This window comes from Phaenicophaeus curvirostris, chromosome 3 (genome assembly GCF_032191515.1).
Source record: "Phaenicophaeus curvirostris isolate KB17595 chromosome 3, BPBGC_Pcur_1.0, whole genome shotgun sequence".
Taxonomy (NCBI): domain Eukaryota; kingdom Metazoa; phylum Chordata; class Aves; order Cuculiformes; family Cuculidae; genus Phaenicophaeus; species Phaenicophaeus curvirostris.
In genome coordinates this window covers 81737329-82890761 of record NC_091394.1, presented here as the reverse complement: position 1 = coordinate 82890761, position 1153433 = coordinate 81737329, and the positions used below count along the sequence as shown (strand labels likewise).

At 36.2% G+C, this 1153433-nt stretch overlaps 1 protein-coding gene across 1 annotated transcript; it reads left to right on the top strand.

The window, feature by feature from the left end:
• Positions 1-367296: 367296 nt before the first annotated feature.
• On the top strand, positions 367297-975700 carry CSMD3 (CUB and Sushi multiple domains 3). Its single transcript, XM_069854554.1, has 71 exons — positions 367297-367642; positions 448179-448401; positions 479220-479332; positions 519321-519515; positions 556056-556263; positions 587014-587126; positions 608079-608387; positions 617598-617675; positions 622575-622662; positions 632744-632868; positions 645773-645894; positions 666316-666419; positions 668339-668451; positions 706315-706497; positions 707600-707926; positions 717691-717885; positions 728151-728289; positions 732331-732518; positions 734575-734763; positions 744104-744220; positions 751087-751302; positions 751919-752107; positions 762193-762362; positions 770079-770235; positions 772700-772891; positions 776948-777074; positions 777896-778098; positions 793318-793509; positions 798102-798240; positions 800473-800660; positions 808111-808305; positions 831162-831278; positions 855617-855730; positions 856362-856457; positions 857334-857537; positions 860151-860275; positions 862722-862818; positions 864811-864915; positions 873766-873884; positions 874416-874485; positions 876073-876189; positions 881844-882053; positions 885323-885511; positions 890309-890486; positions 891470-891615; positions 894236-894316; positions 895363-895476; positions 897916-898104; positions 898503-898649; positions 899440-899628; positions 903832-904017; positions 905353-905547; positions 907227-907400; positions 915780-915953; positions 918358-918531; positions 921215-921400; positions 924295-924468; positions 929998-930180; positions 931590-931766; positions 937786-937965; positions 940915-941088; positions 944791-944964; positions 945203-945276; positions 954792-954903; positions 956217-956396; positions 959390-959455; positions 961554-961712; positions 969251-969363; positions 972124-972211; positions 972997-973132; positions 974480-975700. Exons 1-71 carry the CDS (start codon positions 367465-367467, stop codon positions 974637-974639), a joined length of 11121 nt encoding a protein of 3706 aa, XP_069710655.1. The 5' UTR covers positions 367297-367464; the 3' UTR covers positions 974640-975700.
• Positions 975701-1153433: the final 177733 nt, after the last annotated feature.

Sequence of the window (1153433 nt, the reverse complement as noted above, 5' to 3'; positions counted from 1 at the left end):
TCTTTAAGTAAATTAAATTACATGTCTTGACTCTAATATCTACTATTTTTATGAGCTTACATTAGAAGATGTTGACATAAGTGACATTATGTCAAAAGGAATGTGTAGAAAAAAGAAGCAGTATCCAACGTTATTATTCCATATTGTCTTATGTTGCAGAATTTAATGATAAACTAGTGCCTTTTTGCAAAGGAGTAAAACTTTTCATCAGGGATATCAGTTGAAGACTTAGGACAACTGCTCTAAAAGACACATACATCTGGAATGTGCGTGGTAGAAATCATACGTTAAATTTCAGACTCAAAAAAAAGGAGGCAACCTTTTCTACCTGCACAGAAGATATCCTCAGCCGTGGTGATTCCCCATTCATGTATGAGTTGTGGTCCACAGCTGTGTCACTGTGATTCTAAGGATTTAATAATATAAACAATTAGTTCCAGGGATGTTCTTAGGTGCTGTTTTAAGTCATTAGTAAAGTCCTAAACCTACAGAGCTGTTACATAGTCGCAGGATCAATTCATTAGTATTCTGGTGTCCCCTTACAATTGTTTTCAATATCTGTGAAGTAAGCAAAGGTTCTGTTGAGTTTTAGTCACCAAGAAATTAAAGAAACCAAATTGGGTAACTGAACAGAAAATACCATTTTGATGCTGATCCATGTAAGCAGACTGCAAACAATATGAGCTGTGTATTTCTACAGGGTTTTTTTTTAAAAAAAGTATATCACTGAGGTACAGAACTACACATAGGTCAATTCAGCCTAATTTATTGGGTTATATGTCCTTGAAAAATAATTCAAACTGAATCCTATTTGTTTTAATGCCAACACCGCTGGCATGTTCTATAGGACGTAACTAACAGGAAGAGCTTTAGAGTGACTGGACAATTGATATAGTGACTTGGACACATTTTTTTTGCCTCTATATTCTCTGATTTTTAGGGCTTTTAAAAATATAAGAGCAGCTTTTCAAAATATTTACATTCTTGGAATTATCAAAGATGCAGTTTGGGTTATGTATGCCTTTCTACAAAACAAAGTCAGAATGTGAGAAATATATCTGACCTTGGAGCTTCCCTCCACCTTCCTAAAAAGGCTAGAGAGTAGAGGACACAGAGGAAGGAGTATTAATCTGAAAGTTCTCAGCAGTAAGAGTTGGAAGACCACTTTACTTTCATTGACAATTTGATAAAATCCTCAGACTCTTGCAGTTACTGATGGTTTATTGAGGTCTTTTTTTTTTTTAAAGGTCATGAAGGACTGCTATGATTTCTCAGTATGACCTTCTTACCATTTCTGATCCGTGTTAGCAGATAATCCTTCCATTGTACTGTCAGCTTGTGGTTTGAGGCAGGCTGAAAGCATCTCGTATTCCTCCTGTTGAAAGAATTTTACTCAGTCACATAGAAAAAGCTTGCCTGTCTCAGCAGGAAAAGCCCTGGGCAAGAGAAATGAGGCTCAGAGAAGATAGAATAAACCATTAAAAAAAAAATACTGCAGTTTAAATATGTCAAATTTGGCCATTTGCCAAAGAGGATAATGGGAAATAACACAGTGCAGAATGTTGCCCCTTATTGTTCAATATGTGGGTGGTCTGTTCATTTTCACACACAGCTGCTTTGTAAGCAAACTGGGGTTTGGGCTGCAGCTGCTGAAACAAAGAACAGAAATTGATTTAAAAAAAAAATTTAGTACTTCCAATATCCTTTTTCTCATCAACTTCTCTGCCACGTTTGTCTTCATTCACCAGCTTAGTCTACTTTAACAACAGGCAGTGAAGTAAGGAAAGAAATCAACAAACTATATCAGTACAGGCTATCACTTTGATCAGTTAAAAAATTAAATGAAAATTTACCCTGTATAAATTGCATACTGTTTTAGCACTCTTAGATATTCAGAGAATTTTGCAACCAAGAAAGACATTTATTTAGTCAAAATTAAATCTGAATTACGTAAGTAGCTTAACATAATTATGTGTTTTAAAGCACTTTTTACTGAAAGTGTGTTTTTCAACTCATTAAATATTGAGTTAAAATTATTTTCTTTTTTTTTTGGTAAATGGATATTAGTCATTTACATGCACTGTGGTTGTGTGTAAGGGTATTGTGCTTTCTTTAAAAAACTATCTCAAAAAGAGCTATTTTCCTCATTTTACATTTTAGCTTTTCTGATGGTAAAAAAATATCCCAGCAGATGGTAAAAATCATAACAAATATCAATATTCTCATAAATGCTTTCATCTTTTACAGATCCTATGATATGACTTTACTTATCTCATGTTAAGAAGTGCCTCGTCTATAGTAACAGCAATTCAAAACTATGAGGAAAAAAATTAATGACCTCATTATATCCATATTTCATTTAATATTAGTATTCCTTTGACAAATTATCTCCCTATTGACATGCATAGAAGTCAAAGCAGATGCAGTCTGCTTTCTACCAACCAATGATGAATCTGAAGGATTTATACTACAACTTTGAGTCTGTAATCCTGCTGTCAAAACAAAATCAATCATTTTCTCAGACCAACATATATAAAGATAAGGAAGACACACAGAGCTTCAGAAAGTTCATTTCCATCCTCTGCTGTGCAGAGAAGAATAGAAAAATATCTACCCTGCCCCCTCTCACCCTCAAAAACAGAGGATCTTCTTAAGTCCTGCATGGAATCTTTCTGCTGGCCTCATCTGGCCTCATCATGTCTAGTTGGAAAATGTTGTAATAACTTCCTTTTCTTTGAGGCATTTTCCATAATCCTGCTATCAGTTATTCAAAGAAAGAAACACACATTATGCTACTGTATAAAACACTGAATGTTTACTAATCAGACTGAATTCTTTGATATAAGCCTTTTTGTACATTTACATTTCCCTGTAGTGTCACACTGCCATAGCTGGAACCTTTGTAATTGCAGAAACTCATTTGATTTCAACTACTTTCTCTTAAACAGAAACAAAAATATATTATTCACAGTAAGCTTTGCTATGATTAAACGCATTTCAGAAGCCGGATATCTTGATATGATCTTGAAAGGTTAAATCATTTCCTTTTGAGTACTCTAATTTTCATATAAATTACATTACTAAGCTTATAAACCCTATCTTCATAGATCTTGAAGACCCCATTAGTTGAATTAGTTGACAATTTAGTAATATCTCAAAGTAGCTCAATGATTCTATGAATGTCAGAGTCTTAGGACAAGTACTGGCTGAATTTCCACGTTAATAATGAACAACAAATGATAATGTCATTTGAGATAAAGTATATCAACATATCTTTACTAAGGTTAATGAGTATAAATATGTGTAGTAAGACCATAGATCACCATAGATCATCATGACAGCTGATCAGCATGTTATTTATTTGGGTGTTTCACATGGACAGCAGAAGCATAAGCATATTCATATTTAGTCATGTTTTGATTAAAGAAAAGCCTGCATTTGCACAAAATTTGCAACAGTATTTGCAACTAAAATAATTCACAAAGTGTCCTGCAGATTCCTTGACAACAAATATACATTTCAGGGCTTTAAAAACATAACCTTCTTTGATTTGTATTGTAGTACTTCTTATGGCCTCAAATAGGGATATCAGATCTGATTATGCTAAGCACTACACTCACTAATAACAAAAAGACTTTTCCCAGCCCAGAGAATTTCTGATTTAAATTAAAACATGAGAGCCAGTTAAAACCAGTGCAAGAATCAATCTACATTTTGAAATAAAATACGGATTTGTTGTCATTAGAATCAAGCAATCTGCTATGCTGAGGGTGTCTATAATAATCAAATATTTATGAATCTTAAGGGATATAAAGCATATATCTCTTTCATTTTATTAAAAACAAAGGAACTTCATTACAGACATTAAATCACACCATAATGCATTATTAAACTGTCTCTTTTAACAGGATGGGTTGTATAGAGTGTTGTGCCCTGAGTTTCATGTTCTGAGCAGAACCTATGCTAAGGAATTCTTTAGGCATTTGTTATGCGTTTGTCAGTTTTCTCATGCTACCAATTTAGAACAGATTCTCCAGAATGAAAATCCATTTCAAAAATGTATGCTACCATTAATCATTGTTATTTTTAATCAGATACAAGTCACAAGATCAGACCATCCTTATCTGGAATCTGAAAACAGCCACAAACTGTTTCAAAGCCTTTTCTACTGTGTTGCACAAGAACAAAACACCTTGCAAGCCTGGAATATATATGCTGGGTTTGCTGTTTATAAATAGTATGACTTATTTCTCTATTCCTTTAAAATTATAATCTATTTTAGTTTTATATATTGGTGCATTACCTGTCACAGTATGATCTAGGAGTTCAGGCAATTCCATTTAAAAAACTGAATGGCTCATACACACTTTAATACACAGGCTTAGGATGGACTCAAACTTGGCTAAATACAATCTTAGTAAAATGAAGCTTCTTATTTGAGGATGGTGAATCTGTCTGGATTCACGTTTCTAAGCTTCTTTCATAACCAAAACCTCCAGAGGCTCATCTAGTCTCTTAAACTCAAGTAGCAGTATATGAATCACATCTTTTAGACGTCTCCACATATCTAGTGACTCCAAATCCAGTCAACACGCTCTCTTCTGGTTAGACAGTGAAGACCACATTGCAAAAGACTTGTGTGTTGTTGTGTACATTTAACCATTGGTGGTGACAATCTGAGTTCTTAAGTTACAGAACTAAGGGACTCAGATTCACCCTAACATAAATAAACCCTAATATAATTCAACATTCATCCCACTAAAGCATTGAAATCAGCAGGTATTCTTGGCCAGCAATTCCTTCACCCTTTCAAACTGAAAACAGAAGATTTTGAGAAAATTACTTTTGCCTAGATGATAAAACTTTATTTTAAACTAGAGAGTAGCTCTATCATTCTCTAACCAGAATTGTTTCTTTGTTTATCCAATCAAAACCTAAGTAAAATGCACTCACATTCATGAGACTTGGGATGGGAAACCTCAACTAAACTTTATAGCTGAATGCTAATTATGCTAGGACACATTTAGGGTTAGTCACCGCTTCAGTTAATTGAGGAAAAAATTAAGGGATAGAGGTATAAGGCAGACCTGAAAAATGGATGGACTGGATTGATTAGGTCTTTCTTTACTAATGCCTATCTTGGATCAGTTAGCAAAGTCTGAGTATATCTCACCCCAGACTACAGAATAAAATGCCTTATAGAATTATCACAGCATCAATATTCTCTGCTTTAAAAATAAGTATCTTAGCTTCACCTCTACCTTAGCATTCATGTTTGAAAAATATTTCTTCTCCGTGTGATGTTTATGAATCTGATCTTCTGTATTTCGTTGATGCTGCCTGCTTGGGGTTTATTTTTACAGTTAAAATAGTTTTCACCGTCCATACTTTTACTTTAGCCTTTATCACCACATTATATATCTAATGATTTAGTCATTTAAGTTTACAAAATTGTTAATCAACACTTTTGTATTCCTTTGACATGCACAATTCCACCCTGTGGGGTTTTTTGTGCTTGTTTTCTTCTATAATAAAGACATATTATAGCTTGAGCTAAATTGACTTCAGGTTTGAAGAAGAAATGTAAATTATTTCACCATGTTATTCAAATCACAATGTTGTGGAAAACTATGTTTTGATTTTTTTTTTTTTTGCTTTTTTATGATTTGCTGAGATGCTAGGATTTTTTTCTTCATTGTTCTCCACAAAATGTAGGTATAGAGAATTTCCTGCTCAAAGAAACAGTTTTCTCCCCTCCCTTTGAATTTTTCGTGTAAACACTCTTATATTATTATCAAAGATGTTCACAGCATCTTAGCATAGTATGAAGTTCCTATGTAGCAATTCAGAATAATATCTTTCACTCATAGGTGAGTGTTCATCAGTAAAATATAACAAAATTAATATTACTTGTCATATTGATATATTACCACAACTTCTCTTTTCTAGAGCAAACTTATTACTAAGAAGCAAATAAGAAAGATTTAAAAAATATTACTCGGTAGTGATTTTAGACACTCTTCTGATTAAAAAATTAGAGAGTGATTGTGCCATAAAACTATTAATTTCTCTAATTTAAAAAAAAAAGATAAGACGACTAGCTAAAATAATTTGTCTATATTTGCACAGCATAGTAATAAACTGATCTTTTTTCTACAAAGCTATCACAAGTTGAAGTGTTTATTGAAATACTTAAATCAACAGAAAACAACAGCTGTGTATTCACTCCAGCATCCGTTGTCAGATTGCTGTAGAAGATTATATACTTTTTTTTTTTTAATTTGAAAGTCAGAGGGTGGTTGAATTATTTCAGGAAGAGTTCTGTATGGCATTTCAGAGACTCCATAGCAACTGTATTCAACTCATGTCACCTGTGCCACATGAAACTCTTCAGAGCTCTGCTTCTATCGGTTCAAGGAAGGTGTCATATGAAGTCACGATGTTATGTAGAGATTGTCAAAGGAAAACTTGTCCATTGTAAAAAAGAAAATAGTGCATATAGAAGTATCTTGGAAGTCTAGCTACATGGAAATGGTAAAAACATTGTTTTTCTGGCAATAATGAACAATGGCATTTCCTCTCATTAATTCCCTCAAAGAACAAGCATTGAAAAATCTTATTTGGTAATGTGTTATTAGAAAAGAGCTGATTTGTACTCTTGTACCCAAAAGAATCTGCAGGAGATACTTTTTTACTTTTCTGTCAAAACTTACAAAATTTGTACAGTTCTGCTCTAAGGAACAACAATAAATAATTATACTTACATGTTTCTTTAGGAACTTTGACCCTATGGTAATATAATTTTATAAACGCAGTATAATTTTATTGATCAACAATTGACTGCAGCCAAAAATTATCACAAGTGTTAATAACACTGTTATTTACAATATTGTAAAAGAGCATGTGTTCAGCAATCTGAAAATAATTTTACACAGCCTTCTGTTTCCTTTCTTAATAAATTTTAAAAAGGGGCCTAGTATCTCCTTTGCTTATTATACGACAGTCTTCCCTCGTTTTAACTTCTCTTTTATCTGGAGTGTTAAAATTTCAAGACAATCATTGGAGCTTAAGGAAAATGGTTGTCTAAAAACCTAGTAAAAGAAATTGTCTAGGCAAACTGCTGTCTCTTATTAATGTTCGAATTTCTGCTTCTTCCCTGCTGTGGCACTATAGTTTCACTAGTTGTCTAGTTCTCTGCTTTTAGATTATGTAAAAAGTAAGATTTAAGCAGGAAAAATGATAAAAAATCACACATTTCAGGTCATCTTTTTCCAAAAAAAAATAGTTAATGGAAGGAAAAAATTCTTTACTTGCCACCTTTGAATAAAGTCATAACAAGGTATCAACTATGTCAAACACTGTTGTCATTGCTTTTATAGTTGCTCTTATAATTTTTTGAAATGTTATGAAAAATCCTAGTCATGTGCGAATCCAGGGTGGCAAATTCCTAGACTGTAAGATTTACATAAAGAAGTCTTCTACGTGATCTGTTGTTGGGGAATACAGGACACACCAAGTTTCTGAAATGTATATTACACACCTAAAATCAAGATGAACTGTAAATATAATTCACAAACAGAGACAAAACCAAACTTCATCAATATGTGATTTGGATAGACTGAGTTCTGCATTTCTTGCTTACTCTTTATATCAATAGCCATGAATTTGACTTCTCCAGCAGCACGCGAACCAGCTTATTCACTACTTACATGACGTATCCCCTAATATAGCACCTATATTTAAGCAAGCTCCATGTAGCTCATGAAGTATGTCTCGGTTATGCTGATGTTAAGTCTCATGCAGACTTTGAAAAAGAATCATTTTGACAGAGGGATATTACAGGTATTTATTTATTTAATATGTATTTCTTGAAGTGTTCTAAAAGCAGGAACTGAAAGAAAATGAAGTTCAGTATAGAGGTCAGAGAGTACCATTATTACCAGTATTAACGCAAATATTTTGTTTCTCAAGTTCTCTTTGCCCCTGTGAATTGATTAATGTCCTGGGTAATTGCAGACTTCAGCTAAGATCACTGACAATGTACTACCATAAGGTCTGAAGAGAGCTGGGGTTATTTAGCCTGGAGAAGAGAAGGCTGAGGGGAAACCTTCTTGCTCTCTATAACTACCTGAAAGGAGGTTGTGGAGAGGAGGGAGCTGGCCTCTTCTCCTAAATGACAGGGGATAGGACAAGAAGGAATGGCCTCAAGCTCCGCCAGGGGAGGTTCAGGCTTGACATTAGGAAAAAATCTTTTATGGAAAGGTTCACTGGGCACAGGAGCAGGCTGCTCAGGGGTATGGTTGAGTCACCTTCCCTGAAGGTGTTTAAGGGACGGGTGGATGAGGCACTGAGGGGCCTGGTTTAGCGATTGATAGGAATGGTTGGACTTGATGAGCCAGTGGGTCATTTCCAATCTAGTGATTCTGTGATTCTGTGAAAGAAATACGTGAATATTACCAACATTTTATTATTTTACAGTACTTTCTATGATTTCCTCACTTCTTGATCTGCATACTACTTAGATATTCTCAGTGCCCAAAGCAGGGCTTGGACACATAAAGTGTACTCATTAATTAGTTAGTTACTCTATATTTAATAATAGTTTGAGTTGAAATCATTTTAGGGTTGGATCCTTAACTGAACAACTTTATTTACTAGCTTCTTTTTATCAATGTGTGAAAGAATCAGACTAACCATAGATGAAGAACTAAATATCAGTTTATTACGACTCATTTGGACCCACACAACATGTTACTGTATGATTTCCAAAGATTTTTAACCTTTACAAAATATGATTTTCTGTCAAATTCTGTCACTCCTGAAAATTTCTTTTCTTGCTCTGACAGTTCTTGCCTGCATATCCAGAGTAACAGTGAAATATAATCAAGGGATCTGAGAGAAAGAACTGCAGAAAAAACATTTGCAAAGAAAAGATGATGCTCAAAACTTCTTGGTTTAATTCAGTCAGCTATAGGTAGAGCTTTTACTAACATCAACTAATAACGCATTTAGAAATGAGAAAATTTGGTATTATGACAGGGTTTAATATTCAGAAATGGAAATATTTCTTATGTAAGAGCAATAAGTACCAATATCTTTACTTCTTACTTATCTTATTCCATACACAAAAGTGAGTGCTCTGCTGATGACCATTTTTTTTTCCTCTATAACCTGTCCTTGAGTGCAACTCATGTACTCATTGCTTCTGGTGTTATAAAGTGCTGAAAATCTCCACCAAATCGAAGTCTTTTAAGTATTAAAACATCTGTCTTTGCGTCAAGGTTCATATATGAGTGAGTGCCAAACAAGTAGCAGAAATAGATATCTGAAGGTAAAGAACAAGTCTAAATTTGTCTCAAAGTTCTGATTCAGGATAAATAACTGAAATATTTATGACCTCACCTATTACAGCAGATCCATTAACAGAATTACCAAACACAATTTGACATTAATAAGAATGTCACAGAAAACATTAACATATTCATTGACAAAGTAGGTTATCTGGAAAACTTATCTTGCACTTACTTCATAAATAATACCTAATACATTTTTCAAATTTATTCACATTCTTAAACATTTTTCAAAGGAAAACACTGTCAAATAGTTCCACAGTAGGAATTAAGCTTTTCAGTGTTTTGAAAATATAGATTTCTTAATCATTCCTTAACGTCCTTCAGACACTGGATGTCTGAAATATGTAGCTATTTACATTTGTAAGTTTCCATTTTGAGACATTGCTTACTTACACATCCACAGTGCCTCAGATTTGACTATGTTAAACCTAATTAATTCCAAGTCCTCTTGTTAGGTATCGCAAGTATGCGGTTGCTTTATCGCTTTCATTGAACATATCCATGTCAGAAAAAGTACCGATGCTTACTGTATCTAATTGCTCTGTGATTCCTATGTGTCCATGGGAAACGTTAAGGTTATATGAAAGGAGAGAGCATCTGCTCTCCTTTAATGGTATCTGGGACTTTCTGAATAGGAAAATAGGATAAGAATAAAATAAGGAAGACATAAACAAGAACATACAGAGAAAAAGAACTGACTGACATACAACAAGGGATACAGGAAAGATAACCAAATCTGGTCAGTCATACTGACTGATAAGATTATGTAGAATGTGGGAATGTTTATTTCAGTGCGATGATCCAATTGAGGACCTTGCCAAAAGGGATAATTTAAAAAGGGAAGCAAGAAAAAAATATACAGGCACAAGCATGACAGATTAACATAATAGAGACATAGACAAGAAACAAACCTTGTCAATCTCAATAACTGGTGGTCTATCAGGAATCTTCAGGCAAACCAAGAATTTGCAACCAACTCTTTTATATCAAGAATAATAGTATGAAAAATTCAATATGAAAGTAAAAGAATAGGAAAAGGAATCATAGTTTTAGTAGTTACAATGAAGTGAGAGAGCCAAGAAAAAATGATAATTTTCAGGTATTAAATAGGTTGCAAACAGTCTATATACTCAATCTCAAAGTAAAAATTAGACATCAATTAAAAATGCTAAAAAGACGCAAAAGAACCATAAAGTAAAAATTAACATGAGTATATAGGATTAGGTACAAATGAGCAAAGCCTAAAGATAGAAGGTGAAGATTGACAGCTAGAGACCAGGAGTTCTTCAGAACAAAAGACATTGTACCCTGAGGCTTAAAATGGGGTCTTGGCCCTGCAGGCTACAGTAGCACTGAAGATGTATCCAAATAGATTATATTCATAGATGAAGCTTATGAACTTCCAGTGCACGACATCAAACCCTGTTGGAGTTTGCAAAGTTTGTGTGGGAGAGGAAGAAAGAGATAAAGAAATAGTTTATATTATGTGTGTGGGGAAAATGCAAAATGTTATACAATACTGTACTGAAAGTACAGTGTATGGAAAACAAAATTAATTTTTCAACAAGGTGAATAACTTGAGCTACTTTTGGTTCTGGTAGATTCAGTACCAACCTTGTTTACTTTCTGCATGCCACCTATCTTTACCATTTCAATTCATTTCAACATTAAACTGTAAAGATTATTACAATTCCTTTAAATAAATAATAAAATTTTTATTGATTGTATTCTAAATCTTCTTGGTCATCATTCTTGGAGGTCATCTTGTATTTATTGAAGTCCAGACTTGAAAATCTTTTGCAGCCTCTGGGTTGGAAGGGTATATAAATTCATAGATTCTGTTTTTAGTGACATGAAACAGACATTGTGTATAATTGCAATATTAACTGGAACATTCTATATAATAAGAAGAAATTACATAGCATCATAATTGAACTATTCTTCAACAGTGATTTTTAGTACTTTTTTATGAGTTAGTTAACATAAAATCAATGTCAAATTAATAGAAAATAGACTAGGAGAGTTTTCAGTGAAAAATATTTAGGTGTTGTATGCGTGTATTAGGATACCTCCAGGAATATATTATGTACATTTTAATATTTCATATATTCACGTAGTATCATACTCATACTTAAAAAGGAGTATATACATTCTATATATATATGTTGTATTTCTTTAGTGAAATTCTAAACTGAGAGCTTCCCTCAAATATCATTGCACTGAGGTATTTGTAAACACCATATGTTGTTAACTGTGTGATTTGAAGCTTTAATAATAAAAGTAAAGTAGTACTTGCTAACTTTCTCACACACACATACGAAAAATGTTAAGAGAATAGTAAGACTGCAAAGTCAAGAACACCAGAAAAAGGAGTCTAAATAATTAAGCTACTTCTTGATATGTGAAGTAAGTTGCATTGTTCATATCTATGAAGGAACACAATGGTAAACTTGAGTAGACAGCCTGCTTAAGGCCTCCAGCAGCATTAGTTGTGGGATTTGTTGGTCTTCCAGTTTTATGTTTTAGCTGCAAGTGGCAGTGCACTAGAGGAGCAAAATCAATATCATAAATATCTTATATCATTTAAGTTGTGTTAGCGTGCTGGCATAGAAAAAGATCAAATTAAGAATGTATGTTTTCCGGAGCAGACATTAGAAGAATTGAAAGTATGAGCAGGGAAAAAATAACATTTTCCCCAGAAGTTTTAGAAGCAACATAATTGTATTGATTTCTGAAATGTGGTAGCTTGGGAAAATCAAAGAACAGCTGAAAATGATGTTTTTTTACTCTTATTATTAACTGATAGGTTACTACTTAAATTTTTTTGAAAATAAACAAAAATTCCATGGAAAACATTTGAAATTACTTCTAAAAAATCCATAGAGATACTTCTTAAAACTAATACATGAAAATAATTCAAATAATTTAAAAAAAGTTTTTATTTAGAAAGAAAAAAAAGCAACAAGAGTATCAGAGCAAATGTCTTTCAAAAAATTTGGTAGCATGTTTAGCAGTTGTTATTGAAAACATCAGCTTTAAACACAAAATCTTCATCCAAGAAAATTATGGACATCACTACAGTTTCAGTCATTTTGAAATATTTAATCATACTTAAAGGTTATGTGTTATTGAATCATTTATAGACTTACAATAACACAACAACTTGTATCTGAGACTATTTGTCTCAATATGTTTAAATCCTGATATGACTTAAAAGGAAATAAATCACTTAACATTTTAAATACTAGCTGTATGATAGATACACTAGAAGTAATTTTTCAATAGGATCAGAACAGGATTCTTAATGAAGAGCCTTTGAAAGCATCATCAAATCTTCTCTAATGTTAGATCACTTACACATTAATATGCATTTCTCACAGCCCTACAAATTGAATGTTCTAGGGTGGGAGTTGTAACTTCCCAAAGAAGGTTGCAACTGTAAACATATTTGAAGAAAGACATGGAAAAGGAGGTTGACCTATAGGGGTACTTTTTCTCTAGGTTTCAGATCATATTTTAGTGTTGACTGTTTCCTAAATTGAAAGACACTAGTATCTCTGGCAACTCTTTTTCTGTATAGTAATATGTCTATTGTACATAAGGAAACAATTCAAAGTTTTACTGTAGTGCTCATCAGACCCTTGGAAGATTTCATCAGTATTTCAGATGTTTATATTATCAAAATCTGAATATCTGCCAGATTCTGCACTTCTCCTCTCAAGATCAGTAAGATGATTATCTAGTTCCCAGAAGAAGCTCCCTGAAAATAAACAACATTGAAGTCTCTGAACTCTGACCCAGGGATGTGAACACTTTCTCCTTTTACAGAAATTGCTATTTCCTTTCTTCACGTATGTCATTCACCTCTCTCAGCCTGCTGGTTCTGCTTCTTTTCATGCAGCCCTGGATTTGGTTGGCTTTCTGGGCTGTGAGCACATGTTGCCAGTTTATGTTGAGCTTCTCATCAATGACCATCCCCAAGTCCTTCTCTGCAGGACTACTCTTGATTGCTTCATCTCCCATCCTGTACTGAAATCAGGGATTGACCCAATCCAGGGGTAGGAATTTGCACTTGGCCTTGTTGAGCCTCATGAGGTTCTCACAGGCCCACTTCTTCATTTTGTCCAGGTCCCTCTGGATGACATCCCAGACTTCTGGTGTGGCAACTACACCACTCAGCTTGGTGTTGTCAGCAAACTTACTAAGGGTGCAGTCAATCTCACTGTTTATATCCTTGATGAAGATATTAAACAACACTGGTCCCAGTATGGATGCCTAAGGGACACCACTTGTCACAGATCTCCATCTGTACATCAAGCCATTGACCACCATTCTCTGAATGAGACCACCCAACCAATTTCTTATCCACCAAACAGTCCACTTATCAAATCTATAACTCACCAATTTAGAGAGAAGGATGTTGTGGGGTACCATGTCAAAGGCTTTGCAGAAGTCCAGATAGATTACACTTGTTGGTTTTCCATGTCCACTGATGTGGTTACCCCATCATAGGAGGCCATTAGATTCATCAGGCAGGACTTGCCCTTGGTGAAGCCATGCTGGCTGCCGCTAATCACCTCTCTGTCATCCATGTGCTTTTGCAGGTCTCTTAGGAGGATCTGTTCCATGATCTTCCCGGGCACAGAGGTGAGGCTGACAGGTCAGTAGTTCCCAGGGTCATCTTTCCTACCCTTCTGAAAAATGGGCAAAATATTGCCCTTCTTCCAGTCACCAGGGACTTCTCCTGACTGCCTTGACTTGTCAAATATCACAGAGAGTGGCTTGGCCACTACATCAGCCAATTCCCTTAGGAGTCTTGGATGCATCTCGTCAGGTCCCATAGACTTAAGTATTTTCAGGTTCCTCAGGTGGTCACAAACCTGATCCTCCCCTACAGGTGGAGGGGCTACAACCCCCAATCCCCTTCTTTTCCATTGACCCACGAGGGGTGAGGAGAGCAATTGTCAGTGAAGACAAGCAAAACAGTTGTTCTGTACCTCAGCCTTCTCCTCGTCAGTTGACAAGAGGTCACCACTTTCATTCATCAGTTGGGCTAGTGTAGCCCAACTACTTCGTTAACCTTTCTTTTTTGATTGACAGACCTGCAGAAGCCCTTCTTATTAATGTTCTTATTCTTATTAATGTTCACTTCCCTTGCCTATTTCAGTTCCAGGTGTGCCTTGGCTTTCCTGACTTCATCCCTGCACAACCAGGCAGCATCCCTATACTCTTCCCAGGTTCCCTGACCCTGCTAATACTGTCTGTGCAGTTTCCTCTTGCTCTTCAGTTTTACCAGCAGGTCTCAACTCGGCCATACTGGTCTCTTCCCTTCCTTGCCTGATTTCCTACATCATCCTGCAGAATCCTGCAGAATTTCTTGCTTGGAGGGAGAAGCAGTAAAAACTTCTCTGAATCTTTAGAACTTGTTTGCTTTGTTAAAGACCTCAATAAAAATTTAGTGAAAGTAGCATGACTTCACGGTTTTGCTTCATCAAGTGTGGTCTGACCGACAAACTATGCAGCTGCAGAGACATTTGACTATGACAAGTTATTACTAGCTTGGTTGGAAAGTAAAAGTCGCACTAGGAGTGAGTTACTGCTAAGTCAATCATGATCAACTGTCTCTAAGCCAAAAGTTACTTTTGTGTTTTACCCAGAACACGTCGAATGAACACCCAACACTTGTGTCATCAGTAGGCTACAGCACACCTTTGTAAAATCAAGCTTGAACTTTTGTCACACTTTCCTGACCAAGCTTTCCTTTAGATCTTCAGAAAAGTCTCAGTAGCTGCAAGAATGATGATTTCAGTCTTAATGTTATGACAGGGCAAGTGCCAGAGGTATGTGAAGTACCCAGACTATACCACAGGTTGTGCTTTTGTGAAGCTATTAAGATTATTAGGGAGCTGCATTCTGGTAAAAGCAGGAGTGCAGTACACATAGGAAGAGGTGAAAACAACATGGTAAGGGCATAGAGATTTTAAAGTTTCTAGAGGGAAAAAAAAGATACGATGTGAAATACTTCTGAAATCCTTAATCTCTGATGATCATAGCAAAGACTCAGAGAACAGCCTGCTCCTGTGCTGCTTCATTACAAACAGTGACAAGCACAAAGGTCATACAGCTATTTGTTGTGTATTTAACCTACTCATTTGAGAGAGTCACCTAATAGTGTACAACGTGCAAGAAGGTAGAACAGAAAGAACTTTAAAGTAGGAAAAAATTACATTTAAAATTCTGTCAGAAAGAATCGGCAGTTGAATTTCTTTTCTTACGTTTTGCCTCGCAAAAGCATCATGTACTACAAGGGTATTCCAGAAAATTAACTTTAAATAATGCTAACTCAATAGAAAGAACATTAAGAAGAGTGCAAATAACACAGATCTATGTTTTTATTTTCAGCATTGTATTTTCAAGATTGTTATTATTGCTGAAATGCACCTTAATTTGGGAAAAAACATGTTAAAAAAATAACAAAAAAGGTCCATTTTATTCCTTAAGGTGAAAATGAAAGGTAAAATGGATTAAATAAATTTATGAGAAACACATGTAATCAATGGAAAGTCCCATTAATTAAAAATGGAATTACACTCCATCTTCGTGCAACATAACTTGCAAGTAACATAATTAAGTGCCTATGCACATCTTTATACCATAATAAGAAAAGATAAAAAAATATTGCAAGAGGAATGAAGAAGAGTTATAATGAGGCAGGAAAGGTCTTGGGAAAAAATTTACCACTATACTGAAAAAAGTTATTAAAATACTTTTCCTGTCTCCAGCATCAGTGACTTGAAACAAGATAATTGAAATTGAGAGAGAAATCAGAAATTTTAATAGACAACTGCCAAACAGGTTTAACATTCCAGAATAAATTAGATATCTGACATTTTTAACACCAACATCTTTAAGTTATCTTAGACACATATTCTGACACACCATCTCATTAGTAACAGCTTAAACCATTTCAAATCTACTTGCCTAAATTAAAATTCTGAGTTGACCAGAAGACAGTAGGGCTATGTAGAAATTTTAAAACAAAGTGCAAAGGAGAGAAGAGAGATGAATCTATCCTCTTATAATGAGTACAGAGTCTGCTCAAAACTTTCAAGAAATCTACATCCTTAAAGAAACAGTACTCTTAAGAAGTAACCATCTCATTTCTGTTAGCAGAAAAACAAATTCAAAGTCACATCCTGGTTCTGAACCCAGAGAAAGTTATGTTTTGCATATCTCAACATTTCTGAACATGATAGTTTCTTAGCACAAGTGGTGGAGGAGCTGTTGAGAAGAGGAGTGCTTCTGGACCTTGTACTAACAAAGAAGATTTGGCTGGTGATTTGAAAGCTAGGAGGACCTTGGCTGCAGTGACCACAATATGGTGGAGTTGCAGGGCAGTAAACAGCATTACAAAATTGGACATAAGGAGAACTAACTTTAGCCTCTTCATAGACTTACTGTGAGGAATCCCGTGGGAGAGGGCTCTAGGACCTATGGAGCTCCAAATGAATTTGGCAATCTTCAACTAATTGTTTCGCAAGGCTCAAGATTGATACATCCCCAGGAGTAAGAAGCAGAGCAAAGGAAGCAGAAGACATAAATGGATGAGTAAGGGACTTCTCGAAATATTCAGCTGGAAGAAAGAGGTTTATGGAGGGTAGAAAAAGGGGCTGGCTGCTTGAGAGGAATATAGCAACCGTGTCAGAGCGTGTAAGGATGCAATAAGGAAGGCTAGAGCCCACTTGGAATTAAATCTGGCAAAGGACGTCAAAAAGAAGAAAGACTTTTTCAAATGGGAAGTTAATAGCAAATCTTTTTTTCAGTCCTGCCATATGAGCTATCACAGGATTTCCACATAACACAAGACGTTCCCATTCTCAAAACTTGAAGCTGTTTCACTTTCTCCAAATAATACATTGTGTGGTCCTGGGTAGAGCCTGACTTCCAGTAATTAGAGCTTTTATTTGTCATGTGGGAGGCTAAGTGTCAAGACCTTGTTCCAATTAATATTAAAATATTTATGTAAAATGCTCTATCAGGAGTAGTGCACTGGTAGTAACCTGAACATAGAAGGATGGTAAAACAATCATTTTTCTTCCTCATCCCAAAATTGTATAAAAATTAATCCTATTTTCCGATATATTTTTCCCCTCTTTTCTCTATATTAACCCAAATTCTTCCTCTGGAGTCAATAAATACAATATGATATGTTCCTATGGAAAGCTTCAGTTTCTACTGTTTCATAGATAGTCACATTTTTTTTAAAAAAAAGCAATACATATAATAGTTCCCAGGAAGTACCATTTCCTAATACAGCCCTTATAGAAATGCAGTAATGTCCTCTGGAAATACAGAACTGTCTTTCTGAACTGGAACTATGGTACTTCCAGATTTCCCTGTTTTTTTCAGAAACACTGTCTAGATAGACTTTGAGGATTCTATGAAACTTGCCCAGGATTTATAGGTATTTGGTTCCTCTTGAGGCTGTCATTGATCTGTTGCAGGTCACTTAACTGCCACAGCTTTTTAAATACCAGAAATTTTCGTATCTCCTTAGCATGCCATGACAGTTCTAACATAAGCTGGAAATGTCTTTAAAGTTAAAATGGATGCACACTGGGTGCACAGAGTGCATGGTACCTTTCATAATCACAGTTACTGTGCACATTTGTGTGTAACATATGTACAGCAAACCTACCCATAGCTCTGCCAGAAATGAGAAGATGACAATGCTATCCTTAGCCAAGAATTAGGTAATATCCATTCAATTTGTGCAACATTAATGGCATTTTCAAGCAGCTAATTATTCTGTAAGATCAAGTTCCCTTTCAGGTGACTTCTGTTTAAGTTGTAGAACACCCCCTGAGAAGTTTTTAAGACTATGGGGAAATGTTTAAATAATAATAGAAGTCTGAATTAGTTCATTTTGGTGGAAAACTTCTGAAATTTCTTTTTCTTTTTAATTGTGGAAAAAAAAGTCCTTTTAATCTTTTATAGAGACAGGCCTTGGGCTATGACAATTTGGTTACACTTCTAACAGTTTTTGATGAAAAAAATATTTTATATATACTGCTTATTGTTACTTTTGCTTGACTATTCTCATAGCATCCAGCTGTATTATTCATTCACAGAATACCTATTGTCAAAGCCCTGTGCAAGTATAGGGCACAAAGAGATCCATAGATCACATTAAGGTTTTAATTTTAAGTTTATATAGGAAACGGGAGTATAAATATTCAATAGACAGAAACAGATAGAGTGCAAGGAAAACTGACACTGTAGTGACTAATATAACAGGCTGTGCTGTCTGCATTGAGATCAAGGAAATGTTCATGGAGGACTTTGAAAGAGAAATATGAATTCCTGAGGTGGCTAACCATCCAAGCCATGCCAGAACATTGGTGAACTCCCAAAAATATTGGTTTCAAAATGTGTTTGGTGCAAAGTATGATGACAGTTTATATAATGGGTGAGCAGTTAAATTAATTAAAATAAAGAAAACCTCAGTAGGAGGTTAGATAGACCTTTCTCTCAACTTAAATTTAAAATCTTCTTTGGAGAAAAAATTAATATTTCATGGAGTATCAGTGCTGATATAGTTACTATAATGCCATGCATTACAGAAGTGTATAAGTGTTCTGACAATGTCATAAACTGAAAGGTATCCCTCTTGGTGCAACATTTGCATGTTAAGATATACATTTCTAACAGCTAATTCCAGTAGACTTGCAGTCAACTCTGTCTGGGAAGAGGAATATCTTTCCAAACTGTAAGTTAGAAGATAAAAGTTAGGAGCCTATTTACTTTGTTTTTTAAGAGACCTTAAAATAGGATGCCGAATTTTGGCAGTGTTATTTTACTTATCAATTTGTGCTTCTTTATTTTAGAACTTACACTTACGAGGTATGTGGAGAGCGATAGGTAAAATTGTTGCATATTAAGAAAGGACTTTAACATTTCAGTCCATATTCCCATACAGAACCTGTGGTTTTGTATAAGATGAAAGCTTTGATTTTTTTTTTTTGTGTTTCATTTAACACTTTTTACAAGATATATTATTCTTTCTTCATGACTAAAATTGAAGCACTGGATATTTTATAGGGTTTATTTACATAAGAAAGGAATCATTTGCTAGGTAAGGCCAGATTTTCACAGTATTAGATTTTGATAATTGGTGTATTTAGAACAGTCTGTAAATTGTTGTAATCAAGCAAAGGTTCAAATTTCACTGACAAGTGTTCTGCAAAAAAACTCCAAAATGTTTAAAAACAGTTCCTTCTTTGGAGACCACTAGGCATGTTTAAGATCTTTTCTCATGCCATTTTCTGGCTACATCCAAGCCTAATTTTATACTCTTGTTGAGATGGTCATCAAGAATAAATGAGACTTTGAAAGAGATGGCACTTAAAAGTGTAAGAAAACTCATAAATCATTGATGCAGAAGCCATATTTCCTGATACCATGTCTGGAACTATAAATTCAACTATATCTGATTAAAAAGAAGGAAAGCACAAACTTACCTCTGATCATGGTTTTCCTTTAAAAAGTATTCTGAAAGGAAAATACTGTAAAAAGGAACAAACTCACTTATTAAGTTATTTTCAAATTATTCTAGTATTTTGGCTGTCTTTATTAATCCATTTTTATTCTACATTTCATGATAATGTCTAAATTACTAAATACCTGTTATGCATTTTAGAAATACTCCTTCAATATATTCAGAATGGTTATGTACAAAGTTTTGCTAGGAGTAATAGTAAAAATATTAATAAAGAACTAATAGGTGACTGACCTCAGTATGCACTTGCATAACTAATGCAAACTAATGTACCCTTCATGAAGCATTAACACTCTGATCTAAAGAAATATATACTGGGCTTCTATGAACATTACAGATTATTGGCATTATTCATAAATACATATTGAGACCTTCCTAATATATTTATTTATTCTGCGCAGGATAACACTTGCTACAGGAAGACATAGTCTGTTAAATAATTATAAAATGGAAATAATGATGTTGAATACTATAGCTGCTATTTGAGCTATTTTTGTCAGAAAGTATATGTGAGTAGTTTTTAGTTTCAGATCCAGACAGTTGTACAATGAAATACTGGCAGAATCAGGACGTGAAGTTATACAGCTTATCCTTTGTAGGAGGAATTTTTAGTGTATTTAAGCAAGCACTGCAGCTTTTAACTGCATAGAAGGCATTTTTGGTTGAGGAGTACAATCTTAAGCATCCCTGTACAACATTCATTGGATTCAAGAAGGTCAATGCAGCACAACTGTTTCATGTTAACAATTAGAAGATGAATAACTGGATAATATAAAACAACACAGGGTATTCCAATGGGGTAATATACTGTACTTTTCTGGGATCTTAACCAATCTCTATTTATTTGATAAGTGCATGAAAAGTAGGAATTTATAATTTTTATCATCTTTGTTCTGGAAGAAGTATGTCCTAATTTAATGTGTAAATTAATGTTATTTTTACAGCAACTCTCTAAAATTATTTTCTCCCTGAAAGTCATCTTCATTTTATAAATAAAAATCATCATTTACACCAATTACTGCTTTTCTATACTAGTGAGTACAATTGAGCACAGAGACAGCAAGACAATGGAGGAAATAAATGTCACGATTAAGTGAAGTGTATAACAATTATCAATATCTAGTGCAGTGGTCAGTCAACTCCAACAATAGTTGCTGATTAGAAAACGTCAATCAATGCTTTTCCAACTCAATCATCTGTTAATAATAGCATGTAAAAAATTATTTCTCTTGGAAGACCATAAGAAAGACTCTTCTGGAGGGATAGCATAGTAAGGCATATGCAGTCAGGGAAAGTTTAAAACCATTACCCTGGTCCCTTTGCAACAGGCCCTGCTACAATATTTGTCCACATCATTTTTATAAGACCCCTATAAGTACTGAAAAGTGTCAATAAGGTTTCCCTTGAGCCTTCTCTTCTCTAGGCTGAACAACCCCAACTCTCTCAGTTTGTCTTCATAGAAGAGTTGTTCCACCCCTCTGGTCATTTTAGTGGCTCTCCTGTGGACCTGCTCCAGCAGGTTCAGCTGAAGAGCTGGACCCAGAACACCAGGTGGGGTCTAACAAGAGTAGAGTAGAGCAGAAGAATCACATCCCTTGACCTGCTACCTGGACTTCTTTTGATGTAACTCAGTTGGCTTCCTGGGCTGAAGGTACACATTGCTGACTCATGTTGAGCTTCTCATCCATCAGCCCTCCCAAGCCCTTCTTTTCCAACTTATTCTCAATCCCTCCATCCCCCAGTCTGTATTTGCGTTTGGGATTGCTCTGACTCAGGTGCAGGACCTTGCACTTGCCTTTGTTGAAACTAATCAGGTTCACATGGGCCCACTTCTCAAATTTGTTCATGTCCTTCTGGATGGCATTCCATCCTCAGGCATGTCGACTGCTTCACACAGCTTGTTGTTATTGGCAAATTTGCTGATGGTGGACTCAATCCCAGTGTCTGTGTCACTGATGAAGATCTTAAACAGTTGTTTAAGGAGTCCAGTACAGACTCCTGAGGGACACCACTTGTCATTGATCTCCATCTGGACTCTGAGTCAACCACACCTTCTGGATGCCATCATCCAGCCAATTCCTCATCCATGAACAATTCTCATTTGTCCACCCATCAAATCTCAATTTAGAGTTTTCTCTAAAACTGTTGTGGGGGACCATGTCAAAGGCCTTACAGAAGTCCAGATAGACGTAACCCATAGCCCTTCCCTTGTCCACTGATGTAATCACTTCATCATAGAAGGCCAACAGATTGGTCAACATTACTGATCAAATCAACCCCTTAGAAAGAGACAAGGTAAGAGTCACAGCCTCACAATTTATTTGTGAGTGTGAAGAATGTTGTAGCAGAAACTAATTTTTCATATTTTCAAAAATGTTATAAAACTGAACTTTTATATAAACACAAGGAAGAGATTAAGATACAGCAAAGATATTATGACATTCCTATCAGCAGATTCGCTATTTGGTATAAGCAGCATTCCTCAGAAAAAATCTATGGCAGAGTCTTGCTTTGAAGGATCAGTTTCCATCTTTCTTGAGCAGGTTCAGATTTCTATTAACTGTGGAGAGCTCTATGATCAGCTAGGGTCATATTTGCTCCAGACACTTAGGTAATAAGCTGCTTCTAGACTCCTAGATATATACAAATTTCACCGTAGATATTAGAATCATCGAATCATTAAGATTGGAAAAGACCTCTAATATCATCAAGTCTAATCATCAGTCCAATGTCACCATGCCTAATAAACCATGTCATGAAGTGCCACATCTATCCACTTTTTGAACACCTCCAGCAATGGAGGTCCCACCACTTCCCTGGGTAGCTTGACCTATCTTTCGTTAAAGATTTTTTTTTCTAATATTGAATCTAAACCTCCCCTGGCACAACCAGAGGCCGCTTTTTCTCATCCTATTGCTTGTTATGTGGAAGAAGACACCGACACACAACTTACTACAACCTCCTATCTGAAGATAGTCATAGAGAGTGATGAAGTTTTGCCTCAGCCTCCTTTTGTCCAGGCTAATTAATTCCAGTTCCCTCAGCTGCTCCTCATAAGACTTGTGCTCCAGACACTTCACAAGCTCCTCCTCCTCTCGACATGCTCCAGCAACTCAATTTCCTTCTTGTACTAAGGGGCACAAAACTGAACACAGTATTTGGGGGCTGGTCAAACAGGATCTGTCCTTCATGGACCCGTGTGGGCTGGGTCTGATCCCCTGTTGACTTACCCGGTGAGTGCATTCAAGATAAAGCACTCCATAATCTTTCTTGGTACCAAGGTCAGGCTGACAGTCCTGTAGTTCCCCAGATTCTCTTTTAGGCCTCTCTTGTAGATAGGCATCACATTGGCAAGCCTCCAGTCATCTTGGACCCTTTAAACTATAATCATAACTATTGTCCAGTTTCCTCATGAAAGTTTTTTGCTAGACTTTCATGGCAGGCCTTCATTGGCTGTTTCATTTTTATCTTATTAAATTTATCTTAGCTAACCTGTAGTATCTTATTCCTCATAATGGTTTTCAGGAAGGACTGACCTTGCTCAAGAATTCGGGTAGTTATTTATTTGACTATCAGGAAATATGTTTGTCTGTTTAATCTGGGAGTAGATTTTATCATGATAACTACAGGAACAACATCTAAAATTAGCCCTTAACATCGCTTTAAATCTGATATTCTCTTGTAACTACATTCCTGCACATACAGTTTTGTTACACAGAAAGGACCAGTGGAAGAAGATATGACTGTTCATCTGTTGTGTATGTAGGCATCTGTGCAACTGACTGCAATCCTGAAAATGGTTTAAATCAGTCTGAAGAATGAGAAAGGGTGTTCTGCTGCTTTGTGATTTTATCTGTGCAGTTGCTACAGAGAAGACAAAAACCTGCAAAAGGTCGATATTTGTGGCAACAAATGGAATCTTACGACTCATTGTAAAAAACATTTTGAAAGCAAATTTAGCATAGCGAGATATATGGAAACAACTAAGAGGAAGGTTATAAAGAAGAAATCCTATTCTACCTGTGACCAAGGTATGTGTCATAGAGATAGAATTTAGCACTTTGTGAAGCCACTTTTATCTAAGTTAAAAGAAACAAGGCTGCCACAAGAGGAATAGATGGTTTTATTGCTTGCCACCTCTTTTTTAAAGAGAATATCTTGTTAGAAAAACCGCTAAAGTCTAAGCTTTTTATTTCTGATCCTCATATTCATGTTCATATCTGTAAGGTAATACAAAGCACTTTTACTCCTTTTCATTCCTTCTAATGCTTTAGAACGTTGTTGTATATGAATAAACTGTCTTATAATCTACCGTGGTCATTGCAAACACAAATGCTAAATAAGAAGTTTAATGTACCGTAAAGGAAGAATCCTGCATTCAAAGAAAGTTGAAACTCTATATACCTCTTTTAGAGGATATTTTTCAGGTTTCCAGGTACATAGCAAGGACATCTCCTTAAGTTAAATGACTTTTTGTTTTCCCAGTGATACTCTGTGGACTAACAGAGAAGTAAATCCATCTTGCAAACAAATAGGAAAGCAAAGGAGGAAATCCTCTGATGTTATTATCCTCCCATGTACAAAGCCTACTATGAAAACTACACATCACTTAAAATTCATTGCTCCTATAGCTTTTCAGAAAGATTTGATCCTGGCCTTATAAATGCTGTCCTTACGGCTTTGTCTGCCTCACACCTAAGATATCCATATAGCAAAGGTGAGAAAAAAGCATAGTGTGTCACATTAAAAACAGCTTTTCCATGTTGCATGAGAGTGATATATTCCTCACTATATCACACAGGTGATTTTCTTCACATAATCCTTAAGAAGTATTTATACTTTCAGATGAATGTCTGAACTGTTGCATTGCTGAATCCTTGACTTTTCCTGTCAGTTGCTTGGAGTTATGGGGCATATATATTTTCATAGGCACACAAAGGTAGCAGTTGCAGCAGATTTTTTCATACTGTGCACCACAGATCATTTACACAGAATTAAAATAGCTAGTAATTTTGCTGTCAAACATATGTGTGCATTTCAGGCTGTCACTTCACAGTATATCAGACTACAAAGCAACATAGTGGCAGTAAAATCACCACATTTTGTAGAAAATGTACATGAGTATTCAGTTGGGTTTTTTAAAAAAATTCACGTGTATTTTGACAGTAAACCATGGAGTCATCAGTAAAGAAAATCTTAAAAGCCCAAGTCAGCTTATCTTAACAATGAACATATTTTTTTATCTGAAGCAGTAGTAAGACTAAGCTGTATGTCTTACTGATCCCTGCTGGTTTATGATTTTTAGAGCTTTACTAATGCATAAAATTTTCAGACAATTGCTTTAATTGTGTGGCTAGTAACCACCAAGCAGTACCTTTTGACAAAATTTCCTCATTGCATTCTAGACAGTACTTGATGCAACTAATAGCTTCATAGTCACACTTCTTTTTGCTTTAAACTATTTTTCCTTGAATACAAACAATCAGTAATTTTCATCTCTAGACAAAACTAAAAATATCACTCTTAGACCTTTCCAAGTAAGGAATTTTTCTAGTTTACAAAAACAATTAGTATAGCAATCCTCTGAATTTATGTAGCACCTTTAATTTTAGTGTCTCTAAGCTTTTAAAGAATATTCCTTAGATTTTATAAGGTTTTTGTGAAGAAGGTGTTTTCTGGGTCAAATCTACCTGTGCAGTTACACAGCTCACAGGAGTTCATTCATCTTCACAGGCCATGCAGTTGCAGAAGCTGCCCTGTAATTTTAGAGGCTGTGTCTAACTCAGAAACAGAAGCCAATTCTAGGCAACCCTTGTACTTGACAATAACTAAAGGAAAAAGAAATACAACAAAACAACACACTTGGGGAAGAATATTTAAAAGCATCAACAGAGATTCAGTTCAGAAATTACTTCTAGAACTTGAATACGAGCTACTTTTTCCCACCTCAAACTTACTGAAATGTACTTTATTAGCATGAACAGCATAAGATGGTGTGATCTGTATACAAAGAAAACAGGAAAAATAAAAATTTAAAGCTTATTTTTTACTTCATTATCACCTGCTTTCATCAGTCTTAATTGTCCTTTTTTCTCTTCATGTGGCTTTGATTTTCATTTCTTATTGCTTGGTTCAACAAATGGGTCCAGGATCTGCAAAAATTTCTGAATGTGAAATTATTTTTCTTATGCATTAAATGAAACTTATATGTGATTCTTTGAATGTCTGGACATTAATCTTGCAAGAGCTCTATAGACAATTAAAACTAAATATTATAGAAAATTTGTAAGTCATCAAGTGAATAGAGGAGATGCAAATACTTCATTGCTATCTCTAAGAAAAGAACTCCCTCTGTAATATTTAATGATCCTATTGATGTATTCAGACTGGGAAAGGAACTAAGCCATGCATTATCACTATACTGTCTTTGTGCTTTAGTTCCCACAGGTTGTGTTAATATCAAGTGGACAAGATGTGTGCAAACATTTTAGGGGAAAGGTTCATTGAGTTTGATGATGACTCATGATGAGAAATTAAGATGAATGTTTTAATTTATTCTGTAATACGTTAGATACTACACATCCATGTTATTATATAGACAATGTATGATGTTATGTACCACATTTATATAAATATTGTGGGAAGGTATCTTCATCCCTCATAAAAATGCTGTTTGCTTTAGCAACATGGAAATTAGAAAGACTAGCTATGAATAATTCTATAAGCAACTTTCCAATCCTCCAAAACATCTTCAGTCACCATGTAGTTGGAAAGCGTTTCTTCTGGCAGAGTAGACTAAAGATTCTGAGCAGTGAGTATCAAATACCAATGAACAAAAGTAAAAGCAGCAGCTACAACAGCCTAGAGCAGTGATTCTGCTTCTGGATGAACTCCAAGGGCCTCATTGAGTGAAGTATCAGCAGTGCAACATTTAGTATTTTCTAAAGCAGTCTTGCCTTCGTGCTGGGGGGAATGCTTTATATTTAAGTTCGTCGAAGTTTAGACCATTCAACTTTTCACAAGTTTTAGTAGTTTTTCTGTCTGCTCTGTTAATTATCAGTTTTGTTCTTTCTCATGTACCCATATGATCCGTCGTCATGATGTTGTAATAAAACCACCATGCTGACATTTGACAGTTCATTTATTTTCAAGCAGTACACTACTATGTCTTAAACATAGTGCAATGATTTTGCTGAAGAATAAAGCATAATCTTTAAACAGAAAGAGAGAGGTAATTTTTAATCAAATGTAAATGTCAGCAATAGTAGATGAGAGAAAACAGTACATTTCTGGGAAAGATTACTTGCAGAAGCAGTAACATTTTCTCCCTAGCTTTTCATATATCTTTCCATAAATACAGATACATATGTACAAACATGAGCATCTGCATGCATTGGTATAATCTATTTATCACCATGTTCCATTTTTCTTGCTATCTTGCTCATATTTATTCAAAATAATACATTTTTTTCAACAAATCCTTATATAATATAATCCTTATATATAATCCTTATTTATATATAAGGATTTGTTGAAAAAATGTATTATTTTGTGTTATACATATATGAACCTCCAACACTCAGATTTTCTCACATATTTGACACTCTACCTTCACATCATGATGTAGTTTCCAAACTGCTTCTGTGACTCGACTGGCCTTCAAGCTTCCACCCACAATAAATTAATTCGTATTTAGAGACATATTATACATAATAGGAGTACCAAAATCATATTTCCTGCACAAAAATTTGTGGAAAAAGTGATTGACAAGATTTGTAGCTATAGGAAGTTAGCTTAGTTAGCTTACATTCAAAAGGGAAAGAAACACTCATGTCCTCTTTGTATATTTCCTCCTCTGTTGTTGTCCAAAGAGCATTTATAGACTACCGTTGCAGGTGATTTTTTTCATTAGAAGTGATCAAAATTTGAATGGTTACTCAATCCAGGTATTTTTCATTTCTTTTTTTCCTCTCAGTTTTTATGGTGGAGTTTTTTACTATTTCTATAATGTTTTTCTAAATGTTATGATACTTAAGACAGCTAATTCTTATATATACTAAATTCAAGATAGGTAGTATTAACATTTTGGCTGCCAGTTAGTATGGACGATTGTAGTGGAATATGAACTGCACTAGATGTTAGGATGATTTAACTCAGCTGGATTGTTGACTTCTTGGACTTTGGATTAATTCCCCAGGGGGCCGGTGTGTAGAACTCAGTTCAGTGTAAATTTAATTTTAAATAAAATTCCATGAATGCTTTGGATTTTAAAACACATTACAAAAAAAATGAAATAGAAATATAATTATTCCTAGACTTATTCCAGCTGGTAAGATCATTAGGATAATAATTCTATAATGTTAACCAATGTTCATACAAAATTTAAGTGCATTTTTCCATTAGACCTAAAATGGAAAGTGTTTTCCCCCTTCAAATCTGTCTTCTGCTTGTTATCACAGTGTATATCTCTTCAGTGTCTAATCAACACTTTTTTTCCTGTGGTAAACCGTTTTATGCAGGATGCTAAGCCCATGTTTATGACAAAAAATTGTAAACTATCAAACACAGACATTCTTTTTAGAACAGTGAATAAGATTCTGACTGAAGTATATATACTGAGAAGACAGCTGTAGAGGATATTCAGAGCTCTGAAAATCTGAGATAATTTGTAAAATCTCTATCCTCCCATAATTTTTAATCCAGTTTTGCATTCAAAGTATACCACTCTGCATATCATAATGATAGGTAAGTATTTACCAGACATATTATGTAATATTTTGTAGATAAGCTGTCCAAGGGAGTTCAATTGGTTCTGGAAAATGTCTTTCTTGTTGAGTGACAAGTTCTTTTTTTTAGAATTGAGACATTTAAATCAAATGTTCAATTTAGTTTGATTGTGAGAAGTCATTCTTTGGAATCACATGATGCTGCTGTTTTGGGTTTTTTTGTTTTTAATGAGTAGTATTTTAGGCTTTTAAACTTCAGATCTATTATGCCATTTAAATTATTTTTCACTCCTCTACTTATTAAACATTAAGTGTAAAACACTGCATTGTGGTAATTCCAATGCCTAGCTGATGTGAAAAGCATGTTATATTGGTCTAGTTTTCTAACCTATGTTACAAGAGCTTACTTATTCAGAGTGGCAGATTAAATCAGTAGAGTTTAGTAGACTTTTAATCTATGTAAACCTGAGTAGATTATTTCCTCTTGCCATTCAAAAATTTATATTTTGGAGAAACTCAATGAATCTGAAGATCAGGATCTTAAGGTCTTAGGCGTATACTATTTCAGTAATCATAATTGCAGTAGTTTTATCCCTAGTGGATAATGTAGCAAATAACATCTTAATGTACATAAAAGCCTGTCTGAGAATGCTACAAATAGTTTATCAAAAGGTACTTTGTGTTCTCAGCAGCTGGATTTCCCAATGCAATGATCCACCTCTAAAGAAGTGATCCTCAGCTAGAAAAAAAATAGAAACAGCAACAACAATAAAAAACACAACATTGATCCAATAAACCTAATTTAAAAGTGGTATCAGGATATAATCAGAAGCATGACTCCAGTGAAGCATGTGTGTATCACATTTGAGGGGAGTATGAGAAGGAGTATGTAGTAGCTTTCTTATGTTAAAACAGCTTAACCTAATTGACTACTATGTGCCTTTACAAAAATGATGCAGACTTCACAGTGAGATCAACATAGATGGAATAACCCAATCAAGATATTTCTAATTTCTTGAGACAATTTGGATTTCATTTATTTCACCTAGTTTCAAGGCTTCTCTTTGTTATTTGATTCAAATCCTGGAATGTCTCTAACTTATAGCACTTCAAAATGATAAGAAAACAAACAATCCCAAATAAAACTACCAAATAAATGGACTCCCTCACATCCACTGAGCTACTTTCTCTCAGTCGAAATTCTATCAAATGATGCAGCACAGGTCAATGTTATAACCCATTTTGAGAAGATTCTTTGAAGTTAATTAAAGCTTAAATTAACATACATTATTTTATAGAGCTTCATACTGTACATTAAAAAATACTTTATCAATTTAAAGTCAAGAGACTGGAAATCTCTGCATTATTTTTATGATATCTTGTTCCTAATTATCTGTCCTCCAAGAAATATAACAACAAGCTAGAAATAGATGCTGAATGTTCCACCTAGGTTTCCATATGATGGGGTTTTCAGTGACATGTTAAAACTCTCAGAAAAAATAATCAATCTTTTAAAAATCTGAGTCATTGCAATGCATAATTCAATAAATGGTTTTGGAGTAAGGAACAGTGTTTTGATCTGTCCAGCTACAATACTTTACACAGTGAGGTTTTGGTCCATGAACTTTACTCGTAATTTCAATGTCAATACTCCTGCAAAATAGCAATTACTTTCCTTTACAATGTATTTAAGAAGGAATAAATATTTCCTCATAAATCCCGGTTGTTAATAGGGTTGATAGTTACAGACAAGTAGGTTAAGCCTGTCTTCTAGCTTGGATAAAACAGTTATATGTATAACAGGCAGTATGTGTAAACTTCAGCAAGGCTTAGACATTATGATGAAAAACAGAGAAAATGCAATTATCTTCATACATTTAGATGGAAACGACAACTGGAGTGACTCCTCAAAAAGTTAGCAGCAATCCAAATATGAAAACTGTGAAGAATGAAAGAACTCAAATGGAAATGGAAATAGGAAGAGGTGATTTCAACTTCCTCTAACTTGAAAAAAAAGTAAGGAAGTTCACCTATTTTAAAATTTTACTAATTATCTAGTATTATGGAGTCCTTTACATTTGAAATGAAATCTAGAAATCTAAAAAAAATTCTAAATCTGGAAAAAAACCACAAATAAAACAATAATTTAAACTTGTGATGTGTTTCGGGTATATATCTGTGTTTCATCTGTTGTTCATCAGCTGTCATATTATGGAAAGATCACTAGCATGTAACAATACAACACGACGAGTATGTATACTTCAAATTTTAATACATAATAAAGAAGTTTCAGCTTTCAAATTAGATAAACTCTAGATTAAGACTAAAACCGCTGAAATTTAGAATCTTTCATTTTCTCCTTTACATATAGAAAGCGCAGAGACAATGTCAGTAACCAGCAATATTTCCCTGTACAAGACTATTAGAGGATAATGTTTGGCTTAGCTTTCCATCTGTGTGCTTAATGGCAGCATGATGTCAGCATTTGCCTCCTTAGAGTGTATTTTGGTTCTGCTGCCATCTCCTGTAAGTGTTCTTCTGAATGTACTGAACTTTTTATTTCTTCTCCTCTTAGAGGTTATTTTTCTTTTGTTCTTTTTATATTTTGTGAAAATGTGAAAAGGCAGGACCCTAAGATCACATTTTGCATGTGCATCACAAAATGTAATGGTGCAGTTTAAATGACATTACCTAGTTGAAAGCTGGACAACAAAAAGCAACAAAATTTAGAAATGTAATTTAAATTTAAAATTAAATATAGAATTAAATATTTTCTTGTTGACTCTTAACCTGAATGAAAAAAGAATCAGAGAGATTATCTTATGAATTTACAAAGTATTTACTTAAACAACTATGTTTCAGAAACTAAGTTACACAAAACCCAAATTTTTGTGATCAACTTTCATTTTATAACTCAAATTTTAAAGGTGATTACACTGAAAGTTAAAAAGACATTGGAAATAAGTTTCCTCTGCTAGCAGCCTCCTTACTATTCCTCTCCAAAAACTCAGCAAGTTAAAAATAATGTTATCTTAATGCCTTAAAGTTTTCTAATTATGACTAAACAAAACTGTTGCAGAGAAGATACATAAAAATAGCTTCTTTATATAACCAGTGTTAACAGTTACTTCCAATCATTTTAAACAAATATCTGCCAACTTCTTGTTCATTAACTGCTTACTGAATTTCAGTATGTAGACAATAATATGATGAACATGAGATGACTGTGTTGACAATAATAGTTCAGCAAGTAGATCCTGGGAACGAAGTAGTTTCTCATGTAATTTTACTGTCAGAATGCTCAAAAATAAAGTGCATTTGAAGAAAACAATTTCACAAGAAAGTCAAGACAAGTCAAAAACATGATCTGACAAGCTTGGTTTTGGCTTCCTGCCATCAGTCCCTTTAGCATCTCAAATCAGCCTCCAGTTTTTACTTACGGAAAGTTCTGTGTGGTTTTTTTTTTCCTTTTTTTAAAATAGTTATTCATGAACTTTTTTTGAGCTTTAATTTGAATATAGGCAGATGCTCTCTTTCTTCAGGCAAGAATACTAATTAAGATTAAAAGGTTTGCAGTGAATGTAATCTCATTTCCACCAGTAATGTACAACTCGATCCTACAGAGGACTATGATACCTGAAATAGAATGTAGGTGGAATAGAGTTGCCTATATTTAAACTTGCTATCTTAAAAATTTGGCAGCCAGCACCTTAGCCTATTCGAGGTGAAGGAATGAGTTGTACTTTTGTTTAATTCCACTGTGGGGGCTGAGCCTTGACAGGCTCCAAATGGAACTACAGCTTTTTAGCAGAAGGATGCTGGTGCTACCATGCTCCTTTCAAATAATTACTACATGTCCAAAGCAAGTTTTAAATCAGAAACTGAAGATCAGCATCCTTCTTAGTTCAATGATCTCTCTGAAAAGCACTGGAGGTTAAGTTTATTTTCTGCAAGACTGATACACTCATCAGGTGTTTTTAAGTATGTGGAGTACTCAACTTCTGGTCAGACCATGCAGCAAAAAAACCATATGATGTAAAATGAATCAAGCACTTTACATTGTCAGAAATGTAAATCCTGGGATGTTTAGCTCCAGAAATTGTGATTCCTCATCCAGACCTGTCTGTATGTCTCTTTGGCTGAATATATACCACAAAAGCAATTCTTAAGCAAGGGCCAGAGCCCAGGAGCTTTCCCTTCTTATGTGAAGAAGACACTAAGCTGAAGAATTAGCTACCCACTGGCCTCGAGAAGAAAATGTGAATTCTCTAAAACTATTTTGATTCCTTATTCCACAGTGAAAAAGCTACAAGAGAAGGAATAAAGAGTTGACCCTGCTTCTGATACATGGTCAATTACTTTGAATGTGCTCATAAATATGAGTAGATTTGGGTTTCAATATTGTAAATTACTTTGAATGTGCTCATAAATATGAGTAGATTTGGGTTTCAATATTCATCTTAAATACCTCAATTATTAACTTACTTTCAGTCCACCTCCATTTTACATCAAATTCTTAACTAGGCACCTAGCAATGCAGAAAAGTGCTGTGCTTCAGTCTCAACTATGATGGCAGTGTGAAACCAGGGTGATTCAGAAGATACTGACTACCTGTAGGCTGACTGTTCCCCCATCTCCTCTTTTTTTTTCTGTTAGGTCTCACAAAACATGATAGGGGTGACAAATGAGAAGTACAAATGTGGCAGTTTTCTTAAAAAAAATATACCATTATAGTGTCTACTGACATACAGTGCAGTGTTAGGTTTGGCCACTCAAAATGAAAATACATACACAATGTTTTCATTGCTAATAACCAGAAAATTTAGAAAGAAATTAAGAGTAATTATTGTGCTGTTTTTATATGTTCATTTTTACAGTGCTTTATCACTACAGATTTATTTTTATCATGAGCACTCTGAGAACTGCTTTCTTTACAGATTTTTATTTCTTACAGTTATTGCCTTGGTTGATAAAGACGTGAAATGGGAACAGTCATCCATTTGTGAGAACTGTTAAGTGAATGCCTCTTGAAAATAATATTTTTGTTACAGGTAGTATTTATCATAAAGTGCATGTTTGTTTGTACTTGCCATTTCCCATCTTATTTTAAAGACAATCTTAAATGTAGGCCATAGGTATAATGTTTTTTTCAAATTAATTTTAAATGACCTCATGTTAGATTTGCCTTGTAACAAATAAATTATTTCTGGATGCATTATTGATTATTTGGAAGTATATATGACTTCTGTTACTTTATAATACATCCATTTGGTTTGAACATCTAGAGCTGTTCTCAGTGGTCTAGTGTTGAGAATAATGGATGTATTTATTATCCAACAGAATTATGATAGCAGCAGTAAAAACTGAATAAAAACCCAAGCATTAAAAAGCAAGTAACTGTGATAGGATGACCACTGCTATTGTAAGGATAATGAAATTCATAGCAGTAAACAAAGAACAATAATTAGGAAAGCAGCACATAAATTTATATATTTTTTCACTTATATCATACATAACGTATTTTGAACATTTTTTCATGATCGTTCAACTTTCAATACATGATCATAACTGTGAACACAACTATGAAATAAAAATATTTTCTATGGAAAATTCTACCATGCAGTTATCAAATATGTACATGTGCATAAGCATGAGAGGCAAAGGAGATAGACAGACAGCATGAATGCTTTCCAGTACTATTGAGTATCAAATATAACCTATGAGATGACACATAAAAAAATAGTAACCACATTTATTGGTTTTTTGTCTTCTTTGCTCTTCAACAGCATGATTTTACATTCCATGGGAGGAAAACCAAAGCTTCTGCAAACCGTGAACACAGATCCACAAATACAGTGTTGATAGATATTGCACTTTTCCTTAAGTCTGGTTTTCAAAGGTTTTTTTGTTTGTTTTCTTTTGTGCTAGAGCAGAAGGAAAATTTTAAACTACAAAATTTAGAATTCGTTTTATAATAAACTTTTTATATTTGTTTTTCTCTTTGTGCCAGCTGGGGAGAGAAATTACTCTTTCGCTCTTTTTTTCTTTCTTCTCCTGATGTTCATTAATCTTTTCTTAGTCTGAGTTGTTCTGAAGTTCTCATTCAGCACTATTTAATAGTTTACTGTAAGTTTTCAGAATATATTTGATATGAACAGATACTGACCTATGTCCTTTCATCTTTATTTTTGAAAATAAGTAAAACATTAATAATGAAACATGAAAAATATCTATTTGGGTGTTTTCATACATTAACCTTATTTTTAATATGAAAACTTTGGAGTGCAAGTAAGTATAAACTGATTTCCTTCAAGAAGTGCCCTCTAGCTAGAAAACATTTTTTTATACCAGGAATAGTGTTATTTCATTGTCATTGAAATAAAAGTTCACTTTTCATTGCCCAGACAGTTGAAAAATCTATTGCAACCCCAGGTAACCAGAGTTATACAACCTGACATTTACATTTGCCATATCTTGGTTAATAAATTTCAGATTCTGACTTTTCTGACATTTTCTCATACAAAGTTACTTCCCTTACTCTGGGAGTTTAGCAGATGTGCACTTAAGTCTAAGAAACTGTAGATGTCGAGCTTGGGAAAAAAAACAACCAACCAAAAAAACAAAGAGGAAAGGAAAGACCAAGATAGAAAAAATTATTCTATGACAATTAAGTAATAAAATGAGAAATGAATTGTCAGAGAGTTTATATTTGAAGAAATGTACTTACCTTTAGCTTCTTTTAAAAAATAAGAAACAGAAAAAATCAGAAAATAATTTTTGGAGATTTTATTTCTTTTACTAAAGAGTTATTATTCTAATGATAAGATTTCAAACCCTTATGATATTTGCATTGGTGTAATCAAACAAAGCCTAAGTCAAATGGTTTGCTATGTAGCCTAACAAAGAATGTTTAAAGACACTTTTGAAGTTATTTTTAGTATAAGGTCTAGCTTAGGTTGTCGTATTTATTATGTTTCTACTATGAAATATACGCACAAGCATTCTGTTTTATCTGATGATTCACTTTTTAAGCATGTGTTTTATTGCACAAATATTCACTTTACTACTTTGATCTTCTTTGATTCATTTTCCATCCTGTTGAAACAAGCATGCATTTCAAACTCTGGAAACCATCTCTTTTGAGAGTCTTAGAGCAACAGGAAGCTGTACGACCACACTTAGTTTGCCATGCTGTACTGTAAGATGCATAAACTGCAGACAAAGCACTTGTAAGCTCATTTAAATTCCCATACTAAATTCTGTTTGCCAAAATTTTAAGTCCCAAATATGTCTTTGCTTTTATGTGCAACAGCTTATTCAATTCTATTTATGCTTTCAGAACATCTTTGTATCTGAATGTTAAAAGAAGTAGGTTCTGATTCTGATCTGACTTTTATCTGGATGATGTCTGTTCTTAAACACATCTAAGCATTGATCTGTACTTGTAGTTATGAAAATAAAATCAAATCTGATGTACTGGACCATTTTCCTGACAATGGTAGTTACTGTTAAACATAATGTTTCCTTTTTAGCACAATCTTTGCTCTCATTGAAAGTATTTTCCCTCTAGATACAATTCCATAAGCATACCAATGCACTTATAAATCTCAAGGGTTCAACATGAACTTTCATAGTCATACTACAAAACTGTATTGTTTCCATATTGTTCCACAAACTTTATTGATCTTTAAACATCTTGTAAGCAACTTTAGAAATGTCTGTGCAATGTCTGCTTCTTCTGAACAAACTTTCTTCTGGTCATACCAGATTCCTTTCCATCATCATCACTGCTTACCTCCATCTAACTGAGCTTTTTGACATTATTACCACAGCCTGCAATCAATTTTCAAGATCATGTGGTTCTGTAATGGCACATTAACATCCTGTGAGTAAGCTTGCCTGCAGAAAGTGTGTCAGAGCAATTTGACAAACAGTACTTTGAACGACTATGACCTTGGAAGCCTCTGTTGGAGCAATCTATGAATTCAGATGTAGCTGTTGACCTGAATTGTAAAAGTGTATATTAATCCATAGGATTACAAACATTGACATCCTGCCAAAGGATGGATCACACAAAACTTTAATAGAGTATCTATTCTCTTATTACAAACATATAAAGACCAAAAATTATGTATCTGTATCCTTAGAATATCGCAAATTATACCACAGTTTCCAGTTCCTTATTTTTTGCAATGAAATATTTCCATGTAATATGCCAGATACTGCCCCATCTGGGTACTGGCACAGGTCCCATTGATTTTAGCAGAAGTAGACCTGCCTCCAGAAGACAGTCATAATGATGCTTATGTTAAAATTGGAAGCACAGCACAATCTTTTAGGCCACAGCTAAGCATCTGAAATTAGATTTTTTAAATCCATATTGATACTTCTACGTAAATTTGGGCTGCTTTTCAAAGATAGTCAGTGGCCATGAATCAACTGAAAAGAGCTAGAGGAATGAATGTTAGGCCATATTTACCAATGAGCCTTAATATGGATTTAAAGACTTAACTGCTGACATACACATTTGGAAATGCTGGCCTATGGCTGCAGCTGCAACAGCCCCAGTGTTTTCTGGGAATGATCAGATAATTATGCAGTAAAGACCATGTGCAGTACTGTTGACTGTAGCATAATTAAAAAGAGACAATAAAGTACTGAGGGCTCAGCTTAAAAAAGATTGTAAAATTACTTGTAACCACGGAAAAAAAAGATTGCTTTTTGTTGTTGTTGAAAAAGTCTTCTCCAAGAAATGAAACTATACAAATAAAATATAAATTAACACAGCCTAAGTATACATTTGTGAGGAACTATTGTCAGTAATTTTGCATTTATGATCATCATTTAAAAGGCAGATTCATACAGCAGCAAAGTCTCAATAACAAAAAGAAGCTTCACCTCTGCAAATAGAAATGTGCTGCTGTTAGACAGAAGTACTTATGTTCTTCAAGACTACAGTTTGTCTCCTTATTCAGTGCTTAGAATATCTGTGAATGCTAATCATAGAATCATAGAATGGTTTGGGTTGGAAAGGACCTTAAAGATCATCTAGTTCCAAACCCTTGCCATGGACCGGGACACCTGTCACTAGATTAGGCTGCTCAAGGTCCCATCCAACCTGGCCTTGAACACTTACAGGGAGGCATAATCCACAACTTCCTGGGCAACCTGTTCCAGTGCCTCACCACCCTCAGCATGAAGACTTTCTTCCTAATCTTCCTAATCTTCCTAAGTCTAAATCTTTCCCCTTCCAGTCTGTAGCCACTCCCCCTCATGCTATTCACTACATGCCCTTGTAAAAGGTCCCTCCCCAGCTTTCTTCTACACCTCCTTCAGGTACTGGAAGGCTGCTATAAGGTCTCCTGGGAGCCTATTCTCCTCCAGATATATGCCAGCTTCTCAGGCTGTCCTCATAGCAGAAGTGCTACAGCTCCTTGATCATCTTGAAGGCCCTCCTCTGGACGTATTCCAACAGTTCCATATCCTTCTGAATCTTCTAATCCTACCAGCCTGCACTGTTACTCAGTGCAGTATAGTAAGAACTCAAGCAAGTGATGTCTGAAAAAAAAACCAGAGCCATCTAACTTGTGCAACTGGCATAAAAAAGTATCTCCTTTAAGCTGGCTTCTCAGTTCAGTACAGAACGGCCTGAGACCACATGCAAGTTATTAAAATCTGAAACCTTCTCGCTATCCACAGAATGAACCAATAACCAACTTAAAGCTGAACCAAGATAAGCTATAGTGAAAAGGAACCATCTCATTACTTTCAGTGGCTTTTGGATCATAGAGTCCTTGATAAATTTATCCTCAACTACACTCTGATATAATAGTTATATCACAAAAGGCAGTTGGATACAAAATGTACTAAGACATCAGCAGGCGTAAGATTTATTTCTTCAGGAAAGTTTGTGAATAATATTATTTGCATGTCAAAGTTGATCCCCAGCCAAATGCACATACCTTGCTAATTACTTGTCACATGTCCACTTTTAGTGCAAAAAAAAAAAAAAATCCTTTTAAAGTAGAGCATTGACTCCACTGCTATTTTCAATAATTTTTAACACCTTTTTGCCTACAGAGTTCATATCGTCCAGTTCTGTAAACCCTGGTGCACAATCATGTGGCAGCAGAGGTAAGCTGTACCAGATCAGTTGATCTCCATAGTTCTCCACTAGCAATATAAAGTTCTCTTTTCTATGTTTTTTAAATTCATTCTCTCCATATGTATTTAAATTCATATGATATAATCTGAACTGTTAGAATTTATAATGAATCTATCTGTGAAATCATGTTTCTCTTCACTGACATGAAGACTCTACCATACTTAGCTTTTCAACACAATAATGATGACCTAATGCAGACAGTTCTGGGCTAGCATTAGAACATCTTTGCTCATAACTTAGAAAAGCAGAGTCAAAGTACATTTTACTGCCACAGTACCAAATTGTATTCTTATAAACAATATGCAATTGAAAGATATTTTTTTTTGGATTGTAATTCAATAGGTGGCACTCTACAGTCAGTGAAAACCAATTTTCTAAAATCAATAGTTTTTAACAGGAGATATAAAATAAAGGGCAGTTTAGCTGTTTCATTTGTAGGCATAGAGTCCTTAGATAAACAACACCTTAAAACAGGGTGAAATGAGTGAAACAAAAAGAAGAGTGTCATGCCTTTCAGTGGCCTTGAGTCACATGTTCTGCAACAGATTTGTCCTTCACTACACCTCTTCTCCTTATGTGGGAGGTTTATTTGAAACTAAAGCCAAAGATAATCCAAATAAGAATTGGAAGGAGAATTATAGTGAAAGGAGCTATTGAAATAGATGGAACAGAAGGTTGTGGGGGATAAAGGACAGTGAGGCAACAGGGAGGAGTGTGGAGGAGGCTGCATATTTTCCATCACACTAGCTAAATATTCAGGTAGCTGGCACCAATCATTATGAACTGTAGCCATATTTTTATGCCTAAGAACATTTAATCTGCAAATTATAAACATGGAAATGCAGTACCTAGGGACTATTTTGTGAGATAGTGGTGGGAATTATACTCCCTGCCTGCAATCATAGTTTCCAATTATCCTACCAGGAAGAAAAAAAAAAATGCTGGGATTTATCACCTAGTATTAATTTTCGTATGGCAGATTTCAAAACAGGCCCTCTCCGGGTACACTCTAGGTTTCCCAATACCACTATATGTAATAGGCAACTGCATTACAATTTCTGTTAATCTTCTAATGTCTAGTTTAAATGCTAATAACTGTTCATTAGTTCTCATTTCTGTTGTTTTGGTATGGAGAACAAACTTATAAATTTCTACAATGAAATGATTTTACTTATTAGATGAGAGGACAGTAGTGAATATTGCTTACCTACATTTCAGTAAGGTTTTCTACACAGCCTCCTACAAAGTCCTCATAGAGAAGCTCATGGGGTATGGGCTGGATTAGCAGACAGTGAAGTGGATAGAAAACTCACTGAATGGCTGAGCCTGGTGATCAGCAACACGAAATCTAACTGGAAGCCTGTTGCCAGTGTTCATCAGAAATCAATACTGGGTCTGATTCTCTTATCTTCATTACTGATCTGGATAATAGGGTGGAGTGTATCCTCAGCAAATTTGCTGATGACATAAAACTGATACACTATAGTGAAACAACAATCAAGAGGGACCTCAACAAGCTGCAGAAATGAGCCAATGGGAACCTCATGAATTTCAACAAGGGGAAGTGATCTAACAATGTGCCTTTGCAGCAAAAAAGGCTAATGGTATCCTGAGATGCATTAGAAGTGCTGCAAGCAGGTTGAGAGACAGGATCTTTAGCCTCTACTCTGCACTGATGAGCTTGTGCTCAGAGTACTGTGTCCATTTCAGGGCTCCCCAGTACAAGAGACATGAGCATACTGAAAAGAGTCCAGATATGAAGGACTATGAAAATTATTAAGGGATTATATCATATGACTATCTCATATGAAGATAGGCTAAGAAACCTGGGACTATTTAGCCTGCAGAAGAGAACGTTCAAGGAAGGGATCTTGTAAATGTATATAAATATCTGAAAGAAGGGTACAAGATAGACAGAGCTGGGCTTCCTTCAGTGGTATCCAGAGACAGGAAAAGAAGAAATGGGCACAAACACAGGAGGTTCCATCTGAGCATCATTAAGCACATTTTTGTGCCTGTTGCCCGGAGAGGCCATTGAATCTCCATCATTGGAGGTATTCAAAAGCCATCTGGATGTGGTCTTGGGCTGCCTGCTCTCAGTGACCCTAGGATGTTAGATCAGATGACCTCCAGAGGTCCCTTCCAACCTCAATCATTCTGTGATTCTGTGATTTTATGAGAAATTTTCGTCTTATTTTCTGTTTGAAAAGCCAGGAGTGAGCCTATATAAGCATTTTAATTGAGATGTGCCTTCCAAATGAATAGTTTCCGACTCTTTGCTTCCCTTTGAGACTGTAGACTGTAGAACAGTCTCAAACAACATGAAGCAGACGTGTCCTAAAGTAGAATAAATGGTGACCTGACAAACTCTAACCAGCTAATTTTTTTTCAGGCCAGACTAGAACAAACTTGAAGTAAAATTCCCCAAACATCTGTACTGTAGGCAGTGGTTCCTCAACACCGTTTTATGCTGCAAGTCCTCTTATGTTGGGTTCTGCTACTTGATAACATACTGTTTTCTACCACAAGATGAAAATTTGTATTCATTCTCTCTCGCATGCCCCACAAATATTATTAAAATTTTTTTACTCATAATATAGATTTTATCGTAAAAAGGATTTTTATTAAAGTAGCTTTTAGCTGAGTCTCTCTCAGGACAGAGTGATGAAGCTGGAGAAGTGGGCCTGTGTGAATATCATGAGGTTCAACAAGGCCAGGTGCAAGGTCCTAGACCTGGGTCAGGGCAATCTGCAGTTTCAATACAGGATGTGGGATGCCATGGTCAAGAGCAGTCCTGCAGAAAAGGACTTAGGGGTGCTCATTGATGAGAAGCTTGACATGAAATGGCAATGCGTGCTTGCAGCCCAGAAGGCCAACTGAATCCGGGGCTGCATAAAGTGAAACATGGCCAGCAGGTCAAGAGAAGTGATTCTGACCCTCTATTCTGCTCTCGTGGGACTCCACCTGGACTATTGTGTCCAGTTTTGGAATCCTCAACATAAGAAGGATATGGAACTGTTGGAATGGATCCAGAGGAGAGCTACAAAGATTATCATAATGCTGGTGCACCTCTGCTATGAGGGTAAACTGAGAGAGTTAAGGCTGTTCAGCCTGGAGAAGAGAAGTCTCCAGGGAGACTTTATAGCTACCTTCCAGTAACCAAAAAGGGAGTACTGGAAAGCTGGAGAGGGACTTTTTACAAGGGCATATAGGACTAGGGGGGATGGCTACAAATCAGGGGTGGGAAGATTTAGACTATACATTAGGAAGAAATTTTTCATGCAGAGGGTGGTGAGGCACTGAAAAAGTTTGTCCAGGAAATTGTGGATTATGCCTCCCTGGAAGTGTTCAAGGCCAGGCTGGGTGGGGCCTGATCTAGTGGGAGGTGTCCCTGTCCATGGCAGGGGTTTGGAACTAGCTAATCTTTAAGGTCCTTTCCAACCCAAACCATTCTATGATTCTATGAAGGCAGACTCTTGCTAATTAGCAGATGAGTCTGGACCATCCTAAACTGTGGAATCATTTTCATTGCCTATTTAGAATACTTTCTCAACAGGGTACCATACAACATCAGATACAATCTCCTCTGCTTCTAAATTTAAGTGGCACTTTCACATTTATATTGAACTACTTTCAGTGCCACTGAGGCTTTAATATGAGGCATCAAAGACCTGCAATTCTTTCAGTAATTTGTGTGTCTCCCTCTCCCACTGCTGAAGCACATGTGACTGATCAGACCAAAGAACAAGATACCTAGCTGTTCAGACTGTCAAGTTGCATGTGAACAGAGCACTATATTTCCATATTTGGAAATTTTGTAATACAATAGAACGAATGGAATTATTCTCTGAGGTTTAGCATAAGTCTAGCATCCATGACACTGTCACTTGTTTAGCTCACCAGTCTTGGGAATATGCACCATTCAGAAGACTACAGAAATCTCTGCAATATATGAAGATGCCTATTTAATATTTCAAGATATTTAGGTTGCTCTATTTTTCCATGATTGTCACATACATTTCTTGACATAAAAATGTATCAGTTACTCCAAAACTTCTATTCAAAAGGTTATTGAAATCCCACTCTTCTCTAAGTGTTATAAAATAGGGACGTATTCTTTGATTATAAGTCTATTTGTATGTCCACAAGGGACAGACTAACCTTATGACAAATTTACTATCAACAGCCTTTGGACAACAACAAGTACTGTGACATTGTTTCTGTCTGCAGCCAAAAATATTTAACAAATGCAATCAGATATTTATTATTTTTTGCCCACTCCTGTAATTTCTTCAGTATATTCTTTTTACCAGTTGTGCATCTCTTAAAAATATGCATACTTTCCATCTCAATACTTTTCTACTGTGATCCTGTTAAGGTCAGCATCAGTTTTGCTTGGCTATGCCCACCACAGGGTACTGGAGAAGTTCTAGTCCTTAATTGTATAAATGGAAAAAGGCAAACTACCTTCTATTTATGTGCGGTTTAATGATTAATTTGTTGCAAAATCCAAATGCCAAACACTTACATGAAGAAATATTCACTTCTGCTGTTTAGTACCATGCTACTCGTACAGTCTAATGCTTTTAAATATCTCACTACAACAATTTCCAAGACATATCCAAGGCTGTCTTATGCAAACTCTCTCTGATAGCCTGTATGAAACAGCAAGGTCATGCTGACACCTTGCTTTGTCGCTGTAGCGTAACTTGTCTGCCACAGGAAATATGCAGAAAGTATCAGTATCATAAAATCTCAGACAGAGCCTGATTATTTGTATGTCCCATGGGAACTAGAAAAGCATACTTTCTGAACAGCAGAAGTGTCTTATGAAAATATGACACACATGAACTAAGACAAAACAATTGTTTTGTTTTAAGTAATAATATAATGTTCCTAAATGAAGTTTATCTTGAAAAATACATTAAGGAAAATAAGAAAATCCTTCTGTGTATAATCAGATGACACTACCTGTCTAATTTTTAGAATTGCTGAATCACATCCTATTTCTACCAAATGTAACTACAAGGGACTATTTTTTTATAGCAGACTTTATAAATTTCCTCTGGCTAATATAGTAAAAGTATTTCAGTGCTTATAAAGGCATGTATTTCCACCAAAGCGTAAGAATAAGAGCTCTTTGAATACACAAAATAATTTTAATTTACAAATATGAAGCCTCAATGTAATTTCATCACAGATAAACACAACTGACTGCATGTTTTCTTTCTTTCTTTCTTATCTCTGGTGTAAATGCAGGAATTATATGTCAAGTGATGTGAAGCAGTGACGAACTTTAGGAAAATATGCCAAAATTTGCATTATAAGTGAAAGTCTGCTTCCTGGACTGAAATCTGGACTTCTTTCTTCTTAAGTATATTTAAAAACTGAAAAATAATTCAACTGCTTTAGTAAAGTGTCATAGGTGGTTTTTTTTTCTTTAATTTCCTTTGCCATTACATTGTTTCATAATATTTGAATAGATAAAGCAATTTTTTCTTCACCTCCTAGTACATACACACATCTCTAAAGCATGGGTTAGACTTTATGAGTAGACTGGATACTCAGTCTGATACCTTTTTCCCTTCCTCCTCATCTATCATGAATCCCTTCTTATTAATCGATATCTTCCTCTTCTGATTAGATATATTAATCTAAATCCATATTGTAGACAGCAATGAAGAGAGGAAAGTAAGTGAAATCAAGCTTTAGTTAACTTAGCTGGGTTTCTGGCACTGGTGTCGCAGTTCAAAGTGAGAGGTGAGAGAAGTATGGAAGCGCAAAAGTGAACTGTCTCAAATAACTACGATTTTATTTCTGATATAAGAGTCTTTGAGAAAAGGATTAAGTTGTTGCTTCAAAGCTGATAGTTTTAGTTCTGGTCATTTTCAGTTACTGTTGCCCATGATATTACTATTCTAAAATATAAGAAATACTTATTTCTAGAAACAAATTGAAAATTGGACAATGGGTCATCTTGTCTCCAGCAGACTTGAAATACATCATCCCTCTCAAATGCATAACTTTAAAATCCATTACTTTTCTATTTTCCCACAATTGCATATAAAAGACTGCAACTAATTCCATTTCAAAATCTGATTTTCAAAGACCCAGTTACACTGGAACAATAAATAATCTGCAAGTTGTTAGCCCAAATGTTTGTGGGAAGTAGAAGAAATAAACAATGGAAAACTGTGAAGATTTTTTTTTGACTCGTTTCCTGAAGAACAGTTATTAAGTCATGGATTTAAGGATGTAGAGGGCAGAGGGAAGAAATCATATCATATTTTACTTTGTTTCCTCAGAAATGCCTTCTTATCTAGATCAACTGTGAAGATTTTAAAATGGAGTTTAAGAAAACTTAATGTAATACCTATATAAAATATTTATATATAGAAGTAACTTGGCTACTTTTATACTTTGTTCACAGACTTTACAGGTCACAAAACAATGAACATCATCTACCACATATTAATGTTAACTACCAAGAAGGTTTTCCAGCCCTCTGAATTTCTTACTTTGATTTCATATTTTCTTTCTAATATCTCTCTCCAAAGAAAGTTCTGTGAAAAAGTAGATAAGTGTTTTTAGGCAGGGAGAACTGAGCTTTGATTTTAGGCCTTGTTTTTGTTACTAAATTTTCAGTGCATATAGTTCAGTAGAGTACTCAGTATCTTTTTATTACTATATAAGGAGAGATTACTGTTACAAATGACTGTGTCAACATTATAAATAGCCCCACTATATTATGATTTTCCCATGGATATCCTCACTATTAAGGAAACTGGCCTTACACAAGATAAATCATTCATGACTGGCAACCTTAGACTACAGATAGTGGAATAAATTTTGGAAGCATTCAGCCCCAAAGATACTCTGCCCCCACAGATACATTCAGCCCCCATAGATACTCTGTTTAGGTTCCCTGCAACCATAAATATACCATACAAAGTATCCAGCGAAACCCCTAAACCAATTGATCTCCTAGTCAAATCTGTATTTCATATTTTCTGCTAAACTGCACTTCCATAAATGCACTTTTAATGTGGAAAAAGGTCTCGGCAGAAGATATGTTCGAAAGTGTAACCTTTGCTATGTAGAATCCCATGTTGGTTACAAAATCGTCTCCACAATTTCAGTAATGAACTTCAAGTTCATGGAAAGATCATAGTCCAGTAATGCCTTAGTTACAAAATAGTTAAAAAACGAGAATGACTTACTTAATCTACACTTTAAGAGAATGACTAAAATTAAGAAAGCAGCTCACTCTCCAAATTCCTTGAGACATTTGTTTGTACGGTGAGACTTCCAGTATGAACACTAATTATGTGGCATCTTTCTGACATGAGTTTTTCTTGAAAGCCCTGTTCTTGACAAGGACTTATGATGCTAACAGGCTTTTGGTCAGTATCAATCTGAGACAGGCTGACTAGTGGCTGAAGAGAGTCACTGGGTTGTCCCTAGACCTCAGAGACCACTGTTAAAAATCATCTCGCTGAATGTGACTTTCTGACTACTCAGATTTAGAATTGATGTTGCTAAATGAAAAATAGGAATGTGATGCGAGCTTATCTTCCATGCTACCTTATATTCACCAAATCCAAAGCTCCTCCTTTCCTCTCAGCATAATACAATTAATTCACTAGCAAATGAAGCTACCAGATATAATCATTCACAAATAATTGACTCTTTACACTCTCCTAGGTGAGATGACAATGACCCATAGGGATAGAACCTTTAGCTGTAAAATATGTCTGAAATCATTTTACCACATATGGCTCTGTAGGCAGCCTACATTAACTCAGACTATGTTGAAGTTCTTGATGGAACATCTGCTTGGAGGGAAAATGAGGTTCCAGTGCCTACCTCCTTTGTTTGAGAACCTGCATTTATTTTATAGGACATTACTGACTGTGGAGATACACTACTATTGCTGAAACTGCTCTGTGCCTCAGGCCTCTTTTCCTTCCTTTGTCACAGAACTGAAAAAGACAAACACGAAGTTCTGCCTAGAAGAAAATGCAGACACTTAAAGGACAGCTGGAAATGCTTTATGCTACATCTCAGAGCTGGTTTAAAGGTTTTCAGTGATATAGGTAGAACTGTGTTTTTCCACCCCAGCTATAAAGTGAAAGAGTGAGAGTGGATAGATTAAAAGAAAGAAAGAGTCAACTCAGATGAAGAGCTGGTAGGTAATAATGGTCTGACACACACACAAAAAAAACCAAAACCAAAATACTTCCCTTCTGAGTTGACACACACCTGTATATGATGCTGCCAACCTTCAAAGGAATTCCACAGGTCATTTTCTGAAAGGCTGTTTAGGATCTCTACCATTTTTGGTTTCACATCTTCTATCGACAAAAAAAAACTGGTTCCTTTGACCATCAACTTCATGTTTGTGATCTCTTCATAGTAAGACTTGTTCAATAATTGAAAATTCACCATCACTGATTTCTTCAGTTTCACAAGAAACTTGATTGTAACTTGCTGTTCACTCTTGTACACTGACATTTTCTGACCATGGGCAAGAAAACAACTGTATTTGAACATAAGTCCACTGGTACAGAATGAAACAATTGAGTGTAGTCTTGCCTCAGAGTGACAGGGTAGAACATGTCCTATAGCCATCTATTTGTCTCTCCCCTCCCACTTTTGGTTCCTGAGCTATACGGGTAGTCTCAGGATTTTTTGTCCTGGACTTTGTGTATTGACAGAGTTTCTTCTGCTGAGGAGACAGATATGTGGAAAGGACTTTCTCATCAAGCAGGAATTGCCCCTCTGACATGACCATCCTCTTCAAAACAGACCTTTAGAACTAGTTCACCTAACTCTTTCCAAATCAGACTGAATGCAGCATGCTACCCTCAATTAATTTAGTCTAAAAGAACTGTCAGAATATTACTGTTATAAGCATCTTCTGTTTAGGCCATTCTGCTCTGGGATATTGAGTATAGGCTGGAAAAAGATTGTATTTAGCCAATGCCATCCCAACTTTTTGGCTTATCATCTAGCACAAAAAAACCCTCATATAAGCCAGATGCAGGAACAATAATTTCTGTAACAGAATACCTGAATGGGCTTCGTCCATACTTCCAGAACTATCTGAGTCTGCAATCAAACTGACTCTAAATAGATTCTACTCAGAGTTTGTAGTGTGACAGGTAATGAGGGCATCTTAAGGAATATGAAAAGGTGGATGGGTGGGTGGATGGATGGATGGATGGATGGATGGATGGATGGATGGATGGATGGATGGATGGAAGAAACAGAAGTTAACATTCAGAGTGAGTAAATAGGGGATGGTAGATTTCAGAGTTATGGAAGAATTATAACAATTTTGCTTACAGGCAGAATGGTTCTGGGTGCATAACAAGGTGGACATTATGGGAGGGTTATTGTCTGTTTTCTTGTGCTCAAACCCTTTTCTTAATAAAAGGAAATATATAGTCACTGCAGTGACCGTAGTCCAATGATCTTAGTCCTTCACATATTTCAATTTGTCTATCTCAGCTCTGGTGATGTCTGTGGTCAGAAAGGATCCCATGATCTTTTCCTATGCACAAGTCTGAATCAATTGAATTCCAAGTCTCAGGATAAGAACATTTCTGTGCAGACAGTTAAGCCGGTCAAAGAGGTGTCTGTTGTCTCCTTCTTCAGGGAGAAGGGACCGAGAAAGGGGGCTGAGTGACCAGCACAACTGAAATAAGAAACCTGAAGGTGAATGGTTTAGTGACAGATAATCTTCTCCTAGAGCAAAGTCTTGAAAGAGTGGAGGAGACATACAGAAGACTGACTGTCAAATCTGCTGACACTGCTAGGAGTTGAATGTCTGCAATATGCCATCATCTGTTTAGATTTGCTTCAGTCTCTTCACTCAGATTTTAGAGTAATGCACCCCACATTGATCACTGTAATAATGTATGTAACCTAATGCTAATCTTGACCCTGTGCTGCTGGCAACCTTTAAAATGTAGGGCGGCATGTTGTAGGGTTTTTTTCCATGTTTTAAGGAGAGTCTTTCCCTATGCGCTAGATTTTGGCTGACTCAAAAAAAGGGGAAGATAGGGACACAGTTATCTATATTCTTCTTATCCCTGCAGTCTACCATTGCGAGAGTGACCAGAATTTTGACCATAACATTTGAAATCAACATCATACTAATGCCTCCAGAGAGAGTATAATATTATCTGCACCAGATGAAGTACAAAGTCTGTCTGTGGAAAATAATTTAAATCAATACAAAATACCTCAGAATGCTCTGGGAGACTTCTGCTTCCAACTTGCTTCCTACTTTATTGATGTACTATTAAACCAAACTAAGTAGTACATCAATACACAGTTTTAATTAGAATACTGGGGCCCAGGGAGGTATCTCACTAAAGAAAAAACAGAGCTGTAGGAAAATTCAGTGTCAAGGAAATAACAAAAATGCCAACAAAATCACAACTGTTTGAACAGAATGTTACAGGTGAAGATCAATGTCTAGAAAAAATTGGAAGAAAATAGAAGAAAATAGACTGGTGTTATTAACAACAATAAAACCTTTTGTTTCCACTTATTTGTTAGATTTGTTGAAAAGTTTATAACACAAATGTAAACTTAATTTCAAAAAAGATATATAAAAATGTTATTAGTTGGAAGAACGGGGGGAGGGGTTTGCCTTAAGCCTGGATGGCAAGTTTTCTTTAGTGAATTGTATCTGAAATTATTACTTATATTTGGATTGCCAATTTTCCTGTTTGAGGTAAATATAACTGAGGGAAAAAGAGAGAGAAAGAAAAAAAATCTCAAAGTAATCAGTTATTTAACAGTATAACCCAAGCTAATCACTATCTTTAGGACTTCTAAGGCGCATCTACTGACAATAAAAATGACCAAGGTTTATTTGTGTGTGACCACAGGCATGTTATGGACATTACTGCTGTTATGTTATTTGAAATGGTATTCTAGCAGAAATAAATATATTGTATTTTTAATAAATAACTAGAAGAGGCAGTTTTAATATGCCACTAACCACTGTAAATTGTGTGCATGTATATATTAAAAAATAAAGAGTGTTTCAGTAGGTTACCTTTTCTTCTCATCAATAAAAGTTTATTTAAATATTTTCTGAAATAATTTATTTTTAGCTTAACAGAAACTAACAGAATAGCAACATGTTCATTAAACAAAGGTTCAAGGAGACACATTCAACAAGAATGACGTTTCAGTGACTTAAAAGCAAATTTATTTTGTTCAGCCCAAACACTGTGATTGTCTTTGAAAAAGTTATCAATTTTAAGAAATAAAAAGTATGGAAAATGTACATTTTTATTTTGGTTTACAACAATTCTTTAAAAAAGTATAAATTTTCTGGTGTTCTTTTCTGAGACTGGTAAAATTCCAGTGATTCCTGCCCTGTTACTCTTGGCCTTGAACAACATAGAAATAGACTCAAAGACGTTTTATTCCTAGAAGTTGTATTTAATTAAGTCAATATTCTATCAATATTTTAATGTAGATGAAATTCCTAAGCCTTTTCTTTGAGGAAAAATACAATAGTAGCAAACAACAACAACAACAACAAAATTGAAATTTTATATTCATTCTATATTGTAAATGTACAAGGTCATTTTTTTTTAATGACTCCAGAAATCCACCAATCTTGAGTTACAAATCTTATGTTTAAATCAAGATTTCAGAACATTCAAGAACAACTGCAAAACTGTTAGACATTTCAAATGCCTGAACAGAAGTATGATCAGTGAGAATCGGCAGTGAGGACAGTAAATTTTGCAGCCAAGTGCTAATTCAAAGCACTGGTGGTCCCTGGAGCAAAAGGCCTGGAGAGAGGTAGGGGCAGGTGGCTTCTGACTTGCAGAAGGTCACACATGGGTGGCTGATGTGGAGAGGTGTACTCGGAAGCATTAGCAGGCAATTTAAATGGCCCCTAAGGAGAGCCAGCAACAGGAGAATGGCAAACATGAGTGGGTAAAAAGAGCAGGCATCTAAGGAGGACTACTGGCATGAAGTGAGATCATGCAAAGAGAATATCAGAAGGGCTAAAGCCCAACTAGAGCTTACACTGGCCAATTCTGAGGAAGGTAATAAATAAAAAATGCTTCTGTAAATAAATTAACAACACAAGAAGGACCCAGGAGAATCTCCTTCCTTTACTGGGTGCAGGGGGAACAATAGTGACAAAGGATGAGGATAAGGCAGAGGTACTTAATGCCTTCTTTGCCTCAGTCTTTAATAGAAAGGTAAGATATTCTCTGGATACTCAGCCTCTTGAGCCAGAAGATAGGGAGGAGGAGCAGAACAAAGCAGTTATGGTCCAAGAATAAAATGGTTAGAGATCTGCTTGGCCAGTTAATGGCCTCAAATTATGCTGGAGAAGGTTCAGATTGGGCATTAGGAAAAATTTCTTTACCGAAAGGTTTAGTTGACACTGGAACAGATTGCCCAGGTAGGTGATTGAGTCACCATCCCTGGAGGTGTTTAAAAGATGGCTAGGTGAAATACTCAGGGATACAATTTAGTAGTGGACAGGTACGGTTTGGCTTGATAACCTCAAAGGTCTTTTCCAACATAACGATTCTATGATCCTACAATTCTATGGTAGTGATATAAAGATAAAGATGTATTTCAAACATCCGTAAATAAACAGGGCAGCAAGTAGAAAGTAATTCAATTGCAAATTGCATGGAGGAAATACAGTTTAAAAAAATCAAGGCTGCATTTTGTGAAAGTCTTCCAGGTATGAAAGGACTCTACAGCAAGATAAATATTGATTGTCATCTTAGAATTATGACCTTCATTCCTTGGTGACCATTAAAGCAAGCTACCTTACCATTTCACTTGAAATGTCCAAGTCTTTCCAGTTATTGACAAATTCCTCAACTTAAACACTGCAATAATAATATTTAACTCTAGTCTGTGAATTTATGTCATGAAGATCTTAAAATAATGATTTGTTGTTGCTGTTGTTATTATTATTATTAAAAAATCATTATATTTTAGTATTTTTCACACCAGAGTCACTGTAGATTTGATAAAGACTACAAGTGAAAATTTAAAACTGCTATCGCTTGTCCAATTCTGTTTCTATAGAAGTACATAATAAAATCTCTTTGGCTTCAGGACTAGCATCAAAGTAAGAATTCACCTGTTGTTTTAAAAGTCTGCCTTTTGGCTTCTATGTTGTCTTTGTGAGTAAGATATAAAAAAGAAGTAGAAAATTCAGTAGAAGCAGAAAAAGCAGAAATAGAATCATAAATAAGACTAGGATTATTTTTTTTTTAATCCTGCACTTAATATTTAGTAAATCTACAGTAACTGAAAAGATGAATACTTTACTTGCTAGATAGTGAATGACATAATCTCAAGAGTTCTGTCTCTCTGAGCCTTGCTGGGTTTCCTATGTAATTTTGGAAAGTTTGTTAAACCTTCTGTCTCCATCTTGTCAAAATATAACAAAAAAATCAAAATAAAATATTAAGGAATTATTAAGAATTATTATAACCCCTATTAAAAAGGAGCAGCGCCAATAAAATTTATTGGTGTCTTTGGGATGCTCAGATACTATTACCATAAAGAAAGCACAGGCATGGTATTGAAGATGTGGTTTCCAAACCAATCACAGCAAATATTGAAGGTGCCTTGAAGTTTCAGAATTTGGTTCAGCAATTGATTGCTCACATGCTTAATGGTTTGTTGACTAACTGCTCTTAGATGTAGTCATAATTCATTGCATCAGCTCTTCTTTAACTGGTGAGTCAGTGACCTAACATTTAGGTCAACAAGGCTGTGAGATCCAAGAACACAATTACCTATGTCATCAGTTATCATTTGCCATTAAAAGCTCGGTCAGTGCAGGTCTACAATTTCAGACTATCTGTACTTAATAATTGATGAGATCTCTATGTAACAATCACTAGGAGAAAAGGAATGAGAAATATTACTTATAATCTGGAGGTGGGGATTTTTTTTTTTTGGAGGCTGATTCACAATCTGATTTCTTTGCATTGATCTCTGTCACCATCTAAATGTTTCTTCAGAGCTTTGTTTATAGTGTTCTTATTTTTAAATATATGGCTGTATAAATATGATCTAAAGCAAAATTTCCCTTCTGTTCTGCTTCAGTTTATTTTTATGAATTATTTCCTTACTCTTTTTTTTAAAAAAATTAAATATTTTCCTTTCAAAAAAGACTATATATCCTGCATTATTGTTAGACTTCTGCTTAGAACAAGGCAGAATAAGCATACCAATTTGGAGAATAAGGAATGGGTAGGAAACCTAGAAGATGGCCAAAATGCTCCAAAATAAGATGAAAATATGTGTAAGAACGATAGTTATACATCTGGTTCTCTTTTAAGCAATATTGAATAAAAATGTTGGCTTAATTGCAATAGCAACTGAGGAAAGAATAACATCACCTCTTTAAAGTTTATCTCATTGAGCAAAAAATAAAACTAGAAATATTAAGAAACTCAAAGGAATTAATATACTGAAATAGCAAGCAAAACTTCATATATCTGCATTTTCCTTTACATTGATATTTACAGAAATACTGGAATCTGTCTCAAATTCATTACACCAATGAAAGCCTAACACTGGGCTTTAATCAGGTTTTACACATGTCCACACAAATTTTCCTACAGCATGTTTTATATATTTAATGGTTCGTACAGGATTTGGGTGGAGAATCGGAAAATACTTAGCTTAGTTATTATTAGTTAGTTATTTTTCCCTTGTTTCCTTGCCCTCCCCTCTTCTGCCTTGCTTTACTGAATCTTCTGTAAGACTGCTTTTTGGATCTTACTTTTCTTCTGTTTAGATGGCACCACAACCCTCCCTCAGGACAGTTAACAACTTCAGCAGAACTGTCTGACAGGCTGACAATCCAAGGCAGAGTTACTTAAGGTAATCTCAAATTATTTTCCTGATAGTATGTGTTACTTCTAAGAAGAGAAAAAAAATCTATTTCAAATTAATGGGCAACAATGACACAAGGCCTTTTTAGTTTTGGTTGATCAGGAGACTGGAAAACACCTTGACATGACAATGTCTTTCTTTGCACCAGGTTACTCTTCCTTTTGCAATATTCTTATTGTAAGTCATTATATCTTGGAGAGAGTAAAATTATATTATTTACAGCAGTGTCTATACTATATTTTGATGGCTTGCATACCTGCATACAAGAATGGAAGACTGAATAAGATAATAGAGTCACATTTGACTATATGAGTCTTCAACTACTGAATCATTTCCTCCTTTCGGTTTCTTTTCCAGGTGCACCAGCAGATATTACCACACACATAGCAACAACCTTGTTATGACTTTCAGCAGCATAAAGTATGGATATGTGGAATTTTTGTCAGAGAAAATATTGTAATTAAAATGATTTTCCTAAGAATAATTTACTCTGATTTTTTAGTAAAAATTGACATATGTAAAAACAAACAAAAATAAATTAATATAGTATTAAAATGTTTTCCAAAACTGATCTATTTTAGTTGGAAAAGACATTAGTCTAAAGTATTATTACCTCTATGACAAACAAATTTTACCACTGTGAATTCTGTTGTTGTGAATGAGGAGTAAAGCTGAAACCTGATCTGTAATTGCATTCCATCATAATAGCAAAACACAGTTAAATGAAGTATTGTTATTTTGGCTGCATGTTTTTCTTTTCAGAAAGTGTCGGAAAAATTACTAGTAAATGTTTTTACTTAAAAATGTGATTTTTTTTTACTAAAATTAATCAAACATAACATTGCTTGAAAGATCTAAAGGAGTGTTCATGCCTGATGTAGAGGAGTGTATCTTCACATCACGACTTGCTTAGTAATGAGTGTTATGGGGAACTGAGGGAGAAGCTCCTCCATTAGTGGGTCAAGCCAGGAGCTGAGGGTGACCCTGCTCAGTTTATGCTCCCACCATTGAAGCACAGTCCTGCAGGGGCTGAACACGTGAGTTAGAGCTGGAGGGCCCATGGGTAGCCCCTAACAAAACAGGTGATGAATCAGGTTTGTGATCTCTCTGGAAGCTGAGATGGGAGAAAAAGGATAAAGGGCCAGGAGAGGAGATACAGTGCAGATCAAGAGACAGTCCAGGGGACAGGGTGAGGGCTAGAAACTGGTACTCCTGCAGTGTTCATAGTGCAGGATGAGGGGGCAGATCCAGGTGGGGGAGGGCAGGGATGAGAAGATTTGTTATTACCCTCAGGGCCCTGAAAACATTGATCAGTGCACAGCTGTCAACATCACATTGCAGAATCAGTTCTGACATCCTTCCAGCTATAAATACAATAAAAATGCTGTTTATGCGAAAGGTGCCTTTTCCTCAAATCCATGGAGTTTTTCAGTGGAACACTACAAAACAGTCCCTAACTGATGTTTAAAGTCAGGGCACATTGGCTGTTTTTTTGTGTTCTCAATTTCCTTTCTTTGTAATGAATTTGTACACAATTAAAGATACTACTAGCAAAAAAAGTCCAAAAAGCAACGTAGTGTTTCAATTTTCAATGTTTTTAGTTTAAAGAGTTCACACTCTTTAAAAATACTGTAATGAAAATATCATGTACCTTAAATCATTTGATACTTAAAAGAATTAATAAAGGAAATTGCTTAGTGAAGTGGCTTGGCTGCTTTTAACCTGAGAAAGCAGAGCTTCAATCAGTTGCCTCATTGTTTCATAAACATAAAATGTTAACACTAGTTTACTGCTCCATTGACATTAAAGTACCTGTTTTCAGGTACTAAAGGCACCTTAAGTGCCTTTTTACTACTGTAAGTTGATCACTAAATTAATGCTTAAAATGTTATTTAGGTGACTAAATAAGGATTTCTGTCCAAATTTTTTATACTTGACTTGACTGCTTGAAATCACAAAAGGTAAATAAATCCCTAGTTGAGACAGCTACTCAAGCAGAGATTGATCTTCAAAGCTGGAAAAAAAATCAGCAAATGTCCCTGAAATGGTTCAGCTATGCATGCACTTTGCAGGATTAAGCCTTCAAAAGGTCAAGAATTTTGTTCTGCTGCCTACATTTGGCACATAATCTTGTCTCCCTTCAGTCATTTTTTAAAAACAATAGCAAAAAAGATATAAATGCTGAAATAAGGAAATAATATGTAGTTTCTATAATACATTTACTTTAATTATTTGCTCATGATGTAGAAAAGATATATGAATTCAGATTCGCCTATGGGTGATAGTCATTTGACTCAAACATAGACATCAATAAAGTCGATACCCTCATTTGGAATTAGTTGTCTAGTTTCCCATTATAGGTAACAGATATCTAGTCCATATGTTCACTGAAGTTTAGGTTTAAGTCCTTTAAACAGACAGAGAGGTTTAATTTAGAATGATGTGAATTATACCTCTGCTTCCACACTGATCACCTCTTTGCCAGCAATAAGGTATCTCAGGTGATTAAACATTGCAGTCACCAACATTTAGTCAGATTAATCCAGTCGAGTCGTAGTACTTAAAACTTAATGAAGTTATTCCTCAGTGACAATTGTATGAGAAAAGAAATTATAGTTTCTTGTCAATGAATAATGTAATACTGGATTTTTCCCCTTTATTTTATAACAGCTCCTTCAAAATTAGATGGAATTAAGTCCTTAAAGAAATCAACCCATGAATTCCACTTTTTCTTTTTTTTACGCAACTGTACTCTCAACAAGTGCTGAGTACATTTGATTTTAAAAGGAACATAAAAAAAAAAAATCTGCATTAATTTGTCCAGATGTGTTTCTGTTCTTTAACAGTTTTGTGATGTGGTCAGCATACTAGACAGATATAATTTTCTATTCCTCTCTGCACAATTGTTTGATTATTAGATCTTGCCATCGCAGGAATTCACTACTAGATTCAGGCATGAAAATTCAATACAGTAACAGCAATATGGTTTGTTGTAAGACAGTGATGAGTGATATCTATCAGGACAGAAAAACTAACAATTGTTTTTGCCTTGGTATTTGATTTACAGAGAAAACAACAGGTGATCTCTGGAGAACATTTCACAGAATCACAGAATCACAGAATAACCAGGTTGGAAGAGACCCACCGGATCACCGAGTCCAACCGTTCCTACCAAACACTAAACCATATCCCTCAGCACCTCGTCCACCCGTGCCTTAAACACCTCCAGGGAAGGTGACTCAACCACCTCCCTGGGCAGCCTGTTCCAGTGCCCAATGACCCTTTCTGTAAAGAATTTTTTCCTAACGTCTAGCCTAAACCTCCCCTGTCGGAGCTTGAGGCCATTCCCTCTTGTCCTGTCCCCTGTCACTTGGGAGAAGAGGCCAGCACCCTCCTCTCTACAACGTCCTTTCAGGTATGCCATATGGCATTATTTTACAGGTTAAATAACTTTATCTTGTGTAAATGAATGTTTTTCTGTGGTTCAGTATTCATTCTAGGCCTATTAACTCTGTCTTCTGGCTGGCTGTACATGTTGTTGGGTTGATGTACTCTGTACTATTATTTTATTTTATTTTTAATAAAATGTCATGGGGCAGAGGAATACTTCCAGTATCTTGCTTCCATGATAAGCTCACAGCTTCCTTTCCTGATGGCTACAATGGCAATATTCCAGCAGGACAACTGCTGCTGATTAGGATTTCCTGCTTCAAGAAATATATCTTTTTTACTACTTGTCAAAGAGCTTTCCAAAGTCAATGTGCAGAAGAAAGGCACCATGAGAAGGTTTCTTAACAAACCCAGGTCTTCTCTTCTTAAGTGAGAAAATGTTTATGATGTCCTGTATTAACAACAGTTGGAAGGAAGTATTTTCTCACAATGAGGTTTGCAGCCTTTTGCTTATGGCAACACATTGAGTATTTGGTTTTAAGATAAAAAATTCCCCAGGTTACCATCCTATGTCATAACATTGCTAAACACTGGGAAAGAGAAATGTACTGAAGAATATTATCTGCCAACAAAGGAGGATAGTTTGTAAAATCTTGAAATCTCAGTGCAAGAATAAACGGTGAATGCTTATATGGTATTTGAAGTTTTAGGTAAGAACAAAACCAAGAGGGCATATGAAAAAGCTCCGTCAACATACAGGTGTCAACATTGTACAAATTCTATCTCATTTTGTTTCAAGCTGTCTTAAGAATCTGGTTTATTTTTTGCAGTCAGAGGATTAAATTGCCTAAGAACTATGGGACCCTACAAAGACTTTTATATGGAAGATATCAATATACTTTTGTCTACACCCCTGAGGCAAACTAAACGACTGGGTTCAAAGTCATCTACAATGAGCTTGTCATTCCAGGATGGTTCAATTTAGAGCCACTTTTGAGAAAAAGGTAATTTTTGCAGTGCAGTACTTCTGCTTCATCTTAGACAGCATCAAGTCTGATTGTTAATGGGCTTATTGCTCTTTATGGATTATGAAAGGAGTCTCAAAGATTGGCTCAGATCTAATTGCATGCAACATAGAGATAGTTGATTAAAAGTTTCCTAACAGAGGCCAGACCAGGCCACAGATTATCTGCCATGATGTACCACAATTATACTGCACATAGATATTTCTGTGTGACTATTTTACTAGATCATTGCATGATCATTTATCTGATGGTGGATAACATGAACAGAATAAAAAAATAGCAAAATATAAGCAAAATAACACTTGAAGCAGAGATTCAGGTTTCATTGCCAAAACATCTAAGCACTTAAGCTGTGTAAATGGTACTTCATTTATGTTTATGTCATGCAAACCAGATTGTTGTGGTTTAACCCATGCTGGCAACTATGCCCCACACAGCTGCTTGTTCACTTGCCCCACCCCTGTGGGATAGAAAAGAGAATTGGAAGGGTAAAAGAGAAAAAACCTGTGGGTTGAGATAAATAAACCTGTGGGTTTAATAAATAAAACAAATGCCACACATGCAAGCAAAAATACCTAGAACTTCATCTACAACTACCCATCAGCAAGCAGGTGTTCAGCCAGTTCCAGAAAATAAGACTCCATCAAACATCACAGTTACTTGGGAAAACAAATGCCATCACTGCAAACATATCCCTTTTCTTGTTCTTCTTCTTCTTCTTCCAACTTTATTTGCTGAACATGACATCATTTGGTATGGAGTACCCATTGGTTTCAGTCATTCTATTGTGTTTCCTCTCAGGTTCTTGTGCACCTCCAGACTACTCACTGATGGAGTGGTGTGAAAAGCAGAAAAGCCTTTGACTGTGTAAGCAGTAATGAAAACATCTTTGTATTGTCAACACTGTTTCCAGTGAAACTCAAAACATAACCCCATACTAGCTACTATGAAGAAAATGAACTCCATCCCAGCCAAAACCAGCACACAGATTTTTCCCAATTAAGAAATACATTAAGATATATTGCATCAGAGTACTTTTCTCAATGATACTGATGGTAGTAATGATAATGATAGTTTCCTGATGATTTTTGAACAAGAATTTCCCTTTTAAAGGTATCAGTTTTTCAAAACATATTCTTATTTGACATTAGTTATTGTAAGTTGCCATTTTTAATCCATTATTTTCTAATTTAGTGCCTAAGAGCTGAGAATCGCTCAGCAATGTTAACCTAGTTGAATCTGGATACGTACAATTGAAGCCCAGAGCCAAGAGATGGGCCCAGTTACTATGCTTTTTGCTGAGAGAGGCTTACAAAGAAATGCAGTGCCCTCTAGGCTTCAAAGTTATGCATTCTTTCCTTACAGTTTTTGAAATTTACTTGAAATTTTAACTGAAGAGGTAGATGGAAAGTCTCTCTATTCTGATTTGCAAACCACATGATGGCTACAGTAGATCTCTGAAGTATAAGAAGTGCTTTAGCTCTGTGAGCTAAAGATGGCCCAGAACCTGGACCAAGCTCTTCGTGGCCATCTGTGTTAACCTCTAAGTTACTACTAAAAAGGTAGGTAACAACACTCATTCCAGGGGCTGTTTTTACTGAAAACCATTATGATTGATTTATGCTGTCAGAGAGTACTAAACAGGCAAAGAATGTGGGTATCGATTTAGCTCCTTTGGGGCTTGAAGCCCAGTGACACCAGTTTTGGGAATCATGAATAGCTTAAGGCTTGATGGGGACCTGAGCTTTCTGCCAAGATGGCAGAGCTTTTAAGTATGTACATTGCCAAACTTTTGACGTTAACATTTTTTCTGGCACAATTTGGATTGCCTGCAGACTGTTAGGCACCTAAGTAGTTAGTTGGGAGCTGCTGATCAGTGTTGCAGACTTTTATGTGGATTCCAATTACTTCGTATTTTGTAATCTGTTTTTTGGATCTCTCCGAAGCTCTTCAGAAAACACCAAAGAATAGCTTGGTAAAGTGCCTTATAGCGGAGGGAAAAAAAAAAAAAGAGAGAGAACAGTAAATATTGTATGTATCATTTTCATGATTTTGTTTATCAGTGGTTTAGAACTGAAAAAAACCCCAAATAACTCCATGGAGGACTGAGTTGAGTTCTCTTTCTATTGCAGACAACTGTTTCATATCATCTTCTTTGGGAATGTATCAGATCTTATTATCAAATAAAAATATTTGAAACTATTTTTTTAAATATATAAAATCATGCATAGGAGATTTATGTATTTCTGTAATTTTTAATTTGTGAACCTATTTTGAAACCAAGTTATAAACACTGCTGTTGAAGATGTTCACAAACATAAATACATTTAAAAAAATAAGGAAGCTAACTTATCTTTAAAGTTTTTATCCCAAGGGAAACCAGACATCTTATTGAATTTTAAAACCTGACAATGTTAGTGGTGTTTAGATCGTTTTGAAGTAACTGACACCCTAAACTAATTCAATTATTCTACATCTTTCAGATTATGCATTAAGAATTGCTGTGTAAGTGTTATTGGAAAAAAAGCTCTTAGAATTTAATAAGATTTAATTCAGTGATTCATATCCACTGCTGTTTTGTGCTGATGATGAACAGGAGAACTTATCTTGGCTGAACTGCAAGTTCTGAAACAAAATTATTTAGTGTTTTACATGGTAAAGAAAAAAAATAGTTTTAGTAGCACTTGTTAGATTTTTCAAGAACACGCACTGTAGTTTTTAAATTTATCTATTCAAAGAAACACTGGATTGCTATTTTTTTTCTAGCACCACAAGATTTTCCAAATCAATTCCAATACAAAAGAAGTAAACTGAGGTGTTGCAAGAGGATTTTCTCTTTGCAGATGTCAGATAAATAACACACTACATATTGTCATGGATATGAAATCTGTACCAACCTACATGCCCTGTTTTTTCCCGCAACATACAAGATCGGATCTTAAAATAAATTCAATAAGGCAAGCATAGAATCACAGAATCACAGAATAACCAGGTTGGAAGAGACCCACCGGATCACCGAGTCCAACCGTTCCTACCAAACACTAAACCATATCCCTCAGCACCTCGTCCACCCGTGCCTTAAACACCTCCAGGGAAGGTGAATCAACCACCTCCCTGGGCAGCCTGTTCCAGTGCCCAATGACCCTTTCCGTGAAGAATTTTTTCCTAACGTCTAGCCTAAACCTCCCCTGGCGGAGCTTGAGGCCATTCCCTCTTGTCCTGTCCCCTGTCACTTGGAAGAAGAGGCCAGCACCCTCCTCTCTACAACGTCCTTTCAGGTAGTTGTAGAGAGCAATGAGGTCACCCCTCAGCCTCCTCTTCTCCAGGCTAAACAACCCCAGCTCTCTCAGCCGTTCCTCATAAGGCCTGTTCTCCAGCCCCTTCACCAGCTTTGTTGCTCTTCTCTGGACTCGTTCCAGAGCCTCAACATCCTTCTTATGGTGAGGGGCCCAGAACTGAACACAGTATTCGAAGAGCGGTCTCACCAGTGCCGAGTACAGAGGGAGAGAATATCTTCCTTAGATATTGTGCTACCTTTCAGAGATAGACATGGAATCATAGAATCATAGACTGGTTTGGGTTGGAAGGGACCTTAAAAATCACCTTGTTCTAATGCCCTGCTATGAGTAAGGACACATTCCACTACATCAGGTTACTCAAAAGCCTCATCCAACCTGCCCCTGAACTGTAAGGCTGCTATAAGGACTCCCTGGAACCTTCTCTCCTTCAGGCTGAACAACCACAACTCTCTTAGCCTGTCCTGGAGGTGCTCCAGCTCTCTGATTATCTTCCTGGCCCTCCTTTGGACTCGCTGTAACAGATCCATTCCTTCCTGTGTTGAGGACTCCAGAACTGGATGCAGTACTCCAGATGAGGTCTCATGAGAGCAGAGTAGAGGGGCAAAATCACCTCCCTTGACCTGTTAGTCACATTTCTTTTGATGCAGCCCAGGATATGTTTGGCTTTCTGGGCTGAAAGCGCACATTGCGAGCTCATGTTGAGGTTCTCATCCACCAGCCCCTCCTATTCCTTCTCTTCATGTCTGCTCTCAATCCATTCTCCACCTAGCCTGTATTTGTCCTTGGGTTTGCCCTGACCCAGGTGCAGGACTCTGCACTTGGCCTTGTTGAACTTCATGAGGATAACAAGGCCCACCTCTCAAGCCTGTTCAGGTCCCTGTGGATAGTATCCCTTACCTCTAACATGTCAATTGTGCCCCACAGCTTGGTGTCATCAGCAAACTTGCTGAGGGTGCACTCAATCCCATCGTTCATGTCTGCAAAAAAGATGCTAAACAACACCATTCCCACTACTGACCCTAAGGAATGCCCCTTGTCACCAATTTTCATTTGGACATTGAGCTATTGACCACAACTCTTTTGAGTGAGACCATCCAGACAATTCCTTATTCACTGAGTGGTCCATCTATCAAATCTATGTCTCCGCAGTTTAGAGACAAGAATATCATGCGGGCATCACAGGGATTCCCTGAACAGGAATTGATGTAGAGGCAATTAATTAGTGTTTTGGTATGAAATCATACAGCTACCTTTTAAATTGTGTAAAGTGTTTAACTTGAATAGTGTTCAGTGACATGAAGTTTCAGAGCCTAAACATTGTGTGCTGTAAATGATCACCTAACTGTTCTGATCCTTACCTCCATTCTGTTCAATAATATGATTCCCCCGTTCCTTTTTAGCTTTGGAAGAAGCTAGTACTTCACCTTATGTTTTATGTGACACCAAACCGGGTTGAGTATGTGTTTGACAGGTCCACAGGCAGCTGTTATCTGTCATATTTCCAATACAGCCAGTGGAGCTCTGATAATGTGTACACAGCTCAGGATCAGTTCTTCATGTCATTCATTTGCTTTTGGATGAAGCTTATTCTGGTTCTGGTGAGAAAGAAAAAAAAATTCATGTATATCAGAAATATCCAAGAAGGTAACTTCATCTGTAAATTGTTTTGAGTAGCATTATAACAAAACTGCATAATTTTACAGGACTCTACATGGGATTTGCTTATTCTGCTACCATCTAGATAAGGTTTTAATATTTAGAATATAATTCAGATTTTGTAAAAGACTCACAGACCACGTATTATTATTCTTCATATATTATTTAAATTTAAATAAAGATTTAAGAGCTGTTTAAGAGCTTTAGAGAAGGCAATTTTTAAAATGTGATTGTAACTTGTAATTAAGTCTGAGTATGAATACTGATTTTATTTACAGATAGCTGAGTCTTGATTTTGATTTCAATTAAATCAGATTTATGAGAGAAAGTTCATTTTAAAACAATAACTGAGATCAGATCCAGTCATTAATATCTCTCAAATAGGTAAATATTAATTCCTCAGAGACTCACTAAACTTTGCATGACTAAATATCTAGAAAAAAAGAAGTTATGACTAAGAGAAATGAACAAAACAATTTGGAAAAATAAAGCCTCTGATGAAAACAATATAGTTTCAGGGCTGTTGTTTTTCATTGAAACTGCAAAAAGAAATGAAAAAAACACTCTATATCTGCAATGTCAGGCTCTCTGCTCCTTGACAAACCATTGCTACCCCAAGAGAGTGGTAATACAGACTTTAGTGCAAGATTTAGAACCTAGCTTCAAATTGTTATTCTGCCATATTTAATCTTAGTACTTGAACCTGTGTTTTGTTTATCAGTGGGTACTGTCCTGATCAATTATGGATTGGTCATAGAAAGTGAATCATAGAATCATAGAATAACCAGATTGGAAGAGACCCACTGGATCATCGAGTCCAACCATTCCTATCAAACACTAAACCATGCCCCTTAGCACCTCGTCCACCCATGCCTTAAACACCTCCAGGGAAGGTGAATCAATCACTTCCCTGGGCAGCCTGTTCCAGTGCCCAATGACCCTTTCCGTGAAGAATTTTTTCCTAATGTCCAGCCTAAACCTCCCTTGGCAGAGCTTGAGGCCATTCCCTCTTGTTCTGTCCCCTGTCACTTGGGAGAAGAGGCCAGCACCCTCCTCTCTACAACCTTCTTTCAGGTAGTTATAGAGAGCAATGAGGTCTCCCCTCAGCCTCCTCTTCTCAAGGCTAAACAACCCCAGCTCTCTCAGCCGCTCCTCGTAAGACTTGTTCTCCAGCCCCTTCACCAGCTTTGTTGCTCTTCTCTGGACTCGCTCCAGAGCCTCAACATCCTTCTTGTGGTGAGGGGCCCAGAACTGAACACAATATTCGAGGAGCGGTCTCACCAGTGCCGGGTACAGAGGGAGAATAACCTCCCTGGACCTGCTGATCACACTGTTTCTGATCCAAGCCAAGACGCCATCGGCCTTCTTGGCCACCTGGGCACACTGCTGGCCCATGTTCAGTCGGCTGTCAACCAACACCCCCAGGTCCCTTTCCTCCAGGCAGCTTTTTAGCAAGACTTCTAGTCTGTAGCACTGCACAGGGTTGTTGTGCCCCAAGTGCAGGACCCGGCATCTGGCCTTGTTAAACTTCATGCCATTGGATTCTGCCCAGCGGTCCAGCCTGTTCAGATCCCCTTGCAGAGCCTCCCTACCCTCCAGCAGATCAACAGAAGAGACAAATGCTTAACTTTCATCTCTAAAAATAAAAAGCCAATCACCTTCCTATCTTTCATTTACTATTTTCTCTTTTTTCTTCTTCAATTCAGTATATCCTTGCTAAATATTTATTTATTTATAGCTTTTTTTTGCCTTGTGAGAGCCAGATTCGAGAAGATTAAAAGCTTTCTTTAATTGTTCCCCCACCATCAATTTAATAGCAATGGTTGGCTGCATACTCTTGACTCTGTAGATAATTTCTGTAATGAATATATGGATCACCATACAAATCAATATATTCCTATTTCAGAAACTCACAATTCATGAGTTCCTGTTAAAGTCCTGCAACAGTGTGTTTTTCCTCTTTACAACACAGATGTTTAAGTTTTTACAATATGACTTTTCATGTTGAAATCTGAAAATATTGAAATTATTCTGAGTCTAAAGGATATTCATCAAGCATGATAGAAAATGATTTTCCCTTTACACAGCAAACATTGAGAGTTTTAAATAAAATAGAAATAAACAAAAATTTCTCTTTCATACATTGAAAAGAACAAAAACATATTTCATTTTGGATAATACATAACATTTTTGTTACAATATGGTTTTTAAATTTTATTATAATTTTAATTTATTTTAGGTTTTATCTCATCATAAAATAATGAATGTTTTATTATTTTTAATCCATTTTTATTATATTCAGATGTTGTTAAAACTATTTCTGTGACAAAGTTAGGTTTTAGTCTGGTATTATTATTATAATAAACAATTATAGTGAAAGGTATATAATACAAATAAAGATATAATTAAATTTGGAGTTAGAGAATAGCTCTATTTTTTCCACTGGATACTGAGTAATGGAAGTTTGAATTCCCATTTCATCTCTGATGTAGACATTTTGTATAGCATATAATCTCTTAGGCAACATTTCATTTGCAAGAAACACAGTGAGGATTAAAGGGCTCCTATTTGCTAAGGCTATGAGGATGAAAGTTATTTAAGAGAAAGACCACATTAGGACTTGAATAAAATCTTTATCTGTCCTAATTTGGCTAGGACAGCAACTGGTCTAAGGATGTCTTTTTGATTTTGATTAGAAGGGGTATATTCTGGGCTCAGACTGGGAGAGAGTAAAATAGTCAGAGGTTTATAAGAAGCTGATGAGAATTTGAGTTGAATTCTGCTCCCTTGCCCTCAGTGGACCATATAACTCCAAATTAATTCCTTTCTCAGGCAAAGCATCACAATTTTTAATCTGTATTATGTTTCAGTTCAAGAACCACTAAATAATTACTCTACTGGTATTGTCTATTTAAGAAAAATCAATACTTACCTCTCTAAATTTGGGGCTTTTTTTGGAAAATTTCAGTGTGTCCTCCAAGGACTGGGTATCCTGACTGAAAGGAGGCTTAGTAGAGAACATACAAGAGAGATTAAGACCTCACATTGAAGAATTTGTCATGCAGTTTTCTCTTAAATCTAGCTCAGTCCCAAAGAGTAGAAATGCCATAAACGATGCTCCAAATGGATACCACTGGGAGTTAGTTGTCGCTTTTTTTTTCTCTTTCTTTCAGATGTCAAAATAAAAAGGAATATAGAGGGAAGAAACTTCCACCTTCTATCTACGGTGAGGCTGAGACAGAAAACAATGGATTTTCATTATGAAAAGGGGAAAATCTGAACATTACCATGCTATGCACTCTACTAATAATGAGCAAAGGTTGAGAGGCATATTCTGTGTATGAGCAATAAGTGAACTGTGAAAGGACAGAGGAACTGGGAAACCATATTTTCTCTTTATATTTCCTTCCTGCTTAAACAAAATAAAAAAAGACTGCTCCTATGATTTAGGCTTCATATAAGATGAAAAGACAATACAATCTGTACTTTCCGAAGTCTTTAAATCATTGTCCGTATGAAATTTAAAATCCTTGAATTTTTACTGGAGTAAATAAGAAAGCAATATTACTCAGGAGTAAAAATCATCTCTTACCTGAAGATGAGACTGAAGAGAGACCTCATTGCAGTCTACAGCTTCCTCACAAGGAGAGGAGGAGGAGAAGGCCCTGAATTCTCCTCTCTGATGACCAATGATAGAACCCAAGGGAGTGGAAAGAAGTTGTGCCAGGGGAGGTTTAGGTCTGATATTAGGAAAAGGTTCTTCACTCAAAGGGTGGTGGAACACTGGAACAGGCTCCTCAGGGAAGTAGTGAAGGTCCCAAGCCTAACAATATTCCAGAAGCATTTGGACAATGCCCTCAGACACACAGAGTGAGTTTTGGGGCTGTCCTGAGCAGGGACAGGAGTTGGACTTGATGATCCCACATCATCAAGAAGGATGTTAAGGCTCTGGAGCATGTCCAGAGAAGAGCAACAAAGCTGGTAAAGGGGTTGGAGAACATGTCTTACGAGAAAGAGCTGAGGGAACTACAGTTGTTTAGCCTTGAGAAGAGGAGGCTGAGGGGAAACCTTATTGCTCTCTACAATTACCTGAAAGGAGGTTGTGGAGAGGAGGGAGCTGGCCTCTTCTCCCAAGTGTTAGGGGACAGGACAAGGGGGAATGGCCTTTAACTGTGCCAGGAGTGGTTCAGACTAGATATCAGAAAGAAATTTTTCACAGAAAGGGTCATTGGGCACTGGAACAAGCTGCCCAGGGAGGTGGTTTAGTCACCATTCCTGAAAGTATTTAAAAGACAAGTAGACAAGGTGCTCGGGAACATGATTCTGTGGCAGATAGGAGTGGTTGGACTCTTTTCCAACCTGGTGATTCTATGATTCTATGATCGTTCTGGGTCCCTTCAAACTTAGGACATTCTGATTCTATTTTTCTTTCATTGGCTCTTTGGATCCCAAATTTTTTTCATATGCGGTGCTTTGGTAGATTACTGCTAAACTTTATGATGGTAAGCTTTCCTCTTGACAAAGTAAATACTGATCTGGGATTTGATCTGGTTTCATTTTAAACTGTATTAATTTTCTTTTAAAAGGTTTTCTATGTCAGAAAGTTAAACCTTCATTCATGGCCTGATTTAAAGCCTCACAAAATTAACTGTAACCATTAAAATCAAATCAAGTGCACTTTATAGCATGGACATCATCTGCAGCAAACCATTTGGATGAAAGGTTGGACCTAATTTGCACAATACAGAATTCAAGAGAGTCATTGGAAAGCCAGTTCTAGTTGAATTTTGACATTTATTGAAGCATTATATAATTCATCTATTACTTTTATTTTTTAAAACTTTATTTTTAAAACAATATAATTAAATCAAATTAAACAATGGAGAAATGGGAGGCCAAAGGGGGTTAAGTTGTATTTGTTAACATTTAATCACAATTTATTAATATACAACATGATTTGCTGACAAATATAGGATCTGTAAGGAGAAAAAATGTGTCATCAGCCAGAAGCACTATACCCAATAAGTCAATATGAAAATTAGCCATCCCTAATGAAAAGCAAGAGTCTGACCAAGAATTCTTGAAGTGGTATGAGTGTTTTCATTGACTACAAAAATATTTTAAACATGCCTCATATTATTATTTAGATTTTATGTCCTGATATTGCCTCAGGGTGTAGTCAGAATCACTGGCCCCCATCATGTTAAATATTTTATGGATAAGACAGAAAATATGGTTCCTGCCCTTAACAACATAACAATTCACCTTTGATGATTGGTTAAAATTCTGCATAATTTGGAATGACATTGAATACCACAGGAAACAAATTTAATTTTATGCCAAAGATGGAATATTTATCTTCCTTATTCCAACTGAAATAAATGGAACTACTACAAATTGAAGTATAATGAAAAATCATTATATAAAGAAGCCACATCTGCCTCTAAGCAAAATGAGGCAGCAATAAACACTGACTCCAAAAGAAATCCAAAATGTTGCACACTACAACCCAAATTCAAGCAGCATTAGACAAAGTATATTGTGTTCTGGGTTTGCCAGGAGTACAATTGGTTCTGCAAGAAAATTAATTTGGGAAGTATCCCAGAGGGACTGAGGAAGTGGAATCTTTGCAGCCATACAGTTTCTTGTATTAGGGCCACTTTTGCCTCCTGGGCACAACAACATAGGGATGTTTTATGAGACCATACCTGGAGGGAAAAAATTGTTTCCTTTCTGTGGCACAATATTATATCTTTCCTGCTGTGGAAGTTTCCATGTCCAAGTAGCTCACCAGCAGGCTGATCACCTGTATCTCACATCACATCTTGAAAATCTAGAGAAAAACTGCAGCACTTTGATGGAATCTAAGAGCTGGCAGAAGCACAACAAATAGGCAAGGGGGTAATACCTGCAGGAAACCTTGGTCTAAAGTGGCATTCAAGAATAATTATGTCTTTCTTATCCTTATACTTCCATCATCCTCCTAGACATGGAGCCCTGAGAAACCTTGAGACTATCAGCCTTTTGAATCACAGCTGTGGTGCATGACACTTTCATCATCAGAACGTGTCAAAGGAAGTACTGCTTTAAAAGCCATTCATGATATAACATTTTCTTGTTTGATGCATGCAAATGTCTTGTGGCAGGAAGCATGTTGTGGTGGCATTTCTCAGTTCTCCAAGGACATTGACATCCTTTTCCTTTTAATACTGTCCACTTGGTGTGCTTGCCTTTAAAAATAAAGAGCAAAACTAAAAAATACCTATATGCTCCCTGCCAAATAATTTCTTTTTCTCTTTATCTGTCACTTCTAACATGAATTTATTTCTCTTTAGAACTTTAGTCTCTTCTGCTTAGGAGAATGTATGTACAGGTTGTTCACTTAGAATCATAGACTCACAGAATAGTTAGGGTTGGAAAGAACCTTTAAAGATCATCTAGTTCCAACCCCCCTGCCATGGGGTTGAATACAACAGGAAACAAATTGTTATGCAAGTCACAGAAGAAAAAAAACAAAAACAACAATATAAACAAATACACATTGAGCTAAAACACCTAAAAATTTTGGCTTGGGCTCAGCAGTACTGTAAATTAGAAATATATTGTTGATGTTAATATGCCAAAGTGCATATAAGAGGATTTTGGCTCTGTTTAAGAATTTCTTTGGCTATTTCAGTTCCTGGCAGCACGCATTGCCAGGGCAAATCTATACCTACAAGTGTGTTTCACTGTTTTACTGGATATTGGTCTTGGTAAAGTTTCCCTATTTATAGAATAATATTTTACCAAGGTGGATGACCTTAGCATATACCTTTGTCTTCGCATGAGGCTTTTGCATCAATGTGACTTTGAAACACAAAGTCTTCATGTTTCAGCAGTTTTCCAAGTGAGAAAATGTGGTCTTGCATCGACATAACTTTAAATTATTATGTCATGTGAAAAGAGCAGGAAGGGGAAAGTGTTCACAGTATATAAATAATATCAGAGGTTATTTTTAAAAACATCTTAGAATAAAATGAAATAGAAAATTGTGTTAAATATTTAAAATATCTTGTTGGATCAATGGATCTCTCCTTTTCTTCTTTTGGTTCATAATAATGAAACTCATTCCAATTTTGGCATCTGGCTTACTGGCACAGTTAGTTGGAGCATTTTCATTTTCCACAGGTTATTCATATATTTCTAACCAGGTCCTTTCATACTTTTTATTTCCTATTTAATTTGTTTTGCCAGATCCTCTGTCAGCAATGAATATTTTAACTAAAGCCTGTTGAATTCAATGAGAAGTGTACTTTTCTGGGATCAAGACCTATATACCTTACAAACTGCTCTTGCAGCCAGTAAAACAACGTCCTAATTGAATGTAACTATCAGCTGGTGAATAGAAACCCATTTGCCAATTGTGGAAGTGGGTGAAACAGGGCAGCTTTTGGAAGTTAAGACGCCTATAGACAGATCTCTACGTGTGGAATCTATCATCTAAATGTGGTACAGAAATTCCTTGTTCAATGTAGAATGTGCCAATGAGTAAACATTTCATTAATTCAGGGATATGTTTTCAGTGGATTGTACTGCTTGAGATACTTTTTGGATTTGAAAATCTGGGAAGTACTGGGTGTGGGTATGGCTTTCATATGAATTGTAGTTGGCTAGATAACAGGAATTCTGCATCATGGAAGAGAAAGAAAAATCCCTAAAAAACTCAACACAATGTACCACCAAAACCCAAACCCAAATGTCACGTATCACAAGAAATTATTTGTTTCTTCAATAGTATCCCCAAAAAACAAACAAGCAAATGAAACTGCCTCTTCTGTTCCTACTTCTTCCCCTCTTCTCAGTCAATGGCTGTGTGGTTAAGTCATTTTTATAGCATACAACAGAAACAAGTTCAATACTACTCCGGAAGGAACACTTCCACAGGAGGTGATGACATCTACAGTGTGAATAGCTGCATAGCTCTGCTCCAAAGGCAGTCCTGAAACATGGTGAATAAATCGCTCCTGCATTCCAAGCTGTGTAATGTGAAAAGAGTGGGGATGCAGCACTGCAGCTGGGGGCTTCTTTCCATCCCCACAGGCTGGTGTGCCAGCCAGGCTGATGTGAGCTGCCAATGATAAACAGGACAGGTTAACTTCCAAACACTTTCATGAATACATTCGTGTTAGCTCTGATCCTTAGATTGCTGCCTCTTCTAAAGTAATGAGTCTTCTCTCCTCTGTTTCTACTCTAAGATTTTACTCTGGACTTGTGAATTATTCTAGTGACTTTTTTGTGAAAGCAGACATATTTCCACTAAAACTTACTGTTGACATTTCATTTCTATTTAATGGAAAAATGCTTTTGTTGAAAAACTCCTTTCTGTTTTCACATTAGTCTTTTACATTGATAGAGGAAGTGGTGGGTGTAGCAGGACAGCAATGTCAGCAAATAATGAGAGGAGAATTAGAGAAATAAACCTTGAGCCAAAAGAAAGGATGTTTTTAAAAAATAAACAATAAGAAGTCAATGTAACTTTAGCTCCTAAAAAATCTTTCAGTCTACTAAATACCGCTATCTTAAATCTTTCTTCAGATCAGTTTTCTGTCATCTGAATCTTGCCACTATTGACGATGACTTCACTTCAGTTGGAAATATTATTCTGTTTCTAGGAAGTAAATGTGGTAACCAGGATGCTATAAAACAACAAAAACTTTATAATAATGTTCTTAAAGGATGATATTCGAAGAACTAGTGTTGTCTGCCCACATGTCAAGTCCATGATCATTCCATAACAGAACAGCCTGAGAAATTCATCCCCCAAAAATGAGAAACCGAACATTTTTTATGAAGTGGTTACAGAAAAGAAACTTCTGTAACATTGGCAGGCAAATTAATGTGTTGGCTTGTATAGTAAGTGATTATGAAAATAAACTAGATAATATATAGAAGAAAACTTTTGAGATCAGAGGATAAGCCTGTGGAGATAAACTCTGCTTTTAGGTATGAGTATTCGAATTCAGGTACTGTCCTTCCTTAAAAATTTCAGAGAAGAGTGCTGATTGAATATCCCTTTACAAATAAAGAACAACTACATGTGAAATATGTATGATGACATCATACTCCTCTTTCTTATCTTTTGCCTAGTAACCATGTAAATCAAGAATAAAATACCGTTGAGTTGGAATGGAAACATTTTCACAAACATTCTACAGAAATGCCAGTAACTTCACAGGTACAGGGAAATAAATCATCACATGTGGCTTCTGAATTCAATCCCTTGACCACTGTGCTGAGTATTGTGGGAAAATTGCAATTGCTTCTAGTTAGAATCTTGCACAGTCTTATGGGAGTTCCATGACTATTTATGTTTTAAACTTAATTATTATAATATGAAGGTTTATTATTTTCCTGGAAGAATCTTAGGACAGGGCTTTGTGGTTATTTGCTGTTAAGTGCAAAGTCTAAATAAAAGTATTGTGGTTACACAGAAATAATTGAACATGTGGTTTACCATATAAGGATACTTTTTTCTCTCTCTCATTTGCAATACTGTTGTAGTTAAATTTCCACTTTTGTTTTGTATTTTTAAATCTGTAATTAATTGAGGACTCATTTTATTGTACATTTGAGTCTAATTACTTCTTTGGTGTACTCATCTGGTACTTAGATATCTAAGTGCTTGAGAACATCCACCATTATTTTCAAATATAATTACTTGCAGTATCAAAAGCCAAGTGAAAAGGTGGAGTTCTCTTTGGAAATTTGCCCTTCTACATTGTTTACTTATTAATACAATATACACAAAAGGCCAATTCACTTTTACAAAGATAAAGTGAAATTCTTGGAAAATCACATATCACTCATTGTCTTTCCTCGTTGGTGCTGTAAGAAGCAGTTGAAAGGAGATATTCAGATCAGGCAATAGCACCATGCATTTATGTATGACAAAAAATTTATAATACACAACTGAAGATTGCATTTAAGTACTAGATTGTTTCTGAACTTTTGGCATATGCAAAATATTCATTTAGAAAATAATAAATAGAAAAATCTTACTAAGTGTTTTTATAGAATTAGTTGTGAGGAAGGAAAATATTTTTATAGATATTTGTTTAGCTATCCCATAAAAATGTAATACATAATTATATATATATTTAAGTAAAGCTTATTTCAGGATTTGACAATTGCCTCTGAAATTACTTTGTCATATATTGAATGTTAATTTTTTTATTGTATTATGGAGCAGCTTTCCTATTTTATAAATAATGACTTCCATTTAATCCACTTATTGTTAATTTGATCAAAATATCTGGAAATGGGTAATGAGAATAATAAATAACTACTTTCAACTGTTTGATTTAAGCAAATACTTCAAGAAAATTCAAGAATCCTCAACAGAGATTTTTTTCTCTAAAAAAATATTCATTATGGAATAAGAAAAAGAGAAAATACTATGACAGGCACTAAAGAAATGTAGTTAATAAAAAAATAAATGATTATTTAAAACACAACATTATAATACAAAACATGCATGTCTTTTGGATACCAATATCAGCTACATATTTCAATTTAAGGAACAAGAGCAGACTTAATGTAAGACAGAGAGCACCCTACAGTTACATAATTGTTGTACTAATTCCATAGAAATTACTGCTAATGAAATATAGTTAATATTACTACATATTAATCTTTATTTGCTTTTAGTAGAGAAATATGATATCCTGGCACATGACTGGGTCATACATACAAAGAAGAACAGCAAGTGAATAATGTCTCGGAAATAATTCTCAGTAATTAACAGGAGATTAAGGACAGGAAAGGATATCTAAGAGATCTGAAATTAGGGTGCAGCAAAATGTCAGGGAGAATTACACCTATTGTGTACGTCTTGTGCATAGAGGTGACAAATGTGAATCCTGGATTTCCTCTAGAATAAAATGTAAGTTAACTTTGTAATCATAGGTTCTACATATCTGGAGAGTTAGGCATTTGCACCACTTACATCAGTATGGTATTATGGGCACACAATTCCACATGAAGAAATCCGAAACTAAATAGGAGCGTTTTAGAGAATGACCATCCAGTGCTTTCCATGCCAAATACAGTTCAATCATACTGCTAGGTTACACACTCTGATATTTCAGGCTGCTTGTCTGTAGTCAAGAAGAATTTTTAATTTATACTGTCAATGACTTATTCAGAAAATAGAAAAGATAGGACAATTGCACATAAATTATAAGCATTGTCAGTCTCTGAAGACTACATTTTTTACAAGCTATTAGTAGTTATTTACAAGCTATTAGTAGTTTTACAAGCTATTATCAGCTGAGCTATGGAAGTGTTGATCTGAATTTAACCCCCATTCCCTATCCATTCATCAATGGAAAGCAATTTAAGTAAAGTAACCGATTAATAAAAACATATTAAAGTTCTGATCAGTAGCAGTGTGATGGTCTTGACGTTCTACTGAAAAAAACCAATACATGATATTATATGGGGTAAAGGAACTATAGCAAGGAAAATCTTAAATTCTTATAAGTCTTGCTGGTTTTAAGTGTATTCCTTTCCATCCAGCATATCACTCTAAAGCACAACGAAGCGTGGCTGCCTGAGGGATATTGAGGAGCCATCATCTTCCTGGCATTGTAAGTCCTGGAATGGGCTAAATAGTTACCCCATAGACAAGAAAAATAGTCAATCCACAGCTGGGATCTTAAGGCCCAACATGAAACATGAGGATTCTTAAGCCGTTTTAAGTCCAAGAGAAAATGGTTTTAAATCTTGGCTTTCTTCCATTCTGAGAATGTCTCAAGTTTTTAGCCACATTGTTGTGCTCTGTGTTGGTTGAACCAGGACACTGATCAAAGCTGGTGTAAGGGTAAGTTTAGGAAGAGTTTGAACTGTAGCTCTAGCAGAGAAAGAAAGAAAAATAGGAATTGTGTTAGATCAAGCCATATTCTTCTTTTAGGTACCAGTATTTTCTTTGAAGCCTCCTGAAGAATTTTTCTGTCATAGTCAGTTTTACCCTACTAGATGAATGTAAAGTGAAAGCATGATGCTGGAGGTTTTGGATTATTTCCTTGGGAGAGTTAGGCACCTCTCAGGAGAAGAAACGTATTCTTACAGCATCTAGCTAAGTGCGCATACTGCAAGAGATAAAAATCAGCATTAAGTAATCAAAAATTATTTCTTAGTATATTAAAACCCAAGAAATTTTATTTCGACAACAGTAGCAGTTCCTCAGTCCCACACATCCCTAAGAAATATCTCATGAAGGCAGAAATAAGACTAGGCAAATCTCAAATCATATTAGTATAAATATGTGATTACCACAGCTTTCTTCGGTATGAAAATTCCATTTCCCAAACCATTACTGACCACAGATTTGTTACCAGCTAATAATTGCTTGTTTCCCCAGAGCTGTGGTAAAAAGTGCTGCATGACCTTAAAGGAACATAGATATTCAAACCAGGTGATAAGTGTTCCTTCTAAGTGAAAAATAGGTACTTTGGCTGAAAAAATAGGACCAAAGAAACTGGTTATAAGAATAAATCCTCTTTGTGTTCGACTCACATAATATTCAAGTTAGTTTTAAGATTCATTTTGAGAACTCAAAGAGTTTCAATTTCATTTGTTCTGTCTCCAGACCACACACTATTGCACAATATGAGGCAACTTCAGATTTACATATTTTTTAAGTACGAGTGGGGATGCTTTAGTGTGTGATAATATGTAGTTTTAAATTTAGTCTGCATCGCAGCAGAAATGTTAAGATTAGGAAAAGCTGTTGTATAAGCTTATTTGCTAGGTTTTGTATGTTTCACTGCTGAGCAGAAAATATTACACGTCTTCCAATTTCACTGTTTAAGTACTATTTTTTTCTTCATTCTTCCTCTTTTGATCTTAACTTGTTTCTTTCCCCTCTGCAACTCGGAGTATCACATTGTTTAAAATTTCTGAAGTGAAATAAAAACAGATGGCTGCTTGTCTTGCACAGCTGATCAAACTGATAGTCTGTCTTTTCCATCCCAGGCATTCTACTTTTAGTGGCCAGATTGGTTCAGTTTTCCAAATTATTCCTTGAATAATCAGCTAAGGTTTGCATATTGTGTAGGATTGCACGGCACATACTGGAAGTAATTTGACCAAGTTCAGTCAAAACAGCTATTAGAATGATAGCTGCTTCCAAAACCTCTTGCTGAATTTTTGAGTTCAGGTCTCCTGCCCATCTCCAAGCTTAATACATTTTGTTGTTTTCTCACTCTCACTAGATTCCTACCACTTTTTGCTAAGAGAACATATGTATAGATGGCTAAGTAAGAGCCTTAGAGGACAGGGAAAGGAGGAAGAAAGGAGGTTCATAATTTCTTCCATCTTTGCAACTAGTTCCTTCTCCTTTCCTCCTAACCAATTATGTAGAAAACCATTATCGAGTAAAATATTTCTTCTAGTGATCTAAATAGGATGCAGGCAATTTCTCATCTTACGTAGTTTGCATTGTCCACTGGGATGATCTAACATCCTTGCGTAGCATATCTCTTAAGTTTGGCCTGAACAACTTTGGACACGGCAATATCTTTACCATATTTCTTTCAAGACTTAGGTTACACCGCTACACACAAATGCACAAACAGCCTTTTCACATAATCGCTAGGTTGGAAAAGACTCACGGAATCATAGAGTCCAACCACTCCTATCAACCTCATCCATCCATCTTTTAAATACTTCCAGGGATGGTGACTCAACCACCTCCCTGGGCAGCCTGTTCCAGTGCCCAATGACCCTTTCTGTGAAAAAAAATTTTTCTGATGTCCAGCCTGAACCTCCCCTAGTGGAGCTTGAGGCCATTTCCTCTTGTCCTGTCCCCCATCACTTGGGAGAATGGGCTAGATCTCTCCTCTCTACAACCTCCTTTCAGGTAGTTATAGAGAGCAATGAGGTCACCCCTCAGCCTCCTCTTCTCCAGGCTAAACAACCCCAGCTCTCTCAGCCGCTCCTCATAAGGCCTGTTCTCCAGCCCCCTCACCAGCTTTGTTGCTCTTCTCTGGACTTGATCCAGAGCCTCAACATCCTTCTTGTGGTGAGGGGCCCAGAACTGAACACAGGATTCAAGGAGCAGTCTCACCTGTGCCAAGTACAGAGGGAGAACAACCTCCCTGGACCTGCTGGTCACGCTGTTTCTGATCCAAGCCAAGATGCCATTGGCCTTCTTGGCCACCTGGGCACACTGCTGGCCCATGTTCAGTCGGCTGTCAACCAACACCCCCAGGTCCCTTTCCTCCAGGCAGCTTTTTAGCAAGACTTCTAGTCTGTAGCACTGCATAGGGTTGTTGTGCCCCAAGTGCAGGACCCGGCATCTGGCCTTGTTAAACTTCATGCCATTGGTCTCAGCCCATCTCTGGATGTTTAAAGTCCCCTGTAAGGACCAGGGCTGGTGAATGTGAGGCTTATTTCAGTTGTTTGAAGAAGGTTATATGTACTTCTTCATTATCAGGTGGTCTATAGAAAATACTCAGTACACAGCATCTATATTTGTTTAATTACTAGTCTTTATCCATAAGCTCTTGATTGACTCCTGGAGGCTCCATGCATTCCAGCTGATCCACATACAGAGTGACTAACTCCCCTTACCTTCCCAGCCTCTCTTCCTAAAAAGGCTATATTCCTTCATCAAAGCTCTAAGTTATGTGCACCTTTTCACATCTTTGTGTAGTCTCAATGTGGTTGTAATGGCAGAACTACAAAGATAAAGAAGATTTGAGAGAAATGGTTGCTTTAACAACAAGAAAGAAAACCCATCTGGCTTAAGGTAATCTTTTGCTGTACTTATTTGTGTGATGAAAATAAGATTTCAAAAATGGAAACAGCTAGTTCCTTTTTTGTATTAGTATGACAGGTTTAAAATGCAGGGAGTGCAATACTTAGACTCAAAACTGACTGGCTGATTAAATTTGATAGCCTTGTAATAGAATTTTATAAGACTTTGCAGAGGTGTACAGTACAGAAATTTGACTGCATGATGAATAATCTCTTATTCCCCATTTTTTCATACCAATAATATGCAAACTAGGTTCTGAAATGTTTTTCTTAACTAAAATATTTGCTATATTTAATCTATGCGGAGAGACAAGCACGTGGGAAATATTAAACTTTTCAGTAATTTGAGCCCAATGAAATAGGAAATTGTGTGCTTTACAGACTGTACAGATGTTTGTATCTTATCTTTAAAAAAATTACTTAGAAGAGATACAGCTGAACTGCTTCCTGCTTTCTTCTTTTTATCAGGAGTACTGTCTTCCTCCAGTATTAACAAAACATAAATCAAACTCCTTTAACTCAAAGTTCATTTAAAAGGAATTTCAGCAACAGAGATAAAAGACTGTACTGATGCTAATCCAACCACTTCTGAAAGCGAAACATGACATTTGCAAAATTATTTTCTGTACATATAAAACAATTCCTTCATTTTTTCCTGTTTTGAATCTAATATTTCTCTTCCATTCCAAATAGATTTTGTTACAGAGGATGACTGAAATAAAAATAACTTGTTTTTTGATAATACAATGGTTTCTATAGCAACATATTAATGTGATGAACACAAGATAATTAGGGACAATGAAATAGGTACTTTGAATGGCTCTGGAATATATTCAAATGTAAAACAAATTAAAAATAGTGTAATACAGAAACTCAGTTCCTGAAAAATGTATGCTGAGGTGTTTGCAATACTGTAAAATTTAAGACAAAAATAGATAAACTGTAATAGTAAGCAAAGTTGAAATCCTTTCTATTTACATAGATATATACACAAAAAATGTTTTAGAAAAAATATTTGCATATAGAAATTAATATTTATCGAAACTACATTGGGCCTTGGGACAGATACTGAGGGAATCTGGGCCCAGGTGATTTTTCCTTCCCTCCTTCCAGTTACAAGTGGTGACATAGCACAGCTCAGACAGATCCAGTCATTAATACATGGCTCCATGGCTGGTGTCACAGCAATAACTTTGTTTTTTTTGATAATGGGATGGTCTAGATGGCACCAGGACTACAGGCTTCAGATGGGAGCAACTTTCTCAGAGGGTGAGGAGGGTCTTTGCCCAGGAGCTTGCAGGGCTTGTAGACAGGGCTTTAAACTAGATATGAAGGGGGAGGGAGATAATATCAAGTTAACCTGTAACAAGTGGTGGGAGGACGGTTGGCAGGGGTCAGGTGTTAGGGACGATATTTCTCTAAAACATCTTGTAGGTATTAAAGGGTCCACTGGGAAGGTGATGCAACTAGCAGCCCAGCTGAAGTGCCTTTACACTAACGCGTGAAGCTTGGGTAACAAGCAGGAGGAGCTGGAAGCTACTGTACTACTAGAAAGCTATGATCTAGCTGCCATCATGGAAACATGGTGGAATGAATCCCGTTACTGGAGTGTGGCTATCGACAGCTACAGGCTGTTCAGAAGGGACAGATCGGGAAGGAGGGGCAGAGGTATTTCTTTCTCTCTCAGGAAAGGGATAGAATGTGAAGAGCTGTTGCTGAAGATTACCCACGAACAGGTTGAGAGCTTGTGGGTCAGAATTAAGGACAGAAGAACCAATGGGAACCTTGTAGTTTGTGTATGTAGAGGCCACCCGATCAAGGAGAGCCAACTGATGAAATCTTCTTCCTCTAGCTACAGGAGGCTTCACGCTTACAAGTTCTCATCCTACCTGGGGGCTTCAACCACCTCGACATATGCTGAAAAAGTAGCACGGCAAGATGTAGGCAATCCAAAAGACTCCTGAGGATAACTTCCTTGTCCAGCTGACAGAGATCCTCACCCGAGGAGGTGCAATACTGGACCTTATGGTCACCAATACAAGCAAACTCATCAGTGATATTAGGATTGGAGGCAGCCTGAGCTGCAGTGATCATGCACTGGTGGAGTTCAAGATCCAAAGGGATATGGGACAGGTGAGGAGTATAGTCAGGACCCTAAATTTCAGGAAAGCAGACTTCCAGCTCTTCAAGGAATTACTCAGTAGGATCCCCCAGGATGTGGCCCTCCAAGACAAGGTAGCAGAATAGAGCTGGAAAATATTTAAGGATGCTTTCCATAAAGCACAAGAGCACTCAGTCCCTGTATGTAATGAGGCAGGAAAGGGAAGAGACCAGTGTGGCTGAGTCAAGACCTGCTGGTTAAACTAAAGAAGAAGAGGGAACTGTACAGGCAGTGCAAGCAGGGACAGATTACCCAGGACATGTATAGGGACTCTGCCCGGTTGTGTAGGGATGAAGTCAGGAGGCCAAGGTGCAGATGGAGCTAAACTTGGCAAGGGAAGTAAAGACTAACAAGAAGGGCTTCTACAGGTATGTCAATCAAAAGAGGAAGGTCAAAGAGAATGTACCCCCACTGATGGTTGGGAATGGTGACCTCGTATTGACAGACAAGGAGAAGGCTGAGGTAACTAACAACTTTTTTTGACTCAGTCTTCAATGATAACTGCTCTCATCACCCCTCCTGGGTCATGGGATGGCAAGATGGTGATCAGGGGGATAAAACCCCTCCCACTGTAGAGGAGTATCAGGTTCATGACCACCTAAGAAACCTAACCTGAACATTCGTAAGTCTATGGGACCTGATGAGATGCATCCCAGAGTCCTGAGGGAATTTTCAGATGTGGTTGCCAAGCCACTCTCCATGATATTTGAAAAGTCGTGGCAATCAGGAGTAGTCCCTGGTGACTGGAAGAAGGATAACATTGTGCCCATTTCTAAAAAGTGTAGAAAAGATGACCCTGGGAACTATTGACCTGTCAGCCTCACCTCTATGCCTGGGAAGATCATGGAACAGATCCTCCTAGAAGCTGTGCTGAAGCACGTGGAGGACATGGTGGTGATTAATAGCATCCAGCATGGCTTCACCAGGGGCAAATCTTGTATGACCAACTTATTAGCTTTCTATGATGGGATGACCTCAGCAGTGGACATGGGTAAACCGACAGATGTGATCTATCTAGACTTTTGTAAAGCCTTTGACACGGTCCCTCACAATATCCTTCTCTCTAAATTGGAGAGATATGGATTTGATGGGTGGATGGTATGATAGATAAGAAATCGGTTGGAGGATAGTATTCAAAGAGTAGTGGTCAATGACTCAAAATCCAGATGGAGATCCATGACAAGTGGTGTCCCCTAGGGGTCCGTACTGGGACAGATATTGTTTAATATCTTCATCAATTATATTGACAGTGAGATTGAATGCACCCTCAGCAAGTTTGCAGATGCCACCAAGCTGAGTAGTGTAGTTGCCATGGTGGAAGGAGGGGATGTGATCCAGAGGGACCTGGACAGGCTAGAGAAGTGGGCCTGTGAGAACTTCATGAGGTTCAACAAGGCCGAGTGCAAAGTCCTGCACCTGGGTCAGGGCAATCCCCAACTTCAGCACACGATGGGGGATGATATGATTGAGAGGAACCCTGCAGAGAAGGACTTGGGGGTGCTAGTTGATGAGAAGCTTGACATGAGCTGGCAGTTTACGCTTGCAGCCCAGAAGGCCAGCGGTATCCTGGGCTGCATCAAAAGAAGCGTGGCCAGCAGGTCGGAGGAGGTGATTCTGCCCCTTTATTCCTCTCTTGTGAGACCTTATCTGGAGTACTGTGTCCAGTTCTGGAATCCTCAGCTTAAGAAGGATATAGAGCTGTTGGAACTGGTCCAGAGGAGGGCTACAAAGATGATCCGAGGGTTAGGGCATCTTCCGTTATGAGGACAGGCTGAGAAAGTTGGGGTCGTTCAGCCTAGAGAAGAGAAGGCTCCAAGGAGATCTTAGAGCCACCTTCCAGTACCTGAAAGGAGCCTACAAGAAAGCTGGAGAGGGACTATTCATAAAGGCTTGTAGTAATAGGATGAGGGGGAACGGCTATAAACTGGAGAGGGGCAGATTTAGACTAGACATTAGGAAGAATTTTTTCACCATGGGTGTGATGAGACACTGGAACACATTTAAGGCCAGGTTGGATGGGGCCTTGGGTAGTCCGATCTAGTGGAATGTCCCTGCCCATGGCAGGGAGGTTGGAAACAGATGATCTTTAAGGTCCCTTTCAACCCTAACTATTCTATGATTCTACTTGTAGGAGCACTGCATTCCACAGAGAACAGAAATGTAGACATTGAAGGACCTACTAGGCCACAATCTGACTGAGCTAGACATTTTTCTTTACACACATTTATGTAGATGTAGTATATAAATGCACATATACAGATCAACACATTTCTTACTGGAATAGCTAAAGATACAAAGTAGGAGATAGTTACCCAGCAGTTTTTCCTTCACTTCAGTGTTTTATAAATTTCTACTCTGCTATACCTATTTAGCCAAACTTGAAGATAATGACAAATCTCCATTGGCAAGAACAGGGGTATAATTAAATGGAAGGAACTGAGATTTAGAGCTTACCAGGGAATATAGGGCTGGTGTATATAATACAGAACATTTTTATAGCTTATGTTCTTCTCATATACAGAGCAACTTTTGTACTTCTACACAATCAAATCTTTGCATTGTTTGGTTTCAGATTCATGTCATAAGGAAAAAAATACTGGGGTCTGGAAATGGGAGCCATTACTTACAAATAATGTATTGGTAGAACCTCAAGGATATTCCTAAGGCTCTATCCTTTTCTATCTTGTGGTAAAAGCCAGGGACAAAGGCAGGATGCAAAGGTATGATGAAACTCAAAGAACAGTGAAAGCGATTTTTATTATTGAGTTTTGACTTCTCTTTGATTAGATACTTCTATTACTGTATTTCACTAGTGTAGAGGGATATAAGATTTGGAATGAAAACCCAGTTAAAAAAAATTATTTGTTCCTTGGCCTTCAGTAATATGACACATATCATACCTACAAAAGACTTTATTTATCACAAAGCTAAGGAAAACAGTCTTCAAGATATTCAACTACTAATCTGAAAAAAAAATCAAAGTCACAGTTAAAGACATTGAATACTAAGGTTGTGATAAAAAATCTGAATTCCCAACAGATTAAAGCATCATGCTGCCTCTTCTTGGCTATCTGCCAATAAGAAATAACTTTGAACTTCAACAACCTACAGATCATTTCTTGTAAAAATGTGCTTCCACTCTTCCTCAGAGTTCTGCAAATGTGGAAAAGTTATGTGAAAGCTGAAAATTTTATGATGAGTATTTAGCTTTCTGTGATATATATAAGATGTTTTGTCTGAGATTTTTTTAAACTTTGCTTACAAGGTGCACCAGCTACCAAATGCTCACCCAGTTACTCACTCTCTCTCTTCTTCCTCAAGAGGACAAGGGGAGAAAACAAGACAAAACTGTTCATAGGTCAAGATAACGACAGGGAGATTAGTAACCTGTTACCATCCTTGGCAAAACAGACTTGACTGAAGGAAAATTCATGTAACACATTGCCAATTAAAATAGAGTTCATGGTGAAAAATAAAGAAGAACTAAATCAACCTTGCCCCCATTTTGTTCTCAGACTTCACACCACTCTTCACTCCAAACTTATCCACTTCTCCCCTAGACCCCAAGCAGCACAGAGGGGATGTGGATGTGGTCAGTTTATAACTGTTCCTCTCTGTTGCTCCTTAGTCTTCACACTTTTCCCTGCTCTGGTGCTAGTCTTTACCACAGTCTACAGTCTTTCAGGATAACCCTGCTCCAGAGCATGTCCTCCATCAGCTGCAGTTCCTGCCAGGAAATATCCACCTGCTGCAGGGTGGACACCTGGTCCACCATGGACTTCTCCATGGTCTGCAGGGCAACACCTGCTCTGCTGTGGTCTTTCCTTCAGGCTGCAGGGGAATTTCTGCTACAGCACTTGGAGCACCTCTTCCCCATCCTTCTCTTTTGTTGGTATTTTCACTGTTCTGTCTCTCCCTGTTTGTCCTCTTTGTTCTCTAATATTTTGGCCTTTTCTTAAATGTGTTATCATAGAGATGCCACTGGCTTAGCTGACGGGCTCAGATCTGTCCTACAATGTGTCTGTTGGAGCTGGTTGGAACTGTTTGTAACCATCTGTGTCTGTCATGGGGCAGATCCTGGCCTCTCCTCGGAGATACCACTGCAGTCTCCCCAGTGCCAAAAGCTAGATGTGGACATCCAATTCTTACACGCACAAAAAAGTTGCTAAAAGACTATAAAATTCCACTGTAGTGTTGTACTTGCAGTAGCAGGGTTTCAATAATGCCTCAAGCACTGAACTGCTGTCAGGAAGACTGAAAGCTTCTGAGTTTGATATAGCCATGTTATTTAAAGAGACTGTGAAGGCGGGACATTAATCCACAGTGGTGAGTCTGAGCCTCCTGCTGTGTTTATTGCAAAGGCTGCCCCATGTCTGTGAATGCTGAGCTATTGCAGTAAGGAAATAAAGACCCCAATGGCCTCGAGTATAAATACCATTTCCTTCTGTGCCCTTGGCTTCAGAACCTGGCTTGCTTTAGCCACATTTCCTAATGATCTGTGCAGGCTTAAGAAAGATTTTGTATATTACTTTTGAGGAATAAGCTATAAATAATTTTTTCAGGCCATCTGAAAACATCTGCCAGTAACTTTTAAAAGCATTGTTCCCATGTGTTCACAAATATCAAATATTTTACAAGGTGATATGTACATGGGGGAAGCTATTAGTATTTAAGCAGTGGCTTTGATTACTACTTGCTTACGGATTTTTGTATCTCCCGCCTGACAAATCTGTTTCCCTGCTACCTTAAGCTAAATTTCATGAACCAACTAAAATAATTCACTACTTAACCTATACTTCATTATAGCTTCTCCCTGTGATATGGGAGGACTCAGGGAGAACAGCATTCACAATGACGGTACTAGTCCCACTGGAAAGATGCAGCTCTCTCTTTTCCAGAACTTAAAGGTCACAGCTGAGTATTACAAGAGTTCCGACTTTGAGCCTGTCACTCGTCTACTGCTACAACTGTCCTGAGCTTACAGATAGAGTGGCAGCAATGTGTAATCCCTTATCAGAGGGGAAACAGAATAAGAGTAAGGAGAAAAATAGTACATATATAAAATAAGTCAAATGTAAAAATTGTTCTGAATATTCCATTGCCTTCTCGTATGATCCATTGATTTCTAAGTCATTTACCAAGTCATTTTCAAAGTCTAGGTTTTCAAAGAGATTTGATTAAGAGGTTTTGGGAAGTTTCTAAATGTGACTGACAGGGCAAAGTAAGAGAGGGAGGAAAATGGGAAAAAAAAATCTAAAAATCTTTTCCAAAAGAAATTACTATGTTAATGGGTGGAGGGAGGATATGGGGATTTCTTAGTTGTTTTTTTCCTGGTTTTGGTTTTACTTTTGCTTTATTTTGATAAGGAAACAAGCAAACACCCCAAAAATACGTCCAAAAACTGTTGAAATTTTTGGGGTTTGGTGTTCCAACATCAAGCTGAAAACTACTGAACTTGATCTATGACCAAACTGCCAGACTTCTGATCAATGTAATCCATTGATTTAGGGGCTTTTGTTATTTATTTAAAATGACAATTTGAAAATAAGTTACTTCAGAAATGAAGCTTACAGTAGAACACATCGTTTAGAATTTATAGCATGGAACACATACAACAAATGCTTTCACAGTAAATGTCATAGCTGTGCTTCATTAAACCATTAAACATTCTTTCCTTATTTCTATCTTTCTCTTCCTTTTCCATCTTTCCTCTTTTTTTCTTAATTTCTTTTCTCTTTCCTTTGTTTTGAAAGTACTGGATGGAAATCCTGAAAATGTGTCCTGAGTTTATCATATCAAGATCAATTTCTGCAAAAACAAAATCAGCATGAACAAAAATAATGAATAGATGCAATTAATGTTTTATAAAATTAAACCCATCACTTTCTAGTCAAGCTAGTTTCTTTTGACTCATCTCTGATTACTAGTGCTACTTTCTTCTTCTGAACACTGAATTCCATTCCCTGTATAACATTATAACCTTCTGTCAAATCTTAATCTCATTTCCCTCCTACACTAAGCAGAGAAAACTCAAATGCCAGCACCTACCTTGATACCACATACCAAGAGAAACTACACACTGAATCAGAAAAGATATTACCAGTGGAGATATACATCATGTGGAAAGCGGCAGAGCTGCCACTGCACGTCAACACTGGAGGGTTAAACCAGTCTATTGATCATTAAAGCTGCTACATTTCACATAAATTGAGAGCAAACAATTACATGAGAATCTACTATGCTAGCCAAGAGTGGCCAAGAAGGTGTTGTGCATATACATGAGCATATATTTATTAATTATGTAAATACAGAATAAATATACAAAATACTGTGATCATTATTTATGCAATGTATTATGTATCAGTATGTCAGTATCTAATATAAATATATTATGGATTTATGTTTGTAAAGTTTGCTAATATTACATATTCTTAGATGCACTTCTAGAGAAAATAGTAACATTTTCTGAAATATAAAGAGAGTGAAAATTCACTGGAGATTGGCACAAGCTGGATATGCTGCAACTGTAAGGCAGTTCTATTACTCTGTTGCATTTTACTCTCTATAATTTGTATATTGTTAGCCGAGAAACTAGGGTTTTTTTTCTGAATGTTGGTAAACCTTTTTACCATGGGTTCCATGGAGAGATTTTTTCAGGCCTTGATTTTTTTTGTGGGTGTGTTTAGATCAGTGACTGTTAACTTTGTTTACAATATAGATTCTGTCTGTGAGTAAAAAATATCAGATTGCTTTTTATATTTACCATTAACTTCCTGCCTTCAGATCTATTTCACAAGAAATTCTGCTTTTAAAACCCAAGATCTGATAAAAAACAGGTACGAACTTACTCTTATAGTTACCATGTATCTAATTTCCTCTCATTTATTCTGACATAAAGACCTAATCTTGTAAGGAGAAAAATGGGTCCACTGTGCAGCTTTCTATGTACACAGAAAAAAAAAATATTTTTCTTTCTCCATACAAGTCAACGAAGCATTAACAACTTAACATCAAATGTGATTCTGATTGCCAGATCATCTCCCAAGGTCACTCAAGGACAGAGAGACAATGGAATTGCAAAAGGCAAAGACAAGAGTAAGGTAGATAATTGGAGGTATAAGATAAGGAACAATCAGTATTTCTTCAAATTCAAGAACCAGCGGATATCCAATGAAATTTATAGGAGAAAATAATAAAAAGAAGTGTCGTATTTTCACATAGTACATTTCATATACTTAAAGTGTGTTAAGTCTCAAAAATATAAAATAAATTAAAAGGAAATTAGTGGGAAAAAGGTGCATCCAGACAATTAAGCATAATGATTACTTATTGCAAGCAGTTAAATTATAGCATGAGGCATGTATCCCTTTAGATTTGTCATTTTATACTTCTAAATGACTACATCTGCTGATGCTTTTGGAGAAAGGAGCAAGGTTAAATCATTAGGCTGATTTGATGGTGCCATCCTTTCATATTCTTACACGGAGCAATCAAACATTGTTTTTGTTAACTATTAAGATGTTGATCAATTATGGTGTAATCAGAAGGGCTGAAATGCTCTTTAAGTTTATTTTAATAATGTGAGAATTTACACAAAGGATCAGACTGAACTTGTGTAAGTCTGAAAATTTATTTGCTTTATAGGCGCATACTAGTCTGAAGTAATGTAAGTGTGTATGTGTTTAAAATAAGAATATTTACAAAGATGAGAGAAAAACGGAACGCAATTTCTTGGTGGGGTACTGTTGGCTTGAGTATGTTTTTCTGCAAAACACAAAGTAAAAAAAACTGCTAACCGCTGGTGAATCTCTGGGAGAGACAGACTTTCTGGCAGCAGATTGCTGTTTTTCTGGTCTTTTCTGAACAGTATGCTAGTTCTTTCATTGACATTCGTGTGTCCAGTCTTCAGGTGCTTACATTTTTAACAAGCTAATATGGTTTTCCTGAGGCATGTAAAAAAGAGGAGGGCAAAAATATTTTCTAACAGTCTAATTCTCATCAAAAGTCATACAACTATCTGACAGTATAAGTAATGACATTTGCTCTCTCTAAACTTCTATTAGTACTATACGTATTCTTTTACATACTTTCTGTCACATCAGTGCCTAAAAGCCTTAATCATAGGCAATGCTTTATCATTTGTCCACTCTAAATGTTGTAGAGCTGGACTTGGCATCGGAACTCCAGTTCCTGTGGAAGCTCAGTCTTTGTTTACCCTGCTGCATATTTTTCTTAAAATTTTTCCTGACTATTGAGAAAGTCAAGATAATTGAGCTGGTGGACATTAGATCTGATAGTAGAGGTACTATAGCTTTATTTGTGACAAGCAGAGCACATGGGAATTCCAGGTAAGTGACAGTAATGTTATTTGGCACTTCCATTTAAGAAAGTTGCAGGCAGGTTTATTCAGTTTGCCACTGTTTTTCCTGCATTCTCAGCTGAAAGACTATGATGGTGAGAGAGCTTTCTGAGGCATGTTCTGATCTAAGATAAACTCTATGTTTCCCACTAGGCCTGCTTGTACAAACACATATCTGCTTCTCTTGTAATGCAAATATGAATAGGTTAACTAAAAGTGCACGTGATTAAAATTGCACATTAGACTGTAAAAGAAGAATAATGAAGCTTCACATGCCTAGTAGTAATTGTGGCTACTCAATGTGAGGTTAGTCCAGTGCCTGCCAACACTTCTTTAAGAGAGATGACCATATCCTAATTTAAAGACTGTTCTGGTCAAGGCCTAAAACTCATACCAAGATGACTGTGAATAGAGTGAAGCTACTCTTTTCCTTAAGAGTGTCTAATAGTACCAGTTCTAACGTGCCTTTTCTTAGATGAAAGAACAATGTCACTGGAGAAAAGCTTTTGACCTTAAATCAGAACAGTATTAGGGATGATGAAATTATATTTCTAAAGAGTCCAAATTATAGATCCAGACTACTGCATGTGAAATTGCTAATATTTGAGGCTGACCTAGAGACAGGATGTCTGCTTAAGTAAAGTCAAGACACCTCATGGAACAAAAGCTATTATAAGAATTATGCCTATGAACATTACATCATTCTACACCCAGAAATTTTATCACAACCGTCACTGAGCACAATTTAAACAAAATGTGTTAGAAGCATTCCAGCTATAAGTGAATGCTTGCAATGTTTCAAATATCAACTCATTTTTATATAGATCCACAAAAGTAAACTTGGCAATTAGGCTGGCATTTATTATCATCACAGTCCTCAGACTGTGTCAGGCTTATCTAGAGAAAGATCCCTGCCTTAACGAAGCACATGTAAGTTTTGTCATTGACTGATACTGCTACAGGGACCACTCAGCCAGTATTCTGAAAAAGCTACAATTGCAGAAGACAAGGAAGATATTCTTCAGAAGGAATGTAGTACTTGACAATACCAGTAGTGGTCTAAATGTGATGAATAGGTCAGCTACCCAAATTCCAGTTAAGCAGGGGGGCCACTGGGTTGCTTTGTAACGCTGTCATATTTCAAAAACTGTCATCTTCACAAAGGGAATCAGTTCAGGTTAGAGTCAAAATGTAAGAGAATTTTTCCTAACTGAATGAGAATACTAATTGCAGTTCTTTGCTTTCAAAGAAAGAAAGGAAAAGAGAAAGTGTGCAGAAATAAAGGGTAGGAACAAAAAGTGGCCCCAGGGAGAAAGCAGATGGGAAGATGCGATCAAGGAAATTATATTCAGCACTATTCAATTCTTTCTTATAATTATCTCTCCTTTTATCAGGAAAGGTAGTGAAGGCCCTAGGTACTGATTGCATAAACATGTATGCTTGTATTTAGATTTTTGTACTTAGACTAACATTCTGATACCTCCTCGAAACACTTTCCATGTTTCCCCTACCATGTCTCTGTCAGCAAGCTCTTGCTGTTTTCTAGTTTATGTAATGCTTGCCAAATAATAAGAAGCAGAACTTACTGGTATGTTGTTCATGCTCTGGGTATGACCTTGACATGATTACTGCGTATTAGGACATGAATTCTTTAAAAAAATGGTTGATTCTTTCAGAACTTGTTAATCTCTTGAACTTTTATTAATTATTCAATTTATTAATGTTAATAATGTGCTTGCATCCATTTTGTAGTTTCCCCTTTTTGTCTTGAGTTGGTCATGTTATGATATGTATATATCTATACATGCACTTTAATCTCTGATTTTACTATCTCAGATCAGTCACTTACCGAAAGACTTTATAAGTCTTCATTCAACTCTCGCTCTAGTCTCTTTGTGATCTGGATTCTGTAGAAGCTCCATAAAGCTTGTGCTCTTCGTGACTTAAACTTTCCATATGTGCATAGATATTACTGCGTTCAGTCCTCGTCCACAAGAATGTAGTGTACTTCTTGATACAGAGAGCTACTTGTCACTCTCTAATCACTCTCTAATTTGGTTGTGTGCCTCCACTGTGGCACAGTAAACTCTGTCACTCATAGGATGTAGTATTACGCTGAATGATTCAGTATGACATCATACACAGCAGATAAAAATGTGAATGCTCAACCTGCATGAAACAAATGTTATGTCCTGGATCATAGGTAATGGAGAGCCAAACAGTGGTTTCTTTTCAACGTTCCCTTCAATAGTTTCTGTCTTTAGCCAATCTTCAATAATATTTGTAAGAATTCCTTCAGAATTAAAAGATCCCTACTTTTTTGTAGTCTTACAGACTACAAGGAGGCTTCTACTTCAAATTTCACTTTTTTCTTTGTGTCTCATTCTCTTTGTAGTAATTTTTTATTGAGCTGAAATCATAGGCAGGTCCAGCTACTGCATTCCTTTTCCAAAGATATTCCTTATCTAACTTGTGTTTGTGTGCATCTAGCCTATATTTTGTTCTTAAAACAAACAACCTGACAAACAAAAACAAATATATAAATATGTTAAGCACCTTAAAATAAACTTTTCAACTACTGTATAAACATAGGATTCTACTACTAGTTCTACTCCAAGATTCTCTTTCTGCTTCAGGATGGATACCAGAGATTCTGGCACGCGCACAGCACTTGGCTTTGGTTATTCCTTCAACTCTTGAATGTTTGTAAATATCCCTTGATTGAGTGATGAATGGCACTGAGTCTGTTCCAGCATGAAACTTTAACTCTTTATGATTTATTTCCTTTGCACCCACTCAACGTTAATATTCTGTCTGCTTTGACATTATGTTATCAATAGCTCAGAATCAACATACAGAAAATGCAACATGAACTGGCAACCTAACTCATCTTATTTCTCACTGCAAGAGCTTCATGGTATGATCATAAAGGACAAGAGGAACCTTAAGGAGGCAGAATTACAGACGTATGAGTGGCAGTCTTCGGAAGAAGCCTTGATATATCTCAATGCATATATATTGGCTGTTCCTCAGTGGATCAAGATCCAAGAGTCATTTCCTATTTAAAAAGTGCCGGAATGCATACATTTCTAGGCAACTGGAAGAGCAATACATCGGTCTTGTGATTGAGCTGGAAAACTGCAGGCTCATATTGTGGAGGTTGCATCTATGTTCTTATCTGTAAGCCTGTTATTCTAACCCTGCTTATGTCTTACAAACACACTGATCTTTATCCTTTATAAGTACTCCATCAGAATGAGCACATCAGCTGATAAAGTGCAAACATCTTGATATATAAGAAATACGCACTCCCAGAAAAGTAGTTCAAATGTAAGTGTCATTTCTTGGCAATGTGTGGTAGAAATTGTTCAGTTACTAAATCTGTCCTCAAAGTGTGCTTTCATAATATTCAACTCTATACTTCAAATTAAGTAAAACTTGACAGGATAAAAAGTTTAGTCTCTTGTGTAAAACAAAAAGCTTGCTAGGAATAATTTACATTAGTGTGTGAAATAGCAGCTATCCCCCGGAAAACTAGAAAAAGTTATTCTCTGCTACATACTTCAGAAGACCAGAAGAGACAAAAGTTTAAAGTAACTGAAGTGTACTGTCAGGTAGAAGAGAAGAGCAGAAGGAGGAAAATAAGAGAGAGAAGTGGAATAGGATGAGAGGCCATAGAGAATAAGGTTATTTGGGAAAGAGAAGAAGCTTTCATGGACACTGCCTTTTGATTTATTGCCATACATGACAGAAGAACACGTAGGGTTAACTAAGGTTACATAGCATCTGAAACCACCATACATCAAATTGTACCATTATAAGCATATTTTTTGAACATTAGCAAGCCATGATTCTAAAGCACATTGTGTATGTGAAACTGAAACTGCTGTACAGTTAGCAATACAAGAGAAAGTGCATCTTTTCAACTGACATTTGGGCTCCCTGTCAAGCAGAAAACTTCTTATGTCAGTTGCAGCATATTGAATCATCCTTTATTGTCTGCAGCCAGGATGATAGAGTGTTATAGGCAACAGTGCTTAGAATATCCTACTGTATTTCCTGACCAGTTTGATGTCAGGCAATATCCTGAAGGAGGTGACTAAATATTACCAGTTTGTATTATAAAAATTTCTACAGAATTTTGTAGCTGGTGTAAAATCTGTGCATATATGCAATATAGCCATATCAGTTGCTTTAACATGCTTAAGCTTGCTTGAAGAAAAGAAGCATCTCACACTGTTTTTTTTAGCAGAATGTTGTACATTGTGTAGTCACCATAAGTTAAAAATGACATAAAGACAGACAGAAAAGAAATAAACTTGTAATGTCAGTATTGCTGCAAGCACAGCAATCCAGTTGCTAATATATCACAGAACTTTCATTATATAAAAGTGGAAATTGTGATAAGTTTTGAACAGTGCTGTAATCATGGAATTTTTCACAAAAATCTCAGCATAAGGCCGGAGTGTGCAGAACTTTAATTTGCTGTTAACTTGACCTTTGTTGACCTGAATTCTGGAAAACTAGGCAACACATCTTTAGGTAAAGGTAAATCAGAAACAATTTTGAAGACATCACTCCAAAATTCTACATTTAGAAAGCTAAGCTATGTAGAAATTTTGAAATCCATGTTTTTCTTCTGCCAAATGCATTCTGTCATTTGTGTGCTTTAAGAGAACTTTTGGCAGATATTTCGTAATAAAAATGAAGTTGTTTTCTATATATATAATTCCAAGTTTATTTCAGATGTCTCTGCCACACGCAGTACCTGAAGTAGCTTTGTATATTTTCTTCAGTTTTTTCTGTTCTCTGTGCCTTCTGATGCCTACCCATTAACTTACTTTATTGATATTTGTATCTATCTCTTAGATTATAAACTCTATAAATAAAACTTGCCTGCATTACTGTTACTTCATTGTAGCATAGATCTAACTGCTAGTCTATGTAAGCCTTAAAGGTTCTGTATCTGGTTGTTAGACTCCTTTCTACTCCTAACACTTTTTGTAAAGATAGGCCACTGCTATTATAGTTACATGGCAATTGTGCATGCCAAATAATTTCTTAGTATATTCTCACTATGTATTTGAATGTGTGAGGGGTACTTGAAACCAAATATAAGGAGAAAAAATAAAGAAGCCATTAGCCAACAAATATGTGATTCATAGTTCTTATTTAGCTTATTTAGCTACTCATAGATTCTCTGAGTGTGACCTCTGGGCTGTCCTAAATTACTCCTGGTAGTGGCACATATCAGGCAGAATAAATGCTTTATCTCTGTGCCTGATGATTTGTCTTGAACATCTCTACACCAATAATTTTTTTACAAGGTTGAAAGGCTTTTATTATTAACAGTAAAATCAATGAATAAACAAAAACTTTTGATCAATGTTCCTTTATTCATTTTCAAGCAGTATGAACATTTGAATGATGAAGGAGTTTAGAGTTTATTTAATATAATCTTATTATCTGATAAATAAAAGAGAAATGTTGTTTCCAAGTGTATGGATGATTAAATTGAGTATAAGAACTTCTGATATAATTTTGATTTAGGATGAGCCACGTGAAGTTTATTCAAGTTGGCCGTAGCTATAACGTGGCTGAAGACTAACAAGAAGGCTAAAGAATTCCTCAGAACCTTTGGAAGTGGTGGTAGGTTTGTGAACCTTGTCTGGAAGATTGACATAGGCAGAAGCTATGTGGATCTCCTTGTCCTCTTCAACTCATTTTGCTGCTTAAGAAAAAAACAATTGTTCGTTATGAGACAGATTTTCAGAAGTAGATCTTTAATGATAAGTACAAAATACTAATGAATTTTTTTTCAAGTTTCTTGGATTAGTTGGTTTAATATTATAACTTAAAATCCATCTCTAGTAGAATTTGAACTGAATCTTTCAGGTTTCAGTCTTTTCTTCCTGCAAGGCAGAGCAAAGCAATTTCTTGCATTTAATGCTAGTTATTATTGTGAGATATTTGCACTGCCCACCTGTGGCTTGGCTAGTAACAGTTAAGATGGGTATGTGAACAGTGGTTGTGAAAAGAACGTACAAACTGCCTGTGAGAGCCTTTTTTCAAACTAATCAAATTACAGATGAAGATGATTATTAGGCAGCTTCAACGGTAACCTGGGAATTGCAGTGAGACTAGAAATGAAAAGAAATTCCGCTGGAAATGAAAAGAAAATCAGTATAATAGAGGGATGAGAATCTGCATAATTTTAAGTGTAAAATTTGTGAAGGAAAGACCTACAAATGCAGACTGCAGAATCCAGATCTATTTGTGCACTGCTAGAAATTGCTTAATGGCATCAGAACTTCTGCTTAGGCCAGACAGGGACATCAGACCTTGTGACAAGCTTGAATTCTGCCACCTATGAATGAATGTGGTCTCTTTGGGAGGATGTACGGGTGTATATAAAGTTGGAGTATCCCACATGTCTCACAGCAGGCATGTGCAAGCGGGAGAATCCATATGCCCAGGAAAGGGAACTTGCATAGTTGCAGCCCACACTGCCTCTGAAAGTGTGTGCCAATCATTTTTTGTGTGTACGTGTACAGGTATGACATTACAACATTTTGGAACTGGTTATCAAAGGATATTTCTTAGCGTACTATAAGTTTCCAGTATGGGTTGTATTGCTCGTATTCACCCTGAATGAATCACTGATTGCCTGCTAATCGGAGAGGCACTGGAACAGGTTGCTCAGGAATGTTGTGGATGCCCCAACCCTGGAGGTGTTCAAGGCCAGGTTGGATGGAATCTTGGGCAGCCTGATCTAGTAGGATGTCCCTGCCCACGGCAGAGAGTTTGGAACTAGATGATCTTTAAGGTCCCTTCCAACTCAAACTATTCCATGATTCCATGATTCCGTGATTCCATGATTCTAATTATGTGCCATTAATAAATCAATAAAAAAATTTGATCTTGATTCGGTTTAAAACACACGAGCAGTTCTTTCCTGTGACAATTTTCATTGCACTGGTTTCATCTATACTTTGATAATTTCACGGACTTATATAGTCATTAAAAAACACATGTATTTTTATATATATAGCATAGTTCATCAGTTACAACCTTTATGGAAGGATTAAAACATGTGTAATAGTCTCCTCCTTGCCACACATTTGATTTAGAAAAGGAATATCTATCTCAAAGGAAAAAAAAAAGAAGAAAAACAGTATGGTCGCATTTTCTTGCATCCTAGTTTATGCACATTATATCACTCTAAAAACTGCTGGAAGTACATTTTCTGTAATAAATTTGAAAACCTTTTCAGGTATCAGTCTTTGTTTTTTTATTATTGTTTATTATGATGATTTTTAGGAGACTGCTTAATATTTTGAGGCAAATGCAGTGCAATTTTAGGCATTCTTACATTACAAATAAACAGCAATGAAATTATTAATCCTAGAAATATATACAACACGCTATAAGAATTCATTCCAAATATAGTGATTTAGAAGTCAAAAGGGTAATTAAAGTCCAAATCTAATTGAGTTAGGCAGCGTCAATTTTCACGCCCCAAGTGAAAATTCTGTGTAGATAACAGAACTAAATTCTCTATTTGCTGTAAAATGCTGATAAAGTTAACTGAGATCTTAAAGTATTTCTGAAGCCAGCTCAAAACATGAGGACAAAGCACTTAACACATTGTTTCAAATCACCAATAACTGGAATCACTTTCTACTCATTCTTTAGGACCCCCTCGGAGTGTCTGATTTATATACATGCCAATAAGTGGTAAACTGTAGATGTGTGCAACTTCCTTCTAATTCTACCCTTGTCACAAGAAATAGTCATTCACTTTTATCTTTAAATTTTTATTGTTAATATTAGTTAGAGTTCTGCCTCCTGATTTCTTGCTATAAAGCTGCGCTAAAGGCCTTTGCATATTATCCTCATTAGCATCATGATCTCTTTTTCAGCAAGTCAATCAATTTTTACTGTCAATATGTTCCCAGTCCATCCATTTAATTATTTTTCTTTCTCTAATTTCTTGATTCTTGGAACTTAGGGAGTCTTTTAGTTCCCTTGCTTCTTCTGACAGTTTATTCATCTCAGAGTGGAAGCATAAGAACTGCACAAGCACAGAATCTCTAAATCTGAGTATTTTCCTCTTACTTTGGCGATCTTAATCATCCGTGGGAATATTAGCTGGCATTTATTCTTTCCCTTATTTATGTAAAACTAAGTAACCATTGACCAACAAAAGTATTTTTAATTTATTTGCAAAGAACAAGGTTAGATATTTCTATTGGTTCACAATGGAATAACACAACAAGTTCAGCAGACAGGAAGCCACAGATGGCAAAAAGCAGCTCAAAATCAATTTTGCAAAAAAAAACCCCACAGTGATAATCTCAAACTAAGTAAAAAAAAAAAAAGCCAAAATGATTGATCTTTAAACTATCATGCAGACAAGTAAGAAAGATGTGAGAAAATTATGAGGGAAAATAAAAAATAAAAATAAAATAAAATAAAATAAAATAAAATAAAATAAAATAAAATAAAATAAAATAAAATAAAATAAAATAAAATAAAATAAAATAAAATAAAATAAAAAAAGCTTTGAAAAAACATAGCTTTGAAAATATCTTGCCATATGATGCAACATAATGTTAATTTAGCATAACCTTCCCTGATATAGCCTGACCACTGTGTAAAGATGTCTGAGAAACTAGTGTGATTATCACATCTGATACAAGACTAGCATTAGTTTTTATTTTGGCAGGGGTAATCTTCTAACAATATATTTATAAAGATAACTAGGAATATGTTGGAAACTTAAAATGGACTTCAGATTGGCCACTGCAAAAAAAGTCATGGAAGAGGGAAAGAACAGCCTACCATGTTAAAGATTTGATTAGAAATGGTGTTAAATGTAATTTAGAGATTCTCAATCTTGGAGATAAGAACAAAAAAAATATTAATTTCATTCTCAATTATAATCTTGTTCCTTTCTGTATCTTCTGGAGCTATCTGATTGCAAGCTGTATGGAAAAATTATGGAGAACTTGGCCTTTACTAAGTTTCATTATTTTTTAATTCCTTTAAGAGAAGGAGATGATGAATCATTTGTTGATTTACACTAATCACATGTTCTGAAGATTTCTCTTTTTTTGACAGTATAATTTTAAAATAAAAAGAATTGTAGCCCACAGGTAACTTTTGTTCCATTCTTATATAAAAAAAAAGAATGTTTTTATGCTAATCACTAACTTTTAGTGGAGAATGAAGTAGGAGAAAAAAGAAGAGAATTGGAAGACAGACTACAAAGAGTTCTGCTGGATACTGACACTGGAAGAGTTCTGCTGGATACTGACACTGGATATGTTATATTCATATATGAATGTTCCGTGTGTATTTTCATATTATATAGGAATAATCAATACTCCATTGGATACATTGAAAAATATATTCAATGTTATAGTAGGGAAGTTGAATCAAACTGTGGGTAGAATTTTCTTAGGAACTGAAAATACATCTTGCTTAGAAGTGAGAAAATATCTTACCTGAAAGGAGAGCTTTCAGCACTAGAAGGAAAAGATGGAACAGGGCAAAACTTGCTGACCATTAGTATAACTGAGTTTCTAGAGACATTCAGACTGTCTAACCCACTGACCAAAGACAAAGTAACTGGATTTATGCATAAGAAGAAGAAGCAGCACTCAAGATGAACACAGAGTTTTACTGATTTCTTATATGTGTTAAAAACATTTCTACCCACATAGTGGAACAGCCACAAAGTACAGTTCAGACAAATTCTCATGATTTCTTAAATGTAACTTCTATTTTCATGTAGATTTTATAAAACACTTATTCATGTATAGTCATATGTCCTGTTCATCTCTTACTCATATATTTCATATAAATTGCTTATATGTAACTTTTTTCTCTTCAGGGAAAAGGATACTTATTTTTTGTAGGAAACTGTATTCCACTGTAGTACTGTTTCTCAACACAGCTATTTTCTGTGTGTTGAATGATATATTACATTATTTCCCTAGGTCAGTAAATGAATTCCTAATATAAAAACGTCTAATTCTAAATTTCCTGGCAATTACAGGGTAGAAAGAAAGATTTACAAGAAAAATGAACTCTAGCAAGAAAATGTGGAAGGGATGATACACAGTAAAATGACCGTAAGATCACAGCTGGTACAAAAAGGGAAGTACTGTATTAGCTTTAAATGATGGACTTGCAGAAGATTAAAATTACTAATGTGACATTAACAAAGAAACATTGTTCTGTCATTTATATTGTGTCAAAATGTACTTTTTTCCTCATAGAGAGTTCTCATAAAGGAAGCTTACTGACTTATGCTAACTGTTATACTTTTATAATTAGGATAGGAAATCAGCATAAGTTTCTTACTAACTGATTTTGGATGGGAAACTGGAAGGGAAGTAAAGTGTATCTTTCTCAAAAGTTTACTGAATTAAACTTTTGAATCTACCATTTCTGGTAGGGATTTGAAAGAAGCAATGGTAATATTAAGAGATTTCGTAGAATCATTTGGTATTTAAGAAAGGTTATAGGATAAAATTTTCATAATATTAAGTCATTGAGAACCTATAGTGTAATCCAGTGAGATAATGAGGATGATGAGAGGGTAAAACCAAAGGGATTACTAGTTTTTTAAATAATGACCTACATTGTTCTTTATACTCATCTTGCATCCCTACTCCGAAAAGAGGACAAATTTCATTTCTTACAGGAAAGCAGAATGCATTTTTTTAAGAGAAAAACCATCAAATATGTTATTTTTATTTCTCGTCATCAATGTCATTCTAACCTCTGGTTGTTTGCAAATGATATGAACATGTTCCATGAATGAAACGGTGGTGTTTTTGAGGGATAAGAAGCTACTAAGTATTTCCTCAGGTTTCTTTTATTCCTTTTTTGTACTTCCATTATATAACATCTTAGGTCTTGAAAGGTAAATTTTGTGGTTACCCCAGAAAGAACTTAATCAGAAAATAGTCTTGTAAACTCCCGAGCAAAGAAAGTTAACACAGAGTAGATGTGTTACATCCCCTATCACCCACAAGCCTCTGGAAAGATTGAGAGATATAATGGACTGTTAAAGAATACATTGAAATCATAGTGTAATGGGGCATGGAGGCAGTGGGATATAAACGTAGCAGAAGCCACTTGTCTGGTTAACACCAGAGGATCTGCTAATCATTCTGATCATGCCCAGACAAAATCCCTACATGCTGTGGGAGGAGTTAAGGTCCTTGTAGTACACATGGGGAAGTGTCTGCAGAAGTTGATGTGGATTGCTTCTCCCATAGGAAAAGGCAATCCCATTCATGGGATCGATTTTCACCCAAGGATCTGGCTGTACTTTGTGGGTAAGTCAAAAAGATGGGGAGACCTGATATGTACTTCAAGGAAATTTGAAAAATAATCTGTGATGTGACTTGTATGTTGTAGGAACTGATGCAGCAAGAAAAATCTGAACCGAGGAAGACTGCGTGTCACAAGGAACCAAGTGAGTGCAGCGATGACCCAAATCAAGCCTGTGTTAGTGCCCAACAATAAAATGGGCTGCTTCTCTTGTACTGTGCATCCATCTTAACAGATGGGCCTTGACTCATAGTCTGTTCTTATGAACATTGGGAATAATGGAGGAAGGCCATGGAATGGGAGAATAATATGTAACTGTAAAGAACAGGACACAGTAGTTAATGAGAATGTATAAATCTGTGTGTTGCGTATAAAGATGGCTTAAGTATGCAATCTAAGTTGTAAGTGTTGGTAAATGGGATTTCAGTAATGAAAATTAAACACAAGCGGATGGTTAGAAGATATATGTATATAAAATTACGTGGCAGCTAAGCATAATGCAAATAGTATGGAATAAGGGGTGAAGATTGTATTTAGTTTGACTAAGATGGAGTTAATTTTCCCCATAACAGCTGTCATAGCGCTGCGCTTTGCATTGGTAACTAGAAAAGTGTTGCTGATACCCCAGTGGTTTAGCTACTGCTGAGCAGTACTTGCAGAGCTTCAAGGCTGTCTCTCCAACATTCCCCCCTGCTCCCTCCACTCCATCAAAACAGTAGGCTGGAAGCTGTCAAGCTCTTGGGTGGGGGCATAGCCAGGACAGCTGTCCGGAACTAACCAAAGGGATACTTCATACTATATGACATCTACTCAGTAATAAAAGCTAAGAGCAAGGAGGAGGAGAGAAAAGCATTCTTTATTACAGTGTTTGTCTTCCACAGCAACCGCTACACAACCTTACATCCAGGGAAGTGGTTGGACATTGCCTACTGATGGGAATTAGAGAATAAGTCTTCGATTTTCCTTTATTTCCACATATGGTCTTTGGTTTCTCCCTCTGTGTCCTGGTGAGAAGGGAAGTAATAGAGCAGCTTGGTGAGCATCGAACATGCAGCCGAGTTTCCACCACTATTGATGACGAAATTTTTATGCATGCTGTTGTACTTTTAAAGCTCCGTTGCCTCAAACGCACTTGTCCATGCATGCATGTGCAAACCTCATGAGGTTCAGCAAGGCCAAGTGCCTACACCTGGGAGGTGTAGGCAATCACCGATTTCAGTACAGGACGGAAGATGATGTGATTGAGAGCTGCCCTGCAGAGCAGGATTTGGCGATTCTGTTTGATGAGAAGCTCAACATGAGCCGGCAACGTGCATCACAGCCCAGAAAGCCAATCATATCCTGAGGTGCATCAAAAGAAGCGTGGCCAGCAGGTCAGCGGAAGTGATTCTGCCCCTCTATTCCTCTCTTGTGAGACCTCACCTGGAGTACTGTGTCCAGTTCTGGAATCCTCAACATAAGAAGAATATCGAACTGCTAGAACGGATCCAGAGGAGGGCTACAAAGATGATCAGAGGGCTGGAGCACCTTCCATATGAGGACAGGCTGATACACCAGGGGTTGTTCAGCCTGGAGAAGAGAAGGCTCTGAGGAGACCTTTTATAGCAACCTTCCAATACCTGAAAGGGGCCTACAAGAAAGCTGGGGAGGGACTTTTTACAAAGGCTTGTAGTGATAGGACTAGGAGGAATGGCTATAAACTAAAGAGGGGCAGGTTTAGACTAGACGTTAAGAAGAATTTCTTCACCATGAGAGTGGTGAGGCACTGGAACTGTTTTCCCAGGGAAGGTGTGGATGCCCCATCCCTGTAGGTGTTCATGGCCAGGTTGGATGGGGCATTGAGCAGCCTGATCTAATAGGAGGTGTCCTTGCCCTTGGCAGGAGCTTGGAACTAGATGAACTTTAATGTCCTTCCAACCCAAATTATTTTATGTTCACAACAAAATATCATGCTGGGAATCCTCCTCAGTTAAATAGCATTGGAGGCATCACTGGATGCACTAGACCAATAACATTCTCTTAATCTGTTGAGGAAACAAATCTGTATGATACATAAAATATGTACAATTTGTAAATACTGTATTTCACACCAAATGAGGACTCTATATTGAAATCAACAAAGGTTTGTCAGAACTGTCTGTAATCAAAAGAGAAGAAATAAAAGTTATTGTGCTTCAGCCCACTGTTATAAAATTCTGCAAAAAGATAAATAATATTTTGTGAAGAGCTGCAGAAATACTCAATATATTTCATAACGATTAAGAAAATAACTGTTTCAGTGACCTGAATTTTCCAAATACCATTCCACACCTAGTCTTGAGCTACATTCAAGAAAACCTAGGATCAGCGATTGCTAACATGAGAAAGAATTTATTTTAATTTCATATTTATTAGATACTGTACAATTTTGAAAAGTGGTTCTACATCACTTCCATGACTCTGGTAGAGAAATAGGTACACAGAATTACACAGATATTAAATATGGATTCAGTAAATTAATATTATGAGAAATCCTGTATATGCCTAGCAAGACTGTTTCTCTGACAGCACTGGTGCAAAAAACCCAAACTTCATTGTCTCACTTCTCATGAGGTATATATCTTTTTTTTTTCACCCTAACTTCATTGTCAATCTAGTGTTTAAACCTTTTTTGTTTCATCAGAGTATTAAAGAAATGTAATTTCTCCTTGTCGCCTGTGATGTATTGACACCAGCTGGCAGCTGAACCTCCATCCAATCCTATGCTCACTCTCCTCCAACATGATGGGGATGAGAATCAGGAGGGGAAAAGTGAATTGAGGCAAAGCTACTTTAATAATTTAAGGTAAAATAAAAAATTTAAAAGATTCTGTGCAGGCAATCATTCATCACCTCTCACCATTGAACTGATGCCCAGTCAGTCCCTGAGTAACAGCTACTTCAAAAAAACTTCCCCTTGTTATCCTAAATTTCACATAGTTTTATTGTTCAGCATGGATGTCACGTTAAACAGGTGAGATTCTGATAAATGGCTAAGGATTATCCTCCTGTTGAATCATGAAGTTCAAGACTGATCCCATTGCTTTCTAAGCATACCCTCAGAGAGCAGTCTAGGTGTGGTTGGATCCAGTCTCTAGTTCCAGACTTGGTCAACAGTTTATAACAAAAGGATTATGAGTGTGCACTTATAAATGTTTTTGCTACAAGACAGAATTCAGTTGCCTGTGAGTCTCCTTAGAGACTAGTACACACAGCACTAATACTTGTAGCTCACAGCCCGAATGGGGCTGCCAGCAGCCATGTGCAGCAGTGCCTGTCAGAGGGGCAATTTTGCAATGCTGGAGGCAGTAAGTAATTTGAAGTGACAGATTAAAATAAATTCTGGATTGCTATTGATAAACGCACGTACTGCATTAGCACTTACATGCTTATAATTGGTTAACAATAAGTATATATATCTATATATATATATAAAGTAATAATAAAAATTCAAGTTAGTAGTTATTTACCCAGAAAAAACATATGACAGAGTCAGAGGCATGCAATTCTTACCAAACGGATATCCTCCTTGGTGGAGTAAGAAAGGTTCAGGCCCATTGACCATTCTCTATCCATCAGACAAAGTGGTAATTTTTTCTCCCCCCCGAGAAAGGGGTTTCAGGTATCAGTTTTATATATTCTGAATTTTTTTTGGTGCCTATTGTTGAAATGGGACTAGGTAAATTAGCAGTTGTTGACTGACCCTTGTAAAGGCTGCTTGTGTCATCAGAAGAAGAGACTCAGCAGTTAATTATGCCTTCAAGGAAAGGAGCTCAGTATGCGCTTTCAGGGGTGTTTCTGTTCTTAACTGAAACAACACCAGGCCAGGAGGTCTCCATCTCATCCCAGGTTTCACTTAGCTGATAAGAGTGTTAAACACCATCAAATCTATCTGTTTTACCAAATGTAGTGTTTACCAACACTATTGGTTGCTCCCTCTTGCCAACTGCTCTCTTTTGCAAAAACAAGCTCTTTACCATCCATGGAGCCTAGCAAGTCCATTACACTATGATGGAATATCCCTTTGTTTAGTTTGGGTCAGCTGTCCTCTCTGCATCTCCTCCCAGCATCTCCTCCCACCCTCAGCTTGCTTGCTCTGGGGGCAGAGTGAGAAACAGATCACAAATCTAAAACACACATCATACAGACTTCTATGAAGAAAATTAGCTCCACACCAGCCAGATATACTACATATCTCTCAGAAGTTCTTTTTTTTCTAAACTAATTGAACTGACCATGTAGAGGTTAGGATAGATGGTAGATATAAACCACTCTGACACTCCCTGTAATCTCATAAAGAGAGTAACACTGGACAGCCATGACTTGTCCCTTCGAGTTTTCTTACAGCGTGCTACAATGATTATTTTACTCAGTATGAAGACACCCCTGTACATTTCTTTTTTTTGGTTTGTTGTTAAAGAAAGAAAAAAAGTCCTAAACTTCTGATTTTTCTGTTCTGCTCTGATTTCACACTAAGTTGTTCAGTAATTTTCTTAAATATAATCTATTAATATTACATGAAAGAGGTTAAACAGATGTTTGCACATGCTCCACCTAAATATGGCTTTTAAAAAGAGCATATTGTTTTATATATGCATGTAAGTGTAAATATATATATACACATAAATATATAGTATAATTGCACAACTCCTGTTCACAGCTATTTTTAGGCTTTCCACATCATGTAATTGATAAATGTTAGCAAATTAGCAGTGGAAAAATCAAAACAAGAAAATGAGACATTTTAAAATCAATTTACTAATCAAATCATAGACAGTTAAAATATTTTATGAGTACTTGCAAATAGAAAAACAGCCATTTCAAAACTTTTCCATTAGCATTAGATGTTTGCAGTGTATTACTCAGTCTTTAATATTCATTCTGAGTGTTCTTAAATTTCTTTTAGTTGTTTTCTGCCTAAAATGTTCCAAAGTTGATAGACGGTCCTCTGATGAGGAATTTGAGAGTCTGCCAAAGAAAGACTTTGCTCAGCCAATGTTATCTTTCACAAAAGTGTTTACCTTATTATGGCTTTAATAAGATTAAGAAATTCAGTATAGCTCATTTACATTTCCATGTCCAGGTTTGATTGTAGTTGAGAATGGTGTTGGAGAAAGAAGGGACAGGTAAGTTATCATGAGTTATCAGATATACTCTGACATTTACCATAGAAACTGGAGAGTCTTTACAAAAATTTGTATTAATAATAACTTATTACATTAAAATGTGTCTGTGCTTTCTACTATTAAACAGTTAAAAATATTAAGAAAGATGAAAACTGAACAGCAGATCATTTGTTTAAGTTTTTTTTAAAGAGTAAGTAAAAAGTAAAAATTGTGAACTTAATTATTTCACATTTTTGTGAGAGGCTACTAGTAAATCATAGTGGTTAATACCAACAAAAAAAAAAATCCAAAAAATTTAGTGATATTGAATTGCTTTGGTAATTTATTTTGAAAAAGTTTAATCTAGATAGAGATTCCAGAATTTGTGTTCGCATGGATAGCTTAATAGACAATATTTTCTGAGTAATCCTTAAAAAAAGAAAAGGCCTTTTTGTGTTTGACTAGCAACTTAATATGCCAGCACCTTTAAGAGATCACAAAGATCTTCTGGTTGAGAGATCACACTGAGGTGCAGAAATAGGATCAGCTGTTATCTCTTCTCCAGGTTTCTGATAAAATCTTCAAAGAGTCACTCACGGTACATGTGCACTAAACAATATTATGTCATAACCAAACTAACTTGAAAATGAAAAGTTACTGAGATATCAGGGATACATTGCTGATTAGCTGCAACACAAAATTGCACTGGATAGTTATATTTGCTAATATCTCTACACAGGAGTAATTTGTATTATGTGAATGCATCTAGTGATTAATTGGCTGTGATTAAGGCCATTCTCCATGCTTGTGCTCTTGCACCACTTCTATAGAAGCATTCACACCATGATACACCTTTCTCCTTCCCCATGTCTCCTCTGCTCCTCATTTAAGTAGAATCCTTCCTCATCAGCTAATTTGTAGCCATCCTGTTACTGACAGCAACCTACTGCAATGGAGACAGAATTAGACCCTCTATTACTTAAATATAGTGATGGGAATATACAGACCATTTTATTCTTTATTTCTGTCCTTTCTACCCTTGTGGCAAATGGTTTGAACTGTAATTTTGACAAATTGGTTCTTACTATACAGACATCTCTGGATCTAAGCTCCAGTGCAGGTGGTTTGCTATGAGTGTGGAAATGCAGTCAAACTAGAAAAGATACGAAGCCAGAACTGTATATAAAATGTCCAGTTTGGAAAAAAGGATGGTAAGAGTTTTTCTAGATTTGAAATAACACTGCTTTTTTGGCTTGAAAAGATTTGCTGTTGGATACATGCCAATAAAGAATTTTAAAAATCAGGTTTTTATTCCAGTAAAATTCATATTCTTTACAAATAAATTACATCACCTCAGAGTTAGACAATATGATGTCACGAATCTACATATTGCCTAAGAATAGGAAATTGTTATTTTTTGTTCATCCCACATACTCCAAGAAGTATAATGTGTGTCTGAAATTTCTGCATAGATTAGATTAAGAAAAACAAAATAGATCACGTATCACAGTTACCTACAGCACCATGATATAATAGTTGTCTACATTTCAGGTGGATTACACTGGATAAATCGAATCACATCTTCACAGAATTGTAGAATCATAGAATGGTTGGAAGGGACCTTAAAGATCATCTAATTTCAATCCACCTGCCATAGGCAGAGACACCTTCCACTAGATCAGGCTGCTCAAGGCCCCATACAACATGGCCATGAACACTTTCAGGGATGGGGCGTCCACAGCTTCCCTGGGAAAACAGTTCCAGTGCCTCACCACCTTCATTGTGAAGAAATTCCTCTTTATGTGTAGTCTAAATCTGCCCCTCTCTAGCTTATAGCCATTTCCCATAGTCTATCACTACAAGCCTTTGTAAAAAGTCCCTCTCCAGGTTTCTTTCATCCTTCCAACCACTGTGTGTCATCCTGCCATTTGTCATAGGCAAGCCTGATATTATCCTCCTTGTGGTACTATATGACAGACTAAGAAATATTAGAGGAAAGATTAAGAAAAATATTCCTATATGAGTTAAACAGAATGATATCAATTTCATACATACCCCATCTCAGGAAAGCCCATTTCTGTATAGGTAATTTCTATTAACTTCTTTATCTCACATTCATTATGTTTCACAAAATCTAAGTCTTCCTTTCAGTCACTTTTTACTGTACTCTTTATTTTCTTTCTTCTTTTTCAAAGAGAACCCTTCCTTTAGGCCATGCAGCATACACTCTCCTTTTGAGTGCACCACTGCCATGTTTTTTCTCTTCTTTCTTATTCCAGGCAAACATTTAATTTTTCAACCTGTAACAGGTGGATAAACTCTACTTAGATGCATTGCACGGGTAATAACAGGAACCTAGAACCTTAAGTTTAAATAGTCAGTTTATTTTTAGACTCTTCTGAAGGGTGAAATCAAATATGATTCCATTTGACTGACCAAGAATACTGACAGGCTGAGCCTTGGATACATTTTGATAGAAATAAATTTAGAAAGCTTAATTTGAGATAGGAAAAATAAAGAAAAACAAAGAATAATCTTAAGAAAGGACTTTTTACATATACAGGTGTCTATAAACACTGTAGTTCACCAGAAGAACCTGTATACTGTCAACATAAATATCTTCAAAGGGCTGGCAGAAGACCAGCTGACTTGAGTCACAATGGACTGAAATAAAACATATACAATGTTGTAATTATGAGATACTGCAGAATTGGCAACCATGTAACAGTGTGGAAACCACCTTGTCAGAGTCATTCAACATTCCTTGATTTGTTTGTGTTATTTTAATGACTAAGCAGTAGCATAGAATTTGTGAGTGCTTGATTAAATATAGCAGAATACCATCCCCATCAAGCCAAAAAGCAATATGCTATTGCACAGACATTATGTTGTCACAGATCTGACACTTGTACCTCCTAAATGACAGTTTTCTTACACCATCAGAAAATCCAGAATCTAGATCCGTAAGAAGGCTGGATCTTCCTGCCTAGGGCTAAGGCTTTTATGCCTCCTTTTCTTATTCTTTTCTTTTCTTTTTTTTTTTTTTTTTGTCCCCCTATGTCTTTATAGCATGGCAAGAGAAATCTGGTATGGAAATTAATTCTTTTTTTTTTAATGTAGAATGACATTGTCCTATTCCTCAAAGAAAACAACTCTTCGATAGCCAATTCACTTTTGTAAGAAAGTCTAACAAAGTTATGTGCTTTTCTGGTAGTTCAGGTATTTCCTTGAGCTGTGCCTTACAATTACAGCTCTAACAATATTAAGGAAATTAGTTCCCATGTAACTACATCAGTGCACTTAATTGTAAGTTAACCTCACAAGTTTTGATTTTATTGTTAGAAGGAAACAGGAAGAGTGATGTCTCTGACAAAACTGCAGCAACTGAGCATTACATTGATATCAGGGACTCTTCGGGGAACATTTCATTTGGGAAAAAATAAGTATGTTTGTTTGTGTGCATATATATATATATGTATATAAATGCTATGCCAATAGCTGAACACATAATTACATTTCCAAGCACAGTTATGTGTATAGATAAACATAAATCATATATTTTTAATTAGTTATAATCAAACTAGTCTAAATTTCAGTTCTTCATAACCTTCTACACCTTCTTCAGTGTATTTCATATTCCTTGAGTATACGGAAAATGAATGTTAATAATAATTACTGATAGGAGTGTCAACTTAGTAATTTAGAATATCCATACCAATTATCTTTTTTACCATATTATTATATTACTTTATTACATTTTTGTCAATTACTGCAATTATATTACTGAGCAAAGCTGATGTTGCTCAGAGGAATTTCAAATAATTTAGTTTAATGTGCAAGATTTATCATTAGCACATTAATAGGAAGTTTTATGCCAGGATTAAAACATAGAACTTTATATATAAGTGCCGGAAGAAAATAATTAAATATTTAAGCATGCTTGTTCATGATAAAAAATATATGACATTGCTTTCGGAAATGGAAGGGTAAAGTATTGCTAGTGGATTTGTTAATTATTCCAAACAGTTTCTAATGCTTGTGGCTCCTACTTAATATTTGCTGGTAAAATTTAAATTCTTTGAGGACTGGTTTGTGCATATCCTTGGCACTCACACTCTGAATTTAGCTAACAGCAAAGGTAGGTGCTTTTTTAAGCTCCTGTGAGCTCTAGGTGGATATTTGCCTCTGAATTTGGTTTTACCTCTTGTATGCTTCAGCTTTTCAGTGGTTTTGGTGAACCACTGTTCTGAAGCAGGTAAGAGAGATTGATATGTTCTCATTCTTCTGTACCAAAGATTAATTCAGGCTGGAGGGAAGTGAAAATGTAACTACTAGAATAACTGTGAAAATGGATAATATTTTTTTGAAGAACACTAAAATAAATTTATTTATCTAAATTTAAGAAAAGAAGGTCAAAGGCGGATATAGTCCAATTCCTTAGGTACTCTCCAGGAAGAAAACCAGAAGGAGCAAAAAGTCTCATTAAATAAGTATGTATAAACTGATCAGGATGAAACTCAGGATGTAGTCTGGGAGATATTTAATGATTAAGGTGAAACTTCAGGACAGCATTCTAATAGAAACAGAACAAATGAAAAGATAACAAAAGCAGGTTTGATCTGTAAAAAAAAAAGTAAATATTTGATGTCATAGCAGAGAAATGAGTTTGTTATGGTCTATGGTCTCTAGACTTCATTTCCTTCAGAGAGAGCATTTGTAACATCAGTGGACTTGTTTCTTTTTTATGGCAGTAAAAGGTGAATTCATGTGCAGTATTCTTGTGTTTGCACAAGCACAAGGAAAGATGCTGATTTGTTCATCTTCCAACTTGCCTGCCTCACTAACAAGCTTCCTTCACTGACTGTGTTAAAAGTAATGTTTCTATATCTTGACCTCAGCAATTATGTAGAGTATTCTGACTGGCAAAACGTTGTTTATACAGCCACACTGCCATAATTGCTGAAAAATGAATGGGAAGTTTAGACTTCCCATCAGATAACCTATAAATTAAACAAAATTCTAGAAGTTATTAAAAGAACAGGTATGCATTAAACAAATGTTTTCATTATTTTATGAAAGCTAAATATTTTAATTTATAAAAGATAAATGTGTGGCCTTTTTACCTCTAGCAATGTTCACTTCTGTGCTGGAGTCAGGTATTGTGCTTCTGCAGTGTAAGAATTTACTAAAGTTAATGACAGTAATAACCACTCCAGCTAGTTTGTTGGTAGCTGTTTCTTTCTTTTTTACCAATGATGTTTCTAACTGAAGAAGTTTTTGAAACACCAAGGTGTAAACGTGAATTAACAAGAACATTCTAATGAAAGAAAAGCCAAAAGCTTGTTTACTTGTAATAGAGTACAGGTAGACAAGGAGAAACCTCAAACCACCAAGAGCACATATTGTGAAAAGACTGAGCAATTTAAAAAATAGCTGAAAGGGGAAATGATAGATAGATAGATAGTTAGATAGATAGATAGATAGATAGATAGATAGATAGATAGATAGATAGATAGATAGATAGATAGATAAATAAGCAAAGCGGAAAGGAAAGGGAAGAGTAATACTCTAATACCTTAGATCTCTAAAATCTTCATGGCAGTCTAAGTTTTTCAGAGCTTGAGGGAAAGGAAAGTTTGCACAGCACCTTTTATTTTCAGGTGGGATAGGAAGGGTAGTAGAGGAGGGGGGGTAGCCCTCTTTGTAAGGGAGGACTTGGACATCACTGAGATGGATTGTGGAGATGAGAAGGTTGAGTGCCTGTGGGTTAAAATCAGAGGAGCCCACCAGAAGGTAGATTTTGTGATGGGAGTCTGTTACAGACCACCCAACCAAGGAGAAGCAGCTGATGAGCTCTTCTATAAACAGCTGGGGTTAATCACTAGATCAATGCCTCTCCTTCTTGTGGGAGACTTCAATCTGCCTGACATCTGCTGGGTGTACAACACAGCAGAAAGGAAGCAGTCTAGGAGGTTCCTGGAGTGTGTGGAAGACAACTTCCTTGCACAGCTGGTGAATGAACCAACAAGGGAGGGTGCCCTCCTGGACCTGCTGTTTGTGAACAGAGAAGACCTTGTGGGGGATGTGGCAGTAGGTGGATGCCTAGGACAAAGTGATCATGAGATGATAGGGTTTTCTGTTCTAGGTGAAGTGAAGAGGGTGGTTAGCAGGACGGTAGCACTAAATTCCCAGAGGACAGACTTTGAAGTCTTCAGAAGGCTGGTTGGCCAAGTCTCATGGGAGACAGTGCTTAAGGGCAAGGGAGCCCATGAGGGCTGGGAGCTCTTCAAGGGGGAAATCCTAGCAGCTCAGGAGAAAGCCATCCCCATGTTCCGGAAAAAAAGCCGGCAGGGGAGAAAGCCAGCTTGGTTGGACAGAGAGACCTTGAGTGATATCAAGAAAAAGAGAAATGTTTATGGGCTCTGGAAGAAGGGTCAGGCCTCTTGGGTGGACTACAGGAGGGAAGTGAGATTGTGTAGAGAAAAAGTCAGAAGGGCTAAGGCTCAGCTAGAAATCAGATTGGCCAAGTCTGCGAAAGATAACAAAAAAACTTTCTATAAATATATAAATAATAAAAGGAGGACTAGAGAGACCATACAGTCCCTATTGGACGCAGAAGGAACCACAGTGACAGGAGATGAAGAAAAGGCTGAGGTACTTAATGCCTTCTTTGCGTTAGTCCTTAATTGTAAAGAAAGTTGTTCCGTCTGTGTACTAACCCAGGAGCTAGAGGAGCATAATGAGGCTCCCATGATCCAAGAGGAGGTGGTCAGAGCCTTGCTAGCCCGACTAGACACCCACAAGTCTATGGGGCCGGATGGGATTCATCCAAGGGTATTGAAGGAGCTGGCGGATGTGCTGGCCAAACCCCTTTCCATCAACTTCCAACAGTCCTGGCTGACTGCGGAAGTTCCACTGGACTGGAGGCTGGCTGATGTTGTGCCCATCTACAAGAAGGGTCACAGGGAGGACCCAGAAAACTACAGGCCTGTCAGTCTGACCTCAGTGCCAGGGAAAGTCATGGAACAGGTAATCTTGAGTGCTATCATGAAGCACATGCAAGAGAACCGGGTGATCAGGCCCAGTCAACACGGGTTCACGGAAGGCAGATCTTGCTGAACTAACCTGATCGCCTTCTATGACAAAGTGACTCGGCTGCTGGATGAGGGAAAGGCTGTGGATGTGGTCTTCCTGGACTTCAGTAAAGCCTTTGACAGTTTCTCACAGCATTCTGCTTGAGAAGCTGTCAGCCTCTGGCCTGGACAGGCGCACACTCTCCTGGGTGGAAAACTGGTTGGATGGCCGGGCCCAGAGAGTGGTGGGAAATGGTGTGAAATCCAGCTGGAGGCCAGTGACAAGTGGGGTTCCCCAGGGCTCAGTGCTGGGTCCAGCCCTGTTCAATGTCTTTATCAATGACCTGGATGAAGGCATCGAGTGCACCCTTAGCAAGTTTGCGGATGACACTAAGCTGGGTGGAAGTGTTGATCTGCTGGAGGGTCGGGAGGCTCTGCAAAGGGATCTGAACAGGCTGGACCGCTGGGCTGAGTCCAATGGCATGAGGTTTAAGAAGGCCAAATGCTGGGTCCTGCACTTGGGGCACAACAACCCTATGCAGTGCTACAGACTAGGAGAAGTCTGTCTAGAAAGCTGCCTGGAGGAGAGGGACCTGGGGGTGTTGGTTGACAGCTGACTGAACATGAGCCAGCCGTGTGCCCAGGTGGCCAAGAAGGCCAATGGCATCTTGGCTTGGATCAGAAACAGCGTGACCAGCAGGTCCAGGGAGGTTATTCTCCCTCTGTACTCGGCACAGGTGAGACTGCTCCTTGAATCCTGTGTTCAGTTCTGGGCCCCTCACCACAAGAAGGATGTTGAGGCTCTGGAGCGAGTCCAGAGAAGAGCAAAAAGCTGGTGAGGGGGCTGGAGAGCAGGTCTTATGAGGAACGGCTGAGATAGCTGGGGTTGTTTAGCCTGGAGAAGAGGAGGCTGAGGGGAGACCTCATTGCTCTCTACAACTACCTGAAAGGAGGTTGTAGAGAGGAGGGTGCTGGCCTCTTCTCCCAAGTGACAGGGGACAGGACAAGAGGGAATGGCCTCAAGCTCTGCCGAGGGAGGTTTAGGCTGGACATTAGGAAAAAATTCTTCACGGAAAGGGTCATTGGGCACTGTCAGAGGCTGCCCAGGGAGGTGGTTGATTCACCTTCCCTGGAGGTGTTTAAGGCACGGGTGGACGAGGTGCTAAGGGGCATGGTTTAGTGTTTGATAGGAATGGTTGGACTCGATGATCCAGTGGGTCTTTTCCAACCTGATTATTCTATGATTCTATGATTTTCCTTCATTTGTAATCACATTTACATTTAGCCACAAAGTGTAGATAAGTGTGGCCTGTAACCTGCACAGATCTACTGTGTGTGATTCTGATGTACAGCCTCCAGTGACTAGATTGAGTAAATGTGTATGTGCAGACAATTCCTCTCCAAATATGTGTGGGCTCTCAGACAGCATGACTAAGTAAATTTTGTTCCTAGGAAAGTATGATGATAAAAAGAAGAGAATTCTCTCAGTCGCTGAGATCCACTGATACGGTATGTCATAGCAGAATCAGTTGTATTGTAACTCAATGCAGTAGACTGTTTGAACATAATCACAGAATCACAGAATAACCAGGTTGGAAGAGACCCACCCCATCAGGTCGAACCGTTCCCATCAAACACTAAACGTGAAGTAGGCTCCCTTGGTCTGGTCCAATATAACATTAAATCAGCTTTATTTGAATTCCTGCTGGAAGTATAAACGCCTGCCTTATAAACTATGCGAATTAGATAAGTTTATTATACCCACATCTATCCAGAACCTACAGACTGACTAAATGTGCCATTTATCTGATATAAATAAACGTAGAACTAGGACTTAGTTACTGACAAAAGTTTAGATGAATAATTCTTTTCTAAACTCTGATTTACTTTTTCCTTAGGCTATGAGTCATCTTGACAAGCTTGCCTAAAACTTCACAGAGAAATCAGTACCTTCTCTTTAAAGTCATCTTATCTTTGCCTCTACTCTCAGTATTTGGCCTTCTTGTAAAGTTATTCACTCCTGGCAAGATTTCTCTGGGAAAGCTATTTCGTGACCTGTATTTGAGAACATCAGTTTTCTAGCAATCAGCATAGATTGCTCAGTACTTCTCTACTCTTAGATTCAGGTCTCGAATTCTCTGAGGTTACCAAGATATAGTATGCCATGTTTGGAGGGTCAAGCAGTGAGGTCCTAATACACTACAGCACTGACAAAAAGGCTGGAGAACAAAACAAATGAAGCGACTGCAATTTTCAAGGAGTTATTGATTTTCCACTAAGCAGGTGATTTAGCACTACATTTTGTTGCATGGTTTCCTTTGGCTAGTACATGGGAGTTTATAGTCACTATTGGGTGAAACTTCAAAATAGATTTTATTTCACTCAAACTCTTAATCCATCATTTAACTAAAAATAATCAAAACAGATGCTGGATAACCTAGTATCACAAAATATGTAGATCTAATAGTAATGAAGGATTTGCACCCCTCATGATACATTCTATAAACAACAAAATTATATTCTTTTCCTTTTTAAAACTAAAATTATATTTAAAGTATTTGGACACGTATCAATCAGTAGGTTAATAAATAAAAATCTTTTAAATCAATGAAATCTAAAAATTTACTTAAATTCTGTTGACCTACAAGAAAGCGGGGGAGGGACTGTTCATAAAGGCTTGTCGTGATAGGATGAGGAGGAATGTGTATAAACTAGAGAGAGGCAGATTTAGGCTAGTCATAAGGAAGAATTTCTTCATCATGAGAGTGGTGAGGCACTGGAACAGTTTGCCCAGGGAAGCTGCGGATGCCCTGTCCCTGGAGGTGTTCAAGGCCAGGTTGGATGAGGCCTTGGGCAGCCTGATCTAGTGAGAAATGTCCCTGCCCATGGCAGGGGGGGTGGAACTGGATGATCTTTAAGGTCCTTTACAACCCAATTTTTTCTGATTCAATTATTCTAAATATTTGGGGTATCCTTCAGGCTTAGAAACAGTGAAGTTACTCTGTATCCTTCCATAAGACATATTTTAGCTATTATGAAAGACATTACGGGAATAAACAAAATTTACTTAGGAAAATAAAAATGCAGGTTGCTTTTCTTTGCTATCATTGTTGAACTGGACAGGCAGTGTGTTGAAAGTAGCGCAAGAACAGTGTCCCACAGTATATTCTGTGTTATGAATACAAACTATACTTTCACAGGCTTCATATTCTATAAAGCTACAATGACACAACTTAAAGAAGCCTATTAAATGTATTTTTTCTTGAGGAGTACATAGGGCAAGAAAAACAAAATTCACCTGGTCTTGGCTCAAAAGATCTATGTTATTTTAAAATAATTAATTCAATAGAGAACTGCACAGACCTGTATAGACCTTGTATGTACAACATGTGTGAGCAGTTTAGCTATTTAATTCAATACTCAAAGACTAATTATATCTAGTCTACAGCTGGAAATACACATGACAAAAAGAAATACCAGTTGTCTCATCAACATTCAGTTCATTAGATGACAAAACTGCATGAACCACAGAGCGCTAACAAATAGGTATAGTCATATGTTACCATGACCTTTGGTCCTTACCTTTAAGAGCCAAAACTGATATGACATTTGAGGATTCATGGTTTGTAATGCCTCTGCTAGTGAAGTGACTGAGCTCTGCTTGCTCCTTCAGAACACTTAATATGGAGCAGGGATGTGAAGGGCCTTTGTAATTTGTTCTTCAAACTAAATAAGATAACAGTAGTTGGAGGTATGGAGAACATACAGAGACAGATAATGATCAGTCAGCCAGCTGCAATCTATGTAGAAAGTGGGGACATCATTGATTGCTCCCTTGAATGTATGCATCATGTTCTCTAAGGATTTAGCCAGAGGTGGGAAGGAATATGGATCTACTGTCAGTCCCTCTGCAGAGGTTTGAGAAGCACATACTCCTTGAGTAGTCCCTGCTGAAGTAACTGCCTGAAGGATAAAGTCTCAGGCAACTTTTAGAATTAATAAATCAAAAGCTCTGAAAATGCTGTCACTGGCCTTAGGGAATGCAACACAAGACTGTTCTTTAGACTTTTTTCCCTGCAGCAAAAAAGCAACCTATCTACCAAATAAAGTAAGAAGGTTGAGAAGGTTGCAGTAGTCTCCAGATTTCTCTGCTTCAACTATACCTTCCAAGATATGCCTGTGGTTTGCTCAGTTGTGTGTCTGTGCTGGTCCTCTACCTATTTATTACATGCTTTGCATTTGCAGTTGAACTTTGAATTAGAACAGGATTTTTTTCATTTTCTTACTGTATTTCCACAGTGAATGTTTTCTTAACAATTCTTTGTCATAGACAAAGTATATAAACAAATATGATTTATATACATGTTCATATGTGATTCTTTTCTTTTGAACAATAATAATAATAAAACTAAATGTTTGTTCTTTTTGCATATTGCATTATGTCTTCAGTAAGCCTAAATTAAAATCCTTAATTACAAAATACAATAGATTGAAAGTTGATTAAATGTTCACAACTGTTGTAAATATAATTAAACTGAAACTCCAATATGCAAATTTTTAATTCTTAATTATCTGCAAAATATGTCAACAGTTTCTATAAATATGCAGAGTTTGGACTGGCTTTGTAGCAAGCAGGTCCTTCCTAGTCTGCTCACAATAAGACACAAGAAAAAGAAATTTCTACACCTTAATATAAAATATTATGAAATAAAATGAAGATTTATCAGTAATATTGGGGTTTTTCAGTTTATTGATCTTACAGTTTCATAGTATACCCAGTGATAACTGCAGAATATATGAATTAATTTCTGTCAGATCTCTACCCTAGACTTTTTCTGATGTCTTTACATAAAGTCAGAATTCATCATTTTGGGAAATACAACATCATATTTTGATGACTGTATAATGAATTGAATCAAGATAGTGTTATGTTAGTTCTCTGCAAGAAGTTGGCATATGTAACATAGCACATATTGAAGTATTTCTGCATGATTCATTTGTTATAATAGACCAGGAAATATCTTTGGTTCAGATTGAGTTTAGAAGGTGGTATCTTGAGCCTTTCTATTATGCCTAGTTCAGCTGAAATAAAAGTTGTGGAGTATAAGGTTAAGCAGAATTAAGAAATAAAATTTTAACAGAGGTCTTTCTGTATCTGTGTGGACTCGGGTAAAAGGGATGTCTATGGGACCTGAACACCCACTAACGTGGCCATGCAAAGTTCTGGAAGGTACAGTGGGCTTGAAATGTCTGGATACAAGCCAGATTCAGACTGGAAGAAATATAGCTTCATTCACACAATCCTGCACTCAAATAATAAATCTCTCCTCTCCAGACTGCAGTGGTTATGCAGCTATGCTGGCTCTTACATTTGCAAGCCTTAGCAACCCTGCAGTATGCTCCACTGTATAGCCTAATTTGCCCTAAGTGTTTGGCTAAAGAGCAATTGTAGGTACCTTCACTTTCAGTACACTTCAAACACACAAGTTATGTGTGTACTGGCTATTGTGCCAGAGTCATTTCCTAAAAAGGACAAAATTAGGCAGCAGTACTTTTCAGATCTGACTGTGCTTATTTTCAGAAACTTGCATTTTAATAAACTGAAGCTTTGTGGCACACTCCAAGGTATTACATAGAAACTATAACTCTGTAGTAACGAAGTATTGCTATTTTTCCTTTCCAGTTAATTTCTTTAGGGATATTTGTTTGATTTGGGGTTTTTTATTGAACAGAGATGTTTTTCTTATAGGAGACACTAGTTGTTAACACAGTTAACATTATGAACTAGGTTGAAGCTGAGATACCGCCATAGCTAGGCAAAGATTCTGGATATGCAATATGATTCCTAATTTTTTTTGCCTTTCCTTGAACTTTGGTATAAAAGAATAAGAGAATAATAGAATCAGAGAATAGCTTGGGTTGGAAGAGACCTTAAAGATCATCTAGTTCTACCCCCCCTGCCATGGGCAGGGACACTTCCTACTAGATCAGGCTGCCCAAGGCTACAACCAATCTGGCCTTGAACACCTACAGGGATGGGGCATCCACAGCTTCCCTGGGCAACCTGTGCCAGTGCCTCATCACTCTCACGGTAAAGAAATTCTTCCTTATGACTAGCCTAAATCTGCCTCTCTCTAGTTTATGCTCATTCCCCCTAGCCCTATCACTAAAAGCCTTTGTAAACAGTTCCTCCCCAATAATAGAAATAAGCCAGCAATGGGCCTTTGTTTCAAAGGAGGTAAAGAAGGCTAATGATTGCATTAGACAAAGTATTGTCTTCAGGTTGAGGGAGGTTATCCTTCTCCTCTTCCCTGGTGAGGCCATACCTGGAGTATTGTGTCCAGTTCTGGTCTCTTCTTTACGAGAGAGACAGGTACATACAGAATACAGTTCAGTGAAGGGTCATGAAGATGATTAAGGATCTGAAGCATTTCTCCTATGTCTCCTGTGATAAAAAGCTGATATTGCTGACATTTTTGAGCCTGGAGGAGAGAAGTTTGAGAGAGGTTCTTATTAATGTATATGAATACCTAGCAGGAGGATGCAAAGAGGACAGAGCCACACTCTTTTCAGTGGTGCCCAGTGACAGTATGAGAGACAACAGGCACCAACCAAAACACAGGAGGTTCCTTGAAGATTCAGTGGTTAGAGAAAATTATGAATACGACTGAAGGTACATCTGTTTAATTTTTCTCCTTTTGTCCCTTACTGAAAATCAAACCTTGCTTCAGCCGGACCTTCTCAGCTATGCATAGGTCATTCACTCAGTTCCTGTTTTGGTCCCCTACACACAACCAGTTCTTCCACTCCTATGAAACACAAGTGCCCCAGCCATGCATTTTAGATGTATTAGATTTCCAACTACTCTGGACCTACTTGCTGCCTTTTCAGAGGCAGCGAGTGCCTCAGACTCACCTCAAATAGTAACGCTCTGCAACCCTTGTTTAACTTCCACAGTCTGGGGAAATGGGAAAAGATCCTCTGGGACTCCCCAGAACACATGAGGAAATACAGATTTTGTGAAATGGAGCTGCAGCCAGGAAGCCCATTTTCCCTGATAAACCTCGATATTTAGGCTTGTGCTTACCTAAACAGTGTGAACCTGTTGCTCAATGCTATGTAAAAATTTTCCTAAGGGAAAAAATATTACCAGAACTCACTGAGAAACCCTGCTATGACAAGGATTTGGGGATCAGTCAGTGACATGGACTGAATGTGCAGCATTGGTCACTGCTGACCTTCAGAAGCACTTTATACCCAGAGGCTGGTGTCAAATGATCTGTTTGAGATACCTAATTTTACTTTACTCATTAAATACATCAAAAGTCAATGGAATTCAGATTAAAAAATTGGCTATTACTACAATAGAGATCTTAATAAGGTTTTAAGCTCAATAAAATCATTCCAGAGATTTGAAGACGCTCTAAAATCATAAGCCTGAGAAGTATGATGTCTTCTGTTCTAGTCTGCATGTTCCCTGCATACTCTGAACACGTCCATTCACGTATCACACAAAAGTATAGAACTTCCTAGGTACACAGAGGGAGACTCTAACATAAATCAATGTCGGAATGAAAATGCCATTCCGAAGGGCTTATACACATTCCAGTTTCCCTTGTCCTGTCTCCACCCCCATTTGTGTGAAAAACCGGCTCTGAAAGGAGACTAAAGGAAATACATATTCTTTGAATTCTTGAAAAGGGCCAGCTTTGGTTTTACAATGTAAACAGAGAAAGCGGAAGGTCTAGTGTCTATCTCCTTAGGGTACCTAATACTTTCAAATGGTAAGAATTTTTTCATAAAACATTTCTGCAAATCAGTCCTTGCATGCACAGTATAATACCTCACATTTGTAAGATTGCATGTTCACTCAGCAAGATCCATGTCTAGCTTGCTCAAAGCTATCATTTTAAATCCCACTTTCTCAGAAAAACAATGGTGCTATGAAAAAGGCACCAGGGAGCTGATCTAAAAGAGTATTAGCCTAAGTCTTGAGGAAGAATCTATTGACCTCTAAGAAAGCTGATTATTTTTCTTTACCTGATTCCTGTATTTCAGGAACTTTTAACCTAGAATTATAGTATGATATCTACGCACTCTTTATTTCCAAATCCATCCCAATATATGAAAGTATGTTTTTTTGGCACCAGAAAACCTTCCCAATGAAAGTATTGGGTCTTCATTGTTGGAGACTGGCATGCAAATGTCCCAGAGGGAGAGAGCTATCAGCAACACAAATATAGCAAGTCTGAGATGGCTGAAGTGGCTGAAGAATGACCAAGCATAGATAAATATTTTGATGGCCAGGATGAAAAGTACTGAGATCACAGAATCATAGAACCACTAAGTTGGAAAAGACCCACTGGATCATCGAGTCCAACCAATCTTATCAATCACTAAACCAGGCCCCTCAGCACCTCATCCACCCGTCCTTTGAACACCTCCAGGGAAGGTGACTCAACTACCTCCTTGGGCAGCTTGTTCCAGTGCCCAGTGGCTCTTTCCGTGAAAAATTTTTTCCTGATGTCAAGCCTGAACTTCACCTGGTGGAGCTTGAGACCATTGCCTCTTGTCCTGTTTGAGATGACCCAAACTTGGACAGAAGACCTTTCAAGACTCCACTAGATGGAGCTAAGAAACTAGACCTTAAGTCACTTACGTGCACGGGGCTTTCTCTGCACTTGCGCCTTACAGGGATAGAGATTTTTCCTCCTGAACTTGTCTCAAGGACACTAAGGAAGCATATTGGCTAACTCAGCTCTGCTACCTGATCACACCAGTACATGAAGCCTAGGATCTGGTCAAGAAAATTTGACATTTTTTATTATTTCTGGAGTAAAAAAAAACCTACCTCGTTTACATACATGAATGACACAGAAGTATATTTTACTAAAAATGGAGAATAATTTCTAGAGGAAATGCCCAGAAAAACTGTGCCTAAAAATTTTTGAAGATGAGCATCACTTAGTTCATCTATAGCCAATGCTGTATTTTCTGTTATGAATACTGTAACAGCTGTAGACTTGCTTGGATTAGAAACTCACTGTACAAGCATCGTATAAGTATAGACAGGAAATGTTCGATGGGTAGAATGTATTTACTTTAGAAAAAAATTTTTTTTTTCAGACTACAAAGCATCAGAAGAGTGTAAGAAGAGAGTGATATATTTAAGGGAGACAGAATGGTTTCAAGTAAGAATCGTTATTGGCATGGGACACATCACGCCTGAGAACCCATTGATGTCATTGTATCACCTACTGATTGTGCTGCTACTTCAGAAAACAATGCGTGAAGGCTGGCAAAATTGTTTTTGAAATACCATCTTGGAGACAGTTTTCCTCTCTTAAGACCCCAAGTGGCAAAAGCAATTGAAGGGAAAAATAACACAATTGAATAGGTGAACAGAAAGGCAAATAGTCAGGAAAACAGATAGTTTTCTCTCCAAAACAGCAGGAGATGGTAAAAGATTACAAGAAAGGAAGAAAAAAAAGTAGTGAAACAGTGGAGTAATAAAAAGTACTGAATCCAGTGACATAGCTTGTAATTGCAAATCATAGACCGGTGGGACAAAATCAAGGACCATTTTTCCAAAACCAAGGAGGTGAAACTGCTTTTTCTTTCACAAGTATTTTGATTTTGTAATATTCTTTTATATACATAAAACATGAAGAAAAAATGGAATTGAGTATTTTTTTGACATTTATAACTCATCACAGACCACAGTTTCTGCGGTAAATTACTGTGTCATATGCTACCAAGCAAGTTAAGAAAGCTGGAAATTCAACTACAATGATTTTAATACTCGAGCCTATAGGCCATTTCTTATATACTGTCAATTTTCCCTCATGTCTTCTTTTCCCTTCATCCCTTTCAATTCCTTCTTCCTTTATATCAGTCCACGTTTGAAGGTTTTCTTTTTGTTATTTTCTCTTCATAGACTTTATTTGAATACATATAGATAAAAGAAAGAATGTTTATTTTGGGGAGTTTTTTTCAATGCTTAAGATTTTCAGGAAAAAAGTTTTGATTGCAATGCTGATTTTGACATTTTATATTTCAATTTGTTATCAAAACGATGACAAGTGTGGCTAGTAATTAATGAGTGGAGGCTATACCTTTTGCAAAGAATACAGATTTTATGCTCAACACATATCACAGAATTTTCAAGAATTTAATGCAGCTGGATACAAACTACTACTCTAAAATAAGAATGAGCCATAAGTTTAATACCCGTAGTAGGTCAATCATAGAATCACAGAATAGTTTTTGTTGAAAAAGACCTGTGAGATCAAGTCCATGTGTAAACCTAATGGTGCCAAGTCCACCACTCAACTATGTCCCTAAGTACTGCATCCACTTGTCTGTGAAGTGTCCCTCACCAGTACCAAGTACAGGGTACAATCACTTCTGTAGTCCTGCTAGCCACACAGTTTCTAATACAACAGGATGCTCTTGGCCGCCTTGGCCACATGAGAACACTGCTGGGTTATATTAAGTTGGTTATCAACCAACACCCCCAGGTCCTTTCCTGTCAGGAACCTTTCCAGTCAGGAACCTTTCCAGTCACATTTCCCCAAGCCTATAGCATTGCATGGGGGAGCTGTGGCCCAAGTGCAGGACCCTACACTTATGCCTTATGAACGCTATACAGTTAGCCTTGGCCCATCAGTCAAGCCTGTCTAGATGTCTCCGTAAAGGCTTCCTGCCCTCAAGCAGATCAATACTCCCATAAAACTTGGTGGCGTCTGCAAATTTACTGTGTGCACTCAATTCAGATCATCAATAAAGATACTGAATAGAACTGGCCCCAGCACTGAGCCCTGGGGAACACAACTTGTGGCTGGCCATGACCTGGATTTAATTTGATTCCCCAATACACTTTTGGCCCAGCCATCCAGCCAGGTTTTTGCCCAGTGAACACTATATTCGTCCAAGCCATGATCAGGCATTTATTCCAAGAGAATGCTATGAGAAGTTATGTCAAAGGCTTTACTAGAGTCTAAGTAGACAAAATACTTTCCAGTTCTTATTTCTGAAACATCTTCATAAAAATGTGAAATTTTATCATAAAAAGCTTTATTTTCCAAATAAATATCCAATTTTATTCACATGAGTTCTAGGTATTTTGTTACTGATTTAGACCTCATCTTTTTCCTTTGGAATCAATGGAAAGCTGGTTTTAATGGGCAACAAACATATCTCAGAAATAAGACAGTTTTCTGGTGGTTGACTGAAAATTGTGTCAACTGGGTGAACATCTGTAGCAATAAAAAAAATTAAACCAGAAGAAAATTTACAGGATAAATGAATCTGAAAAAATAAAAGGCTTTTGTATTGTAGGTTAACAGCTGCTCTTACACATTTATCTCAGGGCAAAAAGGAAGAATATATTTGCATTAGCAAGTGTTTTAATCATACTGATGATCTTTTTGATTTTTAGAGTGATTATTTCAGTTACCTCATTTTTTCCACTTCTTCCCAGACTTCTATAGCACAACAAAAATATAAGCTCATAAGCAACTAACATGTTACCTAGTTAAATTCCAGATTTCCTTTTTCTGACTGCTCAGATCTAATTTTTCTGGAATGTTGTAACTATAAAGCAATACTATTTTCCACTTGCAGTATCATGCTGTGGAGTGTTTAAGGATGAAGTGTTTAAGAATAGTAACATAAGAACTAGCCGTTTTTCATTAGTGCCCTGCAGTGATGGTTCCTAATTACAAGGAGGTGTAGTTATTGTAAAATTTGCTAAAAGAAATCAAGGAATTAAAGAAAATGGCTGTGAAGTTAAGAAGGCTACAGGCAAACTGTTGAGCTCTGGAGAATAATGTGACAAACACAAGGTCTGTGGAAAAAATGACTTTGCCAGACACTGTGATCACAGCTCCTGCTCAGGGAAGCTTGAAAGTTACATTGCTAACAAGGCAAGAAATTGTACTGACCTTTTCACTATATTACAGCAGATCACTATAACATAAATGATTGCTATTGAAATTGATTTTGGTAGCTGCACAGAAGACTCATTTTTGTTGTCTATGGTGCGTTTGCCTTTTTAGCAGTTAGTACTCATCTTAGTGCTGTGTAACAATATGCCTTCGCTCAAACTGATTAAATTATATTGATTAATCATGACCTTAAACCCAAGTACAGAAAAACAAACCAAAATAATCCCTTCTGAAAAAAATATACAAGGCTCATATGCTCACTGCTACTTGAACTATTTTCTCACTTTGAACACTATTACCTTCAACAACACGCTGTTCACAAGCAAAACAGGAAAATGCCTCAATGTAAACATAACTCCTATCATCATTCTTTTAGTATAACCATGAAGCAATTCTGAAAAAAACCAAGAATAACAAAAAAGGATCATTCTGTTAAAGCTTTTTGAAGCAGCTGTAAGAATAATTTTTACTGCAAATCATGCTCACAGCGTTAATTTGCCACACAAGCAAGTATTGAAAGAAATTAATCTCCCCATACTGACTGCAATTTGGATGACGTTAAATATAATTATTGTATGTTGTTCTACTATAGTAAGTTGTGTCATAGCCTGGTGACATCTTCATATGCTTTATATTTGTTTATTATGTTATTATGAAAAGAATTAAGTAAGACTCCTTTATAATGTGCTTTTTTTTTCCTTTCTGTTAGAGCAATAAAGTACAAATGGTGATGAAATTTTATTTTGTTACTGACCTGCATCCGTGTTTTTGGATCTTGTGTGTAACTGAATAAAAAGAAAAAATTAAGTGGGGAAACCTCAATGAAGTTTCACATTTTAAAGGTTTCTCATGAGACAATTCAGATTTCCCAATGAAAAATACCTTTGATTCTTTCCTAACCACTACTCCATCTGCCAGTACCCTGACTGTTTCTCATGCATGAAGACAGTATTTAGTGTTTTTGTCTTAAGAGCACCTATAAAAACCTGAAGACAAACAAAGTAAGAGCCAATCTTTTTTTGCATTATTAAGAAATGAGATGCAACATGATATTAAATGTGTATTTCTGAGACACTGCTGCTGTCACCCAAAAACATTTAATATAACTATAGCAGATTATTGTGTATTCCCTCTGGAGTCATCTATTATCATATATTTAATCCGTGATGCTACAATCAAGAGAAAAAATAATTCTGCTTATAAACCTGAATGCTGTGCCATACCAATAGTTCAGGAAAAAAACTTACATATGGATTTTGCCACTAAAAGAAGTTATAAAATTTTATGCTTTGAGACTGATGGGCTTGGTTTTAGTAGTTTACTAAATTAATAGTATTACATGATGGCTAGTAAGTTTTACAAAGCATTAAACTGCCCTAGGAGTTGTTAAGACATTCATATGTCCAACCATTCCTATCAAATAGGAATGATAGGAATTGATAAGAATGGTTGGACTTGGTGATCCGGTGGGTCTCTTCCAACCTGGTTATTCTATGATTCTATGATTCTATGATTCTATGATTCTATGCCAAGAGGTACCTGAACTGCTTTCAGAAAGTGAAATATATCTGCCTATGTAAACAGCTACATGGCAAGGTAGAAAATAGTGTTGGGAGGTATGAAGAATGGCAATATTTTGTGACCTTGCAAAAATGATACTAATTTTTATTGTTGGTTTCCATTCAGATCTTACCTCCTATAACTATTTGTTTTGACAAGAAAAGTCACCATTGTCTTAAATTACAGTAAAAGAATGGGCAGGTTGGGCATTAGTGATGGAATAATTTATGAATCAAGTAAGTGCTTATAATCAAGTACTGCTACACTACTTAATTTGCAGTTATGGAAACTAAGAGATTACGGAAGTTGCTGCCTCAGGCATAGGGTGAGGTTCCCTACAGTATAGTCTTCAGAAGCACCAGGGAAAAAAACTCATGTCAGTGGAAAGTTACAAAGGGTTTGATCCTCCCCTGCACTGAAAACAAAACAAAACAAAAAGTAAATCTCATTGATTGAAACACAAATGACAAATGGGCTCGTTTAGGTTGCTATTGTTGATGTATCATCACAGGAAAAAGAAAATTCAAAATCATAGCCTATAAACGTAATTTCGCTAGATAACAATAAATGGGGATAATACTCTCTCAATGAAACCTAATTTATATCACATATCTTTATAATAGTTTATGGGTACTAAACACTTGGCTTATGCAAAGTAAATTTAATAACAATTAACACATAACTCTACAGAATAATGAAGTATATTTCAATGCTTGTACTTTGCAAAAATGTGCAGGAAAAGTGTTTTGCTTATTTTGAGCATTTTTATTTGAATACAGGAACTGTAACTCAGTTTGGATAGTAATAAAAAAAAAGAAAAGTTATTTGTCTTTTCATCAATTCTTAGCTTTTGCAGACAAAAAATTATACCTATATAGGTTTCCCAAAATAGTAACTATTTTGAGGCAACTGTAGGTGTGTTGTAATTATCAATCTGTGCTTACAAATCATGAGTCTAAAATAAATATTTACCATTTATTTTCAGCAAAACCAGTCAATTTCTTACTTGATGCAGAATTTTACTAAAAATAAAAATCAGTCTTTCTGTAAGAAGTCTGAGGAAACTGTCTAGAATAATCATACAATGGCATGCCAATAGAAGCAGTCTCAATCTGTATAAAACAGCAAGTAGATGATTTTAAAAGGCCATTGTAAAATTTACTGTATTTTTTGCCTTCTTCTGGTAGTATTATTGCCCTGTAGATAATGGGGTTTTTTTTTAAATATGTGCACTAAGAACACATAGGAAAAAGTTTGTGCTACTATGTGGCTGATTTGAGTTGACAGAAAGCACAGAAACATGACATAGTTAAAAAAAATAAGATATTTAAAAAAAAAATTCGGACAATGAAATAACAATACTCTGTAAGATATTTTATAGGCTGCACTGATTTTTTTTCTGTTTGGTTTTGAGTTGGTTTTTATTTTAGGTTTTGGTTTTGTGTTCTTCAGTATCTCTGCCATAATTTCAGAAATAATGCACATGGGATTTGGTAAGTTACATTTGAAAAATAAAATTATTCATATTCCCATCCTACTCCAACTGCAATCAACCAAAGGACTCACAGTGATCTATTTGGCATCTGAATGAACTTATAATTACATAATAAATCAAGAAGACAACATATGTGTTGACCTCAACTGTTCAGGTTGACCATATCACTGGATTTCATTCTGCAAGATTCAAATGAATCATTAATCAAGCAATTTCCTGCTTCTTTTTCATGATATTAAGTTACATCTTCACAACCCATTTGGAAAGGAATTAAAGTTTATTTTCCACATACTTTTCTAGAGAACAGAATTTTTACCCTCTTAAATCATATTATTTTCTAGTTTGTTCCCAGTTTGGTTTTTTTTTCATTCATGCAGTAATTGCAATCTCAAGCATTTACTTCTTGTCTTATATTTTTTTGTATCTTTTAAAGAAATGAGGAAAAATATTCAAATCATTCTGATTAATCTCTAATATAATAGAAGACTCAAACTCTCTCAGCTAAGTTGCATGTAGCACAGGTAAGTGTAATCTAGATTCTGTAAAATTATCTTAAGTCTTTTATTATCCTTTCAATTAAAATAATTCTGATGTGATTTATACTAATTTCCCAATTACAAGGCTAGTAATTTCTGTATTTCAGTTTTCTTGTAGTGTCGTTCTTTCTTTATTAAAGTGTGTATTCCCATATAAAGGTGTAGAAAAAGCCATTCTACCACAGAGAAAAAAACCCACAACAAAATCAAGAACGTATCCCAAAGTACTTACAAAAAGACTCTTGTTTATTTATGAGATGATTAGGACCTATTTCATATCTATTCTCAGGCAGTCCTCAGTAGACCAGCAACATACCTATTGCTCTTTTGAGAAACACAGCTGGGCTCCTTGCCAGAGTAAGGTGAGGCTGAAGGACACAGTCCCTGCTGCAGTTGAAAATGAACAGTTGAAGGAAAGAAAGCAAGTCATTTCAGACAGCCAAAAAGAATCAGTCTCTTACAGCTGGTACTCCTAATATGGAAAGGCATGGAAGTTAGTTAGCTGCTAATTTCCCCTTTTTTTTTGCCTGCTTGTAAGACAGTAATTTAATACATAAAAGACATTCTGTCAATCTCAGTGCTTAAACCAGGAAATAACTCACTGAAAGTCCTCTCCATCTGAAATATTTTTCCAACAATTATTGATTCTTATAATTTATAGTGAAATTAGAAATTAGAATTCCTGATTTCTACTGCTTTCTGTGAATCACAGTTCAGCAGAACAAATATTTACATTCTCTGCTCGTTCACCATGAATTAAAAGGCAACAAAGTGGTTGAAATACATAAGCACTTATCCACAAGAGGTTTCTCTTGATCAATATCAAAGATGATGTTTCTTAAATTAGATTTAGGATCATCCTAGTGGGTAATAAATTCAACTGACTGTAAAAAAGGAAAGCAAAATGTGAAATTCTTTTTCTAGTGTTGAAAGTGCATATAGATGGAATGCATCACTGAACATTGGTCATCACAGAAGAGGATGAGGCCTTCGTGGTCTCTCAATTTTATAGACAGTATGATGTGTATAGGATGGAACACTATGCTGGTAAGTTTAGAGTCACCAACCCAGTCCACTCCTCCTTGCAAGTGCAGCCTTTTTTTGCCAGTTAAAGGATGCCCCTGGTTACTGTAGGGATAAAGATAAGCATTGGCCTTTCTGCATACCAATGCCTTCTGTTATCCCTTCTAGGTAGCAACTGTCTGAAAAACTTGCAGTTTGCTTTAAGAAAATGAAGTTACTTAGGTAAGGCTAAGTTAGAGTCACAAAATTGTCTCTAATTTAGATCGAACCACAATACATTTGTTCTTTGATAAGTGAATTGCACAGGTCCACAGTAAAATACACATTATTTGTTGTTTTACAAAGTAATGTGTGACACTGTGCTGGTGAACTGCAATGTTTACTATTTACCAGTCCCCACACTTTGCACCACCTGAATAGTTTAGTAGAAGTTATTACATTTATAGGAAAGGAATTACTAGAATAAAAAGAAATATTGAGATCCCACCAGGAATAACTTTGAGTAAGTGATAATTCCATATTTGCCATTTTTTTCATAGTTTAATGAATCTGTCATATTATTTTTGAATTGCTTTAGTTTCAAAATTGAATTTGTATATATATTTGAGCTTTGGAAATAATCCTATTGTTAAATCAGTGTTGAAATATAAAATGATCTATATCTCTTTAAATCTAGACAAACTTTTTTTAATCAGGGTGACATGAACAGTGTCCTGTTCCCTTTTTTGTATATGGCAACGTGAAACTTCTGGTTTTTCTGCCTGTAGAATGAATAAAGAGAAGACAACTGGTCCTCCCTCTATCTTTGGACATCCTTTCTTGTGTAAGCACAGTCTGGCCTTCATCTATACCCATAATACAGGTTGAAACCAAGCAGGACCTTGGCATAAATGACCTCTCATAAATGCAGCTTGGTTGCATCACAACTGTTTTATTTAAAAAAAAATTAAAATCCATTCCTTAATTAAGTCAGTAAATACAGAAATTTTTCTCCTTTTCCTTCCTGAACTTGCAGACCCTCCAACCCCACTTCCTTTCCTCAAACAAGGAAGTAAAATACATACTCATAAAAATATTTAGGAGACAGAAAGCAACATAACTACAATTTAAGGTCATTTTGTGCCTCTTTTAAAAGTCTCCTAAATTTCTATGTGGTAATCAGTTAATGTGTGGAAGCTTATTAGCAGGGACATTTCACATCTCTATACAAGACGCAGATGGTGGACCAGATGCTATGGACAGCCCTTGAGATCTGAAAAGTACAAAGGTAGATTAAACAAAAGCAGAAGACAATATATAAGCAGAAGTTTAATTGCAGTAATTTAATTTTTAGTCCATTTTATCATGAGTCCACATATGCTCTGAAGTACAAGAAAGGACCATAGTCCAGTAAAGAACTTGACCATCTGCTTAACTTTCAGCACTCAAGTTGTCATATTGACTTTAAAGGAAATACTAAAGCACTTAAACAGGTACTTGAGTACTTTGTTGATGTGTTCTGTGGTGGTTTTAAAATGTCTTAATTTCTGTGCAGTTGAGACTTGAACTGGCTTTGCCTTAGAAAATGGGTCTTGACATACACTATAGCCCATCAAAAAAAGATTACATTCTTTTGGTATGTTGTATTTAGCAAAAGGACTTTATTGGCTGACACTTACTGACTGGAAATACTTTCATATTTCACTGCTCTTTTTTGTGTGTCTATATATTCTTCTTGGACATGTTTTATGAAGGAGGGCGGCATACCATTTTCTCAGATTTCAGCAAATTATTTGAATCACCAGCATTCAGTGGAAAGCAAGATATTCATCAAAATTTTGATTGAAATACAAATTAAGATACCTAAAACAAATGAGTACCTGTTCAGTGAATATCTAAAATCCTGTTGTTGCCAATGGACCTCTGGACAGTACAATTGGAAAAGCCTGGAGAGCAATTTTTCTTAACCTTTTGGCTGTCCAGCTACATAGACTTCCAAGTGCTGTAGACACCATTGTCTAAAACCAGGATTTTTTGGAATTTAGCTCACTTACAGACGTATATACATGTTCACATAAATTTAAGGTTCTTCACCTCAAATTGAATCTCATCTTTAAATTTAGTTAAGATTAATCCCACTGTAAATCTCTGTATATAAACATAAAACTCGATAATATGGTTTGCCCACAGAAATTCTACAATTTACCATGTTTAGAAATTGAAGTTAATACAGTCCTGTAATAAGACTTTTTATTTAAATTTTGAAATAATTATCTACTAATTTATCTTACAAAGAGCCCTAACTTACATCAGAGAAAATATAACAATGTAGATTGGTTTTTTCCTCTAGTTCACCCTATCAATTGAGAGTGCTGATCCTAGCTTTTACTGTAGCTCACATTTGGTATATCTTTTGGCGTTATAATCTATGGTGTTTGATCTATGACAAGCTTCACAGATTTGCCTTGGCAGAATTTAGAGACAGACACTGGTTCTCAATGATCCATAACAATCCATGTTTAAAATGTTGTTGCTTGTTTTGGCTTGGTTTTATCTTTTACATACATTAGATTTACAGTATAAACTTCAAAATGCAGGCTTCTGATTGCCTTGTAAAGAACAGCACATGCATACTAGAGGTATCCATTTCAAGCAATCTACCAAGTACTCTCTCACAGCATTTGTGAGAACAGGGCTTAAATTTAAAATATGTATCAGAGCCATCAGGGTAGTACCAAGACAGGACTTAATGTCATTAAATGAGCAATCAATTGTGTGGGCTTCTAGTAGTCATATAATAAATACAGTCGAAACCAACTCTGTCCCTACAGATTTTGTCAGCTAGGTAGTAACTTCTTTTCTTTTTTATTTTCTGCCTTTTAGAGTTAATTAATGCTCTGAAGGAGAATTGAAAGGCTATCAAAATGGCTGCCAGAACATTAGAAATGTCAGAGAGTTCCATAGTTTGTACCAATCACTTCCAGATTATATGGAACATTGTAAATTGTCTCTTTCTTCTTTTCCTACTGATCGCATCAAGAACAAGTACACCCAAAATAGCACAGCTTATGATAATAAAGACAAAACACATACCTGTGTGACGTTATTTATTAATCCTTCCATAAATATAGATTTTTCCAAGCTTTGAATGTTTTCCAGCTTTTTCACTTTCCACAAAAATATTTTTTCTATAATCATACGGAAATAATGATCACTACAGATCACTACTGGCTTTCTTTATTTTTTAGAAATAGGACAGTAATGTTCTTGACTCTGACATTGTGCTCAGAATAACTTGTGTTTCTCCACTGACAAATAAGTGTTGCAACTTGATCTGCAAATTAGGTGAGGAACTGTAGAATCATAGAGTAATACAGACTGGAAAGAGTCACTAGTTTTCATGTGCTTCAAGCCCTAAGGTAGAGCAGGATCAATTTATAACAGGTTGCTCAAAGCCTTGTACAGTTTGGTTTTGAATATCTTGAAAGACTGGGGTTCTGCATCCTCTCTGGATTGCATGGTCCAGTGTTTTACCACCCTTGTTATAAACTTTTTTACTTAATACATCACCTGAACTTTCCTTGTTGCGACTTACTCCTTTTGCTTACTATCATTTAACTTCACACCTTCAAAAAAAATCTTTTTCTTCTCTACAACCTCTCATTAATGTAGTTGGAGACAATAATAAAAATCCTTTAGCTTTCCATTCTTGAAAATCAATAAGTCCAGTATTCTCAGGCTTTCCTTTGTGGCTTGTGTTCCAGCTGCCTAATAATTTTAGAAGTCCCCCACTGAATAGGTTCCAATCTTTCAACATCTTCCACATACATCTTCAGAGATGTTATGGAAGAGGACAATTAAGTCTGCATATCCCCTATCTACAGCCAAGGCAGAAAACACAAATTATTTTGGCAAAAAGTGGTCAAATAAAGTCAGCACGTGATAATAGCACTGAAATCTTGTTCTCCCACCCTTTACTTTTAATTTGTCAAAGACTGATGCCTTGTCAGGCACAAGCATGAGCCCTTACGCTCTGTAGTGATCTACAGAGGGAATTCATATGAAAAGCTCAGTAGGAGCCATCAGGTCAGCAATGAACAGTGGATAACTACCATGTCTACTATCCAAAAGTTTATTTCCCAGCTGGAACACTAAAAGAATCCAAACACGGAGCATTATAAAATGCATCAATAGTTTGGCTCGCATGCATACACCAGACTATGGTTTTCACTGCCATCAAACCCTGCTGCAAGCTGTCCCCTGTCTGGTAGGTGGAATTAGATCCCATTTTCATGATGATGTGTATTTTTGCAAGAGTTCTCTATGACACCCCTATTCACTCAGAATTAATGCTTTATCAACACAGTGACACAAACTTTCTTCATGGTTTAGAGGAGTCACATGAGAAAATGTTTAGTTTGCTTTGTGCCTCCATTCTACTGAAAAGTCTTAGAGGAAAATATTATCTAATACTGACAACTGGTTTTATATTTAAGCACGGTATTTTGCGTTCTCAAGTTGTTCTGAAAAATAAATGCATGGATGCCTCTGGTTTGGGTATGTTGCAATATTTTTTCTAAAAGAGAGAGGGAGAGAAGGAATTAAAGAAACAGACAAATTGAAGAAATATTATTTGACAGTAGAAACTATTCTGTGTGGCTAATTTTTGCCTATGTACTGCCATGTCTACATACTGTTTCTATACTAAACAGTGAAAAGTTTAGCTGTAATGTAATAAAATTAATTTTAAAATTAGTATACAGCAGGTGTGGGAGTAAACTCAATTTTAACGGCAATGACTGTTCTCATAGTGAAAATAGATGATAAAATTGTCAACTTACTAGAACTTCTCAGTTTAGCTTAAAATGTAATCACAGTATTTATTGGAGTAATGAACTTACAGGATTTGGTCTGAATTCTTGAATCTACTGCAAAAAAAATCACATTGATTTAATGACATTTGTTCAAAATTAAGATCAGGCCAAACACTGTGTTATTCTCACAAAATGGTTATTTTTCAGTATCAGTTCTAGGTCAGTATCACCAGGGTTTGGAAGTGCATAAATTTTGGGGAGGGGGAGCTTAGTGTCAGGAGGGAGATATTTCCTGTTAAATTTTTAGAGACACTAGAGAAAGAATAGACTCTGCATGTGCATACTACAGGAAATCACACAGCCTTTCATGACAGATAGTAGTAGCTTCAGATATAAGTAAATTAAAAATAATTGCCATCACAGTAACACCTGTGAGAATGAAAAACTTTAATACCTTTGCCACTGCATTACCAGTAAGAGCTACTAAAACAATTACACTGTCCACTTAGAAACTGAATTTCACACAAATATTTGAAATTTCAAGAAAATTGGACCTAGATCTCTAATTCTCTGCTCTAGAGCTTTAGATACATGTGTGTTTGCATATGAGATATTACTGCATCCACTGCAGTTTGGTGGTTCTAGTGACAATTTGCTGGTTCCTGCATTTGGTATATTTTTGTTACATGAAGATACCACTGAAATGTATTCACAATACAGCAGACAGTAGATGAAGGATGATATTGTAGAATTGTATTTCTGCAGGACTTAAATTACAACAATAAAAGTAGACAAATAGATAAGTTTCATAATACCCTGTATATAACTGCTACATCCTTTTAAAAACATTTTTTTCTGATACAGGGCATCTCCACTGAAGAATTACTTTCTGCAAGAAAAGTAGATTGTGTTATTTTAGCTCAGCAGGTTTCATACTCTCTGCTTGTATTTTCAGGTTAACATCTATCCTAATCTTGTGTGTTACTGCTCTTTATTTTTTTCCTCTCCATCTTTCTGTATTTTTACTATCATGGTCATATCTTAACCCTAGACTCTGCTCCACCTAAGCAACTTTTTACTATGGTTATGAGGAAAGACAAATGAAAACTCTATTGCTTTTCCCCAGTTTCTCCCAATTATCTGAGATGAGAAAGAGATGGTGGAAACAAACTGTCCCATAACAATTTAGAGACCAAGTCTTATGAGGAGCGGCTGAGAGAACTGGGGTTGCTTAGCCTTGAGAACAGAAAGCTGAGGGGAGACGTTATTGCTCTTTACAACTACCTGAAAGGAGGTTGTGGAGAGGAGGGAGCTGGCCTCTTCTGCCAAGTGGCAGGGGACAGGATGAGAGGGAATGGCCTCAAGCTCTACCAGGGGATGTTCAGGCTGGACATCAGAAAAAAATTTCACAGAAAGGGTCATTTGGCACTGGACCAGGCTGCCCAGGGAGGTGGTTGAGTCACCTTCCCTGAAGGTGTTTAAAGGACAGGTGGATGAGGTGCTGAGGGGCATGGTTTAGTGACTTGTAGGAATGGTTGGACTCGATGATCCTGTGAGCCTTTTCCAACCTACTGATTCTATGATTCTGTTATAACACAATAAAAACATGTGACCCAAAAGAAATCAAAAGCAATTTATTCATGTCCATTGTCAGTAGAGAAAAGAGGTAAAAAGATCGACTCTGGAGTTGCAACATTGAGCTGTAGTACTATTTTTGTGAGATAATTGAGACATGAGCTACAGGACATATGAGCTGAACCCCAAGTAGTATAATCATAATGAGCTTAAAGACCGATTTTACCAAGGGTCACTGAGTCAGGAATGCCAGCTTTCCTGACAGATGCTACTTTGGTATTCATCCAGGAAATTCATAGAATCATAGAATAGTTTCAGTTGGAAGGGACCTTAAAAATCACTTAGTTCCAAGCCTCCCTGACACGGGCGAAGACACCTGTCACTACCCACACTGATCAAGGCCCCATACAACCTGGCCTTCAACACTTCCAGGGAGGAGGCATCCATGACTTATAATTTTATAAACCTGTGCTTACTAAAGGGACATTCTGAAGCTGAGTTTGGTTAATCAGAACACATGGTATGCATAGGTACATGTTCTTTAGAAAGCAATATAAAATGCCTCAGTTCTTACATCTTCTTCTTGCACTTGGGGTTTTTTAGCCTGGAGAGGTGGAGGCCGAGGGGAGACTTTATTGCTCTCTACAACTATCTGAAAGGAGGTTGTAGAGAGGAGGGTGCTGGCCTCTTCTTCCAAGTGATAGGGGACAGGACAAGAGGAAATGGCCACAAGCTCTGCCAGGGGAGGTTCAGGCTGGATATCAGAAAGAAATTTTTCGCAGAAAGGGTCATTTGGCACTGGAACAGGATGCCCAGGGAGGTTGGTTGCGTCACCATCTCTGGAGGTATTTAAAAGACGGGTGAATGAGGTGCTGAAGGGTGTGGTTTAGTGATTGATAGGAATGGTTGGACTCGATGATCCAGTAGGTCTTTTCCAACCTAGTGATTCTGTGATTCTGTGTGATTCGGTGATATATATAGGAAGCCCTTCGTGTCATTCTTTGCTTCCTTTGACACATTCACCTCCAGCCTTGGCCTTCATAACCCCATACACACACAACTGGGCAGTGTCCCTACACTCTTCCCATGCTACCTGCATGACCCTACTTGCACTGCCTGTGCAGTTTTGTCTTGCTCTTCAATTTGATTAGCAGGTCTCGACACTTTCACACTGGTCTATTTCTTTCCCTGCCCAATTTACTACATCTGGGGACTGAGTGCTCTTGTGCTTTATGGAAAGCATGCTTAAATACTTGCCAGCTTTGTTCTGCTCCCTTGTCTCTGAGGACCATGTCCCAAGAAGTCCTACTGACTAACTCATTGAAGAGCTGAAAGGCTGCTTTCCTGAAATTTAGGGTCCTGACTATACTCCCCACCTGCCCCATATCTCTCAGGACCTTGGACTCCACCAATTCTTGATTACTGCATCCCACACTGCCTCTGATCTTGACATCACTGACGAGCTCACTTGTACTGGTGGCCATCAGGTCCAGTATTGCATCCCCTTGGGTAGAGGTATCTATTACCTGGGTTAAGAAATTATTTTTGATGCAATCTGGGAGTCTCCTTGATTGCCTACAGCTTGACACGCTAATTTGACAGTGTATGTCAGGTTGGTTGAAGTCCCCCAGCAGGATGAAGTCTTGTGAGCATGAAGCCTCCTGTAGTTGGAGGAAGAAGGCTTTATCAGTAAGCTCTCCTTGATCAGGTAGCCTGTAGTATACACCAACTACCAGGTTTCTTTTGTTGCCTTGGTCTTTTATTCTCACCCATAAGTTTTTGACCTGTTTGTGGCTGTTCTTCAGGGACAGCTCTTCACTCTCTATCTATTTCCTGATATGGAGAGCAATGCTTCTGCCCCTGCTTCCCAGCTTGTGCCTTCTGAACAGCCTGTAGCCTCTGATAGCCATGTTCCAGTCATGGGATTCATCCCACCAACTTTCAGTAACAGGAATCAGATCACAGCTTTCTAGCAGCACAGTAGCTTCCAATTCCTCCTGTTTTTTACCTCGTGCTGTGTGTATTTGTGTTGGCCGCATCACCTTCTTAGTGGAACACTCCTTATTTCCCCTAATATGTTCCATGGAAGTTCCATTGTTTGCCCCTACTACCTCGGGATACCCCTCCTGAACTCCACAAGACCAATTGTGCTGCAGCTTATCCAGAATGACCTGGGGCAAGAAGTGGCGGGCCCACCCGGGCCCACCCTGTGCCTCTTACCATATTGTGTCCTCCCGCAGCTTGCCATAGGCAGTCCTGATATTATTCCACTCCCCTTCACTGAATTCATCCAGTGTGGAAGGGCGTTTGAGCTTTGATTTCACTCTACCCTCAAGTGGTAGCTAGAACATCTACTCTGAATATTGCAGAGCACACAGTAAATTACAGCAGAAAAATGTCTGTTGCAATTTACCTACCATTTAGATGTGTTCATTTTCTTTCATAATTAATTTCAAGTTTTACTCCTGAAAAAGAATTACTATATTCTATCCTTAACTCAGATTTACAAGGATAATTCTGATTTCAGTAATTTTTCTTTGGATTTTCCTAGCTGAAAAGCTCTATATATTAGAAGCCTAGATATAATGACAATGGTTTGTGGTTTTGGTGGGTTTTCTTCAATTTCTCCTACTCATAAAAAATGTGATATCAAAGCCTGATCCATCCTGTACTGTTTCCTGTTCTCCTTGCAATCTTTGTCAGTGAAATGAGACATCAGAGAATTTTAATACCCAGCACAGTCTCTGAAAGACAGTAATGTATGGTGTAACTCTGACCTTTTCAGTGTTCTATAATTTGATTGGCAGGAAGCCATTCTTGTTCTCTGTTAAATTTCTGGCAATCTAAATCTCAAAAGAGAGGCCAGCCAGTCAAAATGCAAAGTATGTCAGATACAATGAGTAAGGCTCAGTAATATAATTTACAGATTACTTTAGACACCACTGAGAAATGAAATTCTTGTCATCAGTCAATTATTGCATGGTAACAGTGTTGACAAACAGACAAAAGAATAAAACAATTCACTTTTCTAAATGAGAAGTAGAAAAATACTATTTTCCTTTGGATACAGATGAAAAGGATAGAATCAATCAAGGAATCAATAATGAAAGTGTGATGCCCATGGGGGACAAGAGAGATATATAGCGCTATATAATCTTTAACATTTTACTTTTTTTCAAATCCCTTTGATTGCCATTTTGATCCTTCTTTTTTCTTACATAAAAGGAAAGTAATGAAAAATACAAGCTAAAGAAAAAAAAAGAAAGAAAGAAAAAACAGAAACAAAAAAGAAAAAATAAAAAATGTTCGGTGAAAATTAATTGGAAAAGAAAGAAAAGTAACTATTCTCTTGCAAATCATTATTACAGAAAAAAACATTACAGTCTAAAGTCTGAAGACTTTATATTCTCTGACAGCACAACAAAGTTTGTTTCCAGACCTTAAAAGGGTGAAACACAGGTAGACATCTAGATGTCTAAAAACTTGACATCTAAGCCTAAGCTAGTCACTTTCATATCTCTTCCTAATCAAGGCAACATTCACTTCATCTTGTCCTTGGAGAAGTCAGATGCGTTTCTTCTAACAGTGCTTATTTCTATCCACTGAGCTTAGAGTGACCAGCAAAGACTTTGATGCTTAGGTTTCAGCAAAGTGGGTTGACCTTCTCTTGCTGACATTCACCTTCTCTCTCAACGCCCTCTTCAGCAGGACAGAGGGAGAAAGCAAGATGCAAAATCTCGTAGGTTGAGATAAAGACAGGTACATCACTTACTAGTTACTGTCATAAGAAAGCCAGACTTGATTGGGAGAAAGTTAATCTAATTAGTCATCAATTAATATAGATTTGGATTTAAGAAAAAAAAAAGTCAAAAATTAAACCACCGTCCTCCCACTCCCAACTTTTTACCAGTCCCCACCTCACTCCTCATTCCTGTCTTCTCCATCTCCCTGTTCTCTAAGCACTGCAATAGGGATGGGGAGTAGTAATTGCAGTCAGTCCATGACAGTTCCCCTCCACTACTTCTTCCTCTTCACATTTTACCCTTACTCTGATATGGGTCTTTCCATGGGATGCCACCCTTCAAGAGCTGCTCCTTCCAGGGTTCTCTCCACATCCTGCAGTCCTTCAGGATGCACTTGATCCAGAATGTGCTCTTTACCAGCTGCAGTCCCTGTCAGGAGAATCTCTTCTGGCTCAGGCTTGCCATGAGCTGCAGCTTCTTTCAGGAAATATCCTCACTGGCAAAATATTAGCATGTACACGCAATACAAAATAACATAGCTACACCACCTCAGACTCTGGAAATAAATGGTCCTGAGCACTGAACACTCAGAATTTGTATTCATAAATGTAGTCCAGAGCATAAGCTGTGGTTTTTCAACTCATCTGAAGGATAACTTCAGGCTGTGGACATGCTATGGTACCTTGTCAACTTAAAATATTACTCTTCCAATAATATATAATGCTCCATCAGCACATGTTATTTCATTGTTGTTTATCAATATTAATTGTACTTTTCAGTTGTGGAATAATCATGCAACTAGTTGTGCCTAAAGACAAAGATCCTTCCAGACTCTTATATAGAAAAAGCCGGAAGGCATATATGTTTGCTGACGAAGAAATATTAGGAGACAGTAAATATTCTTTTTCCTTTTCTTCCCACGTTTCAATTATGTTTGTACCTTATTTCACTGAAGAAGGATAATTCCCTTTATACAGCTGCAAGACACTCAGTCCAAATGTCAATGATAAGGAAAAAGCTCTGGGCTCTATCCTTCTGTCCTGACAAGCACACATACTGTACATTCTTGAGCAGCATTAATGTGCACGGCTTCGGTGCCTACACATTGCTTTTTATAGTAGTAGAATCTGACAATGTTAAAGCTAGAGAAAGCTGAGAGCTCCCTTTCCTCTTGCCTTTGTTAAACGGATAATGACTTACCTCACCAGTATTGGTGGATGCACTAAGCTCCATCAGTAATTTTTCTTAGTAATAGAAAATAGTAAGCCCAGAATATTGACTACTTACTCAAGGAAAATAAAACCCCCAAACTCAAAAAAAAAATCAAAAAAACCCAAAGCCCCTCATGAAGTTTATTTAGATTAGTTAAAAAAGTTAAATAAAATAGTGTACTATATCCTTCCACACAATTATTTTGAATGTGAATTGTACAGATAAGCTGTACACTTTCTTCAAAATGCTTCTTCCTCCACTGACAGGAATTTCTGACTGCTGCAGTCACTGATATATATTACTTTTCCTCTACTCCACCTTGTAAATCTGTCTGCTATGAGCTGGGAAAAAAAATCTTTTAGACATATCTGCTAAGAAAATTTGCCTTGGTCATCATCTAATAGGGGAAAAGGCTGCTTCTAAAGAAAAATGACTCAAAAATCTAAAATATTAGAGTTAATTTGACTTTGAAATTAACACTATAATGAGGCTGACTGTGGACATCAATTTATTTATTTTTGTTTGCATGTCTTAAACATTCATCTGTGTAAAACTGTGTGGGCTTGGGGTTTTAAGCAGTTTCACAGCAGCAGAGAAGAGAGAGAGAGAGGTGGAGGAGAAAGACCTGGCCTCATCCCTACCACATCTGCTAGACCATCCACAGTGGAATGGTCTGGTGCAGAGAGATTTGTGCAAGAACTCTCCTGACTGCACATGTGTGCCCAAAGGGTTCAAGCAGCAGTTATTCTAGCAAGGGCACTTTGAACTTCTAGTGAAACCTGGATCCCCCAACACCAATTCAGGAACTTTCCAACAGGAATTTCTCCACTTCGAGAACTTTCTAAGCAGACATGCTGCATATGTGTGGCGAGCCCCATCCTCTATACGCTTCATATCTCTAGATCAATGCCCCTTGTTCTTGTGGGAGACTTCAATCTTCCTGATATCAACTGGAAGAACAATAGAGCAGAAAGGAAGCAGTTTAGGAGGTTCCTGGAGTGTGTGGAAGACAACTTCCTTGCACAGCTGGTGAATGAACCAACAAGGGAGGGTGCCCTCCTGGACCTGCTGTTTGTGAACAGAGAAGGCCTTGTGGGGGATGTGGCAGTAGGTGGACGCCTAGGACAAAGTGATCATGAGATGATAGGGTTTTCTGTTCTAGGTGAAGTGAAGAGGGTGGTTAGCAGGACAGTAGCACTAAATTTCCAGAGGGCAGACTTTGAAGTCTTCAGAAGGCTGGTTGGCCAAGTCTCATGGGAGACAGTACTTAAGGGCAAGGGAGCCCATGAGGGCTGGGAGCTCTTCAAGGGGGAAATCCTAGCAGCTCAGGAGAAAGCCATCCCCATGTTCCGGAAAAAAAGCCGGCAGGGGGTAAAAACAGCTTGGTTGGACAGAGAGATCTTGAGTGATATCAAGAAAAAGAGAAACGTTTATGGGCTCTGGAAGAAGGGTCAGGCCTCTTGGGTGGACTACAGGAGGGAAGTGAGATTGTGTAGAGAGAAAAACCAGAAGGGCTAAGGCTCAGCTATAAATCAGATTGGCAAAGTCTGTGAAAGATAACAAAAAATCCTTCTATAAATATATAAATAATAAAAGGAGGACTAGAGAGACCATACAGTCCCTATTGGACGCAGAAGGAACCACAGTGACAGGAGATGAGGAAAAGGCTGAGGTACTTAATGCCTTCTTTGCGTTAGTCCTTAATTGTAAAGAAAGTTGTTCCGTCTGTGTACAAACCCAGGAGCTAGAGGAGCAAAATGAGGCTCCCATGATCCAAGAGGAGGTGGTCAGAGCCTTGCTAGCCCGACTGGACAGTCACAAGTCTATGGGGCCGGATGGGATTCATCCAAGGGTATTGAAGGAGCTGGCGGATGTGCCTTTCCATCAACTTCCAACAGTCCTGGAAGACTGGGGAAGTTCCACTGGACTGGAGGCAGGCTGATGTTGTGCCCATCTACAAGAAGGGTCACAGGAAGGATCCAGGGAACTACAGGCCTGTCAGTCTGACCTCAGTGCCAGAGACAGTCATGGAACAGGTGATCTTGAGTGCTATCATGAAGCACATGCAAGAGAATCGGGTGATCAGGCCCAGTCAACACGGGTTCACAAAAGGCAGGTCTTGCCAAACTGACCTGATCGCCTTCTATGACAAAGTAACTCAGCTGCTGGATGAGGGAAAGGCTGTGGATATGGTCTTCCTGGACTTCAGCAAAGCCTTTGACACAGTTTCTCACAGCATTCTGCTTGAGAAACTGTCAGCCTCTGGGCTGGACAGGCACACACTCTCCTGGGTGGAAAACTGGTTGGATGGCCGGGCCCAGAGAGTGGTGGGAAATGGTGTGAAATCCAGCTGGAGGCCAGTTACAAGTGGGGTTCCCCAGGGCTCAGTGCTGGGTCCAGCCCTGTTCAATGTCTTTATCAATGACGTGGATGAAGACATCGAGTGCACCCTTAGCAAGTTCGTGGATGACACTAAGCTGGGTGGAAGTGTTGATCTGCTGGAGGGTAGGGAGGCTCTGCAAAGGCATCTGAACAGTCTGGACCGCTGGGCTGAGTCCAATGGCATGAGGTTTAAGAAGGCCAAGTGCCGGGTCCTGCACTTGGGGCACAACAACCCTATGCAGTGCTACAGACTAGGAGAAGTCTGTCTAGAAAGCTGCCTGGAGGAGAGGGACTTGGGGGTGTTGGTTGACAGCCGACTGAACATGAGCCAGCCGTGTGCCCAGGTGGCCAAGAAGGCCAATGGCATCTTGGCTTGGATCAGAAACGGTGTGACCAGCAGGTCCAGGGAGGTTATTCTCCCTCTGTACTCGGCACTGGTGAGACCGCTCCTCGAATCCTGTGTTCAGTTCTGGGCCCCTCACCACAAGAAGGATGTTGAGGCTCTGGAGCAAGTCCAGAGAAGAGCAACAAAGCTGGTGAGGGAACTGGAGAACAGGCCTTATGAGGAATGTCTGAGAGAGCTGGGGTTGTTTAGCCTGGAGAAGAGGAGTCTGAGGGGAGACCTCATTGCTCTCTACAACTACCTGAAAGGAGGTTGTGGAGTAGAGGGTGCTGGCCTCTTCTCCCATGTGACAGGGAACAGGACGAGAGGGAATGGCCTCAAGCTCTGCCAGAGGAGGTTTAGGCTGGACATTAGGAAAAAATTTTTCACAGAAAGGGTCATTGGGCACTGGAACAGGCTGCCCAGGGAGGTGGTTGATTCACCTTCCCTGGAGGTGTTTAAGACACGGGTGGACGAGGTGTTAAGGGGCACGGTTTAGCGTTTGATAGGAATGGTTGGACTCGATGATCCGGTGGGTCTCTTCCAACCTGGTTATTCTGTGATTCTATGATTCCTTATGCTAATAGAGGATGGAGTTTCTGTATAAATAGCATGTGACAAAACCCCTACATGCATGCTCTTTGCCTTGTGGACCAGGTTTCCTACCAAAACATCTGTTGAGGCCAGGCATTAACCCTGACTTAATCCTGATTTACTCCAATTCCTCTAATCATTTCAATGAGCTAGACAACACTTTCTTGTTCTCTTCAACACACAAATTAGAAATTGCAAATATTGCTGAAGCATTGAGAATTGCTAGAGAATCTGAAAAAACCCCTTTTTAGTAATGCCAACAACGTAACAGTCAAACTCCTCAGGAAAAGGAGATCTTCACATATTGTATTTATAAAATATTGTTAAATTATACTTAATGAGAGTTTAATGAAAGACCACAATGCTGTAAGCATGTTTTTTTACTACATGTTAAACAAAAATTGCATGTAATCAGTGAAAAAACAGAGCAGGAAAAAAACCACACAAATGCAAAATTAACCAATTTAGAATTTGTAGCTGTGTGCCTCTGCTTTTGACTGTTTTTTCATTTGCTTTACCCTGCTGCATTAAGTTTGCTTTTCACGTCTCCTATGGAAAAATACATAAATAATCTCCTTACCTTTGAAAGTCTCAACTTCTTCCCCCCCATAATTTTCCATGTCATATAGTAGCTATTACTCATGGCTCCTGCAGTGTTCGTGTTAGCGGAACCAGAGTACAACAGGAACATGACAACGTGTGTCTGTGGCCAAGGGCTTTGTGCCCTATCACAATGAGGTAAATGTTAGGAAACACCAAAGCATATAACTATTTTGTCAGGAGGTAACACCCTGGATAACATGGACTTGACACTTCCTAAATTAAAAGTATTCAACCAGAGGAGACTTTAAGACCTAGGAAAGTAAACAGTCGATAGCAGCCCTCAACTTTTTAACAGAAGACAGGTCAGCAAATCTGTGCCAGAATCTGAGGATTTTTCTTAATTCCGCTTGAAATATTGAGGACCCTTATTAAAAGCATAGGAGATTTTTTTTTTTTAACCTTATCTTTTTTCCTTTCTTGTCTTCCTTTGCCCAGTAATTTATTTTCACTGTTATTACTGCTACGGACTTAGAGACAGAAAATCAAGAGGAAAAATCTCCTTTTGCTTCATTAATAATGCACAAGGTCTTTGAGACTGAAGCATGGGAAATGCCATGTTGTGTGAAGTGTCTAACACCTGTTAGATAATACCTTGTATTTACCTGTTGTTCAGTAATAAAATAGTTTAGACTATTTTCTTTCCTTGACCTCTGTCCCAGTTACAAAGGAGATGCTTATTAGGTAACAAGTTAAATATACTTTTTGGCTTTCACTTACAGCTGGTAGAGTTACATCAGTTTAAAAGTTCACTATGTTTCTTCTTTGCTGTCTAGTATTGCAATACTGAGAGCAAGAAACCGTCTTTTTTTATCAGTTTCTAGAAGGAAATGCCTGAAAGATCACACTGCTATAGAATGCAATAAAAGAAACTGAAAAAAAAGCTTTCATAATGGAGGTGCAGGGGTATGAATGGATTCATCATGCATCTTCATGTCAAAATATCTGCACTCTTCACTGACACAAAGACATCTCCATTAGCTGAAGGCCCTTTATCCACTGATGCCATTGATTCTTTGATGCCTGAAAAAACTCAGTGTTTGTCATATTAATGCTATTCTGGCTCCAGAAGAATATCACAAACACACCCTTTTGTTTTGGAAAAAAAAGGGTGTTTATGACACTGGTCTACAGACAATAGCAAAATGACCTATTTTCTGTGATTTTCTACAGGTAGAATTAGACAGTGAATATATATACATTTAAAAGAGAAAGACTTATTACAGGAAATATAAAGTGAATAAGGGACAGGGCAAGGGGGAGTGGCTTCAAGCTCTGCCAGAGGAGGTTCAGGCTGGACATCAGGAAAAGAATTTTCATGGAAAGGGTCACTGGGCACTGGAACAGGCTGCCCAAGGAGGTAGTTGAGTCACCTTCCCTGGAGGTGTTTAAAAGATGGGTGGATGTCATGCTGAGGGGCATGGTTTAGTGATTGATAGGAATGGTTGGACTCAATGATCCTGTGAGCCTTTTCCAACCTAGTGATTCTATGATTCTATGAAAAAAACCTGCAGTCTAGGTATAACCTTCTAAGGGTTTCAGAAAACCTTTTAAGGTCTGGGTCAAATGGGAAGGCATTTTGTAGGATGAAAAACATCTTGATATTTGCAAATTCTGCATGGATGTCACCAATGGTCAAATAAACAGTTGATTTGAAAAAGAAAAGGGATTGCAAATGTTTCTGCGATACTTTAATACAGTGATCAACTCCTCAAGCTACAGTATTTTGGAGAATTTATATTGTGCATCTCATCTCATTGCATCTCATCTCTGAGTATTTCAAGTTTATAGTTCTCATGGGATCATTTCAGGATAAAAAAGCTCATAAAAGTTAAACTTTTATGTGTCTTATCAAGGATGTTACAGCATATAATATTAGTACTGAAATTTATTGCTGATATGAAGGGTAGCCAACAAGATTACATTTAACTGAAGAATCATAAAAAAAGTCAGGAAGAAAAACTGAATTTCAGAAACAGGTCAAGCAGAGCACACTTTAAACCGTTTGGATCCATGAGGAAGTGCCTGGTTTTGAGATACTCTGACAAATGTAGAAAATGCTTCAGGAATCAAGCTTTTACTTGGAAGGAAGATCAGCACTACACAAAGTGGTTTGAATCAAAACCTTTTATTTTTACATGTTATTTTCAAGGAACTGTATTCTCTGTGTCCATGTTACTTAACGATTTTCTTTGACGGGTAAGTCTATAATGCCATTTTGCAATGTAAATTACAACTCAACTATACAGAGAAATCAGTGACATTAAAAAAAAAAAAGTAAAGCACCAAACTAAACAAAACATGAAACATGCTGGATTTTCTATGTGGTTGTTATTCTCTATAGAAACTGTGTTGGACTTGGAGAACTTGTCGAATGTCAAAAAAAGTTATAATAGCATGTACTCACACATTCTAGAGATTTGCAGTTGTCAGGCTAACTTATCTAGTTTTAAAATATGTAGATTATTTTATAAAGTCTCCCACATCATGTTTTGATAGCATTGAACTACTTTTAATTATGTAACTGTATGTGAGACAGAAAGGAATACCCCAAAAAAGAAACAAAAATTAAAAAAAAAAAGAGGGGAAAACAGGGATCAAGAGTAGTCTAAAACATAAAAGATAAGTAAATCAGGAAGAAGAAAAATGATTAATGCTTCCTGAACTGATTCTAATTTTCCTCAAGTCAGTCATAAACCTGAATAATCAACAGGAATCAGACCAAACCCTAAATCAGGTAATTTACTAGGTGAGAGTTCATTGGGTTTTTCAGTTATCTGTAGGCACTAAAAGCTAATTCTGTCCAATTTCTGTAGCTCCATGTTTCAAAACCCTCCAAACTACTTTCTGTCCTCTGAGGATTTGACCTATTGTTTTGAAATTCCACAGTTACAGAATTAGAGATGATGGAAAAATAAACAGAAAAAAACCTGAATCACTCTGAGTTTCCACTATGTCACTGAGCTGTCGCTTTGAAAATTCTAGGCAGTGAGATAAACAAGCTTAGTGAGAGATCCCAGCAGAGCACTCTCCTTAGCAACAGTAGTAATGTAGAATGAATTTCTGAATCCTCTTCTTGTTCATGTAGCTATCCTTGGTTTAGAAACATGTAAATACTACAGTCAGAGTAACTTTTTAGCCAATTCTTGTCTGTAAAGATGCAAATGAGAAAAAAAGTTACACAATATTGTGTTTTCTGATAGAGTACACTTTGAAAGAAAGTTCATGTCACTCTGCAAACTGGAATTTTCTCGATTTCTTAATGTGATCATCATAGCAGTTTGCATTTCTGTTTTCTGTTACAAGCTCTGAAGACTGGAAAACTGATGTCTTTTGTCATGCTTACTTAGAGACAGTTTCATGTCAAGATTCTGACCAACTGAAATCCACATATGCTTTTTACACACAATTTATTTTGCTTGTAATACTAGGGATAATCTCCTTTGACATTTATTTCTTTCAGTTTCATCAGCCCTAAAATATAAATAAATGCATTCTCTATTTTATCTTAATTCAACGTGCTTTGGAGTGCTTTGATCTTACAGTCAGTGCACGTGTGGAAGAGAAAGGCGGTTACATCCAAAGTGGCTGAAAGTGATCAGCAACAAAAACTGAAGGGAAAAATATGAGAGATGGTAAAAGTATGAAAATTAGTCCAATTCACTTGCACCAAGAGGTTCATTTTCTTTTCAAATTCTTTATCTATTTGGTATTCACAACATGTAAGAATAAGTTCTACGCAGTCAATTTGTGCTGTGTGAAAAATACTTCTTCTTTTCCTTAGAATTGATATCTGGCAATTCAATTTGTTCCTATTAGCTTTTATAAGAAAATGCATAATACCGTAGTTGTATCTGCATGTCATTCATGATTTTATAATGAGTGCATTTATTCATGTTTAAAATCTTATTTGGTCTTCTAAGCCTATCATCTCTTGTAGCCAAACCATTTTCTGCTTCCACTGTTGCTTCATCTTCTTGAGACGGTTTGACCTTAACTATGAACAATGTTCAAGTGACACTATGGATTTATGTACTGGTATATATATTACATTTTCTGGTTTGTTTTCATTTGCATTCCTAGTATTTCATAGCTGATATTTTGTCACTTATAGACAGACTTTATCTTCTTTTTGACAAAGCCATGTCATTACTACTATATTCAAGAAAGCATGCATTGCATTATGTATCTAAAACATGAGTAGCTTTCAAGCGTAGCAACTTATTCTCGCATCATAACACTCAAGTCTCAGTAACATCTGATGTACACACTCAGGTGCACTTGGCTGTGGTTTCCTTAGGATGCTTTTTAACAATCTATGTCCAAGGGTGACGAAAGTAGAATTATACCAGTTTGAAGATTCAGTCAGGAACTATTTCCTGAATGTATCTGTCCTTGTTTGTATCTAGAAAATGCTGTCATCTCCCTTTTTCTAAATGCTGCTTTTCAAAGTCCTTATGAAGCAGTATCATGATTGCTTTGTGATTACATTACTGCATGGTCTTACAGTACTTCAGGATCAGTGACTCACATATGTATTTCATCACTTTATAACATATTAGTTCCTGATTTCCAGCTATTACTGTGCTGCATTCTTTTTTGTGTTGAATATTCTGAGACTTTTGATTGATTCTTGTAAAGTAAGTTACTCACCTTCCCTCATATTCTACAGCCTGGATATATTTGTAAAGTCATCCTCCCTCTCAGTACCTTCAGAATGTTTTTCAGAATCAAAAGATGTCTGAAGAAGGAGATAGTAGGTCTTTTCAGGTTCAGTTTGACCTAAAATGCTTTCTGAAAAGTTGCTCAATACAATTGTGTCTTCATGCCATTGTTATGGGTTGCCTCGCCTTTCATTTATTTAGCTAAGAATATCCTCTGTTATAATCAAGATGCTTGTACTACCCTTCAAAGGCTAGTTTACTTTATGTTGTTAATGACTTGCAGGCTCTGTTCATACCCAAAGCCCTTTGTACCCAACAATACTCACCAAGAGGCACGTGAAACGTAGCCAGGCGGTTCAAAGGACACTGATACTTTGAATGTAAAAATACATGCAGTCAGCAGTTTAATCTGGTAAGTTATGTAGTGTCCTCAATAGCTGGCAAAGATTAGTGAATCTTTTTCATTGCTTTGTTAACTGTTATTTTTTATGAGTTAATCTGAATATTTTCTCACACTACTACAGTTCTGGTTCTATTTATGCTAGTTACAGTAGAGAAATTAAGGCATTTTATTTTTTCCAGGCTTTTCAGTTCTTTTAGCATGACAAAAATCTTCATTTTGGATATGCCATTTTGCATGTGGATACATTCTATGCTGTTACAATTCTGTCTACAATCCTTAATGAGTGTTTTCCATCATTTCTCATTCTGAGGATACCTTTAAATTATCCTCTGATTATTTCTATATATAACTAGTTTGCTACCCAGAAACTTTATCTCAGAGTAAAACATTATTGTGCTTGTTTATTATTGGACATCTTGTAGTTTCCCTTCTCCACTGGAGCTCTGAATCTGTTCAGGCAACACCTGATTGCAGATAATTTAGTGACAGTGGACATAGATAAGGTGGAGGTCACCAAAGACCTTCTTTGTGTCAGTCTCCACCAGTCAGGGCTCTAAGGCCCCTGTGATCAATGAAAGCATTCAAGCCTGAGAACTACCAACAGCAGATAAGGTTTGTGTCAGAGATTGAGAACTTGAGGGAGTTTGACCTATACAGATACCCAGGAATCAAAAGGTTGCATTCAGTGGCAAAGGGAGACCTGACAGGTTGTGGAGATGGAAGGAGAACTGTCAGTGACTGGAGAAATGTAAATATTGCACCCATAAGGTCCTAAAAGGTCAAAAGAACAATCTAGGGAATTACAGGCCAGTAAGTCTCAGTTTTCTCTCAATGGAAATCATGGAGCAGGTGATGTGGTAACAAACTTATGGTATTATGGAAAAGATGATTTGGAGTAGCATAGATTTCTAAAGGCTAAATCGTACTTGACCAGTGTGATTGCTTCCTGTGTTAAAATAATCAAGTCCACAGATGAGGAGACAGCATAAGCTATCATCTACTTTGACCAGTAAGGCTTTCAACTTTGTTTCTCACAGTATTCTTGAATCCAAGTTGGGACATTATGGTCTGGATGAGTGGACAACTAGGTAAGTAAATAACAGGTTACATGTTCAGGTTCAGAAGTTAGTGGTAGAATAGAATATATAGAATGACACAAGGCTCTATGCTGAAACCTGTCTCGATTGACATCCTTACCAGTGAACAGGAAGAGATACAGAAAGCTCATGTTGCCTGTCCTTTTTCTGGATTTCATTTGCCTAGCCTGCATATCCTGCTGCAGTAGTAACTACTGCTGTACTCTGTCCTTAAACAAAACTGATGTCTTTACATGTTGAATGACTTCCTCTGTGAAGCCTTCACAAAGTCAGTCTTTAGAGACTCTGCTCTACTTCAGTGATTGCCCATAATCGTATCATTATTTTTATTTCCCCAGCAGTATGTTTTTCTTCATTAGCAGGTGTTCATTTTTATGTTTTTCATTCCTTCTAAACATATACTTTTCTGTGTGTTCTGGTAGTCTGAGTATTATGTCTGCTTTTCATTATCTCTGGAAACAGTCACAAGATATAAGCTAGTTCCAAATACTCAGCTACCTTTACATATAATAACATAGCATCTGTGCAAGTACTAGTTGAAATTATCACTTATTTCAAGCCATTTGCCTGGTTTCTCCGCAAGATTGCTCATTATTCAGTTGAAGTAAAGCACCCCACTGACTCAGCTGTAGCATGTGTAGTTGTGGAACTATCTCATGTGTAGTTGTGGAACTATCTCATGTGTAACTCACGTAGATGTCTTTGAATAGCACTATATTACCAGGATCAGGTATTACCCACATTTCTAAAGTCAAACAGGTTTCGTTTAAAGTTTAGAAAAAAAATAATTTTAAAAGAGTATGTAAACCATGCAAATAACAGCCAAGCTACAGTAAATAGTATAGACAGTGTTAAAAAATATTAAGCAAGAGGTATAATTATCATATACTTGCATTCATTAGAAAAAATATCACAGTGTCACTTGGGGCAAAGAAGAATGGACCTATTTGTCCCTATGTGAACACAAGATTTCACTGGACATATGGCTGGAATTTTCACAAATAATATTATTTAAATCACATTAATTAAAATAGATTAAAATAGATCATTATTCAATGAAAGAATTAAAAACATATGCTCTATTCTGTTCACTATTCTATTCCTTCATTCCTATGTTAGACTCAATCTTGAAGATTGAATTGAAACAATAAGCAGAGTCATATATATAAAAATATAGAAATTACTTTATACAGTAACTCAAAATATCTAGCTCACAGTATGGTGTCTTTCTTTTGGTTTTTTTTTTCCCTTATGACTGCTACCACTTTTTTCCAAGGAATAGCTTAAGTAAAATGTAACAGGAGAGCAAGAAATTTTCCAAAATGCACCCTACTTAATTAAAATCAGGCTACTCCTAGGAGTCAAACTGATTCCATGTTCCAGTTTCAGCCATGTCACTGACTGACTTTGGACAACTTTGCTGACTCTTCTTCCTTATTCAGCTCACTTCCACAGCTCAGTAAAAACCAAGTCACAGTGACAGCCAGCTGCTGTGCCTAACACATACTCTCTGGGGAAATAAATTGAAAAGGAATAGTGAGGGATCAGAATGCATTAAACCCCCTACCATTTCAAAACAGACAATTGCACATAGCAAAGAAATGTCTAAATAACGTACACAATCTGAAAGTCCTTTGAGGGCATCACCAAAATTTTTCTTCTTGAACAGGTTTTTAATCTCAAGGAAAAATACAGTTGCTGACATTTTCTTGTGAGGTGACAAAGCACTGTTTAATACCTGGCACTTGGTTTCTACCTTCTGCACATCCTGTTTTCTGCTTATGATAATAAATGTGTTTTATTTAAAACTGTGTCAGGGCAATATTAAACACTCCTATTGCTTGACTGTCTATGTGCAGTCAATGAGCTATGAGCCGTAAAAGTCTGTAACAAGTAAAATTTTGCTAAAGTTCCCACCTTCTCTCTAATAGGAATGGATTTAAACACTGTGAGTGAGAGGAGTTTGAGTGCTTCATCACTGAGCAGTGTCAGGATTGAGACATACCGGCACAGCAGTGTGGGGAGCACAGTACTGCTGATATCAGACACCACAGCAGAAACCATTTCAAATTTGACTGAAACTTTAATTCATCATCAGATTGACCTCATGAACAGTGATAGTTATGTGTTTGCCAATGGGATTAATATCACCTATTCTGGGCTTTGTGCAGAATAAGGAGGAAGTGTAGCCTGCTGCTGCAGATTTTGTAAATACATATGAATTAAGCAAATAAATTTAGAGGTATGTGCCTAAAATTAGGTATCTGAATTAGTGGTTAATAAATGACTGCATCATGTGCTGTTGTGTTTCTCCAAGAGACAGTAAAAAACCCTGAATTTGTTACAGAAAACAAGAAAACTGATTTTTTTGTGTGTTTTACCTGGTATAGTTTATTTCTAAGTCCATAATGAGTCTGCTTGGTGAGTCTGCTTGGTAAAAAGAACAATCATAAGGTCCCCATGAATAAAAGGCAGTAGGTATAGCATGCCTTGCAAATATTTGTGGATTTCATGCTCCTCTTAGTCTTTAGGTTGCTCAACAATATCAGATCACAATTGTTAAGGACAGCTATACTTCACATTGTACCCTAGATCAATTACCAATTTGCTTTCACTGCCATGGGTGATAGCAGTGTAGTTCTGAGATCATGTCACAGTCACAAAGTGTTTGTTTTCAAAGTATTTTTGGAATAACTCAAGATAACTAACACACTTACCCTTTATCTCATCCTGATTTGTAGCACTAAACATAATTTTGAACAATATATTGCAGAATTATTAGTCTTACACACTTAAGACAGCAGAAGACAATGTGTCGGTTTAAGCATTGTGAGACCAACGTATTTTAAAGCACATGGTTTAAGTTTCATTATTATCTAACATTTATTTATATCTTACAACTAGTAAACACTGAGATGCAGAATGGAATGCTGCACCACAGAGATACAGCTGAAAATGTAACACAGCCCAAGCACTGTCATTTCAGATTGAGCCATAAACCTGATTTATTAAACATACTCTATCAATGTTACAACAGGGATGGAGTTTTTGCAGAAACCTTTGCATTGTAAGAATGTATAATTTTGTTTCCTCCTTAAGAATAAGGAAGATTTTTAACAAAATTCTTTGTATTTTTTGACATACTGGGCTGTGTAGCACTGATAATGAGCTGAAAATCAAGACTATCAGCAATACATTTCACAAATGAGCACATAAACCAGTCAAATCCAGAAACTATAATGAACTTTGAGTTTTTTCTGGTAGGGAGAAGGTCTAAGCTGGGTGGTTTGTACTTGGGGTTTTGTTCCCTTGTTTAGGAGGGGCAGGAAAGAGAAGCTCATGGGGAAGGGAATTGATCGGTTCATTTCATCTGTAGAAAACATTACTAGAAATACTGCGACAGAAATAAAAGTATGCTTTACCATTATCTTGCAATTTAAACTACTAAAATAAACATATTCAATAGAGAGGAATCTGAAGCCCTTCTTCGGTACAATTTCCCAATGAACACAGTGGAAATTTTGCCTCTGTGAGGATGTAATATAACATAGACCTTTCTGAAGGAGGACAACACAAAATTTATGCAGAACTAAAACTGCCATATATCCTGTTTTGAAGGCTTATGTCTGATTTAGGTAATGGATGGGGGTTTTTTAAATCTCACCTCAAAAACTGCAGGATTTCCTGAGAAACTATACTTACCTCTTTCACCATAGCAATCGTCTTTTTCAAGGTTTTCAGTTAGCATTGCACAACATATATTTTACTCTGCTGCTGATATCAGTCTTCTTAGACATAACTGGCTAATTTAGCATTTAAATCACTTGGACTATGCAAAACAGGTAGGAGAAGACTAATTTTGATAGGATAGTTATATGAATGAACAACGAAAGATTTCACCCATTCATAAATTAATAAAATGTTCATCCATTTTGTAGAGACAACTGAATCAAGATAAACATTATTGGCATTAAACACAGATGCCCAACACCACCCCACAATAACACATATATTATGATCATAGTGTGAGAGATATCCAACTGTAATGATCAGCATTAAATAAGTTTGTTCAAATCTGAGGGGGGGGGGGTTGTTTCTCATCTTTATATCAGTGTGCAACTTTGTAGAAATGACAAATCAAAATCTTACATTAGAAATAAAAACACTAGAATAAAGAAATTAACAGGAAGATAGGAAAAATAAGTGTTTGGAGAGAAATCTAATGCATTCAAAATTAAAGACTGAAATGTATGCAAGTGATAGCTGGATCTTCATAAGACTCTTATTCTTTTGATGAAAATATGATCCCACAAGCTCTTGCAGCTTTAGCACTTTACAGTGGAGAACGATGTTCGTGTTTTGTTCTTCAGTCCGCTATGCATTTGATAATCTCTGAACACTTGGGTTTGTCTCCAACGTAAAATCTATATTAAGACACAAATGGAATAATATTCTACAGATTGACTAGACAAACACATATGGCAAAGCATATGGTTGGTGTACTCTTAGTGTATCATACCAAATTTGACACACCACAGATAAATTTGCTCTACTCTATTCAGTAACCCAAATAATGTATGATGGAACTTTCTTTTGCTCATGCAGAGAGAACAGCATATTCGTGTTTTTCTTATTGAACTCTTTCTTAAATTTAAGTTGCAAAATGTAAAGGATTCATAGACTGTAGGTCATTGACATAAAATGTTACCAACTTTCCAGTAATGCATGTAAAAATAAGTACTATGCTCATGCTTACAAGCAATTTCATACACTTATTTTGAGACAATCACAAACAGACTTCACAGATGTGCAGAGGTCACAATTGTCATCACAGGTCCTGACTCCACAGCTTAAAGCTGTGAGCACTTTATATGACTATCTTTCTGAAATGAAATGCAATTAGGGTACTTTTTCAACTTTAATTTCAATATACTTAATGAAAGTATTTTTGAATTTTGCTTCTGAGTCCCTTAAATATGCATTTTCAGTATACTATGATTTAGAGGAACTACAAAATATGAAATAAAGCTGCTTAAGGCATCAGTTTAAGTCAGCCTGCAAGCATAAAAGGTATTGGAATTTATAGCTTTTCAATCCTTTTTCACCTTATTAATTTACTTGTCTCTGTGCACACCTATTTTGATAACCTCAAATGAATAAATACATGTACATGCTAGTATCCTTGAAGCTTATTTGAAGCTTTCTGTAGCTCATTATTAATGGGATTTTATAACCAAGCATCTCTGTTAAGAATGTTCAAATTACATATGTTCAAAGGAAAAGACACACCTATAAATCCTTCCTTTTACTTTTGTGCTGATAGTAGTAGTAGAAGAGTTTTTCTAGAGATCCATCTCATCACTATAAATCTTCTCTATTACAGTCTAAAATTATAAATAGTTCCTTTTAAAGGATTTTGGGGTTTTTTTGTGGTAACTTTGTCATTGAATCAAGTTTCAGGTTCCAGGCTGTTTACACTGAAGAAGTCATCCTTCTCTAACTGGACAGTCTTCTGATAAAAAATTACAGAATTTAAGCTACAACTGTGGTGGGGCAGGGTAGCATGGTTGGGCCTATGTGTACATGCAGTGCACTTAGTTATTCATTCCCTGGTTGATCTAGGAGCTCCCCACTTTTTCTGCAAGCTCCCCACTTTGCCTGCATAGAAGTAGCAACAAACTGGTTTGAGAAAAATGACTCACCTGCAACAGCATGAGATTCAGACAGCCCCAGAGACACCGTAGACAGCTTCTACTGCACCTAGGACAACAGGCATTATTTGTGTGTTTGAAGTTATTAACCTTCTGGGCGTAGAATGTGGACAGGGACTGCCACAGGCCATTCCTGCTGCAAAACATGTGAATATTACATAATTAGAATATCTTAAGTAGTAGAAATTGTTCTTGCAGATGAAAAAATGTTCATTGAAGACTATCTTCTGCAAATTGATGAGATAGTTTAGTGATATTTTGTACATTGTTTACTACAATTTGTTGAAATGTGGAATCACAGCCCAACTGGATGTAAGAACTGTGGTTTGAGAAGCCTGATTCCAATGCCAATGGGTGTTGTTGCAAGGATTACTGCAGCAAAAATTCCTGTCACTCTGGACTACGAGCAAACATCCTGCAACAGAGATTCAGCTCCCAAAGCCAGAATTACACTATTCAAAAGATCCTAATAGATTAACTTCGTGTTTGATGGTTGTTTGGGTTTTTTTTCAACAGACATCCTGACCATGAGTGCAACAGCATTCAATTGTACATGTGTGTGTACAATGCAAAAGGCAGAACAGAGGCTTAATACAAACTCAAACAGCATAGACATGGAAATTTTTTTACAACCTTTTCTTATGCCAGAACATTTTCCACTTCACTTCCCACCTGTGCTCAAAGGAGTGACTAGTGTTAAACAAATGGCAAACAGTGGACAGTAGATGAAAAAAGTGTGAAATTTGACTCAGCCATCCTTGAAGTATAAGATTTAATATCTTAAGAAAAAGAAGAGTTGCACTTCTCCTTTATTCTTTACTCCTGTGAGGGAAAAATCAGTGAACATTTGTGCATTGGAATTAGCAGATTTTTTGCAGTGAACTATGTATGAATAGTTAGCTACCTCTATCACAGCTTATTGTGACGATTCCTTTAGAAAGAAAATTTAGATGAAAATTTCAGAAGGTATCAAGGAAAGGTGATTGCTAGAGTCTTCTCTAGGAGCTATTTCAAACAAAAGATAAGCAAAATAGCAAGCAGCAGTCCAGGAGAACTATTCATTAGTATCTGCAATAAGTTATGATCTTTGTTCAAGATCTTTTCACACACCTACAAGAAGTTGAAAAATCACACTGCAGTCTTATGCAGCAAGGATATTTTTATTCAATAAATGGCTAATAAAATCACCATGTGACAAAATTATCCACTGGTAAATTCATTGAATCTATTTCTTATTCTTTCTGGTTTTAACTTCTAAGACCTCAGTGGTATCTAAAACTGAATGAAAAGTAGTATTTTAGACTCCATGTTTTTTATTTAATATCCTATGTTAGATTTTATTTTCTTCCACTGAGAAAAACCCAATAAAACTTATGCATTTGAATAGATACAATGAGTTCATAACATTAGCTTATCTATCATAGGCTGCAGTTTCAGTTATGCAGTCCAAGAGCTGTAAAATCTCACTTTTTCTGTAGAAAATTTCAGTCTGAAGAATAGTTCAAGACTATTCTGCTTTTGCAGGATGGCTGGAAGTTTTTGGCCCTGGTAAGATATATCCTAAGGAAAAAGCTTACAGTTGTCAAATGTTTTACCTGAAAATTTCCTTTCTGAATTTGAAAAGATCTTTCCATTTTATGAGTGCATCTGTGGGTAAAGAGGATCTAAAATCTTTGTGGTTTGTAATAGTTTTATCTTTATATAACAAAAAAAAAAAAGAGGTTGAGTGAGAACTATGGATACTCAAACTGAATTACTTTTTTAAAAAAATGAGATGTGAGGAGCAGTGAGTGTTCCGGCTTAATATCCTGACTGTAAATGAATGGGTATACATCAGAGCTGACATATACTCGAACATAAACACAGGTGACAAATGGAAACTTACAGTCACTTTTGGTATTAAGTTGAACTATTAATCTTAGAATCATAGAATCGTTAACATTGTAAAAGACCTTTAAGATCATCCAGTTTGACCATCAGCCCAACATCACCTTGCATACTAAACCATGTCATGAAGTGTCACATCTACAAGTTTTTTGAACACCTCCAGGGAAGGAGGTCCCACCACTTCACTGAGAAGCCAATGTACAAATACTCTTTCAGTAAAGCAATTTTTTTCCTAATATGTAATCTAGAGCTTCCCTGGTGCGACTTGAGGCCATTTCCTCTCATCCTGTCAGTTGTTACTTGGGAGAGGAGACTGGAACCCATCTCAATAACATCTCCTTTCAGGTAGTTGTAGAGAGCAATAAAGTCTCACCCCAGTTTTTCACTCAGTGAAGAGCACACCTGTCTAAGCCATGAGCTGCCAACCTCTCTAGGAGAATGCTGTGGGGAACACAATACAGACTTTACTGAAGTCAAGGTAGATAACATCCACTGGCTTTCCCTCATCCACTAGATGGGTCACCTGGTCATAGAAGGCAATCAGGTCCTGCCCTTCATGAACTATGCTGGCTGTCCCTAATCCCCTTGTTGACCTGCACTTGCCCAATGAGCACATTCAGGATGAACCACTCTATAATCTTCCCAGGTACCTAGGTCAAGCTGACAGGCCCTTAGTTCCTCAGATTATCCTTTCAGTTCTTCTTATAGATGAGCCTTATATTGGCAAGCCGTCAGTCATGTGGAACCTCCCCTGCAAACCAGGACTGTTCATAAATCATGGACAGTGGCTTGGCAATCTCCTCTGCCAGCTCCCTCAGTACTCTTGGGTGGATTCCATCCAGTCCCACAGACTTGTGACTGATCACCCTCACAATAGCTTGGTATGCAACAGCTTGGTGTATTTCTGTATTACCCCATCAACAAGGTATCTTTCATTTTTTTTCCCTGTATGTCTCTTACTTCACTGAATTTATTTATTTTACTGAACGGGTAGAATTTGTGGAATACATAATTTCTTTGCCATCTTCTGCATTCAGGCCAGTTACTCTCTTTTTATTTATTCATTATTTTTTTATTAAACATTTCATGTATGTTAGTTTTACTGTGGTACTTTCTTTCAAAATATTATTTTCCTGTCTACAGGGTCTTTGCTTAGACTTTTATTTTCCAAAATATACAGGGAAATCTTTCTTTGTAATTGAGACTTGCAGAAGCCAAATCATTTTGTTTGCCCTCTGCTGTACCTTTTCAATCTCAACACCGTACTTCTTATATTGAGAAGAATAAAACTGCATGTGATAAAGAAAATCAAATCAATTTTTAAACTATTATCTGGGGACCAACATAAAGTGCATTATTAGCAGTGCATTTTTTTCTTTGAAGCCAGCATTGTGAGATGAATTCAGGTCTCCCTGTCTCCAATAAAAGTAAATGGAGTATAATGGGCCAAGGTGTTATACAGTACATGGTTTTTCAAGCTGTATTTTGTCTCACAGTCAAGTAAGCCTGATATGCTACCATAAGCATTAGTATGTGTAATATTTAAAGTCAATGTAGACCCTAATAAGAGATTGGAGGTCGAACCAAGAGAATCTCTGTAAAATTGATTTAATTCATTAGATAGTTATTGCCAGCACCAGCTGGAGCCATGTGTCATCGTTAATAGCAGGTTTTAAAGGTGCTACGTATAAGCAACATGTTTCACTGAACAAATTAATTCAGGGAATTTTAAATTCCAAAATTATACTGTGGCTTCAGTTACAGTTCTTTGGAGTTGAAATTTAAATTTGTGCTTAATATTAAACACTAGCCTGCATTAAAGTCAAGTAACAGTCAGAATTGCAGAAAATTATAGAAACCTAAAAGAGAAGAGAAAATCATGATGAATGAAAAGACAATGAGATTATCCTGCCACTTTTCTTATTCCATTTTCATCCATTCCTAAATATTATAGTTATTGTTTTACTGAAATAGCAGAATTTTGTTGAAAATTAATCCAATGAGAAAACAATATAAAGACTGGATCACTTCAGCTCTATCCTGTTCTACTAGCTGGAAAAAAAAATCAATGGCTACATTCCAACATACAGTGATATAGTTTGTATCTTAATACGAAATCTTCAATATGACCCATACTTTTTTTTTTTTCATTTGAGACAAGAGTACCATTAGGTGGCACTCTGGGTAAAGTTGAAAAATTACTTTGTAAAGCTGTTGCAAATCAGGTAAGCATAGTAAAAGAGAAAAGAGCAAATGTATCATCAAATGAAAAGATATTCATATTCATTACACTTCCAATGATCTATACTGAATGTCAAAGAACTATTTAGCTACTACATTCAAGAGCAACTTTTTGTACCACTTTTACTTATTTCTTTTAAGATAAGAGGTAATGAATGCTCCCCGTAAAAAGATAAACTAATTCGTTCTATTTTAATCTTGTTCTCAGCTTTCTAGGCAAAACATTAAAGGCAAAACAAAGAATGTCAGTATGTAATGATGTTAGACATATGTTCTCACAATATGAACTTTTGATGCTATTAGTCACTAGATAAATACACAGGTTAACTTTTAGGCATGTGTGAACATCAGGCATATTTTATCTAAAAGTGAAAGTTTGAAATAATTTTGACATATCAAACTTGGTTTTCCCTTATATTTGTGTGTAAATATTAGAGTATAAAAAACCATTTTTTTAATGTATGTTCCAAGATGCTTTGGTTTTTTGTGTTTTGGGTTTTTTTAACTGACAGAGCAAGTCTCCATGTGAAATAGTAGCAAGCAAAAATTCTGAAACTCAAAGCAGTCAATTATCTAAGGGAAAATTCTACTCCTAGAACTTCTAGGCCAGACAATCTTTTAATCTGCGTCTACCACCACAGTTATGCCACATCCTTGGGGACATAGGGCCAACAGAATATTTAAGGAATGATAAACAGGATAAATCTTTTAAAAACTGTCCTTTGACAGTTTGATCCTGACTTGTTTCATATGCAAGTTTAGATTGCCACACTAAGGAAGCTTTACATTTCAGAGATTTAATTCTACTTTCAAGCTGTACTTAATAACTTGTTTTCAACCAGTATTCCAAAATGTTCCAACAGCTGTGGATTTAATCTCTAGACACCTCTATCCTGACTAAAGGATCAAATATATTGCAAGCAAGTGTTGTGAATTCTAAATTAGGCTTTTTATCATGAGCACTAGCTAATATACTCCACTTTGCTCTACGGTATGAAGAAGAGCAAGTGAAAGTTAAAGGGCTGAAAATGTACTCCACTATGCATCTAAGGAGTAAAATATTCTCAGTATTCTTCTACTATTTTAGCCATGTGAAGCTAGGAAGATCATATTTTGGACACTCTTCAAATTTTTAGGGTGAAATTATCAAATAATTTATGTCATGTGGACTTTCGTGTACTGAAGAGTTCCTTGGAAAATCTTTAGTAATTAATGACGAGATAGTGACACACTGTCCTAAACATATGATGAAGAAAAAAATTATCTTGAATACAGTATTAATATCAGCTCACAACGTGGCATATAACACTACCAGTTATTAATTCCAAAGGTACTTCAAAACAAGACCCTGCATTTCACACCTTGTTTCTATAACCCCTGTTAGTAAATATTAACTTCTTCTCCTTCCTGCCCACTGCTGCATTGCCACAAGAATGCCCATTCTCCAGGAATGATGGTCGTATTTGATATTCAGCCACAACTTAGAAGCTGCTCTTTCCTCTGTGTGCAGCCTTCACAAATTATTCTCCACTCAATTACCTGTACTGGGAGGAATTTCATAATTCTACCACTACTAGGGTACTATAAGATAAAGCCAAGTCTTCAGTCATTCCCAGACAATCCAGATGAGCTTTGATAGCAGTGTTATTCACATTGTAGGTCTGTGTAAAGAAAGTTAGGTAGTAAAGCAATTAAACTAAAAAGAAAACAAGAAAATATATTTCAAGAGGAAAGCTTTTAAAACTGGAGAATTTTCATTCAAGTCACAGAATTATTTTCTGCCTCTTGGTTACAACCTAGTAAAATGTATCTTCTGAGAGACTTACTCTTCCTTGGTCCTTTGCAATAGTCCCTTCAATGTCTTTTGTGCAAATCTGTTCTTCTGTCACCCTTGACAAATGCAACATGAAAAGGTTTGCTTAGAGGTAGGTTTTCTTCAGCTATTTGTTTCTTTTTTATTGTTTATTCAACCAGCCAATTAAACTAAACCAATGTAGTCAATTCAGCAGACATCTCAGCAACTGAATCCATAAAGGTTTTTTGATTTAAAATTCTATATGTAACTTCAGAGTTTCCTTTGAAGTGGGAACTGTAGTCTCCAAACATAAACAGTTATTTTCTAGATCATAGAATCACAAAATCACTAGGTTGGAAAAGATCCAACCATTCCTATCAAACACTAAACCATGCCCCTCAGCACCTCATCCACCTGTCTTTTAAATACCTCCAGGGATGGTGATTCAAACACCTCCCTGGGCAGCCTGTTCCAGTGCCCAATGACCCTTTCTGTGAAAAAATTTTTCTCATGTCCACCCTGAAACTCCCCTGGCAGACCTTGAGGTCATTCCCACTTGTCCTGTCCCCTGTCATTTGGAAGAAGAGGCCGGCTCCCTCCTCTCCACAACCTCCTTTCAGGTAGTTGTAGAGAGCAATAGTGTCACCCCTCAGCCTTCTCTTCTCTAGACTAAACAACCCCAGTTCTCTCAGCCTCTCCTCATAAGACTTGTTCTCCAGCTCTCTCACCATCTTCATTACTCTTCTCTGGACATGCACCAGAGCCTCAACATCTTTCTTGTGAGGGACCCAGAACCGAACACAGTGTTCAAGGTGAGGTCTCAACAGTGCTGAGCACAGAGGGAGAACAACCTCCCTGGACCTGCTGGCCATTCTGTTTCTGATACAAGCCAAGATGCTACTGGCCTTCTCGGCCACCTGGGCACACTGCTGGCTCATGTTCAGAAGGTTATCACTCAACATCCCCAGGTCCTTCTCCTCCGGGCAGCTTCTCCTAGTCTGTAGCACTGCATAGGGTTGTTGTGCCCCAAGTGCAGGATCCGGCATTTGGCCTTCTTAAACCTCATGCCACTGGACTCTGCCCAGCAGTCCAGCCTGTTCAGATGCCTTTGCAGAGCCTCCCTACCCTCCAGCAGATCAACACTTCCACCCAGCTTAGTGTCGTCCACAAACTTGCTAAGGGTGCACTCGATGCCTTCATCCAGGTCATTGATAAAGACATTGAACAGGGCTGGACCCAGCACTGAGCCCTGGGGAACCCCACATGTCACTGGCCTCCAGCTGGATTTCACACCATTTCCCACCACTCTCTGGGCCCGGCCATCCAACCAGTTTTCCACCCAGGAGAGTGTGTGCCTGTCCAGGCCAGAGGCTGACAGTTTCTCAAGCAGAATGCTGTGAGAAACTGTGTCAAAGGCTTTGCTGAAGTCCAGGAAGACCACATCCACAGCTTTTCCCTTGTCCAGTAGGTGGGTCACCTTTTCATAGAAGGTGATCAGGTTAGTTTGGCAAGACCTGCCTTTTGTGAATCTGTGTTGACTGGGCCTGATCACCCGGTTCTCTTGCATGCGCTTCACGATAGCCCTCAAGATCACCTGTTCCATGACTTTCCCTGGCACTGAGATCAGATTGACAGGCCTGTAGTTTTCTGGGTCCTCCCTGTGACCCTTCTTGTAGATGGGCACAACATCAGCCAGCCTCCAGTCCAGTGGAACTTCCTCAATCAGCCAGGACTGTTGGAATATGATGAAAAGGGTTTTGCCAAGCACATTCACCAGCTCCTTCAATATTCTTGAGCGGATCCCATCCGGCCCCATAGACTTATGGGTGTCTAGCTGGGCAAGCAAGTCTTTAACCACTTGATTTGGTGGGAGCTTTGTTCTGCTCCTCTAACTCCTCGGAGTGTACACACAGGGAACAACGTTCCTTACTATTAAGGACTGAGGCAAAGAAGGCATTAAGTACCTCAGCTTTGTCCCCATCCTTTGTCATAGTTGTTGCATTTGCATCCGATAGGGACTGAATATTCTCCCTGGTCTTCCTGTTATTGTTAATGTATTTATAGAAAGATTTTATGTTATCTTCCACCAACTTGGCCAATCTGAGCTCTAGTTGGGCTTTAGCCCTCCTGATTTTTTCCCTGCACAATCTCTCTTCCTCCCTGAAGTTGATGCTTCAGTATTTCCTCAATAGATAAATTAACTAACTGGATTATCATCAGTGTACACCTCTATAGTTTTTGGCTATGAAATTAGACTCCATGAAATATCAGTGTTTTTAAAGAGAAAATAAAAATTAGCAACACAACAGCTTTTGTCTGATTGGTTTGCTGGTTCACTCTGCTTTTTGTGGTGCAGGAGAAATATGAATACAAATCCAAAAAAAAAAAGAGAATGGAGAAAAAGAGGCTTTTATCTGTGTACCAGGACACAAAATTGCATGTGATACCTATTCTCAAATAGAACATTTGCAGTTGCTTTCCATTACAGTTCACCTAAATTAGATAACACAGAAAGATAGAACATTATGAGCCAAATGTCTGCTATGGAAGATTCCAGAAGAAGATGAACAGTGAGATGTCAGCTACATTACATGTTTCCATGGGAGTATAAAAGAAAGCAAACTTGACTTTCATGGAGTATACTGACTGTGGTAAAAAGGTAGTTATCCTTTAATGTCAGACAAAAAACTCCTTAACTACTAAATTCTCTGAAGATGGTGCCTACCCTACCTGATGCCTACCCTTTTCATGTATCTAATACATCATTATGTTTGCACATACATGTAAATACATCAATATGTCCCTATCTTTCCTTTATCCTTGTCCTAATACCCATAGCAGACCAATATGGACATGCAGGAAGATCTGGAAGAGGCGCAACTACAAGGCTTCCAGTGTTCTGACTCTGTCTGCATGATCTCTTGAAACCCACTAAGCACGTCATCAATGATATCAGAAATACTTTTCTAAAAAACCTTAGATGTACAAAGGCCAACTGGATACTTCACATAAATGAAAATGCAGACACTTTAGCTAACTCCAGACTGAGTTTAAAATTGCCAACAGGAACTAGCTGGGTACCCAGTCATTGTGTTCAGGATACACAGTTGGAGTTTGTCTATAGTTTACAATGCACGGCACAACAGTTTGCAGTATATACATTTCTAAGTACTGACTGATGCTTTGAAAACAATTATTTTCTGCTTTTCTTCTCCTTCCTTTAGTTCAAACTTCTTTACTCCTTTTTTTCCATGCTGATAGACATACTAGAGGAAGTCATTCATATGCTAAACTATCCCCTCTAGTATCTTCAAAAAAAGGAAAACATTTTGTTATATCTTATCACATGGAGTGAATTGCAGGCTGAGAAACTGTCTGGGGATGTCACAAATCTTTACACCTACCCTGCACAGGAATTAAAACACTGTAGCTTTTTACTGTGCACTTTTAAAACCGGTAAATATAGCAATGAGTTATCAGCACTTGTTAATGTAAATAATGTAAATTTATTTCATTGTCTTTTATTCCACATCTAAAGTTAAAGTTTTGAATGCATTTTCATTTTCATTCAGGAAAAGACAAAATAAATTAAAAAAAGACTCACAAAAGACAACAAGAGAAACCAAAGAGCAAAACCAATCAAACAAAGAACTCTCTCCAAAACAAAACATGACAGAAATGCAAGAAGGGTCCGAAATAACAAAAAGTCTACAGATTTAATAAACACATAAAAAGGCAACTGGGATACTCCTGGTGTTGCTTACATTGAAGACATCTAATTCACCTATTTCCTGCAATATATCTTGTCCCCTTCTTTTTCTGAAAATGCCATAAACAGGAAAAGTTGTGGAAATGGTAATAAGTGATGCAAGCTTAATAATAGCAGTATTGGAAAAGAGTAGAGATACACTTTTTTTTCCTAACTCTCCTCAAAATAGTTTCTGAATGTTGATTATCCATCAGACTGGAGGGAATACTGGTTATATTTGGTTGGTCAACAAAGGCTTGTGTATAACCTGGTTGAATGACTAGCAAGAATACCTGTGTTGATTGACTAACCAACTTGGAGGTCTGAGTTATGTCCAGGCTGCTAAATAGTCTGGCAACATATAAAATTTCTTAGCTATCAGTGGGCCCAGAAATTACTTTATACATGGATACAATTTACAAGTTATGTAACACGGAGGCTGTTTCTCAATCTAATACGTAGAATAATGGAAACAGATGTTAAGGGACTGGGCCAAAGGTACAGAGGGAGAAGAAAACAAAAATCTTAGGATATGTCTATATTAGTAGTTATTTTGGCCCTTGAGAAAAAGATCTATAGAGCAAAACAGATGGTGTCAAAGATCCAATATTCAACATCCGCTTTTTTGGGTGTGAGCAGGTCTTCAAATTAGCTGCTGTCTGATCCTAAGAGATGAATATTAATTAATGTCAAGAATGTGTTAGGTGTGCTTCTGTGGTGCATCATCTGGTTTAGTTTCATCTAAAAGGAATCTAGTTTGTGAGCTCTAAGCTTGCACTGTGATGCAAACCAATGACTGGGAAAAATAAGATTCATTTTGCACTCTTTATCTAAACAAATTTTAGGAATTCCATTGGGTATTAAGAATTCCTTGTTCCTTTTTCTGTGTTTCGTCCAGTGCTTGTAGGCTATGTTTGCACAGTGCATTAAATATCAATGAGTATTTAGGTTATTAGTAGTGACTAATGAAAATATTTTAAGGTAAATAAATTAAGAATTTGCTTAGACATATGATGAAAAAATCATTTACTAAGAAACTTATAGCTGATAAAAATCTAGTTCTTGCTTCAAAGATACAGGTTGTGTTAAAAGTGACTGAGATGTTAATTTACCATGGTCATAATTTGTTTCCTCCTGATGCATGGAATAATCTGAAGGATGTGTAAATTACCTCTAAGCCTGCTGTATATTTTAAGTATGGCATTCCCTCCATCATAGACTAAGATTTGTTAACTAGTTCTCAAATGCACAAAAGGTAGTCAGTTTATTGAAATTAACTGAAATTATTGAAATTATCTGAAATCATTGAAGTTATCTGAATAGGTTTCAACCTAAATTCCTTGAAATACTGTAACGATTCAGAATTAAGCGGGTGAGTTTAATGAAACCTGACAGCCAATCATGTTTTATAGTGGCAGAAAAATGATTTTATTTTTTCTGATTAAAGAAATTTTTGTTGGTGTGTATGAGATTTTCACTGAATCACCCCTGACATGTGTGTCAAAAGCTAACTCAGTGTTATGGGGCTGCAATTCTTTGCAATATTTTGCAAGAGGGATGATGAAAAGCTCCAAGAGGGTCTCCAAGGTCAAAAACACAGGATTCATAAACAACCCCAGAGATTTCAAAGATGAACCGTGAGAGCTTCTCAAGTGTTTGCAGTGAAAAATACTTTTCACTTAACAACAGGACAGTATGCAACTTCAGAAGTTTTAACTAGGTAACAATGACAGGTTTTTATGTTTGTTAACAGAGACTTAGAAATATGTTGTCTCATCTCATTTAATGTTCAAAATATCATTTTACTTTGATAAGATCAAGATCACAAATAAAAAAAAATATATTTCTACGAGCATTTTACTGTGCAAAAAGTGAATATTATCCCCATTTAATAGTGCAGAAATATGTACAGAGAGGTTAAGTGACTCTTTTATTGGCAAAATGGGAGGACAGATGCAGACACATCATAATTAAGTTCATTCTTACTCTGTTCATTGCACTATGCCATTTGCAATTGCAATGTCAGGGTAAGGCATACAAAATTAACAAACTCATCAAAACATCAACTAAGATTTGAGCCTTAACAAGCATAATGTACCCAGAGTTTTGATACTTCCCTGCTAGGAAGTGCTCTTTTCTAAAACTAAAGTATCATTAGAAAAGAACAGCAGTTAAAACAATTGCAATCTGATATTTTCTAAATTTATCCTTTCTTAGAATAAAAGCGGTCTTGGAAATTCCATTCATAAACAGGTTCGGTTTTTGTTTATAGTATCAAGCTAAGCCATTCTGATTAATCTATCCCATCCATAGTTCAGGCAAGTCTTCCCCTTGCAAAGATAGAAAAATTTCAAATGAGAAAATATTCTGAAAAAAATCATGAAAATGTGGAAGGGAAAGGAAATAGATGAAAAGTATGAGGAAAAAAAAAAAAAGTAAACGAGTCAAGAAGAACATTTGACTTTCTTACCTGAAAATGCTTATATGCTTTATTCAATATTTTGGTTTAAGAAATACAGTTCTGCACCTGTGGCATACAGAAGGAAAACATGACACAGACAACTGCAGCTACTTGCAGTTCAAAATTTTGCATTCAAAAGAGGAAGCTAGCTCTTCTGTAACCACAGTGAACTGCTCTTCTAACACATCTGACTGCATTCTAGATTTGTACCAAGGGAAGCTCATACATCTAATACAAACATGTTCAGGACAGTAAATAGGCATATAATATACTACAGAGGATGAATAAAGAAAAAAAGCAAAAGGGAATGTAGAATGTTGAGGTTGCAGGCAATTTATACATTAAGATCTCTGTTAGCAGTATCCCTTATTCCTCTTCCTCCTAACTTTATTAGGCAGATTTGAGTTCCAGTTTTCCCTCTCAGTTTCAGTTTCCGCCATCAGCTCTGTACACTCTCTGGTAGTTCTTACGAGCTGAAAATTCTCATTAAGAATCTTACCATAAAGTTAATGCAATAAGTATAGGCAACACAATGCACTTTAATTTAAGCATACTTGAAATAACTGTAAAAAAGTTAGCACAATATAACAATTATTCTTGATATATCAATGCAGTAAGTGTGATCTGAAAATACTAGTACAACAAAATGTGACCTTTTTTCAAAAAGAAAGATTAACCAAATCCTAATTTAAGACATGTATCTTTAACCCCAGCATCTCTATAGTACACTTCAAATTACCTTGTGAACATAGACAGGACTTGACTACTGAAACAAATCTCTTAGTACACACTTTTGGTCTTGGTTGTATAAAATCAGTCATCTACCATTGTATCTTATACAAGATGATATGTGATATAATTTTCAGAATGCCAGCAAGGAATTTCAATTGCCAGTGAAATAACAATGTTAAGTAATCATTTCTAGGTAACCACGCAAAGATAATTGGTGCTTAACTCACTTAAATACATTATTTTTTCCAAATTATTTCTATGCATGGAACTATACTCACATACATAGTTATCACAGGTACCCTGTTCACACATAGTGTTATAAATCAACCTTCCTTTAAAACTAGGAATGTTTTGAATAAACATTAACAGATACTCAAGAATTGAGACTTTTTATATATGAGATGATAGGTGGAAAGGTGAGGGCCGGAAAGGTAGACATATGAACTGTTTGCTAAGCTCTTATCATCAGATTTATCCTACAGAGGGTCACAATTCATTTAAAACTTTTAACACTGCCATGAAGCTCATCAAGGACAAACTGCATGACCAGCAAGATCATAATTATAAAAAGCCTATATTATCTGTTTCTCATTTACATTTGTTAGGTAGTAACATCTTAGAACTATGTCTGGATCTAGCCAGTAGACAGCTAAAAAAAGTCAAATTAACAGAGGAAGAAGAGCAAAGATTAGTTAAAATTACTTATATCTATTTGTTTATTGTCTGATATTGTTAATAATTTCTTCAATGTTATTTGGCAAAGATTTTCATTTAGGATATGATACTTATAGCCTTAACACTACAAGTCTATAGAATAAAGAATTTACAGAATTTAATTCAGTTATTTAATATTCTAGTTTTTAAGGTTAGGTAATTTCTATCTCTGTACTAATTTTAATTAACATGGAAAATTAATTTGTTAGGAATGTACGAGGTCACTTCTGTTCAACATGTATAGATTTAACGTGAACAAAAAAAAATGATTGCATTACTATGACATTGAGTGGGAATGAAGAAGGAAGAAATTTTTTTCCTAAATACTATTTCTCAGTTGTTAACATTTGTGTTATTTAACAGCAAAAGTCACTGCAACGACTGCTGTCATAAGCAGAGCAAATTCAATTCAGCTGCTGCTAATCTTGTACAAACACAAACCTGCTAATTGAAAAGCTAATTATGGTGATAGAGTGATAAGAAGCACATAGGGCAGGATGATATAAAACCCATGAAACACCTACTATAAATCAGTTGGTATCCTTCGAAACTAGAAGTATTATAGAGTTTATTCCTGTGTTAAAGCAAGGATATTATTGTTATTCTTTGGATGGCTGGCCATTGATTTAAATCCAAAACTTCCAATAACTACATAGTGAACTTTAAGCACTCATGAAAGAACAGTCCAGAATAAAATTCTTTATTATAGTTCAATTTTTAAAAAATTATTTCATAAAATTTTAGTGCCAATATAGTTAAGAAGTTAAAAATCAGAACTGTAATATGTGTCCAGGTTAGAGATGACCTCCTAGATATAGAATCTGAGCTAAAGATTGAGTGCTACTTCTTGGCATAGACTTACTGAATTTTCACTTCAAAGTTCCTTATACTTTTTCATCTACAGCTGTTGGAAAGGAAAGGATGAAAAGCTGACTGGTGGAAAAAGATCTGGGGGTAGTGCTTGATGGCTGTCTGAATGTGAACCAGCAGAGTGTCCAGGTGGCCAGGAAGACCAACAGAATCCTAGGTTCTATCAAAACGTTGTGGCTAGCAGGATATGATTGTCCCCCTGTACTTGGCACTGATGAGGCTGCATCTCAAATCCTGTGTTCAGTTTTGGGTCCCTCAGTTCAAGGACATTGAGCTGCTGAAGTGTATGCAAAGAAGGAAAACGAAGCTGGTGAAGGGTCTAGAGCACAAGCATTATAAGGAGTGGCTGAGGGAACTGGGACTCTTTAATCTGGAGAACAGGAATCTGAGGGGAAACCTAATTGCTCTCTACAACAATCAGAAAGCAGGTTGTAGTGAGATGAGTGTTGGTCTCTTCTCCAAAGTAACAAGTGATAGGATGAGAGGAAATGGCCTCAAGTGTGCCAGGGGAGGTTTAGACTGGATATTAGGAAAAAAATCTCCACTGAAAAGCTAACAAAGCACTTGGATAGGCTGCCCAGGGATGTGGTTGAGTCCTCGTTCCTGGAGCATTTAAAAGACGTGTAGACATTGTACTTAGGGACATAGTTTAGTGGTGGTCTTGGCACCGTTAGTTTAACAGTTGGACTCAATGAAATTATAGGTATTTTCCAACCTAAATGATTCTATTCTATGATTCTATTTTATGATTCTATTCTATGATTCTGTCAGGAAAAAGAAATCTTCTTAATCTTTTAGCAACATCAAACAATCTTTCTGTTTATGGGGTCAATAACATTACTTAGACATACTCTACCTCAAGAAGAATCATATGACTATTGTGGCTGCTCTCATAAAGCCACAAGCATTCTTCATTTTCTTTTTTTACGGGTGAAGGAAATATGTTCTTAGTATTTTTATTGGAAAAGAAAACCTTTTGCTTGATGAACTTGACAGAAATATTTGCAATGTCATACATAAAAATTGTGAGTGACAGACATCTAGTCAGAAATAAGAAAATGCAACACTTGGTTAAAGTTATGTAGGATCTGTGCACCAAATCACATCATGTTTTCATATGCGGGCACAGTTCTTACTTCACCAGTGTGCACTAGTAGCGACTTATTAGCTACTGGGATTAACACATTAATGGAATTAAGAAGTATGTATCAGAAAGCACAAACTAAATCATAATCAAACCTGAAATTCAGTGTCATCTTTAGTTTTATACTGTTTATTAGTTGTTTTAGACCAATTTGTGTTACAATGAAACAGTTTCTCTGCACTGAAAAGGGCTATAGCAATTATGACATGCATTCAGCTTTTCTAATAAAAGAAGCTCAGTTTTACATAGTCTCATTCACAGAGAGCATAAAGTATTTTAACGACCCATGTTTTAGTAATAGATCTATTAGTCTATCAGTCAATGAATGGTGAAGTCAGAGAACATTCAAAATGTGTATTTCCAAATCACCATGTGACCGATCCTGTAAAATACTATTTATATATATATATATAAAATCTTGTGTGCATATGCCCTCACTTATACTTTTCACAGATTTTTGTAAGGAGGACTGAACTTCAGATTTAAAGTTAAAGTTTTTCCAATCTGCTTGACGTGGCTTTCATGTCTTATCCTGATATGGAGAAGGTAACCTATATCAGGTAGATCTGAATCACTGAGAATTGTCTCCCTCACACAATTTCCATAATGAAGCATGAAGGAAACCCCTAGGTCTAATAGATCTATTTTACTTTCATACAGAAATCTTTTTTAGAAGACCAGTGGTAAAACTGATCAGACCTAGAAGCTATCTCCAGGAACTGAAATATGTTGTCAAGGAACTAGAAAGCCTAATGGACAGATTTCTCTGGGAATAGTTTACTTAGTCATTTTGAAATAATTAATATCTTTAATTTAGTTTTTTAAAAAATTAATTCCATTTTTCATATTTTGGTCCTGTAAATTCTCTGTGAAGGTTTGATGACTGTACAGAGTTAAGAAAATACATCATGGATGTATACCTGTGAAGGAAAACTATTGTTGAAGCTTACTGATAAAAAACAACCATGGCAATCCAGTTTTCTAAGAAAGACTTTTTAAAACATATTGAATTTCATGAAATTATATGTGCTATATCGATATATTTATAGCTAGACCTCCTCAGACTTTAGGCAAATACAACTTTTGTTCTGTCCTTGATGCAGGCACAAGAGTAGCAAAGTCTAATCAAATTTGATTGAACTTTGATTAAGTTAATTGCATAAGGCTTTCAAATGCTAGCCTTGATAAAAGGACTGGACCTAATATCTTCAGTGGTGTCTAAACCAGTAAATATTTATTCAAAGTATCTCCAAATAAAAAAAAAATTAAAAAAAAAAAGGAGAAAAAGGAGAAAAGGAAAACTGTAGTCTCATTCTTTGTTAAAAAAATGCAGACTTCTTTTGCCTAGAATCAATCTCTAAATAATGGTAAATCTAAAACACTTATTTGGCAAGAGACAGATCTGCTGAACTCTGGTCAGTGACATCACATGAAAAGTCAAGAAGATTGGTGGGAAACTGAAATTTATGCCTTATATTTCATAATGTTCCTCTCTTTCTGTAAAAAGCATTGGATTATTAGTGCTATGCTAGGAAGGTCAGTTGGGTCATCTGAACAGTCTCCTTGCTGCTTAATAAATCACTTAATAATTGAATGAATTTTGTCACAGGTTCATTTATTTCGCTGCCCAGAAATTAACTGACATCTAGGCAAGTAATAAGCCACAGGACTGTGTTGTCCCAATCAAACTGTTATTGTCCCGTATGCAAACTGGCAATGAGTACCTATAGGTAGACAATAAGCAATTTCTAGTCAATGGAATTCTGAAACAGTCTTTCAACATAATAGGATCAAAAATAATTCTGACTACTTTTAAGGAAAATATTGTCCAGTCTATATAAAGCAATACTGGAATATCATCCAAAAAATCCTTATTCTAAAGTTTTCATGTTTTTTTAAAAAAAAATAAAATAAGTGAACATATTCCCAGCAGTTACTGAATAGAATTTAACTGTTCTCTGCTAGAGTCTGTTACCAGAGAAGAAAGTTATTCTTTAATAATGGAACCTCTACAAGTATGTATCCCAGAATTGCCATGAGGTAAGCTACAGAGAAATATAAACAGTGAGCCATGGTAATGTAGTACTGAGAGAAATTATCACTTTTCCAGTGGCTTTGTCCAAAATATCCAGTGTATTACTGTTGCCTGAAAAAAAAGTTACCTTGAATTAATATTTAAATTCTATATTCTACCAGCTGCTAGTAACTGATAGAATCATAGCTCTTGGTGGAAGTTTCAAGTTAAAGCTGGGTGGTGGATGCCACATTAAATTCCCTTTGGAAGGTTTCTTCCGGAGGTCAGTTATTTATTTCAAGAATGTATAATTTCCAACCCTGGTTATACTTCATTATAGGAAGTGGAGGTTTCCTGCAATGTAGCATTTTAGCATTTAGGAGGTATTTCTGTCTTTTTCAGTTCCATACCAGGTCAATAATTGAATAAGGCCTCAATTGCACTGGAGGTTTCAAGTTGTCCTGCCACTTATGAGGCTGCATGTGCTGTAAGCAGTTATGGACATCCCAGATTACAATTTTTACTTTGTTTTTGACAGGTATGTACAATATTGCTGTTGCAAGAAGGTATTTTCTGAATATTGAATGAGAAGTATTCCCAAAACAGTTTTTCTCCCATCAAGCTAAAAGGCAGTTGAAAGAAATCCATACCCCTCTCAGCATCCAAGACTTTGGTTTTGCAACCGACAGTATACAATCCTTACAGCAAATTGTCCAATGAATGAAGAACAGAAAACAGTGCCTAATATGGCCTATGACGTGGTTTTCTCTGTCAATATTCATTCTTTTGTTATGTGTAAATGGCAACAGTATTAATGTGAAGGAAAAAAATGTTAAAATTCAGTTATAAATAAGTTTATGAAAAAGTGCCTTACATTTTTTCTCTCACATCCATTGTTCAGAAGGAATACTTTCTATCTTTAATTGTCTTTGTGCATTACTATATTGTATACTTTTATAAGCCTTAAAAAGACACAGTAAAATCACTGTCTGTTGGTATATTAGGTAAGAGTAACAGAATTGGGGAAAAACAATGCAATTTTATATATAAAGTGGCAATTACAGTGTGCTAGTGTTAAACCTCACTGCATAGACACCACTAGTGTCCAGGCCTTCTTTCGACATGCACAGTCAAAGCAGGACGTTCATTTGATATCTGTGCAGTGACCTGGAGCAGGATTTATTTCAGATACATCCAGAATAAACAGTCTAGGTACTCAGATGCACTGCCAAGGGGGCCAATTTCCCACAGTTTCAAAACCAGATTTCAGTCTGATCAGACTACAATCTGACAGTTTAAACACAGCCAGTGTCACCAAACTGGAAGGAAGAGAGGATAAAAAAATAAGGGGGGTTCACCACTCCAATGGGCAGCAGCAGTTTCTTGGGAACACATGGTCTTTCTGGCAGCAGCTCCAGCAGGAGTTCTTTGAGGCCATGTTGTCCAGGCCGGTCCAATTGGGGTGATGGACACCCATGCCTCATACCTCCTTGCATATTCTTTTACAAGCCAAGTCTGTGCCTCATTACCATGTGGGGGGTGATCTTGCTGTATGTGCAGAGAAGCTACAGTAAGGAATGGGAGGAAGTCAGTATTTCAGGCAAAATTTTGTTAGGTAGTCTCACATAAAAAGTTTTCTTGATGCAGCCATGGTGAGCAACACTAGGAATAACCAACTGATGTTACGCATGCATTCCACTTCCTCATGTTGATGTTCACTTCTTTTGTAACACAGAAAGCCTCCTGTTAAATCATACCTTTCAGGATAAAATCATAGAACTGAAAATTTGGGTGGAACATACAGGATAGCTCTCTGTCGATCTCTAGTCCTTCCTAGGAGTAAAGCTGGACAGTCCTTTCCCAACATGACTATTGTACTTTTGAATCTGCATTGAAATTCATTTGACACCTGGAAAGGAATGTCTGAGTTAGCAAAGGATTTTCTGAAGAATGCAACCTGTGTTGTAGAATAAAACTAGAATCTGGAAGGCACAAGAGAGAAGAAACTTATACAGTCAGTCTTGTGAAAATGATTTTCTTTTTAAACTTGATTTATAATCATAAAGAATTTTAATACTTTTTTTTTTGCCCCCCCCCGGAATGATTTGTCACTCTGGACTTTCATCCTTCCTTGACACTTCCTATTTTGGTATAATAAAAGACTTGCAGTACATCCAATTTTGTATATCAGGAGTAACTATATATATGTTTAAGTTCTCTTGGTTTCCTTACCAACTGCAACAGCTCTATGCAAGAAGGATATTTCTAGTCAATTGCTGCAACATGATGCTCTATTGGAAGGAAAGCTGGAAACAAACATGATTTGACATGTTTAGTATTTTAAGCTGTCTGCATTTTTTTGTGAAGTTGTAGATGCTGGTTCAGTTTACAAAGTGTAGTTAAAAGATATTCAGTTCAAATTAGGTTTTTCTGCATCAGATGGATAATACCATCTCAACTGACAAAGACAAATCAGAGAATGCTGTAGCTGCCTCCTCCTTTTAACAGTGTTATAAGTTGCCAAGGTGAGATCCCTCATCCTGTCTGAGATTCTTTATTCATGTCACCTTTGTTAGCTGTGACAACAGGAACTAATGATGACTTGTGCTCCTTTACAACTCTACCCTTCTGAAGTCTTAAATATGGCCTAGGCCAGCTTTAGAACATTTTTTCACTAACAGTGCAGAGTGAATGGTTGCTCCCCACCTGTGTTAACAGGTTATTGCCCTCAGATCTGCCATGCCTGTTCAGTCCTTTACCTTCTTTTCTTTCTTATCTTTCCAAGTATCAGTCAATTTGTTCAACTATGCTTTTCATGTGCACAAGAATGTGAGAAGGATGTGAGATGGGCAGTTGCTTTTACGACTGTGTGTTTGCAGTAGTCTTAAATATAACTGTTCTTCCAAATTCAAATTCACACTTATTTCTTTTAAAACTACTTTCCATTATTAGTTTCTGCTTCTGGACCACCAAGTTTCTGCTTGTGTATCTACTTTGTCCTACTGAAATTTCTAATTAATATTGGAGATGCATGACTCAGTCATTACTGTCAGTGATTCACATTACTTTTAAGTATTTGCCTAGGTTTAACTGTACATATTTCCTTTGATTAAATTTCTGCAAAAATAGGAAGGAATAGTTCAACAGAAATATTTCTGATTAACAAAATACAGCCACAGGAAGGACAAACACTAGAGGTTAATAGGATTTTGATTGTTTGAATTGATTGAAAAGGTCTTTCAAGTGATGTTTTTTCAAATTCAGTTTAGGTGGTGGGAGCATGTTTATTGTATAGTAGGCTTTGGTTTTTTGTTTTCTTGTTCTTATGAATTCATTTTGTACTTAATAGTAAAACAAGGCTAGCCTCGCTAAACTTGACTTGTGCCCTCTACTTCTGTTAAAAGATGTTTTAAAATAGCAAGTGTAATGGGTGTATAATACAATAAACAGAGAAGAACAAATTCACAGTGCTGATGATGAACACAAATAAAATGAGCTGAGATGTAGATGCAGACAAGAAAATGCAATAGGGAAGAAAAATAAAGAAGAAAAGTAAGATTTTTTTCTAATTATGTTCAGATCTGTTCATGCTTTTTCATTAAATGTTTTCTTGACAGAAATACTTCTTTTCTCAGACATCACACCTACATTACAAAGTTTTACTTTGTTATTTTGTTGAAGGAAAGCCATAAAACCACTCACCAATTGTAGAAGCAGTAGTTTAAATCCTAGATTATTAGGGAGAGGCACATAAGTAGCTTAAATCTGTCTCAGACACCAAGTCATTCAAAGTCAAATCAGATCTGATGTTATCATGGATAGCTATTCAGCTGATTTATTAAATACATGTTAACTGTTGTGATTTTTTTCACCTAAAAAGATTTAGGAACAATCAGCTCAGGAAACAATAAATATTCTCTAAACAATTCTTGAAATACCACTTAGTGTCTTTCAAATTTTCATATAAAAATAATACAATGTATTATTCAAAGTGTAAAAAAATCACATTTTCTCAATATAAAGGTCTATGTTTGAGTAAATGTAACAAACAAGTTAGAATTTAAGGATTGTGAAATTATGTGAATCAAACGCTATGAAGGTCACAAAGGTTCATGTGTCCCATGTGATGTGCAACATTCTCAGCTATTATTGGCATTTTCAAAGGTGACTGATTATATTAATTGAATTTGCAATACGCAATAGTATTACATCAGACTTTAGTAATCAAGAAAGGGTCAAGATGAATCAGACTCTAAAAGCAATACTGTTGATCCTTCAGATCATGTAGTAATTAGTATACAGCCATAAGGAAGTATTATGATAAAGGGTGATGGACTCTGCTCTTTCATACTACACAAATCTAGAATAATTATATTTTAGTTAATACAGACCTTTATATTCTCATCAGAATGGCAGAAAGGAGCTTAATTCCTTTCATAACCAGTCAAAAGTGACAAGAAATTTGGTAGAGATTGAAGTTTTACAGTTCTAAGTTCTAAAATACAAAAGTCTACCTCAAACTAGAAAGTATCGTTAAAAATCTCATTGTAATTGTAGGAAATGACATAGCTTGAAAACACCCAGGTTAATCTTTTAATCTGAAAACTATCTTCTTAAATGAGAAATGAGACAAGTTACAATTTCTTGCTATGATATTTTTTCAGTTACATGAATGAAGTTTCTACAGTAAAAGGAAAAGAATTTTTTGTATCTGAATAACTTAAAAATCATTACTGTTTTACTGAAACAAAAGAACAGAGAAAAACAGGAATAAAAAGAAAATGCATTGTTATTATCACTAGTTTGACTATAACAAAACTTCACAGTACAATGTGTAGTATCAATCTATCCTGAAATCAAAAATAGCAAATGCCATGGTGTAAATTTTGACAGGTAGGGCTTTATTTCTGGCTTTCACATTATCCTGATATGTAAATTGTTTTGCTTAGGTTTTTCTCTGCATGCTTCATTTCTTACTTTTTGTTCTTATCTTAGTCAGCTATACACTGGTCTGAACAAAGATGCTGCGTTCTCACTTGTTTGCGTTGCTCCCAGTATAAAAGGGCTCCTGTAGCTGGAACACGTAAATAATGCCCTAATGAAAATCAGTAAACTTTAGTAATGTCGCTATGTCAGGTATTTTACAAGCATTTACACTGACTCAGTCCATCAGGTAAATGTAGTACAATAAAATTACATCCTGTGGCAAGACACTAATTTATGTCACTGCATTACCTGAAGTCTTCAGCTAAATAAAAGAACTTCTAAAATTGACTGTGGTAACTGCTGTAGAATTCTCGTTTTGTTGTCTCAGGCACTATATAAACACATAATGAGACTGTATGCCCTGGTAAAACAAGATCTTTAAACAGCTTGACCTCTAAGTGAATAAGGAAGAATTTTTTTAAAAAAAGCAGTCAAACACAAAATGAGTATATGAGAAGTGCAGAAACAAAAAATAGAATTCAAACTCAGATCCAAAGGGCATTGAAGTCAATAGTCCAACATCCCGTGCAAAACAGGCCTTGGATCAGGTTCTTAATTAGCAGAGAAGAAAATCTGGCTCCCTCACATCCTATTCGTTAAGAAGTCTGTCTCCCTTGGAAACTCTAAAATAAATTGACAGGGTGCAACTGTAGTGAACAAAATCCTGGTTGATGCACAAATAGGAAATACAAAAAATATATATTCCTTAGGAAACTGAGCAATTAATGCATTTATGAATAAGCAGTCATAAGTTAGTAGAAGCATTGCAAGCCCTCCATGATATCTCCTTCCACATTCCCAATATTCTCCACCTACTACTGAAATAAGCTCTAAGTCAGAGTTTCAGGTTTCAATGGACTGTCACCATTTTGTCTACATAATATTTATGCAATGATTTATATCTACCAGCAAATACAAGAAAGAGCTAGCAGTTCCTCTAGATGTCTGCATTTTAAGTGTTTTGAAAGCATCAGTATCATTATTACCAGAACTAAAATTCTTAAAAGGATTTTTATAACTTACAAGTTATTTTGAAACCTCTTGCTGCTGTGCATGGTATTTGTTTCCACAGAGTTTGGGAGAATTTATGTGATCACCTTGAAAAGCAGAATATTGGCTTAAGATGTAACCTCTTTCTCACTGTTCCACTCCGTTGTGGTAAGTGATTTTAGGGACACCCTTCATCCCACAGTATAATGCGGGTTTTTACAGCTTTAGAATCCATTTCTTGCATATTTTCTTGAATGACTAAATTCATGTGTGAATTTGTGGACCTCTCCTCTTCTAGTTTTCCTTTCTAGTTTAACTCTGCAGTTCCTTATTTTTTTAGCTATTCTGATTCAGTTTGTGAAGTGCCTCTGAAAATATAATCATTGAAATATTTTGTGTTAAAAACCTTCATAGTGACTATGTGATGACACATTTTTATTATGTGATTTTATTCATTTATAGCTAAAATTACTTTGTAACTTTTCTAAAGTACTAACTTATATTGTGCCTTTGTTCTGAAAACATATCCACAAAAAGATGCACTGGGAGTTGAAAAGATGCAATTAGATCAGATATCATAAAATGTTCTGTGAAACTATTAAAGCACCAATTTTCAGTAATAATATGGCCAACTAATTTACTTGATCACTCCAAAGTGTCATGTGAGTGGGTGGAAGTAGCTTTCTGAAAATTCTTGCTTTAGAAGTGTTTTGTGAGGATTCTCTATGAAGCTGCATTTTAGAGTATGCAGTAAATCAGGGGGTTCCTAATGCTGGTTTTTTTAGAACCTCAGTTACTTTCTTCTGCTCTAGAGCTCTAACCAGGTATAATTTTTTATATCAATGATTGCTATTTGTGCAAAAAATTCATTTTATTAAGCCCAGACGAAGAATCTCAAGAAACCCAGAATGCTACAGGGGAGGGTACACACTTTTGCAAAGCCCAGCATCCTTATCAATGTGCCAATTAATGCGTCTCCTGGTAACCCAGGAAAAAAGAAGACAAGTTTCATCCTCTTAGTCCAAATTACAGTATGTGAACAACACTCAGTTAGGCTATGATTTCTTAGTAATGTTCATGATATCTGACTTTTTTTTCCACTACATCTCTTGCTTGCAACTGTGGAGCATAAGCTGTATATGGCTTTGGAAAACTACTTAATATCAACTCAGTTGTCCACTAGGACTTAATTAATAATAAAAATTCTTTAGCAAAATCTGCCATGTCACCATGATAGACAAAAGAAAAGCACAAAAGCTTTTTTTCCTTTTTCCAATAAAAACATCTTCCTGAAAAGTGCAGTTAATACTGAAGCGTTGGCACAAAAACTGAATTTTTGTGTTGACATAGAATTCTGGAATCTCATTCATAAACGTTATCGAGGTAAACATATGTATGATTATCTTTATTTTAACTAGCTATTGTTAAAGATAAGTTTGTAATTCTAAAAAAGAGCAAAAACTATTGGTTTATAAAATCTGTTAACATCTTTCACAGCATTTCTGATCAGATAAAAAAGATAATTCAGTATATTCATCATTCAATTAAAATAAATACATATTTGTTCAATAAAGTATATTCGGTAGTCTGGCTATCTAAATTGGCTACCTATATGACTGTAAGCTGAGTATGAATATTAAACTTGGGTTCAAATGTATGATTCATTCTATCAATATACAATTGCTCTCAGATATTAAAAGGTTTTCAACATTTGTTTGCTGTAAATTAAATAATTGCGTAGACCAAGAAATCCACTAAGTGCAATAAAATATTTATTAACTTCTTAATGCTTACCGACATTTTCTAATATAACTGAATCATTGTCTAGATTAATAACAGAAGAATACATATAGTAATTTTGTGCAAGAAAGAAATTATTTAAAAAATAAGGGAAAAAAAAGACCCTTAATGGTATATTGGTAAGATATTTAGATAGCAAGACTGATTCAAAAGTAAATTTCTTTCTCTGTTTCTCATGATTTTAGATATTACCTACTGGTATAATGCCTAATTATAATTATTTCAGTTGGAGACGCTTTTAAAGATGCCAGCAGATGCTAACCTATCATCCTGCACAATTAAATATCTTAAGATATGTGTCTAAGTATTTTTAAAATGATAGCATTTTAAAAAGATATTTTTTTAGTTCTTTAACTTAGCTATTAAGTATGATATGTTTTAGAATCTGACCAGTGAAATTCAAAGAGCAGCTTTTCTTATGAACATTCCATCCATAGTCACTTTCAATACACCAAGAGAATGTTAGTGATAGCTAGCGTCTAAAAATTATCTTCTTTTATCTAGCTAATCAGTCTACACAAATTATTGTAACTAACTTTTTTTAATGACAGACAATTGTCATTTGAATTAGTAAGCCTCCATAACACTTAAGTGCAAAAATGAAAATAAAACATTTTGTCTTTCACTAACATATATATATACTCCAAAGGGATAAGACTGAAACAAAACCATATTATAAGTGTAACTTTTGGGAAATAAAATTAATTTTGTTGTTAATGTCTCTTTCCTCCCTCCTTCCTACTATGTACTAAACATAGAGAAGATAACAAGTATTCTTCTACCTATTGCAGACACATGCAACTAGCTGCACATAGCAGCAGCGAGAGTTGCACTCTCCTAAGCAGAAGAAAGACAGGAGTTGGTCGGTCAGGACTGTGCTTATTTTATTTTGTTTTATTGTATTCATAAAATTAAAATATAATCCAGGATGCACATAATTTCTTTTGATCTCACTTATTTGTATTTGAGAAGCTTTAAGGAAGAAAGACTCAGAAATATTTGGGAAAGGGGCAAAACCAAACTCAAATAGTGTGATAATCATCAACATATATTCACCTGTTCCACAATAAAAGAAATCTGATGCAATATCTAAACATAGCTTATTAAAAATTTCCTCAGCTCTCACTCAAAAAATCCCCATCCATTCACAATCCCACTTTCAAATGCATAGACACAGCAAGAGTTTCTGTACAACTCTCTTCAGCCTCTTTGAACCCATCTACAGCTGAGCAGCCTGAAGACATCAGTTTAAAGGAGACTGCATGTCAGAAAGGACCTGTTCTAACATGCGGTTCTGTGATCTGGTTCTTTGATGTGAACTCTGAAATCATATTTACAATCATGTCATAGCATCATAAAATCATTAAGGATGGAGAAGACTTTTAAGATCATCAAGTCCAACCATTTACCTAATACTGCAAGCTCATCACTAACCCATGTCCCTAAGCATCACATCTACATGCCTTTTAAATACCTTCAGGGATGGGGACTCAACCACTTCCCTAGGCAGCCTATTCCAGTGCTTGACAATCCTATTATCAAAGAAATTTTTCCCAGTATCCAAACTATAACTCCTGTGGCACAGCTTGAGGCTTTTTCCTCTCATCCTATTGCTTATTACTTAGGAGAAGAGACCAATACTCGCCACTGTTTCAACCTCCTTTGAGATAGTTGTATAGAGCAATAAGGTCTCCTCTCAGTTTCCTTTTGTCTAGACTAAACAGCCCCTGTTCCCTCAACCAGTCCTCACAAGACTGGTGTTCTAGACCCTTCACTAGCTTCATTGTCCTTCTCTGGACACACTCCAGCAACTCAATGTTCTTCTTGTTCTGAGGGGCCCAAAACCAAACGCAGTAGTCGAGATGTGGCCTTATTAGTGCTAACTACAGGAATAAAATAATTTCTCTAGTTCTTCTGAGCACACTGTCAACTCTTATTTAACTGACTATCAACCAGCACCCCTGGGTCCCATTACGCCAGACAGCTTTCCAATCACACTTCCCCAGGCCTGTAGTGTTGAATGGAGTTGTTGTGGCCCAAGTGCATAACGCAACGTTTAGCTTTGTTCAATCCTACACAGTTTTCCTTGGCCAATCAACCCAGCCGGTCCAGTTCCCCATGTGAAGCCTTCCTGCCTGCAAGCAGATCAATGCTCCCTCCCAGCTTGGTGTCATCTGCAAACTTATTGAAAGTGTACTCAATCCCCTTGTCCAGATCACTGATAAAGATATTAAACAGAATTCACCCCAATACTGAGACCTGGGGAACACCATCTGTGACTGGCCATCAATTCGATTTAACTCCGTTCACTACAACTCTTTGGGCCCGGCTTTCCATATCAAGTCACAATCAGCTCTATAATCACATATGCTATATATGTGCATGTACTGTTAAATATTCTGGGTAGAAAAGAATTTTATTTTTCCTGAAACATATATTTCCTAGTATGTATTAGCTCATGGTAGGTTCAATGAAAACAGCCTGTGTTCTTTTATGAAAAACTTGGTGATTGGAATATTACATGTTATCCTTTACTTACATGCAAATAACTAAATTACATTTATGTAGCTTTATGTATTGTTGAAGAGAAAAAATTGTTTAACATAATTCATTTTCTGTTAATGGAATTCTTTTAAGTCTATAAATGTACACATTTATTTGAAATAGATTAAAAAGAGGGTTTAATTCTTGTGACTCCCATAGTCACATTATCTTTGAGGCTGAAAGGCAGCTCTAGAAATCGAATAGTACAAACATCCTGCTTAAAGCAAGGTCCGTTAACAGACATTGTCTAGGACTGTATCAAATAGAGTTTTTAATTTCTTCACACCCTCTTTACCCTGCTACTAACCCCTACTACTCGTTTCAATGTTTAAACACCTTCGAAGTATAAATTTTATAAAGTTTAAGTTATTAAGAATTTAGATTCCAGTGCTTCAGCTTATGTCCATTGTCTCTGATCCTGTCATTGGTCACAAAAGTCTGGTCCATTATTTGCTACCCACCAGGCATTTATACGTATGCATAAGATCTCCCCTGAGCCTTCTCTTCCCAAGACTGAACAGTCTCGGTGATCTTCGCCTCTCCTGATAGGGCAGAGCATCCAGTCTCTTCATCATTTTAGTAGACCTTCACTGGATGTGCTCCTCTATGTCCATATGTCCCTTATACTGGGAAGCCCAACCCTGGACGGAGCACCCGGTGTGTGTAACCAGGGCTGAGCGGAAAGGAAGGATCACCTCAGTCAGCCTGCTGGCAACGATGTGTCGAATGCAGCCCAGCTGCTGGACTTCTTTGCTATAAGCATATATTGCTGGCTTATGATCAACTTTTTGTCCACCACTACATGTTTGTTTGTTACTAAGTTGCTTTCCAGATGATAAGCCACAAGGTGTATGAGTGCATTCTTCCCAATTTCATGAAGCTCATGTTGGCCCATTGTTCTGTCCTGTCCAGGTCCCTCTGAATGACAGCACAATCCTGCCGTGTATCAGTACTACTTGTAGTTTTATCTAAATAGACAGGAAGAAATGAGAGAGAAAAAAAAAAACAACATTTTTTTTATTTTGAACTTTTAGCTCATTTCCATATTAAGGAAGACAAAATGTCAATGACCTTGAAGTACAGCTGTTCAAATCAAAACAAATCATTTTGAGTGTTTAAATAAGTTCCTTTACTAGTTTCAGTGCATTATATTAATTATATAACAGCTTCTATTATTGCTAATATGTTAACACTTCCACAGAAGTAACTACTTATTTTCCTTTAAAGACAGGAAAGAGTGGGCTTGAAGCATACTTGTTTTCCTTCTTAGTGTTATCTGTCTTACTATGAAGATTTAGGAACAAAGATAATTTAGGAACTGCAATAATCTTCCTCTATAAAGCTAATACCATTTATAGTTTATCTTTCAAAATGATGATAACATCCTTACAGTGACACATATCATTCCTGCTAAACCTTGTAACTGAAAACAAGCACTCTGCAGAATGAGACCTTTTTAAAGTAAACAACTGAAACCAAGAAGCTTCATTACTTTTAAATCCTGTTTTCTCATTAGGACTGCAGCTCCTTGCCAGCTGGAAGTGATAAGGGTCTAAGAAACTAATTTGTTCTGCTACTACTTTAATTTTTATTTGTCAGCTTGCCAAAGCTTACCACTTACTGCAGCCATGGACCTGAGAACAGATAGGACTTGGCACTGGTCACTGTAGTGAAGAATGCCTCTTGTCAAGACCTCTTGAAAAAAATTAGTGCCAGATGAACTTGCCAGGGAGCAATGCATGCACTTTTCTTGATTTTCTTTCTTTAAATTTCTCAGTATTTTCTAAGATATGATGAGAGAACCAAGAAGCTAACAAATAAAACAATCATCTTGAGAAACCTACCAAGTTGTTCAGAGGATAAGAATCTGATTTAATAAACAATCCTAAAGTATTGTGATTTTGGTTTTATTTCATTTGGAATAAAGGAGACACTTTTATTCTTTTTCACTTATAAAGAAGAATTTAGAAGCAAAGGGTACACACCAGCACTGCAGATTACAAACTGAAGCCCCAAAGAAGAAGAACCAAACCAAGAAGCCCAGTTGTTTCTGCAACTTCTTTTTCAGGTATAAATTAAATTTGAATTTGTCTCTCTTACCTCTCAGCAAATTACTTTTTCTTGGTCTTTTGTAGGGACGAATGTCGAACAATGGAAACACTGCTCTGTTGTAAGTTACCCATGTTTCTCCATAGGTAAGGGAAATAAAACCACAGTCTCTGTGCTAAGTTTAGTTTCCCAATACAACTGATTTGTCTCCTTCAACTACAAAAAGAAATACTAGATCTGCTTTAGTTTTAGCTACTTTTACCAATTCCTTCTGGCAAGTTACAAGATGTATGACAACAGATGAATATGAGTGGAAAATATATTGTCAAATGAGGTCATACTGCACTGCCAGAATAGCCATTTAGTTTGGGAACACCTAGACATAGGATAATACATACAGGAACCCAGTGCCCATATCTAAGCCAGGAAATTCAGAAGCAAGGAAAAGCTAGCCCTATTTTTGTGAACAGTCTGTCTGGCACATCATAGATTAGCTGGCCCCGAGAAGCTAGCTTTCCTCTCCATAGGAAATATATTTGTCCCAGCTTTGCTGGCAGGTTTTTCTACTCCCTTGGCACCAACTTCCTATTCACAATTTTATTCAGATCTCAATCAGGAACGTATTATTGCTGGTGGTTATGAAGGTGGTATATGATGACAAGTGATATCTGCAGATTCCTAGCAGCTATAGTGAAGATCATCCTGAAGTCTTACAATTTTTTATGATGTGCCTACATTTCAGTAATTGTCCTCTAATGTTCATTCCCTTTTGCACTTCTTGGAGTTTGCTGTTACTGTGACTGTGTTCATTGCTGCTCGAGAAAAATGTGCACCACAGAAGTCTGAGCTAACCAAAGTGATGCCACCATAAAATGCATATTTACTTGCAACATATTTTCACCTATACAGAATTAATAATTAATAGCTAGTAATAATAATAGTTATAGTAATAACAAAAAACTTACCAAGTAATAGATATATACACAAAATAAATATTCTTTGTTAGACAAGCTGACATAGCTGAATAAAGGTACAAAATTTAAAGTACAAAAGGCCCTTAATTGTAAATACATTTGTAAAAATATCATTGATGTTAACACCTATGAAAGTGATTATACTGCAGTTAGACCAAGGATAAGCTAAAGTATTAAACTTTCCAATTTTCCAAAATATAAAATTTCCAATTTTCTAGCCTCACTGTCTAGACATTTCAATCTTTGGTTGGCATGCTCAATATATTACAGATCCATACATCTCAGGGATGGGATCTGACAACTTTTATGGAAATATAACATACATCTTATTCCAAACATTCAGTATGTCATATGTCAAATCTCTCTAAAAAAAAGACAATCAGCCAAACTACTGTACAATGTCCAGCTTTATGAGTTCTAAACTTGAAGGTAGAAGTCATTGAAGGCAGAGAGTGATGGACAGAGAAAAATCTTTGCCCAAGTATATACTGAGAAGAGAATAAACTGTCCACCAAGCTTTGGGAATGTACTTTTGAAATACTTTTTTCTTAATCTTCACTGTGATTAGAGCAACTAGCTGGAAACTGCATCTGCAAAACAAGCATACCAATTGGGAGGACATGGTTGAGAATTTCAATGTGAATGGTAACTTGGATTATGGTGACATGGAACTGAGAACTTTCATGGAACTTAATACAGAAAGAATAACTGTATCAAAATAATAATTTTTAAAAATCAGATTATACATTTCAATAAACTTTATTTGTATATGTGCAATTTGTAATAATGGATTGGCTCCTGCAAAAAGTGTAAATTTTGTCATATTTATCGTGGAAAAGACAAAAAAATATTAATCTAAATTATAGGAAAAGATTCCCATAAATTAAACATTAGGAAAAAACTTTCTAGTGGTAAGGCTGGTGAGACTTAAAAAGAGATTGCCTGTGAGGTTGTAGAGTCTTCATAACTGGAGGTCTTTCAGAATGCATTAAACAATCATCAGTCAGAAACAGCAGAGACATGTTTGATTCTTTCTTATGTTGGAGGGAAAGCCTTTTTTGATATCTTGAATGGCACTGAAACTCAAGAAGTCATCCTAATTCTTCAGGTTAAGTACATCTATATATGCTAGTGGAATTGAAAAAGGACTGCACATTAGTAAGATCCTGATAGCTTAAAAGGATGATGTTCTTTGCCATGCTGAATGTACTTACTTTGTTGGTAGCTTGACAGAACTTTGTAGGGTCTAGAAAGTACTAATGTGACGCTGTAAAGACTGGACTGTTAATTTGGTAGTGAAAAAGTTCCTTCTTTAATTAATTTGAGCATGTTCAATTCAGCTTCCACAGAGCTAGTAAAGGTCATGGTCGCAGCTAATACTAGTATGAATGTCCTGTTGCAGTTACTAATATGTAAAGATAGAGTCAGGGAAATGTATTAGGTGACCTAGTGGTCAGGGAATTTATACAATTCCCTTATCCAAAGAAAATCCACCTGCTTATGTGTTGTCCAGCAGATCAAAGAAGAGAGAGTAAAGGAGGTCCTCATATCAACAAAATAGAAATTTTTTTTTGAAAGTCCATAATTCTCATCTGAAAAAAGGGAAAAAAAATAAAGAATTAGAAAGAATGCAACTATAAATCTGAGTCATTTGAGGAATGTTGCCTTATTTTGGTACCTTAATATTTTTCATTCATAGTAGTGCTCGTAATTTATTTCCTTCATTTTTGTTTTAGTTTATGTTATAATTTCCTCCCCCCAAAATTAGTTTTAGCTTCATGTGGGTGACAGGCAGGAAAGAGCTAAAAATCTGCAGAGGCTTTGAAAGATTCCTCATGTTAACTTGTTTCCATATGGCAGATGTTTTGTTATATCTTCAGTGTTGTAATGGTTTTACCTCGATGTAGTTTTCTCCCTGTACTGGGCACTGGTGAGACCACACCTCAAATACTGTGTTCAGTTTCAGTACTTTCATGACAAGAAAGGCACTGAGGCACTGGTGCGTGTCCAAAGTAGGGTAACAAAACTTCTGAAGGGCCTGGAGCACAAGACTTGTGAAGAGTGGCCAAGGGAACTGAGATTGTTTAGTCTTGGAGAAAAGGAGGTTTAGGGGAGACCTTATTGCTCTGTACAACTACCTGAAAGGAGGTTGTAGTGAGGCTGGTATTAGTCTCTTCTCCTAGGTAACAAGTGATAGGATGAGAGGAAATGGCCTCAAGTTGCACCAAGGGAGGTTTAAACTAGATATTAGGAAATATTTCTTCATTGAAAGGGTTGTCAAGCATTGGGACAGGCTGCCTGGGGAAGTGGTGGGTTCCCATCTGTGGATCTGTTTAGAAGACATATAGATATGGTGCTTAGGGACATGATTTAGTGGTGGACTTGGCAGTGTTAGGTAAATGGTTGGACTTGTCCTTAAATGTCTTTTCCAATATAAACTATTCCACGATTCCATGATTCTGTGATTATGTATCAATATATTTAGGCTCCTCTGCTTTATTTTCAGATTTGCCTTCTTTTGCTTGATAATTTTGATGGTTGTTCAGACATACACAATATTTAAACAGACAATTCTGCATACGAAATGTAAACCTTTCTGTGCAAGAAAAACTTCTAGATGAAGTTTCACAAAAGACGAACTACCAAGCATTATCCTTCTGTATTTGAAGCCAATGGGAAAAAGTTCTTATTGATTTCACTTAGCTCACTGAGAAGAGTATCAAACTTGCACTGAAAAAATAATCAAAAATAAAAATCTACATTCCCCAAAGATCACACATCCTAAATGTAGGAATGAAGATAGCAGCCAGCCACACACAGTAGTGCTGATATTTGTCTCTAGGAGCATATCATGGCAATGACTCCCATATAAAATATTAATTTAAGATTCTTGTCACATGTAGAAACACAGAACAATACAAAAAGTTTAAAATTCTGTGTAAACCTCCTCTCAGAGCTCTAACTACACAAGCACACACACAGATTCATTAAGTTATGGGGAAAATGAATATTTCTGAACATCATTTTCAGTACTGAATCATTTGAAGTCTGAACTATTAATATTCAGAAAAATTGTACTTTATTAGGTGAGTTATGTGGCTGGGTTTTTTAGAATTTCAGTCATGTGTCTTCTCTCTTTGATACTGCTTTCCAAAGTCTTCTATAAATTCTGTTCTTCACACTACTCAGGCTCCAAATCATACCTTCACTTCCCTTTCCTACTTGAAACATCATTATTTTAAAAAGAAAAATAATTGTCTTTTGGACAGAAAATCTTATTCTGGCTGTTTTGGGTAGAATCTCAGGAAAGGCAGAAAGTCCTTCAATTGTCCTTAGTGATATCTTTTAAAATAGATTGTTATGAGGTACCAGCTGTAGCTGCACGGAATGTGAATTTAGTGCAAAGGAACAATATTCGTCAGTAAATTTTCCTATACCTATTTCTATTTAATAAATTATTTTCAGCCTGTGTGTGATCATGTTGCTACTTTAGAACTCATGCATTGACATAAAAACAGTTTAATAAGTAACAAATGCTGTAAGTGCAAGCAAAGAAAAACAAGGAATTCATTTGTAACTTCCTATTGGCAGGCAGATGTTCAGCCATGTCCAGGAAAGCAGAACTTTATCAGATGTAAAAATTACTTGGGAGGGCAAACACCATCATTCGAAACATGTTCCCCTACTTGTTCCTCCAGTTTTGTATGCAAAACTTGATGTCATATGGTATACCACATCCCTCTGATCATTTAAGCTCTGTTGTCCCAGCTGTGTCATCTCCCAGCTTCTTTTGCACCTCCAGCCTACTCACTGAGGTGGGGGGAGGATGTGAAAAACAAAAAAAGCCTTGACTGTGTAAACATTGCTCAGCAGTAACTAAATTATCCCTGTATTATCAAGACTACTTCCAGCACGGATCCAAAACCTAGCGCCACAGTAGCTACTATAAAGATATTCAACTCTATTCCACCTAACACATTGATTTATATTGGTACTTGATAACAGAGCTGCCTACTCTTCTCTTCCTAAATTAAAAATGTCTCAGTCTTCATTTCTTCATTCAGAGTTTTCACTTGCAACCTGAACAATATGAGGATACAGCCTTTTCTTCACCCTTGATAAACACTATGGTAAATTTCCATCAAAATACTGAAATTCAAGATAATCATAATCACTCGTTTCTTACTTTTTTTCCCAATATAGTTTGCTCCCATTCTCAACCTGCACTAGTTTACCTGCATTCTTGTCAAAACTATCAGTAGGTCTGTAATTTACCGTCTAACCTGCATTATACTTCTTTCTCTTTTAAGCATACTTTTTATTTTAACATCCTATCACTTGTTAATCTGTGTGTTAAGACCATTGATCCCCTGTAGGATATTAGGATTTCTTTCCCTCACTAGTTCTTCTAACACTAAAGTTAGTTTTAATATTTTTTTAACTAGCATCCTGAGAATTTACTAGAAGATTTCCAAACTCTGATCTGAAGCTCTGAAACCCTCTCTTGACCTTCAAAGAATGATTGTGCGGCAGTTCCTGAAAAACAAGCAAAAAAGAAAAAAAAGAGGGAGAGAAGGATTTAACACAGCTGCTTATCTAAAAATGGAGGCATCCAAAATAATTAGTCATTTTTATAAATCTTGCTATGGGAATCTTATCTGAGTTATACATAAGATTGAGTCTACTACTATGTGAGAGATGCTAAGCAAGATAAACATCTTCCATTTTAAATACCTTGGCTATTGGCAGAAACACCAGCAGTTCCAAGTGTCGTCTCAGGATATATAAAACTTCTCCTGAATGAATGTTTAGCTGCTAGACAATGACTATAAATAATGTACGAACATGGGGAAATCCTTTATGTCTGAATTTGCTATAGCTGTAGGTAAAGGGAGAGAGGCATTATCAACTAATTTCTACTTAGAATGCTTATCTTCAGAGGACCGGCTTTCGAGGAGTCAACAGTTTTAATTTTTTTTTTTATCTCAGTACTATTTGATAATTGTAGTTCACAAATTTTGTTTAAATCACTGGCTTTCAGAAACTACTTAGAAACTTACAGTATTTAACAGTAAAATGTCTCCATTTTAGCAACAGAATCAGAAACTAAAAAAAACCCTCTGAGAACAATTATTGTGAAGGACAGTTGTACTTCAGTTAATTCACGCTGTCATCAAGAACATCTCAGATTGATCTTTCAGTAAATGAGGCATATATGTTACGTACGCCCTTTTATGAAACGTGAGAAACTCCATGTTTTAATTCTGTAGTAGAATATACTTTCATGCAACAATATTTTTAACATTAGAAAAGCATATTATATAATGTGAATTTTCACAACATTAAACAACAGAGTCAGGTGCGATATAGCAGATATATTAGACCCTATGAATGACAAAATATTCTTGATTTTTTGCAAAAGAGAGTGGTTGGCAAACGGAGTGGCCAACAATGGACAATGCATCTGGTAAAACAGATTGGGTGGTGACTTGACATTCATGTCAACTAAGTGGCACCTGGGATGAGTCAAAAATTGGCCTTGCCAAGGGCCAATCAACACATACTAATGGTCTTAGCCACGCCCTACCATGTAGTGCTGATAGGTTTTCAAAAAATATGATACCTAAAACCCTCTTCTTTGAGGAAGAAAAATTTACCACCTTGCCTGATGGAAGGGTCAATGAGCCTGGACCTCTCTTCCTCCACCAAGAAGAAACGCCTTGGTAAGATTTTGGCCTCTGACTCTGTCAGAAGTTTCCCTGGGAAAATAACTACTAAATCAAGTCTTTACTGTTACTTGCTTTGTATCTAATTGTTTACCAATTATAAGTGTTTAAGCACTGACACAACCCTGATTTTATCAGGGCAATCCCAAAATTGTTTTAGTCTGTCACTTGAATTAAAATTCTTATTGTCTCCAGCATTGCAAAATTGTCTCTCTGACTGGCTTTGCTGCAAGCAGCTGCTGGCCAACCCATTTGGACTAAGAACCACGTATATTAACCCTGTCTCTCTAAGGAGACTCTCACAGGTAACCAGATTCTGATGTGTGACAAAAACATTTATAAGCACACACACGTAATGTGTTAGACATAAATTATAGACCAAGTCCAGGACTAGAGATTGATCCAGCTGCAGAGATGTGCTCTCTGAGAGGTATTTAGAAAGCAAAGGGTTCTTCTCTCAATGGGAGGTCCTCCTTATCCACTTGTCAGAATCCTACCTGTTTAAAATGACACTCAGGGAAGATCAGAAAAACTTGATATAAAAAAGCAAACTACTGGCACCCATGATTTTAATATTGGTTTTACATTACTGGTCAGCACTTAATTTTTACAAAGGTATAGCCATTTAAGTAAATTAGTAATGAAATACAGAGAGGAAATGAATATTTCTTTAAAAACATAGGAAAGATCTACTATTTATATAGTACTTTTCATTCAAAGGATTCCTGAAGCTTTTATCCAGTGCTTTTGAAGAATAATTAATTCTCTAACTGAATGCAGATTGCAAGCTCAAAACATCTGACTCATACTTATATAATGCAACAATGCATACAGAAAGAAAAAATCAGAGCAACATACATAATTTTGTCATCTAAGGAACTAAGATCTATTTACACAATAAATGCATAATTCTCTGTTTGTGAACAGAGAAGGCCTTGTGGGGGATGTGGCAGTAGGTGGATGCCTAGGACTAAGTGATCATGAGATGATAGGGTTTTCTGTTCTAGGTGAAGTGAAGAGGGTGGTTAGTAGGACAGTAGCATTAAATTTCCAGAGGGCAGACTTTGAACTCTTGGTGGTCAGAGCCTTGCTAGCCTGACTAGGCACCCATAAGTCTATGGGGCCGGATGAGGGAAAGGCTGTGGATGTAGTCTTCCTGGACTTCAGTAAAGCCTTTGACACAGTTTCTCACAGCATTCTGCTTGAGAAACTGTCAGCCTCTGGCCTGGACAGGCGCACACTCTCCTGGGTGGAAAACTGGTGGGATGGCTGGGCCCAGAGAGTGGTGGTAAATGGTGTGAAATCCAGCTGGAGGCCAGTGACAAGTGGGGTTCCCCAGGGCTCAGTGCTGCATCCAGCACTGTTCAATGTCTTTCTCAACGACCTGGATGAAGGCATCGAGTGCACCCTTAGCAAGTTTGCGGACGACACTAAGCTGGGTGGAAGTGTCGATCTGCTGGAGGGTAGGGAGGCTCTGCAAAGGCATCTGAACAGGCTGGACTGCTGGGCAGAGTCAAATGGCATGAGGTTTAAGAAGGCCAATTGCCGGGTCCTGCACTTGGGGCACAACAACCCTATGCAGTGCTACAGACTAGGAGAAGACTGTCTAGAAAGCTGCCTGGAGGAGAGGGACCTGGGGGTGTTGGTTGACAGCCAACTGAACATGAGCCAGCCATGTGCCCAGGTGGCCAAGAAGTCCAATGGCATCTTGGCTTGGATCAGAAACGGTGTGACCAGCAGGTCCAGGGAGGTTATTCTCCCTCTGTACTCGGCACTGGTGAGACGGCTCTTTGAATCCTGTGCTCAGTTCTGGGCCCCTCACCACAAGAAGGATGTTGAGGCTCTGGAGTGTGTCCAGAGAAGAGCAATGAAGCTGGTGAAGGGGCTGAAGAACAGGCCTTATGAGGAACGGCTGAGAGAGCTGGGGTTGTTTAGCCTGGAGAAGAGGAGGCTGAGGGGAGACCTCATTGCTCTCTACAGCTACCTGAAAGGAGGTTGTAGAGAGGAGGGTGCTGGCCTCTTCTCCCAAGTGACAGGGGACAGGACAAGAGGGAATGGCCTCAAGCTGTGCCAGGGGAGATTTAGTCTGGACATTAGGAAAAAATTCTTTACAGAAAGGGTCATTGGGCACTGGAACAGGCTGCCAAGGGAGGGGGTTGATTCACCTTCCCTGGAGGTGCTTAAGGCACGGGTGGACGAGGTGCTAAGGGTCATGGTTTAGTGTTTGATAGGAATGGTTGGACTTGATGATCCGGTGGGTCTCTTCCAACCTGGTTATTCTGTGATTCTATGCTTCTATGATTTGGAGGATAACAGCTCCTTGACAGTGTCTTTTATTGCAATCCACTGAAAAACATGAGGGTTTTCTGTGCCATGCTATCAGTAACCAAAAGTCTTGCCATCCACAAGTGAAGGGGGTACAACAGCTGTCTTTTCTCTGCTACAAAATAAAACAGGGGCTGGGGCAGCTGTCTGTCCTTGAGGCCGAGTGTCTCATCCTGGGCCAATACCATGTCATGAGTGACACCACTTTAACCCTGACATAAAAAACTCTTGGTTCCGAAAATCTGAAGTAAAGAGTATTTTCACGGAATGGAGATAATAGTGTTGCATGATCTGGAGCCAAGCGATAGAGAATTTACGAAGGATACAAGGCTTGTTAGGATAGCATTGGACACCAAATAAACAAACCAAGTCCAGTCTTATCCCTATAATGTCCTGGAAATAGTCTGTGGTAGGATGCCCTGAACACTGCCTAGGCACCATCACTGAAAACTCTAATTAATATTAGTCAAAACCATACAAGATAATAGACTACAAAATTAAACATCATAGGTCCAAAATTCTCTAGATCACAATGTAATTATGTTCATATCAATTAGCATGACTGTTACTATAAACTGCTTATAATGCTGATTGATGTTTACAAGTATTTTAAGAAGCCTCTAAACCTTATGAGGCATTATAGGTCTTCTAAGTCTTTCAGACAAAGTCAGGCAAAAGAGAGATGTCAAAAAAAATATCATCATGTATAAGAGTCTGCATATGCAGTAAGTTCCAGGGCTTGATAAAATCTCCTCCTAGGAGTATAATGAACACATAAAATGTACACACAAAGCCTGTTACTCACCTGCAAGAATAGTCAAAGGCTTTGCTGTGAAGGTAGCTAGCAATTCAGGTAATTAGCTTGTCCAGGTGAGTTACTTGTCCTGAATTAGTTCATTATCTCATCTATTCAGAGACAGGACAAGGAATTCCTAGACCATCCAGAGAATCAGTAACCTAAGTGCACTGTGTGTGCACACAGGCTGTTATCCATGATGTCCTTGTACTGAATGACACTGTAATTCTAGGACAAATTGAATCTTATCCTTACATCTCACTTATGACTTAAATGCTATAGGTCTTACCAAATCAGAGACAGAGTGATAAATTAAGTACCATTTTGTCCTATTTGTAAGAATTCAACTATATGTTAGTGATTAGAAAATAAAAGAAGGTCTCTGTCATAAAAGTCTTCTGGCATTTAAGGCATGCTGAGATTTCCAATTGCAAATTCAAGGAGACATGTAATGCTTCACTATTTAACACTTTGCTCAGACAACATTTAATTTATAAATATTATCTTAGAAAAAATTGTCTTATTCTAAAACTTACCATAAAGGAGGACTAAGAATTTTTATTTCTGTGAAATTTATAAAAATATGTTATTTATATACTCCTTTCAGGTAATATCTATGCTTTTTTAATTAACCTGAGGAGTCCCATCTGAATGTTTTTGGTAAATTTCTTTTAAAATTAGCTATATAGATTCCTTTATCTTTTTCAGAGTAGGTTCCTTATACAGTCTTGAACTCATGTTTCGAAGTCACATCAATATCCCGATAGCAGATGACAGACTATAAGAGCCATCATAGAGGGATTTTATAAGATTCTTTTTCTATTTATTTAAGGAAAACTTTTAAGCCATAGTGTATAATTAGATTTGCCAGATGTAATGTACATCAATTTTGCTGCCCTTCTGACAAATTACTTCCCACAGACTGAACAAGTGATAAGATAATTGCCTCAGCAGAAGGGGAAAGTACTGTGCATGTTATTTATCTTGATATTAGCAAGGCTTTACACCTAGTGTCTCAGAGTATCCTTACAATTAAACTGTAGAGATGTGGTTTTGAAAGGAAAACTAAGTCTGTGACCATTCTTAGGTGAAGAGATTGTTATCAGCAGAAGGAAGATCAGTTGATATTCAGTTATCATTGGCATTGCTCAGGGTACTGATGCTGTTAAACCTCTTCAACCTCTTCTATCATCCAGGTGATAGGACAGAAGCCACTTTTAAAAAGTTCATAGCTAATATCAAGCTGGGTAACTTTTGATATAGTGGAGCGTAAGGCTGCTGCTTACAGAGATCTTAACAGGTTGGAAAAGTTGCTGGCAAAAGATTCATAAATTCCTGCAAAGATCTGGGACAAAACAATCTCATGTGGCAGTACCTGCTGAGGGACAACTGTTTAGAAAGGAGTTTGCATAATACATGCCTGAGAGTCCTAGTAGATAAAGTTGAACATGAGAGGGCCCTTGTGACAATGGGAGAGTTAGAGTAAATCAAACAGTTTTGCAGATATGTTCCACCCAGGGGAAATGCATAGTCAGAACTAGCTGTGTATTTGTCTTCAAATAAGGCTATTTGTTGTCAAGATATCTGGAGAATAAAGTATATACAGGCATGTGTTTTATCCTAGAACTGATGCTGAGAAAACTGTTGAATAACTCTTGCACTTCCAAACTATTTTAAAACTAAACAAAACAAAATAAAACCCAAACAAACAAACAAAATCCAAAAAACAAACAAACCCCCAAAAACTTTAATAGGGATGGCTGAGCTGGTGAGAGAGACGGGGGAGGGCATAGAGACTGATAAAGCTACATCATGTGCATGAGTGTTCTGGGTTCTAAAATAGAGCATTATAAATACAAGTGGGAAAAAAATAAAATGGTTTAGATCTGAGATTATGATATAGTTGCTTGTAAGTTCTAGGGCTTGGTTTCAAAAAGCCACTAGGATTTTTTTATCAGTTCTGTTTCAGTGTATAATTACAGAAAGTTTTGGATGACTGTAGGCACAAGTGACTATTACCATTCCCCTTTACAAACAATACAGAATACCAACGTTTTCATTTAGATACACAGGGCTATGAAAGACTATTTAGAGGCAATTAAAAAAAACAAACAAACAAACAAAAAACCCAAACCAAAATATAAAAAGCAACACCAAACTGTTGTCTTGGGGTTTAGAAGTTAGAAAGTTGCTAAAACCTTTGTTATGGTCTTTTACTTTATTGTGGAAAACCATTAAGCAGCAGATACAGCTTTGTTTGATTTCTATTATTCTATAAACTATGAAATGTGATCAGACTTTGGGCCACATCTTTTCATAACTTTAGCATCTTGAATCATAATACTCATAAAACCACTAAGTAATTCCCATAAGTTCATTCCTGAAATGAGTAGTTAATTGTATTTTGCATCCTGAAATAACTATTAAACAGCATTTTACATATAATTTTTCTTAGAATACTTTGGAAAATCAGGATTCTTTGAAATGTTGAGTAGAATGTTAGTAAAAGTTTCTTCTAGGTCCTTCTGCACCAAGTGATAAAGCACCTATGGTATTCAATGACAATACAAATCTTCTATTCATCTGTTCAAACTCCCTAGCTTTAGCCTTGTACTGAGGCAAATAAACGCAAACATCCCAGTATATTTCAACCTTTGAAAAAAAGAAAGGTACAATTGAACATAAAAATTAGCCTGAATACATATTCAAAACACATCCAAAACAAAAAGTGATAAAAAATTGTGACTTTTTCCCATTTTGCCTAATAAGTAAGAATTACACTTTCATTGTTTCTTTTGGTTGAATATTGCCCATGTAAACCTGAGACATAATTAAAGAGAGTAGCCAGAAATCTGGCACTGCTAATCCTGAAAGGAACACATTAGCAATATTACTTTCTTTCTGCAATTATCACAATTGCCATATTATATTGGCACAGTACTTTAAATATATTTTCTTCCATTATCGAGATATATTTAGGAAGAGTTTATTGTATGTTGTTGTATAATAGCTTTTCCTTTTTATCTTTGCCAACAGATTGTTATTCTTGTGAGTCTAAGCCTAGGAAGAGTCCAACTACAAAGTTTTAGTACAGCTTCAACTACTCTGAGAAAAGCCTAGTTTATCTGATAACACTGCAATTTCTGACCTGTAACAGTCAACATATCTGCAACATTGATGTACAAATCACTATACTAGTCTTAAGAATCAGTACTGAGTATAGTTTGCTATTTTAGACACAAAGAAATAAATGAAGTATCATTTTAGTTGTAATGTCAGTATGAGCTAATAACTTCACACAAGTAAACTTATAACAGATTAATCTGCTTAATAAGACATCTAAAATAGGGTGCTTTTTATGGGCAGTAGGACAACAGATTTAGAATACTTAAAAAACAAGTAAATTACTACACTTGCAAAAGTTGGGTGTATTCTTTTTAATGTAGATTGTTAATGGCATGCTGGTTTCCATTTCTTACCCCTTCCCTTCCTCCCACAAAAAAAGAAAGACTGCCAAAAATACTTGTCTGACATCAAGTACAATTGTCTCTCCTCACAGATTTTAAAAAGGATCTAATATTTCTATATTGAAATTTCCATTATCATTCTTCTTGTACCTTGCTGCTATTGATCTCTGTAATACATTATTCTTGTAGTAAGTGTTTTCCAGTAGTTCTGCTTGAAATTCTTGCCTTCCTACTTAATGATGTTTTAGTTTATATAACTAGGTATTGACCAAACCAGTCACTTGGTATAGGGAAATGGATTTTAGTAGTTCTTGTTTTGATCAGCATATTGAAAAGTATAATTAAAGTTGTTGTCTGTAATTTCTCTTTTATTTTAGAGAAAACTAAAGAATGAAAGATGACACTCTTGAAAACAATCACAGATAGGGCTAAAAACACTAGCTACCCCTTGTTCTGGTTTTCAAAATACTGAGCCAAAGATGGCAGTCTTCTAGCTGTTTTTACAGTCTTGTGTATGACAGTGCTATCAATGTAGTAGTCAAAGCCCTGAAAAGATCTTAACACTAAAAGAAGCAACGGAAGAAAATTCCAAGCTGTGACCAAGGACCCTTTCACCAACAAAATACAACTGCTTGAAAAACATGTCATGCATTGAATGGCTGCTAGATTCCTTAGGCTGAGTTTATTTTAAAACATAGATCTACTTCATTAAAAGAATATTCCTTGAAAAAGCCAGACTCAAACCATGATATATTTGATGCTACAAGGTGGAGACATATTTCTAGAGAACTTGAATGACTCAAATTTAAGTGAAAAAAATTGAAAAGAGAGTTCAGAGAAGTGGAATTGGAGATATTTATGAAATAATAATGAGCTACCTAAATGTTTAGTCAGAATCAGACTGTATTGTCAGTATATTCTGTATTCTGTTCTACCACATAAAATAGACTGAATAATTACATTCACTAACTCTTGCATTGTGACCCTAATTTCTGGAACTGCTGTAGTACTTAAGAACACAACTTATCTTCAACCAATTTCAATTTTAAAATTTCACATAATGAAAAGTCCTCTAGCTCTTCAGGTACATTTTCCAAAGGTTAATTAGATTACTTGTTATAAATACACACTGTATTTCTCAACAGAATTTGTTTCTCTTCCATTTCTACTAATTCATCTTATTATGTTGTCATATATATTCAAACACACATTAATATTCAGTTTATTTTCTGCATCATTTTACTGTTTTCTTTGTATTATATGTAGGTACTCATGACTATATTTGGTGGCATCATCTGAAATACCAGATTGAGAACCTCAACTTGGTAGCAACATCCAAGAGGCCATATTTTATTTAAGAAGTTGTCAACCAATCTTTTTGGGTGTAAAGAATAATATTTTCTTAACCTAACAGTCACAAAGTTAGAATATAAGGAGATGAAATTATTCCTCATTCATTCTTTTTCTGTATTTCTGATTAAGTATTATATAGTTATGATACAACTTTTTCCCTTGACTTTGTATCAGCATTTCAGAAGGTATCATATAATCTCTAAATAAACAATTATATTGCAGGTCAGCGGACTTGCCTCAGTTCACAAACTAAAACTGTGAATCTGAACTGTGGGATTACTTCTGTAGTTTTTCTTTTTTTTTTAAAGGCAAAAGCTGGTAATTATTCTTCCCCTTTAAACTAATCTTAGAACAAAGTTTGAATTTATCTTCATTGAAAAAATATTGATTGCTTAGAAAATAGTTGAAAAAGATGTAGCCTTGTTATGGAAAAATGAATGTTTCCAATACATACTGATAATATTTTTGAAGATGTTCATTCTACTGGGAAGAGTCTTGTAGGTCAGAAGAAACTCCTCCATGGAAAACATAAACTATGAGTTATTTGCACTATGTAGACAACAAACCCAAACAAAGTTTCTGCAACAATCCCAAAAGTGTGCTTCTAGGTGCACACATTTAGTATTTCTTTATGGCACAGAAGAATGCTCATAGCTTTCTTTAATGAAACTGTCTACTTCACTGCTCAGTTTAAACCTATGGTAGTTAGAATCTGGTATGTTACTTTAATCATATTGTAATTAGTTTAGGATTGTTATCTATATCCTTTTAAGAAGCATATATATTGAATTAGAGTGTGTTGTTTGTGTCAAATGTAGGGTAGCAGGAACACAGCAGGGTTTTTCAAGAACAAAAGAAGAAGAATTAAAGGAAAATGCTTGAAACAGGATCAAATATTAAAATCCGCTCATTTACTGTTTCTTATTTTAAAGGTCAGCCCTTTTATCAGGGAGATAAAAAATATTATTTTTCATTAGTGCGTGATTGTCTAAATTATTAAATATGTAGTTAAATTTGTAGAATATATGTTCAGTTTCAAATTAAAACAATCAGTGTGCCTATAAATAGTCCTTACATTGATGCACAGCTATGTGACTCTTCTAAGGATCTTCTAGCACCTGAATGATTAATATGCCTTTTACCTATTAAAACCATAGCATGCTTTATGTAAATTATAAACCTTCATTTACGCAAGTGTACCAAGGAAATATTCTACAGTTTAATCTTCAGTTCCAAATTATTTATTCTCAGTATAGAGCTAACAAAGTTCAAATTCCTCTTCAGACTTTACATAGTTATTTGTTCAAAACTAACAAAGAGGCTTGTGTCCTAAAGTGAACAAAATTTTTAAGTGTTATGTATTTGCCATGAGGATTCATTTCACACATAATTAATTGGAATCTTAAAGCTCTTATAACCACCCACATGATAAATCCAATTGTGTTCTTGCTCTTTCAAAGAGATCTAGACTGGCATATATTGTTTCTGTTGCTGTCTTCATTTAGAGTTGATTAAAGACAGTTCTGAATTAATAAGTTCAGAGAAAGAGTGAACGGCACTCATTGAGATGTCAGTACTTTCATATATATTTGTGACTTTTGGATACTGATCCCTCACGTTAGAACAAAATATCCAACTGTGATTAACTATCTTTCCCTCTCAGTAGAAATCATACCAAAATCAAGACAAGCTTGAAGATTCTTTGGGGGCATAGACAAGTACCTTAACAATACGAGTCAATAAGTAAAAATAACAAACAAAATACGCCCACCTATAATTTCAGAAAAACTGAAATATTCTTCTGTTTTACAGAATGCTACCTATTCCCTCTCTGGGTTCTGGGATCTTGGATGGTCTAATAATTGATTCCCAAATCTTTGATTTGGGAAATTAAGTTGATTAGATATGACTAGGTTAAGGATCATAATCATTACAAAAGTATTTTGATACTAAACTCTTCTTGATTGAATTTCAAACAATCTTTATACATCTAAACTTCTTTTTTTTTCATCTGACACAGATCACAGGGAAGTCTTCTTCCATGCAACAAGTTATAGGATGATACAGGCTTTCTGAGTATTAGTCATGAAACTCTATTTAAAGTGAACTAGACTGTATTTGAGAATCAAACTAAGATACATGGAAATACAGTATGTTGAAAATTATGAGGGAATTAACTTGGCATGTGAATTGTATAAACAGACATGGTGGCAAAAGGGTAAAGAAATAACTATGACTGTCTATCTAATTTCTGCTCTGCTCCTGGATCATGAACTTGATTTTGAGAAGTTAGGCAACAGATGTGGGTAACTCATCAAAATGACAGCAGAAGGTATTTTACAGGAACCAATTGACCTATTGACTCTGCTTAGTACAGACAATCTGATTTAGAAAGAGATATGAAGCTTTGATATACTGAAGGGTAATTCTGTGTTATTCTTGGCTTAGGGAAGAGAAATACAGAAAACTTATGTCTTCAAAGGACATCTCAATAGATAAGCCCCTTGCATAAAGGCATCACTGCTTGAAGACTTTGGGAATGGAGGAAAAGTAGTCGTCTTCTCATTTCCCTACCCCTTCTAACAATATCAGCAGAAATCAACAGGAGAAACACAGTTAGTCAGGATAAGCAAGAAGACAGAAGACTTATGAATCCAGTCTCCTGGAAAAGACAACACTTGTTCCTGACTCATCAGATCTACAGAGGTACAAAAAGATGATTTAAATTTTGACAGTCCAGAAACTTTCTTTCTTTCTTTGTGAAATCTGCTTGCCTTTGCTCAAAAAGTTTGGAGTAATTGTTGTTGGTGTATCACTCTTTGTTAGTAAAAAATTAATTCTGAGTTGAGCAGAATGGCACAGCATTACAGCTGCTGGTAAACTAGGTCTAGTGCCAGCCTACCTGGCTGATTCTGCCTCTTTGTTTCTCTGTTCCTCTCCATCAGCTGTTTCATTCCTTATATTTGTATTATCAGATTTTTAGAATCAAGTTTGCAAAGTTCATGTAAGTGTTAATTTCTTTGAGTAATTTCTAAAGCGTCATAGTGCATAGTGTTGCATTTGCAGTTGGTGGATAATGTTAAATACATTTCTTTATACATATTGGTTTTCAAATGAATGCTTTTACCCCACAGAATTTCAGAATCATGTCAGTGGAGGACACAGAGAATTCTTCTCATTTTAAAACAGTTGTCTAAAATACATCAGGTAAATGTACTGTAGTTGGTATATTCCTCTCCACTGATTTTAAAGGGAGTAGAAAGAATACTTTAGCTGTAGACACTGTTGATGTCTGTAGGTAGCTGGAATGAAGCCTACCTACGTGTTGAAGATAGTGATACTGAATTCCTCTTTTCTGTCATTAGTCTTTCTGTAGGACACTGATAATATCTAGTTATTAAGAGGAACATGATTATATAGACACTTGATGATTTTTACTATGAAATGTAATTTCATAAGTTTATGTATTTTCCACACTTTTCTTAGTAATTCCTTTGCCAAATCATGCTCTGTGTGTGCTCAATTTGATGCTGTACATGTGCATAAAATAACTCTTTGTTTTCAAAATTTAATAAAGCTTTAAGTAGATTTTTTGAGATATTATTTCATCCAGAAGTAGCCTACATTTTATTATTTAGTTTACTGCAGTAACACTTTTCATTATAATAGATAACGCAAAGTCATATTGATTTCAATAAGCTATTTTGTTTTCATCATGAGACTTAACATTACACACTGCAGCATATTCTTCATGAGGCAAGCATCATTGTCTGACAAGAACAATATTTGTAACTTTTTAAAGTCTATAATAAACAGAGCACACTTGTTTATTACAATTCTTGTTGATTTTTAATCAGTTAATCATATACATTTTGTCAGAAATTTGGTTAACAATCCTTTTTTTCCTGCCAGAACACTTTAGACAGAACTCGTATTGGTTACTGTTCACACAAAGATAAACTGAATGTGTCACACAAACTGTAAGTATCCGGGTGTTCTTCAACTGAGTTTATCCCTTCAGTTTCATCCTCTAATAAAACAGCCAACAGAAGATGAATAAAAATAGATGGGACTGTATTAAAATGTATTAAGCAATTGATGATTTAGCTTAGATATGTTCCTATCCTCTTGTAGAGCAACTCAAATGTGTCATGCAAAGCAGATATCAGAAAATCCTGAAATACCACTGTATATATCCTTTATAAGTGTCTTCAGCTACTAGCTGTAGAACAAACCTAGTAGAACTTTGAATTCAAAATCAGCTCTAAAATAACCACAGCAACTGTAGAAATCTAGCAAAGTAATAGTTGGAAGATGAACAATCTTCTTTATTTCAGAATAATTCTCAGTCTTGTCCAAAACATGATTAATTGTTTCAAATCCTGTTATCTGGTTGTTCTTCAGAGCTAATATAGTCCATTTCAATGTGAACATGATTACTGGGAATTTTCTCTGGGATACTAAAATCACTTCAATTCCCAAGAAAAAAAAATGTATAATTTAAATGTGATACAGAACTGTGGAAAATATATGGCTTCCCAGTATCACACCCCAGAGAATGATGATTTAAATGATTCCTATCTAAGTAGCAGATGAAACAGAAGATCGTGTGAAACACACAAAATCCTGTGCAGCAGTCCATAACTATCTGTTCTGTAGGAGAGAAGTGTGGCCCCTGTAAGGTATTGAAACTAGTAAACTTCGTCTCCACTGGCCCTACTGTTCCTAACTGACTCTTTGCCAAATAAATAATCACCTGAAGAAGAAAGTCTGTCTTTTATCACTTAAATGCCTTAATAAAACAGGCCAGGCTCATTCTTCAAGTAACTTTCTACTTTGGGAATCTATCATATTGGTAGAGATCAGCTTAATGATAACATTATCTCAGCTCAGAGTTGATTTAGGATTAGTTAGTTCCTTCTGCATTCAAAGGACTTACACTCAGATGCTTCAGATGCTGTGGGATGAGAGAGTTAAGAAACAAGGTCCTATAATGGAAATTCTGGGGATTTTTTTATGTTACAACAATATTATCATGTCGCAAAGAATATTAGTATCAACTCAACTTACACATTGTTTTACATGCAGTTTATTTAGCAAATAAATCCTGTTGCACAAATATCTAACATACAATATTGAAAAAACCAGGTAAAATCCATCAAAAAAATAATCTTGCATCTCTAATGTATATCTTAGAAATTTTACCCTCAAGGTCTGCTAGAGATGTTAATAGAAATGTTTTATTTGAGGCTTTAGTGAGGCAAGACTGCAAAAGCCAAACTGAAAATATATTTCTTAACCATTGAAAGAATGCTGTAAAAATACTAAATGCTTGATGGAGTTCTCTAATATTATAAAATATTCTGCATGTGTGGAAATATATACACATACACTTAACAGTATTAGCATTTACCACTTGAAGTAGGTGTTCTAATAAATGTAGAATGTGAAAAAATAAACCAGAAAGAAATGCCATGAAAATAATTTGTTCAGCCCAGGACAGATGTCATCAAAACTGCTGTGGGGCAAGTGAAATCTCATTCCTAAAGTATTAAGAACAGAAGCTGGCATAAATTGGCTTAGCTGTTTTGACTCCAATGATTGAATTCAGAAAATATTTACTGGTGAACACGGAACAGTAAAGGAAACACTTGTCAAGTCCATTAGAATTTTTCAAAGATGTAATTTCTATGACTGAGGTAAATATGATCATCATAAGTAGAGTTTGTTATTTCTAAGCACTTTTCAGAAAAAAATTGTACAAACTATTTTGGATATGGCAGAAGAATTCTTGGCATTAATTCAGATTTTCTGAGTTATAGACTAAAGTTCTTACTATGAAAATGACAAACTCATTCTGTGCCTCGAGTATACATGAATGGGAAACATCATTCATTTGAAAAACATCTTCCTTTAAAAATGTTTCTTAAAAAAGGAGGCATAATGAATAAATCTGTGATGTTTCATATCTGCAGATTAGTGTAAGTTCCCAAGCTAATTTAAGCATGCTAATGTTTTCTTTGTTTCCCAGACAAATAAAGCTTATTGTTTTTTAATATTATTTTTCTTCACTACATTATGATGTTGCTTCTATCGCCTTTTTATTCCTGCACGGTTTTGGTAGCCTTATAAAAATATAACATTAAGGAAAGGGTCTTGGAGTTGAATGCTTTTGCTGTACAAAACCAAACAAGAAACACACAAAATTTTCCAGTGCAATCAGAAAGGTCTGTATTGTAGTGGGACATTCAAAGGGAGATAGGGGGAGAAGTTTCAAACACAAAGCAAACTCTCAATTTTTTTCTGCCAAGAAAATTTTCTTTCACCATAGGAACATCTGTGCTGCATTGGTAGAATTGGTTAGAATCAGTTTCCTGATTTTTTCTTTTTGCTCATGTTGTACTGATCCTTCTACACTAGTTTTAGGAGTTGGACTAGTAAGAAACAAAAAGGATAAGCAACCAGCAGAAATGTACTTACAGATACGGTTTGTCTCCTTTATCTCAAGAATGTTGTTTGGCTACCTTCGTATTAATAGCAGCAAGAAGCACAAATAATATTTCTAATGTTCAAAAAGTGGAAACTCTTTTTCCCTTACCCTCCAGTGAAGAATCCTGCGTTCAGAACCAACGATGAGTTTCATTTTCCTTTGTCTTAACATTTAATTGTATCATTGACTGTAACAGTCCAAGAATGTATTCCATATATATATATAGCTGGAATAAGCAGTGGAATCCAGAGCTGAGGAAATCAGTTACAGGAAACAAAGCCAAGAGTAAAATGTAATTCCTTTCCATTTTTCCAGCAGTTGCAGAATGTAGATGTAAATTTATGCCATTATTTTGCCAAGATGTTTGTTGCTGGTTTTTTTTTCTTATGGTCTGAAGCTTACCAGCAGCTGACTCTGTAAATTCACCTTAAAAGAAACTAGTACTTAAAGTTTTAAGCTTTCTGATGTTCTACACCTGGCACTAAGTCACAGAGGCACTTATTCACTTGGAAAGGCTACATGTTGGTATCTTAGAAGAGTTTAATTTGACAGCGTAGCCTCAAAAAAACTCACAATCTGCACTTCCACATAGATGCAACTACTTATGTTTCCTTTTCTTTTCTTCTTTTTAAGTTTAAAATTTTCCATAAAATGCAACAAGTAGCAAAATGTTTTCTGTAGGAAAGTTTTGACAGAGCATATAAAAAATCATATATGATGTTAAGTCAGATGCCACTGAGGCAAAGAACTGTGTCGAAGGCATTTATTTGCCTCATTCAGACTGAATTGAGATGAGATCTGCCCTAGATAGGTCAGCGCAGATATTTAAACTGGAGTATACAATTCTGGACCAGGAAGAGAGTCTCTAGGCCTGAACGCAGACACCAGGCCACCTACAGATTCCAAATCCAACAGCTCATATTTCCATCAAAAGTTTTCAGAAAAATCTATTTTTCTAAGAACAGCAGGAAGGTTTTGTCATCATTCAACTGTAGAAGAAAATCAACAGTTTTCAAAGCCTAAAAACTTGCTCCAGAATAGCACTGATTCTCCAGCTAGCTCTAGCTGTATCAGATCTGCAGTAGCAGGAGCGTTAGGGATACTTACATTATCCTGTTACAAAATACAAGGCTTCAAAAGTCATAAACCAAGTTTCTAGAACTCATTGAACACTTACAAGACATCAGCCTCTGCATTGTGACTTTTCTGTTTTCTGGTTATTGATACATTTCTTTGTGGTTGTTAATCCTAATTACTAGAAAGGACTGGAAAGATTTTAATTTTTTAGGAGAGGTTTCTTAGAGAAGAGATGATATGATAATTTGGAAGCTGTGGTTTACAGACTCCCAGATATTTTGTTAAAATCCAAAGAAGTCCCACTAAAGCATCGTAAATACAATGTTCCTTTTCAATTTACTCTTCACCTGTGAATATCAGACATAGACTTTGTAACCTGATCCCTGTAGTTTAAAAGCTGGTTGTGGCAAGGCACAGACAGGTTATGTGATTCATCCTAGGAGCATAGCTGTGAAAAGGCATCTCCAGAACTGGAAATCACCAAAAGTAAATTTTTAGCTCCTGTAAACTGTTGATCAAAGATTTGCCTCTGGCTCAGATCATTGTGCATCCTAGACCTTTTACCTGAGAATGAAGTTCACAGCTCAGCTGTTCTCTATGAACTCTTGACTGTTGCATCATATTATAGCCTCTAAGAGAAGGCATTTATAAGAGGTCTCAAAAAATCTCACCCCTTCCATTGTGTCAATCAACATAATACATGATATAAATTAATTTGGACATATGTAATCTCATAATTTGCTTTGGAGGAACTTAATAAGCTTGGCTGTACAAATATCATCAAAGCAATGAATGAACTAAAACAACTTCCTTTTAAAAGCTGCAAATACTGATGAAAAAAATGGTTACTTCTTTGATCTTTTGACCTGTATGCTGTGTCTTAGCATGATTTTTATGGGAACAAGTAGAGACTGGCATATAAATCTATTTCAACACAGCACTGAATTTCTAAAATATCAGCTATATTGGGTGATTGATTTACAAAGTAAACTAAACTTCATTTTACAATGGTTAACCAAGTTAGGACCCCACTTCATGTTTTGAGTTATCACACGATTTTTATTTTATTACTAATAATACAAAGATGCACCCTTTTGTTAAACTGAATTTATATAAAGAAAAATAAGAAGTACAAATAAAGAATCAATTTCATAGATAGTGGAAAGCAGTACAGATTAGTTTGATTGCTACAGCTGAAAATAACTGCCACAATAATTCTGTAAAGTGTTCTTCAGATTGATAGTATGTAAATGAAAACAAACACATGAAACAGAATTATAGCTATAAACCAACTAAAAGAGATATCATGGTTTGATTCATGAGTCTTGTCACACATATACACACTCTAAGCAGGGCCAGATGCAGTTACACTAACAATATTGAGAGCATACCACAACAACCATAGCATTATCTCGGCAATTGGAAGCACTGCACAGGCTGGTGATAACTGAAAGACACCTTGGCCATCCAGGTAAACCATTTCGTTTCATAAAATAAGTGAAAGTTCCACAAGCATATTTAATCTATCACACCCCCCTGAGGACAACCAGATGCATCATTATTCCACTTTGTGGCTTCAGGAGTGAAAATGCGTACAACTCAATATTCATAGATGTGACTCCCAGCAGTAGCTCTCAAACATACGTGGAGGAAGTAGAATATATTCTCTGCCTCCTCCTCTGTGATGACAAACCTATGTCCTAGACATTTCTTGACTTTGCCATCCATTTGTATGCTGAGACCCCACACATGCATCTTTATTCCACCACTATAAAAAAATAATTCAGGCTATAACAAACAGTCTGTGCAGAGGGTGGGGAACTGGATGACAGTCCACACCCAGAGGGTGGTGTTAAGTAGCTCCTTTTCTAACTAGCAACCTGTCACAAGTAGGGTGTCCCAGGGATCAATATTTGGCCCAATACTGTTTAATATCTTCATAAATGATCTAAATGATTGTATCAAGTGACCTCTGATGAAGTTTTCTGATGATACCAAAATAAACAGGAAAGTGGACAGTTTGGAAGGGACAACCACCTTGCAGAAAGACCTGGATAGGCTGGAAAAGTGGGCTAACAGAAACTCCAAGATCATCAAGTCCAACCATCAGCCCAACACCATTATGCCTAATAAACCATTCCTGAAGTGCCATGTCGACACGTTTTTTGAATACCTCCAGGGATGGTGACTCAACATCTTCCCTTGAAAGCCTGTTCCAATGTTTCACCAGCATACCAGTAATGAAATTTTTCCTAAAATCCAATCTAAACCCCCTCTGATGAAACTTGTGGTTATTTCCCCTCATCCTATTGCTAGTCCCTTGGAAGAAGAGACCAACACAACCTCCTTTCAGGTAGTTGTAGAGAGTGGTATGGTCTCCCCTTATCCTCCTCTTCTCCTGACTAAATGACTCCAAATTCCCTCATCATTTTGGACTAGATGATCTCTAGAGGTCACTTCCAGCTTAAGATATTCTATGATCTGCTTTTCATAAGACATACTCCAGACTCTTCACCAGTTTTGTAACCCTTCTCTGGACACCCTCCAGCACCTCAATATCTTTCTTGTAGTGAGGGGCTGAAAACTGAAGCCTCACCAAACCCAAGTACAGGGGTACAATCACTTCTCTAGCCCTGCTGGCCACACAATTTCTGATGCAAGGCAGAATGCTGCTGGCCTTCTGGGCCTCCTGGGAACTCTCCTGGCTCATGTTTAGCTGGCTGTCAACCAACATCCCCAGATTCTTTTCCTCTGGGTAGCTTTCCAGTCAGTCTTCCCCAAACCTGTAGTGTTTTATGGGATTCTTGTGACCCAAGTGCAGAACCCAGCACTTGGCCTTGTTGAATCTCATGCAATTGGCCTCGACTCATCAATCCAGCCTGTCCAGATGCCTCTGTAAAGCCTTTCTTCCTTCAAGCAGATCAACACTCCTGCCCAGTTTGGTGTTGCCCACAAACTTACTGAGGATGCACTCAATTTTCTCATCCAGATAATTGATAAAGATATGAAACAAGACTGGACCCAACACTCAGCCTTAGGAAATACCACTTTTAACTGGCTGCCAACTGAATTTAGCTCTGTTTACAACAACGCTCTGGGTCCAGCAATCCAGCCAGTTTTTTACCCAGTACACCTGCTTGAGTAATGAGCCACCACCTTCTCTAGGAAGATGCTGTGGGAAACAGTGACAAAGGTTTTACTGAAGTTGAGGTAGATAACATCCACAGCCTTTCCTTTGTCCACTAGGTGGGTCACCTGGTCATAGAAGGAGATAAGGCTAGTCAAACAGAACTTATCTGTCATGAACCCATGCTGAGTGGGCCTGGTCCCCATGTTGTCCTGCACATGCCTGGTGAGTGCATTCAAGATGAATTGCTTCATAATCTTCCTTGGTACATGCTGTTAGGTCTGTAATTATCCAGATCCTCTTTCTGGCCCGTTTTGTAGATGGGCATCACTATGGCAAGCCTCCGGTCATCTAGGACCTCCCCTGTTAACCAGGACTGTTGATAAATAATGGACAGTGGTTTGGCAATCTCCTTTGCCAGCTTTCTCAGTATTCTGGGGTGGACTCCACCTGGCTCCGTGCACTTGTGACTGCCCAGGTGATGTAGAAAGTCATTAACTCCTTCTTCATGGATTATGGGGTATTTGTTCTGCTTCCTGTCTCTGTCTTCCAACTCTGGGGTCTGATACCTCAGCAATTCTCTTAGAAACTTTTATGTAACTCAGTGATTACTCTACACAGATCTGAGACTGATTCACAAAAAATCAACCACTGAAAAACCTGGGTGACTGCAGATGAAACACCAGGCAGAAATTTGTGCAAGGTTAAATTTGTGGTGTACCCACACAAGCATGAGAATGAGCTATACCAGAGTTTGTAGTGACCACTGCATTTCTTTCTACTCTAGTACAGAACTGAAAAACATTCTCCTCTTAGTAAATGTTTTGTAATGCAAAATTCAGACTTGTCAAACACAAGCTCCTGTGGAGCCACAAGCAATCACCTTGAAATATTGAGCCCTAAATAGCTGGTTTTATTTCCTGACTGAGAGTTTTTGTTATTTTCTTATCTTTCATTTCCATCCAGCAGACAATGCAGTGTTCCAGCTAGAAGAGATGGTGAGAATGGAAATAAATACAATAAATACAGATATGATGGTTAGAACCGGGAATATATTGCTGGACATGTGAACCCTAGGGTATTTTCCCATTTAAAAGGGGGGAAGAAAGAAAAAGAAAAGACATATAGTGCATTATAAGTAATATTTAATAACAATAATTAAAAAACCCAAAGAGCAGCTTCTAGCTGTAACTTTTAGGTAACTTACAAAAATAATTAGAAAATGTGAATCTTAACCACATGTTTCTACTGGTAGCAGTTATACTTTCCTCATTCCTATTTCACATAGAAACTGTCAAATAGATATTGTCAATATAAAACAGAAGAGCTGAGAAAGTTGGGAGTGATAACACTTGCACATATTCTATAGTACCATCTGTGAAAAAAGCTCAGTCATTCAGTTTCAAGGACTGTGACAGAAAAAGGTTGTCTAACTGTGTTATGGTTATTGTCAACATATCTGTCTTGGCTTTAAACTAGGAGTTTGATTACCAGGAGTGGTGTAACCAGTGTAGGTTGCTGCCAGAAAAGTTGGTGTGGGAAGCTGAATAAACAGCTGCAACTTGACCTACTGCTGCGACTGTCATATACTGCAGTTCTCCAGATAAATAGGGTCTACACAGTCACCATCAGGTTTTGCCACTTCTGAGTAATCAAGTGGTTATTCTGCATCTAACTCAAAGCACAGTTCATGACTTGGGCTTTCTATTGCCTTTTATGTATCCTTGAGCATCAGGTGGTGAATAAAGCATTGCAGAATTACCAGCGAGGCTCTGAAGGAATTCCAGCAGCCACATCCTGACCAAGTGACTTGTACAAGCTCAAATAAAGAGCTATTGCAAACCAATCCTTTGAACAGGGGCTTGCCATGACCTACATTACACAAAGCTGGGGATAATTCTTATTGAATATCTCTTGAAAGAGCTAGGTACCAAGGTATATTCGCCCACCAGAAAAAATATAAGGGGGAAAGGGTAATGAGGAAAATGGGAAGGCAAAGGAAGAAGAAAGAAACAAAGGGACAGTGAGAAGGGAAAGAAGGAAGAAGGAGTGAAGGAAAGAGGGAGAAATGAGAAAGAAAAGGGTAAGACTTTTATATATAACTGCAGTAGAGAAGAAGGAAACAAGTGCCAGCAGGACACCAGGCATTCAGAAAGGGATAATTCTCCATGGCCAACTCTGCAGCAGCCAGCTCTGCTCAGGACAACTGTCCATGGGACAAGATTTTGCGGGACACTTCTACATGGCCAGTTCCACAGGGACAATTCTAGACTGGAGCACCTGAGCGCCTGGAAAGTACCCCCACTGACATTTAAATGTTTTGCGGAGCTTGGCATGTGCCGGGGGAAGGACTGGCAACATCTGCTAGATCATTCACTGCCAGGCTCTTAGGCCTCCTCGTGTAGGCTTGTCCCCATGAAGAGTCATCTGTGTAGAGCTGTAGTAGAAAAGCTGGTCACAGAGAGTTGGCCATGGATAGGTAGCCATGGACAGTTGTCCCAGACACACAAGCTATTGTCTGGGATTTGGACACCTTAGCTTACTAGAATATTTTAGCCATTTTGTTTTACAATCCTAGCATAACAAAGTTATATTGTGTTTAATTATACACAGCTGCTTAGCCTAACACTTTAAATTAAAATTTTGCCATGTTCAAATGTACTAAGCTTTATCTACAGAGGACTGATTTACAACATGTGGTAACATTAAATCATGATGGCTTTTCAGAAAGCACAGGAAAAAAAAGACAGAATAAGAGTAACAGTGTAGAGACAGAGTCTGAGAGATCTTAAGCCTGGATCACAAGGCAAGAGCAGATTTAACCCACTGGATGTCAGACAAAAGAGAACTGAAAATTTCAGAAGTACTGTTTTGAGAGAAAAGAATGCCTGTTTGATTGGTAGAGTATTATAGTAGATTTTCCTACTCTTTCCTTAAAGTCATTGCTATGGAGCTTCTCTGTTTTAAGCAGAAAGATATGAATGGTCAAAATAAATAGCTTATGCAGCCTTTCTTGACTTTTGTATTATAAGTTATTTTAAAAAGACAGAAAAGACTATATTCAAAGAGGAAAGTAAGAATGTAAATTAAGCAAAAAAATCTGTCTACTTAACAATTAATAATAAAGAATATATTATATGTCCTACTTTTCATTATTTATATTTCCTGATGCATTTCTTGATAAGGACCTGCAATGATGAAGGAAAGAGCAGAGAATTGGATTGCTTTTGCAGGAACTGCCAGTAAGGTAAATTCCATGGTTACTGCTCACAGTAAATGTGATGTCTACTTGGAAAGATTGCACTATAAAATCACAGAATGTTTTGGATTGCAAGGGACCTTAAATATCATACAGTCCTACCCCCTTCCCCACCAAGTGTCATTGGGTTGTGATGCTAGCAGGAATCATATTATACAAGAATACTGCAGAGTTCTTCAAAGTTTGTTCCTTCTGTACCAAGTAGGCAAACTTCATTTTTACAAAACGAAGCTTCAAAAACCTGCAAATGATTATTAAATCACATAAGTATGCAAACTTTCCATGTAAATTTTAAATGAAAGATATAGGAAGACAAGACAATGAAATTTTAAAAGCAAACAAACTAGGCCTCCTAAATAGGCACAGAATAGGATTTCTGGGTATGTTTATATAGAAATTAAAATTTCTTTACCACTTGTCTATGAACATATTTAAGTTGCTTATGGACAATGTAGGGACTGTATGTTTGGCTACAGAGACCCATGTGTGAAAAGAAAAAAACCTTTGGGAACTGGCACAGCTTCAGATGTCTGTTTAGAAATTATTATTACACCGTTATCCAGAGGCACTAATCAGGTTGCTGTACTGCATTCTTTACAAAACATACAGGGAGATAAAGGCCGTTTCTGAAAATATGCAATCTGTTTCTAAAACATCACAAAAACTAGGCCCTACTACTGACAAAAAATTTCCTGACAATATATTTTCTCATCAGAAAATTCTCAGCTGGAGAGACATTGAACTCCTAAGAAAGGAACTTATCAAGTTTTGAGTTATTTTATAGATTTTGATTTCCTTTTGATCCTTCTTGACTTTGAATTGACATTTTATTTTGAATTTGCACTTGTTTTTATTTTTGAAATTTTGGAACATATGGAAGTTTAAATTGAAAGAAAGTAGATCAAAATATTTTGACTGACCTCTGCAGCTTTCACAACATTGCTTTTTAGCTGAAAAAAAATGATTTAATCTTCTTTTTTAAAGTTCAAGGAAAAAAGCAAACAAACCTTGGAAAGCTGTTAAAGTTCAGCCAAATATAAGAGTGAAAATGCTAGTAATAATTTGAATTAAAAATTATTAAATACTATACAGTATGATGCATACGGTCCAGATGTTTTCTTATTTCTTTGTTAAGATTTTCATAGCCTGTTCCAGTACTTTATTTTTTCCCCTTTTTAAAAAAATATTTTTGACATTTTTATTGATAAGGATTATTTTATTCTTTTATTATTTGTTTGAGCCTTTACATATTTCAGGATGAATAGTGCTTGTTTTGCTTATTTCTGCTAGTCTTGCATTCTACTTCAAGCTGTTTAACATATTTATTTATTAAAACCACTTTTGCTTATCACAGTAAATGAGTTTTCTTTTCTACCATGTCTTCATAATCCATAGGGGCTTTTATTTCATAGATAGTTCTCCCATTTTTTTTTTCCCTTATGTTTTGTTTGTTTAATTCTTAACTACCTACCTCACATTAGTGTTTTGTAAGAGGAATCCACACGGAAAATATTCCTCCTATTTGTTTTGTCTTGCAGTTCAAACTATTTTGGCTTAGGTTATTCTTATGTACTTCTATGGAGTGCACATTATCAGCATTCAAATCATTTCACAACGTGACCACTCTCTAGCAACAGTCTCTTGCAAAAAGGCATAATATCATTAACCCAACATACATATTAACAATTTACCTGTATGAGTCTCAATATTATAGTGTTTGGGTTCCTCACTGTTATTAACAATTATCCTTGTAAAAAGAACACTGGCTTTGAGAAGCATTATCTTCATTTCACGGAAAGGGAAAATGCAGTGTGGGGTAAATGATTAACTGTTTTGCCTCATACACGGAAAAGTCTGTAGCTGACCTGAGATGTGATCTCCTGAGTACCCCACAGACACTAAGTCTTAGAGCAGTCATTGCTTAATAAGGTTAAAATGACTCACAGTTATCATGTGGATATTAAATTTTAAAGAAAAGTTTGGATCTTTTGTTTTCACAGTGTTACAGATGCAAACCAAATGGAACTGAAGACTGTGAATTGACATCACTACAAAAAGTGTTTAATACATTTTCATAGGAAAAAAAATAATAGGGGGAAAAAAGAAGGAAATGTGTCCAGCAGTTCTCAATGCTTTTCAAACCCTTTTGGTGTAGTCTGGACATTCTTGATCAATGAACAGTTCTACCTTCAAATTTACAGTACAATACTGACTGTATTTGTCTAGGGTTTTTGAAAATTTAACTCTGAAGAGAGCTATTTCCTATACTGTGTGAATAAGACAGATCATATCTTCATGAAAATACTGATGATCACTGGACATGACATTCAAACTTGAAGAATCAAATCTAAAAACTTCTAATGTTCTGCAAAACTTGGTATATATACAGCTGGCGGAATAAAGTACAGTCAGATAAAATAGTCCAGCAGACTGATTGTCATTAATCAAATAAAAGTTTGGAAATTTGTTTTGAATGAAAGAGAACAAGTATGATATGGTGTTCCAATCAAGTGTCTATTTGTTTCCTGGCTCTGTATAACCACACCCCTGCCTCCTTCAAATTCAAGTGCTGACAAGGCAGGAATCTGTCAATGTTCCTGGCCAATTCACTAAGCCAAAATCACTAATGGTGGATGAATGCATATGTTGTGCCCTTCTTAGGCCAAGATTTCTAAACCTAGCTGCCTAAGGTTTAGTTTAGATATCTGTTTTCAAGTGCTGTTTAACCCTACTCACGCTAATATTAATAAGCAACCAGAAACTTAATTTTATGCATACTGGTTTTAAAAAGTTGAGTCTTTCATTTTCACTTCTTTCTGTGGATGATAGGAAAACTGTAAATTTTTCTTACAAAAAAATTGCAAGTTATTTTTTCCTGTGCAAAATAAGAATATTTTTGAGATTTAGAGTTTCATTTTCTTCTGCACATTTCTAACATAAACTACTTCACATCTAGTTAAAAATATTATGTTTTATCCTGTTAAAAATAATAAACACATAAAATAAAACAATGCACACATATGAAAACACAATAAAGACAAGATTAGATAGGAAAACTGAACAAACTCCATTTTATTCGCAATCTTCTGCATCCAGAATGGACCTGACTAATTCCCCACTTTTGGCTGAAGGCTCCATTTTCCATCCCCTGCCAAGCCTCATTCATCTGGCAGCTCTGTCGTGTGTCCTTCTGCCCAGCCAAGGTATCACATGTCCTGCTGGCAAAACAGTGATAACGGGTATCAATTGCCAGGGGCATCCATGGCACCTGTTCAGCCTGCAGCATTCTGACCTCCTTTCCCACTGTCTCCCTGTCCCCTTTTGCAACCCCTATGCAGGGTCAGAGTAGGTTTAAGGCTGTCCATCTCCTGCTCCCACTGCCACCACCTTGTTCCCAGGCAGCAGGCTAGATGTCAGCTAGTGAACCTTGTAGCAGCACTGTCAATCCCTTTCTTTTCCTGCCAGTCCTCTGTTTACCTCACAGCTTCCAAATCACCTGACCCAAAGAGCCTGCACGCTGAAATATCAGTGTATGCACAATATGCTCAGCCTTGTTGTCACGTTCATCTCAGTCACAAGTTTTTTCCTCTGAAAACAGCCAGAGAACAGCTTAAGTTATCAACAGCAATTTACGGACAGTTTGTTATTTTTCATTTAGGTTGCAATACTTCCGAACACAAAATATTTGTTTTTACTTGATTTCTGATTTCTGGGTGTCCAACCCTTATTTATTTGCTTGTTCCTCCTTTAACTCATGTAATGCCTAATCCAAACTACTCCATATTTAATAGCAAAAGAAATAATTCTTTCACTATATTGTAGGACAATGGGAACTATGTTTAAAGTATCAGCTATCACTTCTCCCTGATGATACAGAAATAAGAAGTAAAACTTCTTCCCAGTGAACAAATACCAAGTAGCCTATTTATAAGGGAATTGTTTTTCTATCCTTATGAATGAGGAGGTTGATTATAGAGACATGGACATCAGCTACACTCCTGCAACAATGCGGTAGGATGCAAAAAGATACATGTTATCCTGGATGAAGGATGGGGACCTCCTTTGCAACTTGATCAGTTGGAGCCTGACTGATAGTACCTTGAAGCATTCTTCTGTATGTGATCTGATGATGGTGTAACAACACTGATTAATTCTACAGCATGCTCCAGCTCCCTCTTATTACTGAGCAGAGACATTGCTAAAATCCTCAGTTCAGCAATAGCTCCATTTATAGTTTTTCATTTGCTTTTATAGTAAAGTAAATGAAGAACAGGAGAGGGTTAAGAACCAGTTTAAATCGCCTTAATATTTCACATGTAAATAATTGTCAATTAACCAAAACTCCATTAGGAGGCCAATAATGGACAATTATTTTTAATGGAAATGTTCTTACTACTTTGCAGCTTTGTCAAGTGGTTCAGTACAGGCAACATGTTAAATCACCTCATTTTTTGAACAAGCTATTTGAAATCTGTGGCAGCCAGATTTGATTGATGCTGTATACCAGAGAGCATAAGTATTGCAGAAAATGCTATTTCAGAGTTCAAAGCAGTAGAAAAATTGCTGTTTAATAATTCAGCAGTGAAATGAAAATAATGTAAAGAAGATTAGCCATGCTCTTTCATTGGGTGGTATTCATAGTAATGTTCTCATTTCTAGACCTGCTTTTTTCAAGTGATATTTTTAATCAAATGCTTTGAATGAAAGCTTTGTTCTTTTTTTTTCTTTTCTTTTTTTTTTTTTTTGTATGGGAGTGAGGCCAGAAGGGGACCTCGTCTAAAAGAACAAACTCTCTTTTATTCAGCATTATGGCAGGACTAAAATTTGTTCAGTGTATCATACTTTCTTTTTGTTTCTGTCACAATGGCACACAAATAATTCCGCAGAAATCTATGTCCCTCTGGAAGCTATTGTTTTCATTGTGTGAAGTATTCAAAAGTACTTGTAAACACTCAGCTGCATCCTGTTTAATATAGCCCAGATGAGAAGTAGAGTACTAAGATAACTGTAATTTTCATCCTTTGCAATGTTTCTCCTATGTCCAGAGCTTCCTTTGCACTGAAGACAAGTTGCCTGGACAGCATACACAGTATAGCTTACATATTTCCATTTCTACCCTCTCACACTTCTCCTTCCAGAAAAGCTGAAGAACAGGAACTCTTGAACTGTAAACATATACTAAACTGATCTTCTGAAGATCCCTATATCTAAAGTTACCTAAAGTTATCTAAAGTAACATACACCTATGTCAATAGCACCCCATGTCTCGCATTTCTAGGAATACCTGAAAATTATTTTTGAAAAAGTAAACCATGGTTTTCTCTGATGAAAATCACTATAACTGCATCCTCCAAAATAAATATTTAAAGCTATTTGAGCATGATTATCAGGCAGCTGGACAGTCTGGTAATTCTCAATTCTAAAAATTATGCTTCCACAACTGTTCTGAAAATTCAGTTTCAAATATTGATTCATCTGTTTGTATATTCTCACTATCAGAAATTGAATTTTCAAAGGCATTAATTTGCTAAATCTTCTTTACGTCTAAGAATATAAACACAATTATCTTGGGGGAATTACCTCATCCTATACATTTCCCAGTGTTAAATATATTCGGCCTGAGCCTTTTTCTTGTTGTCAAAATGCAAAAGTATTTGGATGAGTGCCAAATAAGAAGAGAGGAATTTTTTCTGAGTTTCCATTCTTCTGTGCCTTCCTAGATTCTGCAGATTTATTTCTGTGAAAGCAAAATTAGGAATAAAATGTATTGTTTACATATGGAAGGATATGACTGAAGACTATTTTGCTTTCTATTGTATGAGGAAAATAAAACAAACACTCTTTGCAGTCAAAATACAAGGCACCTGACATATAAAGTGGAAAACTCTTTTTATCAGTTCTGTAAACAGCAGTGTATACAGGTAAAGCAGCACATGGGCAAAGATCTGAAAATATCAGGCTGCAGGGTACTTCATATGTTAATCTGTCATATAAAGTGGAATCAAGCAGCATGCTGCAGGTACTCGTTCTTATCATGAATGTTCTACCATATCTTGCAGTTGCTAACAAATAGCTTACATTAGGTTGTAAAAGAAACCAATAGAAAACATATTGCCCTTTCTTTTTAGCAGACAATAAAACCACTTCCTAGAGGAAATATCTGCACACTTAAACTTATCCAGGTGTTTAGTTGCTGCACTGGAACCACAACTGCCTGTCCAACTTCTTTTGTATGACAGACTATTGAGAAAAAGGACATGAAATACAAGGGAAAACAGATCATTAATTTAAAACATATAATTGTTTTAAATGAACAAGGAATATTGTTCAGAGTGTTATCCACCATGTAAAATCAAGAATAAGTCTTAAAGGAAATGAATCAGACAAAACAACTGTGAATAGATCATAGATTTTTTTATTGAGTTTGTTAAAGAATTACAGATTCAATATTTTTGTCAACTCTTAGAATCCCAAAGCAGTCATAAAATTCATTTTCTAACAATTCCATTTATCATTTTTCCTATATAAACTCTACAAAGCATTTCCATAATGTATACTACTTCCTATTCAATGAATGCGATTTTAAATCAAAAAGAATTGCTACTTTGGGATTTGGGAAGAAATGGCAAAAATAAAATGTATTTAAACAAACAGGGGTAACTGTATTGTACACAAAGCAGATTCAAAGTTTTTTATTCTAATTTTTATTAAGGCAATACATTATAATTTTATAGGCCTGTGCTTGCTAAATGGACATTCTGAAGCTGAGTTTAGTTAATCAGAACACATGGTATACATGGGTACATATTCTTCAGAAAGCAATTTAAAATACCTCAGTTCTTGCATCTTCTTGCACTTGGGGCACAACAACCCTGTGCAGTGCTACAGACTAGGGGACCAGTGGCTAGAAAGCTGCCTGGAGGAGAAGGACCTGGGGGTGTTGATGGATAGCCAGCTTAACATGGGTTAGCAGTGTGCCCAGGTGCCCAAGAAGGCCAATGGCATCTTGGCTTGTGTCAGAAACGGCGTGGCCAGCAGGTCCAGGGGGGTCATTCTGTCCCTCCTACTCGGCACTGGTGAGACCACACCTCAGATCCTGTGTTCAGTTCTGGGCCCCTCACCACAAGAAGGATGTTGAGGCTCTGGAACGAGTCCAGAGAAGCACAATGAAGGTGGTGAAGTCTTACTAGGAGCAGCTGAGGGAAAAGGGGGTTTTTAACCTTGAGAAGAGGAGGCTGAGGGGAGACCTCATTGCTCTCTACAACTGCCTGAAAGGAGGTTGTAGAGAGGAGGGAGCTGGCCTCTTCTCCCAAGTGTTAGGGGACAGGACAAGGGGGTATGGCCTCAAGCTGGGCCAGGGGAGGTTCTGACTGGATATCAGAAAAAAATTTTTCACAGAAAGGGTCATTGGGCACAGGAACAGACTTCCGGGGGAGGCGATTGAGTCACCTTCCCTGCAGGTGTTTAAAAGATGGGTAGATGAGGTGCTCAGGGACATGGTTTAGTGATTGATAGAAATGGTTGGACTCGATGATCCCGGAGGTTTTTTCCAACCTTGTTATTCTATGATTCTTTGATTTAGAAATCAGTGCTGATAAACTAAATTACTGATAGTTGCAAAATATTCATTTAATGGAAGAAGCAGTAGAATTACAAAATAGTTTTGGAACCACAGAATCTCAGAATCAAAGTCACCTCCTGAGGTCACCGAATATAACCTGCCTGTGCCAACAGGTAGCCCCAGACCATCTTCAATCAGGCATTTAATATTTCCATAAGTAGAGGCTCCATGGTTGCTCTGGGCAACCTGTGGCAGTGTTTTACTACTCTCGCAGTAAAAAGGTGTTTTCTTCTATTCAGATTGAACTTCCTATTTTTTTAATTTGTGCTCATAGTCTGTCTTGTCAGCCTAACATATATTCAGTCCTCTCATCTGGTGATTATACACATGAATAAGAATGCCATTGAATCACCTTTTCTCTAGACTGAGCTGTCCTTTCTGCCTCAGACTCTTCACTCCAGTCCTTTAATCATCCTTGTGACCCTTGACTGGATGTGCTACTGTGAATCCATTCCTTTCTTGTACTGGGGAGTCCAGAAATGGCAGAGCACACCAGATGTGTTTCACTGGGACTGAGAAAAGGACAAAGATCACCCTCCTCAACCTGCTGGCAACAGCCCACGAGGATGTCAGCCTTCTTTGCTGCAAGGGAACACTGCTGGCAAAGGTCAACTTATTGCCCCCCCGGAGGACCTCAGTGTCTTCCCTACAAAACTGCTTTGCAGACAGCCATCCACCTGTGTACAGGCTTATTTCTTCCTGGGCGTAGGATTTTAATTTTCCCTTTGTCGAATTTCATGAGATTCTTCTTGGTCCATTTCTCCAGCCTGTTTAGGTCCCGTGGACAGCAGCACAACACTCTTGTGTATGAGTCACAATACATACAGCTGATCTCACTATTTAGATCTCTAGGATTTATGGGAGACATCTCTAAGACATTACTATTTGCATAATGTGGGAGAAAGCCACATTTTAGGACCCTGAATTCATAGTAAAGAAAATCTATATTACAGGTGGTAAAATAGTATTGGTTTTGTCTTATTACATGTCCATTTCTCTATACAGAAGCACTAAGCTCTCTAACCAACAGCACTGAGCCTTAGCACGGAGCAGAGCATAGGCTGTGTTCAAAGAGATTGTGAGGCATCAGAACAAGCCTGCCAGGAGAAAAGGTGACTTTTGTATTACAATATGGAGATTATGGTATTCACCCAGGAAATGGGGATAACATTTGCTGTTTTCAACCCAAAGTGATTTATATCACTATTTCTCCTTCCTCAGACAGTCTTGTGTTTTCCAATAAAACAATAAATTAAAACACACAAATCCAGGAAGAAACCTGGAAGCAGAGCTCAAGACCACATTTTTTTAAAAAAAAAATTCAATACATTTCAGGTCTTTCTTGATATTTCTCTTTTGTTTCCACGATAAATGAATTCTCAATACTTATTCAATAACCTCTTATTTAGGAAACACTCTAGAAAAATTGTTTGGTTCCTTTCAGACTGAGACAGGCCTACAACTAAGTCTTCATTAACTGGAGCCAAGTACTATGTAAGTGATAACTCCCGGGACCCATGCATAACTTCCACTCAATGTATGTACTTGCAGAGAATTACTTCAGCAGTATGTTCCAAGGGGATGAGTATATTCATCTTGAAAGAACTACAAGCCAACCTTTACATTCCAAAATTTGAATCAACAGTATTCATATAGATAGACCCGAACTTGGCCTTTCCTATTGATCGATGCTAGGTCAGCCCTTTCACAGTATATTCATCTTTTTGGATTACAATTTGGAAGTGACTAATGGTTCTCAATGATTATGTGGGAAGCATAGAGGTCTAACCCTGACTCTCTTGGGACACAACTTGGATAAGAATGTTGAATTAGATTCTCTGGATCTCACTTGAAGTTTACATTTTTCAGATTTTTCAGTTTACATTTTCTTTCCTGTCTTTGGAAATATTTCATTGTCAATATTTAACATTACTTTTAAATGTGAGGATAAAAAAGCAATCATTATATATGCCACCAAAAAAACCCAGAAAATCAAAATTATTATATTACTAAAATATTAATGGATTTTTTTCTGATTTAAATAGAGCTATGAAATTCTCACTTTTTAGTTTTGATCTTTCTCAGGCTAATATTATATTACCATAATTGTTGTGACTAGAATTTTCACAGTGCTAAACTTTGTAAACAGTTTTTTTCCATTGTGGATTCATTTTAAGGTCACTAGTAGGTGGAAGTAACCAAAATGAAAAGGTGTAACAAAGAACATTGAGGGCAACAGAAGTTTATAAGATAAATGTAAACTCTATAGATCGGTGATATGAATATATGTAAGCAGCCAGATATTGTCTTCATAAACGTGCACATTCAGGATTAGGTACTAGTCTTGCTGCAGAAACACTGTAAATAGATTCAAATGTAAATGAAATCTGAAGTGTTTCAGGATTGTTTTGCATGTCTGCTTGATCACTGTGACAAGGCTCTATTAATACATGCTTTTAATCCATCTGGAGATTATGATAATCACCCAGGAAATGGGGATAATTTGTGTCTAGTTCTGGAATCCTCAACATAAGAAGGTATGGCACTGTTGGAACAGGTCCAGAGGAGGTTATAAGGATCATCAGAGGGCTGGAGCACCTCCCACATGATGACAGGCTGAGAGAGTTGGGGTTATTAAGCCTGGAGAAGAGAAGGCTCCAAGAAGACCTTATAGCAACCTCCCAGTACCTGAAAGGGGCCTACAATAAAGCTGGGAAGGGCCTGTTTACAAAGGCTTTCAGTGATAGGACTAGGGGAAATGGCTATGAATTGAAGAGGGGCAGATTTACACCACACAGAGAGGAATTTCTTCACAATGAGGGTTGTGAGACACTGGAATAGCTTGCCCAGCGAAGCTGTGGATGCCCCATCCCTGGAAGGCCAAGTTGGATGGGGCCTTGAGCAGCCTGATCTAGTGGGATGTGTCCCTGCCCATGGCAGGAAGCTTGGAATTAGATGATCTTTATGGTCCCTTCCAACTCAAACCGTTCTATAGTTCTATGATTCTATGATTCTATGTTTATTTTTGTATTTAAATGGTGTACAAAATCTGTGGGAAGGTATGTCCTTGCATTGGAGCAAGAACTGGAAAACGTTGGAGGCTACCGAATATGGTTAGGAAAAGGAGGCCCCAGCATAATGCTGAATCAGGTCTTTCAAATGATTGAAGAATTTACCAACCTATGAGACTTTAACAGTTTGCTGCTACTCAGAAAGACTACTAAGCTGAGCTGACTTGGAGGTAGCTTACCCATCTGAAGGACACAGGTAGGCAGAAGACACGATTTGCAAATCTTTTCTTCTATTATACCTTCTCTAGTCACAGCAATTTATAAGCATAACCTTTAGCCAGAAATTATATTTCAGTAGATGTTTTTCTTATGATCTATTTCTGAGGTTTTTTTCCCCACAGACTCCAATAATATGAAATGACTTGCTAGAACTAGGTTTACCTACACCAAAAATTCTTGCGTCTTGACCTGTGCTCCTTCCACTGCAGTGATCTCATAAAAGCTATTCCAATAATAGTGTAAGCTTAGCTGGGTTTACAATGTTATTTATTTATAAAGATGAAAAATGTTTTCAGATTATTCAAAGGAATTAAATTTTACGCATAGCTATTCAGCATAACTGAATGTTAGTAACGCAGTCACTGTCATCTGCCCTCATTCCTCAGTCATTTACTCATCACTTTGTGGAATCAGTAGTTGGTTATCTGAAAAAAAAAAGTATTGGTTTGCCAGAAAAGGAGAAAGGTTCACAAATCTGTCTCAGAAAACTGCGTAGGAGTAGTTATTTTAATATTTGCACGCCTTTCCATCTTCAATATAGGAGGTACAAACTCAGAATATGTACCTAGGCTGTAACACAGTTGGATTCAATATTTCCTGTGTCTAAAAGAAATCAAAATAATTTCTGTAGAAATTTTTGAGCCAAGTGTTTTCCTAAATTACCAACAGAAAACCTAAATTATAGTAGGAAATAAGACTCCATGTGAGAAAACAGCCTGAGATATTTACATTTTACCACATATTTGCTACCAAGCAAAGTTATAGAAATGTAGCAACCAAGCATATTTTAGTCTTATGGTCAAAATGTCTGCGCCTCATCCCTGAAAACATTCAAGGTCAGGCTGACTGGGGCTCTGAGCAAACTGATCTAGTTGAAGATATCTCTGCTCCCTGCAGACCACTTGGACTAAATGACCTTCAAAGATCTCTTCCAACCCAAACTATTCTATGATTCTATGATAAGTATTTGATATCTAGGAAACTGGAGACTAATAAATTGAGGAGCACAAATCCCATTGGTTTAACCCAAATTTTATAGGATTCACAAAGAGATCACTTGCTGGAAGCAGGGATATGACTCAAGTTTGATTATCAACAGGAAAAAAATGAGTGAGTGGAAAAGGATGGAACTTCTGCATGAAAAAAAAAAGCGAAGAAAAGTTCAGCAAAAAAGTTAGTCAGACAATCAGCAAGGGTGAGGTAATTAACTATTTCAGAAGTTCATTCAAGATAAAATGAACCTTCTAAAGAATCATTAAAATAATTCTCGTAGTCATATCAATTGAAATTTTCGTAAAGGACAAAATCGAATATTTGAATAGAGTTTGGTCTTCAAATTTGGCATTTATCAATTATGAAAAAACACCCAAAATCTTTCTTGAGATAGCTCAAAAACGTGCAAAAATCAAATCATTCTAAGTATTCAGTCTGAAATCTTTTTAATACTTTTCCTTTGGCTAGGTAAGCTACTGTACTTGATACAGAAATACCATTATTGAGATTGATTATTGACTATTATTGAGTTATTTAATAACACAGATCACATAAATAAACCTATCTCTCTAGCTTTAGCGAATCTAGTATTCCACATTTGTATATCTTCTGATCCATGGCCTATCCAAATGTTACTCTGTGTGCAACACTAATGTTTTTTAATGATTTATCTACCATCACAGCAAAGTCTTAGAAATACAGGCAAACAGATAGATTCAAGTAATTAATTTCAAATACAAACATTGCCTCCATCTTTTAGAAAGTATGCTGTGTTTCTTCATTCACCTCATTATCATGCATGACTTGGGTCCAGGTAAATGGCAGTTTGCACCATGTCACAGGTAACAGTGTAACAAAAAACATACAGTGAACACAGGTGAGCAACTTATCTGTAGAGCACTTGTATTTTCAAATCAAAATAAAAATATCTAATAGATTTCTTGAAGTGGAATTATGACAAATAGAAAAAAAAAGTGACAAATCAGACTTTCTGACTTGTGTTCTTAAACAAAAAGCTTATTTTTAAATTATTCCTAGTAACAAATAAGAAAATTCAGTGTTCTGAGCTCAACATGTATTTTTATAAATATTTCCACCGGTTCTACAGAATTGGTGTGGACACTCCATTCATCCTTAGTCTGAGAATACTGAAGTTTGGCACACTGGCAGTGTAATATCAGTATCATTCATTTATGTGTAAAAAATTATTCCTCTATTTTTGCATCACTATTGTTTCTTTTTCCAATTAAAAAAAAATACCAGGTGTAAAATTGGAGAATAAATATTTGGCAAAACTTTTTGAATTGTCTCCAGTCTACTTATAGGGAGTTCATAAAGGCAGGTCTTTCTATAAAATTAAAATAATATAGTAAACTTATTTTTTCACTGTTCTTTTGAGATTTTTTGAACAGATATTACCTCTAGTAATAACTGAATTGATCAGAAAAATCTATAGAAGTGCTTTGATCTAGATTACTAGTTTTTGGTCTGAGTCACCATTATATGCATAGAGAAATTCAGTCTTCCTCACTTACTAGGCTTCAAAGTAGAAAGAAAGTACAAAGGCAGTGTCTGGAAAACCATATCCTTTTCCAGATAATGCAGATAAAAGAAGTAGCTCTGAAAGTACATATAAAACTTTCATTTAGAGCAATGTTTTATATTGGAATTGATGAAACAGCCTTCAGTAGAACATTACTGAAAAAGGTCAAGCCATGGTAGTTGAAATGTTGAGAAGATCAAGATAACATACATAATGAAATATACATAGATACATGTTTATATATATAATCATATTTATAATAAAAACATTTTTATTATTAATTTCAGCCTAACTACAACAAAATTTAATAAATTTTCATAACAGGTGACAGATTTCTTGTTAAATGTATTTATTTTATATTATATGTTGGAAAATAAAATTTAAAAATACAATTCACTAACCTAAAATATTAAAACTGCTGATGTGCTGAATTTGAGTGAAAATACATTTTTTAAATAGTTGAACAGAAATTTTCAAAATATATGTTTCATTCAGAAGGAAATCAGATTTATGAAACTATGTAGTTTCCCATGAAATTGACATTTTCATTTGTAATTTCTGTAAACTTGTGTGTAAATGACTGCCCACTCACCTCATATTGTCTATATGTATGCAAATATGATATGTTGATTTAACTAGAATTAACAGTGGATATTGTACCAAAGTTTTCTTATGCCATAAATACATCTCTTTGAACTGGAGAAACTTGCAAATACATAGAGCTTATTATAGTTTACTATGCTTCTTATGATATTCAAAGTCTTGAAATGTCTTTAACTGGCAGCTCTAGGTGAATGTAAATATCAGTTTTGACCTTCAGCAAAGACTATTCTACTTTCAGGGTTCTCAGGTGATTGTAAATATAAATGGTTCTATAAATATAAAAGACACCAAATCTCAAAAGATACAAAATGTACTCAGGAAAACTCAACCACATCACACTGGGAGATTACGTTAAGAACTAAAAGTCAACTTGCTCAGTTTTTCTTTCTTTATCTTTCGTGGTCAACACAAAACAACTTTTGTGTTGACTTACTAAGTTGAACATTTTTAGTTGGTCTAAGGACCACGTGAGTTACTTATATTCATTTCTACTTATTACATCAAACATTTGTGCAATTTTCCAAATGGAAATTTGTGTTGGTTTGGTATTGGCTTTATTGTTTGGATTTTTTCACAAAACATTTCACCTCAGATCAGTAATATAATTTGCTTGCTTATGCAACATCAGGAGGAGTTTGGGGGTTGAGTCTGTAGTGTCTTGAACAACTTATGCTTCCTACTGACAGTCACTGCAGAGACTAAGCGTGATTTAGCCCTTCATCACTGGGCTTCCCTACTGAATATGCCAGACTGTAGGCAGAGTAGCCAGAGGAATATCAAGGGAGCTGGGCCTTGAGTATAAGTGTGTCCCTGTTTAGCCCCACACAGCCAAATTCTGAGCCTCCAAAATATAAACAAATATATGAGATCATGGCCCTACCCCTCAACGACCATATATCACCACAACTGCTGCAGAGCAGACACAAGGAAATGGGTCCACGGCTAGGAGGGAGCTGGACTCAGGAACTGACTCTAATTTACCTCAAACTACAACGAAATGCAAACCCTGAGTTCACCTAACATTATAATCAAGTTCCTCTGGATGCGGATCATCCTATTCAGCTCTAGCCTTCGAGATTTCAGTAGCCTTTTTCTGGTCAGATGTTCCTGCAGAACTTCAGGATTTGTTATCCATAAGAGAAATAAGCAGTAAGATATTGGAGCTGCAGTGAAATAATGTACATCAGAGTCATGATACTGGAGAGAGAATTTTTCACATTGCAATCCAAAATTATTTTGTTATAAAAATGATTAGGTTAGTGTATCCATGGCAGAGATGACCTGTGACACCTAGAGACAGTAAACGTATGTAAAGACATAATCAACATTGACTTCCCTTGCATCCAAATACAGGTCTGGTTAAATATAGTAATGAATAACAAATATATAACATACATAACCACATACAAATATTTTTAATACTGCAATGGCGTAATGATACACAAGCATTTTACATAAGTATGCAAGTAACACAACTGCCAAAGGGATTAACAACGATATGCCTCATTGCATAAAGGAGGCAGTCAAATAACGTAGTTGCAAAGAAAAATGAGAGATGTGTGAAAGGGACTGCCAATAGGTGTCCTATCTATTGCACAAAAGTAATGGCTGTACAAACTGGAAAAAAAAAAAACCCAACAAAGCAAACAAACCCAAGAAAAAGCAATATCAAGAGAAATTTTAGGAAAGGGGCAAATAGCATAAAACTACTAACCATTAAAAAGGAGAGAGATGGAATAAAATGCTGCTTCAGTTTTGATTTCTCTCATCAAAGAGCACATGGCCACTTTGACTTCAGTGACTAAGAACAACCATTGACTCCTGTGATAAGTGCTCAATGAACAGCATCACCTGCTGCAAGGAGCTGCATAATTACATCTGAAACATCCTATAAGAGCTAAGGAGTAAAAATTTTGTACAGGTGGTGATGATCAATAACATACAAGAGCTAAGCATCAGCACAAACTGTGCTGCTAAAGAATTAATTTAGTTATAAACTGGCCTGATTTGTCAGTCTTCTAAGCATTCCCATCACAGTAATCCCCAATTTCTTAACCAAAACAGATATATATATTAATTGCAAGATTATGGACCAATAAAATAAATAGGTGACATATCAGTATTGGAAAAAGTGAAGTATCCATCAGAGAATACAGTTTTGTAAAAGAAATACTTGCAATATTGGGGAGGTAGATATCAGAACAAAAGAGTTTCACTTATTAGGAATGCACTGGTTTAGTGTGGGTTGTTTGGGTTTTTTTGGTTTTTTTTTTCTTTCTTCCATGGTACTTTATATTTTCAGAATAGGTTTCCAAAATAACGCACACCTAACTCCCTACCTACATCTTATTAATGAACTTTTAAATAATATAAGTCTAATTCAATTGAACTAATTTCTATAATACTTAATTTCTAGGCTCAAAAACAAACAAACAAATAATCAGAAAATAGGTTTTTGGATGTAGATACTCATTCAGTGCAAGTGACTATCTGCTAAACATTAAACTCTTGCTTTCTCACATTCTGCATTGTATGTGTTGGTTGCAAATCCCGTACAACTGACTACAGAAGACTGTTGACTCTTGATCCTGCCGTAGTGTCTGTTCCAATGGGAGAAAAATCAGATCTCTTCTGACCCTTTTCACCAGTTAGCCATATGTGTTCTATTACAAGCAGTTATGGTCCTTTGTTATTCATACCTGCGTGCTGCAAAACTGTAACCAATTCCTGAACCTAGGTTATTGCCCATCAATTAGTAGATTGATACAGTTGAAGTCAGTCTATAACATGGTTGTTAGGGCCCATTCCTGACATCAGTAGTTGACGGAAGAAAAATATGGGACAACACGCAGTGATAAATATGATTCAAGTGAAGCTATTTAATCAAAGTTCATAACACATTTTATACCTTACTTAGCTCAAGCAAGCCATTGTTTTGCAAGCTGATTTGACAATTCTCCATTAGCAACAAGTAATCATTAGTTACAATACATTATTGTATTTTCCCATGAGAAACAGCTATGTGAGCATTTCAGTCTACAAATTGATAGACTACAAAGTAACAAGTCAAGGACTACCAGGAAAGCTTCCCGTGAGAAACGAGAGGATTATAAAGTAGAACAACTCTCTATTGTTGCAAAGAGAAACCTTGAAGACAGTATGTCAGTTACAGCAGCTGCTTCTTCTGCAAAGTTAGCTTTAATTCTGGTGCAAAAGCTGTGAGGCCTTATGCTAAGGTGCCTTTTTTTCATTTAGCATAAGCTGCTCAGTGCTTGGAGTGTTCAGTAAATGTCCTCTGGTTCGTAACCATCCATCAAGTAGTCTTCAGGGCCCCTCACCCCTGACCTGCACAGTCAGAGGGAGGACTTTTTGATATCTGCATGGCAAATCAGAGACCAACAAATTTCCCAGGGTAAATTCAAAAACAATGTTTATTTTCAACACAGCCAAAATGACAAACCAGATACTCATGTGCATTCCAAGTCACAACTTCTCAAAGTTGCAAAACCAAATCCAAATCTGTTCAGATCACAATCTGTTACCCTGAACACAGCCAAGGTTGCTAAACAAACTACAACACAATTCGGATTTGATCTGATACATCATAATGCCAAGGAAAAAGAAGGTAGAGTAAGATAAATCAGAGAAAGAGAGAGAGAGAGAGAAGTAGGAGAGGGAAAAAGAGAAGTAGTCACCACTCCAACAGGGTACAGCCGTTCCTCTGGAAGAACTGGTCCATCCAGTAGCAATTCTTCAGAAACACATGGCCCAGTAGTTCTTCAGTAGCACTTCTTCAGGTCAATTCCATTGGGGTAGTGGGAACACGCGCTGTGCCTTCTTGGCAGGCTCTATTTATAGGGCAAGTCCATGCCCCAATTAGCTTGTGAGGGGTGGTTCTCAAATCAGGGCATGCACAGAAGCTCTACACATAAGACCCATAAGCAAACAAATATATTAGAAAAATAGAATTCCCAGAAAGACATATACTAAAGATACCTGAAGTAGCCAGAAAAATTGCTGAGGACAGAGCCATATCTTAAATTCTGCTTTTCTGCAGAGTGTATGCTGCAGAAATTTTCCTTCTCTTACTTTGGTTCGTGCCTTTCTGGAAGCAAGTGCACAAGACCTTATTTTAAAACAGACAGATGGAAAAATTGTCACTATATTCCTTGCTATGCCTTTATACCCAGAATCTGAACACTCACCCAAGACCTGGATTCATGTGCCAACAAATCCCTGCTGAAATGGAAGACACATAAACTATCTTACAGAAGCTGGACTTAACCACAGTGGTGCAGGTTACCCTAGATTACTGGTTGGGAAGAAGATTCATCCTCCATTACATAATTAAATAGCTGAGGAGAAAGAATGACTTGAGATACTCATTATTCAATAGCTTGATCTGTAAATGAGCAAGAGCATCTCTAAAGATTTTTATGCCAAATTTTAATCATTTGAATCTAAATAAATAGAAGTCAAAGATCTCTTTCAAATTACAGATAGCTGGAACTTGTCAGTAACAGGCTTACCGTTGCAGATCTCGCTCTTCTTTGGTGAACAGCCTTCTGAAGCTCTAAAAATGAGTGTGCCAATGAGCCAAATGCAGTTTTTCATTGCTCACTTGCAGCATATTATGCAAAGAATTTAACATACCAAAATGTTTATTATAGGAATATTCTGATATGTTTCAACTGAAAACTGACTTTTAAAATCAAGTTATTTAGAGTTTTAGAATATCATAACCACATTCCATTTCTGATAGCAGCACAAGAAACAAGGGTGTATTATTCCTAAATCAAGACCTAAACAAGTATGCAGTGATGGGGGAATTTTCAGTGAAATGCAAGCATACATTCACTTCTCTGTAGTGTGCTTATTGAATATTAAAAGAACTCACATTAATATTTCCCATTGTGACAGATCAAAGGCTAGTCCATACATTCTGATTTTCTTTCCACAGTTACCTTCCATTAGACTGAAAAATTAGTTTGTTAGATAAGTAGTCCAGGCAAGTTGCGAGGCCCAGGGTAGTGGATGATAGGCACATTTTTGTAAATTATAGGACACGTATAATTCTATAGATATTTTAAGTAAACTTGAGGAGGTATTGTAAATATGAATTCATTAGGTAATATATATTTAATTAAAAAGAAATTGGGTGCACACTGAAACTATTTGACTTGGAGGCTGGCTCGATTTGCAGGGCCTGAGTAACACAGAGGAAGTAAAGTATGTTCTACCAAGTAACTGATTATTCAGGTGAGGAAGGAAAACAGGTAGTAAATATGTTTTTTACCCTGCCTTACCTAGCTTATTTATGGCAGATGAAAGCTTCTTTCTTTAAACCTTTAGAGGACTGAAAAGCACATCTTATCAATGGGTTAATTTGGAGGTTTGCAGTGCTATGTATGAACCATGTTCTTTGTTCTATTCTATAAGTTGTACTGCATGGGTAGAAAAATTACAGATAATTGCGTTCTTGCTATTATAAATGAAATTATAAAAGTAATTCTTCAAAAGCTGATGCATAGAAGAAACATTATTTTGAACTGTTTTTTTAAATGTAAACTTGAATAAGTATTAGACTAAATTCAGGCCTTGTTATGGTAAGTATGTAGTTTTGCAGTGTAAAAGACTATAAAATAGTTACATTCAGCAACTACGGACAATATAGGCTTTAATAAACAAATTTTTCTATTTTATTTTGCTGGCATGATGGTTTTTACCCCACAGGTAGAAGTTTGGGAAGTTACAAAACTAATATAACCAAGACCTCAGTCGCTTCCCTCATTTCCCTGGAAAACTATAATCCAAAACCAGTGTGATGTGAACTGTTCAGATCAATCTCATAGAATTGATTGGATTTTGAGATTTTATCATGCTTAAAACTCATTATAATTTAAAAAGAAATGTGGGAGATTTTGTGTATGTAATATTCAAACAACACTTAGAAGTGTCGGATTTTATACTCCTTCCGCTTTTAAACTTTATTGTGATTATTATGTAACTATGCATGTTATCATTGCGAGCTGACTGAACAATTTCACTATATGAACAGTTATTCTTAGTGCATATCTGCACCAGTTAATGATTGTTTTATATTTTCTGAATCAATAAAAGATTCTTTTTTTAAAGAAGCAACACCACAAAAAAGCAGAAAGCTTCTTCTACTCCATTAGTTTTACTTTCATTTTTTTATTTTAAACTTTCCTAAGAAGTGAACTGTCTGAATCATTCAGTCCCAAATGTAAAGTAAAAATAATGAATACATTAACATCAAGTGGGCATTCAGAGTCAGAAGAATGGTAGGCTGGTTTGCAATTGTGAGGGCTGAGCAAGCTCACATGGCAATGAGTTCTCCTTTACATAGTTAGAAAAGCATAAGCTGTCCAAACTCAGAAGCCAAAGGAGAGATTAACAATGTTTCTGCCTGTTGTTTTACAAATATTCAAATAATATACTAAAAGCTTTTCATTCTTATTCACTGTCAGAGTATTTGTTTTCCTCTAGATGATACAAACAATGCTCTGCTATGCTAATTGGAAAAAGAATAAGATATTTGATGTGATTCACCTTCTACTCTAAAACTGTGAACTCTCCTGTTGTTACTGGGGTACTAAAATGTTGATAGAAAATGCCTGATGCACATCTATGAATTTATTACTCAGCCTGAAGTAAACAGACTGACAATCAGTCTTTTAATGGAGGGAACATTTTGAGATGGCAGAACTCAATAGAATTTGGAAATATGTGATAACAGTCATGTTCCAAGCAGGAGTTGTAACACTACATTGTATCCTTCACTTTGCCTCTTATTTTCTAGAAATTTAAATTATTCCCAGGATAAAAAAAAAAAAAAAATCACCAAAGCATACCAGACTAAACTCTTATAAATCAGATAGAAGAATTTTTTAAATGTGCAAACATTTAGTGGTCAATGGTTCAATGTCCAGATGGAAATCAGTAACAAGTAGTATCCCTCAGAGTCTGTACTAGGGCCAGTATTGTTTAATGTCTTCAGCAGTGACATAGACAGTGGGGTTAAGTGCACTTTCAACAAGTTTGCTGATGGCACCTATCTGAGTGCTGTGGTTGACATGCCTGAGGGATTAGATACCATCTAGAGGGATGTAGACAAGTTTCAGAAGCGGGCCAATATGAATCTCATGAGGTTCAATAAGGCCAGCTACAAGGTCCTGCACCTGAGTCAGGACAGGCCCTCATATCAATACAGGCTAGAGGATGAAGGAATTAAGAGCAGCCCTGTGGAGGACTTGAGGGTACTGGTGGATGAAAAGCTAAGTATGAGCCATCAATGTACAGCCACAGCCTAGAAGGCCAACAGTATCCTGGGCTGCATCAAAAGAAACGTGGCCAGTAGCTTAAGCAAGGTAATTCTCCCCTACTACTCCCACTGTGATGAGGCTCCACCTGAAGTATTGTGTCCAGCTCTGGAACCCTCAGCACAGGAAAGACATGGACCTGCTGGAGCATGTCCAGGTGAGAGCCTGAGAAACAATGAGAAAGATGGCACTGCTTTCCTGTGAAGAAAGATTGAGAAAAGGGGCTTGTAAGAAAGATGGGGACAGACTTTTTAGAAGGGTCTGTTGCAACAGGACAAGGGGTAATGGTTTTAAACTAAAAGAGGCTTGATTTAGACTATGAGGGAAGTGAAACACTGGAACATATTGCCCAGAAATGTGGTAGATGCCCAATTACTGGAAACATTCAAGGTTGGACGGGATCCTGATCTGGGTGAAGATATGCCTACTCATTCCAGGGGATTGGACTAACTGACCTTTAAAAATTCCTTCCAGTTCATACTATTCTATGGTTCTATATCTCTCTACTTATTCTCACTACTGGAACTCCACCTGCTCAGAAAGAGAGGGAAGTAGGATGAGGCCATTGGTGCTGTGTGTGTTTGCATGAATTCTCTGTGTGCCTGTTCATGAAATATGTGGCCAGCCATGTGTTTACATACATATGATTCTATATGTGATACATACGTGTATTGAACCCTGAGTGATGGAGCTGGATCAGCTGCTGCCTTTCTTGAGCTGTTGGATATGGCCCAGTCTTTTTTCCCCTAAGAACTTATGGTAGCAATTGATCTCCAGTTAATGTTGCACTACTTTATGAATGTCAGCTTGGACTGTACATGGGAGATGGTTACGTACTTAGGAAAGCCAACGCTTATCCATGAACCATCATGATACTGGATCTTCACAGGACAGTGAGTGGTTTACTGAATATTTTGTTACGTAAACTGCTGAATATTTGGATTGAAAAACAAGTTCAGGAGCAACACAAAAACACAGGTAGCATTAAGACTCATTCAGAAAATTGTGACTTAACTCCTTACTTGACAGAAACAAACAGGAATAAAACATGAAAATGTTTGTACAGCAGACTAGTCTGTTCTTAATAACTTAGAATGAACTTCATTGTCGAACTCTAAATTGTATGCAATTAAACAACAAAATTTTAAAAATTGCTTATATATATATATAATTATTTATATATATAAAAACCCCAGGGGATTACATCTTTTCCCTTTCCTGCTATTTTTCATGGAATCCTAGAAACTTACACAACATTACCTTTGTTAGATCTATAACCTTCAGTGCTCAAGGAAACAGCTGAATGAAGCATTGGCTGTGTGAACAAGTTAGTCATCTTCTTGCCGTGACGCTAGATAGACATGACAGGCAATATATTACCTTGAAAAGATATTTCATTATTCTGTAGAGTGTGGCAGGAACATGAACTGCATTTCAAAATTACCTTGAATGCAAAAGCTACAGTAAAAGATTTGAGTACCTATTGAATAATAACATATGACTAAGGTGTGCTTGCATGAAGAAATGTCTTGTTTCTCAAGACACTCACTTTTATGCAGTCCACTTCTACAGTAATGTATTGTTCTTTATGTTATGCTTCTGAGTTCATTGTCAGTGGTAATTGTCTTAAGACAGTGAAGAAGATAAACATTATCTTTCAAATATTTTAAGTGGCCACCAGCAACTATTATTTCTTTTTTAAAACTATATTCTCTGATGAATACTTCCCCCATTTCCCCCACAACACTGATCTGTCACCTGTTTATTTCATTGATCCATAAACTTACAATTAATATCTTTTACATTCTTTTGGTCATTTTAGTTTCAAATCTTCAGTCATTATTTCTGTAAATGTATGATGTGTATTTCTTTGTTCTGGCTGGATTTTTTTCCCATATATTTGGTGAAAATTAATCAAGCTGAACTGGACTCTTTACTTAGTTTTAGAAATAAATATGATTTTCTATATAGCCGTTCCCACATTATTTCATTAATACTAAAAAAAAGGTTGTAAAATGTCATTTTCTTCTGATCAGTTTTCTAGTCAATTTAGCATTTCCCCTTTTCTTATAAAACATAGAATCATAAAATAGTTAGGGTTGGAAAGGACTTTTAAAAGTAATCTAGTCCACCCCCTTTGAAATGAGTAGAGACATCTTCAATGAGATCAGGTTGCTCAGAACCTTCTCCAACCTGATCTTGAATGTTTCCAAGGATGAGACACTTGCCATCTCTCTGGGCAACCTGTTTCAGTGTTTCACCTCCCTCATCATGAAAAAATTTCTTCCTTATATCTGGTCTAAATCTACCTTCTTTTAGTTGAAAAATGTTATCCCTTGTCCTATCGCAACAGGCTCTGCTAAAAAAACTATCCCCATTTTTCTTATAAGCCCCCCTTTCTTATAAGTACTCATAATAAAGTCTCCAACAGCCTTCTCTTCTCCAGGCTGAACGACCACGACTTAGCTTCTTCATCCCTGCTGTGAAGAAAAGTTGAGAGAGTTGTGGTAGAGTTTGCCAGTCCTACTTATTGGATAGGGTAGACTTTCTTTGACCTTCTTTTTCTTGCTGATGTATCTGTAGATGCTCTTCTTATTATTCTTTGCATTGCTTGCCAAGTTTATTTCCATTCATGCCTTGGCCTTCCTGGCCCCATCCCCACACAACCACACAACCAGACAACATCCCTATACTCTTCCCAGGATATCTGCCCCTGCTTCTACTGCCTGTGCAATTTGGACTCCTTCAGCAACTGGACTGAGACACTTGGTCTGCCCAGTATCTGTTTCTGGATCTCAGTTTCCCCATTTGCTGGGACTGGGACATATGAGTCCTTCAGGCCAGACTCACACAGACATTAAAGACACACACACGCACAGACACAGGTTTTCCAATTGACCTCAAACCGTAATTTCTCTGGCAACTGCCCAAGACTCCCCTGATTCCTCAGTTGCAAACTCCCCTGTGGTCTCACCTGGAGAGAGATCTCCTCCCAGATCACATCACATATATGCTGGCTAGTCTAGCTTGACCTTCACTGAGGTGCTCACACACTCACTCGCCAACCCTCACTCACTCCATTTGCTGGCACTACAGACCCACATCTTCCCAACACCTGGTCCTACCCCAAGGGCTTGCATTCAGTAGGATCTCCCTGTTCATTGGCACTCAGTTACATGGATCCTCCAGCCCATTGTCCTAGCCCAGCTGCTGGCACCCAGACCTCTTTTGCTCCAGCTTTTGGCGCCATGGATGCACAGGCCCCTGTGACCCATGGTACTACTTCAGATGATGCAGCTTATGTCCACACACTTCAGTTTCTCCAGCTACTGGTACTACAGTCACACAGGCCCCCTGACCCATGACGAAATCCAGTTGCACTTATGACTCCATGCACATACAAGCACACAGAATAGAGAATCTCTCCACCAGGAAGCAGTTAGAAAATTATTCAATGAGAAGGCAGGAGAGGCTGTGCTGCTCAGGCATAGTTTATGGCCACACAAGTGTACTGACCTTCAAATTCTTTATATTTGATTGGCCCTTATCAACTATTTTCACACGCTTGTTCTTCACCAAATCATCTGGATTCATCCATCTCCCTATCTTTTGTTTCCTTCCTAAACATTCCCATAATAAGTCCTGTGGACTTCAAAAATGCTCTTCCCCTGCATCCCATAACATGTCTCATGTCCCTAGATAGCAACCCATCTAAGTCCCAAAGGCAGCCTGCCATTGACTTATCATGAGGTATTTCACATCTGGCCACTGAGGCTGAGGTGTGCCTGAAATAATCCTGGAAGGCACCTAAACAGGGTGTCCCTTTCTCTGAGTCCTTGAGTTAGGACCCCACTTGCCATCATGTCCTTGTACTCCTCTAGACTTCTGAAGATAAGCCTGTCATAGGCTGATCTAGTGATGGGCCTGGGAATACTTGTCAGGATATTATTTGGGCTTCTATGCTACTCTGTGAGTTTGCTGATGAGCTTGTATCACACAGACTAGCATAACGAATATACAAGACACAAGTAAAAATGTTTCAAAAGGCAAAAACCTGAAAATAAGTCATTTAGAGTACTCAGTTATCACTATTGATCCTAGTTCCTTTGTTATCCAGTAATTGTTTTAATGGAGTATTCCCTAAAATGGAACAACCACTGCCTCTTACAAAGAAATGAAGAGATAGAGGAGCACTTGATACTGAGTTACTTTGAAGTACTGTATTGCCTATGTACAGCACTACAGACTAGGAGAAGTCTGGCTAGAAAGCTGCCGGGAGGAGAGGAACCTGGGGGTGTTGGTTGACAGCCGACTGAACATGAGCCAGCAGTGTGCCCAGGTGGCCAAGAAGGCCAATGGCATCTTGGCTTGTATCAGAAACGGTGTGACCAGCAGGTCCAGGGAGGTTATTCTGCCCCTGTACTCGGCACTGGTGAGACTGCACCTCAAATCCTGTGTTCAGTTCTGGGCCCCTCACCACAAGAAGGATGTTGAGGCTCTGGAGTATGTCCAGAAGAGCGACAAAGATGGTGAGGGGGCTGGAGAACAAATCTTACGAGGAATGGCTGAGAGAGCTGGGGTTGTTTAACCTTGAGAAAAGGAGGCTGAGGGGAGACCTTATTGCTTTCTACAACTACCTGAAAGGATGTGGTAGAGAAAAGGGAGCTGGCCTCTTCTCCCAAGTGACAGGGGACAGGACAAGAGGAAGGTTCAGGCTTGCCATCAGGAAAAAACATTTCACAGAAAGGGTCATTGGGCACTGGAACAGGCTGCCCAGGGAGGTGGTTGAGTTACCTTCCCTGGAGGTGTTTAAAAGATGGATGGATGAGGTGCTGAGGGGCATGGCTTAGAGATTGATGGGGTTGGTTGGACTTGATGATCCAGTGGGTCCTTTCCGACCTAGTGATTCTATGATTCTATGTAGGAGCTAGACATTATTTATTGAATAGCCTGTGAAATAAGAACTCGTTTATTTTAATGTTAGTCAACTGTGATGACGATCCAGGTCTATTTTATAATTATCAGGAACACACAGACGTCTCTTCAGAGTAGATCATTCTGTAATAGGAGTGGAAGATTGATGGGATGATTACATTTATAGACACCTATCTGTCTGCAAACACTCCCACTGACGAATCTGGAAAAATAATTTAGCCTGGAAACCTACTTTTTGGAGGCTACAGATTGGAGAGTTTATTTCTCTCCAAAATGCTGCTCCCACATGTATATACATAGGGGTTTCTTCAATGGTAACTCCTTACTTTTTGGAGAATGCCTCCCCAATGTGAGTGCCATTTGCTGACTGAGTTCTGGGTCCAACTGGAAGGAAAAAACACAATACTTTAGGTAGCAATAATGGCCTTTTTTTTACCTAGTGGTGTTTGGAGGTTGCAAAATAAAATAAAATGACAGTTCTGCCTGAATGAATGTATGTGATTCTGGTCTAATCAAATGGTTTTCCATGAATGATGTTGGAGATTTAATTCTTCCATTATTTCCATGATTTACAGAGAAAGTACACCTCAGTAAAACACTAAAAAACTGCAAAACTTGTAATTCTAGCCTTCTGAAAATTCAGTAGGTTCCTTTCTACTTCTTTCTTATAATCCTTAATATTCCTACTCATGTTCTGCATTAATATCTGTAACTGTGTTACCCATTTCATTTAGACTGTGCTTTTAGGGAACACTTCTGTTATGTTATTGCTCTCAGTGAGTAGGTGTAGTGATGCGCTTGATGCACAAAATGCAGCAGATTCCAATTAACTTTCTTTTTAACTTTATTGGCAAAGCTGTGCTAACAGTAAGTAATAAAATATTAAACTTATTTTCATGACTAAAGTCTGTAATTATGATTCTAAATACACCACAGGGCCAGTCCTCTGATATAAAATGGTGCCGCTTTTATAGAAGTTTTTTATAGAAATAGAGGAACACTTTTAAATATTTAAACTCTTAGAAGTGTTCTTTTAGAAAGCTTTTCTAGTAATTAAGGACAATATTATCTGGCACACAGTTTATTTTATTTTTGCAATGAATCTTCTACTAAGTTGGTAAATTTTAACTATTTGGTAAATATTCAGATAGTTGGTGAATATTAAAAATTTCACACTTGCTTAAACATTTCATTAATCTCTTTCTTGTGGCAAAATACATCAAACCTTATCCTTTAATTAGAAATATACAGCCTACACAGTTCAGTCACTTGTAACTGGTGTGGATGCATTCCAGTTAGGCAGGGTTAGAATAGATTTTTTTAGCATTGTCATAACACAGGCTACAAATATGGCACAAAGTTACAAAGTTTGCATTTTGTTTTCTCTCTCACAAAGCTCTAACTCTTACTGGGCTCTAATCTCATTACTGAGTGAGATAAGGATGAACATGAACATTCGTTTCATTTTTAGTCTCAAGCCAAAAGGCTTTTAACTTCAGTTATGTATGAGCTATTCCTAGGGAAAGGGATTAGTATTCTTCCTTGTCATAATGAAGAAAAATCATATGTTTCATAAAATTGTCTTTAAGTTTAATAATGGCTTATTCTTATTATTTGGCATCGAAAGGATGTTTTTTTCAATGTAAGTATGTCTCCATATGAATTTCCAGATTTTTCTTGTAAATCTTAAATTATCTCATTGTTCATACTGTTGCAAGAATCTTTTGGACATAATGCGTCCAATTGAACAACAGATTTAAGGAGTAGAAAACTGTTAATATAGCAATACCATGAAATATCAGCAGTGTTCAATTATTAAAAATGGGAGAAAAGATATCAAGGATGGATTATTATGTGGCTAAGACATTCAAAGACTTAGTGCAACAGAACTTTGAAGAGTCTCCTCTCATCAATCCACTGTGGACATCAACAAAGTTGATGATTTCACTATATGAAGGTAATAGATGACATCTGAGACATTGAAAGCATCTTCATGAGCCTGGGAGGCATCACAGAACACCTACCCTCCTTGAGGGTCTTGGAGCCAGGCTGCTTTAAATCAGGCAGTGCACGTTACATACCTGGAGTTAAAACATCAGTATGTCTCTATTCAGTCCTCACCCTTGTTACTTTTTCATGTTCTGTGATTTAAAATGGAACATATGGGAGTTTTCTTCTCATACATATTCAATGAGACATCTATGTAACATATTTGAAATTAACATAAGGAGATGTTAATGTTGTAATTAAAAGAAAAGGAATTATTTGGAAAACCCTGTAAAATGTCTCACAGCTTCCTGCACATTGTTAGCACTGATTGTCAAGATGGGATGAGTGAGGCTAAACTATGTATCTGAATGGATATCCTCACACTAACAGGTCTTAAAGTGCTTTCTTCAGCTGGTAGAAGCTGCTATATTTTGTGTTTTGCCAAAAGTGGATTGAATATGGCAAATGAATACTTAGTGTTACAGATAAAATTGAGACTTAAATTAAAGGCAAGATTCTTTAAGGCAGAATCCCACAAGTGTATATATGCTGACAGAATAAAATCCTGGTATATATGCAAATAAAACCAGGGTGGTTATCTCACTGAAAAAATAATGTCTAGATGCACAGTAAACACTTTAAATTTAAAGTTAAACTTCAGCTATTTCAATATCTTGCTCTTTCTGCTCTTTAGAATTTGGCTTGCATCTAAATTCAATTTGGGTTTTAAATATGAAATTAATTACATTTAGTAAAAGGTTCATCTAGAGATAACTTATCTTTTGTACATAGATAAGTGCAACCAAACATAAGCAAACTAAACAAGTAAAACTTATGTTCCGTTGTCTTTGTGTATGTTTAAAAAATACACAGGTTCCTTTGCTCTTCACATTTCCATCAATGTATACTTGATGTAGCATGTGCTGATTCCCCAAAGAGCACACTGCTGTTGTTTGTGTGGGAGTGCAAAGGTGTGCTGCATGTACTGATTGCATGGACATCAGGAGCACCACTCATGACCACAACAGCTGCTTTCCCGATTTGCATCTGTGGAGGTGTATGCCTGTGTATAAATGTGTGCATTTATACAAAGACCAATTGCAAAATATCTTCTATTTTTATTTGCAGATGTAATTCAAACTATAATTGAAGTTTGACAGTAAGAAACAAATCCTTATGTGCTGTGAATTCTTATTTTTCATTCATGACACTGAAAAAATGAGCAACTTTCTTGACTTACCATAACCCCTTTCATTGTCATTACTGCACTTAGCAATCAAATATCCAACCTTGGTTAAATTGTAGTCTACCTACTTCCTGGGATAAATACAGATTTGTACTTTGCTGAATACATTTCTAGAAATGAACAGAAAGGAAAAATTCAAGATAATGTTGTAATTTGTATCTCAGTATGGCTTAGCATCATTGATAGTGAATAACACACATCATAGCAAAAATGGGAATAAACTCGAATTGTACTTGCTTATATCTGTTAATTGGCAAGGTCTTATATTTTTCTTTCTGTGCAATAGAATTAAATACGGTCACATGTATGCATGTGACTAAACCAAGCAAGTTCCAGCTGCAAATACTTTTGTTTGGCTGTCCATACTGATTTATTCTGGGAAACAGAAAGGAGGCCATAATTGTAAAGTCTATTTTTTTCTTTTGAGATCTGGATTAACTTTTATATTTTCATGAGACATATAAAAAAAGAATTCAAAAATACGTATTTTTAGAAAAAAATAGTTGTCTCAGATAGTCCATCTGCCACAGCACTGAAGACATTGACAGTCCTGACTCTCCCTTGCCCTGCCTCCCTCAGGCTTCCCTGGAGCTGGACCTAGGCCCAGGACCCCATTCCAGCCCCAGGACCATCAGCCCCTGTCCAAGTGACAGCACACCAGGGCTGGTCTTCAGCTCACTACAGCCCTACCTGGCCTACCATTGGCCTCATAAAGCTGGACCTACCTGTGGACCAAAGTCCCAGCTCCGCCTTGGCCAACCCTTGCCCCAGGGATTTACCTGGGGCTGGAGTTGCCCTGGCTGCTCCCAGGTCTGCCCTGATCCAGGAGAGCCCTGTCCAGCCCAAAGTCCCTGGGAGACCCAGTGCATGACAATCTAAGCAGACATCTGCTTAGATTGAATGCAATATTTCACAGTTCTAATGTCTAAACATACATCAGTAGAGTATAAAATGTTTATTATTATTAATTTACGTTGCTTCCATAAATGCCATGTAATCTTTATGGGATAGATAAAAAGACATGGTCCATGAAATGAAGAGCTCACCGCCTAATTTTAGAGAAGAGAGAGGAAGAGTAACCGAGTAAGTCATATGGCCAGAATGACTCATCAAGAAAGGTATCCAGCAATAAAAAAGATGTAAGCTGGTGAGGAATATTGAGCTGGCATCAGAGGGAAGAACACAGAATCAGATGGAAACATCTAGCTTAGTCAATAGGTTAAGGGGAAAGGGATAAAAAACAGGGGTGAACAAGTAGGCTAGAAAAATGACAGTGTGAATCTTCTTGTGATGAAAATGTATACTGGCAAAAGCTCAATAAGAACAAAAAAATATAATATTTTCTGGTGTCGGCACGGAAACCGTGGTAATGACTCTTTGCATGTGAATAGCATCCATAGCAATAGGATTAAAAGAATACTAATTGTATCTCCCCGACTTCATAAATGTGCATATTGAATGATGAAAAATAACAATCTTATTTTACCAGAGAATACACGGTGAGAATACACAGAGTTCATTTCAGACAAATCTGTTGGAGGAAACATAAAAATCTTACACTAGAGGCTCTCGCTAAGCATCTACATAATGCCAGATTTTTCATATCACATGTTAAATAGTTTTTGGCAGCTCATACGAGGCAGTGTTATTAATGAAAAGATTGTTTTAAAAAATTGGCAGACTCAATACGAGAAAGAAACTAGTCATAATGCTGTGATGTGGGAATTATCTCAAGACTGGCAGAATTACATTTGTTTCATTAATAGGTAATCATTCTAAAAGGCAAAAATATACAAGAAGCATTTCTTGGAATAAACTAACCCAGTAATCAATCAGATGTGACAAAAACTTCTTCTAAATTTCCACTTTTATAGGTGCTTGGTATTGAGCAACTTATAAGAATCTGACATGGATTAAATAAGTTGCGTGATTTCCAGTTAGCATTCCTATTTTCCAAACACTTTTCTTTCTGCAGACAGTCTCTTACCCTTGTTCACACTGTCTCTGATTTCTTTTGTACATCATGTAAGCATCAAGCTCAGTTCATGCTTCAAGACAGAGCTCTAAATTCTAATTCTGTAGAAAAACCTATGGACTTGCTTATATTTACATACCGAGAGTAGTATAGCTGTTCTTTTTACATAATACTCAGTGCTTAAGAAGGAGTGGAACATATGTTTACAACAGTAGTGCAAAGTATAGCAAAACCACTACCAAGGGGTGATGAAAGTAGAAATGTTAAAGATGGAATGAAAGTAGGTATGTTAAAGATAGGAATGTCCTTTTAAGTGAACCAGTCTGTCACTTTGTCAGTGCACCATCCTCACTTTTGTTATTTCCCATATTTTTTTCCCAGTTTGATTTTAATAGGCAATTGTACTTTGTCTTTCAGGCCATTTTTCCAGTACAAGAAATCAATTTTTTTTTTTTTACTCTTTCCCATTATTAACTCTGGCATTTTTATCTTAATTTCACATCTTTAATTACTTTTCAGAGCATGGATCCTTTTAGCCATACTGCATCTGTACAGTCCAAACATGCCTTAGTGTATTCTTTCTCTTTCTCTTATGGGAAGTTTTTCCAGTGGAATATCTTCTGCTTGGAGTGGGGGCGGGAAATGACATGACACTTCAAGTTCATGATCCACTTGTGCTTCAAGTGAAATTTTCTGCACTTCACATTGCTCTATTCCTCATACCTTAACCAGCACATTCCTGCTACAATGTTACTGTCAGGCTGCCCGCTGCTGCAAGTGGAGTAGAGCAGCTCCCTCTGTCACAGATGCTGTATCCACTGACCTTCAGCATCTGCCTACTCCCATGTGGCCCAGCAAACTGCAGCCACAGTGCTCACAAAGAGCAGTGCCACTGAGCTGCACAGAGGGCTCTACTCTGTGTTAGGTGGGTCAAGATGATGCATTTTGCCAGTATTTTTCTCCTGTGTTCAAAGGAATTTATTGTCTTTGACTGTATTTTGTGGTTTCTGAGTTCTTGATGATAACTGGCCCTGATTAGAGGGCTTAAATCCAGTACAGATCTCATATGCGGGCCTGACAGCCCACAGTCTAAATCATGACCCCTGGTGTTTTCCAGTGGAAGATATGAAGTACTTTGAAGGCTGAAAATGAATATTTCATTGCTTGCCTGCCCTTTTGGCCATCTGATTTTTACTGAAATTAAAATGTAATGTTGGTTTTACAGATGAAAACAACACTACATATTTGTAAGAGCAGTCTTGCCCTTCTCTAATATTATAATATTTCATGTGGAGTATTTACCTCACTCCTGCTGTTTTAAACATGGTATGCTGGCAGCAGGGAACTGCAGAGGTTGCCTCTGTGATGAGAGGCCAGGGACTGTCCTATGCTGGACATGGCTAGTCCCAGTCAGTTCCAATGGACCCACAACAAAGCACAACTGAGCCCATTAGTGATGCTGGTGCCACCTCTGTGATGACATATTGCTGTGCTTTAATCCCAGCCAGCAACTAGACATAACACAGCAGCTCGCTCACTTACCACCAGTGGGTTGGGAAAGACAATCAGAAGAGTAAAAGTGAAAGAACTCATGGATTGAGATAAAGACAGTTTAATAAGTAAAGCAAAAGCTGTGCACACAAGCAAAGTGAAACAGGTGTCCCCTCTCAACTTCTTGGGCACCTCCAGCCTGCTCACTGGTGGGGCAGCGTGAAAAGTAGAAAAAGCATTGGTTCTGTGTAAGCACTGCTCAGCAAGAACTAAAACATCCCTGTGTTACCAACACTGTTTTCAGTAGAATTCCAAAACCTAGTCCCATGTTAACTATTATGAAGTAAAAGAACTCTATCCAGGCCAAAAGCAGTACACATATTTCAGAAAGGGCAAAATGCTGCATAGGCATCGAGGAGGGAGAGAAATGTTTTTTCAGAAAGAAAAAAAACAAAACAACCCAAAAAACCCTACAAACACTAAATTTAGAAAGGAGGAAGACAGAGGAGGTTGTCCAGGTCTCAGGTTCCCAGCTGTGCTCCACGATACAGAAATTCCCTTCCAGCTCATGAAGGATCCCATGCTGGAGCAGGTGGACATGTCCTGAAGGAAGCTACAGCCTGTGGAGAACCCATAATGCAGCAGGGGAAAAGTGTGAGGAGAAATGAGTGGCAAAGACAAATTGTTATGAAGTGATCCAAACCCTCCATTCTTCATCCTCCTGCAGCACTTGGCAGAAGGGAGGAGGAAGAGACATTGGGAATGAAGAAGAGAAGCTGAGACTGGAAAAAAGAGGAAAGGTGGAGGAAGGTGTTTTAGTTTTTTCTTGTTTCTCACTATACTACTCTACATTTAGTTGGTAATAAGTTAAATTAGTTTTCCCCTAATCAAGTCTCATTTTTTTTGTGGTGGTAAGTAACCTATTTGTCTTTTTCTTGATCCACAAGTTATTAATTCTGTTTTCTCTCTCTGCCTCTTTTAAGAAGGGAGAATGAGGAAGTGGTTGGATGGGTATCTGGAAGCCACCAAAGTCAACCTACCACATGTGGCATCATTCTTTCACCACTTTCTTTCTAAGTTTTCTCATTTTCTTTCTTATGATTATTTATTTTATTAATATTTTAATTTCAATATTTTAAAATAAAGTCAAGAGATACATATTTACCATTATAAAGCCATTTTTACAATTATTGCATGTGAGGTGACTTTTTCGTATGCTAAGTTTATGAAGATTTGATTAAATTTTATCAAAAAATAAATATCTATCTTCATTGAGTCAAAAGTGAATATCTGCTTAATATTCATGAATGAAATACTGAATTGAATTGAATCATAGAGTCATAGAATCACTAGGTTAGAAAAGACCTTTGAGATCATCAAGCCCAACTGTTCCTGCTCACTACTAAATCATATTCCTAAGCACTTAATTTACCTGTCTTTTAAATACATACAGAGATGGTGACTAAACCACCTCCGTGGGCAGGTTGTTCCAGTGCCAGATAACCCTTTTGGTACAGACAGCGATGAGATCTCCCCTCAGCCTCCTCTTCTCTAGGTTAAGTAACTCCAGGTCCCTCAGCTGCTCCTTGTAAGATTTGTTCTCCAGCCCCTTCACCAGCTTCGTTGCCTTCCTCTGGATGCACTCCAGCACCAAAATGTCTTTCTTGTAGTAAGGGGCCCAAAACTCAATAAAATATTTGAGATGCTGCTTCATCAGTGCCAAGTATAAAGGCACAATCACTTCCCTGGTCCTGTTGGCCATGTAGTTTCTGATACAATCCAAAATGCTATTGGCCTTCTTGGCCACCTGGCCACACTCCTGACTCGTATTCAGTTAGCTGTTGACCAATACCCTCAGATTCTTCTCCACCAGGCAACTTTCCCGCCACTCTTCCCCAAGCCTGTAATTAAATATATAGTTGCACTATCAATAGATCTAGAAAATCATGTGCAGTGTGTAATTTTCCCTGCTTTGCTCAGATCTGCTGCATAGAAAAACAGAATCACAGAATTGTTTAGGTTGGAAAAGATCTTTAAGATCATCAAATTATTGTGGTTTTGATGCACAGATCAATGATAACTTTCATGATGAATCTGTAACTCATCTGTTTATAGTTAAGAGATTTGAAAGTGTCCTGTTAAGGATATTAAGTTGCCTATAACACGCTTTTGAAAATGCTTCAGGACAAGTATTGTCCCTGTGAGATCCCTTTCACGCTTCTCTGTGATTTTCACTGTCAACTCAGACCAAGTAAGTTCCTTTGGTTCAAGGTTCAATTTGTGATAGCTGGTAAAACACATTATCTTTATTTGGAAGATAGTTCCTATTTCCTCTTTAATATCAAAAGTTTACAGTCTGACTTGAGAGGTGTATCAAACAAAGAACAAATATATGGAGACAGACTACATATAGTGGTATTGATGACTGAAAATAAGTGGAAATAATACAGGTTCTGTTTTACAGCTTGTGCTGCCTTTCATACACATGTCTAATGCTCAGGATTTTTCATAGGTAAATCTTATAAATATTTCCCAAATACATGAACTACTGCTATGATAACAGATAGTATACCTCTTGAAAACAGAACTCTTAGTATACCTAAGAGTGAAAAAAAAAATTATAAAATCATAGAATGGCTTGGGTTAGAAGGGACCTTAAATATCATCTGGTTCCAACCTCCCTGGACAGGGACATTTCCCACTAGATGAGTCTGCTCATGGCGCCCTCAGAAATGATCTGTTGTCCATTGTTTTGGATTCAGCAAAGCTAAAACTGCTTTTTCCCTCTTCTAAATGGAAAGTCTTTGCTTTGGAAGACTCTCCAACTTGCATGTTTGTTCCTGTCAGGTCAGAAGAAATCAAACTTTTGGATTCTCAGGTAAAAAGCATCCTTTCTCAAATCAGTGGACAGAATTTGGTTGATATGATTGAAGGTGTCTGACAAATGCAAGATTGTTAAGGATCTATAGCATCCTTGTAAAAATACATTACATTGATATTGGTAAAATACTTTATATTGCCAAGATTGATATTGGTAAAATACTTTATATTGCCAAGATTAAGATATTAAGAACTGACAATACGACTCCCATATTTACATACATATACTAGCCTTTTTAATAGAGCTTTCAGAAGTGTATCAGTCCTGTTTAACCCACTATTTCTCTTGGCAAAAGTTAATATCTAGTAGATTTCTACATGCAATAGAGGGATTTACATCTGTAAGCAGTGAAAGGACATAAAACTCAGGCCTTAGATAAACCTGCCAAAGGGCTATGAAAATGTTTGACTGCTGATGTAAGCTGTCTGCAAAGAATCCATTACATAAACTACGATAAATACAGTGAGATCAAGTACACCGCTGGGATCAAGTGCACCCTCAGCAAGTTTACAGATGACAGCAAGCTGAGTGGTACACTTGGCATGCCAAAGGTATGAGATGCTGTCTAGAGGGATGTAGACTAGCTCAAGAAGTTGGCACATATGGGTTTCATGAGGTTCATCAAGGACAAGAAAAAGGTCCTGCACCTTTTTCAGGTCAAGCCAAGCTAATAATACAAGCTAAAGGATGAAGGAATTGAGAACAACTCTGTGAAGAAGGACTTGGGGTACGGGTGGATGAAAAGCTGAGTATGAGACATCAATGTACAGTCACAGCCCAGAAGGTCAACAGTATCCCGGGCTGCATCAAAAGAAATGTCATCAGCAACTTAAGCAAGGTGATTCTGCCCCTCTATTCCCACTGTGATGAGACCCCACCTGGAGTACTGTGTCCAGCTCTGGAACCCTCACCACAGGAAAAATATGGGCCTGTTGGAGCAGGTCCAGGTGAGGGCCACAAAAATGAGGAAAAGGATGGCATTTCTCTCCTATGAAGAAATGTTGAGGGAATTGTGTTGTTCAGCCTGAAGAAGACTTTGGGGAGAACTTACTATGGTCTTTCAGTACCTAAAGGGGGATTATAAAAATGCTGGGGATAAAATTTTATCAGGGCCCGTTGCTATAGGACAAGGGTTTTAAACTAAAAGAAGGTAGATTTAACCTAGATGTAAGAAAGAAATTTTTTACAATGAGAGCAGTGAAACAGTGGAACAGGTTACCCAGAGAAGTGGTAGGCGTGCTGTCCCTGGAAATGTTCAAGATCAAGTTGGATGGGGCTCTGAGCAGACTGAACGAGTTGAAGATGTCCCTGCTTATTGAAGGATGGGCAGTCTAGCTGACTTTTAAAAGTCCCTTCCAACCCAAACCGTTCTATGCTCCTATGATTCTATGAAACTCAGTGATCAAAAATATTTCTGAATCATTTTCTGTGGTTCAGCACTCTCTGAGTAGCCCAGTACTGAAGCTAAATATAATAGCTCTTTTACAGAGTTTGTTTATTTTAAGCAGTGAATAATGTTAGGTTTAATACCTGTATATCAATTATATTTGTACATATGCATATAGGCCAATGATAATGTCATTTTGTCAATTATTAGATGATGGCAACAGTGAAAGTATGTTAAACTGTGGAAACTCTAAGTATTTATTTGCAAAAGTGAGATTCCTTCTGCACAGGTTTTAGTGACAGAACATTTTCTTCCTATTTCAATTTAAGTAGTTAAAATGGCATGAACTCTATAAGAGTATCTAGATACATAATAAAAAAAAAAAGATGTTTCTGTAGTGTGAGCACTTAGATGGTTTTATTTATAAAGAGCTGCACTGAGTTCTGAAATAGACGTCATTTTGCAGTCTTGTTCTAGGTCTCAGGAAAGGCAATTAATTACAGTAGAAATGCTGATAAATAGTTACTAGCATTAACAATATTGGCATAATAACGTATTTTTCTTTAAATAGATTTGTAGCATATAGTGAATAGTTAAGAGCTTTAGTCTTTATCTTAGCATTTCCAAGAAAAAACTAAGTTGACATATTAAATACATAAATATTTCCCATTATAGAGTCTAATACTATTTATTCATGATGAGCTCTGTTGATTTATGATGTAGTATAATGCAAAGAGCTTACATTTTGCTAATGGATTTGGAAAAGGAAAATTCAAGACTGAAGTGCTTTACAGTGTACCTTAGAAAAGTACATAAACTTAATGAGTAGAAACTAAACATTTTCTCAATTGTAACCTGAAGATAGAAGGATAGGACCCAAAAATTATATGTAATATTCCTTAATACATTTTTAAGCCCTTCCATACTTTTTAAGAATTGATATTTTGACTAGAATTCATATTTTGACTGTGTCCCTGTGTTTCAATTTCTATGGAGGCAGACTCTCCAATGGCCTCATTCAGAACTAATAAAATAATGCTAGGAAATGGAACAACTCCGTGTGCTACCCACCAGACTGTGACACATCAAAGTAGGCTACATGGTTCCATTGTTATATTCTGTCTGAGAAATTTTAATGAGGGGCAGCTATAATAAATTTTGACTTAGTCTGGGGTCCTTGGTGGTCTTACAGAGATTACAGAAATGCAATTTTAGGTGAAAAAAGACCCATGGTGAGGTTTATACATGAAATAAAATTCTACATTCTTTGTCCCAGAGAAAGATAGGAAAAAGCAAAAACAATCTGAGCTGAAAATGGAACAGCCCAATACCATGTGAAGGTTTAATAATAGCTCCTTACAGGAGAACACCCTATAGAAGCTTTCATACAGAGGGCGTGGTATCCCTGAAGTCCTCATTTTTTTGTCTTTAAACACACTAATAGCATTGCTTGCTTATTGAGAATCAACTAGGAGCTAAGAATCTAAAAGCATGAGACATAGTTTTAAATCAAGGAATTAGAATTATTACCTCAAAAGTTAACTACGTCAAATCTCATTTTACATAATACACAAAAGGGAGTCTAAGGTGAGCATTGTATTGGAACAAGCTGGCCATTCCATGCAGAGAGTTATTTAGTCTCCTGCACTACAGTTAGCATTCCAGTTGTTAATTATCATCAGGTTTAAAAATGTTTATGTATATCTAATTTAGATTTTTCTAGCTTCAACCTTAGGTTGTTTCACTGTATACGTATTAGCTGCAGAGGTTACTGCATAAATCTCTGTTCAATAAAATATTATAAATACATTGATTTCTCATGTATATATTAGAAATAATGTTTCTACAGCTTAAATACTTGATGTTGCAGTTTTCTTTATTCACAACTGTATTAAAAACCTTGCCAAATAAGAGCATCAGAACCAGACTGTTCCAGTGTGTTCTCACAGAAGCATTGATTTCTTTATAATACGTTTTAGCTACTTAGAGAAGTTGTGGAAAGTTTTTTTAGACAATCTATTTTTATTGAATTGGAAATCAATAGTAGAAATTATAAACTATCCAGTTCATTTACAGGGCACCAGGTAGCTTCTGCTTGATACTTTTTTAATTAGTATAAGATTGCTTATATTACGGTTATTTCTGAAAGAAAAATAGGTTATCTTTGCACAATAAACTGCCCCTTGGATTTTTACTTAGAACTGAAATAAGCACAAGAAAATGTAGAATTAAGTTTAATTTTTGACAGATGGGGGTGTGTTATGATGCTAAAATCATATTCAACTGATTTCCATTGTCATAAATTGTAACTACAGTTGTGTAACTCTACATTCAGTTCTATCTTATTCCTTTTTTCTTGTTCCTTATTCTCTACTCTAAATGCCATTCATCTAAATGGAAATTTCAGAAAAAGCTCACTACGAACTTTATCAAAATTAAGTACACATTTTGGAAAAGAGGTGGAATACGTCCCTCAAGGAGGAGCATTCATCAAAAAGTTTAAAAATTAAAATCAGGGTTTTCAATGTCTTTCAATAGTATGAAACAAAGTTTTTTGTAAAAGTAAATATGTGTATGTATATGTATATATGTATATTGGTGGCTCATGTTCAGCCGGCTGTTAAATGACACCTGTAGGTGCTTCTCTACCCACTGTTCCCCAGGCCTGTAGCATTGCATGGAGGTTTTGTGGTCCAAGTACAGGACTGGACACTTGGCCTTGTTGAATCTCAGCCGTTGTGCTCGGGTCATTGATCCAACCTGTCCAAATCCCTCTGTAGAGCCTCCCTACCCTCAAGAAGATCAACAGTTCCATCCAGCTTAGTGACATCTACAGACTTGCTGAGCACACACACAATCCCTTCATATGTATAATGAATTCTTTTACTATACATCTCTAATAATTCTGTACGCAACACGTGTTCATTTTGTAGCTAACTAGAAGCTGCACAGGCAAGATACGTTCAGAGTTAAAATATAGCACGAGTTATTACACTCACCTTTATTCTTTCTTTACTATACCTAAGGGTATCTTTGACTGATTGAACAGTCATTTAATTATGATGATAGAGTATGCTTTAATGTAAACAAATCCAGTACAGCAAATTTTATGTGGTACTTCCCCTCTAAACCTTGACACCAAACTGCCTATAGGCATCCAACAATGAAAAGTAACAGTACAACGGGTGCTACAAATACAGGATGGAAAATATTTAAATAACTCTGCAGTGTTTTTTACTGTGATGGACCAGAAATGTAAAACAGAGAATGATTTACATAACAGGAAGTATTACCAGCAAGGGAACTGCTATGAGTGTTTCTCTTACTACTTTTTTCCTTTTTTCTTTTTATAGTGAAGGTGAGTATATGATTTATATACTCATATACATACTAGATGCATGAGGTAAGAAAAAAGATGCTACAATAAAGGCAAAGGGGAAGAAGAGGAAGAAGAAAGATGATGTGCAATTTCAGAGGAATCAGGCTGAAGTTAAGATACTTTATTAGGTATAGTGATCAGGGACTATTGCAATTGATTCTTAATGCTGTAAAGCCATTGCTTTTGACTAAAAGGCAAGTCTAGTCAAAACTATCAGAAGTAATTATTCAAATGGAGGAAAAATAAACTTTTAATAAGTATAGTTCCAAATAATTCTGCAACTGTTCTAATTCCAACCAGTGAAAATATTGCCCCGTAATTTCAATTAGAATTTTAAGGAAGAAGGGAAGCAGGGAGGACAAGAATGGACAAGAGACGAGTATAAAACCACATAATTGTAAGTCTGGCCCAGCTTTCAGGATCTATTTAATTTCTGATACAACCTATCATTGAATTTAATATATATACAAGACAGGAGTTTCGATTTAAGGATAGGTAAATTTTAAAATTGTTCAACTACTAGAATTGCTTACAGAAACAATGATGATTAGGTGGTAATTCTAGTGCAAAACAAGAACTGTTTGGGGTTTTTTGTAATACATTTTAGGTTTCAATAGGAGAATCATATAAATGTATGAGTTACAGTTACTGTTTTGAAATACAATGCTGATTATAAATAATGGAAAATCTTATAGCAGTAGCTTGGAATATTCTTAAAAAATGGATGTAAAGGTGTTGAATGCCACTGTACCTTGCTAATAATTCATTCAGACTCTAAGGGTAACTGTAGGTATAGAATCCAAACTCTTTTCCTGAATATTAAATACTTGTTAAGCAGTCATTTACAGACAAAGGAAATTTACCATGTGTTTCTGAATTACCAAGCATGATATTAATATTCAATTGGTGAGCTGCTGTGTAAAAAGAAATACCTACTAGAAGCTTAAAATGCTAAATGCTTATCTCCATTTACCGTAACTGCATACTAAAAGCACTGCTTTGTCATACATTAGAAAGAGAAGTTCAAGACCCATTATAACGTAGGAAAAGTCCCAATGCAAGGTACTTGGTTTGAGTTCTTAGAATTAATTGAAGTCATAAGCATAAGTACTAAAAGAAGAAAACTAATTCTTTGCCTACATTAATCTGTAGTACTTTGCTTCTTAAAATTATATGACTCCCGTTCTTTTGTCTTAATCAGTACTTGAAGTGATTTTTATTAGAGATGAGTGAACTGTTCTGGTTAAATTAAAAGCTGATTCAAACCTTTTGCCATCACTTGTGCTTTTTTGAACCATACTTGCTAACATTCACATATGTTTGGCTGGAGATTTCTTCTTATTCTAGCTAAGGAGAACAGAAGAAAATTGTAGTCTTCCTACTACACTGGGGCCATCCAAGTGAATTCATTCAGATCATATGATCTCAGAAGATGCTAAGGGCAACGACCTGAGATGACTTCAGGCATATACTATGAAACTAATTCTATGTCTTATGTAGGCAGCGAGTCTGCGGACAAGACCAAAAGAAAGTGGTAATCACATAGTCTGTGTTTAAAGGTTTGTAGTGGCCAACACGAGGAAATCTACACTGATAGGATGTGAACAGGACTTAATTCCCTGTCCATTTAAAGGCAAGAAGCATCTGCCGGAATTGCTGCGCTGTTCCCTGCTTTGCTCTTATAGACAAGGTGTATAAAGGATGGTTTGTCCTATGCAAAGCAGTATCTCAGAGTTAATAGATTACAGTCTCTATCACTGACTACCTATTACAACAAAGAGCATCATTGCACTTCAGACTCCAAAGAAATATCTTGGAATCTGCAGTGCTCCATGGTCTGTTGCTGGAAGCTAGCTCAGGAAGTTGCATCTTCTGTGGTTGTATGCTGTGGCACTATGACTATTGTTCATCAGATATGTGTAGAGGGTTAGGTCATCATGCATGTGGTCTGGCACTCTTCACACACCTTTGAAGGGATCAAGCTTGAAAATCTAGCTTGTCAAGCTTGAAAATAGCTATCCTATGTTCCATCAATACAATACTTGGGCCATACTCCCCTCCCTCCCACTAGAAGTAATTTCAGGACTAACATTCTGGGGAATTGGGCCTTTCCTCAGCATTCCCAGGATTTTAGGTAGAATGTTTCAGTTACCATCTGGTAGATAAGGGCTCCTGCAAGAGAGGGAATGAAAGAAAATTTGTAATTCAGCAAGCATTATTACAACTACTACTGTGTCTCTAATTGACAGACTTCTACAGAGAGTGCATTTTACTCTTTCTAAATAATGTAGCTGTAATATTTCTGCAGCAGATAGTGTATAGGCATATCTATACAATTAACAAATGATTCACAGTTTCAGACCTTGTGCCAGAGAACATTTCTTGCTCCTTTCATCCTCCTCTTCTTCCCCACCTTCTGCTGATGAGCTTCAAGATAGCAAGGATGGGAAGATTTGGAGAGTGGCCTCAGATGCCTTCAATACAACAAAGATGTCAGTCAGATGTCAGATGTCAACTTATGCAGAGGCTGCTTTTCCAGTGATCATCAGATGTAAGGACTGTCCAGGCTCACGAGTATTATAGTGCCCACCTTGGACATGAAGATGAAAGACATAAGTTATTAATAGATATGAACTTCTTATTCTACTGAACCTACGACAATGTGTTCAAGCTGTAAGTGATATTATGGTCCCACAAACAGCTACTTACTCTATTCGCCAACAGTATCTTGAACGCTGAATAAACTAGAAGAACCAACAGCCATGGCAGTAGATAATATCATAGATGACAGGGAAGAAGAGTAAAGGGCACTGACATACAGTGGAAAATTCTGCTTATTTTTCTTTGACACACTGAAATTGAGAAAGAGATTCCAGAATGGCATGAGACCTTTCTTGAGCTGTGAGCCTCCTTCCCTCATCCTATACACCTAACAGATACTATCAGCTGCAATAGGTGGCACTACCCAGCTGTGAGTGTGAAAGGTAGCATGAGGAATTTGTTGAATGTGAGCATTTCCATGATCTTGGTGTTGAGTCATAAAATGTGCCTGAAGCAGATAAGACAAATTAGTCACATGCTCTAGTAATCAGTGCTGTTTAAACAAGGCCAAAGGAGAAATCTTTCAGATAGCCGTAGGTAAGGAGAGCAGTTCACAGCTGTAAATAACTAAAGTTCTTCTCCTTACAGGAAGCTACAGGTTGGGGCATGGTATGTCACTGTGTTCTGCAACCATTTAAAACTGAAGACATTAGCAAGCAATGATTACTGATTGTTTTGCTTCTAACTACTTCATTACCCAACAACATATAAGCAAGCACAGCCCCCTGATGCCAATAAGACACAATTATCAAATGGCAGGAATATCGAAAATTGTGCAAGTCTTATGCACAAAAAATCTAATTTACCTGCTTTATAAACAACATTATCCTTTCAAGTTGACATCATATTAGGGTTTAATACTATAATAGTGTTAGTGACAATATTATCACCATAAATAGCAGTCTAATTGATTCAGAAGTTTGCAACACACATCTTCATGTAAATATGTTCAAATATTAAAGAAAGCTTTAACAAATTTAGCTGCAACCAAAGAGAAAAAAGCAAAAGTCTGAATAAAACTAGCATCCTGTTTCCTCTGAAGTAAAATGTCTTTTCCTCTCTAGTCCTCTTTAAAAAGCATATAGCTGTATTGCTTCAGGAAGAGCCAAGAAAAGATATTATTCTGGCACCAAGGCATAATTTTTTTCCCCATCCTCTCACTACTCCCAGAAGTTAGCAATTTGCTGTTCTGAACAATGTCAAAAGTTGTCTCAGCAACATCAAACACAACATGGGAATCTGGGGGAAGGAAAGGGGAAAAATAACAGTTCTAGTTTTCCTTTTGTCCAGTTTCCTCTTGGATGCAGTGATAATCAAGTTCCCACTCTGCCCTTTCTCTGTCTTGATTAGTTGCTGCAGCAGAGGCTGCGAAGAAAATCTCAAGTGTTATATCTGAACATAAACAATAGCAATATACTGAGACACATAATTTTTATCAATTTATACATACTGAATTAATAATTTTGCACACATGTGACATCAAGTCCATCCCACAAAATCCTTGTATCTTTTTTCATATAACTGTCTTAATTTGAAATTCTATAATTCAGAAAATCTTCTACTTACAGCCGTGTATTCTTGTTTAGGGACCATGACTGCTTCTTTTCTTTTTATTTGGTCCTATAATAGATGTATAATTAGGTCATTTTTTGAAGTAATGTTTCAAATTATTGTGTGGTGGATTGACTCTGGCTTGACAGCAAGTGCCCACCAAATCCACTCTATCACTCCCCTCCTCGGCTGGGGAGAGAGAAAATATAACAGAAAGTTCATGGGTCTAGATAAGGACACTGAAATTATTCACCAGTTGCTGTTACAGGCAGAACATATTAAGCTTAGGGATATTAGTTTTATTTTTTAATAATAAAAATCAGAATGGGATAATGAGAAAATAAAAATGAAATTTTAAAACACCTACTCCTCCAGCCCTCTCTTCTTCCTGTGCTTAACTTTTCTCCTGAGTTTTATACCTCCTCTCTTAGAGCAGCAGAGTGGGACAGAGAATGGGGGTTACAGTTGTCACATCACACATCTCTGCCACTCCTTCCCACTCAGGGGGAGGAATCCTTATACCTTTTGCTCCAGCATGCTGTCCCTCACACGGTAGACAATTCTTCATGAACTTATCCAACAGGAGTCCTTTCCACAGGCTGCAGTTCTTCATGAACTGTTGCAGCACGAGTCCCTTCCATGGGGGGCAGTCCTTCAGGAACAGACTGATCCAGTGTGTGTCCCTCATGGGGTCACAGGTCCTACCAGTAAACCTGCTCAACCATGTGGTCCTCTTTCCGTGGGTCTGTGGGTCCATGGGTCCATGGGTCCTGCAGGTCAGGAGCCTGCTCCAGTGCAGAGTGCCTGTGCTGTCACAGCCTCTTGCAGGCATCCACCTGCTCCAGCATGGGGTCTTCCACAGGTTGCAGGTGTATTTCTGCTCTAACGGCAACTTCCATGGGCTGCAGGGGGACAGGTCTTCACCATGGCTACAGGGGAATCTTCTCCAGTGTCTGGACCACCTCCTCCTTCTTCACTGACTTTGAGATGTGCAGAGTTGTCTCTCTCACATGTCCTCACTCCTCACTCCTCGCTCTATTTTTGTTGTGCAGCAATTTTCCCCCCTTCTTAAATATGTTATCCCAGAGGCACTACCACCATCACTGAAAGGCTAGGCTTTGACCAGCAGTGGGTCCATTCTAGAGTCAACTGGAAGTGGCTCTGTAGGACATAGGGGAAGCTTCTTGCATCTTCTCATAGAAGTCAGGCCTGTAGTACTCCCATTACCAAAACCTTGCGTCACAAAATGAATAGAAAGTGTTAGTTGTGGTATATATCTATATTTTAATCTAATTTCTGATTCAACTTTATGTTTAAATTTTATCATTATTTCTTTTTATAATAAACCCCCAGAAAGAGAGACCAAGAATTTCACTTAAAAAATTAAATTAACCTTAAATACAGAAAAGTTGTTATGAGGTAATATTTTATTGAATTACTTTTATTAAAAAAATGCATTTAGCATTGTCCCAATGACATGTTATCATAAGACATTGCAGGGTATTTATTAACATTTCTTTAGACATAAATACTTCTATACATAAATATTCATAAATAGTTTAAATGATTTAATGTAATTAATAAACACATAAATATTCAGAGAATGTTTTCATTACTGAGATGCTAGCAGAAGTTAAAAAGGCTCTCTATTAGTCAGTACCCATTCTGTTATCTTATTCTATATTACATACTTTCAGAGTTTCAAATGTTGGTTTTTGTTGAAATATAGTCAACAAATTCAGACCTGCTACAACCTTTCAGAAGTAAGTGGAACTGTTTCAGGTGTTAGTTTGCTCATTGTATCTAAGAGTTTCTGAACTTAAATTATAGACATTGTCTGAAAATGACTACGAAAATGACATTGTGTGTTCCAGTATTTATGGGTGCACAGCATTCCCAGAACTAATTTGTTCTGATTATACAAGATAAATACAGGGCTAGATTCTGAGCTTTGGATGAGCTGAGTTCAGTGCACACTGAAATAAATAAATGAAGGGATGCATGGTTGATTATCTGGATAGATGGATGGAAAATAAAACATTGTAGTGATTCTGCAGTCCTGAACCTAGTCGGTCAAAAATCTAATAAATCCCTCCCAGAACACCTGAAGAATGCCAGACATACAACCTCAGAAAGTAAGTGACAGAGATGACCAAAAGGGAGAGAAATACATAACCCATAGAAAGGCACAAAGCTGGCCTGTGCAAAGTAGTAGAGCTGTCTGATGCTTTTTAAGAAAAAAATAAAAATATTTGATAAGTGGAAACTGGAGGTTGAAAGTCAAGTTCAATGCATGTCCTGATAATAAATACTCCAGTAAGAATTCTGTCAACAGTTTTGATGATTATATGACCAGAATATAACTTACTTTTCTGCACATATATTGATGCCACAGTACTGACACAGCAAGAAGGGTCGTGATTTGATGTTGATCACTAAGCTGGCAAATATGACGCTCGATACACAAGAGAATTAGACCACAGGGGAGACATTGTCATTGATGTTTTTCCAATCAACCTAGTTAATTTGATATCCTCTTAAGTAAGTAGGAACAGATTCAATTGTTACCAAACTAAGTCTTTCAGAAAGTGTGACAGATTTTAAGTCCAATGCTTCTGTTTTGTAAAAACTGTACGGGATCATTAAGCTGTTCTAAGGATAGCATATAAAACAGGGTTGTGTTTTAGATCTCAGAAATGTTTCAATGGAACAGCGTTGTCAATTTATAGTCCATGCTTTAGTGGAAAGTGATTAAACCTTGACAAAATATCCTGCTTTTAAAACAGCATTGCGTGGAAAGATATTATACTTTATGATTAATGCAGTGAAGTGTGCACCGTAAGATGCCTGATTCAGTTGTATGGATTCAGAGAACTATCATTGCTGTATTATATTAAAAGGTCCAAGCTGTGACTGAATAATGGCTGTGAGTTACAGAGGAAAGGAGCTCTTGGAAGTCTTTTATACAAACAGGAGAACTAAATGCTGGTTGTGAAAGATGTTCCTTTGAGCCATACTAAATGTATGTCTATGCATCACAGTATATTGTGCAGAACTTCTACAGGCAAACAGATGTGGAAGAAAACTTCAGAGGAATTCTGTTTCTATTTTCTTTGAGGCTGTAATGTCAAAGAATTCTTAGCTTAAAATCTTTTCCGGTTATACAAAATGATATAGTATTAATAATTAAAGAAAATGTGGATATTTTATTTTAGTCAACTTGACATTCCTATAATGCCAACAGTATGGGTGAACCCATCAGCTTCAAAACAGAATTGTTTTAAAATAAGGAATTCCAAATAATAAAAATATTTTAAGTTCTCTATCATGAGTCAGAGTATTTCAATCCCAATTCTATAGTTTTAGAGAAGAATACACAAATAATTACTTCATACTAACAGCCACACAGCAACCTTTCAACAGGTTAGTCTTATGTAACCCTCTAAACGCTACTGAACTTCACGATCCTTTCTGAAAGGCCCACTTTCTCCTACATCTAATTTTTCTACAAGCAAGTTCATAAAGGCTTGAAAAATGAAATACAACCTTCATTTTATTATTTAGCCTGTTTGCTCATATGGCTTCTGCAGCTTATGTTATGCTTAAAAAACATTCTTATACTAGTTCTGGCTGGGATGGAGCTAATTTTCTTCATAACAGCCCATATGGTGCTGTGTTTTTGATTCGTGACTAAAACAGTGTTGATAACACATCCAATTCTTCTCTGTTTCTGAGCACTACTTTCAGCGTCAAGACTTCTCTATTTCTCACTCTGCCCCTCCACCAAGCACATATGCTAGGACTGGGCAAGAAGCTGGGAAGGGACACAACAGGGACAGATGAATCAAAAGGTCCAAAGGAATATTCTAGGCCAGATAATGTCAACCATGGCAATACAAAAAGCAGAGGAGGGCTGTTGTTCAGAGACAGTTGTTCAATAGACTCTTCCTATTCACTCTCGAGTCTCGTGGGGGAGCCAGAGAGTAGCTGCATGGGTGTTTATCTGCTCTTTAGGGTCAACCTACTAGAAGTCTTTAAATGTTTGTCAGGATTGCAGATGGGAGTGTCGAATGCTGACCTGGCCCTGGACTGAGGTTAAGTTAACTGAATAGGATGTGAGAAACTACAGTACATGACATGAGAAACGTCTGGACTTGAAAAACAGCAGTCTAACAAGCTGCCCAGGGTTAAAGACAGTGACAGAGAGTAGAGAAGGATCTTCAGGTTGTGTAAAGGCAGCAAAAGGAAAGAGCTGAGCCTCACAGATCCCTGCAGGGAGCACTGCATCCCCTTGGGAGTGTGTTTGTCCAAGGTCAGCATTGCCAGTGTAGCTGTGTCAGTAATATCTCTGTATTAATTTCACCCACATAGTGACAGCAAAAATACCAAACTGGGTAAGGCTGTTGCAATGGTGGAACTAAATGTAAAACAGTAAGTAAAGGCAAGTTCTTTATCTGAGGGGATACGGATGGTAAAAAAGGATCAAGAACCAGAAATGGGGATGACAATGTAAGTAAATAATTACATTGGTGTAGTCCAGAGATACTTGTCAGGCAACTCTGTGTTTGACTGAGACTGAGCAGACCCCTAGGGGTGGAACATGACTCACTTAAAAAACATCTTCAATGGAAGAAAACTCAAAGGAGATAGCTAAGGACCCACAAAGCTGAGAGAATAATGCAAAGAATCTCACTTTATCTCAACGCAAAGGGCACTGAAGGATGGCCTTTATTTTTGATAAAAAGCTATCAAGTTTAGGTGTTTCAGTTTATGGTGTAAATGTTTCTCACTAAGTTCATTTAGAGAGTCTTAAGTGTGATGTTCTCTCATCAACATAATGGGAAAAACTCCCGGTTCTCTGACTACAAAACTGAGTCAGACACCAGTGCTATGATCAGAACAGTTTTGTTGTTCTCCTCCTGCCAGGCCAGGACTACCCACCAGAGACCTCCAACCAGCCCCAATCACATGATTTACTTTATCTTACAGTCTGGTTTTCCCCACATTTCCTCCTCTTGGATGAATAATTCTCATCCAGTAAACTTTTTCTTCATTTCCTCCAGTTTTACCAATTATACATTCTTGCTTTTTGATTTTGGTCTTGGATACTATTTTTTTGATGAACGCATGACACCTGTTCCACTGCTTTTTGGCATCTTTTTCTGGGATCCAGCTTCTGATATTCCCCTCTCATAACTTAAGTAGTTTCTGCCTTTCTTGTCTTAGTAGTTTAGGCCTGGGTCAGGCAGGGCCAACTACTTTTCCCCTTACATTTTCTGCAGGAATCAGGAACTTCTCTTCTTGATACCCTGTTAGTGTGGCCATGGGACAAGGCTAGCTCTCTGTACTCATACCTTAAGAAAGACCAAAAAGGTTTTCAAGCTCAAAAGAAGTTAGAAGCTAGAATAAATAATGTTTTCTAAATAAAGAAAATACATTGCAACAGAGTAGGACAAAATAGAAGTAAATACTTGTCCTATTGCCCATTTTGCCCTTTCCAGTTTCCAGAATGGTCACTAGGGCTATCTGCCTCTGCTTCACATCACTATTTTAAAATTCCTCATTTCTAAGTGTGTCTTCTGCTTTGGAAGAGGCATCTCATTTCCTTCAAAGAATACACGGGATCCAGTTTTCACATAAATTCAGCACAACCGAGAATGATATATCAAGCTTTCTTGATTGTCACAGTCTGCTAGTCACATACCATTTTTCTATGCTGCCCATGGCTCTGTCAAAGGAAGTGCATAAATATGCTCAACATCTTTTCTTTACTACATCATGTATTTAATTAACTTCTTATTGATGACCACATTTAGTGATTTCCTGACTTTCAATATTTGCCTGTAGAATCCCATCAGGGTAGGGGTTTATATCCTCTATACCATATAAATGCATAAATATATTCCCTATATGAAATTCTGCACTTTCTCAAATAAAAGTAATTTCAGAATTTAGTAGGACATCTGCAAACCATCTTCACATATGAGCTCAGTCAAGTTCTAAGTTTAGTTAGTGAAAAAATAAAAAAAAATAATTACAGCATACATTATCTAAGTATCATGCACAGTATCTAAATCTCATGAGTAAATACCCACTATCTCATAGAAGTCCATTGTCAGTTTTCCCAAAGTAATACTGTGCTTTACTCATAAACACCCCAATAAGTTTCTCATCTCTGGGTCTTGAAACTAGCTGTTAGTCACTATGATTGGTTACGGTCTGAAAATGAGGTCCACCTACCACAAGAGGTTAATCTAGTAGATATAGAGAGAGACTTATTTCTACTGCTCAGTAATACTAAAAACACATTTATTTTTTTTTGTTGCATAGTGCTGATAGCAACTCCTTCCTAAGCAGAAGGGAAACAACATGCAGTACAGAAAACCTGACTTTCACTTCATTCATAATAATATTTTTGTATATCATAGAATACGAACAGTATCATTTACATCCCTTCAAAGTATGGCAGCCTACAGGCTAGGAAGTATTACTGATTACAACTCTTTCTGTTTCACTAACTGAAGATTCTCTGCTTTCAGTTTGGTTTCATTTTGTTTTAGTTTCTTTTCTTTAAATCTAGTCAAGGTGTATGATATTCAACAAGAAATATGTAATGAATCCTCCTTTGGTCTCCAGAATGACTATAAACTGACGGTTGTAGAACTCTCCAGGAATAACCACATGACAATCAAATGCTGCTGCAAAAGTATTTAACCTAGGTCTCCTACAGTTTACATGACTGCTTTTATGTGTAAGCTTTTAATATAAAGTAGAACAACCACCTTCTGAATGAGCTTTGCACAAAGCTGGCAAGCATCCTCAGACAACATTTCCCACAGTTATAGTTTGTTCACAGAGACTTCCATGTGTAGCTCCTTACAGTGATTTTTGTTTTAATTGGATGTCTTACTGAACAGGTAATTCCTGCTATCAATTTGAAATTTTGTCACGTTTGTGTAGAACAATCATTCAGAGTAAAGGACACTAAAGAAAGAGACCTGAAAATTTTATATTGTGCAGGCTTAAACTTGTTCTGTGTATATGTATTGTTAGTAGTTACTAATTAAAATTTCAAACCAGAATTCCACTGTTCACTGATAATCATATATAGCAGTCTTTCCTTAGACTTCTCCTGAAAATAGTGTTCACCTTTAGCAATGACAAAAGGTCATCTGTCATTTACAGCAAGAAATATTAGATACATTGAGATTGTGAGTAAGGTTGTGAAGTTGTGTTTTACCACAGAGTACAAACCACAAAGTTCTATCAGCATAAAAAGCCCAAACTCTGGAATACTATGTGAAATCAAGTTTTACTTTACTCATTAAAACAAGAAAGGTAACAAGTGTTTAGTAGCAATTAACAAAGTTAACAGTAACAGCTTTAATGGCAACACTTGCACTAATCATTACTACAAGAGACTAAGTATAGTAATTAAGAAAGATACATCACCAATTGTCTTATTATCATTATCCAGGTCTGCAGTTGCTGGAGAGCCCCTAATTGTAGCAAGGATTTTGTAGAGCCTTTCCATGACAATTAGGAAGTCCTATGCAGTGCTTCTACTGGTAGATGAGGCCTCCAAAGTTGCTGCAAGAGGGTCCTTTTTTTATATTGCTAAATAAACAACTTACATCATTCTAAAAATGCAAAATCCCTAGTCTTACCTGCCCCGTTGCCACCCCTTCGTAGACCTTGGCCAGGGCCCAAGAAGGGAAATAAGAGAAACAGCCAGATATCTCTTGTCTTTGAACTAAGGAGGCTGTTGAGGTGCAGCATTCCTGCATAGTTCTTCTCCTTTCACACAGTGCTCATGCTCCTGCTGACTACTCAGCCAGGTTGATGACAGCCCAGTGATTGTTGCTCTTTTCCATGTCCTGTGTATGCTGGAGAAGATACAGTTAAGGTGATATAGCCCAATTCTACTGATAATGTGACCGTGATGCATTTTCTCATACTCTGTGTATTAAGAATAGCACAGCACAATTCTGCTAATAATAGCAATGTGAGAAGTTACAGATTAAACAATACACACAGCAATGCAATACAAATTATCCATGGGTCAACTATTTTGTTTTAAGCTTGTTGATCAGTCCCTGTCACTTGAGTTGGAAGTTGAAATATTACTTGTTGCATTTCTTTTCTTTTCCCTATTTGTTTTATGCACTGCCATATCTAAGTCTTTTCTGTTTTCTTCACATCTTTGCAAGGACAGAGGCTAATTATTTTGATTCACTCCTGAGAGACAGCAGAACTTTGTAGTGAAAAGCAGAGTCAGTTATGTGTAAATAAAAGAAGCAACAAGGCAAATCAGTTTTCATGAGCTTAAAAACATCACTGGAAATTAGCACAGAAGTAATATTGAAATAGTATGACAAAAAAAAAAAAAAAACAAAAAACCAAAAAAAGTTGAAAAGTAGCTAAAACTTCCAGGAGAAGAGCAGACTTCGTCTTCTAAGGAGGCTGCTTATGTGGAGTATTATAATTTCTTTGTGGAGGACAAATAAGTGAGGGATTGCAACTATAAGAAAAGCCTGAACTATTGTTCAGGCAGTGCAGTTAACAATGATGCTACTGTGTAATTTTTTCCTAATGAACTATCTGTAGCTGAGAGTTTGTGTAAAACATAACTGGCAACTTCCCTCCACAATCTCTGGTATTAGTGAGGTAAATAAGGGAGAGTGATAGTGAGTTGAGAAAGTGATCCATGAGCTTTCTGTTAAACAACTCATTAGCTTGGATAAAAGAAGTCAGAGCTTATTAAAATACTACTCAAGAAAGCATATTAATAAAAATAAATGAAGGCAAGACCTTAGTGGAATTGGATGAAATTACACAGTTTTTGTATCATAAATGGGAACTAAAATATGAAATGTCAATATTTTTTTAAAACAAAATAAAGTATTACATTTTGTCTTACCAAAACATTTTTGTTTGATAAGGTCAAAATATTTTGTATAGATAAGATGGAATAGTTTCACTTGAGTAGTATAATTTAGACTATAATATACCATAGATGCTGATATGAAGTGTTTTGACACTATTGAGGCATTATGTTACAGAATTTCTGCTATTCGTTCTGTAGTTTGGCAGAGTGGAAGACAATCTGTCAAAATGGAAAATAACAAAACCTTTCCTAAGGAAGTTATTAATGAACAAATACTTTTATAAAAAATGTTAAATGGTGACATGGTAATTTCTATCAAATTTACCAAAATAGAAGTGCTGGTGTTAAACATCATCAAATATTAATATTAATAGCTGGGAATGGTCTTTCTAGGTGCTTCGTAAACTCTTCTGTGATAATTAAGAACAGGTAAATCAGGCAAATTTGGGAAAGAAAAGGTGTGTAGTATTTTAGTACTGAATGTCATCACTCAAATATGAATTTATTCTCAATTTGATCCACACAATAGAGTTTACTACTGGGGCTTTACAGAATGGATAGATAAATACAACTTTGCTGTTTCAACAATTGTGTCATCCAAATGCACTGCAGATGAATTATGCATCGTGACTTTATCTTCATTTTTTAATTTAAGTATGGCAGGCAGTCCAGGTAAAGGGAATGGCAGGTGCAATGGAGAGGGAAAGGAAGCATTGCTTGTTTTAGTTATATCTGATGAGGTAAACCAAGCATAAAGATGTAAATCAGTGAAATCATTCCATTTATCTCAAAAAGTTGAGTCACTTATTCTCAGATGAGCCATCACTGTTCATGGCACTAATATAGCATCATAGATGCGCATAGCACTTACAGTGTTAATTTAGACAAATACTGTCTCAATACCAAGGAAATAATTTGCAACTTTTCACTAGTTATAACTGAAAGGACACAATGTTCCTAAGTTCACACAACAAAGGTGCCTGTACTGCATTCCAATAAACCTTTGACCAGACATTTCTACAGAGAGATTAATAGAAAGATTCTCACAAGTGTTAAGAAAATATAATTCTTCTCGGTTACTGCTAAAGCTCCTAGAAAAGCAGAAGTGTCTATCTTTGCTATCACTAATATATTTCCAGAAAGTAAAAATAAAACACAAACAAAAACCCCAACTTCACAACCCAGTTACATGACAGCAGCATTATTCTAAAAGAAGAGAGTTTATTGTTAACAGTGGCACTGTATACTTGTGATCCTTTTAATATGTAGCTTTCCAACCCATATACTGACTGATTGCTAGTGAATGAAGAAAATATATTTTCAGTTCAAAAGATAAGAAATTTGATTGAACATAGATAGTTGAAATTTTAACTTACATCTTATGTAAAAAGAATAGGAAATAAAAAAATTAAGTGTACCTCTTGTTAGCAAACTCTATAACCAGAAAACCCACCTGACTCTATAGGGGGGCTAATCACAAGGCAACTAAGACTCATGTCTTTTTGATGGGTAGGTAACCTTCCTCCAGATGGAATAGAACAAATTACAGTCTGAAAAATGTTCTTAGTGAAGAGTATTATACCAAAGTGTAAGACCTTAGCAAAGCCTTTGATGCTGTTTCTCACAGTATTCTGCTTGAGAAAATGGTTGCCATTGGCCTGGGCAGGCATACCCTCTCCTGGGCAACAAGACTGCCTGAAAGGCCAGGCCCCAAAAGTGGTGGTAAATGGAGTTAAATCCATTTGGAGAACAATCACAAGTAGTGTTCTCCAGGACTCAGTGTTGGGTCCAGTTCTTTTCAGTATTTTTATTGATGATCTGGATGAGGGGATTGAGAGCATTCTTAGTGAGTTTGCTGGTGACACAAAATAGGGTGGAAGTATCAATCTGCTTAAGGGCAGGGAGGCTCTACAGAGGGATCTGGACAGGTTGGATCAATGGGCTGAGACCAACAAGATGAAGTTCGACAAGGCCAAGTGCCAAGTCCTGTTCTCGGGACACAACAACTCCATGCAGTGCTACAGGCTTGGGGAAGAGTGGCTAGAAGGCTGCCTAGCAGAGAAGGACCTGGGGATGCTGGTTGACAGTTGAATACAAGTCAGCAGTGTGCCCAAGTGGCCAAGCGGTCCAATGGCATCTTGGTCTGTATCAGAAACAGTATGGCCAGCAGGACCAAGGAAGTGATTGTACCCATGTACTTGGCATAGGTGAGGCCTCACCTCAAATCGTTTGTTCAGTTTTGGGCCCCTCACTGTCAGAAAGACATTGAAGTGCTGGAGCATGTCCAGGAAAGGGCAACAAATCAGGTGAAGGGGCTGCAGAACAAGACTTATAAAAGGCAGCAGAGAGAACTGCAGTTGTTTAGTCTGGAGAAATTGAGCCTGAGAGGAAACCTTATCACCATCTAAAAGTACCTAAAAGGAAGTTGTAGCACAGTCTAATATATGTCTATATATGTCTAATATTACTCAACATAGTTGTGCTATTGATGGTAAATTTTTAAATTGTATGGAGGTTTATAGTTATTCTATTAGATGAATTTCACTCCTCCTAGGTAGTATGACTAGGTCTAAGGAAACCTTGCAGGTAGTTTATGCTCAGCTCAGTTAGTATAGTGGCATAGGTGATACAAACTTTTAACTTCATTCATAATATTAAAACTGAAGTCCATCTGCAGATGGAAAGTACAACATCTATAACTGACTTAAAAAGCATTTCACATACTGTTTCGTTCTCCTTTGGTCAGGTAAGTTACATTTCTTGTAAACTTAAGAAATTAATTAAGACCCTGCAGGCTACCAATTAAAGCAAAAGACTTCCCATGATATAGCATTTCAGACAGCGATTCAATTCAGCTTCCTTTACAAGCAGCACAACATGCCATTCATCTTTGCTGTGCCTTGAGATACAATAGGACTTGACAAATGCCCGTAACTAACTATTGTGAATGGTGCTAATATTTTGAGACAGAAATTTGTGGATGACCAGACTAAGGGCTGCAGCCTTCTGCTTTTTGTCAATGCGATTCAGCCTACAGGCTCAAGTGAAATGTTAGCTTTATTTATTTAGGAAAGCAGACAAATGAAGGAAAACTAAACTATGTGTCATGAATACAGCAATACACTTTTTGACATATTCAATCTCTTTTACTACCATTTCACATGCTACACATCCTCTATGTTTGTGGAGTTGCCTTAGATTGCATATGATTTCCGGATGAACTTCTGGACTTTTTCACTCCTATGGTAGGAAAAACATTTGCTTGCAAGAAAGTCACCTATGAGTAAACTTCATATTTATTCATCTCATATTCTTGACTGCTTTCTATGTGTGACTGAAAGAGGAGGAAAAAAGAGAACATAAATGTCAGGACCTTTGTCTGAGACCAGGCTCTTGAGAGATTTCTTAGGTCTTCCAGAGTTAGACATACTGAATGTGGTTAGAGAGCAAAGCAGCCATGTATATTCAACATAAACAGGATACTTTTTATCTGTAAGAGCTAGATTTAATCAGAATATATTTGGTGTCTGCATTTTCAGGTATGAGGCAGATAGGTCACAGAAGATTGACGTATTAATTTTCCCCAACACTTGCATGTAAGTGTAAACTCCTCAGAAACTAACTTTTGGGGTAAAAGAAGCAATAAATGAATGCTTAGTCATCCCATCATCCTGCAAAAAGTATAGAAACAGAATTAATCTGCACATTCTGAAAATCTATTTATTTTATAGTTTTAACAATTTTGTGTTACTGAAAGCTGAAACAAGAAAAAGTAATTTTCCAACAATGTAACACACAAAAACATAGTTTATTTAAAATTTAGGAGGCTTACAGTACATTTTGCATCCTGAAGACCAATTCAAAAATTAGGAATAGTAGATGCCGGTCAAACAATTTAGAAAAACCTTAAAAACTAGGAGTTCGGTTTTATATAAATCATTGGTTTCTGAGCAAGACTGAGTTCATGTGATGTGGTTCATCAAAATAATAGAGCAAAGCACTCCCAACACATAACACAATCTAACATGGAATAATTTATGAAAATTATCAGACTTGTAATCCCTAGCTTTTTGATTCACTGGACATGATGCACAGGAGCCTATAGCAGAGAAGGATCTCTGTATCACTTTGGTAATATACATCAACCCATCACACAGGGCCATCTCTAAATATCAGTTCAGAAGCAATGGTCAGTGATTCCACGTCCTTTTACTTGGCAATATAAGCAATGTTGTGAACTTTTTTTTTTTATGGCAGAAATATCTATGCACTATGAATATAGCTGACTAATTTCATAATCATTTTTTTGTTATCTGACCTGATGTAAATGTGAACTGAAATTAAATGTCTCCAGAACACATTTGTAGGGCTCTTTCCCAAAATGAGTTGCCTTGACCCAGTGCTTCAGAAGCAATCACATTCTATCCTTTTAGCACTGAGAAAAAAATACATTAATCCCGACAAAAGACACGTGCTGATGGGGGTCGAACAGGCCTTATAAAAGGACTCTCAAGGGACCAGGGTGGGCAATCTGGCTCTCACCTCCATGCTCACTCTCACTCACACACTTTGATCGGACCAGCCTGAACCACGCAGCCTGGAAGAAGTGGCTGCTGTCACCATGTATTCCCAAGATCTGCTGCTGCCGTCGATGTGGTGATTTATATCCTTCTCCCCCTCTCCCTCTCTTTCTCTCAATCTCCCTCCTGTTACCTTATGGTGCGCATGTAGGATTGGATCCGAGGGACCTGGGTTGTTTTCAGGGATTCATTTCTGTAACTTTGGGTGGTTGCACCCCTCTGTATCTTTTTTGTGCGCCCCAGTATATTGATTTGTTTATGCTTGTTGGAACCAGAAATAAATACTGCTTTTGATATTCACTCTGGGAGTGACCTTATGGGCCTCCAGATCACCACACAGACAAACGAATCCACTTTACCCTCCCCCGCCATCAGGGCCAGACACGAGCATGTGGCTCACGGGTCCGGGTTGTGACAAATTAATTCTTTTTTACCAAAAAAAAAGCACTGCTTCACCAAAAGAAAAACTCAAGACCTCTCATACTCTTGTGTATTCTAGATGCTTCTAAAATAATTTCTGTGGTGTATTCTATGATTTATTGACTCAGAGTTTGAATTTCTTGCAAGATATATATCCACATTATATTTACAAATTAAATTAATAGCATTCCCCAGAACTATAATGAGAATCTCTTAATAGTGTACTGCATTATAATTAGCTGTTTGTAATTGAACCTGAAGGAAAAAAAAGTCACCTAACAGGTTTAAATGAAACAAATTTGATATGTAAGTGAACTAGAAATCACTGTGAAGTTTAAATAACCATAACTAAAATTGTTTTTCATAAATTAGGTGAAAGATTATTTAAAATTTTCCAAGTTATTGCCCTTCAAAAAATTACTTCCCATAGTCCAAATATTTTAGCTCAGTTTTTATTTTAATTTTCATTTGTTGTTTTAATGCTTTTCATTAAAAAGTAAACTCATATTTACAAATGTCAAATATCAACCCACATGAAAACTGTAATCTTTAATCATTGAACATAGTTCTCTTATTTGTTTCCATATGCATTATTTAATAATTGTGTCATATATTCCCAAGATAATTCTGGTTCTGATGAATCAGCATCTTCACAGAACTTTTCAAAAATCTTAACCAACTTTTACTCAATAGCATCACTCAAATTTAACTTCATTAATGACAAATCACATTAGATCACAGCAGGAAAGCTAATTAGCCCATTAAGTCATGAGTTAATACATTTAATTTCAAATAGTTTCAATTTGTGATTTGTCAATTGAGGCTTTACATGCCTTCCCTGTGGAGCAGGGGTTTGACAGTGAGTAACATTTTTATGTTGTGTAGTAAGGTAATGCTTTGAGTATTTTCATCCATTTCAGGCAACTGCCCATGATATATCTATTGACACTGAAGTTCCAATATAGCTCAGTCCTGTCAGAGTCTTTTAATCCTATCTGTCTGGATTGAAAAACCATTTAAGAAAAAATATTCATCTTTATGCTACCTCATGTTACAATTATTATGAGGGTAAGGAATTGCAACGACGTGCTACTGCCTGAACATTATGTGTTAGTCATCATCTTTGATCAATGTTTTTAAGCTTCACTGCTGATGGAAGTGTTGGAAAGCAATTATATAGCATTGCCATTGAGGTGTTATTCAAAGTCATTCATGTTTTTCATTCTTTTTCTTCTTTTGCTCTAAAACAGAACAAGTGTCAATACAGCTGGTATCCTTTTACATTGTGAAAATCGCTCTTTTTTTCTTTTAGTTAAAAACTAACAATAAAAGTGCCTTTGTTATTCGGTACATTATGTAAGTTATAGGTTTTAGGTATCTGCTTGAAAACAGTGAGGACACCTTTACCTCTATATATTAAGCAAAGAAACAAGCTAAATCTATTTTTATCTTTCTGTCATAAAGCACTTGCTGAATCTGAGTAAGAGAAAATAAAGAACCCTAGCAGAATCAGTTCAAAAAGTTCTCTCATGTTTTCACCTGAATTATAACAAACTATTTTAATGTCAGCTTTCCTTTAGTAAATGTTTCTGCAGTTCCCTGCCATTGAGACATTTTCATCCTTAGCATAATAGATTTTTACCTGTAAAGAAAATTAGTTATACCTACTGCATATTAATTTCTTCCTCCATAAAAGTATGTGTATTGATATTCAAAGATAATAGACATTAACACTGGTTGGGTTTCTTTTTAACCCATGAATTGAAATTACCAGGACATACCGAGTTGTTCTTCTTTATTCTGCAGTTTTAGAATGTGATTATGTTTTCTTACTGCTTTGGTTACTGTTTTGTGCAGCATGCTTCAATCATGTTTTCCAGTTTGAATTTCAGTCTATTCTGCAATCTTACATACTTTCAAGCACCCTTTCTCTTCTAAAATTTCCATGTTTGTGACCTCCATGAGATTTTGTTCCTGCTCAGAATTAGATGTGGTGCTTTTCGTAGTAAACTAGAGCCTCCAGATCTTCTCTGTGCTATGCCTGCTGTGTGAACCGAATGAAAACAAAGCACAGGAACAACCTGTCATGGATAAAATGAAAAGAATAAATTTATTCCTGTTATCTTGCAACCTGGGGCAATAGGATCAGTACCTGGCAGAAGGAATGCAACCCAGGATACAGGCACTGTGAAGCTTGATCCTTGCTTACAGTCCAGGGAGGCTCTGAACATTACCTGGACAGAGACAAAAAGGCAAGCAGTGGAATGCAGGCACCACAGAGCTCAGGCCTTGCTAGCAATCATGAAAGTGTGAGTGCAAACTGCTGCTTTTCTGCTTACTTATCAGAGGAGAGTTGAGTCTTTTGATCTTTCTGCTGTCAAAGCGGGAATCTCAACACATTATAAAGGCTCAAGTTTCCCAGGTCTTTGTTATCTGAACATAAGAGCTCTGCTCCTTAAACACCCAAGGCTAAACAACAATTAGTACAATACATGTGTTTTTCTGTATCCCAGCTGCAAGGTCGCTTGAGTGTATCTATAGTTCTTTCTCACCAATCTTCCATTATATACCCACACCCTCAGAGCTCAGAAAAGTCTCATGGGAGAAAATCATAAAGACAGTTTAAGAGAAATTACCATTTATAATATTCAGGCAGTCTTCATAACTTAACTCTGTGTTCCTTAAAGTGGAAGGAAGGTGAATCTACTGTGAGAAATCTCTTTACTAACTGTTCTAAAGGATAATTATTCTCAAGAAAAAAAAGAGCGCATGGAGATTCACTTATCTTCAATTTTCACCTCATTTGGTTACTGATTTTATATTTTTCTATTTTTCCTAGGGTTTTGTTTTTTGGGGTTTTTTTGGACATAATAAAGTGGCAAGAAGTCCTTGTTAGACAAATTTTAAAAGTTATTTTTCACACTAGTAAGAAATCTGCATCTGGTAGGTCTAATATATTATGACAATACTGGTAAAAAAAATAAAAAAAACCCAGACAACCAGAAAAATTTTCAAGAATATAACACATACATCTGAGGCCTATTACTAGAGGACAATAACTTTTAGTAGACTGTCACAACCCGTTTTACAAAGACAAGTGATTTGATCATTTGCCTACAGATCAACCAGAGAAGAGTAAAACATTTCTTGTTACTTTCTTCAGTCAGCATTTGTTTTACAGATACCACAGAAACACTTGGCTACAAATTCCTGGTTGTCCAAATGCCCAGAAGTGTAGCAAACAAATATATCAGACCATAGTGGGAGGATAGGAGAAAGCTATAATAAAAGCAAAGAACAAAAAAGATCAATCAATAACATACTATGGCTTTCTCTTAAAAAGGTTTTAAATATATTCAGATGTGAAAAGGGAATAACATTAAAATGGGCAATATCCTATTCCACCATCTGCATATTCAAGGAAGCCTGTGAACATCAATATTTGTTTTCCAGCTTATGCTTTTTTCATCCCTTTCCCTGTTTAATTTTCATCACTTTTGTACAGGAGAAGGACAAGAATTTGATGGAACTGAATTTAGGGTAAAGACACCTGGAGCAATACTCCAGTATTCCACTAAAATCCACAAATAATTGTGCAGAGGTAGATGCAATGCCACTGTTCTTGGTGGATGAGAATAACTAAATTAGGCCCTAACCTTTAGAAGAGTATGCCAGGATCTAGGTTGCAGGCACAGAAACAGGTGTTTAGGATACACATGAATGGGGAATTAAAAAAAAATACACTTTGGCTTAATATTTCAGATTAGTATTATCTTTTTCTTAAATATACTATATAGTCTGTCATCTAACATAGACATTTGACTTTAAATTGTCTTTACCACAGACTTCCCATCAGTCTCACTGAATGGACAAGATAATTAATGTACAAACTTTTCTACAATATTTTCCAAGCTTAGTTTGATAGGCCATATATTTCAACAAGCACTGGAACAGGCTGCCCAGGGAGGTGGTTGAGTCCCCTTCCCTGGAGGTGTTTAAGGCACAGGTGGACGAGGTGCTAAGGGGCATGGTTTAGTGTTTGATAGGAATGTTTGGACTTGATGATCTGGTGGGTCTCTTCCAACCTGGTTATTCTATGATTCTATGATTCTATATTTTCATGTTATATCTTTTCTTCTACAAATACTTTGACATGTCAAGCTCTCTTTCTGTGATCACACTTAGATTATTTCATGAATATTAAAGGATCTTTTACTCAGCTGACAAAGTCAGGGAAGTCGAGGATTATGAACATTTGTTTTTTAAGCTAGAAAAGTTGAATTTCTCTTACTGATACTGAAAACACACTTGTAAGTTGGGCCATACTTCAAGTTCTGAACAACTTCACATGAAAAGGTTTTACTAGCACATACCATTTCAATATCCTATTTGCAAAACTCTATAAAAGCATGTTTTTCTAACCACTGAGCTGAAAAGCTCTGATAGCATATTAGAATCTACATGCTGTAGTTGCTTTGAAAAGATTAACATCATTTACATGTATACATCTTCTGGGTTCTGTGTTTTCTTTATAAAGGAATAAAGAATTCGGAATCATATGTACATTTATAGTAAAATCAAGAGAAGAAAAAAAAATATAAAAAAGTGATTTTCCAAAGCATTACTTGATATAAGCACTTTCAAACAAATGTAAAAAGAAATCATAGTCTTAAAAATGAAATATTCTATTCTATAACCTAAGCCACTCAAAACAGAAATCCATTAATTACATAATTTATAGAATCATAGAATCATAGAACAGTTTGGGTTGGAAGGGACCTTAAAGACCATCTACTTCCAACTCCCCTGTCATGGGCAGGGACATTCCACTAGACCAGGCTGCCCAAGGCCCTGCTTAATTTTAATGATACAGTTGAAGCATGGGCATTCAGCAGCAAATGATTAGAAGGAGTTAAAAAAAATATGAATGAACATTCTAAAGTTTATTCTTGTTAACAGGCAGTATGATCATAAGAAAAGTTTTGTTAACACCTTTAAAGGTTTTCTGATACATTCAAAATCTCTTTGACAGTTCTGATTAGGTGCGACTTTTAGTTGAGACCCAAATAAGGTTTGTAAATTTGTATGAGAATAACAATAGATGCTAGACTCCTATTTCATGTATGTTAAAAAATCATGCTAGAGAGTTAATCCTTGAATGTTAACTGCTTTTGTCTTTGGCTTTGCACACCTGGGTCAGCTTTTTGTAATCTTTGTCTTTCCAGTCATGGAAGATGTCTGCAGATGTTCTATCCGTGGTGGCAGACAAAGCAATCTTTATGAAAAGCAAGTGAAAGTTCCATAAATTTGAATATTAATTCTATTAATGCTTCAAAAAGAAAAAGTAAAGAAAAGGCAAAAGTACATAAAAAATCCTGACCATGGTAAAACAAGGTAAAACCAACCAGAAATAAATTTACCAATTGTTGTATTATGCAGAAAAATTAGTTAGCTTTAAGTGAAACAGTTTGGGTAATAGAGTCAAAATACTCTACCCTGGGCTCCAGCTTGCTCTAGCAAGCTTACTATAACCTTGTCAGTTAGTTGTGGTACGTCTTACACCATTGTAAGATGTTGGTTCTCACACTGGGTCTGTTCCTTGTGTCAGTACACCTCCAGGCAGGTGATAGTCTATTCATCATCCCATGCTTTGCCCTACCCTATCCCATTTACTTCTCTCACTTCTCTCCCATTAGCTTCACCTCTTGCAGCCTTTCTGTCCTTTGGATTCATTTTGTGAGGTCTCCCAGTTTAAGAACTTCTTTCATAAAATATGAAGAGTGAGAAAGACAAATTAGGGGTAGGTTAATTAATTCATTCAACATATCTAACAAAATCCAATTCATATTAACTGGAAGTAATAACTGCTGTTATCTCCCAGGGTGATGGAACATTTATGAAGGAAAATAACAACAGTACTAGAACACATGGAACTGAAGTTGTGTCTTACAGGAAAAATGAGACACACAGTTCAATTACAGTTTTCCTGAATGCCATTTCAACTCGCATCTAATGGATGGTTATTTCTCTGAAAACAACACTGTTCGCCTTAAGCATGAAATAAATCACTTTCCCTGAATGGAGAGAATCCTTACAAGTGTGAGCCATACTTTCAGTCAAAGGAAGATAAATATCAGTAAAACTCATCATTGTATGAAATCTCCTTGTTGGGCCAAAAATATAATGAGATGTCATCTTTTAGCAATATTAAGAGCTGATTCATGGTTTTAATTTACAGTTAATTGGATTTCTGATCCAAATACTGTTTCTAGTTACACATTGAAAACATGCTGAATAAGGCTGTCATTCAGCTAAATATGCTGTATGCTGATGTTCAAAGACATTGACAAAATCTGAGTTGCGAAAGTTCAATTACACTTCAATAGGTCAAAAAAATGAATTCACCATATATATTAAAAGTGGCAATTTATTTTTACCTTTGTCACATAGACATAGAGTACCTTGCAAAAATGCAGGGTTTGTACACCTTTCGCTAACTCCTTAGATACTGAATAACTTTAAAAATTAATTTAAATTATATTTCCTTGTTGATACAAAAAGTAAAAAGTTTTCATTAAAAAGGCATTGTCAATACATCTCTCTGTATTTCCAGTCTTATTTTCTTTTAACTACTTTGCATTTTCTATCTTGCAGTGAGTTAAAATGTCATTTTAAATGACTTTTTCAAATAGAGACAGCTAACTAGTAACTGCTGTTTGAGATATCAACTACTATCTTAAAACTAGAGTATTATTTCAAAGTATAATGATTTTAAATAGCTATATCTTCACAGATTAATTTGGAATAAACATCACTACTCTTTTAAAACAAATTAAGTGAGGATTTGCATGTGTGAAGTATAGCTTATTTTTAATCTATGAAGATCCAAACCCTAACTTTTATTTACTTTTAAATTCATGTCTTTTTAATACTTGTACCAGAATATCTCTGCAAGTGAATGAGAAGAAAACCCTTGGAAAACAAGGCACCTGGATGTCTCTTGGAGCACAATGTCAAATGTCAGCAAGTGTGTCCAAGTTCCACCACCAGCTGCAATTGCTGCCTTGCTGGAGTGCTGCTGCCCTAAGAAGAAGTATTGTCAGCTGTATCTGGAGAAGACTGAAAGAGTAGAGAATACTCTGCCCAACACAGAATCATAGAATCATAGAATCACCAGGTTGGAAAAGACCTCTTGGATCATCAAGTCCAACAATTCCTATCTGCCACTATACCATGTACCTGAGCACCTTGTCTACCTGTTTTTTAAACACCTCCAGGGATGGTGACTTAACCACCTCCGTGGGCAGCCTCTGCCAGTGCCCAATGACCCTTTCTGTACAATTTTTTTCCTGATATCCAGTCTGAACCTCCCCTGGTGGAGCTTGAGGCCATCTTGCAGTAAATCTCTTTTCCTAAATATTAGGTTCTGTTACTAAAACTTCTACTTTTTAATGCAAATAATAAAATAAATAAATCTGTCCTCAATGTATACCAATACCATACATCAATGAAAACCTCCATTGAAAAGATATATTCATACAAGACCAACTACATAGTTTCCTAAAAGTAAGTTCTATTCAGAATAATGCTGAGAACATTGTGGGTGATAAATTCAAGTCAATCTCATAAAGCAAACTTCAATTCTGATTCTATGGATAAATATCCAACCTTTGAGGTTACTGATCACACACTGCACATATGAACAAGCCAGACAACATTTTTGACACATTTTTAACAGAATTATTTCAGAGGAATGAAATGAGGTCACATGGGAAAACAATGTAATGGAAATCTGCTCATTTCTTACTTCAGAGCTCTTGCTTGTTGAGTATAAGACTCAATATTCTACAACTGTTGGTAGAATTATAACCATGTTGGTACTCTAGATAAATCAGAAAATTTAGTGAAGAAAGACGTCCTTTGAAAAATCAGTTTAATTTCCATGGTTTTTTAAAAATTTTTGATCTCCAAAGAAGTGTACCAGCTCCTGCATATTACACAGTGAGTAATAAGACTGAATGTGCATATGTTTTCATATTGGATATAATATACGGAGTTGTTGCGTGGCTCCATCTTTTGGACCAATAAGTCTTTAGACAATAGTATTATTTTCTAATTACTTAAATTTCTCATGCTTGAATGATATTTTAAAAGGGTATTAAGGTCCTTGTATGCATCAAGAGGAGAGCAACCAAGATGGTGTCCATTTTCTTTACAATACAGTTGAGGAAGCATTGTCAATCATTCACCAGTGCCTGAGGACTTTGGGTTTATCTAGTTTGGAGAAAAGGAGGCTGAGGGATGACCTCGTTGCATCCTGAAGAGGGAGAGTGGAAAGGCTGCTCAATTCCAGTGTAACACACAAGATTCTTCTCTCTAAATTTGAGAGACATTGATTGGACAGAATGGTCACCTAGTGGTTAAGGAATATACTGGATGGTTGCACTCAAAGAGTGCAAAAGTCAATGGCTCCATGTCCAAGTGGAGGCTAGTGACGAGTGGCATTCTGCAGGGGTTAGTATTGGGACTGGTATTGTTTAACATCTTTGTCAAAGACATGAACAGTGTGATTGAGTGCACTCTCTGCAAGTCTGCTGAAGACAACAAGCTGTGTGGTGTGGATGACATGCTGGAAGGAAGTGACGCTATCCACAGGGACCTTGACAGCGTCAAGGGGTGGGCCTGTGCTAACCATAAAAAGTACAAGACCAGCTGCAAGTTCCTGCAGCTGGGTTGGAGCAATCCGAATACAGGCTTGGCAGAGAATGAATTGAGAATAACCCTGAAGGGAAGGACTTGGGGATGCTGCTGGACAAGAAGTTGACGTTCAGCAATGTGCATTTACAGTCCAGCAGGCCAAAAGCATCCTCAGCTGCATCAATAGAATTGTGACCAGCAGGGAAAGGCGATTTTGCCCCTCTGCTCTGCTCTTGTGAGACCTCATCTGGAGTACTGCTTTCAGTTCTGTAGTCCTGAGCACAGGAAACACATGAATCTGTTGGAACAGATCCAGAGGAGGGCCACAAAGATCATCAGAGGGCTGGAGCACCTCCCACATGAGGACAAGCTGAGACTGTTTGGCTTGTTCAGTTTAGAGAAGACTCAGAGGAGAGCTTATAACAGCCTTCCAGTACCTAAATGGGTCTACAGGACAGACAAAAGAGCAGACCTTGTTGCTCTCTGCTCTCTATGTTGGAGCAACAGCTAAACAGAAGAGATGGAGGAGTCTTGCAGTCTTCAGTCATTTCCTTAAACTACAATGGCCTTCCATGATAGGTGTTTGATCTCTAGGCTACATCAGGTTGACTGATACCCTTTGTTTTAAATAACTATTGCTGTAGGGATTACCTAAATTAGGCTATCCTATTGATAAAATACTCTGCTGTTGTAGAAACAGTTATACTATTTTGATTTTCTTCTTTCTGTTAAAGACAATCTTGCAGATTTAGAGAAAGTACTTTAGTGAGTATATCTATGTAATCCAGTTTTATACAGTTAGTTTTAGACAAAAGGCAATATTTTGTTTATGATTTGTTTATTGTTTTGGTTTGTTTTTTATTGTCTTTCTATGTCTTCCAACAGAATTACAGCTTTGATTTACAGCTGGTGTGCCTTGCTTAAGTATTTTTAGTATTCTGGGATGTTTGGCCTCATAGCCATTTTTTTTTTCCAGTAGTGGAAGTTACCAGCTGAAAATCTCTTTTTTTACTGCTTTCTGCTTTTAAACACTTGTTTCTGGGAAGTGCTTGGATGCTTTTAAGCAAACTTCATCACATAAAGGAAATCTGTAGTAAAAAGAGTGACTTCTCTCAGCAGGAAATGCAATTTTCAAAGACATTAAGCATAGGAGATGCCTATATTCAACTTTGTATTATGACAAAGAATTTGGTTTCTCACAGCAGGAGTCTCTGTGAGCTATAAGCAATCACAAGGCTCTTTGAAACTTGAGAATATGTAATCTGTCCTTTGCTGGAGACATATCTAAGAAATGATTAGGCTTCTTTGTGTAAAAGGATAGATGAAACAATGGCTACAACTACACAAAACGTGAATAAATTGAAAGCTGGTCAAAAGTTAAGTAAGTAGAAGAAAAAAGGTTTAAGTAGAATATGATATTGAAAATAATGGAAGTGGATGTATCTGAACATAGGACCAATATAAAAAGCAGCTGGAGAAGTACAGAGGCAAGTTGAAAAGAAAAGTAAGATGAGAAAGTCCACAGTGAAAAAAAAAGACAGATTTGGTTTACAATCCAGGAAGATGATTTTGGTTTCCTTTACACTACATTTTGTGCTTTTTATGTATATAACAAGGATTGTATCAATATGTCATCATCGATTTCTTCCATGATTCAAAGGGATTTTAGTGTTAGCATTTGCACTAATAAAATACAGTAAGATGCTGTATTAGCTCAAAGACTGGTGAACAGCTTCTCTTATGGACTCAATGATCCAAGAGGTCTTTTCCAGTCAGGTGGGTCTATGATTCCGTGATTTTAATACAAATAAGTGTCACTGCTATGATTGTGGACATGTCATGAAGGAAGTTTAGTCCCACCTTACAGTATAAACTCAACCATCTTTCTTTGTTCTCCCCTGACATGAGAGTCTAATGACCAGTCTCACATTTAAATCTAACCTGTCATCACATTATATTTATCCCAACATAAATATTAAATACTTGTACACCCAATCCAAACCATCTTGACTCCCCATTTTCCAGACAAAAAAAAAAAAAAAGGATAGGTCTCATCCTGAAGAATGTAGAGAAATGTATGATATCACAGAAGAGTGCAAACTGAAAAATGCAATCAGCTCTTGCCCAACTAGATAAATGCTTTTCTTAAATTCAAGTTCTCCAAATGTCCCCCTCGTACATTCATCACTCTGCCACATATAAAGCTGCCTCACAATGAGATTTTCTTAGTCAGATGACCTCTTCTGGTCATCTGTCCCCGGTATGCTTCATATATCAGAAATTCTGGTGATGACTGCAGTAAAACTTGGAAATCCTGTTGAATATATTTTGTGCATATATCATACTGTGACAGCCAAAGTTCCTACGAGGTGTTGACATAAATCCAGAGAACTCAAAAGAATTGTTTTTTTTAGTTGTTAAACCAAGCAGTCATTGCCTGATATCACAGTAAATCCAAAGTTCCCAGAAGCGCTCAATGGAATTTCTACATACACATTGTCCAGTACTTTGTGCATAGAATTAAATCTGGCTCTTCCCAGAAACATCAGATGTATTGATCACATAGAAAACAAATGTAAAGTATATTCGCACATATTCCCACCAGAATCAGGGGAGGCCTTGTCATATGAGCCTCTTATCTAACCAATTATCCCCATTTCCAATTGACTTTTATATACACCTTCCTCAGTAACATATCAATATTTCCTGATGAGTTATGTAAACAGTAAGTCAGTTCTATAAACTAGATCTAGTTGACAAAAAACACTTAGCAAATGACTAGAAGGCAAATAAGATACTAGAGGTAGTAGTTTTCATTTACATTCTTCATTAGGTCACTAGGTAGCATCTTTTCACAAAGAAAGCATAGAATCATTATGAAGTTTCATGTAAGTTTTAAATCATATAGTATGTATTACAGGGACTATTTCTTCCTTTTTTTCTGCTACAACAAAGGACAGAAGAATTAAATGACACATTTCTGACCATACAGGAAGGCAGGAGATCAAGGAAGCAACTGAAGGCAACCTTTGACCTTCGCGAGATGAGCTCTTTAGGCAGTAAGGCAACAGCTCTGTTAAACTGGAAGATAGTACTGTTTCTTTTAAGCATATTTTGAGTTTGCACAGATGTCCTTTAAATAATTGAAAAACAACCCTTAAATTTGTATAATAAGGGACTCCATACAAGCCAGAAGTACTGTGCTGGAAATTAATAGAAAATGTCATGCAGTTCAGCATGTTATAAAGTACAAGTTCTGACAAGCTGAAAATTCTTGTAGCCTGGCACACAAGTCAGGCAATAAGAAGAAATCTGAAGTCAAAACACTGATTCAATATCTAATATGACATCATATTGTGTTTCTTGTTTGACAGTTGAGGTTCTTGGCATCTGATTAAGGCCTCTGAAACAAGTCCATTACATGCAGTGAGATTCCTGGAAAAGAGAATCCCAGGCATTTCTGAAATGCCAGAAGTCAAGCAGGTGAGGCAGAAGGCCAGCCTGGCTCAGCAAGGGTCTTATACTCAAACTGAGGCATAAAAGGATGGTGTATGACAACAAGGACAGGTGACATGGAAGGACTACAGGGATACTGTTTACCACTATGGCCAAAGCTACATTAGAGTTGAAACTGGCCAGCACTTGAAGGATAATCAAAAGACCTTTTAAAAATATATTAATAACAAAAAGCAGGCTGGAAATAACATTGGCCCGCTACTTGATATGCATGGACACCTCGTAAACAGGGATAGAGAAAAAGCAGAACCATTCAATGTTATTTTTAACATTGGGCCCGCCCAGAGCACTGGACTAGAGGACCAAGAATATGCATATGATAAACTCCCAATCAAACCCAAATTTGTTTGGGATTTATTGCTTCAGCTAGATGCCTGTAAGTCAATGGGGCCTGATGGGGTTCATCCAAGGGGACTTAAAGAGCTGGCCCATGTCATAGACAGACGTCTCTCAATGACTTTTCAAAGCTCTTGGGAATCTAGTGAGGTACCAGTTGACTGGAAGCTGGCAAATGTCCTAATCTGCAGGAAGGTCAGTAGGGATGACCCCAGTAACTACAGGCCTGTTAGTCTCACTACAATGCCTGGTAAAATTATGGAGAAGGTTATTCTGGGAGTTTCTGAAAAACAACACAGTCATTGGTCCCAGCCAGCAAAGGTTTATATGGGAAGATCCTGCCTGGCAAACTTAATTTTCTTCTATGACAAGGTTACATACCTAGTTGTCCAAGGAAAATCAGTTGATGTAATCTTTCTGGATTTCAGCAAGGCCTTTGTTATTGTCTCCCACAGTATCCTAAGCAAAATGTCCAGCATACAGCTGGATAAACACATAATGCATTGGATAAACAATTAGCTGATGGGTCAGGCTCAAATGGTCATAGTGAATGGGGTTACAGCAGGCTGGCAACCAGTCACTAGTAGCATTCTGCAGGGCTCCATCTTAGGACTAGTACTCTAACATCTTCATAAATGACCTGGATGCAGGACTTGGAGTTTTACTAATTAAGCTCACTGATGACACAAAACTGGGGGAAGGTGTTGATGCTTTTCATGGCAAAGAGTCACTGCAGAGGGATCTAAACAAATTGGAGAGCTGGGCAATTGCTGATCACATGAAGTTTAACAAGGGCAGGTTCTGGGTTTTGCACCTGCGACATGGCAATCCTGGCGATGCACACAGACTGGGGAGTGAAAGTCTAGAGAGCAGCCCTGTGGAAAGGAGTGAGGGGGTTCTGGTTGACGGCAATCTGAACGTGTGCCCTGGCAGCCAAGACAGCCTACCATGTCCTGGAGTGCATCAAGCATGGCATTGCTAGCTGATCGAGAAAGGTGATTGCTCTACTCCACACAGGCATAGCCCCACCTTGAGTGTGCAGTTTTGAGTGCCACAGTCTAAAAAGAATACTAAGCTACTGGACGACGGCTACAAAGTTGATGAAGGGTCTAGGGGGGGAAATCATATGATGAGTGGCTGAAATCACTTGGTCTGTTCAGCCTGGAGGTGACTGAGGGTGTTCCTCACAGTAGTTTGCTGCTTCCTCACAGTGGAAGGAGGAGCAGATTCTGATCTCTTCTCTGTGGTGATCAATGATAGGACCAGAGGGAATGGCAAGAAGAAGTGCCAGGGGAGGTTTAGGTTGGATATTAGGAAAGGGTTCTTCACTCAGCGGGTGATGGAGCACTGGAACAGACTCACAGGAAACACATGAATCTGTTGGAACAGGTCCAGAGGGCCACAAAGATGATCAGAGGGTTAAAGCTCCTCCCACGTGAGGACAGGCTGAGACAGCTGGGGTTGTTGGGAAGGGAAGGGAAGGGAAGGGAAGGGAAGGGAAGGGAAGGGAAGGGAAGGGAAGGGAAGGGAAGGGAAGGGAAGGGAAGGGAAGGGAAGGGAAGGGAAGGGAAGGGAAGGGAAGGGAAGGGAAGGGAAGGGAAGGGAAGGGAAGGGAAGGGAAGGGAAGGGAAGGGAAGGGAAGGGAAGGGAAGGGAAGGGAAGGGAAGGGAAGGGAAGGGAAGGGAAGGGAAGGGAAGGGAAGGGAAGGGAAGGGAAGGGAAGGGAAGGGAAGGGAAGGGAAGGGAAGGGAAGGGAAGGGAAGGGAAGGGAAGGGAAGGGAAGGGAAGGGAAGGGAAGGGAAGGGAAGGGAAGGGAAGGGAAGGGAAGGGAAGGGAAGGGAAGGGAAGGGAAGGGAAGGGAAGGGAAGGGAAGGGAAGGGAAGGGAAGGGAAGGGAAGGGAAGGGAAGGGAAGGGAAGGGAAGGGAAGGGAAGGGAAGGGAAGGGAAGGGAAGGGAAGGGAAGGGAAGGGAAGGGAAGGGAAGGGAAGGGAAGGGAAGGGAAGGGAAGGGAAGGGAAGGGAAGGGAAGGGAAGGGAAGGGAAGGGAAGGGAAGGGAAGGGAAGGGAAGGGAAGGGAAAGCTCGGAGGAAACTTTATAGCAGCCTTTCAGTACCTAAAGGGGGTTTACAGAAAAGCTGGTGAGGTGGTCTGTCAGGGAGTGCAGTGATAAGATCCTATTCTATGATTCTATGATTTTTTTTATGTATTAGACAAAAACTATGAACTGTCAGCATCTGTTACTTATGAATTAAAGACTTATATGTCATGCCATTTGGCATACTTCACCTGAAATTGTCTGACTTAGTTGATGTCAGACAGGCTTTCTTTGGTACATTTTACCAAAGTGTAAATCATATTTTTGCTGAATGTTGTTGTTAGTTTAAATAAAGCTATTATTTGTTGCTGTGAAAAATTCTCCATAAACTGATAAATATAAGGAAAAATTATCCCTTTCTTCCCTTCCTAACATCCCCTTTATATTGTAAGCAGCAGCCACACTTTTCTTTGCGTTATTTAATTAACATAATCAAGTTAAACTTACAGTGATTTTTGGCTTGAGATATGTTCTTCTGGACATTAGAGAATAGGAAAGGTTTGTTTGCTCAAATGTTTTGGGTTTGGTTTTTTTTCTGTCCCCTTCCCCTCACACTTAATTACTTATATAAAAGCTATTCCCTCTTCCTTCAAACTCTGTCTGACTTTTATCTGTAGACCATCATGGCTTTTATAAAAGCATTATCTAAATCATAGCAGTGGTTACATGACTACTTTTTACAGATCAGGTGAAAAACCATGGAGTACATTTCTCAGTGACCATTCATACTACCCTGCTCATCAAATTATTACATATTTTTGCTGGCATTTTTGCTCTCCATCCGTCTACAGTGGACATCTTTAAAATAACAACATGTACAGAAACAAACTTTTAAAAATTTTAAACTTATGATATTATTTCACTTTGTTAATTATTTCAATGGAGAAAGAAAGTATCTAAAGTGAGGGAAAGTTAATCACCAAAAAGTTTTAAAGACATATGTCAGAACATACAACCATTCTCCAATACATTCCTTATAGTATTCCTGGAGAAATAATGCAACTGTTCTTGATGTACCACTTGTAAAGTGGAAGCTATAAATAACCTGTAAACAGCATAACCATAAGTGATAACTAATTTGATTTATTAACATGGCTTCATCTTTTTTGCTTTTATTTTATCTGTATTATAACTTGACTGTAATTGTGAGTGTAACAGTATAAAAAATAGGGAAGCTTATTAAAGATTCAGACAGTAGTAATAAAAAAACCACTGAAAAACTTGTCAAAATTTCATATATTTTAAAGGAGAAAATAAATAAGAAAAGAATTATTTTTAGCTGAAAATTGGTAAAGGAATTTCACTCTAAGATTGTGATTTTTTCCATTAAATATAATACAAAGGATTTGATCTCAAATATAAAATGCAATGTTACTCAGATAAGAGGAATATAATCCTTTGTATTACACTTAGCACTGAGTGGACTTCACAGGAAGAAATTAATAGCTTCATTTAAAAGAAATAATGAGTGGTCAGCTAATGTTATTTTGATGAATGGTATTATAACACACAGTTTTTTAAGGATGAGGCTTCACACATGCACATTTATCTATGGGGAATATTTGTATAAAGTGAGATTACAATTCAGATTTCTAGCGTATACTGTAAGTTGAAAAATAAATTCTTGATAAAGATCTTCATGCTGTCATTCTACCCTCAACTACATTTTTACTGTGGAATTTCCTTTCTTTCCCTTCTTATTTAAATACTTTATTTCAGAGCATAAAAGCACTACCTACTTCAATGAAAATTGAAACCAAGATTTATATTTGGGAAGATCAAATGTTTCTCTTAGAGGCTAGTGCTACAAACCCTGATGTCACAATTTACATCTTGGCTTGTGTCCTTGGTATTAAGGGTCTTGACGTTTCTGAGGTCCAGAGACATTCAGCGCATCTGCACTGAATTAGGATATAAACAGATCTATAATGAAATCTGAGCACATGCCAGCTACTTTTTGCCTTTTACCATATTTACATGCACAAGAACAACAAAAGTAGCAGCATTGGTTGAATATGGCACTGATAAATCTACCATGTATTAAAAAAAAAAGATATTTGTGAGCAGGAAAGTATGACAATGACATTTGATTCACCTCCATAAAAGCCATTTGGTTTATGCCACATCTGTATGTGATATAGAATCATAGAATCATTTAGGTTGGAAAAGACTTTTAGGATCATGAAGTCCAACCATAAACCCGTCATTGCCAAGTCCACCACAAATTCATGTCCCTAAGTGCCACATCTACACATCTTTTAAATATCTCCAGGGATGGGGATTCAACCACTTCCCAGGCAGTCTGTTCCAATGTGTAATAACCTCTTCAGTGAGGAATTTTTCCTAACGTTCAATCCAAACCTCTCCTGGCAAAACTTGACTTCATTTCCTCTCATGCTGTCACTTGTTACACGGGTAAAGGGACAACCTCCTTTCAGGCAGTTGTAAAGAGTGAATAGATGCCCCCTCAGCTTTCTCTTCTCCAGCCTAAATTATCCCAGTTCCCTCAGCTGTTCCTCATTAAACTTGTGATCCAGGCCTTTCATCAGCTTCATTACTCTTCTTTGGACACACTCCAGCAACTCAATCTCTTTTTTTGTACTGAGGAGCCCAAAACTGAACACGGTATTCAAGGTGCAGCCTCACCAGTGCTGAGTACACGGGAACAATCCCTTCCTTACTCTTGCTGGCCTCACTATTTCTGATATAAGCCAGGATGCTGTAGGCCTTCTTGGCCACCTGGACACACTGCCAGCTCATATTCAACTGGCTGTTAACCATCATCTTCAAGTCCTTTTCTGCTGGGCAGGTTTCCAACACTATTCCCCAAGCTTGCAGCTTTGCATGGGATTGATGTGACCCAAGTGCAGGACCTGGCACTTGGCCTTGTTAAACCTCACATAATTGGCCTCAGCCCATTGATCCAGCCTATGTGGAATCCTCTGTAGAACCTTTCTACCCTCAAGCAGATCAACAAGCCCACTCAACTTGGCGTTACCTGAAAACTTACTGATCGTGCACTCAATCCTCTCATCCAGATCTCTGATAAAGATATTAAAGAGAACTAGACTCAATACTGAGCCCTGAGGAATGTCACTTGTGAATGGCTGCCAAATGAATTTAACTTGATTCACCATAACTCTCTGGACTTAGCCATCCAGTTAGTCATCCAGTAATCCAGCGAAGAGTACACCTGCCCAAGCTATGAGCAACCAGTTTCTCCATGAGAATGCTGTGGGGAATGGCTTCAAAAGCTTTACTAGAGTCTAGATGGACAATATCCACAGGTTTTCCCTCATTCATTAAGCAGGTCACAATGTCATAGAAGGAGATCTGGTGCATCAGGCAGGACTTGTCTTTCCTAAAGACCAGGTCTGATCACTTGCTTGTTGTGTACATTCCACTTGATCATACTAAAGATTGTGTGTTCCCCAGCACCAAAGTCAAACTGATAGATCTGTATTTCCCTGGTGTGGCAATAAGGCTGAGTGCAGGAATGATGCCAAATGCAGGAACGGGGATGAATGTGGGGAGGAATGGGGCTGGGTATTTCCTCCTCCCTCTGCCATGGGCTGAGTACAAAACTTTCAAAAGCAAAGTCAGTGGAGATGCATGCAAAGGATGGCATATTGTTCATCAGAAAGGAATGCATCTGGGTGTTATTGCTACAAATATATCATTACTTGTTGCGTTCTTGTATGTGTTTGGATGTTGGGTCATATATAGGGTTGTTTGATGTACTTTTGCAAATTCTATCTTATCCACTGTCCCCATTGAACTCTTACTTATTCATGAGTGGTTATAATCAATTATTCTTCATGAAATCAACTCGTTTGTACATATAAAAGTCTCAGGAATCTTACTAACTGTTAAGAGGGATTTAATAGGAGTATCTGATTCAAACTCAGCAAGCTAGACAAGATTGATTGTCTTTGCAAGCTTGTTGATTAGAATCAAAGTTAAACAGTGAAAAGCAGGCTGGACAAGATTAATTGCCTTTGTTTTATTGCTCAATATTTACTGTGACTGACAGGCTGGATGACATATATTTTCATCCTTGCAATAATGTCAGTTAAAGAGTTAAGCAGATTGGTAAACTCTCCTTTCTGAAGTTTCTCATGTTTTCAAATTTACTTCTTCTGACACCTGGATCCTCCTTCTGGACTTACTTGTAGATGAGCATCACATTTAACAACCTCCAGTCAACTGGAACCTCCATGGTTAACCAGGACTGCTGATAAATGATGGAAAGTGGCTCTGTAAGCACCTCTGCCAGCTCCCTCAATACCCTTGGGTGGATTCCATCCGACCCCATAGACTGTGTGTCTATGTGGTATAGCAAGTCACGAACCATTTCCCCTTGAAGAGGGATCCACAGCTTCTCTGGGCAACCTGTTGCAGTGTCTCATCACATTCACAATAAAAAATATCTTCCTTAAATCAAATTTAAATCTACCCTCTTTCATTTTAAACTTGTTGCCCCTTATCCTGTCACTAGAAGCCTTGGTATAATGGAAGAAAACTTATGAATAAACATACCAAGCTAAATGCATTAACAAATTAACTCAAATTATTTGTTTCTTAATTTATATATTGATACATTGATATCAAATTGTATCTGTGTATATAATCTATTAACATCGGATTTTGTAATTTGGAGCTGCTTCTAGGAAAATATTCTTCTCAATTACTCATTGCTAAAATTGAAGTAGTCTGAAAAAAAGTCTTCAAGTCTAGCACATCAGAAAAATATAGTCACATTCCTTAAAAACTCTAAACCGCACATTGTCAGTTTAGGATTTTAAGGTGCTGACCTGAAAGAAGTTCTTTATATCTATCAATAACGGCACTAATAATAGACGTAAAACATTTCAAAGAGAATGCACATACAAAAATTAATTATTTAATGTAAAATATTTAACATTGGAAACAGAAGAGATTAACATCTAGTGCACCTATCTTTAATCCAGATGGGTACTTAATCAATAATCCTAGTACTATTTTTTAATAATCATGAACACATTGAAGATTATTTGCCTGATTATGTGAAAAAACATAAAAGCAGAAACAACTGAAACTGGTGAAAAGATTTCATCTGGGCTTACACTAGTTTACCAGAAGATAAATGAGCTCATTTGTCTGTTTTCTCCCTAAATCATATTGATTTCTCTCTCTTTCTCATCCTTTTGAATGTTACAGTATTTCTAGGTCATTTGCCCAGAATTTGGGCAATGCATGTACTTTGCGTTTGAGAGTTGTGATTCTGAAGGTAGTTAGACCAGTAGATGTAACTACTATACCACTGAGAACACAAGTAGTGGTAGTACTTACAACAACCCTATGCAGTGCTACAGACTAGGAGAAGTCTGGCTAGAAAGCTGCCTGGAGGAGAGGAACCTGGGGGTGTTGGTTGACAGCCGACTGAACATGAGCCAGCAGTGTGCCCAGGTGGCCAAGAAGGCCAAGGGCATCTTGGCTTGTATCAGAAACGGTGTGACCAGCAGGTCCAGGGAGGTTATTCTCCCTCTGTACTCGGCACTGGTGAGACTGCTCCTCGAATCCTGTGTTCAGTTCTGGGCCCCTCACCACAAGAAGGATGTTGAGGCTCTGGAGCGAGTCCAGAAAAGAGCAACAAAGCTGGTGAAGGGGCTGGAGAACAGGCCTTATGAGGAATGGCTGAGAGAGCTGGGGTTGTTTAGCCTGGAGAAGAGGAGGCTGAGGGGTGACCTCATTGCTCTCTATAACTACCTGAAAGGACGTTGTAGAGAGGAGGGAGCTGGCCTCTTCTCCCAAGTGACAGGGGACAGGACAAGAGGGAATGGCCTCAAGCTCCGCCAGGGGAGATTTAGGCTGGACATTAGGAAAAAATTCTTTACAGAAAGGGTCATTGGGCCCTGGAACAGGCTGCCTAGGGAGGTGGTTGAGTCACCATCCCTGGAGGTGTTTAAGGTACGAGTGGACGAGGTACTAAGGGGCATGGTTTAGTGTTTGATAGGAATGGTTGGACTTGATGATCCAGTGGGTCTCTTCCAATCTGGTTATTCTATGATTCTATGATACTTTTATTCAGCTTTTATGAATGTGGTTGATTAATCTTTGTGGTTTGTCAGACAACTACCAAAAAACGGAAGATGTACATTGCTTCTGATAGACTCCTTATTTATAAACTTTTAAAAATCTTTGTGTAATTGGAATAAGCAGTGTTATATACAGACACTTTCAAGACAAAGTTCTTGAAAATGTCCGTATTCAGAACTTGAAACATTAAGCAAACTTTTAGGTTGTTTTTTTCTGTCTGCACTTAGTTTCTGTCACTGTAGTGATTTTATCTGTTTCTGTTCATGCTGAATCAGATTTCTATGCATAAATTTGAATTAAAAAGTCTTAGAATAACTTCTCTTGCTGAACAACTCTATCTTAAATAAAATATAATACTAAAATCATAAGATCATAAGAAAAAATCCAGACTGTTTCATTTATCTAAGATAACATTTTTATCTCTAAAATGTTCTAAAAATTTACAGTTTGTTTTGGATGATGCAAATGAAGCCAATTTGTAGGTGGTAACTACTGAAAAATATTGAACAACAGAGAAAAAATTCGACCAAAAAGAATTAATGTAAATTCTTCTAATTTAAAATAAGATTATCTGTGCCTAAAAATAATTGAATAACATTTTTTAATTCTGTTATCTTTGTAATATTAGTTTCTCATAAGCAGTTACATCAGTAACAACTTCTGATGTTGCAAAGTAGATTCCCACAGTTTTTTCAAATATTTAAGAGAACAGACTGCCTATACAAGTCAGTTATAAAATATACCAGTCATGATTATTCTTGCAGAAGAACTTGAAAGGGACTTTGCATATGTTAAAATTGTCAGAAAATAGATAAAGTGCCTGAAGAAGAATGATGCCTTAGATTTGTTAGATTTGTTAGTTGCATATCCTCTTCACTATTTTTAGAACATATTTTCCAGCAATTTTTGTTTTTTGATACAAGAAGAAAGGGACATTTTCTTGTATTTTTTAATATACGGCCTATAAATTGCCTTTTTCTTTACAAAGAGTAACAGGCAAGTACTGAAAACCATATAGAATCATAGATCATGGAATGATTTTTGTTGGAAGGGGCATTGAAAATCATGCAGTTCCATTGGAACTCTTGCCATGGACAGGGCCACCTCCCATTCGATCAGGCTGCTCAAGGTCCCATCCAACCTGGCCATCAGCACTTCCAGGGATGGGATATTCACAGCTTTCCTGGGCAACCTGTTCCGGTACCTTACCACTCTCATTGTGAAGAACTTCCTCTTTAGGTTTAGTCTAAATCTTCCCCTCTCCAATTTATAGCCACTCCCCCTAGTCCTATCACTACGTACCTTTGTGAAAAGTCCCCCCAGGCTTTCTTCTAGGCCCCCTTTACGTACTGGAAGTTTGCTACAAGGTTTCCTTGGAGCCTTCTTTTCTCCAGGATGAACAAGCCCAACTCTGTCAGCCTTTCCTAACATGGGAGGTGCTCCAAACCTCTGATTACCTTTGTAGCGCACCTCCCTCGACCTGCTGGCCACGATTCTTTTGATGCAGCCAGGATACAGTTGGCCTTCTGGGCTGTGAGCACACACTGCCAGCTCATGTTGAGCTTTTCCTCATCCAGCACCCAGAAGTCCTTCTCTGCAGGGCTTCTCTCAATCACATTTTCCCCCATCCTGTAGTGAAATCATGGATTGCCCCAACCCAGATATAGGACAATCCATTTGGCCTTGTTGAACCTCATGAGGTTCTCGCAGGCCCACTTTTCCAGTTTGTCCAGGTCCCTCTGGATGACATCCTGTCCTTCAGGTGTGGCAACTGCACCACTCAGCTTGGCGTCACCTGCAAACTTGCTGTGGGTGCGCCCTGTCTCACTGTCAATATCATTGATGAAGATATTAAACAGCACTTAGGCCAGTACGGACCCCTGAAGGATACCACTTGTCACAGAACTCCATCTGGACATTAAGCCATTGATGAAAGATATTCAAAACTAACTTTCAGGTCCTTATGAACAGAAATTATAAATAAAGCTTTATAAGAAGCTCTGCAAAACTACATCTGTGTAGATATCTTATACATACTTTTACATTCATATTAAATTTTTGGCCAAAAGAAATGATGAATAGTCAAGATATCAAGCCCAAAGGAAAATGTCCATAAAAGAAATCCAGGGAGAACTGCAACTATAGAAGTACTAGTGGTATGGCTGGCATAACTTCATTATGAATAATATCTCATTGTTTCTCAATATATCTTACAAAGCTATTAATATCTTAATTTTATGCATCCTCCTTTTCTTATTCACTACAATTTACAAGTCTGAGCTAAAATTTATTGTATTTAAGATTTTTGTAAAGATTGAGTAGACTGACGATGTTATGTAGTAGAGATAAGTATTTCAGAAGTGCAGGATAAACACTGTTTTCAATAACCAGATATCAAAACTACAGTGTACAGAATTACATAATATATTTATATGTTAGTTATTTATATATATATATTTGCAGTTGTTAACAGTCCAACAAAAGAAAAATAATTTGTAGGGAAAAAAAACCAAAAAACCCACTGAAAATAAACAAGCAAAAAGTGTCAGGAATACTTGCCACATGCAAGTACATTAAATTCTTAGCTTTAAAAAGCAGGGTTGCTTCTAAAATGCTAGAATATGTGGAATGAAGACCAGGGATATATGTAACTAACAATCATAGAATCACAGAATCATGGAATGGTGGGATTTGGAAAGGACGTCTAGAGATCATCTAGTCCAACCCACCTGCTAAAGCAGGGTCACCGACAGCAGGCTGTACAGGAACACATCAGATGGGTTTTGAATACCTCCAGAGAAGGAGATTCCACAACCTCCCTGGGCAGCCTGTTCCAACACTCCATCACCCTCACAGTAAAGAAGTTCTTCCTTAAGTTGAAGTGGCACTTCCAGTGCTCCAGTTTGTATCCATTGCCTGTTGTCCTGTCATTGAGTACTGTTAAGAAGAGTCTAGCTCCATCTTCTTTACACTTGCCTTTTAGATATTTGTAAGTATTGATAAGGTCCCCTCACAGTCTTCTCTTCTCCAGGCTAAACAGATCGAGTTCACTCAGCCTCTCCTCACAGGAGAGATTCTCCAGCCCCCTCTAATCATCTTTGTGGCCCTCTGCTGGATTCTTTCCAGTAGTTCCATGTCTTTCCTGAGTTAGGGAGCCCAGAACTGGATACTGTACCCCAGACAGGGCCTCGCTGGGGCAGAATAGAGGGAAAGGGTAACCTCCCTTGACCTGCTTGCCACATTCTTCTTGATGCACCCTGGATACCATAGGCCTTCTTGGTCACAAAGGCACATTGCTGGCCCATTGTCAACTTGTCTGCCAGGATTTCCAGGCCCTTCTACATGGAGAACAGGCCTTATGAGGAGCGGCTGAGAGAGCTGGGGTTGTTTAGCCTTGAGAAGAGGAGGCTGAGGGGTGACCTCATTGCTCTCTACAACTACCTGAAAGGACGTTGTAGAGGGGAGGGTGCTGGCCTCTTCTTCCAAGTGACAGGGGACAGGACAAGAGGGAATGGCCTCAAGCTCCACCAGGGAAGATTTAGGCTGGACATTAGGAAAAAATTCTTTACAGAAAGGGTCATTGGGCACTGGAACAGGCTGCCCAGGGAGGTGGTTGAGTCACCTTCCCTGGAGGTGTTTAAGGCACGGGTGGACGAGGTGCTGAAGGATATGGTTTAGTGTTTGATAGGAACGGTTGGACTCGATGATCCGGTGGGTCTCTTCCAACCTGGTTATTCTGTGATTCTGTGATTCTGAGTTGCCTTCCAGCCAGTCTATGCCTAACCTCTACTGGTGTAGGAGGTTATTCCTCCCAAATGTAGGGGGTTATTTCTCCCAAGGTGCAGAACCCTACACTTGCCTTTGTAGAACTTCATTAGGGTCCTCTCTACCCAACTTTCCAACCTGTTCAGGTCTCCCTAACAGTAGCACAGCTTTCCCGTTTATCAGCCACTCCTCCTAGTTTTGTATCTCTGGATGGCATCCCTTCCTTCAAGTGAACCAATTGAACCACTCAACTTGGTGTCATATGCAAATTTGCTGAAGGTGCACTCAATCCCACTATGTCATTAATACAGATATTCAGTTGCATTGGTCCCAGTATGGACCCCTTTGAGACACCACTTGTTACTGATCCCTATATGGACATTGAGCCATTGACTGGAACTCTTTGGATGTGGCCATCCAGCCAATTTCTTATCCATTGAATAGAACACCAATCAAATCCATCACTCCAATTTAGCAACAAGGCTGTTCTGTGGAACCATGTCAAAGGCCTTACAGAAGTCAAGATTAATGACATCAGTTGTTTTTCCTTATCCACCAACAAAGTCAATCCATGGTAAAAACCTACCAGATTAGCGAGGCCTATCATTTTATGGTAACAAATAGTGAGCCTTTTCTTGGCTAGAAGATATTCTTCACCCACTCTTTTCTGCCCGGCTGGGTAAAAGTCCACCTCATATGTCCTCAGGGTCGATCACCAAAGCGGGTCTGCAAAACCAGAGTGTTCATAGACACATCATTGCTGGAAAGAGTGCTGTTCAGCTGTATACTTGGATAACATGCAGAGATTTCATTTTCTGTGGTAGACGCTACTGCTGTTGCTCTGCTTTTTTTGCGTATTGTGGGATAGAGCTATATGCCTGTTTCTAGTCTCTTCATTGATAGTGGTTTGTTACATAGCTTACCCGCAGTACTGCAAGAGTAGCTCTGTATCTCATTCTTGATCCATCTGCTGTTGCAAACCGCGTCATGTAACCATATAGATTTTTGCAGCGCATCTATTCCCTGATATATCTTGTAGTGCACTCTATCAAACTGTATCCAGCTGATGCAAAATATTTACAGATGGACACATAAGTAAATAGTTACACAAGTATTCTGTATCCATGAGTTAGATGTAACTAGATGGTATCTACTCAATTGCATCAGATTGTGTTGATTACATTCCAAGCAAACTTATCTTTGTATTCCCAAAGCTACTTCAAAACCGACTCAATTTCAATTACTCACTTAGATATTAAGAGAATAGACAAAGAAAATGAAGAGAGAAGAAAAAGTAATTAAATACATGCTGAAAATTAATGTAAGACTTTATTTCTGTCATTTTATATCTAACCAACTCCTTTGTAGCTCCAGTGCTCCCCATTATTATTTTTTAAAAATATATTTATCACCATGTATATGCTCCTTTGCCCCTTTATAAGCACCCTGTCAATGAAACAAGACAACTGTGACAAAACTGACCATGAGGAAGGTGACAGTATCATACTATAAAAAGGTTGAGTTTAGTTTCTTTTGGACAAAATTACCAGACATGAATTATTCTTGAAGGTACAATTACCATTTTACATAAAATATTAAAGTTTCATAGCATTTGGTGATGATACAACAACAGAAGCTGACTGCAGAATTTACATCAGTAAACTGCATCAAATTTCACCTTATTTTTCAACTTTATTCTCATACTTCCTTCTCTTAAGTTTCTTCCTGAAATTTTTGACTTGTGTTTTACGGAGTTTTGGAAAAGTATTCATCTTTATTTTCTTTCCTCCCACTCTTTTTCTTTCTCACTTTTGTTTCTTTACCTTCCCACTTTTACCTCCAATTTTTCTGTTCATTTTATGTGTCATTTATCACCTGCAAAATAATAACAAATGTATTATTGTGTTAGTATTGAGATTTGTGTACCTGCCTTGCTGTTGCATAGGTTTATGTTTCCAGTTCTAGCACACAATAATGTTTCTAAAGATTTATATAGTTTATGCATCACAAGAGAAGACTAAATTGGCTGGCCGGTGATGTCAAGCTCAATTACTGATATCCTTTTACACAGATTGCTCTTCATAGACATTATACATGTCTAATGATGTCTGCACTGTCATGAATAATATGCTTAATCTCAATTTAAAGGATGCTTGACCTCAGCTTTGCCCTAATTATATTACATTACATTTTAGTAATTTATACAGCACTTTTAATACCAGGCACGAAGGGACTGTGTAATTTTCAGAGGCTGTCCCTCCAGCATCAAGCTATATTATTTCCTATCTTGCCAATAGCTAGGAACTGCTTGATTAGTGACTGTGCAATGATTTTTTGTCTTCAATTATTAAATATGTTATCATGAATCCTCTTCTAGGACCATGGATATAAATGACTTTCATTAATATCTATATGGAAATATATGAATACTTATGTATAAATATAAATACTTAAAGTTATATAGTGAGTGCATATATGGGCAGGCTTGGAAATAGCCTGGGGTTCTATAAAGAAAGAATTAAGGGAACAAATACCATTACCTCTGACGGTGAAAGACATTTTACTTGTGTACAGTGTAAAATTTTCTCCTGGGTAGCTAGTCAGACTCCAGGCTACTTTGAACAGGGACTGCTTTTACTATCCATTTGTATGCTGATTAGTATGGTGGTGTTTCCTGGTGTCACTGTAGTCCCAGTAGATGGTAAAGTCAACAATATATTCCTTAAAATTTCTCATTTCCTCAAACAAAAATTAACATCATGAAGATTATTACTTCTTGACAAAGAAAGTACCACAGTATAAATAATTGATTTCACTCCTACCAGAAACAGTTTCACTCATCCATATTATAACCAAAAGTAAACACTGCAGATACTAAGAAAAGACTGTGTGATTGGATAGCACAAGGTGACTGCAAACTGGCTGATTCACTCTGCAAGACTTCCATCAGAACTTTATCATTGTGCTAGAGTCATGTCTTCAGAATAGGGGCTAGGAGTCCAGATGCAATATCCAGCAAGAAATGATATGTGGAATACAGGACAACAACGAAAGAAATATGGGCAAACAAGAAGGAAATGTTAAAATTATAGCAATTTAACAGAAAAAGTAATGAAAGTCATCAGTCAGATCTGTACAGCTTAGAAACAGTCACTTGAAAGAGGACAAGATTGTAACATTCCCTTAGTAATATCGCAGTAATTACTTTCCTGAGAAGAAATTAAGATCTTTCAGTAAAGAATATAGAAGATGGTGAAATACTGAGACAGAAGAAAAAGGAATAGGAAAAAGTAGTATCAAATGGGAAATAATTTGGACGTTAGTATAAAAGTAAAGTTAATAAACCAAGAAAGAGAACACAGGCATGAGGACCAAGAAGAAACCATGACATGACACAAATCGATTTCTGGCAGATCTTGACAGATAGGTCTCCTGGATAAAACCATCAGGAAGGGAACCTGATCCTGTCTATTTTAAGACAGAATTTGAGGCTACATTTGCAGTTGTAAAGATCAATGTCTTCATTTGTATTTTGTATGTCTTAAACATCATCTAGGTGCAAAACTCTGTGCACCTAGGGGTTTTGTGCAGCCTGGCAGCAGAAAAGGAGAAAGAGGGAGGTGCTGCTCGATGAACACCACCTGTAGTGTTGACTCCTGATGCTGAGCCAGGAGCATTCCTGACTGCACATGTGTACCTGAAGGTTTTTTCTGGGTAGGTTCTGTTGACCTGCCAGTGAACCCTGGAGCACCAGCCTCAACTCAAGAACTTTCCAGAAGTCATTTCTACACCACTTTGAAAACTTTCCACACAGAGAAACAGTGCATACGCAGAGAGATAATTCCTTGCATGCTAATAATGGTCAAACTTCCTCTGTAAATAATCCCTTCCAAGAAGCATACATGTGCATGCCCTCTGCCCCATGGACTGTGTTCCTGAGGAGACAGCCATTGGATTGCATGAGGGTGATTATTATTTTTCTCTTTTCCCTGCTGCTTCTCTTCTTTCTTTCTCTCTCTGTCTTATTCTCTCCTTACTTTCTCCCCTTACTCTACCGCACCTTTCTTTTTTTTCTCTTCATACTGAAACTCATATCCAAGTTCTTCTTGTAGCAAAGTGCACATTGATATCTGTTCTGTAACTTTGGCTAAGTTCAAACTAAATACTGGATTTGAGCATACTCCGGAAGTGATTTGTCATCACTCTGAATTGCCACACAAACATACAAAAATAAACCTTATTCTATTCCCATCCATCCCGGTGAGCAGTGGTTTTTGCCTTTCCTTTCCATATTACTGACATTTTTTCTTATAATCAGGAGAAACTTCCTCAGCTATGAAGCAATAGCACTTCCTAGTCAGTTTACTTCTTAAAAAAGTGTGGATTAGGAAGACATGTCTTGCAAGAAAACTGTTTATTAAATAGTTCATTGAAATGTCAATGGAACTAGGACACATTTTAAAGTATTTCTTTATATATTTTGCACTTCAATAGGAGGAATATAAAGCATAAAATTGTTGATTCCAGAACAATTAAAATTTATGGAGAAAGAGAATCTTTCATACTTACATAGTAATTGCCTTACTGAATCATAAAAAAACTCTGGTATGAGAAAAAGAAACACAACTTGTACAAAAAAATTAAGTTATCCTAAGAGCCAGACAACAATATGTCACATAAAAGGGAACAAGACTACCTTACAAAACTAATAAAAATGAGATTATCTTTTGGAATTGAGCAGCCCAATATTAATTTTTTTTTAATTGATTTATATTATTTTTCTCTAACCAGATAAAGTCTTCTTTACTAATTACTCCTAACTAATTTCCAGGAGTCCTCAAGTAAAATCTCACTTAGTGACTCAGTGTTTCCTCCACAAAGCATTACCCTTTTCCTTTTCTGAAAACAATTGTAAAAAATAATAACATAACTTTCCTTCCTTGAGCTGTCAGGGAAATTTTCATGGTAACTAAAATCCTTCTGAAAACTAAGTCACACTACAGTGAAGTCAGGCACACTAACCAAAGAAATATGAGTTAAAATTCAAATGGGGAATATAATACAGTAAAACCTTGATTTCCAAAAAATGATATTGTGTGACATAATATACACAATCATATCTACTCTGTTTATGTGGATAATACAATGTTCATGTCATTATTTGCATAACTGTCACAATGCAAATTTGGATTTTTTAAAATATTCTCAAACACATGGACAATTTAGAGAATAGGCAAGTCCTCATTCTATTACAACAAATACACACTGTGATCCTTCTATGTTCAGATAAATCTTAAATCCAATGTAAGAAGAATTCCCTATCACCTTTCTTACAAACATTGTTCATTCATTTCTCAATAGAGTCTGTGCTGTAAAGTTATGTGTGAGGTTTTCTGAAATGTTTACTTGTACAAGATAGTTCATTGACTGTCTGGTCTCATACACACATACACACACAAACACACACACACACACACGATTAAATCTGAAAGCAGCCTCTCTTCATTATTAGACTAACCTAACATCGTGAACTTTCATCTGATCCAACTAAAATCATCGACAGGTTGAACTCACAGAGTCTGGTAACTTTTTGTTTAACAAAAATCAAAATGCTAAATAAGAAGCCACTGACACCAGTAGCTACAATATCAATACTTAGATACATAAGAACATAGTTACACAACTCCTTCCTCAGCACTCCTATATGACTTAAGCACCTCTATTTCATCTACTCATTAGCCATTTCTTATCTTCATATTTCCACTGTGGTACCTTTGTGTTACACACACATGAGAGTGTGGAGAACTTCACAAAATGAACTGGGATGGGGAGTTGAATTGAAAAATAACAGAGCAAAATACAATTAGCCTCCACAGAATTTTTCCTGCTTTTAGTTTTGTGCAATTTATAGTCAGTTCCATGCTATAAAGCCTGAGAAATCCCAAAATACCATATAGTATGGGTATTAGAGAAGTTTTATGTGTAGCATGAGCCTGTCTTACCTCAGACAAATAAAAGAATTGCATTTATATCCTTCATGTTCTAGCTAAATACTCTTTTCTTTCATAGAGTAGGTGGTGATAGGTACGAATTCCTCTCAGAAGCTTCTTTCTAAATTATTTTTCTCTGTCTGCTCCCTTTTTTTTTTACTTACTAAAACCCTGACTCCTAAAAGAAAAAATTTAAGCCAAATTTAAAAAACCCTCTTTTCTTATTGACATAACAACAACAGCATTTTCAATCCATTTACCTACCCTGAAAGCAAGCACTTTTATTCATTTGTTTGGGTTTCATAATTGCTATGTATAATATGTAGTTATATCAGAGAAATTTGATTGTCATAGTCTGGCCACCCAGAATTGCCCTCTGTGATAAACTTAAAGGTGTAGTGTACTTATTCCAGCAGTAATCTTTAAATTCAAATGTTTATTCTGCTGAAGTGATGTCTGTATAAAGTAAACAAGTTTTGACTCCTGCAGTATTTTAAACAGTTTTGTCTCCATAGTAAGATAAGCCAGTCTAATCAGCTATAGATAAAGTATTTTACCTCTAAGTGAATGAAAATAGCAACTAGGCAAAAAAGTAAACAGGAAGAAAAACAGAAAGCTCAACTAGACCACTAATTCATTCCTCAAGGATATATCTATCCCTGACGCATATTAGGTTCACCTATAGTAGAAAAATAACCTTTTTCTTACCAGTATTATGTATGAGATGAATATGAAGATTCATAAATCTCATGTTAGAAGTTGCTGGAATGGGTAGTCTGATGGAGGCAAGGCTGTTGTGGCTCCTTGTTCCCTAAGTCCAGCCAGTAGCATGTACATTCACAAGCCTCCAGTCTACTGTGACCTCCTCGGTTAGTCAGGATTGCTAAACAACACAGCAGTGAACAAGTTGTCTATCAGGTTCCTGGAATGCGTTGAGGACTGTGTCCTGCTACTGAGGACCAACATGATGTCTGCTTACAAACTGAAAAGGCTTACTTGACAGCATAGCTATCAGAGGTAATCTTGGATACAGTGATCACAACACTGCGGAGTTTAAGGTCCTGCTGAGCATACGGAGGACCAGTAACAAGAACCTGGCTTTTAGGAAAGCCAACTTCAATATACTTGGAGACAAATGTAAAGATTCCATAAGCATCCAAGCAGGACAGAGGAGATTGTCAGTGTTGGAAGTTATCCAAGAACAGCCTCCTGGAAGCACAAAACTAGCTCATCCTCTACAAAGGAAAAGACAGAGGGCAGAACAAGAGATATTTCTAGTTTAGCAACAAACATTTTGGTTTGGTTTGGTTGTTGCTAAACCAAAATGTTTGGTTTAGCAACATGGTTAAAAGGCATAAAATACACATTCTGGCTATGGAAAGACAGATAAACACCTACAAAGGTCTACAAGAACACTGTTGATGAGGACATCCAGAATTTCAGTCAGGAAGACAAAGGCTCAGCTACACTTGAAAGTGGCCAAAGATGTCAAGAAAAGAATCACAGAATTACTAGGTTGGAAAAGACCCACTGGATCATTGGGTCCAACCATTCCTATCAAACACTAAACCATGCCCCTCAGCACCTCATTCACCCCGTGCCTTAAACACCTCCAGGGATGGTGACTCAACCACCTCCCTGGGCAGCCTGTTCCAGTGTTCAATGACCCTTTCTGTGAGAAATTTATTCCTGATGTCAAGCCTGAACCTCCCCTGGCAGAGCTTGAGGCCATTCCCTCTTGTCCTGTCCCCTGTCACCTGGGAGAAGAGGCCAGCACCCTCCTCTCCACAACCTCCTTTCAGGTAGTTGTAGAAAGCAATGAGGTCTCCCTGCAGCCTTCTCTTCTCAAGGCTAAACAACCCCAGCTCTCTCAGCCGTTCCTCATAAAACTTCTTCTCCAGCCCCTTCACCAGCTTCCTTGCTCTTCTCTGGACTCGCTCCAGAGCCTCAACATCCTTCTTGTGGTGAGGGGCCCAGAACTGAACACAGGATTCAAGGAGCGGTCTCACCAGTGCTGAGTACAGAGGGAGAATAGCCCCCCTGGACCTGCTGATCACGCTGTTTCTGATACAAGCCAAGATGCCATTGGCCTTCTTGGCCACCTGGGCACACTGCTGGCTCATGTTCAGTCGCTGTCAATCAACACCCCAACATCCTTCTCCTCCGGGCAGCTTTCTAGCCAGACTTCTTCTAGTCTGTAGCACTGCATAGGGTTGTTGTGCCCCAAGTCCAGGACCCGGCATTTGGCCTTGTCAAACCTTGGTCTCAACCCAGTGAACCAGACTGTTCAGATCCCTTTGCAGAACCTCCCTGCCCTCCAGCAGATTGACACTTCCACCCAGCTTAGTGCCCTCAATGCCTTTATCCAGGTCATTGATAAAGACATTGAACAGGGCTGGGCCCAGCACTGAGCCCTGGGGAACCCCACCTGTAACTGGCCTCCAGCTGGAGATCTTTAGATATGTGAACAGTATACAGAAGCACAGAGAATACATAGCCTTTGATAAAAAGGGCAGGGAAACTAGTTGCTAATAATGCTCACAAAGCAGAGGTTCTCATTACCTTCTTTGCCTCTTTCTTTACCAACATAGCTGGACTCCGGATCACAGGTTCCAGTAGGCGAGACAATGTGCTTGTTGAACCACCAGTAATGGAGGAAGAGCTAGTCTGTGGCTCAGCCTGCATAAATCTGTGGGCAAGAACAGATTTCCCACCCAACGTGTTAAGAGAAATGGCTAAATCTGTTGCAAGGCCACTCTCTATAATATTTTAAAAGTCATGGAGATCGGGGGATAACTCTGATGACCAAAAGAGAGCAAATATCATACTTATCTAAAAGAAAGATGAAAAGGAGTAATCACGATACTACTGGGCCATTAGTCTTATTTATATTTTTTTACTATTTACTCAGAGAAAAAAAAATGCAATGTATTAAAATCATAGTAAATTTCTGAAGAAAAGTCTTGCTTACAAATATGCACGTCTCCTCTAACCAGTTTGAATGGTACTATATTTTGATATAAATGGTATTAACTTCTTATTGACATCACTGAGTGCACTCAAGATTCATGATTCATTGATTTACAGATCAACTTTCTGAAAGCTAACAAAAGCTAGTTGACATTAATGTACTAGAAAAACATGCGATTCTTGCAGATCATCTTTCCAAGACATCAAAGTCTTAATTTGTTGCTGACAAAAACTGAGGCAAATGACAAATACAATGTTTTCCAAACTTTATAAAAAACTTTCAGTTAAATTAACACTGAAACATGATTAAGTGTTTGATATCCTGATACACTTATTTTCCTCAACATTTTAGCCCAGAGAATTGTCAGAATGTGAATGTATTGGGGAAAATATTTAAGATGTGGAGAAAAAAAAATACAAAGCATTCAACAAACCAATGGTTCTCTTACATCATTAGTTGATAAGTTTAAGCCTAGATAAACAGGCACTGGAAAGAGCTGGGAATGTACAGGGACCTGATTCTTGTAGCTATCCAAGTATGCCTCAGCTTTATTGAATAGTATTTAATTAAAGCCTCAGTGCTCAGAAGATCAGAATGCTAAATAAGAAGCCACTGACACCAGCAGCTACAACATTGATATTTAGATATAGAATCATAGGATCATAGAATTACAGAACAATAGCTTGGGTTGGAAGGGACCTTAAAGAACATCTAGTTCCAACCCCCCTGCCATGGGCAAGGGCATCCCACTAGATCAGGCTGCCCAAGGCCCCATCCAACCTGGCCTTGAGCACCTCCAGAGGTGGGACAGACACTGCTTTGCAGAGCAGCCTGTTCCAGTGCCTCACCACTCTCACAGTGAAGAAATCGTTACTAATGTCTAGCCTAATTCCGCCCCTCTCTAGTTTATATCCACACTCCCTCGTCCTATCTCTACAAGCCTTTGTGAACAGTCCCTCCCCAACTTTCTTGTAGGCCCCTTTCAGGTACTAGAAGGTTGCTTTATACATGAACATAGTTACACAACTCCTTCCTTGTCTTAAGCCCCCATTTACTCATTTCTTATATTCATATTTCCACTGTGGTACCTTTGTGCTACGCATGCATGAGAGTGTGGAGAACTTCACAAGATGAACTGGGACCAGGAGTTGACTTGAAAAATAACAGAGCAAAATGCAATTAGCCCCCACAGAATTTTTCCTGCTTTTTGGTTTGTGCAATTTATAGTCAGTTCCATGCTATAAAGCCTGACAAATCCCAAAATAGCATATAATATGGGTACTGAAGCCTCAGTGTTCCCTGGCCATGCCAAGGTCAGTCTGGGTTGCCCTCCCTCTGAAAATTTAAAAATGTATATCTGGGCATGTGGACAGTAAAGGAGCCAGTACATTCCCTAAGGGGAATATTTGGGAACAAATACAGCCAGGCACATTGCATAGTGCCCTGGTCTGTGTTGACTCAGCTTTAGATATCCATTTTAAGAAAAAATGGTTATCTCCTCCGTGACTTCCCTCCCTTTCCTTCAAAAATAGGCATATGCTTTCAATAGACATGCTACTTTTAGACAATCTAAATTTTAGGTGAACTGGATACTACCTTTAAGCTAAGCCACTCCAGAACATATTAAGATAAGCTTTCTTAAGAAACTGAGCTTTATGCAGATACATTCTTGAGATGTTAGGAGTCTTCTGCAGTTGATTGTCTCAAGTTTCTCAGTGTGCAGAAATCCATCAGTATTGTGTCATATTGTGTCATTTATCAAAAGATTAAGAGCCTCTGAGGAAAGAAATTAACATGTTTTACAATGCTAACAGCTATTGCATATGTATAATGTAATATATGACTTTTCTGGATTAATATACAATATTGCAGAAAACTCTACTACTCAGTGAGAAGTAATAACAACAAATGCAGAGAGTGAATTTAGTCATCGAACTGCAGAACATGGGAATTTTAATCCATCTTCAGCAGAAAGATCTCAAAAAACCTTAAGGACCTATTAGCTATGGATTTAATACTTATGCCTTGTAATGTATTTTTCTAAGTAGGACATTTTTTCTCTATGTAAAGCATAACTTGATACTGATAGAACACTGTGGCTTTACGCAACATATGAAATTTTAATGACAAAAACATGATTCACAAATTAGTTGTCTATACAGAAGTACATGATTTATGCATTGAATTATTTCTGTGTAACACAGAAAGGACAAGTAGGTCCTTTTGACCCAAATTTGACTTTGATTTTGCTGTTTTAGCCATGACCTAATTTAGAGCCGTCTCAGGCATGTTTATAAAATACTCAGCATTTAGACCATATGGTGCAGCTAGAGGCACAGAGCATCATTTGAACCTTCCCTAGAATTACACTTCAGACTCTATGTAGTGTTAAAATTAAACCCCAACTTTCGAATTTAGTGAATGCTACATAACATACATGTAATCCTAAAAGCTCCTCACAATGAAATCCAACATTAAAGGTTCAAATTCTCTGTTAAAAAAAAAAAATCCATCTCTTTCTGATCTCTATAAATAGCATTAGTCATGGAAACAGGAGACTACTGCTTCTTAATTTATGTCTGAGTCATTAACTATCCATATTACTAAATATCTGCTTCTACCTTTGACACAGAAATTTCCTGCACGTACTGAACCACACATTGTTCTTAACCAACAATTAGATGTATTTACATAAATTCGAGTAATGTCATACTGGATGCCCTTAAACACTGGTGCTAAAATTGTTAACTGCATAAATGGATAGACAAATAAAACCTGTAAGTCAAAAAATGACCAGATATTCTCACACAAATTTACATGCACAAAGGAACAAAGAATCACAGATCTGGCAGAATTTTCAAGAGATTATCCAATCTTTTCACCTGCCTCAAGCGCAGTATTCTGTTCTATTATATATGAACTATATAGATTTAGAACTTGTGACACACTTTTTAATCCACTCTTAAAGATCCAGTGAGAAGTATCTAACTCATTACTAAGCAGGATTTTTAGTGCTTTGTTATACTTACTGATCCCTGCAAAACCCAATCATTTTGGCAGTGAATTCAAGACTACAACATAGGCACAACTTTCTTGCCAGATTTGCTGGAATTCCACCCTTAAGCTTTTCCATTCAAACATTTTTTTTCTCAGCTTTCTTCATATTATCATGAAGCACAATGTCAAAAGACTTTAACAGTCAAGTTATATGGTGGTACTACTTCTATTCTCTATTATCCTGTTGCAGAAGTACATTTGATTGTCCCGAAGTAATTTGTTCTTGAAAAAACATTTTTCTTTGTTTCTCCCCTTTTTATTATGTCTAGGTGTTGCTGGTTTATTTACTCCAGTCACAATCTGGATATTAAAGTTAGCATACAAAATTCCACGGCTCCTCCTTTTCCACAATTTTTTAATGCGTGACACAAAAATCGCCCTTTCTATCTTTGATCCATAACTTCTCAAAACATCTACTATTTGTGCTCTGATTTCATCAGTCAATTATTAAACTACGGGCTGAAAAACATCAGGCTTACAATATGAAAACACCTAATTTATGTAAGTAGCCTCTAGTCTATTCTTGACTTATTCAAGGCTGAAATCTTACTTTAGTGTTGGCTTTAACAATATTTACTTCTAGGCTGCAGCTAGAATTTTAATCAAGAATTATACAAAAATATAACTAAGCATGTTTATCATAGCATTACTTGCCAATGGGTTCCTACTCTGATAATTGCTTATCATTAGCAAACTGACTTTTTTCACTTTCTATGCACCTTCTCGGTTTTGTGATGAAGTAAAAGTCAGTACAGTGATCTATTACTATATTTTGGGAGGGATTAATTCATTTGACCACATGTAAATGTCTACTATGAAAATAATTTGCTGTATAGTTAATGTAGTGAAACCAATACTCCTAGAATGTAGTTCAGCATGTCCTAAACTTCCTCATACAGCGAGTACTATTTTACTTCTAATGCCATGAAGTGAGATTAGAATTACCAGCTCACATGCAATGGTCTTTATTGTATATATCTGCACTTACATGAGGTTGCTCACTAAATGCCTGATTCATACGATCTTCTAGGTTTACTGGTCTATATGGACTCCTATAATGTTAACGATCCTATTCTTTTTGCTATTGAAGCATTACCCAGAACTTTTCAGATAGCTCCATTTACAATTTCAATGCCAGAACTCATTCTTTATGTTAGAAGACTGAGCTAGTCCCTCTTCCACTGCCTTTCTTTTCTAGCAAACTTTACTAAATCAAATTCATATTCCAGTCAGGTGAATTATCTTAACCAGTCTGTGACATTCCAATTTAATAATAATGTATTAATGATCTATACTTGGTTTGAGTCACACGGGATGGTACCAGTCCTATAGAGGACTACCAAACATAGCTATCTTACTATGTTCAGAGTTAAACTATCCAGCTGCCTCAACATTCTTACTCTCAGATTGCTTTTTGTGGGGAAATTTTGAAGGGATAAAAAATACATACTGATGCTTTTTTTCAGCAGGAGTTCAATGCCCGACAAAATGAATCTTAGAATGGAAAGTCATTGAACGTCATTGCTTCGAAGCCATAGTATTTGCATGATTTTAGGAAAATAAGAATATGGAAACAATAGTTTCCCAAAGAAACCTTGGGAAAAGTTTACCTTTTTTTTTTAAAATATCAGTTGTAATTTATTGTTCAATGTATCAATTTCATTTCAATTGAGTATTCCTCTTCTATGCAAATTAATATGCACAAATAGAATAGACAATTTCCAAGTGTCCTACTCTGAGAATTATTTTCTACTTTTCTGTCATTCCAAATGTCTCTAAAGTGTGTAGTGTCAACTGATTATACGAAAGCCATCACTATCCTCCAATGATTTTTCCTCTCTTTGCCTGGGATGCCCTTGATATTATTTCCACACATAATTTATGCAGGAAAAAAAAGGTATTCTTCCATTTTGCAATGACAGCACACCATAGATATTCTCTTTGCGGTATGGAAGGGAAAAATAAGATGATTTATTCAGATTGGGACAGAGATGGACTTGAGCATAAATACTTCCTTGCTTTGCAGATTTGACTATTTCTCTTTGGTTCCAGTACTGATATCATAGAACATTAGTTGTGTTATAGCTTGTTCTAATTTTGTTTGATACCTCTGATGCACAGATTGCCAAATCTTCTTTCTTAAGCATGAGACTTATGATGTCGTGTGTTTGTTTGGTCTTTTTTTCTTTAAACTCCCGCTCAGGGAAAAATATAATTATAGAGTCTCTGTATGCATTTAAATGAATAGTGAAATATTCTTGATGACTACACAGAATCAAATTGAGATGATGAAATCTAAACACTCATAAGAAGAGACAAACAGAAAAAGCTTCATCTCATGATCATTAACTGAATGCCATGAGTATTCCAATTCTGAAATATTCATTTGACAATTCTCCATTCTGTTGTCCCTAAAATATATTCCCATATAATGTGTACACAATAAAAAACTAAGAATACTCAAGAAGCATGACAGTTTTATTCTCATTTTTAATAAAAGTAAAAAATAACACATCCCCAAACAAATAAACAAAATTTCAAACAGTTAAAAGCAATTTGTGAAACTATTTCCATGCAGCATGCTTCTATTAAATTTTATGTGAACAAATAAAATACAAGGAAAGGGTAAAACCACTGTCTCAGAGAGAATGTGGTTTTGGAGAAGCAATCTAGGTCTTCACAGAGTAAGTATTTCTACAAACACCAATCACAACTGAACTCCAATATAAAATTAAATATATATACGTATGTATAAGAGCCCCACACCCTGCCTCAATAACTATGTTAACTCAACTTTACATTGATAGGAATAGTAAGAAAATGTTGTGCAGCATCTTGTTGGTTTTTATTTTTTACCTTGAATTCTCCACTGATACTGTGTTTACTAAACAATATCCCTTCCACATCTTATTCTTCCTTACCATTTGCCCTCTGATACTTCTCATTCATGATTAGTGAATTGTTAAAGAACGGTTAGTGTCATAAAATGGCTGTCAATTGTTGTCATAGAAATGAGGAATATGTTTACACATACCTATCCCCAACCCCTGCAGAAAACTGAAGTCAGGGGAAAAAAAGTAAACCCTTTTTTTTGTCACTTCTTCCCAAACCAATAATTTTCATTATTTTTCAGTTTCTGCACAAAGTCTTACTAGTTTCTTCCTAAAGCTGCTTGGAAAAACAGAATTAAAAAAAATATATTTGGATCTATTTCTGACACCTGTGACTTTGTTTAAAAGGTTCTATAATGTCTAATTTGGATAATGGTATAAAATATTAATTCCTTTATTCTGCTGAAAGAAAAATACAAATGGAGTCCCAGAGAAAAGTCTTGGTATAAATTAGTCTGTGATCCCAAGAAACTAAGAGTTCTAAATTCCCCACAGTAGCTCATATAGTTGCTTTCATTTGCATTCAAGTAGCAAAGGGTGCATGACTGAAGTTTGGTTATAATGAATTCATTATCCATGGTACATTAAGTATCACATTTCCCTTTATTCAAATTACAGAGATAATTTTATACATTCTGTACCTAAAACTTATGAATTCTAACTAGCATAAATAATGTTGGCACTATCAGAAATGAGTGCTAACCATAGATCATGTTCTTTTTGAGTCGACTAAAGGTTGCAGTTTCTTCCTTTCAAAATTGTACTAGAGTTAATGAAATTAACTAAAGACTAAAGTGACATGAAATAACTGTGATGATATGTCTGGAAAGTAGTTTGACATAGACATCAAAATTCTGTGAAATAACAGAAAGCTCGTATTGGTGTTTTGGGTTTTTTTGTTTGTTTTTTTTTTTTTTTTTTATCCTGAATCCTCTTTAAAACGCAACTTCAAAAAGCATTTGCAGGTACAGCTTTCCTTTTTGAAGTGATCTGTCACTAACAAATCCCAGTGAACATCTTTGTTGTAGGCATTGCTTCAGCCAGTATCAGATAAAAGAATATATACATTTCTCTCATCTGTGTATTGTGTTTTGTATACTGTGTTGGATTTCTATAAGGAAATAAATGTTCATGACTCCCTTCCAAGTATCTTCCAACAAACTGTTTGGGACATCTGCTAGTAATGTGAACCTAATCGGGCTCAAGAGACCACCACTGAAAAGTTTCTCAAATTTCAACCTAAAATGCACACATTTAAGCACACATTTTGGATGGTTATACAAGAATGTTTCAACACTTGCAGCAAAATATTTTTTCTGATGAGAGCTGAAAATGTTAACAGCATTTGATAATATTTTTCTATTATTTCAACATCTCCTCAGTACAAATGTGATTCAAAGTAACTGAGTGTCTTGATGCACTGCAAATGTCACAGCTTATGAAATCCTTTTGATAAATCTGCTCTTCTCTGGTGTATAGAACAGATCCCTATATCCAGAAAGCAGATTATTAAAAGATTTAAGCAAAATTACCTAGACATTCACATTTTCTAATGTTTAAAATTTCTAATTCACCCTGGTTACTAAGAATGAAGGAGATGATAATGATTGGCAAAGATTCCCAATCAGACCCTTTTTTTCTTTTTAATCTTGGCAATGAGTGATCAATCTCCATACAGGTTACTCGAGTGTGTTGCTAGTCACCTTTCTATTTTCTGTTGGAGTTTCTTGTAGTCTTCTCCAGAATTTACTGCCAGGTCTACCCCTATTGCGCCTATTGCGGTGTATAGTTTCCTTTATTAGTGCGTGACACAATTTTATATCAATTAACAGTCATTCACAAGAATAACCCTAAAAACTTCTGAATTTTAAATAATTCTGCTAATATTTTTTGGGTAGGAGAAGACCGAGCAAGGTCAGAAGTGACTGTTAGAGGCTTGTGATAATTTGGTTATACACATTCTTATTCCAAATCTATTGACAATCGCCCCTACACAGCAGTAGAGCTCAGAAACATCTCTTCCTAATGTCTAATCTAAATCTCCCTCTTTCGGCTTAAAACCTGTTACCTCTCATCCTTCATCCAAATGCTCTGTGGCCTTAAGCTCTGCCAGGGGAGGTTCAGGCTGGACATCAGAAAAAAAATTTTCACAGAAAGAGTCATTGGGCACTGGCAGAGCCTGCCCAGGGATGTGGTTGAGTCACCATCTCTGGAGGTATTTAAAAGATGAGTGGATGAGGTGCTGAGGGGCATGGTTTAGTGGTTGATAGGAATGGTTGGTCTCGACGATCCTGTGTGTCTTTTGCAACCTAGTGATTCTGTGATTCTGTGATTCTGTATATAGCATACATAGCATAGCATTATTTTTTTTTAACTGATACATATTTAAATTATAACTTGATATGAGTAACAACTTAATTGCTTTCCAGATGTAATAGTGTTGCATGTATCTTGCTAAACCAGATCTTTATTCCACAAAGACTTAGTAACAGACACTGATTTTAAAAGAAAAACACATTGTGTGTGTCTACAGTGTCATCTATTCAGTTACTGAAGACACAGTAGAAAACAATTTTGCATTACTTCTTCACTGATAGTCTTGAGCAGTGAGGTAAGTGTCCACAGAGAAGAAACAAGATGGTTCTGTTTCATCAGTACAAAAATACACTTGTTCTTGCAGGATTAGAGGATAGCTTCCCAAGCAAAACATCTAACCTTCTTAAAATGACATATTTTGAGAAACTTGCTAGCTCAGTCATAAATGCCTACTCAAAAAGGCACTGATAGACCCCACACTGAAGGGCTACCCAGGAACGTAAAGTACAGACTGCTTTTCTTTGGTATTTTTCAAATCTGTTAAAGTCAAAAACTGAAGCAAACATATATATGCTAATGCAGCTGCTAGTTCTACAATTAGTTTTATGCACCATCTTGCTACACTTATTTCATTACCTCAACTGACATTTTATTCACTCAGTCACAATAACACTGCAGGAAAATTGTAACTGCGCTAACATAACTTAGAATGGAAAAACACAGTGTCACACATTTCTACATATTAACAATCTATACTTGGTGGGGATTTTTTCCACTGTGTTATATACAAAATTTTTACTTTCTAAATTGTATAATATGCTTAGTCTTTACAATATGACATATTTGCATACTGAAATGGATGGAAAATAAAAATAATGAACCATGCTGGGAAACCAGAATATAAAGAAAAAGGGAATAAACAATGTTTAAACTCCTTTATTATAATCCTTTCAGGATTAGTTTATGGATAAAATATTTTGCTGGTGACTATTTAACTACATAAGTTTCAGTAGACATTTAGACATGTCTAGATTAGTCTCCGACATTTTTCCATTATAATGCTTATCCTGCATTTACCCTCTGATTGTATTTTGTTGATACTTTTGGAAAGGGATTTCTATTTAGCTTTTTTTCCAGCAGTTTCAAAGGCTATTTTCTGCATAGGCACCAATATAATTTTGAGCTTTTAATTTTTAATCATACCACTATCCACTTTTTTTTCAGAATGATCTTTAGAGGCAACAGAGTAGTGTTTCTCTCCTCTTGATCCAAAACTACAACTGAAGTAAATTTAATACTAGGAAGAAAAAAAAAATCAAAAAACCCGACAACTTAACACTACATGCACTTAAAAAAACAAAACACCAAAACTAAAACAAAACCAAAACTAGCTTGAACAGGTGTTTTTTCAGCTAAAATATCCATTCAGTTCATTCCTCTTTATTTAGATTGCCATCACCTAAATATTCTGGTAATTTGAAAGTATGTTATCCATTGCATATTTTCTGTGCAAACCTTTAGATGACCAATCCATAAAATTATGACTCTGAAGAATATGTTCTCTGTTCTCCTCCTCCTCATATTAGATATCTACTTCTCAATTCCAAAATCATATTTTCAACACTTCAGTAAATAACCTGGTTGCTGGGCTCCCACAACTGTTACTGAAGTCAAGGTTAGTTATGTTTTCATTGTTCCATTTCTTTCTCCAATACATTTACATGGCAAAGCTACAACTTTATGATCATTAATAAAAGTTACAACTATGCAAGAAAACATAATTACAGCAAAATTGTATGCTTCAGGGCATAAAATGTTAATCTGTGGGAATTAGGAAAGAACTTTTCCTCTCTCATTATATCAAGCATTGGACAGGTGCTTTATGGTGGCTTTTGCTGTTATTTGAAGCATCAAGTACAGGCAGCTGCTGATGGAAGCTGAATGCCAGAGTAGGTTTAATAATGGCAATAATCCATCATTAACTCTTTTATTTTTTCATAGGACCTCCCCCATCATGTCTCTCATTGTGATAAATAATGTTGTAATAATGATGAATACACAGGTCATTTTCATTTAGTAGTTCCTTTGCTAAAAGAGTATTTCCTCAGTGTTTTCACCATTTGTTAGCCAATATTTTCTTATTTTTACAAGTAAAAGCCTTGTGATGAATTCTGGAAGCAAATCTTAAAATGGAAAGGAAAAAGTTTCTGGGAAGTAATGAAAGAGCATAAACTAAGTGCAAACAATTTCAAATCGATCTACCTCCCCCCAAAAAATGCTCTAAAGCCATATGTTTCTATATTCCATTTCCCTTAGCAGAGAGGAAGAGAAGGAGCAAGAAATAAAGAAAATGATCCAATAAAAATAATGTAAAATTGACTACAGAAACTATGACAAAATAGGAGAGCAATACAATAAACATACCCTCAATAAAATTCATCTCCTTGGACAATCCACTTTCAATGAGGACTGGCTATTTATAAATTCATTTTATTGAACAATAATTTTTTTTAAAGTCCTAAACAAAACAAAAGAATCAATTTTATTTATAAATTTTTAATTGATAAATTAATTGATATGTATTATTAATAAATTCGTTATCCTATGATATTACTCCACATTTTTGCCAGATGGTCAGTCAAATGAAGAATTTAGTTCAAACAGGTAGATTTTCCTCTTAAAACTAACAATATTGACTTGTATCACGAGCCTGAACTTTTCAAATCACTAACTACAGTCTGCTGGTATCGTTCATAGTTGACCTTCCCCATCTCTCCCCATGGGATAAATTCCTAATTGTTCCCATCAATTACAGAGGAATTCAAGGAAGATTAAAATCACTAGGCTACAGTTAGCCTTTCAGAATATTGCCTTAGATTCTTAAAATCTTATTAAATCCAGGGTAGGTAAAATCTGATTCTGTATATGAAACAAGGAAAACTGTTATTAGAATATTAAATACATCGTTATTGCATATGGATCCATAACAAAACAGTTGTAGTATCTTGGAGTGGAAGAAGATCAGAAAACTGTTACCTTGGTTCCCCACAGTTGGCATGAATATCTAGTAGATAAACAGTCCAGTACCACATCATTTACCTTTCTCCCATCCAGAAAATTGTTCTTCTATCACAGTTTAGTGTTCAGTTCCCAAATGAGGAAAGCATTCAACCAAGCTCTCTCAGATCTCTTGGGAAAGATTACATAGTGCCATCATCATTCTCTGTCTTCGATATGTTATAATTTCAACTTCATGTAATGCTTGAAAGAAAAGGTATAATGAAAGTTTCCTTAATTTCACTGACCTATCTAAGCATCCAAATTCCAAATTTCTGTGATACATTAGCTGTATCATTGTTATCAAGGTTACCTCTAACAGCCCTTTCTACTCCTTTTTTTCACATCAGCTTGCCTAAGTTGAAAAATTTGAATTTACAAAAAGTAATACTGCTTTGGAAAGTTAAAGGAGTTCCTGGTCAAAAATCTGCACAAATGGAGCTTACTTGATATCCCTATTTTATGTGCCTTTCACATAAACAGGGAATGAAAGTTTCTTTCTCTCAGAAGCTCTGTCTGTGCTCTTTGCTAAATTAATTAGTCAAATAAAACATCTGGGCCATTGTCTCAGTGGACCCACAGATGGGAACAGAGTCTTTCTTGCTCTTTAAAACTTGAGAACATAGATATGGTTAATTCAAAAACTCATACACTCAAATATACACATCAGAAACACTCAAATCAAGAAATAGCTATAACACCATGAGACCTCTATGATTAGTCATACTTTATCCAGAGAACCTGAGCCTGAAGCATTACATATTTATAAAGCTCTGTTTGCAATAATTCTCTGAAGATACACCTCACTCATTTTCAGATAGCCTTGAGAACATCACTCTGTACTCACTAGTACTGAACAAAGGTGAAAGGATGACTTTCTCAAGAAATCTAAATATATTACCAAACTGTGGCCAGGGTGAGGACATTCAGTTTTGACAGGTTCTCATATGGAAACATTTAAGCTATGTTCTACATGAAGGGTATGTTTATATAGAAAAGACTAATGCTCAGATTAAACAAGGAGTGTAGATTCTTACTAAATCTAAATCTGTTCACTCGGTTTCAATTTACTCTGCTTGAAGTTGGAGCAGGATTCTGTTTTAGTTTTCACAACTAAACTGCAAACATACTCTAAATACTGAACAGACTCTCCAGTCAGTACCAACCTTTGTGGGTTAGGTGTATCATTACTTTAAAAAGCAGCTTAAATCATCCTCAGAACATAGAATACAACACAGTAGCTGTGAGAGTTGGTCATTCCTAAGAGAAATATTTTGTATTAAAAAATCCCTTCAGAATAAAATCTGGAAGATTGAATGGAAGAAAACATAAGGATTCTCTTCTGTGTGTTGTTTTTAATTACCCCTGCTTCCAGTTAGCAGATTTCACAGTTCCCTTTAGGATGTAATCTACAATGTGAGTTATGCTAATTCAAGAAGGCTACTGTTGCAAGTCCTTAAGGCATGACTAAAGAAATGTTTTCTGAATTTGGAAAATCTGAGATGGAAATCATAAAGAACTGGGACCTCTAGAGGTTTAATGATGAGTTTATTTGTTTAGGAGATATTTCTGCCTGATTTCCATTTTAATTTACTGTATATTTTTTAAGTTAGACTAGCATGCATTGATGCAAGTCCACCTTCAGAAGACTACACAACTGCTTCATCTCTCAAATTTATAAAGATGCTTTATAGATTTGTCATTATAGTCATATTTTTTACCACATTTATAGCTACATGGATGTCCCACCTATTTTCAGTCCCAGAGAACACTAAAAACACCTTACATCTGGAACTCTGACAAATTCAGAGGTCCCCCAGGCAGTTCCCCAGAAAAGTTCCGCCACTGCAAAGAAAAAAGAGAAAAACAAATAATATTGCAAATAGCTGAACTACAGATCGGTTGGAAAGCACAGTCAGTCTTCTTTTGGGATTACAAAATGTTTCTTTGCTGAAGACAATAAGAGCTGGAAAATAGTAATTGTTATAGAAATTAAGACACAAGCTATGCATTGGGGTTTTGATATGAATACTTTAAGAACTGAAAATTGACTGTAAGGTAATAAAACTTTTGCAATTATAAATCACATTAGCAGGAAGTTTCTAATGCATACACATAACAGCTTTTGAAATTAACTGAGAGAGGAAATAAACAGAGGGAAAAGAAAGCTTAAAGACATTTTGGCAAAACTGAAATTCTATCACAACCAACCTGGAAAAGTATAAATGAGCATGTGTAAATAAAAACTGTTTTGAATACAAATTATCCCATCTAGCTGAAGTAAAAAATGGCAAATGTCATTTCCAACATAACATGGCTGCAATAGAATATGCAGCAATTACGCTATAGAAAAATATTTTAAATTCAACACTGTCATTCATTTGCACATTGCACTCTATTGCAACTTGCCAGTTGAAATATCTCCCATGCCTGGGAGCTGATCCAGTGAGTTTCCATACATTAGTATACTATCAACAGTATAATGAAGTAACGAAATGCAGTTTTATGGACTTAGCATACCAGACTGGGGAATTATGGAGAGACCTAGCTGTTATGCATAATATTAATGACAAACAATTTTTCATTTGTTCTTATGCTGGTGTATTCTGAAAAAAAAAATTACACATTTATAACTGTTCTTTCTCTTTCTATTTCTTAACAGTCATGTGGTCACGTAATAGGTATCAGGGATAAATTTAATAGGAAACAGGCTAGACTGTTATTAAATCCTTCTAATTTTGTTGTTGTTGTTCTCAATCACTTCTCTGTGTACTACAGAGGGAAACTGTAAAAGAATACTGAGTTATTTTCATTCTCTTTAGTATCCTCTAGAACAGAAACAGACTCTTCAATGTTACCCAAAACCAAATTATTATTATTATTATTATTAAGCAGAAAATTGAGTGTCTCTCAGATCTCTTCCTATTATCAAAACAAAATATAATGAACAATGGCATTTTCAGGTCTTTTAACAGCTGTATTTCAAATGTAATAAAAGTGGTTGTATTTAAATGTAGCATTTGATTATTACAGTACTTTTCTGATATCATAAGCAAAATCACCAAATGATCAAGTCAGGACATTTTTTACTTTATTTTCTATCAGTATGATAAAGACCAATACATTTTCCTGCCTTTATTCAAATACTTTTCTATACTCTGCACTAAAGGCTGATTCTATGTTACCTGCAAAATATACAGAGATTTTACTAAGGAAATCACTGTTATGGAAAACTGCCCAATGTCAACAGAATTATATTTTTTATGTTATAGTTTGAGGAAATAAAAAACATTACATATTTCATACCAAAAAATGGATTCTTTTCCTACAAATATATGTAGAATGTGAAGGTCATAGGAACCTACTATCCTACTCTTTTCAGCTCTTCAATATACATTTTTAAATAAATATACTACACTCCAATAGCACTGAACCATCACTTCTCTGTAACTAGATATCTTAAGCAGATAAATTGAAATAATTTGAAGTCAATAAAAGGACTCTCATTTTCTTTAGTGACTTTGGATCAGGCTCAAATCCATTTATTTCTACCACTTCGTTTTTTTTCTCTCATTTTACATATTCACGGATAATCTGCTGCACATACTAAAAAAGTACTGTATTATTTCTAAGGACGGTCCTTTGATTGATATGCTAGAGACTAGAGCTATCCATATATTGATCCACAGCTCCACTGAACAGGAAGAGTCTTTTGGTTTTTTGCCTTCTGTTTTTAAAGCAAAACAGAATCACAGAATCACAAAATAACCAGGTTGGAAGAGACCCACCGGATCATCGAGTCCAACCGTTCCCATCAAACACTAAACCATATCCCTCAGCACCTCATCCACCCGTGCCTTAAACACCTCCAGGGAAGGTGAATCAACCACCTCCCTGGGCAGCCTGTTCCAGTGCACAATGACCCTTTCTGTAAAGAATTTTTTCCTAATGTCCAGCCTAAATCTTCCCTGGAGGAGCTTGAGGCCATTCCCTCTTGTCCTGTCCCCTGTCACTTGGGAGAAGAGGCCAGCACCCTCCTCTCTACAACGTCCTTTCAGGTAGTTGTACAGAGCAATGAGGTCTCCCCTCAGCCTCCTCTTCTCCAGGCTAAACAACCCCAGCTCTCTCAGCCGCTCCTCATAAGGCCTGTTCTCCAGCCCCTTCACCAGCTTTGTTGCCCTTCTCTGGACTCGTTCCAGAGCCTCAACATCCTTCTTGTGGTGAGGGGCCCAGAACTGAACACAGTATTCGAGGAGCGGTCTCACCAGTGCCGAGTACAGAGGGAGGGTGATCTTGAGTGCTATCATGAAGCACATGCAAGAGAACCGGGTGATCAGGCCCAGTCAACATGGGTTCACAAAAGGCAGGTCTTGCCAGACTAACCTGATCGCCTTCTATGACAAAGTGACTCGGCTGCTGGATGAGGGAAAGGCTGTGGATGTGGTCTTCCTGGACTTCAGCAAAGCCTTTGACACAGTTTCTCACAGCATTCTGCTTGAGAAACTGTCAGCCTCTGGCCTGGACAGGCGCACACTCTCCTGGGTGGAAAACTGGTTGGATGGCCGGGCCCAGAGAGTGGTGGGAAATGGTGTGAAATCCAGCTGGAGGCCAGTGACAAGTGGGGTTCCCCAGGGCTCGGTGCTGGGTCCAGCCCTGTTCAATGTCTTCATCAATGATCTGGATGAAGGCATCGAGTGCACCCTTAGCAAGTTTGCGGTAGTCAAAGAATTTCTGTTCTCCCTTTCCATTTCTTTTAACACAGGGCTCTTTACAAATTAAAATCCTTTGGCTTGTTACATTTCTATTAGTGCCTATTAAATCAGAACTAATCACACTTGCTCATATATTATCATGAACAACTGTATTGACATGCTTTCTGATTTTACAGATATAATTTCAGAATTATGTTCAAATGTCTACATTTATTCATTAACATTAGAAGTATTTTTTGCACAACATATTTCCTGTTATTAAATCATATATCTAATGTACTTCAATTATGTAATAATACATGTCCCTTTGTTTTTTGTTTTCACTTTTTACTCAGAGCCATGAAGATTAATACCATTTTTAGTGGAATCACAGTAGCGAGCTGCAAATGATGTATGAAATGAGAAAATCCCAGTCCAGTGTGCAGACAGAATATGGACAATACTACACACTCTTAGACAACACATCTACATGGAAAAAAACAACCATAAACGCAACCCTCCCAAGAAAAACTGATTAAAAACCAAGCCTAGACTAAGCCAGGACACATAAAGGTACATCCAAAGCCCACCGTAGTCACAGAAAGACTCTTATTAACCTCTGTAGACTTCAGATGAAGTCATTCTAGGTGTTTTCTTTGAAGGAGTGCCCTTTTTAACTCTTCTGTAAGATTTCTTTCTTTGAATCTTTAAAGCACCTTGCAGTCATAGAGCTCTAGTACCAATGTTTCCTTAGATCACATATTTCAAACACCCTGCATATACTTGAAGTATATAAACAAGAATCTTTCATAGAAAAATTACAGAATAATGGTTAGAAGGGAACTCTGGTATCCCATGTTCACCTTTCTATTGAAGAATGGTATTAAATTATGTTGTCTATGGCTCTGTCAAAACAGTCTTGAACATATCCAGTGAACAAGATAGAACCACTCCTGTGGGCAACTTATTGCAAGATTTCATTGTTCTCACAGGAAAGATTATGTTTCCTATATCCAGAGGGAATTTCCCCTGATTAAATTCCCTCTGTGTGTTGTTCTGCCAGCATCCATTCTTGCAAAGGATGTATCTCCACCTTTGTAGTAATGACCTGTTAGGTGCAGACAACTAAATAGTCATAGACTTCCTCCTCTCCATGCCAGATGAACTCAGTTTCTTCATTATTTCCATGAATCAAATTCACCAGTCCTCTAACCATTAAAGCAGGGACATGCCACTGGGCCCTTTCCAATTTTTCTGGTTTTCTCCTCCCTTGAACTAGGGCAACCAAAGCTGGACACATTACTCTGTGTGTGTCCTAAGAAGTACCATACAGAGTGAACTAATCTCATAGTTTTGTCTTCTGGATTTGCTTTTACAGATGCAGCCCAGGGCTTGATTTCCCATCCTTGCTCATCAACCCCACTGCTAACTGGTGTTCATCTTCCTGTCCACCAGGGCCACCAGAGACATTTCAACAGAACCGTACCTCAGCCCGTATCACCACTTGAGATTACTCCATCCCCTGTGCAACACTCTCCACTCGTCTTTGTTAAACCTTATAAAATTATTGCTAGCCCAATCTTTCAGCCCATTGAGTTACCCCCATATAGTGGCTCTTTCTAGTGTATTTGCCTCTCCTCCCAATGTGATGTCTGCAGGCTTGATGATGAAGTATTTAGTCGTGTCATCCAGATCACTTACAAAGATTTTGAATAGTATCAGACCCAGTATAAACACAGAACTATTGCAGCCCTGTAAGTATGGTATAAATGGCCACAGCATCTAAGTTAACTCTTCAAGGCCTCAGGAGTAGAACTTGTTTAGACTGATTTTGGCCTGTCTAGAGATTTGATCTAGCTTGTTTCACTGTAACAACTGTCTAAAAATCAGGTGAATGCTACCTGACTCAATCTAACTCTATAGATTTTTCTGCAATTAATATAACTCTTGTTATAACAATTTTGATAAATTTCTGTCACTAATAGTTCTTAATAGCAAGTAGGCTTTTTGTGATCCTAGAATAAAAATGCAATATAGAAAAGTACAAGTGTAGGGTGGTAGTAGAAGCATTGTAAGTTTTAGCATAGAATAATGCTCTAGGGTCCAAGCTTATAACATCTAAAAATAGTATCAGAGTCTGATAAATAATGGGATACAGTCTTGAGAGCTATGTATAACTAGTTTTATATATAACGAAGTTAAAAATAAAAGGTGTCTAATATATGTAAAGCATGACATATATATTAATTTTGGATGTAAAGAAGAGTTTAAATTAATGAAGAAAGATGCAAAAAATGTAACTAAATAACCCCATGCAGACCTCAGTGGGGGCAGGAAGTATGTTCACTAGAAACAACACACTCTCATAAAAATAAATCTGTTAACTAGTGACTCACCTCAAAGTCCCTCAGAATTTTTTTCTTGAGAAGCATTAGCCCTGCTAGCCTTATGATCCTAGAGGCAGTGCAAAGGTAAGCACAAAACCAGAGAAAAGGTTTACATACTAGGAAGTGTGTGTAAAACAACTTAAACCACATTAATAGTGAAAATTTCTTTAAGAAACAGTTCCTTTAAGGTTTACTTGAACACACGGGCATCCCAGCATTCATATAATTCCTAGGCATATGTAATTCTATTCCCGGGTAGTTACAGACATTCATATTGAGGAATCTTAGATTATAAATGGATGCAGATGGATGAATACAGAATCTTTAGGAAGAACAGACCAGGAAGACAAGGAGAGGAAATTGCCCTTGATGTGAGGAATCAGCAGCAGTGCATTGAAGTGACTTGGGATGGATGATGAGCAAGCTGAGAGTTTATGGGTCAGGATTAGAGGGAAGATAAGCTTTGTGACATTGTGGTGAGCATCTGCTACAAACCATTTGATCAGGAAGAAGAAGCAGATAATGTCTTCTTCACACATTAGAAGAAGCCTTATGTTCACAGACCCTGGTCCTTGAGCAAATATTTGTTTCATTCTTCAAATACTGAAATTTAAAACTAGAGTGTGCCTCTACCACTCAGACAATTTATAATTTGTGGTTTTACATAAACTCTTGCATATGCAATATCTCTTAAGTTTGCAATATTTCTTCTATACTTACTTTCTTGTTTTGAAATTTGAGAGTTCTAAGTGCTAATCAGAAGACAAGCAAAAACTGGAAATAATGCCTGCAAAACATATTTCCTTAAAATAGCTGTCTTTCTCAGTCCAATTTATTTTTATTGTACTTCCACTAAAGACTTGTCTTATTCTTCTTCTGCTACTTTCCACACACGTTCTTTACATATCTTTATATATTTATAGGTCAAACTAAGCTTTTCTTTAAAATCTTTCCATATCTTTAATAGTAATTAATGTGTTGTATCAGTTCAGTTCTGTGACTTTGCAAGAGACAGCTGACTGTGGAATGGGGTTACTGGTGTTTTTATTACAAAAAAGGTGGAAGAAGAAAAGCCTCTCTTGTGACAGTTTGATTTTCAATTTGAGGGTGACGTTAGTTGCTGGGACATCCTGGACGATGTTGAAAATAAGAGTGGCAAATGGACATCAATATATAATGGTGGTAGAACTACCGCATTCTATGGGGTCACTAAAAAGATTAAGTAATGAACTTTAGGTTGAGTCAGAATCCATTTACATAATATCTGTTTCTAGTATATGTGCAAGGTAACTTATAAATGTTTAAGATCTTGCTATTTTCTTATTAGGCACTTCGCAACTTGTGTATTTTCTATTTATTTTTAAGCTACATTTCTTCCAGACACGTATTTTGTGAATATCTCCTTATTGAATGATCCAATAATAAGAGGTAACTGGATAATGGTAGTATTTTATTTTCCAGCTGACTATAATTCTGAAGCAACCTGCCTTTTGACACTTAATAGACTAGCACTTGAAGGACTGATTGTTTAATGCATGAAGCATCATTTGATTCCTCACTTACTATATTTTGGGTATTTTAGCTTTTAAAATCTGACTGTAAAACCTTTTAGCATATTCTTAATTCAGAATCATGTCACATACAAGAAAGATATGGATCTACTGTAGATCACAGAACACCTATTAATTTGGTAACGTTTTCTGTCGGGTTGAAACAGTTTTTATTTTGTAGAACAAACTTGCTTGGCAAAGGCACACAATAAGCGTGGAATTCTGGAATTCCAGTTTCCAAAGACAAGTTGTATCAAATTTTATTCATTTCTGTGATGTGTGAGATATACAGATAATCATCCTCAAATTTGTTTTTTTCTTTTCCCCTTTTTCTTATTACAGCAAGAGCTTGTATGTCCAGACTTCCCTATAGAGTATCATACGTTATCTATCATGGGCTTTTAGTGTAAAAGAACAAATACATTAAAAGTTAGGCAAGAGGACTAAATCAACAAAGTATAAACCTAATTTTTAGGACATAAGTCATAAATTTTAAAAAGGGCTGATTAAAGTCAAATTTCTAATTTTATTTTTAAGCCAAATTAATAGGAACTTCTTAATTTTATTTTCAAGAACTCTTATCACCTAAATAGGTACAAAAAGGATGATTTTACATGGATTAAATTCAATTTAAATGGACTTCTGTTCAATTTCAATAAGAAGTACAAAGTAATAATGTGTAAAGTGAGTACATATTGATTTTTGTCCCCTGAACACATCATGTGCAAGATGTTTCATATTCCAAAGCCAGTGGGTTAATTCAAGCAACTAAGAAGTTTATGACGTTTTATTGCTATTATTTATTTATGTATTGATAATAGCTGCTCTTTCTTATCTTGGTTGTAGATGAAGTTATGATTTGACACGGATTTCTTTTGGCCATAGTTCAAGTGGTAAGTAGCCTTCAAACCCTTCACACAGTTTTCATTTTCTACCACCAGTCGTGCTGGTAGGATTTTGTAGGGCTCCAGAATTTTCAGGTGAAGGAACTGGTCTCCTTGAAAATAATTTGGAGGGGAAGAAAAGAAAAGGAAAACAACCCCATATTTTAAATTGAGGCAATTCTCTAATTTCCTTCTGAGTTACCTATCACTGCAGATGACTCAAAGTACAGGAGGTCTTTCCAGTTAAATACTCTGATGTAATGGGTACAGAAGAAATACAACATGAACAAAACATGAATAGAAAAACAAAGGTCCTATTACACTGAATTTTTTAAGCTTTTGAATAACATTTTGAACAATGTTAGATTTTCTGGTGTGTTTGGAATAAGCTTTTATCTTTTCATTTTTCTACTGTCATAGGATGCATAGTACTGCATAGTACCGCATAGTACCCCTGTAATGTCTTTAAATAGCACGGATGTTTGGATTACTTGCAAAGCTCATACATGTAAGATATCAATGTAATTGTCATTTAAAGCCTCAGTTCATGAGTTTGAGGGTAAGGATCTAACCCTTACATATATTTGTCAGCTAATCCTGTTGCATATTTGTCAGCAAATCCTGCTGCACATTTCCATAGACCTGTTTTCTTTCATTTCAATTTAGAACATGTTGCTTTCAAAATTAAATGAATATTTTTTCTTATTTTTTTTTTTGAAGATGGTGAGAAAAGTGTCTCTGACTGCTTCTGATACACGCATGTTACATCTTTCTCATAAAAGTATCTCCAACAGAACAGGGGTGGGGGGTGGCGGGGTGTTGCTGAATTCAGACTTGCAGCACTCACTGTATTGCCCGTAGTGCCTCATGAAGTCCTCTCAGCAGTGCTCCTACTTAATTCTTCACTAAGATGAGGTCTGTATCAGTTCTTCATCACAGGATGAAAAGAATAGTCATCTATAATTCACATCTTTTCCTGTTACCACCTGCAGCCTCTCCACTTCTCAAGGAGCTTCCTACAGCGCTGTGGAGATCTCTCCTAATTCCCTTAAGGGAATTAAGTGTAAGACACTTATACCTACAGATCTCAGTCTTATTCTGGATTTACACTACTAAAAGCGATGAAATACTTGTCAGAGCCTAGCTTATATTCAGAAACAAAGTTAGGATTTGGCCCATTTGTAGCTCTTCAGAAATTAGCTCTTACCTGTATTGAAGAGAGACATGAATTCAAAAAAAATAATGAAAATCAATAGAGGAGATCTTTTTCTCTCTAAAGCACCCTAGACAAAAATTGACAGTTGAAATTAAATAAATTCTTATCAGTGGTCACCAGGGAAATCAAGACAAGGACTCATAAATGGAAACAATATGCTTCTAACAACTGTAAATACATTTCCTTTGAAAGAGATTAAACTACAGAATCCGAGTTACTTCAAGAGATAATTTATTTTATTTATGGGCAGCAAGTTATAAAACAGGAAACTACTGTTACCATATAACTGAAAAAGACCAGTGTGGTGAGACAGATTCCCTTTCTGATCTTTAGAATATTCTTTGAATATACTGCAGCGAAATTATGGAACCAATAAAATGAGCAGATTTATCCAAATGACTCGCAAATGTGCATATTTGGAATATTTGTTAGAATTTATTGATATATTTATTCTGAATAAGGTATATATATTCCGTATCAAAGACCATAAAAATTGGTTAAGAAGCAGTGTCATTTTCAGTATAGATTTGCTTAGTGCTTAACATAGCAAATCATGCCATGCTGGAAATAGGAGATATGAAGTTTCTGATGAGCTACTATACAATGATTGATTGTACTTTTATGAAGTAAACATAATTTACCTGTAGTGCTAAGATCTTTTACTGATTTTTTTACTTAGCACCTTTTGTTGATGAAACCTGCTTCCAGTTATTGCTGTTAATATACAAAGCTGTTGTTTAAACCTGAACATATAAACACTATGCTTATGATCAGAATTTTATCACCAGTGTGAATTCCTTCATGAATTTTGATCCAGTACTAATGCTGATCTTCTTGATCATATGCAAACAAGAAATGTACAACAACATAGGGATTAAAGGTTTGACTTTGTGCTTTCTATATTTTAGGAGTAATTAATTACACAGCTCCATCAGTGTTTTTTACATCCTGAAACTATTCAATGATTGTGTAACGTGCTGTGTTTCAGAGGTTTACTAAAGTCTTGAAAAAAACCCTCTTCATTTAAAATCTGCTAGTGAGAAGAGACCATAATCATATAAATTAAGTGAAAATTCCTTATATAGAAAATTCTAGTCATCTTCCTGTCTGTTCTTTTTCACCTTCAAATACACAATTCAACATACTTTATTTCCTTTAGGTTATTTCACCTTTCACAACATTCCAGGTAAACTCATAGTAATTCCATAAGTGGGTAGTATCATTATTTGCAGTCAGCAGACAAAAAGATAAAGAGAGATAAATGATTAATTGAAAGTCATAAAAGAGGAGGTCTATGACAAATAAGATTTTGAAATTTGGTGTCCTAAGTGCTACACTTCTGTTAGGTAGTATTTTATAAACTGAAAAGAGTGTGGATGACGCTAAGCTGGGTGGAAGTACTGATCTGCTGGAGGGCACTGCAAAGGGATCTGAACAGGCTGGACCGCTGGGCAGAGACCAATGGCATGAGGTTTAACAAGGCCAAATGCCTGGTCCTGCACTTGGGGCACAACAACCCTATGCAGTGCTACAGACTAAGAGAAGTCTGGCTAGAAAGCTGCCTGGAGAAGAAGGACCTGGGGGTGTTGGTTGACAGCCGACTGAACATGAGCCAGCAGTGTGCCCAGGTGGCCAAGAAGGCCAATGGCATCTTGGCTTGATTCAGAAACGGCGTGACCAGCAGGCCCAGGGAGGTTATTCTCCTTCTGTACTTGGCACTGGTGAGACCGCTCCTTGAATCCTGTGTTCAGTTCTGGGCCCCTCACCACAAGAAGGATGTTGAGGCTCTGGAGAGAGTCCAGAGAAGAGCAAGGAAGCTGGTGAAGGGGCTGGAGAACAAGTCTTATGAGGAGCAGCTAAGGGAACTGGGGTTGTTTAGACTGGAGAAGAGGAGGCTGAGGGGAGACCTTATTGCTCTCTACAACTACCTGAAAGGAGGTTGTAGAGAGGAGGGAGCTGGCCTCTTCTTCCAAGTGACAGGGGACAGAACAAGAGGGAATGGCCTCAAGCTCTGCCAGTGGAGGTTCAGGCTAAACATTAGAAAAAAAAATTCACGGAAAGGGTCATTGGGCACTGGAACAGGCTGCCCAGGGAGGTGGTTGAGTCACCATCCCTGGAGGTGTATAATGACGGGTGTGAGGGCCATGGTTCAGTGGTTGATGGGAATGGTTGGTCTCAATGATCCAGTGGGTCTTTTCCAACCTAGTGATTCTGTAAAACTTCCATTCAGTTGTCAAAAATAATGTCTTTTCAATTAAAAAGTATGCTCAGAAACATGGAAATTATAGCAGAGCTCAATTTACTTCCTGATCTATGAAATAGATGCATCAAAATTAGTATTTTAAATGTAAAATATCTATTTCTCTCTTTCATTTTTATTAGTAATATTTTTTTTTTTTCCATGAGCAACTAAAGAATTTTCATAGGTTGCCTGAGGATTTGACTCTATAGATTCCTCAGTTGTTCATGCCTTGAGAAAGACATGAAAACCTGTTGGCTTGAAACTGACAAGTAAGAAATGAAACTACACTAAGGGGAAAAAAAAGATAAAGAAATGTCAGAAATGAAGAAAAGATAAACTGTTTAAGTTAAAAAGACAGCCAAGATATCACCTATCAAAAAGATCACCTAACAAAAATAGAGATGAGAATGTGGATGCTTGACAATTATTTCACTTGGTGGAATTTGCCATCACGAAAATCAATATAAGATACAAACAGAGTTTTATTTGGTTTTGTTTAGCACTGAATAATCATTGAAAAGTGGATGTGAAAATACAGTCTGAAAACCAAGCTACCTGCTAATATTCGAATAAACTGTCATACCATCATCAAGAACTATAACAGCCCTGCAGATAAAAAGAAAAGAAACAAAAAGATGTTCAGAGACAGAAATGAGAGATGAGGCCATCTGAAGATTTTGATAACAATGAGACACTGCAGAACATATAAAGCCAGTACACCATTCCAAGAGCAAGGGTTATAGAAAGAAAGGAGTATTTCCAAACTGGAAGAGAGAAAGTTTGTATTAATTGCACTACAACATGGCTTATAAAGTATATCAGTGATAGCTACAGATAGTTATATTAACAAGACTTAGCCCAGTTTAAGTCTGGATTTTCCCTTCCCTTTCGTTTCCCTGTAAAGATCATAATTATTAAAAGTCCAAGTTTTGAATGTTAAGCCATCACAGACAGGGAATAGGTAAACTCAGATATGCAGACAGACCTACCTTAATCAGTATTCAGACTGCTGCATATCCTGTAACCTCTTTGTAGATAAGTAAACATGGTGTATAAGAGCTGTCTATCTAGCACTCAGCATGAAAGCTGAACAGAGAAAAAAAAAATCACTAAAAAAGAACACACAAGTAATGACTTCCCCCTCACTCCCAATAAACAATTCCGAAAATAAAATCCTGTGCAGCTATAACAAAATTATTTATCCTGTTCCTAGTAAAGCTCCCTCGTCACATAAATTTTTTATAGCTTTGTCTTAGCTGGATGTTGAACTTCTTTTCTGATTTTGATATTCCTGACCTTTGGAGTCTTCACAGCTGCCACATTTTTGTCCTCCTCTTTAGGATGCTCTGATTTTCTTACTAGATTATTTCTTACTAATTGCTTCTTCTTCATCCATAAAAGAAATGGACTCCTGAGATGCTTGGATTTAAATCTTACTTAAACTCCTTAACTGGACATGCAATTAATTACCTAGTAGTCCTTTTAGATATGAGTATACTAAACAGTGTAAACTGCATTAATCATATTGCTCATAACAGTCCCTACAGAATAAGACAGTCAAAGTAGGAAATATATGAAATACCAACAGGTAGACACTCTAGGCTTCAAAAAGCTCACAAAGTGAACTCATATTAAGAACAGACTAAAAGGGAGCTACAAAATACATACAGGAAAAATAAAGAAAAAGGCAGTCAATTAATCCAGATTTTCACTTTAGTGCTGCTTGTTTCCTCCACATTATCCATCCATCAACTCTCAATTGAGGAGCTAGTTGTTCCCCTCTCAACTTTCAGGAAGGAACTTGTAGGACTTTTTAAATGTAATTGGGAATTTTTAGTATTAGTTGAGACTTTTCCCAACTATTTTGTTGATTACATTTCTTTTTATGAAGGCAAATATGACAAAACCAGCTAATAGGAATGCCTTAAAAAGGTATCATTTATGGCTTTCACAGCTTGCAGAATAATAGAATGAAGACAGTTCAATTTTAGTTAGAATAAGGGAGAGAGCACAAATCTAGAGTTGAATGCAGAAATTAGTTCAGTTTTTAAGATGTTTCAAGTAAAGGTGCAAAAACCTGCATCCCAGCAGCTGATGAATACTAATTTCTTCACTGGGAAGTAGTAAGCCAAGACTAAATCTTCCTTATTATTGCAGATTTCAGAAAGACACTGATAAATCTTTTTGATGTATTAAACACTGAAAAAAACAGAATTATCACTTAAAAGTTTTAGTCAAATAACTGATCAATACTTTCTTTTTCTTGTTTGAAGAAATTAATGAGTGTTGCATTCAAAATCCTGTTCTGAGCATGAAAAGAACACTTATTTGAGAAGCCAAGAACTTATTCTTAGTCAACTGAAATTATTCTAACAGTTTAATAAAAATATGACAGGTGTAAAAACAAAACAGAACATCACATCCAGTCATCAGAGTTGAAAGATGTTTGCCAGCAGTTTGACTCAGTGGGGGTACTCTAGGCTGGTCTATGTGCCCTTTTGTTCAGCAATTTATTCTGTTTTTTTCATTATTATCATTAAACCGATTTGAACACTACCAGGTATGATTTGCAATTTGTGATTTCTGTTTACAGACTAAGACTCTTTAGCCTTGTAGACCACTAAATACGTGATTGACTTTGTCAGTAACAGGCTGTGTACTGATTGAGACTTGAAAAGTTTACTTTGCCCGAATTTGCTTCAACGTGCATGGAACTTTGCTTTTATTTGATTCGTCTGTAACAGCAACTTTTGCAATGACCGAGGCTGTGCCTAATTTATTTTATTTTATTTATGTTGTATAGTGTAGCTGTTGCTCCATATAGATAGAAGTACAAGTACGCAATGGTAAGAGACAGAACACAGGCTCCAGGCCTCAGGGCTGTAAACAAAGAAATGCAGATATGAGAGCTGGTTTTAGGGTTTGTCTATAAAGAGAATAAAGGAAAAGTAAACAATATACATAAAATGAACCATATGCATAATACGTTTGCAGCCCCCTCAGGAAAGATAAAACTGCAAAGTGGGTTTGACAAAGACATAAAAACAGCTCTTGGTAAATCCTGGAGAGAGGAGGAGGAAGAAACCATCATATCTAGAATCGTAGAATCACCAGGTTGAAAAAGACCTCATGGATCGTAGAGTCCAACCATACCTCTCTGCCACTAAAACATGTCCCTGAGCACCTCGTCTATCCTTCTTTTAAATACCTCCAGGGATGGTGACTCAATCACTTCCCTGGGCAGCTTGTTCCAGTGCCCAATGACCCTTTCTGTGAAAAATTTCTTTCTGCTACCCAGTCTGAACCTCCCCTGGTGCAGCTTGAGGCCATTCCCCCTTGTCCTGTCCCCTGTCACCTGGGAGAAGAGGCTAGCTCCCTCCTCTCTACCACATCCTTTCAAGTAGTTGTAGAGAGCAATAAGGTCTCCCCTCAGCCTCCTCTTCTCCAGGCTAAACAATTCCAGCTCCCTCAGCCATTCCTCATAAGACTTGTTCTCCAGCCCCTTCACCAGCATTGCCGCTCTTCTCTGGACACGCTCTAGAGCCTCAACATCCTTCTTGTGGTGAGGGGCCCAGAACTGAACACAGGATTTGAGCAGCAGTCTCACCAGTGCTGAGTACAGGGGCAGAATAACCTCCCTGGACCTGCTGGCCACGTTGTTTCTGATACAAGCCAAGACGCCATTGGCCTTCTTGGCCACCTGGGCACACTGCTGGCTCATGTTCAGCTGGCTGTCAACAAACGCCCCCAGGTCCTTCTCCTCCGGGCAGCTTTCTAGCCACTCTTCCCCTAGTCTATGACTATGACTTAGTCTGTAGCACTGCAGATTTAACAACACGCTCCTCCAGATGGAGGATTTAGGATGCTGATAACTTCCCATACCCAACTCAAGATTGAAGCCAACTGCCTCAAGATACCGAGTGTGACTTAAGAGACTTCTAGGCCCTGTGAATGGCAAAATAAGCTCAATTTTTTGAAACAGAGTGCAAGTGGCCAGCAACAGACAACTACATCTGGTAAAACAGATAGATAATGTGGTGGCCTGACATTCATATCAGCAAAGTGACACCTGGGGTGAGACAGAGAGCTCACAGTCTGATGTTGCTTCAGTTAAGAGCGGAAACATCCCCAAAAGTACGTACTCTGCTCCCCACCTCAATGGCATGGCAAACTGCCGAGTCCCTGCTTCTGACAACAAAAACGGCCTTGCCAAGGGCAAATCAACCCATATTAACTGACTTAGTCCCACCTCATACTGAAAGGTTTTCAAAAGGTATAAAATCAATACTTGAAAGTCCTTTTCTTTGGGGAAGAAAAGATGACCACCTTGGCTGACAGGTGGATCAATGCGCCTGGACCTCTTTCTCCACCAAGAATTGGGCCTCTGACTCTGTCAGATGTTTCCCTGGGAAAATAACTACTAACTCAAGTTTTTATTGTTACTTTTTTTGTGTGTGTATATATATATGCTAAGTGTTAACCGCATAACCAGTTATAACTGTTAAAGTGCAGCAAGTGAATTTACCAAGGCAATCCCAAATTTGTTTTAATCTGTCACTTGAATTAAATTACGTACTGCCTCCAGCATTGCAAAGTTGTCTGAAAGGCATTGTTTTTAGCGGCTACTGGCCGTCCTGTTTGGCCAGTGAACCACACGTATTAATGCTGCGTATACCAGTCTCAAAGGAGACTCTCACAGGTAACTGGATTCTGACCTGTGGCAAAACCAGTATAAGCACACACACATTTAACCCTTTAGTCATAAAGCACTGACCTTGTGACTCGATGGGAGGGTCTCCTTAGTCACCAGTCAGAATCTCATCTGTCTAACAAAGAGGAGAAGTGGAAAGATGGGCATAGCGCCAGAAAAAAAGGGGCTAGGTACTATGATGTGTGTATAACAGTTTAAACCATATTATAACAGAGATGTTGTGTGTGTGTGTAATTGTAGTACACTTTATTTTCTTTTTCTGTAATAACTAAATCTGGACAAATAAAAATTCTTTTATTAGAATATTAAGATTTCAGCTGTATAAGGAAAAGGTTTTGGCTGCATATATAAAGTGTCTACTCATAATAAGATTTCAATACTAGGCAATAGCCACTGGTATCATTCTGTGTCCACTGATCCATACCATTTTTTATACAGAGACAATCTAATGTGCACAGAATAAATACTCCTTATCACTATAAACTAAAGCAAAATTGTTTGAAGTTACCTAATCAATAGACTACTGCTAACATATCTAAAACAAGATAAATTTAGTCAGGCTAAGATAAGCACAAACAAGTCCTGACTTTACAGAACCTGAGACACTCTACTTGTAATAGCAATAAACATAATTACTGGTCTACAGAAGATGATTGGATAAAGTACAAAAAAATCCAGTAAGAGACAAGGACTAGCAAAAGTAGTTGATAAGGAGAAATGAGAAAGCAGGGGTGAAAGGGTGTGAGGGATAGCTGTACTGTGAGTATGAGATTAAGAAACAGTGAAGAGGCCTGGAAGTAGCTATGACACAAGAGACTGTTTTTAGTGCGCTAAACCCCACTGTTACTTCAAAATACTGTTTCAGTATTACTGAAGTCAGTGAAGAAGGCACCATTTTTCGTTCTGAACTTGCAGACTTCAAGTGAAGGACCAACTTGCTGTCTTCATAACTATTGTTCCCCCTACATCCAGTAAAAGAAGGAGATTCTGGTTGGCCTTGCTTTTGTATTTGACATATTTGTAGAAATATTTTTTATTGTCTTTCACAGAATTGGCTAATCTAAGTTCTAGTTGGGCTTTAGCCTTTCTGATTTTCTCTCTGCTCAGCCAAGCTGGTTTTCTTCCCCATCAACTCATTTTCTGGCACAGTGGCCTGCTCTTGCACTACCAGGATTTCCTTCTTCAAGAACATCCAGTCATTGTCATTGTCTTGCATGTCATTGACTTGCATGTCCTGAGAAGACTTGAAGACACAGCTTTGCTTTTTGAGACAGTATCTGAACTTCCAAATTGCAGAGCAGCCTGAGGCTGAGCTATAATCCTTCCTGATGAAAACAGGATGCATTTTGTTAACCAAATGTAACGTCAATGGAAATCATACAGAGAATAAGCAAAATGAAGGCTGATTGCTGTATGACAAGATCCCTGCCAAGATTTAAGATTCTCTTTTGTTTCTGGTCAACATTCCCAATGGCTATCTTACATTCTATCCAATTATCTTTAAATGCAAAATGCATAAATAGTCTTTGACATCGATTTTAGACTCATGATCCCTACTATCTCCTCACCAACCAAGTTAAGTGTCTCTGCAGCTCAATAAAGCAAGCATTCTGGGAACTGCAAAATCAAATTCGCTGGTCTTAATCAGTTAAACAACTATTTGCATGTAAATATTAAATCCTAGCTATAATAATTAAACAAATAGAATAGCACAATCAAGGTCAAATTAAGAGTAACTAATTTGAAGTTATTTTCCAGATTACACTACTCATTGGATTCACTAACTTCATTACTTAAACATATTTTTTTTTATATTGAACACATTATTCATGCCTTTTTTTTTTGCTTGACCATAATAATAATATACCTGATTACAAGTAAAATTATACTATAAGAATAATATACAGGTATTGCATCTTTTGAGATCTTTTTTTTTTCTTTTTTTTTTTTTCAATGACCACTATAAATTTAGGAACTGATTTTGGCATGTGAGTATGTTTATAAAATGTCACATGCTTTTAATAGAGAAATGTTACTTTAAAGATCAGGTAATGGTAGACAAGGGAAAAATTAACATTTTTTCAGTATAATTATCAATTAAATAAGCTCTAGTATAGAAGCATATTTCAATGGGTAATATACTTAGATTTCAATGACTTTCTCTTAATGTAGCATTTTACAATTTACAATTTTTTTTAAAATTTACTATATTTATTCAATATATATCTGCCTTTTGACACAACTGGAATATGCACTCTACTTGATATTGATTTTTCACTTCTTGGACTTCCTTCATCCATAAAGCCATGAATTTGATTTTCTTGATTTCATTGAACATCCTAAACTCATAGCACAATTTGGGTGGAAGAATTTGAGTCTGCATTTGCATTTTTGAGGACATTTCTTGGTTACCTCAAAGTCATCTAGTTATGATCCTATTAGAACTTGTTATACTTCTGAATCAGCAGTATCCTAAAAAGCTACAAACCATGAGTTTGCAACTATGAAGTTGTTCACACCCCTGTTTTGCCTGATTACAATAAGTAAATTTGAAATTCAGTCTCTCAAACTAATATGGGAAATAGGAGGCATTATTTCAAATATTAATATACATTTTACCCCATTCAATTCAATAGAATATACATGTCACATAACCTAGCCATGTATTTCTCTCTTACTTTCAGTGATTGTGTTGTACTGAACAGGAAAAAAAAGACTGAGAAAAGCATCACAAACCAGCATCCAATGAGTCAAAATGTATTTTAAGAAGTAATCGTCAAGATTCAGTTAAGAGAAGACAAAAAAATGTGAAAACTTGATATAAATATTTTGAGTTATCCCAAGCTTTTCTTCAGCTTCCCTGTTCCATGGACTTGAATTTTTTTTAAATTAAAAATGTCTCTTACTTTCATTTTACTAAAAATCAGTTTGCTTCTCTGAAGAGGTTTTGTCTTGACAAACTTATGTTTTCTAATAAAATACAGTTCCTTACTATATCTCCTTATGATACTTAAGTCTACTAACCCTAATTCTAAATACATGCCTGCAAGTTTCTGCAAGCTTCTGCTTGAAATGTCTTCTTTATCAGGATAATGTTTTTGATTAAGGAGCAAGGTCTGGAAGGAACAGAAAGATATAACCACCTTTAAGGTTAAAAATGTCAATAAAGAGTCTCTACTGTAAAATATTCGTTGTTTGGACAACAGAAGAGACTTATAAAAGAAAACAAAGTAAAAGGCAAATTAAAACTGATTCTAAAATATTGTTTTATATGCAACATAACAGTTATTCTTGGGACCTTGGTGTACTATTCTTCAGCACTTCAAGAAAATCTTATCAGACTATGCAATAGAATTCTGTGTGCAAGTAGACCAAACTCTCCTAACCTATCTAACACAAAAACCCCGCGCAGCACTACAGGCTTGGGGAAGAATGCCTTTAAACCTGCCTGGCAGAGAAAGACCTGAAGTTGCTGGTTGACAGCCAACTGAACATGAGTCAGCAGTGTGCTTTGGTGGCCAAGAACGCCAACAGCATTTTGGCTTGTATCAGAAACAGTGTGGCTAGCAGGATCACGGAAGTGATTCTCCCCCTGTACTCTGCACTGGTGAGTCTGCACCTCGAATATCGTCTTCATATTTGGACCCCTCACTATAAGAAAGACATTGAGGTCCTGGAGCATGTCCAGAGATGAGAGATGAAATTGGTGAAGGGGCTGGTAAACAAGTCCTGCGAGGAGGACTGAGGGAGCTGGCGTTGTTTAGCCTGGAGAAGGGGAGGCTGAGGGGAGACCTTATTGCTCTCTACAACTACCTAAAAGGAGGTTGTAGACATGGATATTGGTCAGTTCTCCCAGGTGACAGGTGATAGGACAAGAGGGAATGGCGTCAAGCTGCATCAGGGGAAGTTTAGACTGGACATTAGGAAAAATTTCTTCACAGAAGTGGTTATCAAGCACTGGAACAGGGTGCCCAGAGAGGTGGTTGAGTCACCATCCCTGGAGATGTTTAAAAGGTGGGTAGATGAGGTGCTTGGGGACACTATTTAGTAGTAGCCCGGTACAGTTGGAGTTGATGATCTCTAAGGTCTTTTCCAACCTAATGATTCTATGATTCTATAAATTCCCTTTCCAAATGAAATGTTTTTCAATGCTTTTGAAGAGAATAAAAGATTCATTTTTGCAAAAATTCCAACAACAAAAGCTATTCCAATTTCAGCACAAGTACCATGGATTGAATGTTTTAGGATTGTGTCCTAAAAGACAGATTAAATATTCAGCAACTTTTACTAACTCCATTGCCTTTTTCAGGCTAATGTCTTTATCAAACTATATTTAATGTTGAGCAGCTCTTTTCATGGTGGTCTGTAAAAACAAATCATTTTCACTTTTATTTAGATTTTCTTTTACATGAAAAGTGTATCTTTGATTGGAAGCATTTACAGATTATTTTTTACCTCAGCCTTCTGTGAAATCATAAAAATTTTCAGAGGAATAATATCACAAACAGAAGATTTTTAATTCAAGTAGAGACGATGAGCTGCTAAGATCCTGTTTTCATTCAAGGTTCCTGACCATATGAAAATAAGAGAATGAGTTATATAAAACTGCACAGCATCAGTATATACTGCATTGAGAGCACTGAAGACTGATGTTTATCTGCAGAGCAGGTGTCGTTACTTTTAGCTTCTCACACACACATATACCAATGTGTTTCACCACTCTTTTGGAAGAAGCACAGCTGAGAGAGAGTGAGAAGGTTGTTGAATTTCTTTGTTCACCAAGAAAATGTGACACAGAGGCCAGTTATTTTAGCAGAATGACATGTTTCTTCTGAAAAACATTTCATGACTCACTGTACAGCTTAACAAAAGAAAACCTAATATAATTTATTGGGAGAGTTATATGAAAACACTTTATTTAGAAATTCTAATTTGCTACAGTACAGATGCATCTTAGCACTCTTTAGAGAATGCTTTGTTTATAAACAATATAAGCATTTTATTAATCTCTTTTTTTTAAAAGAACTTTTCATCTTCCTTCACAAACTTATCAACCACCTTAAATGTAAATGGGATCTTTAGTTTTTAACAGCTCGTCTGTTCAGCCTGAATTTGTAATCATCTGCCTGTAGTAATAAAAATTGCTGCTGTAGCTTGTCATTTTTAACTAACTTATACATTTTGCACCACTGAAAGATATTTTTATTGTAGTACCTGGATTCTGGAATTCTGACTCCTTTTTGATCAAAGATTTGGATTGATTTTGTACAATGAAGACGATTACAGAAGCTCCAAAAGAGCAGAACAGTAGATTTAAATGCATTATGTTAGCAAAAGACTCAAAGTATATCATATTGCATGAAATGCCTAGCATTATCATCCATGAATCGTATCACAATTTTCACAAAAACAGATCCTGTAACTGATTAAGTAAGGACCAAAATTCATTTGTACTTTTTCATTTGTACTCTGATTTTAAAAAGAACTTATTCCCATCTGAATTATATATCCAGCACATTTCATAAAAGTGCTACTACCCGTGGAGGGCCAAGCTGTAAAAGCTTTAAAGTATGGAATATTTCTTGTTCATATAAGCATACAGGCACACTATCAAAAGCAATCAATTTATGGCAGCTTTACAAGTTACTGTTCATCAGGTGAGTTACAACAGACCATATGTGCAAACTTAGTTCACCCTAACTTGTGAGGTAAAATGCATTAGTTTAAACTAAATTCATGGGGATATAAATTTACCTTACCTTTCGGCAAGGTTAAGACGACATGTAGTCCATTGTAGTGATACAGCAGCTGTCTGCTATCTTGTTGGAAGGCTATAACTCAGTCCACATTGATCCAGATAAAGCTCTTAGACTATCAGGGAAATTTTATTGATCTCACTGACTGAATGCAGTAAATCATATCTTTCAAAAAAAAACCAGTACTTATTCAAATAGTCAAAGAGAGGAAGCTTTAACATTTTCTACTAATTTCATTGATTTAATTACATCCTCCCTTTATCAAAAATGTGCCTTTATTTCTAATTTCTCTAGATTTCATAATTTCAGGCCATGTTTTTTCTTGTACCTTTCTCTATCAGATAAAAAGCCCTATAAGTCACTGGAATTTTCTGTATATTAAGATACTGTTACATAATTTTTAGTTTCTCTGAAGACTGCCCAGTCATACATGTGATTTTGACAATACCATCAGCCTCAGTGAGGGAAATCACTATCAGACGTTTTTAATTTATCCTTCAAATCTGTACTTTTGTTATACATCTCTAGCTCTCTTCATCATCACTAAGCATGTTTGGTATGTTTCTAAATATTGCCTATAAATATTAACCTGCTACAATTTCATTCTAAACACAGCTTCATATTACAATGGTGAAGATAGGTATCTATGAACTGCTTTTCCAATATATTTGTAACTTGTAAGCTTTTCAACAAATAAGGAACATGACCACGCAATTTCCTTTTTTCCCTGTCCTCATTTTTAATGTTTTCCCACTTTAAGGATTTACAGAACTTTATTAAATGCTGTTTCACAGATACTGGTGAAATGATATCAAATTATATTTTCCATCACTTTCACCTGTTACACATGGTACATCCAATATGAGCTTTTAGAATCTATAACACAATTAACAGCAGATATTAATCAGTCTAGGCACACAAATTAACTTGAGATTTCATACCTTGTTATATTTCTTTCAAAATATTATAATTTTCAAGATTACTCCTAATTTCAGGCCAGAATCTTAGTATTAATGAGCAGATTTTATTCCTAAATTACTAATGCAAAAAAATAGGAGCAAGAATATGGACTTGTAAGCAATATTACATTGTTCCTGAATGCAGTACTGGAAAATTCCTTCCAACCTGAACTGATTAATTTCTTTTTGATACTCCTTTGCCCAAAATATGAGTTTCCACAGTAAACTGAAGATGGCAAGGATGCACATAGCACATACAAATATGGTTTTAATTATAACCAAGTAGGTGTGAGCTCAGAGAACTGCCTGTCTGAGGACTATAACCAAAGAACAATGGCTGTCCTCTCTGACAGCCAGCTCTTCCAGGCAGTTAAAAGACTTTTTAATCCATACTTATTCTCCTGTGTTTATTATGACTATGCCTCCTCTCAGGATGATAGCAATAGACTGAGTATGCATAAACACCACATTATTTTTCTTCCACTGTGCAACGTATACTTATATTAAGCTGAATAAATGTTCATATAGGCAATAAAAGTGTAGTTGAGTACATTGCCCTATGCACTGGACAATGACCAACAGAGGGAACTGTAGCATCAGAGTATAATTTTATTGATTTGTGAGATTTCAGAAATCTACCTAATATTTAAAATGTAGTTTATTTTACACTTTATATACTTGATTTATCTCTGCATTTCTTTATAATAAACAAACTATTTAGCAGTGTATCTAGAGTTTTGAAAACAAATCGCCAGTTTTGAAAACAGCCTTGCCTTACAGTGTCAAGAGACTTATGTAAAGATAAGTGTCCCTGCAGAATCTTGTAAACAACCATTTTTAAAAAATCTTATGTTTTTCAGGCACCACACTGAACAAATCAACCAAAAAAACCCAACCAATGTAAGTCCTTTCCCTTACAAAGTCCTATGGTATTCTCGAGAACTGTAAGAAAATACATAATTGTGTGAGTATATAAAAAATTCTGGATACCTATATATGAATGTCATCACATACCTTTGTATTAAATACTAAGATAACAGATATCTAAAGATTGTACAGAGAGATTGACGACCTACAAGTAGGTCAGTTTTCAGAAATTGAGAGCTATAGGCTGAAATTATTTCTGAAATTGAGCTTGGAAAGTAGGGAATAGTTAATCCCTAGTGCCATTCAAATCAAATGACATTCATGACATGCACAGGTTCCTTTGAAAGCTAAGCACATACAGAAATGATACTTAGCATATCACAGAATTCATCTTTTTCTAAGACAGAGGATAATATTGGAGCATTGGCAGTCATGTTGACTGAAAACAACTTACAGATACTCTGAGGAACAGGTTATGGAAGTTACCTAAGAACTATTGCATTAAGATTTTGAAAAACACACATGCCTCAGAAAAAAAGATCATTAAGCATAAGAAAGGTAGAATCAATAGCAAAATAAGTCCTGTAACAATATCAGTTTTTATGTTTGGAAGAAATTACTCAAAAATAAAAAGATAAATTAAATATCAAAGGCAAAAAACCCACAACTATCTCAAATATTTTGAAATTTATGTTTATTTAGAGGTCCTGTTATTTTTTATTATTTAAAAATTTTATCAGTTAAGTGGGTCCCAGGAAAAAAAAAACCACAATTTCCTAATATTAATGACCATAAAAGCATGGTATTTCATTCTTTTGCATGAAAACTGTACACTGTGTTATTTGTATAAAATAAGGAGGACTGGGGGTGCTGGTCGATGAGAAGCTCGACATGAGCTGGCAGTGTGCGCTTGCAGCCCAGAAAGCCAACCGTATCCTGGGCTGCATCAAAAGAAGCGTGGCCAGCAGGTCAAGGGAGGTGATTCTGGCCCTCTATTCCTCTCTTGCGAGACATCATCTGGAGTATTATGTCCAGTTCTGGAATCGTCAACCTTAAATAAAAATTAAGCTATTAATACACTGAAATGTCTTTATAGAGAAATTGTATACTGATTTAATTCACAGAACATGCTGCTAATAAACAGACACTCCAAAGGTAGCTGGTTCCATGCTTGCATTTTTAATGTCCTTAGACCTACTGGAGGTTACCAGCTGTGACCTTTAATTACAGTATTTATTCTGAGATTTCTGAAAAAAGCAGTTATTTATTTAAAGGTTTCCCTACAATTATACTGTCTTGCATCAGACTTAATAGCTGTACAGATTATTTCCTCGTGCAGTAGAAGGCTTCCTTCTAATTTAAAATTTATTTGCTAGTTTGAAAGTCCTTTAAGTAAATAATAATTATTTTTTTTTTTCATAGACTCAATCATAAAATCATTCGGTTGGAAAAGACCTTTGATATCATCAATTCCAACCATACCTGTTCAGTACTAAACCATATCCCTAAGCACCTCCTCTATCTGCTTTTTAAATATCTCCAGGGATGGTGACTCAATCACCTCCCCAGGCAGCCTGTTCCAGTGTTTGACAACCCTTTCAGTAAAGAAATTCCTCATAATATCCAAACTAAATCTCCATTGGTAAATCTTGAGACAATTTCCCCTTGTCCTATCACTAGCAACTAGGGAGAAGAGACCAACCCCCACCTCACTACAACCTCCTTTCAGGTTCTTGTAGAGAATGATAAGGTCTACCCTCAGTCTCCTTTTCTCCAGACTAAGCAACCCCAGCCGCTCCTCGTAAGGCTTGTTCTCCAGCCCCTCCACCAACTTTGTTGCCCTTCTCTGGATACACTGCAGCACACAGCATACACACACATAGTGTGTATCTCTGGATACACACACACATAGAAACATAGAATCACCAGGTTGGAAGAGACCCACTGGATCATCGAGTCCAACCATTCCCACCAATCTCTAAACCATGCCCCTCAGTACCTCATCCACCCGCACATATATCCATATATCCACATTATCACTGGTTCCTAACACTTCACAAGCCCTCTGTTTTGGTTTATATTACCACTCTTTGTATTTTTTTTATTCCAGCAGAAATTAAAATAAGGTAAGTCTATTGACCTCCTAAACTATTCTCTAACACCTTGCTAAGAACACCTTCAGGAAAGGAGAAAGGTTTTGTATTTCCACAGAGCCTATAAAAGAGCTATTGAATGAAGCATGTTCCAGGAGTAAAGAAGTAGATAATGTAATAATTAACAGAGATCCCCATTCAAAGAGTTTCTTGGTTCTCAAGAAAGAAAAGTTCTTCTTCCTCTTGACTTTTTATGAAGTGGAAGTCTCTTTTTATTGGAATGCTTGTAGGCATATACTTGTGTACAATTTAGTGAATCTGATATCAAACAACACTTGACCTATGTGTATTACAGATGCAAGAAGAAAAATAAGCAATCAGTTGATTTGTTTCACATGAGTAATGCACACAAGGAAATCAGATGTATCTCAGTTTCATCTAAATGCTGAAAATACTTGTTTTGGTGAAATGTGTGTCATGTTCATTAAATTTTGAAAAAAACCACAAGGTATTATAAGATAAACTTCTTCAGTTAAACAAAACTTAATAAAAGAAACATCCATTTTATAAACATCATCATATTAGTAGTTCTATGATTTACATCTGGTAGCATTAAAGAATGTAATCTATGTCCTCCTCACAATTTTTCTGTTATGCTTCAACTAACAATATTATGAGCCCATGGTATAATTTTATTACATAACCATCTAGAATTATTTCCATATAAAGCATATTGATTCATCAAAGATGTATTCCTGGAACATACACAGTTGACTGAATTGGGCATATTCAGTATGCTAATTAATATTTTCTTTTCTCTAACTTTGGGAATCTCCATGTTTATACTCTCCAGATAAAGGAAAATGTCAGCTAGGATTTAAGATGAGTCAGAAAAAAAATAAAGTGGATGTCAGGAATATTCAAAAGGCATCTTCAAATTATTTAAAAGGACCATTTCATATTCTAGATTTTTGATGAGTGATTCATATTTTTAAGCTGAGCAACAAAAATCCATCCTCTTTCCAACAGGAAGCATTTCAGCTCCTAGCTGCAATTTCTCATTGAAGAAATATTTAGCAGTTAAAGAACTTAGATGTTACTCCTTTTTGAACACTGTCCATAGATGAAACCATGGGCTTTGTAACACTTACTTATGTGAAAAAAAAAAGAAATGTATCAAATCAAAGAAAGCATATTGTCTGCCCAACAAAAATCTTCTAAATCTCCTGCATTGGGAAAGCCGCAGGGAGTTACTGAAGATACAGATACAGTTTTATAACAGAAATAAAATTCTTGAGTCTTCAAGTGAAAAACTATAAGCATAATTGAACATAATAATATCGCTTATTAGCTCAGAATTGACAATGTACTTACCAGCATAAGGATCTGAAATTAATGCAGTTCATGTGTGTAACATGGGGTAAATCCATCTTGAAAAGGGAAGTGAATGTGAAGACTGTTCCCTACTAAGCTATGTTTCTTATCTCTCCATTTCCTGCCTTTTTTTCATCATCTTTTCTAAGTTTTCATTCTCCAGTTTCAGTTTCCTTTGGCTTCATTTTATTTTCATCCTATTAACTCTGAAAAGTTTTATGACATCCCCAATTCCTTTTTAATCTTTAAACCATTAAACTATTTATCAGCCTACACCTTGGTTAGTTTTTGAGTTTCCTCCACCCATTTCTTGACTTCTCCAATTGCACAGTAAATTTTTGAAGAGAAACAGGTATTTTTCCCCACTCTGCTTTATGACAAAGAACATTTGTATGATGACAAATAACATTTGTATGATTTTGATGAGGCCCATAGGTACAATCATAAGGTAAATAATACAAGTCACAATAACAGAAACATATTAAGAATATGGCCTAAGACACTTTTTATGCATTTTCCCCTGCTCTCAGTTTATGAGCAGTATACACTGTGTCAAGCAAAATTTACACTATATTCTGAAAGACAAAGATAATTCATTTACCTACCTGAGTTAGATGATGGCACAGTAAACTACTTCAGTCATAAGAAGCGCTCATGAGAAAGAAGCTACTGCTCTACATTTTAGACGCCCCTTTATGGTACGGTGTACCATATTGGTTTGGTTTGTTTGGTTATTTTTTTTTAAACAGATGCCTTGCATTCTTGTTGCAGAGTGTTAAAAAAAAAAGTACAAATTAATAAAACTATAAAACCCCTGGACTTAAATAGTAATTTCTTATGAATAATTAAATTGATCTTGTATAACTACCTTCTCACAAGGAAATGTATGCCCAGCTGGGTATTTATGTGTGTACATACATAAAAACCTTAATAGGGCAACCTATACCTACACATCTGCTTGTGGTGGCAGCCTTTTTGATATTCTGGACTATAAAGTTCTGTAGGCATACTTCAACAGATGTAAGTAATTAGCTGTTAAATATCACTAACAGTCCACACTAGTATTCTGAAGACTTCAGAATGGGATTCTGGTTCTATTCTAGCAATAACACTGGTCTGTTTAGTGAGTGATATTTTTAGGAAAGAAGTAAGCACGATTCTTCCCTCAGGGTATTATTGATGAAAAGAGCTCTAAAATGCCTAGTGATTATTATCACCTTAGCATCATCCAGTAGAATCCATCCCACATAGATAAAAAGAACAAAGAGTATTAATTTACTTATGCGGTTCTCTAGGATGCCCTGAGATAGTTTTTCAACACTGCTCCATTTCTGCATAGACTGAAAAGCATTTTGTATCCTGTATAAAAATGGTCAATTGGTGCATTTAATAGAGGAGCTGCGCAGATTGGTTTTAGTGGAAAACTGAGATGTGATGGCAATAGCAGCAAGGGGCTATTTTTACAGTCTGGAAGAATCATTATTTGCCTCACTGGGCTTTGGGCATGGATCCAAACGTTCTGGGTTTGAAAACGGCCAGCTTTTCCACCACACCACTCCACTCACTTGTTTTTCAAAACCTGTGTTATTTCCATGGTGGTCTACTGGCACTATCCATTTCAATGTATGGCTCTAGTTACACTTTGGCTTTCCTCCAGGCTGTGGCTACCAAAATCATCCCCTCTCACTCACCCTGGAAAATGGTCTGTGTCCAGCTAGAACACGTCTCTGGTCCTCCTCACTGTACAGCCTCATAGAACTTAGCTCTGGTGCAGAGAGGCCACTTTTGGAAGCTCCTGAGATAGTCCAGGTACAGATAGAATAGAGACTGAGCATCTTCTGGGAGGTGTGTGAGGATAAGGAAGCAGGTCTTGCTCACATGCTCAATGAATAGCCTATCAATCATGAGCTTTGGTGTCAGGAAGGAATTTTCCCCTAAGTCAGATTAGCACTGGTACCTGATAGGTTTCATCTTCCTTCCTCTGCAGCACTGATCATAGCTGCTTTTTAGAGCTCCTCTGGACCATTTTGGATAGCCTGCTGCCTATGTTCTCCAAAGGTGGCCTTCGGGCCCTGCATATACATATCTTGTGGGGAAGTAAACATTCTTCGCCCCCAGGATGGACTAGCAAAGGTCCTATGCTTTTTAATCTTCCTCTGTAGCACTGAGTACAGCCCCTTGTCAGGGCTCATCTGGTTCATTTTTGCTGGGTCCTGGCCCGCTGTTCTGGCACCGCCAAGGCACCACTCGTGCCCTGGCTCCCCCTTGGTCTTTTTCCTATTGCAGGACTGTAGCCAGATTGAGCTCTGGTCTTCTCTTGTCTCTATTTCCCCAGATGTTCTTGCTTCTGCAAAACAGCCTGCGCTTGGACAGGCTGCAGGCTTGCTGCACTATCAGGTGCTGCCATTTTTCACCTCTCTCTGCATGCAACACAAGCACAGGGCAGGCTCAAGAGCACTTCTCATGCATTACTGGCCAAGAAACACAGTGGGACAAGTTTTTGAAGGCAAAATGTTTGCTTGTTGTCAACATGTGCCATATGTTTGAAAACAACCCACAGTACTACAGGGCTCTTCTTTTGTTTGTGGTCAGTCCTGATTCTCATTCTTCAAGTTCTCACGTTTCTGGAAACAGAGACTGCTTGACATGTATTGCTGCTGCTTTCTGTAGCTCTGATCTGCTTCTGCCAGACTGCAAGGGATACTTTTTCCAAGCTAAACTAAAGGATGCATGAGCTTGCTCCTCGCTTCATGCACATTGTGTTAGTGCTTGTGGGCATCATCTCTGAAAAGAATAAAAATAAATTAATATAACATAAAATCAAAGTTTCCACTTGTAACCTTTGTGATATGTGCCCTTGAAGGTGGTTTTGGAGCTGAAAAATCCCTGGCATTTCAAACAAATAAGCAGTTTCATTGTTATTTGAGTTATGGTGAGCACGGGAGATAGGATAGGATGGGATGGGATGGGATGGGATGGGATAGGATAGGATAGGATAGGATAGGATAGGATAGGATAGGATAGGATAGGATAGGATAGGATAGGATAGGATAGGATAGGATAGGATAGGATAGGATAGGATAGGATAGTTATGTTGTTCTATGCATACAGTTACACATGACAAGCTATCACCTAGGTCTGAGGGGTCCATCCAGGATAGGAGCTATCTGCAGTGAAAGTCACAAGCCCATACAGGAGGCAGGATCAGAGATGAACACACCTACAACATAGCTCAGGCAGGGACAAAACATCCACACTTTTTAGCACAAATCTAAAACACAGCCCCATACAAGCAACTATGGAGAAAATTAACTCTATCCCAGCCAAAACTAGTACAATAGGTAATTAAATGGCTGCTTGTTAATAAAACCCCCTTGAAAATCTAGCTTCTTAATATTTCATTTTGTACTGAAATTGTTCAGAATATTTTCTCTAATTAATTCCATTTATACTAGTGTTAACAATATTTATAGATTTATAGATAAGAACTTTATTTGAGAGACAAATCGTATTTGTACTTCTGTCTTCCTTCATCAATATTTCAGTGTTATGTCAAGCCATTATAAATCATGCCAAAATTCCGTTGTCTGTGGCAGTCTCTGAGGACAAAACTAGTGAGAAATAGACCTATCATCAAGCCAGAGAAACAGCAGGTGAAAATACACTTCTGATCATCGTATTTGAATTGTAGTTCTGTCTTTCTGTTGTTGTTGTAGAAGGAAAAATGCACATTCACTGTCCCCTCTGGAGTTTAATTTATAGAACACTTAATGATTCAGCAATAGTTCCTCTATTTTGGCACATGCTGTCTTTGTACTGAATAGAGGTGTTAGACAGGAGATTTTTTAAAAATTCACACTCCACAGTGAAACCAAACACTCATTATTCAAAAAAGTCCATGGCAATGAGAAACTACAATATTAAATGAATTCTGTAGCATCCAGTAGTCCAGAGATTAAGAAGCTGGTAGGATACACACAGGTTCAAAAGGCAACCCAGCATGAAGGAAAGCAAAAACCCAAACCTCGCAACTCTCCTGAAAAAGTTAACAGAACATAATTATCTACTGTTGGATTTTTTTATCTGGTTTTCATTAGAACTTTCTGTGATTTCTTTCCCAAATAATTTCTTGTCGAAAGTTGAACATTATATTATACATATAACTTTAGCTACTGTTTACCATAATTTTCTGTTGAAAATCCTTCTCATTCATTCTCCTTCAATTTAAAATGAGAAATTAATGACCTTTCAGTACATATAAGGAAGTCTGTTATCTATATGGGTGTACAACTATTTCTTCAGTATATGTGTCTAAAAAATTGTTGCAGAAAGCAATTAAGGAAAATGGATTGTCATGATCAAATTGTGTCAGTGTGACACGACAGACAGAGGAGCTTCAATGAAGTGTTCATCTTTCTGATGTGATAGATATGACATCTTCAAGAACTTCATCTGGTAAAATGAGTTTATGATAGATGTTTTCACTGGTATACAGAATAATGCATTAAAAGGTCCAATGAGTTTATAAACACTTTTCACGCTGAGATACTAGCAGTAAAGTTGGCAGTCCTTCAATTATGCACTTTTCATTAGATGTGTATTTAGCCATAACAATCTACATTCTACTCAACTTAAATGTGGCAGTTAAGCCTCTAACTAGTGTTTATATGTTAGTGTTAAAATATAGTACTACATGCTTCTCTTTTGCTTTATGCTAAAATGTGTATAACAAGGAAAATTCATTTTGTGCTAGTATTTCAAGATTAATTCATTTAGCACATGCTATATATATTTATCAATTTACACTTTATATATCACCTTAACACTATCATCAGATAGAACAACACAGTATTAATTATTTTGAAAGTGTTTAAAAATAAGCACTACAGAAAAAAACCTTTTTTAGAAAAGACTATATATTCTGTCAGAAAGACCAGCTAGTTAGGGTCTACCTTCTTTGACTGTGCTGGGATCAGAATGATTTATACTAGTTATCTAGTAATGTTAAGTATCTTAATTAAATTAGTATGCTATCATTTTAATTTAAGGTTGTACATTTCTTTGTATGTCTTGAAACCTTGTGGTAAGTAGTAACTAACAGGTGAATGCTGAGAATATAGATTGTCATACAAACAATATGAGGATGCTACAGGACAAACAAAACACATGTACCTATAGTAAAAGAAATCTTATGAGTGTAATCTTGGATTATAAAGTCAATTAGGAAACAGAAGAAAATAAACACAGGGTACTAGCACCTTCTATTAGCTATTGATGAACAAATATGTATTGAACAACTGAACAGTGAAATCACACTTACATATAGTAACTCAATTCTTTATAAAAAAAATAACTCATCTATGCAACACACACCAAGGAAATTCTATATCAAAGAAGATTTGAGCATAATTTAAAAGTTGTTAGGAAGAATTTTTATTTTTTGTGCACATTTTGCCCTGTTGAATCTTTTGATGATGTGTAATACATTTTCATTCTGACAACAACTGAGTTACGGTATGTAAAAATGTATGAAATATGCACCTGTCTTTTAAGACCCTTGAACATCATAATTTACTCCAGAAATGCTATCTGAATTCTGAGACTCTGTCTATAATATATTTGAGTGAACACTACTGTCATGGAAACAATTGTTTCTGTGGCTTTTATTTCTTACACATATCCTCTGGTAAATTATTCAATAATAGCTATGTCTTATTAAAATCTACACTTAGGAACTGCAAGTACTGGGTAATTTGATTTTTTATTATATATTTTGCTATTTTAGAAAGCTTTCCCTAATTAGCATCAATATCACACTCAGTGAGTGCCTGGCTTCAGGCATTTAAAGCAGAAGACTCTTCCTTAGGTCCCTTGTGGAAGCCCTTTTCCTTTTTTCCTCTTTTCCTTTAAACCATTTGATAACCATTTGAAGATAATTGAAGCTCTGATGAAAAGATGCATTGTGATAGCCATGGAAAGTACGTTTTGTCTATGCTCACAGCAAGTATACAAAGACATTAAAAATAATGTAAATTTTACAGCAATTAATTTACCCAATGAACTCATTTAATATGTCATTGTTTAATGACTTAAATGATGCAAATTTAAAGTTTTCCCTTTCTTCTTGGTTTTTTTTCACAAGTATGGAAATTAATTAGACTCCACAGGTTCTACCATTTCTGCATTGAACAACATCTATTTCAAATCCACTGAGGAATGTACTGTCCCTTTGAATTTGACATTTCCTTTCAATTTTCTGCTAAACCAACCAACTTGCTAGAACCTTCAGAAACACTAATAGTATTTCCAACAAATTCAAAACTTCATGAAAATATATGTCTTTGGTTCTTTCCCATCCTAAGCCAGAAGAGCAAATTATGCATTTTGCTTGTCATGGTCTTTCTACTTTTTGTTGAGCATCACGAACAGACACAAAAGGCTTTGTACAGTTTCATTATGGGGCAAAAAGGTGTTCCAGTTCCAAATTGGAGGGCAAAAAAAGAATCACTGTTGGAGAATATAACAGAGGAGTGAAATAATCATTCTTCATTGTACAAAGTCATATGGAGTCAGTCCACAGTTACTATCTGTTTCCCTAAAGTTGGAACAGAGGACAGATATACTCTAAACTGCAACCCTAACATAATTTCTTTAATGCTTCACTATCAGGGAGAAAGTTAATTAATTCCTTGCTCAAAGGCAACAAGGATCAAATCAAATGAAGAAATCATTAACAAACCAAGCCCCTTCTCTGGAATTAAATCTCACTTTCAGCCTCCTCTGGAAAATAGTATAGCTAGCCAGAAGCATAAGTACTGTTCCATCAGGACTGTAACAACTTATTTTAATTTTTATGTGATTCTGATCTCTTATTATCATCACATGAATTTATTAAATCCTTTTCTTACCTACTTTGTGTTATCGTCTATCCCATGTGTGAGCACTGCACAGCATGTGAATGGCAGCAGCTGGAGAAGAGAGTGTGGGTCACAGGCCCATAGGCATGTGCTCCATCAGCTAGAGAGATCTGGCTGTGTTTGTTTTTCTCCTGTGAATTTAATCCTGTATGTGTGTGTGCATGTGTCATTAATTAGCAAACCTCAAGCTGGACTAACCAACAAGCACGAGACTGGCATGGAGAGGCACAAGGTCTGAGTGATGGGGTGGGTGAGAGCCCCACTACCCTGGAACAGCTATTAGGTAGACTTAGGACTTGTGCTAATATGTGAGGGATCTGTGACTGTGTGGGTGCAAGATCAGTATGTGACAAGAGTGCAAGTGCACGCATTTGTTTGCTAGTGAACATCAAGCTGGATTAGTTAGTGAGTAGGAGGAGACCTACATGCTGGGTAAGGGGCCCAGGGTTCAGCCACAGGCATCAGAGGGACTGAAAGACCTTGTGAATATTTGAAGGATCCATGATTTTATGTGTGTTTGGGAACCCACAGAGTACAATTGCGAGTGAGTTTTCACTTCAGTCCTTATCAGCTAGGGAGAAGGAGCAAGACTAGACTGCTAGGGGCTACTGCTAGGGACAATGCATTGTTTGTGGTAATCTGCATGGCCAGTCATGTTAGAGGTTGTGAGGGTAGAGGGGTGGTGTACACCTCCCTGAGACAGCATCCATGGGAATGGAACAGAGAGACCCTTGGACTCCCAGGCAGCACCTGCCTGGGTTTCAACAAAGAAACTCTGGAATCTATGGGCTTCAGCAACTCTTAACTTCCTCAACATTTTCACTTTTACTACCTCTGAATTAAGCATGTTAGTTTTCATTCGCTTTGAACAGTTTTACACATACCCATTAAAAATTATTTTCAGCTGTTTGACTCCTATCTTTTTCACAGGAACACAGCATCTGATGTACAAGATCAGAGATCCATTTAATCTAATTTTCAAACACTTTGTGCAATGCTAGGTGTTTTCAGTGAGTTCCTATGAAAGCTGTCATGTTGAATGGTTAATAAAATCGTCAATTGTGAAATTATTTATCTACAGATGTAGGATTCTCTCAGGACAGGTGAGAATGGAGAACTCAACATTAAGCATTGGACTAGAAGGGTGCCCTTTTAGGCAAGAAGTATACATAAATTGAACAGCTGCTGCTTCAATGAATGTTGCCAGCAAGAGAGTTTCTAGTTCCTTGCTGACAGAATGGGAAAGAGGTTAATAGCAGCATTGAGGTGTCTGCTAATCTGGATGAGAAAGCAAGAGAAGAGGACACCTTCAGACCTGAAAATATACAGAGAGGGAAGTAACGGCTGCTGAAGATGAGGTAGCAGAAGAGACAAAAAAACTCAGATGGTCAGTGCTTTAACAATCAACTTTTAGGTTCTTGCAACTGAATATGTGTGAGTGCATATATGTACGTGTGCGTGTGTGCACGCGCACATATACAATATACAAACATATATGTATGTGCCAGTTGATTAAAAGATTGCTGTGATAAAGTGTTTAAAAGACTGAAAAAATCAAGCCAGTTTTAAGATTTAAAAGCAAGCTTTACTGAATTTATTCATTATCAACACATTTTGTGCTAAACATTGTTTCTAGTGTGTTACTGATCGTCGGTTAGTAACACACCCTGCATTAATTAAGAGTATACAACACCCTTGAGCTCCTAATGACACCATTGACTGTAGTCTTTGGTGGTTCTCGGTTGCGGAGGTTAAAGTGATCAAACTTGAGAGATTTTGATAAGAGAATTTAGAACTGAAGGGAGTCTGTTCCTTCCTTCTCCGTATTTCCACCATGTTTTATGTTTTCATGCTATTTGGTCGTCCCAAGGGGAAGCAGGGGGCTCATCTGCTCCCAGTACTGCTTATATTGCTTTTTTTAAATAGTCACGCTCTTTGCGTATTCCCCAAATTACCCTGCAGACAACTACACACATCCTTGTCCCTTTGTGATCATGTTCCTCACATAATTTGTGATGTATTTATGCACTGTGTCTAGTTCTGCCCTCACAGCATTACAAAACAAATAAGTCATGCTGGTTACCTTATTTTAGTACCCTCATATTTGGGTTTTGGGCAAGTTCATATTGATTGGGGGATATATAGTTTATAGTTAAGATAGGCCTCTGCTTTGGCTACAAGGTATATAGCACCAAGAGGAGTTATTTAAGCCCCAAGTTCAAAGTCTTAGTTCCAGGCAAAGTACATAGAGATATTTGGGGACTCAGTAACCAGCTGGACTACAGCCAGCCCTCTGAGTGTAGAGTTTCTTGAATTAGCAAATAAAGAATGACAAAGAAATGTGTCATTAGCTTAGACGTGATTCTCAATTAAAGGGAAATGATTTTATTATACAAGGATTATCAACCTAGCATTCTCTCTTGGACCTTGGCTCTTAAACAATTTCTTTAAGAAACACAGTTGAGTCATTTATTCCAAAGGATGCCTGGAAGGAATTGTGCTTAGTAAAAATCTCAGGAGCAGCCAGCTTGCTAGGATTTGGGAGCTAGACTAGATGCTCAGTATAGGAGATAGTCTACCTGGAAAGTATGGACACTGATCAAATGAGAAAAGCATGCTTCATCCCCTTGAGAAAAGCTCATGAATAAGCATTCAATTATTAATACATTCTCTTAGGAGAATAGAAACATGTGTCTAGTCCTAGTTAAGTATAACATAAAAACATTATTAAACAGACATTACAGAAACTAATATTTAGTAAATTCCTCCTTGTCACATACAGAAATATTTCCTCTTGTCTAATATTTTTTAATTCTATATTCACCCTGTTTCCACTAAATTCTATATGTAATGGTATGAGAAAAGATGGATATAAGGGTATTTATAAACATTTAATGTGAAAAGGCATAATTTTAATTATGTCACATAAGCAACATCTACATACAGTAACTAAGGAAAAAAATTAAAGGGTGCATTTTTCTCTATATGTAATCAATTTTGATTTAAAATTTTCATTGTGAATAGGAATAGGAATAGCAATAGGAATAGGAAAGGTAGGGAAAGTAATAGTATAGAATGGTATGGTAGCATTAGAATGGTATGGTACAGAATAGCATAGCATAGCATAGCGTAGTATAGTATAGTATAGTATAGTATAGTATAGTATAGTATAGTATAGTATAGTATAGTTGTTTAGTTTAGTTTAGTTTAGTTTAGTTTAGTTTAGTTTAGTTTAGTTTAGTTTAGTTTAGTTTGCTTGGAAGAGACCTAACATGATTATCTAGTCCAGCTGTCTGAACAATCCAGGGCTGACCAAAAGTTAAAGAATAATATTAAGAGCATTGTCCAAATGCCTCCTAAACACTGCATGGGGCATCAACTACCTCTCTAAGACTGTTCCAGTGTTTAACTATCTTCTCAGTAAATGTTTTCTAATGCCAAGTCTGGACCTCCCCAGGCTGTTAAGAGTAATGAGGTCACTCTTCAGCCTCCTTTTCTGCAAATTAGACAAACCTGAAGTCCTGAGGCACTCCTCACAGGACATGCCTTCCAGCACTTTAACCAGTTAGTTACCTTCCTCTGGACACATCCAAGGACCTTCACATCTTTCTTAAACTGTGGGACCCAGAACTGCACACAGTATTCAAGGTGAGGCTGCACCAACACTGAAAACAGTTCAATAATCATCTGTTTTGTCCAGTTGTTTACACTGTGTTTCATGCACCCCAGGACGTGGTTTGCCCTCCTGCCTACGAGGGCACCCTGCTGACTCATATCAAGCCTGTTGTGAACCAGCACCCACAGACCCCTTTCTCATCTCCCAGTTTATACTTGGGTCTGGCATCACTCTGTCCTGGGGGCAGAATCCGGCATTTGTTCTTCTTAAACTTCGTATCACTGGTGACTGTCCAACTCTTCAATCTATCTAGACCCTCTAGAAGCCCTCTTATCCCTCAAGAGAGTCAACAGCACATCCCAGACTACCATCATCAGCAAACTGGTCAACTGTGCATTCAACTCCTGCATCCAGGATAAAAATATTAACCAGAACTAGCCCTAGAATTGAACCTTGAGGAACACCACTGGTTACTCATCGCCAACCAGATGTAGACCAGTTCACTACAACTCTTCCAGCTCTGCCGTTCAGTCTCACACAGTGCACCATTAACGCACTCATGCCACAGCTAGACAACTTGTCCAGAAGGATGCTGTGAGGGACAGTATCAAAAGCCTTACTAAAATCCAGAAAAACTACATCTACCACCTTCCATTCATCCGCTAAGCAGGTGATCCTGTCATGGAAAATTATTATATTACATAAATAGGACTTTTCCTTTGTGAACCCAAGTTGACTCTGCCTGATGACTGCATTGCTGTTTAAACGCCTTTCAACAGCACTCACTATAATCCTCTCCATAATTTTTCCAGGAACAGAAGTTCAACTAACACGTTTCCTGGGTCTTCCTTCATGCCCTTCTTATAAACTGGAATACCTTTAGCTTGCTTCCAGTCAGCAGGGACCTCCCTAGACTCCAAAGCTCTTTGGTACACGACTGAGAGGGGTCCTGCTGTAACATCCACTAGCTCCTTCAGTACTCTGGGATGACTCCCAGACATTCAAGTGCTACACCTGCTTCTTTACAATTTCAGTGTCCACCAACTGAAAGTCACCTTTTCCACAGTCATTGTCATCCAACTCAGAGAACTAGGCAGTCCAAGGTCTATCAGAATTAAGAAAAAGAAAATATAATGTCCCTGCCTCTTCTTCATCGCTATATGCCACATGATCATCAAGTATTCATTCAACACTTTCCTTAGATGTCTTCTTTCCATTAGCATACTACAAAAAGTCTTTCTTGTTGTCTGACACAACACTGGTCAGTTCCAACTCTAACTGAGCTATGGCCTTAGTGTTTTCTCCCTGCATTTGTGAACCACAACTTTGTAATCTTCCTGCAAAATAGGACCTTGTTGCCAGAGATAATTGCTTTTTCCTCTTGAGCTCCAAGAGAACCTCCCTGTTCAGTCATGCTGGTCTTTTACCTTACCTGTTTTCTTCATTATACTATGCATTAATTATATGGGGAAAAAAAAAAGAAAGAGACTTCATATACTATATATTGTATTTTGCTATTTAATTTCCATCTTATTTTAGGCATATTCCAACATTTTACTGTGATGAAACCGAATTAATTATTTTGAGTAGCCTTTCAAAAACTTGACATTATTTCCAACATATTTTCTTGAAATAACTCTGAAATATCTACAATTAAATTGAACTTGCTCCACTGAATGATTGTAGAGCTACTAAAGATTCTTTTAGACTCATACAAGTTCACTGCCATTTTTTTAACATATTCCATATTCGAGGATCTCATTGTTTTACTAGTAGCACTTCTAGTGCAAATTGTATTTCTCATTTAGTACAAAATATTTTGATGCCACTTATTGTATCTCTAAAACACTTTTGCCAGAGGCTATTAGGATTTCAGACAAGAAACTGCTTGTTTATAAATGAAACAATTTTCTTAAAAAGACAAATAGACTGAGATGCATACAATCATACATTCAGTGAGATAATATACTACAGTCCATTTTTCTTTGTTTCAATAATAATGACAAAAACATATATGGATAGATGCTATGCCTGAAATAAAAAATGCATCTGATTACTGTTTCAGAAAGGTAGCTAACACCTTCATAAGAAACTGAAAATTCTAAAGCAGTAAAAATACATCAGAAGAGAAAATCAGAGGGCCTTGATGACAGAAATTGCTTATATGTGATAAATTGCCACAGTATGGAGCATGAAAAATTAATGCCTCTGGATATTGATACTACACTTTCTGTTTACTGAAGGGTTTTATTCTTAATAACTGAAATTGGAAGACTTAAAAGAATAGTTCATTTAGTCCACCCATATGAACAGGTAATGTTATATATTCTGTATTTTCATATAAAAAACAATAATCACAGAAAAGTTCTAGAACCAAAAGTAGTATACATACCATGCCAACAAATTATACTACCTATCAAAATGATAAATAGGTAAGAAGCAGCATATTTGAGTACATCAAGCTAAATAAGCTATAAATGTATAGTGCTGAAAAATGTATCCCACCATCTGAAATGCAAACAAGGATAACAATCACCAAACTGTCAACAGGTGACTGGTCCCCTTTATCTTCTGATCTCACCATTTTGCACAGTTGCTCCTCCTCAAACCACCCTGATCCTTCCATTTCCCCACCCTTGGCTCCTCCCATAAACATCCCACAACAAGTCTCACATAATCCCTAAATTCCTCTGCAACCCATAATGAGCACTGTCCCCCTTGAGCAGGGGCACCTTCACCCCCCCGCAACCTATGTTGTGCATCAGAGAACCACCCATAAGGACTCACGGGCTGATACTCTCCTGGGGCAGACATGAGGAGGCTGGGGCAGGGGCTCACATCTCTGTGCCCCTCTACATGGCAGGGGAACTTCTTATCACATTCCCTAACAGATGTCAGCTCAGATATGCATTTCAAGCTGCACAAAAAAAATTCTAGCATCACCACTCACTACTTTCAGCTCACCATTCTCCAAGTGATACACAATGCCACTACAGAAAAAGAAGCAAGCTACAAAGCTGCCCGTGAAATGCTATTCAAAATCAGCACCAATATACTCTTCGCTGTAATACGGCGCTCGGCTAAAAAGGGGAAGGGATTAAAACATTATAAATAATTTGAGAGTGGAGCACAGATGAAATAGATAGGAAAAGGGTCTAGCTATGTTAATGCATACCAACTATCTCACTGAAATAAAGTGGTCTGAAACTAATTCAAAAATCTTTTCCAACCACTTTCTTTACCTGCCTCCTCCTGCAAGCTTCCAATCGATGACTAATGTTACATAATACCAAAAAAAGTCTGAAATATTTTACTAGGCTACCTTGAACACTCTCAGACAAATTACTAATGCATTCCCAAATCAAGATTAAATGTCTCAGCTGTGACATTTGTGTTCATCAGACACATTAAAGTTCCATTTGTGCCTATTTTTTCTTCAAGATTAAAAATTGCAAACACTTGCCACCAAAATTTCCTAACCTATCTCTGCCTTTATAACCTCAGCATATGGCATTTAAAAGCCATCAATATACTTTAGTTGCATATTCAGAAATGTGTCTCTAAAGCAGGTTATCGACTCTGTCTGCCATGTCAACAGTCTCTATACTCTTAAGTGTTTATTAAAGAATTTATGGCAGGCAGATAGAACGCCAGTCTTCTTTCTAGATATAGCATCATAGAATAGTTTGGGCTGGAAGGGACCTTTAAGATCATCTAGTTCCAACTCCCTGTGACCGGAGCAAGCCCCCTGCAATAGAACCAAGCACCCTGCAATGTCTGCATCTGTTCTAGATGCAGACTTTACAGCTGAACTCATCCTCATGAAACCTAACTCATTATTTCTCCTCCTGAATTGTGAATGTCAGCTGCTTGTTTAAGATGCTGCATGAGGCCACATGTCATGTTAAACAGGTGAGATTCTGACAGGTTGATTTGAATTACTTAAAAATTACTTACAAAAAAATTACTTACAAATTACTTACAAAACCAAGTATGAATTACTTACAAATGTTCTTTATATAATTTTCAATCTGAAATTAGAATCAAGTTTACTGATATTTTACAAGTTTAGTTTTTCAACACTTCCATGCACAAAATTCCTGTTAAAGCCAAGGGGAATGCTTCACGTAAAATATCAGCAAAACAGAGGCCTTCCCAATTTGTTATCCAGCAGACTCCAGAGGATTTATATATGTAACTCCTGTAAGTATCATCAAGAATAATTAATTATTAATATTATATCTACAGTGCTTATCTTCCCTAACATTCCAAGAACCACACAAAGACATTAAAAACATTAAACATTAAACAATGCAACAGAAAATACAGATAAAAACCAGTCATATAAATAATTAAAACAAAATCTGAGATGCAGTAATTTTTTTTCTATATTCTTTTCACCCCCTAGCTAACAAATAGAAGTTTACTGAGAAAATATGCACTCACCAGTGAGAATGCATTTCAGATTTGCTCAATGAAGAATGACAGCACACACACCGTATCTGATTATCACTGAATGACAGTTAAATAACTGACTTATCGAATATACCTTTATTTTGTCTCAATCTAATGCAAACAGAGAAGTGGAATCTGGAGGAATACTTTGATCTCCACCCACCAGCTCACCTACTTTCCCACCTACACAATCCAAAAATCACAAAAATGAAATCTTTTTTCTTTCAATTTCAGCACCTCAGCACCCCTTCCTGATTTCTTTTCCTTTATATACTGTAGTACTACCATTATGATGAGATAACATTTGATGCAATTCTAGACAATTCTCTTTTATTTATTACTTCAGTGACAAAGCATAGCAATATCCTAACACACTTTTCCCCTCTCAATATTTACCTTTTGTTTCTCTTTTCTTCTACAGACACCAAGTACAGACATTCCCTGTCAAGGAATTCCTCCTTTTTATGCCTGTGATATCCAGAATTTAAGACTATAATCTCTCTTTAAGCATATACTAAATTATTGTATTTGTTACAGCAATCACATTAAATACCTTTTCTAAACTTTCACTACTCAAGCATCCTTTTGGCAAGCTTTCACTGCACAACATTGCATTCTATCACATGCATGAGCTTGTTGGGATCTACTTACCTATTTCAACAAAGCAGTGCACTGAGCAGAATAAATAATGACATCTTTGGTCGTGGATCAAAGGTCCTAAACTGCTAGATGTAAGGAGTAATACAGCAAGTGTTCAAATAGCTATTTAAACATACACCACTCAATTACTAAGGACAGGGAAAACAACATACAATTTCTGCCCAAGCTGACTGCCTACCCCATCTTAGTGAACCTGGCCTCACTGCATATACCACGTAAAAAGTCATTCCACCTGTGCAAGAAGTCATACACTTACGATTTTCACACACTCTACAGGATTTCCAAATCATCAAACTCTGTTGACCAGAGATGGGAGAATATTACAGTAGTGTTAGCTTTTGCTAAGAATGTCAGTAGTCTAAATTCCACCAAGATCATCTTGACTGGTACAATAAAAATATGTAGCAGTAGACCAAAACTAATTCCTTGAATTTCACTTGAAAACTAAGTATTATGTAGTACAGTATCAGCAATCAGGAAATGTTACATAAGAAAGAATTACATCCTCTGTTTTCTCCAAACAGATTTTAGATGTGGACTCTAGCAGAATGAAAGGAACGCTTAAAAGAGATAACACAATCACATATAATTGTGATAATTAAATATGATCTGTCTCCCTGTGAAGAGGGTATTACTTTTTTACTTTACTCAGGAATGTTAGTGCCTACTCTTAAATACAGCTTCTATTTGGTTTTGTTGAACAGGGATGCTTTGTGCTAGAGGCAGCTTAGAACCAGACTTACGAAAATTTAAGTTAAAAAGTAGTCAAAAGGATGTAGGTATTATGACATCTTTTCCCTCCAGCTATTTCCATAACGATGTTTGCTTTACTGCATCTTTCTTTGGGTTGTACTTTGCTATGGTTTTACCCTGTACTATGAATATGGGGCAGTAACATTAGCACACAGTAGTTTACCTTATGAAGTATCCAACAATAATAGGAAGAAAGAGCACCATCACTTTCAGGTCTCCAATACACATCTCCCACTAGCAATGCTGATATTCATGTGCTTGACAGGTCAGAAAGTTAAGTATCTGCCCATTTCTGATTTCAGCACATTCTAAAATTCTTGGGAGTATTTAATCATAGTGATTGACTTAATGGTCCTTGCCAAGTCACTTTCATCCTTGACTGGTACCCAAATGATCAATAAGCTTGACCATGCCAAAAGGAAGAGAAAAGGAGAGGAAACAAAGGGAGAGGAGATGGAGAGGAGATGGAGAGGAGATGGAGAGGAGACGGAGAGGAAACAAAGGGAGAGGAGACAGAGAGGAGAGGAGACAGAGAGGAGAGGAGAGGGAGAGGGAGAGGGAGAGGGAGAGGGAGAGGGAGAGGGAGAGGGAGAGGGAGAGGAAACAGTGAGAAGGCAAAAGAAGGAAAGAGAGAAAGAAGGCAAGAGAAAAAGGAAAAGAAAGAAGGAAAAGGAAGGAAGAGGACCTCAAGCTCCTCCAGGGGAGGTTTAGGCTGGACATTAGGAAAAAATTCTTCACAGAAGGGTCATTGGGAACTGGAACAGGCTGCCCAGGGAGGTGGTTGAGTCACCTTCCCTGGAGGTGTTTAAGGCAAGGGGGGACGAGGTGCTAAGGGGCATGGTTTAGTGTTTGATAGGAATGGCTGGACTCGATGATCCGGTGGGTCTCTTCCAACCTGGTTATTCTATGATTCTATGATTCTATGAAAAGAAGGAGAGAAGGAAGGAGTGAAGGATGAAAAAGCAAGAGAGTAGGACACTACATGAACATGAAACATAAGAGCATAATCTACTGCTTGAACCCAAAGTCATTCAAAGGGTTATGCAATTCTAGTATTTAACAACAAAACAACAAAAAAATTGCAACATAAAAAATGGTTGAGGGTTTGTGTGTGAGGTGTTCTATAAAGAAATCAAAATCAATCTGTAGCATTAATACTACTAAATATGCCTAAAATTTGCCTTAGTAGCTTAAGCACTGTTTTTAAAATGGAAGTAAATTACTTAGAAATCTAGAGAGTCTCAGAAAATTAGCAAGAATTTTGCCACAAAAATTTCTTGGGCATCCCATTTTTAACTGTAAGCACTTCTTCACTTGTGAAGCAGTACAGATAACTCATGATGAAAATTTTAGTGGATATCAAACAGACATGACTTCTAACAGCATCAGAATAAGCCCCCTAAATAAGTTAGCTACGGAAGTACTGAGCAATGCAATGCATGAATTATAAATAACAGTAAGAAGCCTAGGTCTTTAATATCTATTTCTTATCCTTGGTAACTGATAAAGTATTACCCCAAGGAGATTTGAGTTCCACAGCTGGAAAGTACTCCTGAGGGAGTAAGGGCAGAACTTTATTCCAAACACATAAAAAAAGCTGAATACTAGAAGTGAGATCAATAGTGCTATTCTGAATGCACATCTCCCTTCAGCTTTGAATTGCTCTTTTAAAATGGATCCATTACATGCATACATGCATGCATAAATGTAAATACATATAGTATAGTAAAGAGAGAGATATTGGAATTCTTTTAACAAATACAGTAGGCAAGTTTCTGAGTGATTTTCACCCATCCTACCCTATGTAAAATGGGGATCACTGAACTTGCGTCAAAAAGTTGATCCTAACATGGCACTGCCCTTAACACTAGCACAAGGCTCATATCACATGTAAGATCACACTCCTGAGCTGATGCAGAGGAAACGAACAGGCCCACCAAGTTTCAATTACAACAGTCACACTCGAAGACTTATGTGTCTGCAAGAGAAGGCTGTAGACAGTACGCTAGGCAGTGAAATATATACTTCTGCTTCTCCCCAGTAAACAAACCTATGTGGATCTGACGAGGCTGGTTAGTGACAGTACTTTCAACTAAAGGTATTCATTCCTCATGCCAGATACACTCAGTCTTACAGCTATGGAGACAGTTCAGCGAGCCACATGCAGGGCCACACTCTGCTAAATGCTGCTGGCCATGCTGGAACAGGGCAGTTTTAAGTAAAGGTATAAAGAAGCCACATATTGCTCACCCCTGCACCCAAATGGGAGCAGATACATGGCCATGCAAACTTCCTTTTTCGCACTCTGTTTTGAGAGTAAAGGATGAATCATTACCTTTCCTAAATCCTCCAATACTATTTTTATTATATAGTTATACTGCATATATATATAATTTACGTATACATAAATATATACATAATTTATATCTACATAAATATATGTTCATACAAATTCACATATAATAGATTTAGAAATCACATCACATCCACATTCCCGGTTGAAAACATCCTAACCAAGACATACTTTTCCACAAATGCGCTCCATACACACACAGAAACCACACACACTGTTAAACACGGTGAAATGAAAAAACCCTGTGCAGACATACACACAAAGATTCATGTTTCATAACAGCCTGCCAAAATTCCTAGCTCACACACTCATGTACATTGGCATTTCACTTCAGATTGCATTCATGCCCTCAGAGACATGCACATGTGCATATATGCAGAATATGCATGTCCATGTAAACACACACATGCAACCCTGTATGACTGAATATATACGTACACGTAAGAAAAAACTAGGCGAAAAGGCACATACATGTGTAAGAATACCTGAACACACAGAAAATACATCCACTCACAGACACACAAAACCAGATCCACGCACACACAGATGCATGCACACACATACGCAAACAGGTATACAGACATACACACAAAAACGCGCTCACACACAGAGAATCATAGAATCACCAGGTTGGAACAGACCCACCAGATCATTGAGTCCAACTATTCGTATCAAACACTAAACCACGCCCCTCAGCACCTCATCCATCCATCTTTTAAACACCTCCAGGGATGGTGACACAACCACCTCCCTGGGCAGCCTGTTCCAGTGCCCAATGACCCTTTCTGTGAAAAATTTTTTTCTAATGTCCAGCCTAAACCTCCCCTGGCTTGAGGCCATTCCCTCTCGTCCTATCCCCTGTCACTTGGGAGAAGAGCCCAGCTCCCTCCTCTCCACAACCTCCTTTCAGGTAGTTATAGAGAGCAATGAGGTCTCCCCTCAGCCTCCTTTTCTCCAGGCTAAACAACCCCAGCTCTCTCAGTCACTCCTCATAAGGCCTGTTCTCCAGCCCCGCACCCGCATTCAAGGCGACAGCACACACGTGCACACAAACGCGCCCTCCCACGCACACACACACTCCCTAACACACTCTCCCCCGCTAGAAAAAGCACGACGCACGCCCTAACACGAGCAGGCGCTCGCAGACGCGTTTGCACCACCGGGACCAGTCACACTCGCGTGTGTGGCCCCGACCCCCCGGTGCCAGCGGAGGGGAACGCGCGGGGAGAAGCCGCGAGGCGACCTGCCCGGCCCCCGCGGCCCCGCCCGGCCGCGCTTCCCCCCGCGCGGCGCCGCGCGACCCGCCCCTCCCTCCCCCGCGGAGCGGCGCGGAGCGCGGCCGCTAGGTGGCGCCAACGCTCTTCGTGGCGGAGCCGCGTCCGCACCGCCCCGGGCCCCGCCAGCCGCCCCGGGCCCGGGGGGCCGCGCTCTCCCCGCGCCCGCCGTGCGGACCTTCCGCGGGCCGCCTCCCCCCAACCCGCGGGGGCGGAAAGCCCCCTCTGCTGCGCGCCCTGCCCGCAGCCTCCCCGCGCCCGCGGAGACCAGCCTGTCATTAGTGTCCCCGTGCAGAGCCATTAGCCCGCAAACCCCCCTCGGAGACGCAGGTGCTCCTGTGCGAGATGCGTGCCCCGAGGGGGGTGTGTGCGTGTGTCTGTGTGTGTCTGTCTGTGTGTCTGTACGTGTGTGTGTGCGCGGCGGTGACGGTGGCAGCCCCCGAGCACCGCACGTGAATTCTTAATAACGAGGCAGCAGGGATCGTTTTCGCGAGCCGAGGCGGGATGGACGAGCCCCGCCGAATAGACCAGCCGGGGGCTCCTCCGGGAGGCTGGGGAGACCTCGCCACTGTATTATTTCTCGAGCCGTTTTCCTAGGCAGAATTGATCCTCTTGGGGGAGCAGGGGGGCGGGGGGAGGAATCTCAATTGCAAATACTGTTTGGAGTTTATTGGAGAGCGTGTCTGAGGTTTTCAGATGCTCTTCCGCGGCTCCCGGTGGATGCGGTAACGAGGCGGGATCGTGGTGGGTTTCGGCTGTGCAGAGAGTTGGGGGAGCGGGGGGGTGGGGGGAAGGAAAAGACGCGATCGAGAGTAGCTGAGACTTTGTGCCCCCGTTGGAGAGATGGTTGAGTCCTCGTCAAGGTTGCTGTGGTATCCCAGAAACACCATTCACTCCGAGCTGTGACCGCGCACCATCAACAGCAACAACTCCGCTGCGCCTGGCCGAGGAACAGGAATTGGGAGCTCTCGAGAATAATATGAAAGGGATCTGCAGAGGGGAAATCCGTGCAAAGGAACCGAAATTAGCAGACTTTTGGGAAAGGGGATGTACTAAATGTGGCCGACTGGACTTCATCCTGGTGAAGAAAATGGAGATTAAAAGTGGATTTACATTTTGGAACCTCGTCTTTTTATTGATGGTTTCGTGTGTGAAAGGTAGGGTAGTATTTGAGGGGTATATTTTTTAGGGGTTCGCTTGCTTTCGGTCAGGGCATTGCAAGCTCTCTCTTTATGTCAATGTGTATTTAAATATATATTTATCTCTTATTTTATATTTTTATCTTGGGTACTTTGCAATTGAAAATTATCTATGATTGCTAAAGACAGGAGGAAAGAAGGAGTTGATTCACGGCTCTCTTCGGAGATAGGAAATGCATTTGCTTGCCAGTCTTGGCGTTCAATGCAGTGACTGAGCTGGGGCTCAATAAATATTCTAGCAGTATGCTCAAACGGAGACGTGAGTTGGTTCATATACCCTCTAACTAGTGTATTATTCCAGCAAATCCCACGGGGTTGCTTTTTTATGGTGATGATGATGGTAGTGTGGGGGGATTACCCACATTTCTGGGCTTTGGTCGAGCAGCGGGCTCTTTGCGGGAATGCCTGTATCAATACACTGATTAGTTTAACCCATTGCGTGGGGAAAGTTACGGAGGAGCCCAGCGTGTGGGTAGCCGTCTCACAGCCCGAAATGCGCTTCACGCTCAGCTGTTTGTATGCATGCAGGGCTCCCTCGCTGTCGAAAAGGTACCTTAGCGATTCAGCCTTGAAGGCAGGGGCTGCCGCTGGGTGCAAAGATCGACACCTTTTCTCTTCCGTCCTTTAGTTCTTTTTCCCTGATGTCTGTGAGGTTTTGGGGTATTTTTTTTTTTCGGGGCAGGGACGATTTTGCTTTCTTCCTGCTTCTGTGTTCATGAAAGGAGAGCAAAAGGGAAACCTCTTGTTAGCGGCATAAGTATCTCCATTAAGTCTGTGCTCGCAGACAGTTAGGGGAAATGCTGCACACAGAGAAAAGAAGAAATATGTGGCTTGAATAATGTGCACCTTCAAAATTACACAGGCATCGCTAAACGGTGAAGTGCCGATCCCATCACGCGTGCCTTCAGTAAAAGGATCTATTCTGTAACTCCCCACAGTCGGTCGTCTACCCGAAATAATCTCCCCTTGTTTGTAGCCAGTGATTAATATCTGATTAATCACAATCACCCTTTTACCCCTCTCCTCATCCACATCCCTCCTCCCTGCCACACTCATACACTCTCAGAATATTTAGTAGGCATTATCGATCCTTTCTGAGTCTTTAGGTTTGGTTATCGCCTACAGAGGTTGCCTGCACGGGTGGGAAGGGGGGTGGTGGAGTGGGGGAATTCGAAGGCGTGCCTTCCCAAGCTGGCTCTGCCTTGGATGAAACAGTTTATTGTAGAGCTTTGCAGCTGCTTGTGTGCCACCCCCCTCCCCCCCGTCGTTTGTATCGCGTGGAAAAGATAATTCGTGTTTCACAGGGGGGCAGGGGAGGGAGGATGGAGGGCTTTTACCTCATCCCACGTTATCCTAACACGGGGGATCCAAGGGGAAGGGGCTTGCCTGCGACGGTGATGCCTATTTGAATTACAGGCAGCTTCTCCCTGCTTGCGTCTATCGGAGCGAGCTGCTCCCTGCGCTTTGCCCCGTTCGGGAGAAGGTCTGCGACCGAGACCAGCCTCCAAGGGGCTCGGAGTGGGGGGGGTTCAGCCCTCCGTCCTTAACGCATCGTGTGTGCCGGGGGCGAGCGTTTGCAAGCCCCGGGCTCCCTGCCCGCCAGGCGCGGTCCCGCGGCGGCGGGTCTGGCGGGCGGCAGCTGCTTTGTGAGCGCGAGTCGCGGGGCGGCAGCAGCCGGAGCCCAGACCCGCGCGGCGGCCGCGGGAGCGCAGCGAGTTTCCACAGCACCTGTTGAGGGGCCGCTTCGCCTGCCCTGGTCGGGGGAGGGGAGCCGCCGGGTACTAAGCACTAAAGCTGGGATGAAGCACCTAAAATAGCTCAATAAAAAAGAGAGAGAAAAAAAAAATAAGAAAAAACGTGCTTTGAAAGACTGGCCCTTTCTTTTCCTGCCCACCTGCGGTCCCCAAAAGATGCTGTGAAGCAGTTTCCTCTGTACTGCCGGGGCCTGAGCTTCCCAGGTGCTGACCCCGTCAGTTTCCAAAGGCTTCTCTTGGACTGGGGGTTCCTCCCAGCAACTGCAAAGCCAGTAAGTCAGATTTTACATCCTGGACGCAGGCTTCTCCAGGCAGCCAAGCTCCATAGAGCTGGCTTAGACTCACTGCAGCACTGCATCTATTCTGGGCATATATACTTAGCACTCTTTCCACTCCCACGAATGAGTACATTTTACCTGGGTTTACATTCCTGTTGTGTCACCACAGGCTTCTGCTCCCAGCAACCTTGGCAGAGGCAAACAATGAATGAATATCTGCCTATTTAAAACATTCCAGGTGTTAAGAGCTAAGTGATTCCCGAGATCCTGCCTCTGCTCTACCATTGCCTGGCAAGGCCTTTTCGCCACACCCCAGGTCCACAAGCTCTAGACTGTATCTTTCCTTGTTTAATCCCCCCTACTGAATAGTCGAGCACCATCATAACACTCAAACTGTTGTTGAGGTTCCTATCATCCAGACCACTTCCACAGATTTGCTTGATATCCGCTTTTCAGGCCTTTCCTGCTTTTGTCATCGTCCTGTTGCCATTTCTGCAGTTTTTATCGACAGGTCTTCCACCTTTACACATCAAACTATGCTAGGGTGTTAAAAACCCATATTCATAATTGATTAATTATGTGCTTCTTGTATATATCCATATAGAAAAAAAAAAGCCTTCACGTTTATCTATAAATTCATGCCTCTTTGGAATCTTGCAACCCCTAGGGCGGGCTTAGAAAAGGGAGAAGAAAAGAAGGGGAAAATGGGAGAAAGGAAATTGTCGGAACTGTTGGGGAACGGGTGACAGTAAGAGCTGAAGTAATAGAGTAATTGCACCTTCTTCAGTGAAAATCTTTAACTGCTTACACATTATCCCATTACAGCAAATCTCCAACAAAAATCTTCCTCGGATAGACATAGAGTGAAAAAAGCAAAGGAATTGCACCATTGGAAAGTGAGAGTAGGTACTCAAGGTATACAAACAAACAACACACAACTCAGTGGTTAGAAAATGCCAAGCAGGTCATTCCTGTCCAGGTGCAGGGGAAGATGGATGTTGTGCTCATCCCTTCAGATGTGCAAGACACCTAGGAAAGATCCTTCCCCTTCTTCCCCCCCCCCCCCCCCCCCCGGGAGAACTAAGAAGCACTATTTAGACACAGGAGATAAAAAACAAGCTTGAAGGAGCAGCAAGTGGAAAACTCCACTGTCCAGCTCCCTTATGGAATGGGGGGAAGAGATGGAAAAAAAAAAGAAGGAAAAAAAGGTGAAATTCATGGCAGTTCTTTTATATGCAAACTGAAACAAGCAGCATCAATGAGCTTTGCCTCTTGAGGATAGGAGAGAAATCACTGGTACCTGCACCCCTTCAGTTTGGTACCTCCCGCCTCCAAAAAATAAAAAAAGAAAAAAAAGAAATTTAGAAGATGCTTGTGATCAGTTTATGGAAGCAAACCATGGAGGAAATCAGGCAAAATGACCAAAGACCGCAAGACTCCTCCATCTCTCCTGTTTAGCTGTTGCTCCAAGACAGAGAGCAGAGAGCACCGAGGTCTGCTCTTTTGTCTGCCTGGCTAAAATGAAACGTTGCCTCGGCTGTTGTTCCTCTGTTCCCTCGCTGCAGTTATGACAAGCTGAACAAGGGCAGCTTTCAAAATAAAAGGGAGATGACACAGTGAGATTTTAAACGGCTCATTGACAGAAGTGATGAGAAAATGGAAAGCATTTCCATTTGCAGTGACGGGCACCTGGCATGTGGGAATATTTAGCAGGGACAAAGCGTGCCCTGCTTTCAGCCACCTCTGCAGTCTCCTTTCTCCCCCATTCCCGCCTCAAACCCCCTCCCTTCAGGGTCTGGAGCCCCTTCCCATCGCTGCCTTCCCGGTCGCTTGGCTGGTGGGGTCACTGGTGGGTGGGTGGCTTTCCTCGGTGGGACATGGGTGGGCGCAGCGAGATGCTCGCTCTGCCCTCAAAGCGAAAGCGGCTGGGCTGGTTACGGCAGGTTGAGGTTTCCTCGTTTCCAGATGGTCGCTGCCGCTGCTTCGTCTTCGCGTGTGCGCAGGCAGGGGTGCAGGAGAACGCCGACTGGAGAAGGGGACAGCGTCTCCTTCTCAACTCCTCCGCACACGCTCTGCTGCTCCTCTGCGGTGCTTCTTTCCCATAAGCTCCCGCAGATAACACAGGGCTTCTGCTCAGTGCACACAGCACCAGAACGACTTTTTTTTTCAAGCTACACCGTTCTGCAGGGTTGCAGGCAAAGTTACAAACACACAGTCCCCCCTACCCTCGCCCGTCATTGCCCTTCGCTTCACGGCTAAAACACGGCCCCGCGGTGCCTTCCGCTTAGCGCACGGTTCTTTCTCCTCTTCTGCAAGGTATAATTGAACAGATAAGCTCCCTCAGCAGCTCCAGCAGGGACCGCTCCTCCCTCCCCTGTCCTCTGGCGCTAGGGACCCGCAGAGGGCACAGAGAAACGTCCCCGCAGCCTTCGCTTTTGCGGCCGTCGCCAGGGGGAGCGGCAGGCTCCGGGCACCCCTTCTAATCTTCGCTTCCATCGTGTGTTATTGCTTACTCCAGCCTGGTGACTCCTTCAAGTCTTTTGTTTGCACGTCTGATGGAGCGTTAGGATCGTTTGTTTTTTTTTTAACACGCAGAACTAGCTTGGAACCACGCAGGCTAAAAAAGGCCAGGTTGTATCTTTCACTCTGTTCTCAACTCCTCGACTGGGAAGTTCACGAGATCTCAAGAACTTCGTGGATGTGCTTTCAGTTCCCTCTTTTCCCAGACCTCCTGTGCAATAAACATAGCAGAAGCTTTATAGTCTACCTGGGGTTTTGGTTGTTTTTTTTGTTTGTTTCGTTGGTTTTTGGGGAATTTTTTTTTTTTGAGGAACAATTCAAGTTGGGACTGTGGCCCATCTAGCTGAGTGCTCTTTATCTCCAACACTGACCATTAGCAGCAGTCCATGAGAAACACAGCAAGTACAGAGTGACAAACAAACACATCATCCTAGCTTTCAGTAGCCAGTGGTTTAGATCTCCCAAGTTAGAGGCTGCTTCTGGAATGTGTTTTAAGACACAGGGACTGGCCTCTGCTCCACTCATTTGTCTGTCTTCTCTGCCTTCGCTTTCGCCTTCCTTTCCCTTCCCATTTCAGAAAACAGGTGTCTTGGACGTTATCTGGTTTTCAGAGGTATTGAGCATTTCTGATTCCAGCTGGCTCCAGTAAGAGTCTGGGGAACTAGTTAGCACCTGTGAAGCAAGGCCAAGCGAATCCATCATTGTAATGCTGAGACAGAGACAAACAGCGTAAATCAAAGGAAAAAGTGTATTAAATAACCTACAGGTACATGAAAAATGTTAATTCTATGGAATCGGATAAACTGGAACTGGCTGGAATAGGGAAAGTTTGATGATCTGCTGTAAAAACTGTTTTGTTTTTTTTCTCCACTAATAGAAAACTTCAATTCTGATTCAGTGTGGTTGTGATATCTCAGACCCAAATTCTTGCTGATGAGTATAATTTGTATTTCTGGGTACTATATTTAAGGATGGAACAATAGAAGAAAAGTGGAAAGTTAGTTTACCAAATTACGTCAAGAAGTCTCCCAGGAAAGAACAGTCACAGAAAAAGCAACTTGGTCTGAAGTTTTTTTCCTAGACCCCTTTAATTTTAAGGGACCTCTTGCTACATAAGATATTTGAAGAAGTAATATTTAAGTAACAAATCAGAGAGGCATGTGATAAAAGTAGTTATTATAAGGCTATAAAACTTACTTACCTCAGTTTTGATTGATTAATTTTCATGCTAAGATGTATTGAAAAATTCCAGAATTCTTATGTGCCTTTCAAACAACTTTACAGAAGAAAGTTTCCTTCTTGATAAAATTGTACAATATCTGTACAAAAAGAGAGAATCTTTGCATTTTCAAAAATTGAAGGGACAATACTTAGCAATTTTCTTGAACCCAAATAAAAAGGTGTATGATATGTAATGTACAGGGTGTCACCTCCCTCCTAAAAAAAATAAAAATCCCAACTTCCATCTTTTCTTTTGGGAAATGCAATGGACGTGGATTTCAGACTATGACAAAGACTTTTAAAAATAGACATACACACACACAGACACATCATGTTTTTATAGATGTTTACATTTAGTTGTTTACTTTTCCTGGGCAGATTTGCACTCGTGGTTTTAACTGGCTTATTCTTAACAGATCACGTAAAATTTACTATGGCTCCATAATTCGGGCCTTACAAGTACTGAATACCATTGTAAATGTTGAAGAAGAAAGCAGTGGAGATTCATCATCTCCTTCCCAGTGTCTGAAATGTTAGATGGATAAGTGTATAGGTTTAGGAACAGCGTTACAGTAGTGAGCCTCAAGATTCTGGGAAATGGCTTACAAGGGATTCCACCAGGACTGGTGCGCTTGCAGAATGGTATTATAAAAGAGCAAGTTTAGATGCAACCCGCAGAGAGACAGACTGGCCATTTTCCCTTGGATTCTACAAAATGTGTCATAATAACATGTATCATACTCATGTTGTATCACAGGAATCTCACCTCCTGAAGCCTGTAAGTAGCACGGATTATCTTTTCAATAGGACTAACAGAATCTGGAGGCTTGAGGCAGAAATGACTGAGTAATTACTTGGATTAGGCTGATGATGAATCACTACTTCTGACCTTGAACTCTGTTTTTTTCCCATATCTACATAACATGTTAGCTTTATATCTTTATGCGTTGTAATTTGTTTGAGTTCATTCTTATGTAATTGTGTGTATACATGTGTACATATACGTATATAACATGACATATAGAAATTATATCCATGTATTTGGATATGTTATGAAGAAATTTAACAGACCGTACTGTTAGCTTACAAAGGTGCAGGTAACAACTTGAAATGCATGTGTTTCCTAAGCAATTAATTACCTCTTAATTTATTATGTATTCCCAATCTCAAGAGGAAGTTCTGATATAAAACATAACTGATTTTGCTAACAAAACAAGAGTGCAAGTAGTGATTGCTAGCAAATGTTAGGAGGAAGGCTTAATGAAAAGAAAAAACACTAGTTACTAAAAACAATAATAAAAATTGATATTAGCATGTTAAGAATTAATTGACACAATTATTTATTCACACTGATTTAGGAAAGTTTTACCAATATAGATGCTATAAAACTGTTCTTAGTAGAATGAAAACCTCTAATCACCTTTCAAATACAGAAAAAATATTTCTGAGCTATTTTCTGTTTTAATACCAATATTATTTAAAGAGGCTGACTTATCACATCTCAGAGGAGGCTGTATTTCAGTGGCAGTTAAAGTGGTCCCTCTGCGATCATAATCTTCTTGTAGGACTGTTTTCAGCTCCAGCAAGTGGATGCCTGCAAGTGTATTTTGAAGTCCTTAGCTAAAATGAGCTACATAAATGCCATGTATGGATATTCTTCTGTTTCAACAGAGCATTGAGATCTAGCTGTCTGAATTACAAAATCTTTTTTTCAATTATTTACTCTGATCCAGAAGACAAACTTCACATTTTCCTATAGTTAGCTTTCTTGATACTTGTTCACTTTTCTTTGGGAATCAAGGCTAAGTTTACTTAAAACTAGTCTTTAAAAGTCTGAACTAAAAGTTGTATTTTTGCTTCTGTATATCATCTTTGATCCAAAGGTGAATAGAAGATATAAAACAGGACATAAAATTAGCTTCCAAACTGCTTGTTGTTGAGCCCATTGAAAGCAACACGAGAGTCTAGAATAGGACCTTTGCGAGTACATTTGCCTCTGCTTCTATTCATACTGAGTTTTGAATTAAAGTTTTCTGTACACATATTTTATGTGACTCAAAAATATAATAGAAGCCATATTTCACAATACACTAGAAATTTTCAGTAGAAGTGCTCTTCGGAAAACTCACACAGCATTATCGTAGAACCATAGAATGGTTTGGGTTTGAAGGGACCTTGAAAGATCATCTAGTTCCAACCCCCTGTCATGGGAAGGAACACCTTCCACTAGGATCAGGTGACCTATCCTTGAACACCTCTAGCTTCTCTGGGCAGCCTTTTGCAGTGCCTCACCACGCTCACAGTAAAAAAATTCTTCCTAATATCTAACCTAAAACTACCCTCTTTCAGTTTAAAAGCATTACCCCTCATGCTATCACTACACTCCCTGATAAAGAGACCCTCCCTCTGTTTCCTATATGCATCCTTTACGTACTGGAAAGCTGCTATAAGGTATCTCCAGAGCCTTCTCTTCTTAGCCTGTCCTTGTATGAGAGGTGTTCCAGCCCTCTGATCATCTTTGTGGCCCTCCTCCAGACTAAAGATTGCAAAAATCTGGACAGAGATTGCAAAATTAAGTTGTTTACGATTCTCTAAGGAAAGTAATTTAAATACTTAGATAAAATCAGAAAATGCCTTTTCTACATCTTGTCGATGAATGTGTTAGCAGTTCTGGGGCTAAGTCCACTACATTCAGTATAATGGTAGTAAGCTAACACAGCATCAGCTGTAGTCCCTGAAACCATAGCATACTCATATTTTTTTGTCAGGATGTATGCTGAGTTACAGCCAGTTTACAACCTGGTTTAAATATTCCTTATTAAAATTTTGTTCTCCAAGAAAACATTTTGGAATTTGCCAAAGTGTGCTAACAGCTGCAGAAGAACTGGGAGGAACTGAAAAACTACATTGCAATTTAGAACACCTTCAAATGTAATTATTAATGCAATTTTATTTTACTTCTATTGAATTGTCATATATTCCAGATATGTGGATACATTTAAAAATGCTGAATTAGATAGCAAAATCAAAGCACAAAAATAGAGGTTTCCACATGAATTTTATTGTATTTATCTATTCATAGAATCATAGAATAATCAGGTTGGAAGAGACCCACCGGATCATCGAGTCCAACCATTCCTATCAAACACTAAACCGTGCCCCTTAGCACCTTGTCCACCCGTGCCTTAAACACCTCCAGGGAAGGTGACTCAACCACCTCCCTGGGCAGCCTGTTCCAGTGCCCAATGACCCTTTCTGTGAAAAACTTTTTCCTAAAAATCATGAGCCAAAATCGTAAGAACTAAAAGTTAATGAGGTCCAAATCCCGACTTCTGGAAAACTTACCTGGTTAACCAAAAGTGAAGAGAAGAAGAGAATAAGTCTTTGGCCATCTCACATCCTCGAGTAAATCAGTTCTGTAGTGAAAGATTCTTTTTTCATGCATCTCCAGGTGTATGTGGGAACCTGCCATGCACACACACTGATGCCAGTTGTGTGTATGCACGCCAGCACTTCTGGTGGCATGCATCTGTAGCTGTGTCATCAAGAAGAAACTGTGCTTAATTCATGACTATGCTCATTGTGTGTTTTTTGCCTTGAATATATCTGTGTTGATGGACACTTATACTTTACTACTGCTACTGACTTCAGCAATGTGTGTTGCATGGCACAGCAGTTTCAGTGACCACAGAAAAGAAAAACATTTGATTTGTAATTCGTAATATGTAACTGGAAGAGCAAGACATTTTCTCCAAAACCTTTACATCAATATAATTCTCACAAAAGTGATTACCTGACTAGAGAATTATCATCAGTGTAATGTATTGAAGGAACACGGTACGAATTGTATTTTGTCAAGTCAATGTTTTAGCATTACTCATGGCAACAGTCTTTCCCTCTTTTGAATATTCCTAAAATTGCTAAGATTTTCACAGCATTAGCACTGTTTACTGTGATGGTGTTTACTAAATATGAAATCCTTTTGTACGTAACTGATAAAAGATTTCCTCTTAATTTAAACCCTTCAATAATGAGTTCTGGAACTGAGGAAAAAAAATGAACAATTTACATTTGGTGGGCTTGAAAAATGTCCTCTTACAACCAAAAAAAGGGGAATTGACTGCTCACTCAGTTTCTTGGTGTGATGTTCAACTTAAAACCAAATAGGAACACGATTACCTACTTCTTACTACATTACTGTTCAGCATATCTACCACTTTCATTCAAAATTCTTCTTTTCAGTTGCTCCTCCTTTGAAGGTGGGCAGTCACCTCTCTCACACAATTCACATAGTTATTAGCTTCAGAGATTTTCATAGTGTCACTTCTTTACCCTTTATTTCAATCTTGGCAACATCTTCCTGGAAAAATAAATCATCTCTGACATTTGGGAGAATATTTTTTTAGAAGTTTTTATAGATTCTATTTAATGAACTTCCATATATTCTAAATTCAAACATATTCTCCTTATTGCAATTATAGACATCTTGTAAGAATGTGAATGTTATATTTCTTCAGTGACCCAATTTTCTACGCAAGTACTTAAGCATTCTTGAGGAAGTTCAATTTTCAGCCCCTTCCCATGGAAAGAATAGCATAGACACTAGAGTAGTAATCAAATTTCTGTGTTTTTCATAGAGGATAGAGTTACAACAGAACCTCCAATGTCTTCTCATGAAAGGATAATAACTTTCCCCTTGCAAATAGGTTATATATATTTTACTGGCATTTTTATTATCAGCACCAGAAAGTTGCACCAGTCAACCACATAACTAACGGTGATTTTTGTAAACATCCTGACAAACTTCTGCTTCTCAAAGCTATTTATCTGAAATAGGAATGAGCAAGAGAATCAATGTATAGTATGGAATGAGTTCAGCACAGTTGGTGACTCCTGCATGGCTGCCTCCATAACTTTCCTAAGGATATGCTTCCAAAACCCTAAGTCCCCCCAGTACTACAATTGCAGATCATTGAAATTTGTATGAGTGTCTACACTAATTTCTACACTAGTTTTAAATTAAGCTACCCATATAAAAACCCCCACACTTTTCTAAGCTTGATCTATATATTTTTACTGCACTCAAATTCTATCTCATCAGCTAGATCCTGTAATTGTTCCCAGTTTATCCAGCCTCCCCTGTGCTTCTGGGCTCTCTTCCCAAACTCTCTTCCCACTCCACAAGTACCACTGGAGAAGTCCGAAAGTCATAAATGTTGCAATAAAATATAGAAAGTTCTCTTCAGTTCCCGTGTCATTTGTAAAGTCCGTTTGTGGCCCAAAGTAATAAACAATGCAAGGATAATATCCTTCCAGCCTTACCATCACTGATTGATTTACTAACTTTTTCAGGATATTCTTTGGATTTCAAATTCTCTACAAGAAGGCAAGGTTGGAACAGTGGAGTTTTAGTTTTATTTTTTTCATACTTCAGGACTCTAGATTCTACAGAATATCATAGATTAATTTAAAAATATAAATGCAAAAGGAAAAAAAAAAAGACCGTGCAGGCTGAAGTAGCGGTAGACATGTTTGAAGATTCAGAGCGTGCCACAGATACTGGCTAAGGACAAATATGATCAGCGGAAGCTCTGTAATTATTAAGAAGTCATGAATTGCCTGCTAGAATTACGGGTGTATCTGACATAACTATAAGGAAAATGAATCATTTATTAAAAAAATGTAGTATGCAATACAATGAGCATTGAATCATCCTTAAAGAATTTGCAGATACTAGTGAAGATACAGCTGTACTTTGCTGCTATCTGAGATGGTTTCTGAAGCACATTTTCTTCGTTCTTAAAAGTGTTATTTTCTTGCACTATTAAGCTAGTACACCATGTACTGTAGGTGAATATTCTCTGGTCAAACTGAGTCGGTTATATTTAATTCATCATGTTTTTTCCTTATCTGCTTCCTCCATGATTCATTTGTGCAAAGTTTCTTTGCACCATCTCTTGTACTGTACTTCTTTATGCTTTTAATTCACACTGCTTGGGGCTAGGTTCCCATTCTTTGTCTGGTACACTTGGATAACTGCATTCTTTGAGAAGCTCTTTCATTGATTGTTTTTCCTGTTTGCCCATCTTTTATTTTAAATATGCCAATTATCTACTTGAATATCTGTATTTTACAACCTGAGTGCCTTTTATTCTTTCTGAATTAATGCTATTTTTCTATCTCATTTCTATTGATGGCTCAATTAGTGTTTCTAATACTATTCCTATTTCATGTTGCAGGATGGCTTCTTCAGTGCTTCTTACTGAGAATTGTACTTTTGAACATGAGTGATCATCCATTCAGTTATAACCTTATTTACCAGTAGATTATTTTAGAGCGTGTCCCCACTGAAATTAGAAGATTTGTCATTGACTTTTAGCAGGATAAAGCGGATCATGATAACAAATAAAATACTTCATTTCAATACAGAGGAGTTTATTTAGGATGTGGCAGCTCTACAAATCTGTTCATAGCATGCATAGGGTTTAACTGATGAAACTGAAAAAACTGAGAGTTGAACTCTATCATATTCTTTTTGGTCAGTATCCTAAAATGGTATTAGAGCTAGTGGGCTAAGTAATTGACACTCTCAAAAACCTTACAGGCTTTGGTCCATTTCTGTTCACTGTGTTATGATGGCATTTAATCAAGTCCCAAACCAAATGTTTCAGACTTTAAGATTACTATCAGTTTTTATTAGAGCTTTTGAACCCTATTCTAACTCATCATTCTTCTATAAAGATGATAGGAAAAGGACTAGAGTTGCAAGATGAGCAGAAATTCTAATATCCATTTTAAAGCCTAAAGTAAATAATTTCAAAACTTCAGGAGACAGTTAACAGTTTATTAACCAATCACAATTTTTTATGTGTAATTTGGTCTAGAAGTTGGCAGAAATGCATGAGAAACCCTGAGAATTTAAAGTCTCTGGCTGATCTCTAAATCAAAAACAGCTGAGCAGATTTAAATATTTTGTGTAAACAAATTTGCATCCAGGCTACTAATCTGCATGCCAGCTTTCAGTTTGACATTTGATGAAATGATGGAAAAATGCTAAGCCCTTAATACTAAATGGAGTTCATAATGGAAATGCTGACAGATCCATAATTACCTGTATTGTGATTCTGCTGAAAGCTTCTTTATCTGCCTAATCTTTCACAATGGGTTTAAATATATAAATTCTTGAAAGGAGGAAAAAAAAGGACCTTTATGTTGGAAATGCTAAGCTGTAGTGATGTTATATTCTCTTCCAAACATCTACTTATGGAGGTAGCAGTGACAAAAAAATCATTTGAAAAAAGATGTATCACTTTCTGTGGAACTGTAAAAGCAGCCAGTGATGCTTAAAAGTTTAACTTAACCTTCATTTTTCAATCTTTTTCGAGGCATCGTTGTAGTAAGGTAGTAAAGAGATCCAATCAAGCATTTTCAATATGACAATGAGGAATTACAGAAGAAATTTGTTACTAACTTGATACAGCAAAAAAACCCAACAAACAACAAATATGGAAATTAATGTTTCACTGTCCTAATACTGACCACATGTGCTAAAACCTTTTGCACTGGAAGGAGAAAGAAATAGAGGATGATATGTTTAGAAAAACTCTGCAGAAAATGTAGTGGAATAGTAATAAGAAAAAAAAGAGATAGGTAGTTATCTGGACTCTGTAATTTAGACACATCGTGATTTGCCAACTTCAGGATAGAATCTTGAAGTTTCTCTGGAAAAGCTTTTTCTCAGTGTCTTTTATATTCCCTTCATGAAAATATTTTCCAGTTTGTCCAAGCTATAACGATATGAAAATCTGAACAGTATTTGCTCCGCAGAGACGGCTTAGAATGAACGATTCAGACATGATGATGCAGGCATACCAGCCCATCTCCGCACAATCTCTGTGCACTGGCCAGGGCACACGGATTGCTGCAGAACAGCTATAGCACATCACAGTAGTCCTTCATTTGAAAGAGAACATCCTCTAGCATTTTTGACCTCTGTGGTTTGCTGTGAGAATGAAATCTGTTTCTCCAAGTCTCTCACAGGAAGGAATGACAAAACTCAAAGAAGGGAAAACAAAGGAATATATCCCTCTGATATTTTCTTTCCAAACTTCCCCCTTCTCCAGAAAGACTGCTGGACTTGTAATTTCTGCTCATAAGGCTGCTGCTTCTGTTCCTAGATCAGCTATTTACTCTGTATCTTCTTTAACACTTCTCTGTCCTTGACATAAAGAGATTAGGACTACAGGCAGTGATCAAGATATGGGTACATCAACGTTTTCTGTAGGGGATTAAGTTACACTTTGTCTCACTCTCAGTATTGTTTCTTATCATGCTTAATGTTTAGGAAGAGTGGGCTTCATTGCCATGGAACAAAGTCAATGATTTCAGAGAAATGTCAGTGACAACACTGAGATCAAAAATTTGCGTTCCAAGTCATCATGCAGATAACATTTTATATATATATATCTTCCTTATATGCATATTAATCTGTAAAAATGACCTACTTTTCTATTAGCACAGCCATTCATTTCATGAGGATATTCTAGAGTTTCTTGAAATCACAGTTTCACAGGAGTGCTTAAATGAAATAAGAGCTCATGCCTAGTAATGGAGTTTCCACTGTGCCTCTGGCAGCCCGCAGAAATACCAGCCCTTAGCACATTAATGCTGGTGGAGTTAAATTCTATCATACGTGAGGTGTGTGGAACATAGGAACTAACATACGTTTCTGAACCCCAGCCTTGGACCTCCTATCTTATGGTTTAGCCACTGAAAGGAGGTGAAGAATCTATCTCAACTCTGCAACATTTGACTTGTGAGCACCCTACCTCACTAGATAAAGTCCCGAAACCGCTGGGAGACTGCTATATATGTTTCCTTTTGCATTACACAGAAGAGCCGTGAACATTTTGTGGGCTGAATCAGAACACTTCATCTGAAGTAGGATGAGATTGTTTTGTACTTTACTAGGAGACTTTAAAAATGTATTTCATGGATATGGTGCTGATTCCGTTAACCACTTTTCTTTCTGGAATTTGAACTGAACTACTATTCCAAGCCAAGTGTTAGAGACAATGAGCTGTTTCAGTTGCCCTATTTCAGATAAAATGTTGCTGGCATGTCTGGTCCTGAAAGATTGCATGGTATTTTTCACAGAATATTGTTATAAGCCTTCATCTGCTGGCTGAATTCCAGTTTGGATAATTACAGTCTGCTATCTAAATTCTCTAAGTGGAGTATGTTAAATAACCTTCTATACTTCCTTTCCTAATCTTCTGAGAGGCACTTCTGTGATTTATTAAATAATAGTTCTGCTTAATCTAAAAGGCAACGGCTTCTAAATCCTAGGGGAAAGTGACTGTTTTAGAAGGTGTGTTGACTAATCAGTGCCCAGTGATAAATTACACAGATGCATTGGTGGTGCTTGCCATGTAGGGAGAGTCCCTTATCACTGTACGAAAGCAAACGAAAGCTACCTCCCTATCAAGATAGCTGCAATTTAATTTAGAGTTGATGGAAACATTTTAGATAAACAATACAATATGTTCTACACAAGAGTAAAAGTATGAGCCTGGAGAAATCTGCATAGAAAGTTTAGGGAAACTTACAAGATTTTGAAGATTTAAGTAAGGATTTCTTATTCAAGATGACTGATAAATAAACTGTAGTACACAAGAGAATGTAGAAAAGTGTAGGTCTGTGCAAAATTATGAATTTCTGTCAGATATAAAAAAAATCAAAGATAAAATAATGATAGAAAGGAGAAAGGAGAGGGGAGGGGAGGGGAGAGGAGAGGAAAAATAAAAATGTAGGTTCAATATTAATCACATTATTGTTTGAGTGGTTTTGAAGACTTCAGATTATTGAACTACTTTCAGGATAATTTATTGTGCTTTAGAACCTCATTCCATCGAAACCTGGTGTTTACTCCTCCTTCTCTGCTGCATGGTGAGTAGGAGCATTCACCAAAGTAAGAAAGGCATAGGAGTCAAAGGGACTGCATAGAAATGTTCTGCCTCAAAAGATGCTCTAACATTCAGTACTTCAATCTTTTCTATCTGCTTGTTAACACAGCTGTGTTGAACTAGAAGAAACACTTTCCCGTACAATTTCTTCCAATCTTATTTATGCTCCACAGAATACTCTCTGTGAAGCCAGAAGAAGATTTTTACTCTCCATGAAAACGGACAGCAGTGTTGAGTTTTAGCTCATGATTGTTCCACTATGTATTTTGCAAACTCTGTTCAGGCTCACAGGAAAGATGTATTTTTGTAGGTTTTACACAGAACACTTCTATATACTTAGTGCAAACCCATAACAATTCTATGCTTGCAGGTGCTGTTTGGCATTGTTTTAGTACAAGACAAGTACTGACATACTTATGACTGCTTAAGCTGCATGTGAGCTCACTTCTATCTGTTTAAGAAAAGCAAACTACCAAGAGTTTTTTTATATAATATTATGTATAAATTAGATATTCATAAGCCTGATTTATGTCTTGATTCAATGAAAGCTGGGTTTGTGTTTATAGTCCTATGAGAATTCATTTAAATCTGATTTAAGAAAACAGTGTTGTTAAAGTACAGATGTTTGTCTTGATTGCAGTTTCAAAGCTTGAGGATTTCTGTGCTTCTCTGATATTACAGAAGCACAGAGACTTTTTTGGCCTGGTTATCCTTATGACTTACTGTTGCCAAAAAATGCATTAACTGGTATTTTGGGATCTCCTCCATACAGAATTTTCATTAGACGTGTTTTGTTGTTTGAATACAAAATTAATAAATATGAGAGTAATACATTATACACAGTTCCAAACAAAGTAACTGTATTTTTGCAGGTAATGATCAGGAGAAAACCAAAATAAGTTAGTTTCTCTGTTAAATACTTTCATTATTTATAGGCTAGTAAGACTTCAGATACTTTGGTTTGCAATCTGCCACTAGATTGCCAAAAAAAAGAAGGATATACATTTTAGTTCTAAATGCACTTTGAAGTCTTCAGTTCTTAACAGTTGTATAAGGAATTGGTTTCAAGGCAATTGCTACTGTCCTTTGCTAGAGAAAAACAAAAATAAACTCTTGAAGTTAGTGGGTCAACTATCAGCTGCTTTAATTATTTTAAACAGAGAGAAATCATTAGTAATTATTCATAAAAGCCTATTTATATGCCCTTTCTATGGTTATTATTGCAAGTTTTTTTCAGTTACAGAAATAGCAAAGTAAATACAGAACAAGGAATATCATCTTATATCTGCGCATTAAGAAACAACAGTGGCTTGTTTTATAACTATTGAAAAGCTGAGTGGGTCCAAATCCAGTGCAGACAGCACAAAAAGTCTAAAGTTTAGGATCAAACTGCGTTGAAGGATTTATTCCCCAACTTCCAAATATTTCTTCCTTTTTATCATTTTGTTTCACTAATATGTGCTTTTAAAGGGCCCAATTATATTTCTGGGAATTAGGTGTTTCACTAGGAGAAAACATTAACTCTCTTCAGAGAAGCCCTCAAATAGTGCTTGTTTTCTACCAACTTCAATGAGATTTATGTGTACCTCTTACTGATTTTTCAGTACTGGGGCTGTTAGTCTGTTATTGTACTGTTTGGGAAGGAGACTGCAGTATTTTCAAAATTGCTAGAATAAGAGTTCTTTCATACCTGGAAAAGATACTTTTTCTGAGAATTATTCTACTTTCACATTTGTATGACTTTTCATTTTGAATCTACAGGTGGGTTAAGTGTGAGTTTCAGCTTAGTAATATGTCATGTCTTGCACCTGTAACTAAATATTTCCCTCCTGTGTAATAGCGTGAATAATGTTACTTAAAATTGTGAAGCATATAAAAATTTAAAACCACAACTGAACAACTGTGTCAACATTGCCATTTAGACCCATTCATCTGCTCAGTGTCTGGTCCTTCTCTGCTTGCTGACCCTCTGTGTTGGCTTCTGAAATTTTCTTTGTGTCCATTCATGCAGTTCCTGCCATACCACAATAGGACCAAAATTAAACAGGTACAAATGTCAAAATAATTTACTTCCTATAATTCATTAGCACATCTCAGCTGAGAGACAGCAGGTTCTTGAACTGTTGTTACACAAATACAAAATAAACATATCAGCATGTGTGTTTCCTTTCCTTTTTCACTTACTGCCAGCTGTGAACTCAGTCCTTTGTAGCAGCTTATTTTTCTTTTTTTTCTGATTTCTCTCAATTCCTTAAAAAAAGTTTCGCTTTCAGAAAATGGAAGAAAAAATGAGAATATTACCCCAGTGCTTCTCATCTTACAAATTTCAAAGATTCAGAAACAAGTTTGAGAAAATAAGTTCTATATTTACAAGAATAATAAGAAAAAGTAATCATTACTTGTTTCTGCATTTTCAGAAAAAAATACTGTAGGGTACTTTAATCAGCATCTAAATTAAGAAACCTAATTTTGCCTCTGAAATGTTACTTCTCCTCCTCAATGCAATTCAAATACCTGGGCAGAGGAGCTACGTATGCAGTCTCACCAAAATGCATTTATGTTACTGTTTCCATTATAAGCCTTGTGGTAGGTTTGGGGGTTTTGTTTGCTTGTTTTGTTTGCTTATTTTGTTTTTATTTGAGAAGAGAGTTAGGAATTCTTTTTATCTCAGCATAATTCTGAGCTTTCACAAGCAGTGGATGGCTTTGCTTGTTGGGAATGAGAATGGAGGAAAAGAAGAGCCAAATGATCCCTGTGTGTGCATTTAGGGCAATATGTGCTGGCGTCCTGACTCCAGAGACATTGCTCTGTAGAGACAGATAAAGGGCAGTTTGAATTTCAGTTTGTAATACACTTTGAATGCTTTTGGGTTAAAAGTTGCTAATTCTGTATGAACGTTACTTCAATAACAAGCCATACAATTCTTTTAGGTATCCTCTTGTTGTTCTCTCTCTTCAGTTGGAAGGTTTATCTGTTGGTGAGCCAGCCTACCTGCTCACCTGTACAAAGTGGACTTGCAGGGAATGCTGGATGCTTCACCGCATTCAAAGCTGCAATGCAGAGTGGAGCATCCTGTCTACTAAGTAGGCTGTTTCCCACCATATTATAACAATTTCACACTATATTATATTTGAATGATCAAATGTCCCCTTTGAATATTCAAAGGTTTCCTACTATGCTAGCTCACAGTTATTGCTTTTTACATTGCCTTGTGGAAAATTAGTGGAATACACCGTAAGAAAAGAAAGATCATCAGCATCTTATTTGCATACAAGCGTCATATTATTTTCAAATTATCCTATTTATGCCTCTCGTTTCCCTAGAATATTTTCTGCAGTCTATAGGAAGTTTACTCATTCTATCTGTGTTCTCCTATTAATACTTTATTGTATAACATAATGGATTTTTTTTCTGCTTTTATTCCCTTCATGAATATAAGCTAAGTTAGGCAATGATAAGAGCATCAGCAGTACTTAACTATTAAATGTTTACTATTTTATTCCAAGCTAGTGAGAAAAGTTAAGACAAAAGGGGTACAAACTTTCAACAAAAACGCAACTCTCCACTTTCTCACCACTAGAAAATGTTTGAAGATGGCTTCGCTTTTCCTACCCCTGTCACTTTGCCTAAAATTTATAGCAAATTTCTCAGGCTCACATTGCCTTTGGCAGCAGCCTCTGTGCTTTCCCCTCCACTAGAGAAGTACAAGAAAATGCAGTCATGAAGAATGCCAGTTTCCCTAGCAGGCAGCTTCCTTACTGTAGCATGTTTGTGGATCTCTGTGGCTCATGCCCGTTACTGTACTGTACTTGCATTGTATGAAATCATTTGTACTTTGAGGAACATGTGAATGATAAGGGAATGGGAGGTGATTTTTCTGAGAGGAACACAATGAAAGAAAGCTAAACTATGTACAGTTGCAAGTGCCTTCATTATTGACAATGTCTGAACTGCAGACATGCTGAGACATAATGGGGAATCGCAGCTTCGGGGAGCCATCTGTAGATCTCAATGCAAAGTTATTCAACCCAGCATAGTTAAAGCAGGAGGAGGTCTATTTTAACTTTTTTTTCAGCTGGAAAAAGACTTTCTAAGGCATTTTACACCAGAAGAAATAAATTTCCACCCTACCTCAGTTCTGCCTTATTTTGACCAACCTTCTTTAGGCAGTGGCTGGGTTTTCAGGTAGTATATAGAATTAATAAAGAAAATGTTAATATATTCCCTGAATGACACTTTGACTGCAGCTTCTGAAAATAAGGAAATATTTAATTGTGACATTTCTTGACCTACATATACTTGAGTTTACTACCTGAAAAATATCTCAGGTAGCCTGAGTTATCAATATTTATAATGAGAAGTATCAGAACTTTACTATGTTAGCAGTGAGAAAAAGTTAAAACTATCATTGAAGCAGACTCTTGTCCAGTGCTTCATACCTGTAAAAGTTAGATAAGCAAGGACCTAAAATATGTACACAAAAAAAAGACATAGTTTTGAAACTGTTAATTGCCTCACATATCCCACGTGAGGTAAGTACTCTAAAGTGAGTCGTTAAAGAAATTATTGTAACAATCAGCTTTAGTGACCATCTACACAGCTATTTCCATAGGGAGGAAATAGAGAACAGAATAATAAATTAAATAAAAAATCCTATAGCGAAACTTTAAAGCATAATATCTCACAAAGGTTACCATACATACTGCACTGTTTCTGGATTGCATGCAGTTCCTTGCGCTACCAAATACTGAAATAAACAGCACTATACTTCAGCATTGCACTAATTATGAATGCAAAGTTTGTTGGGCCCACTGTAGACTTCACAGTACTTCAGGTCCATAGCACTAGATAAAAAATAAGCAAAATAGACTTCACAGATATAAGTAGAAGAATACAGGTAAAACCAACACTGGTTAGAACTGTAAAATACAGAAATATTTCCTTTTCATTGCTAAAAAGAAATTACAATACATGATTGTATGATCATTATTTGACATTCAAAATAAGACACAAATGTCCTATGTTTGAACTAGTCAAAAGGGAAGTAGGCGTATAGAGGAGAAGGTGACACCCAGGCAGATGATCTGATTTGGTTTATTCTTATTGTAAACTGAAGTTCTCAATTCTCTCTGCCACTGATCAGGGGCTGCATATTCAGAAGCTGCACATTATACAGTGTCAGCTAGTAACATTGGCACTATTTTGAGGTAGAACTGTGTTAGTAAAGAAACAGCATCTTTCACAGAATATTAGTTTTCTAGTAATCTCTAACACAGCTGACTTTTTTTTTAAGGATTCTCATAATGGTCCTTAGACATAAAAAATATGATAGTCTTTTCTTGTTATGTACCTTCAAGTATGTTTAAGAAGATTTTATGATGACTATAGAATTCTAATTAGAATCGTAGAATGGTTTGGGTTGTAAGGGACCCTAAAGATCATCCCACTAGACTAGGCTGCTAAAAGCCCCATCCAGTCTGACGTTGAACCCTTGCAGAGAAAGGAAATCCACAGCTGCTCTGGGCAAATTGTTCCAGTGCCTCACCACCCTCATCATGAAGAATTTCTTCCTAATGTCTAATAAATCTTCCCCCTTCCAACTTAAAGCCATTCCACCTTGTTCTGTCACTACAAACCCATGTAAAAAGTTCCTCCCCAGCTTTGCCGTATGCCCCCTTCAGGTACTGGAAGGCCTCTACAAGGTCTCCCTGGAGCCACCTCTTCTCCAGGCTGAACAACCCCAACTCTCTCGGCCTGTCCTTATAGCAGAGGTGCTCCAGCCCTTGTGATCATCTTCGTGGCCTTCCCCTGGACCCATTGCAACAGTTTCATATCCTTCTTGTGTTGGGGATTCCAGGACTGGACACAATCCTCCAGGTGGGGTCTCACGAAGGCAGAGTAGTAGGGGAAAATCACCTTCCTCGACCTGCTGGCTAAGCTTCTTTTGATGTAGCCCAGCACACAGTTTGCCTTCTGGGCTGCAAGTACACATTGCCAGCTCATGTCAAGCTTTTCATTAATAAGCACCCCCAAGTCCTTCTCTCCAGGGCTGCTCTCAATCATGTTGTCCCCCATCCTGTATTGAAACCACGGTTTGCTCTGACCCATGTGTACGACCTTGCACTTGGCCTTGTTCAAACTCATGATATTAACACAGGCCCACTTCTCCAGCTTGTCCAGGTCCCTCTGGATGATATCCTGCCCTTTTAGTGTGACAACTGCACCCCTCAACTTGATGTCATCTCCTAACTTGCTGAGGGTGCACTTGATCTCTACTGTTGATATCATCAATGAAAGCATTAAATAGCACTTGTCCCAGTACTGACCCCTGAGAGACACCGCTTGTCACAGATCTCCATCTGGACATCGAGCCATTGAATTGTTCTTGTCTTTTCGGTCAATATGTTAGCTCTCACATATGTTTATACTGTTAGTGGGATGTAAAATATTTCGTGGTAATTAAGACTCAGGCTGAGTTTTCTCTGTGGGCTCTTTTCATCATATTCTCTGTTTCAAAGTGATTTAGTAGAAACTAGATTTTTTTGTTAAATTCACTCTCTTTCTTAGTAACAGCTGCCTTATATTACGTATTTCTAACTGAATTGTTTCACTCAGACGCCAAATGAGTTTTTCTCCATTTTGGGACAAGTCTTACTTTCAAATACGGACAATGCAACAATGACACAAAGATGCTGTTGCAGGAGCTTCTGGTCCAAAAATCCACTAAGAGAATATGAAGTGATGGCAAAATTCAAATGTAATATTTGTGAAGCAGAACTAGTAGGAAGGAAAAAAAAAAAGGAAAAAAGTTTCCAAAACGAATTCTAGAGGCGACTGATCCAGAACAGATTGATTAGACATAGTCTGTGTTGTTTTGATTCTGAGTAGTTATGATTTCTTAAACTTTATCATGCACTGCAGATTATCTTCTATCACGCAATATATTAACAGTTGTTATTTCATGAATATGTTAAATCCATGCAAAATCTTCAGTCATTTGCAGTACCATGCATTAAACTCAACATGCCTTTTAGTGCCATTTATAGACATCTTTTGATCTGCCAGCCTTTGGTGTACTTGACTGATTTTTGGCCACAAGATGGACATTCTGATTATCAAGCTTTAACCTAATGTTTATCGGTAGCATGCTTAAGATACTTTGTATTTCTACAAACAGGTATAATATATCTTTTACTATTTTTCAGGTATTCAAAGTATTGCTTTTATCTGTTTTTTTATCTGTTTAGAGAGTAAAGAAGATGACCAATTCAGAACAAACAAGCAAAGAAAAAACTGCAGAGGCATAGCTAGAGCTTGAAATTAAACACATGCAGATACTGACTTTCTGACTCAAAATGCCTTTGTTACTTAAGAAAAATCTAACACATATATATAAAGCATCAGAAAGAAAGGAGGAAAAATATCTAGAGCTAAAACATGTTAACAGAGCACAGAGAATCTAATATGGTTTTGTTGTTTGGTTTTTTTTCAATCCTTTCAGTAGTTTTCAGCCTCTATTCAAACCTTTTTTTTTTCAATGTACTTAATTTTTGTCGCAGTCTTTAAACCACCTTTAATTCTGCAGTGTCATCTCTGGTACAGGCTGGACACTGCTGTATGCTGTTTTATAGATAAGACAGTGCCATTAATATTACATAATGGCATCTCCTAATGATCTATCTTACATATTTATATATCTCTCCATGATTTAGCATATAGCAGTGCTATAACCTTTAATGCGTGTTTCCTCACACCAATGTCATGAGGGAATATTATTGTCTATTACCTTGCTTGCAAGTAGAAAGTCTTTCTGCAAGTCAGTTATAGGCTGGGATTTTTAATGGTACTTAGGTACCTAATGACCCAGTCAAGTTCCTAGCGGAACTGACAGAAGCCTAAATGTCTAAGTCCCATTATTTCAATAGGTATTAGGAACTACATTTTTCAAAATTATGCTGTAGCCTGTCTTGATTCCCAGACACTAAATACCTTTTAAAAATCCTAAAGAATCTTTAAAGTGTCCCAAATGACTTTCCAAGGTTACAGAAGCCTTTGGTCAAGCAGAAGGATGAAGTCATGTCTCTTAATTCTGGGACACCTCTGTTACAATTGGTTCCATGATAAATCTCCTTTTATATGAGTAAATGTAAAGTGCTAACCATGTTATTTTACATATCTTACTCTGTATAAGGGAATAACCTCCAAGATTTTTTTTTTATATTATTATAAATTACTTTTTTTCCTAATAGTTTTTTAGGTTACATAGCACTTTTCAGTATTGATCCACCAACCATCTAAAATAGACAGACTAGTGCAATAGTTAATAAAATGGAACAGCCACAAATCTCTAATTTTTAGGCGCTGCTTTTTCTGACAGAATTTAAAATCACTCCCTTTATGATGTTAAAAGATTGAATGAAGCTAGTTACCAATGACATACATGTCCACACAGTCAAAACCACTGGAAAAGAACACACATACTATGAATGCATATGAAAATCATTAGTATTGCCTGAAATATCCAAATAACTGTCCTTCAGTAAGGTATGTGCAAGAAAAAAAGAATATATGTTTTTATATATTGCTTTTTTTCACGTGCTCTGTGAATGTTCCCTTTTCAGGTGCTGCTTTGCCACAGTATCTCCACACTTGCTATCTGTCAGACAGCTGGTGACCTGAGAGCACCATACATTATGGTGATTAGCACCATCTCATTATTTCCTTGTGCTCCTTAGTCTGCATACACTTGTGCTACCCTATTTTTTTGTTTAGATTGCAGTTTTTTCAAATCAAAATCTGTGTCTTTCCTGTCTCTCTGCAGTGTGTAGCACAGCATACACCCTGTATACGTGCTTATTTCAGGAGTCTAGTCATATAATAATGGTGGAAACTATGCATGTAGTTGATTCAGTGGGTCAAACTATCTACTGCTCGGTGCTTTTGAAAAGTACAGTTGCTATAAATGATATCAAATCATAACTTTGCATTTTGAATGGCAGTAGTGATTTATGTCTGTTTTTCAAAGACATTCATGACAAAAGGAGATTCACAGAGGTGAAGAATGAAACATAATCTCTCAGTTCCTGGCCTGGACACAAACTGGACTTTAAAAGCTTTTAATCACTTAAGCATGTTTCAGTAGACTGGCTAATGACTCATCAAAATGCATGCAACAACAACCTACCTAATTAACATCAAATTTGGTTGGGTTTTTGTTGTTTTGTTGTTGTTTTTTTTATATTGTAGTCTAAACTAGAAAACATTTCTATTGAATGTCACAAACTGTAGTTAAACTGGAATTTCCTCATGTCTTAATCAACTCTCAGTCTGTAATGAAGAAGTTGTTGCTGGTTTCTTGAAGGTTTTTGTTTTCTAGTGTGAACAAATAAACAATGAATTCTCACAGTACAAATAAGATGTTCAGTAAAAATACGTCTACCAATCTCTAAATATTCTGATCTTTTATCAAATATGCATTGGGAAGGTCTGTGTTTTTGTTCACGTTACATGTAATTCAAGTGGAACAAGTATCTTTGCCAGAAATTAATGGTAATTTTGACATCTGCACCCTAAACTCCCTTCTCTGGGCTGTAGAAAAACACAGCTAGCCACACAATACATGTAAAAATCTCAGAAAAAAGAATCAAATCTTTTTCTCCCCTTGGAATCTACTCAAATCTCTATGTAAATAGGCCAGCCAGATAGTCAGTACGGAATGATCACTGGTGTCATAAAGAACATACAAATGTATTTATTATTAATATGTTTCTCCACTACATTGCTATTTTTAGTTATGAATAGGTGTGTAAAATACTAATTAGTTTTAGCTCCATCATTTAATTGTTCTTGTAATAACTTTGCAGTAATAAAAGGGGCTGCAATTCATAGAAAATCAGACCAGAGTAATGGACACTTAGGTTCTAGTATTTTTCTTGCATTTTTACCTTTAGTACCTTGGGTGTATGTAAATGTTGTGTCCTGATATGTAGTTGCTGTCTCTATTATAAGTTGAAACTAATACAAAATTTAAACTATCTTTTTTTCTGAGGTCTGGAGTTTTTGTTCATGTTTGCTATGGTTGTATTGGCCAACAGCTATCATAATACTCAAGCCAGGGAATTCTTCTTACGACTTTATAGTCATCTTTTGTTTTGATGTATCACTCAAGAGACATAGAAAGAAAAATTATGTAAGTGATTGTTAGTGCCTGAATCAAGGACATTTTATGGCTTGTATTCTTGATCTTTCCATCTGTCCCAAAGAATAATTTTTTTCTGGTTTTTTTTTTTTGTTTTTTATTTTTCTTTTCTTTTTGCTAGATAGCAATAGACCAACAATAAATGGGAGACTGGAGAATGTCCAAGAACCTTAGTCTGGTGTTTAGGGAAATCTATAAGACAACTGATTTCCCTCAGGCAGAACAGAGGATTTCTGAGCCAGGAAAAATACTATAATTATAAGCTTTATTGTCATGTTTCTGCTTGTTTCTTTGTTCTCTGGGAGGTTTTTAAGGACAGATAGAGGAATGGAGTGTTACATTCACTTAATGTATTTAGGGTAATGACCCTCATAGCGTTTTATGAGAAACCTAGTCTATAAGGTATATTGTGAGAATGCCCACTGGTTGTTCTGAAAATACGAGCAAAAGGATGGCCTTCATCTGGTCTGGGCCAACCCCAGGCTAACTGTCAGATACCTGCTTAGCATCTCAATCCCATCCATACTGAAGCACAGCAAAGCATGGTCAGTATGGATTTTAGGAACCCAAGGAATTTTTACATAAAATAATGAGTAAATTTGAGAGTATTTTCTTCCCCATATTAGTGGAAAAGGAGATGTATGGATAATAATTTTCATAGAGAAAAAATTTAGGTACCAAATCCTGCTTTATCCAGCAGTGAGGAAAACACTGGATGGTAAGACAATATCTTTTAATAAATCCACACAATTTATGGATTGTGGACGGGTAGCTCAGATGCCCAATTAATCTCTTCCTAATATTGTCCTGTCTTGCAGAGTGTGCAGTTATATGACTTGTTCTAATTTACATAAATAATTTCACTTGACAACTTCTAAAGTATTGAGCAAGAATAGCAAAACCAAACCCAGAACAGTGTCCTGACTGATGCTGCAAAAAACCAGATATTAATCTGTCTGGTTTGGAGCTCCATGGAAACATTTTTCTGAATATCAAGTGTTTCTTCTTCTTGACTAAAGAAAGTGAGTCTTTTAAGGTTATTTCAATGTTGTTTTTTATGGTGGTCAAACCAACTTAGGAGGTTTCACATTTAAGATACTCAAATCTTTAGAGGTACTTTGACTGCAATTCCAGGTGCTTCAGTGGCTTTACAAGTAAAGTAGGTAGTCTCCAATTTAGTGTGACACTTCTGCGTTGCCCAATACTTTCCAAAAGCAACTGTAGGTGAAAAGAATATTTAGATGACATCAGCACTTACCCAGTAGACAGGCCACACCATGGACACGATAGTGGTACATATCATTGTGATCCATCACTGCATATTTGGAGGATCTGTAGTCTGGAAAACTGGAAGAAGTTTTATTATTTCTTTTCGAAGGCAAAAGAGCATGTGCTAAAGATACATCTTAATAATTATGAAAAATATGTGAATTCATATACCTTGGCTTAGATTTATTACATTGGGAATTGTTTGAATAATGAGAATTAAACAAGTATTGCTGAATAATACGTGGTTTGTTCCAGAAATTACAATCATTTATGATTTCTCTCAATTCACTTGATGGGTAATTAAAGAAGTGTGTGGATTTTATTTTCATGTCAGTGCCTACCTCTCCCCCCTGGTTTTGTAAATTCCCAAAGTATGAATGCATCAGAAGTAATTCACTGTCCGTGCATGAAATGGCTACATGCAAAAAGACAGTAACTGCTCTGTTTCTCATAGCTGAGTTCAAGCCAATGCAACTCTCTGTGCTCTTAGGGATTAAACCTTCCCTGTTCTGTGCTACAACGTCAGCAGAAAAACTTGGCATGCACATGGACCTTCTTTATCATCTATATTGCTGAGAGAGAGGTGCTTTCACTTACTGTACATGACTGCTGAAACTAAACCAGTGAAACCTTGATTTTGATGTGCATTTGTTTTGTTGTTGTTTGTTTGGGGGCTTTTTTTGGTAAGTAATATTCACAACAATAATACTAAAATAACATTTCAGTATTCAAGGAGTGGTGGATACATTTACTTTGTTTTATTGTTGGTGCATTTTGATAATGAAAAGTCAGTCTCTCACCTCTTCAGTCTGCTACTCTTGGCAGGCTTCTGACATTATTTATCCTGCATTTGCTAATTCATTCTCATAAAGCTGTCAGCTCTAAAAATCTTTGTCGATCTAAACTGTATGAGTTTAATACAGCATGTGAATTCTGAAATGCATCAATTTTATCATATATAAAATATTCTTTTATAAGCTTTCTAATACTTCTGATATATAGTATGGTATAAAATAAATGCTCAAAGCTTTATGTATTATTCAATAAATTATTGCTACAACTTCACCTTTACTGAGGGAATATTTTGTAAGCAGAGAAAATTCCTTTTCTTTCCCTAAAGACGTATCACAGGGGCCAGTCAATATTTGTGAAGGATTCAATGATCCTGAGCTGAAATACTGGGGAAAATTATGACAAATCTATACTTTATGCTGCATAGTAGCTATCTGTATGTTTCTACTTCTAGAGCTGATCCCACATGCCCAAGTTTAATTTCATCAACAGTGAAAGTCTTATTAACACTTTCCTATTCTTTTCATGTTGAACTGAATGGCAAAACTGCCACAGGACTTGAAGAACAAGACAAATTTCTCAGCCTGTAAAGTTAATCATGTGGCTAGATTAAATTACAGAGGTATCACAGAACAAGCAGTGTTCACCCCCCTTCTTTGCAAAGGCCATCTAAAAAAAGCATCTTGTAAGCTAGAGCAGAATTTGTCAGCCTCTTTCTGTGTGTAGCTTCTGTTTGACTTAAGTAAAAGCTTAGATTGCCTGCAGCATATTTATTTTTTCAACAATTGTGAAGCAATTTCAGTCATATTTTATAGATTTCATAGAGATAAACTTGCAGCCTGCGTATCCACTTTTACCAAGCACTTATTATAAAAAGCAGGAAGAATGTGCATGCAATGAATTCATATGTATAGAAAGCTTGCTTTTGCCTTCAGAAATTAACTGACATAATAGGCAAAAATGCTGATGAAATAAGCATTGAATTAGAATATTTTTCATATATCCGTCAATAATATAATTATACTTTTGAATTGATGTTTTAATTATTATACCATAGAACACTTCAATTTTACATGCTGTAGCATATTCCTAAAAGCTATTTCCCAGAAAATTTTTGAGCAATACCAATTCCATCTGAAAAAAATGTAATTCAGTTTCTTTTCTTGTTATCTTTTTAGAAGATGATTTTCAAAGCTTATTAGGTAAAGTAATTAAATAAAAATTGAGAGTACAAAAAGATGAACAGGAAGGAAAAAAAAAGGGAAGCAGGACATTATCATTCAGAGCAAACAAATTAACCCTTTACAGGAATACCTTACTCCCTCTTGGCAACAGTATCTTCAATAGCCTTATGCATAAAGCTCAAGTTACATTAAAATAAAGGATAGTTCAGCACATACTTTAAATTAGGTAGCTATATTTAATTACTTCCTTGAATTACTGGAATTTATTTCTTCTTTTTCCAGAATTTTCTCAGATATTATCATATGAAACATTACTGGGCAACAGATAACTTCTACTACTTTTTCTACTTACATAGGAGAAAAGAAAGCAAAGAAATTGAAGAATTTGACTGGAGTTTGAATTTGGATAACAGCTGATGTGAAATGAATCTCTACAATAGACATTAACTTTTTGATCTAACTACTAAGATAAAGACCTTTCTTGTATTATATTTTTTTAATCTGAAGCAGAGAAACATTTGAAAGGTTTTAAAGTTAAGATATGTGGGTTCAAGGTTGGTTTTCTTTTGGCTTTGCGCTTTTTTGCAGCCCTCCTTTGTGTGATTTGGAATCTTTCAATGACAAGTTTTTCCCATCCCAATTTCATTGCAAATCTTTTAAATATCCAACCTACTGTTTTTCATGGGTAAATTTGCAATGCATGCACCAGGATACCCTGCCTTTTCTCTAAAGTCTCGTAGCTCCATTTATTTCCCAGAAGGTGCACTACCTTTTAATTGTAAATTGCCATTCTATAGGCTGTAATGCATTCATTAATTCTCCAACACTGTTTACCTCTACTCAGAACTGACCCTTTCGAATTATTTTGAGAAGCAGAGTGCATTTTCAAGCATAGTGTATTTTCAACCATAGTGTATTGGATTTTCTTCTCTCTTTCATTCATGACCTGCTCTGTGTGACTCATTTAAATATGCCTTTGGCTTTTATAGCATCTCAGTGTCTTCCATTGCTGGAAATCAAACTGAGTAATTAGAGCAAAACCTAACCACTCATTTCACTGGAAACTGAGCCAAAAAGAGTGACTGCAAAATGCAGGCCACTTGCTCATGGGAACAAGCTGGTTTATAGGCTACAGAGTTGGGGGCTTACTTTTCTAAAAAAAGTTTTAACTGCTTAATAATGTATGCAAAATTAATAGGTAGGGTGCTTCCTTTTTAAGTTGTATACATTTTCATTTGGCAGAATATTGGGGATGAGATTTTGATAGCCTTTATTATTAATGTAATCTTGGTCTCATTTCAGATACTTCTATGATGGCAAAGGAAGGGGTTTCTGTCAGGGCTCAGTGTTGTTAAAAATCCTACCCATCCTGTCTGATTACACTTGTCCCTTTGTATTGTTTTATGAATACAATGTCCTTATATAAAAAGCTATGACTTTGCAGTAACAAGGTTAAGCATTTTGTTAGTACCAACAGGGAGTGACATAAGAAACTGCAACTTCAGAAAACCTTTATAGTCCTAAAAGTACTTCACATCCATCTAATTACCTGTACTGAATGAGGATGAATAAGTTAGCGTGGCTTTGAGCTGGACAAACAGAAAAGATGCTTGATTGTTGCAAAGACAGAATTATTCTGATCACTGTTTTTATAACCAGTAACTTCTGCAGATACAGGTTTGGGTTTGTTGGTTTTTTTTTGTTGTTTTTTTTTTTGTTTGTTTTAAAGTAAGCCTTTTGTGCTGTAATTTCAATTAATTTAGTAAAAAGGTATAAAACTTTTAAATCACTTAATCAGAACTTGGCTACGACATTTCCCTCGTGTATTCATGTTTTATGTCCTAAAGTCTACAGTTTGAATGAGTTCATTAAAACATATGTTATGCAATTCGAATTTTTAAACCTTTTAACTGGATAAAAATATAACTACCATGCTAATTAAAGATTGTCTGGGTTTCTGTCTCTAGCTTATATTTTATACCTCTCTACGCTAGCCTGTTGGTCAGATTTACTTCCTTCTTCCTCTTCTCAGTGAAAGTACTTGAACACCATGAATTACAAATAACTTGACCTTTCATTTGGATTGTTACAGAAATTTGAGTGGGGTGGAGCTCTAGACTAATTTTCAGTATCCTTTTCAGCATTTTGAAACATTTTAAAATCGTGAACGTCAGACACAGAGCCTGAAAGTAAATGGCAGTTTGGGAGTTCTGATGTTCAGGAAACACTAAGCATGACAGCAAGCCCAGGGAAGGAGTAAGAGGGTGAGCTGCCAGTGTGTGGCTCTGCTATGATTTCACTACTGTGAAAACTGTAAGCAGGATTCTTTTTGGAAATGGCCCTTTTAGAATTAATTACATCTTAACTCTCGTTCTTGAGCTTCTTAGTAATAAATATCTATCTTGTTTAAGCTTTTTTTTCCCCATTTGTGTCTCATTTTGCATACTCTAATCAAACTTTGAGAGCCAGTATTGCTAGTGCTGACAGGTCTTGCATAAGGAAGAATGGGCTTGGGAAGTGGCTGCTTCAGGTCACACTAATGTGGATAGGATGGAGAAGCCTGAATCACTGCTTTTGTGTAGAAAACCAGAAACATGTGTCTTCTAGAAAAGTCAATCTCTTTAAAGCTGTAGCATTCACTTCCAGAATGTTCCTGTTTTTCTTTATTTCTCTCTTTTTTTGTTCTGCTTCTCCTTATCCCCTTTTCCCAAAAGGTAACAAGTGTTTTTCTCACCTTTGTTAGACAAGTTCCATCCATAGCAGGCTGATTTATTTCAGAGTATTTATACATTTTTTCAAAGGTGAACATACTTAGCTTTGGCTTAAATCTGTGTTATAAAAGTGACCCTATCAAAGACCGCTGTGGAGCAAGTGCAAGCACAGTTACTTGTGTGTGTGCCAGGGCAAACTGTCAAGGGAAGAAAGGGAAAGCTGCAGGAAATGGGGAGAGAAGTCTTGGCGTTGCCTAAAACGGAGCTTTCAGATTTGCTCTACGTGACAAATCCTTACCTCTCCTAATTTAGCTCTGTTACTTATGTATTTATTCTTATTTGGAAATTAAATAAATAAGAAGCAAATACACTTATAAATGTAATTTGGGTAGAACAATATATAAAAAACCACTATGGTTATCAATATCAAATTGGAAGTATAGATGATAATAATGAAAAGTTAGGATAATTTTATTCTTCTTTTTCTGTCTCTTAAAAATAATTTGTAAAATTTTTATTAGACAGAAATCAAAATGAAAGAGGTAGGCAAAATCCAGGCCAGTTATACTGTGAGAACAAGGAAATTAGAAGCCTGAAGAAGGAAGTCAAATATACTGGGCCCTCCATTAAATTCATGGTTTCCCCTGATGGCAGTGGTTATTAATCTTTCTGTCTTGGATTTTTTCAAATTCCACTAATCCCCCAGCTCTGCTTTATGAACCAGATATTTGTCCTACTAGTGTGTCATGTATGCAACATTGCTGCAAGCAGCACACAAATTACTTGCTAAGGTCAATGACACTGCTAATTTCTTCTTACTTAGGGAACCCATCAGTGACCAGCTTAATTAAGTGCAAGCTGGATTCTACTCCTGTGCAAATACTGCTGATAGATTACACAAACTATAGCAAGAGAAACCAGACAAATAGTCCACACAAAATTTTATGTGCTATTTGACTCTCTTTGCCTCCGGTAACGAATTTAGGAGAGACATTTTAGTAGGTAAAGATAGGATTTGTCCCAGGGCTAGTCAACCCTTATGACACACAACTTCAGTGTTTTTATGCTTTATTAACTTGACTATTTTTTTATTTTTTTTTTTAGACAAGGGTACCTTAAAACTGAAGATTAAACCAAAGGGATTATCCCTGAAAAAAATTATTGCACTTAGATTGGCATTCAATACACTTGCCTCAATTTAAGTCTTCAGGTTGTAGTCAGGTATGCTGTAGGAAGATGAAATCCATCTGCTAGGCTAACTTACATTATTCAAGACTATGTGTTATGGCTTCTCTATATCTGAGTGCCTTCTGCACCAGCTTTTTATTGGGCAGGCCTTGCCACCCCCTCATAACTACAGTTTCAATCCATATTTATTCTCAATAAATGAGATTAGCCAAGGATCTCTAAAGGAGGATGTTCTACCATGCCAACGGTAGTGGTCACATTACTTAATAAAGTTGAGGCAGAGAACATTCTATGTCTCAGATTGCCTGCAAGCTGTACAAATGCGCCAGTGGGGATGTCTGCTACATTCCCTCCACTCTCAGACAGCAGAGATTCACATTTGAAGCCAGCTTTCTATGAAATTAACTCTGAACAATTGTATTGCTTTCCTCTGTCTCATTCTAATCAGTTTTGCTCTTTTTGTACCATTTTAACAAATTTCATTATGTGGGTGGAGGTTAAAGAGGTTTCAATTTCTATGGGCTTTGTGAAAATTAGTAAGGAGAAGAAACCCTAAATAGTGCTTTCTGTCCTGTGCCAGTCAAAGTTTTAAGAGGAATCAGCTAGACTACTAGACAACAGAAAACTCACCCAGATGAATGAATAATTGGTTCTGGAGGAAAAAAAAATAATTGCAATCATGCTTTAGAATATGACAAATAATATAACTACAAAATAGCTCTCACAGACCAGACTTCATAAATCTGCTGCTCATGGAATTGGTTGATCTTATTTTATTTTTCACTGGTTAATTTTTTTCTTGTTTTGAAATATTCTTGTTTGCAGTATAGAATTGTATCGTTGTTTATAGCACCCATCTCATTTACACTTAAAAATCAATAGCAATGTACATATTTCGGTGTATTAACAATCGATTCAAGCACCTTTTATTTTTTAACTGTCTCATTTGAAAATATTGCCCATGTGGCTACTTTTCAGACCAAAATTTCCATAGATCAGTTCATTACATGATAAGATACTAAAATGCACTCTGGAAAATGGATGGCAAAATATTACATCTATACAATTTACTTGCAGTTATAATAATTGTAAATAATATTTACTTGACAATAAGATTTTAAATATAAACTAAAAGTAACCAGTTGTGTCTGGTCTTCGCAGTCTTTTCTCTTACTGATTCACTTTCTAATACTTTGAAGTCATAGAAGGAAACAAAGGCCCCTTTCAGTCTCATACTAGTGCAGGTAGTGTTTATGTTTCTGATTGGCAATGTATACTGTATTAGCAATAATGTGACTTGGTTATAAATTTTGAAAGATTGTTACTCATTGCTGCAACTTATTTCACCTCCATTATTGAACCTTATTAAGGCCATTATGAGGACTTTGTTCTGGATTCAGTTAATTCTCAGTCTGGATAAAATGTTGCAGCTTTACACAGTGGTATCCTTGACATAGCTGCAGAGCTGATATAAGTTAATTTAACTGTTTATGTGTAAAACCCTTGGTACTGACCTCAGAGACATCAAATTCTTATTAGTAACATTCATATAAATCAGGAGTAAGCCCACTGATTTAAATTACTCGGTATCTACAGTGAGATGAAACTGAGAATACAATTTGCTCTATACATATAAATTTAACCTTAACACAAACATGCACAGTCCTTATTTACTTGAATGAAGCAGTCAAGGAATTCCAAGGTGATATTGGTAAGTGGAGAACAGTGATATCCTGAAGGGGTAAAAGTCAGAAGAAGTAGCTGAATGGCCAGTTTAAATTAGAGAAATCACAGCTTCGTGTTCCCCTCACTCCCCACCCCAAAAAATCTTTTTATAACTTTCCTCATCTCTTACCAGAAGTAGCTGTATTTAAAGTCACCCTTTTGGGTCACTGTGGTGCAGTATGGATTACTCTTAATTTTGTCTCAGTGAGGAACTATTCTAAACAGCGCACTTATGAGTCCAGTTTCTGCTACTTCACCGCATGCAAACAGAAGAGTTAGGTCTGTAGCCTCAGAACAGTTTGAAAGTTCATCTAAGCCAGAAAGCAGCTATTCTTAACATAGGGTTTTGGTATTTATAGTGCACAACGGTGATCTAGGAGTGGAATTATATCTAGAAAAATGAGATTATAAAGAGATGGTTAAAATGTAGCTTCAGGGATATACATGATGTATAATGTAGGAAACAACTATGCTGTCTTTCAGACAGTTATGTGGGCTGAAAATAAATCTTTGTCAGTTATTTTCTATCTCATGAGACTATAATAACTAGTCTTATAAAACATTAAGTTGTTTTTTTTTTCCCAGGAAAAATCCACATTTTTGCTTATGCCTGCAAAGAACCATGTAGTTCACAATGCTCTATAAATAATGATATTGAATGTTCCTTGAATCTCAACCATGACTGTTTCAGCTGATTAAAAGCAAAATTTTGTTTTAGAATATACAGTGTTCTCCATAGAAGTGATGTTTATACCTCTTGCTTTCAAAATGCATTTTATTCTTTTTTTTCCATAAATAAGAATTCTCTGTGATTTGTATACAATATGTTTGCTAAAATTTGTTAAGGGTGGTAAATATTTTCTCATTTTCTGTAGCTGTCATTGAACTGTATTCCCTGTCCAGAAAATAACAAAAGATTATAGTACAAAGTGCAAATCTGGGTCATCACAATTAAATTGTATAGAAATAGATAAAAGAAAACTTAAAAGAAAATTGGTTCCTTTCCTCTGAAGAGACTTGTTCCTTCAGGGTTTCCTAAGGATGGGCATCTTTAATTTTTAAAAACAGGTATAGTGATGAAACTATGTCCCAGACAAAAAATATTTTTGTACAGTAAATATGTTTTGCAAAACTGACTATTGCATCTGTCATATTTATCATAAAAATTTCAGCATGGGGATTTATTTCCTTCTCTGACACTGAGACCACACTTGCAATGCACATACATCCTTCTGATTGTGAGATAGGAACATTTACTGAACAAGTTGGGTTTTTTTTGGTTTTCCCTCATCCACAGAATAACCTTTTCCTCATATAAGCCTATCACTTATTCAATAACCACTAATATATTTAACTTCATAATAATCCTCTTTAAAGTAAAAACAGCTTAAGTTTTTAAGGACAGAGAGTTGTCGAAAGGTATAGGTGTGCATCTAGTAATAATTTCAATAGTGCATTAACAATGCAGTTACAACTCTGTCTGCATCAGCAGGTGCCTAATCTTCAGTTCAAAGGTCTACTATATTTTATCTTAAACATAAGAAACAAGTGGTTGAAAACTCACATTTAAGTCTTATTTTCAGACTGAAAGGCCTAATTTTTCTTTAGGCATCATGATAACAAAAATATAGAGTTCTTTCTCTAATTTTCATAAGGTTCTGATAAGCATTTTCACTGGTATTAAAGTTGCATCCCCTGTTGCACTGGTACAGAAATGCTTCCAGTTTTACAGCCAGGTATTTTATCTTAAAGAAATACATTCAATATATCCTAATGTTGTCAAGTTTTGCCTTATAAAATCATGCCAAATTCAAATTGATTAATTTTCTGGTTTATATTTACCTAGTCTGTGAGAAGTTTAAGATAATCTCTTTTGCCTCCCTCAGATTTTACTCTCTTTGTATGCGTATCCTATGGTACAAGGTATAAGAGGATATTGTACTGCTTTCCTATATGGAAAATCCTACTTATAGAATGTTGTCTCCAGGGCTGAATGAAGAAAACAGGCAAGATTTATTTACCTCCAACATCTAGTTTGTAGTCAATATGTTGTTAACAAGTAGCTGGGACCATATACGTATATTTGCTAATATCATCATAATTTACTTTGCAAGTTTTACCATCTAAACTTGTGGAACATGTTGCCCATAGAGGTAGTAGATGCCCCATCCCTGGAAACATTCAAGGTCAGGTTGGATGTGCCTCTGAGCAACCTGTTCTAGTTGAAGATGTCTGCTCACTGCAGGGGAATTGGATTAAATGACCTTCCTGGTCCCTTTCTGATCCAAACCATTCTGGAGTACTGTGTCCAGTTCTGTAATCCCCAACACAAGAAGGATATAGAAGTCTTGGAATGGATCCAGAGGAGGGCCATGAAGATGATGAGAGAGCTGGAGCACCTTCCATACAAATACAGGCTGAGAGAGTTGGGGTTGTTCAGCCTGGAGAAGAGAAGGCTCCAGGGAGACCTTATGGAGGCATTCCAATAAATGAAGGGGGGGTACGGGAAAGCTGAGGAGGGACTTTTTACAAGGACATTTAGTGATATGGTGAGGGGAAATAGCTTTAAATTGGGAGGGGGAAGATTTAGATTAGAATTCGGGAAGAAACTCTTCATGCTAAGTGTAGGGAGACACAGGGACAGGTTAGCCAGGGAAGTTGTGGATGTCCTCTCTCTGACAGTATTCAAGGTCAGGCTGGATGGAGCCTTGAGCAGCCTGATCTAGTGGGAGGTGTTTCTGCCCGTGGCAGAGATGTTGGAACTAGATGATCTTTAAGGTCCCTCCCAACGCAAATGATTCTATGATTCTATGATTCTATGAGTTTAATTACTAGAGAGTTAAAGAAGAAGGTGGTCCATGGAAAAGGAATTCCTTGTTCAAAAAATTTGTATGGCAAGATACCATTATTTCTGTTTCATAGCCATAGAATTAGTCAGTTAAGTTTTTCAGCTGCTATGGCAATTTATGTCTTGATGTGATAAGAACTCATAACAACACTCCACTGCTGAGATATTTCGCCCATTGATTTTAATGCCCACCCTCATCAAATACTTACTGTAATAACATGGAAGGAAGACCTGGTTTATAAACTATGTAAAATAATGTGTTTCTAATGTATGCAGACAGAGAATCAGATACAGATGTTCCACTGCTTACTCTACAATGTCCTGATAGCATATGTTGGGTATACGCAAGGAAAATTAATCTTAATTAGGCAAAGAATTAAAAAAAATACTATACACTTACTGTCACCAGCTTTAAATGGAAATTTTCTGAGCCTCTTAAAAGCAAAAAATAGGTAAGAACAATGCAATGTTATGTCATCATTTATTAATTAAATCAAAGGCAAAATATTTCTGTAGCTCATGCATCCATGAGTCCTCTTGGCCTTTTGACATTTCTTCCTGGACCTGGACTTAATTACATTTTTTTAAAAATCTGTTCTTGCTTGATTTCAATGAAATAGATGTTTTAAACATAGAATCATAGAATCATAGAATCATAGAATCATAGAATCATAGAATCATAGAATCATAGAATCATAGAATAACCAGGTCGGAAGAGACCCACCGGATCATCAAGTCCAACCATTCCTATCAAACACTAAACCATGACCCTCAGCACCTTGTCCACCAGTGCCTTAAGCACCTCCAGGTAAGGTGAATCAGCCACCTCCCTGGGCAGCCTGTTCCAATGCCCAATGACCCTTTCTGTGAAAAATTTTTTCCTAATGTCCAGCCTAAACCTCCCCTGGCGGAGCTTGAGGCCATTCCCTCTTGTCCTGTCCCCTGTCACTTGGGAGAAGAGGCCAGCACCCTCCTCTCTACAACCTCCTTTCAGGTAGTTACAGAGAGCAATGAGGTCTCCCCTCAGCCTCCTCTTCTCCAGGCTAAACAACCCCAGCTCTCTCAGCCTCTCCTCGTAAGACCTGCTCTCCAGCCCCCTCACCAGCTTTGTTGCTCTTCTCTGGACTCTCTCCAGAGCCTCAACATCCTTCTTGTGGTGAGGGGCCCAGAACTGAACACAGGATTCGAGGAGCGGTCTCACCAGTGCCGAGTACAGAGGGAGAATAACCTCCCTGGACCTGCTGGTCACACCGTTTCTGATCCAAGCCAAGATGCCATTGGCCTTCTTGGCCACCTGGGCACCCTGCTGGCTCATATTCAGTCGGCTGTCAACCAACACCCCCAGGTCCCTCTCCTCCAGGCAGCTTTCTAGCCAGACTTCTCCTAGTCTGTAGCACTGCATAGGGTTGTTGTGCCCCAAGTGCAGGACCCGGCACTTGACCTTGTTAAACCTCACGCCATTGGACTCTTCCCAGCGGTCCAGCCTGTTCAGATCCCTTTGCAGAGCCTCCCTACCCTCCAGCAGACCAACACTTCCACCCGGCTTAGTGTCGTCCACAAACTTGCTAAGGGTGCACTCAATGCCTTCATCCAGGTCATTGATAAAGACATTGAACAGGGCTGGACCCAGCACTGAGCCCTGGGGAACCCCACTTGTCACTGGCCTTCAGCTGGATTTAACACCATTTCCCACCACTCTCTGGGCTCGGCCATCCAACCAGTTTTCCACCCAGGAGAGTGTGTGCCTGTCCAGGCCAGAGGCTGACAGTTTCTCAAGCAGAATGCTTGAATCCAGCAGCTGAGTCACTTCGTCATAGAAGGCGATCAGGTTCGTTTGGCAAGACCTGCCTTTTGTGAACCCATGTTGACTGGGCCTGATCACCCGGTTCTCTTGCATGTGCTTCATGATAGCCCTCAAGATCACCTGTTCCATGACTTTCCCTGGCACTGAGGTCAGACTGACAGGCCTGTAGTTCCCTGGGTCCTCCCTGTGACCCTTCTTGTAGATGGGCACAACATCAGCCAGCCTCCAGTCCAGTGGGACTTCCCCAGTCTTCCAGGACTGTTGGAAGATGATGGAAAGGGGTTTGGCCAGCACATCCGCCAGCTCCTTCAATACCCTTGGATGAATCCCATCGGGCCCCATAGACTTGTGGGTGTCTAGTCGGGCTAGCAAGGCTCTGACCACCTTCTCTTGGATCATGGGAGCCTCATTTTGCTCCTCTAGCTCCTGGGTTAGTACACAGACGGAACGACTTTCTTTACAATTAAGGACTAACGCAAAGAAGGCATTAAGTACCTCAGCCTTTTCCTCATCCCCTGTCACTGTTGTTCCTTCTGCGTCCAGTAGGGACTGTATGGTATCCCTAGTCCTCCTTTTATTATTTATATATTTATAGAAGGATTTTTTGTTATCTTTCACAGACTTGGCCAATCTGATTTGTAGCTGAGCCTTAGCCGTTCTGATTTTTTCTCTATACAATCTCACTTCCCTCCTGTAGTCCACCCAAGAGGCCTGTCCCCTCTTCCAGAGCCCATAAACATTTCTCTTCTTCTTGATATCCCTCAAGATCTCTCTGTCCAACCAAGCTGGCTTTCTCCCCTGCCGGCTTTTTTTTCCGGAACATGGGGATGGCTTTCTCCTGAGCTGCTAGGATTTCCATTTTGGAGAACTCCCAGCCCTCATGGGCTCCCTTGCCCTTAAGTACCGTCTCCCATGAGACTTGGCCAACCAGCCTTCTGAAGACTTCAAAGTCTGCCCTCTGGAAATTTAATGCTACTGTCCTACTAACCACCATCTTCACTTCACCTAGAACAGAAAATTTTATAATCTCATGGTCGCTTAGTCCTAGGCGTCCACCTGCTGCCACATCCCCCACAAGGCCTTCTCTGTTCACCAACAGCAGGTCCAGGAGGGCACCCTCCCTTGTTGGTTCATTCACCAGCTGTGCAAGGAAGTTGTCTTCCAGGCGCTCCAGGAACCTCCTAAACTGCTTCCTTTCTGCTCTATTGTACTCCCAGCAGATATCAGAATGATTGAAGTCTCCCACAACAACAAGAGGCATTGATCTAGGGATTAACCCCAGCTGTTTATAGAGGAGCCGTAAAGCGATGCTCTTACACAGAATAATTGGGAATATCAGAGAGAGAAAATCAGAATGAAGATAGCGAAGTAGGAGTAAATTTGCACTTTGAAATAACTTAAGTTTAGCATGTGTATTACTTAAAAGAAATATTACCAGTTCAGCAGGAACTAGCAACAGAAGTGCTTATTAGGAACAGTTATTATGGTGATCCATAAAAGGAACTGAAACATGTTGTAAAACAAATGGCTTGCACGTACAGTGACCTATTCCTGTTATATGTAATGTACTTTGTTCCTACACTTTCTTTAACAGTTTTTTTCCAACCAACACAGGTCCTTTCTGTTGAGAGATTTTTAAAGTTGGCGTTTCATAATATTGAAGGCAGTCAGTTTATATATTTTGCATGTTCACTTAATGTCTGCCTTATGTTTAAATTGGGCCTTCCCTCTACTACAAAATAATGGGAAATAAAACCCATTGAGATATATAAAGGGATGCATCTTAACTGTATAAGTTTCCAAGGAATCTGGAATTTTTACTGCAGTATTACCTTGTTTCATATTCTTCTCCAAGAACTAAATTTACTGACTAATGCAGTATGGAGGAGATAGGCCAGTCTAACTTTTACTATGCTTCATTATTAGGGCTGTAGTAACAATGTGAGGAAAATAACACCTTTTGACAGTGGTTTCCAAACAGCAAAAAACAAAGGTGTAATGTGATTCATGCCCCAGGCTATATTTGTGGTGGTGAGAAAATGTGCATTATTTTACCATGATTAAATAAAAGCAGAGATGAGAACGTAAATTACCAATTCCTTAGAGAATAATTAGGGTAAAACCATAAAGTTTTGTAAAGGAATCCATACAAGGCCTATTAAAGGAATTAACTCGTGTTTGCCCAGTGTACATCTGAGAGGAAGAATATGTTTATGTGAACTTTTTATGCAAATTATTTGCTTTTAAGTGTGTTATTAAATCACTAGCTGCAGAGGAATCTTAAATCTAGAAAAGATAGTTGGTAGCCATTTTATCTTCTGTGCTGAAATTGGTGAAAGCCTAATATTTTTTAGTCCATCTTAGGTAATTTCCTTCTGTTCTTCAGCAAAGATTCTGATGTATAAATATACTGATAAAAGAAAACTGTGTGTGTTTTCCTATGTCTATGAGAGGAGATGAATGTATGTGAACTGATGTGCAGACACTTCTTTTGTGTTCTTTGGTACTATAAGCACGCAGAGCTAATGAAGACAAATAGTTTCATTCAGCAGCTCTGCATGTGTTGGGGATTTTTTAACTCATTTGCAACTCTTCATGGTCTTGTTTTGCATTAGGATGCCTGTGGAAATACTATGTGCATAGTATTATTTCATTCATATTCTTTATTGTATTAGCAAGGATCCCATTTGTTCATACACTTTGCTTTATGTGGTTCTTGTGGATTATATAAGAAGGAAGATAATAAGTAACCCTGCTAATAGCTTGAAAAAAAAGGAAAAACCAATAATCTTTGATATCTCCTGAGCTATACACACTGCTATCTAATTCTTTAATTTCATGTAGAGTTTGATTTGGCGTTACATATCGAAAACCAGTTTTCAAAGGGATTTTTTTCTTTGTTTTGTGTCTTTGTATTTCATGAGATGGTGTAATAGTAGGAATTAAAACATCTATCAGAAATATGTGAAAGTGGATTTTCTGTCTTTTTAAACATTGAGATACACTAATGATTTCAAGCATCCCTCATGGAGGTACATGGCTTCTTTCGTAATAGAAACTGTTAGAAAAAGAAGCTGCTTTTTATCATTCTAAAAGGCTCAAGTATTAAGTTCTACGGAAAGTTTAGGATACGTTATATTTTATGTATATTCATGCTAAGATAAGGATTGGACATCAACTCAGTGTGGGCAGAAGAAGGTTGGAGTTCTGTTACCTTTTATAAAACAATGTCCAACTAGAAGTATAATATTAAAGGGAAAAAAAAATCTTAAAGAGTCATTAGATTTAATTCAGACACTTAAAAGTTGCAGCTAAACGTTAACCAGTCAGCCAAAGCTCTTCTTATAATCAATATATAGAAAGAAACAGTAGTAGAGGACAAGTCACGTGGTCCTTCTGAGATGTCAATCTGAAGACAAGATGAAGAAGGGTGCAGAGGTGCCTTTTTGTCTCCTTTGTATATAAAAAAAAAGATAACATGACTAGCCAAGGCTTGGAAGTACAACTTTGATATGCCTTAATCAGGCCAGAAAGATTGCATCCAACATTAGCAGTGAAAAACACATACTACTACTTAGTTTAATATTTCACAGTAGAAATTTCTGATCCCTTATGAGGTTTGACATTTTGTTTTTTCCTTTTTTAAAATATAAACACATATGCAAATAATGCCCTCATAATAAAACAAGTATTACTGAGCATTCAATTTAAAAATATCAAATAGTTTGAAGTTAGTGGTAACACAGAAAAACTTCAACATTTAGGACACAGACTTAAACTCCAGATCAGATCTTTTTTTTATTATTTGGCTATTCAGTGGTCTGTGAGTCAAATGAGATTAACTGCTAAGCCACTTTGTAAAATGTATTTGATGGAATGCATATGAATGTCCATATAGGTTATGATTATCAGAAATGATTGCTAGGAGTTGTCGTGTATGTTTTAGCAGGGAGATGGAGGTATTATCAGGAAGCAATTGTATTGCTGGCAATTAGTCTTTCTTCCTCCATTTCCTAGAAACACTAAGATTTAAGTTTTCTTTTGTTTAAATTCTACAGATCTCAAAATCTTTTTGGATTTTGTAATATGGAGAAAACTGGTCTCAGAAATATTGTTGAACTGTATGGTGGGAACTGTAGATCAACAGTTTCATTTTGCTTATTCTCCAGGGATGAAGCTTCCTTGCTGGACTGAATTTTTTTTTTCTTATCATTTTTTATATTTCCTTCACCTGTCACAGTTTGCCACCACTGCCTATTACTTGGTGATGTAGTTATTTAATTTTGGAGAAAATCCACTGCCTTTCACTTTTCTGTGGAGAAGAAAGTAATGTAGTAAAGGTTGCTATTTAATGTAATTTTGGAAGAGAATGTTTGTCCAATCCTGGAAGCCTTCAGCCCATCTGATGATTATAGCAAAATCATAGAAATTAACTATAGGGACCTGACATATGGATAAGAAAGCTCCTTGTGTAAGATGTCAAAATGAAAATTTTCCAAAACATTAATATCAATAAAATACTGGCCTGTGCTCTGTTATTCAGCAGTGAGATTCTGAGTAATGCATTAACTTAAACCAGCTCCTGTCTGAACTTAAAAGTAGATATTTTTATCATGGTTAATGGGCAACAGCATGGATGTAAGATCTTTTATACAACAAATAGACATGATTTATTTCCTTTGAAAAAAAAGTTGCTTGTATAATTAAATTGCATCTTTTTCACGGTATAGCTATATATCAGCTCTGAATTATGTGTTTTAATACACTCTTGAGTCATCACTACAAATACTTTGGTAGTAAGATCAGGGACATTACAACAATAATATTAACTAGAACAGTTTTCTGAAAACTGCTTAAAATGTTCATTTTTGTTGAAATCAATGATTCACACTTAAAGAAACCAGTTGGAGCTTTCCTTATCTATCTTCAATAATGGACACAGGCTAAGAAAAATATCTAATTTCTGTCATATGATAAGCTACTGAACTTTTTCTAGCATGTTCTAACTTCATGTCACTTTGAAGAATGTTAAAATTTAGAAACAAAACAAAATAACTACAAAACATGGAATATTGAAAATCAATATTTATAATGTTTATTTCTAGATAATGTATCATCACTGAAAATAGAAGTGACACTGTAGATCATAAGTGGATAACGCTTCCATCCCTTGTAGTAAAAGTTTTTCCTTCCTATATCTTTATAGAAATAGAAGTACAAAATGTAAGGTTGTCTCACAAATAGTTGATTGGGTTGAGAGGCAAAGAAATGTGCTTTCCATGAAAAGCAAAAAACCTAAATAATAAACACATTTTCATTTTAAAATATGTTCTGGGCCTGTATATTTGAATTACATTCTTAAATTTCTAGTGAAGCAGTATCAAAATGTTTTAATGTCTTGCAACTATCCATTCAAATGTAGACATTCTTTCTTTTAGGAGAAGAAAATGACAGCTTTGTAAGATTTTCTTCTCCAAACTGCTTAAAAAATTAATCTTATGGAGATCTAGACCTAGCAAAGCTTGTCTCAGTATTTGATAAAGTAATTGTATTTTCTAAACCATAAATTTATCAAGAGGATTAATAACCAATCATTCAACAGAAAAAAAAAGATATGTCTAGCCCCAGTGTGGTATTTCAGAATAGGAGGGTTTTATTGGTTATTTCTTCTCTGAGAATGGATTGAAAATGGTTTTTGGAGGATACTTCTGAACAATCTACTTTAAAGAGAAGGAAAAGGTATATAGTCCCTTCTCTTCCACTCAGGTCACAAATATTGTTATTAGTCTCAAATAGGTGGTCTTACTGTCCTGTCTGAAATGCAGGACATTAAGGGTACATTTAGATAGATTCTTGAACCTAATTAGCACTGGGATCATTATCCACTCCCTGGTTCCCCCACTTTCCCCAAAAATCCCTAATGGTCCCGCCTTCCCCCCCCAAAATGAAAATAACAGGTTTTAAAAGCTTCAGTACTGTTAGCAAAACATGATCTCAAGTGAGGTGGTAGAAAATACAGTGTATTATACGTATTCTGTGATCTGCCTGAACAATTACCGTCTAGTTTTAAATTTCACCGTAGTTTGTAATTACCTTTTTATTTGCGTAGAGATGTAGTCGTCTTACTGTGGGAGGAAATTCTTCCTAGAAAGACAAGACTGTGTGATCTGAGGCATCATTTTAATCTATGGTGCACAGGTTCAGTCAACTTGATTGGCTTCTAGAACCGTCAAGGCAAGCATCTGTTTCAGTGAACTTTTTATTGGGTGAAAGGACTTGTGCCTGGATATCCATTTGACTTTCTGGAGTAATTTGCACCTATAAATGGTATTGGTGAAGGCAGATGATTCCAATATGCAAGCTTCAAGTTTATGGCCGAAAACAATGTAGCCAACTGGGAAAATAAGTTGCAGTGATCAGCTCTTTGCGTGAAGTTGATTTTATAAATGTACATCTGTCACTGCCACAAAAATATGACTGCTTCCTACAAGCTTCTTCCTCATGCAATCTCACCATGATTTCTATTACATAAAAAATGCTCTTTTCTTAGAAGGTTGTCATGATTAAACTGAGAATTCATTTGATTACATGAGACTGCAGGTATCTGAATGTTTAGTTTCCTTCAGGACTTCAAAGTACTTCAGAATGTATTGTATTATTATGTTGCGGTTTCTTCCATGAGTGAAATGATAGATATTATCTCTGTCTCCAATGTGTGACTCTGTGTAGGGGCCATCTGGTCCTTAAGATTCTGAATGTCAGTCTGACACTAGTACGTTGTGTGTTTATATTTGCACATATGTCCCAGTAAAGTCAGGGTGGCAGCATAGTCTAAAGCCATGTGAGATATTGTGCATATCTGACCACTCCATAGGGCTATCATAGGCTGCTGTTAATTTGTATTTTCCAGAATTCATCTAAAGATGCAAAAGATAAGTAAAACATTTTCTGATAAGTTACAAATGCTTTCCTTATTTTTGAGAATGGGAGAAGGACACTTGTGTCACCTGGATAAATATAGACATTTTTATAGTTTATAATTAAGAGTTGCTCAGAAATGGGTTACATGTGTTTTAATATGCAAAGCTCATCCTTCAGTTAATCATGATACTGCATCATTACAGGAAGGATTGCCATATTTATATTATTATCTATTATATTCTGGAAAAATTAAGTGTGAATGCAGAATTGGATACCTGTTTACCATTTGCTTTTGTAACAAGAGTGCATTATTGGCTCATGTTAAACTTCACGTTCACCAGGACTTCAGGGCAATTTCTGTCAAGATGCCTTCCACCTGAGTGGCCCCTAACACGTACTGGTGGCTGGAATTTTTTTTTCTGAGAGTCAGGGATTTGTACTCATTTTGTTGAACTTCATGAGGTTCCTGTTGACTCATTTCTTTAGCCTTCTGAGGTTTTTCTGGATGGCAGCATGACCCCTGGTCAGAGGACTGGACCCAGTATTAATCCCTGGGGTGCATCACTAGTTAATAGCCTCCAACTGAAGTGCATGTCACTGATGACCACCAAGTGAGCCCCACCATTCAGACAGTTCTCAATTCACGTCACTGTCTGCTCAGCTAGCCCATACTTCTTCATCTTCGCTATTGTACGGGAAACAGAAGTATTTCAGGAGTACCCTACAATGGGAGGACTTTATTGCAGAACATACAGTTACTATATTGTAATTTTTTGCATATTATATAAAGAAGAAAATAAATAGTTCTAGCTTTTATTATGGGTGCTAGCACCCATCAAGTGTAAAATACAACAAAATTGAAACTTTCCTTTATCTCTACTGGAGGCCTGTTTAAGAAGTATAATGGGAGCTTTCCCCATGCCAATAATTTCAAGATGCACTGTTTCTTTTATTAGTTTCCTTCTGAAAAGTCTTGATAACTGTAGTCAAACTTATTTGATTTCTGGAGTCTTTCAGGAAGGCATTTAATTAAATAAAAAATTGCTTTTAAATACAGTGAAAATATTAGCAAAATATTAAAAAAAAATTATTGATCATTTGCCTACAAAAAGTAACCTGCTCAGTTCATGGCATCTAATTTTTTGAGGGAATTTTTTTCAAGATAGCTTGTTTTTCCTTTATACATTTATATTTTCTGCTAATGTTCCTAGACATGGTCAGCAAATAGAAAGATAATAGATGATAAGTGAATTTTAAGATTAAATAGAAAGATAGTAAACATCATGTAGTAAATATTAACATCTTCAATAGAACTGTGGGTATCTTGTTGCACTCTATAAAAATCTAGAACTAAAAGCATATTCCATATATTTTAGACTCCCTCTGTTAGTTTTATATCATGGAGCTAAACACAACAGATGTAAACCAGAAAAGATATCCAAGTCTGTATGAATGCAGTTAAAAATACCCAGACATCTTTAATTTATGGAATCCCAGGCAGATGGTAGAATATGTTTACTGAACTCTTGTCTCTTTTTCTCTAAAGAACTAGAAGCTTTAAATATCACAGCATGTTTCAGAATTTGGAAGTGAGGAGATGAGTTTTTTGTGGTTTCTTCTTTTTTTAAATTATTTTTTAAAATCCTAATAATATTTTCTTAAATTTGGAATATTGTTAAGTTTTGTGATAGCTACAAATCTGACTCAGATAAGTGATTCAAGATCTTCATGTGAAAAATTTATTTTAAAAATTATATGAAAGAGAAAATGTTGACTTACTCTCTTCAGAGTCCCTACTACTATCTAATTTAGGAACTATAATTTAATACTGTCAGAATTAGGCTGCTTTGAAGGCCAAAGTTACAATTAATGCAGTTTGTTTTCTTGTATAATAGGATCATAATAAGATAACTTCTTTATCATTAAAAACATTTCTTGATCAAAATTCAGTTCCAGAAACCAAATAACAGAACTTAAGTGATTTAGGGAAAGCAGTAGAAAAAAATTAGAATTACTGTTGCCACATATCAGTAAGTGATATCATCTATCTGACACTACTTTCAAATAGTTTGCACCTGCACGTATCTCCATGTTCAGGTGGTTATTTTAGTAACATATCTAGTAATATTTATGCCTGAGGACTGTAAAATAGCAGTGCTCTGTATACCTAGATAACTATTGATAATTATGTTGTGGTTTTGTGTTCTCCCATGTAGTCATGCACTTGTTTTGAATTATTCTGAGAACTTATTTGATGTTCAAAATATCCAAATTATCTAAAATTTTTTATTCTCTTGAGCTTCAAGATAGTGGAGAATGCACTGCTGGTCTCATGCATAAGGTTGTCAGTTTTTGCAACACAATTAGGTGCAATACGTGTCAAAATATGTGTACACAACCTGTATGAATCTATTGGAAAAGATCAATTCGCACTCTATATCTTCTGAATGCTTCTTTACAAAAATGTTTGGCTCTAAGAGAGCTTCCTTGGAATTCTGACTAAACCAGAGCAGGGCAAAGAATAAGGAGTGGCTGAGGCAGCATGCAAGGAAAAAGCAGCAGGCAATCTCTCAGATGGCAAATCTTCGGGATTATTTCTTTGAAGAAATTCCTGAAGCTGAGTCTCCAAATGAAAGAAGGAAAATGGATTTCTGGTCACTAAATTTTCATGTTTTTTTAATGGACTATGAAGCAACAGGTAAATTACACATGAAACTGCTGTTGATACCTACATATCCAAAGCTCAAAGTAAAACTCCCATCAATTTTATGACCTGTGTTTCAAACATTGTGTGAATATCAGTGACTTCAGTTTTTTTCTTCCTTCTCTGAAGACAGAAAGTGCCATGGGTGAAATGAATGAAAACAGAAAGGATTCTGATGCAAGCAAATCTTTGTTCTGTGGGTTCTGAATAATAGCTATAGTAACAATTCAGGGATAGCTAAGCCTCAAAGTCTGAGTAACAAATGTATGGGTATGTGCATATGTATGTGCACGTATCCTATTTTGTATATTAAAAAATGTGAGGAACTGTGTGAAAGTTGAATCTGATCTATCTAAATCTGCAGGTTGTCATTCAGCAAGTATAATCCTAATAAGAAGGAAGATTAGGATTAAGTGTGTAAAAATTGACAGTCCATTTTGACAGCAGAGAAGAAAATCGGGTGGCTTGGGGAAGCAGGTTACAAGAACATATAAAAGTGAAAATCTGCACATTTGGATGGAAAGATATGTGTTTGAATACATGCTTTCATACGTATATTATTATGATCTGTTAAAGACTTCATTGTTTTCCTCATGCATTCTTAAAGTTTTCATTTCTGCCTTTTAACATTTTTTAAGTATTTGTTTTATTTATTAATCATATGATATTGATTATTTAGAAGGTTTTCAGACCTTCTAACTGCCTAGAGTAACATCAAATATGTATAAACATAAATAGTGTTATAAATAATACTTGGCATTCCTGACATATATCATTTGATTTGTTTCTTTGGCCAATAACCTCTCAAACATTGACATTCAAAGTTGTGAAACATTAGCATGGCTCTGCAGAAAGTTCTAAATAATGGTTTTGAAGAAAGTGAAGAGGTGAAGTATATATAAATTTAAAAGGAAATGATGAAATTATTCTCTTGAAAAACCTTATTGTGAGTGTGGTGTTAATTGTCCCCTTGAATGTTCCATTAAGCATAAGGATAAGAATTCACATCTTTTATTTGCATTAAGCACTAGTTCTACACTTCTGAGATTGCTAGTTGTAAGCATTCGAACTTCTCACGCAATTAATCTTTATTTTTCAAAGTAACTCTTCCGGTACTCCAGTCTTGATTCTAAAAAAATATCTGAATGTAAAGGTCAGCTAATTGACTAAGAATAAAGGTAAAGAAATTATAGTTGTGGTATAAGAAAAGTATATTTTCCACTGAAACCACTTGTGACGCAGGTGTCTGGAACCTAACTCTTCATTCTCTGTTCCTCCATTTCATCCAGTGATTTACCGATAGAAATATACCTTTTTATTAAGACAGTATCTGTAATGGAAAGCAGGTACTATACAGCCTAGAAGCTATCATTCACTTGGTGATTTTAGAATATGAAAATGTTTTAGTTAAACAATCTGTATCTTATTTTTTTCTGGAGGAATTGCACTTTTCCTTTGGTTAGAAATCACTTCATAGCAAGGCTTTATGTTAGTATAATCAAAGTGGGGAAATAAGCTGGTCAGGGGTGTTTAACACCTTACATGACTCTTACACAAGGGTTTTGAGCAGAACTGTTGGAATTACTTTCAAATAAGCTAAAATGATAATTATTTTAAGAACAGTTAAGTACAGTTGAAGAAGTTATAGAATCTCTTACTTGCGTTCAAGTACATCAATCTGTAATTCAGACATGTCTGTTATATGAACATTATCTTCCTGGTCCTGAGCAAATGGGAGCTGGAGCTGTTATAGCTATCAGAATACATTTTCTGGAGCTTTTAGCTTTTTTTTTTTGTTCTTTAACCCTTTTCCTTAATGCACAAATCTTCAATAAGACAAGAAAATTGAGCTAGTCAACTACAGTTGCAGTGCTACAGACTAGCGGAAGCGTGGCTAGAAATCTGCCTGGAGAAGGACCTGGGCGTGTTGGTTGACAGCCAACTGAACATGAGCCAGCAGTGTGCCCAGGTAGCCAAGAAGGCCAATGGCATCTTGACTTGTATCAGAAACGGCCTGACCAGCAGTTCCAGAGAGGTTATTCTCCCTCTGTACTCGGCACTGGTGAGACCGCTCCTCGAATCCTGTGTTCAGTTCTGGGCCCCTCACTACAAGAAGGATATTGAAGTTCTTGTGCGTGTCCAGAGAAGAGCACTGAGGCTGGTGAAGGAGCTGGTGAAAAAGTCTTACAAGTAGATGCTGAGGGAGCTGGGGTTATTTAGCCTGGAGAAGAGGAGGCTGAGGGGAGACCTTATTGCTCTCTACAACTACCTGAAAGGAGGTTGTAGAGAGGAGGGAGCTGGCCTCTTCTCCCAAGTGACAGGGGATAGGACAAGGGGAATGGCCTCTAGCTGCGCCAGGGGAGGTTCAGACTAGATATCAGAAAGAAATTTTTCACGGAAAGGGTCATTGGGCACTGGAACAGGTTGCCCAGGGAGGTGGGTGAGTCACCATCCCTGGAGGTCTTTAAAAGACGGGTAGACAAGGTGCTGAGGGACATAGTTTAATGTTTGATAGGAATGGTTAGACTCGATGATCCAAGAGGTCTTTTCCAACCAGGCGATTCTATGATTCTAACTGCTTACCTTCTTTACTTAATAGTACCAGGTAGTTGCTTAAAAAAGTCACACAGGGGGAGTGGGAGGAAGCACTCTCTGCAACCTGATCATCTGATTGATTACAAAATATCACAGAAGCCTTTTCTGATTTCCCTATGGAAAGAAGCACTGCCAGAATGGAAAATAATATTAAAGCACTTGAAGATAAACAAAGTGCAATGCTAGAAACAGAATTCCAACTCAGTTGTGAATAGTATGTCTGTGTTTATTTGTGGACAGTGATTTAAACTTGTACACTTGTAAACTTGTAAACTGCACTTCAAAATCAACCCAGCAGATATTTTATATCTTATCTCTCTAGGACAAAGCTCTTCCCAAATGCTGCTTTTGTCTTTGAAACTGTATATCTTTATTTCCTAAGTAATGAAGCTAATCAAACACGCTCTTTTTTTTTTTTTTTTCTGAAGTAAAAAGATCATTGCAATGAAGTGAATTGAGCATTGTTATACAAGGATTTACACTGTGTTAGAGGAATTGTAATTGATTGTTTCCTAATTTTTTCTGTTTTCATGATTACATTAAGGTCTGCCATAAGGAGTCTTCCCTTGTTGTGGAAACTTATATATAAACCATGTATTTAAATATATGAGGATATAGCCACATAGCCTAAGGTGCACATACAGTTTTAACAGCAAGGGATGCAAGATAAAATAAACAGTGTTTTCTATAAGAACAAAATAAATTCATCAACTATATACCAAATTTGGGATTTAAATGATCTGAGAGACATCTGAGGAGAAAGTTGATAAAATGAGGTTGTCAGGACTGCTAGAAGTCAACCAAAGGCAATTTCAAAGAGGCAAAAAAACAGTGTGCATCTCAGCAGAGAGTCTGAGCCGTGATTACCAGGGGTAAATCATGCCTGACCAATCTTATTGCCTTCCATGTTAAAATTGTAGGTCTGCACATGAGGAGAGAACAGTGGATGTTGTTTAACTTGACTTTAGCAAGACTTGTGACATTATTACCTGCAGTTAAACATTACGATTTGGACTGGGGGAAAACCATGGGGTTCACCATAGGATGAGTGAGCTCAGACAACAGTGGTTAACGTGTTGGATTCTGTCTGGGTTCTGGTAGCAAGTGGAGGGTCCTGGGCTTGCCTTGTTAAACGTCTTTATCAGGGATTGGGATAAGGCTGCAGGGTACACTCTCACCAAGTTTCTAGATGACACCAAATGGGAGGAAAATGAATATAAAACTTAATAATCAGTAAAATCTGCTTGAAAATGTTGTAGCTCACCACATAAACTAAATGACTTAAGAAAGATACATGGAAAATAATAGAATTAATTACCATGAATATCAGACTAATTCACTAGCCTATTATAAAGCACAGCAAAATAAGTATTCAGAGAGGTACAATATCTGCAAAAAGGTTAGCCCAGTACAGCTACATCTCATAAGTTATTCTTTGTTTTATTTAATTTAATAAGAATTTAGCAAAAATATCTTTCTAGGGCACAACTTAAGATGATCAAGTTTTGGAAATATGTATAAGACCTAAATAAAACTATCTTCCAAATACCTAACCATCTGAATATATGACTTAATTTTCCAAGTTTGGAACACTCAGAATTTCATGCTGAATTTGCAGATATACATGCTTCAAAAGGTATGTAATTTTTCTCTGTGTGTTTATAGAAATTCAGTCGGAGCTACCCAGTATTTCTTACTGTGTAAATTAGCTGTGTTCAGAGGAAATCAGACCAGCCACTTTGGAATAAATACCATATGAGGACATATTTGTTATTTACCATATGAAATCCATGTCTGTTTCACTCCTCTGTCAGCATAGCTGTTGTTTATACAGTCTTTGTTTCAAGAACCTTATGAACTTTAATGAAAAAATTCTACTTGTAATTGGACTTTGTTCACAGTCTTTCAGTGGAACGTTTCAATACTAAAAAATTTTAATGGAGGAGAAAACCAAAGCAAGGTTTATAGATGTCACAAAAGTAGTGATTATACAGACTAGGTTTGAAATATAAGCTACTATTTGGTCATAAGTAGGGCAACATGAACCTTAATGGTTTGTCTTTTTTTTTTTAATACCAGTGTTATGCATCTTAAATTCATTTTGGATTGTTTTGGTAAATTTTATGCATTTAATTAGGAAGTAGTAAAACCAGATTTCTCCACTGTCATCTGATTTATGATACCATATAGCACTCAGCTTTAACTATACATGAAAATATTAAATTGGGTGTCAGTTCGTGAGAAAATTAGATGGTACCATGGAACTTTTATTTTTTTTACATTTTATTACACTCAAGGACTTATTTCATCATTATTAATGCAGATGAACTGAAGGAACTTAGAAACTGCATACATTACTACAATGATAAACTGCTTGTAAAATTGTCTGTAAAAACATTGAAACAAGCAGGAATAAAAGCTGGCACTTCAAGGAGACTAATCCAGGCATAACAGAAAGAAAATAAAGCTTTCAGTTCATAATTCAGCATACTTTAGGAAAGAATATTGTTCATTTCTACCTTAATTAAGTCAATAAAATGGAGATCTAGGTGCAGGATATCCAAGTAAAAGTTTTTGTTCTGCTTTTCCCTGTCCCCTGTCTTATTCTTGCTTTTATGTTCCTGATTTCAGCTCAGACTTGTTCTCTTCCCACTGGGAATATTGTTGAAAATGTAGGTTTTACTGGAAAAAGTATCTCTGCACAGGTCTTGTTACAAGTCAAGAAAAATAATCACTAAGGATTCAGGACTACTCTGAACAAAATAATATTTGGTTATTCGTGTAAGCTATTGATATGGACATTTTTTAAGATCACATTGCCCATTGTTAAATTTTCTTACAGTCTTTATTTTCACTTACTCTAGATCTTTCTAGGCAACTTCTCTCAACTAAATTGAAAGATGAAAATACTGATAGAACCTGCTAAGCTGACCATTCTCCCCATTTTGTGCATGGAGTATAGAACAGAGACATTTGAGCTCATGGTATGCCACAGAGGTTGCATAGCAACGGATGTGAAAAGCATCTCATCTCTGCTGACTGTCAGACTCCCAAGAAAGCAGAGGAAGTATTTCAGGGATTGCAACACCAGGTCTTTTAGGCACTGTAACCTTTTCTGTTAAAAAGAAAAACATATTTTTAAACAGCACTGGATAAACATACATGGCTTTTCAGGTTCCAGGGAGACAAAGAGAGTTTAACAGGACTATTAATACAACTTTTTATTAAAAGCTTTTTCTTCTTCATTGCACTATCAGAAAATAGCTAAGTATGGGAGAAAAATGCAGAGAGAAAATATCATAATGTAGGGCCCATTGACAATATCATGCTACAATTAATTTTTGTCAATTATAGGCAAACAAAATTTATCATATTTTTCTGCATCAGTGGATCCTTCATTGTGCAGTAAGGGCAATAAGAGATGCATGATACACAGAGAACAAAGGAAGGGTTGGAAGTCAGAAGGATTGGCACTTAAAGTTGACAGTTAAGGAAGTTGCAGTTGGGACAGATAACACTGGTCAGTAAGTAAGTGGATGGCACCTCCTATTGTTAACATTTCTAATATTTTAATTTCAAGATTTTCGTACTTTTCAAAGAATGTAAAGAGGGATTTTAATTTCTATACAAAGACAATGTGCACCCCAATAACACTTCACACTTCTATAACTGTTCCTTTAGAAGATTATAAAGCCATTTAACAACACTGAGCAACAAAGCTTTGTCACAAATTACTCCCAGATATAAACAAAAATCCAGGTATGGCTCCACAGAGAAGTAATTAGGAGAAACTGGCACACTATTTAGATTGGAAACCATCATAGAATAAAATTGCCTTTTCTAGCCTCTAAAAAGCTTAAAGTGATAAATTATTTTGTCAATGAAATGTAGACACATCCTGCATTAAGCTGAGTGAGGACTTTCAGGATCAGAAGTCTGGATTTAGGTGCCTAAAATGCGTCTACATTCTCTGTCACCCACAGTCCTTAATAATGCTACATAAATGGTTAAAACAAACTTTTAAGGAAGTCAGTAGTTCTACGTTTTTCAGTAACTGATCCAAGGTCCCAGAGGCTGGAGAACTAAGACTTATGGTTTGATGGAGGCCAGCAGTAAAGTACTTTTGAACTTGTAAGAATTTACAAGAGGATACATAGTGCTAAGTAATGTGAAAATTAGATGATGCCTTTAAATGCAAACTTTGTAATGACCTTTAGATTTGAAGACTGTGTGGTCCAATTCCTCTCCTGTAATATTTTATAACCCATGGATATTTTTTGGTGAAGCCTTGTTTACATTTTTGGTAACTGGATGTTTGCAGAGGAGTTAATCTGTCTGAGGCACATACATTTAATTTCAATGGTGAAATCATTCCTGCCATTTTATGTAGTCATAGAGTCATAGAATGGTTTGGGTGGGAAGAGATCTTAAAGGTCATCTAGTTTTATTTTTATACTGTTTTACCCTCGTATAAAATAAAATACAAATTCTGAATGCTCATGTCTGCCTAAGAAGAATGACATATAATTCAATGGGTAGCCAATTCGTTATGATCCCTGTAAAACAAAGGCTGACCCATCCAGGAATGGTATCTAGCTGGTTGAAAATGACTGGTTTTGAACTGCTGCTAAGCAGACATAATTAGGGTCCTCATATCCCAAGATGAAAAAATTAATTTCCATGCCTGTAAACAAAAATAGTGCCAAGTGCTAGAAGTACCCCAAGGCACAAAGACTCCAAGGCATGCTTACGCAGATAAAGCAAGCACAGGATTCATTACATTAACTGTGTGAAAGTAGTCTGCTAAATAGATGGAGAGCAATGTATTCATAATGTTCTTGCGCACATGTTGTTATATAAAGAAGTATATTAGCTATCACATGTAAAACACTAATTAGGAAAGGGACACTGCCAAATACATTAGCATTGCCATTCAGAAATTACTTTGGAGTAAACACTGTAATTTCAGAACCTGCTTCCATTTTGGAAAGGAACACATTTGGAAACTCCTATTTTCATAAAATTCACTGAATAAACTAAAATAGCATTATTAAATAATTTCATTTGGTTTCAAATTTTGAAGTCCAGTTCATATTCACCTGTGGCATTGAATATAAAACTAGTTATACTATTTTAAATATAGCACTGATTGGTAAAGCTGAACAATTGAAACATTGTTGAAACATTTTTATTTCCAACATGTTCTACCATACCGCAAGAGCAAAAAATTCAGTTCTGTAGCAAGGAACTTCTATGTGTGACAATAAATTGTCCCAAAAGAGCTGCTATATGTTAGCTTTACTAGTACTTAATGACAATAACCTGTTCAGACCAAAAAAACCCACCACAACTCACAAGTGTATCTGCTGGTAAATAAATCCACAGTTCAGTTCCCATTATATAAAAGTTAAGATTTCTTAATATTTTAATATCAGTTGAAGCCTATTGAATTTTCAACAAGAAATTTGAGCCCACAAAAAATTTTACATCAAAATTAAGATATACGTGTTTATGGGCTTGGATTTGTAAAAGTTTCCAGTATTACCTTTCCTAGCATCAGATATTTTCGCAGCAGTGACCTTTAGTATTTGGCAGTGACATCTTTTTCCCAAACAGTAGCAGGAAATGAAAGACAAGAAAAAATACCTACTTGTGGTTTGTGGAACTAACAATTTAAATATGTAAGCCTGAAGGAAAGAAAAATTATTCTGTTTCTGTAGATGGGATACTGAGTCACAAAAATTTAATTAAGATCATGATGTTTCATAAAAAGGGATGGAATAAGAGCTGAAAGCAAACCTTAAAGAATTCTCGGTGATTTTTGTATTACAAAATTCTTCCATTCATAAATATTTTTTCTTATGCTTGGTACTCTGCCTTTCTAATCCTTGCTTCTAATCATAGCACTTATTTTATTCTTACTTTTCTTGACTTATTTTCATATTTGTTTCCTTTTTGTTCATTTCTGTAATTGCTAACAATTTTATAATTGCACACACACAGAGAAGTGTGTACTTGGCATGTAGTAAGTATACATATAGTATGCAGTGTGTGACTAACTACTCACATTTCCCAGTATTTAATGACAAGAAGAATTCTGAAAATAATATATTATTTTTGTTCCAGCCATCAGTAATATTTTAGATAAAATGAAGGAGTAAAAATATGCTTTTTGTTTTCCTTTTGATTTTTTGTGTTAATTTAGATATAAAATATATGTAAGAAATACTAATAGTTCTTAAATAGCATTGCAGTCTTTGCAATCTGTCCTTGTAAAGTCAAATCTGCAATGATTTCAGTGTAACTTTTCAATATTATTATGAACAGAAGAATCTGATGTGTTTACTGAAACCCTTTATCATTCAAACCTTGTTTAGTATCCACTAGAATACGCTGTATACAGATAAAAAACTATGACAAGTTAGTTTTATATTATTTCAATATATCTAAGTTTGCAAGTTAAAGACCCTATAGTATCAGAACAATTTCTATATATCTATATATCTATATATACTTCCATATAAATTTTAGTTTTCAGTTTAAAAAATATACAGCTGCACATAATTTTCACGTAGTCATTTTCAATGAACGCTGAAATGAAGCTCCTGATGCTTTGTCTTCAAAGGAAAATCGGAAGAAAAACACTAATTTGCTATCATGAAATACTGCAATTCAAACTCATTAGAGGATGCTAGTTGAAGTTACACAGGCATCTTCCTCAGAATCTTTCTTTTAAATTAATGTGCAAGTGCAGTATAGAGAGATGATAAATCTTGCAAGCTTGTAGCAACAGCTTCCTTCTTTGGTACTTACCTGCAAGTTCTCTCTGAAGTTCTCTTTCCCTCTTTCTCCTTGCTACATGACATGAGAGTTTGTCCTTCACACTTTCCTAAACCTCAAAAGTAGAATTTACACTTGGAAATCTACGTCGTAGAGATATCCTGACCTTCAATGCTATGATGCAGATTATTGCTTGGCTGACCTATGCAGCTCCTTACTGCTATCAAAATATGTTTTTTTTTTCCAGAGCTGGGTATGAGGTCATTCATTTTTCTTAGCAGATGTAACACAGACAGAATGTGATGAAGACACTCATCAGTACAAGACTCCAAAGTACAGATCATTGTGTATTACACAGTGGTGGTCATTGTTTTAAAGCCATAAGAACTTATTAAGTGTGCATCACTGAAGATGTTGTGATACGAAAAAGACAGAAGAGGACTAAAAATAATTCTGTCATTTTGGACTGCTAACTTTCTCAAATGATCAAGTAATATTAGTGGCATTTCCATATTTCGATAACCCAGAGGTCCATAATATTTTAACTTCCGTAACATTTACAGATTAGCCAATTATGAATGTCTAATTACAAATTATTTGGCTAATATGTGATCATAGGGATGGTAGAAGTTATTGATGTCATCTCAGAGAGTGTGCCTGTGAGCTGTGAAAAACATTATTTATGCTACTGTTCAGCTTATGCTGGCTGAGGGAAATGTGAAAACATTTCATGAAGAATTAATACAGCACTGTATTTTTGCAATGCATCTGAAAGCCAGCAGATGGAGTGTTTCAGTTAAGCTGATGAATAGTTATTCCAAATTTCATCAGAACAACTGACATGTAACCCGTGAATCACCACAGTTACACTTCGACTTATAAGCAACTAAATGCTTAAAAGCTTTGAGATGTAAAGCAGCTGTGATGCAAACCATCTTACATTTGCAAATATTATTCCTGTATTATTATTAACTATGAATGCAGTTCAAGTACAGTTTCTACACATTCACAAGTTTTATACTGGTTTATGTAAATGTGATGCTGGCAGTCTTGTTCCTTGCAAAAATGTTTCTTTTAAATTTTACTGCAACCTTTCTGGAGTGAACTATCTTGTTAGCTTGTCATACAAGGGGTTTCTTTCAATTTACATCATATTCAATGTGCTCTATTGATAGCCTTTTGTGCTTAATTGTTTTAGGAAATTTCTTCCATGTGTCATCCAACAGAATTATTATTTATTTAATTTCTATAGAATGAATGTTCTTTACCTTAAAGTATAGAACATTATGAAATATAGAAATACAGTAAAATAGTACAATGAGCAAAATATGATCTTTGTCTTTCTTTTTATCCCACCTGAATTTTTTAAAAAAACAATTTTTATATTAATAAATGAATCGTGCTATGGATCCCTCCAGTAAAGACATCCCTGGCAGGTGGTCTTGGAGGCCCTAGCATACCCTAACCCACCACCCTCACCCGTTAAACACAGGAGCTGGCTGGGACCTCCTGACCTATCCAGTAGCCAACCTGCAGAACCTCTGGTCTCTCCCAGATCTGTCTTCCACACCTAGATCTCAAGCTCTTATGTTGCTCACCAGTTAGTCCTAGTTGATATTCACTGCACATCACATGCTAATGCATGTTCTTAATTGGAACATTGTGGACCTTCAAGTTTGAAGCAAGAAATCTGGAATAATAAGTAACCAATAAAATCATATTAGCTATAACTTAGAAATTACTCCCTATTGGAAGTGAGGCACATTTTAAAGGCAAATTCAGTTCTTCCTGTAGGGTGTAAAAAATAAGAATGGGGTTGGATACAAAGACAAATAATCAAAATTGCAACACTAACAATTTAATTTTGCATTTCTGCTAGATTACTCAATGAATCTTAGAATAACAGCAGAAGCTCTAAGCTTCTTATAAAGTGCTTTATAAAGTTCAGAATGGCTAAACAATGGCAGAGAAGCTACATGGAAAATCAACAAAGCCAGGTAGTGTAGGTGTGTGTTTCCAAAGCAGACATTTGATGCAATGAATTATTTCCTAAATGGAAAGAAACATGGGACAATCCTTTTAAAGAAACATAAAACAAATGGGAATTATCTGTATGAATATAGTATCATAATTAAAAATCAGTCTTTCCCATATTGAAGACACTTTTGTAAGCTAGTTTTAGCACTATTGAAAAGAGAAAAATGTTTCTCAGTACTAACAGAAATTGTTCAAAACTCTGTATATTAGAACATGCAAATTATTCTTACATTTTGAAAATGAGCTATCTTTTCCATTAGCTACTTAATATATCTCTTCTGTGAACAATTAAAATGGAAATCTACATTATTTACATAATTCCTTTGGCTCATAATTAATGAGGTACTATGATAATCATCAAAAAACATTTTTGTGGATGAGATCAATGAATTCTAAGTGTTCAAAGATGACCCTGCCATTTTCTTTGAGGAACATCATCATCACTGAATCGTTTTAAATAATTTGCCTATTTAGGGGAAAAAGAAGTCTATCAGGATCAAGGAATTTATACTTGAATTAAAATTCCTTTCATATTATTTCGATTAGATGGCTAATGCCAAACTAATTGCTGTGGAATGAGCAGAAATCTTGGCCTTAATAAGTGATTGATACTTAATATGCAAAACACTCAGCTTTCTGTGATTTGTGCCTCTTACAAAATAAGAATTCCTGTGGGGGAGATTTATGTTTCTAACTTACAGGTCATAAACTCATGAAAATAAAGTTCTGATGCTACTCCATCTTGATACGGGCCTGAATTTTTATCAAGACAAACTAGTAATAAGAATTGTAGGAAAAAAATCCTTCAGAAATGCAAAGGCTATGTCTTACCTTGAAATTGAGTTATCTTGAAAACTTATCCTAAAGGACAAATTTTTGTTGTAGTTTGGGGATGGGTGTGTGTTTCTTCATTTGAGAGGAAAATGTATGTTCTTCCAAATTAGAAAGGTAGGGCCTTTTTTCAAAACAAAACAAAACAGAAAACAAAGCAAAACCAAAACAAAACAACAAAAACTACTGGAGCTGTTAAGACAGATCAGAAAAAATGCATATGCTTAGAGGCATTAACCTCTTGCTGTCCCACAACAAGAACACTGACAAAACAAAGACTGGATCTTCTTAGAGGAGTCGGTCTATACAGGCAAAAAGTCTGTTCCCGTCTTAAAGTTTATAATGATAGGAAGAATCAAGTTAATGTATAATTTTCCTTCTCTGTGTAACAGTAATTTTATCTGGAGGAATTCTTCTGTGAATAAGTTTTATATGCAACATTGAGCAGAAATATTTTTGCAATACAGTTTCTAAAATGTCAGATATTTTTGTGTCTCTGATAAATATTTTTCTACTGACTTTTTTGTGCAATATATTGTATTTGCTGCATTCACAATATTAATTCATAAAACCAAAACTGCCGTTTCATCTCAAGAAATATTTTGAAATTTAACAGTGAGGACAAATTAACTTAAGCAACATGTTAAGCTTAGCATCATTGAGCTCTCTGAAAAGATTTCCACAGTCAGTTTGGAATTAAAAGTAAAAAAGTAAATTGAAACAGTAATAGCATAAGAAAAAATATGATGAATAGTAAAGTTGATGTGTACTGTTTCTCTGTAGGAAGATCTAAGCTGAATATCCTTATCATGGTTCATTGGTAGAATTATTACTTGAAGGAAGAGTAAAACACACAAAATCCTCTTCTACAGGAACTTCAAGCCATTTTTTCCCTCTCTCTTTTAAACTGTAAAAGGATTTGTAGTAAGATAACACTGACAGCATGTTCGCCATCCAGTTCAAAGTTATTCATAACTGAAAAGGTCAAAACTTATCCTTTTTTGAAAACAAGAGTTTTTGGAAAAAAAGTATTAGATTATAGGAAGGGAAAATGTTGTTACAGCATAACATTTTATTTTCTCACATATTTTTATAAGAATCTGGATGCAGCCAAAAGTAATTTTTTTCTATTATTTCAGGTAGTACCAGAAGTTCTCTCTCCTGTTCTTTATTTCCTTCCTTGCAAGAAAAGCCATCAGTGAGAACCTGTGCTGTTTTTCTTGGAAGCATTGTATGCAATAGTAAGGAAAAGAGAAGGCACCTGTATGTGCATACAGGGAATTCATCTAGAAGAAAGTATATAGGTGTATAAATCACAACCCAAACCCCCAACATAGTATTTACTAAGAAAAATTAAATTTGAGCCTGCATAGTGATGTGTTATCACTTTATTATAGAGAAGAAATACAGAAGAAACAAATATAAAATGGGAGTTTTTTCCATCATTTTCACTAAGTTGATTAAGAAGAAAATATATAGAGTTTCAGAGACTTTGATGTGGTCACAGTAGGTATGTTCCATTTATTATTTGGATTGTATCATTTCATAGAAGGTTTTTGGGTTGGAAGGGACCATAAAGATCATCTAGTTCCATCCCCTCTGCCATGGGGAGGGACACCTTCCACTAGCTCAGGTTGCTCAAAGCCTCGTCCAACCCAGCCTTGAACATCTCCAAGAATGGGCATCCATGACTTCTCTGGGCAACCTGTTCCTGTGCCTCATCACTCCCATAGTAAAATGTTCTTCCTAATATCTAATGTAAATCTCTGCTCTTTCAGGTACCCCATATTCTATCATTGCACTTTGTGGTAAAGTGTCCCTCCTGTTTTTCCTGTAGGCCCCTTTAAATACTGGAAGGTAGCAATAAAGTTTCTCCAGAGTCTTCTCTTCTCCAGGCTGGACAAGCCCAATTCTCTCACCCTGTCCTTGTATGGGAGGTGCTCCAGCCCTCTGACCAACATTGCGGTCCTCTCTGGAATTGTTCTAACAGATCCATATACTTCCTGTGCTGAGGACTCCAGTATTGAATGCAGTACTCCGCTGAGGTCTTATGAGAGCAGAGCAGAGGAGCAAAATTCCCTCCCCTGACCTGCTGTTCACCATTCTTTTGATATAGCCAAGGACATGGTTGGCTTTCTGGGCTGCAGGTGGACATTGCTAGTTCATGCTGAGCTTCTCATCCACCAGCACCTCCAAGTCTTTCTCTTCAGGGCTACTGTCAATCCATTCTCTGCCCAACCTGTATTTGTGCTCGGAATTGCCATGACCTATGTGCAGGACCTTGCACTTGGTCTTGTTGAACTTCATAAGGTTAATGCAAGTCCACATCTCAAGCCTGTCAAGTTCTCCCTGGATTGTATTCCTTCCCTCCAGTGTGTCGACCCCACCACAGAGCGTGGTGTGGTCAACACACTTGTAGAGAGTGCACTCAATTCCTCAATTTTTTTTTTTTTTTAAATCTTACATCATTGTTCCAGTATAGTTAAGATTCTATTCAGATAACCAAAAAAGATATCCAGGATGCCTTCTGGATTTTTTTTCCATTAATTCTAAACCAGTTACTCTTCATTTTGAAGTGTGATAAATCAAAGCAAGCTATGTTCCTTTTCATTCACTGTAGTTTTCTCAAATACTTTTCTTGTGGTCCTTACAAACATTCTCGTGGCCTTTTCTGTCTTTGAAACTCTCAAATGATTTCACCACTGTAAAATTGTGATACCTCTTCCTTTACCCTTTTCCAAAATCATTAGCCAGTAAAAGAAAAAACCCAAACAAAACCAAACAGTTGCAGTACAGAGCATTCTTTATCTCCATTCTTAACACTTCACACAGCTTAGAGTCTAATACAGGTAGTAAACGTTCTAAGGTGTTCTGCGTTCATGGAAAGTTAGAACAATGAAAGTAAATTTCCGCTTTCTTCATAGATGCTATCCTAATAAACATGATTGATAATGTACTTCTACTCACCTCCTTATTACCATCTGTACCAACATATTGTCTTTCACCCTGATTTACTGCTCAATTTATGGTCTTCGAAAGGCTGTTGTGAAGGACTTTACCCAAAGCTTTTTAGGCATACAATAAGTCAGAACTACTGTTTCTCCTCTGTGGTGTTATTTAGATGACTCTAGTCTTCAGACACAATTTTTCTTTGTTTTTCTTATGGTCTAGGTTGTGTAAACTTGCTCCATTGACACTGACTGGATAGTGCTCTTCTGAGTCCATGACTGTCATGGTTTTTACCAGTTTTCCAAAAGCAGAAGCATGAATAGCCCTTTAGCTACCAGTCTTCCTTAATAGTCTTGCTGAAATGATAATGCTATATAAATCAGAAAAACCTGCAAAACAGATAGACTGGATTATACATGACTATATTTGTTAACTTTTGTTTTTCTCAAAATGGTGGGGTGAGTGGCATAGAAGTTACCCAGTGAGCCTGTTTGGAACAGAGGTCTTCCAAGCCTAATGTAAACATTCTAATTACTGTTAACATCCTTACATCCAGACCCTGTAAAAACTGCAACACATGGTCCCCTTCTTGCCCTGTCTCATTCTAAATGTATTTTAATTGCAATAATGAAAAAAATATTTTACTGGGCATTTTTATACTGTAACAAAGAAGAAAAAGAATACTAGTGGCAGAAAAGGAAATCAAGCTTCAATAAGAGGTATTCTGCTGATTTTGCATGTAGGACTTCCTGGTCCTTTATCCTGGAGAACTATTATCCTTATTTTAATGGAACCTACAGAGATATTTCAAGGGCAATGCACTTTATAGCTTCCATTGTGTAGTGGCTTTCCTTCTCTTTTTTTTTTCCTAAGTCTAGATTTTCAGGTGATATCATTATCTTAGCTCACAGTCAGTGTAGCTACATCATTCTGTGATCATTTAGGTCTGATCCTCATGAATTAATGATAGGATGCACAAACTCCTTTCTCTAACTTTTTATATAAATGTTTTTCCATAACGAATCACAAGCATCATTAAGTTAGGGAAAATTAAAGAGAAAAGTTTCCAGGAATGTCATAACTTGTGAACCCAGTAACAGCTCAGTAGAAATCCATAAGTGTTCTTTCATCTTTCTTGAGCTCATTAACTGTAATAATCTTCCTGATTCTGGGTCACTCATTGAAGTGTAAAACTCATAGGAATATGATTATATTTACCTGTTGTTAAGACTTAAATTTTTTTGACATCCAGGGACTGATGAGAAGGGTAGCTGTAGCTAATGTTTCTCCCTTATTCCTGAGGCATTTTGTAAATCTTGTAACTCAGCCAGATGGAATATTCGAGCATGTTTCTCCACAATGTCTCAATGTCATCTTCCTCTGTAGCAGGTAATGCAAATCACAGAAAGGTTACTAGCTTGAGTAGGCAATAAATTCCCATAGCAAGAGGCTGGAAAGAGATCAGGAGATGTTTTCTTCAATGATATGTTATAAAAGGAATTGCTGTTGACAATAAATTAATATTTTCTTTTACCTTATTCATAAAACCACTTATCTCCATGTTTTTTATTTTACACAGTAATCTGAAGAAATATTAGATAAATAGTATTTAAACAAATCATCAAAAAATGAGGAAAAAAGCTCCAGCTTGAAACAGAAAAAAACGGAATACAATTTCTTGCAGTGAAGACTGAGAATATGCAGGCAGAAGTTAGAATTAAATAGTGAAAAAAAGTAAAAAAATCGAGTAACTGAATGAAGCAAATATTTAATGAAACAAAATAATATAGCAAAAATAAAACCAGATAAACTAACCAAGATATTAAAATATTGTTCACCATGCAATGATACAAGTATAGTAACGTTTACAATTTTCCCCTTACACAGGAATTTTAGTATTTGGTTTCCTAAGTAAAAGTAATTAACAAAGGTACATATATAGATAGATATATAAGCTTTCAATAAGGATAGCCATTTTATTTTTGTTTTCATAGAATTGTTACATGTTTTTTTCACATAAATCAAAGAGAAAATTTACGCAAAACTGCTTGTAATAGGAAGGCATTTTAATAATGGCACAAATTAGGTACTGTATCATTTCAAAAACTGAGATGTATTTAGTTTTAAGTCCAGTGATTAACAATCAAAAGAAATCTGTTAATCAGGCTTCAGCTACCTACAAATATGGTTTTAATTTAATATTGGGGCCTTCAATGTTTATTGATTTTAAATGAAAATAAAACGTGTATCTTTATAAAAGCAGATGCTTTATTTGCCTGTGAAATCCAAGAAACAAGTTGCTTTGGTTTACTCCCGTTTACAGGAAAAAAAAATCAATTCATAATTTCATAGAAGCATGAACAACTCTTTAAACAGATTGTTTCAATTATTCTTACTGTTTACTACTCCACGCGGGGTTATTAACCCTGCAAACATTTAGGATTAGAGATTTGCAGAAGCAAAATATTAATCAAATCTACATGCGAAGCAGGACAGAATGCCTGATGTTGAGAATATGCTTAATTGTTTTGCTGAATAAACCATCTAGGAAGATCTTCCCAACCATTAATGATTGGTCTTCCCTGACAAAATGTTATAAAGAATTAAAAATACAGATTGTCATGAAGTTTTGATTAGAGAGTGAAGTAAAAAAAGAAAGAAGACAATTAAATATTCTGATTTTTTCCATTCTGAATATGATTATGAAATATAACCCAGTGTTATTAAATTATACATTCCATTAGATGGATAGGATTGGGTGGTTTTTTCATTGTTTTACAATTCTGCTGGGCTATCACGGGGGGGGTTGTGAGCAAATTAACAGTTTTTTTGTAAAGATGTTTTGTGAACAAAATCCTAGAGTGAAAAAAGGAAACAAGACATAGAGAAAATTTCTTACATTTTCTAAATTAAATCCAAATTTATGCTGATTATTAAAGTAAATTAACAGTGTGATTCTTATAAGAACTGCCTTATTCTCAGGTTTTCTGAATATTAGGAAGCCTCCTTGCGATTTATTTCAAAGTATAGCTAATAGATGGATTTCATTCGGTGTTTATTTCATTAAGAGCAGTGTCAAGAAAAATCACAATTAAAATTAATTCTTATTTTCTGTCTAAGTTCTTATAAGCATTTTCCAGACATCTACAAATGCTGTGTACTCTAGCATGATTGTTTTGGAAGTTAACCTCGTGGAGTGGTCTCCATGATATGTTTTGGTTTCGAAGTACTGAGAAGTCTTCTCTGAATGTTCTTTAGTACACGTGCTGGACTTTCAGAGAACTTTACTGAAATTATAAGCTTTGAAAACAGTTGCAGAATCCTGGCATAGAGATATTCAGCTTCTTTAAATGAAGACATGCTATCTTAAAGCTTTCTGATGAGTTCTAAGAGTTGCTCTATGAATCAACTGAAATCGTGATAACAATGTTTAGCCTTTATATACCAATTCATATTACATATTCAAAGAGCCTTTCCAATGTTAACAGTTGCACTGTCTTAGTAGCACACAATTATAGCCTGGCCTGAGATTTTTGAATGCACTGAGCAGTAGTTACATTCCCTCCCCTAAATCATATGCAGTTTGCTGCAGCAATTCGACAAAGTCAATACATCCTTTACATCTAAGAAGTAAATGCCATTTTTAAAAAGATGTTAGGTTCACTATGCATTGATTTCAGCTTATTATGCTGCATTAATAACTTAGTCACATCCCTCAAATTACAACAAGGTAATTAAGAGAGACAGAAAAATATAATTACTTTTTGTTTGAAAATTCTGTAATTTCCATGCAGACTGGGTAAATTATTCATACTGGATGTGGATTCCGTTTTCATTTCACTGCACTGATAGCATAATCACATAGTCATAATTATAGAGATAGTAAATAAGAAAGAAAAGAATATACCCTTCCTCACTCCCATAGAAACTTCTATTGGCACACTAAGCACTAATTAAAATTCATTATTGCACCACATTTTGCACAGATACAGAAGTTTTGTAACAAAATGAAGAGAAGATATTTTGTGTGGAAAGGAGGAGGACAGAGGGTTAATGTTTTTCAGTGAGTACTATTCTCGCTCTCTAGTCCTTGTTCAAATGCTTATCATTGTTCTCTTAAAGCTCTTGTTGTTACTCACTGATGTAATGTGATCTGGGGCACTCTAAAAAGAAACCCGGTGCAGAGCATTCATTTGCACCAGCTGCAGAGCTGATACAATTTTCATTGTGTTTATTTTGAAGAGCTGGTTAAGCATTCCTATTATACACAGTTTTATCCCTCTTCGCTTCCTTCTTTCCATCAACTCCACCCTATGCGCATAAAAGTCTGATTTTAGGATATGAGACTCTTGTCCTGCGATTACCTGCACCTCCCTCTCCCACAAAGGGAGAAAGTAGATGATCAGTGTACTTATCTTCTTCACCTTTTGGATCTGGGAGGTGCCTTTAACAGGGACAGAGACAAAAACCTCAGTTTGATGCTCCTGCCATTACCAACAAAGTATAACAGCTTCGGTTAGTACCAATGGAAAATGCTGACAGATTTCTCCTTGAAAAGCAGACCATATTGCACTCCCTGCCCATGTTACAGTGATGGCAGCAATGATGATAATTCTGTGTTGCAAGAGCAAGTAGGAAATGGAGACCTGATGTTAATGAGCATGAACTGCTCAGGTACCTGCCCCTCATCTCCTTCAGGAAAGGTAGAGGAAAAGAAAGCATTGTGAACCTTACAGATATAATTATGAGTAAATACTGAGGATTCTAAGCAGTTACCCACTTCTGTGTGATATTACTCCTATCTTTATCTTGCTTGGGAAGAAAATAGGAGCTAATATAAATCATTGGAAAGCACTACATGTCAGATTTGTCTTAGGTGGGATTCCTTCACTTGATATTAGGCACCTGAACAGCAGGTGTCTAAGTTGATGTAATCTGATTGATTTAAATCTGTGTTATGGCCAAAAGAGACTATATGGAGTCAGTTTATTTGATTGCAGTCTGGCATACGTGACTAAGGGCTGTTGAATCTATTGTCCAGCACTCCAGTGATGCTAACAGGAGCCTTGCTGCTTGGACATTGTAAACACCCACATTTAATCAAATTCTGCTCTTTGTAGCTCATTTGTAAGCAGATGAAAGAAGAATAAATGTCAGTACTGGAACATAAAGATGACTGAAGCTCCTGAACTGCATTCAGCACTCAGAGGAATCTGGATACACTGTCAGAGTTGTCACTGGACATACAATTAAGGCTGGAAAACAAATCTGCTTTTACAGAAAGAAAATGTAGAGGTTCGCAAATTCATTTTTCATCCTAAGTAGCAACTTAAATGAGAGCTAAGACACCTTGGAAGATATGAGCACAAAGGTGACTTGCAAGTAACCTATGTCCAGTACTCTGCAGGACACTTAAACTGGGAGTACCTAGAGAATGAGGACTATAAATCAAGTTTTGTATAGCCCAGTAATTACTGTGAACAGCTAGCTATCATATGGGATGTCACTTTTAGTTAGACCAGAAGTTCATGTTGGCACTAAGAAACCTGATAAAAAATGTATTTGGATATATTTTCAAAGAAGGTTTGATTTAACAGAGCTTTATTATATGGCAGAAATAAAAATGAAAAGTTATATCCAAACATTCCAGTCAATTCCTCTTCCAACTGCAGCAGCCATCACTGATCTAACAGTTCCACATGATGTGGTCACGTTGACTCTGAGACAGGCTCTTTGATACAGTCAAAACTTTTTGATTTGGGTCTCCTTTTCCACCATGCCTCATATTTTTGGTATTTTTTTTTTACCAAAAGTCAATCCAAATTCTGTGTTCTTGCCTCAGACTAAGCATGATGAAACAATAAACTATGCATTTGTTGCATGATCCTACTTGTCTGCTAGAGGGATCAAATGATCCTGTTTCTCTTGTAATCTAGGGACTAAAGATAGGTCTTAAAATAAAATCCACTCGCAGCAAAGAATTATGCCACGTGTACTTGTGGCAGTTGTGTTCAATACACTCATGTTTTGCTCACAACTACAGTGAGAAAATATTCACAACCTTTGAAGGAAACCTCTCAGATTATTCTGGAAGCACTTATTGCAGTCTGTTTTGAGATTACCCAAATCCCACTTTCTGCAAGGAGTAAATATTTTAGTCTTGATATACAACAGTACAAAGCTGTTCTCTGACTTCCTAAACTACTAGATAAATCTTCCTTCTTATGCATAACTCCTGCACATTATGCAAGACAAGACTGTGAATTTCCTTATTGCAATGATCAATATGGAGTATTACAAAGAAAATTTTAGATTCCTAGAGAAGTATTATAGACATATACTATGTACTTTTCCTGCCTTTGTATCTGTCAGTCTATCTGTCTTGATGCACTCACACGTGCATATATACTGAAATCAAATATTTTCATAAAGCTTCCCATGAAAAAGACTGTCTTTGTATTAGTGTTTACTCTGTTATAAGCTGACATTTTCAGTTATGCCTAAGAAGTAGGGAATCAGTAACCAACAACACAGTAATACATCTTTGGTATAGAAAATGAAGAAAAAAAACCACAAAAAAATGAGTCTGATATTTATACTAATGTGCCAAGAAGATCAATTTTTTTTTTTAATGTTAAAATAAAAATGAAAGTACACAATGTTTAAAACTTATAAAATTCCACCTTACACCTGAAAATTTTGTTAGATAAAATATTTGTATTATCTAATATTTAATGAAGAGAATACAACTTATTCAACCTGAGAAAGACACAAAGGAATCCCTTCTCCTTTTTGGAGATTTAATACTCTGCTGAGATTCTTTACTGCAGAGAATGTTTCAATGCAGTAAAATGGTTTCAAGTTAATAGCTTTCCTGTTAGATCTAGTTTGTCATGTCAAGGAGAGGGTGTGTGTGTGTGATTATTCATGATAAGCCAGTGGCAGAGTTATCAGTAATTTTTTTAGAAATGAGAGTTATTGATTAATTTCAGAAATATTAGCTACTGAAAGCAGGCGTCAGTACTGCAAAATGGATGAGATACTTGAAGTAACTGTTGCCAAAAGCAACTTACTTGCTTTTAGTAAGCTAAAACCAGGGAGTACATCAATTAAAGATGTAAAGCTACACAATTTAATATAAAATTATGTGTTTTGCTTACTTGATAAGAAAAGACAGAGGCCCCTGCTGAATATTAGTGGCTAGGAGGGAGGAAGTGAATGTCCAAGGCTGTCTTGGGCTATTACATAACAAATTGTCATTAAATCTCAAAAAATAATTATCAGCTCATTTTTTTTTCTTTTTTTTTTTTTTGTGTTGATATAATATGAAACCCAAGAAGGAAGATTCAAACCAGACATCTACATTTTTCCTGTGCATGCAGTTTTTGTATGGGAATAGTAACAGTGTAATAATAAGTAAGAGGCATTTGTGAATGCTTAGTACCAAGGACATTAGCTACAGTCTGCCCAAATTCCAATTAGTAGATACTTCAAAAAGTAAATATTCTGCCAAATTCCTTTCTCCCATACAAATGAACATGAAGGCATCTAAACATCAATAAAAGCTCAGTATTTACAAGAATAATTTATATAAAACAGAATGGTATAATGGCTCTCTCAAGCAGTTTTACATGCCATGTTAAGCTATGCCATCCAAGTCAGAATTGTTTACCTAAAATTTTTGCATCCCATTGCTATTTAGTACTGCACTGTTTGCTTTTATTGGTTTTCTTTCTATCATAATTTTTTTTAATATTTTCTTTTTCTACAGAAATTCATTAGTCCAGCTTTTCACATAACCTTCTTCTCTAACTTTGTTCTGCATCCTAAGTTCAAGCGATCCAGCATTTTTGGTTAGATGTTGTTGGCAGGAATACAGAAAAGTGTAACTGGTGAACAAATAAGATTTTCTTTGGTGCTGGGATGGAGTGGTTGGGTTTTTTTTATTTGTTTCTCTGCTTGTTATTTCTGAGGGAGGAGGGAAAAGAAAATACCAGTGATACAATGGTATTTGTATTTCTCTTCCCCCTTCCTGCAAATGGTCACGGTGTAGCTCCAGGTTTTAACTAACCACATGACATGTTTCTGTAATTCCCTGGCACAGTAAGAGCAGCTGCCCAGGGAAACAGCTGAAGTTTAAAAGCTGGTTATTCATGTAAGCTCCCATACTTTTACTATAATATGCCGGGCTTCTGCTTGACAGCTTGAGGCATGAAGTTCATGTGGCTGCCTCTGTCAATGCCAGAGAGTTGAACACACTCCTTCCACTGAACAGTAGTATTAGCAGTTTTATCACTTTTCCTTGAAAATTTTTCATCAGTTTTCAGTGTTTTCCAGTGTAAAAAAAAATAAATATTCTTTGTTTTCCTTTTTAGCTAATTATTTTATTTTGTAAATACTGCATATTTTAGAATCAGACGCTTTAGTGGTGATGTTTGCTTTTTAAATGGAAATAATTAATCAGAATAATTGTAATATGAAAATACTGATTATACTGAAGTTATGATTTTAGTGATATCAATAAATGAAGTCTCCTTAAAAAAAAAATCTTAAAAAATGAGATATCCCAGTGACTAAAGAAGCTCTTCTTAACCTATTTTTCATCTTGCCTCAGTCTATAATTCCTCATCTGACTATGGAAATTTATATTCTAGCATATGACAAAAGAAAATATTTATGACACTTAGAAAGAAGTATATGCTAAAGATATTAATATTTTGACCTACTGCAAATTCAGAATGTACGACAGGACTTCATCAAGATTAAAAAGTGAGCAGAACTGATAGTAACTTAAAAATTACCTTTGCATTCAGACATATGTGAGCATTGAAAAAAATAATTCTGTAGATTTATAGATGAGAAGGATTATTTTGTATAGCAAAATACTGTTTCAATCAATAATTAATTCTCTTAGAAAGCTTATGAGTAAATGAGGAGAGCTTTCATATATGTGTTCTGAAAGATCTATTCCAGTTCTTGAGAAAATCCTATTACAACATACAATATTTAATAAGTGGGCATAAAACATTGTTCTTCAAAAGGTTTTACTGACTAAACTTTCTGCTTGGTCTTGTCTTCTTTATATCTGGAGGTTTTGGATGCCTCAGTGTAGAGTCTTCAGTGTAATATTCAGTGTAATAATGCATCATTAAAATCACAAACAGATTTAGCACAGACACTGTGGTAGTACCTGCTGAAAGTTCAAAAATAAAGTGATTGAAACAAAACAAAATGTGTTCAAAAACAATAGTTTGATATAAGTTTCTTGACTCATAAAATTGGACTTCAGATGGAAAAATCTTTAGAAATATAATGCTTGAATATCTAACATTTACAATCCTTGGTTATCAAGATGTTTAAATTGTTCTCTCTTCATCTTTCAGAACTGTGTCAGAAACCATGCCATGAGGTCAAATCCTTCATGAGATATCCTCTTGACTTCCCTGCATTCACTTGACCCTTGTATAGTTTGTGGCTCTCTAATTTTTGAAGTGGTAGCATATTTTCACTATTATATGATCTAGAAAATGTAAAAAAAAATCCACCCTAGTGTGCCATTTTGTCACAACTGTGTGTTTGTGTATGTGTCTACTTAATGGAAGGACACATTTTTTCTTTATAATGATCTTCACTGCGTTTTCTCTTTTTAGCTTCTGTTCCACTTGCCTATCTTCAGAAAAGCTGTGTTTGCTGACACATTCATTAAAGGGGTTGAGATCCTGCCTGTTTAACTCAGCTCTGTCCCCTGTTTAACTCAAAAACTTCTGTCACTGTTTGGAGAAGATCAAAGACTACACTTGTTTTTTCCAACTCTTGTTTCCTGTAATTCTGAACACGTCTAATTTTGCTGCCCTCAGGCAGTTTATGCTGCTATAGAGTGCATTTGGTACAATGGTCCAAACCCCATTGTAATGGCATCACAGGGTAGCTAATGACATCAGGTTTTTACGCATGTTTCACTTAGAAAGCTTATGTTTCACTGAGAATGGTAATGTTTCAGAAGTTTGAAACATTAGTAAGATAATTATTTTTCTTCCCAAGTTTGTAGCAGTGTTTCAAAAGTCTGAATTTCCATGTAGTCTTAAGCAAGAAGGTTTTTGTTTGTTTTTTCTTTTTAAATACATCTCTTCTGAAGGTGGTGCCTGCGAATAAGTGAAAAGATTTATAAGTTGTTTACATCTGAAGCAATTAAGCTTTCATAGAAGGTTATTTGTTATTTTTTGAAAGAATGATACAGAGTATAGGAAGTCTGGCTGCAGTACTAAATAGCAAATACTGAACTATTCCTATGTTCAGTTTCTACTGGCAGAAACATAAAACAGATCCTTAATTTTGCCCTGATTTTCCAAGCACTGAGTCTTCAAAGACTTTTCTAATCATGTTGAAGTCACTTCAAACCAGCATCATATTTATTTGATAATGTTTATTTCCGATCTGAATGCTTACTGGAGCTTTTTTACCATCCTGGGTTTTCTCCCCCCTTCTCATCCCTCCCTTTTTGAGTTTGACTAAATCTGTGATATTTTAGAAGGATTATGGAAACTGTTTTTTCTTTCTCTAAAGCTATATACTAATTTCAACAGGTTACTTAGATCTGCAATAATCTGTTCTCTGTCACTTATCTGAAACTGCTGCAAGATTTCAAACTAGTACATGTAATATAGTTTAATTGTTTTTTTCTTTCCTTTTTTTTTCTTCACTAGGTTAAAATTCTGTGTAAATCTCGTTAGAGTTCTGTATCCCAGGTCCCAGATTTTAATGAACCAGCTATACAATGCCAGTGGGCTTTAAATTTAAGGAATGCAAGTCAGCATTATATTGACTTTTCTGGTGTTACATTAAATAGTGTGAAAATGGTAGTAAGGTTTTTGGATGTTTTAAATTTAAGTTAAAATCATTGTACTAAATGTATCTTAATTTCTTTAGAAGTTACTTTTGTCTTAAACTTTTTTTTTTTTTTTTAAGGAGGGTATTTGCCTATATTCCACTAGTGCCAAGAGCAAAGAATCTTGAAACATCTTGTTGTGCAATTGTTTTCCGTATTTGAGAATTTTGTGCTGCATGAGCAAGGAGGCAGTTATATTGGAACAGATGATCCCTTTTCTATGAGGCATTTGAGATATTATATGACAAATAGGAGAGATGTATCTTAGAAGGAAAGTTAATTTCATACTGGGGTAAAAATTTGAGTGAATTTCAGCTGATTTGTTGAATTTTCATCTGTGGTGGTGGTAACAATGATTTAAAAATAGAAGCAGAAGGCTATTCCCTGTTAAAGATTTATGTACAATCCAAAGTAATTAAGTGCCTAAGGATAAGGGAAAAGAAATCCAGCTGGAGGCCAGTGACAAGTGGGGTTCCCCAGGGCTCGGTGCTGGGTCCAGCCCTGTTCAATGTCTTCATCAATGACCTGGATGAAGGCATTGAGTGCACCCTTAGCAAGTTTGCGGACGACACTAAGCTGGGTGGAAGTGTCGATCTGCTGGAGGGTAGGGAGGCTCTGCAAAGGGATCTGAACAGGCTGGACCGCTGGGCTGAGTCCAATGGCATGAGGTTTAACAAGGCCAAATGCCGGGTCCTGCACTTGGGGCACAACAACCCTATGCAGTGCTACAGACTAGGAGAAGTCTGTCTAGAAAGCTGCCTGGAGGAGAGGGACCTGGGGGTGTTGGTTGACAGCCGACTGAACATGAGCCAGCAGTGTGCCCAGGTGGCCAAGAAGGCCAATGGCATCTTGGCTTGTATCAGAAACGGCGTGACCAGCAGGTCCAGGGAGGTTATCCTCCCTCTGTACTCGACACTGGTGAGACCGCTCCTCGAATACTGTGTTCAGTTCTGGGCCCCTCACCACAAGAAGGATGTTGAGGCTCTGGAGCGAGTCCAGAGAAGAGCAACAAAGCTGGTGAAGGGGCTGGAGAATAGGCCTTATGAGGAGCGGTTGAGAGAGCTGGGGTTGTTTAGCCTGGAGAAGAGGAGTCTGAGGGGTGACCTCATTGCCCTCTATAACTACCTGAAAGGAGGTTGTAGAGAGGAGGGTGCTGGCCTCTTCTTCCAAGTGACAGGGGACAGGACAAGGGGGAATGGCCTCAAGCTCCGCCAGGGGAGGTTTAGGCTAGACGTTAGGAAAAAATTCTTTGCAGAAAGGGTCATTGGGCACTGGAACAGGCTGCCCAGGGAGGTGGTTGAGTCACCTTCCCTGGAGGTGTTTAAGGCACGGGTGGATGATGTGCTGAGGGATATGGTTTAGTGTTTGATAGGAACGGTTGGACTCGATGATCCGGTGGGTCTCTTCCAACCTGGTTATTCTGTGATTCTGTGATTCTGTGATTTCAGACCTTATGTTTCTTAAAAGAAGAAGCATAGTCATTGTTCACACAAAGAGGCAGAATCTTTTGTTCCTCTTCCAGTTTTTACAGCTGAGACAAGTGGAAAACAACACTAAAATATTTCTGAACCTCCTTCACAAAAGGTGGCTGAAACAGATGAGAAATTACTCATTGGAGGAAAAGTAGTACTTGCACAAAGTTCTTCAAATGCATTGATAATTACTTTACAGTTACTTCTTTTTGGCTGGTATTCTGTACCACTTCTGCTGAGCTTGCTGTAGAGTTTCCAGCCAACCCTACCAAATGACTGGAAAAGTCATTTTGGTGCCTTCTGCAAGGCCAAGACTTATACGATTATTTGCAAAGAGCTATAAGTATCTTTTCCCATAACCTTAAAATGATATAAATCATAGATAAAGAACACCTTGTAAGGTCTACATATTGGCACAATTTCTAGTAAGCGGAGCACAGAATAAGCATTCAATTACATTGTTCCTGGAAGTAAATGCTTTTAAAACCCAACTGAAATGAAATGGGATTTTAGTTAAGAAAGAAATCCTAAATTGGCTGTGAATTTTTACTTTAGAGACTAAAAGCATTGGTCTATAAAAATCAAACTTCTTTTTTTTTTTTTTCCATTCTTGGAATTAAAAATATTTCTTGTGACACATACATTGCATTCTGCTAATCATCACTGAAAAATACCCAAGTAATAACATCTTGCAGCATATAAATAAATGTCTTCTGTGATAGTTTAGATAAGGAGTAAAAGGTATAACCAGAAGTTTTATATATCGTGGAAGTTTATATTTCATGTATATGTATGGAGATGAACAATGATCAGGTCCAATATGAAGCATTACTTCTTTTTTTTAAGTAATGTATCAACTCACAAGGCACTTTCTCATTGTTTTGGCTCTGAGTGGGGTTTTTTTTGAAAAATATAGTTTTATTTTAGTCACAGTAGATCTATTATTTGCGGGGGTTTATAGCTTGTATTGAATTAACAGACTAGTATATGTGTAATTGATAGCTATCTTGACTTTAGATACCGCAACAGTGACACAGGTTCTGAATTATGGAGCTGTATTATGATGCTGAGCCAAAATTCCACTGTGCTTTCCACACTTGGTCTGGAAAGATGCATAGAAATTAACAGTGCATGGTATTTAATTTTCAGGCCACTCTCTCTGGTTTTTGTCTACTTCAAGTGAGGCAGGTGTCAGCAAGAGATCTCTATGAAAAAGTAAATTGACTAAGATATGCATACTTAGCAATTTTAAAAGTTTTATTCCATTGACTGTATTTGGTGAGACGAGCTAGATTTCTAGGATAAAAAATTTACAGTGAGTAAATAATTTAGTTTTGTAAAGTGACTTGCACATAAACTGTATTCCACAGTATTTTTGAAGTGGTAAGGAAAACAGCTGAGCTTAGATAATATATAGTAACACATAAAGGAGATTTAGAAATAGATTGAGTATGTGAGGGAGATGCAGAAAGATATAAATAAAACAGACTTCTAGAAATGAGTGTTTATAACAAATGAAAGTGCGTAGGCCCTGATATGAAATTGAATTCTCTAAGCTAATTTGCAGTAGAAGGTAACATTTGCTATACATGACAGATGAGGCAAACAAAGCCCTAAATGCTTTCTAAGAGATCCTCCATTCCCTCTCTGTCCTATATATCTGTAATATACTTATGTTTGTATTAAAAGAGTAATCACACTTCATAAGAAGCATCTTTTTTCATCATTGGAGATAAATATCAAAAACTCAAGATGAAAAAATTGGATGTGTCCCTCTTCTGTTGTCAAGAATGTTGCTTCGCAGTGTAGCAATATGAAGTGTGAAATCTTAAGAGATTTCTGCTTATTACTTCAGAGGAAAGGGTCTCTGCCCACTTAAATGCAAAACACAAAGATGAGCTTGTGAATGTGCATAAAGGTGATTTAATGAGCTCAAATATATAGATGTGTGTATAATTAAAGAGACAGCAACTGGTTTGGGGTTTTTTTTTGTAGTTATGAAATGTATATTGTGTTTCTCTGAAGGAGTATGCTGAGCAGCTGAACACTTTATGCTTTCTCTCAGTTGATGAAATCCCTCCACTAGCAGAAGAGTCTTGCTCTGAGCACACTTGGGAAAGAGGGGTTTTGGGGGTTAAAAAAGGCAAAGCAGAAAAATGGATTGAATATTTAAGGGATGAGAGCAGAAAGCCTGGTGAGGGGATGTAGTGGAGATGTACATTCAGACTGTATAGCTGGTGGAAAGTAAAAAATATCCTAAGGACCTAGAGCAGTTAGGAACATCTATAAACTTTTTTGTGGTCTTGTTCTCAGTTCTTATGCTGAGTGTCAGAACTGAGCATAGGAGATTGAGCATAAGAAGTGAGAGCAAGAGCATGAAAAAGGACCTACCCTGCCAGAACACTGTGACCTGGAAGAGATCTTTTATTATGATTGTTCTTGTTTTCTACTTTTTCCTCCAAAAATGGATTTTCTACATGAAACAAAAATTGCTTTTAGTCTAAGAAAATTTGGGTTTCAAATGCAGGGGCCTTTTCTGACATTTGGGGATTTTTGTGTTAAAAATGATCTACTGGCAGATCCACCTTTCAGCTTTGACCCACTGTACTGATTTTGGCTGGGAAAGAGTTAATTTTAATCATGGGAGATTCTGTGGTGATGCGTTTTGGATTTGCATCCAAATGCTGTTGATAACACAAGGATGTTTTCATTGTTATGGAACAGTGCTTGCACAGCATCAAGGCCTTCTCTGTTTCTCACGCTGCTATTCCCAGAAAATATGCTGGGGATGGGCAACAAGTTTGGAAGCGACACAGCTGGGATAGCTGGTTCCAACTGACCAAAGGAATATTCCCTACCATACGATATCATGCTCAACAATAAAAGCTGAGGGAAAGACAGAGGACGTGTGGACATTCAGGGTTGCGATGTTTTTCTTTCCATGTAATCATCAGACATGATGGAGACCTGCTTTCCTGGAAATGGCAAAACACTTGCCTGCCAAAGTAGCCAATTAATTCTTTATTTTGCTTTGCTTACATGCTCACCTTTTGTTTTACCTATGAAACTGTCGTTATCTCAACCCACAAATTTTCTCACTTTTAATCTTTCCAATTCTCTCCTCTCTCCCACCCGTGGGGGATAAGTGGGGGGCTGTGTGGGGCTTAGCTTATTGCTGGGTTTAAACCACGACACTCACTTAGATCAGTCAAAACTCATAAGCTGTTTGTCCTAATAGTTTGTTTAGATATCGAAAAGCTTACCAAGTTCTTTCTGGTTACAAATACACAACGCATCTATTTACATGAGATAATGTAATGATGCAGCAGGTGTCTATTTCATATTGAGTCTTTATGTATGCAGCTTCTATAAACCAGAATTATTGACTGGAAAAAGCTTGTTCATAGTTTCAGCTTCCTCCAGTCCCAAAACCTGGGGAGTAACAGCAGAAGATTAATAGGTCTAATCTGTATCAGACCTGCCCTGAAAGAAGACTCATTTTCTTTGCTCTGGCTGCTTTTGCTTTTTACAAAATAAAAAAAAAAAAAAAAGGAATTTATATCAATATCTTGTCTTATAGGAGAGCAAATTTAGTCATAGCTATTGTCTATATATATTTATTTGCAAAGATGCTAACATGTGTCTTTACATAAACAGTATGGAAAAAAACATTTGTTAGGTGGGTGGGGTTGTTTTGCCGTTAATGACCAGGATTTATATGAAAACATGGGGTTTACCTTTCTAAATGCAGTACTTGCAAAGAAGTATTTTCATTGTTTTCTAGAAATCATGAATTCAAATTGTTTTATTGAAAGCTGATATAAAAATAGATTGCTAATTTTGTTTCCTTGTGTGTTTTTTAGGATTTATTTATACCTGTGGTGGAACTTTAAAAGGGCTTAATGGCACTATAGAAAGCCCTGGCTTCCCTTATGGATATCCAAATGGTGCAAATTGTACGTGGGTTATAATAGCAGAAGAAAGAAACAGGATACAGATCGTCTTTCAGTCTTTTGCTCTAGAAGAAGAATATGATTATTTGTCATTATATGATGGGCATCCTCATCCTGCAAACTTTAGGACAAGGTAAAGAATAAATATTATTAAAAGCTAATTTGTATTTATATTTTAAAAAACATGAGAAAATAGTTAAAGCTAATACTTTTAAATTATTAATTCTTTCTTGTTTAGACTTTAATGTGTACTTTCCTTAATTAATCATAAATGTCTTAAAAATTAAAAAAATATTGTGTTCTTTAATTCTGGTTAAAATAGTGCTAAAATTAATCTAACCATCATATAAAATTTGTCTCAATAAAAAGTAATTCTTTAAGAAGTGTATGAGCATGGGTAAATTAATGGAAAATGAATGTGAGATTGTGGAGGTCTCAGTTTGCATGACCTAGTAGCAGTGGAGCTTATGTAATCTTTGCAACAGGAGGCTTTCAAGAGAGATAAGAAAAAGATAATGTATTTAAGACAGAAATAATAGGTACTTATTTGCATTGTGTATAAGCATCTTCTAACACAAAGCAATAACAAGAGTGAAGAAAACAGTTTGAAAAATTAAGAACATGGTGGGTTATAGAACATTATTTGTAGTGTCTGCTTTGGAGTTCTGGAAGGTTGCAGGTTGAGGGAAACAATAATTCTGTAATAGCAACAGACATACTATCAAGAAAGAAATTCTTTATGATGAGCATGGTGAGGCACTGGAACAGGTCGCCCAGAGAAGCTGCGCATGCCATATCTCTGGAAGTGTTCAAAGTCAGGTGGGATGGGGCTTTGAATAACCTGATCAAGTTAAAGATGTCCCTGCCCATGACAGGGGTCTTGGAAAGAGATGATCTTCAAAGGTCCCTTCTGACCCAAATCAAAATCGTTCTATGATTCAGTGGTGATTCTTCTGTGATGAAGAGTTTAATATGTATTCCTAGCAGGAGACATCCAATTTCGTTTCACTTTGTATAGTGCTGCTCCAATAAAGGGATGTGTTTTCATAATATATGGCAAGTGTTGATTCACTGTTGATATTTATGGGTTTTTTTAACTATTGCATCGCAATCCAGCATCTGTCCATTACAAATAAAATGTACATGGTACAAAAAAGAAAGTAGAACAGTAAAATTCTTCATTTCATATCTGTGCAGGATGTGAATTTTATTTGCGAAACAGGTAGTGTGGTAGTGTGGTGAGTTGGCCATGAAAGAAACAAAATATATCAAAGTAAGGACAGGCAGATATCGTTCACCAATTACCATCAAGATCAAATAGGACTTGAACTGAGGAGAATTAGTTGAATTTATTATCAGTCAAATCAGAGTACGATAATGATAAAATAAAAACTAAATCTTAAAACAATTTCCCCCACCCCTCTCTCCTTTCTGGGCTCAAGTTCACTCCCAAATTCTGTATCTACTCCCTGCCCAGCAGCACAGGAAACGGAATGGGTCTTCTGGTCAATTCATTACATGTAATTTCTGCCACTCCTTCCTCCTCAGAGGGAGGACTTCTCGCACTCTTACCTTGCTCCTGTGTGAAGTCTCTCCCATGATAGGCAGTCCTCCATGAACTTCTCCAATGTGAGTCCTTCCCACAGGCTGCAGTTCTTCATGAACTCCTCCACCACGAATCCCTTTCATGGAGTACAGTCATTCACGAACAGCCTGCTCCTGCATCTGATCTCCTTGCAGGATCACAAGTCCAGCCAGCAAACATGCTGCAGTTTGGGCATCTCTTCCCATGGGTCCACAGGCCCTGCCAAGAGCCTGCTCCAGCATGGGCCTCTTACCGGTTCACGCCTCTTTTGGTGCATCCACCTTCTCCAACCTGGGCTGCAGGTGGATATCTGCTCCACTATTAGCCTCCTTGGGCTGCAGGGCACTGCTTGCCTTACCATGGTCTTCATCACAGGCTGCAGGGGAATTTCTGCTCCAGTAACTGGATCACCTCTTTCTCCTTCTTCTTTACTGACCTTGGTGTCTGCAGAGTATTTTCTCTCACATATTCTCACTTCTGTCTCCACTGCCATTGGTGTTGCCCAGCAGATATGGATAAACGTATTTCTAATTAAGTTCTTCTTTGTACATCTCTGTTTCCATTTGTATTTCCTATTTCACGAGTGTTTGCATGCTATTCTGATACCATCTGCACGAAAGAGGGAAACCATACCTAAAAGATTTGAGAGTTGTCTTTCACAAGAAAAAACAAGAACATGCGGTTTTCCTTCTTTCTGCTGACTCCTCAAAAGGTAAAATTTACACTGAGAAGCACAAAAAGACCCTCACTGTCAGTCAAAACATCTATTATTGAATCCACTTTAAATTGCAATCTCAAGGAGTATGGGAATAAAGTTCTGCACAAGTGCAAAACAATAAAACTATTACTGTTAGGAACTTAAGGTTCTTATGAGTGGCAGTTTTAATGAGCATTACAGAAAAGAGGTAAAGGAAGCTAGGAGGATGGAAGGAAGGGGAAAATAATATCTTGCAAAGGCAGACATTTTTTCTTTGTATATTTTGTTCAAGCTATTGAGGTTTATATGTATTTGTATGCACACATATGTTTGTATCTATGTATACCTATCTGTAGACATATATATCTAAATATATAGATGCATGTGTGCAGGATTTTTATACTGAAATAGGCCTTCAAAGCTGGATTTGGGATACATTTTTTTAAAATGTTATTATCTTGAGAAGAAAGTCAAGGAAGCCTGGCATGTTCAAAAGATTTGGTATTGTGAATTTAGTTTGCCACTATATTCTGGTGACGAAAAGGGTAATGAGTTCTGTATAAGGGAATGAGTCAGTTCTTAAAAGGGAAGAGATGACTAAAATTCCATATAGGTCTTGAAATAGACTACTTTTGCAAGACTTACAAGATCTTGCCACCATGTGGATGCAGTAAAAAAAAAAATAGTGTGCTTGTGTGTGAGTGGAGAACTGGGTTTTAAATTGAGGAGGTGTGATAGTGAAATTATGCAAGCTTTACTAAATCTTTCATAGTGTTTATTTTCTCAGACTGCTGTAGCAAGTAGTAAGATGATGTTTCCTAGACTTTTTGTAGAAGCTTTTTACTTAAACAAGTAAAGCTTCACAGAGACACAGTTGCTTGTGGAAAATTCCCTTCTAGCTTGATAGTGGATTTTATCATGTTACTTAGTGACATTAATGAAATTGTAGTCACTCTTCCCTTAATTTTGTAACTGACGAAATGTTTTCAGGGATCTATAGAGGTATATTTGTAAAATATATAACCAGACAGCTAAAATAATTGTCTCGGACAGACAAGGCCACTCTCTTTCTCTACTTCAATATTTTGATTTAAAGGTATTTCTATATGACTAAAAAATATTTTACAGCTGATCTGTTTGTGAAGCTCATGACATCTGACTTCATCTGTGATTGCTTAATTATTCTCCTCAGAGCTGAATCCTGTTGAAATTTGCAGCCATTGACTATCTTCAGTGGATAATTAACAGCCTTAAATGGTTTAGATGTCAATTAAATGGCAGCTAAACAATAACAAATGAAAGAGAAGCATGTCAGATACGGCCATTACGGAAAGTGTGCAGTCCATACTACACTTTCTTCTTTGTGTTACTGTATATGCTTTGTTTAGCATATTTAATATGCTAGTTCTTTGCCTCAAAGTATAAATAGAGAAGATGTAGAATAGTTTTAAGCTGTGAACTAAACACAAAAAGCCCCAACTTAATTATATACATGTATTTAAATTATATTTGTAAATGCTTACAAAATTTTTTTTTTGCAGAAAGATAATATTACTGTATTTGAAGCAAGCATTCAGCAAAATTTCATACTTGGTAGTCTTTCTGGGTCATGTTGTAGACATTGTCTATTTTGAGAGTTTTCTCCATGCCCTCCTTGTGTACCTTTGTGACTTTTGTGTACCCTTTCTTTCACACTTACATTTCTTGCTCCCTATAACAAAGAAAAAAAAAAATTAGAAAAAAAAACCCAAACCAAAACAGCAAACCAGGGTTTGGTTTTATAGAATTACTTTTAAATTTTAACTTTGTACACACCTTTTTTTTTGGAAAGTACCTAATATTTCTGACTGCTCTTCTGACTAAAAGTATTTCATTTCCAGACAGAATACTTGTTCCATTTTTTCTAATTATCTGTCTTTCACATGATTTTGTGTGTTACTAGGTGAATCATTTAAGCCAAGGTTTTTGAAGATGCATATCAATAATGCATTTTCAATTTTCTGGGTGCCCATCTTGAGAAACAAGAGTTTGGTTTGCATTAGTGATAAGAAATCTCACTTTTAAATGAAATTAATGGAAGATATGATTTGAACTGATAAATCATCACATAAATCCAGTGCTTTGTAAAAGCTAGTTGGAATCATCTGATGGTAGCTCTTGCATGTTATTAAAATATATTTTAGTATAACTGGTACATAATTCACTGTAAGAGCTACTGGCATATAGTAAGAAGTGGAAGGAGAAGGGCTGCTCTGCAAGAAGCATAAATCAGGAGCCAAGGGTGAGCCCGCTCAGGCTGTGGTCTCACCAATGAGGCACAATCCTGCAGGGGTTTGAACACCGTGAGCAGAGCCAGGGACTGGTAACAGGGTACATTGATGGTACCCTGCATGGCAAGCAATGAACCAGGACCAGTCACTCCAGGGAGTCCAGCTGTGAGTAAAAAGAGACAGGGCCTGCTAAAGTTTCAACAGAGTAGGGTCGAGAGTCTCATATAGGATGCAGGAAAAGGGTCAGAGCTGTAGCAGGGTCTGGGTGCCTCAGGGTGGGCTGAAATGGACTCCCAGGACCCATAGGCAGTAGTTAGTACGAGTCCCACCTGTGGCTGCTCAGGGCCAGGAAGTTTTATTGGTTTCCACAAGGTTCACACAGGGCATAGAGAAATGTGGAAGAAAATTACTTAATACTTGCCTTTAAAGCAAGATTTAGATATTGTACAAAAAAAAGTATGGGACTAACTATATGAATTGTTCATTGGGTATTCTCTCCCTGAATAGTTACATGGAAACTGCAATTAATTTTAAACCATGAAATTAGTGGCAATGATATGGTGCATAGGTAGGTGCATGGGAGAATGGCAACCTCAATTCTGACATTTCCTTACAAGTATTTTACCTTACAACTTGGATAATTTTTTTCTTATCTTTTTTTAAAAAAGAAACTTCTGAGCATACAGAAACATAACATACTACCAGTAAATACCAAAGAGTATGTTTGTTTGGGTTTTTTTAAGGAGTAAGGTGCTTAAAATTGAACACTACTTTTAGAAGAGACATCGTACTCAATCATTTTCTAAAATGTATGTTTTTCACTCAGTTACCCTGACTTGCAGTGTGATACTAGAATTGGCTTTAAATAATTGAATAATAGCTTCTGATTGTATACTGGTCCAAGGGAATGTTTCCCAAAATTACCAGTACTTAACCATTTAATTTATTTGACATTTAAATATTAATCACAAAATTAACATTGCATTGAAATCAATGAGACTAATTCAAATCTGTATTATACAGATAAAAATTGTATAGCCATTGAAAATGTACTAAGATAAACTGAATCTTTCAATCGACTATATATCTGTATTGTTGTGTTGACTGAAAGAATCTTGCATACATTCATGTTCAGAAAGCAATTTTTTAGTAGCCAAAATTATATATTTTCTGTAGTTAAAAATAAAATTATTTAGAAGATGACATGTCTACCAGAATGTTCTGGTAAAAAACATCACAAAATTTCACTATGTGTGGTCTTCCAAAGAACAGATATGATATGGGAGTTTGGAAAGCTCCACTGTTCACAAAAAGGTATAATCACTTTGTGACAGCTATTAATTGTCTGCATAAATGAAAGGAAGCATGAAACTGTTTATCTAAAAATCATGAGAAGTGGAGGTGTGGCAAACTGACACAAACTGGAATTTTTGAACACTTAATAAATATGTATTTTGTTTGTGTTTGAGAACCTGCAAGACCAGTGTATATCTGAAGAAATATTTTTAAATGTTGATATGTATCCAAAGATGTAATGGGATGAATTAAAAGCTTTTCTCTACCTACTCATATTTAATTCTTCTTATGAAATTTGAATGGAAGGAAGCTTTACCATTTTCATTGTTTAAAAGGTGGGCTAATACTCATCTTTTCTTATCTCCTGTTTTAGGAAAGATGAATCATCCTTTCATTTACATTCCCTACTGAGGCAACCTAGAATTAAATATAAAAGTTACCTGATGAGTGATTCTGAGCTGCATAGGAGAAATCCACTGAAATTACTAGAGACAGCCACTATATTTTCTTTCTCGATGAATTGCTTTCTCCTAAAACATCTGACTCGCTGAGTAGGCATATATTTTTAACATTTATTCCCCAGCCACTGAATAGAAAAAATGTTTTCTGAAGTTTGATGAGTAGATCTTCAAAATTTCAGCATGTTCCTAGTGTTAGATGTAATTGGGTATGCATCCTTCACCCTAGTACTCCCGAAGATTTGAAATTGGTAGTAAACAAACAGACTCATACTTCGATAATGGCATTGAAACCTACTAAAAAAGAAAAAGAATGACATAACAAATGAATAAGCTCAAAAATAGACTTAAATAAAACTGAAATACATTATTTATTTTTATTCCAAAGCAAACAGAATAACTGATATCGCTCCACTTTGAGTGGACGGTACTGACTGTAAAATTAAAATTAATTTCTTTGGTCTAGCTAATTAAAGCAGAGGGAAAAATGTTAGCACAAATGCTTAAAATAAGAATTATCTTTAATATTAATTAATTAATTAATTAAATATTGTTAGGTTTGTGGGCAGGTTAACTGGCTGCTTAGTTGACTTTGGGGTGAGGTTACACTAACTGAAAAGGTCATGCAAAACTATTGGGCACGCCAGGACAAGAAGCCAAACCAGCTGCTCTGAGCATGCAATAGGAATCAGACCTGCTTCAGAGGTCTACCATAGTAGTGCTTTCCCCCGCTGGTAATGGAACACCCACATGGATGAGTTGAGCACCCTGATGTCATCCTAGCTTGATAGCATTGTCAGACAACTGTCTCTGCGTCATAGATGTCCCTGGTATTGTATTAATGATAAAATAATCAAACACAGTGTTTTAGCCCAGAAACAGTTACAAACTTAAGCTATACTTTCTCTGAATAATTTACATTGTCTTGATTATACAGGGATTAAATGATATCATCATCTATGCTTTTTTCTACAGCTAAAATGTTATCAGAAAACTTTCAGAGTGTGGGGAAAATCAGAGTAAAACAAGCAAACAATGAACAAAACAAATCAAACCTCCACAGTAAAACTGAGAACATTTCAGTCACTTTAAGTTCTTACTTAAAAAATAAAGACCAGTAAGTAAAATACTAAAAATTCCCAATTCTGAAAAGGAAAACTACATTTGTAGAAGACTATATTTTGGCTATAAAACTTGTTTGAAGTGAAAGAATTATAATTTACATCTTACATAAATTTTATGAAGAAGGAAGGCTAGCAAAAGAATAAACATTGGCAATAGCAGAAACTTTCAATACCCACATTTAATAGCTCTTCTTGTTTTTACATTTCTCCTCCTAACTATGCTGAACATGTGTTTTGTCTTTAAGAAAAAAAGAAGTCCATGTCAAATAGGCAGCAATTAGACTATGCTGCTAACATTACTTCAACCTCCATCTTATTACAAGCCACTCTGGTAGCTAGAGTAATCTTATTTTGTGTCAGACTTTCTGTATTCTGGTCCTTAGAACGTTAACCTTAATTTTTTGTTAAGGTTTATATCTATATTACATCCTTTACTATCTCCTCACCAAACTTATGATCTTACTTTTTTATTTAATATGTTATAAGATTATTTGTTAGTGAGTGCTCCATTCTTTCTCATGTTAACTCTTATCAAAACCAGAAAAAAAAGCCCCATATTTTTTTCTTCCTTTTTCTTCCTTCTTCCTCCATATCAGCTACATCAAATTTTCCACTTCCAGAATTTCCTGTCTCTAAGACTTGTTTTACATGCTCTTTCCTTTCCCTTCCTGCTTCCCTTATTTTTAGATGATATACAGTACTGCAAGATGCATTATAGTAAAGGGTGGCTGAAGCTGTTGCCAATATCTTGTCTGGGCAAAATAAAACAATGATGTGTCGATTCTCCTTTCTGAGTCGAATCTTTGTTATATGTAGCTACATTTTACTTCAAGCATGTGTATGCCTTAGTACTTTTAAAGTTCTTTCTGATTTACTGAAGCACAGAACCACAGAATCGCAGAATCACTACGTTGGAAAAAAACCCCAGGATCATTGAGTCCGACCATTCCTATCAACCACTAAACCATGCCCCTCAGCACCTCATCCACCTGTCTTTTAAATACCTCCAGGGATGGTGACTCAAACACCACCCTCAGCAGCCTGTTCCAGTGCCCAATGACCCTTTCCATTAAATTTTTTTTTCTGATGTCCAGCCTGAACCTCCCCTGGTGGAGTTTGAGGCCATTCCCCCTTGTCCTGTCCCCTGTCACTTAGGAAATGAGGCCAGCTCCCTCCTCTCCACAACTTCCTTTCAGGTAGTTATAGAGAGCAATAAGGTCTCCCCTCAGCCTCATCTTCTCTAGCCGAAACAACCCCAGTTCCCTCAGCCACTCCTCGTAAGACTTGTTCTCCAGCCCCTTCACCAGCTTTGTTGCTCTTCTCTGGACTCTCTCCAGAGCCTCAACATCCTTCTTGTGGTGAGGGGCCCAGAACTGAACACAGTATTAGAGGTTCGGTCTCACTAGTGCTTAGTACAGAGGGAGAATAACCTCCCTGGAGCTGCTGGTCACGCCGTTTCTGATACAAGCCAAGATGCCATTGGCCTTCTTGGCCACCTGGGCACACTGCTGGCTCATGTTCAGTCGGCTGTCAACCAACACCCCCAGGTCCCTCTCCTCCAGGCAGCTTTCCAGCCAGACTTCTCCAAGTCTGTAGCACTGCATAGGGTTGTTGTGCCCCAAGTGCAGGACCTGGCATTTGGCCTTGTTAAACCTCATGCCAATGGTCTCAGCTCAGCGGTCCAGCTTGTTCAGATTCCTTTGCAGAGCCTGCCTACCCTCAAGCAAATTGACATTTGCACCCAGCTTAGTATCATCTGCAAACTTGCTAAGGGTGCTGTCAATGCCTTCATCCAGGTCATTGATGAAGACATTGAACAGGGCTGGACCCAGCATTGAGCCCTGGGGGACCCCACTTGTAACTGGCCTCCAGCTGGTGTTAACTCCATTTACCACAACTTTCTGAGCCCGACCATCCAACCAGCTTTCTACCCAGGAAAGTGTTCACCTGTCCAGGCCAGTGGCAGCCAGTTTCCTAAGCAGAATGCTGTGAGAAACTGTGTCAAAGGCTTTACTGAAGTCCAGGAAGACTTCATCCACAGACTTTCCCTCATCCAGTAGGTGGGTAACTTTGTCATAGAAGGTGATCAGGTTAGTTTGGCAAGACCTGCCTTTCATGAACCCTTGTTGATTAGGTCTGATTACCCAGTTCTCTTGCATGTGCGTCATGATAGCACTCAATATCACCTTTTCCATGGCTTTTCCCAGCACTGAGTTCAGACTGACAGGCCTGTACTTTCCTGGGTCCTCTCTCTGATCCTTGTGGTAGTGGGCACAACATCACCCAAGCTCCAGACAAGTGGAACTTCCCCAGTCAGCAGGACTGTTGGAAGATGATGGAAAGGGGTTTGGCAAGCACATCTACCAGCTCCCTCAATACTCTTGGGTAGATCCCATCTGGCCCCATAGACTTGTGGGTGTCTAGCTGGGCGAGCAACTCTCTAACCGCCTCCTCTTGGATCATGGGAGCCTCATTCTGCTCCTCGAACTCCTGGGTTGGTACGCAGAGGGAACACTTTCTTTAATATTAAAGATTGAAGCAAAGAAGGCATTAAGCACCTTAGCCTTTTCCTCATCCCTTGTCAGAGTTCCATTTGCGTCCAGTAGGGACTGAGTATTCTCCCTGGTCCTCCTTTTATTGTTTATGTGTTTATAGAAAGATATTTTGTTATCTTTCTCCCACTTGGACAATCTGAGCTCTAGTTGGGCTTTATCCCTACTGATTTTTTCTCTGCACAATCTCACTTCTTCCCTGTACTCCACCCAAGACACCTGTCCCTTCTTCCAAAGTTTATAGACATTCCTCTTCTTTTTCATGTCCCTCAAGATCTTCCTGCTCAAGGCTTTAGGCCTTGTTTACTTAAACCATACAAAGACCCTTTCTGGGTATTGTTATCATTTGGCTTATATTATTGCTATTCGTAATTCTGTTATTAGAAACATCCTCCAATTTAGTTCTGTACCTTTAATCCAGAATCATAGAGTCATCGTATTATAGAATGGTTTGAGTTGGAAGGAACCTCAAAGATCATCTAATTCCCACCACCCTCCCATGGACAGGAACACGTCCCACTAGATTAGGCTGCCCAAGGCCCCATCCAACCTGCCCTTCAACACTTCAAGGGATGGGACACCCACAACTTCCTTGGGCAACCTGTTCCAGTGCCTCGCCACCCTCATTGTCAAGAAATTCCTCCTTATGTCTAGTCTAAAACTTCCGCTCTCCAATTTATAGCCATTCCCCCTCATCCTATCACTACATGCCCTTGTAAAAAGTCTCTCCCCAACCTTCATAGTATGCCCTCTTCAGGTACTGGAATGCCTCTGTAAGGTCTCCTTGGAGCATTCTCCTCTCCAGGCTGAACAACCCCAGCTCTCTTAGCCTGTCCTCATATAGGAGGTGCTCCAGCCCTCTGAAGATCCTTGAAGCCCTTTGCTAGACCTATATCTAGTTCCATATCTTTCTTATGTTGAGGATTCCAGAACTAAACACAATACTCCAGGTGATGTCAGACGAGAGCAGAATAGAGGGGCAGAATCACTTCCCTTGACCTGCTGGTCACGCTGCTTTTGATCCAGCCCAGGACAGAGTCCACCTTCTGGGCTACGAGTGCATTGCTCGCTTATGTTGAGATTCTCATCAATCAACACTCCCAAGCCTTTCTCTGCAGGGCTGCTCTAAATCACATCATTCCCCATCCTGTATTTAAACTACAGATTGCCCTGACCCAGGTGTAGGACCTTGCACTAGGACCTTGCACTTGGCCTTGTTGAACCTCATGAGATTCACACGGGTCCACTCCTCCAGCTTGTCCAGGTCCCTCTGGATAACATTCCACCATTCTGGTGGGTGTTGCAACTGCACCACTTAGCTTGGTGTCATCTGCAAATTTGCTGAGAGTTCATTCAATCTCATTGTCAATGTCATTGATGAAGATATTAAATAGCACTGCTAGACCAAGAGTTGTGACAGGGAAACAATGGATCATTTACAGAACCTGGAAAAGTTTCCATTATCATCAGATGTAACCATGGCACTTTGAGGTTTATTCCAGTCTGACTGTTCATTATGCCCTAAGTACATGTACATAATCCCTTGGCAAAAAAGAGAAAATAGAAAGGTATGAATGCTAGTCAAAGACGAAAAAATAAATACAGCAAAAATGTAAACAGTATATATGTAGAACGTTGAAGATGGACTGAATATGTGTAGAGACATACAGAAATAAAAAAAGCAAAGCTTATAGATAAGAGAAACAAAGATTACTGAAAAAATGCAGCATAATGGTAAATAAATATTCAGCTCTGAGAGATTGATTCAAAGCAGGCAAGACATTGAAATGGAGATTTACTTTTTCCGATCTGAAAAGTTTGTTTTATGAAGAGAATAAATTGAAGCAGTAGAATGTTTGGCACTGTGATTATAAATACAAAGCTGAAAGAACAGTAGTTCACATCAATTGTGGTATAATCTTGGGAATATTTTGATATAAGGATATAATTGCCAGATACTCACTGAGACTGAAAGGTAGAAAATTAAAACTGATAAAAGAAAGTGCTTGTCCAGATGAGATGCAACTGATCTCTTGAACTTACAGTCACATTACTGAGAAGAAGCCAGAATTTAGTAGGTTACTAAAATTGGTTAGACATTAATTTAACTAACAAGGAGCTCCAAATTTAAATGATAGAGTTAAAGTTGAAACCAACATCAAAAACAAACCAAATCCAACAAAATAAAAAAAAAAATTGTAATTATTTGAATGTGGGGGTAACTTCCTGCTAACTTGCCTTAGGAAGACCTTTTGCGATTGTCTCCCTTCCATGTGATATAGTTCTCTGAAGTAACTGGGATGGCCAGTTTGGTCAGTTGGGTCTAACTTGTTTCCTTGGCTTCTCAAATACTGCAAGAAAAATCTCTTTTACAGTGTTGGAGAATTATTATCTTCTTTGGAATAGTTGGTGACTAGCATTATACAGATAATGAATGTATATACCATTTTTATTGGGAGATGACTGTGGTCACCTCAGAGTACCAGCTCTGCTGGATAGTAATTTAAGTTTTACTAATATTGATTAAATATGAATTTAATGTTAACTTAATATTATTTTTTCTTTGCATTGCTAAATTTCTTTATGGGATTTGAAACAGTCTAGGACGTATAGTTGATTTTTATTGTGGAGATCATTTATGTGACACACATATATGAAATTATACTGCAGCATGCCCACGCAGACTGTCTGTGGCCATTCCTTTTCCACCTCTGTTTCAGCTATAAAAAGGGGAGGAATGATAATTCACAATAATAATCTTGTCTCAGAAAGTTATAATGTATGGGGAAAACTCATTCCTTTGCAGGGATGTCTAGCTGTTAGACTTGCTTGTTTCAGAAAGGTAACTCTTCAGCTGGTTGTTTAATTCACTTTGTATTGTTGCAGTTGACAATGTTGATTAGCATGCCTCATAAAGTTGATAATTGAATCAGAATGTATCTAGAACAATTATATACTATTGTAAAACTAAACTCTCATTGTTTAGTTCCTATTTGAATAGACTATTTCTATTGTTTTTTGAGAAGGGCATTTTAACTGGTACATGTGCAGAAAGCCGAAAGAAACAGAGTTTCTGCAAATATACATGTATGTTTGTGTGTGTGTGTTTACATGTACCTTTATTAGAATGAAGTAATGTTTAGACATAAGGCTTGAACTGGAGAACCTTTCTGTCTTAAATTTGTCTTAAATTGTGATGGCTTATTACTGGAAAGTGGCTCCTATAGATTATATTACACAGTTTGAAGTGAATATATTATCATCTAAGTTATTTCTCTAAATATAAAAAATGTTATTTATTATTTTACCTAAGTGCAAATTAATGTCAACACTATACTAGAAATTTCTGACTCTGCTGACATGGAAGACCTGCTTTTTCTACTGAAAAAAAAGAAACAAAACCAAAAAGAAGCAAAGAAATAAAGACACAACAAAAAAACCCCAAATCCTAGAGATTCTTTTTAAATGTTAGTAGCATTAAAAAAAAAATAAAAATCTGCAGATTTTCTGCCGGTTCCTGTAGACAGTGCAGGTCTTCAGGATGCAAATACAGCAACACAGATAGTAATGCAAAAACGTCTTTTTCATTAGGATTTACAAATTCACTAATGGATTTAACCAGTTTCCTTATATGATTTTGACAAAATTAGATGACTCCAATGTGCTCCCATTTTGTCATTGTAAAACATACTACTTTTCAAGGTGTATGGGAAACTTAGCTTGATAATATCTATGCGAAGGACTGAAGTAGTTTTGGTAGTTAAGTATAGCTTTCTTATAAGATGAAATGAACTGTCCATTGAGAGAAATGCATATATTATCTGCTTTTAAACAGTATTAGAAGGTCCTCAATGATGCAACAGATCTGCTTTTCTTGCTCACATTTTAAAGTAGTTTTTTGTACATCCATTATATTAAAACAGTATAAGTAGACAAAGTCTTAACTGAGATTTGCAAGGAAAGAATCCTCGTCTACTTCAGGTCTTTTCCAATACTATAGCAAAAGGAACCTTTTATTGGACAAACAGTGTTCATGCTTATCTATGGCTTGCAAGAAACCAATAAAGACATCTATTGCCAAAGCCTGCAGATGGATCGTTCCCCAATACCCTTTTACAAGGTGACTACACTTGTTGATAAGAACATCCCTCTAGGTTAACGAGCATCTATGTACAAAGATGGAGCTGATATCTTTGGGTGGATGTATTGGTTGTTGGAAAAAGTGAAATGAAAGGGCCTAGTATGATGATTTAACTAATAGGCTCTTAAGTATAAAAATCGGGAATATTGTGAAAAGAGAGAAGTAGATTAGATAGATAGATAGATAGATAGATAGATAGATAGATAGATAGATAGATAGATAGATAGATAGCATCATTGATACCAATTTCTAAAAAAAAAAAAAAGTAAGCAACAAGATTTGTCTGGAATGGAAAGAGGCAGGTGCTATAAAGGGCATAGCAGACCTGCACAAATTCCCAAATGGAACTCTACATATACAAAAATGGCAGAGTCTTGAGTAAAACCAGCCATACTTCTAGGCTTACTGTAAATTTCCTTATTGCAATGTTCATATACTGTAGTATTTCAGTTGCATTTAGAAAGTAGCTGTTGGTAAATGCAGAAGGATTTGTACATTTTGAAGGTAACAGTAAATATTAAAGGACACAATTATCAAATTGTAACTATTGACACAAGTTTTTTCCCCTGAAAAAATCAGGAATAAAGTCAAACTACAGATTTTTGAAAGCAGAAACTGTGTCATTTCCTAGGTTACTGACTTAATAGGAAGTATGTAGTATGGTACTTGATAATCCAACTCTATAAATATAACCTGGATGAAAAAGACACAGTGACATGCTAATCAAGGTAATTACCTCTGATAGCCATTTGATTATTAATAATTGCAAAAATATTCTTTTCATAGTCACGGTGCCATTGTAAGCATGTTATGGCAGACCATGTGAAAATTACTCATGGCAGTAATATTTTCTATTAATTACTTCTGTTTCCTCTGCGATTTCAAGTGATTGTAGGAAGTGAAAATGTATTTAAATATAGAATTGAAAACATATTTAAAATATAAAATCATCACAAAATCCTCTGTGCCAAGCAAAAAAAAAGTAAAATCCAGTAAACCTTTTTATTGGCCAAAATACAGAACTCAGCTATGAAAAATATTATTTGCTCTGTAAACAAGATAAAGTAAGGAGTTTTTCCCAAATGGAACACTATAAGAAGTATTATAAAATGTATTATATTTCCAAATATAAATACTATGTACATGTCTTGTTCTCGGGGTGTGTATTATAAATTCTGTAAGCATGGTTACAGATAGGGCAAAAAAATTAAATGGAGATATCTCTCTCATTTTTAAAATTAATGTGGAAAACAAAGGTTTTAACTTGGCTTTTCAGTGAAAAATAAGTTATGGATGTAGTTGTAGCTTCCTCTTTTCACAATATTGCTTTCAATATTAACTAAAATTACAAAACCCCCACTCAAATTCTAGACAAGTTCCTATTTTTTATGATAATATTTGCACCTGTAATAAGCAAGATTCTGATAGGCTTTTAGCTCTGGACATGTTGAACCTTGGAGATATATTTGACATGCTCATTCAGGTTTTTATGGAGCATTTAAAAAACTATGTCTGTGTTTTGACTGAAGTAGGTTTAATATTTCTGTGACTAAGTTTTTCTCAAAGGTTGTTTAGGGAAATTAAATTTGTTTTTTTCTCAGAGTATTATTGGATATTGTTTTCTTGTGGTTTAGAACCACACCAGGTTATTGATCAATATGCAGTAATACCAGGTTTCATTATTAGTAATGTGATCCAGATTTATGCGGCAGTGGTTCTTAACAGTGATTTATGTGGTGTAGCAGTAGAAAATTTTTAAACTGATTTTAAGCCATGAAGAAGCCACTTCAAAAAAACAGAGGACTTACTGTTTTTTTTCCAGAAAATTATAATGCTCAGCACACAAATTTATTTGTTCTGCATTTTGTGTGTTGTTTTTGGTTTTTCTAATAAAAAAAATAGTTGCTCAAACAAAGTGCTGTATTTCAGATCAGTATTTAGAGAAGTGGTGAGTTATTCCTAGTATTGAATTCAAAGGTAAAATTTCAAGAAAGATACAGAATAGGACCAGCCTTCAATGTTGTAAAAAATCCTATACACTCTATTCACTGTGTACCCTGTTAAGTAGACTGTGTCCTGAGTGTATTAATTTCACACTTTGCATTATGTGTCTCAGTGATTAGAAAAAAGTTATATTTAGCATTTTTATAAGACGTATATCCAAACAATGCAGGGACAATTAAAATAATTGATATTTCCTGCACAGTTTTTTTGCTTGACAGTCTTTATCAGTTAGAATAGTAAAAAGTAACAACAGTAACTGCTTATGTTGGTATGAAATGTAGGTAGTGCATTCATCCTCTCTTTTGCAGCAATTATGATTTCCCTTTAAAGTCTTTATTCCATTACCTGATTCTCTTTACTGACAACTGTTTTTTTAATGTCAGGAGAAGTTACTCCTAAGTGGAATTAAGATAACATAGCCTAATCTATTCTTTGATGATTGCAAAATAGATTAGCTAAGTGGACTAATTTGTATTGTACTTTTTCTTTTTTTTTTTCTGTTTAAGCCTCCCTCCATTTATTAAGACATAGATCCTAGATTCAGACCTGGAAGACCTGTAACTATTTACAGATGTGCTTTTTATACTTGCATAAATATTATTTAGTCTTAAATACAGAGATGTTTTCCTACTCCTTTTCAGCAAGAGTAATAATGTCTTTGAAAATTTGTTTCCTGAAATGATTGTGGTACTCCAAGCATGAAAATAAATATATCTGTTTGCTAAAATAATGTATCATAGAATCATAGATTCATAGATTCATAGAATCATTGAATAGTTAGGGCTGGAAGGGACCTTAAAGGTCAACTAGTTCCACCCCCCCTGCCATGGGCAGCGGTATCTCACTAGATCAGGCTGCCCAAGGCGCCATCCAACCTGGCCTGGAACACCTCCAGGGATGGGGCAGCTGCAACTTTCTGTATCTTTCTTATGCGGAGGATTCCAGAACTGGACGCAATACTCCATGTGAAGTCACATGAGAGCAGAGTAGAGTGGCAGAATTACCTCCCTCAACAAAATGCACATGGGAAACTGAGAGCTTTATTTCTCACTACAGTGCTGAAAAGTACATTTTTTATACATACTTCTTTCTGTACCACTGTGAATCCAGGGTCAGCCTGGACACTGGGTCCCAGTGCTGGGAGAGACACCTTCCTGTAGCATCCTCTGGACTCCCTTCTTTTGCTTCATGCTGCATATTTTGCCTGTATTTTCTCCTTTAAAGTGAACAGGGGCCTGTGAGGTAGGTTGCTTTTGACTCAGAATGTAAGGTTTTTTGAAAGTAAAGGAATGAAATAAAGTCTGGTGGTTTTTTTTGGTTTGGCAGTCTGCTTTCTGGCTAATATAACAGATGATAGGATTTAGTCTGTTCATTGCTGTTGCTCAATGATAACTTTATATACTGAGATAGTGAAGTTTGAATATTAAAAGCCTAGATTCTGAAATATGTGCAGATAGCCCATCCTCCTTTACATGTCCTGCTACTACAACTTTATCTCTGTACCAGAACAAAATTAACACGTGGGGTGTTAATTCATGGAAGAATTCCAAAACTCCACAGAATATTTAGTATAATTTGAAACTGTTCTGGAAGTTCCTGGCACCTACAATGGTGATAAGCAAAATATGGCATCTCTCCTTTCCATATTGTGCTATTTTCACACATTAAGGCAAAGTTACAAAAAGATCATCTAAAAGCTTGTTATTACTTATAGAAGCAAATCCAGTTCCCATATTCCCCTGACTGGCTGTGTGATCCTTCCCTTCCCTTCTGTTGCCTCTGTCACTCATCACACATATCTCTTTGTGGATTGACTTGGGTTTATTTTTAACGGTTTAGTTCTTCATCGTGGTGGTTAAATGAATCAATTCACAGAGAAGTTTTAAAATCACCAGAACCCATGTGAAGTCATTGTCAGAACTGTGGGGAAATTGGAAGGATCAGTCTTCCCTCCTTTGGTCTTTAGAAAGCTCCAAGATCTGCTAAAATGTACTGTACATCTTTACCAAACTTTAAAAGGAAGGACTGGAAGGAATGTCCTGTAAGGACTTTAGACTTACCTAGTCTGGGGGAAAGGAGGCTGAGGGACAACCCTGTTGCTCTCTATAGCTTCCTGAGGAGGTAAAGTGGGGTATGAGGTGCTTATTAATTCTCCCGTGTATCCGGTGATATGACACATGGGAATGGTTAAAAGCTGCATCAGGGGAGGTCTAGACTAGACCTGAGGAAACATTTATTTACCCAGAGTATAGTCAAGTGATGCAACAGGCAGTCTAGAGAGACAGTCGACAGCCCAAATCTATCAGTGTTTACTCAGCCCAGAACTGGTCAGGCAGTTGAAGAGGTTGACCATTGTACGTCCCTTCCAAATGGAATATCCTATCCTATCCTATCCTATCCTAGCCTAGCCTAGCCTAGCCTAGCCTATCCCATCCTATCCTATCCTATGAATAAACTATGTTATAATATTCTAGTTGCCAAAGGGTAAAAATATGTACTGCTTGCCTCATCATTGTTGAATTCTTGTTGCTTTAAGGATATAGAATATTTCTGAGTGCTCTAAAATATTTGCTTTGATGTGTTTTGTTCTGATCAGTTTTCCTAGAGATTTATAAAGACTATTTGTATGGTGGTGAAATATTTGATTGTTCTTACTTAGTGTTTGAAGTTCTTTTTGCTATTTCTAATGTATTAAAGTAAATTGACTGTAATGGGGAAGATAATTATTTATAAAATCTGCTTCATTTCTGATGCTAAAAAAAAATGAAGATTTGTATAATAGATGTTTCACATTGATAATGGATGGTGGTAGTTTTCAGAAGCATGCTTTGTAAAGAATATAATGATGGTGCAAGAACCTGATGAGTAATTTATTGTTTAGTTCAAAGCAGCTGTTCAATTAAAAATGTTCAGCCTTGACCTATGATCATTATTTTAAAATAATAGATTGTATAAGCAGTTTTGCATTTTGACAGGAAAAAATTATCATTTGACAAAAATAAATTAGTTCATAAATCATATGTTGTTTTGTTAATGAATTGTTGAATGAAGTATAAGATATTTTTATTAACATTTTCAGTGAGAATAAAACTTGAGTTCAGTCAGCTACTTCTGCTCAATCTTGTTTGCTTTGCTTTATAGGTTAAGATAAACTTTATTGACTTAATTTAAACTGATTGAATTGTTGTATAAAAAGTGTAGGAGTTACTACTAAATGTAAAAGAATTTGGATTCTTTTAAAGAAGCTTTTACATGCCTTGCTTTCTTCCTAATTCAATGGATAAGTAACTGCTTCCTTGGAAAGAAAATTGGAAGACCAGACATCTGTTGAATTTTAACAGGACACTGCAGATCGAGCTTGCAATACTCTCAGCTGCAATTGAACACCTTTATAACTTTACAATATGCACATGTGCATGTGCACATGCACACCCAAAACCTTAAACACTAATTAGATTCAGAGTTAAGTGTCTATTACTCAGGAGGGAAGTGTTTTCTCTTTCCAATACCCTTTTGAGGTCTCTAAAATGTTTGTCCTGAAATGATCTGTAAGAAAGAACATTAGACTTTGTGGTGGGTTGACATTGGCTGGCTGCCAGATGCCACTCAGCCACTCCATCACTCTTACTCAACAACAGGACAGCAAGAGAAAATAAGGTGAAGAAACTCCTAGGTCAAGATAAAAATGGGGAGATCACTTACCAATTACTGTCACAGGCAAACCAGACTAAAATAGGGGAAAATTAATAACAATAGAAAAGACAGTTGAATGATGAGAAACAAAACGAAAAACTAAAACATCATCTCCCCATTCTGGTCCTTTTTTTCCCAGTCTCAACTTCATTATTATCACCTCTACCTTCCCTCTCCCTGAGTAGCACTGGGAATATGAGAAATGTGAGGTTGTGGTTGGCCATAACCATTTTTCCTTTCTCCTCAAATTTTTCCCTGCTCTGGGTCATCCATGGGCTGCTCAAATGTGGTTTGTCTCCATGGGCTTCTATTACTTCAGAGTATATCCATCTGCTGCTCCATGGGCTACATCGTGGATATGTGCTCTAGCATGGGCTTCAGGGGAATCTCTGTCACATTACCTGGAGGACCTACTCCTCCTGTTTCTCTGACCTTCATGTTTATAGGTCTGTCTTTCACACATTTTTCCTCACTCCTTACTGTACAGTGTTTTGCTCCTTCATAAATATGTTTTCACAGAGGCACTGCCAGCTTAGCTTTATCCTGCAGTGAGTCTATTGTGGAGCTGGCTGAAACGAGCTGTGCCCAGCATGGGGCAGCCCCTGGCTTCTCCTCACAGAACCTCTCCCACTACCAAAACCTTGACACCTGCACCCAACGCATACGTGAAATACATGCATTACTGAGCCTCAGTTTAACTCACTATGTGATGACTGATTTCTTGAACTGAGAGATTTTCATATGCCTATGAAAACAGCAATTCTTTCAGTGATATACTGTTAAACTCTGAATTTACTTATGGCTACAATTCCAATCCTTTTCTGAATTCTTCTAAACTCTTGGATTAGTAAAAGAACTAATACAACAAGGTAATTGAACTTCAGCTTTAATCAGTTTTAATCAGTTTTAATTTGTCAGTTTTAAATTTCATAGAATTCTTTCTATTGTTATGAAAGAATTAATAGCTTTTCTTTAAATTAAAATAGATGATGATTATTTTAGTGCTATAGGAAAATATATACTGGGTCAATGGAAAATTCTGAAGTATGAAGGATTAAAAAGGAATCTATTACAATTTTAATTATTCTGGACTATTCTACTTTCTAATACAATGTCGGAAATATAGTTATAGCTGCAAAAAGACAGAAATGCAAAGTATAAGTCATTATTTTTCCCTCCAAACATCATTAATAAGTTTAAGTAGTGACTTGATTGCCATCATGAGCAATTGTGAAGTCCATCAGACTTCTTTTGGAGCATATTTGATCCTCTCTTGGATTAGTTACTTTTGCTCCTTGACATTTTAGTGTTTGCTGTTCTTGAAAACTGCTGTTTGGATGTAGTCTGAATGCATAGGTAGGTGCATAGAATACAGATATGAGAAAAGGCCACAACATTGAGGAGTTAAAGGGAAACTTTACTCTGACAGTTAATAGAGCAGTCAGAAATATATAATCACAGAAATATTGTTTACACGATCTGTCAGATTAGGTATACCGCTCTCAGATCTTCAGAAATTTACATTCATATGTACAATGTCAATAGTATTTTGTTACGCCCAGAATTGTTCTGGTGTGCTAATTTTAAAATAATTTCCCCCTTTTGTAGTGTGAAACTTCATTTTTATCATTCTTCTTTCTAAAGAAGAAATAAAAATAAATAAAACAGAAATCTCAGAAAACCCATTCCAAAGGTATTTTGGAAACTAAGGAAAGGAGGGTGTCTGAGGATGTAGAATTACTCTTGTAAGATCTGTACAAGAAATGAATAGTAATATTTACTAACAAAGTTTTATAGCTTTTTTTTTGTAGGAATTGTTTTATTTTTACTGGAGTGATGATAATGTATAAAATTCATTCATTTGTTCTAGTGAAATTTATATTTCACCATCAGGCAGTTTTGTAGATTGTAATAAAGTAGGTCTTTTAGTGATAGGACAAGATGTAATGTTTTTAAACTAAAATAAAGTATATTCTGACTAAATATAAGAAAGAAGTTTTTTACAATGAGGATGGTGAGACACTGGAATAGGTTGCCCAGAGAAATGGTTGATTCACTGGAAACATCCAACATCAGGCTGTAAGCAACTTGGTCTAGTTGAAAATGTCCCTGATCACTGCAGGGGATTTGGACTAGTTGACCTTTAAAGATCAACTAGTTGAGTACCTCAGTCTTCTCCTCGTCTCATGTTATGAGGTAACCATCTTCATCCATCACTGGGGGTACGCTTTCTAACCTTCCTTTTCTGAGTGACATGCCTGTAGAAACCCTTCTTGTTGGTCTCCACTTCCCTTGCCACGTTCAGCTTGGCCTTCCTGACCCCATCCCTACACAACCAGGCAGTGTCCCTATACTCTTCCCAGATTCTCTGTCCCTGCTTGCACTGCCTGTGCAGTTCCCTCTTGCTCTCCAGTTTGACCACCAGGTCTCGACTCAGCCATGCTGATCTGTTCCCTTCCCTGCCTGATTTCCTGCATATCGGGACTGAGCACTCTTGAGCTTTATGGAAAGCATTCTTAATTATTTGCCAGCTCTGTTCTTCTCCCTTGTCCTTGAGGACCGCATCCCACATGGTCAGGTATAACATGAGATATATATTTCAGATTGAATGACCTGTATGACTTTGTCTGTGGAATATGGACTATTCAGTTTCAGGGATACGTTTTACTATATGGACTGCTTTAAAGGTTCATGATCTCATTCAAAAGCAAAAATATATGCAGGTAATTTTTTAGACTTCAAAAATATAAGATCACTGATGTTTAAATTATGTATTTAATGTCATAAATTTCATCAAAGAATTGGGTAGTGAAATGCATACTTTAATTTTTAAAATCATATTAGCTTGCCTTTCCTAGTTTTTCTTTTGACTGCCTTTTATGACTGACTGCTACTGCTACTTTACTAGTTTTCAGTGGTTTTGGAACTTTCTACCAGTAGATACCTAGTTTGCTATTCAGAGGTCAGAGGAGCTTACCTGTCCTGATGAATTATTATGAAAGAGAGACCATTAAAAAAGACCATAAAACAAACTGAAAGGGAAACAGATGCTAGATTTTGCATTGACATGGAAGAGAGCAAATATGGATACATGTAATTCTAATATGGCAGTCAGAATCTGGGATGCCAGATTGGATATGCTGAACATTTAAAATTCACACTTTGTGAAGTAATCATATTTTCTCTCCAGTATCTTGGTATTCAAAATAAGAAAATGTCATGACATATACAAATAAGGTCGCAGGCTCCTCAGAAACAAAACTTTGATAACCATTAGAAGACAAAAATAAAACTGTGCCTAGAAAAAACACTGAAGAAGCCTTTTATTTCAGTCAACCAGATGCCGATCACAACAAATACAGTAGCAATTTGTGTGAGAAGAGCATGCTTTTATCTCAGAAAATACAAATAAGCAATCCCTGTTGCTGAGGGCTTCTATGATTCCCTGCCCCCCCAGCCCCCCAATAATCAAAGCTAGTGCAAAAATATTAAATAAGACTTTGGCAGGAAAAAATAAAACTGATGTTATTAAATTTTAAATTGAAACAATGTAATATCAGGCTAGTCAGATGTTAAATCTAATCATCTGCTACTTAGAAAATGAATAGAAGTATACATGAATACATAAACACATAAACAGTACTCCACCAGTTAATTATCAGCACTTAGTCCAACAAGACCAAGCCTGAGCAGTACTTTACTAAGTTTAAGCTGTATTTATTTGATAGGTATTAAATGCTAGTGTCTGCATAAATAGTGTACAATAAGGTAGTGGATATAGCAGCAAGCCCTATAACTGGTAGGATAATTGTATTTATTTTAATGGGAGAAATCCACTGATTATGCAGCTTCATTATTTTACGTGCTATGAATTTTAAGAATAATAGTCTCTGAATACATATTATAAATTTACACGTGTATCATTGGAAGTGAATAGTGGAAGAAAACAAAATGTTACATTAAAATTATAATAGTAAAAGCTATAATTAGAAATATTTTATCTGTGTTTTTAATATATCAGACATTTCAATTTCCTGAAAACAGCTAAATATGGAATAATGTTTCTGCTGTCTACCAAAAGCTTGACTTTACCTATGGGCAAGATTCTCAGTGAAGGTATAAAAAAGTGCATTTCACCTATTTTTATTTTATGCTTGATTTTTTGCATATTATACCTGTTCTTTTTTCAGAATCTATAATCTTCTCCATTTCACATTAGGAATAAACTGTTCTTTTAAGATGAAACTAAAAGTGAGAATAGGTGGACTTTATTCTCTAATTTTACTGTCAAAGTTATAATAAGTTGACATATTGACATGTTTTACATTTCTGCATTATTTTACATAAATTAGACACTAACATTCCTTACACCTGTCAGATTAGCCTAGAACTCTTCCTGTTGCAAAAATTCCTATAAGCTAATGAGATCAAGTGAAAGACTACTATTCACTTTAAAGACATTTTGGTGAATCTCCTTGTATAGTATCCAATCCAAAGTGAAAAATTCTAGATGAACTGTAGATTCTTTGGAAGTCAGTAAGGGACTAGAAGAACTAGAATTCTGTGAACCTCGGGGGGGGAGAGGAGTGCTTTTAAATTGCAATTTTCAAAAAATACATATTTAAAAGGGTAATCAGTGCTTTGTCAAACAGCAATTATCTAATATATACAGGCAATGAGGGAATGCTGTCATCTTGTTTGTCACACTGCAGTCTCAAGTAAACAATTTATCTAGGAGCAGTTTTGCATGACTAATCAAGACTGGTCTCCATCTTTTTGACTTTGCAATTATGAAAAGATTACTCTAATTTGATCCTACAGCTGAGAGCTTGTCTTTCCTTCGAGGTTTGTGAGTCTAAAGTCCAGTATGCACCTAAAAGTTCACTTGATAAAGGAGTAAGTTTTATCCTAAGGATCACAGTAAAAGCAGAAAAAAACCCCGAACTTATTGAAGTCCTGAAATTTCCAGTCAGAATGCTGAAAAGCTTGGAAACCATAAACCTAAGATGATTTGTCATTTTGAAATCGTGCTATAGGTGGCTAAAAAAAAGAGTGCGAGAGAGATTATAATTACTCTTGGAGTAACAGTCTTTTAAAATCCACTTAACAAAAGGAAAACAGAGAATCAACTGTTCACTTTTGTATGCACATCCTTATGTGAATTTACAGCACGTGCCAAAATGTAGTAACTCAAAGAAGAGAAACAGTGACACCCACAGTAAATGACATGTTTGAAAGAAAATTATTATGCAATTTTCAGTCACTTACAAAACAAAACAAAAAAATTACTAGAGGTTCAGACATAATCAACATTTCTTAGAATGTATTTACTATATTTTAATTAATGGTGACAGAATATTTAGAAATTCCTGCAGACACAAGACAATGCTTTGTTGCAGACTCCATTTGATCTTTCCGTTACTGAAAAAAAGATATGAAGACAGAGTCAGATAACTTCCACACATATGACACAAATTCCTGCAAAACTAGTCTCTCAGCTGGAAACAGACATCCTTTATTAACTTTATTTGTACATCATGAAATTTTCTGCATCCTGAGTACTCAGAGACATTGGAGGACACAAACCTGTCCCATTCTGCCAACAAGTTTTAACAACTGAAAAATAACAGTTAACATAATAGCTGTTATTACTGACCCACTTACGTTATTGCTAACACTCATGGTCCAAGTAACTATTCCAGACAAATCTCATTGATAAAACAGCTGAAATTGTACAGACACTTCTTAGAATCTACCTCTTTTTTCTGATGGTATTCTCAGCCTTCTGATGACCCGCCTGAATCTTCAACAGCTTTGATTTTCCTCAGGAGGATGAAGATGGCACCAGTGGGTAGTTATGATAAACAACCAGCAGGATGAATTCTTTGCCAAAAAATACAATGGTGATGATGGAGATTTTCTTCTCCTCACTCTTGGGTCTACTTGGGGTAACTTATATGCATATCTTTAATCGTAATTCAAATGCCTTTTTCTTTGTCTCCCAGACACCAAGTGTTTCTGTTCTCAGTTCATTCTTATACACTGAGGTGATTACAAAAACATTGCCAAATTCATGTTATTGAAACTACTTTGCAAAGCATTATAATTTTACAAATAATATCTAAATTCTGAATACATGTTTTATCTCCACATCTGATATAATCTTTAATTTCACATACTTACTACTGGAGTTTCAGAATTTCTATAGACATGTTTTTCAGGAAGGACATCTGGTCTTTCAAGAGCTGAGTGGATAAAAATATCTTTCAACATTGTCCTGCACTCCTACAATTATCTCTAGTCTTTGGGCATCTATGCAGCTGTTTTCATACTTCACATTCACAACTTCAAAGTCTACTAGATGGACACATAATGTGTCCATTTCCTATGGGTGGGTGGTTGGTACCTGAAAAGCTTGTCAAAACACCACCAGCAACAAGGCAAACATATGCATAATGTAGAGTGTATGAATTTACAATTTTTATCACTGTTGTATGTTGGATAACACTCTGAACGGCAGCATCTCATCCAGCTATTCCAGTGGAATGTTATAATTCAAACTTTTATTTTTTAGTTGAGACAGAAAGAAGTGTGTTTCTTTCTCAGGCTTATGTAGACATTGTCTTCTGGTTCTCAATGGTTTCTTGCTTCAGGAGCCAGTATCAGTTGCTTATGGGATCTCTTTATGTATATCAGTAAGTATTAGTAAGTAAGCCAATTACAAAACCAAAAAGGGAAAGATAAGAACTGGGTAAATGAAAACGCATTTGTATGTGTTTTACATACAAATGAGACCTCAGCTCTGAGGTGAATGTGCTATAGTAGTCAATGAATAATAAGGTCGTTCCAGTTGTCTGAGCAAATTGCACTACATTCTCTTCTGAAGTTTTGGTATTTTACCAGGTGATATTTGCATTTTAATTACTAAAAATTTTAATTAATTACACATCCACAAAATGGATTTTTATAATAAATTTTATAATAATTTTTTGGTCAATTTTTAATATACATGTGAATATAGCAATGAAAGAAACAAGCTGAACCTTTCTGAGAAAATGCAGCATAATTATGGTGACAAAAGGCACACCCTTGAAAACTAAATGGTATCAAACAGCTCTAATAATGATCTGTTTTGCATGAGGAGCTGTAATGTTTGCCACAGTAGTAACATATGTGTTTATGTTAAAAATCCTCTACCCATCTAGCTGTGCATATGTACTACTCATAAAATTAAATAATACATATCTTTTCTGCTGTTTATGTCTTTATGTGGATAATTCCCTCAAACAATTGAGTACCTGCATAGATACCAGCCAGACCTGCTGTGTGCTGCAAATTAAAATTTTATTCAAATTATTAGCTTGGTTTTATGTTAGGTCAGCTTACTTTCAAGTGGTGATACTTACCAATGAATAATGTATTTATTGGCTTATGAATAACCTAAATGGAAAATTGCACTGATATTGACTTATGAAAGAACTATGCATATGTCCATTTGGGAAATGTAAGAATTTTCTTAATTGCTTTTATTGTTAGAACAAAAAAAAAAATGTTCTTATAATCAAATAAAAATTTCCTTTCCTAAATCCTAAATCCTAAATATTCTATAAATAATTCTCCATCTTTGCATATTAATATAAATACTTTAATTCAGTCTTTTTGTTAATAATATTATTCATCACAATGCCAATGACAAAACAAAGAATAGGTTTCTGGATGCACATATTGATCGCAGAATCATAGAATTACAGAATAACCAGGTTGGAAAAGACCTCTTGGATCGTCAAGTCCAACTATTCATATCTGCCACTAAATCATGTCCCTGAGCACCTCATCTACCCATCTTTAAATAACTCCATGGATGGTGACTCAACCACCTCCCTGAACAGCCTGTGTCAGTGTCCAATGACCCTTTCTGTGAAAAATTTTTTCTTAATGTCCAGTCTGAACCTCCCATGATGCAGCTTGAGGCCATTGCCCCATGTCATGGCCCCTGTCACACGGGAGAAGAGGCCAGCTGCTTTCTCTCTACAACCTCCTTTCAGGTCGTTGTAGAGAGCAATGAGGTCTCCCCTCAGCCTCCTCCTCTCAAGGCTAAACAACCCTAGCTCCCTCAGCTGCTCCTCGTAAGACTTGTTCTTCAGCTCCTTCACCAGCTTTGTTGCTCTTCTCTGGACACGCTCCAGAGCCTCAACCTCCTTCTTGTGGTGAGGGGCCCAAAACTGAACACAGGATTCAAGGTGCAGTCTCACCAGTGCCGAGTACAGAGGGAGAATAACCTCCCTGGACCTGCTGGTCACACCATTTCTGATACAAGCCAAGATGCCATTGGCCTTCTTGGCCACCTGGGCACCCTGCTGGCTCATGTTCAGACAGCTGTCAATCAGTACCCCCATGTCCTTTTCTTCCAGGCAGATTTCTAGCTACTGTTCCCCTAGTGTATAGCACTGCACAAGGTTGTTATGCAGCAAGTGCAGGACCTGGCATTTGGCCTTGTTAAACCTTGTTCTTCCTCATGCCGATGGTCTCAGCCCAGTGGTCCAGCCTGTTTAGATCCCTTTGCAGAGCCTCCCTACCGTCAAGAAGATCAGCACTATCTCCCAGCTTAGTGTCGTCTGCAAACTTGCTAAGGGTGTTCTCAATGCCTTCATCCAGGTCATTGATAAAGACATTGAACAGGGCTGGACCCAGCATCGAGCCCTGGGGAACCTCACTTGTCACTGGCCTTCAGCTGGAGTTAACTCCATTTACCACCACTCTCTGGGCCCAGCCATACAACCAGTTTTCCACCCAGGAGAGCATTTGCCTGTCTAGGCCAGAGGCTGACAGTTTCCTAAGCAGAATGCTGTGAGAAATTGTCTCAAAGGCTTTACTGAAGTCCAAGAAGACCACATCCACAGCCTTTCCCTCGTCCAGTAGGCGGGTCACCTTGTCATAGAAGGTGATCAGGTTAGTTTGGCATGATTTGCCTTTAATGAACCCATGTTGGCTTGCTGCGTATATATAGATGTGTATACACACCTCTTTAAGTGTCATTACTAATTTTGTTCATGTTTTTCAATTTTCTGCTTGTTATGCTGTGAGTAATATTATCATTTGTTTTTCGTACCTGTCATGATTGTAAACAATAGCATACATCAGCTCTAACAATGTCTTTAACAATGGTTACAGTGAGGGCATAGGATTATAAATTAATATTTCCTGGAAAAATAAGAGACAGACTATTGTGGGGAGCTTTTTTACCAAATATGTCTTAAGAAAAAAACAATATAACACCCATTAATTCAGAGTTTCTGTTAAGAACACAAAGTAGATAGTCATCAGAGAATCATGTAATACATTTTACAATACCTATAGCAAATAAGTCTCATGGTAAATTACTAGTACACTATAGTAAAACTCATCTTAAGATATCTTAACACTAGGAATAAACAAGCCATTAAAATAAATACTAATACTGCTATTAAAATAATTTTTCAGGAAATCATTTCCTGACTTTTCAAATTCTGGTTTTCTTGTAATTCTGTCCTTCCTTCTGGTGAGACTAGAAATACTGGTAATGGCAGGACATAATTTATCAGTTCATTTCAGAATAAAACTAAATACAAGCTGCAGAAAATGTTTTAAAGCAACATTAAATGTCATTGCTGTTTGCAGTCTTTGTATTAAGTAAAATTAAAAATATATGCCATTTCTACTAGTAAAGAATATCAAAGTTTATTTTTTTTTTATTTTATGTGTACACAAGACCAGCCGGTGAATTGGGTGTTCTGGAATCCTATAAAGATGTATTGCAAAATTAAATATCTCTGTGAATTTTATTTAAAAAAAATATTATTTTAAAGTGGGTGTTTAACAAAGTAGTGAAGAGTTTTGGAGGTTGTTTGTGTGTGTGCACAATACATTTCACATTTCAAATATAGCAGCAATGATCATTACTGTATGTACAAAAAAGAAAAAGAAATCATGAATTTATTTTAAGAATGGAAAGGGAAAAGGTAAATCTTTATCAAGCTGTACTAACACTCTTGTTAAGCCTACTCCGAGAAGGAGGTTGGATCTCCATGGGTCCCTTCTGACCTTAATTTTTCTACGATTCTAAATGCAAAGTAATAAGTAAAAATAGGGCACAGCAACAAACACATGAAAACAGTTTAATGTTGATCATTAATAAAATAAATCATCCTTACCTGCTACATAGTTTGCCACAGATGGCTAACTGGGCTCCAACGGTATGTCTAGATTTCACTGATGAGTATCCACAACTACATAATTCTACTTGTTCTTTACATATTTTTGTCTAGTAAATGCTATGGGGTTTGTTATTCTGGTATGAACTCTGATGAGATTATTCTCCTGAAGCAGTGAAAGTAAGTGTTATCATATGTACATCAAATGAAAGAATGCGTAGAGCCAAGTATCAGAAGAACACATTAGCACTCCTATGTGTACACAAAAAAATGTTCTTTAATCTGCATCTCAGACACAGTAGTTTTAATAAAACAAAACAAAACCAATCAACCAAACAATCAAAACCAGCCCTAACAACGTTGTGATTTCTTTCAAGTGAGCTTTCTTTATGAGTGTTTGATTTCACAATGATGCTCTTTAAATTTCCTGTTTAAGTTGAAAGTAGAAATATCTTCTCTGAGGCTAAAGTACAGAGTTTAAATAGTCTTAAATGTCCTCAGTAAAGTGATTCATAGTCCCTTTCTTTCATTATATTACTGAAGAAAATTCTTCTACTACAAATTTTAACGAAAGTCTAAGTAAAATACATAATGCAATAGATGTTTGAACATAACCCTAAGTAGTGCAAATTGGCTGGTGGTTTGTGATTTTTTTCTCATCTATTTTTTTTTCAGTCTGAATGGTTTTAAAGTCTGTTTTCTGTATCTTACTGCCGTCTCTACTAAGTACTGTTTTCTCAAACTGATGTACCTTATCTGTTTCAGTGCCCACGAAATCTGCTAAAAATTTATATTGATTTGTTAAACTATCATATAGAAATAATTTTCTCAAGTGACATAAGCTACATTCTTTTAAGTCTTTCCATGATGAAATATTTTTTTGCAACAGCAACCTGTCACACACAGTTTGGTATTTCAGACAATTGTTTTTTGTTTTTTAGGTTAACAGGATTTCATCTTCCTCCACCCGTGACAAGTACAAAATCTGTATTTTCACTGCGCTTGACAAGTGACTTTGCAGTCAGTGCTCACGGGTTTAAAGTTTACTATGAAGGTAAGCCATTCTTAATGAAAGGTTCTGGATTTTTTTCTCTGATGTCTGTATGTAATAAAACTAAATGTCCCACAAAAATGTACACAGATAGACACATTTATTACCTTATCCAATACACAATTATAACCCTATCCAAGTTACAATGTTTGCTTTTCATGCCGTCATTCAGATGCATAGACTCACATGTGAAGCCAAAATACTTAAAAGTCTATTATCTATATTCCCTTACAGACATAACTGTTTTAGGAAATTTACCTTGATAATGACAATTTCTTTAAATTCTGAAAAACATAATTATAATCTTTCTGGTCCTTCTAATGTATACTTCTGCAAATTAAAGCAAGGATACCACTAGTTACTCCTGAATTTCACTAGATACTTGAATTCTTGTCTGCAAGTCCTATGGATGGGCTCCTTCTCATACTTTTGCGTAGGAGAAATGCTCACTCAGTGCTGTGAACTGGAACAAAGCTACTTCTCTATGGCAGTTTTCACAATTGTCTACAGTTTTCACACAGACTCTGAAGTAAATGGGCAGACACACATATTTCTGAAGTCCAGAAGATCATAGAACTGTATGTTCCAGGAAGGATCTTGTTTATAACCAAACTCACTTTAGTGATGTTTCAAGAGTTGGGATATATCATTCAGTCATTATTTAAATCATTTTCTTGTCATTGAGACTATGAACATGTTTTCAGAGTATATAAACAGAAATTGTTTTTTTTGTTGTTTTTTTTTTTTCTCTTCTTCCTTTCTCTTGTTGTTTGGGGTGCTTACTCCCCTTTTTTAAAACTGATGTAAATACATTTCATCTTTCTGCTTCCATTCAGTGTATCTGTCAGAAGGCCAGGAGCTATAGTGGTCTGGAGAAACTCTAAGACGATAGCTGTGCCCTGCTCAGTTCCACCTGCAACAGAAAATAGTCTCTGAGAAAGTAACTATCTGAGTAACACTTTGAAAGCCAGGAAAATATCTGAAAACTGTTGATGCAATGAAGGGCTGCCGTAGAAATAGAGCTCAGAATCACTCTTTAGTAAAATGTATTTAGCCACTGGCATAGTTTATCTTCAGGTATGATGCATTAGAATGCTACTCCATGTAGAAATTCCCTCCTATACATAGTTAGGTAAAGATATGAAATAAAAAATGTTTTCAGGCCTTTCTTGTCCCTTGAGTTATTATAAAAAAATAAATGAAGCAACTACACACACTCTGTTTTTCTGGCTTACACAAAAGCAAGAGATAATTTACGGAAGTCAAGCTATGTCTAACTGGTTTTGTCTGAATTATAGCTACTTTGTAGTCTGTTAATTTAAGTATAACATTTGAGTTTTGGCTAGATTTTAGCTGCTCTCTAGTCTGTTACTTTTTCAAGTGTTCAGTAACTTCTCAGTAGCAACATTTTTACAAAAAAATTACTTAGAAATTCCTATGGATTTTTAACTGTATAGAATACAGTGTATACTTCTCTTATGCATATTAGGAAAATGTAGCATTTTTTATCACTGATTTGGTATCACGAATTGTGAAATTAAAATTTACTATATATGGTATCATCAGCTCTGTCTTTATACTTGTGTGCCAAAAGGTTTTGCACTAATGCTAACAGATAGGATACTATGCATTTCAGTTATGATAGAGAATGATTAAACCTAAAATGGAAGATCACAAATAGAGTTCAGTTTGCACATATGACTGTCTCGTCATATAGTTCCTTTCCAAACTAATAGATCTCAAGCTTCTGAATGACTCATAAGTGTGGGGGTATTCTACCTTTGAACACAGAAATCAGCATAAACATGTTACCTTGAAAGTGATACTCATCTTTTTTGAATCTGAGGGTTTATTGTGAAATCAGGAATACTGAAAGAAGTTAGACTAGACCCTAGAGTTTTAGTTCACTGGAGTCTTCCTTACTATGGCCAGATCTACTGTTTTTAAGAGCTGTTTCAAAGCTGCTTCATTCAATGAGAGAAATTTTCTTTCAGTTCCTTTTTTATTTTTTTTGTCTCCCTATGAAGCTACCTGTCTTTTTAGCCAGCTAGCAAAGAAATGAAAACTCATTATGTACATTCGTTTCATGCATCATTCCTTGACATAAGAGAATAAATGTATTTAAATTATAATCACGTCAGGGCAATCTCCACTTCTGATCTTGTACTCTTTGTGAATGTGTATAATGCTGCAATCAACATTTTCCAATCTGCTTCTACCTAGTACACAATTTATAACAATTTTGATTGCCCAATAGCACCTTTTTAACTTCCTGATGAAACATCTGCATACTTAGTACCCCTAAATATCAGACCACATACCTAAGTGCTTCGTTATGGATTTGTAATCTGAAACCTAAGACAGAAATTATTTGCAGCCTATCATTACAATAACGTGAAATGATAGACAGAGATAGTAGAAGAGGGCAGGATGAGCAGTAGGGATGTATATCTGAAAGGATTGGATCCAGGTGTGATTTGAAAAAGAAGGAACATACCTTTTATAATCAGTGATCATTTAAAATACTTTCATTTGAAATATTTGGAAATAAAAGACAAAGGTGGTTAGATTAGATGTATTACTGTTCACTATCTTTAAATAAAAAAAAATCCCCCAATAAAAAAAGCCAAATTAAAAAGAAAACCAATATCATCTCTTTCTTTGACCTCCCATCCTTCTCAAAATATTTGTAATTGAGCTGAAAGTTGCCAAGAAACTCCAGAGCACTTGACAGCATCTGTGGCAACTATGAATGTGCTGTAGACTTTCTTGATCGTAACATAGAGAACATATTAATTTTCTGATCTGCTGAGAATAAAAATGTTTATCAAAAAGTATAAAATTATATCATCAATAGAACTACTGTGCATGGGCCATGCCCCTGCAATTGCATTCAGTCAAACTAAGTACACAGTAGATCATAGAAATACCCATTCTGGCCTCCTACCCTCAAAAACATGCTTTTGTCTATACCATCCATCCCTCCACCCTTCTCTCCTTCTTTCTCTCATTCTGATTCTTTCTTACCTCACCATTAAATGGCATATTTAGATTGGCTTTGTACAGTTGTGCATATACTTCTTTACGTTAATTTTCTCTAATATTTGAGAAAGAAGGCATCTGAGAAATAGAGACATATGCCTCTCTATATAGCACAATACCTTGCTAGAAAGCTGAAACAAAAAAAATAAGCCTTCACTTACAGTGGCAATAGAAAATGGTGGGATGAACTGAAAATTAAGGATAGATTTTAACAAGAAAAAATGAGCTACATTATTAGCAGCAGCAATTTATCATTTTGTCACTGTCTAACGACACAGCTTTGCTGGCTGGAGTGAGGAATGGGGTAGTTACAAGTCTGCTGATTCCATGCCTGTGCTTTTTTTCTGGAGAGGTTTCTGGCATCTTTTCTTTCTTTTTAGTAGCTTTCAGGGTCTGTGTAACATGATGGGTATTAATGTATGAAGGAGAAACGCTATACCTAATCCCTTACTTGATCATTTAGGCCAAGTCACAGTGTAGTTGTGTACCTTTTATCTTATTTCTGATACAATAATTTTGGTTTTGAAATAGAAGAATTTAATGCACTTTTCCATTTCCTGTTGTTCTGAGATACATAAGCAGCTTTATTCATTGAGAGCACGGGAAGGGAAATACAGCTGCTGAGAAAGAAAGCAACATAGCTGCTTGGCTTATAGAGCAAGGGGTTTCAGTGAACCTAGTCCTGCTTTGAACAGTCTTCATTTTGTTCTTACTGGGTTATTTTACAGCTATTAAACAGGTAGTTGTCCTCATTAAAATCATTGACTTCATTAACTAATTTACTGCTAGAATTTATGGCAAGCTTTACTCAAGTTCAATACAATAGACTTTTTTGTGCTCTCCTGTTGATCATAGGGAAGAAAAAATTGATATATAGATTATTCTTATTGTTAAAACTATGAATGTCCTGGACATGAATTGTAATTTTTTATAATAATGTTATGAAATATAGTTTTATCTGGTTTGTACTGCTACACACCTTTTTAAACTGGAATTATAAACCTAAATTATTAGACAGTGTATAAATAATTAAATGTTATTCCTGTTTGTACTGGAGTGTGCTACAAGAATTCAGCAATTCTGCTGAAATGCTTTTGAGAGGTGTTTGAGAGCAATGTTAAAAATTTCAAGACTGATCTCATCTTTATGGATAATGGGAGAGGGGGCAGAAAAGAAGGGAGCAGATGGTGTTTATTAACAGAATAAGTTTCCCATCTAGTTACTTCTAGGGACCTATCATGCATTTCTTTCAGTAATATGAAGAAAAATTTGTAGCTAATATACAGGATTATTGAAGCATGTAGATCAGAAATATTAGTAGGACCTAAAAGTGCCAGGATGTGTATGCTAAAAATAATTTTGGCAGTTCATGTAGAGACAGAGAATATTAACAAACAAGATAATATATTTTTAGCTTTCCTGAATATCAGAATTCAGAAACGTAGTTACACATGATCTAAATGTTGGATTTAGGTAAGATTCATGAAGTATTATCTGTATTAAGCTAATAACATCACTACTAACTTTGCATAAATAATTAAAGGAGTAAAAATTAATTATTGTTTAGTGCTGGAGTGGTCTCTATAAAAGGTTGGCTTAAAAAGTGTTTGCCAGGATGGAGTTATAAAAGCCACAGACTTGAAGCTGTAAAGTTGCCACCAGGCTAACTACCTGACAGATATAACAGTTTGGATTTAATTCAGTATTTGCAATGGCTCTTTTGGGTATGGCTGCTCTCTGTCTTAAGGTTGCTTCAGAAACCCCTCAATAAAAAAGGGAAGAGGGAAAAGAGAAGAGGGAAGAGGGAAAAGGGAAGAGGGAACAGGGAACAGGGAAGAGGGAGAAGGGAAGAGGGAGAAGGGAAGAGGGAAGAGGGACAAGGGAAGATGGAAAAGAGAAAAGGGGAGAGGGAAAAGGGAAAAGATAAGAGGGAAAAGATAAGAGGGAAAGGGAAGGGAAGGGAAGGGAAGGGAAGGGAAGGGAAGGGAAGGGAAGGGAAGGGAAGGGAAGGGAAGGGAAGGGAAGGGAAGGGAAGGGAAGGGAAGGGAAGGGAAGGGAAGGGAAGGGAAGGGAAGGGAAGGGAAGGGAAGGGAAGGGAAGGGAAGGGAAGGGAAGGGAAGGGAAGGGAAGGGAAGGGAAGGGAAGGGAAGGGAAGGGAAGGGAAGGGAAGGGAAGGGAAGGGAAGGGAAGGGAAGGGAAGGGAAGGGAAGGGAAGGGAAGGGAAGGGAAGGGAAGGGAAGGGAAGGGAAGGGAAGGGAAGGGAAGGGAAGGGAAGGGAAGGGAAGGGAAGGGAAGGGAAGGGAAGGGAAGGGAAGGGAGTTACATAAAATTCTTTAGTATATACTTCTGGTATTGGAATACTACCTGTAGATGGAAAACTTTCTGGCAATGCCTGTTCATAAACTTCTATCTACTATGCACAGCATGTGATGCAGAAATAAATTTCTGTGTATTCAGGAAAATAGAAAACATGAAAGATGATTATAAGGATTTGACTTCAAAGTACCATTCTTCAAGATACTCGTTAACATGGTAAATAGTTCTGAACTCTCTTGGAATAGGGTAGACTAAGGGAAAGTTATGATTTGCAATATTTTGAAATGTTTTGAAATGAATTTAGCAAATAAAGGGAAGTTAACAAATCATAAGCAAGGTTTAGAAAAAGAATAAATAAATAAATAAATATGCAAGCTATAAAATATGGTGCTAGGTCATGTTGCAAAGCGATTTTTCATGTTTGAGCTGTGAACTTAATCTGGTTAATTTTTATTACAATTCACAGTATTTTCTTGATAATGCAATCACTAACTTGTTTTTGGCTAAGGAATAACTTCTGGAAACAAATTCACCTCTTGAAGACATCAAGATTTAAGAAAAAATATCACTTTCTTTGATTTCATTGATAACTCTGCCTCACTTTGAATTTAGAACTTTTAAAATCTGGTTTTTTTAAAATTCCAGTTACTGGCTGTTTTTCTGCTTTTATCTAATAAATTACAGAGACCTTAGTATTAGCATCTGTTGGTTCTTATGCTAGATTCTTAAGTATTGCAATAAAATCACACACTTCAGAGTATACTTTCTCTTTAATATCATTTGTTAAAGACTTAACATCAAATAATTTGGAACAAAACACAAATTCATTTTTGCTATTCTTCTGCATTTTAATAATTTTGTGCCTGTTGTGATGTTTGTGTGACAGCTTTTGGAGCAAGTGGGGTCTCAGTGACAGCTACTGGAGTGGGTGGGAGTCTCAGATGCCGCTCACTGGGCCAGGAATGGTGTCTGCCCCAAAAAGCAGTTATTGGGAGCATTCTGTTTGAACGAAGCAAGTTACAGGCTCAGCACTGGCAGCTGGAGCAGGCTGTGTGCCTGGTGCTGGGGGTGTGTAGAAGGAAATTGTCTCTATCTCCTTCAAACTGTGTGTGAATGTCATTTATCAGCACACTTCCAGCTGGACTCATCAGTAGGTAGGAGGTCCTGGATGTGGAATGATGTATCATGTGGGTGGAGTGTCTATGCTGGACCAAGAGTGTCAGTGCTCTATGTTTGCCAGTGACCATCAAAATGGACCAGCAAGTTAGACACCCAGGGGGCAGGTAAGAAGGCCTGAGATCTGGGCAAGGGTGCCAGGTGGACAGAGAGGTCTTGCTGATGCTTAGGGGATGCTCAAATATGCTGTCTTGTGTGTGTGCCTGCACTAGTGACCGGTGTCTGCCAGACAAAGAGAGGTTTTGCAGTTTATATGAGTCCTATAGGGAGGTGCTGTTGAAGGCAGCACCTTGTCTGTGTCAGTTAGTCACCAGTCATGTCAGTGCCTTTTGTGTGTCTGTGTGTTTCTCTTGGATACATACTCAGATAAGTACCTGGTTAAACCTGCAAATGGGAAAGTATCAACAAGGTTCATTGGCCCAAGTCAGACACCCCCATGTCTCAAGGTGCCCCACGCTGGGCTTCTACGGCTGGACAAGAGAAATCTCCAGCAACAGAGCCACTGGAGGCAGTGGCCACTTATAATGTGCCTTCACATCCCTAAATGTCATGTGGATTCATCAAGAATAATTTGCCCTTGATAAGTCTGTGTTGACTATTCCAAATCACCCTCATCCATCAGGTGTTGGAAAACGGATTACAAAAATGTGCTCTTCAGGCTACTTCCAGGAACTGAGGGAAGGGTTCTTTATTTATAGTGCTTGTGGTGGTCTGTTTAGTCATAAGGTACTACCACTGCTTGTCATATTTTTGCATAGATGACAGACAGCAGCTTTTCATTCCTAGTGAGGCAGGTCTTTCTATATGCTTGGGTGAATCTATGAATGTGACTATATCCAGCCTTTTGGTGTAATCCCTCACTCACTGCACACCCAGAACTGACTGCCTCTCTCCTTCTCACCTATACTGGTACATGAAGAAGTTTCTTCTTGTGAAGAATAATGCACAAAAGTAATTGAGTTCTTTGGCCTTTTCCATGTTGTCCATTGTTGTCTTCTCCACATACTAGTGTATTTGCGTTTTTCCCTGTCCTTCTTTTTGCTACTAACATACTTGTAGAATCCATTTTTATAATCCATGACATGCCTCACTAGTGTTAGTGCCCCTAGGACTTTGGCCTTCTTCATTTTGCCTCTAAGTACTGAAACAATACTTTTATACTCCTTTCCTGTTGTCTGTTCTTTTTGTTCAGGTTTTTTTGTGTGTACTACTTTACATTTTAATTCAGTAAGAAGCTCCCTTGTTAGGCTCATGAGTCATTTGCCAAAGTTCACTTCCCCTTAAAACAGTTGGTTGTGTTTTAAAAGAAAAAAACATCCATCCCTCTGTCTGTCCTTCCTCTTCATAATTGCTTCCCATGAGATTCTGCCTAACAATTCCCAAAATAAGTCAAAATATGATGTCAAATAAAGTCTAACATTCCAATTTTATGACTTACTTCCCAATCCTCTTGCTTCCCAATCCTCAATCCAATTTTCTTTTCTTTTACTCTGTAGTTAGGTCCCTGTCCACGCTTTATTTTTAAGAGTTTTCCTTTGGAGGTAAGCAAGTCCACTCACAGTTATGCTCTTCTTTGCCTTGATAAGATGGTTTTATTTCTTTCCAGCAGTCCTACACTAGCTGTAGGCCAGTGACAAGTGGGGTTCCCCAGGGCTCAGTGCTGGGTCCAGCCCTGTTCAGTGTCTTTATCAATGACCTGGATGAAGGCATTGAGAGCACCCTTAGCAAGTTTGCGGACGACACTAAACTGGGTGGAAGTGTTGATCTGCTGGAGGGTGGGGAGGCTCTGCAAAGGGATCTGAACAGGCTGGACCGCTGGGCAGAGTCCAATGGCATGAGGTTTAACAAGGCCAATTGCCGGGTCCTGCACTTGGGGCACAACAACCCTATGCAGTGCTACAGACTTGGAGAAGTCTGTCTAGAAAGCTGCCTGGAGGAGAGGGACCTGGGGGTGTTGGTTGACAGCCGACTGAACATGAGCCAGCAGTGTGTCCAGGTGGCCAAGAAGTCCAATGGCATCTTGGCTTGTATCAGAACCGGTGTGACCAGCAGGTCCAGGGAGGTTATTCTCCCTCTGTACTCAGCACTGGTGAGACTGCTCCTCGAATACTGTGTTCAGTTCTGGGCCCCTCACCACAAGAAGGATGTTGAGGCTCTGGAGCGAGTCCAGAGAAGAGCAACAAAGATGGTGAGGGGGCTGGAGAGCAGGTCTTATGAGGAGCGGCTGAGAGAGCTGGGGTTGTTTAGCCTGGAGAAGAGGAGTCTGAGGGGAGACCTCATTGCTCTCTATAACTACCTGAAAGGAGGTTGTAGAGAGGACGGTGCTGGCCTCCTCTCCCAAGTGACAGGAGAGAAGGCAAGAGGGAATGGCCTCAAGCTCCGCCAGGGGAGGTTTAGGCTGGATATTAGGAAAAAATTTTTCACAGAAAGGGCATTGGGCCCTGGAACAGGCTGCCCAGGGAGGTGGTTGATTCACCTTCTCTGGAGGTGTTTAAGCACAGGTGGTCGAGGTGCTAAGGGGCATGGTTTAGTGTTTGATAGGAATGGTTGGACTCGATGATCCGGTGGGTCTCTTCCAACCTGGTTATTCTATTCTATTCTATTCTATTCTATTCTATTCTATTCTATTCTATTCTATTCTATTCTATTCTATTCTATTATCTTCAGATAAGGTACCATGATTAAGGAGGCCCAGACTTTAAAGACAAGTGTTCAGCTAGGCATTGATCTTCTGGATAGGCTTGCTCATAGACTGAGCTTTTCTCCTAACCAGAAGGATTGAGAGGGGTAGCATCAGTATCTAAGATCATATCCCCCTTACTCTGACCCTCAGAATCCCCTATCAACCTCTCATCTGCCTAAAGTTTCCCTTGGCCTCCTTATTACTACTCACATGGGTGAACAGCATGAAGTAACAGTTGTGAAGCTGAACAAACAACGATTGCTCTGCAAAATTACAGGTCTGGGCTCCAAGAAGCGCACTGTTGAAGGCCATAGGTCTGGCTTGCAGGCAGGGGACTCTGCTATGCAGAAGGGAGTATCTAACCTCTCAAATGCTCAGTATGGATAGCTGTGTTACTTTATTAACTGTACACTGAAGTGCACTTAAAGATTGTTCCTGATGCCAAGAATTTGCTAACCATTTTAGTTAGACTATATGACAAATTGATCTAGACAGAATTCACTTCCTTGTTCTGCAATTTGAAAAATAACATACTATTTGTGGGCAAAAAAGCTTATGCACATGTGCTTGATTTTAGACTCAGTGTTTTATTCTACCATAGCCATTAGCTGGACTTCAGTTGTTGTGTGTTGGGTGCTAAATTTTCTTCAATAAATCTTAGGAAAAAAATAATTAAACATCGTTCATTGATTAGAGAGCCATAGAACCATGCATATTATTGTTGTAGACAAAACTAATAGAAATCAATTAATTTGTTTGAACATCTGCTAAAAACATTATTTGAAAGTTAAAACCAAATAAGTAACCTATCATTTCTTCTGCTTTAAGAAATATTTAACTATTGGAAGAAAAAAAGGTCTCTCTTTTAGTCTGGAAAGAATCCACTTACTATTTAAATGTTCTGTTTAATTTATTTCTTTCAGAATAATGTTGTTAAATAAGCCATATTTGTCAACCTGTGGTACTGTAATTTATCATTTTGATACATGCCTCATACTGAAGTTTAATTATGACAATGATTAATTTGAGATCTTAATTATATTACAGCCTTACATTAATATTTTTCTTATATTTTCAATGTCATTTTTCATTAAAAAATATATGCACTGCAAGTCTTGAAAGAAATTTCCTAAGAGATTCTAAGGTTTTCTTTGTGAACTTATATTCTTCAGCTACTGGACTGTCATATGATTAAGATAAGTCCAATATCCTGACAAAAGCAAATCTTAAAGCAATATAATTTAAGATTCACATTTTGATCCCATGTCTAGACAAGTAGTGATAACTGTAATCCCATATAGTTGAAACAGTGTTCTGTTGGAACTAATATACTGCTCATTAAAGTATCAAATTAAATGCAGCTCCATGTTTAAAAGCAGTTGCTTCCTTTGTACTTTTCCTAAGTTACAGCTCAATGAAATTTTGAAGCAGTGATACACAATAGCAGTCTTCAAAATATCCGTAAAGTTCATAAAAATGGAGCTACTGATAAGGGGCACTTACACCAGGGGCACTTACACCTGTAGAACTACATGGCTGAAACCTTCAGCTCACATTTGGTATTTGATGGAATTTTGGCTTTGATTTGTGTTAGCTTTGATAGAACTATTGCATAAATATTATTAAAATACAAAGATCTGCCACAACAGGTTAAGCATGCAATCTTAAAAACTCTTCAAAAATCAATAGGAGACTACAGGTGGAGTTTTTTATTCATGATCAGAATATGCATCTTCATAATACATAACTGAAACCTAAGAACAGACTCATTTTGTCATCTTAACTGATTTTCAGTTTGTCAGGTTTTGACATGTAAGTTAATAGTTCATATTTAGCCACTTAGATCCATAATAAGTTATATAAGTTATAATACTTTTGAGCATTCAGTAGTTGCCACTAAGCTCAGCACAAATTATGTGAAACAGTGCTTGGAAACAAGTGAAATTTTTTTATGTCTGTAAATTAAGCAATCTAGATACGCCAGTCAATGTCATTATCCAGAACACCACCATTATAACCATTTAGCTGTAATTATGATGACAATTTTATTTTAATAGGAAGAGAGGAGTAAGTGCTTACTCAGCATTAGATTTCTCTCTTTTAAAATATAATTTGTTAGAAGTTTATTTTGGAAGATATTTCCCTTTTTGAACAATTCTTAGCAGACAATTCCTCATTAGCCAATGAGGACATTTAAGTAAACCTCAACGTAAATTTAGGCAGCTTTAAGAAAGAGTTGATAATACTATCATGAGCTACACAGTTAGTCAAATGCTTTATAATTTGGGAAAAATAATGTTAAAATAATTGAAGGTGGTTTTATCTACACGTAACTAATAGTATTCTGTATGGAGGAGTCATTCTTCTTTGGTAGTTCTGCTTTTCTGTTGGTGTATCCTTACCTGAAAAACATAAAAAAAAAATTACTTTCCTTTTTCAGATGGTTGGCAGCAGTCCACTAAAAGCTGGTAGGCCATAAGTTGCGTGTTACAGCAAAAAATTAATCAGATAAGCTGCTTAACTAAGATCCGCTCTATAGATGTAACTGGAAAAGTTGTCCCAAAATATTGACAAAATTTTAAAACTTCTTTTTTTTAAATGTAGATCTGCATTAAAAATACTCCAGAGCTAGCACATTTATTTTGTACAAAGAGGTTTATCCTAAGGAAAAATTATAATAAATTATTGATAATATTTTTATCTAAACCCTAAAAGTTTACAAACTTTAAAAGCATCAGTTGATTTTATTTTGGACTTTTTAAAGAAGAATTTTCAGACAACAATGTTAATGGAATCACTAAAAAGTTCATAAAAATATCAGCTCAAGTTTTGATGCAGAAATCTTATACCTTCTTTGGTTTTGGGTTCTCATCTTACATTCTGTACTTCAACATCTGAAGTGAACAAATCTGATGTCAAAAAGCAATTCTGCTGCTTCCATGTGAAAAATAGAAGACTAGGAGACTTCCTTACATATTTGTAAGGAAAAATTTGTAAAATTTAAACATTAGGATCACATTAAATTAAGATTTATTTTTAAATAAATTAAGATTTTTAAATTAAGGTATTTTATTTTTAAATTAAGATATTTTAAATTAAGATATTTTTAAATAAATTAAGATTTATTTTTAAAAAGAAATTAATTCAATATTTATCTTACTTTTTCCTTACTGTCCTGTTAATTTGCCTCTAAGGAGTAAGTGTAGTAGTTCTTTTAGGACCAGATATCATTGCCAATTTTAGCATTCAGTTCCTTGTCTCTCTAAAGAGATAATCAACACTGATGTGCTTAGTGGCAGTTGTAGAGCTGATTTTGTGATGAAGATATGCATTATCTGGGAAATCATTTGAAACCAGAGGCTGAGAAAATGCTTCTATACTATAGTTTCTCAACATGAATATTTGTGTCCAGGTCTGAATTGGTGACACAGAAATGAAAGCCTGTGCTGTACACTTATTCCTTTCAGTACCCTGTCTCTCTAGTTTACTTGTCTTATGATGAAAATAAGATGTTTGTAGAGAACTAGTGTTGTAAAGTAACAACATGCTATGTCATCTTTATTTACAGAGTAAGATTGCTTACTTCTGTACTTGTCACATGAGCTCTTATTGTAAGCAATAAGAACGTGTTATTCTGGGCATGAAATACATTTATATGGGAAAAAAACCTACTTCCATGCACAATTCTGCTACTGTCACATCTAAAATACATTCCAATTTAATATATTGTTGAGGTGTAATGAAATGCAGACCCTTTATACCTCAACCTTTTCATTTTAAAGGGTTTTTTCTAAAGCCTTCCTTATCAATCAAAGACATCTATTTATTTTTTATTATTAAAATACATTTATAGTGCAGTATAACATAATATCTAATAAACCCAGGAAAATTTACTCAATCCCAAATACTTAGTTGGACAAAAGAATCATACAATCATAGAATCATCTTTTCCAACCTAAACAATTCTAGGATTCTGTATGCTGTATCTCTCCTTGGACAGCACTAGCTGCAACAGTGTGCAGATCCTGCAGTTCTTCTAGGTATCTTGTTCATTAAATCTATAAGTAAGCAGGCATGCTCTGTAAATCTTTACTACATTCATTCTTATATTTCTGAATGGACAGGTCAGAAATACCTTCATGTGAAGTCCACAGAACTATAATTCTAACGTTTGTAACGAGGTGACCTTTACTTTCATAATACCTCATAAAGCATAATGGAGTGTTTACACTACTAGATTAAGGCATTTAGTTTATCTTAAAGCATTTAAGTTGGACTCTAAATTGTCTTCTGAAAAGGAACCCTTTTTGTCAGTTCATTTTGTGGAAGACATTGTCTCTTAGCTTTTAGGACCAAACCAGAAACCTGACTATGAACATGATGATTACTTTTTTCATTTCAGTAGAAAACTCGTCAAAACAATTCAGTACATATCTTTGCTGTCAGAGTGGTCCTCAAAAAATTAATGAAAAAAGAGCCCTTTGACTGCTCATGCTTAGCTCTGACATTTAAAAGTTTATGCAGCTGTCTAGTTTACTTCTTCATTGCATGGTACAATCTTAAGCACAGAAATGTATACATATATGCTGTGTAGCATTTCAGTAAATTAGAATATTATTGCACTATGGTAAATTTCTGGTTACTAAGGCACCTTCTATATTTGATGCAACAGTCACTGAGTGCAAGCAAAACTCATAATTTATATTGACAGTGACTTTCATTTTCTTTTTAGAAATGTAATTGTATCACTTCGTCATCTGGTGAAACAAAATTATGTCAATTATTTTTCAGATATTTTAAGTGTCATCAAATTACATGTTATTTTCAAAGATGTGTAAAACACATTTCCTGCTCCTGAAAGATTTGCAAGTTGAATGTGTTACAGACCATATGCAAGACAAAGGCTGAGAGAGTACATTTCTTCTTCAAAAAAAACCCCAAATTAAATGCCTAAATTACATTGCCGCTACAGAATACCTCCTTGAATGTTCATCCATCCTGGAACAGCATTAGCAATTGAATTAATTAAACTCCATTAATTAAGGCTGCAATAAACTCAATACAGAGAACTATCTGCATATTTTCTGCTAATTTTTCTGGCAAAATGCCAATTCTAAAAAAACATAAACGTGGTTAAGTGGCTATTACTATCAATAAAAGACTTGTGCCTTATTCTGTTTAAACACTATTATCTTTACCCTGTAGCATGTTAGCTCCTTAAAATAATGGCAAATTCTTTTAACTTTTCTGATAAGTGTTCATCTACTTCCTCCTACGAGTCATTGATGGCTTATTAGCAGAAATTATTTGGCTGTGACTTGTTTGGTAAGCAGAAGTGTTTTAAAAAGAAAAAATAAAAAAAAACCCTTGAACCCTAATTCTATTACATAGTTTAAATAACCCACACTATAAAGGCTGGATTTGGTTTCTAATTTTAACATTTCTGTTTTGTCTTTTTTTTTTTTTCATTTAATAATGGTCAACCATTCTGTGATTTACCTGGAGCCAAACTTACATTGCCACTGAAATGTTTCAAAGCTTTGAAACTCCTAGTACTGTCACCAGAAAATCTTCTGTAATATTAGAGATATCTAATTTGTAAGAGCATGACTTCACAACCTGAACCTGGAAAGTAAAGAGGTTGTCAGAAAGACTGAAAGATGACAAAAGAAAACAATATCTAATCTGCTCAAAGAGTGTCAACTAGTCAGGAGTTGTCATTGAACTAAGGCTTCATGAAAAACTGAGCAGTTCAGGAAAGATAATTAGATTGTGAACTTAAAAGAGCTATGAAAAGATAATAGGAATGGAAGAAGTTAGAGGTTATAGAAAAAAGATCTCTTCAGTTGATTTGTTTAAATATCAAAACAGAAAACGGGAATTTAAATGTTAGATGAGTAACTCCTGAATGAGGTTCAATCTTACAGTAATGTATGGAAATGTCAAACTAATTTCTCTTACAGGGTAACCACATGCAGAAGCTGAATAACTTTGCAATCTGCAAAAGATACCTGTCAACAGGTTGGGGATTGTTTATATTGATTAAAAAAATCTTCCTTAAAGAAAAGATCTAAAGTTAAATTTTTACATTTCTTGCAAATTTAATTCCAACTGGGCACTCATTCTAGACTATGTGAACCTATTAATTAACTTGCTACTAGATACCAGATAGCGGGTATTTCTCAATCTATATTGTTGCAACTGTTTCATTTTTATGAGAGTTAGGTGTTTATTTAATCAGAGATTTCAACCTCTTCTGTTCCAGGTGGTTATTCAAAGAAACTATAAAGTTCACTTCCTTTCTCATCAAACTATTATTCATACTTTTTCTTTGGCTATACTTTAAAATATGAGAAATATGTTCTCATTCACAAATTTGGCATTAACAATATTATTATATTTTTTTGCAGTAATATGTTCTTTTGAACCTGTTCTTCTGAGTTTGTTGTAATGAACTCAAAGCATTTAAAAAATATGCAGTTAAAAGTCTGTGACAGAAAAATATTAATTTGTAGGATCTGAGTAACATTACAACTGAAAACTTAAATCCTTTCTATATTTCAAACATTTAGATTATCTTAGTAAGAAACCAAAACATTTTCTGTTACACAACCCCCCCTTTTTTTATAGAGCAGTAAAAGAAAAATTGACCATCTTGTAAACATTTTTCTTTCATAGAATCATAGAATCAAAGATTGGGTTGGATTGGAAGGGATCCTAAAGATCATCTAATTCCAACACCCCTTCCATGGGCAGGGACACCTCCCTCCAGACCAGGCTGCTTTACTGAAATACAAGTTTCATATGAGTATATATGTATGTTCAGCTATTTTTCCTTCATCCAAAGAAACCAAATACCACCTGAAAGCCCTTAGCTTCTCATAGCAGGAGCAAAGGCAAGATTTAGAGTTTATATGGGGTCCCAGGCCTTCTAAAATGGGTCTTGCTACTACATTGCGTATTAGTTCTCATACAGCATTACTGGTATGATTTTGGAGGAGGAGCTCTGGTGACGATTTCCATTAAGAATTTCTCCTGTTCTGTCAAGCAGTGGTAAAAGAATAGTGTACTTGCAGCCCAGTTGAGTCATCTCCAAAACTTTACCAGCACCTTGCTGATGAAGAACATTTATACTGTTCTAACTGATCCTGCTATTTTTATCTTGAATTACCCTTTCAGATAAAGAATCTTCACCATAATTCTATTGAAAAGTAAAACAGAAAATGAAAAGGCACAGTCCCATTAACGATCGTGAGGTATTTGCATTTTGCAAGCACTGTTAAGGTAAAACAACCTTAGTCATTGACGTTTCTTTCCACAGTCTGGTCCTGGGGCTTCTACACCTGTATGTTAGTGGAGACTGCAATTTGAAAGCAGTTTGACATGGATTAGAGCAGTGCTTTTCACTGTTTCGTATGTAGCTTTTTCATGGGATGGTTGAACTGTTACAGATAAGGTGACAAGCTCCAGCCCTTTTTCCTTCCCTGCTTAGCAATGCATGTAACATTGGTGTGTATCTTAAGCCAGCAGACTGGAAAAGAAACCTAAATGCTACTATATCGCATTAAGTTATTTTAAGACCATAAGACCAGTGCATTTTAATTCTGCTATAAATGTAGCATTTAAACATTTTTAATAAGCAGCATAACATTCTAATGAATTAAAAGACCCATATTCAGATATGATTTATTTAAAATAAATAATTTTTATCCAGAGAATCTCACTGTAGTGATAGAATTTTGTCTTTTATTGTCTTTGTAGATATTTAATTAAGCTTTGAGACCACTGAAGTCATTATCGGCTAGTGAAAGTACACTTCAAGAAAGTGTCTTTTTTACCAAAAGAAACATTAACTGCACTGTTTAAATTCTCACTGAAATCAATTAACCCTTCATACGTTCTTTTTAAAGTAGATCTATTTTAGTCTAATTTTCATCCTCTGGAATTTAGTAAATAATTGGGAAAAGCAAAAGTGAACAAGTAACATTTGGTTATACTGGCAGTTAAAATGCAAAATGGAGAAAATTAAGTAGCTGTTAAAGCCTTCATAAGGAACACAGCGTGGAGCATAAAAACCTGGCAAGATTAGAAAAAAAACCTCCATTTCTGCACAGACACCTTCCCCCTGCCTTCCCTTCTTCTCGAATCTGTGTAGTCCAGGTGGGACTCAGGACACTATAGTATTTCATTTCAGAAACAGTGATACTTTTAAAATAAGGTCTGCAGGGTCTGTAGCTGCCAGCTTGGCTGCCATAGAAAATCTAGAGGATTCTAGGTCACTTGTCTGCTGTGAACCATTGAACAGAAGCTTTGAATTAAAAATGTTTCTTGTCAGCACTTCTGCTGCCTACAACATAATAACAGCAGCAAAACTGATAAGACACTTTTTAAATTGTGAAGGAGAAACTGTGCAGACCCTTTCAGTTTTTTAAGTGCCAAGAGTCCGAGACCTTGCTCCAGGGCAGACTGGACCCTTGTATTTTTTATTTCTTATAATCTGCTTGTATGTATGGCAGAGGTGCTGTGATAACTTGGATAGTAAACTAGGAATAGCCTGCTTTTGTTTACAATTTTATCTCCCGCCTGTATTTGGACATACCTGCAAAATTTTAAATATCTATACTGACATGCAAAGTTAACGACAAGACTCTTATTTCTTACCAGTTCATTCATGAGCAGACCACCAGTGTCCAACTTCTGTTTCTGTGAAAAGTGTGCTTTGAGCTAGTGTGCTTTTCATATCCTTTCCACTAGTGCAGTGTGATTTAGATTGCATGGGGAACCTGGGTTAGTAATTGAGATGCATCAAATAAAACTTTCTAATACAGGAGTGAAGTAGAAAAGTAAATACAATCCGTGTACAAAGCAATCTCCTTTTCAGGGTATGTGTTTTATTTAAGAAATGTATGGCTGAAATACCTCCCTTAAAGGATGACTAGGGAGGATTTCTGCTTATATTAGTCAATGACAACGATGGACATTTTGATAGGACAGGTAGCTGGGGGAATCATATTTTATATTTTAGTAGAAAAATACGCCAGATAAAGCTGAAACAAATGAAGAAAATATTATAACATTACATAATATTACATAAACTGATATGCTGCATGTATTCTATTTTATGTTAGCCCTGCTTCTGGATTTTTCTTTTTTTTTGCTATATCTGGACGCCACTCAAATTTTGCCTGTAGGTTCTGGCATAGTTGCCCATAAAATGCAACTGAAGGCAAGGGTTATAATCTACCTTCTAATCTGGAATGACTGACCATAAGTTACAATGACCAAATTATACCTTCTGTTTGGACAGAAAAACTATATTGGAATATTCAGCAGCTGGTATCATGGAAAGGAAACTTCGGTTTTATACCTCAAATTGTCAGTCTTTTCACAGAAAAACAAAAGAAAGGAAGTATCCCTAAATGCAAACCGGCAGCTTCACAGTTTACAGACTTCAAGGAACATGGTTAATTTGTACAGCTCCCATTTACCTCAAGTGTATGGGAGAATTGAAGGCATGATTATCATCCAACTATCCTTACACTTGCACTGTGTGTGACTTCTGCACAAAACACGCACCAACAATATAGTAAGTTAAATATATGTTAGTAATTGTAATAAGTGTATACACAAAGTGGAAACGGTTTTTTGCATACAATTTAGCTCTTTACAGGAAAGGTGACTAAAAAAAATCTAGGTCTCATTTCTTGCTTCTTCCTGACTTCAGCTTTAATTTTTTTAGAAAATATAATTAAATGGTAGAATGCTAAAATACTGCATAGTGCTTTTTGTACCTTTCCAGGACTATTGCCATTATTAATTTTATTGATTTTTTGCTACATTATTATTTTTTCATAGTAAATGAATCATTTCTTATTCATGTATATCTGAAAAATGCTGTGCTTATGCACTGAAATGGAAACTTTTATTCGAGATTTCTTAAAATGCAGTTATCTCATGGAATTCTACATATTTTGGCCTCTGAAGTCCCTTCTTACGTCATGTTTCTGTATATGCCTTGTGATGTTTATAAAACTGTTAAAAATATACTTACTTCTAGACATCTGGCGTTCACCTCTCAGTCAAAAATTTTAGAGGTCAAAATGAATTTTGATGCATTGTGCAGTTATAAAATTAACTTTCAACATGCGTATCTGATGAAGACTGAGACTATTTGTCTAATTATATAGAACACAGTACAGCCGCTTTCAGTTTAATGCAGATAAAATAGAAGATCCTATCTGCAGTATCTGTTATAGTCATTCTGACAGATGGAATCCTTGTGAAATGAAGATTTCTAATTTGTTCTACTGTGTGTAGCTAGTGAAGTTTATTTGATTTCATCTTTGAACAATTTAAAACCTACATTGTATGCAGAAAAACTTCATGTGTGAATTGAAAGTTTTACTTGTGGAAATAGATGACAAAATAACATGGGCAAGACTTCTTATATTTCAGTTTAAGTAAACGATGTTAAGGATTGTTATTACAGAATTGATTATGGGTTGAGTTCATCTCTTTTAATCACAGCTGTTGACAATATTGATGTCTGAGAGTGAGCTAATCGCTTGAATTTTCTTTTACTGTAGGTGAGGGGAAATAATGCAATTGGGTTTAGTTGGTCTCATTCTAAAGCTAATGTCATTTGTTAAGATGATTAATTATTCTTTAAAGATGCAACTTTTAATTAATGGAATGCAGATGAACGTTTCTTAGATACTTACACTACAGATGGGTGCATTTATTATAGTCATCTGCTGTCCTAAAATCCTATTTTCTGCTTCCTGGTGATGCATTTTTTGTTTTGCTATATTTTGTTTTCCTTTTGCACCAACAAAATATTTAAACACTTGATCTAGCAAAACAATAGCAAACAATGCAGATAACCTACTTCTGTGGAGTAGGAGTAGTTATTTCATCCATTGTACTGTCTGTCTGTTGAGCAACACTAGAATCAGCTTTATTAATCCTGACCTGGGAATCAGCTTTTATTAAAAGGAACTATTTGGGCATGTTCACCTTTGGCTGTGGTAAAGGGATTATACTTGTCAACCTTTCTAATGGGTTCTTTGGGGCTAGTAACATTCCTCAAGGGACTTGTTTATCATCTCTGTAGCTCTGGTCGTGCTGGCACAGTCAAGATCAGGAAGTAGAATGGAACCAAAATTTTCAAAATGAAAGAAATAAAAATTGTCAGCAAAGATTTCACATAAGAGTTCCTGTACATTTAAACTAGGGAAGCTAACTTTGTGTTATCAGCACAGTTGATAATCATTATAAATGGTTTCAACTATTCCAGAAAACTGGATATACTGTATACTAGTGTAAACTGCATTATGGTTTCTTCTGTGCTTCTCTGTCTGTTACTTTGTGAGACTTCACAAGGTGTGCAGTATGGTACTCAAGGAAAAACAATAATGAGGAACTTTGTAAAGTTTAAAATAGTTACTGTATTGGAAATTAGCCCTGGGAAATCTTGTTGCTTTACATCCCTGTTAAAACTTGGTTTTATTTTTTTGGTCCACAGGAAGCTGGTTCTGAAAGCATTCTGGATATGCTCAGGCTTTAGAAGTTCTGAATGTATATGTGAAGAGATATAAGAAGTGTAAAGGGTATATAAAACACATGAATATTAATATTACAGCAAATTAAATTCAGGGAAGTGATTAGAAGTTTGTTATCTGTTGAATAAATAGTTGGGAAATAGTCTTATATTTTAATTTGTATTTAAAAAAAAAATGCTAGCTCAGAAAATGTGATGTTTACCTAAGCCGAGAAAGAAAATGCCCAGTACCACATTTGTCCTATTTTAGTTGCCTATAAAGTAATGTAGAAGCTTAAATACTCTGAGTTAGTTATTACCAAAACATACAAATAGTGCAAGCACATCTATACAATAAATACATTTGGGACTCATGTTAGCTAACTTTAGGCATCTACAGAATATGTATCTATTATATGACCTAGACACTAAGTTTCCTTTTCTAGTTGAAAGAGGACTGCTATAAGAATGCAATTTATCTGGTCCCTGTTAGTCATCTGCTTTAGGACGACAAAGTCCTATGCCAGCGTCTTTCATCAGCCCTAGAGCTGTCTTGTTGCCACCCACATTGCATATTCTATCCAAATGGTGTCAATGCAAATAAACACAGACATTTCCTCCCTCCACATGGAGTGTTTCCATTATTCTGGAAATTTTAATTTCAAAACTTTAGAACACGGGTCTGCTTCTGCTTGTACTGCTATTAACAGTGATTCCCCAAGTCTCCTACATTGAGTCCTCTCTCAGAGAATGTCTTTCCTCCACCCACATCACAGCTTCCTCTTGCAACTGCACTAAAATGGAAGATAAAACAGTGAGCCCAGCATGAGCTTTGTGAGAATAGTTCCAGGGGCTTTAATTAACAAGGATCCTGATTAGAGCAGATGGAAAAGCATTTATGTAGCACTGACTGAATCACTTCAGTTGTGTAAACCAAACATGTCTATAGAATGGGTGCAAACTGTAGCAGATCATTAGCTCTGCCATTTAATTGTCAGAACATGTATTACTTGGCATGTTTTCTGATTGTATCAATTAGCACCTTCACACAATACACAAGCATTATGTGGAGAATTGCATATATGGATGAGGCCATCAGGGTTTGGGAAAAATATTAGGATTTTAGCCATATCTTGTCACTGGCTTTCAGGGGCAGAGAACGTTGCTGACCTATTTCTTTACTAAATTATATGTAGCTTCAGCCTCCCAGGTGACATACATATAAAAAGTACACCTTGTGTATAGTTTTATAAACCAGCTAGTTCTGTATTTTCCTATGCTCAACATCCATACCTATGAACTATCTTTCCTTGGCACTTAGCTTTTCCATTGTATAATATGCGGAGCTAAGACATGGAATGTAGATTTTTACATTTTAACATGTAAGATGATTAAAATTTAGATAAAGAAATGCAGGATTTGGCAAATTTTCAACTCTTAGATCATCATTGCATTTATACTGAAACCATTCCAAAGACAACGAGCTAACAATTTGAAAATAATGTCAGGAAAGAGATAAAAATCACTTTTATTATGATTTGGTAACATTGGAAAAAACAATTATTTCAAAGCACACTGTCTTGGATAGGAGATTAAGTATCATTTATCTTAAGATAAAGGGCTTTTAGGAATTAGTTTGCTGAATCAGGAACAGCCATAGAATCATAGAATCACTAGGTTGGAAAAGACCCACTGGATCATTGAGTCCAAGCATTCCTATCAAACACTAAGTCATGCCCTTAGCACCTCATCCACCTGTCTTTAAATATCTCTAGGGAAGGTGACTCAACCACCTCCCTGGGCATCCTGTTCCAATGCCTGATGACCCTTTCCATAAAAAACTTTTTCCTCATGTCTAGCCTGGTGGAGCTTGAGGCCATTCCCTCTTGTCCTGTCACCTGCCACTTAGGAGAAGAGGCCAGCACCCTCCTCTCTACAACCTCCTTTCAGGTAGTTGTAGAGAGCAATGAGGTCTCCCCTCAGCCTCCTCTTCTCCAGGCTAAACAACCCCAGCTCCCTCAGCCACTCCTCATAAGACTTGCTCTCCAGCCCCTTCACCAGCTTTGTTGCTTTTCTCTGGACATGCTCCAGAGCCTCAACATCCTTCTTGTGGTGAGGGGCCCAGAGCTGAACACAGGATTTAAGGAGTGGTCTCACCAGTGCCGAGTACAGAGGGAGAATAACCTCCCTGGACCTGCTGGTCACGCCGTTTCTGATACAAACCGAGATGCCATTGGCCGCCTTGGCCATCTGGGCACACTGCTGGCTCATGTTCAGTCGCCTGTCAATCAACACCCCCAGGTTCTTCTCTTCTGGGCAGCTTTCTAGCCAATCTGGTCCTAGTCTGTAACACTGCACAGGGTTGTTGTACCCCAAGTGCAGCCGCTCCTCGTAAGACTTGTTCTCCAGCCCCTTTAAATACATCTAACTCTGTTAATCCGAGGTTTAACAAACCCAAGTTTTAGGATTTTCAAGACTTGTCACTTCTAACCTCAGACTCCGATTTCTCAACTCATTCAAGAGATGACTGTTCTTGCAGACACATAAAAAGAAGCAAAGTAACACCAGAAAAAGGCAAATTAATGGGATAAGGACAAATTAGATGCTAACTGGAGAGAAATGAATGAATATTATATTAAGCTACTATCTCCTTTTAATCTATAAAATATATCAAGCAGCATCTAGATTAATTTGAAATGGAAATAAAAGTAAAATATTCCACAAGTCAGTGATGCTGTTGATAATAATTTAACCTATGCCCAGGAGCAATTGCCCCAGTTTGAAATCAATAGATCTATATTATTTCAAATTTACTGCAGCATTGACAAGATCTGCACTTTACTTTTTAATATCATGAATAATATGAATATTATGCAGCATATTGCAATCAGTGTCTTGAAATATATAAAGATCTGCATGTTCACTAATATTGCAAATCTCTGTCACTGCAGAAAATTAAGGAAAAAATTAAAATAAGAGATGGTTTGGACATTAAGATACCATGGTACCACTATTTGTCCCATCATCAAAATTACTTTTCATCATGAAAAAATCACAAAATACTGACAAATATGACTAACTTACTCTCCTTCTGCATCTTGCAGGGAAGAGGACAATGTCACTTTTTTTTCACACCTGTGTTTAGAAAATGTAGACCCTGGCTGTCCATCTCCTGCCTCTGAGGATAGTTTAGGAACTGCCTGACTAGTAGAAATAACTTCTAATTAAAAACAAATATTAACTCTAATTAATATGAAAGAAAAAAGATGGAAAGACAAACCGTAGTAATGCATTGAAGAGATTCAGTTCTGCTGCTCCTGCCATGAGGCTCTCTTCTGCTGTGATCCTGTTTTGCTTCCTGTTAAGCATGCTTAGAACATGAAAATATTTACATGCAGTAGTAGAAATAGCCCTACATAAAAAAAAATACACTGTGGCCTCAAAATCTCTTGCTGTTGCCCGTAGAAGCCTTCATGTCTGTGGCAGCAGGATGGGTAGCAACTTGTAGTTAATAACATGGCCTGGTGGTAGTGAAAGAGCTAACATCAAGCCTGTGTATGTCTCAGTTCATATGCAAGATTTCTATAGTCACTCAGATTGCTGCTAGAAGACGCATTTGCGTACTCCTTAGTAGTAATTTTTCCTTAAACAAAGGCCAGTACCAATATGTAGTCCAACAACATGTTCAATTACATTATGAGTGATTTGTTCTGCCATCATATTTTGAAACAAAAGATAGTAATTTCCTAACCCAAGATACAATGCCATGATAATGTACCTAATATTAAATACTGTGTTTCATTAATTATTTCAGGACATTACTCCAAGTTAAAACATTTTCTGGACACAGTCAGATTTGAAGAAAAATAGGTTATATCAGCTTCATGAAAAATCATTTACTTCATTACTCAATCCAAACGAATGTGAAAGTAGTGTACAATGTGGCATAAAGTGTTTTCAAAGGGACAATTAAATCATATTTCTAGAAAGACAAAGCAATAGATTTTGTTTAAAATAAATGTCTTTGAAAGCCAGACTATTGCAAGCCAAAGAAAGAATGAGGCTAAACCTCAAGTAAACTCTTAATTCAGTAAAAAGTAACTTTGAATTCTAGGAAAATGCAATTATCAATCTAAATACCAAAGCACCTTTAGCAAACAAAAAGCTAATTAATTTCACCAGGTGAACATTCTTCTAATGAAAATCAACCCCAAATAGTTTGATTTTAATCAAAATATTTATCTCTTTAAGAAATTAGCAAAGTCATAGACAAGAAATATTTTCTATAATGAAAAAGCTTATGATAATCATATATAAGTGCATGAAGCATATATTGATAAAGTTAATTAACAGTACAGACTCTTATCTGAATACATTTCATGCACATGATATATTTAAAGGATTAATTGAATCTACTTGCCATGGTGTGCTTCAATTACACCACAACTTTTCACTTCATGGAATGCTTCTTCACTATCATCTTTGCAGGTGATTTAAAAAAAAATGTTCCAGTTGTTTGTATTATTTTTATCTAATATTTAACTTGAGGAACAGCTTTCCTTCAAAATATTACACAGTGGATTACTTACTATTCTCTAGATGAATCTATAAAGGTGCCTGATATTTTCCATTGTTTATAATGCTAAATTTTAAGTACAATTTTTTTTCGTTTTCTGTTATTTTAAGTTTTTATGAGAATGCTTTTCCTTCTTTCCTGAAATCTTTGAAAAGTTTTATACTCTTTATATACTTTCAGAGATGATCTTGAAAATTTGACAAGGTAATGTTTGTAGGTTTTAATACCTTGTCAAACTATGGCTACCATACTGGAAACCTGCAGACAGGGTCCAGTTTAGCCAGGACTAAAATTTATAGAATAGATCCATTATCAACCATGACTGAGTGGCATTTAGGAAAGGATTTTGCCAGGACCTGAAGTGATGTAGTTTGATTTCTTAAGTTTGCTATGTGATTGCTATGTGTTTGAGGTTGTCTTGACATCCAGTTCTAACCCCCTTGCCCTTTAGTCTATTTCTGAGGTAAAAAAGACCATTTCAGTAACATTTGCTACTGTAACATGTACACATTGAAAATAGCTGCAGTGATGAACAATAGCTAGCATTTCTGTACACTGCTGAAAGTTCAAATATGAGTCCCAGCTATGAGCCAGAAGACTGAAATGCTGGAAACAGCACTGATTTTTTAATAATCAGCAGAATTTCATGCAGTCAAATTCTTGAGGTGTTTTGTGGATTGTTTTCCATTTTAACCACCACCACCACAATGATCTCAGTAAGGACTTGAAGTAGAGAAAGCAGTGCAGAGAAGTAAGTACACGTTTCCTAGGGAAATATTTATACCAAAGTTTGGTTCTAATAATCTATTATTATTATTATTATTCATTCAATCATAATAACCTTCATCACCAAGAGCTATAAGTTCTTAATCATCTGGAGCTTGAGTATATATTCACAGAGTTAAGGTTTTGTGCAAATACAATTAAATAACTCAGTTTTTAATAACTAAGTAATCCCATAAATTGTATAATTTTGGAGAAGGTTTTACTTACATCAGCAACGTAGCAATGCAAATAGTGTTGTCCTTCATAAAATAAATAGTAAGGAAAGCTGTAATTCCTGATTTTAGTGAATTGCTACATGTTTCAAAATATGTTTTGCTTTACAAATCAAAGAAAAAATTGTAAACAAGTAAGGATTTTCCTTAATTTCAATCTAAATTTTGATATGTCACAGAACAAAAGTACAACAGTTAGCCCTGAAGGTTTCTCAACTGAAAAATACTTTTTAAAACTGTGGATGAGGGGGATCACAGTATAAATTTGACATGCTAATCTCCAATGTATTTCATCACAGTATAAATTTGACATGCTAATTTCCAATGTATCTCCAGTGTGCAGATCTGATTAATTAAGTTTTGTTGCCTTTTTACAGAAGTCAACTGTATCATAACTGTAGACTTTATACTCAAATTCTCTTGCCAAAATAACATAAGAATGTGAAAATACACATACGGATTCTGGTTAAGAGATTATACTTTTTTTCTTATGTCCCAGCATATTTCCAGTGTCCTTGTGTGAATGTTGCTAATGTTAGAAAAGGGAGAGTATCACAGGACTTAAATGAGAGTTTTAAAATGGAAGAAAGTGCTGTAGAAATAGAGAGACATAAAATTATACTCAAAATTTTGAGCTTACGTAAACACACTAATCTAATATAATTAAGGCTTAATAACTCTTTTTTTTTAATATAACAAATACGTAGAGGAAAGAAAATGTAAGGAGGGGATTCATAAGGGAGACTTCTTTGATTTCCCTTGAAATAAGTTAGATGCTGTAGAAATCACATCAACACTGTAGTCCTGTCTGGGTAGTGTCATGTGTCTCCTTTGTTTAGGTATAACTGACAAAGAAGAAAAGTTGTTCAGGATTTCCACATGCCCATACACTAATACGTATTAGCTAATTGTGCCATCATTAACATCCAGAAAATTCACTGCAAAAATTGTCACAACTGAAAGCTGGGTTGAGCACTCAGGACCCTTAGACCCAAACAAAGTAGTCTGGATATCCATGTATTTCCCTGCCCTCATCTTTCTGTTTTCCCTTATAGCCTTCTATTTGTGTTTAGCCAGTACATTAATACAGTAAACATCTGGTAAACCCGTCAACGTTAATTGCAAAAATGCTCCATCTGTTGCAAAAAATGTCCAATGAAAATAGACTTTCTCCCTGAATGAAAACTCAGAGTTCTAAATTTGTTGAGAAACAAAGTAAAAAAAGTGATCTTTCTTCTCATTTTTCTGTTCACCTCTATTCTGCAAGGGAAAAAGGATGGGAAGTCAAACTCAAATGTTTATCACTTCATTAGTGCCTTTCCTCCCAAAATGGAAAATTAACGCTGAAAATAGTTTCTGCCGTCAATTGGAAGTCATATTTTTTTCTCCTTATACACTAAGGAAATGACAGGAAGATAGGAATGGTTGGACTCGTTGATCCTGTGGGTCTTTTCCAACCTAGTGATTCTGTGATTCTGTGATTCTGTGATTCTGTGATTCTGTAAAGTAGAATTCTCTACCATGTGATTGAACATGTCATATATAGACCTGAGGATACATTTCTGCGTATTCCTTAACATTTCACACTGCATTAACAACCTACTTGTGTAACATATTTCTTTGAAACTGTTTAGCTCTTCTAACATACCAATCTGTCACTCTTTAAAGAAGTTTTGCAAAGATCTCTATAAGATATATGACCTTTCAGTGAGTTAGCACTGCAGCGAACACTTCATAAGCTCTGTCAAACAGTGATTTGTGCAGGACTGCATCAGGCTATTAAACTTATCTTTTCCTAGAATATTTTTCTTTATCTCAATAAGAAGAATATTGGAAGTTTTTAAAAGTAGAAGCTGAAGAGGTGTTGTTCAAGTAGTTTCTCAATATAGAAATACTAGTAAGTTCAGAAACGTGATTGGATGTTTCAGTGTTAGTCTGTTGTGTAGAGATAGCCAGAAAGAGTGGCCAACACAGATATTCAGTGAGAATTTAATTCAAATATTGAGTTATTGTAATGATAAAACTTTATCCTCAAATTATGACTATTTCTGCTTATTCCAATAACAGATCAGTCAAGAGAGGAATGATCCACAGCGCGGAGGGATGAGGATAAAAGTAGCTGTTATAGCTGCTGACTTGATTTGAGGGAGGGCTCACTATATGAGTTCAAGCTTATATTGGTTAAAAAAGGAAACCTTGAAGGAAGAAGTTCAATATATCTGTCACATGAATTACTTTGCAGATGGTCTTCATCACTATCTATAAAATAAGACTTAGTTCCAAACACAATTATTTTGATGCGGGAATAACAAAGGAAACTGTGTGATCTCTGCTCCTGCAGGACTCAAACTAGAAATTTTAAATAGCTCTTTCTGATTTTAAAATCTCTAAAAACCAAAAGATAACTGTAATACTCTCTAGCCCAGAGGACAAAAATGTTCTGAATCATGTTACATTTTCAGTATTAGAAAGAAAAAAATATAATTAAGCACTTTTCACCAAGTTTCACAAAGGAGAGCTTATATATGCCAAGTAATACTTGCTTATAGAAGAATGTTGGTACCTATTCAGCTTGAAAGCTCTTTCTATTTTCAGACATTTTAAATCATACTTGCATAAGGACATCAGATATTTAATTAGAGAATACACTACTTTCATTCTTCCATGCTTGAGCATTCTGAAAAGTTTTTCCAAATGTATCAGGGAGCTTACCTCCAGCATAAGGCAAAGCACAAATTTTGAGGCTACAGAGATTTTCTTAAAAAAATGCGCAAGTCCATGCAATGAAGGTGATAATAGAATGCTGAATATCAATGCTAACGTCAATTCTTGCAATAACAGCATAATGCTGAAATAAAACAACAATTATAGATAACTGCTTTCCAAGTGAAGGACATCTGGGAATTCTTATGAAAAGGGAAAAGAGTTAATGCTTTTGTGTTTGGAATGGAATGTGCTTTTCCTCCCATGTAGAAAGCTAACTGTTTTGGGAGGTACAAAACCGTGATGCTGCAGCTCAGCACTGAGATATAAACCAAAGTTTTATGGAGTATAAGTTATCCAAAGGTTTTGTGCTTTCTTTCAATGAATGACCTGTTGCAAATATTTATTTATTCACATTATTTTCCATTAACTTGGTCACACTGTCTTCCCCAGTCAATGAATCATTATGTAAGTAATTTGAACAAGATCATAGAATTGTAGAATCATCGAATCATAGAATAGTTATGGTTGGAAGGGACCTTAAAGATCATCTAGTTCCAAGCCCCCTGCCATGGGCAGGGACATTCTACTAGATCAGGCTACCCAAGGCCCCATCCAACCTGGCCTGGAACACCTCCAGGGATGGGGCATTCACAATTTCCCTTGGCAACCTGTTCCATTGTCTCACCACTCTCATGGTGAAGAAATTCTTCCTCATGTCTAGTCTAAATCTACCCTTCTCCATTTTATACCCATTCGTCCTTGTGCTATTACCACAAGCCTTTATAAATAGTCTCTCTCCAGCTTTCCTGTAGGCTCCTTTCAGGTACTGAAAGGTCGTTATACGATCTCCTCTGAGCCTTCTCTTCTGCAGGCTGAACAAGCCCAACTCTCAGCCTGTCCTCATATGGAAGGTACTCCAGCCCTTGGAGCATCTTTGTAGCCCTCCTCTGGACCTGTTCCAACACCACCATACATAGGTAAATGATGTCCCAAAGTGCCATGTGTCTACTTTTTTATTAAGACCTCCAGGGATGGTGACTCCACAATGACCCTGGGCAGCCTATTCCATTGCTTAACTACTCATTCAGAAAATATTTTTTCCTAGAAAATATTTTTGCACACTCTCCTGGGTGGAAAACTGGTTGGATGGCCAGGCCCAGAGAGTGGTGGTAAATGGTGTGAAATCCAGCTGGAGGCCAGTGACAAGTGGGGTTCCCCAGGGCTCAGTGCTGGGTCCAGTCCTGTTCAATGTCTTTATCAATGACCTGGACGAAGGCATTGAGTGCACCCTTAGCAAGTTTGCGGACAACACTAAGCTGGGTGGAAGTGTCGATCTGCTGGAGGGTAGGAAGAATCTGCAAAGGGATGTAAACAGGCTGGACTGCTGGGCAGAGTCCAATGGGATGAGGTTTAACAAGGCCAAATGCCGGGTTCTGCACTGGGGCACAACAACCCTGTGCAGTGCTACAGACTAGGAGAAGTCTGTCTAGAAAGCTGCCCAGAGGAGAGGGACCTGGGGGTGTTGGTTGACAGCCAACTGAACATGAGCCAGCAGTGTGCCCAGGTGGCCAAGAAGGCCAATGGCATCTTGGCTTGTATCAGAAACGGCGTGACCAGCAGGTCCAGGGAGGTTATCCTCCCTCTGTACTCGGCACTGGTGATACCGCTCCTCGAATACTGTGTTCAGTTCTGGGCCCCTCACCACAAGAAGGATGTTGAGGCTCTGGAACGAGTCCAGAAAAGAGCAACGAAGCTGGTGAAGGGGCTGGAGAACAGGCCTTATGAGGAGCGGCTGAGAGAGCTGGGGTTGTTTAGCCTGGAGAAGAGGAGGCTGAGGGGAGACCTCATTGCTCTCTACAACTACCTGAAAGGAGGTTGCAGAGAGGAGGGTGCTGGCCTCTTCTCCCAAGTGCCAGGGGACAAGACAAGAGGGAATGGCCTCAAGCTCTGCCAGGGGAGGTTTAGGCTGGACATTAGCAGAAATTTTTTCACGGAAAGGGTCATTGGGCCCTGGAACAGGCTGCCCAGGGAGGTGGTTGATTCACCTTCCCTGGAGGTGTTTAAGGCACGGGTGGACGAGGTGCTAAGGGTCATGGTTTAGTGTTTGATAGGAATGGTTGGACTCAATGATCCGGTGGGTCTCTTCCAACCTGGTTATTCTATGATTCTATGATTCTATGATTATAATGTACAATCTAAACCTCCCCTGACGCAACTTGAGTCCATTTCCTCTTGTCCTATCACTTTTTACTAGGGAGAAGAGATCAACACCCACCTCACTGCAACCTCCTTTCAGGCAGTTGTAAAGAGTGATGAGGTCTCCCCTCAGACTCCTCCAGCCTAAACAATCCCATTTACCTCAGCCACTCCTCATAAGACTTGTGCTCCAGACTATTCACCAGGTGTGTTGCCCTTCTCTGGGCATGCTTCAGCAATTCAATGTCCTTTTTGTAGCAAGGGCCCCAAAACTGAACACAGTGTTCAAGGTGTGGCCTGAACAGTGCAGAGTACAGCGGCACAATCAATACCCTGCTTCTGCTGGCTACACTACTTCTGATACAAGCAATTATTACAACAATCTAGTCTTGACTGCCTAAACACTACATATTGTACATATGGAGCAGCAGTCACAACCTTTCAGCTGAGATTCACTATGAAATATAAAAAAAGGAAAGACCTCTGAAGAGTTTGGTCCTCTGGCATTCTAGAAGGCTGATTATGACCTTTTGCAATCGAGTATAGTAAGGACATTAGTTCTATCAGTAAATGGTGGTGCTGAAAAAAAAATAATGTGAATCAGGTTTTTGAGGGAATAAGAATTCAACCGTCTCAAACAAATTTCTAAACCATAATACTTTCTAAATGAAAACTAATTAAAGCATAAAGGCTCACTTTTCTTTTTTCAGAATAGCTGAACTAGAAACATATAGAACATAAGTACAGGGGTATAGCTCTAACTTTGTAACACATTTTCTATAGAAAATATTGTTAAGGAATCCTTCATACCAAGAAAAATGGTGGAAACCAAACTGAAATTTCATTGTAAGAGACAGCATATCCTTCGAGAAAACATCAGACCTTTGTACTTCTATCAGGAAGGTACAGTGTCTTCTAATAGTAATTCTATATAGAAATACATATATACCAACACATATATGTACCAAGCAAATGTAATATATATTAAATAAATGGAATTTTATATGAACACTGATAGATATGGAAAAGGATATTTGTTGCTCTGACAGGTCATGCAACAGCTCTGAATGTTTCAGGTGCCACCTAGTGCCCAGTTCTCATGTGTTTAAGTCCTTTTCATGAGGAAGAAACTGATTTTATTTGTACCCTTTTACGACATATCTAATGATATGTCCTTGACACATTCTGAGTGATCCACTGTAGCTGAAGTAATTTTTCTGTTTTTTGAAAAAACAATACAAAATCAAAAACAAATCAGAAAATTCAACACAACAGAATGCCTTGTCTGCTTTCAATGTTAAGATGCAATTTGTGAAGAAAGCCTGTGGTGGGGAAGTCTTTGCTAATAAGTCAGATATGAGGCATGGCTGATCAGCAACAAATGGGAATATCTATTCTCAGACTATACTCTGGTCAATTCACTTGACCTTTGCCAGCAGGAAGCTGGAAGAGATGTTGCATACTTTCTTTTCAAGATTAACCAGTCTCTAGTTTATAATAATATAAAGTATAAATGTTTCAGGTTACCCTTTATAACATTTTAATAGTCAATTCAATAATTATCAAAGTCTATCAGTGCTCGAGTCAACTTTTATATCTCTTCTTAAGTCTCCCTAAGAAGTCCTTTTCCACAAAATGTGATTTATTTCATTCTGCTCAGTTTTCAGTATTCCTATCATCTTGAGTATAAAAACCATACCTCTTCCTAATATTTGTGTTACATCTTGCAAAGCAGAACCCTAGTTTCAGTAGAAATCTCTATATGGCAGTGCATCATATGTATTAAATTAATGAAATTTATTTGATATATGTATCTATCCTTGTCTGTGAAATTTGTGCAGAGACACTGTCTACATGATACCGCACAGTTTGTTTGTGTTATTACATCTTTTGGTGGGTAAACTGCCCTTTCTCATATTGAGTTAGCTTTTTAGATGTTTGTTTACTATAAACTCTCCAGGTAAGGACAGCCAGCGAGGAACAATTAAGCATTTATTATACCTAGCATTAGGCAAAATAAGATGAGGCACTGAGGCAACAGTGAAATGAAAATAAATAATTATTGAGATATTTCTTACCATAAGAATTGAGAAATTGAAGATTAAACTCTTTTGTATAACTCTAAAACCCATAAGAAAAATGTTGTAGAAGGAATAGCAGTATGGTATAGATTTTAGGATTATGTTTTTTTATTTTAGATCATCCTGCACCCTAAAATATTCTTTGCTCTGTAATTGAAACAGCATCTTCCCTGCTGTCTACAGAATACAGCTATGTCAAGAAAGCGCTCACAATCACTACAGTCTAAATGGAACAATCCTCTTATGACTAAAATATGGACATACCTACATAGCCATTGAAAGGCAGGCAGGATGCATCTATCTGGGCTTCATCTACCTGGGAAGACGAAAACCCATCACATGGCAGATACAGTACCTCAGGCTTTGGACTACTATGATAGCACTGAATACTGTAACAGTTTCAGTGGAGCAATTTCTATGACACTAGCAACTGTAGAGTTGAATTCATGTAGTCTCCAGTAGTCTTTCTCAGTTCATGCAGTATATGAATTTACCTTCCAGCCATGCGCAGAGTTTAACTGGTGCCCTTAGCAGCTGCACAGGATTTTACTGCAGATAATCTTTAAACAAAGTGAAGTGGAATTTGGAAACAGTGAATAAGGTTTACTGGTGGTTTTAACTGTTCAGCATTCCTAGCTAACTATTTGTTTTTTTCTCGTGTTTGTCATTCCCTTCAGGTAACACTTCAGAAGTGTATCTGATGGGGAAATGTCAGATTTTAAACATATCTTCTGAAGCTTATAGTTATCTTTCTGTTGATTTCACTTGGTGCTAGATTATGCTGTCATATGATAAAATTAGTGACTGCCATTGTCTTTCCACATGGTCTTTCAGCTTTCTAGTGCCCTATTATCTGTCTTCATCTGGTTTAAACTGATATAATAAACAGTGCACTACATGCGAAGGAAATGTATTATAAACCTTGAACCCTGTATTAGATTTGTCATGCTTACTGTATCAATGTACTACAGTACTACAACTATCACTTGTTTGCTTCATATATCCTGGAGGTTTTTGTTGTATATCTTGTTGCTGTTGTTATCTTGCTTGTAGAAGAATTATATTAATGCAGTTATAATTTGCTTAATGCTGAAACAGGTTTGTTCCTTTAAAAATAACACTTTTAATACGACAAATAGAAAAAAAAATCTTGTGTTACTTGCAAAGAAGGCAAATATAAGTATTGTTTCAGTGCACTCAGTGCACTGAATGAAATTCAGTTTCAATGTGCTTAGAATGAAAATCAAACTCAGTATGAAAATCTGCATTTAGAGTTCTCCTAGGGTACTGCTTTAAATGACACCCTTATACTAATTAGTAGATTTACTTCAGATTATCAAGTTCCTCTGTAAGTTTTTATCATGAAAATAGATTCAAAGGGAAGAAAAAGGCAAAATTATGTCATTCATTAAATAAAATAGGTAAGAAACTATGCAATGTAATTAGCTGTGTTATCTTTAATGAACAGTAGAGACCCTCAGTGAGGCTACAATTACAATGGTATTTGTTTATCCAGAAAGGGCAATTAAGGAAAGGAAAATAAAAAACATATTTCACTTTTTTTCCTTTAGGAAAAAAAAAATAAATCTTTCGCACACTTCATCTTCCCTACATATTTATAGTTAGATACCAGAATATGACACACACAAAATGCAGAAAGGAAAAGAAAAAATTCAGATAGAGTTTTGTCATTAGATCAAGTTGATTTATATTACTACAGTAAACAAATGTGGCTTTCAGAATGGTGACTCTTCATTCTGCAACTGTATCTTGAAGTGAGAGATCTATTGGACTCAAGGAACAACAACACTTATTGTTGAACTACTGCAAAAGAGAGACCTAGATTTTGGGGAAGGGATTTTTATTCATTAAATCTCTGTTTTAATAGTGATAGATCTTTCAAAGTCTTCATTTATAGCATCTCTTTCTTTGCTCTCTGGATCATACATATTAGTGCAGTTAAATTGCCAGTGAAGTTTGTTGTTTGTTTGTTTGTTTTCATTCACTGCACTGATATTGCCAACTCCAAGTTTTCTTGTGGCTTCCATAAACTCAAGTGGGACAGGTATATGTATGTATATTTCAGTATGCATGTAGGAAGACAATGATATTTCTATACTCATTGGTTGCTTTTTCTAATCCCTTTTACTCATATAGAGCAATGTGAACAGGGACACGTGAACGAGAATAGAAAAGAAAGTAAGAAAATATGGTTTTAGTAAGAAGGAAAAAGATCATGACATAGATAGTATGCTTCTAATTTACTTTTTTAGTTTGTAAAACCTTTGAAAACCATGTGCAACCAAACCAAACCATTATAAGATTTGGTACAGGAGAATTTTGAACAACTGAATTTCAGGCTGCCTCATATTATTACAAATGTATCATCTTCTCTAATATTTGTAATGTATAATACTCATTATATCTGCACACATAGCAAATGTAGCACTTCTGAAATCATTCTTGAGTCTTCAATATCAAAGCATTCTCTCTCGTCAATAAGACAAACCACATACGCTTTGGTTTTCCAAGAGACATCTGCACAGCCGTGTTCTAGCATTTGAAGTTACACCAAGTCCTATGCCAAAAGATAACTAAATTGTCCCCAGAATGGCATGTTCCCTGGACCATGTCCCTGGACTAGGTTTATCAGGCAGAGGAATAACTGTTTGGAACAGTAGAAACAAGTGAACAATCAGTCTGGGACAGTGCCGTATCATGCAGGGAGACAGCGAAACTAACAGGTGTGTTCAATTTCAGATGTATTCAATTTAAGAAGTAATAAATAAAGCAAATATTAGCCTCTATTGAAATATTTCATAGTTCTTTGAGTGAGTACTCTTGAAGAAATACATTTCATATTGACAATGTTTCCTCGCTTTAAGTTGGGAAAGTTGGGATCATAATTATTTGTAACAGCTGTAAAGAAGAACTTTGATAAAGACATGGATTAATTCTTACATTTCTTAAAAAAAAATTCTGATTTAAAATCAGAATAAAAAGAATTTAAATTTGAAATTTCTATATCTCACCACAAGAAGGATGTTGAGGCTCTGGAGCGAGTCCAGAGAAGAGCAACAAAGCTGGTGAGGGGCCTGGAGAGCAAGTCTTACGAGGAGCGGTTGAGAGAACTGGGGTTGTTTAGCCTGGAGAAGAGGAGGCTGAGGGGAGACCTTATTGCTCTCTACAACTACCTGAAAGGACGTTGTAGAGAGGAGGGTGCTGGCCTCTTCTCCCAAGTGACAGGGGACGGGACAAGAGGGAATGGCCTCAAGCTCCGCCAGAGGAGGTTTAGGCTGCACATTAGGAAAATTTTTTCATAGAAAGGGTCATTGGGCACTGGAACAGGCTGCCCAGGGAGGTGGTTGATTCACCTTCTCTGGAGGTGTTTAAGGCACAGGTGGTCGAGGTGCTAAGGGGCATGGTTTAGTGTTTGATAGGAATGGTTGGACTCGATGATCCGGTGGGTCTCTTCCAACCTGGTGATTCTATGATTCTATGATTCTAATGCTGATAGTCTCAACTCCTGCCAGCCTGGTTTTTGAAAATTGTCAGAAAGAAATTCTATTTAACATGACTTAATTTGAATAGCCTATTGTTCAGCATTTATGAGTGGCTGAAACTCTGCTAAATAAAGTTTTTAAAGGAGTGTGTCCATTCTTGCTAAGCAGAACTCTTTGAGGCATATTTTACCAACTATCGTTCAACAGAATTTCCATTGACATTAATAGGAATTAATGAAATGGAAACTTATTGAAAAACATGGAAGGGTATTTTGATTTCGGGGTTTTATCATCACATTAAAAAAATGGAGGATAAATAGTTCAGATGTACCTCACTTACAGGTGGAATATTGATTTTAAAAAGCATTTTTGCTTTGTGCAAGCAAAAACTGCACATGATGTCAGAGCTAACTGACAATTAAATCTAGGGCAAAGACAATTCTTACTTGGCAAGAGATTGAAACAACTGGGACAGCTTGATTTAAAAAGGAGGTGAGCAACAGTACACAATAAAAATGTAAAAATGTAAATTCTGCTTATATACAGAGTACATGAAGAAGTTCAACCAAATTACAATGTGGCAAATTCAGAAGGAAATACTTTTCCACACTTCATATCATTACTGAATATCAGAATGTCACTGAAGTCAAGAATCCATGCAGAGCTGAACAAAATTGCAATCAGTTTGGTAGTTTCTATGTTTCCTGACAGATGACAATCTCAAGGTAACAATCCATAGCTTTAAATGGCAGGGAGTTGGTAGGAAGGTGTCACATTCAGTTGGAAAATAGATACTACCTATCAAAGAAGACTAATGCATTTACTTGGTGAATTACAGAATTATACCCCCCACATGCCCACTCCCCCACCCCAAAATGTAGTTGTATATGCTCGAAAAGAAAATACTCACAGAATAAACTAATATATTTTAAGCTGTACAATTTATTTTCTACTTTATTATCTAGAATCATGACCAAAATTATGTGAAGGGTTAGAGGCAGTAACATACTTACTATACACTTTCATAATATTAGAAATTTAATTGAAAATGACAAGTGTTCTTTTTAGACAAGTCAAATTGTATTGTAACTGGAAAATGAGCTTTATTTTGGAAGGAGTGTGATTTTTAATTAGTTCTTTAAATTATAATATAATTTCATAAGAATATATTGCCTTCTGTGAGTAATTCTTGATGAGACAGCAGTGAAAATAAAGCAAGCAATTTTAGGCACTGACTGTTAAAGGCATCACTAATCTTTATACTCTTCAAAGGACAGGGAATCTTTTAGTGACCTTTTTACAAAGCATTAAGAAATACAGACCTCTTCAAGTTTTCATCTTCTTGGAAAAGCCAAAAATAAAAACACTGTGCACAGGCAGTTTTTTCAAACTAATATATGATTCATAAGATAACCAAAATCCACAGGATGATAATCTTACTTCTATTTTGACATGCTCTGATGATAAATAATATCTGGAGAGGCCCTGAAAATGTTTAAAGGATTTGAGAGAAATCTCTTTGAGCAAATATGCAGGGGTCAACTGCAGCATTGCCTTCTTCGTAAAGCTTGCAAGCAGATTTGAGGAGAGGGGAGTTTGGTTGGAGGAGAGAACACTTAGCTTGATAAAGCAGTAGTAAAAATATCAGCCATTTAAGTGAGCTTCTTACTTCTGTGTTGTGTCCTTGTGCAAGGCAATGAAAGTCAAGTCCAGGTCCACACAGTTTATTATGTAAGAGAAAGAAAGCAATAGCAGCAGCGACATCAGCAGCTAATTTACATATTAAACATGTTCACATCAAAACACCATTGGTACAGCCAGTCTGGCAGATGAACACATTATTAGCCTATATTTTATATATAACATCTATATGTATAAAGTATAGCATATACAGCATATATATATATATAACTATACTGGATTCTTCTTTTTACTAGGTGTTACCCAGTTTTTTTTCATGGCTAGTATCAGAAATATAATAATATATCCTAGGATCTTGGTAGTTCTTAGCATGGAAGACTGACAACATAATGAGTCTCATAAACCATGCTGCTTGTTTTGATAACCATTTATACCCTTTTACTTTAATTGAAACCTACTGGAACAGTTTGAATTATTTTTTTCCATATGATATGCACATACTCATGGGTACATAAGGGATGCAGAAGAATAATTTAGTTACAGAGAACTCAGGAAAAAAGTTAAGACAATGCATATATACTCTTCTGTTTTTCCATCTTGTTTCATTACTTTTTAATTCAGGGAAATTTTCTGTGAATCCAAGCACAGCTTTACCTGATTTGTGTCTTTTCTGTTAGCATTTGGCTGGTATAAGCTATTTGGTATAAGCTTTGAAGAGCTCAGGATGAGATTATGAAACCTCTTTTGATCACACTTGTAAAAAATCTATCTTTTTATGTCAATTAACTAAAGGACCTCAGTATTAAATGACTGAAAATGTTGCTGTCAAGCTATTTACAATGCTGAAATATCAGTCAAAAGGGTACACGGTTGCTGTACAAGTATCATCTAGTAAAACTGAACTCAAAGTAACGTCCTCAAAAATCAAACTAACAGCAGAGCTGTCGCTCAGTTTGGATTCTCAATGGTTTAAAGCTCTGCATTTCAGTAAAACTTACCCAGATACATGGTATTCTACATGTTTAAATTAACCAACCCTTTAGTCAGAAATTAGTTACCTACAGTATGTCATAACTTTTACTTCATTATCTAAAACCTATTAAATCAATCAACAGCTTCCTGATTATACTTGGGCTTATGTTTGTTAAAACTTTCTCCTAATGTTCGGTCTTGAGTATTTTTATTTATTCCTTCAAATTTTGGTTGATTCTAATCTGATGTTCCTTTATGTCTGTTACAAAGTTTTGGTTACTGCTATTTATTAAGAAAAATATATGAATATGCCTATAGTTGGAGCCAAAGGAAAACCTCACACTCTTTGGTATAATGTTCTACATTTGTATATAGGAATACACAAGCAGATAGTTAATAGACTTAGTCCATAATGGCTTTTCAGTGTTACAAGTTGTATAATACCCATGAAAACACCACTATTTGCCTGAAATTGTCATTATTTGTGTGTTGCATACTCTTCAGCAAAATGCAGTATTGATTTATTAAAACACTATAAGTGATATAAATATGTCTTTTCCAGAATTACAGAGTAGTTCCTGTGGCAATCCAGGAGTTCCACCAAAAGGTATCTTGTACGGCACAAGATTTGATGTTGGTGACAAAATCCGATACAGCTGTGTAACAGGATATATTTTGGATGGCCACCCTCAGCTTACTTGCATAGCTAATTCTGTGAATACAGCATCGTGGGATTTCCCTGTTCCTATCTGTAGAGGTAAGAGAAATGCTTCATCAGTGTTCTTAAACACATACATTATATTTATTAGCACGAACAGCTTCAAACCTCTGTTTTAGTTATTAACTTTTAGACTGTGATTAAAGAAAGAAAACCCTTTTTGAATCTTTTGGTCTTTTGCTCACATGTATATTGTCTCTCACTATAGGCACCTACTAATTTTTAAGTCAATAATTTATTAAAATAGTATTTCTCATTTATATTAAAATACATGTAATGAAATAAGAACTAGAAACCTAGTATAAGTAGTATACAAATGTCATGTCCAACATGTTTGCAATTATGGAAATGTAAATTTGGGATCCATGAATACTTCCCAAGGATTGACTTTTTTTTAAGTATTAACTTGGATATTGAGGAAATAGAAGCTTGAAACTATAAAAAAACAGTTGAATTGGAGGACTTTCCCCTCATTCTCAGTCAGATTTGATATCTTAAGTTATCTATAGAAGATAACTCTTCTATTCTAAAGCATATTGTAGGTCAAATACTTTTTCCTTGTAAACATTAGAAATATAGCAATACTAGGGAATCCTGTTTTGTGAGTAAATCTTATTTTCTAGGACTATTAGAGTGAAATAATGCTTGAATAGTAATGAAAGGTGCTAGGCTGATAAAATGGAGCAATTACCACTACTATACATAATGAAATACAATAAAGACAATTTTTTGATGAAACTCTGTTATATCAGGCAAGCTTGAGATCCTTTTCTGTATTTACAGGTTAACTTTACAGAGTATAAGATTTATATTTATCTGAAGTATTTAATGCAGTCTTACAGGAGCTTCAAAAAGATTCCAACTGAAATTAATATTCTGATAAATTTCTGATTAAAAAAATCAAAATTCAGTTGGATTAAAACCTGGATAACTCACATGTCATTGTTTAGCCCTGGACTGGCTCAATTTCATCAGCTAAAACTGAGCAATTGACCCAGTTCACTTCCCCACCACCACCAGGGAAAGGGTAAAGGGAAACGAGAGGAAAAGATTTGTGGGTTGGAAGCTAAATCTAAAGCAGCTTTAATGAAAGAACAATGAATAAAATACTGTTAATGAGAAAATGATAAAATATACACAAATATACAAAGTTGCACCCCCATCCCTCGATGAATATATGTCACCACAGATGCTGCAGAGCAGCCAAAGGGAAGAATCTGAGTCTGGGAGGGAGCTGGCCTCAGGGACTGGATTCAGGAGTGCACGAATCCGGGATCAGAGGCAAACAGACAGATGAGGTCCTCACTAGGACTCAGCTGTGGAGGAAGAGAATGATAACCTCGTGATCCCTCAGTTTTAAACTGAGTATGACATATATGGAATTGAATACTCTGTTGTCACCTGACCTGTCCACCCTTCCCTGCAAGTGTGACCCTTTTTTGTCTTTGACTTACGGCATCCTATCATCTCGAGGATGGCCTCGGTTACTACAGGAATAGGTATAAGCAATGGCCTTTCTGCACACCAACATCCTGTGTTATCACTTCTAGAGAGAAACATTGTCTGAAAAAAATGCAGTTAGCTTCCAGAAAATGATGTTCCTTAGAAGAGACTTAGCTAATTCTACTTTATCTTCTTCCAGAACACCCATACCACAAAAAATGTAGTCAAGTATGGGAAATGTATATAATTGGACATCCTATTCCATTGTTTCCTATTCTTGGCTGAGAGCTACTTAATATGTTTATCCATGATCTTGAAGAAAATAGAAAGTTATTAATAATATTTCTGATAAAATTATTTATAACTCGTGAATCTTCCCCTTCTACTTCCCAGAAAAAATGCTAGCTAATAAAGAAGATAGGTAATCAAGGCATAAATCCAAATTTTGTTTATGGAGACAATCCTAAAAAAATTTGATGATAATATGTTAACTTGTACAAGATTTATGTTTGTAGCAAAGTAGAAGGCTAATGGATTTGACTGTTGATGACAGCTCAAATTCTTGATCTCCCAGTTTTGAAATGAATTGACATAAAAATTTGTAGTCTCAAATGAGGAAGATGAGAGATCTGAACCTGATTCTTCCACTTGCCAGTCAGTCATCACAGTAACAGTGTTAAACATGTTTTATTTTTATACAAAGTTTTTCAGTAGAATGTTTGATAAATTTTTATTCCAAGGGGATGTGAAAATACACGGTATAAATTTGACTTGGAATTATAAGGTCCCAAAGTAGTCCTGTGGTTAAACATAACTGTAGTGTGTAAGCAGAAGACTATCACATAAGAATATGAAAACTATATTTCTTTTTATTCATGGTTAGAGGGGACTTTAACTGATGAGTATTGCTCTCTAGGGCAAAACAGAGTTGACAAATTAGAAAAGATTCAGAAAAAGAGGAAACCAGTTCTGTTAGGTTTCAAAATCATCATTTTGTCTAGAGACTGAAGGAACTCAAACATTTCAGTGTGCTTAAAGAAGAATGAAGAGGTGACTTGGTTTACTGCAGAAACTCAAGCAGAAGCAAAGTTGTTGGGTTTTTTTTTTTGAGAAGGAATTTCTCTAATCAATAGCTTTGAAGAATCTAAGGAGTAAATGCTTGACAAATAAAAAAACCAAACCTACAAGGTACACATTTTAATACTGATGGCTATGAATTACTGAAACATAACCTAGGAATGTAACAGATTCTTGATTTAAGTTTTAACATCAAGCATAATGACTTAGAGACTTAATGCACCAAATTACTGTTAAAGTATTTCTTATCTACGTTCAATAAAAAAATTAACTAATTATTGTCAATAATTCCTTCTATGAATCCATGTTTGATATCAGAGACATCTAATTTTACATTTAATATAGAGACCTTTGTGGTTCCATTTGAATGAATTTGTCCTAATTTTGTCTAATGCAATTATTCAACACAGAATTCTGCAGAAGGTTGCTAAAGGTGATTAGCTACTAATGAGCTTCTTATCTCTTTCTCTGTGTTTGCCATGGAGACTCTCTTTGATTAAACATTCATCTTTAAAGAGTTCTTTTTGTCTTTTTGTTCCCCACCAATGCTCATTACATCTAAAACAGATAATCCTGAGACAAACAAGTGAAGTCGTGTATAATCTTGAGAGTATACATGTAAGAATTAATTTTTCCCAACACTAAACATCTTGATTACTGTTTTCTGGTAGATGGCTAGGTCTCTTCCAGACATGCATATACTAGTTGTTAATTTTAATATAGTTAGTTAGGTTAGGGAAATACAGAGTATTACAATGCCATGACCTAGGAAATGTCATTGTCTGATTTGTTAGAACAAAGCCCAAGTGTAACACAAAAGTAAACCTTATTCAGTATTCATTTGGGGCATGTAATGTTTGCTTGAGTATTTTACCTAGAGGAAATTGAACAAAGCATGCTTAGATATCCACATGCTTAGATATCCGTGGAGTTGAGCTCATAGATGTCTTCAGTTCATTTGTATGTAAAATGCCATTGTCTGCTGCCTCTTGTAATTCAGAACAAGTAAATTTTGGGAGTAATGTATTATTAGATCAGTCCTTTCACATCACTTTCATTTTGAATGATGTGATCAGGAGATCCCGCTTGCATTTTAACAATGTATTTCTTATGGGCTGATGTCTCAATGAGGGGAATTTCACTGCACTCGATAGTGCTTTGTACTGGCACAAACGTACATGTATGAGACATTATTATATGCTTCAAACATACATACATGACACCTTATTATATGCTTATGGTTTAAATTCAGTGCATAACACTGACATTTGTATTTTTTAAGTAACATATTTTTTGGCCATAATTTATTTATTAAGAAAAGAGTTATTTCTCAAATGGATTCTTTTTTCTTTACTAGTTTCTGTAGAATTGTATCACAAAATTAGTGCACATACCTAACAATTGCCTTATTTCATGCCCTGTTTCTCAGTGCACATAGTTCAAATGGACAAAGTTTTTCACCTGCCATTTGAATGTACTGATATTCATTGAATTACTTTAATTTTTATTAGATATAATAGAAGTGCAAAAATACCTTAATTAAAAATAATTATATTGTATTTATTGTATTGTCAATTATGCTGTGCAGAACACATGATGAGTTCTTAAACAAAGACTTCTTCCCTGACAAATTAATTTTGATAAGGTTGTTTTAAACATTGAAATATGGCAGCAGCTTTATCATACCACCTATTCCTGAAATAATGCAGCAGCTTGGATTTTCTCAATAATGCAGCAGAGTAGGAATAATTTATTAAGGCTAAAAAGTAACATTACATCTATGTATAATATTGACATTTTATAAGGATTATAATAATTAGACATTTTCATAATTACAGAGGTATTCTGACTTTTACATTTTTAAAGATTTTCCCATTCCAGGGTAAAATAGCTGTTGTAAGAATCCTCATTCTGAACTGGCTTATTATTAGAATTCAGAATTTTCAAAAATGAAATATGGTTTTGGATGTATTCTGAGAAGTTTTATTGAAATATTTTCACTATTCTCCGTACATGCAACTACAAAATATTTGTGGCTATAAAACTTTTATTCATATTTTCAACAGGAGGCTCTTTTTCTTTTGTTTGAATTAACATGTATTTTGGTCAGAGAAGTGCATAACCCACTGAATGCAGTTACCTTTACATGAACAAAAAGGATGTCTACTTTCTGCATTTCTGCTTTTCATTTTCATCTGTCTATACAGGTGTATGCATAATTTCTTTTTCTTCAGCAGATTTATTCCAAATAAACTGGATCAAGATACTTATAAACTAATATTTTAAAAATTAATCTAGCAAGTGTCAATTCTGAATATTAGAATATTCATCTCACTGTTTGCTACTGCCTGTGTGCAGAACCCACTGGAGAGGAAAATATGTTAATTGCGAGTCGCTGGTACAATTTTGTGACAACACAGATACATGACTATACATATTTCAACTACATGATGTAAGTTCTAGGTCAGATAAAAACCCCAGCATTTTCAAGTGAAATAAAAGTATACCTAAGTGTCTTGTAGACCTTCCAGTACATTTTCTTGAAGGGGTATATCTTTTTATATATGGCATATAATAGTATAGAATTTATGAAAAAAATAATAATTAAACTTCACATAACTACCAAGGAGTATTAATTTAAAGACATAAGTATTTCACAGACAGATAAATTTGGTTGCAGGTAGATAAGGGATTTCAGGACATCATGGCAAGTAGAACCTAGTAATATGAACAGTAAACATGCTGACTCTTTGTGTCTTTGTTGTTAATTGGGCTTTCCAGGCTGCAGAGAGAACAAAGCAGGACATAAAGTCAAAGTACTGCACTTGATGCCATGCAATGCAATAACTACTGGAACTCATAATATAAGTAGAAGAAAATAAAGTGTGCTAACTTAAAGCAGGAATAAATTACATCTCACATTGAACAAGCAGGTTTTTGTCTGAATCCAATTCTTATATACAAACAATTGTTACTGCTTATTTTTAGGAAAAGCCCCAAAATAGCTGTATGATACTGGTTTAAGATATGCTGGATTATTTAAAGCAAGTCAAAAAGAAAACCAACAAAAATATTTTGTGGAATGATGTATTTGTATATAAGATATGAAGACAACTTAATACTAAATGCACAAGCAATTTTTCAGAAGTTATTCGACAGAACCTATTTGGAATATTATAAATCAGTGTCTTAGAAGGGCCAACACTTTTGTGGATAGTGTATTAAAAAGTGTAAATTGGCAAATTTACAAATGGCAGTGATGCTCCCATAAAATTAGAAAAGTTAATCAAGTTGGAGATGAGGAGAGAAGTTATGAAAAAAACCTCTACCATTTAATTGAAATAGTGGTATAATGCAAAAGTTTTATGTTTTCAAGTAGAATGAAGTGTACTTTCAAGCAGGACCCAGAAGCTCTGCAAAATAATAACCTGAATAACTTTTTTTTTTAATGACGAAAGTTGCATTGCTTTTTGTTGCTTTGAAGTTTTGTAATAAAAGAACTTTGTGAGTTCTTTCTGTTAGTTATCTTTAAGATCAACAGAATAAAACTTTTGCCTCTACAAAAAGAACTGAAATTGCTCTCTAGTATACCCTACCATACTTGTCTTTTCTTATTATATTAGTCTTATTCTCAGAATAGCATCTGGTTCTCATTATCAGGATCATTTCACATAAATGCACAGTCTACTCATGTGATAAAATGAACCTGAGCCTGAAGAACAGGAAATTCTCGCGTGAATTTTAACATGTGATCAGATCTGTGGATTTTCTGTTATTCAAACTAGCGGCGAAACTTTTCTGAATTATTTGAAGCTACTTTAAGTTATTATTGATGTGTTGTAAACCAAGAAATTGTTACAGAACTATATTATATTGGAATTATCATGTATTCCTAATACTAAACCATACAAGTTTCACTGTGCTAATAACAATATCATCATTACTTATATAGGGTTCATTAAATAGAGCTCACTGAAAATAAACAAGCAATAGTAATGATCTAACATAGTATGCATTCCTTAACCAAAAAAAGTATTATTTGTGAGAGTTACAATTGATTTTATAGAACCATAGAATAATTAAGGTTGGAAAAGGCCTTTAAGATCATGAAGTCCAACCCTTGCCTAACACTGTGAAGTCAACCACTAAACCATGTCCCTAACCACAACATCTACATGTCTTTTAAATACCTGCAGTGATGGCGACTCCACCACTTCCCTAGGCAGCCTGTTCCAATGCTTGAGAATCCTTTCAGTGAAGTAATAATTCTCAATATCCAGTCTAAACCTCTCCTAGTGCAACTTGAGGCCACTTCCTTCCGTCATATCACTTGTTACTCTGGAGAAGAGACCAGCACCCAACTTCAGTCTCTCTTTTTTTTTTTTTTTTAAAAATATGTTAGATCCTTGTTCAAAATCTGTGGTAGTTCATTTATAATAATGATGGCCACAGAAATAAGTTCCTATGATGGGTGGAGAACTGTAAATACCCATTGTGCTCACCTATTGTGTCCAATAGCGTAGGAGAAATTATTTAAAAAAAAATCATTACTAATTTTTATAAAGCCAGCTCAGCATGGATTTTTTTAACAATTTTTGGTTTGTATTTTTTTATCAGAATTAAATATCTAATGGATGATTAAGAGGTATACAAAAGATCAGGATATAGATAACAGCCTATGAAGCAATACAAAATATCTTTACATGGTTTTTTTTACTTATCCTTTCATTAGAAGTGCACGTACCCAGTTCAGAATGTTCATCACAACATTGGAATCACACTTGCATTTGGTTTACATAGTCTGGCTTTGCACATCCTCATGGGATTTCAGGAGTTCCTATCAGTGGTAAGGAGACCTGTCCTAAGATTCATTAGAGACTTACCAGTGGGCAAACTCTCAGTTAGTGTGACACAGGCCTGAATAAAGAGGTATTTAGATTAAAGTAATAAGCATTCATCAGTGCAGTAACCATCTTAATTTGGAAAATAGGCCTCAAATTACATCTCCAGAGGACTGAGTAAAGCAGCAGAACTGAGCTGTTTCTAAAATGAAATTATGTTTAGAAGAAGAAAGAAAGTATATGTAATTATTACAGAAAGGGAATGTTTGCAGACAGTTCTAGTTCACACAAAAGTAAGGAAAAGACAGTTGGAACAATGCATTATCTTGCCAATTTTGTGGAAAAAGTATGAATAAGATCAAATTTAATAAAAAAAGGATTGTCATAACAACTCATATGGGCAATAAAGAGGAAAAGAGAAAGTCCAGATTTTAAAATTAAGAAATCTAACCCAGTACTTGAACACCCAAATGTGTGAGCCCACGGTTGTGTTCAAGGCTGGAAGTGAATGCTTCTTAGAACAAGTGAGTGGAAGTTAGGAGGGGTTGTTAATGAAAGGCTTGAAACACTGTTTTTACCTCCTGTTTTCTTAAGAATTTTCTTAAGCAAAGACAAAGGACATGGAATTAATTGACCATAGGGCATATACCATTGAAAATATGTTGCAAAACTGTCACTGAGGACATTATAACAAGAAGAGTAATACCTGCAATTTGAAGAGGAGAATATTACTCTGAAGGATTAAGATGGAAGGGAAGAACTTCCCATCAAAATGGGAAGGAAGAACTTGGAAAAGTAAAATATTGGTTTAGACAAATAACTGACAACAATTTGAATAGTTTGGTTAGTTCTGATTAGTTAAAAACTAATTTCTAATTGAAATTATTTATTATAACTCCCTAGAGACTATTTTAAGAAGTAAGGTGTTATATGTATAATTCTTGCTCAATTCCAGTTTGGACTAGCTGATGCTACTTATGCCATGTAATTGTTTCCCTGTAACATCTCACATTTTTCATAGGTTCATTTTCTATGTGGCATTCCTGGATAGACTCTTTCTAGTGATCAATTATCATGAATAATGGTTGTAAAATAATTTGAGATACTTTGAAAGTAGTTACTGGTAAATCCCAGTTCATTAAATCAATTTACTAAACTGCTTAAGCCAAAAACCTTTTGCGACTGTGAGCTTTTAAATAAACTAGTATATTTTCCTCAGATTAACGAAATTAAGGCTTGATAAAAACTTTCTGTATCTTTTAATTTCTGCCTAAAATTAGAATATGCCTGAGTATAAGTGGAAATTATGAAAATATTCACTATTTATGTCACAGTTTGCAAACCCTGATTTATAACTTGGTTGTAATTAGATCTGGAAGGCCGAAGTCATAACAAATTATTTTTCTAAGAAGTCCCTAAAGCCCTCCAAATATTACTCCAAAAGAAAACCTGATTGCAAGTAGTGTTTTTGGCAGATGAAAGATTGCATAGCTAAAATTCTATCATTGTGTAAGACCGTGTCTTTATTAACTTAAAGAATGATTAATGATTTGCCTATGAAACATGAATCTTTCTCTTCAGCATTAATTAATCTTCTTGTTCTCATCACTGGCAGGAGTGTTGCTGGTTTATTTAAATATGAAGACACTACTGGTTTTGACTTGTGAGATGGATTTCAGATCTGTAGCCTGTTTTTACAAAGATAATATTTAAAATTGTTCACTGATGAAGGAGTCTGAAGATGGTTCAGTTGTGCGTGTTACAAAAATAAATGTAGAATTTCACAAAATTAATCATCTTTTATTCAGCTCTGCACATTCAGAGGTAAAAAAAAAAGTCTGCTATAAATTGTGTTGATGCTGGAAGGACATTTAAATATAATAGAAACTGTAGCAGATTCCGTTGTATTTATGGTGGCCAAGAAAGGCCCAACAGCACAGACTTAATCTCTTACAGAACTGACAGTAGTGAACATATAGATAAGAGGTCTGCTTTGTTAACTCATTTGTCTTGTATGATGGCCTTCTGAGTTTTGTTCAGGATGAGAGTTTTGATAGCAGATCAGTACTAATTTAGCTCATAAAATTTCTTTCACATTTCAGACCAATCAGTAAGGCTGATTGTATTTCACCAGTACAGAGCAGTCTGTGAGCAAAGGTTCCATTTGTTGCTCTATGGCATAAATTTCATTCTGAGTTCTTCTAAGACTGTCTGAGTGAAAGTAAAAAACTGTAACTGTGAGAATCTAGGATCACTAGTTCTTCATCAGTTTTGTCTTCCTAATTCAAATCCCTTTGCTGGTATTTTACACTGCAGAGAAAGAAGCTTCCAGCTGTTTAGTTATGTAAGAATCCTGCCCATGTCACAGTTCCATCTCGTCTTTCATTTTGAATGTTTTATGTTATGTTGCAACATCATATAATTTGTATATTTTTCTATAATTTTTCTATTTTTTTTCTTTTTTCCCCATGTCATTGTAAGTATGCATATTTCATTTTTTGTATGTATGTCTTAGAACTTTTAAAAACTTTTGAGTAAAATGAAAAAATTAATAATCATTTTTTTTTTTTTGAGGCCTGATAATTCCTAGTTTTCTCTTCTTCAGTAAACCATGAGGGAAAAAGAAACACTGTTCAATATCAACACTTCATACAAACTAATCAAGTCAAAATTAAAATGACTTTAAAGTAGGACCCATGAAAAAACACTTTTACCCTCATTTAAATTAGACAGTAACGGACAGGGGTCAAAACCAAAGGGTTCAGAGTGACAGGAATATGGCAGACTTCAGAAATGATAAAGCAGGGTGAAGGGACATTTGGACATGTACCTCAGATCAGCCTGGGACACAAGCAGGAGGACATGCAGCATCACAAGTAGTCATGGAGGAGTGACGTTGCAGCAACTGAGATGTGGTGGGATAGCTCACATGGCTGGAGTGTGGTAAAAGATGGATAAAAACTCCTCAGGAGAAACAGGCAGAGAAGGTGGTGTGGTGATCTCTGTGTGAAGGATCAGCTTGAATGTATGGATCAGCTTTTGGTGATGCAGTCTTAAATTCACAGACTGTATTTCTCATGGTACTTTATCCTTCCTGGTATATGTTGAAAAGTTAATATGGCAGGATGCAAACAGTAAAGATTTCAGAAGACCTTAAAGAATCCAAACCCACATTTCACAGGAAGATTTATGTCTAGTAGATGTTTGTTCAGACCGTCCTTTAAAAACTTCCCCATTTTTCCAAAGACACTTTTCCCAGTTTTTATTTTTAATATTATTAGAAGGGGCTTTTCTCTTTTATTCCACATGAATTTTCCTTGCTAAAATTTAAGCATGTTATCTTTTTTCCTGTATATAGCGTTATACCTGTGTACACTAGAAATCAATTATTTTCTTCTTTGCAACTTCCTTTTGCTAGTTTAGTTTTGATCTTATCTTCTTTAGCTACGGTAATGCTAATGCACTTTGCATTACAAGTCATGCCTTTGAGATCACTAGTAAATTTTGTTTGTATCCTGTAGATTGCTTTTCATTTATTCATGTTTCCTTTTCTTCTGGAGTGTTGGGCCACAGTCATCAAGGAGTAGATAATACTTTTGTGATCCATTGATGACAGTTCATAGTTATATCATGCTCTGTTCTGCTCTCGGAGATGCTAGTATGTCCAGTTATTCACCTAGTTAGTCTGTGAGAGTAGTTCTAGTTCTTGTTCCAGTTTTAAAATAACGTTCTTGATTTTAAATAACATTTTTAAGGAAGAATGTTTTCTTGATTAGTTTTGGCGTGGTTTGTTTTGGGGGTGTTAAGGGTTCTTTGTTTATTTGTTTGTTTGTCAGAAGTCCAGGTAGATGAATAAGTCTTATTTTTCTGTATGGAATGAAGTACCTGTGGTAAGGCAAAAATAAAAGATCTTCCGGAGCTGTAGATAAATCTGGCCCAAGTCCCAGAATAATATTGTGTTTATTTACTGCAATCTATAAATCTCCAGGCTAGCCAAAAATACAGTGCCAGGTTCCAATTTTCAAACGTTATGAAGTAAAATCCAAAGTCTATAAACTGTTGTAGATTAACTTTTTGTTTGGTCGTACTTAATTTAATACAAATACTGAAAAATAAATATTTGGAGATTCAGTCCTCCTGCATCTTTAGATATCAATGAAAATGCTGAGGCACTGTTTGCTTCATGTTTAACTGAAGGAAAAGTGAAAATTACTTCCTATGTATTTGTTCATCTGAACAAGATTAGAAAAAGCAGATATTTATGAATAACAATAATGATCGTAACTTCATAAACAAATTGTTTAGGAAATTTTCCTCTCATTAAGGATGAAAGTTCAAAGGGCTCTGTCACTTACCCAAGTCATGGACACCATCTATACACCAAGGATTTTGTGCAGTGTTCAGTTCTATCATTACTAGGAACACTGAAGACTGAGGTAAAATTTTATAATCATTAACAAAAACTAGCACTGCAGGAACCTGGGAAAATCAAAATAATGTCTGATACTCACTGAGCTAAGGTTTATTGCTCGTAAATGGTACGTAAAATGGAATAAAAATATTGCTTCACTGGAGTGCAAAAGAAAAGAGTGAACAGCAGAGTAATCAATTGCTGCTCTAGGTGCTCAAAGTACAATAACAAGAGTTATTCTCTTTTCTCACCTCCTGATGATACAATTGCTAGGATACTTGTTTTTTTTTAATGTAACATGCAGTTATGCATCTCTTGTAGAATAGGATCAATAATTCCAGGGTAGTGTTATCTTCCTTGTTTAATTGCTTAGGCTCACTTAATATGTAGTTAGGTCAACAAGGTGACTTGTCAACCATTTGCTCTTCCTAGTTGTTCCAAGCAGCCGTGCTTGCTCTAGTTATTCTAATATTTCTAGATGCACAATTGCTGCACTATCCACTTTTGCTGGTTACTGTAGCTCTCCAAGTAAACTTGATTTGTGTAAGAAAAACAAGTATATATAACTGTGTGTCTGTACTTAGAAAAATCTTTACCATTTAAAAAGACCTCTTAAAAGGGACTGATCCTTCACCTTGCATATTTATAACTTGCTTTCTGATTCTGTAAACCCTGACTTTAAATTAAGGTCGGTCACAGGATGCCTCACACTCAGATGTAGTTTGATGGCTCTTCAGGGTACTACTTCTCATGTTATTACTTGAATAACATTTTCTTTACTACAGTCTTGTGGTTTTGTGGTGGTACTTTATGTTTGGTTTGGTTTGCTTTTTTCAGTAAGCTATGTTTCATGTCACATGCAAATGGCCTAATGATCATCAGATGAAATATATTCTTACATATTTTTGTGAAACATGTGGGACGCTACCTCATTACTATCATTCTGTTCTTTTTACTTCTACAGGTATCCATTAAGAGACATTTACTTCTCTATGCTAAGGGTAATTCTCCTAAACTAAAAGCAACTTTCATGTAAAGGGTCATCGGGCGCTGGAACAGGCTGCCCAGAGAGGTGGTTGAGTCACCTTCGCTGGAGATATTTAAAGATGGATGGATGGAATAGGTGCTGAGGGGCATGACTTAGTGATGGATAGGAATGGTTGGACTCAATGAATCTAGGGGTCTTTTCCAACCTAGTGATTCTGTGATACATAAGGAAATATCCATGTTTGTGAACAAGCTTCCTGCTGATTGCTTTTAGGTTTGCCACTTTTGTATGGTTGTTTATCAAGTATATTTTAAAAAGCACAAAAGCTATTACAATATTTTCGAAGTGTAAAAACCTGCAGCGTGCCTACCAGCTGATAACAGCTTAAGGTGAAATGCCTGTACAACATAGGTGTGTTGAGGTGGAAAGGAGAGATAACTCAAGAGAACTTTGCCTCAGTGAGTTGACACAGTATTTGGAACATAGATTTATCCTTCTGATTTTTCCTGCAAGAAACCTTTTCTGCTAGTACATAGGTACTATATATCCTTGCTGTCTGTGACCTCAGGTAAGTGAAATTCAGCTGTAGGTGCTGGGTAGGCGGGTGGAGACAGGTCAACTTCTATTGAGCAAATGGGTTGATTTTAATTAGAATTTGTTGTTGACAAAATAAAGAGCTAGGTGGCCTTTCTAGCACAGTAATGCCTTCTGGAAGGCTGTAGAGAAATTATATTGAAGAACAAGGACAGGGAATAGAGCTATGTGGATGAAATAATTTAATAGTGCTAGATCAAAAGAAAAGAGATTAAAATGTAGATAATTGAAGGCAATACATACAAAACTGTAAAAGATATAATAAGTAAAAAAAAAGTCAGGGAACTTTTTATGCTAAAAAATAATATAATACATTGCTACATGAGAATTCTTCCAATGAACTTAATGGTGATGGTAAAAGGCAAAAAAAAAAAAATTACAGGGGAAGCAGGCAAAAGTAAGGATTCAAAGGATGATGCTGCAAGAGAGATACTATGCTATAAGAAGGAAAACCTTTTACAGAAATTTTAGTAAGGGAAGATTTTATCTCAGAAGCCCACTATCTGACTTCCCTTTTACTCATCCTACATTTTACAGGACTCCAAAGATGACTCTGGAAAATCATATGTAAATCCAGGATGATATACATCTGTACATAAATCTGTCTTTCAGAACTGTAGTCTCCAGGCATTTGTTCTACCAAATCTACTGCCTTTCATAACTCTGGAGGCATCCAGAAGGAATGCAAAAACATTGCTTTGAGTATCATAAGCTGATGCTACTTTAAAAACAGTATTTCTTCAACAACACAGGCTAATTCTTAGATTGCAGATATGATTTCTGGTTTTGTTCAGTGAGTGAAATAATTTTGCAGTTATTCCAGTCTCTTTTTACTGGGAAAACTACAGGATAATCTGGTTTTGCAGTGTCTTCTTCAGTTTGTAATAACACATTGCTGTTTATGTGTCTTGTTTCTCCATTATTGCTTGGCCTAGGGTTCATACATGCATAGAATAGCCGGACAAAATGGGTCATGTATCCTTGAAGCGATAAGCATGACACTGCATGTTAATTCTTTTGTTTTATGCTATTGTATATATTTAGAAGCATCCTAATTTCAGTTATCTTTGAATTGAATTTGTGTCTCATGTCTACCCTGCTATTTGCAAGACTACCTATGATTTTGAGCAAGGATGCTATAATGATCTTGCTATTAGCAAAATAATTTTCTCTCATACATAAATTCCAACACTGCATATTATCTACTTTGTGCCAGAACTATGGAGATGGTTTACACAAATTAGTGATTCTGTAGCCCTCTATTCCTAGAATAAATTAATGTATAATCTGCATGTTTGCAGCTCAGGAGTTGGCAGGCTTGGTAAACTCCACAGCACTTCAGCCATTTCCTGGCTAGGTTAGCATACAGAAAGTCCAATTGAGAGATATTCTAAATGTGCACAAATAATTACACTAAAAGCTCCTTTTTCTGTCATCCTCAATATTTCACTCTTCCAATCTTTCTAAACACCAGTCTTCCTTTTTAATTGTTGTATTATCATTTGCATAACAGTCTGAAAGATCTATGGCCTACATCAAGAAGTTGCTAGTAAATGGTTTGCCATCAGTAATTAGATACATTATGTACAACATCTTGAAACTTATCAGCAGTTCCTGGAATGCTAACAGAACAAATTTATTTCTGGACAGTGTTCAGATACCTCTGGTAGTTAAGAGCTTTCAGTAAGTGGATCATTATTACATGTATTTATAGAAAAATATGTAAAAAGTGAAGGTATAAATATAAACATTAAATTGTAACAAAATTTCTTAAGTTAATGATGCCTGTCGTATAACTTGTAAATAGAGGAAAGAAAATGGAATTCTGAAAGAAAAATATTTAAAAAAAGAAAAAAAATCTCCTCCCCCTTGTCCCTGGCATCAATTTATTTAGCGAGTTCTGAAGACAAACTGTTCATGTCCAAATACAACATTTGTCATACCTACCTCCAAAGATTTAATGATGTTAAACTACCACTTCAGCTTCAAATGAAAATCTAAAGAAAACGAAAATAGGAAAAGAAGATAAAATAACTGATCGAATCACACAGACAGGTCTAATAGGTAGATAAACAGTCAAAACATAATTTTCAAGGTCTTGTAACAGCCCTCCCAGAGGCTGCAAATCTTGGTGCAGTTTATTTTGTAACACTATAGATTACAAATTCAGAAAACAATCGACAGTATTTAATGTGAACAAATGTTTGACTAGCAAAGTATAACTATGCAAACTGAAGACTTTTGTAGAACCTTGAAATGAGGAATGTGTAAAGACCATTTTACAGAGCTGACTAATAAGGATGAGTACAGAAGTCCATCTAAAAATAAGAACAAAGTACGGGCTACCCCAAAAGAAATCAAGCAACTCAGGACAGTCCTGTCTTAAGACACAGGCATCAGGCTACTGTTAGTAAGTGCCTGAACAGCTTGATATGTGCTGTTTCAGGACTCAACTCCATTGACAGGAATTCTACATTAGGAAAAAATTTTTAACAGAAAGGGTCATTGGGCACTGAAACAGGCTGCCCAGGGAGATGGTTGAGTCACCATCCCTAGAGATATTTGAAAGACAAGTGTATGAGGTGCTGAGGGGCATGGTTTAGTGTTTGATAGGAATGGTAGGACTCGATTATCCAGTGGGTCTTTTCCAACCTGGTCATTCTATGATTCTATTATTGTCTATGAAGGGGTGTTTTTCATACGTGGAGCAAGTCTAGCATTTTGTAAATGCATGTGTGTATATGCAGATTATTTCTTCTAATGAATATGCAGATAAATGCATAAAATGAAAGTATTCTCATTGAGCTTCTATGTAAAAAAAAATGATGCATTGTTTGTGCAGATTGTCTTGACATCAAATGTGTTAGATGGCTGGGTTCAATTCAGCTCAAGTAGATTTAGGAGGTTTTTAATAGTGTCATTTGGTATATTGTGCCCTATACTGCTTAGTAAAATTTGGGTTGCTTTCTATGTATATTATTTAATTGATTATTTTTTAATATAGATACATTTACATATTTAAACTTTGTGTAACTGTAGAACTGTAGAATAGATGTAAGTCAACCTAAAATGTTACTTTGTTCTTCTGTTTAAGGCAGCTGCATGCTACAGTGTTTTTCTGTTTCTTTATAAAATCTATCCTGTGTCCTTCTCCAGCAATATATGAGTGGTATTATGTGCAGAGTTGTAGTTCCAAACATAAACCAATTTGTTGCTAGATAATTAAGAAATCTTGCATGATTTGATCACCAGTTCGCTAGAGGATCCTACCCAGCACTGGGAGGGTTTCCATGGAAACAACCCTGTTAAAGCTTCCGAGAAGTCCTCTCTTTCTCCAGTTTCTCCCTCCCGCTTCTTTTTTAGCTATTTTTTATTGTGCATAAGTGTTTCATTTTGTGCAATAAATGTAAGAATTTCATACCTTCATTAAACGAATGCTTAGCTTTCCATGACAAGCTCTGAAATTCAATGGAACAAATGTTCTGTCCTTGTGCTGCTATCCTAATTTTAGGGAGTTTTACATTAGGGGGAATATGGCTGTTGGGCTACAAGCTTACCACACTCTTTGAGCAAAGAAGATTTAAGAAGGGAGGCGCCTTGTCAAATAACATGAATAATTGAGCAGCACATAGATTGCTTCGGAAGGCTGTAGGATCACTATTATTAGGTGTGGTTTTAATTTTTTTTTTTCAGAAATATGTGAGGCTAGTGGGGGTTTCTATAATTTCCTCCCATTCAAATTTCCAAATGTAGGCCTCTATCCCTTTTTAGGACACAGACTTAATTGTCTCAGTTAATGTCTTAAGAAGTAGTCACTGTTCTGTGAATTAGAATCAAACTTTAGAATCCACTGATGATTCATTTATTGTTCTTAAACTTTAAAACATAGTTGTCATCTTTGTTCTGGAGGGTCTGGGTTTTAGTGGCCAATGGCTTTTCAAAAAGTTTATATTCGTGGTTCCCAAATGCAAGTTCATTCTGGGCAGATGATTTTCTCCTGGTTTAACACTCCACCCCAGCCACATCAGCAGCTAAAGCTGGGCATCTTTTTAGTCCCAATCATCCCCTCACTAGGAAAGGGAAAGGAAATGAGAGACTTAGGGGTTGGAAACACTAAACCAGCTTTAATGCAACAATAATAATAAAAGGAATATGAAAATAATAAAATATATATGAGCCTACAAAACTCAATTCTGACTCCCATGATAGCCGTACATCACCACTGATGCTTCAATGGTGCCACAGAGAAGGTCCCAGAGTGGACTCAATAGCAGGCAGGAGCTGGACTCAAAAACTGGATCAAGGAACTGGATTCAGGAACACATGAGTGGGTTCAGGGGCAGACAGACAGGTGAGGTCCTCCCTGAATGTCAGCCATTGTAGAAGAGGAAGTACCTCTTGTGATCTCTATCCTGAATATGATGTATATGGCAGGGAATACTTTGTTGGCCAGGCTGGGTCACCAGTTCTGTTCCTGTGACCACTTCACCATTGACTCTCTGAGGGCCCCAATTTACATTGTATTAGGTGTGAGCAGTGGACTCTGCACATCAATGGCCCATTACCTTGGTGGTGACAATGGGGCTGAAAAGTCAGAGATAAATTCTGCTTCAGCTGAAACCAGCACAGATGTCAATATTTATTAAACATTTTGCAGAACCTTTTCATCCCTATTAAGTACATTTCCAAGCTTACACTTGGAATACTATTTGTAAATGTATAGCCACATTAGGAATTAAGATCATAATAAGATGCAAATTTCAGATCTGTTCCAAGAAAAGATTTTTTTTTAATTTACCAGTTTGTTGCAAATTACAGTGGGTAGATCTGAAAGTAGATATTTAAAAGTCCTCATTATCACCATGCTCGTTAACCTTTGCAGAAACAGATTTTTCAAATAAATTCTTGCAAATTCAGAGAATGGAGACAAAGTCGTAAAAAAACTAATGGCATATAAGAGGTCTGTAAGTATCAACATGTGCGAAAACAACAGTGTGTGCATTATTTCTTGATGGCATAGCATTACTCCTATGAAAGACAGTGGCAACAAGTTGAAGAATTAAACTCAGTGAAAACCTAAAAAATGAGGGTAAAGGAGGAAAATTGACCAACTGCTATTTTTCTGTCATACATACTTAAACAAACAAACAAAAATACAAGTTCACTTCCATGACATGTGACTTATATAAGCTTACTAACTTGTTTATTCCATCCCTGAGTTTCCATAGTTGTTAAAGAGTACTAACACTCAGAGTGTAATGTTCTTTTTCTTGGACTGAACTATTTGTATTGAGACATTTTTGCTGGACTTTGAACTATGTGTATGCAATTGGGATGTTTGTTGGCAACTACAGAGAAATCATACTTGTAAAAAACTATTGTTTAGCTCAGAAAACATTTTAATGGAAGATTGATAAAAAACAATAGCAGTAAAAAGTTGTTAAATTTATCTTTGTAATAAAAATGAAACTGTGTTACCTTAGTAATAGAAGCATCATGTCCTGTTACAGGATTTACAAAAAAAAAGAGAGTTTAAGGAAGTCTGCTTTCTTTTTGCCTGTTTTTTTCACATTACTCCAATGTGTCTTTCTTCTCATGATAATTAATTTTACTACGTGACTTGATCAAATAGCCACCACTTAATTTTTTTAAATTCACTTTATTATAATTCTCATAATATTTAGAAATTGGGAAGGTTATTTAATGACTAAAGAGTTAAAAAGCTTCCTGTAAGATCAGCTTAAGTGAAGCTACAATATGGAGCCGTGTTCAGCTCAATTTGGAATAGGCAGCATGTGAGGGATTCCTTGAAACATCTTCAATATAAAAGGCTACGTTGATTAGTGGTCTGCACTACATTTAAGGCCACAAGGGAGAGTAAAGAATTTATGGTCTCTCTGTTGTTCACTTCTAAAATAAATGACAGGATCATGACATCACATAAGTTGGACAGAGCTTCTGGAAGTTTCCAGTCCAATCTCCTGCTCAAAGTAAGGTCAACTACAAGAAGGTGCTTGGGTCCATGCCTAGTTGAGTTTTGAATATCTCCAAGAATGGAGATTCCAGACTGTTTCTGGACCTCTGCTCCAGAGTCTAACTTCACTCACTGATTTTTTTTTTCTCATATGGAATCAGAAATTCCCACATAGAATCATAGAATCGTACTTATGAATAGTTAAGGTTGGAAGGGACCTTAAAGATCATCTAGTTCCAACCCCCCTGCCATGGGCAGGGACATCCCACTAGATCAGGTTACCCAAGGCCCTATCCAACCTGGCCTTGAACACCTCCAGGGATGGGGCAACCTGTGCCAGTGCCTCACCACTCTCATGGTGAAGAAATTCTTCCTAATGTCTAGTCCAATTCTGCCCTTCTCCACTTTATATCCATTCCCCCTAATGTCACTGATGAGTTTGCTTGTATTGATGACCATAAGGTCCCGTATTGCATCTCCTTGGGTGGGAGTCTCTATAAGCTGGACTAAGTTTTCCTCAATGCACTCCAGGAGTCTCCTGGATTGCCTACAGCTTGCTGTGCTACTTTTCCAGCATATGTCAGGGTAGCTGAAATCACCAAGTAGAATGAGAGCTTGCAAACATGAAGCCTCCTGTAGCTGGAACCTTCATCAGCTGGTTCTCCTTGATCAAGTGGCCGGTTGTATACACCAACCACAAGGTTCCTGTTGGTTCTTCTGTCCTTAATTCTGACCCACAAGCTCTCAACCTGTTTGTAGCTACTCTTCAATGACTGCTCTTCACATTCTATCCGTTTCCTGAGATAGAAGGCAGCACCTCCACCCCTCCTTCCTGGTCTGTCCCTACTGACAGCCTATAACCATTGATAGCCACACTCCAGTCAGGGAATTTGTCTCATCACATTTCTGTGGTGACAACTAGATCATAGCTTTCTAGTAGCATGGTAACTTCTAGCTCCTCCTGCTTGTTTCCCGAGCATTGTGCATTTGTGTAAAGGCACTTCAGATGGGCTGCCAGTTGCATCAGCTTCCCAGTGGACCCTTTATTACCTACAAGGTGTTTTAGAGAATTATCCCCCCAACACCTGACCCCTGACCCACATCCTCCTACTGCTTGTAACAAGCTAGCTTGATGTTATTCCCCTCCCCCTTCATGTCTAGTTTAAAGCCCTACCTACAAGCCCTGCAAGCTCCTGGGCAAAGACCCTCCCCCCCCAAGAAAGGTGGCTACCACCTGAAGCCTTTAGTCCTGGTGTTGTGTAGGCCATCCCATTATCAAAAACCCCAAAGTTATTGTGGTGACACCAGCCACGAAGCCATGTATTAATTGACTGGATCTGTCTGAGCTGTGCTATGTCACCACTCGTAACTGGAAGGAGGGAAGAAAAAATCACCTGGACCCCAGACTCCCTCAGTGTCTGCCCTAAGGCCCTAAAATCTCTTTTAATCCCCCTTGGGGTTCATACTGCTGCTTCATCCCCTCCCACACGGAGCAGTAGTAACGGGTAATAATCTGTAGATCTCACTAGGTTGGGAAGTTTCCCGGCCACATCCCTTACCTGGGCTCCTGGGAGGCAGCAGGCATTCCAGCTTATGTTTGTTCTCTCTTGTCCTTTCACTGTGCACTCTTTAGAAGAAACTGCATCCATTTTCTCCATATTTTCCATAAGGTCGTTGAAGTCAAAGCAAATCTTCTCTTCTCCAATCTGAACAGACCCAGTTCTTTCAGCTTCTCCTCATATCGTGTGCTCCAGATGCCAAATCACCTTGACAGCTCTCTACTTTACTTGGCCCAGTATGCCTATGTCTTTTCTGTACTGGACTTTTAAATAAGATAAAATTGCCATTTCTTATAAATTATTATGAATAGAGCCTAAGGTGACTAGCTCAAATATAGAAGTCTGCTCTGTATGTGTATCAAAAGTTAGGTGAAATGCCCATTTCAATGTGGTAAGTGGATTTGGCAAATGCAAAGCAAAAAAACTGCTGAAAAAAATCTATCTCAAAATACCAGACAAGGAATAAAGAGAGGCATTAGAGAGGATGAGAGATAATAGACAAGAAGATTCTGAGGACTGGAAGAGACAATTTTGACACTCTTAACAGAAAAAAATCCACAATTCAAATTTGGGACAGAATATAAAATGATACTTAAAAAAATATAGTTATTACAGGGTATATTTAAAAGGACCAAAGGAGAAGGTCAGAGGTGAGGCACTGAGGAGATAATGGAGAACGGACATAAATATATACATACATTTATAATATATACATATATATATGAATATATACAACTGGAAATTGTCTTAAATTTTCCCAGAGCAACAGATACTTGTATGCTTCCTTGCATGTATATGAATCTATTTTGAAAAAAACCCAAACTTTTGAATATGAACTTCTGAATAAGAAGTGTACATTTGCTTTTTTCCCCTTTTTTCCCTGCCAAACAACATATGATCATATTGAAAGGCTGCTGCTTTTCATTTGATATAACCATTGTAGTATGTTTTGCCAAAAATGGAACATTCCCCTATGCTGAATTTAGTTAAAGAGTTTCAGTGTGTCAAGAAGAAAAACATGAAAATTATCTCATCAACAAACTCAGACTGAATGGCAAGCCATCTAATTGCATCAGTGAAACCTGTAAGGATTTGTTGATTACAGCATAGTATATTCATAAAAAGAAAGTAAAAAAATCCAGCAAGGTAAACTTCATAAATCTGCTGCTTTCTTAATGAACAAATATATATTTGTTAAGAATGTCTAACAATATTCTTTTACATTTTTCTTCTATGTTCTTCAAATAATATTAATAAAGAAAAACACTGAGTATATTATTCATATATAATATTATAATAGATAGTATTTGCTTATAAAATACATAAATTTGTATTTATTTTAACGTTAAAATGGAGTGACTTTCTGTATGTATTCATGACCTCGTGATATTATTTTTGAGGTAATTTAGTCTACTCATATTTTTTTAAGTAGTATGCTGCAGGCCGAGAACTGCACTTTTTATTTTTCACAAGATCCTATATTTTAAAAGCATCACATTTTAATCTTAATTTTCAATCACTTCTGCAGAAGTATATGAAGTCCCTGAATCAGAGAATGGGGTAGGAAGAACGTAGATCATGGTTCCAAGACAGTAGTCATCTTCAATTAGCAGAGGTTATTGTAGACTGAGAGATCTATAATGACTTATAGAAACAACTTAGGTTTGGAATATGAGAAAAAAATAATGACTATAGTTGTAGATATCAAGTTTTTTCAACATTTAAAAAATAAGAAAATTACTTAGTTCTATTCAGGCACCAATATTGTCCTTCAGAAACAAGCAAACAGAAAAACAAGATAAACATCTTTATTTTCTGTGGTGGTGGTTGCCTATAGCACAAAAGAAGCAATACAAACATTGAGCAGTAGAATTCACAAATCTTGGCACTCTGGTGCTTTCCCTTCTGTGGATTTTCATGCCTAATAGCATGATTGTGTTCACACTCCAGTATTTTCTGAAATAGGGGCAGTAATTTATCTCTATCCAGCTGCCTGTTTGCACGAGAACCTTAGCAATGTTTTTCAAAATGTGTTTTTCCTACAAAATTTGATTAAAGTTAGGCTATGCTGTTGGAGTGGGAAGACAAGCTGAAAGTCTTAGTGCTTGTATAATCAATTCAGCACTGAGTTTCAACAATGCAGTCTAGGGCTCCTCTTGCATTTTGTTATACAAGTAATCATATGTACTATGTTCTCATAAGTATAATGTTTAATTTATAAGACAATAATTTGTGCTGTTGCTGAATTACTTGACTGTCAGGCAGGACATGTAAGGAATGTGTTTTTCTTTGATTCTAACTTTTACACTGACATTGTGATGAAAATAACATGCATTTTATTACTGTGTTATTACATTGTGTGCATTAAGAATTGTCACAATGCAGATACTTTGGCAGGCTATGAATTGTATGACTTTTCTCAGCCAATTTGTTTTTTCTTGTTTATTTTCTTTGTTGTTCCTGCACTGAAGATGCCAAGACATGTAACTGGAATTCACACTGTGTCTGCATTGATATTAAAGACTGATTCATTTTCGAATTAATCTTTCAAAATTATTTTGATATGAAATTTAGCATGCTGACCTACTGGTTTTTTTCCTCGTGTATTTCTAGAAGCCTTTACTAAGTAAAAATCTTGCTTTTTTAAATCCTGTGTAATGCCACTGGTCCAGGTGGAATTGCCAAATCTATCCATCAGTACACATCATCTTCACAATCAATATGATCCAGCAAGTATTGGATGAGAAGTGGTTGCAACTGAATATATAAATATGTCCACATGGATGTATCAGAGATTTAGAGCGTGTTGTCATGGAGTATTTAGAAAACTGACAAATCAAACCAGTTTTAAACTTTAAAACCACATTTTACTAAATCTACATGTTAATAGCACACTATGCCATCAGTTACTTCCTACATATTATTAATGAGCATAGTTTTTATATAAAACTGTTAAGTCTTGAAAACATAACTTTGCAGTCATTCTCAGGTAGTGGTTGGGATATTAGTTTGTTGTTACTTGTGTGTATCTTGTCTCACAGTTCTTTTTATTTGGATGCCTCTTATGTGAAACTACAAGCATCTTTACCCCTTTGGTGATCACATTGCTCACATACTTCTCAAAAATAGTTGTATGCCACTACAACATGACAAAAGTGCTCATGTACTACTGGTTATACTGCTACTTGGCTGAATGGATGGATCTCTGATTTAAGTACAAGAAGGGAAAAAAAATTAGAAAAGATTCTTAGCTCTAGCTACGGGAAAGGCAAACAATTGAGAAAAAAAAAAGGAATTTTCACTCTCTCACTGACTTTCTGTCTCCTGTGAAGTTGGTGATACTGAGTTAAGATGTCTGTATTCATTATTTTTTGTTTATATTTAACCCAGACACTTCAATAACATGATTAGATTGTACTCTGATATTCCATTTTCAGCATGATACAAATAAATAATCATGGATTATCACATATGATAGTAGGATAATGTAAACCCTCATTTTAATTACCCTTATCATGAGAGTACTTTGGTACCAACAATATGTATTCAGCTTTTTTAATGCCTTGAAAAAGTTTTAACCTTAGTAAGAAAGAGGATACTTCACAAGGATTTACAAAACAGAATGGTTTGGTGTCTTTTATTTTTAAATGTATCCTTTCAATAGGAGGAGTGCTTTACACCTGCAATTCAAGCTAAAACCAATGCGAGCTAGAGGTAATGGAACTTACTTGCTGTACTGTGTTCAGCTGGCATGGAGTTAATTTTCCTCATAGCAGCCTAAATGGTATCTGGTTTAGATTTGTGACCAAATCGGTGTGGATAACCCATCAATGTTTTAACTATTGCTGAACGGAGCTTACGCAACATGAAGGCTGCCTCCTTTACTTCTCCGTGTCCCTATCTCCCCCAGCAATTAGGCTTCGAGTGGACGAGGAGCTGGGACAAAACACAGCTGCGACAGCTGATCTCAGTTGACCAAGGAAATATATAACACCCTATATTGTCATGCTGAGCAATAAAACTGTGGGCTTTTTACCCAGTTTTGAAGACGGCCTCATCTGCTTCTTCCCCTGTTGTCTCCTTACTTTAAGTAATCCCTTTAGTAATCCCTTTAGACTTTAAGGCTGTCCTCACCAGGTTGGCCAGCCTAATGGCCAAGATACTTCTGCCTCACCTCTTGGATACCTTCTTTTCCAAGTAGTTCTCAATCCTCAGAGATGGTCCCATTGCCATAAAAGCTGAATGGCCATTGCCCATACTTGCTGTGCAACTACTTGTTGACCAACAGGATCTGTATGGTCCCCATCACACCCTTTCCCCTTATTGGCAGGACTGAGGGAAAAACACCAGAGCCCCTACTCAGCCCTTGACTCTCATCCCAGGATTGTGTAGGCATGCATGACATTTTCCCTGCCTCCCTTTGCAGTATCATTACCCACATGGAAGAGGAACAGGGTTTTGCAGGCTGGAGAAGCCTCAGCAGTGTCTGGGATCTGAGCCCCTGACAAGTACCAAACACCCCTAGATGACAGGTTGGCAGGTGGACACCTCCATCCCCCACAACAGGGAGTCTCCCACTATTGTCATTTGTCACCTCCTCCTGCTACTGCTGCAGAGTTCAGGCTCAGATGGTTTGAGTGCTTTGTTGGACACAGGTCCCAGCCCTTCTTATGTTAGCAGGGCACTGACCTACTCTGTAGCTGCAGAGCTGCAGGAGGAGCAGGAGCTGTCCGCCTGGTGTTGGAAGTGAGAAGCTTCCACCCTTCATCTTCATGGAGTCTCCATTTCCTGCAGTAATAGAAAGGTAATGGTAGCAGCACAGTTAATGAGATTTCTCTGCATTCTTTATGTGATTTGGACTGTTATCTACCATTAAATCACATTAAGCACTTGAAAAACAATTTCTTGTCTACATATACATTGTGTTTTCCTTTTTACCCATAAGAAGATTTTGAAATATGTTTTTTTAAACTATCCCATGGTAAGAAGAGATATAAGTGGCAGAGGCATTTGGATACATGAAGTAGATATATTCAGTTTCTACTCAAAAAACTTCTTTGTACATCCCTCAAGTAGAACACTGAAACTCTTGTTTCCGAATACTTCTGTGATGTAAAAATCTTTTCCTTCAAGTTCTGATTTTAGTTTTCCAAATTTGAATGTGTCTGTGAACTTTTCAAATGCAAGTAAGACTTAAATTAAGTTTGATAAATTTTGGCAAACAAGATAACAGAGCTGCCAAGCAATCATCATAAATTAGCTTAGAACGTGTCTTCTGAAGAGGTTAAATCCTGTTTCTCTCTTCTGGTGAAGCGATAGTCACAGATCACATTCAGGAGTGCTGAATTTTAAGTTCTTTGAATAATAAGCAACTACAGAAGACCTGACTCTGAAATCTTGAAAACATTTTACCATCTTTAGGCATTTTGTGCTTGGAGAAAAGTCAGATTCTTTTAGATACGTAACATTAAAAGAGTAAAGCGATCACAAATGTGCTACAGGAATTGTGCTTCCTGCTTTGCACGGTGCTCAGTAAGGATATACTCCGTTGTTTAGCTGTTTTACAAACCCAAGCATATGGAATTGTACATTTTAGAAATATATTTTGATCAGCATTTGCATTTTAATTCACTTCATAGAAGTAAATTATTTTAAGCTGCATGCTCATTGTAATTCAGCTGTCATGAGGTCAGAGGACTCAAAGGGATAGACAACAAAAACTATGACAGGCTCTTATCCCACTGAGATCCTACCCTGTAGAAAATCAGTAAGACTTGGTGGCATAGTGGTTTACATAAAAAGAGATTCAAGTGGTCTCATTCCACAGTTTTTACAGCAAAGATAAAAATGATTGAACACATATGCACTGCAATACCATCTCCATTGGATGTTGTAAAACTTAATGTTTTATGCACTTATCCTGAGGTAAAAAATGCAACTTAATATCAGGCCAAGAGAGCTGAAAATAAAACAAATGGAAGTATCCTGTTTTCCCCTGATCTTGTTCTAGTTATTCTATCAGATTATGTGTAAGGAAGTTTTAAAAATAGTAAGTTGTTTCATACAACGGGTTCCTCTTTTTTGTTTTCCAGTTTGTTTCATTGTTTTTGTTTTTCTTTCCTATCTCTAGGCTATCATAGAAATGATAGGAGATAACTTATTTTGGGACCTGAGGAGGTTATCAAATTCAAAATACTTCTCAAATCTGACTTTAAAGGCAGATGTATTTGCTTAGGGTCTTCAGCTCACTTTGGAAAATCTGCAAGAATAGAAGTTCCACAGCCTCTCCAGTAACCTGGTGTCACAATCAACCTTTCAAACAGCAATGTTTTTTATTTCTGCAAAACCAGGAATAAAAATCAGTCATTGTTGAACTCAAAATTTAATGCAGTTTGTTTACTAAGCAATAAAAAAAAGGAGATCCTTAACAAAGTTTAAAATCTAAAATAATATGTTCTTGTACATTGTATTTAGTATGTTTGGTTTAAAGACAAGACAAATTTTAAAGTCAAAACTATATTTCAAAATAACTGTAAAAGCCCTTCTTTGTAGTTATTAAAAATGATTAGAAATAAACAACCTTATTTCAAGTTGATGACTTGAATTATTTGCCTTTAAGTCTTTTTTTTTCTTTTCTTTGCCTGAATTAAATTAATTACTACTTTCCTTTTTATTCCATTTTAATTAATTTATTCTTAAACCCTCTTCCCTTGCTACTCAAACACTAAATATCAGGCTTGTGAATGATGAAATATGAATTAATATCTTAATTTAACGCTGCAGAACTGTTAAGCTTTATTGTTTCAAAAAGCAAGTAGAAAGTTTTATCACCAAGAAATCTTTTCCTTCTGTTTTTTTCTGTTCAGTTCACACAAGGAAGACCTGTCCAAGTATTTTAATGCTCTTAATTTGTTTGTAAGCAGTAAAAGCAACATCCTTAATGTTCATTTTTATGTGAAAGAAAAGATATATTTCTCTTGCAAGAAAACAGCAGTAAAGAAGCAGTTGGCAGATGTACATACTGATGGATTATTTTACTTTCTAAATTCACTTGTGAGTTAATCCATCAAATTTCAAGTCTTAGTCTAGAACAGAAAATTTCTCCAACATCAATATTTTTTTTCCATCTTTATAAAGAAAATAAGAAATAAGGTCATGGCACAGTGTTGATTAGGAAACAGTAACTATTCCTATCAATAACCCTTGAGAAGAGCCTAACTCATCTAAATTACACCTACAACATGACAATTCCTTGCAGGAAAGGGAGCCAACTGTGAGGATCCCACTGAACATTCATTTACTGGCAGTTAACACAAATATTTAGGTGCTGATTCAGGATTTGTGAAAAAAATGCAGACAAAACCTTAAAAAATACCACTAAGAAATTATTCCTCCTTCATCTGTCTGTACTTGGCTCCAGACTCTGTCCTCCCCATCCCGGTCACTGCTCGTCTTTCTGCTGCACCTCACCCCAGCCTGGCCAGCAGGATGGGGTGGGAGATGTGTGTGAAGTGACAACACCTACTAGTTTCCTTGTTCCTTCATCCTGATCCCCCAGTCTTATCTTTTGTTCTGGCATGGGTTCAGGGAACACACTCCCTTCCACACACACTTTGATATATCCTTATATACACCTACAAGTTTTTTGCTCCCATGCCACCTCCTGCCCCTCAGCCGGCTCCTCTATGATTCCCATTTTGCAGCACAACAGGTGAGCGCCTTTTGTTGCAGAGGCTGCTGGATCTGGCTGTGACCAGCACCGTGCGGTCACGGTCCTCTCCCACACAAGTTACCGCTGCAGCTCTCTCTGCCAGTTTTGCCCAGTACAGGGCTCCAGTACCGCACAAGCTGTGTGGATGTTGGTGGTGTTTAAAATCTGTGATTTTTACAAATCACAACACAAAGCCATAGAAAACAAGACTTCCACGTGTTCTCAAGAGATATTTTGTGTCCTTCTTCTCAAAAGCTGGATAAATTTTATGTAGAAGTCATTTATGACTAATCTTCTGCAAAGCCATCCTTAAAGATTGTCAGATGATGGTTATTTTGCAATCATTTCATTTAGATTTTTGAAAGCTGTGAGATTATTCTGTGGATAAATTATGAGGAAAGGGTGACTTTCCATTCTTGCAGGTTTGAAGAAAAAGCCGTCATTAAATGTTTCTCGGGAATTTTATGTATGTATATAGCTTTAATTATATTATATTATAGTATAGTATAGTATAGTATAGTATAGTATAGTATATTAATAATATAAGGTCCAAGGAGACTGTATAACAACCTTCCAGTACCTGAAGAAGGCCTACATGAAAGCTGGGGAGGGACTATTTACAAAGGCTTGTAGTGATAGGACGAGGGGCAATGGGTATAAACTGGAGAGGGGCAGATTTAGACTAGACGTAAGGAGGACATTCTTCATGATGAGAGTGGTGAGGCACGGAAACAGGTTTCCCAGGGAAGTTGTGGATGCCCCATCCCTGGAAGTGTTCAAGACCAGGCTGGATGGGGCCTTGGGCAGCATGATCCACTGGGACCTGTCCCTGCCCATGGCAGGGGGCTTGGAACTAGATGATCCTTAAAGTCCCTTCTAACCCAAAGTATACTATACTATACTATACTATACTATACTATACTATACTATACTATACTATACTATACTATACTATACTATACTATACCATACTATACCATACCATACCATACCATACCATACCATACCATACCATACCATTCCACACCATACCACACCATACCACACCATACCACACCATACCATACCATACCACCCTACCCTACCCTACCCTATCACTTTTTATAATGTATAGGAATATTAAATGAAAATAAATATCGTACACATTGTGGTACATATGCTGTTCTCTATTCTTTAAAGACCCATTCTTTATTCTCTGAGTATTAGTTTATTGAGACCAAGTTAAACTAGTTGGATAACTAGTTTTTATTTAGTGGGGCAGGAGTATCATTGCCAAAACAGCTTGCTAACATAGTGAGGAGGTCTTTAGGTTTATTTGGGTTTGTGATCAAAGCTTGCAGATTTGTCAGCATAGAGGGGATAGAGGAGAAGCATACACAAGGCAGGGTGATGAGGGACGGTCTTGCACTCTTTTTGAGGAAGTGGGGTGCCTAGAGACATGTCTCAGGGGCCTATAAAGAAACACACGTAGCTTGGGAAACATAGGAACTGTAAATTCATAGGCAGTCACATATCAATGACATTTTTAAAATGGCAGAGCTATAGTACAACAGCTGGCACCTCTGGTATCCTGCAACAGACGTATCCAGACTCTTCAAGAAAGATAAGTAAGGAATAAAAGGAGTAAGTGGTGTAGTTTGTGCAAAGGAGGGAGCAGAGGGAATTCTCCTAGAAAATGGCATTGCCTATGAAGCTTCTAAAGATATTTTTGTGACTGTCTATGTAATCTATTACTCTGCTCCTTTGCAAATTTCATAATGAGATTATTATATTAGTCTTCAAAACTGAGCTTAACTTTTTAAGGGGCTTTCCACCTCGGCTTATATAGTTTCCTTTCTGCTGCTTGTCTGCAGTACAGCCAATAAAGAAACCTAATAAACACATTCTAAGTTGTTTTTTATGAAAGCAGTATAGAATATACAGAAAATTGCAAAGCTGGAGTGTACATAAGAGCACTGGATTAAACACTGGTCAAGTGTGACATTAGAAATTTGTGAACGCTGCTGATGCATAAACCAGCAAATTCGGACCTGTGGAAAATTAAGTGCAAAATGTGTTATGAACCTGCTTCTCTCTTATGAGTGGCTGTGTTCAGTAAAAACAATCCAAGTGTATAAACACGCAGATCCATAAATGGGAAAATACTAAGCATGAAAGACTAGCATAAGATGCTTATTACTTAGTATTGAAGTCAAGATAATTCTGAGCTTCATTAAAAAATATCAGTAAATAGTACTGATATATTGCTATAAACATATTTTAAAATATTCATAATATTTTAAAATATTCATTTCCTATTGAAAACCTAAAGCCCCCTCTCTAAACAGTAATCAATAGGATATTTTTTTTTATTTAGAGATAAGCTCTGATAAATCTTCAGAAGTAACAAAAATAAACAATGTCCTTTCTGTTTCAGAAATATTTTTATAAATTAAAGTGTAGCTAAGATACTGTACTGCATTTTTGATAGACAATAATGTTTGTTTTCTCACGTCAAGTTACTGCCTGGAGAAGAGAATCGCCTTTTCTTTACATTTTACTTTGAAAATGAAGGTAATGGATTAAAAATCTTATTTTGAAAACATTGGTATATTTTTATAACACATTTATTTTTTTTTCCTCTCAGAATCTAAAAGGTTGTGGGTTTGGATAAAAAAATATAAATCAACAAACAAGCAGTATTATTTTAATAACTTATTTCTATTTCCATTCTTCTTTAATGCATCAAATAATCATAACCTAAAAAGCAATACCTTTCATTTAGAAACATCTGAAAATGCTTAGAATTATGCTTCACTTTATTCATAATTCATAATTATTTTGCACTTGTAGATGATTAATTTATTTTTATTGTATGATAAATATGGAGTAATAGAGTAAAGAATGACAATTTTCAGGGTCCCTGTTTTCTTCAGTTACCTATTGGAAATCTTAGAGTTAGATATCAATACTTAAGGCAACAGTTGAGCCTCAAATAAAATTCTGTATATGGTTAGAATTTGTGTAGACACATGTAGAAATGCACGGGCTTGCTACGCAGAAGCAGGTAAAGTAGATTTTCACCACACTAATGCAATCAGTAGTTAGTGGTATCTGCTTCTCTGTATTAAATTCTTATAGAGCACTGGATTTTCTCAAATTGATTGCTTTCTAATGTAAAGATCTTTCATGATCTTCAGATGAAAGATAGTTGTTAATGTACATATTCAGGAGCAATAACAACAGTAAAATATGTAAAAGGGGTTGATAGAGTGCTGATTCCTTTAGATGGCTCTGATAATTTGTTGGAAATAAATCTAAAATTTTAAAGAGCAGACTACAGTATCTTCACAGTTCTAACTGGACTACACCATGAGGAATATACCATTAATTTCATAGAATCTGTGTAGCTAAGATCAAGGTATAGAGGGATTACTGCAGGCCTTCTCAGCTTTTCTTGATGGTTTTCTCCACAAGTGGCTCAGCTTGTTGAGAACTTTTACTGGTTGTTGTAAACATCACTGTTTTTTTCCTATTTTTTTTTTTATTTTGCATTATTTTTAAGAACAGATAAAAGGTATCTATTACACCATGATGGGTTGAGTTATGTACTTAACTGTTCAGAACACTATAAATATCTAAATAGATAAGATGGTGCAATACATTGTGTACCAGATTAAAGCATAATCTACCATGCAATCTCATTGAATTGTCATTGAAATCACTGAATTTGCATGGTCTATAAATTGCTGATAACACTGCCTGTCTTTGATCATCTATCTTCTTGAAAATTATAGTTCAACATTTATGTAAGAGTATTGTGAAACCTACAAGAAGAAGCAGAAAATTTAATTCAAAGAAGTCTAGAGAAATATATTTTCAAAATTTATGAAAAAGGAACAATGAACAGCAAATGAGGAAGATGATTAGAAAATAAAACATAAAATTATATGAAACTAATTTTCACCAGAAATTATTTAAATGTACACTTATTTTACATTCATTTTTATGGGCGTTTAGTTGTTTGGGTTTTTTAAGCTGCATGTATCTGTGTATATAAATAAAACCAGTTTATGCCCACAAAACATGAAAAAGACCCCCCAACTCTCAAAACCTTTTTACTCACATAATCATCACTCACATGATAATACCATTGATTCTCCATTTGCATAAGAGCCCTGATGCATATTCAGATATAGATCTTAATTTGAATTCATGATACCTTGAAAAGCTTTTCTATGCCAAGTCCCTACTTGCATATCACTTTGAAAAATCTTTCTCTTTCAGCATATGGTTGAGATCAGTGAAGTGTGTTTGTAAAAATGACATCGTGGCAGTATGCCTACTTTTTGCCTTTATGCTTTCATATAACATTTGCAAGTTTGTAGATTGGACACGTTTTCCCAGTACTTGACAAAATAAATTTAATTTGAAAAAATGGGGTAGGATTTTTAGATGTGGATTTAAAAAAAATATATCATCAATGTTAACTATGTATTTCTAACTGCTTAATGTGGGATTGTGTCAAGTCTTAACTGAAATATCTTCTCACTACTTTCAATGTTTTTCTTCAGATTTGTTATCTGGAAATTAAAAGAACAGGGATAGATACAAAATTCTTTCAAGGTATTTAGCCGCTTAACTGCTGCTCAGGTATTACATTTTGATTGCAGTAATGGTAGTGTTAAGTGCTTAAGTATCTTTGAGAACTCCTACCTCAGTTGTTTGACTGAGGAAATTTAGAAAGTTGTGGGAACGCAGTGAAAGAGAGACACTTTCAGGAATCACTGCAAAGTTTATCTTTCTTTCTTTCTTGTTCACACATTTTTACTTGACTTGTTGTGCAGTGGTGAAGATGGGTGACAATCTTCAATAACGTTCTCTTACTAGTTTTTCTTTTATTTGTAGTATTTCACATCAGACATCTAAGCAATTATGTTGTCTCAATGTGACAGAAATGCAGGTGTTAAAAGCAGATTACACAGAAACAATTACTACATTTTCTTTTATTTGTGAGGACCTTATGCACTATCAAGTCAGTGGTAGAACTGCTGTCAGCTTCAGTGTTTGTCAATTTACTTGAAGATCAATTCTTTATTCCAGTTGCTTAACAATTTAAGGCACATAATATTTTCATGGGGATTAATATTTCATAGCTAACTCCCAGATGTGAGCCTTTACTGATCAGAATTTGACTGCAAGACTGTAACCAAATAAATCAGAAGCAGATGATATTGTAGGTGGGATAATACAGGAACGCAGAAGAGTAATTTTGTTGTTTATTGAGCTAATGCTTTTATTAGAGGCTAAGATGATATCTGATGTGCTCTTGGTTGTATTTATAGATCTTGAATACAGTTAGCATTAATCTTATTTGTAGGAAATTTGCTACATGAATCGGAACAAAATGTATGATGATTTTTCTGGGCTATTTTACTGGTGGTAGCAAAGTAACATTTTGGTGAAAATCTCACAAAAGATGTGGCTCAGAAGCAGTGGACGTGCTTATTGACACAGCTTGTATTTTTAAACAGTCAATCTATTTATTCTTTTAAACATTCATAGTACATAGCGACATTTATAGTGAACAAGCTTTTTATATTGCTAGGAACTAGGATATATCTCTATAATTCATTTATGAAAAGCAAAAAAAGAGTTATTTTACTGAAGTGGCAGAAAAGTTGTTGCATGTATTACTTTGTCTTTTTAGTTTGAATAAGCTTCAGCAATTTAGCTGTGAAGATTTATCTAAGTGAACTTTTTCAAATCAGTACTTGCTAAAACGTATTTCAATCAATATTTAAAAACTAATATGTAGATCCTTCAAGTTCACTGAACTAATATATTACCCATTGTTTTAGTGAGTAATTTACTTCTGTGAACTAAAAATTACAAATTAACATCCATATAGTCCTTAATACATGAAAACAAAACTTCATTATTACCTTTTAAAATATTTTTTTTACTCCTTTCACAGTATTATTCTATCTGGTCATATAATAATTGAACATAATTTTTAATAGGCAAAACCTGGAATTTTAAACTCCTATACTACTGTAATTAAGAAGTTTCCTACAGTCATTACATTTTTTCTTTCCATTAGAAGTGAGTCATTATGTGTGTCAGAATTCTCTAAAGCTTTTATTCTGTGATGGTATACTCTTTTTTTCTTTTATCTTTGTCATTAATTTTTCAGCAATATTGACTGTTTTTTCAAGCTGTAGGGCAAATTTTATTCATTTTAGCAGTCCAATTAAGCAGAAACAAGGATTGTTTTTCAGGTATGCTTCAAACATTTGGATAATAAACTGAATAAGTAATGTGATATAGTATTTTCATCTAATAACATAGTATTCTAGTACAAATTATTTTGAATGTATTTCCATTTCTGAAAGCAATAACACTACTTGCATAATCAATTTGATCAGCTCAGAGAAGGTATTTTTAGAAGAGAGACCAAACCCCAATTTTTTTAGTTATTAGGCACATATGCGTGGTTAAGATAGAAGATACACATCGGTTCATGTTCTCTTGCCTTACCGAACGAAATCTGTGAATTGCTATTTGAGAATTGTTTTCTCAGAGAATTACTTCTATTGGTGTTGGAATTGATTTTATAAATCTCCAATATTTACCTAGTTTATTCAGCATAAGATTGTATGTTTGAAAACAGCATGTTATTGTGTCAGAGTCAAATATGCTTTGAATAGGTGCTCTTAGATGTGCCACATGTGGAGGATGTAAAATTTAATACTAAATTTACTTATTTAAAGAGTGTTGGTCTTACACAAGACTTCTAATATAGCAGAGTGATACAGAATATATCGTGTAGCAACACAAATATAGGTTACACTTGGCAAAATGTGTAGCAACTGCAGTATACAATTTTATCAGAATACTAATGTGATTCCCATTACAGGTACCTATAATGTGCTCACCATCACAGCACGGGGCATACAGAGTCACTGGAAGAAATACATGGTTTCAAACCAGCTGAAGCTCACTTTTTTTTTTAAGTTCTTTTGTTAGTTGTCTAGTTTTTATGCTTTATGTTGGGCTAAGCCAAATATTAACTCCCCCCATACTTGTCCAGCTAACACAGGGAGACATTCATGCTCTTAATGAACTCAGGGAGAAACTTTTCCAGCACCAGTTAACACACTCAACTGTTGATAGCTGTTTATTGAAAACAAGGCCACCCTCTGGTCCTCTTTGTTTTGAGATAAAAGTCAGGTTCATTGCAAGAGTTGTGCTTAGTCACATTCTACATTATTCCCTAAATTTAATGGGCACATCACCCTTGCCACCCATCTCCTGTGTGCCTTCTACTATTTTAGGTGTTCGCAACTAATAAAAAATTGTTTGTTACAATTGCTCAAATAATTTCACAATTAGTCACATATGTAAAAAATGTATTCTTATGGTGGTATTTGAAATACTTGGTCTAATTAAAACTGATGTCCATTAAAATGATTTTGATGTAAACATCTTAATTGTGAAGAGATCAGTTGTTTGGAATGTGGAAAAATGTTGGTGGAGCACTAATTTAAACATCATTGGATGTTCACTAAAATAAAATATGATGATATAATTAGCATAAGATGGGTAGAATTCTCATGCTTCTTTCCTCACTATAATGTGACTGCTGCGCACCATGCAACAGACTGCATATGACAGTGATTAAACTCAATTTGCTTAATGAAAACTTTTTTTGTTAAAACAAAAGAAGAAATAATGACATTTTTACATGCTATTGTGAAGTGAGTGAAACAAAATAATAAATAGTAGATTGTAAAAATACATGCTGAAACTGGTATAAGAATTTTTAAGTAATTGAAATAGGAAGCAATTACTTTGCAGCAGCATTCCAAATTTAACGATGTTTAAAAACCTTAAGCAATTGTTCACTCGAAAGCTAATAAACTTCTGTTCTCAACAAGAAAGTATGCACTCTAAGGGGTGATTTTAATGACACTTATATATATGTATTTTTTTTTAACAGCTGAGGATGCATGTGGAGGAACTATGAGAGGTTCTAGTGGTATCATCGCAAGCCCAAACTTTCCTAATGAATATCATAATAACGCAGATTGCACATGGACAGTTGTGGCAGAGCCTGGGGATACTATCTCACTCATATTTACAGATTTCCAAATGGAAGAAAAATATGATTACTTGGAAGTAGAAGGTTCTGAACCACCTACAATATGGTAAGTCAGTTATTTCAATTTTAATGTGTTTAGAAAAAAAAGCTGATGAGATGTAGAAGGATAACTTTTATTACTCTTCCTTTTGTTGATAGATAGTCTTTCTTAAAACAACAAAAAGAAAAACAGGTCATGTTTGTTACTGTGGCCTAAATGTTCATATTCTAATTGCAGCTGTAAAATAATTTAAAAATATATTCCAACAATGTAACATTGAGACGAAAAGCACTGTAGGCTCATTTGTCTCATTATCTGTAGGTCTCACCATTCTGGCCATTATTGTATTAAAAATGCATATATTTGGAACCAGTATGTAATGGACTGTTGTACTGGTAAGGACTGGTGGAGCCTTTAGAGAATTTCATGTCAGAAAGTGAATGGCATGGAGTCCTTTCAGCACAGAGCTGGGGGATGCAGCATTGGTCCTGCCTGTTGCTCACAAGATTCTTGGAGGAGTTTCTGTACAGATAGCATATTCGTGATCTCTCTATATAATGTGCTGTTGCTGTAGCTGTTTTTACATTCTTCTAGAAATTTCCATCCTAATCTGTGAGATACAACAGCTTGAGCTGAGTAGCCACAGCACTCTTTGGTTTGGGCTTTATTACAAATCTACCTTTTGAGAGGATTTTTTTGTTTGCTGGTCAATTTAGCAGTAGTAACAATGTTCTTGCTAGGCTGGCTTCTGCAATTCCTAATCTCAGTATAGACACATTGTATAAAACGAGTAGAAGAAATAAAGTAGTAAAAACCTCTTTCAAGATCAGGTTCAGTTAAGTAGGAAAAAAAAAATTATTCTGTGGTTTTCTGGCCTGGTAGCTTTATGGTGACATAGGGTCACACTACTCAGGAAACTTATGAGTATGACAAACCCTTGTGTTTGTTATATTGGTTTAAATATGCGATTGGTTCACAAGAAAAGAAGACATATCTAAAACCATAAACCCCAGAAATGTTCTCCAGTAAAATCTTAAGCTCTTAACTGCTTCATTAAGCATTATAACACTTCCGTACAACAGACAGAGGCATTTGAAGAACAGGCAATACGAGAGGCTGGCTAGCCACTTTCAAGTCAGTAGAACCTTGTTTTCTTATTATCAATACAAGACTCCTTCAAACATAGCACAGAACAACGAAATGAAATTATTTTTGATTTTGTAATAGGAAAATATTCCAAATTAGATAATACATTGTTTCAAAAACATCAGTTTCCGTTTCTCCAAGGAGTGCTTATAGCTAATATTCCTTACTACTTCAGGGTATAGTAGAAGACTACAAGTGGCCACCTACAAAGTTAATTACCCGTATTGGAATATTATTTAATTGCCATTGAGGTTTTCAAGCTATTAAACCAAAATCTTTTGAACTAGCTGTCAGCTAAAAAAATTTTTAACTATAATTTATAATGCTTAGTAGTGAGGTAATACCAGTGATGTACAGACAATATGAATCACTTGAATAGCTAAATGTGCATTCAGTTACTATTGAATGTATTTTATTTATTAAGTCATAAGCTTCAAACAATTTAATTTTTTTCTGCGAAAGTCCGGCTATATTCAAATGGTAAAGTAAGGTTAATTTATATATGGGAATTCTCATGTTAACTATTTATAAAATATAAAAATACAATACTAATTTAATAATTACTCATGCAGAGAAGCAGATTGAAGATTCTTTTTTTAGCTTGTCATTTATATTCCCTAAATTAGACCGATGTATCTATTATGCAAAAGTATCCCCCCATATGTTACGAAAAATAGATTTGGAAAGCGTAATTAACACAGATTTGTTAATTAGATTTACAGTGATAATGCTTTATATCTCTTTAGACTATTACTTGAGGTTTAGTTCAAGATATCTTAGTTTATACTTCTGCATAGCAGTATGCTTCTAAAACTAAAATCAGACTCTCGATTTTTTGTTCTGGAAAACAAATAGTATGTAACTTGTAAAATTACTAAAAACATATTGGTTGTTCTGGCAAGCAAATAGTATTATAAAAGCCTTTCTTAGATGTTTTGTTGCTTTATGTGCCTATTATACCTATTTATTTAAAAGAACTTCACATTTTTCTTCTGCACACATGCTGTGTAAAAACATATCCCTACTTTTTGGTTCTAAGTAAAGCAATGAGCTAGAATACACATCAAAGAGATAATGTGAGTTTATCCACAGAACAAGACTTGGAGTTCTTCCTGAAGTGTTAACTTTCTATAGCCTTCCACTCAGTCATTTCAATATTACATCATAACAAGTGTTTTCATTAAGAAAATCTTGATAGACCATTTGCATTTAAGTAGTGAAAAAAAGCATAGATGCCCTTCTGATTTTTGTTCTCTGATGTCAAGAGGTGATTCTGACATTTCGTAACTTGAGTTGATTGATTTAAGGTGGGCTTTTTTCATTTTGGAAGTGAAACTGAGAGAAAATTGTTAGTCTGAGGAAAATGTTTCCATTCAATTTTTTTATATTGCAAACTGAATTTGTTTAGTTTTCTGTATAGCACAAATAAGAGCAATTTAAATTTATTCACAGAGAATAAACTTTATGCTAAATAAGCTAATGGTAATTTAACTGTAAGCTAAATAAATTTCACAGGGAAAATATTTAATTTATAAAGTTTTACTCATGATGTATTATGGTATCACAGCAGTATCTGAACATCAGTAAGAATAGCCATTTTGGATCAGTAAGTGCTTATATTTAGAGCTCAGTGTCTGATAGTGGCAATAGCAGTTGCGTAGGAAAAGAGCAGAACAAAAAACACCACGATGGTGTGGTGTGCTCTTCACCCTTGTGTAGACTCCCATCTTCTGTACTTAGCAATTTAGGTACTTCTTGAACCAGCATTTGCCTAAAGATCATGTGTTAAATAGTTGTAAATAGATCTTTCTTTTGTTAATTCAAGGTTCATTCTTCAAGATTCTCTGGAGAGTACCAAATGAGTTATTTAGTTGTTTTGTTTGTGTCTTATTTTTGTTTGGCACAGGTTGTATCAATGAGTTCCTTGTTATCTACGCAATCCTGTTTTCCTTAAGATAACCTGATGGTTAATCAAAACTTACCTCTACAGAAATATTCCTTTCCTTGCATTTGTGCTTATATATACAAATTCTCTCCCTTCCTACAATTTTAATCAGTTCTCTAAAGTAATGAAGCTTATTGTCCTGTGGACTGTGTCACTTGGATGTAACTTAGCACGTCACTTTCCTCCCAATCCCTGCATACCTCCTCATCAATGTTACGTGAGCATCTGTTTTTCTCAAGGTTCCTCTTTCCTTGAGACTGAATCAGAATTATTTATGGGATCAATATGTCCTGAGTTCCACCTCATATGATAGTATGAACAAAAATATGTTTGGCTTATCTTCATTATTCATAATGTAGACATTGAGCACAACATGACACTATACATTTTGATGGCATCACATGTATTCACACACTTCTAGCCTTTATACCGTGTTGTAAAAAACATCACTCTGGATATTTACAATATACGTGAAAACAGCATGTTAGCTCAGACATTTTAAGCAGTAAGAACAGAAAAAAAGAAAAATCTTAGAAAGGGGAGAAGAGCCCAGATGAAATTTTGTCCAGATGCTACCCAACCGCAATTCACTCTAGAGGAGCCTGAGATAGTGTCACTACATTTACAGCCTGATGCCCTGGAATCAATTGGTTTTAGCAATATAGGCCACTTGCAATATCCAGAATAGAAAGTCTCTCACTCTCATATTCCTTCATAATACTTTGTCTAAAATATATGTGGTATCTTATGTGCCATTTTCCATGGCTTTGCTGTCATTTGCTGTTTAATGATGGTGAAAATTACTATTTCTTGATGCCTAATACCATTTTACTAGTGCTATGAGAGAACAAAAAGTTAAATTCATTGCTTTGCAGAACTTGTAAGCAATATTAGTGAGGAATACATAAGCTAGTGTTAATTAAAAGCAAAGTGAGCATGAGCAGACACATGATAGTTATTATGGAAAAGGGGGTTATTCTGTAGGTTTTTTTGAGAGGCAAGATGTAGTTAATTCATATTAGACATTTACTGGTAAGTTTTAATTGCCAGTTCAGTTACAATAGAAATTAGCCTTCAGGAGGCATTTAAAAATTAACTATACTGTTGTTAATGACAAACCTACAACAGACGCATGCATTAACACGACAGATTCTCAATCATATCAATAAAACAAAGCAGTTATCTGAATAGCACAGACATCCAGTGTCTGAATAATTCAGGTTTATTTTCAATCACTGTGCTTGATCAAATGATGCTCATATATAAGGCTACAGAGGAAAACTTCTGCCTCCCATAAATGTGGCAGCATAGGGATAGCAAGCCATACCTCAACAGTACAAGTACCAATGAAAATAATAATGTGTTGGAGAAAAAATAACCAAAACAGAAAAGACATGAGAACCCACCTTAGGCCCATCAATTGTTTTCTTGAAAAATCACTTCAGACTAGAAAGAGTTGAGTATAATTGTTTCTGGTTTATTAATGAAGGCTGTTGACACTGCTACAGAAGCCATAGAAACTATTATGGCTTTCTCACTAGTTATTATACAAGGTTTTTAATTCTGTGCTTAATATTCAGAGGAAGGATTCAGGGAAGTAAAGTTTATAAACAATATGATCCTAATAAGGATGTTAAGTCCCCCAGATGGTAGATAGTTTGTATTTTGATACAGCTGAGTTGAAATTTAAAGAACAGTGGCAAAATTAATACTGCTTAGCCCAGGAAAAATGCCTTCAGGAGAATGTTGTAGTTGTAAGTAAATAGATGAAAAAATTATTGAATTAGTATGACAAACAAAGTGCAGACATAAAAAAATACTGAAAAGTAATTAACAGAGCATTTCTTTACTGGATAAAATCTTTATTGGATAGAATTATTTTTTTTATTGGATTTAATTGCACAAAATAGCAAGAGCAGCCAAGTTTTGGAGTGCCTAAGTCCTCCTCTTCTACAGCAGGGAACAGAAGATAACAGGGATAATGCTCACTTGTACTACAAGGAAAGTTAGGAATAGTAGGAATACTATTGATAAAAATATTGTCTAGTCTGAGTCTTTGATAATCCATGCATTGTGATTTTCATCCTTTTTTTCTGAAGGACTGAGAACAGAAATGAAGTGATTTTGCTTTCAAAGCTTTCTATAGAAAACGGGTATTTCTGCCATTTAGTGTTTTCCTCTGTGGTTTCATTTTGTATGTGGTGGATCAGCATTTCACCTGTAGCATTTCTACAAGGTCATTCAGAGCAGTCCAAGAAGCACAGCACATTTGATAATGTGGGTAGAGTCAGGCCAAATGGTCCTGTTAGTAGGGGAATTTGTTACGGTGACTGTGGAAGTTAATGGCACATTTTTCATTGTTCTGTTGTGTGATTTCATTTGGTAATTATCATTTGCAAAGGGCTTTGAAACTGACTTTACATCTGGTAGTCTCAAAATACTGAGACATAAAAAAAGGTTTGAATCTAAGGCAGGAAAAGATATCAGATCACGTGTTTAACATTTGAGATGGAGGCTCTTCCTTGTGATTTCATACTATTTATTCTTGTGTGTTTCTGAAGAAACTGAAGGCCGTTCCATGGTACCCTGTTCTACTGATTTTTTTCTGCATTCTTTTCTCAGATTGTGCTTCAAAGTGTAGTGGACAATCATGTCTCAAACTTTCAATCAGAATAGAGACATGTAGCCATGAATTACATGATGAAAGTCTTCATTCTGTAACTTACCAGTAAAGACCTTGAAGTCTGCTTTTTTTTTTAAAAAAAAAGATATGTTTAGATACTTTGTGACATTTACAATAAATGGACTCAGTCCTTAGTAAAAGGAGAATCTGAATCTGAGAAACTTGCTTCCATGGAAATATAAATTGATCAAATGTATAAATCGTGAGTTTACTCCTGGAATACAATGTTATGCATACGTCTACATAACTAGGTTGTAAGAAAACACAAGACTGAGTGATAAAATCTTATAATCACAAAAATTCAGTGTGGAATGGAATTCAGGAGCGATCTGCTCCAAACTACTGCTGAAAATAGGCTCAGCTGTCAGGTACAAGGTCATTCAGGGCTTTATCCAGAGTGGTCTTGAAAACCTCTTGAGATGGTGGCTGCACAACCCGTGCAGGCAAGCTTCCTGATTGTCATTGTGGAGGAAAAAGCTTTTCCATTTTTTCCCTATTTGCAAATTATTGTTTACAGTTAGAATTAACACACAAGAATTTATTATCCAAGCATAATAAATTCCAAGCATAATAAATTCCAAACATTTCTTGTGGTCTCTTTTCTCCTTTATGGATAGGCAAAGGTATGACCTTTCCTTTGGTCAGACACTTCAAAGAGTTAGTTGATTTCTTTTATATTTTTGTTCTGTATACTTAATTTATTATATTCCCATGATGGTATAAAATATTTTATTCTTATTAAGGCATACCATGTTAGAAAGGCAACATTTCATTGTTATTGCAAAAAGTAGTTTATCCTGGTAGTTAAATGCACTTGTCTTACAGAAACATTTCTCTAACTTTTCCTAATTTCTTACCTTTCCTATGTTTGTGAGTACTGCAAAAGGGAACATTTATTAAAAATCCCAAGCCCAAAATATGTAATTGTTTCATTTGTCATTCCAGAGTAATTAAAACTTCACACTTCCTTGTCATATATTCTGAGTCCCTGATGTGATCTCTGTTTGCTAATTCCTGAACTATGTTAATATTTTGATACCATATATTAAGATAGATAGAATAACATGATAAACAGTACAGAAAAGGGAAAAAGGATGGAAATGGATATGGAAATACATCTGTAGGCTAAAGCTTTTAAATCTTTAAATGTGAAAATGCATACAAAAGAGTCATCAATTATGAATATTACATGTCAGGTAAATAAGGAACATTTATTCTTCATTTCTTACAATGCTCAATGATTTGTCAGGCAGAAGATTTAAAAGGTAGATATTTTCTGTAGAATACAAAACTAAGTGGTGGAGAAATAGATAGAAAAATATAAATAGATTAAAAGATGTATCAGAAATTCATAAAATGAAAAATTATCAAAGGGCATTAAACATAAAGATCTGCTTGAAGGGCTCCTTTCAAGAAGCCTACCATCCATAAAAATGCTGGGAATTGCGGTGATGTATGAAGGGATGAATCTCATTCTGTGCAATCATAGTTTCTGACACTGCTGGTGAATTATCTGTTACTGGACACTGTCAGAAATAAAATATTAGTCTCCATGTATTTCTGATCAAACACATCAGTACATACGTTCTTAGGGGCCATCAAGGATGTGATGGGTATTATAGAGGATATTGCAATTCCAGTCATGCCAGGAAGACATTTTTTTTCATGATTTATATAACCCAAAGAAATGATCATAACTAAGAAGTATCAGGAGGACTAATCTTGCATCTGTAAAACAGTTTGCGGTCTGAAGTTCAGAACTTTTTGGATTATATTATGATACTGTTCTGCCTTCATTTAAGGCCTGTGATAAGGAAACCTAGACCTTCCAAGACATTACTTAAGGCTTCAGCAAATACGATATCTACTATTTCAGCTGGCATTATCTAATGTTTAATGATAACCAATGGTAAGATGGGAACAATTCTTGTAATGTGATTTTTATCTTTAGTTTTCCAGCCAATGAGGAATTCTTATTGGATTTCTCTTCCCTTTACTGAAAAGCTTGCTAATGAAGATATTTACATATCTCTATTAAGCAAAGTCCTAGTCTTTTTTCTTGGCTAAGTAGACTTTTTGGAACCAGTGAAAAAGTTGATGGAGACTTCACATCTCTCTGTCAGCCTTTTCTGTACCCAAACTTGCAGTATTAGACTGGTATAGTTGAGTCAGCAGAAAAACTATCTACCATATAGTATATATTCTTTCATCTTTGTAGCATGTAATACATGTTCTCACATATCTCACGTGAATATATTGCACTGCTGCACAACTTCTTTTCCTTATTTTTTTTATGTCTGAGTATAAACTTCTATTGTAATCTCTGTTCACTGAGAAGAACGTACTGGTCTGCAAGTCCTAACTGAAGTGAAATGCAAGGCGAGGGACTGCTACAATGAGGGTTAATTTCTATTTAGAAGCTGAAACCATGTTTTTCACAAAAAAAACCAAACCACAAACCAACCAACCTGGCACACAATTTTCCAACTTTGTAGCAAAACTTTTTAATTCTATATAAGCTACAGAATTTGAGATTCAATGCCAAAATGCAGGCATTTTTGCTTGCTTGTGTTTTTATTTTTTTTCGGGGGGGGGCGTGTTTTAGTTGTTTTTTTTCCAGAGAGTTAATTACAATAAAGGGGAATTTCTTTAAAATTATGGAATTAAGGAAGTCCTACAGTGTTGAGTGCAATTAAAAGCAGAATTCAGCTCCTGTGGGAGAGAAATGAGAGATGATTACAACAGCAGCAAAGGCTAATAGTCCTTAGAGAATTAGTTTTTCATTCAGTTTTGTATTACAAATAAATTTGCTAGCAAGACCGTCCACAAACCTGTTAGTCTATTTAAACTAGGTAGCTGAAAGTTATGCTTATACTGAGAATTTTGCTAAACATGAAACTAAAGCTTTACTAAATGTTCTGGAAATTATTAACCTAGTCTATGCATTAGGTATTTATAGGCATACACTGGAATGCTGCCATTCTATTTGCTTTGGTGACTTTGGACACGGACCTGGTGGTTGCAATTACCTAGTTCACTTTACACAGTGAGTTCCATAGTACTTTACAACATATCCTGTGTTTCTGATCTCTCATTTTCCTTTAGCTGCATTCTGAAACATGTGACATCATAGATTTAAATTTTAATGGCTCTTAATTCGTGACAGGAGTTTCTGGCATGGTGTTCAGACTGGAAACCAGTTGATTGAAACAATCTGGGTAATTCAAAAGAATGTGTGTATATATTTTCCATTAAAAAAAGATCTAGGAACAAACACTCTCAACTGAAGTCTACAACTAACCCTAAAACAATCAAAGGCAGGATGTTGTCACAATTAATGAATTGCAAATACCACAGGATATAAAAGACAGTGATGGAAATTAGCAGTGAAAAAGAAAACAAGGTAAAACAAGTTGTCAGTGCAAAACAAATGACAGAAGGAAAGTACAGGAACACCTGGGAAATCGCAGGACAGTCAGTTGGCTCTGAGATCTGGGAAGAAATAATGGAGCAAGTGATTAAAAATTGCTTAATGAAAAATCTAGTTTTATTCACTAACTACTTTTTAATTACAAACTAGTGGGAAAAACACTCACTTTCTCTAAATATGTGTTGTACTTAGTTGGCAAAATGCATACAAAGAATAGTTGCTGGTTAGTCTCTGCAAGTCATTTTGTGTTGCATCTTAGGTGGCTTAGTTCTAGGCCTGCTTACTTTTTTGCTTCATATTGGATAGTGGAATAAAAAACTATGACACTGAACTGTGGGGGATTGTGGGCTTTTTTAGAGGTTAGAAGTATAAGTTAAAATAACGCTGAAAAAATAAATTGAAAAAAACACCTCATCAATGCAAAATATGCTTCAGGCAAGTACAAAATGCAGTAGTTCAAATGAAGAAGACTAAAGTGTAAATATAAAATAAGGACTGAACACCCAGACAGAGGAATAATATCCAGTAAGTATATCAGGAAAAGACAAAAAAATAAGTGGTCATAACAAACATTAGTGAACAGTATGTTCTTGTGTGCACTAATTAAATTGTGCACGAGCATGTGCATGTGCATGCTTTTGTGTGTGCAAAAATAAATGATTGTATTATTTTGTTTGTCCTGTATTTATGTAGGGACACAAACATCACAAGTTGCAGATAGTGTTAATGCAGATGCTGAGAAATGTTGAATTCTTAAGTAGCTGAAAAAATTGTGAATTAAAGTTCATTTGCAAATGAAAATAATATATTATATTTATACAGCCTTTAAAACTTCATTGGTACTTGCACAAATTTTTTCATATTTCCTAATCAGATATTTCTAAACATATCTTGCAGGAAAAAAAAAGGAAAAAAAAAATCAATTGAAATTATTTTGTATAATTAGCTTTTGTTGTAACTCAGGAAGCCTAATATATGTTATCTGTGTCATGCTAGGGTGGGTATTAAAAGTTAAGACTAAAGTACACTGAAACAGCTGAGGAGCCTAAGCTTTCTTTCACCTGACCATGCTTATGTGTAATTTCTAAGTCATTACATTCTGCAAATTTACATTCTGCAAAGGGATCTGAACAGGCTGGACCGCTGGGCAGAGACCAATGGCATGAGGTTTAACAAGGCAAAATGCCGGGTCCTGCACTTGGGGCACAACAACCCTATGCAGTGCTACAGACTAGGAGAAGTCTGTCTAGAAAGCTGCCTGGAGGAGAGGGACCTGGGTGTGTTGGTTGACAACCGACTGAATATGAGCCAGCAGTGTTCCCAGGTGGCCAAGAAGGCCAATGGCATCTTGGCTTGTATCAGAATCGGTGTGACCAGCAGGTCCAGGGAGGTTATCCTCCCTCTGTACTCGGCACTGGTGAGACCGCTCCTCGAATACTGTGTTCAGTTCTGGGCCCCTCACCATAAGAAGGATGTTGAGGCTCTGGATGGAGTCCAGAGAAAAGCAACAAAGCTGGTGAGGGGGCTGGAGAACAGGCGTTATGAGGAATGGCTGAGAGAGCTGGGGTTGTTTAGTCTGGAGAAGAGGAGGCTGAGGGGAGACCTCATTGCTCTCTATAACTACCTGAAAGGAGGTTGTAGAGAGGAGGGTGCTGGCCTCTTCTCCCAAGTGCCAGGGGACAGGACAAGAGGGAATGGCCTCAAGCTCCGCCAGGGGAGATTTAGGCTGGACATTAGGAAAAAACTTTTCACAGAAAGGGTCATTTTGCACTGGAACAGGCTGCCCAGGGAGGTGGTTGATTCACCTTCCCTGGAGGTGTTTAAAGGACGGATGGATGAGGCGCTGAGGGGCATGGTTTAGTGTTTGATAGGAATGGTTGGACTTGATGATCCTGTGGGTCTTCTGCGATTCTATGATTCTATGAAATCTTGTAAACATTTTTATTTGTTCCCTAGTTAAGCTTTTATATTTATTAGTCAATATATTATGCCCTTAATTTTCTTATAAATACATATTTTAATTAACATTGTCGTGTGCCTTATATAAAAGCCAGCATTCTTTAGTTGGCCTACTTTGTTTACAGTTTTTTGGGGTGAAGGAGAGTAAAAGAATGAGAATTAACAAGTAATGTTTGCTCATATCATGATGAAATTTTTACCTTTACATTTTAAGACACTAGCATTCATTTTAGCTTTGTGATTTTTTAACCATTGTAAATTGAAGAATTATGAAGCCAGGGAGTTTTATAAATAACACTGATTGATCTAGTATGATCGCTTTGAAATATTCCCGATTACTAATAACCTTTTGTAATTTTAGTAACATTAATTATCCACAATTAAAAATATTGGATCTTATCTCTTCTTCTTAGTTCCTGATTTCTTGTTGTATCGGGGTTTTAGACATTTATTGCTTTAAATCTTCAGTACATCCTCTGTTAAGAGGGAGTTTTGTGTCTTCTGTTGAACAAATTAAACAACTGATGTTCGATTTGGAGGCATATTTCCAAAGCATGGAGAGGTTAAAATGCTGTGATGTGAATCACTATTTCACAGTCTGATTTACTGGGAACAGCAGGTGGCTAACAGTCAGAGCAATGCAGTGATGTCCCTGAAGTGTATGCTCATCTCCAAGAGCAGCATTTAGTTTTTGAAAGAAAGTAATTACATTAATTGTGATTTTATACACACATCTGTATGAAGAGTTGTCATCAATAATTTTTACATGCTTACACTTCAAATTAAAAATCAAACCCACCTCTTGTTGTATTTCTCATAAAAATGCCACAAATGTTGCATTTTAAATTGATTTTGTTTTATTTATTTATTATAAAAATTATGTAAAACACTAAAAATAATGTATGTCTGTGTTATTCTGAATAACTTGGTATATGTAATCAATAGCACATTTCAATGTATTCTTCTCAACATGATGTCTTCAAAATGAGTAGACTTTAGCTCAGACTCTTGCTTTACACACAAATCACTTCATGTATAGCTACAGAGTTCAGCTCAGTGCCATATCAGCCTAGGTCTAGAGTAGTACAACTAGTAGTACAACTGCATCAGTGGGAACCCTTGCTTAAGGAAATTATTCTTTCTTGTACGTGTATGAGTATCTATGTTGTTATACTTTGGAACACAGGAGTGTGTTAACTCCAGCCAGTTGTGTGGTACAAAGGGGAAAGACTGTGCTGTTCTGTGGTACAACCCTCCAGCCCTCTTTTGTTTAGTGTCTGATATTCACATTGTGCATTTTCCAGTGGTTCACACTGTGCAAGCAGAGGTGTGATTTTACCTTGAATATCTCTGTCTCAGAAGTATTGTTCTTGATTATTTAGATATGCCAGTTTTCTACAGAATCTACATAGTACTGAAGAGGTCATTGGTTCTCACTAAAGTAAAGAAGATATAATTTCACACATTTTTAAGAACTGGTTTCTGGATTCAGTAATAAAAACATCATTTTGGATGAGAAAAGCAACTTCTGTAATTTTTTTTAGGATTCAACATGTATTGCATAGATGCAGAGTTTAGTGCCAGAAAGTAGTTGATAATCTAGTGGCTCCTCCTGTAGATGATAGACTTCTGTCTTTAATTGTTTTTATGTGCTGATTTAAAAAAAAATTAGCCTTCCACAGTCTTCACTTAAAATTGCTAAGTGTTAAAAAAACCCTATCTTTTATTTTTATAATTTGGTCTAATAGTTACTCACCATTGTTTGTAAAAAATAGGAAAAATAATTACACTTTGAATGTGTTTGGCATTGACTTCAGCTGTTGACTTTTTCATGTCTTTTCCAGGTTAGAGAAAAATATATTCAGTGGTTTGCATTTCTTTTCTTTTAAATCTGACTATATTAATAAAAGTTGGTACATCAATTTTTGAACAAGATTTTTTTTTTTAAGACATAAAGCACTCCTTTTAGTTGCTCTATAACGTCTTATATTGTGTTAAAAAAAGGTTAACAAAGTAAAGCTGGATGCAGTACTCCAGTAGTTACTGCATGATGTCATATAATGTATTGACAAAATAAATGTATCGCTCTTATTTATACAGAAGCACCATGAGTTGCTTATGACTTAAGCACATGGTGGAATATCACAGAAATTTCAAAATATAAGTAACATCATTCCAATTAGGCCCTAGCAAAAGTATATCTACAAGGAGAGAGTTTATCAAGTTGGTTTCAGGTGGAGCTTTACCGGCAGAAAAAAAACAACATGGCACTGTCCATATTTCAGAAGTAAATATAAACTTATAGTTGATTTGATGTACAGTTAATTCATGGACTGACAATGATATAATGGAAATAGTAAGGCTATCATACCGTAAGACCTAAGTGACATGGCTAAGCACTTTTTTTTTCTTCTCTTAGTATAGTTAAATGCTGCAGCATAAAAAGCTAAAATAAACTTTAGACGCTTAAGTAACGAAGAAGTGTGTGGAAATACAGATACAAATTTAGCTTTGCTTATGGAAGGCATGCAATACTATTTCCATTATATCATTTCTGTGATATTCCACCATGAGCTTAAGTCATAAGCAACTCTTGGTGCTTCTGTATAAATAAGAGCAATATATTTATTTAATATTTATTTAATTAATACATCATATGACATCATTGACTCTTTTCACTTTTGTATCTAGTGCTCTTCTGTTTCATGTCTTACATTATTTAATTCCTAATGTAGGGGAACCTATATCCATGTGTATTAATTCCTGATGAGGTATGAATGAAGATAAGCAAGCCAGACTCTTCAATGAAAACAGACTGAAATACATTAAATTTCATCTGCACAGAAGAAAACACTTTTTTTTTCCTTACTGTGAATGTGGCCAAATCTGGAACAGGTTGTCTAGAGAGGCAAGTTAGTGAAGTTTCTTTCTGTGCAGTTGCTAAAACACAACTGAACAATTTCTTGTGCAACCTGCTTGGACATATGGCTTATACAAGATGATCTCAAGATGTCTCTTCCTACCCTGGTGATTCTGTGTGATTCTTGATCTTACTCTCTTCTTTCTTGTGTAGCTATTTGTTCCTCTAATGTTTTTATATATAGATATTCTGCATTTGAGACTTAACTGTTTGTATCAATAGTACCTTTTTATTTGCCTAAATTTTTTAAATGTTTGCTGCTCTTTGTCACTAAACTAGAATAGACCTTTAGCTGCAGATGCTTTCTTTTATGCAGCAAGGTATATTAGCCAAAGAAAAGGGATTACTTATTAAATACTTTTCTGCAGGTTTCTTAAAACATGCTTAGTGATATGAATTTCGTAAGTAGGTATGGTGAGAGAATGTTGTCTGACTGTCAGATGCCCACCAACCTGCTCTCTCTCTAGCCCTTCTTATTATGACGGGGGGAGAAAATACAATGAAAAAAAATGTGGATCAGGGTATGGAATGGGAGATGATTTACCATTTGCCCTCACAGGCAAACCAGATTTGACTTGGAGAAGATTAATTTTTAGTCAATTAAAAATAGAATGGGACCTTGAGAAATAAAGACACAAAAAAAAAAAAAACCAAAAAATCCCAAACATCTTCCCCCACACCTCTTTCCAGGCTTAACTTCTTGCCGTCATTCCCAGCTCCTCAACCTGCTGCACTGGCCCTGAACAATGCAGAGTGATGGCTAATGTGGGGTTGTGGTCTGTCCATAACATTTCCTCTCTACCTCTCCTTCTTCCTCAAACTTCTCCTGAATTGCTTCAGTGTGGGTTCTTTCCACAGGCTGCAGGGTATACATGCTCCAGCGTGGGTCCTCCATGGGCCTCAGCTCCTGTTAGGAGAGCCTGTTTCAGCGTGGTCTTTCCATGGGCTACCTTGGCATAGCTGGATTACCTCTTCCCCTCCTCCTTCTGTGACCTTAGTATTCACAAGATTGTGTCTTGCTTCTTTTTCCCTCACTCGTCACTGCTAGTGCAGTTTTTCTCTTTCTTAAATATGTTTTCACAGAGATGACACCAACTTGGCTGATGGGCTTACCTGTGTCCTGGGCTGGGTCCATTGTTGAGCTGACTGGAACTAACTGTAATTGTGTGCACACAAGGCAGCTCCTCTTCTTTCAGAGGCCACCCTTGTGGCCCTCTGTGGCAAGGAAATAAAATATTCAAGGATTTTTTTTCTTAGTAGCTTCTAATTTACAATACAAGAAAAAAATTCCATCACCTCCATGCCCCCCCTCCAAAATGATACACCATTTAGATTACTAAATCTCACACAGTCATACAAACACAAATGAATATTGTATTCTTAACATTTAGCTTTGGACGTTCTTTTATTATGAGCCACCAAACTGCAAAATAGAGTCTAAAATCTTCTTGCAAAGTGCCTAAATAATTTCTTTCAAAAATGAGGCAGTTTGCATGAGTGCTGATACTACTCCATTTTTGGCTCTTAACTAATAGGGTTAAATGTGACCTGTCCTATCTCTTATTGCTCAGAGATCACTTCAAAGATTTAGTCCTTGATTTTAAAGACTTTCTGTCAGTTATATATCTATGGAGTAACAATGATGGAGGTGAATGATATCCACATCTTAATTTTATCATAACGTCTTAAAAATACTCCATTCAAAAGATACGGGAAAGATTTCCCTGATTACCATTGGAGAAAATTTTAATATGAATGTTACAAATAAGGTGAAAAGTATGATCAAGCACACAGAACAAAAGCAAATTCATAGTGCTGTTTAAGTGAGAGAATTTATCATAGAAAAAACACTAGAGTTTTAATGACTAGAACAGTTTAATTGGGATATTTGAACTCAATTTCTGTCTAGGAGTAGGAGGGGCAAGGAGAAGACAACTGGAAGCTAAGGATGACCCCACATAGGTCATGCACCCACCAAGGATGTGCAGTCCTGCAGGATTTGAACACAGGGGTCGGAGCTGGAGACTGAGATAACAGGGTCCCTTAACAGCCCACAACAAGGTTAAGTGATGAACTGGGTTCAAGGCCCTCCCAGGAGCCCAGTCAAAAGGAGATGGCCAAGGATAGAGTTAGGGCAGTCTTAGGCTGAGCTAGAATGGGATTCCTGGGCCCCAGGGCAGAAGGTCATCAGAGTCCCTAGGCAGGGCTAGTTAGGGTCAAGGCCTTTTCAGCCCTGGCAGTCTCCAGTTTTGTCTTAGATTTTTATGGTGGAGAACATCATTGTGTCTCTTTATGCTTTGGATTTTTTTTTATGAAATAAAGCATGGTACAATTTCTTGATATTTGTTAAGCACATTGAGATGAAAGTTCTCCGAAGTTATTGAGTAAGAGATTTACTAGTTTACAGATAGATTGCTGAAGAGGGGGAGATCACTTGAGATAAATGTAAGCAATTATAAAATGTTAATGTCTTATGTGGTAAACTCAGTGGAATTAGGAAGAGATCAGATATTTGAGATAAAGAAGAAAGTTATAGCACAAAATGTAACTGATCAAAACATTAATTCACAAAAATTAAGGAGGAAATAACAGAGGTGAATGAATCTGTGAGTAATCTGCATGGATTCCTTGACAACAATTATGTTTAAATTATGCAATAAAAGTAGCCTTTTCTGATAGATTTTTGTATCTCCCTTGATATATTTTCAGGGGCAGAAAATAGGAAATAGCAAGGAATGAACTTTCAGAAAAAACATTACCATTAGATTGAATTGAGCTGCTTAATTTTTATCCTCTTACTTTGTATTGATGAGTTTTTCTTTAAAGCCATTTCAGGAGTTGCGCTGTCTTATTATCACTCTTAAAAAAGACGGAATAACATAACTGACTCAGGACTAACATGACAGCATTCTGAATTTTTATTCTAATATAAGGAATAGCTCTTTTAAGATTCATTTGCATTTGGATTTAATATCTAACTATGAGTAACCAGAGTGGCAGATACTCAGGAAAACTTTCAGGTTCTAAAAGCACTTTTTCTAATAAGACCCATGGGGTCCCTAATTTTACTGTGGAGTGGGAGTAATTTGACTTATATTTTAAACTTTATCTCCAGCCAGAGTTGCATGCTAGTTTCCCTTTATGCTGCACAGAAAAAATAGTCTTTTACCAGTTTGAATATTGCATACCTATATGTGGTTTTCATTTTAACTACTGTAGTTATATGAAATACTAAGGATTAGGGAGAGAAGTTAAATGAGACTCTGCTGCATGGAAAAATACTCTTTCTTTCCTATTCCTTATTCTTCCAAGGTTCATTAGTGTGAATCTGCCAGTATTGATATCAAATGGTATACCAGTAAGCATGACTTTTGCCTTATTACTAGGAAGTGGCTGCAGGCTTTGTATTGATTTGACAGCGAGATTGTCTTAGCATTCTTCTGAGGTGTCTTGACCTGAGCTGATTTCAGTATGTTTGAGATCTGACAATTGCCTGCTGGTCAAGTGACTATATTACTATCATATATAGTGAAGGTCTGACAACCCTAGGTAATTGCTGTGTGGGAAACCAAAGAGAAAAAAGCAGGCTCTGGTAAGAAAAGATCAAACAACCCAAAGGTGATTCAAGGCTGGGGAAGGAGAGTTTTACCATTTACATCTTTCCAGAGATGACCTCAAGATACTGATGACTCAGAGTAAACATTTTCTCCTTCTGTTTGGGAAAGGATGAAGTGCTGATCTCAGGATAAAGAGGGACATTTAACAGGTGAGCATAAAATGAGAGAAAAGGGATAGATAGTAGGAAGATTTCTTTAATTAAATAGTTTTATAGTATTATTAATGACACTTTTCAATATTTATGCTACTAGTCTGTTAAAGCAGAATTGGTCTAGCAGTAAATTTTGGCTCCATATATGGGGAGTTCTCTTCTCAACAAGATTTTGTTTGTAACATCTTATACAATACTGTTGCATATATGGTCTATTGAACATTAAGTTGAAGTGTCCGACACAACATTTTTTTGTTTGGTTCATTTATTAACACTTACCAGAAAGCTTTCTTCTCCTGTTTGGACAGTAGACTTGCAACTAAAATAATTTGCTATATAGAATTTAAAAGAAAGAATGTGGAGAAAATAATTGGTTATGAAATAGTAAGATATTGGCAACATTTTAAGAGAGGTAAACTATGTAAAATTCTCACTGATAATGGTCCCAGTTACTCAGTTTGACTGTTACTCAAAGAAATAATTGGTCGGATACAAATTGTATTCAATTCATTTTTATTTAGTACAGCTGTGAAAGAAGAGGAAAGAAATGTGCAGAATTCCAGAGAAAACACTCAGATAATCCCATTCATCCTTATACCTGCACAAGGTCCTTAGATCTCCAGCCAGGGCCCTCAGAAATTCTGGATTCTTGAAAGAGATGATGTTCCAGGGGTTTGCTTTAGCTTGTGCAGCAAGACAAATCCTGTAGCAGGTCTCATTGTCCACCTTATCATAGCTTCTGGGCCACTCAGATAAGTCCCCTTGACTTAAGACACCTGCAGAGCCTGCTCAAGTTGGGTCTGTATCTTTTCAGTGGTGCATTCAAACCTGTCTGCCTCTGTTCCTCGCTGGCTGCCCTGTCCATGGCTTGATCACATCAGTTACACCAAGAAGCTGTGCAGCTTCCTGTGGCTTGTGTGGTAGAACGACCTATATGTTAAGCATCATGTGCAGCCCAGGGATTATGTATTAATACTGATTCTATGACCTGCTCAGGAGCATTGACTTGTAAATGTGAGGTCAGTTTGCACTTGAGGTATTTAGATCACATTTATAAGTAATGATTCCTTCCATGTCCTTGATGTTTATATGAAAATCAGCAACTCGTCATAACAGTCCTTCAGGCAATCAGGACAGCAACACTGTCCATCAGTGTTATGTCTATTACTTGTGTCACAAACAACACATTAATAGTATCATAGATTAGCATTTCAGAGTATGTGTGTTTGGAAGTCTCCTTTTACCTTTCATTGTACTTCATTATTCTCCCAAGTCAACAGATAAATTGAAAAATCTTTGACATATGAACATCTGGCTTTATAAGATGCAATCTACTTCTGAAGTTAAAAAGTATTTCTTATTCTTGGCACTTTTCAACATTTCATATCCACGCTATTATAAACTTTCATTAATCATCAGTTGGACCTTTATTCAGTCCTTAATGATTATGCAGTAGTTTCTCATAGTCCTGCTTTATGTGACAGCAACTTCACTTCAAAATTAAACTTTTTCCAGCATTGCAAAGGCATGACAAGGCTTTCATATATTTCAACACTGACATTTTTAAAACAAAGACTTTTTTTCAGTCTTCCAGGAATCATAATAAACTTGACAAAAAGAGTCATAGGGTGAATTATTTTTAGCCCTCTAGCTGAATAACTCTAAAATTAATCAATAGATTATTAAAGTACTTTCCAGAACAAATTTTTTTTCAAGGTGACATGATGTAGAACGTATTTATTTAATCTTCTTCCCAAACATTGGCTTATTTGAGTTTTCATTTGCTTCTTTTATAGATCGGTAATAAGTGATTACAGTGGAATTTCAACTTAAAACCTTAATTTCATTCTGAATAGCTCATCAGATTAAACTTAAAGAGTGGTAGTTTACTGTTGTAAACATAAAAAATGGCTTTTTGTTGGTCACTTGGCTTCGATTCTGAGATATGGAAACAACAATCAAGGCTATATCTATCTTCAAACTTGTCAAACCTTATTCACAGTTAAAAAATATGCTTAGTCCCATTACAGATGGTTTTACAGGAGCTGACCTTAGGACCTAGGCTTTTCACTGACTTGTGCCTTTGTAATCACTTAAAAGCTGGGTAATACATTACCCTGAAACTGCTATTAAAATGTTATAATTTAGACACTTTTCCTTTTGGATAATTTTCCTTTGCTTTTCTGCTGCATATTTAACTTTGAAGGAGAGCTGGCATTCAGAAGAGAAGCCTTTGTCTTCTTTATTCCTTCAAGATTGAATTATTACTGTATAATTTCTCTTGTGAAAAATGCATGAATGATGGGAATGTTTTCTGGGACTCAAGAAGAAAAGGAGAGTATACCATTTTTGGAAGAAAGGGCAGGCAACTGAAAAAGATTACAAGGATCTTGTTAGGTTGTGCAGGGAGAAAGTTAGAAAGGCAAAACCCTGGCTCAAACTCAGTCTGGCCACTGTTGTACGAGACAACAAAAATGTTGTATATTTATTACAATGCATCAACAACAAAAGGAAAATCAAGGAAAATTTCCATCTTTTAACAGATATGGAGAAAAACATAGCTACTGAAGATTAGGAAAAGGCAGAGGCATTAGGCAATAGTCAGACCAGTTATCCCCAGCCTATTCATAGAATCATAGAATCACAGAATAACCAGGTTGGAAGAGACCCACCGGATCATCAAGTCCAACCATTCCTATCAAACACTAAACCATGCCCCTTTGCACCTCGTCCACCTGTGCCTTAAACGCCTTCAGGAAAGGTGACTCAACCACCTCCCTGGGCAGCCTGTTCCAGTGCCCAATGACCCTTTCTGTGAAGAATTTTTTCCTAACGTCCAGCCTAAACCTCCCCTGGCGGAGCTTGAAGCCATTCCCTCTTGTCCTGTCCCCTGTCACCTGGGAGAAGAGACCAGCACCCTTTTCTCTACAACCTCCTTTCAGATAGTTATAGAGAGCAATGAGGTCTCCCCTCAGCCTCCTCTTCTCCAGGCTAAACAACCCCAGCTCTCTCAGCCGCTCCTCGTAAGGCCTGTTCTCCAGCCCCCTCACCAGCTTTGTTGCTCTTCTCTGGACATGCTCCAGAGCCTCAACATCCTTCTTGTGGTGAGGGGCCCAGAACTGAACACAGGATTCAAGGAGTGGTCTCACCAGTGCCGAGTACAGAGGGAGAATAACCTCCCTGGACCTGCTGGTCACACCGGCATGCTGTGAGAAACTGTGTCAAAGGCTTTACTGAAGTCCAGGAAGACCACATCCACAGCCTTTCCCTCATCCAGCAGCCGAGTCACTTTGTCATAGAAGGCGATCAGGTTAGTTCAGCAAGATCTGCCTTTTGTGAACCCGTGTTGACTGGGCCTGATCACCTGGTTCTCTTGCATGTGCTTCATGATAGCACTCAGGATCACCTGTTCCATGACTTTCCCTGGCACTGAGGTCAGACTGACAGGCCTGTAGTTCCCTGGGTCCTCCCTGTGACCCTTCTTGTAGATGGGCACAACATCAGCCAGCCTCCAGTCCAGTGGGACTTCCCCAGTTTTCCAGGACTGTTGGAAGATGATGGAAAGGGGTTTGGCCAGCACATCCACCAGCTCCTTCAATACCCTTGGATGAATCCCATCGGGCCCCATAGACTTGTGGGTGTCTAGTCGGGCTAGCAAGGCTCTGACCACCTCCTCTTGGATCATGGGAGCCTCATTTTGCTCCTCTAGCTCCTGGGTTTGTACACAGACAGAACAACTTTCTTTACAATTAGGGACTGACGCAAAGAAGGCGTTAAGTACCTCAGCCTTTTCCTCATCCCCTGTCACTGTTGTTCCTTCTGCGTCCAATAAGGACTGTATGGTCTCCCTAGTCACCAACAGGGACTGTATGGTCTCGCTATTCATACCTCTGAGTTGGAAGACAGGTATAGAGAGCAGGATAACTGCCCCCGTAATCCAGGAGGAATTAGTCAATGACCTGCTACATCACTTGAATATTCACTGGTCTATGGCGTCAGATGGGATTCACCAAAAAGTACTGAGGGAGCTGGAGGAAGAGCTTGCCAAGACACTCTCTATCATTTATCATCAGTCCTGGTCAACAGGAGAGGTCCCAGATGACTGGAGGCTTGCCAGTATAATGCTACCAGAAGGGATGTAAGTGAATCCCTGAAACTACAGGCCTCTCAGCCTTACCATGGTATCAAGGAAGATCAGGGAGCAGTTCATCTTGAAAGCACTCACCTGGCAGGTGCAGGCCCAGCCACCTTCTGTTCATGAAGGGCAGGTCGTTCTTGACCAACTTGATATCCTTCTAAGACCAGGTCACCCACCTGGTGGAGGTGGGAAATGCTGTGGATGTCTTTACTTCAGTAAAGTCTTTGACACTGTCTGCCTAAGTATCTTCCTAGAGAAGCTGGCAGTTCATGGCTTAGACAGGTGCACTCTTCACTGGGTAAAAAATAGGCGGGATGGCCAAGCCCAGAGAGTAGTGGAGGATGGAGCTAAATCCATTTGGTGACTGGTCACAGATGGTGTTCCCCAGGGCTCATTGTTGGAGACAGTCTTCTTATCTTTATCAGTGATATTTATCAGTGATATGGATGAGAGGATTGATTTTTTGTAATACAGACATACCAGTATTATATATGTTAATGCTGCATAAATGTGAGCTGCAGTTAAAATTCTAGGAAATCTGCAGCTCTGAAAATATTTACTTCCATGCTCCTTGAATGTTTATATTGGAGATACTTTCACAAAAGAACAATTTACAGATAACTATCCATCTTGTTTACCTGTCCTTTTATTAAAAGATAACTGAAAATATCTATTAGTATGTAACATCTATTTAATATCTTCAACAAAATTCAAGTCTTGAGTTCTCAGTTTAGACAGCAATAGATTTTGTAATAGACAGAAGAGAGATTTCTTTGGCTGTTTGACAATATACATCACAGTGTCCTTGCTCTTTAATGATTTAATATAATTTGGATAGAACATTTCCAGGAAAAAAAAGTTAGGAAAAAAAGGCTGGTACCAGAAGCTGTCTTGCAATAGGCCTTTATAATGACTGCCATTAAGACCCATTAATCTCATCACCAGAACTGGAAACAGAAAGGATATTGATAGGCCTAGTCATACAAGAAGCTTACTTGTTCAGTGTTTGACCAAAAGGTTAATGGTTAGGTTATTGTCTGAGCTCCAATGTAAATGTCTTATTAATTGGGTTGATGAAATGAAGGATACCTTAGTTTAACAATTAAATCCTTCAGGACTTTCAAATCAAGCAATGTTTTAAGTATTGAGTTATTTTCTGCTTTGTTTCTTCAGCATGAATCTGGTTCTTTCTAAACAGAACTGTTATTTTTTTAAGATCAGAAATCTGAGTTTTGGTCTCGTATCCACACATGAGTGCCCATACATTTACATTGTGGAGTGGATCTTTTTACAATAGGTGTTCATTATGAATCTTGTTACAAAAGTTGTTGTTTTATGGGATCAGGGCAATTATGGAGAACAGAGGAAAGGATGCTAACAGTCTTTGCTAATGAATGCATTCTATACAAGTACAGGAAACACAATAAGCTGTAAGTGGCTGATACTTCACATTTGTGTTCAATACATCTGCTTCCTAATTTAGGTAAAATTTAACCAAACCAGATAAATCACTGATCAGGTGCTGTCCTATCGCATTGGTCTTTCCTCTGCTTTCAAGGAGGCAGGAAGCTACTGTCTTTTGTATTATGCTATGTAAGTATTAAACTCCACTAGCATGCACAATGCAGGATAGGCCTTCTGCTTTGATTTCTGTTTGTAAGAAATACAGTTTTAGAAGACCTTTAGTAATTAAATTTATTTTGGTACATGGACATGGCAAGTACTTTTAAACTACTTGTAAATTATAGCTAGCTGGCAATGTGCATTTCAAATGTTAAAGTAAGTGTATGGTATTTTATGATATGTCAGTATGTCTCTGGAGGAAATGAAGGATGTGAACTTTTACATTAGAAACCCAAGGATACCGACCTTCAATTCCACTTTGCCACATAGGATGGGAACTATGTGTTAGGCTTTTGAGGGAGAATAAAATGCTACTTGAATCTGATGGATCAGTTAGCCTAAAGCAGAGTGATTTTTGAAAATGACATCTGAAATAGTGCAGATTTCTGAATAGAAAAGAAGAGGATGGAGGTATGATGCTATAAGGAAGTGCAAACCAAATAAAATTTTGATACTCAGAAATGTTATTGTCTTATTTCTTCTGTAAATTGTGATTTACCCACAGTCTCAAAGCAAATAAGATGCAAAGATGGGGAAAATTACTGACACATCCACATGCATAGCTTTAGTCTTCTACAAATCCCTTAATTTGCAGCAAACGTGTGTTATTTCAGTAAGCAGATTTTTTTTCACCAAATATATTTTACATTAGGTAGCAGACTAATTCAAATATTGTTGACTGCACATAATGGTGAGACAGTTTAAATATCTGGTTCGCGGTCAATGATCTGAAGATTCTCCATGAACATTTCTAAGAGTTTATGAAGGACAACTGCAGAAGGGAAGCCTACTGTCTGTTGACTAAAATTTGCTATGCAGGATTCTGTGCAGTTTGAGGGAGAGCTATATCTTTTAAACTACAAACAAAGATGAGAAAGCTGCATTTTCTTTATGGTAGATATGGTGTTTTTCTTTAAATTTTGGGAAAATGGTGTAGATGATGCACTGTAGTTATGCTTGAAATAGTAGCTGGCACAGAAGTGCGTTGGACTGCCAATGCATTATGGTAATGGTGACCAGCTTTATAATTTGTTGAGAATATAAATTGATGTTAGAAAAGGGGCACTTATATGAGCAGAATAAGCAATCATTTTTTGCTAGCTGCCATTATAAATTCTGTCAGCTTGCAAATCTACTTTCTGGGAACAATCCCATAGCAAACACGAACTATAAAGATCAGATTTTAGGAACTGTGAATTTAATTAGAACTCAGCCAATGTCAGCGTGTGCTTAGTTAGCATCAAGTATAAACCATAGCTTTCAAAGTTAGATGTGTTAATGAATAATTGATTTGATAGGTAAACTTAACTAGATAGTAGCCATTTTAAAAATAAAAGCTGTCTTTTACTGTAAGCATGTTTAAAAGGCTAGGGTGAGGTTTTCTCATGCACTGGACATGAAACTTCTAGGGGTTTTTTTCACATGTGTTTGTGATTCTTAAAAAGAAACTTTGTTATAGGCAGAATAACTACTAGTCGAAATAGGAAACGTTTTACAGCCTTATTTTTGTTTCAGTTATTCAGTTAGACCTCTTCCAGTAATAGGTCTGTTCTCAGTAGGTAAGCAGTGAAAGGTTGTTACCTCTTTGCTTAACAATTTCTTTAGTTACAGGGTGAGAATTTAAATAAAAGAGCTGTTTTGTCTTGCATCATTAGATAATAGTATTATACAGAGAAATAGCTGTACCAAAAAGAACAGCTAATTAAACCTCTAACTTCCAAAACCCAAGCATCACACTGAAGTACACTTCTTACATTTGTAACAAGATATTCATAACTTAAACACACCCTCTAACAGTCATAAAGTGACCTTATACTGAAATTCACAGTGACAATGCAGAAACATTTAATGATTTCTAATTAAATGCAGACTTCTACCTCTTGCTGAATGCATGTTGTAGCACAATTCTCACTAATAGGTACAGAGCAATGTGCAAATGCAATTTAATAGCTAGAAAAATGCACTGTATAGTAAAACTAAGCAGGAAAGGAAATTCAGCTAGTTCAGGGCTTTTATTTAATGAAATTCTGTATCTCAATGTGATATATAACTTCATGAAATTTCCAGTGGTTTGCAGGAGAATATTTTGGTCCTGGCTGAGTGGCAAATCGGAAAAAAACAGAGCTAAAAGTCCCACTGTGCACCTTAATCATAGAATCATAGAATAGTTAGGGTTGGAAGGGGCCTTAAAGATCATGTAGTTACAACACCCCTGCCATGGGCAGGGACATCCCACTAAATCAGATTACCCAAGGCCCCATCCAGCCTGGCCTTGAACACCTCCAGGGATGGGGCATATACAACTTGCCTTTGCAACCCGTTCCAGTGCCTCACCACTCGCATGGTCATTGTCTCTAACAACACTAAGCCAACTGAAAATCTGGAAGCAATTAACGGTGGGGCTGCACACATTCCTTAGGGCTGACCCTCCCTAAAGAAATCTGATTTACTGTGAGAATGGAAGCAACTTCATTCAGTGTTATGAAGGTCAGTTGCCCATTTAGCTCTGGCACAATTCCAAGACAAGGCTTGGGGAAATAAGAACTACTTCCTGGTCTAGGAACTATTTCACACTAATGAAATAATGGGAAATACTTTCACACTAATGAAATAATGGGAAATACGAGTGTTGAGTGCAAGATGAATGGGAAAAATTTGACTTCCTAGCCCTTAGGTAGGCAAGAGAACCCCTGACATTTAGCATTAATTAATATTTTCCATGTTAAGTTTTTAGGCTTTAGGCTTGTCCTTCATCTGTAGTCTAAAGGACAGACAGAAAGCTCAGATATAACTCTAGGCACTGTATGAAGACAAAGAGGAACAAAAATTTGTTCTCCATAAACTTGCCTTTGCTTTCTTGACCTTACAGTTAATTTACATTACTATTTTAGCTAGCTGTGCTTTCGCATACTGCTACCACAATATGATTCTAAACCTTGTATACACTTACAGTGATGCAAAGAATAGACCGTTAGAAGACGCCGCTGTTCTGTCTGGTCAAAACTTTGCTCTTTTTATGGTGATAGTCCAAACACTTAATATAATAAATTTATTTTCAGAAATAGTGTTTAGAGAAACTGAGATGTCTAATGAAAACAAGTTGACGCAACTTGAAGTGAAATAGAGTCAAAATATTTTATTTAGATGGTGAAATATTTTGGTTTGATTTTTTTTGTAGTTTTGATTATACCACTTTTATTTTTTAAAATAATCAAATTCATCTCACTTTACTACAAAGCTTATCATAGGACAGCTGGAAAAAAACAATTTAACTCTATAAATAAAAGTGAAGCTGTATTTCAGCACAGACTACTGTGTGAAATTATCCAGACATTTTTTTTAATAAGGAATTTCAAATTGTCAAATTCATTTATACTTGAAAAGCATGCCTTTTTCAAGAAAACTGAGAGCAAAAGTTTCTAATTGAATAATGAGGGGTAAGGGAGGACTGTGCAATACAGAAGAGTATGTGCAGGCATTCACCAGTCAATTGCTGATTTGATTTTAGTTGTAAGAGCCAGAGCTTAGAACTTGCAGTATTTTTCTTAGAATTTTCTTTTAGTTACTTGTCTCCTAGGTGACTGAAACGGCTTTCTCTTTCTGTGCATGAGTTTCTCTGTCTGCAAAACGGCGATAACAGTATTGATAATGACATTATTGCATTTTTCAAAGTCACTTCAAAGGTTAGATGAAAAGTCCTTTATAAAAGCAAGGAATTTCTAAAAAAGAATCCACTCATTCTCTCACTTGTGGATTGTCTGAATACCTTTATGAACTGTTTCACTGAAGCCTTCCCTTGTCTTCCCTTGCCTTCCTTTCCCAAAAATGGAAGCCGAACCTGCAATATCTGAACATAAAATGGTATACTTGAACTACAGGAAGAGCTCTGTTTAGAAATAAATGGAAAGATATAGTTAAGTATGTTGACGTCCTGAAGATCTCTCTTACTTGTCTTTATGTTTTTTTGTATTATAAATGGAAGGATTGTTTATTTAAAGCTTATTCACCTTCTTTCAAACTATAACAAGTCATCTAATAAAAAAAAATATTAAATCTAATTCAGACCTTCCTAATGAGCAAGTCAAGACGAAAGACTACAGTAATTGAAGTAATGTCCAGACGCTAAAAAAAAAACAAACAGAAAAAAAATAAAAAATCCAGATGATTTTGCATACTGGGTCTAGCGGTTTAGATTTAATTTTCTTCATAGAATACTACATTGTGCTGTGTTTTGGATTTCTGGCTAAATCTAAGCTGTTAGTGCACCAGCAGTTTTGTTAAGTACTGCTTGCACAGCATCAAGGCTTTCTTTATCCCTCGCTCCATTCCCATAGTGAGCAGGCCAGGATAGAGAAGGTGCTGGGAAAGACAAAACCTACACAGCTGATGTAAAGTGACCAAAATGATATTCCATACCTATTAACATCATAGTCAACAATTAAAGATGAGGAGAGGGACTGGAGGGCACATAGCTATTTCTTGGAGACTGGCTTGGTTTATCTACTCGTGGGAAGTGGTGAATTATTCCTTTTGTATCAATTGGATTACTTCTGTATTTTTCTCCCATCTTCACTTATTAAATTGACTTCTGGAGAGTCTTTATTTTTACAGAGGAGTTTTCCTGCTTTTGCTCTTTATGGTCTCTCCCCTATCCTGCTGATGGGGGAATGGAGGGGAGTGAGTGAGTTGCTCTGTAGTGCTTAGCTGCTAGCTGATGTCAATCAACTACAATTCCCTACTTGCTTGTACTTTCAATAACCGATTTTGAGATTCACTGAAGTTAAAAAAAAGAAGATTATGACTTTAGAAGAAGGGGCAGACAACTTGGGATGATTACAAAGATGTTGTGAGGTTACGTTGGATGAAAATTAGAAGGGCCAAAGCCCACCTGGAACTTAATCTGGTTAGTGTCACAGAAGACAATTAAAAGTGTTTCTATAAAAACATTAGCAACAAAAGCAGGGCTAAGGGGAATCTTCATCCTTCAGCGGATGCAGGCCAGAAATATAGTGACAAAGGAAGAGGAAAAAGCTGAAGTACTTGATGACTCCATTGTCTCAGTCTTTAATAAAAAGTCTGGTTGTTCTCTGGGTACCCAGCCCCCTGAAAAAGAAGACAGGGATTGGAAGCAGAATGAATCATAGAATCACAGAATCACTAGGTTGGAAAAGACCCACAGGATCATCAAGTTCAACCATTCCTATCAGTCACTAAACCATACCCCTCAGCACCTCATCCATCCGTCTTTTAAACACCTCCAGGGAAGGTGAATCAACCACTCTCCTGGGCAGCCTGTTCCAGTGCCCAATGACACTTTCCGTGAGTTTTTTTTCTGATGTCCAGCCTGAACCTCCTCTGGCGGAGCTTGAGACCAGTCCTTCTTGTCCTGTCCCTTGTCACTTGGGAGAAGAGGCCAGCACCCTCCTTTCTACAACAATAAGGTCTCCCCTCAGCCTCATCTTCTCTAGGCTAAACAACCCCAGCTCTCTCAGACGCTCCTCGTAAGTCTTGTTCTCCAGCCCCCTCACCAGCTTCGTTGCTCTTCTCTGGACACACTCCAGAGCCTCAACATCCTTCTTGTGGTGAGGGGCCCAGAACTGAACACAGGATTCGAGGAGCGGTCTCACCAGTGCCGAGTACAGTGGGAGAAAAACCTCCCTGGACCTGCTGGTCACACCGTTTCTGATACAAGCCATGATGCCATTGGCCTTCTTGGCCACCTGGGCACACTGCTGGCTCATGTTAAGTTGCTGTCAACCAGCATCCCCAGGTCTTTCTCCTCCAGGCAGCTTTCTAGCCAGACTTCTCCTAGTCTGTAGCACTGCATAGGGTTGCTGTGCCCCAAGTGCAGGACCCGGCATTTGGCCTTGTTAAACCTCATCCCATTGGTCTCAGCCCAGCAGTCCAGCCTGTTTAGATCCCTTTGCAGAGCCTCCCTACCCTCCAGCAGATTGACACTTCCACCCAGCTTAGTGTCATCTTCAAACTTGCTAAGGGTGCTCTCAATGCCTTCATCCATGTCATTGATAAAGACACTGAACAGGGCTGGACCCAGCACTGAGCCCTGGAAAATATGGAAAGGATCTGGGAGTGTTGGTCAATACTTGTCTGAGTGTGAGCTGGCAGCATGCTCAGGTGGCTAAGAAGTCCAATAGCATCCTGTCTTGTATTAGAAAAGGTGTGGCCAGCAGTACTAGAGAAGTGACTGTCCCCCTGTATTTGTCACTGGTGAGGCTGCACCTCTAATGCTAGGTTCAGTTTTGGATCCCTCAGTAGAAAAAAGTCATTGAGTGTCTGGAGCATTTGCAAAGAAGAGCAACAAAATTGATGAAGGGCCTGGAACAGGAAAGGAGGCTGAAGGGAGACCTTATTGCTCTCTACAACTACCTGAAAAGTGGTTTTAGTGTGGTGGTTATTGACCTCTTCTCCCATGTAACAATAAGAAATGGCCTCAAGTTATGCCAGGGGAGCTTTAGATGGGAATTTAAATTATATTCTGTCACTGAAAGGGTTATTAAGCATTGGAACAAGCTGCCCAGGGAAGTGGTTAAGTCACCATCACTGGAGATATTTAAATGATGGTTAGGTAATGCTTAAGGACATGGTTTAATTGAGGCATTGGCAGCACTAGGTTTATGGTTAGACTTGATGATCTTAAAGGTCTTTTCCAACATAAACAAATCTATGATTCTGTGATGGAATATTTTTAATTTCTTTGTACCCTGAATTGAGAAAAATACTACTCTTGAAAAATAGGTGTTTCATAGTTGTAGATCTCCGGTTTCATTGTTTGAACAGGAAAGTCACAGGGTACAATCCTTTACCTGATGGCAAAAGCAATGTTCTGCTTATCCTATTGACTGAACTGGATAGACACAAACTCCTTCTAGCCTGAGTGTCATATACTTATATCATGTGACTGCTGTGCCTGACCAGTAATGTGACTGCGTAGTTTCTGGATTAGTGCTTATTTGTACCCACTCAGTCGCTCATGCAGAATGTACAATCTTGTTCGTTCATGCTTGTGGTAATAGTATTCTGTCATAAATAAGAAGTCCAACAGAAGGCATGTCAATGAATGTGTGGGCTTTTTTTAAAAAAAAAGTTGTCCATACAAGACCTTTATCAAAGGTTTTTTAGTATCTATTGATCTTCAGCCTTGATAATTTCTCAATCTTTTTTATTTTATTTTTTTTTAATCAGGCTTTCTGGAATGAATATACCTCCTCCAGTCATCAGCAACAAAAACTGGCTGAGGCTACGTTTTGTAACAGACAGCAATCACCGATACCGTGGATTTAGTGCTCACTACCAAGGTACATTTAAAGAAATATATTTTTTGCTGTGATTGTTTTTGTTAATGAAAAACAGTCCCTGAAGCTGTAGAGCATATGGGAAGGGCCATTTTAAAAAGTCCTCAAAAAAGTACAGTTTGTATTTGCATAAATGGTAAATTCAACATGCTCTATCCAATTACAGTATGTTAGGTTATGCGTGATGTATTATCTAAATGCAATTATAAAAATGTACAGCAGATATCTACTTCACTTTACCCTGTGCAAATAGCTTTTAAAATGGCCCTAGTATTCTGAAAGATACTAACAGATACAGAAATAATGTTTTGTTCATTAAAATGTGTAAATGCATCAACGGTAGTACAAGTCATGTTTGTTAAACAGTGAGTACGTTTCCATTTACTAATGTACCATTTAATCACTATTAGCTCTTACTACCTATTTCTGAATGTGTTGTTCTATTAAGGGTTTAATTAACCTGTAAGATTCTTATCCACTGTTTTTATGAACAAGCATTATTTTGATTGAGTGAAAGTATCTGAATCATTAACTTGGGAATATCACCGTTTGGAACAAGGTCATTAGAATGATGAAGTAATAAAGAAAACTGAGCTTCATATGTGTTTGATAATACTGTCTGCTTTTTCACAAGCATTAGTGTTAATAATATTTTCCATATCTACAGTGTATCAATGGATCTTCAGGGAACAGTAGCCCTTTTTGTACTTCTGTGCTTTTCCATTTATCTAATTAAAAAAAAATCACAGCATTCTGAATGAGATTTAGTTTAGGAATCTATTTTACAGTTTTCTATGGGAAATTTAGCATAGGAAGACAATACCTACATAAATGTTTGCAGAATCTGATAAAAATAATCAACCAATGTAAAAATTTCAACTAACAAAAGACTAAGACTAATTTTTTCAAGTGATTGATCTTTTATAATAATGAACACTTTAGAACTCTGTGCGATTGCCTCAGATAATATATTCTATAAAAGAACTGAGCAAATTTGTCTACTATTTCAGTAAATATTGTATATCTCTATTTAGACTTCCCAAGTTCATAGATGTTCTGGAACATATATTCTGAGTGAATTTAGGTAAATGAGCCTTCGTACTGTAGCTCCAGGACTGCTATAACTGTTTACAAAAAGCACTGACTCATTTTTTGTATAGTATCTGTCATACCCAATACAATAAACCACACCCTTTACTGAGAAATCACTAGCTTACCAGACTGTTGAAAGATATGAATAGGAAGTTGCTCTGTTAGATCCTACACCACAATTGAAAAAAACCCATGTGAAAATTATTTTGGTGGTTTCTGTGAAGAAATATGGATCGTTGAGATGTTAATTTTTGAACTACCAAGAAAAGGAGAACAAGCTGTGTCTCAGATGACACACATACTTACATTCCTGCTGAAAGAGTGAGGTAATAGGTAATGAAAGGGAATAGACTTGTGTTTAGTTTCAAAATGTGGTTTTTTCAAGTCATATTAAATGCATGAGTTGATAGGTGTGGAAGAATTGAATATACTGTAGATCTCCTACTTCTCTTTACCTCCTAAGTTTGTGGTGATTACATTATGGGGTTTTCAACATTGTGTTGGTTTGAAATCTACTTTTTAGTGGTATATAGATGAATGTATGTTAATGTGTACTCTGTAGTAAGTTGTGAAATTTTGCAGTAGTTCACAATGCTTAAAATAAATAAAATACCTTTTACAACACTTTAAAAAACATAGGTTCTCCGTAAATAATTTCAACATGAAAAAGTATTAAACGTGCATACCCAAGCATGTAAGTTGAATAAAATTTAATCTTGATAGAAAGAAATGGAAAAATGCATTGTAAGGTATTTGTGAGGAGTGGTTTCTGTGTTGGTGGTAGGCTAAGGGTGAGAGTTTCAGGAAATTAAATAAGTGTGCTAAAAATTTTTCATATGTTTAAAAAACAAATAAAAATGTATAATACAAAATATTTCATTTTGTTAAGAAATTAAGTCTTAGAATCATAGAATCACCAGGTTGGAAAAGACCTCTTGGATCATTGAGTCCAACCATTCCTATCTGGTGTACCCATCTTTTAAACCCCCTCAGGGATGGTGACTCGACCACCTCCCTGGGCAGCCTATTTTTCCTGATGCCCAGCCTGAACCTCCCCTGGCAGAGCTTGAGGCCATTCCCTCTTGTCCTGTCCCCTGTCACTTGGGAGAAGAGGCCAGCACCCTCCTCTCCACAACCTCCTTTCAGGTAGTTTTAAAGAGCAATGAGGCCTCCCCAAAGCCTCATCTTCTCTAGGCTAAATAATCCCAGTTCTCTCAGATGCTTATCGTAAGACTTGTTCTCCAGCCGCTTCACCAGTCTCGTTGCTAGTCTCTGGACTTGCTCCAGAGCCTCAACATCCTTCTTATGGTGAGGGACCCAGAACTGAACACAGGATTCAAGGAGCGGTCTCACCAGTGCCGAGTACAGAGGGAGAATAACCTCCCTGGACCTGCTGGCCACACCATTTCTGATACAAGCTAAGATGCCATTGGCTTTCTTGGCCACCTGGGGACACTGCTGGCTCATGTTCAGTTGGCTGTCAACCAACACTCCCAGGTCCTTCTCCTCCAGGCAGATTTCTGGCCACTGTTCCTCTAGTCTGTAGCACTGCATAGGGTTGTTGTGCCCCAAGTGCAGGACCCGGCACTTGGCCTTGTTGAACCTCATGCCACTGATTTCAGCCCAGTGATCCAGCCTGTTCAGATCCCTTTGCAGAGCCTCCCGACCCTCCAGCAGATCGACACTTCCACCCAGCTTAGTGTTGTCTGCAAACTTGCTAAGGTTTCACTCAATGCCTTCATCCAGGTCATTGATAAAGACATTGAACAGGGCTGGACCCAGCACTGAGCCCTGGGGGACACCACTTGTGACAGGCCTCCAGCCTGTCAGAGTTAGTTAACTCCACTTACCACCACTCTCTGGGCCTGGCCATCCAACCAGTTTTCCACCCAGGAGAGTGTGTACCTTTCCAGGACAGAGGCAGAGAGTTTCCTAAGCAGAAGACAGTTTCCTAAGCAGAAAGTCTTTATTTTTTTCCAGTTAAATACAACTTAAGCCTTTCTGTAAAGTCATTTTCAAACAGTAGTTTTACTGGCAAGCTGACATGAATTGTCACAGAATCTTCCAGGTAACTGGTAAAAGGCAAAAACTTATTCCAAAAAGCCATGCAGCACAGATGCTGTTTTTCTGTTCAGGAGTTTATTTCAGCATCACTTTTGAGAGCGTGTCTGTTAATGCTTTCAATGGCCTGTAATATCATTGTACTACATTGCAATAACTGCTGTAAAACCCCACTCTTTTCCCTATAAGTTAACATACATATTGTCTTAACTGTAACATCTTTCTGACTTCCTTTGAATTTCATATTTCCTATGTTGTTACACTATAGTCAGAATCAGTAATTTCTTAACAATTTATCTACTTTAACCTTATTCTATTCTTGCATCTTTTGAAGGAGCCATACTCCAAAATCTGAACCTCAAAACAATGCATACTTCTTAGTCCATCGCTGCTTGACGCTTCAATACTCTTTTCATCTAATCACTTCCTTGTCTTGATGATTTTGTTTGCACAACTATATAATTTGTGTTAGTATATTTGAGTGCTGGTTTGACCTGAGCAGCAGCAAAGCACTCACAGCCACTCCTGACCACACCAGGTAGGTCAAATTTACACCTTCTCAAGTTTAGAGAAAAATCTCACAATGCTCTATTGCCATTCCTCAATGAGACAAAATTTAGCCTCTACAAGTCTGATGTTGTCCTGCCCTTTCCATCTGCTTTTCCAGTGGATGATGTAGTTCAAATGCTACTTCTGAGATACATCTCAGCACATGGGGAGATGCTAATTCACAGCCCACTGCAATCCTGTATTGCTCAGAGTGTCTTTCAGAGGAGTTGAGGTTTAGAGGATTTAAGATGATTGACTTTGGACAGTACTTTTTCCACTTTGGCCTCAACTTGGTTAAGCCACTGCTGGTGTTTTACACCAGTTGCACAAGTCCGGGACTTACCAGATTGTTCATTTCTGGTATTATACCACTTGTGCCATGATCCAAGTAGCAGGAGTTGCAGGCTGTCAGAAGGTGAATTCCCTCCCAAGATGTGCCTGACTTTCCCTGGATTGGCAAGCAGCCTAGGGAGGAGGGAGTCATATTAAGTGGCCTAGCATCAGGTCACACCACCAGAAATGGAGCACTCTTTCCCTGGTCTTGTTCCTTCTTCTTAGTGTTCACTGCCTTTTCACAGAATCATAGAAAGGTTTGGACTGGAAGTGACTTTTACGGGGTATCTAGTCCAACCCCCTGCAGTGAGTAGGTACGTCTTCAATTAGATCAGGTTGCTCAGAGCCCCATCCAACCTAACCTTGAATCCTTACAGGGATGGGGCTTCTACCACCTTCCTGGGCAACCTCTTCCAGTGTTTCACGACCCCTATTGTAAAAAAAAATCTTTCTTATATCTAGTATAAATCTACCCTTCCTTAGTTTAAAACCATCACTCCTTGTCATATCACAACAGGCCTTGCTAAAAAGTCTGTCCCCATCTTTCCTGTAGGCTGCCTTTAACTACTGGAATGCCACTATAAAGTCTCCCTGTAGCCTTCTCTTCTCTGGGTTGAAGAACCCCAACTCTCTCAGCCTTTCTTCATTGGAGACGTGTTCTACCCCACTGTGATCATTTTTGTGGCCCTCCTCTAGACCTGCTACAACAGGTCCATATCCTGTGCTGAGGGCTCCAGAGCTGGATGTGGTACACCATGTGGGGTCTCCTGTTTTAAATACATTTTCACCAACATGCCACAGATGCTGGTGATGGGCTCAGTTGTGTCCTATGAAGCCAACTAGAACCAGCTGTGACCAGTATGTGGCAGCTGCTGACCTCCGATCACAGAGGCCACATGTGCACACCACCTGTGCCCCACTATGAAAACCCTACTCTTCGCACCAATTACAATCTGAAAAATCCTGTTGGCTGTTTCATTCAAATAAAAGAAAATAAACTAGTTTGATAGTCACTTTTTAGGCAGGATATGGAAGAGCCAAATTGTATTATCTTCTGTTCTGTTAAATTTATGAAAATTGCTTTTTTAAGATTCTTTTTCACAAGATACCCTCACATGGCCTGGCTTTAGTGTAGTATCTAAACCTACTGCGGCCTAGACACTCGAAAAGAAGACTAAAAATGATGCTATGCAAAGCCTTTAAATCTAGCTACATATGAGAAAAAAAAATCCATGAACAGAAACTACAGAGTATTAAACAATCTTTTATAAACATCCTTTTAATGTCATTAAGTATCATAATTTGCTTAATTTTCTGTTTAAGGCTTCAGTCTTGCAAACATCTTCAAAAATTTTTACTTCGGCTTATACAGAACAAATTAAATTTACTGAGATACATGAAACTATGGCAAACTCTCAGCTTCATATAAATACATTGTCATGCAAGATGTGTGTATTAATTTATTTTAATATACATTTCAACTCATAAAAGATATCAGATTATACAACATATGAAAGATATTGGTAAACGATTATCAGTTATATATGTAAATTATAAGAGAAACAAAATTTTTCCCTATCCAGGTTGTGGATTAACAAGACAAACTTATTCTTGCTTGTCTGATCACCCATGTTTCAGCACTTCTTTCTATTCGTTAAGGGTTCTTTGTCTTGATGTCTGCTGTCCTTATTGCTCTATTAAAACTCCTTTTGACTTTGAAACTGTTGGCTGAAGTAAAACTAAGGCTTCTTTGGATCTTCCTGAAACTGCTGCTGCAATGTTTCTTGGCATTGATAATCCTCTTTCACTGTTTCTAAAATTAGTTGTGCTTTTTTTACTCCACCCATTTGCAGTTCCTGTAAAAGTTCCTTTCCCTTGCTTTTTTCTGTTGGCTACTTTTTGTACTCTACCACATATGTATGACTCCACAATATTATCTAAGTGGACAGAAGGGATTAAGTTAGCTTCACAGTTTCCAGTCTTACAGGCTGATGTCTCCCTCCCTCTTCCTTTAAAGCTCTGGAAGCTTTCAGCAGTGGCCCTATTTGTGCTGTTTATTTCACCTGTGAAATCCATTTCTTAACTGCTTTTACTTCCTTTCCCCTTCCTTTTACCTCTGTTTAAGCTATGTACAGACTAATCCTTCTATAATGAACAAAACAGTATAAAATATGTCTATTGAGTGCACAATGAAAACTGCCTTCAATTAAGAATCTTGCTTACAGGAAAACACAGATGAAGAGATGAAATATATCCCTAAGATTGTCAGAATAGAATAAAATTTAGCTGTCATGCTCATGTTGAAAGGCATGCAAATGGTTACTCTGCTTAATATCTGACAGACATCTATGTAGAGCTGAAGTTGTATAAATGTCAGCACTTTCAGTATGTGATGCAGTATGGAGAAAATTGACATTGAAAAATTTTCTTTTTCTCTGCTTGATTTTCTATTGTTCTTTTCTTTTTCTTTCTGTCATTTTATATATGAATAGAAATGTATCTTCATTCATAAGTGATTTATGGATTTAGACATTTCTTAGATTTTTTTTTTTGTTGCTGTTGTTGGTTTTGCTTTGAAAGAGAAATTGAAGCAGTTGGCAGTCAGGTAAAGAACAAAAGTAAGTAGTATTAAGCTGCCTCAGAACATCATGGCTAGAGTTGCCAGAAGGGGAAAACTGTCTTTATCACTTTTTTTCCAAACATCTAACAATTTAAACAGACTTTGTCATTCATTCCTCAAATCAAAAGTTGTTGCAACAGTACACAGTACTACTGCTGGAAGACTCAGCAGTCATATAATGAAGTCTTAGGTGAGATTCAGCTCCAAGACACCAAAATGCAGATGTCTCTGTGCTGTAACCTATAGGTTTAAACACTTACAGGTACCTAAATACCCATTAAATTTGGGGTGCTCTGGGGCACCACTCAGCTGTACATGAATGTATGCGCACTGGCACATGAAATCACCTAGGGCATACAAGATATTTTTATGGCAGTGACAGAAGTGCAGAGACTCTTCTGGGTGACAAACCAAGGTGTTGCAAAACAGTACGTTAGGAAGTCTCAAAATTGCACCAAACCAAACTATGTATGGGCAACTGAATCTTTCCCATATCTAGCTAATCCTGTCAGCGCAGTTTACAGAGTGATTCAGCCAACCACATGTTAGGGTTTGAGTAGAGGTGTTCTGGAGTAAATGAGACACATCTGTGATGTGTAAGTTGGTGTGTGCAGAAAGATGCATTAAAAAATTATTCTGCCAGTGTTCTCAAAACTACATTGCACAGTTGTGAATATCCTTCCTGCCATGAAATAGCTGTAACCTAGCAGAAAAGTTTGGGTCAGCAAGATTTTTTGCACTTCATAGAGTGGGCTGAGGATCTGTTAAAAGCAGTGTAATGTAGAGCTAGATATAATTCCTTTTGAAGAATTTAAAAGGTGATCTGTGAAGCATAAGCAAAATTTAAGTTACTCTGTGCAGTAGCTTTGGTATCATAAGACCATAGGATAATTCAAGTTGGAATTGAACATCCTACTCAAAAGAAGCTGGGTGTTGAGACAAAACCAGGTTGCTCAGAGAAGTCTTATCTTGGTAAGTCCTAGGAAGGAGACTTCATAACATCTCGAGGCAACCTGTTCACAACTTCACTGTCTTCACAGGGTAGAAGTTTCTCTTTATATCTGCTCAGAACTTCTCTTTTTTCCACTTCTATCCTTTCCTCTTGTCCTCCCACCTCATGTGTATTGGAAGGCTCCTTTTCGGCCTCCATGAATTTCTTTTCTATGGGCTGAACAAGTCCAACTTTTCCAGCTTCCTCAGCCTCTCCTCAGGGGGCAAGTGCTTCAGTCCCAGACATCTTGGGGACCATCTGCCAAACTCCCTCCAGTTTATCAATTTCTTCCCAGGGCTCCTTCCTTTTGGTAAGCCTCAAACAGGATGCAGAACTAACAAGTGCTTAACAGAGAGGGAGATAATCCTTTCCATCAATGTATTTGCCATGCTTCTGTAAATGCAGTCCAGGATGCTGTTTGCTAGGGCACTTTGCTGGCTTACATTCATCTTGCTGTCTGACTGGACCCACAGGGCCTTTTCAGCAGAAGTGCTACCCAACCAGTCAAACCACAGTTTCCTGTTGCCAGAGTTTGAATTTGGCCATGTTTAATTTCATAGGATCCTTACTGGCCTGTTACTCCAGCCTGTTTTAGGTCCCTCTGGATGGCAAGCCTGCTTTCAAACACACTATATGTTCCTTCCAGTTTGATATTATTTGCAAACCTAATAAGAGTCCACTCTGCAGCCTCCTCCTGATCACTGATGAAGGTATTAAACAAGAGAGGTCACAAGATAAAGTCCTGCAGTGCTACACAGATTACAGTCCTCCAAGAAATGTATGACCCACTAATCACAAACCTACGACCCTTACCATCTAACCAGGATCTGTGCTCTGCTACTTGCCTTCCTCATTCCCCTTGAGGTCTTGAATTCATTTCACAGTAACCGCTGCCATGGCTACCATTGATTAGCACATCAACAAATGGCTCTTCCTTGTGAGTGAGTAGCAGGTCCAACTATGCGTCGCTGCTAGTTTGCCCATCCTGTATATCTATCAAGAAGTTGTCCCTGTCATCTTCCGAGAATCCATCACCACACTCCATTCATGTAAACTGTCCAACCACATCTCAGTTACTCTAGTGATTGCACCATTCTATGACAGCACGTGTACCTCCAGTTCCTCTTGTTTCTGTTCCAGGCTGACTGCACGTGTATATGTATATTGGAGACAGGGGTCTCTTTACCCTATTTTATTGATACCACAAAGCAAGAAGCTAGAAAGTCATGCTTTCTGGTATGACACTAGAAAATTATCAAAGTCTGTGAAAAATATTGACTTTCCATTTTTTTTTACATGGATGAATAGATTTTGTGATTGCATTCAGGAATTTTCAAGTCTTTGATTTGGATAAAAAGGTCATTTCATGTATCTTGAGGAAGTTGAATGGCTTGAAAGGATATTTAGCTGTCTCAATTAACTTAAAATTATTAATAACTTCATATAAATTTAATTTTTACTTCTGAGGGTATTATTTAGATTAAAATGACATGTGATCTTCTCAGAGAAGTTTTTTTCCAGTGTCAGCTTTGAGTTTCACTGGAAAATAAATTGATGCTGACCTACAGAGCTTATATTTGAGAATATGGTTGTCACAGGAGAGTTAGACTTGGGAATAGGATATATTCATAGGAAAAGAAAAAGGTGGAAAAAATACGTAGAACCTATATTATTCTAAATTTCTAGTTCAAATATCCACTTCCAAAAATATGTGATTCCAGTTTAAAGGTTATAATATTTTAAAACACTGAAACAGAAAAAATACTCAAAAAAATAAGCAAGGATATTGGTGCATATGTGTGTAAGTATCTGATGAGAGCGATTAACAAAGATGGAACCAAAGGTCTGTAGTGCTCAGTGGAAGTATAAATGGTAATAGGCACAAAATGAAATATGACCATTTAAACAGAAGAAACCTTTTTCTGTAAATGTAAATGAAAAATGGAACAAGTTTCCTAGGGAGGTTATGGAAGTCTCTGTCCCTGTAGAGAAAGAGTCTGGATACAGATTGGACACTGTTCTGAGGAATCTGCTTTAGTTGACCTACCTTTTGGCAGGCGAAGGAGGACTAAACATTCTGCAGTGGTGCCTTCCAACCTCAACCATTCCATGAACATCTGAAGTGTTCAAATATGCTGAGCAACCAGGAGTCTCAAAACTTGACGTCCTTAATTTCCATCAGCTAAGGGATATAAGAAGCATTTAAAACCAGCTGCCATTTCTGAAAATCAAATTGCTGTATTTTTAAACTTGCCAATAAATCTTTGTCATAGAAGATGCCTTATTGTGAACATTTATCTGTGCAACATAATACACTGCTGAGGAAAGAGACTTGCAGTAATTGAGGTAGCTACCTTGGTTATTAGTAACAATTTTGGCTATTGAAAAAGAACTCTGTCATTACTATCATTGTATCACGGTGCAAAATTGCCTGAAATGCTCATTAAGGCAATGCATACTTCTCTTAGGAATACATTTTAAATTTCTTTTAATGTATAAACATTTAGCTAAGACATCTTGAAATTGTCAGTTAATGGATCACTGGAGGCATCTCACCAGGAGGATTTTCCTGAGGCAAAGCTCTTGTTTTGCACTGGATGCCCACTTCATAGCTCAAACGTTCACTTACTGCACTCTTGATGCTGACAGCACATAATGTTCTGCAGGAAAAGCTTTATCTCTGTAAAGTTAAATGAATTTTGAATCAATTTCTATACTGAAGGAACCTTCTTCCTTTACAGAGAATTGTTTTCATCTCACTTAGGACTTGACCTTTCTTAAAATGCATTACTTTTTAGCCTGTCCTGACCTTTTAGATAAAACCAAGAAATAAAATATGGTACAGTTTCATTTATAAATCATTCAGCTTTGCATTACTTTATAATCATTTACTCTGTTTAGACATTAACTGTATTTATTCTGAGTGAGAAATAAGAGAATAATAGTAATGATAATACTTGTTAAATGTCATGTTTTGCTTTGTTCTTGGCCACTGTATTTTTCACAGTGATTAAGAGATGGCACTTGTCATAGTGCAGCAAGGGCTGATGGCTTCCTAAGAGCTGGTGATCTGGGGACCACAGACAGGGAGCAGGGCAGGCTAGGGGCAGACAGAGACAACCTCACTCCTGGGCATTTGACACCTCCGTGGGAACAGACTCAGGTCAAGGCCAGGGAGGGATGTTAGCCCAACAGCTGGGCAGGGCAAGGCCATGAGGAGCAGGGCACCAGCACTGCTTTGGCATCGCCGGGGCAAAGGCTAGGCTAGGGGTCCTTTACACACAGTCATGGGTGGAGTGAAGCCCAGGGGTGGCCCAGCAGTGCTATTTTAGGCCCATTTGAGCCCACAGAGTGCTGACAGTTGTTGAACAGTACTTCAGTGGTATTTATACAAAGAAACATAATTTATGTCTAGTATACAAAAATTTCAGTTCTAAAGTTATATGGATTATAATGCACTTACGGAGTATAAGGTTAGACACAGAATCTTATTATGTCTGGTAACAGTCTGGTAGTCTAAATTATCTATTATAGAAAAGCCTCAATAATAATAACACACATAAAAATTAAGAACTTCCTTCCTAATCTCCAGTACTTTTCTCTGGTATTATTTTCACACTTTTCAGCGTGCGTTGGGGACATCAATGAATTCATAGCATTGAAGGGTCTGTGTTGGGATGAGTGTGGTATTCACAGTGGTGACAAGATGTGGAGTGTCTTCCTCTTCAGTGTTGGAGTTCAATGGTTTCCTTTTATTTATTTTCTTAACACAGACTGCTTCTTTCTCATTGTTTACTAAAACCTGAAAGTTGCCGTTTAGCCTCCCTCAGCCCCAGTAAATATAAAGGGGCTTTGCTTGTTATGTAGTGACTATTTAGCTTTATCAGCTGTATTAGGCATTCTCAGAGCACGACATTCCTGAAATACAAACAGATTAGGAAATACTCACTTTACCACTACAAATAATTAAAAGTAGTGAAAACTATCTGAAGCCAAGGCAAGCTTTCATGGTGTCAACACAAATCTTGTGGCCATGTATTCCTAATGGTAAAATAATACTTATGGAGCTACAGTCTTCAGAATTCCTGTATCATTCCATTAATTTTGCTAGTCACTGGCAATCAATGCAAAAGATGTGCTTAGATATTAAGGTTTGTATTCTTTCCTATTTAGTGAACATATACAGACTAATATTAAGGTAAATGGACAAGACATCTTTACTGCAAGTGTGTTTTTGCCATTTGCCTAGTGAACCAACAGCCTTTCTAAGAACTTCACATTATTTCTACCAAGTATTAATCTGTTTAAAAACAAAAGGAAAATGTATTAGGTCTTGAAATTATCCTCCCTGTAGTGAGGATTAATATGTTGGATAAATCTTTGAAGTCTTAAATTAATTTAGTAATCATTAGCAGTAAGTTTGTATCAAATAGCTTCATGATGCCTAACACTGGATTTAGAATAGAAAATTTGGGCATTTAGGCTGCTTGTAGCAAAGATTAGATACCTGACCTAGATACTTGAAAGCAATGATACAGAGATTTTTTGATATTAAGAGTAAATAAAATAAAATTAGTACTGGTTTTATCATTCATTATTTTGCCATGCATCTGAAGGTTATTAAAAAAAAAACCCCAACTGGTAGGAGTGTCGAAGTTATCTCAAATCTCAGTATGTAGTACAAGCTTTAGCATGTATAGTTCTATCTGGAACTGTATATTTGATTTATGCATGCTAGATTATTACTTATAGCACTGAGCAGATATTAGGACGCTAATATTAATATTCCTCTGGCAGTAAAAGGAAAGTGTGAATTTCATTTTCTTGGTAAGAAAGGAGAGCATTACAATATAATGGCACGTCCAGGGTGATACAAGAAACAGAATTAGAAATCAGAACTTTTGAATTTGAAACTTATGGAAACCTCTGGTAAAATTTCCATAACACATGTTCCCATGAAAGTATATTTTGAAAAGATATATACTTTATAATAGTTTTAAACTTGCTTTAAAGCCTATTTGTTTGTTCGTTGTCTCTTTTTTTCTTTAGAAATGTAAATTATAGTGCACATACCAGCAATTAATTTAGGTTGCAATATTTTCCCTGTTATTCTTCTGCTTAAAATTTCAGAAGTTACTTTCCAAAACTATCCAAAATCCAATCATTAGAATCAAAGTTATGAAGGACTGGAGCTGCAGATTCTGTTGTGGTGTATGGTCCAAGCTAAGCAGATTGGTTTATATTTTGCACTACAGAATGCATCCAGTTTCCTTATGTCCTACATATTTCCAGATTACTTAAAACAAAATGAAACTTATCTTTTGTTACATGGTTGCTGTATACAATGCTTTGTACATAGTCTGTATAGTAATTATTCTTGAAGATTTACCTATTTAATTTTATCTGAAATAAATCCTTATCTTGCACCATGATTCACAAGGGCAAATAGCAAAGAAAATAAATATATGAGACAATACTGGCAAGGCTTTTTAGTTGACAAATACAACAAAGATACTCTTTCAGAAGATAACAGCTAGTAAATAAGGCCAATAGATGTGAATACTTTAATTCACAGAATCACAGAATCACAAGGGTGGAAAAGACCAACAGGATCATCGAGTCCAACCATTCCCATCAATCACTAAGCCATGCCCCTCAGCACCTCATCCACCATCTTTTAAACACCTCCAGGGAAGGTGACTCAACCACTTCCCTGGGCAGCCTATTCCAGTGCCCAGTGACCGTTTTCCATGAAAAATCTTTTTCTGATGTCAAGCCTGAACCTCCCCTGGCGGAACTTGAGGCCATTCCTCCTTGTCCTGTCCCCTGTTACTTGGGAGAAAAGACCAGCTCCCTCCTCTCTACATCCTCCTTTCAGGTAGTTGTAGAGAGCAATAAGGTCTCCCTCAGCCTCCTCTTCTCCAGGCTAAACAACCACAGGTCTCTCAGCTGCTCTTCATAAGCCTTGTTCTCTAGCTCCTTCACCAGCTTCTTTGCTCTTCTCTGGACACGCTCCAGTGCCTCCACATCCTTCTTGTGGTCAGCATTCCCAGCATTTTATCATTAGTTTCATAGATTTCTCAAAAATTGTTTAAAGACAGTCATGAAAAATTTATAATATTTTTGTAGATTATGGTGGATTCCATGGATTTATCTTGTATTGATTTGCACCTCTTCTGAGAGGAAAGCAGAGCATGACTGACTGCCACAAATGATCATAATTACTTTGTATCTCAAGTCACTGATTTCTTGTTTACAAATATTCTTTTGTGTCAAAGTCTGGTCTTGGTTTTGTTTTTTTTCTTAAAAGTATTAAGCCTTTCAAACATATTTTCCCACTGATGTTAAACCAATGTAAAGAACCATATCCATATGTGTTCTGTTGCTGGTCATTTTCATATTGTGTTTCTGTTAAACAAACATACCTTACTGGAATAAAATCTATTATTTGCATTATATATGTAAATGAAAAATAGTGGTAGTTCTCTGTGGAGTGGAGATAAACATGTTGAAGTGCTTGACACTTCTGTACAATAAAAAAGTTAAAGTTTTTAATAGTAAATAATTAATGTGTTTACTATATTTTCAGTGGCTGCTTAAAAACTCTTCAGGTGATCATAAATACACTGACAGAAGCATCTGACAAATCATGGAGACATTCATTTGTGTATACTGAAGGATGACAAAAATCTTTGTCTCCTGAATCCCTGAAAATTTCTAGTCAATGATTAATTGTTATTTTCAGATTGTTCTGGGATATGTCTTACTGCAGCATGTGATTTACATTTAAGATTAATCTAAAAGATGTAGAGAAAGAGAAGAAAGAAATAACAATAGAGAGTTTCAAAAAGGAGATACAGAAAAAAATGCAAGTGAGAAAAATAATGAGAATGCAGTAATGCAAAGAAATGCCTTTTGAGATAAAAAAAGAAATAAAAATGTAATTTTCAATCAATTCACACAAATTGTGGAGAACATGGAGGCAATAGGAAGCAAAAAGTATATGTATTAAACTTCTTTCTGGAGAGCGTTTGAAGTCTTTGCTATTTGGTTAAATCCAGGGATTGTTGCCTTTTTGAACTGATGTCTAGAAACTTGTTTAAACCTTATTTTATTAATTCATGTATTTCCTTAAATCCAAAGGTTTTTTTTCCTTCCTGAATAACTGAGAAGTGAAAATTTATTTCGTTGGAAGGATGCTTTACATCAGCCATTTATACTGCTTTTATAGTCTCAAATGTATTTTTGCATTTTGCATTCCTTTATTTTCTATTACCTGCAAATCAACAGAAGCAAAAATGTAATTTGAACATAAGAGTGGGTAAACATACTAGAAATTTATGAAGAATAAAAAAAATTTGTGAAAATAATAAGGCTTCAATGATATCTGAAAAAAAATCGGAGTCAAATAAGTTGATATATCTACAGTAACTTTGACAGATCCAGAATGCATACTTCTAATTTAATTTATAAAATTATTGGAAAGTCTTGCAGGCAGCAGATATGTAATGACAGGGAACATCAAAGAGAACAGTTAATTAAGATATTTTATTGGCACACTCACGCCCACGTCTCTCGCTTGCCTTCTTAATCAGATACGCAGGTCACTGCAAAGTTAGTTAGCTACGGGAAGGCTTTAATTTGGAATATTAAAAATATCTTGAGTGAAAGAAGAATGAAGATGCAATGTAATGATTACTCCTTTTTGAAATTCTACCTATAAGCCCCTCTTTTTAATCTTTAATGAAATATGCATTTTATTTTTACATAAACTGTCAAAACTTATTTCTCAATTACTCGTTGCAGAAGTATACAATAGCTTACTTCTTGCTATGAAGTTTCACAGGAAAAATCTCAGGCTAACCTCTTTAGCATTTTATTCGAGTGAGTCCTGTTTAGGTTCATCTGCCTTAAGGGCCTTTCAGTTTTTTTTGGGAAGTCTGTTGTTAGATCATACGTATTAGAAGGACTAATAAAGCCCTACATACTGAATTTATCCTGAATAAACAGGATAGTGAATAGTCCTGTTTGCTCTCACAGTTTGATCTCAATTTGATTCTCATGAAGTAATCAGCAAAATTATTTCAAATTAATTAGAATAGCTGCTAAACAGTAGCCTTAGATCCCATTTATTTGGTCTTAGGAACAATTTTCCAGTTTTCATCTGTTCTTCCACTGCTGAAGTTAAAAACATGTAAATTCAGAGGACAGTCATAAATGGGGCATATTCTACCTAGAGTCTAGTAACAAGTTGAGTACTGTGGGGTCTGTCCTGATACAAGTTCTATTTAATGTATTTATCTATGAGCTTGAATCAGTGACAGAGAGCAGTTTCACTGGATTTGCAAATGACACCGAAGTGTCAGTCAGCAATCAATATAGTCAAGGGCAGGGTTGCCATCCATCAGGACATAGTTGTGCTGGAGGAATGGGCTAAGAGGAATCTTAGGAAACTTAAGAGTGGCAAATGTAAAACTCTGCACCTGAGTAGGAAGAGCCTCTGGCAGCAGGACAGGCTGACACCAAGGAGCTCTGCTTGAAAAGACCCTGTGAGACAGGGCAGACAGCAAGCTAGCTGATGGTGACCAAGCAGTGCATCCTGGCAGCAAATAGGGCCAACAGCATCCTGAGTTATATTAACAGGAATGTAGCCAGCAGATCAAACAGAAGAGTTATTGTCCTGTACTGAGCACTCCTGTGACTACAGCTAGACTAGTGCACCAAGTTGTGGTCCCCATGATAGGAAAAATGAGTTAATTGCTGGAGCAAGTTAAGCAGAGGGCCGTCTGAGTAAAGGCTGAGAGAGATGGGCTTTTTCAGCCTAGAGAAGAGGGGAAAGCTAATAACAGCTCCCAAATGCCTGCAAGGGAGTTACTGAAAAGGCAGAGACAAGCTTTTCATGGTGGGAAGATGAGAGACAACTGATAAAATCTGAAATGAGATCTTCAGGCCATATATAAAGAGAAAATTTTCTTCTGTGAGGGAAGTCATGCATTTGAACAAATTGCTCATTTATGCAGTTTCCATCATAGGAGTTTTCCTCCAGACTCAACTGGATAAAGCCTTGAGCATCTGGTCTGACCTTCTGCCTGACCCTGGTTTAGCTTGTCTTAACAGCAGGAGACTTCCTGGGGTCAATTTCATCCTAAGGTATTTTGCAATCCTGTGGATAAAAAATTTTTAATTCCAGTGTTGCACAAACCAAACACTACACCATCCTACAAAATGCTCTTTGTTTTTTGATGAGTTTGACTCCTAATCAGCATAGTATTACTAACCACTCGACAAATAAATGTTTATTTGTCAATCAGCTGTCTCTGAAATAAAAGGAAATTTAGAAAATCTTTAAAACCTTTGCCAAACACTTGTTTATGAATCAGCTTCGTTAGTTGCATCTCAGATTTAGTGGAGGGCTTTCAACATAGTCAAGTTTTACTGGCCATGCTTTCAGCCCGTGAAATAATACTTGGCTTGTAATAGCAGAAATTACAGTAACATACTTCATGTCAAAGCTTTATTCAATACACTGTCACTTCCACTTAGTGAATTAATTAATTTTCCTTAAAAACCTGCCTGTCTGAATCCTGCAAAAACATAATTCTCAGTCATATCTTGTAAGAAAGAATGCAAATTAAATATTGGTAGTTAATTATGTTAATTCTATGAAAAAATCCCATTCTTAAATCATGTGTTATTGCATGTTGACTAATTGCTAATACTTCACCTTATGAAAGCTTGTGGCAGTGGAAGAGAAAAATAGTTCTGGTTTAATGGGATAGAACAGCCACAGCTGAAATGTACATCTGGATCTGGGATTGAACACAACAGGTTAACACAGCATAGAGTTCAAGCTTCTAAAATGAGTATAAAATTCAGGTTGTCTGAAATTAATCAGTTGTGGTTAAGAAAACAGCTTATTTCTAAAACTTATAGAGATTCAAATTAAGATCTATAACAAGAATTTCATTTCTCTGATTCTGCTTTCCATATATACAAACTACTGTAACTACTTTCTTCCAGGCCTACAGTTTCTACATATTGTTAAATATTAATTTAATATTGACACACAAATTACAGCTTACCTGAATACATTTTAAATACTGTACTGATTGGAGAGGGAATATACATTTTTCTGGCTTTCCTCATTTTAAAGGGAAGCTTTCTCAAGTCACAGTCTTATACAAGGAAAGAAAAAAATTCCTTTTCTGTAAAACTATCTTCACTGTATTGCATACCATTTTCTGCCTTGTTTCTTTTGCTAGTAGATGCTTCTGCAGAGAAGGCAAAGGTATTCATTATCTCTAGATAATTTAATTCCCTCAGGGACTACTTGTAAAAAGTTAGTCCATTAGATTGATTTAAATGAGAACTTCCACTATGAGTTTATCTGGGGTAAATTTCCTCTGCCATCATGTTTACAACAGAGACCTTGTGTATACTTGTAGCATATTGCATATGCAAAGTGCATCCAGCACAGATTCATAAGCTATTTTTGAAGCTTTGTCTTAGGCAAATGTCAAAGGCTGTTGCCTCTTTCCTTTACAAAAAATGATTCTGGAAATAGGAACAACCTCCACTCTTGTATAAATAGAAAGGCTTATGAGTCTTCCATATGTTTGAATTATCCAAAGTTTTAGCAGTTACAACACTTTAGAGTACTGTTTCATTCAGATTAGTTTACTGAACTGAATTGCTCTGTAGATCATCAACTTCTATATAGTTGTGAATTTTTATGTTTAAATATCATTTCAAACATTTCCTCGTCTATGCAGTCTAATTTGACACATGAGCTGATTTTAGTCTGTTCTCCATCCACAGGGACTCATTTAGAGAAGTGGTTGTACAACCTAGTAGGTTTCAGGCTGTGTTAGCTTGGGCTGGTCAGGTTCCGTTTCTTTGTGAAGCCATACCTGGAGCAACAATTATTCTTTCTTGCATCCACATCTTTATGTTTCCACCTTCCCATGGTGCAGCCTGGCAGTTCCTCAAGATTCAGATTTTCTCAGTTGCTGACAGTGAATTCAAAGTGATGACCTACCTCTGAGTTGACGTCAATGACTGAAAATCATTGGTCTAAATTTTATCCAAAAAGCAGAAATCGTTCTTCCTTTTTCTTTCTTGTACCTATTTTCATTGAAAGTTTGTCTTTGTTTTTAATTTTTAGACAGAATATTAAGTGAAATAACATATGACTGGTTTTTGGTTTGTTTTTTTGTTTTGTTTGTGTTTGTTTGTTCATTTGTTTTTATCATATAGGAAATTACAATGTTTGAAATAGACTCTTTAACAAACTGAATGTCAGATTTGACTGCAGATGGCTGAAGCATGTGACATTGCCCATACCACACAGGTGTTTCAATTGATCTAAAGCTGTTTTCATAGAATATGAAAACACCAAAGTTTATGCTTTTACAGATTACAAATCATAGTTAGGCAAACAGGAATGCATCTATTCTGTGCAATAGCAGATACTTACTAGATTGTTTATACATAACATTATTTTTTTTTCCATGTAAATCATACCACACAGTTCACATTTTATTGATCTTCTGCATAAGTTAGGTATTTTGCTTTTTTTTCTTTTTTAAGGATGAAATTTATCTTAACTTTTTTTCATTTAAAGTGCTGTGCATCCCTAAAGCACTAGGACATAATAAGCCATTTGACTGAGATTGTGAATATAATTTTGCTTTAATCTTGATATTGGAGGAAGGTGCTTGCATGATAAAAATCTTCCTCATAGATTCTCCTTTAATAGTAATGGTATGTAACACCTGATAAGTTTTCTTTGTTTTAAGCAACATTGTCCTGTTCCAAAGTATTTCTTGACCATGCATTTCTATTTTCTGTGTTATGTTCTTGATACCGTTCTGTCAAATTTTATTGTATCCTGAATCATCACTAGTTTAGTCTATTATTAATTGTTGTGACAATTTTCTTCTTTTATCTGAAATAAAGAATAAAACATGTCTAGGACTATGCTAGTTACTTATACTGCTGTTGTCATAGAACAGTAACTAGGTTTTGGTCCGGCCTCTGATGCATAAACCTGGAGTCTTACCTGGTGCTTTTGAAGTTGTTTAGTTTTGCAGGGGTAATCACCTTTTTATTATTTAGAAGTGCTGTATTGCAGAACAGGTATTTCCAACCTGTCATCACACACTACACTTAAAAGAGGAGTCTCAAAGCCTGTATAAGTGGATGGCTCAGAAGTAAAAAGAAGTGTGGAATATCATTGTTTGAATGACTGTTCAAATTCCTCTTAATCATTACTATGGAAAGAGAAATAGCCATATTTTAAATATACTAGTATAACATAGTACGGTTCATGCTATGTAAACTTTGTTTATGTTAATTTGTTATTATTAATTTCCTTATGCATTGCCCAGTCATTTATGCATTCCAGTCAAGATGGAGTGTTAGATGTTGTAAATGCTCACAGGTGTGAGACTAGGTCTCCAAATGGTTGCATCCAAATCTAGGGAATAGGGAAAGCTGAAAAGGTTAATGAAATATTAAAAAAAATCCCACATGGTTGTTATATTTTTACTGCTAGACAAGTTAGAAATATTAATATTTTCATAAACACGGGTGATTTTTTAACTCATCAAACATTTTGTGGGTGGGTTTTTTAAGTAAAATAGTCTGGCCTGTTACAGGAATCAGAGAGCAAAAAGAGAGTTACAGATGCAGTCTTTGTCCAAGATCAAGCATGGATAATTATGCCTAAATGCTTTGTTTTTATGTGTGCCTTTTACGACCCATGTACTTTTGGCCTTGTATCAAGCCTAAATGAGCTTTTAGAGCCCTGGAAAGCTTTGATGAAAAAATCAAATGTATGAACAAATTTGGCAGCCTTATTAGTAGTTGGACCACGGAAGCTTTGCCTACTACTAGGTTACAATATAATACTGCTGTATCATTCCTCAATAGGGTGGCTATCACTTTTCTACGTGAGGTCCCTTTAATGATATAGGCGCATATTTTTCTCTAGCCATGCTGTTTTCAGGACTGAATTTGCAGGGGTGGAAATTATGTGCTGTATTTCTGACTGGTACAAAAGTTTATAGTATAAGTTTTTGAGGACATTTAAAGCTAAATGTACTGTTGATATAATTACAACATGTTCGCTAGCATTAAAAAATGTTCTAATTACTTTGAATTTTTAAATAAAGTGTATCAACTTTCCTCTTTTAATGTCAGTTGTCTTTACTATGTTAAACAGAGGGAAAATGAATCTCTTAGGCTGATCAGGAAAACACAATGCAAAAGAAAAAGTTAGCATCCAGTGCTACTGTGTGTCCCACAGGTTCTTCCACTTTGATCAAAACTGCCTCCACTGGTGAGTTAGAGGAGCATATTGCGGCCACTACTGGTGCTATTACTGTTGCTAGCACATCTGCTGATGTTGCTGTATCCAGTGCAGTGACCACCTATAAACAACCTTCTGAAGAGCAACAAGTGCAAGCTATGAATGTAAGAAAATCAGTTCTGGAGTCGGCCACTTCCAAGGAAGCACTCTCCCTTCAGCAAGCAAATTTACAAAGCACAAGAAGACAACCAAGAAATGCTGAGCAGATAGAAAGAACTAAAGAACTTGCAGTTGTTACTCATAGAGGTATTGGATATTATTTTACTTGTGCCCATGTAGTTACAGAAAAATATGTTTTAGAAATTAAAGGTCAGGTATCTACTCAGGAAATGTAGTTGAACAAATGGGAAAAAGATTAAATATTTTTAAAGATTAAATCTTACATTAAAGATTAAATCTTAAAGCTGAGTTCTAGTGGGGCAGCCAGGTGGAAAAATGAAATTAATAATTATATTGTCATATTAATTCAAACACATTTGATTTGAGAAAAGAAAAAAGAGAAAGATCAGTGATTTTCTTTTCATGCCACTTTATAGCTTGTGTCATTATGTTTCACTATCAAGCTTAGTGTGAGATCTGACGAAAATTTAGAGTTGAGATTAAGATATTCAATTATGCTGCTTATATGTTTAGACATAATGAAGTAAAGCATAAAAATATATATTTTATAAATAACTGCTTTATTCTAAACTAATCACTGGAGTTGTAATTATCTCCCTTCTGCTAAAATACCCAACAAAAATTTGTCTTTTCAAAACATCTGTAAATTTTTATTCTGTCAAACAGGAAATCAATGAATGAAGTAAAGTTTAGAAGACTAGGGGATTCACTTGCAAGTATTAAAGCAATAAAGCTAAAAATTTGGTATATTTCTATATCAGTATGATTTAACCACATGCTCAAGTAACATTTGTAGTATAAACAAAGCATTATTTATTGTGTTAAAAGATAAAGATGATATCTGAAGCATGAGGCTAAGAAACTGCAGTGCTAGGGTGTCTTAGTTTAAGCAGCATTGACATTCAGAAACAAATTGCATGTGTTAAGTTTTTCCAAATTTACAAGTTCAAGGGAAGAGCAGCTTCATTTTGCGGGTTGCTGTTGTTGTATATTATTTCGTATACACTTTTATTTTTTATTGAGTGCTAATTAATTATATAGATTTTATAAACATGAATGTATGGAGGAGGAACACATGTCATGCCCCCTCCCTGGAACTGTTCAAGGCCAGAGGGGATGGGTCTTTGGGCAGCCTGATCCAGTGGGAGATGTCCCTGCCCATGGCAGGAGTTGGAACTAGATTATCTTTAAGGTCTCTTCCAACGTAAACCATTCTGTGATTCTATGATCTTTTAAAGCACAAGCAGTTTGTAGAATTCTCATTATATGGTTGATATTTTGTAAAGACAACTTTAGACTGGAGTCTGTTATCTTACTGGATCAGATAGTCACTTAGTGTAAGTTATTGTAGCTTCATTTACTAGCATCTATTAAAACATATGCAGTTCTACAGAATTTTAAAACATGTATTTAAGTAGGATAACTGAAAAATAAACACTATATTTGGTTTGCATATGACACAGAAATCATTAATCAGCAATATATTCTTAATTTTTATTAATTTCTGTGCAAATATGAAGTATTTTTGTGGTTATAATCTGGTATGAATCAATACAGTTTTGTTGTACTGGTTGTGTGGCTATGCATTCACTTAAGAACATCTTTGATCAAGTTAAAAAAGCAGAGTTATTTTCAGTTGTGAGGGAGTATCTGAGGGCTTGTAGTAATCTCTTCTAATTTAAAGATGTGAGAGTATACTAAATTGGCAGCTAAATTTGTCAGTAATTGTGACATACAGTTTCTTCCATCTCCAGTTTGTAATCATCAGACTACAATGTCCTCTCCACTGTTTTCTAACTGTCCTTTTCTTCTCTGACTTGTCCTTTAATATAAGATACAGATAAGGCACATATTTCTCAATGACTTTGTCATATATAAAATGCTAAACCTTACATTTTGGAAAAAAAAGGATAGTTTAGAGGTTAAGATACTGCTAAAATAATGTTATGGTTCATAAGCATCACATATTAAAGTAGAGTTACAGGTAATGCAAAGTAGCATAGGCCACATGCAGATGTAATCAGTCTTGTATAGACCTAACTGGAGAAGAAAGCCCATAAATATTTCTGTATTGGGTTTGTTGTCTCGTGCCATATTTAAAGCCTTGATTTTTCTAGCATTCTTTAGACAAAGTCTCTTAAATATTTTTTTACTATATCATACCCACAGAACAGTATGTGTGTGTATGCTCCTTGGGCAGCCTGATGTAGTGGGACCATCACAGGAGGGTTGGAACCAGATAACCTTTAAAGTCCCCTCCAGCCCAAACTATTATATAATTCTATGATTTTATTAGAGTGGGTATTCATATACTGAGTAAAAAACTACCAGTTTTGCTTGACAAATCCCAGTATTTGATGATATACTTATAATTTCTATGAAAAAATTTAAAATTGACCCTCATTAAATAACCTTTAATGGTCTTTTATAAAATATTCGTCCTTACAAAGGCACAGGCATATTTTGAAGGAATGTTTGTGAATGTTTGTGAATATAAGACTGTTATCAATTGACTTGAAGAAATTTCTATTATGGGGAGATATTCCACAGGTGATTCTAGCCACTCTTTGACAATGAAATGTGCATGAAAATATAAAAAATACTTGTCTTGCCCATCGAATCAAATTACTATGGAATTATATGGAAGACCTACTTAAGAAGTTTATGCAAATACCTTCCAAAATTATTTCTCTATTTAATAGATGTTATAAGTCAGTTTTAAGCTTAGGAAATATATTGTTTCCTGTGCTCTTGATCATGATTTATGAATTATACTCCCAAATCTATGCAAATAGGTACATTTTATGTGCTAATTATAGTTTACTAAAACTTACTCTATCATACACGCATATATTTGAATTAGTAAAAATATACTGTACGTGTCACCTTCACTGTAGGCTTTTTTGAGTTGTTACTAGTGACATTAGAATCGTGCAAATGCTGATTATAGAATACAAATCACACTTTTGGCCTTCCATAGGATTGTTCTATGAATAAAATCTTTCAAATGAGTAAATAATAATACTCTTTTGTTAACTAAACTGATATTTTTGAAGTGTATGTGCGAAAGGGATATATAGAGAGAAGTAGAGGTTTCTATCTATGTCAAATAAAACTGCTAGATATGAGTTAGGCTCCCACACTTACTATCTGGAGTTCAGCAATGACTGTAAGTTGTGTCAAAGGCTGACTGAAGAATTTCTTCCCTAATGTTATAAATTGGAAATCACAGAAAAGGATAAGACTTTGTGTTCTAACTATTTAAAAGAGGGAAAAGGAAACCTAGATGCATTTGGTAAATACTTCCTTTAGAGGCAGGGAAGTGCAAGTATCATTTTATAAGTCAGCAGTGAGGTGTCATGAGGAATACTGTATATGATTACAATTCTGCCTTCAAAAAGAATTCAGACTGAATCGGATGAATAAAAGAACTGTAATGGTGTTAAATTGTTTTGACTATCCCACCTTACAAAAGAAAATGTAAGACAGGATGAAAGAATGAATGTTTCAGGAAGTGAGTGCCAGTATGTGGAGAACTTAAATAGGGAGTATAAAATATGTAAATAGATACATTAGAGAAAGGAACAAGAAGTGTTCTTGCTGTTGCAATGATAAAGCCTTCTGGTAGAAAAAGGGAGTAGATAAAGAGCAAAAAGCTTGCTTTCAAGATGCAGATTGAAAAGCTAATGAAAAATATATTTATTTATGATAGCTGGAAGAGAAATGCAGTAACATTTGGGTCTTAGGTTCTAATGAAACCAAGCACTCAAATTCAGGAAAGTGTAACTCTTCCTCTGTTCAGCAGTATGAGGAAAAAATCGAGATCCCTAACTACTGTAATTCAAGCTTCAAATGCCAACCATTCAGCAGCAATTCGTGTGGATACTACAATCACAGTTTCTAGTATGATCTGTCTTCTTCAGATGTAAAATCAGGAAGGAAATTGTATGTGATTTTTTTCCATTGTTTATTTTGTTTGAATATTCAAGTACTGTTACCTTGATTATAACTACGTTAGTAGAGGATAATCTGACATTATTGGTCTTTTCTACTATCCTTGTTTCATACACTAAGAATTCAGAGTTTAGTAATGCTGTTAGTGTTATTGAATTGTTTTACAATTCATATCAACTCTATTTTTTTCTTTCTGAAGGCTGTAGAATTTTTACTTCAGTACATGCAAATATCATAAGAGATTTTTTTTCTTGTGAGTGCTTTTATAACATACTGGTACTATCTAGAGATGTGCTAAGAGACATAAATCCAAATGCTTAGAGATATTTGGACAGTGTTCTTAATAATATGCTTTAACTTTTGGTCAGGCTTGAAGTGGTCAAGCAGTCAGATTGAAGGATTAGTCCTGTCCTGTCCTGTCCTATCCTATCCTATCCTATCCCTGATCATTTTATTATGGAAGTACACATATTTCCTGATTAAATAACTCGGAGTGATGGGAATCTTGCTTCTGATTTCAGTGGTAATAGAGAACATGGGGTACAAGGAATCATAAAAAAATCTTAAGCAAAGACAGAATAAAATAAATGCAAAATCTAATGAAGTTGATGCAACAGAGTTTTCTATTCTCTCATACAATTGAGAAGAATCACAACATTAATTTAAGTAATTTTAGAAATGAAGTCTAAAACCCTTAAGGAAAATTTATCTACTGAAGTTGTATGAAGTGCATTGAAAATTAAAGATCTCTAACAAAGTCACTGGAGTTTTATTCTTAATTGTAATTAATCTGGACTTCTACCCCAGAAATAAATAACTCCTATCTCATAAGATGAATGCAGAATAAACAATTTATAGTACCTATCCTTTTCTTTCTTTTACTAATAAGAGTCATAAAGTTTTACCGTATCTTTTTATTCAGCAGTCACGATCAGCGGAGGCAATTGAGCAGTGGTTTAATTTCTTATATTAAAAAATGAAGAAATAAAGTATTTTGCTTTTTTCCCCAATGAACTGAAGATTTTCAATGATTATTTGAAGTATTTGCAGTATATAAATATATGCACCAGAGTCACAAAGAAAAAAAAAGCTATACACACCAACGAAGACACAAAGAGGGAAAGATTGAAATTATTTTGAAGACTAAATTAATTTTAGTATATCACTTTGATATGTTCCATTCTAAGGCAATATCCATCCCAAAAGAATTCTAAAGCATCACCTCTATACTGTAGGCAAAAAAGAATACAAGGTACAAGCAGTGTGACAAGATCACTGGAATTGTTCATAAATGAAATATAGAAAAAAATTCAGTCTGAAACAGATATAAAGGTTGAAGAAAAAAATTGCTTATCAAACTCAAACTCATATAGTGCCTCATATAGGATATCTTAATATTTGAAACTAGTATTAATGTAGCAGTTCAGATAATGACTGAATATTTTCCTTAGGATTTTAAATCTAATTTATTTTCAAGAGAACATTAAATTCCAACACATTTCACTACTCCTAATTTCTATTCTCCTTCTAAAGAGCAGAAAAGTCACCAAGAATTTTCAAATTTTTATCATATCTACCCAGTCTGAGGATTAAACTATAGGTATATATTTTGGAGATTTTATTAGACTTAGGTATTGGTTTTCAAAATCTTATTAATTTTACTAATATCTCCATTCTCTTTTATTTTTCTGTTTTCAGCTCTATTTTTTTTTCTGATTGTCTTACAAAGCATTTATTGTTTCTCTATCCTTTCACCCTTATTCTCTAAGAACACATAACTATCACAACTTATGCTATGCTTTATGATACCTTACTTTGCGTAGTATGTTAGTAATGGCTAGGAAAAAATGAATTAGGGAGAAAAATACTTGCTACTTGGTGTTCCCCATTAAACAAACATTTCTTTTTGCTACGTGCTGCAGAAGAATTTGTGGTGGTATGTGGCAAGAAGATTTTTGTTTAATTTTAAAAAATTTTAAAGTTTTGTTAAGAGGAATTGAATCAGATGCTAAACAAGCTTCTTAAAACAAACATATGTAAGATTATATTATTTAATTAACTTGATTTCTTTTTTAATTGCTCAGTTAATGAAAAAGTCCTGGTATTGATGTACACTTTTTAAGGACTTGTTAGAAAATATATACATATATCTTAATTTTTAAGAGTTTTACTTAGAAGCAGGGAAAGGAAAAGAGGAACAGGGAAGGAGAGGTTTTCTGAGTAGCTGTTAAAGATTTTGAAGACTGCAGTAGGAAATCAATGTGGATATGTCCTTAGATTTTATTTGTTGGATGGGTTGTTTTTTCTTATGTGTATTCTTAGGTGTTAATTATTTATATTAATTTTTAAAGTTCCAAGATGTTCTTAGTAACATAACACAAATGTAATTTAGCACTCAGGCATTTAACCACCGAACTAGATTTGTTTAATATTTCATAATACTTTGGGAAATAGCTGTTTGATATGTGCCATGAGTCACATAGATATGTAGTTGTTGTGGGGTTGATTTTATGTATATATATGCATATGCAGCCAAAGACATAGCCTAGTCATGCCATATTTGAACCTAATAATTTTGGTGACTTCACAGTGTTTTCAGAAACTACTGTTGAATAAATCAATGTACAAAACTCAGTTAAAGGTAAAATTCTTCTCTTGTAGTGTAAAGATATTTCAGAGATCTTAGGTTGCTTGGTTTTCATACTAGTATTACTAACCCTGGCAAAATGACGTGAACAGTTATGAAAGCTTCTGATTGTTTTAAATAATGTGTTCACCAAGACAGTCTTTTAACTATTTCCAGTTCCACCTTGGATCTTGTGACTGTTTCTTGTGTACATAAACTATAGATAGAGTATGAGTAGAAACAAACAAACCCAAACTAGTCTTCATTCTTTAATGTGCTGTTATGATGATTTCTGAAAATCAAGGATAAATATCTCCCTAATGTGAGTATTTAAAAACCATCTCAGCACCTGAGATCATGTATTCAAGGTGATTACCTTTTTACTTAGATATTAGAAGGGTAGCTAGGCCTGTCTTCTGATTCATGAGGACTTATTTTATACTGATGTTCAGAGGAGGCCAAAAGTATCTTACTATACTGCTAAAATCATAGTTATGTAGAAGTAGCATCTCAAAAACCTCACACAAAGATGAGAGAGGATTGCTGTTATTCCAATAGTACTCCAATATAGGAAGGTACAGTTCTTGCGTCCATGACTTCCACTGATGATAGAAGTGCTTCTGGAATCCAATTAATTTGGAGGAGAGGCTGTTCTGATATCAAGGATTAGAAATAAAAAAATAATAATTTAGTGTTTTGTGGCAACACATACGTTATGCTCCTGTAAATAATGTATTTTCCAGAACCATTAGCAATGTTTATGTTACATTATGGTGATACACAGGGAAATTTACTTTTCACCTCTTGAGTTACAAGCCTCTATGCATTTAGAAGAAAATGTGGTCTCTTCTATCAGAAGTGTAAATATATTTATCATCATGTCCTAGATCTGTCCTATAAATCTTTCTTAGTAGTATGCTGTTTTCTCCTGAAACTTGTTCTGCTCATATGTGTGGCAATGATTACTTCTATTTAATAACAAAAGCGTCATTTGTGCTTTGGCATTTAGGGCTCCTTTAACAGTTTCTTTGACTATCCATTGATTTTTTTATAAGACATTAAGAGGTGCTGAAATGTTCTTTGATACTGTCTACCTTCTAGGGTTAGCTTCTCTTAGACCTAGTTCCTTTAATTTCTGTTGTCTTCATTGGCAGTAGTTGCTAGTAGTCAACATACAGCATCTTCTTCCATATATTTTTTAAATATACCTAATCTATAAAGTCACTTGAGTATGATGTACCAAAAAAACATTGTAGTTTAAATTTGTTTTTTTTAGAAGGTTCATTTTTATCTGTGGTTCATTGCTCGCTGGCAGATAGCATTGGAGAAAAGAGGCACTTAGTTTAATGATAAAAAAAATAATACTCTTTTGCTGGTTTTGTTTTATTCTTTCTTAACTTTTGATGTCAATGAAGTTTTTTGTTTTACTTTCTTTTTATTGTTTTGTTTCAAAAACATGTTGAGGGTAGCAAAAGCTATTTCTCACAAAGGCAGCCCTAAAGAAGGGATTTTAAAGAAATGGTTCAGCAGTGGGCTTAAGGGTGAAGCCAACTACCTTCCATATCACACTTTGCAAATAAGTGTTTTCAAGCTAGAAAGAGGGTCCGTTGCAGAATAACAGCAGAACAATAGAAAGTATTTCATTTTTTTACATGAATGTCTATTAAACCATAAAATTAGCCCATTATGCTTAATTCAATAATGCAGTGTTTTTTCTATGATCAAATTTTTTTTTTTGTCTGTGTAATCTAAACACAGAAAATAAAATCTCCATATTTCCTAAATTTTTTTCTTCCCTACAGAAGCTAAGAACATAGCTAAGGTAGATTTGGAAACCAACTAGTGGAGATACTTTTGGATTGAGGAGGTAATCTGCGTGCCTGTAAATCTTGAGAGTGTATTCCAATGTGTTACTTTTAGAAGGGCAAAACTTCATAGTTTTTTAGCTGTTGTCACTGTTTGGTCTTTTTCCCAAATGTAAGGCAAAGTCTGTTGGTAAAAAATGTGTTCGCATTTCTACTGCTGTGTAAACTTTTTCAGAGTATATATGGATTAATATATGTCCTATATTGCTTCTGGAATTCAGACCTGGGCACATATGTCGGATTTTAGTGTGCTTTCAATAACATAATGTGGATGACTCTTTTTTCCTTTTAAATTTTCTTTCAATGGGAAGAAAATTGATTTAAACTTTCAAAAAATAGCTGTTTAGAAACATTATAATGCCTTTTTTAAAAGGCTGGTGACTTTTCATTTGGCAGATATACTAGTATTTGACAGTGTTCTGTGTTTTTTTGGGGTTTTTTCTTCTTTAATGGAGGAAGCAAGCATGGGATAAGCACTACTCTTCTGTTGCTCCTTAATACAGAAGAAACACCAGATAAGATTCAGCTGTTCCACTGTTTTAAAGCAAAAATATATATTCTTTTTATTTTCCAGGTTCCATAAACGTGTGACAATGTTTTACACAACTATATGGTCCGTGGAAATAAACACTTTTGGCCATGATTTTTTTTTTCTTGGTTATGCAGGAGAAAAATTAAGTTACAAATCTTAGTTATTTCCTTTGTCAGGTGCAAAAATTGGTCTCAATACTTGTTTTTGTAAATTGTTTTCCAACAAAGATACACAATATGACCTTTTTAGGTAGTTCATACTCTAATTTGTACATAGATCCATGATTAAATTTGTCAAATGATATGAAATATTTTAGACTGTATTGCCTGATACATGTTTTTGTTTGTTTTTTTAACTAGTGAAAAAGGCCATAGATTTTAAATCTAGAGGATTTAAATTGTTTCCAGGGAAAGACAACAGCAACAAGTTTTCTATCTGTGAGTGTACTCCTTTTTTGTTACCTTTTTCTAGTGCAACAGTGAAGTTTGTGCTGTCTGTGTTATTTGTGTGTTTTCAAAACTGTTAATGTATTTCAGATAATATAACTGACTTAAATCTGTTTCTCCAGTCTGCATGATGGATTTTTAAATATGGTTCTACTCTTAAGGCAGACATTCTATAAATCTGGCATTGTAGAATGACATGTTGTTTTGTCAGAATTTTCACATTAGATTTGCAGTATTTACAAAAAAAATAAATATTCGTTCTCCCAGGTGTCAGCTGAAATCTTAGTTATGACCAGGATATGCATTATTTATTTGAAAATCATTATTAGTAGAAAAAGGCCACACAAATTAAAGCCCACCCTCATTTAGAAATGTGCAACCACATTTTTTTCCAAGCAACACATGAGGTCACTTTCTGAAATTCTTTTCTTCATTAATTTTGACAGTTTAAACTGATTATTGACTGTAGTTTTAAAAATTCTGGAGGTGCTTAGTGCCTTCAACTTTGAATACAGAAAACAGAAAATGAAAGTGCCTAGCATCTTACAGCACCAAATGCTGATTAACTAATCAGAAGAAGGCAGGAAACTTTCTAATATAAATTAAATATGTATGACTCTAAGTACATTAAAGAGGATATCTTTTGCAAAAGCATGTGCCATTTTTATAGAGTTTCTTTTTGGACTAGAACCACATTTAAAATATTTAGACTTAATTGGTTAAAATAAAGAGGGACTGACTGCTTGTCTACTTATACTATGTTTTGTTATTCTTCACAGTCGTGAAATAATATCTCTTTAGTTTGGACACACCTGCACTAATTTTTTCTTTGAAGTGTAGTGATGGATTCTATTTCCAAGATTTTGCAGGGCACATCGGCATAACTTTTAATGCATTTTTCAGTTTTAGATTTTAACATATTAGCTGTGATTTTCTTAGTTAAATAAAAGACCCTTTTAACATTTACCCATAAGAAAAATGAAGGAAAACTTTTTTTCAGTTTTTATAATGTAGCATGTTGCCATATTCAACTTTTTTGTAAACTGCATCATCTAAGTAGTTCTGTAAGGCATTTCTGTAAGGCATTTCTGTTTTATTTGAAAACTTTGTGTCAATATATTTAAAAACTAGTATTGTTTTTATTTATATTGGGTGACTGGAAAGTAGTGTTTGTACAACTAGAAATAACAGTAAGATAATTACAATAGTGTTTATAAAGTACATCACTAAGGTATCTGTCAGATGGTTCATCTGTGGTTTTACAGTTACAAATAAGAATAATACAATGGCTGATATATCAGATTATTTCTCTATAAACTTATTTTGCACAAATCATTGAACATTCTGTTATATAAAAATTAATAGGAATTGCATATTTATAGTGAAGTATTGTATACCTTTGATATCTAAAGCTGACTATTACAAAATTAGTAATGAAATTTATCAATCTATTTTTGAAATTCTTTATATAATTTCAGATGCTATGATATTCTATATGAAGATGAAAACTTCTCTATCTTGCTTTATTTCTTATGAAACACAGATTACCTATATGATTCAATAATAAATGAAGGTGAAATATTTGATAATTTTTACATTTAGTCATCATAATCTAGGCATAAATAGAGAACAAAGATTTTGTATTGTTACCTAGCATTTGATTGGCTAGACACTTTGATAGCTGAGGAAGTTAGAGACAGTATTTAATTAAATGCCTACACATTTGGCTATTAACTTTACACAAAATTCCTAGTGTGGACCCAGCTGCATCTGTACTTGCATTACAATAACAGATAGCATCCTTTTTAAAAAAGGGCAGACCATCATTCAACTATTAGTGGAATTAAGATAAGTGAATACATATTTTAAATTGTGGCTTGTGTTAGCAGTGTCTTTAGAAATTACCTTCTAACATTTCTCATGTGTATGTCTTTTTCCTGGTTTACTTTCTTTGAGTGTATTAGATATGTTAACATTTAGTAGTAATACATAGATGATTTGCGCATAGTAAAGCCAGAATGATAATATTTGATTTGATGATATACTTTGAAACAAGTATGCATCAACCTGGTTTTACGAGTGTAGAGATTAACAAAATAAATAACTGGGGGACCTAGTTCAGTTTGGGTTAGAACTCTGGAACTCTCGCTCACAGTTTCGTGACCAGACTATGAATTAGTACTTTCCCAAGAGGAGCTTTTAATATACTACAGGAAATCCTTTCATTGCTTCTTGTCATATGACCATCTGGGATGTAATACAAAGATAGACAGATGGACAGACGGACAGATAGATAGATATCTGGGGAACTATACAGAGCTGTATTTCAGTAAACTGAAAAATCAGGCATTTTGTCTGGAAAAGTGACATCAATACACAATAATAAAAAAGTACTTAACAGAAATCAAAATGGATCTAAATTTGTCCTTAAATGCATTTCTGATTTGGGATGATTTGTACTTAAAACTTTCTTTGTTATTTTTTACTGTGGTATATGTCTTATTTTCATTTTGTTACTGTAATTATTTTATTGGTTTTGACATAAACCCTTATAATTTTATTTATTAATAATAATAAAGCCATGCTTTATTTTTTAAAACTCCACTTCATAGAGTATTTTTAAGAATGGATCTTTACACAGAAAATGACAAATCCCTGTAGGTTTTTAGATTTTCCTTTTTTGGTAGAAATTGAGTGTATCATAGTTCCTGTGCTTTGAAATACAGTAGAATATTTTTTATATGAACAATCTCTCTATTAATTGTATATAAGGAAATACAGTATACAAAAAATAGTTATTTACAATATCAACATATGAATTACAATAAGTAGAAATAATTCTGTTTAAATAATCTTTATTTTGTTTCTAAAAAAGTTTTTTTCTTTGTATATAGGTATATGATACAGCCCCCAAATGACATCATTTTATTTTAATTTCTTTGATGTTATAATGGCACATCATGAATAAGTTTCTAGATATAGTTTTAACATGTTCAATATCAGGAAAGATAACAGACTGTCACAAAAATGATATGTCTCTTACCCTAACAGTTCTCAAGTATGCTTGCTTTCCCTTCCTTCTTTGTTCAGTGAATCCTGAGTTTCCACCCAAAGTTTTAAGGTCTTTTCCACATATATGGGCTGCTTATGATGATCAGAAATTCTCCTTGACATAGGCTCTGGAACTATGTAAAAATACTCAGATACTTCAAAGAATTCGTTCTAAATACTTATTCAACAAAATCCTTCTAGATGGTCTCAAGAAATGCGGTTTATGGAATTATAATTGCTAGAGACAGATATATTGCAACACTACCAGGAATCTGGGTTTCTATAGCTAATATGATTTAATCACAACTATTGGGGGAGGAAAAGACTATAAGACTGAATTCCAGTAATATGGATGGTCTCTAAGGAAGATCCCTCCTGTGCCAAAAATCCACTGAGCACAAAGATTCAGGTGAACAGAGATTGCCTTTGTTTGCTGTTAGAACAACCTTAGACATGTTACAGCTCTTTCAGGGCAGAGGAGGAACTGTGATTCCAGTGGACAAGGCCTGACCTTGATAGGTTTTTTGAGCACTGTGCTAAACTGAGACATTTTCTTTTAACCCTCCGCAACACTTTCATTTGGCCTTTGACATCCTCAGGGGCATCCAATGAATTCTTCCCTTTCTGTGTAAGAAAAGAAACGTCAAGGAAGGGAAAACACCCACATGTTCCGAATATTATTTTCCTTCATTAACAGCTGAAATTTAATGAACATCCATTAGAAGTATAGTTAGATACTACATTTTTTTATTTCAGTACCTTCGGTTTACCATGTCATGAGATCAACCTAGTTATATACAAATTTTTTCTTTAAAGGAAAATTAAAATTTAATACTGCAAATCCATTATTCTAGCTCCTCAGAAGTAAAGATGAATGAAGCTGAAAATCTTTTTCTGCTTTGTATAAATCTTTTGTTTTCATGTCAATTTGTATTTTTTGAAAAAATAACCTGTTGTCAGGCAACAAATTTACCAAGTAATGTCTGGCCAACCTTTTTTAATGATGTTTTCTGGGGGAACTGCTGCTTCCTGATTCAATGAACTTCAAAAGTTAAATGCAAAATTAATAGAATTATATTGACCTAAAACTATTATTGTAAGATATACTTTTGTAAGCTGTAATATTAATTAGAAGATATCTAATGTATTAAAAAGAAAACACAAAGGAAGATGTAGTTGAACAAGCTGAGGGCTAGATTGCTATACATGAATTACTGGAAAAACACTGAAAGGTTCACAGGAATTTTCTCTCTGAAGATCCATTTTAGTTTATTGTAAGGTAAATGTATGCAAATCAAAGTGGCATTTTGAGTTTACCTTCATATCACCATATTTTGGGGGTATCTGCATTTTCAATACTGATTAAGGACAATTCTCTCAGCATGAATGTATGCTTTCAAGTTCTATTCAAGGAGAAAAGGTCAGCTCTTAGTGGAGATGACATTTATTAGATTGTGTTCAGAGTAAAATCTTACAACCCTAAACTTGATGAACACTCTTATATGTTAATGTTTGGAAAGGAAGAGCAGTAACATTTCCATATGGGTTCAATGTTACAAACAAACAAAATAGCTGATTAGTACAACTTATAAAGAACTGTTGGTTTTTTGGAAAAAAATCAGAAAATATGTGCTTTCTTATTATAGGAAGGAAAAACATGTATTGAACTTAGAGAGCATATGTGTAATCATACTCTGTAGAAAATCTGTTTTAAAGGACCTAAAATGCAGATAATGCTTTATTTCATATTTGTCAATCACTCGAATCTATATATCCTAAAATCTGTGTTGTTTTATCTTTATTTTGTTTATTTTGTTTTTGTTTTTGTTTTTTTTTCAGTAAATGAGGGAGGTATTAAACAAGCATCCAATTTGTGTCCAGATCCTGGGGAACCAGAAAATGGAAAACGAATAGGCTCAGATTTTAGGTAAAACATAAACTCTACTATTATATCATTTGTCTAATATTGAACTTGGAAAATGCGTATGTTTAAAATTTATTGCTGTTGTTGAGCACCTCTTTCAAAAGTGAACTTTTAAATAAAAAGTAAAATGGAATTCTGTATAAAATTATATAGTGCAATATAGCCTGTATGCAAATAAGATAAAACACCAATTTGAAAAGAATATATACTTCTGATAAACTAGAAAAAAATGATTTCAAGGTAAGTTAAAATAATTTTCTCATGTAAATACTGTGTTAGATTTACAAATATTGATCATGTATGGTACTGGAGGGGTTTTTTTAATAAGAAAGCAAAATTTAATGAAACACAAAAAGAACAATAAAACCTCACAGAAGATGTTTCAGATAGAAATATTCATTGGAGTCTAATAGAGCATATTATATTTCCTACAGCATGTTTTTCAGGAATTTAGAAGCTTGATATGTGCTTGTGTATTTCCCTTGTAGTAGTCAGATTGTTTTAGCACTTGAAGCAGACTATTTCTTTTTATTGATTTTTTGATACAGCTTAAACTGGAAGTGTATAGTAATATTGTGTTAAAAAACATAAAATAAAAAAATCAGCACTAAAAAGTTGTACTGTTTCTAGCAAATTCTTACTTTTCATTCCTTGCTGGCTTTATGAATTAAATTGCCAGTGATCTCTTCCATGTATTTTTTTAATTTAACCTAAACTCAAATTTTAACCCACTTTCCTCCTTCATTCTCAACTATATTTCAAATCCCTTATCTTGTAAAAAAAAGAGATTGCAATACTTTTTCAAAACACTCTGTTTTTTCTCAGTGAACATACGTGACTTCTACAGTGAGTAATAGCAGATGTTGATGTATTGTATGAGTAGAGACACACGTATAATCAGTTATTGAAAATGTTTTGAATTAATTTGAATCTCTTATCTATCAGAGTTTCTAAATTGTTAGCTTTTCAATTGCTGAACATTTATTTTTTTAAAAAAAATACCAAATTATCTATGAAGGAAGATCAGCTTTTCTATTGACCCCCATGGTAGTGCTGGTTAATGCCTGCGCAGAAGGATTTGGGGATGCTCATTGATGAGCAGCTGACCCCACCTGGAGTATTGTGTCCTGCTCTGGAATCCTCAAAGTAAGAAGGATATGGAACTGTTGGAATGGGTCCCGAGGAGGGCTACAAAGATGATCAGAGGGCTGGAGAACCTCTGCTATGAGGACAGGCTGAGAGAATTGGGGTTGTTCAGCCTGGAGAAGAGAAGGCTCCGAGGAGACCTTATAGCAACCTTCCAATGCCTGAAGGGGGCCTAAAAGAAAGCTGTGGTGGGACTTTTTACAAAGGCATGTGGTGACAGGACTAGGCGGAAGGGCTATAAATTGAGAGAGAAACATTTAGACGTTAGAAGGAAATTCTTTACAGTGAGGGTGATGAGGCACTGGAACAGGTTGCTCAGGGAAGTTATGGATGCCCCATACCTGAAAGCGTTCAAGGCCAGGTTAGATGAGGCCTCGAGCAGCCTGACCCATGGCTGGGTTGTTGGAATTAGATGATCTTTGTGGTCCCTTCCAACTCCAACCATGCTATGTTTCTGTGATTCTATATGCATAACAGAAGAATAAGTCCAATCCCATCATAATGGAAAAGAATAAATAGCTAGTGAAAGAACATAGTTTATGCATACAGTATCCACTGGAAATTAAATTAGTGAAAGTGAAAGTGAAAAGAAGTATTCAGTTTAATGATGTTTTTGTGAACAGAAAGGGTAAATAAGCTTTTGTTCAAAACAAATTAAACAAGATCTGTTAGATACATTATTATGCTCTTGGTCTTAAGGGCTATAATTTGCGGGGGCAGGGAAGTTTGTTTTGGTGAGAAAATATTATACACTTTCCACCAAAGAATGCATTTTCAGATCAAAATGAAGTAATCTTTTTGTACTCAACTTTATTTTGATCGATTCTTAATATTAGTATGGAACCAACCTTTTTAAAAGTAAGAAAAATGAAAAAAACCCCACACATCCCCCCTACAAACTAGTACTTAAATGGTCCTGTTTTTGCTGAGTGCAGATTCTAGGAACAGTCTAAATTCCTGGCAATTTTAAGGGCAGCCTACAGGCTTCCTGGGTTCTCTAACAGATTACATTGCATAGCAGTAGCAGTTTCTGAAATCACAGACTTTTCTATGGCTTCACTGCCACCTCAATTTTATGCTCTAAAGCTATCCTCAAACTGATTTCTTTCAACTAAATATGTTAATTTCCATAGTTTCTTTGAAGATAAAAATAGTCTGGTCTGGATAGTCTGCTGTAGATAAGTTCCACCTAGTGCAACATCTTTATAGGCAGTTCTGTTCTGACTGCAGCTCTCACAAGAACCCCAGAAAGGACCAATTTCCTTTCATAAGGTGGAGTCTTTCCACTCTTTTGTGGTCACCTATCTTAATAATGTGAAAACTTTTTATTTGGAAGTAGTGGGAAGACATACACATACATGTGCACTATTTCTAGCCACTTTATTGACGGACCTTGAAAAAAAGGAACAATTACTCCTTTGCTTCCATTAATCTTACACGGGTTAGAGATAAATAGGATGATTTCCTATCTAAGGTATGTTAAAGATCCTAGGAATGTGAATGGTGAGATTTTTACCTGTGGAAAACAGGACTGGTCAATGTTAGTAATACATATGTCATTTATCTCAGGTTGAACACTTGATAAATTGAAAAGACATCTTACAAGGAATAAAAGTAAATTAAAAATTTTCAGCAGAGTGAATAAAATTTCTTCTCAAATTAACCTATTTTCAATTCTTGCCATAATTATAATGGTTGCTTAATTGTCTCATAAGCTTCCAAAGTAAGAATGCCACTAATTCTTTAAAATAGCTAAGACATTGAAAGTAAATGCTTACATTTAGTTAAAAGTACAGTACTACAGAAAAATCTTTTCCACGTTGTCTTATAATTAACAGAAAAATAACACATTTTTTTCTTTTCCATTCTTGAAATCTCTTTCTCTATCATGTAGGAAATAGCTTTACTTTGACTTTGAGCTTTTTTCCCCCCTTCTGATAATGAAGTGAAAACCCCAATTACTATACTTTATTTTTAAAATATAGCATTTTGAAGAAAGGGTTAAATCTATCTTTATGGAGCTCAATCAAAATCTAATTTCAGTACAATTTAATCTATTTTAGAGAAAAGCATGCTTGGCTCACTTCTCTTTAGCTTTCTTCAAGCATGAAGATACAGGTTTGAAGCATTTTATTGCAGTTTCACTCCTGTTGTTATAAATACTACCTGCTCTCTCAGCACACTCATCTGTCCTTACACGGTTCTTAGACAGACTTAGAAAATCAACTGTGTAAGGTCTAAGATAAGCTGCAGCATTTCATGCCATTCTTTGGGACCTAACACTCCATGTTCACCCGACTGGATATTTTTTATAATGCAAAACTTCCCCATGGCTATGTTTTGAAGTTTTACAGGCTTTGTTTCCAATGCTAGATGTTAAATCTTCTCTGAATCACATCCCCTTCTCTGCAGACATGCAAGATGAGCTTCTAGATTCTGAAACTTCAAGCCAAACATCCTGAAAATTGAACAAAACTCAGCTGATTTTCACTGTGAGATTTGACGCTAGTTTAAAGGGGAGTAGTGTATGTTTCATCTGTCAAAATTTAATCAATTCCTTTGTCAAACGGAAGCCTCTGACAATGCAAGCTTTGTGGGGAAAGGTGATACCTTAGGAACAGTTTAAGCAGAATTTCTAATGATCTCCAGAGTCCTGGGAGATACGCTGCAACTGAAATGTATTTTCTCAGCACATGGTAAGGATTTCTCTTGACCAGTTCTTTTGAAGTTTTAGATATTCTAACATTATATGCTGGAATCCTAACAACCTGCTGTAGTGTTTCCAAGTACAGTATCAACTGATCTACAGAAATGTTCCTCTGCATACTCTTCACTTGGGAAAGTTGCTGTGGCTTAGCTCAACTCTCCCACTGTGCTAAATAGACTACAGTAGATTTTACCTGTAGTTTGCCCATAAATAATTATGGATCAATAGCATGTAAAAAGTTGCTAGGTTCAGAAAATGTGTCTTATTCTGCATGGCCTTGGAAGCTTAAATTTCACCTTATCGTGTTTCACTGCAGATAGAGGAAATTATACGTGTTGCAATACTGATTATTTATTTACACTAGCATTAAAAACCTATCATAATATTAAATTAATTCTTTGGTAGGAACAGACTTTAAGAACTGGTGTTTAGGCATTTCTGATTTTGTTTTTGGTTTTTTTTTCATGACAAAAGCATGATGCATTCTCTCAACCTTGTTCAGTGTCAGGTCTTGACAGAACAGGTTAATATGGCAGGAAGATGTGAATCTGTTTTCTGTACTTTGATGTTTATGTGAGTTCTCAGTTGATTCCACAGCAATAGAATATTACTGCAGTTTATAAATTCAGCTGTATTCCCTGCACACCAGTGCAAAAATTCGAAATGCATAATCTCCTCCATCTTCTAGACTGTCCCACCTATCCATCACAAAATGTGCAAGTGAAATGTAAGTTCAAAATGCAGAATAACGTCATTTTTATTACAGCTGAGGCTGCGATTTTGATTTCTTGCACAATTGATTCTTGTTCAATAATACTTTATAGAATACATCAAAAAATGGAGGCAAAGAATCTAAACCACATTTGTTTGCTACATGTATGCCAACTATTAAAATAATCCTATTCGATATAAACTTAAATATAAATTTACATTTCAATACCAGTTGCATGACGTTGAAGAGGGACAATTGCCAGATTTTCCACCTGGGACATAGCAACCCTGCACATACACACAGACTGAAGAGAGAGAGCCTAGAGAGCAGTCCTGTGTAAAGGGTCAATGGCAAGTGGAACATGAACCAAGAGTGTGCCCTGCCAGCCAAGAAGGCCAATCGTGTCCTGAGGTGCATCAAGCACAGCATTGCTAGCTGTTCAAGGGAGGTGATTGCCCTGCTTTACAATGCACTGGTGCAGCCCTACCTCAAGTACTGTGTGCTGATTATAAATACTGTGTGCCACTGTATAAAAAGGGTGTCAAACTACTGGAGAGTGTCCAGGGGAGGGCTACAAAGTTGATGAAAGGGTTTGAGGGGAAGACATATGAGAGGCAGCTGAAGCCACTTGGTCTGTTCAGTCTGAAGAAGAGGAGACTGAGGGGAGACCTCATTGCAGTTTACTACTTTCTCACAAGGCAAGGGGGAAGAGAAGGTGCTGATCTCTTCTCTCTGATGACAAATGATAGAACCAGAGGGAATGGCAGGAAGATGTGTCAGAGGAGATTTAGGCTGGATATTAGGAAAAGGTTCTTCACCCAGAGAGTAATGCAGCACTAGAACAGGCTCCTCAGGAAAGCAGTAATGATGCCAAGCCTGACAATATTCAAGAAGCATTTAGAAAATGCGCTCAAAGACGTGGTGTGAATATTGGGTTGTCCTGTGCAGGAAGAAGAGTTGGACTCAATGATCCTTTTGGGTTTCTTCCAAGTCAGGACATTCTATGATTCTGTGGAATATAGATTTCATAACAATCTGGGTATGCTGTTCCAGTTTTGTCCTGCTTTTCTTGGAAGAATTTTCTCGTAATGTAAAATCCGAAACTCCTAAACTGCCCTTTGTATATTGTCTGCCAGGTAAAGAAAATTTTGACTTCATTATCTTTGCAGAGGTTCTTAAAATAGTTATGGTCTGCTATTAAATAGTACCTTAGCTTCTTCTTTGTCATACTAATTAAACCTATCTGCCTCAACTTTTTACTGTAGGTCATGTGCTTCAAGCCCCTAGTTAACCACCAGAGCCTCTAGAGTTTTTACCACTTTCTTGAAATGAGAGACAAAACACTGAGGCAATATTGCAGACGCAGCCTCACTGGGTAATAATTTCACTTGATCTGCTACCACTACTCCTTATGTAGTTTAATATTTAATTTGTGGTATTTGGGATGAGAACACATTACTGATCAATAGGGTGGAACTTCACCTCTACCTATTGATTTTCATGAGGTTTCCTTCAGCCCAGTGCACAAGTTTGTCAAGTGCCTGGATTGAAGGTCTGCTGTTCACTGTGTCAGACACTTTTCCTAATTTTGTGTGAACCAGAAGTTTCTGGAAGTTCATTTTGTCTCACCATCAAGGTCAGGCATACGACCTCATATTGACTTTCTAGTGTTCAGGTTATTACTAGTCACCAGTTGTATATAGAGTCATTAATTCCTATGCTTTAAGCACAACTGCCAGGCCAGTTTTTAATCTGTCTGTTCAGTGTATATTTTGTCAGCTCCCAAAAGACGCTGCTGCAAGAGATATTGTTAAAAGCCTTGCTGATGTTTAGTTCTGTTACATCGAGCACTATTAGATCTACCATTGGTCAATATAGCCAGTCATTTTATCATAGAAGAGAACCAGGTTGATGACGTATGATTCACCTTTGCTAAATATGTAGAAGTGTTCTTGATTTCCTGTTTGTGCTTTCCTAGAGGACATGCGCTTTCCATGGATTGAGGTTACTAGCTTCTCCTTGCCTCTCTGAGAAATTCACATAATGTTACCCTTTATTCAGTCAGTAGGAACTTGTCCTCATCACCACAATTTTTCATAGATTATACTAGCCTTGCATAGAATCAGCCAGCATTTTTAACATCCCTTAGTGAAAGCTACCTGTGCCTCTGCCTTTGAAAACAGCTATCATCTTTTACTTGTTCAACCCCAGCATTAGCTGTCTTTCTTCCTCCCACATCATGCTGGTACATGCAGATGTTTAGGAACAGATGTGCTGTAGAAATTGATGATGAAAAGTCATTGAGTATTTCTGTCATTTCCATATTGGATTCCAGTGCTACAAGGTTGCCTTACCCATTTATTAATGTACCAACATCATATATGAACTTTCTTTTATGACTACTATACCCACAGGAGCTCTTTTTCTTACTAATCTGCCTTACTAGTCTTTGATGTAGCAGGGGGTTGGCCCAAGGAGTCAACTTAGTCACCTAGGGACCTCTAAATTAGCAGCTTCAGTTCAGAAATTTTTTTAACCATAAATGGTTGAAATATGACAAGGATCAGAATAAGAACTATAGATGCTTTCTGTATTCTGAAATTTTTCTCCAACCATTCACTTTTCATCACTCTCAGTTTTAGCATATTGAACTAAATGGATCCAGTCTGGCCTTTGGCTGCACCCATAGACAGAACTGATTTTCTGAATAAATTCTAATTTTAAAACTCCTTGAGGTTTTTCATTCTGTCCTTTAGATTTTTGTTTTTTGGCAGTGCATGTCTATATTGTATATAACAATGAACAACTCCATCGCTATATCATGCTTCAATTCTGCTGTGATATGCAAAACAGGTGCTGTCTACACACACTTTGAAGGGGCTTAATCTGTAAGCCATTTGGATCAAATGTAAGTCAGGGAATCAAATTGCCTTTGATTGTCCAGTATAGGTGGTTTGTTTATAGAGATACACAAGCCAATTTTTATTAGGAAACGTAGCAAAGGCTGGGAAAAGGGCTTGAGATCCTATGATATCCTTTATATAGAGTATCAGCACATCTATGTTTAGTTAGGTTATGCGTGGGTCTTTGTGCCATAGTGCTTTGTGGTTACTAAATCCATTGTATTAGCTATACCTAGACTAGAGAATACTATTGGCCATGTAACTTGTGTTAGCTGTTACACCTAAAGGAAATATTTGTTAATACTAGGCCATCTAAAAATAAGGATAATGAATCATAGAATCACAGAATCACTAGGTTGAAAAAGACCTTTGAGGTCAGCAAGTCCACCTGTACCTGTCCACTACTAAATCATATCCCTAAGCAGCTCATCTACCAGTCTTTTAAATACCTCCAGGAATGGCAACTCAATCACCTCCCTGGGCAGCCTGTTCCAGTGCCAGATAACCCTTTTAGTGAAGAGTTTCTCCCTGATGTCTAATCTGAACCTTCCCTGGCACACCTTGAGGCCATTCCCTCTTGTTCCACCATCTGTCATATGGGAGAAGAGATCAACATCCACCTCTCTACAACCTCCTTTCAGGTATTTGTAGACAGTGATGAGGTCTTCCTCAGCCTCCTTTTCTGTAGGCTAAACAACTCCAGTTTCCTCAGCTGCTCCCCATAAGACTTGTTCTCCAGCCCCTTCACCAGCTTCATTGCTCTTCTCTGGAAGAAAAGTGATTACAGTATTCAAGGTACAGCCTCACCAGCACTGAGTACAGGGACACAATCACTTCCCTGGTCCTTCTGGCCACACTGTTTCTCACATAGGCCAAGGAAAAGGAATTTGTGTTTTTCTACTTTTATGAAATTTTCGTTTTGGAAGCCTTTTCAAAATACTAGATTTTGTTGCAATTCCTATTGTAAAGTGGTAGTCTTGGTCATATGCATGCAAGTATTTTTATGTTGTCACTGCGGAGTTTGGTAAATAATGCTGTATGATATTTTTCTACAGGTTTTCATCATATATTTTTAAAACCAAACCATAAAATTTTATTAATACCTGCTATCATGGTGATAAAAGTAAAGATACTCCTCAAAATTCCTCTTAAAATATATGCTTCACTACAAAATGTAGTATCACCATACATGAGATTTTAAAAATATTAATGTTTAGTTTACTTTGCTCTTCTCAGTATTTCTTCAATAGCAGCTCTGGTTTAGTCTTTTAGGTTTATTCATTCTTTATTGGAGTGGAAGAGAAGAGTATTTCCCAGGATAAATAATAACACAAGCTTTTAATTAAAAAAACAGAATGACCATCATTTAACAACTGAAAAGATAATAGATAATAAAGGCACTTAACTCTGACGAACAACCTTCTGAAAACATTAAGTTGAAATCATGTAGTGTAAGATTCTGCTGTTAGAGAAAGGCCTGATATGTAGACTAGTTACAACTGTATTCAGGACTTGAAAGTATAATGATCTAAAAGGAGAATAATTATGTCAGTAATACACATTCATGTACTGAAGTTTTCTTAATTTTTGAATTCAATTTCCATCCCAATCCTCCCCTCATAAAACCATAACAAAGCAAACCAAATAACCCACCCAAGTTTTTATGGGTTTATTTTCTGTTGCATTCTATGCTGAGTTGAAACACCAAATTTAAACTCCGTGTGGAAAAGCACAAAATCTATTGACGCCAACTTCATAAATAAACACAGCTAAATACCTAGAAATATTTTCTTCAAATTATTTTATTTTCTTCCATTAAATTGAGAAACATATGCCAGTTAATTGAAGAAATGTTCATATTCACTCTGTAACTTTGATTGTCTAATAGTTGCTACATTCAGAATCTTGTTACTGTTAAAAGAAAGCACACTATTTACATGGAATAAGAGTTTTTTGCTAGCCTAATTAAAATCTTAATCTACTAAAGAGTATAAAAACAGCTATTACTAGTCTATTTACAATAATGCATTCCTAGTCCAAATTAATAAAGGAAAATCATATTAACGATATACCAATTTTTCTTAATAAAAGAATTCTTATTAATATCTAATCCTTTTCTGTGGTATTGTGTTCCCCCTTTCAATGCCCCTTTGGTACTAAAGTAAAAAGTTCCTTACTTCCTCAAGAAGAATCAGGGGTGAGGGATATTTGGAACAAGTCTTCTGCATCCTGAGGTCTTCACTAGGAAAACAACATTTAGGGGGCATTTCTTCTTTAGTCTTGTGGTTGACATTTTTGCTCCTCTTCTAAGTGATTTTCTTATGTGTGTTTTTTATTGTTTTCTAGCTTCAATTAACAAAAGTATCTACTATTTTTTGTATAGTGCTCAGGTCAGTTAAACCAACTCTGGCCCAAGCCTGTGGACGGCTGAATGCTGTACACAGTCAGACCAACACATAGCCTGCAGCCTTTTACTACTAAGAGCAAAAAATGATATTTACTGGATTACATGTTTGTATTGTTTTCAAGACCATCATACCTAAAAGAATGGAAAAATTGACTGGTATCTGTTTGTAAAACAATGCTTCTAATTTTTATGTTATTGTTTGATTTTAGCTTGGGAGCAACGGTACAGTTCTCCTGCGATGAAGATTATGTGCTACAAGGTTCAAAAAGTATTACCTGTCAGAGGATAGCTGAAGTTTTTGCTGCATGGAGTGATCATAGACCTGTGTGTAAAGGTAAAGAGGAATTCTTACCCTTATAGGGATTCATTCATTTCATATTTATCTGCTGTTTGATAGCCAATCCTGTTAAATTAATATTTTGTAAGTACTTGAAGTTTTAATCCTAATGTTCCAATTTTCTTGGGAAAAAAGATCCTATGTATGCTGTTTATTTAATATGATCTTTGTCTGTATTTCAGTATGCTTTAGCTTACTTTGGAACTTCCATGGGAGTTCACTTCATAATAAGTTGATGAAAATGTATCACGCTCTAAATAGTAAGACTCACCAAGATGGATTTCAAAATTACAGTGATTCAATATACAGTTGGGAGTTCATGAAGCATCTTCATTACTTATTTGCTAAGTAGATGAGAGACTTGAATTTAGAATTGGTAAGGACTGGAAAAGGAAGTATATACGTGGTTTATACCCTGACCAAATGGACAAGGGGCAAAAAAAATCAAGAAAAAATTTGAAGAAGAAAAGCACAGAGTCATTCTGCTGAATACATCTGATGTCCAAATACTATGGAAAGAGGTATGATAAATACCTGAATGAAGGAATTTAAGTATTAGTGCAGGCACATATGATATAGATATTAGTATCCATAATAAAAATATTAGTAGATACTTATACATGTATTAATAAGTTGACATAACAGTGAAGTGTGATATCGAAAAGTGTAGTTTGTTTACAAAGAATGAAAGTGTATGGGAAAGAGAAGGGAGATACATCCTGTAATTCAGAGCCATGGGTAATTATTCTAGTGTCCAGAGAGAAAATTGAGATATTTCTGAACAGTCGAGGAGGGCAAAATAAATCTGAGGGTGGTATCTGGAAAGTATACTGTAGAAATCCACAAAAGCTGGAAAATTCTAGGAGTGATTTTCATTTTTGCTAATAACTTACAAGGACATTTCATTTTACATCCTACTACTGTGTACTATATATATGTATAATTACTAAAATTGCTAAAGAAACACACACACATACATAGCATAATTAATCATGTAAATGAAACTGTCATTTGTAGTAAAACTATTTTCAGCATATTCACATATCCTGAATTAGATACCTCTATTAGGATGGTAGTCTCCTGTCTTCTGATGTAATGAGCTAGGTATTGTATAATATGTAAGGGTGTTCACATGCACTGTTAAACAGTGTAACAGCATCTATTAGTCTTGTCTGTGGATCATTTACTGGAGGAACTTGTAAGACACAGCTGATTAAATACGTGTAATGTCATCTTGAACTGGGTAGTGGGCTAAATAACTTTTCAAAGTTCTTCTAGTCTCTATTTTCTGTGTTTTCTAACTTTTCTGACAGCCAGATTTCAAGACTGATGCATGAAAAAAAAAACCAAACCAACAAAAACCCCCACATTAGCACTTGTAAGTGTGTCTGTGTGGCTGGATTATATATTTCCTGTGTGATAATCATAACAAAATGACATTATAAAGATTCTTGGTTTTCATATCCCACATAAGTGGTAACATAAATGGTAACTATATTGCAAATTTTTCTGTCCTCGTGTATCAAGTGTTTGATAATACAATTCAGTAATCAGTCGCTGAAACATCTCTTTAGAAGGAACATATACTGCAAATAGCATTTCATTTACCAATACCAAAATGCAGTTGCACATTGCTTTTTATTAAAAAAGGTATTTTTCTTAACATACAATAAAATGTTATCAATCAGCAGTACTGTGATAAGACTAAGATGTATGCGTAGCTATTTGTGAGTTTAGAAGGGCAGCTTGGTAGCTTTTGAGGACCAAGGCCTTTAAGCATAAATATTTGTTAAATATATTGCTTTTCATGTTTGTATAAATTTTGAATTCTTAATAGCAGGAGGCATCAAAATATTTAGGTATAAAGAGGTAACCACATTCTTCAGTCCATCTAAATGTGAAACTGCAGAATGTGTATTAACTAAATATCCAAATCCACCATTATTCTGTGGTAGAACAAGTAATTCACAACCAAAAGGACAGTGTTTCACTTCTTTATATTCAACTATTTCATAGAACTAGCTAATTCCGCTTTCAAAAGCAGAGAACAAATAGTAAGACAATTAATAGGAATTGATACATTTCCATATGGTTAAAACCTGAACAGGTGTTATAGATTTTGTAGTTTTGTAGATATGAAATGCTTTGGAGTGCATTAAAATTACTGATTCAAGTACCCTTGTTGTGCTATAATTTTGGTTCTTTTGATTAACAAGTTAGACTCTTGGGTATACTAAAGCTGGAATAGAAACACTTCTTCTAGACTAATAATTATGTCTTCTCTAAATTTCATGTCCAGAACATACACCAGAAATTTTGAAAGAATTTTGCATAAGTAATATATGTGTCATGTAGTAATACGAAGAAAGTATCTACTAAAATATGTGTGCATCTGCTCGTTGAACTTGTGTATTTTGTGTACAAACAATTTGGGCAAACAAATTAGGCTACCATGCCTAAATGTTATTTTTTGCAAGAAATTAATATTTTCTAGTGAACTGATGTAACTTTGCAGATAATGAAGGCACAGGTGCTATATCAGGTATTTCACTTGTTATTCTTTAAAATGTCACTTAAAATGCTCCTTTTTATTATGTATTGTTTGCTATTTGAAAAGTATGGCTTGCAATTGTTTTCATTCACTTCTATAAATTGTATTGCATATGCACCAAAAATCCCACAGTAGTGACAAATTTTTCAAAAATGGCATGTGAATATCAACAATTAGTCACTTCAGTATACTGCAGTTGTGCAGAGTTATAAACAGAAGTTTCCAAATTTGTTAGCTGTAGTATTGCCCTGCAGGGCAATTCCATTATTACAAAGCCAACTTGCTTAAACAGAGACAATTATCTACTTTCTGAAACTATTTGACAGTTGATAAATCTCTTCCTGTCATTCCTGTTTCAGGAAACAAACAGATTTGTCTATTCACAGTTGGTCAATTAGTCTTTTTATTTTCATGCTGACCACTCCTGCTTTCTGCTTGCTTGTTTCTCAGACTGTGAAGCATTTATGTATACTGTCTTTTATAAGTCTGCTGACAATTCAGCAACAACTTCTGCAAGATGATATTTTCAAAAAATTCATCTAATCTGTAGAAAGAAAAAGTAGGTTTGAAGCAATTCTTTGTATCTGTGAAAAATGAAGAATAGGTGGGATTAATGGTTTAAATCATGATCATCCAATTAATAGGCAGGCCAAAAAGTAACTTGAATTATTAGGAAAAAAAGAAACAAAGGTAGTATGTATTTGAATTGTGTTCTGACAAATATAGAACACAATTTTTTTTTTTATTTGTCTTACTATTCTGGTCGATTCATTTCACTGACTTAAGCAATTTTTAAAACAACCATGAATTCATGGACTCCATAACTTGCACAGATAGACTGTAAACATCAGTTTGATTAACATGAATATGCAAGCAGAATGTACATTATGAGTTTTATGTCTTGCCTTTATAAATATCTTTACTTACCCATACAACATTTTTGAAAAATCTACCTTTGTGCCACTTCACTCTGAAATGCGGACATGTATCTGGACCTCTTAATAATAGTTCCTATGAGGGAGATTTTTATTTTCTTATATTCAGATAGAATTTCTGCTGAAGAAACTTGTACCTGTCACCTTTTATTCTGTTTCCATGCATCTCTGTGAAGAGTATCTCTATGTTTTCTATAACTACCTTTTTTGATAACAAAAGACTGGGGTTAATTTCCACTTTGACAGTTCTGATCTCTGGGTTGAACAAACCCATTTCCTTCAATCATTCTTCACCTGTAAAGTTCTCCAATCTTCTTTATGGTCTTCCACTGGACCGTTTCCAATTTTCCAATGTGTCTATCAACCTGGAGGAACCACGAATGGACATTATTCTATATGCGGTCTAACAGATAACTAGTAGGGCTGAATAGTCCCATCCTTCCATCTACTGTCTCTGTTCTTACTTTTACAGCCTAGGACATTTTGTCTGCTTTTCTACCAAGGCACATTGCTGGGTTTTGTTCAGCTTGCCATCCACCAAGGCCCCAAGGGGCCTTTCAGCAGAGCTGCTTCCCAGTCAACCCTCATATGCACTGCCTATGGGGCTTATTTTATCTCATATACAGGACCTTATATTTATCCTTGCTAAAACTCAGGTAGTTCTTGTTGACCCAGTCTTACAGCTCACTGAGGTCTGTCTCTATAGTGGCTCTTTCTCTCAATGCAACTACATCTCCTCTCTCTGTAAACCTGGTGAGTATGCCTTCAATTCCATCCTTCAAATCACTTTTAAAGATATGGAATAACATTAGACCCATTACTCAACCATGAGGAACTCTACTCATAACTGTCTGCCACTTCAACTTCGGGTCTTTAACCACCATCCTTTGATAACTGCAGTATAGCTGCTTTTCAAAAAATCTTGTGGTCTACCTATCGCAAACATGCTTTATCAGTTTGTGAAGAAGATGCTGAAGGACACTGTCAGACATCTTCTTAAATTCAAGGTAAATTGTACCTATAGCTTATTATACCTGTAGATTATTGGCCATGACAATTTATTTGGATAATTTTGGCCTCTTCACATGTAAAATATTGTCCTCCTTTAAGCACTTTTTCTTTTTCTTTTTTTACTTTTTTTTTCTTTATTATTTCTTCTGGTTGTACATTGAAGTCATAGGTATAGATCAAATGAAATAAACTTTAATACATGCATTCTTATATTATCTCTGAGAAACAAAACCAAAATTAAATTAGCTGTACTGCAGTACAGAAGTCTAGAAGGCTTGCACTTTTCCTAAACAAAGAGTGAAGAGTAAAGTGTATGCTTAAATTTTAAATTATAAAAACCTGTACTTCCTAATTATTTATGATGTTTGTTTAGTCACGTCGATAATTGAAACTGCAGTGTATACTAAGCTTTGAAAGTGTTATTAGTGGATGAGGTGCTGAGGATTGGTGGATGAGGTGCTGAGGGGCATGGTTTAGTGATTGGTAGGAATGGTTGGACTTGATGATCCAATGGGTCTTTTCTAACCTAGTGGTTCTGTGATTCTGTGATTCTGTGTTATGAATGCAAAACTAACATAACTGAAACACTGTTAGCAAGCTAAATATACTATTGCTTATACTTGCAGAGAAACTGAACTCTTCAAACATAAGAAGATACTTTTAAATAAAAGTAACTCACTAAAAATTGTTATTTTCAAGATTTTAAACATGGACATGTCTGTTGTCCTCGTATATTCCTGTTATGCATTGCAGATTTCTGAAGTTAAAGAAATCCACTACATTATACTGCGAAAGAACTTTGAAGAAAGGCTTACATTCAAGTAAACTAAATATCATTTGGTATCTTAACTAATAGGGTGCAACATGAAAAATAATCCCTTCTTCATTTGGAGTGAGTAAGTAATTGTGCATAGATGCAATAGCTGCTTACAGGGAAATTTTGAGAAGACTACCCAAACCTCCATATTTTGAATTTACTTTAAAGCAATAGTCACTAAAACCACATTATTGTTATAGTTTTTATATTGTGAGAGACTAACTTAAAAAAGACAGGAAAAATCTGTTTGTAAAAATTTCTATTTGCTGCTTCCTGCATATTGACTTAAATGTCATATCTCAGTCTAAAATTAAGTAATAGATATAAGTAATAACTCAGGTAGGTGAAACATAAAAATGATGTCCTGAATTCAACTGCTGAATCATTCTGGTATTGTACCAACACTTAAGGAACATATTCTAAATGGGAATGTATAAAACCTAGCTTAAAGAGTTTTGTCTGTAAGATACAGGTGTCAATGTAAAAACCCCATGAGTCAATGAGGAGGAATCTTCTATACGTATGTGGTTGTAAAACTTTAAAAACATGTCAATCAAGTTTAATGACTTCTGCAGGCAGACTGGAACAAGGGTTTTACTAAGGACTGTTCCAGTACTTTTTGTCTAGGAGGCCTGATTTATTTGCCCAACTCACCTTTGCATAGCTGGGCAATGAGGGGAATGGGAACTGAGTTGTTATTATTTTTTACAAAAACTGAAAAGATCTGAAAAAAGCCATGCAAGAACTAGATATTAACACAGAGCTAGATAGTTAATGTTATCACATTATAGGAAATCTCAAAATATCATTATGAATCATAGGCTCCGGCTGTACTTTTTATTATTACATGATGCCCACATTTATCTTTTGCTATTCAATAGTCACTACTGAGTGGAATAAATAGCCAAATATAGTCTATTATTTAAAGTGCCCTTTTTTTGGTTTTGTTTTGGAAAGGAGATGTTGGTGCACCTTGAGACTCAAACATGGCTAATAAAGTCAGTAGAATTTTATACTGTTATCAAGAAAGAAGAAATTAGTACCATCACCATTTAAGGTACGAGTAACTGTGGCAGAGAAAAACACACTTGAATAGTGTTGAATAAATTCTACCAGTTGAATGCCATTTAATCTGTTCTGGCTTACATCTCAAGATTTTATTTCGGGTAACTCTTCACAAATTGTAGGTTTTTCTTAAGAAAAGTAACAGTACATTGTGCTTAAGTAGCTAATCATGCCTCTTCAGACTGGTAGAGCTTTGCCTGTTGTACAGGGGGCACACTGCAGGAAGATTTACAATTTGGAGGAACTAAATGAACAAATTTTGCTGTAGTGTTTCAAGGGAAGTATGCTTCTAAAAGAAGCTACTCTAGAAAAATAATATTCTAACAAAAAAAATCTTCCTTTCCTATTACATTATACTAATTAAAACTTAACATGTTTCAGCATTATTGTTCTAGTAAGCACTACCTAGCAGCAGACTTTTAGGGGTAAAATCCTTGTAATTTTGTTCTTGCATGATAATCTTTTGACATAAGTCTAGCAAAATCAGCTCTTTCTTTTCCTACCCTATAAACAAAACTGCTTTTAGTGTGTTAATTGTGCTCTGAACCCAACTAAAGAACCTAAAATAACTTGACTGCAAAAAGAAAGTTATCTTTCATGTTTTCCCTCTGTTAACTTTTATATATGATCATAGTTAATTGTTTTTACTAAATTTTGTTCTCTGTTAGAGGTTATATGACATATTTCCATATTCATAATTGTCATTCATAATTTCTCAATGTAGGCTTGCATTAAATTTGTGATTTTTACATTTTCTCTGGCAGTTAGAAAGCACCTGTATGCATTGTTTCTATCTTTCATAAAGTCTTTTATATTTACAAGGGAAATAGTCACCTCAGGAATTTAGACATTTTAAGAGTGTGAGGCTGGGATACATATTTTACAAAGGAAAAATCTTTACTGATGTCAGAGACTTTTTAATTTTAATATTGATACTTGTTTTTAAACTTATACATCAGATTTTCATCTCCTATGGATGTGTAAATCTCCATTAGCTACCATGGTTTTCTCTTTATTTAAATACATATAGGTTAAGTGTTAACCATTCAAAATATATTATACAGATCAGAAAAGAAATCATGATCCATAATGAATATTTCTACCTTCTCACCTCTGATTATTAGCTTTCCAATACCAGTTATGACTATAGAGTTGCTATCCTGTCCTTTGTACAAGCTTCATAATTGCATCTCTGTATGTATCATCTTTGCTTAACTAACTTACTTGCCATAGTCATCAAGACTTTTTCTTTCTTCATATCATTCCCAAATATAAAATTCATGTGAATCTCTGGAGTTAGTAGGAAAACTTGTAATAATTTCTGAAGAGCAGAATGGAGTATTAGAATGGTAAAAACTTCCCACAAATTTACTGATTTCTGCCTCCCATCAAAGCTCCGATCCTGTGCTTAGAGGACAGTGAAGTTTTAGAAGCTTTTTCTGTCTTTTACATTTAAAATGAATTAATGGTCTTTTTTCCTTGTTTATAATATGTCTGAAATCATACCTGGTACTGTAAGAAAATTTAAATTTTTCTCTTCAAATTAACAAAATAGCTTAGAAATATAAAAACCCTGTTAACACTAAATGGTAGATCATACATATTGGTATGTTGTAGTTTGCTTCTAAAGAGGTGTAGTAAAATCTCTATTTTATAAAAAATATGAAGAGTCAAATTTTGTTGGTCCCATGTTTGTATTTTACTGAACAGTTACTATTGTCATTGAGTAAGTCAGGTAATTAAGTGGGTTCAATATGTGTCTGTGACCATAAGTTGCAAGTATAAATTTAACATTTGTTTTTGTAGATATTAAACATCTGAATTTCTATGTTTATGCATTGCCGAATACTGTATAAAATATTCAGAAGCACAATCAGAACTTATCTTCAAGCACATGAATTATCTTCATAGGAATAGCAATCTAACTCATGCCTTTAGAACAGTTCCAAAAAAGAAAGCAAATTCCTTCTGAATAATAATGAATCAAAGCCAGAACAGAAACCTCCAAAGACACAAGGGTAAGCTGGAAAGGAACTGATCTGTTTCTTAATGATAATAATGATTCATTTCCTAATATTCACAGCTTTAATATTTCAATTTCTTCAAAATATAGCAGCTCAGATTTCAACTAAAGATTTGAAGCTACCTTGTGTTTCAATAATCTTGACTTGAAATATTAAACAATGAATTTTGACACATTAAGGCATAAGTTATGTCTGTATTCAAAGAGGCTTCTTATATCAGAAGAATCTGTTCATGGTGAATGAATCTGAATGATATGAATGCCTGTGGAACCTCTGTTCTTCATTGTGTTCTGTAATCATGTAACCAATCACCAGTGCAGATGGCAATGAACCACTACCAAGACTGTATGACAGGGTTCTCACATCCTTACAATAAAATTCAAGAAGTCCTGGAAAAGGTGTTATGTGATGTTAATGTATGGTTATTTATATTTTTTTTTTACAATTTTGCAACTTTCAGCTTATCTGTAAGATCTTCCCACATCAAGTAAACTGACCCATGGGAAGAGCTGTGTAAATCAGTTCTCTGAGGCAGTACCACTAAAATCCCGTGGAAAGTTGGTTTTTTTTCATATATTTTACTTACATTTGAGTGTTATAAGAATCAGCACAGAGCCGTGAGAAGCAGCGTACACTTAGATTAATTGTCTTGTGAGCAACTACTTGAATTAAAAAAAAAGTCTTAACACAAAAGATATGGAAATTATTTATAATTTTCATTAAGTAAAGCAAAAAAATATCACTTGTTATATCTCTGAGAGATTTTTCTAATAATCAATAGAAACTAAAAAAGATTCATCTTAGTTTTACAACTGTACACTATATTATATCTACTCTGTAGCACTTTAAAGGTTGCAGCCATTGAGAACAAATCTTCATGTGATTCACAAAAATCAGAGAGACACAAGAAACTTGTGATACTTATTGATATAAGACCATAGGTAATGGGATAAAAGCAAAAATGAAAGTATCAAGGAGATAATACGGGATTGAGGTTCAGAGGCAAATATAAATTATAAAGAAATCATATATGAACTACTTTTGATTATGCTCTATTGGTAAATTGCGAATTATGGACTTGAACATAAAATATTAGAATGTTAAAATATTATATTGTTATATTATAATAGAACACTGCTTTCCTACAGTTATTGCTGAAAGGAAGTACTCTGATTTTCAACAACAACAGTGTTTTGTTCATCAGTCATTTGACAAATGCAGTAAAATCAATCATATATAACCTTTAAAATTCTAAAGGCATATAATTTACTCTCTTTAACAGCATAGAAATTCAATATTAACCCATAATATTTCACTAGTTTTTGTTAATGTATTAGACTTCCTAAAATGTAAATAAGTATAGCTAGTAGCTTCATCTTTGCAGCTTCTTATGTATGTATTTTCAAAAGAATGAAGATTCATACTTTAATGACTCTTTGTTTCCTCCTTAATCAGACTTTACAAAACCGAGTGATTAGTTTAATTTGTGGTTTTTTTCTTCTGTATTTCAGACTACGGTACTGAAAGCAGAAGTCTGTTATGTTTATTTCAAATAAGTATGAATAATAGAAATTAGGAGTCAAAGACTTAGCTTTCATCAGGACCATTCCATGACAGAATGGTATGGGTTTTACTTTTAGACTTGCTCTATGTGAGTAGCCTGAGAAAAGGCAGCAAACACAACTCATAACTCTACTGTGGCATACATGCAGAGAGGATTTGCTTTATGTTCCAGCTCTGCCCCAGAATTCCCCCTATTTGTCTAGAACACTCACTGGTTTACCCCTCTTGACTTTCTTGCCGTACACAGACATGAGCTGCAGGAGTTTCTTATTAGAAAATAAGTTTCTTATTAAAAACTTAGATGAAATGCTGTGCTCAGCATTACTCACTCATGACCTCAGTGGCTTCAGCTACTGATCATAAATGAGGCACCACTTTCAAATCTCACTCCTCTCTCCTTTATTTCAGTCTTCTGGTGTGGCTTTGAACAGACACTTCACTGGAGTATGTTTCTCTGAGGGGTAAAAGTGGTGCAGATTGGGTGGGAATAGTGACATTCTTACCTAGAGGCTAGTGGGAGGGAAGTTGCTGCTTCATCCAGCAGCAACTGAACGTTCCTGTCTTCATTTTCAATCAAATAAAAACACTTTATTAAAGTGCAGTGTAATTGTATGATAATTTCACCTATCCTAGTGTGAATGTATTTATTTAATTAAGCAAGATGATCTGTCAAAATACAGAGCTTATGCAGTTTATTTGTGGTGTCATAATAATCAGTGGAGAAGTAGGATAAGCTCAGATTTAGCTGAAGTTGCTTGTCAGTTCTACTGCTTCATAAAGCAAAAGTTAAACAATGATACGTTCAGCAAAGATCGGAATATCAAGGAACTAAAAATAAAACATTTATTAACTTCAGCAGACTGTGAATTAGTGGTCATTCATGAGCAGAAAGGACACAGTTTATGGCCTTTGTGTTATTTGTGATGTGAGATGCAACCTACAGTAAATAAAAATATCAGGGTTTTTTTATTTAAGATATGCTACTGTAAATAACCATACAGACCTTGATTTGTATGCCAGTGGCCTTTGTAATCCTTAAAACCAGATAATACTATTTTGTGTTAGTCTAACTTTTACAAGTTTCCTTTAAAGTTTTCAGTGCTTCAGTCTTTGGTACAATGGGCTGGACAGTGGTTACAGGGGAAAAAATGCTGACAAGTCATATGTCACTATATACTTGTATGTATGTAGTGACATATGACTTGTCAGCATTTTTTCTCCTGTAACCACTGTCCATACATATGTCCATACATACAAGTATGTATGTACAAGTACATACATACAAGTACATACTACATACATACATACAAGTCATATGTCACTACTGGACTTCAGTAAAGTCCTGGACTTCAGTAAAGCCTTTGACACTGGACTTCAGTAAATCCTTTGACACTGGACTTCAGTAAATCCTTTGACACAGTTTCTGACAGCATTCTGCTTCGGAAACTGTCACCTCTGGCCTGGACAGGTGCACACTCTCCTGGGTGGAAAACTGGTTGGATGGCCGGGCCCAGAGAGTGGTGGGAAATGGTGTGAAATCCAGCTGGAGGCCTGTGACAAGTGGGGTTCCCCAGGGCTCAGTGCTGGGTCCAGCCCTCTTCAATGTCTTTATCAATTACCTGGACGAAGGCATTGCGTGCACCCTTAGCAAGTTTGCAGACGACACTAAGCTGGGTGGAAGTGTGGATCTGCTGGAGGGTAGGGAGGCTCTGCAAAGGCATCTGAACAGGCTGGACCGCTGGGCAGAGTCCAATGGGATGAGGTTTAACAAGGCCAAATGCCGGGTCCTGCACTTGGGGCACAACAACCCTGTGCAGTGCTACAGACTAGGAGAAGTCTGTCTAGAAAGCTGCCTGGAGGAGAGGGACCTGGGGGTGTTGGTTGACAGTGACTGAACATGAGCCAGTAGTGTGTCCAGGTGGCCAAGAAGGCCAATGGCATCTTGGCTTGTATGAGAAACAGCGTGACCAGCAGGTCCAGGGAGGTTTTTCTCCCTCTGGACTTGGCATTGGTGAGACCGCTCCTTAAATCCTGTGTTCAGTTCTGGGCCCTTCATCACAAGAAGGATGTTGAGGCTCTGGAGAGAGTCCAGAGAAGAGCAACAAAGCTGGTGAGGTGGCTGGAGAACAGGTCTTATGAGGAGCGTCTGAGAGAGCTGGGGTTGTTTAGCCTGGAGAAGAGGAGGCTGAGGGGAGACCTCATTGCTCTCTATAACTACCTGAAAGGAGGTCGTAGAGAGGAGGGTGCTGGCCTCTTCTCCCAAGTGCCAGGGGACAGGACAAGAGGGAATGGCCTCAAGCTCCGCCAGGGGAGGTTTAGTCTGGACATTAGGAAAAAATTCTTCACAGAAAGGGTCATTTGGCACTGGAACAGGCTGCCCAGGGAGGTGGTTGAGTCACCTTCCCTGGAGGTGTTTAAGGCATGGGTGGACGAGGTGCTAAGGGTCATGGTTTAGTGTTTGATAGGAATGGTTGGACTCGATGATCCGGTGGGTCTCTTCCAACCTGGTTATTCTGTGATTCTGTGATTCTGTGATTCTGTGATACATATATACAAAAAATGCACAGTGATAAAAGTGATCTTTGTGTTCTACTATATAAAGTCTGTCTTTCAAGACATTAGTGAAGGTAATATCATAAGTTACTTTTTGAAGTGTTCTTTTAAAAGTACATAAGGCATTTTCTCTTACTGTAGTTACTCTTTTTACTCCTAATGCATTTTTCTAAAGATTATATGCTTGAACAAAAAAAATCTTTTTTGCATTTTCTGAATAACTAAACATGAATATTCTATTATCAAGTACAAAGTGTTTCTAGTTTTGTTCAATGGTATTTTAATCCTTCACATTTTGATTAATAGAAGTTAGAACTTGGTTTATGAATCTGCTACATGTATTTTTTTATGTGAATTAACAGATGAACTTTCTTTTTTTCAGTTAAGACTTGCGGATCCAATCTTCAAGGACCTGGAGGCACTTTCACATCACCCAATTTTCCCTTCCAGTATGACAGCAATGCTCAATGTGTATGGGTCATCACAGCTATCAATACAAATAAGGTAAGTTTAAGATTCTGGCTTTAATTTAAAAAAAAAAAAATTAAAAAAGCACATGTAGACCATGACATTTTTCACTAATAGGATCCATTACAGTCCAGCTGGAGTACTCTGTGTGTTGCCGATGTTTCTAAGAAGTAGCTGATGTTAGATGAGTATGGACAGACATTAAAAAATGTTTTTTCCCCAGAGAATGTTTTGATTTTTTTATGTCAGGTAGATGCTATCATGGTTATATGTGATTCTTTAAATGAATTCCCAGATACAGCTACCTAACAGTATGAAGCAATGTCATGGGGCCAATAATATCATTCTATATTCAGTAGAGCTGTTTTGTGCATAAGGCTGTTTGTATCATGTTTGGCCTTAGACCATGTGAAAAAATCACTGTAGTTCATTAATTCGCTTTCACTTCATGAAGGACTCTTCTAAAGCTGTGTGATTTATTTCATGTTTTGAACAACTGTATTAAAATCTCATATACTTTATACCTACACTTTGAACCAAAAGTACTAGGAGTTCTGATAATTCCAGATAAGTCAAAATAGAGCAATAAAGCTGAGTTATGACACCAGTTGTCTTTAAATTAAAGAGCTAGGCACCTGGCAGCAATGTCTATAATCTAACAAAAATAGGCTCTACCACTCAGGAATGTTTTATAAAGGACCACCAACATCTGAGTTTGCTGGTACAAAGGTATATTCTGCCTCTAATTTCTGTCTTACATTGACACCTACCACCCACTCCATTAAATGATCAGAGTGGCTTAGAGGATCTATTCCTTTACATCCAAGTTTACTAATCAGGAAGACAGAGGACTCAGTGCAAATTCTTTAGGATATTTAACCAAGTGATCAGAATATTCATAATCAAGATGGTAGATGTGTTGTGGGGACAGAGGGGATATTTGTTTGTTTTATCCTTGTTCCAAGGACTGCTAGTCCATTTTATAGATCATAAAAAATATGTCAATAGTACTTGAAAGATGATGCAGTCTCTGTTCCACAGATGGGCAAGAAGTTTAAAACTAAACATAATTAAGACCCATTTCTCTGGCCCAAAGAAGCTTAATATTCTTATTTCTGTTAACTAAAAACTTTAATGAGCAAACTGAAATCTGTGCACCTATAACATTTCCGAGTGAATATTCTGTCAAATATGGCAGGAAGTAGAATTTAATATTGTATTGTTTGAGGAAATTAAACTCAGCTCTTATACTTTGAAAAAGTGCTCTAAATGGTTTGAAAACCACCATTAGGCTGTTATACAGTGTCAAAGACCTTTTTTTTTTGTATTTTGCATAAAATCATTTCCTTCAACATTCTACCAATGATATAAGCAAAACTTTAAGCTCCCAAAATGATATGCATCTATTTGCAAATAAGAGGTGATTGCAAGTTTAGGATGTTAATGACTTGAAGAGGGCTAAGGATTACAGTCCTGTGAAGGTACTACTGTTTTAATGCTGCCTTCCTCTTCCCTCCCTGCCAATTCAACACAGTGATGCAGTATTCCCTGGAGTATTAAAAAAATTATTCCTCAGTACTATCTTCCTTGGAAATGTCCAGTTTCTGCTTCTGGAACTTTGAATTTGCAACTGAGTGCAAAAGATTAAGAAGTGAACAACTGCTTTGTCTCTGTCAATGTGGTTCACAGAATTACAGAACAATTGAGGAATGGACCTCTGGAAAGCACCTAGTTGAAGAAAGGCCACTTAGAGGCAGTTGCTTAGATGGTCTCTGAATATCTCCAAAGATGCTTGTGGACTTACAAATTTATCTGTCACCTCACATATTAGGGATGTGGTTTAGTGGTGAACATGACATTGTTAGGTTTAGGGTTGGAATGATGGTCTTAAAGGTGTTAAAAGATTCTGTGATTATTTGAGTCTGTATTTAAATAACATAATGGTGTTGAGGAGTTTTAAAAGAGTGAAAATAATAGTTAAGAAAAGATTATTTAAAATTAAATGTGACTTTTAAATAAGGCCATTATCAAGAAAACCTCTTAGTGGATGGTACATCAGAGCATTATCTCAGTAATAAGAATGCAATTGAGTAATGTTGGATTAAGCAAGATATTTTATTTCAAAGCATGTATGCTGGAGACTGTTCCTGCACTCCTGTAATATACTGCTGAAATTACTAGACTCTGAGAAATCTTAGATTCACCATGGATAGTTTGAAGTGCAAGGAGTTACCCTTTCTGTTATAGCTATGTTTATAATAGCTTCAGCATTACCCAGAAAATATTGTTCTTTGCATATTATTGCTTGGACATAATTTTAGCTCTTTGATTTTGTAATGAAATGCAGAGTCCCAGATAATTACAATGTATCTAAAATAGTGGGTAGATAAAAGGTTTACAATGTGATTTGAAACAATATTCAGATATTGTTTCACTATAAATACAAAATATGTTTAGAAAAACTTAATTTTTTTGTAGTTAAAATAAAATGAGATGGTTTTACAGGTTAGATCAACTTCTTTCTAGCATATATTGAGGAATCTACATGTAGAAATTTTTTTGCTTACATAATCAGTGTTTTAATATGTTCAGTTTTGATTCACGCTAACATTGCCTAACATGTTCTGAACACAGTAGTGCTTGCTTTGTATGCCTTTTGTTGTTTGCCTTGAAGTAAAAAACATCAGTGATGGATGATGATATTTAGCCATTAAGAATTGTTTATAATGATGACAACAAATAATATCATGGTGTTCATTATAGCATGGTAATATTTACACTATTTTATACCACAGCCATGAGAATCATGCAGACTTACTTACTGATCTGGTATTTCAGAGCTTCTTCTGTTGTATTATTTGCAATGAAACAGCTCAGTATTTGAGAATCTTCTAAGGGAGCAAGGAATAGATGAAAGACCATGACATGAACTTTTAATTCTGATGTAAATCAATATTCCCACCATGTCTATATGCCTTAATTGGTTTCAGAAATGTTTGACATCAGTACAGTATCAAGGAAAGATATACTGACCCAGACAATCATCTGCCTCCTTTGCTTCTTGTTCCGCTCATGTCCCTTGCCTGACTTAACCCCAGATAGGCTTTGGAATTCCTAGAAATATCTCTCTATGCTCAGAGGAGTGTCTTGATACTACTGGATCTCCTGACCTTGATTCCATCTCTCTTACACATCCATTTTACATATGAGTTTAGTCAGGAGCTCCTGACTGGTATGAACCATTATTGAGCTTGGAGGTAGCAGCCTTTGAAAATCAACCAGGTCTGTGGACTGTTCTCTCCAGAACCATCTGTGTAAGATGCTTCAGAACAGAATGATGACCAAAGTCTGTACCCACATCAGGGTTGTGTTCCTGCCTTTTGCCTTGCCTCTCTCCTTTCAGGATCCTGATCTCCAGTAACCCACGGTCACTGCAGCCCAGGCTGTTTCAGTCTTTACAATCCCAACTAACTTGTTCTTGTTTGTAGGCATGAGATTCAGCAGAACATGTCCCTTTGTCTGCTTTCGATCACCTGTGTTAGAAAGTTGTCATCAATACACTCCCTAAACCTTCTCTGTGGCTTGTGCTCTGCTTTGTTACCTTCTAGGAGATAGTAAGGTGGCTGAAACTCACTGTGACCATTGATATCTGCATGCATGAGGCTTCTCGAACACTGTATGATGAAGGAAATTCGTGGATGGTTTTCCTACTTCTAGATTGTCTTAACATGGTTTCCACAGATTTTATATATATATCAAGCATGTAATTTTTGCCACACTTTTATCTATAGCTACTCTGGAATCAACTAAATCATTATTGATCAAGAATTGCAAAGCTATAGGTCCAGGGATCTGCCTGAAAGAACATTAAAAAATATTGTGCTTCTCTGTGGTACTTTAAAGGTGCAACGGAATTTGAAGTTCTTTGCTTTGGCCTGAACTGTGTTTCCCACTAATAACTCCTCAGGTCCACAGGAAATATTATTGTGAATAACTGCATAGAAATGACTATAAGAATTTCTTAGTTTGAATTCCACTTCATTACATCTCTCACATCTAGTAAGGGAAATATTTGAATATCTTGTGAGATATAGTACAAACTCATCAGTTAGTTTTTGAACAGTGTTATGAATTGCTGCTAGTTTAGTCTGACATTAAGTAATATGATCTTGTACTTTTATGTTTACAGTTTGAATATACTAAAACATCTTTGTATTTTCATGGCTTAATTCCATTCCACTCCCCAGAAACAGTGCAATTTTCTACTGCTTTTCTCCTAAACATTTACAGCTTGTTTTCCTTTTACTGTTTCTATATCATATAAGATGTTTGAGAAGTATTTCTTACCAATAAACAGGTGGAAATATTGTTTATAAATGTTTGTGGCATTACTTTTAGCTTATTCAGTCTCAGATATGAACTGTATGCACAGAAGGCAGGTTGCAGGCTGAATTTTAGTTACTTGCGTCCTTCTCCAGACGAGTCTTTTTCTCAGGTCTTATTATTATCTTTTCTTCATGGAACTAGTAACAGAGAGTTGATTTATCCATAGACTAATAGCTTTTCTTAAAGGGAGATAACAGTTTGCAACATCCGAGGTAGAAAAAAAAAGCCAAGAGCAGACTTATTTTACTTAGAGATTTGTAGGAAAACCGCATGTAAAGGCAGCTAATGATTTCTGATGGATGTAACCAAAACAGAGATTCTTATGTGTGTGTCTGTATACATACATGTTTAAGGAACAGATTTTTCCTTTTATTTTTTATTCGCACTGGGAGACTGATTCAGTTAATACCAACATGAGAGAAAATGGAGAAGAGTGTTTTCTGTGAAAGCTGCTTCAATACAAACCACAATAACTTTATCTACTTGGTTTTTAAAAGAAAATCTGTTGTATTTAAATTTCCCTGCAGTAAATACCTATGATATCTCATCTTACCAGAGTAAACACTGGGTGGATTGATTTAAATTTTTTTGCTAAGCTGATAACCATCACAATTTGATGTTCTAAAACATTAAATGTAATTTCTTGAGCTTATATCATCATGAAAGCATTTTCCTGTTGTTATAAACATTGCAAGACTTTCTGTATTGTTCTGTCTGAATGACACAACCTCATTTTGTTTGTTTTATTGCTTCCATAGCTTAAAAATCTTCTGTTGCAGCTGCTCCTTAGCCATTTTCTGATTTATTTTTTTTTGTTAATTTTAAAACAGAGAATTTATGTTTCACATGAAAAAATTCTGGACAGCAAAGGAAAGCTATCTGTTATTATGCCTATCATAGAAAAAATCAATCAATAAAAGGAAAAACATATGTAGATTAGTAAACTATGAATTTGCAAATTACTTTTTTGACAAGTGAAGTGAAATCATATGGCAATTCTTCGTTATAATTGTTCTTATATTATGGTGCTTCAAATGCTCTAGATATTTAGTTAATAATAGAATGCTGAACTGAAGCATTTCATTCTTAGCTAGCACCTAAATAAATTGACATTTTCTGTATTGTGTAGAGCATGTTATTTTGCTGTATTCCTCTGCTTTAGCTTAACAAAATAATTTGGCTGTATTGCCAATGAAGTAAGAAGACTTTTTCCAGCACTGTACCAACAAACATTTTTTGGTTGTGGGGGTGTGTGTGTTTGTCTTCACTTGCTTCCTTTACATTTGTTAAAAGGTAAAGTTTGAATAGCTCATCTTCACTTAAGATGATTGGTTGTTGCTTGTGAGACAGCGAATGCCCAGGTTTGTTAGGGTTTTTTCAACATATCTAACATTCACAGAGGTGAATGAGACCTGTAAGGCAGTAATTGCTAGATAATTGTCATAGTAAACATTTTAAAAACTAGTTTAGGTCAAGAGAAAGCTAAGTAATGCTGAGTTGCTAATCGTTGGGTAGGTATAAATCCTGTGATTCATTGACTATTAATATTAAAAAATGCTGTTTGATGCGTTCATTATTCTTTTTGCTCAAAGAATATGCAGGTTAAGAAAATTGCAACTGTGACTCTTGATTTTGCCCTTCAAAAGTATGCACTGCGAAACGATCAGCTTAAATTTAACAACAGGCTAAAATATCAGTGAAATCTAAATTAGGGATAAAGTTAACCAGAGTTCAAGTCTTATGAATTATACTTGCTGATTTTTTTTTCCAATACACAGTGAGAGAAACCCTGTGGAGAACATCAGTGCTAGAATGACAACTTTTCTGACAGCTCTGAGCCATATTCACACCACGTATCATTCACCATCATGCACCAAGAAGGAGAAAAATAAGCAAAAGTGTTGATTTTTTCAAAAAAATAAAGCTTTTTTCCACAATTTTAAGAAGAAATTAAGTATTTAAGCTCATTGTTAAATTTAGATGGATCAGAAAACTAGATCTTGCTCCTGTTAATATATGGCAGAAATTTTATTAAAAAATTAGTTAATTACATGGGTTTTTTGTTTGCCTCTATCATATTCTAAAATTTACCTTCAGTGTATATCAAACATAAAAGTATTCCTATTACCTACATAGATGTATTCTTCAGAATATACGTCTACATAGATGTATTCTTCACAATATAAGTTTCAAAAATTTGCCAGCATTCACATTCTTACATTTTTATCTATTGCATTTTGAAATAATTTTGAAATAAATATTGATTTATGTCTGAGATTTGGGAGATACTTTGATTTTGGTTTTAGGTTTATTTAAAAGAATTACTACTTTTGCGAGGGCTTTTGTGGGTGTCAGATATCTGTTAGGAAATCTACAATCTGAATTTCATCATCATGGTAAAGCCTACTGAAAATTTATGAAATCTTTTTCCAACTGCTGTCATACTTTACTTTCTGAGAAAATATTGAAAAAATTCAAAATATATGGGAAAGTCCTCAGTTGATATTTTGTGTGAGTCTGCAGAAGTTCACTTATAGAAGAAGTTGCGACTGTTACTGAGTTCAAATTAAATATCATTCACATTTAATTTCCCTATATTGATATATTCTTTTCTTTTTCTTAAATTCTCAAATTCCATTCTTCACTTCCTCCTTCTATATCATAGAATCATAGAATAACCAGGTTGGAATAGACCCACCGGATCATCGAGTCCAACCATTCCTATCAAACACTAAACCATGACCCTTAGCACCTCGTCCACCCGTGCCTTAAACACCTCCAGGGAAGGTGACTCAACCACCTCCCTGGGCAGCCTGTTCCAATGCCCAATGACCCTTTCTGTGAAGAAGTTTTTCCTAATGTCCAGACTAAACCTCCCCTGGCGGAGCTTGAGGCCATTCCCTCTTGTCCTGTCCCCTGTCACTTGGGAGAAGAGGCCAGCTTCCTCCTCTCTACAACGTCCTTTCAGGTAGTTGTAGAGAGCAATGAGGTCACCCCTCAGCCTCCTCTTCTCCAGGCTAAACAACCCCAGCTCTCTCAACCGCTCCTCGTAAGACTTGTTCTCCAGCCCCCTCATCCAGCTTTGTTGCTCTTCTCTGGACTCGCTCCAGAGCCTCAACATCCTTCTTGTGGTGAGGGGCCCAGAACTGAACACAGTATTCGAGGAGCGGTCTCACCAATGCCAAGTACAGAGGGAGAATAACCTCCCTGGACCTGCTGGTCACGCCATTTCTCATACAAGCCAAGATGCCCTTGGCCTTCTTGGCCACCTGGGCACACTGCTGGCTCATATTCAGTCGGCTGTCAACCAACACCCCCAGGTCCCTCTCCTCCAGGCAGCTTTCTAGACAGACTTCTCCCAGTCTGTAGCACTGCATAGGGTTGTTGTGCCCCAAGTGCGGGACCCGGCAATTGGCCTTGTTAAACTTCATGCCATTGGACTCTGCCCAGTGGTCCAGACTGTTCAGATCCCTTTGCAGAGCCTCCCTGCCCTCCAGCAGATCGACACTTCCACCCAGCTTAGTGTCGTCTGCAAACTTGCTAAGGGTGCACTCAATGCCTTCATCCAGGTCATTGATAGAGACATTGAAGAGGGCTGGACCCAGCAGTGAGCCCTGGGGAACCCCACTTGTCACAGGCCTCCTGCTGGATTTCACACCATTTCCCACCACTCTCTGGGCCCGGCCATCCAACCAGTTTTCCACCCAGGAGAGTGTGCGCCTGTCCAGGCCAGAGGCTGACAGTTTCTCAAGCAGAATGCTGTAAGAAACTATGTCAAAGGCTTTACTGAAGGCCAGGAAGACCACATCCACAGCCTTTCTCTCATCCAGCAGCCGAGTCACTTTGTCATAGAAGGAGATCAGGTTAGTCTGGCAAGACCTGCCTTTTGTGAACCCGTGTTGACTGGGCCTGATCACCCGGTTCTCTTGCATGTGCTTCATGATAGCACTCAGGATCACCTGTTCCATGACTTTCCCTGGCACTGAGTTCAGACTGACAGGCCTGTAGTTCCCTGGGTCCTCCCTGCGACCCTTCTTGTAGATGGGCACAACATCAGCCAGCCTCCAGTCCAGTGGGACTTCCCCAGTCGTCCAGGACTGTTGGAAGATGATGGAAAGGGGTTTGGCCAGCACATCTGCCAGCTCCTTCAATACCCTTGGATGAATCCCATCTGGCCCCATAGACTTGTGCGTGTCTAGTCGGGCTAGCAAGGCTCTGACCACCTCCTCTTGGATCATGGGAGCCTCATTTTGCTCCTCTGGCTCCTGGGTTTGTACACAGACGGAACAACTTTCTTTACAATTAAGGACTAACGCAAAGAAGGCATTAAGTACCTCAGCCTTTTCCTCATCACCTGTCATTGTTCCTTCTGCGTCCAATAGGGACTGTATGGTCTCCCTAGTCCTCCTTTTATTATTTATATATTTATAGAAGGATTTTTTGTTGTCCCTCACAGACTTTGCCAATCTGATTTCTAGTTGAGCCTTAGCCCTTCTGATTTTTTCTCTACACAATCTCACTTCCCTCCTGTAGTCCACCCAAGAGGCCTGTCCCCTCTTCCAGAGCCCATAAACATTTCTCTTCTTCTTGATATCACTCAAGATCTCTCTGCTCAACCAAGCTGGTTTTCTCCTCTGTCGCCTTTTTTTTCCGGAACATGGGGATGGCTTTCTCCTGAGCTGCTAGGACCACCCTTTTGAAGAGCTCCCAGCCCTCATGGGCTCCCTTGCCCTTAAGTACTGTCTCCCATGAGACTTTGCCAACCAGCCTCCTGAAGAGTTCAAAGTCTGCCCTCTGGAAATTTAATGCTACTGTCATAATGTTGTTGTTTTCCTCCTGCAAAAATGTCACCTTTTCATTTCCTAGTTTTTAGGCATTTAAGGCAAAATATATGCAAAACAAATTTAGCAAAAAGCTGAGTGTTTACATTTAATTTACCACAGCTTTGTTATTTTGTTAACCATGTCAAAACTGCCAGTGGAACATTTCCTAAGCTTCCTGTGAGGCCTAAACCCAGTTGCCATCCATATTTATTCATGTTAGCAGCATAAATCTAAAACAGGCTGGGTACTTTAGCATGTATTCAAGCACTCGTTTAATGAAGTCTGTTTTTGTCAGGCCTGTTGGCCAAACTACACTGCAGCTCTTTTTATAAGCAAATGTCTCAAATCTGGATTTTCTTAAGCCTAGTGTGGATATGTATTGCAGGTATTACAGTCAATTAAATCATTAGAAGATGTCAGCATAACTAAGCTCACTCTTAACTTTATATTTCAACCATATTCTTGTTTTTCATCCATACAGATTAAAAAAAAAAAAAGCCTTTGTTGCATTTATCAATAGGAGATAATGTACTTTTAATCTGCATGAAACCAGAAATTGTCAAGGTACTTCAGCTCTGTCCTGAACACATCCAATTTCTTTGTAGTATTAGCTACAAATATTCTTCCAAGAACATTTTGATCCTGTTAAAAAAAAGTGAGTGACATATATACCGCAGTTTAACAAAAAGCTTAGAAATAGTTGTAAAGAAAGGGGCGATTGTCTCAGCAAAGTAAGAGCATAGAAGGGCATCCAGCTGTTTCTGAGACAGGAAGTTTGCAGGTTTGGCTTTCAGGGAATAGAATCAGTTCTTGAATGAGAGAATGTGAAGTCAGGAGGTACGTGCATGTGCTTTGTGTTAAGTGTTGGAGAAAAATAGTATAATAAGAGATGTGGAGAGAAAGAAAGTAATGCAATTGCACAGAGGTAAATCACTTATTCTCCCATCTTACAACTTTATTATACAACTTTTACAACTTGTACAACTTCTTTGATTCTGAAAGGAGGACAGGTCCATTTTCTCAATTATTGTAGATTTTATCTCACAAAATATTTCACTTCCATTACTATGATTACAGGTGAGATATTTTACACTCTGAAAATATGATCTACCTATAAGGAAAGGCTTGGAGATTGTGCCTATTGCAATAACTGCAACAAAAGTTATTACTTCTATTTCAGCCATCAGTAATTTTAGATTCTAGTAGTATCTTGAATTTCAGGTATTAACTCTACCTCTGATTAAATCTTTACCTAGAATTAGAGGCCAAATCTGAGTTTTAGTTCTCTTTGGCTTTCTGTAAGTTCATAAAATTGGTGTAAGTTACATTTCCTAAGCACTATATATGCACACCTAAACTGGAACTTTTAAAATTACATGCATATGACCCAGAGACTTTGATAGGAATTTTCCAGTGCTTGCACTGGAAGCAATTGATACAGCATAGAGACTTGTTGCTATCACAGCTGAGTTCATGTCATTGCTCTTGTGAGTGATCTTTAATTGTTCTCCTCAATATATACCTTTTTCTGATATGTGACTGGTAAATAGGGCTGCTGGTTGTTTGTTTGTTTTCTATAAAGTGAAAACTCCTTTAAAGGTTCATGGTACCATTATGTGTTGGGTTAACCCTGGCTGGCTGCCACATGCCAGAAAGTTGCTCTCACTCCTCCTTTTCAACAGGACAGGAGGAGAAAATAGGATGAAAAATCTCATGGGTTGAGGTAAGGATAGGGAGGTTTTCAATAGTGACCGTCATATATGAAACAGACTCAACTTGGGAAACTTGATTTAATTTTTAATCAAATAAGAGTATTATAAAGTTTAATAAGAAAAAAATCTAAAACACCCCCGACCCCAAGCACTCCTTTCTTCCTTCTACCCCTACGCAGCGCAGGAAGGACAGGGAGTGGGAGCTGCAGTCAGTCCATGATGCTTTGTCTCTGCTACTTGTTCCTTTTCACACATTTTGCTTGCTTCAGTGTTGGGTCCTTCCTACAGGACACAACCCTCCATGAATGTCTCCAATGTAGTTCCTACTCACAGGCTACAGTTATACAAGGATTGCTCTGGCATGAGAACTTCCCATGGGATGCAGACCCACAAGGTCACAGGTCCTGCCAGAATCTTGCTCCAGTGTGGGCTCTTCATGGGGTCACATTTTCCTTCAGGACTTGTCCAGCTGCTCTGGTATGGGGTTTTCCACGGGCTGCAGGGTAGATGCTTACTCTACTGTGGACTTCCGTGGATTACAGGGAGACAACCTGCAACACCACGGTCTTCTCTGCAGGCTGCAGGGGAATATCTGCTTCAGATCTGGAGCACCTCCTCTCACTTCTTCACTGACCTTTGTGTCTGCAGAGTTGTTTCTCTCACATTTTCTTACTCCTCTCCCTCAGCTGCTGCACAGCCTTTTTATTCTTTCTTAATATGTTATCACACAGGTGTCACCAAGCATTGCCAATTTAGTCATCTGTGTCCTGTAGCAATTCTGTCATGGAGCCAGCTAAAACTGGCTCTGTCTGACATGGGAGTAGTGGCTGATCTCTTCTGACAGAAGCCAACCTTGCCGTTCCCCCCCACTGACAAAAAAACTTGCTATGTAAACCCAATACACATTCAAAAAGTGAAATGAAGTTGATGCTTGCAGGAACAAGCTGAGATTTAAATCACTAATATTACTCCTGTGGTTTTGTCCCATTCTAGTTGTGTAGCTACTCATCAGCTTAAGCTTAAATCAGTTAGTCACCTCTCTGTTTTCTTTTGGAGCAGACTGCTTACCCTCAGTGGGACAAAAAAGGGCAGACTTCTATACCGCATGCAAGGATAACCTTTTCGGCTAACGACTAAATGGAAAAACAGAAGCAGGGACAGGTTGATTACAAGTCCTCTGTCCCTTCCTATAATTGGAGTTGTCTTGCTATTCAAGATTTTTTTTTTTCAACTCTGCAAGTGAGCTTAGTTTTATGAGGAAAGCATGATCATGATTTATTTTCATTGCTGTTTTTTAAATTGGTAGATTTTTTCCTTCTTATACCTATTACAACTTATTTAATGGTCTTGGAAAGTCATGCTTCTTTAAGCTATCTAAGGCATCAATATCTCCCTATCTGTGGAAGTAAAAATGTATTTGGAGGAAAAATGCATAAAAAGTTTCAGGGTTTCCCTAATAGATCTTCCTGGAAAGCAGTGAAATGAAGAGATGGATTTTACTACAAAGACAGTTTCTGAAAAACTAGAAAATGGAACTCAAAGAACATTATGTATTAAAACTTAATTTAAATACAATGGTTTAAGATTTTGTTTTCTTTAGAAATATACTTAGATTTGAGTTTTACTGCAATATGCTTCTGCTCTTATGGTGTTTTAGTCTCAGCTTTTTTTATTTACTATTAACTGAGAAGATGTAATTAATGAAATTCATTTCACCTTTTTCATAACATCAGAAGCTTAACAAAATCATTATCAGTGAGAAAATTAATTCCAAATATAACCAATAATCTTGGAAAAAAACCCCTCCTATTAATAGAAAATACAAATACCTCTGTTAGAAGAAAGGATTAGATTAGAATGTTTGTAGCTTTTACTGATGTTTAAATTTATGCTCACATGGGAGTGACATTCATCCATATTTTTCTCAAAATAGCACTGGAGAATGTTTTTCTAAGATATATAACATATCAGAAAGTTTAGATTAGATTAGATTAGACTAGACTAGACTAGACTAGACTAGACAGGAGGAACCAGAGTTGGGAGGATGGAATATTAACAGTTGTCTGATCAGACAATGGGAAGATACTGTGCATTGCCACTCTAAAAATTATGTTGCTGAGAAAAAGTATTCCAAATGTTCTCATATATTGCCTCATAGTCTTGATACATCTGGTATGCGTATACAGATCAAAACAAGACCTATGTTGTAAGTTTAAATGTTTTAGCAGTTAAATGATGTCGACTACAATTTTATGGGCCACAGCTTCAAGGTTGGGAAATCCATTTTTATTGTGAACTAGTCTTAAATCTTATGATCTTAAAATTTAGTCTTAAATCCATTTATATCTTTAGCTAGTCTTAAACATCATCAGTTGTTTACATGCTTTTGTGAGGAAGACCGCATGTGTTGATGGACGTGATAGAGTGAGTACAGAGGAGGGGCACATAAGTGGGAGATCAGAGGAATTAAATAGTTCTCCTGTGAAGAAAGGCTGAGAGATTTGGGGTCATCCACTTTGGAGATGAGAAGTCTCCAGGGGTATCCTGTTGTGAGCTTTCATCCTATAAAGGGAGTTATAAGAAATAAGCCCTTATAAGAAATAAGCCCTTTTACCAGGGCTTATAGTGAGAGAATAAAGGGTAACAGGTTTATTCTGAAAAATGGTACATATAGAGATGGATAGGATATAATGTAGATTGGATGTAAGGAAGAGATTTTTGTGATGAGGGTAGTGAGAACAAGTTGCCCAGAGAAGTTGTGGATGCCTCATCAATTAAAGTGTCTAGAAGGGCTTTGAAAACTTGATCTTTTAGAAAGATATTCCTGCCTGTGGCAGAGAGGATTGGACTAGATGATCTTTAAAGATCCCTTCCATCCCATACTTTCCTATGATTCTATAGTTCTATTATTCTGTGATGAGTACTTATATTTATAAAGTACTTATGTATATGCCATTAAAACATAGTACGCCTAATTCAATATCTATGTCTTTAAAAAAACCCAAAACAACACAACTCTCCCAAAAAATCAACCACAGACTGAGCCTGTTTTATTGGCTTTTGTAAACTTGAATTTGTTATCATTTTCTCTCTGATATTCAACTTTTTGTAGAATATTAATGTTTAGAGATCTCTCAAAACTGTTTTCTCCTTTTCATTTACAGCTGACCTTATTTCCATTCAGAATTTTGGCAGCCTAAGAAAACAAATGTGATCATAGGTTAGCTATGTACAAGTTTCTGATATGGATATACGTTTCTTTTTAACATAGCAATGTGTTTTGATAACACATAAGCTATAACCAATAACATCTTCGCTCATTTTTCTCTAAAAGCTACCTTTATTTTCTGTGGTTTTAGCATTCCTTATGCTACTATATCGCATGCTTTTCAGGCAGGTAGTTGTGTTTAGCAAGATGTGATAGGAAATAATTAGCATGTTATTCTCAATACAGTCATCCTCAGGTTTTTCACAGTTGCAGTAAAGAAGACATGGAGGCACATTTTTAAGGAAGAGGGAAATTATATAGATCAGTGTCATCTAACTTTAGTCCGCAGAGGTTAATTGCCATAGTTGGTACACTTTTTATTTAGAATATTAGTTTCGCTAGAGGTACAAATCCCAATGTACTGAATAATTATTTATCCTAAGAGGAATAGTCAAATTAAACAAGATTAAATTCTCTCCAAATAGCTTATCTTTAGAAAAGCACTGGCTGTGAAGGTAGTAAATGATCATTTTTTAATAGATGACTGATTTTTAGTTGATTCAGGTTTCACAGAATCACAGAATGGTTGAGGTTGGGAGGGACTTCTTGTCCAACACCCTTGCTCAAGCAGGGCCCCTTAGATATGGTTGCCCAGTATCATGTCCAGGTGGCTTTATAGTATCTCCAAAGAGGGAGACTCCACAGCCTCTCTGGGCAACCTGTGCCTGAGAGTCACCCTCACAGCAAAAAAAAGTATTTCCTGATGTTCAGATGGGGCCTCTTGTGTTTCAGTTTATGCCCATTACCTCTGGCCCTGTCTTGTTAGTGAACAGAGCCTTGCTCCAGTTAATGGCCTAGAGCTAGACTTGGTGCATCTGATCACCACCCTCTGGGCCCAGACTTTCATCCAGTTTTCAATCTACCTCACTGATCACCCAGCACATACACCAACAGCTTGTTGAATAACTCATGGGTGACAATGTCAAAGATCTACATGAAGTCGAGGAAGACAATATCCACTGCTCCGCACTCATTGACCAGTCTAGCCATTTCATCACAGAGGTTTCTCAAAGTTGGTCAACAATGTCTCCTCCTTGGTGAAGCCGTGCTGACTACTCCTGATGATTTTTCTTGTCCTTAATATTCCTGGAAATAGTTTCCAGGATTATCTGCCCCATGGTAGCATGGATGTTAAATAAAATTATATGTCTGCATAAATAATTCAAATAAAATTGTAACTCAGTCTTATAAATGGTGGAATTCAATAAATTTTCCTACTTACACAATTCTTCTATAATCAATTATATAATAACAAAATTATTTTGATGGAAGAACCTGTGGTTCCATGCAGATTTATGTAGCTAAAGCCTATCAATACGACAGCAACATTTCATTAGCTTGTACCATCAGATATAAATGTACATTATTTAATTACTGCGAAGTAGTCAGATATCTTCAGCATGAAAACAGTTGACTATCCTGAGGGCAAGTGAGGACACATAGATATAGACAGGATGTATTTTCTTCTCCTTGCCTAGTTTCACTTCTACCAGTGAGGAAGATAATCACAGAATTCCTTTTGATTGATGAGCAAAGGGTGGACATGACATTTTTAGAAGTCTATAGGTGTTTTTTTTCTAAAGTTAATTGTAAAAACTGATGAAAATAAATGTCTTGTGGATATGTTTCACCAAGGTAGACTTCTTAATGCTAGTATTATGTTTAATGCTAGTATTATGTTTAGTATTATTAGGTCATTTGTACTATGTTTCTTTGCAAGATAATGTTCACAAAAACAGTTTTATTTGCAGATCAATAATAGATGTTCTGGGGATATAGAGGTGACCAGTATTTCCAAGTCTATTCTTTCCCTCTCTTGTTCTTTTCTAAGTACAAATTCCATTCCCACATCATGTTAAAGTTAGTAACTAATCAGTCATTTCCTTCACTGTATAGATAAAAACATTATCTTTGTTTCTAATAGCTTGATAAAAACATGATTTTATCTGCAACCACTAGTAATTTTTAAAGATATAACATACAGCATTTGCAAAGGTTAAGATATTTGATGTGAGAAAATATGGCAAAATCCAGTCAGAATTAATTGCTTAGAGGTAGAAGAGCCCCAAACATGTAACAAAATATTCTGTTTCACAAGAGAAAAATTATTTAATAATTTGTATTTTTGGAAGCATGATAAACACACTGACTTAAGCAAAATCCAGTGTGTTTGCTTAATGATCTATTTGCATTCTTTTATTTCTCTTTCCTGATGCTATATCAATATTTGAATTGTGTAATTATTTTTTATTTTTCTTTCTTTATAGAAGGCCTAATTTACAAGTTAACTTTTTTGAACTGTATTCCTCTAATTAATTAATCTCAGAAAGTCTTCTTGTGAATGCAAACCAACACAATACAGGTTATGCTTCTATGTAAACAGAAAACTATAATATACGTAATAAAAATATAATCTTTTTCATGCCATTACTTTATTGTGCTATCCTTCCATTTTAAGGCTTTCGAACAGTATTTGTTCTTGGTAAACAGATGAACTATACATCTGTTTTCAATTATTGTGACCCAAAAGTAAGTAATTGTGAATGTCCTTTATAAATAACTGATTGCAGCATTAGCCTCTATGAAAAAATAAGTGGCATTTAGCATTAGTATTAACGTTAAGAAAGCCAAACCAGAATGAAACAAAAAACCCTTTAAAGAACTGCATGAAAGAAATTACATGGCGTGTTTACCAATGACTCGGCAAGGCAGAATTCATCTGCTATCTGTTGGATTGAGATTACTGGCAACCATTGATATAAAACTCAGGGATAACTCCATCTGGTCTTCAGCTGGCTTCCCAGAAGAGCACAGTTGTCCTGAAGATCCTGTACCTGCCAAGTTTGTGTGGATTTTTGGTTGTTTTACGGTATCTCATAAGGTACTATTTAAATATATTTGAGTTAATTTCATTTTAGATGTCCACAGTGTAATGATCTATATATAACTGCCTAGTCTCACTTTACAGTCAAGGAAGAGAAATTGGTACTTCTAAGCTGTGGTTGACCTAGTGTGTGTTATCTACCTTTTGATGTGATAGATTACACTCTAGACTTGTTTTTCAACTAGTTATGAAAAAGCTTACATCAAATATGGATGTTTGCACTGTAGATGTCTACAGTTAAGTATGATGAATACTATTGCCAACTAGCATACTCAACAATGTAGAAGGAACTTTCCAGTTCAGCTAGTGAGTATCTCCTGGAATTGTCTTACATTTGCGTACCATCTGCTTTTTTATTTAATGGTCTATAAATCTCCAGGTTTTCTTTCTCTTTTGATTCCCCTTCTCTCCCTTTTCTCATCTTCTCTGATACTCAAAATAAAATTAAATTTGAAAAGACAAAAGGGCTTAATATTTAGGATGTTTCATTTCCAGTTGCATTTTGGTCATGTAATAAGTGACTACCAAAGAACCAATTAAATTATCATTATGCTACACAGCAGTTCTTGGAGATTTCAAATCATTAAATTATATGCAATGGGCAGGAAAACAGCATGTAACAGTGTTATATTATTGGCAGGTATTTTAATTTAAATTTATTCCTTACTATTAGTATTATCTAAGATATAGCTTGTTAAATCTATATTTTAGCTTAATTTTTAAATACTCTTCTAAGGAGAAAAGGTTTATACTATCTTTAGAAACTTCTTCATTATTTTAGTAGTAAAAAGTCAAATTTTATGAAGTGAAAACATTACTATACATCTGAAAATATTTTTAGAGTCACAGTTGCATTGGAAACTTTAGGATAACAGATGTGCGTATGGAAATATATGCAATTTTAAATCTTTGCACTTTTGTTTCAGAAGCAGTTCTGAAGCACATATACTTGCTTCTATTACTCACCATTCTGCTTTGTATGTTTTGAAATTTTAAAAAGCTGAGTACTTCACCTGGAACACTAACGTCCTTCAAAAATCTTTGGGGAGGTAGTTCCATCAGAAACCAGACACACGGTCATATCAAACAATTGTCTGGAAAAATTGTTGTCTGGAACAACAAGCATATTCTCCTAAGCATAGTCTCTCTCTGAAGACTTGTTGGAAGTTCTGAAGTTACTCATTAACTATTCAATAAAATTCCTGTGTTACTTCTAAGTGGGATAGCAGACTAAGTTTTGCCCAAGGGGTGGGTTTAAAGGATGTATTCCAAGGCACAGAAGGCAGTTACTTCTGCTGAAAGCTGTTAGATATTAAATATCTACTCCCGTTTATTCCTTTGGAAGAGTCTTTACAAAATTATTGGAGGCGAAAGTACACCATCATAATTTTCAGAAAGTTATTTTTCATGTAGGACTTTTTTTTTTCCCTATATAGCTTGGATAATGATCACTAGTAATATTGTCTTTTTTTTTTTTGGTTTATTTGTTTCTGGGTTCAAAAATTTTATTTAATTCATCAATTATAAGTTTTTTATTGCTTCTGGCCTTATAAACAGCTGAAGCAGACCAGGATATTGAGAGACTATTGCCTTCCTTTTAACTACTTTCATATTTATTTTCGTGAGTAGGGAGTGCACAGCTCAGCATATTTTATTTTAAAAATATTTTTTATATATATATGTGCATATATGGAGTAATAAGAATCAATAGACTTGTTTTTCCTGACAGCAGTGTCTAGGGACATGTTTTATGATATCCTATGAAATAAAATTCAAAATATGATTAGTCTGTATCAGGATAATTATAACAGTCTACTGCCTAGTGGATACATCACAAAAACTACTATAAAGGTACAAGATCTCAGAGAATGCTGCATAGATCTTTCTGAGAAAGAAGAGATTAGTAATTATTATATTGCTTAATTTTAAATACTGAAGCCATACATATCTATCTGGACTTCTGTAAAGCCTTTGACACAGTTCCCCACAAGATCCTTCTCTCTAAATTGGAGAGATATGGATTTGATGGGTGAACAGCACGGTGGATAAGAAACTGGTTGGATGGTGGTATTCAGAGAGAAGTGGTCAATGGCTTGATGTCCACATGGAGATCTGTGACAAGTGGTGTCCCTCAGGGATCCATACTGAGACCGGTACTATTTAATATCTTCATCAATGGTATAGACAGGGAGATTGAGTGCACCCTCAGCAAGTCTGCAGATGACACCAAGCTGAATGGTGCAGTTGCGGCACCGAAAACGCAGGATGTCATCCAGAGGGACCTGGACAGGCTGGAGAAGTGAGCCTGTGTGAATCTCATGAGGTTCAATGAAGCCAAGTGCGAGGTCTTACACCTGGGTCGGGGCAATTCGTGGTTTTGGTACAGAATGAGGGGTGATGTGATTGAGAGCTGCCCTTCAGAGAAGGACTTGGGCGTGCTGATTGATGGGAACCTTCAGATCAGAATGGCACCCATGGCTTTAAACACAAAGACTCTCTGTTCTTAGTTATAGTAGTTAAAGACCATTTATTATAGACGTAAATAGTAAACATTCCTATGCACAAGTATTCTGTCATTTTTATCTGTATGAAAATTTGAGGAACTTCTATTATTTTCATATTCATAGTCAGACTGAGGTAGCATGATTAATACCTGTGTGGAAACAATATGTTTGGTTTCTTTCTTTTCTAACAACAACACCATTCTGTTCTAGCCGATTAACTTTTACCAACATGGTTGAATTTTGCTCTAAGTGAAGAATTCATTGTATTCTTAAAAATGGAGCTGAAATTTTTATCCTTCAGCATTAAATATACCTTCAGTTTAAATTATAGGATATTAAAAATGTCGATGCTTCTGATAATTGCATTTTAGTCAGGTTCACGCAATAAGAAAGTAACTTTTACCTTTGACCCAACTTTGATCCAGCTGATCTCGAGACAGGTATGAGATGTTGGAGTAAATTATGTTCTTCTCCTTCACTGTATTTACTCAGTGAAGTACAAATATTAATTTGTTATTTGAAGATAATTGTATTGCATGAAGTGCAATTAATTACGTTGACCTTTAGGCATATCTTAATCAAAATGTAATGCAGTTATTCAGAACTTTATTAAACATATAGCAACTACATTAATAAGTGAAATGATGGTCCTTTGAGGAGGTCAGTAAAGTGATCATACCATAAAATTTTTATAATTCATATTTCATGAACCATACCTGTAGGATTCATTCATAGTAAGTTATTGATAAATATGCAAAAGTTATATGTTATTATTAATTAGGAAATCTCTTTTATTTACACCACTGAAAAGCTTACTTACAAACTCATCTCTCAGGTACTTTTTTGTTTCTAAAATTTATTAACTTATTTTATTTCTTAGGTTATTCAGATAAATTTTGAAGAATTTGATCTGGAGATTGGCTATGACACTCTGACAATTGGTGATGGAGGGGAAGTGGGTGATCCTAAAACTGTGCTTCAAGTGTAAGTCATTTGCATTCATAATCTGCATGCATTATAAAATATCACTAATGTGTGTTTTATTGAGAGTAAATACTGATTAGAATCAGGTAAATCTCAACAAAAGCTAATATTTTCAAGCTTCTAAATGTGATATTTTAAATACATTTACTCTTCTGAAGTTAGAAAAGGGTGGGCAAAGCATCAGAAAAGTTTATAAAAGATCATCTTCAGTGTTGCAGTCTTCTGAATATTGTCTAATCTAGTCTTCCGTGTACTCTGTCAGGGATAAAGTATGTCTCTAGTATGTGGAAGGGGTAGCTCTGAAGTCCTAGAGGAAGAGGTAGAATTATAACCACATCTATCCATTTCTCCTCGTGACAGTGTTCATTGATCAGCTTCTGAAAGGGCAGATGTAAAAATTTGCTTCCAGGAGAGGAATCTACATAGAGAATCTAGGGTAGAGGAAGTTGCATAAACCCCAGGAGGAAAGAAAGGATTCATTTCATTATTATCTTAGCGTTATGGGAAGGAAGCTATTTTTTTTTTTCTGGTTCTTATTGTTCTGTGGACCCAAAGTCTTCCCAAATATTGTACAGAATTCCCTAAACACATAAAAAAGAACAACAAGTGATTTCTCTCTCCTGTTGGTTGATTCACATTTTCAAAAATGTTAGCTGTTACATCATTGTTGTTTCTGAGGAACATCCTCAGGAACATCTATTAATTTGGTAATGACTGAGCTCACTGAAGACACTTTCCCTTAGTGCAGGAATAAGCAGTTAGTACATTATTGTGGTCAGGCATTTATTTGTTCAGTTCTGGCAAGTCTTCATAGTAGTTCCATCTGTGAACACAGATGTGAGAAATAGACATGAATTTCTACCACAGCAGAGTATTTCATACAGAAGCAAGCTAAAAAAGACCAGAGGGGAGAACTAAAATTAACTGCAAAATATATTTTAAATAGTCCATTTGAAGTTTCAGCTAGCTTTAATGCATGGTTAGTATTTCAAAAACCAAACTAACAGTTTTCAGTCTTATACAGTCCTCTGCTTGTGATCCATTTTACAATCATGGAAAATATTTTGATACTTTCCACCATTCTGTTTTAGCTGATTAACTCTTACCAAATTTGGGGAAAACAGAGCAATATAAAATAAAATCACACTATATCATTCAGCAAACAGAACAGACATTTAGGATTGCATTGACTATACAATACAGAAAAACTAAACCACACAAAAAATACCAAGTTTGAATTAATTAACATCCTGTATCATTAAGAGGTTTTAAAGTTGTGACATCTGGTATTTTTGTTAATGGAGGAATGAACATCAGCTGAGTCTGTTAGGTGCATGCTTCCATTTTTGTGGTAGAGGTAATGAGGAGAGGTCAGAGTGCAGGGGACACGTGGACCTTAATAATAGTATTGGTATTTAAGAAAAATATCTTAATTTTAAACACATACTGCATGTATTCCAAAGTGGGTAATTTTATACCAGAGAAATAACTTATTTAAAGAATAAATGTAGTGCCTCATTATGGACTTTTAGTGCCATTTAATATGCCTTCATGTGCCTGAGTCATGCACACAGGGCTGCTACATACGGTTCAGAACGGGGGAAGTTGCATGTTTTTCTAAAAAACCACCTCAAATTGGTATGAATTATTTCAGTACAACACAAGCAGTAGTTTCTTGTGTTTATCAACTATTGCCAAATCTGCACTGGAATCTTGAGAGCTGTATTGGATAACCAGCCATTAGATAACTGATTTGGTGTGAGATGAATACAACAAATTAAAAAACAAAAAGCATGAAAAAACTTACAAGATATTTAGATCAGTTAAAAAAAATACCAAAAAAACCCTAACCAACCAAAAAAAAACTAGTTATTTAACAATTAATGGCTTTATGGAATTTTTTTTTTTTCCATCTATAGGTTAACTGGAAGCTTCGTACCAGACTTAATTGTGAGCATGAGTAATCAGATGTGGTTGCACCTTCAAACGGATGAAAGTGTGGGGTCAATTGGTTTCAAGGTTAACTACAAAGGTAACAATACCTTATTGGAAGTAAATTTAATCATATACGAAAAATTAAGCAAATACTATAAAACATTTTTGTTTCATACTAGGGGATGCAATCTGTTTCCAGGTCTATCAGTTTTTAAAAAATGAAAATGCAAGCTGAGTTGATAAAATAAAAAACAATTCTTCTCTTTAAAGGTCTTAAGTCACATGAAACTGCACAATATCTATTTGGTGTGTCCTTACAGTTGCTAATATTTAGCACATAGTTTTACATTTATTCTCTGTTATCTCAGATTCAAGAATATTAAAAAGAAATAATTCTGTGATTATTTAAATTTAAATGTGTGAAATGAATACGTCATACATTCATTTGAAAATTAATTATGCCTAACGAAACAGGAAAAAAACACTGCAATCAAAGAATTTGAATTATTTAGGAGTTTTGGACCAAGACAAAGAAGACCTGAAATAATAATTTTGGTTTTTTAGATCTTAAAATACGAGTGTTCTATAGTCCATAACATAAACCACCTGTTGATATTTGATGTTTCTGGGAGAACATAGTTTTCATACAGCATGAACAGCAGAAACAACATAACACATATATGTCTGTGTATATATGTATGTGCACTTTCATATCCAGATTAGTTATATTAAATATTCTTATAATAGATTTAACATAGCCGCATGTATTTTTGAAAAAAACCCAAAAAAAAAAGTTGCGTGGTTCTTGCCTAACAAAAAAAGCAGCTAATAGAAAGTATGATTATTCATCAAAAGAATCATAGAATACTAGAATAACCAGGTTGGAAGAGACCCACCAGATCATCGAGTCCAACCATTCCTATCAAACACTAAACCATGCCCCTTAGCACCTTGTCCACCCATGCCTTAAACACCTCCAGGGAAGGCGACTCAACCACCTCCCTGGGCAGCCTGTTCCAGTGCCAAATGACCCTTTCTGTGAAAAATTTTTTCCTAATGTCCAGCCTAAATCTCCCCTGGTGGAGCTTGAGGCCATTCCCTCTTGTCCTGTCCCCTGGCACTTGGGAGAAGAGGCCAGCACCCTCCTCTCTACGACCTCCTTTCAGGTAGTTGTAGAGAGCAATGAGGTCTCCCCTCAGCCTCCTCTTCTCCAGGCTAAACAACCCCAGCTCTCTCAGCCGCTCCTCATAAGGCCTGTTCTCCAGCCCCTTCACCAGCTTTGTTGCTCTTCTCTGGACTCGCTCCAGAGCCTCAACATCCTTCTTGTGGTGAGGGGCCCAGAACTGAACACAGGATTCAAGGAGTGGTCTCACCAATGCCCAGTCTAGAGGGAGAATAACCTCCCTGGACCTGCTGGTCACGCCGTTTCTCATACAAGCCAAGATGCCATTGGCCTTCTTGGCCACCTGGGCACACTACTGGCTCTTGTTCAGTCGCTGTCAACCAACACCCCCAGGTCCCTCTCCTCCAGGCAGCTTTCTAGACAGACTTCTCCTAGTCTGTAGCACTGCATAGGGTTGTTGTGCCCCAAGTGCAGGACCCGGCAATTGGCCTTGTTAAGCATCATGCCATTGGACTCTGCCCAGCGGTCCAGCCTGTTCAGATGCCTTTGCAGAGCCTCCCTACCCTCCAGCAGATCGACACTTCCACCCCGCTTAGTGTCGTCCGCAAACTTGCTAAGGGTGCACTTAATGCCTTCATCCAGGTCATTGATAAAGACATTGAACAGGACTGGACCCAGCAGTGAGCCCTGGGGAACCCCACTTGTCACAGGCCTCCTGCTGGATTTCACACCATTTCCCACCACTCTCTGGGCCCGGCCATCCAACCAGTTTTCCTCGCAGGAGAGTGTGTTCCTGTCCAGGCCAGAGGCTGACAGTTTCTCAAGCAGAATGCTGTGAGAAAGGCTTTACTGAAGGCCAGGAAGACCACATCCGCAGCCTTTCCCTCATCCAGCAGCCGAGTCACTTTGTCATAGAAGGTGATCCGTTTAGTTTGGCATGACCTGCCTTCTGTGAACCCATGTTGACTGGGCCTGATCACCTGGTTCTCTTGCATGTGCTTCATGATAGCACTCAAGATCACCTGTTCTGTGACTTTCCCTGGCACTGAGGTCAGACTGACAGGCCTGTAGTTTCCTGGGTCCTCCCTGCGACCCTTCTTGTAGACAGGCCCAACATCAGCCAGCCTCCAGTCCAGTGGAACTTCCCCAGTCTTCCAGAACTATTGGAAGATGATGGAAAGGGGTTTGGCCAGCACATCTGCCAGCTCCTTCAATACCCTTGGATGAATTCCATCTGGCCCCCTAGACTTGTGCGTGTCTAGTCGGGCTAGCAAGACTCTGACCACCTCCTCTTGGATCATGGGAGCCTCATTTTGCTCCTCTGGCTCCTGGATTTGTACACAGATGGAACAACTTTCTTTACCATTAAAGACTGAGGCAAAGAAGGCATTAAGTACCTCAGGAGTGAGATAAAATGTAAAAGTTAAATGAAGGACCGTGTGTATTTAGAAATTGTGCTTATGTTGTTGAGGATAGGCAGGTAGAGATAGAAGGCATATTGGGAGTAAACCTGCACAATGTAGCTTGCTGTTTTTTTCTGTCCGTAACTTTCCTTTGGCTGTTCTTGTATACTAAGCTGTATAGTGGGGCATGAGTAATCTTGTGCATTCTTGATATTCAGATCTAGTTGACTAAGAGAGAAAGGTCTTACTTCTTGTATTGTAGTTATTAAGACACAAGATTCAGGATTTCTAAATTCCAGCAAAATCATTAGTATAAAGAAGATTAAGGATTTGTTACTATAGCAAAATTTTAACCATAGCTGACTGCAAAACCAAGCTTTTTAGATCTGAACTGGAAATAATTTGCACAGCTCAAGTAGTCATTTCTTTTATTTACAGGACTCTTTTCTTGTAAAATTAATTTTACTTGAACAATTTTAGATACAGAAGGCAGAGGACTGTTTTCTAGTGTCTTACAATGTACCACTAAGTCTTGTTTTATTCATGAGTTACATTTATTCTTAGAAGCCACTGTTCTGCAAGAATAAATTGAATATGAATAGGTAGAAGGGGACAGAACGTGTGTACATTGACAATCTCATCTCTGTATAATCAACTTTGTGATTGCATGCCTAAATATTGAGTCTGTATTTCTTTTTTACCCTACACTGGTACTTTATGCTGGCACACTAAGTAGTGTTTGAATGCATCGAGCATTAAATAGATAGTCACTGTGTGGTGGGGGGGTTGTTGTTTTTTTTCCTCCAGTCTAGAGTGTGGGAATTTTTTTACATCAGTTGCTTTTGCTTTGATCCTTGAGAGGCTGAATTCATTAGAGATGCCAGAAACCAGGCAATGTTCCCTTAAATAAAATGGGAAGAAGGGGAGGGGGAGGTAGGTGGGGGGCTTGGTGGGTTTTGGGGTTTTTTTTGATTTGTTTTTTTCCTTTCTGTTAATGATGATAGGGTCTGAAAAGGAATGACTAAATAGGCAGCATTTTTGGAAAGCATGAGGATTTTTTTTTTTTCAGCTAAAGTTTTGGAATTTATCACCTGGAAGTTGAGTGAAAGTCCAACGAAGAATTGAGTTAGCACATTCAGGGCTATGACACGTCACTGAATTCTTAACTAGAACCAAAGAATTGCATAGACTTTTCTCTTTCTTAAGAGAAATCACTTAAGAGAATTGTGATTTTAGGGAGTCAGAGTTACTGGACATTTTAGTTTGAGTAACTAAATGAATTATTAAAAATATGTGCCCAACTTGGTTGTATTTCTCTTTGATGGACTAGATCAAATTATATTGCTATAATTCTTCCACCTCACCATTTCCATTATGGACTCAGACACCTAACTAGGGCTGATACTGTATCTATTTCTATATCTATTATGTGTTTAGTTATTTAAAATTTTTGTTTACATAAAAGGTGCAGCTACATTAGCATTTTAGATTAGATCCAGCAGTGTGATCTTTGAATTGTATCTTTCGATCATTTCAGTCCCCTTCTTCATTTTTCATCACAGAGCAATCTTGGAAGGCAAAAAATACATTCCATTGAGGTAATTCATAAGATGAATTCAATTCTTCAATTGAAGAATTCAATTCTTCAATTCTTCAGTTCTTCAATTCCAGCTTCAATTGAGTGTTTATCAAGATCATTCCATTGAGGTAATTCATAAGATGAATTCAATTCTTCAATTGAAGAATTCAATTCTTCAATTCTTCAATTCTTCAATTCCAGCTTCAATTGAGTGTTTATCAAGATCTAATGAAGTTTCTCCAAAGTAAAACTACCAAAACACAATGAAATTCTTATAGACAGTATGGATACTGTACCTTGTGTTGTTTCACTTTGCCAACTTGCTTATGCCAGAGTTAATTATTTGATAATGTACTCTCTCCATAGCAGTACTTGCTAATAGCTAAAATAAATGCCACTAAAATGTTTCAATGACTAGATATCTGCTTCTGTGCATCCTGAGACTCAATTATCTGCAGAGGTCATGGAGGTGTGCATGCCTCATGCCATCAAAATTCATAAAGACATTCTTCAATCTAGTTGACATTTAGATCTGTGTCTTGCAGGCATTTTCAAGATTATAGATTGTTCTGAGTCCTACATGGAATATCATGGTGGGAAACAGAGAGTTGCAGGATGTCATTACCCAGTGGCGTTTACCCATGTTCTCCAAAACGGTATACTTGCTGAAGGTGCAAGACAGAGGGTCACATCCTTTCTGACTGGGATAAAATTGAATATGCCATATAATTTGTAAGAACAGAAATAAACAAATGAATTTTTAACTACCTCTGCATTTGTAGGTTTTCAGCTGAAGAATTCTTTTAAATTTATTTTATTACAGGAACTAACAGTTTGTTCTCTTTTCTGTATCTTTCATTTGAAAGAAACTAGTAAGTTTTTTGTGAAAATAAAAATCTCTGTTGTGTTCTAGAATAAAGTGTTGCATGTGGAGTTATTCTATATTTGTAATAGCTAGATCCCATAATGATTACTTAAATATAAAATAGAGATTTAAACTGTGGAGATAATATTTTAAAGTAGATAAGTTTTTTTTGTTGTTATTTCCTTTTCCAGTATCCTATAAAATGAAACTACCTAGGAAGGTAGAATAAAAAATATCAGGAATCAGGGCAGGGCAGAAATACAAGGGCTGACTTATTAGAGATATGTTTTACCTGTTAGCTCACTGTTGTAGAAGATATTTTTCTTTTCACGTTTCAAATGTATGATTTTTTTTAATGCAAAAACACAGACTATTTAGCAATCAAAATTTTAAGTACATGATTTCTGAGTCATAATTTCAGAGATTATTTGAAAAACATAGTCCTTCCTTTAGATATGTGATTAGACTATGGTGCTCATATAATTACAAATAAAGCTATTAAATAATTAATTCTTTTTAGGCTTCCAACATCACTGCTCTGAAAGGAAACTTCAAATTAATAGTTATTACTGATGTCAAGTTGCATAAGTACTTTTCATCATTCAGTATTTCGGTAAATGGTGCCAAATTGTCAGAGTAGCACTTCTATTCTCAAAACCAAGGTCAAGAAGAAAGAAGTATCTTTCTAAACAATAGTGAAGAAAAAATCTCCAACATGTTTAAACATTGGACCTGAACAGTCTTCATTCATAATTTAGAAAAATAAAGCACAAAATACAAGACAAACTGATAAAACTGTGACATAGCCTTCAAAGATGGAAAACCTATTTCTGTAAGATTCTAAGAATTTGAAGAATTGTGACTTTATTTCATTTCACAAAAACTGATTGAGAATCTAGTGATAGTATGTTACAATTCTTGGAAAATTATATGTAAGAACTCTAACTGCAATAGCTTTCATATGTGATGACTTCCTTTTATAAAATTGGAGAAATGTGAAAGAATAGATTAAATAAAAAATACACCTTATATACTTTTTCAAAATAAACTTTTTATCACAGAATTTGTAGGATTAAAGAATAAAACAAATATCATGATACAAATTCAAAGGAAAAAATATTTTAAGGAATTAAAGCAGTAATGTAAACACATAGTACAAACTCATCCTGTACTATCTAGTATCGGCAAGCTGAACTTCTGTTTAGGTTAGATTTGAGTCCTCTGAAACAGAGGAAGTTATCCTTAGGGCAGTCTAGTTCTGTTGGGTCCCAGTATTGCACCCGCAGTTTCTAAGCAATGGCCAGATCTGAGGGATTTCTTTTTCTTTTGGTGTGTCTGCTTTATATTTCTCCAAGTAATTGACCACGCACTAAAAAAAAAACAAACTTAAATGACTAGGTAGCTCTGCCTCCTATCATGACGAAGTCTGTGTGATTTTGTTGTTGACTATAATAATACATTACACATGCTTTAATCTTAATTGCATTAGAAAATAAAGTTGAAGAAGGTTACTTTGACTAAAGTGTAATGATCAGTTTTGGAAGAGGCTTGTGTAAGATGCCAAGCTAGATAGGCGTATAGGTAAAAAGTGAATATGAAGCAAAGTAGATTTGCTTATTCAATTTTCTGCATCTAATTTTAGGATATGGGATTTACACTCTGACATGCAGTATTTCAAAAGATTTCTTTTTGCTTGAAGCATAACTTCCATGTTCCTTCAACCAGTGTGACTTACACTTTTGAGTGCTTGGGGTACTATTGGAGCCTAGGATAGCCCTCTGGAATTTGTCATCTGAATTTTATCCTGTTTTCTAACTTGCAGACTGAGGTTTTTTTGTCACAGATAGCACAGAAATGTTTTTCTGTGACTGAGTGCTCAACAGCACTTGCTTTTCTGTTGGTGGCAGAACACTGAATAATCAGAATTAGGTAGCTAGTTTAATCTGATGTTGGTCCTTTAACTACGTCTGGAAACATAGATTTCAGAAGTATGTGCAAAGTAAGATATAGGCTTCAGGCTTCATTGAGGCAAGTTGTGAAAGTAACTTATCTATAAATCATATCTTCATATCCATTCTAGCAAGAAGCATTAATTCTTGTGCTTCATATTATAGATTAATTTTTTAAAAACCTTAAATTACTGAGCTCAGTGAGATTCCAGACGATTCCATTGTGTAATTTTGGATTTCACAAGACAGGTATTTCTTCTTGTTTGTTAAATACCACTTAATCCTTCTTTTATGAGGTAGAGGGAGGTGAGGCTTTTGTACTTTCTGAGCATCAAAATCAGAAATTAAACCTCTGTCAAACTTCTTTCTGAACTGTTCAGCCTTATCTATTTCAGTTTATGTTCTCCTGTAATATTTTCACTGTTCTGATTACTTCTGTTGCTTTTGTACCCACTCTTCTCTGTGTTTCTCGTCACAAATTTGTTTTGCTTGTGTGTGTTTTGAGGTGCAGTAACTAGATGGGATCATATAAATAATTTATTAAATTGTATTCTAATACCCTCAATTCTGTTTCTTGTATATTCTAACTTGATTTTGCAATAAGAATGACAATAGGGATACACGTCAAGGGCAAAACCGCACTAAATCAATACAAAAAATTTTAAGCCTTGTAAGTCTCATGATTAGTTCAAATTCTCAAATATAAATACTAGTTTTTATTTATAGAAAAAGGCACTTCTTTTTGTGCAACCCCACTAACTAACAGTTTATGAATACAGCGCAACCTTCTCTGTAATTGATTCAATTTCTGTTGAAAGTGTGTCATTGACAAGTTTTGTAATCTGTCGCATTTAGACCTGGCCTGGTCAATTTCAGCAGCTAAAATTGAGCATTTGGATTCTCAGTTCCTTCCTCTCTCCCCTCACCACAGAAAGGAAAAAGGGAAATGAGAGTAAAAAGACATGTGGATTCAAGACTAAAACTAAATCAACTTTAACAAAATAATAATAAGGAAGAAAATACTATTAATAGGAAAATAATGAAATGTACACAAACATAAAAAAAATACTTCCCCACCCCTTGACGACTATATGTCACCACGAATGCTGCAGAGCACGCATGGAGAAGAAGGTGTCAGGAAGGAGCTGGATTCAGGAACCGGATTCAGGAACATATAAATCCAGGATAAGGGGCAAACAGAAAGACGAGATCCTCACTGGACATCAGCCATCAAAGGAAACTTGGCCTCATGATCTCTCATTTTTACACTGAGTAAGACATACATGGTATGGAATACTGTGTTGGTCAGTTTGGGGTCATCTGTCCTGTTGTCCCTCCCTGCAGGTGCGACCCATTTTTGTCTTTAACTTACAGCACTCCATCAACCTGAGGAGGGCTTTGTTTACTGTAGGAATAAGCACTGGCCTTTCTGCATTCCAGTTCCCTGTGTTATCAATTCTAGGGAGAAATACTGTCTGGAAAGCATGCCATTAACTTTCAGAAAATGGAGTTACTTAAAAGAGACTTCGCTGAAGTTAGAAAACTGATTCTACTTAAGTTCAAACCAGAACATAACTGAAGTTCATTCCTATTTCAGATTGGTCTTGAACATACTAAGCAAAAGGGCATCCACTACAGAAACCGGCACCTTCCTTGTTAATTTACCAACAAAATGAAAATCAGTGCCGTATTTTACTCTCTTTGTTTTCCTGCTTTGTTGGCCAAACTCACTGAAAGCGTTTTATGACCCTACTCTGTCAATATTATCTAAATATTTTATTAATCTTTGTACCTAACTCTTAGACAATGTATTCAATAAAAGGTGTAATAGTTCCAGTCTCTAATTTCTAGATTATAAGAATGTGTGAACAGCTGTAAAGATTCATAAGAAAGGTCTATTTAGCTTATTGTCACATAAGGAAAAGAGAGGAAGCAACAATGTAGTGATATTTCTTCAGAATGCTTTCTTATATCCTATCAGTTAATGGCACAGAGATTTCCTGAATCCAGGAATTCTTGACGTTTTTTTTTTCATGCATGACTTTGTCTCTTTTTCCTTTGTAGCCAATACACACTTTTAGATTTGTGAATATCTTATGGCAAGGATGTTCCAATGAAGAAGTATTTCACTTTCTTCACTGTACTTTTACTGGCTTTGTCTGACGTCTTTTCTTTTATTTCGTGGTAGATAATGGTGTATTTAATCTACCATTTTACTGCTTACCCAGTTTTGCAGGACCTACCTTTATTTCTTCACGGGTGGCTATTCTCTTTGCTGCTCTTTGTAAGCTAGGATCATCAGCAAGGTTTGTCATCTCACTGCTTGCCTTTTTTTCCAGCATATCTACAAATACATTCTCGAACAGGTTCGATGCTGAAGAAGTCCATTGGTGACTTCTCTCCTCTGGAAAGTCTTTTACCATAAGTGAAATATATTTTAAGCAAACATCCATTAAAAGCTTATCTTTTTATGACAGAGATCAAGTCTCTTTAGGTACCTTCCATTTGCAGTTCCTCAAAAGCCCTTTGGAAGTGCAAATAGTTTACGTAAACTGGTTTTCTCCCATGTCTGTGCTGATGTTCCTCTCCAGAAAGCCTTGATAGCCTTGTAATACAGGACATTCTTTTAGAAAAGCCATACTGCTTTGTGATTGTCATTTTTACCCATCTGTCAGCTGAATCTATTCTTGATTGTAATTTCTACAGTCTTGTTACCACTCAGGTTTACGTATCTATTTTTCAGATGCCTCCTGGAACTCTGAAAACAGACAGCCTGTCTGCCTCTCTGTCCTATAGTACTAAGATGACCTTAAGGAAGAAGTCAGATATTCATGAGCTTTTCTACACACAATTTGAGTCATATGTCTAAGGAGGCCCCAACCCAAGCTCTTTTCCTGTGACCATAGGTTGAGAAGTTACTTTTCTACTATTGCTTTACAGCACCTGCAGAAACAGCGAGGCAAATAAGAAATTTCTGTTCTTCATTCTCATGGAGTAACTATTTTCTAAGCCATTAATTGTTGTTATGTTTTTTATTTGTTGTGGGGGTGGTTTGAAATGATCATTTAATTGCATACCTGAGAAAGGAGGCAGCTAAGAAACCTTAGGAAATTCCAAGCTGATATGACTAGGTGAACTTGGTGATTTTCCAGAAAAAGCGCTGTGAAATTCAGTGCTTTTGTGGAAATCTTTGATCCTCTTCACTCTAAAAAGATAATGAATATTCAGAATGAAATATTTTTGTTCAAATCTCTAAAGTTCAAATGCCAGCTTGTGGATTTAGAAACTGTCATTAATAGATTAAGACAATGACAGATTCAGAACTTGACATTACCTGACAGAATAATTTTTAGAAGTATTTTCATGTTAATTATGACATTTAAATAGGCAGATTACTTGTGAGAACTAGAGAACAAACTGATGAATTATAACATTTTAAAATAATAAATATAAGAATAAAATCATTAAAATAATTAATGATTAAAATAGTTAAGGAGGTATACCCACATGAATAATACCTCTCTATTTACTTAGATATACAAAAACAATGGAAGCTTTCTCTATTTATTCAAATCTTGCAGAATATTATAAGGTCTTTGAAAATTTACATCTTCTGTAGGAAGGAATTCTGTAACTTGCTTTTACTCACCTCTGGACTACTGTCTCCAGCTCTAGGCTATGTAGTATGAGAAATATGCAGGCTTATTGGAACAAGTCACAGTGTCACAAAGTTGTTTAAAGGGCTGGAGCAGCTTTCACATGAGAAGAGGATGACATCACTGGAGCTGTTCAGCCAGGAGAGAAGCAGCATAGGGGGATTTTATCAATGTGTACAAATTCCTAGTAGGAATGAATGAAGAAGAGGGAATCATATTCTTCTTGGTAGTACCCAACAGCAGCAATTGCCACACATTAAAACATAGGAAATTCCATCTGGATAGAAGAAAGCACTTTTTTATACTGTGAGGATGGTCAAACACTGGAACAGGTTGTCCAGAGACATTGCAGAATAACCATCTTTGAAGATCATTCAAAACATGACCAGACATGTTCCTGGGCAACCTGCTGTAGGTGCTCCTTCTTGAGCAGGGGGATTGGACTAGATGATCTCCAAAGGTCAAAGGAAGAGTAAATAACTCCTCCCACTCCTCCCTATCATCTCGATGAAAAATTCCTTCTTCATTTTATCTGTAACTTCGTTTCACAAAATATCTGCAGCTGAAAATAATCTGGGAAACAAAAGTCGTGGGGTTTTTAGCAGGAAAAAAATGAGGGTTTTGAACTGGAAATTTGCACATTTATTTGTTTGATTATGTAATTAATATGCAAATTATTTTAAGTCTCTTCTGATTCTAATTTGCTTGTCATATGACTGGCAATAAAGACATTACATATATATCCATTGTCTCTTGGAGACAATTTTCTGTGGTTTAGTCGGGGTACATTGGCTACTACTAGGAAGATATGTGTTCTGTTATGGTGTGTATGAACCAGAGTACTAATTTTTTCCTTTATCATGTCATAAGAAACTAGATTCCCTCAAGCCTGAACATCTTTCAATATTTAAAAAAAAACAGTGCAGAGAGAGAGAGAAATATTTTTCAGCTGAATAATCTAGAAGAATTACCTGTATATACATTTTCAACTAAATGTCTCAGTTCACTTATTTGGCAGATTGAACTATGTACTGTTTTGCCTAGCCTGTAGATAGTGTGAGAACTTCAGAGCTAGTACCTGGAATTTTGCCTACATGAAGGTAAAACTGTATCATGAAGGTACAATTGCAATAATTTGCTGATTCTATGGTGAATGCTATAAACATGCTTACTGAGAGGTGATGGACACAGTTAATGAAGGAAGGCCACAGCTGTCTTCTCAGCTAAGCTGAGTCTGGAGAACATGTTTTGAAATATTTATAACTGGGACTTCGCAGAAAAGCATTAGAGATTAGCATGTCTTGGAAATTTTAAATTGTTCAAGAAACCTCAATGTAACAGAAAGGCAATTAAGGTCATTGTTTTCATTTCTGCAAATTACACTTTTTTTCTTTTTAAATGGAACTGAAGAGACATTAGTAGTTCAGGGTTGTTTTATAATTGATTAAAAAAAAGATGGAAAAAACCTTCTAATGAAATCACCGAATAGAATATCAAATTAGCCTGCATTTTAAATGACTTAAGAAAATATAGAGGTGTAAGCACATGCCTGCAAACTAACTACTTTTAATTATTGCTTTTGTTAATCTCTTAAAAATTTTCTCTTGAACTGCTTGGATTTTTACAGGGGCCAATTTGAGAAGAAAATGAACTTTACTTAATATATACAATAACCAATACCTTTATTAAATAATAATTAAAGAGATGCTATGACAACCTTCTCTGGGTATTAATGTACATTACTGAGCAAATGCAGAAACTAACCTGATGACATTAATTAGAGGATATTAAATAAATGAATTCATAACCCAAATAGGATAAACCCTAGAAAGTGAACTTTAGTAGGCATTTAATAATAAATGAAAATTAGAGTATCTATTGGTGATGTTATTTAAAACTGAATTGTATTCTTGGAAATAGTCAGGGATATAAAATAAACTCATTTAAAATTTAAAGTAAGAACTTTGAAAATTTATACTAGGTGAAATTTTTAACACCTGATCTCTAAAAAATTCTTTAAATACAAAAAGTGAGGTTTGAAATTCTTCCACCTTGAGGAGGCATTCCAGAGAGTTGATCTGAAGAAACTTCGATGGTGAGTTCTGTGCCGTCCAGACATAGACAAAGGAGGTGATATGAGAGCAACTCACACTTCAGTGGAACCTGTTGCTCGGTCTAGTTAAAAGCAAAAAGGAACACAGTATAGAAAGAGCTAAGAATTTCTTTTTTGTCCAATTGATATTTTAAGTCTATCATTCAGGTTGTCTAAATAACACAGGGAAACCTTATTAACAAAATGAATAAGATTGTGCATAACCTCCCTAGCATCTACTTCTTCCCCCTGGAGTTATGCTCAAAGTATCTCTTTGTGGCTTACCATTAACATCTGCCTTCCTCAAGCTCAGTGGAGTGGGGAGGAATGTGCTACAATTTGTCAGCATCCTGAGGTCAATGCTTGGGAGAGCATGATGTTAACAGTGGGGTTTCCATCTCCTTTATGTCTTCTTAGGCAATTATCTTGCATATTATAGAACAGTTTGGGTTGGAATGGACCTTAAAGAAAATCTAGTTCCAACCCCCCTGCAATGAGGAAGTATATTCCACTAGATCAGACTTCCCAAGGCCTCATCCAACCTGGCCTTGAACACCTCCAGGGATGGGGCATCCACAGCTTCCCTGGGAAACCTGTGCCAATGTCTCACCACTCTCATCATGAAGAAATTCCTCTGTACGTCTAGTCTAAATCTGCCCCTCTCCGTTTTATACCCATTGCCCCTAGTCCCATTTCTACAAGCCTTCGTAAAAAGTCCCTCCCCAGCTTTCTTGTAGGCCCCCTTCAGGTATTGGAAAGTCACTATAAAGTCTCCCTGCAGACTTCTCTTCAGGCTGAACAGCCCCAACTCTCTCAGCCTGTCTCACTTCAAACAGCATGTTTTGTTTTGGGTTTGGGTTTTGGTTTTTTTTTTTTTCTTGTTACTTGTTACTGTTTTGAATTTGCAGTATAGCCTCCCCCATTCCCATGGACACCAAGGGCTTTTTAAATGATTACACAGTATCTACGTGTGTTAGTCAGAGCCTCAATACATGGGACTGTCACAAAACTTAAGCTCAGACAGAGTGAATAATGGTCACTCCATTACAAAACAATAACTGTTGTGACCCAAACCAGCTAAAAGCAGCTAGTTTGAAATTCCTTTTGAAAGTCCTCATTGTTAATGCTTCCATTTTATGTATCATTTACTGTAAGCCTAGTCTATAAAAACAGTAATTTCTTTCTCGTAATTATAGTGACCTTTGTTACTTCTCTGGCCTTTTCCTTATACATAACTCATAAAGTAAAATGTTGATTTTTTTTGTTATGCCCACAGAGTGAAAAAAGAATGGACTTAACATCGATGTTTTTTCCACATAACTAATTCACACACTCATAAATTACACAACTTTATTGATATATGAATAGCCTATTTATTAGCACCACCTAAGAAATAGCCTGGAGAGAATCCTGGGTTCTGGATCCCATTTCTATGAAAATATTTAAAGTCTTCATTTAGGCCTCTTATGTAGCCCAGCAAATATGATTTCTACCCCACTAACAGTAAATGGTCACAGGCATCGTCTGACTCGCCATGTCAGGCCTCAGTCTATTGCTAGGTTTGTCTTGGCCAGAGCTGCTTTTAGCTGGTTTGGGCCACAACAGTAATTGTTTGGTAATGGAGTGACTGTTACTCACTCTGTCCGAGCTAAAATTTTGTGACAGTCCCATATATTGAGGTTCTGACTAAAACAAGTGGACACTGTGTAATCATTCAAATTGTGTTTGACTATTTGAAAGCCAGTGTGTTATGTAAACAGTTAAACTTTTTTGACAGCAGCATAAATAAATGGTGATGACCTTGATTGTCAGTGGCAAAAGTGGACTGCATAGTTCACACTGCTGAATGCAGTCCCTTTCTTGTTGGTATGTCCCAGTGGCTATTACAAAGTTATTATTTATTACCTACAACCATGCATTGGTTTTGGAGAGTTATTTTGTAGTTGCTTAAAACAGATATAAAACTAATACCTGTAGATTATACACATTGTACTGGTATAAATCGTACGATAAACTTCACTATTCAAAGTATTAAAAAGCTATAGCATAAATGTTATGATTACTTTCTGCATGACATTTGTAGATCGTACTTAAGTTATAAAATACCTGCATATACAATGATAAAAAACATTGACCACTATGGCTCTCTGAAGCCAGTTATTTGTTAAATCTGACTTTGCTGATGTTATTTTTGCTTCAAATTGCTTATTTTTCACCTACACTCCAAGTCCCCATATGCCTAACCATGTAAATGTATAGGAAGAAACAGATAAATTATATAGAAAATAATTCTGGAAATACACATTGTGTTAGTATATATATAAGCAGGGAAAATGTCTTATACTTGAATAGTAGGAAGTTATTGCGTATTCTGTTAACATGGCCATCTCTACTGTTAACTTTTTATATCAACTTAAAGGACACCTGAAATCTGACAGTCCAGCCGCAGGCTTCATAACATGAAAGCACGGTCGCAATGTAATAACTAATAAATAACATTTGGCATAGCAGTATGGTGCATTTATTCCTACTTTAGCACTGCATTTAAAAAGACTAAAAGCTGCACATGGGAGAATTTAAGCCCTAGGCATAGTTTTTATCAAAATAAAAAATGTCCCTAAAATGCAACCACTAAGAAATAAGAGTAACCTGAAAGCTTCAAGGCTCCTTTTCTACAACTTTGTAGATACAAATCACTTCATCTAGTGCAACATATGTACTGTAATATATAGTCTGCCAAGTCAATTAAATCACTAATTGTCTGGTTTTGAGAAAAACAGATGGTGGGTCAGATTTTATTCACTTTCAACAATTTTAGGCCTTACACCTATTTGTGATGTATTACCTAGTGGGGAGTTTAAGAAAGACTGTCAATGTCTTTTTCAAACTGTTTCTGGTTTTTTGTCCCTACTTCCCCACCCCCTGTTTTAGGAGTATTTAAAAATGTGTGGGTTTGGTTTTATTTTGTGATTTTTTTCTACAACTATATTTTTTATGTTTACTTACCTAAAACACTGTTGTAAGTTAGAAATAATCATATAAATATGTGCAGTAGAGACTGAAAGTCTGCCAGTTTTAATCTTTTCAACTAATTTATAAGGGCTATAAAATTAAATGGGCGTATTAATCAGCTGACTGGAAATTTTCTACAGGTTTTTTAGTTCTTTTAAGTGTCTTTTGCAATAATCTAACAATAGCTATATTTAGGGCACCTGGCTGGACATGAGAACCATAATCAAAATCAGTAAATATGTGGCATGTTATAAATATTTTTGTGGTTTGTTTTTTTTCTCTGTGCTCTCTAAGTGGTTCCTAGTTATTATGTTCTGTGCCAATACAGCAGATTCTTCCTGCAGATGATTTCTTGTTCATTTTTCAGATCTTTTTATGATGGGTATGTCTGCCTAAGCAGAACACTCTGTTAGGTAAATTCTGGATCAAATATTTTCATTTAAAATATTGTTCTAATAAGACCAAAAAGATGCAAAGAATTACATGCCATTCCTGTGAAGCTGTATACAGGTAGCCTATATAAATCCAACATAAAACTAGATAATTCTTTTTGTCTTTGTTGTTAGCAAACCAGAGCTAACCTGAGCAAAAAATTATGTTTTGGTAGCTTTCCTCAGTGACTGTAAGCTTCCTATTTTGGGTGAGGCCAATACTAGTGAAGAAATTGAATATCTCACTACATTTTCTTTCTCATTTAGTTTTTTTTCTTCAAAACCAGTAGAAAATAGTCAGACATATAATGAAGCATTTTGTTATTCTTCGCATAAATTAGGTTGTTTATTTATTCTTAAGACCTTTGGAGAGATACAACTTAGTATCACCTAGGAAAATACTTTAGTGTAATTCTGGTTAGATTTATGCCCATGGACAACTTGATCAGAAAGTCAGCATTGCTAGCTCTAGTTTTCAACCTTTGTGCAGCCAAGATAAATGCATTAAAATCTTCTATCGTTGTGCTAAGTAGTTTACATATTTTACATATTATCATCTATGATGTGACTCAGGTAATCAATTTACAAAGAAGTAGTCATTTTCCCACTTTTTTATTAGTCATGATACCTCTGAAAAGCCTTTTTTATTGCAAATATGGTTGATTTATTGTTGTTTGTTAATGCATTTAGTAGTTTATTACTTTATTTTTCTTGAACATTTTAAATAAATGACCATTGCCAGACTTAAATGTTCTTTCTTTCTATAAAAATGTCATAATTCTAGAGTATGTTAGAGTCGAACCCTTGACTGACTTACTGTGGAGAGCTACAGAAGATTAAAAGGATTTTGGTATTGCATTAAGAAATTAATGTGGTCCAGTAATGATAGGTTTTGTTGCCACAGAAGCATCTTTTGACGAGAAGATTGCTTAGTGTATTTCAAGCAGAATTTTGCTTTGTATCCAAGTTTCTTCTGTTCAGTGAAATCCAGGTATACATACAGTTTCAGTATGGAATAAGACCTTAGAGTTTCAGCTGCTTGACTTAAGACAATTATGAATGTGGTTTGTTGGGTTTCTTAGCTTCTTTTCACCTTTTTATGGCAATTTAGCTCTTCAAAGAATTTTTCTGTGAAAGTACCCAGTGCCAGATACTGAATTTTCCAGAAATTGTGAAGAATCGCCTTACATTCTAATTTTGAGTTACTGCAATTTTATTAAAATGATTGGTAGCAAGTTTCACAAAACACAGCCTCTCCAAATCATGTTGTCAGTGTGGAATGGGAAATGGTAGACACAAGGTGAATTATCAGTGAAAGACAGATCACAAAGCACGTTATACAGTGAAGTGCTTCATGTCCACCTATCTTGCAGAACTGAAAAAAAATTACTGAGTGTTTTTAGTGAAATAAATTAAGTGTGGGTAATGTCCCATGAGATCTCATCTGAAATGATCCAAGAATAAATGTCACTCTTTAGACTTCTCATTTTACATGCTTTCAACTGTTATCTCATTTTTATTACTTTCCTACTTTTAAGTACCACTTACACCACTGCTTTCAGTAAAGGGAGTGAGCTGATTATTGATGAAGTGAATATTTTTATTGCTAAGTGGCTCCTAATCTTGTTGGAGATTCTGTTGTCATTTGCATTAGATCTTTAAGGTGAAAGTTTAGCCTTTTCAATACTGCCATCACGAGTTTGCTTTTAACACTTAGATTTATAAATTTAAATAAGTATGCAGGAATATATTTTTGTCAGGACAATTTGTTGAACGTGCTTTTGAGTAAATGGCATATGCTAGAATTTATCTGATTTTTACTTTTTCTGTTACTTTTCAGTTTTCAAATAGGCAAAACAGTGTTCAGCTATGGAACTCGAAGACTCTCAGTTCTGATTCCTCTCTAACTACAGTGGTTGTCCAGTTATTTTGCCAAATCAGTTAAAATACAAGTTTTGTTAGTCATGATAGGAATGGTTGGGCTCGACCTGGTGGGTCTTTGACAACCTAGTGATTCTGTGATTCTGTGTTTATTTCTTTTTGTCTTCACATAGTAAGTGGGATTATGTCTCAGCAAAATTTGTAAGTGACACTGGAAACCAGACTGTATTGGTTGAATATTATGCCTTTCTTATTATCACATCCTCATTTTATATTTCTTTAGTTCATTTTCAGGCTTTCTTTAGATAACAGTGAACATACACATAGTATTTTCTTAGTCTCTGAACCCATAGCAAACACAAATTTCATTCAGCCTCTTGAATCAGTGAATTTAATTTCACGAGACTTGTGTATCCCAGTTTAACTTGTATACCTAGAAACTGTAGGGAGCAGACTCATTACAAAACTCATTACAAGTGAATTTTATAAAGCATAACTTAAAGTGCAATGCTCATATTCAGCACTTGCACTTTTTCTGGTTGGTTTGAATTCTCTATTTTTGGTTTAGTCTGTAGTTGTGCATGTGCTTGCATCCATTACAAACTGTACATTTAAAAGAGTTCTAAGGACTGTAAGGGAACCAAACATCTGAATTTAAATATCTTTCTTTGTGGGCATGATAGGAGCAGTTTTGCTTGGAAGGTAAAGAGGAAGACGTGCTGTTTGTAGGAATTCATTGTTTCATGTGATTTTCCCTACTCTGTTATTAAGGCAGTTCCCTGCTTTGATTTTCTTTGCTGTGACTGTAGTGAATGTAACAGTCTGACCTTGAAATTACAGGAATGATGTAGAGCTAATTATGTCACTACTGTTTGTTGTTTAGTATTTGATTTTTTTTATCACCCCTACTACAGTTCCAATTGATTTATCTGTTATACAGTATCTCCTCTTTGAAAAAATTAGGCAACTATTTTGATTTAGTTTTTGTTTTGAAAAGTATGGTCTATGATTATGTAGTTTCTCTAGCAAGTGAAGATTTGCAGGCTGCGTAATTTCCAAAGTACCTCAAGTGCCCATCTTAAAAATTAATCAGTTAATCTACTTATTTTCCATGGAAACAAGGAGAATTTAAAAATGTGGTTGCCCTTTGGTGGCATTAGGCATGGTAATAGTCTTCGCACCTACATTACTGGCAAAATTTGGATTCTCTGAGTTGAATGATTAACTGGATTTTGTTTATCATTGAAAAGAAACAGTTACTTTATTTTTAACCAGTCCACATTCAAAAGATACTCTATGAAGGGAAAATCTGTTCTGTTACAGTAAACTTTTTAAACAAGATTGAAGAGACTGCATATACCACATTATGCACATCAATAAAAATAACATTCAATTAAAAAATCTCAACAACGCAAGTTAAAATTGCAATAAATTTTCTGGCAGTATCTTTGATATCTACTTTGTCACTGTGAAACATTAAAGAGTAATGTATTAATTGCCAATAGCCTGCCATATAACACAAGTCTAACTATGAAATCTAAGTATATTTTATGTGATAAATGCTTAGTCTTCTCTCAGATCTTTATAATATTTAATACTTAGTTTTGATAAAAATATTGGATAAAGTCTGGACCACAAATCCACAGAAAGACCCTAAAGATTGATTTTATCTGCATATCATTCCTTTGCATCTCGTATTAGGTGACTGTCTAATAACTTATACTAACATAAGCCTACACAAACCCTACTTTAATAAGAATATTTTGAAAGCAAGGCAATTTGTTCATTAAGTAAGTGTTGTAAAGAAAACATCTACTTGTAAATATTAGTGAGATTGTCTGTGTGCTCATACTCTTAAAATGTAGATGGCTAAAATAAAAGTGAGTATGTCTCACTATTTTTAAAAAAATATTTGTTTAGAAATTTTAGCTCAAATTTAATTAATATTTTAAATTCTGAGACCATAATTACAGATTTGAGGTATTTGAAGTGACTTCTTAATTTTAGTGAAGAGCTATCTCATATACTAAGTAATATTTTAAAAGTCAGAGTTGTTTATGTAGGAAGGAATCCATGAATCAGAGACCTGTTTAGTCTCTCAGGACCTGTATCTTATTTTGGAACCTGGCTAGATGGTGTCTGAGAGAAGCATTAGCACAGATCCCAGTGGTCCTTTTCCACTGTGCTGGAATTAGGATTTCTCCAGAAGCTGTTTAATATTAGATCTATGGTTCAGTCCATGCTGCAGTATTTCACTTTCAAAAACTACTAATGAGACACAGTATCACGGAGGTGAAAAGTTTATCAAAATATTATATGGCATTTTTGCCTTTTACTTAAACAGAGTGGATAGAATTCAAGAACTGTGGTCTGGGTTTTTTGGAGGGTAGTGCATTTGCAAAGTCAGTTCAAAAATTAGGAATGTAAGTTACCCCAGAAAGCATAGTTCATCCTTTCTGCACTCATTCATTATTATACATTCTTTAATTATATAGTCACACAGTATTTCCCCTAGGCGCCCTGTCTTATTCATTTCATTGGATAAATGGTGCCTGGAAAATGTAGCAACTGTTTAATATTTTAATCTCATCATTCAAGTGTTGGCCTCTGCCTTATTTACTGCACACTCTTTAAAGCCTGCAATAAATACTCAATGATTCCATCTTGATTTTAGCATATATATAATTGTATTTTCTAAAAAAACAAGATTGTAATGCTTTTTTCTTCACTTCAAGCTTAAAAAAAATAATAGTAATTTTTATCCTAGTGTTATATGGGGAGAAAATAGGGTAAGGATAAATCAGAGCTTATTCATTAATTAGTGGCAAAACTACTGTTGGAACTTTGTACTTCATGATATACAACTTGGGTTTTATTGCTGTAAATCAGACTGCAATTTTAGGTGATTGTTGAGGCATTGCTCATTTACTTTCCTAATATTTCTGATTGTTCCCGCTTTTTACTTATCAGCTACCAAGATATCAAACTAGACTCTCCAGAAGGGAAGTGGTCAGATGTTAAAATTGTGGATTTTCATTCTCTCTGGGCATATGCCTTAATTGTTAGCATCCACCTAATAAGGCTAGTGTATATAACATTTCACAAACTGCTAGTTCTTAGATGCATCTCATAACAGAATCACAGAATCACTAGGTTGCAAAAGACCCACAAGATCATAGAGTCCAACCATTGCTATCAATCACTAAACTTGAGTAACTTCTGAAAGTATGTTATCATTTCAGTCGCGTTGGGTTAGACTAGGTTACAATGTTCAATTAAGAGTGTATTCAAATTGTTTCTCTCCAGGCTTTGTTTTCAACTTCTCAGCTAAAATTAGTGCTTTTTATCCATAATACCTGATTACTTGTTCCCTAACTCAAATAAAATAAAAACAGTGATGAGAAATATCTCTGTACTAAATGTTGCTGGAGCAAGGCTCTGGGCTTGAGTCTAGGGTGAAAAGGAAACTCTCATGATGAAAGGAGACATCTTTTGTTATTAACTGCTTAGTCAGGTGTCATGCACGCTTACTTTTGCTACTTTACTATTTTCTGCAGCATATACCTGTGTTTCAACTCTGTACTCACAAAACATCATAATAAATTTACTAATAGTACGTGCTTCATCATACTTAAGCATGATAACTGGAGTGAATGAGATTGGGAACAATGGCACTGAAATACGTTAATCATAGACAAATATTTCACCTTCAGTTTTCAGATGAAAGCCCTTTGATCAGTGTCAAGGATTACATTGAAGCCCAAGAATATTTTGTCCAAGAATCTTGAAATCATATATCAACTAATCACAAAATCATAATATGTATATCCTACAGAATTGCTCAGAATGTACATAAGATGATGGGCAAAATATTTACCTAGCCTTGGAACTGTTATCATTTATGATTTCTTACATTATTTATAACTGACTACGCAGATAGTCTCTTATCAGCATTACAAATGATGTTTCTTTTGTGTTACTGTACAAGGCAGCCACCTAGTTTGTCCACTGTACAAACCATAATTTCCACTCAGTATTTTTCTTTCTTCTGTGTTTTACTCTCCTCTTTACTCAGCCAACAACCTCTTTCTTCATTTTCATCAATGTGGTTGGTTAAGTGCCCCTCAAGCTACTGCCTCACTCCACTCCTCAGCAGGACATGGAGAAAATAAGATGAGAAACTTATGGCTCAAGATAAAGGTAGTTTAATAAAGAAAATCAAAGGCCACACAAGGAAACAAAGGACACAAAGAAAAATTATTCCCTGCTTCAACCCGCAGGCAACATCCAGCTTCTTCCTGGGAAGTAAAGCCTGAATACACACAGAGATTACTTTGGAAGAGAAACACCTTGATAACAAAAGTCCTCCCTCCTCCTCATTTCTCTAAGCATTTATTGCTGAACACAATGTTGTACAGTATGGAATATCTCTTTAGTCAATTTGAGTCAGACATCCTGGCTATGTCCCCTCCCAACCTAGTGGTCTTTAGGGTTCAGGAAGGGTTAGAGAGGCAGCCTTGGTGCCGTGTAAGCAGTGCTCAACAATAGCCAGAACATTGGTATGTTACCAGCACTGTTCTAGCTATGAATACAAAGCACTGGACTATGAGGACTGATATAGGGAAAGTTGACTCCATCCTAGCCAGAACCAATACACTTGACTACATCAATTGTTGTTTTTATAGAGTATCTCTCTTGTGCTGTTTTCTCCTAAGAATTTTCCTGGAGTAGGAAAAGAAACACCCTGGGAGTAGTTTATTCTGCTGCGCTAGAAAATAGCAATTGTCCCCAAGTTACACTCTTAAACAATTCTCTTTGGAGTATGTGCATCAAAGTGATAGCTAAGAGAGGATTTAATTTCTTCCTAGAAGAGATATGTACAGGCTAAGTTTTCATCACTCTGAAAAGTGCTAACTCATGGAGAAAGCAAATGCTTTTTTGATGCATGTCTTACAGAAGAGGAATAGAAAAACGAAGTGTGCTGCTGCTGGTTATTAATCACTGCAAGTGAAATCATGTAACTCAATTTAATATTATTTTTTTAAAGAAATGAAGAATTAAAAAATGTCCTTCATAGTCTTGTAGCACTTAGTGAACATCACAGAAGCCCATCCTAAAATTTGCTTGCAAGCCTTTGTATTACTTGAAGATAACATTTGACTATTTTAATTTTACATTGTGCTGTGAGTTGCAGTACAAAAATTTTATCCTGACATGCACACCTTAAAATTTTAACTTAGTGTTAGCATTCTTTTACAGCTTTATCAAGATAGATATGCTGGCCTTCAGCATCCTAACTCCATTATGATGGAATTTTAAGGTTGGAAAGATATTTTATTCACCTTTATTAAGAATTTATTACATTTTTAAAATAATCTCTGCTAACATAGAAATATTTCTTGTCTAGCCAATTTTTCTTACTGGTACAAGAAATTCCTAAGTGCAATTTAACAAGAAATCTCTTACAATGTAGAACACTAAAGGAAATTAGTAGTGAATGTGCTTCAAGGCGTTGCTCTGAGTTTGCATTGTCATTTTTCTTTAAAATTTCTTGGGAGGTTTTCAGTGTCTGCATTAACTTGAGAGTAGCTTAATGACATTCTGCAGGAATAAATTTCTTTTTCAGAAAGCTTTCCAGTTCTACGGAAATGATTTTTGAATCATTCCTAGCTATCTAACAATGAGCTCTTTTGAAAAAACAAAAGTGCTTGGAGGAGTGGAACTATGCAGTAGCAAATAAGACAGTGACTGAAATATTACTACCAACCATGTATGGCAAGGCAATAATCAAATGTTGCATAATTAAATTCTCCTACAATGCTGGTTAAAAGCTTTCCTTAAATACAGGTAGGATAAAGGAGATATTGTAAAGGCAATGCAGTCACTAGGTCTTGCATGAGGCTGGAAAGTAAACAGCATTTTTTATCAGCTTCATGTTGAACATTCAGCTCTGCGAATGAAGGCAATTGCTGTACAATTGCTATTTTGTTCTAAGAGTTTGTTGATTTTTTTTTTTTGTGGCCCAGGTGTATTATATTTTCTAGCATATCTCTTGGATTAATACATCTAAAATTACCTCTAGCTACTTTGTTAGGAAAGCTCATGCTGTGGTCTCAGCCTTCTAGTAGAATAGGCATAAGTTGTTAGGCCATTTTGTCAGGAGGTCAGGCCATTTGTCTTGAATTAGAATCAGTAAGCAAGCAGGTTTATTTGGTCTCCCAAGTCAACTTGTAATCTTTATCACTACTTCTGCATTATCTGAGCTTTTTAGAAAGATAACAGATTTTTCAAATAATATTCAGCTTTATTTATCAACAGCTTATCAACAGCTATTATCAACAGCTCCTGTATATGTTTCGAGTGAGTCTGATACAGTGCTCTTGTTTTCTGTGATCTTATTTTCTATTATGTTTCCATTTTAGTAGATAATATAATTACTTATAAGTTGTGTAAGTTGCCAGTAAGGTTCAGTACAGGGAGGGGGTGAGGCAGAACATGAGAGTAGGAAAATGACAGGAATAACTGATGTGCTTCTGTACTTGGTTAGATGGTTATGTTCAGAAGCCTGCATTTAATCTAGAACATATAATTTAAAGACACATTCGGTCATCAGTTGCAAATCTTTGTAGCTAATCTTTATAGCTAATCTTTTTGTTTTAGTCATGGTTTTTTATGCTTTAAATACTTGGTGTTAAATTTAATGTACATACAGTTTGGGATTTGATAACTTTGTTTAATATTTTTTAGGTATTACGTTTCTAAAGGCTTTCTCATGTTTAGCTATGCACTAAAAGCAGATCACAGCCATTTTACACACTGAAATTCACTTCAATACATGTATTGGAAAACTTACTCTCATCATCACATTGGTAGCTTTCCAATATTTAAATATTCTTTTGAACTGCTTAGACGTACAGTCATAGTATTTTACGTAGTGGAGTAATATCCTCCTTATTTTATCTTAATCTTCTATCATCTATATGCAAATATTTTTCCTCTGTAGTTTATATATTTTAACCATAATAGAGAATAAAACAGTAAAGCATATTATTGGTAAAGCTTATGCATTATTTGAAGCTGAATAATCATTTCCTAAGAAAGATAAGGCCTAGTTTAATTATTCTTCATTTTACCATTTAGAAACTGAGCTTTTACTGTTTGGTCTGAAATTATCTGTGCTTGAGGGCTGTCTCACTTGAAGCACTTACAGGCATATTCAAGCCAAACACTTCAGCAGCTTTGAATAACATTGCTTCAGGAAAATACTTTATTTCATAGCCACTAAAAATAATCTGTCAACCCTTTTGATAAGTTCTAGCATTCTTGCACATTGGATCAGTGAACTGAAATTTGGCAAGGGAATGAATATCTAACCAGATTCAGATTGTAAAAATCCAATTTGCATATGTTTACTCACTTGTTTAAGAGGATTTACGTTATAGAAACTACAATCCTCAAGAGCTTTATCCTTATCCGAGACATAGTCTAATCGGAGCTTCCAGCAATACTTCTCTCTCTTCTTTGCTTTTTTGGAGGGTGAGGTGAAGGATGAGATCACACCATTTCAAATTTGAAAAAAATCTGCATTCAACAACCACCTTTAGATGAAACTTAAATGCAAGTATTTGATAGATAACCTGGGCTGGCTGCCACATGCCCATCAAGATGCTCTCGCTCCCACCCCTTGGTAGGAACAGGAAAGAAAATAAAATGAACAAAACTTGTGGGTTGAGATAAGGATGGGGAGATCACTCAGGGAAAGCAGAGCCAACTAAGGAAACATTAATTTGATTTATTTCCAATTAAAAATAAAAGAGGATGGTGAGAAAAGAAAACTGTAAACACCCTTCTACCCCTCTTTTCCAGGCTCAACTTCATTCCTTTATTCCAAACTCTTCTACCTTATCCTCCCTATAAGTGTAGGTGGATGGGGAATGGGGATTGTGGTCAGTTCATAACACGTTGTCTCTGCCGCTCTTCCCTCCTAATGCTCTTCCTATACTCCAGCACGGGGTCTCTTCCACATGATAAAATCCTTCATTAACTTCTCCAGCATGAATGCTTTCCATGGGGTGCAGGCCTTCAGGAATGAACTACTCCAGCATTGATCTCCCATGGGCCACAGATCCTGCCAGAATACCTGCTCCATTATGGGTTTCTCTTCATGTCCTGCCAGGAGCCTGCTCCTGCATGGGCTCTCCACATGCTACAGCTTCTTTCAAGGTGTGCCCACTTGTTATATATAGTTCTCCATGGGCTGCAGAGGGACAACCTGCTACCCCATGATCTTCTCCATGGACTGCAGGCGAATCTCTGCTTTGGCACCTAGAACACCTCTTCTGCTTCCTTTTTCACTGACTTTGGTGTCTGCATAGTTGTTCCTCTTGCATTTTTACCCCTCCTTTTACCTTTCTTAAATATGTTGTCACAGAGGCACCACCATCTTGCTGATGGTCTCAGCTTTGGCCAGCAACAGGTCCTTCTTGGATGTGTCTCTATATGACATGAGGCAGCCTCTTCCCACTAAGGCCACCTCGGTGGATCCCCAGCTACCAAAACCTTGCCATGTAAACCCAATGAAAACTCACTATGTGATTCCTGTAGGAGAAAATTGTACTCTGTTGTGTTAGAATGAATCAGAAAATTGTCTTTTTTTGTGCTTTTTTTGGGGGGGGTTGGTATTTGTTCTGAGTTTTTGTGGTTAGATTTTTTTGGTGGTTTTGTTTTTCTTTTCAAACTGCTATAGTCTCCTTTTGGAAAGATATATTTGCCTTGTGGCAGATGGGATTAACTGACCAAAATAGAAAGGAGCAGAATGAAGGATCATGGGACCAGAACTCTGGGTGGGCAAGAAAGCAAGCCACACTGACTGTCTAAAGCCATCTAAAGCCAAAGTTATATGTAGAAGTAGAGGGGCCTCTCTGGAATGGCAGTGGAATGAAAGAGTTTTACCACTCAGATAAGTGAGATACATGAGTTAAACCCTGTATAAAGAACATGTGGTTAATAAATAATTTTGGCATGGATAGTAACACACATTATTTATTATGTCATTTCTCATAGCACACTGTAATAGTGGCTAGGATGAGTAAGATAAGTAACAGACAGGAGGATTTTGCAAGTATTTAACCCCAATAGACAGATATCTTGCAGTAGTGTGCTAACAGAAAATAAATATAGGCAGTTAAAATGAAAATTGATATTGAGGAGCAAATATCACTATAAATGGGAATTTTCAGTCTCTTGTAGCATTATTCATATTGTCTAATTCTAGTGAATAGGTTGAATGTGTTTCATCATTTCCCATAACTACTGGGTTTTTTCAGTGCTAAATAGGTATTTATTTTTACCATTCATATTAATACTCCTGTGTGAGTAGATCAACACATGGGTCCTGGAGGTTACATCTGTTTTTTTTTCAATAGGAAACGGTAACAGTTTGTCTACAGACTTTATTTTTCTTTTCATTCTGTGACCTTTAGTTTGGCTGGGTGCTTCATCCCAAATGTGACACATTCATGACAGATTTGTTACCAGCCTCTTTTTCCTCTTCTGATTGGCACTGAAATTACTAGATCCAAAGGAAATTCTTGTGTGATGTTCAAATGTTCCTAAGACAAAAACAAGCTGGAACTAATAGACTTACGTCTAGATGTTTGTCTCAGTAATACTGGAAAGATTTAATGATCATAAGATCACTACCAAATTTAAACTGTGGTGGGATTGTGTAATCACGTGTATATTCAGAATATGGGAGGCATGGATTTATTGCCATTGAAGAAGAGTTGCAGAGCTGGTGCAGGTTGAAAACATCTGCTTTGATATTGTCAGTAAGAGTAACATCAGCACATTTCAAAGGTTCTTCAGATGATATACTAGTTGCAATTAAATTCACAGTTGTCGCCAGATAAGCTATATCAAGAGATAAATTGTAGATGATAATTTCAATAGTCTTGATGCTGGAGCTCTTCAGAACAGAAAGATCATCAGTGTATGTACAAGTCTGTTTTACTACTATAGTGCTAGGAAAAAATCCCCTGAAATTAATTTAATTAAATTGATTTTAATTTAGGTGATCTTTAAAAGCATTCTGGTGGGTGTAGAGGAATCTACTAAATGTAATGAAACATTCTATTTTCCTGAAAGATTTCTACACATGTAGGAAATGACTTAAAGTCAGCAATGAAACAAATTAAATTCCTGCTACTACTTGTATTAGTAAAATAGTATATTGCATGTTTTTATCATAACTTAAAATATTTTGTAAACATTAAAAGACAGCTTAAATCTCTTTATGGTGATTAAAAATGTGCTTATATTGCAAATATTTTATTGATTAAGAACATTTGCTCAGCTTTCAATCACATTATCTCCTTTTGACAGGCCAGTGGTCTAAGGGATATTCGATGCATTTTCATTGGAACTGTTCATGTAAAGCATTGCAAACTTAAATAGAATTCATTAGAATTATTTTTTCCATTTATTCTTTCTTGCCAGTGCACAGTTTGTATAGTTCTGTAAGCAAAGCTTAACAGTGTAATTTTCCCCTATTACAAGTTACATGGGGAGAGAGCTACTGAAATTGACAGCTGTTTTCCTTCTTCAACAAAACTACATTATTTTTCGTACTGTAATTACGTCATATAGCAAACCAGAATGTGGAATTGCATTTCTGCCTTTAAAATAAAAATGCTCATATTTGCATGAAACTTTCTTCAGATTGTCCAGTGATCCACCTTTTGTCCAGCTAACATCAGATTCATTCAGGAAAAGCTCTTAGGAATTAGTTAACTATGCTTGAATGCAATCTCCCCAGGCTGAAGTAGCTCTGTTAATAAAAGCAAGTGTAACATACCTCCTTTCTCCTCAATCTCTAGATTCTTGGTAGGGTGGAGTTAGCTGAAAAAGAAAAGTGTGGTTGATTCAGAGATACGATGGCTGGGGAGCAAAAAGGATTGAATAGAGAAAAGAGAATATGAGGATGTGTTTATACATTGCAGTTTCAGAAGAACACAGTGGGAGGATAAAACATGCCTCCCCTTGATATGCATCTTCTCTTCATATCAATATTATACTAAAACAGAATAAGTATAACTGCGATAAAGCCGAAGGAGGAAGGCTGAATGTATAGGATTTTGGGGAATAATCTTGTGCAGGAAGCACAAGATTCTTGAGTGCAACATGGAAGACAAACATTGCTAATAATTCTCACAACTTTAAATTAAATTTTATCAAATGATAGAATATCTTTTTCTTTTTTTTTTTTAAGCAAATCTGGAACTAACAAGATACTGGCATTTATTTCCACAATAATTTAGGAAACGCAAGAAGCAGAAGAAATTTGGAAGAAGAAATACGGGACTACCCACTTCTCTAACTTCTTTGATATAAACCAGTACTCTAGTATTGGTGCATGGCTGCTGGCTTCTACCTACTTTGCTCTCCTTTAGTTACCATAATGCCCCCAGGGCAGAATGATCATTGGATTAAAAAACATGCACCTATTATACTTAAGTATAGATTTTTCATGTGTCTATTGTTTAATTTATATTTTTAGGAATGTTAAAAATAACAAACCCCAGCAACAACCATTAAGACATCCAAAAGCTAAGTGTAATTGACTGAACGCATACCAATAAAGGAGTGGTTAATGTTTCATTTATTCAGTGCAATTGTTTGAAATGAATCAAAATACTATCAGCACTAAATCCAGAACCCGGAAAATTCAGATTTAATGTTAAATTAATCCAAAGTCACAGTGAAGAATGAATTGAGTTTAAGTTTGACAGAAAATACAGTACTGAGTAAAAAGGTGAGGTATGGAAATTACCTTTTAGATGATCCAGGGAATCTCTTTTATGCCTGTAGTGTAGTATGAAAAAGAAACATAATACAGCCTTTTCTGTATGCTTTGCATTATCGTTACTATTCATTTTAATACTTATAATTGTACCTATTATAATGGTCACACAGTTATTTCTTTCCTCTTTTACTTTAATAGCTACTTTGCATAATGTATTAATGGTACATAACAAATACAAGAAGCGAAATTCAAAACTTATTGCTTCAATGATGGCTTTGTCATTGACTTAATCTTGGGTTTGTTCTGAGCATTAAACTATATTTTCTTATTTAGTTCAGGCATGACATCAGGCATTACTTTTATTTTGTGTGGTACTTAAATTTACTTCAGTCCTAGAGCATGTACTCGAAGATAAAAACATTCTTACATATTCCTGTAAATTAGTACTTAAATAGTTGAAACGATAAGTTCTTTCTGTGAGTTCTAAATACTGCTAAGCATGCTGATAAACCTTAATATACAGACTATAATTTCTTCTCTCTTTCTCTTAAAATTTATTTCTGTTTATGATTTTGGATGAAATTAGACTTAATGCCCCAGCTGTTTAACAAGTGGACTTTTGAGGATTCTAAATAGTTTTTAAACAAAATTAATAATGGGAGAAACCAGCAAGGTATTACCTGGTATAATGTTGCAAAATATACAGTTAAAACTTTGAAAATATATTGTGCTACCAGAATTTTTCAATTGTCCTAAAGACTGGTGTCTTTAAATTTTAGAGGGATGCAGAAAAAGTATCAATCTGAATTGATTTCTGAAGGTAATTCCATAAAGAGCAGGCAAATACTACTGAAGTTAAGAATATTTGAGGCCAGTGTTGTGTTATTTTGATTTCTATGTGCAATTATCTTCTCCATTTCCTCCAAAATACATGTACTTGAACCCCATCTTTTGTGAATGTTTATATGAATGAGGAGTCCCATGGTGCTATTAAACTGTTTGTGTGGATATATTTTACATGGTAGTTCATTTTCTAAGCTTAAATTAAGAGAGTAACTTATTTTATTGGAGGTGCAGTTATGTAAAACCCCACAGGGCTCATTCATTAGCTGGATAAGCTTCTTGCTAGCTGACTAGTAAATAACTCGCCTTTAAAAGATAGAACATAGCACTGAATAGGAAAAGAAAAAAAATAAGTACATGCATAAAATTTAGAAGTACATGCAATATACATTAGAACATTATTATGAAGTATTTCAAGCTTAAGAAAAAAAAAGATAAATTATACAATAAAAATCATGCAGATCTAACTACAGTCCCTCTGACAAATCTGTTGTCATGGAGAATGGTTGTAACTATTTCTTTCTAATACTAGAAATATTGGGCACTTGTGATATACATAAAATATTACTTTCACTGGTGGCTGTCAATGTTTTCTCACTGCATTCTCAGAGGAACTTCATTTGATTTTCCCATAAATGACTTTATTGCCATTACCCTCCATCAATGCTTTTTTTTCCTTTGTGCAGTGCTCACACTTTGGCTTGTCACTTTACATGATCAGGAAATGAGAAGTACTCTAACAATGGAGCAAGAGTGAGGAAAGTTACCATCTCTCATGTAGCAGGGAAAGAACAGCTGTTTCTCTTATGATTTTTCAACACGCCATCTAGATTTTCACTGACTGACTCTATACCCTTAGATGGGTGTTCTGCATAACACATTATACACTGAACATCTTGTGAATTCATGCTGAGACAAGATCTGACTGTATGCATAAATCATCCTCCTCTCCTTTCCTGCCTTTGCATACCTGTTTCTTCTGTTAGGGAACCCAGGAGCACAAAGAATGTGCTGTGACACACTCTGATGGGTCTCACCTTGGGCAGTCAGGCATAGCTGGAGGCCCTGTGGAGTGCATCTTCTCATGGTTTTGATACAGACACCGTTCCAGCCCATTTGTGTGTGAAATCAATGCAAGATTCTTTCCTTATCCTCACACTTGCTGTTTGCTAGAAAAATAGCCAGACCATATGTAAGAGCACATCATTCTTGCATTTTAGGAAAATAGGTACACAAACAAAACAAAACCAAACAAACCCTAACACAAATATAAAACCTACTGTGATCAGAATTTAGGCTAAATAAATCACATCAGTTGTTCAGGGTAAGAGTAGTGGTTAAGGCAGAAATTCTTTTGTATATTGGGAATTCCCAGGACATGGAATGTGTAGATAAAAATCTGATAGTTTGAGTGAAGCAAGGGTATTCATAACCTTTAAAATGTAACTGAAAACCACGTGACACTGGACTCGTTATTCTTTTGGAAATGAACCTCCATCCTTTGTTTATAAAAATACTCATGCTTTAACAGTAACAGTTAATAGGCAAAACCTGTTTCCTTTATTTGAAAATACATATAAACATAATACTTAAGAGAAGGTATTGTCTGCTATGGCAATTTTTTTTTTTACTGATCATAGCAATATCTAAACCCTATTACATGTAAATGTAACCAGACCTCCAATCATTTTCTATGTAAGCTGTTAAGCATGGTCTAAGATCTTGCTGAAATTATTCCATGACTGTTTACTAATTGCTTGTATTATTCATCATCCTAAGTGACACTAAGAAATTTATGGTCTTGATTCATAAGTTATTCATTTTTATTATACTGCTTGTTGCTTTTTGAGTGCCTTTTCTCCTTATTATGTAAGTTTTAATGTTCAAGATAAAGTAGATGTTTAGACTATTGCTAGTTCTTTATGACTGGTAAGCAAAAGTTGTACAAAGATATGATGGTATTTTTTTCTTGCTCTTTGAATAACCAAGTCCTGTAGTGGGAAAACTGACATGGGAACTTCACAATCAAATCAGATATATAATATCTATTCAATGATGTATATATTAATGGTATACACCCTAGTGTTTAGAAGTGGGATTACATGGATTTTTCCTCTGTGTGTCAATATATCATGCTGAAAGTTTGTAGCATTTGACATAGCAAATGGAAATATCAAAGAGCTAGCTTAATTCCTTTTGAATTGCATAATAAACTTTATTTTTCACATATGAGTATTTAGTTAATCTGGTACACTTTGTTGCAAAAAATGCATGTAATAAATTCAAGTGTGAACTCTAGTTGTCTGCCATATTTTCATGGATACTGTGAGTAAAAATACGGTGATCTCTTTTTTTTTTTTAAACATTTTCCCTTATGAGACTCAAATTTTTATATTTTATTTTCCTTTGAGTTACGGGAGTGAAAGAAAGATAGACGAGTTACCTCTTCAAGCCCCAACTCTAGTATGACTCCGTCAAAATGCATTTGTGTAGTGGCCGTTTATTTTCCCTGAGGCCTATTTTGTTACTTCCAGAATGTGCCTGTCCTTCACAAAGACAGAGTAGAAAACAGAAAGAAACTTTCCTGTCTTGCTATCTCTGTGCTGTTAGCTACTGGATCTATGGGCTCTCCCCTCAGTCCATCATTGACTGGAAAACTATGGAGCCCTTCAGTTAGATACACAAAACCAAGATGGTACCTTTTATTTCTCTTCACCATTTGATGACTGAAGTTTCCAATTTAATATTCTTTTTTTAAAGTTTTAGTTATTGCATTACTAATTGAGCTGTTTGAAAACTTACTGTCTCTTCTGCTAAACAACTATCAAATAATTTCTATTTATCATAGAGGAGTGATTTACAATGAGGGACTAGTGCAAGTTTATAAAGAAATTAAACGTTGTCAAGCTCTAAATGTAACTTCTTAAGCATTGAAACAAATATACAATGTGGGGAAGCTGAAACAAAAGTAGCAGGGCTAGCATTAAAAAAATGTGAATGTAAATATGATATGCCCCACTTAGTGATTTCAAACACAAAATAGTGATCTTTTCGAAAGTCACGTTATTTAAAATGTGATTATCTGACAAAAGCCCAGTGAGCAGTATTTTTTTCTCTCATCTGTTTCAAAGGAAGTTTGTTGGCATTCTCTAAACAAATCTAACAGATATTTGCACTTAAATCCAAAACAAATAACTATGAGTTCTGCTCCTAAGAAGAACTAAATAATGACAAAAATATTCTGTTTCAAATTCAGAAATGAACTGATGCTAAACTGAAATTTACAGACAATATAAAAGTCATGTAAGCAAGCCATGCAGGAGAGATTAAAGTAATAAAGGAAGGAGATGATATAAATGTAAATGGATGTGAATGGGATTTAGGGATGGTTTATTTCATTCAATGAATAATGTTTTGTTTATTTCACTCAATGTCACTCAAATAACATCTTGTTCAATTTAATTCCATTTATGAAAGTAAATAAAATATAATGGATACATGGATGTATATAATACATAATAACAATAATAATAATATATGGATGTAATCTTTCAAATTATATTAAGCAGGAAAATAGTGTTGGTTTTTTTTCCAGCTTACTTCTGTAAACAATTATACACTGCCTATCAAATTTTTGAGTGCAGAATAAGTTACTTTAGGTCTTTTTGATACAGATGTCTGATAGAAGATAAAGTCATCAAGCTTACTAGTAGCCCCAAAAGATAATAAATATAAGTAGGTATGACTACATGTACTGTCCAGCATATATTCTATGAGGAAACTATTAAGCCATTTGATGCAGTCGCTTGTAGGAGAACCAGTTTTATTGAATACATTTGTTTTCCCAAATGAAGTGTGAAGTGCCTTTAGCACATAGAATACAATTAACTTACTAGGACGGGAAAATTTTGTGTTTTTGCAGTAGTTACAAAACTGAGTGGTTCTGTAGGTTTGTCTTTAGTAGTCTCATCAACTTTAAAGATAGGAGGAATGTTTTTGTGTCTTCTTTGGGGTATCTTACATTGTTTCTTCAGGACACCTTTAATTTTTATTGGACATCTGTGCTCTGGGCAGAGCTCGAACTTGATTTTTATCTTTGTTTAAATTATAAATTATATTCTTCTTTTCGTAGAACTGTTTGAACATATATGAATAAAGGAGTAAGAAATGCTGATGTTTGTTGTGCTTTTTGCTAGATAGTCTTATTTTATTAGATTTTATTTTTCTTTAATCAGACAAAGTAATAAAGATTTTCAAATCTTATAAAGTTTATTTTAAAAGAATTTTCAGCTCTTTTTAATTTCCTTGCTGAAACGGAATGTTCTTAACTTGCTTTTTTCTCACATTTTGATTTCATTCAGAGCATCAATAGCTGAAACCTTTGAGAAATGACGTGTATTCTTCTGACAATATGCCATTAGAAAAAATTTTTTACTTAAAATCAGAACACTTGGTGTTCATTTGTTTTATTTACTCAAAGACAAACTATCAAATGTTCAAATTGAAAAAAAAGTGATAGCAAGACCTTTAAAGAGAAAACTTCAAACTGTGGCTTGGGAATATTTGCTGCTATTGTTATTACATGTGAAAAATTAACTTTATTTAAGATTTCTTTCCTTTTTATAGTTAGGATCTCTCATGAAAAAAATTGTGATATTTGGGATGCACAAAGAAAAAATACTTTGACTGAACTTCCATCATCTAAGTACTATATTTCCTGTAATTGTAGATACAACTTTTAGATCGTAGATTCCTAAATTTCATATCTTAAGCATAACATTTTCACAGAATCACAGAATCACAGAATCACAGAATAACCAGGTTGGAAGAGACCCACCGGATCACCGAGTCCAACCGTTCCTACCAAACACTAAACCATATCCCTCAGCACCTCGTCCACCCGTGCCTTAAACACCTCCAGGGAAGGTGACTCAACCACCTCCCTGGGCAGCCTGTTCCAATGCCCAATGACCCTTTCTGTAAAGAATTTTTTCCTAACGTCTAGCCTAAACCTCCCCTGGCGGAGCTTGAGGCCATTCCCTCTTGTCCTGTCCCCTGTCACTTGGGAGAAGAGGCCAGCACCCTCCTCTCTACAACGTCCTTTCAGGTAGTTGTAGAGAGCAATGAGGTCACCCCTCAGCCTCCTCTTCTCCAGGCTAAACAACCCCAGCTCTCTCAGCCGCTCCTCATAAGGCCTGTTCTCCAGCCCTTTCACCAGCTTTGTTGCTCTTCTCTGGACTCTCTCCAGAGCCTCAACATCCTTCTTGTGGTGAGGGGCCCAGAACTGAACACAGTATTCGAGGAGCGGTCTCACCAGTGCCGAAAGTTTTCTTTACAAGTTTCCAAGATATAATAAACTGTATCCATGGATGCAGACAGAGTGGGTGAATCTTGCTGCAAGGCCACTTTCTACCATCTGTGGGAGTTTGTCCACTGAAAAAAAAGTTGCATGATCTTCAGCAGAAGTCAAAAGCTTGACCTGTGCAACTGCAAGCTGAACTTTATCTCAGCTTCCGGGGAAATCACAGATCAAGTCCTCCAGGAAGTTATTTCTTGGAATGTGAAGAAAGTGATTTGGGACAGTTAGCATGAATTTATCAAGGGAAAATCACACCTGACCAAGCCGATATTGCCTTTTTGTAGTAAATCAGTAGGTTATTAGACAAGGGCAAGATATTACCTACCTCACATTATAAAGGCTTCTCACTCTGTCCACTAGTCCAGAGTTGGATATATGAATATAATGTTATGACTTGGATGTAAGAATACTGTAGGAGAAAACAGTTATGAAACTGGGTGAAAAAAAATCAATTAAAAACAAACAAACAAACTAACAAACCCCCATAAAAACAAGGTTGGATGATAGCATAGAGAGTAGTGATTAGTGGATCGTATTGTACTGGAGGCCACTAGCAAGAGAAGTACCACAGAAGTTTACCCCAGAATATATTCTATTTGTGATTGACTGTGAAGGGGCTATGAAGTGTACTCTCTTCAGATTTGCAGATGACATCAGATTAGGAGAAACAGTCAAATATGCTCAAGAACAGTGCTGTTATACAAAGGGACCTATAGAGGCCAGAGGAATGGGCCTACAGGGGCTCTACAAAATTCAACCAGAACAAGTGCTATATCCTGCACCTGGGAATGTTTAATTCCTGCACGCAGTGAAGACTTGGGAATAGCTCTCCAAAATAGGGCTTTGGTGCCCTAGTGGATCCCAAGCTGAGTGTAAACCAATAGCATGCCTTGGCAGGAGAGAAGGTCAAAAGCATCCTGAGCTGGATTAACAGGAGCACAGACTGATCTTCAGTGGAGGGTAAACATGGCTACAGGCTGGGCAAAGACTGGGTTGAGAACAGCCCTGCAAAAAAGGACTTGAGGGTACTGGAGGATGAAAAACTTAATTTGAGCTGGCAATGTATCATGGCCTGCATCAAATTATAACGACCAGCAGGTCAGGAAATGCCCTGTCCCTGAAGGTGTTCAAGACAAGTTTGGATGAGGCTTTCAGCGACCTGATCCAGTGGAAGGTGTCCCTGCCTGTGTTCCTTTCAACCCAAACCTTTCTATGATTTGAGCTTGAATTGCCCTATGAACTTGTGAAATGCATATGGGCTAGAAATGCTTTTCAGAAGATCCCTCCATGTTTATAACTACCAGTGAAAACTGAGGACGGTATGTAATTTGAGAGAATATTATAGCTGTAACAATTGTAGAAATGAAAGAGAATAATTCAGATACCTTCCATTATTCTACTGAGGTAAAATGCTATGTGAGAATAGAGGATTTATTTTTGCATGTGTGTACATAATGTGTGTGTATATATGTGTATGTATTTACATATAGCCTCCTCTTGACTTCAGGAAATTATTTTGTGTCACTGCTCTCCTTTTCTGCCATGACATTAGTTCATCAATTTATGCTGTATTGGAAAATTGATGGTGTTTACACAGTGGGATGCTGGTCTCAGTTGCTAGTTTTATGTACTGACATACTACAAATGATATTTTGATTAACTTTATTTTTTCCTAAAATTTTACAAAATAAAATAAAATAGGAATAATTTTCGTTATATCCTTTTAAGTCCAAGTACACTGTTAACACAAAGGGGTCGGATTTTTCTAAGATTCTTACACAAAATTTCCTCCTTAATAAGCTGAAATATAGAATCAGACTCAGTGGTGTGTTTCAGCAACTGTGGTTACGTAGATGATTTTCATTTGATTACAATAATGTATAGTTATTTTCTAGATATGAGCATATACCCACAGGAACTTTGTGTTATTCTTCTGGAAATAAATTCCTTATTTATTTCAACAGAAATTGAAAAGGAAAGCTGTGGGGATCCTGGAACACCAATGTATGGTATCAGAGAAGGGGATGGATTTTCTAACCGTGATGTTTTAAGGTTTGAGTGTCAGTTTGGATTTGAATTAATTGGAGAGAAATCTATCATTTGCCAAGAAAACAACCAGTGGTCTGCAAACATACCAATCTGTATTTGTATGTACCAAATATTTTTTATTATTATTTTAAAGCATAACATTATAGTATTTTTTTTTCCTTGTATGTAATCATCCATGTAATTGGTTGCAGAGTTAGCACAATGGAATTAATTGCACTGACAGGATGACTTCTGTTCTGGTGGGTTTGCCTAATGATTATGCCCAAAACAGGTTCTAAAACTGCTAAAATATTATTTCTTTTACTAGCAACCATTAAAGTAGTTGTCTTTATGTGATTTGATATAACGTTTTATTATTTGGGGTTTGGTAGGATTATGTAGATTTTATTGTATATTATACACTTTTCATAGCTACTCTTAGATGTTAATATATTTGCTGAGATTACAAGTTGCTGAATTATAATCAAGGTTTTAAATTATTTATGTTTTTCCCCATTTATTATATGTGAATATCTTTTAGTGCTTAAGTGATTGTAGAGATTTACAGCTCTCTTCCTGTTACATTATACAGCATAAGTAAAACCAGTGTTGTGTTATGTACTAGTGGGAACACCTTCCTTAACATTTCCAGTGAAAGAATACAGATCAAATATATTCAGAATGCAATTAGTTATGTTTATTCCTGCAACTCAATTTAGTATGAGTTAATTTAAATGGTTGAATATGAAATATTGTAAGAACAAAACAACTCTGTTATCTCTTTGAGGCTAGTTAATTTCTTGTGCACCTCTGTGAACAACAGATGATAAGGGCACTATTGACTTTCTGCCTCTGCAATGTGCACAGTGAGAGGTCTGCTCATCTAAACACCTCTTTAAGGGAGAAAATAAGTGCTGCCAAGTGATTAAGCATTGTGGAGCAGGGGTAAATTCTAAGGACTGCTGTGGGCTTCTGATGCAACAAGGATCTTCTTTATCACCTGGGGGCTCTGCTTGGGAGGTAGTTTTATTAAGGGGAAGGGAATAAGAAGATAAAAAATGAACCTTCTGTCTCCCTTCACAGATCATAACAAACACTGAATTATTCAGTTGAGCTAATCAGCAAGTTTAAGGAGCCCTTGCAAAAACTTACTAATAAATCAAATCCTTATTGAAATGTTTTATTCTATTATCTAATTTCTTTCTCTCTTTTTTTTGGCAGTTCCTTGTCTTTCCAATTTTACTGCACCAATGGGAACAGTTCTTTCACCTGATTATCCAGAAGGATATGGGAATAATTTAAATTGTATTTGGACAATAATTTCAGACCCTGGGAGTCGAATCCATCTCTCTTTTAATGACTTTGACTTGGAATCTCAGTTTGACTTCCTGGCAGTTAAAGATGGTGACTCTCCAGATTCCCCCATAATAGGAACATTTACTGGTGCTGAAGTTCCTTCCCATCTTACCAGTAATGGTCATATTTTGCGCCTGGAATTTCAAGCTGACCATTCAATGTCAGGACGTGGATTTAATATCACTTATAACAGTGAGTAATAGTATTTTTTTCATATATGTGTTTGTTTTGTTTTCAAAATTCAGTTTAGGAGATATGTATATCAAAACGATTTTATGATAATACAGTTTCAACCAAATCCTATTTACCTACAAATTCTTAATTTAGGTGTTTAGATTGTCTTTCAAATGCAGCATTAGGGCTAAAAATATGTCTATAATTACAATTTACAGCATTAGAGATTGTTGTGATGGGACTGCTTGGAAGACTGACAAATCAGGCCAGTTTCTCATTGCAAAACAGAACTTCACTGAATTTGTTAATGACACATTTTGTGCTTCTGCTTAAATCCTACATAACGATAATCACCATCATTACATGTACGAAACTGTTACTCTTGAACAGTCATGTGCTAGTTTAGCTGTGAGTGTATATAATACCTGGAGATGACGGCTGCAGTCCATGCTAGCTCCGAATAATCATAGTTAACATAAGCAGGTATAGGAATTCTTTGATAAAAGAAGTCAAATGGCAATAGGCTTGTCTCCTTTTTTGTTCTTTTACCTTCTTTATGGCTGATGATTTTAATCTATTTTTCCCACTCAGAGAAGAGAAAGTCTCATGTTCTCCTGGTATTACAGACCTTGGGTTTTTTTCTTGCTAGTTACTCTTGTGTATTCAGGAGGATATCTGACCTATCTGCGGTTCCTTGCGCTTTTCTTTGTTTAGCAGTTTGCTCTACTTGGATGCCTTCTGTGCGCAGCTACATCTGCCTATCTTTGCCCTTTTGGTGATAAAATTGCTCACATGCTTATGTAAAATGCTTGTATGTTTTGTCTGCCTACACCATTACAATGTTAAAAAGAATATTTACATACTACTCTTAATTTATCTGGTTCATTATGTTTTATATAGGCTGGAGGTAGGTTCATATTACTTATACCCTGATTAATACACATTTAACTTACAACAGCAACAATCACAGGGAAAAAAAATCAAGACTGCCATTCAGAGCAACTACAGAAAATAATAGTTGGTGTTCTGTCTTGAGCTTCTGTCTTCAAGTTTTGCCTACATATTTGTAGCATTTGGAAGGGAAATGAGGACCTTCTGTCTCCTTTTCTATTTAATAGATCTATTACACAGAAACAGGAAATTTCCAATTAAAATGGAGTCCTGTGTATTTCACTTGTGTTGGTCCTGGGGGAGTTTAAAAGGTTAGAACAAAAACATACAGAGCTCCATGTTTAGTACATTTACTCATGGAATAATAGTTGAAGATGACATTAAATATCTTCTCCAGCACTAAATAATATTAGCACTTTTTCACCTTACTTTTTTTGCCAATATCACAGAGTCATATAATCACAGAATCACCAGGTTGGAAAAGATCCACAGGATCATCAAGTCCAACCATTCCTATCAATCACAAAACCATGCCCCTCAGCACCTTATCCACCCATCTTCTAAATACCTCCAGGGATGGTGACTCAACCACCTCCCTAGGTAGCCTGTTCCAGTGCCAAATGACCCTTGCCTGAAAATTTTTTTTCTGATGTCCAACCTAAATCTCCCCTGGCGGAGCTTGAGGCCATTCCCTCTTGTCCTGCCCCCTGCCACTTGGGAGAAGAGGCCAGCACCCTCCTCTCTACAACCTCCTTTCAGGTAGTTATAGAGAGCAATGAGGTCTCCCCTCAGCCTCCTCTTCTCCAGGCTAAACAATCCCAGTTCCCTTAGCCGCTCCTCATAAGACTTGTTCTCCAGCTCCTTCACCAGCCTCGTTGCTCTTCTCTGGACACGATCTAGAGCCTCAACATCCTTCTTGTGGTGAGGGGCCCAGAACTGAACACAGGATTCGAGGGGTGGTCTCACCAGTGCTGAGTACAGAGGGAGAATTACCTCCCTGGACCTGCTGGTAACACCGTTTCTGATACAAGCCAAGATGCCATTGGCCTTCTTGGCCACCTGGGTACACTGCTGGCTCATGTTCAGTCACTGTCAACCAACACCCCCAGGTCTCTCTCCTCCAGGCAGCTTTCTAACCTGACTTCTCCAAGTCTATAGCACTGCATAGGGTTGTTGTGCCCCAAGTGCAGGACCCGGCATTTGGCCTTCTTAAACCTCATGCCATTGGACTCAGCTCAGCGGTCCAGCCTGTTCAGATCCCTTTGCAGAGCCTCCCCACCCTCCAGCAGATCGACGCTTTCACCCAGCTTTGTATCATCCACAAACTTTTTAAGGGTGCACTCAATGCCTTCATTCAGGTCATTGATAAAGACATTGAACAGGGCTGGACCCAGCACTGAGCCCTGGGGAACCCCACTTGTCACTGGCCTCCAGCTGGATTTCACACCATTTACCACCACTCTCTGGGTGCAGCCATCAAACTGGTTTTCCACCCAGACGAATGTTTGCCTGTCCAGTCCAGAGGCTGAGAGTTTCTCAAGCAGAATTCTATGAGAAACTGTGTCAAAGGCTTTACTGAAGTCCAGGAAGACCACATCCACAGCCTTTCCTTCGTCCAGTAGGCAGGTCACTTTGTCACAGAAGGTGATCGGGTTAGTTTAGCAAGATCTGCCTTTTGTGAACCTATGTTGACTGGGCCTGATCACCTGGTTCTCTTGCATGTGCTTCATGATAGCACTCAAGATCACCTGTTCCATGACTTTCCCTGGCACTGAGTTCAGACTGACAGGCCTGTAGTTCCCTGGATCCTCCCTCCTACCCCTCCTGTAGATGGGCACAACGTCAGCCAGCCTCCAGTCAAGTGTAGCTTCCCCAGTTTTCCAGGACTGTTGGAAAATGATGGAAAGGGGTTTGGCAAGCACACCCACCAGCTCCCTCAGTACTCCTGAATTGATCCCATCTGGCCTCATAGACTTGTGGGTGTCTAGCTGGGCAAGCAAGTCTCTAAATACCTCCTCTTGGATCATGGGATCTTTGTTCTGCTCCTCTAACTCCTGGGTTTGTACACTGAGGGAACAACTCTCCTTACTATTAAAGACTGAGGCAAAGAAGGCATTAAGTACCTCAGCCTCGTCCTCATCCTTTGTCACAGTTGTTCCATTTGCATCCAACAGGGACTGAATACTCTCCCTGGTCCTCCTTTTATTGTTTATGTGTTAATAGAAAGATTTTTTGTTATCTTTCACCCACTTGGCCAGTCTGAGCTCTAGTTGTGCTTTAGCCCTCCTGATTTTTTCTCTGCACAATCTCACTTCCTCCCTGTACTCCACCCAAGACACCTGTCCCTTCTTCCAAAGTTCATAGACATTCCTCTTCTTTTTCATGTCTCTCAAGATCTCCCTGCTCAACCAAGCTGGTTTTTTTTCCCCTCCAGCCCCTTTTTCAGAACAGGGGGACAGCTTTTTCCTGAGCTTCTAGGATTTCCTTTTTGAAGAGCGCCCAGGCCTTGTGGGGTCCCTTGCCCCTAAGGATTGTCTCCCATGGGACTTTATCAACCAGACTTCTGAACAGTCCAAAGTCTGCCCTCTGGAAGTTTAGTGTGACTGTTCTGCTAATCCCCCTCTTCACCTCACCTAGAACTGAAAATTCTACCATCTCATGATCGCTTTGCCCCAGGCATCCCCCAGCTGTCACATCCCCCACAAGGCCTTCTCTGTTGACAAACAGCGCGTCCAGGAGGACACCTTCCCTTGCCAGCTCACTCACCTGTTGTGTGAGGAAGTTGTCTTCCATGCCCTCCAGGAACCTCCTAGACTGCTTTCTTTCTGCTGTATTGTACTTCCAGCAGACATCTGGAAGACTGAAGTCTCCCACAAGGACAAATATCATTACAGTTCTTCTGAGGGACATATTAAAAACTGCCTATGTTGTATTGCTGTCAAGTTATTTGGCATTTATCCCACACTAAAGTCCAGACAGAACGTATTTCCAACTAGAGTGAATATAATGATGCAATATATAAGCCCACAGCATGAATAACATTACAAAATGTAGCATGAAGCATTCCTAGGAACATATGGAAAATTAAGTTTTATCAAATGAACACTGAAGTGAGAGGAATGGGTTTAGCCAAATTGCTCCTTTTGGGCAGTTGGAAAGAAGTCAGAAGGACAGGAAATGCCTGAAGGCCAGGCTTGCTGCTATGTGTAGAGGAACGTAGGGATAAGATGGGGGACGTCATGCAAGCCAGCCAGCGCTGTCCCCGTCACACAACTTGATTATTTTAATTTTTTTTTCCTGAGGGTGGAGGTGGTACAGTAGTTTTCCATGCTAACACAAAGACAAAATAGGCAAAAGATGATGGGTGAGTAACTGGTCCAGTTCCTCCTGTATTTTCCCCTCACACTTAAGAGTACAATATTTCTGGAGACTTTCTTGAAATATAAGTGAGTCTTATGTGTAAGTGAAATGTAAAATCTTAAATGTCAGTGAATCCTGAGATATAAGTGAACTGGATGATTTGAAGGAGAGCTGCATACCCACATCTCCTCTTCTGAGGAGAATTTGTTACATGCTCAGCTACATGAAAAACATAATCTTTATTGTTGAAATTGTTTTACTCTTATAAAACAAAAAGGATGCATTAAATCAAAGAAAAAATGAGATTAACTAGGCTTGGTAATTGAGTGACCCAGCCTCCACAGTTTTCCCCAGGGAATGTTAACAATTAATATTATTTTCATTGTATTGCAAGAGTTAAATTTCCCTGTGGCTCTCTATTTCTCTTGTGTTGTAGTTACCTCTCTATTTCTCTTGTGTTGTAGTTACCTCTCTATCTTTTTCTTTTCTCTCTCTTTTGTTTTGTTTTGGATTAGGTTGTCAGTCTTTCAGAGAAGTATTTCTTAAGTCTTACCTTGATGATTGCTGTCTGAATAGGAAAGAGATGAGATGAGATGACACCAGATTACCGTGTAAACATTTTTTTCCTGAAATTGTCTTATATTTTAGCTCCCAGCCCTCTATCTTAGCTGCATCATCCCCAGGTCGTTTCTTACAGATTTGGATTATAAGTGTGAAGACAATGTGATGTTTTCTTACTGACTTCTATAGCTATGAACCGTCATTGCAAAGTAAACTTTGAGCAGTAGTTAGGTATCTTAGTACCTTAAGAAAATATTGTGGAGTCCAGAGTTATTCAATACTATTGAAATGTAAAACCAGTTATAATGAGAATGAGATATGGAATCCATGTTTCTGATCAGAAGTTGCATAGTTTTCTCTGTTTTCTTTTGTTTCATGTCCTTCTAACATTCATAAGAGTTCTGCTCACTTCTTTAAGGTTTAACAGTGACGTGCTCAGTGGTATCAAGCCTACATCTAGTCAAGAGAAGAAAAAAAGTATTGGAGAGCCTAAGGAAGTCATCTTGCATAAAAATTAGGCCTGTATATGTATGGATATTCTCAAGTGATCCCATTTTCAGAACTAGAACTAAATATAGCTCAGTTAAAGTAGGATTTACAGTAAAAATGAAAGATGCATATTATGAGCATGGAATAATCCTTATATTCGGCTTTAAAAAATTTTGAGACTTCCTTGGGCATGTGGTAGTGTGATTATGATATCTTTCAATTAACAATCACTGAAAGTATGCACTGATAGTAACAAATGGTACAATTTTAATTTTTATAGAGATGTAACAATACAACGTTTCATTTGTTGTATAATGAAACCCACTCACTCTGAAAAGAATTAATTTAAATGTTTTCTATATTTGAGCAGTTTAACAGGTTTATGTTTTTGTTTCTTTTTATAAGTGTGTTTAAGCCAGAAAGGGTGGGTGTACTTGTTAAAATCCACTTACAAAAGCAAAAATAACTCCAGAAAATGTGTCTAATCTTTCTTCATTAAAGACAGCTGCATCTGATAAATTACGGGAATAATTTTTCCTTAATAAATAGTTTACTGCCAAAAGAGACCACAAAAAGGAATTAATATAATTTTCACTCTGTCTTGGCATTTCTAAACACAAAGTTAATTAAAAATATCCATATTCTGCTAACACTTCAGCTTATATATTTCAAAGCTATTGCTCTGGTTTTGCCTTCATCAAGAGCAGAAATACGAAATCTCAGAAAAAGTGCAACATGAGCAATCTTTTCTACAAAGAATGTAGACTACTAACATAAATGACTTAATTAATGTTTTTGAGCTATAGGATAGAGAAGAATAAAACTGAATTAATAGTCCATAATCTGATTTTTAAACAATATTTTTCAGACACTATTTTTATCCCATATTTACTTTTATTATGCCAACATATGTGGTCTCAGATAATTATTCTCATTCTAGCAAAACTAAACATAATACAACTTCTGTTTGAAGTAAACAAAAATTATATTTCACATGTCTGGTCTTTGAACTGTTTCACTAAGTCTAACAAAGATTTCTAATGAGTTAAATTTTTGGAAAAACTCACAGAAATGTGTGACTTGTAAATAGATCATGCAGAGAATATTCCAATAACCAAAGGAAGAAGAACTCAAAAGGCTGTGATTTTCAGCTTGGTCAGATCCTTGTATTGGTTTATTTATATCTGACTATGCACTACTCAATGCAAAACGGGGATGAGGCAGGAAAGTGCTCTACTTGGTACAGCAGAACACAGGAATATAGAACCCTGAAATTACATTGGTTTAAGTTGCCACAGATCTGCATACTTACATCTGGCATCTTGCTTACAATTTATATCCCAAATCCAGGAGCCTTAATGACATTTCTGCTCTCTGTGGAGGTATTTATAAACTCAGTAATCACTTAATATTCCCCCTAATAAGCTATCTGCATTGGATTCATTCATGTAAGGGAAAGTCTCAGCCTTTTATCAAATTTCTATCTCCTTTATGAATGCTTCCTGCTTTATAAAGTTGTGTAGTTTGCTTCAGCCTGGGTTTCCTAGTTTAGATCAGGATAGACACAATGCATGCAGCAATTATTATGCAACAGTTGGAGCCATGTGAAGGAGAATGGATATATATTGCCTGTGACAAAAGATTTAGTGCAAAGAAGACTACACAGTTGCAGGTGGTTATCGATTTTGTGACTGTTTGGGAAGGAAGCAGGGTTGGGAGGAACTATATCAACTACAGCTGGGAGAGTTTGGTTCCAGGTGTCCCTGGAGGCCGTCATGGGCAGGCATTCCAGAAGCTAGAGTCGTTCCAGGTTCCCTTCAGGCTGGGATGACTGAGTTTTTTTTTAAATAGAGAGCATCTATATTGTTTGATTTTTGCATGCTAGTGAACTGCTATGACTGTTGCTCATTGATGGGGATATAGGAGGTGCTGGGCAAATATTTTTGTATAAACATAATCTGCTGTTTCTTGCCAGTTATGCAGATTTTTTGTTGATGTTTTAATTGCGCTTTATCTACAAAAGGTACAACCTTATCAACATGTCAAAGGTCAAACTGTGAAACTCTGGCATCAGTCTAATTACTCAAGTGATTTCAGCTTGATAGTCCAAGATCAGATGCAGCTTTTATATCCGAAGAATGCTTTATTCTGTTTTATTGCTGTGATAAGGAATGTCCATCATGGAACATTTTTTCTGACATTCCTGCTATACTTCTTCAGTCTTAATACTTTCCAAGATAAAATTCTTTGAGCTGTTATGTACTACACGGAAGTATGAGTTTATATGTGATGGTACAGAATAACCTACTAGTTATCTGCCTAACTTCTAACTACCTTTCACAGTTGTTTTTTTATGAGGTATCTCTTTATTATTTAGAATTCTACTAACTTCTGTTTTTCTTTGATGTTTTCCTCTAAAAGTGTTACATTTACTGCAAAGCCATTGCTAGACTTATCAGCTAAAACACTTCATAGGGCAGTCTATCAAAACAATTAATTGAGCCAGTGGACCACTTCTTTCAGACCCTGTTTCCAAGGACCTTTCAGAGTAGATCAGATGAGTTATGGTTCATTCCTGCTTTCCTGTCTCTCGATTTTAATTCAAAATGCAGGTTTTAATGTCCTTCTGAGTTAACATCAGAACTGAAAGTACTTCACCATCACCCTGTGTTATAATTGTGCTGCCTGGCTTTTTTTCATATATTACTTCAACTATCATAATGCCAGGGAGTACAAGTGCCAGGAAAACTGTATTTCTTCTTTACAAATAATATTGCATAAAGAACTCTTCCATAGTTTCTTGATTTATAGATGATCAGAAAAATATTAAGGCTGTATCCTGTGTTCTTCTATGTTTAAGGCTTGTATATAATATTACAGTTCCACCGTGAAACTTTTCAGAACTATAGACAGACTGAAGTTTACTTGTTGTGTAACTGCAACCAAGTTAAGCTAAGAGAGTGACTACTGTTGTTGGGAAACATTGTCTTTCACTCTCTTACCTGCCATAACCATCCTATAAATTACAATTCCTTCCATAGAAGCAGCAATAGCAGCTCTCAGTTCATGATGTGAAATATAGAGCAATGAAATGATTTTGCAGCCTTAACCACAACCAAACTATACCTGGAGTCAATGTTTATCTGGACTTACAGATAACAATATTGAAAATCTATCTCTGTGTTGTCTGAAGCCAGTACAAAAAACCAGACAATCAATCCCCTGACAAAAAGTGCCAACTGTACAAAAAGTTTTGAAAACGTTTTTGTAACCCCTATGAAAAATTATGGGATTGCATTTTTTTTAATGCCATCCTCAAATGGTAGACAACATTTCAATGAAAGCACTATTTTCTTTCCCAATATATGCAGCATTTCTGAAGTTGAAACATCAGCAAATAAATGCTTTCTTTCACCTAATTATATGGTTCTTAACATTTCTCTAATGCAATGTCTGAGAAATCTTTCTTCTAAGTTAGTGAAATACTACGTTTAAAAAAAAATATCCTGGGGGAGTTTAGATATGTTTCAGCTAGCAGACGTACTAGTAAAACTTCAGAATAATATTGTTAAAATTATCTGTTTAAGACATAGTCCTTTCTCATGTCTTTATATTTAGACATATTTATGAAGGTATAATTTAGAGTCACCACATGTGAGGAAGGTACATATATTGCCTGTGATATTTGTTCTTACTGAAAAATCAAAGATAAAAAATAAAAGATAAAAAAATTAATAACTGATTAATATATATTTTTAATTATATTGCTGTAAATATGACTTTTCTCCCTTCTGGTAGGAAGATAAGCTTGTTGTTCTCTCAGTTTAAATATATTCTGTAATAAAAGACAAGCTATCTTTGTTCTAGTATCTAGATATATACAGGGAAATTATAATTTTTTAACTTGCCCATAGATAAACTTGAAATTTTGGAATTATATATAACTGCTAGGAATTTATTTGACCTTCAGTATAATTATGTGGTTAGTTTCAGGTTTTCTTTCTTTCACCAGCATCCACCCTTTTGTAGCTGTTTGCCAGCTCTAAGTACAGAAGTAAAATTAGACTATGCCAATATCAGGCATGATGAAGTCAGTATGGCTTGAATGAATATTAAGTGAAATTTGAAATTATTGAAAATATTAAAGACGACTAAAGTCATATCATAGGTGGATGCTTCTGGCCTATTGTAAGATTGGATAGGATGTGCTGTTGGAAAGGAGAACTTAGCCATCACTGAAATCTGCCACCTAGCTGTCCAAACTAAGGTTTATGTTGGTATAGCTTTGACATATTTTAAGCAACTTTTTGTACTAGTTCATATTTTCCGCTGTTGATCATGCTTTTGTTTCTTATTGTTTCCTAAAATAAATAGCTTTTTCTTACTAGCAGAATGAAATCCTAAAAATATCATCTTACTTGCAAGAGTTATAACACTATTTCTGCCCCTCCCTCACTCCCTTTTTATTTTCTTTTGAAAAGCATTTGGGCATAACGAGTGCCCTGATCCTGGAGTGCCAATCAATGCTCGGCGTTTTGGCGACAACTTTCAGCTGGGGAGCTCAATTTCTGTTATATGTGAAGAAGGATTTATTAAAACACAAGGAACTGAAACAATTACTTGCATGCTAATGGATGGAAAAGTAATGTGGAGTGGGCCTATTCCTAAATGTGGAGGTATGTATCATATTTATTTCTTATTTAGGAGAACTTAAGGTAATGTCTTTTAAGTTGTCACCAAATGAAATTCAGATTTTTGCAAATGGATAACACAAAGCTCCTGTAAAGCCTAATCCTTAATAAAAAAGTCTAATGAGGTATGAGCTTTTATTATAACCATGTCTGCTGGAGTGAATTTTTCTCTTAACTTTTACAAGAACAGAAGAAAAACAAAGAAAAATGGCATAAACATCGGTGATACAAGCACTGTTATAGAACTCCTTTAACAATGAAGGCTCATCTAAGAAATTTAGAATTGGAATGGGAGTAGTTCACTCTGTTCATGCTCTTAGGGAGCTCTCGTTTGGGTGTGGTAGAACTGCAATTTCTCAAAAATATTTTATGTTTGAAAGGAACACTCCTGTCTTTCTTTTTTTCTTCCCCCCCTTCCCCCCCTTCCCCCCCTTCCTCCCCTTCCCCCCTTCTCTCCTCTTTTCTTTCTTTTAACAGCATGTATTTGTGCAATTTGAAAAAACAGTATGAAATAATGAGTTTCAATGCTGGCAATACACAAATGATATTAATCTGTTCATTTTTTAACTCTTGTCCAAATAGTATCATGATTGGCCTTGTTAATACCTGGAAGAAAGAGAAAGAAGGTAGAACAAAATAAGAAAACCCTGCTGTTTTCACAGGACTGTATTTTAGTATCTTGAAGGACTCTGTTTTTCAACTTTGATATTTAAATCCCTTGTTTGACTTGCCCTTCGAGATTCTTAAGCACTCAAGAGGCTGTTTTGGTCTTTCTTTTTTTTTATTATTTTCACCCAGTTTCATATGAAATGTTTTCTCCAAAATATGGTTACTGACTTCCTACTTTAGACAAAGGAGAAATTTAGAATCGTTTGAGCGCTCAGTGATGTTTGGTGATGCAATATTAGATTAGAATGAAGATGATGATGACTTTTCAGGTCTTTGGCTATGGTATTAAAAACCATTTAAGAGGTTTTAGCTATCTTTTGCAATGCTTGTTTCTTCTGTCCACAGTAACACCTAGACTGGGGAAGATTCTTTTAGCAATTGATCTTCATGTTTATAGAAATCAAATACTTCCATACCTCACAACCTCTAAACTCCAGTGATATGCATATTTCCCTGGACTTGCTTATACTAATAGATATAAAAATATAGTGTTTACTTCATGACTCAGCTATATTTTAAGATCTCCCCACGTAAATGGGAAAAAAAAAATCAGTTGCTTGTAATGATTTTTTTAAAATATATGATTTCATCAATAATGATATAATCTTTGATTTATAGTTTGTTCTTTTTATTTAAAAAACAGAGCTTAGCTCTTCTATTGACTCTTCTATTGACTATTTTCTCAATTTTAATACATGAATGCAACTCCTTATAATACACTTTGCATCCATTACCTTCTGTGATAAATTATTACTGTTTCATTGATACAAGGTGAGACAGTTTCCACAGGCAAGATAGTATAGGCTATGATACACTTGCTTTATTATAACATGAATGGAGCTGTAAATACTTCTAATAAAACATAAGCTGGCATTTTCAATATGACATACAAAACTTACATTTACGGAAACATTTTTAAATGTCTGTCCATACACAAGATAGTATCATGTATACGTGGTCTGACACTGTAAGTGGAACATGCATTGGAATCCAAATGGTTGGGACACTGGTATATTTGAATCAGATGTATTTAGCAGCTGTAGAATTAGATATTTTTTTTTTAAAAAATAATATAAGGTTTGAAGAAAAATAAAAATATTTTTAAGCTAATAAATTAATTTTGTCTGTTGGAATGTTCAGAATTCTTAATGAACATCTACAAACTTGCCTGTAACACATAGTCATTTCATATATGATGAAGTTTGCTTGCCCTATGCACACCTCATAATTTCATTACCATGTATATCAAGTCAAAAGCCATGAACTCCACACACAGGCTAGGAGATGCTGAAAACGACTGCTGTACAATTTTCCTGTGGTGCAGATTGTTAGGGTCAGGAAACTCATTTTTCAGGGCAATCCTGAGCATCCTTTGCTGGGGCTTCCTCCCAGACCTGCCTGTGGCCCAGGATTCTATTTCAGCTCAGCCTGGGGCTGTCAATTCCTGCCCCATCAATGACACAAGAGTGGCATTAGGTCTCTACCCTTTTTCTCTGCTGTCTCAATGTACTCATGGAACTTCCTGGTTTGACCTCAGACCCAACCGACCAATTGCATTCATCTGATGGTCACGTGGCTGTTGCCAGACCCCTTCTTGTTACCAGTCCTGTCATGTTCAGCTTGCTCAGGTGGGGTTGGATGATACTTCATGAGTGGGAGCACTAGCAATGCGTCTGGCTATGTGTATGTGATCAAAGAACCACAGAATGCTTTGGGCTGGAAAGGACCTATAAAATATAGCTAGTTTGCCCTGAGCATGGACACTTTTCAACTACAAGGACCTTGCCCATGTCTTGTTGAGACTCATGAGGTTCACACAGGCCCACTTCTTGAGCTTGTCCGGATCCCTCTGGATGACAATTAATTCTTGATCATTCTTGGCTCCTGGCTTCTGTTCTCTGGTGGAGCAGCCTGCTTTCACTGTTCCCTGATGCTTTTGAATTTGGGATTCCTGTCCTTGTGCCTTTCATCCTTCTTGTGTGAGGGTTATAGGGAAGATTTTCCTATAATCCCTTCCAATATTATGCTGTTGTACTTGTGCTGCAGCTCTAGTCCTGGACTTCCTGCATAACTCCTGTAATGCTTAATATCCTTCTGTTCTGTAGCATGGGTGATAAATTCTTGAAAAAAGGGTCTAAAATTATGAATCCACAAGATGACCAGTGATTAATTTCATACCCTCAAAGCTTTCTTCATAATCGTATATGGGAATTTCCTGCCTCAATCCCTGCACTTTATTAGACGAAGAAATAAATAGAAACAACTTTTTGAGAATTCTTAGATCATGCTAAGACTGGCTTTAAGCAGCTGGTATAGACCTGAGTTTGACTAAGGGATTCTGGTTGTTGTCAACCTCTAGTTATGTTACGTTACTAATGTTTTTATTTTAAAAAACTGACAGTGGGTATGAAACTGCCACACAACCACCCTGCTCTATCCAATAGAAATGGAAGAAAGAACAGGGGCTGAAAATCACTGTAAAAAAGGTCAGGGAAACAACACTTTAGAAAGATGACTGGAAACTTTTATTTTCTAAAAATACAAGGCTCTTCTAAATAAGCCCAGTCACTCAGCTGTTCTGAAGGGAAAGGAATCCTGAGTCTGGAAAATCAGCATGCAATGGTGAAAGTCAAAGAAAAAGTTCTATTGAATCTTGTACTGGAAGTTACCAGGAAGAACTGTAATTGGGGGAAGAGTAAGGAAGAATTTTATTTTTTTTTAAGAAAAAGAACCAAAACCCAAACCCAACACCAAAACACACTGTTATTGTAACAAATTATTGTAACAAATTATTGTATTATTGTTGCAAATACAATGAGATATTACTCCAGATTTAGTCAACATTGCAAGGGGCATTATTTTAAATATAATATTCATAGGAGCTTTTTTGTAAGAGATCTGCATTTTTATATTCCAAAGAAAATCTTTAACAGTTTCATGTTAATTTTGTGAGAAAATGGAGCTTTGTATTCCAACTATGGTAGTAAACTGGCTTGGAGTTAGTCCATCTGGTGTTCCTATTCTTGTTGATCTATTTTGTAGTTTATAGGTTCTATATCTATTATGAATATGTATAAGTGGTAATGTATACAGTAAAATTTAGGGATGATGAATGCTGTAGACTTAAACTTTCGGCTTCTGCAGTCAATATGAGCTTAAATACATTAGCATTTGTATGGCAGTGTTTGTTGAAGGTAGTATAACAAAGGGACTTTAAGGTAAATGGTGAGAAACATTATTTTAAAACCATCAGTTAAGGGAAAAAAAAGGCTAAATCTGTATATATATAAATGTCTTCAACATATTAGATTCTGAAACTTATATACATTTTAGAAACCTTTTTTTCCTATGCAGTAGGAGAAAGATGGCTATTATGTCCTTAAAAATATAAAATACCTCTTTATAGCACTTCCTCCTTTTAACATAGGAGCTTGGTAAACTACTGAGAAAAATGAACATCAGACAAATGTCTGATAATTCATGATCTTAAATTTGAAGGTGTGTAAAAGAGAACAAAATTAACCCATTTTTGTAAGGGAGATGTTCAGAATGATATAGGCAATGTATTGTGCTGCTTTGTCAAAATGAGCAACCAAAATGCGTTCCACACACTATTATTTGAAAAACAGAGAGAAATTTCAGAAATAGCCATGTCTTTGAGGGAAAATGATATGTACTTCACTCTATTTTTAATAGATACACATGCCCATGAACAGGACAGTGAGACCTTTCCAACTTCTTTGTGATATAATGTGGCTAATTTATTTGAATTATGTTGTCTTATACGTATAATGTCCACTGGAACAGTGGTGTTATGAAACTTTATGGTAGAGCTTTCTCTTCCTGCAGTATAAGATGTTTCTGTTCTCTGTCTACGTGGTTACCTACTTGATAATAGTAATAAAAAAAATTGAGTGTTCTCTGATAATTAAGTAAATAAAGAGTTATATTGGTGATGAGGCAGACTGTATCCTCAACAAGTTTGCTACAACACCAAACCAGAAGCAGTGGCTTATACATCAGAACATCCTGCTGCTATCCAGAAGGACCTCGACAGGCTAGAGAAACGGATCAAGAGGAACCTCATGAAGTTCAACAAGGGGAAATGCAAAGTCCAGCCCCTGCGGGGAACAACCTCATGCACCACTATATGCTCAGGGACACCCAGTTGAGAAGCAGCTTTGCAGAAAAGTTCCTGATGGTTCTCGTGGACCTTTCTCCTTTTTCATTTTTTCTTTTCCAAGTAAACAAAATCATGGACCAGTTAATTATGAAATCAGCTTAAGGCTATTCTTTGTCTTGACTGGCAAATAGATCAGGTCTGTATTAAATCTACACGCAGGAGTAATTTACATGACTCCATCTTTGCTGCAGTAATTTGATGTCCTCACAGAATCATAAAATAGTTTGGATTAGAGGGTACCTTTAAAGATCATCTAGCCCATTTCTTGAAGCCTTGTGCAACCTGACTTTAAACACTTCCAGTGATGGGGCATCCAGAGCAGAACGTAGGTGTAAAATTACCTTCCTCAAACTGCTGGACATGCTTCTTTTGCCCAGGATACAGTTGGCTTTCTGGGCTGCAAGCATACGTTGCCATCTCACTTCCAATTCCATCTACTGCTATCCCTATGTGTTTTCTGCAGTACTGCTTTCAACTCTCATCATCTTCAGAAGGTTTCCTTACAGATCTCATTTGCTTTGGAAGTGAATATTGAAGAATTTTGGTAACAGGCCAAAAGTTTTTGCTTGTGTTTATTAATAAAAGACAATTAATTGTTTCATTCAGACTGTTACAAAATCCATACACATAGTTTATGTCACTTTCAGTGCTTTACTAAGATGCTTTATTCCAAAATAAAAGATAATCTTAAGGAAAATAAAAATCCTATATAAAAATATAGCAAAATCTAGGGTAATTTGCTGAATTTCTTTAGAACAGTGTCACAAAACTAAAATCAAATAAATATGTTAAAAAACAAACAAACAAAAAAAAACCCCAACCCAAACAGAAAACACTACCAAAACAGAAAACCCAACCCTGTAAGATTTACCACTTGGAAACTTGTTTAGTCCATGAGGGTTCATGTACTGAGAAGCTCACCAAATCTAGTTTGGGCTGGATCAAATCCTTAATTAGGAACTGAGCAAAACAACTCCCAATAACAGTAACTCTGTCATACATTTATAGTTCTATAGGTTAATGTATTTACATCAGTAAACAAAGTATTTAAGCATGCTCCAGAATGGTGAAGTGGTATTTTCCTAGTGTCTATAAGATACCATGAGATTGGATGTCCAGGCCCAGAGAGTAGTGGTAAATGGTGTTAAACCCAGCTGGAGGCCAGTTACAAGTGGGGTTTCCCGGGGCTCAGTGCTGGGTCCAGCCCTGTTCAATGTCTTTATCAATGACCTGGATGAAGGCATTGAGAACACCCTTAGCAAGTTTGCAGACAACACTAAGCTGGGAGATAGTGCTGATCTTCTTGACGGTAAAAGCTTGTGGATGATACAAAGCTGGGTGGAAGTGTTGATCTGCTGGAGGGTAGGGAGGCTCTGCAAAGGGATCTGAACAGGCTGGACCACTGGGCAGAGTCCAATGGCATGAGGTTTAACAAGGCCAAGTGCCAGGCCCAGGCACAACAACCCTATGCAGTGCTACAGACTTGGAGAAGTCTGTCTAGAAAGCTGCCTGGAGGAGAAGGACCTGGGGGTGTTGGTTGACAGTGACTGAACATGAGCCAGCAGTGTGCCCAGGTGGCCGAGAAGGCCAATGGCATCTTGGCTTGTATCAGAAACGGCGTGACCAGCAGGTCCAGGGAGGTTATTCTCCCTCTGTACTCGGCACTGGTGAGACCGCTCCTTGAATCCTGTGTTCAGTTCTGGGCCCCTCACCACAAGAAGAATGTTGAGGCTCTGGAGCGAGTCCAGAGAAGAGCAACAAAGCTGGTGAAGGGGCTGGAGAACAGGCCTTATGAGGAGCGGCTGAGAGAGCTGGGGTTGTTTAGCCTGGAGAAGAGGAGGCTGAGGGGAGACCTCATTGCTCTCTATAACTACCTGAAGGGAGGTTGTAGAGAGGAGGGTGCTGGCCTCTTCTCCCAAGTGGCAGGGGACAGGACAAGAGGGAATGGCCTCAAGCTCCGCCAGGGGAGATTTAGGCTGGACATTAGGAAGAAATTTTTCACAGAAAGTGTCATTGGGCAGTGAAGCAGGCTGCCCAGGGAGGTGGTTGAGTCGTCTTCCCTGAAGGTGTTTAAGGCACGGGTGGACGAGGTGCTTAGGGGCATGGTTTAGTGTTTGATAGGAATGGTTGGACTCGATGATCCGGTGGGTCTCTTCCAACCTGATTATTCTATGATTCTATGATTTTATTATTATGTGTAATAAAATTTGCATGTATATACACATACACTCACACATACACTGAAATACATGCTCTTCTCTAATTATTTGTACAGGTGAACAAATCTCACCATTGGCACGTATCCAATTCATGTACAAGAGAGAAAATTAAGGTTGCAAAGGTCCTCGGTTTAATCTTGGTATCTCTTAATTCAACCCCTAGGGACCCAATTCTAACACTTTCTACTGCAGTTAGCAACTTTGAATTTGCTCATTGATACGTTTTATAGCTCAGTAGGTTTAAAAGGTTCTGCTCTCCAGAGTATAGTGTCCTCACTCTGGGAGTGGAATTAGCATGGCCATAACATTTGTGGAAATATAGCTATAAAAGTGTAAATATTTGGTTTGAGTCCCTGAATACCATCTCCTACACAACGAGGAGATGTAATGAGCTATAAGGCTATTAATATCAAGATCATCTTGATACTCTTCTTAAGCTGAACCTAAAGAATCAACTTTGCCAGTTAGTTCAATTCTTATTTATACAACACAGAAAAAAATGGGTACTTTTATTAGGACTTTGTCTAGAATAAAAGATATCCAATGGTTGGTACTATGTTGCTGAGAACTCTGACAAATAAAACTTCTTTTTCTCATCCATGCTGCATCAGTGCATATCTGTACCACACAACAGATGGTAATGGAAAATAGAGTGATGTAAATGCTTCAGTTCTGTTGTCTGCTTTGTATAATTTAGTATTGTCCAGAAATGGTGTTTCTTACTTCATGGCTGACATTTTTGGGAAGCAACAAACTGCTTCTGTCTGCTTTTGTAAGGCACTGAAATATGTGTTGCTTGGTTTTTTCCTTTGCCTCACAGAGAGGACTTGTAAATAGGTCTCATCAAAAAGATATTTTGACAGCAAAAAGTAGTTTTAATGTAAAGTTTGAATTGAATAGCTAATACATTCTGCAGTCTTCATTTTCTATAAAACAGTTAGCAATTCCTGAAAATAAAGAAACTGTAGGCTGCTCATCATTTGAGACCGTGGTCACCAGATTAAGAACATGCTTTATCTGATCCTTTCCTCTTTTAAATGTTTCTTTGTTGACCATCATGGAAAACATAATTGTTGCAGAATATAAATAACATGTATCTTATATTTCACAGTTTCTAAATTGTAATACTGTATGCTAAATAAGGCTTCACATATTTATGCTGTCGTGGTAGTCTAGTGAAAAATTGACTTTTATGCTACTGTATTTTTCTTATCTTTTTCTTTGTGACGAGGCTTAACACCTTATCAGGTCCTTATCGCCTTGTATTTTCATCAAAGTAAGTTTGATTAAGTCTCTTCAAAAGGTCACGGGTAGTAGTCATATAAGTCAGAGCATCTGTGTAAAAGATTTTTTTCTGTAGTATTACTCCTAACTCCCTCTTCTATACTTAAGATTCTAGGTAATTCATTTTAGTTTAAATAATAATTTAAAAATCCAAATTACTAAAAGTCCCCTACTCACAACAGTTTATATTGAAGTAGCTGGGTTCACTAAAGGACAGCAATACGCAAGAACTTCAGTGAGTGGAAAAGTTTAGTTTAGAATCAAGTATTTTACAAATTATATTGTCCCAGGAATAAGTAATTGAAATAAGCTTCTGTAGCATGGTAACACAAGGAAAATCTACCTCATTCTTCTACAGGAAAATATATTCATAGTGTTAAACAAGGATATTTTTGGTTTGTGTGTTTGTCTATATAGGTATTATAGTACATTCATATATAAAAAGATACATAAATGTGGTCTTTTGTGGATGCTTGCAATTGTGCTGAACAACATGTGTTCAATTTACAACACTGAATGTGTATTCAATTCATAAGATGTCTGAGATGCTTTAAATCGCTAGAAAAACATTAAGATTTATTACATATTTTAAAAGCGCTAATACTTCTAGTGACAGAATTACTGCAATTCTTAGGTGTCTAGAATTCAAGATAATTCTGTGTTTTAATTTCTTTATTTAAAAAATATCAATCCCTTACTGAAAACAAATAAACAAAACCAAAACCAGGCACTCCCCTGGTCTTTTCCTCACCTATCCATAACACTGGGTAGAAGATGATTCACAATATTTCAATGACATGTGCACTGGACTTTACATACACATATAGATCCAACAGATGTAATGGGTTTGCATTCATTCATGAAATTAAGAACTTGCACAGAACTTCGCAAGACTTAAACCTAAAAGACCTATCCTTTACAGGCACTGGTTTTACATTTCTTACTCTTCCCACATGGAAGATTATACCATCTCTAGGGTAGACCAGTGTTCTCTGTAGCCAAAATTATCATCAGCCAAACATGATTACTACTTCTGAGAATCTCTCTTTTTGCCCTGTGACTCTCTTGACACTGATCAGCTAATGGAAACTTCCTTCATTCTGTACCAGATTCTGTTCAAATATTTAATAATAATTGTTATTAAATAAAAGTTCTTCAGGTTTGTAATATCGACAGCTGTGGAAATGATTCCCGTCACTAATGTGTGATTAAGCCAATGAAAATATTTCAATACATTTACCAATAACTTTGGTTTCAGTTGCTTTAATATGGTTTTCCTACCTTATATTTTCTCACTATCTCTGAGAGAAAATCCAGACTTTATTTCTAGAAATTCTGCTTGTAGATGTATATATTACAGTATTCAACATACATTTGACAAGTGCTTAAAAATTATCAACTAACCTTGTAAGAATGGTAAGTATGTCTTTCTCATGAATGAGGAATTTGAACTTCCAACATGGCAAGCAATATGTATATGATATGACCATGGGTTCATGTCAAAGCTAAAACAACAATTCACTTGGTTCTAGCTTGCTCACTGAAACTTCTGCAAGTTTTTCAAATCTCTCTGCTGACATTTAAAAGCAGTATAATGACACTTTTTAAACACTGTTTTGTTATATGTCTTTTATTACAGGAAACTAGATGGTACCTGTAAGAATACAGCGTAATGCTTTGTCAGAACTTATGAATGGTTTATTTTGTCTTTTAAATTCAATTGTCTTCATCTAATTCTGAACTCCACAGAGTCTGTTATCTTTGAAGCATTGTTGCATCTTCCTGCAACTGGATTGTTTGAATTTTTTAGTATAGATATCCTAGGTTGAAAGTGATAATTGTTCATTATATATAATGTCTGTGCTATTATACCTTTCTCTTTGTTTCATTTTTAGCTCCATGTGGTGGGCATTTTTCATCTCCCAGTGGAGTAATCCTCTCTCCAGGCTGGCCGGGGTATTATAAAGATTCCTTGAATTGTGAGTGGGTGATAGAAGCTGAACCAGGACACTCTATCAAAATTACATTTGAAAGGTCTTGGCTAATTTTTTTCTTATTTAATATCTTACAGTTTTTGCCCAGAAGCAGGAGTTTATTAGCTGTGTCATGACATTAATTTGCACTATATCTAAAATGAAGCATATGTATTATCAGGTAGGATTTTTCAGAACACCTTAGTGCCTTTTGAGCATTAATTTTATCTTTATCATAATTTCTGCTTTGATGCACTGAAAAGCTTTTGAAATTTCAGTCCTCTTGCATACATATAAACCTGTCTGGCCCAGTTTAAAATTTTGTCTGTTTTCAAAGATTGGCATGTCTCGTTTGCTTGTAATTGTGTTGCTATGATGAATTATACTTAAGAAGCTTTTTTTTTACTCTCAAAAACGTAAAATCTTCAACTCAGAAAATCTGGATCACCTGTGAAAACTGCATTAAGTACATTCATATTCTTATCCACCATGAATATTAAATTATTAAATCAGCCAATCTATTCTTGTGAAAGGACAGCGTGCTGTCAGGACAGAACTCCAGTTTCCCCAGATTATTCACTTTTCTTACATTACTACCTGTAAATTACGTCCCTTTCTGATTCCAGGGACTGAAATATGTTGAGGAACTTATATTTCTCTTGGCAGCAGGGCATAAAGATTTAATTTAAATTATTCGTGAGCAAGCAAAGCAGAAAATATAATTTAAAAACCACTACATTCTACCTATATAGAAGAACATACTGAATTCTTCATAATTGTGAGTATTAATAAAGTTAAATGATGATGCAGGTAAAAAGGACCTTTGTTGGTCAAAGTTATAGCACAAAAATATCATGCAATTATCTCTCAATTGTTATTTATACAGTGTATTTTGATTGCTGCTGGTCACATTCAACTTAAAAGAGAAGATACCCTTTCATTTTAATACAGTTTAAATGTCATTTTTAGCAAGGTTTAAAAATTACCATGTTCTCTTAGCAAAATTTCTCTTTCTGATAAGGTTGTTTAAAACTCTTTTCTAGTGTTGTAGATTATGCTGTAATAATGTGCATAAATATAATTTCAAATAATTTCGTTTTAATTTTTCAGTATTTAATTTTTCAACAAAACTTTTGATATAGATAGTAATTTCAAGCATTTGCCTTTTTAGTGACAGAATTCTATGTCAGCTGGATTTTATTCCTTTGCACCTGAGCTTCATTAAGTCTGACAATCTCTTGTGTACATTTTTTTGTTTGTTTGTAATGCATTAATGCCTTGTCATAAAATTGCATAACCTCTATTAATCTTGTAGATATGATGAATAATAACAAGATGTGGTCCCTTCAGATCACAGATAGAGCTCCTATCCTCTTTATAACCTCATCTCATTATGATATTTTGACAATTCTTCTTCCGTTGCTGTTCATTCTTGACACTTTTGTCACTTGCCATAAATTGGACTGATATGCATATAAGTCAGATGCAGCAGGGTGAATCTGAAAGGCTGTAGTTATGCAGTGATGCTTGTATTCTTATGTATTTCTTTGCAGGAATACATGTAAAAATACATGTATATATATTCACACAAGTATATTTAAGTATATAGTTACACATTTGGCTCCTCTCTTTTGACATTGCATGTGTGCAAGGTACTGCATTCTATGACTGTACATGTTCCCGTGCCATGGAGCCAGAACACAGGAGAAAAGAAAGAGATTTACAGACAAAGTGAATAATAATAATGATTAATTTTTGTGGTTTCAGAAGTTTCATAACTTCTTAATACTTTGTTTTATGATCACGCATATATACTCTATAAAGGGTTCATTTCTGTTCTGTAGGCATAGCTATTTGATAATCTGTTGGATATTTTGTTATAAATCAGTGACTTTTTTGGCTGAATTGAAATGACAGAAGGGAGAAACACAAGTACTATTCTTCATTGTAATGAAGTGTGCATCATGAAGTCTAATTATGAGTATTTAAATGATAGGGATGTTAATCAGCAAACTGCTGATTGGAGTACTAGTCACAGTTGACTAATGGATATACACTGTGCAACAGGTTATTTTACTCATTTCCTGATGCTCCAATGAATTGACAAGGTGTCTTTTAGAAACAAAGGTACATGATATACATCTTAAATCCGCTTTATCTGTTCAAATAAGATGAAAAAAGCGTGTGCTGTCTCCTGTGTTGAGTTTTGTTTCACTTCTATCTGCCTGAATGAATTTTTGTGAGTCCTTCATAAGAATAGACCTCACATAGTAGTGAAGCCATCCAGGTTAATTTAAGAATAGTGACTATTTAAGTAGGAAATTACATTAGAATGGTCTTACACAAGTGCTAAATATTTTTTATTCAGTTTCCTATAAACACCTACTGGTTCATCACACCAGGGAATAAATCAGATAAGTTGATCATCCAGAGGAAGGGAATTCAAGGCAAAAAATTATAAGCTATACCCTTATAAATTAAATTTAAATTGATCAATTGAGCCAAATGACAAGTAAAGGTGTTGTATGTAATCCCCATTTCAAATATCTTTCAATTCATCTCATTAAAAAACAGTCCTCTTTTTTTTTTTTTTCTTGGGTGCTTGCTCATTATTTATCTCCTTGTTTTTCTAGTGTTTGTGGTGTTGTATGTACTCTTTGAATAAGTACTTATGAAAGGATATCTTTTATGCCTTTGGAGACTAAACTTAATGTCATCGTGTCTTGACTGGCCAAACAGTGGCTTTGCATTTTTGATGTCAATGCCTTTTCATGCTTTCTGTCTTACGGATGCTTTTGATAAAGGAGCTAAGAAAGCAGAGAAAGACTGAATGATCTGTCTTCAAGTTGGCTTCTGTACAAGTATTGTAAAAAGCAAGTTATTGCTGAGTAGATTTTTACCAACATAGCATTGTGTGGGAAGTAGCAAAGAAAAAAGTTTTCAGTTCTTCTGCATCTAGGCTTATCCTGCATCATATCTATAACTGCCTATTGTTTTATTTCTGTGCTCTTTTTTACGTTATTCATGGGATAAGGGCATGGATAGAAGGAAACATGTTTTGAAGGTTTAATTAGGTTTCTTGTCTTTCTCCTTTAGATCTTTAGGCTCAAACTCATGGGACATAAACACTGAAATATAGACTTCCTCAGTACATTGACATTAGTCAAGCAATTCCTTGAATGGATTTCACAAAGCCAAATGAAGCATCTAAGTGAATCAGAGAGAATTAGGAATATCTGAATAGTCCTTGTAGGATCCTGCTCTTAATTTTTTCTTTTTAATTTTGAAAGGGTTTTTCAGTAAGCCATCAGAGTCCATTAAAGCAGTATGATTGATTTAAGGCCTGTCATAGCAAGAAAGAGAGTAAACACTGTCAAAATACCAAACAGATGTTTGGGATTGCTGATATCATCTAAAACAAGATAAGCCAGAAGATATCTAGCAGCAGCATCACACTCAGATTTTCCTTGACAGAAACAGCACATATGCTGTCTCTAAATATGCATTTTACTTTTTTTTCCCTATTTTTTTTTTGTCATAACTTCTGCCACTACCATGGAGCAAGCGTCACCTGGCCCAAAGCCACTGGCATCTCAGAGCAGACTTAAGTAATACTACCCATGATTATAAATTATTTTAAGAATAGATGCTCACAATATGATTATTTGATAATATAAAGTACTTTGATGATATTTGTGCCAAATGGAATTGATTTAATAAAAGAATGCATCAAGAGATCTCCTATGTAATTTACTTAATTTAAAAAAAAAAATTGAGGTATATAATAACATATACAAGTAATAATAATTTTATCTAGAAGAAGAATTTTCTGGCTTTTGTTTCCTGCAAAGCAACTCAAGAAGTTTAAAATTATTTGTCATCTTATTAAGGCATTAATCTGAAATTTTACTGTTGTATTAATTATACAAGATTATTCATACTATGATATTGATACTGTAAAATAGATATATGGAGAAATAATTAAAGGAATATTATTAATAAAGGAACATAGTTTTAAAATACGGATTACTTTGTATGGGTTTACTGGATTTGTTTTAACTCCTCCATATATTCCTGCCTTTGTTTATTTCCTCAATTCCAGATTTCAGACAGAACTCAATTATGATGTTTTGGAAGTTCATGATGGACCAAATTTATTATCTCCACTTCTGGGATCTTACAACGGTACACAGGTCCCACAATTCCTGTTTAGCAGTAGCAATTTCATTTATCTGCTCTTTACAACTGACAACAGCCGTTCTAACAATGGATTCAAGATTCACTATGAAAGTAAGTTATTCTGAATAGTATCATTTGATTTCCCCATCAATGCTTATTGCAGTCATAAATATATAAGGTGCACAGCTGTCTTCTTCAGTAAATTCCTATTATTTCTCAAACTGAGAAAGACTTAGTGATGTTAAACTTAATGCCGTTGCTGTACTGCTCCATGCTTTAAGACTCAGAAGATGGGAATGGAAAGCAAATGTCTTTCTTCTGGAAGTTGCTTTTATATCTTGCTACTCTTACCTTTTCTGTAATGTATTTTTGATATGTAAAACTGCATGAGATCAGAAAGGTTATGAATATCTTAAAAAATACCTGAAATACTGTCCTGATTGATGCACTTACAACTCTAACTGAAGGTAATGGGAAATGCAGTTTACACTAATCAGCTGAAAATCAAGCTATGGAATTGCTTGACTATGGATTTTTAGGGATCTAAAAACCTGCATATGTGATTTCTTCTGAAATGTAGAACTATTCTTTTTCGATTATTATAGTCGTATAAACTACACTGCAGAGAATACATGTGTAATTTCATACTTTATGAATTCATATAGGTGGATATATTATTATATCATTTACTATTTGTGTTTCTAAATATAACTTTTTTTGCAATAAGTCACATATTAACTTGAAATAATATCTTTCTGTAATCACTACCTAATTCACTTAGTAAAGGTTATAAGGACATTGTTATCTATTAATTTCTGTTTCATAGTCTTAATTGCTGGAACCATCAAGCAATTTTCAGGTGTTTTTAAGTTTTTACATTATTTCTGGCCAATTTCACTATTCTTGACCATTAATGATAAGCATATTAAACACAATGTATGTGGAGGTGACTTTGCCAGAAAAAAAACTGGGCTGATTTGAACTCCAATCTGTTTCTATTCCAAATTTATTTATTATCCTAGCCTTCACCCACATACTTCCATTTCTATTATCTAATACACTGTAAAGATTTTGTCAGGTCCATCTGGAAGTTTGAAGGATGGCTATCCTTACACATCAGGAAAACTAGATTAATATTGCCAGCAGAGACCACTAAAGTCTTGACTTGATTGATTGGTTAAATTAATAATGTCAAATGTTAGAAATTACACTTTTGGAATGTGAAAAGCAAAAAGAAGAAAGCTGTGCTTATTACAAATGTACTTATGTCCAACTGTTTCAATTAAATAAAGTTGGAAAGGAAATCTGAAATATGTGTCTTACTGTTTTTACACAAAATAAACAATTTTCAGTATTTTTTTTTTCTGCTTAACATTGCCTGTTTATATACAGGTATCCACTATTCATTTTATTTTTGCTTAAGTCATACTGGTTCATCATCTTATATTACCTAGTACAACCCAATTCTAATTTCCTTTTCTGAATAATAATAATTCTCTATTCAACATTTCTTTCTACAAATATCCTGTGAAAAACTGAAGTCTTTTATATGTTCTTATTTTCTATGCTAATTATTTCTTTCCACACTAGATTTATTTGTAAGGAATGATACTTTATGGCTTTTATGTAGGAATAAAAGGAGTAACATCCATAGAAAGTCTTACACTGAATACTACTTCTAATTTACTGATTTCAGTAATAGTCCCAGAATGTCTTGTTTCTTTCTTTTTTTCCCCGGATTCTTTTATAATGAAGTTAAACTTCTCACTGAGAAGTAATATAAAAGGTTTAATTCTTAACACACTTTACAATTCTTACATACAAAATAACATTAGGCATGACAATTATTTAGTAAATAATTGATCTATCTAAATATATCAAGGATAAATAACAAAAGAAGTAAAAAGAATTTTATCTAGGGTAACAAAGTAGGTCAGGAAAAAAGGCTAGGGATCAGAATATTGAGTGGTTATCAAATCTTTCAGGAACAAACTCAATGTTACTGTGGTGGGATCAAGCTAAATATCCTATAAATGATGTGATGTTTTTCTCTGCAGTGGTGGCAGGATAAAAATAAATCTATAGGTGTTTATTTAACTATTTTTTCCTCTGTATTTTTTTGTTTGGTTTTTTGTTTTTTTTTTGTTTGTTTGTTTTTTAAATCTAGGTGTAACTGTTAACACTTACTCTTGTTTGGATCCTGGTATACCAGTGCATGGACATCGTTATGGGCATGACTTCTCCATAGGTTCCACTGTCTCCTTTGGTTGTGATCCAGGTTATAGATTGAGTCATGAGGAACCTTTGCTCTGTGAAAAAAATCACTGGTGGAGTCACCCACTCCCAACTTGTGATGGTAAGGGTGAATGGATAAAATACAGAGTACCTTAAAATGTGCACAGCTGCTATTAGTTAAAATGAGTTAAATGTTAGTGCTTGTAAATCTCTATTTTTAGGAAAAAAAATGATTTAAGGAAATAAGTGTTATATACCTCTGTGCGATGAGATATTTAATAATAAAAGTACAGAATAATATACAATTCTTTAAAACAGCATATTGTTGAAGATATGCTATCTGAATATATGTTACCATATTGCCAATTAGCTCAAGGCTTGCAAGGCTAATGTGTATCTGCTTATAAAGCAGTTATTGTAAACTACAAATAATTGTGTTTGGGTGTCCATCTATGGACACTGGTGTGTTAACATGTGAAACATGAGGTGTGGTTTATTTATACTTGACTCAAAAACTGCATTTTCACCTATTTCCTGTTGACCCCTGATTTCCTAAGTTGTTAACAGAACTTGACACCTTTCAATCACTACAGGAATTGGTTACAGCCACATTATACCTGGTCATTGAACAGATGACTTTTAAACCAGGCAAAAATGGTATCAAGTAACATCTCATACATTTTGGAGTCTCCACCATATCATCAAAAAAGTCTACTTGAAAATTATCTAATAATTTCAGTCAACTTTTATTATCTGAATTTGCAATGTTAATTCATATTCCTATTTAGGGAGTTAATATTGTATTCAATTTTAATGAAATATATTGTAATGTTTGTTAAGGTATATTTGAGAAGTTTTCCTCTCAAAATATTTTCTTTTTCCTTTGAGCATGGTGCACATTTTTCCAATGATAAAAATGCTATCAGGAATAATGTACCCACTTTATTCTAGAGTATTATTTAATTAAAAAAAAACCTACTAAGTTTCATGAGCTACATAATGCACATGATAGTATATTTTTCTAAAACAGTTCTTTGTGTAGGAACATTCAGTCAAAAAGAAGAAGCTGAAGTTGAGTGAAGACTAGCTATAATTCTTATGTGATTTGCCATGTGTAAAAGTATTTATTTAAACTGTATTTCTTTCTCGGCTTTCACTGTATTTAGTTAGCAAATATTTTGGGTTTTTTTCTATTTCAACAGGTTGACCATGTCAGTATATGACATTACATAAAGTTTGTGGAGCTATAAAGGGCATGAACAATCACTTTCCTGAAAATGACTGTGTAGTTCAGCAAGCCCATTTTCTAAAGGATTCTCCTTCTTAGTCAGGTTCTCAGAATGAAGAATTGCAGGCTCTCCACAGCTCACAGTGAATAAGACTATATTTTGCTGAGTCAACCATAAGTATAATATATGTTTTCTCATGGTGATAGGCACTAGGTGGTAAATATCTAAAATAGTAACACAGTCCCCATGATTACTGTACTCCTCTGTGAAATAAACTTGCATGTTGTGATAAATTTATTCCTCAAGATGCTGAACTAGCATGTAATTCATTAAGTAAATGAATTTTTTTTTCCTCCGGAACACATTGCTAAATGGCAATTGTCCATTGAACAAATATGCTCTAAAGGCAAGATTGAGTACATTTATTCTAGTAAATTTAATCAATTCACGGTTGAACTAATTTTAATTTCATTACTGGGTTTCTTCTCTGGTGAAATGTTTTTAAATAGAATCCAGAGTCCTTGCACCCCCAGGGAAAAGAAGAACATTTGCTAAATGGGCTTTTCTTTGCATAAACTGGAAGTACGGGTTTGTATTAGTAGCACTACTAATAAACACCTTGGTCATGTTCCTGCTTATTCAATACATTATTCTGAGAGATTCTGAGGAGCAGAGTTCTTTCTTGCTTGTTCTTTTTGATAATTACATTATGTAGTGAAATGCAGACAAACCACGATAATTGCACAGATCATGACACATTCAAGTGTTTTGGAGGAGGAGAAGTGTCTAGAAAAGGAAACAAATTAGACTTCTTAGAATTAATTCTTCAAAATATGAGATCATGTTGACTGCAATTATATTGTTTGAAGGAGTGTAAACTAATTTTTTCATGAGGTCTGTGGATGATAAGCATCACAAAAACCTTATCAGGGAAGTCACACTTCATTATCTACAGGAACATTTAGACAAAACTCCAAATGATAGTTTAAAAATGAAGCAAACTGTTTTCTTCTCTAAAGACTGGCCTTAGGGGGTCATTCTAACAAGCTATATAATTCATTTATAGTTGAATAGTTGATATGCATGAAGGATTTCATAGATCATTTCCTTAGTTTTGATTTTTATGTGTATCTGTAGAGATAAGACCTGCACACTATTCCTCAGTGCACATGTATTCTGTATGTACACATGCATTCACAAACATAGCTTTGTATATACAGAAGTATAGTAAAGCATTTCAGAATAAAAACAAAAAAAAACCCAAAAAAACCACTCAAAACTCTGACCTTTACGGGTAGTAGAAGGTACTTATGCTCATTAAATTTAAATATTTAAGGAAAATATTTTCAAAACACTTATAGCTGAAAGGAATCTCAGAACGTCATCTGGTGCAAACCCATACTCCAAAACTAGGTTCCAATCTGGATTTTAAATCAGTTTACTCAGGATACTACATAACCAAGTTTAATCTCCAAGGGGGAAATTTTCTGTGCCGTTGTTTGACTACAGAATAGATATCAATAATATCTAATGTGAAGTTCCCATCTTCCAGGTACATCCATTCCAGGTACACCCTTTTACTGTGGTGAAAGCTACCTCTACTTTTGCATAGTATTTGTATTGCTTTACAGTTTTCTAGACAGCAACTCTGCTATGTTAGAATAAGTTATACACCTACAGAGTTAAGACCTCTTCAAAGAAAGAATAGCAAAACTATGATTTTTATCAAACCGTAAGTCTTTTCAAGAAATGAAAAAGACTGTTATGAAGATACTGTTCATTCTTACTTCTAGTATTTCTAGGTATGACCAATTTCTGGATGGCTGTCTTGGCAAAATACTTTTTAATTTCTTTCTAAAAGAAGTGGCACTGATCAAGACCTTGATTCTGCCATTTTTTTTCCTTCATTGGTTCATAGGTAAACAGGTCTTTTATCCACACACACTAGAGAAGAATGATTGGTATTACTGTGTACATTATTTATTTTGAAATCATTCATTTGAAGATGCAGTTTAGTCTAAATACCATAAACAAAGGACGCGTTACTTGGAAAACAAATCTACAGATAAATCACAATCATTCTTTTCAAATGAGATTATGTACAGGCATTCAGAAAATAGTTATACTTAAGAGTGAGAAAATAGATGGTTTTGAGCTTTGCTTAGAAAATATTAGTCATATTACATTTACACCACTCTTATCTAAGCTGTACATATTATTCATTGGAAATTTCTTTACCTGGAGAGCCCTGAATTTCTTGATTGCAATTTCCTACTAGTGCTTTACAAATAAGACAAATATTTGTCTTATTATGTCCCTCTCTATGACTATTTTAATGATATTTTAATGATATTTTAATTATATTTGTCTTTCAAGCTGTAAATATGTGAGAAAAACTATTCTGCCCAGTATTTAAAGTATTGTAATAATCCCATTAAAAATTACAGGCAAATTAATGTAAAAGTTTGATGACTAAGCATATAAAGTGCTTGTTATTCCCTCCATGAAAACATGAGATTGAATGCTAATACATAATAATTCTTTTTCATTATTTAAATTAGGAATAAGTATTGTTATTCCACTTCATGTTCATTTACTGAAGAATATTCATTAATAGCAAAAAAAAAAAATGTTCAAGCAAGATGAAAAATATTTCATGTTTATATTGAAAATACCTAAATGTCTGAATGAATTAGTAATACGACTTGTGCAGTACTATGAGGAACATATCCAGGAAATATGACAGAGGTGTTATGTCTTTTCTGTTAAGATATCTCTCAGCTAAAAGCAATACTTTTGTTAAAGTACAGCTGTTAAAAACCCTGCTGCAAATATTCGGTGTGGTAGATGAAAGAACAGAAAGTGGATAGCATGTCTTGGTCTGGTTTAAATTTGAGTAAGAAGGTAAAAATACAACAGTTTATGTTGTGAGTAATCTAGACTGTGCTAGTTTCTATTAGGTTAGTCTCTTGTGTAAGGTAGTTCAAGTCCAATGCTTCTTTCCAGAGGCTGATTATAATAATTTGATGTCCATACAGTTATTTACTTGTTACTGCTAAGCTGCATCCCGTTTTAAGACACATAACATCTTCTCTAATTACAGAAGACAGATGTTGAATTTTCATATCTATAAAGCACAGTATATAAGACTAAAATTCTAATTCACTGTTTCAATAATTTATATTTATATTTCCTTTTTATTATCAAATTATGTAGTAAATGAAAATCACCTTAGAATTAGATTTTTAGTAGGAAGTTAGAGTCAATTAAGCAAATTAATGTAGTGGGGCCTCTGTATATACATACAGCGCACACACATATATAATTGTATTTAGATTTGTATATACACAAATGCATCTATGTTAAATAGGTTGATCTTCTTGCATTCTGTAGTTCTTTCTGAACTAGCATATGTTATTTGTCTTTCTTGATGATACTTGAAACCATCCTCTCTATGTAATTATTAGAAATCTGTGCTTGCTCTTCCTATCACCTTTGAAACAAGTAGTTCTGAATTATTTGTACTTGTAGCAAGCTAAATTTACTAGTAAAAAGTCAGCTTTTCTTCTGAAGGCTTCTTCTTTTTATTTATATTTTCTCATTTTTGAGAAAATTGAGATACGTCACTGTATTATAGTTTTTGAATTGTTGTTGGTGACCTACGGCTACTCTGTTGAGAAATCATTATATATCTAAATTGTAGTTGACATAATTTGAAAATGTGGAAAATGTAGTTAATTTCCCAGACATCACTTTCTTTAATCAGACTAAAAAGGGACAACAATATGGCATTTTTCATTGCATTGCTAGTGAAGACCTGTATGCAGAAAAACACAGATATGTATATTTACATATATGTGTATTATTTTCCCTTGCTTTACTAAAAAACCAAATACATTCTTTTGACAGTTACCTGTCCTTCTTGGATTTGGTGATGTTCTTCTTCTCAAATCCAGTTTTCTTGATAACTTCATACTATTGCTATATGCTTCATAGATCTGAGACTGACTTGTGTTACACAAAAATAAATTAATTTGAAATTGGTAGTAAACCTTATTCAAAGACCTTGGATGACTGAAAACATAATTAATGGTTGTTGAGTTTTAATTAATGGTTGTTGAGTTTTATTTAATGGTATGAAAAGTAAAATTTGAAAGGTAAGAGACGTTCCTATAAACAAGCACTAAGCTAGCTGTACAGGCTGACCTCTGCAGGAAGAGATTATGCAGACTGACTTATGTGGTATAATATGAAAATGTTAAAAATAGAAAAAGGACATGTGAAAGAAATGAGAAAAAATGTGAAGTGTCCTTGTATGTTTCTGTAGCACAGCTTCTGTGACAAGATAGACAGGTAAGTACTTGCAATTGGTAATGCAGTGGTCACAGAGATGGAAAATGTATCTTGCAGAAGATTAAGAAAATCTGTCTTATTTGACAGATCCAAAGTCAGAAATACAAATGTGCTTTGCAAGTCTTCCAAAGTGAGTCCCCAAGAGGGAAAAGAACATGACAGTTTAGCAGAAAAACAAATAGGTAAAAATGGAGCTTGAATAGATTTGGTCTAGAAATTATGAGTCTATTACTACTATTGGAAGATTGATTTTCTATAACAGTTTTTTTAGTAGCATGAAATATAGTCTGAAGTGGAACTTGATGGTTTTGTGAATGGCTGTAGTCAAATGCTTTCTTTAAAACAGTTTATGTATAATTATGAGTAACCTGAACACAGGTTCTGAAATTATTTGGGACAAAAATAATTTTCCAACTATATAGGGCCATTTTCTAAGGAAGCCTTGCTTGCTGTCACTCTTCCTTATGATTAATCATGCTACTGAGCAAAATTAATGCAGTTCTGATTATTTACAACAAAAGAAAGTCTAATTAATCCGTCCAACACTGTAAGAATTTATTTCACCTAAATAACCAGTTTAGCCACTAAGCTCCAGTATTAAATTATTATCTTCATTCACAGTTATTCAAAACATATTTCTTCAGTGATCATATAATTTCTGATCACCATAATGCTGTAGAGGTACTTTACACTGTACATCCAGGCACTTATCCATATTTCATATTTGTACTTTTATATTTTGTTATCTTTATCTTTTTCTCTTTATTTTTATTTATTTTTTTTCTCAGGATTCTGAAAACTACTAATGGAGGGAAAGAATTAGGCAGGTCTACATTCAGCTTCTTTGGTTGCACAACAAGGGAACTATTAATTTGTGTGTAGCAAGACAATATCCATTTTGCACATGGAACACCAAGCTAGTGCTTCTATTATTTGCTTATGTATTCATTCTACTTTTAGTCCTTCCTAGCCTCTCTGTCTGTATATTCACACAAAATGAAAGAAAAGTTCCTTGTAGAATCTGGATAAATGACTGGAGTTTATCTTTTCCTGTTTTTATTTTAATGTGTTTCTGTTTTCCTTTGGACTCTTGAAAAAGACTCAGATACTAGTAGTGATATTATATGCTTAGGCTATTTGCCATCTTATCAGGGCTGGTGTGCATTATCAGGGCTGGTGTGCATTTTATATTTCAGATCTGTCAACTTGGCTTTGTTTTTCAAAATGCTGGTCCCTTGATGCCTTTTTTTTGCCATCTGCTAGCCTTCATAGAGTTACACTGAGTGCCTGATGGCGTGTCATAGATATTTTGTCACCATTTGCATTCCTGAAAGGTTTCCTAAACGCCACCTCTAAAGTGCATTACTCGTTTGGGCTATTTCTTGTGATTATAAGAACTGATTACAATTTCTTATTTAATAGGTATGACCTAAGGTATGGACAAAGTAGGTAATTAACATCAGAAGCTCCAATGACATGCTGTCATAGCCCTGATTCTGTTTTACTAATGTCTAAATATAACAGGATCAGTTAATAAGTGGACAGCAGTTAACTTTATTGGCTTTTCATCAGAGAAATGAAGAGGAAAATTAGTATGCTGTGAGATTATTCCACTGTGGTAACAGTTATGAGATTGGGCAGTTTTGGTCCTAGAATGTCCTATTTCAGCCTGTGATACTGGATGTGCAAAATTCCAGCTTGCAATTAAGCCAGAAAGGGTAGAAAGATGCTAAGAGAAACAGCACACACAAAGAAATCATGAGGTTACCAAGAAAAAGATATATGTTTAAAACAGAAATGTGGTTAGTTAGAACAATCAAACAAATTTAGCTAAGCAAAATAGGATGATCTTCATGCTAGGATATAGGATGAAGTTACATTTCTGCTTTCCAAAAGAACTGCAATTAAATATATACTTCTTTTATTTGATGCTTTAAAGACAGTGATGGCATGCAATGAAAAATTATTAACCTTTCTGAAAACATTTCAGAGTACTACTGAAATGTCTGAAAAATGCCTGTATTTCCTTGAGACAACAGTCTGCTTAGGTGCTGGGTAAAATAAAGAACATTCAGGATATTCTCTTGATTCACTGTATGACTTGTTCTCAAATCAGTTACGAATATACTTCTACAAACAGAAAATCATGACTGGTCAACATATTCATTCTCAAATAAATAAGATTAATAAGAAAAGCAAAGACAGGTAAAACTTTCATGATTTACACCAACAGCTTGTAGAAGGAATAGTCATAAATAGAACAATTAGCATGGTACTCTAGGATAAACGACATGATGTAACACACTACTCACACCACCAATCTCCTGAAGCGTGGAGGTGTTGTTTGAGCATTGTTCATATGCTGAAAGGCCAAACTTCTCCCACCTTCACCATCCATACCACTGAGAGCTATGTTGGTAGCTGCTGATGGTGTTTCAGGAGAAGTAGGAGCAGGTTAAACCAGCTATTGTAGATGGGACAACCTATCTCAGAAAGAGGTATTCAAACTCCAGCCTGTGACAGGCTCCTTCCCTTCCCTTTGCTCATATAGCACCATGCTGGGAAGCACAGACATGAACAATAGGTGAGCAATGGCTTATACAATAAGGGGTAAAGGAACTGTATTGATTGGAATTGCAGACAAGTAACTGCTATTTACCTGTCTTCCAAATTGTCTTTCAACAGCTTTAGCAACTGTTAAAAAGAAAACCTTACTGTTAAAAATGGGAGAGCTGAATACTGGCTTACGTTAAGATGCAAGTTCAGAGAAACTACAGTTAATATCAACAAAAATTCTGAAAACACACTGGTTGGGGCTTGACTACTTAAGGCTGAAAAGAGAGAGTTTGTGTTAATTCATTTGGAAGAACTGTTCATATTAAGAACTACGATCAATTATCATAAAAGTCTTTTTTAGTTGACTTAAATCTGGTAGCAGTACTATAGTTTGCTTCCTATTTTGTATCCTGGAACATTTATACAAAATAATTTTGGTAATGTATATAAATAGGCTAAGAAAAATAGAAGGAGTAGAGTTTTTTAATCTTAAAGCAAAGAAGAAAGTAGAAATACTAATTTGTTTTATAATGTATGCCCTTCTGAAATAATCTGTATTCAGACAACTTTGCTTGGTACTGAATTTTAATCACTGTTATTGATACAGACAATTCTATGGCATAAGAGACTCTTCACTACTAAAAATTACTCAATTAATTTAGTACTTCAAAAGCTGTGGAATGGAAAATTTGCCATTAAAATGTAGCTGTGAGTTGCTAAGATATTTACGTCAGTGTAAGATTTTACTTCTGTATTTTGTCATAATTCAAACTGTAATTTAAATTTTACATTGCTTGGTTACTGATTACTTTTACAAAGTCACTATTGATACTATTAGAAGACTTACACTGGCAATTGTCATCATCACTTGCATTATAGATATATGTGCATATCTAAGAATTAGGCACTAATATCTTCAGTCAGTAATTCTTCAATAGCTATATCCGCTCTGTCATTTTAATTCTACAGACTTAGCTTCTGGTTAAAGTGATATTGTTTGGCTCCATACCTCTTTCTGCCTTCACCTTCCTGCTGCACTTGTGACTTTCATAGAGTCTCAGGAAAATGTGAATGAACAGTTAAGGAAATTTGCTTTAATTTTCTTAGTACCTAGTACAAAACATGTTAATTATTTATTGATTATCTTTCTTTTCAAGTTGTATAAAATTAGGCAGTAGGTATATGTGGAATTGCTGAATCACTGGACTAACTATCTTTAAGTTGTTTTTAAATAAGAACTTTTAAAGAATGCTTTTCTTATCTTTTCTCTCATCTGTAAGTTTTATATTAATTATGTTATTATTTTCTTTGATTTTTTTCTAGCTTTATGTGGTGGAGATGTTAGAGGACCTAGTGGAACAATTTTATCCCCTGGTTATCCTGATCTGTATCCAAATTCACTGAATTGTACATGGACTGTGGATGTTACCCATGGAAAGGGTAAATAAATAATTTCCTTTTTTTTTTTTAATATCTAAGTTCAGTAGTCTGTGGTACACAAGTAAATATAGGTTAGCAGCAATGAACTAGCAACTACATTACTGGTTTTTTTTGTTTTGTTTTATTGTAGTAATTCCTAAAATTCCAGATACGGACCAAGTCCTAATGCTTTCCACAGAAAAGAAGGACCCTGAAACTTTATAGTCCAAGTAACAGATAGTTGAATGTGTGTATATTATTTCGCATAGGTGGAAGAGGATGGGTGCTTTTTCTGTGTCAAGAAGCAAATACCTTATTTTAGAGAGATTAGCTGGAGGAAGTCATTGATATTAAGACTTGATAACAACAGAAGTATCTAAAGTAAAGGATTAAGTGAAGATGTTATTCATCTTATGGCATTAAAAAAAAGGAATTAAGTTAACGAGAGAGGAGTTGTTTAAAAGATTACTCATTATGCTAAATTTTACATTATGACTAGCTGTCAACAAAGAAATGCCAGAAAGAAAAGTCCAGTTATTTTCCCAAGTAAAGAAACTCTTCCAGCTTACTGATACACATTTTCAGTGTGGCAGCATGTAAATAGCAATTTAATATGCATTTATGGATTTAATAAGTAATATATTTCAGAAAGAAATGTAAATATACAAAAAAAAAATAGTGGACCCAATAAGAGAATATTCAGAGAGGTAAGTATTATTTAATGATTGATTACAGAAGCTGAGAGACAGGAGAATTTTAAAAAAATGATTGTATTGAAGGCAAATTTCAAGATAAATATATAATGCTGGTTTTAACTTTTCTCTGAGAAAGGATCTTAGTAAAAGATTTTTTCAAATAAACAAGAGATGCCAGAAAGGTTAGAAAATGCCTAACACACTAATGGATGTTGGGGACTGTAGGAAATAAAATTTCATTGAACTAGTGTGTCTTACTTGTTTTCAGGTGAAAAGTTTGAGACCAGATGAGAAGAGATGGATCAGAATTTTAGATTTCTTGTTGATATTTTTTTATAAATATTGGAGTGGTTGTACTATGAGTGGAAAGAGCTAGAGAAGTTTAAGTATTTAATGTTAAGGGAAGGAAAGAAATAGACAGGTGTCATAAAAGAAATTGAATGATAATATGTGATGATAAGAACACAAGGAGAATTGCATCTATAACACTGGAAATAATGCAGGAGGAATGAAAGGGAGCAGAAGGAAGGCAAGTTCAATTCTGAATTTCATCAATTTTCTCTGTGAGGGCATGAAAAATATGACAAAGTATACTGATGATGTACTTCTCTAGGAAAGAGTTATCAATAATGTAAAAATAAGACTTCCCTCTCACAGAATTGTGCTGAACTGTGATCTCCTTGTTCTATTTCATACAAATTGTGCAATAGTTCCTCATCTAGATGTTCAATCACTCTGACTGGATGTCCCATTTAAAGCTCCTTGAACTGTTGAAGTGGCAAAGTGTATCTGCCAAAATTATTGCTCCAGCTATTCTACAGTCTCTTTTTACTACCAAACTATGCTATTGCGTCAATATAATTTACTTATAAGTGTCTACAGTAAAAAAACATTCTGAAATTACTAAGCCTACTTTGGATGCTACATTTGCCCTTGTTACCTCTAGATATGATACATGGCTTTTAGCATTGCAGGACAGTAAGGTACTGTGGATCTTTTGCAAATGAGAAGAGATATGTGAAGAATAGAACTGTTGTTCTTGATAAGCAAGGAAGACTGATAGAAAGTGTAAAAATCCTGTTAGGCTTGTAATAATTTAATTTGCATCCCATCTGAAAAGATACTGGACAACTAAACCAAGCTTTATAATCTGGGAGTTGAAGAGAAATGGCAGAGAAGGGTGTATTTAGCTGTATGGAACATTACTGAAAATTAGGTAAATTCTAGAGTAAACCTGAGCCCAGATTAAGCTGTATTTTTCAGGATTCTTGAAGATTTTATAAACACTTCAATCTTTCTTAAATTTAAAATGGGATTTTAGAGGAAAGTACTTTTCTTGAACCTTCAGCCAGAGAAGTATTTAAAAGTTGGGATAAATAAAAGCTGGAATTCTCAATGTAATTACATTTTATGCGAGGCTATGGGAAATAACACAACTCCTGACAAAAGGCTGGACATCAGAAAAAACTTTTCACAGTAATTATCATTGGACACTAGAACAGGATGCCCAGGGGGGTGGTTGAGTCACCATCCCTGGAGGTGTTTAAAAGATGGATGGATGAGGTGATGAGGGGCATGGTTTAATGGTTAATAGGAATGGTTAGACTTGATGATCCTGTGGGTCTTTTCCAACCTAGTGATTCTGTGATTCTGTGAAAATGAATATACAGAAAAACTATATGCAGGGAAAACAGGGATAGTATAAACATGCACATTTATAAGTACTTACACAATGATACTTCTGTACACACAGTCGTATCAATACAAGCATGTTCTTTATGTCAGTAAGTTTCATATTATCTTATGGAAATGTTATTAAGGAAAGCCATTATTAAATATGATTGCTCTATTGTAATATAATTTGGGCATTTTGATTCATGGTCCTCAAAGATCTGCTGGAAGCAATTGAAGAGTGAAGATTTGCTGTGAATAGGAAATAGAAAATGTTGTGTGAACTTCTAATATTTTATTCATGTTAGCAAAAAAGAATGAATACTTTAAGCTCTTCTTGTTGTACTGTATGAGGAAGATAGCTGTCCTTTCACGATAATAAGCCACAGGATTACTTAATTTAACTTTAAACTTGTAACAGTAAAGTTTTATGCTTGAATAAGTCCATTACGCGACTTCTGTATTTAATGGACAAAGGAACATATCTTCGGGATGTGAGTCATCTCACCCCAAAAAAGTATCTAAAGGAGATGGAATAAAACATCCTTAGAAGGTGACTGTTTCTCTCTGTTATCGGATACCCAGGGGCTTTATATAGTTCCCACATGAAATGGCCAAGGGAGGACTGAGTGACTAAGTTTTAGATGGTTACCATTTGGAAAAATTAATCCCATATACCGAAATGAGTTATTTTAAAGTGAGGGAGAATAATGTTGTCCTAGAAATCTAATTTTTGGCTCTATTTCATATCTAATGTAATTACAACTTCAGAATCTCAAGGACTACCTTGTACTGGCCATTAATGAGTGATATGATTTTTTAAAAAATAATTAATGTTTTCTTCTTTTAAAAAAAAACACAAATTTTTATTTTAATGTCAAACTGCAAAAGAAAAAAAAAACTATATAACTTTCAGCTCCAGAATGCTGTGGGGTATTTTCTTAAACAAGTGTCTTTATGTTGCAACTTCATACTGCTATTATGTAATACACATGTAATTATTTTGTTATGAATTGTACTTTATGTATGGATATGTCTTATTGCTAAGAATAAAGTTTCTGTGTTCATATATACTATCTTAAGTAACGTTATCTGCAATATAAGTACATATCTTAATTTTACTGTTGAAGTGTACCTAAACTTCTAGAATTCTGGAATGTTTTTTTCATTTGTGTTTATCTGTGCTAGCATTATGATTCTTGAACATCCATTAAAACTTGATGTAATTTTATTTTATTTTGAAATTGTAGAACAGGGAATGGAACATACATTTCAATTATGCTTAATATGTCTAGTAATTGGTATTAGTTGTGAAGAGGAAAGAAAGCATCTATCATGCCAATCATTATTGTACTTCGTGTTTAGCGTGCAATTCAGTATAAGGTGAAGTGAAATTTGCAGAGCATCAATAGTATATTTTAAACAATTTACAAATAGAACAGTTAATTTACTCATCCCCCAACAGTCTGGATTATAATATTGAGAAATGACATTAGAGTGTTATGTCTTCCTGTCTTCATTTCATGTTTTAAATATTCTCCTAATAAAGAAAGGAGCATGTGAGGCAGAATGAGAAGGAAGCTACTTGAACATATCTTTCAAAATTCTTCTCTGGAGATGATACAATCTGTCACGCAGCATATATTAGTGTGATTAGAATATTTTCTGAAGAAAATTAAATTGTACAGCTACTGCTGGGATATACCTTGGGGTTTTGCTTAGAAATGTCATGGCAGTCTAGAAAATTGATTGAAACATTCCCTGGAGTTAAACCTCGAGTCTGGTGTTTGAACAGTACTTGGTGAAACCCAGCTGTGATTCACAGGAATTCTTTTGTTTTGGGTTACTACCATAAAATTTTCTTTGCTGTTTCTAATGTTGTTGTTGCAGTATTCACGCATGCATAAAAAGGGACAAAAGTAATTCAGTGTGTGGTACATGCAGCAAATATGGCCTGAATTTCAGCCTCGTTCTGTATATATCACACTTCATCCTTAACAGCAAACTTTTTATGTCAGATCAACACTACCTGCTACCTAAAAATATGACAAAATAATTAAACTAATTAAGAGTTTATCAATCCCAAAGTTAAGTTTATATGAATTAGCTCAAAATATATGTACGCTAACCTTGATTCCAAAATTCAGTGTGTGATTTTTATTAATTTATTGTCACACAATCTAGGAGAATAAGTAGGATGCTCAAATCATATGAATGATTTTGCTTACAGAATTTTTAAGTTATGATTTCTTAAAATCCAGAATGGTTTTCTCAGATTATTTGTTTTTATCTTATGCATAAAACACAACTTCATCCTGTAATTTCTGTATCAGTGGTGCTAAATAAAAATGCATTTAACTGGATCTGCAAGCTACAGCAAGTCAAGGCGGAGTGTGTTTGTCCACCTGACAGCAAGACTAAGCATGTGTTCCAAAGATGCTAATATATACATACACTTACACATACATGGCTAGTCACACAGGCTAATGTGAACAGAGACAAGTGGCTTTATTGAAACACAAAGAAACACCAACAGCATGGCGTGAAAGAGACATGAACAACACAGGCAAATAAATCCTAATTCTCCAGCTGGGTTGATGGGAACAGAAGGACCTTCCAGGTCCTGGCCTGAATTTGCCCACATATTCCACTCCCTCCTGCTGCTGCTCACCTGTGACCAATGACCCTTTCTGCAGTTGTTGGACCCAGACTTCATCCGGCTTACCAGGGAGTCCATACTAATTAATGTTCAGTAGTGGCTGAGTATGTGTTCACACACACGCTGAATAGTCAGGAACTATTCAGAATAGTCAGGGATTAGTAAGAGAGATTTAACCCTCTCCACTTTCCCTCACTTTTTTCTCCTTTGTCCATCCCTTAGCTGCTTTTGGCCCTAAACATCTCACAAAAAATTTTGTAGCTTTCAAATACCATGTAAAAATCTCATTGTTTAACATCTTTTCACAAAGTCCCTCAAATATTTCTAATTTCTATGAGACCCAAGATAATCTTCTTTCATCCATTCTAATCAATTACTAAGTTCTAATTGAACTACTACAAGATAACAGTGATACATTCAATGGCATATCAGTCAGAAACTTAAAAGTTCTGGTCTTTGTTATTGTCTCCACTAAATCCTGCTCATTAAATCAGGATTATGTATATAATTTAGTACTTCTCTTATTTCTTGTCTTTGCTTTCTATACTGGAAGGTCCTTGACTAAATATCCTCATAAATCCTTGACTAGATATCCTCATAAATCCTTGACTATATATCCTCATAAATCAAGTGTCCTTACATGCCAGATGCCCTCACAAAATATTTACTAGGTTTTAGTTGCCCTAACATAAATGCCAAACGTCATTTGCGCAACCTCAGGTATCCAAAGTATTGTAAAGCAAGTATACAGAATCGTACTGAGAGATTCTATAGTGGCATGTGAAGACTAGAAAAGATAACCTCCGACAGCTAAAGTGACATGTGGCTTCTATGTTTAGACAACTGAGTCAAGCACAGTATATCTAGCTTCAGTCTTGGATTTTGTTACGCTGTTTGGGAAGATCTTGGGGTGGGGAGGATAAGTAGGAAAGGGAACCATTTGTTTGGGGTTTTGAATTAATTATGTCAACAGTTAAAAATCTTTTGTCCATGAGGGTACCTGAACATCATTAATTTTCATACACTATGTCAATCTTCAATTATGATTGGATTTTCCTAACCATTGCTTCAACAGATATACTTTACAGAGCTTGAAGCATTGTTTTATAACTTTTATAATAAAGCTGAAAATGCTGTTACTCTAGAAGTATCAACAATCACTTAAGCTACCTAATATATTCTCCTTTTCCTTTTTCTTTATATTACTGTGCATTTTACCTGAAGTTAATAGTCTAACTCTTAGTTAGAATAATGCAGGAAATATTACCTGTCTTCTACTTTAAGTCTTTTTCTTGCTATTGTGTTCCAAGATACTTCTTCCTTTCTAGATGAGAGATTTGAATCTGATGGTTTGCAAAAAAAGTGTACTGTTGACATAAACCACATCTCACTAAGAGACCTCTCTTTTTTCGGGAGGAAGTTCTGCTCCTGCTGTATGTGCCATGAGAATATAGTGTCACATATTTTTATAACCCTCCCATTCACTGCTGCTATACAAGGATGCTAGTGACTGTAAGAAATAAGGTTTACCTTTCAAATTCCACCATAAACAGTCTACAATTTTGAACATTCATAGTGCATAATTGAATTTTACATGAAAATGCAAGTATATGTCTTTGTATTCTAAAAATCAAGCATCAGCATTTTGCAGATAAAGGCAAAAGTGAAAGGTAATGTCAAAACCAAAAGATGCAAATATTTTAATATTAAAATCAGGAAAGATGCTATTTTTTACGAAAGCTGGATTATCTTAATTTTCTAAACCATGACTCAAAATGAAATATATGATTTTTTAATCCTTGGGTTAATTGCATTTATCCTAACAGTGTCATACATATGCCTAATTCTACTTTTTCTATTAGGAGTGCAGTTCACCTTCTACACCTTTCATTTGGAGGATCATCATGACTACTTACTAATAACAGAGAATGGAAGTTTCACACAGCCACTAGCACGCCTGACTGGTTCAGAGCTTCCCTCACCAATCAATGCTGGTCTCTATGGAAATTTCAGGGCTCAATTGCGCTTTATTTCAGATTTTTCAATATCATATGAAGGATTTAATATTTCTTTCTCTGGTAAGAAAATATCTATAATACCTGTTTCCTGAAAAAGATATTTTCAGCATTCTATGTAAAGAGAAAGAAAAAATAAAAGGTTAACATAGAAGAGATTCTGATGAATACATATGCTGAATCATGAAATTAAATGTTATTTTGTAAGCAAAACAATCTCAAAACACGCAAATCTCTCTTCCATTGTAGGAACAGTTTTACTATGTGATAAAAAAGGGGGCAGTAAACTGTAAGACACATTGTAAAATGAGGGGAGGAAACAGAACTAGTTTAATTTCAGTTAGTGAAATTCCATATAAGCCCAAATGACAATTATTTAGGCTTTTATACTGTGCCATTGTTTTCATTTATGTACCTGGGATATTTATGGCTCTTAGAAGAATAATAAAGCATGTTGCGTTATCCATCTTTAAAATGTAGTGAATTTATTCGTTAGTCTTACTTTTTAATGTACCATAATTGACCATTTAATATTCACATGTTCATTTTGTTTTTAAATCGGAAATCAGTACTGATGGTCAGGTGGAAATACACAGAAATTACTAGACTATAAGAGTAAAAATATTATTGATAAACATCTTATTGTTCTCACTTGGATAAATTGCTTTCTTGTTTTCAGAGTATAATCTTGAACCTTGTGAAGATCCTGGGACCCCACAATTTGGTAACAGAATAGGATTTAATTTTGGAGTGGGAGATATTCTGACATTCTCCTGTTCATCTGGATACCGTTTAGAAGGAGCTTCAGAGATAATATGTCTTGGTGGTGGACGACGAGTATGGAGCGCACCTCTGCCAAGGTGTGTGGGTACGTGGTCAGCTGCTTTCATTTGCTTGTATGTGTAGTCATTGTCCATATATTTGCAGATTTACAGCATGAAAAGGCATGGTAATACACCTCTTACTTTTTAATGTACTCTCATATTCTTCCTAAGTCCTTGGTCAAATTTATTTAATTTTTCGTAATGTATTTCATATTAAAACTATCAATGGCCTTCATAATCTATCTTTGAAAGCATTCCAAATTGAGGGCACAATGCTTACTCTTCTTATTTTAATTAATATATTAGTAAAACTGGATATAAAATTAAACCAGCATTTACCAGTTCAGATGCCTAATAACTGATTCTTTTTTTTTTCAATACAAGCTTCCAAGTGATACCTGTACTACAAAATTGTGTAAATGAAGTTAGACAACTTAGACAAGAGTTATTTCATAAAAGTAGGTCCATGTATCAAAGTGCAGTCAACTTGAACTTCTAATGTAAATTATAGTAGAGAACCATGTCCTCAGAATATTCTCAGAATATCCAGTTGCTCTGGTTTCAAAACCATAGCTAAGATAACAGAGAGGAAAAACATTCTGATGGTTCCTAACACTCTCCACTTACTGTGGAAGTAGCCTACATGTGTAGCTTTGACTATGTAAGAGACTAATTCTGCAGTGGAAATGTCTGGTGGCGCTTGAGCAGTCCAGTTCAGGTTGCAACAGACTAGAAACAACTTTTAATGGCTAATGTTGTCTCAGCTGAATCCTTCCTAATCGTCTTGATTTTCAGCTCTGTTGAGAACTGTTAAAACAGCAAGAACAAAATATCTGAGAAGTAGGATAGTTACTTAAGTGTCTATATTTTTTTAGTTAGATCAAAGTATATGTTATATGGAAGGGTTTAGATGCAAAAATAACTTTATCAATATGCATTTGGAATCTTTTACTTTTTATACTAAATTATATCATAGTAAAACAAGTTTCTTTCAGAATCTGAGTGTAAAGTAACTATTGCTTGATTATAAGCTTGCTTTTATCCTGTGTTAGTTTTCATAAAATGAGTCATCATAATTTTCATGTGCAAGCTATTCCTATGCTTACTTCAGTATAAAAAAGTTCTGAATTTAGTATATGCATGTGACATTTTTGTATGCATCTACAGAAGAGATGGTTTAAAAGCTGAGTCAATGTAGTGCATGAATAAAAGTTTTTTTTTTGTTGAGGTTGATGAATTTTTAACCAGAAAAATAACAATGAATGCATGCACCGTTGTGAAGATGGGTTAAATTTTAGTAACAAATTTCTAGAAATGTTAGTATACTGAAAATGAATTGGTAAATTATGAGTAAAGAAGAACTTGCACAGAAGCATAAATGAAAAAGTTGCTGAATTGGTTTTCATGACATAGAAAATAATGCCTATGTTTGTGTGTTGGAGGGGGACAAAAGCTGGAACATAAGGAATAAATTATTTTCCAGTCAGTGTACTTTCTCCTTACCTTTGAAAATGAGAGATAGTGTCCACTAGAATGACTTAATCAGCTATTCCCCTCCTCTCTTCTCTCCACCAAAATATGAAGTCTTTGGCAATTCTGTGCTTAGTTTATATGCCATAATAACCAATTCAAAGAACTGGACAGTAGAAATTCCTGTTGCCCACTTCTATTGTATTCAGAAATTTACATATTGTTACTGTCGCTCATGGTTGGCATTTTCTGCCAAAGGGATTGATGAACTTTAATGTTTTTGATATCATACGTGCTTTCAAATGTGCACAACCTCAATTAGGAACCAACTATTTTTCATAGCATTTGTGTTCAGCTTGTCAATACAAAAATACCACATGAGAAACACACAGATAAACTGGAATAAGTATGGTAGCAGGATAAAAAGATGGTTGAAGCTGGAGCAGTGATCCAGGGGCAAAAAGTGAGAGAAACATGTCTTTTCGACCTGAAGGAGAGACAGCTTTGCAGCAACCTAATAGAAGTTCTCAATACTTGTGAAGAGATCCTTAAGAGGAGCGAGCAGTGTTCTTCACAGCAGTTTATGAGAGAAAGATGAAAGAAAAAGGCATAAATTGAAATAAGAGAGTTTCAGACAGGAATAAGTGAAAACTTTTCACAAGGGAAATGTTGAATAGTGGAATATATTGCCCAAAAAGTTTGTGCAGTCTCTCTCCTTGGAGGTTTTCAAGGTCAAAGTTAAAGCTTTGAACAACCTGTTCTGACACCAGAGTTGGGATTTCTTTGAGGAAGAAGCTGGACTAGAGATCTTCTAAGGTCCCTTCCAACTTGAATTTGCCTGTGTTTGTGATCATGTGTCCTCTTGATAGATGTAGTTGAGTCCTGTGGGTCATGGTATTTCTTCTGTTTTCTTAGTAAATGTTCATAATGAATACCTATCCAATGTTACATACCTTTGCTCTCTACTTTTAACTGTGTCTTTGTCTTTTGATAGCACACATTTCACAAGTTTTAACTCATTTAAACAAAATTATTCACATAAGAAAAGATCATAGATTCTTATGTGAATCACTTCGTTTTCTTTAAAAAAAAACCAACAGCATTGTGGATGTCAGTATAGTTCAATAAACAATACCCTTCCAGTGGGCAACATAGGTAAAACTGCAGAAGTTTTGGTCCTGTTTGCTTGTGGAGACCTCTTAACATTTTTTTTGTTGACATTCACAACCAAAGCCTATTTTGTGCCATCAATCACCATCATACCATCATGCCAATGTTCATGTCATGTAGCATATTTCTGTAACTTTATGTGACCAAAAAAACCACCAGAACATTTCTTAACCAATTTAAGATATTCTGAACACCGTAAAAATTATAGCTATAATTTTGGACCACAGAGGCACCCCATAGAACCTAGAGGGCATCCAAAACCCTTTGTTACAGACATGCTTGGGTTCTCTAGACAGACTTAACTCTGAGTGGAGTAGATGAGTGGATGCATTTAATAGTGTAGGCACAGGTAAGGTGACCAAAATGCTTCTTTAGAATTCAATAAAACTGGTACCAGTCACATGATAAGAAATCCTTCATGATGGTCACAGTTCTTCTAGTTGTATGATGGGAGATAATATTTGCAGCCTTCAGAAAGAGTATGTCAGAACGATTGGTGTTATCTATCACTGGTTCCTATTTCACATGCACCCAGTGCTTAAGACTCTTAGAAGCACCAAGGTTAGAAACAATGAGAATGATTTTTTCTGGTGTTCTTCATATGCCATTCATTGTCTGTAAATGGATTTTACATATGTTGGACTACTAGGAATCCTCAACTTGGCTCAATTCAAAATTTAAAAAATCAATGGAATCATAAATAATGTGAAAATTCCTTAAACAGGAAGAGGCTGAGTTTAAAGGTTAGCAGTATTATACACTTAAGTATAGACAAAACCAAACAATACTGTCTATATTTCTGAAACTAGCTTTTATACCTATTTCATTATTGTGCCATGCATATAATAACGGCCAGATAAAGGTCCAAACCCTTAACCATACTGTCAACATTTGAGAATTTTCAATTTGCTTTATTTCTCTCTGACTTATTCCCAGTACTGTTTTTTTTTTTTTTTTTTTTTTGCAAACTGAGGAAATAACAGGTTTTGCTTTTCTGCATATTCATCTGTATATTAGGAGAACATGGCAAGTGCATAGCTGAGATATTTTTTAACTAGATAAATTACTGCCCTTCTCATCTCCCTCTTTCACCCTAGGCAGACTTTGCAAAGGGTTAGTCCGTTAGTTAAAATGGTCTTCTCTGTTGATCAGAACTTCATGTTAGCATTCACTCAATGGTCTAGGCCTTGTAAAGAGAAATATCTCTTCAATCAATTCAGGTCAGCCATCACATCTGTGTCCCCTTCCAGCCTTTTGCCTGCTCATTGGAAGACAGCATGAGAAACAGAGAAAGCCTTGGCACAGGGCAAGAGGTGTTCAGCAGTACCTAAAATGTTGGTGTATTGTCAATGCTGTTTTGGTCACAGATCTAAAACACCCACTATATGGACTACTATGAATTAAGTCCCTCCCAGTCAAAAGCAGTGCAATCTGTTAATACATGCAAGTATCTAATGATTAAAAGAAAGGGTCAGTAATCTTCAAAATGCTCGCTTTGAACTTCAGAATGGAAAGTGACAATATTTATTTTTTTTTCTTTAAAAATAGTTAAAATAAGTATGAATACTTGTTCACTTTCAGCTTTTTCAAAAGCAAAATCTAAGCTCTAGGTTATGCTACAAAATCAGCACTTTCAGTATCATATTAAGGTCATGTCTCCCAGCTTGTGATGCAGAAGACAGGTATCATCTTAAGTTTATGAATATGCAGTCCACTTGTTTATCATAGGGAATTGGTTCTGATGCATTCAGAGTCCAGATGTTCTTTAATTTTCAAAGCCATAGTTATCTCACAAGAATCCAGTTTGAATTTGTCTGTATCTGTGTTACAGGCAAGAACAAACAAGAGCAATTATTTTTACTTTAAAGGAAAAATAATGAAATAGAAAAAAAATAAAATTTTCTGATTATCAATAATGGGATGAAGATGATGAAAGGTCTGTAAGAATACTGACATTCATTAGTTTCATGCTTTATTTTCATGTTTTATTCAAATAATCACAAAATGTAATGTTCATATTCAGCACACACACTGCTTTCTTGAGATTACCTTCCTTTCTAGTGAAATGTGGAAAGTCATCTCTTTTATGCCAGATTTTTCATATCTTTTATTCACTCCCCTGCTTTCTTCCATTTTCTTTTTTCTTTCCTTTTCTTATTCCTTCCTTCCCTTATAGGGCTTCCCGATAGCCACTTATGTTACTATACGTTAGAACTGACACGTTAAAACTGATAGCCCATAATTGTATCCATGTCAATGTAAAAAAAAAAATCTAATCTTTTCATAGCTTCCCAGCTGCGTAGAACATTTTCTTTGGCTTTCTCAGGGCCATTCAATTTCTTCCCAGTCTGCTAAACCTTAACTGGAAGACAATAACTTTAAAATCTTGTTTTCTTGTGCTTATACACGACTTCCACTTATCTTTCTCCTTATAACGTTTTCTGTCTATGTTTATCAGTCTGTCCTAAACAACTAACATCAAAGCCTCTGATGTTCTGGTCAGACAGATTTCCAAGGAACTTTATCCCTTGCAATTATGAAAGCGGATAAACAAACATAAAAAAAATCTACAGGCAAATCCATTCATTTATGTTGTATTTATTGCATACTTTTCAGATAATATAGTATATCTTTAGTGGTAAAGGTATTTGTTAAGTTGATAGTTTTTTTCCTGTTTAATAATGTAGGTTCTTTGCCAAGCTTGAGTTAAGGTGCTTGTCAGGGAATACCTGGGGAGTGAATAAGAGAAGGGTCTGAAAATTTATATTGTATGAAAGAAAAAATAAATTCAGTTTTGAACTGAAGCACAATTATGTAACCAATGAAGTGAAAGCTCTACCACAGATATATCTACAGTAATTGCAAGGTCCCTTAATTAGCAGGAGTGCTTTTAGCTGTCCTCTGCACATCTTATTCCATATTGCCATTAGCGTCCTGCTGCACAGCTTCATCCATTTCTGTGCATACACAAAATTTAAGACAAAGTTTGATTTTAATATTTTGAATTTGAAAAGATGTCCTTTTCCTAGAATTAATTGAGCTTCCTTTTAATATGTGGAATGTTTTTGCAGCATGGATTCTCAGTTTAAGGACTGATATTCACTTGTAAATATGTCATTGATTCCTCTCAGAAGAAATTAATCCTAATCTTTCTTTTGTTTGTCAGAAGTAAATTTATTCCTTTAAAGATTTCTCCTGCCATATGTTGTATTTCTATTATTTTCTTCAGGGATGGGATATCCTGAACAAAGCAAAATACAGCCACTGAGGGCTCACCATCTGTTAGTATAATGGCATTATAAATGTGCTTAGCACTTTCTTAAGATTTCTCATGTATTCTAATATTTTGCATACAGTTTTAACTGTTTCTACTCACTGTGTGGAAATTTTCACTAAGTTCCACCAGTTCTTTTGTATTTGGCCATTTTAGTAGAAACATCAACTTGCTCTCAAATTAGGTGTAGGTCTTAAATACAGGACCATCTCAAATCTAACAATATTGTCTTTCACTGTAACATAAACGATGTAGTCAGATCACAGCCAAAAAAGTACATGCAATGTGTATTGAAAGTAAATCTAATACAGTCATGTGAATCTTCTGGTTTTATGATCAACTCTGATGTAGATGCATGTACTGCAGACACGTAAAAAGAAATTGCAGTTATTCATTTTTGACTTTATGAAAAGAAATCTGGTCTTTTGGAACAATATAAAATAAAAGCGAAAAGTACTATTCTTGCTGATTGAAGGAGACTATGCTACTTTAATTTTCTTCATCAGCAATAGGATTCCCTGTACTTAACTCTGTCAGGATACCAAAACTGCTGTGAAAAATTTGATGACATCATACCCCATGTTAATCAAGGAAAGAATGCTTCAGTCAAAATTTAATCCTTTCAGAATTGTCTTGTTATCCACTGGTTTGTTTTGGTTTGATAAAAGCATCTTTTCTGGCTTAAGTCTTACATCATTTGAAGAGATAGAACTTCTGAAGAGTAACAGTTTTATAAGGAAGGGTTTATTGATCACTGAGTTTAGGTACACTGTTTTTGAAGTAGCTGCTAATTTGCAGTCTACTACCACTGCTGGTTAAAGTCAGACCCCTTTTATAGAATGCTTCCACTTACTTGCCCAGCCGAGATGTTGCAATGTGCTTAGTCTCTTAACCAAGAGATAACATCTTTTCAAAATACAGAATTACTATTAGTCACTCTTATCTTTTGATTCCAAGGAATTGTCTTGAACAAAACAATGTCTGAATTTCAATCTGTGGCAGCATATCACATCTTTTTCATCTGACAATTATTTACAGTACGCATTTGATCAGCTGAATTGTGACAAACTTTGCAAAAATTCTCTTAATAGAATTTTTTTTTTAAAAAAGGAAATAATTGAAGAATTGTTTTCAAATGGTTAAATCACCCAAACAGATGCATTTTGTTCTTTGGTTATGATAACTACTGCATTTCACATGATTACAGAATTTAAATACATTACTAAACAGTAGTTCAAAAATATCTGTTTCATTACAGAAATGTGCAATGAACACACATTCACAACCAAAGCTTAACAGTAATTTCTTATAAATAGCCATTATAGGAGCATTTTCCTTTCATTATTTTTCTTTGAGTTTTTATTTTCCTTTCTAATACTGAAATTATTCTGTATTTCTGTTAAAGTCCAGAAACAGTGATTTACTTCAATATTATATTACAACCTTGGCCTTCATATATGCTGAATTAATTTTTTTGTGGAATCATAGCTGAATGTTTAGATATTTTGTTTATTTCTTTTCTTTTTCCTACAAGCAAAGTGCGTAGGGTAGGTTCTGAGCTTCAGCAGAAATAAGTGGATTTAAAAAATAATTCTCACTAAAACGACCTGAATCTTATCTCTATTGAATACAGAATGTTACTAAAATTAAACATTAAGGCACTGCAGATATTTTTGTAATTTATGCTGTAGTCTTAACATCAAAGGATATAACCATAGGTTACCTGTTATTCCATGTAACTTTAAGCAACATAGCTGTCTGTTCTTGCTTAAAAAGAGAAGTGGAGAATCACAGATAGAACTATCTGTGATGTAGTTTGGAAAATTGCATAATGTCAACAGTTTATCTTCCCTGTTTGATTCTGTACTTTTTCTGAATCAGACTACTGACTTTTGTGTGTGCGTTTTATGTCCTACGGTTTGGCCTTTTAAAAAAAATCATAATTTGTGCTAACAGGATGCAAGTAAGGAAGTGAGAAACTTACTGTTGATTTTGTGATAATCTCTCTGAGAAATGTACAAAAGAAGATATTGTTCTAGGCTGCAGTGCATGCATCCATGGAACTGTAATGTTATAATGAATACTGTGGGAAAAAGTCTTAAACTGTGATTTTCAAGGCTATCCTCACTAAACTTACTTTCTTGTCTGCTAATACAAGGGTTGAGATCATACATAGAATCACAGAATGGTTTGGGTTGGAAGGGACCTTTGTGGGGTATCTAGTCCACTCCCCTCGTCTTGGGCAGGGACATCTTTCACTAGATCATGTTGCTCAAACCCCATCCTACCTGGCCTTGAGCACCTCTAGGGATGGAGAATCCACAAGTTAGAATACAGCATTCTCTCTATAGATTAAGAAAAGTACAATCAGATTTTTAAGTATTATGACATGAACAATTTCCTTATTTTTAACAGAAAACATAGCACGGTTCTCAGATATTAAAGTTGTCCTAACATGTTGGCTCACTGCTGCACTCAGATTTTTAAAAAATCCTTTGAATTACAGTTCTGACAAAAACAGAGTTGTTACATCAACTTAATACCATAAATACCTTGTGCCTTTTGACTTTTCTATCTCTGAAATGGAAAAGATATTCCACAAACGTGAAATAACAATCTTCTTACTTCTATGTGTTGTAATTCAAACTGACCTATGCATCTGCAGAGTAGTAAATACCCGTTTATTTGAGAACAGAATGAAAGGTTAGACATGATCTTTTGGACTAGAATGTTTTCCACTTCTGACTGGTTATGAGTATCCCACTGTTATAAGTCCAAGAGATGACAACTTAATCTTTTGAGTAGTTGTTCCGTATTGACATTCATCAAGCATTTCTTCTGCTTTGATATATGCCCAATTTCGCTTACTGCACAATATTTGGTTTAGATGCATACAGAAAGAATAGTTACTGAATAAGGTTTGTACAAATTTCATATAAAAATATATATTTCAATATCCTGGATTTTGCACAAACAGGTCTGGTGAGGAAATGATAATAATGCTAATAAACAATAACTGCTCTTAAAATAGACACCATAGATTGCTTAAACATCTTTTCAAAGCATTAAAAGTACCACATAGTTTTCCACAATACTATTTCTTATTCTGTGAAATTACAAAATAATTTATTTCTAAAGTTAAAATAACTTGGGTGCAATCCCATGAGAGTGGGTAACATAAATGCCAAAAATATGCAGAAAGCAAATATAAACCCAGAAAATACCATGTTACAGTTAAATTTAAAATATGATATGATATGCAGTCAATAAAGCACAAGGGACTAGAGCTTCTCCTCTCTCTTGTCCCTTGTGCTTTATTGACTGCATATCATGACTAGGTAAAAAATGAAGGAAATTGTTGTAGTAGTTTGTCAGTGTTGTACCTCAATGTTAAAAATGTCTAAATTAAAATTATATAAGCAGTTCAAAATAAAGGTAGTAAACAAAAGTTAGTCATTAATACCTTATGTAGCATTGACAGAAGATTTTATGTTTGGGTTTTTTTTACGTGTGTGTGAATAAAATTAATTGCCAAAGACCTAATTTGTAAGGTTTAATGGTTTGGAATAATAGTATTACAAGGAAATAACTTCCTCATTTTATTTTTAACTCTTAATGTTAAACAAGTTTTGGGTTTTTTCCCAGGGAACTTTTTTTCCTGCTGTTTAGCTGGGTGATATAGCATCACACTTTTTCTACTGTGATTTATACTATTGACTGTATTGTTTATTTTGATAAATTAATATAAAGAAAAAAATCTACTTTTTCATTAATCTTTGTAAAAATGTGTCTCTACATATATGTATATTTATACACTTGCATCTATATATAAAAATTTACACAGATAAAATTTGCAGTACTTTTACTTTCATTTAATTTATGAGTCTTTATGAATTTCTCTGTTGGAGAAATAAAGACAAGTGTATTTTCTCCAAAACAAATTTCAAGAAAGATTTGTTAAAACACTATAGTTATGTAACATACGATTATTATGAATATAACTCCAAACTATTTAACATACTTTTATTAAAACATTGCAGGAATATTTTTGTATCTTTGATCACGGTCATGAATATATATTTAGAACTAGATTTTAGAAATCAACAGATGTTAATAATGCTGAAGTAGGCTACATTAACATTCCCATTATCACCATAATTAAAAATATTTGTATTTTCTATTGAAATATACCTTAACATTTTCCTTTATTTACAGCTGAATGTGGAGCCTCCACGACAAATAATGAAGGAATTTTACTGTCCCCCAATTATCCTCTTAACTATGAAAACAACCATGAATGTATTTATAGCATTCAGGTACAAGCAGGAAAAGGAATAAATATTTCTGCCAGAACATTTCACTTAGCCCAAGGAGATGTACTTAAGGTATGTAATCATGTAACTTTACATTGAGTTTGCATGGGAAAGTTTTGGTAGTGTGTGTGGGCATGCTACAGGGGTGGTTTCTATGAGAAACTACTAGAAGCTTCCCCTGTGTCTGATAGAGCCAATGCCAGCTGGTTCCAAGATGGGCCCACCACTGGATGAGACTGAGCCCATCAGTGATGGTGGAAGCACCTCTATGATAATGTGCTTAGGATGGGGGAAAAGTTGCTGCACAACTCTTTACGCTCAGCATTAGAAGGATATGGAACTGTCAGAACAGGTCCAGAGGAGGGCCGCAAATATGATCAGAAGGCTGGAGTACCCCTGCCATGAGGACAGGCTGAAAGAGTTGGGATTATTCAGCCTGGAGAAGAGAAGGCTCCAGGGACACCTTATAGCAGCCTTCCAGTACCTGATGGGAGCCTAAAAGAAAGCTGGGAAAGGATTTTTTACAAGGGCATGTAGGGATAGGACAAAGGAGGATGACTTTAAATTGGAAAGGGGAAGATTTAGGTTAGACATGAGGAAGGAATTCTTCATGATGAGGGTGGTGAGACACTGGAACAGGTTGCCCAGGGAAGCTGTGGATGTGCCCTTCCTGGCAGTCTCCAAGGACAGGTTGGATGGAGCCTTGGGCAGCCTGATCTAGTGGGACATGTTTCTACCTCTGTTTCTCCATGACTTCAACCATGATCTGAACCTAACAAACAGTATAACCCACTTAATTTAATTTACTGACTATATAGTACATTTTTTTACATGAGTTTTATACTTTAAATTACTCTAATCTTGCATGGTATGTAACATGCCTGCAAAAACATTAATCACAGCAATTACATGTGAATAGAATTTTTACACTAAACAAAGGAAAACAAAACAAAGGGAAAAATAAGGTACTAGAGCCTTCCAGAGTTTTATAGAGGATTTCATCCTATAAATTCAGTAGCATTTACTTAAATTTTTTCACACATTTTATTACAATATTCCCCAAAGGATACATTTCCAGATGCATATATTGCTTAGCCAACTACATATTTAAATGTGATGATGATCTGGATTAGTGTCTTTCAGCACATACCATCTAAATGCAATAAGATATCCATAAAAGGGATTAAATAACTGTCTAATTTTTTTCGGAATTTTCTGTTCAATTAAACTTACCTTTCAAAAATTAGAAGAACGAGAGATATCATACCAATCAACTTTGATAAAAAAAAGTTTTTCTGCCATATACTGCCATGTAGTTTTAAAAATGAGAAGGATTATGAAAACAACTATGATTCAGGCTGGGTTTTATCTCCTCTGACTTTATAGATCTAAGCATCAGGTTGTGATTTCTGTCATTAGTTTTCAGACAGCACTTCCAGAAAGGGCTTAGTTATACCTAAGCCATAAGCAGACCAAAGCAACCAGTGTAAGATGAAATCAGGTGGTATTAAAAAAAAAGAAAAATATAAATAGAACAGTTTAAAATAAAAATAAGTATTGTGGTGTTAAAACAAAATGCAAGCAAAACAAAATGAACCAAAGGCTACTAGCTGCACAGCATACACAGATACATTTGTTTTATTTTGGCCTCACTGCTTACTTCAAAACCAAGTAGATACCTTTTAATGTTTACATTGATTAACACAATGATTTTAATTGAAAGATGCTTAGTATTTATTAGCATATAAGTAGCATGGCCAAATAACAAAACGACTAATTATTCAAGTCACTGTTAAAACATCAAGATGATGTATGCAGATATCTAATTTTAACAGATTTAGAATTTCATGATGAAGTGGATAAATAAATTATGGTCTGATCTTGAAATTAACCAATGTTAGCATAAGATTTTAAATCATGTCTTGCATTTGAATTTGAATCCATACCCACCCAATTTACTTTTCTAATATTTCTGAACACATTTTTTATGCCCATCCAATAAAAGCATATAGCTGAATTTTCCTGAGAACAGTTTTGAAAAGATCTGTGCACTTATGATTTTTCAAGTGCAGTTTCAACCATGTTACTACAGATATTTAACTACAAGTGTTAAGGAGGCTTATAAAATAAAGAGGCTTATAAAATAAAGTTCTATTTTAATATTGCTACTTAGTTAATGTGAACTTAAGAGTAATGCCAATATAAATGGAAGGAAGCCACCAATCAGCTCTAAATGTCAGTCACAGAAATATTTGCTGTCTTCTGTGAGTATAGCTGTTACATGAAAATAATATCTAGTAATTAGTGTTTGGTTTTCAAGTCAGCAAGCTTGAATTATATTAATGATCTGAAGTTCCTCACAATCTATTCTTTATTATGATTATCACTTTTTTTTAGCCTGCTTGACATTGTAGCAAAACAGAGGCACTCAGCCCTTAATACTGTGGGAGGAAATGTTATCTGTGAAATCCACCATGTCTCTTCTTGCTTCATCTTTCAGATGAAGCTCTTACAAATTTTCTTAATCATATCAGACTCTCTTTGCATGTGTTCATTTGATAAAGGAGTTGTGTTTCAGGAAATACAAGCCAGCAGTCACACATTGAAAAATTTTTCTCATGGAATCAGTTCTGAAGTTGTCTGTTGATCCCTATTATTATTTACTCCTCATCTTCAGGAGCTGAAAAAGAATCAGTGGAAGATTTGGTGCGTGACTGACTTGGGAATATGCCTAGTGTTTAGCATTAATATTTTCAAGATCAGGAAAGTAGTCTTGCATATTTCTTCCCTGTATTCTCTTAGACTGATTTACGTTAATCCCAGCAAAAAGCATCTTTGAAGATAAGTTTGCGGGAAATTATTTTAGTTTTATGTAAATGGTAACTAATTTCAAAAATGGGAAATTACTGTCATTTTTGCTATTTTGGTTACTCTGGAGAATACACTTTTGTATACAGAAGTAAGGCATATAGTTTAACTGTGATTTTAATGTATCAATAAAAGTTAAAAAGTGCTGTAAACCTATCTAATATATATCACTACTTTGTAAACATATATGAAAATTAATGCCATTAACAAGATCAAACTCTAAGGAATCTTTGATGTAAGTAAAGAATCATGAAGTCTTCGGAAATGAAAAATGCAATGGAAGGAAGTTAAGTCAAGTTAAGGTAAAAAAAAAAAGTCATCCAATTTTACAGCAAAAAGATGAGTGGCATATAGTGCATACACAGGGTAAAAAATGCATCATAGAGAAAAAGAAAAGATACTTAAAAAACCAGCTTCCTGACAGGGTTTCCATTCCCCAAACACAAATGAAGTTCCCCCATAGTATTAAATAGTTGAAGCTCAGCCTTTTATTTACAGACTTTAGTTAAGAAATGGATGATGAATCTCTGTTCTTCAGAACTGATAAACAAAAATGTTGGTGAAGAAGTTAATCAGGTACTTTGTGTAACTTTCCCTGTCAGCTAATATTTACAGTTATTGGAGCTATGCAGATACAATTCCTTTCAAACTGTGAATAGACTGAATATTCTACTGAACTTTTGATATGCTGTTTAATCAACTCACGTGGTCTGGTGCTTACCACATGAATTAACTGACCATTGATCAAATCTATACCTGACAAGCACTGTGATTGAAACAATGAAACAGCTGTACTGGGAATACCACATTAGAGGGAAATGGCATATTTAACAGAAATGAATCACCGCCTTTACTGTTACTCCCCAGGCACAGGAGGAGGCATTTCCATTTATCAATTTTGAACTGGCATTGAACAGATCATTCAAAACATATAATTTGTTTTAATTTGCTTTATTTAGTATGTAATTCTCTTTTCCTTTTACTGATGTAGCTGCTCTGGCTACTTGCTACTTACATTGATGTTGTAGGAGTTCTTGTTTGGCTAGCTGTATTTTATTGGGAAGTATAAGAAATATACAAGTCCTTCTACTTTCCTTTGTGGGGGTCTCTAACCTACTTGTAATAGTGCTACATCTTGTTTTAATATTCTTGCAAGATTCATGCAGGCATATTAAGAATTTAAGATCTGTATAGTTACTATATGCCAATCTATGTCGTAGGTTATGTTCTTGCCAATAAGTGAAATGAGAGCCGATGTGCCAAATGAGACTGCACATGTGTGGAAAAAATGGCTTTAAGAATTATTTTTGATACTATAATGAAGGAGCCTACAAGAAAGCTGGAGAGAGACTATTCATAAAGGCTTGTGGTGATAGGACAAGGGGGAATGGGTATAAACTGGAGAAGGGCAGATTTAGTCTTGATATACGGAAGAATTTCTTCATCATGAGAGTTGTGAGACACTGGAAGAGGTTGCCAAGGGAAGCTGTGGATGCCCCATCCCTGGAGTTGTTCTAGGCCAGGTTAGATGGGGTCTTGGGCAGCCTGACCTAGCGGGATTTCCCTACCCATGGCAGGGGGGTTGGAACTAGATGATCTTTGGGGTCCCTTCCAACCCTAACTATTCTATGATTCTATGATTCTATGATTCTATGATTCTATGATTCTATGATTCTATGAATCCTTCTTTTTCCTTCCATTAAAACACTCAGCGAAGCAACAGGCAGTTAACAGTGTATTAATAAACCAGACAGAACTGTCATTAAGGGTCCTCTTCCCCTGTGCTTGGCTCAGCACTCTCTGCTCCTGCAAAATATGGAGGACTCAGTTTTACTGCATTTTTTTACTGTCTCACCTGTGAAATGTGTGCAGATGACTCAGTTTTCGAGGGGTTTTGTACAAAGACTTCAAAAGGATTAATATTTGCTGATTTGTTTCTCCACACATGCTATCATAATCCTTTTAGTGATATCATCCTAAAAATATGAGTGAGAAATAGGTAATAAATGTAGGGGACAAAAAAAAAAAAAACAAATGCGCAAACATATGGGCCCTTTTCCGTCTTTATATTAGTGCTTCTATTTGCATGTGATATAAATGATACTTTTGACAGGGTGTTGACAGTCTCAGCTCTGTTATTTCTTCTCTTCATAGAGGAACAGATCTTCATATGCACATGCCTTTTATGTTGCAATGGAAAATCTCAAAAATAGTTTGATTAAAATGCACAAATTTAACAAATTCACGTTATAGTATTCCTTTCATAAAAATTTATGGAGTTAAATAAGTTAGCAGAAACAAAGACCATTACTTTCCTTTTTTTTTTCTTATAATGGACCCCCACAAAAGCTTTAGAATGAAATGCAAACATAACCGCTCCTCCCATGATTAAACATTGTATCTACCAGTTCAAGTCATATTTGAGTAAACAGTAGCATCCTTCACTATAACATTTCAAAACATCTTTGTGATATGAAGAACATTAACAGTATTTTCTGTGCCTTTGCTCCTATTTGCGAATTAATCATTTAACAGATCAGACCTTTAAATATCTGATAAAGATGGACCTCTTTTTTCTGAATCGCTTGTCATGGGCATATGCAGGCATTATACAGTCATTGTCAATTGACTTTGTGTTAATGCTACAGGGTGATTTTAAGGAAGATGAATCCAACCAAGTAATATTTTCATAATAATTATTCTCGGCCATACATTTGGCAACCAAGTAACATAAATTGATATGTGCTGACAAGGCCTATAGGAAAGAGTATTCCTCTGTTAAAAATAAGGTAATGGTGCTACTTTAATTCACTTCTTCTCATCTTTGGGATCAAATTCTGAAGCAGAACTAATTAAAAACCTTCAGCAAAACTCACACCTATTTTAGGAATATTAAAAAGAAAATGCCAGTTCTGCAAATCTCACAAGAGAATGTAGGCTGTTAGTGTTTTATTTGCAACTTAAACTGTATCATTTGAATTTCACCTAGAAATTTTTATTTAATGGCTATTAACTTGAACAAAGCACAAAAAAGACAATGTGACTTAATCTGAGAATTATACTATGAAATATGCATCCATTTATTGTCCCAAGGGAGACCCTGCTATCTCAAGAAAATGGATATATCTTACTTGGAATATTTGAAAGTCAGCTACCAAAAGAAAAAAAAAATCTGTTTTGTGTTCCCTCCTTCATCCAATACAGTTCCCTACCGAAAGAATCATAGAGTTTCAGAAGTGTTAGGCTACTTTATATTTTATTCTTCATAGAAACGATACAGTCATAGCAGCATTGTACAGTGGGACCATAAAGTAGAATTAGTTCCAACTTCGGAGAGATGTCAGTGTGCCAGTGCAAAAGGTTTGATATGGTAGGACAGTTAACAAAATTGACAATAAGTTATGTAAGGGGAATATCTAACATGTAAAAAAAATGTATCATGAAGTGGCTTATGGGAAGTTCTGGCAAGAGACTGAGGAGAGTTAGTATAACTTACTAATAACTTCCTTTGGTTAATTATTAGTGAGACACATATAGCAGGAAATGGATTAAGCTTATATAGCATTTAAAAATAAAATAAATCCTGAATCTTTGGACTTCATTAGTTATAAGAAGCTTGGAGAGATTAGAAGAAAGAGCTTGGTTCTGTAAAAAACAAGGAATGATGCTAAGTCATTTTACTGTTCTTCTTAAACAGCTGTACAATTATTTATTCATTAGAGGTGATTAGAAATGGCTTATTCATTTTATTTCAGTTTATCATTAAATGTCAAGACTTTGTTACTACCAGAGACATGAGGATTTATGCTGAATAGGATTTGCAGGTGTAAGTTATTCTCATGTTTGGGGGACAGGCATGATTATATTTCACATACACCTTTTTGCCTTATAGTTATCACTGGTATAGTTATTTTGATTGCCTTGTGGTACAGATTCCTGTTTACAAATGCAAGCTTTAATTACATTTCAAATTAATACAATTAGATCTTATTTAGAACTGATAGAATTTTTTTTTACTAAACCTTTAAAAATTCTCTATATTGCAATTCAAAAATTATTCAGATGTCCATTTACTGACTTGCACGTGAAATTTTAATAAAAGTTTTAGTTTTTATCGGAGTAAAGAAATAAATCCTACAGGATCTATTAGTTGAGTTAGTAATTATTCCTAAGTTATAATTTAGCTGGTTTTAGGAATTATAGGAATACAATAACCTGTAATGTTTTAAAGCCAGCAAAATTATAAGAAATTTGTTGAGAATTATTTAAAAATTGGTTTATATATTTAGTAGTCCAATCTTAGATAGAAGTTTCTGTTTCAAATATGGAAAAGAACTCTCATTGAGGAAAAATAACAAATAAATGCTGTATCCCACTTTACAATTGGATTGTATTACTCTTCCAGCTTACAGAACCAGTTTGATTTATTTTATTTCCTAGTCTCCTTTTACTTTGTGGTTATATTTGAACCTCTCTTTGCACAGAGAAGAAACTCAGAGACCTATTTAACAAGCCAAAGTTGGGGTGATGTGAGATTTTCTATTGTATCACTTCAGTGACTTGAGGCAAAAAAAGCTGCACAAAACAGGTGTTTGCTGATAGGTTGTGACCAGCATTACAACACTGGCAGTGAAAGAGAAAACACAGATGTTTAAAAACAGTGAGCTGATATGGCTCCTCTCCCCACTTGTGTTGTTATGGAAAAAAAGAACTGACATATTTGTGCATTTGAAAAATCACCACAATTAAGTCAACTTAACTCAAGAGAGGCAAATAACATATGCAAATAGTGCTTTGGGTTGACTGGCAATAGATCTCCCTTGGCAGAGCTGTCTTCTCTCTTAATGGAGATGTACAGAATTATTTTGTAAATCAAATGTCTCATTCTTTATAACTGTAAAACTTGCATTTGTTTTACAGATCTATGATGGCAAAGATAACACTGCTCACCTACTGGGTGCGTATACTGGGGCATCATTGAGAGGCCTGACGCTAAGTAGTACTTCAAATCATTTATGGCTGGAATTTAACTCAGATGTGGAAGGCACAGATGAAGGTTTTCAGCTTGTGTATACCAGTAAGTATTTGAGAAAGCACTAATAATATATTCATTATTTTAAAGGAATTAAAATTCTTTGCTTATAAGATGAAAATGCAGTCAAAAGAAAAAGAATGATAAATTCATCTATCACTCAACAAAATATATAATTTTGTAATTATACCTCAAAAACTCCAAAGCATGTAGCATGCTCAGGTCTCACTTGGATAGTACTTAAACCACTCTCTGTTTTTTGTTTTTTTTTTTCCTAGAGGGTTATTCTGAAGATTTAAAAAGAATAAGAAAAAGGATAAGAAAATATAGGATAATTTTTAGTTAGGTGGATTAGTATATGAAAATATCTAAGCATATGAGTAGTTTTAAATGTGTAACCAAAACCCATTGCTTCATAAAGGTAATTAATAAGTAAAGGACACTCTCTATCTTAAGATTCATGTCTAATACTAACTCTGCTGTAGACTAGCAATTTCTGAGTTTGTATCATTGTTTAGAATAGTAGAATTTGGAGACAAAATGATAAAGGAATATTCCTAACAAAATTTCTCACCTATATGCAGACTGACAAAATTAAACTATAAAGATTAGAAGAGCAAAACTCTTCCAGATCTCTGGCTTAGAGAGTATACAGGAAGCATAGATACACATTTATTTTATCAAGTGGCAGCTTCTGAAAATGCATGTGATTGTTAAATGTGTCTATTGCCTTGTGATGTATTTAACTTCTCTAGTGAATTACTATTTCATCATCCCTGAGTTATTATATAAAAATGAATTGTTAGCAGGCAGAACTACTATAAGGTAATTTTGCAATTCATCTGTAAAACATATTTTTTTCTCCCTGTCTTTAAATCTTTCATTTTCACCTGTTCCAAAAAAAATTTCTTATGTTTTAAAATCATAACTTTCTAGATCCCATTCACTATGCCCCTAGCTAGCAGGTGCTTCTCCTTAAGGGTACAGCTTCTCATTTGGTCCTGTTGTCAGAACTATCAGCACTATGTGGGTAGCTGAAATATGCTTATGCAGCAAAACCTTTGGTAGTACCTACACTTAGGCCATGGATTTGCATGCTAATGAGTTCCCTCAAAAGGGAACTAATCACTTAAACAGATACTTTGATGCTGTGTCTATAACCTGGCCATGCAGAGTTGAGGATATTTTAGGGAGCAAGGCACATTTTAACTTCTTTCAAACATGGTATCATCAACAATATTCTTAGAAGACAGAAAATTCTAACTGATCAATAAGTATCCAGACTGGTAATTTTAAAAGTTTCTCCATTTGGGACTCATGTTACCCTCTTACAGAACTTCTGCAGTGTGGCCTGTATTGGAAAACAATAGCTTGGCTAGAAATTAGAGAAGTTTAGATCAGAGATTCTGGCGGCTCTTCAGGAGATGAGCTATTTTCAGTTAGACAGTAAATGAACTGAAGACAGAACTGGGAGGACACAGCATTTAAGCTTAATTTTCCCCCTTATGTGAGCAAACAGCCCTATCCAACCTTAAGCATTTTGTTTGTAAAACAAAATAATGACCATTTGTCAATCAATCAACAGTAATGACTCAATACATGAGGAGAGATTGTGAAAGGCTACCTAATATCAAGCAGATGAACAAATACTACATAAATGACTGCTGAAAAAATATGAAAAATCCTTCATTTGCTCCCATGTCACCTACAAATAGGAATATAAATCTGGATAAAAAGTGCCCCTTTTACCTACAGTTTGATCTGCATGATATTGACAAAATAATTTGGTTTCAAACAAAAAGAAGTTTCAAACTGCTTCTCAGTTAATAACAGAAAACTTTATTTGGAACAGAAAATCTTTCCACAAAATTAGAGTTTATGTTCTCCTAAAATTTTAATATGCTTCCCTGTTTCTGTATAAGTAATTCTGTTTCCTTCTTGCTCCCTATATTTAACTCTCAAAAATGTCAAAATTGTTTATCTTAAATTCTCTATATCATCATTATCATTGTGTCCTGCATGTAATTTTTAAACTTAAGAACTGCTGAACATAGGATTATGCTAGGGATTGATGAAGGTATTGTTATTTGGTGTCATAGGTGCTATTGTGCTCTTACTGTTATTATGCACAATAACAATAAACAAATTTGCAGTACAATTTTGTTTATGAGCCTTTAAATGTCTACTTGCAAACTAGATTGTCATCAAAGTCACTTCAACTACTATTTTAGAATTGATTTTATCTTTTCAGAAAGGATAGATAATGATAAAGAATTTTCTTCTTGGTCTTTAATTGGACTCAGGAAAAATGAGCATATGACAGTTTTGTTTGCATGCTCTAAGTGCAGGATATAGACAGTTATCCTACTTACACTGTTTAAAAACTGAGAAGGAATATATTGTTAGAAGAAATCTGAAAATGTTTAATTTCCATCAGAAAACAGAAAATTTTGATTTCAGTAATGTATGTATCTGATTTCATAACTACAGTGTTTGATTCCTACCACAGGTTTTGAGCTTTCACATTGTGAGGACCCTGGTGTGCCACAGTTTGGATATAAAATCAGTGACCAAGGCCATTTTGCTGGAAGCACTATAATTTATGGATGCAATCCAGGATACACACTCCATGGAAGTAGCCTTCTGAAGTGTATGACTGGAGAAAGAAGGGCATGGGACTATCCTCTGCCATCATGTATTGGTAGTAGACTCTTTCATTTTGTATTTATTTAAACAATTATCTGAATGTAAGAAAGGAAAAATGTAAGGATTGTTAGATCTAGGTAAAATCTGATCTGTATGTATACAGATCCATTTACACTTACATTTATAGATCTGTCTGCATAGATCTTCTCTGTCTATGTGAATGGTCTCGCTTTGTTATGTTAAAAAATTATAGCAATTATTAAATATTCATGCATAGTGAGATTCCTCGTATGTGAAAAACTAGTTATATTCAGCATAAAGAGGCAACTTAGTCAGAAAGCCAGGACGACATATGTTTAATGAGGGCTTGTAAATGTAGGTGGATTTTTTTTCTGATTTTGTCTAAATTAAGCTAGAAAACTTTCATGTATACATGTAAATACTACAAAATAAATTAAAACAAAATGTAAAAGATACAAAGAGATAAAGACTTAGATTGTATTTTTGTCACACGGCTTCTGACATGTTGCTGTGATGAATAACACAATATTATACAATTTATTAAACTATTACAGTAACCTAAATTGTGTAGATACGTACAGGCTCAATTCCTAAGCAAAAAGAAGACACGACTTAAACATTCCGTTAGGTTTTTTGGGTTTTTTTTTCTTTTCCATCTTCTTTTAGAGGAAAATGTGACTGATTAAGTGGGAGAGGAAAGAGACGCGATGCACTTTGTGCCTAGATTTAAGTTTGACAGATAGCAATGTACTTTGGCATATCTGCATCAAGACATATTTTTCCCACTTAGGAAAAATATGTGATAAACAAGAACTGAAGAGCTCTCTTAAAATAATGATTAGGGAATAAACGCTTAAATCCCAAATTTGTGATAAGCCTTAATTAATTTCTGCAGCAATTTAGGATATATGAAAACAAAGAATTAGGGGGAAAGTATGACATTGGAACATGCAAGTAACAAACAGGAGGTGTTTTTTGGAACATATAATGGAAGCTGAAACAAAAAAGTCAAATAAAATATGGAGGTGTCAGAAAGTTGAAATTAAATATTTGAACAATAAGTTACATTATCAGTTCCATTATAAGGATTAAAAATCAGGATTTATCACCATAGTAATACTTATCTATATATATGAGCTCTTGCTTTGTTTTAAAATAGACCAATGTAAATATGTCTAAATTTATTCCTTCTTTTTTAAATTTATTATCTACAGTATGTACTGTGCATTACTTACACTACTCGTGGAGATTCAGCTTTCTTATACGCTAAGCAAATATTTTAATACTCATATAATTCAAATCTAGAAGGTCTGTTGGAAGGGCGTCATTAGAGTAGGTCACAAATGGGAGCTGAGCACTGTTGTCATGCTTCCCTTACATGACAGAGGTTGTTTGGAGGAAAGTCCCTAGATTTAATTATTCAGCAGTTTCTTTCCAAAACAGTTGCATACATGTAAAAAGGTACAGATAGCCCACCTTTGAATTAGGAATTGAGCCAGATTTAGAGATGATATAAACTATCCAAATATTTCAATAAACTGAAATCCAGAGCTGAATCTGGACCTTTGCTAAAATTGATGATATGCTGAATATAATCAAAGGTTTATGTTCGTTTTTTGTTTCAGTACTGTTAAAGTATCCATCACAAATCATTATCTTTCAAAAAAATTGCACAAATTAAGCACCTAGGTTTTGCACTGCCACCAGACTCTGTGAAAACTACACTAAAATTATTCTAAAATATTCTGTATAGATGAATCTGTTTAAAATGTGAATCAATCAGCAGAGTAGACCTCTTGAATATTAAATTAATCCTTTTCAAATCATATCTATTAGTCTGCTATTCACAGGGAGGTTTTTTTTCTGTCCATTCAGAATACCATTTATTATGTATTGCTTTTCACTGAGAAAACAAATGTACATAGACGGTGTCATTTAAATGAACTTAGAAATTATTTATAATGATGTTGTTTGTATCAATTAGTTATTTCTCCATACCTAAGTAAGTAAAATATGTTGCTTTCATTCAGAGTATAGTTAAACATCTCCAGAGCTGTTGTCTGTATCAGCAGTAGTATCCATCCCAACATAAGGATTGGATAAAGGAGTTTTAAAAGAGTTTTAATTAAAACAAGTGAGTTTTTTTGTAGGGACAAACATAAGAAATCATAGAGGTTTTGAATGCCAATTGTCAGTAATGATCTTGAATTCCACATACCTTTTTCTTTTTCATGTTAATTAGGGACCACTGCAGATTAACTCTTTAAGAGATGCAGTATGAATCCTATAAAATATCTTCTTAAGCTGATATACATATATTAGAACATTAATGATGCCTTAATACTACATGACAAAATTGTCTACAAGAGGAATGGAAAGATGAAAGGCAGTTAAGAAATGCACAAGACCATCAGTAAAATGTATACCCAGGTTAGAAATATTCCTCAAGAAAAACAATGAAATGACATCACAACAATTTTTGTACATGATGGGGACTTCTTTTTTACATATCTCTTTGACATGCCAAAAAAGCCTGATTTTGAACATCTCTTAAATCTGTGATCAAAACAATCGCTTTTTGAGACTTTATATTCAATAATTAATTAAATAGTTATTCACTATTAGTATGAACCATAGAATCACCAGATTGGAAAAGACCTCTCAGATCATCGAGCCCAATCATTTCTATCTGCTATGAAACCATGTCCCCGAGCACCTCATCCACCAGTCTCTTAAATGCCTCCAGGGATGGTGACTCAATCACCTCCCTGGGCAACCTGTTCCAGTGCCTGATGACCCTTTCCATCAAAATTTTTTTTTTCTGATGTCCAGTCTGAACCTCCCCTGATGCAGCTTAAGGCCATTCCCCCTCGTCCTATCACCTGTCACTTGGAAGAAGAGGCCAGCACCCTCCTCTCCACAGCCTCCTTTCAGGTAGTTGTAGAGAACAATAAGGTCTCCCCTCAGCCTCCTCTTCTCAAGGCTAAACAATCCCAGCTCCCTCAGCTGCTCCTTATAAGACTTGTTCTCCAGCCCCTTCACCAGCTTCGTTGCTCTTCTCTGGACACGCTTCAGAACCTCAATATCCTTTTCGTGGTGAGGGGCCCAGAACTGAACACAGGATTCAAGATGCAGTCTCACCAGTGCCAAGAACAGGGGCAGAATAACCTCCCTGGGCCTGCTAGCCACACTGTTTCTGATACAAGCCAAGATGCCATTGGCCTTCTTGGCCATCTGGGCACGCTGCTGGCTCATTTTGAGCTGGCTATCCATCAACACCCCCAGGGCCTTCTCCTCCAGGCAGCTTTCTAGATTGAAACAGAACAGATCTAATAAAAATATGTTTTTGGCTTTGCATTTCTCAAGTAAGAAAACATCAGAGGCATCTTAAACCAATGGAAAGGGAAATAGGAAGGCTTTAAAGGCCTCTACATTTTAAAAATCATGTTTTCTCAAAGAGCAGGTATTAAGATTATGAAATACTCAGTTTTGCCTAATGACTGCCTGAGGCCATCTAAAAGAGAGCTACTAACTATCTGTTTACCCTCTAAGAAGGGCTATAGTTTCAGCGTGAGGACAAATTTTAGGTAATAAGTTTTGAAACTTTTTTTTTTGTAAGGCTGAAAGGCTTAATTTCTCTATGAATAGCCTGCTTTTGTTTAGTATGTTTCATCTCTTTTTAAAAAAAAGTATTTTTTGTGCCTTTACTTTATTTAGTTTTCTTAGTTTAATTCTACTGCTTTAGGTTGACACAGGGTTCTTGGCTTGTTTGGTTTTTCTTAAGTCACTGTCCATGTTCCTTCCATTTCCCATTTATATGTATTCTAATTGTTATGGCATTTTCAAAGTCATTGGAAAAGCATAAGTACCAAAGGAAAATACAAACATATTCAAGTAAAACCACATTTACAACTTCCTTTCACAAGTCACTTCAAGTCCTTATATGTTGTCTTGGAATCTTTGAATACAGTCAATTTATTTGTGTTAACTTATTCAGCAAGAGAGTTAGATGTATAAACCGATTGTTCAGATGATTAGCTAGAAGACTGTCTCTAATGAATCAACTTTATGTGATGTTGTTTTTTAATAGCTGAATGTGGAGGACGTTTTAAAGGAGAATCATCTGGAAGAATCTTGTCTCCTGGCTATCCTTTTCCCTACGACAACAATCTGCGTTGTATGTGGGTGATTGAAGTAGACCCAGGAAATATTGTCAGGTACTGGAAACAAATCTTGCAAGCAATCTTTTTGATTGTATAATAACCAAGTATTACCTGTACAAAAGTGAAAAAAGGGATTTTTAGTTAAAATTTAAAATAAAGTTCAAGGCCAATGTTTTCGGCACTCTAACTTGAATATGTAGGTTTGTATTTAAACTGCCCATTTTTCAATGAACGCTGTCTGATGAGGATCAAGCTTTACAATTGGCTATATTTTTGTGAAATAATGATGAATTTTGAACCAGTTCATAACTGCACATATACATACATATACACTAGAACTGTTAACTGGAAACCTGATTTAAAAACATCTAATATGAATGCTATTTTAATGCCAAAGTTATAAGGTTGAATATGTACAAAGTAAAAACTGCTGAGGTCAGCAGAACTGTATATGTATATTTTTTAAATAACTCTGCATTTCAGTAGTTTTTTTAGTTAGACATTTATTCACATTGTATTGCTAATTGCATGAGTTTACAGTTCTCTTTAATTCCTTTTCATGGGAGTGTGATATATAATATGTTAAGAAAAACAAAACTATTTTCTGAAAAGATTCTGTGGGTACTTATAGATGATTTGAATGGCTAAATTAATATATTATTCAATAATACAAAAATTTAAATATTATTAGTTTTTCCTTTAAAGTACATTTCTGTATTGTGCTTCTATGCATCCAAAGGCATATTATGGTAAGTCATCCGTTGAAATATAAATATATTTGCTTTTTTTCATTTGGTTGCTATTTAGTTTTTTGGCTAAAGATATGTTATTAAGTAATATGAAAACTGATTTTAAAAATCATGGCATTCTTACAGCCTCCAGTTTCTTGCTTTTGATACTGAGGCATCCCATGACATCCTACGGGTTTGGGATGGTCCACCTGAGAATGAGATGTTGCTCAAAGAAATAAGTGGATCCCTTGTTCCTGAAGGCATTCACAGTACACTCAACATCGTAACTATCCAGTTTGACACAGATTTTTATATCAGCAAATCTGGATTCGCCATACAGTTTTCAAGTAAGTTGGTGGATTTATGTTTGGTTTTTTTTTCAAGTGATTCACTTAAACATTGATGGAAACAACTGAAAACGTTGAAAACATTTCTGACTTCTTTAAGAGAAAAAATTGGTACAGACCTAGAAGTGTGTTGTAAAGCTTTGTATCTTGAAGTGTGTATATGTATATGTATATGTATATGTATATGTATATGTATATGTATATGTATATGTATATGTATATGTATATGTATATGTATATGTATATGTATATGTATAATTTGGCTTTGTTTCAAGGGCAGCTGAGGCAGTGCTAGAATGCTCATAATTATGACCACTGGTTTTCACAAAGAAATTGTTGTAGGCACGTTAAAGGCTCCATCCTTTTCTAATCAATAAGGGTTTTTGCTTTCAGAGACATCTGTGCAATTTTCATTCCTGCTGTGCTTGTATAGAATGAAACAGGAAACAGCACTACAGGAACAACAGCGCTCTTCTCCATTTTGCCTTCTAGCACTATTTCATCTTGTTACAGGCAGCATGGTGGCAAATCTAAATAGTTACTTATCTGTTATTAAATCCTTTTAGACATTCTTAGTGCTGATACAGAAGAAATTGTTGAGTGATTTCTATTTTGACCTTTTTTTTTTCCCATGTGTACAAAATGTGCACTGGTGAGACCGCTCCTCGAATACTGTGTTCAGTTCTGGGCCCCTCACCACAAGAAGGATGTTGAGGCTCTGGAGAGAGTACAGAGAAGAGCAACAAAGCTGGTGAAGGGGCTGGAGAACAGGCCTTATGAGGAGCGGCTGAGAGAGCTGGGGTTGTTTAGCCTGGAGAAGAGGAGGCTGAGGGGTGACCTCATTGCTCTCTACAACTACCTGAAAGGAGGTTGTAGAGAGGAGGGTGCTGGCCTCTTCTCCCAAGTGCCAGGGGACAGGACAAGAGGGAATGGCCTCAAGCTCCGCCAGGGGAGGTTTAGGCTAGACGTTAGGAAAAAATTCTTTACAGAAAGGGTCATTGGGCACTGGAACAGGCTGCCCAGGGAGGTGGTTGAGTCACCTTCCCTGGAGGTGTTTAAGGCACGGGTGGACGAGGTGCTGAGGGATATGGTTTAGTGTTTGGTAGGAACGGTTGGACTCGGTGATCCGGTGGGTCTCTTCCAACCTGGTTATTCTGTGATTCTGTGATTCTGTGAAAATTAGTAGGATCTGTTATAATGTGATGGTTGTGTTTAGAATTAACAATCTTTCTGAGATGTTGACATAGGAACTCTTAATGTCAACATCATTTATGTTGTGATTCTTGTGCTTGGTAGTAGCCCTTTTTACCCCCTACCCTCATTCTTTCTATGTTCATGACAAATACATCTATGAGCACACAGTAATTCAAAGAAAGAATGAAGAGTGTAACTGAAAGGACAAATTGAAAGATATTTAATGTGTAGTGAAAGAGTAACTGTGTCTTCCGTTTTTTGAAGTTATGAATAGAGGTTTTAATCCCTTAGCTCTAAGATTTTTGCTATTTTACCACTTTACCCTCTCCCAGAGTCTTTTTGGGAAACTCTCATGTATTTACTCATTTATCTAATGTTGAGGCCAAAAGGGAATGAGGAGAGTGTTATGCATTGAACTTATTCAGGTTGTCATTCAGGGTGAGTGGAAAAAGAGATTGATGTAGGCTAAGAATGGACTTGCAAGGAAAAATGGATGGAATGTGGCAGTAAAGCCATAAAGCAGCTACTGATGTACTTCCAGTGATTTATTCAAAAAGAGGTTTCAGAGTTTCATCTGAAAGGAGAGGGTTTTTATTTAATTCTCCATACTCTTGCAGTCTGTTGGCATGTAATGATGACAGTTTAAAGGATCCATGAAGTGTTATTGCCTCAGCATTTCCTTTATTCTTCAGTCCAGATTCACGAAAATCGCATTGATCCTTCTCAAACACTTGATGTTGCACAGTTTGGATATGTATTCCTTATTAGCATTGCAGAGATTTGTTTTTTTCCTAACTTAGAATTTAAAAAATAATAAATAATGACACAATCTGGATTATGCTGTTGACATATTATTTTACTAACCAGGAAGGAAATATATTTGAGGAGGCAGAGGAAAGAGAATAATAATTCTGTGCAACTTTATTTCAAGGTTTCATATGGCTTCTTTGAGTATTTAATTTTGTCTGAGTGAAACAGATGGTGTCTGCATACTTTATCTACAGAGTAATTAACAAACAGAAAGCTCACACAGGGGAAGTATCTGCTTTTACTGTCCTCTTGCCACTTAATGAAGTTAGGTATGAGTATCTAACTGGATTATTGGCTCTTTTACCTGAAGAGGAATGTTATTCAAAGACACAGATATCTTATGTGCAAACCTTTTTAAGAACTTGAATTATTTATTTAATTCTTTATTATTTTCTTGATTATTACACTAGAAATTTGTTTCTAAAAAGTAGATTCGATTTGTTATCATTTCCTTACATTTCTTCTCCTTTCATAAACTTTTCATATATAATTCTGTACCTGTCATTCATTTAATGAGTGAAAGTATTCCCCATTAATAATGTGGTGTAATTTAAATTTGACTCCTTTACAAATAATCTAACAGATACAAAAAATTAATTTGTATCTGGTAGTATAAATTACAGGTGAGATAGCATTCTTCACCAGATTAAAGGGTGGGAGGAAGGAAAGTCTAGAGAAGCTGAAATATTATGTAAATAGTAGAAATCAAATTGCAATTTAATTAATATTAAGTAATACAGCTGGTACTATTAAAATTGCTTCTGTCTAGGGCTACCCAATATAATCCTTTACAAGTTATCAAAGTTGTTAATAGTTTTATAAAATTTATGATATGGGAAGGAAAAGAGTCAAGACGAGATTTTTTTGCCCATTGCATCAATTAGCCTGCATTGTTTCTTTCTTTTTATTTGCTTGTCTTTTTTGGGGAAAAAAAAAAGACATTTTTCTTTCTGAAGTAATAGGGCTATTTCTGTGATTTTGACCTTTATAATCTCTTTCTGTAAGTAATTAATAGGAAAGAAACTATTTTATGCTGACCTGCTAAGGAACATTGCAGACTTTTTTATGGTTGACAAGAATAAATTTTCTAAGACAGTACAACTGTACATTAGCCTGAGAGGGAGAAGAGAAATTGATGGGTTTAGCATGATCTAAGGAGTCCCAGAGTGCTCATGCTTCTGTACTTTCCACCATCATCATTTATCTAGGACTACTGGAAGTACAGCTTGTTTTACACATCTAGTGTAAAAAATAAATAAGCAGCACTGCTTATTACTTCACATTTCATCACTAGGCAGAGAAGACATTTGGCTCAGTTTTGTCTTGAACGTGTAGTGTATAATTATCTTGTTGGACGTCTGCAAATCATGACTATGGAATCTCTTCATGTAAAATTTAAATTTCTCGGTTTCTGTGGTCTCCTTTGAGATGACAGTGAAGGAACACAATAGAAAGCAGAGCCCACAATGCCCGAAAAATAAAATACAAAAAATTGTTTAATAAAGCAGACTATATAAAATTTTGTATATATCTGTAAAAGAACATAAAAACCTCTATGGCTTGTAGGCTTGTAATATGAAGATTTTGGAACACATCTAAATGCGATGAAGAGATTTAATAGTGTAGCTGGAGAACTGGTGCCAGCAGTATTCTATTAATTCATGAGAAGAATGAAAGGCTGACAACAGGCCAAAAGCAATACACAAACAGAAGTACCTACTACAGCATATTTTCTCTGAACTGTCAGAAATAAAGCTTGAAGAGCCCAACACATACTGGAAAAATACCAGTGAAATCAGCAAACTTCATTTGGTCAGTAAGTTCTGCACCAAATAGAAAATTAGACCTTCAAGAAAAGTGAAGGAGAAAGAGGAGGGAATAAGTGTGTATTTGCCAGAGACACGAGCTGTATATCTCAGGGCCAGACAGAAGTGTTAAGCGTAATGAAACATTTTCTTCAGCTGACATTTCTTCCTGTCACCAATCTGAAAGTAGTATCTGAAAGAGGAAAAGATAAAGAAAGTCAGCTGGAAAAAGTTGAGAGGGAACACTGAAGTACAGAAAAATGAGTGGTAATAACTGTGTATGTTTAAAATAGTATTTTGTATTCCCTTTAATATACGTGAAGTGTGTAATATCAGTTCCTACTGAAGCTGATGACATTATTTCCATAGATTTCAAGGGCCTTTGAATCTGGTGTTATAGGGGTTTCCTGCCAGCTTTAGTAGTTCAGGTTCCATTTTTCACTTATGCAGAAATGATCTCTCAGAGGCCATTATTTCATGGTTAATAGCTGCACTACCACATCACTCAGCATTATAGACTGCATTCTGCTCAGGCGTAAGTGTGCAGTCACATTTCTGACTAATTAAACAGCACACAATATGGAGCATTATAAGGCAACCAATGTAGAACTAACCTGTACATCTTTTGAATATTTGGGTGGGCTTTTTGTAAATAGATACTCTAGTAGTACATTATATCATATGAAAACAATTTCTTATATAACAGGGTATGCCTTGAAATGCTTGGATTTACTCAACTGTCAAACTACAGCTGCCTGTTCTTATTTTAAGACTGGATGAATAGCCCTTTGGAGTTAGGTTTTGCTGTATATTCCCAGAACAAGCCTAGAAAATTTGTGTCAGATAAGTACCAGGATGGCTTAAGTTTGATGATATTCATTAACAGTCTAGAGTTATAATGCATGATATTGTTTATTTTTACTACATCTAATGATTTAATGCTTATAAGCCAGCTTTCTATATTTGTGTGTAGTGTTGATTTATAGCCACACAGTCTTCTAAATGTCCTGTGTTTGATTTTCTTGTTCAAAGAAAGACATATTCACCACTGTCTTACTTAGGCAGAGTTTTTAACACTAAACACACTCTTGTGGTTTATTTTTTTCTTTTCTCCAATTTTCCGCTTAGAGATCTCTATTCCTGACTTGTTCAACCTGAATGTGATTTGAGAATGGATTTAGGAAATGTAACTCTCTTCTTTCTGCGAGTGCTGTTTACCAGCATTCCTGGTAAACTCTAAAATAACTTCTCACTCTAAAATAACTTCTTCACTTTTCTGAAGTCAGTAAGATAGGATTTTTTCTTAGAAGCATAGAATGGAATCATAGAAATGTTTAAATTGTAAAAGAACTTTAAGATCATCAAGTCCAACACTTAAGCTTTTGCTTCTAAAACACCACTAAAACGTCCCTAAACACCTTATCTACACATCTTTTAAATATTTGAGGGACTGGCAGCTCAACCGCTTCCCTGGACAGCCTGTTCCTATGCTTGACAACATTTTTTGTTATTAATTCTTTCCTAATATACAGTCTAAGCTTCCCGTGGTGCAACTTGAGGCAATTTCTCATTGTCCTATTTCTTGTTACTTGGGAGAAGAGACTGACACCCACCTCACTATGACTTTCCTCCTGTCTATTCCATAGGGGAATCAGCTTTTTATCTTAAATGTTTTCATACTTAGATTTGGTGACTTCTTTCAACATTGATGGGCTTCATTTGGATTTAGAAATTTCAGAATAACTATTTTCGTATCAGAAATAACTATGAATGTCCACACTTCCAAATTTAGCTTGGTGGTTTTGTTTTGGCTTTGACTAGAATGGTGTTGATGTGTGTTTTCTTGGGTTTTTTTATTTCTGTGTGCTTTTTTCATGGGAAAAAAACATTTTAGACTGGTAACTTCTGTTACTGGCTGGATATATTCAGATATATGGTATGAGATATATTCCATTTGCATAGAGGAATTTTAAAACCTTGCAAAAGAAAAATGAAAGTAGAGAATCAGATCTTTGCTTTCCTTTATATTTCCACTTTTTGTTTGGGAAGGTGCAATTTATATGAGACTAAAGAAAACAAAAGCTGTTTTCTGACAGTGTTCTTTAACTTTTTGAAAGTGATTATAGTGTAATGCTTTCCTAAATAAAATAAATGTAGCTATCTTAACAAAGATTAGAGTAGTGATGTTCAAGTGTTTGGACAGAATGTTACCAAGCAATGGAGCCAATTCGTTATCAACGCCAACTTTTTCAATTACAGTATCAAATAAATTAAAGAAAAAAGTCAACAAAAGCTCAATACTTCAGACAGATTAAACACCTTCTTGCTTCAGTAGGTGTTAGGAGCTCCAAATTTAAGAACTCCCAAAATATTAATAGGGTTTTGAAACTGTAAGTCTATAATGCGTCTATACATTTCATGATACTAAAAGACAGAACAGAAAAATTAACTTTTAACATAGGAGCAATCTTCCCTTCTCTTCAGAGGATTTCAGTTCATCCAGAGTGAAAAGTCAAAGACAAGGCAAACCAGCAGTGCTGTTCTCTGTGCACCACTGTATCCTTATCAGCCGCAACAGAACAGGTTGCATACTATTCTGTAAAGAATCAAATTAAACTGATTTTCACTCATATCATCTTAATGATCTATTCAGTAGAAATTGTATTAAAAAATGTGTAATCATAGGTAAGATTTTTAAAAGCATGAGTAGCCCTTGTGTGTGATCCAAGAACCTAGTGACTACTTCTTCCAGCTCTTTCTATCTCCCTCTATTCATATACAGACGTAAAGAAATACGACATCTGAAATGGGGGTAGATCTGGTATAAAAAGCTTAAAACCCTCTATAGTTCAAAACAAACAAACAAACAAGCAAGCAAACAAACAAACAAACTCAAGATCCAAAACATGCAATCTAAATAAAATAAAGATTTTTAAAAAAACTTCTACCTGCTGAAATGCATTGCCAGCATGATTACATATTGTCACAGTCTCCATTTTATGCTGAGTTCCAGCAATTATCTGAAATCATATGTCAATTAATTTATTTGGGGCTAGGTTCCATGCTCATTGCCAAAGCTTTGAGCAAATGCTTAAGGGATAATAATTGTTCAGATCTGAAGCATTTATATTTATGGGAAATGACATCTATTTATGAAATCGGTAAAAAAATAACTCATAAGGTTGTCCAAGAAAATATGTTCAGAGCAGTTCAGTGCTTCAGATGGTTTTAACAAAATGAATTTTAACAACTAATGTAAATTGACAAAAACAATAAGAAAAAAAAAACTAGGTAGTCTCATTAAAACTGTGCTTGTTATCCCCTTAAAAACTGAAAGGTATCTGATAGTAGAATCAGATAAAGTCCCTTAGAAACACATTATATCTCCACAGTTCCTTCCCCACCCTCCCCCCCAAAAAAAGATGTGAGGTTATAAATTTACAATGTAAACGACACTTTGAAAAGAAGTTTATTTAACAATTGCTACAAAACACTTTCGACTGATACTCAAAAGAATGCAGAAAATAATCTGGATACAAATTTTGAACACAATAGCAATGAAATAATAATTAAGTATGTAGTTTGCCAAGTAGTCTGTGTGTTCCAACCTGAATTATCAGGTAAGCACTCTAAGATTTACAATTACTGACCATACAAACTGTTACTGTTGGAAACACAGAAGTGTAAGTCTCCAGATTTCATAAAGAATCGTATGCAATTCAAACCAAAACCAACATGCAAGCCAATATGTTGCCCCAGCTCTAGACATTCAAAATGAACCTTCATTTCTTCCAGAAATTCATTCAAGAATTTCATCTGTTGTCTATTCTTATTGGAAGATCTGCAACAGAAACTTATGCTGATGATTTAAGTATTTTCTTTCCAAGATTTCATTTAATGTAGAATACTTAAAGTTTATTTGAAACTGAAACCGAGACTAGGCCTATGTAACGCACACTCTGAGATATTGACTCTTAAACTAGTCAGGAAGTTCTATGTGAGAAGCCACATCAATAGGTATGCTATCTTCTGCTTCAAATCAGACAGGAGAGATTTGAATTCTGGTCTGCCCCAGTTTACTAATCTCTGTGTTCTGGGATGTTTTGTTTGTTTGTTTCTTTTTCCCCATGCAAAATACATATAATCTGTCTTACACCTCCTAATTTATGTACAGTTGCAGAATCGCCTAAGATGATATAGCTGAAAGTTTGGTAAACAAAGAACTTGATTAGAAAACCTAGAAAACCCTGATTGTGCAAAATATTAACTTCTTTTTGTTGAAGGAGTTTGTTGTCCAAAATTAAATTCTGGTTCTGTACTTTATTCTTATTATTTTCGCATGTTAATCTTCAAGCAATAAATGATAAACTCAGATAGACTCTATGAAGACATGCTAAATCAACAAACTGGGTCTATAGTGAGAATTTATTTTAGAAAATGGCTATGCTTCTAGACCTCTATTAGATCTAGAAATTAAAAAAAGAGACAAAAAAGCCCCAAAAACTCAGCAGTGCTTTTTTTAATCAGAAGTCTGAATAAAAACACTATGGCTATTTTATTATTTCTTTTCCAGGTAAGGATGTATAAAAATTTGAGATTTGAAATAACAAATATTGGACTGACCTGATTGTCAAACAGCCAGTATTAAAGATGCAGGGACAATGCAATGTCTATATGGGTGAAGGTGTTATATGCAGTCTGGGACAGTTTGAATTTTGAAGGTGCAGTCTGGTCAGGGTTGGTTCGGTCTAATGCAAGTTTGAAAGACCAACATTTGTAGAAAAAAATTATTTAAAGGGCTCGAAATTCAGAAGAACACATTGGTTTAAATAGGTTGATAATAATTGTTTTTGACATGCTGTGTGCTATGAAGAGCTTGAAATTGGGAAGGCTTAGAGCTTCTGCCCTGATTTTGTGCTCTGGGGAATAAAAAAAAAAGAAAAAAAGGGGAAAAGAAGGTTTTTTTCTTTCTCTTAATTATCAAATAAACAAATAAAATTCCCCTTTCTTTTCTCTCCTGAAGACGTGCACAAATTCATCAAAATTAAGAGACAGTTTTGTCTGAGTTTTGGGATTCAGACTCTTTAGTCATATTAGACTTGGCATGCATTAAAAAACTAAATTTAGAAACCACTGTTAACAACAAGAAGTCCTGAGACATTTATTATATTGTTCCCAGCATAAGTGGAGTTTATGACTGCCTTGTCACACTTTTAATTTCGTGTTTGAAAGTGTCTTTCTTGCATGAAAAGGATACTGTCATCTTAGGATTTTACAGTTGCATTTGAAATTTCCTGGGCTTATGAACTCTCAAACCTCTGGACTGATGGAACCTTGCTAATTTTGAGGCAGGAATGATCAATGTACAATAATTTAATTATCTGATTTATTATTTTAATTTTTTGTGCCTTATTTTTAAAACCTGTATCAAAATGTTTTCCTAGACCACATTAAACAAATCTGTAGACAGATCTCTGTTTTAAATTCATTCTCCGTATGACTGAATGCTGGTTTAATGGCATCTACAGTTCTCCAGAAGTATTTGTACAGTCATGTACAGCTACTCAACTGATGGTTTAAGATGTTCTCTCCTCTTATCATGGCTCCTCAGTCATATGATTCCGCTCATATGAATTTTCTTAAGACAAATCCAAACAAATTTGGGGGAGGGAGGAAATTTTTGTGTGGTTTGGCTGCTATAAATCTTCTAGAAAGATTCTACCCTGCTTCCTTCAAGTTATGTAGCAGGAATGGGGTAACATAACTAACTCTTCAGAGTGAAAATTTTGTGTCTGCACATTGACATATTTTTTCTGGAGAATTAGTGGTCTCATATTTGAAGTCTATTTTAGAGAATATGTTTTATGTATATCTGATATCAAGTCACTTGTGGGTCCTCTGGCTACTTCTGTGTTAGTAAGTAACATGTACAAAAAGGAGCTGATATATAAATTGAAACAGCTGGTACTGAAACACTGCTGGCAACACTGTTCATATTGATAAATAAGTTGCTCTAGTGTAGTACAGAAGTGTATCTTCCAGTTAAATTTTGTTCAAAAGGACTCAATTCATGTACTCCAAAACCATGCCTCAATGTAAACCAAAACATAATCTGGAGTTTAATTCATAAACACACTGAGCTCTGAAGTGTGAAATGGTAATATTCACAGAATCACAGGATGACCTGAGTTGGAAGGGACCCTCAAGGACAATCAAGTCTAACTCCTGTCCCTGCATAGGACAACCTGAAAATTTACACCGTGTGTCTGAGTGCATTGTCCAAATGCTTCTTGAATATTATTAGGCTTGGTGCTTTGACTACTTCTCTTGAGAGCCTGTTCCAGTGCTCCATCACCCTCTGAGTGAAGAACTTTTTCCTAATATCTGACCTAAACTTACCTTTGCATATTTTCCTGCGTTCCCCTCACCTACTCCTCCTCCTTCTCTTGTGAGGAATCAGTAAACTGGTATCAGGTCTCCCTTCAGTCTCCTTTAGGCTGAAGACACCAAGTGACTTCTGCTGTTCCTCATATGACTTCTACTCAAGACTCTTTACCAATTTTGTGGTCCCTCCTCTGAACACTGCAGTAGCTTGATAACGTTTTATTCTGTGATGCCCCAAACAGCACACAATACTTGCGGTGGGGCCGCACCAGAGCAGAGTAGAGTGGGACAATCGCTTCCCTCGAATGTCTAAGAATGCTGTGCTTGATGCACTCAAGGACATGGTTGGTCCTCTTGGGTGCCAGGGCATGCTGTCGGCTCATGTTCAACTTGCCATCAAACAGAAACATTTCCTGTCACTTTAACCATGCAGAAAGACATGCAAGCTCTGTATGTCTGATCTGTCTAATAATCTCTCACCTACTGAACAGTTTAAACTTCAATTCTCATTCATCTCCAACCTGAAGCTGGAGTTCTTGATAAGGAAGTGTCTCTTCGAGTTCTTAATCTAGTGCAAATCTTTGGACTGATTGCAGTGTAATTAGTCAACATAGCACTTTATGTGTCTTCATTAGGGAAAAAAAGAGCTCTCAAATGATTACACACAGGTTTATGTCACACACGCAGTCGTTTTTACAGCTGTCATGCTTTGTGTATTGGTAATAGAACCTCTTTGCAATTTTTCTTTTTCTAATCTAAAACATAGTTTATAGCAATTTAATCAATGATGTTTACATGTCTCGTTTCACTAGTTATTCATGAAAATGTGACCATAAGAGAAGTCTTCTCTTAACTCTCGCTTACAATGATTGTAACAGAATGAGCCTCAATCTATTATTTTATTGCTATTATTTAATCTATAGATTTTAACATGTCAGAAAGAGCTTTAGGGTTTATACGTGAACTTATGGGGAACTGTGATACCCAGATCCATTTATTTTGCAGAAAGGTCAAGACTGCATTGCAAATGTGATAGCAAAGTTATCAGGGATTTTTCCATTCCCGAGGTTTTTGCTTACTCCACAAATTTTCATGAGGAACAATAAGAGTAGTAATTGAGATCTGTGAATATGTAACAGGAAAAAATTCAGCTCTTGCATTGGAATATGCACTTCATAAGTAAAACAGTATAGATATTCAAAAGGAGACAAAAGTAGGCTAAAGGAAGATAACTAAAAAAAAGATAATTCAAAAATAAACAGAATAAAGAGGCAAAAAAAGAAAGTAGAAAATACAGTACAGAACTCACCCTATCAAGATAATCATATCAGAGATCCTCTCTAAATCAAACACTGTTTTTAACTGTAGTAGTGATGGGCTAGAGTCAGGTGCATGAAATAAAAGCTAAGGAGTAGAGCAGACATTACAGAAATCTCTGATTAAGAAGTTCCATTTGAATACATGGCTAATATATGTAAGCTCTCAAGAAACATATCAATTCTGCAGTTTTGTACAATACTGAAATTCAGTATTCTTCAGTTTCCTCTTTTTATTGTTATTTTTTAATCTTGCCACCCCAAACGCTTTTTACATATTTGAAGATTTTTATTCTGAAAATTTAATCATAAACCAAAAAAGGTATATTTGTCTACTTTTTGAGGTGAATATATGCTAAGAGAATCAAAATGAAGTTTATTATAACAAATAAGATAGAGCTTATACATCTAATATATTATTCATGCATGATTTTATTCTCAATGGACAAAGACTGATCATAGAATCATAGAATCACCACGTTTGAAGAGACCTCTTGGATCATCAAGTCCAACCATTCCTGTCTGTCACTAAACCATGTCCCTGAGCACTTCGTCTACCCGTCTTTTAAATACCTCCAGGGATGGTGACTCAACCACTTACTGAGAAACCTGTTCCAGTGCACAATGAACCTTTCCATGAAAATTTTTTTTCTGTCAGTCTGAACCTCCCCTGGTGCAGCTTGAGGCCATTCCCCTTCAAGTTAAAATAAAGCACAGGAGTGTTTCTTTTGTTTATGTCAAGGGTTGATGCAGGTAGTATTTAACTGGGTAAAACACAATTTCCCTTCAATATGGACTACTCTGACTGGCCAACACTAATCAAAAGATACTGATTTCTCAGCAGAGAGGAAGGAGGATTGATATATGACTGGTTTTGCTACTTCCTTCACTCTAAGTTTGCCTTAAGTACTTAAGTTCTGCCCTGCACTGACATTATGAAGCTTTTCAAATTTGATGAAATTTCACTCCTGTGGGATCTAGCTCCAATACCTCATTCTCTCACATGCCATATTTGCAAGACCTACAAGTTTAGTGAAGTGAAACTAAGTAATTTGGCATTTTAGTGATATATTTTTTTAAAAAAACCAGCTTATTGAAAGATATAAACAGGAGTCCTGATCATTTTGTCTAAAGCAGAAATCTAAAAAAATTCCATGATTTTATAAAAGAAGAAAAAAATGCATTATCCTAATTTATTATGCAGTAACTAATATTTTAAAGAAATAGTTATTTGATCTTTGAGGAATAAAGAGGAATAAATTCCATTTTTCCCAGGAAAAAACTCCTAGTCATATCTGATTTTTTTGTAGGGTGTTTATTGTGTGAAATGTATCCCAAAGTCCTGATGTTCTTGCCAAGATACTTTCCATATATTTGAAAAGTCATGACAGTCAGATCAAGTCCCTGGTGATGGGAAAAAGGGAAACATTGCACTCATTTTTTAAAAGGCTAGAAAGAAGGACACTGGGAACAACAGACCTGTTAGCCTCATCTCTGTGCCTGGGAGGATCATGGGAAAGATTCTTCTACAAGCTATGCTAAGACACGTGGAGAACAGGGAGTTGATTTGAGAAAGTCAGCAGGAGTTCACCAAGGGCATGTTGTGCCTAGCCAAGCTAGTGGCCTTCTATAATGGAGTGACTACACCAGTGAACAAAAGAAAAACTGTGGATGCTGTCTCCCTGGGCTTCTGTAAGGCCTTTGATATGGTCTTTCACAACATCTTTCTCTCTAAATTGGAGAGATATAGATTTGATGGGTAGACTTTTTAGTAGATGAGGAATTGGTTGGATGGTCACATCCAGAGGGTGGTGGTCAATGACTGTGTGTCCAATGGAGATCGCTAACAAGTACTGTCCCCCTGCAGGGGTTCTATATTGGGACAAGTACTTTTTAATACCTTCATCAGTGGCACAGAAAGTGGGATTGATTGCACACTAAGCACGTTTGTGGATGACACCAAGCTGAGTGGTGTGGTTGTCATGCCTGAGGGATGAGGTGCTATCCAGAGGGACCTGGACAGTCTTGAGAAGTGGGCCCACATGAACCTCATGAGATTCAACAAGGGCATGGGCAAGTTCTTGCATGTTGGTGGGGGCAATCACAAACACAGATACAGGCTGAATGAAGAGTGGATTGAGAGCATCCCTGTTGAGAAGAACTTCAGGACATTGGTGGATGAAAAACTAAATTTGAGCTGGCAATGTTCAGTGACAGTCAGAAAGCCAATCGTATCATGGGTTGCATCAAGAGAAGCATGGCCAAGTCATTCAGGGGTGATCCTCCCTCTACTCCACTCTGGTGAGACCCCATCCAGAGAACTGCATCCAGCTCTGAATTCCTCAGTAGGGGAAAGTACTTAAATGGGCTTTCAAGAAAGATGGGGACAAATTTATTAGCAGGGCTTATTGTGATTGCACAAGGGTTAGCAGTTTTAAACTAAATGAGGGAAGATTCAGACTAGATGTGAGAAACAATTTTTTTTTACAGTAGGGCAGTGAAACCCTGGAACACCCCAGATAGGTGGCAGATGCCCCATCCCTGGAAACATTCAAGGTCAGGTTGGACAGGGCTCTGAGCAACCTTGATCTAATTGAAGATGTCCCTGCTCATTGCAGGGGTCTGGACTAAATGACCTTTAAGGGTTGCTTCCAACCCAAACTATTCTATGAATCTGTGATTCTATCATTTTTTATTAAGTATGTATTGGAAAGCAAGATAGTTGTTTTTTCTTTATTTAGACCAAGATCACTTCTTCAAAAACATAGTAAATACATAAGCGATGCACGTTTCAGATTAATACATTGCTGTCTGCTTTTATTATCTCCTCAGAAAGAGGGCATCTGAAATAAATCTTAGTACTACCACTTTGTGTTTATGTTACACAGATTGCTCAGCTCAGTAGGACTAGCTCCATGGGCAACTCTGATATTTGTTATTTGTTTGTAATATGTATAACATGTTGCAGTTATATAAAGAGTGAGAAATAGTATTTACTTAAACATTGATGTGTTTACTTTTCAAATAAACTTACATATTTTGGTATATAATATATTAAATAACATGTTTATCATAATCTATTAAATATGGGTTCAACATCCATAAATCTTTCTTACTTGTAGTCATTATAATTGTGTGTGTGGTCTTAGTAATAATCTGTACTTATCCATTATGTGTAAACATATATGCTCTCAGACTAAGCCCATGTGGTAGATTAGTCATGTGCAGGGGTACAGGTATGAGTGATCAATGAAATTCATTTCTAAATTCACTCTTCAATGTAACACAATAAATATGTTTAAGAATTTAGGAGTTGTGGAGAACTGAAGATGTGTGCAAGTAGATCTTATTGGACAACATGATGTTCTTAATCCATTCGTTCCATTTTTCATATTAAAAACTCCTATAAATTAGAAGTGTCGTGTCCATGGTACTAGGAAATCTCCTAATTTCCTTTTTACATGTTGCAGTGTTCCACAGAATCCTTTCCAAAGGAAAAAAAAAATAAATGCAAAATTAGACACTTTCAATGATCAAAGCAGATGGTAAAAATTAATAATATAAAATCAGTATATTGTTGGATGATTTCTCAGAATTTTAGAAGCAAGTAGGAAAATTTTGGATTTACAGAACTTCCTGATTAAAAAAAAGCATAATCGGAAAAAAAATGGATTTAAAACCTGAATTTTATTTTTTTTCTTCTCTGATAGGTTCTGTAGCCACTGCCTGCCGTGATCCTGGTGTCCCCATGAATGGAACTAGAAATGGAGATGGGAGAGAACCTGGAGACACTGTCATTTTTCAATGTGACCCTGGGTATGAATTGCAAGGAGATGAGAGAATAACGTGCATTCAGGTGGAAAACCGGTACTTCTGGCAGCCCAACCCACCAGTCTGTATAGGTATGCAAAAAAATGATCAAGTAATGCTTTCCTAAATTTTGAAATTCTGGTATAATGATTCACATTGCCCTATGAACTTTCTGTGAAGAACAAATGTGTACAACTACTTTATTCTGTAGAAGTCTTTGATGGATATTACCAAAATCTTTCTTGTGTAGTTGTCAGTATAATATTCTAATCCTTTCCCTCTCGAGGCCATATCATGTAAAATTTGATGTTCTGTGACAGCAAAAGCAAGAAAGTCAATGTCAGTGACACTATAAGCTTTGCCTTAAAACTTGAAAAATGATGATAAGCGTGGAGAATTTGGTTAATGTTCACATGCACATACATACAAAATATCAAGCAGATGACCTAGTACGTTCATAGATAAAGTAAAACTATGCAAGGGCTAAAGCAGGATCAACGGGAAAGAATAAGAAGATGGTAGTCTAATTTCTCTGGCAGTCTTCATTGTTTTAGGCAGAAAAAACATTTTTGTTAGTAACAATTATGACATTTATTTCTGGTAATATTGTCTCAGTCTCTAATGCTGTTGTTGATTAACACAGCTCACATTAAATTACTTTTGAAAGCATTGAGCTTGGTTAATCGAAAAGTAATGAGAAATCACAAAAGTCTGTAGTAGATTGTACCCTTTCAGTATCTTTTTTTCTGAGACAATCCTAATCATTATTATTATTGATCTAGAAAATATCTAAACCATCACTTCTAAAACCTGATGTAGATGTAAAGTGGTAAATAATCATGGGTTTATGTTCCATCTGTCTAGTTTGCTGCATAATATATTGGTGCTTATTTGCCCAGTATCTTCTTTAATGCAATTATATGTGATATCATGATGTAGAACAATGGAAGACTTTGTCTCAGAGGACAGCAGCTGTTGACCTGGAGTTCCCTAAGGGGTTGTTCTAGGTAACCTATTGAATAAGAGTTGCACTTGGATGGTTCAAAAAAAAAAAAAAAGAGCATGGGGTACTCCAAGGAAATGCAAGTGAAAGAATATTGGATAGGCCAGTCACAGTGATATCCTGAGTCACTTCATTAGAAGATACTGTGTTTACTGTCCTGTCCAAAGCAGCACTGCATGAAAGGATTGTCTGAAAGGAGGGGTATAAACCAATGACATGTAAAATAATCAGACAGGAGTCCTTGGGCAAAGTGGTGTAGAGTTGGCACTGCAACTCTGAGAATATCAGCTCCACAAGAGTATTCTTCCAGTTTTGCTATCCCCAGTAGCCTAGTCTTGGGCAAACATCACAGGAAGGAACCAGGGAGAGATGCAGCTGCTGGAAGCACTTCTATGGCATTCACATATTCTCTGGTTTATAGCTTAGTTTAACCATAGTGGGTTCAAAATAAAATCTGTGTCCTATTTGCATATACACCCACACCCATCCATGCATGTCTGCAGACAGGTATTTGCAAATGTATTATATTCCTGACTTGATGTCTGTGGCTATTTTACTTACCACGTCCCTATTCTTACTCTTCATACTATGTCTTCCTGTGCAGTTTCAGTGTATGGGTTTGAGGACAAGAACTGTGTGTAATGGAAAAATAAAAGGAATGGTAGAGCTCTAGAAACAGGACTTATAATGAATATATTGTATCATAGTAGCTTAGTTTGATATTGCTGTTTTAAAAATGTTTTCAACAGGAAAATAATTACCCTACTACAAAGGAGTGCTAGTGGTTTTAATCATTTTTCAACACTGAGTTGGTGATATTATTAAATAGAGTAAATGAGGGTGCTCACCTGTCATTCTGTACTTAGTACATATGTAAATATGCATTCGTTTTTATCCATTTCAATAATTCATGAGCAAACATCTGCCATACAAAGTGTAGCATGAATGCTTATGATGATTAATTGGCCAAATATCAGTATTAAACTTATTGTATATTGATTTCCTGTAATTATATATTTTGAGGGAATATGAGCTGCTAATAGAATAAAGTAGAGTGTGCAGATCTTGTCTTGGAACCCAAAGATTTCACAATATTCTGTTGTAGTTCAGTATACTCTGAAGCTCATAATTTTTTTGCAAACTTGGAAACAATACAAGTGAATATATTACATGACCATAAATCAAAACTGTACACAGCCTACTCTAAAATAATTTTAGCGTCATCATGGTTTATCAAAGTCTTAGAAAAAATAGATATGATTTTGATGGAAGAAATAGAGGCAGGGATAATTCCTTAGGTGTATTACTGCAGGATGCTCTAGATTTATTTTATTAGTTCTTTACTCTTCAAAGAGTCTTCTTGAACCTAATGCTCAAAACTAGATAAATGCATTTGTTAATTTTTCTAACCTGTGTGGCTGTCTTGTTTGTTTATCTTCCTTCCATCTTGCCTGTAAAAAAATTTTAAGAATACCTTTGTTTCAAAGATAATAGCAAAGGGGAAAAATACAGAGAGCTAAGTATAGATTCCACTATTTGAATCAATGATGAAAAGTAGAAATTATTCTATACTGAAGTTATTCTGACAAACTGTACATTTGAGAATATGTCTCTGCCAAACAACAGTTCTGGGCCTTATGCCAGGTGACACCTAAACAGATGGGTGTTTTCCTTTCCAAAGGTTTCCCAAACCAAATCATGTTTAGATACCAGAATCTTAAATGATTGTATTTGACTAGTTTGGTCAGTAATATCATTAAAAATACTGACATGAAAATGTCATTTTAGAATTCAAGTTTGAGGCTGTTTCCCGTAGCATTCTTGTGGAGAAACTGCCCACTCATGACTTGAATGTACCATTCACTGTGTGAAATACTGGCTGAATGGCCAGGCTCAGAGAGTTGTGATGGAATTAAATCCAGTTGGCAGACAGTCACAAGTGTTGACCCAGAGGCCAGTTCTGTTTAATATCTTTATGTTGATCTAGATGAAGGGATTGTGCATTCCCTAAGTTTGTAAATGAGTAGAATGGGTGAGAGTGTTGATCTGCTTGATGGAAGGAAGACACTACAGAGAGATCTGGCCAGGCTTGATTGATGGGCTGATGCTGATTGTATGAGGTTCAATGAGGTCAAGTGCCAGACCTGCATTTGGGTTACAACCCCATGCAATGCTACAGGCCTGGTGAAGAGTGGCTAGAAAGCTGCCCAGCAGATAATAACCTGGGGGTGCTGTTCGACAGATGGCTGAATGTGAACCAACAATGTGCCCAGGTGGCCCAGAAGGCCAATAGCATCCTACCTTGCATCAGAAATAGTGTGGCCAGAAGGACTAGGGAAGTGATCATCCTTCTATATCCAGTGCTGGTGAGGCCACACATCGAATACTGTGTTCTGTTTTGGGCCTCTCACTACAAGAGAGACATTTAGGTGTTGGAGTGTGTCCAGAGAAGGACAATGAAGCTGGTGAGGAGTCTGGAGTACAAGTATATAAGGAGTGGCTTGGGGACCTGGGGCTGTTCAGCCTGGAGAAAATGAGGCTGAGTGGAGACCTTATCACGTTCTGTAACTACTTGAAAAGAGATTGTAGCAAGGAGGATGTTGGTCTCTTTGACCAAGTCAGAAGTGGCAGGATGAGAGCAAATGACTGCAAGTTGCTCACAGGGGAGATTTTGATTGAGTATTAGGATGTATTTCTTCACCAAAAAGCTTGTCACTTTGGAACAAACTGCCCAGTGAAGTGGTTGAGTCGCCACTCCTGGAGGTATTTAAAAGATGTGTACATGTGGTTATTAGGGACACTGCTTAGTGATGGACTTTCCAGTGCTAGGTTAAAGGTAAGATTTGATGATCTTAAAAGTCTTTTCCAAATTAAATTATTTTCTATGGTTCTGTAAGTGATTTAAGTAACCTTGGAGCTCACAGAATCTTTTACAGAAGAACTGGGTGATCAACAACTTTCCCTGACACTGCAGATCATCACTTTCTGTAATTCAGTTTTCTGCACTTTATAAATCTTACTCCAATTTTTTTTTTTTTAAATTAGGAAATTCTTTCAATAAAGATCTTTAGAAACCATACTTGTTCTCTTGTTCTTTACATGAAGACTCAGTTAAAGAATTCTGAAGTATAAAAGTTCATTGAAGTAGTGACACTTTCATTCTTTTTATTAGGTTATTACTTTTCTGGATCACAAATACACAACAATGTTCCGTGTAATTTAGATTATATCAGTCTTGATCTGATTTTATAATTAGTGCTGTCTGGTGAAAATGCAGGTAGTTTCATTTATCAGTGTAAGCAGATCATATTCATAGCATAATGATTTTCTTTTAAAATGCTTTTAAAAAGAAGTAGAAAGTGAAAAGCTTATCCAGTCAAGATTTTTCACGTCTGCAACCAGAGCATTTCTCAAGTTCACAGTATTTTCAGAAAAGCCTTAACATGATATTAAGCAAGCAAATAAAAGGACACAGTTAAAAAACAAGTGCTTCACTTAGTAGTACTAGCATTTATCTAAGGCAAAATGTGAATACATTTTTTATTTCTATTAAAGCTTTGTAAATTCTTCACTTGTTTCTTGTTTAACTTTTGGAGGACATTAAATGTCAGTGAACAGATTGGTACTTGCTTCTTTTTCTCTTACCTTCTTTCCTCAATTCTTATTTATTTTTATTCACAGCTCCCTGTGGAGGAAATTTGACTGGCTCATCAGGTTTTATACTTTCACCAAACTTCCCTCATCCTTATCCCCACAGCAGAGATTGTGACTGGACTATCACTGTTAATAATGATTATGTTATATCTTTAGCATTTATCAGGTAAACTGCTACTTTCTTATGATTTTTAAAGTCACATTTGTAACGATCATTGAAAATTCGGAGCTTTGTAGGGTAACAGAAGTATGGACAATATTTAAGTGATTAGTAATTGTTACATTCTTTAGCAGCCTCAACAAATACATTAGAGCATTTAATACACACAAACATGGAGATTTGGAGCTCATTGATGGTGTTCAGTTAAAAGCACTCTCTGTTTACACAGATTAGTGTGGAAGTGGGTGGTGTTCAATTCAGGTTCTCTTCCTGAAAAGGCAGCATGGAGGAGCTTACTGAGTTCTCTGCATGCGAGGAGGATGGTCTTAAACCATGCAGCCCATTGATTCATCATATTTTGTTATTACTCACCCACTACTTAAGCAAAATATCAAAAGTACTCTTGAAGTTTTATGGGTCTGTATCACTTCAGGATACTTCAACAGGCTACTTCCTGTTGTTCTGGTGGTTAAATTGAATTGTTTTATCATTTTCCTTTATCACAATGCAAATTTACTTGAGATTAATAGAATCCGCAAAGTAACTTTTGATGTTTGCTTTGTATGTAACACATAAGGTAAAGAATTACACACATAAAGTGTAAAAAATATGTATCCCAACTGGGACATACGATAATGTCACCAAAATGTTTAAAATTGTAATGTCCCAACAAATTCAAGTTTTTCTTATGCTGAATGTTCTATGATAGTGGCTTTATTGTTCTGTTCTGTGATAATGTGATGACTTGTTTGGTCATGTAAGTCACATATACTCAGTGATATAGTGTTTTGAAGAATTCCTTCCAATCAAATTTATCACTTGTTTACATTTACATAATTAACAGTTTAACTACTTTGTTGGTGATTTCAGAATGCTGCAAGTTGCCAAGCAACTTTCTGCTGTGCAGTAGCACTATTTTTTTTTTGGGGGGGGGAGGGAGGTGAGAAGTATTGTGAGCTCAAAATATTTAAGAATATTCTGCTCTTTACTTTGTACATTTAAATATGTTGTCCTCCATCTTAGAATGAAAATAGTATTTTAAAGGGTGACTCAGTACAGTATTTGAACAGTTTATAGATCCCAAATATTCCCAAGTTCCTTTAAAATCTGGACAATTGCTATGATTCTTGACAGAAGCTGACAAGCTTAGTCTGTCAAAGTAGATTGCATACTTACTGAGTCTTGTCTTACTTATGACATACAGACTGTCCCAGAGTGTGAAAAATAAACCTCTTCCTGTATAAACCAAACTCTGGGTACTCCACTGAGTACTGTTAAGTATTCTTTTAAGTGAGACTTAATCCAGCTAAAACTTTTAAACTCAGGGCAAACTGTGGCACTTCAAAAATCAAAGCTGTTGATATTTGCATTTCTGTTGTGAGGCAATATTTTTTAAATAATTCAAAAGTTAGAAAATAGTATGCTTGAAGGAGCTGCATCATATTTTAAATACCTACATTTATTTTAATCAAGAGCTAGTGTCAAGCAGAGACAAAATATTTATAGTGGTCGGATTTTTATTCTTTTACTAATAATGTTTTTTTAAACATTTTTTTTTAACAGGGACAATCTTATAAGTAAATTTGGTTAACTCACTGCCCTTAACTAAAAGTAGGTTCAAAATGAACTGAATAACTTAATTAACTACAGTTACATAATCAACTAATTAATTTATTATTTTTTTAAAAATACGCATGTAATTTAAAAGAAATTTGAAAAAATAACCAAAATTAAGTGGAAAATAAATTTTGGCATTTCAATACTATACCTTTACATATAAACTGATTACAGGCCAAAGACTTCTTGTTGTTAGGATTATTGGAAGTTCATCATTAGCTACGTGAAAGGGTTCAATCTGCCTGGAAGCTACATATATTCTATTCTGCATCTGATTGCATTATATCATAAATATTTTCTGCAAAGAGCTCCAGTAGATCTATTTTGTTTATTTCTCTAAAACTTTAGAAATATAGTTATTAACTTTTTTCTATTTAAATGTACGCTCCTTTTTTTTTTTTTTCTGTCTGGCAGCGAAATAGTGTCTGTAATCAGGGAACCAATAAATACAGAATTTCTGTTGGTTTTTTTAGTAAAACAATTCTACAAACCATTATTCTGACAGTGGAGGGTTTTTTCCTTTTTAAGAAAATAGTGATAATAAACTTTTATTTAACCCAATAAGACTAAAAATGTTACGCAAAATATATTGTCTAATATTTCTCCTTTTTTGTTCTACAGTTTCAGTATAGAACCAAATTATGATTTTCTTTATATCTATGATGGACCAGATGGTAATAGCCCACTGATTGGGAGCTTTCAAGATAGCAAGCTACCAGAGAGGATAGAAAGCAGTTCAAATACCATGCATCTGGCTTTTCGGAGTGATGGATCTGTTAGTTTTACTGGATTCCACCTAGAGTACAAAGGTAAGCAAAATAGTTTTTCTTTTATAATAAAAATTTATGATGCATGAGAGTAAATTTTAATCTAGTTTTATTTCTAATAGTTTTCTACCTGGTACTGTTTTAGTTTTGCCTAAGAACATGTTAATGAGTATTATCTCCACATACAATATATGTTATGTTGAATGAATTATTCCAAGGGAAAAAAAAATCAGACAGCAGTTTACATGTTTCGGAAATAAAGATGCAGTGGCAGAACTTAACAGTGCGTTTTTCCAGAATATTTTTTTTTTGTGGACATGTGTGTATTTAGAACTTGTATATGAAAAAATCTGCTAAAACATAGAAAACCAATATTGAAAATAAAAGATATTTTGACTAGACCTTTGTATGATAGGTCTGCACTGCTTACCTTAAGACTGCCCTAAGAACAGTTACTGTTATGTCTTAAAATTTGGAAGTGATATAACTGTTATTATTTAGCAAAAGAGCAATTGTAAAGATTTTTAACATGTCAGTTTATTCCGTATTGGATTGTAAGTATCAAAATAATGTAAGCATGACATCTGCAATAGAAAACAGATGTGTATTTAATTTAACCAAAATGAATAATCACATTATTGGGGAGAAAACTCTTAACAGAAAGGTGTGATATATCATATATAGGAAGAAAAAGGAAGAGGAAGGTAAAGAATTGGTTTAAGGTGTATACCTAAGACATTATAATCTACTTTGCACAGGAGCTTCAATTTTGTGAAAGATTAATATCTTCAAGAGCAAAGAATGGTTGCGCTAGTTGAGGAAACCAACTACATGTAATATTGTTGTAGTTGCTTGCACAGACTAACTGGACAAGAGAAAAGAGAAGATACCTGGAAGTAACATAACCCTGGTACTCACAGAGTATTTTAACCACTCCAATAGCTACTGCAAGGACAATGTGGCTCAGCACAACTAGTCCAAGGGATCTCTTGAGTGTATTCATGACAATTTTTTGATGCAGGTAACCTCTAGCTTACTAGGGCAAATTCTCTGCTGCAGACGTTACTCACCACTTGGGCTGAGGACCCAATGAAAGGAAAATGGAAAAGGTTGTAGTATTTAATACCTTTTTTACCTTGTTTTTTACTGGTATGTTTTACCCCTAGTCCTCACTGAACCTTCTAGTGGGATTTGGGGAAGTGCAGCAGTATCCACAGTGGAGGAAGAAAGAGTCAGGAAGCAACTAAGCCATCTAGTTGTATGTATCTCCCTTGGAAATGATGAGATACACCCAGCAGTGTTGAGGAAGCTGGCTGATATCACTGCAGAGCTGCTTCCTGCAATCTCTAAAAGGTCCTGACAGTCAGGGTGGTTCCTGTTGAATGGAAAAGATAAATATCATAGGCATCTTGAAGAAGAGCAATAAGAGAACCTGGGAAGGTACAGGGTTGGTCATTTTAAATTCAGTCCCTGGAATGGTTATGGAGCAAATATGCCTGGAGACTATTTCCAAAACAAAGAAGGACAAGCAGCTGTTTGGCAACAGTCTGCATGGATTTACCATAGGGAATCATGCCTAACTGGCACTTCATTGTCTATGAAAGTCTGTGTGGACGAGGAAAGAGTAGTGGATATTAATACCCTGTCTTCAGACACACTCTCCCCCAGTATCCTGAGAGCCCAATTAGATGAGATATGGGCTGGATAAGTGGATGATAATGTGTGTGGAAAATAGACTTGATTGTTGAGCTCAGATTCTAATGAGACTACTAATGGTGACTAATAATGTGGATAGTATTCTCTTTATTGAAGACTTGTATAATGGGACAGAGAAAATTTGTAGACAACATCAGTTTGGGAGAAAATGTCAGTACTCTGGAAGGCAGCATTGCTATTTAAAGGAGTCCTATGAGACTGAAGAATCAAGCTGACAGGAACCTTTGATAAAAGTAAATGCAGTGTCCTGCATATTTGATGGAATAACCCTGTAGAGCAATAAAGGTTGAGGGCTGTCTGGATAGGGTAAATTTCTGCAGAAAATGATCTGAAGGGCCTTGTGTAAAAATTGACCATGAACCAGAAGTGCATCCTTGTAGTAAAGAAGGCCAGAAGCCTTGTGAGCTGAGAGTGGAAGAGTGAAAGCAGGAGTGGAATCAGCAAATCCAGGCAAGTGATTCTTCCCTCTGGATCTTCTAAGAGTATATTTAAGGGGTCACCAGTGCTGTAACAATTTTGACACACAGTTTGGTAAATCCAGTCACCAAGATGATTAGGCGTGTAGAGCATACCAACATACAAAATGAGATGGAAAGGACTGGGTTTGCTTTAACTACCTGATGAGAGTATATGGAAAAGACAGTGCTTGACTCTTCTCAGAGACACAGTGATAAGATGGGAGATAATAGGCACAAGTTACAGCAGGAGAAGTTTCAATTAGGTATTTAAAAAAGAAATCACTCTGAGGGTAGGTAAACAATAAAACTCTGTGCTCTGATATCATGTCACCTGATTCCTTTGAAATCATAACTGGACTGGAAAAAGCCTTGAGCAACCTAATCAAATTGACCCTACTTTGAGTGGGAGTTGTGCTACATCTCTTTGAGCCTACATTATTCTGATTCAATGAACTTAACTTTTACACACAACTTGTAGCAGCTGCAGTTGTGTTCTACGTACACACTAATCCTATTTTATGTGACAGGAGTGCTCATGCTGTATTTCATTGACAGCCCATATTTCTCAGATGCAAATCTCAGACCTGACTCATGTCTCAGGTCTGAACTGTAATCATGTTTCTGGTTAGACTTTGTTCTTCCCTTCCTCCCTCCCTTCATTTCTATTTTATAATGTTAAAATTAGTCCTAATAAGTGCTGTGGAGAATAATGGTGCAGTATTTACAGTAGTTGGGTATGTCTATAATATTCTTTCTAAGCAGCTTTGTTCTCTTTGAGACTTAGGAATGGAGTAATAAATCATCACGTTCTGGACAAAACACCTGCTTCTGTTGGCTTTCAATGTTGTTTTCCATGCTCTGATATACAGTCTCCTAGAGGGTTTTGGCATCATTGCCATGTGTTAGCCAACAGAGACTTCCTTGTTGAACTTGAGATCACAGCAGCACATACCACTACCTGTTTTCAGCATGTATTTCAGAAACCTTAATTGATTCAGTGATGTGCTGAAGTTATCAGAGATGTATCAGAAGTATGCTGATTTTCTTGGAGCTTGTTCCAAAATTTTATTGTGGGCAAAATGAATTTATACCTAGTATGGATAGCAAAGAATATAGTGTTACTATAACTCAAATCTTAACTGTCAAATGAAATAATTATTTTTAGCCCACGCCTAATTGTTACAGAAAATAGCATTAAAAATATTACTATAGAAAAAATCTTCATAATATTACAGCTAAATTTGTACTTCACACACATTCCAGCATTTTCTCTGATATTCTGATAAACCTGCCACTGCCCTGTTGTGTTGTGAATTTAATGATATTCTTGGGAAAGTAAGAGGAGGCACTACGGAGGTCATCAGTGTCTTGAGTTCTCCATTTAGCCCAATATGACATTGACATTGAAGGACATTTCCTTTTAAAACAGGGAGCACTTTTATTTTATTTTTATAAATTCACTAGTAGAGTCGTCTCATTTGCTCTTTTTTTCACTGGTTCTTAGCTGGGTTTCATGAATCCTTTGCCACATTTAATACTGCGACTGGAGTGTGGCTATCAATGGACACAGGCTGTTCAGGAGGGACAGACCAGGAAGGAGGGGTGGGGGCCTTGCCCTCTACATCAGAAAACAGAGTGTGGAGAGTTGTCTTTGAAGATTAGCCACAAACAGGTGGAAAGCTTCTGAGTCAGATGAAGGCAGCAAAAGAATCTTGTGGTTGATGTATGCGACAGCCCATCTGATCAAGGAGAGCCTACTGATGAAACCTTTTTCCTCCAGCTATGGGAGGCTTCACGCTCACAAGCTCTTCTTGTACTGTGGGACTTAAACCACCCTGACATAGTCTAGAAAAGTAGCACAGCAAGCTTGTAGGCAGTTCAGGAGACTCCTTGAGTACACTGAAGATAATTTCTTAACCCAGGTAATAGACACTCCCACCCGAGGGGCTGCATTACTGGACCTGACGGTCACCAATGCAAGTGAGCTCATCAGTGATGTCAAGCCTGAGCTGCAGTAATCAGGCATTGGTGGAGTTCATGGTCCTGATTGATATGGGACAGGTGAGGAGTATAGTCAGTGAGAAGCAGTCCCTGGTGACTGAAAGAAAGGTAAGATTATGCCCATTTCTAAAAAGGGTAGAAAAGATGACCCTGGGAACCACCAGCCTGTCAGCCTCACCTCTGTGCCTGGGAAGATCATGGAACAGCTCCTCCTAGCAGCTGTGCTAAAGCACGTGGAGGATGGGTAGGTGATTAATGGCAGCCAGCATGGCTTCACCAGGGGCAAGTCCTGCCTGATCAACCTAGTGGCTTTCTATGATGCGGTGACCACACCAGTGGACATGGAAAAACCAATGGATGTAATCTATCTAGACTTCTGTAAAGCCTTTGACATGGTACTCCACAACATGCTTCTCTCTAAATTGGAGAGATATAGATTTGATGGGTGGACTGTTTGCTGGATAAGAAATTGGTTGGATGGTCATATTCACAGAGTCGTGGGACCCGTGCTGTTTAATGTCTTCGTCAATGACATAGACAGTGAGATTGAGTGCACCCTTAGCAAGTTTGCAGGTGACACCAAGCTGGGTGGTGCAGTTGCCACAGTGGAAGGATGGGATGTCATCCAGAGGGACCTGGACAAGTTGGAGAAGTGGGCCTGTGTGAACCTCATGAGGTTCAACAAGGCCAAGTAGACGATCATACACAAGGGTCGGAGCAATCCGTGGTTTCAATACAGAATGGGGGATGATGTGATTGAGAGCAGCCCTGCAGAGAAGGACTTGGGGATGCTGATTGATGAGAAGCTCATCAGAACGCAGCAATGCGTGCTCGCAGCCCAGGAAGCCAACCATGTCCTGGGCTGATCAACAGAAGTGTGGCCAGCAGGCCGAGAGAGGTGATTCTGCCCCTCTACTCTGCTCTTGTGAGACCCCACCAGCGTCCATTTCTGGAATTTTCAATATAAGAAGGATATGGAATTGCTGAAATGGGTCCAGAGGAGGGCAGCACCTCTGCCATGAGGACAGGCTGAGACAGTTGGTATTGTTCAGCCTGGAGAAGACAAGGCTCCAGGGAGACCATATAACAGATTTCCAGTACCTGGAGGGGGCGTACAAGAAAGCTGGAGAGAGAATTTTTCCAAAGGCATAGAGGGACAGGATGAGAAGGAATGGCTATAAAATAGAGAGGGAAGCTTAAGACTAGACACAAGGAAGAAATTCTTCACTATGAGAGTGGTGAGACACTGGAACAGGGTACCTGGGTAAATTGTGGATGACTCATCCATGGAGATGTTCAAGGCCAGCCTGGATGGACCTTTGAGCATCCTAATCTAGTGGGTGATGTACCTGCCCATGGCAATGGGGTTGGAACTAGATGATCTTTAAGGTTCCTTACAGCACAAACCATTCTATGATTCTATGGTTTGAATTCATTCTTCATGTATTGTGGCATAGTATACTGACTTTTTCTTTATGAGACCTTTTCTTAGCAGATACTTCAGTTTTCCAAAAGTAGTTTGTAGGTGCTAAGTATTTCAGGCTTTATTTGTCAGTATAATTATTAAGGAACTGTATTTCTATAGTAACAATATTGCTGTTTACTCAGCAGTTTCATGAGTCTGTCACAACTGTAACTCTGGGGAAAAGATAATTACAGGGCTGTAATTTTTCCCTGGAGAAATTTTGTGCTGTGACAGGTAATGTCTTTCCTCAGTTTTTGATTTATACACCAGACATAATAGATTGCTTTACTTTCTTCTCTCTTTAATTTCTCATGTAACAGTAATTTTTGCTTTATCCAAGGATCTGCTAGAATTCTGAAACATGAATTTCTTATCATAAACTCAGGAGCAGTGATCTTACAGTATCAGTTGTATATCAATAAAAACATACCAATATCAGTTTAGTAAGAAGAAATATTTATTTGCTATTGTCCAGATATTAGTTATAATCCTAAAATAAATAATCCTTTTTTTGGGTTTGGTTTTTTTTTTAACTTGAGAATTTGGACTTGACCCAGTTTGCCCTTAATTCTTTCAGACTTCTCAAGTGAGAGTGTGTTTGGCTTACAGAATATTTATTAATATCCACGTGATATCTTACAGATTTCCTATTAAATTGTATCTCTTAACTTTTAATTGTATGTACAGTTGTTTTGATATGAACATTATGAAAGTTTTAGTTTTTCTGTTTCTAATGTCACACTGTAGTTTGGAGCTTTGCCATTCAGTAAAGGGGATAGTTGTTACAGGCACCATACTACAAGTACCTAAATGAATCAAAGTGTATATCAGATACCTGTTCTTAAAATTAACTTCTGTTATAAATATTACAAGTTATTGTGCTGGTTTTCATATCAGAAGAATGCTTTGTAGATTAGATATACAAATCCTAATAAATTCTTAATCACATTAGGAGATCTTCAGATTCTTTTGGAAAATATGAAGTTGAAATTTCCAAAGAATTATTCTGTGTTTCTGTCTTCAAATGTAAATGTACTTTTATGATTTTATAACATAATTCTTTCTTTCCTCTTGGAAATATTACAACATAAAAATGGCCTTGGGACATCAAACCGACAATATATATATTTCATTAGCTTGTCTCTAGTAATGTGCAATAGCTAATATGCAGCTAAACTATATAAAAGTCAAATATAAAGTCTCTTCTCCCTATTGTCTGTTAGCTTTCAGAATCTTCAGCTTAGAGACTGCCAGAATCAGATGAAGTGGCTTTGTATTTAAATCACTTAAATAGCCTTCCAGGAATTTCAAAGATCTTATAGTCTTTTGGCAACTATATCTACCTGTAGCAGAAAGTTCCACAGTGCAAATATGGTTGGTAAAAAACCACTTCTGATGTCTTAGAAAGTTGGCTCTGATCTTGCATAAAGTGAAAAAGTGTTCCCTATTGATCGTCTCTACAATAAGCTTAAATGGTAAAGATGAATATTTGAAATTTCTGTCTTCAGCCTTATAAATAAATTATTCCAAATTCCATGCTGCTTAATAAAAAATCAATTACTTCACTCCAACTTCTACAATTTCCTAACATATTTGCTGTTTTTTTCATTAAAGAAAAATTGTTGCATTTTTTTTCTGAAATATTTTACCTTTTCCCCCCTTCTGCATAGTAAAGTTTTTAGTAAGAAGTGTCATGTGGTTATTTTTGTGCAGTTTATTAGGCCTTGGATATTACATACACTAGTATTCATATTACAGAAGGAAGAGGGAAGGAAAAATAAGTGCAAATGCATATGTTTTAACTGATTTAAATATTTTGAAACAAATATGTCTGCTTTTCTTCCCTTTATAGCAAAGCTTCGTGAATCTTGCTTTGATCCAGGAAATATAATGAATGGAACAAGACTTGGAATGGATTACAAATTAGGGTCAACCGTCACATATTACTGTGATGCAGGTTATGTTCTTCAAGGATATTCTACACTGACATGTATTATGGGAGATGATGGAAGACCTGGATGGAACAGAGCCCTGCCTAGCTGTCATGGTAAGAGCAATTTTTCCTTTACATTGTAGATGCTATTATTGTTAGCATTATTCACACTTTGTCATTTAGAAGAAACAGGTACAAAATTAGAAATAATTTTAATATATTTCTTTTTTAGGACAAAGACCTTTTCAGTGATATATTTAAGAAAATAAATAAATAATATAAACATTGTTTAAATTTTTTAATAGCATTGGGTATATAGTGCTACAAGTTATTATTGATGATACAGGTTAATAGTAATGTCCTCCTTTCCCATTTGTGTTCTTGAATTGGAGGATTTACAGACAAGGATAAAGGTAAATACCATATATATATTTAAATAGAGCATTAAGTATACTCTGGATGTCACAATATATGTTTGGATTTTTTTGTTATTACTGTTTTTTAAACCACATAGATGAAATATTTTGTATATACAAGATTGTACCATTTAATGTGTTGGACATGTGATCCCTAGAAAAATTCAGCCTTGAAATGCTCTGAGATTCTAGTCATTTAAACTTTTATGGATATGAATAACTCTGCTAATTTCAGGAATCTCCTGACTTTGTTATATTACTGTGTCAAGTATACTATGTCAAGTGTAAGCATTTTCAGATTTAGACTCTAAGGAAAGGTTCAATTTTTATTTTACTAATTCACTGTAATCCTTACCAGCAACTGATAGTCAATTCAGAACAAAAAAGTAAAATTATTTTTGCATATTCTGTAAGGTTAAGCAAAAATGTGACCCTTATATCCAGATATTAATGAACAATTAACACAAACATGCTGAATGAAAAAATTAACATTTGATTTATAAGATAAAATAAAATCTCTGTTTTATCATCTTACTTTCAGTTCCTTTTCATAATTTGAAGTAAAAGCTGTTAAATCCATTTCTGATTTGAATATATTTATTTTAGATAGAATGTGGATTTTCTCTTTTTTTTGTATTGAAATTTCTGTTGCAAAGCAGATGGTAGAGTACCATTAAAACAAGGAAAAAAAAAAGAAATTGCCAGCTGTAAAGAATAACCAATAATATTAAGCATTTGAAGAACTTCAGGGGTTTCATTATCCACCAAAACTGTTATAGCACTGAGCACCAGATTTTAGAGAGAGGAAATTGGAATTCCAGCCCTAGCAACCTTTTGGAAATGTATGTAAACTTTTAGGCTGTGCACAATCGAAGTCAAAAGTTTCTTCATCATTTTAAAATGAGAATGAATGTTGTTTTCTAGCGAGGAGACTGTGAGGAAGGTTATTATGTATAAGTGGAGAAAGGTTTTCTTCTTTCGGGAGTTTTTTTATTGGTAATGAAAGATAGAGTTTCTTTATTAATGATTCAAAAATTGTGTCTGTTCATGCCACATATAATCCATCTAGCAATCTTCAAGTGCTGTCTATTTTAACATTCTCTAAAGGGAGGGTGTTCTGCTGGGAAGGACTGCCATTATAATAGAAGGGAAAGAAAATCTTATAATAGAAGAGGTAGTGGGTATGTGTCAATGATTCTAACTGAATCATTATTTTCCTGTATGAACAAGGCCCACATCCTGTATGATAAACCCCACGCTTTAGGATATGATGCCACAGAGTAGGCTCCATAAAAAATGCCACAATCTTACAATTATCTCTTGGTTTTATTGTATTATTTTTTCTCCAGTTCAGAGTCTGTGAAGATTTGTAGATATGTTGCTGTGATATATTACAGTGTATTTTTACCATATAATCAATGTTTTACACTTTTGCAGGATTTAACTCAAGGAAAAGTGAGCATTTATATAGCATTTATATAAAATTAAATTGAGAACTTGAACGCCCATTATACTTGTAATATTTTGATCTATTGCTTTAATTATGAAGAAAGAATTTTTAAAAAAGTTATCTATCTTCTCTCTATACTTTTAAATATTTAATATCAATTTAGAACTCAGGTTTTCGGTTAAATTCCTGTGAGCCCTATTTAGCAATATAGCTTTATAGGGGAGTGAAGCATCTCAAAATATGGAAAAGAGAAATACTAACAATGACTATTCTCATTTTTCTTATGTTTGGAGAAAAGTCAGCCAAAGAAGAAGGGAGGACTTTCAGTATTGTGGATGGCTCTCTGGGCTCAAAGGACATGCTTTACAACATGTAGAATTGATTTTGTAAAGAATGTAATTCAAAGAACGTAGAAAACCTTTTCCTTTCTAAGAGAACTTGTGTCAGCAATATTTCATCATCTCCAGGGAGAAAATTATTAGGTAAAAACCAATGATAACATCCAAGTGAAAGTGATACAAGGTCCAAAGCCAGATTTAATTAAGTAAAAAAAAAAACCCTCCTTGTTGCAATTAATATGGATATTTTCTGTGAATAGTGGAATTTCAAAAAAGGAAGATAGAGTGCCATCTCTATACTCACATTAATAACTTGACATGACTTAAGGAATACTCCTGAGAGATGGTAGACAACTTTGAATGGACTATGTAGAGAAAGGAGTTATGGGTCTTGTTCAAAAATGTAGCCTTTTAGCTAAAAGTTGGGCAAAAATATGTTCTCCATTCAGAATTAAATTAATATGGAGTCCATGGCCCTATTATATTAGAAGGGCAACAATTTTGGGATGGTCTTGTACATCAAACCCTGTAGGAAACCTTTGTGGAGGATCACTGATGTTCTGGGTCTGGTTAGGCCTCAATATATGAACTGGGTGATAAATTGCTCAATCTGTCAGAACTTGCTTTCCTGGGAATGCACAAAACTAGAAAATATGAGTGTCAACAGATCCTGAACATCAATACCTGATAATCTGGGAGTCAGATAAAAGCTGAGCAGGGGCTTTCAGAATCACAGAACATTGTTTTTAAAAAAAATTGTTCAGTGCATAAAGCTGAGGGTTTTACAATTTTACCTTTATGAACCAAATATTTTCTGTGGTCTAGCCCTATATACATTAGGCATGACTTGCATTTCATTGAAATCATTATTTAAAATGACCTTGAGCCTCTCTAATAGGTGTGGGAAGCGAACCAAATCATTGGCTTCATTCTTTCATGAACGCAAGCAAAGATTATCCAGGCTAATATGCAAAGCTATTTGGCATTTCATGGCGGATGTTAAGAACAGGATGTAATTAACATATGCAGATGTAATATTCCTGTGGCAGAAATGATGAGTAATGACTTCTCTTAGCTACACAAACTATAGTTAATTTTAAATTTTTGGTAGCAAACATTTGTTTACAGAAAGCTCTGTAGTGGGAAATCACATTTATGACTCAGTGTAAAAACCTTGTTCCTACCAGTGAAAATAATTTATTGATCACTAAAAGATTTTGCTACTTCTCATTATAGTCTATTTTTTTAATCTTTGGAAATATTTGAATCCAAGCTTCTAAATATCTGCATCAGAAAGATAAATCTAACAATCTAAAATATTGTAATGAACTGCTTAGGATTTATTCCCTCCTTTTCTATTTTGTTACAAAATGTCACTACTCAAAATATTCTTCTGTATTGTTTTTTTGTGTAAAAGAAAAAAAAGTCCTGGAATTACTCACAGAAACATTCTTAATTATGATTCTATGATTGCAACAAAAAAAAAATTAACTCCCAGTCTTATGTTCATAATTGCATACTATAGCAGCAGTGGTTCAGTTTGGTGGTGGGATTTCTTTCCATCCTGTTAGCCACACACTCTGTGCTGTTTTGCACCACCTTTTTGATGCACTTGGAAAAACACCTTGTCCCATTTATTTGGGCTATTATCTGATCCAGTGGAACACAGCTTTCATAGGGAGAAGAATTCCATTTATATTCCCTTGGCCTACCTGAAACCGCTATAACTGCGAAAGAAATTCCCTTATTGCCTGAAGAAGAGGACTGGTAATCAGTCATTTTGATTAGGCACACTGAGGAAGGAGTATGCATTGTTACAACACAGTGATCCAGAGCACTTGGGTACTTCCTAGGGTTCTTGGGGTCCTATGTGCCTGGGAAGAGGCTTCATCACCACCTGCTGAAGAGACTGACCATCAGTAACCCTCTCCCAAACACCTGATGCCTGGATCTTGGCCCAAGTGGTGTGGTCTGACACAACTAGTGGAAATTTTTAGATGTATGATATCCTCCACATGTGGCCAAAGTGAATGTTAAAACATCAAAATGAGTATTCAAATATTTGATGAAAGTAAAGTTTCTCAAAATTCTAGAAATATGTGATTACACAGAAGACCTTTGAGATTTTCTGCATCAGAGCAAGCTGAAACTGGCAACCTCCCACTGAATTGAGATGCCTTTCAGGTGTAGCGTGTGATCTCATTTGCTAACACAGAAAATGAATAGGCCTTAGATAAAGTAAACTCCCCTTGAAATCTGACCATTGCCTGTCATGGAATGCTGTTGTATTGTATGGAAGTATTCTCCCCAGTCTTAAGAGCGAGACTTTCTCTATCTTTCATGATGTCTACATGCTATATCTTTGTGTACATAAATACCTCTTATCTCTGTGCTTGCACATATACTTACTACACCATGTAGTAAACCGGCCCAAATCTCATAGTTTTTTAATGTGATTAAGTCACTGACTAATTTGGTTGTAACACCTATATTGAATCATTTTATTAATTACTTTGTTAATTGATTGATTATAAAGTGTTCATTTAGTGATTAAAACCCATGCTAAAAGCTGTATGTGTATGCATTATGAAGAAGGAGAGAGCACCTTGAGGTACATGGCCACTCCTCTGTCATATGACCTCTATGATAATTCACTTTATTAGAAGGTAGGAAAAGGAATGCCTGCAGCACTGTCTTCTTTCAAAGAAATGTTTTCTTGAAAACTGAAATCTCAGAGGAAGTAGCTGCTCTTTGTTTTGGTTCCAACAGTAGCTCTTAGTTTACTTTGTGGTAATTCATACTTTTCTGTATGATTTTTTTTTTTGTTTCTTTCTATTTGTATCAACTTATCACAGCTATTTGAGGGAGCTCAGATCAGGTTTATATCTCAAAACTTTTAGGATGGAAGACTGCACAGGAAAGCTTAGTCTTAATATTTAATATTTTGTAGCAAATTGCAAATTGTCAGCTTTTTCATCAATCTATCAGTCAATATTTATTAGCTTATCAGAGGCTTTATAGGTCACATTTTTATGCACTTTTTACATAGACGATATGATTCTAATGTCATTATTGCATACGGCTGTCTTTTGAAACCATGAATTTTGTCAGGTGATTGTTTACGTGATAAATCATCGTCAGACATGATTTTAAACATGGTCAGACTGACTATTACAAATTTCAAGTTACCATTTTCACTATTATTGGCTATATAATGAAGAACTGAGAATGTTCTTGTCATGGGCAAACATGTAACTCTGAAACATATAAGTCTAGAGGAAGACAAGAGACTAAGATACATTAGACTAAAATATTTTCTTGGCTTTTTTTATTTAAAAAAGGCATATATTGACAAAGTTGAATTTCTAGATAGTCAAATTTACATTTCTTAAAAATACTCTTATTTTAGAAGAACAATCAGAACTGGCATGTGATGGCCTCTTTTGGTATCCTTGATTCAGATAAGAATCAAGGATTTTCTTTGTGTTTATAGTGTTTTGGATTTAAATGTTCATTAGCATTTTGGGCCTATTTTGCATTTTAACATCAAGGTAGAACTTTGATTATATTCCCAAATCCTCAACTATCTTATTTAAGCAATTAAAAAGAAGATTTTTAAAGGTGCAAAACAGTTGTTAGAGGCCTAACTTTCATTAACTTCCATATGTGACATTAATATTTTCATATTTATTAAAAAAGCTACTAAACAGCATACAATTTTAGACAAAACTGCTTCTTCATAATAGATAGAACAGATCAAATGCATATCTAAAATATAACTGAAATCAGGATCAGACGTTGCAGAGATATAATTTCAGCCAGAAACTCTTAGGATGACATGAGTTTAAGAGGTTGTTATTTATGGTGTACATAGGGGAATGAAGTCATTGAGAGATTTACTGTGTATTTGAGTGCAAAGAGCAACTTTAGTCAGTGTTCCATTAAGGTAGTAAAAGTACTAAAGGCATTAAACCACATGGAAGATACGGCATAAGTGATGTTGCAGTTGTATTCATCCTTTTACCCTATTATGAAGTATGGCATCTTCATTTTAGGGACATTTATACCTACTAATTTTGCATTTGAGTTATGACTATATGAATGATAATTCAGGATGACAGTCATTATTTGCCATGGGCATGTGAACAAGTTATGCCACTTGCTCTTGGATTTTCAGTACTGAGGGGCTGTTCTGGCTAGGTTTCTTGGCTATTTCAGAGACATTTCCTAAATAAGCATTGTATACTTTTTATCATGCAGTGTCATGTTTGCACAACACCTTCAAGAAGGAAAAGAATTCAGATTCATCACATTTACAATATAAAACAAGAAGACAATTTGATGCTTTACTTCTAAAATTATTCTAGAGTTCTATTAAATCTTTAAATCTTAAATATAATCTGGAAAAATTAGTAATGGGAAAAAAAACCAAAATAATGGAGTGACTGTGTTTATGATGCTGTGCAATGTTGCCAATTACTCTTTCAACTTTGCAGAGCCTTCTGTTTGAAGTTATAAAGAATTAAATGACACATGAGGAGAAGCAAGATGAAGCATGTAGAGTGGGAAAATTTGTCCTTTAAAGTAACAAAATTTAGATCTATTAATAATATAGTATAGCATAAATGTATTTAAAAGTATTAAACCATCATTAGCAATTAATTTATATATATAAAAGTATTATGGCCTTATAAGTAATAGACTGATACGGTATATATTTTCACCTCTCTTTCCCCTAATTTAAGTCTGAAAAATCTAATGCTGAAAAATTTATCAATGACAAAAATAAAGCTGCCATTAGGTAAGGATGTGTTTGGTGCATCTTCAACTCTAGTCTTACATACTAATGTGGTTGGGAGAGAGCATTGGGTTGTTTTTTTTCTGTTTTGATCCATTTATGACAATGCTTGAAGTCACCATTTGAAGGACCACTATTTATTCTGTTTGAAAGTCTCTCAAGAGTGAGTCAGCAATTGCAGAAAGCACAGAGTATTCTTACAGCTAATGAATCTGGAGGTTACTGTGAATAAGACTGTGTTCTATTGATCCAAAGTAATATTCAATTTAGCCACATAAGCAGCATACTTTACTTAAAGTTGTCCTATGTGGACTACATATAAAGCATTCCTCTTTTTGTTTTTTTTTTCCCTCAGAATAAGACATCTGTTTTACAGTAACATGTAAACCATGACCTGAGTTCTTAGAATTGGAATTGAAATAAATTAGGGTTTGAATATATAAAATGTTATTCAGATACTACGTACTCTGAATACCTGGTTCTTGATAGTCAGACTTGAAAAGGCAGCTGAAGGACTTTTGAGGAAAATATGTATTTATTATGAGTGAAAAATCTTCTGCATACTAAATTGTTTTTCCCAAGATTCTGCTCTCTATTTTTTAAAAATATATGCCTGTTACTTTACTTTTTTTAAGAAAGGTTCTAAGGGAAACCATAGAATATTTTAGGAAGCTGGGTATCAGTATATACTTCTTAAAAACAGTGGGCTCATTTTTCCTATAACAAGTCACTGACTCTGTAAAATACACAATTGGTTTTGGAAACGGGGAACAAAAATGGGATCTTTCTGTATAAATAAGCAGATAGCTGATATTTTACTGAAAACTCCTCAGTTTTTGGAAAATGTGATTAAGTTAAAATCTCAACTTTTCTTAAAGCTCTTCTCTTCATATCAGAGAATGTTTAAAAATGTTATTGGAATAAGTTATAAAGGTTAATATATCTAGAAAGCTTAGAAAACAATTAAAAATAAATGCAAACACATACATATATCCACAACAAGTATTACTTTGAGTGTCTGACCTTTACATGTACATTTGGAATTCATAATATGACTTTACAATTTCCATTGAATACTAAATGCTGTGTGTAATTATTCCAAGCTTTCATTTAAGAAGTACTAATGTAATATAATAGTAAATAAAGCATAAAAAATGAAGAATAGTAGTTAATTACAAAGACCTCATTAAAACCAGCTGCCAAAGAATCCTAATTTCCAAGGTATTTAAGGGATTAGTTAAATAAAGCACACCATAAAACCAGGTACTTGGTGTTCTGTTGAAGAAAATCTCCTGCCAATTTCTAAAAGTGTAGTTTAATGAATGAAATGGTAGAAAGAAGAAAAAAAATTAGCCTCTTTTCTTATATTCTTTACTACAAAAAAAATGTATCTGAAATGCAGCATGTGTATCCAAGCCATAATTTTGCAGATATATGCTCAGATGCAACTGTTTATTTGAATAAGCATCATGAATAAGCAAGGAAAATGAACACAGAACTTTAGTATTATTGAGAATAGCACATAAATGATAAAATGTTTAAATTAACTGACAGTTTCTGATTTCTTTGGCAATAGAATTATATAGAAAGAATGGATGAAAATGCGGAATAAAGTATGTGGGGGTTTTAATTTACATATTAAACACTGACATTTGTTTGCTTTGAATATGTAAATTTTCCAGTAGAAGATTGAAAAATGTTATTATTCCTCAAAAAGAAAAAACCAAGTTATTCCATCATGTGTTTTGGAGTAGAAAGAACAGCTCTTAGCACTAGTTTAAGTAAACATATGCTTGTTTCAGTATTATATGTTAACATCATAGGTACCTCTTTTTCTTTGAAGATTTTTTTAGAACAGAAGAGGTGGCTGTAGGGTATTCTAGTCTTAGAAAAAAATCCCTACCCTCTATTCACAGATAAGCAACTATTTATTTTCAAAGACTGTAAAACACTGAAGTAGGATAGGATTATGAAGTAAATGTCTGTAATCAAGGTAAATTGATCAATTAATACCTGGAATTAAAGAAGTCAATCCAGACATCTGCATCTGTTAAACCTGATAAACATGCATGTTTCTAACTTAACCTCTGGCAACAGCCTGAAAGTCCTCAGTCTTGTCTAATAAAAGTTCTGTAACCCATTCAATTGGAAGAAGATTTATGAGATATGCTATGTTGATGGCTACATGTATAGGACTCATATTTCATTCTTTGCAGACATTTTGTCATCTTCACATTGACTGTGACAGTGGGGACTAGGAGAGGGCTCTGTTAAACAGAAAAAACCTGCAATTAAAAGACTACATTTTTATAAAATGGAATTCTGTTTTCTTTTCCTCCTTGACTAGGCTACATATAAAAGTAAGTTAACATACTATAGGAATGGCAAAGCAAGATCATTGTCCACCTTAAAGAGGATAGCCACCTCTTTTAAAATCTCATGTTTCTTGATATTTACCTCAATAAGCTGCCTGCATAACTAGTTTTTTTCTTATCTCTTGAAGGGAGAGTACCTTCTACAACAAAACTTTACTTCTATTCTTTAGATATTCACTGAAACCTTATTATAAGTCCTTATTTATATCCTGAAGTGTAGCTGTGCACTATCAGAGTCAATGTAATGAATCACAACTCTATATAACACACATTTTTGTACTCCAGCTAGTGCAGGAGTGTTTTGTTGTCATGAATTTAGAAAGTTACTTTTCTATCCCTGTTCTACTGTACTTCTTTTTATATATTTCTGTTGTTTTGATAATCAGTTACTATGTTGGTAGTTTAAAGCTCTATTTATGTAGCATACCAGGAAATACTGTGACTTTGTTCATGGGTGATTTTTTAATAAAAGGGATATTCAGACATTAAGTTATATTTAGAGTTACAGTTGAGAGCACATATAAGTAACTGAAGGTCAGAGAACATTACAGTGATATTTTTATTTTTCTTAAACTATTTTTCTTAAACTATCAAAGATACCAAATATGGGATTTCACAAGGCTCAAAAGCAAATAGTTCCTTTCTAAATTTTTTAAACCATTTCTAATGAGAAGTTTACTGGAAATTTATTACATGTAACATACTGAATTAATTTTATATTTAAAATACAACATATTAAAAGGCAGGTTAAGTAAAAGATGATATTAGGTACTGCAGAAATTAGATGAAGATGGGCTCAACATTTTATTAAAAAACTTTATGGACATATCAGACATAGACAGGATGTTTATTTAAATATGTGTTCGCACTTACAAGATCACATTACTGCTGTTGACAAAATCAGCTCTGAGAGAAAAGTATTTTTTGGACTCTGGTGAAAAATGTTAAGCTGGGGTCTTTCCAAGCTTTGTTATTGTCGCTGTGTACGCATGGAACATAAACTACCAGGACTGTGTAATTATAAACCATGAACTCCCTTTGTTTCATGTAATTCTTTTTCTCCTTCATCTTTCTAGTGTATCTTCTGTCCTAGATGTTAGCTTTCCTTATGTGTAACCAAAGCTTGACTTGCAAGGGATATGCACAAAACATTCAAAATTAGAAATGTAATTGTAATCTTGCTTTAAATATAATCAATTATTCAAGACTTAGCAAGAGTAACAGAGAGCATCTGCACATTAAGGAGGTAAACAATATGCATAGGTATTCTTTAGCTCAGCCAAGAATTAAGTTTCCGATTTTAACACTGATGGGATTCTGTGCTTTTTGTTACACAAGAGGCCACTCTGACAATAGTCTTATATTACATAAACATGTAAACAGTAGCTGAAATGTCTTAATAAGTGCTGATATGCCACACTGTTATTCAAAATCAAGAAGGGAGACATCACTGATAATGTCAGAGAAATGTAGCCAGCTTTTAAATAAATTGTATTTCTTTTGCCTCTAGAACCATTTCCACCAGATATGGCAAAAGCAATCTAGATTACATTAGAGTTTTTTTGCTTATTATTATTATTATTATGTGTGCTTGATTTAAAACACTGATACAAGTTTTACCTTTATTTTATATTTTTAATTCGTACTTGTGTCATAACTGTTCATTCCAAAGACCAGTGGTTTCAACTATTGTTTATTTTACTAATTATGGCTGTTTCGTATGCTATTTTAATTTCCTGTTTCAAGGCTTGGGTCCTGGTATCTTACTGTCTGGGATGAGCTAATTATTTTTGTTTGTTTCTAATGTGAATGTGATTGCACTTAGGGATTGTCTATGGTTTGGGTATTTTTCCTTTTATTTATTTTTTTTTTTCTCCCATACATACCTTTTTGAGTCTGATACCTCTTTGAAATCTTGGTTAGTAGCTGAGAAATAGAGTTCTACCGAGTGGGATAATCGGTATGTGCTTTTCCCTCTACTGGCCATAGAGTGCCTAACTGACTAGATATCTGCGTATTAGAAATCTAGAATTAAGAAATGCACTTTGCAGATGTCCTGAATACTACAGGGTGAGATGAATCACCCTCTGGGGAAATCTATTTCTTTTTAACTTTATTCTTTTAAACATACACATCTAAAAGCAGCAATGCTTTGTTACTGTTATTTGCTTGGATTGCTTGTGTTTCAGTATATTTTTCAGTATATTTTTCTCTCAGCTGTATAACTGAATTGCCATATTTAATTTACTAATACTTTGAGAGTGACCCATTGTAAACCTTGAATTCACTCAAGTACATATGTAGTTGTATTGATATGTCTGTTCGTACTGTTTTAATGTATAAACACAGAACTGTGTTTATTAATTTTAATATAGTTTTGGGTGTACTCTAGCACTTTATCCTCTAGGAAATGAAATTGTTTTATTTTTTTCTCTTAAGAAGTTTGTAGAAAACTGATATTTACTTTCTGGGTAACAGTCCACTCAAATTTAATTGCCCACAAGTCCAGCAATGATGGCAAAAAAAAACCCAAAAACAAAAACCAAAAAAACCTGAGATTGAGCAGATTACAGCAACTTTAGTTAATTTATCATTAGTTATCATATCTCAAGTTTAGAATAAAATTAATTAACTGTTACTCTCGTTTCCTTTAAAACTGAAAATGCATGCATACAGTGAAAATACTGGAGATCACTTGGGAAGCAAGAGATCATCAATCACATGGAAATCAAAGGAATTACAGGATTTCATTTTAAAGTTGTAATAATATTCTTGGATAATTCAAGTGGAAACTAATTTTTTGGTAGTGGTTGTGATTCACTGCTAGTTCTGGAAAACTTGCTTGTGGAAAGGAACTTTACAGAGATAAGCAGATGGTCAGCATCCAACAACAGCAACAATTTTTGAATGGATAATAAACTCATTACGGCCTGCCTACACATACAATGCCATGAAATCAGGAGATGATATTACTTACCAGCTCTCTAGCAATAAGTAGATTTCTGGTTCCGTGCAGTTCTAAATGAACTTACAAAGTTAGTGAGTTCTAAATAAGCTCATAATTTTAGCTTTCATCTGCACAGTTTGTAGGTTTCTTCTACATAATGAAAACACAGTTTAATTATGTCATTTTCCTGTTCCAGTCTCTCATCACTCTCAGTGTGAATAATTTCTTCCTAAAGGCCAAACTAAATCTTCCCCCTTCCAATTTAAAGCCATTTCCCCTCACACTATCACTATGTTCCCTTGTAAAAAGTAACTCCTCAGCTTTCTTGCAGGCCCTTTTCAGGTACTAGAAGGCCACAAAAAGTTCTCCCCAGAGTGTTCTTCAGGCTGAACAATACCAGCTCTCTCAGCCTGTCTTCGTAGCAGAGGTGCTCCAGCCCTCTGATTATCTTTGTGGCCCTCCTCTGGACCAGTTCCAACAGTTCCATATCCTTCTTATGTTAGGGATTCCAGAAGTGGACACAACTCCAGGTGAGGTCTCACAAAAGCAGAGTAGAGGGGACAGAATTACCTCTCTCGACCTGCTGGCCGCGCTTCTTTTGATACAGCCCAGGATATGGTTGGCCTTCTGGGCTCTGAACATACATTGCTGGCTCATGTTGAGCTTCTCATCAATAAGCACCTCCAAGTCCTTGTGATGCCCATCTACAAGAAAGGCCAGAAAGAGGAGTCAGAGAACTACAGACCTATCAGCCTGAACTCAGTGATGGGTAAGGTTATGGAACAGATAATCCTGAGTGCCATCATGTGGCACATATTAGATAACCAGGTAATTAGGCTCGGTCAGAACTAATTTACAAAAGGTAGGTCCTGCTTGACTAACCTGATCTCCTTCTGTGACAAGGTAACCTGCTGGATGGATGAGGGAAAGCCTGTGGATGTTGTCTACTTAGACTGTAGTAGGGCCTTTCCCTCAGAACTCTCCTGGAAAAAAAAAAAAAAGGCTGCTTATGCTTGGATGTGTAGGATGTGTATATCATTTGCTGGTTGGTTGGATGGCTAGGCCTAAAGAGTTGTGGTGAATGGAGTTAAATGCAGTTGGCAGCCAGTCACAAGTGGTGCTTCTCACGGTTCAGAATTCAGTTCAGTTTAATATCTTTATCAGTGATCTGGATAAAAGGATGAGTGTGTCTTCAGTAAGTTTGCAGATGACACCAAGTTATACAGGACTGTTGATCTGCTTGAGGGAAGGAAGGCATTACAGAGGGATCTGAACAGGCTCAATTGATGGGTCAATGCGAACTGTATGGCATTCGAGAAGGTTAAGTTTTGGGTCCTGCACTTGGATGACAACAACCCTATGCAATGCTACAGTCTTGAGGGCAAGTGGCTAGAGAGCTTCCCAGTAGAAAAGGACCTAGGGGTGCTGATTGACAGGCCACTGCATATAAGCCAGCAGTGTGCCCAGGTGGACAAGAAGGCTAATAGCATCCTGGCGTGTATCAGAAATAGTGTGGCCAACAGGAGTATGGAAATTATTGTTCCCCTCTACTCAGCACTGGTGAAACCAAGTAAAAAGCAATAGGATGAGAGGAAAGAGTCTCTGGTTGTGCCAGGGGAGGTTAAACTAAATATTAGAAAGTATTATTTTGCTGAAAGGTTTGTAAACCACTGAAACAGGCTGTCCAGTGAAGTGGTTGAGTCACCCTCTCTGGCGGTATTTAAGAGATGCATAGATGTGGTGGTTATGGAGATGGTTTAGTGGTAGACTTGATGACATTAAAGGTCTTTTACAACCTAAAGTGTCTATGATTCTGTGAGTGAGTCCAGAGAAGAGCGATAAAGCTGGTGAAGGGGCTAGAGGACAGGCCTTATGAAGAATGGCTGGGAGAGCTGGGGTTGTTAAGCCTGGAGAAAAGGAGGTTGAGGGGAAACCTCATTGCACTCCACAACTACCTGAAAGGAGGTTGTGGAAAGAAGGGTGCTGGCCTCTTCTCCCAAGTGACAGGGGACAGGATGAGAGGGAATGGCCTCAAGCTCCACCAGGGGAGGTTTAGGCTGAACATTAGAAAAAAATTTTCACAGAAAGGGTCATTGGGCACTGGAACAGACTGCCCAGGGAGGTGGTTGGGTCACCTTCCGTGGAGGTGTTTAAGGCATGGGTGGACGTGGTGCTGAGGGGCATGGTTTAGTGTTTGATAGGAATGGTTGGACTCAATGATCCGGTGGGTGTCTTCCAACCTGGTGATTCTATGATTTTTTGTGGGGAGATCTGTAAATTCTTACTTGTCTCATTAATACTTTCTTATGAGTCAGTCTCTGATTTCTAGTATTGTAGCTAAAAATGTGTTAAGCTTTCTTAGTGTCTGACTTATTTTTGCTTCTACACATCTGTGATATAATTCTCTTTTCCTCTAGCTGTCTATGTAGTCTTGAAAGTCTCTGAAGTGGTTTCCCCCAGAAGACTATTACTGCCATTTTTTATTATTATTATTATTAACTTCTTATGCTGGTAGAGAAATTGTTTTAAAATGATTTTTTTTTTGTTTTTCTCCAGAATATCATGTCAAAGTTTTGCTACAGAAAGTGTATTTGAAGAGCAGTTTAAATTTTTATTTAGTCATTGCTTTTCAGATGTGGAAGCTTTAACTCTGGTGTGCTTTTTCAGAATCTGTTCTGAGGCAGACTTCAAAGCCCTGTTCCACTTCCATCTCTTTTGGACAGAGAGTATTTCACTGCAAAAACTTTTATTCTAGCACAAAATATGTTAGATAATGTTTTTTCTTATTATATGACTGTTCTCAGAGCCTGTTACTTTCTTTCTGTCAATAAAATGGGTTAAAGTAGAACATTACTTAAATGATGGAATCAAAACCTTATTCAGTGAGTATTTCTCAAGTAAGCCAGACTCCTGGAAACTTATCTCACTGAATTCCAGTGCATTTGTCAACTGGAGCCTATGGTCGTGCAATGAGAATCATGTAGGAGTAGAGGCACTTCAACATCTTTCAGCTTGCCTGGGAACGCTAAGCCTGAGAGACTGCTGCCCTTGATCCAGAGCAAAGAACTTGTAAAAAAAGTTTTTACCTGTTGCAGAAAGGCAGTGTGATCACTCAATGAGGACTTCATGAGCCTCATACACTTCCTTCAAAAGTTAAGAATTAAAAAATAGTACATCAAACATCAGCTAAGAATCTAGAAGACTATACCACCACACTGAAAATTAATTTATACCACTTCTATCTGTGAAATTATTTTGTCATACAGAAACTATTTTTTGCATGATTACTAGAAAAGTAAAGAATTAAGATAAGTAATTGTCTGCAATTTATCTAATTTAGGTTAGAAATTTGCTAGTGCATCAATTAAATGGTGATTGAACAAGACATCTAATTATAGCCAATTTTAAGGCTTAACTCACATTAATTTCTTAGTTTTATCAATAAATTATTAGTACAGTAAGCATATTTCAACACCTATGTGCCACAAGTTTCAATGATGAATAATTCTCGACATGTAGCTCTACTGTGATGTTTATAAGTGAAAATACTGTGTAGAATTTGGGGTTATAAATAGTGGGACTTTCTCTTCTCAGATTTTCTTTAATTTTTTTCTCTAGTACTTCAACAATTTCAACAGGAGGACAGGATTTCACTTTTATGCCTTTGCACTCCATTGCCCATCTAAAATGGGAATTAACACAGCCATGACTGAAAGAGGGATATGTCTAATTTCCAGCTGATTGCATTTGTTCAGAAGAATACAGGAAAAAGAAAAAAGGAAGCAATATTTTTGCAAAGAAATTATATTTTGTCTATTTGGATAACAGTCAATATCATAACGCAGTCACCAGCTGTTATCACATTCTACAGCAGAAAACAATGTAGGATTTCCACTTTCTGCCACAGCAGTTCATATCAGAAAATTAATTTCAGACTTTCTATACACTTGGCTAAAATGGGTATATTTAGTAAGCTAACTTTAAGCAACACGTGACTTCAATACCTCAGAAAACTATATAGAATGTCTAAAAATTCTGTGCACTGCAGTTCATAAGGAAAAAAGAAAGGAATATAAAATTTAATAATTCTTAATAATTAATTTGTCAGGAAACACAGTTCCAAAAGCATATCTCACATGCAACTGTATAAAATATGTTTCTCGTACCTTCAGAAAGATATTTAGAGTTATTTTAAAGATTTCAAGGAATGGAAACTGAAGGCACAGTTATTTATATTTGTTGATGCTTTTATTTGTTTTAGAGGTAAAAGGTGATAAATTGCTAAATAAATCTACTTAGAAATAATTTCATTGGTGTCTTAATTGCATTTTATATATTTATATAGACTTTGTATTTACTATAACAAATGCACAAGCTAAAAGCATTGGTTTCTGTTTAATTTTCTCTTGCTTCTTTTTATTAAAAAAAAAAAAGAGGTACAATCCTCTTGAAATGTCCTACTTAAAATGTATCAGATAATCTTTCCCTGTTAAACTGCACAGGTATTGAGTTTCTTTGTTCTCTCCTTATAAGGTGCATTTTCTTAATTATATATCTTTCAGAAAACTTCCGATTTTTTTTACAATTCAGGTTTATGATAGGGGTTTTGTTTAGGTTTGGAAAAAATTATTTTGGGGATTCTCCCATTATTTACTTCTTTGTTCATAAGCCTTATTCTCTATGAATTTTACCTCTCAACACAAAATGTAATAGAATCACAGAATCAGAATCACAGAATAACCAGGTTGGAAGAGACCCACCGGATCATCGAGTCCAACCGTTCCCATCAAACACTAAACCATATCCCTCAGCACCTCGTCCACCCGTGCCTTAAACACCTCCACGGAAGGTGACTCAACCACCTCCCTGCGCAGCCTGTTCCAGTGCCCCATGACCCTTTCTGTAAAGAATTTTTTCCTAACGTCCAGCCTAAACCTCCCCTGGTGGAGCTTGAGGCCATTCCCTCTTGTCCTGTCCCCTGTCACTTGGAAGAAGAGGCCAGCACCCTCCTCTCTACAACGTCCTTTCAGGTAGTTGTAGAGAGCAATGAGGTCACCCCTCAGCCTCCTCTTCTCCAGGCTAAACAACCCCAGCTCTCTCAGCCGCTCCTAATAAGGCCTGTTCTCCAGCCCCTTCACCAGCTTTGTTGCTCTTCTCTGGACTCGTTCCAGAGCCTCAACATTCTTCTTGTGGTGAGGGGCCCAGAACTGAACACAGGATTCAAGGAGCAGTCTCACCAGTGCTGAGTACAGAGGGAGGATAACCTCCCTGGACCTGCTGGTCACGCCGTTTCTGATCCAAGCCAAGATGCCATTGGCCTTCTTGGCCACCTGGGCATACTGCTGGCTCATGTTCAGTTGGCTGTCAACCAACACCCCCATGTCCCTCTCCTCCAGGCAGCTTTCTAGACAGACTTCTCCTAGTCTGTAGCACTGCATAGGGTTTTTGTGCCCCAAGTGCAGGACCCGGCATTTGGCCTTGTTAAACCTCATGCCATTGGATTCTGCCCAGCGGTCCAGCCTGTTCAGATCCCTTTACAGAGCCTCCCTACCCTCCAGCAGATCGACACTTCCACCCAGCTTAGTGTCGTCTGCAAACTTGCTAAGGGTGTTCTCAATGCCTTCATCCAGATCATTGATGAAGACATTGAACAGGGCTGGACCCAGCACTGAGCCCTGGGGAACCCCACTTGTCACTGGCCTCCAACTGGATTTCACACCATTTACCACCACTCTCTGGGCCCGGCCATCTAACCAGTTTTCCACCCAGGAGAGTGTGTGCCTGTCCAGGCCAGAGGCTGACAGTTTCTCAAGCTGAATGCTGTGAGAAACTGTGTCAAAGGCTTTACTGAAGTCCAGGAAGACCACATCCACAGCCTTTCCCTCATCCAGCAGCCGAGTCACTTTGTCATAGAAGGCGATCAGGTTAGTCTGGCAAGACCTGCCTTTTGTGAACCCATGTTGACTGGGCCTGATCACCCGGTTCTCTTGCATGTGCTTCATGATAGCACTCAAGATCACCTGCTCCATGACTCTCCCTGGCACTGAGGTCAGACTGACAGGTCTGTAGTTCCCTGGATCCTCCTTGCGACCCTTCTTGTAGATGGGCACAACATCAGCCAGCCTCCAGTCCAGTGGGACTTCCCCAGTCTTCCAGGACTGTTGGAAGATGATGGAAAGGGGTTTGGCCAGCACATCCACCAGCTCCTTCAGTACCCTAGGGTGAATCCCGTCCGGCCCCATAGACTTGTGGCTGTCCAGTCGGGCTAGCAAGGCACTGACCACCTCCTCTTGGATCACGGGAGCCTCATTATGCTCCTCTAGCTCCTGGGTTAGTACACAGACGGAACGACCCTCCTTACGACTAAAGACTGAGGCAAAGAAGGCATTAAGTACCTCAGCCTTTTCCTCATCCCCTGTTACTGTTGTCCCTTCTGTGTCCAATAGGGACTGTATGGTCTCCCTAGTCCTCCTTTTATTATTTATATATTTGTAGAAGGATTTTTTGTTATCTTTCAGTGACTTGGCCAATCCAATTTCTAGCTGAGCCTTAGCCCTTCTGATTTTTTCCCTACACAATCTCACTTCCCTCCTGTAGTCCACCCAAGAGACCTGTCCCTTCTTCCAGAGGCCATAAACATTTCTCTTCTTCTTGATATCCCTCAAGATCTCTCTATTCAACCAAGCTGGCTTTCTCCCCTGCCGGCTTTTTTTCCGGACCACGGGGATGGCTTTCTCCTGAGCTGCTAGGACCACCCTTTTGAAGAGCTAATAAGTTCCTTCCTCTTCTAAAAAAAAAAATTAAATACCCAATCACGTTATGACAGTTATGTTTGTGGTTTTAACAGTGCTAGCACTGAGAAATTGGAATGTACCACTTTCTCATACTACAATCCATTAATATGGATATATATCTAACCAAATATAAAGTGAAGTACTGTCTTTTGCCTGGTTCAATATACTTAACCCATTATGACAGACATTATTTATGTGTCTTGTTCTTCCAGGAATTGCCAAAAAATTCAATAACTTCCCAAAAGTAGTTATGAGAATATCTAAAATTAATCAATTTTACTAAAACTGGTGGCCGTTATTTCTTTTATGGGTGAAAAGAAAAATTAATCTTCCACATCTTCAAAAAGTGACCAGTCTCTCTTTGGTATAATTCTTCTCTCTTAGAGACTAAAAAACCCAAATTATTTCAAAATTTCCTTCTAGATCATAATAGAAACTTTTCTTTTTTTTTGAATACCAAAGATTTTATGTGATGTTCCTATCAGTATCCTCTTTTTGAGGAGTTTATGCACTGTTATTCCTAATTTTTATTATATTTGTAGCTCTGTAATCAAATTTATCTGCATGACATAAAGCCATATTTGCCATTCATTTTTAAGCATTATTCAGCATTGATTCCACTAAGGACTGCTGCTTAAAAAAATGAGTGGTACAATGTGCTATTTAAATCTACAATAACAATTAAATTCTATTAGATCTTAGCTGTAGGAGCTAGACAGTAGGCCATCAAAATCAGTAATAGGAATTAAAAACTTCAGACTGCAGAAAAAATACTTAGTAGAAAAACCAATCATTTCTTCAAAAAAGAAGAAATCTGAGATGATTTTCATGCTTAAGGAGTCACTTCTTTGTGGTTCTTTTACTGAAGTTTTTCCTTGACGGTTCTTTCTTTTTGGTTAAACTCCAAAAGCCTAATGGAAGACATATGAGCAATAAGAGCATGGCAGGGGTTTTAACCCTGTAATGTTATGTGAGAGCTATAGAAAATTCTACTTTATAGCAGTAGTTAGGTGCAGGTTACAGGGATCTGTGATTCTGCTGGGTGATTTTGCCTCTCTGCAGTGATCATTTCTTTTACAACTACTATATGCTGAAATGTGAGAAAAGTTCTCACTGCTGATGGTAATAAATTTTATCTTTTATTCTCTATTTACTAATGCATTGCCATAAAGAGGTAGAATTTAGTTCTTTGACAAGGGTGCGTGAATACTAAAGATCAAGATGAGTAATCTTCAAGATAATAAAACTTACCAATTTAAAATGCAGAGTATGTGATGCTTTGTTCTTTTTATGTGAGGGCTTTTCAAGGGCAGAAGGGAGCACTACTTTACAAGAGAAGACACCATTAGAGTAAATATAGTGCACACACAAAAGGATGTTTTTGACATTAACGCTTAATAATATTTCAAGGAAACAGTGAACAATGCATCAACACGCTGATCCTTAACACGTCCATACCACAATCAAATGCCTTTCTCCCCTGTTAGTTTTCTATTGCTGACCCTGGAAAACAGGACAAGGAAAGCATGTTGAGTTGTATTTTTATATATCAAAGAATAAATTAAAGCAGAAATAAATACAGAAAGTGATACAGTGTTTCAGAGTCTAAGTAATTATTATTAACAAGTACTGGCATGCTATTAGAGAATTACATTAGACGATTTCATTTGCTTTGAAACATTTTGGGGTTTTTTTGTTGATTTGTTTCTTTTATTGTGTGGCATTTTTTTTCATTCCTAGTGAAAAGATGCCTAGCATTTTTTTCTTATTTTATGTTAAACAGGGTTTGCATTTGTCGGTGTGCTCAGTCTGTTAAAATTTTTAATCATAACATCATGGAATCCTAGAATTGTTTAGTTGGAAAAGACCTTTGAGATCATCAAGTCCAATAGTACCTGTCCACTACTAAACCATATCCCTCAGCACCTCATCTACCCATCTTTTAAGCACCTCCAGGGATGGTAACTCAACCAGCTCCCTGGGCAGCTTGCTCCAGTACCTGATAATCCTTCTGATGAGGAAATTTTTCCTATAATCTAGTCTGAACATTTTGTGGTGCAACTGGAGGCCATTCCCTTACAGGTATTTTGAGACAGTGATAAGGTGTGCCCCCATCCTTCTATTTTTTCCAGGCTAAATAACCCCAGTTCCATCAGCTGCCTCTCATGAGTCTTGTTTTCCACCCCTTCAGCAGTTTCATTGCCCTTGTTTGGACACTCTCCAGCACCTCAATGTTGTTCTTGTAGTGAGGAGCCCAAAACTGAACAGAGTATTTGAGGTGCAGCTTCACCAATGCCAAGCACAGGGGGACAATCTCTTCCCTACTCCTGCTGGCCACACTGTTTGTGATACAGGCCAAGTTGCTATTGGTCTTGGCCACTTGGGCACACTGCTGACTCATATTCAGCTGTCTGTCAACGAACACCCCCCATGTCCTTCTCTACTAGGCACCTTTCTGGACACTCTTCCTCAAGCCTGTAACACAGAATGGGGTTGTTGTGTCCGAAGTGCAGGAATTGGCACTCAGTCTTGTTGAACCTCATACTGCTGGTCACAGTCCATCGATCCAGCTATGTTCAGATCCCTCTGTAGAGCCTCCCTACCCTCAAGAAGATTGACACTTTTGCCCAGCTTAGTGTCAATTTGAATTTACTAAGATTACACTCAATCCCTTCATCCAGATCATCGATAAAGGTATTGAACAGAACTGAACTGAACAACACTGAGCCCTGGGGAATACCACTTGTGATTCTTCTCCAACTGGATTATTTTTTTTTAATAAGTAATGAGAGGAAATCTTCTGAAATAATAATAATGAAACAATATTTTTCTTATTTAATATAGTGCAGGAGATATTAATGTTTTGCGAGTGTACCACAAAGAAACAGATTTCTTTTGTGCTTAGCAAATGAAGCATTGAGTAGAACCTATTCTAGAAATTCACTTTTTAGTGGAGGAAACAGATTTCTTAAATAGATATGTTAACATTAAAGTCATTAGAAGTGGTTGGAAGAAATATTCTAAACCGATGCCGTAACCCTGACTCTAAAATAAACTGCTAAATTGCAATGTGTATTTGAGAAGCAAGTAATGGATATAGAGACACAGTAATACTTATGACTGTTCCATATAAATGCACCTGAATATCTGATGAAGAAAAGTAAGAAAAAGCACTATTTCTTACTTGATGGTTTTGAATAATGACAAATGCCAGCTTCTGTTGTTAACTTAAAATTGTTAACCTTAGAAAAATACGTTGTTGTAGTAAATAGCATTGTTGTTTATCTGCCATTTTATCAAGTAGTGTAGCTATTAATGGTAGAATAAACATGATGTTACGTGACAAAATGTTTGCTTGTGACTTTATATATATAATGTTATTAATGAGATATAAATAAGCAGTACGCTGTGTTCAGTCAAGGAATCCTGACATTCTTGTTTAAACAGGTTTATATGTTACTTTGAATCATGAGTCTATTGGCATGAGTAAGAATTTAGTAGTGTGCAGAAGGGTTGCATACTCTATGCTTTTATCAGAGTATAAAGTGTCATACAAATGAATAGTAGTCTTATATGCTGTGAGTAATAGCACACTGTATATAAAGCCCATCATTATTATATTAAGATGGTTGATAAATGGTAAAGAAAAACAGTAACTGATCCGGAAAACTGCAGAGTGCCATCGATTCTCTTGATGTATGAGAAAACCGTGTGTACTCAACACTCCACAGAATATACAGATTTAATTCAGTATAGAGTGTAATAAAATTTACTGTAATTGCACATACTGACATATGACAAAACATTTTAAACTATTTTTTTTCTGATATTACATCATTCAACATTTTCTAGCACCCTGTGGAAGCCGATCAACAGGCTCTGAAGGCACTGTGTTATCACCAAACTACCCCAAGAATTATAGTGTTGGTCACAACTGTGTTTACTCTATCACTGTTCCAAAGGAATTTGGTAAGTATCTAGTCTCATTCTTATTTCTTGCTTGCGTGGATCCTTTCAACAATATTGGATGATTTCTATGATTTCTTTTGTATTAAACACAATGCGAAAAAATGCGAATGCGAAATGAATGCGAAAAAAACCTGCTTTAAATCAATAATTCTGATAATACTTCTAATCATTTTTGTCATACACTATTTTCTTGAAATTATTGTATTTGCCATCATCTTTTGAAATTACTGATGCTCATTTATTTTTATTTCACTGTGTCAACTAACATGTAACATAGAATATTGCTGTAATGCCAGCAAATGTTTTGGGAGTTAAGGTTTCCTTTCACTCAAAATCATGTGCCAAGGCTTTAGAAAGGGGAATGTAGCCCCAGTAAGTCCATGTAAGCAGGGGAAGCAACGTTAGTCTTAAATGCATAGTAATATTTCTCTCATAATCCTTGGTTTCTCCACAATATGAGGCAACGGCATAGTCTTTCCCATGGAATGAAATTAAAGCAGCATTCATGTGTCTATTTTTTTTTTGCAGACTCACAGATCCCCCATCAAATTTCACTTCCATCTTGACATTTTTTCTGGTGACCATATGAATCTGTTAAAATGTCTTCTGTCTCACAGCAAGACAGGGCTTTTACAGCACTATTTTTTCTCTTCAGATTTATAAATCATTTTATCTCACTTTATTACTAAATAATGCCTATGATGACAGCTGATATTTTGTTGTTCACTTTGATGCCTTAGTAAGCAGTATGCCACATGCTGAATATCATTTGTTCTTTAAATATCCATGCTTCAAATTTATGCTTGGCTAAATAGGACTGTATTCTGACCAACTGCTCACGTTTCAGTTTGTCAAATAACAGGTACCTGGAGATGGGTGTGAGTATTTATTAATCTTCCCTGAAGCTGATTCTGCAAACATTTTATCCAAATTAAAGAAAATGTTTGAGCTGCTCAGATCATGATGACTGAACTCCCTTAATATCCAATTAATTTATCCTTATGTATAGCATAGAGGTGCATAGAATTATACAAAATAAACAGGTTTTTAAAAGTATGGTCTCCGAAACCATGGGAATCTCTACTTTGTCCTCTAGAACATTAAAAAAAACCCTACATTTGCACAATTCTTGATTTATTTCTTGCTGTTGCAAAAATGTTTTTGACCTAATTTGTTTTAGATAAAATGGAAAGAGTACATCCTCCAATTTTCATTATATCTGATGCTTCTTAGATTGTGACACAGATGTCAACATGTAAAGACTTAAAATTACCACAATAAATTATTTAAAATGCTAATGCTCAGTAATTCATACATTTGACAGTCTGGATGGAAATGTAATTGCATTATTTCTGGAAATAATGATGGGACTCCTAAAACAAGACATGGAAATCGGGAAAAATCCCACTATTTTGCATACATTCTTGGAATAATTTGACAAGTACTATTCTTCCTTACACACTAAACATGTTACGAACAGTATTAAGAAATTCTGTTTGTTCCTTTCACAGTGCTTATAAGAAAAAAAAAAAGGGAAATGCTGATATAAAGAAGGGAAACCATGGTTTAGATACAATTAGCTCTGTCATACAACGTATTGAGGATGCGGTTATAATAGAGTATCTGTCATTTCTCTCAGGCTCTTAGGACTGTGCTACCTCAGGACAGAACTTTAGCTTTTTCTTGTGTTTAAACAGCATATTTTGACAGTTATGCCAGGTACTGGCAGAACAAACCATGGAAGTATTTAAAACACTTTTGTGCATAGAGAAAAACATGAATGCTCGTGAGATGAAAGAGAAAGGTAAAAAACCATACCTGGCAAGAGCCATTAAAAAATGAGGATGGCATGCAACTTCAGAGTTTTAAACAAGTATTTCCATTTTAGCTGGTTTTTTTTTTTTTCAATGATACTCTTACAGTAACAGGGAGCAGAATTGCTTTCACCCAAAAGCTCAGATTTTAAAATATAAGTCTTTGTTTGAATATCGTGGAATATTTTTTTTCTAAGTTAGCAATATAGGTTTTTTTCTGACCCATATTCCTTCTGTAATCTATTGTTACTGAAATTATTCCAGTAACAATCATTAAGGAAGTCAAAGTAAATTTGACAATTGATTTAACCTGTTTTCTCCAGTCAAGAGAATTGTTTTCCTCAGTCTGAAATTTTAAAGATTTGTGTAATTAATATTCTATCTAATAGGTCTTCTCTCTATCTCATCCCAATACATTTAAGTACAGTTACAGAGAATGGTAGCAATGCATTTTTAATGCTGAGCTCTCTAAGTTCAGATTTAGGAAATTATTACCTGTAACTGTTATTTTATGTTCTAGTATAAGACAGTATACTAAGAACAGAGTCTTGACTTGCAGGGCTTTGTATGGATTGTGTGGAGATCACTCACTGACAGGATAGTCTCCTAAAAAGTCTGGCCTTTGTGTGCGAATGCACAAGATTTCTTCTCAAATTCACTTGCAAATGTGTATCATGACATTTAGATTTCTCCCATTATTCACAACAACAGATTCAAAACAAGCTTTTTGGAGAGTGAAGGGGTACTCTAGCAAAGATGCTGACAGAAGATAAATTAAAGTAATTTCCCTAAAGAAAACAACAAAACCTCCTTTTCCATAACTTTCCCTATGACTCGAACTTTCAATGTGAAATAGAGCATTCAAATGTTTGCTGAAAGGAATGTCTTCAGGAACTATTTTGGCTTTCAATACAGTATATGAGATCTTGTAATAGAGCACAGTAAAAAAAAAACCAAAACAAAAAAAAACCCAAAAACTAAAACTAGGTCAATATCAGAAAAACACAAACAATGGAATAACATACTCGGTATGAAGAAGAGAACTGATTGGCCTGGATTAGTTTCTGATGGAGTGAAAAGAAGCTATTTCATGTGCCACTTTTCAGGTTCTCTAGGCCAAAATTCTGTGGAAAAGTCATTGCAGTGTGGACTTTTTTCCAATATTTCATTATTCTGTCAGGAAGAATCACAGTTGCAATATTTCATACCATGGCAGGTTCAAGCTAGAAGATAAATGATTCACAAAAGCACACAGTATTTTGCTACAGGCAAAATCTTTTGTAAACATGGAAGACTCATCTTCTTTGACACTCTCCTACTGATATTTTAAAATGGTGTAATGATCTTTAATTGTTCAACACTGAAATCCACCACTGGTTACAATTAAAACACAGATGTTTTAGATTTTTTTTTCTGATGCACATGAATTACTTTGTTTGCTCTGCTCTGCATAATACTATCATATATACTTCTATTTAAATTAATACTATTAACAGTAACATAAATTTGCCTCAGCAAATGGCTTTCCTTTCTGTTACAGAAAAAAGGTAGCTTGAACATTGACAGTAAGGTATGTAAGTCTGATCTGTGAGCTATGCTATCGGAAAATAAAGTATCAATTCTTAGTGGCCATCAAAAAATATGAAATTTAAATCAGAGCTTTTTTTTTTCCTACAAAGAAGGTAAAAACCATGTATGTAATTGGGGAAAATGTCTGGTTCACACAGAGATTGTACGTTTGCTTTACATTACTACAAGACATAATATAAAAAATAACAAACTCTTTATTGATAAGCATGACATTTGGTACATGATTTGACGATGAAGGTAGACCCAGTTTCCTTACTATAAACGGTGAAGCTAAAATCCACTCTTCAGTTCCTGAATAATTGTCTTGTATTCATAGACACCTTTCTATCATATAGTTATACCATTTATAGTTTTTCCTTGTGGCTTTTCTTGAATTTCTGTATTATGAGATAGCCCTGAATTATTGTAAATGAGAACAGAGAGAAGAAACAAATAGTGCCAAACAGTTGGGGTTTGGCAGATGATGAAGATGCTAATCAGATCCTTGAAAGACCAACTTTTTGCAAATACTGGAAAGTACATGTACAACTTTTATTCTGCCAGTGAAGATACACATTCAGCAAACAGTGTTGTCAACATGTGTTTTCTTTTAGACAGCTCACTGCATCTACATTCATTAGACAGCTTAAAAGCCATGTCATACTAGTGTTATTTCAGCACTGTTTGATTTGATTTCAAATTCAGTTTACATTTGGAAAGAGAAAAAGATAGGCAAGGACAAATCATAAGTAGCAGAATGTCCCAGATGACAACCTCACATCAAGATTAATAAAAACCAAATGGTATCTATGATAAGATTTAGCTGCAGTAAAGAAAAAGAAATTGCTTTTAATAACTTGAATCTATTGTCACTGCTGTGTACATCTTAATTTCAGTTAAGAAATGTTGCATAAATGTATGGACTGACATTTATAAAATACGGAGAGTTAACTTCATCTTAAATTAAAATGGGTGGAAAAGCCTGGCTAAATAACTAGCTTTAATATTTTTAACAATGAACTAAGCAATTATTTAATCAAGCAATACTTTGTTGATGGGAGGTGGAGATGATAGTGAATGATATGAAATATGAAAAAAACTACCATACATAGAAATCTTATTGTTTCCAACAGTTTTTTTCATACAAGTAACCACTTCAAAGTAAGTGGGACTGTATTGTCCAAGTACTGATTGCCTGTCAGCAAAATGGAGTGAAACCAGAAAGGCTGCTCCAAATACTTGTATGCTTAACTGTATAAAAGCCCAAAACACCAATTTCAGGAGAAAGGAACAATGATCCAGCTTATATCATGTATTTGATAAAAAGTAAGTCAGCCCACCTTTCCTTCCCAAAAACAGAATGACTTTGAAACCACATGGCATCCAAAAATAGTGACCATTACTTACCTGTACATTTCGAAAGTAATTTTATTTTTTTCCATGTAATTTTAAAACTATATTTTATAAGGCAGTATGTTCTACATTTTTCGTATGAGTTTACAAGAGTTATGCAGAAAGGCAGAAAAGCAGACTGTATCACAGGACATTTCATATAAAAATCTAAAAATATTTTGAAAAAATTAATCACTTAATCTAGAAATATGAAGAAATTCTGTTTAGTTGAGCATGACAAGTAGTTAGATCAGTAGTATGTTACTTCAATTACCCGATTTATTTCTGTTTTCTGAATTATAGAGTGAATATCATGCAATACTGAGAACGTACATACAAATATTTAATATTAACAGTAGGAAGGAGTATTTACTATATGAGTAAAACTAATGGATGATAAAAAATTCATGCTTCTTTTCCCTTTTTCTTGGCATTCTTTCAGCTCTGTTGCCTTGTTGTCATTTCTTTTCTTAATACCATTCTGTTAATGTAAGATTTTTAAAGGATCTTAAAACTGAGATTTGAGAGTTCAGCATGAAAAAGTGCATGGAAATCCTTGTCTGCAATTTTTTCCAGTCAGGTAACTAACTTCATTCAAAAGTACATAAACAGTAAGAAATAAGACATCGCTGTGGAAAGGTATCAGACAAACAGAGTAGTGGTTTTATTCCTTTGAGACAATAAACCTAATTAAGGTAATATGCCATCAGGCAAAGTATTCCTCTTTTTTATTTTATTTTTTTTTTAGATTATGTATTATCAGTATGGAAAGGAAATACTTGCAACATGCATGCTGCTTTATGTTAATTTAGCTCATTGCCAGTACATTAGTTTGATTTGAACAGTTTCTGAATGGACTCAAGTGCTTAAGTGTGTCAGGTAAATATCTGTTCCTTTGACTTTTTTTGTCAAGTTAATTTTGAGAGTTAATGAAGAACACTGAAGGGGATTTAGAATGGAGTCAGGTTGCTTAGAGTCAGAAAAATATACAGGTTGTGTACCTTGTGCTAGAAACAAATAAGACACTGTCCCACCACAATGAAAATTAAATATTCTCAATGTGCATTCAGTTTACATTGAATGACTAAACATGAATTTATTTTCCATTATTATTTTGATTAAATGTCTAAAATAAACTATCTATTTCAAAAGTACAATGAATTTTTTACGGCATGGTTCATTAAAGTAAGAAAAGTATATAGCTACATAATAAAGACAAGAATAATGAGTAGAATCTGGCTTATTGCACTCTGTGCATTTTATGAAGAAAAGAATGTACAGATAGGGAACCAGGAACATAGGAAAACTTAAAGGTCTGTCTTCAACACAATACATGGACATATAAAGTTTAATGGAAAAAAATATAACAATAATCATCCGTAAGTGTAAAATCTAGATCTTTGAAGCCAGATGCAGTGGCATGATTTGTGCTTTAATCTGTATAATACAAGTGGGGATGCTTAGATCTGTGAATGCATGTTGTCTTGAAGAGCTGCCATTAATTGTTGTTGTTTTATGTGCATACATATTTTAGGCTTGTATGCAAAGCAAGTAGGTGTGCCTATATGTAATTTATCCCTTTGGTGGGGTATATTTAATCTTGATTTAGTTAGATACCTAACTATGGAAGTTAAATAATTACTCTAAGCCATTCTGATGCTCTCTATAAGCAACAAAGAGAAATAAATATTCCCATGACATGATTCATCCCACCCAAAATATCTATCTGTCTGCAGTTTTTGGAAGGAGATAAATTCTTTGTAATGTATAAGAAACAGCACAGCCTCATACTGTCATATTTGTTCTGGCAGCTACTGTGGGTTAAATGAATTAAAGAACATTGCTGTGACTGTAATCTACATCTGTCCAGTAGTCATGTTGCACAACCATAGTTTCATGATTTTATTGCCAACCTTACTAGTTGGTAATAAACAGGTTGGCAATTTCAGATATGTTTCAGTTAGCAGACATTTTGGGGCTTGGGCTTGGATGATTCAAATTCAGCCTTTATTTAGTGATTCCTCATCCTCAGATCTTTCCAATTGAATACTGGAGGTGAAGAAAATCCACATCTTAATAATGAGCGTGTATTAGACAAAAACATTCCTGCCTGTTTAAATGTTGTTAGAGAACATCCTGAAGAAGAATTCCAGCTGATGGACTGCATTATGTCAGGTATTCTACAGGAATAGGAAACCATAGCCTGTCTACTTTATGGTTATATGCTGCCATCTAGAAAACGAAAATGAAAGACAGTATTAGTTATATGCTGGAAATGCTTCTTTTTTTTTAACAAGCATGAACTATTTTCTTCTCCAGAATATATAATAAACGTCTTTTAAAGTATTACTTAAATATAAATATCTTCAGAGTTTGGTATAAAATGAATAATAATTGAAGAATTAAGATTACATATACAAAAGAGGAAATTATTTTCCTGTTGAGGTTCAACTTCTTTCTTTGAAGAATATTTTGCAAGTTTTAACAAGGTTGTGCCAAGGATTTTTATTTTTCATTATATTTCAAATGCAGAGCAATAATGCTAGCTACTTAATTCAGGTATGTATAGGCTAGTAGCAATATGTTGTATATGGAAGTTACCTGATAGATAGTGAATATATTTTTTATTATACTGTTAAGCTCACATAGAATACTCTACTACCTGCTCTCCATAAAATAGCTTGAGATTGCACTCAAGGCCAAGTTTGTATCATTCAGATGCTGACTATGTAATTTAAAGAAGTGCCAGAATGTCATTTCACGTTACTTTCTACTTATCCATGAATCTCCTTGGTTTATGAAAGGAAGGACTGGCAGGTTTTACATATGCAAACTCATAGCTGGGCAATAATTCATTCTCTGGTTCAGTGATTAACATACTTGCCAAGTGAGTAGATGCCAATGAAAAAATGACCATAGGATGACTTTTAAAGGAGCTCAAACTTTTCTATGTATTTTTAAAATAAAATTTGAAGAAATTTACTATTTTAGTTGATTAATATGATTTGAAATCACTTTTCCAATGCTTCTTTTATTTTTTTTTCAATAAGAAATATTATTTTGGGCTCAAACACTAATATCAATTAAATGGTCTGGACAGCCATACCCTCTGCTGGATAAAAAACTGGCTGGGTGACTAGGCAAAAACAGTGGTGGTAAATGGAATTACACCCAATTGGAGGCCAGTTTCAAGTGGTGTTCCCCAGGACTCAGTGCTGAGTCCAGTTCTGTTCAATATAATTATTGATGATCTCGATGAGGGGACTGAATGTACCCTTAATAAGTTCACTGATGAGATGACACTAACCTGGGAGGTAAATCTGCTTGAGGTTAGGAAAGCCCTACAGAAGGATCTGAACAGGCTGGATCGATGGGCTGTGACCAGTGGTATGAGGTTCAGCAAGACCAGGTACTGAGTTATGCACCTGGGACGCAACAACCTCATGCAGTGCTACAAGCTTGGGCAAGATGCCTGGTAAAGAAGGTCCTGTGGATGTTGGTTGACAGCCAGCTGAATATGAGTCCAAGTGGCCAAGGAGATCAATAGCATTTTGACCTGTATCACAAACAGCGTGGCCAGCAGGAGTAGGGAAATGATTGTGCCCCTGTACTTCGCATTGGTGACGCTGCAACTCTAATACCATGTTCAATTTGGGGCCCCTCACTACAAGAACATTGAGATGCTGGAGACTGTTCAGAGAGAGGCAACAATACTGCTGAAAAGGCTGGAGAACGAGTCTTATTAGGGGCAGCTGAAGGAACTGGGGTTATTTAACCCAAGAAAATAAGGCTGAGAGGAGACCTTATCACTGTCTACAACCACCTGAAAGGAGGTTGTAGCAAGGTGGGTGTTGGTCTCTTCTCCGAAGTGATAGGACAAGAGGACAACCTCAAGTTGTATCATGAGAGGTACATATTAGATACTAAGAAAATTTTCTTCACCAAAAGGATATCAGGCACTGGCAGAGGCTGCCCAGGAAGGTGATGAAGTACTGAGGGATGTGATTTAGTAGTAGACAAGTGCAGCTGGACTCAACCTCAAATGTCTTTTCCAGCCAAGCAATTCTATGACTGATTCTATTGTGGCTTTGAGTATAAAAATGGTCAATATGACAACAGATTAGCTGCCTTTTAAATAGCCTGATAATGAAATGGAATGATGGTAAGACCAGATCTGCAGTCTTTGAAGAGATTCATGGCTTCATAATAACTAAAACAATTTGACTAGAGAGCCAATGAATTGATTGCTAAAGATTTTTTTTTTCCATTTTTTTTCTGAGCAGTGTGACTCCAGCTGCTCCAAGTATCAAACCTTGTTCACAGAAAAATCTGATATTAAAATTGCTGGAATTAGTCTGAGTTCCTAATTCCAATTGACACAGACAGTCTACATTGCATTTGTCATCTATATTCTTCCAATACACATTACTATGCCAGAGAGGAGACTGACTGGTGGCAGACTTTCTAAACAGTTCTGCTTTTTTATTAGGTTCACTTCTTAAGACAGGATTAGCAGCACATTATCAATAGCTTGCATCACCATTGATTAGGTCCTTTTAAAATAAAACTATATTTATAATTAAAATATAACTTTTACTCTTAGTCTCTGTATGAGTGAAAAGACTCTGCTTTCCTACTTTTCAGACCTGGCCAGTGTGGGGTTGATTACATGGTGCAAAACCGCTTACTTCTCACCAACACACTTCTGAAATTCAAGAGAATCCTGTCTCCCTGTCCCTCCAGCAAATATCTACGCTAGATGGGAGTCTTCCTCATTTTCCATGTTGGAGCAGGGCTACAGTCACCTTAGAATTCATCTAGTTGCATTTTTTTATCATTGCTTTCTATAAGTACCTGAAAGGAGATTGTAGAGAGGAGGGTGCTGGCCTCTTCTCCCAAGTGACAGGGGACAGGACAAGAGGGAATGGCCTCAAGCTCTGCCAAGGGAGATTTAGGCTGGACATTAGGAAAAAAATTTTCACAGAAAGGGTCATTGGGCAGTGGAACAGGCTGCCCAGGGAGGTGGTTGAGTCACCTTCCCTGGAGGTGTTTAAGGCACGGGTGGACGAGGTGCTAAGGGGCATGGTTTAGTGTTTGATAGGAATGGTTGGACTCGATGATCCAGTGGGTCTCTTCCAACCTGGTTATTGTATGATTCTATGATTCTAAACCAGGAAGAGAGCAGTACACTCTCTCTGGAGAGCCTGACTCTTCAAGTATTAGCTAGGCCGTGGAACTTTATGATTCTCTTCTTCATTCCTAGGAATCACAGATAATAAAATAATCAAGGGAAAGAGGTTACATTAGTCTTTCATGATGAAAAAAAAAGACCTCTTTCAGCTAGAAACATTAATTTTACATGTATAGCTACATAAAATCCCAGACAACTGGAAAGGGTAACAATGGTCCTATTTATTAATAGAAAAAGATGTGTTTTTTCTGATAGGGTACACAGATGGTAGAAATGTGGTTTCGATTTCCCACAGTCTAAAGAAAGTCTAAAACTCCATTCACCTATTCATCTAGTTCTTTAACTATAAAAAAAGTATGTAAAATGTAAACCATACTAGCCCCACAAATCAATTTAGACTTCATCTAAGAAAATGGTATTCTCCTGGGGGGATTTGTAGATATGGCCTTATAACTCAGATACTAACTTCTGGAAATATCGCTTCTGGATTCATAAACGAACAAGTAGTCATCATTATTTGCTTTTCATAAATAACATTAGCTTTCATTTAAATAATCAAAAAAATTTTAGAGTTAAATGTGTTTTCAGTAATCAGTAGATACAGGCCATTACACCACAACTTTCTCATTCTATTTTTTTTCCTTGTTTTGTTGTTTAGTGGGTTTTTTAGGGGTGGGTTGGTGGTGTGTGTGTTTGTGGTTTGGGGTTTTTTTTGCTTTTTTTTTTTTTCCCACTGGTTGGCAGTAAGAGACAGAGAAACCTGGCCAAGGAATCTGTGGGGGTCATTTCAACCATTGTCAATTTTCTTTCTTGAACTAGTCTATACTTCAGGCAAGGAGTTTGTTAGGATCAGGCTAGGATCAAGGAAGTACAAAAAAATCCTTTTACAAAAGTCTTGTCCATATAAAACTTCTCAGTATTAAGCCCTTCTCAGATAGGCATAATTCATGCTTCTCATCTTCACTTTTCATTATATTCCTTTTGATATCAATCATTCCTCTCTCAAGTAGGTTTATCAGTATTGACTCAGATGCTTGTTTTCACCGCTGTATACACTGATACAATCTTGAAGGATTCATAATTTCTCTCAGTGATTTCCCTGCAATTACCTTTGTTTAGGAAAAAAAAAAAAAAAAAAAAGAAGTGTTTGGAATCCTCAGTAAACTTCACTTTGTGTTTCTTCCAATTGCAGTTCTGACTACACAAATGGGTGACTATTCCACACTCTTAAAATAGCGTCTCTGAGCATTCTATTTTATTGAAGAAAAGTTGGGGGTTTTAACTGTTCTCTGTTTGTATCCCATTGTTTATTTATAGTCACTAAAAAAAATTATTCTGGTTAAGCTTGAAACAGAGCTGAGTTGCATCTACTCTGTTAACTCTGCTAAATGTAATTAAATCCTCCAAAGGAAAAAAAATCAACTTGGAAACCTGGCTTGTGCACACTTCGTGGCAGATAACCTCTCTAATAAGAGTTTAGAATTTGAAATTTATTTCAGGAAGTCATTAAAAGACTGTCAAAATAACAACTATTTGGTTAGAGGAAATTGTTTTGAGTTGCTATGTAGAGAAGATGTTGGCTGTGTGTTTTGGGGGCAGGTGTGTAAAGCCAGTGAAGAACGATAATCATAGTGCTTTTCATTGGTTTCACCTAAAGTATGTCAATTAGGCAGTAGAATGGAAAAGGTCCATCTCATTTTAAGGGATAAATAGCAGAAGAAGTGACAGGAAGAACAGGAGAAGTAGTGTGTATATATATGTATAGTGCATATACATATGCATGTATGTTGTCAAACACATTCCCAAAAGCAATACTCAGCTAATGAGATTCACCTAGCTTTAACTGATTATATGAGTGTTGAATGCACTGAGAAGAAAAAGGCAAACAAATGTTAATGTTGTGGGGTGAGACCTACCCAAGAACACTGCTCAGACAAAAGGCACTTGTATAGCCTCCATTCAGTTCTAACAGATAAAATTATTCCAGAAGGTGCAGAAAAGAAGAAAAAAAAACCACAAATGAACTTTGTGGATGTGTTACCCTGCAGTGAAATGGTATGTATAGGTGTCAGGATACCAGACAAGCCTGTTTCAAAGCCTGACAATCCTGTTGGTGAAGAATATTTTTCTAATATCCAATAAACCTGCCCTGGTACAACATGAGGCCTTTTCCTCTAGTCCTATCACTTGTTATTTGGGAGAGAAGACCAACATCATCCTTGCTAGAAGCTTCTTTCAGGTAGCTGTAGAGAGCAATATTGTCTCCCCTCATGCTCCTTTTCTCTGTGCGAAACAACCCTAGTTCCCTCAGCTGCTCTTTATAATACTTGTATTCCACACCCTTCACCATCTTTGTTGTCTTCCATTGGAAACACTCCAGCAGCTCTATTTTGTGAGGCATCAGTCTCTCTTTTACTGAGGGGCCCAAACCTGGACACGGTATTCAAGTGCAGCCTCACCAGTGCTGAGTGGGCTTATTCACTTCCCTAGTCCTGCTGGTCACACTATTTCTGATAAAAACTAAGATGCTGGTTGGCCTTCTTGGCCACCTGGGCACACTGCTGGCTCATGTTCAGCCATCTTCTAACCAACATGCCAAAGTCCTTTTCTGCTGGGCAGCTTTCCAGCCACTCTTTCCTAAACCCCTAGCATTGCATGGGGTTGTGACACAAGCGCAGGACCCAGCATTTAGCTTTGTTGAACCTCATACAATTGATCTCAGCCCATAGATTCAGGCTGTCCAGTTCCGTCATGTAGGTTTACTTCCCTTAAGCAGATCAACACTCCTGCCCAGCTTGGTGTAATCTACAAACTTACTAAGGTTGTACTCGATCCGCTTGTCCAGATCATTGATAAAGATACTAAACAGGACTGGCCCCAGTGCTGAGCCTCTGGGGAAAGCCACTTGTGCCTTGTTGCAAATTGGATTTAACTTGATTCACCATATGCTTGACAAATCTGATATCCTTCTATGATGGAATAATTTTATGCTAGATGAGAGAAGAACACTGGATGTTGTCTACCTCAGCTTCAGCAAGGCTTTTGACAGTCTGTCCAAAACCGGATCTGAGAATTCTTTGCTTATGCGAAGATTTAACACCTTTATGTTGTATCCAAGGTGAATAAATTTTCTTTTCATCTCATAGGTGAAGGATATGTATAAATTTTTGTGTTTAATGGTTTTGATAGTAGATAGAAAGATCAGAGTCTGAATTGAAATAGAAATTGCTCTAGAAAATACAGACTAAAGAAGTGGTGTGATGGTAATACTGAGCCTCAAAAGTTTAGGTCAACTAGATTTGTTCACGGGTGAAACTTTTAGTATTGTAAATTTGAATAACTAGTTTACATACTGAAATATGTGGTAAAATCTTCAGCTGAAAGGAGAGACAAGGTATTCTAATGACGTGACTGTGGATGAAGACAATTTCCACCAATCATTCAGACTATAAAGCAGTTTCACCCATATCACTTTGATAAATGCAGAGAAACTAACATGAATAAAAAGAAATTATTTCTTCAACTTTATAATACTATTAAAATTACTTAGTGTAACACTTATTATTTGAAAAAAAAGAAAATATGTCACATTTAGTAAGTAAGTAAAACCTCAATAATAACATTCTTAGCTGGAGTACCTGCCATAGGAGTACAGTCTGAAAGAGTTGGGGTATTTCAACCTAGAGAAGGCACCAAGGACACCTTATAGTGACCTTCCAGTACCTGAAGGGGGCCTACGAGAAAGATGGGGAGGGACTGTTTACAAAGGTATGTAGTGATAGGACTATGGAGAATGGCTATAAATTGGAAAGGGGCAGATTTAGACGAGATATTAAGAGGAAATTCTTCACAGCAATGGTGGTGAAGCACTGGAACAGGTTGCCAAGGGAAGCTGTAGATGCCCCATCCCCGGAGGTGTTCAAGGCCAGGTTAGATGAGGCCTTGAGCAGCTTGAACTAGTTGGAGGTGTCCCTGCCCATGGCAGGGGAGCTAGAACTAGATGATCTTTAAGGTCCCTTCCAACTCAAACCACTCCGTGTTTCTATGATTCTATGATTCAATATCTAGGATGTATTCTCCATCACTTCTATGCTGATGTTCTGCTAAAAATAAAATCACAAGTTCATAGTTACACAAGAGTCACTTTCTCCACAAACAAAAACATTTCCCATCTAGTTCTTGAAATGTTTAACTTTGAGACATTCCCCAAGTTTTGAGTTGACATTTCATTTATAGACTAAGGCAGACTGATAATTGCACATCTGTTGCCAAACTGGAAAATCTGGTAAATGGTTACACCTACTTTAGGTATTGTATCAATAAAGCCTTGTTTCTTCTATTTACGGTTATTGAATGGGTGAAATATTTTCATTTTTTCTTTTACAGGTTTTTTTTATATACCTTTTGTTAATTGTTCTTTAGGAATTTTTCAATGTTTCCAAATTTTTTCTTATTTTCTACTGGGAGTTGTTTTGGTTTTGCGTGCTAATGAAAACAAAAAATAATTATTCAAGTATTAACTTCATCCACACCATTCAGTAAGCTGAACTCATAGTTTGTTTCAGATGAATAAACTAATGAATCATCTGATCTAAACAATAACATTTACTAGTAGGATAATAAAAGATAATTATTATAGTCAGAAAGCTATTGTACTTTTAATTAGCAGCTTTAAATTAGCTGAGAGGTGATTGAAGAACAAAACTTTTTCAAAGTGACTTTTCCATTACATCTAGAACACATATTACTTAATTAATAAGATAGATTGAATTAAACCTGTTATCTTAATAAGATTTTATTCTTAATTGTACCTAAAATAAAATAACGTATTATTAGTAGTAATAGTAGTTGTAGTTGTTGTTTTTGCTGTTATTCCAGAATCAAAATTGTTTATTCCTTCTACTAGATGTGTTACTTAAGAGTTTATTGTCCCTACATAAGCATTAGAAAGGGGTTTAACCACAAATTTATTAAGGGGAGACCAGCATTCAAATGTAAGCATCTTGTTTAAACACATCATTAGCCAATTTCATATTCCGACTCCATATTCTTTATGTTATAATTTACTTACTCAGATCTTGCCAGAACCATAATGAAGAAGTTTGTAGAGTGTAACAAAGTTGAACATGTTGTTTGTGTCTTTGAAGATGACAGCATTATGACTGTTTTTATGATTACAGTCCTAAGAAATATCAATACAAATATATTTTCTTAATCTGTCATCTCTAACTATATTCCTTCATTTATATATAGGCTACTGTTAAAATCCACAAGAAAATACGAAAAAGTTGCAGCCATGATTTTTATTCCTTCAGTAATACTCAAATAAGCAATGAACAAAATCTACATATTTTACCACTGTCCTCTTTCTTTCCGTATAAAACGTGCTTAGACAGTCAGATGCTATGAAGGTGTGATTCAGATTTGTATTCTAAAACTAAATATGCAGCTGTAAAAGAAAGTAATAAAGCAGGACTAGAAAACACTCAACTAGAGCTGAGGCCTCTAAGGATAGGATGAGGGGGAATGGCCTCAAGCTGTGTCAGGGGAGGTTCAGACTGGATATGAGGAAAAAAAATTTCACATAAAGGGTCATCGGGCACTGGAACAAGCTGCCCAGGGAGGTGGTTGTGTCACCATCCCTGGAGATGTTTAAAAGACGGGTGGATGAGGTGCTGAGGGACATAGTTTAATAGTTGATAGGAATGGTTGGACTTGATGATCCTGTGGGTCTTTTCCAATCTAGTGATTCTACAATTCCATGAAAACCCCTTCCAGTGAAGGGGAGAGTCAGGTTTGTGACAACTTGAGAAACCTGAACATTTATAAGTCTATGGGACCTGATAAGATGCATCCCAGAGACCTAAGGGAATTGGCTGGTGTGGTTGCCAAGCCACTCACCGTGGTATTTGAAAAATTATGTCAGTCAGCAGAATTCCCTGGTGACTGGTAACATTGCATGTTTCTAAAAAAGGGTAGAAAAGACAACCCTTGGAACTACCGACCTGTCAGCCTCACCTCTGTACCTGGGAAGATCATGGAACAGATCCTCCCAGATGCTATGCTAAAGCATATGAAGGACATGGAGGTGATTAATGGCAGTCAGCATGGCTTCACCGGGGCCAAATCCTGCCTGACCAACCTAGTGGTTTTCTGTGATAGGGTAACTGCATCAGTGGACACGGGAAAACCAATGGGTGTGATCTATCTGGACTTCTGTGAAGCTTTTGACACTGTTCCCCACAACATTCTTCTCTCTAATTTGGCGTGATATGGGTTTGATGGGTGGACAGTTTGGTGGATAAGAAATTGGTTGGATGTTCATGTTCTGAGAGTGTAGGTCAATAGCTCGATATCCAGATAGAGATCCATGACAAGTGGTGTCTCTCTGGTGTCCATACTGGGACAAGTGCTTTTCAATATCTTCATCAATTATATAGACAGTGAGATCAAGTGCACCCTCAGCAAGTTTGTAGATGACACTGAGCTGAGTGGTGTAGCTGGCCCACTGGAAGGACAGGATACCATCCAGAGGGACCTGGACAAGCTGAAGAAGTGGGCCTGTGTGAATCTCGTGAGGCTCGACAAGGCCAAGTGAAAGGTCCTATGACTGGGTTGGGGCAGTCTGTGGTTTCAGTACAGGATGGGGGGTGATGTGGATGAGAGCAGCCATGCAGAGAAGGGCTTGGTGGTAGTGATTGATGAGAAGCTTGTCAGGACCCAGCAATGTGTGTTTGCAGCCCAGAAGGCCAACCATACCCTGGGCTGCATCAAAAGAAGTGTGGCCAGCAGGTCGAGGGAGGTAATTCTGCCCCTCTATTCCACTCTTGTGAGACCCCACCTGGAGTACTGTGTCCTGTTCTGGAATCTTCAACATAGGAAGGATATGGAACTGTTGGAACGGGTCCAGAGGAGGACTACAAAGATGATCAGAGGGCTGGAGCACTTCCCATATGAGGGCAGGCTGAGAGAGTTGGGATTGTTCCACCTGGAGAAGAGAAGGCTCCGAGGAGACCTTATAGCGACCTTCCAGTACCTGAAGGGGGACTGCAAGAAAGGCAGGGAGGGACTTTTTACAAATGTACACAGTGATATGATTAGTGGGGATGGTTATAAATTGGAGAGTGGCAGATTTAGACTAGACGTAAGGAGAAGATTCTTCACAATGAACATGCAGAGGCACTGGAACAGGTTGCCCAGGGAAGATGTGGATGCACCCCTCCTGGAAGTGTTCAAGTCCAGGTTGAACGGGGCCTTGGGCAGCCTGATCTAGTGGGAGGTCTCCCTGCCATCAGTAATCTTAGAATCAGAATTGTGGAATGGTTTGTGTTAGAAAGTATCTTTAAAATTCATTCAGTTCACTCCCTTGCTATGAGCAGGGATAGATTTGTCTTGATCTTGTTGCTCAAAGCCCCAGTCAACCTGATCTTGAACAGGGATGCAGCACCGCTTCTCTTGGTCACTTGTTTCAGTGTCTCACCACCCTCATAATACATCTGATCTAAATATACCCTATTTTAGTTTAAAACTGTTCCCCACATAAATGGTGTATACAAAGAAGGCAACAATTGAAGGAAACTGTTACAAAAATTTGATTTTACTTTCTGTGTCAGCCACATGACATCTGATGTAGAGCAAAAAGCAGATCCAGAGTTAAGAAGTATTAGAAACATTTTCTCTACTTCAGAGGAGCTATATAACTATAGCTGGGAAACTTGTCCAAGATTCAGTCTTAAAACTCCAGAAATCAAAAGAAGAATTCCAGAGAACAGTCCATCTCTAGGCTATACTGATCAGTTTTGCTCCACAAATGGGATGTCAAATAAGAAACAATAGAATTTGCTGATAAAACCATACCGCTTCAGGGGCAGAAATCATATTGTTTAAGTGAGTTCATAGCGTTCTGTAAGATACATCATGCAACACAGTACAAGATGAGAAGATATGCCAGCTACTAGCTTATTCAACAGAAGTTTCATTTAATCTTACTGTAAATAACTCTATATCAAATAACTGCAATGTGGATATGTGTTCACACATTGTAATATGAATATGCACCCAAGGGCTTACAAAATTAGCAAAATATCCTTTTGTAAGTACAGAGGTGAAATGTAGATACTTCAACAGATAATGAGTTAAGCTAAGTCCAGATTGTTGTTTGGAAAACTATAAAAACTTTTAAAAGTGAATAGCCAACCATTCCTGGTCCCCTTAAGACAAGAGATTTCCTTGGTAGGTAGGATTTTAGTGGGATTCTGGCCATGATGGCTAATCAGAGGATGTGAGAATTTAAATTAAATTACATCCTTTTTCTTGTTTCACCTTTTCTTTTTTTTTCTTTCTTTTTTTTTTAAGTATACTTCTTGTCATATAAGTGGAACAATGGAGAGAAGGAACCAGGAACCATTTTGTAAAAGTAATGTTAAAAAATATCAAGGGTGAATAAATATGTATGTTCATGTCTTAGTTGGGCAAAGCACTTAACTTCTCTCTATCCCTGTTTATCCATCTGTAAGACAGAACATTAACCTCAAAGAAATCTTATGAAAATTAATTGGAGTAACATTTAAACATTTGAGTACAAAAAGGTCCTGTGTAAACCTGAAGTGAAATACAGGTCTTATGTTTTATGTTACACCAAGAAAGTAGATGAAACCCATCAGTAAACAATGAACTGGTTTTTTACAGTTGCACATATTGCCTTTGAAATCCTACCATTTTTTTTGTAATTATTGTACCATTGAGCTGTTACCCATGATGTACCATAAAGTGACACAGCGTTTGCAGGCTGAAATTTCCAAGTATTTCTATAACTAAAACTACCTGGCAGTGAACAATAGATACACTTTTCAATTGTTAAGTAAAATTTAATGAAATTTACTAATGTAGAAAAATTATTTTGCTTTTTAAGAACTTATAGGTAGTTTGAGAAATAAGAAATGGTATTAATGATGCATTTCAAAAATGTATTTTCTTACTTGCTGTATTTAGTTTACTCACTGATGGACTTTCAGAGAAGCAGCCACATACGTCTTTCCCTTGCTGTTCCCTTCAAGATAGATTTGAAGCTAGAAGGTTAAAGAGAAAGCTGTAAGAACTGAGGGACAAGAGCTGAAAACTGGCTTCTAAAAAGTAGTGATATTTTCATTGGAACACAAGAAGAAAAGAGTTAATTTAGAATGAGCAACTAGGACCAGTTTTTATTTCTTCCTAAAATTTCACAGTGCAAATATATTGTCAACTAATAGTTCTGAAAGTTATATAATCATTTGATCTTCCAGCAGTGAAGGTTAATTCCTTGCTGAGAAAAAAAAGGCTGTAGGAGATTCAGCCTTCCAGTTGAGAAAACAGTTCAAAGTATAATTATATGTATTCTACGTAATGTATTTTAATGGATTCAATCAGGTCTCCCTTCTTAATGTCTGTAAATTGCCAGTTACTGAGATCATGCCTTCTGGATTTTTTAATACCATTTAAGAAAATTAAGACTGTCAATAGTGTAACCAAATGTGGAATGATGGAATGCTACCTGCAAGATACGTGATGGTGCATATTTACCTAGTTAATATAAAGTGGAGTATAAACATCTTTGTTCTCTTCCTGCTTAGTTGAGTGCATACTCGTTTCTGCTTAAAGAAGATAATATCCTGTGCTATGGATAACAGAACTGGAAAAAATACAGATTTTGAAATTGATACCTTCATAAAATAAAATTTCTTTAAAAAATACCCTTATACTTACCTACATTAGATATCACTACTTGTATTACCACAGCTGAAGTCTAACTGTATAAGTATTTGTACTAAATCCTGAAGACTGCAGATGTAGCCAGGGATGTACTCATCAAAATTTAGACCTAAATGTATTAGAAAGACACAGAGCTGTTCCAGATCCAGAAGGGGTTTCACACGTTTGCATGATTCAGGCCATGAGAGAGGAATGTATGCTGCAGAAAGGGAGACTGAGGTTTGAAGCCTGCATGAGTGTGATAATTTCTGGAATACAATCATCTTTACTAATTTAGAAGCAAGCAAGAAATGTGTTACTTAGGAGAGATCATCTCTATTTCATTTCAAGGAAAAGGCCTGAGTCTCACTTTTCTCCCTTTTTATATGGAATTATGCGCATTTCTGGGGAAACATACATGTATCTTTTTTTCTGTGCAATTTCCCTTGAATTCCTCAATCTGAACTTCTGGTATTTCTAACTACCCCATCTCATGTCCCCAAACACATTCTTACTGTGTTTTCATACATTAAGATAAACAACTTATTTTCTCAAACATAAGATGTATATTTTCCCATCTCCTTCTTCCCTCCTAGTCTGAGAATGCAGGGATACAGTAAGTAGCATGTGTTTAAGTCAAAACTTTCTTTATAGAAGAAAACAAAGGAAGAATGGGAGAGTATATGGCTTACAGCTCAGACCTTGACCTATGCACTCTCACTTTTTGTGTCTAAGTGACAGCTGTGTTCTCTGCATTTATGTGGAGGAAGAACTTCATGAACTAGAACTCTTTCTGCCCTTCTTACCTGTCCCTTGTTTGCAGAGAGAATCCCTTATTCTTTCTTATGCTCTCTAATCTTGTTGGTGTCCTGATAGGAAGTGGAGGACTTCCCCTGAGAGAACAATAACTGAGACTTCCACTGAACACCAATAGCTAACAATGAAATAATAGGAACGGTTGGACTCGATGATCCGAGAGATATTTTCCAAAACAGTGATTCTATGACTCTGTGAAAGGCAGAGAGTTCACTAAAGGCTTTTTTCTGCAACTAAGAGATTGAGAACTAGAGAGGTGCATGTCACATACTTTATGAAGAACTAGTATAAATTCACATTAATTTTTCCTATACAAGTACAGTTAGCTGGCACATGTATGTGTGGTTTGGAAGATCTCTGCAATTCTTATGTTATGTTTCTTATTGATATTAAATATAACCTTAGTCATAGAAGAAGAGCCCCTCTCCATCATTCCTGTAGGCCCCATTCAAGTACTAGAAGGCTACTAGAAGGTCTCCCTAGAGCTTTATCTTCACTAGGTTAAACAAGCCCAGTGCTCTCAGTCTGTCCTTGTATGGGAGGTGCTCCAGCATTCTGATCATCTTCATGGCCCTTCCTCTGGGCTTGCTGTAATAGATCCATGTCCTACGTGGGCTAAGGACTCAGGACTCAATGCAGTACTCTAAGTGAGGTCTCATGAGGGCAGACTAGAGTGACAGAATTGCCTTCCGTAACCTGCTGGTTACACTTCTTTTGATGCAGCCAAGGATAGGATTGGATTTCTGGGCTGCAAGCACACATTGCCAGCTTGGATTGAGCTTCTCATCCACCATCACCCCCAAGTCATTCTCTTCAGGGCTACTCTCAATCCATTCTCCACCCAGTCTGTAATTGTGCTTGGTATTGCCCTGACCCAGGTGCAGGACCTTGCACTTGGCCTGGTTAAACTTCATGAGATTCTCACAGATCCACTTCTCAATCCTGCCAGGGCCCCTCTGGATGGCATTGCTTCCCTCCAGCATGCTGTCCATGCCACACAGATTGGTATCATCAGCCAATTTACTGAGACTGCCCTCAATTCCAATATCCATGTCTGTGACAAAGAAGTTAAATAATACTTACCCCTGCAGAATGTGTCTCATCGCGGGTCCCATGTGGACATTGAGCCATTGACCACAACTCTTTGGATGTGACCATCCAGCTAATTTCTTTATCCACTGAGTGGTCCAATCCTCAAATCCATGTCTCTCCAATTTAGAGACAAGAATGTCATGTGGAACAGTGTCGAATACTTTGCACAAGTCCAGATAGATTATGTCAGTTCCTTCATCTATTAATGTTGTAGCCCTATCTTAGAAGACCATCAAATATATCAGGCACAAATTGCCCTTTGTGAAGCCAGGTTAGTTGTCACCAATCCCTTCCTTATGTTCCTCGGCAGAGGGTACAGGAGGATTCACTCAATGATCTTGCCAGGTACAGAGATGAGACTGACTCGCCTGTAGTTCCTTTGGTCTTCCTTTTTACCTTTTTAAGAAATGTGAGTTATGTGTCCTTGTTAAACTATGCCTCAGCGCCTGCCTGATTTTTAGATTCATGGTTTGGAACTTTATTTGAAATGGGAAATAGCAATGAAATACACAAGGAGCTTTACTTGACTCAATGCAAAATTAAATTCATTATGACTAAAAGATTTTATGAAAGTACAAATGTGTTAGAAACAACAAACTGGAATTATTTCATAAGCTATGTTCAATAACATCAAAGGTAAGATTTGAATGCTGCTAAATATTATTTTAAAAATAAGCAGAACGAGTAAACAAAATCAATGGTTAATTTTCTTGAGACCGGAGGAAAAATGATGGTGATAATTTGGCATATCACTTATGAGTCTGCCTAAAAATGGGGAAAAAAATCCTTGGAAATGTTTCAGAAACTGTTTTAAGATTCCTTTTTTTTGAACATTTTCTAAATACAACAGCCACTCTTCCCCTTCAGAAGAGGTTTTCTTTTGAAAAATTGACCTCTTTTCTTCCTGAAAGATAAGATACTGTGTTGGAATGGTAGAACTACTTTTTTTTTTTTTTTTTATAATCAGTCAAATAAAAAAAAAACAAACAAACTTGGCAATTTGGAGACATCACATTTTTAATATGCTGGTTTTAAGAATTAAAGGTGCCTAACTTCATCCTATATAAAAAGTTATACCAGATAAATGTATTGTAGAACATATGGAAAAAAATATAATCTAGTAGCAACACATTGAAAAATTTATCCCAAAGTGTGTAACCTTGTCACAGGTTGTCACTAGCCAGCAACTAGGACCATGAAGCTCCTTTCTTACTGCTAACCAACCCCAGTGGGATGGGGAGGAGAACTGAGAAAAAAGGAAAAAATTGGGTTGAAATAAAGAGAGTTTAATAGGACAACTAAGGAAGTAAGAGTAAGGACAATAGTAATAATAACAGCAGCAATAAATATAGAATGTATGAAATAAATGATGCATAATGTATTGCTAATTGCCCGCAGAGACTTATACCCAGCCCATCCCCAAGCAGTGATCACCAAACTTAACCCTGACCCCTGGTCAACTCTCTATTTATATATTAAGCATCAGTTACATGTTATTGAATATCTCTGTGGTCAGCTTGGGTCAGCTACCTGGCTATACTCCCAGCTTCTTGTACACCTGCTCACTAGGACAGCAAGGGAAATTGAAAAAGTCCTTAATTTCTTAGCAACAAGTAAAACTATCAGTGTATTATCAATATTCTTCTCATACTAGCTCTAAAACACAGCTGTTGTGAAAAAAATCAACTCTATACCAGCTGAGCACAAGCATTAGCTGTCAACAACTAAAACCATGTGTTATCAACATTATTCTCATAGTAAACCCAAAATACAGCAGCTACTGCAAAGAGAATTAATTCTACCACAGCTGAAATCAGGGCACTTGGATAATAAACCAGATCTTGTCTGTTTCTCTTCATCGGTCTTCCAGTATCTACAAATATCTAACTCCTTTGACCTTCTTACCTCTGTACTCCTTAAGGCATTTTCCCCTCCATTGCTACTAATGGTGATATAATTAGTATGTAAATGTTCTGTTGGTACTAGGGTCTCAACTAATCCAAACAATTTTATTTTCTTTTCACTGTTTACTTATACTGAAAGTACAAACACCTGCAATGAGAATGTGCTTCATGGACCTTTGAATGAAAGTGCAAAAATAGCAGTCTTGAATTCAGTTTTTCTAGTAACATGACTTTAAAAAATATTTTTTGTGATTCAGTATAACAAAAAGTGTTTGTTGCATGAATCTGTTGCTCATTTATTTCACAAAGGTAAAGATAAGCTGAATGTGAAAAACAAAACATTCCATACTTACTCCATGTAAGTAAAACTTAGAGAAGCTTAACCACAAAATTAATAAAACACAATACAGAACAGTATGTCTAGAATTATAAATTGTGATATTTCACTGAGAATTTAGATGTGTGTTTGATGGGGGAGAGTAAAGACTTGAAAATTATATTCACACAGTGGAAAATTAGTTTGTTCCCTCATTATTAGAATCTTTTCATGAGTACATGTATGGTTTGTGGGTCTTCATTCCCTTTTTATATGTATGTATAATTATATTTTTATCCATTTAATGCTGTAACTCTTTGGAAAATAAATTTAAACACCAGGACAATTAATTAGATGATCAGAGAAACCAATCAATAAATGTATTTTTTATTTAAATATTTTGAAAACAATATATTAATGCGTATTTTGTTCTTTTTTTGTTGTTTTTCCTTTCTCACTCTGTTCTACTTTCTTTGGCCATTGGTGCCTCTTTCTTTTTCTCCTTCCTGTTTGGTCAGTGGTTTTTGGCCAGTTTGTGTTTTTCCAGACATCACTGCATGATGTAGTTGAAGTTTACGATGGCCCAACTCTGCAGTCATCTTTGTTATCCTCTCTCTCAGGATCTCATTCAGGTATCCTTTAATAGAACTGTCATTAAACTGCTTATTTTTTATGAAACTATAGAAAAAAAAGAAAACTATGTTTGTCGTATATTCTTATATACAATTCAGGCAAATATATGAAATCTGGATTTTGAACTAAAAGCCTAATCGCTCAACACTCTTATCATGAATGAATAAAAGGGAGTTGTAATATTTAGCTTTTATAGTGAATGCTTTGTGCTTCATACTCTGTGCCTCTGACTTTTAAACTAGTAAGCAATCTGAAATAGACATTATATATCTAAAAGGGAAAGTGGTCTATATTTGTGGCAAAGTATAATTATATACTTTATGTGTATGTTGACCCACTTAAAAGAGCTATGGGTTTTGGGGTTTTTTTGGTTTTGTTTTTTTTTTTGTAAAGGAAAAAAAAACCAACAAATATTCCTGATGTCTGAGATGAATTTTAGTCTCCCTTTTCTAGTATAACAAAATAATGCCAACATAATATATTGAAATTGCATATATCTTGCAAAGTTTACTGAAGCAGAACAGGGTCTTGGGAGGGCTATTTCCAGGTACATATATGCTGACAGATATTTTGTATGATTCTTTACTGAAAAGTGGTTATGACAGATTTGTATTTCCTTTGTTTGAGTAGGTGAATCCCTTTCATTGAGCTCAGGTAACCAGATCACGGTAAGATTTACTTCAGTTGGACCAATAACAGCTAAAGGATTTCATTTTGTTTATCAAGGTGAGATAACATGGAAAGATATGTACGTATATTATTTTTATCACAATTTGTAAATCATCAGAGAGGAACAGAATGAGAATGTAGAGGAAAGTAATAGCCTGTTAACTATATAAGAATTTACACTATTTCTGTGTTTTAAAAAACTATTTAGGACCATGATTTATCTGTATTTTAAAGCTTAAATTAAATATTTAAGAAGCATAGGAGACATTCCAAATTTAAGATGACAGTCATACAAAGCAGCTGGTCTTGTTTGCTAATCTGGGTGACTAATGTTAGGTCCATCTGGGTGCTCAAACTGGCTTATCTCTCAATTTAAATATGAATAATTGTAAGTGCTATTACCTCTGGGCGAATTAGTGAACTGGCTGTTATTAAGATACTTGTCTTGGTTGACATTATTTGCGTTTTTATGGGTAAAACACAGAAATTATTATATATCAATATTTGCAACTGCAATTCATTCTTTAGTTAAATTTAAATCCTGATTTGACAGTCAGAATGCAGATTTAGAAATCCACAGGAATAAATGTGAATATCTCTCTGACACAAAAATGTTATCTTGAAATGTTGATTAGCTGAATATTTCATAGTAGTACTTTTTTCCAGTGCAATTTTAGAAAGACTTCCGAGTGAATTGTGTGTATTGCTTTTAAACTTGGCAAGGATATCAGCGCTATGCTCTTCTAAATAGTAACTCAGACATCAGAAGTATGCAATCCATATTGTTAAGATTCATTTGAGGCTTATGAAAATATTCTTGACTGGCAAAAAAATGAATGTTACTTCCAATCACTTTGAATATTTGTGGTTCCAAATTCACATTCCTGCACCCAATATAAAATTAAGAATCCACAATTGCTTGTATTTTTGCAGCTGTTCCAAGAACAAGTGCAACACAGTGTAGCTCTGTGCCTGAACCAAGATTTGGAAAAAGAATTGGAAATGAATTTGCAGTTGGGTCATTGGTTCTTTTTGAGTGCAATCCAGGCTATATCCTCCATGGGTCAACAGCAATTAGATGTGATACTGTACCAAATGCACTGGCACAGTGGAATGATTCACTCCCTACATGTATTGGTGAGTTCTTAAGGCTTTTTAATAGAACCCCTTACTGCCTAAAGTGTAGACTATTCTCTATAGCTGAATGTGTTCCTTCTTTGTCTTCTGTACAGTACTTCATTCTTGCATATCTCTATTTACATTCTTCTTCATTCAAGGTTAAGATTTTTCTCCTCTTTCTATTCTGACCTTGCTGTGACATTTCATGTGTTTCATGGACATAATCTGCTGCTATAAATGATATGTTAGCTTCTTTCATATTAACATCAGTGACAATCCCTAGATATCTCTTAAGCAAAACTCAGAAATATCAGTTTGTGCCCTGATTGTTTGCAAGACTAAGATGCTTTCACCTTGCAGATCAAAAAAAACCCCTCAAAACGTAAGCTAATAGAAAGAACACAGCTTTACTGAAGATTTAGAAGTAGTTACATTAATATTTCATTGCTTGTTAGAAAACAGCAGTAATTCTTCTGATCAGAAAATATACTTTGTCTGGTTGTAGTCATACAAGATTAAATTCTCAAAATTAAATTCTTAAATTAATGTGCATCCACTGACATTTGTAAAGCTGATTTGCATCAACTGGAAATCTGGTGATTGTGCTGAAAAAACCCACAGTAAAGAAACAAACTGTAATGGTACATTTTTCCATAGGTTTATATCAAGGGCAAATAATCCACATTTACATATTAAGTTTTCTTAGAGTTTGGCTTTGCTATTTATATGGAAAAAAAATTAGTTGTTTATAAATTACTTAAAATAGGTTATCATTTGCACAGATGTTTTACAATGCCATCAAACTTTTCAGCCAAAATCTGCTGCAGTACTGATACCATTATATATTATTGTTGAGCAAACTGAATACACTGAAAACTGTTAATGTTGAGGATGAAAATATGTGAAGAAATCCATTCGCAACCAAAAAAGTAAATATATGTATGAGTTAGTTACTTTACTTTTCTTGACAGAAAACAGATTTCTTAATAAAAATTATCCTAACCCATTGCAAAAAAACACATTATGGTATTGACACTGGCATCAAGAAGTCCATAAGCAGATTTTTAGATGAGTGGAGGAACAGAAAATAAAGAACATTTTTTCATTAGTCTGATTTTGAGTTATCTGTGCTAATCAGCTGATGGTGCACGGTAAAGTCTGAGTAGTTTTCAGTAAAATAAAAGCTTTTCTCCAAAATCCTAAAGTCTTAATAGATATAGAAACGGCATACCACTAGGGTAATGTTAATAAAATATGACTAACTAGCTTTTGTAACAAAATAATATTTATTGAGACAGTTTCTGGCATAGGAGTAGAACTGAATTTATATATCAATAAGGAGCTGAAGTATAGAGCTATATTTCAATTACTCTCAGTGATCACAGTTTCATCAGTAGAATTTTACCCCCTTGATGTGTATTTACTTTGTTCATCAGATATATCAACTCAACAAAGTTGTGAAATATGTATTTTGGCCATTGATTACAATTTATTATTGATATTTTAATACATTATTTAGTTTGTGGAAGAGAAAGATCTCTATCTTTAGGCAAGTGGAACTTGAAAAGGGTTACAGACCACCGTATGTTTGAAAATCATTGTACCAATAAAGATGATAAAATATATATGAGGTGAAAATTGCATTGAACTAAATCAGTTTAATAATTGAAGTGGAAGACATGACTGTATTAAATAGCCTTAACTCTAGTGAATGCTTGAATATTTCCTTACAGACAGTAGACATCAATCATTCTTTCTGTTTATCCTTTTATGAGTAATTATTTCAAAACTTTAAGTGACACTGACCTTTAGTTTATCCATGTAGTTCCCAACATAGTCTATCAATTATATGCCACAGAAAATGTAGCTGCAGTATTCATTATTAAGATAAGTTGCATTCTATCTGTTTTGTAAGTCTTCATTTTTGTATCTAATGAAATCCATTCAAAGCATCTAATGATCTAGACAAAATACATTCAAATTGAATATTCAGAAGAGAAACTTGATGGTACAGAATGCCTCTGTTCTATTTCATGCATAACACTTGTATTAATCCATGGGTATGGATGTGATGAATGCAGTCTTGCAAGCATTTAGCAATTTCTTTGCTAAAGTGGCAGATCTATAGTCTATAATGGAATAACTCACAAAAGCAACAAGCCCAGTCAAGGAGTTGAGACTGGTGCTATTAATTATTCAGACAGCAACAAAGTAGCAAAATTAAGGAAGAACGTATCTTTTTACTAAATATTTTTGCCTTTTATACTAATGAAATAAATAATTGTTCATTGTTAATTCTTAACATTGTAAATTCTTCAATAATGTTTTCTTTTGTAGTATTATTAAAGGAAAATGGAATGGATTTCACTTTGTTAAATAAATAAGGAGAATATGAGCATGATTCTGTCAGTTAGAAAACCAACATAATTCTAGTTTTCTTTATACTTTTGTCATTTAAAAGGTTTTCGAGATACAAGTTTTTATTTTTCTGAGGAGAATATAAATTTTTAAGTATAGCATAAATTTGTAAAGTTTTCAGCCATGGTATGCTGAACATTGTGTAAGCTTTTATATAACTTTTCTCACTTCTGAAGCTTCATATTTCCTTTCTTGCCTTGCATTTCATTGCAGTGCCCTGTGGTGGAATTTTAACAAAGCGCAAAGGGACCATTTTGTCTCCTGGTTACCCTGAGCCTTACGACAACAATCTGAATTGTGTGTGGAAGATCACAGTACCAGAGGGAGCTGGGATACAAGTAATTATACTTGCTATTTGCTTGTTGTCATCATGTTTAAAACTGTTTTTCCCAGTGCAAGGACATGAAAGGATCATTTATTGATAGTTTTTTGTACCACTAATAATTCATTCAATGGGATTTATTGCACATCTTTTTATTCACGCAGTTGCTAAGTGCAAGATTCACAAAAATCTTAAAAAAATATACTTGTAACTTTTTACTTATGAAAAAAATCACAAATAATTTAAAATGTGTTATTCCAATAGATCAATCATTACTCTTTGTAAGCCAGAGGAAATATAGAGCCTTTCCTGTGTTTTTTTTAGTCTTTTCCCAAAGTGGAAAAATTTCCTCTTAACAAAGTGAAATTAAGTGGGTTGCTTCCATGGACAAGTTCTTTATGTTTTCCAAGATTCTCTGTTTCTCTGTTGTTTACCCTACAGTTGTGGAAGTTCCTTGCTTCAACGGGAGATTAGACTTGATACTTTAAAATATAGTCTGAATTCTCATTTACTAAAAATCAGATTAAGAAATTCATGTAACACGAAGCAGGAAAGTATCCATCAAGCTAAGTAATGTATATCTCACTGTTTAGAGATAACTAAAGAAATTGACAGAAGACTGATTATTGGAAAGGCAGTTGAGTTCAATAAATAAGGACTTCTAAGCATCATCTAATCAAATTTCTATCAAAACACATATTAAATCATAGTAGAAAGTTTTCTATGCCTATCTTTAGTTCAAAATATAACTCCTTTAGAAAATTATTAAATTAAGAGCTCAAATTCTGTGGGTAAAGATTTATTAATGAAAATCAGGAAAACCACTGTGGACAGTTTATTGAAGCTTTTTAATGCATTAAATCATACAGCATTTACGGTATTAAACTGTCTCAATAGAAGTTTTTAAAATAGTATGGATTTATAATTTGTTACTTAAAAAGTGTTCAGAAAATTCTATTTCTTGTTTTCTTTAGAAAAACATGAAAACTTTATGGAAGTACACGGAAATCATCACAAGTACAACCTAAATCCCTTCATTCATGAGTTCAATTTTCACAGCCACTGATGTCCATTAACAATAATATTTAATAACCTAAATAATTTTGAGGTTGATTTTGAGGAATACTGCTTGATTAAAGCACTTGACTACATTAAGCTATTTTGTTCTGCACATTTCTTATAATATTGATAATGCAAGATAACCAGTGTAAGGCTGTTTCAGAGGACTTAAATTAGGCTTTAATTTGTGTCCCAACTTAACCAGTCACTGTTGAATTTTTGAAGTGTTTATCTCTTATCGCAGACTGCATTAGGCAATTAAATTACCAACTTTGATTTCAAGTTAGGTGTCTAATCAGCATGATATTCTTTTGCTTCAGAGTCATACTAAAAAGATATGTTTACTGACTTTTTATCTAATTTTACCAATTCTTTTTGCTGAGCTAGCAAATTCCATCTTTCGTTTCCAGTCTGTTATCATTGGAGACGCATGCAAATATACATATTCAAGATATTTTGATAGCTATTGCTTTTTTGTTTATGTAAATGCATAAAATATCTGGACCTTTTTCCTGAACAGTATTTATTCCCTTGAAGTAACAGAGACACTTTTCCAGCTTACAAGGGTGTGAAAATAAAATATCACTGATGTATATTCCTCTGTGAAATGTATAGATGAAATTATAAACTATTTAGGTGTAACAGCTATCAATGTGCATAATTACGTTTTTGAGGTGCTGTTGAAACAGTGTGATCACATGTAAATGCTGAGCTATCTCATATAAAATAAAAAAGCAGGCATTTAAAGTAGATTTAGGTAAATATGAAGAATGTGCACTAAAATCCCACCTTCAGGCACCTAAATTAACTACTTTATATCAGGAAATTAATCTACCACAATTCCTTATCAAGTTAGGGCAGAAAGGCAACTCGAATAGATAATTAAAAATATCTAATATAGACTCTGGCTCTGAATCACCGCCTGAAGATATGTCTGCCTATTTATCGACTACAAGGAGAGGTTAGGTCAACTAGCATCAGTTGCACTAAAACAGGTATTTTAAATTGGATGGTTTATGATGAATACAAAAAATTTAGTCAGCAGCAATCTAGTCCTGAAAACATATTAAAACATTAAATAATCTGAAATTGGTTCTGGAGGTTTCCTAGGTATATGTCACCAAAAATTTTCCTGACAGAGATAGAACCTGTAAGATTCACCTAAATCCCTTGTGAACTTAGAAATAAACAGACAAATATGAAAGTTTTTTGAGTCACCAGATAAAGTGGGCCTTCTGCAAGTATCTGTACCATGCTAACAGTTTTTCATATTCTTTGGCAATGAGAGCAAGACATAACTTTTCATGATTTAAAGCAACAGAGGCTACAATTTACAGTCATCTCTGCGCTTGAACAGAGAGATGAAGAAGTTTATGCTCTTTACCTCACATTTTTCTTTACAGGTGCAAGTGGTGAGCTTTGCCACAGAACATAACTGGGATTCCTTAGACTTTTACGATGGTGCTGATAACAATGCTCCAAGACTTGGAAGTTATTCAGGTGACTGAGAAGATATTATAATAAGTGTTTCACATATTCGACTCTTTATTGTAAACATTCAGCTCTTTCTAGTTCTCTTGTGTGTGTACAACTGCATGACCATGTGCGTATGTGTGTGAGGGTTTCTCCTATAATCAAAACCAGGTAGTATTATTCCTGTTTTAATCCGTCATCTCTTAACACACTGTCATAAAGCTGAATGTTTTAAAATGTAAGAAATGAAATAAAATTCAGAGGCTCCAAAACTTCTCTAAAGAGGATGCCTCTTCAAGAGATACCTCTCGAAATTGTACATGATTAATGGATAAATTCTTTATCTTTATTTTACATAAATGAGAAAGTTCTGTTTGTATTATGGGTTTATTTTGTTTTGTTTTCCTTTAGTCTACTTCATTCATATGTACAGAATGAAATCAGAGACAATAAAATTGTTGTTTTCTTTTGTGATGAAATACAAATCTCTAATCAATCAAATTTCGAAGGATAACCCAAAAAATATTTTCAGTGCTACTTAATGTATTTTATTGCTACATTTAAATTTATTCCACTTACAGGATTTGCTCTTGCTTTTATGAAAACCCTAGTGAATATTTCTCCTTTTGTGGAAAAAAAAACATTTAAAATTCATATGTATGGTTCATTGGGTAAAAAATGTGACTGGATAGCTGGGCCCAAAGTGTTGTGGTGAATGGAGTTAAATCCAGTTGGAAACATGTCGCAAGTGGTGTTCCCCATAGGCTCAATATTGTGGCCACTTTTGTTCAATTTCTTTATCAATGATCTGGACAAGATGTTGGAATGCACACTTAGTAAGTCCACAGATGCTAACAAATTGTGCAGCTGTGTTGATCTGCCTGAGGGAAGGAAGGCTTTACAGCTCTGCAGAAGGATCTGGACAGGTTGGATCAATGGGTCAAGGCTGGTTGTATGAGGTTCAACACGGCTAAGCATTGGATCCTGCACTTGGGTCACAATAAAACCCATGCAACTCTACAGGTTTGAAGAAGACTGGCTTGAAAGCTGCCCAGCAGAAAAGGACCTCGGGGTGTTGGTTGATAGCTGGCTGAATATGAATCAGCACAGTGCCCAGGTTGCCCAGAAGGCCAGTAACATCCTGGCTTGTGTCAGAAATTGTGTGGTCATCTGAAGGAGAGAAGTGGTTATCCCTCTGTATTCAGCACTGTTGAGGCCACACCTTGAATAATGGGATCAGTTTTAGGCCCCTCACTACAAGAAAGACATTGAGCTGCTGGAGTGTGTGCAAAGAAGAGCAATAAAGCTGGTGAAGGGTTTGGAGAACAAGTCTTATAAGGAGTGGCTGAGGGAACTGGGTCTTTTTAGTCTGGAGAAAAGGAGGTTGAGAGGAGTCCTGACTGCTTTCTACAACTACCTGAAAGAAGGTTGTAGCGAGATAGGTATTAGTCTCTTCTCCCAAGTAACAAGTAGAAGGAGAAGAAGAAATGGCCTCAAGTTGCACAAAAAGGAGGTTTAAACTAGACAGTAGGTTGCATTTCTTCACCAAGAGTATTGTCAAGCATTGGAACAGGCTGCCCAGTGAAGTGGTTGAGTCAACATCACTGGAGATATGTAGATGTGATGCTTAGTGATATGGTTTGGTGGTGGGCTTTGCAATATTAGATTTATGGTTTGACTCAGTCTTAAGGGTTCTTTCCAATTCAAATTATTCTATGATTCTATGATAATATGAATTTATATTAGAGACCCCTGAATGCCTATAGTTCATATTCCTGATAATGTGGTTCACTTGAAATATAGTAAAACATTTTACGGATAGATATCTGATAATATCCATGATTACTAAATATGGTAGAACTGATTGTGTGACCTCTCTCTCTGCTCCTTCCATACTCTCTCTCCCTTTTCCCCCTTGCTCTTTTCCCTTTTTTCTTTTTTTTCACACACACACATGTTTATGTATGGGTTTAGTTTGGACTATGTACTTTACAATGATACTTTGACTTCTCTTTTCAGGAACAACCATACCTCCACTTCTCAACAGCACATCAAATAACCTGTACCTAAATTTTCAGTCTGATATCAGTGTTTCAGCTGCTGGATTTCATCTTGAGTATACAGGTAATATAGAAATGTTCAATTGATTAAGATTGCTTGCTGGTTCCAGGCAGCAGGTGTACCCAAACTATATGAAGGGACTAATCACTTCTATTACACATAATGAGCTACATACTGTTAATTCAATTTAACTGGTAAAATTCCCATTTGATTCCAAGAGAGCAAGATCAAGCCAGAAACCTGGACTGTAGGTACTGTGAAGTTTATTTTGTTGTGTTTTCACCTTTAATTTGGTTTTGCATTCTGAAAAGCTTTTCTGATCATAGAGCAGCCAGGAGTGAATGCAGATATGCTCATGTGACAATCCTAATACCAGGCCTGTGGCCTGGACAGGCACACACTCTCCTGGGTGGAAAATTGGTTGGATGACCGGGCCCAAAGAGTGGTGATAAATGAATTTAACTCCAGCTGAACATGAGCCAGCAGTGTGCCCAGGTGGCCAAGAAGGCCAATGGCATCTTGGCTTGTATCAGAAACGGTGTGACCAGCAGGTCCAGGAAGGTTATTCTACCCTCTCTACTTGGCACTGGTGAGACCGCTCCTTGAATCCTGTGTTCAGTTCTGGGCCCCTCACCACAAGAAGGATGTTGAGGCTCTGGAGCGTGTCCAGAGAAGAGCAACAAAGCTGGTGAAGGGGCTGGAGAACAGGGCTTATGAGGAGCGGCTGAGAGAGCTGGGGTTGTTTAGCCTGGAGAAGAGGAGGCTGAGGGGAGACCTCATTGCTCTCTACAACTACCTGAAAGGAGGTTGTGGAGAAGAAGGAGCTGGCCTCTTCTTCCAAGTGACAGGGGACAGGACAAGAGGGAATGGCGTCAAGCTCTGCCAGGGGAGGTTTAGGCTAGACGTTAGGAAAAGATTCTTCACAGAAAGGGTCATTGGGCACTGGAACAAGCTGCCCAGGGAGGTGGTTGAGTCACCATCCCTGGAGGTTTTTAAAAGATGGGTAGACGAGATGCTCAGGGGCATTGTTTAGTGGCAGATAGGAATGGTTGGACTCAACAATGCAAGAGGTGTTTTCCAACTTGCTCATTCTATGATTCTATGATATAATATATTTGTATAATTGTTGCAGGCAAACCAAGCATACTAATTTGGATGATCTGAATTTAACTTCTTTGCCAGTTCACAGTAACTGATTCTGGTATTGAACAAAAAGAACAACAAAAAAACCCTCAGGAAAAACTCAGCTAGTTCCCTTTGGATACCTTCCTTCACACACACATTTTGTTCTCCAATGCCCTTGCTACACATTACACTCTGTCCCTTTGGTAAGGCAAGGGCAGTGCAGCAGACTGGGTCTGTGTCCTGTGGTTCCTGTGGTCCTGTTAGGGTTCCACCTGTCAATGCTCAAGTAGACATCAGGCTCCAGCCACTGCTCTGCCAGGTGTTTCTACTGCAGTGTTTGCTAAGTCATGCACAACTTTCTGTCCCCCTCCAGTGAGGTCTCCTCTCTTTCCCTACTCTTGCCTCATTGTTCTTTTTTTTAGCTGTTACCACCTTTTCTTAAATATATTTTCACAGAGGCACATCTGAGCAGTCCAGAGGCACCACAAAATCCTCTGGCAGGTGCAGCTGTGTCCTGCAGTGGGTCTGTTGGACCCAGATGGAGAAGGCTGGAAACAACTATGTTCAGCACAGCCCATGGTCTCTTCCCACAGATTTCACCCCACCACCCCACCTCAAAATCTGCAAATTATGTCCAATACGAAAATGTATTAAGTATATAGTATGTATTTTATATATATATATGTAGGATGTGGAAATTAATTACTCTCAGCAAAAGGGAGAGAAAGCCTAAACTGAAAAAACAACCCTGCTTCTAAACTAACTGCTAGATGCTCACAGGTTAGTGAGAACACAGCAGAACTATTTCAATATTGTTTTCATTATTGCCGAGTACCTCAGTAGTGGAAAAAGCTATAAATATAAACATACATTCCGTATGAATGAGATTGACTTAACTGACTGGCAAGGATTCTGGCAATCATTAACGCTGCTGCAGATGTTTGTGTTTTTTCTTCCCACTTCTGCAGTTCTCTCTGCTCATATTGGTTCTTGTGTCTGATCTGCATAATTGTGTCACGTTTATTTCTTTTTGATTTTACAACATGCAAATCCCATGCTCTGATTGTCTGATTAGCCAATCAGAGAATACTGCCTTTTGAAACTGTTGCCTGATCATTTGTCTATAACTAAACATTAGTTATAGGCTAGAATTATCCTGCCATTTATTTGAAATGGAAATACTCTGTCACCTGCTTATGGCTTCAGAGGGGGAAAAAACCTCCAGGAAGTTGTGAAAATAAAGTAAAACGAATCTGAATCCAGTGAGAGTTAAAATCCATCTATGTATTCCTATATGTCCAATTTAATAGAAATGCATTGTGTACTGCCAGTATACAACTTTCACCTCTAAATAATTTATTGTTCCATGCCAAGAACAATATCTATATGCATATGTGTGGATTTATAAAAGAATATATGTGTGGATCTGTATACATATAATGTCTTTTCTGTGTGAGTGTATAAACCCAAAATATGTGCTGAAAATTTGTGATTCAGGAAAGAATATTGATGTTCCCCAGTAGACTCACAGTTAACCAGCAGTTCAGTGAAATATACTGGTTTATAACATTAGTGATTAATTAACATCTAACATGCAGATGATAGATTAAAACATCATATAGACTTTGGGATGGAGTGATAAAATTGCAATGTAGAAACATAAACTTTATTGGAAGCAAATGTAAACTTTAAAGAAAAAAAATTGTAACAAGTAATGAATTGTGGTTGAAGAGTAAGCTATGACTTCTGAATTAAGATTTTCTGTGATATCAGATATATTTTATAAAGGCATGCGCTAAAATAAACATAAATTTTTGTACATGTGTGGGAATTTTTGAAGTAAAGTCTGTGGTATTAAAAGTACAGAAAAGGGTTAAGCAACTAATAATTGCATAAAATATGTGGAATACACAATAAATAAACTGTTAACAAGAAAAATAAAATAGGAAATATAGTCAAGATTAATTTGAAGTTTAAATTAGAAGCACATTGTAACTAAATCTATATGCTTCAAATTGCAAAAGAATGAAACAATTTTGTAGAATAAATGTGGAAAGTTGTAAAGCATAAGGAAGGCATCCTTGTTTGTTTGCCGCTCCCTGGCTCACACCATAGAAATAAAGCATGGCTTCAGAGCGTGTAATCTTGATTTCTATAATGAAAAACTAAATAGGAGTGTGTACTTCAACAGTTCAGCTAATGCTTTCAGCCACTAATGGACAATCAGCCTACAGTCTAACCAAAGCTAATAATAATAAACCCCTTTAGTTTACCACTTAGTGTGGATCTTGGGTCCTAAGCAGCAGCATTATAAGTTCATATATCCATGACTATTATTCCCTACTACTCCTAAGAACGTCTGTTACCTGTGAAGCAGAGGGAAGTTTTATGACTTTTTCTTTTCTCATCTGTAGTTCAATTTTTTTTTCAGGAAGAAACTACGGAAAGTTCTGCTTTGAACTTAATGATGAATTTCATACTTAAGTTTTAGCTAAGGGACAGACCTTTCTCATTGCTGGTGGAAGGAAGACAATAGAAACAGTATCTTGTGTATCTTCTGGATTTTTGTTTCTGGCAGCTTTCTGCAATGGAAACACAGGAATTTTTGTCAGGATTTTGTCAGAACTCACATTGCTGCTGTATTTCTACTGAAATTTGTCCAGAAATACATCAGTCGAAACACAGTTGATTCCTCTCAGTTGTGCTGGTCATCTCTCACTTTCAGACAATGCTTTCTGCTTTAAAAATTATGATTAGTTTTTGGACATATTCTTGTACATAGATTTTTTTTCTACATGGCTTTGGTTTAGAATCAATTTAAGTTTTATTGGTAGTTTTGAGGTAGATCACAAGATTAGATTGCGTGATTCTTAACAGCACCTAATCATCAGCCAATTAAATGAAGTGATTCAATGAAATTTGCTACAATTGAAACAGTGATTTAATAAAGATTAGAGAATGACAAGGTTTAAATGAGTCTTAACGTGGGGTTTCCCAAATCAAATCACACACACACAAAGACACATAAATATACAAACATACAGAAGTTATTCTTCAGCAAATATTGCTCTTTTCTTGAGCTGAGTGAATTACTCATTTCTAAAGCATTAGCATTCATCAACAGGTGATCAGTGAGTCTCAAGAAGTCTGATTTTCAGTTCACTGCTTTTCAGATTGTAAAGTTCTAGTTTCATCCTGCTTGGGCTACAATCCCAGCAGCAGGAATTCCAGGGATGTCACGGAGTTACTGATCATCCCTGGTCACTGTCTCTATCAGACAGCAGTAGTTCCAAGTGTGGTTAGAGAGTGCCTCATTGCTCCAACTTGCTGCACTTGTATAAACGCAAGGACACAATAGGAATTTTGTACCATAACATGCCTGGCTTATCCTATGTTGCAGAGTGGTCTAGAGCTGGGGGGCTGCACCACCACATTCCACCCCATGACTAAAGTCAATCTATGTTCCATCAAGTGGTGGTGTGGTTACTGTACCTAAAAGAGATAGTGCTGAATGACAATTTGTATGTTGATTGCATTTCACCGAAGTCTATACTGACGGAGGTAATCACAAGGAGTCAGATAAATTAAAATCTTATTCTTTGAAGTAGCAGTGCACAGGTCTCATTGAAAATCACATCAGAGTTAAATATTTATTTTAAGCAGTTTTCAAGTGATTTAGCTATAAAGATATTTTGTTCAATATGCAGTGCATCTTCCAAGTTTATGTCATGTTTTCTAGGAGACATGAGTCTGAGGGGAAGTACACCTCTCTTGCCAAAATGATTACCTTTTCTTCTTAACGATGGTTATGTGTAAGAAGGTTCCATTCTGCCTCATTTCCAGTATCTTTTTTCATTATTTATGAAAGCCTTTTTCACAGTCTCCAGTATAGCTCATCTTCTGAACTGCTACAAAATACAAATGCATTTTTTGTACTACAAAAGTGAAACAAAACAAAAGGTACTTTATTGATGAAGAAATATTTTAATACCAAGTAAATGTTACTGTGACATAAAGAATTAAGTATTCATATTCCAAAACTGAATAGTGATATTCTAAATAATCTTTTTTCTATCATATTTTTACTTCTTTGTTGAATGTATAAATTCTTATTATACACAAAACGTGCAGTTTATGTATTCCAATGGACACCTTAGATATGAAAATATATTGCATCAACTGAAATATGTCGACAAAGAGCATCCTAGAATGGTTTGTTAAAGACATACATGATGTTTGTGTGTTTTGTGCCAGAATAGATCTTAAATTAGTCCTCATTTTTTCTAACTATTTTTTTTCTAATTAGGTAATTGTTTACACTTTATAAATAGTTGTAATATTCTTTGAGAATAGTTGAGTTTGACAGATTGCCTCATATATGATTTCTATAACACTCAATATCTATTTAAAACTCATAAAAAGACATAGAATCATAGAATTATATAATTATTAGGTTGGAAAAGGCCTTTGAGATCAACTCCAACCATACCTGTCTACTAGTAAATCATATCCCTAAGCATTTAATCTACCTGTCTTTTAAATACTTGCAGGGATGGTGACTCAACCACCTCCCTGGGCAGCCTGGTCCTGTGCTTGATAACCCTTTCTGTGAAGAAGTTTTTTCTAATATGCAATCTAAACTTCCCCTGACACAGCTTAAGGCCATTTCCTCTTGTCCAATCACCTATCACTTGGGAGAAGAGACCAACACCCACCTCTCCTCAATCTACTTTTAAGTAGTTGTAGAGAGCAATAAGGTCTCCTCTCAGTCTTGCCTTCTCCAGGCTAAACAACACCAGTCGCTTCTCATAAGACTTGTTCTCCAGCCCCTTCAACAGCTTTGTCTCTCCTTGGGCCCGGCCATCCATCCAGTTTTTAACCCAGCAGAGGGTGCGCCTGTCCAGGTCAGTGGCAGCTAGTTTCTCAAGTAGGATACTATGAGAAACAGTGGCAAAGGCTTTACTAAAGTCCAGGTAATTTTCATTCTAAAATATAATCCCTAGAAATCTATGTATTTAAAATATGTGAAACATTCTTACGTGATAAATAAATTTTTTTTCCATTAAAAAAAAGCAGTAATAATATTAAAAAATAGAAGGGAATGTTACTTGAAAACTTTTGGAGTCCCAGAGAGCATTATTCATAATTTCATTGGTAGCTTTTTGTATTTAAAGACATAGAAGCTCTTGAAGAAGGGCAAGACAGCACCAAATATCTCCTTCTTCTTTATATGCAATTCTTCTTATCTAAAACTTGAAGACACTGAAAGTATGTTTTCTATGAATGGCCATGTTAAAATCTTTCTTTCCACTGCCATTGCTCATGACAATTTAAAAATCTAACACATTATACTGAGGTAGAATATAAAGTGGTTCAAAGAACTAGACATGCACCACAAATATCGATATTGAACAGAGTGCGTTTTATGAGTACATTTATGATTTCACATGAATAACTACCATGACAGTATAAAGAAAAAAGTTCTCTGAACTAGTCTTCAGCTGAGAAAGTGGCAAATGCTATTATGTTTCATTTTGTTGAAAGACATAGTAGGCATTCAAAAAGTGTTTCTTTCCAAGCATTATTTTATTAATGGAAGTGAGAATACAATAGAATGAAAACCTGAGGTCTGATTTGAAATGGTAAGATTCTCTGAGACAGGTATTTAAATTAACTCATTTCACTTTGTGTGGCCTGGATGCTCTCATAGTAAGGTTTTGCATTTCACATGAAGGTTTGGTAACCAGAAACTGAAAACTACTAACTCTTCCCTTAACTGTTGAAAATAGATTTTAAACACTCATCTGTATAAACCAGTGTTTCTGTTCGTTTGGGTTTGTACTTCATACATGAGCTGTATCACCATATGGATCTCATAAATATAAAAAGTAGATCTAAGCTTATCAGTCATTTTCAAAACAGATTCTTTGATCTTCTTTTTCTTTGTATTTAGAGAAAAGAAAACAAGAATTTGAAAGATGAAAATAATCCGTTACGTAGAAATGGGCCGCAAAATACATCATTGTGTACATGGCAAATATGAGACCATTAGGGGAATAGTGTGGGATGAATGTATAAAAAAGTATTGTTGCCATAGACAAAGGAACATTACATCCTCTTCTCTGAATCTGTAGAGGAGAGCCCTGAAATATATCAAATTTTTCAAAGTAGCAACATTACTTTCCACGCAAAATGATGCGAGCTGGTATTGAATACTATAGAGAACATCTTGTTGCTAAATTGTGTGACTTCCTTAATACTGAAACATAATTTTTTAAAAAAAAATTAAATCACAAGGTCAACAGTGATAGAAACTACTGAGTATAACTGCTCAGTTTGTGGACCTGTATTATTTCTTTCTGATTCCCTTAAACCGGTATCTGCAGTAAAGAATACTTTTTTGCCTCTCAATACTGTCCTCAGCAGAGAAAATAAGGACTTCAAAGGCGTTTAATATTTTTTTTCCAATTTAGAATTGAATTATAGAGCAGGAAGATTATATTGTCAGATCCTTGAATTTTACTAGTATGAACAGACTGTAGAGTCCAATAATGTTAGTAAAACAGTTTTCTTTTTTCTTTTAATAGAGTGTTATATAAAATTACATGTGTTCAATATATATTTGAGAACAAATACTGGAAACTAGGTTATCAGTTTAATATCTACTTTCTAAATTCCAGACATTCAAATTTTATTTTTTTTGCATTTTTACAATACTATGTTATTTTGAAACTATAATAGTGAAAACTATTATTGATACACAAAAAAATGCCTTATAGAAAATAAATAATATATAAGCTTTATAAATTCCTTAGAATTTCCGTTAGCTTTCAGCTTTCATATAGTATAAAAATACATCATTGTAAGAGTCTTTAGAGAGTATTCAAACCTTAATAAGGTTCTTACATGAAGTGATGTTACATTTGTAAATGTTTAAACATGCAGAGGTTGATAATATATTGGAATACTGCCATTGTTGAATCTATAAAATATTCCTATTACCATATTTGTGTCTAATTCTTAGGGTAGGCAAAGAGAGTAACTGAGCTGCTTATACTTAATTTTACATATATTCATAAATTCATAGACATTTCTGGTTAGATACAATGAAGAAGTATTTATTTTATTTGATTCTCTTCTTGATTACCATCAGAAAAAGCATATATTCTCTTGGCAAACTATCTTCCATTGCAACAGAAGAGTTACTTAGGTACTTGTAAATAGAAGATTAGGTGAAATTTGATGTAAATATGATACTTACCCTGTGTGTGTGTGCATGAATGGAATGCATGTCAGACTCGTGAAGGACCAAATGCTGGTGAGCAGTTATACTTCGCACTGGTTTTCCTGTGTTTTGCATTTGAAATCATATTGGCCTGCACCCTCTGGAATGGATGATAGGAAAAGAAAGTAGGAGTTGTCCTAGTTTGAATTTAGTAGAGTGTAATTAGTAGTGACAGTGGAGATGGAAATGAATGAGTCTGAGCCAGGAGATAGTGGGAATTTAGAGGAGAATTTGAGTTGAGACTGCAGAGTGCTAGGAAATACTTGCTGTCATCCCAATAATTATTTTTCCTTTACCCAGGAAAGAAGTTATATGTACAACTTATATAAATGTTATCCTAAAATAATATGCTGCTTGCTTGTCCACAGACAAAGTTCTGGTATCCAAGATGTTCCTAAAATATATCAATAAAGTGTGGTTATCTAAAGTGTACCTAGAAGTCTTACATGAAAGCACCAGATTTTATATGCTTTAGAACATCTTAACTTCTCAATTTTTCACAGCTATAGGTTTGGACTCTTGTCCTGAACCACAGACCCCAAGCAATGGAATCAGAATTGGAGACAGATACATGGTCGGAGATGTGGTGTCTTTCCAGTGTGATCAGGGTTATTCTCTTCAGGTAAGCCAAGTTTCCAATTTCAAATGGTGTCTTTTAGTACTTACGTTTGAGTCTGTCAATATCAAACAGACACTGAACTCTTCAGGAGTTGTGACCCTTGATAAGCTTGTAGGAATCTGTTTGCCTACAGGAAAGATCTTCAAAATATTTTAAAAGACTTGTACAGTTATACTGTAGAACCAAATCTAAAACTGAATACTGTTTCCACTTGAGACACTCCCTAGACCGTTAATTTATACTAAATCTGCTGTTACAGAATTCAGCTGGATGCTGTTATATTGTTGGAAATAATATTAAGACCATAGACAATTCCTTATTGGGCCAAAAGTCACATAGTTAAGATTACAGTCTTCTCTATTATGTTGAAGGCATGATACAATTTACAGTGTACAACATAAATGTTACACTTCATGAGTTTTATATATTTTATCATATTTTAAATTATAAATTATTTTGTTGCGATACTAATGATGTACCATATATTGTATTTATTTTTTAGTATATTGATCAACAAATATTGTTTCATTTTAGGGACATTCACATATCACCTGTATGCCTGGACCAGTAAGAAGATGGAATTATCCTATACCAATATGTTTAGGTATGTTCAGCATACATAAACCTTCTTAAATATGCCAGAATGAGAAAGCCAGAGAACTAAAAATTAAGACATATGTATAGAGGAAAGAATAGAGACAATTAGAAAAACATAATTAAAAGTAAAAATGGTCAAATTCAGCTGAAGATTTTCACAGTATACTTCAAACTTATTTTGATAAAGCTTTTCTGAAACATCCAATCAGAAGAAAGAATGAAATATTTTCTAATCAGAATCCATCGTCAATTCACTATCAGTGATGAGACCTCCAGAGACACTTGCAAACATAGCCTATTTATTTATGAATATTTTCTACAGCAGAGTGATGAATGTTATAGAAAATACTAAAATAAAAGTAGCATTACATTTTCATCTCTAACATATTCAACATAAGGCATTTCTGCCTAATTTAAGAAGATACATTATTTTTTAAATTGAAATATATATGTGATCATTTTAATACCAGAAGAAGCAGTGGAATCCTAGCAGAAGCCCAAATGAAACATCTGAAGTACACTTAAGTATATTCTCGTTATATGATGAAAAAGTGAGGGATGTAAAATTCTTTCCACTTGCATTCTTTTTTACTGACTAGAAATGTCTTTTTGTTTGGATTCCCTAACCATAAAAGTTACCTGAATTTGTAATTTTGAATGTATGAAAAATAGGATGATCTCATTAAAGATTTTAAAACTTTGTTTTAATTCAAGACAGATTATAAATTCAGTTAATCCTGTTCTTAATCGTGAGAGCTATTAAATACCTCCTATGAGGTACTGAGGTCTCTCAGCTTAGACTTTATAACTATTCAACAAGATTCAAATATTTATAAGATTTTTTTTCAGGAGTTAATCTCTAGATTCCATCATCATGCATTAAGATATGCCTAGGAAGTCTGATACAATAATTGCACTGCTCTATGGCAAATTCTGAAGAAAAAGAAAAATTTTAAGTGTTTTTGTTTTCCTTTTTTTTTTTAATGAATAATTTTTAGCACTGTTTTAAAGGATTTAGCAACTGTTAATCAGACAAAATTGGTAAACAAAATTTTATTTAACATAAGAAACATCTTCAAATGTAAGTTACTTTATTACTTAAAGAAGAAGTTTAAATATGGATTTAGTTCAATTTCTGGATATATATAAGTGTGTGTATTTTCTATGGCTGTTTATTTTATCTCATATTTAGAATAGAAGGATCAAAATGCAGTTTTAAAAAGTCATTTTGAAATGCTTTGAGTACAGAATCTTTTAAAAATACATTATTATATTATTCAGATGCTCCTTTACACACTAACATGGAGTTGTGTCAATGTTGGTATGAGTGCCACTTGCCTCGTCACAAGAGTGGCTCACACAGATAGAGTAAACATATATTCTCTGTTAGGATGAAAATTCAGAGTAGATAGATATATGTAAAGTACCTGCTCATAAATTATTTTCTTACAGATATTTAGTAGGAAAGGAATGTTTGTGTATTTTTCAAATATAAATCTCTTTGTATTATTAATGTTGGAAGGATTTTCAATGTTCTGGATTAATTTTTATCTCATTCTATCCTCTGAAAAAATGTCTTTTCTTTATTTTGCAGCACAATGTGGTGGTGGCATGTCAGACTTCAGTGGAGTGATCCTCAGCCCTGGGTTTCCTGGCAACTATCCTAGCAGTTTGGATTGCACATGGACAATAAAGCTGCCTATTGGTTTTGGTATGTGTCATTTCATGGATTAAATTTGTTGAGGTTTTCTATGGATTCAAAATACTGACCATAGATTTTAAAATATTGTGAATATTTATGCTGGAAAAAAATATAATTAATTTAAAGAATTTACCAGCACCTTAAGCGTGTAGAGTGTAAGAGTATAAAAAAAGGTACAAGGTTCTTGGTTTTTCACTTAATATATTCTGCAATATGTTTAATTAGTATTAAGCACAATTTTGTAATTTAAAAAGCTTGATTTCTTTTTGTGAGTTCTTAAACTCAACAAAAATAAATAGCTATCATGAATATTTCAAAACAAGTCAGCATCAGTTTAGAAGAAGTTAAAACTACATTTAAGTTAATAATTTTATCATTAAGCTTCTTTACATATCCTAGGTGAATATCACAGCAACATAGAAATGTTCCTGGACCACTAGAAGCCTCCCAAAGCTGGCAAGCTTCCCACTCAAAGTGAAATTGTCAGTAACACTAGAGGAAGTCTACTACAACTGGCAGATCTTTCTCAGCAGAGCAGCTACTCACCTAATCAATTGTCAGCCACAGATAACGATGTTGTGGTCCAGATGCAGAACTTTGTACTTCTTGTGCAAACCTTGAAGAAGGTTTATGCCTGCCTCAAGTTTTTCAGTATTTCTCTGGACAGAAGTTGTGCCATTTGGTGTATCAACCACATCCCCTATTTTAGTATTCTCAGTTTGTTGAGGATGCATTCGCATAATCCAGGTCTCTCATGAAGACACTAAATAGTGTAAACTCACAAATCAACCCATAGAATAATGTACTTTATACTGGTTACCATCTAGATATTGAGTGACTGATTGTCATACTTGGAGCTTTGATGTTTCATTTATTTTTAACCTACTTCCTCTCCATTCATCAAGTTCATACACGTTCAGCTTGCACGTGCTATAGAGGACTGTCAAAATTCGTAGCAGAAGGAGAGTATCTCTGCCATTCTCCCTTTTTCAGTTTAGTCATAGAAGGAAATAATGGTTGATTTTCTGATAGTAAATCCACTGTTCCTGAGTCCCTTTTTATCTTTTATATATTTGGAAGTTGCCTCCAGTTAGACAAGTCTTATAATCTTTCTGTGGACTACAGTGAACCTGCAGTTGCCATTGTATAGGTCCTTTCTTGTCTTAAAGGTGGATATGCCTTCAGAAATTTTCTGGTCACCAGAACTGCTCTCATTCACCATGATTTTTCATAGGTAATATCAGCATTTCAGTTACATTGCCTGATCCATTGAGTAACTTTGGATGTAACCTATCTATCTATCATTGCAAAATCAGTGTTCAAAACTGTCTAATGCAGTTGTCCTATCTAGTTTATACTTATGACACTTCTACAGGAGCACATGCACTTGGAGGGTTATTTCATGTGCTATTTGAACAGCATGCTGTTTTCTCAGACGTGCCTCAGTGTTTTCTATTTTAGAATAGCCATCTTCTGTCTTGTTTACTTGATGATGCAGAATTCCTGTGTCTTCCACAGTAACTGAAGGTGACATCCCAATTAGTTTTCCCTTCTGCATTTTTTCAGATTCTTTCTCTCCTCTTTATAAAATCAATTCTGTGATCTTTTTGATTATAAGTCCCGTGAGCCTGACTCATTTATCATTTAAATCCAATTGTTATACATGGTTTGTCTAAATTGAGTATTATTAAACATTCACTAACATGGATTTATCAGAATTTATATGTGGAAGTACATTATGTCAGGATAGGGATTTCCATACAGAACCTAACCACTATGTTTGCACTTTGTTCAAAAGTCAAAATAGTGCCGTCAATGATTTAGTTTTTTATTAGCATTTTATAAAAATAATATCAATACTATAATTCCTCCATTACCTACATGATATACAGCTTGATGTGACATCTTCTAGTGTTTCGTCGTGAGTCATTATGCTTTCTGGAATCTTCAGATTCCATGCAGATCCCTGCTAGAAAACTATATGCCCCTTTTACTAGAAGAAAACTAAAACTACACAGATTGAAATGTACTTGACCATTTCTAAACAGGAACAATTAAAAATGAATTGAAAATTAAAGTAAAATTTAATTGTAAAAATGAAAAAAATATAATTTAAAAATGTGGTGGCTAAAACTGTTTTAGTGGTGGTGTGGTTCTAGTCCAGTGGAGGCACATACATCTAACTCTTCCATGTAGTATCAGAAAAACTCAAAAACACCATAATGGAAACCCTTTATAGTCTTTCACTTGTTTTAGTGTTTCCAACAAGATTTTTTCTCAGTTAGAAGTTAGGGATCATAAGTTGTTCCACTTTGTGTTATCTAATGGTGTAATCTAAAGCAATGAAACCATGTTTATTTCAATCAAATTACAAGGGCATTTTACACAATTTTTTGCTCTTCTTTCTGAGATTTATGGTTAGATTTTATAGATGAATATATGAAATACTTATTCAAGACGTGTGCCCAAACTGAAAAAAGTAGCCATAGAAAAAACCAATCTTACAAATAGGTGTCTGAGACAAGTAGAGGCAGGTACTACAGGCTCAGCACAGGATTAATGCTATAGAAGATTGATAAGGTTCAGGAAATGAGAGTGAAAAAGTGTGGAGTACAGATAGCAAAATAATGAACAAAAATATACTAGAGCTCTTTTTGTATCAAACAAAGTGACAAAAATGATTGTCAGCAAGATAGTATGAGTTATCAGTTATTAATGACATCTTAAACTTCAGACAAGCTTTGGTTCACAGGATCAAATAAAAGGCCAATCCTAGAATATCATGGATAGAGAAGGAGCAAAGTTTGGATAGAACTGAATTCTCTAAGATGTTGATATTTGGAAGTCAGGTGAAGTCAAATAATGATACTTATAACCACAAGCTTTCTTGTCACATGCAGTCTATCTTCAGGTGAAGAGAGACAGAGGTGACCAAGTTAACAGTAATTTAATTATGTGCTAACCTTATTTCCTGTAGCATATAAAATGTTATATGCTTCAGAAAACCATTCATAACTTTACATGGTATCTGGGGATAAAGCTCTAAAAGACAATGACAAACACTATTTAGCTATTACAGTTCAGGAGTTAAAAAATTATTCATGACTTTTCAATAATTAATCTGACATTATATCTTCTCCTTTCAATTTTATATGAAATCATGTTTATTGTCTTTGCCAGAAACATCAGTGGGACTCAATGATCTTCTTAATAAAAATAACCAATTATTATTCCATATTTGCAGTAAGTCCAGACAAAATAAGAATTCTACTTTGTTGCAACATATAGCAATATGCTTAAGCAGGAAAATGCTTAAAAGAGCCCTGTAACTATTCAACTGCTGATCATTTTCTTCTTGTCCTGCCACAAAATCATTGTAATACATAACATGATAAGGAGAGATAACTTGCTAATGGATAATAAGCTACCTTCCTGTTCCTTACTGAATCAAATAATCAGAAATTTCTGTTGGCAACATCATCATTTGGCACAGTGTGTGTATAAGAATTAAATGATTGAACTGCATGTTTAGTGGAAGAAGTACTGAATAATGGTTAGATAATATCAGTTATCTTTTTGTCACTCAAAAAATATCAAGTGATGTAAGGGGTACAGCCACCTCCTCCAGCCACTCCAGCCCAGGATCCTCCTGCACAGCCACTGGAGCCCATCCTCATGCTCAGGTCTCTGCTCAGGCTAAGGGACATGGCTGCCATTTTTCCACTTGCATATTCAAGCAGTAACGAAGCTGACCATAGAAATGCACATACAGAGAATGCTGACATGATTGGTCAGGCAGACTACCAGAGGGAAGGTGTTGCTTTCCACAACAATTACATACAGGTCTCATAAAACACAAGTGCAAACCCAAATCCTCTCAACATTTTGGGCTGGCAAAGGCAGAATTTCACCAGTGCAGGCACACACCCACCCCACTTTTTAGGTTCACAAGCACACATGCATTTGCAGATCCCTTGTTTCTGCCTGGCCCCCTTGTCTGGATCCCAGACCCCCTAATATCCAATCTTAACCTGGTGCAGCTTAAAGACATTGCCTCTCATCCTATCACTTTTTACCTGGGAGAAGAGATCAACACCCATCTTGCTACCACTTCCTTTCAGATAGTTGTAGAGGGTGATGAGGTCTTCCTTCAGCCTCCTCTTCTCCAGACTAAACCACAGTTCACTCAGTCACTCTTCATTACATTTATTTTATAAACCCTTCACTATCACTTCAACATCCTTCTTTGGCTGAGGGGTCCAAAACTGAACACAGTGTGTGAGGTGTGGCTTCACCAGTACCAATTTCAGGGGGAGAACCACTTCCCTGTTCCTCCTGGCCACACATTTCTGATGGAAGCCAGGATGATGTTTGGCCTTCTTGGCCACCGAGGCACACTGCTGGCTCATGTTCAGTCAGCTGTCAATCAGCACATTCAGGTCCCTTTCCACTGGGCAGCTTTCCAGCCATTCCTCTCCAAGCCAGTAGTGTTGCATGTGATTGTGACTCATGTGCAGAAGCCAGCAATTTTCCTTATTGAACCTTATACAATTGGCCTTGGCTCATCGATCCAGTCTGTCCAGATCCCTTTGTACAGCCTTCTTTCCATCAAGCTCATCAACGCTCGGGTCCAATTTCACGTGATCTGCAAACTTACTGAGGGAACACTCAGTTCCCTCATTCAGACAATTGATAAAGATATTAAACAAGACTGGACCCAACAGTGAGCCCTGGGGGATGCCGCTTGTGACTGGCCACAAACTGGATTTAGTTCTGTTCACCACAACTCTCCGGGCTCAACTGTACAACTGTTTTTTTATCTGGCAAAGAGTATACCGTTCTTCTCTAGGAGACTGCTGTGTGAAAGGGTGTCGAAAGTTTTACTGAAGTGAAGATAGATAACATCCACAGTCTTTCCATCATGCACTAGATGGGTCACCTGGTCATAGAAGGAGATCATATTGGTCAAGCAGGACCTGCCTTTCATGAATCCATGCTGGTTTGGCCTGATCTCCTGGTTATGCCTGGTGAGTGCATTCAAGATGAACCACTCCATAATCGTTCTTGGTACTGAGGTCAGGCTGACATGCCTGTAGTTCCCTGGATCCTCCTTCTGACCCTTCCTGTAGACAGATGTCCTGTCAGCAAACCTCCTTCAGGGGTCCACAGGTCATGCCAGGAGCCTGCTACAGCACAGGCTTCCCACAAGTCACAACCTCATTTGGGTGCATCCACCTGCTCCAGCCTGCAGTTTTCCAAGCGCTGCAGGTAGATATCTGCTCCATCATTAACCTCCATGGGCTGCAGGAGACCATCCTGCCTCACCATCGCCTTCACCACAGGCTGCAGGGGAATCTCTGCTCCAGTGCCTGTAGCAAAACAATCTGCCAAAAAGTGTTGTATAAATAATCTGCAGTTCAATGCCTTAGACCATGCTAGTATTTCAGGGTCAACATTCTTACCTTGCTGGGCTTTCAGAATTAGTAATGCATGAGTAGAAAGAATGCTCCAGACTAAATTCCATGGACTCTATCTACGAACTGAATACATGCATTTAAACTGGCTACATTTTTTTTTTGTATTATCAAGGTAAAATGTATGTACTTTATTTTCCTTCCTGATATTGAGACTGGTGGATTTTATTTACTGATGATGTTTTTCAGGTGTCCATTTGCAATTTGTGAATTTCTCAACGGAGACCATACATGATTACTTAGAAGTTAGGAGTGGATCTACAGAAACTAGCACTGTTATTGGGAGACTAAGTGGCCCTCAGCTACCAGCCTCTCTTTTCAGCACAACTCATGAAACCAGTCTATACTTTCACAGCGATTACTCACAGAACAAACAAGGATTTCATATTGTATATCAAGGTGAGATTTTGACATTCTTGTGTGAGAAAATGTTGGCTGTTGAAAGCTGTTTCTTTTTCTGGCATTCCTAAAAGGTAAACATGAAATAAAAGATTTATATGTTTCAAACCGAAGTGTTACACATGAAGATCAAACTAAAGAATGGATGAAATTAAGATTGAAAAGGAAAAGTAATTGTCTATTCTCTTTAAAAAACAGTCCAAATATAGGCAAAAATATAATTTCGCGTATTTGAATTTGGTTGGCATATTAATTTACATTGCATGGCTTTACAAAGTAATCATCTCTATTGTTTGATCATTTTAAGCACATTGGAATCTCGGTGTTTTTTTATCTTGGGTTCTGGGAGGGCAAGATTTAAATATTGTTTTAGGATATTGTAGGCTAGTACAGAATAATGTGTGCTTAGAAATCTCAAAATCCATTTTATTTCCTAGTTGGCAATATCACTGGAAGGTTCTTGTTCTGTTGTACCCAAATAGGTCATGATGATCTGGTGAAGACTGAAAGATCATAATTCTTTTTATATAATTGCAGATTTATTTAAAAGGGATAAGGTCACCACTCTTCACGAGAAGTCAAATGTATATTTTCATATATAGCAGTTTTCATTATATGAATAACATCAAAGGATTATTATTCAAAATGTCTTTGCTTTAAAGCAGTCGCCTATTACTCTTTCATCAGTAACAAGTCCAAACTGACTTGAACTCTATGTGACATTCTGGAAGTGTCACTGTAGAAAATGTTATCTTTAAAGAAAATGTCAGTTTATTACTTAAATTGCCTGCTAAGATTTTATCCACTTCTTATTTGGAATATGATACAATTTGTAGGAGCAAGGGAACTTTAAAATCTACTGCTAAGAGGGCAGTAACAGACTTAAGAGTGTATACTGTTATTGCTATTAATAGAAACAGTAATCATTTTGGTAATTCTATTACTGTGGCATTTAGTGACGGTTTCATATTCAGGCTTTCCGCTGCCTTCACAATGTTTCAGAACTTCAGTCATATTGCCCCCAACCTCTTTCCCAAGAAACTATGTTTGCCATGTGCTCAGTCATGTTATTCATGATTGTAATTATTATTATGATATAACGAGGTACACAAGTCAAATTCACTGATTTTTAGTTTCAAGGATTCCATCTAAAGATAGATGTGATTTACATTGGGAAATCTCCACTTCCCAAGATCAGATCATGAAATGATATGATATATATCAGCAGCTATTCTGGGTTAAAGCCATTTGCTCCTGGTCCTTTGCCTTACCTATTTCATGTAGTACATTTTATTTACTTTAAATTGACCTTGTGCCTTAGACCTGTGTAACACAAACACCACAGCTTGTTTGGAAATCTCTACATCATCTGCAGCAGTAAAGACAGATACAAAGTATTTATGGAATTTTTTCTCTCTATGGCATCCTAATCCATAAAACATTTTTTTCTCATTTGTTATGAATTGTACCACCAGTTCTCTAATTGAGTTCTTGCTTCGATGTTGTCAATTTTTTTATGACCAGCTGAGATGTCTTCTGCAAGACATTTTTCAAATTACTTTTGCTTTTTGTATTTTCTATTTAAATTTGACCTGCTATCTTTTCCGATTTTTCAGAATGACAGACTTTCATTAGTTAAATGCCTTTTTTTCCCCTGTTGAAGCTTCTTTAACTTTATTACTGAATCTCACAGGCATTTTTCTGAACTACTTAAGTCGGGTTTTTTTTGTTCTAAATTGTAGAACACGGTTTACGTGGTCTTTGAAAGTAGTGCCAATTAGCAGATTTAAATCTGCAACACCTCATTCTTTAATAATTTCCTTTCCAGAAAATTGAACATCCTTGTGCTGGGTTTATTTGACTTGCTCCCTCCCAGTACAATCAAACAGCATTATGAATGCTATTATGAAGCAGGTCTCCTGTGAATACTTCTCAAACTAAGGCTTGAGTACCAAAATTGTTCAGGTCTGAAATAACACCTTTTCTTCGGAGCTCTCAAACTACTTGTTCTAGGGAACAATTATTTCCTCCATTCATAATTCTATTTCTTCCAGTCATCCTGCTGAGGCAGATGTTTGGGTACTCCATTACTACTATCTGTCATATTTTTTGTAGCTTCTCTAATTTCATTCAGCATTTCCTGTTCACTATCACTTTCCTGTTCAGACATTTGTAGAAGCAACTCAGTAATGCAAATATATATATATGGAGTTTTAATTTCTACCTATGAGCATTCTGTAGTACTTTTTTTCTCCTGATTATACTTTTCTTTTATGGTGCTTAATTTTAATTTCTGAGAAGCAGTGCTTCTTTCCCACCTGGAAGTCTCTGCCCTCTCAGTCTTGGTAAGGTCGTTGCTTGGCAATACTGCATGCTGTTGCTATATGCCATGCCTTTAACATCAGGGCTTTTGGTTGTTTCAAACATTTTAGATCCCACCTCCTATGTTTTAGGCTCCTATTTGGTCTGAAAGGACTTCTTAGTTTGGGCCTTTTTCTGCTTCGTAATACTGCACTCATCACTCAACTAGATTTGCTTTTCCTATTTATTGTAATTCTCTGTTTGTAATTTTTCTGCACATTCTTTAGAGGTACATTGGCCTACATGTCATAGCATCACATCAGTCTTCTAGAACTTTTAGGGTTTTTTTCCCATGCTTCTAGTTTACTCTTCTACAGCCTCTTTTATTTTCACTGTCGGCAACTGGGATCCGTTTTGTTTAGGATGCTCTTGGAAGCAAATTGTAGTCTTAAAAGAGTACGTTATTGGCTTATCTTTTTCAATATCTAAGTGCAGAAAACTTCAATTCAAAATTCCTTTCTACTCTCTTCTTCCCTAGTGCTGTACTTCCATACTTTTTAAAATTAAGAGATAATATTAAGAGGCTAGTCTCGTTTTTGCCTTCATGGACTCTGATCCGAAAATATGTAGGGTAGGATGTTGAGTTGGTTTTTTTTAGACACACATACACACAAACACATTACCAAAGAGTAAGGAACATAAGGTCATCTAAACTTAGGTTGTAGCATTATGTTTTCATTATGAGGTTTGGAATTGGAATTTAATTTTGATGCATATTTCCAGAATTGCTATGGAAAGGTTTCATTGCTTCTCCTGGTATAGGACCAGTGATTTAGTCTATCACCATGATGAAACTTAAGACATATGGATGTTCATGATTTTTTATTTTACTGAAAAACTTTTATTTTTGAAGTAATAAGAATTTATATTTTATTTATATTTTACCTATTATTATTTATTTATTTCAGCGTATCAATTACAAAGCTGTCCTGACCCTCAACCATTTCGTAATGGTTTTGTTATTGGGAATGACTTTACTGTGGGACAAACTATTTCATTTGAGTGTTTTCCTGGATACACATTAATTGGAAATTCAGCTTTGACTTGTCTTCATGGCATCAGCCGTAATTGGAATCATCCTCTCCCCAGATGTGAAGGTATGTTGTGAGTGACCTTGGAATCCTTCATTATTTGTAAGTCTGCTTAAGTACTGTTAACTGAAATAATTTCAGCTTTTCAATTTACAGAGACCTGTATTTTTATATTGTGGTCTTTGCAGAGGTAGTATTCCATTTTGCACATGAAAATTTTTGCAGAGAAGGTGAAATGTTTCAGAGAAATATGGAATATCTGTAAACTTATCTGAGATAATAAGTTTATTTTTTATGTTGAGCTTGAAGTCTAGAATGTGAAGACCTGTGCTACTTTTTAATCTAGGTGGTGCTACAGAGTAGAAGCTCAGCACTGAATCAAGAAAAAAGGATTAAAATATTGAATTTCCCAACACTGGCCACTTATGTTCTTTCTCATTGATTAGAAAGAAATCACAGATGTAGCATAAAATGCAGTTGTATTCCAGTTAATGTTGTGTGAAGTCTTTTCTACATATATTTTTGGTAAATGGGATTTTTTTTTAATTATTCTTTTTAATATTTACTTATTTCTTTTTTTTACACTGACATACTTGAAGCAAGTAAGCAGATTCAAGGAACTGTGGCTTGCACATAGCTCAGACACATAGCTCAGGCAGACAAGGATGGATGTTTTAGTAACAGATAAATCTCTTTGAGATGTATCTGTGCACCACAAAATCTGTTTATGGAACTGAGGACTGAATTTCTTGTGGAACCTCTAGATTTGTCACAATTATGTTAGGTTCCTTGAAAAACATAGACACAGTGGAGACATTTCATAATCAAAACGGTCATCCCAAAATCCTACAAGCCTGGGACCACAAGATCCAGCACACATCAGTTAAGTTATTGACTAAGTTTTCTGTATGCCTAAACATAGGTTTCCACAAAGATGAGATCTTTACAAGGTTTTGAATGCTCTCTTTCGTATGCTGTAAAGATCTTCCACAGTTTCAGGAGGAGTATTCAGGACCCAAATTAAAGGCCTGTCTTACTTCTGTATTGAATGGTAAAAGCTTGGCATTAAGAACAGAATCCTCAATACTGAGCAAGAAAAAGAGGAATGCGTGGGAAAAAAAATATATATTAAAAAAAATTAAAAAACTCCTTTTCCTTTCTGAATTTTTGTATTGCATTCTGAATCATCTACTTAAATGTAGGTATTTACATTTAGAGCCTCATTGCTCAAAATTCCTTCTGGAGTCTGTAAGCCACAGACATTTCTGGGGGATGTGGTACCTAAATTAAGGCACATCTCATATTGAATTCAGGAGGAGAAGCCTTATCATATAAAAGACAGATGACACCTACACTGTCTGTCTTTTGAAAGGGGAAGAAGTTAGTTTATCACAGTTGATTTTCAAACCCCAGTTTCTGTATCCTGAGGGAATGATAATGGCTCATGTCTTAACTGCTCAACAGCTTAGCTTCCCCCTATTAATTAGCTTTAGTTGCATTTTCTGTGCCTCAGAATCAAGACAAATAATTTACTGAATGGGTGATTCTGATTCTTTGAATTAACTTACTGAAACCAAGAATTTAATTAGTAAATTCTAAGATGCCCAAAGCATATTGCTATTCTGAGTATCACTTTTGATGATATTCCTGAACAGTGGCTGGAAGTTCTTTGTTTCTACTTAATGCGATATGAAAAGATGCAGATAAAAAACTCAATATAATTGATAATGGAGATCTAACAGGTGTGCTGTATGATTTGCAGACTACTAACTTTACTCAGGTCCCAGAGAAATTTCTTAAATTACATGGGGTTTTGTGCAGATATTTACCATATTTACCTTTTCTTTGTAAAGAGTTTTTGACATTGTTGTATGCTACTGATGTTTCCGAGGGTTTGTTTTTTTCTATCTTGTTTAAAGAAAAAGATAATTAAGTATCTTGTAGTTACACTGGATTTTATTTGAGATAAAGACTTGTGTTCAAAAGCATTAAAATTAAGTGGATTTTTTTGTATATGCTTAGTGCCAGAAATTTACAGTATGTTTTAAATTTTTATTTTCTTTAGTATTTTAATGTGTCATGTTTTAAGCGAATATATGAGGGGAGAGAGAGACAGTTTACCAGTCTGCTTAACCCTATATCTGACAATCTTGCAAGAATGGAAATAAACTGCTCAGCTTACCAGAGTGTGGTACACTGAGCAATCACGCAAGGACAATTATTATCTAGTTTGCTCTACACTGCTTACTTTCTCCAAAAATCTTGTAAGAATGAAAATAAACCATCAAGCTTGTCAGAGTACAGTAAACACTGAGCAATCACACAAGGGCAATTAATCTTGTCTGTCTTACTCTTCACCTCTTCACTTTAGACTCTTACAGCAATCTCGCAAGGACAATTAATCTTGTCTAGTTTGATGAGTTTAAATCAGAAATTCCTTTAATTCCCTTTAAACAGTTAATAAGACTCCTGAGACTTGTACATGTTCAAACAAGTCAACTTTATTAAAAATAAGTGATTATAACAATTCATGACTAAATAAGGATTCTGTGGTGACTGTGTATAAGATACTATTTGCAAAAATGTCAAACAACCCTATATACGACCCAACACTTGAATGCATACGAGAACACAGCAAGCAAAGATAAAGATGTAGCGATAACACTCAGATGTAAATAAAAGTAACACATACGTAGAAAATATATAGATAAGATTAAAGTACAGAAAGATAGTGATAGGTGATATGGGATTAGAAGTTGTATCATACCAGGGGTGTTCCCAACTAGAAGGGAAAATGGAATCAATTTGTCAATTGATCCCTGCAAAGTATTGATGGTAGGATTTCCCCAATGATTCCCCACACCTTGTATTGGATTTTTATAATAATTTGTGGAAATTTAGGTGGAGCCTGAGTGACTGAAGTCACTTAAGTGACTTGAGTGACTGAAGTCATTATGTCAAACCTGGCTAGTTGGTGGAGAAAAAGTTCTCACTTTGCTTGCCAAAACTTAACTGTGCATGCCCAGTAGGAGTGGTTCTGGGAGTGGTTTTCCTTAGAAGCAGGGAGGATGTGGGTGCATAGGTGTAGAGATGTATTTTAGTATTATAATGATATTACAATGATAATATAATGAGTACAGGTCAACTGGAGAGCAGGATTGTCAAAGTGGCAGCTGCAATTCATGTTCCTGGAAAATAACTGCGGAGTGGTACCATGCTCCTTGCTGATCCTTGCTGATAGCAGAGTCTAGCTATATCTGTCTCTGAAAGTCTCAGCCTCTGCTTCACAGGATTGGATGTCCTTGCTGCATTCTTTTCTGATGAAATGCATGTTGCCCCTGTGCATGTTGCATTTCCAGTGACTTTGCTTTTATAGAAAAACTGCCTTGTACTCAGAAAACTTCAGGCTTTCCATTTCTCCCTGCATTTGGCCTTATTTCCTCATTTAATTTTAACTCTACATAAGGCAGAATATATTAAGGCTCGTTTAACGCCTCAGACTTCTCAAAGCAGGCAATTTGAATCAAATATCACTAAATGAGCCTTCTGTACAAATGATTTTATACCTCTTGCATCTCCATGCATTTAAAATCCCTCTAACCTGTGCTCAGCACCCTCTGGCATTCTCTGACCCTTCCTAACTCATCTCCCTCACTTCATCCTTTTAGAATGTTTCCTCTCCTTCTCCAAAATTCTCTCTGCCTGACAGTCACCATTCCATGCCTTCAGTCCCCTAAAACACTTTTGCAAAATCAGTTCAGTCTGCGCTGCTCAAACGCCCTTGAGACTGTGAAACTAAAAGCTGAAGAAAAACTGTATGCTAGCTGTTGAGTCTAAATTGATGAGGCATAGCTATGAAAGTCTCCTTACACTACAGTTCAGCACCAAAGCGTATATATAAACCATAACACATGCTTTACCTAAATAGAGACAATACATCTTTCCTGTAGATCAAAGCTGTATTTCCAACAACCTGTTCACTGGTTAGAGGTTCGAAAGCATATCTTAGGGAATCTGTATTGCCATTCCATGCTCGTTTGGGGGGAAGTAGGGAAGAATGTATGCAAAATAATGGAAATTATACAGTTCTAGGCTTTACTTACTTTTCCAGAACTGGGCTTCTATGACATAATTTATCTTCTGTAATATCTGGGTGATATCATATTCAACATGCATCTGAAACCCCCGTGGAGAAAATCATATGCTTTGGGCTAAAAATTTCCCTGAAATTCATAGTTATGAAAGTCTAAAAGCTGTATGGTCCACCTTGCACTGTATGAAGTCTAAAAGCTGTGCACTTATTCAAGAATTACAGAAAAAGTTCTTACTATGTCTACCAGAATTTAACACAAGAAATGCAAAACTGCTGCTGGTAATCTTGCACGCAATATTTTCATTTTCAAATTCTTCTCTAGTTTTCACCCACCCAGCCTCCATGAACTCAGTATATCTCTTCTCTCGCCTGATAATTTTGATTGGCTTCCTGCAACAGTAAATGAAAGCAAATAATGTGTTTCACTGCTGATTTCTAGCTGACATTTACACAAAGACATAAAAAATTGGTTTTCAATTCTGCAGGAAATAATTTATCTCAGTATCTAAATATTACTTTGGTTCTAGTTCTGATAGTATTTATGACATCAGAACTACTTTTATTTTCTTTTAAATTTGAACAATAATGTCAGAATAGATTTCTGTCTTTTTGCAAAAAGCTCAGTGCAATCTTTTTTTCTATACACAACTATGGTTTAAAAAAATTTAGTTATAGTGTACCAAATGTGTTTACAAGTATGGCTTTTAAATGTTCTGAGGAAAATGCAAGAAGCTTCTAGCACTTTTCTAAAAACAAATGTCTTTTTATAGCCCTCTGTGGAGGAAATATAACTGCAATGAATGGCACCATATACTCTCCAGGATATCCTGATGAGTATCCAAACTTCCAGGACTGCTTCTGGCTTGTAAGAGTACCACCTGGAAATGGAATCTACATCAACTTCACAGTTCTTCAAACAGAACCAATATATGATTTCATAACTGTATGGTAAGAAAACACTTCTGGCATTTATTTAATCTTCATGTGACATTATCCCACAAAATATGAATTGAAAAGAATATATCTGTGTTTTCTGCCTTGACACTGTTGTTCTGTCAAGGGGAAATGCGTGATTTGCACTAATCCATGTTTTCCAATATACCATTCTCTCTAGATAGCACTGACCATGAAGTTTCATAGTCCTTGTCTTAAGAATCAAAAACCAATAATAAAGTGCTTCAGTTTCTCAGTGAAGAAAAACATTCAGCACTATGCTATGACAGTATCAATAAGTAGTAGAAGTAGTACTGAAGAGTGACAATTAGCATTTGTAGCTTTGTGTATCATTATTTTTGAGCATTAATACAAGAAACTACAGCAACACTTACTTAATTTCTTCCAAATTGACTTATTTAAAAGCTGTTAGTGTTTGTAAAAGGAGAGACTCTATTTGTATTTAGCATTTTGGGGTTTTTTTTTTGGTTTTTAGTGAAGCAAGTATTCACACATCATCTTTTAAAAATTGAATAGTCTTCATCTCTTAATTTTCCTAGAAATGTCCAAATTCAGAAGACTGGAGGAAATTATGAGTACTAGGTTTATTTATTTTCTGGTAGCCACATTTGAAGGCATAGATAAGTAAATGTGAACAGAGTTTCTGGTAGGAAGATGAAGTACAATCACAAATTCAATCAATTTGAGCTTGCTGCAATATTTGTTTTAAAAAAAGAATATTACTTCCAGAAGTTGGTTGAATGGAACATTTTGCTTTCTCATAAATTTTTATGGTCCTCTAAGACACTACCTGGTATACTCAAATCCAAAGGTAGAATTTCAGAAGGGTTTCAGCCCTTAATGTCTATTTTATCTGATTTTAGATGAATCATGCCTTTTAGAATAATCTAGATAAATTTTACTGCATTATATTAGAATTTGGAGAAATTAAATTCTTTGTTTGGGCAATAAAACTTTTTTGTGTCTGTTTTTCTTAGGGATGGACCAGACCAAACTTCTCCTCAAATTGGACAATTTAGTGGCAACACTGCATTGGAATCAGTGTATAGCACTTCCAATCAGATTCTGATTAAATTCCACAGCGACTTTACTACCAGTGGCTTCTTTGTACTTAGTTACCATGGTAAGTGTGACAAATTGCACTTTTTCCCTGTCTCTACTGATTACTGCAGCAAGAAACCTCATGAAAAAAATTACTTAAATTACTTTTTCCAAGAAGAGTCGTATTATTAATATGACTGGCCACCACCACTGTAATGCAAACATATGAAAGACAAATATGAATGATGAAACCAAACTATTTTTTTGACTAGATATTAAATTTACTAGTAGTCAAGCAAAAAAGAATACAATGTGAAGAGACATGAGCAAAGAAGGTAGTATCAAGACCCTGATATTCAAGGTGCTCATCTCACTGCATATAATGCTTCTAAAATTCCTTTTTAATCTAAATGTCTGTGGGTTACCTAAACTTCTCATAGATATTTGAATATTTTGAAGAAAGTACTATTACTCTAGACATGTCAATGATAGTGAAGTATATTGTTTATTTAATGTTAAATGTTGTTGAACTGAATACTGACTGAAAGAAAACTTCTAAGTATTAATACACCAAATTCTTAATTAATTAATACACCTCTTTTTATAGTCATTCAAACCTTCTGTGGCCATGTATCTTTTGCATTCCTATCCTTACAAGGCAACAGATCCAGAAGGGTGGTTTTAGGCACTCTGTGAATGCCTATTGGATTGACTATTCCAGGAAACATCGACAGACTACAGTCTGTTTTCTGGATCTTGATCAGATTTTGGAACTAGAAGGCTTTCTCTTCAACTTAATAAAGGCCAACGTGAATATAGATAGACAGAACTGGGCAGATTAAAGGAACATTAATCTAAACAAAATAAAGCAAAATAAAAGAGATCTAAATCCTACAATGAAATAAACAACAGCAACATGATTACTGAATACAATGTCCAGCAGGATTAGGCAGAGGGAGGTCAGAACTTTCGTTCCAAATCTGGGCACCTAAATTGCAAGTAGCAGTTTGTGAATGACAAACTGAAAGTTTGTGTACATCAATATATGAATTAATATATATATAGGCATATATGAATGTATCATTGTATGACTAAACATATATAAAAATGCTCATACAATGCCTCTGAAGAATATGATCTACTTGTACATGTTTCTTTTGTTATTGTGGGCAGTGTCATTCCACAACCATGGGCTCTGATATGTCATAAAGATGCAAACTGAGCAGCATAAAGGATTATTCATGAAGAAACTTAAAACAGGTTTTGGATTGGTGTTATCAAGGTGTATAAACCTCTTAGTATCCTTGAGCCTGTGATCCTTCCTATAAACTTCATACAATTTATAGCAATAAAGGCAAGGCAGCGAGAGAAATCATATTTATTTGAAATAGATAATTTGGAGGTTAAAATGAATTATATCACTAAACTAGAGACATTTGAGATAAATTATATGAATTATTTATTGAATCAATTTTTTAATCATTCTGGTAATTTATTTTTATTTTTTTAATACAAATAGCACAGCTGTTCCATGTTTGCTTGGTGTGTTTTATTTTAAATTACTTTATCCTAAGGCAGGATGTTAGCTTTCTGACTCACTGATTTAACTGGTTCTTCATTATATAATTGACAAAAAGGAGTGGAATAAGATGATGTTGAATATGGGATACTCAGCAGCAACAAAAGATCTTACCTGGATAAAAGATAAAGTTTGTGATCGACAAATTTTGACCGATTTAATTACTAAAGGTTCCAAGCAGAGCAGCAAGTAACAAAGATGTGTGTGACTGAAGCTGAATTGTCATTTGACATGAGTAGATTATGTTTCCTTGCTACTGACAGATGCTATAAAACAATACTACATTAAAATGTTATATCAATGAAAGCCAGGCACACTTGACTCATTGATCAATCTTAGTGTACACATTAAAGCATGCTGTGATTGCTTTGACTGTTTTTTTGTCATAATTGCATTGAGATTGAAGGAAATTTTGTCTTTGTCCAAACACAGGCTCATTCTCACAGGTTCTCTACAAAAAAAAACCATAAAGCTTTATAGCTTCTGCATACTCTCGTATTTCTTATAATTTGTTTCACCTAATTATTTTGCCAGGGTATTACATACAGGTGACAAAACTCAGAAAATTATTTCCTGTGAGATTCAAATGAGAAGTTTGAAAGTGAAATTGTTCTCTGACCCCATCAGCAGGTCAGATATGTTCCACAAATATTAATTTACAGAGAAATAATTCAAAGTGCTTCTGTCCATTAGTTATGCTGTCTCTGGATAGTATCTTTTGGATTCTAAAACTTGTCTTTATAATAAAGTTTCAAAAGCAGAAGAGTTCAGCAGTAAATACTGTAAAAAGACAAACAACAATTGGACAATGTGAAAAAATATTTGCTTTTCAGAAGATATCACTCAAGTGAGAAAAATTGCAACCACTTCTAAGCTTCTTAGGTTATTTATGAGAAGGTATTTGCCAATGAAATTAAATCAATAAGAACACAGAAACAACTTCCAGTTTTTCATTAATTTTGAAATTTATATTTTTCTTTCTTTTGATTATATTAACTTCAAAAGTAAATGAAGATATGTTTATTTTTATTATTTTAATATGGTTATTAAGTCAGTTACACTTGCATGGCTATGTTGACTGTCTAAGTACGTGAGTGTCAACTGTATTTCTTCTTTTTTATAGCCTATCAGCTCCGGGTGTGCCAACCTCCAACAAATATACCAAATGCTGAAATTTTAACTGAGGATGATGAATTTGAAATAGGTAATACAAAAGAAAATAAAACCAACATTTGTTTCAAAATAAGAGACTACTATGCACAATTTTTTTTTTGCCTGTAATACGTTAGATTTATAATTGAAAATAAAAATTTTAAGAAGTCATTCCTTTCCTTATAATTCCTGAATCTCCTCTATATTTCATAGATCACATATAAGTAACATGGTAACACCTTTCCAATTAATTTCTTTTAAAAATACTTTCTTTTTCATGATTTTTAATATAAAACATTGTATTATGTGGAAGAAAGACAAACAAAACCACAAAAAACATGTAGACAATGGTACATTCTTTACCAGAATTAAGATTCTGTTACCTGAAGGCAGCAATCAAATTTGTAAAAGTTAGGAGGATTTGAGAAGGAGATTTTGGCCTTTTAAGACATGTTAATAGCATTACTTTGTAACCTATAATTCAGAGAAATATGTCTTGTATGATCAGGTGTCAGATGTCTGAAGAGCTAGTTTTGTTCAGATTATGTCCCCTCACCTGTAACCCAAACTGAAGAGAACTCCTAGGATGTACAAATTTTTACTTTTATTGGTACATAAAAACATATAAATTATTAATTTAGTAATCAAAAATGAAAATTTTTCACTCTCACCATGCCCAGTTTAAATATTATCAACTAAATCCTGTTCCTTTTATTTTTTTTTCAAGGATTGTATGAGTTACTCTGTTGATCTTATCTATTTATTTAGCTCCATAACGGTTATCCAATAAATTATATTGCTTAAAGCTTTGTAGGCACATGGCTCACATAGCATCAGTCAAACCCAGAAAAATTACCAAACTATCCAGCTAATAATGTGGTGGAAAACAGTGACAGATGTAGCATAGTATACAACACAATGCTCACTTACCGCATTTCTCAGACTAATCTAAGTAGTTTATGCCAGGGGTCATTTAGCCCATTATACAAGGCCGCAAGAAACTCTATTAATCAATAATGCTTTCAAAGCTAAAAGTCCTGGTTAATTGCTGTTTCTTTTGTTTGTTTGTGTTTTGTCTTGTTTTGTTTTCCCGAACAGGAGACATAATAAGATACCAATGTCAGCCAGGCTTTACATTGGTTGGTAATGAGATTCTGACATGCAGACTAGGTGAAAGGCTTCAGATGGATGGATCACCACCTACCTGTCAAGGTTTTTCTCTTCTTTCTTTTCTTCTTTCCCTACCAGCTGCATGCTGGTGCCTTAAATACTCTTACATGGGATGGTCCACTGAAAATATTTCAGATATTTTGGTGCTATTCTCAATATTATCAATTCATTATGGTAAATATGAATGCAAAATATTAGCAACGTTTTAATGAATTTTATTAGTTTAAAGGATTACTGCTGTACTGTGTGAAAAGAATTTCATAAAGTTTTTTTTGATAGAGTCTATGTTAATAAATAATGACATTGTTACATTTTATCTAGGACATAGTAGTATGAAAGCTTACATTGGAATTTTAAAAAATGCTAAATTAACATGGCATGGATTAGGGTCAAAAAGATCATGACATCTTTTTTCAGTTCTTCTATTTTCATTCTGCATATTCTAAAGAATAGGTTTTCTGTGTATTGGTGTGTGCCTCTGTGTTCATGTTTTCCTCCTCTTATTGAAAACTGTGAATAGAAAGAAATAACACTACCTTATTGTTAAGGTCAAAACAAGAATCATAGAATCATCGTTGAAAAAGACCTTTGAGATCATTATGTGCAACTGTACCTGTCCACTACTAAATCATGTCCCTAAGCACCTCATCTACCTCTCTTTAAAATACCTCCAGGGATGGTGACTCACCCACCTCCCTGGGCAGCCTGTTCCAATGCCTAACTACCCTTTCAGTGACTACCCTTTCAGTGAAGAAATCTTTCCTAATGTCTAATCTGAAGTTACCCTGGCATAACTGGAGGCCATTCCCTCTTATCCTATTGACTGTCACTTGGGAGGAAAGACCAGCGCCTACCCCGCTACAAATTCCTTTCAGGTAGTTGTAGATAGTGATGATGTCTCCCCTTAGCCTCCTTTTCTATAGGCTAAACAACCACACTTCCCTCAGCTCCCCCTCTTAAGACTTGTTCTTCAGTCCCTTCACCAGTTTCGTTGCTTTTCTAGACACACTTCAGAACTTCTTCTTGTCGGGTCTAGTCCATCTAGCCTCTCCCAGCAGTGTTTTAGAGAAAAGGATAAAGCATATCTCTTTTCTTATTTCCCAGAAATTGGGAAAATTTGGGAAAAAGGTTGTCAGCAATTAAGAATTATTTTTTAATAGTGTCTTCTTCAACTGACTTACATCTTCTCATGAGGGAAATAGTTTGTCTCTGTGTTAGAAGGAGGAGAGTATCCAGTTGTCTGAGTTTGGGAATGGATGATAAAAGGGAATGTATAACCAAAAATCTCTCATACACAGCTTTAATAAAGCAGAAGCGGTTTATAGATGTAGATTCCATACGCACATAAAATATATGATTCATTTACACTTCTGTTGTGCTTTTATCAAAAAAAAAAGGATGATAAGGAATATAGAGTTAAAATAAATATATACATATATACTTACATATCAGGGTGATGTTTGGATTTTTAATTTTAAGTGGAGCAGAAATTACATTTTTATTTTCCTTCTGATTCAAACTTTATTTCCTCAGAAAGTTGTTTGTTATATAGTGAACCATTGTACCTTTTTAAAAAGGAGGAGCATTCAGATGAATTGACCAAAATCAGACTGAGATTCCCTTGCTCATTCAGGATTATAACACCACTGTCTTGACTGATAGCCATAGGATTTGGTTTTAAGAACTCTGCTGCTTCTTTTCGTAAGGGATAGGGAAGAAATGGTACTGTGTTAGTTGTGGTCAAGGAAAAATAACATTTCAAGTGATTTTTGTTGCATGTAAAGGCAATAACCTAATATTTTCTGAGGTTTCTATGAATCTAAAAACTAGGTAGCTGGATTAGTACAAGCCATCTTCTTGTCTAATTCCTCCTACTGACAACAAACTTTCAGCCTGAAGTGTGTCTTATATTTTAGACGAAAGGCATCATGTCTGAATAGCCCTTACATTGCATGTTGGTACATCAGCTATCTTGTAGCTTGATTGAGGATCTCAAAATTTAGGCACTACTTTGTTCAAATTGTGAGAGGGATTGATTACTCTTTATTTAGAATCTGACAACTAAAAATAACAATGTCTTCAAGTTTTGTTTTCAGTGCATTAATTTACCTGGAATTATTGCTGACAGTAATTGTAATCTGTGGGGTGGGGCTTGAGGAGATTCTGTGGTTCATTTCTTGAACAATGCAACAATTTAGTATTTAAGTACAGCCTACAAGAATAATCTTCTAGATAATGAAAGAAGAAAAATGTCATGAATTGATAACTGCTGAGGGCTGCAGGGGTTATTTCCATGATGAACATTACTTTAGATTTTCTTTTCTACTAACTGACTTTGTTTCTGTAATGTTGTCAGTCTTTCAGTAGTTATGGAAATAAAATGAGCAACGCAGATCTTTTAAATTCAGAAATATCTTGTCAATCACATGAAGCAGAAATAGTGGGCTTTAAATTTTTTTTCTTAATTTTTCTATTTTGCAGTGCTCTGTCCAGCCAATGAAATGCGCCTGGATTCAACAGGAGTAATACTGAGCCCTGGATATCCTGACAGCTACCCAAATCTCCAGATGTGTGCGTGGACCATTACTGTGGAAAAGGGTTATAATATCAGCATGTTCTTTGAATTTTTCCAGACAGAAAAGGAATTTGATATACTCGAGGTGTTTGATGGTAACTATAGGACGCACAATTTTGGACGATACTTTTTTGTATATTTATATATATATATTTTACAGCTGCCTAATCACTATTGCTTATGCTTACCATAATTTCTCAGTATAAGAAAATATTAAATAAGCAATTATTTGACTTTGTTGTGCTAAAAAGAACTGTTGGATTACTGTGTTACAAAATCATACTGCATTAATTATAAGTAATTTCATTTCTGAACAAATATGTATTCTCTAGTGCATAATGTAATGTCAGTTTCTATTTTTAGTTCATATTAATTTACCATTTGCTTGGAGGATATTTTCTATGTATATAAATTGTATGTATACGATATATGGTATGTTATTTTAAACTTTGTAACTCTTGCACTTTACTTTTTTTTCCTTCCTTGTATCAAGGACCAAATAGTCATAGCCCATTACTGATTTCTCTCAGTGGGGACTATTCATCTTCTCTAAATATAACCAGCAACGGACATGAAGTATTTCTCCGGTGGTCAGCAGATCATGGCACCAATAAAAAGGGCTTTAGGATAAGATATATAGGCAAGTAAATGAAGCTTTCTTTAATAAATATATTATTTCTATATGGAATATATTTAAGTTAAAAGGATAGTGTATGCTTTACCTTGCAATATAAGTATATTTGAAACACATGTGCTCTGTAGAGATTTAAGGAAACGATTCACAGGACTATAAAATGGCATAAGCCAGTGCTGAAGCTGAAAGAAGCTGCTTTGCCCTTACTCTCATAAAGATTTCTGAATGATTTTTTCATAGTATCAAACCAAGATTTATAAATAAAACACACACACACACAAAGCAGATTCAGTGCTTTTGCCATGGGTTTATTCTGACAGTCATAAATGTGATTAAAATCTACTTTAGATTTTCTAGTTCACTTCAGCTCATTATGTCACAGAACTTGAAAGCAATAACTTAGTATGTCCTGGATGTTTCCTTCTTGAGGAAAAAACAAAAAAAACCCCATGCTACTGTAATTTATACAATTGAAATAAATTTCATCATGAACTAAAATTCTGTAGCTTGCTTGGACTAAAAAATAAGGTGGTGAAAAAAAGGTTATAGAAGTGAGCTATCACTATATTTGCTTTGAGGCTGCTAAACCTAAAGCCCTTATAAAGCTCTATTCTTTCACCATTATATCTAGTGAAATTGTTTGATGTGTGCATGGTCAGGATATAAAAATCAAAAACCTTTAGTAACATTTTCTTAACTTGTTGTAAGATGTCTACGGAATTCAACAAGAATTGGTCAAGAATTGTGATCTGGATTCTAAATGAATCTTTTATTTATTCAATATTTATATTTAAAGCTCTCTACTGCAGTACTCCAGAGTCCCCTCCACATGGTTTCATTGTCAGTCAGACAGGTGGACAGCTCAACAGTATGGTTCGCTGGGCTTGCGACAGAGGTTTCCGGCTCATTGGTAAAAGTACTGCTGTATGCAGGAAGTCTCCATATGGTTATTACTCATGGGATGTTCCAGTTCCAGCTTGTCAAGGTAAATTCTTTTATTATTAAATAATACAACTTAATATACTATGCTTTTTCCTTACTAATGCAAGCCATTGGTTTTCTGACTTAAAATGACTAGCAGATAATTTCATGGTCATGCTTCTGTACCAAAATTTCTCTATTAACAAAACAAATATAATTTTAAGAAAGAGTATTTGAGCAGAATTTAATGAAACTGGCAAATATTAAAAATAATCTTTATTACATTTTTTACTGTCTGTAGAATATTTCATGACTGTATTTAAACTACTGTTTTTTATTTACACTTTTCATTTTGCATCTGTACTATTATTATCACTTCTGAATCCTCTCCTGTAACTAATGAATTCCAGTAGCCTCTTCCACTACAGCTTTTATGCAAGTTCGTGAGTAATGTTAGAGCAGTTTCAATGTTATGCCTATATGAATAGAAATCTTGATCTCCAGACCTCTAAATAGAACTGTTCTTCAAATCACTTGCACTACAGGACTGTTAGAAACAGAAAACTCCTGATACACATTTTAACCTTGAATCAAAGCTTTTTTACATTATTTATAGAACTAAACATATCTCAGTAGAAGAGACTCAATGTAGTGGTAAGGAATAAAAAAGAAATGCGTCAACCCAAACTCAATCCAGATTGATTCAGTTAATAAAGAAGCACCCTTCCTCTGTTGTGAAAATAATTAAAAGGAAAGTGCTAAAAAATCTAATATTATATTAATATAATGACAACAATAATATAAATTAATTATGAACTTCTATTGTTCTAAAATTCAGATATCAACTATCCTGTTTATAAGACATACATTAAATCAATCATAATGTAAAAGTGTGGCATCCATGTATCCATCTAAGTTTTCATGACATTAACCCTCTGAACACAAAGCAATAAAAGATTTACATGGTTAATTAAATTATGATGTTTGATTATAATAAATGTGTGAAAGGATAAATAGGTTTACAATTATCTATTTAAATACAAGAATTAAGATGAATTAATGTAAATGGTTGAATGTTTACAAGTGATCATAGATCTCAGAAGCTACTAAATGTTTTAAAACATTTGGCGTTTTCCCAGTTATTTTTTATGTTGTTTATTTTTTTTATACCATCACTGCATGATTCTTGGTTTTAATTTTGAAATATTTCTCTTGTACATGAGCATTGTCTCACACAGGCCTCATCTGAAATTAGTATTAATATTTTATGGGGTTTTATGTGGATAACAGACAAATGCTTTTACAGAAATTGTAGGTAAAGATGTTAAGTTAGTAAAATTTAAAACATGGCCCTGATGTAACTGGCGGTGGACTTCATTCTTGTAATTCAATTATTGTCTGAAACTTTTTTTATCGCTAATGTGATTTTGAAGGAAGAGGTTGTCTTGGCCAGTTATGAAGCAAACAATGTTATTTAATTATACCTTTATTAGTATAGCTTTTGGTTATCCTTCTCTCTGCGTGGATGAGTCTACATAATCTTTGCTGCTGCAAACCAAGTTTTTGAGGAATTCCATAGAATCATAGAATCACAGAATCATAGAATAGTTTGGGTTGGAATGGACCTTAAAGATCATCGTGTTCCAACCCTCCTGCCATGGGCAGGGACACCTCCCAGTAGACCAGGCTGCCCAAGGCCCCATACAACCTGGCCTTGAACACTCCCAGGGATGGGGCATCCACAACCTTCCTGGGCAATATGTTCCAGTGCCTCACCACTCCCTTAATGAAGAAATTCCTCCCCATGTCTAGACTGCCCCTGTCCAATGTATGGCCTTTGCCCCTAGTCCTATTACTACATGCCTTTTTAAGAAGTCCCTCCCCAGATTTCTTGTAGACCCCCTTCTGGTACTGGAATGTCACTATAAGGTCTCCTCAGAGACTTCTCCAGGCTGAACAACCCCAACTCTTTCTGCCTGTCCTCATATGGGAGGTGCTCCAGCCCTCTGAGCATCTTTGTAGCCCTACTCTGCACCCATACAAACAGTTCCATATCCTTCTTAGGTTGAGGATTCCAGAACTGTACACAATACTGCAGGTGGAGTGTCACAAGGGTGGAATAGAGGGGCAGAATTACCTCCCTCGAACTACTGGCCACACTTCTTTCAATGCAGTCCAGGATACAGTTGGCTTTCCAGGCTGTAAGTGCATATTCCTGCCTCATGTCAAGCTTCTCATCAATCAGCACTTCCAAGTCCTTCTCTGCAAGGCCACACTCAGTCACATCAACCCCCATCCTCTACTGAAACCGCAGATTGCCCTAACCTAGGTGTAGGACCTTGCACTTGGCCTTGTTGATCCTCATGAGGTTCACACAGGCTCACTTCTTCAGCTTGTCCAGGTCCCTCTGGAATAAATCCTTTCCTTCTGGTGTGGTAACTGCACTACTCATCCTGATGTCACTGCAAACTCACTGAGGGTGCACTTGATCTCACTGTCTATATAATTGATGAAGATATTGAAAAGTACTTGTCCCAGTATGGACACCAGAGAAACACCACTTGTCATGGATCTCCATCTGCATATCGAGCTATTGACCTACACTCTGAATATAAACATCCAACCAATTTCTTATCCACTGAACTGTCTGCCCATCAAATCCATATCTCTCCAAATTAGAGAGAAGGACGTTGTGGGGGACCATGTCAAAGGCTTTACAGAAGTCCAGCTAGATCAGATCTGTTGGTTTTCCTATGTCCACTGGTGTGGTCACCCCATCATAGAAAGCCGCTAGGTTTGTCATACAGGATTTGCCCCTCATGGAGCCATGCTGGATACCACTAATTACCTCCCCATTCTCCATGTGCTTTAGCATAGCTTTTAGGAGGATCTGTTCCATGATCTTTCCCAGGCATAGAAGTGAGGCTGACGGGTTGGTAATTCCCAGGGTCATCTTTTCTTCCTTTTTTAAAAATGGGGTATTTGAGATATAATGAACACCAACTTGGTTATATGCTTTCATTTCAGTGTCATGGTGGCTTGGTTTCTTTCTTTGGTGATAGCAGGTGAAACTGTTCTGCTTTATCAGATATTCAGTAAGAAATTGAAGATGGACCTTCTGGTTTAGTTTCATTACTTTTTATCCCTCTGGGATCGTGTCCTTTTACCCCCTGGAAGGTGGAATTCAATTTCTCTCTTGGGGTCTTCACTGTGTCTTATGTCACTGCATTCTTATTTTATTCTAAATGTGTGTTTGTCTCTAGACAAAAGATACTATTATAACTTTTACATGTATATATGTATATATTTTTATGTTTACCCAGACATGGTGATAAGCAAATTAATAAGTTTTCTGTGGTCTTTTCAGTACAATATGTACATAAAATAATATTTATCATATGCTTTTTCTTTTCATGGGAATTGAAACATATTTTAACACTGATTTTATCACCTCTGTTCTGCAAGCTTTGATAACATTAGTGCTTTATCTGTGTTGTAGGTGTGATTATTAGCTTTGGTACAATGCCACACTTTTATTATACTGCTTATGAAACATACCTATTTCACATTAGAGCAGCTTAAAAATAGACTACTCATTTTTATCAATTATTTATATGTACTCTGGGAGGCTAAACTTTTCATATCTCTGTGTAGGCAAGGCAGCTTGTTTCTGAGGGTTTAAGATTCCATCTCAAACTAAAGTATGTAAGAGTTAAGTGCAAGTCCTCCGTTTTTGCGGGGGGGGGGAAGATTTGGCAGAGCATTTTTTTAGAGCCAGATCTTCTCCTGGTATTTTATTTCTGCTGAATAATTAAAACAAAACACAACTGTGGCTTACACTTTCACTTGCCAGTTCTCAACGTTTTCAAAAGGGTATTTTCTTTCTGCTTCGCAGAAGGAAAACAGAATATCAAAAGACAATATTTGTTCTTTGCCAGAGGTCACACAGTATACCTGATGGAAGAAATCTGAAGTACAAACTAGATTCCTAATCTCTCAATCAGGTGCTTTACTATGCTGATCATAATTTTTCCAGATATTATCTCTTGCCTCTTCTTTAATTTTCTTCTACTTCTTTAATAGATAGCTGCAGATTTATGAACCATTGCTCTTATTTGTAATCTCCTCCACCAAAAGACAAAGAGCACAGCAATTAGTTAAAATAGTTTTAATGAATTTCAGACTGTTGATGTTATAAACCCTTTGAGGTGAGTGGAAGCGTATAGTGAAGAAGATACACAATAACTATGTCTTTCTCTCTACTCAGCAATATCTTGTGGAATTCCAAAAGCTCCATTAAATGGAGGGATATTAACTACAGATTATTTGGTTGGCACCCGCGTTACTTATTTTTGCAATGATGGATATAGACTATCAGCCAAGGAACTTACTACTGCAGTCTGCCAACCAGATGGTACCTGGAGCAATCACAATAAAACACCTCGCTGTGTAGGTAAGGAACACGTAAAAGCTTTCCAGTGAGTAAGAATCAGGCTGTATGTTTTGTTTGCTTATCCTAGGTGCAAATTAGCACATTACCTTTAGGTTACTTTAATCTATGAATAACTACTGGCATTAAATTTCTTTGAAATACATATTTTAAATGTCTATATATGAGTTATATATTGAAACATTTAGTGATAGCAGAAGAAATACACTAGAGAATACAGAATATAGTCAAACTGAAAAATGCATCTGTAGCTAAACTAAAATTAATGGTTGTAGAGGTTTATGCAAAAGACATCCCTTCAGTGAGAAGTGCACAGTTATACTCTAACAAAGGTTATTTGCTATCCAGAAGAGGGAAGTCTCTAGTACACTAGGATACTTGTTTGAAACTGCTGCTTATCATTATTGATATATAGCTCATCATTATAACTCTAGACCATCTAAACTTGGGGAAGCATCCCTGAAAAGAAAATGCAAATTCAGTCCCAAAGAGAAATGAATACAATCAAAGTTATAAATGGGGTATAAAGCTCAGGTAATCATAACATTGATCCAGAAATATTAGTGTTTCTCATGCACATTGAGTTTTTGATTATCTCATCCAATGAGGTTTGGAAGGGAAAGAAAAAAACCCAGAATAATTGTCAAGTTTTTCTCTTTTCCCTTCTGCCCACCTCCCCAACTTTCTTGTAAATTGCATTCACCCATGTCTTTTCCTCTGCCTAAAGAAGCAGTCCTTATGGAGAGAGAGTAGTATCCAGCAAAAAATTTCCTGTGTTCCCCTTGATCATGGAAAAAAAAATGTTAAGATTTCTCTATTAGATTAGAGTTGTAGAACATTTTTGTTTGGATTTTGGAGGAAGAGCATAAAATTTCAAGATGAGATAAAAATGTATGGCTGTCAGAAAAACATCTTGGATATAGATATTATTTTTTCTGACATCAATGTGCAGCCTCTCCAAATGAGTCTTCACCTGGGTAGAAAAATAGTTCCTATATTGAAATACAGCTAACATTTTAGGAAAGATTCTGATGTCTGATGTAAAGTGAAACAGGAGTTGCATGACTATCAATCTACAGTGTATTCAGCCATACTATAGATTCTATGTATAGCATTTGCATATCTCTTCACACACAGCCACTGCTCTGTCTGGGCCTCTGGTCATTATTAATTGAATGAGAGAATATGTACCTGCTAACCACAGGCAATTTCTAGTACAACCTTAATCTTACACACTCACTATGTTGAAGACATATTTCTGAATTAATAATGGTACAAATATTCCTAATTTTCCTGTACAAAACCACAAATAACTATCTGTTTTTGGTGTTTTGGAAGTTGTTACATGTCCAAGCATCAATTCTTTTACACTGGAACATGGAAGATGGAAAATAGTGAATGGTTCACATTATGAGTATAAAACAAAAGTAGTTTTCAGCTGTGATCCAGGGTATTATGGTTTGGGACCAGCATCTATCGAGTGTCTCGCTAATGGCACCTGGAGTTGGAGAAATGAGCGGCCTTACTGCCAAAGTGAGTACATATTGTATCTGCATCTACTGTAGTTCAGATAAAAATATTTTATTTGGCTGAATTAGAAATTAACTAATTAAATATTGGAATAAGTTAATTAGAAAATATTTCCTGGCTGGAATTCCTGTGTGTCTTAAAGGCTATCATTTACAAATAAAATCCTAGATTTAGTGACAATAAAATATCTGTAAGCACATTTCTGGATTTTAGAGGTCCCTAAATCTATAAAGGTACAAATAAGTAATGCAGAACATTTTCCTATGTATTTTTCTAGGTCTTTAATGCTGCATATTCTATTAAAATGGAAAAACTTTGCATCCTGTCTGCACTCTTGCTAAATAAAATAATATTTCCTTTCATCTGGTTAGCATAGTGTGAAAATCCACATCATTCCTACCACTAGGTGGTATCCTGATAATCTGCAATAGCTACTTAAAAAAAAAAAAGTAATGAATATTCAGATAATTTTAAAAAGTGAAATGATTGGCCATGATTATGCTCCCATCCTTCAGCCCTGTGCAAAGCAGGTTTATTTATGTATTTAAATTTAGACATCCAGTTTTCAGAATTGTTAGGGTTTGGGTATACTTCAAAGCTCCAAAATTCTTCCTCTTTGTGAAACACCATAGAATGTACACTCAGATAGAATGGGATATCACTGCGGTATTGGTGCATGTATCTAGTTCTTGTTTTTCTGCATACACGTGTATAAATCCACACATACCTAAGATGCAGACAATGTTTAGATAAGACACATAACTGTGGTTTAAATTATATTTAGAATTTATTAAGAATCTATATTTATATGGAATTCCAAATGTAGATAAATTCTATTGGAAATTTACCTCAATTTTAAGTTCTTTGTAACCTATTGAAAATTTCTTTTATAGTTTAGGGAATTTTTAAAAGTGAACTGCAATAGTTCATATCTGCTAGTATTAAAAATATTTCGTATATGTGTGTATCTATATCTCTCTGTGTGTAAAGATACTTTACATACAATCTATAGGTATTTTTAACCCTTTATTTGTTGAAAGACAAACATATTCCACTATATTCTGGGAAGGTTTATTTGCAATATTACTACTTACATTTTTTAGCATAAAGTACACTAGATTTTCTGTTTCTTTAAATAATAGAAAATATATGAATTATTAATAGAAAATTATTAAGGAATAATTATGATTTAGAATGAAAACATGCTTAGAATTCTAAATAAAAAGCAAGGAATTCCATGCATATTTTTCAGTCAATATAAGAACATAATTTGTGAGTGCTGATCCTACTAGAAGATAAAAATGACATTTCAAAAGAAACATAAAGATTTTATTTTAAATGCCAACAATCATGATATTCCAATATTAATAAAAAGTCAATGATAAAATCAAGGTAATTAAATAGCAATTAATAATGCTCTGAATGGTTTGTTTTTTCATCTTTCCAGAGACAATTTTAGTTGGTTCTCTTCCCCACGCCTGGCTCTCTTAAGTGTTGTTTCTAGGTTAGTAATAGTCTATGTGTGCAGAGTTTTAAATCTATTTTTTTCACAGACGAAAATACTTCAATATGTTAAATTTATGATCTAGTTTACTGGCTGAGAGATATTACTTGTTGATACTGCATGTGTGTTTGTAATACTCAGCTGTGCATTTCTGTTTTATTTTGGTTTTGCCCTAAAGTTATTTCTTGTGGAGAACTTCCTACACCTCCAAATGGGAATAAGATTGGGACTCAAATCACATATGGATCTACAGCGATATTTACTTGTGACTCAGGATATATGCTAGTTGGCTCTGCTGTGAGGGAATGTCTGTCTTCTGGACTCTGGAGCGGAATTGAGACCAGATGTTTAGGTATGAAACCTACTGTCATGGCTTGCTTATTTTCTTTCTCTCTAGCTGATAAAAGTAAGAAAAGTGATTCAGTTTGTCTCTTTCTTTTAGCAGACTTTCAAGAGAGTTCTGCATTTTAAAAATGTGTATGGCTGAATTGTTTTTCTTATAAAATTGTAACTATGGATACCTTTCAACAGATTTAATCTCTTTTTCAATATCTTCCACACACACAAAACCTGTGTCACTAGTTTGCTGTATATATGTGTAAAGTAGACTTATAAATGAAGAGCCATACTGGTTGATTCCAAACGTGTCAGCTTTAATATACATCCTCAGTAAAATGTCTACATAATAGACCTGAAGCCAGTGGTTATGTTATGGAATTAATCTCTAGGTTTTCAAAAGATACAGGGGGAAAAACAAAATGTTTGCGGAAACTGACAGGAACACTGAAGTCGTATTTCTTGCAGAAAATCACTATCCAGACACCTTTTACACCCCTTAGTTGTACATGTTTAGGCATCTTCACTTATTTAAAATACTCTGAATGACTTATGAATAACAATTTCAGGGCTTCTTTACAGTTTGTTGTTATCATGTTACCTTATGGCATTGTGTTAGCTATAGACACATTGATTTTAACCCTATATGCAATGAATATTTTAGTTTCAGTTGAAATCAAAATAATGATAGTGTTCTGATTTTATAATGGAATATGAAAGCCATGGTACACCTTGTCATTCAGGACTGTATGAGAATATAAAAAACAACCCATAAACTGAGACTCTCTGAAGAATCTGAACTAGTATATACATTAGATGTAAGGCTTTATTACAATATCTCTTTATGCAGATTGCCTTTTACCATTTTAGAGCACTCTCCATACCAAATAATTTTCCTTCTGCAAGACAGCATTATATGGTGCAAATCTTCACTTAAGCTTAATTTGAATGACTCATGAATGAGTAGAAGTGTTGCTTATGAAGCTACAAGCCTGAAGCTGAAATGTTTCCTGATACATAGCTGAGGGGAAGAGAGGCATTGCTTTTGTTTCACTTGTACAATGAAACCATATAGCAGAGGGGGAGAAAAAAAGAAAAACAACTCTTCCTATTTGATTGTCTTTATATTGTAACTTGTCAGAAAGGATAAGACAGACTGCTTTAAATATAAAAGTTTTGGGGCAGCACAGTGTGTGTGTAATCTAAATGTTCTGATATTTTTTATTATTTTTACTGATTGATCTGCAAGGGTTACAGCTACTAAGGTTTGAAGAAATGTAAAAAATTTAAATAATCTAAATAATCTTAATAATCTAAACCCAACTAAATTGTCTTCTATTAGTGAATAATATCTTGGAAAAAGCCCTTACATTTAAGAATTTTGTCAAAATAAATTTATGCCAAGTAAAGATCAAAACAGAATTAATTTAATTTCTCCTTCATTTGCTTGTAGAAATAAAAATGTAATATAATCCTAATAAAAGTAATAGATTTCATAATCTTTACTTGAAACTTAAAATCAGTTTTCAGATGAAACAAAAGCTTTTTACTTCTCAGAAGAAATCAATTATTATTAAGTTCATAGACTATAATATTCAGTAACTAAACTGTTATAGCAATGTGTTAAAACAACTGTAAGAGTAGAGGGGAAAACAGTAATCTAAAAGATACCTTTTGTATGAGACTAATAAGGCTACAGTAAATTTTCAGATGCATATCTTCAACACTTTAATGATGGCAAGTTTTTGAAAACAGCATGAATAAGTTTTTCCTACAGAAATACGTCCATCATATATAGCATACAAAAAATGCACGTATAGCTTGTTAAAAAAATAAAAGCTGGTGAGAGAGCATAATTGCTCTTCCAGTAACACTTCCTGCTGTGCTACATCACTCTGTAGGAATGAGCTTTCTGGAAAGAGTCAAACTAATTCCATTCAATTCCTGTTTCTTTAACAAGTAATTTGAGACTTAAGATAGAGGGGTGATTTCAGATAATGGCAAATCAGAAATCAGAAATTTGTATAAGAAGGTTGAGAAAGAAAATGTTTTCGGAAGATGCAGGAAAAAAGGGGAAATTAAAGAAATGGTCAAATGTGGGAGAAAAGAGATAAAATGGAGCAGGAAGATCTACAGACTGGGTATTGTAATGATCAGACAAATATGTTTTTGTGCAATGTAGAATTAAATTCTGGTGTTTGTTTTCAATCACTGGAAAATGTTAAGAAAAAGATTACATCACTTTCTACTTCTAAGGCTTTTCTGCTTACAGCTGCATACTTCTAAATAATTTTTCTTAGAGCCTTCCCACTTTTCCTACTGAAAAATTTAATTATACTTATGCTCAAGTGACTACCTGTGTATTTCTGTTTTAAGCATTGAAGATGTCCCTAAGAACAGTATTAGATGACATCAATGAAATCCTGCAGGATGAAATAATATCCTTTTCCAAGTTTTTTGATTGAAAAGTTAGTTTTTCAGAAGTCTTACTCAAATAGTTTACTTAGTCATTGTGTTGGACAGCTATATCACCTTTATTTCCATTCCAGTTATGTGGAATTTGGAAAAAAATTCAAGTTGAAAGAAATAAGAATATAAATATCAGCAATATAACCTATAACTAGCTACTGTTGAATCTAATTAGATGTAAAAGAGAACTGAAATATAGCTAAGGTAACAAAAAAAAAGGTATTTACTAAAATCCAATTTGTATTACAACACAAACAAAATTCCACAACATTGTGGACAGTAGTTCATTATTTTAATGACAGTCATAATAATATCAGAATATATTGACAATTTTCACAGCCCTTTTTTGCCTTCCCCACCCCCACAACCCCCCATTTAACAAAACTGCTCTCCTTTCTGAACCTCAATTTTTTTTTCCCCCTACAGATTACCTAAATCACAATATAGTACTGAGTGGATAATCATATTAATGTAAAGATCTTGTTTTGATCTTTCATTGAATGTAGTGGGAAATTGAACTCTGGATCAGTATTCTTGTTCTCCTTAGCTAGTGAGAAGAAAATATATTCAGATTTAAGAAATAAACAGAACAAAAATCAGAGAGCTCCTGAAGTAATTTTTCTGTGGGTGTTCTAAAACCAAATAGATGTTCCACAAGATCATATGGTAAAAATATGAAGAGAATCACTTCAATGGTTTAAAATAAAATGACAGACAAAGACAAAACTCATGACTGTTGTGTCTCCAATGTTAAAGGCTGCCTGTCATAACTTACTGGTTTTGGTCTTTTTCTATACTGAAAAAATTAAATCAGTTTCTGAGGAGAAGTCTATAAATCCTGGAGAAAAATTCAGGAACATAGAATAGATTTCTCTTGAATATCCAATTTATCAAAAAGAGACTGACAAATCTGTGTATTTTGTTCTACACTTTCCTCAGCAAAAAATATTTACATATTCAATTAAGAAATTACTTGTTCAGTTTCTCTGAAAGTTTGGCATATTTACATTATTTTATTTATTCATTATATTAATTTTATTTGTTTTAATTTACTGACATGAGAAATGATTATTAGAACTTGTATTTTCATAACTATAAAAAAATTTGAAAGGTTTGAAAGGTATCGCGTGCTTTAGTGATTGATAGGAATGGTTGGACTCGATGATACAGTGAGTCTTTTCCAACCTAGTGATTCTGTGATTCTTTTTTATATTTATGTTTTTTTAATCCCTGTAATCACCTATTTATTAAACTGAGCATTTCTTAGAGCAGAAATATGTAAGATCTACTTGGTTGACTCTTTTTTTGATTTTTTAGCTGATATGCTAATGATTAATAAAGGTTCCAAACATTTTGAAGGTTTCTCTAGCACTGAGATCTTCTTCACTTTCTTCATTTGCACTGTTTTTAGACTTTGTATTAGCTTGAAGGAGAAGCACTATTAGAAAAGTCATTACTTTTGCAACATGGTAATTTGAGGATCAGGATCACTGTGTTGTTTGGGTTGGGTCTTTTTTGGTTACTATAGCTTGCAAGGAGGAAATATATAGATATTTCTAGAAAACAGCACAATTTTTAAAGTGACTGTGGATAGAAATGTGGATAGAAATCACTGTGTGATGAAATGAATTTTATTGATGTCATTTGTTGGTTTTTAAAACATTTCCTGTGTTACCATTTCAGAAAACCTAGTTTAAAAAAGAATACTCACCCCCAGAAAGCCCCAAGAAACTCAAATCTCTCCAAAAAAACCAAAAGCCAAAGTAAATCTAATAGAAAAAAAAAAAAAGCTTGCTTTGGAAAGACTTTCAGATAGATACAGTTCTTATACTTAAAAGCAATAACTGTATTCTTAGATTGTTCTAAAGCTTTCTGATTTCTTCCTAGCATCTTGGTCATTGGTAATGTAATGTACACTTTCATACTTCGCTCTGTGGGTAATCTAATTTTATGAAGTTTCTTTGAGTTGTTTTAACTGCATGCTGAAAGTAATTTTAAAAGATGAGTATACATCTCATCAATGAAAACCATGTGAAAAATGGGGAAAAAAGGATTATTTTCAATGAATTATCCAACTCAGGAAAGATATCTTGATATTGTCTCCCTTATTTACCATAAATCATTGCTGCCATTTTCTATGTAGTCCTAGGAAGAATTAACAATTGCTGGAATGATAGATGTGTTCAATTCAGCAGGTTAATATTAGGTCTGAAATCAAGATAAATAATGTAATATGATTAAAAGTTCTAATATTTTGTTGTTAGCCTTGATGTTGTTTGATGATGTTATATTTAATTCACTCAGAGAACTAAACATGCCTTATGAAAAATACTAAATATCCATATGAATTAAAATGCAAAAAGGAAGAGTGTGAGTTTACTTTAGCAATAAAATATATAAAGGTTTGTTTCCAATACATGACACATATTATAGAAGCTTTCAATAAAGACTGGTAGCAGAATAAAACTAATTGAGTTAGTGACCATTAAATGTCAGCATTTATTCATACTCACCATACAACAGCGTTAGAAAAATCATCCACCTTTTCTTCTAAGAGAAAAAGTAAACCTCACTGACTGTGTCTTTGTCTTTATTAAAAAAAATCCAGCAGAAAGGAGCAGAGCATGATACAAATAATTGGTTTTGAAATCTTTGTATCTGCATTACATATGGTTCAGAGAACTTGCCTTGGAGAGTACCTGGTCTATTCATCTGAGCTAAATGTTGTCATTATTTATGCGGTTCTAAGTTGTCAAAAAGACCTGTCAATAATTTTGATCACTTTGACTCCAAAAGGACGCGGAACAATTGTTTTATGTACCTAAAGTTGAGCTTCTCAATATTGTTCTTTGGAAAGGATGGTGATTTGTTCATAGCAAAACCACTCAGCCCACTTAAGAGTTACAAGGAGAATCCGAACCAAAATGCTAACATTTGCAATATATGTAACTTGTTAGTTGAGGATTTTTTACCCTTTTTACTCAACTCTCTCTTCATTTTTTCATACAGAAATACCAATTCCAATCATTAATGAAACAAACACAAAGAAAATATGATAAGATATGAGAACACAGTTATCCAATTGTTCTTTAAAAATCAATACTGTCAACAGGGAGAAAAGAGTAGCCCCCAGCTGAGGCAGAGTAACTATGTAAGCTGACAGTGAAGACTTTGTAGTGCATGACTCGATCAGTGATATAACTAAAAGATAATGTAAGGGATGAAAAAACCTTTTTCGTAGGACTAGTTTATAAGATGCATGTACATTTGTAAACAAAAACACTGGTGAGGAGGTTAGATAATAACATTGGAAAGTATGAAAAGATATAGAATTCATATATACTGTGGATCAAGTAAATCAGGAACTGAAATATATACATATTTAAATTATGTGCAAGTTATGTATCTGGAAGAGAAAGTCGGAGTAGTAGGGCTGGAAAGTTGTCTTTTAATTCTTTTATTTGAGAGGAAGGTTTGCACACTTCGAAGTGATTGTACCTTTGCATTTCTATCAGGTAAGGGCAAAGGAACTGTAGTATTTAGATTTTCCCTATCAGCTTTTAGCCACTGAAAGGCTTCTGTGGCTACGTATTCTCTGAAGTGTAGCCTTTGTACCATTGTTTTCATTCTAAAAAATTTTGGAAGAGCATATAAACAACTAAATTCTTCCTCTTGACTGTTTTTAAGCATCTTTTTTTGCACTCGTGACATTTCAAATAAAAGAGACTCTATATCTTTAGTGATGCTGAATTAATACATCCAGAGACAGCCATATGCTTCTTTTTTTCTTCAATATTACTGCATGATAATACAAACTAGACTTTCAAATGAGTTCTATGATGTTTTGTCTTTAAAGTATTATTCAGGAATTTCAAAGAACTCAGCATAGAAATTCCCTCTCTGAGCCATAGATTAAAAAAGATTTAAAAGAATGTCATTCTTCATCCAGGACAATCTTAGTGCCACTTGAACAGTTGGCAAGGTGAGGATTTTCTGATAGTAGCAGCAGAAAGACCCTAAACCCTGTTTTGTCCAAGAGTGTGCCAGTGTTGTTTCAGTACTGTGATATTCTACAGATACTGTTTGTGAACAGGAGGGTGTAAAAAACAACAAAAAAACAAACAAAAAAAAACCCACTCAAAAACCCACATTCCATATGAGAAATGCAAACCTTATAAGAATTGCAAGAAAAAAATTACAGCAAATAATTCTTCCCTCTTCTGCTGAGGTCATCTTGACAGGTTAATTGACTTAGCTGAATTATAATGTAAATCCCTGTTTTCAGTTGTATATTGGTATGTAGATTTCTTTCACTACGATACTCATGTTTGATGTTACTGACATCTAAAATAACCATGCACACTTTGGCCATTTAATTTAGAGATTCCATATTCATTTATTCCTGCTCTTGCATCTCAGCAAGTAACCTGCAGAAAAGAAAACTCAATTACAGCTGCAGTTTCTAAAGTTCTGGCTCTAAGTTATTATGCTCATTCTTCATGTAGAGCTGAATTTCATGTCAAGTTAGGTAATTCATGTGGTACTCACCTTATATTAGTATTCTCTATTCCTACCTTTTGAATGATTTTTTTTGCTAATGATATTTCAGGTAGTTATTCTTCTCAAGCTTTGCTAGACTGGAAGTTGAGGATGTTATAGTACTTATTTCCCCCTTCAAATCTGCTACTCAGTAAAACCTTCACTCATGATCTCTTTCTTTGTAGTATTCACTCATTACCTTCACAAAAGTGACACCTTTTGATTCAGTATTATAAATTACAGGTTAAATTAAGATCTAGTAACATTAAGATCTTAGCTCTGCAAAGGGATCTGAACAGGCTGGACTGCTGGGCTGAGTCCAACGGCATGAGCTTTAACAAGGCCAAATGCCAGGTCCTGCACTTGGGGCACAACAGCCCTGTGCAGTGCTACAGACTAGGAGAAGTCTGTCTAGAAAGCTGCCTGGAGGAGAGGGACCTGGGGGTGTTGGTTGACAGCTGACTGAACATGAGCCAGCACGTCCAGGGAGTTTATTCTCCCCCTCTACTCGGCACTGGTGAGACCGCACCTCAAATATTGTGTTCAGTTCTGGGCCCCTCACCACAAGAAGGATGTTGAGGCTCTGGAGTGTGTCCAGAGAAGTGCAACGAGACTGGTGAAGGGGCTGGAGTATAAGTGTCACACGAGTGGCTGAGGGAACTGGGGTTGTTTAGCCTGGAGAAGAGAAGGCTGAGGGGAGACCTTGTTGCTCTCTACAACTACCTGAAAGAAGGTTGTAGAGAGGAGGGTGCTGGCCTCTTCTCACAAGTGACAGGTGATAGTACAAGGAGGAATGGCCTCAAGCTGTGTCAGGGGAGGTTCAGACTGGATATGAGGAAGAAGTTTTTCACAGAAAGGGTCATTGGGCACTGGAACATGCTGCTCAGGGAGGTGGTTGAATCACCATCCCTGGAGGTATTTAAAAGATGGGTAGATGAGGTGCTCAAGTACATGGTTTAGTGGTAGTGAGGAATGATTGGACTCGATGATCCAGGAGGTCTTTTCCAACCTTGTGTTTCTATGATTCTGTGATGAGTTGGTTGTACTGCTGGAACCATTTCTTCTGTCTCATGTTTTCCAAAAATCTTACATGATTGTTCTTCATTTTTTGTTTTCAATAGCTTTCCAATGTGACTAGAGCAGTTTTATATTTGCTTGTACTTGGTCTTAGAGTCAAAAAATCACTTGTCCTACTGTCCTATCTATAAACATAAAATACTGCAGTTTTCTCAAAGGTAATAAAAATGAACTTTTGAATTAAGTCAATAAAAAAAATTGAATGTCCAGCTTTTCTCTGTTTTTATTTAGGATGCATGTTTAAAATTCCTCTGACATATTTACAGATAATTTTTAATTTGTTTTTCTTTATATACTTTGAAAATTGTAGCTGGTCACTGTGGTATTCCAGATCTTATTGTCAATGGTCAAGTGATTGGAGAAAATTATGGATATAGAGACACTGTTGTATACCAGTGCAGTCCTGGTTTTCGGCTAATTGGTTCTTCTGTAAGAATATGTCAACAGGATCACAACTGGTCTGGTCAGCTTCCATCCTGTGTGCGTAAGTAAGCATGGCAACACATAGTGATTTATGTTACAGGAATTTCTATGCCAGACTAGATGAGGAGAGACTTTGCAACTTAGTATTAATTTAAAAAAAAATATGCATATTTACAGTATATCCTTAAAAGAATCTGGCCACCTAAAACCTGTGATTCATCTGTCAGATGAAGTTTAATGTTGTCACTTCCTTTTTGGCTACTAAATACCAATCATTTATATATGACTATGAAACTACTTCAGAATGGGTCTTAGGCACCTGGTGCTTAAATTTGAAAATGGCTCTATGTCTATAGTAGCTTTTGAAATTATTTAAAGTACATTTATTTTGACTGTAGTAATTAGACAAGAAGAAACCCTTGAATTGGTTTTGGGGTTTTTTTTTGGCACGAATATTGTTTTTTAATACTGAGGGTCATTTTGTGTGATAGTGTGTCAACAAAGCACATGAAATATCATTAACACTTTATGACTACGTTTCAATAATTCATGTTCAGTAACATCAGTGTATTGAAACTATGTAAATTTGCCTCTATATATTCTATTTTTGTACCAGAAACTATCTGAATGATGAATCATAATACACAATGTTAATTCACTACTCCTACTGCTTACTCTTTACTGTGTCTACACAGAACTAGATATACATAACACTACTATAACTGCATTTCTTAATTTTGGTTGCACTTTATGATCTAGTAATAGATCATTACTTTCTTACATTACATTTTAGATCAACACACTTTTGTGTAGGTAACAAGATGATAAAATTAGGCACTGTTAATCAAGAATTTCTAAATTAAAATGTTAGTATCAGTGTTAGATCTGAAAAAAATACCAAACCCAAACCGTACCTGGTTTTATATATACTAACAGCAGAGAAAATGAATGTATTTTCTTCCTCTAGTGAAATGGAAGATGCTTGTTTGAATGCAGGGGGAGGTGCAATACTGCACTTCAAAGAAGGACACAAGACTTGGGTAAAAAAGTTAGATTTAGGAAACAGCAGCTGTCTCTAACTTTGTGGTAGATATTTAGGAGCAGGTCCATTTCAAATCAAAGGTTCAAATTAAGTATAGAAAAGCAATCTTGCATTTCTTTATTTAACTTTAGCTGTTTTAATTGAAATTTTGAGACTTTGTGTTTGAATTAAAAAACTATGATCTTTCTACTTTTGAATTCACCATACTTCTCATTTATACAGTGGGCATGGGTATTATTCCAAATGTTATGGATATTCCATACTTCTGTTTTCACAGGAATGTTTTTTATTGTTATTATGTGCATATTAAAAAACATCTCTGCACACTGAATGCTTATCTTTGCCAGACAGTTTTACAAATATTAACAGTCTAGTGTAAAATTCCAATTACTCTTTTTTTGGGAAAAAAAGGCAGTTGTTTATATAAAAAGTCCAATACCAGTAACATAAAGATAATATATTTAATTAAAATAACTTACTAAGTGATATTACTAGAACATACAGAATTCAATTTAACTATCATTCATAGAATATACTGTGTCTGTGTTTTATACTGCTTCTTAAGGGCCTTTCGTGTTACTAAAAATTTTATTTTAGTTAGATTATATCAAAGAGGATTTTTTAGAGTTGTCATGTTAAGCCTATTCTACACAGAGTAAAAGACCATGTTTGTCAGACCTAAATAAATTAATTTAGAAAAATAATGTTTCTAAATTCACAAGAATTTTAGAATTATATAAATTTTACTGTGATTTTTTCATCATAAGCTATTGATGAACATTTTATTTATCAACAGCTGGAGTTTGTTAAAACATAGCAGAAAATATTTGTACTTTTAAAAATTTTTTCAGGAGATGTTATTTGTGCTTCATTATCCTTACTGTTTTGGCATCTGGTCTCTGTAGGCACTGAAAAGGAACTTTACCTTCTGTAGTCAGTTTTGTATAAATACAAAAGTTTCACAGTGCCCATAAAGTTCCATATATCAAGTCACGAATGTATAGATTCAATAAATATTTTGGCCTTAAATAGAGTGAGTTGATACTAAGATATATTTGTAAGAATTAATACCTGAGTAACTAATGCACTGAAATATTTCCTTTGAAGTTCAGGCAACATTTAATGAAAATCCAGTGCTTGCTTAACTGCTGATTCTTCAGAAAAGCTTTCTTCATTTTTCTCGATTACTGCACAGCAAACTCTATTCTCTTTATTTAAATACTTAAGTAAGTCCTTGAACATTTCCTAAAATATGCTGTAGTTCTGATTCTGTTGAATGAAATGTGTATCTTGCATGGAAAGTATTCAGTATCTTATAATATCAAAACTTTAATTATTAGAATGATTTTCTATCAGATCATAAATAATGAGAAGTGATAACAGCATGCTCTGGTTTTTGTTTCTTTGTTTTATGCTATACTAGCTGTTAGTTGTGGCCACCCTGGTAGTCCAATTTATGGGAGAACAAGTGGAAATGGTTTCAACTTCAATGATGTTGTGACATTCTCATGCAATACTGGGTATGTTATGCAAGGACCAACAAAAGCACAGTGTCAGGCTAATAGACAGTGGAGCCACCCACCTCCAATATGCAAAGGTGAGAATGGAAGCATTTATAGATTTCAAACTTCGTTGGAAAATTAAGGTTGAAAAATAAACTGAAGGTAAAAGAATATTGTCAATACAAAATGATCCCTCTATCACTAACAGGCATTAAATTTTTAAAGATCATGTTTCATGTTTCTATGGTTTTTCAGTTAGGTTAGTTCTTCATTCAGGTTGACAGGGTAACTGTTACAGAGGATCTTTCTTATGTGTCTGTAGTTTCTATTGATTTTTTTAAAATGGTTTCTACAGGTTCCTTAGAAAAATTGCACATATATAATTAAGAAATTAAATCCTGTCATAATGTTCTCTGCATTTTGAACTAACATAGTTCTACTTTTTTTGCTTTTACATTTCCATTAACTTAACTGCTAAACTTGTCTTTTGAAGTTTTTGTTCTGATTTGTTAGCATAATGCATTTGAGTTGGTTCTCAATACTTCTGGATAATACATTTATAAGTATTTCACTGAAAATAAAATATTATGAAATTATTTCTGGTTTGAGTTCCCATAAGCACTGCAATAAAGGTTTTATTGTCATTGCCCTATTTAAGTCTCTTGTTATATGCTTTTTTAAATGTTCTAATTGTTCATATTTAGAAAAATATACTTTTTTACTGGTACCTGCTTGTACATACGCAGAAATTGTATTGAATGTTTTTCAGCAGCTTCCCAGCAGCTTCTATGCATTTTTATCTATACACAGCCTAAGTCATGTTATGTATTTATAGCAACTTTATTTACTAAATTTTCCTCCCAATAGGTGTCCTCCACTTCCTTTTGTCACTTTGCCTTAAGAAAACTTAGATTTCCAAGGATGTTTTTGTTGATGTGAAGTTATGTTTTAAAATTACAATACTAAACATGTCCTGTCTATTAAGGATACCTAATAAATCACATTTCAGTCTAGTTGCTAAAAATCAGCTCCATGTTCTGGTATTGGAGAGTAATGTATCAAACTGTCTGATATGTTACTGGCCTGCAGGGATCAGTAGTTAAGTTGATCAGATTATTCTCTGAAATTTTACACTGTCCTGAAATCTGGTAAAAAGAATCATTGTTGTGCAGAACTTTGTAGTGTGCAGTGAAATCAATTCTAATTAATATCATTTTGTTCTATTTGCACTGATGTTAATTTTTAAAAAACATGCTACCTTGCGCATTTGTAAACTGCCTAAAGTGCAATATTACATATATTGTATTATATAAAAGGCTGCACTCCTTTGTGAATGCTGAATTTGCAATTGTCATATAAATTCATCAGTGCACTTGCCTGTCGTAGTGTCTAAAACTTTTCTAAATAGCTAGTTTCCTACTAGCTATATAATAGCCACCATAAGAGTATTTAAAAAGTGTGGAAGTGGTGAAAGCTCCTTTTATTTTCTTTCAAGTGTTCACTGCTCCAGATTTATTAATAAATAATTTTCATTACTTAAAGCACATGCATTATGAAATGAAGATGAAAGTTCAATTGTTATAAAAACTTTGTCTACAAAACCGAAAATGGATAGAAGTACAGCTCAACTTTTCCTCCAGGAAAAAAACCCAAACTAATACATTTCCAACACTGCCCACAATGTAACTAAAGAAAAACAAACCATTGTTTAATTTTAAAGAATTCAAATCCAACCAGGAATTTATTTCTGTCCTTGAAAATGTATGCAATCTAGTCTTGTGGTGCCAATATTTGACAACTACCAAGAGACTCTGGTGTTTAGGACGTTGACTAGAGGGAAGTAGGTGAACCATAAAATAGCTACATTGTATGATGAAGGCAGGAAAAATGAACTTAAATTCCATCTTGCAATAGTTTTTTTTTATTTTTAGACTACAGCATTTTTTAGCATATTTTGATACTTTTACATCCATGCACATTCACACGGAGATATATTCTATACATTTACACACAGGTACATACACATGTATGGACATAAAAATGTAGTTGAATATAAGGATATAGAGATAGTAATTTTCACATGAGCTGTGGGTTTCTAGAGCAACTTTGAATAACTGATGATGTGTTTACTTGACCAGAGGAGTCTATTGCATGGAAATGTCTTCAGTGACATTTTCAAACAAATGGATCCTGAAGAGGTTGAGACTCGAAAAATCCATCAGTATTCTCAGCCATCAAAGTATATCCCTCTTTTTGAAAACACATATCCGTTTGTTGGGATATTTCTGTGTTCTAGCAGAACCATGACAGTCTTATCAAATGGATCATATGCCCTTTAGCTCAAAACATTTGCCTCAAAGGTACTCCATTATCAAATTGTTAGTATAGGAACATAAGTATATTTGCATGGGTGCATGGGTTAGACCAAAGGCTCATTTAAGCAGCATAACCTATTTCTAGCTGTGGACAATAGTTTATTTCAAGACAGACGTATAAATTGAATATATTGGTATGTCCAGTTACTTTTAGTGGCAAATACTTTTACAGCATCACCACACTTTGCAAAGAAACATTTCCTTTTATTTGTTCTGAGTTTAGCATCTACTGGTTTCATATAATCTCCCTAATTTGGTATCATTACATACAAAATCAGGGTATATAGAATGAGGGTAGTAACACATTGGAAATTTCTCATGGGGAAGATTGGAGAGCATTTAAAGACCGTTTCAGTAGACTGTGTTTGTATGACTCTCAAGTCTGTGCTCTTTTTCTTTTTAGTGGTCAATTGTTCTGATCCTGGAATACCGGCAAATTCTATAAGAGAAAGTAAAATTGAACATGGAAATTTCACATATGGCACAGTGGTATTTTATGACTGTAATCCTGGATATTTTTTATTTGGCTCTTCAGTTTTAATTTGTCAGCCAAATGGCCACTGGGACAAACCCCTACCTGAATGCATTAGTAAGTAGATAATGTGTATGCTTCTACAAAGAATTTGGACTAGACTGGGTATTGTTTTGCACATTATTTCCATCAGTCTTATGACAGTAATTAGAATAATCATATTTATATACATTTGTGCATGTGCAGTAATGATGGAAAGTCTTAGTAGCAGCTGAAGTAGTGCAGTTACATTTTCGTTGTGTGTAGTAAATAACATGGAAACCTTGGTAAATGCAGTAACTGAAACAAACATCTCTGAATGCTTCAGCACAATGATCCCTTCTAGCAGGGACAGAAGGTCAAAACATATCAATTTAATTTGCCAGTTGGTGGCCTCCACGGGCCACAAAGCTGTGATGACACTACTCTATTATAAACTTATGTCACTGTAGCATTTTCTGAACTTCTCTGCACAACATCAAGATCAAACTATCTCTGAAGACAGTAAGCAAACAGCAATGGTGCTGTAGAGCACAAAAATGTCCTCTTGATCATGTCCTCGGTTTACTATTCTACTATAATGTACCTGAACACATAGTTTTAGGCAACCTAGGGCAAGTGGATAAGTGCAAGGAGGTGGTTTTTTTTCCTGGCTTGTCATGAACAACTTTCTAACTGTGATGTAGATATAGCCACAGATGTTTCACTGGTTTTATATTGCCTGGGACAGTTAGTTTAACCAGTTCTCTACAAGGCTATGAAAAAGGTGTTGTTTAGGGTGAAAATTACTGTTAGGGGGAAAATTTCTCTCTAAGACAGGCTGAAAGGTATATTTTCTAGAGACTAAAGGGAAAACAGAATAAGGGCTCCTTATGCAGGAATCATGGATCAACATTTGCAGTATTGTAGATATTAGTTCTCAGTTTTTAGTCTTTATTAGTCATCCTTAACTGAAGTTTCTCCACTTCTGTTGTTGTCTGTGAAAAACAAAGTAACAAAAGTAATATGAAAAATTATTTCTTATTGCTACTGAAACCTTTAGTCTGGAAAAGTTTTTGCTTTCTTTTAAAGGATAAATAGCTTTATTGCAAGTCACAGTTAAAATGATAACAAAAAGTTTAAGAGTTTCACACTGAATTTTAAGCTAACATTACCATTTAGAAGGATAAATGTAATTTAATAGTAACTTCTCTCCAAAGCGAAAGAAATTCTGAAGGTAAAGGTGCAAAGATTTCTTCTTTCTACTTTTGTATTTTTATCTTTTACTCTTCTTCAAGAATTATGAGAAGTTATTTAATAATACAGATTTTAGTTTTCCTCTAAGCCAGCATTTGGGAGTAAGGATGCTATATGTACTTTTGAAAGGATAGTCTCAGCTCTGTTTGTGTCATTTATGTAGTCAATGAATTCTAACCTAGGCACTCTCTATGATATTTTTTAATCATAAATCTCACAAAAACTTTTCTGATGTAGCTACTGAATATTTTTTAAAGAGCATTTCAACTTTTGAAGTGTTTTGCAATTTTTTTTCCCTTTTGGACATTGGACATTTCCCTTTGGACATTTCCCTTTTGGACTTTTTGTAGGGCTGTCATTTTGTAGTCTGCACATTATTCCACTGTAAGAGCAATGGAGAAGAAGCGGAAAGCTTGCTGGATGTTTTTCTTTGACCTAGGTTGGATTGGTTTTTTGACCCAACTTAATTTCAGTCTCTTGCTAACTAGTTTCAAGGAACATACCTTTTGTTGAACTATCACTAGAGCAATGGAGAAGAGATACAGTTACAAAGGAAAAGTTGTTCACCTGTAAAATGACTCAATTCCTTTGAAATGTGTTGTAGCTAAAGTACTTATACCTACTATAAGTCCTGTAAAGAAGCAGAATTCAGCATTGGCCTGGGCCATAATGCCTTTCCGACTCTTCCTTTGAATTAAGAGTTTGCTGATGATACAACAAAACTGGGAGGAGTGGCTGATATACCAGAAGGCTGTGCTGCCATTCAGCGAGTTCTCCGCAGGCAAGAGAGCTGAAGGGAGAGGAACTTAATGAAGTTTAACACAGGCAAGTGCAGAGTCCTGCACTATAGATATTTCCAATGGATAGGAGGCTGCTGAAATTCTTTCAGTGGTGTTACTCTGATTTTAGATTAGATTTCTATCATTTAGCCTGTTTTTTTATTCCTAAAGAAAATGATCGCTTCTGATCATTTACAGGAAGAGCCATTTATCATAATTTTCTGTATGAGAGGCAACTAAAGGACAAGAGGTATCATAGTAATTCTTCCTATTTTCTTTCTGAGTTTACATAATTCATAGAATCATAGAATCATAGAATCATGTCTATGATTCTATGATAGAATCATGACATTTGAGGCAGTTAGCAAAATTAGGTATGTCTAAGCTGACTGTTGGATGACCTTATGTGCAACCTGGCAGTGGAAATCACAAAAATGTGAAAATTAAGAGTACTAATCACAATATGGAAAAACTAACAATTACTGATCAAAGTTTACTAAATAAAGAACTCATAGGAAGCTTATCCATTACCCTTTTTTTAAGACTGAGATCCAGAAATTCCCTCTAATCCTTATGCAATTAACATCAACAGATGATGTCTAGGACTATATTAAAAATGTGTAAACAAATATTTTATTTATGCAATGCAATATTTTAAGTAACCAAAACCATGAATATGAATTTAGTATATTAGCATTAAGATTCATAGTAAAATTTAGCAAAAATGATCATGTTTATAAACCTTATAGACTTCATGACTGATGATTTAGATGAGAGATGAAGGTCTGCGTGTTCTCTTGCTCAGCAGTGACCTTGGCAGATACTGTTTTCCTGTATTTTTTCTCTGGAGGGTACATGCATGTACTGTTTGTGTGTGTGTGTTATGAAATTGATAACTACAAACTGGTTGATCAGTGATAATAACCTTTTTTTATCTCCAATAATTATGCATTGTAGTGATTGACTGTGGCCATCCTGGCATTCCTCCTAACGCGGTCCTGTCTGGAGATAAATATACGTTTGGGTCCACTGTTCATTATACCTGCACAGGTAGACGATCGCTGTTAGGACAGTCATCTCGTACATGTCAGTTAAATGGACACTGGAGTGGATCTCTTCCTCATTGCTCAGGTAACATTTTTCAATTAATGACTGTGCCATGAAGTTGTTTTGAATTTACTTGCATTCATTAGACGGCCATTTTAAAATCTGGAAAAGCATATATAAAACTGAAGTACTGTAAAAAATAGTAAACCCCCCAAAAGTAAAAACTATTAGCAAGACAACAATTTGGGAGGAGTTTGCTTTCCCATTGACATTTAATATGAATATGGAGTTGCACATTTAACAGAATGTTAAAGGAGCTGGTTTGTTTTGAAACTATTTTCTATGTGACTTCTGGAAAGAATATTGATTTCCTCAGGGCAACCTTGCACCATTGCCCCTTCAAGACGATGATGTTGTATTTTTCTCTAAAACTTGTGAGCTATCTACTGATTTGAATGCACCAGGGGTATATCTTAATTGCTTAATACATCTGTCTTTATAGTAAAGCCAAGTGGGCTCCACTTATCTTCAAGATAGAATGTTTTGTCTTTTGAGGGAACACCATCTAATCCTTGTGATTAGCCCTCACTGAAATCAAGATATGTTTTCTGAACAAATTAATGTTTAGGAATATTCTGGTTTACAACTTCAGTTTCATTCACTCTAATCACAGTGATGAAGTCAGAAACAGAAATCCAAGTCACACGGTGATTTGGAATTTCACCAAATTCTGTTTCTTATCTTCACAGAATTCACAGAATCACTAGGCTGGAAAAGACCCACTGGATCATTGAGTCCAACCATTCCTATCAGTCACTAAACCATGCCCCTCAATACCTAATCCACCCGTCTTTTAAATACCTCCAGGGAAGATGACTCAACCACCTCCCTGAGCAGCCTGTTCCAGTGCCCAATGACTCTCTCTGTGAAAAACTTTTTCCTGATGTCAAGTCTGAACCTCCCCCAGCGGAGCTTGAGACCATTCCCTCTTGTCCTGTACCCTGTTGCTTGGGAGAAGAGGCCAGCACCCTCCTCTCTACAACCTCCTTTCAGGTAGTTATAGAGAGCAATGAGGTCTCCCCTCAGCCTCCTCTTCTCCAGGCTAAACAACCCCCGCTTCCTCAGCCGCTCCTTATAAGACTTATTCTCCAGGCCCTTTGCCAGTCTCGTTGCTCTTCTCTGGACTTGCTCCAGAGCCTCAACATGCTTCTTGTAGCAAGGGGCCCAGAACTGAACACAATATTTGAGGTGCAGTCTCACCAGTGCCAAGTACAGAGGAAGAATAACCTCCCTGGACCTGCTGGTCACACCGTTTCTGATACAAGCCAAGATGCCATTGGCCTTCTTGGCCACCTGGGCACACTGCTTTCTAGCCAGTCTTCTCCTAGTCTGTAGCACTGCACAGGGTTGTTGTGCCCCAAGTGCAGGACCCGGCTCTTGGCCTTGTTAAACCTCATGCCACTGGTCTCAGCCCAGCGGTCCAGCCTGTTCAGATCCATTTGCAGAGCCTCCCTACCCTCCAGCAGATTGACACTTCCACCCAGCTTAGTGTCATCTGCAAACTTGCTAAGGGTGCCTTCAATGCCTTCATCCAGGTCATTGATAAAGACATTGAACAGGGCTGAACCCAGCACAGAGACCTCGGGAACCCCTCTTGTAACTGGCCTCTAGTTACATCTTACACTGTTTAGAAACAGATTGTGATAGAGATTAGTTATGTTATCAGTTTTAATTCTCAATATATATTGGGGGAAGTACTTTCTTATCATCCTCATGTTTCCATTACATAGTTTAAAGAAAGCAAGGTTTTGGACCTTATTCAGACCTAAGTAATTCAGAGTATTTAGATATCTCCAAAGACAGAAAATTGGAAGAAAAAAATGTGACACATTTTATCGTGGGCTACAGCCAAAACAAGAGGTGAAAAATAACTGATATGCAAGACTAACAGTACTGCTATAGATTCATGCTGAAAATCCAAAGTTTTTTAAAGCACTAGTAAATCATAGACTGATAGGATGGTTTGGGTCAGAATGTTCTTCCAAAGATTATCTAGGTCCACCACCCCCATAGTCAGCAGGCACAACTTCAACTAGATCAGGTTGCTCAGAGCTCCATCCATTCTGATAAGACATCCACAACTTCTTTGGGCAGCCTATTCCAGTGTCTCATGAAGCTCATGGTAAAAATTGTCTTCCTTCTGTCCAATCATAAGCTACCCTCCTTCAATTTATGCTATTACCCCACATCCTGTCACTACAGGCCTTGATAAAAAGTCTCTCTCCATCTTATACATTTTACATATTAAAAGGCCACAATAAGGACTTATGAGAGCCTTCCTTTCTCCTGGATGAAGAGCCCCAACTCTCTCAGCCTTTTTGCATAAGAGATTTGTCCCATCCTTCTAATAATTGTAACCCTCCTCTGAACAGTTCCATGTCCTTCGTGTACTGGGGACCCCAGAAAGAGATACAGAACTCCATGTGGGGTCTCACATATTCCAATTCTTCACACTGCCTTCATCTCTTTAGTGTATTCAGGTATAAACTGATTATGTCAGCTAGAGTTTCATTTTTTGAGTTTGAAGAATTTTTCAGTATCCAAACTTCCCACCAGAAATTTTTAGGAAGTGGCTGTGGGCAAGGACAATCTAAATATTATCTTGCTTTTTGAGTCCTTCTTCTTTCAATAATCTGCCATTACAAACTAAAATATGACAGAAACTAGAATACCGTGTTTAGTTTCTTAACTTGCATTTAAAAAGATAGAATAAAGAGACAAAAACATCAAGGTATTCATGTAGGAAGCCTAAAAATATGAAATAAACCCTACTGAAAATAAGTCTTTTCTTTGATTATCCTGCTATTAAATTAGAGGAATGTTCAAATATCTTGGGATAAGCATCTGCATAGGAGATACATGAAAGTCCATTTTTTTTCTAATGATGATTTTTGTACCCACAGACAGGAAATTCTAATCAGGTCTAATGAATTTTTCTCAATACATGAAGAAACATTTCTTTAATGTAGATATGAATGTCAATCATAGATATCAAATTATGGCAGAATACAAACTCTTATTTTCTTTAGCCACACTGTACTAAATCATAATTCTACCTTGAGACAATGTTGAGACTGCTTTCAAAGTGCATTGAGACTTTGTTTTCAGAGCGTATATTGAAAATGTTTTTGCAATTTTAAATAATTTGCAGTTTAACATAGAGTATTTCCATATTTTGTAATCTAAAATATGTGAAATAACTAGTTTTCATTATTAGCCTTACAAACTTGATTTGCACATTTTAATAGATATTGAAAACTTTATATTTTTTGTTCATGACATTAATATTAAATAATATAGAATGTTCAGCTGACAAGAGATACAACATGCTTGCCTTTTTCATATATAGAGAAGAATTCAAAAAGAAAAAGCTAGTATAGCAAACTTACAGTAAAATATTTGTCGTATCATGTCTAAAACAGTTTCCTTTTTGTTACATGGAACTTTTATGTTTCACATTCTAGAGCTAGAATGAAGTGTCATGTCACATTGATATCTGTTGGCATTCAGAAACACAATTTTCAGCCATCATGTGTATATCAACTGCAGCCAAAAAATTATAGCAACTTAGGATTCCTCATAAATGTCACAATGGTTATGAACTTACTTAAGTGGCCTAAATGCCCTCCTTTTCATTATGAGTAAATGCCATCTGAGAATTTGTTACACGTGTGGGTGAAGGATGGCTCATAGCTAACTGTGAAAATCACTGAACTGAATCTCTACATGAGGTAATAAAAATATGTTCTGGTATGATATCATTGCTTATATCACTTCCACTTCCTTATGTGACTAGTCATTTAGAATTTTTTTTTCTGTAACCTTCAATCAAAAGAACTGTTGTTTAACCTCCCTGAGATTAACAAAATAATAATTCCTGACAATAATTAGGCTTTAGGAAGGAAAACAAGATTTCATTTACAAGAGGAATATCTAATTTATAGTTAGCATAGCAAAAAGCCTATTTTAATTTCTTTTACTCATAATTTTTTTTTAGGCATAATGCCAAGTAACTTGCCAAAACCCAAGCTGTAATTGTAGAGACTTGACAAGCATAGAATAATTAATAGACCCTGTCCCAAATTCTTCATAGTCTGAATAAATAATACTGGAAAATATAAGATATGGATTCCAAAAACAACAAAGAAATCTTGTCTAGGACATTTTAAAATTATCGGAAATATATGTAGCCAATAATTTTCAAACTAGAGGGGTATAAAATCACCTAAGTGACTTGCACATAAAGGATCTTAAAACCTTAAAAAATTCTTTTACCTATTATAATTTGGAACTACTTATCATCCCTTTTTAAACAGAGCAGGCTGCTTTACTGATCTCTGTCACATAATAAAATAGGTGAATAGAAAAGAACCTAAACTTTTGAGTCTGTGATTTTGAACTAGACAGTCAGCTGGCTCTTTACTTACTTGAGTTAATTTGTTATTTCTGGAAGCATTAAATGCATTGGACCATGTACTTTTTGCATATATGTGCTATAAAAGTTCACAATTTAGGAAGCATGACTACATTAGTTTATTTCATTACTCTCAAATTAGAGGTTTCAGTTTAAGCTTGCTTAATTTAAATAATGATAAAATTGGCTCCTAGATTAGTGAAAGGCATTCATAATTAGCCTACCTGATCAGCTGCTTCAGCAAGGGGTTAGATAAGTTGTATAAAATGCAAGGTTTGTTCCCTTTTGTGTTGAAACTCGGTAATACAATGTACCTTCATCTCTTATTACAAAGAAAACTAGCTTAAACACCTTAAAAAGTTGTAGCAGCAGATCCTAAGTGCATATTAAAAGATTTAAAAAACTGACCTGCTGTGCAGAGACAGTGTCACCTGTATTTTCCTAAAAGATCTCACTATAAATGAAGATATAAATGTATAACATTAGATATTATTATTATGACTATGTTGATCATTTTAATGTTCATCTGTAACAGTAGAAAACATTAACCGTCTATCTCAGAACTTGCTTTAGCATTCCTAGCAGAAGAAGATTTTGGCTATGAGGCAATCATGAAATGAACTTTCAGCATTTCTATGAATTAAGGAAATTCTTTGTGTTAGAAGTACATAGAATTTTGAGTAGAGCTTTCATTCAATAGTAAAAATGTTAGAACTCTAATGATATCTTAAATATAAGAAGTATTACAGGACCACTTGTTATGGGCAAACAATAAAATTATCTTTATGGCCAAGACCTTGGTTTCCTCAGAACTTCTCATTTTAAATGAAAAATAACTAAGGTCTTGAGGCTTGCTTTTTGTTTCCCTGTTCTTGTTTGATGATTGCATTACCAAAGGTTTAGCATGGTCTAAGGATAATCTTGAGATAATTTTAATTTCTGTTCTGTACTCATATAAAACAAGTAAAAAGTAATTATTAGAATATTAAGTAATTTTGTAATTACAGGGACTCACACTGAGATAAATTATTTTCTAAAAATATAAACTTTTTTTTCTAAATACATAGAAACATATATTTTAAATATAGTATCATAACAATATTTCATATTTATTCTAATCTTTGCACTCTAAATTCCAGGTGATACAGCCGGTTCTTGTGGTGATCCAGGTATCCCAGGTCACGGGTCAAGAGAAGAAAACAATTTTAAAATTAAAAGCACAGTACATTTCAGCTGTGATATTGGATATATCCTCCACGGCTCAGAAGAAAGGACATGTATGGCAAATGGAAGTTGGACAGGAAAACAACCTGAGTGCAAAGGTAAATCACAGAAGATACATTCTGGTTTTAAGCTGTTGTGTTAAAAATGCTAACAAGTAAACAAAATTTACATGACAAGTTTTGTGTTGTGAATGGTGCGTAGCTGATCTTGAACTGAGCATTAATTATTCTTTTTTAATAAGTTGTTATGCTGTAGCCATAGCTTGGCATTGAAAAAATTTGAATTCAGTTCCTGGCATCTGTGAAACTGCATGTTTTCAAATTTTACAAAAAAAAAAAATCTACTTAACTGTTTATTTCTTCTTAATCTTGTGTCAGCATCAACTGTATGTGTTACCTGTTACAAAAAACTAAGCTGAAAAGGAGTTAGATAATACCTGTAGAACTCATTTTTTCCTGAAATATTTTTTCCATTAAAGGTCTCATTATCACCTGATGTTTCATTTCAACTGTTGAATTGCAACCACTATATATCTGAATTTTGGAGAAAAGAACTGATTTTTTAGGAAAACATCAAAGTCAGGGTTTTACTAGATACATCCATGTCATGAATGACTGACTTAAAAATGTTGTGTACTAATACTGTCAACATAATTATTATTTTTAATAGAAAGTGAGATATTGAAACAAGTTTATTTGAAATAAAAAAATATCCAGAAATTCAAGCTAGAAATACTATCAAAAAAAGAAAGTTCTAACAGGATATTTAAGGAGAATATTTTTTTACCTTAATTATCCTCAGTTGAAAAATATGAAAAATTTCCTAACAGACTCTTCTTCAAAGAAAGCTTCCTGAAAAGCAGAAAATAATTTTCAAATCTGTAGTCTTATTTGCCACTTTATCACTGTTTACTGTGTTATTTGCATGAATGTTGTTTCCCCCCCAAAAAAACTTCTTGAAATGATGAATCTCATTAACAGATTCATATACAGGTGTTTGTGATGTACACACAGGTATATTGTTCTAGTTTAGGTTTTGTGGATTATATGTGTATATGTGAATCACTTAAGAACCATTCAAATTCTGAAGTAAAACACAGAAGAACTGGAAAACATCAGGCTTATGCTTGCACAGGGTTATCTTTTGCTTTGAATTAGAGAGGGTATGTGTTTGGTGATGCCATAAATGCATACGTAAGATAGATTCAAATTAAATCTGCAATGATAATTGTAGGCTAGGACTTTTCTTATAATTGGGAGTTTGTCTTTGGAAATAAACTAACTTACCTTCAATACAGATTTTAAATTTGTAGAATTTGTTTCCCTACATACAGAAGGGTAAAATCAAATAACTAATTCAAGCAGGTATTTACTGTCTTACTACAACATGCCTTATCAATAGGTGGTGAAACATATTTTTCAGCACAGCAGCTCAGTGATTTACATATTGCTGTTTAAAAACATTATCTTTATTAAATTTAAAATATATTTAATATTTTTCTTTATAGCTGTGCAATGTGGTAATCCAGGAACAACTGCTAATGGAAAAGTATTTCGTATTGATGGAACTACATTCTCTAATTCAGTAATTTATTCATGCATGGAAGGATACGTACTTTCTGGATCATCTGTAAGACAATGCACTGCCAATGGAACATGGTCTGGATCCCTACCAAACTGCACAAGTAAGACATTTTTCCAATGAATAGTCTTTGTTTTCTCTCCCGTGAAAGACAATAAAGTAAAATAAAGAATTTGGATGCAAATAAACTAAGTCTTCAGCTTTTCCTTGCATTCATAATTTTTTACATGACATGCATTTTAAAAATATAGTGCTATGAGAAGATGAATACATTTTTTTAAACACACAGTATAATAAAATATAGACTGCTGTTACAGTTTTAAGGATTTATATTGTTACATTTTTAGTTCTTTCCAGGTATACACTTTTTGTTATATGCTATATACAGATTTTATTAATTTAATGTCTTTTCTTCATCATGAAAACATAACAATATAATATTCTGGTGTTCCAGAGGGCAGAAAATAAAAACCTTGTACTGAACGCTTGAGAATTCTTTTTGTAGTGACTCTGAGGTCAAAACTGTTGTCTGGCTCTCACATACCATCTTCTATTTGGCCTCTTCATTCACCTTATACTTGCTTTGGTTACTCAGCTTACAGAAGGTATTTCAGCATCTCTTACATTCATAATAACAATTTTTGCAACAGTCTGTTTTCAAGCTCATCTGTTCCTGCTTTATTACATGTCCTAGTTCATCTTTAAGTAACAATTATAAAAAATTTTACATTTACGTCACATGTAAGACTACCTAACATTTTCAAGAAACATATCCTCATCAGAGGTATAACAAATTGTTGTCTAAATTTTGAGCTCTAGTCTTCATAGAGTTGGCTACTTTACACACTTATAACAACCCAAATAGAGGCCAGAAGTAAGGTGATTAAACAATCTCCTTGTGCTGTTTTTAAATCCATCTTTACTGATAAGCATGTCAATAACTGCTTTTTCAGTCAGCAAACCTGTGAAACAGCCCAATGTTTGGGTTTTTTAATTTTTTTTTATTTTTTATTTTCAAGTTATAATGAGAACCAGTTTAATTGTACAAAGAGTAAAGGTGCTTTGTGATGAAAACTGCATCTGGTTTTTTTTCCTTGTATTTTAGAATGACATTTAACTGAAGTACGTGCTAGAACAGTCTTTTGAAAAAACACTCATCAGGTAGAAACGTTTTTGCTTAAAACCTAGCAAAATGTCTTAAAAGGGAACATAGCCTAATAAAACAAAAACAGGCATGGTGTAGATTATATGTATTATTATATCCTAGATTTGGTCAATATATAAGTATTTTAATTTCATTACACAATAAATCCATTGTAATTTCTAATATAGTCTTTCCATTGCAATTACATATCTAAAAGGTATATCCCCTAGTATGTTTGTTCTAGTCATAAAGTTATTTAGGGCTATCTGGTTTTATGGGTATTCCCTGGAATGTTCAGAATATGAAAAGAAAGGGTAAATGAAAATCTTACCAAACAGTATGAACTTTGAGAGTCTCAGGCTGCCTAATTTCTGCCTTTTTGATCATTGCTGACTTTTATGTAATTATTAAAGGGGGAGCAGAAGCGCTGCTATGTGCTATGTGTATCTAAGCTGATACAGGTACTAGCAGCACCTCTAAAATATCCAGAAATTAAGAGAAATTTTACAGCACTGAGTCTGATAATCACCTCTGGAGATTGTCTACTCCAACCCTGCATCAGGATCAGCTGGGGCAGGTTGCTCAACATTGTGTCAAATCTATGTTCCTTACTACAGATCTTTAATTCTACAGTTCCATAGCATATCTAAATATGAAATAAAAAAAACCCCACACAAAACAAAAAATACGAAAACCAAAACACACTAAACTTCATCACACTTAACTTCCTATGTTCTCTCTTATGAAAACATATAAATCTTCATTATAAGGGAACAATTTTCTTATAATGGCTTAAAAGCATATCTAAAGCAGTAGAATTGACATGTCAATAAATATTGTTGACAGAGCAGGTTTCATTTAATTGTTTCCCAAATTGTCCTTACCATGCTGTTGTGGTTTAACCCCAGTAAGAAGCTTAGTGTCACGCAGCTGCTCATTCACTCCGCCCTGGCAGATGGGGAAGAGAATTGGAAGGGTAAATGTGTAAAAGCTTGTGGGTTGAATTGAAGACAATCTAATTGGTGAAGTAAAAGCTGTGCACCCAAGCCGAGTGAAGATTCTATCACTGCTTCCATCAGCAAGCCAATACTTAGCTATCTTGAGCAAATCAAGGCTCCATCATGTGCAGTGGTTTCTTGGGAAGACAAACACCATAAGTCTGAATGCTCCCCTCTTCTGCAGCTTTTATTGCTGAGCATGGCTTTGTATGGTGTGGAGTATCCTTTTGGTCAATTAAGGTCAGCTGTCCCAGCTATGTTCCGTCCCAGTTTCTTGAGCATCCGTGGCCTACTCATTAGCAGGACATGCGAAACAGAGAAAGCTTGATGCTATGCAAGCACTGTTCACCAATAACTGAAACATCCTTATGAAAATAACTGGTTTTGTCACAAATCCACAATACCATGTGAGCTACTATGAAGCAAATTAACTGTATCCTAGCCAAACCGAGAACTCATGCTCTCTTTTTTTTTACTATGACAAGATTTCCCAAAGTTTACTTATTGTCTTTGGAAGTCACAGAACCTTATGTAACCGTTGCTGGTTTCCAGAACAGGTTAGGCAAGCACCTGTCCCAAGAGGCCATCACAGGTGACACGAAGAAGACAGCACACATAGTGGATCTGGATGTTAGTGTCTGTTTAAGAACCATGCAGTTTAGAGCTTTTACTTGCCTGATTATCTCAAGCATCCTCATTCCCTCTGAGGGTTACATCTGGGGTGTTGTCTGTTGTCCTGTTAATGACAGGTTTATCATACCCTTGGTCCATGCTGTGCCACTGCTCATATGAGATTCAGGTGTTATCTGTCAGGCTCATCCTCTGACATTTGTCTCCACACGTCTCCTCCTTTTCTAGGAACTTTCCTAATTCCAGGATGCTTTCTCCAGATAGCATCTTCACCTTCTTTCTGGGCTCCCAACACCACTCGAAGCAGATAGAGAACACATATCAACATCCTAGCTGGTTGTTCTGTCTCATGTCTCTATTGATAGGAAGATTCAGGATATGCCACTTTTGTTTAGCTCGTTCTTATTACAACTACCAAGGAACGGCTGCTGCTTGAGTATCACTGAAAATGCTAGATGCTGGGAGCCCTGGGCAGTGTAGCATCAAACAGGACTGAACCACATTCATCGTGCCACACAGACCTTGTCCATAGCAAAGATGCATCCCTTTCAATTGTTCAATTGTTTCAATTATAGGATTTGTTTACAAGGAAATATCTCTATAATCTCTACAGTCAACAGAAACAATGTTCTCATAAGAATTTACTTCAATGCTGGATTAAAAAGCAAGGGCATGCAGCTCGTGGAATCACTGACACTGAGAGGGAGTTGTTTGCAACTCCTCTGTGGCAATGAGCTGACTGAAGTTGTGCCCTGGCCAAGGTATCTGTGTGGGCATTATTGATATGAAGGCTGTAATGGATGTGCAGAACAGACCTGGGGCTCCTCAGATTAACTGTGTTGTGGATCACTGACTACTTGATGTACAACGGTCTTCTGGGCAGGATCACTACAACAGTTTAAGCTCTTTTTTTGCCTACAACAGTTACCTAAGTGGGTAACCCAATAACTTTGGGTTATTGGATGGACTCACTGAATAGAGGTATTGGACAAAATGAACCCCAGAAGTCCCTTCCAACCTCACCTTTCTGTAATTCTCTAAATATTAGAATCTGTGAACTTCAGAATATGCCACTGAGCCTGCTAAGTAGCTATTAAATATTTGTTTTAGTCAGAGGTTTATTCTTATGTTTAAGAGAAATCACTGTATCTCAGTAAACTCCAGGTCACCTCCTTACATCTACTTTTGTTTTCTTTGAAAGTCAAATGCTGCAGTATAAGACGAAAGATCAGAATAAGACAAAAAGGATCTTTTCCTTCTTACTCCTAATCCACCTTTATGAGCAGTTCTAATATTTTTCTTCTGTCTTTTCATTCATGTATTTTCCTCCTAAGTCTTTTCATTCAGACTTGTTTAGTCCAGGTGAAAACATATTTTGGTTTGAAAAGTTAATGATAGGAAGGAAGGAAGGAAGGAAGGAAGGAATTTTGAGAAGGTAAGACAATCTGCGAAAGCCGTGCTGGCTTTTGCTCTATAATTTATAAATGTTAAAGTGTGAGTAGCAGGAAAGGGTCCAATCATTACAGTAACAGTAACAATTCCAAATTTACTTTGGAAGAACAAGGTTTGTATTGATGACAAAAATAAAGAAATGGACATTGTAAAGAAAGTGAATGAAAAAGCTGAGATCATAGCTTTAGCTGGATTTAAATAAACGATGAAGTAGTTTTCACCAATGTAAAATAAACTGATATATTGTGGAGCTGTTCGCTCATATATGGTGTGTGGTGTTTGCATGTTCTTAAATTCGTAAGGCAATGACTTGAAATACTATTCATAGAGGAAAATATAAAGTTATTAAACAAGGACTAGGTAAAAAAGGATAAAGGCATAGGAATTTTGTTATAATCCAGACAAAACAATAATACACCTGGAAAAATATCAAGGATTACTTTAGTTGACATTACAACATTAAGAATAGTAAATGAAGTATGTTAAATAAAGAAAGGTAGAATGTCTGGAGTATTTGAATATTCTTGTGCAACTAAGGAAAATACTTGTGTCTTTCACAGCTCTATATTTTTTCAAGGATTATAAAGAAAAATCTATTAATTCTTAAGTTTTTTAAAAAAAATCTGTCTTACTAGGTAAAATAAAATAGACTGATCTCCCATTTTCTTTATCACTGCACTAGTTACCTTTAGATTAACCCAGACAGCCATGTGGTACGTTTTATAGTCTTTTCTCGATCTGTAGCCAACAATTGTGTGGAACTGTCTTTTGTTTGTTTGTTTTTTTGAGAAGTGATACATGCAGGTTAATTAAAAGTGCTCACTCAGACTATGGTAAACTGTAGAGAAGGTATACTATATACCTCTGATTCTCAGTTCTCCATTATTGTTTAGATCAAAGGACTTCGTGAAAATACACTAAAATCTTCATGGGTTTGCTCATTTTGGAAACCAGGAGACAGAGAGGATGCTATTCACGTTTGTCATGCATAGGCGTGGAGTTAGAAGTGAGCTTTATGTCCAGGAAACTGCCTCCCACAATTATCCAGAAGCAATAACAATGCTGTAGGGAAATTGTCATGTTTACTATGAGATAAACTGTAAAAGATGTTTGCTGTATTTTATATGGACTAGATTTTTTCCTGATGTTTTTTTTCCTGAAAACAACAGCTTTTTAGCACTGCCACAAAAGTTCTCAAGGTTTCTTACCCTGAAAACTGTTCCAGAAACTGATATATTCAATTGACCAGGTCTGAGAGAAACTTACCTATTTTAATTTTATTCTCAGATGTAATTCTTTATTACCTCCTTATGAATATTTAATATCGTTAGGAGATTAAATTATCTCCTGTCACATTATTGCCTGGGCATTCACATCTGTTTAAATACATAGTAACCATGTGAGCATTTACAAACTGGGAAATTTTTGTAGAGGAGTATCTTAAATTTTCCAGACTGTTTTTTCTTTAAGGATGTACCCATGGTAAAGTAAACTAAACAATAGGTAACTGCTTCATCAGTAATGAAGTTCTGAAATTATAAGAAAATTTGAGGGTATCAAAGGGTAGTAGTGACATACGGATTATTTCTTGCTTTTTTTTTCATTTTATAATCTTGAAGTTTTACTGATCAAAATTGTACAGTTGTACTTCTACTGTTGAACAGATGCACTGATGTTATCCAAATGTAACACACAGGTGTTTCGTTGCTAATTCAGATGATATATGTGTATTTGTCTCCTCCTGATGGAAAGCAGATTTATGATACTTTTTCCTTCTCCTTTTTCCCCAATTTTGTTTTGCTCTTTGTTTTTCCTTGTTTTGACCTTTGTTTTTCCCTTCACATATAAATAAATCACATTTGCATTTTAAAACCTGTCCCTCAACAATTTAATTGCAGTTATCAGTTGTGGAGATCCAGGAGTCCCAGCCAATGGCATGAGATATGGCGATGATTATGTTGTTGGACAAAATGTTACTTATATGTGCCAACCTGGTTATACAATGGAATCAAATAACTCCATAACTCGCACTTGTACAAGCAATGGCACATGGAGTGGAGTAATCCCAACATGCAAAGGTACAACATTTATTTTGATTGTCAACTATTTCTTCTATGACATTTACATCCACTGTTTATTGTAATGAGTCAGCCAAATATTTCCACAGAAATCAAAACTATTTTGGCTGTAGAAATGATGACTTCATCCTTTGCTTCATTTCCTTTTTATTTTTCATACCAGCATAGTACATTGAATGGGATTTTTTGGTAGCTATATAGAACATCTTATTACTTTGCTGTTATACTGAGATAGCCAATATGAAATGATGGGGTTTGTTTGCTAAGGTCAGGATATCATGCCAAAATTGACCTTACATATGCCCTTACCTTTACCAAAACACCACTGAAGGACTTAATAGATAACTTCAGGAAAGGTCTGCACATATATAACTGTACTTTGTAAAATGCAAATTGTTCTGGGTTATCCTACCCATAATACTAAGATTTTCCTCTGATGCCTCCTTCGTTAGATGTGCATCTTTGAGGACTACTGTGCTGTATCAACATACTCAGAGAAAAGACTAAATCCTTCTAGCAAATTTCCTAATAAACATTTTTCTGCTTAACGTACCATGAAAACTGAAATGCTTAATCTTAAAGTTTTCCTTTTTTCTCTTTTAGTAATTTCATTCCTGAATTTTCTGTTTTACTCGAATTTTTTAAATAGTCTCTGTAGAAATTTGAACAGCAAAAAACCTGAATATCAGTGAAAAGCTGCCTAATCTGTCTTCAAATATTTTTTTTGAGAAACTTGCTTGCTAATCCTTAAAACACCTTTTCTCTAGGGTAATTTTTCTCACTCTTCCCCATATCACAGCTACAGAGAAGCAGCATTACTGTTCTGGTGTGTTTTTTTCTTGGTTCACACTGAATATGTCTAATCTCTGTTCTTTTAAAACTCAGCTAAATTTCTACTTTGTTCTCACCCATCTTCTTTCTATTTTGTTTTCAGCAAGCATGTTTACATACATTCTCAGCAATTCTCATTTTCCTCCCCTGATTTCATTCACCAAAACAGACCAAATAAATTTCAAATCTCCATCCCATTTGCAAGTACTCTGCCTGCTGAATATAATGCTCCCAGTATCCTACCAAGTCCAGTTTAAATTTAATTCACCTTCTATAGTGTCAGTCTTTAAAGTTATATTTGCAACATATTCTTGAGGATGTCAGACTTTGAGATCCTCTTAACAATTCACTTTTTTTCTATTTGTATTGTGCTCTTAGGCAGCCTCAACTTCAATTACAAAACTGTTTTTAAGAATAGAATAACCATGCTGGTCCTATTGACCTAGAGTCTGTCTGCTTCAAAGAGTGGCTGTAAGGGAACAGCTTGAAAATCATAAGACAGAAAAAGCAGTTACGATACTGTCTCACAGCCTCTGATTCTTAAGGATTACAGGTCACCTAACTGGGAGCAGAAGATCTAACTCTGATTTGATTAAAACAGAAGCATACAAAGAAAGAGTTAGTCTATTAATTTTGGCTTTGGGTTTTTGAGTCTTTCTAGGTTTAGGTCATATATATTTATGGCTTTTATAAATGCTAAATAATAATCTTATGCAGAATCTCTAGAGTTCTCAGAATTTCATTCTACTCCACACAGGTTTGTGTGAGTGCACTAGGTAAGTTAATAACACCAATTTCTTTGACTCAGTAATTAAAAGTAATATAGAATATGCACTATTGTGTTTGAAAGGTATAATGACAGTTCTTACTATCAGGAAGAAGTGCCAGGGTCCACTGGTACTGTTTAGTTAAAATAATTGGAAAATGAGCTGGGCAGAAAATAGAAGTGTAATTGTTGCAGTGTCATTGAAATAGAAGATAAAAATAGTTTTATGGCTTTGTATAGTTGGAAAAGGATGCACTTTCATCTGCAACTAAATATTCAATTTTCAATAACAGTACTACTTTCATCCAGCCTTTTCAAACAGCTGTGAATGGTGCTGCAGACCATCTTTGTGGTGTAAATAGTTGAGATGCTCCCACTGAAGTGTATAATAAGAATGGAGAAATGGTACATAGTGAATCTTCTATAGACCACATTCAAATATGCAATACTCCTGATGTAAACTTTGGCTTAAATTTCCCCCTTTCGCTTTTGTTTCTATTTTTTTTCCTTTAAATTCTTCTATACCCTTTTCCCTTCAGCTCTCAATTAGCAATTATCTGTTACTACCTCATTATCCAGTGAATAGCACTTTTATCTTCATCACTATGGTTGTATCTAGTTATTTCTACTACCCTCCGTGGTGTTTTTCCGTCCCCTTTCCTACAACTGTGCAGATGTTTCTTTTTTTTTTCCTGGGAGGACTGAAATGAGAAATTATGCTGAAATACTTCTTGTTGGCCTTCTTAGAGGTAACAACACTGACAATTTCAAGGGGTTTCAAATCCTTAAATTTTCTCCCTCTAGCTAGAAGTTATTTGCTTTTTGATGAGGAGCTATTCATGAAGCAAATACTAATGAAACTGTGGCACTTAGAAACAAACTTTTGAGTCAGATTTTGGAGCAATCATCCTGGAATTTCATCCCTGGGCATTATTATCTGCCAAATGCCTAAGCTGTTTAACAGGAAGAAAGTATTTGTCTATTGCCATGGTAACTAAAGATGATTGTACACTATGTTGTTTAAACAGATAAACAAAATAATTCTGCAGTATATTACAAGATGTATCTGAAATGTTGTATACTTCATAGTTGCCATACTGATTTTTAGGTAATCTTCCTATTTGGTTTGATGCAGCATCCTGTCTTATTTAATACACTTCATCAATCATCTACTGTCTCCTAAATGAAGGAAACTTCAGGAAATGAGGCAAGAATACAGTGAGGATGATAGCATGTCCTGACTGTATTGTCCTCTAAAAAAGGTGAAATTAGCACATATGGTTCTTCTGGTAATTGTGTACACTGGGGATATTTACAGCAGCTGGGCCTAATTATTTTGAATATTATTGCAGCTGTTACCTGCCCAACTCCTCCGCAGATCTCTAATGGAAGGTTGGAAGGAACAAACTTGGACTGGGGATTTAGCATTAGTTATGTCTGCTCTGCAGGATATGAACTCTCTTTTCCTGCTGTTTTGACTTGTGTTGGGAATGGAACATGGAGTGGTGAAGTACCTCAGTGCTTGCGTATGTATTTATTGTCCTGTATTTCTTTATTTAACTATAGTGCTTTTTTTTTCCACTTTAAGGTTTTCACCATTTTTTTCTCTCACCTGCCCCCACCAAGCAATGTCTCAGTTGATTTCAAACCTTGGACAAATACAACCCTTACATATTTTCAAGAACTGTAACATAATTTGTAGATTGGGGAAGACATATGGATATCTGTAAATCCTTTATGATAATGTAGGAGATCTTAAACTCAAATGCAAAAAAATATTACAAGCAATGTGTACCAAATGATCCAAGGTAAAACAAGATGAAGAGGTGCCATCTTGCTTTCAGATGCAGCTACATACAGAAGTTTAATTATAATACCTTTTATGGCTCATTACTCATCCTGAACTTCCTCTCATGTCACAGAGGTTTTCTCTATCAGTAATGTTGACTAAGCCCCAGGGTGATTCGTTGACAACTGTTTATTTTTCCCCTTATGCTAAATTAGGTTATATGTTTTATGCAGTAAGTTTTTTTTTATCTGAAAGCTAAAACATTGATGGATTTTTATATTGCTGTAAATTAAATTCAATGGCAAATACGACTTGTTTTTTAGCTTAGTGTCATTCTATTCATGATTTAAAAAAAAATGTTTTAAAGAATTGATTGTGATGCTTCTGAGAAATAATCTTGATTACACTGAAGAAAGAGGTTCTGTAGTTATTTGTAGAGTAGCTAGACCACTGAAACTCTGAAACGGACTTAAGTCACATAACTGGAAGAGGATAATTTTATCTTTGTGACTATACAGTTTCTGAAGTTTAATTTGAGCTAGCCAAGTAGCTGAGCTTTTCAGGTGGCTTGCTAATTGTTGCAAAATGCGGTTCACCAATTTTTTATTAATTTTTGCATTCTTCATCGTTTCCTTTCAAAAACATCCTGTTTGGCTATGCATTACTACTGTGAAAGCATATCATAGAGATGGTATTTTCTTTTCCTTCTTTCTCTAATGGTATTATCACATCATCAACAACAGTTGCTTAGCGCTGCTGAAACTGTAAGTGGCAGAGATAGAATATGGTGGAAGGCACTGTTTCTGGAAGGAAAAAAAAAAACAACAAAAAACATTATTTGTGGTTTAAGTTCTCTAGATGAAGCTCTTCTGGAGTTCCCTTTTTTAAGAACATCAAAGACCATGAAAAACTATTTTCATTATCTTATCTTGATTGAAATATTGTGTCCTTGCAATAATTTTTGGATATCAAGTCTTCTTTGAGGATGGAATACTCAATATTGCAATTGCTCTGAAAAAGGTGCTCCACCTTTAAACTTCTTAAAAAGCCTATTTAGCACAGAATGTAGCTGCCTGGAAATTAAAGACTGTTTCATGCTGAGATTACATTAACTGAATGTTGTTTGTTGTTGATGTGCAATGGTTACCCATTGGCTTGGAAGAGAAATCAATTGGCAGACAGTTCCTGTCAAAGAGCTTAAACTAGCTGCCATCTGGCCAAAAGAAGAGGGAGCTGGTGAAAATCATTCTCAGTGAGCAATCTTTAAGTACATCTTGACATCAGAAATTTAGTTTTCAGCTAGGTTCCATAAAACCGGTAGCTGAAGGTATGCAAGGTATAGTTATAAAATGGGACAATTATTCAGGATGGAATACAGTCATGTCTTTGGTTGAGTGTTTGTCATCTATGACCTAGTAAATGTGTCTGCTTAATTATTCATATAGTAATTTGAGTAAAGGATGGCTGGTTTTATAAGCTTGGCAATAGATGAAAAAAAAAAAAAAAAAAAAGACCCGGGCCTGAAAAATCCTAACTACAGATATAACTTGCTGTTAATGAATTAAAAGTCCTTGAAGAATGAAACTAGCCTCACAGCCTCAGTTTCAGAGCTCCATGGACCTGTCTCTGTTAGAGGCTTTTAGAGTCCTTAGGAAAATCCTTACATTGTGAGCAGGAGCACTCACAGAGCTTCCAGCTTGCTGCACATTTATTTTTTTCTGTAGTCCCCTGTTCCAATATCAGAGGGAAACTGCCATGTTTTACCACAGTGCATTTTCACATGGTTACCTATACAGAAGGCAGATATTCAGTAGCTATTCAATGACAGAGTAAAACTGACTGACAACTAAGTGGTAGAGTTTACTTAGTTTTATAAAAAGATAGTAAACTTAAAGAAAAAAAACACCATTTTTTAATGGGAGGATTAGGTTTTCCTTGAGAGTGATTGCTGTTTTTCTGGTACAAATTATTGTTCAGAAGACAATTTCAAGCGCCAATGTTAAAAATGTATTACTGTTTCATGTATTTTCAAATTAAGACTTACATAGAATTTTCTAATGAAATCACAAATTACAACTATGATCTGTCAATCAGGCAATGAGGTTCACTGCGTGGCACTATTCCCAGTTCACAGATGTTTTCAGAATTTGTTCTATAATTCAGCTAACTATACAATTATACTTAAAGTCATTAAATTGTGTACGTTGTATATATAGATTAAGGTCTTTTTCTTCAACATGTGTGTGCATGGATTTCCCATACAGTCAGTATCTGCACTAAGTAAGAGGTAGAGGGCAGGAGCATTTCATGTGATTGTGCTCTGTGGAAAGCTTCAGCCACAGGTGACTAAGACAGAGAAATCAGAAGTGTATTTTGAAGGTGGTTATTTAAGAGAGGTCATTTAAATTTTGGTTGTAGAAGAGAAAGGTGAAGCAGAAAAGATTACTCTCTGTACAGCACGCCTTTTTAGACATACGTCATTGCATACATCTGGGTTAGATTTTTAAATTTTCTCTGTGTGTATTACAGCATTTTCTGTTTCTCATGAAATTAGACTTTACAATATTGTAATTCATGGTGAGTCAGAAAAAAATACAAATTCTGTTAGCACAGGGTTTACCATAGCTGGCTGCATTTCCTGAATCGATTATTCAAATCCAGCTTCTGACATCAGTAATTTATACTGCAGGCAGCCAGTAAATTTGCACTAAGTTTTTTTTAGTCATAGTATGCTATACACATAAGGAATCTTTAAGAGATAAGTATAAAGTAAAAAGATCAATTTAAGGATATATTATTATCAGTCAAATTTTATCTCCCAACTCACAATACCTTATTAGTGTTTGTCTTTTAGATTAATGTTAAAATGTCATTAGTTTTTTGGGGGTTTTTATTAGTGGTACTAACTTTCAAATGTTTTACTTTGTACATGTGAATTATTATCTTTCAGTGAAGGATGAGGAAGAGCTTATGATTCCTAAAATCTGTCTAACAAATCCTATAATCATAGAAAAATGCTGAGCACTGGGTAGGTGACAGAAAGCAGTAGAGGGTGGAAAATTGATATGAAGATTTGGTACACTTTCTGATTGCTGTCTATATGAGGATTTGCAGATTCATGGGATGGAGACCAAGGAGAATTTTGGATATTTGGGACTTAATACAATAAACTGTAACCTGGAGCATCAGCTTCAGGCAACTGACCAAGCCCACTATGTAGGCATTTTGAACAGCAAGTAAAACTACTGCAAACTGAAGCATATTAAAGATTAGCTTTGTAGTCTTTCTCTGAATTCCTGTTAAATGATTCTATATTTGACCTGTGTTTTATAACATAAATATGAAATGTAGAATAACTGCTTGAATGAGTTAAATAAGTGTTATTTTTGTTTATTTTGATAAATGACACATTACATTTCTGTCATGTCATTTCCCACAGCAAAATTTTGTGGTGACCCTGGAGTACCTGCTCAAGGGAAAAGAGAAGGCAAAAGCTTCATTTATCAATCAGAAGTCTCTTTCATCTGTAATCCTCCTTTTATTTTGGTTGGCTCCAGCACCAGGATTTGCCAAGCAGATGGTACATGGAGTGGTTCTTCTCCTCGATGTATAGGTAAGGCTACACACTTATTAAATTTTCTTGAAATGCTTATTATTGCTTTCCCTGCTAAGTAAATTTAGGAATTTTCAGCTATTCTGAAATATCCTGGTGTTATTCTATACTCCCTAGGAATCAAGTAATTTTATTTTTTTTCTTTCATTGGCTTATTGCATACTGTTGGATAATGAAATATACTTCATGAAAATACTCTAATTTGTTTTGGTTTTAATTTATTGTAATTTTTTTTAAGAACCTACTCGCACAGCATGTGAAAATCCAGGAGTCCCAAGGCATGGGTCACAAAACAACACATTTGGCTATCAGGTAGAGTATACTATTTTTTAAATAACTTGCACATAAAAATACTTTTATACTACTTCAGAGTCTAGAAACTGCTCATGCCTTGTAATAGTTAATCGCTGGAGTGCTGCTGTGTTTCCTTATTTCTAGCTGTTGGATTACATTGACCTTTTGTCCCTATATGAAACCCTGGTGATCAAATTTGTTTGGTTTCATCTTGAAGGACTTCAGTATCTCTCCATGTATATATGTGTTCCCTACTGTCTATCAAGTAGGCATTTTCTCCTTAAAACTCTGTATACTGTGTGGCAAACTTCTAGTGCAGACATACACTAAAAAACAGTGGATTTTTTTGTCCTGACAGCAATTCTGTTCTATATGACCACAAATGAATCAGAGTCAAGGTGGTTGGCAGGTGCCTCTGGAGAGCTTATAGTTCAGCCCCTCTTCTCAGAGCAAGGTCAGCTAGAGCAGGTTGCTCAGGGCTGTGTTCAGGTGGGTTTGAATATTTCCAGGGACAGAGACTCCACAGCCTCTCTGGGTAACCTGTTCCAACTTAATCACCCTTACAATGAAAATGTTTTTTCTTATTTTTAAAACAGAATTTCAGGTTTTGCCTATTGCTTCTTGTCCTGTCTGGGTACCACTGAAAAAAAATGTTACTTTTTCTACCCCTGGTAAGATAAGATTCCCTTTGAGATTTTTATTTTGCAGGCTGGACAATCCCAACTATTTCAGCCACTCTTTATATGCCAGATGCTCTAGCCCTATAATCGCTTTTGTGGCCCATCAGTGGCCTCAATTCAGTATGTCCATTTCTTTCTTGCACTGATGAGCCCAGCACTGGACCCAGCATGTGCTTGTGTCACACCATTGCTGAGCAGAGAAGAACCACCTCCCTCAACCTGCTGGCAATATTCTGCCTGATGCAGACCAGGAGGAGATTGGACACCTACAAGAGTGTGTTGTGGAAAACAGTGTTTGGAAAAAGAATTGTGACATTGAAAATACTTCTGAATTTCTGATTTTCTGAATCACATAAAACTGATGACAGTGAGATGTTTTCAGGAGTGAATGGTGTACAAACGTAAAAATATGCCCTATAATTTTCCAGGAAGCTGATAAGGTAGCTGCAAACAAGCTAAGAGACAGTTTAAACTACCCTGCTACATCAGTGTTTGATGTCAGGGCTGAAAGCTCTACATGTGAAGAGGACTAAATAGAAGAGTAAGCTAACAGCTTCTTGGTTGTATATGTTGTCTGTCTGGTAGCAGAAGTTAAAAAAAAAAAAAAGGCCACAGAAATGCAAGGAAGAGTTGATTGAAATTTCAACAGATTTGTAATGTGAAATTCGCTTTTAAATGCAAATATTATACCTAGAGACTTTTCAAAGTTTCATGGCTAAAAACATCTTTGGTTTGTAATTTTGATGGCCTTAATTTGTACTTCTTTTGCTCAGTGATTGTTTAGCAATCCTCGGATTTTCAGATTGTGATAGAACACAATCACATACAAGCGGTAATAGAACTGTCTCACTTTTCTCCAGGAAATGGAGTATTTCATGCCAAGATAGAATATGTAGAAGCAGTCTTTGGGCTAACTTCATTTGGGTATAATACAATATTATGATAGAGGGCAACATTTTATTCAACTGTGTAAGAAATGAATCATCAAAATGACCATTGCTACAATTTTATTGTAACAGTTTCACTGGAATATTAATGATATTTTTTATCTGCTAATGCAGACCTTCTCATTCGTGGTGTAGTTGTAGCTGTGAATGAAAGCATCACTCACAGCTTGCATGGACCTGTCAAAATACCAGGCAAAATGTCAACAGATAAATAATTTCTAAAAAGAAGTGTAGCTGCTGGCAGAATTTACAACCTTGGTCCTACAGTTTTAAGGTTAGCGTGTAGCAGATTTAAACTGTTTGAGCTATAGTCTCCTTATCTAGGTAGCAATTTATCCTCTTTCCTTATGTAGGAAATTTGGTTTTATGTAGTACCTAAATGCCTGCATACAATTTCTGGTTACTCTAAATATGATTGCTTAGTTAATACAGAACAGGGAAGGAGTATCATTTGTACAGATGAAGTTGGGTTGAGATCTTTATTGGCAATAAACAATAAAAACAGAATAAAACAAAATAAATAATAGTGAAAACAGGATAAAGACAAGTTATTGACTATATATCCCGGAAAGAAATATTGTATTACGCTATATTCAAAAATGTTGACTGTTTTAAGCCACAGACATATTATAAATTAATATATATTATAATTAACTTCCTGGATGAAAGGGATAATAATGACTTCTACTTCCATCCACAGCAGAAAGGTAAAGAATAGATCAAAATTATGTAAAAGTAATGACGATGAGATGGCTTTGATTTTCTTTTTGAGGGAACTGCATAGGTAGTACAAGCAGGGACAGGGAACCTGGGAAGAATATAGGGATGCTGTCTGGTTGTGTAGGGATGCAGTCAGGAAGGCCACAGTGCAGCTGGAGCTGAACTTGACAAAGGAAGTGAAAACTAACAAGAAGGGCTTGTATAGGTATGTCAATCAGAAAAGGAAGGTTAAATGGACTGCACCCCCACTGATGGATGAAAATGACCACCTCATACACATGCATGAGAAGAAAGCTGAGGTACTCATATTTTGTGCCTCAGTCTTCACTGACAACCACTTTCCTCACCCATCTTGGACCAATGGACAAGAAGGTGGAGACCAGGGGGTAAAGCCTCCCAAATGAAAGGGACAATCAGGCTCATGACCACCTGAGGAACCTGCACATATCTGTCTATAGGACCTGATGACATGCATCCCACTGTCTTGAGGGAATTGGCTGATGTGGTTGCCAAGTCACTCTCCACAATACTTGAAAAGTCATGACAGTCAGGAGAAGTCTCTGGTGACTGGAAGAAGAGTAACATTGTCCCCATTTTTAAAAAGGGTAGAAAACATGACCTTGGGAACTAATGATCTGTTAGCCTCACCTCTGTGCCAGGGAAGATCACAGAACAGATCTTCCTAGAAGTTATGCTAAAGCACATGGAGGACAGGGAAGTGATTAGTGGTAGACAGAATGGCTTCACCAAGGGCAAGTCCTGTCTGACCAACCTAGTGGCTTTCTATGATGGGGTAACCACATCAGTGGACACAGGAAAACCAACGGATGTGGTCTATCTGGACTTCTGTAAAGCCTTTGATATAGTCCCTCACAGCTTTCTTCTCTCTAAATTGGGAAGATATGGATTTGATGGGTGGACAGTTCAATGGATATGAAATTGGTTAGATAGTCATATTCAGAGAGTAGTGGTCAATGGCTCGATGTCCAGATGGAGGTCCATGACAAGCGGTTCTCTCAGGGTTCCATACTGGGACCAGTGCTTTTCAATATCTTCATCAATTATATAGACAGCAAATTTGAGTGAACCCTCAGAAAGTTTGCAGGTGACACCAAACTGAATGGTGCAGTTGCCACAGTGGAAAGACAGGATGTCATCCAGAGGGACCTGGACAGGCTAGAGAAGTGAGCCTGTGTGAACCTCATGAGGTTCAACAAGGCCAAGTGCAAGGTCCTACACCTGAGTTGGGGCAATCCATGATTTCAATACAGGATGAGGGATAATTTGTTTGAGAGATGCCCAGCAGGGAGGGACTTGGGAGTGCTGATTGATGAGAAGCTCAACGTGAGCCAGCAAAGCATGCTTGCAGCCTGGAAGGCCAAATGCATCTTGGGCTGCATCAAAAGAAACATGGCTAGCAGGTCGAGGGAGATGATTCTGCCCCTTTATTCCAGTCTTGTGAGACGTCACCTGGAGTGCTGTGTCCAGTTCTGGAATCTTCAACATAAGAAGGTTTTGGAACTGTTGGAACAGGTCCAGAGGAGGACTACAAAGATGATCAGAGGACTGGAGCACCTCTCATATGAGAACAGACTGAGAGAGTTGGGCTTGTTCAGCCTGGAGAAGTGAAAGCTCCAAGGTGACCTTATAGTGACCTTCCAGTACCTGAACAGGGCCTACAAGATATCTGGGGAGGGACAAAGGCATATAGTAATAGGACAAGGGGGAATGGCTGTAAATTTGAGAGGGGAAGGTTTAGACTCGTCATAAGGAAATTCTTCACAATGAGGGTGATGAGGTAGGGGAACAGGTTGCCCAGGAAACTTATGGATGCCCTCTCCCTGGAAGTGGTCAAGGCCAAGTTGGATGGAGCCTTGAGCAGCCTGATCTAGTGACAGGTGATCAGCTTGGGTGGTTGGAACTAGATGGTCTTTAAAATCCCTTCCAACTCAAACCATTCTGTGATTCTGTGATTCTGTGATTCTGTGATAGATCTGTTCTTTACCAGTTGTGATTTTAACTCCAGCTGGCAAGTAGGACCATGCCGCTGCTCTCTTGCTCTCTGCCCCAACCCTGACCCCCACCATGGGATGGGGAGGAGAATTGAGAATAAAAGGAAAACTCATGGGCTAAGATACAGATAGCTTAACAGGACAATAAAGGAAGACAGAATAAGAATAACAACCCCCAAAATAACAAAAATAACAAAAATAATATATGCAAATCAAGTGATGAACAACGAATTGCACATTGCCTGCAGAGACTGGTACCCAGCCTGGCTTCAAGCAGCAATGCCTGAACAGTGAACCTTGGCCCCTGGACAACTTCCCATTTATATATTAAGCATTACATTATATAGTATTGAGCATCATTTTGGCCAGCTTGTGTCAGCTGCCTGCCTGTGCTCTCTCCCAGTTTCTTGTACACCTGCTCACTAGGAGAGAATGAGAAACTGAAAAACCCTGAATTCTTAAAAATAACTCATCAGTGTATTATCAGCATTCTTCTCTAAAAGACAGCAGCTTCAGGGAAGAAAATTAACTGTATCCCAGCTGAGCATAAACATTATGTGGCAACAGCTAAAACAATATGTATTATCAACATTATTCTCATACTAACCCGTAACATAGCAGCTACTAGGAAGGAAATTACTCTATCCCAACTGAAACCAGGACACTACCATTTTAAACAATAGGTCAGTAAAGCATATGCAAAATTCACCAAAATATTTTGCTTTTGGAAAATGCATAACAAGGAGTTGTTACTGTTCCATATATAAGATGGTTTTCTGAGTCTAACCCAGGGTGATTTTTTTTTTCTCATTTGGGAGTATGGTGATTTTCTTGGGTTTGTGGTTTTGTTTTGGTTTTTATTTTTTTTGTTGTTTATTTATTTATTTATTTATTATTTGATTTTGGTTGTGTTTTTTAACTTTTTTAACTACTTCACACTTAACTTCATATTGAAGGGGTCACTTAAATGACTTAATGGTTAGGTTTTTGTGTCTGCTTCACTAAAAATACAAGTTGTAGCCTGGCATTACAATTCAAGTCTTCATATGTGGAGTCTTAAGTGCTTTCCCACAAATGACAAAACCTCCTCTTTTACCTGATTATGTCACTGACTGTCACTTGCTTTTCGTAATACTAACATCAAGTCATGAACTTCAATACCACTGGCTTTTTTTGTTCTTGTTATTTCCCCTACTGTAAATTATCTTTTTTCCTATCTCGTTGATTGCATTCTAAGTTCAGAAATATGCAACATAATTCTGAGTTTCGCTGAAAGGTATATCAAATCCAGACTTCCTGGAACCTACCCTAGCAAAAGTACAAATATCACCACCCAATATCTGAAAGGTGTTTCAGCTGTTAAACAGGAGCTTTGTAACAAAGAAGCAACAGAATTTTGCATAGATTTGTTTGTTAGGTATTGAATTCCAATCAGGTTCTCCTGTCTTCAGATAACATCAAAACATCAGCTTAGTGCTATTTGGATATCAGGCATGGCATTTATATAAGTAGCACCACCTGCTTTAATTGTTATGAATGTGTACTTCCAGAATGTTTTTTTGTCTGTATTTTTGATTTCACAGATCTACGTTAATAGTGTTACAAGGAAGACCAAATATCTTTCAAACTTAGTAAATACTGACTTAATCAATAATCTGGAAAATAAATTACTCCCTGGAAATAAAATATGGGTTTGCAATATTTCTTTGGGTATATTACTAGTAGGATAGAAAATTGCTTTTAGCATTTTCACCATAAGCTATTTTAACACAAGATACTACAGAACTGAAGAGTTTGGAACTTCTTAGACCAATCAGTCATATAACTTAGAATTAATACTAGTAGAACATATATTTTTTTATAGAAATTAGCTATTTTCTCCTACATTAAAGCGTGAAGTGAGCTTAAAGGCAGTCTGAATTTAGAAAATAAATTAGAACATCTCATGACTGGAAATTTTTTAAGACTATACACGGCTGTATTTTAGCGCCACCTGGTGCCTCTGGCATAACAGTATTGCAAAGAATTCCTGAAAAGTCATTTTTAAAGTCATTTAAATTACTTTAATTATTTAGTTTTAATAATTACATATTGTCTGTAAGCTTAATTTGTTTTTCCTTTTAGGAGAAGGGACCCCAGTTTCTTTATTTAGTAATTCATTATCTTGAATAGGCATGGCAGTACTCATAAAAACATCTTCATCCTTTAGGCAACTTGATGGGGGCTTTTATATATATATATATATAAGTTGTGTTTCCTTAGCAAGGATAATACAAGTGACATCCATTTTTTCTAAGGAAAACAGTTTCACTAGTAATTACTGTTCTGGATAGAAAAGTTGGTATTACAACAATAGATTGCAATATAAACAAGACTTTTTCTAGTTTTGTTTGGGGTTTTTTTGTTGTTTGTTTTAGTTAGCTCTTTTTTCTTTTTTTATTGCGGAATGCTAGCAACTCAGCTTTTCTACTTAATTGGAAACTTAAGACATTTCCTTATCTCACTGCTATATTTCTAGTTCTAAAGAACTGGTTTGATGCTTAGGCAACCAAGCTTCAGTGAAGCCATAAGGCAGGCAAAGCTGCAGTGAAAATGGGCAGACAATGGAAAAAAAACTATACATTTCTTGGTTCTGCTCTTCAGGTGTTTTCCTTAAATGTATCGGTCGAGTAGAAGGTTCAGTTCATAAAGAATCAAACCACAGTTCCTAAGGAATCAAACCATAGTCAAGAACAGGTAGCTAAAGAAGTGAAAGAAGTTACAGAATATTGAAAAACCATGCCTCCCTCCTTTATTCATTGTTGCAATTTGAGTCCTGTAGGTCTAAACACTTCACAGACAAGATTCTCCATCCCTTTCAGATTCACAAAGTGTAAGATGTCTGTTCAGGCAATTCTTGAGTAGATTTACAATGTACTGAATTTTACTGAATATACTGAATTCTTTTTCTTTTTTTTTAATCTATTGAGAACTTATTCCTCTAAAGACATTCTATAAAATTGCAAATTTATTATATTTATTTATTATTATTATTCTAATAAAATGCAGATGAAAATGTCAAGATTTCAGGTGTCTTTTTAATTCGGTATTGACTATATTTATGTGTCATTGAGCCAATATATGGAAGATATTCACATTGTGAGAACTATCAAACTCTGAAAAGAACATACTTTTTTTTTTAAAAAAAGAGAATGTAGTACATAAAATGAAAATGAGAGAGGTAGTGTAACTAAACAGTTAAATCCGTACAGTAACTACTTCTGGAGTTACTGTTGACTACTAGAGTTTGAATCTCTAACTTAGTTACAGTTTAGAATTAGATATCTAATAGCCAAGTAGCTTCTTTAAATCATTGTTTTCCATGATGTCTAGCAACTCCACATCAGAAGAAAATTATATTTTTTCTTATTTCTTTTATGTTCAGGAAGATCATAAATAAACTTTGAAAGAACAAGGTGGAAAGAGAATTAAGTTTCTATTCTGATGCATATTAAGAAACTACATTTAACAGTTAAGCTGAAGTTTAGTTTTGGTTGGATTTTTTTTGATGTGAGCAAGGGTAAAAGGGTCTGGTTTTAAAGACAGTGTTGATGTACTTTCTTTCTTGATAGCTAAAGATTAAATAAGGCAAATATTCTTTCCGTAGCTGAGAATGCATATTGCTTTGATTGAGGCAGATTACTGAAATTAACAGATCTTTCTTAAGACTAGTACTTGTTGTGAAGTAATATATTGGTGGTGATTATTTTAGCTACTCTCTTTACCATTTCTCTTTCTGTTTGGTGAAACTTATAAAACTTTTAGTGTTTTCCTACTTTGCTCTTACTCATGAAAGTGATTTAGTGTATTGTCTTCAAAATCTTTTAAAAGTAATTACATAGTCCAGTGAGCACAGTAAAGAGGGGGAAAAAAAAGGGAGATGAATTTTAAATCACATATTGTGTTGATGAGCTACTATCTGTAGTTCATGGGGTTTTATTAAATTTCATTCTGATGAGAAGCTTGAGCTGAAATGGAATAGTACTATAAAGTTTCAAATGACTGCTTGTAGTAGAGAAATGCTCTTCCCCAAGACTAAAATATTGTGAACGAGTCCACATTTTACCTTTACCCATCAATTTGAATCAAGCGTAAAATTAAAAAAAAAACATAAATGAGATGTCACATGCAGTTCAAAGTTTTCAACTTCTTGTTTAAACATGAGCTGATAACTACATTAATATAGGTCACTGCAGAATAGTAGATGTGATCTATGCACTTGAATATTTGAGTTAATCACTCACAGCATGTAATAAACTACTCTCTGAATTATATACTTGTAATCTAATTTCCTTACTTTTGATGGAAACTAAGAATTATTTGCATTTTCATCAATGTCAAAATGACTAGACATGCTGAAAAGGTTATTCTATGTTATGATTGTGCAGAAACTGTTATTGACTAAAGAATTATATTTTCCTTTTTATGCCACACATACCCATAATAAGAAGAATAATTAAAAACTAATTTCAGATGAATTGCTATTGTAACCTGTAATGTATTTGTGTTCCAGTTTCTATTATCTGTAAGGTATAAAGAATGATTCTTCTTTACCTCTTATCCTCAAAACCCAAAATCAAAATATTGAGAACATTATATTTTTGGAGTCATGAACCAAGTGTTGTTGACCAGACCTTGCATGTTCTAATGAAATATTTCTCAGTGTAATTAGTGCATTTATTCAGCAGCCCAAAATGGGGGTCTAGTTCAGCAAAGGTCCAGCAGAATCTATGACGCGTGTCAGCTCTGCAACTTCCCTAGTTTGCTGCATGATTGACTAACTGGCTCCCCATTGGTCCATCACTAGGAAGCCACAGTAAGCTGGGTTTCCAGACTCACAGTGCATCCACTGTTCCAGGCTCAAACCATCACACCAGAAAGACCAGAGAAGATGCAATTTCAGTTCCCATCCATGGAGGATTTCAAGCTGGCAGGGAGAAGTAGTTTTAATCAGAATTAAGTACATTTTTATTTCATGTCAAAATATTCTGTGAAATTAATTTACCTTCAACAGAAAGAGCAACACAATTTATCAAGTCTGTATTATGTGAAGGAGTATGCTATCAAATCTGGGGAAAAAACCTCAGCTGATATTTCCTTACAGCAATATTACTGTTTTTTCTACTTTTCAACAGGTGGGAAATGTTGTTCAGTTTCAGTGTAAAAAAGGACACCTTCTTCATGGTTCAACAACACGAACTTGCCTTCCTGATCTTACATGGAGTGGAATCCAGCCAGAATGTATACGTTAGTAAATGATTGATTTTTGATCTACCTTTTTCTCTTTTTTTCTAGGCTTTTTAGTTAAAAGTAACATTGTTATAAAGTTAATTTATACAGTTCCATTAAAATTAATACAAATTTGCATTACTAGATTACAGCAGCTAGAATTTGTGATTTTGAGAGTTAATTTTCTATAATAGCCCACAGAATCAAGAAGAAACCAAACATAACATAATGAGAATATCAGAAAGCTCTTCAACCAGACAGATGCTGCAGTTAGTAAGTTTCTATCTAAAAGAGTGCAACCCCTCCAATAAAGAAAGTGAAAGAGTTGAGAGGAGTTGGGAGTTGAGAATAGAACAAGTAGGAAAGCCCTGCACAACCCTAAATTGTACTGGAGCTGATAGTTACAACCAGTTCCAGTAAAGGATGTGAGCTGTTTCCTAACTAAGGAGTCAGAGTATTTTAAGAAAGGGGAAAAAGGGTTTGTAACTGGATTTTTCTTTAATCTGAAATTGAGAGAATCTTCTTAGTTGGGTGCAGGAGGTAACATTTAAATTTGTAGAACTTTTACACTTTAAATAGTGGTAATTTATTGAAGGTATAACATCATGGGTAATCTTTCTAGTCTTTCAGCTAGCCAGCTTTATTTTTCTGGAAATAGTCTCACCTGATAAAGTCTGACCTTATAGTATCACTTCAGTGTGTGGAGAACATACTCACAGAAGAAAACAGCATTAGCGTTTCAGTTGGTGTTAGCATTCCCTCTAAGCAAACAGCAAACCAGTAGCTCAATGTGTTGAAAAGTGAGCTCTGCTCTTGGAGATATATTGGTTTTGAGATAATTCAAGACTCACATTCTGGTGATTGTAAAAAACATAAGACACTTTGCTTGAGATTAGGAATTTTACTGCCTCATGCTTAAAACTTGCCTCACCTAAAATTTCTCCTTGGCTTTTCATAGTCTTTTCTGCATGATCCATTTCTTTACTATTATTCAAAACTACACATATATCATGTCATGTAATTCACAAACCATGACTGCTTTCATTTACAGCAAGATGTGTGCCGTTTGTGTTTGCATATGCAGACATTTAATTTTGGCTATGCAAGTGCATTAAGTTTGTTCTTGGTCCATTGGAACTGAAAGGTCCGTTGTTTCAGTGTATTTATAGGCTTAAGACAGTAATTTATATACTATATAGTAATTTTTAATTTGCATATATTAATATGTTATTTTTAGTGATGCTTTTTTCCTCATTAGTTATGAGTATAGTTTAGTTTTCAGCAGTATTTTCACCATATTGACAGAAGGATGTTTTATCTTTTCTTTGTAGCTCATAGCTGTAAACAACCAGAAACACCAGCTCATGCTAATGTTGCGGGAATGGATCTTCCCTCACTTGGTTATACATTGATTTACACTTGTCAGCCAGGCTTCTTCCTGGCAGGAGGATCAGAGCATAGAGCCTGTAAGTCTGATGGCACATGGACTGGGAAAGTTCCAGTTTGTGAAGGTAAGGACTTTTGCTTCCCACTGCATCTCCTATCTGTCATATTGCAGTGATTTCCTCTATTTGTATTTGAATACAATAAGGTAAAATCGCAGGGAGAACTAGGAGCAAGAATCTAAGAGGATAGCTCTAATTTTTCAGTTGTGTTTAATGATATGCTTTCATGTACTCATCTATTTTTTTGCATGCTCAGAGGTATCAATTCTGCATATAACTCTGGAGGCCAAATACTTTGGTAGCTTCTGCTTTTAGGCTTCTGAGTCAGGCATGGACTCCATTCTCATAAGCCCAGTGGAATAAGAATCTTGATGGCTTTGCACATACCTGCTAAACTTCGACCAGGATAATATTATTTACAGAGATGGTGTCTGTTCCAAGGCAACAATTTAAGTTCCAGTATTGGAGAAGGGTGCCTAACATTGAAGTTGATGTCTGAATTATTGCGTGGAATTAATCCATAGGGTTTAATATTATATTTGTATGTAAGCAACAATACACTAATTGCAAACAAAATGTATCTACTTTGTCCTTGATATTCCAACATTTTATTTTGTTTCTAATTTTTACTACATACTTTGTCATGGCAGGACATGAAAAGCCTCATGGCAAAATCATACTGAGTATGGTGGTTTTAATGTGAGTTAAAGAAACATCATCAAGCATAGCAACTGTTTGGAATTCTGTTTCCCAAATAATTAAAGTACCTTTCAGACTACTGATACCTAATGTTTCACATGTTGTTATCCCTAGGGCTCTTACAGAGGCATTCAAAGACTATATAGCCAAACACTGCTACTTGGAAGGGAAATAGGAAATTAATATTTTGTATTGCTAAAAAACAGGTGTCCTGGCATTATGTGCCAGGCAAGTGCTGAGGGAAAACAGAGCAGAGCTTTGGGAAAACATTACAAAGCACACTGCCTGGAAGTTAATGCCTTGTTCAGTAATCAGAAAGTGTTACAGTAGGCCAGAAGTGATTCATGGGTTGTATTTTGATCCAAGAGTTTTTGAATGATGATACTAAAACAAGTAGTATTATCTGTCCCATCTGATAGTATAGAATATTTATGAGAATTTTGCTAAAAGTATTAAGTGGTAACTATGAGGGTATCGACCTTGTCATACAACTTAATTTCCCTGTCCTGAGAAAATGCAAAATTTTTAGGATCAGAGGTCTTACTAGCTTTTTAGCCACGGAGAAAGCTAAGAACTATTGACTCTCATTAGATAAAGTAAAATATCTCTTCAATATTTTCAGTTTTGCTTATTACAGACATGTGAATCATCTCATTTGTATGGCAGGGAGAAAAACACCAGGTCAGGTTGTTTATCTGTGATCGTGAACTTCACAAATATAACTCGGAAATAGATGAAAAGAAATAAAACATTTAGACTTGAATGCTCTAAAAGGATCTGTAGGGCAATTAATCCAGAATTTGGTCCTTTAAAAACAAAACTGCAGTCCTGAAAATCCTACTCAGCAAATATCTGGACATAGAATCTTAAACTACAATGTAGATAACTTGTTTTAATTTTGTGATTGTATTAAAAATCTGTATTTAATTTTTTTGTATTTAAAATTTCAGTTATAATCTTTACTAGTAATGTATCCACCTTGAAAAGGCTGTTTGACTAAGCAGATTTTTATACTAAAGTCCTTTGAAAAATATGATCCAGATATTTCTAAACTGAACTTGATGTAGTCAAAAAAGCACTTGCTGTTGAAGCACGCTCTCCAAGTCAACCACATTCAGTGAAGTTCATTAGGTTCCCTTCAAAACAGGGAGGAAATAGATGTTAATCAATCAGTAGTAACAGGCTATGAGAACGTCAGGTAAAATTTTAACCCCTGTGCTTGTTTCTTGCCAATTTTAATCTACCTACCAAAACCAAGCCTTCTGTAATAAGCTAAAATTTATCCTCAAGAAAAATATTGTTCCTAAGGTTTCCTTTTTATGCAGAAAAAATGCTCCACTCAGGGAAAAAGCTGTTGCTTTTCTTGTCTGTTTGGGGTTTTTTTGTTGTTTGTTTGTTTGTTTTTTAAGTATTGATCAGAGACAAAAGGCCTCGTCTCAAAGCCAAGATCCAAAATACAAAATATTGAAATAACCATTGGAGCAAGGAATGGAGCCTAGTGCTGCATGAGAGTATTCTACATTAGGAGACAGAATTATGTGTCTTCTTTATAGCTCAGTGAATCCAAATTAGTTTCTGCAAAATAAAATGGCTTCAGCTGCAGGAAATTAGACTGTCCCATTGTATTTAACTTGTCATCTTTAGTGGTGGGAGAGCTTCTGCTCTAAGCAGAGAAGAAATAAAATTCTCCAACTTCCAATGCGCAAATCACCTTAGCATTTGGAGATACTGTGGACAGCTTCATTTGTTTATTTCTGTTACTGTTCTTTAAAGAAAAAGTGACCTTCACTCCATTGTTAAAAGTTTAAGCATGTGTCTTTAGTCTTTCAGTCTTGAACACAAGATGTCTCACTCAGTACTGTTGAAGATAATTAAGTCCTACAGAGGAACATAATTTAAAACATTGTTATATATCTCTTTACTATTTAGTGTTACATTGCTTCTAGTCAAAGCACTATCCACAGTGCAATTTTGTGTGGATCCCAGTTTAAATGACATAACTTGCCTTAGATGACATTGTAGAAGACAACTCACTTAACAGATGAATAGTCCAGGACTGTGAATTCTGAAATTTGAATTCTGAAGTAAAAACCTACACTGTTTGGTTATTGCAAATAACTTGGTAGCATCCACGTGACTATTTCAGGAGAAAATGTGGCAATAGAAGAGCACAGTGGACATGTGGTCCTGTGATTCTAAGGCTTGATACTGACTGAAAGAAATCTCATTCATATTTGAACTTGAAACATCATCTTATATCCTTTGTAATAAATAAATTCCACTCTGAAAATTGTTTTCCTAGTTTCTGAGTAACTTATATGCTACCGATCTGTCTTTTCATCATTAATTCTTTCTAATAGCTGGTTCCAAAATATTAGTGAAGGATCCTAGACCGGCCTTGGGGACACCAAGTCCCAAACTAAGTGGTAAGTACTTTGAGATATACATTGTTTTGAACAATTTCTGTAAAAATGACAATGAGAATTGATTTATTGCACTGAATGGCTTAGAATAAATAAAGACTATTAAATTCAACATTACATTAACAGAACGAAAACATCAATAATTAAATTATTCCCTAGTTTATGTCCATCTAGACTATATGGCATTATTTATATCCATATACAATTTCTAACTTTTATGTGATGAATTTTATTGGTTTCACTGAAATCACTGTGTTCTGTGAATGATCCTATACAATTTACCCATACAGAAACTATATCATCTACCCAGAAACAACCTAAAGACATGTTGTTTCACAGGTTTTTTTCAGTTTTGCATTTCTTTTGCATCTTGCTGATTTAAATTATTTTAGCTAAATATTCATTACAAGCCAATAAATTAGCCTTCGAAAAGACTAATTTTAGCCTTGAGAAGGTAGTCTCTCTAACACTAACTAAAGTCAATTCTAGTTTTAACTGATTTGCTAAAGAAGACTATATTTGGATGTCCCAGTTAGATCCAAGAGAAAACTTTGTCCATTGAAGAGACTTTTTGAAAAGAGAAATCTCCTTAACTAAAATTAGCCTTTGGCTATAATCCTATTAAATGTCTGCTAATAATGAATGAAGATTTAAAAGTGATTCTTTAACCTAGGGAGGTTTTGGGGGTTTAGAGGGTGTTTGTTTTTAAGAGGCTGTGCACTACTTCAAAACTATGTTTGCAGATGATGTTCTGCATGGCAGTCATATTATCAGGTTTTTATTCAGAAACTTTCTGAACAGTCCCACTTAAATACAATTAAAGTACATAAAGATCAGTTTTCCTGAAAGCAGGGAAATAAATTTCAGATCAATCACAAATCAACAGCATCAGACTGTTCATACCATGCAGTTTCCTTGCTCGCAGTTTGCTGGCTGGGTATTTCATTGTTTCAGTTTTATGTGTTTACTTGTCAAAAAATGTATACATATATATATATATATAAATAAAAACTAAAGCTAAAAACTAGGAAGGTTCCTTTACCCTCCATGGGGAAAGCAACCTGTCTCTGTGACCCATAAAATGATGAAAGAAGATTGTCAGGTATTCCAATGTGCCTCGGTCTTGAATTTTGGCATATCCTGAGAGAGAAATGGGCAAGTATTCCTCTGTGCTTATCTAATGTGAGTTGCCAATGCACACAGGTACCCAGAGCTTTAAGTTCAGTGTGAGTGACTCAAAATAATGTGAATGTGATGATTTTAAATAGTGATTATTTATTATAGGCTAAGTTTGATACATTTGCTTTGGAAAATGTAGGAAACCTATCCTAAGTCACCTTCAATTATGGTACATCATGTTAAGATTGTAATGATTCATGTGTTTTTACTGGGTAAGCAATGTTTTGTGTTGGTTTAACCATACTATTGCTGGAATAACATTACTTAAATTACTCATTTTACAATTGCATCATGATAAATATTAAATATAAATCTAGCATATTTATTCTCCCTGTGGTCTATGATATTGTAAAATTTTTAAATTAGGGTTTGGTTTTTTTTCTCTTGGAAAACTTTAAAATGTTTTTAAGTATTTTAAGAGAAGACAAAAATTCATAAAATTTTTCATTAGAAAAAGTACATAGATAATGAAAAAATGCTTAAAATCTTTTAATGCCATTTAAATATGCTTGTAAAAAATTTGATATCTAAATCAATATTAATTTCTGCAAAAGGTAACCCTAGCTGTATGTCCCTGCCCATCTGTGCTTGCATATAAAACATTTTGCAATGAGAGGAATCTGGTCTTTTGGTTACAATTGTTAAGTTAGATTTTGTGAAGTTGTTTTTATTTTAGGACATGTTCGTATTAGATCAAATGAAATGAATATACAGTTGTGTTTGCATTCTTCAGTACAAATACATTTCTTTCATAAATGCCAGATTTCTACACTTATATGTGAAGATGATGCCTAACAGACTTAAAAATAGAGAAACTGAAGTAGAAAAGATGCTGATATTGATCTTATATTTTGTTGGATGCTTGACTTCATAAGTACTAAAAACTTCAAAATTTATTAAAACATGTTTGGTGTCTGTATAGTTCCTGATGACGTATTTGCCCAAAATTATATATGGAAAGGATCTTACAATTACAAAAGCAAGAAACAGCCCATGACTTTGACGGTTACCAGTTTCAATGCAACTTCAGGAAGAGTAAATGCAACACTTACAAACAGCAATATGGAATTGCTGCTATCAGGTATGGGATAAGTAATAAAAATAATTTCCATTTAATTTTTTCTACCTTATATACACTGGTTCCTGGTCACTTTTTGCATAACACAAACTTTTAACATCTTCTGGAAGTTCTCTTTTCATTCTAGTCCAGTTCCTTCTCAAAGTTAGAGATTTTTCCACCTTTTCCTTCTCTCCTCCTTTGTAATTTACCATGTTTTTAGTAAAGAGTGAAAGGATCATCCTAATTCTTATGTTTCTTCCTTAAATATTCCAAATCAACTTAAATCACTGTTCCTGAGATTTTCTTAACTCTTAATTGTGCAATTTCCCTGCAATACCCTATTAATGACTAATCAACAATATGATAAGATTGATATAGGCTGACTTAGCAAGGGAAAGATTATTAATGAATGTGGAGAGCAAGAAGAGATGACGCTTGTTTGACTAGCTGATATAGTTGCAAAATAGCTACCTTTCATGCAGTTGTTTCAGAAGAAGCTCTTGATTCCAGTCTCGGCTTTTGTTTTCCACAGTCCCTGACAAAGAGAACACAGTTGCCATGGCTATATTGGCACAATATTCACAGTTCTCTATGCTGTGAGCTGTCAGCAGAAGCTACAGATATGGCTTGACAAGCAAGCAAACAAAAATACTGTTAAGAAATGTTTTGATTTATAGTTTTTGTTAGTTTTTCAAACTCTTTCTGTCCCTTGATTGAGACTTCACAGCCACACAGACAATGGGCCTGTCCTACCATAGGAATGGCCAGCCATAGCACAGCGGTGTGAATAACATTAAAGAAATTATCAGTATTATCACTCAAAACGTAGATTCTTGAAACTTCACCCTCTGCCTTTTGCAAGGACTGAAGAAGCCTAGAAATTGCAGTTATGCTGCAGCTGGACACATCTGGTTTTCATCTTGTTCATTACTTAAGGACCTCTTTCTCCAAAGCATTTTAACATTGAAGGCTGGTTGGCAAAGTCTCATGGGAGACAGTACTTAAGGGCAAGGGAGCCCATGAGGGATGGGAGCTCTTCAAAAAGGAAATCCTAGTTGCCGTGTCCTGCACTTGGGGCACAACAACCCTATGCAGTGCTACAGACTAGGAGAAGTCTGTCTAGAAAGCTGCCTGGAGGAGAGGGACCTGGGGGTGTTGGTTGACAGCCAACTGAACATGAGCCAGCAGTGTGCCCAGGTGGCCAAGAAGGCCAATGGCATCTTGGGTTGTATCAGAAACGGTGTGACCAGCAGGTCCAGGGAGGTTATTCTCCCTCTGTACTCGGCACTGGTGAGACCGCTCCTTGAATCCTGTGTTCAGTTCTGGGCCCCTCACCACAAGAAGGATGGTGAGGCTCTGGAGCGAGTCCAGAGAAGAGCAACAAAGCTGGTGAAGGGGCTGGAGAACATGCCTTATGAGGAACAGCTGAGAGAGCTGGGGTTGTTTAGCCTGGAGAAGAGGAGGCTGAGGGGAGACCTCATTGCTCTCTATAACTACCTGAAAGGAGGTTATAGAGAGGAGGGTGCTGGCCTCTTCTCCCAAGTGACAGGGGGCAGGACAAGAGGAAATGGCCTCAAGCTCCACCAGGGGAGATTTAGGCTGGACATTAGGAAAGAATTTTTCACACAAAAAGGGTCATTGGGCCCTGGAACAGGCTGCCCAGGGAGGTAGTTGAGTCACCTTCCGTGGAGGTGTTTAAGGCACGGGTGGACGAGGTGCTAAGGGGCATGGTTTAGTGTTTGATAGGAATGGTTGGACTCGATGATCCAGTGGGTCTCTTCCAACCTGGTTGTTCTATGATTCTATGATCACTTTTTATCCCGGAGGTTTTTAGCAATGACAGAGGTGAGAGAATATTCACCTGTTGGTAAAAAGACTGGAGAGTTGGGCTGGAAGTTAAGCCCACATATTTCTGAGAGGAGTGGTCTACAGGAAAAATGTAGTGAGCCAAAGAATCATGTTTCTGTTGAGCTCTTAGTTTCTATTATCCAGTAGAGTAGTGAATTTTTGCCTCTATATTTGTTGATTGAAGATGTTTTATAGGTGTCCTTTGAAGAGTCATGCTTGAGAGGTTGTAGATGGACTGAATGTTTCATAAAATATTTTCTGACAGATAAATATGTTAGTCTTGACTGTATGAATTTATTCTATCGTATGATTTTTTTTTAGTTTCATATATGTAATTTCTTTGAGCTTATTAGGTGCAGCATATATAGTGTTTCATATTTTCAGGATTAGTAAAAGTAAAATCTATATTTTCTTACCTAAAGAAACTCCTCCAAATAAAAATGTTCCTTCAATTGGACACAAAAAAATGATTACAAATGCTCATTTTTGCTCTACATACAGTCATTGCACATATAATCAGGTAATTAATATTATCTTCTTTCCGTACTTTGCATATAGAAAACTGAGATCCTGTGTACTGAAAGTGTATCTTAGGGCCAGGGAAGAAAGGATGGATTAAAAAAAAACATTTAGATGTCAGGAAACTGATTTCTCCTATACTCAGCTTGTAGGTTTCTGAAATGAAAATTATTTATCTCCCCACACAGGACTTACTGCTTTTCATTCCATTATTTGCTGCATCTTTTTGCACTTCTTTTTATTTTGACACCTGTGCTTGCTGTATAGCATACATGTCTGATACAGGTTAGAAATGGGCATCCTCTTTTATTAAGTTAACACGAGTAAAACAGCTATGCTATTACAAGGATTAAGAGAAGAGAAAGGTACAGCTTTTACTTGTTTGTTTGGCTTAGATTAAACACTTTGTTATGCACCAGCTGCCAGTTCTTAAGAAGCACATCAGCCTTTCACCAAGAAATACTTGCAAATCCACCATTATAAATTAGCAGAGAACAGTGATGCTTTAGTCTCTGGGATAACTTTTCTCTGTTCTCTAGTTTGAATGTGTATATATAATGTTCTTGCCCATGAGCACACACCATACCCCTCAGCCTCTTGCTAGTTTTTACTAATGTATATTTATAAGATGCATCCATGGCAAATGTGATTGATTTTTTTTTCCCTCAAGTTCTGAATAATTTCTAAATGCACAGTCTAAGCTCTTGAAGTGACCACTGTGTGAAAATGTTCGTGCAATCCTGAAGACAAGAAAACAACACCTATCTAACCAAGGTGCATTCGAGCTCAGTAAGGTGTTAACACAGAAGTAAGTTGACTAGTTAGCACAGAGATGATTTATATTTATGATTTATATACCTCCTATAGGGCAATCACCTATCTTTAATGTGGAGAAGGCTCTTGTTATGTGAATTTAGTCACATAAATGACAAATATGAATTAGGAATCTCACTGATCTGTCTCTTACTGCATCTTCTGAAGAGAGCTATGGAGTCTGTATCTCAACATTAATTTAACTTTTAAGATGCCCACCTTGCCATAGACTGTAGTGAGAGCCAAGAGTGAATAAACTAATGGAGAGGACAAAGTTAAATGTCTTCCTTAGTTGGGCTATACCTGGACATGGGATCTGTTTTCATTTTATAAATTTTTTGGGTTTTTTTTTCAGGTTAGCAGGCAGAAAAACCAAGGTGACCATGCATCTCTTCTCTGGAGTTTGTTTTTACACAATAACTTCACCTACGATTTTCCTCTGACCATGTATACAAAACTAACTATAAATTGAAAACTCAATAGACTACCCAACCACGTCCTTGCTGCAATGAAGTCCAATCTTAAATTATTCAGCTGTGCCAGCATTTCTTCCTTCTCTGCCTTAAGATGCAAAGAGCACCAAGTAGCTGGATGTATCTTTCTTTCTGCTACTATGTTAGTTACTGCCTTTGTACAGCCTTAGTAATGCTTTTTCACTGGAAAGCGTGGTGAGTGGACCTTGGCTGGATGCCAGATGCCTACCAAGCTGCTCTCACACTCTCCTCAGCTGGACAATGGAAGAAAAATGGAATTAAAGGTCTGTGGGTCAAGATAATGACAGGGAGAGATCAGTCAATAAATTCCTTCATGGGCAAAACAGACTCTACCTGTAAAAATTAATTTATTGCATATCAGAAGAGCAGGGTGATGAGAAATAAACCTAAATCTTAAAATATCTTAGAATCATAGAATCATAGAATAACCAGGTTGGAAGAGACCCACTGGATCATCGAGTCCAACCATTCCTATCAAACACTAAACCGTGCCCCTTAGCACCTCGTCCACCCGTGCCTTAAACACCTCCAGGAAAGGTGAATCAACCACCTCCCTGGGCAGCCTGTTCCAGGGCCCAATGACCCTTTCTGTGAAGAATTCTTTCCTAATGTCCAGCCTAAATCTCCCCTGGCGGAGCTTGAGGCCATTTCCTCTTGTCCTGTTCCCTGTCACTTGGGAAAAGAGGCCAGCACCCTCCTCTCTATAACCTCCTTTCAGGTAGTTATAGAGAGCAATGAGGTCTCCCCTCAGCCTCCTCTTCTCCAGGCTAAACAACCCCAGCTCTCTCAGCCGCTCCTCATAAGGCCTGTTCTCCAGCCCCTTCACCAGCTTTTTTGCTCTTCTCTGGACTCGCTCCAGAGCCTCAACATCCTTCTTGTGGTGAGGGGCCCAGAACTGAACACAGGATTCCAGGAGCGGTCTCACCAGTGCCGAGTACAGAGGGAGAATAACCTCCCTGGACCTGCTGGTCACACCGTTTCTGATCCAAGCCAAGATGCCATTGGCCTTCTTGGCCACCTGGGCACGCTGCTGGCTCATGTTCAGTTGGCTGTCAACCAACACCCCCAGGTCCCTCTCCTCCAGGCAGCTTTCTAGACAGACTTCTCCTAGTCTGTAGCACTGCATAGGGTTGTTGTGCCCCAAGTGCAGGACCCGGCAATTGGCCTTGTTAAACCTCATGCCATTGGACTCTGCCCAGCAGTCCAGCCTGTTCAGATCCCTTTGCAGAGCCTCCCGACCCTCCAGCAGATCGACACTTCCACCCAGCTTAGTGTCGTCCACAAACTTGCTAAGGGTGCCCTCGATGCCTTCAACCAGGTCATTGATAAAGACATTGAACATGGCTGGACCCAGCACTGATCCCTGGGGAACCCCACTTGTCACTGGCCTCCAGCTGGGTTTCACACCATTTCCCACCACCCTCTGGGCCCGGCCATCCAACCAGTTTTCGACCCAGGAGAGTGTGCGCCTGTCCAGGCCAGAGGCTGACAGTTTCTCAAGCAGAATGCTGTGAGAAACTGTGTCAAAGGCTTTACTGAAGTCCAGGAAGACCACATCCACAGCCTTTCCCTCATCCAGCAGCCGAGTCACTTTGTCATAGCAGGCGATCAGGTTAGTTTGGCAAGACCTGCCTTTTGTGAACCCGTGTTGACTGGGCCAGATCACCCGGTTCTCTTGCATGTGCTTCATGATAGCACTCAAGATCACCTGTTCCATGACCTTCCCTGGCACTGAGGTCAGGGAAACCCCCCTTCCTTCTTCCTGGGCTCAATTTCAATCCTGAATTCTCTATCTCTTCCCCTCTAAGTGGTGCATGAGGACAAGGAATGTAGGTTCCAGTCAGTTCATCATACTCTGCTGCTCCTTCCGTCTCACTCTCTTTTTCCCGGCTCCAGTGTGGGGTCCCACCCAGAGATGATAGTCTCCACAGTTCTTCACAAACTGCTCCAGCACAGATCCTTTTCCATATGTCCTTTCCACTGGGTGCAGTCCTTCAGGAACAGACTGATCCAGTGTGGGTCCTCCACGGGTTCACAAGTCCTGCCAGAAAACCTGCTTCAGAGTGGGCTTATCTTTCTGCTAGTCCACAGGTTATGCCAGGAGCCTGCTTCAGCGCACGCTTCCTGTGAGGGGAACAACCTCTTTTAGGTGCATCCACCTGCTCAGGCCTGGGGTCCTCCACAGGCTGCAGGTGGATATTAGCCTCCATGGGCTGTAGGGGGACAGCCTGCTTCACCATGGTCTTCGCCATGGAATGCAAGGGGAATCTCTGCTCCTACACCTCCTTCACTGACTGGTGCCTGCTAAGTTGTTTCACATATTTTCATTCATCTCTTCTGACTGCCACTGGCATTTTACAGAGGATAGTTTCCTCTTCTTAAATACATTAACCCAGAGGTGCTACCACTGCTGCTTGTTGGCTCAGCCTTGGACAGCCACAGGTCTGTCTTGGCTGGCATTGGCTTTGTTGGATTTGAGGGAAGCTTCTGGCATTTTGTCACAGAAACCACACCTGCAGCCCACCCCCCTGCTACAAGAACCTTGCCACACAACCTCAATACAGAGAGCCAGTACCTTTTCCAATGTCTCAATGCTGTCTTCAGTTCTTGTTCACATTTGGATGTACATAAAATCTGGATGAAGATAAAAATAGAAAATTACTAAAATTAAGTGTACTGCTATGTTACTAGATTTTTCAGTTAATAAAAAGAGTTCTACTTTAGTTCATGTGTACTAACTAAATCTAGTTTGAAGTTGTCCACATTTGTTAGTCAGTAAAAATTAAAAATAAAAGAAAGAATGAAAGCCAGTGTTTAAGTCTGATTCATTTACAATATGAAGTATGATCAGTGATGTATTGAGTCAATAAATCAGTAATTTTAATTTCAGTTTGGTGGAGTTTTCTGAATGTCAAAGTAAAATTCTTTGGGGTTTTCTTTCTTTTTCTTGGTCTTGGTTTTAGTTTCATTTTTTCAACTTTTAGCCATCATTAGCTCTTGTTCATGTAAAATGCAGTATAGTCATGTATGAGTCTACAAATATAAAACTTCATTTGAAATAAAGTAATTTCAGTGCTCTGTCAGAAAGGAAAGGATCGTACTAGAGATGCCTTCCCTTTAAAATCTGAGGTCTTAAACCTCAGGCGGGGGAGTCTAGACTGTATTTTCACTATTCACCAATGTCTTTGTAATGGAAGATTAAATCACTAAACATATCATACTATTTTTTTTTTCATTCTCCAAATTAACAAATATAGTTATTTGGGTTCTAAATGTTTCTTCTGCATGAATGAAAATGAGTCAGTTAGTTATACCTACAAAGTAAATAAGTTTATATACAATTCTTACTGTCTGGAAGAAATTGTGTCATAATTTTGACTGATGAAAAACAATTCCAGAATAACTGAGATATTTTCAAATTTAGACATTTTTGATTTAGCATTAGCTTTTGGAAAATAATTTACATGTACGTGTACCTGTTATCACATTTACCTAATGACTAAATTATAAAAACCGAAAGTGGGAATGTGAGGTTCAGATTCATGCTGTCTGGTTCAGAACAGTATTTTCCGTCTCAAGTCAGATTACTGCTCATGTTTGTTCTGTCTATGGCTTGTTACCATACCTGTAAAGTAATGGCTGTGTGTACAGGGTTTCCCTTTGGTCCTCTCTGCTGGCTATGCATAAACCAGTTTCCACTGAAATTCTATGCTAATTGAAATAATTTCGCAAAAGAATGCATCTTACTAAACTAAAAATTTGGTAACAATGCTACTTATTCTTCCTGCTTTCCCTTTTTAAAGCAAGAGATTAAATGCTTATACTTAAAGATGAAATTCATTCTCCACTCAACACAGTATAAATTTTTAAAAATATATTCTGCAGGAGTGTATAAAAGCCAGGAAGCTCGGCTAATGCTCCACATATATCTCATTAAAGCACCCTCCCATGCATCTGTGAGCAAGTTGAAAGAGGAAAAGTGGGCTATGGATGGTTTTGTGAGTATATTTCTGAGAGTAAAGTTTTTGAGGTTTTTGTTTGGTTGTTTGTTTGACATCATGCTTGTGTCTACACCCCTAAAATCCTGAGATTTGTCAAATGCAATCTTATTAGCAATCTTTCAATTAAATGAAATAAAAATTTAATTATAAGATATAAGACAAGTCTGAGAAAAAATATGGGAATAGTCATACTGTGTATTTACAGTTTTAATGCATGTTAACACTGAAGCTCTTCTCTAACTTCTCATTGATTTTTATTCCAATATATTGAGAAATTTTATCATCATGATAATATAATTTTAATTTGTAATACTGCTATTGTATATAATAGTAATAAGACAGCAACTTTTATTATAAGTCTAGCAATCATGTTTTACTTTTTGGTGATACTTTTAGAAATAGTGTGAAAAAGCTGAACTATTATATGCATGGGGAAAACAAAAGAGATTGCTCCAATTAAGCATTAAGCCCCTTGGAGGTTCTTGGGCTGAGCTTATTCTTTAAAACGGAGAAGAGACCACGTAACACTGAGGAGGAGGAGTGAAAGAGAGCATTACAAAGAAGAAGCAACACCCCAGGTTACTGAGATATCTTTAAAACATAAGGAAATCCCTTCAGAGAACACATAGGAAAACCAAACATAGCCCAACATAGGGCTAAAGCTGGAAAAAGTGGAGTGCGTTGGGCGCCTGAGATCTGCCAGAAAATAAAGTTGATTTTTCAGAAATAGAAATGACATAAAATAATTTAGATGATGAACATCCCCATTGTACGATCTTATTTTTCAAGGAATCTGTTTTCTTATGTTTTACCTACTGGTAAAGCACTACAGGGACTGTAATATGGGTGCAAATATCAGAAGAAGAGAAGAGATGTATATTGAAGTGTATGCATAAATTCATATTTGTATAACCTGTGGCACTGCTTCAGTAATAATTTAAAAATAGTGCAAAACCAAAACCAAAGCAAAAAACCCTAAATTGCTTAAACAGTAAATACACCAGCAGAAGAGCTTAACTCTTTTGATTTGTCCAAATTCTAGGCTTCATGACCATGCTTCTACAAGGTAAAAGCAAGAAATTTAATTTCAGACTTCCAAACGTACAATAGTACACATTACAGTCTGTACACCCATATGCTCTTTACATACTTCCCTTATTCAACCATTTTCTTTACAAAAATAAATAATCTTGGAATAGCTCACACAGGTTGCTTTACCCTAAAGTTAGAAATTCACTTGAGAAATTCACCCAGTCTTCGGTGAAAATATAGCTTCAGGGTATGGCTGAAAGCATAGAACAATACGTGTCTAGAGAAACATACCTCTCCTGAGAAAGGAAGCTTAAGGGAAATCCTTGAAGGAACCTGCCTAAGGACTGTTGAATTTAAACCTAATAACTATCTTGGGAAGCAAGTGCCTATAAATTTGAATACAATATGTTAGTTTAGAATGTATTTACCTAATAAAGGAGATAGTCACAGGTTTACAACCCTTTCCTCTCTCCCACAACTCTTTTAGTTTACACTAGCACATATTGCTCTCGTACCAAAGCCTCATTCAATATTCTGGTCTACAGCTGCATAGCTAAGAAATTATTGGGATAAGCACTGAGAAAGAACAAAGAAATTGAGTGTCTGTTGAATATGGTCTTTTTATTTACTTTTAAATTAGTAAAGTCTCAACACTTGCATTCTTAGGATTATCTGTAATGCAACTTTTGCCGTCTTCTTCCTAAACACATCAGATAATTATGAAGTATGTGAGATTCTTAGAACTACTGGGACCTTGAATTGCCAGAAACATTAAGCCTTTTTGGTTTAAAAAAAATAAATAATACAGTTAAAGGCAGCGTAATATGGTATATGTGACCATAACCTTCCATGTCTAAATTGTTCCTGTCTGGGTTTAGCCTCCCCTTCCCCACGCCTGTCAGTAGCTAAAACTTGTCAGCTTTTAGTCCCAATCTCCCCCACAAGAAAGAGAAAAGGGAAATGAAGAAAGAGAGACTACTTGCAGGTGGGAAGCTAACACTAAACCAGCTCTAATGCCACAATGCTAAGAAGAGGAAGATAATATTAGTAATATTAATAAAATAATAAAATATGTGCAGGTATTCAAAGAAAATTCCAACTCACCTAATAGTCCATACATCACTACTGATGCTGCAAGGCAGGCACAAGGAACATCCTGGACTCGACATGGTGGCAGACGGGAGCTGGACTTGAGAACTGGATCCAGGAACTGGATTCAGGAACACGTGATGGGTTTAGGTGCAGACAGACAGCTGAGGTCCCTTCTGAAGGTTTTCCATCGATGAAGAGGGCTAACCCTCATGGTCTTTAGGCTTTTAGTCTGAGTGTGATGTGTATGGTATGGAATACTTCTTTGGCTAGGCTGAGTTACCGGTCTTGTTCATCCCACCATGGATGTGTGACCCCCTCACAGCCAACTCTGGAATAGCATTGTTTTAGATAGGAATAGGTGTGAGCAGTGGCCTTGCTGCATGCCAATGGCCCAGCATCTTGGTAATAATTGTCAGGCTGAAAAGCCCAAGAATATGTTCTGCTTTTAGACCAAACCAACAGTACCTTTAAGAGTTCTGTCTTTTCTTTTCAATGTATAGATTTCCAAGAAAAGAGAGAATGTTTATAAGGGGAATAACAGCTACCAGTCACGCATATTAAGATAACTTTCTTCCAAATAGATACTTGAAACAAACTTTTCTCCATTTAACTCAGAGTACTTTTTGCTTACAGGTTTCTGCTGAACCTGATGGAGCAACATATGTTTTTCAAGGATTCATCCAGGGTAAAGATTATGGACAATTTGGACTTCAAAGATTAGGTATTCAGAAAATTCTAGATTTTTGCCAGATCATTGTTCCATATTCTTTTTTATTATGTCCATTAGTATAAGGATATCTGGAGGATGTTATCAGTATTGACATTTTATAGAAAATTGAAATATTCATATATTTAAATTCTTGTTTAATTAGTACTTACAGAGAATGTTTTGTCATGAGCTATGAGGAGTTATAGATGCCTGGCAATGTACTGCATAGTATAGCAGTACATTTGCAATGCTTTGAGCAATGTTTTCATATGAATGTGTGTAAAATGCATTTAGTTTCACATCTTGATAACTATTTAGAAAGTCCATGTTATAGAATGCTCTGCTAAACTGAACTCTTGCTCATGGTGCTGAAACATTTCACCTAAACATTTACTAGAAGACTGAAACTGCTAAATCAGTAATATAATCAATCTAACATATGTATTATTATAAATTTGATTTTTTGTTACACAGTATGTTAGTGTGTATTAATAATATACAAAACTTATATTCGATATCCAATTACACAGTAAGATATTTACAGTACCAGAGTATATGTATTGTTCTCATGATATTTTGCATCCACTTATTAATCAGAATCTAGTATACCACGTAACATTTACTTTTCAGGTGATTTCAGCAAACAGCTAGCTCTATGTATGCATGTACACAGCTGAACACATTACTATGACCCAATCACAAGGTGTTATTGAATTCTGAAGGTCATGGAGTTGTAGGCACCAGAGGTTGCAGACACCTATATTGTTTTACTTGTTTTTTCTTATTATTCTTTTTAGGTCTTAACATGTCTGAGGGTTCAAATTCTTCTAATCAACCACATGGTACAAATAGTAGTTCAGTGGCCATTGCTATCCTTGTGCCTTTCTTTGCCCTTATATTTGCTGGTTTTGGCTTTTATCTTTATAAACAAAAGTAAGTACAAGTTATGCATATAAAATTCCTGCATGATTTGGTGTTTTTATTGCCTTCAATCTTTGGAAACATAAACAAAGTTTTCCATAAAACCACAAAATATTTGCAAAATATTCATGTAGATAGTTCTTCCTACCTCCATTAAGGTAGGAATAATGACTGAGAGATTGTTTTTATTCTACCATGGTAGAGTTTCAATCCTACTTATATAAAATGCTATCAATTTCTCTCTTTATGATAAAAAAATGGATGCTATAAATTATTGGCATGTGGGTAATGATATAATGAATAGACTTTGGGTGAACTTACAGTAGATTGCCTGTTTTATTATTTTTTTACATGTGACAAAATTATGAGTCATATCTTGAGTAATTTGATTTAATGTCTGCTCTGCTTATTGGCTTGTAAGCTTATGTAAGTGCTATGTCATTGAAAGGTTTCATTATGTAACTATTTCTGCATTTGAAATTATTAGTTCATATGCAGTTATGTTACATAGCCACAAGTCCTCTCTGTTTTATCCGTTTTGGTCATATTATCAAGACCAGTATTAGTTCTTTGCATTTATTTTCAAGTAATCTTTTCTTATAACTTTAAGACATAAGCTGCCTAAAGAAAATTTATTAACTTTAATGACAAGAAAATTCATTTCCTACCAACTGTTGAAATCGTGATTTACATGTGATAGCCTGACAGTAATAATTGTAATATACTCTACAGGATAACATTATTTTAGAATACATACTATCATTTTTAAATGGTACCACTTGTTTTTTGACTGCTTCAGGATATACTAAAAAATACTCACATGATTTTTTTTTTATGTTAGCTATTGACTGTATGTTGCAAGCACTTGTCTTTACATTTCCTATTGATGATTTGCGACACTGCATATTCCATAACAGTATCGATTAAACGTTTTCAAGGATTGAACTTCGATATTTTGAGTTATTTAGTGAAAAAAAGGTTTCAGTCATTCTTAGTTAAGTTATTCATTCTCCAATGCGAAAAGAAAATTCCAGCTTTTGGGCTGGGGCATTATTGCATCTTTACAAGATTTTATTGTACTCTTAACCATTTATGATCTGATAATCCAGGTGGAAATATTTACCCCTTCTCCAGTTGTTAACTAGTTTTTTAAATTAACATAATTTTAAATGAGTTGTAAATCCCTTAAACTTTGATAAAGAGAGTACAAATTCTTAGCACATATACTGTAAGAAAAATTGAGATGCTATGCTTAGCTCCCATAATTGGAACTGGGATTTAAAGTCTGTTGAGAGTCTTAAACCTGATCAAGTCATTGAGTAGAACTGCCGTTACAAATACTCTGTCTTTCTTCTACAGGACTGCTCCTAAAACACAGTATACAGGATGCTCTGTACATGAAAACAATAATGGACAAGCTGCTTTTGAAAACCCCATGTATGACACAAATGCAAAGTCTGTGGAAGGGAAGGCAGTACGATTTGACCCCAACTTGAACACCGTTTGCACAATGGTATAATGTGGCAACAATATGTGTTTGGAGTATGGAAATTAACACATAACACAGTGCACACACAGTTCACTGATTAAAAAAAAAACAAATAAAACAACAATTAAAGCACACTTTTCAGGATATACTGGGTCACCTTTTCCTGAGGATGATAGACAAGAATGGGTTGTGGTTATTTTGGTTTGATTTTGTTTTTCATAAAATGGATCAGAATTCTTCTTCGTGTATACCATGGAGAGTTTTAAACAAATTTGCTGCACTCCATGAGTGCTACTCACAGTTTATTTGCTTTTTTAAAAAAGGAAGTTATTCTAAAAAGTAAATCATATTTGCATATATTGGAGGAGCATCCACTATCAGTATTTCTGTGCTTTATAAAAACTATAATAGAGGGACTGGGTTAAAAAAAAAAAAAGATATAGATAGAAAATAAGAGCTATACTTACAGAAGACAATAGGTCACTGACTTCTCTTTAACAGTGATATGCTACGTCTTTCTCACGAGTTTGTACCTTTTTATCATTTTTTCAACCCATTTAGTATTTTCTTTTTCTCAGAACAGGTTATTTTTTATGTTCAGGATGTAGTATTTAGAAATCAGTAAGTACAACTTACTCTTTTCACGTCACAGAAGAAAAATTAAAATGTCATGTTCTTATTTAATGAATTTCCTTCCCTGGTTCACATCTTCCTTCCTTTTCATGTTCCAAGTCAAGCTTCTTTACTCCATTTCCATTAACAATACCCACTAGTAAAATTCTGCAATCAAGAAGCTAGTATGAATTCAGCTTTGTCAGGTGGCCATGTTCCTTACTGTTGAAGATCATTCAAAAGAGTGACCATCTTAAATTTTTTCCAAATGTGAAAACATAATTTAATGATATTTCCAATTAAAAAGTGCAGTTTACTGTAACATTAGTGATTAAATCCATATATCAAAAATTTAAGGGTCCATTTTCCATCCATACTGGTTAAATCTAGACCATATAATATCAGTTTATTCCTTCAGTATTTGTCAAAATGCATGCAAAAAGCATGGCAAGATCCCATTGAAGTTAATGAATTCTAAAAGACTCAAGGGAAGAGGAAGTTATCATTTGGAAATACTGTGTTTTCACATCTATTTTTTCTGTATTTTCCATACGTTATGGAAAAAAATCCTTACAGCTAATGATTTAAAATTGAATATATTACCGTAGTGCAATGAAAAGAAAAAAAACATTAAAATAAATAATATATATAAATATATATATATATAAAGCCATGATTTTATTAGGGACAATCCATTCATTTTAGGGACAATTCAGATTCCACAGCCCTAAGATACAAGTTTTAGACATTTCAGAATCACTTCTAAGAAAATGTAATTTTTAATTTTAGTTATTTCATATCAGAATTATTCAGTGGCAACTCAGTAATTTATTTGATGTAAGTCATTGTCTTCCATTCATAGCATGACTCACAAATGCTGTGTTAGCCAGTGTGAATTATCTGTTATTGTCCCTTTCAGACATCAATAATTCTGTGAAAGTCTAAACTTTTTATTACCGTAATAGAGAGTGCCTACCAAAAATCATTGTACCCGGGATTGCTGCTTGGATTTCTACAATGTTTGATGAATTTCTTATAAACCATTTTACAACACTTTGTTTTGAATATTCATACAACTCTGCCAAACTGTATTCTACTAAAAGGATGCTGTTTTATATTTTATACCATTGGTTGTTATTTATTCTTGTTTATTCAAATGACTGCAATAACTATGATTCATTCATTACTGTTAAGGTTAATACATTTGAGATCGTTTAAAATGTTTCTTCTGCAACTGGCTACTCCTCTTATATTAATGCATACACTTTTGTAAAGAAGTATATTTTTATGAAAAAGGATTTGTAAAAGTATGATGTAAATTTTCAGTGCAATGTAAACAAAATAAAAATGGACAATTGCTTTTTTTTAAACCATGTTTCTTTTTTGGAAGATAACCTTTAAACACAGTTTAGTTTTGAAGATGAGAAAATAACCAAATTAATAAGTCAAATTTGGTATCATGAAATATGAAATCATGTTAATTTTCTGAATCTTCCTGTGAATTTTAGGTGAAGTAGCAAGACTTGGATTACTTTGACAAACAGCCAATAAGCACAATATGTAAAACTACCATTTTTATAAAATGAATTTTCTATTTGACATGAAGAAGCAGATTTAAAAAAAGGGGGGAAAAAAGCCTATACTTTTCTTGTTTTACTTTAAAAGCCAAAAAGAAAAAAAAAGAAAAAAAAAGAAAGTTTTAGTGTTACTCAAGAAGTTTGTAAACAGCCTTCTTTGCACATCAATTTTGGTACCACTCTGCAGAAATGTACGGGATGTACATATTAGCAGGTAACAAGTGCATACAGTATTTTCTGGCATTTAAACACCCCAGTGTAGTCTTTTAATAACATTGAACTGGAGGGACGGATCTAAATGATAATATTTTACTATAATATCAAAACTGTCTTTTAACTACCCCCTTTGCTTGCAAGCGTGTAAAGTAGATGACAAATCCTGATCTGAAATACTATTTGTAGGACAACTGGGGGGAAAAAGGTCTAATATTCTTTTGTGAATTTGGTGCTCCATGCAAACTGGCTCCATGTCAGTTTGGGTCTACATTAAAATCACTGAAGGCTATGTTGTGAAATACATTTGAAAGAGAAGGTAGGAGTCACCATAAAAATGACATTGTAGGGATCATGCACTAATACTTTCCAGAGAAGTTCTAGTGTAAATTGGTAACTTGGAAAAGCAAAAATTCCATTTTTTCACAGTGGCTGGACACTCATGTGCTACCTAAAACCTGAAGTTATGCTTGTCCTTTTCAGATTTATACATTATATGTTTTAACATTTGAAAGTAAATAAAACTTACACTGTACTTGTTCAACAATTCTTTTAATACTTAAGCCAGTACCCAGCTTGCGCTTTTCAAGAATTATACTGACTTCATTGTAATAGAAAATGAACTATTCATAACAGGTTGGGTTTTATTTTATTTTGTTGGGTTGGATTTTTGTTCTTTTTTTTTTAAAATGTTATTTTAGTTTTTGGGGTTCATCATTTGTTTGTTTGTTTACTGTAGTTCCTGAGATGTTTGAGTCATAAATTGTTTGTACGTGAACTGTTCAACTTTCTAGTAGCAGAGAGAATTGTCAGTATGGCACAAGGGATTTCAAATTTTGATTGCTTGATTGGAGTTGTTCAGCACAGTCTACTCACTCTATTTTGTTTTTCTCAGGAAGATAGAAATTAATTAGACTTTTTGTCCTCCAAGCACTTTGACTACATTATTCAAGCAATCACACTATACAGAGGAAATGTGAAGGAATACAGAGATTGTTATGCAACTTTGTGAGTACTTTTAAGTTTAAGACAGCATCTACAATAATCTGGACTGAAATTTAAAACTTCATTTAAGTTTCTGTAACCAATAGCCACTAAACTGAGTTACTGTGGAAGCACCGAGACTGTCTCTGAGATGTATTGAGCTCTTTTAATTCTAGATTATGTATGCGTGTCAAAAGCCAAATGATCCACTAGGTCTAATTACAGTCAGACTACAGTCTGGTTTATTACTGGAATCCAGAAACTAACCTCACCAAAGTAGCAGTTCCATCAGACCTACTCAGAAAAACTAGACCATCATAAAATGGAGCTAAAAATGTCTGATGTTATGTTTGTTTATGGAAGAGAGCTGGCATTAATTTGTAGACATCTTATCTTGAAGCAGTCCCTTGACAGCAATTCAAGTAGATATTCTTTTCAAGGGAATAATTCAATAGCTACAAATCTTATAGATTCTTATAGAGAGCTAATAGGAAGTACAGTCAGTCTATAGCCAAGTCATTAAGCTGTTAAACTAGGTAAAAGATAGCTATTCTTTCCAGATCTTAAAAGCAAGTATCTCCACCCTCTAGTACAGTTGACTGAAGCATTTTGAAGTAGTCATCCTTTTTTTCCAATGCTGGTGAAATCTAGGGAATTTAAAATTACATGCACAAAGACATCAACAGATCTGTATCACAGTGTGTGGATTCAGTTCTAAGTCCCTAACTACTACCTAGCTACTAAAATAGCTCAGTAAGGCGCAGATCTCTTGTGCAGGAATATACCAATATTTTTAGTGTGTATACTTTTGCCTATGATCTTTCTTTAAAAGATGATCTTCTCCACAATGAGAAAGTTAGTAGGTGCTGCAGCATGTTTTTTTTACAGGATGGTCAGACTTAGAGAAAAATATAGCTTGTATCATTTGTCATATTAAAGCTCCATGGTCTTTATTAGATTAATTTGTGAAAATACATTCTTTTTCAGATTGTCATTAAGGACTGGTATAGGTACATGAAGTGCCTGTGGCTTCAAGAGGATCACCCTGGCAATGGTAAACTCCAGAGCTCCTCTAATATGCATTTTGTTAGTATTCTTACTAGCCGTACACTGTACTACAGAAAATACACTTAGCGTGCCTTAAAACTCAAACATTTTCTTTTTTCTTTTTGTTTTTTGAGTTTCTGTGATTTCATTTTGATTTAATCACCAAATATTCAGTCAACTACGATTAAGAAAGATGCTCTGGGCTAGTATTAGTAATAATTAATTATAACTCCTGGCTAGTAGCCAGGAGTTAATAAAATCTGTATTACTAGTTAGCTTTTAAATATGTTATTCTTTATCTCTTTTTATATCTTCTTCTACAAATAATATTCAAATGAGAAGAGCATATAACTTTTCTTATAACATTTAGGAATTCATATGATTTTAAAATTTCTGCACTGCATATATATTTCTATTCCAAAATATTTTTGTAATCTCAGCTGGCATTTTTGAAACAAATGGAGGCCTGTCAGTTCTGCACTAAGTTGGTTTTGTCTTTAGTTCCAGACAAAGTCTTCCATCGTTTGATTATTTTGTTCATCAGTTACTTTGTACTGTTCTCCTATGTGACAGCCAGGACAATGAAAAAAATTATTCTTGGCTAGTTTTCCTTATGTAGTAAAAAAAATTACAGTGAGTAATAGCTCAGGTAAATATTTTTGAATAAGATTTTGTAGTGTCAAAGATTAAGCAGGACCATAATTAAATTAACATATGATTATATAAAAAATATTCCAGTGAAGCAGCAGTGTTCTGCATCTATTATCCTTGATGCTGAAACTATGGCAACTGAATATCCTGACTTAGTCAGCCAGGATTAAGTGTAGCAGTAGTTCTGAAAAGTAGGTTTCGTAATTTTGTGAAAAATGATGAATATTGAAGACATATCATTCTCTACAAATTAGTCAATTATCCAGTGTATATGTCAGCGCTCCATACTTTGCCACATACAGAATCATGCCAAATCAGCCAGATTAGTCTGATTATGTCAAAAATACTTTTTTTGTCTGAAGTATATTGAGAACACACTTGTATAAAGTGCCCTAGCTACTAAGCAGACTGAGAAGAAGGTAACTTCCATCAAAGGATCTGCACATCTATTTAAGGTAACATCTTAAACCTTATTAACTAGTGACAAGTATTTTATGCCCTGTCTGCATGTCTAAATTTTAGGAATATATATAATGTTTATCAGAGTGAACTTTGATCCCAATTACGTAGTACTGATAAAATAAAAGATGCAATGCAGGAGAAAAATAATTGTATAGTCATGTTCTTTTCCAATACGTAAATTACATGAGAATATATACGAATACTCAAAATCTCTTGTGCTGATTCTTATAAGACATTTTGCTGGGTCTTTTATCGCTCGCTGCAGTGATAAGAATTTAGTCAGTGAAGTGCTAGAATTCAGAAACCAGGAAATAAAAACTAAAACCAATCTTTTAAAATTGTGAAGAATAGACTCTTCTATAAAAAAAACCAAGTATAACAGAAAGATTCTGCTCCCATATATCAGTCAAAGAATTTGCAAATTCATGGGAAATCATCCCATTTCTGGTTATCGCACCAAGATAATGACCAGCAGCATGATTTAAGTAATGAATCCCTAAGATTTTTTCATTTATTTTCACTTGTGCAAAAAGAAAGAAAGAAAGAAAGAAAGAAAGAAAGAAAGAAAGAAAGAAAGAAAGAAAGAAAGAAAGAAAGAAAGAAAGAAAGAAAGAAAGAAAGAAAGAAAGAAAGAAAGAAAGAAAGAGAAAAGAAAGAAAATGGGTGTCTGCAAAAGCACAAAGGGATATAGACGTGTGTTCTATGTTAACAATCTAAATGATGGTATATTTGATAAGTGTTTCTGAAACCTACTGAGTAATGTCAGGCTGATGTGACTTTATCTTTCAGACCTTTAAAGCAGCTTAACCTGTTTGTTCCACCTATACTCCTTTCTTGGCAAAAGTTTTTATTCATCCACCTCTTATCCACTGAGTTATTTCTTACCTGGTCTGAAAAGCTGTATCATTAAAAAAAAAAAAATTAGAAAAGCAACTCTCAGGGACAGGAAGTTAGTAAATAGTTTTGATAGGAATGGTTGGACTCGATGATCCAGTGGGTCTCTTCCAACCTGGTTATTCTATGATTCTATGATTCTATGAACAAGGTCCAACTAATTTTAATGACAAGCTAAAAACTATGATTTACATGCTTTTTGTTAGTATTTCTAGGATTTATGTTTTCTTAAGTTAGAATTAATATGTTGTATCTCTTAAATTAACATAAAATTTTAAAAATATTTTGACACTTGTAAATTTACACCTCTGATGATATTTGTAATTTTTTTTAAGTTACATATATAAAGTCTGTCAGTGTTACATGGAATACAATACTTATGTCTAAACTCATGGACATAGAGAAAACAAATGAAATGCTCTCACTACTACTGCTGCTTTTACACTGCTTATAAGTCTAAGATTGCCAAAGATGAAGCAGGATCTATATTAGATCTAAGACTGATTAAATAAAACATCTTTCCAATAAATTAAGTGTGTTTTCCCCCTTTTATTTTCTTCTCTGGATGATGAAACTATGTCAACATGGCATAGATCATCTCTAATCAAATCTTAAAAAGGTTAATTGTGCAGTATCAGTCATGTCTGTCATTCTAAAATAAGATGACAGAGTTTGTCATTAGTGAAAAGCAAAAAAAATATGTTTGGCCTGAAGTACGGAGATTTCCTGTAAATGAAGAAATTGATGCCACATATTAATAAGCTAAGATTAACTGTCAATTGCTTTTTAAGAAAGAGATTATATAACGCAAGAAAAATTCAGGACAGGCAACTGTCGTCACCACAGCCATGGGCTCCAGAAAATAATGAAAAGTGGCAAAAGAAATTAAGCAAGATAAGGAGCTGATAGTTGAAGAACTGGTTAAGACAGATGTCTCATATCATTCCTAAGCATGTCCAGAATATAGTCAGAAGTAAATATGTACTCCCTGTATATATTCTGCATATATATTTAAACATGTACACAAAGTGTATATATACATATAAAGTAAATATATATAAAATCAATATATATGTAATGAAAAATAAATTCTATATATCACAGAATCACTAGGTTGGAAAGGACCCACTGGATCACTGAGTCTAACCAATCCTATCAACCACTAAACCATGTCCCTGAGCACCTCATCCACCGTCTTTTAGAAACCTCCAGGAAGATATCTCAATCAGCTTCTTGGGCAGAATCTTCCAGCCCCAGACGACCCTTTCTGAGAAATTTATTTTTTTTCTGATATCCAGTCTGAACCTCCCCTGGCACAGTTTGAAGCCACTCCCCCTTATCCTGTCCCATGTCACTTGGGAGAAGAGGCCAGCTCCCTCCTCACCACAACCTCCTTTCAGGTAGTTGTAGAAAGCAATAAGGTCTCCCCTCAGCCTCATCTTCTCCAGGCTAAACAACCCCAGCTCTCTCAGCCGCTCCTCTTAAGACTTATTCTCCAGTCCCTTCACCAGCCTCATCGCTTTTCTCTGGACACACTCCAGAACCTCAACATCCTTCTTGAAGTGAGGGGTCCAGAACTGAACACAGGATTCAAGGACCGGTCTCACCAGTGCTGAGTACTGAGGGAGAATAACTTCCCTGGACCTGCTGGTCACACCGTTTCTGACACAAGCCAAGATGCCATTGGCCTTCTTGGCCACCTGGGCACACTGCTGGCTCGTGTTCATATCCATGCACACATAGAATGTGAAATTAAGTCAGTGGTGGTGAAATTTTCCTAGTTTTTAAACAGAAAACAAAAACATATAAAATATGTGCTGCATACACATACTGTGCATACCTACTATTCTACTATGTATAACGTATGTGTCTAGTATGTTGTTTATATATTGTATATAATATAATAAATATTTTATATATAATATATAACATATATATACATAGTCATTTATTCATTTACTTATTTTGCTAAGTCAGTTTTGCAAGCAGTGGATCCTCACAAAACATTTATTGCTTCAAACTACAATACATTTACTACATATTGAGCCATTATTGCAGAAAGAACCTTGTCTGTAGAGAATTTAAAAATGTAAATACTTATGGTAATAAGGTTATCTAATATCTGTAATAACATTATATATATAGTCTTAAAAGTATACAAGTGTGAAGTATGCCTTTGTGTTTATGGAAGATAAGGTGGAGTTGCCTGAAAAGCAGTGGTTTTATTACACTGTGAAGACTAAATTAGCTTTAAGAATATAGGGATCATAAAGGTCTTTATAAAAATATGGCATGATTTTTTTAAGCAGAATTAGAAAATACCATAGTAGCTTTTTCCAGTTATGTGGCAGAACTATGGACCAATACAATGTAAGTAACACTGAAAGCTGTTTGAGGTGGAACGAGCTAATGTTAAAGACTGAAAGGTAAACATTGATATACCCGGGAGTATTGAAGGAACTGGTGAAAGTATTCACCAACCACTTTCCATTATTTATCAGCAGTCCTACCAAATGGGGGAGCTCACAGTTGATTATTAGCAAATATGGTGCTCATCTGCAAAAAGGGCCAGAAGAAGGAAACGGGCAACTACAGGCCTTTCAGTCTGTCCTCAGTTCTGTGGAACTTGATGGAGCAGAAAATAGAGTAGTAGCTTACTGAGTTAATTATTGCATTTCCATAGTCTTACACATCACTGAAAGCTTGGGTAAAACCTACTTTGTGGCATCTGCTGTACTAGATATGACTTACACATGTATATTATGTCACCTGAATTTTTTTTTTGTTTGTTTGGATTTCAGGGAATACAATAACACCATGACCAAAAATGCAAATAGTATTAAAAACATCACTGGGATAATTTCAATCAGTATATATTATCAGTGTTGAAGGTGATGGAATATAAGTTGCAGAGCTTGTTAAGTAATTGTGTAGACTTGCTATGTTGACTGAAAATAAACAGTATTCTGTACAAAGAGCAATTAAAAACTTATTTTAAATGGTATTTTAGAGTGGGTGTGGGGCAAACTTAGGAAGAAGGCAGGAATACTCTACAGACAGTGACTTTTTCCTCTTCCGCAGTCTTTATCTCTAAGCTTCAGTAGCACCTGATTCCACTTACTTTCCAACCTTGTTACTCCAAGCTGTCACAAGTAAATATACTCGGAAATAAAAAAGTGTGAATTCTTTTTTCAGCCTAGCAAAATAATAACCTTCAATCTCATGTCATCTAGGCAGCATATTTGTCTGTTTATTTAAAGCACAAAACATTACATTTAGGGAAACCTGTGCAAAAGCAGGCAAGAGAAGAACACTATAGAAACAACTCAGATAAAAAAGGAAAAAAACAGCCACAACAAAACCCATGAACAACTGACAATTTTTTTCCATCATTTTACTCTTATGACAAAGTATAACTCTCTTTCCATGTCACCCATGTTTTTATCCTGCTATTGAGTTCATAGCCTGTGAAAACATAATATTATATGAAAACAAGCACATAAGTTAGATGGAGTCCTAGAGAGAGGTATTTTGCCACAGTATATATGGAATGTTCTACTAATTAAGGGCATTTGTTTTCAGGAAAACAAGGAACTTAAAATCCTTTAAAGTTCATTAAAGAAATTGTTTGACAAACAACAAAGTTGTTAAACAAAATAAGGAGCTGTACTTCCAAAGTTTTTATCACTTTTTCTGAAGTTTTCTCTCAAATTTTGAAGATGGAACGAGCTATTAACGTAAGGTAACACATTTCTAGCTTTAATCTGTAATACATTAAAACCAATATATGAATAAATCCTGCTGTAGAGTGAAAATGCAGGAAAAGAAACATCTCTAGTGAGTCTTTTACAAAGACTGTGAAAACTAAGATGGATGGAGAGATGTATTTTTCCTATTTCTTTAAGCTGATGACCATTGAGGCCTATATTTCTAGTGTCAACAGACAGGTGCAGTGCATGAAAGAAAACGTCAATTACACTGGATGGGCCTGAAGTCCTAGAGAAGGAGATTTTTGTTTCCAAAAGAAATAGGAATATGATTACTTTACTATGTACATGCATTCATTCTATACACACTATAATGCCTAGCGGAGGGTGGTCTCAAATCACAAGAACGTGAGGGTTTTTGAGTAATTCATAAAAATCAAGAGACCTGTTTTCTGAGACAGATCTCATGTGACCTAGTGTGATAGACTACTTCTGTGATAAAAATGGTACGCTTTAAACCAATTGGTTTTGGTCATTGGACTGCAGGAAGAAGCAAGTCACAGTGTGGCTTACCCCTCCCCTATGTCACTGACTGACTTGGAGGAGGGGCACAAGGACAGAAGAAGCATCTCTCTGAGGAGTTGACTGCATGCCCACCATCCTGGGATCCTAGAATGCATGAAACAAAATGGGACAAAGCTGGAAGCAGGGTTGATGATATATTACTTTTATCTTTCCCCCTTTCCTTCTCTCGCTCTCTTTTTCTTGCTACAAGTACAGGTTTAACAAGCCAATCTCTCTCTTATTCCGAAGACCTCATCTCTGTAAACAAACTTCTCTTATTTTAAGTCAATCATCTGATGTTACTTCACCTTAATTAAGACTGAGTGAATCTACAAATTTTTAGAGTCCTTGTGATCCCCTGGATAATCTGGTTTTGGTCGCAACACCTAGAAAAACCAAAGAGAGTAAAGTCTTATTTGACTTTGAGCTTCATTATATATAAGGCAACACAGCATTGTACATCTTCGTTATTGGTGCAAGCTGAACATAGGCTTGATTGCTGTTGTCATCAGGAATGTACAGCAGCCAAAAGAATAATAAAGCTATTTTTGGTTTTCACTTTACTACTTTATAAAGCATATAAATTATGAAAGAGTGTTGAGGGAATTTATTTAAACTGAATGATTTATACCACAAGTAATTTCACCAATTCAAATCAGAAACAAAACTGATGCAGTTAAACTATCTCACAAAGTTCTCATTTCCATGTCTAAACAAACCAAACCCCACATATTATTTGCTAGATATGTTGTTTTTTCCTGTTTTCTATTTGGATTATCTTGCAGTTGAGTTCTTTGTATCTCTGACAAAGAGCTGACATTTCACTAGTGGCTCTTTGACTAGCAACCTACATATATGGCACTTTAGGAAACATACAAGGCAGGATTTAAATGGCTTTTTGAATGCCTTATTGTACTCCAAGCCAAATGCACTGCTTGGCAGATCTCACCACTGAATAACAGCTGAGGAGTCAGCAGGTAGAAACCATGAGTCTCTGGTATCTCTCTCTGGGGAAAGCCCACACTTACCTTACTTGCAAAGTAGCCTGAGTACATCTGTCAGTCCTTGAAGACAAATAACATAGCCCATTGGGCATATGGCATAGTGACAAAGGCTTTCCTGGAAAGGACACATATGCGTGCAGCGAAGGTTGACGTGGTACACAGAATTTTTAAAGTATGCATTCTGCATTGTTCTTGCATGTGGTTTCAAGTAACAAAACAACCAGACAAAACACCAGTCAAAGTATATATTGTCTTTTGTCCAATATTCTGTCTTAAGTTTTTCATTTAACACAGGGATAATTGCAACATTTTGGAATCAATAAACTCTTCTTCCAGAAAAGTAAAAAACTGCATTGACATAGAAAATATATATAAAAAAAAAAAAGTCATAGTAACCTATTACCATAGCTTTAGTTTCTGAGACAGAAGTTCAAAAAACATGACTAAGGAAGTTTGGCTGTGGAGTTTTTGTGATTTTTTTTCTTTCTTTATTTTTTTTTAATTTTCAGTTTTAGTGTTCCCTCACAGAGTAACCTTTTCTAGTAAGACAGATCTTTTGTTTTGCCTCACGTAGGTGTGACTCTGCAGTATCTGAACTTTCATGACAGTATCTCAGCTCCTCTTGACTTCCTTAGTGGGAATTGAATAAAGGTGCTGACCACCCAGAGTATTTTACAAGATTAGACGAAAAATTATGAAGTCCATAGAGCATAGACAGATAAATTTTTTTGGATGTACAAAGAAAGAAAATAAACAAACAAAATGTCTATTGCGTAAAATCATGAAGAAAGAAGTTCTAGTTCTATGAACAAACTACCCACCCTGCTAAAAAGAACTGTAATAGGTTGATTTTTTACATTCTGCATTAATTTCTGGCTCACACCTGAAACACTGGCAAGCTGGAGAAGGCAGAGGGAAAAGCAAGGAAATTCATGAAGTATAAGGGGAAGGTATTTGAGGCAGAAAATTTAAGTAGTTAAGAGATGACAAATGTATAGATCTTACAAGTGTTTCTAGAAGAGGAACAATTAATGTGATGAAAGAGTTATATCTCTAAGTTATAACAGTTCAAATTGCTGCAAATTGTACATCCACTAAATTCTGTCCAACAGTTAGATTCATTTAATGATAAGGAAATATTATAATTTGCAGTCTTTTGAAACGGTTATAGTAAAAGATACCAGAAGAAAAATATCTATAGTGGTAGGGTTATAAATACCAATTGTTTCTGTCTTTGAAATGTGAAACTTTGCAATTTAATTCATGTTCTCATATCACTACAATTACTTTAAAAATAGTGAAAAAAGTGACATGCAAAGCATTTATTTGTACTGAAGCTATCAATAAATAACTTCTATTCCAACAAATATATACACTTAAAGCAGACATTTCTGCATTCTTCTGGAGAGATATCAGGGAGAAATTAATTACTTAGAGGTACCTAGAGGCTTTGCTGATCAAGTGGTTTGACCTGTCTGCACAGAAGTATCTATACAATTCCAGAATTTAGGACATCATCAGAAAATCTTGCTTTCTGTGACTGTTAAGTGTGTTATTGTAGATCAACTGTACACTCCTGACTGAGAAAACTTAAAGAGGATAAAAGTAATAGAACTTTTATTGTAAAGATTTTTTTAAAAATTGTGAAACAAGGGAATATATTAAACAGAAGTTCATAAAATACGACATACAAGATTTACGTTGTCATAATAATATATTTCTTCACTAATTCTTTATCGATTATGCTGATTGGAATATAGCATGATTCTAAGCACTCCTTCTGTATCAAAACAACCCAGCTACCTTTTTCATCAGGAAAAATTGGATTTCTTCTTGTTTTCTATTCTGTATGTATTGGAACACTAATGGTGGAAGAGTAAACATTTTTTTCTGCCACAAATAGGTCTTTCCTAATTCCTTTTCCTCCTTCTCCCATACTCTGAAAATTTGAACAGTTGATCAGGAAGAGTAAAGAACTAACAACAGCATTCTCAGGGCTGGGTTTTTTTTCCATTTTTCAGATCAAAATGACTGACTAGTCAGAAATTCATACGGAATAGGAATCAAAACACTACAGTGGTGTTTATGATACTTACTTTGGTATCTGCTGTCTATATAGAGGTTATTTACAAGTTCAAGGAAGAAAATTTCTTAAAAGAAAACTTTTTTTTGTTATAATTTCTATTTTTACATCTAATTATTACAATTCTTTTTTTTCTGATTAAAAACTGTGAAATCCCTGATCATTCTAAAACAAATGATTGTGACTTAGTTTCTGTTAGTTTTCCTCTTTAATAGTGAATTCTGATGGAGAAGGACCTTAGTTGTTAATACACTTCAAAAAGGAAACCCTAGCAGCTCAGGAGCAAGCCGTCCCCGTGTTCTGGAAAAAGAGACGTTGGGGGAAAAAAAAACAGCTTGGTTGAGTAGGGAGATCTTGAGAGACATCAAAAAGCAGAGGAATGTCTATGAGCTTTCGAAGAAGGGACAGGGGTCTTGGTTGGACTAGAGGGAGGAAGTGAGAACATGCAGAGAAAAAAACAGGACGGCTAAGGCCCAACTAGAAATCAAATTGGCCAATTCTGTAAAAGATAATAAAAAAATCTTTCTACAAACACATTAACAATAAAAGGAGACCTGGGAGGATATTTAGTCCCTTTTCTATATGGTATTTGTAGAACTAAAATTCTTCACTTTGTGCTAGACTTAGTCATTCACAAGTCCAAAGGTCCTGATACATCTCTGATAAAAGTCTGATAAATTTTTTAAGGTGTCATTTTCTCCTACGTGCTGTCAAATTGACTTTCCATTAGCTAATTTTTATTTTAAGTACAGGAGAACCTAGTTCTAATTATAAATACCTCTTGATTAAAATAGGTTTAATTGTCTTCAGTTAAGTTATTTCAGTGGAGATACATACTGCTGTGTGGAAGAGGTGACCTTGTCCCTTAAAATAATCAGACAGCTTGAATCATTGTTGATATGAACAGAAAGGTGTAGAATGTTAAATGTTTCCATTAAGAACATTATTATGGTCTTTGATTTACTGCTTTGTTTCGTTTTAGTGCACTCCTGCAAGATTCTAATTACAGAGGGAAAAATTAAAATACTTTGTCCATGAAGTTAAGCAATAAAAGCCTTCAGATCCTTGTACTATGCTGTTATTCTCCAGGTAGCAGACAGTATTCAAAGATCTGAATATAAATGGAATAAAGTCTTTTTGTAATGAGAATATATTACTGAGAAATTCCACAAACATTTCATGTCACCAAGGTCTTTAAGAAAGTACTCTATAATTGCATACTAACAAGGGAAAAAGAAACAGGAAAACAGAACTTTTCATGACTATTGCAAATAATTGTATCCCGTATTTCTGTCAATATGAAAAAAAAAAAGTGATATTTTAGTACAGACTTCCTGTTTTATGGCTGAGAGATTAATAGTTTGCATGGAAAATTATATGTGTTCTTGTAACATCAACACAGTATTTCTAATGATTTTCAACAGACATTTGATCAGGCCATTGTAGTTCAGAAAAATGAAGCCTGTAGAAAATGTAATTTAACATTTTCTCTTAACTCACTTTATGGAAATGCAATTAACTCCAAGTAAACTAAACATTTTAACCAAAGTGCTTACAAAATGTTAAAAAAAAAATAGCTTTAAAATCAAGTTTTACTCTTTTTGCATTTGTAGACACTTGGATGTGTTTATTTTCAGCAGAATTTGTAGCAAAGCTGTAAGGCTATGTGTAGAAAAGGGTATCTGGTTAAGGACTATTAAGTATAAAAGGAATAACAAGTAAGAAGGAAACTGAGGAATTAAGTGCACACAGGCATAGAGATAGTATGGACCTGATGGCAAAGGAGACAACAGAAAAGACCAGAAGCCATCAGCCAGAGAGGGGTGGGCTCTTAAAAAAAGTAACTCCGGCAGCTCCTTGAACAGGATAAGCCTGAATTTGTCTCTGATACAAAGGGGAACAAGACTGACACAAGTATTTGGGGATATTTAAGAGCACTCGTGGGACTTGGCAAAACTTATTATGGTCTGTTCAGGAGAAGGGCCAAAGGCAGGGAAAAGTAGTGAAGAAGGTGGATGTCGCTTAAAAATTTTTACTCAACTGCAATTTAGCAACAGTTTAGGATTTATTAATAGTTTTGAGGTAGACGGCAAGATTAAGTTGTGTAATTCTTAGCAAAACTTAATCATCAGCCAATTTAACAAAATAATTCAGCAGAAACAATGACTTAAGAAAAGATTTGAGAATGGCAACATACATGTGAGACTTGTCAAGAACTGTGTTTCAAACAGGACATCACAAGACTTACTGCAGGGTTTCCCAAATCAAATAATGTATGCATGGCTTATTCTGAGACTGCAGACTTGCCCTGGCAGGGAGTGCACCAGCACAGTAGACAAGGGAGAAATAAAGATGGGAAAATTGGCATGGGTGAGGAGAAGGGGCCCATTATACATGATCTTTCCTGAGTGAATTTATTTGGGAATGCATGTGTACGTGTGTCATTAGTTAGCAAATTTCAAGCTGGACTAGTCAGCAAGCAGGAGACTGGCATATGGAAAGACATAAGGTCTGAGTCAGTGGCTGTGCATGGATTTTAGGTGGATTTAGGATTTGTGCTAATACCTGAGGGATCTGTGACTGTGTGGGTGCAAATCGGTGTGAGACAAGTGTGCAAGTTCATGAATCTGTTTCCTAGTGAACACCAAGCTGGATTAACGGGCAAACAGGAGACCTGCATACTGGATGAGGGGCATAGGGTCCAGACAAGGCCATTAGATGGACTGAGTTGCCTTGTGGATATTTGAAGGATATCCATGACTTTATGTGTGTTCGTCAGTCTACAGAGTGAGGGTGTGTATGCCTTTTTACTCCAGCACTGGCTGCTAAAGGCAGTGCCCTGTCTGTAGTAGTCTATGTTGCTAGCTATGTTAATGTCCTGTGTGTGTCTGTGTGCACACATCTTTGGGAGATGGGTTCATGTTTTTATATTTTACAATAGCATTGTTTGTCTTCTGTTCAGAAGAAAATACAAAAGCGCCAGTATGGGAGGACTAAATTCCCATGGAAGAGAAAGATGAAAGAAAAATTGTATGTTCTAAAGAACATGAAGAATACTATAAAACATCGGAAAAAAAATAAGCCCCCATTTCACCTCCAGCTTCAACTCACTCAATTCTTTCAAATCTAAATCTGACTTTCCTGCTGGCCTTTAGAAATCACCCAACTATTGCCTAGAGGAAAATATTCTCACAGCCCAGTTTTCTTCTGCTGCACAAAGCAGACTGCAACAGGCCTGCATGCAGACGTCTGCTAGTGGAGAGTCAAGCCAAGAGCATCCATCAACTCAGTGATGAAAGTTGAGAGAGAGAGACAGGGAGATACAGGAAACAGAAAAGGAAAAGTCTCTCCACAGCTGGCCTGTCTGGAAGAGGAGCAACATGGCCCCAGATGAACATTTCCCACTGTGAGATCTCACCAATGCAGCAGGTGGCAATGGTAAATATGATGAATGTGATGATCTTCTGTTGTTGTGCATTACCTCTAGTCCTACTTTGCGTAAGAAGCAGCACAAGTTCACTGTTGGTTGTGGCTATTTGTGATGTTATTTGCACTGACTGAAACATGCTAATCAGGAGTACATTTGCACACTGATTGGCCGTGAAGTGTTTGCTCACAATATTATTAATATTTGCCAAGTATTCAAATCACTATTATCCACTCATTTGAGAGTTTCTTTATTATAAGTCAAAGTTCACAAACAAGACATGGAAAGGAAGAAGGAAGGGAGATGACTCTGAAGCTGTGGATATGTACTTCCCATGCAATCTCATAAAAACAACAAAATCTATGTAGGCAGGTGCATGAGAATGATAAAAAGCAATCTGAGACTAACAGCAAAAGCACTCAGAAGCAAAAGTGCTGTCACAATTGAAAAAAAACTACCTAAATAATTAAAAAGAAAGGTCACAGATTTGCAGACAGTAGACCACTGGCACTGAGTTATCTAAGAGAATGTGCAACAAGAAAAAGAGTTTTCTCTTTCTCTCAACCCTGACTCTAACCCTGATACTTCCCTTATGCCTTAGACAAGGCCTTCCAGCCATGGTCCCAGGGAGCAGCCCCACAAAAAGCAGGTTTCTTTGCAGCCTGCTCTTCCCTTTCACAGTGTCTTGCCAGCCCTACAGCACATGCATCTCTGTTTTCCTCTCAAACCAAACCCTAACCGTAACCATGGGCTGAACCTCAGGCACTGCTTCTGTTGTTGCAGGTTTAGCTCTAACAGGATTTTTCCAATCGTTGTACTATAACATTTTAGAAATCCTATTAAAAAAAAAAGAAACCTAAACTCACCTGATAATATACATATAATGCATGTTTTTTCCTCAAGGTATTTGAATCCATTAACACTTATATTACGATGTTTTCATTTTTGCAACACATAAACCTGGAACAGCAGATGGCTGAATGGTTTGCAGACAGTTGAAAATGATAAATGGCTCTGACAAGGTTAGGAATAGTACTTTTGTTCACTGTATTGGTGCAATCTGTTTCTGCATAGGAAGCAACCTGAACTATTAAGGGAACCCAAATTAACAAAATATTTTCATCTATTTTTTGCTGTAATATTTCATTCTTTTATTTTCAAATAATTTATGTTTGCCTATACTGACTGTCATTTTTGTATACTGTGTATCTATGCAGCTATTAGCTCTGTCTGGAGTGACACCTGCCATTTTACCTCTGTATATTATATAAACTTTTTTCCAGATACTTTTACAGGTTTTTCAGTTCATAGTATGTAACTAATAAAAGAAGAAAATCCATATGACCTCACAAATGCATACAGCAACTATCCTGCAAAACCTGTAGAAGGAAGCAGTTGGATTTGGTTTTGTTTTATTCCCTGCAATTAATATGTCAGCTGCAATAACCAAGAATGACAGGAACACTTGCAAAAAAGATATGTTATGGAATCATTTTTTTAAGTGTATTTATCAACTGTTTTCCCTTTTTCAGTTTAACCAGACTGATGATAAAAAAGAAAGAGGAAATAGCAAAGGACAATTAGATAGGCAGAGCATTGGTACAAGGAAGGGAAAATATTACCATAGAAATATGGGAATGGAGACTCTCTGTGAGTCAGATCACTGTTTTGTCTTCTTTGCCTCCTTTACTTAAGTATCCAGCACCATTTATTTTCAGAATAAGGCAGAAGAGAAACTATGGCTGTAGTCATTGACATTCCCAGTAATTAAATATGGCCTTAATTTCACCTTTTTTCCATTTCTGGGCAATGGACTTTTTTCCTGGAATAATTTCTCAAAAATCTCCTATTTTTTTAAAAGAAAACACCAACTATTTATTAGCATAAAACAACAGATTTTGTCCAGTGTTGCTTTGGTTTTCACAAAGTTTTTTTCTGCATGGTTTATGAATGTCCTTGCTATTTTCAACTGGGAATTTTATCAACTGTTGTACTACCTATGCCAGAAACTTTACTAATTTCTGTAAAGCTTTCACCATCTCCTGAGATTTTACTGAGCGTATTTACATGGGGATCAGGGAAATAATTCTAACAATTCTACTCAGGAACTACCATTACAAGCATATTGAAGTGGTGCAGTTAAAGCAACAATTTCTATTAGTCTTCTTCCTCTTATCTAGTTCCAACCAAGTACTGCATTTCTTATGTCCTTTAGAATAAAAATACATTCATGGGAGTTTATGGGTAGTATTTTAGCCATCTCATATGTATGGCTCCTATATGTTTATATGACTTTCTTTGACACATTTAATCTTTGTAATTTACTATGAATTTCAGCTTCTTCCTTTTTCACGCTTCAGTTGCTGGTAATTCCTTAAAAAGAAGGATAAGATAGATTGTGCCCTTTTAAAAATAATTTAACTTCCTCTCAGTGTTCCTATTCTTACTCAGTTATAACTTATCTGTATAAAGATGTTCTCAGAGAGTGTTAGTCAGGAATACATTGACATTGAGTCACAGCGTTAAACCAATCTTCAACAAATTTTTCCTGATTCTCAAACTGAGTATCCCATGACACTCACTTTGCCTGTTAGCATCTTTGCACTTCAAATGTCCACTTTGTTTTTCTAATTTCCATTACCCATTGAGATCTCTATTTAAAAATATTTCTATTTAATAAAGTTGTGTTGTGTTGTGTTGTTTTGTTTTGTTTTGTTTTGTTTTGTTTTGTTTTGTTTTGTTTTTCATCATGGCAAGAACACTAGATGTATTCTTTGGGAATACAGGGAGTTTTTTGCCTGCCTTCCTTCTCCCTCTCCACAGTCTCTCAGAACTTCAGAGATACTCACCAGTTCTTTGATGCTACTGTTTGCCAGAGGACAAATCTCTGGGACAAATCCCAGTACTCCTGTTGCATTATTTTCAATTGTTTTTTTGAACAGTATACATTTCTTGAAAAACTAAATGTCTTATTATAGAAGTTCTTTTTCAAAGTTTCTGATTCAAGACCAATTTTTTACTCTAATTTCAATACACTTTTTTCTCCTAACATGAATCTGTAAAAAACAAAAAATATCCTGCCCATTGCTATACTTGGTAGTTTTGTGCACTGTGATGACTCAGAGCAAGAGTGACAATTTGTGCCTTTTATTAGGCATTTGATCAGACTAGATCCTTGCCTTGGCCAATTCACCCTGCCTGATGAATTCCATATAACAATCATGATTTAAGAAGATAAGCAGGCACCTCTAATAATAACTATGTCCATGTCCTAGGATATGGTGCTCTTTTCCACGTTCTCATCAGCTTGCTTTATGTTGAGTGCTGCGACTTTAGCAATTTTGCCAAGTTTGCCTCAAATTTTTGCAGTTGCGTCTTCTGTTGTCAGATTTGCCCTACAAACCACAATGTGAAAAATAGTGACTTCCAAATGTTGACAGAACCTAGTCTTTCATTACCTTAATGTGTAAAAAATACACAGTATATTGTAGGCAAGAGGAAAATTTTTGGAACAGACACACCCTGGTCAGTTGCTTATAGCTGTTCTTGCAGCCAATATAAAACTATCGTCAAGTTCTTCTTGTCTACAAAACTAAATACAAAAAAGTGTAATTGTTAACTGTGAAAATAAAAGATGAAATGATACTTAGTAAATATAAATTATATAAATAACTAATGGGTTACTTAAACACTGGACATTTTAAAGAATTATCTGAACCTCAGTCCTATACTAAATTGCCCTCAGTCCGTTAAGCTAGAGTTCCCTCTTTTCAGGGTCTACATATGAAACATAAAACCAAAAATATTGAGCAGAAAACATATTTTATTTAAAGCATTTAGTGTTACAGAATTTTTCAGTTGTAAATATCTCTTCTGTTTGTCTTTAGTCACTTCTTATTTCTTGTAAAAGTCTAAATTTGAAAGCCTTGAAAAAATGCGGGATGAGCTTTGTTCAGACTAGTCCTATTCCAGTTATTTTTGTGCCATGTGTAGTGTTCCTTGTGTGTTTCTGTAATATCTGGGGTTGTGAAGGAAAAAAAACTAGTGCAAGACAAAGGTTTTTAAAATGAGAAGTAAGAGATTATAATAGTTTTCCCAGACAGGACACCAAAATAGTTAAAGTAACTGTAAATTCCAACCTCACATACACCTGAGATGAGTTTGGCTTATGTCCTGAAGTCATGCCAATCAAAGGAGCTGATACAATTTATTTTCTCCAACTGATTAGCTAGAAGAAAGTTAAATAAAAAGAAGTATTTTGCAGATTAGTTTCACTTGATGTGAGAGATGATTAGCAAGGTCTAGCACTCAAGATGATACCTAAATTGTATTCTTTATTAACTGTTATATACTAGAGCTGACTCATGCTTAGAGAAATTCTAAAGATACAAACTAAGAAATCACTTCCAGTCTTATTTCAAAGACTTATTTCCCCTTCATTCGAAAGGGGACAGAGTCATGGGGACAGGAGTGTTCATAACTCTGTTTCTAATTCTGTAAGGGAGAATGTTATCCAGTATCTTGCCAAAATGGAACTTATTTTTTATTTGAAGACTTCCTAACTATTTAAAGTAATCTCAAGAAAATTTCAAAACTATAATTGCAAATCCAGCCAATTCTACTGAGCTTATGAACCCAAAAAAATTTGTACCTCAGGCCAACCTGCAAAAATGTATGTGGGAATCAGAAGATGTAATAGGGCAGCACTCCACCATTTTTTGGACAAGGGATGTGCCATAGAACTATAATACCTATTTTTAATAGAATCACAGAATGATAGAGATTTTAAGGTACCTTAATAGGTCATCTGGTCCAACCTCTCTACTGAAGCAGGACCATGTAAAGCTAGTTGCCCAGGAATGTACCCAGGTGGCTTTTGAAATTCTCTAAGGAGGGAGACTCCAAAACCTCCCTGAGCGACCCATGCCACTGTTTGGTCACTCTTGCAGAAAAAAAGGATTTCTTGATTTTTAGAGGGAAGCTCCTATGTTTCGTTTTCTGCACTTTGGCTCTCATGCTTTCACTGGACACCACTGAAAAGAACTTGGCTCTGTCCTCTGTTCATATTCCCTTCAGATTTTTATACACAATGATAAGATCCCCTGAGCCTTCTCTTCTCCAGGCTGAACAGTTCCAGCTCTCACAGCCTTTCATCATATGAGAAATGCTCTAGTCTCTTCACGACTTTTGTCTGACTCTGTTTAAACCATGGGAAGGATATGTACAAGAAACCATCCAAAGAAGTGCAAATCTTAGAACTTGCCTCTGACGCTCTTGTAAGTCCACTGAAGCCCAGGTCAATTCTGTTAAAAGAAAATCCTCTTGATATTAAATTCTTCATATTATTTAGTCGTTGTACTGCAGTTAAATGACTTAATTTGACCAACAAAACCTAGCACATGATGATTATTCATATATTAATAATTCATTCATAAGTTGTAAATAATAACAGCCTTGTGAGAATATGCCTACAATTTTGGTCTATGAATATGTATGCATCATTACAATATAATGTTCACCCTTCATAAGACCTGAGAGGAAAGACGGTACAAATAAAGCACACAGTAAGTGCTACTTTTATAAAAGGTTATTTTTGCAATTTGTATGTAAATAGACCGCTCTCTGTGGAGAAAATGTGTGGAATGAGGTGAGAAGAAGGAATGCAAACTATCTATTCATGACTAGAGTTCTGGGGTCAAAGGCTTTTAAAAGTAATTACCTCTACAGTTTCAGGGCAGCAGTCAGCCTTCTGATGTTAACAGAAATATTTTCATAGACTGGGAATCTGTGCGGTGGGACCTGCTCAAAGTTGAGGTGAATTTTATATTAATTAATAAATTTTTCAGTGAATTTCACAGATTCAATGTGGATTTTCATTAGTTTGGGCTTTTTTAACAATAAGGTGGATGGTAGATGATCAAGGATGTTGAGGCTCTGGAGAGAGTCCAGAGAAGAGCAACAAAGCTGGTGAAAGGGCTGGAGAACAGGCCTTATGAGGAGCGGCTGAGAGAGCTGGGGTTGTTTAGCCTGGAGAAGAGGAGGCTGAGGGGAGACCTCATTGCTCTCTACAACTACCTGAAAGGACGTTGTAGAGAGGAGGGTGCTGGCCTCTTCTTCCAAGTGCCAGGGGACAGGACAAGAGGGAATGGCCTCAAGCTCCACCAGGGGAGGTTTAGGCTAGACATTAGGAAAAAATTCTTTACAGAAAGGGTCATTGGGCACTGGAACAGGCTGCCCAGGGAGGTGGTTGAGTCACCTTCCCTGGAGGTGTTTAAGGCACGGGTGGACGAGGTGCTGAGGGATATGCTTTAGTGTTTGATAGGAACAGTTGGACTCGATGATCCGGTGGGTCTCTTCCAACCTGGTTATTCTGTGATTCTGTGATTCTGTGATATGTATGATTAAGAAGGCCTGAATTTACTTCTGTGACTGTGAATAAGGGGAGAGTAGATCTACTAGAGAAAAGTTGTCTCTGGAAGGATAGTTAATTCTTTTTGTATTAGCTATAACTAGATGATAAGATAATTAAAAACTCCTGTCTCAAATACCAAGCATTAAAAGTGGTAAATGTGAAGTATAATAGTGCATTTAGGAACAGTTTTCTTGTGAAAGTGTAAGAGACGCTCAGAACTGAGATGGTGTATAACCTGACCAGCAAAACATGCACCTTTAAAGAGAAGAATGATCTTAAGTAAGGTTCTTTTTTTATTTAATTGAAGATAAATTCCCTATTTTATTGACAAATCACACCAACAAATTAAGGAAATATTTTCAAAGGGGCCAATTTATTTCAGGTAAGAAATTATTGACATACTGTACTGCTTATTTTAATGTGAACAATTTCCTCTATAAATTTGTTTAGCAGGGATTAACCCTCAAGAGATGTCCCTAGTGTTTTCTAGATCAATAAACCCAAGTTTAACTATTTTTCTTAGCGATTGTATTACTGAGAAACTTTTAATCTAGAACTACATTTGCTTATCAATCCTCTCTAAAAATTCATTTTTCTTTCTTGTTTCCAATCCTTTTTTAAAAGAATGCTATTATACCGAATCCGATAGCAGCCAAATTTAGTGTAATTTAAGTGAAAGTGTCAAAATGAGATACATTGGGGATGAGGGGTGAATTGTAGGAAATATTTCTCATATGTTCTAATTCTTCTCTGATATGTAGATGCAGAAGAAAAGCACTTTATTATAAATCAGTAATAACACCTCATAGAAATAATTTCTGATATAATTTCTTCTATTTAATTCTGTTTAACATTAGGTGACACTAGAGCTGTCTTCAGTATAATTTAGATTCAATATGAGTTGTTTCACAGGGGGATAAAACATGCTTAGTTTTCTACGAAACATAATATTAAAAGGTTTGAGCATAGTATTAGCTTGAAAAAAATTTCTTGGACTTCCTCAATGATGTTTTGACAGTATGCTTTAAATGAGTAAAAGAAGGTGGAAGGTAGTTGTGATGGACGTAAAAAATTGTAGCATATTTATTTCCTGTATAACTTATTTTAGACTTTGGCTCTTTTGATTCCAGTTGGAGTGATTAAAGACAAACCTTCTCTAGCTGCTTGGCAGCTGCTGTATACTGAAAACACCTGAGCTTTTAGTTTTGCCAGAAGAAAAGAAAATACAAGAACTTAATCTACTAAATTGGCGAAATAGCCAGTTTGGCTTAAAATAACTTTTTAAGTTTCCATGCTTTGAAGGAGTAGAAGGAGGTTATCATTGCAATACCTGTTAAATAAATTTTTTTTTTCTTTTGAACAACTTTAAAACTTTGGTTTCTTGAGACAAAGATATAAGCAGCCAAAAAAATCGATACAAGTGTACTGAAGGGTCACGATCAGCCCTTCTTCTTTAAGATACTATGTAGTCTATATGTAAAATTTGCATGCAAGGTGAAAAAAGGAAAGGGGGAAAAAGTTTTCCTGAGCTGGAGCACTAATCACTGATTTTAAAAGAAAGCATCTGTAATGCTAACCTTGAAACATGTACAATAGGAATCAGATTATTATAATATTGCCTGTTGAACAGGCTGAAATAATCCCTGTATTTGTGGTCAAGCAGTGAAAATGGTGCTCAATCTTGAATTGCATACTAGTCCTCTCCGGGCAGAAACACTACAAAGCCAGCTAAAAGAGAGTGCTTTGCTGGCTTTAAGCACAGTAGGATATTTGCTTAGCTTTTGTCAGCTAGAAGTCACTGCTCAGTACATCACACACATAACATTTGGCAGCCTTTATTCTCAAATGAGAACTGCAATACTGATAATTTTAAATGCTGGTTTTAAATGTGTATAATACAAAGGTGAAATTCATTCTTTATAACTTTTTACTATACCTACTAACTGATGTGTCATTAACAGAGAATTACAATTCACTTTTTTTCAGGCTCGTCCAGCAGGCGCGTTCTTAACAGAAGTACCAAATGACAGACCAGAGTGACTACATGAATATTCTGAAAAGTACCTTTCTCTGTTCAGAGTCCTCTCTGTTCTGCTTCCAAAGGGGTCCACAGCCTATCTGTACCTCTTTATGGAGACTTTGAGAATGTTCTTATTTGAGTCCTTTCTGGGTACTGACACCACTGGTTAAGAGAATGAAACACCTCACTATGGCTCTGAGGCCTTATATCATTGATGATTCTACTTTTCAGTGTTCACAAGAACAGTCTCTGGGCCAGCATAAGACTGACAATGCTGCTTCTTGGGTTTAAAAGGATTTCAAAACAGTATGGACAGCAAAGTGTAATCATAAAAATGACTGGGTTTTTTTTTTTCTCCTTTGCTTTTGCCATTCCTTTATTGAACAGGTCAAAATGACAGTAAAGACAGATTAAGCTAATAAATGCAAATGTCATCCCTTATTTCTCTTCACATATATACCAGGCTGACTATTAGAAAACTCGGTGAGTCTATTACACTGGTAAAGACTCATTTTCCTGAAAATGTATGGCACTCATCAGTGCCATTATAAACCTTATGAACAGGTAGGGAGCAAAACCAAAGTGTTTTAAGAAATCTATGTAAATGGCTGAATGAATTCTAAATTTATTAATCCCACGTACATTATTATACTCTAGGTAGTGTGTTTAAATGAATCCCTATTGACAGTTCAATGTTTTGAAGATAGTATACTTATAGCAAATCTCAAATAATTATCTTTGACACATCCAAGTGTGGCAGACAAAGAGAAGAATCATCCTGTCACAGGCACAATACTAATAAGCCTAGATAGAACCTTATACTGTGTTTTCCCCCATATTTTACTTGCTGTTTGATACCCACTGTGGTACTGTATACTGGCTTCTTTGTTGCCATAGACTTTGGAACTATTTGTTTCAGTTATTTTCTTGTGGTTGTCTTCTAACTGAAATATAAGCAGTTCTATGAACAGAATATAACATGCTTCAACTTCATTGAGCATCTATCTGTCAAAGTGTGGAAGCTGAGTATGATAAATCGAGAAAAATGGTATAGTCCAAACTGTTTGGGTTTTTTTTTTATTAGGTCATTAGACAAGTGTAATGAACACTTGACAGATTATTTTTTTAATATGCGGAAGAGCAATCTCATTAACTTTCCATTTTCTTTGTATACTTGGTTGCCAGTGTAATGCAGATAATTATGAGAAGAAAAGTGAAGGTACCCATCCACATAATACACAAGTTATCTGAATTAGGCTAAACTTTATCTCTGTTCTGCACTACTTAGGAAGCTTTTCTGAATTTGAAGTGAAATATCTTCATATCCACTGAAGAAAGCAGCAATTGCTGTAGAGAATTTGAAATTATGTTTGGCTACTGTGATTCCATAGTCCATGGAATTCATGTTAAAAGACAATACATAAGGAATCTGTACATGTCACCAACAAAATAACCCAGATTGGGATTGCAGGCTTATACGGGGCTGCTTAGTGTAGTTAAGGCCTATTTTTGCACTCTCAGCTCTGAGAGCAATTATGTAATACGATAAGTGAGGGAAAGTATCAGTACATGATAGTACATCACGAGTTAAAGCATTTCCATTTAATACCACTTCCAGATATTGCTTCAGCTATTGCAAGGGATTCTTTCTTGTCAGGTACAGGACCTCCCATTAAGGAAATCCTATGGTTCCTGTTGATCCAATTGTCTAGCCTGTCTAGATTCTCCCTGATGGCAGCCCCATCCTCAAGCATGATTGGTCCACCTACCAGTTTGGTGTCTTCTGCAATCTTAATCAGGGCACACTGTCACTTCTCCCAGGCTCTTGTAAAGATGTTAAATGGAATTGGTCAGACTTCTCTCTGCAACTGCATAACCAATAGCAGAAAATAATCAAACGGCAGTACCAGACCAGGTAGTTTATAGTAATTCCTCTAACCTGGGCCCCATGGAGGCAGCAGACTCCCTGTGGGATCTGTTTGGTAAGCATATTGGGCTCCACTCAGAAGGGGATTGCTGACGACAGTTATCCTCCTGTTTTTCTTAGCAGAAGCAGTCACAGAATCATAGAATCATAGAATCACCAGGTTGGAAGAGACCCACCGGATCATCGAGTCCAACCATTCCTATCAAACACTAAACCATGCCCCTTAGCGCCTCGTCCGCCCGTGCCTTAAACACCTCCAGGGAAGGTGACTCAACCGCCTCCCTGGGCAGCCTGTTCCAGGGCCCAATGACCATTTCTGTGAAAAATTTTTTCCTAATGTCCAGCCTAAACCTCCCCTAGGGGAACTTGAGGCCATTTCATCTTGTCCTGTCCCCTGTCATAGTGCATGAGGCTGACTGGCCCAAGGCATTGACTGCATGTATGAATTTTCACCTGTATCCTCATTTCTCTGACCTTCAAGTTTCAGAATCCTGTATCTATTGTGTAAGTGCAACTGGGAAGATGAGGAAGGCTGAGGGGGAGAGGATTCACCTGTCGCCACCAAGAAGGGATTTGTTTTCATTCACCCCACCATCTACTATTTCCCCTTCTGCCTGATGGTAAGAGGGTAGGGGATCTTTTGTTTCTTGTGGAGCCCCCATCTGCTAATTTGGCCCCAGGGATGGTTTGGTGTAGCTTCACTTATCTATCTCACTCTCACAGTCCCTGACATTCCATCCCTGATATTCCTTCCCTGATACTCCTTAGCCTTTCCATCTTCCCAATCACCTTTTCTTCTTCCAAGCGTCCAGAAATTACTTCCATGATTTTCCCATGGACTGAAGTGAGACTGACCAGCCTGTAGTTCTCTAGATTTTCTTTTCAAACTTTTTAGAGGATGGGTGCACTATTTGCATTTCTCCATTCATTGCAGTTTTCCCTTGATGTACATAACTTTTCCAAATGAGTGAGTTGATGTACAAGTAACTGGCCAGCTCTCAACGCCCTTGTATATAAGCTATTCATTGCAGGAACAGTGGCTCAAGTTCTCTGAAGTGATTAACTCACCCCTCATCCACTGGCAGATCACTTTCTTGTACTCTGCCTTTTAACACAGGGGGCAGAGGCACCTTGTAGGGAGAAAGTCTTCTTTTGCCTCCCTTTGCTGAGGCAAAGAATATATTTAGTATCTCAGCCTTAACTGTCTCTGGTTTTAATCTATTCTTCCAATACAGTTCTGAAAATGCTTCTTTTAACTCTGTGAGTTTTCAGCAAACTATTCAACATTTTACAATCTTTTTAAAAAAAATATGCAAATTAATATTTTTTATAATTTTAAGGTCAAAGGACTTTACTCAAAATTTTCTATATTAGCCTACTGGAATGCTAGTTAAAAAACAGATGGGACAGTAAGCAGATGTTATTGCAATGTATAAACTATGGATCTCAGGAATCTTTCCAAAAGATGTTGGTGTTCATAAATTATACTTGAAGTAAAATGTCATCATGTTTTTGGAAAGCCTACACTTAATAAATCATTGCTCATCAGAAAGATTTTCTCCCTGTGTGAAATGAGAGGATAACGAATACACATCATGGAAACGCCATTTTTTTCTTCAGAGGGGAGAGGGAAGCAGAGGGGTTGGAAACCATGCCCCTTTATGAAGGAAATACCTCTTAAAGAATAAAGAAAGTAATGGACTTTTATAATGATGATTAGACCAAGTTGGTCTATAGAAAGGTGTTAATTGTTATTGTTGTTATTATTAAGGCTTAGTTGATGCCTGATAAGTCATTAAGCCATATTAACTCAGTAGCTTGGGCTCACTTAATAATAAACTATATGTAACTCTTTGTTGTGTTTATGCAAATTAAAAATCAATGGGTAGTTCTCCATGCTTCTAGGAAAATTGTCTTCAGTAGTATTTTTGTAATAGTAAGAAGCAATGTTTCTTTTTTTAGTATATAGAAGCAATCTAAATACTAATGTTAGGAATGATTTGCTAGGAACTTATACAAATCAGAGAGAATTTAATTCATCTTGGTGAAAGACTCAGATTCCCAGCTCTGTAATAATTCTATGTGGGTCAATGGAAATGTTGCCAAAAACTGCTGTAGGTTAATTCTTGTTTTAGGATTACAGTGGTGTATATCTTAGGATAGCAATGTTCCACCACTACTTTTTTTTCCATCAGTAGTAAAATGAAACAAATACTGTTGCAGTACTGTCTCTTTCCATTATTTCTTTCATCAGAATAACAATAATTGATCTAGTTAATGAAATGTCAGTATATATCCATAGTTAGCAGTAGTAGAATTAATTTAGTGTTACTTGAAGTACATTTGATTCTCTACTAATATGACATCTCAGGAGAGAAATGAGGATCAAATATTATGTTTTCTAGCACTTGCTTTAAAAAGTTCCTTATAAGAAAAACTTATGATTTCAATGTGCTGTCAAAGCTGGGAAAATGTGCAATTTAATATAAATACTTGACTATAAGGTCATAGAAGGATAGAACTTCTTTTGTGTGCTAGTTTTTTATAACTTCAAGAACAATGCATCAAAGCTATAAGCATAGTAACTGTATGCCCTTAATTCTTTTTTCCGCTGAATAATCATTCCACAAGGGCAAAGACAGCCTACTTTATTAAATTGTTTATTTACAATATTATCAACAATTCCTCACCTAATTAGAGTAAAAGTGCAGTCTGCTGCTGCAAAGTATATTTAAAATACTTCTGCAAGAAAAAAACATGCCAATAATTTTATCTCATCCTTTCTATATCCTTCCCCTTTGTGTATTTGCTTAATCCATCTGTTATGTCATTTCTTAATTAAGAAGCCCATTCTGCAATTGTGGGGGCAGTTTAAATTAACTTGTCCTTCTATATCATTAGCACAAACAAATGACAGAGTATCATTTTTTAAGATAGTGTTCACAGTAGATAGATCATGAATGGTCTACATCATCCCCGTTTATCTAAAAGAACACTAAACTTAAGAGTACACCCAAACCTCACAGCTAATTTGGCTTCCGATGACGTTGAGTCAGAATATCTTTGAACAACTGTTTGGAAAGGGGACTTAAAAAAAAGAAATGGTAACAGCTAGTAAGAATTTACCATTAGTTTAAACAACAATAATAATAGATAATGATGATGATAGATAATGACTAAATAGTAATGAATGATCAATAAGTAATAAATAATAAGAAATATTAGAAAAATATTAGCTGATATATAGTCATGAAAAGGGATATGAATAGATAGTAGTTGGAATAGAGAATGCAACGTATAGACAAAGGTTGAACAAGAGGAGAGTTTTGCATTTGGTTCTTTGATTCCTTGCAACTGGTATAAAGTACAAATGAAAGCAACACAAGTAAAGTGATGGTAGAACAAGTTCTAAAAAAGAATAAAAAGTTACTTTTAAATAGTAGTCTTCCAATTTATTCTATTTTAACATTAGGTAAAATTAGTCTCATTTTATAAAAATGCAGAAAATAATTTTCCTAAAATTCAGCCACAGATTATCTGTGTGTCTACTGTATCATTTTCTGAAAAAGGAACCATTGCTAATGCACCTGTAATTGCCTTGAAAAGCACCAGTTCTGCAATGCAAACTACTGCTACTAGATGTTCTCCATATTAGTCACAGGGCATTGAACAGAGAGCAAATAGAGGAATCAATGCCAAATGATGTATTAAAAAAATAAGAAAAAAGGGTTAGTGTATTACACTGAATGGTGCTTATATATATATTGTAGGACCAAACTCAAAAATTTTAGCTGCTCATAACAGCTATTATCTGTTAAGGGAATTTTTCATACCTAGTGACTAATAGTTCATGTCCTGTTTCCAAAATATATGAAAAGGATGAAGAATATACTCAGCATATTAGTAGTGAATATTATTTGCTTCTCACAGCACATAGAATTAGTAATTTATAGCTTTAATCATGTACAAGATAAGTTTTAGTCTACATTGGAATAATTTTGGAAGAAACATTACAAATGAAAGATATAAGATGGTAGGGCTGGCAAAGACAAAGGACTGACAAATAAATGGTCGTTATCTGGGTGATTAAGACAGTTTTGTCAAGAGCCAACTGGACAGTGGCAAGCAGCAGCAGAGAACAAAAGTAATCTTTATGACTTTACTGGGAACAACATAAGTAAAAGTACCACTTAGATGGAAGATACACGGTTAAGGCTAAAGTGCAGAAAGATACTGATAGCAAGCGTGAAATTAGAAGTTAGTAGGCATCCTCAGCTGGGAGGAGAAACAGATCAATTTGTCGATTCATCCCAGGAAAGTATTGATGGTGGGCTTCTCTCAATGATCCTCTTTTTGTATTAGATTTTTATAATAATTTGTGGAATTTTTGGTGGAGCTTGAGTGACTGAAGTCATTACATCAACCCTGCTGATTGTTGGAGGAAAAATTCTTGCTTTGTGGGCCAAAACTCAACTGCATAAGCCCAATAAGTGTGTTTATGGGAGTGGTTTGCCTGAGAGGCTGGGAGGAGGTAGGTAGCCTTAGGTATGGAGATGTGTTTTAGTATTATAATGATATTACAATGATGAGTACAGGTCAGCTGGGAGGCTGGGATGTCAGAGCAGAAAATATTTAGACTCCTGTCCTTGCAAGGGCCTTGATGATTAGCAGAAGGTGACTACACCTGTTCTGAGACACCTTATCCCCCGCTTCAGATAACCAGAATGGCCGTGGTACCTACAAACCCTGTGCGTGCTCTGTTCTTCACTGACATTGGTTTTGAAAGCTTTGTACTCAGCCCATGGCTAGGGGAGTGAGGGCAGCATGGGGGAAGCACCTAGTCCCATTCCTGCATTTAGCTTTATTCCCACAATCTAATTATTTTTTTCTCTCATTTTTTTTTCTCCTGACAGTTCCTTTTCTTGAATTAAATATAAGCCCAGTATAAACTTTCATTTCCAGATGAGTGTTCCAGGAAATTCATCAACTTGTATAATTTCATATGAGAGGCTTTAATATTTATGTGCTTTGTTTTATTCTTTGTCAAATAGGACTGGATGAGAGACCCCATCTGTGTTTTTGAAGGTTTCTACACTGCAAATTTGTTAGATAACATTCAAATGGACAGATGGCCAGATAATTTTGCCTTCTTATACAGTCATGACCACAATGCATGTTATGAGATAAAGATATTCACTTTCCACTTGTTGCCCACCCACACTAGGCAGTGTTGTCAAACAGAAAAGGACCAACTGTTTCTTTGGCTGTCTAATACAGAACATGTTCTTGAATGCCCTGTGGTTTTGCAGTTCACTGTTTACATCCTTTTGCATACATTCATACAAATATCTCCAAATACACAGATGCATAAAAAGAAAATCCAAATGGGTAACTGCAGTGACACAGATTTATAAAAATACTTGAAGACAATAACATATGACATTTATACATAAAATTAGTTTTCTAAATCTTAAAAAATCCTTGAAAAGAAATTTTACTGTATTGCTTGCACCACTGTTGTTTATTAACACCTTAATTAATTTAGATCTCATGTACAAAATACCTGTATTTTTGCTTACTAGATTTTACTACCAAAAAATGAAGTATTTTCCCGCATTTGTAGAATGAATGAGGGGCAACCCTAGAAAAAGAAACAAAGTATATGTACAACATTATACTCCATTCATATAGACAGGGTATGTATGGACTAATTGAATTCTTTCAGATTCTGAACATATTCAGGAAGGTATTTATGGACCTAGTTGCCTTTTGGTTAAATTATGAAATTAACTGTCTCTAGGTTTGTGTGTTCACATCTTTTCCTAAGTTTTTGTATCCTATGTGTCAAGGTTTGGCAGAGATAGCAGTAGAGGAGCCTGAGTTGGAACTTCTCAAGTGAGCTGGTTATTTTCAAGTTCATGTTACCAGGCTGGATGCATTTGAGAGCATTGACAGATCTCCAAGATATGATTGTGAGACCAGTCTCTATCAGATTTGAAAAGTCCTGCTGACCAAGGGAGATCCCTGACGACTGAAACACAGTATCTTACCAATTGCAATGGTCAATTTGGGGAAGATATGGAGTGAATAGCTGTACTGCATGGAAAATTAAAATATACTGGGCTGTCAGTTTATAGCATAAATATTCAAACTGAAACTGGTTACTAGTTCTGAGCAATATTTTTAAGGGATCTATTCTGGTTTTAACGTCTCCATTAATAACCCAGATAATGAGACAGAAACCATCTCTAGCAAACTCACAGATGACACAGATTAGGCATATTAGCAAGAGCAAATTCAGTGACTGAGGAAAGAAGTTATTCCTCTATACTTGGCTGTCATGAAACTGCTGCTGGCATTTTGTGTCCAGTTTTAGGACTCTCTATTTAAAAAGTAATATCAACACAGATGAGAGACTGTAAGCCACCAAGATGTATTTAGAGGTTTGAAATACACAGGAGACTGAATAAACCAGAAACTTAGACTGGAGAGAAAGCTAACAGCAGAGCTAATCACTGTACAGTAAATGTAAAGCTTATTCTCTTGGACTGCAATTTTCCTCAAGAAATTGTAAAACTGTCATGCACACACTGCATTTATATAAAGAAACACATTGTACACAAATGCTCCATGAAGAAAATATATTTGGTTTGTTGTACGATAATAATATTCACATTGGCTTTTTCTTTATTTGGCCAACAACAACTGAAAAACACTGTAAGAAGAGTGTTTTAGACCTCTAATCTAATAACAGATACACAGTTTTTTAACTGCATTTAGGATAACATTCATCAAACATTGCTTGCTACTGTACACAATATGTATAAAATGAAATGATATAGCATGAAACACCACAAAATACTTCTTTTACTAGCTTCTGCGAAAGGTAAAAATTGACAATATGTCATTTCTTGAGAAAAGCCAATGTCTTCTTGAAATTCCACTGCATATATGGAAAGTTTTGGGTGAAAAGGGAAAACCTTATCATCTAAACTTTGTATGTAGGTTTGTTTTGGTTTTGGTTTTTTTGGTTTTTGGTTGTTTGGGGTTTTTTTTTGTTTTTTTTTAATAGGCACAATTATGCCCTTTCTGTCATAAGGAAAATATAAAAAATACTTGATTTTCAATGAATTACACCAAAACTTATTTGATTGTATCAATATGTTGAGGCTGTCAATGGGTACAGGGATAGATGTGTTTTCCTGGTTTCATATTTCATGTGTTGAATGGGCAAGAGAGCAAGTTTTGTGTATTTTTTTTTAAAGCAACCTCTTAATCATCTAGACAGGACCAGTAATGAATGATCTATTTTCTAATGCAGATTGTAGTAGCTGGTGTAGTCAGCTATCTAGAAAGCCTTATCCTTGTGGAGGGTGGAAAAAGGAGAAAAAACGCATCTTAATACGTTTGAATATTTGATTTCTTTGTCTTCATTAAGCTGTGTGACTACTTTTCTCATCAAGCTAATCTGTTTTTTTTCATGTCCTCACATGCATTGTGTTGCAGAGATTGTTGAATATTGAATCACACCTCTGTTTTAATTCTCTCCGTTGTATTCTTCATAAGAAAGAAAGTGGGAGTAATAATTCTTGACCAATCAAAAAGGATAAGCAAGCAACGAAGTACTAGATAGTTTGTACGCAGCCAGTGGTTATATAAAGAATGGAAATAACATCTGCAACTTGCTGTGGCTTTTCTAAAAGACATTGCCTTGTCTTCTGATGATTTTACTGGATTATACTGTGCAAACTGGGGACCATTCTGAAGGAAATCTGTTCACTTCAATAAAATTCAAGCAAACTGCGACTTCTTTGTTAAGGTAATAAGTAGCAGTTGGAATCAGTGTCATGTGAATGTTTTTTGATAGGCAGTAGAGTAATTGAGAAAGTGGACAGACTGTGATCAACAAATTAAGGGGGGGAAAGTGCTCTTTCATTCTCCTTTAAAGTCAGTGAGGTAAATATCCTGTTTGGGACAATTTTAACAGAATGATACAGAAAGCATACCTAGGTTGTTGTAAAGGGTTCATAAATACAAAGTAGAGTTGTGGAGGCTTCTTCACAGGATACTTGGGATACAAAAGATGAAACTATTTAAGAGAAAACTAGAAAAAAAGTGAAGGAGAAATTTGTTGATAATTGTTAAATATTTGGAAATATTTTAAATTTTAAAAAACCCTGAGTGACTTAGGACGTGTGCAGGAGAAATATACATGCTTGTGCTGTTCTTATGCTCTTCCATGATCGTCTACCTTTTGATGCTTCTAGATACTGGACACAAAGCTGGATTGATCTTTGATCTCACTTTGTGAGTTTGCTCTGATATTCTTATTTATTTATGCTTCATGCTAGTCTTTTTTGTCTTATTATTTTCACTTCCTGGCAGTACTACAGTAGTTCAGTGCTATAATTAAAATCACCCTTGCTGATAATTGTCTTCTTAGTGTAATCTTTTCCTCAAAATGTATTTTATTTAAGGAGGTACCTTTCTCATGAACATACAACACATTTTAATTATTTTTTTTTAAATGAAAAAACATTAGTGTTTGATAGGAATGAAATTGATGATCAGATTTGAGGGTACAGTTTTCAGTTAAAACTACTTTTTAAAAGTGCATGGAGATGAAAAGTTGGTGTTTAAACTTCTTTTAAAATTCACCCCATTTAAAGACTTTCTTGACTTAAGTAGTTCCAATGCTGATTCACACAAGAAGCAAACTGGAACACTTACATAAACATATAATCACTAATTTTTACTGTAAGCGATTCCAAAGATGATATTGCCTGTAAAACAACTACCTAATTAATAAGTTAATGTATTGAACAAATTACTTAGAAAAAAAAGGCAAAAAGAAAGTTTCAACAGAAGGGCACAGTAGCCCAGGCAAATGATCAACATAATGATATGGAAGACAGTACAGAAGATACTAATGCAACTTCCTGAAGAGTCTGCCAATGAACCAGATGCTGCTGTAGATATCAAATATCTTTGTCAGCAGGCATCTGGGTAGTGTTTGTCATCTAAAAGAGAAAACACCTTATCATTATAATGTAGTGGGTTAAATAGCACTATTCCATCATGGTACAGTCACCTTTATTGAGTGGTTTTGGAAACCCATTCTATATGTGGATTTTACATTTCATATTTCACTTGTGACAGCAATACCTTGTCTAACTAGTAAGGAGAAAAGCATTTCATCCTCTGATACACAGATGGTAGCACACATTATTTAGACAAGCTTCCAGTGTTTCTAGGGATTTTCTGTACTGGAAAAATGACCACGGGAGAGAACCAAATTGACTAGCAAAAAAAGGCAGATCTAAATGCATTAAGGTAAATATCCTACAATATTTTCTTTCCATATTGAAAACATATATACAATAATTTTATTTTCTGCGAAATTCAGCAAATTAGATCTATGTTTTACAGTGTTAATGTAATTAAAATCATACTTTCCAGAATAATACACAGCAGGTGAGAAGTATAATTATCCTGGTAGAAGATCACAGAATCATAGAATAGCTCAAGTTGGAAGGGATCTCAAAAGATTGTCCGGTCCAGCTTTTCATGGGGAGGGGAGGATAACAGGATTTCCTAGCACCCTGTTTTTGGTATTTGGCTTGTATTTGTGTGTCCTCCCACAGCTAAAGAGCAAGATTTGAAGCCAAAAAAAAAAAATAAAAGAGAGAGAGAATTCAGATCTGGATAATTAATTTTTATGTTGATTAGGGATAAAACATTCTCAAGCTTAATTTTCCATTTTCTCATTATTCCATTTTCTAAATTAAAAAATATATATCTTTTGCTACTTAGCCTTTCTTGCAAAACAGTAATTTTCATAAGCAAAAATTCTGTTTGTCTGCATATTGTAAATTTTGTTCCCATCTTTACGATAATATGAAAATAATAAAATATATTTTTTAAATAGTCACAAGTAGAGGTAACACCCATGTTATGACATTTTCCAACAAACTAAATGTCTGTATAGGATAACTGCAGGTACCAAGGCATTTCAAGGGTAAAACAGGCTAATCTCAGTTTAACCCTCTGTCATAAATAAAGTCAAAATAATTTGATTGATCTTGCATTTTTCCGGTGTGAAGATGGCAGTGCTACACTTACAAGGACTATTTTGTGAATAGAGTGACTTGGAAAGAAATTTGTCAGCTGTAGTCAGTGCCCGATAAAGCACGAGTTCCTCAAGAATTTCCCAGTTGACAAGGTTTCTACATAATTTAAAAAAAAAAGTCCGTATTTGTGGGTCAGTCCCATTAGAACCTTTTGATGATCTAGTGTACTAAAAAAAAAAACACATCAGAGATTTCCAGAGTGTACTGCTTGGAGTAAAGGGAGGCACGAAACAATTAAAATTGTAAATAATGTAAGAATAATAAAAAATTGCCCATCGAGTGTTTCCAGAAATATAATTCACTATCTTCGCACTAGTTTGCATCGTAATCCACTGACTTGTCACTAGAATCTACGATAAAGATTCTCTTTAGAAATTTGTTTTCAAATTCAGATAAATATTTACATTATTTTAAATTAAATATAAACCACATTAATTAAAATTAATAATGATAAATGTCCTTGTTTTCATGAAATGGAAATGCATAATCAGAGAAAATTAAATTCATACCAATTAATTAGTTTACAAAATTGGAAGATGGTTGGGATGCCAAACAGATGCAAGTAAATAAATGGTGGAATGAATAGTACATTATCAATTTGTACAGAGGCTTTTCTGCAGTAGACAAAATTGTGTCTTTTGATTCCACTGGGAATAACTGAAAGGTTACATAAGTAACAAATTGATGTGTTGTCTTCAAGGGAAAACAAATCTGCAAATGAACCCCGCAGTGTGTCTGATGAGGCAAAATCAAAAACTGCCTTACCTTTTCAATTTTATTCATTACAGACTTACAAAAATAAAGAAAAATGAGAAAATTATTGATCAAATGTAACCAGTTTTTGTTTAATAGGTGGTGGTGAAATTTCAAGAATTTGGGAGTCTTATTTCTGAGATAATTACTGTACAAAATAATTTAACAAAAAAAAGTTATTATTTGAACTCTGCATACAATGTGTGTTTTTATGTAATTCTGTTCTCTGATGAGCTGACTTTGTAACTAACGAGCTCAGGGGGAAATCTGATTATGGTAATCAAAACATATCATTTGAGATTTGCTTTCTGGAAATACAGGGTACAGGAGCTTAAAAACCCCATGAACACTCATCCAAACAGTGGCTGCTATACCTAACAAGATATAATTTGTCACCAATATCTATTTTCTCCACTTCATAACCTAATTATCATTTTGCTTTATATAAGTTTCTTACACTTACTCTGCATCCTCAAAAAATTTCTTGAGACTAGCATTACAAGTTATTTGCAGAGTGCTCACCACCTCATACTGCATGAGGAATATTCTTTTTTGTTGCTGTAATTCAAACAATAAATAATAATTCTAAAACTATTCAGTTGTAAGGAGTATGTGAGGAAGATAAATATATATGTAAGAATATGATCTTTTTTATTTATTATCCTATGATTCAGGTGCAAATTAGAATGAAACTCTAGTGGTCTAGGTGCTGTAGAAGTAAACGAAGTCTGGATGAAACAGTGGTGGGGATGGAAGTGTGTGGCCACCTTTCTGTCTCATAAGCAAGAGAAAATGCCGTGCCAGACAATGATACAAGCAGGATTGCTGAGTGCTCTCTGTAGCAAAGAATGTAATGCAACAGCAAAGTAAAGTCTTTATCAGGCTTACAGAAAACATTTAGCTTGAATAATCCATTCATTCTGTGTAACAGTATTTTGCATCGGTGTGTCAGGACATTTTTCATGACTAGTTTATACCCATGGATATTTTTAAGGCATCTGTAACTAAGTAAAACTTAGCTGATCATCTGTAAGGAAACAACAGAATTAAAACTATGGATCTATTTTCAAAAATCATTGCCTAGGTGTGGAGTCAGATTATGTGTGTGTTTGCCTCAAACATTTTATCTGGGAACATCCCGTCCTGTGGCACCAGGTTGTCTGTGGGGTCAACAGAAGAGCCACTTATCTAATCGAGGGTCCAGACCTGACTTCACGGGGGGTGTGAGGGGGATGCAGTGATGGCTGCTTCCCCCACCCAGCTACTTCTCCAAGACAGAAAACAGAGACTTGCAAATGGGGGCCTTACAGGATAAAAGGGAGCACCTTCATGGAACCAGATTGAGAGCAGTTTCTCGGAACCAGACGGAGAGCAGTGGAACCAGACTGAGAGCAGTTTCTCCCATGACACACTTTGACACGGCCTGGAAGCTGTCACCGTGTACTCCTGAGAACTGTTGCTGTGTCGATGTGGTGAACTTTTCCTTCTCGCCCTTCTCTCACTTCTTGGACACCCCTTGGAACTTGGAACACCATCACCTGCACTGCGACCGAACCAGCTGCACCTCGCTGGATTCGCATTGGTGGTAACTAGCTGCGCATCTATTGTTTTCTTGCTTAGGGATTTCTGACCTTTTCTTTCCTTTTCTCTCTGTCCTATCGCTGCTATCAGTTGTTCTAGAAAATAAAGCTCAAAGATTGTATGGCGTCTGACCCTGTTTGTGTCTAAATCTCACCCTTAGGATTGTTTTAAGAACCCTCCCTGATATTGGACCAGGACACTAGGAAATGGTAATTATTTTGAATAACAGCTCATTGTAATATAAATCAATGAAATCTTAGAATTATAAAACTCATGGAAGCTTAAAAAACCCAAGACCAGTGTCATGGTTTACCCAAGCCAGCAACCAAGTACTATTCAGTCACTCGCTCACTCCCCCATGGTGTGATAGGAGAGAATCAGAAGAGTAGAAGCCATTTGTGACCTATTTCTTCCAAGCTAATATCTGATAGAATGAGATTTATTAATGAAGTTTATTTACTTAAGCTTTGGTGCTTTGATGTGGTGCAACTTTACAGATATTTGGAGCAGAGATGATGAGCTATTCAGAGCTAAATGAAATCTCATTTTTTTAATGAAGATTTTTATTAGTTAGATAAAAATCACAAGGAAAACATCAGCATCATAACTAGAATATTGTTGATTTCATTTTATTTGATTCTTATTTCATAATATCTGCCATTGTCAAAAATAGGTAAAATAACTTATGCAAGATTTTTGTTGTGGGAAGAAAACATTTAAGGGTGATCAGTAATGGCCCAATAGACTCAATACAGTCTGATTAAGTAGCTTGGAGTGTTTGCTTCATGTAAAAAAGGAAAAAGGAAAAAACATAAAAAGAGTGAGGGAGATGTTTATAGCTGTGGCAAGCAAGCAGAATAACCCCAGTGTGTGAATAAACTTTACAATAATGTATTCATTTATATGAGAAAAAATGTCCTAGAAAATATATTGTATTTGCTTAATCCTGTCACCCCAGGCTTGCAAATGTAAAGAAAGTGACATACTGCTAAGTGATTTGTGTTATTCAGTGCTGCACTGTATTTGACTGGCTGACACTTTAAGACAGACTTTAAAAGACAGCAGTCCTTTCATCCCAGATCATGCAAGATAATTTGACTTTCTGCTTCATTAGGTGCCTAAACCCACTAATCGGGCACCTGTGACATCTTTCAAAATATATGTTAGTTATCACTAACTCAATAGGTTCCTACCTGTTTGGTGAATGTGAACCAGGCTATTTAACATAACAAGATGATAGAAATTTCAGCTGAGACCTCTCTGGAGAGAAAAATCTCAAGATAAGTGTTCCCCAGGTGCTAGCCTCAGAAGAGGCCCTTTCATCTATAACTATCTAGTGCATGCTTTGGTTGTTTGAGGAGATATTAAAATTATCTGTGTGAACTGAAGATGAACACAGATGTCCAGGGTGACTATCAGTCTTCTGTCAGCTCTGAGATATCAGTATATGCCTCTGGCAGATGTGTTCTGCCGTATAATCAAAGGACTAAAGGAAGTTAGGAATAAAAGAATTTCTTAATATTTTTCACAAAAAAATGGTAGTTGATATTCGGGGTGAAGTGTTGGCTCTGTTCTTTCAAAGATATGACAGAGACAAATCCAAAAGCTCTGCAAGGACATCTTTTAAGTAGAGGACATTTGCCATCCTTGGCATTGTCAGCAGCAATTTCTCAGGCACAGTTTGGCCAGGATCCATTACCAAAATGCAGTTCTGTTGCACTAAAAAGTTTGTTATGCACCTTATGCATAAGCCCAGGAATTTATTGATACTATAGTCAAAATCTTAGCAGCTTAATCGAAGAATAGTTGTTAGTCCAGGCCTATATATTAGAAAAATAAAATAAAGACATGCATACTGACATAGACATATATGTACAAAGTCTCAATAATAATACTGCAGACAAAAATGTTATACATCCACTTCCTTTTACCTGTTCCTTTGACTAATATTATGACCACCCATTCATGGCTCCTCTAGTTTCTAAAGTTCAAGCTAATACTCATGGTGTTATGTTGAGTCATCAGTATCATGAGCCCGTTCAAGAGCAATATGATGTTGACTGTTTCCTCTTCCTCATTCTAAGATCCACTTGAAGCCAGGTTTATGTTTGCTAACATAATTTTACCACTTTTATACCTTTGTTGGTCTGTCACTCCCACTTACATCCAAATGTATCATGTAACATAGAATAATCAAATTATTTAGGTTAGAAGAGGTCTTTAAGGATCATCTAGCCAAACCTTTTGACATCGGCAGGGACATCTGCCACTAGATCTCCCAAGCCAATCATCCCTTGGTTTGCACTGATACTGGAGATTGTCTTGACCTGGGTGCAGGACCTTGTACTTAGCTTTGTTGAACTTCATGAGATTCACATGGGCCCACTCCTCAAGCTTGTCAGGGACACTATGGATGGCATCCATTTCTTCTAGCATGTCAACTGTAGCATTCAAATTGGTGTCATCTGGAGTGCTGAAGGAGTACTGAGTCTCACTGTCAAAGAATCACGGAATGGTTTGGAAAAGATCTTAAAGATCATTTAGTTCCAATCCCCCTGCCATGGGCAAAGGCCCTGTTCACTAAGTCAGAATTCTCAAAGCCTCATCCAACTTGGCCTTGAACACCTCCAGGGATGGGACATCTACTACTTCTCTGGGCAGCCTGGTCCAGTGCCTCATAAGCCTCACAGGAAAATAATTCTTCCTTATATCTAATCTAAATCTACCCTCTTTCACCTTAAAACTATTGCCTTTTGTCCTATCACTGCATCCCGCCATAAAGAGTCCCTCCCTATCTTTCCTTTAGGCCCCCTTTAAGTACTGTAAGGCAGCTGTAAGGTCTCCTTGGAGCCTTCTGTTCTCTAGGATAAACAATCCCAACTCCCTGAGACTGTCCTTACATGAAACATGTTCTACCCTTCTGATCATCTTCAGGGCCCTCCTCTGGATTCACTCCAATGGGCCATCACATCCACACAGTCCAATAAACTCTTGTTGTTCCTCTTCTCCACCTGGCTGGAGGCAGGGCATCTCTATTTTGGAACACAGTAGCCATCAAGGAAAGGGGTTTTTTGAGTCAAAGGAGATTGAGACAGGAACAGGTTTGTTTGGATAACAGGAGATTGAGACCAGTCCTGTGTACCCACACACTGTAGGTAAGAAGTAGGTTCAGCTATTTCTTTCATTACTTCAGTAATGTTGCCTTTAAGAACAAAGCCCATGACTTCCCTGCTTGTTAGCTTCTCTTGTATCTTGGGATGGAAGTTTTTGTCATCTCAGACTTTGTTGCAAAAATTTGGCCTGGTGCCAGTCTAGTTATCAATTGTGTTGTGCTCTAATTACATGGTCCAAGTTGGAGTACTGTAGAGTTGAGCCTGGCCACTAAAAGATGCAAGAAGAATCTGAAAGTCTTGATTTGCATTCAGTAGCCTGGCTCTAGTCATCCATAATACTTGTTCCATACTGTGGAAATGATGTGACATTCACAATGAACTCAATCAAAAATCTACACAAAATGAAAGGCAGAGATATTATACAATTCAAGGCAAAACCACCACCATCTGCAGCCGTGGCAGATACAGTATCCAATCTCACAGTAAGCTGCATATGTTCTCAGACATTTCACTTTTTTTTCATGCCACCATATCTTTGGGAAAGCCATTGATATTTCATACGTGTGATATTTTAAACATGTATGTGTAGTCTCACTACACACATGTATAATTTTAGATTACTTTTGACCTCACTGTTGGTCAGCCTGTCCCTGAATTAAAACACTTAAAATATGTAAATTACTGCCTGTGTGAACAGATATGGATATGGTAACATATTTAATAACATATTGCATGTATTTTGAGACACTGAGTGTGCAATTTTAAGCTTCAGGAAAGCTAAAAAAGTGCCAAAAGATCATGAGGATACAACTCTAAGTTCTTTGATTTCCAGTGAACTTCAGTTTGCAGTCCTTTATGAACTTGATCAACTTTGTCCATGGGTCTTACTCAAACCCCATTTACTGTACCCCAGGGATGCCTTCATTTGCAGGTTTTTTATTCTGCGTCAGTAAATGGAGAGTGGGATTGTGTGACGGAAATTCTGTGCTACTGCTGAGATTATATTTATTCATGGATTGCTGCTTTTTGACAGGTCTTGTTATTACCTGGCATGCACACTTTGTGGTGTTGTCTTGGCCGCAGCATGACCTTCTAGACAATAGAGTTGACCAGATAGTCTTCCTTCAGATTAGAGATATGCCCTTGTGAAGCCCTTGTCTGTATTTTCCTGGATAGATAACTAGATGGGATTTCCCTCACGAAAAACACACAAAACAAGCAAGAACCATCCTTTTCATTTTCTAGAATAAAGGGAAAGATGCTTGATGTTTCTTAGAAATTTACTAATGGAGAATAGAACTGTTTGCATGCTGTCTTTTACCCTTGGCTTTCTTACACAAATAACACAGAAAATTTAACATCCCAAAAGGAATGGTTGTCACAATTGAATGTGATATATTAGCATATGTTTAGGATGCAACTTTCAAGATACTGCAGGTCTTTTACTCTCAGTAGTGCATTTACAATAATATTTAACACTCTAAAGATCAAATTCTTGTGAAAAATGTAATAGCCATGAATACTAATACAACTTTAACCACATTCTTATTTGGAAATAATACTGAAATACGGAGGAATGAGGAGTTAAGACACATAGAATAAGCCAGACAATAAGTCAATACCAAAAGAAGAATTATTCTAGTCCAGTTATATTGGAACCTTAAAGCAGATTGCAGCTAGGAAAGTGCTGTTACTTCCTGTGGCTGGAAAGTGTACCTTATGCCTTCAGCATTATTTCTAGTTACTAGAAGAAAATACAAAGACAAGATAAGAAGAGTAATTGCTCTGAGTTCTTTCTTACTAAGCTAAGATTATAAAATATATCAAGAGAACTGCTCAAACACCACAATTCATCAGTCACTGAACCTGCCAGCACGAGTTGAACAGCTACATGTAGGAATGTGCTGACATTTGCATTCAAGCATAATTATCGATTTTTGTACACATATTTTATATAAGTCTCATTTCACATGCCACACAACAGAGCCTTCAAGAATAAGCTCCTCTTTATGTGAGAAAGAGCTAACATTTTGGCACATATGCTGCTGTAGCACCTCAGACGTGATTGAGCTGAATTTACTGGACTGAATGGTGCTATTACCTTTTGGATTTTCTAATCAGTGAGTAATGATAAACTTATAAAGAATGCCAGACACTCCAGACATTTGGAGGATTCTAAACTGTCAGTTAGAACTTTGTTTATTATCATTAACTTATGATCCAGTAAGCCTCCATCAGAACCACTGTTTTGATTTTTTGCCCCACACAACATAAGCACCTTAGAAATAAGTTGTGCTTGACATACAGTAACTGCCTCTGAAAAATAAAAAGCTTCCTGAGATCTGGAGCATAAAGCTAAGTTCATGGAGTCCTTTCACAATCATCAGAATTATACATGTTTTTCATTTACTGTTTTACATAATTTTCCCAAAAGGTTTTGATTGATTCAGCACCTTTAAGCTGTAATTTTTAATCTATTTAGCATTCTGCACAGGCAACTGCAAAACTCAGATATGCCTAGCTAGCAGAGGAAGAAAAACTTAAAATATGAGAATTTACACACTGCATATTCACTCTTCAGATTCAATTCACTAAAATAAACTGACAAAATGTTCCTGTAGTGTATTATTTGTTGCTGTTTGTACTTTAGAAGTCTATAATTCCTCCAAGTCACGTGATGATAACTATGATGGAAAACTGACATAAAAAATTACAATGTGGAATTCAAGGACATGTTCCAGAGGAAGAGAAGAAAAAGTTCCTAAAAATTCAGAAAAATATACTTGTCACTGCCACAAAGGTAAATTACTAGTTTGAGCTAAAGCAGAACCAATTTTCTGAACTCTTCAGCTAAGCCTTGTTTCAGTTTCTTTAGTTTCTAAAAGTTAACTACTTGCAGTGTCTATCTCTAGAAGTGATAATGCTCAGTATTTATAGTTATCACCAAATTAATGGGGCAATGGTATGCAGAAACCCCTCAGATGGAAGCGAGGAAAGTTAGGTATGGCATGGTGTGCATCAGCCGGAAAACAGAACAGTCAGAAAGAATAGGGAACAAGTGTAAAAAACAAAGTGAATATCAAATAAAGTCAAGACTAAAGACATGTTTGGGCCAGGGCTGAAACTCAGGGCAGGAGCTTGCACTACCTCTTCCATTTTCTAAGGAAAATATCCAAACTATTTTGCTGACATACTTACAAATCTGAAAATTTGTTTCCTTTTTTTCATAAGTTTTTTCAATAACCAAGACAGTGAAATATGGACTGTAAATATCTTAAAAAGATCAGAACATAGCAAAAGCTTTCTCAGAGCTGTCATTCCAAGAGTCTCAAGGTGAAGATTTCTGTTTTTCCTTCTTGCTCAGTGGTGCCCTTAGTGTGAGGCAGTTTGTCACTTCTCCCTTTCTGGTTATGCCTGAACTGTAGAATAAGGAAATCACTTAGTCCTCTACATTTAGTCAGATGTGATATATGCATTTGTCTCTGCTGTTAATTTCTAACCTCCTGTCATCATATAAGCCTGAGCATGATGATGTAGCAGACATAGCTTATTGGGATTAAGAAGACACAAAGAGCAGTCTAATGCTTTAAATTTGACAAAGTTTATTCTTTAAATGAGCTGGCAATTTTGTTTCCAGGCATACAAAAAATTGGCTATAAGATATCCTTTGACAACAAATATGCTGATTTATGATTTTTATAAACCAGGTTAATTGCTTACTACTTGAAGGGGAAATTCAAATTTTAACTGCTCCGCAGTGGTATTTTGTGACCAAGGAATGACTTGACATAGGACAAGAGGTCCCACGTGCAGAACTGGTCGAAATGGCTGGAAGCAGGAATGCCAGAGACAGAGTCACTCCCTTTAAGGGACTCAACCAGCACTGACCTTTCTTACCTACCCTGGAATGTGAGAACTCGGGGTTCACCTTGGGCAGCAGGGCTGAGCAAGGGTTTGGACTCAAGGCTGAGCTGAGGCACTCTGTACCAGCATTGTGGTACTGCTTATCATGGTAGGACTCTGTCCAGTGCTTTATTCCCAACTGGCTGGTGTCACTGACATCATGGAAAGGTGTCGGTTACTTGTGTCTGTCCCTCTGTATATATATAGTGCCATTTTTTCCTATGAATAGCAGTCAATTGAGAGTATTTTGTCTTATCAGTTCCTTTCCTAAGTATACAGAAATAGTAAAACAAATATTAAGGATAACAGAATTGCTTCACATCTGCATGGCAGAAAATATCTAAAAATGCTGTACCTCCAAGCAGAACAATGAAGTCTTCACAATCAAAGAACACTAAATATATTTGGGAGGTACACGCATGTATTTGTGACAAGAATATTTCCAGAACAGGACAAGTCCAAAAATAATGTACCATAAGAGCTTGAATCTTATCCTTAATTTTCATATATTGATAGCAAAGCAGTTCCAAATTTAAAATGAGTCTCAAGAGAGGTAAAGGTTCTGAAGTGCAACTTAAACAGAGCCTATCTTACACCAAGGAAATTGAAATGTTGCTAGCACAAAGAAACTGTCTCTCTGAGGTGAAATAATATATTCTTCATTTCAGCCCAGTGGCCACAATAAATGTAGGTCATCCCATTAATCACTTCTCATATTATTTAGGATCTTGGAATGAAAGGAAAGTAGATATAACACTCCTTCCTTGAGTTCTCAGGAAAGTTATAGGAGAATTACATTTTATTTTTAAAAAGCCCCAGCTAATTGATTCCTGAAACAGATTTCTGTAATGTCTTGACGAAAAAAATACTAGAAATTAAATGTGTATATGTTGTATTAGAAATTAATATCCATTTTTATGTCACAGAAACTACTGTCGTTTTCACCTGTGCAGCCATGTTGTTCTTGGGCTAGGACTGAGACAAGGCAAGAGCAAAGTAAAGATGCTTTTAACACTAAGTGGTGCACAGTTGCCAATAAACTTATCTGACCTTCTAAAATCTTAACTAATTTGCATCATGGGCGCATTGGACCAATCAAGCAGTAAGAGGGCCTGGAAGCAGAAGACATCTCACTGTACCACACTCAAAGAAAAAAAAAAAATCTCATATTTCTGTTCAACTACATTCTGTCCACTTCTAAATGTTGAATAGCTGAATACACCAGAGATAGTCCTAAATGAGCATTGTATCCCAAACCAGTAATATAAGATTTTTACTGTGTGGAACTACTATTATGTGGACATATTTATCAAGACTCTAAAATATTTATGCCATTTCCAGCTTTTAAAATTACTATAGACTGTTTTCAGATAGGAAGAAAAATGAAATTATAGTTATATCAGAAATTAAAAAGTAATGCCCATGTCTAAACCTGGTTAGAACTTAGGTAATAAATTTAGATTTGGATGAAAATTGCTAATTACACTTAGTCATATACAAAGTAGATCTACCCTCTTCCAGTCTGCCAGCTAAATAACTAGCTTTAGAATGTTCACTAATTTGAAATACAACTAGATCAACAATTTGATAGGCTAGAATATTTGGATAAGACAAAGAAAGCAAACAGAAATTATTAAAATTTATCACAATTTTATAGGAAACATTCATCTGATGTCTTGGATCCTTTTTTTAAATAAACAGAGACTCAGGCAACCTCAATATAAACACTTGTTCAGGATTTTTAACACTTATATCAAGAATTATGACATAATCCGATATATTAAAAAGTAAAAGTAAACACTATGCTAATGAATATTAGAAAATAGCAAAAATAATCTGAACATTTTCAGAAATTATCAGGAGCACCCAGTACAGACAAGTCTGACTGGATATTTAATCGTCCTAATGCTTCAAAAGAAAACATGACATTATAACATTAATCATATAATGTTAGTTACTCTCTGTTTTCTGTGGAATGAACGTTACAGCCATTTGAGAAACTCTGCAAAGTTAAATTGAAGATGGATTTAGTAATTTTTATATATATATATATTGAATTTTTTAATCAGGTAGGGTGGGTTTCTAATGAACTTGTAAATGATTTTTACAACAAATCGTGAAATAGTCAGTCTAAATAAATTTCTACGCTCCTTATATAGATGCTGGAGAGAGATAAGATAGAATTTCCTCTGGTAAGCCTTTGTAAGAACCATTCTTATCCATTGGATACCAATAGCATGAACTACCTGTGACAATTCAGGGGCTTCTAGACATGTATTAAAAATAGTTGTACCTTTATAGTTACTTAGGAGGATGGATAACAATTGTAAAGACCAACTTCTTTACTTGTGTTGTGTCTTAAACATTATCTGAGCGCAGGGCTGCCTGTGCCGGAGGGGCTTTTCCATGTCTCCTGGTTAACAATGAGAGGAGTAGGTGCAGCAGCAGGTGCAGCCCCCTGCACTTGAAATTTAAAAGATCATTTCATAGCTGGCTTTGCTAAAAATGCTTTATTTGTGGATTTTTGCCTTTTCAGAAAGAACAGACAGCCCCGTTTTCCAACTGCAGTGTTGATTAAACTATTTTAGATACAATTGAAAGAGTTTTGTAATTTACAGTTATCTACTCCTAAAATATTTTTCTTTTGCTTTTAATAGTTGGATATATTTTTACACAACAGACTCTTTGTTTTATACATTCTATTCTCTGTATCTAAACATTCAAAGTAACATATTTCATTCTGGATCTATGACTGAAAATTCATTAAACTTTCTTGTTAAACAATTCAGCTACTGCTTCTTCTGAGGCACACGGATATTCCTGTTGTTTTAGAAATTTATGTGGTTTTTTGGTATTTGAATAGCTGCAGCATATCTACAGCTTAGATAGAAATTTAGAAGGCCTTGATCTGAAATAAGCTGTTAGAGATTCTCCTGAAAACCTGCCATCATCTGATGGGATTCACAAGCTTTTAAAAATGTATTTTTTTCCTCAGCAGAATGTTTCAGGGTTTTTTTTCTGCAGTTTCTAAGCACTTCTCAGAACTTTCCTGTTCTCCAAAGCTCTATAAATGTCATTTCCTATTCCAGTGTTATGCAGCTCCTTCAAAAATGCCAGTCTCATTCAGAATGTGCCAAGACATAAAGACAGTGACTGGATGTGAAAGCTGGACACTGACCTAAAGGCTACTGTGGCAGTTTCTGCAACCCCACCAGAGTGAAAAATGAGAATATGATAGCAAGCATCATGACCTGGTTATGACTTCTTGTCTCACCTCTTTAACTAGATACTAGAAAACTTGTACATGTCACTCCCACATACGTGTATTCCTAACAAAACTAGGTCTGCATGACCTTACCTTGAGGGACATGTTTTGTTCTTCCCAGACACAAAGGTGAAGCTGATAGGAACCCTTCCAGGGTTCCCCTGATTGCCATGACTTTTCAAATATCATAGAGAGTGGCTTGGCAACCCCATCTGCCAATTCCCTCAGGACTCTGAGATGCATTTCATCAGGTCCCATAGACTTATAAATGTTCAGGTTCTTCAGGAGGTCACGAACCTGATCCTCCTCTACAGTGGGAGGGATGTAGAGAGTGGTTATCAGTGAAGATGGAGGGAAAAAAAGTTAAGTACCTCAGCCTTCTTGTCTGTTGACACGAGGTCACCATTCCAAACCATCAGTGAGGGTACATTCTCTTTGACCTTCCTCTTCTGATTGACATACCTGTGGAAGCCCTTCTTGTTAGTCTTCACTTCTCTTGCAAAGTTAAGCTCCAGCTGCGCCTTGGCCTTCCTGACTTTGTTCCTACACAACCGGGCAGTGTCCCTATACATGTCCCAGTTTACCTGTCCCTGCTTGCGCTGCCTGTGCAGTTCCCTCTTCTTCTTTAGTTTAATTAGCAGGTCTCAACTCAGCCATGCCGGTCTCTTCCCTTCCCTGCCTGATTTTCTACATACAGGGAATGAGCACTCTTGCGCTTTATGGGAAGCATCTTCTGCAGATGACACTTTTTAGCATGCTGTTTTATTTAGAGGAAAGGATGGAGGTCTTTTTCAACTGATTTTCTAAGAAAAAAAAAAGTATCTTGGAAATTTAAGCATGAAATATTTCTGTGATTTGTAATCACTTACTTCCAGGAGCTGGGGGAAAAAAAAGAAAATTTGAAATATCTGAAAAAAACCACAATTCCATACTAGGAGCTGACAACATTGCAAGCAAGCACCCTCTGGGCAAACAGTTAAGAGGGGTCAGAATTGTGGAAATGTAACAAATTCGAAGTGCCTTTTTCCTCAGAGCTCCATCCACTGAAATTCTGGTTTGGTAGTGGCCCCACCTGCGCAGCCTTGCAGAAGAGGGCCCCTTAGTAGCATCGGATACAAAACTCAGCCAACCCAGGTTAGCATCTGAAGGCTTGCAAGTATTCACTCTCATTTAAACAAAATAAAACTCTTGTTTATTTCTGCTTGAACTGTTTTTTTAAATTTTCTGTTGGTTTAATTAATATTTGTTTCTGCATCTATGAGCATTCCCATAAAGAAGTAATAAATTTTGATAAACAAACACTGCATTAGATATTCATTTTGATGTATGCTCTAAGTTGTCTCCAAATATTCAGGAGGGAATATTCATATTCATATTCCAAGAAAATTATCATCTGGGGCTAAACAAAAGTAAAAATGTGGTGTAAAAAAATAAAAAATAAGGATTAGGAAAAGGAACAGGGAATTCCCAGAAGGGAAAAAAAAGACAATGAAACAGAAAAAGAAAATTATAACTGAAGGTACAGAGCAATTTAAAATATTACAGAAAATCAACAATATACTGTGAAAATTCCAGATTTTTTTTTTTTTTTGATGTTACATTGTACATATCCTTTATACATCAGCTATTAAAACCCTGGAAGCAAAAACGCTGATATCAGCAAAAAGCCAGGGTTCACAGAGAATTAGAGGTTAAAGCATACCACATAGACTGAAGAAAGCGATTATCTTCCATTATTCAAGACTCATTAGTAGGCAGTCAAAATTCTGTATCTAGTTTCAGACTTCCACTATAGAAAAGACATGAAGAAGTTGGAGTGCATTTAGTGAATCACCATCAAACTGGGTGGAGCAACACCTGATGGGCTTGATCAGCCTGCAGAACGATAACTTTGAGAGGGTGGAGGACTGGTTGAGGATGGGACCTGACAAAAACAGTGCATGGTGGGTGGATGAGCAATGAACGTAAGACAATTTCTTTCCCCTCACACTGTAGGTGAAGATCAGGTTCCTGACCATCTGTGGAAGTCAATGGGAGATGACGAGACGCATGCCAGGATCCTGAAGGAATTGGTTGATGTAGTTACCAAGCCATTTTCCATGATATTTGAAAAGTCATGGGAGTCAGGGAAGTCCCTGGTGATTGGAAGAACAACACTGTCCCAATTTTTAAAGCAGGTAGAAAAGATGACCCTGAACCTGTCAGCCTTACCTGTATGCCTAGGAAGATCATGGAACAGAACCTTCTCAAAGCTGCACTAAAGCACATGGAGGACATGGATGTGATTAGTGGCAGCCGGCATGGTATCACCACGGGCAAGTCCTGCCTGATCAAACTCAAAGCCTCTGACATGGTCCTCCACAACAACCTTCTCTTTAAATTGGAGAGATAGGGATTTGATGGGTGGACTGTTCGATGGGTTGGATGGTTGTATTCAGAGTGTAGTGGTTAGTCACTCGATGTCCAGATGAAGGTCTGTGGCAAGTGGTGTTCCTCAAAGGTCTATACTGGGACCAATGCTGTTTCAGATCTTTATCAATGATACAGACAGGAAGATTGAGTGTACCCTTCAGCAAATTTGCAGATGACACCAAACTGAGTAGTGTAGTTTCCACAGTGGAAGGACAGGATGTCAACCAGAGGGACCTGGACAAGCTGAAGAAGTGGGCCTGTGTGAATTTCATGAGGTTTAACAAGGTCAAATCCAAGGTCCTACACTTGGTCAGGGCAATCTGTGGTTTTAGTACAGCATCAGGGATGATGTGATTGAGAGCAACCATGCTGAGACGGACTTGAGGGTGCTGATTGGTGCTTGGTATCAGCTGGCAATGTGCACTTGCAGCCCAGAAGGCCAACCACGTTCTGGGCTGCATCCTGGCCTTGTGGGCAGCAGGTTGAGGGAGGTGCTTCTGACACTCTACTCCACTCTTGTGAAACCCCACCTAGAGTATTGTGTCCAGTTCTGGAATCTTCAATATAAGAAAGTTATGCAACTGGTGGAATGGAACCAGAGGAGGGCTACAAAGATGATCAGAGGAATGGAGAACCTCTGCTATGAGGACAGGCTTGTTCAGCCTGGAGAAGAGATGGCTTTGGGGAGACCTCATAGCAGCCTTCCACTACCTGATGCAGGCCTACAAGAAAGCTGGGGAGGGCATTTTTACAAGGCCATGTAATGATAGGACTGGGGGGACGGTTTACTATGCAAAGGGGTAGGTTTAGATTAGATATTAGGGAGAAATACTTCATGATGAGGGTGTTGAGACACTGAAACAGGTTGCCCAGGGAAGCTGTGGATGACCCCTCCCCGGAAGTGTTCAAAGCCGATCTGGAAGGGGCCTTAATCAGCCGGATCTAGTGGGAGGTGTCCCTGCCCATTGCAGGGAGCTTGGAACTAGATGATCTTTAAGGTCCCTTCCAACCCAAACCATCCTATGATTCTATGAGTATCCTGGACATGCTCGTGTGCCTCCTGCTCTAGGTGAATCTGCTTTAGGAGGTAGGTTGGACTGAATGGTCTCTAGAGGTCCTTTCCAACCCCTACAATACCTGTTACAGTGATCATAAGATGACGAAAAACCCTTTTGGGTGTGAAACTCCACATCTCTGATTTCATGTCAGTGATGGATAAAATGAGACTTTTTAAAAATAGTGTGGGTTTCTTATGAGATGAAGCCAACTTTCTTCTGTCTATATTTAGTTTTTATATACTGTGATTACTTAAATTCAGATTTTCTGTCTTAAAGCATCACACTACCCACATCTTCAAAGGGCTTGAGTGTCCTGGAGAACAATTAACTGAATTATGCATGATTTTAAAAGCTAGCTAATGGGTCTCACTAAATTGTCAAAATTTTGAAAGACATCTTTAAAATGCCAATTTTCCAAAAAGGTAATTATACTGATATGAATTACTACATTATGACACAATTATACGAAATAAAAAAAAGAGGATAATAAGACAAGTGCCGAGAGCATATTTGTTTCTATCTATAAGAATCAAATAGAAATGAAATATTATGATGCCCTACCCTAAGCTATATATCAGCTACCTCTAGGCAAAAGAAAATAGTAAAATATGTAATAATATTTTAAAAAGATCATATTAGAGAAAAGTGTTCCTTTTAGCTCCATGAGCTGATTCAATTTGCCCAAAGTATTTGACACATTTCATTATGGAATTTTGTACTTCACTGTTAAGACACCATTTATCTTCTAAGAATACTTCACAAGACTTCTTCAACAATATTATACTGTTTCCATCTATTTTAATGCTTTTGAGTATATTGCCTTGCTTTGTGTATACATAAAGTATTAATGTCTTCTAGGTTTTTAAATATAATGAATTTTCAAACGTGAAGTTCTGTCAGTGATCAGATATGTCCTCCTCAAGGATTTTTCATCTTTAGTACCAACCTGATGAGAAGAGATTAATGTGTAAGTGAAGTATTTGGAAGTGGAGGTCATAGCATTTCATAAGTAAAGTCATAGCACATTTCTTTTGCTTATCCAAAGGTTTCATGTGTCTCTCACAATCTTCAGATAATCACAGTTCTATGGTTAAGTCACTGTCATATGTCAGTGCCATCATCTGCTTCTCTACTTTTGCAATGCAAAATCATATATATATATTCACACCCACCCACAAAATACACCGTGGCTTTTGGTTGGTTGTATTTTTTCTTTCCTTTTTCTTTCTTCCCCAGCTTGACAGAAGTAGCAAAGCACCATCTGGTGCTAAACTCCACTCCAACTAATAAAATAATGCAGCACCAAGACAGAGTTTCTATTAACATGAGTACTTCGGCAGTACAAACAGACCAGCACAGAGTATTCTGACGTGACATAATATGCATAGCAACACTCCAAATGTGGGGTTTTATTGCTATTTATAAAATGACTGAAAGCCACATATTCTTTGACCAAAAATGAATTAGAATTTTGTTAAATTCTTAGAGCCAAACTCCCCTTATAGTACTACCAGAATCACTCAAGACTGATTGTAGTCATTTAGCTAAACTCTAACTCTGCTGCAAGCAGGGATCTGTTACTCCTGCTGCCTGGGAAAATGAAATCCTGCAGTACAAAGTCCTCCAAATATTATCTGGAAGAGTACTAGTTGATACAGGTCAAAGTCATTTCTGGATGCATGCAAGAAATTAAATAGCTTGGAATATTTTAAAATAGTGTTTAAAACAAATACCCCTGTCAACTTTATTAGTACAACAACAGACATTTAATATAGTATATACTGAGAATTGATCCATAAAAGCCAAAGAGTAAACTGAGGGTAGCTTAAAATATTCAGGAAGAAACACTAAGAAGAAGGGTACAAATCAGCCTTTGTTACAGCCGAGCCTGCCTCAATCTGAACTTCAAGGAAGCATGTGACGGAAGAAATGGGACAACACGCAACGATCAATGTGATCCAAGTGAAGCCGTTTTTTCAGGGTTCGTTGTCTGCTTTTATAGAATTGTTTAACCTTAGCCCGCCTTCAACAGCCAACTTCCTAATTTGCATAACACAACAGAGTCGTTATAACCTTTTATAACCTTGAGGACCCTGGCTATGGCTTCCCAACTCCTCTCAGCCACAGTGCTTGGGCTGCTCATTGTGTGCTGCCACCCAACAAGCATCTTCCTGGAATGAGATGCAAGAGCTCCACAGTCCTACAAGGCCATGGACCTGTTACTCCTAAGACAAAGTGTCATAGCAGTTATTCAGGAAGTCAAAAATCCACTGTCAATTTTCTTCTTGTGTGAGAGAAATTAAAGTACATTGAGGTACCAGTGTGGTTACAGGCCTTATGAGGAATGCCTGAGAGAGCTGGGGTTGTTTAGCCTGCAGAAGAGGAGGCTGAGGGGAGACCTCATTGCTCTCTATAACTACCTAAAAGGAGGTGTAGAGAGGAGGGTGCTGGCCTCTTCTCCCAGGTGACAGGGGACAGGACAAGACAGAGTGGCCTCAAGCTCTGCCAGGGGAGGTTTGGGCTGGACATTAGGAAAAAATTCTTCACAGAAAGGGTCATTGGGCACTGGAACAGGCTGCCCAGGGAGGTGGTTGAGTCACCTTCCGTGGAGGTGTTTAAGGCACGGGTGGACGAGGCACTGAAGCGCATGGTTTAGTGTTTGATAGGAATGGTTGGACCTGATGGTCTGGTGGGTATTTTCCAACCCGATGATTCTATGATTCTATACCAGAAAGTATAAAATATACACTGATGTGTGGTTTTTTTATCATCCTACTTGAAAAGGGGAAAAAAAAAAGAAGATAAATGTTTATTATAACTTCCTATGTAGTGGTTAAGGCAATTCACTGCAGAAATAGCAAATAAATTTCAAGTTACTCTTATAAACTAGGAGACTTGAAATTGTTACCCTGTTTTATATTAATGTCCTCAGCACTAACTTAGTGTGATGAAGATTGACAGTGCTACAACTCTCTGTATTTTTTGATTACTGATTAAATTAGTGTTGTGAACTTATCTTGAAGAACTAAAAGTTATTAGGAAAGGCTGTGGATGTGGTCTTCTTGGACTTCAGTAAAGCCTTTGACACAGTTTCTCACAGCATTCTGCTTTGGAAACAGTCAGCCTCTGGCCTGGACAGGCACACACTCTCCTGGGTGGAAAACTAGTTGGACGGTTGAATGGCTGGGCCCAGAGAGTGGTGTTAAATGGAGTTAACTCCAGCTGGAGGCCAGTTACAAGTGGTGTCCCCAAGGGCTCAGTGCTGGGTCCAGCCCTGTTCAATGTCTTTATCAATGACCTGGACGAAGGCATTGAGTGCACCCTTAACAAGTTTGCAGATGACACTAAGCTGGGTGGAAGTGTCCATCTCTGGAGGGTAAGGAGGTTCTGCAAAGGGATCTGAACAGGCTGGACCACTGGGCAGAGTCCAATGGCATAAGGTTTAACAAGACCAAATGCCGGGTCCTGCACTTGGGGCACAACAACCCTCTGCAGTGCTACAGACTAGAAGAAGAGTGGCTGGAAAGCTGCCTGGAGGAGAAAGACCTGGGGGTGTTGGTTGACAGCTGACTGAACATGAGCCAGCAGTGTGCCCAGGTGGCCAAGAAGGCCAATGGCATCTTGGCTTGTATCAGAAATAGCATGACCAGCAGGTCCAGGGAGGTTATTCTCCCCCTGTACTCAGCACTGGGGGAATGGCCTCAAGCTGCACCAGAGGAGGTTCAGACTGGATATCAGGAAAACAATTTTCACAGAAAGGATCACTAGGCACTGCAACAAGCTACCCAGGGAGGTAGTTGAGTCACCATCCCTGAAGGTGCTCAGGGACATGGCTTAGTGATTGATAAGAATGGTTGGGCTTGATGATCCAAGAGGTCTTTTCCAACAGGCTGATTCTATGTTTCCATGATTCTATGATTCTATGATAAAACCGATCAAGATAAACCATTCTAACTTATTAATTTCTCTCATCTTTTTAGGGGGGAGCAAAAATTCCTGACATCTGTTCCTTAAATATGTGAATAGTATCACATAAGGTAAAACTGCATTTTTGATCAATAGGTATTCTACAAAAAAATTTAGGCCAGTCTGTAATCATGATGCTTGAATCATGTGGATTAAGCAGACAGACATAATCTGTATCAATTTATACTGAATAGAACAAGGCTATAGGATAAAACTATAAATTAACATCTTTTGTAGGTAATAGAATAAGGCTGTTGGTTCATGGGTTCATAGCTGTGTATTTTTCCCCCATTTTTCTGTAGTGTTATGGTTTTGTTTCTGCAGAAAAAAAACATGATATTAGGGAAGAACAGAAGGCTTGTAAAAAACAAAATAAAATCATGATGACTCTGTCATAGCACTTTTGGTTCATGTTGGTTGAAAACAATGTTTTTAAATTGGTAAATACATTTTCTACTTTAAAATATAATATTACTAAGAGAATGAATGAACTATTTTAATGGGTGGACTTCAGTTTAAATATTTTGACAATTAATGGAAATATTTAGATTCCTAAATGTTGACCTAAATATTAGTTTATAAAACTGAATTTTAGTAGCTAGGAAAGGAAGAACCTATGAATATTTAAATAGTAGCAAATTAGTTATTTCTGTAAGGGTCATCTATAAAATTTTGTAGGGTAACTACAATGGCCAGGAAATGCTGTCTAATTGATTTTTATTATTTTTTAAATTATATATCTAAATTTAGCTTTTTTCTTAACAGATGTAAGTCATATAAAAGACAGACAACCAAAAAGGAGATGAGCAGTGCGTATAAATAACATGATTTAAAATCACCTCAAACCTCATTTAATGTATTTTTCCTCACTAAGAATTTCCCAATAAGTAATAAAATTCAGCTCTTGCAAGGTAAAGGATGAGTTGAAAGAAAGCAGACTTAAAAAAAAAAAAGAAGTTGTGGGAAACATAATTAATTTCTTATTCTTCTGGAGTTCATTGGAAATTTGATTTTTGATGAATAAAAACTGCATTCTATTCCTCAGATACCAAACCACAGGCTGATGGTATATTTTAGTCAGAAACCTGAACTGAAATACCTTAAACCTGACAAAGCCAAAGATCATGGTCTTTCTTTGTAATCTCTTGTTTTAATTTACTTCACAATATTAGCTTTTGAAGTCTTACAGAGCTCTATATTGGACTAAAACTTAAGGTCATTTTCTTTTTGAGTTGATCATTATTCCCATTCTTACTGTTCTTTAGCCACACTTCACCTGGGCTATTGGGTGAATCTGTCCACACTCAGAGGGAATCCCTTGTGTTATTCTTCTACCCTGTCAACAGCGCTCTTCTCTTGATTATACCATAAAAGATAGTCTGCCATCCAGTATTGTCTATTCTGCCTTCTAGTATTGTCTGTTCTCCCCTCTAGTAATCACTCTCCTCCCTCAGTATTCAGAACAAAGACTCGGTGTGGCTCAATTCTCTTTTTAATCACTATCCTGGTCTATTGCCTTACTCCAAATTATTTCATTTTATTCCCCTGTTATCCTTGTCCTCTCTGCTTTTTATCTTGAATTGCTCTACTGAGCTCTCATGTTCACAGTTCATTTCCCTCTGTCTCGGCATGGGCAAAAGTTCCACACGTTGTCCAGCAGTGAGCTGGAATGACAGCATGCGCCAAGCATATCTCTGCTAGTCTGTCACTGAAGTATAAGGCCAGATATTTTTATAGCATGCCATAGATAACTGCTGATATTAATACTACATGTATCTTTGAAAATGGTGTGGTTTTTTTTTTTTTTTATTTCCTGTGAAAGTCTTTGATTCTTAGATTTTTTCTTATTTTAAAAAAGTCATTAGGAAACAACTTTGGTTAGATATTGCTTATATCTTCATAAAGACTGCAGTGAATTACATGCCTTAAATTCTGTTTTTTAAAGAAAAGTAACACATACATATCTAGCATATTTTAAATGAGCTCTAGATAACGTATTGCTTAGGTGGTGATTCCTCCATTGATAATGTATGAAGGACTATGCACTGTATCATTCAAGACACAATTCAAAGAGAATGAAATTCCAAGCAAATATTACCCGTTGTCCTATTAGTATCATCATCCAGATCCTCAGTCACCATGGGAGCCTCTTCCAAAGATTGCTGCAAAAGGGTCAAGCTTTTATATTGTTAAATAAGCCACTTACATCATTCTAAAAACATGGAATTTCTGGTCTCAGTTGCTCATTACTCTTCCTCCTGGAGCATGGCCAAAGCCTTAAGAAAGGAGATAAGGATGAAGCTGGATATCTCTTATCTTTAAACTAGGGGGCCTGTTGAAGTGCAACATTCCTGCATAGTCCTCCTTTCACACAGTGTTCATGCTCCTGCTGATTGGTCAGCCAGGGTGTCAATGGTCTTTTGTGCAACCTGTGTATGCTGGAGAAGCTACAATTCAGATGTCACAGCCCTGTTCTACAGATAATGCCAACTCTGATGCATTTTCTCACACTCTGTGTACTGAGAATTGCACAGCACAATTGTACTAATAACAGCAATGTGAGAAGTTACAGATTAAACAGTACACACAGCAATCTAATACGAATAATCCATGAGTCACCTATATTGTTTTAGGCCTGTTGATGAAGCCCTGTCACATCACCTCTCAATGATGAACTTTTTTCTAATGTCCAATCTAAACTTCCTTAGACACAGTAACATCCCACTTCCTCATGTCCTATTGCTGGTCAGCAGAGAGGAGAGATTAACTCCTCTTGCTCTGCTGCTGTTCTCGGGGAGGCTGTAGACTACAATGAGGTCACTCCTCATCCTTCCTTTATGATTCATTGATAAAAGTATTCAAGTCAGGTCATAATTTTGGAAGAAACTAAGTGATTTCAGGAACATTTGAATCTATGTTGAGAGTCATGACACTTGGAATTCTGCCTGTCTAAGAATATTAGGCACCTACTAAAGAATATTTGATAGAAGAAAGTGTTAACATTCATCAATGGAAGGAAAAAGGTAGAAAAAAACATTAAATTAAGGTTCCAGAGGCACAAAGAATGTAGCAGAACCCGACTGACATTGGAAATGGAGCATAAAAAGGAAAACATAAAGGAAGACAAGAAATGGGTTTACAAGTGATGCAAATCTTTATGAAAATAACATCATGCAGAATGTCAAACTTTTCATACTGGCTTGTTAATGTCTTAAGAAGAAATGAGGGAAAAGGCAAAAAACTCATCAAGCAGTACTAATGAAAATGGTTCAAGGGGAAATACACAGTAAATATTTAATATCAAAGGTTGGGAAAGGATATAATAATTTACTTTTAAAATTAGTATTATCCTATGAAGAGCAAGGAATTGGATGTAATTTTTATGGGTTCCTTTCAAATTGAGATGTCTTATGATTCTATGAAACTTTTATATTATCACATATATAATTACCAATTTTTCTAAAATATTACTTTAAATGTCTCCTAATAATTTTGAAAATTAAAAATAAGCAAATAAGAATAAGAATTTATGTATAAATGTTGTAAGGAATTCTAGAATAAAAGATGCAAAATAGAGTTCAGTTTATATGCATAGCATGTCTAGCTAGAAATAGCAAATTAAGGAACAAATCATGTTTATAAGAAAGCACTGGGTGTTGTGAGAAAATTTGGCATGATATAAGAAAATGTGTTACTTATCTTTCAGTACTATAAAAAACAAACTAGAGTGGCAGGAACTCATGAAGGTCTCAGTGGTTTGCACATTGTTGTGTACAGTCTAGCTCTAGTAAAACAAAATATTAGAAGGGGAAACAATACTTGAATGTTAAAAACAGCAGGAACGTGCAGCATATATTTACAGTATTTTTTTTATTTTATTCTTTATTCTACAACTTTTAAAAGAGGCATAAGAGGTAGCATACAGATAATATGTTTTTGTTTTAATAGTATTTGTGACAAGGCTGGAAGTTACTGGAAGAAAAAATCTCTGAATACTACAAACAAAAGATTACTTGGCATAATAAAGAATCAAACACTAAGGAATAGAAGGTAAATAACGAGCAAGCATGTTCTGGTTAATTGTAGCTACAGCTTTACCTTACAGAATAATGATCTGAAAGGAGGCATTAAATAGCCTGTTAATGAAAATCACTGCTTAACTCACAGAAGTAAAGAACTAATAGAAAGACCATCAGCAAGGTTAACAATTTGGATAGAAAAAAAGTAGTATGTCCTTTATGTGTGTGTAGGGGGTGTACAGGGACAAAAATTAAAAAGGCAAAACCCTAGCCACCCAAATAGAAGAAAGATCAACTTCCCCAGACCCTGCAAAAACTCTTACTAAAAAACTTTTTCACCTTGGAAACCGTAAGCTAGGATACTCAGCAACATTGAGAAGTCAGGAATTAGATTCATACAATGGTGGAAAACTAAGAAAATAAGATTCTGGTAATTTCTTTCAGAAATTTATTGGCTTTTTTTTTTCCATCTTTGTAATTTCCAGTCTCCACTTAGAGTAGACAGATGAAAAAAATGATGCTAGAAACTGTAAGTTCTCCTGACCTTTGACTTTTTGACAGGGCCATTTGTTCTCTCCACCTTCATTTTCCATTCCATCATTAAATTCTCTAATGAACTCCAGTCTCTCAGGAACAGGAAGGTATTGCCAGAACTTCAAGACCTGAGGGAAAGAAGAAAATAGATTACTGTAAAGACCACTCTATGAGTCCAAATTTTGTACACATAGTGGAGCTGTTTCATGCCTGGTAAATTCCTTTGAAATCAGGTCACAAAGTATGATTTTACTCTTGTTTTTGGGAGTTACGATACTAAGAGACTGAAATAATCAAGGTGAACATCATCTGGGGAATTGTCAACACCAAACTAAACAAAACAAACTAAACAAAACTAAACAAAAGCTAAAGACTGTTTGGATAACGCAGGTCCAAGTGGTTTTCGGGCATTAGCACAAATGATACTAGTCTGAATCACTGGTAATAGTATTGTATTGACCAGTAGGGTAAGACAGAAAACATAAATTTAACAGAATTTTTTCTTTCTCTTAGTGCCATATGATTTCGCTCTCTGTAGAAATGATACAACAAATGCTCAGTATTGTCAATATCAGAACTCTTCTTATCATAATAATGAAAAAGCTGTTTCACTGAGCCCTTTCCTTTCTCTGACGTATTGGAAAGGTGTGGCACATCATCTTCCATAGTGAGTGCTGCTTGCCTTCATTTCCATTTCTTCTTGTTTTGCTTCTCACTGACAGAGCTCATTGGTTAACTGAGATACTCTGCTGATGTGTTTTTTTTCTTGAAACAGTATAAAAGTGACACTCAATTATAATATAATGAGTCTCAGTTTGAAAATATTGGAAGCAGAAATCTGAATTAACCATGGACAAGAACAGTCCTTCACCATGGCTGATTAGGATATAACTATGATTTACTTCGTTTGGCAGTAGGATTTATATGCCAAGTAGCCATTAAAATCTTATGATGTGAGATTTCAGGAGTCAGCACATTAGTCTTACTACTATTATAACTTCGATAAGCATAAAATGAAGAAAAGGTCTTGAAGTTCAAGTAAAAATTTTTTTTCCAAGGCATGTAAATCTTACACTTTAAGGAAAAAAAAGAGAAAAGAAGAGGCAGACTAACCTTTTCTGAAAGTTTTCCTTAGCACTGTATAAAGCCTGATCATCTTAGATGAAGAGCCTTTAGGCTTTGATAAGGTTTTATGGAGTGCCGCTTAAACTACAAATTAATCTACAAAGTGCTTATGAGCTTGTATTCTTGGAGGTACAAATTTCAATGTTAAAATTAATTCTCCACTCATTTACTTGAGGATTATTCAGCCTAGAATGATTACATTTTGGTTCTCACTGCCATGTCTGGACCACAGTAAAATTTACTGAACAAGTAGAAGAGTAGTTGTTAAAGAGAAGCATTAAAATGAGCAATACATGTTTTAATGGTTTGTATATGCATGAAGTAAATATGAGGGGAAGAGAAGCAAGACAGAAAAAAATAGAATAAAACCCTAGTTGTTCAATTCCATATGCAAAATTAAATCAAATCAACCCCCACTACACTGACACTGTGAATGGACTCCACAAATCAAATGCTTGTGTACCATTTTTCCTCACCAAAAGAGAAAACATTTCTTGCTGTTAGACACAAAATCAATTGACAAAGCTGAAAACATTTTGAAAGAATGAAGCTCAAAATCCAGTCACCTCAGTGTGACTCAGAGAGAGCAGCAGCAGCACAGAAACAAAAGCTAATTGTGACATGCCTCCTTTGCTTGGCCCGAAGGATCTTTGTGCCTGGAATAAATCAGTATTTGTTTAAAAATACCTGTATCGCTTTTAAAATTCTAAGCATTCCTCTGAAAGGAAGTCTCATGTATACATTTTCAATGAAAATTTTCACCCAGCTCTTGAACTACAGCGTGTAACTAGTTCCAACTATTTGCACATATTTGCTTGTATTTGGTTCACATCAAAGAACAGAAAGGCAGGCAGGCAGAAAGAAAGATCTTTGAAAAGGTCATGAGATCTCAAATAAAAGCAATGTTAGGCTTTGTCCTGAAAAACATTGATTTACTGAAAGATCACAAGTGACCTGTGAGACTTCCAAGGAAATTCATGGTGCACAGTGGAAATGAAGCTGTAGGATGTGAAAGAGGTTAAAAAATCCCAAAGCACAGACTGCACATAATTGTTGAATGAAAAAATGTAACCTCATGAACATATTTAACACAAATTAAATGCAGGAGCACTCCTGCATTTAAATAGCATAACTTCATCAATAGCCAATACCACCATAAATAATCTTATTGTGCTTTATAGATTTTATATTTTCTCACTCACTGCATGCAGCCCTTCCCCAATTATTATTTATAATTATTTGCTGTAATATCTGGGATACATTTTCAAATCAAAAGAATTTCTAATACTGCTCATTACCATTCTTTTTTACTATTTTCATACATTCTCTACCTTTTCACTCTCTTGTATATGTTATATTTAGCCTAAGAATCATGCATATTTGTAGCATTCATGTTTAAATATTAGTAATTTAAATTATTTTCTCAAGTGTTGACTTGCCAGATTTATGCCAAAACTTTTTCATTTGCTGCTTTCCAAAGGAGTCTCATAGACTTCAGTTCAGCAGAACATCATCTGTCTTCAGCCTTCAGAGCAAGACCCTCAGTCAGGTTCTCTAAAAATTTCAGTTCATGCATCTGTGCTGTAATGGACAAGTTAGAATCCTTTTCTCTATCAGCATCTGGTGCATTAATTTCACTGTGACTAAAAGAGGAATTATGCAACTATAGATACATAGCACAGAGCTAAATAGGGCATAATCCAGAATGTTCTTGATTTCTTCCTACAGAGGAAATAATCAGGCCTGTAAGATGTTTTCAAAGATGTGTGTGTATCCTATAACAGAAATGAGTGGATAAGCAAAGTGTTAAGATGTCACATGTTTTTTAAATTATAAGATGACTGAAGACGCTCTATCACTCAGGAGGTTCTCAGATGCAACTATGGGATGAATAGACCTAGTTTTGTAACTTCATCATCACATTACATCACGTAGAAATTTACATATTCTATATTTGGGGTCGGTTTTTTTGTTTCTTTCTGGGGTTTGTTTTTTTTGTTGTTGGTTTTTGTGGGCTGTTTTTTGTTGGGGCTTTTTTGTGGGAATTTTAGGTAACTATTTCTCAGGGCAGGCTACTTTCCTGACTATATATGTTGACAAATCCAAAAATAAGCACTGATTATGTCTGATGAGATTGGACTCCCACTCAAACCCTTTAAAAAATAATTTCTGTAAAATAGAGAATGGTATAAAGAACTTACTTTGTATATATTATATTTCTGTACTTCTATGAACTATTGTAAATCCTGTGCTTCAGTGTTATATGATGTGGTGTTTTGTTTGCTATCTCATACAGATATAAGACAGAATTCTAAAATTATGGTGTCTATGGGCATATAAGAAATACAGGTTGCTATTTCAGATTCAGGTTTCTCACTGTTTTACAGAAAATGCTACTCTTAAATTGAAAATTACTTATGTTTCAGGATGGCCTATGCAATAGATATTAGTGAAAGCAACTCAAAACAAAACCACCTTTTACTAAGTAATCAGGAAAAATGTAAAACTTATTCTTTCAGAATGCTGATTTTTTCAAAATGTACAGAACATTAAAACAAAGAAACCAAAAAAAGACTAAAAGAAAAACACTATGGAATCACTGCTTTTTGTAAAACTGCCTATTTACACAGCTGTAAGCTAGCACCTGCTAGCCTGGTATTTGCTGCTCATTATTAAATAACTATTGATTTCTATTGTCTTTATTTTTAAGTGCCTGTCTTTAAACAGTGTTAAATTTTGTGTCTTGGTTTTTGTGAAAAATACATGAAAACATTAAAGACTAAATTTTTATTTTGTTTTTAGCTTTTCCTAGGCACAAATAAGACAATAAAAAAATCAGGAAGTTTTATCTGGATATTTCTAGTATTTCATGTTTATGTAATTTCACATTATATTTCATACTATATTTATGTATAAAAAAACTTAGCATAGCATAATAAATTAGATTTTCAAAAGCAGAACCTTATTTTGAGAAAGATGTTCTTAATTTCTAATACAACAGATATACATAGATATATTGGCAGTGGGACTAGTTGGACAGAACAATTAATATCATGAGAGGTGTATTTTCTATTTTATTTTTGAAAGAACCAAGGATAAGCTCCACAGGTCTTCTTTTTCTGATTACCTTTTTCTGATTACTGTTTTTCTGATTATCTTTCTGCCCATGATCCAACATCCGTATATTTTGCCAGGTTCTGTCGTGAAGTGCAATCTCAGTAGGCATCATGAGAGTCTGTGGTGTCTCTGGATAAGTGAGATTTTCATCAGCCTACACCCAGCTTGCTTGTGATTTCCTCTTTTATTTTCTTCCTGATCCATAAATGGACCTATTAGTTTTCCATACTTAAGTGATTTTTGACAAAATATTTGTTAATGTGTAAGATGCTTTTGAACTCTTTCATGTGAGAAACAGTTTCTACATGCATTATTTCTTTAATTAAATGGTGTCCACTGGCTGCAAGAGAGGCGAAATGAACACCAAATGCCATAGTTATGCCTCCATCAGTGTTGGTCTGAGAAGTACCAGGAATAGACTTGAAATCTAAACTAAATCAGTCAAATTTAAGTGAGAAATAAAGGATTAATTTTCAATGCAAAAGGCTATCATTCTGTAGAACACACTGGCAGACAGACAAGTACTTTCGTAAGCATTCTTTCATTAAGAAAGCATTTTAATTAATATTTTATAGCAGGGCCTGGTACAGAGGTAACAGGATTATGCCTTACATCCTGGTCAGTTCAGAAAGCAGAACTGCAGTTGTTAATCTGCATTACCAGGAAGGTGATTTGATAATTAATTTCTACCTTTTAAAGACTGCTGTCAGAACCTGCAAAAATGGATCCATGGAATGATAAAAAACCCAACCAAACAGACTGGGCAGTATGACTGCTCAGGGACCACCAAAGGTATCATCAGGACACAATATCATAGCCAGTCCCATCATTCTAGCCAGCGAGCAGGGAAGCTAGAGTCCCTATCACACACCTCCTGTGTGCTGAGCCCAGTCCAGGACGTTAGCATGCTGGGGCTGCTGTCAGGCCCAGTGAGAGGAATGGGGGTGAAACCTGGCCTTGGGGTCGTCAGGTAGAGCTGTTGGGCTGGACTGAAACCAGATTGTGATGTCAGTGTGTGGGTGGGGATCAGAATCATCATGTCCCTTGGCTGGACAGGCCTGGGCTGCAATATGGGAGGACTTGTACCTCAGGAGGGACAAAGAGTAGTCCCACAGCTTGAAAGCATCTCCTTTGGGAAGGAGGAGTGGGCCTTCATTGAGGCCTCTTCTGGCTATTTCTTTGCAGTAGTTCTCACTAGCTGGCAAAATTCTTTGCCCTGAGCCCAGCAGCTGAAGTCCTGGGTGAAGAGACCATGCCCAGGACCCTGCCAGGATACGGTGTGAAAGGCAATGCTTCCTAGCTACTTCAACCAAACTTGTGACAAGTGTATTCCATTTTCACAAGGCTTTTCTAAACAAGTACTAAATATTTCTTTCAATGCTTAAGGCATGGCCCACACCTGGTCGTGCTGTGACCTAGATTAGAGTGACTTCACAGAAAAAGCTGAAGAGAACAGATGCCAAAATCAGGACACAATTATCTTTTCACCAGGTTAGCTATAGCAGCATGGAGTAATACTACATGAATCATTTGAATGTCTGAATTTGCCACCCGCTATTCACTTGCAAAACATTGTACTTCTGCTTACCTCTCCTCAACACATGCAAACAGTATCTAGCTACCTTCAACCATAAACAGAAATAGCGTGAGCCATGACTCCATAAGAATAGCTCTGTTCTCTAATATGGCACCAGCAAGTGTTTGTAATAAGCAGTTAATGCTAACGTTGCTAAAAACACCTGTTCTAACTCTAGATTCCCAGTGTACAGAAATCCCTGGAGATTTATAGTCAACAAGAGGTCCTTGTTTGAACATTAAAGGGAGTGAGAGAAATTACATTCATTAATAGTCATCTTGTTAGCCATTCATCAGTATATTATTCATGGAACTTTTCAAATAGGTGTTAGCCTGCTTAAGGTTTTGGTGCAGTCAGACTTTATGAGAAAAGAAACTAAAAGTTTGCAGACTGTGTGGTGATCTAAGGACTGAAGACATCAAAAGAGGCCGCTCTGTTCCCTTAACAAGACATACACTTGGATGGGATCAGTTTACTGAAGCACAGGTCAGCATTCTGACTTTTGAGAATGTATTAAAAAAGAATCAAACCTCAGGGCAATTACAAACATGCAACAGTAATTCCCTGCTGCCTTTCAAAGTATAATTTCCCAGTGAAGGAAAAAAAAAGAAATAACATACATAGAAAATATTCTTAGTACTTTTTAAAAGATTTTGTATTATATAGAATAATGCAGATAACTTTTTTAAAGTAAAATTTATTTGATAGTAAGTCTGCTAGCAGTCTTCTTATATATTACTCTGTCTTCCTCTGATGCATATTGCAATGCAGGATTTCAATACAAAGTTTGAAAACATACAAACCATGCTTTTTATGTTTGTTCCCCAGGGCTGATTTCTTAGTCTATTATGTCTCCTCCCAGAAGTGTTGCCTACATATTCAGATGTTAAAAGTAACTTCATGGCTACTGACTTCTTTTCACATCCTGTACAAGACCACTCTGAAAACCATTACTGTCAGTATTCCAGCCCTCCTGTTAATGACTAACTGCTCTCAGTTGCTGCTGAAATCATACAGAACAGTTCAGTTACTAGAATCCACATGTAATAATGTCAATACCATGGATTTTCGTAAGTAGAAATAGAAAGCTACCAGGTAGAAGCGAAATAGTATTTTAAAAATGTGAGCACATTTGATGTAGAAAAGAAAAAAGCAAGGTCTAAAATGCTAATTTGAAAAACATGTTTTCTAGACTAGAAGGATACCATTTAATCATTTAATTTTGAAACATACAAAATAAATTTTTAGCACTAGATGAAGGAAAGATTTCCTGACAGTTTTCGAGTCAAACAGCAAAAATCTATAAGCCTCCAAAGGTTTTGTATTAAAGGTATTCTGTCAACACAAATACATTAGCACCAGTTTTCTTTGCAGTTAATAATAATAACAGTAACAACAAGAGTAAATATATCACAGTACAGGAGTAGAAAAAACCTTCAGCAAGTCTGCAGATGACACCAATCTGAGTGGTGCAGTTGACATGCCTCTGGGACAGGATCTAATCCAGAAGGACCTAGACAAGCTCAAAGAGTGGGCTCACGTGAAACTCACAAGGTTCAACAAGGCCAAATACAAGATCCTGTATCTAGCTCAGGACAATCTCCAGTATCAATACAAACTGCAAGATGAAGGGATTAAGAGTAGTCCTACAAAGAAGGATTTGGGGGTGCTAGTTGATTAAAAGCTGAACATAAGCCAACAATGTACTCCTACAGCCCAAAAGGCCAACTGCGTCCTAACTGCCTCAAAAGAAGCATGGCCAGGTCAAAGGAGATGATTATGCCCCTCTGCTCCAGACTGGTGAAACCCCATCAGGAGTACTGAGTCCAGCCCCGGAGTCCTCAGCACAGGAAAAACATAGATGTTTTGGAGCAGGTCCAGAGGAGTGCCACAAAAATGATTAAAAGCATGGAACATTATATTATGAAGAAAGATTGAGACTGTTGGGGTTGTTCAGTCTGGAGAAAAGGCTCTGGCGAAACCTTATTGCAGCCTTTCAGTACTTGAAGGGGGATTATAAGATGGTACCCTCACCACAAGAAGGTTGTTGAGGCTCTGGAGCGAGTCCAGAGAAGAGCAACAAAGCTGGTGAAGGGGCTGGAGAACAGGCCTTATGAGGAGCAGCTGAGAGAGCTGGGGTTGTTTAGCCTGGAGAAGAGGAGGCTGAGGGGAGACCTCATTGCTCTCTATAACTACCTGAAAGGACGTTGTAGAGAGCAGGGTGCTGGCCTCTTCTCCCAAGTGACAGGGGACGGGACAAGAGGGAATGGCCTCAAGCTCCATCAGGGGTGGTTTAGGCTGGATATTAGGAAAAAATTTTTCACAGAAAGGGTCATTGGGCACTGGAACAGGCTGCCCAGGGAGGTGGTTGAGTCACCTTCCCTGGAGGTGTTTAAGGCACAGGTGGACGAGGTGCTAAGGGTCATGGTTTAGTGTTTGATAGGAATGGTTGGACTCAATGATCCAGTGGGTCTCTTCCATCCTGGTTATTCTATGGTGACTTCAGCATGGCCTGAAGCAATAGGAGTAAAGGTAACAACTTGAAAATAAAAAAGGTTAGGTTTAGACTGGATATAACAAAGAAATTTTTTTACAATGAGGATGGTGAAACACTGGAACAGGATGTCCCATCCCTGGAAACATTCAAGTTCAGATTGGACGAAGCTGTGAGCAACCTGATCTAGTTGAAGATGCATCTGCTTATTGTAGAAGGGTTGGATAATCTTTAAGGGTCCTTTCCAACAAAAAATATTCTCTCATTCAATTAATTTTATATTAAGTTCTTTGGGATTTTTTTTGGCCTTTTTTGATTTTTTATGGACTATGACATTTGAAATATGACTTATATGACATGAGATATTTCTCATTTCAGTTTAGAATCCTTATTTTATGAAATTCAAATATACAAAATCTTTTTAAGATAAATTGCCTTCATTCCTCTGTCCTATGGCAATCTTCTATACTTCATCTGGTTTACTGCTAGATTTTAATAGGAGAATGCATATGTAATTGAAGAATTTAATAGCATTAACCAAAACAATTAAATACATAAAATAAATATAATATTAAGTACAACACAATCAAATTAACGATGTTGTTCTCAACTGTTGATGAAGTTTTATTTTCCCAGTGTTTAGTTTGGCTTTTCATATCCATGTTATTAAACTAAAGGGTCATGTTCTATTATGTGGGCTGTAAATCGCTTTGAGTCAAGTTCTTGTTTCACTTGTTTTTCTGAGAACTGCACAGGTAATACTAAGAGGAATAAGAAGATGTTCATGTATAGTGTACTGGCTACAAACTAAATTTGCCTTGAATAATAGATGCCCAGTTATATGGGAAATGTGGATCAAAGCCACAGATTAATAGTCTTTCAAATTCTGGTAGTTTAGTTGGATCAAAATTCAATAACTCCCTTTTAAGATTTTAGGAATTATAAACTCCTGGTCCTACCATTTCAAAATGTTTGTACTACTTATAAATGTTTGCAGTGCTACAGACTGGGAGAAGTCTGTCTAGAAAGCTGCCTGGAGGAGAGGGACCTGGGGGTGTTGGTTGACAGCCGACTGAATATGAGCCAGCAGTGTGCCCAGGTGGCCAAGAAGGCCAATGGCATCTTGGGTTGTATCAGAAACGGTGTGACCAGCAGGTCCAGGGAGGTTATCCTCCCTCTGTACTCGGCACTGGTGAGACCGCTCCTTGAATACTGTGTTCAGTTCTGGGCCCCTCACCACAAGAAGGATGTTGAGGCTCTGGAGAGAGTCCAGAGAAGAGCAACAAAGCTGGTGAAAGGGCTGGAGAACAGGTCTTATGAGGAGCGGCTGAGAGAGCTGGGGTTGTTTAGCCTGGAGAAGAGGAGGCTGAGGGGTGACCTCATCGCTCTCTACAACTACCTGAAAGGACGTTGTAGAGAGGAGGGTGCTGGCCTCTTCTCCCAAGTGACAGGGGACAGGACAAGAGGGAATGGCCTCAAACTCCGCCAGGGGAGGTTTAGGCTAGACGTTAGGAAAAAATTCTTTACAGAAAGGGTCATTGGGCACTGGAACAAGCTGCCCAGGGAGGTGGTTGAGTCACCTTCCCTGGAGGTGTTTAAGGCACGGGTGGACGAGGTGCTGAGGGATATGGTTTAGTGTTTGGTAGGAACGGTTGGACTCGGTGATCCGGTGGGTCTCTTCCAACCTGGTTATTCTGTGATTCTGTGATTCTGTGATTCTGTTTTCATATTAAAAACAAATCCAATACAAGATTCATTTTTCCTTCTAGTTATATTTTAAGATTATGTAGATGTGCATAATTTCTTATTTTTTCACCTCTACCCTTAAATTGGTAGATTTCCCTAGGAATTAGATTCTACTGAATAACTGAGCACATAATCAGCAGATAGGGAGTTCTATGACCTTGATTATGCAGACCACATAGTTTTAAAAGGAAAATGAAAAGTGATTCAGAAAAATCTTCCCACCTTGATCTTCTTCACTTTACGTGGTAGCTGCTTATTCTTCTTCCTAATCCTTAGATACTGAAGTTACCACGTAATTAACAGAGTTTTTCCTGACTGACCAGCTAAGTGACTAAGGACGACAGGTTTTGATATAAGAAAGTATACGTTCACAATTAAACAATATTCTGAGTATTTTTTATATCATCTTGGTTTCTTATAGAGGTTTCTGGTTTTTTTAATATGATCTAGACTCAAATCAATTTTTAATATACCTGCAGGTCATATACAGTTGAAAACGAAACTAATAGATGATCTAAGGACTCCTATGGTTAATCTGTTATAGGTAAACTGGCAGAGTTACGTAGCTATTATATAAACAGTAAAGGAAAATATGCTTACAATAGGATGTGATTAGTCCACACTAATGCTAAATTACCAAAATGGATGTGTTTCATAGAATCATAGAATCACAGAATAACCAGGTCGGAAGAGACCCACCAGATCATCGAGTCCAACCATTCCTATCAAACACTAAACCATGCCCCTTAGCACCTCGTCCACCCATGCCTTAAACACCTCCAGGGAAGGTGACTCAACCACCTCCCTGGGCAGCCTGTTCCAGTGCCCAATGACCCTTTCTGTGAAAAATTTTTTCCTAATGTCCAGCCGAAATCTCCCCTGGCGGAGCTTGAGGCCATTCCCTCTTGTCCCGTCCCCTGTCACTTGGGAGAAGAGGCCAGCACCCTCCTCTCTACAACCTCCTTTCAGGTAGTTACAGAGAGCAATGAGGTCTCCCCTCAGCCTCCTCTTCTCCAGGCTAAACAACCCCAGCTCTCTCAGCTGCTCCTCATAAGGCCTGTTCTCCAGCCCCTTCACCAGCTTTGTTGCTCTTCTCTGGACTCGTTCCAGGGCCTCAACATCCTTCTTGTGATGAGGAGCCCAGAACTGAACACAGTATTCGAGGAGCGGTCTCACCAGTGCCGAGTACAGAGGGAGAATAACCTCCCTGGACCTGCTGGTCATGCTCATACAAGCCAGGATGCCATTGGCCTTCTTGGTCACCTGGGCACACTGCTGGCTCATGTTCAGTCGGCTGTCAACCAACACACCCAGGTCCCTCTCCTCCAGGCAGCTTTCTAGACAGACTTCTCCTAGTCTGTAGCTCTGCACAGGGTTGTTGTGCCCCAAGTGCAGGACCCGGCATTTGGCCTTGTTAAACCTCATGCCATTTGACTCTGCCCAGCGGTCCAGCCTGTTTAGATCCCTTTGCAAAGCCTCCCTACCCTCCATCAGATCGACACTTCCACCCAGCTTAGTGTCATCTTAGTGTTTGAAAGATAAGTGTATATTAATTTGGTAAACTGGAATTAATAAATAAAGGTTCTCAGTCAGGGAACAATTTTGTGCAAGAAGCCAACTTCTGCAACTGATCTGCTGGCCTCTGTGAGTTGTCAAGATTTTAGAAGGCTTCTAGACGATACAGAGTCTATAATTAGAAACACTCTCCTCAGCGTAATACCTTGCTGTCATGCTAAGTTTTTTAACATACTTTGGGGCTGTTTTGAGATCATGAAACCCAGTATGAGTAGGTCACTACAATGCCTCGGGCCTGTTCTTAGGGGTGGGTCAAAAATCTTGTTTAATTGGCTATTCTGGTAAAAATCTGTGGAGTCTAATCTTCTTGGTGTAACAAACTTAACTGATGATAGAGTTCAGGTGAGATTGAAGAAGGAATACGGTAATCTGTGGGTAGGGATGGGGAACACCCGTAACTGCTTCACAATTTAGTTAAAATTTAAATATACCTAAACTGGATGGAGGATTCAGTTGATCCTTTAACACAGTTTTAGGCCAGGAGAGGCCTAATCCCCAGACCATTCATTCACGTAAAATTAACTTCTAGAGCATGAAGAACTACATCTTTCACAAAAACTAAAAGTTACTTTTGGAAACTATAATTTCTTTTTATGTATTTAAACCCACATCACACGTGTAAATGTATGTGTAGTGTATGTGTGCTTTGGTTCCTGATGCGGCAATTTCCATTGATATTGCTGTTCGCCAGTTGTAAAGCTAAGATGAAATATCTGACTGCACTCTTGAGCTGCATGTATTTTGACATCACAACTGTTCTTAATGGGTTTCCCTTGGGCCCATTGGAATACTTTCTGCCTTACTGGCCTCCACATACATATGTAAAATCCATCTTTTTCGCCTCTGTTCTATTCAAGTAATATTTTTTTTTGGCTCATGCAAATCAAATATTGTCCAGAAGAGATGCACTTGAAATAATGAAGCAATGAAGTCTCAGAGGAGGGAGCTTCTGCAGAATATGGGAGAAGGTTTTGAACTAATTTGCACACTAACCCTCTAAATACACATTGTCTTGGCAGATGTCTTGCACAGAAATGAAATAAGAAAATCTGTTACAGAAACAATGCATCTGGAAAGATTGACAGGAATGTAGATAGTAAAAAGCTAACTGTGAATGTGCTATAGGTTTACTAAAGGTAGGACAATCTTGACAGACCTTCACTATTCACCCTAAGGATATTACATTTATGAAGAGCAATACGTTTTCACTAATCAGGCTCCTGAATATATTGTATTTGTTATGTACAAATAAAAAATTACCACCAGCATTACAAGCAGTATTTCTGACTCTGTCAAGATGTGTTTATTACTGAGTTGTTGTAGTATGCTGTGATGTAAAGTTGTCATTTAATACACTTTATCTAGTTATGTCTCACAGCTTCAGCATTTAATCAGTTGCCTGACAATATTTTGGTTATCTTTCTGACATACAGTTTCTACTGACAACGTTGATAGGGGAGGATTGTATGCAGTGGTTTTTGTAAAATTCTTGGATGGGGCTACAGCATTCAGTCAAGCCATGTTCTGTGGCTATTTAATTTAGATGAAGTTATCACAGGCTGCCTTCAGATATAGTCAAAAGAAAGTTTCAGCTGAATAGTAACTCAGAACAGAAGTCTAACTAACTTAAGTGCCACTAAAGCGTGCCTACCTCTGCTGACTTTAAAAGGAATACAAAGACCTGGCAATTTCCTATTCGGTTAACAAAATTACAGTAGAGCTACTCCTAATTCGCACTATTTTAAGAAATATAGATTTATTCACAGAGTTTTCTTAAATAATTGTTGGGGGTTTTTTTTGAGATGCACATTCTCTGAAATAGGACTTTCACATTCAAAGAAATAGGACTTATCTGGAAAAGAAGACCATCATAAGCTGCTGCCAGACAGTAAAAAAATGCGATAAATATGGCCATGAAGTTCACCGAGGGGTATCGTCTCCTCGCACATATTACAGTGAAGATTATAAAAGTTGAGAAACTTGTTATATTTGTGATTGCCTTATTCCTACTAAGGAATCCAAGAGAAAGTAAATGACAGAAGTCAGCTAATGACAATGTCTGTACCCAAATAACTTATTGTCTAAGCAGAGTCAGTGGAAGAGAATTAAATAGTTTGAAAGAACAACATAAGAATATCGGTACATGAAGAAGATCATGAGGTAAAGCATACCACAGTGACCCTGGGATTTGTCATTAAAACATACATTGAAATAATGATAGTGATAAAAGCAGAGTGGGGGAAAAGGCATCCCTTTGATGAGACATAATGGTTGTATTACGTTCATGTTAGCCATCTGTTTCAGTGTGTGCAGATGTTTCTCTTTAAGTAGTCGTTGTGCTCCATTTTATTATTTTTTGCATTATATTAATCATGATGCTAAACAGATTACTGGAAAGTTTTTGTTATATTTATATAATGTGTAGTCCAGAGGAGGGCCACAAAAATGATCAGACCTGGAGCACCTCCCAAATGAGGACAGTCTGAGAGAGTTGGGATTGTTCAGCCTAGAGAAGGCTCCAGGGAGACCTTAGAGCAGCATTGCAGTGCTTTAAGGGGGCCTATAGGAAAGCTGTGGAGGTGCTCCTTATCAGGGAGTGTCATGTCAGGATGAGGGGTAATGGTTTTAAGCTGAAATAAAAGAAATTTTGATTAGATATTAAGAATAATTTTTTTTCCTGTGAGGGTGGTGAGGCACTGAAACAGATTGCCAGGAGAAATCATGGATGCCGCATCCCTGGAGGTGTTCAAGACCAGGGTGGATGAGTCTTTGAGCAATCTGGTCTAGTGGCAGGTGCCTCTGCCCATGGTAGGGCTGTTGGAATTAGATGATTTTTGTGGTCCTTTCCAACCCAAAACATTCTATGATTCTATGCTATTCAACAAAAGTGAGTGTCCGTGCATATGGGTGTTTGTGTGTGTGTATAAGGGATGGGAGGGGTGGAAATTTCTATGCCAAGAGCTAAAGATCTTGTCACAAGGGCTTCAGTATTTAGAATTGTAGAGAGACATAAGGCAATACATTAAGTTTATAGAAAATCTAATTTTTCACAATATTCAGTTGATCAAAATTAGATCAAATTCATTAAAAAACAAATCTGTGAACAAGATGCTTCCTTTTAGCTGCTTATTAAAATTGATCTCCTTGTCAATGCTGTTGCTGCTGAAAGAATTAGTGGATCTGATAAGAATGTTGTTCTCATTTAGCTTCATAGCAGGTCCCAACTTTAATGGCTGATTCTATGTGTTTAAAGGAAGCCACAGAGTTTGATCTGCAATGAAAGGTTTAGTAATTTTGAGAGTAATAGCTCCAGATGGGTATTCTGTAGGGATTTGGGGATAAACCAAACTTGAAACAGAACATGAATTCTCAGAGGTTTCAGATGCCAGACATGAAAGGCACAGCTTATGCTACAGACACTAGGCTTTTCAGGCTTGCAAGAAGTCAGTGAGGTAGAAGGTTAATAAAGCCCTTGCAGACATTGTGAAATCTGAAAAAAAAAAAAAAAAAAGAATGGATTGAACCTAGTAAGATCCGCCCATGAGGATATTCCAGTCAAGCAAGCTATCTCAGATGTCGCTGTGATTGCAACACGATCATGCCCCTGTGACATCACACAGATCTCTAGTTCTTCTGGTTTACTCCCCATGCTGTGTGCACTGCTTTACAGGCATTTCAGAGAGGTAATTGAGCATTCCCTGGAGAGTTGGAAGAGGATCCACCATAGTCATACACACCCTTGAAGTAATTTGCCTCTTGGTTCTCATTGCTGGAAGGTGGTTAAGAAATGTTTGTTGTTACTCCTGTTGGCCTGGCTTATTCCTCAAAGATTCCTTCATCTGTTCTAGGGAGGTGGATTCCATTCCTCCATAAGAGGTTATAATCATCAAAGAATGGTGTAATGTCGTAAAAGCCAAACCCCTTATGATAACACTAGCCATGCATCCAGGAATGGATGTGTATTGTACGTCTTTTTCTGGCTGCTCCCTTCCCTCCCACTGGTAAAATGGAGAAGAAGATAAACTGCACACCGATATTTTCTACTTACACCCCAGGACTTCATAGTCTTCCTTAATTCTTCCCAGGTTCTGGTTTGTGGTGTCATTCATGCCCCAATGAAAGAGCAACAGTGGGTAGTAGTCTCTGGACAAGTTGTGTCATCCTTTCAGTAATGTCTTGCATCCTAGCTCCTGGAAGGCAGCATACCTCTCGTGACTCCCTGTTAAGCTGGCAGATGGGAACCTCAGAGAGGCCCATCAACAGAGAATCAGCCACTATGAGCACTCGTAATTTCTTTCTATTCACTGTGTGCTGCTCATACAGTTTCTCCATTCAGACCTTGTTTGTAGGTGTGTTCAATTGTTAAACCTTCATATCTGTTTCACATTGCAATGTTGGAGGGCAGATACTGGAGTCCTGCTTTTGTGGGTCACTAGGATCCAAGGTGCCTCAGTTTCCGTGATATCTGCTATGGAAACAGGGTTATGAAACCACCTATCCATCACTGTCTTGGCTCCTCTAATACTGAGGAGCCCCATAACTGTTTCTTGCAAGTTGGTCACCTGATGTAACACATCATCAACCTGTGTTTACCTTGAGGCATGGCATTTGAGTTGATCATCTTCAGAAATAGTTCCATACATTCCATGATAAACGCTGCTACTCTATTGGATTGATATTTGAGCAGAATTATGCAGGACTCTTCTTATCTGAAATAAGGCATACTTCAAACATTGTATGTCAGTTTACATTGAGAAAAGGTCTAGTTTTATGTCTCCTGTCACATGTTCCAGTAAATAATAGTTGGAAACAAAAATGCAGACTCTTGCTTTTCCTGGAGTTTTAATCATAAAAGTAAAGCTACTGCCACTCAAAAGAAGAGTTTATGAATCTCTTAATTGGTAGCCTCATTTCCTAAATGGTTTGATTAAATTTAAAATCCTTGATTTTTACAAGAAACTGGCCAAGATTTACACCTCACGGAGAATTTTTTGTACAGATCAAGCTAACGATGTTAAGTCCATTCCCTTGATTCTCTTTTGTTGGCTATATGTTAAAGGACTACTGTATGTCTTCTATGGACATGCATAAGAAAACAGACTTCTTTTTCATTAGGCTGTAGAATACAGAAATATTATGTCCTATTTGTAATACTCTGACATTTGAAATAGAATCCTACTATAAACTATAGTTAAATCCTACTATGAACACGTTTAAGGAAGAGAAAAATATTCCAAGGCTTCAGAAAATCCTAAATAACTTTAGTGCTTGTTCTAACATAGGAACAAGAATGCAAGGATCAATATTCATTTAAGCTCAACTCTTAATCTTCATCAGCTAGCCCATCTCTGACTATAGAGCTCAAAAATAAGTCTAAACTTATAAGAAAAAAAGTAAATGAAATATATCTTTTTGAGAAGAAAGACAAAAAGCAAACAGTCCTCAACAACCCCCCAAATCCTCAATGTTGCATTAGTTATACAGATTAGCCAATACATTAGGTGTCATGGTAATACAGGTAAAGATTGGATCATGCTATTTTTCTGCTCTGTATTCTAGTATTTCATTTTAAGGTTATCTGGGTCAGAAAACTGTCAGCAAAGTGCTTGTTATTGTCTGTATGTATGATTGATGGCTCATTTTTAATATGCCAACAGCATGATTCTATCAGCAGCAGCAAAAGACACATCAGAATATTTGAATATACACACTCTGGTGCTTCTGCTGTTTTGGAAAAAAAAAATAAAAAAAAAGCTGATGTTCATTTGATTTTTAACACAGAACAGACCAAAATAAGGACTTCTAAAATTTGCTATGTCATTGGTATCTTTAATTTACCTAAAATATTAATAAATACCAACCTACTTAAGCAAAGAACTGAACCTCTTATTTCAGGTATGTGGTTTAAACTTGAAATGAGAAAAATGTCTTCCCGTGGGTTAAAAAAAATGCAGATGATTGACCAAAATTAAGTTCCTCATGAAAAAGAGAATGCCCAGGAATATTTTTTTTAATCTTGATTATTTTCTTATAGATTATATTGTAATGGAAATTGAAGAACTGAAAATATTATGCTTTTTTTAAGAGCTTCAAACTACAAAAAACCATGAAACTCACAGACATCATTTATAGATAAAAAATGACTTTTCTGACAATTTTACTGAAATTTCTATATCATTTGTATTACTTATTATCCAGTAGTTACATTTTGCATCCTAGCTACTCTGTTCATAAACACTCTCATATGGCTGGTGTGTAAGTGCTATCATACATATTCGTGTATATTTCTTTACACTTGACTGCTGTATCTGTTTGAAATATTGTTTCAGGGGCCTTATAGCATTCAGGTAGGAATTCCAAGCATTTCTTTCAGTTCTTCAGGGAGGTAATCACAGAAACACAGACTCTGAGACCTTTTTGTCCATTGAAGACTTTTTAAGCAGCTTTCTTTTTTCAAGAGGTGATAAAACAACCTTCAGAAAGTTTTAGACATCCTTATCCCCTTTAACTGGCTTAACTATGAGACTGAGCCTTTTCTTGCTTGTAACTCCCTTCTTACTATTTCACTACATATTTAACAAGAAAAAAAGTAAGGCCACTTCCCACAGGAAATAGTTTTCTTCATTACAAATCTGTAATACGTTCAAAGTTCAAAATCACAGGTCCTGAATCAGGAAGAGCATGATATTAATGGCAAGGATTTCTTTCTCTTTAGTCTTGGGCCACTTGGGTCTAATTTTATGTTTTCTTAAAGCAGTCAGTTTATGTTATCTTTCCTTTCTTTGCTTCATAAATACTGAAGTTTTCTGTTATGTATGTAATTGGTAAAACTGTTTTTAATTGATTCATTGAGTTGCACTGCTACAGTGATAAGAAGTTGACAAAAGTGATATGTGGGACTGTCGAAGACCTGTGCTAACATGTCTTTTCTCTGCTTATCCATGTCACATTTTTTTTTCTAGTGTCACAGGTTGTTCATGCCACACTGAACAACTGTTTCTGTAAATTAAGTCAAACTGAAAACAATTAAGGCAGAAGCTTCCTGAATATCACATAATTTATATCAAAGATAAAACAAGTTTTTCAGACCTTTGTAAGAAATATTCTTAACTAGTAGTTAAATGGGGATGTTGGGAAAATAGGACATTGGAGACAAATTAACGACAACAGAATTAATGTAATTAGGAAAGCTGCATTTTACCCTATCTGATTTTTTTCTATTAAGGACTGGACACTGTTTCTTGAATATTTTTTTTTTCTCCTGATTAAGAATTCATCTTCAGTTCTGTCAGGCAGTATTCATGATTTAGACTTCTCATCAAAATTTCACTTGCTACCTTCACTCAATTCCGAATTTTGATGTGCTGTCACTTCTCTGAGCTTGAAATAATGAAGTAGATAATAGCATTTTTCTGCAATAGGATTGTGATATAAAATAACTAGAAGTGTATAGAATGAACCATTATGACAATGAACATATTTTCTTTGCTTTGTCATATCCTAAACACCATTTTTGACTTTATAAATAATCCTGTAGAAAATATCACCACTTTAGTAGTATCTTCCAAACGGTACTAGATAAAAGTGTGTAAAAAGCAACTGTTCCCTCTTCTTACTAGCACTTTTCCTATGATTTTACTGGAACATTGTCTAATGTTTTGTTAACCAAGTTCAAATATTTTTTAGCCCTTAGTGGGAAAGTTAGAATTAGCAATTAACGCTTAACATACATGCTGTTTATGTTAATTAAGTATAAAAAAAAGTTTGGGGATTTGCCTCTTCAATCATCTTTATCATGCTTTTTATATTAATTAAGTATAAATAAAGGTTTAGGGATTTGCCTCTTTAATCATCTTTATCAGGTTTTCAGTGACTCTTTAGCCTATACTTCTTTTTTGTGAATAGAATAGTAAGTAACTGGGTTTTGATAGCTCTAATCGGAGAACTGAGATTTCATATGCTTTTATTGGGACTGCAATATTAATCACATCACTTGCATGATACTCTTTAGGTTGCCTTACGTGCTTCTTATGGAAACTACTCTCTGAAAATACCATTTGTAATCAAAAACAAAATACTGAACTCAAGAGACCTATAATGTGAGATAAAACAATTAGAGTATACAAGATGGCCATTTTGCAGTAAGAGCACAGTAATTTGTTTTAATTCTGCTTTATTCAATCATGATTTTTTTTTATTTATTTATTTTTGGATGCCATCCTGGGAATTACAGCTGCTGGAAGAAAAGAAAATACTCATTGGAGACTGAAGAAGGTGGAGGCATTCTAACTCTTTATACTTTTGCTAATATACAGTCATAAAATTTTTATTGTCCTAGAATAAATAAGAAATATTTACTTTCTGAGACTGTGAAAGTCTAAGTTGAAATTCTGCCCTCACGTAAAGATGATGACGTAATATAAAGTGAATAGTGCAGTCATTAATTATTGACTCATCTCATCTCTGCCCCAAATCCAAAGCTACTCACACAATCAGCATGCATGGTCATCCCTATTTGTGCTGGATCCTATATTTTTCTGCTTACACCATAGTTGCAGAGTATACCTTTTCTTTGTTCAAAAACATGTCACACAGAGTAGTTATGTAGAGACTCTGGACTTTCAAGATGGGTCTTATGGTAAGCAAGTAAAATCAGCATTATACATGATCTAAACCCAGACTCATTGGAGTAGCTCACTATGTATGATTTTGCCATTACTAGTAGAAAACCACAGTGCTGCATTGACGCTTCTGTGCAAGGACTCGATACTTATCTGAGCTTCCTTTGGTCAGAGCTGGTTTTGCTTTCTTTTAAAAACTTCCTAATGGCCAAGTGATTCTTGATTGTCTTGTCTGAGGTTATCAAAGGGACTATCAAACATGGTAAAGTTTTGACAACCCCAAGTAGTGACTTCATAACAAGTAATTGATTTTTATCTTATTCAGAGTTGGTGGAAAATTCTGAGACTGAGGAGCAAGGGATAGCTTCCATGAGAATCACTTCTACCAAGTGACTGGACAGGACATTGAAGTCTCCTTCTGACATCTCAGCACCTCTTTGCTTGGGAAAGACTGATGTCATTGATCAAGAAATTTACAGAAATTTTGGAAGGACAAGCATAAATACTACATAGAATAAGAGAGTAGCTATTACGATGATTTTATTCGTAACAATTTTGAGGTTGTTATTATAAATGAGACCTTTTGTATTAATTTGAACTTCAAGTGTTATCATTACTGTAAATAGACTAAGTAGAACTGTTTCTTGTGTTTTGATTAAACTGTTAAGAGTTATATTAGTCTAACAAAATATTCCTGGGTACATGTACATATGGTTTTTTCCCTTAACCACTAAGAAAATTATGAATGCAACAATAGTTACTGGGCAAAAGTCCAGGGTTTTTGCTAATGAACTATGCATAGCATGGAATGCACAGTATTTTGTGCAGGGTTAAGCTGATAGTTACTTAGAAGGATGTTAGTTATGATTATTAAATTCCTCTTTCTTTTTGTCTAAATTTACATCTGATAATTGCACTGCTATCTAAGACTATCTAAAACAAAGTCTAGCTAAAGGATATAATTTCTTTATATCTTTTCAGTTAGTTTGTTTTCTTTCAGTGATAAGATAGATTTCCCAGTTTTTGATAGGTTGAGTGAAGTGAAAATTGTACATACCTTACGCACATGTCATGGTATTCACTTAATCTATCTGTATTTCAGTAAACTGGAAGTGCAAGAAAGCAACAAGATAGAGAGCTACTTGCAGAGACAGGAAAAGCTTGGAAAAGAGCGTGTAGTTTGTTTTCTGGGAAAGAAAGAAACAAAGGGGTTAGAAGAGCTGAGGAAAAAGCTGAGGTGATGAAACTAGATCAAGGGGGAATGGGAATGATAAGGTATAGTTAACATTGAAGACAGAAAGGTATTACAAGGGCAGTAGATGGAAGTCTTCCTGTGAATAAAATACAGGAGAGACAGATAAAGGAACTGACATGTTAGATGGTGATACTTAAGTTCATGGAAAAGTCAAAAAATGCCACGTGACTAGGTAACAGACATCAAGGACTGTGGATGCTGGAATTACCCTGAATGTAGAAATAATGGTGCTTGACATGAAATATAGCAGAAATGAAAGGGAGAACAGATTAACTATGAAATCCAAACCAGTCAACACAGCAGTACCTCACAGAACATTCATAACAGGATCAAGTACAGAAATTAAGTGCCTTTTGTGGCAAGTAAAACTGAGTTTACTAGACTTTGTTGCAGCAATATAAAAAAGGACATAAACATACAGAAGGATTAACAGTAGAAGATGTGCAGTATAAATTAACTTTGTTGATGTGAAAAAGGAAGAACTGGAAAGCAAAAATTTAAGTGTGGCTACAAAATAGTGGACAAAATAGTTCAGAATTCATAAGAATAAAAAGGAGAGTAGAAGAAGCATGTGAATAGAATGAGCTGCTGGTAATAGAAAAATCTGAGGAAAAACTACTAAACCTTTCAGTGTGGAAAAGATGACTCATGGTTAAGAATCACACAAGAAAATAACAGCAATGAAAAATGAGACTAGAGGGACATTTGAGACATCAATATGAATGTGAAAAATACTGTCATTAGATCCTTCACTCTCATGCTTCCTCTTAAAGTGTAAGCCCTTCTACATCCCAGCTTGGTTAGATAAACCAACTGCTTCTCCTTGCAAAATTTTGACAAACACACCAAGCACCAATTTGTTATATTTAGAACTTTGACATGTTACTAAGAGCCAAATATAAACTCAGAGAGAGTGAAAATTAAACTGATTTGGGGAAGTTAGTTTAAAACGTGACTGTGCATTTGAGATCTCTAAGTTCAAGACTAGCAAACATGAAAGTTAAAGTCCCAGTTCTCAAAAACACACACACACAGATGACTATATTCATAAACTTGTCTTGTTTGGCAGAAAGGAAATTCACGAGCATGAATGTACAGTCATATATATTTTGTTACAGAGTTCCTTAAAAATGCGTGCTGGTAAAATGGGGTTTCAGCTGAGAAAAAAAACCCCAAACATTCTCTTCAGTTAGTCTTTTGTAAATGTGTAGCAGCTCTTAATTTCATTAAATAGAGCCCATAACTCCAAGAATTTCACTGACAAAGGGGCCTAATAGAAACTGGAATATTATCCAATGACAACTTAAAGAAATTTATTGCAAAGACTACTTACTAAAGGTAGAAATCTCTGAAAGTGTTAGGAAGAGAGAAGGAAAGAGTGTGAGAGAAAGTGAAAGTGAAGAGAATGATACTTATCCTTAAGTTTTGTGGTGAGTAGTGTAAAATCCCCTTTTCTCTCTCTCTCCCACTCTCTTTCTCTCTCCCCTCAATGCCAGTTTTGTACCTGCCAATCCCATACATACATGAAAAGCTTCCATTAAGACTTATGGAGTAATTTTAGATTTACTTATGTTTACCAAAAGTTGGTCTGAATTTAGAAGCTCTTTTTGGGGTACTACCAACAGAGAATAAAAACTGCTGTTAATCCTGGGCTAAGTGAAGGAAGTGGTAAACAATTTCTTCTACTAGAATAATAATAATAAAAAAAATCCCATCCAGATCAGGATTATCAGAAGCTAGCAGCTCTTTCAAGAGCTAATATCCCTTCCTAGCATGGGAAACTGTTTTATCATGCCTGCACAGAGAATTACTAGATCATGCATCACAGCCATTGCAGTCCCTGAACTGGCACAGAAAACTGTCCAATTGATTCAGAAACATTTGAGACTGACCACTCAACAAGCCCACTAATTCTTTATTGCTAACAGCTCCTGTCCAAAACATCTTTAGGTATGAGTGGACCAAACTTACTGTTTAACACTTGCAGCTTCAGATCTGAACTTCTGCTTCGGCCAGCATTTCTGTGAGTCTGTGGATTGCCTGGACACAAGCTAGGAGGTCTACTTAACAAATGTAAACATGATTTGGTTGTTACACATAAAAGTTCTTTCCAATACAAAATAGATATAACAACTGTAAGTAAGAACATACCAGTACCTTTGAAATCAATATCCATATTTTGCATAACTTTCCTATAATGGATTTTCTATAATGTTGTAGAAAATGTTGGTCTCTCTCGTACCTGACATTTTGTCCACATTTAGTTCAAACCTTGAGATGCACCCACAAAGGTGAATATATTACCCAAACAAGTTTTAAGAGTAAACCAAACAAATGTGAAATATTCTGAAACGCTGCCATCTTGAGATACTTAAAATGCTGATCTCAGCAAAATGAATGTTATTTTAATTTAAAGTAAGATACAGTTCTATTTGATGGCATTTCTGGCATTTTTTAAGAAAAACAAGAAACCCAGAAATTTTTAGAAGATCTTCTTTTCTTTTAGATTAGATTTGTAGAAGTTGTATTTGGATTTGAAACCCTTTCAATTTGTTCCTTTAAATAAAAGGATCCTGGAGTGCGTGGAAGACAACTTCCTTGCACAGCTGGTTAATGAACCAACAAGGGAAGGTGCCCTCCTGGACCTGCTCGTGTTATCATGAGATGATAGGGTTTTCTGTTCTAGGTGAAGTGAAGAGGGTGGTTAGCAGGACAGTAGCACTAAATTTCCAGAGGGCAGACTTTGAACTCTTCAGAAGGCTGGTTGGCAAAGTCTCATGGGAGACAGTACTTAAGGGCAAGGGAGCCCATGAGGGATGGGAGCTCTTCAAAAAGGAAATCCTAGCAGCTCAGGAGAAAGCCATCCCCATGTTCTGGAAAAAAAGCTGGCAGGGGAGAAAACCAGCTTGGTTGAAGAGAGAGATCTTGCGTGATATCAAGAAGAAGAGAAATGTTTATGGGCTCTGGAAGAGGGGACAGGCCTCTTGGGTGGACTACAGGAGGGACGTGAGATTGTGTAGAGAAAAAATCAGAAGGGCTAAGGCTCAACTAGAAATCAGATTGGCAAAGTCTGTGAGGGATAACAAAAAATCTTTCTATAAATACATAAATAATAAAAGGAGGACTAGGGAGACCATACAGTCCCTATTGGATGCAGAAGGAACAACAGTGACAGGGGATGAGGAAAAGGCTGAGGTACTTAATGCCTTCTTTGCTTCAGTCCTTAATTGTAAAGAAAGTTGTTCCGTCTGTGTACAAACCCAGGAGCTAGAGGAGCAAAATGAGGCTCCCATGATCCAAGAGGAGGTGGTCAGTGCCTTGCTAGCCCGACTGGACAGCCACAAGTCTATGGGGCCGGACGGGATTCACCCTAGGGTACTGAAGGAGCTGGCGGATGTGCTGGCCAAACCCCTTTCCATCATCTTCCAACAGTCCTGGAAGACTGGGGAAGTCACACTGGACTGGAGGCTGGCTGATGTTGTGCCCATCTACAAGAAGGGTCGCAGGGAGGACCCAGGGAACTACAGGCCTGTCAGTCTGACCTCAGTGCCAGGGAAAGTCATGAAGCAGGTGATCTTGAGTGCTATCATGAAGCACATGCAAGAGAACCGGGTGATCAGGCCCAGTCAACATGGGTTCACAAAAGGCAGGTTTTGCCAAACTAACCTGATCGCCTTCTATGACAAAGTGACTCGGCTGCTGGATGAGGGAAAGGCTGTGGATGTGGTCTTCCTGGACTTCAGTAAAGCCTTTGACACAGTTTCTCACAGCATTCTGCTTTGGAAACTGTCAGCCTCTGGCCTGGACAGGCACACACTCTCCTGGGTGGAAAACTGGTTGGATGGCCGGGCCCAGAGAGTGGTGGGAAATGGTGTGAAATCCAGCTGGAGGCCAGTGACAAGTGGGGTTCCCCAGGGCTCAGTGCTGGGTCCAGCCCTGTTCAATGTCTTCATCAATGACCTGGATGAAGGCATTGAGTGCACCCTTAGCAGGTTTGTGGATGACACTAACATGGGTGGAAGTGTTGATCTGCTGGAGGGCAGGGAGGTTCTGCAAAGGGATCTGAACAGGCTGGACCGCTGGGCAGAGTCCAATGGCATGAGGTTTAACAAGGCCAAATTCTGGGTCCTGCACTTAGCGCACAACAACCCTGTGCAGTGCTACAGACTAGAAGTCCGTCTAGAAAGCTGCCTGGAGGAGAGGAACCTGGGGGTGTTGGTTGACAGCCGACTGAACATGAGCCAGCAATGTGCCCAGGTGGCCAAGAAGGCCAATGGCAGCTTGGCTTGTATGAGCATGACCAGCAGGTCCAGGGAGGTCATTCTCCCCCTGTACTCAGCACTGGTGAGACCGCTCCTCGAATCCTGTGTTCAGTTCTGGGCCCCTCACCACAAGAAGGATGTTGAGGCTCTGGAGCGAGTCCAGAGAAGAGCAACAAAGCTGGTGAAGGGGCTGGAGAACAGGCCTTATGAGGAACGGCTGAGAGAGCTGGGGTTGTTTAGCCTGGAGAAGAGGAGGCTGAGGGGAGACCTCATTGCTCTCTATAACTACCTGAAAGGAGGTTGTAGAGAAAAAGGTGCTGGTCTCTTTTCCCAAGTGACAGGGGACAGGACAAGAGGGAATGGCCTCAAGCTCCGCCAGGGGAGATTTCGGCTGGATATTAGGAAAAAATTTTTCACAGAAAGGGTCATTGGGCCCTGGAACAGGCTGCCCAGGGAGGTGGTTGAGTCACCTTCCCTGGAGGTGTTTAAGGTACGGGTGGACGAGGTGCTAAGGGGCATGGTTTAGTGTTTGATAGGAATGGTTGGAGTCGATGATCCAGTGGGTATTTTCCAACCTGGTTATTCTATGATTCTATGATTTTCCTTTTACTTTTCTTCTGATCATTTGCAGATAAACATGAGTACAATTTTTAATAGTTCTGTTTATTACTCCTTTTCATTAATAAAATCATCAGAAGAACATTGCTTACCATCAAATGCAGCATGCTTGGCAGTAGATCACAAAATGCAGTATCTCAGCATCAGGATATTTAGTCCCTTTGAATTGACAATCTGAGCCAGCACTTGGAAGTAAAAATATGCTGTACCGTTGTACTTAAAATAATGAAAATATAAGTAACATCAATCACAATGAATATAATGTTTCACTCTATATGTTGTAATTCCTATTATTGATAAAATAATCAATGTCCTATTAATAATGCTAATGTCCAGCTTGTATTTGCAGTTAAGGCTGCTTATATATTTTCTGCTAAATATGGTGCAATATTTTATTTACTACCTTGTTCAAGTCATAATGTGCAGAAGTACAGGGTTTACTCTTTTCACCTGCTGAGATATAAGCAATATTGACCTGGAATTTTGTGCCTATTCTAAACATTCTGACAAGGAAGCAAACTAGCTCAGGGATATGAAATGAAAATATTTACATTATGATATGAAAATACAGAGAAAAGTAATATTACGATGCAATTTCTGAAGTTTAAATAGAGGGATATTAAGATTATTTTTTTGGCAAGATCTAGTCAGAAGAAGTTACTAGAATACAGAACTTCCATCAGTAAACTAGAAGCAGTCACCCCAAAAAATGAACTATAATATGACAAAGAAGTCTTCCTTTTCATTCAAATTAACATCAGGTAAACTGGCATTTAGATCCCTTTTCATAGAGGCATATAGATGCCTTGTATAATTTGAAAAGAAATAGAGCTTTTTAGTGGTCAACTCTACCCTTATCTTACACATTTTAAGTGCCAGTAGGAGATGAAGCTATGCATAAATTTAATCTTACTGGCACGACTTCACTGTCATTATTAGCAAATGGGCAGGAAGTGTAGAACTCACTGTAATCTCTTACTGTCAAATAGCTTTTGCTACTTCCATGACCTTTAGTTGTCTTGTAGGTTAATAATCTTGATCACTTCAACTCTGCCAGTTCAAAATGGTCTACCCTGTCTCTTTCTATTACAGGAAATAATCACAAACATACATATTACTCTAGAGGAGTCATGTAAATGTCTGAAGTGTCTACAACATATCTAACATACCTAAATGAATAGCAGCTTGCTTACAAAAAAAAGAAAAAATATTTATTAAGAAACCCCAAACCACCACGAAAACCAAAAGAGTAGATACAAAATTACTCCCCTGTTGGCACATTCCGAACTTTCTTTCGCATACCAACAAAAATATACTTTAAAAAGATTAATGCAGGGATTTTTTTTTTCCTAGGCAGTTGGCAACAGTTACAGATACTTTCTTTTATAGAAAATGTGCTTCCTCTTCATGTTGAAGGGAAACTGCTGTCATTGTAGTTAGAGCATGAAGTCAAAATAATCTTTTACCCTTCTTTGTCCAAACTTCTTAACTTAGAGGTTACTTATATATTTTTTATCTGTTTAATCACATAGATGCCCCTACTGAAATAAAAAAAAAAAAAAAAAATAACTGGGAGAGAAGGGAAAAACAAGTTTCAGTTTTCACATAACTGAAATGCAAAGGAAGTTTACTGCAGTAATGTAAGATATACAGCTTCTCATTAGAGAAATCAGCATGTAAGCATTTTGTCTCTGACATTAGTATCTCACAAGGGGGTCAATCCAGCCAGAACGTCTTTGATTTCTGAATTATGGTATTTCCAAAATGCTTCTGATCTGGAGTGAAGCCAGACCATTCAGCATAAATCTTAGACTCTAGCGGATTTTCACTCCCTAAAACAGATAAATAAAATTTTAATTTCTTTCAGAGTCAATATTATTGCAAATTGGAACCCATTTGAAGATGGGTTTAGAAAAAGATTTTTCTACTCAGTTCTTTTTGACTGAAACTTCCAAGGTAGTTCGGTATCCAGTGTCCTAGCATGTCCTGTGTAAACCATGAGCTACACTCCAGCAGAAAGGTACAACTCCATGACCAAGTCTCTGCAGCCAACCCTTTCTGGCAGACAACCCTCTGTGGAGCAGAGTGTGTGGCATAACTCTACGCAGCTCACGTTCCACGAGTACAACTCCATGTGTTAGGGGTGGAGATTTGGGTGCTCCTGCATAGAGTTGTCCCTGTGGAGAGCCGATTGTATAGAGTTGTCCTGTGGAGAGTTGGCTGTGGGCAATTGTTCTAGACCTCCATTCCAGCTCAAAATCATTTTCCACAAAGCTGCCACCCCTTTCATAAGCTGCCACCCTTTTCCTTCACAGAAGGAAATCTCAATAACTCCAAAGATGGCAGAAGAAGCACGTATCCAGAGACTATGAAAGAACATGAAAAAGACGATATGATGTCAGCAGCATTTCTCTAATACCAAGTTTTTGGCCTCAACTGAAAAATGGCTCCACATTTTTTTTACATAATCTGCTGTGCCATTTGGGAACTGTGCAGAGACTTTTTTTTTTATAATCTCATCTAAAATGAACAGAGATTTCTGTCTTTTTTTTTTTTTTTTTCCTTTTCTCACCTTGTAAATAATGGATTCAAACAAACCTGTTATCTGCTATGGTTCATCTAAAATTCAGTGGTGGGACATATGACAGAAGCAAATGCACATTGATTGGCTGTTACTTGGAGTAAAGATCTACTGTAGTAAATAACATGGATCTATCTTATTAAAACATTTATTACATTACAAAAGGCAATTTTCAACAAAATTATTTTAAAAAAGCATTATGAATAGATTCTCTTTTCAGTACTTCAGTGTAGCAATATATTAAACTTCTGCTTCATGGCAAATTCAAGACCAACAAATCTCCCTTGGTAAATTCAAATGCAGTATTTATTTTGGACACTGCCAAAATCACAAAACAGATACTTGTATTCACTCCAAGCTGCAAATTCTCAGAGTCTCAAAACCAGAACCAAATCTGTTCAGATCACAATCTGATACTTTGAACACAGCCAAGGTCACTAAACAGATTACAACAAAAGCTGTATTTGATCCAATACACCATAGTGCCAAGAAGAAAGAAAATACGGTAAAACATGTCAGAGAAGGAAAGAGAAATAAGTAGCAGGGGAAAATGAAAAGTTATCACCACTCTAGTGAGGAACAGTGGCTCCTCAAGAAAATGTGCTCCGTCTAGCAGCAGTTCTTCAGGAACGCATGATCCAGTAGTTCTTCAGGCCAGCCAGGCAGCAGCACTTCTTCATGCAGGTTCCATGGGGTAGTGAGCAAGCGCTTCATGTCTTCTTGGCAGGCACTCTTTATAGGGCAAGTCTATGCCCTATTAGGATGTGAAGAGTGGTTTTGCTGTAAAAGTTCTGAAATTGAGGCATGTACATTTGCTCTTTTGAAAGTTCTGACACTGGGGTATGTGCACAAGCTCCTTCAGCTTTTTTGAATTTGGGCTGAGATCTTGAGGGTCACTGGCAATGACCCTTGCCAGAATAAACTCTGCTTGAAAACCTAGGGTGTGCATGCATAGTTAGGTGGAGGAGGAGGGATGGGGGTGTGGGCAGTACCTGCTGTCACACCTCCTCCCCTCTCCTCTGCAGCTGACTGCCCAGACTATTGTTAACCAGGAGCCACAGAAAAGCCCCTCAGGTGCATGCAGCCCTGCAGACCAACAATGTTTAAGACAACAAATACAAGTAAAGAAGAATCATGTACATAGAACAATAAGTAATAGAAAAATGATACATTGACAAAATTTTTTTTTAGTAATGAAAGTCAGTAGGTGTCAGAAATACCCTACATATTGTTTGTTCAGATATGGTGATAGTTATTACAATTGCATGTATGCATGATTCACTCATATAATTTGTATTCAGCTGTAATGGAAGTTTATACAGGTGTGCAAAAGTGATAAATAATGATGTATCAGATGGTGCTCATTGAAATTCTGGCTGGAGGAAATGATACTGTATGGTAAGTATACGTATCGGGGTGTCTGGTGCTGTATAATGAAACTTGCGAAGAAGTATTCATGAAAGTAAATTTATTTCCATTATAGTCTTTATTGATTTTTCATGACAAGAGAGTGACTTTTGCCCCCTAAACATATTTGAAAAGGGAAAATACTGAGAAACAGTCTAAGAATGTCAGAAAATGGAAAGGAATTTAGGTCCTGAAAATTTACCGGTCCACGTGTACGGGGAGGAAGGTATTTGCTTTCATTGTTAGGCTAAGGAAAGTTTAAATATCCAACCAAATATACAAATAATGGCACTAGTTCAAGCTCAGATAGTTAACATTACAACAACTAAAGGCAATATCAGCATGTTGGACAGCTCACAAAATAAGAACATTTTCCATCAGAATAATGGACTCCCACTTAGATTCCATTTAATGAGTGTTTTCAGTGAATGACTTTCAAAGATTTAAGGACACTTCAATAGTATTCTAGTTTGAGCTAAAGCTGAAAAAAATTTATAACTCTTCGGTTAAGAATTTTCTAAGTAACTTCATTATTATCTTTATTAGATAACAACTTTATTGGACAGTCACATATTGTAAACTTTCAAAACAGCTTGGTGAGGATATCCTTCTTGATCCATAGAGACCTCCTGACATTTTTACCTGACTTCCTATTTGTTAGAAAAATTTGTTAGAATTGTTAGTCACTGTTAAGCATCAGTTGCTGTAAGCATTCAAGCTGCAAGGATGTTTTAGAACTAATTCCTTCTGGACATTTTGTTCATTGGGAACATTTTGAATTTTTTTTTCTTTTTCAAAGGTTCAAATCTGTGAGGATTTTGGGGGATTTTTTCTCCTTATAAATAAGATTTTTCTGGCACAGGGAGAAAACTACTCTCAACAGTTTACTCATAGTTTCTTCAGGTGTGTAAAGACCAACTTCATTGTTTTGTCTATCTTAAACATTTGTATTGTCTGAGGGCCTTGTCTGTGGCACCAAGTTTGATTGGAGGGATGGTGCAGGACTAAGCACCTCTCTCCCCCACTCTCCAATCCTTGCCTGGCCAAGCTCACAGCTCTGGGCTGGCTGCTATGATGGGGAAAAGGTGCCGCAGTGGGCACTACCCTCCAACCCCCTCACACACAGCTGACTGCCCTGGAACTGGCTGGACCTTCCTGAAGGATCTTCTGCACACATGTGGCAATACCACCCTCCACGTGCTGATGGGGCATGGACAGGCAATATAAAACAACTCGTAAGGAGCCATGTGGCACGCACAACCATCACTCCAATTGGACCAGTCTGGACCAAGCAGAGTGGAAGAAACTACTGCTGGAGTGACGATGTTTTCCCAAGGAACTGCTGGGTACCCATGAAAGTGGTGCCTCTTTCTTTTCCCTTTTCTCTCTCTTTCTCCCCCTGCTCTCTCTCTTTTTACATATATATATATCTTTTACCTTACTGTGTTTTCTTGACTGGTCTTAGTGTGTGTCAGATCAAATCTGAGTGACCTGGGCTGTGTTCAGGGATCAGATTACAATCTGAACAGATTGAAATCTGTTTTGCAGCTTTGGGAAGTTGCACCCCCATATCTCAGCTGTGCACCTGAGTATTTTGGTCTTTATTTTGCTTTTGAATAAATTTTTGCTTTTGATTTTACCCTTTCTCTTTTAATACTTGTGTCATAATGACATATCAGCTATGAAATACATAAAAGTAGCATTTTTCAGAATAAGAGCTTTTATCTGGGCTGCAGCTTAGAGTCAAAATGGACAGTAAAGAATGACATCACTTAGACTAATATAGAAATCTTGACTGACAGGGTGCTTTTCTGGAAGGTGGAAGATATTTATTAATATCTTCTCAGACAGAAAACTATGCAAAGCAAAGTGCTTCACAATTAGGTTAAGATGTTAAAGGTAGGTCCCTTTTCTCTCTTTTCTCTTTTTTTTAGAAACTATAAAGTCACAACTCCTGTTTTGGAGGAAGGAACAGCTCCTAAATTTTGTGTTGGGAAGATCCTAAGCATAATGATATGATTAGATGGCCGTGGCTATTTTTGAACACTAGGAGAGCACTCTGGGAGAAGTAGCTGCAGATGTTGGTTTACATTTCCCTTGTGGACCAGTCAGGAGCAGACTGGTAGCTAATACAGAGCCAGTGGCATTTGAATTAAGATTTCCTGAGACATACTTTTCATGTGTTTGGTGTTGTTTTATTGTTGCTGTTTTTTTACAGTTCAAAACACCTAACATAATGAAAAAGTGATGCCTTTAATCAGAGGACACTAACAGCACATGTTGCCTTGGGGCACAGCATGAAGGCATGTTGAAGTCATTTTCAGATAGTGGTAAAGGACTATGCCAGGTGGAAGAAATCATGCACGATACATTCATATTGTGTGGAGCAGCTATTCTGTCAGACTTGACATGATCTTGTTTTGGAAGGAAATAGCTGGCTCCCTCCAGGGGGGAACTGAGGGCAAATAAGCATATGCACATAGGGATTATTAAGGCACTAAGGCCCTAGGGAGAAATAAGGAACAAGGCAGACAGCATGAAAACATAGTGTGTATCTGTACCACTAAGTTAAACATACTAGCTGTACATATCATATTACCAAGATTTCTGAGAGTAAAAGCCCTGCTTGTGTAGTTTCCTGTAACATAGAACTCCTTCATTATAAGTTTTGATCCTTGGATTCCACTATAGCAGCAGTATTTTATATTTTTGATACTTTAAAATGGTGGCTCACCTGTAGTATGCTACAGTGCAAATTAGACAACTAATTTTGAATACTGAACTTCACCATTGTGAAAAAGAAGTTTAATGATCAAATACAATGGTAAGTGTACTTTAAAGAGTGATCTCATCTAACCACACTTGAACTGATTTTTTTCTTTCCTATGGGCAAGAAATTATGATTCCTCTGATTGTGGTCATTGTACATCTTAAGCAAGTGGAAGAATCCTTAAAGACCATCTAATTCCAACCCCTCTGCCCTAGGCAGGGACACCTCCCACTAGATCAGGCTGCTTAAGTCCCCTTCCAACATGGCTTTGAACACTTCCAGGGACGTCACATGTACAACTTCCCTGGGCAACCTGTTCCAGTGACTCACCACCCTCATAAAGAGAAATTTCTTTCTAATGTCTGGTCTAAACCTTCACCTCTTCAATTTATAGTTATTCTCCCTAGTCCTGTCACTACATGCCTTTGTAAACCACCACCCCCCCCGCCCGCTTTCTTTTAGGCTCCCTTCAGGTACTAGAAGGTCACTATAAGGCCTCCCTGGAGCCTTCTCTTCTCAAGGTTGTATGGCCCCAAGTCTCCCAGCCAGTCCTCATTGCAGAGGATCATCTTTGTGGCCCTTCTCTGGACCTGTTCCAACACCTCCATATCCTTCTTATGCTGAGGATTACAGACATGGGCACAATACTCCAGGCGAGGTCTCACAAGAGCAGAGTAGAGGGTTAGAATCGCCTCCCTTGACTATGCTTCTTTTGATGCAGCCTAGGATACGGTTGGCATGACCATGACTTGGTGAAATATCATGAGAGCTCATTTTACCTTTCTGTTTTATGTCTGGCACCCTGGATAGCTTGTATCTTGCGGTTCATTCCTTATTTCTACTTTTATGGAGCACAAATACAAATTCCAAGGAAAACATTTCTGCAGTTCTGCAGTTCATATACCTTTTCAGTTCAGACTCAGAACTACCATTGCTAATAATGATAACAGCATACAGCATTTTCGCTGTAATTTCCATGCATAATGTACAGATGTTAGGTTGTTTTTAACATTCTTCACTCTCTGTCAAATGAGGTGGGACAAAAGGTAAAGCTAATTAAAATAATTATAAAAGTTTGAGATTCGTATTAAATATCACAGAAAATCCCAGTCTGCAGTAGGATGTTAATATATTAATTAGCTTGTATTTTCACTAAAAGAAAATGTTAAATACAATCTCCACAGACTTTTAAAGCAGAACAGTTTGACAAATGCTTATTCTTAATGTAAGAAATCTTTTCATGAAATAGTTCTTTGGGCTTTATTATGCTCATTCTTACAGTAAAATATTCTTATAATCTACAAAGTTGTGTAACATTATTATTGGTTTTCCTATTGAATTATATATCACAGAATCACAGAATCACAGAATCACAGAATAACCAGGTTGGAAGAGACCCACCGGATCATCGAGTCCAACCATTCCTATCAAACACTAAAGCATATCCCTCAGCACCTCATCCACCCGTGCCTTAAACAGGTCCAGGGAAGGTGACTCAACCACCTCCCTGGGCAGCCTGTTCCAGGGCCCAATGACCCTTTCTGTAAAGAATTTTTTCTTAACGTCTAGCCTAAACCTCCCCTGGCAGAGCTTGAGGCCATTGCCCCTTGTCCTGTCCCCTGTCACTTGGGAGAAGAGGCCAGCACCCTCCTCTCTACAACGTCCTTTCAGGTAGTTGTAGAGAGCAATGAGGTCTCCCCTCAGCCTCCTCTTCTCCAGGCTAAACAACCCCAGCTCTCTCAGCTGCTCCTCATAAGGCCTGTTCTCCAGCCCCTTCACCAGCTTTGTTGCTCTTCTCTGGACTCGTTCCAGAGCCTCAACATCCTTCTTGTGGTGAGGGGCGGGGGTTTCCTTTATTTTTATAAAGACTATTCATCATAGTCCTTTAGCTGAAATGAGGAAATTGTAAATAATTTAGGCTTAAGGTTGGGAATGTCACAACTTTGTATATTGGACTTAAGATACAAATCAAGTTTCAGGGACTGGCCTTTGACCTGCCACTTTGAGCTGATTCAGAACATTAAACATTTATCTGTCATTTGAGTAATTGTCTCTTGTAATCAGTTTGTATCATTTTTTTAAATCCATTTCCCTTCATTTAAAGAAAACTTGAGAATGGCTTGCTTCTGCAGCTTCAGCAGGAGACAGTACTGATGGCAAAGCACCAAGTTCCTTTTCTAGTCAGGAAGGAGAGTTCCAAAATTCTCTCAATTTATAGTTGTGTTTTCTGTATTTATGTTGTGTCTTCGTTGTCTTTGCTTCTTCTTGTTGTTGCCTTTAGACTTAATCCTCTGGCTCTTTCATAAATATGTAAATTTCAACAAGCAATTGTCAATAAATTCTCTATGACTAAGTATGGTTTCTAAATTAAGGTTTTTTTATTGAGTCAATCTACATTTGAAGACTTCCATATGCTTTTTCCTGTACAACTGCTTTATCATCAACAGTCTCTGTAGCAGGTTGAATCTATCTGGTATATAAAAGAGTCCAATGTGTTTTTACCACTTATCAAATCAAACGATGATTAATTATCCCAAATCCACATTAGTAGTTATTTATGGTTTTATTGCAAAAATATGATCTGTAACTTTGATTGTACAGGACCTTGTTAATGGCGTGTAACAGCTTTGGAAATCAGTAGCCAGTTGGCTGGGAGAAGATAGTCCTTTTATTGTTGCAACAGCTGCTATGAGTACACCAGCTCAGCATGTTCATGCCACTGAACATACACTTGTATATCTTTACCATATAACTATGCCATTTTGTTTTAGAAAACCACATAATGTCTGAATATCTCCTTTGCGTGTAATAAGGTTGGCAGGGGGTGACAAAACAAAACTAAAAATATTCCAAAAGCTTTGATTTAGCTTGTATTTTGAATGCATAAAAAATCCAGTAAGGAATGCAATATCTGTGGACTCACCTAGCTCTGAAGTGGCAGCTACTCTTGGTTCTAGGAATAAATGTATTTTGAAATATATCAGCATGACAATATTTGCATATTTTGAATTACTTCAGTACTTCAATATCACAATAATTTTGTTTAAAGGAAGGCTGGACCTAGTTGATAATTTTTTGATAGGCTGTCACCATGTCTTTTTCAGAAGATAGCGACAGATCTTCTGTGACTTTGAAGTCCTTCAGGACTAACAGAGGATAGCTTACACAGAAAGACTCATTGAGCAGGTTGATATTTAGAAAAATGACTGAAGAGAGACAGAATTTCTCTTTCTCTGTCACTTCAGTGACATAAAACTCCACATCTCTGTCTTTCAAAATAGGCATGCTTTTTTCAAGGTTTGGTAAAGTTCTTCATTTTTTTCTTTTCAAAATCTACAACTCAATGAATATCGTTGCCTGATCTAGTTCAAACATTTATTAGAATGTAATCTGTTATTTTGCACACACAGCCTCCTCCTCCCCCTCCTCTGAGTCTTTTCATTTTCAACAAGCCTGGAATAGGTTTTCGCTGATTTTATGATTTTATCAGAACTTTGAGGGATTTTTTTAACCTTTTTTGTATCAAGGCAGTCCCCTTTAGACTAAAATTCTCCAAAGAGTAACTGAAATGTGTGACTCATTTCAAGACTGACTGATAGTTTTGCTGACATTGTACAGAATACTAGATGGTGAAATGGAGACACCCAAAAGTAAAAGCAAAATATCATGGCAACTTCCTTGAAAGTGGGTGAATATAGTATGGTCAGTTACTGATCATTAAAAGAATACACCCTTGGGAGATGGACAGATTTATTCTCAAGGATTGCAACAAGGAACAAGTATCCAATGTATATAAAACATCCCATGGGTAATAAAGCTCAGATGCAGCATGGAATTTGTCAAACAATGTTGACAGGAAAAGTAAGTACATGATGAACAAAAACATAAAACCCTTCTTTAAATAAGCTTATTGATAGCAAGTTCTAAACAATCTTTGGTGGGAATTAGGGAAACTTGGTCTACTCATAAATTGTTTTTGCTGAAATAAGGTCCCTATTGACTGCTTTGTACTAAGCTTTGGAGAATAAAATACTTCAGGAATGCTCAGACACATGATCTTTCAGTATCGGTATTTTTTTTAGAAATTCAGAGATTTCTTAGAGGATTTTCTCTGGAAGTCATCGGCAGTGGGCATTTTGCACAGTTTAGCAGAGTATCTACACATCTGACCTTGCTTTTATAAGTCAGCACGAACCACAAAATTAAAAACAACTAGGTTGGAGGATCTACAAATTGTTACTTTGTGGAGGAAAGGAGTAGAATAAAATACCTGTCCATTTCCCTGTACTTTACAGAACAAGACAGGACACAAAACAGATCCTTTTGAATTCCAATTGTTCACAGGTTAGACAGGAAATCTATGGTTTTCTATGCATCATGAATAAGTTGTGGCCACACTTCATGATAGTATAAAAAATTTATCTCGATTTTCATAGAGGTAAAAAGCTGCAGGATAGATGTCATATAGATCAAAGATTAAAAAAAAAAAAAGATGTGTCCTCGAGCTGAGTGGAAACATCCCAGAGTCCTGAGGGAATGCACTGATATGGTTGTCAAGCCACTCTCCACGGTACTTGAAAAGTCATGGCAGTTAGATGAAGTCCCTGGTGACTGTAAGGAAGGTATCATTGTCCCAGTTTTTAAAAAGGGTAAGGAAAATGACCCTGTGGACTACTGATCTGTCAGCTTCACCTCTGTGCCTGGGAAGATCATGGAACGGATCCTCCTCGAAGATATTCTAAAGCATATGAAGGACAGGGAGATGATTAGAGGCAGCCAGCATGGCTTAAACAAGGGCAAGTCCTGTATGATCAACCTAGTCGTTTTTTATGATGAGATGACCACATCAGCGGACATGGGAAAAGCAATGGATGTGATCTATCTGGACTTCTGTAAAGCCTTTGATATGGTCCCCCATAATACCTTTCTCTCTAAATTACAGTGTTATGTATTTGATGGGTGGACCGTTCAGTGGTACCCATATCCTGGGCTGCACCAAAAGATGCATGGCCAATGGGTCAAGGGAGGTAATTCTGCCCCTCTATTCCTCTCTTGTGAGACCTCACCTGGAGTATTGTGTCCAGTTCAGGAATCCTCAACATAATAAGGATATGACAATGCTGGAACGGGTCCAGAGGAGGGTTACAAAGATTATCTAAGTGCTAGAGTATCTTTCACATGATGACAGGCTGAGAGAGTTGGGGTTGTTCAGCCTGGAGGAGAAGAGTTTACAGTGAACTCAGTACTTACACTGTACGTCAGAGGAATAATAAATGAGATCTCTGTTTATGCTTGAAAGAGCTACAGTATAAATAATTTCCCCATGATGAATATGTCTAGTGTCAGAAATATGGGCACCTCATAACATAAGTGTTATGAAGTGAAGGTGTACAAGCTTTACCTGCTTGTTCACTCAAGGCAAGATAGATACTTTAATTTCCGTATATATTCAGTCCTCATCTGTTTGGACAAGCTTGTCTGGAATTTGTTTTCTCCTTTTCTCCAGTGCTATCACTTATCATTGCTATATATTACAAACATTAGTAAATTGAAAGCAAAGCCTTACTTTTCAAAAGTCTGAAAATTTCCTAAGCTCAGTAACAATAATATCTGTCATCATAAAATCTAACTCCAAAAAGTGTGGAATTATGAGCAGCTGATGGCTTGGTTCTCTGACTTGAACAAAGTAGGGAATGCTAATCTTGGGTATTTATTTTGCATTGTGGCTGAAGTCCAGTTTAAGTGGAAGCTGTTTGTGAAATATATTCCTTTACAGCAAATAGTAGGACCTATGTTTTTGTTAACAGGAAATCATTGTGGGAGGAGTCAAAAAATATGGGAGCTCTTCTCAGTGCTGGAAGAGATCTTCAGTATGATCCTGTCTACCAGCTTTATCCAATTTACTTTTCTTATTGCTGTCTGTCTCATCTGTATTGACAGCATTATACTTATGGCATCCACTGCCCTTTCCTATGTGTCAATACAAAGTTAACACAGCTGGACTTTGCGAAGACTGTGTGGCTTGGATAAAGTGTTTTAGTTAAAGAAATAATAGTGAACTGTCCAAATGAGTTATTCTTAAATGGGCAAGAAATCTTTTTCTTATTTAAAAAAGAGTGCATTAAAGATACACCATATTTTCATTACAATCTTGTTTTGAAAAAGAGGTTCATGCAGGTGAGTTTAACCCTGAGATATGGTGATATATTGGATCTGGCTGGGATGAAGTTAATTTTCCTCATGGCAGCTTGTATGGTACTGTGCTTTGGATTTGTAACTAAAGCAGTATTGATAACAACACCATTTTGGCTATTACTGTGCAATTCTTACACAGTATAAGGGCTTTCTCTTTTTCCCACTATGTACCCCGCAGTGAATGGGTGGAGGTATGCAAGAAATTGGGGAGAGCTGATTGGCATTGACCAAAGGGATATTTCATATCATAGAACATTGTTCTCAGCAGTAAAAGCTTGGGGAAATGAGGAGGGATGGGAAAAAATTTGTGGTATGGCATTTTTCTTCCCAAGAAACTGATGAGAAAACACATTCAAGACCTCACCTGGAAGTGGGTGGATATATGCCTGCTCATGTAAAATGTTGAACAAATTTCTTATTTTACTTTGCTTGCACAGATAACATTTCTTCCCCTGTTAAACAGTCTTTATCTCAATCCAAGCGTTCCTGGTTTTGCTTTTCTCATTCTTCCTCTCTTCCCACTGAGGGAGAGGATGACAGAGGAACTAGATTGATTCTTAGTTGCTGGTCAGACTCAATCCACTACAAGTGGTCAGTATATATTACACATATATAGTTAATCAAATTCAAACTCTATGTAGGCAAGCAGGACATTAGTATAAATTCAAGTACTTTCAAGTACATAATTTCTTGTCCTTATTCATTTTATTTGTTCCCAAATATCCTTCACTCTGCTGTGAAATGCCAAATCGTTTTGTGTAAAGTATAAGTAAGTAGAAACTTATTTCACAGATGATCAAGTTCAGTGTTTCATTTAGACTATTATTCAAGAATTTGTTTAATTCCCCTTAACTGAAACTAACATTGATAGCACATGTCAAGATCTGCATTAGATATTTTCTTTTTGTGACATCAGGTCTTATATGCTGCCTTCCTTCAGGCACGGGTGGATGAGGTGCTGAGGGGCATGGTTTAGTGTTTGATAGAAATGGTTGGACTTGATCCGGTGGGTCTCTTCCAACCTGGTTATTCTATGATTCTATGATTCTATGTGCTAGTATGATTCTTAGGACACTACTTAAGCTGCTCATGATGAGCTTGCACATCCTTACCTTGTGGTCCCCCAAGCATCAGAGATATCTGCACACTCTTTTCTACTTGGAAGGAAGTTTTATGAGCATCTAACTAAAGAAATGAGACTACAGGGTAGTTTCTTCAGGTCATTTCTTTAATACTAAATGAAGTATTAGACACAATAATTTAAAAATCAGTTTGCAGGTCCTTACTTTTTGTTGTCTAGCTCAAGATGTCTACAATCTGAACTTGTCTAATTTGGCTCATACACTTGTGACCCCGATCTTTTACAAAAGATGGATGCAGACACTTAAACCTGAAGAATCTGAATGGTTCCTTCAATCATTGTTCAATTTTGTTTAAGTTTTCAAGAATTTTCATGAAAGTTTACATTAGGAAACGTCTTTTTCTTTCTTATTTCAAAATTAGAAATGTTTGCCTAAAGATTTTAAAATAATATCTTTAAAACATTATAGTCTTTATCTGCAAGGTATCTATATTAAAAAAATATAAACTAAAAAAAAATCATGAACACGAAGAATCCCTTCACTGTCCTTAATGTGTTTGGTTTTTTTGTTGTTCCTGTTGGATTATAATTGTGCCTTTTTTGGGGTTTTGTTGACGTATTTGCTCCTTTTGTTTTGATTTATTTTATTTTATTTTATTTTATTTTATTTTATTTTATTTTATTTTTCTCTGAAATATGTTTAGATGTCCAACTCATTTGCTAGATCTAGTCTTTTGTTTATTTATTTTTGGAAAAACATAATTAAAAACTGAGCTTTTTTTTATCTCTCCATTTAATGATCAGTGAAAGAAATACATCTGAATGGGTGTGCTTTACTGTAGTTTTAATTTTTTTACAAAACAGTTTCTTTTTTGAAAAGTGTTCAATAAATCTAATTGTAATAGTTTGCATTATGATAAATGAAAAGGAAATGCTTTTATAATGAGAGTTCTATAACATTTAAAGTAAAATAAATAATCACATTTTAAGTGAGATAAATTTTATGAAAATATGTCATTTTTATCACCTTTTAAAGCTCAGTTTTGAAATCAAAATCTTGCTTATTTGCGCTAAACCCAGAAATGATGCTATTTAAATAAGATTCATTAGTTATTACTGTAGGAGTATCAGGAAGCGGATCTCCAGAAGGGGGGAAAGAAAAACAAACAAACACACACAGAGAAAACTATAAACTGCATTTCTACAAGGTGCTTTTTTCATTGGCCTGTATGTCTTAGTTAGCACAGCTTCCTGTTGGTCTTTAAAAGCACCTTAATTGCTTTCATTCCAATAAAACAGCATAAAATTCAGAGGATTAAATATGCATGTGCATACACGGGCACAGATAAGATACTGTTATCTCTCCTTTAAAAATTAATATTGATATCTGGTAGCTCATTATTATTCGAAGGGTATCTGGTGGAAATGAATTAATTCTGAAAACACACAAAGACAGGAAATATTCCTGTATTGTCTTAAGAGGATATTTATTTCTCATTCTAACTATTGTGATCTGTATAAGCACCATACATGTTTTTAGACTGTGAATAGCTAGAAGTCATATTAATAACTTCTGGAATATTTCAAATCTTCTACAGTCTTCACTTGCTAAAATGTTTTCAATTTTTTACAAATGCACACTGGGCAATAGTATTTGAACAATATTCCCATATGTGGACATATCAGATGGGGAGTTCAGAAGTGCTGAGCAAGACATACAATATTAGAATAATTTTTACTTACCTATTATTCTTATTCACAATCCAGTAAGATTCATTATAACCCATGAAAAATTTGTAAGGCATTCACTATGGCTGGGGTATCCTGACTGATGTTTTTTCATGTCACAGTTTTTGATCTCAGAGACAGTTAATTTTACTATTACATTTGCCGTAGCAACAATCAAGCCTGGCAAAGAGATATCTTCAACTTACACTCAAGGGAATAATTCAATACCATGCAGACTGGTATGATTTTTTTATAAGAACAAAGATGATTACTGCCTGTTTCCAAATACTATGCTAGCTTTAGGAACTAGCATCTTCTGCTAGAATTTTGTGTCTAGTACTTAATGTCTCTGTCCTTTGTAATAAATCATTGTCCTTCCTTTATTTTTGCAATTCCCGAAGTGAAGCTGAGACATATTGAAAGGAAGAGAAACTGATATTTATCGATGCATACATGTGGATGTCCAGAGGCATCATGCTCTGGATAAAACAAGATAATGGATTCTGTATGACCCTGGTTACATCACTTCTGTGGGCATAGAATTCTGGCATTAAATTACAAGAAGGACACTGGTAAGCTGGAAGAAATTTAACTTTAATGGAGAAGAAAGCTATTGAAAAGATTTCTATAAAGACACAAGTGAAGAAGGATTGTTCAATGCTATTGGAAAAGGTGAAAAGTTTTCTTTAATAGAATAAAATGGAAAAACATCAAGGCTAAACATTAAGCTCCTCAGAACTGCCTGTTAATGGAGGTCTTACACTGAATTATTTCAGTACGACTGTAAACCAGCTCAGAATCTTATTGAATATATGTTTTCTGCATAGGAACTCTCAGATGAGAGGATTATATGAAGACAGCTATAATGTTATTTAGTAATTACATATATAGAATAAATTTTGAACTGCCATTTTATATTGCATTTTTGGCACAAAAACATAATTAAGAGGTTACAGTTTTAGAGCATTACGACTGAAAAGGAATATTTAGTTGAAAATTTTAGTAAAATAAAATTACTTGAAAATCTAGGCACGTATACCAGGTAACATGCACTACTGTAGTTTCAGAGTGATGGTTTAATAACAAAGACAGCAAAAACCCTTTCTTTATATAGGCAAATAGAAAACAAAAGAATGCAGAAATCTAAGCTGATATATTAGTAACATCATAATTAATTCACTTAAGCTTTTTTAAAATTTATTTACTTTTAAGGTCGTTCAGGCTTTCACTGGATTTGTAACTTTATGTGGGTTGGATCTACCATGCTGCAAATATTTGCTTTAAACCTTCAGATGCCAGGAAAATGATGCTTAGTTTCCTTCAAGACAAATCAAGAAGTCCAAAAGCTCTCTACATCTCTGAGAGCTTCTAATTACAATATGTGAATAAATTACAATTTTCCCCTTGGACATACCAGCTGTCTGTAATATTTCAGAGCAGTGCCTTTGGTATAACTTATTTTCAGACCTGGAGTTAACTGGATTAATGTCTGGAATGAGAGGACTGCAAGTCTACTGTGGATTGGCTTGTAGACCTCACGGAGGGTGAAAAAATTGGTGACTCTAGCACTGCCAATCAGATGTGTAAAACAACTAGACCCCTCTGTAGACTACGTGACATCATTTAACCAGCACTTAATATTGATCTGCAAAGCACAGTATTGGTTCAAATAAAGGAAAATTCTGTGCTGTGTCCAAGGAAATGTGGGAAGGACTTGTTACTAAGTTTTTTCACTTTTCAGATTAAATCAATACATTGAACATGATAAAGGGAAAAAAGGGGGGAAAAAATCAATGTTCATAATAACTTGTAATGTTCCAAGTATTTATTCAGTTTCAAGATTCTTTCAGTTGCAATAACTCTGATGAAGACATTCTTATTAGTCATAGTAATGGTGGGAACACATTATGAAAGATTCACGTGATACTTCTCTACGTATTATCCATGAAATGAAAACAATACAAAACAAAGAAAATTAAGAAAATAAATCCTTAAAGGTAACTAAATGAAAAAAAAAAGAAGTGAAAAATAGAAAGGGGAAAGCTGTCTAATTAATATTTACTTCTTTGACATGCTCCACAAAGACTTCATGATTTCTGAGGCTCCTGTTCTGTAGTAGTCTCAAAATACAGCATTTATGTACAGTGCATTGGCAAGACTATCTAAAGATAATTCACATTTAGAGGAAAATAAAAAATATAGCATACAAAAATGTGTTAATATAAATTTTACACCCAGCCTTACATCCTGTTTCCATCAATAACCTCATTATGTCAATTCCCAGGGAAACATCTCATCACAGAATTATGGAATGGCTGGAAGGGCTCTTAAAGATCATATAGCTCCACAGCCCCAGCCATGCTCAAAGGCTCGCACAACTTAGACTTGAACACTTCCAGGAAGGAGGCATCCATAACTTCTCTTGACTACCTGTTCAGTTATTACTGGATGAGTAGGTGATTTAACTTAATAACCTGAAAAGAAGTGGTGAAAAATTAGTCTTTTCTGAAAAACATGCCATAGGACAGCACAAGCGTGATGGCGTTCTTCCCTGTCCCCACAGTCTGACCTTTCGCAATGAACCTTCTCAAGCAATAGCCACCAGTGGTAGTCATGATGGATGCGTATGGTCACGCTCATGAGTATTAAGTGGAAATTCTGAAAAGTATGTCAGAAATATAAAAATGCAAATAACCAAAAAAGATCTATAAGATGTGAGGAAAAAAAGTGTAGTTAAACTTAAGAAGCAATTCCAGAATTTATATTTCATTTCAAGATAATTACATATAGACTTGTATATTCAGTTATGAGCTCATTAAAACTAACTCAATTCCCACCCTGCCGTAGCAGTCATCACCAAAGCCACACTACCATAAGATGACACTAATCCCTTTGAGAAACTCAGAACTCTTAGGAGGTAGCACATTTTCCCCATAAAAAAAAAGACACTGGATCAAAACTATGTGTTGTATCTCCCAGGAAAGCTTCTTTAAATGTCAAGCCATAGCAGAGACTGGACTGGAAACAGTGAAGGGTAAAAGAAGAAATTCTCAGTCCCTCCTTCCCTCCAGAGGGGAAACTGACAGTTAGAATTTACACTGGAAAACCTGCTTACGTGGTCTAAGATATTGACTAGAAGTCTGACCTCACAGACCTTTAGCTTATAAATGTGATCTCAGTTCAGGTAAGCTTTTCTTTACTAGAACTACTTATCCAGCTAAAGATGGCTTGAATTTTCTCTAAATGTTTCTAGTTGTTATGTCTCTCTCTTACAAAAATTCTAGATGGTGCACAGCCTGATATTTGACAAGTCTCCAACACCACGGTGGAGGACACTGGAAAAAATTCAGTCAGTACCTGTACTTAGTCTAATTAACTGACTACATGGACAGCTCTTCCTAGAAAAATGTTTCTCATTATTTGTACTCCTAATCATTACATATACAACAGTTCCATGTCTGCAAGTTACTCAGAAAAAGACAATGGAAGTGAAATCTCTTTGGAGAAGTACAAGGAGGTTACAGTGGCACTGTTTTCAGTTGCATCATGTAATAACCATCAATTCATACGGGCTGTTAAAGCACTCAATTTCCACTACATTTTACAAGCAGTAATTGACACAAATTACTGAATGGAGTTGAACTGCACACTGTTAATAGAATCATAGAATCATAGAATCACCAGGTTGGAAGAGACCCACCACATCAATAATAATAGGCCCAAACTGCTTACTTCTCAGACAATAGTGTTCTGTTCTGTTTTGGTTTGGTTTTAACATCTGCTGTGTATGGTCATTGAAACATTTCAGAACATGGATTTCATAAACTGATGAAATCATGACTAACAAAATAAGATAATAATTTTGAAATGTCTGACTTTAACTGCTTTCTGCTTACAGTGAGGTTATTGGTATTGTGGTCATTTTCAATAACAAATACCTCTTTTAATTTCTGTTGATAAACCGGTCTTCTTACTAGGATGTTCTTTACAACATCTAACAGGAATTAGAATAATAAAACAGTCAATCCTTTCTGAACAAAGCTTAGTGACAGATGAAGGTGGCAACCCTTGGTGATTAAATGAGTATTTCACCAGTATTCTAAATGGAAGCAGATGGCAACTTCCCAGAGACTGCATGTTCCCTGGGGGAGAGGAGAAATGTTACAACACTCCACCACTGCACTGGAGCACATAATTAGGCAATTAGATCTATTAAAAGCTGACAGAGGGAAAAGTTTAGAATAAGCTTCTTCTTAGGCTTCAATATGGCAGTTCTCGTAGCAGCCCAAATAGGAAGTCACAGTGAAACCGTGGCTTATGAATTTTAAGAATGATTTATTGTAAATTATGTATGTATGACTATATGCACTCCTAGTATATATTAACTATATTTTACATATATGTTTATACACTTATATTGCATAAATGTGTGATTATGGACAATCATCTTATTTTTTAGACAATGTTGTTTTTTTGTTTAAAGTCCAAAGCAAAAAATAATTTATGCTCTAAGTTCTCCCAGTGGTCTGTTCCACACAGATCTGTTCCAAAAAATGAGTACTAGGAAATATTCTTTCACTCCTGGAGGCTTGCTATGTTCCCCAGTGTATCTGGAAGAGACTGATATTTCCTATAGTATGAGTGGAGACAGAGCTTCTTCACTTCTTAAAGAATATATTTTCTAAAAAATTAAATGATCTTCAATGCGGACTCTGTGTGTGTGAGTCCTTCAGTGCTAGCCAGATAAGAACACTTTAACAACTTGTGTCATGGGATGAAAGACGGTTGTGAAGATTTACAAAGTATTAGTAGTTGTGGGATGTGGCATAAAGCTTCATAAAATGTTAATGCAGGAAAAAATCCACAAATAAAATCTAATCTATGAGGCAGTCATGTCAACAACTTTCTGTTCAGAGGATTTTTCAAGTAGTAAATAGATTGGTGGAACGAGAACTTTTATAATATCACTTTCATTAAGTTTGTTACATAAAATGCTAACAGTATAACTCCTGCAATTTAATTATACTAATTAGACTTGTTCATTTTTGGTGTAAATCACAGATTTTGCAATTTTTTTCTTGTATGTTTCTTGTGTTAGAAGGACATAAATACATTCAAAGGCCCTTAAAAATTTTCTCTCTTTTTTTTAGCTGAAAAATGAAGATTCAACTATAAAGCTCTCCACTTCTCTCCATGCATCTAGGAATCTGTAGGTAAGTTATTAAAAATCTATCATTAATTATATAACTTGATACTCAATAAAATTTAAATATATTATTTATTAATAATATACTACTTATAATCTTAATGTTATTTATTTCTTACGTCATGTCTTGGGAGCCAGTTGATATCTCAGGTAATATAAAAACAGGAGAAAAAAACATATATTAATCCACACTTCAACAATTCCATACTACACAGAATTTTAAGAAACAGATGTAATAATATGAATGAAAAAACAATTACAGATCACATAGACAAGTAAAATCATAGAATCATAAAAATGGTTTGGATTGGAAAGGGACCTTAAAGATAATCTAATTCCAACCTCCCTGCCATGGACAGGGACACCTCCCACTAGATCAAGCTGTTCATGGCTACTTATGGCTGAACATGAGCCAGCAGTGTGCCCAGGTAGCCAAGAAGGCCAATGGCATCTTGGCTTGTATCAGAAACGGCGTGACCAGCAGGTCCAGGGAGGTTATTCTCCCTCTGTACTCGGCACTTGTGAGACCGCTCCTTTAATACTGTGTTCAGTTCTGGGCCCCTCACCACAAGAAGGATGTTGAGGCTCTGGATCGAGTCCAGAGAAGAGTGATGGAGCTGGTGAGGGGGATGGAGAACAGGCCTTATGAGGAGCAGCTGAGAAAGCTGGGGTTGTTTAGCCTGGAGAAGAGGAGGCTGAGGGGAGATCTCATTCCTCTCTACAACTACCTGAAAGAAGGTTGTAGAGAGGAGGGTGCTGGCCTCTTCTCCCAAGTGACAGGGGACAGGACAAGAGGGAATGGCCTCAAGCTCCGCCAGGGGAGGTTTAGGTTGAACATCAGGAAAAAAATTTTCACAGAAAGGGTCATTGGGCACTGGAACAGGCTGCCCAGGGAGGTGGTTGAGTGACCTTCCCTGGAGGTGTTTAAGGCATGGGTGGACAAGGCGCCGAGAGACATGGTTTAATGATTGATAGGATTGGTGTTTTCCAACCTGATGATTCTAAGATTCTATGATTCTATGATTCTACGTTTACACACATCTCTGTGTGTGTGTATATATATGTGTGTGTGTATATATAGGTATACACACAAACGTGCTTTATGTCTTACCTTTATTTTTTTCACACTTTTTCCCTGTTTTTCTAAAATTTCATGTCATGTTCATTCATTTTTCATATATTAAAACTTGGATTTCATGAACAATGCCTCTTTTAAACACTGAAAATAGTGAGAATGAGTTAGATATTTAGATAACTTTTTCCATAAGCCTGTTTAGTTTTGAGTATTCTGAGTGTAAATTATTAGTTTATGAATTAAATATTTTTCTCCCCTTTGAAATGAAACATAGTTTGATTTCAGACAACTAAAGCAAAATTCGGAAAGAAGCCAACATGCTGAGCAAATCCTTCAGTTCATGTCAAAGACTGATATTTGTGCGATGACATTAATGTATGTCATTGTTCAGAAGTCAACAGAGATGTTAATGGAAAAGTCAGAGAGACATGAGAACTTTTCCTGCATTAAGTATAATTCTTTATATTTTGAAGTTAAATCTGAAGCTCTAAAAGCTATTTTAAACCATGACTCCTAACTTAATGCTTTTCCCCCAGGGAGGTTTTGACAAAAGCTTACAAGGTATCCTCTGAAGATTTCACTGTATAATCTAAAACTAGACACCTTGAATGCATTTTCACAAACTGACCACTAAAAAAAACCAGAATGAAGTGCTGTCTTTTACAAGTACAGGTTTAGATTGCTGTGCTTTTCCTAAAGAATAATGAAGTAAATTCTGTGTTTCCTCATCACAGGTAGCTTAACAAATTGCTACAAATAAAGGAAATGTTAAACAGAATGTAAAAGAGATGCTGGCTCCTATCATGGACTGGATTCAGTATGTATATAAGTTGAATGATAAAAACTTTATGTTAACATGCTCTGCAAATGGCTCTGTTAACAGCTTTACAATTGGTCACACTTTCATTCATACAGCATGGAGGCACAGTGCCTTTATTAGCTTAATTAGAATTTTCTGACCTCATTTGGTAGTTCCTGATATTTCATGCTGAGAATTTTTAGCAGAGAACACTGTATTAAACCAGAATTTTCTTACTGTGTACCTTGATATTTGGATTTGATAATGTAAGTTAATTGCTTATTTGAGTGTACACAAGTTTCCCTTGATTGAAATCTAATATACACTTTGATCTGAAATGGTTACCATCAGCCAATATGTCTACAAGCGTACATATGTACATGCTAATACACTTATGACAACTTTGAATTCCCAATTTCTATTCTGTACGTTCTTAACTTTCCAAATTAAATCCTCATAAGTTAGAAAATAAAAAAAATCTATAGTTTTCATTTCATCCATGTATTCTTTAATCTTTTAATTCTTTTTACCTATATTCTGTGTAATTTTGTCTTTATGAGACCATAAATTTCACAGGTTCTACTAGGTCTCTAATTCTTTTGTGCAGAAATAGAATCATTCCATATGTGAAACCTGATAGGATAGAATAGAATATCTATTACCTGGAAGAACAAAGTGTTCCTTTATTACTGAATCTTAAAATAAAGTTGTTAGAGACAGGAGATTATTGTAATGAGCTTTTATACTTAGTTGAATATCACTTCTGGAACTGTATATTAAAATTGCACTTTCTGCAAAGTTTGCACATAAGGTTGGACAAAGCAGTTGTAACAAACTTTACATTTGTGCTTGGTAATTTCACGTATAAAGAACACAGCCAAGATATTTGTTGGAATGCTATATTCACAACATCCCGTGAAGTGAATCTGAACTGTCTGGAGAACAGTCTACATTTCTAATAGTATGCTAAATGAAGTCAAGGAATATTTCCGGACACTGGCGCTTGATTGTCTTTAAGTCAGGAAAATACTCAGTTAGAACGTGGACTGAAAACTCACACTTTAGATTTGATTTGGATTTAAAGAACTTTCCTCAAACAAGTCCCAAACAAGGCTCAATGGTTGAGTATGGGCTAGAGGTAATTTCCAATAAACACTTTAAATGTGAGGAAATGTTATTCAGAGAAATAAGATGAGATAGTTGGAACAATGGATGCTCTCAGTGCCAAAGAACAGCCTAACCTGTGTGTAATCTTCAGTTGCAGATACAGATTTACCTTTTCTTTTTATTTAAAAAGAGGTTGAAAGAAAACTTCAAGATATTTTTAGCCATGAAAGAAAATGAATTCTTAGATTAACAGAATTCTGATTTTTTTATCTTGTCTGTGCTTTTTTTATTTTTAATTTTCTCCTGGATATGATAACAGTGCAATTCTCTAATGAAAGATCTCCTACTTAAGATTGGCACTACAATGGAAAAGATAACCATTCCTGAGAAGCCAGCTTCACGGTCAGAAAATAGTGTCAGGTATATTGAATTTGCAAATAAAGACATAAATACATGCTGGCTATTAATGCAAAATATTCTTCCCCAACATTGGATCTTCGAGCCTTAAGATCATAAAATAAAGTATATTTTTAGTCTTAATCATTAAGCGCATAGATCTGAAAAGAAAAACTGAGCACTCCCTCTGCTCAGCAGACCCATGCCCTGGAGTTACCTAAAACTCGGTAAACATATCACTGCTCAATACTTTTATCCATCTGATTTTCTTTAGAGCATATATGTCTCAGCAGATGGCTGTCTACTCCCTGCCTGAGTTACAGGAAAAAATAATGAACAGCTAGGGAGAGGAAAATTGCATTCTCTCAGGGGCCCAGTTTATTTAGATGTGATTAGATGAAATCTACAGCATGCTAGGAGATCCAGAACATTTCAGAAATGAGGTTAGTACTGTATTTTCTGGTAGTTCATTGTAGAAGAGGAAAAAGAGATACCGTAAACTTTTTATAATGACTCAATTTTTAGAGCTTCCATTCAAGAAGTAGGAAAGTAGAAAATTCAGTGCCCTTCCTGGCTTCAGACCTCTCCAGCTTATTAAAACATCTTTTTAAGCACTTCCCTGAGTATGGTTTGTTTGTTTTTTCTATTTATAAATTTAAAGGTTTTTAATATGAAAGCAAGGGCAACCCAGGGGACGGAAAACTCTAGAACTTGACTTCTCTGAAGACATGGCTGCTCTGACTAGTACTACTACATTAAACAGTTGCCTTTTGCTTATTCAGCATTTCACTCCACAAAACATTCTTGTTTCTTCGTTGATTTTCCTGTATAATGGCACATCTAAATGAGGGCCTACAAGAAAGCTGGGGAGGCACTACTTACAAAGGCTTGTAGTGATAGGACAAGGGGCAATGGGTATAAACTGGAGAGGGGCAGATTTAGACTAGGCATAAGGAAGAACTTCTTCCCTAGGAGAGTGGTGAGGCACTGGAATGGATTGCCCAGGGAAGCTGTGGATCCCCCGTCCCTAGAGGTGTTCAAGGCCAGGTTGGATGGGGCCTTGGGAAGCCTGGTCTAGTGGGACGTGTCCCTGCCCATGGCAAGGGGGTTTGAACCCGATGATCATTAAGGTCCCTTCCAACCTGAACTATTTTATGATTCCATGATTCTATGGTTCTATGATTTTCGGAAATGTACAGAAGAAGAATCAGGGAGTCAATAATGCAAATGGGCTAATATTTAATAGACACTTTTTGGGAAGTGCCTGATTAACTTTACTTCAGCTAGCATAAATGTTAACACTGATCTGTCATTGATGAGTGTAAAGTTAGACTATGTTTTTCTCTTTGTCTTAAGCATTTTGTCTGAAGACTGCCCATCTGTGTGGTTTGTGGTGCCAGCTTGTCTGTGGTGCTGTGTTCAGCAGAAGGGCAGGGCAGGAGCGGGCACAGCTGTGCATCACTCGGCTGAGCTCAGGACCCAGAGCTGGCTACAGTGGGCAAGGTGATGCAGCAGCGGGTGCTGCCCCCATATCCCCCCCTGGGTCAGACCCTCCTAAAAGACATATGCAGATGGGGGTCAGACGGGCCTTATAAAAGAACTTGAAGGAACCAGGCAAGGGGTCGCTCTCACTCCCATGCTCGCTCTCACTCCCACGCTTCGATTGGCCCAGTGTGGACCAAACATCCTGCAAGAAGCTGCTACTGCCACCACGTGTTCCCACGATCTGCTGCTGTCGTCAATGTGATTTCTTTCCTTCCCCTGCACTCTCTTTCTCAACATCTCCCTCCCATTGCCTTGTGGTGTGCGTGTTGGATTGGAACTGAAGGACCTGGGCTGTGTTTGGGGATTCCTTTCTGTAACTTTGGGTGGTTGCACCCCCCCATGTCTCAGCTGTGTGCCCCAGTATCTTGATGTGTTTATGTTTGCCGGAACCAGAAATAAATATTTATTTTGATTTTCACCCTGGGAGTGACTTTATTGGCCTCTGGATCACCACACAGACAAACGAATCCATTTCCCCCCAAGTCAGGGTCAGACACGAGCATGTGGCTCGTGGGTCTGGGCTGTGACAATGAGTCTTCAGTCAACAGCTCTTAGGTTATTAGATATGAGACAGGAACCATCTGTAGCTCCTGCAGCTGTGTTGTTTTGAAGGCTGCAACAACTGAGTATTTATATTATGCATTAAACGGTCTGTATGAAAACCTACTGTCTTGAACCCTAGAAATTACTTAGATTTCCTTAAGTTTTTGAGAAGTCTTAGAATTAAAAGAAAGGTAGTTCCCTGTCTCAAAAGAAGCTTAAACTTAGTCTAGTCATCTATCTTCTCTTGGTGAAGCTTTTGAATGGGATGTCATTGAAAAGACATAAACTTAAATGCTGTCTTCTGTATTAAAAAATAAAATCAAAAAACAATGTCTTGGTATTTTCACACATCCTATAAAAGCTCAGTTTGGGAAGTCAGTGTTTGGAAAAGTAGAAATCAACTGAAAAAAGAGATCTTATACTGGGAAATTTGGATATCCTTCAGATTACATGATGCTACCACAGTCAATACGGGGGATTCTACACATAATTTGGTATTAAAAAGTACACTCATAAAGAGTAAAATCCATTCCCTTTCTGAAGGGACTAGTTAGATATTTTCAGAATTAATTTTTAAAATATTTCATCTAAAATGACCAAGAACTCTAGTACTTCACATTTTTTTCTAAATGGGCAATTATAAATGAAAATTAAATCTTCGTTAAAGAACAGAAAACAGGAACATAAGGTATTTATACTATTGCACTATAATTTTGCCAGCTAAACTGCTTAGAGCACTGTTTGTTTCAGACTGTTCTGAAACAATAAATGAAAATTTCATATTTGCATTTTTAGCACCTTGGAGACTTTCCCACAAACACTTGTTAATTACGGTGCTGTACAAACACAGAATCAGAGCATGAGTTTTCCTTACAATTTTCTTACAATACTGATGTGAATAGATACAGTAGATGAGGTAGAAATATTGGTGAAAAAGAAGTTTGGACTCTGATCTTAGAATATCGGCACATTCACAGTTGTCAAACTACTTCTAGGCAACACAGCAGTGTTTTGAGGAGAGCCAAAAGAGCAAAAGCTGCTTTTCCTATAGCCTTTATAGCATACACCAAGAAAAAGTCTTTAAAAACCAGATCGCAAGTGAGGAAAAAGACAACATTCACTGCCATCTCACTCAGGAATGGAGTATTATGTCCTCTGGAAGTTATGAAATAAAAACTCAAATCTTCAGAAGCCAAATAACTGTGATATAGAATCATTGAATCATTGAATCATAGAATCGCTAGGTTGGAAAGGACCCACTGGATCATCGAGTCCAACCATTCCCACCAATTCTAAACCATGCCCCTCAGCACTTCATCCATCCACCTTTTAAACACCTCCAGGGAAGGTGACTCAACCACCTGGGCCACTGCAAGAAAAAAGATTATTCTCTTTTCTTGTCCCAGAATATGAAGAACTCATTCCCCATTTCTGTGATGACTCCAGAGAAAGATATAATCTGCACACAAAAAGTTCTTTCATAGGTGAGCCACCAAGTTACCATCTTGCGTCTTGTCAGCCCTAGGCATAAAGCAAGACTTATATAGCAAATGCAGCCAAAACCAAACCAAACCAAACCTGTGGTTCCTGCTTCACTGCAGCAATTTGGAGCCACTGAGGGGATCCTGGTCTCTCTCTTACTGGTAAAGTCAATATGTATACCCTATAGTATAGTTCCAGCTACTGCACTCTAGGATTGCACTCGAGTCGTTAGACAGCTAGATCCATGAGAAACACAGCAATGTCAGCTCTGGTAGCTCCTAGTCACTTGGTTCTTTGAACAGCTGGTGATATGGCTTGTTAAATCATTTCAGTCAGCTCAGGCACAGTAACAGCCACATGATGCAATCTGGACTCGAAGGATCAATATGAGATATTTAGGATTTTGAGATATTCAAAAGCAAACAAAGAACTATCAGAATTTAACACAAGTCTGGCATCATAGTTTTATCATTACCTCAGATGGAGAATCATCAGCTAAGGCAAGCAATAACTTGGAAATCTTGAAATTTATAAGAAATAAAAATAGGGTTTAGTATTAAAAATAGCTGAGCAACTTGTTCCTGTGCTACTTTTGTTATCTGTCTTTGACTGGCTTCTGTCTTTCTCATCTTGTGCAGTTCCTTTATCTCTTCCTATGTGTAGCCTTGAATTCATGCCTCACAAGTCTGTGAATCTCTTATGCAAATTATTGGAAATTTACCTATATATGCCATCTTGAAAGTCATGTTCAATGTTGAAGCTTTACTTCCATTAAAGGTACCAACATATTCAAGATTTAAAGGGTGAGAGAAATGGAGGTGGACTATGACTACTTAAAAATAGATGAAGTAGCTAAATAGAGACTATTAATAAATTTGTGGCCAGGCTAAACTATTGCAGAGATTTTGTCTCTCAGGCCCTAAATGAGTATTTATTCATATAATGAATTCACATAGTGATCCTATTTCTTAATCAAAGTAAATTCAGTAAAGAATCAGATACAGTTTTTTAAAGAAAATCTATCAGTCTCAGTTTTCATACATGTATTTTCTGTTGATTTTTCTTTTTCAGTTCTCTTTGATTAAGACAATATTACTTGTAGAGTTCAAGTAATGTAGATGACATTAAAATGTCATAAAACTGAATAAGAAAATTGTAAAATATTATGACTGAAGAACAGTCCTCTTCATTCAGATCCACAGCAATTTGTTACTGACCTGAGTTATTGAGGACTAAAACATACAGCGAAGACATAACAAACCTTGCACAATATTTATAATGGTTTTGTAGAATGAATAAATTATTCATAAAGTATGTGTAAGGGAGGGATGTCCTTCTTCATTCTATCAGCTATCCTACAAAAATGCCCAATGGAGTGTGAACCTAAACAAGACCATCTCCTAGACATATTTTCAAATTTGCATTTCAATATTTATAAATCCTCTATACCGTAATGATTGCCCATTCCTGTCTGTGGTAGCATTATGTGCCTTTTCTTCTTTGCTATTAGATATGTCTCCTCTGAGAGAGCTTTTTTTACTTAATTTTTATATTGGTTTGACTATATTTCTACAACTACTTCCAAACGTTCATTGTTTTCTCTTAAATGAAGAAAGATTTATGAGACTAATCACTGTGGTATGTGCACATTCAACAAGCAGGTCATTGTTTTTAGGCTAATATTCTTTTTAAAAATGTTTCTGTAATCTTTCAAGTTCTTTAACAGATATCAGAAAATTCCTAACAGTTGATTGTTAAATCAAAATAATTAATACAATTATTAACTTCTACTTATTCCTTCAGAGTAGTTAATTTTTTAGTTTTTAAATGAAAAGACTCTGGTTTTGAAGATTTCTCAGGAATCTATGAGAGCAATATCAAACCTCCAGGAATACATATACTTCCAGAGTACCTAATGTTACATTAGTTGAAAACCTTAATTATTCATGTTTCAAGCTTTGTTAAAGACCTTACTCGTATGCATAAAATATTTCTCTTTATTTTCCAGCAGCCAAAGTTTCCTACAGCAGTTAGAATCATAGAATCATAGAATAACCAGGATGGAAGAGACCCACTGGATCATCGAGTCCAACCATTCCTATCAAACACTAAACCATGCCCCTTAGCACCACGTCCACCCGTGCCTTAAACACCTCCAGGGAAGGTGACTCAACCACCTCCCTGGGCAGCCTGTTCCAGGGCCCAATGATCCTTTCTGTGAAGAATTTTTTCCTAATGTCCAGCCTAAATCTCCCCTAGTGGAGCTTGAGGCCATTCCTTCTTGTCCTGTCCCCTGTCACTTGGGAGAAGAGGCCAGCACCCTCCTCTCTACAACCTTCTTTCAGGTAGTTATAGAGAGCAATGAGATCTCCCCTCAGCCTCCTCTTCTCCAGGCTAAACAACCCCAGCTCTCTCAGCCGCTCCTAGTAAGACTTGGTCTCTAGCCCTTCACCAGCTTTGTTGCTCTTCTCTGGACTTGCTCCAGAGCCTCAACATCCTTCTTGTGGTGAGGAGCCCAGAACTGAACACAGGATTCGAGGAGCGGTCTCACCAGTGCCAAGTACAGAGGGAGAATAACCTCCCTGGACCTGCTGGTCACACCATTTCTGAATCAAGCCAAGATGCCATTGGCCTTCTTGGCCACCTGGGCACATTGCTGGCTCATGTTCAGTCGGCTGTCAACCAACACACCCAGGTCCCTCTCCTCCAGGCAGCTTTCTAGACAGACTTCTCCTAGTCTGTAGCACTGCATAGGGTTGTTGTGCCCCAAGTGCAGGACCCGGCATTTGGCCTTGTTAAACCTCATGCCATTTGGCTCTGCCCAGCGGTCCAGCCTGTTCAGATCCCTTTGCAGAGCCTCCCTACCCTCCAGCAGATCAACACTTCCACCCAGCTTAGTGTCATCCACAAACTTGCTAAGGGTGCACAGTTACCTTTGCATTCCTTAATATCAGTACTTCAATTCATCTTCTCTGTCCAGATATATTTTGATATTATGGGGCCACAATGCATTTATTTGCACTTATAAACCAAAAATGTGACATTTACTTTGGAAGTTTTCTCCTTTTAAAATATTTTGTTGTATCAAAATCAGAATTCTGTCAATTTATTTTGATATGAATAGCGCCATGCATATTACATAAGTAATTCAATCAGTTGTTTGAGATTATATCTATGGCCATTTTCATTGAGGATGAACAAATAATAACGTAGTGTGTGTGAGACAAGAATACAGGTGCTAAGACATATGATCTACGGACTATAATAGACTATTATGCATCACTTGATTTAGAAAAAACTGCCTGTCTCTCACACATAAGAAACAAAAAACAACCCACAACATTTTATCTTGGACCACCCTGGAAAAGTCTTAAGCAATTTTAAGCCGAACTGAGATAAATCCTGTGGTGAAGTCAACTAATTCCTAAAGGTGAAATGGCACAAATATTTTGAAGTTCTATGAATGACAGATTTTAAAAAATAATTTTATAAAACCTAATTAATTTGCTTTTCTGAATATATTGTATGAGGATTTTTAAATCTCTTTCATAATCAAAAAAATAAGCATATACGCCTATTATCCAGTTGTTAAAGATATTTGTAATCTTAGATCCCATTAATGGGAACTTTTGCTTTCAAATTGCTTTTAAGTCATGATTACATAAATCTCATTTAACAGATACTTTTAATGCAGCTTAGTCTCAAGTTCTCATGAACTTTCCTACTGTTCCTGAGATTTAATTCCATTTTTCCAGTCCCACTGAACTATGTTCAGCTGGTTTTCTATGCCTAGTCACTGATGTTCATTGATGACTACATATTTGTTTTCTTTCATAGAAATATTAATTATTGTATTGTTAGAACTTGACCAATAGTCAGGAAATGAGAAAACTTCATCTAGATTCATTTATTTACAATGGGACAATTTCACTCTGTGATAAAGTCAAGCTAAATTTGTAGTGAAAGCCTTGCCTTTTGATTCAGACCTTGCTCCTCTATTTACATTTTAGTAGTTCATGCTCCAAAGTCCCCCCAAGTGCCAGAGGAGGGACATTATTACTGTCTGTCAACAATAGTTATAAACATTTGTCTGAGGTTGTCATTTCAGATATCTGTTTCAAAACAGGCAGAAAACCTAGTGACATAGCTATTAAACATTTGCTTGACTATTTGTTCTCATATACCTTCTTTCCCAACTACCTTTTTGGTTTAGCAAGCCTACCAAGATTAGATTCATTGTTGAAACACTTGCAAAGATACCTGATTTCTAAATACTCTTTTAGATATTCCAGGACTTTGACTTCTTTGACTTGAGTTTGAGAGTTTTAGCAGACTACTACATCTTCCTAAGTTCTGTTTAAATACTTGAGCAGGATATTGGCAAACAGTGGCAAAATGGAAAAAAAATAAGTTAGTAAATTTACAGAAATATCAGTCTTAGGCATCTGAGTAGATTTGAAAACATGAGTTTAAGAACCAAGTGCACTTTGAAAGTGGATCTTCTAACATTTTATTTAAATAGTTTAATACTTTTTCTTATATTAACTAGTACAAAACTAATCACTGCAAAGCATACTCGTGCTAGTTACAGACCAGAAGTTACAGAGCTCTCTGAATTCAGAAGACATGTGAAAAGACCATTTCCACCTGAAAGGCTGGAATCTGTAATCATACCTTCTTTGAAAACACTTGTTACATCAGAATATTGGACTTCCTGTTGTGGAGATATAATAGTGTCTCCTGAGGAAGCAGTTCAAGTTTTCATGTAATTAGTATTGTTTTCTGGATTATAGGAATAATTTAAAGATGATTCATGAAGGAAAAAAATATTTTAAATGTAACTCAGTATATTTTCGTGTGTTTTAAAATTTGTGTTGTAGAGTTGTGATCCTGGATGATTATGACCCTCAGTAGGCTGCGGCTTCATTTTGTGAGACCTTGATACATCAAAGTACGTTGACAGCAATTATTTCAGCTGTTATCCTGAACTCACTACACCTTAACTGAACCTTCTCCTTTTTGATCTTTTCCTATTGGCTGGGTTATATACCTCCATCTTACAGTCTGCTGGCTTTCTCACCCACCTAATATTTGCTAGGACATGGACTCAGCTACTGTTGCTGGCTGATGTTGTTGTACAACTAAGGTTTTGAAGAAAGATAGGATTGAATTCCTCTTACATTCCCAAGGAAGTCAGGCTGTATTAGATATTTATTTTTATCTTCAGTTTTTCTTTCAGAAATTAGATTTACAGAAATGCACACTAGACCTGCCCACCACAGTTAAACTGAAAATTCATTTTTATTTTTCTAAGTTATATCTTAAGAAGTTAGATTAATATACATAGCATAGAAAACCAAAAGATTTAGCGTAGTATATTTATACTAGAATACAGTCTTCAGAACTTTTTTTCAATTAAAACCCTACTTCTTTCAAATATCCTCTTCAGAAAGAGCAATCATTTGCTTCAGAAAGTAACGCCGAGGCTGGTGTGAATATTACTGCTGACAAATTTGAAGCTGAGCTAGGTGGATGATTGTAAATTCTGTAGTTATAGATCTTATACATTCATGAATATTAAACATGCAAGTTGTCTTAAGCTATGTCCACATTACAACTGAAGCTGGGAATGTAACATGGAGGTTATGTAGTGTGAGATAGTTATTTATTTCCTAGAACTAAGTAGAAGCAGATGTTCTGAGAAATTATCAATATAGTTGAAGCTTGGAATTATTAGGGAAAAGTAAAAGCCTAAGACTGACCTGTAATTGATATAATAAAATCCAGCCTCACATCTTCACTAAAGAGGCTACTTGTGCTTTCCAAATCAAAACACAGAAATCCTAATGCCTCCTGTGATCACAACTTTTCATCACATATTTCTTTGATGAACTGCACACTTATAAATCAGATTAGGTCTATCTGCAAATGTAACATAATCTCTTACACTCATGTGTATGCTGAGTAAAAGAGATTTCTATAGCCAAATATGATCTGTCACCTACAAAGAAAGCAATTATGAAAATTGGAATTATTACAGGAAGTTTTATATAATTAACAGATTTTGATAACAGTCATTGGCAATTTCACTCTGATATGGTATATTAACTTCCTAATTATCACCCTCTAGCTTCCAAATTGTAACCTACTTATTCAACACATTAACTAACGTACTCTCTACAGAACCTGACTTCTAGACTGTCCATTTTTGCTGCATCATCAAACTTGGTTGCCATTAAATGAAAAGGCAGAGTTCTTTCATGTCACTCATACAATCCAGAATGTTATTGTAGAGTACAGTAAAGATTCTATAAAATCTACATATGATTTTTGGTACATCTTAGTGTAACCACTGTGGCAAACCTGTGCTTTGATATTGTATCTTTTATGTCAGAAATCTTCTGGACACTTTAAGAGCCTCAGGAAATTCACCTTAGTAACAGATCTGTGTTTTTCACTGCTTCACTGGTTTAACTTACATGTATTCAAATATAAATGTACTGAAAGTAATCCTTGAAAGGTAAAGTGAGAGTGTTCTTGTCAAGGTTTAACCCCATCTGGCAACAAAACACCCTAGTTGTTTGCTCACTCCTTCCCCCAGCAGGGTACGGGGAGGAGAGAATTAGAAGGGCAATACTTTAATAATTGAAATATAATGTAATAGTAGCAACACAGATGATGATGAGATGATAATAATAGAAAAGGAAAATAACAAAAAGAGAGAGAAATAAAACCCAGCAAATAGAAGTAATGAAAATAAAAAACCCAATTGCTCATCACCAACCAACTAATGCTCAGCTAGTCCCTGAGCAGTGTCTTCCCAGCCAACTTTCCCTCTAGTTTATATGCTGAGGATGACTTTATATGCTATGAAACACAGCTTTGGTCAGTTGGAGTCAGTTGTTGCAGCTGTGTATTCCCAGAATAGTCACTGGCAAGATGGTATGAAGAGCAGAAAAAACTGGTGAACAGAGAAGGCCTTGTAGGGGATGTGGCGGTAGGTGGACGCCTAGGACTAAGCGATCATGAGATTATAAAATTTTCTGTTCTAGGTGAAGTGAAGAGGGTGGTTAGCAAGACCGTAACATTAAATTTCCAGAGGGCAGACTTTGATCTCTTCAGCAGGCTGGTTGGTGAAGTCTCATGGGAGACAGTACTCAAGGGCAAGGGAGCCCAGGAGGGCTGGGAGCTCTTCAAAGGGGTGGTCCTAGCAGCTCAGGAGAAAGCCATCCCTGTGGTCCGGAAAAAAAGCCGGCAGGGGAGAAAGCCAGCTTGGTTGAATAGAGAGATGTTGAGGGATATCAAGAAGAAAAGAAATGTTTATGGCCTCTGGAAGAAGGGACAGGCCTCTTGGGTGGACTACAGGAGGGAAGTGAGATTGTGTAGGGAAAAAATCAGAAGGGCTAAGGCTCAGCTAGAAATTGGATTGGCCAAGTCAGTGAAAGATAACAAAAAATCTTTCTACAAATATATAAATAATAAAAGGCGGACTAGGGAGACCATACAGTCCCTATTGGACACAGAAGGGACAACAGTAACAGGGGATGAGGAAAAGGCTGATGTACTTAATGCCTTCTTTGCCTCAGTCTTTAGTCGTAAGGAGGGTCGTTCCGTCTGTGTACAAACCCAGGAGCTAGAGGAGCATAATGAGGCTCCCATGATCCAAGAGGAGGTGGTCAGAGCCTTGCTAGCCCGACTGGACAGTCACAAGTCTATGGGGCCGGACGGGATTCACCCTAGGGTACTGAAGGAGCTGGCGGATGTGCTGGCCAAACCCCTTTCCATCATCTTCCAACAGTCCTGGAAGACTGGGGAAGTCCCACTGGACTGGAGGCTGGCTGATGTTGTGCCCATCTACAAAAAGGGCCGCAGGGAGGACCCAGGAAACTACAGGCCTGTCAGTCTGACCTCAGTGCCAGGGAAAGTCATGGAACAGGTGATCTTGAGTGCTATCATGAAGCACATGCAAGAGAACCGGGTGATCAGGCCCAGTCAACATGGATTCACAAAAGGCAGGTCTTGCCAGACTAACCTGATCACCTTCTATGACAAAGTGACCCGGCTACTGGATGAGGGAAAGGCTGTGGATGTGGTCTTCCTGGACTTCAGCAAAGCCTTTGACACAGTTTCTCACAGCGTTCTGCTTGAGAAACTGTCAGCCTCTGGGCTGGACAGGCACACACTCTCCTGGGTGGAAAACTGGTTGGATGGCCGGGCCCAGAGAGTGGTGGTAAATGGTGTGAAATCCAGCTGGAGGCCAGTGACAAGTGGGGTTCCCCAGGGCTCAGTGCTGGGTCCAGCCCTGTTCAATGTCTTCATCAATGATCTGGATGAAGGCATCGAGTGCACCCTGAGCAAGTTTGCGGACAACACTAAGCTGGGTGGAAGTGTCGATCTGCTGGAGGGTCGGGAGGCTCTGCAAAGGGATCTGAACAGGCTGGACCGCTGGGCAGAGTCCAACGGCATGAGGTTTAACAAGGCCAAATGCCGGGTCCTGCACTTGGGGCACAACAACCCTATGCAGTGCTACAGACTGGGAGAAGTCTGTCTAGAAAGCTGCCTGGAGGAGAGGGACCTGGGTGTGTTGGTTGACAGCCAACTGAATATGAGCCAGCAGTGTGCCCAGGTGGCCAAGAAGGCCAATGGCATCTTGGCTTGTATCAGAAACGGCGTGACCAGCAGGTCCAGGGAGGTTATCCTCCCTCTGTACTCGGCACTGGTGAGACCGCTCCTCGAATACTGTGTTCAGTTCTGGGCCCCTCACCACAAGAAGGATGTTGAGGCTCTGGAGAGAGTCCAGAGAAGAGCAACAAAGCTGGTGAAAGGGCTGGAGAACAGGCCTTATGAGGAGCGGCTGAGAGAGCTGGGGTTGTTTAGCCTGGAGAAGAGGAGGCTGAGGGGTGACCTCATTGCTCTCTACAACTACTTGAAAGGACGTTGTAGAGAGGAGGGTGCTGGCCTCTTCTCCCAAGTGACAGGGGACAGGACAAGAGGGAATGGCCTCAAGCTCCGCCAGGGGAGGTTTAGGCTAGACGTTAGGAAAAAATTCTTTACAGAAAGGGTCATTGGGCACTGGAACAGGCTGCCCAGGGAGGTGGTTGAGTCACCTTCCCTGGAGGTGTTTAAGGCACGGGTGGACGAGGTGCTGAGGGATATGGTTTAGTGTTTGGTAGGAACGGTTGGACTCGGTGATCCGGTGGGTCTCTTCCAACCTGGTTATTCTGTGATTCTGTGATTCTGTGAACTGTGTTTATGTTATAAGCACGGCTCAGCAATAAGTAAAACATCTGAATTATCATCACTGTTTCCATTACAAATCCAAAACGTAGCCCCATACTAGCTATAATGAAGAAAATTAACTTTATCCCAGCTAACCCAGAACAATTCTAAACACCTTCTTATGTCTTGTAGAGATAAGCAAAGATTGCACAGGCCACCTGGGCCTGGAATATCCAGGAACCGAGGCCAAAGTCCTACGTCAGTGTATTAGAGACCACAGTTGGAAGTGAGGTTTTATCAGATACATTGACTACAAATGCAAATATTCCAGGCTCTTCTTATTGGATATGGCCAAGTTTCAGCTAGAGAAAAAAAGAGCAAACCCTGTAAAGATGAAAAACTTCAATTTTTGGGTTCTGGGTTTTTTTTTCAAAACAATATTTAAGGACCAAATTTACTTGAACTGTAGCAAAATAACACAATCTTTGTAAGCTGGGTTTTCTTTTGTTCAATTGGAAATTAAAAGTATCTTCTTTATTTTTTTGTGTGTGTTCATTGGGACAGTAAGCTGAAAAATATGGTCTTCACGAAAGTCTTTTCCAAACAATTTTTCTTCTGAAGAAATCTAATTCTAGAAGCAACAAAGAGAAGAGAATAAATGTACCTAACATATCCAAAAAGTATCTTATACAGACAATTTAGTCGTAATTCAGAGCTGCAGGGCACTGTAGAAAGATCATGCTACCAAATGTGTAAAAATGACATCAAGTTGACCATAGAGACAGCAGGACGAAACTATCAATTGAATAATAAATCTGCCTGTCTTGGCAAAGGACTCCAGACGCTAATAATTAATGGTAACACTGCACCACACCTATCGACAGCAGTGAAAAATTTGGGATACAAGAGCAGAGGTAGGGTGAGCGTAACACCAGGAAAAGGAGTAGAAGCTGAGAATTGTGTTTTTAGCAATTTTAAATGTATTATTATTTTTTCTTTTCCTCTAAAAATTATCTGGCTAACAAATTTTCAGGTTTCAGCTGCACTAACAGTAAAATCTTTGCTTTATATGTCTATGAAGTGTTCTTTCTCTTTGTCCATTAGCAAGACAAGCTAGATTGGGTGTAACAATCAACGGGAAAGTTATCCATAAGCATTTCTTATTCTGGCACTAAAATTATTAGGGATATTTGTAGATATGATTTTTCAACATATGTGTTTCCTACAAGGCACACAAGCATAGAGCAAAATCTGGACTAGATGAGTCAGGAGCACAGGAAAGAATAGCTTTTTTTTTTTTTTCAAAAGGAAGAACCAACACATATACTGTTGAGATATATGGGTGGCTCTATAAAGGTTTTTCAGGGATAATTTCATGTGCAACTCTATGCCAGAAAAGACAAACTCATGGCATATATTTGGTGACTTTCTTCCTGAACCAAGTTTAGCATTATACAATATCACTCCAGTGCCCACACTAGAGTTACTTTTGATTTACACTGTGGTAATTGAGATCACAATTTGCTCCACTGCTTAAAGCAAACATTTAAGAGGAGTTGAGCGTGCAGGAATGATTCAAGTGACATCCAAAATATCATCAATGTTACGCAATTGAAAAAACAACAGTTAACAAGGCCAGTGAAGCAATAATAAACTGGGACTTGACATTCTTCCCTTGTCTCCAGGCTGTTGGCTTGTGCAACACAGAGCACTAACTGTCCATTCACTGAATTTTGTCAGTCTGATTATCTTTTTTCACCTGCAGGGACTATTCAGTATAACAAGGCCTTAGAAAAAGATCATTGTTCTTTTAGCCTTTTAAAGTAATTGAAGAGACAGCTTCTAGATGGTTTAACCCCAGTGCCCTTTTACGAGATGAATATGTGAATGCTAGTGGGTCTCTGGAGTTGTTCATTGCTCTTTTTTTTCTGTAGCCGTACTATAACTCAAAAGCTCAAGCTCCCTGAAGAATCATTACTTCATTATTCTTTTCCCTGGCAGTAATTTTAGTGGTTCTATAATCCTTTTCATACCTCTGTTCTGCTCTACACCTTATTGCACAAGATGGAAAGTATAAACACATAACTTAACAACACTCACTTCCCAGTCATCAGCAACATTTATATCTGTTAAATTACAGTGTCTATGTCCTGCCATCATATTCTGAAATCTAGACCTTGGGCCTGATCATAAATATCTTGACAGACAAAACATTTGCTTACAGGCCTTAGACAGAATGACCTTATCTGTTTCCCATTAACGGAGATTCATCCAGGGTTCCCCAAGTGATACAACTTTAGTTTGACTTTGGTCCCAGTGAATATCTAGTTAATAATTACTGTCTCCTTTGAACCTTCTGAATTAATTTATTTACTTTATTTTTGTGTTGTTAGTTACCAGGACCTTGGCCTCTTGATATCCTTGCCTGTATTTTGCCCTTATTGTTCTGTAGATAACTTTATTACTTGACCTTGTTTGTTATTAAGTTGTCTTGAAGATTTCAGCAATGTTTTGCTCAACAAAAGGAAATCAAGCAGTTGATAGGTAGTTAATAGATTCCTATGCTTGCATCATATTTTTATACAGCGGCTAAGCACAGTCACCTATACTACAGGTGATTTCTGAAGGACTATAACAATTCATAGTACAATAGAAAAGCTCAGGGGAGCTATAGAATAGCTCAGAATAGAGGGGACACCAGCAGATCTCTAGTCCAGCTTTCTGCTCAAATCAGGGTGAACTTCTTTCAATGACATAATTTTATACTCTGCTGCAGAATGTATTCATTTGGAGGTAAATAGTGGTTTTATAATAATTATATACTGTGGTCTTTTCAAACAACTTTTTTTTTTTGCTTTATTGATTAATACTGAAAACTGAGCTGATGTTTATATGAAGCTCTTCTAACTATTAATGATCACATCATTTAAATATGTGCATGGATTAGCCCACAAATGATCACAGAATGATAGAATCATAGAATCACAGAATGGTTTGGGCAGAAAGGAATCTTTCTTACAAACCTCATTTCTACATCGAAAGGCCACAAGAAGTGATTTTGAATGCCTTTTGATATTTTAAGGACAAAAAGGGTTGAAAAAGTGACTAAGCATATAACAGTGATATTTCACAGGCAACATCAATAGGTAAATTGTGATTTTATGGCTAATTTCACTAAGCAAAGGTAGAGACATGCCTCCAAGGAGTTATAAAACTTGTATAGACAATCTTTCACAGTGTTTGACAAAACAGGAAAACTACGGTCATGAGTTTTGCAGAGTGTGTCAGAAATTTATCTAATTCCTCATTACCTCTACCTCCTCCTACAAACACAAAAAATGAGAACTGCTCTATTAGAAAATCACATGCAGGAATACACCCAGATATAATGCCTAATCCATCAAACCTAAGATCTTCCCAGGTATTTTAGATACTGTTTGGATAATCAGTGGGACCTTGGTATTTTATAGTGTTGCTGTATGTTCAAGGATCTGAAGAAAACCTTATGGGACCTGATGAGATGCATCCATGGGTCCTGAGGGAACTAGCAGATGAATTTGCTAAGTCACTATCCATGTTGACTGGAAAAGAGGAAATATAACAAAAAAAGGAAAACCTGGGAAACTACAGGATGGCCAGTGTCACCTCTGTGCCGGGTAAGATTATGGAGGAAATCCTCCTGGAAACTCTGCTGAGGCACATGGAGAATAAGGAGGGGAATGGCAGTATAGAACTTGATTAATTGCTGACATTGCAATTAAGAAAATAGAATTCAGAACATTTGGAACTTTATCAATTTCATACCCCTGATATTATTTACAGTTGGATTCAGAGTCACAGAATTGTTTATGTTGGAAAGCACCTTTAAGTTCATCACATCCAACTGTAAACCTAACAGTCCCAAATTCACCTCTAAAACACGTTCCTAAGCACCACATCTACGCATCTTTTTAATACCTCCCAGGACAGTGGCTCCACCACTTCAATGGGCAGCTTGTTCTGATGTTTGACAACCCTTGTCATGAAGAAATGTTTTCTAATATCTAGTCTAAACCTCCCCTGGTGCAATTTGAGGTGATCTATTCTCGTCCCATTACTTGCTGCTTGGGAGAAGAAATGAACACCCACGTCACCACAGCCTCCTTTCAGGTAGCTGTAAATTGTGATAAGGTCTCCCCTCAGCCTCCTTTTCTCCGGACTAAACAACACCATTTCCCTCAGCCACTACTTACAGGACTTGTGCTCTGGACCCTTCGCCAGCTTCATCATCCTTCTCTTGATACACTACAGCACCTCAACATCTTTCCTGTAGTGAGAGCCCAAAACTGAACACAATATTTGAAGGTGCAGCCTCACCAGTGCCTAGTACAGGTGAACAATAACTCCCCTACTCCTACTGCTGGCCACACTATTTCTGATTCATGGTCATCTTAAGGTTCTCTTCCAAACTAAATTCTATCATTCTAAAATTCTATTTTAATAGATTATCTTATTGTCCAAAATTTTTAATCTCCACTTTGTGTCTCACCATCATCCTTTCCCACCTTTCTCAATATTATCTCAATCAGTTATGTGGCAGCATAGTATTTGGAAAGTTTTGATGTCCTTTTCCAAGTTTTCCTTAGCTACTGGAAACAAGAGAACATTATCATAAGTCAGTCAGTCCCCAGTGAGCTAAAAATAACATTTTAGGGAAGACTGCAGAGACTGAATTTTTGAAAAATTTATTCCTGATAACTTTTAGCTGAAACAACATAAAGTAATTCCTCATAAAACTTGTAAATAAATTTAATGTTGAGATTACAACTGATAAAGGTTTAGTCTAATAACTTTAATTATACATCACTATTGGAGGGCAGCAATTTGTTCACTAATACATTAGTTCCTATCCTACAATTCTGCTTCTAAATGTGTCCCTTTATCATAACACAGTACTAGACAGGTATGATAGTCCTGCTAAAGGAACTACACCTTTCATTTGAGAAATCAGTATAATATGGCATAATCAAACTGATAGTAATTTAATACAGAAATTCTAAAAGGAATATCAGAAGAATAACTAAAAAAGACAAAATCTGATTAGTGAAAATATTTTAAGAGCAAGAAGTTTGTAACAGACTAGTGGAGTATTCCATGTTTTGCTCTGTGCGCTGAGTGTTATACAGTTGTTGTATCTGTTACATTACACAAAATTTTCTAGAATTAGTGACTGTTATGATCATCATAAAAATTAATAAGAAGTCAGTACTTATTCTGCCTCTCTCTTGACAATAAAGCTTTACACAAAACAAAAAATTATGGGGTTTATCACATTTTTCCTCTATATTTTTAAATTCATTAATACACAATTTTAGTGGTTTTAAATATGTACTTAGTTAATTTTGGGTTTATGTATTTTAATAAATTTCAGGATAACTTAAGCTAGTATATCTAGAAGACATAAGCATAGGTTACTCCCTTAACTGTCAGTAAATACAAATGTCTGTTGATAAAAGACCAAATATAATATTACGTGATGCTAATACTCTATACCTTTTGCAATCATGCTAAAAAAATACATGTTTTATGATAAGGCTACTCAGGAATCTAATTATCTGTTTGCCTGTACATTATATTACTTTACTTTCCCAGTACCACTAAATGTATTGGACCATGAACAGTTTCTAAGCAGTATGATGATATTGTACTTATCATGTTCATAAATACTAGCTTGACATTTAAAGCCAGAAGTTATGCTGTAAAACTAGACCTTATCTACTGTGGAGAAAAAAAATAACTTTACTTTTTTATATAGTCTGTGGAAGACAGTGTCTTCTAACACTGAAGTGGCACATTGCCTGTAGCTGGCTTCTCGGGTAGATGAGTAATTATCTAAGATTTGGTATATTACACATGATAACATCTATTTAAAAAGCTTAATCGTCTTTAATTTGGAAGATTCAATAAGGTTGTATTGGCTTCTTTAAGAGGAGTAGACTGACTAAATACAATAACAAGAGCTCTGAAAACTAAATCTTTTTCCTCCTGTTCCTTCCTTTTTGAGTACTGTAGGTATTAAGATGTTCTTGTTCAGATAATATGGTAGATTCTTATTCTTGTATTATCATGCATCTGTCTCACATATCTTTTGAAATGTTACTGTAAGCTTTGGCTTTCATTGCTATCAAAAAGACCTGAGCCAGAATTTTTTTCCATCTTCCTGATGAAAATCCTGAGATTTAAAATTGTTCATGTTCTGCATCCAGATAAAAGTTTAGAAAGAGAATAAGAAATATTCCAGAAGCTATTTAAGGATATCATATCAGTGGTGAGGATGTTTAAGAGCGAAGTACAATAACAAAAGTTCTCTTTTGTGTAATTCAAGCCAAGAATTTGCATTTCAATGCTATCCCTCTTGTGGAACAGGATACGGTCATTTCCTTTGCATCAGAGCAAAGGCAGAAGCCTTCACTGCCCATTTATCTTATGTTTTCCCTAACCACTGTCCTACTGCATTGTCATGTTTTGGCCTTCCCGAAGAAATAGATGAGGTTCAGAAACCCTTTAAAAATCTGTGCAATAGCTTCTGTCTAAACATTAATGTTCCTTATTTTGGCAAATCCATCAAAATATAAAAGCTGATCTTTTTTCTTAGTACCTTAGGAATTGTTATTGAAGTTAGATAGGAATTCTGAAAAAATCTGTAGAAAGCTATGTATTCTGTTGAATTTTGTTGTATATTGTATTCTTGTGGGTGTTTGGGATGGGAGGGGCTAAGTTTAACTGACTTAATGCTGAATTACCAAATAGATCTGTTAAAAAAAAGAAAAAAAGTCACTGATAGCACATAATCCAAAGTGCTATAAATGGTACCTCAAGTATGCATTTTTTGATGCTTCTTTTTCTTCAGATAAATTTTACTTATCAATGCATTAAAATGTCTCAAGGTTTCCCAGGAGATTAGGGTAGTAGATCAGCTTTGCAAAAGGATTTACTTTTATTAAAATATGGATCATAGATATTGGAGAGCCTTTCTTTAGAAAACTGCTTGCGTGCCAGGGCTGTGAGGGCATTCCCCTTGGATGGGTCTTCGATTGCCTGGGCTGATTGTCAGTTCAGGCATGTGTAAGTGGCAGGTTTGTGACACCTCACAAAGTTCAGCTCCCCTTCTGCTTGGGTCTTGCTATCTAATTCAAGATCCTATCTTTTGGTTCTCTCACCAACATGGCAGCTTTGCCTTGAGAGTGGTTTTATATCTCTGATCTTGCTCCCAGACCTTCCCTTCTGTCTTGAGCTTGAACCAGCCCTGTGATGCAAGTGCTTAGGATGTACACTGGAGTTTTGTCTGCCCTCAGCTGCTGCCTCCAGAGCTGTCCTGCTCACCTTGCTCATCCACTTGGGAGCCCTCCTAGCTGACATAGTCCCTTCTCTTCTTTCCCTGCTGTGACTCCAACCCCTCAGTCTCCTCATGTTGCAGAGTAGCCTGGCTCTGCTGTTCCTTGGCATAGCTATGGGAAAGTAGAAACAAGGATGCAAGTATGGAATAAAGAGCCTTATTTCTAGAATTTTCTCCGTCCACTTATAAAAAATGCAAACCTACATGTGAATAGAGTATGCTTATATCACCAATATATATGAGGAAGGGAAGAAGGTAGAGTAATGTATACCATTATGTTAAACACTACATCTATACCTGTATAGTGCTTTTCAACACTGGGTATTTAAAACAATTTGTAGATGTTGATAATATTAACACTAGCAAAATGATACTTCATCAATGATGAAGTTTAGAATAAGAATTGTATTGATATTGCTTCTCCCTATTACAGTTTGTTTTCTAATACTAATTCCTCCTAAGAGTTGTACCTGTATAAGTTGTAGTTAGTTATAAAAAGTATTACATCTTTTGAAACAATAATTCAGACTGTGAAAACAAAACTAGCATTAAATTCTATTCAGTTATCCAACTGGAGAACAACATAAAAAAATGCAGTGTGTTGCTAGATTTATTTTTTTTTCCATCTCTTTTAGCAGGTTTTCTATGTTCTGTTGAATGTTTTGTGAGCTTTTTGCTCTTTTCTTACATAATTTCAGCTTGCTTAACAATTTTAAGCAGCTTTAATTTGAAAATAAAAATGTGTTTTCAGGGTTTTCTGGTTTTAGGATAAACATCCCACTAATTATATGTTACATAACAAACAAAACTAGTGTGCTTTTGGGAAAATAAAAAAGTCTTCTAAGGAAAATTATAAGAGATTAAAGGATTTAAATTATAAAGCTGAAGAGGTGCACAATGTACTGGCATCAGAAAGTTGCCCCGAAAATCTAATTCCTGTGCAAGTTCTTTTTATGATACGACAGTTTTCTCTGTTACTTAATTATTGTCCTTCTCTTTTAAAAATCATTTGGACAGTCCATGTGTACATTTACTGCTTAGTTACTAAGACAGCTGACAGACAGGGGTACTGATAGTGAAAAGCAGTTTGAGTTTAAGACTGTTATTCATCCATTTTTCCATATCTCTTCAGATCAAAAGTTTATTTCATTTTTTCTTTTTTTTTTCTGAAGAAATTACCAAATCACAGAATCACAGAATCATTTTGGTTTTAAAAGATCTTTAAGATCACATCTGGGGAACTGGGGAAGACCCACTGGACTGGAGGCTGGCTGATGTTGTGCCCATCTACAAGAAGGGTCGCAGGGAGGACCCAGGAAACTACAGGCCTGTCAGTCTGACCTCACTGCCAGGGAAAGTCATGGAACAGGTGATCTTGAGTGCTATCATGAAGCACATGCAAGAGAACCGGGTGATCAGGCCCAGTCAACACGGGTTCACAAAAGGCAGGTCTTGCCAAACTAACCTGATCACCTTCTATGACAAAGTGACTCGGCTGCTGGATGAGGGAAAGGCTGTGGATGTGGTCTTCCTGGACTTCAGTAAAGCCTTTGACACAGTTTCTCACAGCATTCTGCTTGAGAAACTGTCAGCCTCTGGCCTGGACAGGCGCACACTCTCCTGGGAGGAAAACTGGTTGGATGGCCGGGCCCAGAGAGTGGTGGGAAATGGTGTGAAATCCAGCTGGAGGCCAGTGACAAGTGGGGTTCTCCAGGGCTCAGTGCTGGGTCCAGCCCTGTTCAATGTCTTTATCAATGACCTGGATGAAGGCATCGAGTGCACCCTTAGCAAGTTTGCGGACAACACTAAGCTGGGTGGAAGTGTTGATCTGCTGGAGGGTCGGGAGGCTCTGCAAAGGGATCTGAACAGGCTGGACTGCTGGGCAGAGTCCAACGGCATGAGGTTTAACAAGGCCAAATGCTGGGTCCTGCACTTGGGGCACAACAACCCTGTGCAGAGCTACAGACTAGGAGAAGTCTGTCTAGAAAGCTGCCTGGAGGAGAGGGACCTGGGGGTGTTGGTTGACAGCCGACTGAACATGAGCCAGCAGTGTGCCCAGGTGGCCAAGAAGGCCAATGGCATCTTGGCCTGTATCAGAAATGGTGTGACCAGCAGGTCCAGGGAGGTTATTCTCCCTCTGTACTCGGCACTGGTGAGACCGCTCCTCAAATCCTGTGTTCAGTTCTGGGCCCCTCACCACAAGAAGGATGTTGAGGCTCTGGATTGAGTCCAGAGAAGAGCAACAAAGCTGGTGAAGGGGTTGGAGAACAAGTCTTACTAGGAGTGGCTGAGAGACCTGGGGTTGTTTAGCCTGGAGAAGAGGAGGCTGAGGGGAGACCTCATTGCTCTCTATAACTACCTGAAAGGAGGTTGTAGAGAGGAGGGTGCTGGCCTCTTCTCCCAGGCGACAGGGGACAGGACAAGAGGGAATGGCCTCAAGCTCCACCAGGGGAGGTTTAGTCTGGACGTTAGGAAAAAGTTCTTCACAGAAAGGGTCATTGGGCATTGGAACAGGCTGCCCAGGGAGGTGGTTGAGTGACCTTCCGTGGAGGTGTTTAAGGCACGGGTGGACGTGGTGCTAAGGGGCATGGTTTAGTGTTTGATAGGAATGGTTGGACTCGATGATCCGGTGGGTCTCTTCCAACCTGGTTGTTCTATGATTATATGATTCTATGATTCTATGATTCTATTATTCTACATCCAACCATAAACCTAGTGCTGCAAAGTTCACAACTTAGCCATATCCCTGAGCACCACAGCAACCTAAAAATTCATAGATTGTGAAGGCACTAAAAAAATACAGTAAAACAAAAAATAATTTTAAATACTTTTAACACTGTATATTATCAGAAGACCTGTATAAGCCATATAACGTTCACAGTATAGAAGAAAGACAAGGTAAAGATTGTACTACCTTCAAAATTTCTTCTTTTCTTCCTGATTTTTTCCTCTGGGTTTGTCTGAGGTCCATCAGTGTTAAGCCCTGAACAGAACTGTTTTGCCTCTCTGCTTAATTTCAGAGCACTGTTATCCTTCTCAGATTTCTTTGATTACAGAGTATTTGTTAAGAATCGTAAAAAAGACCTGAACTTATTACTCTGAATGTCTTCCATTTAGGATCTGAGTAATAGTTTGGGATACTTGGAAACAAAGAGGCCAATAACATCATCTAGTCAAAGCAGTTGTTTGCTGTCTGTATATGATGAATAAAGGAAAAAAACAGTAATCTGCTTACCAACTGATCAAGTCTGATTAACAGCCTAAAAATTTAGAACAGTAAATACATTTCAAAAGAAAGGTCATGTGATTTTGACAGTGCTAAATTATAAATCTAGTGTAACAATGTTTAAGTCTTAAAAACAATTTTTAAAAGAAAAATTATTTCAGACATACGGGATCAAAAAAAGCTTCTTTTGGGACAATTAAAAGGTTTTGGATCTGAACCTGTATTGATGTCAGTGAAAACATCTAGTACTACTATGTGTGCAAAATTGTTAATAAAACTGTGGAAGATTGTCATGGTTTTATCCCTGGCCCAGTCTGAAAGGCAGCTAAAACACATGCCCCTGAAGTGACAAGGCCTGACTGACAAGCCACATAAGTGACCTGTGGATGGTATGTACTACATTGCTATTTAAACCTCTTGCATTGCTATTACCAGTAGAGTTGTGCTGGGCTATTCTCAACACACAGAGCATGAGAAAATGCATCTGAGTCAGCATTATCTGTAGAATTGGTTTGTTCCATCTTAACTGTAGCTTCTCCAGCATACACAGAAAGAGAAAAAGATCATTGACACTGGCTGACCAATCAGCACAAGCATGAACGTTGTATGAAAGGAAAAAAACTATTCAGGAATGCTACACTTCAACACCCCCTTAATTTAAAGATAAGAGATACCCAGCTGTCTACTTATCTCAGTTCTTGGGTCCTTGGCCATGCTGCAGAAGCAGCTGAGGCCAGAAACTCTGTGTTTTTAGAATTATGTAAATACTTTATTTACAAGTAAAAAAGCTGGACTATTTTGCAGCAACCTTTGGAGACCCCATCTATAAGTGGACACACTGCCTAGGATGCCCAAGTTGTCTGGGGCAGGCTTTCTGAATTTTCACTGCAAAAGGGGCTCCTGAGGTGACTGCAGATCTGGATGATGATAATAGGGCAATTGGTGATGTATCTTTCTTAATTGTTATACTTATTTTCTTGTAGTAATGATGAAATGCATTGTCTTTAAAGCTGCTAATGTTAACTTGGTTTTAGTCACTGCTAATCACTTGTCATCTTTCTTGTTTTAGTAATTTAAGTAAAACTTGATTTCACAGAGTATTCGAGAGTCTGGACCTTTATGCTGTTTGCACTCCATGTTTAATACTCTGTGGTAAAACATCCTCCCAGGGAAAGAGGAAAGGGAAATGAGAGGAGAAAGACTTATGGGTTGGAAACTAAGAGTAAATCAGCTTTAATCAAATAATAATAAGAAAACACTATTAATATAAGGAAATTAATAAAATTAATTAATAAGAAAATAATAAAATATATACAAATACATAGAATTGCCCATCCCCCTGCCCTTCAATAGCTACGTCACCACAGATGCTGCAGAGCAGGCACAAGGAAAAGTCTCAGGCTAGATTCAGTGGCAGATCAGAACTGGACTCAGGAACTGGATTCAGGAATACACAGACTTGAAATTAGGGTCAAAAAGACAGACCAGGTCCTCACTGGATTTAGGCTATTGAAGAAGAGAGAGTAACCCTCATGATCTTCCAGTTTTATACCAAGTATGATTTATATGGAATGGGATACTCTTTTGGTCAGTTTCAGGTAATCTATCCTGTCCACTTCTCCCTGCAGGTGCATCATATCTATCATATCTGAGAATTCATTGCAGTCCAGTGAAGTCTTCTTTGCCTTTAAGAGTAGCCCTGAGGAGAAGACTGGGGTGTTGGTGAATGAGAAGCTCAACATGAGCTGGCAATGTGCGCTTGCATCCCAGAAAGCCAACCGTATCCTGGGCTGCATCCAAAGAAGTATGACCAGCAGATCAAAGGAGGTGATTCTGCTCCACTACCCTGCTTCTCCTGAGACCTCATCAGGAGTGCTGCGTTCAGTTCTGGAGTCCTCAACACAGGAAAGACAGATCTGCTGGAGCGAGTCCCGGGGAGAGACACAGAGATGATCTGAGGACTGGAAGACCTCTCATACAAGGACAGGCTGTGTGAGTTTGTCTCGTTCAGCCTGGAGAAAAGAAGGCTCTGGGGAGACCATATAGCAGCCTTCCAGTACTTAAAAGGGACCTACAGGAAAACTGAGGAAGGGTTCTTTATCAGGGAGGATAGTTATAGTATGGAGGGTAATGGTTTTAAGCTGAAAGAGGGGTGATTTATGTTAGGTATTAAGAAGAAATTTTTTCCTGTGAGGATGATGAGGCACTGGGACTGGTTGCCCAGAGAAGTTGTGTATGGAGGTGTTCATAACCAGGTTGGATGAGGCTATGAGCAACCTAGCCTAGTGGAATGTGTCTCAGCCTGTGGCAGGTGCATTGGAACTAGATGATCTTTATGGTCCCTTCCAACCCAGGCCATTCTAAGGTTCTATGACCCTTTTTCCCTGTTTTGACTTACAGCATTATATCATCTCAAGGACGGCCATGGTTTTTATAGCAATAAGTATAAGCAATGGTCTTTCTGCATACCAGTACCTGCCAGTATCACTTCTAGAGGGAAACTCTGTCTGAAGAAAATGCATTTTACTTTCAGAAAATGAAGTTACTCAGATAACGCTTAGTTAGCTGAAGTTGTAAAACTGATTCTACTTTTGCTCAAACCAGAACAAATATTAAGATCCATAGACAAAATACAAGAAGCTGTCTCACTAAGTAGCATTAGAAGGTAAAGTATTAGCTTGGAATGAGAATACTTAAAATATCTACAAGGATCCATCTAGTTTTGTATTAGTATTCCAATTAGTCATCAAGGCACAAAAATTAGTAGTGTAGTGATGAAATCTGCTGATGGTGCAAAGTTGAGGCACTTTATCAATAAAGAGAAAAAGAATATCTCAGAAGAGAAACAACTGAAGGAGCAGAACATAAAAATTTGTTATAAGAAATAGAAATATTCAGTCTTAAGGTCTATGGAAAATTATGTAAACTGTTCTGCTTATTAATTGGACATAATTGAGAAGGAAAAACATGTAGGTGTATTGGTTGATGAAAGTAGATTATAAAGCCAGAATACTTCCAAGACAAGTTCTTTCATTAGGATTTGAGAAGTACTACTTTTTTTTAACAGGATAGCCAAGAACTTATTTGAAATTTGGTATACAGCTCTAGTTCTCTGGGGTTATAGAGATGAACTGAACTGGAACAAGTGGAGAGAAAGACAGGCAGGATGACTAGGAAAATGGAAAACTTGTCTTATAAGTAGACACTAGTGAGAAAGAGAAGGCTAAGAAGGGACAAAAGTCTTGTTTAAAACTAACCATTACCTTAATTATGTAATAATAAAATCTTATGGCTTAAAAACCATAAAAGAAACCTTAGCAAGAGGCTCTATAAAATGCTCAATTGCAAACATCTATTTGTGCTAATATCTTAGATCCTCTATAGTAATGTTTTTTCCTATTCCACTTACCTAGCTAAAATGTCATATGTGAAAGTGTTTCTGAAATGTACTGCATCTAGATATTTTCTCTGTCTTTTAAGCCCATTTACAATCTTGTTTTGATAAGAAAAAAAAGATAAAACTCTCTGAATGCAAGACTGGGAATATTATTTATGGTTTCCTGTAGATGATGGTTAAAGATTGGTATGATAAAAATATAAAGCTTCACTAAAAGTTCTTCACTTCCTCTATCTGCTTCAGCTCATCAATATTAATCAGGTACAAGTCATCTAGATTTCAAACATTATCATTTCATTGTCCTTTGTTTTAAAGGTATTAATTTTTTCTAAAGATACATAGGGTTACGAATTTCACAGTTGTAATGAGCCGATATCTTCACAAGACATTACTGTCTTATTGACAGTTAGAGCACTGATTCAAAATTTTTACTAACTCCCAAACCATTTTTAAAGTGGTTTACATTTTCAGGAATGGAAAAAGTGTGAAAAATGCAATTTGGAAGCCAAAGGGCTACTAGACAAGACAGAATAATTTTCTGGATCTCTGAGGACTGGTTTAAGTCATGACTTCTGTTAAGAAAATAAATCATGACAGAAAGAAGCAGCTGGTTGCTACAGATCCAATTTAATAGCACTGCAAAATAATTAAAACATCAGACTGACCAGCAGTTTTTAGACATCTTATCCTTACTGGCAATTGTATAAGAGAGAAAAGACTGTACATAGTGATAATCATGTAGAAAAAGCTTCTAAGTTAATGATCTATTAAGAGGTTGGTTGATCTCATTTGTTTCACAGAGGCTTTGAATTCACTGCAGAAAGAGAAATGTTTGCTTTAGTCTAACAAAAGAATTAACTAATAACTTGCAAAATCAGTAAGTACTTGTACGTCTTATGCTGTATCGTGTGTTTCCTCTTAAGTGGCATTTTATATTAGCCTACTGAAGTACCCTTACTTCTAATTTGAAAAGAGATTTTACTAAAAGAAAAAAAGCAATTTTGCTTTCTTCAGTGTTTAAACAACTGGATTTATAAATTCTTGTTTTGATAAAAGACTGGAAAGCATTTATGCAAGTCAATGTTTTCTTATGCAGGTAAAGCTATTCTATGTAATGACACCCTTCTCCTCCCTGAATTTCCTATACATAGCCACAAATTTTGTGCATATTTTACAAGTCAATCCACAAGTCTTTATTCCTGCTATCTGTTAGTAACTTACATAACAGGAATGAGACTTGATCCCTGACTTCAAGTCATGTAGCTGCTGCTTGTATATAGTAAATAGAGATACACCATTTGACAATAACTCTGAACCAAAGATGAGATGTCAACACACTAGGGGAGACATTACTAGTTTATGTGACTATTTGTGGATCGTAGTTATGGTGTTTTTTCACCTAGTTATCAGGGAGTTTGATTCAAATAACTGCAATCCTAAACATTTATTCAGATAAAATCCTTTAAAGTAATTTATTCTTGTATGTGTTTTCACTCTCATGTTAAAATAAATCGTATCTGACCTCTCTCAAAAGATGTATACTTCAGGGCAAGATTTAGCCTAATTAGTGCTGTATTGTTTCTTTTCCTCTGAGCTTTTAAGCAAAATAATTCAACAAGGACTTCCAAACAAAACAAAACAAAAGAATACAGCCCGTTTGACAAAGCAACTTTAATTACTGTTACAATAAAAAGATTTCATCAAAGCACTGTAGGAAATCATGCCATAGAAGGATTTTTTTTTTTTTTTCATTTTGCCTGGACTGGTAGGCAGTTAATGAGATAATGCATTACTCATTTTCACCTAAACAGGAATCCAACCATAAATGCCTACAGAAGAAAAAAAAAAAACAAACAAACAAACAACAAAAACCCAAAAGACAAACACTTGAGAAACTGATCACATGAAAAAGCAGGTAGAAGTCACATCCATCCTTCTCTGTTTCTGATGTCTTAAAATACATAATTTCTGTCTACTATATGGCAATTCTAGAATTGCTAATAAAAAAAAGAATACTCCTTAAGACAAAACCAAAACACTTCACATCATCCCAAGTTCATGACTGTATACTTAACACTCCATTAATGTGTCTCCTTGATAGTGTCCTTTTCCAGTTATTTCTGGGAGGACTTGATCTTCATTTGTGTTTACTCAGCAATACATTTTGTATTTAAAAGAACATAGTAAAATAATGAGGAACAAAGTAAAACACATGACAGCAGCAAAGCAAAGACTGAAATGTGCAGTGAGCATGCCAGTAATGAGGAGAATATGGTCATTTAAGTCTCAGTATTTTTCTGTTGTCATGGTAGAAACTGATGAAGCCCATCTGATGATTTTTTTAATCTTGATGCTGTTGATCCACTAGTCATTTGTTACAGAACATGTCTAAATCCTCTTTCCATCTGCCTTATGACACAATGATCCTCACCTGATTATTTCAAAAGGAATGAAACTATTTCAAAGCTATTTTCCTTTTCTGATATACATAAAGGGTGTAATTTTACACCTACATGTTTTCCAACAACAGAGCTGGATTTTATCAATGATATTTTGAGCAGAAATGACTGTTCTTCATAGTCAGCACGAGATACTCTATAACCAACAAACCTCTGTTTCAGTTTTTTGTTTCTAACATCTCATAATTTACATCCATGTATCACTATGAAATCTTAAAGGAAGGCTTTTCATCTATGCCACTGAATGACTAAATCTGTATGCCAATAAAGTATGCCAATAAAGTAACAAATAGTATTACAAAATTAAGTATGACCAATTAATCTCGGGATTTCAACTCTATTAACTAAGCCTAGTGATATTTCTGACATAAGAGGGTAATTGACTTACGAATCTTTATCTTTTATTTAAATTTATAAGTGTAAGTACATTAATTTAGCATTCACAGTCTGAAGACTGCAATTGAAAGCTCAACTAATTGTTAGTAAAATTCATCTTTTTCACTCTCAGTTACTTGCTAAGAATATGAAGAATATTTGTGTCAGTCAAGGAAAAAAAAAGAATGATGTGATATAAATACCTTGTTAATTATGGAAGGAAAAAGAAGTAAAGAGATGTAGTTAGGAAATGGAAAATTTAACCAGAGTGCTAAGAAAATTCCAGCTAAGAAGGTCTGTATCTGAGAAAATGTCTCAGGAGAAGCCATAAAATCCAGTCAATTAAGGTACGTATGACTAGAATCTCTAAACAAAGTGCTAGAACATGCGCTTGGGGAAATCTTACTGAAAGAAATATGACCAGGATTTGTTTTATATTCTGAATGGTCTCGTATCACTTAAATATTGGTACTGTGCTTTATTGCCAAATTCTATATGATAATTAAATAAAGGATCAGCTGCAGTGGCTAAATGATAGGAGAGTGTGTAAACTTTTTTCTCTGTCTAGCACATAGGGAATAACAATGGGAATATTTATTGTCTTTTAAAGAAGTCTGAACACACACATTTCTTAGTCACAGCCAGTTATTTGGATTGAATTAATTTTCAAGTAAAATAGCTTGCCCATTTCTATAACTTCTTTTCGCTATTTAAAAGTATTGATAGATTAATATTCCCAGTTCTGATGATTCACTCTCACTGAAGATCATCTTCTTTTCCAGCAGTCAGGGAGGTTTATTAAGGGATTCTTTCATGTGTTGTCCATTATGTATTGAGCATGAAACACGTTTCATGTTTTTTTAACTTAAGCCATCCAAAAGCCAAGATTTCAAGGCTCTATTTCATAGAATCAGAGAATGGCTTGGGTTATAAAGAACATTTAAAGATCACCAGTCCAACTCTTCTAGTAACAGCAAAAGTTCCTCAACTTTTCCTCCTTTTCAGAGATGTCATTTTTCTCAGTTAAATTATTAGCATGTCTAAAAAATATAATTGCTAGACAGGTCAACAACAACAACAACAATAATAATAACCACAACAGCAACAATAACATGTATTTACCAGAATTATAGCATGAAAGTAGTCTGAGAGTAGTACTTGGTTCAATGGAAGTGTTATAGAGACTAATAAGCACCTTCAGCCTCAAAATTTATTGTTCTGGAATATTATTATAGACTCCTAAACAAGAAACACTCCCAAATTATCATAATCAAGTCTGCTGCTTTCCATGAATAGAATTCTAAAACATCTAGATTAGCTCAAAGTAAAATGAAGTATAAATTCATACTTTTTCTATTTCTAAGGAGAAAAATCTGTGCACCAACCACTAATTTATTGGAGCATTGCTAATTTGCATATCTAATTTCAAGCTGTACTAATTGCCTTTGAAAATGCCAAGCTTGTTTATTAGTCATTTCTTATTTTCCTGAAGGAAGAGTCTAGTTACATAGAAGCATTCTCCATAACTGAAAAATCATTATCCTGTGACGTAAGGAAAAAAATAAAACCAGTATCTAAAATGTATCATGACGAGGTACAGCTCTTTTGTCTTATATAATGAATTTGACAATTAAGTTAGCAGATGCCTCCTGGCGTTTTGAACTGGGCTGTTATTTCTGTTAAGTTTTTAATCTGCTTTAAGTATAATAACCTAGAATATTTGGATTGTTTTTTAAGCAGTATATAAATATTCTGCACAAATATTTCCTTTAGTTCTGTACCTCCTAAAATGCCCAACCAGAATAATGGCAGTTTTACTATGCTGACACTAGAAATAACTTGATGTTTAATGTTTTAACTTTAATTTTATCTGTGATAAGATATAAACTACTATATTTAATACTGCTCTTACTATACTAGAGATAGTATAAATAGAAATAAACATGGAAATAGGGAAGTAAAACATGTAGTAGACAACATTATTCTTTCTAACCAAATATGAGTAAGTCCAGTGATAACATTTTAGAGGAATCTACAGAACTTAATCCTACACCATTCTTTTTCATGGAATATTTATGTACTAATTCTTATAAGATCATAAAGTATAAAATTGTGTCCAGTTGTTTAAAACTGTGAACAACAAGAAATAAAATAAGAACAGTTTTTGTACAGAGTTTTGATACCATAGCCCTACAGAAAATTCAGAACAGATAGAGAGGTCTATCCTTACTTACCGCTGCTAACATTTTGCTGCATAATAAGTTAAAACGAAGTACATATTATAAATGGTTGTGGTGGCAACAAATGTTTTTAGTTGCTTTTTTTCGCTCCTTATTCTTAAATCAAGATATTCACTCTTTCTCCTTTTCCCATTGTTTTGCGGAATCAAACTCTATAAGTTCGTTAAGGGTTATAAAGCAGGTATGAGTTTATTCACCGGCGGGTGCGAGGGGGTTATCCTCCTAACTCTCACACCATATGGTCTAACAAGCAGATAGTTATAGTGTAAAGACATGCCTATTCGTAAGTGCCTATTACATATTCATGACCTTTCCCCACTTCTTATTATAATTAGATTCGAGAAGCTTCTTTTATACTTGCGCAGGCACGGTGTTGCAGTCTGGAGCTCAGGGGTGAAGTAGTCTTCATCTTCCTCATGAATTGTCCCTGAACCCAGTCTTGTGCGCAGGCGCATTCTCATCCTGGTTGAGCTGCAGTCAGCTGCAGGTGCAGTCAGCTTTCTACCGTTGTGCACATTCCAGCTTTCCCTTATCAGTGAATGTCTGCGAATGAGCTCCTCCCTTACCAACATCCAGGGTCTTCAAGGCCTTTACTAGCAGACAGTGCATATTTCAGCGAGCTAAGCCTTCTAAGTTTTTCTAACTTTTCCCTATATCATATGCCCACACATCACCATTCACATTCTTATAAGAAAAATAGGAAGAGTAATGGAAGGAAGAAGGAAGGAAGGAAGCAAGGAAGCAAGCCAGCAAGCAAGCAAGCAAGCTAACTCAGGATCATTTGTACCTTTTATAACATAAAGGTTACACAGTTAAGAATTCAAATTCAGAGAACTACAAAAGTTAGATTTCAGTCACACAATGATAGTTGAAGCAAGTAGTGAAAAAAAAAATAATATAACAAGTGTACTTGTTATTAAAGGGCAAATATAGATGTCCTGGTTTGTGAATGCAAGAAACCTTAATGTTTAATTTAAACTTATTCTTTGTTTTTATGTAAGAAATACAAGGAGCAGCACTAACATTTCTTTATTCATCAACCTACCATGATTCTGTTATCAAAGTCAACCCCTCATTTTGTGATATCAAGGCCACAAGAACTCATGGAAATACGTGTGACTTTATGAAAGGTAATCTTTTAATAGGATCCAGTTTATTTGTTTTTTTGTAAACCCATAAAAATTATGTCGTAAAAGATACAATAAGTACCCTGGAGATGACTAATATATATTGCCATTTGACATTCAGACTTTATCATTTGAAACTTAATATATGTATCTAATTTTCATAGAATCATAGCATTGCTTGGTTGCTAAAGAGCTTTGAGATCAAGTCCAACCACATCTGTCCATTACCAAACCATATCCCTGAGCACTTCATATACCCGTCTTTTAAATACCTTCCGGGATGGTGACTCAACCACCTCCCTGGGCAACCTGTTTCAGTGCCCTATAACTCTTCCAGTGGAGAAATTTTTCAGATCAACATTCCTGCCCAATCTCATGATCTGCAAACTTACTGAGGGAACTCTCAATCCCCTCATCCAGTTTATTGATAAAGATATTAAATAAGACTGGCCCCAGTACTGAGCCCTGGGGAACACTGCTTGTGACTGGCCACCAACTAGTTTTAGGTCTGTTCATCACAACTCTCTATGCTCAGCCATCCGGCCACATTTTTACCCAGCAAAGAGTAAACTTGTCAAAGTCATGAATTGCCAGCTTCTCCAGGAGAATATGAGAATCAGTGTCAAAGGCTTTACGGAAGTCCAGGTAAATAAGTGAAAAATCTACATGGCTTTTAAAGACTTCCTGGGATGGCAACTCAGCCATACCACTGAGCAGCCTGTTCCAATGCTTGATAGTCCTTTCAGTGAAGATTTTCTTCCTAATATCCAGTCTAAATCTCTGCCAGTGCAACTTAAGGCCATTTTCTCTCATCCTATCACTTGTTACTTGTGAAAAGATCCTGGCATCTGCCCTGCGACAATCTCACTTTAGTAAGCAATCTGGTTTGCCATAAGCCTTCTTTTATGCAGAGTAAATGACCTCACTTCCCTCAGCTGCTCCTTATAGGACTTGTTCTCTAGATCCTTCACAGCTTCATAGCTCTTCTTTGGACATGCCCCAGCACTTCATGTGCCTTTTGTGCAGTGAAGGGCATGAAACTGAACACAGTATTTGAGGTGTTTCATTCATTTCAAAGCATCTCTGGCATGTTATCAATTAAGCTAAGATTTTTTTACCTGATGTTAATTACATGATAATAAGGGCATTGCTTATTTTGTACCTTTAATGATTTCATGTTTTAATATTTTAACCTTTATTGCCTGACTGAATTGATGTTTTTATCTATACATCACATACCTATAACCTGTTTGTAGAAAAAAGAACTAAGAGTAATGCAAGCTTCTTGGACAAAAAGACATGCTGGTAAACTTTAAGTAAATTCTTTTTCTTTTCAGGAATGCCGCATCTTTTAAAAAGGTTTTCTTCAAGCTTTAACATGTTTTTGACGGAATGGCACATAGGCACAAAACTCAAGTCAGATAGAGTATGTATAGTATTTCCATATTTTCATATTTGATTTGATTATTAATCTATTTCCTTTTATCCTTATTTTCCACATTTTACAATATTCATAATGGACCATATTTTAAAAATATTACAAGTTAAATTCTGGCGTATAATAAGTATCTTCATGGAATAAAATATCTTTAGAGTGTTTTCTTTTAATGTTATGACTGAGTTATTTTATGCTCTGGTTCTTCTTTTCCCCTTCTCTCTCTCTTTTTTTTTTTTTTTTTTTTTTTCCCCCTCTGTGACTCCTAGGATTATGAGGACAAGCTAGCTTACAAACATATTGCTGGTCAGCACCATGATCCTATAATGCAAGGTCATACACATTGTAAGAAACATCCAATATTATTTCTGTTACCTTCTGAGATTGCTTAAGTAACAATGTATTTAATAATAGTTTCTCAGTATTTGACTATGTTAACTATGGTTTGATATTTCATAATCATAAAATCAATAGGCTATTATTCTTTCTCCTTTTGAGAATTGTTCAGTCGTCATATTTGTCTCCTACTTGTAAGAATATCTGCATATGTACGCATCCTGAAAATAGCTAATGTTCTGATAAATCAATTCAAAGACCTAGAGCTGTTTTTATCCTCTTGTCAGTAGATTGTCTGGCCATCCCATATGTGGAACAGTATTAACTGAGCTAGAGATGTTGTTTATTCATCTCACTTGATATCTGCATTTCAAGAAGTGAAGCTCATGAGTACTATTCCAGATACCACTTTTATGTGGTTGCTTGTGTTACTTCTGTGTATGAGATTGTCCATTATTTAAAATATTTCAGATTGTTGTATTATCTTTAAAAGTATAAGGTTTGAGTTCATTTCAATATTTATAAAACTCATCTACGGAAATAATTTGTACTTATTATTCTGCTGCCTACTGTAACTTAATTAAAGGTATCTTAGAAAGGGCATAAATAGCTTATTTTGAGTGCTTGAGAAATTATGTTTGCATTCAGCAATGGGACACATGCATGCTAAGAATGTTGTAGATATGGACAAGAAAATAAAATTTGTATATTATCTTAAATTTTGCAGTTAATTTGATTTTAGTTTTTGTTTAATTCCTGCTAAGTGTAAATATTTTCTTACTTAATTTAACTTATTTTGTTCGTAGAACTTGCAGATACCTATTGTTCATGGCATTTTGATAAAATGCCTTTAATTACAAATGTGATAGTTGAAATGAATAGGACAGACTGGCTTTATAACTGCAAACTGAAAGTAAAGAAATATGCAAATAGATTCACTTTATTATAGCCACTTGCTTGATTCTCATACTGTAGGTAGGTATTAAAAAATGTAGGGCTTTTATATTATATTTTTTACCAAAATCTAATATACTCTTCCAAGAATGCCCTTAAGCCTATCATGTTAAATTGTCGTAATATATCATCTCTGAAAGCCTATCATGTATACTAAGTGAATCTTATGCATCAGTCTTTCCCCGTGTGTCTGCTTAGATTCTTAGACCAACATCCTAGAATAACATGTTAGAATAATTAATAACCTATCAGAACAAATACGATTCTGGAGTGTCTCAATATATACGATTCCTTCCTGAGACAAGTTAACAAGGGGTTGATATTCTGAGGACTGCTCTGTATTTTCTTGATTTATAACTCTTGAACATTAAGGTCTTCATGTATTTGTCCCTGAGTATTTCGTTTTTTCTGCATAGCCTGCTTCAAAACATCTCTTTTTTGAAATTTGGTTCACAAATAAAGAAGTAAATTAATCATATTTCCTGACTTCTAAGGCAGGGTAGAGGATACTTCATTGCATGAAATATCTTTTGTAGGTGACATCAGAATGAAATTTATGTACAGAAAATATGCTGTCTCCCCCAAATGCTCCATTATTACAAGCACCATATACTGCAGAGTGTATTTTTATTTTCCAAGTATAACTTTTAACATTTATTGTAAAGTATCTTTGAAATTTTACTTATAATAATTGTAAGTGTCCATTGCTCCAATATTTACATATGAATCTTCAAGGGTAGCTAATTTTTACATAGGATTTCTCACTCCATATGTATAAATGTCACAGAGTACTATGTATGAAACTTCATTCAAGCTCATGTCCACTAATGTGAATCATATTATGTTTAAGGAAGGAAAGAATATGGTTTTATTTCTGCATTAAATACAACATTTGTGTTGACTCACCTTTTTGCCGTCTTTAATGTAGTCAACGAAGGCCACTTATTGTTACACACCACCTTACCCTGGGCATAAATCTGAACTTCTGCACATAAACCAAATTTTACAAAAATAGGAGCTTCCTTCCCCACAGTAATAGCTGTATGTTAGAAGGTCACCTGCTAATTTACTAAGTTTTCTGCTATCAGAAATAAATACTGTCTTCAGAAAAAATAAACAGTGTACCCACATACTGTCATTTTTTAAAAAAAAAATGTACTGTGCATAACATCTCTGCAGTAATTTGATATTTTTATCCTTACTTGAAAAGAAAGTTTGCAGCCAAATAATTCATGATGAAACTAAATGAAGCCTACATGGATGGATGATAGATTTGGTTCTTCCTGTTTGTTGTAACTTCAGTGTTTAAGAATAACATGCATCGGTGTCAATATTGAATATAAGTTCCTGCCGCACTGATACACTTCAAAACCATAAAGTTAATACAAATGTACTGCAGTATAGAAAGAAATATACACTGACTCGTATTACCTCAAAACTGGGGAAGAAAAAGAAAACCAGCTTTCATTCTGATGGTATTCTCTATGCTTGTAACATTTTCCAGAGGTAACCGAGAACTTGGAAATGATTGGCTTAAAAGAGGCAGCCTGTATTTCCAAAAATGTCTTTTGTTGGGAATAGTTTATAAAGTCCTCACACAATACTATTGTTTGGTTTTGGTTGAATGAAGCAAAATTTTCATGTCTTTTTCAGAGGTAAATGGAAGATGCTTTAAATAAGTGATTATAATTTCCATTAAAGTTAATATTGTTTATCATGACTACATGTACATTTATATTTACATAATTATAAATTTTATTTGGAGAATCTTAGTTATCAAATAAATTTGATACATGACAGTGGACACAAAATAATCATTAAATCATAATTCTGTATTTAAAATACATAATGAAAAGTAACAGAGACCTTATTTTGCTTTTAGCTGTTCCATACTCTTCTCCAATTTTCCTTTATTTGAATTACTAAAATCTATTTCTTCAAATTATATGATGTATATTTTACATTCATATCACTTAAAAGGCAACTTTTATTTAAAATATAATAGTGTCGATTTCAACCCGTATTATCTTTAAATAATATTTGAATACAAATTAGTTTTACAATTCACTGAAATCTGTCAGATCAGATAGGATCTGTGTCAATTTCTATATAATTGTGTAATGAACTGCCTTTGTGGGAAAAGCAAAGATAATAATAAAACCCACATTATCTTTAGCTATGTGTGTTGTACTACCTCAACAATAATTTTCTGTGTGCTAATTAGGGGAATATATTAACGGTGTTAAAATGATTTCTTAACATAGCTAATTAGAAATTTCTTACGTTCATTCATACTAATTCATGCCTTTAATATTTTTTCTAAAACAACACATGGAATGGCTACTTCGGATGATTAAACCATTGTTCAGTTCACAATTCAGTGTCACAGTTGAGACATTTTTATTTTTTAAAAGCAGTGTTTTAAGAAAAATAAGGTGGTGAAGACAAAGAAGGCACCGGTGATACGGGGAAAGGCTGTGAGAACCAGATCTTGGAAGAGGTTGCCAAGGGGTTGTCCAGATTGTGGAGCCTCTTCTCACCTTGGTGACATTCAAAACCTGAGTATACATGGTCCTGTGTAACCCACTGTAGTTGCCCCTACTTTGAGCAGATAGGTTTGGACTACACAGTCCCCAGAACTGCCTTTGCATATCATCCATTCTGTGATTCTGTGAAAACGAGGAGCTGTCACGTGGATTAAGTACTACTGGACTGACATATTTCAAAACACACTTGTCTATGGGGAATTGTGCTTGAATAGCACTTTTCCTAGGGGAACTTCAAATCGATTGATGTTAAAACCAACACTATTAACGTTTTCATGTATGCTCTTGAAGTAAATATCAATTCACTGTTGATTACACTTGCAGATGACACAAAGATTGTCAGAATGATAATTAATGATGAAAGGAGAGTAGTCATATAGGAAAGTTTTTATAGAAATATGAACTGACTTCATTTAAAGACAACAAAATAAAAAAAAATCTTTTAAGAATAAGGTATGAAATTTATAAGTACAGACTGGGAAATTGTATCACTGAAAGCAGTGACTATTATAGGCTCTAGGGGTAATGTGATATGTACAGCACAAGAAAAGTAGGCTAGTTTCTGTAGGAATAAATAGGATAACAGTGAATAAAAGTAAGGAAGAAATTGTAGCTCCCTCATGACATTAATGAGTTTAGTGTTCACATTTTTAAATAAAATTGAAAATATTCTAAGATACAACCAGAAAAAGAAGCCTCAGAAAAAATTGCATCAGTTCACACATCTTATGAGAAATATTAGAGAATTCTGGAAGAGAGTACAGAAAAAGCCATGAGAAAAGAGAATAGTATCTCAAATTAAAAACTTAAAAGCTCAAATGCAAATGAAGTCCAAAGAAGAATGTTAATTTCTATAAAGGTCAATCATAAGAAATGTTGAAATAAGTGTGTTCTGGTATCTTCAAAAAGTATGAGAAGTTTTCCTGAATGTAGCTGTATTCAACTATATGATCACAGTTTCTATACACATACTACTGAACAAAACATAAGGTAAGAAGATATATAGGATATGGGATAAATAGGTCAACATTTGTCTGCTCATCTTTACTCTGTGCATCAACTCAGAACAGTCAATAAAATCAAGGAACTTGCTACTTTCTTGCATTTTCATAAATAAGCGTAATTTAGCCTGAGACAGAAATGCAGTGAAAAAAAATCCAAATAAATGTTTAAAAATGTTATAAAATATAGATAGAAAAAATAAGCCAGCTTTATGTGATCTTTCTAAAAGAAGAAAACTATCAGATAAATTCCATAATGAATAACAGAAGTGGTTTCAAATAACATTAAGCGAAAAATTTTGAGAACATATTGAAAATGCTATGCTGCTATTACAGTATTATTAAGTAAATCATATAATGCAGTACAAGTTGGTTTTATGCCGAGACCATCTGTATAGTTATTGACAGGTTAATATTTCACTTCAGATATGTGGGTGAAAAACTTAATTGCTTGCAATGACAGGAATTAACTTCAAATATTTCCAAATAAAATATTAACACTGCAATTACTCAGAGCATAACAAAAATATATTTTTAAATTTCTTGCAGCATTTATGCTTGTTATCATCAAATTTATGATTAACAAGTAATGCCAGTGCTGTTAATTAATTATATAAAATACCTTATTTAAAATTCACATTTCATCTACAATCATTGCTCATAACTTTCTATCATCTTTGTAGTTCTGAAATTTCTTGTTAATCCTGAAGATAGTAAAAGGTAACTATAGTTTCAGAAAAGAGCATTCAAGTCAACCAGATACAAGATAGCTAGCCAAATTCCACCTTTACAGATTTTAAAATGTTCAGTCATTTAACTGTAAAGATGATGTGGAGAAATGTCTTCTATGAGTCTATTTTTATTCCATTGTTAACATTAACTTTTGGAGATAACATGACACACTAATTCTGTCACTCAAACCGATGTAGTCCATGAGCATTTAGTTAACATTCTGACATATTTTAAAACCTACTGTTACTGAAATGGCAGTAAAATGCATAGTAAAAAGGCATAATTTAAATGAATGCAAAAAACCCAATTCTCATAAAAAAATAAAGCAGACTTTTTCGAAGTCACAATTTAGAGTTGGATAAGATAGCGCAGATTTAATTTGCAAGGGCACTGATTGCAGTTATTCCACAACTGTCTGTAATTATAGTGAGGAATCCTACTATATGAGCTTTATGTATTTCTAAGCCCAAATTCCCATGATCTTCTGGTCTTTTTTCCAAGGGGCCATGACTAATATGTTAACTGATATTGGGTTAGGACATTATGAAATTCAATTTCAGGATGCTAATATATAGTGATACAAGGCTGTCTATCCCTTTTTCCAACTACCTCCTTGTAGAACAATTTTGTATATGGAAGGAGGTAAATTATTTGGCAGCAGAAGAAAAACAAATACCAGTTTTGTATTGGCTGAGCAATTCAACAATAAAAAAATAAAATGACAGAAAGAGTAAGGAAAAGAGGCAGCTACAAATGAAAATTAAAATAACCAAGCAGTTTATCACTGAACGATATAGACAATTCCTTAAGTCTGGAATGTCCAGATACTGTTAGGAAACTATTATGTGTCCAGAGCCGGGCTGTCTTCTCTTCAGCTTATACCAATATATTCTAGTGCTCTTAGCTTGAGCTTGATGATGTTTCAAAACAACCAACCTACTCTAACTAAATAATAGAAAGAGGTTCACAACAGATAAAGGAAAACAGGTTTAAAATATTCTCTGCTTGTCTTTAACAACAATCTGAAAGATGAGTTTTTCTCTTTTCTGATGCTTGTTAATCTCTAGGGTATCACCATCTGTGTTGCCACAAATACCTTCCATTTCAAAATGGTTGTGGTTATTCCAATGGAAAATTGGATTTAATCAAGTTTAAGTTTATGAAAAATTTTACCAAGTACATTTCATAAGAAAATTACTTGTCAATTAAGACAAAGTGTATAGTTTTCTTAAAATGGCAGATGCAGATTTAAAATCAACTACTGCCCTAAAAATTCCCCCAGTTTAAAACCATTCAAAGGTAATTAAAAAAAACCCTGCTCTGTTATTTTCCACATCTACAGGCTTTTGGTGTTTGGTTTGGTTGTTTTGGTTTTTTTTTCCATCAAAGGTGAATCTATATTCTCTGATTTCCAAAGGCTGCCTGCAGACGTAAGGAAGGAAGTTCTTTTGTCATAGTTTTCATACAAATTGCCATGACTCTGTGCTTATGTGAATTCCTGTCTTGCTGTCTTTAATGTTTTCTTTTTATAAAGTTTCAGCCTGAGGGAGAATGGACACTCTTTTTGGACCCCCACATAAAACTAGCACACAAGGGTTGTGGCAAGAAGCTGTGCAACAGCCACATATTCTTTTCCATCACATTCTCTTCCTCACTAGGACTATTTCCAATGCTGTGGGAGTGGCTACAGAAAAATTTATTTAAAAGGGATGTTTTGCTCCAATTCTTACATTTTTTGATGCAATAGTCTGAGTTTGATAGAAAGACACACAAACAGGGTCAATATTTCAAAAGGTTGTTGTAATGAAGCACTTTTGAGGAATGAGTACGTATGAGATGTCGGTATGTCAGGGAAAGAAATAAGAAAAATATTGAGTTAGGGAGCAAATCAGAAAAGAATAATTAGCAGAGACCAATGAAATGAAAAATCATTGAAACCTATTTGTTAGAAACTAAAATGTTACAAGGGGGTTACAATCATGTTGTACGTATTTTATCTTCTATGTTACCGTTTCATAGTTCTAACTTGAAGATAACTACTGCATACTATGAGCTTCTAAATAAATAGCACAAAATGTGTGAGTAGACAATGACTTAGTATAAGGAAAAATGGGCTGCTTAAATTTCAAATTTCAAGAACAAAAATGTTATAAGCAAAGAGCTTTTTAAATTTTAAGCTGGTACTATAAAACACCTCTTTGATAAGGGTGCTCCACAGCGTCAGGAAGTTTGAGTGAAGATTAAAAATTGCTGTAGATACACTTTTTGCTGTGAATATACATTATTACAACATAGGATAGCACACTAAGTTTGTAAACAAAGTATAGGATGATTTTCTTTCATAAGATAGAGCTAAATTAAATTTTGCCACTCTTGATTAACAAGATGACAATTCCAAATCCATTGGCATTTTAAACTAAGTAACTTCATTTTAGATACTAACATTTTCCTTAGTGCATTGTCTTGAAAAAAAAAATCTTCAATTGCTTAGCACTGGTGCTGCAAACTGGTGTTTTCAAGATATCCTCTTATTCATTTTACATTCCTATCTCAAAAAAGAAAACACAGTGAGTTGTAGTTGGATGTGCCACTGCACAGAATTCTCCCTTTGTTCTCAAGATGAAACAGTATTACATTTAGCAAACGTTTATGAGGATGATGGGTAGACATAGACCTCTAGTTATTTATTTGGCTTGAAGTCTCTATGTCATCTATGTCTTGACTGTTTAGACAGAGAACTGTGGAAAACTAAAGTTCTTAGCTTAGGAGCATGACTAACCTGTAGAAGCAGCATATCTAAATCTCCTAGTACCCTGGGGATTTTTTTTTAATTGATTATATCTTTAGTGTGCATTGTTCATATACATTGGTTAGGATAGCATATGTTGTTTAGATCAGTTACCATACATTGTTCAGAACTATAAAGTGTTCCTTTCAAGCTAATAAATCCAGGTGAGGAGATTGATAATTATTGATATCTGAAGGAAATACTAGCTTTAGAAAACTAAATGAAAGGCTAAGACTAGCATGTTTATCTGAAGACTGATGCTTGTCATGATATTAATTAGTGTTTTTACCTTTGCAGATGATTAGTAGACATTTAAAAGTCTGAAAAATATTAACTAGCATTCATTAACATGAGTTAAAAATGCATGGATTTCAGTATCAAAAAACCCACGAGGTGAAACGCACCTTAGCTTGTGGGTTCCCTCTGGATTTTGGTATACGTCAGATATCAAGCAGATCAGAAGATGGATTTGACAGACATAAATTTCTAAACAGCTGTTGGATTTTTTAACCTATTAGATTTCTTTAGTAGCCTCTTGCATAACTGCAGCGTGATACACAGAACACTGAATGAAAATGTCTTAACACTAAATAAACTCGAGCTGTGACCTATTGTGCCTGGACATATTTGAAAATCAGCTGGATGATGAAGCAAATATACCCTACAAATGCTAACTCTTTTGCTTTTGTTGGGTTTTACTTTGCGTTGCTCCACATTAAGATGTATACTAGAGATCTCCTGAGGTACTTCTTTCAGGACACATAACTTCAAGCCATACAGGTCTGATGATTTCAAAATATTTATCCCTAACAGACATTATCAAATAACCTCCTGCATTGCCAGAGGAGTCAAAAAATATTTCATACACAAGGGAGAAATGCATCTCATATTGCTACTTTTCAAAATCAATAATGTGCTTTTAACATAAATCTTAACATACTTTATACTATTTTCTAATGGACTAAAAGTATTGGTACAACTCCTTGCCTAATGTAGGACTATACTCTTCCTTTTATATAGTAGGGAGTATCATAGGTGAGTAAAACCATGATCCTCAACTTTTTCAAGTCCAGGGAAAATGATGTTGAGGAAGAAAGGTCCTGTAACTAAGAATACAATTTGCTTTGCCACAATAAGCTTCCTTTATGTTTGTACATCCTAAAGATGTGTCTAATACTAGAGGATGTTACATGTCACGTGTCTACTATATCTCAGGAACCACAAGCATAAGTAGTCATTTGCAGAGCATCCAAGAGACTACAAAACCGTAGTTCTTCAGTCTTTAGTATAGTGAATGATAAATCCATTACTAAGAGCTCAGAGAGGTATTATAATAAATAAATAAATAAATACATTTCAATCCTCCAAGCAGAGACATTAGCTGCAAATCTTCCATACCCTAGAAATCATTCTACCAAAACTTCCTTTGCCATATTTTAAGAGTGATATACTCTACTCTTTTTAAGCTTACTTTTTTGTGACAAGAAATAGCTGAAACAGGTATCCCATCACAACCCAGAACCAGACGAATATAATGAAGAAGGAAGATGTACATATTTCTTTTATTTTCTTTTTCCAATTGGTTAGCTTGAGTAGATTCCTATACAGTTGTATGATCATTGCAAACATCACTAAAATTTCCCCATGCTTTTTGTGGTGACCTATTTTCTTTTAGGTTTTATTAGTGTTAATAGACCTTTAAGACCTGTCCAACAAAGGGTTTAAACAGATTCTTAGACAAGCCAAGCAGCAATTTAGTCATAGTACAGCTTCTTCAGTTCAGGAGAACAGGTTAGAAAATCCCTATCTAAAACATTAGAGGACTAAAACTTCATTAGACACAACAGGTCACAGCCATTCCTGGGCACGTAACTGATTCCTAAAGAAAGCCATTTAGGATCCAAAAGCAGGTATTTCAGAGTTTAAAACCCTCTTTTTTACATTAAACAAATAACATTCGAATCCTTCTGCCTTGGTAAGTAGTGCTATTTTCTGGTAACCTTTGGTCTGCATGAAATTTGCAACCTGGATTTGTAATGACCCAGCATCAGAGGGAAAGATTGAAAATACTTTTCCTTCCAGTTATGAGGTCAGCTTCAAAGCACATATATGATAGTCAGTTGCATAAAACAGCAAAGTGCCAGAGGCATGACAAGCAACAATAACAACCCATTTAGGCCATTATGCAAACCACTCTTTTAGATTAAAATAGCAAACTATGTGCCTAAGTCAATAACAATGTTTGAGATTCAAAGACATTTTCAGAGAGGCACATAGTAAAAGACAGCCTTTTCTCTGTCTCTTACATGCCTCTTAGCAGCTGACAGGTGCTGGAAATAACAGTCTAAAACATCTTTTTCTTTGCTATTCTTTTCATGTAACTTTTAGGCACAGCAGAGCTGAGAATGAAGTAACCTAAATGCATATGCTAAATCTAATCATATTTATCCAGTTTTGAGAAGGAAGATTAAGACACTTATCTCTGGATTATGGATGAATATCACAAATGTGTCACATAAACCCAAATGAACTATTTCTAATTTATCCCTTTTTTAAAATGGACCATCTGCATGTACATTCCGCAGTTAGTTTCTCAAGTCAGACTTTTTGCTGTTTATTTGACCAAATACACTCTTGTACGTCATAAAGTCAAATATTTTAAGTAAGGAACATGCATTTTAAGAAATCAGTGCTGAGAAGCAGCAGGTGGAATATTTTGATTCTCGTATCCACTCTGTGGGTATTTTCATCTTTTTGTCTGTCCTCACTTAAAGAATTTTAACAGCTTGTATTTAAAACATTACTGAAACATAACTCTTGCATACAGACCTTATTTTTCTTTTAACTCCACTATAAGGATGGCAATTGGGATAGGTCAAACCATGAAACAAATTTTTGAAAAAATTTATCTTCTCTGCAAAAACAATTGTAAAGGCTGAAAGCAGAGAGACTCTTCAGATCCCTGCTGGCAAGATATAAAAGTCTTTTGGAAAAGCACATTGCATCACATGTGATATATCTGACTATTTAGTCTGTAGTTAAATTTACAGTGACATCTTTAAAGGAATGGTGCAACAGATTTTAAGAGATCTTGGAATATTCAGACTAATGTACTGATCTTATAAACACGTTTAAGAGCATGTTAGTGATTGGACTTTTGGCACAACAGAATTTCTTCTGCAGAATTAAAATCAGTTGGAGACAATCAAATTTAAATATCCAATACTTCAATACTGTCAAATAATATTTTTTTTAATATTGCGTCCCCTCTTCTTTCCCAAGAGAAAGACCAAAATCTTACCTTACCTGAATCACATATCCTGAACTTGTATCCAAGAACCTGATTATCAAGAACTGATTGGGTGACAGTGACCAACATCAGCTGATCCTAGACTAATGAGAATTTCCTTAGAACTACTAAAGGTTTCACAAAATAAATGATAGCTAAATTGAGAAATAAAATGTAGTTCTTTTCCAATCTAAATTATTCCTTGATTCTCTGACAATGAGAGTGTCAGCCAATGATGAGTTATTCTTGGCAATCTCCATTACAATTAATTAATTTTCAGAAGTTGTGTGTAATATGGCTTTTTAAATTTAGCAAAACTTTATCTCTATCTTATTTTGGTCTGTAACAGTCATTATCTAAATGATAAATACAACTTTCTAATTTTTTTTTAAACTCCACAAAATTAAGAAAACTTACTTTTCACAATGTTTTATTTCTCATTTTAGCTTTCATTTGTTTTCTCTCAAGGAAAAACATTAGAGCTTATATGTAAGTATAATAGTGTTTATATTTATATGGGGTTTCTTTTTCCTGGTAACCAACACTAAAACATTTCAGTTTACCTTAAGTTAAAATATAGTTCATTACTTTTGATGCATCTTCTGTTTATCCATCCCACCCACATGGGCTTCAGGCAAGACCTGGAATTAGAAATGGAAAGGTCACATACTTCTGTATTTCAGAATACTTGAAGGTTCCTTTGGTTCTTTCAGTAGGTTACGGAAGATGTGATAAACACTGAGATACAGACCACATTACCATTTCTGCCTTTGTTTTTTTCCTGCTGTGTTTGCCAAAGTGGTTTATATTTCATCCCATCACATATGCCTAGTATTGGAGCTACAAGAGATTGACGGAGAAATTCAAATTTTATGTCTTCAGTAGTCTTAGAACATCAACGGTAGACAGTTGTACATAGCCAATACTGTATAAATCATGAAGATAGATATTACAGAGCAGTGATGTTAAAGTGCTGTTAACAATCTGCAAAAAAATTGACTACATTTGTTAACATGGAAAATAACAGTTATTGCGATAGGAATGATGCTGTGTAGTCACATTAATAATTAGACGTATCATGGTGTTGAAGTGCAAGTTATTGAAGAATTACAAATAATCATTACTGTTGAGTGCAATCCAGTTTATTCACATCTCTATGCAGATGATGTACACAGAGGTTTAAACAGTTCATCTTCAATAGTTACAATGCATAAAGTACGCACTAGATAAATTAATTTCTAGTTCCAGGAAAAGTCAAAGACATGCTGATCAAATAAATGTGGAAAATTATTGGACTTTTCTTTCAGTTTTCATGATGTTTTATTAATAGGAAATATTTTCTACAAACCAAATTCCCTGGGATTCCAGATGTGTTTCATACAGCTGTTTTTGTGACAGTGGCAAAACTGACAAACACAAGTGGGCTCTTTTTCCTTTCATGGAAGAAACTTGATTTTACCTGTGAATACATGATAATTCTTCCAGGCTATGCTATATTAATACAGCCATCTAAATGCTCCTAAACAAACTGTTTTCTTCAAGGCCTTGCAATTATCCAGTTTCCCAACTGGACATTTGACATTATTAGATATGAACAGAATCTTCATCTGTGAAATAACAAAATTGTGCTACACAGCCCTGTCTTTCTGTGTACAGCAATGTAGTCTGGAATTCCAAGGAAAAGAATCTTGTTTAGCATGTAATAGCTTCTAGCTAATTGCAATAATTTCCTAGAAGGAGATAATTTTATTTTGCCATTTGCTTTGCTGTGTTCCCTACCACACTGAGTAAACATCTGCAATGTGAAGTGATCCAATGTTCTAGCTCACTCCTAGATGTCAGTCTTTTGATTGTTCACTTCACATACCATTGTGGCTTCTCTTTCTTGGAGGAAAAACAATCTTCCTCAACCCAAAATGCAATTGCTTGATTCTGGGGATAGATAAACCCAGCTACTCTTTTAATCCAAGTGAGAACGTACCGTGTTTATGTCCTTCTTCTTTACATAGTGAACTATCACTACTCTGTCTAGTATTGCAAATTTTAGTACCTCTAATGGCTTTCTGACATTCTGTCACACCTCAGTTGTTCTGGTATGTATCATAAGTATTCCATAGGAGCATGCATTATCCTTAATTTTAATGTGGAAACTTAGAATGTGTCTTGAAATTTTAGTTACGTCTGAGAACCTCCAGACACTATGGAAGACCCAATCAGCTGTGGGAGGGGCTCATATGAGGGAGCGTGAATCACAAGCACTTCACAGTCTTTGTCGAGAGGCAGGGGCTTATTCCTTGTAGTAGAATCATTTAGCAATGTGGAAGCAGCCATATAATCTAGTTCAGAACTAACACAGATTTTCAAATCTTAGTACAAAGTCTACCAACCTAGTGCAATGCTTCCCTTTACATTATAAATTCAGCACACAAAAGCTTTGCTCCCTTAAGGGAACTGCACCACTAGCTGAGTAGGAGACTGACATCCAAGTCAACTAGTCTGAAAGCTTGAAGGATAAGAACAATACCACTTTGGGTACTTCATATGTCAGTTAAATATCATTCATTGAGATTTGCCCAGCTACACGTCTCACTGATATTTTCCAGACATTAGTATTCCCATGGACAACCTCTCCGAGACTGGCTTTAATGGAAGTAGGAGAATCAGAGGCATTAATTTTGTCCTCTTCTACTTGAAAGACAAATGGTGGTCAACAAATAAAGAGTAAAGGTTACTACACAAAGTGGAAGAAGATTCCCTCAAATATCTGAGAAAACAAAAACAGCAAACAAGAGCTTATGGTACAGGAAATAAAAAGATGTGGAGATGACTGAATCAAGAGCAATTCAAACTGAAAATATTTATTAATATAGTTCACAGGCTGTTTATCCTTATCATTTCTAACTCTTTGAGATCTTCCACAGATGCCATATCTTCTAAGCAATAAAACACACCCAGAAAATGTAATTTTGGATAAGTGAGGGAAAAAAATACCTATCACTTGGATACATGTGAAATAAAACTCCTCATCAAATAACAGACCATAGTTTTGTTTTCTTGACAGAAAGCTTCTTCCTGCCACCTTTCTTCTGGTTATTGACCACTATAAAATGTGCTTTCAAGTCTCATTAGAATCATAGAATCATAGAATAACCGGTTTGGAAGACACCCACCGGATCATCGAGTCCAACCATTCCTATCAAACACTAAACCATGCCCCTTAGCACCTCGTCCACCCGCACCTTAAACACCTCCAGGGAAGGTAAATCAACCACCTCCCTGGGTAGCCTGTTCTAGTGCCCAATGACCCTTTCTATGAAAAATTTTTTCCTAATGTAAATTATATCTGTCTAAAATTACAATTTTGCAAATTAAAGGAAACCGTAGCCAGAAGGGTTAGTAAAATAACAAGGGCTCAGTTTACTTTCCTTGAAGCAGGCAAAAAATTCAAAACCAAACCAAATTGTAACCTAACCCCAAAATAGTAATTATAGGAGTTACATAAGGCAAAAAAAATAACAATATATAGCAAAAAGGAAAGTATTAGTTTTATTATTTGGTTTCTTTTCACTCATATTGGTTTGAAATTGTACAGGTAAGATACAGAGGCTATAACAATTAATAGAATGTTGCAAAGAATATTGATTATAAACAATCTAAATCACTGAGTAGATTCTTTTTCAGAGTCTATCTACTGAGTGCTGTGCTACTATGACTAGTAGACACTTTTTACAATGTGCTAATTTTTGCTGAATATTTTAAGTACAGTACCACAAGCCAGCCATTGAACACTGTTTTTATCCTTAAAACAACTATTAAAAAATACAGAAGAGGAAATTTTGTGATGAATGGAAGGAATATATAACACAAACAGCCTTGACAACCTTATTCTTTTTATAATAAAATTCAAAAACGATGTTGTAATTATTCTAAGAATATCAATGAGAGGAAAAATGCATACTTTTTATATTATACATGGCAGGTAAATACTATTAGCATTGTCAGGTCGCTAACACAATATGTGGTAACATATTTGGTTAAGAAAAGTAGCAAGCAGACAACTTCTTTCTTATTTACAAAGGATATTTCACAGTGAGCAAAGAAACAAAACACATTCCTTGGTCACTTATGAATTTCCCTCAGCAAAATTTATTTATTACAAAAGGAAGACCACTTATGATCTTTAAGCCTATGTGACATGAGTATACATTCCTAAGGCAGTCCGTTTGCAATTTGTGACAGACAAAAGTGCTGTGAAATAAACTGAAGTTGACAGAGTCCATAAAACAAGCTGTGCATTTGCCTGAAGATGAAAAGTACCAGACAATCATCTGTAAATACTGAAAGTCTAAGAGTAGGGCACTATGTCCTATGATTTTAGAGACATAAATACATACAGAATTTTTTCTGTGTTTTCTGAAGGAAGAAAATGAGACTTCCTCTCCTCAAACAGAATGTAAGGTCAAGAGGAGAAAACAAAAAAAAAGAAAACATCAAAACAAAAGCTCCCAAAGCATATGGAGGACTTGGGAAAGTGGGGACTTGTTTAGTGACTGCAGGCAGCTTGACTCTCAATTAAAGTGCATTTCAGTCACACAGAAACGATTACCCTCAGCAATTTGAGACTCCTGTAAGAAGTCTACTTTTCAGAAGCCTTCCTTAAACACTTCCTGGAAATTAGACCCTGAACTTATCATCAGTTGAATAGATATATATACTCAGTTATAAAACCCATTGTTCATGCAAGTCCAATGTAATTTAAATGTAACGGCTTTATCACAGCTCAATTCTCTTGTAATAACTGACAGCGACATATCTACAGCTCCACTTTTTTTATATAATCTATCAAACGGAGTTCTGGTAAGCAAATGATGTTGGTCAACACATCCTCCCCATGACAAGCTGAGAGAGTTCACAGAATCACAGAATAACCAGGTTCGAAGAGACCCACCGGATCTTCGAGTCCAACCATTCCTATCAAACACTAAACCATGCCCCTTAGCACCTCGTCCACCCATGCCTTAAACACCTCCAGGGAAGGTCACTCAACCACCTCCCTGGGCAGCCTGTTCCAGGGCCCAATGACCCTTTCTGTGAAAAATTTTTTCCTGATGTCCAGCTTAAACCTCCCCTGGCGGAGCTTGAGGCCATTCCCTCTTGTCCTGTCCCCTGTCACTTGGGAGAAGAGGCCAGCACCCTCCTCTCTACAACCTCCTTTCAGGTAGTTGTAGAGAGCAATGAGGTCTCCCCTCAGCCTCCTCTTCTCCAGGCTAAACAACCCCAGCTCTCTCAGCCGCTCCTCATAAGACCTGTTCTCCAGCCCCTTCACCAGCTTTGTTGCTCTTCTCTGGACTCGATCCAGAGCCTCAACATCCTTCTTGTGGTGAGGGGCCCAGAACTGAACACAGGATTCGAGGAGCAGTCTCATCAGTGCCGAGTACAGAGGGAGAATAACCTCCCTGGACCTGCTGGTCATGCCGTTTCTGATACAAGCCAAGATGCTATTGGCCTTCCTGGGCACACTGCTGGCTCATGTTCAGTCGGCTGTCAACCAACACCCCCAGGTCCCTCTCCTCCAGGCAGCTTTCTAGACAGACTTCTCCTAGTCTGTAGCACTGCACAGGGTTGTTGTGCCACAAGTGCAGGACCCAGCATCTGGCCTTGTTAAACCTCATGCCATTGGACTCAGCCCAGTGGTCCAGCCTGTTCAGATCCCTTTGCAGAGCCTCCCTACCCTCCAGCAGATCAACACTTCCACCCAGCTTAGTGTCATCTGCAAACTTGCTAAGGGTGCACTCGATGCCTTCATCCTGGTCATTAATAAAGACATTGAACAGGGCTGGACCCAGCACAGAGCCCTGGGGAACCCCACTTGTCACTGGCCTCCAGCTGGATTTCACACCATTTCCCACCACTCTCTGGGCCCGGCCATCCAACAAGTTTTCCACCCAGGAGAGTGTGCGTCTGTCCAGGCCAGAGGCTGACAGTTTCTCAAGCAGAATGCTGTGAGAAACTGTGTCAAAAGCTTTACTGAAGTCCAGGAAGACCACATCCACAGCCTTTAGTTGTTTGGCCTGGAGAAGAGAAAGCTGTGGAGAGAAGTTTAAGCAGCCTTCCAGTATTTAAACGGGGCCTAAAAGGGAGATGGGGACGGACTTTTTAGCAAAGTATGTTATGATAGGACAAGTAGTAATGTTTTTAAACTAAGAAATGGTAGATTTAGACTGGATATAAAGAAGACAGTTTTTACAATGCGGATGGTGAAATATTGGAACAGGTTACCCAGAGAGGTGGTAGGTGCCCCATACCTGGAAACATTCAAGGTCAGGTTGAATGGGGCTCTGAGCAATCTGGTTTACTTAAATATGTCCTTTCTCCTGCAGGGTGGTTGGACAAGATGAACTGCAAGGTTCCCTTCCAACCCAAAGCACGCTATGAGACTATCACTAAAATCCTGGATTGACAAGCAAGGTACTTTTCTTTATTCCATGTGGATATTGTGGTTGTTTTGATCTGACATCCCCTAATTTGGATGTAGGGCTTGCGCTACACTGGAAGTTCTTATGTATTTTCTGTTTCATACTTATATAGTAAGCTGTTCAGCTGTTCAGTGTCCCATCTTCGGGAAAAGCATATTATATGTTAATGATGATTGACTGATGGTCAGTTTTCAAAGAGCTGAGGTAGTAGAATTTATCTGTGGGTGCAGTTAGGTGGACCAATTTACAAGGCTGGATCTCTTACTATAGTAATATCTGGATTTTTGTGGAAGACCTATAACTAAGGAACTAATGGCTTTTACATCCAAAGATTACGTTTTATTTAGAAGGCTAACCAAATACCATTATCCGTCATCGCTTCAATCCATGTCAATGGCAACATTCACATCCTGCCAGTCTCTCATTGCTCCAAACCCCAAAAGAAAAGAAAAAACAAATTAACAAAAAAAACCCACCCGCCCAAACCCTAAATAAACGAACAAACAAAATTACTGCAGCGAAATGAATTTTATTAAAGAAGAATAATTTACTTTGGAGACAATACTCTCTTACAAAATATATGAGATTGTCTTATAAGTTTTGTAGCATTTTATAGCTATAGACATTCTTATGCTTTTATTTTAAAAAAAGGTTAACAAAGATTTCAGAGTTCAAAATTTCCAGTCTATTTTGTATGGGGACCATTTTGTGCACACCATTGATGGAGTTCTGTTCCCAGTCCATTTATTACCTGATATAATCTAGATATTTTCCCTCCATTGTTTTCAGGAATTCTTTTTTTCTCCATTGCCTACTAACCAGCTTGTTACCACGCACATTTGTTTCTTCTCTCATAAAATGGATGTCCATTATGTCATTGGAGGCAAGGCTTTTCCTACTCTAAACGCTTGCACAGTTTTTCACTACTACGACATCAGTCTTTCAAGTATTTCTCCATTTGCACATCTACTTTCCTCGGTGTGCATGCTAGACCAATTAACTATTACAATATTACCCATGAAAACCACCAAGGGAAGATGTTGGACAGCATTTTAATGACAACAAAGAAACTCATTCTGTACACCACAACTCTGCAAATAACATCTTTTGATGTGTAGAATTTAACAGAGCAAATACCTTAATGAGAGTAAGTCACATAGCACAAAAAGTTGATTTTCTATGGACAAGACAGCAATATTCTGCTTCATGAGCTGAATGCATGATACAGGCCTTACAAAAATCCAAAAACAGCCCCCAAGAGAGAAAAAAAAACCAAAAACCTGCACAATCCCACACTACCCCCAATAAACAAAAAAGTCCTCTACAGAAATCTTGTCTGTTTCTATTCAGATAAGTGTTTTGGAAAAGAAACATTCACCCCTGGTAAAACTGCTTTGGAGAGAAGATGATTTTATGTCCTTAACAAGGGGTCTTGATGCGTTTAGCACAGATGGCAAACATGACAGATGTTTATTTGCTGAGTATGTTTATGTATCAGGAACTTGTTTTATGGCATGACATGCTTGAGGATAGATTTACAAACCACATGATACTGATATATTTTTTAGCTTCTCTTGACATTAAAGGAAATTAAAAATGAGAGACTTATTCTCCCTTGATTATAACCTCTGATGCAAAACTACCCTAGCAAATGAAATTTAGTTAACCAACACTTCCAAAATAATATAAGAGCAGTGACATTCAGTAGTTCACTGAATAGAAAAGCAATCTGAATTACTAGAAAGGGATTTAAAATGCTGTTAGAGAAATATAGCCTGCCAAAGGAAAATCAAATAAATAATTGCATAACTTACTGACAGGTACATATTATATGCCTCTCTTGCTGTCTAAACACAAACCCCAGAGATCTAGAACAAAGAGGAAAATAATATCCTTCAAGGATTTTTGGGGGATGGATTTAGTTTATTATTTCCATTAGTGATTTTGCATAAGGGGCGTATTATGATCAACTTAAAGAAAAAGAAGGAAAGAAAAAAGAGTGAATTTAAAAACAGACTGAATTTGAAAGAAAAAAAATAAATAGAATAAATAGCTTAAATGCATGTCTCTATTTACAGACTAGAACGGATTTCTCAGAAAAACTGAAATTTTTGTTCTACAACAGAAGAGGAGAAATATGTAGACATATTAGTTGTTCACTAGATACCATGAATTGATAACATTATCCAGTTATGAAAAGGATAAATTTAAACCTGAACTCAATCCCTGTACATATATGAAATCATTAATTGTGATACATAATGTTTTCTGAGAGTTGTATTTTTAATACTCTATTTTTTAGGAGAAATAACTGCCATTTGATAGTGTAAGAAGCTGTGTGTGAAAAGTAACAGCCCCTGCTCAAAACTTCTCTGCTCATTCAACTAAAAATTAACTGGTAAACATATTTGATTACATGCCAGTAAGATTGTTTAATCTTCATAACAAGATATTTACTTTAGGGATTTTTTGTTTTGTTTTGTTTAGTTTTTGATATATCAGAGACTTCAACTAGATTTCCTAGCTAATGTGTTCCAATTCTTCATTAAGCTTTCTACAGTATCAGGTGCTAGACTTCATGTAATACAGTAGGGTAAGTCAGCACATTTGCTCTGAATCACTTGCAGTAAGTTTATCCCCGGAGTCAGCTCTTCCCTGAACTCTTCCATGACTGCTTCATGACAGTATTCCTAAAAGACCATCCACTGTGGAGTGTGGCTTCCTTTATTATTGAGTCTGCTTTTATTTATCTGTCTTCCTATGGAAGTACTGAAGTTCAGGCAGGAACAAAATTCAATTCTAATGAAATAATTAAAAGACAGAATGAGCTCTTCCTTGTCAAAGACCTTTTAGCTCTGTACTCATTGAGTAAAGCATTAGTATTCACAATAACAGGCCAGTCTTTCTATTAATCTAGCATCATTTGCCAGGACTAGTCTTATCACACTCATTTTTTCTGAACTTATCTTTGCTTTCTTATGACTTTGTTTTAGCTTATTTTTCTGTAACAACATTTGTCTAACAACCATGAAGCTGTTAACAAGCTCGCTCTGTCTTTGCTTAAGGTAGGGTATTTGTGTGGTTTAAAAAGTTCTCTAAATTTTTTTTAAGTAGACAGAAATATCAAGTAGTTATTCTAGTAGCTGTGTGCTGGCAAGTGACCCTAGGACAAAGATGCAGCTAAAAGAATACAGGAATACAATGATAACCCAAATATGTGAATACAAGGCGACACTGGAGACTCCCAAGTCTATCAAGAAGTCACCAGTGGTCATACAACAATAGTAATGCAAATCTAGGGCCTGGACAAAACTAGGTTTAAGTGTAATAAAAATGCAAAATAACATACACCTAACACTCGTATAACATGCCAAATATTAAAAGTCGGGTATGACATGATATTTCAAAGAAGGCCACAAAACTGATCGGATGGATGGAAAACCTCTCTCATGAGGTGCTGGTAAGGTTGGGGTTGTTTAGCAGGGAGAAGGCAAGGCTCCCAGGTGACCCTATTGCAGCCTTTCAATACTTAAAGAGAGCTTATAAGAAAGGTGGGGACAAACATTTTAGTAGAACCTGTAGAGGAATGTCAACAGGTAATGGTTTCAAAATAAAAGAGGGCAGATTTAGACATAAGGGAGAAATTTTTTGCAATGAGAGTGGTGAAACACTGGAACACGTTTCCCAGAGTGATGGTAGATGTTCAATCACTTGAAACATTCAAGGTCAGGTGAATGGGGGGCTGAGAAATCTGATCTAATTGAATATGTCCATGCCCATTGTAGCAGGGGTTGGACTAGATGACCTTTAAGAATCCCTTCAATCCAAACTGTTCTATTGTTCCAAGAAAAAAGTGCAAAACACATAAATAGAAATAATCTTAAGCAAATCCTAATGGTGAGGAAGGAAGAAACCATGACTATCAACATCTTGTTTCTCCTGTCAAAAAGAAAGGAAATGCCTCCTGTAAACAACATATTCAGGATGCTGACAAATTGTTGCAATTCTCCTCTCCAGACAGAAACTGTTCACATTGAGACCCAGAGAAGCTGTGGGAATCCCAGAACACAATATCATCAGAAAAAAAAGGAAGATATTAGAGAGTTGGTTTTTTTTAATAAGAACTTGCAAGTCTAGGATTATTAATGAGAATTCTTTAATATCAATATTTCAGATAATGAATGTAAGTATCATAATAACTGGGCTAACATTAATAAGTGTTTGCTGCATTTTGGTTACACTATGGAAAAAAAATAAGTAAACCAATAATAAATTCTTGGCTTCAGTTGCAATTATAATGTTCACATTTTTTCACATCACTTTCCAAACCGGTAAAGAGAATATAACAGAATATACAACCCAAGTGAGCCAAGTGCATATCAAATACATTCTAGAAGTTACACTTATCTTCTTTAAAACTCTTTAAGAGGTGCAGTATTAGAGATGATGAGGTACTAGCTGATTAACTGGAAGGAGAATTAAAAATAAAAGGAAAATACTCATCAGTCCTGGAGACAGAATGTTTCAACTAAAACCTATGAAAACTGTATGATGACACCTGTGTCTGAGGTCTCCTACATGAACTGCCATTTGCACTCACTCTGACAAACTTCAGCATCTACTTGATAATTTCCAACACTTAATACTAAGGCCATGGGAAGAATATGGTCCCTGCATGTGTGGATTTTACTTTCTGCAATAAGCTTCCAGTGACATGACTGGGGTCTCTGCTATGGGAGAGAATAAATACATTTTACTTACTAGAAATTCACTGAAATAAAATCTGTATTTATATGACTTAGCTCTGCAATGTTCTAGGATGCATCAGTGAAGCACTAACACTCCCCCTTTTTTTTTTTTTTGTTACTTTGAGCTGGAGAACGTGATCAAATTGATTCCAGTTATCCTGCTTATTTTACCTCTTGATTAATGCCTTTGACCAAGAGAGTTCTTATATTTGCTGAGTATTTGATTCATTCTAATTCTAGCTGAGCCTTCATTGATTTCCTGTAGTATTTTCCAGGATTCACCTGATCTACTTTTTCAAGCCCTGGTATCCAGCATTTTGGATTTTTCTCTCAATGTCCAAAAATTTTCTACACCTATAAGGAGAACTTAACTTTTTAGATCTTAAAAAAATTATCTGGTCTCTTTTTCAACTTCATATAGTTGAGTTTGTTATTGTTACTATGAGTCAACCAAGGAGTCCTGTCCTGTCCTGCTCAAATGGTGACTGGGTAGAGCTTTTTAAAATCACTAGCACAGCCTATATAGTGATGTAGACCACTCAGGAGGGGAGTGTAAGCAATAATTATGAAGAAGAGCCCCAAACACTAAATAGAAAACCAATGAACAGCCCTTAAACGATATAGAACTGACAAAAACTGCAAATCCAATGTTACTGTGAACAATCCACAATTTAAGAACACTGGCAATATCGTATTACAGGCAATTCACTAACAAAACCGAAAACAGATTCCTACAGCAGCAGCACTTATTCTGGAAAAGAAGAAGAGAGAACAAGAAGAAAAAGAGAGAGAGGGCCAGTTGATAAGCAGAGAGAGAAAAGATGAAAAATAGGTTACCACCTTTTGGATCATGCACTTTCTCTTTTCACTTGGTCTGGAAAATGGCAGGCAGTGTCACACACCACAACTATGTGCTTGCCTTATAAACCCTTCTGTCTTCACCTCTCCTCCACCTGTATCAGGTATCCTGAGATTTGACATGCCTTGTGACATGCCCTCCCCCTGGATCAAAAGAGCAGAGTAGGATCAGAATGTAGAACACCTGATCTGAGATCTTTTAACCCTTGCCATGCCAAGCAGTACCATAATTTTATAAGTTGTTAATTTCATTCCCCGTTTTTTCTCTTTTTTTCATGAGTAGTTCTAGATGTGAGCTGGTACGATCACAGAGTGTTGGGACATTCACTGTCTCTCTTTTCTGCAGACTTTCAGAGAAAACAATGGGACTAGAAATATAAATAAACAAGCTATCTAACCCCTAAAATCTTGTTACTAGTGAATAGAATTCCAATACAAGGAGTGACAGATCTGACGTGTCTTTCACAGCAGTTCAAGCCTTTCCTTTAAGCTTTGGGGAGTGCCAATATATTTGAGTTTTACTGCAGTGTTAAGGTTGCAGACAGATCTCGGAGATGCTTATTTGGACCTACATTGAGGTTAAGCTAATTGAATTGGATGTGAGAAACTACTGCGCATGACATGAGAAAACCATTGGATGAAACAGATGACTGAGTGCTGACAAAAGTCACAGACAGCTCTGTGGAGGACATCTGAATCTCATGAGTGTGCAAGAGAAGTCACGTAGGAAAGGGTGAGACACATAGACCCTTGGAGAGGATGCCAGAGACCCTGCAGGAGTGTAACCATGCCAGCAGCATTAGGGTAATCATGCCAGCTTACCAAAAATAATTTCACTAGAATAAGTATAATGTCACTTCCTGGCACCCCTTGATTAAAAAGTTTTGAAACATTCATATCTTTGAAACATTCATATCTTCCAAATTTGATAATCCCAATTAATTGGTGAGGAGACATTGTGCTTCAATAAAATGCAAAGGTCACAAAAATGCAAAATGCAAAAAAATGCAAAAAAAATGCAAAAGTCACAGCAGTGACTAGCAAGTACACAGAAGTAAAATAATTTGGTAGAGGGAAGAAATATTTTGCAAATAACAACCGCAGCAAAGATAGAATGTGCCTAAATGTGAAAGTTGGTGGACTTTTTGGGAAAGGTAGCTGATAACTGGTAGAAGAATTATAGAACAATTTAAGTTGGAAAAGACCGTTAAGATCATTGAGTCCAACCATTAACCTAACACATTGGTCTATGGCAAAGAAGGCATTAAGTACCTCAGCCATTTCCTCTTCCTTTTGTCACGATGTTTCCCCCTGCATCCAATACAGGATGGAGATTCTGCTTAGCCCTCCTTCTGTTGGTAATGCACTTATAGGTACACGTTTTATTATCTTTTATGGCAGTAGCCAGATTAAGTTCTTGCTGGCCCTTCTGATTTTCTCCCTGCACAATCTCACGGCATCTTTGTACTTTCTTAGTCTTACTCTCTTTTTTTCCTGAGTTCCAGCTAAAGCTTTCTGTTCAGTGAGGCCGATTTTCTTCCCCACTGTCTCGTCTCTTGGCACATGGGGATAGCCTGTTCCTGCATTTTTAATACGTCCTTCTTGAAGAATGTGCAGCCTTTATGGACTCCTTTGCCCTTCAGGGCTGCCTTGCAGGGGTCTCTTGTTAACCAGGCTCCTAAACAGGCCAAAGTCTGCCCTCCAGAAGTACAAGGCAGCAGTTCAGCTAACACTCTCTTCTTACTTCTCTGAGAATCCTTTGATCCTCTTCATTCATATTCTACCTTGTCTATGTTTTGCTTAAAGTTTTGCACAAAGCATAACTCCTGTCTGCTATGAACTGTTATGTTCTTTTGCAAATGAAAAAGACAATATCAATAGCTCCAGGCTTTTCTTAAATTTCATTTTTGTCTATTTGCCAGAAACCTAATCACATGTTTCATTTGTTCATATCTCTAAAAACCAGATTCAAACTAGTAGATTTCTTACCTAGATATATACAGTATAGGCATCTCACTGGAATATAAGCAGCAATAGGGACCCTGATTTTTAGCACCTATCAAGGAAAGATAAATGGTAAGATGGCTTTTTAAAATGTCTTGTCTTGTAATAATAATCTAAGTTAAAACACAAAGCAAATAAAGGCAAGTGCATAGTGTCTCATTCATGATTTTATCTTACAACAGTCAGGAAAAAACAATGTTGAGTATTCTGAACTACTGAATTGAGACTAGGCTGTTAAAATGCAGAGAGGAATTACTATGTTGCATATAAAAATGCAAGACATTTTATTATTGGGACACTTAAAAAAAAGAAGTTAAATATAACTTTTAAAAGGCTATTATTTTGGGGTTATTGGAATTTGTACCAATTTTAAGCATCATGCTCAAATTGAACTGTATTCAGAACACAACAGAATCAAACTGAAATAGAAACTAAAACTCTAAAAAAAATAAGATCATGCCAATTTAAAGCAAAAGCAGATAATCATAGAATACTTTGGGTTGGAATGGACCTTAAATGTCATCATCTGCAATGAGCAGGCACATTTTCAATTAGGTCGAGTTGCTGAGACCCCTGTCCTTGAATGTTTCGAGGGATGGTGCACCTACCATCATCCTGGGAAACTTGTTACAGTGTTTCATCACCCTTGTTGTAAAGAATTTCTTTCTTATGTACAATCTAAGTCTACGCTGTTTTAGTTTAAAACCATTAGCTGTTGTCCAAATGCTACAGGCCTCGTCTTTCTTAGAAGACTACTTTAAGTTCTGAATGGCTGCAGGTTCTCCCCAGGGCTTTCTCTTCTCGAGGCTCAAAAACCCAAACTCTCCGTACCTCTCCAATTTAGAGTGAAGGGTATTATGGGGCAATCATGTCAAAGGCCTTACAGATGTCCAGATAGACTACATCCATAGCTCTTCCCTTGTCCACTGATGTAGTCACTCCATCAACCAAGGCCACTAGGTTAGTTGGATAAGACTTGCCCTTGGTGAAGTGATGCTGGCTGTAGCAAGGACATTCAAGGGAAACTTGTAAAAAATCAGGCATTCCAGGGGAACTGTTACCTTAAATCTGTTATTCATATATTTTGTCATCCTTATTAATGCTCTAAGACTTAAGTTTTGCACATATATAAAGGTGCATTGAAATCCAGAAGTAGCACTATCTGGCGTAACTTTGTCAGTTTGTCCTTGAAACGGATTAATATTTTCAATGCATAGGACTCCTACAGTGAGTCAAAGTATTTCAAATCTTGAAATAAATGACATCTAGAATACTTCCAGAATAACTAGTTTATTGATAAAGCAACGCATAGGGCTCAAGCACCATCAATATCTGCTCTGCTTCCTGACTTCAGCATTATCCAATCTACAGTTAATGAAATCTTACGGGCACATATCGAAGGCTATTCAAATACAGTTGTGCTGTATCACTCTAACCTAGAGACTTAGCGTGATTTAAACAAATTCTTTCCTGCCTTTTTAAAGGTTTGGAATGTTCATGAGAGAAACTAGCATATTTTATTTGAGTGACTACCTGATCATTTCTTCAGTCAAGAAGAGGTTCCTTCCTTCTTTATCTATCACCAGGCTGTAAGTGTTGTAATTTCCTCCATAGGAGCAGGTCCTGAAGGGTCTAAAAGATGTATTTGATACATAATTCATCAAACATTGTGTTTATACTCCCCAAAGTGGTTGTCATAGCAATTAATTGTCAGTGGTGAACCAGGCTTGGCTTCTGTGAAACCTTTTCACATCAGAATTCTACATCACATTCTTGAGGAGGTAATTCTAGGGTTTCACTTTAATTAAAGTCAGTGTAATGGGTCTTTATGTTTGTGCCTGGTGTGTCCAAGTAATAGCATCAATTAGTGTCTGTATAAGCTAAATTTTCCATTAGTAACGGATGGATAATATTTGGCCAATATACTTGCATTGCCATAACAAAGAATCGATTTATATTTACTGCAATGTGTAAGATTTTTATGGTTCATACAGTATTACAAGAATTAGATTTTATTGCTGTTCTTGTATTATCTCATTATCAGTGGAATCCATTCTTCCACAATTCTGCTTACTTATTTCAATAAAATACTCAGTCCTCTCTGAAAACATTTAAATAAATCTCTATTTTAAATAACGTGGATCACTTTGCTTCCTTTAAGAGGTTTATAAGCTGTAAAAGATTCTACTTAAAACACTCAAAATTCTAGACATTGGACAGTGATGGGTCCAACTACCCAACCTAAAAGTGGTATTTTGAAACAGAACAGAAGAAAAAAAACAAAGCAGGGTACATTTAGATTTTAATGTTACTATGGTTTTTGCTTGAATTGTTTGGGGGGTTTTTTGACAGTATTTTTTTTACATATGCCTTGGTATTTGCAAATAAAGAAGACCTCACAGAGAGTTTAGATATTTTTCAGATTTAGTTAGATTGAACAGAAATATTGAAGTGTGGTTTTGCATATTTTAGTTTGAAATAAAATGCCAAATCTGAAGACGGAATAATTTTCTTCTCTAAAAATTAATTTTCTAAAAAATAGATAAGTTTATAATAATTTTAAAACATTAAGATGCAAGACGTAATAGTGGCTTCATTGCTTCATGTAGACTTGAATATTGATCAGATGACATCTGTGAAATTTTTTACCTTAGTCTGGTGCAGAACATTGTCTCAGCTTCTCAGAATAGATATCTCTTCTCACTGTCATAAACATACTGCATCATCTCTTAAATATGTAGTTCTCCCTGAAGCATCCCACATTTAAAATATAGGAGAGAAATCTTACAGGTCATCTTTGACATAGATTGGCAAAATACTAGAACTCATCTTGCTGTTTTTGCTGGCACTGTCATTCATTACCAAAACACACCATGCTGCAAAACACTGTAAGTAAAGATAATTATGCTGAAGCTAACTGGCAAGAAGCGGGAGTGCAGCTTTGTGCATTCTCTCTACCACTGCTCTCTATTGACTTCAGAAAAAAAAAAAATCTTCATAATATCATTTGAAAACCTTGGAAACTGAAGGTGATATCTACCGACCACAAATCATCCATTGTAAAAGGAAAAGATCCCAGCATTAGTGTTTAGGGGTTTAGTTTTTTGGTCTTTTTTCCTTTAAAGTATTTTTTTAATAGGCTCCTATAAAAAGATGGATCAGAAAACTTGCTGATTGGTGCAGCTCTTTAGAATGTTTAATTTGTATTTGTTGTCTTTATCTCTGGATTAATAAAACTGACATACAGTGAGGCAAAATGAACAAGTGAAATCAGTGAACATGAAACAAAGAGTTTTATTATGAAAAAAATGTCTATTTCTGAATTAGACATTCACAAGCAGATTTGCTTTATACCATTCTCTTGTATCTAATGGATTAGTGTAAAGGTGCAATTAGCACTTTAATGTAAATTTTAGGTCTGTTTTCAGCTCAAACAATCGTTTCTGAAAGGCTTTTGTCTGTGTTTCTTTTTGTTTGTTTGTTTATAGGCAACTTTTGAGGTAGTTTTGGGATTCTCAGAATGGAGTTTTCCCATTTTCAATTACATTTACATGTTTAGGGTATTTTACAATAGTCAGTATTGCATGAAAAATAATCCAGTTTAATAATATTTTCTCCTTCCAAAAGTTGTTTATTATTAGGATGGTAATGATAGCAATGCTATTTTAAATTGTTGGTGCAGAGTGGCTTCCTATGCTGTCTGTTATTTTAAAGACATCACTGAAGACTTAAAAATATGAAGCAAAGTAGGAATACTTTCTGGGAAAATGGTAAGAAATTAATATTTATGGTAGATGTTTTGCTGCACCATTACTGTGATTACTTAAAACAGTCAAGTCTGTTCAAGAGTTTCACTAAAGCTAATCTAGTACCCCTTCAGAAACAGAATTTAAGAAACATTAGTGCTGCTTGTCTGTATTTTGTTTCTAATTCTTAACACCTATATGTATGAGACAGACAATATTAATACTGATGAATTTAACACACATATATTTATAGGAGATTCTGGAGGAAATTCATATAAAACAGCTTTGTAGATGACTCAGAGAGGTCTCGTAGTTTACGTGTATCATATAGTTCTTTGAAATATGGAAATATCAGTGAGGGATAGAAAACAGATTTGCAGCTAAACTGCAAGTCTTTTGACAGATAAACAGAAATCCACGCTCAGAGAAGTGGTGAGACCTAAAGTCAAATCATAGTCTAAGTGGATAAATGGGACTTAATCATATCAGTTAGGCACAGCCCAATGCTGGAATAGGATAGTATAATCTCTCATGTAAAAAGTAATTTCATAAATAATTGAAAAATAACTAGCAAGGAAATCTCAGCAGGTCACTGCTTAGCATTAAGTCCATGTCTCCTGGTCACCAAAGTTATGAGACTGAGGAATTAATTTCTTTTCTAATTCCAGGCAGCTTGAATACTTTGTATATAAACAAACATGACTGGGAGCAGAGGTAAGGAATTCTATATACCTGTTTATTAGTCTGTGTATCAGCATGGTTTCCCTTCTTGCTCTACTGGCAGTTTCCTCTTGGGTATGATTAGGGGCATTCTTCTTACATAAGTATTAGAGTATTTCTAATATTGTATGCTAGCAGAAATCACAACTTCTTGAAGTGATTGCTAAATATTGGAAAAAAAAATCATTAGTGGTACAAGTAAGCCATTGTTTTGTGACACTGGCCTAGACTATCCTTCCCTAAAAAAAAAAATAAAATTGATTTCATAACTCTCATGTCAGTAGCCCCATATTGTGATTGAAGATATGGGATTCGGCGATAAATTTCAGCAGTCCTTTCAACTTTGCTTAAGGAGGAATAATAATGTGATTTTCTTTCCCTGATGAAGCCATATACTTATATTCTTTCCAGGCAAGCACACTTTCCTAAGAGTTAGTCTATGTCTGTCTTAAATATTCAGAGTTCTTGTCAATACTCTGAACATGGTAATTATATCAATTATAAGCAAAGAGAAGGAAAAAGTAATTTCATTTTCATCAGAATTATTCACCATTACTCTATTATCTAGAGGCACAGTGCTGTCCCAAGGTAAAAGCACCTGACAGGACAGGACTCAGGGATGTCTTAGCTCTGCTTGAATTCTGGAGGACACATGTCCCTTTGGACTGCTTTTACTTCACTAGATGCCAAGCTTGCCCTTCCATGGGGCAGCAATGAGGGGAGGGAAAGGAAGAGAAGCAAGAGTTAACAAATAAAAAACCTCAATGTATTACACAGTTGAAGTAAGGCTTTCTTAGATCACATGCCAAAAAACCCATAGTAACAATAAATCCCAATTATGATGAAATTAGCTTAGAAAAACATCTCAATTATATCGATATAACCCCAACATGGAGCCCTAGTGAATACCACTTGTGATTGGTCACCAACTGGTTTGAAGTCTATTCACTAGAACTCTTTGGACCCAGCCATCCAGCCATTTTTTTACCTAGCAAAGAGTACACCCACCCAAACCATGAACAGACAGTTTTTCCTGGGGAGACAGTGCCAAAGGCTTTACTAAAGCCTAGGTAGACAACATCCACAGTCTTTCCCTCATTCACTAAACAGGTCAACATTTCATAGAAGAAGATCAGGTTAATTAAGCATTC

Bases quoted from the DNA above. Each gene is read 5' to 3' on its own strand.
- CSMD3 (XM_069854554.1), top strand. From the start codon at position 367,465: ATGAAAGGGATCTGCAGAGGGGAAATCCGTGCAAAGGAACCGAAATTA. The intron at 855,731-856,361 runs GTATCCTTTAAT...TTGTTTGAGTAG, and splicing joins TCTCTCAGGATCTCATTCAG to GTGAATCCCTTTCATTGAGC. The intron at 959,456-961,553 runs GTAAGTACTTTG...GTGTCTGTATAG, and splicing joins ACCAAGTCCCAAACTAAGTG to TTCCTGATGACGTATTTGCC.